The sequence below is a fragment of the Chrysoperla carnea genome, chromosome 1 (genome assembly GCF_905475395.1).
Source record: "Chrysoperla carnea chromosome 1, inChrCarn1.1, whole genome shotgun sequence".
Taxonomy (NCBI): Eukaryota; Metazoa; Arthropoda; class Insecta; order Neuroptera; family Chrysopidae; genus Chrysoperla; species Chrysoperla carnea.
This window is the reverse complement of record NC_058337.1, coordinates 44,043,379-45,196,811: the sequence shown is the minus strand read 5'-3', so window position 1 is coordinate 45,196,811 and position 1,153,433 is coordinate 44,043,379. Positions and strand designations below refer to the sequence as shown.

The 1,153,433-nt window shown below is 28.5% G+C and overlaps 30 protein-coding genes and 2 long non-coding RNA genes across 40 annotated transcripts; 17 read left to right on the top strand and 15 right to left on the bottom strand.

Moving 5' to 3' along the window:
• Positions 1–55,072: 55,072 nt before the first annotated feature.
• On the bottom strand, positions 55,073–61,060 carry LOC123290684 (acyl-CoA desaturase-like). Its single transcript, XM_044870945.1, has 5 exons — positions 60,626–61,060; positions 59,587–59,717; positions 58,936–59,141; positions 57,184–57,369; positions 55,073–55,489 (listed from the first exon to the last, which is right to left on the bottom strand). The coding sequence occupies exons 1-5, from the start codon at positions 60,861–60,863 to the stop codon at positions 55,186–55,188; spliced, it is 1,065 nt and encodes a 354-aa protein (XP_044726880.1). The 5' UTR covers positions 60,864–61,060; the 3' UTR covers positions 55,073–55,185.
• Positions 61,061–65,327: 4,267 nt separating this feature from the next.
• LOC123305202 (acyl-CoA Delta-9 desaturase-like) lies at positions 65,328–71,722 on the bottom strand. Its single transcript, XM_044886851.1, has 5 exons — positions 71,418–71,722; positions 69,321–69,451; positions 69,046–69,251; positions 66,955–67,140; positions 65,328–65,631 (listed from the first exon to the last, which is right to left on the bottom strand). The coding sequence occupies exons 1-5, from the start codon at positions 71,599–71,601 to the stop codon at positions 65,328–65,330; spliced, it is 1,011 nt and encodes a 336-aa protein (XP_044742786.1). The 5' UTR covers positions 71,602–71,722.
• A 69,386-nt stretch (positions 71,723–141,108) lies between these two features.
• On the top strand, positions 141,109–148,595 carry LOC123306115 (double-strand-break repair protein rad21 homolog). Of its 2 annotated transcripts, none has more exons than XM_044888113.1 (8): positions 141,109–141,241; positions 141,479–141,891; positions 141,993–142,318; positions 142,726–142,885; positions 143,080–143,282; positions 145,472–145,878; positions 146,687–147,595; positions 148,470–148,595. In XM_044888113.1, the coding sequence occupies exons 2-8, from the start codon at positions 141,518–141,520 to the stop codon at positions 148,593–148,595; spliced, it is 2,505 nt and encodes an 834-aa protein (XP_044744048.1). In that variant the 5' UTR covers positions 141,109–141,241; positions 141,479–141,517. The 2 variants fall into 2 exon arrangements, with proteins under 2 accessions (XP_044744048.1, XP_044743973.1); XM_044888038.1 differs by having other exon boundaries at positions 141,972–142,318.
• Positions 148,596–155,634: 7,039 nt separating this feature from the next.
• On the top strand, positions 155,635–165,398 carry LOC123290591 (dynamin-like 120 kDa protein, mitochondrial). 2 transcript variants are annotated; one of them, XM_044870837.1, is made up of 17 exons: positions 155,635–155,721; positions 155,807–156,065; positions 157,342–157,477; positions 157,605–157,730; positions 158,718–158,762; positions 158,842–158,922; positions 160,169–160,329; positions 160,601–160,788; positions 160,847–161,087; positions 161,432–161,530; positions 161,591–161,722; positions 161,781–161,926; positions 163,094–163,916; positions 164,083–164,283; positions 164,347–164,440; positions 164,967–165,077; positions 165,142–165,398. In XM_044870837.1, exons 1-17 carry the CDS (start codon positions 155,693–155,695, stop codon positions 165,204–165,206), a joined length of 2,937 nt encoding a protein of 978 aa, XP_044726772.1. In that variant the 5' UTR covers positions 155,635–155,692; the 3' UTR covers positions 165,207–165,398. The 2 variants fall into 2 exon arrangements, with proteins under 2 accessions (XP_044726772.1, XP_044726773.1); XM_044870838.1 differs by lacking the exon at positions 158,718–158,762.
• A 1,782-nt stretch (positions 165,399–167,180) lies between these two features.
• LOC123290592 (zinc finger CCCH domain-containing protein 10-like) lies at positions 167,181–181,567 on the bottom strand. The gene is made up of 9 exons (XM_044870839.1): positions 181,408–181,567; positions 181,165–181,322; positions 170,644–171,071; positions 169,709–169,890; positions 169,423–169,639; positions 169,112–169,175; positions 168,874–169,032; positions 167,927–168,104; positions 167,181–167,864 (listed from the first exon to the last, which is right to left on the bottom strand). The coding sequence occupies exons 3-9, from the start codon at positions 171,012–171,014 to the stop codon at positions 167,470–167,472; spliced, it is 1,566 nt and encodes a 521-aa protein (XP_044726774.1). The 5' UTR covers positions 171,015–171,071; positions 181,165–181,322; positions 181,408–181,567; the 3' UTR covers positions 167,181–167,469.
• LOC123290594 (partner of bursicon) lies at positions 172,933–174,219 on the top strand. Its single transcript, XM_044870842.1, has 3 exons — positions 172,933–173,097; positions 173,171–173,295; positions 174,049–174,219. Exons 1-3 carry the CDS (start codon positions 172,950–172,952, stop codon positions 174,217–174,219), a joined length of 444 nt encoding a protein of 147 aa, XP_044726777.1. The 5' UTR covers positions 172,933–172,949.
• Positions 179,473–182,689, top strand: LOC123290593 (bursicon). The gene is made up of 4 exons (XM_044870841.1): positions 179,473–179,530; positions 179,945–180,159; positions 181,220–181,345; positions 182,543–182,689. Exons 1-4 carry the CDS (start codon positions 179,506–179,508, stop codon positions 182,687–182,689), a joined length of 513 nt encoding a protein of 170 aa, XP_044726776.1. The 5' UTR covers positions 179,473–179,505.
• Positions 182,690–186,781: 4,092 nt separating this feature from the next.
• Positions 186,782–265,904, bottom strand: LOC123290381 (eukaryotic translation initiation factor 4 gamma 1-like). Of its 5 annotated transcripts, XM_044870531.1 has the most exons (24): positions 265,593–265,902; positions 224,025–224,056; positions 220,100–220,183; positions 215,907–216,022; positions 215,372–215,681; positions 213,571–213,765; positions 211,352–211,650; positions 209,395–209,925; positions 207,526–207,802; positions 195,129–195,944; positions 194,516–194,652; positions 194,353–194,454; positions 193,652–193,831; positions 193,441–193,578; positions 193,159–193,377; positions 191,780–192,394; positions 191,427–191,580; positions 190,560–190,637; positions 189,961–190,476; positions 188,683–188,915; positions 188,483–188,617; positions 188,192–188,408; positions 187,479–187,586; positions 186,782–187,058 (listed from the first exon to the last, which is right to left on the bottom strand). In XM_044870531.1, the coding sequence occupies exons 1-24, from the start codon at positions 265,661–265,663 to the stop codon at positions 186,973–186,975; spliced, it is 5,649 nt and encodes a 1,882-aa protein (XP_044726466.1). In that variant the 5' UTR covers positions 265,664–265,902; the 3' UTR covers positions 186,782–186,972. The 5 variants fall into 5 exon arrangements, with proteins under 5 accessions (XP_044726466.1, XP_044726465.1, XP_044726464.1 ...); XM_044870530.1 differs by lacking the exon at positions 224,025–224,056 and having other exon boundaries at positions 189,961–190,471; positions 190,558–190,637; positions 265,540–265,904; XM_044870529.1 differs by lacking the exon at positions 224,025–224,056 and having other exon boundaries at positions 265,540–265,902.
• A 487-nt stretch (positions 265,905–266,391) lies between these two features.
• LOC123305851 (protein LZIC-like) lies at positions 266,392–268,166 on the top strand. Its single transcript, XM_044887686.1, has 4 exons — positions 266,392–266,584; positions 266,652–266,787; positions 266,852–267,007; positions 267,972–268,166. The coding sequence occupies exons 1-4, from the start codon at positions 266,484–266,486 to the stop codon at positions 268,107–268,109; spliced, it is 531 nt and encodes a 176-aa protein (XP_044743621.1). The 5' UTR covers positions 266,392–266,483; the 3' UTR covers positions 268,110–268,166.
• A 2,407-nt stretch (positions 268,167–270,573) lies between these two features.
• LOC123302375 (zinc finger MYND domain-containing protein 11) lies at positions 270,574–284,873 on the bottom strand. The gene is made up of 13 exons (XM_044885291.1): positions 284,698–284,873; positions 278,350–278,557; positions 276,336–276,396; positions 275,913–276,140; positions 275,540–275,603; positions 274,755–274,942; positions 274,111–274,324; positions 273,735–274,048; positions 272,647–272,845; positions 272,431–272,590; positions 272,230–272,371; positions 272,014–272,169; positions 270,574–270,736 (listed from the first exon to the last, which is right to left on the bottom strand). The coding sequence occupies exons 2-13, from the start codon at positions 278,538–278,540 to the stop codon at positions 270,611–270,613; spliced, it is 2,043 nt and encodes a 680-aa protein (XP_044741226.1). The 5' UTR covers positions 278,541–278,557; positions 284,698–284,873; the 3' UTR covers positions 270,574–270,610.
• A 4,483-nt stretch (positions 284,874–289,356) lies between these two features.
• LOC123305602 (probable phosphatase phospho2) lies at positions 289,357–290,425 on the bottom strand. Its single transcript, XM_044887371.1, has 2 exons — positions 290,288–290,425; positions 289,357–290,220 (listed from the first exon to the last, which is right to left on the bottom strand). Exon 2 carries the CDS (start codon positions 290,218–290,220, stop codon positions 289,471–289,473), a length of 750 nt encoding a protein of 249 aa, XP_044743306.1. The 5' UTR covers positions 290,288–290,425; the 3' UTR covers positions 289,357–289,470.
• A 1,310-nt stretch (positions 290,426–291,735) lies between these two features.
• Positions 291,736–294,824, top strand: LOC123305619. Its single transcript, XM_044887388.1, has 4 exons — positions 291,736–291,909; positions 291,977–292,171; positions 292,745–292,960; positions 293,891–294,824. Exons 1-4 carry the CDS (start codon positions 291,807–291,809, stop codon positions 294,022–294,024), a joined length of 648 nt encoding a protein of 215 aa, XP_044743323.1. The 5' UTR covers positions 291,736–291,806; the 3' UTR covers positions 294,025–294,824.
• Positions 294,825–301,241: 6,417 nt separating this feature from the next.
• On the bottom strand, positions 301,242–333,241 carry LOC123290551. The gene is made up of 10 exons (XM_044870771.1): positions 331,342–333,241; positions 310,618–310,703; positions 310,304–310,447; positions 309,179–309,470; positions 307,777–308,001; positions 307,504–307,668; positions 307,279–307,431; positions 306,517–306,669; positions 306,297–306,450; positions 301,242–301,597 (listed from the first exon to the last, which is right to left on the bottom strand). Exons 1-10 carry the CDS (start codon positions 333,235–333,237, stop codon positions 301,305–301,307), a joined length of 3,561 nt encoding a protein of 1,186 aa, XP_044726706.1. The 5' UTR covers positions 333,238–333,241; the 3' UTR covers positions 301,242–301,304.
• A 91,265-nt stretch (positions 333,242–424,506) lies between these two features.
• On the bottom strand, positions 424,507–429,603 carry LOC123290552. Its single transcript, XR_006534882.1, has 3 exons — positions 429,593–429,603; positions 427,844–427,854; positions 424,507–424,737 (listed from the first exon to the last, which is right to left on the bottom strand). It is a non-coding gene; the product is annotated as an uncharacterized LOC123290552 (long non-coding RNA).
• Positions 429,604–467,414: 37,811 nt separating this feature from the next.
• Positions 467,415–469,478, top strand: LOC123302203 (co-chaperone protein daf-41). The gene is made up of 5 exons (XM_044885046.1): positions 467,415–467,560; positions 467,892–467,981; positions 468,052–468,311; positions 469,046–469,108; positions 469,186–469,478. Exons 1-5 carry the CDS (start codon positions 467,544–467,546, stop codon positions 469,269–469,271), a joined length of 516 nt encoding a protein of 171 aa, XP_044740981.1. The 5' UTR covers positions 467,415–467,543; the 3' UTR covers positions 469,272–469,478.
• An 888-nt stretch (positions 469,479–470,366) lies between these two features.
• On the bottom strand, positions 470,367–484,352 carry LOC123298753 (glycine--tRNA ligase). Of its 2 annotated transcripts, XM_044880851.1 has the most exons (25): positions 484,219–484,352; positions 484,068–484,155; positions 483,829–484,011; positions 483,602–483,767; positions 483,383–483,531; positions 483,140–483,324; positions 482,902–483,078; positions 482,660–482,837; positions 482,426–482,598; positions 481,853–481,953; positions 481,604–481,785; positions 481,213–481,520; positions 480,565–481,060; positions 479,772–479,937; positions 479,458–479,702; positions 476,773–476,835; positions 476,365–476,711; positions 475,177–475,342; positions 474,973–475,118; positions 474,598–474,910; positions 474,366–474,530; positions 472,995–473,248; positions 472,642–472,934; positions 472,384–472,568; positions 470,367–470,569 (listed from the first exon to the last, which is right to left on the bottom strand). In XM_044880851.1, the coding sequence occupies exons 1-25, from the start codon at positions 484,239–484,241 to the stop codon at positions 470,465–470,467; spliced, it is 4,857 nt and encodes a 1,618-aa protein (XP_044736786.1). In that variant the 5' UTR covers positions 484,242–484,352; the 3' UTR covers positions 470,367–470,464. The 2 variants fall into 2 exon arrangements, with proteins under 2 accessions (XP_044736786.1, XP_044736795.1); XM_044880860.1 differs by lacking the exons at positions 479,458–479,702; positions 479,772–479,937; positions 480,565–481,060; ... (10 more) ...; positions 484,068–484,155; positions 484,219–484,352 and adding an exon at positions 477,364–477,467 and having other exon boundaries at positions 470,371–470,569; positions 476,773–476,912.
• Positions 484,353–484,583: 231 nt separating this feature from the next.
• Positions 484,584–498,486, top strand: LOC123292550 (tectonin beta-propeller repeat-containing protein). Its single transcript, XM_044873298.1, has 13 exons — positions 484,584–484,921; positions 485,644–485,827; positions 485,889–486,040; positions 487,113–487,205; positions 490,132–490,312; positions 490,753–491,186; positions 491,247–491,758; positions 492,300–493,362; positions 494,171–494,524; positions 494,671–494,973; positions 495,039–495,174; positions 495,232–495,566; positions 496,076–498,486. Exons 1-13 carry the CDS (start codon positions 484,697–484,699, stop codon positions 496,121–496,123), a joined length of 4,020 nt encoding a protein of 1,339 aa, XP_044729233.1. The 5' UTR covers positions 484,584–484,696; the 3' UTR covers positions 496,124–498,486.
• Positions 498,487–503,621: 5,135 nt separating this feature from the next.
• On the bottom strand, positions 503,622–953,557 carry LOC123290617 (protein outspread). Its single transcript, XM_044870872.1, has 15 exons — positions 953,393–953,557; positions 701,246–701,326; positions 552,924–552,989; positions 546,260–546,448; positions 535,642–535,966; positions 522,509–522,883; positions 512,705–512,982; positions 511,568–511,879; positions 508,515–511,039; positions 507,110–508,475; positions 506,587–506,870; positions 506,285–506,437; positions 506,105–506,222; positions 504,165–504,281; positions 503,622–503,761 (listed from the first exon to the last, which is right to left on the bottom strand). The coding sequence occupies exons 1-15, from the start codon at positions 953,531–953,533 to the stop codon at positions 503,756–503,758; spliced, it is 6,336 nt and encodes a 2,111-aa protein (XP_044726807.1). The 5' UTR covers positions 953,534–953,557; the 3' UTR covers positions 503,622–503,755.
• Positions 859,092–860,363, top strand: LOC123290619 (2,3-bisphosphoglycerate-dependent phosphoglycerate mutase-like). Its single transcript, XM_044870873.1, has 2 exons — positions 859,092–859,471; positions 859,826–860,363. Exons 1-2 carry the CDS (start codon positions 859,162–859,164, stop codon positions 860,317–860,319), a joined length of 804 nt encoding a protein of 267 aa, XP_044726808.1. The 5' UTR covers positions 859,092–859,161; the 3' UTR covers positions 860,320–860,363.
• A 10,799-nt stretch (positions 953,558–964,356) lies between the features above and the next one.
• Positions 964,357–968,860, top strand: LOC123305187 (putative uncharacterized protein DDB_G0282133). Its single transcript, XM_044886829.1, has 2 exons — positions 964,357–964,463; positions 965,433–968,860. The coding sequence occupies exons 1-2, from the start codon at positions 964,394–964,396 to the stop codon at positions 968,858–968,860; spliced, it is 3,498 nt and encodes a 1,165-aa protein (XP_044742764.1). The 5' UTR covers positions 964,357–964,393.
• A 3,589-nt stretch (positions 968,861–972,449) lies between these two features.
• Positions 972,450–978,020, top strand: LOC123290537. The gene is made up of 3 exons (XR_006534878.1): positions 972,450–972,510; positions 975,280–975,444; positions 977,924–978,020. It is a non-coding gene; the product is annotated as an uncharacterized LOC123290537 (long non-coding RNA).
• A 1,847-nt stretch (positions 978,021–979,867) lies between these two features.
• LOC123305181 (pro-resilin-like) lies at positions 979,868–983,443 on the bottom strand. Its single transcript, XM_044886820.1, has 3 exons — positions 983,300–983,443; positions 980,482–981,302; positions 979,868–979,882 (listed from the first exon to the last, which is right to left on the bottom strand). Exons 1-3 carry the CDS (start codon positions 983,373–983,375, stop codon positions 979,868–979,870), a joined length of 912 nt encoding a protein of 303 aa, XP_044742755.1. The 5' UTR covers positions 983,376–983,443.
• Positions 983,444–1,012,617: 29,174 nt separating this feature from the next.
• Positions 1,012,618–1,036,700, top strand: LOC123304946 (ATP-binding cassette sub-family C member Sur). The gene is made up of 22 exons (XM_044886505.1): positions 1,012,618–1,012,830; positions 1,015,453–1,015,616; positions 1,017,869–1,018,104; positions 1,024,642–1,024,866; positions 1,025,597–1,025,947; positions 1,026,528–1,026,749; positions 1,027,128–1,027,265; positions 1,027,919–1,028,081; positions 1,028,150–1,028,328; positions 1,028,637–1,028,934; positions 1,029,233–1,029,600; positions 1,029,666–1,029,803; positions 1,029,866–1,030,111; positions 1,030,464–1,031,037; positions 1,031,093–1,031,361; positions 1,032,302–1,032,523; positions 1,032,586–1,032,743; positions 1,033,706–1,033,901; positions 1,034,426–1,034,663; positions 1,034,771–1,035,190; positions 1,036,245–1,036,441; positions 1,036,516–1,036,700. The coding sequence occupies exons 1-22, from the start codon at positions 1,012,628–1,012,630 to the stop codon at positions 1,036,654–1,036,656; spliced, it is 5,346 nt and encodes a 1,781-aa protein (XP_044742440.1). The 5' UTR covers positions 1,012,618–1,012,627; the 3' UTR covers positions 1,036,657–1,036,700.
• Positions 1,036,701–1,038,043: 1,343 nt separating this feature from the next.
• LOC123305060 (cGMP-dependent protein kinase, isozyme 1-like) lies at positions 1,038,044–1,048,254 on the top strand. The gene is made up of 11 exons (XM_044886664.1): positions 1,038,044–1,038,125; positions 1,038,199–1,038,374; positions 1,038,620–1,038,765; positions 1,039,936–1,040,076; positions 1,041,083–1,041,252; positions 1,041,792–1,042,033; positions 1,043,394–1,043,479; positions 1,043,549–1,043,771; positions 1,043,831–1,044,062; positions 1,045,994–1,046,343; positions 1,047,974–1,048,254. Exons 1-11 carry the CDS (start codon positions 1,038,054–1,038,056, stop codon positions 1,048,128–1,048,130), a joined length of 1,995 nt encoding a protein of 664 aa, XP_044742599.1. The 5' UTR covers positions 1,038,044–1,038,053; the 3' UTR covers positions 1,048,131–1,048,254.
• A 6,252-nt stretch (positions 1,048,255–1,054,506) lies between these two features.
• Positions 1,054,507–1,087,017, top strand: LOC123298579 (cGMP-dependent protein kinase, isozyme 1-like). 2 transcript variants are annotated; one of them, XM_044880637.1, is made up of 11 exons: positions 1,054,507–1,054,943; positions 1,077,860–1,077,949; positions 1,079,162–1,079,361; positions 1,080,473–1,080,621; positions 1,080,677–1,080,817; positions 1,080,922–1,081,091; positions 1,081,153–1,081,397; positions 1,082,906–1,082,991; positions 1,084,217–1,084,433; positions 1,085,715–1,086,296; positions 1,086,685–1,087,017. In XM_044880637.1, exons 2-11 carry the CDS (start codon positions 1,077,866–1,077,868, stop codon positions 1,086,851–1,086,853), a joined length of 2,043 nt encoding a protein of 680 aa, XP_044736572.1. In that variant the 5' UTR covers positions 1,054,507–1,054,943; positions 1,077,860–1,077,865; the 3' UTR covers positions 1,086,854–1,087,017. The 2 variants fall into 2 exon arrangements, with proteins under 2 accessions (XP_044736572.1, XP_044736581.1); XM_044880646.1 differs by lacking the exon at positions 1,054,507–1,054,943 and adding an exon at positions 1,075,772–1,075,806.
• Positions 1,087,018–1,089,901: 2,884 nt separating this feature from the next.
• On the top strand, positions 1,089,902–1,093,776 carry LOC123305170 (cGMP-dependent protein kinase, isozyme 1-like). The gene is made up of 10 exons (XM_044886809.1): positions 1,089,902–1,089,955; positions 1,090,028–1,090,134; positions 1,090,207–1,090,352; positions 1,091,082–1,091,219; positions 1,091,536–1,091,705; positions 1,092,355–1,092,611; positions 1,092,852–1,092,952; positions 1,093,016–1,093,232; positions 1,093,588–1,093,723; positions 1,093,768–1,093,776. The coding sequence occupies exons 1-10, from the start codon at positions 1,089,902–1,089,904 to the stop codon at positions 1,093,774–1,093,776; spliced, it is 1,335 nt and encodes a 444-aa protein (XP_044742744.1).
• LOC123306145 (cGMP-dependent protein kinase 1-like) lies at positions 1,093,656–1,096,251 on the top strand. The gene is made up of 2 exons (XM_044888041.1): positions 1,093,656–1,094,163; positions 1,096,045–1,096,251. Exons 1-2 carry the CDS (start codon positions 1,093,790–1,093,792, stop codon positions 1,096,211–1,096,213), a joined length of 543 nt encoding a protein of 180 aa, XP_044743976.1. The 5' UTR covers positions 1,093,656–1,093,789; the 3' UTR covers positions 1,096,214–1,096,251.
• Positions 1,096,252–1,105,235: 8,984 nt separating this feature from the next.
• LOC123299948 (N6-adenosine-methyltransferase subunit METTL3) lies at positions 1,105,236–1,108,952 on the top strand. Its single transcript, XM_044882377.1, has 5 exons — positions 1,105,236–1,105,713; positions 1,105,770–1,106,333; positions 1,107,600–1,107,908; positions 1,108,410–1,108,557; positions 1,108,617–1,108,952. Exons 1-5 carry the CDS (start codon positions 1,105,241–1,105,243, stop codon positions 1,108,911–1,108,913), a joined length of 1,791 nt encoding a protein of 596 aa, XP_044738312.1. The 5' UTR covers positions 1,105,236–1,105,240; the 3' UTR covers positions 1,108,914–1,108,952.
• A 6,938-nt stretch (positions 1,108,953–1,115,890) lies between these two features.
• LOC123305163 (PR domain zinc finger protein 10-like) lies at positions 1,115,891–1,124,070 on the bottom strand. The gene is made up of 12 exons (XM_044886796.1): positions 1,123,948–1,124,070; positions 1,123,529–1,123,717; positions 1,121,713–1,122,595; positions 1,120,374–1,120,541; positions 1,120,147–1,120,314; positions 1,119,957–1,120,087; positions 1,119,614–1,119,769; positions 1,119,179–1,119,378; positions 1,118,854–1,119,118; positions 1,118,518–1,118,745; positions 1,116,664–1,117,644; positions 1,115,891–1,116,481 (listed from the first exon to the last, which is right to left on the bottom strand). Exons 2-12 carry the CDS (start codon positions 1,123,673–1,123,675, stop codon positions 1,116,245–1,116,247), a joined length of 3,564 nt encoding a protein of 1,187 aa, XP_044742731.1. The 5' UTR covers positions 1,123,676–1,123,717; positions 1,123,948–1,124,070; the 3' UTR covers positions 1,115,891–1,116,244.
• A 3,656-nt stretch (positions 1,124,071–1,127,726) lies between these two features.
• LOC123305280 (protein archease-like) lies at positions 1,127,727–1,131,305 on the bottom strand. Its single transcript, XM_044886954.1, has 3 exons — positions 1,131,176–1,131,305; positions 1,131,090–1,131,114; positions 1,127,727–1,128,157 (listed from the first exon to the last, which is right to left on the bottom strand). Exons 1-3 carry the CDS (start codon positions 1,131,231–1,131,233, stop codon positions 1,127,767–1,127,769), a joined length of 474 nt encoding a protein of 157 aa, XP_044742889.1. The 5' UTR covers positions 1,131,234–1,131,305; the 3' UTR covers positions 1,127,727–1,127,766.
• A 190-nt stretch (positions 1,131,306–1,131,495) lies between these two features.
• Positions 1,131,496–1,148,544, bottom strand: LOC123305579 (WW domain-binding protein 4). Its single transcript, XM_044887350.1, has 5 exons — positions 1,148,414–1,148,544; positions 1,132,929–1,133,001; positions 1,132,463–1,132,796; positions 1,132,112–1,132,406; positions 1,131,496–1,131,718 (listed from the first exon to the last, which is right to left on the bottom strand). Coding segments are annotated over exons 1-5 (927 nt in total). The 5' UTR covers positions 1,148,416–1,148,544.
• LOC123305580 (calmodulin-lysine N-methyltransferase) lies at positions 1,145,130–1,147,682 on the bottom strand (the record flags this gene model as incomplete). Its single annotated transcript, XM_044887352.1, has 2 exons — positions 1,145,130–1,145,936; positions 1,147,611–1,147,682. Coding segments are annotated over 2 exons (879 nt in total), but the record flags the coding sequence as incomplete, so codon positions are not given.
• Positions 1,148,545–1,153,433: the final 4,889 nt, after the last annotated feature.

The window sequence follows — 1,153,433 nt, the reverse complement described above, 5'->3', positions numbered from 1 at the left end:
ACCTAAGATATTTTTTGAGCGTTTAAAGGCATGAAAAAATTCTTAAGTAGAATCAATAAAAAAATTGCAAATTTTCACTTACGACCTTTTGGAATTACAGTAACGATATATATATACGAAACCCCGCGAGGAACGAAAAAAGGCGTAAAGAGAATTCATTAAAAGTTAATTTGAAATTTTTACATAGATATATAGATTTCTTGTAATTTTTATTTTGAAACCAAATGTATACTAGTTTCAAAAGTAATCATTTATACAAGTCAAAGTCACTCATGATATTTTAACATGATATTTTTAATAGCTTTTGTTATATGACCACTATACCATATGGCATACGAGGGCAAGACTTTAAACTTCAATGGATTTTACGAATAGAAAGAAACAAAAAAATTACACAGTAGCTGGGAATCAAATCCGTATCTTTTAAATAAAGATTTCTTGTATCATATCTAAAATGACATCGATTTTAGAGTCTCATTAACGGTATAAATTGAGCGGTGGAAAAAAATTCACATCATATCTAAAACTTTACATTCGATTTTTCACCTAAATTTTTTTATACGATTCTGTTCCTATTGATGATATATATGCATGTTGTCAGGTCGGAATATTTTGAAAATTGTTTATTATGCCCCGATTATTTGGCCAACTTAGAACAAAAAAGGTCTCATGTAAATTTTCTCTTAAACTAGTTGTTTCTGAAATATATATGTATTATTCAAAGTTCAAAAAAGGCATGGCCAAAAATTTTAATGTTGTCAAAGTTCTTAAATATTTTTCAAACATCCCTTAGAAAAATTCCATAGCGTTTTGGCTATTATTTTATTGTAAGCCCTTCCTATGAGTTTCATTTAGCAATTCTCCCTGCCACTCTCGCAAAGTATGTTGGTTACTAATGCGCTGATTCCTAATGGATTAAATACATATTAGTCATAAAATATATAAAACCAAAAAAATTAAGTATCGTGTAATAATAATATAGGTTTAAGTTGATGGAGTTCAATTTTTTTGCGTTTTTTTCAAACATATTTTAGCCATCTAATCAATCAATTTTTCCATTCAAATATGATTAATGAATAAATTTAACGCAATAGTAATCGGTACAACAACCAAATTAATATTTGATTAAGTGTATTTCAAGTCAAAACAAAAACTCAACAAGTGTCGATTGGGGATCAAGGCGATTCTGAAGTCCGCGAAGTCAAAAAAGAGGCATAGCGAAGATCATTTAAATAAGACCAAATAAGTTATGACGTATTATTATCTTGGACTACTGTAGAACTACTCACTTTTTTTAATCAAGAAATTCTCAAAATTAATTAGAAATTCAAGACCTATCGTTTTGAGATAAAAAAAATCTATCTCGTTCAGACAAATCAAAAAACACCAAAACACTTTTTGCACTAAAATTCCATACTCTACCTACCCTTTTTCTGATATTAATCAACTTTGGAACAACCTGTATGTCGATAAAGTAGCGAACAAAGAAATTTCGCGAAAAGAAATTATTAAATTAATTATAACGATTTCGTGTCCTTATAATTACTTCTTACAATATTTGTGTTTTCATTTCTCAACTTTGTAAAGTTAATAAAACACATGGACAAAAATCAGTTGCGTAGCTAGTAGCTCTGAGAAACCCCATAGATTTTTACTCGGAAGCCCATAGTGCTGGGAGAGTTCAGCGCTTTAGTTGTTAAAAAATTGAAAAATTAAAACAAAGGCCGACGTAGAACAAATTATGTACTAAAATACCTTTAATTTATTTAATTTTTCATTTAACTTAATTAAAATCTCGAGACCTCCCTTTTGATGGGTGTGGGGGGGTCCATACCATTGCTACCACAGATATGGCGGTTTCGACGCCCCCAGACAATAATTTAAGTTTAAATATATTAGTTTAGATATTTTAACTCTAACGCAAACGAAACTACCATTTTTATATTAAATGATAATGTGTTAACAAAAAATAATTATTATTTGTGTGATTATATAATCAGTCAATTAATACTAGGTAATCATTTAATTAACTTGAGCTGAAATGAAATGAGTCACATAATTGAAAAATAAAAATAAATTAAATGAAAATAACCTACAGTTCACATGTACTAGTACTGGATGGATAACTACACTTTATATTAGTGTGAATGATCAATATTATTTTTATCAGCATCATGTACATACATTGTACAGTGCACACACAATGCTATAATAATGCTATGTTGGTAAAGTTCCGTTCATCTCACATTCAGGCAGTGTGTTTGTGATGATCTAATTTCACCCTACAAATCATCACATTCATCACATCACTGTAAAATATATTAAGCTGTTCACCATGAACTTGCTGCATGAAATGAAAATATAAATACAGTGTGTATTGTATCTCATTAGATACAATAGATAGACATTTTATATTTTTATATTTTTAATTCTAATCGAATTCAGGAAAAAATTTTGACACGCCTTCAAAATGTACAATTTTATACAGCACACAATGAACATATAGTCTAAGAGCTAATGAACTACACACCAACTCATTTCTCACAAAGCTAGAAAATTTTTAAATGTTTTATTATCGGTCAATTAAGAAAGTATCGTTCTGGCAGGCATCTCGCGGTTGCGTTATCATCCCAAATTGAAAATTGAAAAAAAAAAAATATTTTACGGCCTCCCACAAGGTGACAATTTTCAGGGAATATTCTCTCACTAGTTTAAAAAGTATATAATACTGTACAAACCACCACAGTGGCGGATCCACCCATATGGGCATGATGGCCATGCCCTTTACCTTAATAGAATTAATAGAATTACCGGCGGTAATGATAGTGAATCAACTAACATAAATGAATACCGACTCTGGATGGGCGAATGAAAAACAGAATCTGAAAATAATTCCGCCATACCAGAGTCGGCAGCTCATCTCATTGACGAATGCGACCAAGATTTGTAGCGTAACTGTTCCGGTCAGCGTATCTACCGCAGAGATATTGTTTTCCACACTTCACGGGGTAAAATCTTGGTTGCGTGCCTCAATGCGACAGGAAGATTATTCGGGCTTGCTTTCCTAATATCTGCAAATCGAAGATATTATCAACGTTTTCGCGAAAAAAAAAGGTTATTTAAGTACAGAACCTAAATAAAATTATTTAATGTAAAATGTATACTGGTATTTAATTTAATTTGAAGTTGTAAAAATTTTATCAAAATTGGTTCAGTAGCTTAGATTCTAAATGTGACACTGTGATGTGTAAACAAACGCACATTTGCTTTTGTAAGCGAACAAACTAACATTTTACGGTTTATTAATTTACAAATACACTGTACAAAATCTTGGTCTTTTGTAGGAATGCATTATATCGATAGTGTCTTCCAGGCCATTATATAATAGTCATGACGATGGATGAGAGGACGAGCAAAACAGACTTATATGCGGGCTGCAATGTGAGAAACAGAGGAATGAGGATACTCTACAAGAGAAATTTATTATTCCCAAAAAACAATTAGTTAGAGGTGCCCATTTTAAGATTTTTGGGGTGGAATATATTTCTCTATTAATGTAAAAAAATCTTCTACGGGAAGAAATTGATGTGGGTTAGTTTGTTTGGCATCGTGTTCGTTTTATATAATTAAAAACGCTGTAATGTCGTACTATAGAATGTATACCATGGTTTGTTTTAATAATGTATCCTACTTCTAGCCTACCCAGCTGTATGTAACTCCTTAATTTCGACCTAATGTATACTCAATGTCACAAAAAATGCTCGTTTTAAAACATTCTAAGTGTTACTATTATAACATAACATATGATGCGTACGCTTAGAATGGTTTTAACTGTGGCACTTTTTCTGACAGTGAGTGTAGGTGCTCGACTCGAAACCCATTCATTTAATGTTTATTGACATTCACCTGATTTGTTTACGTTGGTTGTGTGATATTTGGCATGTAGTCGAGCCTTTATAAAGGAAGAATTTAAATTTTTTTTTTAAATTAACGTAAGTAAAGAATGAGTGAGAAAATCTAAAGTCTGGAATGAAAGCTGGTCAGTAATTTAATTTTAGATTTTATGCAAAAAAGCAAGATTTAGGCACTTTACTCGAAGTACTCTTGTTATTAACAAAATGAAGGTTATAGATAAAGAGTTTTTTTTTTGAGATTTTGATTTTGGATATTCAATTTCAAACTGATCGAAAATATCAAATCAATGTATTAATTAATAAATAAATGATTCCTAGGTAGTCTTAGTCACTTTTTAAAGTACTCTTGTTATTAACAAAATGAAGATTATAGATATAGATATAGATATGACCTTCGGAAAAATCTGACCTTCAAAGAAAGTCAAAGAATATTTAAAACAAATAATTTTAGTAGAAGTAAAATAATCCATCTAAAATAAGGAAATTAAAATGAGAAAAATTTCATTTTCATAAGTCTTGTAGTTCGAAGGTCTTGAAGTTTTGATGTATATGATTGATAAACTGTTACATTTTGACTTAAATTACAATCAATTATTAAAATTACATCATTTTTGGTACTTATAATTCTTAAAAATTTTCATACATTGGATAAATAAAAATACGCCGTGATATATGCATGCATTATTATTCTTTTAAAGATATGATTAATAAAGCACTTATTAAAAAAAAATTAAAAACTTATCTAATAATTAAATTTTTAGTGTATTAAATTATCAAATAAAATAATTATATTGTTTATATCATTTAATTTTGTATAATGAGCGCTAGTAAGTGTGCAGATGTACCTAATGTTTATAGTTTTGTGAATTTTTTTTGTAATTTTAGGTAAATATAATAGTTTATAATAAATAATAAATAACAGTGTTATTTTCTTAGTAAAATTTTTGTGAAAAATGAGATTCAATATTTCCTAGCAATCTATTAATTGGTACGATAAAATTGATATTTAAAACATATATGTGAAATAAAAAAAGTTATAATTCACTTGATTAGTTTACGAATAATAAACTAACCCATAAAACCAAGTTTTTATTATACTCCCATTATTTCTTTAAATTTTTTTTAACGAATTTTTTTATTGTTGTTACTAGTCTGTCTGAAAAGTTTCAGTTCGATTGAATCACGGGATAAGCTTTCAAAATCGATCCAAAGTTTTCTCGGCAGACAAACAAACACGCAAACAATACGAGTTAAAAGAAAGGGAGTTCAGAAAAACCAAAATCACTTACAGATCATTACGTTACTTATCAATATCAATATTATTAAAATTAGGCAGTCTTGGTTATTCTAGAAAAGTTTTTTCGACACAAAGCACAAACATTAATTAATTTTTATTTATCAGCGATACAAAGATCCAAATTTCGTTTCCGTTTTAAACTGATTCGGTATCATATCGATAGATTGCATCGCAACACAGTGATGTAAGTATTTAGAACTACACAAATTAGACATAATTATCATAGCGGGACCATTTTAGTACCTAAGTAATTGAAAACTATAGTAAGAATGCGTTTTTAATGCTAGCACTCGATTAGCACTGTCAAGTTTAGACCTTCTCTAATCGCAGGACATGAAATGCACTTCTTTCATGTTGCAGCCGACTATTGTCTATTAAAATTTATCATTCATAAATATTAGAAAGACCTAAAGACTCTTGTACAGTTTTTTTAGCTGGCATTAACATTATCCAATATTTAATCTGAAAAATGTTTCCAACATTTTTTTTAATTATTAGACATATCGTACTTTAAAATTTGAAGAGGCTTTGGTTGAAAAATTTTCCATTGTTTTTTTGCACGGTTTTTATTTCCATACTTACGCTCATGCTAGAATTACTACTTATTTTCTTCGTCCCTGAATGTCTGTATTTCATAACTTATTATAATTATTAGTTTGATATAAACAAAAAATAATTAAATATTATTTTAACGGGAAAATATGTAAAATAAATGTCATTAATTTATTAAATATTTACAATGTAATTTATATTCTTAGAAATATATAATTTAATAAAAAATTTTTTAATTAATTATTTAAAAAAGAGTGTAATTTTCCTACAAGTATATAGTGCCAATTCTATGTATAATATATAGCACAAAATCGTTGATAACGTTGTACTTGCATTATTGGATAATCACTTTTCACTACATGTTATGTCAGGGACAACCACTTTAGTATGTACGTAATAAACATTTATTTGGCGGGATGATATTCATAATATTAACTGCACAGTCTGTTCGCACAAAACTCAGCTTTGATATATGCTGAACGAAGTGGGATATTGCTTGAATTGATAAATTTTGGGAAACAAACCAGTACCAAACAAATTAAAAAAATATAAAACTTAAGGCCGAAAATTTTTAATCTTGAAATAAATAAATTATTTGCGACCCTAAAATTTTTATTATAATTTTAATGAAATGCATCGTTTCCCAGATAAAGCGACGACAATCGTTTTTAAAGAATGAAGTATTAACAGAGTGAGAACCAGTGACTGCCAGACATACGTTAAAGTATAAAAGCTGAAAATTCTTTTTTGTGTATTCTCACTGGTGTATAAGAACAATATTTGGGGGTTACAAACCTTGACTAACGGTGCCTTCGATAGGTATCAGGTAATCAAGGGGCGTAGTACCTGAGCTCTTACGTTTCTCTCACGATAAATTATACAAGCTGAAATTTACACAGAGTGTTCAAATGACCATTCTAAGTCAATATTGAAAAAGGCCAGACCGATCCGAAGGGTCTAACACTCCCCCAGACGCAGTAGAAGGTCAAATGCACTGAGAGAGCATTGCTTAGGTACATGAATGCATTAAATTTTATAATTAATGAAAATTAGGTGTGAATATTACTTAAAAATTATCATACAATAATTTTTAAATAACCAGACATATTCGAAGGGTTGAACACCTCCTTAGACTGAATAAAGGCTAGCTAGAACTATACATGAGAGAACATCAGAAAACTGTTAAGTGAATTTGATGCGAACAAAATTATTTATTCAGTACATAGAAATTAAATTTATTTCACTGCAATTTTACTTCTAAAATTTTTTTTCGAAACACTACCTTCAACTTAAAATAATATATTAAAATATTATAGTCATATTTCGTTGAATATTATTAAATTATTCTAAATTTTTTTAGTTATGTCATGATTATTGAATAATACATATCTATTTATGTACATTTTATATTATTTTAAAACTACTAATAAATTCAAAAATACTGATAAATATTTTTTTCCATTTATTCATTTACATAAGTAACGACCTATCGATGCATTCGACTTTATACCACTAATTAATATTAACCTTAATTTAATTAATTTACTTATTTTAATAAATAAACAATCTAAATTTAATTTCTATGTACGAAATAAATAATTTAGTTCGCATCAAATTCACTTGACAGTTTTCTGATGCTCTCTCATCTATAGTTCTAGCTAGCTTTTATTCAGTCGAAGGGGGTGTTCAACCCTTCGAATATGTCTGGTTATTTAAAAATTATTGTATGATGATTTTTTAAGTAATATTCACACATAATTTTTACTAATTATAAAATTTAAACTGCACGAATACTCTCTTAAATGCATTAATGAACCTGAGCAATGCTCTTTCAGTGCATTTGACCTTCTACTGCGTCTGGGGGGAGTGTTAGACCCTTCGGATAGGTCTGACCTTTTCAATATTGACTTAGAATGGTGATTTGAACACTCTAAGTAAATTTCAGCTTTTATAATTTAACGCCAGAGAGCTCAGGTACTGCGCCCCTAGATTATCTGATGCCTACCGAAGGTACCGTTAGTCAAGGTTTGTAATTCCTAAACATTGTTCCGTACACCAATGAGAATATGCAAAAACAAATTTCAGCTTTTATACTTTAACGTATGTCTGGCAGGCACTGACTCTTAGTCTGTAAACAGCAAGCCCCTGCCTAAAAAACTTACTGCACAAGTGATATTTTATGTATTATATCCCATTAAGTAACTTTTAACATAAGAAAATTCTCGGTATAGCGGGACATTCTCTTTCACGGCGTCCGTAAAATTTTCGATTGTGCCTCAAATTTCAAATTGATGGATATCTTTTTTTTGTTAATCAACAGGTTATCATCGAATAATTAACGGAACAATAATAGACGACATTCACTAAAACGGGATAATCACGAAGTTTTTCAAACACGGTTACTTAAGTTAAGTGCTCATACCAATAAACAAAATTTCACTTAAGTCATAGCTCGGTAATACTTTATTTGTGATACATCTGTAGTGTCGCCCAAGGGGTTCACGTGGACAATTGTAGTGACCGGATTCACCCAGGTTTTTAATTATTTTTGCTTCCCAATTTAGAGGATGGAACTTCCAATGCCTACGAAAAATTATTCGAAAATTTCCTGAAAATATAGATAATTTGATTTTTTTCATAACAAAAAATTTAATGCTTTCGCTTTTTTAAAGCAAAATATTGTAAAATTTTTCTAAAATCTTTAGTTATTGCAGAAAAAATTAGCATATTTTGAAAATTTTCGATTATGTTTTGTATTTCAGATGCTTATTTAGTCGGTGGCTACTGGACATTTTTAAACTTGAGTAGGCTTAAATATGTACATTTCCTGCGTTTTTCATCTCTCTATATTTCCTCGAGAAGTACTGTAATTTGCAAACATAAGATTTGTATCGAACGTTAACAGGCAGGCCGATATTATAGTGAGTTAATAAAACACTCGTAACTTGTCAAATAAAAAGTTTTCAGCTATATATCTATTTTTCTATTTACGTACCTACTTGGGGGTAAAGTGATATGGAAAAATCTTTACTGAAAATTTATTGATAGAAGTTGAGCAACAAGGTGCAATAGGGTCAAGGCACATAAATTAAAATAATTTAATTAAAAAATAAATAAACAAACGTGCAAAAAACGTGCCAAAGGTTATCATCAAAAGCCAATTCAGTAAAATCGAATTTTCAAATATGATTAAATTGTAGTTAAAAAAAACCAATAAATAAATAAATCAATACCACGTGTAACTTGACATTGAGATTTTATTGAACGTATTTGACTTTGGTACTTATTAGAGGCCACATTGTACGTGTGTAAAATAGAGATTGCTGATTTAAATTAATGTCTATTCTATAAAATTTTCTAAATAGCGGTTAATTTATCATTCATTTATAACGGACCTTTTATTTATCCTTAATTCAACTTTGAAAAACAAACTAGCAAATTAAAAAAAAAAAGTGAAAATGACTGAACCAATTGTGTGCGTGCCCTGTATGTTGGAATGAGTGCTGGCACTACTTTTAATAAATTAGAAAAGTTGAAAAAACCAACAAATTTTGTTTAATATTTTTTTAAAACTTTTTTTTTTTTCGTTTTTTTCAAATTTTTTTTTATTACTTTTGCTATTTGAAGCTACCTAGAAATATCTCTGTCTATTAGAGTTTTGGAGAAAATAGGCACCAAAGTTTTGCCCTAATTTGCTCCTTTAAGGGACAAGAATGATGAATAAAAGTCTTTTTTTATGAGTAGCATTTTTTTATATTTAATACCTATGTTGCTCATTTACGAACTAAACCTTATTTTTACGTCCTTTGTACGCTATAAAAATTTTAGCTTGATATCTCTTTTCATTTTTGAGTTATCCATTATGAAATGGACTAATTAGTTGATTCTGTAAACACCTACACAAAAATTTTTGTTCGAATCATCAATATTTCTAAGCGTTACAAACTTGACTAGCGTCAGAGATGGTTAGAGATATCGAAAAAAATTATTATAGTTAGAGAGATGTACATATGATTTACTGATGGTCATGGTAACCGTCTGCTGAGCCTTAAATATGATAGTAGGTAATGTTCCAAGTCGCCCTGTAAGGTTCCTCGAATTTCTATGTGTCATATTCCCCCCAGGGAATAGTTCGTGTTTTTCAAAGGGCTGCCAAAAAAAATCCCTGACCACTTGCTTCTCTGCCAGACATATTTTCTTGATCCTTTTGACATCCTCAACACAACCAAACAAGTTTTACACAGTTTCCAGAACCATCACTTCAAATTTTTTTACCGCGTAACGACATTTTCGGTTTTTTTGGCATAATTCGGGAATGGAACGACTGTTGAGCTCAAACTTTGCAGGATGACTGTTCAGAATCACATCTAATGAATTATCAAATAAGCAGACAGTTTCCAGAACCATCACGTAGTGACAGTTTTTCAAATCTCCCCTTGGAGGGGGGGGAATATGACACATAGAAACTCGAGGAACCTTACAGGGCGACTTGGAACATTATCTACTATCATATTTACTTTTTCTTATAATTTTTTCGATATATCTAACCATCTCTGACGCTAGGCAAAATACTAATAATCGGCCCTATTTGTCAATTTGTAGTAGGCTGAGTTTTAAGTTTAGATTTCAATTAAGTATCTTAAAACATGTGGCCCATCATTCTGTATGATTGTGCAAATTTGCATATCGCTATTCCTATAAATAACAAAAATATGAGGGTGTCTTCATCATAAATGCGACACATTGTAATAAAAATGCGAATAAAAATGCGATTTTGTCGTTTTTTTGGTTTTGATATTTTTTTTATACAATATCGCTAGATAATTAAATTAAGAATCAAAATCATTTCGAATTTTCAAAAATAAATTTAGAAAATGAATTTGAAGTTGATAGATCATGCGACCTATCCCAATATCATTTGATGTGTATTTATTTTCAAACATACACTTATATTTAATTAAACAAACGTGACATCACAATTTATGATGTAATAATTTCCGTTCATATTTGGCTTAGTTCAATCGTATAAATGCAATACGAGGATCAGCACCAAGGCAAGTTTAGACTTGTGGTTGAAATTATTTCTATCTTATTTTCAACTTTGATGATGAATTTTGTTATAACTTCATGAATGTAGACGAAAAATAAGAATACAATTTTTTGATATCTACCTTGGTTTTCGAAATATCGAAAGCTAAATAATTAAACACAATTTTAAATTTTCGATAATTTGAAAATTACTCCAGATATCGAAAAATTTTATTCTTAGGTACTTTTCGTCTTATATTTCCAAGTTATAACATAATTCACCATCAAAATAGAAATTATATATATTTTTAAATTTTTGTCCCCACTACAGTTCTTATACATTCATAATTAGTCGGGCACATTTTTTTTTTTTTTCAATAATTTACTAAGATTGTAAAATTTAAATATTTTTTTTTAAATTCCACCGACTAGTTTTGGAGAAATCTATGAAAAGATATCATCCGCATCAACCGTTTTCCCATAAGACCAATGTTAAATATGCCTACTTTTGAAGTCATTTATTTATGTAAATAATCGGGCATCCTCCCCTAAAATTTTCAGAATTGATTTAGACTTATTTTAACTTCATATAAAAAAATCAAGCCTTTTATCTAAAATTGCCTTGGCGCTTGTAGATCCTTAAAGTTTATCTTTCAAAAATAATATGCTATTCCTCTAATAAATTAAAATGAAAGATTAATATAACAACATCTGAATTTTTTATTTGTTTCAGAAAATATTGTTCAAAAATTTACGTTCATATTTGAAGGATATAAAGCTAGAAACGCATTTAAGAGAGTTAGAAATTATAATATAATACCAAAAAACGAATGCAGGATGTAATGGGATTACTTGAATAAATATGGTAATAAAAAGTATCAATAATTACAAAAAAAATATTTGTTTAAATAGGATTTTTAAAGCTTTAATTAAAAGTAATAGAGCAAAAGCCATAAAATTAATATTTGTCGAGCAAAGTGTAAGCAAGTCAAAACAACCTTTTAAGAGGTGGGTGTCCATAACTGTCTCAGCCGTTCTTAATTTTTAGAATTTTTGATTAATATTTAGAAAATTGAAATTTTGATAATCTAAATTGTAGAAAATAAATTCTATCGTAATTTCAATCTAAAATATATTTTTTTTTTTAATATCTAAAAACTTACTAAACAAACACGTTTAAATTTTAGATCTGGAAAAAGTTTTAATGAAGAAATACGTAATTTGCTTTGGATTTTTGTGATAATAATAATTTTTTGAAATGAGATAATCTTATTTTAATACTACAGACAGCGAAAAAATAATACATCATGCAGAAAATATTTACATATTTTTAACCAAAAGCAATCAATTTCCACAGATAACAATCAAAAGCATCAAAGCACTCAGAGGTAATAATTACATAATAACATATCAAATTAATAGTAATTTATATTTTGCAGTATAATCATGATTTGTTTTTTTAGTGAAAAAGAAATTTATAAACCGGTTATGTTTATTAAATATATAATTTTTGAATTATTAAAACGGAATAACTGTAAGCCAATTAAATAATTTTTATTACTGATTTACTTTTCAAACTTTATTAGAATTATATAATTAAAACCAATTTGAAAAAACTAATTTCGATATAATATTTATATTAAAACTTTACCAGCCTCTTTATATGTTCACAAATATTATTCAAAAATATTTGTTTTTTATAATTATCGAATTATTTATTTTTTATAGTTTACTATAGCTTATAAAATTCAATTAATCATATTTAAAGCGAATTAAATGGGAATATGGGAAAATGTCAATTTTTTAATTTATTAAATACATGTTTAAAAGCAAAAGCCCATAACAAAAAGAAAATAATAAAGTGAAAATGACTGCAAAACATGTAAAAAACATGTTACGCGCGTCTGACTAGTAAAAATTTGTTAATTGTTATCGTTTTTTAAATTTTGAATCAAGCTAAAAAAAAGTTGATTTTTATTTTCAAAACATCTACTTGAAATTTACACAATTTGCAGTAAATAATAAACTATTTTTGAAAAAATTTGTCTGCCGTACAATTTTATTAATTAATTTCTGACAGACCTTTAGTTATAAACAATTTTTATTACGAAAATGCACTTCATAACACCTCCTTTAATTTAAAAAAAATAAAGTTTAAGATATCTTCTATCTGTTGTAAACTTGTCTGGTTGACAATTTTTGTTATTAAATTTGTCAGACTTAATTTGGAATGTGCAGAAAATGAAGCTTAAAAAATGAGGTCTGTCACAGTAAAAAAAATTTTTTCGTTGATATAACAATTGTTATGCATAAAATAGAACTTTCGTTTAGAAAAAAATTACGGTGGTGTTTTGGCATGTGCGTTCTATGAAAAAAAGAAGCTTTTACAAGAGGGTGATGTCCAAACACTTGGATATGACCTCCCTGGACATGAGAAGGTTTGAACTCTATTTTATGTAAAAAATAAAATATTCTAGTTGTTGAGAATACTGGCACCTCTCAGCTGATTATTCTATAGATTCATTTCGATGAAACTGGAGCACAAGAACATAGGCAAACTCTATAGACCGGGCTTAACATGAACTATGTTCTGTTGCTACACAGACGTACTCACAAATAAAACATATACATATACATCTACATTACACAGCATGCACATGTATGTATGTGTACCAACTGATATTAGTCCGATAGAATGTTCTATAACGTTCTAGAGAGAAAATAGGGATGTATTTAAGGGAGGTATAGTAGACTTTCCCATCTTATTTTTTTATTCTACGTTGCTGGAGAAAACAATTCACATGTACCTACTACATATTATTTCTAAATAGAAATTACTGAGATGTCAGTAAACTTGAAAAGGCGAAATATACATGCTTGAAGCATGTATCAAATGCAACGTTAGATTAAGCCTTGGTGGAACCTGTGGCTCCACAAGGGCAGAAAAACAGAAAAAAAAAATTTTATTTTAAGTAATATGCTTTAGAAAACGGTCTGCATATTTCCCATGAAAATGACTTATTCGGGTATAAAGTAGTATTAGGAAATGTCAAGTATTTAAGTGTTCAGCACACGTTATTTGTTAAATATAAGACCCAAGAACACAAGGACCTTAAAAATATTGGAAATTTATTTCAACGGATATTGGGTGAACGTCCATATATGTTGTTAGGTTAAATTTTCAGGGGTAAAGTTCTTGGAAGAGTAAGGTACCGTATCGAGTAACTAGTTTCGCTATTCTACGTAATTTGGGTTTGCAATGTTTAATAGTTATTTACGATACTAGTGGAGTAACAGCATTATTAACGTACGGCTGGGAAATTTGAACAAGGAGTGCGTAGCAAGAGTTGGACAATCGCAGAAATACGTTAATGCGTTGTCACATGTGTATCGTACAAATATTTTATCTACGCCTCTAAAATATGAAAATAAACGATAATTATTATTTAAAATTTGTCATGGCTTATTGAGAAAAATAGAAAATTAAAAAAATTACTATAGAACTTATTAGTTTATTAGTTTATATTTTGACAGTAATTTGGAATATGATAATAAATTCATTACGATACAAGTGCGGTATGAATTTATTATCACCCTAGTGCGGTAATGAACTACTTTTCCACGCATACTGGGTGAGAAAAGTACTTCTTCGATAAAAGAATATATATTATCGGTATTGGGCAAGACATTAATAATTTCAAGTAATTAATATGGCAGTCATAAGTAGGCTTTTTTAACAAAATAATAAACTGCAGTATATATGGAAAGACTAGACCGCTGAGCAGGCTATTTTTTATAAAACAGTTCATGCATACATTTTAACAATATTGTTGCAAATTACTATTTTTTCGCAATATACATCCTAGTTGAAGTCTGTTAACGTAGTTCTATTTAAAGCCACCGATTATTGTGTCACGACAAAATGATTTTGCCAATGATATAGTACTACACTATAAGTGTGTAAAAAAATGATAATCTAAAGAAAACCGGTCAATTACGTATTGAATTCACGTTGGGAGGGAGGCACTCTCAGTAAGTGTGAATGAAAATTTTCGTACTAGAAAATGTAACTTCTTATACGAATGTATTAATAACATTTTTGGATTTTTCGCTTGGTTTCATGTCCTCTAAAAGTGAGGTCATACATTCTGTATTTTTTTTAAGTCTTTGAATCCAATAGTTTCGGTAATAAATAATAACTCTTTCATTTGATATGTCACATAATTACACAATATATCCTTTTTAAAAAATACTACCAAAATTAGTTTTTAACTTAGAATTCGAGTTTTGCTTAGGTTTTTCTGACTATACATTTAAAAAAATTGACATGATATATTTGGGGAAAGTATTTTGTTTAATTTTCCCGCAAACCCTACGAAACAAACTCCAAAAATCAGATCCTGCTTTAGAACGCCATATATCCGCGATTGAGTCACCTAAACAAGTATCAAAAATTCAACTCTCAAGGTCAAGTAGAAAATAGGCTATGACAGACGGGCTGAGGCAGCAACTTTTATTTAGAGCTTTTTTTTAAATAAATATATTGTTTCTAATTGATCAATGTCTGGAAATTGAGTAATATTAAAACAGTAAATATAATAATTTGTAATAATTTCTTATCGAAAATATATAAACGCAAATGATATCTACTTCCTTTGTTTATTTACATTGATTGCATTGCATGAGTACTTATATAGACAGTGAGTAAATATTTAAAAAAGTAGGTATACATATATGAAAGCATCCCTATATATTATAAATGTGAAAGTAAGGATGTTTGTATGTTTGTTTATTTGTTACGCTTTCACGCAAAAACTAGCGAATGGTTTTTAATGAAACTGTAGTAAAATTAGTAACGAAACATCAGAATAACACATGAGCTATAAATTAAAAAAATATAGAATATAGATACTAAAAAAAAATTTTTTTTATAAATTTAATCTGATATTTACTATTTTAAATTTTTACAGAAATCTTTAATTTATGAATTAATGAATTATGACTACTTTACAATTCAAAAAAAAAAAAAAATGTGCATATCTTTTAGCTGCGTAAAACAATCAAGTGTTATGGAACGTTGATAAGTGAGATCAAAAGAGGTTTTTACTTTTAAGACAATGACAATTTTTTGTTTTGTTTAAAAATTTGTTTTAATGCATGAGATTCCAAAAAACGAAAAAAAACTTCTAGAAAAACCAGGAAGCATTGGCCGCTATTTGATGTTATATTACATGAATCTTTTTGTTTTTTAAACTTATTTATAAAAAGAAATAATACAAGCAGTGATATTCAACACTGTCTATATAAGGTAAATATTTCAACAATTAACTCAGCCAATTGTTTATTTCAGTTGTTTTATTATCAATTATTATATATCGATTGTTAAGAATACTTCGTTTGAAGATATTTTTCATTTGGTTTGTTTTGTGGGATATATTTTCAATGAGATATTTTTCGGGTGACCAAAATTTATTAACAGATAATAAAACTGAGTTTTATTAATAGAAAAAGACTTTTTAGGATTTTGGCCAGGGATTAATGGGACATAATTTCTATTACTATCTAAGTCTGTATTTAGTGAAAATTTTCGGAAGAAAATTTCAGCATGAGACGAATCAGATTTAACTGAATTTTGTTAAGAAGCATAGACATGCGCAAAATCTTTTGTATATAGATGTGTGTGCATGACATTTGGAAAAATAAAGCAATGCGATGCCTAAAATATTTTTATGTTTTATAACTTGAAAATTGGTAGATAGTACATGAACAGAATTTTTTCCAACGCACGTGATTGAATTGTGATGATTTTGGTTGATTTATTTAAAATTCCTTAATAAATCAATGTTATATAAATAAACGACTGACACCTTTAGCAGACTGTAAAATTTATGTAAATTTGATTCAAACTAGAATTTCGTATTTATTTGTCTAAAAATTAACTGAATTCAATAAGTTTACTTATTTACATACCCAAAAAACCAATTATGGAAATAATTTTTAAGATGAGTGTTGTTTCAAATGACTTACCTAGAAAAAATAAAAATAACATTAAAGAACAGAAGTTAAAAAATTCGATTAAATAACACTTATTTGTAAAATCTACCATTCGAGAAATTCAGAGGAGTAATTGAAGAAATGCTGAATCAATAAATTTTCGTCGGGTAATTATGTATGATTCTTAAGATAGTTTCAAATAACATTTTTAATCAATTAGGTGTGCGGTTAGCATAAAATGACTGTTTATACTAATCCCAAATATCCACCATCATCCAGCCATCAGCACTCGCAAGGTTTGTCAATTTATTTTTGAAACTGTATAAAGCAAATACGCTCACTCAATACGCATTTAGTTTATAAAAATATATTTACAATTTAAAGTGGTCAGTAATGCATAAAACATATTTATATCCACAGAGGGATTTATACTTAAAAAATTATAATACTTAGCCTAAAAACATCACTAGGTACAGCACAAAAGGTAAATATTTTATATAGGTCAAGTTCGAGGATGATTTACCGCACGATATACAGATCATATATCACAAACCAACCCTTTCTAAATAATGTTTCAACCTTGAAACATATGTGCTTGAAACATATACGTTATTAACCATATTTATATTTTTATACTCATATTTACCTTGAAATGTTTCCTGTAAAATAAGTTTTATTTCTTTACGGTAAGTACATGCCTACAGATCAAATGATGTCAAAAAAGTTGACAACATTATAGGGTAGATATTTTTTACTCCTATATACAGACTAAAAGTAGTAAACAAGTATACAATCTAAATTTGGTTCAAATATTTTTTTTCCGTAACTTTATTGGCTGGACATTTTAGTAATTAATATCTTTTTAATTACTTAAAATTAATTAATAAAAATAAAAATTCAGAGTGAGAAATTCAAATTTTCAAAAACGGAAATTCAAATTTTAAAACGCACATGACGTCGTAGAATGTCTCTTGTCAGACTTGTTGCATACTGTATGGTATTAGTTACTTATATTTTGTATGGGATTACCATGGATATATACTACAATTACTACATACGTAGGTATTACAATTGTAGTAAAGAGTGCATTGATTTATCACCAACTGACAGGTCACATATTAATACGATATCAACAGAGAGCGCCAAAAGGACTGCGTTTAAACATCTCAAAATTATTCTATATTTTAAAAAATTGTTTACACTAAATTACAGCATTTTTAAACAGTATTTATATTTTTTACTACGTTGTAACGGTATAAACAATGAATTAAACTTTAAATAAGTACGCCTCACACAGTTTTATTTCTTGGGCCTCGAGCAATAAAAAAAGGTCGAGAAACTAGAAATCCGACATTCAACTGTGTCAATTGTTGTTGTACATTCCTCACTTAACGTGTTGTTTATTCAACCCGCTATAGTCAACGATGCAAGTCGCGTCGTGATCAGTCGAGTACTCAGAAACCTGGTAAGAATTCTACTTGAAAAATAAATAAATCATGTGGGTAATTTTAGTGTTTTATAAGTTCAGATAGTCTATTATAGTCATTAGTGTCTCATTAAATAATTACTAATGATCTTGTATTAATATTAAAGCAGTTAATTAGTAATGTGTTAATTTGTCCTAATAATTATAACATTATAAAATATTTTTACAAGTAATTTCTAAAAAATACATTAAAAGTGACGATGTTGCCGGTGCTGGTAATAACATTTTTATTCAGATTTTGTCGGTGTTCATTATTACGAAATAAAAAACAATGAAATCATTGATAAGATATATTTCACGTTTGAAAGTAATCCTTGACGAAAATTTTTAGTATTCACCTTCAATGAAATTCATTTAGTAATAAGGGGTGCGTTATAATGTTACACTGCTGTAGTGTTAAACTACAAATTTTGTAGAACTATAACACCCTGTTCAAAGAAATACTCCGTAAATACTTTTATGTCAATTTTTATAGCTATACTGGTACCTTATTTGGTAGAGTTATATCTTTTATATTTAATTTAATTTATAATTTTTATAAATCATTTAAAATTCCCACATTAGAGTTTATTGTGTAATTAGTATTATCTTAAAATATATTAAAGTAAATAATGCTACCCAGTACCTCGGTAACATATTCTTTTCCATTTACTAAATTGCAATACATTTATTCTTAAATTTTGTTATGTGTGATTTTGGTAAAATTCTTGAAAAATAATCAATAATTATTTAATTCTAGCTACGCAATTTCTAGAATAAAAATATCATAATATTTGAAGATATTCAATTGTCTTTGAAAAAGCATTTCGAGTCTTTCAAGATTATTTAATATTAATTTTATTCCATTATGTAATGAGTACCTTTGGAAAATACTTGCATTTCTAGTTAAACGATGGATTTTGCACTTAAGTGTTGACCAGTGCTTATTTCATTAATTGATATGCCATTAACTAACTAATTATAAGTTTGTACTTAAATACGATTTAATTTTGACCTTTGAGAAAGAGGATTGTAATCGAATTTAATTTTATAATATAAAAATATACAATACAGTCAAACCTGGGTAAGTGAGAACTGGATAAGTGAGAAAACTCTATAAGTGATAGTAATAGCCAGGACCCGTCATTTTAAGCTCCCAAAACCTCTATTAGCGAGAAACTGAAACCTCTGTAAGAGAGAGTCGTTTTTCCCTCATGGACCTCCGTAAGTGAGACCGTTACTTATCTATACCTTTATAAGCGAGAGTCGAGCTTTATTTATTTATATTATTTAGGAGGAACTGTAGCTACAATTTACTACATTCGTACTTGCTATGACTTGTTATTGCTGCGTACCTTTATAAGAGAGAAACGCTACCCATGTACCTGCATTAGCGAGAAACTCGGGTTAGTGAGAAACCTCTATAAGCGAGATTGCGAGGTATAAAAATTTATTTGTATCTTCTATGGGAAAACCAAATATTTACAATGTCAACATCGTATCGTTAAATTTATAAATAAAACATGTTAATTTTATAAATAAAACTTTAACTAGATGAGGAGAATTTTAAAGGTAAACTATGTAACTATCGATGAAAGTTAAAATTAATAGTTAAAGCTATATTTATAATAAAACTAGCTGACCCGGTGAATTTTGTTTCACCTATAATTTATTTGATTATAACTCATGATAAGCGATTATTAATATTCATTAAGTTGCTCCTTCCAATTCATTAATACCTATACTATACTTGGCTCTGCTTAACTCCCCTGATAAAACAAAAATGATACTTCCATCTCTTAATACAGAGAGCGGACGTTAAGTTTTCGATTTTTCAGCAGCTCTTTTGAGTTTTTCAAATATTTTCTTTCACACATATACCCTGTCCTGACAATTATAAATACGATAGAAAGAGAATAAGCCAAAACTTTTCAAATCAATGAAAAACGAGATACGAGCCTTGATAATTGAAAACTGTCTAACAATAAAGTTTTTAAACAAAGTATTTTAATATGATTAGCAGATTCAGTTAGATAACTTTTATTCTACAAACCTTGAATATTGTAAAATGTATGTTAGTAATAAATATAGTAAATGATAGTGATCGAAAGTTGGAGGTCGAATTGAATAATTATTCAAATTATTAATCATAGAATACCTTTAACGAATTGTGAAGGTATCTTAAGGTTTGCAGGTGACTGTAGACTATTTCTCCATCACTAAGATAAAAGCAAATGTTTGACTCTAATTCGATAGAATTCAAAAAAATTTTCTTTTGTACACAACACTTGTGAGTAGTAGATCTCCGTCACCAAGGTCATAGTACCCACTCGTCTTATTCAGATGCTTCTTATTAAAATTTTTTTTTTGAATTGGGATTTTTGCCTTTTTATGTTTTTGAACAAATAAAATAATTATTCAAATGAATGGAAAGAATCAACACTTCCAAAAAGCACTTCATTGTCATTACCTCAATTCTAAAACAAATTTGTAGCCCTTGAACCCAATTTAGTGAGATGTGGAAGTCTTAAAAAACGTGATATTTCCATATAAAAAGGGGAGGGAATTGGTAAGTTGAGACCCCCCAAAAAGCATTACATTGACTCAATCTCATCTACATACAGATTATAAACTTTGGAAGCGCTTCAATGCTTTAATAAAATCAATTCGCTTATAATAAACAACCCTACATACCGAATTTTAGCAGATAAGAACTATTTTAGTCCAATAAAATAAACTTTTAAAATACCATTCAAACTGGATGCAATTTTGAATATAAGTACCTTTTGACATAAAGAAATATACATAGTTAAAAAATATTGAATTCTATTAAGGGGGTAGAAAAAAATTAAAAACTACTCCCAAAATCACTTTTTTGAAAATATCTAGAAAACATACGAAGATATGGAAAAGTTTTAAATAAAAAATGTAGAAATCAAAATTTTCAATTAAACCATTTCTGATCATTTTTGACGTATTTGCAATAGAAACCGAGATATTTACAATAAAAGAGAATACTCCCCCTTGCGAGTACAGCGATTAATAATTAAAAAAAAATTATTTCTTTGAGATGACTTGCTACATTTCATAGATATAATTAAAATAAATTAAAAAAATTACATTTTTTGATTTTTTATTAATTTTTTCATATTTGCGTCTGAGCTATAAATTAGATTTGTTTATTGCAAATATCTCGATTTCTATTGCAAATACGTCCAAAGTGATCAGAAATGAGGCAAAAAAAAATTTTGATATATAAAATATTTTCAAAAAAAGGCATTTGGGGATAGTTTTTAACCTTTTTCTAGCTCCCGTTTATAGAATTCAATATTTTTAAAGTATGTATACTTCAAATTTATATCAAAATAAACTTGTATTCAAAAATGCAGGCTTCCAGTTTGCATGGTAGTTTAAAAGTTCATTTTATTGGACTATCATAACGCACGCCTCCCTCCTCGGTGTTGGCCCTCGATATATTACACAAGTCTATACTTTTGGGAAAAATATGGCTCAAAATTATTACAAATGCGTCAAAAAAATGCTTTAAATATGATTCAAGTTTTAAAAGCATTGACGAGTGTTGAACAATAAGTTTATGGCATAGATAAAAAAGTTATTGTGTTTTCTAACCATGTCATAAAAAAAAGTCAAACTCTGCACATAATGGTTGTAATTATTTTTAGCAATTCAATTATGTAAAAATTAATTTTTGTTTGTGATAAGTGAAAGGAAACCGTCCAAAATAAAAGTATTAAGAAGAAATTAAATATAATATCTCTAATACTTTCACCATCAAATGATTTGTGATTAACCGTTGAAAAAAAAATTCAGTAGAGGCCCCCATCTTAATTTTAAGATCAATTTACAGTAATTTTTTGTGATTAATAGTTGTATTTTATTAACAAAATTTAAAAATACTGATAATGAGATAAATATTTATTTGCCAAAAAAATATAAACAACTTTCACATAGATGAATTATTTTTGCAATTTTAAGATGAATAAAAATAATTTTAAAATCAATTGAATACCGCGATTTGTTTTAAAACTCATTCATTTTTTTTAAAGTAAAATACAACAAAAAAAAATTATTAATTTTTTAATTTAATTCTCTTCTATCAAGAAGGTTGCTAATTTCGTTTTATTTTCTGAAGGTACTAGAAGTGGCCTTGAGATACATAATGAACCATCAAAGATGCATTCAATGGAATTTAATAGACTGTCTAGTATATTTTGACTTTGCTGACGCTTAACAATAAATACCAATAAGAACAAAGATAAGATTGGGAGTAACAATACAAACGATGCGACGTTTGTCTTAGAAGAGAATATGCTCGGAAGGAGAGAATAAGCTAAGAAGAGAATAAGATGGAAGCTATAATAAGCAGAATATTGCTATTGCTTTTGTACTGATGATGGAATTTTGGAAAAATTTCTTCAAATTTCCATCGATCCTACTTAATAGATGTAAAAAATGACCATTTTATATATATTATATATATATATTTGAAAGGTCAAGTTCGTTAATGAGAATAACAAGGGGTGGGGGGATGAGCAAAGTACAAAATTTTGAATTTTTTCAAAATCATATTTTTGTATTTTTTTTATCAGTTTTAAGTACTCTTGCGATTTTTTTCTAGGCCCTTAGTTTTCGAAATAAAAATTCTTGAAAAATTAAAAATGCAGATTTGTTATTTTTCAATCTCTGAGGGAATTCACTTAGCTAACGCAGCTTCTGCGCTACGAATTTTTTTTTAAATTATATAATATTTGATATTTTTGTTTTACTTAATTAACTAGTTAAATAAAATAGTACTTAATAGTACAAAATAAAAACAAAATTTAATTTTCTAAAATTTACTAAGAAAAATATCTGTATTACCTTTATTCATAACCATCATCAACTTAACGCCTACTTAACAATAAAATAAAAATTATATAAAATTATAATTATGATCGACGTATTATTTTAATTCCCGTAACAATTGCTGAAACTACATATAATGTCGTAATACTAGCAGCGGTTGCCCAAATTATACCAACATCCATGGGAGATGTTCGAATATAAATTCGTGCTAATACAAACATAATATTAAGAACCATAATTATTAAAATTTAATTTTAAAACTTAATTTTAAGTTTGGCACTGAAATAAATTCAAACAAAACCGTAATTGAGTTTGACACAAAAATATGACTAACAATCGCAAATTATTTTTAAATCTCGTTTAAAAAGTCAACACACAATTATTGTAAATTAACAATTCACAATTAAATTTGTTAAAACGTATTATTCACTGTTTTATATTAACAAGAACTTTTAAAAAAAATTAGTTCAAACTGATGGTAAAATTGTATTTCTCAATATTTAAATTTTTATATTCCGTTTTGTTTATAAACAATTGTATTATTGTTTACAAATTTTAATTTATTTAATATTTTGAAATTTTAGTTAAACAATTTTTATTATTTTTTTCGCTGAATTTTTTTTAATAAACAAATGGAAATATTTCCTCTTATTGGCTGTGGGGTATATACTGTCACAATTTAAAAATGGAATATTTATTTACTAACAAAAGTAAATATTAAAATTAAACAAAACAAAAATAATTAAGTATTATTTTATAAATTTAAATAATTCTATGCTTCCTTCATATCAGTGGCTTTTAAACAATCTAAGTTTATTGACTTGAACTCCCCGCGGAAACTTAAATCTGAATTATAGCTCGGGCGCTCGACAAGTCTCGTCTGTGAAGTGTCTAACAAAACGCCTTGGGTGACTGAACTGGATGTGATTAAATCATATGCAGTATAAACTAGGCTTTATATATTTCACGACTTTATATTGTACAGGGTTTTAAAATTGATTGTACCAAAAATTATTTATACTTACTATTTTAAATTTTCTTTATTCACAAATAACCTCGAAACCGATCAGTTGAATCACGGCATAAAGTGTAGGACGGCAACCCTGTGCGCCAATTTACCCAAACTTAAATTGCAAGTTTAACTAGTCCAGAATCACTGATTAATACAAGTCAATGAACAGTTACGAAAGAATGAATATATAAATAATAGTTTTTATTATTTACTAAGACTGAAATATACATATTTTATTTTGATTATGCTTTATTAGTTTTATATCAGTCCCTTAAAGTTAGCAACACAAAACATTCATCTTTTTTGAATGGTCAATGGATGAGTCATTGAATTAAGAGCATCCAAAAATTTTTGAACAACCTATATTTTGTTAGTAGCCGAATTGATAACTTTGTTTGAAATGTTATAAGAAAAATAATTCAAGGGCGTAAACCTAGATTACGTTTTTTTGAGAGAGGGTAACAAAAATTCAGGTTTTTACATTTTTCGGCAGATGTTTTTTTTTGCTGCTTTAATATTGTAATTCTATTATATTTTTACTTCCCTGTCCAAAGTAAAAGGAAGTAAATTGTAGCAAAAAGAAAAAAAAAATTCGGAGTTGAGTTTTCAATGGACATTTTATTTTGAGCATCTCTGTATTCATTTTTACGAGTTTCGTTTACCTTGTTTTCCATCTCCTCGGTTTGCACCTCATTATATACGTAGCGTTATTGCAAACTAACGGTATTCAGATTTCATTAGAAATATACTTTTTTGCTGATTATATCCATTTTAACCAGTTTATAAACGGGAAGTTCTCAAATATAAAATTACATTTTTTTTAAAATCTATAGAAGAATATGTGGCGTTGTGGATTATTATCTTTCATTTCGTTATCAGAAAATTTGTTCAGGCGTACATCAATTTAACTTGTATAATTCCGTCTTGCTAACTTTACAGACATTAAAACAAAAATTAATTGAGTTCAAAAATAAACATTTGCATTATTTCACTACCGGATTATAGAAGTAATGACTTTAGTCTTTGAATATATTTTAAGACAATGGGTGACTATTTTCAATAATAATTTTCTTATTCAACTATTTTAAAATATCGAAATATATAAATTATTTCATGATATTTTGACCTTTTGTTGGTAATAAAATAATTTTTAAGTTTTTTTGTTACATAAAACCAGCATTGAAAATTCGTGTTTTGATGTCTGTTGAACCAATTGAAACTAGACAATTTCAGACAATTTGGTTCCAACTTCATTCAGCAAGCAGAATCCGTACGTTTTCTTTGTGAGGGCAAGTTTCTGCCCGCTGAATGCAGTTACAATCAAGTAGTATGAAATTTCATAGTTTCAGTTTACTAAACAGGTATTGAAACTCAAACTTTCAGTACAGGTACGGGATGAGGCACCTTTTCATGCTTTGGCACACAATATACAGTGACGGAAGGCACAACAATGCATCGGAAAAATCTGGTTAAATATTTATTTAGAAAATAATACATCGAGAAACAAAACTTCCTGACAATGAAATTCACAGTCAATTCGATAAGACACCAGATGCTACAGATTAAAGAGAGTTTACGCGAAGCTCAATTTTCCCATGAGATTGCGTCTGTGGGCTTATGAGGTTTTGCAAAACCATTACTAGACTATTGTACTGGATTAAAACTAAACCGAGTACAATGTAGTATTAAGAACAAGAAGGACGAGCTTATGAAAAACGAGAAATAGTAATCTAGCGTTATTTGAGGCGCGGTGAATACGCATATTCGCTTTTATATGCGATTATTTTAAAAAGGAGGAATAAACCCATTTAGTTTACTTGATTAATGAAAACTAAACTAAAATTGCTCTCTATTGAAAATGACGTAAGTATTTTTTTTACATTTGTAAACGTTCCATTTGTCACGAATACATTTAAGCGGAAAAAATCAATATGTCTAAGAAAGCATATATCTAAAACCGTACATTATTACACGCTATTTAAGGTAGTCTAGTGGAGTTTAATCAGCGATTAAATAAAACTAATTATATTACAAATAAATATTTCTAAAATTATGTTTCCTTAAAAAACTAAACTCTCAACAAGAATTCATCGATATATGACGAAAAATGATATACTATAACTAAATAAAAAATATTCAGGTAAATCTCTATCTCTATTTATTATAAATACGAAAGTAAGCATGTTTGTTTGTTACGCTTTCACGCTAAAACTAGCGAATGGTTTTTAATGAAACTGTACAGCAATATATATAGTTGATATATCAGAATAACAAATGAGATATAATTTATAAAAAAAAAAAAAAAAAAAAAAAACAAAAAAAATTAATTTTAATTTGACATTACCATAAATTACAGATTTCTGTTAAAATAGGCAATATAAAATATTTCACGGCCATCTATTCTGATATACTCAATGAATAATTACGACTATTATACATTTAAAAAAATAGAAAACTCTCTCCTGAAAAATATTAATTGCGGGGTATTGTTAAATTTGCGACGATTTTGAGTTTTTAAATCATAATTATTTAAAATTTAACTTTTAGGACAATTAAAAGTCGTCAATTAAAAGCATTGATCATTAAAAAATCTATTAAGTATCATTCAACCCGTAAATGACTTAGTGTGACCGGACTACCTTAATTGATATATATGTATTCGTATTGTTTACATTACAAAATTAATGCGTCAAATTTGATAGGACAACACGGGTGGTCTTACTAATTGATTTTATCACGTCACTGTTTCAAAATAACCTTGTTTAACATGATTGAGCGATATCATAAACATGTTATTCAAATCTCAAAGTCAATGTTAGGAAGTGGTAGAGTCGTTATCACTACTTGTTGAGGAAGGAGCGCAATAGGTTTCCCAATCTCCTCGACATTATTATAGCAACAAAAATAATGAAAAAATTATTTCATTTTTTGTCGAATTCAGCGTTTGTAGAAGTAGGTATATACTAGTGTGATACCTACCCGCTTCGCTGGGTTTAAAGTAAAGTTTGAGACCACTGTGTTATAGCCAACTCTCTTGCTCTCACTTATCCCCTTTCTATAACACAGGTAATATATATGTACGGTTTTCTATTTTTTTTAAATGTAAAATATCATAATTCATTGAGTATATCAAAAAAGATGGCCATGATATGTTTGATATTGACTATTTTTACAGAAATCTGTAATTTATGGTAAGTAATGTTAAATTAAATTAAATTTTTAATTAAATTTTTTTTTAAAATATATCTTTATAAATTATAGCTCATGTATTATTCTGACATATAAGCTACATTATTGTTAAGTTTTACTCAAATCTATTCATTAGTTTTTGCGTGAAAGCGTAACAAACAAACAAACAAACATCCTTACTTTCACCTTTATAATATATAGGGAAGGGATACTAGTGATGTGACGAATATTCCTATACATTCGCATTGGCAAAGAATGATACGAATGCAAATAAAATAATATATGGATATGTACCTAATAAAAAAATTAACAAAATTTTTATACTTTTTTATTTACTTATCTTTGGATAAAAAAATGATATGTAAATAATTGAAATATTAACAAAATCACAAATTAAAAAAATAAAATTTAGACCCGGTAAAATCCGTCATTGAGCATGACTAATTTTCGCATGTAAAATTTTAGCAGAATCCCATTTAAAAATTCTCCTAAACGTAAAAGTGTATGTTGCCGGTGAATAACCCGATATTGGACAATTCTATTATGGAAGACTCTATCTGCCGATTTTAATAAGAACCTTTTTATAGGTCACTTTATAGACGTAGAATGTTATACAGATAAACGGCTTTGCGATAATTATGATTGTTAATTATATGCTATTTATAGTGATTATATACCATTAAATAATTTAGGTTGTCTATATTTGGATATACCTATTAGTTTTGTTTTGAAACCCGATTTTTTTTTTTTTTTTGAAAATCAAATAAACATGCCTTTAAATAGGCATGCCTTTAAATGTAATTCAATGAATAATATTTTACATTAATTCCCTAGAGCATAACAACAAATAAAAAGAAATGGAAGCCGAAGGGAAATTTGAATGGCTAAGCTGGGAATTTCGGCAACAATATCCAGAATGAAAGTCTGTTATTATGCCTAGATAAGTATATTTATATTATACAAAATTAACTTATAAGTTATTACGAAAAACACTAAGAACAAAAAAAACACTAAATGAAAAACACACTAAGTTAATAAACGATAAACACGCAAGTTTATACGAAAAAAGTACTAATTACTACCCATCCTAATTTATACGAAAAATTCTATAATCGTTCTACAATCTTTTTATTCAATGAAAATGATCAGCTGGGTGATCTAATAAAAAGTTCCATTTTCTTACTACGGCGGCGCTGTGATCTTAAAAATATACTCGAGGCGATATTGTTTAACGAGTTTTTTTCAAACTTGATCAACGGAATCCTGACTAAAATTTTCTATGCGAAAATTATTCATGCTCAATAACGAATTTTACCGTGTCTTATAAAATTAATAATGTCCTTCCTTCCTTCCTTAGATAATAAAAACATTTTTTACCATAGTTAAAGCTGATTGTTCGACAAATGCAATTGAGTATTGTCATAATTTTGCAATTCATTAAATAGTTAAATTGCTTTTTTCGTCTTTGTCGCAAATGCTGTTTTAAACATATTTAACAAGCGTCATATTTCTCCAAAAATTTAAGATAATAATTTGTTTCAAAATTTAAAAGAAAAGTTCATTACCCATGACAGAATGTAATGAGATAAAATTTGCTAAAAATCACTAACAGTATTCTACTTTGAATCAAAAATAAGAAAATTTGTTAAATTATAATTTAAGGAAAAACCTTTTTGTTCTAAATACATATATTAATATAATAAATAAGCTTAAAGATTATATTACTTTTAAATAAATGTATGCGGAACTATAACCTCCACAATATTATTTGCATGACTAAAAATAAACAAAAATTAAGGGGAGAATTTTTATAAGATTAAAACATACGTAATTTCTAAACAATAAAATGTCTGTACTAAATTCATATATTATTTTTAACGCGAACTCAAAACAATTCTACCTTGGGAGTAAAGAAATATAAAGCACTTATAATAATTCCTAACTAATAAATGTATGTCCTAAATTCATATTTAAATACTAACACAAAAAAGTATTTCAAAATAAACCTACCTTTAGGTATAAGTTCAAAAAAAAATTTATTACACTTAACAAATTTATATGTATTTTGTAAAAAAAAAAAATGTGAAAATCGAGTATTTATATATTGAATGAAAAATAGCTTCTGTTAAACAAAAAAACTATTAAATAATATCTATAATATTATTTTAATATAAAATTTAAATACAGGGCTTTCAAAAAGTGTGGGAACAGTTAAAGTACGTAAGAAAAACATTTTATTTTGAAAAACAAAAAACACGTGTCCAATTTTTTTTTTTTTTTTTTAATTGAAATACGTTGGATTTTTCACATTTTCTCCTGGGCTAGGACAGGGATGCACTTATTTTAAATAGAAACTCTTATTAGAAGCACTCATTTTAAATATTTTCGAATCGCGTTGTTAACGATATAAACGCAAGGAATCTTTAATATTTGAAAAAATTACTCATGAGTCATGAAAAATAGTGAGGTATTAGTTCGGTTAATCGAGATAATCATGCAAATGCTAATTTGAAACATTTTTTTCTTTTATTTGTGTTAGAACGGGAAAAGTTTTTTTCATAATATTTGAACAAATTACACATTAGTGAAAAATAGTTCAGTACCAGTCAAGTTCACCGGCTTCAATTCATTATACCATTGTTCAAATTTCTACAACTGCATGTCTGTCTCTCTTTAAGATATCGACTTGGATATCTAAAATGGAAAACACGATATTTACAGATGAATTTTTCTCAAGTGTGCAGAAAAAATGTTTTCGATTAAAGCTTTATCGAATGTAAAAATAGCCTGATTTGGTCATGGAGGATATGAATCAGTAATCATATGTCTCGGGTTCTTTTAATATACAATTTTTAAACCATATCGTTAGCCATTTATATTATATGAAGTAAGAAGAGTTCTTATGTATAAAAGAAAGTGGGATTCTATATGTATATACATGAGCATAGCCGGTCAGACTCATTACTTGCAGTTTTACACATACAATACCAATCACACAAAGTAACACATAACCATAAGACACAGTCAACATTCCCTCTTTGTTTTATACATAAAAACGTCCATAAAAACTACTCTTAGAAAAAAAATACTTCATATATTTTATATGGCTAAACAGATAGCTTACAATCGGAATAACAAAGTCAACCTCTTCTTCAGTTCCCTCTTAGATGTGAGATTGTCTAAAAACTAAGTTGCCTGCAGGTTATAATTTCAAGTAGATAAAGTGATACTTTCATGATATCATGAATTTTGCGATTACACCGTTATCACAAGCGGATCGAAAAGATGATACAAATCTTCATCTGCATGATAATTTCAAGTTAATGAACTAATGCTTTACAAATAACCTTAATTAATTTTGTTTTTCAAGTTAACTAAATACTTTTCAAGTGAATGAATTAATAAGTTTTTCAATATTTAACACGGATTTTTCGTTTTTCAAACCAAAGAGTTTACCTGGTGTTCTTCGACTTTTCTCATACTTTTTGAAAACCCTGTATATTAAAAATTAAATGAAATTATTTATTCACAGGTATAAAATTTATGCAGTATTTCAATTCAAATGCATCATTTTATTATAATTATCAATAAAATTAAATACATTTACACATTTTATGTTAATGAACGAAAATATTTTTGCAATATACAATATAAGTATAAGTACTTATCATAATTATTACCATTATTAGAAATTCATTACGAATTCTATAAAAGTATTGTATTTTACAATAATAAATAAGTATAATATACATTTTTTTTTAAATAATATTTTTTAATATTATTTATTTTGTTAAAGGTTGGGTTCATAGGTCAAAATAGTCTATTTTTAAACAGCACAAAGTTAAGTCTTCAAGAATCATAAATGTCGATTTTTTGGTATTACAAAATGAGAATTTTGGGCTATACTTAATAATGTCCTTTTAAGGATTACTGGTTTCGAAATTATGGCCAACTATATACATAATTACCTATTCAAATGACACCATAAACTAAAGATATTCTAGATAAATCTGCAAAATACGTTTTTAAAACTCAAGTTAAAGGTTGAGCGATGCTGCCAAACAACAGCACTCATGTTTTTAGTTAAGAGACTAGTGAAGGCTTAACAATTTTTGTTTATAAAAAAATTAAAATATTTTTTATGTAGGTATAGGCAGGTTAATTTTTTTAACCAAATTGCTATAACAACTTTTAAAAAAATATCAAACTATATATACTTGACTCCGGCTGCCAATTTTGTCCCTCCTGTACCTCTTTTATCCTTCTCAGCCCTACTTGCCATCCACTCCTTTCAGCCACCGAATCATTAGCCTTTGGACCACAGAAGATACCAAAGCTCGGTATGTAATGGGCCTTTATCCTAAAACTTTTTTATTGCTTCAAAGGACGTTCGTTATCGAGCCAAAACATTGTGTGAAATCAATTTTTGGATAACATCAATAACTACGAAAATATGAATAATTTAAATGCATAAATAGAAAGGAAAATAATACTTGAATAAGATAGATAAAAAAAAACGACCTTACGGTTTATCATAAATCCATGTAAATGCATCCGACGCTTCAGCGCCGGGTTGCATCTATACTTTGAGTATGTGTTATTTATAAATAAATAAGCGTTTTTGTAAATTTATATTATAATTACCTAATACAAAAGGACCCTTTTCCCACTAAGAAATATTAGGCCACCTAGTGTAATCTATAAAGATTTAAAGAAAGATACAAACTATAATATTGCAAAAATTTTATGATAAAGATCAAAGGAAAACAAATACTTTTAAAATATTATAAATAATATAAAAAAAGATTTGATTTTTAACACGCTTTTATTATTAATTTCTTAGAAGCCTTATTGATAAAATCTTAGAAGTCAATTTCAACTTACTTCTAATTGTATTTATCCTAGTATCCATTACGATAAACGATTTATCTTTATTACTTTATTACTATAATAATACTATCTCTAAATATTAATAGTAATCTTAACAATGAGACAGTGTAGGGACTAGAGTACCCACTCCTCATTCAGAAGATCGTCAGGTCAAAGCCCAACCACGTTATTAAAATTTTATTTTATTCTATCGTTACCCAAAGAGTACTCAATCTTAGCGAGACTAAAAAGTAAGAAAATAAAATATACCTTTAAAAATATACGCTTTATTGCACTTAAAACTGGATAATGATTTTAATTGTAATGTAAAATTCAAAGCGTGAGGTATTCTCTACATTCAATATTTAAATTTTGCTAGTTTGACAAACCCTACCACCTCACGCTTTAAATTTTACATTACAAATCAATTATCCACTTTTTAATGCAATAAAGCGTGTTTTTTTAGTTTTTTAAACTATAATTTATTACTTTAGATTTTAGAAAATCAGCGATATTTCATTTATTTTTAGTGGAGTAATACGAAAACTCCTATAACAAAATATTTAAATTTTTAATTATTTGTATTGAAATTATTGTTAACCTATATTATATGCAAAAGATCATTCACATCCAATGCATACATTAATAATATGTGAAAATTATATTTTAAAAACAAAAAGAAAGAAATAGAAAAATATATACATTGTAATTCAATAATAATTTTTCAGAAGAGAACGGTCCCATTTAATTTCGAAAATTTTAATATGGAATTAATATTAATGTATTATGCAGGACACTTATGTTATGATAGACATTTAAGATATACCTACATTTATGGGTAAACCTGAGCATGTAAACCGAAGCCCTTGCTATCCCACAAACGCTACACTGAAATTTTAATAACCTCCCAGTATTTGGCATTTAATATCGTATTGAAAAACTTTTTAGCGCGAAAATAGAAACTCCGGCAAAATACCACAAATAATGTACACAAAAAAGTAAAAAAATAATTTTGAAATAAATTATATTTCCATCATCAAATTACTAATCACTAAAAATTGATAATTATTCAAAAAATTTAATCAATAAATTTTGGAATCCTTAATCATTTCAGGGGTGGAATTTTGTGTACAAATTTAAATGAAACCATAATCAATTAAGCTATTTACTGCAGTAAACGAGGCTAAACCTCTAAATTCTTTCCTGTAGATACGATTGCCTGAAAATTTGATATTAAGCTTTATTTAACCTCTAGATCAAAAGTTATATGGTACCTATTGGTGCTTTTGCTCAGTGGATGGTTTTGCTTATTGCCATTTTCAACATATATTTTTCTACCCCCTAGAAGAAGGTTATGTTAGGTTATATTGGCTGTCCACGAAGGACACACTTAGGCTATAGAGCCCAAGGTGATACCATATACGTGTTTTACTACCTTTCCGCTGATAATTTCATAATTTCATCATCTCCTCAATTTCAGAGGCTGAGTGCACCTCCTTCATGCAAATACCATGCACTACACCAGTCCATCACAACCATTAATTAAATTAATTTTGTTGCGACGGCTGGCTGGAATCGAACCCGCTACCCTAAGCGTACCGCGGACGGAACTGGTTACGCCTTAACCAACTGAGCTAATAGGGCGACCTAACCTAATCTACCATATAGCTTTTGATCAAGAGGGTGAATAAAGTTTAATTCCAAATTTTCATCAAAATCAGTGCTATAGGTCAAACTTAAAGTTTCGTCTTTTTTTATTCTCGTTTATTGGAGTAATAGCACAACACAAAAAAAATTTAAAAAAAAACGAAGATGACGACGCAAATAGCACGGTTATCACTCCTTTTGGTGACTGAGTTGTTGAACAGATGAATTATTTATCCGCCTCTTGATCGTGGCTCAAGTACTACTGATGGAATAATACTTATATAGAAATACACTACGTATATTCGCAATTAAATTGATTAAATTTAATATATTATACGAGTAGTAATACGAGTCCAATCTTTATATTAATAATAATAAATCCAATTGTTTTTAAAATGCTAGAAACGTGATACTAAAAGAGACTAACCCACGTGAGGAAATTATATGTAAATCAAGGTCATAAATCAGTTATTATTTGTATAAAAATATTGTCAAGTATATACACTAAATAATGTTAATTAATTATATTATTTATAGTATATTTTGATTAAGTGTTTATTTCATGTTATCAATACCTCTGTATATAAAACAGAAAGCGGCTTTATAGAATAAGCTATCATACAGTAAAACTGATACTTCATAAAACTCCAAAAAAATGGATGAAAATAAACAATTGACTGAATTAACTGCTAAAATATCCTGCGTAAACAGTGCTGATTATCAGTTCTTGGAATTTTTTATAAATTAGATTAGTTTATTATAACACAAGTGAAATTTTCAAAATTTAAACAAACCCTGACAATTTTTTCGAGTAAATCCTAATCTCGTACTTGAAACATATCTAAGAACACTCTCAATTAAATTACATTTTCCTTAAAAAAGGAGTTTAAAAGGCTTTTCCAAACTGAGCCGATTTTGAAGATCATCACCAATTTTTTAGTTTTTTCGGGTATGGAATCCTAAACTCGCACTTGAAACATAGCTTAGAACAATCTCTATTAAATTACCTTTCAGGCGAAATAAAAAAAATCAAATTCGGTTCATCCATTTTGACGCTAAAATGCCACAGACAGACAGAACCACACACACACACATAGCGGTCAAACTTAACACCTTTTTTTATAGTTCGGGGGTTAAAAAGCTTATCTTTACTTCCATCTACACAAATTTGAAATGAAATAATAAACAAACAAAAATTGTTTCTCAAAAATTGACTCACTAAACAATGATATTTACGAAAAGAAAATTTCAAACTAAAGTTGTAAATTTTTTCATAAGGAACATTTGACCTTCAAATTGTCGAATTTTTCCGAATAAAAAAAGTTTTAAACTTGCCTAAATCTCATATACGAAATTTGCCCCACATTTTTAATAATTGAGAATAAAAAGATAAAAATTTTGAAAATAACACTACTCTATAAGTAAACAGTGTAAAAAGCAAATGACATGGCTACAGGTGCATCAATGTGTTGAAACCAGAAATAGGTTTTTTTATAGTAAGGTTTTTATTTTCGTGGTAAATATATGCACACTTAACTATTGCCATTTTTTGCCATAACTGCAGTACGTGATGATAAAAGTCATATATGTTCTTTTAAAAAATGTCTAAAAAAAATTGTGATGTCCTTCGAAATCTCTTCGGGATGGAATTTTTTACTCCTTATTTCAAATTTAGGACCCGTAAAAGATATTGATGCACCTACAGCCATGCGTCAGTTGCATTTTTTCACTTTTAATTTGTAGAGTGAGATAATCTAATTGCTGTTACTATATTCTGAATTTTTTTCATAAAGCGTATCTACCCACGAAATTTTTATTTTACTAAGACTTATGATTGGTTGATTATTATGTTAAAATTTATGACACATTTTATGTATTCTACGTGGTTTTTTTTAGTTTAATATTACACAATGATTGCAAATATAAGTAAATGCGTGTTTTATTACCATCTTGGCCTCTTTAAATAAGCCATGACTTTTAGCACCCATACTAAAGACCCTAAGACCGAGAATCAGACGTATTCGAGTAATTTGAATTTTAATGTTCAATGTTTTTGTAGGGTTGATTGTCTCTTGTTTAGCAATGGGGCAAATTGAAATACTGCTGAAACTTCGCAACGACGACAATACATACGATTTTAACGATCGAAAAAGAAAAAATATTTGACAAGCAAGTAAATTTTGATGATTAGTTTTAATTGGCTATTTAATTTTAATACTTACGTTGTTATAATAATAATGCTATTTTTTCAAATCTACATCTTTCTAAAAAAAATTCATTACGAGGTTAGTTGAACAATTACCTACTAGGGTTAGTTGAGCAATTGTTCAAGTTTCCCCAGTAGCTACATTACCTTAGCAACTAGCAACTAATAATTTAAAATTTAAATTACTAGTTGCTATGTACTAAGGTAATGTAGCTACTGCGGCAGGTTGAACAATTGCTCAACTTTAAATTATTTTTTAAATTGTTTTACCATGTTGGGCATTTATTACGCTATTTTACTTTCTACTTAGTAAAATAACTTTAATTTATTAAAAATAGAAATTCCATGCAAAAACACGTTTATTTTATTGACATGACTTCACTTTTTTTATTTCATTTTATATGAGAGAATATAAACGAAAAACAACTAGGAGCTCTAACACTGCCCAACAGATAAAAAATGCTGCATAAGCTCTAATCGAAAAAAGTAAACGCTACAGCCAAAGACTTTGAAGTCCAACGCCTTTAACTGGATATACATGAAAAATTTAAAAACTGAACTTGATACTCCAATGGGCTATACAACACCAAGATAAAAGAAGCCAGAACTGTTTATTTTGTAAATTTTTTGTTGAGAATACACACCTTTTGTATTCAATAAATAATTATTGATTGAAATTTCAAATATAAATGATTATATTTATAATTGCCCTTTTATTTATTTCGTATCTTGCTTAACTTGCCCCATATACCATTTCTCAACTTACTCCAATAGCGAGGTAAGTTGAACAGCTACGACAATCGTCACTTTAATCTAGTTGTCTCCAAAAAGAAGAGATATCGGAATTGGTCTAAATACATTTTTTAAGGGAAAGATTAACTATTTATCGATCTATGCGTCAAATTAATATGATCAGTCGTTTAGAAGCTCAGCAAGCCCCGGCTTATCCTACTCATGAGAAATCTGTTTTGTACCTCCAATATGGTATGAATGTGGTTTCTCATTCACATGGTAGTATAGTGCTTTATTTAGCGATGATCGGTCACCAGTTAAAAACTTCAAAACTTACAAAACAAAAACACATACAATATACCTATAAGGTAATCATCATTCAATTTCATTTAACTTCAGTTAACTTTTGTAAGAATCAATCTTCAATACAATTTTCTTCGTGTTTTGTTTATTTAAAGCCGTATTTGGTATTTGGAAGCATTTAAATCAAGGGATTTTTATGTTCAAAATTGAAGTAAAAGGTTATTTACGTGCAAAAGTACCTTTTATTTGGTAATAATAAAAAAAATTTTTTTTAGTCATATTCGTCTTCAAATCCAATTATTTTATTTTCTTTTTAAATTTTTTTGCTTCTGAGCTACTTTTTTTCTTATCTATGCTTGCTTTTGTTCTTGCTTGTTTCCACGTAAGATGATTTTGGAATGATAAGTTACAAAATTTCACTGGAAAACTGCTTGCTCCTTTTTTTGACTTTTGCCTTAAGCTATCTTAATCTCTACCCTTATTTCAGTTTTAAAAGAAAAGGCGCAAGTTTACGCAATTTTTTTTTTTATAAACATATTAAAGAATACTGAAAGTTTGTCTTGTTCGAAAACATTTTGCCGGGCAAAACCTGACACATAAACAAAAAGTTTGAGTATGAATCACAAATATTAAAGTATATTAATAGAAATATTAACATTAAATACTAAAAAATAAAGCACAAACCTTCGTCTTCAATATAAAAAAAAAAACCTGATTTAATTGCACTATCAAACACAGTAAACGTAAATTGTATGACACGGTAAATCGAGAGCGACGACAATAATAACATGCATCCATAAGAGCAGGTAGATAGCGATTTACAAAACAGGGGGGGGTGAGGTTGAGGTAACTCAAGTAACCTGTTTGTGATGCAGTGGTTATCTAACTACACCAAAAAACAACTTTCAATGGAAAACAAACGAGTGGAATTTTCTGAGTATTGTTCACTGCGTAAAATAACAAATTTTGCAACCGAAAAATCATACGGTTATAATATCTACACTTCAAAAAAGGGAGCTATCTCTTGAGTAAAATTATTTTCATTATTCGGGCGTTATTTCATTGCAGATGATTTCGGGAAGAGCCCAAAAAGACCAAATATTACAGAGAGGTATGCATGCAAATGTCTTTCTTAATGAAAAAAAAAACCGTTGGTATCATTTATGATAAATAAAAACGGTAACGCTTTAGTCACTTAACTTTACTTATATTAAAGATGCTTGACTTTAGCAACAGTGCATTAAAATATCAAAATCATTATAATACGATTAAAAAATTAAAATAAATAAGATTGTTTCTATCTCTGTTTAAATTATTACGTAAAAAGTTTGTATAAAAATATCTGTGTGTATCTGAATTATTTGCTTATTATGCGATGCGATGTATTGAGATACTTGGCAATAATTCAATGTTACATATTTACTTTGAATGTCATGATAAATAAAATTAATTCCTGCTTGTAAGCAGCAGAGTAAAAAAAATTGCGTGTTAACAGAAAAATTTTTGGAATCTGTATCTGCAATTTAATAATCTGATAAAAAGAAATAAAAAATGTACACAAATTAAAGTTATATTGGCTTTGGTATGATCAAATTACATTCCTAATCCAAGAACTCCAAAGTATTGAAAAATTATATGTGGACTAAAAGGTTTAGAAATATTATCACAGAGATCATACTAGTGATCTATTCACATGCGAAATCAATAGGTCGCAAAATATAAGCTATTTTAATCACAATTCTTCGTCCTATTAACTCAGTTGGTTAAGGCGTAACCAATTCCGTCCGCGGTATGCTTAGGGTAGCGGGTTTGTGTTGAGGAAATCGAAATAAAGCCCTTGTGGTTAAATATTTAGAAGTGGTTTATTGTCATAAATGTGATTCTATATATATTAAATAAATGCAGTCAAAGCATTATATAAATAATAATTTGACATACATACTTAGCGCGTGTAAGTTCATTGAATTAAGCAATATTATAATTACATATTTTCAACACCGTCCCTTAATTTAATATTACCGAAAAAACAATGAACTGATAAGCCGAAATAACAAAAATTATATAAATCATAAATTCTACAAAATTATTACAAATATATAATTATGCAGTGTAAAAATAACCAAGACACTGCATTCACAAAAATAAAAATTTGCTTACAATAGTAAAAATATATTAGGTATCATATTTCAAAACAGTATATATCTAATTTATTGAAATAAAACAATCACATTTCTAATTTAAATATTTGTCTGTTTAAATACACTAAAAACTGTGTAAGCAATTTCAGAATTCGATGATTTATCTTTGCTCCTTTTCTTTGCTCTACTAATTAAAACATTTTTATCTTGAGCTTGTCCGTTAGAATTACCAACCATATCAACCCTCGATTTCTGCAGAGGGTTCTGATCACCTTCCTTTTCAAATTTTTGCTTGCGCCTCTCTTTAACCCGTGCTTGAAGTACTATTGGAACTTTCCAAAATTCATTTGTAGTTGGTTTAGGCGTTTCATCGTCTTTAGATGAATCTTCATATTTTTCAACAGGTAATCGTTGATTTATTGGTCTACGAAGTTGTTCAATATTTTTAACTTCGTTTCCTGTTATGCCAGTTTCCTTTACGTTATCATCATAGTAATCCAAACTGCATTGCTCCAAAATTTTCTTCTTGATATGTGTTTTTTCATTCAACATATCCATCGCATTTCTATAATCCACATTATTCCTTTTCCGGAATATTCTTGTTGGATCAATAACTAATTTTGTCATACGATCATATTCATCACTTTCGAATACGTTTCGTTTTGACTTTCCTGTATCTACAGGCATAATTGGTAGACTTTCATCCATGACATTAACTGTATCTTTTAAACTTTCAACTGACTTCCTTTTCATATCAGCTGCTTCACTACAGTTATTTATGTCCCTTGGTTCCACAACAAAAACCATTTGATTTAATTTACGATCCATACTATCCATTAAATCAGATTCCATTGATTTCAAGATTTCCGTACACTTGGTTTCGTTGACCTTTAAAGAATTTCTTGTTTGCTTAGCATAAGCAGAAGTTTTACAATTCTTTAATTTATTGTTGTCATCAGCACATTTTATACTGTTTGTATAATTCCGCGTTCTTTTATTCAAACTCATGTGACCCAGTTTTCTATGTCCATTCACAGTAGTTTCATTTTGTTGACTTCCCTGAGTATCAATCAGCTTTGAAATTATTTGATCGGAAGTCATGTTACTTCCCGATGCCTCGATTCCCATAATGAATGGTTTATATACGTCGCTTAGACCTGCTAATACAATAGCACCAAGCCATTCATCTGTTATGGTGAAACCAATTCCCCTTAACTTGTTCGAGCAACAAATAATTTCATCCACATACGACTGCATATTGTCGGTATCCTCCAATCTGATTGATATCAAGTTTCTGAGCAATCCAATTTTGCGTGATAATCCCTTGTCCTCGTATAACCTTTTTAAGGTACTCCAGATTTCCAATGCTGAGTCGCAAGAATCAATGTGCGCATAAATACATGATTCGACACTCAGCGACAGCAATGCCTTACAGCTCTCCAGTTTTTCCACCTTTGATTCGGTTACTGGATCTGTTATACAACCAGATAAACCTTTGTATGCAATCACATTTTTGATTGCAAAACTCCAAGTGTGATAGTTTTCACACCCCTTTAACTTTTGGACATCGAAATCTTTCGACATTTTCCTTTTAATATTTATTAAAAAATTCCAAAAATAAATTCCAATTCCAGGGAGAGTCCAAAAATTATTTCCAACAAATAATTTAAATACTAAATTATTTTTCCAAAGATTGATTCTTCAAATTATTTTTCCACAAATAATAAAAATAATTTTACCGCAATGAAGAATCCAAATAATTTTTCATAAATTAATTTTCCACAAATTAATTTTAACAGGAACCGAATAATTAATTTTCCAACAATTAATTATATGCAATTACAAAAAAATTTCCACAGGATTCCAATAATTAATCTTCCACAAATTAATTATAAATAAATAATTACCAAAATTATTTCTGCTGGAATCCACTAATTAATTTTCCATAAATTAATACAACCAAATAATTTCCAAAAATTATTTCTGCAGGAATCCACTAATTAATTTTCCATAAATTAATTCAAACAAATAATTACCAAAATTATTTCTGCTAGATTCCAATCAAATTATTTTTCACCAATAATTTTTTCCAATTTGAAAGTTTTATATCATTTCAAGATAGACCTCCAGTTTTAAATTAAACAACACAACAATTAGGCTTCAACTACGCTCTGCTACCATGTTGAGGAAATCGAAATAAAGCCCTTGTGGTTAAATATTTAGAAGTGGTTTATTGTCATAAATGTGATTCTATATATATTAAATAAATGCAGTCAAAGCATTATATAAATAATAATTTGACATACATACTTAGCGCGTGTAAGTTCATTGAATTAAGCAATATTATAATTACATATTTTCAACAGTTTGATTCCCACCGCGGCCGTCACAACAAAATTAATGTAATTAATAGTTGTGATGGGCTGGTGTAGTACATGGTATATGCATGAAGGAGGTGCACTCAGCTTCTGAAATTGAGGAGCTGATAATTGAAATTATTAGCGGAAAGGTGGTAAAATGCATATATGTTATCACAATGGGCTCTATATCCTAAGTGTGTCCTTCTAGGACAGCCAATATAACCTAACCAAACCTAACCTAAGCACAATTCTTATGATGTATGTGTATGTTGAATTAAATGAATTTTCTTCACGTATATCAATCTCTGGCAAAGATTCTGAGGCCTTGAAAGGGTTGACAAAAGATTTAGATTATTTTCTGAATTTTGATCTGTACAACCCATTTTTGTTTGTTTCGCCTGCCCGGTGTATTTTTCCCTATACCTTGTTTTGGGGTTGGGTAAATATACTTCATCCGATTGATCCAAAAGTTCGTTTATGTAAACTAATAGTTTAATAAGTTCCAAGTATAATTATTTCGTAAAATTAATCGTTTTCCAGATATTGCTCTCCCAAAATTTAACAATTCTATTTTTTCTGATTAAGTATAAGCAGTACAAACCTTAAAATTAGTTGACACTACCTACGTAAGCAAAAGGTATTTGGCAAGGTTGTTATACTTTTCGATAAATCAAACTTCGAGTTATGTACTTCTCCAGGCCTAAGCAGGGGTTCCTACTAACACTAAAAGGATTAAATTTAGATATGGATCATTCCCTATGTTTTCCCTATAGATATTTCGTATGACACATAGAATCGTTTTTTGAAACTCGCCCATTTCCTCAGTTTCCTTAAGATTTAGGGTGTTTTGCAACCTCCAAAAAATGGGTGGAAAGAAAATTGTGAAGTGTGCGAAAAACATTCAAAAATCGATTATATGGGTTAAAACATATAGGAAATTTTATCTATTATATCTTGACATAACACTTTCAGATCTCGCAGAACTCAGCTAAGATGTTGAGAAATGCATAGCCCGAAAAGTATAGCAATCTTACAAAATTCGTTTTGTGAACTTTTTCATTTGGTTTAGTAGATGCTTTTTGGGCAGTGTCATCTAATTCGAAAGTTTGAACTGCTTAGAATTAATAAGCACACAACAGTTTTTTTTTTTAAATTTTGGGCGGGGGTATCTTATAAACAGTTCAATTTACGAAATAATCATTCGGGGAATTTTCGATTTAACTAACAAAGATTACATATGCGATAGGATGAAGGATTCGGCGTCTAAAGAAACCATCAAAAATCGATTCCACAGATCAAAAAAACGTAGGAAACGATCTAAATCTCAACCTCTTAATGGGTCTTTTACTAGCGACTGGACTTCAAAGTTATTGTTTGATTTTTTTAACTTTATAAAAAATATAAAAAGTATAGGCAGAATGTATTAAAACAAAATATGTTAGATATTAGTTCTACTTGTTATTATTTCTTTTTTTTTACCACTGCACTGTAATTATTTTGGATGATATAATTTGCTTGTTATCTATTTATTTAATCTGAATTTTAAAAACTAAATTATTACAAACATTATCTAAGCATTTTATATTCAAAATAGTTTTATTTTGATTATAATCATATTTTGCACATCATGTGCAAAATATCCACATGCTGTTTTATGTTTCACATAATTTGATGAAATTTTAAATAAATTTAAATATATTAATTTTATTAGTGTTGTCATTTCCATTATTTGACTGCTAAAATATATCCAATTATCCACCTATGGAAAACATATCCAATATGAAAACTAGTAGACATAGATCGAAGTGATCAATGGGTTGAAATCAACGAAAAAATCTATATAATCGTTTAAAAACACTCTTTTCGTTACACTGAAAAAAAAATTAAAATAATGACAACTTCAGCCGTTTCCTATTGAAATAAATTAAAAATACTTTCAAACAATTACCTAACGGTTGGAACAAGTACAGCTAAATACTTGTATTTACAATAGAATGGGATTGAATTTAAAATATGAATACATTGATACAAAATCACTGAAGTTAAATAATCAAAATCATTACTTCTATGAAAGAGATTGATTTTAGTTTCAAGTCATGCATTTTATTGATAAATGATTGAGGAGATTGAAAATAAAATTGTACTTAGATGGAATATAATCGTGTAGTAAAAGCGAATAGACGAATTAAAAGAACATATCTTTACGTTTGCTTTAAATATAGAATTAGGATAGTACGAAAATATATCTATCATGTCTAGTCTATATGTGATTGAGGCAACTTTATGAAGATTGTTGTTACTAACCTACAGAAAGTTTGAAATAAACTTATTGATCATTTTTATAACATTTATATATTGTGTTATGTATGGAACAAACGATACCGCAGTTGTTTAAGCTATAGATTTAGTACACTAAAATCAATAGTAATCCTTATGTCGCTGTTTCAAATCCGACTTGAAGAAATTTACTTATTTTTTAAATAAATCTATTCCCTCTTCGTGAAGCTGTGCTAATCACATCAGTATTTTCTTATAATATTATTATTATTCAAAACATAATTATTTGAAATTTGTTAGACAGTATATTACTTTCATATACAAACAACATCATCTGTTTGTGTCAACTTCACCACTCAACCCCGTACGGTAGTTGTATCACATTTGTGGTACCATTCGACATATATGATCTCGCGATGAGGTTGAGACAACCTCATATCGGTTTATATTAAGAATTTTTTCCGAGTAGTATTAGGAAATAAACATGTTAATTAATATTTATCAAAACTGTTCTAGTTTATGAAATGTTTTAAGCTATTTTTATAAGCAAACATTGGTTATCGGAAAAAATAAACCCAAAAGAACATCTTATAGAGTCGGAGTATTGTTGTAATTACGAGTTGGTTGGATTGAGTTTATCGACTATAAAGGAGTTGGTTGGGTTCTGTTATAAACTCAAAAATTTTTAGCCTTTGCGTTCAAAAATTGGTCTGCACCATTAATTTTTTTCGGTCTATTTTTTCCGAGTCTACTTTTCTGGTTTATTTATTCCGAACATTATCATAGAACGAATTTCAAAAAGTTTATAATTTTATCAATTTAATGCATATTAATAATAAAATCGCATCATTTTTTCAGTCGAGTTTCAAAAATACGACCACGATTAAAAAAAAAAAAAAATTGTGTAAATAAATTGTTAAATAAACTGTTAAAAAAAATTCCAAATTTGCAGAATATTTTTTATTAAAATAATTTTTTATCTACAAGTTATTTATTTGTCTAATGAGTTGCAAAATAATAGGTGAGTTGCAATTTTTTAAAAGTGTAGAGTGATTTTAATGAGAAAATGTAACAAACTTTCTGCAACCCATTATGGCTAGACATTTACTTTGGTAAAAAAACATTACAGCCTAGAATTTTACTACATATTTTTTTTTTTTTACATGAATGCCTATTCAAGTTTAATACAATATTTTCTTTCCGAAATCCGCTTCAAGAAAAGAGTCTCTTCTTTGCGTCACGCTTCTAAATAAAGCTCCCATGGCCTGTATCGGATTACTCACATAGCAAGAGTAGCACATTCTACAGTCCCCGCGTATAACAGAGCCTTGCAAAGCCCCGCTGCTTGAGCTTATACATTTTTTCATTTTTGTTAGGACCATATCAGTTAAAGGGTCTGTCACGGTAGATTAATGAAACATAGGAAAAAAAACATATTTTTATGAAAGACGGTCATAGCCGACAAAGAGGCAGGCGGTATATTCACGAAGAGAGTATTCCTGCACTACGAAAGAGCCTTTTAATCCTGTATTAGGAATGAGTATGAAAACTGTGGTGACACGATTTGACAGCTAATTCTTAAATATTTAGCTAAAATAAAACGAAAATAAAGAATACAATTTTGAGAATTTCCGCTTCGTTTTCTGTTTATTGAAAGTTTTTTTTATTTTAATACATTTTCCATTAGCAAGATAACATTTTCCATTCCAACACTGGTTTCCTTCGTAACAAATACTATAATTCTTCCTGAATGTTTTTACTAACTAGATTAGAGTTCGAAAAAAAGATAAGAATATATTATAAAGGTGATTTAAAAGATATTTGTCTAAGAGTGGAACTTAATGCTAAAATAAATTTTACGATGTTTTGAAATATTGCATGTTTTTATACTTATAAAATTCAAACAATGGAGCAAGTTTTTTTCCATACCATGCATATATGTAATATGCAAAATATACTAAGTACCAAATTTGTAACGCTTAAAAATATTAATGCTTGGAACAAAATTTTGGTATAGGTGTTTATAAAATCACCTAATTAGTCCATTTCCGGTCGTCCGTTCTGTGAGCATGATAACTCAAAAACGAAAAGAGATATCAAGCTGAAATTTTTACAGCGTACTCAGGACGTAAAAAGTGAGATCGAGTTCGTAAATGAGCAACATAGGCCAATTGGGTACTGGGTCCGCAGGACTACCTTGTAAACCGTTAGAGATAGAACAAAAGTTTAAATGTAAAAAATGTTTCTTATAAAAAATAAATAACTTTTGTTGGAAACATTTCGTAAACATCTCTGTTTACCCGTGAGAGCGTAAATTATGCGCAAATTGTCTAGTATGTATTATATGGTAATATCAGTTATGTAAGTGTGACATGTATAGGTATTATATGTGTAATGTGATAGAGTAATCAACACTGTCTATACATGGTATTTCAACAATTAACTCAGTCAACTGTTTGTTTTCACTTGTTTTTTATTTTTTAAGTTTAAAAAACTCTCCACTTCTTAATCTATGGGTTGGACATGCCTTTAATGGGGTCGAGTTGGCATGGATCTGCGAGTTTTTTGGATTTTTAGTTAACCCTGTGATAGCGTTTACTCACTGATCCACGGGTTATCCACGACGTAAATGGGGTGGAATTAGCACGGGTCTGCAATCCATTAAAATAATTTCCCTTTTTAAATATTTTAAAATTTTGAACTTTTAATACACAAGTATAAATATCCACGTCACTCCGTACGTGGATGTGTCATTTATTTTTTTGATAACTTTTTTACAAAATTTGCATACATTTTTAACAAAATTTCGCATTAATTTTTGCTGATAGAAATAAATTAAAATTATTAAACGTATTGTGTAAGTTGAAATGAATATGTAAGTGAAATACGGAAGTAAATTTAAAATTGACTTGTTACAATAATTTAAATTGAATAAATCAAAGATATAGTATAAAATTTTTTTAGAAAAACATTTTGGCATGCATCAAAACAAAACTAATGAAATAATTTATTTAAATTTGATAATTTTAGGCAAATTGCTTGGTTTAAAAGGCATTATTTCTTTAATAATAATTTGAAATTATCTTTGTCAATGTAATTCGAGTTATTGTGAAGTTTTAACCGTTAATGATTGGTTACTATAGTAATCTTTCAAATTCAACCAAAAAGTGAGATTTCATGTTGTATTTTAGGGTTCAATTATAGAAAAACCAAGCGCAAAATCGAAAATTTTTACGTCTCATTTTTTGAAAAACCCTTTTGTAATGCTCTAAAGCCCCCTCACAAAATTGTGTAAGAAAAATTTTAGATTTCTGTTGAATGTATTATCGATAAGGGTGATGAATCGTATACACGTGGTAATGAATCTGCCTACATTTTATTTTGAATGCATGTTAATCTTTCTTTCCGTATTTTTATCACAAATATCTCAAAATTCATTAATATTTATAAAAAGATTATGAATTATTTCCAAATTAAGATCATTTTAAACTATGAATCATTCTCCCCACTATAATAATCTAAATAAATAATGATGAAATTTATTGTCTATATACAAAACATCAACGTGGTTCAACAAAAATAATAGTATAATACAAAACCGTTACTTCAATTAAAAAATACTGTTAAAATAATTATTTAAGATAATAAAATTTGTAGGTAGTACTTACATTAAAAAAAATTTATAAAAAAATTAATTCACACCACTTGAAAATGTCACAGTTTTTTTTTTTTTTTTTTATTTATCACCAAATGTCAAATGTCCAACCGTCACTATCAAAAACACAATCTCAAAAAGAGATAAAAAACGTTAATATTTTTGGTATAAAAAAAAATCACACTTTGTTGTGATAAATATTTCAATAATAATAAATCCAATGTCAAGTTCTAACCTTTTTTTATTGAATAATAACAACAATGTTTAAACTTAACAATATGATATAAAAATTGTATAGAAGGTCGAATTTAAACAATCGAATAAGAGTTCATATCAATAGTGAGTGCAAAAAAAGTTTAGTGTTTTATCTCGTATTGCCAAATACACTTAATCAAATGGACTTGTAGCAATAAGAAGCGAATTCTCTTATAATAAGATGTATGGAAGGTAGATTGATTCAAATCCACTTATTTTATTCGTCGTGTTAGTTGAAAGTCCATCTAAATGACGTGCTCAAAATTTGATTGTTGTTTAATAATAATTTTTAATATAATATTGTAATACATAATAATATAATGGTACGAGTATAATTCAAACATTTACCTATTGAGTATTTTATGTTGGAAATACAGGGCTGGATTCAAAGGTAACTAACTTTGTTTTTTAACATGTGTTAAAACTGCTTCATTACTTACCGCTGCCTAAGACAGTTGGTAGCGTCATTACCTTTTATATGACGAACATTTACGTTCCCGTGAACCCGTGCTAGTACGCTTGTTAGGTGATCGATTCAGTCCGACAGAAACGTGGTTTAAATATACCGGCTCTCAATAAACATGCTTGCCAAGTTATGCAGAATCCCTGCCAGGATCTACAATCAACAAGGATTTACAATCGATTTGGTGATTTTTCACCAGAAAATTTCCCATATGATATATCAAAGCTTTCACAGCCTTTTTTATGCATTGGCCGTAATCACGGCCCCTTATGGAAGGCTGTTTATTTAAGCCCTGTGCACTACGAATTAATTGCACGGAATACAACGATCGTGAAAAACAAGCATCTAAAAAAAAGTCTCTAACAAAAAGGTAACAGCAGTACTCATAGTGACGAAGAAATAAAAAAAGGAGGCGAATATTTCTGAATAGAAAAATAATAACAATAAGAACTCGATTAAAACCTGTGGATTTAGTTTTAAGAATAAAGGAATCTTCAATAAGAATGTCGCCAAAAGAATTTTTAATACAGTTGCCATTTGCCACAAAAATTTTGACAAATCAGACATCAAAAAAGCTTATTTTGAAAAGGTATATTTTTTTAACCACATCATAAAGGAATTATGGGGTTCTATCTGCTTTTATTACTTTTTTACAGCTTAGAAAACATGATATGAATCAGGGGAAAGATAATTATAAAAGGGTTAACAGATTAACAGTTAGAACAAGTTATACGACTTTAGTCTGATGAACTAATATAAATTGTGGCTTGGCAATATTCGTCTAGAGTCTAGACTGTCTAGAGTATGTAAAGAAAAACTCAAAATATTGTGTGAAGCAAAGGCGGCTTACATTCAAATAATCCGTTTGGTTATGACCATAATATTAACTCTGAGTAGAGAATTCTGAAAAAAAAAATACTTATATCCCGTTCCGTTTTTCAGTTTCCAATAGTCCCTTCAAGTACAGGAAGGTCACCTATTTTCAGAATTACATCATATACTATAAGAAGTCATAATAGTCTTTGTATTTCCAAGTTAACATATCAATTTTGTTAAATTAATCGCATAAACATATACCTATATCATTTACATAATTCTTTAATTTGAAAATTGATACAAAATGATTTGAAACACTACTACAAAAAGTATATTCCAATAAGGCAAAGTTCAAATTTGATAATGATTAAAAGTAATAAATAATTAAATTAACACAACACAAAAAATTCAAGAATAAAAAAAAGTGAGAGTAATTAGAGATAAGCAAATTTTATACAATAAATGTACACGTAATCATTTCATATTGAATACAAGACTCAATACACCACTGTTCCATTAACATCACAAGTTTTTATGAGTCGGCTGTTGTATCACGCGATCCCCACTACATGAACGAATCCGCAACAACGAATGTATTGTCATTTTCATAGTGGCGTGATCTTCCAATTCAATCCCCACCAAATACAAATATATATCAGACCATGTGCACACTGAAAAATGCCGGTATACTACTACGCATACATTCATCAAAAACACACAAAAATATAATAAATACAGTACTTTTTTTGTGTGTTGAAAAATTTTTGTTAAAATTATTTGATTCTAGGTAAAACATGTAATTATTATACAATTTTTTAATTTTATTGGTTTGAACTCGGTTTTTTTTTATGAATTTATACAGATTATGGCATTGATAATGATTTTTATAAAGAAAAATAAATAATTTATTACTAAGCATGTATATAGGTCATGTTTTAAATGGCAGTTAAATGTTTCTTTCAACTGATTATAATTAACGATGCGGAAACTCGTTGAAAAATTAACAGCACTTTTTATACCATGAATAAGAAATATATCAAGGTATACTAAGTTTAGTCAAAAGTTTGTAACGCTTAAAAATATTGATGCTACGAACAAAATTTTGGTACAGGTGTTCATAAAATCACCTAATTAGTCCATTTCCAGTTGTCTGTCTGTCTGTCGTCTGCCCGCCTGTCATCACGATAACTTAAAAACGAAAAAATATATCAAGTTGATATTTATACAGCGTGCTCAGGACGTACAAAGTGAAGTCGAGTTCGTAAATGAACAACATAGGGCAAATGGGTCTTGGGTCCGTAGGACCTATCTCGTACCATTAGAGATAGAATAAAAGTTTAAATGTAAAAAATGTTTTTCATAAAAAAAAAACACAACTTTTGTTTGAAACATTTTTTTGTAAACATCACTGTTTACCCACGAGGGAACAAATAAGATGCAAATTTTATACTATATATTATATGGAAATATCAGTTATGAATGTGTGGCTATCTAAAAGTTTATATCTTTCTTTACTTAGATACATGTCGTCAAAAAACAAACGATTGCGTTATCAACACTGTTTATACATGGTATTTTAATAATTAACTCAGCCAATTGTTTTGTGTTTAATCTCTCTTTTCTACAATTGATTTGTGTATCACAAAAGCTTGAAAACGTGAGATAGCGAGCTAATAATTTTATTGACTGTTCTAGATCCAAAGAGTAATTTTTAAATTGAGAATCAGCCAATCTGGGAAATTGGGTCATGGCTTCATATAACAAAGTAGGATGATAATTTCCGCCAGATTGTAAAGTAACGATTAAAATTGTAAATTTATCTTCCAAAACGGGCATAAAATCACCCTAACCCGTGATAACTCAACCCAGACTAACTTAACATAACGCAATGTGCTCATTTTCGATAACAGGTATAAGGGAACCGTGAGTTCAAGTGGTTTTTGGAAATTACAATCTTACGTTGACATATACTGCCAAAAAATGTATGGCGTTTACTACAATGGTGGTATAGTATAGAGATAGATACTATAGTATCTATTTTTGCATAAGTAATATTCCAGTATTAAATAGATCCACCAGAAGTATTGTGAATATCGCCAATCAGTATGGGCCTGACGCCCATACTGCATTGAATCGTCCGCCATAACTATTGCTAATATTACTAATCCGTCAATGGTTAAATCAGTATGGCGTTCACATCGATATTGACATAGTGATATCTACAAAAAAATTTTTACCGTGTATTACATACGACTGCATTCGTCAGGAAAAAAATCGGAATTTTGAAAGTATATTTTAAAAAGAAAATGAACAAGCGCTTAGCACATGTTAAAAGGATATCATAAAATGGACAATATTATTTGTATGAATTCAATAGTAATTCAATCTCCAATATCAATTCATATAATTATTCTTTATAAGAAACTTTGTAAGCCTTTTATCCCTTGTGTTAAATTAAATAAAAGTAAAAATAATGTACTTTAAAGAGAAATTAATTTTGTTTTCCACACCACATCCCAACCTGTCATTTTACGTCTGTGATTTTCATGTAAAGTTCTGCGTTTCCAAGATGTTAACAATTTATTCTTTAGAAAAACATCAAAAAGGTCATTTTAATAGTTGAAAAACAATGCTACAGAATTAAATTTTCAAAAATTCTAAAATAATCTTTGAACTTTAATCAAAATCCTGGAGAGTAATTACATATTATTACATTCTAAAATGAATTTTTGAATAAATCATGCGGTATGTAATTTGACTTAGTGCCAAGGATGTGGCTTTGGGCGTGTCAACTCTCCAATTGAAAAATAAGTCCGGTTGAAGGCCAAAAGCTAGGTCGAAGTATGAAAGGTTAAGTTTATATTCTTTACAAGTTAGATATCTTATTAAAAATACTTCATGTACCAATGCTAAATACTTCGGTGGTATGAAGAAGTTTTAAGAAATTTTTAGTTATTACTTCTTTAGTTATCAATTTAAAGTGAGCTTGAAATTATGACAAACGCCCTTTTGTAATTAGAGTAATGGAATGCATATTAAATTATTTTCACTTCCATGCTGAGCTTAAGTGGATGAGGTTACCTCACTAACCGTGAGATTTCGTGATCGATTATTGTGTAGTTTTTGGGTAACCAATTATAATAAAAATAATATTTTGCTTGGATGACTTTTAACCTCACGACCTTTCGCATGAGGAGCGGACATCATCGCCACTACACTATTTCACGATTATTAATGGTATTAATATTTTAAGATAATATTAGTAAAGTATTATAAATATTATCCTGGGGATGTTAGGCAGTGTATTAGAATAAAATTATTAAATTATTAATAATCGATCATTGATAAAAGTGCAAATTTTCGAGCCAATAAGACGACTACAATTTGGAAAAAATCACGTTGAAAGAGTCAATTACATTCATACATACATACATTTCAAGCTAATAAAAGTGTGTTAAAATGCTGAGGCTCAACAATATTTTATAATATTCTTTCATACTTTGTGCTTAGTTTTGATGTTAAAAATTATTTCCAGTTCCTATGCTAAAACTATGGTAAAACCCACTTTTCGACAGAATTTAACGAATTTTTCACAGACTAAGAACAGGGCTTACTATTTAATCCCAAGATTTCAGAAATTTTTACCGTTTGGAACACGTGATAATTAATTAATGCCACAGTTCTCTAATTTGACAATTACGCAAAATTAATATCTCAAAAACAAAACGACGTGGTGCTAGAAAACATTCCTTTCCACTATCCTAATTTTTTTTTTCAATTCTGTCGAGAGAATTTCTTTATATTGCAAAAAAAAGCTGGCAAGACAGTCAGTTTTACATTATTTGATCCTTGAAATCGCAAAGCTTGTTACTAATAACCTCTCGATCTAAACGACCAAAACTTCGGGCCATATGCTATTCTGAGACTAAAAAAACTGGCCAAATCTGTTGAAAAGTGCTTTCATGCTGGTATTTCCAGCATGGATTCTCAAATTTTTATTTTTTCAGCTACCTATAAAAATAAATATTCTAAAGAATGTTATATTACATTAGATACATATTGCATAAAAATCTTTATAATTATTTTCTGTGTTTTTAATGAAATAGCTATACATAATTAACCAAATTAATAACACTATTTTTAATACTTAATTAAAATTATTTACATAGAAAATTATTGTAATTGATTGGTAACAAGGAAAAAAAATTGCTTGATTGAGTTTTCATTTTTAATAATTATATCTGAGTACAATAACAATAATTATAATATTTTTAACCACATATGCGGGTAAATATGCAAATTAATAATTATTATTAAATTTATGCAAAATTTCATTTAACCTAATACTATAGTTAAGTTGCTGAGTCATTAAACTTAAGTGGTTTAATAGTTTAAATTAAGTTTTAAATTTTCCAGTTCTTCTATAAGCCAGTTCCAATGCTTTGATCCGTGAGAGTTCGTTTTAGAAACGGTTCGTGGCAAGATCCTGTATTACTTTATTTTTAATGATTTAAAAGTATTTTTAATTATGGCCAATATACCCAAAGCGAAAAATACAAGAAAACCTTAAAATTCATCTACAAGTGCTGGTAGACACCCCCCCTCCCAGAATATTAACAATACGAATCTAAAAATGTTCAAAAACCGACTCATAACCTTTTTAGCACTAATGTGGAGACGTTTCAGAAGAAATGTAATACCTCCAACAACATGAAGAGCTTATTATAGTTTCTGTTAAGAACAAAATAATCAAAGGGGCCTTGATCGAAAAAGGTTGGAGACCGCTGTAAACCAAGTACAAATCTTATTCTAATAGATAACTTCCAATATTTCTTCCCAATTTTGTTTGATAGTTGATTACCGTAAGGAATTTTTTTGAAACTGTACGGCAGTAATCTAATTTATATACTTTCTGCAGCAAGGCAAAATTTAAATAAAAATTAACAGCAAGCCTTGAAACTCTCAATAGTCAAAGAACGTGAAAAGCGCGCAAAGAAGATATGGAGGGGAAAGGTCACAGAAGGTAAATCTGCCGAAGATATTACTTCTTCATTATTTAACTGGAAACATTCATAATGACAGTACATCTAGTAATTATAGACAGACTTTTGATTGAACTACAAACGAGGTGATAATTGTACAGCAATTTTTGCAGTAAATTTTCTTTTTTAAGCAATTTGATCAATTTGAACTCCATCTACGTTCTTATTTAACAACGATAGTTCGAGTCGAAGAACTGCCCCGACCAACGCGATTTTACAGTTCCTAAAAAATAAGGAATTTGAAACAAAATAATTGAAAATTCTTTATTTGATTTTTATTACTGGGGGCGCTAATTTTTAAAACTACCTAAGGGCGCAAAAGTTTTTAATCTGCCTCTATTTTGATGGCACTGATCGCCCAATTTTTGAAACTGTACTTAGAGATTCAAGTAAGTACGTATGAAACAAAATTATCGTAAAATTTGGGTTATAGCTCTAGTACTAAGAGGGTTGCATTCATTACATTACAGAGTCAAATTTTAATGATATGAATTTCAAACTTCATGGCTAAAAGTAATTTGTTTATATTTGCAGCATTTAGTATGCAATTAAATTAATAATAAATAAAACTATTTTACATAAGATATCTGCAACATTTAAGGTCCACCTAAATAAACAATGCATCAGGGAAGGGAATCAAAATATTTTTTCCTCATAGTTTGTATATTTTGTTGTATTGAAAGAAAATAAGCTACAAAAAGTTAAAACTTATAAAAATATTTGAAATTTAAAAACCTTTTTCTTGAACTTATACCGATGGTTTAATAAGGCCTTTTAAATAAAAAATTAAAAATTAGAAAAGAACCTACTAAATAGAAAATTTTTTCTAAATTTAAAAAAAATACTCATACTTTCTTACTATTTTTTTTTAATTTCTATATCTTTATTAATTGTTTAGATAACTAAATATAGTCTCGTGGGTCATACTGTAAGTATATCTTTTTTTAACAGTAACTAAAATAAGTCGCTATCAAATAAACAAAATTTGAAAATAAATATTAAAAAAATTATATGTATCTTCTTCGTTACATTTCAACTAAATAGAATTTTACAAAAAGTTAATTATTTCCTATTAATAAAATTATCCAAAATAATTATATTTGATTTATTCAGTTTTATCTCTCCATTTATCCTCTTCTTCGGCAACTTCAAGCATATAATGGTGTTCTATGTGTGATCCATCACCATATTTTTGTATGGTGTTATTAATAATTTTTTGTGATGCTTTTTTCCGATTTGTGACCCAGCCTAATTTTGAAGCCAAATCAATCCAAAATGTTGTCCAATTATATGGATAAAAACCAAATTCAGCTGCTTTATAATCCCAAGGGAATGTGTGGTGGTAATTATGCCAACCTTCTCCCATATCCAATATTGATACAAACAGGTTCTCCCTTGGATTTATGCGTCTAAACAATAAAGTAATACATATTAGAAGTAAATCGTATTCAAGAAAACTAATTTAAGTTACACTAATGTATACATGAGTAAAATTAAATATTTTTCAAACTATTGGCGTAGTTATGTGGGACAACTAAAGAGTGCCTTTAGTTAAGTTTAATTTAAATATTTTATAAATATTTACGACAGGTAAAAAGTCCTTACGACTGTCAAAGCCCTGATGTTCGAAAACCATAGAGAGGCTTTTCGCAATCAGTAATTGAAAAGCTGAAATTCCGATATTACCAAAAATATGTTCGTCGGTTATTGAAAGTCATAGTTTTAACTGCATATGAACTTAGTAAACCAAATGTTTGAAAATCGATCAAAATATAAAGCCGGTAGGTTCTTTATTTTGCTGCTAATAAGTTGTGTTTACAATATAGAAATTTTAATATTTCGACTTCAGATACTTAAAGCGTAAGTCTATGAGTGACTTTTTGGTGCTGGAGTAGTTTAGGTACTCCTGACTATACTCGATTACGAGATAAAAAAATTTGTTTATTTTATCACGTTTTTATTTTTTTGCATTCATGCATGTCTTTTTGGGCCTCTACCCACATCGTTAGTTTAATTGTATGCATTCGGATGTAGATTAAATAAATAAAGATTAAAAATAATGGTGTGGGTGGCTTTTGTTTTAGATGTGTATGTCTGAGGGATGGAGATTAAACCCTATTAATATTATTAAAAATTAGAAATTAAAATTTGAAGAAAAATACTTTTTAATGGAGAAGTACCACATTTTCAAAACGGATTAAAAAATATTGTAATTATAATGTAAACTATAATGTTAAAAAATGAGATATCGCAATAAGATTGCAAAAAGAGCACTCCTTTAATTTATACTTTTTAGTCTGTTTTGAAATCATGGTATATTAAAAAGTATTTTTTATTTAAATTTTAATAATTTCTTCAAATGGTCCTATTATAGCTCAGCGGGTTCGATTCTCGCCGTCGCAACAAAATTCATATTAATTAATAGTTGTGATGGGCTGGTGTAGTGCATTTTATATGCATGAAGGAGGTGCACTCAGCCTCTGAAATTGAGGAGCTGATAAATGAAATTATCAGCGGAAAGGTGGTTAAACACATATATGGTATCATAATGAGCTCTATAGGCTATAGCCTAAGTGTGTCCTTCGTGGACAGCCAATATAACCTAACCTTACCTAACCTTCAATTGGCCGTTTTTCGCAAGCTTTACCAAAAGCATCTCAACTCGTAAAATTTCGAGAAATTGCTCTAATCTAAGAATCTGGGTACAATATTGTTATTGAATTGTTCGATGCGGTTTTCAATATTATTTAAAAGTAAGTTTCTTCTGATCCATCAATTTTTCTGACACTTTAGGATAATGTACTGAGTAAAGCCACTTTTTATGAGGTTTAGTAGAGTGCCCACTTTGAAGGTATAATTTTATTCACATCATTAAATAAATCAATAACAAAACAAAATCATTTGTCTTGTAATCGCATGCAGTCAGAAGAAATCAATTTAGCACTAAAACATCGGCTAGCTGCTTAGTCTATCAATGCGATAGCTAAATTTAGTAACGTGATAGTAAATTGATGAATAGTATAAGGGCGCTTAACTTTCAAGAATAGATAGGTATTTTCTGAAGAAATATATGCATTTGTAATCAATTGACGTGCATCCTTACCTATCATATGGACGATTTCCCCATATATGTGCAGCACTGTTAACAAGCCAAGCAGCATTTAGTCCGAAAACCATTCGAGCAAAACCTCCAAAAAATATTGCATCATGCCATGTATCATTCCAGACAAATTTGGGAACAATGACTGGTATAATATATGAAAATATGTATCGTAGTAGGGTGAAATGTCTATGAAAAAATAAGATTTGCTTAAAATCAAAATTAGCCTAAGAGGGACATGCAAGTTTTACTTTTGAACAGGTACGCGAGTTTTCTGTTGCGGAAAATAAAGATTTAAGGTTACTCTAACAAATGCCGAAACATTTGTCAGGCGACCGGGGAAACTAGAAAAACAAACATGCAAAAAAATATGTTTTTCAGCGAACAGGTACGTGGCTGATGTTTTTTCAGAATATTAACAGACACGTTAAAAACAGTTTGCCAAAACATCAGCCAGGTATTCCGTGGCCATTAAAGTTTGAGTGGAAAGCCAAACATGTAAAAAAAATGTACAATCATGTTTGGCTCTCCACCCAGACTTACGGTCCCCGGTTACGTGGCTGAAGGTTTGGCATACTGTTTTTAACACCTCCGTTAACATTCTGACAAAACAACAGCAACGTACCTGTTCGTTGCAAAAAAAAAAAATTTATTACATGTTTGGCTCTCCGCTCAAACCTTCGGCCCCGGTTGCCTGGCTGATGTTCCAGCATTTTATAGAGTAACCATAAATCTTTATTTTCCGCAAGAGAAAACTAACGTAGCTGTTCGAGAGTAAAACTTGCATGTCCCTCTTTCTCTATATGTTTTTCTATCTTTATAAAATGAAACACATTTTTGAAACATAGTCAAAAATGTCAAATATATAAATTTTAGAAATTTTTTCTAGCATTGGTACAATATCTTAAAGGAAAAAAGTGTTGCTTCTTTGAAATTTGCCACAGTTGCTCTCAGGAGGCGCCTAACCCCCTTTTTTAGGGGTAAAAAATAAAAAAATCAATTTTTCACAAATTAAAAACAAACTATCAATCAAATAAAAAAAGTTCATGTAAAAGTTCTAGCTTAAGTAACTGTGCAAATTTTTGTTTTTTTTTCGATTTTCTAGCTTCAAAATTGACTGAGATATGTCAATTTTAAAATGGTGCATTTTTTGCTCATTCATTCAAATGAAAAAGGATTTAACTTGTAAATCGTTAGAGATAGAACAGAAGTTTAAGTTTAGAAGTTATTCCTTATAAATGAATAAAAAACTTTTGTCTAAAACATTTTTACGTAAATATCACTGTTTACTCGTGAGCGCGTCTAGAAAATACTTTCGAAAATTTCAAAATTTCAAAAAGTATTTCCAAGAATATTTTTTCGTTTTTTCATTCTTTTTCCGAGAATATTGAGGACAAGACCACTAGTTGAAGGTATCTGCAGATTTTAAACTCTCTATCTTTTATAGCTTTAGAGAAAATGGACACCAAAGTTTTGTCCTGATTAGCGCCCTCACGGGTAAACAGTGATATTTACGAAAAAATGTTTTAAACAAAAGTTGTTTGTTTTTTTATAAGAAACAACTTTTAAACTTTTTTTCTATCCCTAATGGTTTACAAGATGAGTCCTTTTCCATTTTATTAAATGAACAAAAATCCACCCTTTAAAATTGGTATATCTCGGTCAAGTTTGACGCTAGAACTTTGATTTGAACTTTAATTGCTCAAAATATTCGGTTGAATATAATTAAATATACTTGTATGTCGTTACCTTTACCTTTGATGAAATTGAGCCACTGGACATTCCAATACGTCACTCAAATCAACTTCTCGACCTTTTTCAATTACTTCTGGTCGTTTCTTCATCATTAACCAACCACAATGAGCAAAAAAGAATCCACGTGTTGCATCATGTGGATCAGCAGGTGTTTCACTATATTTATGATGTACACGATGATCACGGACCCAATCGTACAAAGTATTCTAAAAACAGTTTTATGTCTGTATTATTAAAAGTTCGTTGTTTTTCTCATTCAAATATCTATTTTCATCAGGCCTTGCGCACGAAATATCAATGGATGAAGGTACAGTTTGATGAAACATTATTTTAGTTTTCATAAATAATAATAGTAATAATAATGGGGTTTAACCTCCATTCTTCAGACATAAAAGTGTATAACAGATGCCATCTCCAAGCCACCCACATCATTATTTTTAATATTTATTTATTTCAACTACAATTAAATTTATGATGTGCGGGATGTTACTTCGTTCTTGTCCAACTGATGACAGTGTGATCAATTTACTTACTCTAACTAGTCACACGGATAAAGGTGATTGCGATTTGCTCACTCGGTCATATAGCCGGTTTTCGTTTTGTTTTAAACATTGCGTATTCTGCTTAAATATAAATATTTTTTAACAATACCTGTCCCGATGCTGCAAAACAGCACATTAAAATATAGCGCCATATCAAATTTGCTTTATATGATCTATGAGTCCAATATCGATGTGCACCACCAGTAACACCAAATCCTCCAAAAAGTCCATAACCAAAAACTTAAAACAATAATTTTTGTTTATTTTCTATTATTTTAATTGTGGGAACGAAATAAAGTTGAACTGGGTAACTGGGTTGAATGTTAAAAATGAGGCGAGAACGAGCTCTGTGCGATTTGGTCTGATATGTACTACATTGATTTCTCACAATTTTATGTCAAGATTGATACGTTAAATTGGGGACCGAATTGATTAAATGGCTAAAGTACCTTCAGGGACGGAAGGTACTTTCTGGCCATACGGAAATTCGGGAGAATATGATAAAATGCATATAAAAATCCATTGTTTCTAAACATAAAAACTCGGGTTTAAGAAATGAACAGTCAAGCACAAGCAATTATAAACGTAATATTCGCCTGATTACAGAAAAGTCACTGTAAAGCTTTTATTTTTAAAGAACTATTCAAAAATACCCCGGACCAAGTGAACAATAATAAAGAATTCAAGAAGAAGATTCATAAATTTAGCAGATGGAAAATTTTATTTCCGTATTCCATTATATGAGATTTCGTTAGATAGGTCTTTAAAAATGCAATAAAAGTTTCTTTTGTATCTGTTCTCATCCAGTATTAAATATAATGTTTCAGTTTATGTTGTTGTGATAGCTGTTCCCGTAATCCATTAAAATCGTGAGATAGATTTATATAATCGAGTATGATATTAAAAAATAATTAAGTACGTGTCAAGCGCTCATAATCACGTGAAAAATTATTCATAGGCAACAAAAAAATTCAGCGCGCTCAAAACAATTTAAGACTATAGGACCTAAGATAGAAAGAAACTCAGCTTATCAGAAGAAAAACAACCAATGAAAGAGTAAAATCTGGGCTTATGCAACCATCGTTAAACATATATTGACAGCCAAGTGTAGATGTTACTCCTCAGAATTAGAAGAATTTTTAACTTACACCAAATAACTGCGCACAAAGTACGCCAATTTAATCCATATGAATATGTTAAAACTCCATAAAGAAATAATATGTGGAATATTGATAACAATGTAATATTATACCATTTTAATTCTGTTTCAAATTCAAACCATAAAAATTTTCCATGTTTATAATTTTTAAGATTCGTCTCATTTTTTACAATACTTTTCGTATTATTTTCGCAAACTCTTTTTTCTACTAACTTTGTTTCAGTCATAACTTTTGTTTTAAAAATAGTTCTCCGATTCGATGTATTTTGAATGAATTCTTCGACCGTTTACTTTCCGAAGTAAATAGTGTATTGCTGGCACCCTTTAATTTATACGGTAATTAACACAGAATTTAGTCAAAATTTATTAATTATTATCCATTTAAAAGCGTCTAAAACCCAATTATCGTAAACTTAGTTTAGAATAATAAAAAACATAGGCGTAGATTAATTATAAATTTGTTTATAAAGACATTGTTTTGCATTACAATTTAATTTTAAAAATAACTTTAAATAAAAACTCGTGTATTTGAAAATTAATGTAATTAATTGTAATTTTACTCGTGTAATGATTATAAAGTTCTTAAAAATGCAAATATCGAAGGTTTTTTGACTTGGCAAAAGTGGATACTCGAGATATAAGTATTATTATCTCTACATATCAATTTAATCATGTGACTCATTTATTCATATAAAAATTCTATTAAAACTTTACAAAAATTTGAAGTAGTTACTCACGTAACATCATTAAACAAATGAGAAAATTTACAGTTTCGCTATGACCGTAAAAAAAAGCTTCAAAATGGACTTTGATAAAAATCATTGGCTTCTAAACTAACAGAATTATAAAGTAAATAAAATTATTTACTTAGAAATTTTAAATGAAATTACAAATACGGGTTTTCGGCTTCTCCTTTAATGTCAATACTTTGCCAGTTCTTCGGAAACCATTTTGTAGAAAATTTCAATATTAATGAATTCTGAGTAGATTTCAGTTACTGGAATGTAAATTTTTGAAGCTAAAAGCTCATAAAAGGTATTCCTTGTATTCGAATGCAAACGTCAACGGTGATATATCAGTTATTTCAACAACATAAGCTTTGCACTTTAGTTTGGGAATAAACTAACTATATAAAAGTAAATTAATCTTAAACAAGAAAATTTTGCGTAGTATCTATATTGTAAATACTTAATATGACCCGATCTTATTCAAAATAAGTGGTCAACCTCGGAATCTAACGCAATAAGCTGAATTTTTGTACAAACCTTTATTTTGATAGTACAAATCTTGTCTCACATGGTCACGCGTGAGCATCCTTAGATATTCAAGGTCAAAGGTAGCGAAAATCAGTTTTTTGTGAATATCTCGTTTCTTTTGCCTTCAAACGTTTTAACATTTACCATAAAATTAGTAGAAGATAAAATTATTCAAATTTATAAATTATACACTATTTATAAGTATAAGGTATTAAATAATTATTAAGTAGTATTTAATGAATAATTAAGGAAAAGAACCGCTTAATTGACTGGGATTCACGATTGACCCTGTCTATTATACGGTTTTTTCACTTAATTATTTAAATATGTAACCTTTTTGAAAAATTAGAGGAAAATGCACTTTTTATCCCTATCACGTGCAATCCAAATTTAAAGTTTGCAAAAATTGTTTGTTTATTACGCTCATTTTTGTAAATCTTATCATGTGGTCATATCAGGGAGTAATAGAGAAAAATAATTAATAGTAGCATTTTGCCATGCTGGTTGTGTCTCTAACGATTGAATAACATCTTGTTCAAAAAAAACATTGCTCAAAATATTTTAAATAGCCCTATGGTATCCAAAAAGTATTAAAAGTAAGTATTATTTATTAATAAAATAACATTATTATTACAACTTACTATGTACTATGTATTTTTGATAGTATTGAGGGTATTATTTATTATAATTCAGGTATTGTTAAAAGGTATTTATTAGAGCTGTACTCGAGCTCCACTGCCGAAGGTCTCAGTCAAGCCAAAAGCCAAGTCAAAGACCGAAGCGAAGAATTAAAAATGTATTTTTTATTAACAAATAGAAACATTTGCATCACTAACTCATGCCTTTTTAATGATATTTGACAACTAAGAAACACATTCCATGAAGTTTTAGCAAAATGCGGGCGGTTTGTTTCATTTTTTTTTTGATTAGCCGATTTTTGCAACATTTTTTACTGTACTATATATTAATATAATTATTTTTATAATAATATAAAAAGCAATAATATAAAAAACAAGTTTAAATATATCACTACTGTTTTTTATTCGTGAACACGAGTATAATTTGATAACAAATTGACAAGAATGATAATGAAGATTTAATCCACCAGATAAAAATGTTATTGTATTAACTAATAATTGGGGTTTGTGAAAATCTGAGATAATAGCTAATAAGTTTGTTTAGATTAAAGTACAAACTCCAAATGTGGTTTAAATTGCGCTTTTTAGAGCTTAAATCCTGTAATGTTTAATTGTATTTAACTCTCTAACTAAGCATCTATGCGCATTTCAACGGATAAAAAATAAAAATTATTTATTGTACGCTAATGATTTCAAGACTGTTGGTATTTATGGTTCTACTAGGAATATCACATAAAATAATCCCAACTAATTATGAACACAAAGGAATTATGTTAGATCATAAAACTAAAATGGTCTTATTAAAGAATTAACTTTGTTGACAAATTAGTGAAGAAATCCTATTTATTATTATTTCAATTATTACTATAAGGTACTCTAGAAGAAAATGCAGTCAAACCTGGGTAAGTGAGAAATGGATAAGTGAGAAAACTCTATAAGTGAGAGTAATAGCCAGGACCCGTCATTTTAAGCTCCCAAAACCTGTATTAGCGAGAAACAGAAACCTCTGTAAGAGAGAGTCGTTTTCCCTCATGGACCTCCGTAAGTGAGACTGCTACTTATCTATATCTCTATAAGCGACACTCAAGCTTTATTTATTAATATTATTTAGGAGGAACTATAGCTACAATTTACTACATACGTACTTGCTGTGGCTTGTTATTGCTGCTTACCTCTATAAGAGAGAAACGCTACCCATTTACCTGCATTATCGAGAAACTCGGGCTTGTGAGAAACCTCTTTAAGCGAAAATGAGATTGTGCTCCCTTGAACTCTCGCTTATCCAGGTTCGACTGTATTTAAATTCACAAATAGCTAGCAAACCCAGAAATATAGAAAAAATTAATTGTTTATAAAATATTGTCATTAAAAATTAATGCTACTACTTTTCAACATTCCGCCGATAAAATTCTATGGACGCTGTACTTTTATATCTGCTTTTTCCACTTTTTAGCCTTTCCATATAAAAAGCGAGTTTCGTCAAGAAAAAAGTGAGGAATTTATACTAAACTGAAAAATATAAAAAATTGGAGATATTGACTTTGGAAACTACTTATGAACTCAAATTGAAAATGAAACTTAAAACAAATGACATCACGCTCGCGACACTTTACACCATAGTGTAAAGTTTCTGCTCCTGTTTAGGCTCCTGTTTAGCTTCTGGTGGCAAAACATATATGGTGAATATAAGTAGTTAGGTCATATACGATTTTATCCGTGCACGCAAAATTGAGCTTAAGTTGTTTTGTTAAGTTTTCAACATGCCACTATGCAGATTGTTCTCATTTATCAATTAGTATAGCAATTACTTAAGTTCTTTTTGAACAAAATCATAACCAAGTTTTTAAGATATGATTTAAAGTGTTTAGCCCGATGATCTTAGTCAAACCTTCATTTTGATAGTACAAATGTCGTGTAAAAAGTAACATATGGTGTACGCGTCCTTAGATATTCAAGGTCAAAGGTCACATGCATAAGTTTTTTGATAATATCTCGTTTCATTTGACTTTAATCGTATTTAGTATAAAAGTTGTAGAGGGTAAAATTAATAATCTAAAAATTTTGTCTGAAACTTTTTTTGTACGTTGAACCGTTTTTGAAATAGAAGGCGTAGAAGATGGCGAACTCAGCTTAACATACTTTAGTACAGGATTAGATAAAGTTAAATAACCGTATAATAGACCGGGTACATCGTGAATTCCACTCTATTATACGGTTTTTTTTAATTAATTACATATTCAATACAAAATCCACTATGTTCTCTATTTCTGCTACCTTTGACCTTGAATTTCAAAGAACACGCACATGTGACCATATCTGACTTTCTAGATAACATTTGTACCATCAAAATAAAGGTTTGTACAAAGATTCAGCTTATTCCATCAGATTCCGAGGTTAAACCCTAAGATGATTAGAGTAGTTTCAGTTTTTAGTCAACTGGTACTCCCATCTAAACAATTCCAATTTTCCTTTATTTTATGGGGTTACGAACATTTTTAAATTTATATTAATGCCCTTGTGTATTTGACTGGATACGGGATACATGGAACAAAGAGGAGTACTCAAGATTTTAGAACTTGAAGATTTATAACATTTTTAATTCGCTGTATTCATACTCGTAATGAAGCCATTTTTATTATTTATTTTACACAAACATAAATATCATTTATAATACAAAAAATAATATAATTGAAATAGAACGAATTCTGTAAATGGTTAAATAATACAATTACGAAAAATAGTTAAAAATATATAAAATAATTAAATTATATAAAATAATTAAAAAAATGGAAAATAACTAATTTTGCTTTTGTTTTCTCCATTTGTCTTCATTTTCAGAAATTTCTTTTTCACCAAAAACGGAATGTGTACCATCACCAGATTTTTCAATAACTTTTTGAATTAATTCCTTGGATGGAGCTTTTAAATCATAAGCCCAACCAATCTTTGCAAATAAATCCAACCAAAATGTAGTGATATTTACACGATAATTACCCAATTCAGCTGCTTTATAATCCCATGGAAATACATGATGATAATTATGCCAACCTTCACCCATTGCAACAAGAGCAACGCTCATATTTTCGACTGGGCCAATACGTCTATAAAAAATATGTAAACGTTAAAATTCAATATTTATGTAACAAAAGTTTATTTATTCTCAATAATCGTATTTTATATTTAATTTTAAATAAAAAGTTGAATTTTTCCATAAAGCAATATTATTTTTATTATTCATGCGGAAAAATTACTTTTGTCCCATATTGGATTAAGAGCCAGGCAAAAAAAATTCGTTGAATTTACTAAAGCTAATAATTTGAGGATTGGTTATAGTAGTTGTGTACACACACATACTGCGGTCAGTCAAGCGAACGCGACGATAGAACAGAGTCAGATATATGCTATTGAAACCGTTAAGTTTTACGTGGTTCTAAAATGAATTTATTAAAGCTGGAAATTGTTATACAGATTGTATAACAGATGGCATATAAATAACATTTATGATTGTCAGTCAGTTAGGTGTTAGAACAGGGCTGGTCAGTCAGCGCTTATTTATGAGCAATAAATACATTATGCTTGTATATTGCATATAAATAACACTTATGACAGTCAATCAGTAAAATGTTAGAACAGGGCTGGTCAGCCAGCCCTCATTTATGAATAATAAGTAAATAAGGTACATTTATGATTTCCGTTGTATTGTTATACAGCTTGTATATTTCTGTATAGCAATTTTCAGCTTTAATAAATTCATTTGAATACCACGGAAATCGTAAATGAATCTTATTTATTTGTTATTCACAAATAAGGGCTGACTGATCAGCCCTGTTCTAACACCTAACTCACTGACAATCATTCAACTGTTATTTATATAAATTATACAATTTGTATACAATTTTCAGCTTCATTAAATGCATTTTAGCACAATTTAAAACTTTCGATAGCATATATCTGATCCGTTTTCTTTCGTTCGCTTGACTGGCTACAGTATGTATGTGTACACAACTACTATAACCAAACCTCGAGTGACCAGCTTTAGTAAATTCAACGAATTTTTTTTGGCCTGGCTCTTCCATTATATGCTATTTTTATGTAATAACAAATAGCAAATTTTCTATTGAGTGCATTAAATTTACATGCGTCCGCAAAGAATGGAATTTATAACTTCTCTCCTAGTCGTTATTATATAAATTTAAGTCGACTTCCTTACTTAAATTGTTTTAAAACATAATTGATTTGCGAAGTAACATTTCAGTAGATTCATGAGACTCAGTTGAAAAATTCATTATATATTTAAAAAATACAAATTTTATCTGTGAATTATTTTTTAAATTTTTATTTTAAAAGGTTAGACTTTCTATACTGCTTTTTTCATAAAACACTATTATCCTTATGGGTGTGAAAATTATAAAAATGATATTTACCTGTCATATGGTTTATTACCCCAAATATGTGCAGCACTGTTAACAAGCCATGTAAAATTTAATGATGATACATAGCGAATAACAGATTGTGAACAAATTGCATAAAACCATGTTTCATTCCAAAAATACATTGGTATTGCACTTGGTATTATGAAGCACATAGTGAATTTGATAAAATAAAAATATCTGAAATATAAACAAATAATTTTTAGCAAATGAACAAAAAGAAAAATTTAAGAAGTTCCAGCAAAAGAGATCTAAGCTCATAGACAAAGAAACGAAGGAATCGGAAGTTCGGAAAAGTTGAGCAGTAAGTCGGAATTGAATGCGATTTTCGGCATTCAATTCGTTAGAGCGTTAGAAAATTTCAGGATATTCGTGTTCAGCGATCCCAAAAAACCACCTAGTAATGAGTTTGGACTGATTATATGACAAATTTCTCGAAAATTTTAGGAAGCGACAGGGATACCGTTGCACCAGGTACCTCTGAGACCAATTCTGTCACGATATTTGTGTTCAGCGACCCCAAAAACTCTCGTGTAACGAGTTTGGACCGATTATATAAGAAATTTCCCAAAAAGCTCCACTAGACAGAAGCGATGACAACAAAATGGTTTGGAAATTTGAGATAACTACAAAGTTTAACGTAATAAGCCAATTCTGTGGCTATAAAAAAAAAAACGCTGAGTGGACACTTTTGTTGTATACTCACTTATATGGAAATAAAAAACCTTTTTAATGGAAATTGGTAGTAGAATTGGCATAAAGTTTTACTATCCTAAGTAGGTCTAAGCAGATCTTAGTAGATAGCTGTCCAATCTGATGAACGGCGGAGAGCGAGACGATTATAGAACGAAAAACTCGAAAAAGGATAAACAGATTAAGCGGTTAGCCAAGCTAGGTATATCACAAACTCTAAATAGCATTTTCAATAGTTGATGTAATTTCAAATTGGAGTATATTTTGGCGACAGTTTCTCAAGTAGAAAATTTTTAGCTTGCGGCCTCAGTTTTAGCATATTGACTTCACAGATTTTCCTCCTTATACAATAAAGCAACGAGAAAATCTCAGTTTCGTTTCAGCATGCCTTTTCCCGATACAGCTTTGGAAGTTTTAGGAGAATAATCCCACGCATGCGATTAAAATAATTATTTAAGAAATATGTACTATTCAGTAAGGTTTATCACAGTCTATTATCATAGAATTCACAGTTAGTATCTTAGCGAATTCCCGAAGGAAATGGAGCTATTGCTTTTGTACTGATGATTTCAAATGTTCATTGATTCTACCTTATAGATGTCAAAAAAGACCATCGTTAAAATTTATATATTTATATATACACATGCATATATAGCAATTTAAGTCCGATTTGAAACAAATTTGGTATCAAGAAGGATTGTGGTATTTGAGGGGTCAAATTTGTTAAAGAAAAAAATCGACCGATACACAATGGGTGCGGGGATGCGCAAAGTACAATATTTTATATTTTTTCAACAACAACAAATATTTTTATTTTTGATCAGTTTTAAGCAAAAAAGTACTCTTGTAATTTGTTCTCCAGACGCTTAGTATCCGAAATAAAAATTTTTGAAAAATTAAAAAAGCAATATTCGATTTTAAGAAATATTTGTTATTTTTTTAATATCTGAGGGAATTCGCTTTACTAACGCAGCTCCTGCGCTGGTTTTTTTGTTGTTGATATTTTGACTCACAGACACGGCACTGATAGTTATAGTACTTTCTTAGGTATTCCATATAAAATAAATAAAAGCTGTTATCTAGTAAAATATAATTATAGAGACGCTAAACTCAAAAGAATTTATGAATATCATAAATCAATTGATCTCAAATAAAATTTTTGAATGATAATTTTGTGTTTTTGTTCAAAGAATGTACATACTTCATTCAGATAGCATAAAAATTTATCTTTATTATCCAAGTTTTGTTAATCATACCTAAAAGAAGCGATTTAACCTTCGTATGCAGACTAATTCTATAGGGTAAAAAACAATAGTTCTTGCATAAGAAATCAATGAAAACATATGTTAGTTTTTGCTCAGATTACAAAAAATATAGATTGAAAAAATTCACCTTTCAAAAAACTGCACAACGGGATCTTCCAAAATATCAGACATATCAATGAGTCTTCCTTTCTGCAATACATCCGGATGTTTTCGCATCATTAACCATCCAACATGTGCAAAAAAGAATCCACGATTTGCATTATGAGGATCGGCATCAGTTTCACTAAACTTATGATGAACGCGATGATCACGTACCCAATCGTATAACCGATTCTGAAAAATAAAATTTTATTTATAATAAAAATAATTTTTTGTTACTTAATAAGTATAATAAAACCGTACCTGGCCTGCCATAGCATAACACAGCATTAATATTATTCTTAAGGGTAGTTTTGCTTTGTACGATCTATGTGACCACAATCGATGAGCTCCAGCTGTTACACCAAATCCAGCTATACCACCAGTAACAACAGCTAAAATTTAGAAAGAAATTTAATATAACATAAGCGTTGTCAAATGCATTAAAAGTCAATTGAAAAATCTAATTCTGTTGATCTGACCAAAACTTCACGAGAACTATCAAATTTGCTTTGTTTACGGGACTTCTTTCATTAGTAAATCTAAATACTGAAAAGGCAGCTGCATTTACCCAACAGGAAATTGTACGCCGTAGAGGGTGCATTCAAGTTAAATTATTTTAAATGGTGATCGTGGGTAGAAATATTATAAGAAAAAAGTCATCGCCGATAACCCGTTCGTTATCTAGACTATTTCAGTAACTAATGAGTAAATTTCTAAAACTATACTGAAACGAACAGTTTGCAAATCAACTCTCACATTATGAAGATTGACTGAGTACAGACAGTCTTATATTTAACGTCTTATGACTATCACAAGACGTAATCGGAAGACGAACGAAAATAAGAAAATCAGGCATTCCCAACTACTGAAATTTGCTTATCTCTGACCACATTTAGTTATGTCTTACGTTTTTTTAAATCTGTGATAATCGTTGCTCTATTTACAACATTCGTTAAAGCCACTTTACTGCATGGAGAGTACCTACTTGTAGATGTTTTCCCTACAATTATTACGAATGAAATTGTTACTAATTTGTAGTACTCAAGAGAAGCGGGTTTATGAAGAACATTAAGCATTTACAAATAATTCAGGGTGCGAATTTGGAAAGTGAAATTTGGGGACACTTAAAGGATTTCCAGGACTGAAAATATTGTTTTTTGAGGACACTATATTAATTAAAAAGAATAATTTAATAAAACGAAAATATATCACTGTATCACTGTAAGAATAATTTACTTTGAATTTAAACGTATAAAGAAAAACATTTGTTGCATTTATTTAGCTCGGCGCATTTTTGACGATATAAAAGACTATTTATAGTTGATTAATTATTAACTTTCAGTAACAGATACATGATCGGATAGAAGGGATTTCTTCTTCCGATACTTTAAAATTCTATTAAATGGAGATAAAAAGATTATAAATCCAACAAAATCGTTTTTAAGTACAAATTTATACATTTTCAAGGATACGAAAAAAATCATTTCCAGATTTTCCAGGACAAACTTAAAAATCAAGGACTTTCCAGGTTTTCAAGAACCGCTACCTAGACACCCAGTAAATAGTGTGTTTTATGTAAAAAAGCTTGCCTTATCTATTCGCGTGGATAATGGCAGTTCGAGAAAGTCTTCATTTTCAAAGAAACACGCACAACTTTATTTTTATTTCAAATTACAGTTGGAAGACTTTAAGTAAAACATATTTAAATTTTACCCAGTTCTTAAAAAATGCTCCCAGAGCAGAGGATTTGATTTAACACGTCATCACTCGCGTCAATCGTTCGGTAATCTTTAGTCGCGTGATGAGAGATTTGCTTGATTATTGGATGATGTTTGGGAGTGAAAATACTACAGCAGAGAAATAATCTAATTAATTAATCACAAGTTTTGGAAATTTACTGAGTACACTACTTTTACTACACTAACGAAAGTATACGGACAGGTCCTAAAATTTCCGAAATTAATAATTTTTTGCTTTACACCTTTGTTCTCGTGGTAAAAAACTGTAGATAGGTCGAAAAATCTGAGAAATTCGAAAATAGATAAAATTATTCGAAGATAGAAAAAGTTTCAACCATATATACCATTTGAAAATAAAAGTTATTTATATTTTAAATCGAGCATGAGTTAAATGCTCATAGCGAGATTGTTGACGAGCTAAATAGTTGTGGTGTCCTGACAAAGGAGAAACAATTGGCATCAGTCCTTCCAGATGAGTGTCGGCTCAACCTAATGCGCCCTTCAACCTAACCAACGACGTTTTAATTTACTCCTACGTACTTAAAATAAGTGAGAGCATTATTTCACATCAATTTTTTTTTTTTTTTTTTTCAAAAAATATTTAATTAATATTTCTTACCCCACAAGACCGTGTACACTGAATTTGGAAAGTTTAACCAATCATAAAGATATAGTGTATACACAGCAAAAAAATGAAATCCAATAATACTGACGATATTTAACCAAATTAATTCAGTTTTAAAATTAAATAATTTTTTAAAATATGATTCATTTTTATTATGAATTTGAGTCTGATGTTCCATTGAAGATGTATTTTTAATTATTGTGTCTTCATTTGCTTTTTGTTCTGGTAATAATGGCGTTTTCTTGTAGTTTATATTATTATTATTGTTATTATTATTTATATTATTGTTATTTGATTCTTGTTCGTTGATTTTATTCTTCTTATAAAAAAGGTTATTTTCATTATTATGAAAAAAACCATTTTCCTTTTGTGTAGGGCTGTTATTTTTATTCAAATCGGTATCGACTATATAATTTACATGTGAACTGCTATAATCCTTTATCGTTGATAAATTCTTTAAATTTAATGACTCAATTTGTAGTTTTTCCGTTGGGGTGGGAGTAGCAAGCAATGTTTTTACTGTAGACATATTTAATCTGAAAAAAGAAAAGAAAACATTTTAGACTCTAATTAAAGACAAATTAAAATATGTATTTAAATTATTCTAAAAGTATATATAAAACTAGAACAAGTAAAAATAAACAATTGGTTGAGTTAATTGCTGAAATTAACGCAAAGATTCATGTAAAATAAAACGGCGAAATTTCCCCCCGAAAATTTTTCTAGGATTTTCCATTTTTTCGAATGTATGCTTTGAACTTTGACAACTTTATGTTATAGGATGGGTATAATATGAAATTGGAATCAATAGACTATTTGAAAAAGTTATCTACAAATTTTGAACTGAATCGTTTATAGTTTTTGAGAAAATGGAGACTTAAGTGTTATTCTAATTTGGATCCCCACAAGAAAACAAAATTTTACTAGCACTTTTTTTTTTTTTGTAAATTTAATTAGCTTTTTTTTTTGTCTATATTGAATAGTATGGACTCAAGACTCTGTGCCCGGGTGCAACGCACCTCTCGCACCATGGGTAAAGAAGATTTTTCCAGCAGCGGATTCACCCATAGGTGCAAGATGGGCATGTCCATCACCTAAATAGACTAATGATTTAATAAAATTTAAAAATAACAATGAATCGTTTCAAAAAGTTAGTCTTTTGTTCCTAATTTTATACTAAAACCCCATCTGATAATTTTTGGGGGGAATCATGTAGATATCAAAAATCGAAAAAAATCATAGCGAAATAGGTAGAAGTTTTCTATACTTTGCTGGGTAAAATCTTGGTTGCGTTCCTCAATAGGACAGAGAAGATTATTCGAGCTAGCTCTCCCAAGCATCTGGATACCGATGACATTATCAACGCTTTTGCGAAAAAAAACTGCACTATTTCGTCGGAGTATCAGCAAGTTCATACTCCGACGAGCAATTTATTTCAATTATATACCTACCTCCCATGAGATTGTTTTTCTAAAATGAAATGTGAAGATGACATGTTGAAGTGAGCCCCTTGAAGTACAATGTTACGTACTTGTAATATTTATCACATATTAATTAATTTAAAAATAGCTTTTCCATTTAATATTTAAATTTTCAAACAAGACATGATTGTGTTGGAAATTATTCTACAAGGCAATATTATTTAGGGGAATGTGTCCTATTAAGATTCCCCTAATAGAAAAAAATGTATTTATAGCCACACTATTCGAGTGTATAATATCGAAATATTTTTGGTTTCTTTATCCAAGTATTGTAATATTGGCATGCCAATTTCTTTTGATTTTTTCAAATTTTTAGAACTATTCAATATTTATCAAAAGGGATCGTTTTACTGACCTTGTAAGATTGGATGGGTAAAATGATTTCATTGCAATTATTACCAAATATTTCACATTAATTGTTATTTTACATTGCATCAACGATTAGTATGAAAAAAAATCCAAAAAATAGGGATCATTTTAACGTATATAAAGGAGATCATTTTACCCGTAACGACATATTTGAATATCGTAATAAAAATTGATCTTAAAATTTATTATACGCCAATCAAAATGTGTTTTAATATTTTTAAAAGTCAACAGAAGTCAAGAGTAAAACAACTAGACGGCGAAAACTAACATAAAAGAGGAAATTTTACGTTGAAATTTGTCGTAGGTACCATAGAACGATCATAAGCAGTTAAATTAATATTTTTGCCACGAAACACAAAATAGTTTAAACATCTCCATCGCCAAGTATTTTTTGAACGATTAATTTGATCACGTGGAAGCCATCTATCGATAAATAAACTGGATGGTTTTAATGGTTCACCTAAAACAACGAGGGATTATTTTATCTTGAGGGATTATTATAGAGCACTTTCCCCTACATCGTAATATTTAAAAAAATGGTTTTTAAAAACATATCATTGTGAATTGTTATTCAAGGTATGAATCATCAGTTGTAAACATTCAAGTTTTTGGAAAATTTCGGAAACTGATATTTTTTTGTAGAAATTTAGGAAAAGGTGTAAAATTAAGCCTGCCGTTATTCCGTAGAATTGTAATTCAAAAAATATCTATGAAACGGAAATTCACTATCAAAAACAAACATCAAAAACATCATCAAAAAAATCACTGATATCCCGAGTGTTGATTTGTATTAGGTATGCTTAGTAAACAATAGAAAACAAATTTATATATCACGTCCCAAAAAAAAAAATAACGGTAATTTTCGTAACGTAAGATTATAATCTTACTTTATTTTGCTTGTCTTGCAGACTGCTGTTTGGAGCCTTCAGAGGGATACTGCCACTACTGACTATAAGAGAAAAGTCCGTCGTTCGAAAAAAAGTTTTTTTTAAAGTAGAATAACAATTTATGTCATTAATTATGCAGGTAATTTTAAGTAAAATCAATAAATGCGTTTCACTATTATACTTGATGTGATAGAACAATTTTATTTCGATATTTCACATAGTTTTAAGGTGGCAAAACATAATTACATACTGTGAACCCAGTGAAATAAAAAAAATTTACTTTGTTGCATAGTGATTTATCGAAGCGAGAAGTAATGTCAATTATTATTTTACAAAATATTTTACATTACAAGGAACAAATTAATTAACTCATAACTTAAAATAAACCTTTATTACAAAAAAACTATCAAAAATTACATTTTTACGGCCATAGTAGGTACGTGTAGAATTTTAATGTAAAGGGCTTTAGAACAATCATAACATTTGGAGTTTGGATTTGATTTGTAATCAGGATTTATTTTTAGTTTTGAATATATTTGCTTTTCGTAAAATATAAATGATGTTACTTTTCTCTTCGATAATTTTCGTTATATAGATAGATATTTTTTCTACCTTTCCACAAAAACAAAAAATGTCTTGTTCTAAAATTTCCAGATAATTTTTTGTTTTTATTAGTGAGTATTTATACTTATTACAACGACACTCGCGCATAATATTCTAATGAAATTACTTAGTTGATGATTATTGATTACCAAGGTTTATTTCCTCTTCTTGTAAGTGGTAAATGGGTTAATAGTAATAACGTATTTTCGTGGTAAGTACATCGTATTTCAACGACATTTAGGTACGAAGTACCTATTTCTGTAAGAGAAAGTGTAAGTGCATTTGCAATATTGTAATAGAATTGTTAATATTTTGTTTTTAATGTAAAAAAGTAAATGTTAATTCTTTCATTCGCAAATTAAAGATATTTGTTTATTTTATACACAATTAATTTTGTTTAATGAAATAACTAATTAGTTACCTCTATGTACTGCAGTGCAATAACTATTAAGAGGTCTTATTTTTGATGGATTAATGATCTAAATGCTTACTTATCGAAATCGAAACAATTATTATTCGTATTTTAACCTAAGACCCTGTGATGGTCGAAATGTATTTTTTGATGATATTAACAATCCGTTCCTGCCAGCATCAGCGATCAAAATGTGCAACCATCCCTTTGAAATGCCAAAACAAAAAAACTCCCAAAATTATATAATTTCTGGCAGGTGGTTTCTTGAGTTTGATAACAGAAAATAAAGGCATCATTGGTTTTCATATCTTAAGTGCGGGCCACATAAAGGAAAAACAAATTTCCCCGATTCTTTTAAAAGATTGATCAATATATAAGTGAGTTTGGTATTAAAAAAATTTGAAGTTTTAATCGTGGAGTTTGTTGAAAACGAATTTTTCATCTACAACGGAAAAGTTTTTATTTCTAACCAAAATAAGTGAGCTATTATTATTGACTCCAACGGAAAAAATGTATCTTAATGGGAAAATGAATGAAAGTCTTCAAGAAAACTTTCAAAACCAGATTCTTGATCATTAAAAAGTAAATCTTTCTTCAGCAATACAAAGTTAATGAGGAGAAATTTGACAGAACCCCTCTATGCAAGTACAACTGACACTTGACCAGTTTTTCTTAAATAAACTATTTATATTGGGAAAGAAACATTTGATAGAACATTTTGAAAATTTTTAGAGTAAAATGAAAAGTTCTGTTCATAAACTAATTCATAAAAAAAAAACTAAAGAAGATTATTTGAAATAGATCATTTTTTTGTAACAAATAATAGTGAGGATAAATAATTTAGACAAATTTAAAAAAATTTTGTTCCTGAATAGGAATATTGACACTAAAACTTTTAAATTCCATTCAATTTAAAACCAAAGCCAAAAATTATTCAACACGCCTATTGTGTTGGAAAGGAGATAGATAAAAATATATCAAATCACATAATACTCACTATATGAAAAAATAATTTTAATTAATGATATTTTTATCACATAAGTATAAAAATTCCGAAATTTAAGTGAAACTTAAGGATGTATGAGCATGACAACAATGTTGGATTTAAAGGCTCAAAATTTGTTTGTAGGTAGTCTTTTACTCAAAGAATATGTGGTTAAAATTTCAGCTTAGGTATCCGTGCAAATTTTTAAGAAAAAAGTCTTTAAAAATCGATATAAAATACATTGGCTCTTATGGAGGAATCTCAAAAAACGACATATTTTGGAAGTTTTTGATAATTTTCATTTGGAATGAATGAAAACAAATTTTAAAAAAACTTTTTAATAGAAAGTAAACATATTAGCAATGAATTAGAAAAGAAAAAAACTAAGTGTCACCGTCCATATAAGGGATGTAAGAGCAGGGTAGATTAAGGGTTGAAATTATTTTTATCTTATTTTCAACTTTGATGATGAATTTTGTTATAACTTCATGAATGTAGACGAAAAATAAGAATACAATTTTTCGATATGTGTCTTGGTTTTCGAAATATCGAAAGCTAAATAATTAAACAAAATTTTCAATTTTCGATATTTTGAAAATTAAGCCAGATATCGAAAAATTTTATTCTTACTTTTCGTCTTATATCGTCAAGTAATAATATAAATTTATCATCAAAATTGAAAATATCTATTTTTAAATTTGTGCCCCCACTACCATGCTCATACATCCTTAAGTCGATAATGATCTACCGACTTTGACTTTTATGTATAGATAATAGCGAAGAGGTACGCAACAGCATATTATATATTATTTATTTTTTAGCTATTTATTTTTTCCACATATCCTGTTGTCAGTAACTTTTTTTTACACATGCGCCCAGCAAAAACACGATAAATGAAACACTTGATATCAACGAATTAAACACTCAAGCCACGATTAAAATTTCTTTATTTTTGAGCAAACCAATTTTATTTATCCTCAAAATTAGAATCCTTAAAAGGAGATAAAAACAATTATTTCTCTTCATTACTCACAGTCTATATTAACAATTATCACTTAAATTGTGATTAAGTTTTTAGTTTCAAAATATCTGGAAAAATACTTAGGTACATAAATTAGTATTTTCGTATAAAGTGAGCTATCGTTTAATTTAACCTTACAGATGTTAATATTTATTAAAAATTATTTTCAAAATCTGTTTTAATCACATTGTAAGTTTTCGCACGTAAATTAATTAGATATTTATTCACATACCGCAGATAACTTTAAGCAGGTAACACTATCGCACCATTAGATCTTTACAATGAATGGTTGGAAATGTTTACCTTAAGTTAATATACGCGATAATTATTGTTATTTGGGGAAGAGATGTAAAAATTATCAAAAGCTATTCAATACATCACATAAGTACATCTATTATGCATCTATATTATTAATTAAGGTATTTATTAAATTTTTTTTTAAATTTTATTTAGAGAATACTAAGGTTTTAAACCTATTTCCGCTAGTATATTTAATATAAATTTATCTTTAGTATCTCTAGTGTCAATGATGAAAAAAACTTATTAATTCAAAAACAAAACACTAAAAACAGTCAGAGCTCGAAAAATTTGAACAATAAGATGGATTAAAATATGGTTTTCTGCATTCGATTCGTTAGAGCGTCAGGAAACTTTGTGATCTAAATTGATTTATAAGATATTAAAAATATGAAAGCATAAATAATATATATTTTATAATTGAATTTTAAATTGACCGTGAATACTAAATTCAAAATTCGGTTAATAGTGATGAAAATGATTCCAAACTTGTTACACGGGGTTTTTTTTGGGCTCCAAGGTACCTGGTGTCCATAGTGAATGATATCCTCGTTGTTCCAGTGAATTAATGTTATTATTTCGTGGCATATATAATAAACAATCATGTAGGTAATAACATAAATTTATGGAGTAAAATTTATTTATGAGTCACGTCACAACTTGTGACGTCATTATATCCGTTGAGGCTTTTGGAATCATGTTATATAATTGTATTTTCTATATTCAGATCACTATCTATCATACAAATATAATTAAACTATATTGTTATGATATACATAAACTACATAATAATATTTTATGTACCTTTTCCCAATTAATTTTGATATATTTATAAAATATATTTCTGAAAATCTATGTTCTAATATATTTTATCATTTCTTCACGAGGAGGTGTTACTAATGCGTAATAATGACGTAACTGATGTTTGAATGTACATTTTCAACAAGTGAAAAAAGCCCCTGACCAATGCAATTTATTCCTTGTAAACCGATTTTTGGAAACTAAGCTATAAAATGTTCTCAAAAAAAACGGTTCGACCGTTTAGGAGCTACGATGCCACTAAAAAACAAACAGACGCACAGATAAACACTTTAAACTTATAACACTCCTTCTTAAATCAATATTTGAGTTGAGTTTGTTCTTTTGAACTATTGTTTTGAATTACCTAATTATTTTACCATTTCACTTTTCGAAATGCATTGAGCCATTCATTTCCATAGTAATTATTTATATATTAAAATTATATGTCATGCCTTTCCAAACTGAATCGATTTTGAAGATTACCGCTAATTTTTTGGTTTTTTCGGTTACAGAAACCTAAGCTCGCACTTGAAACATAGGTAAGAACACTCTCCATTAAATTACCTTCCAAATGAAACCAAAAAAATTAAAATCGGTTTATCACACGGACAGACACACACACAGCGGTCGAACTTATAACACCCCTTTTTTTATTTCGGGGGTTAAAAAAAACAATTTGTAATTGTAAAATAGCATGGAAAATAATTATACTAATTTTTCTTTAATATGTCTTAATAATTTTTATTTTTTAATCTTTCGATAAAAAATAATATTGCAAAACATGCAACTTCTCTATTCAATTTGATAAAATATATTATGGAAGTTGAAAGTTGGAACATACATATAGGTACTATACGTGGGTTTTGTTATTTTCATGGACAACATTTATTATGTTGTGGCTTTGATATTTAATAAAAATGTTCAAAATGTTTTTTTAATTAAATGATCCAAGTGATCTTAATAATATTGTAAAATACCTTACATTTGCCCCGCTCAAAGTCATGTTTTTACGTTAATTTATTCAAAGGCAAAAAAAAAACTTTAAAAAAAAGCAAGGTTTCGGCATCTAATTTAAAACCCTGCTAACGCGCAGTCTCAAAAGTGCTAGGGTTGCGTTAATTAACGCTATGTATACATAAAAAAACGATTTTTGACCAATTTCCTGGAGACTATCAACTTTATGAAAAATAGTTTCAAACGAAAATTTCTTTCCCTAAAAAAAAATGTAGAATCTAAAATTTTTATATCTTCAGCCATTTTTCCGAGAATTGGAAAAAACAACCAAAGATATATATTTATATGCTAAATAACAATATCTTGAAATTAATTGATTTTATTAAAAAAATTTTCAATCGAAAGTTGTTCGAAAATAGTTTTCCTAAAAACAATGTGGAGTGAACAATTTCGATATCTTTAGCTGTTTTCAAAACGATCAATTTCATATATATTTTTCGTTAATTATTCAATCATTAAGAGAAATATATATAAAATTAACTAATTTATAGACGAAGAAAGCAAATAATATAGTAAATTTTTGTTTATTATTATTATAAGTAAATTTACTACTACAGTTCTTTGCGCATTATTTTTTATATGAATTTTCTAATTTGTTTTATTTTTAATAACTTATCTTCAGTTTTAATTTTTCAATTTCATTTTGCACCGTGAACGTTTATTTTATTATGGTATTATTAAATTCTGGCTATACAAGAAAAGTCTATACCTAAAAAAAACTATTATAAACTATAATATTTATAGGATATATTTGAAGTATTAGCTAATAATAGGATTTTATATTTTATAACAATAAAGCAATTTATAAATAAGACCTATTATGAAAATAAAAATAGGTAATTATTGCAAAAAAATAAGACAATAAAAACATAAACATTTAATAATAAATTTTTAATTTTTGTGGTTTTATCAATTCACGTGTTTTAATTCACATGCATATTATTTAACCTGTAGAGCCTAAATTCAAGGATCTTCATAGTTCTGTACATGAAGTAGGACAGGTTGAATCTCTTCATTTTTATGATACTTATAAAAAACTAGTAAATCTTGATTGCTTTGTGTAAGCGAAACTAAAAACACTCCAAAAGAATAAGAAGCTAGTATGCTAGTTCCACACATTTTAAGGTTTGTAACTATTTATAAGATTCTTAGGGTCGTAGTATTTTTCGATTGCGAAAAGTGTGTAATTTTAAAGCATTTATAGTATGTTGCAGATTTAACAAAGGTTTATATTGCAGGTTTAACTTCAAACAAGTTGAAGATGAATCGTAAAAGTTTCTTTTTTCAATTTTAAAGTTTTTACCGTTTAATTATGAATTTTGAATGCTGTACGTAGTACTTTGAGTAATTTAAAGTAATTTTGTCATTATAGCCAAGTTCATAAAAAATTGCTATTTATATACGAGCACTATTTTGTGACAACAGTCATGTTACTATACATAATACTTAGACAAAGTGCATATACACATACTCAATTCACACACACAATTTTTTTCAGTTTTTTGTTATTAGCATTTCTAAATTTTTTTAATGTTTTGCTTGATTTAATATTAACTTTATAGAGAATTACTATAAATAATTTTTAAGATAGGTATAGGTGCAGGAAACTGTGCCTTTTTTTATACTTTGGCCCTGGTCGTTGTATGCTAATTATGTACACTTTAAATATATCGCTGCGCTTAAGAAATGTAACTTTACGGTTAAAGTTTAGGCTGAATTTCTTTTAAATTTTTAGAATAATATGCCTTATTTAGATAATTGATATTAAACATGTAAAATCTTTTAACAAAAAAAAATTCTCAAGATGGATACTGTTGCAGGAAAATGACACAATAAGATTAAACATACTTAACCGTGAATATATATTAAATACAAATATTATAAATTCTTTATACATATTTATATATATATACATACCTAATATTTGTTTTATAATAGATAATATCTTATACAAATACATAAAGTAATATATTTTATATTAAGTAGACATTTCTTAGATAATAATATTCCAGGCTTTCCAAAACTAGAAGTAAATAGTAACTACATAAAACAAATGAGATATGACACCTATAATACAGTTCATTATTCAATACTTGAAATATTTTTAATACGGGATAATCCTGATGTCGAATATTACTCATAAGAATGTAAAACTAGACTTGATACCATGACGAAATTTGAAGGTGAAATTAAAAGTGATTAAAAAAAGGAGATTTTAGCAAAAAAGGAGATTTAAACAAAGTTTTATATATAATCTATATGGCGATACCTACCAATGACGTCACTAGTGGGTATCTTCCTCTTTGTTTAGCTTTTTAAAAACCAAACCCACTTTTCTATTCGTGACGTGAGAATTCTTCATCTAAAGTGATAAAAAAAATTTAATCCGATCCCCTATAAAGATAGTTCAAGTACGATAAATTAAAAGGTAAATTTCTGATTCAAAGGCACTATAATATTCAAAAATAACACTATAAAATCTATAAACCTTTCTGGAAAAATTAACATATCTTCGAAAATCCAACTCGCTTTTTGATCTTGTTTGACTCCCTTTAGTGGTTTAAGCTGGTGATTTATAAGACCGAAGGCTCTTCTTAAACTATGATAAACTATCTCGAACTATAACGCCGAAGTTGCCAAGCGAAGCGGGTTAACTGTTAGTTAACTTAAATATTAGACTCGTTAAAATTAATGAATATTTTCAATGTTTAGGTAAATAATTAAAGACAAGGATCAAGAGACGCAAAAGCTCTTAACCCATTCACATGCTTTCTAAATTTCATCAATCAAGCAGTTTTGCTTTGACAGATAAAACATGCACTTTTCATTTATGGGTAAATATGGATTCTTTTAGGAAGAACATCATACATTAGCAAAGTTTTTGAGCTAAAATTTTCCGGGATTAACATGCTGCACAACGATCGAAATGATAATGACATTGATTTCATGAAACTCAAGTTATAAGTGGATAGACAGACAGGCGTTCTTCTATGTTATAATTTATATAAATATAAAAAATATACATATCGATACGTAATAATATTAAATAATTTATTATTAAATCAATATTTGACAACCAAGTCACTGATAATAATTATTCAAGGACATACGATGCGTTTGTTTATTTATATCATTAAGATGAATATTATTGACTATCGAAGAATTTATTTTTATTATTTTCTAACCAAACAGTAAAAGTGGGTCAAAGAATAAAAATGTTTTATAATATGGAAATAATATAATACTTTGGTAATCTTACAAACAGCTAAAATCACAAAACGCGATGTAAAGCTACTTTTTTAGCATGTAATTTGGACCCCTTAGGAGAGTGTGAAACCACGTTTTGTTGTGCTTGCAAGTTTAAGCTACCTACAAATTTTCATCTTTCTATCTTTTATATTTTCGGAGCCAAAGACAGTTAAATGGATGCCAAAGCTTTGTCCTAATTTTCCCCTGCACGAGAAAACAGTGATGTTTACGAAAAATTTTTTCAAGGCAAAGTTTTTTACTTTGGAATAGGGAACATTTTTTACATTTAAACTTTTGTTCTATCTCTATCGGTTAAACTTAAGCAAAACTCAAAACTTTAGCATTTCTTATAATGGTTTCACACTCCCCTGAGGGGTCCAAATAACATACTAAAAATGTAGCTTTACATCGCGCTTTGCGATTTTAATGTTGGATTTGACTGGCGTAATTGAAAACATTGAAAAAGTTTTAGTAGATAATGCTTTTTAAAGTACAAACTTATTGCACTAAAATTATATATATTATCACACTATTAGGTATATTGCACTAAAAATAGAAAATAATTTTTCCCCTTAATTACATATACACGGTGTCTATATAAACCTTGAGAACCTTCAAGTTTAATGTACAGAAAGATATTAGAAACTATAGAAAAATCATTTTAATTTTAAGTGTAAGATAACTTTTTTACTAAAATGTATAATTAAGTGCCAAAAAAATATTAAAATTAATTAAGTTTTTCATTACTTTCTCCTCTCTTCATTAATCATTTCAGCAAAAATTTTGTATTTAATTATCAAATTTAACATTTGATTACTAATCAACAAATAAAGTTTAAGTTTTGAGATCAAATAAAAAAACTTGTAGTCATACACTAATAATAAAATTATTTTTTATTATTTTAATTATAAGATAGTATGTGCTACCAAAAACCTAATATAAATTCAATTAAATAAAGTTGAATACCTAAAAACTTGTAATCGATTTACGAACAAAAGTTTGATTTAGAAACTGGTTTTGGTTTTTGTCAGTTACCACTTAAGATGATTTTTCATGATACCTATTATAAAATTAAAATTTGTCTGCCGCCTTAAAAAGTGGAGTTTTTTCAATTTCTTTTTAGTATGCCTACACAAACTTTTGACTTTAGCTAGCTCAAAAACCGTTTACTGTAGAATATTGAAATTTTGGATTTAAGATTATTGTAACATTAAGTGATTCTCTTTTTTTAGCAAAACGTCGAAATATAATTGGGGAGGTTTTAAAGAACCAATTTTTTAATAAAATGAAACATTTTTGAAAATTAATTTTATTTTTACTAACTTAGCATCTTATCATTTTGTCTCAGTGTAAGTTGGAGTATAATTTTTATTGTGAATTCACGACAATGGTTTAAAAGATATCGTTTTTAGAGAATTTTAGAAAAAATAATTGCTGGGAGAAAATAAAACCATAATTTTTATTTATTTCATACTATAACAAATAAATTGTTTGTGGACAATTACACTTAATGGCTCAATAATTCATATCAAACTAATAAGGTGTATTTGTACAATTAGCTTTGTCAATTGTTCTATCTCATGCTTCTGTATTATTTGTTGTGACGTCAGTATATCCTTTGAGGCTGCGATCCAAGCGGAATCACGATATTTGTTCGTATCCTCTACATTTAGATCTCCATTTATCGTGCCAAAATACTTAAATTTAACCTTAAAAAAAGGTAGTGCCAAGCAATACAAAATATATATTTTTTCCGAAATTTAATTCTAACATATTTATAAAATATATTATTGAAAATCTGTTCTAATTTATTTTATCATTTCTTGTAACGTAACTAGCGTAAGAATGTTCAATAAAAAATTTTTAATTGTAAAATAACATGGAAAAACAATTGTTATATTAATTTTACTTTAATCTGTTTTAATAATTTTTATTACCTATGCTTTCGTAAAAAATTAAATATCAAAACGTACAAGTTCTCTATTAATAAGATAAAATATTTATGGAAGTTGGAACGATGAGTGTTGTTATTTTCATGGCATCAAGTTAATTTTGATATGCTTTGTATATGTTTAATATTATATTGTAATGGGTTATTCACATTCAATTTTTCAAAATTACAGATATCTGTCTAATATTTTTGTTATTTTAAAATGTTTGTTTGACATTTAAAATTTTAATTTGAAATAAACATTTTTATTATTATTTTATCAAAGATTAATTACTACGTAGACAAGCAAGCAATTCAATAAATTCATTACATCATTCATCATAATTGTTTTTCTTTTTAAAAATATAATATAGAAATAATATTTTGTTGATAAAAATAAAAATTTATTTTGAAGCATACCTACAACTTTTTTTTATTTTATTAATAATTTTTCTTTGACCTAAATATTATATTGTTTTTATAAGGTTGCACACTTCAGTATAGATTTGCAAATTTGTTAATACCAATTACTTTTTCAATTATACTTATTACAATAAAAGTAAAAATTTTATTTATTGCTTTATCATTATGAATATTATTTATACATCTTGTGTGAATGCTGTATCTGATATGGTACAGCTCAAAATAAGTCGCTTTAGCTAAACTGCCTTTAGCATACAGTTGCTTCGTTTGGAAACTAGGCGATCCTAAAGTTAAAATTTTGAAATCGTTTCTCGTAACTTAGCTCCAAACGCGAAATGCTATTTTGCTAAATTTGGGTTTGTTGACATAGCTTTATAGGCCAAAAAGCTCACATAAAATTAAATTTATCACCAATTCATTGGCGTAGATTCCTACGCCCGTACGGGTTGAATGAACATCAGTAGAGATTGAAAATTTTTAATTTAAATGCAGTAAATTGTGTACCACAAAAAAGGTACTCTTCTTATTGATTATAGCCGATAACATTGTGTTTGACATGCCTTCGCAGAAAAGTATCACTTGACCAGAAGGTTTCTAAATCTTTCCGATGACTAGGTAAATATTTATAGCAAATGTTCAAATTGTTGGTCACTGTGGTCTACACATTAGCTGATTTGCTAACCGATGAAATCCAAAATGTTACACTTTGTAGGTACTTAGACACATATTGGTTTCCACTGTCTTCTTACAACTCATTGATTATAGTTGCTCTTCTGCTATAAACATTTTTCTTTACATGTCCCCACAGAAATGCTGCTTGCCGAACAAATTTTCTTGGAAAACTCATAAAACTTGTGGGACTGGTAGATCATGAGTTTTTTGGCACTCATGATCTGTTTCTGTTTGGTATGTAGATAATACACATGTAGCATAAAATATATTATGTAGCAGTTAATAGTTAATCAGTTATTTTAAATCAGAATTAGAAGATCGAAAAGTATCGTTAGTTTTCGAAAAATGCTTTCAACAGTATACATTAGTATAATATAAATATTTATTATCTATGGTATACATACTCAATTTTATTTTTTTTTTAAACTTTGTAATTTAAAGTTTAAAAAAAAACTTATTTCCATTCAGTACTTAAAAATGTTTCGAACAAAAGTTGTTGGCTTTTTTATGAAGAACAACTTTCTAATTTCCTCTATCTTTTACCAGTTAAAAGAGTTATCTTTTCAATGCATCTTTCAAATTGCATTGGTTTTTTTTTCTTAAAATCATTACTTTTTGAGTTTGGCTGCTGTTTCGAAACATTTTTTAGCACCCGGCATGTGCACCAAATAGAATATTGGGCACACCTAAAATACGGAATAACTTTAAATAAATTGAGTCTGATGCGCAAAAAACTTCCCAGTATAATAAAAAGTTATAAAGAGGACTTGTTAACATTTATAAATCATGTTTCGAACATGTTTTGCAGCTTATGCTGGAACGATCATTATTTCCATAGATAAATGATGAGTTTCATCCACTTTTCAGATTCTGTCTATCGAGTTTACGCGATTACGCGTCGAATAAGATTTGTCACGTGTTAATGTCAGAATTTGTTCGCGAGATAGTCGAGGCGATATTATGGCCTTGAAACCGCTGAAATATGAAAAACTGGAGATTTTCAAAATCAGCCCCATTACATTAACTTCTCTAGGAAGCTAAAAAAGTTTCAGAGTTTGATGGAGTACATCAAACTTAAGTTAGCTTATTGCGACAGCAACAGTATAAAATTCATTTTAAAAATAAATATTTCGAAATAATGAATGCATTATTGATGTTTAGTAACATTTATAGGTAGGTAATATTCTTATTTTATTATATATCTTATTTTATGATGAATAAGATGAATTTTTCACAAAATGAGTACCTACTTATTAAAAACAAAAACATAAACAAATAAAATGCAGATTATGTTCATTTTTAAATGCATCCAAATTGATTTTGAAACTTCCTTATTAATTATTTTACCATATATGCTCAAAGTAGGTAAAGTATAGTATGCATGAAGTATACTGATCCATTTTCCAGTTTTAGAGGTACATAATCATAAAATTGAACAAAAAATTTATTTTATAATCTCAAACAACTTTTTTTTAAACGTTTGTTTCATACAATCAATATACACATATATTCGACTGAATTCAATTTTTTTTCTTTCGCATGCATTATGTTGAAGTTTAAGTTTCTTCAGCTGTAGTTCTGATACAATAGTATACATATCAGTTTGAACTGAAGACAAAAATTCCACGCAAATCTTTTTTATCGATGCTACATGCTTAAGAATTCGTCATTATTTCAGAAAGCGTATTAATCAGAATTAAAAAATTATACCTTTGGTTGAGAATATGTTTGTGAAAGTCAAAAGTATAAAATTTCTTAAAAATTTTAAAAATTTAATTTTACAATTTTATTATAATAATTTTTGGAATCTAATCTTTTAATGTAGCCCTGTTCCATATTTAATTATGTGTAGCCCTGTTCCATATGTTATTCTTAGTATAAACTCTTAGTTCCATATTTGATTCTTAGTATAACATTTATGCGATTAGAAAAGTTAGCGACCTGCGAAGAAGCATCTTTTCGGAATATGTGAAATATTAATAAAATTTGGTCTTATGTCACGATTGAGTTCCATTCTTCGTGGTATAAGTAGAAGCCATTTAAATGGGTTTTTCGCAACCAATATTTCCACCCCCAATACAATGGTAGAAAATATTTTACTATCGTTATTCTACCTTTGGATATTAAAAATTAATAAATAGTTTAGATCGACGACATCTGCAAGCAAAGAGCATCGTAAAAAATAATATCTATGCATACATTTATTACTTTGAAGTACATCTTGAACTCAGCAATTCAAATGTAGGTACTGTAAATACATTATACCTACCTATTCATATTCACGTTAATTGTTTTTTAAACAAAATTTGATTATAATATGCATTAGAATTAATTACAAAATAATTGATTATTAATTTTAATTAACAAAATAAATAATTGATAAATTCGAAAATCCGACTACTCTAAATAAAATATGAAATGAAACAAACAATTCCAGTATAGAGTATTTAGATTATATAGAGTAAACCGGCTCAAATCTTCCCAATAATCTGTCGGACTGTTAACGTTGCTATGTAAACTACTAGACTTATTTTATTTTAAATTTGTGTCCTGGCACTAAAAAACCTTATATTTATACTAATATTAAAATTTTTTAAACCAATTTACTACTATTCCTAATTCAATTTAAACATAAGTATAACTTATGGAAATCATAAATGAATCTTATCTAATTATTGTTCATAAATAAGGGCTGACTGACCAGCCCTGTTCTCACGTTTAACTGACTGACTGTCATAACTGTTATCTATATGCAATATACAATCTGTATAACAATTTTCAGCTTTAATAAATTGATTTAAATACCACGAAAATCATAAATGAATCTTATCTTTTTATTGTTCATAAATAAGGGCTGACTGGCCAGCCCCGTTCTAACATCTAGCTGCCTGACAATCATAACTGTTATTTATATGCAATATACAATCTGTATAACAATTTTCAGCAATAGTTAATTTATTTTATTACCACGTAAACCTGCACCGTTTCGATAGCATATATCTGACCCTTGTTATATCGTTGGCTTAACTGCCCGCAGTATGTGTGTGTACACAACTACTATAACCATTCCTCAAATTACCAGCTTTAGTAAATTCAACGAATTTTTTTTGGCCTGACTCTAAATCCATATATTCAATGCTATTTTCATCAATTATCAGATGAGGGAATATATTGCTAATGCCGGATCTTAGCTTACAAATATTATTACTTATTGAAATTATTTATTTATTAATAACATCAGTTTTTTTACATTAAAATGAATTTATTTCAGATAAAAATTGGATCATCAAAAATATTTTTTATTTTGTAAATTTTGTAATACCCATGGTTGGTTTTCTTTTTTTTACCAAGAAAAAATTCATATACATCATTAATATTATTATAAATAATGCTGACACATTTTATTTATGTAAAAATAATTATTTGTTATTGTTTAAATATATATAAACAAACATGCATTATGTTCAATGTAAAATTTGTGTCAAACATTTGCAATCAATTTTTATTAAATTAAATAAATAATAATATAAATAGTACTATATTGAGCTAAATTGTGTATATCAATTAATTTTATACGTTTTAGATTAAATAAATAATAGAAATTAAATTATTTTAGATTACTTTATTCAATGGCGATGAGGACGCTGTGGCGGAAGAAAAACTACATATCCTGTTTCATTTGTTAAGGGTGGATGTCCACAGACACAAAATGACTAAATGTAGGCCCAATTATCCTAAATCGATAATAGCATAGGTAAAAAGAAATCAAAGAAAATAAATAAAAACATCTATATTAATCATAATTTTATTGAACCTTTTGAACAATTTTAACTAGGTAGGTATTTAAGAATCATTTTAGCCTTAACGGTTAAAGAGGGAAACATACACTTTTCAGGCCATGTTGAATGTATTTTATTATGTCTCTTCCCAAAGGTGTAAAACAAAAAATAAAAGGTAAACTTACATTTGAGAAAAGTTGCAAGAGTTGTAAAACTGAATTTTATTTAAAATTCAGCAAAACTTCAAAGAGATCTTCAAAGAAAAATACTAAAAAACTGACTTAACAAATCTCAAAATATAGTCAGATAACCAGGCTATCAATACTGACAACGATCAAATGATCAATGATCCTTTACCAAATGAACTGATAATGCTGGAATCGGGTAAACCTATTGCAGAAGCTACAGGTTCACTAACCTCTTGATCCAATCAGTGCATTAAAGAAAACCAAAAAAGAGATTATCTTGATAGAATGAAAGGTGGGATAACACAATTGCGAAAACTGCAGCATAGTTCAGGGTCTGTGAATTGCAGTATAGTCCAGGCTCTTGATATTAAATAAAAACAATAATTCAACTGCTTAAATACAATTTTGTAAGCGGAACAACCATAGGTGCTCACAGGAAACATAAATGGAAGAATGAAAACTACACCCGCAGAAGTTTAGCGAATCAAGGATAAGAAAACCATTGACCCAGTAAGGTGCCATGTTGACTGCAGCATAGAGAAATAAATGCCTTAGTATAATATAATAGAGTTTTCTAAGCGACAAAAAAGTGGCAGAAATCGAGGTCAAATTAAGCAGGACCTTTACACTAATCTGAAGAGATGAATTGGATAATTTTTTTGAAATATAAGATTGATCAGTCGACTATAAATATATCATGAAAGTTACTCATTTTGTGGACCAAATTCTTAAATCTTATCTGGCCTAAAGTACACTATAACCATTTCTAATCAAAATTTGCTTTAATTAAAATATAAAGTAAGTAATATGTGCATATATATTATCCTAATTTGCGTCCTCACAACAATGTTTACGAAAAAATTTTTCAAACAATAGTTGTTTCTTTTTTTTGTAGGAATTTTTTTTTACATTTAAACTTTTTTTATCTCTAACGGTTTCAAGATGAGTTTTACGGACCTAAGAGCCAATTGCCCTATATTGCTCATTTATGAACTTCAACTCAATTTTTACGTCTTTTGCACGCTATAAAATGCTGTTTGATATCTCTTTTCGTTTTTGAGTTATCGTGATGACGGATGAACGGACAAACAACCGAACAAATGAACTAATTAATAATTTTTATGATCAATATTTCTAAGGTTACAAACTTAGGACTAAAATTATATTATACTTTGATTTATATTATCTTTTATACTAAGCTATAAAACACAGGAAGTTGAAATTTGCAGAAAGCTTCAAGTCTTGTGAAAGATTCTCCAAACTCTTCTAATTTATTAAAAATAATGCAAGCACTGATATCAGCACTTTCTATTTACAGGGTATATCAACAACTAATTCTGCCAATTGTTTGTTTTCACTTGTTTTTTGTTGTTTTTAACATTTGTTTAGTGTTTTCTAAAAAATGTTTATAATGTTAAAGCTTGGAACTATTCTCATAAAGGTAGTGCCGGATTAAGCCCATCGGGGGCCCTAGGCCAATAAAAATTTGGGGCCCCCTTTTTTGAATAATTGTAAAATAATTGTAAAATTAATCGTTATTTGTGTATTCATAGCATTCGTACAGCCTATTCATATCATTCCAAGGTTATAAACGAAATAAAATGAACAAATTTTTCGAAATTTGAAAAAAAAAGTAACTTGAAATTGAAAATTTTTGTTCAAAAATAATCATATCAGATTTTCGTGGGGGCCCCTGCCCGTCGGGGGCCCTAGGCCATGGCCTAGTCCGGCCTAATTGGTAATCCAGCACTGCATAAAGGCCCAGTGTTTTCCAACCAATTCCATATTAAAAACAAAATGAAGCTAGAATTTTTTTCTACCGGAAGGAATAGACAAATTTTTCCTTTCTTTTTAAAATAATTTGATTATACCTACTTATTTACAATCACAAAACTTCTTCTGAAACCAAAGAGTTTTTATCCTTAAATTAAGTTTTCCGGAAATCAAATTTTCTCTTAAATTTTGGCAGATCGTTTTAAGGAAGGAACCAAAGTTATTTTAATTTAACGCAAAGCTTATACAAAATAACATTAAACTGCATAAATGATTTTTATTGAGTACATAAATATTTTCTAATTTAGTATTATTTATCAATCACAGAAAATCACTTAATAGTCCGATAAAATTATATTGATTAATTAAATTTCTTTAAAACATCATTTTTATTTTTAATTAAAAAAACACTGAAAATTCAATTTAAATCATTTACTAGTATTTAAAATATTTATTTAAAATATTTTTGATTTAGAAAAATGTAAAATAAAAAATAATACATACCGTCCGTTTTCCAAAAATTTCACTCTCTATATAATTAATATTTTTCGAAAGAAAACTAAAATAAAAACAAACAAAAAATCTTGATCACTATGAGTAGGTATATTATATTTCACTTTTCATCAACAATTATTTTTGGTACTAATGAAAATATTTATAAAATGACAGTATTATATAGAATAAAATTTATTTTGTTGAACTACTTATATTTGTTTATAAATTTAGATATATTATTTAAAAAAATATTAAAAACTTTTATGTTAATTCAGCTGAAATTATTTTTATATTATTTATATATATATATACCTATATTATACATTTAAGTATAATCACATAAATTATACAATTCTAATCAATCAATTACCTAATAATAGCTAATCAGTTTTTTAACAGTATTTTTAAAACAATATATTTATTGTACCTTTTACAAGCAATTCTTATTACCACTTCTTAACGTGAAGAAATGCGTTTAGATGGGGGTTTCTTTCTTTTAATGGCAAACTTTTTAAGTTTATTTATTTCTTTAACAATAAATTTATTACTTTAGGATTCCGTAGGTGTATACGTTAAACATTTGTTAGTTAGTTTATATAATTTTTAATATTCTTATTAAATTTAGATATATTTATGTATATAAAATAATAAGATTAAAAAGGAGTAGGATAAATTTTTCTAAAAGAGCAAATTTCCAATCTTCTTGAATTAGTATAATATAAAATATTTGAAAGAAATAAAATTTTGTGAATAAATTCTTTAAATTAACGAAACTTTTAGAAAAAACTTAACAACCGACTTTTTTAAAAAAAAAGTGTTAGATACAAACTTATCATAAAATATTACACAAATTTTTGTTTCTCAATTCTTAATACATTATAAGAATAATCAACTATTTCTATCATCTATTGAGCAAAAAAAAAAAAAAATTTAGGAAACTTAAAAAACAAAGAACAAATATGATAAAATCAGGTATATTTAAAATTATCAATATCTTTAAAAAAGTTAACGAGGTGTTTCTTACAAGTTAAAGTAAATGTTTTTAAGAAAAACTATCGATGAAAGTATTGATTCATCCCAAGCAGTAGCGGATTTAAGGAAAAAGTCCCAAAATCTTCCTTGGAGTCCTGAAAATCTATAAATAGAGACGTTATTTTTAAACCTTCGCTACTAAACTTGGAGCCCCCATATTTCGAAAACCCAGTGGAGAACTGCTCCTTTGCCATCCCTTAATCCGCCACTGATGCCAAGCGTCCTGCTAACTCGAACTGTGTGTTTTGGATGAAACGTGCAATTTTTTCAATTCAATGAAAAAGTTTAACTTTGTTTGTCAACATTAATATACAAACAAAAAATATTTAATATCTATAAAAGTCCAAAATTATGTACTAAGTAATAGTTCACAAATAAGTATTTGAATTTTTGGAACTATGTTCGTTATCGCACGATATTTGTTTGTTGTTTGGAAGCTTAACCCAAAAAAATTGCAACAGACATCAAAAACCGACATCTAGGTTACCTAGAAATCTAAAACTTTTTCAATCGATTTAGTCTGCCATGAACTGTTGAACTGTGTCTGTCAATTTATATTTTTTGTCAAAATTTTATGATTAATAATTTTAAAAAATTGAGTTGTGAAAGTTATCAGAAGTTAAAGTAAACAGAGATAATTTAAAGTAAGAAAAATGCAATTTTTATGTTATGTCATAATAAAGATCCTTATCAAACCAAACGTAATGTACTCACATATTGGGTTGACTACTAAGTTTTTTTTAAAACTAATACTACAGTTATTTCATACAGTAAAAACTAAAAGTAGCTTTAAAATTAAATTCTTTAAACAAGTATTTGACTTCTAAAATTAATACCTTATTTTCAGAAAAATATCTTGTAAATAAAAAAAGTAAGCGCTACATTCATAATGTATCAAGGTACGAAAGGAATATAGTTCCTACCGGATGTCCCTCAACACCTCTCTATCTTTTTTTTTTATTAAAACCAAAAATAATTTTTAATTTCACCTGCAAGTAGTGGCAATAAATAAGAATGATACATACATTTAAATATTGTAATTATAGTGTAAATAAAAGGTTGATCGTATAAAGATTGTTTTTTTAATATTAATTAATATTTCTTGCAAGTGAATTAAATATTTAATAATTAATATTATAATTAAACACAATAAGTTAAAAAATATAAAAAAATTATTATTCAAATACATCTATACCCACCGGAAGGGTGAAATTAAAGTATTAGTATCCCTCACATAAGGTTACACAGATGATATGACATTTGAAGAAATAGATAGTTTACAATAGTCCTATTATTTTATAATATTTAAATTATTGACTGTTTATCTATGTATCTACTAATTTTTAACATTACTCAAATTTTTGAAGACATATTAAAAATGCAGTAAAAAATGATAATAAATAATAACTTATAGATACCTATATAAGCACCGATTTAAGCTTTGCTTTGTTTGTCAGAAAGCTGTATATATTTTAACAAAAACAAATACTTTATATTATTGTTTTAATTGTATAGTTTGTATTTGGAATGTTTGTAATTTATGACTTAATGATGAATTAGTGATCATTAACGTACGGAATCCTATTTTTTACATCTCTACTACTATTTATAGAATTTTGTTTTTATTTTCTTGAATAAGATAAATAAATGCATGTATAAATTCCTATTTTATTTTAATTATATGAAAAAATATTAAATTATTACAAAATTTTTGTGTTTTTATAATTTAATATTTTTAAATTATAGGAAATTTTGAAAATTTAGGTTGAAAAATATTTACTTTTGTATATAAATAACAAACAGGCTGATGTTAGCTAATCCCTAGTCATTGTAGAAGGCTAGTTAACATTTTCGAGTGTTTGTTGAAAAAATATTTTAGTGATTTTACTACCCTTATTTTATTTGTTACGTTAAATCGTTGAATATCTCAAAGATTGATTGTATGCGGTCATTGTTTGAATTTCGCCATCACTACCTCGTACGTCAGTTGTCGACATTTCTGATTAACTTCTGTTATTAAATCTTTTAGGCCAGTCGACAAGTTCAAATTGGTGAAACAAAAAAAATAATGATCGTAAAAATACGTGTGATAGCTCGTTGGATTTGAAATGTGCCAAAAGCGTTCTTCAGCACATAAAAAATTGCAAAAAGTATAAACGATCAAAGATGAAAAAAGGTATTTCTTTTTCCGTTAATATTTCATAAAATATTAATATTTAAGAAATTAAAAAAAAAAAGATTCCTAAAGACGAAGTTTAAAAATGTTTTGAACTCTTTTGACGTGATCTTTTTAAGTATTATAAGAAGGGCTCCACGAAGCCAAAAAAATTTACGTCAATTATTTAAACATTTTTTTTAGTTTACAATGAGAACGAAAATTCGAGAAAACTTTGTTAATAAACAATTGTCTGACTTGTTGAAAAATTAATTTTTAACGGTAATAAATTCTTTCAACTGTTTAGAATAAATACACCATAATTTTTTCTAATTTTTAAATTAATATTTAATAGTACCTATTTAGTTTAAACAAGTGGAAACAAATAATTGACAGAGTTAATTGTTGAAATACCATGTATAGACAGTGTAGTTACTCTTTCACATCACACATACATCTATGTCACACATATATAACTGATATTCCCATATAGTACATACTATACAATTTGCGCTCTCACGGGTAACCAGTGATTGTTACGAAAATATGTTTCAAACAAAAGTTGTTTATTATTTTATAAGTTTATGTTTATAGAAACTTTTTTTACATTTAAACTTTTGTTCTATATCTAACAGTTTACAAGATGGGTCCTACGGACCCAAGACCCAATTGACCTATGTTGCTCATTTACGAACTTGAACTCCCTTTTTACGTCCTCAGCACGCTATAAAAATTTCAGCTTGATATCTCTTTTCGTTTTTGAGTAGCCGTGATTACAAGCGGGCAGACAGACGACAAACAGGCAGACAGACAGACAACCGGAAATGGACTAATTAGGTGATTTTATGAACACCTATACCAAAATTTTGTTGGTTGCATCAATATTTTTAAGCGTTACAAACTTGGGACTAAACTTAGTATACCTTGGTATAATTCATATACATGGTATAAAAACTATTTAGTGTGAGATACTCATCTTTTACGATATTACAACAATGTAGGAGTGGGAATTTTTTACTGAGAATTTTACTCCTCTTTAAGAATCGTTTTTTTAAATTTCTTAAATATTAATATTTTATGAAATGTTGGCGAAAAACGAAAGACTTTTGTTTCATCTTTAATTGTTTATAACTTTTGCAATTTTTATGTGCCGAAAAACGCTTCTAGCACATTTTTCTGGACATCATTCCGAATCCAACAAGCCATCACACGTATTTTTACGACCATTATTTCTATATTTCACTAATTTGAACTTGTTGACTAGACTATTTATCGTATGTATAATATAGGTATGTCATTATCACAGATTCTTTGAGTTAATAGTACTTAAACGGCTAACGTTGACACTATAAGAATTATGTAAATAAAATTGACACGTAAATTCATTATTATTATACTTTATAGGTACATACTTTACTATACTATCAAAGAATTAATATTTATTATATATTCATATGTGATGTTAACTCTTATCTATTATGTGCTACTAGACCAGTCATTAAAAAAAAGATCCTGTTACAAATGTTACAAATTTGGAACAGCAATATTTATGTAGGATTCAAGGGGAGAGCTAGAACTTCATTAAACCATAAAAATTGGTCGAATTAGGGGGTCTTCTTCCAAAAATGTATATTTTTCTACATATTTCAAAACTAGGATATATACTTTTAAAAGAAAGAAATGTTAAATCAATTTACTGAAAAAGGGTACTTTTTTTTGCGTATATACAATCGTTTTCGACAAAATCGTGATTAAAGATATTAAATCACACGAGCTTATAAATAATTGATTTGTAAAAAAGTAAGTATACAAACTACGTGAAAAAAATAAAACTATTTTTGAGTGCACATTTCCATTTTTTGTTGTTTTTATATTTTTGAGTGCAGATTACTAAACAAAAAACTTCTTTTTTTTATACTGTTTTTAAACACAACAGACCTTTATTGTAGAAACTTGATTGAAATTTTTTTCTAGTGAATAATGTAGTGTGTTTCGTAATATCATGGATTTGAAATATGTACAAAAATTTGAATTTTTTGGGTGAAACTCCCTTTTTGCGGGGAAATCAACCCCCCAAGTTTGACGAATTTTTATAGTTTTATAAAATTAAATAAACTTACTCTGCCGTAAAATCTTAGGAAAAAAATTCTGGTCCTTTATGAGAGGAATAATGACTGGACAATACGTCTAAGATACTGACTTATTATGTTATATTATTTTTTATAGTTTTCTTTCTATTTAGTTTCTTTGAGAAAACTTAAATTTCGTACCTTCCTCTTTCTTAGCCTTCTATGAAGGCGTCCATAGTAAGCACGATTATCAAAATCAAGGCAGGAGTTTTCAAGAAATATTGTGGAATATCATTTCTTCATATAATCAAAACATTTTATAAGTAAATATGGCTTAGCTTTAAGTTATAGGAATACATATTAGTGTGTTTTAGAGTAAAAGGTAGGCACCTTCAAGTCAAAAGCAGAACTTTTCGATTTACTTCTTATTCAATTCGGTGTACCCCAGGGTTTTATTCAAGGCACAAATATCAGGCTAAATTTTTATGATAGACCAATTCATGAGACAAATACTAAAGCTGCATTGTTGCATATAGTTGAAGATATTGTACAAATTGAAGCAGAAGTGGACCTTAATAATGTAAATATTTTACCCTTTTTTTAATAGCGAACGATTGAATTTAAAATTGTTAAGAAATAAACTTTACTTACTTTTTTTAAAATAAATCGTGGTAAAGAAATATATTTTCAAAACAAGTGAAAACAAACAATTGACTGAGTTAATTGTTGAAATACCATGCATAGACAGTTGCTAATTGCGTTTACATTTTACCCAGAATTGCTTTAATCTAAGATCCCACTTTCCCAAATGAAAGCTTACCCTGATAAAAAATAGAAAGAGTATTAAGTCTGTTTGAGTCTTGAATCACTTTTGTAAGATACTTGAACTATGTGAGGCGTGCCATTGAGTTACACAAGAAAAATTTAATTAAGATAAAAATCAAAGTATCAAAATATTTGGAATAAATAAGAAAGATATCTAGGACATATCGACATAGAAACTGAATTTGAAAGAAAACAAATAAAAAAAAAAGAGTCTAGTAATCAGATTAAAGTAATTATCTTGTAATAAAATTAAAAAAATTGTTTAACTGTTGAAAACAATACGTATTACACCGCCAGTATGCCTCTGCCCCGTACAATAATCATGCACAATGCCAACGGTGGTCGATCGACGTGCTATGAGTGAAAGTAAATAATTTTGTTAAGACCTACTGTGTTGATGCCGGCTCAGCTCGACTCGGCTCCTATTTATAAATTCATGATATTCATAATTACATATTTTGTTTCAAGTATTAAATAATGCCCTTAATTTATTACATGTACTGCAACTCTGCAAGTCATTTTATTTAATATCAAGTATTTTATAACGCAATTTTACTGTAATTACCTGTGAATGACATCGGTAAAGATCGATTTAACACGATCTTAAGAATTCAGTGCAAATTTTAAATAAAAAAATAATAAAAAGTTTAAAGCTTGTTTCTTTCTTGACAATCGAAGATGCAAATAAGGTTTTTTATTTCGCATTTTATACTATTTTACGCATATAGGGACTGATTAATCTAGTTGGGAAAAATGTTCTGGGAACATGAATTCTGGATACACAGGGTACAACATTTTAATATATTATGGCTAAAATAGTTCGTTCAGATTGAAGCTAGTTTTTGGGGTTGCTTTATTAATCAATTTTAATCCTAAAATGTAAGAGATAGCATAACACATTAAATTAGGAAATTGGTTGAAAATATTCTTTCGAAAATTGTAAGATTTCGGAGGAAATACGACGAAATACGAAAAATATGTCATTGTTGCATTGAATCGAAAGAAAAAAAAAACGCAAGATACAGAAAAATGCTTAAGCAAAAGTTGTCCAAATGTTAAAATAATAAAATAATATTTGCAACTAATTTAACAGCACTTAGAATCGATATCCTAAGCCAATATTTATTTTCTAGTGATCAATTAATAAATTATTAATTTATAAAGAAATAAAAAGCACAAATTTTATTACAAATTTTATATTTTCCGGCATTGAAACTTTATGATACCTTCAAATATAATTTATATGAAACAAAATATTGAATCACGAAAACCATTGAATCTTGTTGAGTTGGATAAATGTTGTTTTGGATGACTTATTTACAAGAAACATAAAACAAATACTCACGTGTGCTGTTAAGTCTGTTGTTTGTTTAAATGTTTGTTGATATTATTTATATTCGATGGATATACTTGAAATTTTGGCAGATCGTTGCATTTTTAGCCAAGATTGTCATTTGTAACCCAAAATTCTCACTGTAAAAGAAAATCATTATAAAAGAAATTTGTATCCGTTTCCACACTACCATTGAGGTAGGATACATCAGCGCGTTTTTTTTTACGTGGTATCCCCTATAGGCCTAATCCACGATCCTTTCCTTCTATTTAAGTGCATCCGGTTACATTTAAACAGAAGAAAAAGATAAATAATCATCCAATTTGTCGTGACCGGAACATGACAAATTAAATACATTATCGCAATTCCTAAAAAAAAAAAATTCACAATCCCCAAATACTATCAGCCTAAATTTGACATCACTTAATATAATTACAGGACAGGTATTCCTAAAATATAAGAAAGAGATAAAAAAAAAACATAAATATCCCTGGAAAAAAATTCAATTATTTTAAAAAGAAAAGGAATAAATAAAAATTGCTTAATTTACAGTAACCTTTATGCATAAATATTTCTGAAGGTCCATTTGAACTAACCATATCAACCTAGTTATAAGTAGACTTACCCCAGAATGAAACCAATCCAAAATATCACAGGCTATAACACAGGCGAAAAATCCATGTAATCAAGATCATTTTTTCCGTACATTATCTGTCTAGATATACCAAACTCACTTTAAGTGATGACGGCGCACGTTGCAAGTTCCGTCTCAACGTCATCATGAGTTGATACAATCCCCTATCGAGGCGCTTGGCTTATAGACAGACATAACGAGAAAAAAATTGATTTTTGACTACACAATTTCTCATAGTGTTATAACACATGCAACAAATCGAACGAGTTTTTCCTGAGAAACATCATACTAACCTTAGTTAGTCAACGTCGCTTCTCAGAATTTAGGGCAGACCGAATTTACAAATTTAAAATAATATATTTAAAAAAGAAAATAAAAAAAATTTAAAAAGAAAAATTAGGCAATTTTTCAACCCAGTTATAAGTAGACTTACCCCAGAATGAAACCAACCCAAAATATCACAGGCTATAACACAGGCGAAAAATCCATGTAATCAAGATCATTTTTTCCGTACATTATCTGTCTAGATATACCAAACTCACTTTAAGTGATGACTGCGCACGTTGCAAGTTCCGTCTCAACGTCATCATGAGTTGATACAATCCCCTATCGAGGCGCTTAGCTTCAGACAGACATAACGAGAAAAAATTGATTTTTGACTACACAATTTCTCATAGTGTTATAACACATGCAACAAATCGAACGAGTTTTTCCTGAGAAACATCATACTAACCTCAGTTAGTCAACGTCGCTTCTCAGGATATAGGGCAGACCGATTTTACAAATTTAAATTAATGAACTGATATTTAGAGTAAAATAAATTGAAAAAAACCAAAAATATCTCTGGGCATAAAAGTTAAAAATTGCTTAATTTGCAATAATATTTATGCATAAACAATTAAAGATGGCTCATTTAATCTTAATTTACCTTTATTAACATAAACTTACTTAGAAACAAACCCGAAAATGAAATTTAAGATTTGGAATTCAAATGAAGGGAATAGATAAATGTCAAATAAATAAGCTATTCATAGTGAATAGTAAAACACACACTCAAATTAATTATATTACTAAGAATAAATTATCACATGAGATTTAGAAAATAAAAATAAAAATTTTACTTACCTGGATTTTGAACTCCATACCTGTGTAAGAGGAGTAGGACTCGCTATACTCTCTGCCACACGACTTGATGCTTGTTACAATTTAAACGGCCATAATCGGTGATAAAACTGGACCAACCTAATGAATAAATATATTTTAGTGATAAATAATTAAAATAATTAAAAATAATTTTATTATTAGTGTATGTACAAATATCAGCCAATTGATTCTCTGTAGGTATATGTTCAATTTTTAAATTATCTTTTTTTAATTCTGATCGAATGAAATGGTATTTAATGCCACTATATTTACTTCTTTTACTTTCCCAATTCTTAACTTATTGAATACTTGATTGATTATCCTCAAAAATTACTGGTTTAACGATCATATTAAAACATTCATTTTACAAACCGCAGCTAGCTAATGCAACAATATTCTGTTTTTTAGATTTTCAAAATATATTATTTCCAAATAATTGAAGGGCGTACATGCGTCAACGATAATAGTAGAGAAATAAAAAACAATATGGTAATGCGATAGTTTAAATGATTTTCTATGATTTAAGACAAGAAAAATAACCTGTTATCGAATTATTTTCATTGAATTTTAAGTTTAAAAAATTGATTAAAAGTAAGATTTAACATGGGACTAAATGGAAAATATAAATACGATATTTTTCTAAAATTATATCGATACCAATACTTTTTTTTATTTAAAATTCTTTAAAATTTACATACTGTTTCCCTATGAACGCACGTAGCAAAACAGGTTCACGCATGTACGCGAACTTAAATAACATTTCATTCGATCAGAATTTAAAAAAAAATTGATTATATACCTACAAAAAATGAACTGGCTGATATTTGTACCAAAGGTTTATCAAATCAAAAATTTCACAAATTTGCTAAGTCCATAGGAATCTGTTTTGTTTGAATTGAGCGGAGTGTTGAAATCAATTGAATACAAATTTAGTTTTATTTATTATTTTGATAGAATTTTTTTCGATATTTAGTAACGGAGTTGTTGATTAAAACAATAATATTAAAACATTTCATTAATATTGTTCAAGTGATTGTAGAGTTATTTAGTTATTCATTTAAGGACGTACATTCATGAGACTTGTAAGTAGACAAATAAAAATAATTATGATGAAAAAAAAGTTTAAATGATTTTGAATGATTTAAGAAAGAAAAAATATACAATTATATAAATTAATCGAAACGTCATTAATGTTAAATTTTAAATTCAAAAAGTGACAAAAATTAATCTTTAACATAGGTTTAAATGGAAAATATAAATCGATATTTCTCAAAAATTATATCGATAACTATACTTGAAACTTTTATCAGTTAGTAATTATTAAAAATTTTTATAAAATTTCAAAATTATTTCAAATTTAAATACTGTTTCCATATAAACGCATATAGCAAAACAGGTTGATGAATGAACGTCTTTAAATAAAAATTATAATTATTAATATTAAAACTGTGTGTTTATTAATAAACTCTACATCTAAAATAACACTAACGTCAAAAAATTTTATCGAAACATAGTACATATTCATTTTGTTATATTTATTATAAATAAATTTTGTATAAATGAGATTGAATCTCTTGGGAATAAACGCAAGCTCGAAAAATTTTGAAATCAAATAAAAATACTTGTTGTCAATCACTAATAATAAAACAACTAATCCTAGAATGTGATTTCAATTGGAAAAAATAAACAAATGATTCAAACATAATTTTTTTAAATTAATATTAAAAGTTTTGTGTAAAAAAGTATTTGGACAAAATGTGAAACAAATTAAATATAATATAGAATTTTACAATGTACAAAAAAAGAATTAGAAAAATGTAAATTAAAACAAAAACTTACTCAGAAACAAATTCGAAAATGAAATTTGACGTTTGGAAGTCAAATGAAGGTGAAACACAAAGCACAAATGTAACCAACTAACCACTATGAACGATGAAACACTACTGACCTAATGAATAATTTTGATTGACCACACCCGAAAAAAGCGCGGAAATTTAACACGCATTTAAATTAATGAAATTAATTTGAATAAATCAGAACATGAAATGTAGAGAAAAAATTTAAAATTTTTATTTGCCCGAGCTTTGAACCATAGACCTTCGATCTACGAGTCGCACCCGCTTAACACCGAGCTGCGACACCTCTTATATGATGAAACAATATCAAGAGACATTATCGGTGATATAGCTGTACAAACCTAATGAAAAACTTTGAGTGACTAAAACACCTGTGGGATTGTTACACAAACTTAAATTAATAACGTAGGTGAAAAAAAATTTTTTTACCTTAGTGGGTTTCGAACCCACGATCTTAGTACTACGAGTCGGACTCGCTCACCACTTCGCCATATGACCCGATATATATACATACAATTTAAACAGTCAATATCAGTGAGAAAATTATATTAACCTAATGAATAAATAAATTTAACTTATTCCAAGATAAATGCGTATTCAAAATAATTTAATTGATTTGCAAAAAATCATATTAATAAATTCATTTAAAAAAAAATTAAAGTTTATACTTATCCGAGATTTGAGTGAGAAAACCGAATAAGTATAAACCGAAAACACATGCTTCTAAACCGAAACACATTAAGTCATTCGGATACAGTGTAGTAATAACTATTCATAGACCCTATTTATTAAGAATTTTTGGCTTCTATTATAAAATGTTCTATGACAAATATCAGGTTTTTCCTCGGTTTTTTTACTACATTTATGTTGTAGTTAATCTCTTATACGAAAAGTTTTTTTGTACAGATTTCACATGATTAATGCTTTTTTTTCCACTGTAAATGATAAACATAATGATTATCATTAAAATTTTTCGATATGTGGAGTAATTTTTAAAATATCGAAAATTGAAAATTTTGTTTAATTATTTAGCTTTCGATATTTCGATAACCAAGACAAATAACGAAAAATTTCGTATTTTCATGATCAAAGTTGAAAATAAAGAACAAATAATTTTAACCACGAATCTCAACTTGATATTACTATGGGCCATTTTAGGAACCGGACTCTCTTAGGTCAAGGAAAATCCCAAATCGTTAGAAATATTTTCTAAATCGATATTAATGTATTATTTATGTATTTTTATTTATTCATATTCCAAAGTATTTTTCTTATTTTAAATACACAGTTCGTTAAAAACTTTTCCTTCATTCACTTTTTTTTTCTTGATACAATTAGAAAGAAAACCAATTATTTGTGCACTTCATTAAAAGGGATGACTTTCTCTAGATTACGTACCTACACTAAGATCAAAGTAATCAAAAACAATATAAAAGAAAAAAACTCAATTTTCAATTACTGTTATTAAAATTATTATGATACAAAGAAATATAATCACAGTTTGAATTTGATTTTATAAATTTTATAAATTCTATTTCTAACGGTTTACAAGATGAGTCCTATGGACCTAAGACCCAATTGACCAATGTTAAAATTTTTAAGCGTTACAAACTTGGGACTAAACTTGGTATATTTCATATACATGTTATAAAAGGTTTTTTGTTTTTTACTTGCAACCATTTTACTTGATGTTGATGATTTTATAATAAAAAAAACAAGTGAAAACAAACACTGAGTTAATTATATTAATACATACTATAAAATGTGCACCTAATTAACGCCCTCGTGGGTAAACAGTGATGTTTACAAAAAAATGTTTCAAACAAAAGTTTTTTATTTTTTTATAAGAAACATTTTTTACATTTAAACTTTTGTTCTATCTCTAACGGTTTACAAGATGGGTTCTACGGACCCAAGACCCAATTGACCCATGATGCTCATTTACGAACTTGACCTCACTTTTTACGTCCTGAGTACGCTGTAAAAATTTCAGCTCGATATTTTTTTTCTTTTTTGAGTTATCGTGTCCACAGACGGACGGACGGACGGACAACCGGAAATGGATTAATTAGGTGATTCTATGAACACCTATACCAAAATTTTTTTCCTAGCATCATTATTTTTAAGCGTTACAAACTTGGGACGAAACTTAATATACTATGTATATTTCATATATACATGGTATAAAAATAAATAAAATAATAATAATAATAATAATAATAAAAGGCTTTATTCCAAAAAACTTCCATAATTATTAAATATATAATAAGTATGAGAGCATTTATTCATTTTGCATCTGATACATTTTATTTTTGTCACACAGATCCGTTTAAAGCTTTAATTCTCGCACCTCAATGCCAAGGTTCCAGTTATTTCCCCCTTCCGTCTTTTTATCTCTATAACGTGTACCTGTTGGCTATTAATTTTAATCAATAACTAATTACCTTTGCATCAGATAGAAAAATGGCTATAAAGCTCAAAATTTTGAGGTCTATTAGGATTAACAACCGTGCTCCGTAATGTTGACACACCCTGTATAGTAAATGCACTTAAAATTTTTAAATGGTGCGATTTAAATGGCATAAAAATACATTCTGAATTCTGAATTCGACAATAACAATATTTTTTGTGATTTTGGATATTATGGCGATGTAACAAGACATTGCCGGGATTATATGTCGGGATTAATAAATATTAATAATTAATTAATTACTATTTATTTTATTGTTTCTGTAAATTAAGTAAACTTTTTAAATTTTAATTATTAAAATTTTAATTTCCTGATTTAACTCCCTTCAGATTCATAAATCATCAGTCCCATTCATAAAGGTACTATTTAAATATTGTAATTTAGTCAAAAATTTTTTTACTAAAGGCAAAATATGTTTCTGTAAGTTCACGCAAGAAGTTATTTTAAAAATAATATCAAAAGATTTAACAGCATAAAAAGACATGATCATATACTAAATCAATTTTGTTCTAGACTCCCTGTTATATTAAATGTATTAGACTCTGACAAAAAAGAAGGAGGCGCTCATAAAAATGTAACGCCGGAAATTGATACACGCTGGATAAAGCAATTAAGCATGGATGCCGTAAAAAATAAACCGGATCAAAAGATAAAAATAAAAATACGCCAATGTCGTTTTTATTGCCATAGTCCTTACTTCATTTCATTCTTCGTCCAGTATCACCTACGGCGTTACATTTTTAATGAGGCCAAGAATATTCATAAGGTCGTATCGCATTTCTTCATTCATCGATTAAAGTGTCTCATGAATTTCATTTGAGACATCGCATTTTCTATGCAGTTCTAATGCGTTTTTCTTTATCAAGAGCTTCCTTAGTAAGTTTTGAGGATGGTACGATTTTTCATTGTGGCACAACGTCCTCTAATATACAATATCAAGTATTCGTAGTTAAGCTTTTATACTTTAATAAATATACTGGATATGAAAGTGTGTTCCATCCAACTTTGTACTTACATTTTAGTTGTTAACAAGTGAAAACAAACAATTGACTGAGTTAATTGTTAAAATACACAAACATGTAAGTACATAGAGATAGCCACTCTTATGTAGCCACATATACATACATGTCATACACATATAATTGATATTTCAATATAATACACACTATATAATTGTGCCATCACGAGTAAACAATGATGTTTACGAAAAAATGTTTCAAACAAAAGTTGTTTATTTTTTTAAAAGGAACATTTTTTATATTTAAACTTTTGTTCTATCTCTAATGGTTTACAAGATGGATTCTACGTACAAGACCGAATTGACCTATGTTGCTCATTTACGAACTCGACCTCACTTTTTACGTCCTTAGCATACAATAAAAATTTCAGCATGATATCATTTTTCCTTTTTGAGTACAGGCAGACTACCGAATATGGACTAATAAGGTGATTTTATGAACACCTATACCAAAATTTTTTGCGTAGCATCTACATAGTTTAAAACAAAGCCGCTTCCGTCTGTCTTTAAAACACGGATTTTGATGCGGTTTTTTCTAATAGATAGAGTTATTCAAGAGGATGATTTTTATGTATAATATGTGCATAATATCGTAGATAAGTAAGTTAGTGACGGCATATGAAGTGAAGGTTATAACACAATAATCATTGTATTTAAAATTGAAATTATTTAGTGACGAGGGTAGTTCACAACTAGTAATTTAATAAATACCATAGAGATAATACCATAGATTTATAAAGTCGCCGCCAAACGGGGTGATCGCAGTAGAGAGAGACAGACAAGATAGGCGCGTATAGCTATCTTCGTCTGCCTTATATACGTGCTATAATCACAATAGTATACACAAAACATTTGTTGTCGTCTGCGCACTTGATTGCAGTAGCCATTATTATTGGATACCAGGCAGAGAGAGAAAAACGTCTACAATTTCTGTCTCTTTCTACCTGGTCCAGAATTCACTCATTGCGTTTCCTATGTCTATACACCTCTATGGTATTATCTCTAAGATAAATACTCATAAAGATTTATTAATTGGAAAAATTGTTTTGCTTACAAATGTGCAACTGTTTTTCAAAAATGACAAGTCATATCAAATTTACCGATTTTTCCATACTCTAATTCCGTATGGGATATCTTGCGCTTAGATTTTGCTAAGAAATGAGCTAAGAAATCTCAATGTTTGTTTGTATTTTTTGGGTAAAATGTAACAATTATTTAAATTTTATGAAAAAGTGAAAGTTTAATTATACCCCTTGAAAAATTAATTGTAAATAAAATAAATTAATTGTTTTTAAAATTTTGTATTTTAAATTATAATTGACATTAAAGGTATATTTGGTTAAATGATAATTATTTTAAAATTTTTTTAATAAGACACTTTTTTATGACGTTCTTTATAAAACATTCAGATACTTAAAACATAATAAATTAATTTGGTTATTAGTGAGAGAATTTTATAAAGTTTAGGCATAATGACAAATCACAAATTGCTTGTTGTGAAAATTCATCGTGTAATCCCAGTCAGTAAGACTTCCAAGTAATACGTCCTCGATAATTGCTTCCGAAGCACATAGAATGGCCATACGGTTTTTAGGAAGTCGTTTCGATTTAGGGAAGTAAATTAAGAACAAATTTTCCTGCTAGTACTTTTTTTCAGTTTGTTATTTATTTCTCAATAAATTTCACGGTCACATATATATTTAACTGCAGAAACAGAAACCTGAATATTTCGGAAAACTAATTTTCAGTTTTTTTCACTCCATCGATGACTGATAGTATAATTCAAGAAAAGTTGGGAGGCAGTTACTTTCTCGTAGCACTGTTAACAAATATTAACATTTTTGAACAATTTTTTCACCAAAATTTATACGGTAAGGTATGATCGATACTTCATAATCCGATAGATAAAGACTTAAACTATTGTACAAAAATTATTTTTCTTTGTAATCGAATATTTTTTTATTAACATCGATGACGAAGCAACCCCCTTTTAATTTTTTTTGGTACCAAATAATTATAATATTTGATATCAGATAATAACATAATTTTAGCCAAGTTGAGTATAACTTTAACTCGTTCTTCAAAACTGTGTTTCTTAATAAAAAAAATACAAGCTCGGACAATGCCGGCTATGGTATATTTGGTAATTTCAATAAAGACAAGTAGAAATAGCAAAAATTCTAGGAAAAGTAAGTCTTCAACTTTTAAAATAAACAAGGCCTAAGGGAATGAACTCTGTAGTATAATGTAATATCTGTTAATGGCTCTTAAGTGGTAAGTTCAATTAACAAAGGATAATCAATATGGATGACAATAAGGTATATGTTCAAAACAATAAATGTGCTTCAACTTTTTTTTCAACCGTCTTAAAAAGAAAGCGTATATTTTTCTGTAGTTGAAGGAGACATATAATGTATCGCATGTACAAAAGTCAACGCGCATTCTTATTTTTAATATTTGCAATAACATGTGTGTATCGCAATGATTATGGACTCTTTTATTATGTAATAGAAGTAGATATAACACTTAATAAGAATTTTTTTTTTAATATTTCTCATAAATATTGATTTTAAGCAAATATTTAAAAACAATTTTGTGGGCTAAATTATACATATTGTATGTATATTGTTATATTTTAATATACGTCATAACTCTTATTTCGTACCGATATTTATTTTAAATATTTGCAAAAGAAATTACAATTTCATTTAAATAAAATATCGACAAGTGCTTCATGGGGTTCTGTAGTGCATCAACTAGTAAAAATAAAAATTATAGAAAATTTGGGAATTGTACTTTTATGTTAATAGTACTGGAGACCGTTTCGTAAAAAGAACAAAAGCGGGTAAATATATAAAAATTAAACAGTTTTTTTGGCAATATGCAATTCGATAGTCAATATAACCTATGAGCATGATATTAATATTTTTGTAGCATTAGTACTTTTCAGCATTGTTAGTAGCTTTCCACACCGCCCTCCTCGCTCCAGACAATTCCTCCATTCTCCTAATATAAAACACTCGCAAAGAATAAGTAGATATACCAAATTTTTCAATTTCTCAACTTTGGGTGAGTTCTTACAAAGGGTGAATCAAGGAGATTAATCCTTGAATGAAATCGGATTCAACCTTGAAAACTTCCTGTTCATAAAAGTTGAATGACGCTCACACCACTTTTTTTTAAATTAATAACAGCTTAAGCTCGACACGAAGGCGATTTCCAAGCAACAACGAAAATAGGTAAGTAGTTTAGCCAACAAGTACTTTTTTGTTAAATTTTTTTCAGCAGTCTCGGAAAATTATGAACAAAATATCATTCGATTCTGAAAAGCATGCTTGCAAGTATCTCAAAAAGATAAGATTTAGATTTTAGAAATCTTAAAAAAGATTCAAAAAGAGAAGAATATTTTCTAAAGAAAAATCCCGGAATTGAGTACCAAACAAACAGTTAGTGTATACAATAGGGTATTATCGTTAGTCAAAAATAAATTATGAAATTTGAAAAAAGTTAAAATTTATGTGAAAATATACTTAAATATTCTGATTTCGAATCATAAAAGCACATTTTTCTTTTAAAATATTAGAATTAAAAATCATTATTTTTAAACTGTATATCACGTGACCTTAAACGCGGGCAAGCCCTGCTGTGATGTCATATTGGTATGAACCATAGACCTTCAGTTAGTTCAGTGTAGACAGCTGGGTATAATATATCCATATATAATAAGTATTTTTATTTATTATAATCAGTTGTCTGTGAATATATCTGTCAAACTTATCTGTGTTATTTCGTATAATGATACCGATATTACGTCACCAAGTTGGATGCCCGCGTTTTTGACAGTTTAAAAAAGGTTAAAATTTAATTTAAGTTTTTGGCAAGAAAACGTGTGAATTTTTCCGAAATAAATTTTTGGTGGCTTTTTATAAGCAAAATCAACATTTTGAAGTACTTTTTAAAATATAGTAGAATACCCTATTCATTCACTATACGATGTTATATACACTTTTCTTGTTTGTTTTCGTTGTTTTTTACTGTTTCCGTCGTGTCTGGTTGCAAAGAAAAAGCATTAGGTGCCCATAATTTTAAATACTCATGAAAAACGCATTTTTGCGATTTATTCAATGACATAAATATAAATATTCTATTGTTATTTCACGATTAATTAACATTTAATAAAATGAGCGCTGTTGTATGACATATGTCAATTTTATTATCGTTTATTGTTAATAAATTAATAATGATAAATAATAATTTTTATTTGAATAATTTTTAATGTAATAATATTTCTAATAGTAAATGTAATAATATTCAATAATACCATTATTGATGTTTTATTTCTTAATCGATTGATTTAAATCAATATACAAATATAAATTGATGTAAAAACAATAAACACGACAAATATTTTTTAAAGTTTTTAGGTATTACAAAATACGTTGGGGGTCAAAATGTCATGTTTTATACGTACCTATATTTATTTAGTGTCTTAACGAGATGCCTTTTATTAAGTTACATTTTAGTCATAATTTCTCCGAAAATATAGACTTATACACTGTATCCGAGATAAACGACGTGAGCTGGGGGTGTCTCATAATGACTGCTAAAATACAATTTAAATTTTTTTGGATATTTCTGATAATTGTTGTATATATCAAAAATTATATATACAGCAGAAATATATAGAGTCCGTCAAACCGCCTGTACCACGGCCTAAACCGGTTTAAAAATAATTTCTTGACAAACCGAACTCACAACATAGATAATTTCGCGTGTTCAATCGATTACACACAAAAACCGTTCTGCTCCTATCGGCTCCTATTTTAAAGAAAAAATCACTTGCCCAAAAATGCGATTTTCAACTTTCATCACATAAAATACTTCTAAAAAGCAAGTATTTTTTGATATTATGACATTTTCGGATTTTTAAGACGAATACATGCTTGTTTCCTAGTTGAAGTCAAACAATAATACAGATGTTAATCATAAATTTAATTGTTTATTTGATAAAAATTGCATAGGAAATTTAAACTTTAAATAAAATTATCCCATGTATATATAATATATATCAAGGTATACCAAGTTTAGTCCTAAGTTTGTAACACTTAAAAATATTGATGTTACGAACAAAATTTTGGTATAGGTGTTCAGAAAATCACCTAATTACTGTGAAATCACCTAATCACCTAGTGACTGCCTTTCCGTCTGTCTGTCAACACAATAACTGAAAAACGGAAAAAGATATCAAATTTTTATAGTGTGCTTAGGACGTAAAAAGTGAAGTCGAGTTCGTAAATGTGCAACATAGGTCAGTTTGGTCTTCGATCCGTAGGACAAATCACGTATACCGTTAGAGATAGAACAAAGGTTTAAATATAAAATATGTTCCTTATAAAAAAATAAACAACTTTTGTTTGAAATATTTTTTCGTAAACATCATTGTTTACCCGCGAGGGCGCAAATTAAGCGCAAATTTTTAGTATGTATTATATGGAAATATCTAGCTATCTAAGAGTGAATATTTTTCTTTACTAACGTGACGTAAAAGACAAACGATTGCGTCATCAACACTGCCTATACATGGTATTTCAACAATTAACTCACTCAATTATTTGTTTTTATGTTAAGTATAGAAATTTAAATGTAATATGTACCAATTAGGATACTAATCAAACTAAATCTTTTATCTATGCTACTAATGTATACGTTTTCAATTAGTGTATTGGTACGATTTAGGAAACTTGGTTCAATTTAGTAAATATTTCATGTTTTCAAAAACATGAAAATAAAAACATTAGATAAGGGGGGAATATGGCTTTAGTGATGGAGTTCAGCCCTTCATAATAATTTTTTTTTGTAAAATAGGTATCTAATATTTATTTTATATATTTACAAAAAAAAAATTGCATAATAATTTACAATCATCAATTATAAGTAATGTATACAATATGTCTATTACAAAAGTCTTTTTAATTAAAAGACAACCTTTTAGTTTGAACAAGCTGATAGGAAAAATAAATTTTTTCCTGAGTCTCCTATCTACTAAAAATGTATAAGTCGAGCCATTTATTGATTATGGTATGTAATTCACCCAATTTAAAGTATTCTAACTACAGTATACGAAAGATCTGTGAAAAAAGAAAAAGAAGGGGATGATCAGTGAATTGGATATATCGTTTTATATTTGTTGTAGTTAATTTCGTCCTTTTACGTATCACCCGAAGTTTCTACAAAATGAGTCAGGAAGAAAATTTATTTTCTACTTTTTAGTTTATTCTAATTTTTGAATTGTCTTAAAAAGTACTTAACCTTCATATGGTTGTCCACTATCTTCTTATGATAAATTCGTAATTCATTCGAGAGGCCTTTTTATCTATTCTTTTTAAAGCTAAAAGCATCAATTGATTCTTTGTCTCTATTTATTCGAATAGGCAGACAGTGGAAACCAACGTACGTCATCCATGCTGAGTTAAGAATGGCGTCAATTAAGAATAGGGAAAAAAATAGTTTTTCCTTCGTAATAAACTCGCAGAACCCTTTCACTTGATACTCATATTACAATTTGACTTAATTTGGACCGTAAAGTGTTTAGAGTCAGGCAAACCAACATAGAGGCAGGCAAAGTCCGTTTCAAAATTATATTACTGAAGAAGAATTTTGAAACTGCCACCTTTAAACTGGAGACAGTTGTTTATTAGGCTCCAAAAAGCTCTTTTTGGGGAGTTACAAACTTTTAAAAAAACATTAAATACTTGAAAACTATATCTACATCAGATTAAACAAGTGAAAACAAGCTATTAACTGAGTTGATTTTTGAAATACCATGTATAGACAGTTTTTTCCCGTAATGTCAGTAAAGAGAGATAGCCAGTCATACATACATGACACACACAAACATGACTAATATTCCCATATAATACATACTATACAATATTCGAACCTTTGAGCCCTCGCGGGTAAACACGGGCGACCGACGTTTTCGTTAAAATGTTTCAAACAAAAGTATTTTATTTTTTTATAAGGAACATTTTTTACATTTAAACTTTTGTTCTATCTTTAACGGTTTACAAGATGGGTCCTACAGACCAAAGACCTAATTGACCTATGTTGTTCATTTACTCGACCTCACTTTTTACGTTCTCAGCACGCTATAATATTCAGCTTGATATCTCTTTTCGTTTTTGAGTAATCGTAATGACAGACAGACAGACGACAGACAGACAACCGAAAATGGACTAATTAGGTGATTTTATGAACACCTATACCCAAATTTTTTTTATAGCGTCAACATTTTTAAGCGTTACAAACTTAGGACTAAACTTAGTATACCTTGGTATATTTCATATACATGGTATAAAAATTATATACATATGTGCTAGTCTTTCCGAAATATTAAAGGAAAAACTGCAATTATAAGTTTTATTCTAATATCATTAAAAAAAATACTCATTTAACGATATATTTTCATTTTGTCCTACTTTGATCAGAATTTTCTAAATGCACATAAAGTAATTAACAGTTCTTACGAGTTATAGCGTATATTTTTTTTCGAAGTTCTCTCTTTGTGCACGATTTTCCGTGTGATGAAAAATATCTAATTGTCCATTAACCAATTGGCTAAATTGTATAGAGTAAATTTATGCTCCGTGAGTAGGAGTTTTGGTTTTCAAATTGTTTGTATGCCCAGTATATATTTTACTTAAAAATTACATATACCAAATTCGAAACAATTCAAATTCGGAATAACAGTCTTAAGTACGCTCAACAGAAAATAATAAAATAAAGTACCTGAAAAGTAATTCGGAGAGCGCGTAAAATCTATTATCTTTGCAATGGTTTTGCGTGGATTAAGTGTGAAATAAAATTGAAATAATCAACTCCTTCATGATTAATTAAAAAAATTTATTGCACCACATATGTAAGATGTCATTGAAAATGAAAACGCAAAATTCATTCTTATCCAACAATCTTATCTTGTCTAACAATTATCGATTAGTAAAACCTATAAAACTGCAATCAATCTGTCTCGTGTGCATATATATTTTATGTTTATGTAACATTTGAATACAAAGCAATCAGGTAGGTATTTTTTTATTACTATTTTATTCGACACGTGTGGCTATTGAATTGTAAAAACTAACCAAATAAATTTGACCCTTAGATGTCTGGTCAATAATTTCCATATTAAATTAATAATTGTAAATATTCATTTTGTAGCTGCCTTCGCACATTGCAAGTCGCAAAGCGATTGTATCGAGCTGCATGAGGTGCATTGATTACCTATAGTATGTGTTATAGGTGTGCATGTGGGTATAAGGCGATCGTCTTGCGCCCCCCAAGTAAAGACGGGACTGGTTGAGTAAATTTTTTGATGTTAAGTGTGCATCCATTTAAACGAAATATGTTTGGGCTGATGCCTTGTCTTTGCCACTTGGTACCTCACGTTAAATTATTTAATCCCCTAAAACGAACCGCTTTAGTCAAAAATTGTAATTTAGAACCTCACGCCTGTGTTTAGATTTCTGCTTAATATTATAACCAATGTGGTTTTTATACCATGTATATATGAAATATATCAAGGTATATTAAGTTTAGTCCCAAGTTTGTAACGCTTAAAAATTTTGATGCTACGAATAAAAATTATGTAAAGGCATAGAATCATCTAATTAGTCCGTTTTCGGTTTTCCGTTCGTCTGTCAACACGATAACTCAAGCTGATATTTTTACAGCGCACTCAAGACGTAAAAAGTGAGGTCGAGTTCGTAATGAGCTACATAGGCCAATTGGGTCTTGGGTCTGTAAGACCCATCTAAACCGTTAGAGATAGAACAAAAGTTTAAATGTAAAAAATGTTCCTCATCAAAAAATAAACAACTTTTGTTTGAAACATTTTTTTATAAACATCCCTGTTTTCTCTCGGGGGCACACATTAGATGCAAATTTTATAGTATGTATTAATATGGGATTATAAACACTATCTATACATGGTATTTCAACAATTAACTCAGTCAATTGTTTGTTTGCACTTGTTAATTATATTTTCGATTAAATCCGTCGTTCTTTGAATAACTCCACTTTTGGGTAATTTGGGTGGAATAATTTTTAGGTGTTGAAATAGGAGATTGGTGTTGGTTTATGATTGTTTCAATAAAATCAACCAGTTTCAATTTTATTAGTAAAAACTTGTTCTAGAAATTGTTCAGTGTAGAGTGACTATACATTTACCTAAGCAAGTGTTATTTGTTTAATTTATTTATGATTCGCGTAGGTAATAAAGGTAAATATTATATATTGAAAATTACATCACAAATAATAATTTTTTTATTTTTTATTTTAAACTGATTACAATTTTTCATAAAGTCTGTGTTTATATTTATGTGTGTCATTCACATAAATAGGTGATATGCACTTTCAATTAATCACAATAAATTTTTTACAATCACTCATTTATTGTTTCTACACAATATTTCATATATTATTATTATTCTTCTTTACACGTAAAGTTTTTATTAAATATATTAATGTTTTATTATTATTATATTTAAAATTAATAATATTATTTATGTTATTTTAATTACTTAAGTATACAATCAATTTTTATTGATGCTGTGAAAAATTAATTATGCTATAGCCATACGTACTTGCATATATCATGATGATCTTTTATCCAAAGCGGGTGGATCAATTTATATATTAATTTTATGCCTTGTTTCTGGAGAAATAAGAACGCAACAGTATTTTCAAACAAGGCGTTAGATAGCATCGACAACTAGGTTGATGGGTATAGAGCTCGATGTCATAAAGAAACTGGATTTCTGAACACAATAATAAGTAAAAACAAGTGAAAACAAACAATTGATTGAGTTAATTGTTGAAATACCATGTATAGACAGTGTTGAGGACGCAATCGTTTGTTTTTTGAAGTCACGTAAGTAAAGAAAGATAGCCACTCTTAAATAGGCACTCACATAACTGATCATCCCATATTAATACATACTATAAAATTTGCACCTAATTAGCGCCCTTGTGGGTAAACAGTCATATTTATAAAAAAATGTTTCAAACTAATGTTGTTTATTTTTTATAAGAAACATTTTTTACATTTAAACTTTTGTTATACCTCTAACGGTTTACAAGATGACCTATGTTGCTCATTTACGAACTCGACTTCACTTTTACGTCCTAAGTACGCTATAAAAATTTCAAGTTGATATCTCTTTTCGTTTATGAGCTATCGTATTAACGGACAGAAGGACGGACTGAAAAACATCCGGAAATGGACTAATTAGGTGTATCTATTAAAACCTATACCATAATTTTTTTCGTAGCATCAATAATTTTAAGCGTTGCAAACTGGAGACTAAAGTTAATATACTATGATATATTTCATATACATGGTATAAAGATGCAAAGACACATGAACTGGAAAAGTAAGAATATGTAATAGTAGCGTATCCAAACAGTGCATTTAAAAAGACCAATGATAAACTTATCTCGATGAAGCAAAAGGAAACATAGTAAAAGTGTCAGAATTTTCTCACACCAGCGATTTTGAACCCTAGAATTAATAAAACCAAGATATTCACACACAAACATAAGTACCTATTACTACCAGAATAATCAAGAATCATTTCTGTATTAGCGATCGTCCAAACATGAAAGATTGAAGTGAGGCACTACAAGCACTGCAACAAGGAGGGTTCTGCAGTGTGAAAGTGAAAGCATGTCAAGTTAAAGATCTAGAATAAAGGCTATGGGTTTTGTGAAATTAGAATATCTTAATGAAAGAAAGGTAAGAAACTTGGGTTAAAACGTGACGTTAACTTCAATTACGAAACTAAAGGTATCCCAGTTAAAGAAGTCGTTATAAGACTATGTAAGCATCAAAAATTATAGGAAAATTAATTAGGCGATTTCAACAATTCATGATAGACTATCCATGCTCTCGTTTTCCTTCACAAGTCTCTCATTGCTATGTCTGGCATTAGTTAAAAGTAACGCGATGTTGAGTATGACTTAGTTTCTAAAATAATCGGTTATCGTTACTTTCGTATCGATGCGTTATTCGTTACTTTTGATTACAATCTGGTACGAACATAAAGTATAGCACCGAGTCACAATCCATAGGGTATAATTTCATTCGTATTTTCATAGTACCTTGACTGATAGGCTAGATTGATACTGAGCTCTAATGTGACTGACGAAATCAAATTATTTAAAAATACTTTGGCAATTGATTTAAGTTTAAATTAAATTGATAATAAAAACTTAAATAATGTTTTATTTGTTAATAAACATATTCCGAAAATACCAAACAATAAGCAAATCGAACTTATCAAACTAACAATGGTATCTATAATACGATAAATAACAAAAGTATCGAGTAGCGAAATGAATTAGTGAGTAATATTTCGGTACTTCGAGTCAGGCGATTTACTCGTTAGCTGACATCGGAGTGGCAACAGTTGCAATGACATCTCTCTGTACGTATTGACACCGTGCATGACTTTTATTTCAGGCTTTTTCCATGGTAACGATCCACCACTTTATTAATATAATTGTATGGATGGACATATTATTCTATAGTTTGTATATACGGTTTACATTAAAAATTAAATAATATTTTCTAACAAATTTAAATAAGTAATTATATTAATTTACATTTAAAAAATATTATTTATACAATTCCGTCTCTTATTTTCACAATTTCTAATGCGACAAGTTTAATTAATTGTTATTTTTCAATAATTTTAATTTGACATTTCGTATACGATTTACATGTAAGTGGTGATATTTTAAATAGAACACATGACTTGTAGATATTTTAAGATGAAAGCGCTGTAGTCGATTCAGTTGTCCCCTCCACCATCCATGCTCCCTGTAAATCCACTCCAATTGCTAGTACAATTATCTTCCTGTTTATTACAATCAAAACATATTACTTATACTTTTTCATACTTCATAAGATTTTTACAAGAAATTAACCATTGTCAATAACACAACAATTATGTCTTATACCGTTTGGAAACCATCTCGTTAGGTATTTATAATATATGAAGGAAGAAGAGTTCTTATGGCCGTTCTTAAGTGTAAAATAAAGAGGGAATGTACTATGTGTGATGTACAGTTGCCAAACTATATAAGCCACAATAGCTACTGAACTACACAAAAAATTACAAGAATGTGGAGATAAAGTTCGCCTAGGTGCTTCTCGTTGACTTTAGCTTGGGTACAAAAAATCGCCTTTTTGGCGAAGTCAGGCAAGGCGAGATGAGGAAATGGGAGACCATAAAAATATTACCTCTACATTCTCGTTCATCGGCAGACTTTCTCGTGAATGTGAAAGAGGCATAGAAGAAAGATACATAAACAATTTGTCAGAATAATTTTCATGTAAAATAAAGTAATTTTGTAGGGGTGTTTATATTTCATAATAGTCAGAGTTTCATTAGACACTTCATTAATCATTTTTTTTCTTTCAGATTATGAATATAAAGTATTTACAAAATATTATATTTGAAAATTCATTTTAACTGCTAACAATAAAGTTTATAACAAATGTTAATTAATGATCTATTTTTACTACGGTTACATGTTCGAACACAACGGTCGAACTTATAAAATATTTTTAATTACTTCAACCCTTTCTCTCTCACCAAAATGAGTAAATTCTTAAAGCCGAAAAATAATTATTTTCCCTCGAAATGGTTATAATACAAATCTAAAGTCAGTGAATTTGAAGTTCGAATGTCATCTGCAACAATAAAAATATAGTTGAAATGTCCACAGTTTACATTTACATTTTTTAATGTATTAACTTAAACTTCCGTATTCATTTATGATGTGTTAGAAAAATACCGGAACAGCAAAATAATTTTTGTAATGTCTAGTTAGGTTTCGAAAAATGTATTCAACAGATTACATTATTCCGTCCATTCTTTCATTCTTAATACTTTTATAAATCTACTTGGAAATACAAATACAAATAAAAAAATAAAAATAAAAGAACCAAAAAAAAACAGAAATTTAAATTTCATTCCTGACGAATCTACTAAACCTTCGAATCATATTTCAAACAAAAGTTTTTTTTTTTTTTTGTGAAGTACATTTTTCTTGTTTAAACTTTTCGTTTATTTCCCAAACAAATAAAGGATAGAGCTCACTTTTCAATGATCTTGAAATAAATGATTTAATGATCACCCCTTTCAAAACCCCACATTTCAAAACTTATACAATTATTTCAGGTCTACAACTTTTCTAAGTAACTTTTTCTTCCAGGCCCGTGCGCAAGGGAGAAGTTTTGCAGGTCAAAACTCCTCCCATTGAGAATCTGTCCACATAAAATTTGAACTAACAATAAAGTCCTGTTAAAATGCACCAATTTATGAGACGCATTTCCACTCAGTAATTCTTTGAGTCTAGTTCTTCAAACAGAAAACCTGGATCTGGGCGAGGCTATCGAACTAGCTGATGCTGCGAAACATTATATGATTGAAGAGAAGAGAAAAGGCTGGAGAAGAGTTCAGGAAAATTTCCAAAACCATAAGCAATATCTGCGATGAATACGACATAGAAGTGTGGAAGCCAAGGCTCGTGTTATAACAGACTCAACGCTCGGATATTCACGCTGATTCAGTTGAAGATTATAGATCGAATTTTGAAAAATCGCAATTTTATATCAAATTTAGCTTGTCTCTTTCTCAATAAAATGAAAAATTTTGATGAAAACTCTTGCTCGACTTTTTGAACTAGAATATTCAATTTTGCACGATGGTTTCCGTGGCATCTAGGTCGACGAAGTTCAACTTTGGCGAAAACACATTGCCAGACGGTTTGCCAAAAATTCACTCGAAGCACTTGATGCGAAATAAAGATGCGTTTCCGAATGTTTTTAGCTTTGCGTTCTGGCGGTTTAGTGCTCGCTCGATATACATCGCGGTGTAGAGAATCGATGCACACAGAGTTTTGGAATAGTTTTTTTCAGAACATCGCAGAATTAACTTGTTGAAAAATAGTGACCGAATATCACATTTTGACCTAATTTAATGTTCTCTAACTCGAAAAAAGAATTTCTTGTTTTTATTGACTTTATGACCTAACATGGCGAACAGAAGTTTGAACCCCTTCCCTGGGAAGTCCCTGCGCACGGCCGTGTTTTCTTCTAAAACTATTATTAATCGAATTTGGCTACTATTTCGGAATATTTCTAACACCCAGTATACTGTCAATACATGGAAATCGAAATAAAAAGTTTAAGTCCAATGTCCGAGACTCGATCAATTGTTATATAAAAATGCATTAAATAAATTAATATTTTCTGATTCAACAAATAGGAAAAAATCAAATATTTCCCAAACCTGATTTGTAAATATTTATATTGCAATTATCAATTCAGAAAATTTTTTCACTATACTTTCTAAAATATAACAAAATAGAAGAAAAAAAATAGTCTTTCGCGAATTATAATATTTCTCTTTACGAAAGAGAAAAACCTATATAAGTAATATACCTACTTGTTTTAACAATTGAATTTTAGGAAATTTAAAATATACTGACTTAAAATTATTTAAAAATGAATTATATGTTACCTTCAAAATTTAAATTATTGAATATTAAATTTACAAAATAATTCGATGAAATAATTATCATATTATAATAAATAATATAATTTGTTATAAATTTATTTAATATAATTTAAATATATTATATAAAATAATTTTCTTTAAATTATTTATATATTAAATAAAACTTATATAAATTAACTATAATCATACTTTTATAAAGTTTTTCTTATGAATATTACCTATGAAGTATGATATTTAAATTTTCTAAAGAAAATTTATTAATTTTCACTCTTTTATATTTTTATAAAGTGTTATTATTTATTTGAAAGTTATATTTTGTAATTAGAAGTTTTGAAGGTATTTTTTAGCATTACGTACCAAAATCGATCTTTTTTTCAAAGCTTTTATTTGACTTGCAATGTATGTATGTATGTTACGGTGAATTCTTTGAACTCAATTTTGAAGTAGATATCTTCAACCTATTGAGGTGAAATTTTGCATGCACATTTAGATTGGATGACAATGCATGGTAAGGTTGCGCCGTCCTGATTTTCCCATCGCTTCCACCATATTTTACATAAATATATTTTTTTATTCTTAAAAGTTTTAATAAAAAATACTTTTTAGTTATAAGCTTTTATTGTACTAAAAAGTAGAAAATACTTTTATCTATAAGTCACTCATACCCGACTATTTGTAAAAGCTTGAGGCACTTAATATTAAGGTTGAATCGAAAAGTAATTAGGCATGTGGAGTAGATGAGTAGTTCCGATTCATTTTTGATATTTTAAATTAACCGCCTCAAGCTTTTACAAATAGTCGGATATGAGTGATCTATAGATAAAATTACTTTCTACTTTTAATTACAATAAAGCTTGTCCCTTAAAAAGTATTTTGTTTATAAAAAAAATATAATAGCTAATGTATACCATATGTGATGACTCGATCTACCAGAACAGATTGCTACAATGACGCGGCTCATTAACGAAACACCTTGCAACAATTGTATGCTCCTCAGTGTGCTAAATTTCAGAATACACATAGTCTTCTTAGATTTATTTCGTCTTATTTACAATATCCAAGACTAAGTGTGTAAGCCTTGCATTATCAAAAGAATAAATATGTACGTATAAACGATTGCGTCATCAACACTGTCTTTACCTACATGGTATTTCAATAATTAACTCAGTCAATTGTTTGTTTTCACTTGTTAAGCTTAATTTTACCACATATCTAAAAACTCGCTGATGCAGCTCCCTAGCAGCATCTATGCAGCTCCCTTAAGCAAATTTATTTTAAGCTTATTAAAAAAAGTTCCTACTGAATGATTACCACTTGAAATTTGTTCACACTCAAATAATTTACTTTACATATGATTTAAATTGAAAATAATTTTAGTTTAATATCAAAAGACAGAAGAACGAACGAGACTAACGTTATCACTTTTTAAAAACAGTTCTTAAAAGTATTATTTTAAAGTCCTTGTGTTCTTGTGCTTAGAGAAATTATTTTAAAATGGAATATTGTTTTGCACTCAAAAGTTTTTAAATCTACTTCATATTTGATTGAAAAATAAATTATAAAGATGAAAATATTTGTAATAATTTTCTTAATATTTATCAAAAATAACTTATGTGATGAAATTAAAAATAATTCATGTTTAAATACTCCACCTGATATGAAGTCCTTACAACTATTATTAGATTATGGAAATTCACGTAAACTGTATCAAATTATTGTCTTTACAAATTTTATTCAATCAGGTATACATTTAATTTTAAGTGTTGCTTATACTTAGGCATGAGTCCTAATTTAAACATTTATGGTAAAAACGGGTAATCCCTGTCAAGTGATAATACCGGTCACCGGTCTAACACAAAAATTAAGAGTATTTAGGTATATGTACATGGTATGTAATATGAACTGTGTCCTACGAAGCACAGAGTAGAAACGATCTTTCGTTCATGTTCCGAGCCAGTGCCGGTGAGAAATTTACCATAATTGTTTTGATACCAAATTATTATAATATTTTGATATCCGATAATAGCAATTATTTTTTATTCAGAATTTTAACCTATTTGAATATAATTTATAGCTCTGTAAATATTCTTCGATATTGTGTTCTGTTAGCGAACCAGCTGCATAAGGTTTTTGAGAAAAATTATATTAGTTCAAGCAATGCCGGTCGTGCTGGTGATCGGCATTTGAAGTCGTATCAGTCACGTACATCCATCTGTTAAGTTGAGGATTAAGGCCTCTTTGTTTTAGCAATTATATATTTAAAATTGATTTGGATATAATCAACATAATTACACTAAATCTCGATTACCATTTGTATTTTTTAGATTGTTCACGAAAACCAATTATTGAATTTTTGAAATGTGGTGTTTATACAAATATTTCAGTGTCTGTACAACCATTGGCAGTGGATTTTTCGCATTTAAAAAAAATGTCAACTATAAGACAATATCACCATATTGGCATTTTTGTATATTTAACAGACAATTTTGAAAATACGGTTATTGAATTTGATGAATTTGTGGATAAAGTTAGTAATAATTTAAAATTCATCCTTATATACTAAAAAGAAAAAAGCATGTGTTTTACGATACGCGATGAGCAAAATCGGCCTTAATCTTGAAATTTTTGCATGACCAAGAAAGGAACCATTCCTGTGGTAACAGGTTAGGTTAGGTTAGAGTGGCTGTCCTGTGGTGGGACACATTTAGACGCTTCGATCGACACTTCAACGTGATATCGATTAGGAAACAATTTACTTAACAACTCGACCAAATGTTATGAAATTTCTTTCGAATCATATTGCCGTTAAAAGGCTTTGATCGACATCTCAACGATGTCAATATCATGTTTTGTTCGCGCGATATCAATCAGGAAAGAATTTTTAAAAAAACTCCCGTTTCGAAACGACTCGACCGAATTATGAAATTCCTTTCGGCTTATATTTCTGTTAATACGCTTCGAGCAACATCTCAACGAAGTCGATATGGCGTTATTGCCTTGTCCTAGCCATGGCACGTAATGACATGTTAAAAATTTTCGAAAATCGGACACTATACAATAACTTCCTATAAGAGAGCATTTGAGTTTGATTACAAGGTCGGAGAATTGACTCGTCGAATGCGACCTTCTATCATACTTTCAATATATAGGTCGTTAGCATAATATTAGCGGGACAAACATAATTTTAAGCCATATATCAAAAACAGCTACAATTGCTTACCGTTCACCAATTAATCCAAAACAGTTTCAAATATATACCAGTATTTTTGAATTGTTTTAGGCGATTAATTTAGATTTATTTAATGAATATTATTTATGGATGTTAATAATTGATAAACCACATTTAACAAATATAATTCGTTCACGAATTCAAACAAATAATGCAATTGGTATCAATACAGATTTAATTATTGCATTAAATACAATAAATGAAACAAATAACCTAAATGAAAGTATCACAAATGAATATCCAAATAAATCATCTGAAGACACAAGAACTCGAGAAATATGTAAATATTTAAACAATAACGCTTTAAAACTATTTGGTACAACAATAAACCGGGATAAATACTTTAATGATACAAAAATAACGAGCAATCAAACTAATTTTGATGGTACGAGTGGTACTTTTGCGTCGGGCGCGATTAATCAAACTGTAATATCAAGAAATTTGAATAATACACCAATAAGGCCAGTAAGTGCCGTACTTACTGAATCAATAAATACTCGAGATATTATTCAAGTACCAAATGTTATTTTAACTCAAGATGATATTAAGAGAAAACGTCGTGATGTAAATAATGACGTCGACGATAACAGTGATAATAATATGAACATCACAAATGATAGTGATTATATACAAAATTTTAATGACGATTTTGAATTATTCCAAGTGTATAAATCACGTCGAGATGACAGTGGATCTATGTATATAAATACAATTGGTAAGTATGTGTTTATGGTGGAAAATTTAGATAAAGTGGGCTGCCCTGACCGGTAGATCTTACTTGCTTGAATAACTAAGCCATATAATCCACCAACATAGCATCTCTCTGGTTTTTCAAATGCATTAAATCACTGTCGAATCTGCGAGCTTTAGGAAAATATCTTGAAATTACCAAAACAGACCTTCACCTTTAAAGTCTGGGTGGATAAGTCAATGGACAAGAATGAATGTTGCAAATATTTCTTATAATGCCCTTCCTTCAACGTAACTCATTGTTAAGAACCGGAAAGGTCAATGTCAACTACCGGTCAATGTGAGTTCTGTCATGAGGCTAGTAAAGTGTCCAAGTAAACAAAGAATGTAGAATCGGGTATTAAACTGGAGCTAAATGGGGAAACTCGAGCTAAAAAAACTTAAGTGATGTAGGTACTGTTTTACCATTCGCAAATACACGAGTCGATTCTACAATGATAATTGAGCAAGAGGAAATCAATCAGATATGATAGAAAATGAAAGGCGTTGAAGGTAGAAGGAATATATAAAATGCCTCCCTTCTATTCCTAATAGCCTCTCTTCGACCACTACAAGCGATAAATACAACGAATACAAATCTCAGCAATCAGGTCAATCTTGGCATTCCCAGTTTCTTCACCCGTTCACATTCCATTTTCCATTAGAAGTCCATTTTCTTGTTACATTTTCCATTAGAAGTCCATTGTTTGGACATTCTCATTTTGAGATCCATATCTACAAAGCCATCCCCTGCACTTCCATACCAAAACGCATATGCAAATCAAGGTTTCGTGTATGGCACGAGAGGGGTCGCCCCAACCGCCCCTTTTACCTAAGCTTGTCGTTCTAGTAGCAAGATGTTCCATAATTTACCGAATCAAATAATGGCTACGGCAAGCCCATTTTGATTACTGGGACTTTCCGCAGGGCATCCGACAGGCCAAACTGTGTATAATCACAGCTAAGCCATTCGACTGTGCTCGTCTGAAACTTACTAGAGCACAGTTGAAAAGGGTGGTGGGACTCTAGACAGGACAATGTTGATTAAACTATCACCTTAATAACATGGAGGATCTCTAATGATCCCACTTTTAGAGTCTGTATGGAGGATGACGAAACTTCCATACATGTTATTTGCACCTGCAGAAATCTGCGGGGCGTCAGATTTAGAATGTTCGAATCCGAAACCTTGGATCCATCAATCCTGGGACAGATCCCGACGGAAAAGCTATAGCTTCATCCCATTTTAAAAGACGTCTCGTCTTTGGGTGACAGGTCGTTCTCAAGGAGGGCACAGAGTACTCTTGGTCTAGGTCCTAGGGACTCACTTGCGGTACCCATCTTTTGTTATTATTATTAAGGTTTCATGTATAGAGCTGATACAGGTACAATTTTAGGTACATGGAATATTGAAAATGGAACAATTTCTGTTAAAAAAATTGTAATAAACATTTCAAAACGTTCACGTTTGTTAAATAATACATTTATAATTGGTATAAAAAATGACACCAATCCAAATGAACGTGAAATAACAGACAAATCTGGTTTTCCAATTTATAAAAACGTTGACATGTTATTAGAAATTGCTAAATTTTTTAAATGGGCACTAAACTCAAAGTACATATTTTGTTTAAATTTTTATTTTTTGCAATTAAATATTGAGAAAAAAAAATATATTCATTTTTTAGAGTCGTTATTCATGCATATACAACACTTGGAAATTTAAATGAAGATGGAACATGGACACATTTATTGGGTGGTATCACATCAGGTAAATTAGATTTAGGTGTTGATTATGTCTCAATTTCTCCGAATAAATTGAATAACATGCGATTCACACAGCCTGTTATGGAATCACGGTATGTATTAACATTTTTCGCATTGGCGTTCCTTTTGAATTGACTTCTAATTTTGTTGCACTAAAATTGGTAAACCCTGTAAAAACCAATTCATAAGTTGGAAAATGTTAATTTCCTTTTCATTACCTAATTTGTGGAAAATTCTTTCCCCTTAAATATACTAGGATTAAATATACATAAAAAATAACCACCCTTAGTCGCAGGAATCAATACCTTAGAAAATTTTTAAGCTTCCTCTAACTAAAACAATAATTCATGATCGAAATGAGTCAAAATAGCTCGACAAGTTAGTACGACAAGAGTGAGTGTTATTTATTATAGAATGTCTCTTTCAATTAGATTTCACTTCCTCGCAGGAAACGTTCAGCTATACTAAAAATTAGTTGAGCTAGTATTTCATTAAACTATGTAGCAAGTGATAGAGTAGCGGTGTCACATTTCATTTTCTCACTTCCAACTTTCATAGCATTTTATTTGTGGACATTTTTTTTGTTGAAACTTTTGACGGTTCGACGATAAAACTTGTCAATTTTATTCGAAAGTGCTCTCATATGAAATACGATGTCGTATAAAATTAGTTAGATAAGTGGAAGAGAGAGAACGAACGGTGGAAAAATACATGATTTTAAAAAATTATATCGTTTTTCCCATACCCATTGCAGTTTATTTATCCCGATATAAAGACAAAAGGAAAGGTAAAAAGAATCGTTACATTAAATAGCGATGATTTTGGTACTATGTAAATAAAGTTAAATAAGTAAATAAACTGTGTTTATTTCAGACGAAATTTATATTTTCATCCATTGAATACAAGTGCATTGAGGAATATTTATACAGTACCATTTGAATTGCTATTATTTTTATCTGTATTTGGTATAATGTTTTTAATCGCTTTTGTGATATTTACAATTACCATGTTAATACGCTATGTACGACGTAAATCTGAAATTGATAAAGCAGAAATTATTCGCATGAATTTTATGGATTCATTATTTTCAGCAATTGGTATTATGTTTCTACAAGGTAAACACATTTTGATATACTATTATATAATAATTATTATTACTATTAATATATTTATTCAAAAGTATCCACCCTTAATAACTCTTGACTTGATGTGATTATTGTTTTGTGTGAAAACACGTCGATATAGATATCGAGGGGGAAGTTCAACAATGATACCTAGAGTATTTTAGGTTTCACCCCTTCAACCCTAGCCTCCTCAACTTAGAAATTTCAAATGGCACTCCTACTTTGTTATAACTCATTGGAAATGGCATAAGATTCTAACTATGATAACAAAAATGAAATCATAGGATTGGTTCTTAAAATAGACTGAACAGAAGATGGAAGGTATCCACCCTTAATGACTCTTGGCCTTGATGTGATTATTGTTTTGCGTGAAAACATCGATTTAGATATCGAATATAGAAAAATATATAGATGAACAGTCTTTCCTGATTGAGAGTAGTTCTACTACACAAAAATTATTGATTATTTCTTGCCTATCTTTGAAAATGGCAGCAAAACGCGATACTTATAAAGCATTTCATGTTAAGTAATAAAACCAAGGATTAGCATTTTAAATTTTTGAACTTCTAAAATTTTAGAACAATCAAAATTTAAAAATTAATTAGGATTAGTTTTATTATGAATGAATGGAAATTTTCAGTAAGATATAATTAAATAAGCATTAATTAAATAATGTTTATTATTTATTTAAAAAAAATCAACGATTTAGAAGAGTCATTAAGAAATGAATGTATTCACTTATACATTATCAACTCAAAGATTCATTAGAAAACATGGAAGATGTATACTCTATACAAAATATCGTGTTTACCCTAAAGTAGACTTTGCTCTGTGGCATGTAGATAACAAATTGTTCAGGAAAAAGATATTTTTCTCTAAAAAGTTATTCACGTGCAAATATAGGTCAAGATAGACTTAATGCCCTCTACATTATTGTCTATTGAACCTCAATAGGGAATATTCATGTATTTTTTTTAATTTTTAATTCATTGTTTACACCGTTATAACACAGTAAAAAATATATATACTGTTTAAAAATGTTGTAATTAAATATAAAAAAATATTTAAAACATAGAATAATTTTGAGATGTTTAAACGCAGACCTTTTGGCACTCTCTGTTGATGACGTATTAATATGTGACCTGTCAGTTGGTGGCAGTTCAATGTACTGTTAACTACAGGTGTAATATCCACGTATGTAGTAATTATAGTATATATCCATGGTAATACCATACAAAATATAAGGTATTCCGTTTTAAAAATTTGAATTTCTCTCACTGAATTTGTACTTTCATAAATTAATTTTATGTAATTAAAAAGATATGAATAACTAAAATAATGGTTTAGTTCAAATGTCTAGCCAATAAAGATACGTAAAAAAAATTTTGAACCAAATTTAAATTTCATGAATATTCCCTATTAGTGCAAGCAATTGAATATGAAGATGCTGCAATAGCCGTATTCGTGCGAACCAAAACCAGAAGGAAGAAATTAATATCATAAGTGATATTTAAAAAAAATGTATTTATTATTTATCTTTTAAAATAATTTAACTAGAGCAAAAAGGTGGCTATAACGGACGGAGCCTGAGGCAGCATCGAATCTATATCCGCCACTGAATAAAACTGCTTCACTTCAGTTTCTTATAAGTTATATGACAAGCATATCACGAAGATATGATGTCACGTTAACACGAATGGTACTACGCGGCCAGCGCGCACTAATGAAATATTTATATGAAGTTCATAATAATGAATAATTTTACTAATTTATTTCCAGGCACATCATGGTACCCAAAATCCTATTCAGGAAAAATTGTGTTGATTATAAGCTTGCTTTTCACGTTAATTATATATAATTCCTATGCAGCTTACATAACATCAATTTTATCGATAAATGCCGAAGCAATCCGTAATGTTGAGGATATTTTTACGCATGGCTTCGATATTGGTTTTTTACCTCAAAGTGATGATGAAAATTTTTTGATGGTAAATACATAGGCTTAATTTTTAAGTTCCTGGGACTTTAGTAGGTAGTTGCGTTAAAAAGGCCCATATGTAATTTTTTATTAATCAAAATTGTTTATAGTCTTAAATATAAAGAACTAAAAACAGAATAGCTATTACGTACTTTCCCAAAAATTTAAATTCTAATAACATGTCGAGAATTTTTTTAATTTTATTTTATGTTACTTCCTCTGACGTCCAGAAAAGTAATGCATTTTATTAGCAACTCTGCTTAAACGACGCAGGACCAAGCGTAGAAAAAACTTCTTATTGCATATTTGATCAGAGTAACAACGTTTTAAAAAATAAAGTATAAGTAAATACTTCATCATGTGTAAGTCTTCAACTTTAGTCAATTTTAAAGGTGTCTTTGTTTTTATATAAATTCGATATAATTCATTAATTTTGAATAAAATAATTCAATTATAAAATTTCGCAGCGGTCAAATGATACATTACTCCGGCACATATTTATGAAAGGTTACTTCACCAAGCAGGTTGATAATGCAGTGGATGGTTTATTAAAAGTTTCAAAAGAAAAATTTGCATTATTCATATCAGAACACACAGCACGTCGTGATATACTGAGTGTAATACCCTACGATTATCGTTGTGGCATAAGAGAGTTACCAATCAAACAAACAACTACATCAATTAGTTTTCCAATGCCAATAAATTCACCATATAAAGAGTTAATTAGTATAGCGTAAGTAAAATTATTTTTCTTTGTTTTATTATTTTATGATGTTTGTAATAAAAATATGTGACGTCCATGGTAAAATCAATCACATAATCTACGTGTATTATAAAAAAAATTATTATTGACCGTAAAACTTGAAATTATCTAAATGACCCCATATATTCAGGGATTTTTTACCAGAAACAAGGCATTTAAAGCATTAGCTCTATTAGAATTCTTTATTGGTTGATTTTAAGCCACAGCGAAGCTAGTTGCAGATGCCAAACAGGCGCATTACTATTTATTTAACACGTATCGCAAGAAAGCAGGAAATTTCTGGTCCGGGTTGTTAGGAAGTTTTTTAGATTTAAAAATAAAAAAAATATATATATTTTTATCATATTTTAGTGTAATTCGTATGCGTGAATTTGGAATATTGGATCGAATTCAAGATCGATTACTACCATCAATGCCAATATGCGGAAGTGATATTGTAAACTTCAACAGTGCACAAATTCAAGATGTTTACTCATCATTTGTATTTCTTGGTGTTTGTGTACTAATTAGTATAACAATATTTTTATTTGAATGTTTTTGGTTCCAAAAATCAATGTGTGCACGTCATTGTGCATCATGCATTGCAAATGCTAATAAGTATAAAGGAATGTCAATGAAAACCAAGCAATTTACTGAAAGTTTTCATCCACATAAGGAAAATTTAAACGAAACATTAACTTTTTAATTATTTTATTTATTCTCTATGCAACAACATTCAGGAGGTTGTTTTTAATTAACTAACCAATAATCAAGGGGATGGTAATGGTACACCAAAATTTAAGCTTTCTAATAAAAGCAAAATGTGTTTAGAAATCAGAATAGCACCCCCTCCTTTGAAACTACATGCGTCAGAATACGAATTTTTTTCCCAACTTTTTCTTAATACTTTTTTGTATTGCAGATAGAGCATTTTTGCTCAAGTTTCTCAGAGGTAAAGAGCAAACTGCTAAAACGATGTGAAACCAAAAATTTGATGTTTTTAGCTCTGAAAGGAGCCGCTTGCGGACACACACTCCTCACATCAAAATGATTGTTTTGGCATACCCTACCAGCCCCCCGATTTTGATATATTTATATATTTCTTCAGAAACACCCGCCATATTATATGTTATTGTTAGCACATTACATGTATTATATATATATATATATATATATATATATATATATATATATATATATATATATATATATATATATATTGTTTCTATAGAAACGATGCTCAATTTACCTTATCCATAGCCACCTTAGATGTCAGGCTTAATTTCGTTGTTTTCTAGAAAAGGCCTTTCCACAGCCACCCACGATACCATTCTCGTTACTATTGATAGGAAAAATGTATTTTCTGCATCCCTAATGGGAAAAATATTTGAAGAAAGAATGAGTCTTAAAAACTCTGAAAAAGTCTTAGAAACTCTGAAAAAGTCTTAGGAACTCATCTAAATCTAAACGTTTTTAGATTGTCTAATGCAGACTGAATAAGTCTGGATAGCTCTGAATTAGACAATTCAAAAATGTTGAGAAATTCAGAGTTCCTAAGACTTTTTCAAATCTTTAAGACTTATTAAGACTTATTCTTTCTTCAAATATTTTTTCCATCAGGGATGTTTATCTATTATATTCGCGAATGCAAATTTCAACTTTCGAATGAAGCGCTTTTTATGTATTAACTGAATAAATATAATTCTTCATCATCATCATTAGCACAAAAGAGTCCGTCGTATAAGTCCATTAAAGGCAAACCGTATAAGTTCAAACATAAGCCCAAAGCAAAAGCTTTGTCAAATTTAACTGTGTAAAAACAGTCAAATTTAACTGTGATTATAGTCTAAGATCCGGCATTAGAAAATATTCCCACATCTGTTAATTGACAAAAGTAGCATTGAAGAGGTTTATTACAATATAAGCAATTTAGAAAATTAATCTTTGCCTGGCAAAGATTACGCTCCTAAATTGTTTATATTGTAATAAACCTATTATTATTAATGCTACTTTCGTCAATTAACAAAGGAGGGAATATTTTTCTTAAGCCAGACCTTAAACTATTAAAAATTGATCAAAAAATATGAGTAAGTAGAGGACATATTAGTGAAGTTCGGGCTTATTTTTCAATTTATGATGCCATAAATTTTCTTATTCAAATACCTATAAATAAAAACTATAATTCTTATTATTTGTTTTTTCATTACATATCCATATATTGATAAATGGTAAGTAATCAGGTGGTCTAAAATGGAAAGTACAAGTATTGCCATCTGGTAATCGAAATTGTAACTACTGAATTCGGGGCTTCTCCTGATTATAATTAGTACGAATTATTATCGCCAGTTGGCGATTTGAAACTCGCAGTTATCAATAAGGATATATTTAATTTGTTTTTGGCAAAAACATTCGCATCGTCTCTTGCAAATGCGAATGTTAAAAGATATACGAATTCCTGACAATGATACAATATAAAAGTATACCAAAGAAAGTACTACTCTGAAAAAAAATATAACAAAATCACAAAAGCGGATTAAGTAATTAATCCGTAATTTTTGTTTCTGTGCGTAATAAAAATTGTAATTTCAACTTATTTTGATCATATATTAAACAAATAAAATTATACAAAATTGTTACATATTTATAAAACCATTACATTCGAAACACACTTTTATTTTTGATTCTTCAGGTCTTTCTTCCGATAGTGATTGTATTAATTGACATTTACTCATTACATTTTCGTTTACATTCAAATTTTTACATTCACCAAATAATCCTTCACCTCTAAAAAAAATTTGATGTTCTCATTTTAATATAGTATTTGTACTAAATTTTACTAGATACAGCTCCGTTACCAGACAATGCGACACAAATATTGTCTCTTTTAATTTTCGCGTATTGGGTAATCATGCCCATTCTAATTACAGAATTATTAGATTATTATATCCCTTTTCAACATGCTGTATAAATAAGTTGAACTTGTTGAAGTTCAAAATGTGTATGTGTATTATACAGGGGAGCCTAACGTAATAGTCCTTAAATCGTACAGGGCGATTTTTCATAACTGATGTTTTTACACGAAATCTAACGATTAATTCATAAACTAAATGATAAATAAGTAATGTTTCCTAAATGGTACCAATACAGAGTTATTACAAACGTACGTTTAAATTTCTATGCTATACAATTATGTTTATTTTGAGATTATATTCATTGCTTTGTCAATATTTATCAAACAAACAGTTACATTTATGATTAACTGCGTATTATATATAAACTTTATTTTATTACTAAAAATTAATGACTTGATTAAAAAGAGTGTTCGGATACAGGGCTAACATCTCTATAGTCGTGCGTGATCTATTGGCACCCAGCATGATTTTTATTTCAGGCTGTTTCCATGGTAACAAAAGTACATCATTAATATGATAGGGAATATTCATGTATTTTTTTAATATTTTTAATTCAATGTTAACACCGTTATAACAAAGTAAAAAATATAAATACCGTTAAAAATTGCTGTAATTAAGTGTAAAAAAATATTTAAAATCGTCTCTGTTGATGACGTATTAATATGTGACTTGTCAGTTGGTGACAATTCAATATACTGTTTACTACAGGTGTAATACCCACGTATGTAGTAATTATAGCATATATCCATGGTAATACCATACAAAATATAAGTAGTTAATACCATACAGTATGTCAACAAGTCTGACAAGCCACATACTATGACGTCACGTCTGTTTTAAAATTTGAATTTCCGTTTTAGAAATTTGAATTTCTCTCACTAAATTTGTACTTTTATTAATTAGTATTAAATAATTAAAATGATATTAATTACTTAAATAATGGTTTATTTCAAATGTCCAGCCAATAAATTTAGGGAAAACATTATTTGAACCAAATTTAAATTTCATGAATATTCGCTATTGTATGGTTAGACATACAAGTTTATGGTTAGTATATATATATGGTTTACATTGAAAATATTATTTACTAACAAATTTTATTAATTAGAAATTATTTTAATTTACATTTTAAAAATATCTTTTATACAATTTTGTTTCAAATTTCCAAAATTTCTAATTTAACACAATTTTAAGTTTAATTGTTATTTTTCAATAATGTTAATTTTGACATTTACTATAGCATTTACATGTGAAAAATTGAAAGTTAGTCATATTTTAAATAAAACGCATGATTTAATGCAAATTTTATAACACAACAGTGCTACGATCGATTTAGCTGTCCTCTCCACCAACTATGCTCACTGCCAAGAGTATACGCGAACCTTGGTATAATAACAAACATGTAAATAAACCAAAATTGGTCTATTTCAGCCCCTTTCTTTTTACAAGATAATATCTTGCTAATGAGTATGCTAAAAAGATACTTCCAAAAAACAGTTTTTACCTGCATAAAACATCGGATAATGTTTGCTCGTGAATTATTTTATATTCTAGAAAATGTAATAAAAGTTCCCATTCCCCATATACATTTATGAAATGAGAACACATTTTTCGAAGTCTGAAATCATTTAAATTTTTTAGTTAGTTATGAAAATCATTCGCAAAAATTATTGGAGTGTTATATAATATCATCTTGGGCTCATGGAAATCTAGCAGAAAAACGTATTATTCGAAAAGTTTATAGAAGCCAATCACTTTTTCAGTGGTAGCTACTAAATATAATTACAATTGAAGCTTTGGAATGCTTAATAACAGATTTCAAAATTTGAGAAATGAAAAGACACTCCTCTGGCGTACCTACGTTTTCATAATATTTCAAAATCCGCTTGGACCTACAGTCTTGAAAATTAAATTGGCTCACCGATGTTTGCTTACTTATTAAGTCCCTTATTCAAATATTCAAATCATTACCTCCCAATCCATTGACTATCCATCACAGCACAAATCGGATAGCTAGTGACTCCTGGAGGTAGAAGATGCTGGCCAAGACATCCAACCGTGCTAAAATATGTTGTTTATTAAATAAAATTAACAATGGTTGAATCTCCTAATAGGTACTAATATTTTTAACAAAATCCAATTTTTCATTTATATGATTTATGTTACCCGGTCAATTTTTACTTCAGGAAAGAACGTATCGCACCAAAATGAAGGAAAAACGTACGTGTTTGAGCTTCAATGCATGCTGCGTTTTCTTGCAAGAAAGCATGTAGCGCGTTATCTTACAGTATGGAATCTTACATGCAGCACTGGATTTACCGGTAGCCTGAGCCTAGGCCCATGCCTATATATCGACAGGTTTTAGATACAGCAAAATTTTTGTAAAAAGGACCTGTATTTGAGATAATGGGACGTAGGCAAGAAAAAATGTGGGCAAATTAATAAGCAAAAGCCAGCGCCGTAAATTAAGTACAAAGACTAAAAAACGGAAAACGAACAAAAAAAAAAAAATATTAAAAAAAAAAACAAAACAAAGTTAAGATTTAAGACTATCTGAATTTTAGAAATAGGTAATGATGTAATAACTAATAATAAGTTTTTATTGAAATCCGATTTGGGAAGAGCAAAATTTGAACCCACATTATAGATTTTTATTCAATATATTAATATTTAACAGATCTTAGAGGTGCATACTCATCAAAACCGTGTTTACATAAATTATTCAAAGAATTTTTCACACTTTGTTCTCCATACTCCCATTTTTTTAATTTGGATCTGTTCAAATAAGATCTTCCTGCTTTTTCTTTACATAAGCTTTCTAAAGTAATATTGATCTATTAAAATAAAATATAGCCGTTAGTAAATTTATATAAAAATTCAAGCTAAAATATATCCCACATGGCTTCTGGACCAAGAGCCCTTACCAAAAAAAATAATAAATTTATGCTAATCCGCCGCAAAATATTTTGAAGGCTGCAATCCTTATTAAGATTTATTTATAATTTTTACAAATATATCTGAAAAGAGCTCAGAAGCTGGTTAATCATATAAACTTGTGGAGACATTGACACGAAATTTCCGAGAATGTTTGTTACAGTATGACGACCCTTTAATAGTTCGAAATACATAATTATTAAAAGAAAAATTAAAAAGTAAGAGGAAAATTAAAAAAATATCGCAGGATAATTAAAATAATTTTTGACTAGCGTAATTTTTATTGGTCACAGATTAATTTTTTGTTAACTAATCATTTTCCTTCTTTCCGTTCATGAAAATATCATGCCATACTTTTCTGACGGTTCCAAATAGCCGACAACCACCATACATGTGCCACTTTTCCGGCAGTATGGGGGCTCTTTGTTACCGTTCTTTCTACCTAAATGTCTACACACACTTTGGATAAGAAAAAAGTTAATTTCTTTAAACATTTCCGCCTCTTGGTAATGTCGAAAATTGAGCTACACAATTTTTTTGGCAAAAGGGACTTACTTGCCCTAGGTTAATTTTTGTCACTTATACCGCAAATATTTAAGGGCTCAGGTCAGTATGTATTTAAGAGAAATACTCTCCGAGACTATTTTTATTTTCTGAGAGTTAGATATACTTACAGAATATTAATTCGGGGAGAATATTAATTTTGTGAAATAATGAGCTTAAATGACAATTTATTCAAAATTTCAATACCTGTTCTGTAACGATCCAACATGAAAAACATTTCATACAAATTGATGTATATTGAGAAGATTGGTAAGTTTTTTGCCTATTTTTATACGGGTTATAAATGATAGGATTGGGAATCGAATGAGAAACATCACAATATTTAGGATCACAATGAATGTCTTCTATTAATGGAGTTTTTATTTCTTCTGCTTCCGTTTCAGTATAATTTCTACAGATTGTTTTTTTGGAAATTTCCGATTTAGCGGCAATTACAAAATATGTTAAAATATTTGGAATTTCTAAAGAAAATTGAAAAGAAATGATATAATATATAATAATTACTATAAACATACAGAGTGTTTTCTGCATAATATATAAGTATATTTTATGTTTTTAAAAAAGAATTGTAAAGAAAATATTAAAATATAAAAAGCACAATAAAGACATTTACATAATAATTTTGAAATATGTTGCCGTGGAAATCAGTTAGAATTTTTCAGTTTTATCAAAATAGTCAAGTTGGGCAACAGATGAAGATGTAAAAAAGTTTAGTGTGCAGGCTTTTGGAATTCTCTCCAGGGTCTAAAACTCAACCTCTATCGTCATATAAATTTTTAACTCCAGCGTCTTACCTGCATGATTTATTATATCAACGTTTCTGAAACATAGAGATATCTCATTTATAGTCTATTTTACATTCAAAGGTATAGGAGGTATTTTAAAATAAATTTGGAAAAATATGTTTTAAGATAATAATATGTTTCCCAGACAAAAAAAAATAATAAACTGCATTATTATGTAAATATTATCGAAGTAAATAAATGAGAACTCTAGGATATTACGAAATAAATTTCGATTTTTGCCCTAATTTCCTATATCAAGCGGACTGCACCAAATTAGCAAAGAGTAACATAATAAGAGTAATCACGACTAGCTAATTCTTACTGATGATGACTACTTGGTAGTCGAAATACGTATTTATAAAATACAAAAAACTAATCTAGGAAATTGGGGCAAAAATCGAAATTTATTTCATTATTATGGTTTAACTTATGACCTTAATACCGTAGTATCACATTATGCTTTTCACTAGATTTTGTTTCAGGGACACTGCTGATTCCTAAGAATTGAGCACTTTGAAAGGTAATTACGTCAAGGAAATAATTTTTATTCTAATTTATTTTCCGGATACAACTATAAATAGGTGAAAATGATAGTATGTTATGCAAAAAAATTAGTTTGTAACACAATTTTCATGATATTTTAACTGAGACATCGAAAATTGCTTAGTTTCTAGAACTACCCATTTCCTTTTCAAAATTTTGAATTTTTGAAATCCTTCCAACTTTTGATTTTTTCGAGGATTTAGTGAAAAATGGACTCAGTCATTATAGGCCATTATTTTGAGAGCCTAGGGGCTTTGGAGGCAGGCTGTCTACGTAAAATTATTTAATTTTTAAATCAGTTTATGCAATACATATTACATCCATACAATATGTGTTGCATACAACGGAAGAGCGATTATGTCTTTTACATATAATTTTATAAATTCAGTAATAAATACTTATAGCAGTAACTAATAAATGTCTGCTAAATGTATTATAATAGATCTTTCGAAATCTTTTTTCTACCTAAAGTAAAGATCTTTCTTGCCTAAATCTGTTTTTTAAACCATTAGAGCTGAGCGGAAAAATTAACTATACAAAATTTTAATTTGTAAAACAAACATTGTTTGTTTGATACATTTTTTGGTAATATTTTTAGTATTTCATAGTTTTTAGTCGAAAATTTAAAGTTTGGTTTTCTCGTTTTTTAACATCATGAACCAAAAAATAGGGTTAAGTATGTATAGATACTATCAAAAGACGAATCAATTGAGCTATATTTTACAACATTCTAAGCACCGTTTTGAGAAAACTTAAATAAACATTTTCGGTCAAAGGGGGCACTAAAACAAACCTCATGTAGTCTATCTCACTCGGAAACCAGAATTCACAGTGCAATGTTATCTATCGAGTATATTATGCACAGAGCCCGAGCCAGAGGGCGAGCCGGGCTCAATATTGTGGGGTGGCAAATCCTTAAAATATAATTTATAGTAATCTCGATAATTGGGACTCAATAAGCCCAGGGCTACTCTGAAAACTAGAAAACACTAAAAAAACATAATTGGAATCTATGTATTTGTGCGAATTGTATACAGGATATCTTTTTTATGTTGGCATACGCTTGAAACTCGAAAAATAAGTTTTATCAATAAAAAAGCTTAAATTAGAAAGTGTTGGGCGTGTTGGCGTACATCTTACGCAGACATTTAACGTGACCTAGCTTTTCAAGCTCACTGTTCTCGATAACTGGTAATCGATAGATGAACATTTTAAATTAGAAAGTTGTTATAGATTAAAAAAGTAACATTTTTTCCCACAAGTCGGATAGTTTAGGCAAAAACGGACTGAAAATTTTTACCCAAAATTGTTATATCGTATAATTGTTTCTTCGAAATCTAGTCAATCTTCAGAAAAAAAATTTGCAATTAATCCAATAAGTGTTTCGTTTTCCTATAAAGACCGTTTTAGTTAAATTAAATGAACAATCGCACAAAAATCTATTCGGTTTACAAAAAAATGTTTCAAACAAAAGCTGTTTACGTATTTATAAAGAACAACTTTCTAATTTAACACGTTGGGTTTAGCGGGCAGGCTGGCTGAGCCTAGTAGAGGTATTCATGAATTGGAGTTACGTTTCCACAGGACAATAATCTATCGGGTCCGCTAGTAAACATATAAATAAATAACATTTTCGTTCAATGAAACTATTTTTCGTTTTAAATTATCTAACATCGCTATTTATGTAATAAATTGATCAACATCGTCATTTATGTAATAATAAACTTTCAAATTATTATACATCATAAATATTATATCTATATCAACATCAAAACTCAACAATTAATTTCTTTGCATAAAAAAAATATCGGTTGGATACGTTAATAGCTCCGTTTTCTGTAATATTGTCCCATTTTTGAACACAAGGGCCAAAACTTCAAAACCCAGCCAACTCCTCCATTGACGACAAATTCAACCCGACCAACTCGTAAATACAACAATACAGAGTTATCAAAAATTAATGAAATAAAGATGTGTTTGGGATTAAAATTTCCGGATCTATTATTTTCGGGTCTATTTTTCAGTCGCTTTTTCTCCCGGGTCTATTTTTTCGGGGACTATTTTTTCCGATTACCAAAATAAATACATCCTCAAAACTGATATCAGATTTTCAGATCTTTTTCATAGTGTGTATTTCTTTTTTAGTATAATTAAGCAATTTAGCAAAATTTCATCATTTTCAGTACCATTCAAGTTTCTGAAGACCTAGTTTTTCTTCGGAAACCCTCTTCCTTCCTCTTAGTTGGTCCCCTTGATTGAGGGGGTCATTATCGAGTCACTTGAGACCCCAAAAGAGCCAACTGACAGTCGAGAGTGTCGAAAATGGTCCGCCGAGTTCGAAAAATTGAATTTAACATCTTTCTATTATAAACAAACAAACATATCCGTAGTATTATTCTATGCAACATATCAATGTTTAATTAATTTGACTGAATTAATAAAAAAAAGAATCATTTTTCGCCATTTCCATTAATTCACAGTTATTAAAAAGGTGTCATCTATTACAATTTTATAATACTACTAATAGTACTTATTTTATTACACTGAATAAATAAATAAATAAATGTACACAAAAGAAAGTTCGTATTCTATTTTTCCGATTCACGGCTTTATTAATAATACTGCTATCTATAATTGACAATTTTAAACTCTTTGAAATTTAAAAAAATTCAATTTCAATTTTATTTTGTATTTAATTTTAAAAAAAATTCTGGAATGAAAAAATGCCATCAATAACATTATAATTAAAAGATTTTAATTTGAAATTAATTCCTCGTGATTGTACACTATGCATAACCAAAATTCAACAAAATGAAAACAATTAAGTACGCCATTTTAGATAAACCGCCAAACGAAGCCATCTGACACGACGCCATTATCCTACATTGGATGTCGTGTTTACAAGCGAAAGAGTTATCGTGTTGGTGATGGAAAGTTCTGTTATTATTTTGTATAAAATATTAATAATCAGTGATATAATAACTTAGAATTTTGCATTATTTTATTTAAAAGGTATTTATAATAAATATTTTAATTATTATATAAGCAACAAGTAATTTTTTTAATATAAGCTTGTTGTTACTAGTAAATAGGCGCCAATGTCATTAAAAATATTAATTGAAACTTTTAATAAGATGTCTTAATTTTACAATGTATATTGTATTTTATAATCAAATGTATCGATTTGCCTTTAATCGTTAGTTAAAATATATAAATGTGGATTAATATTTTGCAAAAAAATTTTTTTAGGTCAATATATCGGAGAGATAACCAAACTTAATACACAAAATGTTTTATGCACATTTTGTGCTAGCTAAAAAGGGGCCGTTAGCCAGAATATGGCTTGCGGCCCATTGGGATAAGAAGCTAACAAAAGCTCATGTATTTGAAACAAATATTGAAACATCCGTTGATGGTATATTACAACCCAAAGTCAAAATGGCTTTACGGACATCTGGCCATTTGTTGTTGGGGGTTGTTCGAATATATTCACGTAAAGCCAAATATTTATTGGCTGATTGTAATGAAGCTTTTGTAAAAATTAAAATGGCATTTCGACCGGGTATGGTTGATTTACCTGAAGAAAATCGTGAAGCTGCTGTAAATGCTATTACATTACCTGAAGTGTTCCATGATTTCGATACTGGGATGCCAGATTTGAAGTAAGTATTTAAAAATTGACAAATATTTTTTACGTAGTTTGGTGACTTTATGTTCCTAAGCTGTAAAAATAATATGAAAGTTCATTCTCGTTTAATTTTAGTGATGTCGATATTGAGGCCCAATTTAGCTTGAATCAATCTCGAGCTGAAGAAATTACAATGCGTGAAGATTATGGTAACATAGAATTAGTAAATCCAGATGATGGTTTCGGTGATATGGGTTTTGATGCAGAATCACCAGATTTAATGCGACAAGCTGTTGGCTTAGAACCTTCAATGGAAGAAGGTATACTTTTTACAGATGGTCCCGGTGTATTAGAACCAGAAAAAGATAAGGAACCGATTCCTTCCACATCAGCAGCCCTGGCGGAACCTACGCCAATGGAAATTGAAGAACCTATACGAGAATTGGGCCCAGATATAATATGTAAGATTTGTTCTTTCTCAAAATGTTTTAGTAGATTAAGATCTATTTATTTCAGGTGTAAGTTTAAAAAAATTTTATGCTAATTGTACTATGAAATACAGGGTGTAAAGCGAACTGGAAATCTTTGTAAACTGGAATATTGTAGAAAATTCTGAGAAATTCTGAGGAAGTCGAAATCTTATTTTATATGCATTACCAATTTGAACCGAAAAATTTTAATTCTAGAGAAAATTTCGTTTTATTATCTTCCGCAAATTTTAATCTTCGCATCTAAGAGAGCATTCTTTTTTTGAAACAAATTTAGGATTTTTATTTGTTTTATTTGGTTTTTTTCCGTATATCAACTTATTTCTAAATTCATTTAAAATTGTAGCTGTTAATTATAATTTTTTTAAAATTACTTGTAGCCGGTGGGCTTTTTGAAGGAGGTCTTTTTGATGATACACCTATGGCAGAAATAAGACCACCTGAAGTGAGCGCTATTGAAGCGACGCCGACAGCTGAAGCTCCCGATAGTGATGATGATATGGATAGATTTGGAGGACCACCTTCTGTTGGCGGAGCTAGGTATTTAAACAAAAATAAAATTATTATTAATACCTTTAAAATTTCTCATTTTTAGCTAAAATCCAAATAGAATCCTGAAACCTTCTTCATGTTACTTATTTCCTTCTTTAAAAAAATCCTTCCTAAATATAGTAAGTTGAATTCGATGATTATTTCAATTTTCCTATTTAATAATCTAGCTATTTAATTTTTAGTACGGATGAATCAAGGCCAGCATCTGCAGTTCCACCAGCACCTGTTGTTGAAGCTATACCTACGGCTCCACCAGTGGAAGAACCGGTACCAGAAGCCCCGATTGAAGAACCCCAAAGTGTAGCACCTCTCGAACAAACAACTTTATTACAAAATGAAGATGAAAGTTTCGCTCTACCGCCAGTTGATGCTTCCGCATTAAGAGGTATTTATCATGATTATATTTGAAGAGACTAGAAGAAAATTTGAAAAATTGTATATTATAACCCTAGATCAGAAAATTGAATTTCCTGGTGTGTGTGTGTGTGTGTGTGCTAAAGGTGGCTTTATATAACACACGTCAGGGCATCCAACATTCTGGTCGTGGGCTGCATAAAATTTTTCTGTATACCCTAGCCGAAATTAAAGTCAAACAATCGTTTAAATAACGATTGAAAGTTTGTATACAAATTATTTTAAACCCCATACAAGTTATTTTAAAAACAAGTGAAAACAAACAATTGACTGAGTTAATTGTTGAAATACCATGTATAGTCAGTGTTAATTTCTTTATCACATTACACATACAAACATGTGACACATACATAACTGTTAATCAAGTATAGTACATATTATAAAATTTTCACCTAATTGGCGCCCTCACGGGTAAACAGTGATGTTTACGAAAAAATGTTTCAAACAAAAGTTGTTTAATTTTTGATAAGGAACATTTTTTACATTTAAACTTTTGTTCTATCTCTAACGGTTTACAAGATGGGTCCTACGGACCCAAGACCCAATTGACCTATGATGCTCATTTACGAACTTGACCTCACTTTTTACGTCCTTAGTACGCTGTAAAAATTTCAGCTCGATATCTTTTTTCGTTTTTGAGCTATCGTGTCCACAGGCGGACGGACAACCGGAAATGGACTAATTAGGTCATTTTATGAACACTATGACAAAATTTTTTTCCTAGCATCATTATTTTTAAGCGTTACAAACTTGGGACTAAACTTAATATACTATAATTGATTGTAGAGAGCTTTACTTTGTGGAACTCCATAATAGGTTTTGAAGAAATAACTTCCAAATTTTCTTTGCTTAGTCCACTGTTTTATTTATAAATTAATAATTTAAATTATTATTACAGACATGTTTCGTCTAAACTTAGACATTTTCAATGTGAAGTATAATTTAATGTTGATCGCTTTTTATACAGCAATTTTGAAAATGTCTAAGTTTAGACGAAACATGTCTGTAATAATAATTTAAATTATTAATTTATAAATAAAACAGTGGACTAAGCAAAGAAAATTTGGAAGTTATTTCTTCAAAACCTTAATATACTATGTACATTTCATATATTATACATGGTATAACAAATAAAGTATCACATTTTCTGTAATAATAATGTTACTATGGATTATAAAATTATAATTAAAAACTATTCAAGTTCGAGCTTGCGATATTTTGGGACTACCTTCTTTAAATGGCGATATGTAAGTGATCTAATGATGTATAAAACTGTAGAACTGTTTACAGAAGAGATTTAATGTAGTTTACATATAATAAGATAATTTGTTTACTATTTAAAACTATTTTCATTAAAAAAAAAAATTGAATGTCATTTTATTTTAAAAGAAAACATAAATTCTACTTTTTTATATGCTAAAGTAAACAAAGAGTACGAATTTATTATTATTATTTAAAATTAAAACTAAAAATTTTTTTTTACATAAAAATTTTATTTTGAAATATTAAAACCTCGAGTAAGTAGGAAAGGGAGAGAATGCTAAATTCTCTTATCAATTTAGTCGACATTTATTATTATATCTTAATTCACACAAAAATTTAAGGTAAAATTTAATGTTGAAAAATTGTGTAAAATGTAAAGTAGCTATTAAATAATACGTTAATTGGTCAAAAATACAATTACAGTTTCTCATTATTTCCAATATTAGCGACGGTTTTTATCTATAAATAATTTTGTGAAGTTAGGCAGGCATAGTTCAGGTCAACAGAGAGGCGCTATAAAGGGTAGCCCCAACATACCACAAGTGAGAATTTTAATTTTTTTTTTAAATCGATTTTTAATTTTATAAGTGCTTTGCTACAAATATAACAATCCATAAAAGTCGTTCTTTCTGAAGACAAATGCGGCCAGAAAGTACATAATTTCGCCTAGGGGATACAGCAAAATTATATTTAAAATTAAATTGATTGGGATTTTAGGATGTGTCAACAGTATTATATACTGTGGTTTATATTTGCGTATAAAATAGCGTTCAGAATGAACAGAATGATAGCACTAGTTTAAAATTGAAAAAATGTACTACCATGATTTTCCTTGACTCTTCATTTATCTTATAATTTTAATATTTGATTTTATAATGTTTTATCCTTTTTTTATAGGATTTGCAAAAGCCAAACGTAAAAGAAAATTAATTGTCGATGAAGTGAAAAACATATCTGGTGAAGAAATGAAAAATCAATTATCAGACACAAGTGATATTGTGACAACATTAGATTTAGCACCGCCCACAAGGCGACTGATGCATTGGAAAGAAACTGGAGGCGTTGAAAAATTATTCGCATTACCAGCAAGATCAATTCCAGCTCGTTTATTATTCAAAAATTATCAGCGTCATTTAACATCACGCGCATTCGGTACCGAAGATTTTACAATGCTTGGTGATGCTGAAATTCTTAATATCGAACAACAACGTGAAGCTGCTGAAGATCAATCGTTGGATACGACTGGAATTCCACGAAGGCTTACAAGAAAACGAAAATATCCAGCAGCTGAACCTGAGCAAATGGTAAGTCTAGATAAATCATTCTAAATAATTATTTAGGTAAAACGATTGGATATATTAGATAAAAGGACCACTTTTTTATACTCAAACTTTCTTGTACTTATTAGAGTTTAATGTAAGTGACGGATTCATGGTAGTTGTCTGATGTCGAATTTGCCATATTATACATAAAAATGTAAAACCAAACTTGAAATCATGACAAAATTTGAAAGTGAAATTAAAATTGATTAAAAAACGAAGAAGATAAAAGCATTCAAAAATGGTTGCCATCTCCTTTTAGCAAAACAAAATTTTATATGTATCTCTAAGATGATCGGACAATGACGTCACTAACCCATATCTTACTCTTTGTTTAATTAGGAATTTTAAAAGTTCTTATTTTGCGTACATCTAAAGATTTTCAAAAACCAACTGCAAAAAAGATCATTTAATATTTGTTTCTGTTGGAAATTTTATCGTTGTATATCCCAAATAAGATAGCTTCTCGATGTTTATTTAAGCGACTTCCTTAATATATAGACACACGTCCTACCGTGCACTAACCCAGCCCATCACACCTAATTATTAAATTATGCTGTGATGGCATGAATCGAACTCGCTACTACCCTAGGCATATTAGAAACGGAATTGGTTATGCTTTAACCAAAAACTAGGGCTGGATGTGCAGAAAACGCCTTAAATTTTTTTTGCAATATTAGTGATCATTATGTGCATATAACATCCACGCATACATTCAAAATATAAAAATACAAGTTATTGGAAAAAATTTCATTAGTCTATTCATTTTATTTACATTATTTCGTTTTTTAAGGCTCCACCCACACCAGCGCCAGCTCCAGAGCAAGAAATGTCAATACCACAAATTGTTCAACCTGAAGATTCTTTGGCAGCAATGATGCCACAAACGCCTATGCGACCAGAAACACCATTAATGCCTCCCACACCCTTATTACCACCTCCTTCACCCGCAATGCCTCCTACACCTCAAATGTCCCACATAAATGAAATGCCTCCTACACCTGGAATGCCACCCACACCTGGAATGCCACCTACTCCTGGAATGCCAGAAACACCTGGAATACCAGAAACACCTGGAATGCCAGCTACACCTGGTATGCCAGCAACACCTGGAATGCCTCCTACACCTTTAATGCCATCAACTCCATTTATGCCTGATACTCCAATGTCAGAATTATTACAACCTAACACACCTGCTATGATGAATCAACAACCACTATCCCCAGTTGCAATGCCTCCTCCACCCACTCCAATGTCGGTACCACTTCAAACGCCTATGGAAGTAGAAATGCCACAATTAGAAGCAGAACAAGTCAGTTCGATATTGGAAGAAGGAGGGCATATTGAAACATCACAAATGGTTCCAACACCCCAACAACCTGAAATATCTTTAGAACAACAACAAATGCCACCTCCACCATTGCCAGATATGGCAAATATGGGCTATGAAGAACACTTACCGCAACCCACTGGTGAAACGTCGGAACGAGTTAGTTCACCCCAATGGCATGGTGATTATGAGTATCCTCAATCAGAAGAACCATTTGAAGAACAACAAGTGGATGAAACTGTTGAACAATTTGAAGAGAGAGTATTAAATAAGAGAGCAGCACAATTGTTCTCCACAGTTAAACAAAAATTACTACGAAGTGATAGATTATATTTTATGGAGATGGTTCAAAGAAACAACAATCGAAAACAGGTATTTAATATTTATTATACAGTGTTTGGTTTTTTAAATATCACTTTTGAAATTTGAATGAGTTGAGCCAGGGTGCTGATCGGCTTTGAAAAACTTGGTATCTAAAATGTCAGTGTTTTGAATTTCAAGAAATTTCAAAAGTATTAACCTGGATAGTCCTGGCCTCTTCCAAATATCAGAAGTCTTGATAATAGAATCTCTGAGATCGAATTATAAAGATGTAATTCGTTATCGATGTGTCGGACTTGAATCAACAATTTGACATTTTATTCCAATATATTCAACATTATCAACGATGACGTATCGTACTGTTGGTCGATATAATGCAAAAGGGACCGTAATGAGAAATTATTAAATACTTTAATAAATTTAAGTGCCAGAGCTATTTTAGGTGGATAGTTCATGATTTTCGCGTACAACTCATTTCATCGACTTTTGTTCGAAACGTAGGACGCTAAAGTTCTCTACGAATTAGGCTAAAGCTTATGTAAAACAATTTATCCCTTTCCGTGTTTCTCACATAAAAACGATGAAAATTAGTTTATTCCGATGAAAATAAAATATATATTTTTCTAAAGTCGAACAATTCGTACCAATCCTGAGTTATGTGATTACTAACGTTTTTCTACTTTTTCCCGATAAATATTTTTAACCTAAACATTAACCTTCCTAAGGTGCTTTAGCGTTTTGCCTTGCTAACTAAGGGGAAGAGCTAAACGTAAGGCTTCGAGATTTATCTATATTTATAAATATAAATATATGTTGTTATTGTTAATATTTATTACAATACAAAGCCTTTGTACCCTTCACGCGAAACACTAAATCGACTCCAACTTTTACCGGTTTTTTAATCACAATTTTCATTTATTTTTAGGCTGCACAAAAATTCTACAGTCTATTGGTATTAAAAAAATTCCAAGTGCTAGAATTACAACAAGAACAACCCTACGGAGATATATTGGTGACTAAAGGAAATAAATTTGAAAATCCAATATTATAAAAATAAAAACAATTATTTAAAAGAATAATATAACTTTTAACACAAAATACAAAACCATTTATTAAATTAGTATAATGTCATTAATTAAAAATTTAAATAAAAAATATATATTTAAACTAAAAAAAAACTATTAAATGGAAAACTTTAAAAACGAGTGCTTCTTCTTTGAAACAAATGTTATTAATTACGATGGGAGTGAACAAAAAGATGTGTGAGCGAGCGATTGAATATTTTATTAGGTAATTCTTTACACCAATTTATCAAATTAATTATGATTATATTAGGTATGTGAATGGATGTTTTGATACAAAATATTTAAAGAAAACAAATTTAAATAAATAAAAGTAGAATTTATTATAATAGTTAATAAATTCATCAAAACGGATAATAAAAAAATATATATACTACGTACTTAAATTTTAATAATTATTACATTGACAACAAAATTCAAAATTATGTATCATCATCGTCACCCTTTTATTCAATACAAAGTGAATTTATTTCATTGAATAGCATTTTATTAGTCATTATGTTCTGTACCCGTATATCTCAAGTAGGCGCAAATTTTAATATTGACTCTGAGTACAAGTTAGATTGGTAAAGATATTAATAGAGAATCAGATTATTGTTGTGACAAAAGTTGTAGTCCATGAAAATCTTTTTAATTTTTATTTAAAATTCCTTATTAAATTTCCTCTTACCTGTTTACTTCTAATTTTAAACTTTTTGAATAATCAAAACTTAACAAAAAGATTTTAAAAAGTCGTTGGGAAAAATCAATCAAACCGCGTATGGGCTTATGTATAGGTGAATCCTTGTGGCTTAAATCAATCTGTAAAATTTCAAAAGAAATTTAAACAAGAATTGTCTTGATCACAAGGGTTCATGCTATGTGCATGGCATTGTTTCGCAGCGCTTTGATTATATAAATTTTATTTGGTGTACACGATATATCAATCTATTTTAAATTTTTTATTCAATGATTTATTTTAAAAATATGTTGAGCTAACTTTGATTTGTACAATCTTAGCTGCCAGAATTAAGATTTTAATGATACAAATGTTATTCTTAAAATAAAAGCATTTTGTGTGCAATCTATAAAAAATAATTAACAAAAAACCTAATATTGAATTAATTATGAGATAATTAAGAAAAGAGTGTAACTAAACAAAAATGACAATAGATTATTAAATGCATAAATAAAAATACGTTCAAATATTTATTAAATATATTGTACAGATTAATTTTTTATATATTAATATATTTATTTCAATATTGGGTTAAAAACTAATACATAATCAAAATTTATATTTAATTTTTTTCAATTAAATAATATAAAAACACTTTTTCTACACGTATAATAATCTAGTATATAGCCGTTTCCCACTTGAACTCGGAAGAAACGTATTCTATTAAACAAAGATTCTTTCATGCTGTTCTATACACATTTTTGATTGACGGAAATTTTATAATTTTTTTCTCTTAAATATTCATTGGTGGGGGAAAAATGTACATAGAAAAGCGGGTTTCCAGATAAGAATGATTAAATTTACAATTGAATTTCAAGCACGGCGATTATATACTTTATTCTATCGATTTGAAATTTGGATATGTTATAGGTATTTATATTCTCACTGCCCTGGGTACTTTTATTTTTCGAAAATCCGGTTAATATATCCAATTTTCGTTATTCACATCCAGCTATAGTGGAATAAGAAAAAGGTCCTGGGTGTGAGCAATGAAAATTGGGAAAATTAACATAATTTTCGAAAAATAAAAGTACCTAGGGCAGGTAGAATATAAATACCTATAACATATCGATAGAGTAAAGGATATAATTACAGTGCTTGAAATTCAATTGTAAGTTTAACCATTATTATCTGGAAAACCGCTTTTCATAATAAATTTGTTTTCCACCGATGAATTTTTAAATTTTAAAGTTTCATGATAATTGATTGAAATTTTTTATCTAAAATCAAAAATAAGAATCGAGGTTCACAACATAATGTTTTAAAATACATTCAAATCCTATACAAACAAACTGCAAGCTGTAACTTGAGGGAAAAATTAAAATATAACTTATCAAAATAATACAAAAATTTATATGAAAATTGGTTGTAAAACGTCTTGTTTTCTAGATATAGCCAAAAATATACGAAATACCAGGTATTGAAAAAGAAAGATAAAAAAAATTATTCGAAAAAACCAAATTTCACAAACAAAACACTACCAAATACTTTTCCACTTAAATCATTTTCAAGTTTTGATCATTACTATTAATCCCTTAGAGGTCTAAAACAAATTTAATCACGATATTTTTTTTTCGATACTATATTCCAAGGGCTATATCTCGGAAGTAAAATATTTTCAAACTCGTATTCGTATAAATTATTTTGATGAGTTATATTGCTTGGAGGCATATTTATGTAAAAAGAAATTTGGTGAAAAATGACAATTTTGTGTTTATCTCCAAAAATTGTCGTGATTTTGTGACGCAGTTGCAAGTCTTAGTGCAAAACAGAAGATAAAACAACATTATCTGTGACCGGTATTTAAATCCCAAAGCAGCCATTTTGAATGGTTTTCACCGCACGTTTTTCCGACTGTTACTTGTGGATTTATAGAATAATAGAATTAGATTGCGATTAGTATAATATCGAATTTTCCACGACTTCTTGAAAATGGTAATCTAATTTGGAACAAAGTAAAGTTGATACGCTTTTTAAATCAAATTGGCATAAGGTTGCGAAAAACAGTTTTTCTTCTTGTTGAACCTCGACTTAATTCAATTAGACCTTTTTCACGGTCTAACTTTTTAAATAATAAATAAACTGTTCTTCGCAATTTTTTTGGAATGGTGTCTGTAAAGCCTACTAAATATTCATTGTCCGAAACTTAGTCACCTTTTTTCAGGCATCGCAAATTACACTTCGGTATTTTTTCTGTTTAGTTTGCAGATTGTTGCAAGAACAAAACCTAATTCTCTTAATCTATTGACTTGTTATTTTAAAGTTCAAACTAGAGGTATATTATACGATTAGAAGATTATAAACAATACGTGTGATACATTCAAAAGAATAGGATTCATTATAATTAATTTTTGACCAAAGAGGTGTTGAACTAAAGTAACCTTTAAAAAAAATACAAATGAAAATATTAATTATTTACTAAGAGTATCAATTAAATTTAATGTGAATCCAGACGCCATCAGAGCTTCTGTAGACACTGAAATTTTTACTTGACATATAAGTCTTGTACCATGTTTTCTAATCTTTAGAATCGATTTTTTATTATTTCAGTTTCACCCGGTTAGGTTTGTTTACCTTCGCCACTTTTTTATGGGTTTCAAAAACATCCTTCGTCTGGTTGATTCAAAAATTTGGACACGCAGTCTCTGTTACTAATATCAAAAGTTCCCAGAAGGATTTTTCTGAATTGAGTCGTTTTCGGAATGTCCTAACCCAAATTTATAAAAAAGAAATTATTAGCTTGTAAATTCTAAGCAATACAAACTAGAATTAGATGAAAATTTTCAGACAGTTTTTACCTAACAAAATGAAAAAAGTCATTTTTGATTTTGTTAGGGAAATGCTACTTAGGCATTTTCATGTAGTTTTAAAATTTGTACTGCTTTAAAATAATAAGCAAAAAATCGTTTTTATTAATTTCGAAAATTTTATAAATTTTTCTGGAAACTTTTGTCTTTACTAACAGACGTTATGTATACCGATTTTTTTATCAAAAAGACTAAGGGTGTTTTTGAAACACTTAATAAAGAGGTAGTGGTATATTGACCGAGCGGATGAAGCTGGAATCAAAAAAATCTATTATAGGGATAATTAACACAGTAAATTATTTATACCTCGAATAACTTTTCAGTGTCCATAGAACACTTGCAAGCGACTGCACTGTTGTATGTTTATTAAATTTAATTCATACTTTAATTATTTGCTATTTAATAATTTTTAATTATTGATTATACTATTTTTTAGTTATTAATTGTTTTTTCTTGATAAATAATATAGTTTTGATAAATTATGAAAAATTTTTCATTATAAAAAAAAAAGTTTCATATTTATATAATGACTTAAAATGAGGATGTGATATTTTCTAACATCACCTCACAATGGATATTTTTCTTAAACAGTGTTTCTAAATCGCCTTCAATCAGCATGTTATGCACAATTTTATTCAGTCTTATCAGTTTTGTATTATAAATTTTTGTTTGGATGTTTTAAAAGTCTTCGAAATGTTTTCAATTATATGCACGTTACGAGCTGATATTATCACAATGTGAATAGAGAGTACAAAATATAAATATTTTGTGGAAATCACGATGCACTCTCAGAAGCAAAAAAAACTAAACCAATTGAAAATAAGTATAAAGTACGCTTCTGTTCGAAAATAATTAGCCAAGAAGTTCAAAGTAAAATCTTATAATACTTCGTTGATATGAACAAAAATTAAACGTTAAATTATTTCAGAAATATTTTAATTTGAAAAATATCTAAGTCTGCTAATATAGAACATTGAATATATAACGGAATCATTGCAGCGGAGCAAAAGCTTTTGTATATCGCCATAATATTTCTCGCATAAACTGCTTATTTTAATAATTTTAATTTACAAAATTAAGTAAAAGTTATATTTATTTATGTACTAGCATATATTTGTACAACTCAAAGGAGAAAAATAGAAAATATTTGAAAATGTATTTTAATCATTCGAATTTTTTGTCCAATTTGAATACTCTTTTAATTGAGATACTATCTTCTAATTATATGAAAATCAGAATTTCTTTTTAAAAAAATTTATACTAATTTATTGTAATCCTTTGTTCTAGTCAATTTGTATGTGGAACGTCGAAATTATTTCAAATTTTTCTCATTTTTCTATAATATTGATTTAAAGATTAGATTGAATACAATTTTTAATTTACAAATGTATGCTACAAATGAATATAAACTTCGAATATTTACAAACAAATAATTTGCACGATTTTGTTTTCTTTAAATTATATTTTAAATACATTTCCGAGTCTGTTTAGAAACACTTGTTAAAAAAAGTTGTTTAGTCAAAAGATAAAAAATCTTAAAAAAATGTTTTATTTACATTTTCATCGAATTTCGTTCTTTTGGTATTTACATATTAATTTTTTAAAAACAGTACATTATTTAGCATAATTTTTTTTTTGTAATTTATACATTTTTATTTAAAAAAAATTCTAATCAATTAATTTTTTTTTTGTGGTTCCTCACACCACTAACCTCTTTGTATTTTACAAACAAAAAAATTATTTAATTTAATATACATTTAATAAATTTCAGACATCTTGTTATATTTCATAGCGTTTATTGTAAAACAATTATTATGTTAAAAAAAATATTGTACATTGCTTTTTGAAATGTGTGGACAACAATGTGTTATACAAATTTTGTTGATTATCGATCATTTCTAAAAACAATATAAAAATTATTTTAATGTAAAATATTTCAATAAAAAATAAAGTATTGATTGAATTTTTTTTTAATTGATATATTAGCTCAAAATAGTATGACTTATAGGTCCTTTATGCCCTTCTTCAATGCAATATGTCTTCTGGAAGATGTCTTCCAATAACAGGTTCTATTATAAGCAAATGAAATTATAGGATTCTATCAAAACCAGAAGGTAACGTAGAAATATATTCGATGGTCTGCCAGAATTCTCTCAATACGAATGTATCCATACTTGTCCTACGTGTAAAATTAACGGAGATCTCCAGATTGTATTACCTTTGACCAAGGAAAATTGAATGACCAGGATTTGGAGATACATAATAATTATATCTAAAGTCTGAACTTGTATATTTTCGGGAAATATTATCAAAATAAGGTGGTGGCAATCATTTATTCAATATTACAACATTATAGTCACTAAATGACTAAATAGGATCCCCGAGCATGCGCCCCAGGAATGCAGTTCAATAGGGCTTTTCATTTTAAAATCACGATTCACATTTGTTTCGTACTAAATGATTTATAACCAATGTGATAAAATGAATAACAAATATCTTCTATCTTAGTCCTACTTATTGCTATCAGTACGAAAAAATAAACTCTGCACTTGCGCTTATGAAATGGCCTATCGCAGTGTAAAAAATTATATTTCTTAGATGAATCTCCTTGTTTGAGATCTATTAAAAACCAATGTAGAAAACAAGATTTAAAATATATAATTTTTATACCATGCATAAATGTAATGTGCAAGGTATACTAAGTTTAGTCCCAAGTTTGTAACGCTTAGAAATATTGATGCTACGAACAAAATTTTGGTATAGGTGTTCATAGATTCATCTAATTAGACCATTTCCGGTTGTCTGTCCGTCTGTCTGTCTGTCTGCCCGTCTGTCTGCCAACACGATAACTCAAAAACGAAAAGAAATCAAGATGAAATTTTTATAGCGTACTCAGGACGTAAAAAGTGAGGTCGAGTTCGTAAATGAGCAATATAGGTCAATTGGGTCTTGGGTTCGTAGGACCCATTTTGTAAACCGTTAGAGATAGAAGAAAAGTTTAAATGTAAAAAATATTCCTTATAAAAAAATAACCAACTTTTGTTTGAAATTTTTTTCGTAAACATGATTGTTTACCCGTGAGGGCGTAAATTGTACCCTATGTATTATATATCAATATCAGAGTAATCAACACTGTTTATGCATGGTATTTCAACAATTAACTCAGTCAATTGTTTGCTTTCACTTGTCTGAGCTAATTTTTTCATTATTGATTGATCTAGCAAATCAAACAAAATAAGTTTTCAGAATTTCATATGTAAATTGCAATTAATTTATTAGGAATAAGGGCCTTGCATATTATAATAATAAACTTTCAATCGCGAGAAAAAAAAATTTAATGACAAAATCATAGAAAAATTAGAAAAGAAATAGAAATATTTTTGTTGAATGATTCGTATGAATAGTTCATTATTCTCTCACTTTACGGCGCTATTATATATGTTAACAATACTTCAATAAAAATAATTTTGACATTTTTTTAATGAAATTATTCTAAAAATGAATTTATTATAAATTTAATAATTAAATCATATAAACAAGAATGGCACATATACTCAGTGGAAGATTCGGGTAGGTACCTCACTTTTATCAATTTTTATAATAACCTATAATATTATGCCGACTTTATAACGAATACATTTCTATAATTTTTCAGACATTCTTTCAGTACATATTCAAAAAAACCATTGAAATATGGAACTGCGGTTGCACTCAAGTTTAACTATAGAACAATTTCTAGTCTATGGCTAGGTCGTTCTTTGGAACGATCGCGTATTTTATTAGTTCGTAATCAAGTTATAGTTTCATCACCTAGAGGATATGTTATGTTTGTAGGAAGAATACTTCGTGGTGCTTTAAAACTTCGATATTTATTACTAGGGGGGGCTGTTGGCGGAGGAGTTACACTTCAGAAGGTAATTTTTTAATTTGGAGTAACCTAGAATTTAAATGTGTGACATGACAGGTATATGATATTCCTTTACAATCTTTTGTCTAGAGTTTTTCAGATTAAGTTATTTGGGTCGCAAAGTAAAATTAGCATTTTCCGAGACATTAAAGTGCAATCATAAAAATTTGGTAATTTTTCATCTTTGGACCTTGTTTGAATGGAACGCTTTATATTTTAATTTTTTTGTCAGTCAAAGTTTTACTACTTAACTTAATTTTCTTGAAAATTAAGATAGTTATCGAAAAACTTGAATCCTCACTTTTCATCGAATTCTAACAGAACTAATTTACCGCCTAATTAACCAGAATCGCCCATAAATTTCTTTTCACAATTTTTGTCATGAATTTTTCATTTGATGCTGATTATGTAATGCTGAATCTCTCATTAAATTGTGGAGCAAAATATCAGATATATGGCCACATTATAGCCCGCCAATTTCGCTAATGAGACATCGAAACTCATGCATTACACCTGAACAATTCTTAGGGATGTAGACAAAAAAATCATAATGGGTCAAACAACAACGATGTAGCATTACTATATGAATCTCTTAACCGTTATTTCATAAAATTGTGGTTTCCATTGACCAACGAAATCGTGTTGTTTGACAATGCCATTCTTGCCTTTGAGGTTTTCAAGTTTTGTCATATGAGTGATAGCGTGGCTTATTGAAACATATAGTTAGAAAGATGCACATATGATTTACTGTTGGTCATGGTAACCGTCTGCTGAGCCTTAAATATGTTCCAAGTCGCCCTGTACGGTTCTTCGAATTTCGATGTGTCATATTCCCCCTTTGAAAATTCACTAAAATATATGATCTAAGTATTCCCCCCCCCAGGGAATAATCCAGTTTTTCAAAGTACTGCCAAAAAAATCTCTGACGACTTGCTTTTCTGCCAGACATATTTTCCTGATAATTTGGAAATCCCCAACACAACCAAACAAGTTTTACCCAATTTCCAGAACCATCACTTCAAATTTTTTACCGCGTAACGACATTTTCGGTTTTTTTGGCATAATTCGGGAATGGAACGACTTGTTGAGCTCAAACTTTGCAGGATGACTATTCAGAATCACATCTAATGAATTATCAAACAAGCAGACAGTTTCTGGGGGGAGAATATGACACATAGAAATTCGAGGAACCTTTCAGGGCGACTTGGAACATTACCTACTATCATATTTAAGGCTCAGCAAAGGCATAAAAAATATTGTATTGAACTATTTACAAATTGTAGAAATATGAAGAGTGGAAAGATGGTTTGCCAGATTTTTCATGGTTGGACGAAGTTATACCTGATACTGAAAGTTTTCAGACTTGGCGAACAAATTTAATTAATTTAAAGCAGAATGTAACTGACAATGTTGAAATAGGTAAATTATAAAATCGTAAATGTAATTTTTATTACATATTCAAATAATTTAAGTAAGCTATAAATACATCTTTAATAATTTAGCTTTGCAATTGCTTCGTTATATGCTAATAATTACAAAAATTTAGATCCTAGATTAAAAGCTCTCACAGAGGCGAAATACAAACAATTCAAAAATTGGTTTGATCAACGGTTAGATAATGCAATTGCAGCAGCTGAAGATCCAAACAATCAACTGCCAGAAGCTGCCAATAGTAAGTATTAATATTTTTAATTGCTTTTATGCGCTTTTTAGCTTATATTATTTCCGCCCGTTTATAAAAAAGATGAATTTCATTAGAGAGAAAATGGCTTATACTTCCGTTCATCTGAAACCCTAATTTTTATGAGATAGATTTATGCTTTAAGGTTTTTGCCTGTATTATCTCCCTCAAAAATTGTATTATTAAAATATTATCGAGAAAAATTTAAATTACTAAGCTTTTCCTACAAGGTACCAATATTTTTTCCAAAAAATTCAATTTTTTATAATATAAAAGAATACCTGTATCCTATGGATAGGATTTATAAGCTGTTATTTTAATTTTATAGCACCAAAGAATTAGATTTCTTAACTGTTTAAATTCTGATTTAAAGTCACAATAGGAAGAATTCACAAAAAACAATAAAAATCTACAAATTTCAATCTGAATAAAAAGTTACGAAGTAATTAATTTCTGTTGACATAACAGAATGTTAAAAAAGGGTAAATGGGGCATCTGTGTTTACTCGATATTTTCACAATCTGCAGAAAATTCTATATTCAAATCGAAATATCTGGAAACGTTTTGATATTTGAAAATTCTGTACGCAAATATCAGAATCATTCAAACAACAATATATTAAAATTCCAGCCAATTTGATTTTTAATCACTTTCTCATATACAATGTCCGAGGTCTTTTGGAATTTAGGTAAATTTTTTCATTTTATTCGTTTACTCGTTTAAGAGAAACATTTGATTATCTGAACAGTTAAGAAATCTAAAATATTGGTTGTCAAACATTAAAGTTCAATTACTTTTACTAATTTTGAAGCACTAGCAAATTAATTTAAAAAATTTAAGTAAATTTTTAAAAATAATATGAGATTATAACTTTTTTTAATTTACTTACTCAAATTGGCTTGAGTACAATCTTTTTGACATAGGGGAAAAAAAATTAAGTAAAGAAAATTTCAATAACATCAATTTCTTTTTGTTCAGGTATATTCGAGAATGTTTCGGCTTTGTTAAATAGACTGTACTCAGGTAATTAACTTAGGAATAATTTGCTACATTTTATTGTACTCTTGGATATAACATTTTAAAAATACCTTATCATATACAGAAACTCAACAAGAACTATCGAAAAATGTGGTTGTGCACACTCGACCAGCTGCCAAGGAGGATGAGAATAATAATCGTCGAGGTAAGATAATAATAATTAATTTTTCTTTAGATAATAGTAATTAATTTTTCTTTCTTTCTCTTTAAAAACAATTTTCTTAATCTGTGTTCGCTAGATATGTAAATGTTAGTCAGTATAATACATTATATATATATATTATAATACTTTATATATTAGTATAGTATACATTCTGTGTATATGTAATATATGAAGGATAGTTTAAATTTAGTTTAAACCTTAGAATACCTAGAAATATTAATGGTAGAAACAAAATTTTTATATAGGTGTTCATGAAATCACTTAATTAAATATTCCATTTCTGACGGGGAACACGATATTTCAAAACGAGCGAGCTAAGATTCTCTAAACCTTAACAGTGTATTAAATACCTAAAACCTGACTATAAATTTGTGAATAAACAAAATCGGACAATTACTTATGTTTCTAAGACCTGGCAGATCAAAATTCCGCATGCATACGGCACCCCATATACTACTGTGCCCAAAAAATAAGGTGAATTTGTATTTATTTTGAAAATTCTTTATTTATTCTTCCAAATCAATTTCATCCCCTTCAAAATAATCCCCTCCCGATGCAATGCACTTATGCCAAAGGATTTTCTAATCTTCGAAACACTGGTTGTAGTCTCTTTTCGGGATTGCCTTCAGTTCCGTTTTTGTTGCGGCTTAAATCTCCTCTATCGTATCAAAACGGTGTCCCCGGAGCGGTCTTTTGAGCTTGTTGAATACGGAACGATATGGGTTGAGTTTTTGACGAAATGATCACGAATTATGAGTGCAGTATAGGATGGTGCATTATCGTGGTGTAAAAACGATGAATTGTCTTTCCACAATTCCGGCCTTTTTAGGCGGATAGCGTTACGCAAATGACGCATAACGTTCAAATAATATTCCTTGTTGACTTTTTGGCCGGGCGGAAGGAATTCATAATGCACAATAAACACGCGCAGTTTAAATTCAAACGTCACCTTATTTTTTGGACACTTTTTTATATCCACTCTTGTTCTATAGTTTGTTCAATTTCAGCTCAATGTGGGAGGGGAGGCTGGTCGCGGAATATTATAGCGACATTGGATTAGACCCCGATTTTTAGAGTAATTTAAATGCCAACAAATGTTTAAAATTGATAAAAAGATAGAGGACGATTTTACAACATTATTTCTAACATCGAATAAAAAAATTTTAAACATTATTTAATGATTTTTAAAATGTTTAGTATTCAATATTTGCATTTTTTTTATTTACAGAAACTAATCAACAAAGAATAGAAAGATTGCAAGATGAAATTATCCAAATACAAATCAAATATCAAAAAGAATTAGAAAAATTAGAACGGGATAATAAAGAATTGCGTAAACAAAATTTACTTATGAAAGGTGGTCGGAAACAACCTTTAAAAAAAATAAAGGTATACCAATTTTGAATGTTTGTCTCACTTAATTTGATATTTTGAAAGCAAAAACCTTACAGCCAAAACATGAAAATACTACTATGGCTTGAGTAGGACATACATAAGCTTCATTCAATTTTATTTTTGAGAAGATTTTGACAAGATCAATTTGGATTGGCTTTTTAAAATAAGAATTTTATATGACTAATTCATTTTGACTTGTTTAAATACAAAAAGAAATTAACTTTATTCTTGAAATCTTTTTTAATTTGTTTATTTAAATTTTCAGAAATCCTTAATTGATATGTATTCAGAAGTACTAGATGAACTTGCGGAATACGATCATGGATATAGTACAGCTGATCACCTACCTCGTGTGGTTGTTGTCGGCGATCAGAGTGCAGGTAAAACATCCGTTCTCGAAATGATTGCACAAGCTCGCATTTTCCCCAGAGGTGGGGGCGAAATGATGACCAGGTAAAAAATATTTAAAAAATAATAACTTTACATAAGTAAATGTAATATTTATATTTAGAGCTCCTGTTAAAGTAACACTCTCAGAAGGACCATATCACGTGGCACAATTTCGTGATTCGACTAGAGAATTTGATTTGAGTAAAGAATCGGAGTTAGCTGAATTACGTCGTGAAGTTGAAGTAAGAATGCGAAATTCAGTTCGTGGTGGAAAAACCGTTTCAAATGAAGTAATTTCAATGACTGTAAAAGGACCAGGTTTACAACGTATGGTTCTTGTTGATTTGCCTGGAATAATTTCTGTAAGTTTCAATATCAATTATCTATACATATAAGGTATTTGGTGGAGAAGCTTGTTGTCAAATTGCGTATTTATGAGAACACACTGTATAAAATACGAGACTCTAAGCACGTTTTATTCTTTCAATTTTGAGATCAACTCCTCTGTCGCCTTTTGAAATTGGCAATTTAAAATTGAAAGCCTTCTAGTAACTAGTAAAAAATTTGGTGTTTTTATTCAGTGTGTTCAGACTTTTATTGTATGGTGTCAAACTAATTTTTAAGACCTGGTGAAAATTTAAGATTTAATTCTTTGACTCACGTATTGAAAAAATTATTTATATATTTTTTAAATAACATATTTTAGACTGTAACTGTGGATATGGCAACTGACACACGAGAAAGCATCAAACAAATGACCCAAGCGTATATGAACAATCCAAATGCTATCATTCTTTGTATCCAGGTAAAACTTGATTATAGCTTTTGTAAATACACTTAAAATAATTAATAAACTATATTTTAGGATGGAGCAGTTGATGCTGAACGAAGTAATGTTACAGATCTAGTGTCACAATGCGATCCATCTGGCAAAAGAACCATTTTTGTTTTGACCAAAGTTGATTTAGCTGAAGAAAATTTAACAGATCCTAATAGGGTAATAATAGCTAATTTTTTTCATTTTCATTACAGTACTCATTAATTTTGTTTTTTAGATTCGGAAAATTTTGTCCGGAAAATTGTTTCCTATGAAAGCGTTAGGATACTTTGCTGTGGTTACAGGTCGTGGTAAAAAGGATGATACAATTCAAACAATTAAAGATTACGAGGAACAATTTTTCCGAAAATCTAAATTATTTAAGTAAGTTGTAAAAATACATACTTCCTATACCATCCAAATCCTGATCCTTTCAATTCCCTTTTTAGAGATTTACATAATAATTCTTGCCTGGAACACGTTTCCTATGGTTTTTGGGGAGATAATAATCAGTAAGTTTTTTGTTTATTTCAAAAAATATAAAAATTTTAAAAGTTTATTTTCAAAAATTAATATAAATTGAGAATCAGGTATTGTCAAATTGACAGTAAATCACTCTGTCGCTGACTTCAAATATTTGATGCCAGCGTCAATTACTGTCATATCTTAGTTTGGCATATCTTGATTCTCATTATTTGCACTTCGCGTAATGTTAAATTGAGACATAATCTGAGTGTTAATGAAAATGCTCTTCAAAAATTATAGACATAACTTGTAGAGAGACGGTTAATAGAGTGCCAGTTTGCTTACCGAGCCAACTTTTCAGTTGATGCTACACTTCATCGAAAAGTAGAGTCGATAGAGGGGGCTCTCATAAAAGACAATGCAGCGGAATCGTTGGTACGAGAAGGGTCATTTCAAACGCCCTTTTCGCCTAAGACTGTCATTCATAGCAAGATATTCCCCAATTTACCGAATCAAGGAGTGGTTACGACAAGTCCATCTTGATTCCTGGAACTTTGCGCAAGCTATGCGACAGGCCAAGCGGTGCAAAACCACTGCTAGATTGTTCGATTCTGCTTGGATGAAATTCACGAGAACACAGGTGAGGACGGCGTTGGGACTCTTGACAAGCCACTGTTGATTGAACTATCACCTTCATAACTTGGGAATCCCCGATGTTCTCACTAATAGGGCATGTATGGAGGATGATGCACCCTCTATAAACCTGCCGAAACCTTGAATCCATCAATACTGGGAGCAATCCCGATAGAGAAGCTGTGGACGTTATGTGCGGTGTCTGGCCTCGACAGAATCATATACCTTCAACTGCTTAAAATAGCATCTCTTACTTGGCGACGCCTTGCCTTTGAGTTACAGGCTGTTCTCAAGGAGGATTCTCTTTTGTATTATTATTAATATTGAGGCTTTAAGAGTACGAAATCGTCGCTTGAATATCAGATAAAATGTTCATATTTGGACATCTGTCAACAGATTGAAAATTTTCGTTTGAAAAACTTAACAAACCTTAATTTTAATATATTTTTTAAGGGATGGTCTTGTAACATCAGCTCAAGTGACCACACGAAATTTAAGTTTAGCTGTATCTGAATGCTTTTGGAAAATGGTACGTGAAACTGTTGAACAACAAGCAGATGCATTTAAAGCAACACGTTTTAATTTAGAAACAGAATGGAAAAATAATTTCCCACGGCTAAGAGAATTAGATCGTGATGAATTATTTGAACGAGCACGTGGTGAAATTTTAGATGAAATTGTCAATTTATCACAAGTATCTCCAAAACAATGGGAGGAATTACTGTTAGATAAAATATGGGAGAAAGTTTCAATGCATGTGTTTGAAAATATTTATTTACCAGCTGCACAAACTGGAAATTCGGGAACATTTAATACAACCGTTGATATAAAATTACGGCAATGGGCTGAACAAGCGTTACCAGCAAAATCTGTTGAAGCTGGATGGGAAGCTTTACAACATGAGTTCCAAGCATTTATGCAACGTGCTAAACAATCAGCTGACCACGATGATATATTTGACAATTTAAAAGAGGCGGTTGTTGATGAAGCTATTCGACGTCATACTTGGGAAGATAAAGCATCAGAAATGTTACGTGTCATTCAATTAAATACACTAGAAGATCGTAGTGTTAATGATAAACGTGACTGGGATATGGCTGTGAAATTTTTAGAAAGTTCTGTTAAAGACAAACTGCAGCAAACAGAACAAACACTATTAGAAATGTTAGGTCCAAGTGCTACAGCTCGATGGTTGCATTGGCAATATCAAACTAGGGATCAAATCAAGCGAAATGCTGTTAAAGCTGAACTAGATAAAATTTTATATAGTGATTATGTAAGTAAAGATAGTTTTACATTCTATTAATTTACCCATTATCCTAAATAAATTTTGTATTTAAAATGTAATGTAGATAATTAGATATCATTTAGGAGTCATTATTCTCTAAAGAGATTTGTTCCTTCTTGCCAATTTACTGATAATACATTTTTTGTTGTTACAGAAACATCCTCCGACATTAAGTTATGATGAATTAACCACAGTTCGAAAAAATTTACAACGATCTAATGTCGATATTGATGCTGAATATATTCGAGATACTTGGCATCCAATTTACCGACGCCATTTCCTTCAACAAGCTTTAACACGAGCTTACGATTGTCGAAAAGGATATTATATGTATCATCAAGGGGTTGATAATGAAGTATGTTACATATAAATTAATTATTTATGTATAAATTTTAATAAATATTATTTTAAATTGTAGGTTGACTGTTGTGATGTTGTTTTATTCTGGCGGATACAACAAATGTTAAAAGTGACCGCAAATGCTTTAAGGCAACAAATTATGAATCGAGAAGGTATGTTTAAGTCATAACTATGTTTATTTATTATCGTCATTTTAAAAATGTGGGTTGATGAACTCGTATAGAAAAAAATTAACTGAATACAATTTTGGTCTAACTAAATATTAGGAATTGCGATGAACTCGCATGAAGTACCTCTCAAACTTTGCTATATACTTCAGAACGCAACATATCACATTGTGGGAACTGGTATAGTCTCGTTCTGATGAATTTGAAAATGTTAATAAATACACCTAAAATAAAAGCAAAAATTAAAATAGAAACTTAATTAGATAAACCGTCAAAACCGAAGCAGAATTAAACGCAAAACCTCTTCTATGCCTTCATTCACGAAGCTTTAACCCTTTTTTGTATTGACGCAGAGAGACAAAGGTTGATATACATGAAATGTTTTGTTGTAATACAACTTACACGTATTACAACAAAGTTCGTCTTTCATTTGTCAGAGACTCATTCTCATTAAATGATATTTTTTATGTAAGCCGATAAAAATGTTTTATTATATTTTGTAAACTTTCAGCAAGGAGATTGGACAAAGAAATAAAAGAAGTTCTAGAAGATTACAGCCAAGATAATGATAAAAAAATAAAATTATTAACTGGTCGGCGTGTTATTTTAGCTGAAGAATTAAGTAAGTGTTTTTAAAATATCTAATAAAAATTTTCAAAATTAACCCACTATACTTTTGTTTGCAGAACGTGTGAGGCAAATACAAGAAAAGTTAGAAGAATTTATTCAAGCACTTAATAAAGAAAAGTAAACATAAGTTCATTTCATTCATTTTCATCAATTAAACAATTTTTGTTGAACACAAAGCTAATTTGTACACAATAGTTCATGAAATTCAACCGAAAACGAAAATAATAACGTTTAAAAATAATTTATTTATTTAATGATTGTTACACTCTACGTACGACGCAAATTGTTGTGTTATTAAAAATTGTATCTTTACGTTTATTTATTTTTGTGTAAAATTAGCTCTATTTTTATTGTAATATTATTTACTTGTAGGAAAAATTGTACATAATAAACCATGAAATAAAAGTTGTTAAGCGCTTTTTAAGTTTATTTATTCAACAAGGTAGCTTTTCCAGTTTGTGGTAAAGAGAGATGGGTAATTAATTAGTTTCAAACAAAAGTTGTTTCTTTTTTTATAAGGAACATTTTTTACATTTAAACTTTTGTTCTATCTCTAACGGTTTACAAGACCCAATTGATCTATGTTGCTCATTTACAAACTCGACCTCACTTTTTACGCCCTGAGCACGCTATAAAAATTGCTTGATATCTTTTTTCATTTTTGAGTTATCGTTTACACAGACGGACAGACAGACCACCGGAAATGGACTGATTAGGTGATTTTGTGAACACCTATACCAAAATTCTGTTTGTTGCATCAATATTTTCAAGCGTTACAAACTTGGAACTAAACTTAGTATACCTTGATATATATTACATATATACATGGTATAAAAATTGGAGTAATTTTTTCCTTTTTCAAGATGTATTATTATCGTATTAGTAAGATATTTATAGAGCCGTAGCTTATAAGTAGTTCTATTATAGAGTTATAACCATTGTTTCCAATTTTTCGTACAATGATAAGACATAGCTTGTAAGTATTTCGTACATAGCTTGTAAGAAGGATAATTAGGATTATCTTTTGTAAATGTTATAAATCACATTAAAAAAACCTTTCTACTATCATACCCTTCTACAAAAACTATCATACCCTTTTTCACCACCTTAGAAGTTAAATTTCCAAAAATCCGTTCTTATAAAGCGTATGTAAGTCCAAACTCAATCGGGTGTTTAGTTTAAGAGATCCCGTGATGAATCGATCAATTGTATTTCGCTGGTATATATTTAGATAAGTAATTATGTTAATTATTATTTTAAAAATATTTATGCAATTTCATCTCTTATTTTCAAAATTTCTAATTCAACAATTTTAATTAATTAATTTTTATTTTTCAATAATTTTAATTTCACATTTACTATCCATTTACTACGCACAGAGTAAATAAAATGAGTGTTCCTCATATTGAATTAAACAAAAGGCAATTGTAATCATAAGCAATCTACCATCTGCTTTATAGTCTGCAATGAATAGTTGGTAGTATATAAATATTATCGAAGATAATAAATGAGAACTCTAGGATACGTCAGTCTGCAAGTGCAATCCGCCATCAAATTAGCAAAGAGTAACATTCATAATAAGAGTAATCACCACTAGCTAATTCTTACTAATGATGACTACATGGTAGTCGAAATACGTATTTATAAAAGACAAAAAACTGATCTAGGAAATTGGGGCAAAAAACGAAATTTAGTAGGTAGTATGTTTTATAGGCTGTGGGCAAAAATTTTTTTAGCTTGAAATAAATTGTGAACAACAGACTGTTATGTTCATTTATTTATGAAATAAAGTCGACAGCAATGATTTTTTATATGGATAAGAAAATATGTAATACAAATTTTAACGTACCTCTGTGTCATGAAAAACGCACGGATTTACATAGAGTATATATGTAAACCCGTGCTTTTTTTTTAACACAGAGATAATATATCTACAATTAAAAAAAAAGAAGATTTATTCTAATTTTTTACAATTTTAAATAAATAAATAAGCATATAACTACTATAATAAAATTATCCTTACTTTAAATCGTCCAAAATATTATGTAACAAAATATACATATGAATATAATAATTAATATTATTCAAAATCACGTCATTTTTCAGATTATGTAACCGATTGTTTATCTCACTTTATTTAACATGTCTTTAATATTAAACTTTCGCCAAAATAATGTTGAAATGATATGCTTGCGCTTGAGGCAATTCTGTAAGAATAAATGCGCAGGCGTAAGCATGTCACTTCGGGCCTGAAAAATTGTATACACAAAAGATCGCAGCTCAAGACTAGGGCATTATAAATTGTTTGGTATAAGTCTTTTGTAAACCATAATAAGTAAGTTTTTTTTATTTTTCCTGCTAATATAAATCACTAATCACATTAATTAATGTGGTAAAGCATTTTGAAGTACACTTTGAGTCATTATCGGATATGAAACCATTGGTTGCGTTGCATTTGACATTGCAATCGCTTGTGATGTATTTATTGCAGCATTCATTTGATTACTGTTTGTCAATGCCATTTGTTGCGATGTTGCTAAATTTTGTTGAGCCGCAATTAACTGTGGCGTGCTAGCTGCTAATGCCAACTGCTGAGCTTGTGATGTTAATTGTGTATTGTTCGCTGCTAAGGCCAATTGTTGAGCTTGCGAAGTTAATTGCTGACTTGTAATTGGTTGATTTTGTTGGGCTGCTGCTAAATTGTTTGCTAAATTCTGTTGAGCTATTGCCAACTGCGCTTGTGAACTATTTGCTAATGTAATTTGAGATGTTGGATTTGCTGAAAATATTCGACTTTCTTTAATTATTCTGATCTATAAACGTGTTACTTTGTTATAATACCTAATAATTGCTGACTTTGAGCAATAATTTGTTGGGCAGCTGGCTGAGCAATGCTTACAGCTGGTACAGCTTGTACTGGTGCCATTGAAACTCCAGCAATTGAAACTGGACTCCCTGCTGTCACAGTTGCTATCGATACAGGTACTGTAGCAACGCTTGCCGTAACAGTTCTTATTACCTGAATATAAAAAAATATAAAAGAATAATAAATAACAATAAAAACAATTATGAAATCTTCCAAGGGCGTGGTTTCAACTAGTAGCGGTAACGATCCATTTTAAGTCATTAATTATATTCTTGTTTTTTTTTTTTATGATAAAGTAAGAAAAACAAACGTCTGAAGTAGGAAGTTACAGGAACTTCTGAAGTTACATTCGCATTTGTTATAAACAAATGCGAATGTAACTTCAAAACTCACCAGGTAAATTCATTTTATACACTAGTTTTTATAATTTTTTCGAATACCTACCCCAGAAGTTTGTTTTTCTTATTTTATCACAAAAAAACAATAATATAATAAATAACTTAAAATGACTCGTTACCGCCACTAGCTGAAACCAAGCCCTTGGAAGATTTCATAATGGTACAATATAATTGGTCTCATCTGTCGGCTCATGGTTTGTAAATGAGTATTCTTATCTTGTATTCATTTTAACGAAGTATAAGCATCGATTCTCCTATTTTCACAACTCATCACAAAAATCTCAATATCTAGTGTAAATATTGAGATTGTATTCAATCTACTACCATGATTTTATATTTAAGTAAAATACACGGTGGAGCATTTTAATCTATTATGGCTAATATCTAGTTTTATAATTAACCAATCAACACAAATTATAAAGTTTGATGGGGGACATCATGTTCTGACATCAGATTGGACCTAATTCTCCAGGCCGTTGTACAGTGGTTAAGTGGAAAGTTTTTAATACTTTACAAATACTTACTTGTTGCGGAGGTTGAGTAGGTGTATTATTAGTAGTATTTGTTATCGTTACAGCTGGTACTGTGACTGATGTAACATTTGCTTGATTTCGCTTATTAGATACCCGAAATTGGGCATTTTGATCAAGTAAAAATTCGTTTGTTGCAGTTAAATCAGAAACCTATATAAAATAGATACAATATTTATACAAATTGAATGTATTCTGCGATTAATTTAGTATTTTGAAAGCAATAACTTACCTGCTTTTTCAAATCAGCGATTTGTTTATGTAAAATAACATTTTCTTCTTCTAATAAAATAATTCTATTAAATAAAAAATTATTATATTAGTGATAGTATATTCAATAATATTTTACTATGAAACGGAAGCAGTGGCTACTTAAAGTCTCGTAACTCGTTTAAAGGGAAAAATAATTTAAAGTTATTGCATGTAGTGGTGGATTTGGAGTTTTAGAATTAAATCTAACTTGAATATCAAACTTGATTTGTCTTATCGTGTTTATTTGATTATTATTGGCTCGATCACTGGGTAAATATCAAATAAATTTACCTTGCATCTTTGCTTATATTTGAATCAGGATTTTGTGTAGCATTAAAATAATTTTTTAAATGTAATGATCTGCTATCTAAATCAGAATCAGGAATACGAAAACCGTTTGCATCTAAAAATTCAATATTATTTGGAACTAAAATTCTCCTCTTTGGTTCTGGTGGTCCATATTCATCAAAGCTATTGTAAGTATTTTCACTACCATTTCGACGAACTCCTGCGAATATTGTAATTTCAAATAATATAAGGATTGCGTAAAAATTTTATTTTTATCTTTGATACTTACCACCATTTCGGAAATAATTTATTTGTGGCGATTGTTCATTTGTATTTCTTAGAAAATATTGATCAAAATTATTATTTTTATTTGGATATCTATTAAAATCTGAATTTGTTTTAATCAGTCTACGAATTTCAGCTTCATACTGTGCTTGTGTTAAATGACGAAATTTACATGCATTTTGTCGCCTGAAAAAATCAAAATTAAATAATGATTCATCACTCTACCCTTTAAGAATAACTCAAAACGTCTATATTACTCTCCATATGGGATGATCTTAATATATTAAAAAAAAAGTATGAAAATCGAATTATTTTCAAAATTTTCCTTCTTAAAGCTGAACTTAATAAAATGTTTCCATTATTTGATTAACATAAAAAATAGATGACATTTTCACTTTTTGCGTCTACTTTGTTTAAAAAAATAATTATATTGTAATACTTTCTGTATCAGCAAAGAATGGCGCTGACGTTTGCTCTAAAGTAGACGCGGTAATCAGATTCTTACGTCATCTTGTTATCGTGAAATATCATCGCCATTTTTATACCAAGTATAAGAAAATTTTTTTTCTTTTTAATTTAGAGAAGATGATATTATTTTGAAAGACACCTTTGGACAATTAAGTTAATAAGTTGACGTCTTCGATTGGTATCCAAGGGGTTCAACGGAGTGAACAAGAATGAGAAAAAGATGAAGCCTGTAGCTTCAGAGAAAGATGATATTGTATTGGCTCTAAAATCTTGAGCAGCTATTACAGCCAAAAATTACATTCTACAACAAAAACGTAGTAGAATGAAAAAGCATCTTAAACCAAGTCAGAGTTAATCTAGAACGGCGTTGTTATTGTTCATTAATTAAATAATACAATTTTTTGTATTTAAATATATCATATCGAGATAAAACATTAATCACAATTATAATTTGCGGAATGACGAACTTACCTACATTCTCCATTATTTAAGTAATTTTTACAAACAGGTAAAGATGAACCAATTGAAATTTGTTGTTTTCTCACAGCATCCAGCTGTAAATGAGGTGGTAATTCACCAGTCTTTTTATATTGCTCTTCTTCCGCAACAGAACAATGTATAAATTTACATGTTGGACGTGGGCATGAATTATTTTGAAAATCATGACAAAATACTAATGTGGGGGTTGATGTTGAATCAGAAGATTTTTCATGTTTGAATTTACAACGAACTCGATCACAAAACCCTCGTTGAAAATCACGACAGATTCCCGTTTCACGTGTATCCCCTTCGAGTGGTATAGTAGATGTTGATTTTGAATCGGAATCTGAACTTTCTGACATCTTTTTATTGCTTTTTTTTTATTTCAATTAATATTTATATACTTCTTCATAATAATACTGAAACAAAATGAAAGAAAATTTAAGGATTTCGTAGGTCTGAGGCTCGGAGCGATAAATATTCAGATCATGGAAAGATATTAGAAAAATGGGCCCACTATTGGCATCGAAACGCGAGTCGAACTGAAATTTTTAACCAGAAAAACCTTATAAAAACAACATTCTACAGCTTCGCGCCGACGTACAAGGAGCTCATTGGGAAACAATTTTTCAAACTATACCACGTCCTATTTTGGAGGTTGCTTATTTATTAAAAAAGAAAACAAGTGAAAACAAACAATTAACTGCCAGTGTTGATTACGCAATCGTTTGTATTTTTACGTCATGTAAGTAAAGAAAGAAAGCCACTCTTACACGCAAAGTATTAAGAGTATCTTTCTTCTCACTTCCTCAAAGGGTATAGTAAATATATGCTATAACAAACAAACAGATACATAATAAATGTAACGTATAAATTTAAGTTAAAGTAAAGTTGTTTATTTTTTTATAAGTAATATTGCTTGCATTTAAATTTTTGTTCTGCCTCTAACGATTTACAAGATGGTTTCTACGAACCTAAGACCCAATTGACCAATTCTGCTCATTTACGAACTTGACCTCACTTTTCCTAAGCACGCTATAAAAATTTCAGTTTGATTTCAGTTCTTTTCGTTTTTTAATTATCGTGATCGCAGATGGACAGACGGACAACCGGAAATGGACTTTTTAGGTGATTTTATAAACACCTACATCAAAATTTTGTTCGTAGCATAAATATTTTTAAGCAATACAAACTTGGGACTAAACTTAGTATACCTTGATGTATTTCATATATACATGGTAGGTATAACTAGTCAAAATTATTAACGTACCTAATCTCCAATAATACAGCGGATAATTTGTGTTTTACAAATTGCTAATGAAAGTAAAAAGCTTATTTATTTAGGTAGATCACAGGCACCATATTTTATAAACTTATTCCAATTCGGATTAATATTTCAATAATAAACAAAAAATGGCAAAGTTAATACTTTAACGCGTTAGATCTGCTACTAAAGGATCATCGATGTATTGTCTTTTTATCCAAGATATTTTTTTCACGTAGTCACTTTGCTCTAGTGAAAGACTTGCAGAGAATCCATTTTATCTTAAAAGTATGTCTTACGAGTGGTTTTATGAAGTGCTTAGAAGGGTCGAATAATATTACGCCAAGGTCGACAAAAAAGTAAGTTACGATTCGTTGTTTTTCTACGAATTTGCTTACGTGTTTTACGTAAGAAAAAAAAAAACTGTGTGGAATTGCGATATCGAAAATGCATGAACGGTCGCTTAGAACAACAATCAAGTTTGGTTCAGCCTGACATTTTTTATTAACGAAAATACTAATTTTGAATCAATTAACTCTATAACAAAGATTTCTTAGAAGAAAATGCAGCCTTTAAAGGAAAGCGCTGATAAAAAGTCTTTCGAAGATTGACAAAAAAGGAGGCATGTTATATTTTCTTATTTTTAATGAATAATTATATAAGAAAATTTGATGATTATTATCCGTTCAATTTAAAGAGATTTTTATTCAAAAATTCACACAATAATATATAAAATGATATCAAGATAAAAATAACATTTATAACATAAACATACTGAATCTCAAAATATAACGAAATAAGGAAATCGACGTCCCTAAAATATAAATCATGTATAAACAATGGGTGGTCTTTGTAACACATTTCCTAATAGCCACCACTACCAACAATAACCCTAACATAGAGCAATAGAACCAATAAGTCAAGTTTGTATGCTAAAATTTGTAACCTCAAGATACTGAACTTTTATATAAAAGGGTAAACATTATAAACATCTCGACTTAATTTGATATCAGGCGAGCTTGCAGCAACAGTTATGATAATGTTTAATCGATATGAAGTTTCAAGGAAAATGTTTTTTACATTATTTTCCTTTCTTTTGTTAATAATTGTTGCAAGCTCAGAAGAGAAAGTTGGCGAGGCACATTGTGAAACATTAGCATCTGAGATACACATAGTAAAGGGTAATTGCTATTTAATAACAATTTATGTGTTCGAAAATTTATGAAATTATTTTATTTTTTATTGCTTTTTTAGAAGAGTATGATGAACTTGGTAGACTTCAACGAACTTGTAATGGTGAAATTGCAGTTAATAAATGTGAAGGCATGTGTAATAGTCAAGTACAACCGTCTGTAATTACACCTACAGGATTTTTAAAAGTAATTGATTTGTATTTAATTTTCTGAATCGGTATAAACAGCTTTCCAATAACTACATATTGAAAAATAATGTTTTTTTAAGCACTGCCGTTATTATTTTGCTTGTCAAAAATCGTGGTTACCCAATACGACCTTAAAACGCTGTTGAAATAGGTGAAGACCGACTATTTTCTCCGAAGATTTCTTTTGATCAAAAAAATGGTAAAACTGATATCATAATAGATCTAGTTATATCTTTGAAGATGTTCACTTTTTCGTCTGTGTAGATCAGTGCATATCTACTTACATCACAATTGATGTATCTTGCGGTCAATAAAAATGCGACACTTATATACATCAGATGTATTTGGGGGCTCTAAGCATCTTAACAAATGTGTATTTTTCAATCATCAAGCATATAATGTATCAGAAGGCACTTCCTTCTGATCCTTCCTTATGTATCAGAAGGCACTTCCTTCTGATCCTTCCTTATGTATCAGAAGGAAGTGCCGCATTTTTTTGTCCACAAGTATAAAGTCGTTCACCTGTGTATGTCAACGGTTATGTGTGTACCTATCCTAGTATTGTGTTTGATGGTATTAGTCATACAAGAGTTAGCAGTAAAAAAACTTGGTTGTATGCAGTTTAATTATAAAGCTATGTATAGACGTATAGCATGGGTAATAAGCCAATAATTTTTGACTGCAATGCTGTGGAGGGACTACCTTAACATACATTTTTTTTAATAAATTAAAATAATTTTAATGATTTTAGGAATGCTATTGCTGTCGAGAAAGTTTTCTGCGAGAGCGTGTTATAACATTGACTCATTGTTATGATCCAGATGGAATGAGATTAACTGCCGACGAAAATCATAGCATGGACATTAAATTAAGAGAACCTGCCGAATGTAAATGTTTCAAATGTGGCGATTTTAGTCGATAATTATCTGTTTGTTATTGAAATTTTCTATTTTATGTATTAAAAAAACAACAAAATAAAGATATTAAATATTTACTGAGATTACCATATTTTTGCAAACGATTATTTTTTAAATTCCTGTTTATCCTAAACTTGTAGCGTTATTTTTAAATATTTTTTTTTTAATTAGAATGGGTTTAACATTAAATTTTCGATAGAAAGCAATTTAATAGAAATCTGAGGTGCTGTCATTTGCTCATGAAATAACAAATGTTCATTCATAACAAATTATTCGCTTTGAATACCCATTATATGAGTTTTGTTTCAAAATATATGCTATCTTTTGAAAATAAACGCTAATTAATTATCGAAAAATATATACTTGAGTTGTTTTATCAAGGCCAACTTTTTAAAATTTCAAGTGTGTTTTCGAGCCTAATAGTACAATTTGATTTATTCAAATTTATATTTTTGCCAAATGTAAGTTATTTTAAATCAGAATTAAAAGATCGAACTACTTAAATAAAACTGTGTGCTTTAAAAATGTACTTTGTTTTTTTAAATGTTGGCCTCGATAAAACAACTCAAGTTTAGGTATATTTTTCCGTTATACGATATACTATAACTATATATGTTTATAAACTTTCTACAAATCTATCCAGCGGTCTTTTTAAATGATTGTTTATTTATACATTACTTCCACAAACGAACATGTTTTCGTTTAAAAGTTTAGGCTTTCTAGAAAATGGAAATAATGAAAGTATTGAAAAAATTGAACATATGCACGAACGAATTATAAGTACGCCCTCATACAAAATTATTATTTGTAGAAATCCTTGTTTAGATGGAACAAAGGACACCCATTTCTACAAATACGTCTTCGTAAACCATAGGCTCTCAAACTTTTCCGTCTTCCGCCCACTTCGAAAATCAATTATTTTTCAGCGTCTATATATAATTTTTACCCGATGTTTTATGTTTTAAGGTGTGCAATTATAAATTAGTTTTATCGCCCTCCTGTAGGCTTCTAGCGCTTACAAGGAGACGATATCACCCACTTTGAGAAACTGTCTTAAACAATAATTTAGGCAAAAAAGCCACAAAAACTAATCTTTGGCGATAACTTTGGTGAAAAACCTAAAGAGTAAAGACAAAAACGATAACTTTAACTGTTAAAATAGGCCAGTATTGAGTTGAATGTTTAATAACTCAAACCTCCAGTTTTAGTACCCTTATTTGGTATTAAAAATTGTACCATCTTATAAAGGACTTATACAGGGTGCTCAAAAATGGTGAATAGGAAATAGATTTTTAAGACGGCACGTTTTTTGGCGTTTTTCTGACACACCGTTAAAGAGTTAGGGCTTCGTTAATTATCGTTATTAATTTTAAGAGTTAAGTAAATATTTAACTTAAAATAAGCGAAAATAGGCCTTGATAGTAATAGGTTGGCTGATAAGTCCCCGGTCTGACACATAGATGGCGTCGCTAGTATTAAATGCATATTATTTTTATATAGTACCAACCTTCAAATGATTCGTGTCAAAATTTGACGTCTGTAAGTCAATTAGTTTGTGAGATAGAGCGTCTTTTGTGAAGCAACTTTTGTTATTGTGAAAAAAAATGGAAAAAAAGGAATTTCGTGTTTTGATAAAATACTGTTTTCTGAAGGGAAAAAATACAGTGGAAGCAAAAACTTGGCTTGATAATGAGTTTCCGGACTCTGTATTTTTTCCCTTCAGAAAACAGTATTTTATCAAAACACGAAATTCCATTTTTTCCATTTTTTTCACAATAACAAAAGTTGCTTCACAAAAGACGCTCTATCTCACAAACTAATTGACTTACAGACGTCAAATTTTGACACGAATCATTTGAAGGTTGGTACTATATAAAAATAATATGCATTTAATACTAGCGACGCCATCTATGTGTCAGACCGGGGACTTATCAGCCAACCTGTTAAATAGTATGTCCTGCAACTTTGCTTATTATAAAAATTTCGATTTTCATGATATTTGCCGAAAAACTCTTAAAATTAATAACGACAATTAAAGTCGTAAATCGTTAACGGTGATTCAGATTGTAAAAAACCATAGAAATTTTTCGTAATAGAATTCCAGCCTCTATTCGTCCTGTTTTTATTATTCACTATTTTTAAGCATCTTGTATACTTATGAAGTATATATATACAGGGGTGCTTTTTTAAGTTGACATATTTGAAACCCGAAAAATAAACTTTATCGATAAAAATGCTTCAGGCAAAAAATGTTGATCTAGGTTCTCAATGAAAAGCTCAGTCTACTGCATAACTGGTAACAGATAGATTAACACTTTAAATTAGAAAGTTGTTATTGATTAAAAAAGAAATATTTTTTGTTCGAAACATTTTTCCTCCAACTGTACAGTTTAGGAAAAAATGGACTGAAAAGTTTCCCTTAAAAAATGTTTTTGTGTGTGTCTACTGCGGAATCTAGGCACTCTTCAAAAAAAATTTTCCAATAAAAATGATTTGTGTTTCTATAAAGGCCATTTTTGTTCAAATTGAATGAAACAACGCGCAAAAAGCTATTATAATATAAAGCTTCTTATAGGGTATTTTTGCTATCAACTGCTGTCTAAACTATCACTTAAGACTACAGAGTTTTTTTTATGCATTAAATTACAGGAGTTATTTTTTTATTTAAATAGGTTCAGTATCACGTATTGAATGTAAATGCACAAAATCCTTACAAAAATAGGCGGGGGAAGTGGTAATTATTTTTTGTAGATAAAAACTAGAAAGTACAAGTTTCCAAACAAGCTGTTGCGATTCAAAATTCGATTATTTTTCGCAGAGATACAGCTGTTTGAAATTATGGTAAAATTTTGTGTTAAAAAAATCTTTGGTAGCACATCGGCGAGTTTAAATAACAATTTTTAAAATCAAATTAACAATTTACTCTAAACTTTTTAAATTTCACACACCTTAAATGTAATCGCCTTATGCCCAGGCTTCTCGAGCTTAAGCCTAATCCCGCCTCTATATAAGAAGATGGTGTTTTTTACTAGTTTTTATGGTATTCGTTTTAGCTTACGTTATTCATAAGCACTCATAAGAACGGTTTGGGAGCACTCTCAATGTCAAAATAAATGATAAGTGCGATTTATGAGCACGTATAAAACGTGTGTGCATTCAAAACGATAAAACTTACATTAAAAACATATAGGCGAACTATAAAATCCGTTGAAAGCTTAACATTTTTTCAGGTGAAAAATAAGCACCATATTACTAACGTATAAAGGTGTAAGGATACAAATGTATCTTCACACATTTGCAATGAAGCATATTGAAGTTTCGCAAAAGAATGATATAGTTCATTAGTTTAGATGCATCAAAGCCATACAGAAATTCGACAAATACTTTAACACAATTTTACAAATTCTATTTATTCATTATATGAAATAACAAGATACGATCGTTGACATAATGATTTTTCTGGTAAATAAATTATTTATTAATGATAAAAGCTTGTTCAATAAGGTTAACATAATTCGTATTTATAAGTATCAAGTGTGATTTGCACAACAGGAAGTCTTTTAAATAAATCAACCTCTTTTTCCTAAATATGAAAATATTTATTCTTTACTATAGTTCATGTTATAAAACAAAGCTGAAATGTATTCAATGTTTAAAGATTCTTGACCCCCAAACCGGTGATACAAAGCTTTTTTGGCAACCCGGAAATCTCGGTTTTTAAAGATGAATTAAGTATTTGTAGAAGAACATATTATAAATTGACCAATTTGAACATTTTCAATTTTTGTCAAGAAATTTTGTTTTTTTTTTCCGTTAAACATCAATTTTGACATATTAACTATAAATTTTTTCAGCAATAAGACGGGCCGGGATGCCGTTTTTTGCATTTTATTCGTGAGGGCATCTACAAGCTTTGTGATGAGAGAGAAATGAAAAACTGAATCTGCACATAAAAAAAGTGCATTTTAGAAGTGCATCTCAAATACAATTTGCAAAAAATTTGCAACTCGCTAAATATCGATGGATATGATTCTAACTTTACCATAACGAAAATGGCCCCCTAGATACCTAGTGCCCATGGCGGACAGTATGGACTTCGTTTATTGAAATTTCACGATAATATGTGACATACTTTGGCAGAACTTTCACTGGGGTGTTTTCAAGGCCTCTAAACACGAAAATCACTACGAAAATGTCCCCCGAGGTACCCGAAGTTGGCTGGGTTTAAAATTAAAGATCGCCGCGTTATAACTTCCACCTCCCTTGCTCTCACTTATCCCCCTTTCATAACACTCGAATAAGGGATAAGGGATAAGGAAATGTAAAAATAGTCATAATGCATTGAGTATATCAGAAAACCCTGATTGAACAGACGAGAATAATTTGAAATATCGTTCAACCCTTTTACAGAAATCATTAATTTATGCTTTACAATGATGTTCATAAATTTGCGCAGTGAAATGTCAAAAAAATTTATTTTAATTTTTTTATATTTTTATAAATTATAGCTCATGTGTTGTTCTGATGTATGAGCTATATTATTGTAAAGTTTCATTAACATCCATTGAACTCATGGTGAACTCAAGGGGATGAATCAACGTGAATCAATTTAAATAATGCTGCAAAATCTTACTTTAAATTCCTTTAATATCTTTAACTCGGTGAAATGACATGATATCTCTTTATTGCAAAGAGTTGTATTTTTTATACGAATTTGATATCATGATAGATCGATCAATAACTTCACCGAAAAATAAAAAAACCGAAAAAAATCAATTAAGAGGAAAATCAAAAAATTTGAACGGGAATAATTTGCTCAATTTTCAATTTAATTTAAAGTATTTGACATTTGTTGTAAATTTCCCAATACATGTTTTCACCCAAAACTGTGATTTTTTATTTGATTCTTAAAATCCACCATTCGCTCCGAAAAATTAGGATTTCAGGATTGCAAAAATCTGCCGTACTAAGGGTGAATTTTTTAAGAAACAAAAAAATCAATCAGCTTTGGGCACGTTATTGGGGAAACTGGGCCGTAACATATGTTTTACAATATCGTCTTTATTGGATTAAAAGATCGGAAAAAACTAAAAAAAATTGTGATTTCTGAATCTTTAATTTTATTGTATGTTAAGGCATTATCGAATTATGTGAAATCGTCTATAATATATTGATGTGTTCTATACATTTGTTTGATACTACTAACATCATAAGTCAGTTTGGTATATAAATAAAAATTTTTAATAAAATAACAAACATTTGTTTGAAAACCTAGTACCGATTCAATCATAATGTGCGTTTTCAGTTATGAACAAGGTGATTTTTATGAATAATATATTTTTAAATAAATTCAGTTAACAATCATTGAACGTAAAGTGGGGTAAAGCCAGCAAATATTTGCTGTCTAAAAAATTATCAACAAATGTTTGGTCGGGTTGTTCGGTTTTTTACATATGTAGAATTTTTATTATATGTCAGGCATCGAACAACCCGACCAAGCATGTGACATTTTTTAATGTGTGTTGCACAATTTTCCCTGGGCGATAAAATTTGATGAACTCTTATAGAACCCGACAACATTATAGTAAATAATCAAATTTTTAATAAAAAATTTATGTTTTTGTCGTCGAATTCTATAAAATTTCATTTCCAAATTTTGTAGCCTATGAAATTGTAACTCTCCCTCTTGCAAAGGACTTTACTATTAATTATACTTTTTGTAATTTGTAGATTTCAAAACAAAATTAACATTAACTGTATTAGTACTAATATCTGGTATGTGTTTAATGCCACAAAGTAAAAGTCTAGTTAAAGAAGTATCATCGCATACAGTAACAGACGAATGTCAATTAACGCCAGTGATACATGTTTTACAATACCCTGGGTGTGTTCCAAAGCCGATACCAAGTTTTGCATGCATTGGTCGTTGCGCATCATATCTACAGGTAATTAAACACTTATATCTTGGATAATAAATTCAATTAGTACAGTTCCTTAGCCAAAATAACAAGAATTGTCATTATTTTGGGAGAAAACGTGAAACTTAGTAAGTATGTACATACGAATACGTAAACTTAAATCTTAGATCGTTAAACCTTTTTTTCAATGTTTGTTACCAACCTTAATCGTTTCGCTTTTTTTTAATGAGTGTAATGATAATTAAAGAGAACTAAGGAAAATACACTCGCAACAGGAGTCAAAACATGACCTCTGGAATTCATGCCAAACGCCTTAGACAGTTAGGTTAGGCAATACGCGGTCTAGGCACAGAGTGTAATTTTTTCAATTAATCGAATTTTTATTTTTGTTTATTAGTTAACATTAACTTATTTAATATTTTTGTTTGTTTACTAGACTATTGTATATAAATGCAGAAAATTCAAAAATTAAGACAAAGAAAAATACCGGGGAAAAATATCGGGATTAATTCCGAAAAATATAAATGAAATATGCTCAAGCTCAATATTTTATACTCAGAAAATTTTTTAATCGCGAAATTTTAATTAGACACTAGTTATCTGTTTATAAGCAATCCTAAAAAATTAAATCTATATAGATTAAACCTAGGTATTGCAATGCGTAAGTTTGATGTTTTATTCTAGAATTGCCAAATTTTTGCTTAGGCTAGGCCCTGTATTAAATAGTTTAACAATCATTATAGATTTAAATGAAGGAATAAGTGAATATGAATGACGTAAAATTTTATATTATTAGAATCTTTAAAATATAATTTTAGTAAGCCTAAATTTTAATTCTTGTTAAATTTCTGTAACATACAAATTAATAATTATTTTTACCTAATTATTCCAATTTAATCTAATCCTCAATGTAGCAGTTTTTTTAATTATTTATTTTTAACAATTGAAATAAACCAATCATTTCAACATTTTTAAATCTTAATTTTAATGATTTATAGTTAATCATACTTAGGCTATTGATTAGATATTTACCTTTTTTAATATTAAAACACATTTTCGTTTATTTTGATATAAATATTTTTAACAGGTATCGGGTAGCAAAATATGGCAAATGGAAAGATCCTGCATGTGTTGTCAAGAATCTGGTGAACGAGAAGCTTCTGTCTCATTATTTTGTCCAAAAGCAAAACCTGGTGAACGTAAATTTCGTAAAGTAAGATGTTTTTAAAATTCATAACATTACAATAATTTTACTGTTTTTTAATTGAAACTTACTAATCAAAATTATTGAACAGGTATTACTAATATTCCAAAATCACTTTTTTAAACTTATTATTTGTTTTATAATAAAACACAATTTGAGAAATTTTTAAAAATAAATTTCAACTGTCGACATGCATTTTATACACGACATTTTGATTAATTTTCTTGAAGTTTTTTCACGGCACAACATATGCTACATTAATAGAGAAATTTAAATTTTTTTGGTTGGTAATTAATTCTTATAATGTTCAATTTAAAAATAAATTGCGGTAAAAAGTTCACAAATTATTAATTGTTTAATTTTTGGATTATATGCGTGATAAGAGTATATGAACATAACATTTTATAATTTTGGTCTGTACGTAACATACAACTGTGTACACATACAACACTCAGGTAGTTTTTAGTTGTATACAAACTTCCATTATAGTTATTTTTGTCACAACCACAATACTCGAATATAGTTGTTTCTGTTCAACAATAAAATACGATTTAATTTTGCATTATTATATCTCAAAAATGAGACAGTCAATAATTTTCGTTTTTATTTTTTTTACTCAGAATATAGTTTTATAGTTTTTTTTCTAGCATAAAAGAAATTATTAAAAACACAACCTTTCCAATGTTCACCGTGTTAAAGATCTAAACTTTTAATTTTTTTTCGAGTTAGAAAGGCCGACTTCAATTTTTGATGGTAATTTAGAATTTTCTGATACTACGCCCATAGCGAGACAACTACGTCATTAACCCAGGCTCATATTTATTATCGACACGTTTACAGTCTTTCTCTGAAGTGTAACGATCATACCTTCAAGAGTTATTTTATTTATTATTTGTGTTTGTTTACTATTAAACTTATAAAAATATTCATACTCATTCAAACAATAAAATTTATCATCACACCTACCTGTAAATTATCTCACACATAATGATGAATTGACTTCTCATTCGAGCGTTAGACGATAAGTGACGAGGACATGAGAGGACCAGAAAGAACTGAATAAACAACATAATAATGGATAAATCCATGAGGTAATCCGAGATTTCATATAGTTCTTTAAAAATTCTAGACTCTCTATTCGCCTCGTCGCTGTAGTGTGAATTTAGATTTAGATCTTGAAAGCTTAATATCTAATAATTTTTATAGGTATCAACAAAAGCGCCACTAGAATGTATGTGCAGACCTTGCACCGGCGTTGAAGAAAGTACAATAATACCACAAGAAATAGCTGGATACGCAGACGAAGGACCACTTTCAAATCATTTTAGAAAAACGATATCTGATGATAAATAATTATTGAATATTATTATGTCATTGTATTAATTTTTTCATTTTAATTAAAATTGTTAAAAAAATACTAGAGGGGGTTATATTTTCAACAAATAAATAACTATTCATTTTAAATAAAGATATTTTCTTAAATTTTTACCTGAAAATTTAATCAAACAAATAAAATACTTATTTTTAAAGAAAATTAATATTTAAGAAAAAATAACATAAGACCGTGGTTAACAATTCTCTGCGCTTTTTTAAAATAAACGCATCTCTGTAAATTCAGCATCAGATAATTATGTATTTATGAAAACGTAGATTACCAGAGTCCGCTTTAAAAAAACGCAAAGAATTCAGTATCCGAAAAAATTTTACTCAATATTTTACCTTTACATGGAGTTTGTTTATTAATATTATCAAGATATGAGACGACATCGATTGAGTTTTTTATTTTAAAGATACCATAACAGTAAGATATCAATCATATTTATTGTATTCCAAAATAGAATCATCAATTTACATCATAGATATATCCAGGGTTCGAGGATATATATCAATGGATATATATCATGATATATATTCGATATATATCCGATATATATCACGTGAATTTTTATGATATATATCAATACAAAAATGATTTTAAAAAATTTAATATTATTTAGTAATTTTTGGCGTTTGTTACCGTATTTCTACCCAAATTATGATGGCATTGGAGTAGAGTTAAAACCTACTAATACTAAGCTCAAATCGTGTCGTGTCAGAAAAAGTTCGTTACTAAAGAGTAAGTTTAAGTAAGATTCAGAATCGGAAGATGATCTAGCTTTATCTTCCTTGCAGTCAAACCGAGCCCAATTATGAAACAACCTTTTTTTTTTGATAATTAACAGTTTATTACGAATGACTGATTTGATAATTAAAAGACTGATTATACTCTAGACTCTAGAGTTATTATTTGTAATGTTTATTGTTTTGTTGCCTAAGTGTAGCTATGACCATTGACTGATAAGAATTTATAAAATTGATTTTTGTTTTAGCGTTGATTTTTATTTATAAAAATTTTATTATTTTTAATTGATTTTGCCTGATCTAGAAGAATATTTTATGTTTTGGTTTCATTTGTCTGATTTGAAGTGCCTAAGTAAATAAAACCTTTAAAACATTTTAGTTTTTTTTAAATATCAAACTTTTGATATATATCGGATATATATCAAAAATATCCGATATTTTGATATTTATAATAAATATCGGATATTTTCGAACCCTGGATATATCACAAATGGATAGAGGGTATTGAAATTGATCTAAATTTGAGTGAGATATATACTAGCGCTACCAAACGAGTGGCTAGAACTATAAAACATAAAGCACATGGCATGCGTCGAATGGTTTTATTTAGTTCACAGTGGGTGCTTTGTTATCTATCAACTTGATCGTGTTGTATATGGGTACAGAGGAATAAATGTAAATTGAAGATTTCATATCGTGATCTCAGCAAACAATATCTATTTAAGAACAAATGCCAATATAAATTGATAACGTCATAACGTGGCTATAATTCGTGATGCTAGGCATAAACTAACTCAAGTTTTATGTTCAAATTATAAGGAAATTTGATAAAATATATTGCTTATCTTTCAAATCGTTTAATAATTTAACTGATCAAGTTGCGTGTTTGCTTTCTGTAGATTTATCATCTTGTTAATTATTGTTTTGCTACAAATAAATGTTTGACAATTTTAAGAATTAAAAATCTAAATTTTACCCTTTTATCTCTCGCATTTCAAATCATATCAGAATAAAATTGGATATTCAAATTACTATATATATTTAACGCAAATTATCAGACCAGTAAAAACACAGTATGCAAAAGAAGGGGAATGAATATAATTTTCCGGTTGATATTGCTAAAATGGAAGAATATATCATAGAAATTGTAAGATTGCAGAAAATAAATTGTAATGTAATTTATGATCTGGTCCGCATTTTTCTGTAATGATATCCCTCCTCGTCCCTCCAACGCAAACAGAAATATTTAAGATTTAAACTGTTATCTACTTACGATGTCAAATACGTAATTTTAAAATGATATACTTTCTTCTTTATTTCACATACAGCTTCTGCGTGTTGAATACTTCGTTCCATCAATTAAATAAACACTGCAAATAAATTTTGTTGAAAGGTATATAAAATAAAACAAACCAAAAAACAATATTCGGCATGAAGTTCTGTTTATTGCATGCTCTTATGTATATTTCTGAATAAACCAACCTTTATTATAATTAAATTAATTCATCCAGTGGAGAAAAGTATTCCCTGTCCTAGCATATGTTTTGTTTTTAAATAAAGATTTTTCCATTTTTTTTTTATACAAGAAAATTACACTGAAGCATGTGGGTGTGGTTGTTCCATTTTTTTGTGTTATTTGTCTTGAGTTCAAGACGCACATACTTGTCGTGTATTACAATAAATTTACTCAAAAATTCTTTTTAAAGAAAAAATAAAATATACAGCCTTCAAGATAATAAGTGAGGTAAATATTCCAAAATCATCTTGAGAGTTACATACAATTTATCATATATAACAACTTATCGATTTTTAATCGAATTTCTCACTCATTTCCAGAAAAAAATTATTATTTTTTAAATTATATGCACAATCAGTCAGAAAAATATTGTATATGGTATTAATTAATTTTTTTTCAAGATTATTTTTATTTATTTTTTATTTTTTTGTATTTTTAATTAGGATTTTGCAAGAATTTTAATAAGAAGATATACAACATTCTTTATACAGTGTTTTTTTTTTTTTTTTTTTTTTTTTGTATACAAGCTTTTCTTTTTTTTTCTGACTAGTATAGTTGTTCAGAGCAGTTATTTTTACTTGTCCCAAAAGTATTATTACAATATATATTACACAATTAATAATAAAAAAAAAAGTGGGTATGAGGAACTCAATAACTGAACATTTCATGTCTCAGATGAATTGATGTTATCCTGGAATAACTGCCCTCTACAACCATGCAATGTGGTATATATTTTCTTATTTATACAGAACATATTTTTAATAATAAATCTAAACTATAATTTAAATGAAAATAATATATTAATAAAAATCTGCGAGGCCCGCAGTGTAATAACCAATAATTTTATTTAAATTATATAACAAGTTTATTTTTATAATTGATTGTATTTTTACGACCATCTTTTAGTTACGTGTGAATACGCGGTAGTTTATTTCTTTTATTTTTATTAGTTTTAGCCATTTGACTCCCTTTTTTAAGTAAAAATAATCTCCATTTGTTTAAACCACGTCAAAATGTTTCAAAACACAAGTTTTAGTAATTTTCTCGTTAAGTCCGTTTTCAGTTTCAATAAGGAAACCATTTTTTTTTTTTTAATTTAAGCACTTTGTCACTTTTATTTAACTAAGGGAAATAATATTAACTACATAGCCAGTTGATATTTTTGTATTGTCTCATAAGTCAAATATATGGTTACTTAACTTTCGACTATGTAGGAAATATATAATAGCGGGATAATATGAATTATTCACGGAGGAGGCAATTTTATTAACAAGGTTATAATATACTTTCAGTCTCTGTTATAATTAATTGGAGAGAAGGGCAGCAGCAGCACACTTTCACAATATTTTTAAAAATTTTTTAATTCATTCACTTTTTGTATAGTTATTTTTTTTTGTCGTCAATTATTTTTATTACATTTTGGCCGCCATTTTGTTATTTTTAAATTAACATATAAATTCATTTTTTGTAAATATATTCATATATATATATAATATATAACATTACTTTTTTAAATATAAACAATTTAATGGTATAAATTTTTAACTAATATCCCAGCTTCGTATTTCAAAACACTCATTCAAATATTTTAATACATGTACAACTGTGACAACTTATCCACCACGCGTAAAGACACTCATTTTCATCAAGTATTAATTGTTTTTTTCCATATTTCTCAACAACAAATAACGCATTTTTTTTATTTTCACAATTTGTTATAGTCTTTTTCTTGAATTATTTTTTAAATTATATATATATTTATATATATTTTAAATTAATATTATTTTAATAAAATTTTTTGTAGTCTTAGTTTTATTTTTTTGTTGAGTACACAAAAAAAATAGAATAATAATATAATTATTTAGATGAAATGAATCAACGCGGAGACAATTTTATAATCGCGTGAATTATTATTAATATTATTTACAATTTTTTTTATCTAGACACGCACTAAAGGGCGTTGCTCTGATGTTGAATGTTGATCTAATTGCCCCTGTAGTCACTCTTCAACTTCACTAGTAGATGAATCATCTTCTGCTTCGCGAACTGATGTAAAGAAACTTGTTAATGTTTTTAATGCAACACCTATAAAAAATAAAAATTGTAAATTAGAAAAATTAACCCATATATACTCATATTCGAATAAAAATTCAATTAATAAGGTAGATCGAATTCATAGACTGGTTACAATTGATGATGAATGAATAGATGACTCAGATTCGCACTTTCAGAAATTATTATTTTTATGTTTTTCCTCCTGGCATATCTAGAGTATCAATTCTTTGGTATATTCATATTTTATACGCCACTCACTATTCACAATATAAAATATTGTTTTACTCAGTGCCTAAGTTTATCGGCCAAGAACAAAAATATTTTCGTTCATTAATAAAATATTATTTTGATATAAAAATTAAAAAAGAACTTTTGAAAAAAATTACATTTAAATTGTATAAAATAACATAAGTTACATTTGAAATATATAAAATTATTGTTAAATTTTACCTTTTCCTTCCTGTTCCGCTGGATCCGTACATTTTTCCCACTGTAAGAAACTTTCATTCGATAATACAGCACTATCCCATAAGTTATTACAAATTGCAAGTAATACTCCTGTAAAATAAAATTGATATTTATTAATATTATATAATTTCGAGAATAATTTAATTTTTTGATAAATTATATTTGTCAGGTTTGGTGAAGTTAACATCAAATTAACTCAGTCCACTACTTTCATATTTATTAAATCATCATTTAAATAGCAAGTAAAATTATACATAATCCAAGTATAGAGCCTACAATTTTTAATGAATATACGATCCCTCTCTTGATTTTGAATAGAACCTCAATTTTTAGACCAGCAGCTTTAAGTAAATAGCAACATTTGGTGTGATGAAATAATAGATCACTTCACAGTATGATGTATTGGAAGTTGTATTATATTTTTTACGTTTTATCAAAAGTACCCAAATTTACTAATTTGAAAAACAATTCTTTTCGTAAATGGGCAACTTTATTTAGACAAAAAGTTAAATTTTTTCTGTAAATGGAGTTTTCGGATCGCGTCAAATCGAGATTTCTACTTTCAAAGCGACAAAATGAATATTTTTTACTTTTAATTCTAGGTACTATTTTATTTTGTTTAATTTACATATTTGTTCTTGTAATGTATAAATATAAAAATTTGTTATTGTTGAAAAGACTTTTATATTACATACCTGGTGGGTGCTCTAATTTATTAATGTATGCTTTTAGGGCGTGTAAACATTGCATTTCACGATCGGCTTTATTATCGACATATCGTTGCAATAAAAAGAAATGCTTCTTTAATACGTCTTCATTCAGTTTCATTTTTTGAATTGAATGTTCACACACAGCCGTCATTAAAGCTCGAATAAATTCCTTTTCTGTAGCCTTTTCTTTGCCCACATTAGCCTAGAAAAAAATTATACATGTTTAAAAAACATCTCCGCATGAAAGAAACTGTTGATATATGAAATAAAACATACCGTAACCCACTCAGTAATGTGGTTAAATGTTACATCTTTCTCAAAGAATTCTAATAATTTAGCACGAATTTCGTCAAAAGAGAGCGAAATAGAATTTTCTGGTATACTTGCACTACCACTTAAATATTCTAATTTCTGAAATAAAAATAAAAAAATTAATATTTTGTATATATTATGAGCCATAATTTTTAGGTACTTACATTATCTTTGATAAAACTGCTCACTTTATGATTAGGAACGAAATCACTAAATTGAAGCCCAGAATCCAACCATAACTTTCGTGGAAAACTGGGTCCTTTATCTTTACTTAACGAATTACATAAATGTACTAATAATTTACCAGGATAATCTTCTTGTTGTATAAAACCAGCACAAGAGAACGCAACTTCTCGTAAAACTTTTAATGATAAAACACCCTCCGCCAGCAGAGGTACTGTAAAAAATTATTATTATTTTTTTTATTTTGTTTAATTATAGATTTTAAAGATTGCAATTTTTGTTAAAAATATTTGTCAGGTTGGTGAAGTTAACATCAAAATTAACTCAGTCCACTACTTTCATTTTTTTAAAATCATCATTTAAATATCCCTCGGAAATTTTTAATGAAGTGGTTCTCTTTCCCCTTAACTAATTAGATTATGTTTATAATTTATGCAGCGTTTGAAACGATAAGTACAGTTTTGTTAAAATCATCTTTCTAATTGAGCAACAGAGCACACAGGCAAAAAGTTTAGTGACCAATTACTTAAATAGTTGTGCCCTCCGATTTTAGATTAGTCACATTTTCCAAGAAAAATTTAAAAAACAAATCGGATAATCAAGTAAAATGAGATATGCTTACTTACAGGCGAAATCAGTGATAAAGCCTGAGTATAAGAGCAGTTATATACTCAAAATATCTGGGCAATATGAAATGTCAATTTATACGAATATATCACACAAGCGTATCGACATATCATTGAATAAAACTAAAAAAACCAATATCATTGAAAAAATAAACTAAACCAATAGTAGTTTTAAGCAAAGGGTGTCAGAGACCTAAGTTAGCGATCCTGTAACTGATGGGTTCTAAGATATAATAGTGTGAAATAAAGTTGTTAAGCCTACATTGATAAGCAAGAAATAGGGAATGCTTTAAATTAAAGAACTAGAAAACAAGCTGATGGGTGTGCAAAAAGATTATGGGGAAAATGGTTTATTCCCTTAATTAAATTCTGAAGTGCTATAAAATGTGAATGTGGAAATAATTTTTTCCCAAAAAAAGATAAAGTTTTCTCGAATACGTACGAAGCCCTTACATTAAAATCTAAGGATTCAAAAACTTGCGTTGCTATGAAAACGAATAAGCCATAATAACTCAAAGTATATTTTTTTGGATGGTAAGAATAATAATAAAAACCCCATTGTTATTGTAGAAGTTAAGAAATACAATTATTTTACACGTTGAACATAAAATTTATAAAAATTAGATTACTAACCAACTAATTCTGATAAATAATCCCAAATTTTTGGTAGATCTATAATTAAATCTTCAACTACTTCTAATAAACTTTGTAAACCAGTACACACAGCCTTTTGAGTAATTAATCCACGTTGACACAATACTGCTACTAAGTTGCCAGTATTTTTCCGTGCAGTTGAAGATTTTTCAATAGAATATAAATAACTACAACCAACAAATTTTCCAGCGAGCGCATCTGTTCCAAATAATGTTTTAATTTCAGCCTCACATACATCTGATACACTTAAGTCATTCCAATAATCATTAACAATTGTTTGTGTGTGTTGTTCTATTTCGTCTTCCGTAAGTTCTTTAACTGGCGGAGTTTGTGGTTGCTGTTGTTGCGTTGGTGTTTGTTGTAAATGGCTTGATAATTGTTGTGCAACAAATTGAGGTTGCACCACTGAACTAGTTGGCAATGAAGTTGGTTGCTGTCTAGCTTGTGATCCATCACGTGATCTTGCTTGACTACCACTACGAGACCCACGGCCATCTGAAACAATTTTAATGCCAATCAACATAAATACCTCTTAAAATAAGAACATTTGAAATATATGGTTTAAAATAATTTCTTACCATCATATGATTTATAATTACTTCTCTCCATACTTGGACCTTTCGAACTATATGGATCTTTACTACCATTCCGTGAGCCTAAAAAATAATATAGATCAATCAAACTAATAGAGTTGACAAAATAAACGACCCTATATCATACTGAGCAAAAGAAAAACATTAAAAAGGAAAGTTATACTAAGTGATCTTAGAAAAATTTAAGTACTATTTTTTATCATGTTTATTTTCGAACTGAAATTTTTCAATTCAATTTAAATATAAAAAACATGTATTGTTATCACATCAAGGAAACTGCAAAATACATTTGATAATATTTTGCAGGGCAAAAGGTGATCAGTTTTTTTCGAGAGTGGATAGGTTTTAGTGAAAATAAAATACACTAAAATCTTTATTATTCTCGAATATTAAAAAATTTATACAAAAATGTATATTGTATATAGTTGAAAATTATTTAAGAAAAATATGAAAATATTTCTATGTTTTAACAGGAACAAGGGTATCGTTCTAGATACAAGTCCTTTTCTAAACAAACAAATGATTCAGATCTAAGGCAGATAATACGACGAAATGTTGTATTTACTTTTAGTCAATATAGTTGAAGCTACTAAAATGTAGTATTTACCAAATAATAAAAGAAAAAAAGAGAGCAGTCTTTAAGGCTAAATAATTATTACCCTCACAGATCTAACCGTTTACAATTTTAAAAATCAACGCAATTTATGCAGCCATTACAACCCGAAATTAATGAAATCACTCATAATAAAAAAACTTGTTTAATCCTATAAATTATGCGAACTCTTGGCAAGTTCACTGATCAGGGTAATGTCAAATGAAAAAATTGGGCTTGATTTGTAGAAATAAACTTACCTCCTTGAGGTTGTCGAATTCTTTCAGCATCTATATGTTCTAAAGGTGAATACATATTGGTAATTGTTGTTGGTGGATTTACGTTGGCAGTACTTCCTTTACTCCATTTGGCATACCCAGAACGGGATCCTAATGTTTCAGCATCTATTGTTATCTATTGAAAAAAAAAACTTCATAAGATACGGAAAACTGATAGATATTACTTCAAAAAAATTAATTTAATTTTTTTTCAGTCAAGATTCTATCATCAAAACTTATTTCAGTCCACTACTTTCATTTTTTAAATATATTCATCATTTTCAATAATAATAATTTTGCGATGTTTTTATGATGATGACATTACAAATACTTACAGGCTTAGTACTTTTTAATTTAGAAGATTCAACAGAGAATGTTTGACGACTTCTCGATTGAGCTGTTGACCATCCATCTTCACCAACATTATTACGGCCACCACGTTTTCTATCACTACCTTGTTGAGCACTAGAACCACGATCATCTTTACGTGGCGTATTTAGTGGAGCTGAATTTAAAATTTGTATATTTAAATGTTCACTTTCAGCTTCTTTTTGAATTTCATCAATTGTGGTAGGTTTTAAGTCTTGACGACGTGGTATCCATTTATTATTTCTTAATTCAATAACATCTTGTAACATAAAACGTACACGACTACTAATTTTACCATGTTTTCTATCAACAATCTCTTGCATTGTTTGGAAAAAACTTTCTAATGACATTTTCTTCTCAATTTCCAAATCTTTACCAACAGTTATTAATAATTTACACAAACACTCTAAGTTTTCTTCTTCGATACCATTTAACAAATTTTTCAAACACTTCATCATTATACTTGCGGTTAACATTTGTTGTTTAAATAATTCACCAATAAATCGAACATTACCAACAGATTTTAATCGTACCCTTCTATCGTCTTCTTCTAATTGTAATTGTAATTCTTTTTTCTTTTCCTATTAAAAATTATATTATTTTATTTTCAATATGATTTGTTTTAATAAATTTTACACCTGCTACGATCAAAAAATTTGATTACTGTATATTCTCGACAAATCTAAATTACTAGAACACAAATCTAAATTATTTTGTATCTCATATAGCTGTGAATATACAAAGTATATGACATTTGTGTATAAATCTCTAATTGTCAACGTTATTTTTTAAACCGCTATACAAAGCCATCGCTCTCTTAGAAAATCATAGCTTGAACTCTACTATAGAATAACTTTATGTGCGTTCTACTGACTGCCACAGACAGGAATATTTTAATACTTTCTGTATGGTTTCTAATAAACCATCGAAGTTTAAACTAGCTATCGAGGTTACAACATTATCACAGGGCAATGCAAGTGAGTTTCAATCAATTGCTCGAAAATTGAGAAAATGTAAAAAAACTTAAATTAGATGATAATATCAATTTATATAAAAATATTGTAATCACACCAAGGAAACTGCAAAATATATTTAATAGTATTTGGCAGGGCAAAAGGTGATTAGTTGATTTTCGAGAAGTTTTTCCTTAGTGAATATTAAATATCACACTTAGGTATTATAGTTCTCGAATTTAGATAATTATTAATATTAAAGCTATCTATAAAAATGTTTCGATTCTACAGTACTATTTTTAAGAGGAATCAAAAATTTAAAGAACTTCAGATCAAATTTTCCAACGTGTTTGCAACTCGTTATTAAATGATAAATGATAATATTAGCTTACAGGATCAGTTTCATCTTCAATTTCTTTAACTTTCAACTTTCGTGCTTTTTCGTCAACATAGGTTTTTTCGAACTCCATTTGACATCTAGTAATTAATAATTTTCTAAAATTAACAAATCCAGGATCGTTTGAATTTTTACGTTCCGCTGGTACTTGCATTAATGCTAATTCGCGACACATTAACGCATAAGCTACTGAATAATTTGGTTCGTCAATGGCCTAATATGAAAGAAACAAAAAAATTAGTAAAGAAAATTTTTTCAAATTTATAGATAATATTACCTTTTCGAAAACTAGATCTATGACTCCCTGTAATCGTTCACAATTATCTATATTTAATTGTCTTACTTGATTAACGAGTGTATCGAATTTTTGTGGTGTTAATTTGTTTAAAACACCTCGTACTTTCTTGTATAACTCCTACAAATGCAAAGTTTTATTTAGAATACAACATTTGTAAAGCGTGAACAAAATTTTTTAATTTTTTACTTACTGCAGTCTTGGCATCTTCTTCATTTTGGGCTGAGCCCTTAACCAGTCTTGCAGGTTTCCACGCATTCTCAGTCTCATTTAATTTAACATCTTCTTTTAAGGATAGTGATACGTGTATCACGTTTGGTTTTCCCCCAGTTTTACTAGCTTTACCTTGTTGACTATTTCGTTTAGGTAAAGGCTACAAAAAATTACATAGTTACTTTTTTATTTAGAAAAATACGGTAATTGTTTAGCGATTTTGCTAAAAAGGGCCTAAAAATTTTGGAAAGTAAATAATTAAGTGCATCAATATGCACTTTTTAAAAAAAAGTGTCCAAATTTCATCGTAGTTTTGCATTCTTTTACTCCAAAATTTTTTATTTAATTAAATTTAAACAAACATATTTATTGTAATCACATCAAGGAAACTGCAAAATACATTTAATAATATTGTGCAGGGCAAAAGGTGGTTAGTTGATTTTCGAGAAGTTTTTCCTTAGTGGATATTAAATATCACACTTAGGTATTATAGTTCTCGAATTTAAATAATTATTAATATTAAAGCTATCTATAAAAATGTTTCGGTTTTAGGATACTATTTTTAAGAGAAATGAAAAATTTTAAAAACTTCAAATCAAATTTTTTAACGTGTATTTGTTTTTATGAATGATTTTAGGCCATTCTTTGCAAAACTGATCAATAATAATTTAAACAACTTACTCCACGTTGAGATTGTGTTTTAGCATAAGGAGGCAACAAAACATCATGACGATTCATACTTGAGTATCTATTGCTGCTATTATGATCAGGCAATCGATTGTGCTGTAAATAAATAATATAATTTTAAATCATCATTCATTGTTAAGAAAAAAAATTGAATTACCTTGGGGTGGTTTATTAAAGATTCTAAATCACGAGGTAGATCAGGTTTTCTGATGCTTTTTGGATCGTTTTGAAGAGCAACTAAAAATTCACGTAAATATTTTTTTTTACCACTTGTATTCCATGGAGCCCATTGTTCTGAAAGTGGATAATTTTGAAAAATAGAAGTAGAGCCCTTTTATTAAATATGTTTAAAATTAATAGTTAAAAGTTTATTATCAGCAACGAGGAATTCCAGCTTTTATTTCATTCATCGAATGAATCAGAATTGCTTTTATCATCATAATAAGTTGAAAAAAAAACTTACATAAATTGTAAGAATTATTTTTTTGTAAAAAATATAAAAATTATGAATATACTTTTTTTCTTTTTGTAAAAGTTATTTAAACTTGATGAAATACAAAATTATTTTAAATCGAAATTTACTTTTGAACATGAATTAAAACGAAATTTTTTTAAAACTTTTTTTCTACACTTTTTATCACATTTTTATTTATTTGTAAATATGTCAATATTTTTTTTAATATAAGCCAACTATTAAATAGATAGTTTTGAGTGTTACTATAGAAATTCGAATTCTAATTTTATTCGAATTTTTCGATAATCAAACTTACCTTCAGTGTAGGGTAAAGTTAACGACGTAGGTGCTGATGTTTTGTTAACATCAATCACTGACGAACTATTGTTATTTGTATTTAAATAATTATTAACAGCAGGTACAATTGACGATTTAGCATTTGCTTCATTTTTAGCTTGCACTAATTTTTCGGTTTCTGATAAATTTAAATTTTTGTTATCCGATTCGTTTTCTTTATTTGTTGTAATTGATTTGGTTGGTATTTGTTTTTCTACATCTCGAACTATACTACAAACATCGACTTTAGGCTTCGGTAACATTTTTACTTCAGATGTTTTACTAATATTGCTACTACTTATATCATTATTTGAATTATTTATTCCTAAATTTTGTTGTTGAGCTGCCTTATTACTGTCAATGATCACAGATGAGGGTATTGTTGATTCAGTGACAGGTGTTGATGGCGGTGTAACTATGTTAGTTGACTGTGTCGTCGTTTCATTAGTTTCATTATTCGGTGTTGGATTCTCATTTGTATTAAATGCATCCATATCAGTCCCTTCTTTATCGGCACCTTTACGATTCAATTCACGCATTTTATTTGTTTTATTCGTTGGCTTTGGTGGTTGACTAACTGGAATTGGAAGAGGAACTGTGGATGCGGGAGGTGTTGTATTTGGGAGTGACTGTACTGGTTGGGTTGTCGGTAATTGTGTTGGTTGTGGCACTTGGGATTGTTGTTGTTTTTGAAGTGCTGGAGCTGAAGATGTTGTGCTTGGGGGTACTGATGGTTGCTTTGTGGTATCCTTATTGTTAATTGACTTCTTAGAGTCAGTGTTTGCTTTATTTTTTCCTGTAAATAAAAAATTTATTGTATTAATAATAGTGAACAAATCAAGTAAATCGAATTACACTGACAGAGAAAATTTATATACAGCAGTGCAAATTTTTAACATTTTTAATAACCGAATTGAGATCCAGATTCAGAATATCTATCACGTCAAATTTTCAAAAGATTTTATAATAAAAAAGTGGAAAATTCGTTTTTTCGTTATAATCTCAAAACTACAACATTAGTTAAATTTTTTTTTTTTTTTTTTGCAAAGCGCTTTACAGAAATAAACATTTTCTCTTTTGGATTTTTCGAAAAACAATATGATTTCAAAAATTTAAGATTTCCAAAACTAACGTTACAGAGTTGTAGAATATTTATTTCGTTAATTCTACTTCGGATTCGAAAAATCTTAAGTAAGATTCGGATTCATCACGTTACGACCTTCTAAAAACTATATTATAATCATTTTTATGTAATAAAATTTTGTTGAGCAAAGTTATTATTAAAAGAACATGAGTGCATTTTTTTCGTAATTTTTCATCACATTCATAATTTCATATTTTTTGTCAGATTAAGTTTCAAACTGTAGCTCAATTTTGGGATACCATGTGCTATTTTTTGTCATTCATTTGTGCTTTTCACGTTTAACAAACACGCTATATTAGAGTTGAAAGACCATTAAAATTGTAATTATTTCAATAACTTTAGTATGAAAACCGTGCAACAACAAAAAATATTAAATAATAATTAATAAAATTATCTTTTTTTTAATTAATGATCTTTATTCCACATTGAAAATCCTGGATATATCACCTTTCTAAAAATAACATACTTAACGATTTAAAAATTTATTTTCTACAGAAAAGCCTTTTCTGCATTCAAATAACGATTAGAAACAGAAAAATGAATTTGATCCCGTTTCAGTGATAAACGACTCAATTAATTTGGTTATATTTTGATTTAAATGTTTCAACAGATAAGATGAAAAAATTGATAATTATTTTAAAGAAAACAATGGAAAATTAATTTAATGAATCAATGACTCAGAATGAATAAATTTTATTATTTGTAACGCAATTCTAGATGTTTAAAAATACTGCGAAATTTTTTTTTTGTATAAAATGCATTGCATGTTTGAATATATGAAAAATTATAAATGTATGTATATAGCGTTATACACACAACTAAAAGCCGGTGTAAATTCGATGAATAACGCCGATGTATTTTTAGCAGACATAATTCGGCTCCTACATCGTTACTAAATTAAGTTCTAACTTATGTGTCAGATTTTATATATTTCATTAAAACAGCATTCACACATATTCATATTTACTATCTCTTTTTATTATTATTTATTCATACTTTCAAATTAAATTTTTATATAATTTAAAAGTCCCTGACCTTATGTAAAAAAAAAAAAATTGAAATATATAAAATCTATGAACTGATTTAAACCGTGAAAACATGCTTCTCAAATATATTAGAATTTCTTTCGTTATGTATTATATTAAGTAAAAAATGAAAATGAAATGGACGTAAAATATGATATTCATATTGAAACGAGACATATTCAAATTGTAGTTGTGTTGGATTTCGAAATAGATGTCTAGACAAAAGCAATTGGTTTTAGATTTTTTCTAACTTTTTGAATAAGTAAAAAAAAGGCCACATAACATGGTAAAATAAGGCTTTTAAAATTGACATATCTCATTTAATCTGTTGATTCTTTAATATTTATCTTTTCAAAAATGTTGTAACTTATATGTAAATGCACTACAACAAGAAATCGTTTTAATGTTAAAATGGCAGATGCTTCACAAAATGGCGGCAAGTTTTTTTTATATCCCCAAGATTCTTTTTATAAAATATCATTTTATCAAAATAAAATAACATGAGTAAAAAATCAAAGAGTTTTCGAATAGAATACGATAAACTATGTGGTGTATTTTTAAGCTTCGCTAGACGTAGACTCTCGAGGAGAATAAAAATTAATTCATCGTTCCATCGGTATTTTCACAAGATCATTACAAGCCTACTAACACAAGCCTGGAAAAATCAATCGCCTCTTCGTTATATGGTATTTGCTAGGAACAGTCTTTTAACAAATTATATTAAATTTTGCCAAAATTGAATGTTTTGGACAGTTCTCATTTTTAGAAAAACCGAAAAATGATTTTTAACTATTATTATTAATTACAAAACGAAGTGACATTAATTTTAATATAATAATGTTTCGACTATTCAAGATTATAGTCGAATTATTCAATTGTTTTCATTTCAAAATTAAATTTTCTTTTGAAAGAAAGAATATAAGACAGTCCCCCCCTCTCCCCCAAATGTGAATCAAAATAAAAATGATCACGGTTCAATTCATAATTGAACATTGATCAAATAAAGTTATAATTATGTCAACAATAAATATACATGATGACGTCAATATAAAATCAAACTGACACGATTAATTTAATAAAAATTTACAAGAAAATTACCTCTTTAAAAAATGAGAAAATCACTAAGACGAAAGCTGTGTGGGCGGGCGAGGAATGATTTCTATGTAGCCATGATTTCATTTATAATGGGTTTTTTATGGTTGTGGAAGAGGGGGTTAGGTTTATTTTAGTAATAAGAACGGAAAGGAACAAAACAACAACTTTTGCTTGGTCAAAATAGTTTTCAACGGGAAATTTTGCATATTACTTATAAGCTCACATTTTAAAAGAATTATTTATTTGTAATAGTCTAAGATCCCAATTAGGATCGACCTTCACCCATCTGTTTACCGAATGAAAGTTATTTTTTATGAAATATAAAATGTTAACAAATATCCCTGCTATGGGTTGCCTAAAAAAATGTGGTCAAGACTACTTTTAGTGAAAATATCAAGAGTAAAATTTTTTGAAATTTTTCAGACTTGCATATCTAACGAATATTGATCTACTCGAAAGTAAAAGCCATAAAGAATATGCAGCAGCTCTGCTGTCTGCCTCTTTTCGTTCACTATTTTCGCATTTATACAAGTTGTGAATAGTAATTACGTTCATCTGTTAATTCATTGCCTCACATATATAAATAAAGATAATTTTATTGCAAATACGGTGCTATATGATTGTCCACAAAATATCAGTCAAAAAATAAAATTTACAAGCTTTCCAAGTTTTGATATTTTTATTGAAAGTTGTCTGGACCATATTTTTTAGGGCAACCCACAACAGGGATATTTGTAAATATTTTACATTTCATAAAAAATAACTTTCATTCGGTAAACAGATGGGTGAAGGTCGACCTTAATTCGGATCTTGTACTATAATGGCTTTTCTTTTTACCGAAATTCTAGTTCTAATGAACGTAATATATAAAAATTATCCAAAATAATATTTCCAAAAAATAAATAAAAAAGTATTAAGTAAGATGTTATAAAATATAAAAAAAAAAATTTTTTTTTTAATTTATTGCACAGCTGATTTTGTTTGATAATTAAAATTTTAAAATAAATTAGAAGTATAAAAAGAAAAAAATTTATATCCACGTGTCTAGACCAATCAATTGCTTTGTGCCAATCAAATATGCTTGAATGTAGATCATGTATATGGGTGGGTCGATTTATTTAAATTTTAAATATTTTGCAATACTTTTTATATTCAAATAATATTATTATAATTTTTTTAAGTCGACTTTATGCAGGCGATTGTCTTTCAAAAACCAAATTATAGGAAAAATACTTTTAGAATAACAATAATAAGTCAAGAGCAGATTATACATGTAAAATTAATATTCCAGTTTAAAAAAATATTATTAGGAATGTATTCATAATAAGATTTAAGGAAAATAAATAGGCCTTATATTTTTATTTATATTTATTTTTACAAAATCTTGCTATTTAAAATAAATGGCTCAATAATTAGTAGAAAATAAGCAATTGATCCAAGTTTTCTAATTTGAACTTATATCTTTTATTATCTGTGTGTATTTATAAGCCTTTTTCCCGAAAAATTATAAATATACATGTGGTGGAAAATAGACGTTAGTTTGAATTTTTCGGATTCTGTATTTTATAAAAATTCAATTTTCAAAATTGTTTAATAAAATATAATTAAGTATTAAAAACGTGAAATTTCATTTTAAAATCAATGGACTAGCGCGTTCGAATAAATAAACAAAAACCATCAAAAATTATCATAGTGCCACATGGGTTCTTTACCTTTTAAGGCTTAAAATTTAGTTTTACTTCAATGACGTCAGGTTGGAATAATACTATTATATATTAAATATAATTATCGCTTTAACTCCTTGCTTAAATTTGACCGTTCATTTTGCGCCATTTTTATAAGATTTTGCTTTACTTGATTCTACCTAAATGAACCAAGATCTTAAATTTTTTTTACATCCTCAAATTAATCTCTCCGATAATTAAAACTAAACTTTTTATGTTTTGAATATATAACTACCACACCCAATCTCACACTAAATTTTTACATTGAACAGATGAAATTGTTATTAAATTGTATTACAGGTGAGACCATGCATACACCGAAATTATCCATTTTGGTCAAATATTTTCAACTTGTTTCTGTTACTCAGGTCATTTAAGGTATATTGTTTATGTCTATATTTGGGATAAATAACTATTTGGCTACTATTTTGCAATTTTGCTCTACATATTACATCTTTTCTTTAAGTTTAATAACTTATACATCTATATTAACAAAATGAGTGCCTGTATGTGATTGCAAAGTAATTTCTATTTCAAAAGCTCAATATGGATATGTAATTATATTAATTACTTAAAATGAATAGTTTCTATAGTGCTTATTTTGGTCGGGTTAGTCAAATTTCAACGAAGCTTTTTGAAAAAAAATTTATATTTTCCTTTTAAATAAAATAAGTATTTTCCAAAACTTACATTTTGAAAGAATTGTATTCGTTCTGAAGTGTTATCATGTGTAGGAAACTGCAAAACACATTGGTGAGCATTTTGCAGGGCAAATGATGATCTTTAATTTTCGAGAAATTTTTTTCAAATAAATATGAAAAAATTTACTGAAGTTTTAACATTTCTCGGTCATAAAAATCACACGAGCAATACATTACATGACTTGTAAGATATTAATATTTTATGGTCAGATAAATTATGGATGAAAATCGTCATCAATTCTCTATCGCAAATAAACATCTTGGTAACATATAATAAAAAAAATTTTTTTTTGACATATCAATATGTTTGAGTTATGATAAGATAAAAAAAAATTTTTTTATCCCAATTCGATAATTAACTTTATATTAATATACTAAGATATTACCATCTGTTATAAAGTTTAAAATTTTTCTGTCTAAGTCGTTTATCAATAAGTTTTCTGAATATTATTGTAAAAATATTTTAATTAACCGCATAGAATTTTTGCCAAGTATAACTTTTTTGGAATTAACATTTCATGGACATACTAAGATTACGTAACACGTTGCTAAGAACATTTTTGATTGGAAAAAAATGTCTAGTAATGTTAGTGTTGAAATGTCAATTACTTTAAATTAACTTTATACATTAAATCAAAATTCAAGCATATTGATTTGACTAAATATTATATACATATAATAATAATTCAATTGGGAACAAGTGAGGTCATTCTACAGCATATAAAGTAGAAATGCAACTTTCTAAAGCAGACCACAAAATGAATTATTAATTATTATATAATATGACTCATATAATTAAAAACATATGATTTCATTAAATACATTTTTTAAACATATTCATGAATTAATTTACAAAAATTACCCCGCATTATTGCCCATTGAAACCGTGTTCCTCTCTTCACTCTTTCAATTCCTTAAATCTATTAATAGCAATATGATCTGGGACTTGAAAAAATTTACATACATATAATTTCGAAAAAACGCAACACTAATATCACTCCTTCTGATGAAAAATGTTTATTTGATTAAACTATTTTAAAAATTCACTAAAATTATGTTCAAAATGCCTTATTTTAAGGCACGTATGGTCACAAGGTCATTTATGTACAATTTATATAAAACACATTAAAATAAATAAACATAAATTAAATGAAAATATAAAAGTAATTTAGTTAGTCAAATTTTTATAAAAAAATTTTTGTTTAAAAAAAAGGTCTTTAAAATTATTTTAGAAATAAACGTGAAAAATTCTTTAAGTAAGTGCCACCCATGTGGCCACCACACAGACTGAGCATGGGCAGCAGACATGTTACCAATTACTCGGAAATATTCGAATAAATTTCGTTTTTAACCGGTGTATGACTACTTAAGTCAAAATTTATTTTAAAACGTCAAAATTATATTTTAAAGTTATAAATAGAATTTTTGTTTTATAATATATAAATAGTACTTACGTTTTTTATTAACCATTTTGACAATTAAAACTAGCTAAAATTACTATTAAAACAATAAATAAGAAACGTTTTAGGACAACATTACAAAATACTAAGAATGGTATATTTTTACACTTAACCTCATTTTAAGATTATTAACTGCACCGCGTGCACGAACTAAAATCAGACCGGAACTTGACTAGTGAATTTCATATTTGTTACTAGATTCATGTTTGTAACAAACATTTAAAAATAAAAAGTTACCAAATACTCCATATCAAGTGTATTGAAAAATATGTTTTCCCCTATTTCAAGATACTATTTTGAAATTTAATACATTTGCTTATTACTTTTATTTCTGTATGTTACAATATAAATATACACATTTAAATTGCAAGATTTAATATAATTTATTCGAATTTTCGTCTGATTATTATCTTGAAATTTGTATCCATGGAGAATGGAATTATTTCTTATTAACCTTGAAATAAATTTAAGCCGGATACATGACAAAGTAAACACTTCTGAAAATGTCATGAAATTGCCACAAAAAAATAATTGCAAAGGTTGCCATCTTAACATTCTTAACGGTGTTTCAATACCTAATTTGTATTTGACAAAAGTGTTTATCGTATTCAGTAGAATTATTTTACCCTTATTGTACCAAACATATGTCTTCAAAAATATTTTTTTTTTCTAATATACCTCATCCTTGTAATTTAGTTTTCTTCTTTTATTTAACTGTTTTCAAAATAAAATTTAACTAACTAATAAGATTAACCTAATGTCATTTATTCCCTTCAAATTAATTTAGGTTTCGATTTTAAAAATTATTTTTGGAAAATACAATTTTATTTCGAAAATTCATATAAATGGAATTTTTTTTAATACAAATTCTGAAATCATTTTTCTCTAGTATGCTTTTGAAGAAATTGTTCAGAAAAAATTTAATCTAGGTATTAAATTAAGTAAGCTGAAAAATATTTGACAGAAATCGTTCAACGTTAATTTTATTCAGTTATTTTGAAATAAAATTTCAGATACCTGTCGGTTTTTCAAAACAATTGGCATGTTTTAATTAAGTGAGAGTTAATATAAAAGGCTAAACACGTGGTAAATTTGTCTAATGAGAAACTAAATTAAAATGATAGAATTTGATTTAATAATTATTTTCGGCTATAAAATAGACAAAAATTACCTTTTACTTGAAGGATTGAAACACAATATTTTCGATTATAATTTAGAAAAAGAATAATTAAATAGTATATTACGATCCTAGACGCTTCGATCTTAATATTAAAAACGGCAGATTATCCAATAATCTGACCGTGGGCTGTATATTATATTTTTTTACCCCCCTAGCCCCAAGAATGATCTTCTTGGCCGCATTTAGCTCCGGGAAGACGATTTGTGTTTTGCAAAAGTTGCTCTTTCAAAAAAAAATTAAAGCGGTCGGAACGACCGTGCTTTCGGCTAGGGGATATCAAGGAAAAATTTTTTTTTTTAAATCTTAATTAGAATTCAACTCTTTTTCTTTTTTTCTTTTTAATTGTAATTGATGTATTCGACAACAGATTGTTATCAACATGTTTCGGCCATAAAAAATTTGGTAATTAAAATTTACTAATATTTGAGAAAAATTATGAATAAAATCTTCCAGTTTCTTTTTCTATTCGAAATATACTCTTTCATCAATTTAAATAGAACAATTAAAAAAAACCATTCAACAACTATAATTTTTTACTGTTTTAGACTCAATAATTGAGTCACGCCGCAGAAATTTTCAAGAAAGTTGGACATTGAATTAGATTAGTGTTTTTAATCTGGAGAATATCTAAAAACTAATAAATTTTCTGAGTTAAAAATTCAAAAAATTAATTACTAAAAGAAAAATAAAAACAGCTTACAAAATATTAATTTTTAATTGTTTTATAGCCCAAAATAAGCTGTAAATACGGAATTTTGACGAAATTTAACTACGGAGTGTCATCATCCTCATATCATGCTATGTTATTTAGTGTATTTTTAATTAATTAATTACTCTCTTAATTGATCGATAAGATACCCAAATTTTTTTTTAATTTAATAATATGTATCGTTTACTACAACATACTAAAAATTTGGATCATTTTCTACTAATTTATTTTTTTCTATTACTGGTGAGGGATCCTCCTTAAGTAATTGATAAAAAATCCATTTAATAATTTTTATGAAAAACGAATTTTTTTCCCTCAAACTATATACACACAAATTACAAGTTTGAAACTTATCCAAGTGCAGGGTTGTTCAGTACGATGTTATCACTTATATTTATTTGAGTATGTCTATTTAACATTTATATATTTTGAAATGTTCTGATATTTTAAAAACCATATACAAAAATAATTTAAATAATAGCTGAATTTTTAAAAACTTTAAAATGGGAACATTTTTAATGACTAAATAAATAAATCCGATTTTCATTTAAAATTGGTTGAGAATATATTAGTTATGCCTTCAATATTTTGTTTGATTTGCATAACTTTTTCTTACGATTAATTTTTTTTTCTGTTTGTGATTATATTGGTTTTTGAAATTATTTAAGAATAATTAATTATTTTATTTTATAAATGAAAACCGTTTAAGAATGTATGAGCATGACAACAATGTTTGATTTTAATGCTCAAAAAGAAAGAATTAAAACAAATAAAAAATTTTTTTTATTCAAAGTAAACATATTAGCAATGTCATTGGCTTTGGAAATATCGAAAGATGAATAAATAATTAAACTAAAATTTCAATTTTCGATATTTTGAAAATTACGCCAGATATGGAAATAAATTTTTTTTATTTTTAGTCTTATATCGTCAAGTTATAATATAATTCACATCAAAATTTAAAAAATATATTTTTTAAATTTTTTCCCCCACTACCGTGCTTATAAATCCTTATTTTATAATAAAATTGATAATAAAAGAAAAGATTTTAACCCGTTCTCCAAGTAATACTTTAATCATAATAAATAATGATCCAGTACGATCAGTCATAGCAATATTGGAATCATTTGTAATTTTTCAAAATTTAAATAAGAAATTATTTTTCAATTTGTAATTACAAAAAAAATGCAAGCATTAAATTTAATTTTTTAGTTGATAGCTTTAGCTTGTGGAATACCATATTAAAGTAAAAGTGAGAATACTAATTTTGTATTTATTTTGCAAAGTTCACATTTAATTTTATTCTAAGGGGATTGAAAATGTTTAAAATTTGAATAGTGCTTAAATATTATATTCTATAAAGCCGCATTTTCCCAAAAATACAAAACTTACCTTTGTTTAAAATATATATAATATATATATATATATATATAACTATTATTTATGAAATAGACATTTATGTGGAGACACATTTCTGCGAAATTGATGTACGACTGTTAAAATATGGAGAAGTTATAAGGTTTTAAAATTGTGAATGGCAGTGTGTCAATAATCTCTCCAGGAAAGACCGCATTAAAAAAGGGGCCACAAAAATTGTCGAGCTTGGTGGAGACCATCTAACGATTTTCTTTAATTTGACCTCGAACCTGATCTTTGAGGTCATTTTTGTAATTTGACTTAAATGTAAAATTTTCAAAAACAAATGTTCTTATATAAAAAATTCAACTTGCCCTTGAAACAACCTTAAAAAGTGAAGTTCAAGGTCAAATCAAAGGTTAAATTTATTCAAGCTCGCCAACATTTGTTTTATACCATATGTGTAAATATAATAATTATATTTAATTTCGGACTTAATTATTAAGTCCAAATCGTAAGTAATCGTACACTATTGCGAGAGGTATCGGATAAGTCTTTTTAATCCTTGTGTTGCCACCAAAAAAAAACTCACAGCATCTGCGACCCGGGTACTCCGGCTACGAAAATTCATAGTAAAAGTCCGTTGTAATTAAAAATATGCATTAGATCAATATTTAATTATTCAAATTCTAGGAAGGATTGTTATATGAATATAACAATTTAGTTATGAAGAGTGACCTTCGAAATTCTAAAGAACACTTTTGAAACATGTAGACACAAACAAGATTATATATTTGGAGCAGTAAAACCGTATATCTCAGTACGATATACAATGGTACTACGATCTATGACGCATCTCTCCAGAAACCAGAACTGATTTGGTTTTACAACAAAACCAAAGCTGGCGTTGATACTATGGATCAAATGTGCATGAGATATTTCAGCCAGCGAAGAACGTGCAGATGGCCACTAGCTTCATTTTACAATATTTTGGATATCGTCAGTGCGTATGTCATTTACTATCATAATAATGATATGCTTACACAAGCTTTTTAATGCCAGCAAGTAATGCGAAATCATGCAACCAAATACGCAATCGAAAGTTATTAGCCGGTAGTAAAAGTGAAGACGCTAGTGGTAGAAAAGTTATTGTTGGATCATACTACATTTGGAAGAAAGACTAGCCAGTCTTGCGTTGACTGTAATAAGCTCGTTTGTGATCATGATACAGCAAAAATTGTCATTTATTTCTTATATATCTATGTAAAATATATATAATTTTTCATACAGTATTTGTATATCTTACTGTGCAAAAAACCAAAAATCCATGATTTTTGTCCAAAATTCCATGAGTACCCAAGGTGGCAACACGAGGGTTAAAATAAATGTAGTTCTATCAAACCAAAGTGGCACTGAGCAAGAATGAGTGTAGATATGAGTCCACATACATATATATCTCTTTCGCAATGCCACTTTGTTTTGATAGAAGTCTATCGTGATCCCTCCCTGTCCTCAATAGTTTGAGAGATATCTCAACTTAGAGAAATACCCAATGTCATAAAAACAAGGGATTTATAGCATGCAAAATATTCACCTGAAGATTGAAGACAGATGTCATTAGAGATATTTTGTTTCATTTTAAAGGTCTGTGGGACGACCACGACATCTAACACAAAAGGGTGCACAGAAAAAAAAATTATCTCTTATTTCTATGAATAAGAAGCTGCCCCTTAATTTTTGTCACAATTCAAAAACAATCATATAGTACATTATTGCAAAAACGTTATTATTTACGACTCTATTCAATTTGTCTGCCCTGGAAGATACTGAATCTTGATCTCCAGGTTAATCTATTCTCAAATTTTCAAAAATTTATGAATGAAGCCTAATTTAAATTTAGTTTAATTAATTTAATTGTTAAAACTAATTTTTATTAAATAAGTTTTAAAAATAGAACGAAAAATAAATTAAATGTAAACATACCTTGTAAATTATCGCCATGTGGAATTGTAATCGTACTATTTTGTATTTGAGTTTTGGTATCGATAAATTTCGTATCTACTTGACCTGGTTTTACTTTTGAGGGCTGCTGCTGTTGTTGTTGTTTACCTTTAGACGTTAAAGTAGTGTCTGAATGGTGCATGGAAATATCTTTAACCACAGTAGAACTATCTTTTTGATGAATGGAATGCTGTGATTGTGGTGGAATATGAATATGTTGTTCCTTTGGCATATTTCCTTCTCGTGGAGAAGACGCTACCTAATAAACAAACAAATGTATTTTAATTGACATGACAAACAAATAATATATTATTTAAAAGGAACAACCAAATAAAAATGTATAATTTAGTAATTTAGGGTCCTTTAAATAGTACGATTATTTTATATCTATGTTTATTGAAGCTTTACTGGTACCGAACATACAATTAGTTTTTGGAAAAAATGAAAGAAGGTATAAAAAAAAATTTTTTTCAGAATTATTTTTACGAGATTAAAACATAAATTGGGTCATTAACTGACCTTGATATGTTAATACAAAGATAAAAAAAGGCTATGAGAAAAGTAGGTGATGATACAAGGCAATTTAAAAATACTGCTGTTTTTACCTTTAATTTCAATAATTCGAAAAATAAGAAACCAGACGGCTTATATCTAAACGATAAATTATATTTATACTTCTAACTCTACAGCGAAGCATAGAATTTCTTAGGCTAATCCTCCAAAAGATAACTACCTGTATCATTTTGAAATTTTTTGTTTCCAATTTGAAATTATTAATTACTAATTCCGGTGTAAAACAGCTACACGACTATATTATACTTAATCATCTATTAAGAAATGCTAATCAAAAAGAAAAAATTATTGCGCACTGTTCGGATAGAGAGAGACCCATGGTATCTGGTAATTTAAGTTTAAAATATAAAAATCTGAGATTATATCTCTATTTTCCGAGCGACTTAAATGACTATTATATTACATTTGTAATTTTACTGTGTGTACATCATTTTTAATTTCCTGTATTTCATTTCTTTGCTCTACTCTTCAGAGGAAATTACCACTTAAATTCGTTTTTCGACTACCAGTCTCTTTTATATCACACTCTCTTAGTTAGATCAGCAACTACTAACAGAAATTTTTTGTTGTTCGAATCGTGGATGCTCTTCAGATCTCAACAATTGAATTGTCCGACATGCGAATAGGACCATGTATCTCTGAATCACAAAAAAGACACGGATTTGCATATATATTCCATTTAAATCCGTGCCACAAAGTATATGTTGTGTACGCCAAAAATAATTACATTGTACAAACTACAAAAACATTAATACATGTGTGTCCACGGGAATAAATCGATTCTTTAATATTTTTTTGTTTTTGTAATTTTAAGGATAAATTTAAACCACAAGGTGTCATCCTTAGAATAAGAGGAAGTTATTTATCTAAATCTATGTGTGTGGAGGAAAAAAATTCAATATTTTGAAAAATATTTAAGGGTTTCATATTTAATAATTAATTCTCTGATAATATATGATCTATAAAGGCACTTTAACTATTATAATTTTAGGATGCTTGCACAAGTTTGCAAAAATATTACTTCTATGTACTTCACACATAGTACAAGCAAGCTTGACAAGTAACAGTTTTTGCTGCAGTGATGGATGATAATAACGCAATTGCTATGGCTGTGAAGACTACTGAAGTGCTTATGTTTGTGCATGCATCATGCCACTAGTGCAACGAGATGTTTGCAAAAAATGCATGAACATGAGTGCTCGGCTTAATTATTTTAGGAAGCTGTCAAGGCGCGAATATTGCTCAATTTTATCGGTAATACACATAACGAATACAAACCTGTTGTATAACATGATGTTGTTGCTCATGCGTTTGTTGTTGTTGATGTTGTGGTATAATATGATGTTGTTTTGTGTCAATAATATGTGGTTGTGACATTGTTATAGGTATTGTATTTGATGGTATCATATCATGATGCAATGACTGTGGTTGTTGCTGTTGCTGCTGCTGGTGTTGATGCTGTTCACCTGAATCTCTGTTCAATAATGGTAGGGATTGTACTAAAGTCGGCTCACGTTGTTGTTGCTGGTGTTGGTGTTGTGGTGGTATTTGTTGTTGTTGCTGTTGCTGCTGATGTTGTAAAATAACATTCGATGATGATGATGTTGTTAATGGTGTTTCAATAATAACATTCCTTTGTGCTGCTGTTTCACGTGCTTTTCTACTTTTTGCTGGACTTTCACGTTCTTTTAATGGTTTATTATGTACAATTACTTCGGGCCCTTCTTTAGCTGATACTACTGGTGGTTCTCTAGGTGCCACTACTACTGGCTTACTTGATTCTACAGGTATAAATTCTTTTGTGCCAGCCTGTAATATATTAAACAAAATTAGTAAATCTTAATTATAAAAATGTAAACTATTGGTGCAATAGAAGATTTATTTTCTTTGAGACACTTGGCACAAAATTTCAAGTAATATATTTCAATGAACAAGTCAAATTACGTAATTATTGAAAGAAATCATGGTAACAGCGCTAGTAATTGGGCCGTAATCACAGGATGGCTTTTGACAGGTCATTTGCTATAGGCTAATTTTCAATTTTGACATCATGCATGAGTAGGCTTTTTCAATAGTAACGATATATTTCTAATATTATTATAATTGTATTCTAGAGTTTGTATATACGGTTTACATTGAAAATTTAATAATATTTTCAAACAAATTTAAATAAGTAATTAAATTAATTTACATTTAAATATTATAATTTATGCAATTTCGACTATTTTATTTTCACTATTTCTTACGCAACAAGCTTAATTAATTGTTATTTTTCGATAATTTTAATTTGACATATATGCCATTTACATGTAAGTAGTCATACTCTCCACCTACTATGCTAACCAAAAAATCATCATGATGCACTTTTACATTGGGTGATTTTAATAGAAAATATAGAATGATATAATACAGCCTACACGTTTCTCTGCCTGCAATACTCAAAATTGAGTTTCAATGTTGTCGTAGGTGTTTCATAACGCTGGAGGCTAAGAAATAGCTCATACTTTATAAAAGAAAACAAAAACTCTTGTTCAAACAATTTTTCCGAAAATTTAATATATTTGGAAAATAATTTTCGAACATATGTTATTTGTCACTTTATAAAGAAAGTGTTATAATAAGAATTTGTCTCATTTCTTACCACGGAAAACTCATCTAAGTATATGAGCTTTTTTAGCTCCCTGCGTTATGCTCTGATACCCATAATATGTCGCATTCCGCATTAGAAAATATCTCTATTTTGAGTATGCATTAAGCAAACTTTGTATTCTGCCATATCATGTTTTCCGTTAAAATCATCTAATCTATTTAGGCATGCCGAAAAATTATGGCTGAATGATTTTCATGAATTAATGTCTGTTCGAAAGTAAGTTATAAAATAAAACATTAGCTTATTACAAATAAAATGACGCCTGTAACAAGTTCTTTTAATCGTCCTGCCATTACGCCTCGACAACCAGTGCTGTGATTATTTACTTTTCAATCATGTAATTCGATCAAATAAGGGTTGCTCTACTTGTAACAAATAATTTGAAATTTGATGCTCAGTATCTGACAGTCTATTATAAGATTCATGACTTTTTTAAATAATATTAACGGTTACTGTTTGGTGTAATGATCAAGTGGTAATTATGATCCTAGTGGTATGATAGAGCAATCATGGGTGGGATAAATATTTTCAAACAAATTTCTCATAAAAATTATAAAATTCAAAAATTTTGTAATTAATACTTACTTGTAATTTACTTTCTGATGGTGGAATCATTTCAATTTTTTTGCCTAATTTTGTGTTTACTGGTCCATCGATTGACGTTAATTCTTCTGTATGACCAGCGAAACCTTCTGTAGGTAGTATATCTCCACGATACCTTTGATCCGCATCCGTATTGCAATCATCTAATATTCGTTGGTTTTTTAAAACTTCTGGTGGAACTTCAGCATGCGAATCAGGTTGTGGTGTTTGTCGTGCACTTGACTGACCGGATTCAATAGGTTGTGAATCATCGTTGAATATTTCTTTTAACTTATCTTTACCTAAATAGAAAAAATCAATTTAAATCTAAAGACTCCTTTTATTTTTGCAAATGTTATTTAAAATTTTTAATTAACAGATAATGTGACTTTAACACAGAAATTTTATGTTAAAAGACATTCATGAGTATATAAAGTATTAACAACATTAATTAGGTATCTTATTTAACTAGAACTGAAAATTTTTAGGAGCCTTTTAACTGTCTTTGGGTTGTATGTTAAAATTTTAAGATCATTTTACGTTCCCCGTGAGTTTACGTGATCACTAGTTAACCTAAGATGCTTTTTGGGCATACGAAGAAGAAAAAAACCTGAAATAAAGCCATTAAATCAATTGTCGGCTGTATCTCGCTCCACTTAACTCTCAAGCGGTGCAACTTAGTACACGTGTTCACCATACCTTGATCATCGATTTAAGAAATGTTGCCACCGGCTCATTTCACAATCGTTTCTTGAAATCAATGTTTGAGATACTCACTCGATGACCTTCCTACTTGATTTCAGAAACGCTCCAAACTTGAAGTAATTGAGCTACGAAATTGACTAACGAAGCAGCAGCGCTGCCTCCCAAAGCAGGGGCAGAATATCCAAAATCTTACCAAAATTTAATCGTCTTTTTATAGCCCTCTCATGTACTACTTTCTTAATAATTTTTTCTTGTATTAATGACTGCCTAAATAACAATGGTGTTGGTAAATTTTCAAGATGCCATAAAAATAAATTTATCAGGACATTTAAGATTGTAATTTTAAAATATTGTCTTTAATTGTATCTTCGAAACTTTGAAATTTTAATTCGAAAATTCGGATCAAACATTTTTTTAAATAATTATTTTCTGTTTTCTGTCTAACTTTTTTTTCTATTTTAAAGTGACAAGATGTCATTTTCATTTGAAGAAATAAAGCTTTGATGTCTGTCCTAAACTTTATGAATTAATGCAGTACTTTATTTTATTGTTTTTTTTTTAGGACTGCCGAAAATAATTTTCTTTTTGTTTTAATATATGTATTTTTTATTTTTTTTTTGCATTGTAAATTAAATGTACCATTGTTAATGGCTGTATAGCAGTAGCTAAAGCCAGTTTTAAATAAAAAAAAAAAAAAAAAAAAAAGCTTTGATGTTTTACTGTTTGAAATACAAGTATTGTGTACAACCTTTTTATTTGTTACGAACGAAACGAAAATCACAGAGAAAAAACTTAAGTTTTAATACACCATTAATACAAGATAAAGTTATGGAGAAAATATTACATGACACGATGATAAAAAGGCGTAAAATTTTGGTTAATTTTGGGTTTTCTATCCTTACTTAGGCAGACAACCCACAGTAATGTACCGTCGCACGTTTTAAGTATCTCTGTGTCACAAAAAACGTACATTATAGTGTATATACTTTATGTAAAGCCACTTTTTGAAGTTAGAGCGTTTCACTGTAGAACGAGATACGACTTTATTAACGCCTTCATATGTAGATCAAAACTGAACTACATATAATTACATTTTAAAATTGATTTACGTGTACTCACTAATTTCAAAACACACAGGCGCAAGAGGTGGAAACACTTCTTAAATCGAAGGTCTAGTGAACCACGTGTACCAAGTTGCATCGGTTGATTCCCAAAATGCAATCTTAATTGCACCTTAACATATCACCATGACGATATATACGATAATTAATTTTCGTACAACTTTGCTTATTATAAAAATTTCAATTTTCCTAATATTAATCAAGCAATTCTCAAAATTAAAAATCCTTCAAGTCTTATATCATACATTAGATCGAAAAATTTCTAACGAGTTTTATTTATTATGATTTGAATTTTTTCTCCAGAGATGCGGCTTAAATTATTATATATCCTAAATAATTATACATAAATTTGGTTTGAAAGTTTGTCTATATTTTTAGTTTTATTGAGATTTTTACCTGTAATTGGATCTATAATAGCTATTGCATGTTCTCTTCTTTTTGGGACTTTGGGCTGTTGTGTTTGCATTTGGTGTGCTTGATTCATAGGTATTGCTGCAACAGATGGTTGATTTGGTCCTTGCGGACCTGTCGGCGCCGGTCCTTGTGGTCCACGTATAATGTTTATAGGTGGCCCATTAGGCCCATAATAATCTACAAAACAAATATTTAAGAATAAGTACATGTTTATCTTTAAAACATTATTTATCATTAGAGTAGAAAGTCGTTAGTAGTATAGATTGGCCTTAGATAACCGATATAAATAGCGAAATGGACAACGACGCGCTCTCCAAACATCGATAAATTTTTTTTTTTTTTACTCTATGGGATGTGAAAATAAAAAAAGGGTTTACTAAAAAAGTCTGGAGAATGCGTTGTATTCTATTTCGCTATTTATATCGAGTAACTACAGTCAATGGAATAATTTAGACATAATATCAGAGTCTGATTACAAGATGGGAAGCTGTGATTGGTGACATGTTTAGTCAATAATATATTTGAAAGACTGAGAAGCACAATTTAAATTTTATCTTTCTTTATATTTTGAAATGTCCTATTTAGTATTTTGACTAAAAATGTCCAAGTGTCCAGACTCTGTCTGTAATGTAATCATATTAATAACATTGCACAATCAACACAATTTGCACAATATTTTATAAAATTAAAATGATTGAGTTTAATTTTCGAGAAGTTTATCTTCAATAGTAATTAATATAACTATTGAAGTTTGATATTTCTCGAATATTTAAATTCCAAATATGTATTGTTTTCAACATCTTTTAGATCTCGTACCAGAGCAACATGGCGGTTACAGTCTTAATATTATTGTACACATCGTTTTCTCGTAGCTACGGGAAACAAGTTGGCGGTCGCGTAATCGACGGTGATCAATTTCCTGAGACAGAGCCACCAAGATTTCGCGATCACCTTTCTTTCTACTAAGTATTATCAAAGATAATAAATGAAACTCTAGGATAATAATTTAGAGGTGTAAAGACAAAGGAAATGCAATAAGTGAATTCTTGATCGCAGAGAAAGAGACAGAACTAGGCGTTTATACGTTAATATGTTTCTGCTATTATGCCATTATAATTATAGCACGTATAAGAGAGACGAAGACAGCTATATGCGCTTATCTGATCTGGTCTGGATCAATCGTTTGGGCGGCGACTTTGCGGCTCCTCTGTGTTATTATCTCTATGGTCTGCATACTGATGTTTTGGTGAGTGTACAATTTATATTGTCTAAAAAATCCTCGGGTTTTCATTTACATTATCTATGATAATACATGTAGTTGAAAGAAGGCTAAATTACAAAATCAGTCTTTTATAACACATTGTAGATCGCACGAAATTTTAGTTGGCTACGCTTAATCCAATTGAGATCGACCGTGCTCTCCATGGCCGATCTCAAGTTGCTAAGTTGTTGGCCATCACAACTTAGCAACTAGTAACATGTTAGTTACATAATTCATAATGATGGTGACTATATGGTAGTTGAAATACGTATTTACATAATACAAAAATTGATAATACAAAAATTGATCTAGGAAAATGGGGTAAAAATCAAAATTAATTTCATTCTACTTTTTAAATAATATTTTGTATAACAACTGTGAAAGAGTTAGTTTTGTGAAGATATTTTACTCAAGTGTTTACGAGATGTTCTAAAACGTGACCAGTTTACGAACTTTTAATATAAATGCGTGTAGCTAATTTCCGATAAAAGTTTGTAGTGAAGAATACACAAATATACTTACATTGCTGTGTAGCTTGTTGATTTGAGCCAAAACCGAATATTGGCTGTGAAGGTATTGTCGGATAAGGTAATGGAAAAAAGTTTTGGGATGTACGTGGTTGATATGTTGCATGAAACTGTGAATTTTGAATACCAATGCCTGGAACTGTTGGTGGAGGAATTTGTTGAGTATACACAACTGGCACATGTGGTTGGAAGATATGAGAAGGTTGTTGTCTGTGATGAGTCGAAGATCTTGTCGGAGCGGGCATTGTTGGTGGTCTATAATACGCTGATTGATTACTTCGTACACTTGTTGTTCCTTGTAAATACTGTAAAATTAAACCAAATTTAAAATATGGTATAGAAAAACACATCAAGATGTATCTAAATTGAAAGAGCAGAAATTCGTGCTTGAATCGGGCGATATTCATACAGTGGTTTATCTTATAAGTGGCCAAAATTTTGAATATCAGTGTAAAGATTAAGTCGAAAGAAAAATTGACAAAAAACTTGGCTTATTATTAGAATAATGCGAACTTATATAAATAACTTACCATAGGTGAAATGCCTTGTGGAGTTTGCATTTGAGACACTTTCATTGCATCAGTCTGGGGTGGTGTAGAAGCTTGATTCGGAGGCCCCGTTGGAGGCATAGCACCTCTCATGGATACTGTAAAAAAATTAAATTAATTATTATTTAAATTTATTGTCTTTTATTGTTGACTAATATTGTTTCAAAACAATTTCAATCTTTATTTTTTTGTCATTTGTTCAATGAACTTGATATTACCTACACAAATTTAAAATATGTGGGATTTGTATGGTGCATATTAACAATACTTAGAAAAGTGACGAGACAAGATTTGTAAAATTTTCTTTTAAGCAAGAGGATGGATATTATTGCAAGCAAATAAAAAATTATTCCTATATAATCGTTATAATTATAAATGCAATTACTAGACAAGGCGCTGGGTGTGGATTTGAGTATGCAAAAATCGTAAATTTAAAGTAAATCATCCAAATATAAGAAAATTCATGTGCCAGATTAATTATTGGTTTATTTAGAATAGTATTAATATCTTTCGTCGATCGAGAAATACTAATAATATAAAATAATTTTCGAAATTAATTATTATAATTATAACTTAATTTATTTTTCTTGAAATTTTACATTTGCCATAGACACTAATTTATCATCTTCATTTCATTCCAAGTTGATTATACCATGTATATATGAAATATACATAGTATATTAAGTTTCGTCCCAAGTTTGTAACGCTTAAAAATATTGATGCTACGAAAAAAATTTTGGTATAGGTGTTCATAGAATCACCTAATTAGTCCATTTCCGGTTGTCTGTCCGTCTGCCTGTCAACACGATAACTCAAAAACGAAATGAGATATCAAGCTGAAATTTTTATAGCGGACTCAGAACGTAAAAAGCTAGGTCGAGTTCGTAAATGAGCAATACAGGTCAATTGGGTCTTTGGTCCGTAGGATCCATTTTGTAAACCGTTTGAGATAGAACAAAAATTTTAATGTAAAAAATGTTCTTCATGAAAAAATAAACAACTTTTGTCTGAAACATTTTTTTGTAAACATCACTGTTTACCCACGAGTGCGCTAGTTAGGTACAAATTTTATAGTATGTATTAATATGAGAAAATCAGTTATGTGTGTGTGGCCATTTAAAAGTGGATATCTTTTTTTATTTACGTGACGTCAAAAAACAAATGACTACGTCTATACACTGTCTATACATGGTATTTCAACAATTAACTCAGTCAATTGTTTGTTTTCACTTGTTTTACTTAGAATTAGCCAGTAAATCGTTTTCTAAACTTTTGGTACTTCTGGCAATGCTTCCAAGAGTTAATTTTAAGACGGTTTAGTTTCGGATATTTCTTTCTATATTATTAAAATAATTTCCAAACTTTTTTTAAATTAGTAGAATGATAATTGGCACTAATTAAAACTGATATTGCTAAAAAGGCTTATGTAAAAAAATATTTTAAAATCAGCAATTTTTTCAGGCATGTGCACCAGTAAACGCAACCGCTCTCAAGTGCCATTGCTTTACTCTTACCTAATTTCAACAAGAAAATAAATATCAACAATGCGGCCAGATTTATGTCGATTGAAAGATATATGTTGTTCCGCTACCTAAAAAGTGATGGGCATGTCTCAAATTTACCCAGCGCCTGTACTAGAACTATATTATTTCAACATACCGATTTTAACGATTATTTTTGTGTATAAGTTAAAGTAGTAAATCCATAAAAATTAGATGCCCACAACACTTTATTTTAATGCTATATATTTTATACGATTTTAAATGCTATTGTCGCTATTTACAAACTAAATAATTTCAAAAATTATTTACAAAAGATAAAGTTTCTACATGAGAATTAATTCCTATAAATAAATAACACACGAGATGTAACTTTACATATAGAAGTCAATGGCCAAGTTCATTTTAACTGACAAAAGTTCATAATCGCGTACTTCTTCAATGAAGCATTTTTGAGAAATTTTTACCTGTCTATTAATATAGAAAAGTTTAAATTAGAAAGTTATTCTTTTTAAATAACAAACAATTTTTGCCGAAACATTTATTCGTAACTCTAATAAATTTGATGGAAAGCAAATGTAAAAATCTATTTAAACTTGTTTTTGTATTCGACTTCTACGAAATCTAGGTGTCGTTCGAAAATAATTTTTAGCAAAGGTTAGTTTTGAACTTTCAAATTTAATTTTTTCCTCTATCTCGTATCAGTTACGAACAGGAGTTGACTTTTCGGTTAGTTTTGTTATTATTATCAGGAGCTATTTTAATTCATAAAAAAATCTAAAATTTTCAAGCAAAATGATTAGCTCATAGTTTATGGGTTTTGTAAAGACTGATAGCGAGTAGAGACGAATTTTCAGCTGAAAAACTTGAGATATTTGTGATTTACAATTAGTTTCCTATAGTTCTTTTTACATTCCAAATATTGATTTTCAAGAATATTTATTTCAAAAAATTTATAAGTAATTTCGTAGTGTTCAGATTGAAAAATTCTCAGTCAGTAGTGTGTTCGTGATGAAATTTCTTTTCGATTTAGAGCTGTCCAGTTCCTTCAGACCTGAATCGTTCTTTTAACCCTATCTTTAGGCATTGGTAACTTTTGTATTTGTAAATAGAAAATATTTGAAATTTTGAGGTTTACCACTTATTAAAAAGACCTTCCAACATGCGCAAGGACTTTGGTGTACTATTGAAAATGACGTCACAAAATAATAATTAGTTAAAAAATTAATTAATTTGTCTAAAGATAGACCTAAAATTCAAACGACATTTTGTAATGAATAGATACATAGAACTTAAATAATATACGAAAATTATTTAACTTAAAATGGTTTACTTTTGGATCGTAGTCTTTTGATCAGGATGAGACCCTATTTCCATAAGATTAATGCGGACTTTATCATGCCGTATATGATTGTATTTGATTTTTTTAATATTTTATTTTATTATCAGTTTATTTTTCCTTTTTATTTATCGAATAGGCTTAACATCAGTTATTTAATTAAATATTTGCTTATGTTCACTTTTTTTGTTTTTATTTACGAGTATGATGTTAAAATTTTAACGGTGATATTGCATAATATGTTTTGATTCATAATATAAATGTAATATAAAATATTTCACATGTTAGAAAATTTAATTCGATAGTTTAAATATGCCGTTATCATGCTCATTTGAAAACGCAACACTTTCGAAAAAAGTAGAAAGAAAAGTTTGATAGACTCGCCAAAAGGAACTCATCCACTCACGAAGTTTCAAGCATTTATTAATCATGTAACAAAGCACCGTTTCTGTCCTACCGTCTAAACTTTTTCTTAATATTTCTGAGCGTAGAAATTGTGGGGAAAATCCTGCAAAATGTTTAAGCAAATCTTGCTTAAGTTGCAGGGAGTGATGCGGATTTAATTTTAACCTTACTTATAAAAAAAGTTTTTCAATAAGATTAGGCGTTAGAACTTTGAAAATGCACAGGGGCTATGTTGAAGAAATTACAATTGTCAAATTTGTTTTAATTGTGTTTTATTATTTAGTTCCTTGTCTCACTAATTATAACCCAAATATAAACTTTATACAGTGGAACTTGGATAAATGGGACCTGGATAAGTGAGAAATCTCCATAACTGGAACTCATGCTGAGATACCAACACTTTGGCACTGAATTACCTCTGTTAGTGGGACGAAGCAAACCTCTATATTTGAGAATCGTTCTTTCGATTTTATCGTCATAGTTACCTCTATAACTGAGATAGTGATTGAATTTTATATGCATTAACCTCTGTAACTGAGAATACATCGTTTTGTTTGTTTTCTAACTTATTCTTATTCTACCCGGAAATCTGTACTTAACTTATTACGGAAGTTTTGATTTTGCTTTACTATCATGCCGATGTTTATTTAAAAAATGCCAAAACGAAGGCTCAAATCGTTATCAGTACGTGAAAAACTGAAGTTAATATCCGTTTATGAAAGTGGGAAGACACGTGATGAAGTCTGATTTTAAATACACACATAAGGGAGTATGTGTGTATTTATCCTAGTATGTATGCTCTGTGTCACAAAAAATGCACGGATTACATACAGTACTATATGGTATTTAATTGGGAAATTCGCTAAGTCTTACGCTAGTCCTGTTTTGCACCAAACAAATACAAAATTTTGTTCATATCAACTTTTACGTACTCTGTTGTTGCTGTTGTTGTGGGAGGCCTGATTGCTGCACGAAGTTCGCCGGTGAAGTTGAAACGTGGAAGCTTCCATCCGCTCCTGAAATGAAAAATAACTAGTGTTATTAATTACGAAGGAAAAAAAAACAAAATATTAAGCGTACATAAAATAATTCAATAATAAAACCTCATTAATTCCAGAATTGAATCTACAAGTTAAGCAACCTCAACCAAAAAATTATATGAAATTTACATAAAAGTGCTAAGTTATGTAACATAATCAATAGTCACACATTCTTTGGAAATAAAATACCAACAAAAATGGTTAAACACATTCAAAAATGATTAAATTAGGAGGAAAAAATTTCTATGCAATCAAAACCTTTCGTAACAATTTTGGTTTGTATTAAAGGGATATATTTGGGAGAGTTTTATACCATTACCACAAACTACTTATAGTATCGAAATGATTTAAAAAAAATTATTTTTAATAATTCAATGATGATTTTAAACAATCTTAACAAGTTAACCCTCGAACTAAAATAAAAGGGGTTAATAAGTTTGACCGCTATGTGTATGTGTCTGTTTGTCTATCTGTGGCATCGTAGCGCCTAAACGGATGAACCGATTTTGATTTTTTTGGTTTTATTTGACATGTAATTTAATGGAGAGTGTTCTTAGATATGTTTCAAATGCGAGTTAAGGGTTCCGTACCCGAAAAATTTGTCTGGGACAAATATACGGGGACGGGTAATATGACCAGAGAAAGTTATGAAATCCTTACTATTATAAATGCAAAATACTGTTTGCCATCTCTCGAACAATATATGCAATCTATACATTCATGCAATGCCTGCCAGTATTGAGCTTCCTATCTTAAAATCGAAATTCGCATAGTACCACCTATCGAGCTGTTTTCGAGGCTTTGTTGAATTTCTTTATAATAGTGCTTATTTTAAATAGCTTTTATTAATAGCAAAATAAGCAGATAGTTTGATTGAATATCTTGAAAAACTTATTTATTTACTATTTTGGGTAAATTGTGAATATATGAGGATCCATTTTAAATTTAAAAATTGACACCTTATTACTTACCGATGTCATCTGATGCTTCTATATTCTTTTAAATTATTTACATATTTGGTAAATTTATCTTTCATTTTTAGTAAAGACGTAGCAAGTATTTATTTACATTAGCATTTAAGAAATATTTGATATATAGCCATATTTATGTATACATCAAAGTAGGGACAAATACACGACCTCAGATATTCACATCATGTTCCAGAACGTAGGTGGCACATTTGCATAGATAGCACTTTGTCCCTAATCCACCGAATTATTTTGCGCTATTTGTAAATTTAATTTCTAGTTTCTTAGGATAGTGATAGCGTTATGTAGCGGTCTAAAATTACAGTCACGGCTTTGAATATAAAAGTAAATAATTCTATTCAGCATATGTCGAGTAAGTAGATGGATATTAAGAAACCATAGTAATTTAGAACAATACTGTTAAAATTATGACTAAACCAGTTGCCGTTTACAAAACATTCTGTAATGATCTAGTTATTTCAAAGACCACCGCATTTAAAGCTTAATCTTCTTATGCCAATCATCTTATGTCATCAGTGAAATTTCCAATATAAACTGTGAGCTAATGTCAGAAAAAAAGAATTTTTTACAGTCTGTCATTGATAGGGGACATATTTACAGCCACAAGCAACAGAAAAATATACAAAATAGCATCCATAGCGCATTAATGCATAATTAAAAATTATCATTTGTTTGTAAAACAAAGATAACAACATTTGACAGTCTGCCGTTCATTTGAATAAAAGGCAAGACTATTCAATACCTTAAAAATTTATTGGCAGACGGTTTTCTCGTGTACCTACAAATTTTAACATAATATATTTTCTACTAAATAATATTGTTATATTAAAATAAAGTTTGTACACGAAAAAATCGCCTGCCAATAAATTATTATTGTATTAAACAGTCTTGTCTTTTATTCAAATAAATGGCAGACTGTTATTTTCTTTGTTTTACAAACACATATCAATGTTTAACTATGCATTAATGCGTTATGCGTTATTTTATACATTTTTCAATTGGTTGTGGCTGTATATATGTCTCCTATCATTAGCAGACTGTAAAAAATTGATTATTTTTTTGTTACTGGCTGACAGTCTAATAGTCAAATGAGATAGATATCTATATTTGCGACAACATATAGCAAACACATTTGTTTGTAACTTATGTAGCTATGAAAGTGCCTTTTTATAGATCGGTATTAGGCTCGAAAATTGAATTGAGATTCCTGGAGGATCCTGACGCCACTCAAATAATTTGTTGGGATTGTTTAAAACATATTTCTAGACAACTCCGAAATTTTGATTCACGGATGCTTTGAAAAAATAAACCTAATTAACTATTTATATTCTAGGCAGAGGCAGATTTTTAAGAAAAAGTATATCAGAATCTCGGTCTTTTTTAATAATTCCTTTCAAATTTAAGGTGAAAGCGTCTAACCAATACACTATTTCAGTTTTATATTGAAATAAATGTTGATCAGGATTAAGAAAACTTTTGAAAATCGTTATATTTTGATACATGAATCAGAATTATCGGAGTATCATAAAGTAGAATTATGGAGTGCGTCACATTAAGATATGGTGGGTTTTTTAAACTTTCCTTAGTACCTCCACAAAATATTAACCCTAAATATATGGGAACGCGCGTAGGGCAGACGATCAGATTAATAAAAACGAAATTACGATAGGAGAATTAACCCGAGCGCACCAGATTAAGATATGGTGGATTAATTACATGCTAAAAAATGTACATTTCAATAATCTGCAAAAATTTTGAACGCGCTCGAGTTACTACGGGGTAACGCAACTTTGCAAGCTCCCATTTCTTTGCGTTTCGCTTAAATCATTTGATTATTGAAATGTACATTTTTTAGCATGTAATTAAACCTACCATATTTTAATCTGACGCGCTCAAGTTTTTACAATTCTGCTCGTCTGGCCTACGCGCGTCCCCCACCATATTAAAGGCTAACATTTGGTGGAGGTACTAAGGAAGGTCCAAATTTCCTCTTGTTCTCCCCTACTTTAAAAAAAAGAATCATAACAAAAAGATTCCTGTTGATTAAGTGGCGTCAAGAAAATAATCCTGTTAAAGACGAGTGACGATGGCAAACATAATCTAAAAAAAGCACCTGTACTGATAATGCATGGATAAGTAAGTATCAAATTAACAAAAAGTTGAATATTAGTAAAACGTTCAATATTATCCATATGAATACTGTATTAGATAATATTTTTAAAAAATCATTAAATAAGTGAAATTTTTATATCCATTTTAAGATAAACAGAATGGTATTTCAAAAACGATAAGATTTATTTATTAATAAATCATTCACTTCACAAATGCGACAATATGTATGATATTTTATTTAAATAAAACAATGTCTTTAAAACGATATTATAATTGGAAATTTTCAAAAATGAATACTTTTCAAGGCAACATTATTATTTAAATCTTAATTATTATCATCAAGAAATTGTTTCAAAATTGATTCAGTTGGTAAAAACATTGACGTATACCTTTTTTTTTTAAGTTGAAACCTTGAAAATAATAAACACCTTGAACGTTTTAAGAAAAATATTTTCAGCTCAAATACAGATTACAATTAAAAACCGCACACCAATTAATTCAACTGGAGACAAAAGTCAAGCACGTTATTTCGTTAATTTTATAACAAACATCACAAACATATTGTTAATAAAAAATTGTTGCGATTATTACAACATATACAAAAATTCCCATATCACACATGAATTTTTTTTTATTTTGAAAGTTAAGCAATATTTACACATTAGCTAGACAAAATTTTGCGTGTTTTTTTTTTTTTTTCATAAAAAAATACTTACTATTTTGTGGAGTTGGTGAACGTTGAATAAAACTTTAAACGGCTTAAGTTAAGGGTTTATACATTGTGTAATTATGATTTTTATTATAGAAATTATATAAATGTTAATATAAATATGATTATAAAATGAAAAGTGAACAGTTATTACACGTGGCAACACCTACTACTACAATGCGATTTAGGTGGCCACCACTGTCGGAGAATGGTGACGACAGACTGAAGTTAGTATTGTATTGTGTTTGTGTGTTCTATACTGTATTTATTACTAAGTGTCTATTGGGTAGTGGTTTTTAGTATTATTAGTCCTATTGAAAGTATATATAAAATGCAATCACATATTTTAATATTATTTATTTTATTGTCAAGTTCTAATCATTTTAAAAAATGTTTTAAAAGCGTCAGCGGTTTTCAAAATTTTTATATTTATTTGAGTGACAAAATAGTTTGCTTTTTTAAATACACTCAATATAAAAAAAAGATCAGTTGAATCAATGCTAATTTTTTGTATTGTTGCCATTGTTGTTGGGGTTATTAAGTAAAGTTGGGACACTTTTACAAATAAATAAAAATATATAATGCTATTAGTATTAAGTTTAAGTAATTTTAATATTTCTGTGTTTGGTGATTAGAAAATAAAAAATAAGTGAAAATTAATTGCAAAGGCAAAACAACCATGTATCGTAAATCACAGTAACACCCAGAAAGTATGAATTTATTAAGAAATTTTATTAAATTTTTCTCGACTAATATTAGGAAAATTAAAAAAGAAAACGCAGAGTTTTATTAAATAAATATTACTATAATTTATTATGGGAAGTATTTAAAGTATAAAGTTTAATATTTATTTTTCGAGTGAATTTTTATAAATTGTTCGAAAAATTCAAATTTTTTATTGTGAAACTTTGAACGTATTGAAATTAAACTTTGCGACAAAATGATCTGATGATAAATTATAATTCACTTCAATTCCTACAACTTTGCTTACTGCTTTACTGATTAAAGTCGATAATTTTTTGAAATTAAAAACGATAATTAACAGAGCCGTAATCGTTAATAGTGGGTGCTTGTATGTAGATTAGATTGAAAATGGCAAAGGAATTAGTATACAAATTTCGTAAGGAATTTATAGTTTTAAAGTAAAATTTCGATTTTTGCCCCAATTTTCCAGATCAATATTTATATTATATAAATACGTATTTGGACTAACATGTAGTCATAATCAGTATGAATTAGCTAATCGCGATTACTCTTATTGTATGTTACTCGTTGCTAATTTGGTGACGGACTGAGAAATTAGCAATGAGTAACATACACAATAAGAGTAATTATAATTAGTTAATTCATACTGATGATGACTAGTTGGTAGTCGAAATACGTATTTATATAATGCAAAAACTGATCTACGAAATTGGGGCAAAAATCGAAATTTATTTCGAAGTATCCTAGAGATTTCATTTATTATCTTTGATAATATTTATAGTTTTAGAGTGGTGTGGTGATTTAGAGAGAACATCCTGTATATTCTACAACGTGAGTCAAACAAACCAGGAGTGGATGATATACAGGAAAAACTCGTTTGTTCTTATGTGATTGGCATTTGTTTTAAAGGTATAGCAATGTATGTAGTCCAAAATAATTCTACGTCATATTTGTTTGTCTTTGTCTCTTGCCACGTTCCTCGTTTCTCATATTATAAAATAAATATAAACCCTATATTGCAACAATATATGAGATAAGAAACCTGGGAACAGATAAGGACAAACATATATGATGACGTAGAACCATTTTGGCAAGCAAATCAGTGAAGAGGCCTATTAAACAGTAGCAAATAATACAAAGATTGTTGTGTTATAACCTTAACTTCATATGCCGCCACTTATTCTCCTTTTGCTCACAATTTCGACCATTTTATTATTTTGGTGCGAAACCTTAATTTCTTTGAAAACTAATGAAACTTCTTTGTACGTGAAATAATTTCTTTGAAAACTAATGAAACTTCTTTGTACGTGAAATAATTTTTAAAATCGGTCAAGTACCTAGTACCTACACCTATATCTTGAAGGCTGTGGCCCAGTTCATATAGTCTGTTGCTTTTACCTTTCTAAATGAACACCTATTTTGCGTTATTGCATTAATTTCAGTTTCACATTTTGTAATGACTGCATAATTTTCTGTATTATTTCTATATTTTTTATTTTCTTTTTTTACTTTTCAAAAATTTTCATTCCCTATTTCCCTTTAGAGTAAATTTTCCTCTTTACGGTAAAATTTTCATAAACTATGAATTTATTTATATCTAATCAAAACTCTAAAAAATAAGTTTCAAGTTTCTAGCTTTAAAAATGTTGTTATTTCCATATAAACTTGCATTTTGTATTTCAATCCCTTACATCCTTTTTTCGCATTAAGAAGCTTATGTCCTTTCTCAGGTTCTAAACTATCTCTTTATCAAATTTCATTTAAATCGGTTCAGTAGTTTAGTCTGTGGTAACACACAAACAGACAGAGTTATTTTCGCATTTATAATATCATTAAGAATAGTAAAGGTTGAATACAGCTTAGATTTACACGAAGTACTAATAAACCTGATAACTTAAGCACTGTGTTTATTACTAATTGACAGGTTTTATATCACCTGTCAAACAAGTAACAATATTGCAATTAATATTCTACAGCTTCGTAAATTACGACTGCTTGATTAACATATGAATTCAGCTTAGATTTGTTTCAAGTTGGTGTTAGTACCTACTTATTTTTTTGAAGCTATCTTAAATTTTAAATGATTTAATATTGGATACAAGAGAATAAAAATGTTTTCATGACACCATATTGTATTTAATCCAAGAATTTAAATAACTGTAAGAACTTTAGAACGAAATTAATAAACATGCTCACATTCGATGACATTCAAGTGAATTGAAATTTTCACTATCACTTTCATAAAAAATATGTGTGTAATTTGAACACCTTGTGGCAATGTAACTGTTATATAACGGGTTTTTAAAATGGTAATTTATATTAAAAATGTGAATAGTGTTTCATGACAACATACGGCTGTTCCTCTTACAATTTCAAATCTGTCAACACTTTTTTGTGTCAAAAAGAACCAAACAAGTAAAATATAATAGTTTTTTATCCACCAAAATTAACTGAAGGTACAGATGCTAGCAAAAAATATTTTTAACAAGATGCAACTTATACCAGAGATTAATTTATTAATTTAATTTTTTTTTTTAAATTTTTATTCTTTTAATCGTTAACTTTTTTTTTTCGAAAAAATTTTTTCCTAAAATTGATTGGTTATGTGTTTAGCGAAACACATGAAAATAAGTCAAAATTTGCTGTCATCTTTGAAGCAAACTTAATATTAACAAGTGAAAACAAACAATTGAGTTAATTGTTTAAATACCATGTATAGACAGTGTTGATTACGCAACCGTTTGTTTTTTTAAGTCATGTAAATAAAGAAAGATAGCCACTCTAATACACTTACAAAAACAAAACCATACATAATATATGTAGCGTATAAATTTAAAATAAACAAGTACCTGGTATATATACTATATAATGTTTCTAACCAAATTGCGCACTCATGGATAAACAGTGATGTTTACGAAAAAATGTTTAAAACAAAAATTGTTTATTTTTTATAAGGAACATTTTTTACTTTAAACTTTTGTTCTATTTCTTTAACGGTTAACAAGATTAAATTGACCTATGTTGCTCATTTTCGAACTCAACCTCACTTTTTACGTCCTAAAAACTTATCGTGTTGACAGGCGGACAGAAAACTGTAAATGGACTAATTGGGTGATTTTATGAACACCTATACCAAAATTTTGTTCGTACCAACAATATTTTTAAGCGTTACAAACTTAGTATACTTTGATTGTTTCATATATACATGGTATAAAAATTACGTTTAATTACGTACAAATTACGTTAATTTTATTTTGTGTCATAAACTTAATTGTGTGTCTCTTAATCCAAGCTCGCATTGCTGAAAGAGCATGCTTCTTCTATCTATCTCAGTTTCTCTAATAGTAATGAGATAGGTAGAAAAAAAATGTTCTCTCTCTGTCTTACTCGTAATTTAGGTTGTCACTGTCTTACTCGTAATTAAGTTAAGAGTCCGAGGGACTTCTGCAAGTCACGTTTGCCCACGCCTGTCCTAATGCCACGTGAAGTGAATCAATGAAAATACATTTAATAACTTTCATATTTGGAATTTCCAAAGTTTTATCTTTTTCTCTGTCAATGCGGATTTACACTACAACATATTGTCAGCCAGCTATAATACTGATTATAAAATAACCTGTTCTATAGATACATGATTTTGTGTTCATCGACTGTTAAGTAAATTTAAGGTAAGTAAGATACGAAAAAGTAGTTTCAGTAGGTCGAGCAGCAACTTTTTTCCCAGTACCTAATATTGTTACGACGAACTTCTAAAAATAAATACATAGTTAGACTAAGAAATTGTTAAAAAAGTTTTTTTGGACATGTAGGAAAAACATTTTAGGATCTATTATTACCCTATTTTTGTGTCTTTCAGTGTATATATGATGCCATTTTTTTAATTTACATTCTATTAATTGCAATTTAAAATTTTAATTATTGAAACTGTATGACTTGATGACAAAAAGTATCTCATTTACATAGAATGAATTTCAAAGAACAGAGTAATAGCATCATTCTTTTCTGATCGCTTTGTATTTCTGAATTAGTTCGTTTTATAATTTTATTAAATTAGATAAGATATATAAACATCATAAATCACGTTTATTTCAACTTCAAATATATAATCGATAAGATATTATTTGGAACAAATTGCAACGAAATTTTAAAATATAATATATATTATCTACGTATATATTAAATTTTCACTTTCTTAGACTTGATGAATCGAAAATCATATTATCATAATTTATCCAAGACCAATTTCAAAAAGATGTTTATTGGCACTTCTAAATTCTCTTAAAAACGTTACAATCAATATTAAAAAAATTATTTAAAATATCAATGTTAAATTGGGACACAAAGACTTATTGTATTAAGAAGCGTAATTGCAAGATGTTTCAGTTATTCACGAAAATCATCATGAGATTTCGATAATTTCATACCGATGTTAGGTAAAGGCTTTGTGGCGGTATAGAAGCTATTTAGTACTATTGAAAAGTATCATATGTTGATTTTCGTGCGATATCTGATCGTTGGTTAATAATAGCCAATTATTAGTTAAATATTTGCGTTATTTAATAAAAAAATACCGATTAAGGCAAAATGTATTAATTAATTTCAATAATAATCAAACTAAATAATGAAATCCTTATAGAGTCCAATTTCGTTTTAAAATTTTTTTCAAAAAGGAAATGGTGTATAAGAGTTTAATGAAATTTATTGAATAAAATTAAAAGCTAAATTTTATTGCCTAAATACAACAAATTTCAAATTAAAGTTTCAATATTTTCATAGAAATAATTAAGCTGATTTAATAAAAAACTTATGCAGCTAAGTTAGTGTGCTTAAATATTCCAAATTTAATTTGTAACTTGTTTTTCAAAAAAATTTGAAAAAAAAAAAGATTGGTTAAAATAAATCAAATCAATAAAGGATAAAAAAAATTAAAAAACAATGAAAATATGGGAGTGCTAAGTTCACGCAGATAAAAAGATATAGTTCTAATTACAAAAAACACTGTCTAATTTACACTCTTATCGGTTAATGAATTCTATATTTTAAGTTCATAAAAATTATAATTAAAAAAAAATATATTTTACTATATTTATATGGACAAGCTTAAAAAAATAATAAAAATAAGAATTTATTGGGGTCGTGATTGTCTACCATTTCACTTATTAGCTCAGAAGTCATTGGCGCATTATTATACGAAAAAGTACATTTAGAAAATTGAACGACTACGACTTGGGAGTTGTTATACCATGCATATATGTAATATGCTAGGTATACTAAATTTAGACCCAAGTTTGTAGCACTTAAAAATATTGATGCTACGCACTCAGGACGTAAAAAGTGAGGTCGAGTTCGTAAATGAGCAACATAGGTCAATTGGATTTTGGGTCCGAGGATCCACCTTGTAAACCGTTAGAGATAGAACAAAAGTTTAAATGTAAAAAATATTCCTTAAAAAGAAAATAATCAACTTTTGTTTGAAACATTTTTTCGTAAACATCACTGTTAACTCGTAAGGGTGCAAATTAGGCATAAATTGTTTAGTATGTATTATATGGGAATATCAGTTATGTATGTGTGACATGTATGTATGTGTAATGTAGTAGAGTAATCAACACTGTCTATGCATGGTATTTCAACAATTAACTGAGTCAATTGTTTGTTCTCACTTGTTTTTAAATAGCTATGTTTAAAGTGATTAATTTTTCAACAATCAAAGGCGTCTGTCGTTGTCAAAATTATTTTCTTCTATTGTATAAATAATTAAAAACTTTTCCGATAAAGAAATTGCGTTTTGAACTATCAAGTAATACTTTTTATAGAATTCAAAAGCAGTTATATAAAAATTTAATTGATTTTTAACGGAATACCTTGCCAATACCTACTTGACTATGCAAACAATTTTTGCTCGAACCATTTTAAAAATTATTTTAATATTATTAATGTTATACTATTAACTATAACTACAAACTTTATGGTTTTTATTTATTTTTGATACTAAAATAATGTTCAAAGATTACATCAGAATGAATTTTGAATACATTTATTTACTTTCAGTTGTGAAGTAAAAGGTTTTTTTCTATGTTTTTTTGATAACAGACATAATATTCACAGACAGAAGCTATCCTTTTCTATTTACACTTGTTGACAACACTAAGTCAGTTTAAACCAAAGAGGTTTTAAACATAGAGAACGCCAGATCCCAAAAGAGAAGAACGCTAGTGAGTTCTCCCGTGTCCTTGACTAAATCTACATATCGTTGACTACATTGTTTACATTATTACAAATCGCTATGCATCACATGATTATGACAAGAACACAGGGGAATTCACTGACAGTAGCCTCTCTCACTTCGCATATCACATCCACTTACAGGCGTGCAGACCCGCCCCTGGCGTTCTCTACCTGTATTATCTCTATGGTTTATGACCAAGTTCCTAAAAATGTATGATAATTCCTAGTTTTCTAGTATAAAGATGATAAAATGTATATAGGTATTGATTTAAGTAAAAATTAAAAACTATATTGGTAAGCTAAGTAAAAAATCAAACTCAAACCTCGAATAGAATGAATATATTTCAATTGTATGATTAGAAAGAAAATTTTTGAATATTTACTGCCTGTCCGATTATCATGACATGAACTGCAATTAACATAGTTAACGAATAGATAGAAACAAGATTTGTCAAAATTAGTTTATAAATCTCAAAGTTGCCCAAAACGGGCCGTTTTCCTACATTCAAAGTTGATTTATCTAAAACTCAATATATATAATCTTTTTCTATTACTAATTAGTAAAAAAATTTAGAAAATTGTATTTAAAAAAGATTTATGTGTACTAACCATTGTAAAACGCAAACAAAACCATTAGATTCCAAAAAAATTGAAAAAAAAGTTTTTATTCTTAAGAGTTTAATTTTTATAGATTTAACACATAAAACACACAAAAAAAACTGAAACAAATATTTTGTTCATAACATTTATGTTTTTGAATTATGTAATAATTTGATTTTATTTTGTACAAAATCGTACAACAGTCAAAACACCTTGGTTCAATTGTACGTAAAAACATTTTTTTGGCTGCATTCAGACGAAGTGATAAATCAATAAATAGATCATGATTTTCTATTAAACGATGCATAGTGGAGTATTTATATCAATTTCCGGACAAAAGTCAGAAAATTCAACTTTTTATTGTTTTGCATTGAAAGTTTTTTTTGACGTAGTTAGAAAATTAATCCATTACAAACAGGCCACTTGAGTTATCTTAACCTCGCCCCTCTCCACCTGTTTTGTAAGCTGCAATCTACCTACTCTTACGGATGTATGTTGTTATTGTTGTTGATCTTTATTGATTTACCGTGTCATTCAATTTACGTTTACTATGTTTGTTAGTGCAATTAAGTAAGAATTTATTTTATATCGAAGACGTAGGTTTGTGCTTTATTTTTTAGTATTTAATGTTTCTATTAATATAATTAAAAGTTTTTGATTCTATTTGCTGTTTAAAGGGGTAGCTTTTTTACAATAAAATTTATCAAAAAAATTTTGCACGAACTTTCGCTTTTTCTTTTAAGAATAAGATAAGGATAGAAATTAAGACAGCTTAAGTCAAAAGTCAAAAAAAGGAGCAAGCAGTTTTCCCGTGAAAATTTGTAACTTATAATTCCAAAATCACCTTTAGTGGAAACAAAAGCAAGTATAGATAAGAAAAAAAGTGGCTCAGAAGCAAAAAAAAAAATTTTTTTCAATTGAAGAAAAAGAAATTAATTAGGTATGAAGACGAATATGATGAAGACGATTATAATTAAAAATTTTTTTTTTATTATTGGCAAATAAAAGATACTTTTGCATCTAAATAGTCTTTTGAATCAATTTTGAGCATGAAAATCCCTTCATTATATTTTGTCCGGAAATTTAGTATAAATACTCCATTGTGCGATGTAAACGAATCAGAGAACATAAGTTCATATCTCGGACGTCATTTAACCGATTTTGTTAATTTGTAATTCACCCATGTTGGTTGCATTCAGATGATTACATTAATTGATATTTGAGACCACGCATCCATTTTATTTTCACTTCCCAATATATTTTAGTATATACAGAGTTTTTACACTATTATCAAGGTTTAAAATGAAGGCTTTCCCATAAAACACAACTAGGAACATTACATTATTGTGACGATGTAATTCATTCATGCACAAACATTTATTTTAAAATGACTTTTTATTGAAGAATAAAACATGCTGTTTGTTGCAAGGTCGTTATCTAATAAAAATTCACACGCAATGATTGTTGTGTTTTTTTGCTGGTGTGTCCGGTCATCAAATCTATTGTGTTTATCGAGCACATATGAAAATTTTCATTCATATCAAAATATAATGCTGCAGATGTAAAAAAAAACATCAAATACATCCTGTGTTATGATCATATTTATAACTTTTTAAAAAACATTTCAATTCTTTTCTCTTGTGATTTTAATTTTTTTAAAGCCCGTTAGTCTTAGGACTTTCGTATAGGTGATTTTCTTGAGAACTGCATGGAGTTCCTCTTCTCAGGGTCCAATCTAGCTACTAAGCCGCTCCGGGTAAAAATGATATTTGCTGCCCTTTACACTCACATCATATACAGGGTGTTTTTAAAATGACATATGCTTGTCTCAAAAGTCACATATGGTCACGCATCCGCGTCCTTAGATATTCAAGATCAAAGGTCTCGAAAATCAGTTTTTTTTTAATATCTCGCCTTCAATGTCGTTATCATTTATTATAAAAGTTGTATAAGATAAAATTTTCTACAAATTTTGTCTGAAACTTTTTTTGTATGTTGAACCATTTTTGAAATAGAGGGCGTAGGTAGATGTTGCGCATAGCTTAACGTACTTCAGTGCTGGGTCAATATTTATAAATATAATCTATTAAATAATTATTTAAGTAGATTTAACGAATAATTATGGAAAAAAACCGCATAATAGACTGGGATTCACTATTGACCCTGTCTATTATACGGTTTTTTCACTTAGTTATCGATTAAATACTACTTCAACAATTATTGCATACCATATATTTATAAATATTGATCCTGCACTAAGGCACGTGTAGCTCAGCGCTCCATCTTCTGCGCCCTCTATTTCAAAAACGGTCCAACGTATAAAAAAAGCTTCCAAACATTGTCTCAGTGATTTAATCAATAATTAAGTGAGAAAATCGTACAATAGACAGGGTCAATCGTGAATCCCAGTCTATTTTGGGTTTTTTTTTCCTTTATTATTCGTTAAATATTCGTATCTGAAAGGTTTTTTTATACGTTTCACCGTTTTTTAAATAGAGGGCGCAGAAGGATGGAGCGCTCAGCTATACGTACTTAAGTAGTGCAGGCCGCAGGGTCAATATATATAAATAAATGGTATGCAATAATTGTTAGGTAGTATTTAATCGATAATTAAGTAACTACGGGAGCGAAATTCCACACGAGTCGAGCTAGTTTTTTCTTATTTCAAATAATAAATTGACTGTTCAATGAAATTTTAAAAGATATAAGCTAATTTTTTTATAAATTTGGATAATAATTTTGTGTTTTATAACCTAAGAAAATACTTGATTTAACTGAAAATGAATACAAATCGATTTGAGCAAATGAACTAATTAAATATCAGACATGTTTTTATAATGAAAATTATAACGATATAATATTGTAACGTCATTACATAGCGGTGATTATAGCATGAAATAAATGCAACTATTTTCAAAATGCTTATCATACAATAATCGGTTGTTGGTTATTAAGAACAACGAAGACAGACAGACGTACGTATAAATATATAAGAATAGTGCTATAACTGTTTACATTCCAATTTTATAATTACTTCATTAAAAATTAACAAATTTAATTAATAATACTACATTTTAATTCAACAATTTGTAACGTAACCAAATCGCTGAAACAGGTTGAATTTTCATACAGTTTCAAATAAAATTGCGTTTAACTGACCCCATTTCAATTTAACAATATGGATGTTTAAATACTTCGCTAAATAATTCAAAAGAAAAATTTCAAGATCCCGTCTTCTATAAAAAATTGTCATGTTCTTTTTGTTGATGTCAATATTTGCAATATGCACCATCGATTATTAGGGCAAAACTCTTAATTAACTCCCAATGAGCGGCGACAGACAACACTTCCTATAATTTGTACTCTAGGTTCGACTGAATGAACATCAAGCTATCTCGTGGTTTGCAAGGTTGTTCTAGAAATCAACATGCGTCTCCTTTGACTATAAATCTGTCGGACTCCGGTATTCTTGATAGTAGGAAGGATGGGTAATCATTCACCACTAATAAATATATAATAAACTTACATCATTAATAGTTTTAATAGATAATTAAAATTGTATTGTTCAATGCAAAGTAATATTGGATTGTGTTCCATTCATCTTAAAAATACACATAGCTTTACTTTCCTTTTTTATTAAATTAAAATGCAAGGTTGTTTAAATTAAGTAAAACCCTGTTGAGAACAGAATACGACCTCCATATACACAGATACAATCTATATTTGGACGCTGCCGCAACAGTTACGTATCAATCAAAAATTAATTGTTGGTTGAAATGTTATTGCTTATCAGCGTCAATTTAGAGGTTTTGTGGTTGTTAAACTGTAATTTCCCATAAAAGTATTAATTTGAATTCTGATTTTGTGTAATTTAAATATAAAAAATAATTTAATTTTTTGTTTTTCAAGGGTGTACGATCGGCGTTAAAGTAATATCAGATACAAAAAATGAATTCCCGTTCGAGTCATATTTCTTGAAAATTATAGATTTCCCAGGTCTATAGTTACATTAAATTTATTTAGAAACAAAATGGCTTACTATTAAAATGGAAAACTGACTTTTAAATATTATTATTAAAAATTTAAATTTTTATTATCAAATAAATTGTTATTATTAAAACTTTAAATTTTTGAAGGAAAAAGATTGAAATTAATATGTAGTTACAGGATCAGTCAATAATCGCTTATTGTACCAAAGTTATTTCTGTCATATTCAATCCTATATGTGTTAGTACCTGAACAATCGCTTTGCTCGGTATTTTTTGAATTAAAAAGACACAAATTTTATCATTAATATAAGAACCGCTTAAAATATCTCCATATAAATACCAATGTTCCGACTATTATACATTTAAAAAATAAAAAACCATACATATATTTTACCTGTTTCAAACAATCCTTACAATTATTTCGAGTGTTATAGAAAGGGTATAAGCAAGAGCAATCTTTACTTTTAAACCCAGCGAAGCGGGTGGGTATCACTTTAGTATTTATCATAATTTGTATAAACAAATGGGGTTGTTCTCTTTCTATCATGAGAATTTTCAATTTCTGCCAAATCAGATGTCATTTTTATATGGGGAACAAAACTTTGTAGTTTTTTGCTAGGTCAAAAAATTGTACAGATCCTTTTCATTTACAGCTTTTGTTGTATGCAATGTTTTTCTAGAATCATTATTTTCTGAGTTTGGATATTGCACCGGAACATTTTTAGCACCTTACATAAAGTATGTTATTTATCCTGCCTTTGGAGGGATGATGATCTTTTGAGTATATAAAAGAGATATATTTATGCTCTTTCCTTAACGAGTACAGGGGTTTCTTTACAACAACAACAAAAAAAAACCGAATTGAAATTACCAGGAACTCTTTTTCATTTATGGAGGCTTTTTTACAAAAAAATTGTCTGAAAACTTTGCTACTCTAGCTGTATGTGTGTGTATTAGTCACAGAGACAAATAATGTGATGAATTTGTATTTTAAAATGATATAAATATTATTTTATTAAGTACATATATGAAACTTATATGTATTTTACCCTGAAACGATCGACCGATTGTCCCGACCCCTGATATAGATTTTCCTTTTAAATTAATTTAATGAATTTTATTCTATAATAAAAATGTAAATTGGAAAATTAGAAAATTTGAGTTCAGTCCAAAGAAAAACTAACCAAGAAAAATTAAAAATAGTTTTTTCTTTAAAAAAAAAAAAATATATAATATATATAGATACACAATTAACACACGAAAATTTTGCTTATTCATTGTCAAAACGTATAATTAAATGCTATTTTTAGATAAATATTATTAGTTTATAGAAATTAATGTCACTGTATTATTATAGCACTTAAATTTATTTTCTAAATAATTTTTAGTACAAATAATTGAAAAAATTGATTTGATCCTTTATCTTTTTTATCTTGCAGAATTGATCTTTTATCTTAAGCCTTTATTGAGCGGAAGTATTTTTTTAAACCTCGGATAAAAGCAAGTTAATGTCAATAGATGTTTAGTACAGACGTGTAAATTTGTGTATTATTATGAATAAGAAATTTTATATCAGCATCAATTTTGTTTAAACAAAATATCTTGAGCTGGTATTGTACGGTTTAGTTTTACAAACACATTACTTACCATAGTAGGGGTCTCTTCCAAGAAAGATTGCTGAATTTCGTCTTTTTTAGAATAAACTTTAGACATTGACTTACAATTTTAATGAAATATCTTAATATATTCAAAATATTTATTATAAAATAACAGTTATTATTAAAATATTTTGTAGTACACTTCCGTGTTCATATTAAGTACTGGCTAGTGACTGGCTACTCTATTCGATAGTAAAGTGAGATGTAGATGTTTCTATCTAAACAAGATTATTATATCAACTATGTTATTATTAATACTTATAAACAATTAATGTTTTAAATTTAATTAATATTAATTATAATGATTTTTAAACTTCCATTATTTAAAAATAGGGTTTAAGTAATTTATTTCTTTATAAAGCAGTCTTGTCCAAAAAATCGGTCGGAACTCAATTTATATCAATACAAAAACTGAAAGGGCTTGTAGATGCGTATATAGTACAAGCAAAGGAGCTTAAAATTATTAAAAGAAAATAATCCACCACCCGGTTTTTCAACGGGATAATTAGTAGAAAAATAGTACTTTTCAAGAAAATATAGCTTGAGAAAAAGGTGTGAAAAACCGAAAAACATTTTGATAAAAAACAAAAAATTGAGGGTTGTCGAGCTAAAAAAACGAAAAAACATTTTTTTCAAGAGTATCTGGGAAGTCTCGTATGAATACAACTGCAGACATATGATTTTTAATTAGTTCATCTGTGTTCATCTAGCATGTCTTCAATTATTAGAATAGCAATTATGTGTTGAGTGAGGTATCGGGGGATTACTTCAAAAATTTTTAATTAATATAGCATTCAACTACTTTACTCGACAATATTTTTTCTTAATTGGTTAAATTTAATAGTGCACATAGCTCCTAAAATTTTGGATTTAAGACAAAATTATATAAGGCACTATCGTCTTAAAATTGTCCAAAAAATATGCTTTTAAGCTATGTTCATCAAGACACGGGACATCCTGTATGAAAATTCAACTTTCAAATCGTTATATTTCGAGTTAGACGTGAGAAAATGTCGGATTGGATTATGTATTTTAATGTACGTTAATTTTTTAGAAAATACTAATCTAAAAAGGAATTAACTACATTCTCGTGACTTTAATTCCTAATTGACTTCGACTAATTTGACTACTGTAAAATATGCAAAAATCGAAACAAAATTTTTAATTAATTTCTTCTTATTTACCGATTAAACCACAAAAAACAAGAGCAAGTAAAATCATAAAAATCAATATTTAGAAATCGAGCGAAAAATCAAAATAAAAACAAGTGAAATCAAGAATTGACTGAGTTAATTGTTGAAATACCATGTATAGACAGTGTTGACTCTATCACATTACACAAATACCTATACATGTCACACGTACATAACTGATAATCCTCTTATTAATACATACATAAAAATTGCATCTAATGTGTGCCCTCGAGAGTAAACAGTGATGTTTACAAAAAATTTTCAAACATAAGTTCCATCTAACGGTTTACAAGATGGGTCCCCTACGGATGCAAGACCCAATACTAATGTTGACCTATGTTGGCTCATTTACGAACTCGATTTCACTTCTTACGTCCTGATTTATCGTGTTCACAGACGGGCGGACAACCGAAAATGGGCTAATTAGAAAATTCTATGAACACCTATACCAAAATTTTGTTCGTAGCATCAGTATTTTTAAGCGTTACAAACTTGGGGCTAAACTTACTATACTATGCATATTTCATATATACACATAACGAGTAAAGATCCAATACCCAAAAACACGATTATTTGACCATTTAACGTATAATTTTTGTATGTCAACTCCTAGATGTTTATTTTGTAGCACACTGATGGTAGTATTGTAAGTTTCAAATACAAATTTGTTAAAATATTTTTTAATCATAAACGCATAAAACATGCGTGTGAGTGAGTACATCTGTTTAAGTTAATTGACTGAGGTCATGTGTAACAAATCATATTCGTATTTTAATGTCCAACTTTATGAATATACATAAATTTGCTGTAAGATTTTAATTTCAAAAATAAATTCGTACCAATACAGGTTAAACACCTCCAGCATTGCAATATCTTCAGTGAAATTCAAATTTGTAAGAGAATTTTTTTAACCTCTTCACTCCAGGTGTTTAGTTATTTTAGATGTATTCATCATTCTAAAAATGTAATTGTTAAAAAAAAGTGAAGTTTTTTCACCGGGATTATTTTTATTTAGACGTAAAAAATTGCTTATGCAAAGTCCATTGCTAAATCACGTACGCTTAAACAACTATTCTAGGTCACATGACTCGAAAATAGGTTTGCAATTAACTTTTCATAGATCATTTTTTGCATCCGAATAAAGGCAATCCTTGAGAACAAATTTCGCTTAGATTTTTAAGCAGAAAAACCTTAATTTTCTGGGATATATAATGGCTCCGGAGATGGAAAAGTAGGTTGGTTTGATGAAATTTTACAAACCTTTTTTGGTCAGTCGTGTAAAAAATATATTTATAACACTGTCTGCAGTTAAGAGGATCTCCACTTTAACAAGCCGTAACTCATAAGACTTTTATGGCTCAAATCAATAACTTTCTGATTTTATTTAGATTCAGTAAATGATAAATGATAATTAATCTCAGTTTCCTAAGCATTTTGATGTGCTAATGTAGAAATGAATCCAATTAATTATTATATTAAGAAGCCATTTGCCGTCGAGTACTTCTAGTCATGCATTTAATATTAGCAAATTGCTATCTTTTTTGAATTAAAACATCAACATTTTAGGACGTCAATAATCTCTAACATGCCGTTAGGATTGTTTTTGTGAAGAATAAGAAAAATGGTTTTTCAGAGATGAGACCTATCTAGATTAACTCCACAAATCTTCCACTACCTTACTTAAAATTTCCAAAAATATAATAGGATCTACTCAGAAAAGAACTTCATCAAAAAATATTAAATTAATTCACAAATAACAGCATTGACGACTCAAAAATTTTTTTCGATTTTCGAGCTGAAATTTACCAATTTCTCTCAGAAAGTTAAAAACTGTGGCCAATTAACCCTGAATAAATATACATATGATTGATTTCACTAGTTACCACGTGGTGGATAAAATTGCAAAGATGCATAAAACAGACAATAGAAACAAAGGACACGACTTGACGTCACATATTATATCCATTATTTATCCAGTAGAAAACTATTTATATCTTACATAACACCTTACAATATCCTATTGTTAGCCAATAATTGTTAATGAGTAATAATTCAATTCGTTTATGTTTTTAAACGATATGATTTATAAGTTTTTAGTTATGCTTTGATTTAGAAGCGTATCTCTCATCTAAAGTCTATACAAATAAATGCATGTTAAAACAATACGAAGGTAAGTGTATATAATAGGTACAAACGAAGGTTTATTATTTTTGTCTAATATGTATAATTTATATTTAATATTTAATGATTGTAAGTAACCTTGATTGAAAGTGTAAAATTCATTTAAAACTTGAATTCACAAGGTACATCATTAACGTAAGACATGATTTAAAAGAAAAATTTTTAAAGTTTGGAGAATAAAAAAAATTAAATAATATTTACAAATTTTTTTTAAATAACTGACAAATCCGGCATTTTCCTTGTAGCTATCCCCAAATTAAACCTTTTTTCTTGAAACATAGCTAAGAACACTATTAAATTATCAAAATCAAAATTAGTTCATCCGTTTAGGAGCTACGATGCCACAAACAAACATAGCGGCCAATCAAACAACCCCTCTCAAAACCAGCCCTTCCCGGGCAAAAATAAGCTAAAAAGTAAAAAACAAATTTTAATAGTTAATATACAAAGCTAAAGGTCAAACATTTTATCACTAAACAGATAAGTAAATAAAATCGCCATTGTAGTCGGGAGCCCGATCTGTGGAACACAGGTTAATAAAATTAGTTTTTTATTTTTTTATTTGTTTTTTGGCAGGGCAATCGTCTTTAACTTTTTAATTACTTGTAAGTTTTATATTAAAATTATTATATGGTTACAAATAGATATGTATAAAACGTTGTCTATCTTTTCAGTTTAATTCACATTTGAAAATGATCCCACATTGAATTATTCCGACAAAATTTCATGTAATAAACAGGTCCTGAGTGCGCTGTAAACATTTCAGCTTGATATCTTTTTTCGTTTTTGAGTTATAGTGTTCACGGACGGACAACCGAAAATGGACTAATAAGATGATTCTATGAACAACTATACCAAAATTTTGTTCGGTGCATCAATATTTTTAAGCGTTACAAACTTGGGACTAAACTTAATATACCATGTATACTTCATATATACATGGTATACAAATTCGACCATAAGTAGTATACAAATTTCTAACCTCAAAGGAAGTAGGTACACATTATCAAACTGTACGCGTTTTACTGATTCTTATTGAAAATTTTTTGTTATTAGATGACGGGATGCTCTTGGGAGATTTTTTTTACAACCGCATGAAGTGGCTTGGGTGTGAAAGATGCAATTTGGCATTTAATTTTCACACTCAACCATGACAACTTTAAATTCTAGTAATACAATTAACAAAGAACACCTAGTTACAGGCGTACCGACATGGAAATTTTTTTATTTTTGTTGTTTAATACGAACTTTCTTGTCTGATTTTATAATGAAATTAGAAAATAAGAAAAAAATATTGATTATTTAACAATTTAACGATAAAAATATAACCAATGCAACAAATACCACTTAACAAGAGTATAATAAGAGAAATACTTATTTGCTATCTGTGTAAACTGTAAAGCATATAAAATATATGACCTTCACTTTATATTCAGATAAAATACCAGTTAGCCATCGATACTGTTTAATTTTTTTAGAAATATTTCCTCCGAAAATATAGACTAATGCACTGTATCATACTTCAATGGGGAGGGGTGTAGTATAAATTTCGCAGTTGTACAGCCCTTCCACATTCAGCCATAGGTTATGAAAGTTGAGTTATTACCAAGGAAGTGCCTTTTAGGGGTGTCAATTTTACACCCTATTCTCTTTTTTTTATGTCAAAATATCATAAATTTCGCAATTTTTTAGGCCTTAAGTTAAGTAGGTATACTCAATTTCAAAAAAAATGCTCGGTTTAAGACATTCTATGTGTTACTATTATAGCATAACATATGATGAGTACGCTTTGAATGTTTTAACTGTGGCCTTTTTTTTGACAGTGAGATACCTTTAGGGGAGGCGTGTCAACTCTCCAGCATCTTTTTATATGGAACTATCATGTTTTTTCGCAGTTTATAAGAATTTGCGTACCTCGACAGCTTTTCCAAATTGAGCTGAGCGTTCAAAACCATGAAAAGACAAAAATCTTATATCAATAAAAAGCATCTTAAAATAAGAAACATCTAATAAGGGGGCAATATGACCTTAGTAACGGATCTCTGCTACTCACAAATTTTTTTTATTATTAATAGTTTGTTTGATTACTTACTTGGTGACAAAATTTTAAGAAAATGTTGCTACTAGTATTATCAAATACAGAACTAAATAATTTTTCCCAGATTCGTTACAGTTTAATTAAATGAGTTTTTGAAACGAAGTAATAAAATATTATTAAAAAAACATTTTAAATTAAAATATTAAAAGCAATTTAAGTGTATATAGTGAATTTCGTTTTCATAAATATATCATTTCCGTTTCGAAATACATGAAAACATTTACATCAAAAACAGCACGGATTCGTATTTTGAATTCCTATGCATTATTTACCCGTCATCATACTGGTGATGTTGGCTAGTAAGGTTTTGAAACGCAGAGTTATGACTCTAGGAATATTCGCCTAGGAAGAAAAATTACGAACTTGAAAATATTTCACATACTGGAGTGAATGCTTCTCACAGTTTTAGATTTTTAAAAATTAAATAATATTCTTTCAATGATTCCTCCCACACACCAGCTTTAAAAGCTTTATGTCTGCGGGGACTGTATAAACACCACAGTGGTTCAAGTTGCAGCCAAAGGACTTTAGAAAATGATTAAAATAATGATAATTTCTCACTAAACTTATACCAAATGTAAAATTGAAATTTTGATACACAGTATGACTTATGGCGATAAATTACGAAAACCAGCGGTGGAAATTTGGGTATTACCATAACCACGTTTCGAAAAATCTCTTGCGCCCCAAATGAAGAACATCTACTTAATGTTGTTTTTTCAATGAAGTCAGTGGCGTAAGAGATTTTTTCGAAACTGGATTATGGAAAACCGATATCTTCACCGCTGGCTTTCGTAATTAATGACCATAGCTTTAAGCCATGATACAGAATACTTAATTCATACTGTGTGCCTAATTTTCAATTTTTTAAACAGCCGTTTAAGCAATATTCACAAAAAGTTAATTACTTAAAATTCCAATAATTTATCTAGAAAAAAAGCTTTCTCGGCAACAAATATATTGAGAAATTGTCTCTATTTTAACGATATCTATTATTTGCTGAAGTCCTGCTGTTATAAACTTGAGTTCCATTTGTTTTGTTTAAACTTGAGTTCCATCGAATATTACGGTTTTAACCACGGTTTGAAATGTCGGAATTGAAGCCATATGAACCAAACACAAACTTCCGTCATTTTCATTAAAAAATACAAATAATTTTGTAAAATCCGAAATGTACGCTTTCGATTGTATTAACGCTTAATTTTTTATTCTAATTTCGCTCGAAAAGTGCATACTTCAGACGAACATAAAAACATAATTGAATTTTTAAATGAATATCTTATTGTAAAGCTAGTTCACGAATTAGAAATTCAAAATAATTCGACATATATAATATGCTTGTAGTCGTACAATACACTACGCAGCAGGAATTCACCTCATCGATTGACCTATATACGTTGTTTTCACAATTACGTCACAGTTAGAACGTATCTTCTATGTATATACGTATATATTATGACGTATATTATTATTTATACAAACCGGCGTCATTATCATCAAGTTAGATAGATACGTCCATAGAAAATCTATAAACCAGAATTCTGATTTGACAATTTTTTTTTAATAGTTACGAGCAGAATTCCCTGCCAACTTTTTACCTGATTGGATAATAGACTATAAAAACTATATATAAAATGAATATATATATGTATGTGACGTCATTGATTTTATTTAAGACATAGAAACATTTATACCCCGCCTATATACTACAGTTTGGTACGGGATTTCCGCTATTCACTAGTTTAAACGGCGTATATATTTGAATCGATATGATAAGTTGCATAATATGTGGAACTAGGTTACTGTACACTTGTATCTGTGTGTGTGCGAGTGTGTCGTTATATGCATACACAGACGTTTGAATCCAGACGGGGAGTAATAGTAATATGGTTACCCTTCGTTTTTATGACATGTTTGAAACATTTCGTGACAAACCAATTTTATTTAGAGAATATATATACCTATCTAATAAAATTTATAACGAAAAATTTTTTAATCAAGAAAAATGGGTTTATTACTTCAATTTGATGTTCTAGTAATTTATTGGTAGCATCTACGTTTCTAATCTATTATATTATGGAGCCTTACGTATGTATCACTCCGGAAGTTGATAATCACTAGACTACAGTAGACCTAGAATATATTAATTTGAGGTCCACGGGACAATTTTGGATTTCTTTGGTGAAAGCTTGTCAGATTTTTGTTATCTACATTTTTATGGTGCAAATTTGGGTTTTTAGTTTAAATCTGGCAAAATATTCGTATGAAATTATTACCCACTAGAGTCAAAATTTGATTTGAAAACATAAAAATTATTTCATTCTCGAAATTTTGATTACAGCTTTTATTTAAAATGCAGTTTAAGAATCCGATGAGTTCCTAAAGGTTTAGGAGGTGGAAATAGGTTCGGGTGAATTCAAAGGTCTGTCGAAAACTTATCCTCTTCGAAAACTAAGTGACTGGTATTGATTTATATGTTATTTTTAATGATCGATTGAAGTCGAAATACTGAAACACTAAAATCAACCCTTCGTGAGATAAACCTTGACATAGAAGAAGCAAATGAGAAAATAAGAATTTAAAGTAAATCTTATTTTCCTGGTTAATTTTAAAAAATTTTCTTCAAGTAGAAAAACAAAATTATCCACAAAACCTTATAGTTATCATTTATTCTAAAATTCATTCTCAATCATTCTCAATAAAAATCAACAAAACAAATTTTGAAAATGTGCCTTAGGTTAGGTTAGGTTATATAGGCAGTCTATGACGACACACTTAGGCTATAGAGCCCATTGAGATACCACATATGTGTTTTACCATCTTATCCGCTGATAATTTCATTGTAGAGTTCTTCAAATTATTTTTAATTTTTGTTGCGGGAATCGAATTTGCTACCCTAAGCATACCGCGAACGGAATTGGTAACGCTTTAACCAACTGAGCTACTAGGGTCGAAATATGTCTTACTCATTTTAATTTTGACGAAGCTGGCGAATAAATCTGTAAATAGTGGCCACATGCAGATATAAAATATGTCTTATAAAAAATCTTATAATAAGAAATGTCTTAAAATGTTATCAGTTTTAATTCAACGAGTAACTTACATAATTGATAATAGTAATTACGATTACCTAATTCATACTGATGATGACTACATGGTAGTACAAATACGTATTTACATAATACAAAAATTGATCTAGGAAATTAAAGAAAAAATAATCGAAATTTCATCTGAAAAATTCTATATTTATCTTTGATAATACTTAAGAAGTATCAGTTTTAGTCAACTGGTAGATTTAACTCATTCAAAACTTTCCAACTTTGGTGGCGAATATTTTTTTTTAACTGACGGATAAAAAAAATTTGAATTTAGCCATTCTCAAAGATATGGTTGTTCTCAACATTTATTATAAATATATTATTTCATTCTGTAAAAAGTGGATTTACATTTTAGCTTAAATTCGAAATTTCTTCTAATAGGTAATATACGTGGCTTTGAATCGGAAACTCGACTCATTTCTCAATATCGGTCTTGTTTCAATCAAGGGAAAATAATTAAAGCCTTGAGTAGGCAGCAAAATAAGTTTGTGTATTTTCTTGACAAGAAATTATGTAGGTTTATGTTACAACGAAATCGAAGAATATTTAGATAAAAAACTAATTTACTCTTGATTTTTTAACGAGTTTAATTTTTAATAAAATAATTAATAGAAACGTTCTAACCAAGTACAAGAATTCGAAGTACTTGTATATTAATAATGTAGCAAAATCACAAAAAAAATAAATGTATTTTACCGATTAAACGATTATTTTGTAAATAGTATTAAAAATATTGTCAATTTATGATTAACTAAAGTGTTGTCAATAGAAATAAATTATGAAGCCCCACAACTGATGTTTAACCTCAAACAAAATATGAAAATAGGCCATCAACTGATGTGATTGAAGGAAAACGATCTCAATAATAATAAAAATGTAATAATTAATAAAATAAAATAAATAAAAATGTAATCGGAAAATGATCTTATTTGATTTGATATAACTAGGCCAGTGTTTGAAATCAGATTTGAAGGTTACTATTCCAAGGTGAAATAACTATTAAATAACGGTGTGCATTTTTTTTACTCTAATGTTATTTTCATATGAACACAAAATGGATGATATGTGTATTATTTTATTCTGTATAAAATTTTACAAATCAATTGTTCATTTCAAATAGATTGAATACATACAAGAAATTATTATACCTTGCGTACACGTGTATAATGTATATGAGGATATATTAAAATAGTCTTTGTAAACTGAATGTTAGAAATAAGAGGATGGTAGAAACAAAATTATGGTACTATTGTGAAATCTTGTAAGGTAGAATGTCCGAAAAACCACTTTTTTACAGAATGAAATAAAATTTTGAGTAATGTTAGGAATTAACCGTCTCCTTGAGAATTGTTTTTATTTAATTGTTACTGTAATTTGTTGGTAGTATATTACATATTTAGTTTTAACTTTGTAAAAAATGTTTGTAATGCGTTATATGAATAATTTTAGCTACTAACGATGGTTACGTTGCAATCGAAATCGATATTTAACGAAATGTAAATCTGTTGTATGTTTATACCATGTATATATGAAATATACATAATATATTTAGTCCAAGTTTGTAACACTTGAAAATATTGTACTACGAACAAAATTTTGGTATAGGTGTTCATAGAAATATTAGTCCATTTTTGGTTGTCTGTCCGTCTGTCTGTCAACATGATAACTGAAAAACGAAAAGAGATAACAAGATGAAATTTTTATATCGTACTCAGGACGTAAAAAGTGAGGTCGAGTTCGTAAATGAGCAATATAGGTCAACGATTAGAGATAGAACAAAAGTTTAAATGTAAAAAAATGTTCCTTATAAAAAAATAAACAACTTTTGTTTAAAACATTTTTTTGTAAACTCAATGTTTACCCACGAGGGCGCTAATTAGGTGCAAATTTCAAAGTATGTATTAATATGAGAAAATCAGATATGTGTGTGTGGCCATTTAAAAGTGGATGTTTTTTTATTTACGTGACGTCAAAAAACCAATGACTACGTCATCAACACTGTCTATACATGGTATTTCAACAATTAACTCAGTCCATTGTTTGTTTTCACTTGTTTAATTATATTTTTTAAATTAAATTTCTTAATATACAATTTTATTTCCAGTATCGTGGTATTTATTTCAATAACTACAATAGTAACTGCATTGCTCTTCTCGATTCTTTTCTTCCTCCGCTTGATCTCTCAAAGAAACCATCGCTCTCATAACTAGCTTATTATTTGTATGATTTTCTTAACAAAAATAAGAAAATCTTTTTATTATCATTGACATCTTTTGGATTTCGCTTATTTTAATAGCAAGAATCAATAATTTTGCATAATTTTATCTTAATCGCCCCGCACGGGTCCTCAAAAACATATTCAGTCTCGGAAATAATTTTACAAAAAATTACAAAATGGTCCATTTTGTACCAGTGATGAATACTTTCTATTTCACATCTAAGTAGGTATTGACATTCCGGAAAGACAAAGATCAGTAGATGATGATTGTGTCGATTGCGCATATATAGGTTGGAATGGGCTCTCACAGACAAACAAATATTTTTATTTTTATTTTTAGAAATATAGTTAATTTTATAAACATAAATTATGGTCTTTGCGTGAAAATAAATCACACTAAACGATTCAAGAAATAACAACATTTACTTGGTCTGTTAGAGAAGTTTTTTATAAAGTAAATGAAATGACTAAAAGAATTGAATATTCGAAAATGGTTAAAACAAAATGAATTTTTAATTGATTGGGTCGAAATTTTGGACAAAAATTTTGTTTGAATGTAAAAAAAAAAAAATTTATTATTTTGTCATGAAGAAGAGACTGTGATGGTTTCGAACCAATTGTAGCAAATAATTTTTATTAAGGAATTTTTTTTATTTTGCATACTGAATTTAAATCCAACAAGTGTAACCCCTTCTTCTTCAAACAAACATAAGTACATCAGCACTCTACAGTGTAAACTTCTATGTAAATCCAACATTCATTCTCCGTTAAGAGTATGACATTAACATGAACTTGAAACTAAAATTTAAAAAAATAAAATTTCCAAACATTATTAAAAGTAGCAACACAATCAAAATTGTGGAAACTGTTTTGTATTTATTTATAAAATATTTCCTTTTATAATATGAAACACATCCTGTTAATGACAATATTTGTGTATATGTGTTCGGATGTAATTAGACACTCGACAATTTGTAAATCGATCATTCGCTCAATAAAGTTACTATTATTTTTATTCACCGGAAGAGCAGAAATGTTAACACTTGTTCCATAAATTTTAATAAAACTCGAAATTAAGATGCCCCAGAAATAGTTCTCATTATTTATGGCAGCTTAATTTTCAGCTTTTAAAATAACCTTTCTGGAGTTTTCCAAACATTAAACTATTAATAGCTCAAAAACGGTGAACTTTAAGAAAAAATCACAAGGAGCCTTTTTGACGTAAAATTCAGGTAGCTTTGTTATTTGACTGTCTCTGTGGAGGGGGAGGAATATACAAAAATTAATCCATTAAGGTATTTAGCAACATACGGGGTATTTATCTATAAGCTTTTCTGAACAAGAATCAATTGACAAAATGCAGTCCTCAATTTTTGCACACTAACTCTAGCGCCTGCTCTAAGAATAATTAAAAAATTCACTGACCAAATAATTTCACTCAAATTTCGTTGCAAGAAAGTGAAACGAAAATTTTATAAAATAACGGACATGGAAAATCATAATACTAATTCGAATAGAAAAAAAATGATAAAAAATTCTTTTAGAACTCTGTTACGAAAATAATAAAATTCCCTGACTTTTTTCTTTCTTTCACGGAATTCCCTTACTTTTGCAGTAGATTTAGAATTTCCTCTCATTTCCAAGTTTTACAGATTTTCCAATAATGTGGCTACCAATGTCAATGTCTAAAATTAGAACAAACAAGTGACTGAGATAATTGTTGAAATACCATGTATAGACAGTGTTAATGCTGCAGTCGTTTGTTTTTTGACGTCACGTAAGTAAAGAGGGATATTCACTCGTTGATAGCCACACACTCATAACTGATATTCCCATATAACACATGCTATAAATTTTGCACCTAATCTGCACCCTGGTGGGTAAGCAAACAGTGATGTTTGCAAAAACATGTTTCAAACAAAAGTTGTTTATTTTTTTATCCGGAATATTTTTTACATTTAAACTTTGTAAACGGTTTACAATATGCGAAGACCCAATTGACCTGTGTTGCTCATTTACGAACTCGACCTCACTTTTTACGTCCTCAGCACGCTATACAAATTTCAGCTTGATATCTCTTTTCTTTTTTGAGTTATCGTGCTTACGGACTTACAACCGGAAATAGACTAATTAGGTGATTTTATAAATACCTATACCAAAATTTTGTTTGTAGCATCAAAATTTTTAAGCATTACAAACTTAGGACTAAACTTAATATACTATGATATATTATTTCATATATACATGGTATACAAATATTGAGATTTTATATAGTTTGCTTTGTATTCCAATTTAAAAATGTATATCTTTTATTCGATCATCCTTGATGTATAGCAATAAGTTCGAAATCTTTAGCAAGGAAGTTCAAGTCACAAGTTACACTAAAAATTTGGCTATAATTTTCGAAAAATTATTGGACATAACATAACATTTTCATGTAAAATAAAATTTCTATTTCAATTTAGTAAAATTGAATAGACTGCATAAATAACAGTGAATGGAGTGACACATAATAAATATGCATATGGATGTGTATTGTGTAGTGTATACAATCTGTTATAAATACTCATAGTACAGGAGCTCGCAACGTCGGAAAAACAAGAATTTCAAGTCAGATGCTTGTCTTGCTCTTTCAGTTAGAGCCTGGACCATCTGGCTGGCGGTAGCGATTGCGTTTAGTAGTGCGCATCCTATATATCTATACAGGTAATAATCCTAAATTTTAAAAGTATTTTAGTATGTCTGTAATTTTAATATTATGTTATTTGAGAATACAAAAACCTAAAATTAATTTGCCAGACGTTAATTCAGTTGTTAAACCTTGAATAAAAAAGAAAAAGTTATGAAAAGTATTGCAGTATGTTAGTAATGACATTAGTATTATATATGTCTTATGTTATGGTCATTTCTTTAAGTATTAGATAGCCGCGGTTGTTAAGTCACAAGAAGTTTTATTATTTTAGTGACTACTTAGTTCGAATACAGCAGCAGTCACAAATTTTTTTTTAAATGTATTATCATATGTAGCTCTATTTGGATTTTTTTTTCTATTTCATTTTTGTAATGTTGAACGTTTCATATTTTGTTTTTTGATAAATCTGTATTGTTTACATATAAAATGCTTTGTCCTGAATGACTGACTGACGGATCATTGCAGACTAAACCGCTGATCGTAGAGACCTGAAACTTGGAGAGTGTGTTCTTTGTATGACGTAGGCATCTGATAAGAAATGATCTTCCAAAATTCAACCCCTAAGGGAGTGAAAGAGGGGTGTGAATTTTGTATATGGAAAACCCATGTTAATAATTTTATAGACAAATAAAATTTGTAACTGCTGCTGGATTCAAACTAAGTTATCACTAAAATAATTAAACTTTTTGTGACTTAACAACCGCGGCTATCTAATAATGATCATAACATAACACATATATAATACTAATGTCGTTACTTACATACTGCAATACTTTTCATACCTTTTTTGTTTTTATTCAAGGATTAACAACTGAATTAACGTCTGGCAAATTAATTTTAGGTTTTTGTATACTTAAATAACATAATATTAAAACTACAAACATACTAAAATACTTTTAAAATTTAGGATTATTATCTGTGCAGGTAGCATGCGCACTACTAACGCAACCGCTACCGCCAGTCAGAATGTCCAGGTTCTAACTGAAAGAGCAAGAAGAACGACATAACATAAAATCAGCTGACCTGAAATTCTCTGTCGAAAACGTTGCTAGCTCTTATACTATTAATACTCACATAACACTTACAACAATATGTTATGTACTGACTGTTTAGTACAGTGAGTTTGTATAGAACAGCTATAGAGTAGTAATAGAATCGGATATAAAATGTAGCACACAAATAATAAAACTATTTAATTCTTGTATTATTAATTCGTGTGTATTAAAATATGAGAAAAGGAAATGATTAATTTATGATGTTATTTGTAAATATGTGCGACTCTGACTGTGAGCTATAATACCATTTCATTCATCATTACATACATGATACACGTACCTAACTACCTACGTAAGTACGTATGTGTCTGTTAAGTGTTCGTCTAGACTCAAATTTTTATGATCAACTGGGTATATTAAATAAGGGTATTTAGGGATTTTTATTCAGTCCTTTGTAAAGGACAACAAAGAAAATATTGATCACTAATAAAAAATTTTGTACTTTTTGAATGTTAATAAACGATGTTAACAAAGCGACGATTTATCTGACATTGTATTTAAGATATCGAGATGCCGTTTTTTTTTTTATACTATGTATATGAAATATACCAAGGTATGCTATGTTTAGTCCCAAGTTTGTAACGATTAAAAATATTGATGCTATGAACAAAATTTTGTTTTTGTAATAATAGTTATAAGAATTTTTTAACGAAGTGAACGGATCTCAGTTCAGAAAAAGAGAAAAAGATCAAAATGTGTCCATTTGAAAGACTTTACAAGTAGTGCCATCGTAGCCCTTCACATTTATAAATTTTTGTAGCTCCCACTAAAACTATTTTTGATACAAAATCTGATCAAAGGAAAGGGAAGAATTATTAAAATATCATAATGACTTCATAAATGATTTAATACGAGGTATCCAAACTTAAATTTTAAACTTATATCGATGTGTTTTGACAGCTAATAAAGTGTACTCTATATTGATTGGATTTTAGCTCAATTTGAAAACAAATTTTTACTGTTTGAAATCAACTACTGTATCGTTATCAGTAGAGAATCTTTCATAAAAGGCGTTTGAAATTGTACATTGAGATTACATATAAGCAATTAAAAATAAAAGGTTCTACAAAAACGTGGAAAAAATTTTGGTTAGAATGAAATTTGAAACACGGTCATCAAAAAGGCTTTATAATTTTCTAGATAATGTGTAATAAGAGAATGTTATAACATCCAACATAATTTATTTAACGAATATAATAATAAAAATAATTTTATTGATTCTAGATTTGAAATTATTTATTATTAAAATGATAAACAAAATTTATTACGAAATAACGTGAAAGCAGCATATATACAAAATATTTGCCAATATCACATTTTATTGCAAATAATTATTGTACACTATCAAACAAAATTTAAGTATCTATTTCTTTTTAATATTGCATGAACCTACTTTTTTAATGGTTCTTTGTACGCGTTTGATTTTTTATCGATTCACTTCTTGTTAACACAATTTCAATGTTAATACTAAAAAGGTTATATTACTAGAATTTTAGGCGATTCTGGTTGGGGTACGACCTATTACTTTTACTATAATTATAATACATTATCTTGTATAAAATATATATTAATTAACGGAGGGTAAATCGACATAAGAATATCAGTAAGGACATCTTTGAAAAAATTTTATTTCATTGATTTCTAGCTTGCCATAGCGAAACCACATACGAAATATCAGACTGATACACTTATAAAAGTAGCGAATTAACTGTGGACTAAATCGTTAAATATGCTGGATAAATATACTATTAAAAATATTAATTGATTATACTTCATTAATATTATAATTGGCATAATATTATATTGCTAATATCTTATATTTCACAGATAGTTTAATTCAAAATTTTGTCGTAATGTGTATCGGCTCTTTATGGTCGATTAAAATATTTTTAAATGCCGTAGATCATTAATATGTTATAATATTTAATTTTTAACCTCCATATACACACCTCCACAACATATTTATTAAAGAGATATTCGCTTATTATTGATTTAATTCTCGTCGTTGATATTTGAATATTCTTGGATACTACATGAGTATAACTTCCTTGTAAAAAAGAACCATTTAATTATAAATATCTCATATATTGACCTTGGAGAAAATGATAAAAAAACTTAATATACACAAATTAATATGCACTAAAAAGTAAAAAAATAACTATAAAATATAATGTAGTTACAATTACTGTTATTTTTGGAGTCGGTGTCAGCCAAGGAAACAACTGTGACATAACAGTTTGCTACATTAACTTGGCTGACACCGACTCCAAAAATAACATTATTGTAACATTATATTTAATCGTTATTTTTTTACTTTTAATTGCATATCAATTTGTTTTGGAATAGTTTTCTTGTAAGAAGTCGGTTTTTTATACCATGTATATATGTAATATGCAAGGTATACTAAGTTTAGTCCCAAGTTTGTAACGCTTAAAAATATTGAAGCTACCAACAAAATTTTGGTATACTTTAAAAAAAACAGACTCAAACTCTTTCTTTTATATATAGGAGTCATCTTTTTCAACATGATTCCTATGGGTCTTTTCATCCGAAAAGTTTTAGCATAGACTATATAGTCCAGTCCCGGGATTTCTAATAACAAAAAGGAGGGAGTGTAAAAAAATAGAAGTTGCACCAGTGCCAATCCACAAAACATTCTACAGCTAATGAGGTAACGAGCAGTGTGACAACAAACATAGCGTTTATAAAGGAATCTGAATAGAATCGTAGCTCAACAATGCGTACTGATAAAAGAGCCAAAAACCATAGCGGGGAAAACAAAAAGAATTGCGACATCTGCAATGTATTTTGAGACTCAAGACCATACTGTCGAATTTAACTAATTTACTAATGTAAGTGGCACCAAAGTTTCTATACCATACAGTATAGTAAATAACGTCATAGTTATGAACTTACGGCAATATTATATCGAGTATTATCATCTACTTTTTTAGTAAATGTCTCTATAGTCCATGCATTTTTTACAGTATAGGAGGGGTAAGTGTTTGAACACTACAAAATACAATCTGTCAGATTTTAATCGTTAGAATCAATTCAACCGTATCAATAAAAAAGAAACAATAATAAAAATTCATCCTAAGAAAGTCCGGTATAATATTTTTTGGTTGAACTTTAATTTAGTAGTAATATAAATGAAAGTATCATAACCCAAACAACAATTATACAGATTATCAGAAAAATTTGAAAGTAACCATGCATAAAATAAATTCTTCAGTAATAAGCAGCAACAACTTGATTCTTTTTTTTTTTTCATTTAATATTATTACTTTAGAGTAAATTTAATAAATTTCTGAATTTTATGCAGAAAAAAAAACTGGTTTGTTGCAGCGCGATAAACACATTATTGTGATGCAGAATCTAGGGTATAGACAACATATTTATACAAATATTATTAATGTTAAATAATTAACGGTAATGAATGTACAGTGTGTGTGTTGGATATACGGGTACTCTAGGAAAATAAAACAAATAGTACTGTAAATATGGAGAGATTATCATGGTAGATGTCTGCAAAACACTTCACATCTCCCTCTTTTATAATTAAATAAATGGTCACCATCTTGAACTTTAGGACCTTCAATTACCTTCATGAATTGTGATTTTACCATAAAAAACGGTTAAGACTAAAATTATTAAGAACAATATTTTTCATTATATTTGTTTGAAATTTCTTGCAATATTTAGAACTAGCTGACATTGCCGAACAGTTAATGAATGTTGTGTTCGCTGGGAACGTTCAGCTTAAAAACAAAGGCTACCGCACTATATCTTTCATTTCCGTGTCCTCATTATTCTCCCCTTTAGCTCAAAATTTTAGGAATTTTAATTTTTTGGAATGAACACTCATTTTTAAGAAAATAAAATATAGCCCATGTTATTTGCTGACAATGTAGCATTCTATAAGAGACAGTTTTTTAAATCGGTTAAGTAGTGAATTCAAAAATGGTGAATTTTTATACATAACTCCTTCCCCCGATTTTTTAATAGTTATTATGCTACTCGGGGCGGTGTCGAATCCAAAAAATCAGAGATAATTTAAATCGGTACATCCTTTCTTAATTTTTTTTTTTTTTGGTTTAACTAATCCGATATTGTTTATATATTAACAGGATATAGTTGATTACTTATTGAAAAATAATTTTTTGATTTTACGACAAAAAATTTATTTAAAACTCGTATATGTGCCTGATTGGTTATTTTAAGCCTAAAAACATTATGGAAACTTTTAATTGAAAAAAAAAATTCAAACAAATTTTGTTAGAAATATTGTCCTGAACACTTTTTGTCAGAATCGTTCTTCATGTAATACCAAATTTTATTAGATTCAATCCTGGAACTAAAGACGCTGGCCAAACCTTTTAAAATTCTATGAATGGAAAATAATCGATGAGTTTTGGAGCATAAAAACTTTGATAAATTTAATAAAGGGTTTAAAAATTTAAATATAGCGCCCCTACGTGTTTGTTTATTTCCAAGAATTCATTTCACTACATATTATAAAACAAAGTCGCTTTTTCTGTCCCTATGTCTCTATGTACGCTTAAATCTTTGAAACTACGCAACGGATTTTGATGCGGTTTTTTTAATAGATAGAGTGATTCAAGAGGAAGGTTTTTATGTATAATACATCCATATTATAGTAGAATAAGGGGATGAAATAGGGGATGAAAGGGATATGCTTAAAAAACTAAAAAAGTTGTGCATCGATTAAGCTCAAATATTGACACGATATACAACAAGCTTCAAAGATTTATTGTTTTTATCTACTTTTAACCTTCGGAGGGTAGAAAGGTGTAGCGAGAAAGTGGGAAGGAATTATCGAATATTTACAAATATACCTAAGTGGGGTATCAAATAAAAGAGCATGACGTGTACATTACAAAACTGTTATCCCACGCAAGGAAATGTGGAGGGAGGGGTGCAAGTGGGGATGTTGCCCAACAAAGCGGGTAGTTCACAGCTAGTTTGTTTATAAATTGATAAAAGTGGGAATATTCTTATCTCTCAAAAAACCCATAAAATTCACATGGGTTTTTCCTCTTTGAAAAAACAAGTAATTGATTCACTATTAATTTCGACCTTCTTTCCAACAAGTGCTCATTAAAAAAAAATACAGCATACCTAAAATCATTATTTGAATAATTTTAAACATATGTGCCAAACTACGCAAGCTAAATAAGCACGCTTTATATGTTTTAGGCAGCAAGTAAAGCCGGAAGTACCTTATAATAACATTTTACGTTAAATAGTTTGTACATCCTACGTGCAGCTCAAAATATCGCATACTAATCATATCTACAAAGGAAATAAATATTTTTTACAAGACAAATTCAAATATTCAATATACTAAAATAAGATATTAATTAAAAGGCGTTAACACTCGTTGAAGAAGCAAACGTTACATATCTCAGGATAATAATTACGTTTAGCTTATTCATACTGCATGATGGCGACTATTAGAGTTGTGTCGACTATGACTTTGACCGACTAGCCGACTAAACGATTAGTCGGTTGTAAAGAGGCAGACTGCCGACTAATAGACCCAGTCAATTAGGGTTTCGGGGATATTCGGCAATTACCGTTGCATTGTTTCTTGATTTTTCAGCAATTTAAATTTAATCAGGTCAAAATGAAAGTCTCATATGTGGATTTTTTGCCCAATTGGACAATAATTTCAGTTAAAGGTCAAGTGCAAGCAGTGCCAAATGATATACATTTTATTGAAAAATACATACAATAAGAAGTCGGATAATCGCCGATCTGTGCCAATAGTCGCCGAATGCGAAAGTGGTCGGATAATCTGGATATCGGAACTAGTCGGAACATCACTAGTGACTACCTATGACTACTAGACTCATCTTAATTACTTACTCAATCTTGGAAGCAAAATGTATATTAAAAAAATTAAAATTTATTATTTTCATTAATATTTATATTTAAATACAAAATGGTAATGTTTTTGTCATATAAAGGCGAGTTCCGCGAATTGATGAAAAGAGAATAAATTTGGCTGCTAATTTCTGTTCGCTTTTTTTTTATATCATTCAGCTCAGTATTTGATTCACGAAGCGGGGGGAACATATTCGAGTAAGTTCTTCTGCATGGGTGAGACATTTTACGTGGACCTTGAATAAAATTTCATAAAAAAACATTGCTAAGATATCCACGGAACATCTCAATTTATTGCCTGATAATTTCACGATAAATCATAACCATATACAATTTAAATTTAAAAAATCAACTTTGGGTCCTACAGGCCCAATATGTTGCTCATTTACGAACTCGACCTCACTTTTTACGACCTGAACACGCTGTAAAAATTTTAACTTGATATCTTTTTTTTTTTTAAGTTATCGTGACGACAGATAGGCAGACAACCGGAAATAGACTAATTAGATGAACATCTATACCAAAATTTTGTTCCTAGCATCAATATTTTTAAGCGTTACAAATTTGGAACTAAACTTAGCACACCTTGATATATTTCATATACATGGTATAATAAATACAAAATTTTTCAACAGACACTCGTCAAATTTGCATTAACGAGTGTAGTCACGTTCAGTTTAAGATACCAGGCAACATCGAACATTCAACAAAATCATATTCTTGATTTCCATGATTCTTTGAACAATGGACACTAACTGAAATGATTTAAATAAAATCAACACGGATTTTATTTTGTTTTTATAACAATTAAAGTTTATTTATTATACAATAAAATTTTTTATGAATGTAGTACTTTCACAAACTTAATTAGTTAATTACTTGTTCCTAATTAAATTAATCGAATGATTATCATTTGATCAGTACATTCAACAGTCAAATTCTTATCAGTAAGATTTAGTACCAAATTTTAAATTGCATACACACCGAAAAACATTGGAAAAGGTGTCACAAAATTCTATATATATATATATTCTCATACAGAGGAAAAAATTATCTGATTAATTTTGATAGCATCGTAATTATGGCAGAAAGTAAAATTATTCTAAACACCTTAATTGTTTTTGTTAATGAAAAAAGCATTCAATATGTTTATTAAAAAATAAACAATTTAGGAATATAATCTATCAGGATATCCCTGCCGCTATTAATATTTATTAACAAGTGAAAACAAACAATTGACTGAGTTAATTGTTGAAATACTTTGTATAAAAAGTGTTGTATCTCAGTGCTAGCATTATTTTTGTTTAAATATATTACAATAATTAAAAAAACCAACACAATTACAGGCGTTTCGACTGATACTTATTTGGTTTTCGAAAAGTTCGAAAGTATTCTCTAAAAATTTTTTTGTTTTTCGACAATTTGCGCCATCACGGGTAAGCAGTGATGTTTTAAACAAAAAAAATGTTTTAAACAAAAGTTTAACGGGCCCAAGACCCAATTGATCTATATTGCTCATTAACGAACTTAACTTCCTTTTTATACCATGTATATGAAATATACCAAGGTATACTAAGTTTAGTCCCAAGTTTGTAACGCTTAAAAATATTGATGCTATGGATAAAATTTTGGTATAAGTGTTCATAAAATCACCTAATTAGTCCATTTCCGGTTGTCTGTCTGTCGTTTGTCCGTCTGTCATCACGATAAATCAAAAACGAAAAAAGATATCAATTTGAAATTTTTACAGCGAACTCAGGACGTAAAAAGTGAGGTCGAGTTCGTAAATGAGCAACATAGGTCAATTGGGATAGATACGTCAATTCGTAAGAGATAGAACAAAAGTTTAAATGTAAAAAATGTTTCTTATAAAAAAAATAAACAACTTTTGTTTGAAACAGTTTTTTGTTAAGATCCGTGAGAGCGCAAATTGTATAGTATGTGTTTAATGGGTATATCAGTTATATGTGTGTGACATGAATGATTGTATGTATATGTAATGTAATAGAGTAATCAACACTGCCTATACATGGTATTTCAACAATTAACTCAGTCAATTGTTTCTTTTCACTTGTTTTTGTCCTGATATCTCTTCGTTTTTGAATGATCGTATCTACAGACAGACAGACAAGCGGGCAATTTTATTTGGGCAAAAATTATTTTAATTGAGGGGACATAACTATGAGTTTAGCTATTTTATGAACATTCTCTACCTTAAATTTAATTAAAAACCATTCAATTTAAATCTTTAACTGATACACACTAAAAGTATAATACTCCTGAAAGTTTATATTATAAAGCATCGTCGAGAGGATAACGTCTCGCCTATGCCACAAACAAAGTGAATGTTCTACATACAACGTACGCATTGATTAGTTCACACGTGCTATTATTAAAACAAAAATAATATAATATACTAAATATGGAATAAACCACGTGCCATAAACATGTATCTCAATAACACGTCGTGTCGCGTCGCCTCGACGCGGCCGTCCACTATTTAAAATTAACAGACTGTGATGATATTGAAGACGACCACAATAAAATATCTTTACGTTGTTGTCGAGAACATTAAACTTTATAAATCATAAAAAATTTGAAATGTCATATATCACTGAAAGAAAGTCGGTGTACTTTTCAATTTCCTTAGTATAATTTGCATGATGAATTCTGTTAAGACCTCGAGAGAACATATAAAATTTTTTTTTAATAATACATGAATTTGAACTTCTGTAAGACACTTAAATTAAAGCAAGCTTCATACAAGAACGATTCAAACCAAGGTAAATACATAATGCTAAAAATTTTCTTACATAAAAAAAATTATAAAATATTCACACCTAACTTCCTAATATACATTTTCAGATTTAAATATCTCGGAAAACAAATTACTCGATCATCTTAGTCAAAAATGGAATCAACCTCGGAATTTTAAGGAATAATCTGAATATTTGTACAAACCTTTATTTTGATAGTACAAACACTGCCTTTAAAATCACATAAGGACAAGTGTCACTGTGTCAGCGCCCTTAGATTTTCAAGGTCAATGATCACAAAAATCAGTTTTGAGAATATTTCCTTTTCTTTGCCTTCAATTGTATTTAAATTTGTAGAGGATAAAATTATCTACAAACCTATTTTTATTCGCTGAGTCGTTTTTGAAATACAGGGCGCAGAGGATGGAGTGCGCTCAGCTATACGTACACTCACTGTCAGAAAAAGTGCCACAGTTAAAACATTCTAAGCGGTACGCATCATATGTTATGTTATAATAGTAACACTTAGAATGTTTTAAAACGAGCATTTTTTGTGACATTGAGTATACCTTAGTGAATCGTGAATCCCATTTTATTATACGGTATATTTACTTAATTACTCATTAAATACTAACTAAAATTATTATTTAATTTCTTTTTTATAAATATTGACTCTGGGCTGAGGTACATGTAGCTGAACGCTCCCCATATTCTGCACCCTCTATTTCAAAATAGATTCAGCGTATAAAAAGGGTTCAGGCGAAATTTCTAGAGAATTTTATCCTTTACAACTTTGGGTAACTTTTCAGAAATTCAGAATGGTTATCTGAACATTTAACACAAAATTTCGAGATTATTTTCACATTTCAGTTGATTCGTTTTAAAAATAGACCAGAACAAGTATAACTGAAATTTATCGCCTTGACTTTAATAATCAGTTCAGGTAAAATAACTATACCAAAAGTAAATCTAGATTGGTCAATTTCCTACGTACATATGGGCGCTTTGAAAAGGATTCGCTATGAATCGCTTTGCACTTCTTGATAGCAAGAATCAAAGAAAATTTGTAGCGATTTGAAAATAGCCGTCATCTTTGGCAAATGTTTTAGATTAATATACTTACATGATGTTATAACTGGAATTAAGGTCTAAATTCTAAATCTCCCAAGGTAAAATTACAGTGAGTAAATTTTATGACTCGTATTTCATTTTTGGTTCGAATAGGCAGCACCACGATGCATTTTTGTTTTAATCACGTGAGTTTTGAGAAAAAATGAAGATAATTTTTATTATATTTATTAATTTTGTGAGACTCTTTGAAACATACTAATTGTAATTTAAAAAGGGTCTATTATAAATCAAAACGTAAGTAGTGGTTCACTTCAATATTGTATAAACAAAATGGCATTATCTAAAAATTTCTAACTTAAATAAAACATATGACATCATAATTTCATATGAATATCGATATTATTTATTACAATTGAAATCTAAATTGATTAATAAACAAAGATTAAAGAAATTGAGGATGATTCATTTGTAAAATATGGGTATAACAAAACGAATGTGTCTATCCAATCAATGAACGATATTATTACGTCTCAAGTTTTGAGCTTTGTGATATTCAATATGTTTCTCTTTGTGACTACGATCCAGACAACTTATAGTTGCATCAAACATTTTAAATCAACAAACACACTAAATCAATCACGTGAGATAAAAATTCATCTTTTTGTTGATTTTAAATATCAAGATATTATTAATCCATATTTGAGATATTTAACAGCCAAGTTTAACTTGATCAAAAATTGATAACGTTTGTCTAGCTAAACAGACGGGTACGACTTAACTTACATTCAATATTGAAATAATTATTTAAAAAATTAAAACTTAGAGAAAGTTACCCAAACGTGCAAAATTAATAAGACATGAAGCAAAAACTTAACAATAGAAAATTGAAAAAAAATAATATGGAATATAACTTACGATTTTGTAAAATCATTCCATAAGGTGGACCTGTGATACAAAGACCTTCTTGTTTGACAGGCCCGTTTGATACAAAGCGTGAAACCATGATGTTAAATTTTTTTAATTTTTTTTTTTTTTTTAAATTCAACAAAAAAAGATATTTAAATTTTTTATAAATTTAAACAAATTTTAAAATTTTTGGGGTTACATTAATTTTTAAAAATTAAAAAATAAAATTTAATTTATAAAAAATATTTTTGCTGTTTGAGATGCAATACACTGATTGCATATTTTCGTTTCCCGAAAATTAATGTCAATCCCATCCCCAAACATGTTGAATGGTATCGAAAATTTCGACAAAAAACTACTTTATATTTGAAATTATAAAGGAAAAAAATTGTTCACAGATAAATTATATCTCAGAAATATTACAAATGTCAGTACACTTCCGAACAAAATAAACAAATTCAAATATTGATTACTAATGACATTATTGAAAAAATTTTAACGTCAAAATTTTTTTTACATTGTTTTAATTTCAACGTGTCGACTTTTTATGAACCTCAAATAGGAAAATCGATAAGGGCGTTTTACAAATCACAGACGACAAAATTAATCACTTCTATTTCATATAAACACAGATACAACACTAATTTTTTTTTTATTACTTGAATTACAAAAAATAATGAAAATGTGTTTTATTTAATTGTCTTATAAAATAAAAATTAATTAATATTTTAAAAAAATATTAAATATAATGACATGTAGCGAAAAATTTGCTGGCGACAACGCCATTGTATCGACTGAAACAATTAGTTCACCGGTTTGCCACACTCATACATAAATAACACATGCGCATATTACACACCAATCAAATGTGCTAAATCTTTCGTATTATGATCTCATAACACACATACGTTCTTCAAGATTACTTTCTGATGCTTCGTTATCAATTTACCAGTGTTGCCACTTCCTAATCTTTAATTTTATTATTAATTTTTAAAGCTAAAACGATTTATGATATATCCTATTATCAAATCCAATTTAAAAATTTTGAACTTTATAATAATTTTAAATTAAACAAGTTATAATTTAAATGTCTGTCATGCAAAATCTGCTTAATCTAGAAGATTTTCCCATAATCCGCGGACTTATCATTAGTTGACGACAACAATTGCAAAGTTGTGAGCCTGTCTTAAAATTGGGACATCAAAATCCTAAATATCTCTATTATATCCTATATTAAATTGAAGATAATTTTTCTAATACAAAAAGAAAAGGATAAAAAAAATCACAAATTGTTTTTTTTTTTTCTTCGTCTATTTCTTTTCTCTTCTCGGTGTTACTCGCCGGCTAATTCGGACACCACAGAAGATCAGGCGGCAATTTAAGACCTTATATGTACACACAATTTTTCACAATAAATGTCTATCAAAAAAGAGTTGTTGTTGGAGAGTATTGTACTATTTGATAGTATTTTCAAATATTTTATTGCATTTCCGGTTTAATCGGATCTCTGAGCACAATGGTGTTTTTTAAATTCCAGCTTATACAATTGGTCAAAATTTCGCCTCAGTACAATTTTGAATCATTTTGGATATCCTTTTAAAACTTTTTCTTTTGCAATAAATAAATTTTATCTTAAGAAAAAAAAACGATATGAAAGAATTTCGAAAAAATTAAATTTTATTCAATAATCTTATTCTTTGAGGCAACATTTTGCAAGATATCATCTCTCGAACATTTCATTGTGGGATGTACACTCACTGTCAGAAAAAGTGCCACAGTTAAAACCATTCTAAGCGTACGCATCATATGTTATGTTATAATAGTAACACTTAGAATGTTTTAAAACGAGCATTTTTTGTGACATTGAGTATACAATAAAAGTTTGTTATATACAACACTTGTATACAAATGGACACGTACTCCAGTTCTTGAACTCCGTTTTAAAATTACTAAAAAAGGCAAAAGTACTGAAAGAATCTCTCTTGTAATAAATTGAAATATGTACCTTAAAAACAAATGACAATCGAGTAACAATATGGGCTTTTTAATGTTATATTCGTGGTTATAATTAAGTCCAGTAGTAGAATTCACTGATCAGGTAACGAAAAAGTTCGGTATTGTTTTGGTAAAAGCTTGATTTAAACGTTGATGTTTATTATAATTGATTTTATAACGACAACGTAAAGGATATGTAATGGAGTGATTACATATATATCATGTATACAAGAAAATTCACTGATAATCTCGCTAAGTGAAATTTTTTCAACCTTTATCAGCCATTTGGGGAACGACATTAATAAAATAATTTGAACGGGATTTAAACCGTAAAATATTTACAATATTACAGAAGATCTTTGATATTTACTATTCTAAGTTATTTATTTATTAGGAGTATTTTATGTACAAATTGTATTTGTCGATAGCCTAAATTCAATCAAAAATAAATTTTTCCAGATTAATGGCACTTTAAATAGTTATCTAATAACTGAGAATATACTTTATTAATCGAAAATTAAATATGATAAGCAAACAATGAATCATGTGTACAATATTGTAATACAAATAGGGGATTTTTTGCCATTTAAAATATTTTAATGGCAACACTGTTGTACTACTCATCGAATACAAATACAACCTCTCATACAATACTTAAACAGTGCTGTCATATATCACTATCCTTTTTATAATACATCTGTTTCTTTTTTTAATTCATTATGAGAAATACCAAATTTACCGGATTTTATGAAAATTATCCGATTATATTTATTTTAAACATTGAAATTTATAATATGGGAAAAAAAGAAATTATAATTTCCCATTTTTATTAATGTGAAATTATTGTATAATTTTTTTTTTCATTCGAATTATAAATTGAAAGTTAAAGGACATGCGTAGTATTACATGAGATTTCTAATTTTTAAAATAAATACATCTTACATAATAGAAAATTGTATTTGATATGAAATATTTTCATTTTGATGCATAGATTAGTTTAATGGTATAATACAATTAAACTAATTAAAATAGATAAACAGTTATGGGTACATAGAAATACAACCTGTTAGACTATGTATGACCCAAATACATGAACTTGCAAGGACACTTGCCCATATATAGAAATTATAAATAAAATATTAAATCATTGAATTAAGAACAAATCTTACCCATTTTAAAAGGTTTGTTAGTATTTGAATTGTGAAATGTTTGATAAGGATACGGTGGTTGTTGTGGATAGCAGCGGGATTGCTGCGGCGGCGCCGAAGGCACTTGTTTTTGGTTGTTACTCATGTCCGGGACCGGCCCTAGGGCGACACACCGTGGGCTTACCGTGCCAGCCACCGTCCTAGCTCCTCAACAATCCGCATATGTCAATTCTGAATGATTTCCGTATCACATGCGTGTATATATCATCAATTTACTGGCGTCCACGTCCCAAACAATTTCAAACTGTTCATCACACTTAATTACTTTTATAAAAGTTGATACAAAATATAAATCCAAAAACAAAAAAAGATGATTGCGATACTTGTATAGAAATATAAATAAATAAATAATTAATCCACGAGAAATAAATATTGATACTAAGTTTTGAAATTCAGTACAAATCAAAGGTTAAGAAACTGTTCCATCCAAAATGGCGGAGTATTAACCCAAAAACATGTTTTTAAACCCCCATATAAACAACCCACCCACACAAATAGCACACACGGCACTTCACTCAAAATTTGTTGATGTTTATTATTAATTTTTCAAAAGTTAATATAATCACTTTTTTTAAAAAGAAAAAAAGGTCTAGCACAATAAAAATGACACGCGGCTCTCACGTTGCAATTTTAGCGCTAACTATATGGAAAAGTTATAACTATTTAACTATAATACCCGTTTCGAGCATTTTTAGTACCAATCAATTGAGAGAATTATAAAATAATTGTCACTATCTTTTTTTATTACACAGTGTAATAGATAACAAAATGAAATAGAAATACATCGTATGTCGTACTTTTAAAACATTTTGTCATGTCAAAATCATTTGTGAATTCATTTTCATAACCTTATATTTGTTATAAGTAAATTTAAACAATTTTGTATAAATACTTTTCTTGCAAGAATGACATCCTCTGGTAAATTAGAAACTGAAAAATTAAAAGAAAATTTAGAAAACCAATTAGATCGACTTGTTCAACAATTAAATGATCTTGAAAGCTGCAAGTAATGAACTTCATTAACCATTCAATTAACCATTTCAATTTAAAAAAATTTCTTGTTGTTTTTGTAGAGACGAATTAGATAGCAGTGAATATGAAGAAGTTAAACAATCAACAATTGAACAGCTAAAAGAGTTCCAAGAAAGTTTACCTCGAATAGCTAAAGGTGATGTATCTTTAGTAAGTAGTGTTGCGGCGATACAAATGGTAAGTTGTGTAAACCTGATAAAACACGTTACAAAAATATAATTATATAATGTAATATAAACAGGCCACTCAAGCTGCTATTTCGAAAGCTTTTAAAACACCGGAAGTATTAAAATTGTTTGGTAAACGTGAACCACAACAATTACGAGAACGATTGTCGACAATTGATGAAAATATAAAATTGAATAAAACAACAAAAGAATTTACAATAAATGAAAAGGTATGTAAACATCGTGTTACGAAAATATATAATACAATTAAATGCTAGGAAAATAAAGAATGAAAAATACAATTTTCAATTTTTCGCTTAGTTTGAAAGTGAAAATTTTGTAGTTGTGAATACATTTTATTTGTAAAAATTTTCTCACGCTTTTGTTCAGTTTCCAATTATAGCCATTCAATCTTCCAATTTTCTACATTTATAATTTTTTCCTGTCACATCTTGAAATCAATCTTTCACATTATATCAATGATAGGAAATGTATATACAGGCACAAGAAAAATGTATAAAGGAACATGCATAACGCAATAACGCATACTTAAAAATTAACATTTGTTTGTAGAACAAAGAGAACAATTTTACAGTCTGCTTTTAATTTGAATAAAAGTCAATACTATTCAATACACTAAAAATTTATTGGCAGACGGTTTTCTCGTGTTAAAACTTAAACATAAGTATTTTTTTTTACTATTATTTTTATGATAAAATTTGTACACGAGAAAACCGCCAAATAAATTTTCAGTCTTGCCTTTTATTCAAATAAATGGCAGACTGTAAAAGTTGTTCTCTTTGTTTTGCAAACAAATGTTTAACTATGCATTAATGCGTCGTCTTTTATTTTAGACATTTTTTTGTTGCTTGTGGCTGTATTTCTGCAGATTGTAAAAAATTGATTGATAAGTGAAAAAAGGTGATAAATAAAGGATAAAAATAATGATAGTAGCGAACGGTTGATATATCAAATAGTTCACAATTTTTGTTTAAATTGAGATGGTTTCTTCCTTCAGGATTCCCTTGGATTTTTGCTTCTAGATTCTTGATTTGGTCCTATAATTAATTTTTACCTTATCTTTTCTTTACCAAACTTCTAGAGGCTCCCTTGAAGTTACTCCCGTGTTTATGCTCAATTTAATTTAATTTCAAATATTTTTGAAAACTTTTGAATTTAGTCTCTGGTTTTTAGATACAAATATTAAACACTCTACGACAAATGGGTGAAAAATTATCACCAGCAGAATTAAAATTATTAGAAGAATATTCTACAGCTCTGGAATACGGTAAAAATTTAGAATTTGAACAATTACCAGACGATAATCAATAAAAAAGTACAAAAAGTGTAATAAGACTAATTCGCCATAAGTTTTTTTAATAATAAATTAAGAAAAATGTTTTTATTGAGTACAATTTTTTGTTATAATTTTTATTTTGAAATAAAATTTTTTTAATTATTATGAGTTTGCTAACATTCATTTATCATTTTGTTATGATCATTTGTCTCGGATTATGGAAACTAAAATATCTAGATTCTAGACCATTCAAATTTTATACAGCTTAGCACAGGATATAATTTTAATCTCGTCAGCTAAATTTGGGGAAATGATACAAATAAAAGTTGGCTAACTTAGAGCCAAGCATCTTACAAACGCTTCGAACTTGTCTTTAAATTTCACGATCATTTAAAATTCAACTTATATTCGTAAATGATAAGAAATATAGGAAATGTTTAAATTAGAAAGTTATTATTTAATAATAAACATTTGTTCGAAACATTTTTCGAATTCGGCCAAAATATCTCTAAAATAATATTTTGAGTAAAAGTTAATACTTTTACTAAAATTTTGAAAAAAAAAAAACTGCCTAAACGCTTTGATACTGCAAAACCAGGCTAATATAAGAAACTGAAATAAATTTTTGGATAAAAAAAGATTTTTGATAATGATCTCATGTGTATATTTTGATAACAAAATAATAATAAAATTACAGATGTTAATTATTTTCACCAGACATAACAGTGATTTCAATACGAATTTATCGTTGGTTCGTCAATTTTCTACTAAAATTATATTTTATAACATTCATTAATTACATTGAACAACAAAAATTAGACGAGAAACCTGAGTTTAATTTTCAGAGGATTTTCACGTACTGAATCCAAATATCGGTTCAGAATTGCTTTACCAAATTATGTTTTCGAAAAATTCAACCCTAAATAGGGAATAGTAGTTCGTATATTTAATAGAAAAAGAAATACATTCTCAGGCGACTTTGGAATTTGCCAAGGCCAGCAACCATAATAGTCCAGGAATGTATTTTTCCTACGAAATGTACACGTTATTTTTTCTGAAATTGTTAATAATTACGACTTTCAAGTTGCGTTTTGACGCCAGAAAATATGTATAGTGATTTAAATGGTTACCGACAATGAAACAAATAACTACATGGGAATAGTTGTACGATACAATTTATAATTTATAGAAAACCTGATGTAATAGTAGAGCAATTTTGAGATTGGATTCGGATTTAGCACGTCAAAAACCCTTTAAAAAGTTTCTTGACCAAAAACAAAACAAATTTTAAATTTCAATATTATTATTAAAATTGAACGAAATTAATTCGATAACAGTACATTTGTTCTTTCTTAAATCATTTAAATTTTTATATCTCTTCCGGTAATATTAGGAGGGTCAGGTCGAAGGAGTTATTGTTTGGGAAATATTTTATTCGTTTCATTCGTTACAAAAATCATTTTCAACAATGTAAATTCCAAAAAACAATAAAATAGCGGTTTTTCGGCATAATGGTTTGTGTTTTAATCTTATCAAATTATAAAAAAATAATGCAAGCACAGTTCAAAAATGATAGAAGTTGATAAAATTAATAAAATTTAATTCTGCATTGACACCAAGTAGGAGCCCCACCTATTAAATATGTGTGCAATATTTTGCGCAGGTATCCAGGTATAAGTACCAAAAGGTTTCTTACATAATTATATAGCGTTTGTTTCGATATTTAAAATAAAAAAAACCGTCCTCTAAAGTTTTAAATTTTTATATAAACCTCCCTATCATTGTCCATTGATAGGGAGAAATTATTTTAAATCTGAAGAATTAAGAAAAATTAATCAACATATTAAATTTGGTTGCCATTTGATGTATTGTATCAACCATATAACCTCTGTCTGTTTCCATAACATATTAGGCCGAAAACATTTGAGTTCATAAGAGCAGTAAGTAGAAAGGCAATAAATATTAGTCAATGAAGGCTGAACAGCTGCCAAACTACTTTTAATATGAATGGGTAATGAAAACTTCCTTTCTGTTTACTGCTTTTTGATCGTTATATGATTTCCACCATAGTCGCAACATTTGCCGATTTCTAACTTCTTTTTTATAAAAATAATCTTTAATGATTCTCAAATTTTTAAACATATTCTTACATAAACTATCCATCTTCAAATTTTATTTATTTGTAAATAATAAAAATAGGTATCTAATTTTATACATTTTTAGTGGAATTAATATGAATATTTGCATTTTAAGTAATCCAGTCGATTTATTCAATATGGTATGACTAGACGAAGCAAACCACTTTTCCAAAAACAAAAATAATTTTTACATCATATTGGAATAGTAATTTTTGGTCACATTTTTTAACTCTTACAAAATTGATATGATAACATTTAATAATATAAAATAGGAAAAGTTTCAAGAGACTAATATTTAAATGATATTTATGTTTTTAATACAGTATGTATTTAATTAATATAAAAATAATGAATGAGAAATCCGTTTATCATACATTTTATTTTTGGTGATACTTCTTTTATGGTCGTTTACGTCTACAGTTTCGTTTATGTTCAGTATGCCAATGCATTTGTTGACATTCTGTTGAACAATATGATGTATTCCAACAACAATGATAAATCGCTTCTTGTTCGCAATTATAACACTGAAAAATCAATAAATTATTACAAACTGCTTGTTGAGTATTTTACAATTTATTTAGTATAAAGATCATATTTGTAAATTACGCAAAAATTGTGCCAGGTTAGGATAAAATTACGAGCTAAACAATCTTTCGCCAGACTCCAATTAATTATTGAAACCAGTATAAAAACAAAAGTTTATATGGATTTTGTCCTTTAAACGAAAAGTGTTTTTTATAAACACTTGAGGTGTACTGAGTTTCAAAAAAATTATGTAAAAGATCTAACATGTCACGTTTCCAAAATATTTTTTACTTTTGATTTACAAACTAAAGCCTACAAAAATATTAAAAATGAATTGCCTTAGCTTTTTCTTGTATTTATTTGTGTCTGTGTCCTTTAAAATAGACCAGCAATAACATGGAAGTAATAACATGGAATCGCAATGTGGCTATTAAAACAGGTGATCGTTATAGAGTGACCTAAAAAAAAGTGCGCGTATAGCTGCCTTCTTATATTACCTTTATGAAATATACAGACATGCACGTGTTTATTCAATAATTCAAAATATTAATATAGCGCTTTGTCAGGCTGAGAGACAAACAGAGAAGACGGTCTCTTTTTTAACGGTCAATAATTCATATATTGCGTTTCCTATGCTTTTAAGTCTCTATGTTATATATAATCTCTTTGAGTAACAATCACCTAACAGGGAATGGCCCCAGTATCCTTCACAAAGGTATGAAAAAATGGAGCATATAAATGCTTAAAAGCTATGCTATGCTTTTAAAGATTAGCAAAAGTGATTATCTAAACCCTTAATAGAGTTTAAAAACAAATAGTTATTTAACTAAAGTTTGAAAATAAAATGTGATGATAGCTTGATGCTTTGACGTATTAAAAATGAAACTATATGTTTGTATTTATAATAAAAATAACCAAATGAAACGATATGAAATATTAACTGGGAGGACATTACCTTTATTCTTTTTTTCTTTATCCCTAAAAACTTATTGGATATCTTGAACGCTGTTCAAAATATTGTAACAATAATAATTGGAAGACAAAAGAAATTCTTAAAATGATTGGATATTGCTATTTGAAAGATGGAATAAGTCCCAAAGCCATCATTAGCCGATTTGTAGTTAAGTGTAAAGTAAATCATAGTTTATATTGCAAGTCTAGCGCCCTGACGTTACAATAGCGGAATGCAACATACTACAGCGTTCACTACCGTATCTTTATATACATGGATATACTAATTGTTTAACAAATCTAAGAAAATATTGTGTAAACTTACCCATTGTTTTTTTTTAATATTAGAAATAACTGCTGCTTGTGATGCAACAATACTACGAATTTTTTCTGTAAATCGATCAACCTGTTCTTGGACTGTATCACAAGCTAGCTGTATAATTTTTTGTCTATCTTCACAAGCTTCTAGTTGACTTCTTAGCTAAAATAATTTTGAGTTAGTCAAATTAAAAATATTTTTAAATATAAAATCATAACATACTTTTTCAGCTGCCTCAATATTTTTATTATCAGAAAGTCTTGGTGGATTATCTGGAGATGACCCATTACCGTCACTTAATGGATCTAACTTATTATTTATTTGACAACGAATATCTTGCGTAGAACTTATAAGATCATCTTGGCTAAAATGCAAAAAAATTATCTCGTATATCATAAAAAACGTAATACAACAAATTCCTACCTTTGAATAGTTTCATCATCTTCAGCATCTGAAATAACAATTGAATTACTTGTTCCATCTGTCTTTTGTAATGAGGTCCTTGATCGTAATTCTCGAGCAGGAGTGTTGTCTATAGACGTAGTTGGTGAAGATGTTGATTTTCGTTTTTTGCTAACGCTTTCTGAATAAAAAGTTTTTGTAATTTACAATAGTTTAAAATAAATTTAAGAAACTAACCATTACTGTTTGAAGATCGTTTACTTGTAATAGTAGATGCTTTTGAAGGTGCTTCAATTGAATTTCTTACACTTTTACTTTTTTCACCCTTAGGTGACTTTAACGAAAAATATTTTGACATTTCAAAAGGTTTTTTTAGCCATTCTTGATGTAATTGAAGTTCTTCATAAGCTTTATTAAACGCAGGAGATCTTTTAATCTAAAAGCACGAGCAAGAGTTAATTGTTGAAATACCATGTATACACAGTGTTGATTACGCAGTCGTTTGATCGTTTATTTTTTTTACGGCATGAATAGTAAAAAAAGATAGCCAGGCTTAGTTAGCCACGCATACATTCATGTCACACACATATTCCTATATAATACGTACTATATAATTTGCGCCGTCACGGATAAATAGTGATGTATATGAAAAAATGCTTCAAACTTTTTTTACATTTAACCTGTTGTTCTATCTCTAACATTACAAGGTGGGCCTTGACCAAGACCTGATTGACCTATGTTGTTCATTTACGAACTCGATCTCACTTTTACATTCGAAGCACGCTATAAAAATTCAGCTGAATACCTCTTTTAATTTTTGAGTTATCGTGATGACAGACGGACAACCAGAAATGGACTAATTAGGTGATTTTATGAACACCTATACCAAAATTATGTTCGTAGCATCAATATTTTTAAGCGTTACAAACTTGGGACTAAACTTAATATAGTATTTTTCATATATACGTGGTATAATTATAATGTAGTTTCTAAAATAGTATAGTAAGATTTTTTCGATGAGATATGAATATATACTCACTGTCAGAAAAAATGCCACAGTTAAAACATTCTAAGCGTACTCATCATATGTTATGTTATAACAGTAACACTTAGAATGTTTTAAAACGAGCATTTTTTCTGACATTGAGTATACATGAGCATGAGCTTAGCTAATCCATTACGAAAGTTTAATTTGAATAAAAATCGACAATAATTGTCTTATTGGATTGAAGTAATTTCTCAGAGAAAAAATTTTTAATAGGTGATAAATTGGGTATGTTATTGAGGTCAATCTTAGTCTATGTATCTTAAGAAATAATAATTACCTTTAAGTTCATCAATGGTACATTTATTGGTTTAACGTAATTTTGATCTATCACAGCCCTTAAATATTTAGCTCCAAAAAATCGCACATCATATTGACGTTCTTTTCGTTTAATTACTTTTGCTGGCCAATAACTGAAACCTTTTTGTTTTGCCCATACTAGTTCATGTGGTGGTTTGCACGGTATACAAAACCATCGACGATTTTTCTTTTCATTACTATTATGGTAGCAATCAACGCACTGACGAATTTCATCAATATCATGGCAAGCATCCATTAACATATAATCAACAGCTTGAACTTCTGTTGAATGTCCTGTTATTATAAAAATGTGTAGTCAATTTTATATGAAATGAAAAATCTCTCTAAGTGCTTACTTCCATGGTAAACAGCAACATTATGTTTAATAGATAAAATATCAGCATGAATTTCATTTAATTTTTTATAACTTTTTGTGCGAGCTTTTAGTTCCATCGCATGCATATCAATTGTTTTGTGTAATAAATAGCGTCCTTTCCATTCTGCATCACTTTGGACAACCCAAGGTTCAAGTTCTTGTGTACCAATACTCTCTGTTAATTTAGCTGGTAGCTAGAATATTACTTTAAAATCAATAACTTTTTATCGATAGGATAAACTATTTGAATAATATAGTTATGTTTGTTAGAAAAATAAAATTTTTTGCTGAATTAAAGCCACAAATTTTGCAAAGGTCTTCATTTGAAATAACTTCTAAAATTATAAACCTGATATGTATTTTTAATAAAGCCTTTATAAAAAAATAAAAATGTAAATGTATAAGAAAGGACTCAACGGTTTTCATATTTGAATTGAAATTTAAAAATTGGACGTTTTATTGCAACGATTGATTCTTTTTTAGATAGGAACACTCTCTCAATAATATCGCACACGGCGTGGCTATATCGTCGATCATCGCGAAAATCATGCATCATCTGACCGCTTCATATGATTGTCACATTATATATGTCATAAGCAATTACAATTAATTTATATCATTTACCCATGATTTTATTCTTGAGAAGATAAATCCCGTTAAATAATTTAATTCTTCTGGATCTATTTCAAAATCATCTGTATTTATTAATTTACAAATTGAACATATTTTTTCTTCTTTATTTTGTAAGTTTGTATCTATGTCACCATTTGATTCGCCTCCATTAATTTTTAAATTTGGTATACTAGTTGATTCTGGAAAATTTAAATTTATGGAAGATATAAAATAGAATTGATCATAGAGATAATACTATAGAGCTTAAAAGTCGCCACCAAACGGTGTAATCGCAGTAAAGAGAGACAGATTAGATAGGCGTGTGTAGCTGCCTTCGTCTCTCTTATACGTGCTACAATCATAATAGTATATACAAAACATGTGTTGTCTTCTGCTTGATTGTAGTTGCAATTATTATTGGCTACAAGACAAAGGGAGAAGAACACAAGAATTAACCATAGACATATAAGAATAGACCACGCTAGTAACGGACGATCGTATAAGTGGGATTCCAGACTCGGTAAAAAGAGAACGATGCTCTGACGTAAGTTTTGCCTCCTTTTTTGGGCGTGACTTATTGGCACACTTGTCCAAAACTGTTAATGCGCAAACGCAATTAAAAAGAAACAAAACGTACGTCAGAGCATCGTTCTCTTTTTATCGAGTCTGGACAGATCACGCCCACTTCTTCAGTCTTTTTTTCTATGTCTATGGAATTAACTTATTGCGTTTCCTATATCTCTGCAGCTCGATGGTATTGTCTCTATTGAATTTATAGATATTAAGAATATATTTACCTATAGTTTGTTGAGAAATCGAGTCTTGACTTTGATCAGCCAGTGGATCCAATTCTTTTACAGACTAAAATAAATTAAATGATTCGACTAAAAATATTGTAATACAAGTTTTGTACAATTAGACTTTATGGATTATGTTATTCTCTTTAATTGTCACATCTACTGAAAATGTGTTAATATTATATATAAAATATTTATCATATTTTTTGAGACACTCATTTTGTAACTGGTTAGTTTATTATTTATAAGTAAATTGAAAAAACATGACTCTTATTTCATATAGTTAACCTATTTAAGTGGAAGATTTCTAATGATAATTAAATATAATAACTTAATCCATTAACAGTCCGATGTAAACATTTATGAAATTTACTTGACTATTATCCAATTTTGAACTGGAATTAGAATAATTTAAATCTGGTATTTCGAGAGATTTTCGTGATTGGCTTGTTCTCGATTTGTTTAATGTGGTTTCAGTCTTTTTATCACTTGATCTAGTTTTACAATCTAAATGAAACACTCGGTGACAAGTTTCACACATTTCTACATCTCCTGGCCAGTGGCATTCAATACAGTACCAATCATGTGTATCCTCTGAGTCCTATTTGGAAGATAAGTATTACCATTAATTTCAATTCCAAGTTTATATGTATTAGTAGAGTCCGTTCAAACTGAGATCGACAAAAGAGAGACCCGATCAAAAAAGAGTGTAGATACATATAAAAAGAGTGTATGTGTATAGCTTGTCTAATTTCAGTTTGAACGGACTCTAATAGTGTAATACTCCAAAACTTACTTTAACATCTGACGGGAGTGGTAGTACGTAGCTTTGTGGTCCAAGCCCTTTCGGAGCTGGTCTAAATTAATAAAAATAAATTAACATACAGTAATATAAACATTATTTAAGTTAGTGATCTTATATGGAGTAAATTAAGTAACTGTTGTTTAACGTTATCTCTAAAATTAACTTTGTTATCTAATAACATTCTAGGCTAATATTTGTGAGAATATAATATGGGAAAACTATTGCAAAAATCTACTGTCTCGATGAAATCGCGGGCTAGCTCCTTTTTTTATTGGAAACTAAAGAAATATGGAAGGTTTAATAAACAAATCGAAAAAACATTTTTTCATGGAAGGAATTTTAATAATAAGATTCAAAGGTATGGTAAATCATCGTTGCCTCAAACTAAGATTTTTAAAGGTCAATCAGTCACAATATTTGAGATCATGATGTATGCCTAGATACTGTACATGCAGAATAATCAGGCAACCAGAAACCTGGTAGTAGAAGAGCAAATATAACAATTTGGACTACGGCTACAATCGCCGTAAGCATTACGAAATTAAAGTCTAAGGATACTACAATCATTTTAAAAATATTTATAGAAATACTAAGAGCTTATGACATTGTTCCTCACAATTTTGTAAGTTAATAGACAGTTCGCAGAAAGCATATCCACGACACCTTTCTTGTACAGAAACTTTTGCCGAATTGCTTGCCCAATATCTTTTAGTGGACACTATATTCCAAAAGAGTCAATATAAAGAGAGCCTAATCAAAGAAAAGAGATCTTTCTTGATATTAATGGGGGTTTCAATAATACAATTGTTGAAGAAATACGCATTGCATTTATCAATTTGTCAGGAAAAACCCATGATTGATCGAACTCAACCTAGGTTTGTTTTGATAGAGGGTTCGAACAATTATTTATCCACTACATACTACGGTGAACAGCTTAATTTCAATGAATTAGGGATATTTGCTCAAAGCTGATGATTACTATTGCTTGTCAAAAGCACAGACAAGAATTTATATTTACGGTGTGATACTCTGGAATCTTTACAATAAACTCACTGTCAAAACTGAAAAAACCCGAGAAGAAATGTCATATGTTGGTATCTTACAATTCGATAGAAAACTCAACTAGCATCGTCACTTGGGCCGAACACAATAAACCGAGATAAATATAGTATTTTGGTTAAGAAGAATAATATTCTGTCTTGAGGACCCTAGTTATACATGATTTACATGATTTTCTCAGTTCAAACAATTATCGGAAAAAAACAACTTTATTAGGTACCCTAATATGACTTCATTTGATAAACTCAACTTGTACCAATTCGATTCAAAAATTTAGTGAAACAAGGAAAGAGTTGGAATTAATTGAAACAGAATGATTGGCAAGCAATATAAGTAAAAATGTCAATAATAAAATTTTGGAAACATGGAATTCATTACTACAAATTTTTTTGACAGATGATTCCAGTTCAGCAGGCATTCTGTTAAAAGTAACATCTTACAGGCCTAATATAAGTTAATTGTTAATTGTACTTTAATATTATTTTCTCAATAATCACTAAATCAAAATTATTTGCCAAGTCTATGGCCTCATTAAACATTTCTTTATACTCCAATCATCTTAGAATTTCACCTCGAAAATCAATCTAACGAAATAAGCTCAATTTTTGTACAAACCTCTATTTTGATAGTACAAATGTTGTCTCAAAAGTCACATATGGTCAGCGTGCGCGCCCTTAGATATTCAAGGTCAAATGTCAAATAAATTTAAATTTATTATAAAAATTGTAGACGGTTTGTACAAAAATTCAGCTTATTCCGTTAGATTCCGAGATTGACCACTTATTTTGACTAAGATGATCGGATTATTAGAAAAAATGACACGTTGATGCACAAAAGTTCGGCCCTCCTGTTATAGAATTTACAAAGCTGAAAGTATTAGAGAATAAACTATAAATTAATAGCAAAGTACAATTTAAAAAATAAATATGTACTAAGGTAAACCTACACTATAACGCCTTCATCAATACAATCTGTGATATATTGCTCAGCTTGAGTCGTAGTTAATTCAGGCCGCTCTTTTTGTAACAACTTCAATAATCTTGTAACATTAGCAAGTTTTCGTTGATGAGTAATTTGACGAATTCCATCCCAAATTGTATGTGCGATGTAGGGTAATACTTTACGTCGAACAACCATCTTAATTTTATTAGTTCCTAAACAAAACAAAATACCAAATTCAATAAGTCATTTTTGGATTTGATGACATATGACATTCTATTATTTTAAAGATCATAGAAATTGGGTATTTTATGTTCAGTTTTTTTTTTTTTTTACATTAATAAATAAAGACAATATCCGCAGAAAACTGCATTATAAATACATTTTGCTTTACCACTCCATAAAATGACCACATGCTGACAATTCAGTAACATATAGGCAACACAATTATAAATAGAATCGTTTTTAGACCTTTACAACCCGGCGAACCATTAACAAGAGAAGCCCTAGTTAATATAGATACAATATTAGTAAAATTAAATTTACGAAAATAAAATTTACTGCCATTATTTACTATCTGATAACTTTTCCTTTAAGCCTGGAATTAGAGACAATTTAATGTTCTTAATCCAAAATTTAGATTTTTTCAAAAAAATTCGAATGATCTATTTTAGAACAGTGATAAATTTTTTTTAAACTTTAATTCTTTTCTACAGGAAGGACCTGGGGTGAATGGCAACCGCCCTCAATTTAACATCAGGCTTCCTAAAATCACAGAGGTAATTAAAGTTAATAGCGGATTGTAGCGGATTTGGTTTATGAGTGTACTTTAGTTTTAAATATATTGTAACGAGCCTGGTGTCGTACACGATAGTGATGGTCTTTTCTAGAAAACAATGGAATTAAGTCTGGCATTTAAGGTAACTGTGTATAAGAAAAGTTGAACGTGGTTTCTACGGAAACGACATATATTAAAAAATGTAATTATGAGTGATCAGTGGAAATAACGAGGCAGTCAATAAGAAAAGTTCATTGTGAGCAGTTCGGTGTGAAGAGTTGTTGAATTAGGAAAATCAAGATTGTAAATTGATTTTGTGGAAGAATTAAATTCTGGAGAAAGAGCGCTCACTCTTAATATTAGTTTTTTTTTTACAATATCGTCTATGGTTTCCAATGGAAGCTGAGGGCCTTTATTATCTACGGGGCCCTCCGCCACAGCCCACAAAGCCCTTAAGTAGATTCGCCGTAGTAGCTTCGTGAGATTTTCGTTATTACCAACTTGCTACTTTAGGATATATTTCAGTAGTTGAATTTAGCCCGTAAAGGTAAATTTTAGAAAACTACAATTATGAACTTTTCATAAATATATTTATTTTTAGAAATTAATAATATTATACTTTTCATTTTTAGTTTTTTAATTTTTTCTGAATTTAGATTACCCTAGAACAAAACAATTGGAGGACGAATTTCCGAGCTTGAAATAACTGGGGGATGAATTTCCGAAAACGAAATGATCGAAATGAAATTTACAAGAATGAATCGACATGGAATCCTCTGAAATATTACTAGTCGCACACGACTTTAGTCGATATTTCAGAAATAATTCGTCCAAGAGTCCCAATTTTGTATTTTTTGTTCAAAATTCTGTTTGGAAGCAGAAAGTACAACATTTATGCTTTGGTACCAAAGCATAAACGTGGGATTTTTGGCCTTCCAACAGAAGCAGCAAGTACGTACTTTCGGCCGAAAATAAAGAAAAATAGTATACATCACACGGGCAGAAAGTTTGATCATATCGCGCAGTGCAGGAATTTCAAACTTTCTGCCCTTGCAGTGTAATATACTTTTTAATATCATAAAGGAAGATAATTTGTATAAACTACTTATCAGTGGCAATAATATTAAAGAAATCCCGACACAAAATTTCTCAATAAATAATACTCTTTACTATATTGTATAAACAACTTCTACAGGTCTGATCGATGGGTCTGATGGGATCCTATAGGAGGAAGCGATTTTAAGATTATTTAATCAAGACTCTTTCAAGAAAACTTATCTTTTTTTTTTATAGATTAGATTAGATTATGTTTAAGGAATCGGTACGTTAAGTGCAGACTTTCCACTCCTGAGGAACCTGATGTGAATAGCCCCCATTGTGCTACTCTAATTTCCACGTATCCCATAAACTTTGTAAAGTTAATTATATTTTTGCTACTTCTTCTATATCTCTCAGAAAACTGTACCCCATTATGTTGTAGCGTTTGCTAAGCCAAAGTCAGTCATAGGAAAAAAATTAGGAGCTAATAAAAAAAAGTCAACAAAATCACACTTTAATGAATACTGATTTTCTAATACAAACCTTTTGTTCTATTTTACACTCCTCAAAAATAAAAACGCGACAATTTTTTTTTTAATAAAAGTACATACACCATATTTACAGGCATATGTAACTATTATCCTTGGTCATTTTGGATTTTATCAAAGCTCATTTTAAGGGCAAAGAAGCATGGGCGTTGCCAAGAGTTGGCAGCTAGGGGCAGCTGCTCTCCTAGAGATTCACAAAAATGGTTCAAACTTGCTATAAAAAGTAAAATTCTACTGAATTCAACATTTCTGTTATCGGATGAGTTTATTATGAAATTAGAATCAATCTTTTATAGGTTTTATGAAAAAAAGATCTAAATTTGGGCGATAATTTTATGAATATCTATATCAAAATTATGTTTGTAGCATCAATATTTCTAAGCGTTACAAACTTGGAATTAAACTTATACTCTGATATATTTCATATATAAGGATAAAAAAAATAAAATTATTTTTAACAAGTTTTTAGGAAAAGGGCGCCCATACGATGAAAGGGGAAAAAAGTAATAGTAGAAAAAGAAATTTTTAGTTAAGGGCCCCCACACGAAAACGCAAAAAAAAGTCCACGATAAAAAAAAAAAGTCTCACCACTATAAAAACGGATTCCAGTGTCTGCGACCCCGCAAAATTTAACTCTAGATCCACGTCTGTTTTCAGGTAAATTAATGGTAAAATAGGTCTAATTTTAAAATATATAAATTTTCGCGTTTTATCTCCTATATTTTTATTTGAATGTACCTACAATTTATACTTTTCCCATTCTCCATAAAGCAACTTACCCCTTATTTGCCATCGATTTTCGACGGCCTTGCAAAAAATGAACTTGAAGATATTTAGAACTTGGATCGCTACTCCAATTTATTTTATGACTGTTGTTATAGCAATAGGAAATTCAAGACCATTATTTTGTAAAAGGAAGAAAATTCAATGTTTGTTCTGATGCATGGTACGTGCCACGCCTTTTTTATATCTGTCTATCTTCGCCACTGACAAGAAACAACCTAAAGGAGTCTTTTCCTTTTGATAGCGAACTCTATAAATCGAGGTGAATTATTTTAGATCTCGAAGAGTCAAACCCTAAAGCCTATTCTTCAATTGGTCAGATGAAACTTGTCAAATGTCAGACGGATGAACAATATAAGTCTTATTTATTTGACGATCAATACAACAAAAGTTAAGAAGTTTTGTATTTCTCCTTGAAATTCCAAATGCCAAGGTGCCATTGTGTATTGAACTCCTGATAGAATCCTGATGTAGCTTATTTTAAATAGATCAGTATCACGGACTGAATTGCACAAAATCCTTACAAAAAAAGACGGCGGAAGTGTCTATGAATTTTAGATAAAACCGTTTTGGTCTGTATCTCCGTAAACAATCACTTACGTAATATTGAACCCATTTAAATAAAAAACAAGTGAAAACAAAAAATTGACTATTGAGTTAATTGTTGAAATACCATGTATCGACTGTGTAGATTACACTGTCATACTACACATACATACATGTCACACATACATAACTGATATTACCATATGATGTACAATCTGCGCCTAATTTGCGCGCTCGCGGGTAAACAGTGATGTTTACGAAAAAATGTTTCAAACAAAAGTTGTTTATTTTTTTATATGGAACATTTTTTAAATTTAAACTTTTGTTCTATCTCTAACGGCTTACAAGATGGGCCTAAGAACCCATAGGTCAAGAAGCAATTGACCTATGTTGCTTATTTACAAACTTGACCTCACTTTTTACGTCCTGAGTACGCTGTAAAAATTTCATCTTGATATCTTTTTTCGTTTTTGAGTTATCGTGTTGGCAGACAGACGGACAGACAACCGAAAATGGACTAATTAGGTGATTTTATAAACACCTATACCAAAATTTTGTTCATAGCAGTAATATTTTTAAGCGTTACAAACTTGGGACCAAACTTAGTATACCTTGCATATTACATATATACATGGTATAATAATGGTAACATCAATGCTATTTTCCATTTGCACCTCCATATTACAAATCACATTTAACTGTTAATTTTTGTGGACGAAGCCATTTAACCAAAAATGCGCTTCATCGATTTTTTCATGTAATAATGGATCTACTTGAACACAAAAATTCCCGCTTTCTACAGAGATTTGTTATTTCGGTTTTGAGCCCCGAAGATCAAACCATTAGTTAGGGTTAAGTTAGGTTAGGTTATATTGGCTGTCTATGAGGGACACACTTAGGCCATAGGCCATTGTGATACCATTATGTGTTTTACCACTTTCCCGTCAATAATTTAATTTATCAGCTCCTCAATTATTTTCAGAGGCTGAGCACACCTCCTTCATGCATATATCATGCACTAAACCAGCTCATTACAATCGCACTCGCGACCCTAGGCATACCGTGCGTTAGTAACGCTGTAACCAATTGAGCCACTTATGTAAGTGATTAATAAAAATGTTAATACTGGTTAAAATTTCAATATTTTTACACAAAAAAAATTCGCTAAATTAAGTACATAAGAACACTGCATAAACAAGTAGCTTAACTATCCGTAAAATAAAGGTTCTAATTAGTATAATTTTGTTGCAGATGTTAGGGTAGACTATTTTTTTAATTAAATTTATTGTATCGTAGATAAACTTGCATTGAGTTGGATTTTAATTAATACCCCTATAGTTTATTATCAATTATTATAACGGTTCCATATTATGTATTTTATGCAAATGCTGCATTTCTTATTTTAAAAATTATTATTGTTTCAAGTTAAACAGTTGAAGAATGATGTACGAACTATACATAGCCATTGGCATTCTTTTAATAATATGTGGACTTATATCAACATTTTACATAATATTCATTTTATTTAAGACATCCAATTCAGAATTGAATTATAATTTCTCAGAAATATTTGGTGTAATTGTAATTGGATTATTCTACATATATTGTGGCTTAAACAAAAGTGAGATACTTGATTCAAATTTACCGGTAGATTTAAAGCCAAACATAACAAAACCAATTCAGTTTGCAAATAATACCGCAGATATATCCGAAAATGAAGATTTACAAGAGATTCGAATGTTCATAAATAATTTACTAGTAAATGATACTAATAAAAGTGTGAAATTAGGAAAAACAGTGAAATTTAACTCGTACGATTTATCAGTAAATCTAGAATACTCAACTAAACAATGTGATTTTCATCAATTTTGGATGGAATATGCAACCTTTATAAGTTCATTTATTCATACATTTACTGTGCTTTGCACACAAATAATATATCATCTCAAATCCAAGAAAAAAGGATCATCTAATACTGAAGAACATTTCTCCGTGAAATTATGGTGGAAAATTTTTTTAACTTTTTGTCAATGGCTCATTCCAATACTGTGGATATCAATTTTATACATGTGTAACATTCCACAAGGATCACATTCAAATACAATACTCGAATCACATGATATACCCATAAATAATTCAAATTTTTCAAACAAAATCGATCAGACTATTACAACGATATACAAAATTATCCAAGGAAGTCAAAATACTTCAAACGAAATATCTACTTTCAACATTACGGACTTTATAAATAACCGAATTTATGGATCACGGAATTTAAAAGAATGTTTCGATTCAAGAAATATGAAACTGTACATGTTTGGCATGTTAATCTTTGGTTATTTTCTACCAATATTAGGTTCATCAATAGGCTATTTGAATTTGAAAAATAAACAACGAAGTTTAAAATCATCTTTAATTTCTGCACCAATATTTTGGTCTCCAGCGTTTTTCGATATGTGTTTTCATACTATGATGGGGGAGAATAAAAAATCTACAGTTTCAAATTTCCTACGAATTTTTGCAAATTTGTATTATATAATTCGTACACGATACTTATTAAAGGATTTTAATTATAATTATAAGTCAAATATGCAAATTCAACCTTTGAGTACTTAAAATAATTAATTAAAAATTTTATAATGATTTGGTTTTTTGATTTTACCTTTTAATCCAATCCGCCAGTAAAGTATCAGCACATTTGATCAATACCTTGATCTGTTACAAATTGGAATTCACATTTGATAAAATCAAAATAAATTTTGCAATTTTGGTTATATTAAAAAATGTCAATAGTAAGTAATTAAGGCCTTATACAGAAATGTCATTTTATTCAGGGGCCATTTTACACAAATGTAAAATTGCAGTGTAGGGACATTTGCAAATTATAAAATGTGAACACCATGATTAGCAATAATGAAAATTCAAAAATAAGTTTTTACACATTAAATTATTCACTAATAAAAGTTTATGATTATTAATTTGAACTGTTTATAATATATTGACTGTTTTCTTAAATTCATTTGATATAAGAGTTTGGCGGGAAAATGTATGCGATCACGAATATAGTTAGATACAAAAGTTTCGTCCATGCCTTTTTTAATTTGATGTATTTTATTTTTGATGATTTTGATTAGACAAGAAGAGAATAAAAGTTGATTCACATTCTGTAGCTATTATGCCATAGACCTTTTGATTTCAATTACGATTCATGATTGTTTTGGACAGACAGTAAAGTTGGACAAAGATATAATATATTTGTTATTCATTTTATTACATTAGTTTTTTAACATACTGTACGAAACAAAAGGTAATCACTTCAAGAAAATGAAGAGGTCTATGAGATGGCGTAACGTCAAATTTTGGTAGATACACTTCTCACCATTCATCATGATAAAACTCTTTATATCATCATCATATCTGGATGACCGAGCTTTGCTCGGTATTCTTAAAAAGACACAAATTTTATCACTAATAGAAGACCGTTTTAAATGTCTCCACAAAAATACCAATTTGAATGTATTTCATTAACTACGATATACACCAATAGATGTCAGGAAGAGTTATAATTTGCATTGTATTTCATTAACTACGATATACACCAATAGATGTCAGGAAGAGTTATAATTTGCATTGTATTTCATTAACTACGATATACACCAAAAGATGTCAGGAAGAGTCATATTTTGCGATGTATGTTTCAGTTTTTCACGAAAAAACGAATAAAACGACGTTTTTATACCATGTATATATGAAATATACATAGTATTATAAGTTTAGTCCCAAGTTTGTAACGCCTAAAAATATTGATGCTACAAAAAAAAAATTGGTATAGGTGTTCATAAAATCACCTAATTAATCCATTTCCTGTTGTCCGTCCGTCCGTCCGTCTGTGGTCACGATTACTCAAAAACGAAAAGAGATATCAAGCTGAATTTTTACAGCGTGCTTAGGACGTAAAAAGTGAGGTCAAGTTCGTAAATGAGCAACATGGGTCAATTGGGTCATGGGTCCGTAGTACCCATCTTGTAAACCGTTAGAGATAGAATAAAAGTTTAAATGTAAAAAATGTTCCTTACAAAAAAATAAACAACTCTTGTTTGAAACATTTTTTTGTAAACATCACTGTTTACCCACGAGGGCGTTAATTAGGTACAAATTTTATAGTATGTATTAATATAGGAATATCAAAATGAATATCTTTTGTTATTTACATGACGTCAAAAAAAACAAACGATTGCGCATCAACACTTGCGCATTATATGAGAATATCAGTTAAATATGTCAGATATGTATGTATGTGAAATGTGACAGAGTTATCAACACTGCCTATACATGGTATTTCAACAATTAACTCAGTCAATTGTTTGTTTTCACTTGTTTTAAAATGAAACCTGTTAGATCGACTTATCGCCCCAAAAAACCCCTACATACTCATTTTCATGAAAATCGTTGGAGCCATTTCCAAGATCGTAAATATATATATACAAGAATTGCTCGTTTAAATATATAAGATAAAACTCTTTATAACCTTCATGATAAAACGTAACATTTGTATTTGGGTAAGAATTAAATAAAGTCTTATTATTTTGTTACGTTTGATAATGAAAGAGTTATGTTTGGTATAATGGAAGGGCGTTTAATTAAATATCTTAGCTAAATAAATGCTTATTTTTATCTACATGGTGTTTAAAGCAGAGAATATGGGAATGGTTTAATATTACATTTCGAAACGTAACATTTTTCTCTTAAATATTAAATAGCAGTATTGTCACTTTTCTGGGGCGTCAATGCCTGGAAAGACTACATTCTTAAGCAAAAGGATGTTTCACACGGTAAGAATTTCTCATATGAGATTCTTTTAAGAAAATCTGATACAACGCGCATACCATCAGAATTTCTGATGGTGTGCTTTTTGTATAAAGCTTACTCCGCAATTTCGTGAATTAGCGTGAAGTCGGGTGAGGCAGAGTGTGGATGTGACACTTGAGGTGTCTCACTTGTCCTCGTTTTTTCCCACTTCACTAAAAATACAGTTTTTTGCACTCAAGTCACACAGGCGAGCTGCATCTCCATATTCTCGTGATTACTTGTGTAGTTCGGTACCTATTGTGTCTTATATAGAGCATTTGTATACCATGCATATATGATATATACATAGTATATTAAGTTTAGTCCCAAGTTTGTAACGCTTAAAAATAATGATGCTACGAAAAAAATTTTGTCATACGTGAATTAGTCCATTTCCGGTTGTCCGTCCGTCCGTCCGTCCGTCTGTGGACACGATAACTCAAAAACGAAAAAAGATATCGAGCTGAAATTTTTACAGCGTACTCAGGACGTAAAAAGTGAGGTCAAGTTCGTAAATGAGCATCATAGGTCAATTGGGTCTTGGGTCCGTTGAACCCATCTTATAAACCGTTAGAGATAGAACAAAAGTTTAAATGTAAAAAATGTTCCTTATCAAAAATTAAACAACTTTTGTTTGAAACATTTTTTCGTAAACATCACTGTTTACCCGTGAGGGCGCCAATTAGGCGGAAATTTTATAATATGTGTAAAAACTATACACTAAATGTCGGTCGGTAATGCAGAAACCTATAAAGTCATTTACATATGTACTATACTTGATTATCAGTTATGTATGTGTCACATGTTTGTATGTGTAATGTGATAAAGAAATCAACACTGACTATGCATGGTATTTCAACAATTAACTCAGTCAATTGTTTGTTTTCACTTGTTATTTAAAAGTTTTTGTTATTGATAATGGTAGAGAGCTACATGCAGTTCAATGTATACAAAGAAAAACAATGGCCGCATGACAGGTGAATAGTTCTACACTTTCCACTAGTTGGCGCCACTTGGCTTCAGGCACATAGCGCATAGGATGCTTCTGTATACTATGTTTCCATTCGGTGCAAACATATGAAGATTAATAGGTGATGTATAAAATGGATGGCCCTAAATTGCATCTTTCACCCTGTCTTTTAAAACTAACCGTTAAACAAACAATTTTTTTTTATTATTGAAAAATAATTATTCATTTTAAACTACTTCTTTTTAATGAACATGCAATAAAAGAAAGTACACTTCTTCGATTATTTTACACGGATAAGAGTATATGTATCAAATAATCAGTTTTCAATTAAAAAAAAATGTAATAAGAAGTACGCCTGATAACATTTTTAGAATAGATGTCCATAAACTGCACTTCTTCACCTGTTTTATGAAATGTCAAAACAATAAATATACCTTTTTTTGTAATATACTTTTATCATATTATTATTGTTGTTTCATTTCAAATCCATTCATTAGTTTTTGCGTGAAAGCATAACAACCACACAAACAAACATCCTTACTTCATATTTATAATTTATACAGGGATAATCTCTTAGAATTTGAGAAAATTAATGTACCCTGGAAAATAAGAACCGGGAAAAAACAGTTAGCTTGTCAGTTGCCTGTCAGGAATAAATTTTCGAACTCTACATTTTTAAAATTTTTAAAATCGGTAACGTAGTTAACTCAAAAATGTCGATTTCAGTATTTAATTGATTTTAACTTTTGATACGGAACCTTAATTTTTTTGAAAATAAAATATAGCCCATTTTACTTGCTGATAATGTAGCATTATATAGGTGAAAGAATTTTTAAAATCGGTTAAGAAATGAACTCAAAAATGACGGTTTTTATATATTTTCATACAAACTTTCATCCCCTATTTCACCCTTTTAGGGGATGAATTTCGAAAAATCCTTTTTTATGTGACATTTACAGTATAAAATCAATAACTTCTCGAAATTTCAAACATCTATCATTAGCGATTTAGGCTGGGAGTCGATATATCAGTCACGACATTGGCTATTCCCCCTCCAGATTATTTCCCCCATCTGAAATGTTTCTGATTTTAAATAATATACAAAAAAAATCGTTCTGAAAAAAAAATCATCAAAATCGGAGCTGTTCCTGAGGACTTCCAAGTAAAAACACTCATTGACTCCACTAATTTAAAAAATGTTACCACTTATGTTTTGGCAAGGTTGGTCATCTTAAATCTATTTATGTTGGGTCTCTCTATAGGTATTTAGTAAAAAATCGTATAGTCGCTATTCTGGCAACTAACCGATTAGAAATTATACCGTCTGGAAAAGTTATTTATTCATCATAATTGTTATATAAATATCGATTTAACTGAGGATTACAATAGTTACTTTGTCTAAATACGAAAAATTGCATTTGATATTGTAATTCTAATAAAACAAATATTTTCCATCAAAATTTGGAAAAAATTCAAATTCCTATAAAAACAAATAGACCCGGTTAATTTTAGGATTTATTGTCAAATATTTAATAATACAAAATTTTAATCTCAATGACAAGTATAAAAATGAGGTAGAAAATAAAAAAATAATTAACTGTTACATAAATAGTGATTTTATTTCACTTTTGCACTGATAAACTTCAACAAGTCATGTCCATCATGCCATATAAATATTTCCGATCGAATATGATTCTCTAAAACATTCTTGGGAGGTTGTTTTAAAATACATTTTTGCAACATATCTAAACACTTATAACCAAAGCGTACACATCCTATATCATTCGTTGATAACTGTGATATTGGACAGAAATCATTTGAGCCATCACCAAAGTAATATATTGCACTGTAATTAACATTATTCTGCTTTTGTGATTGTAGAAATTCATCTAATATACGATATTTACACATATTATACGGACTTAATTTACAATCAGTTTGTTCATGATATGGTTGAATTTGTAACTGTTGGTCAACAAATTGTGCAGGATTTGAGAATACTTGTAAAATGTAATCCTTTAAACCTACACTACTTAGCCATTTATCAATGAATAGTGTATTAGAGTCACTAATTATAATTATATCAAAATTAAGTTCGTCTTTTAATTTTTTTATCAATGTTTTCATACCCGATACGGGTTGAATTTTAATAATTTCATTTGTAATATCTAAGTCACTGACATTTCTTTGGTATAATTTATTGAAAATATCTTGCATATAATATGTCCAGCATTTAAAATCTGTACAGGAATATTTTACTACTTCGGATGCGGGTAATAATCCACGGATTACAGTATCTGTATTATCATCAACAATTGTATAATCAAAATCAAATGCGGCCAAACGTTTTGGAAGTGAAGTAAACATCTGTGTAGATAAAACCGTTATTATTAATACATCATTCAATTTATTGTCTTAATTGTACTTCTTCTACCTTGTGAATTTTATGGTTTCTTTAATTTCTATTAAGAAATTTTTCAAATTAGTCGGTATATCAAATCATATTTACATATTTAAATACTAATAAATGTTTTTGTAGAGATTTATATTTAAGCATTTTCTGTTTTTCAAGTCAAATATATCAAATATGTCAGAATTAGCTTCACAGACTTCTAAATATAGACTAGTAAATAAAAATGCAAAAAATTATCGGGATTAGGGTGTGTATACATCATCAAAAAAATTGTCCAAACTAAACACTCGATTTTGACAAATAGATACTTGGATAAAATCCATAGGTTAAGCGGTTTTTTTTATACCATGTATATATGAAATATATTATCATCATATTTCATTTGTTCATAAAATCCATTTCCGGTTGTCCTTTCTTCTGTCCATCTGTAAACACGATAATTCACTAATGAAAATACTTTTTAAGCTGAAATTTTTAAAGCGTGCTCTTATAAATAAATAAAAAAATTTTGGCTTAAAATATTTTTTCGTAAACATCACTGTTTACCGGCAAGGGCGCAATTTAGATAATATATAGTAGCATATAATATGTTTACTTAGGAGGTGAGAAGAATTTACTCTTTTTACTTTGTGTGGAAGAGTGGCGGCCTTTCTTTAATTACATAACGTAAAAATCAAACGATTGCCTAATCAACATTGACTATACATGCCATTTCAACAATTAACTCAGTCAATTGTTTGTTTTCACTTGTTTTTTTAATAAATCAGACAGACATAGATTCGAACTTTAATTATAATATTTGAAACAGAATGGAAAAATATACCCCTTTGAATTTAGGCTCCGTGGTATATAACTAAATTAGGGAATCAAAAAAGCTATACGAAACTTTATTCTTCATTAAATCATAACAAAATTTGAAAATGAAATTAAAACTGACTAAAAAACAAAGAAGTTATAAGCAATCAAAGATTGCATTCAATCGTTGCTCATTTCCTTTTAGCAAAACAAAGTTTTATACGTAATCTCTTTGTTTAATAAGGAATTTTAAACGTTCATATCTTGCATACTAGTAAAGATTTTTAAAAACCAACTTCACTCACTTTTCTATTCGTGAAGTGAGTATTCTTCATCTAAAGTGATAAAAAAAATTTAGTTCCGATCCCCTATTTTGTGCAGTTAAAGATTATCGAAAAAATTTAAGTAAACAATAATTAAAAGAATAGGAGTGAAAACAAAATTTAAAAAAAATTAAATTATGTCGACAGGTTTATGTAAATCGGAAGTTGTTGGACTCTCGTATATTTCAAAGGTACTTACTTGTATTTACTTACAAGTTACAATGTATATATCAGTCTGTATGTCATAAGTTTGTGGTTTGTGAACAATTTCAAACTGTTTACTTTTTGTGAACGCACCCATCATCATGTTTGAATCGTAACGACAGTTTTTGTTTTTGAATCTTTGTTTACTATTATTTTTAATGTAATGAATAAAATTAGTTTAAACTTCAATTTAGTTTAGTTGGATTTGTTTTTTAATTATGATAGATCTTGATTTACCGTCTTTTCTAAAAGAACCACGCCAAGAAATTGTATACCAGAAGCAAAATGAAATACAAATGCCTGAAGAAGATGAAGCTAAACGTATTTTAATATATTTTAAGTTCTGATTTATTTATGATAAACTAATAAAAGTTTCGTGTTCGTATAGATAATGTAAAGGAGATACAAAACATCAAATTGAAACTAAATAACTTTAACAAAGTTTTTGACGAAAAAGTTGCCGAAGATCGTTTGAAAAAGATAAGTCGATTAAAAGATAATATTGACAATTATCGTTCACGAATTGATAAAATTGAAACGTATTTGAATAAGTTAAATTCCAAAATCGAACCTTTAGAATTAGGTAAGTAAAATTTTTGTTTACATTAGTTTTATTATAGCAATTAAGTTTTTTTTGGGTACCATATATATTATAATATCTACTCAATATTAATTATATTAAATTTCAAAAATTTATTTGGAGAAAATAAGAGTTTCATATTTATGGAGATGTTTATGTTCAATTAAAAAATGTATGCAAATATTAAACTTCCTCTGACTATGTTCTTGGAGGTTTTCTGTATTTTTCACATAATGCTCTCCAGAATTATACTGGCATAGTTTCTATCGCTCAAATCGAGCATCTTTGTCTACTCACATTAGATAGCTAGGTTGCAACAAAAATAATGTAAATTGGAATCGAAAAGTTTCTACCTTCATTGTCTCTCACAAAGCCAGTTGACTCTCACTGCCATTTAAGGAGTGTTGGTAGTGTTCTGAAAAAAATTAAATAATTTTTATATCCCTTATTATTTTATTTTTTCAAAATTAATGAAATTCTGTTGATAATTATTTAATTAAAAATTATGTACTTATCATAAAAGTGGTAACATCTTATTGAATAATCATGTATAATTTAATATATTTATAATTATAGAAGTGGAAAAACTCAAAGAAATTCGACTGAATAAATCTGAAGAAGAGAAATATTTACTACATAGGTATAAAACCGCACTAGATATCCACTTGGCAGTTGTACCACAATCCGATGATAAATATATGGTACACGTTTCATATTTTACCACAGTTCGATTGGATAATCCAAAATATTTTATTAAATTATTGTACAATACAAATTTCAAATGTTGGACATGTAAGTTTTGTAAAAGTTTTTTTTGTTTTATATATTTCACTTATAAAGATAATGGGTGATCGAAATTTCAGATTCCGAGTTTTTGTTCTATATATAAAACGTAACATTAAGGGTTGTTTTGGGATTTTTTGAGAATTGATCTAAAAGTGGAACTAAAATAGGATCGCCATTTCTGCTCTTACTTTTATATAAATGAAAGTTGGGTTTGTTCGACCATTTAAAATTCGAGAACAAAAAAAAGCCTACCCCGCCTAAGGGTGTGTGACCCTTTTATATGTATGTTATTTAATATATAAAAGAAAGTCGGTTTTGTTCGACCATTTATAACTCGAGAACGGATCGACCAATTTTAATTCTTTGATTTTTTGTATTTGTCTCCGTCCCGAATAGCAGAATAACTATTAAAAACAGCATACGAACTCAGCCAGTTCCAAGAAGTAGGTCTAATAGTCCAATTAACTTAGTTAGGTTGAGTTAACACGGTTTGGAAAAGCTAAAATTGGATCATCCATTAGAGTAAGCATTTCTATACGAGATTTGTTCAGCTAGCTTGATATTGAATTTTAGATGTATGGTGTAATTTTTCGTTATTATAATCACTATTCCTAATATAGCGAAATTTACTGTGCATAAATAGTAACTTTCTAATGATTTTGATAATTTTTGTTCTGAATCCATCTTTAGCTTCAATTTTAGATAATTTGGGAAAGTATAATTACTGAATTTAAAAATCGAATAGGATAAAATAGCACCCTAAATCTCCAAAATTTAATTTAAAGTTCTATACAGATTAAAAAAATTCCAAAATTACTAGAATTTTGTTTTGGATAGAAAATTTCAATATCTATGGAAGAGTGAATATTCAAAAATTGATAGTCTTATAATTAACTGAACAAAATGAGTACTAATGATTTAACTTATAAATTTCAGTAATTGAAATGCAACCACAGCCTAAAAATTTTAATGAAATAGTTCAAAACTTAATGATAGTTCAAGATATTCAAGGTTTTTTTGAAGCAGCAAGAAGGATATTCTTAAAATATAAAAATAACTGTAATGATTAGTAGTGATGCGACGTCTCATCATCATTAATAATTAGTAATTGTAATGTTAAAATATAAAATTGTAAATTAAAATAAAAATTCCGTCAAAAAACCTGTTATGGCTATAGTTTCAGGAACTTTACTTTTACACTCACTTTAGTTAGCGTTCTTCTGGTTTTTTACGTTATCATCTAGTTATGCGGGAGGGGGAGGGGTAAGATTAATAACTATATGCTACAAGATATCTCCTCCATTTTAAACACAACTATTTTAAATTATTTTTGACTATTTTAATTATTATTTTTTATCCTATTGCCTATCCATCCATGGTTAGTAAATTATTCATATTTTTACCAATGTAAATAAATAGCGTTTACTTACTTTGAAGTTAAGGGGACGTTCTCACTTGGAATTGCGAAATAATACACTTTTTAAATATGAATAAAAAAGCTGTTATATTTTGGATTTAGTCCTTTTAGATGTTCATACCTTAAAGTTTATAAAAACAATTTTGTTTGGCACTTTTAGTCTATTTTAACCACTGCAGAGAGGGTCTTCTAAAAAATGCATTTGAGCTAGTGCGACATTTTGCTGGCCTCTTCCTCAAAACCTAATAAACCTTTAAATATTTTTTTAAATTATTCTTATGGTCTTTATACGCGTTACCATTATTACCATTTATTGAGTGAATTTACCTCTGTACAAAAAAGGAAAGGTAGTTTTTTAAAAATCGATTACTTAAGAGCATTTTTATGTTAAAATTTTGTTTTTTGAAAATTCTTAATGTGAAATTTTCCTTAAAGTATATTTCGAACTTTAGTCTCGGCATCTGTGAGTGATTTAAAAAAGTTTTCTGAAATCATAGTCGCTAAGATGGTAAAAAGAATTGTTTATATATGGATAGAACATTTATATGAATGTGTGGGTAAAAATAAATATGTATGAAATATGTATGTGTGTAAATACATTTTTGAGTGTTTTTATTTAATATGTTTAATTTTCAACAAAATTCCCAAACGCGATAATATTTTCTAAGATAAAAAAATTCTTAAATTCTTGTTTACAAGTTAGTTTTTTGAAAAATTCGCATACTTTTTTCTGTATGCAAAACAGTTTTGACTATTGGTAACAAGGACACAACTTTAATTTCCAGAGTTATTTTCAAGAAATCCAAACGTGAGAAAATTTTATCCCCTGTATGTATGTTATATATATCAAGGTATACTAAGTTTAGATGCAAGTTTGTAACACAAAAATATTGATGCTACGAATATAATATAGGTGTTCATAAAACAACCTAATTAGCCCATTTTCGGTTGTCCGCCTGTCTGTCCGTGAACACGCTAACTCAAAAACGAAATGAGATATCAAGCAGAAACTTTATAGCGTGCTCAGGACGTAAAAAGTGAGGCTAAGTTCGTAAATGAACAAAATCGATCAATTGGGTCTTGGGTCCGCGGAATCCATCTTGTAAACCGTTAGAAATAGAAACCGTAAAAAAATTTTTTCGTAAACGTCACTGTTTATCCATGAGGGGGCGAATTTGGACAAAACTTTGGTGTCCAGTTTCTCCAAAACAATAAAAGATAGAGAGTTGAAAATTTGCATGTAGCTTCAAAACTAGAGGTCTTGTGAAACATTCTTGAAAATCGAAAAAATTCTCTTTCTCGAAAAATTTCGAAAAACAAATAAATAGCGACCGAAAAGCCGCCATAATTGTGTTGGTTTCTAACTCTTCTAATTTATAAAAAAATAATGCAAGCACTGACATTCAACATTTTCTATACAGGATATTTCAACTATTAAATCAGTCAATTGTTTGTTTTCACTTGTTTTTCTGTGAGATGTTGGCTTTATAGGACTTTTCATTTTAAAATCACGCTTTTGCTTCGTACTAAATGATCTATAACCAATGTGATAAAATGAATAAATAAATATCTTCTACTCTTAGTCCTACTTATTGCTGTCAGTACGAAAAAATAAACGCTGCAATTGCGCTTATGATATGATCAAAAGGCCTATTAAACAAAAATATATAATTCTTTAAAGTATGCTGAAAAACTGATACAATGTATTTCTAATGCAGTATACCTTATGCAAAAAGTTTGAATATTTTTAATGTTTTTACACATACGACACCATTCCGGATCAACCTACAACCTCTTGAATTATCAGAACATTTTTTTTTTGTCAATATAATGGAAAGATCTTATTATATCTCTTAAGTTTTATAACCAAACTGTTTTTATTTGTTATATTTTCACAATAATTTGAAAGTTTCATAAAGTTTTAAAAAACTTTTCGAAAGAGAAACGAAAACGCCCGAGCAATAAATTTTCGTAACACATCGTGTGACGTTATTTAAATTATGGGTTGTATACAGAACATAGCAGAAGTTTTTAAAAAAGTTAAGGTTTAAGATTTATTTTAAAAGGTTTGTGCATTCGAAAAATTAACTAACCGTTTAATTATTCAAAAGATGGACCTACAGTAAAAAAGTGAGCTTTCTACCAGAAACATTTTGATTGTGAATACAAAACTATTACAGTTTTTTAATTTTATTGCAATGTATTATCTATCGTGAATAATACCGAAATGAGAATTGATGATAAAATAAAATTTATAAAGTAACAGTTCGCCTGTGCCTAGGAGAACATCAATTAACATGAATTAACATCCATGTTAAAGTTTATATTTTCATAATCTTTTGTATTCATTTACCATGTCACGAACATATCATACTGTACCCAAAAACGTTTCTAATCTGTGAATTTTTTTTTTATATTTCAATAATTTTGATTAACAACTTATATTTAAGTATGTAAAAGCTTTTAAAAAATGTTTCTTGCCGAAGTGCATTACGATAAAGAATTGAAACAAAATACAAAAATTGATTATTATTTGTTGTTCAACAACCTAATTGTTGTGTACAATTATTATTCCTTATCTTCACATCATGAAAATTTTGTTAAAACGCACTTCTACCAATTGTGGAGACGAGAGTTTATAAGCGTATAAGGAAGTTATGTGAAGCCTACACATCAGATTGGTTTAAAATGACATAATTCTATATTTGATATGAGACATTTGTTATTGTATTTTTATTTCTCGAAATGATTACATAAATCTTACAAATAATTTCAAGGATCTCACCTTTGCTGAGATTAATTTTCTTGAAAAATAATAAATTTTTTACACTTTTTAATGGTTATTTAAATGCGAAAATAATTAGAAATATTGAAAACAAAAATATCTCATTTTGTTTTTAGAAAATATACATTATACATATATTTTTAAAATATAAAAAATAATTTTTGGTTGGCCTTTATAATATATACATTTCATATATACTAAAAAGACTAAAAACAAACTACAATATTCTTATATCATGCTAATGTCACAAAGTTTAAAAATCTAAGCTAATAATGTATCCGTATAAGAATCATTTACTTTAAACATGTACTGGATAAAAACGGTGTAAATATGGTGTGACTATCATGGTGGAGCCCAGCGTAAAAAGCGTTATTTTTTATTCAGATAATATGCTATTTTTTATTGAGAGACAAATATGCATCACTGTGTGTGCAGTAAAAACTTTATTTAAAAGAATCTCCACTCCGCCTTTGCAACTTCTTATCCAAGTTTTGGGAATAACTTTGTAATAATGTAATAATGCAATTTTTTTATTTCAGTTCGGATCATTACCACAAATTGCATGCGTAAATCAAGGATCAAATTAAAAAACGTGTATATTGCTTATTTTTGAATTTTGATTCTTGATTTGTCACAAATCGGGAAAAACATTTCGTATAAAATATTGAATTTAGCAGTTGCTGTCAAGAAATTCAAAGTTTTCACCGATTGTATCTCACCCCCTGGAGTTATGGTAAAAATTAATGACATAAAGTTTTTTCAGTATGTAATTGAGATCTATCTGTACGATATACAGAGTGAGTCAGAAATAATGTTAGTTTAGCTTATACATTTCAATTTATAGCAAATGAAAATCGGATTAAAACATTTGTGGTTCTGATAATGTTAAGGCTTCAATTTCATCTAAATTTTCGAGCTTATATCATTAATGTGTTACAAAATGCGAAATACCAAAGTAACAAACAAATGAAAATTGGATAGGATCTTATTAATTCTTTTATGAGTACATTTCATTTATCTTCAATTTATTTACCGGATAAAATTATCATTGTTTTTAAGCAGGAGGATATAATCTTACTAAACATACCCTAATATCCATGGGTAGTAATTACATACTAGCAATGTAAAAAATGTTTTTATACTTCTATCAGTTATACTTTCTCGAAGCATTGATTGATATATGTTTTAAATTAGTCATTGATATAAAATAAATTCAACATCACTGATCTGTGATAGTTTTTTTTATTAAGAAACGATAATCACAAAACGCGTGTGGGCATTTTTACGAAATGTTTTAACTATTACATTAACTAAAATTCTAAATTTAAGGAATAAATTTATCTTTTACCGTTTCTATTCTATAATAAATTTTTTTACTCATGAAAGATTCATAAAGATTCTTTAATAATCTAAAAGATTTAACTACTAATAAGAATCAGATATTTTGTTTACAAATTAATTTGCAGGTGTCTGAAAAAATAGATGATTCAATAAAACAATGACGATTATTTTGATAAACTTTGTGACGCTACTAGGTAGGTATTAAATAATCTTTAACAATTTACAAATTTATGATTATATACACAATTTATATAAAGACATTAATTTATTTATTCAGTCAATATAATCTGCTTTAATTAAACAGATACGTTAATATATAAAAATAGATTAATTTACGTATAAGTATATCGTAACCATATTTAATTTCTATATCGCATTATAGGCCGGCTGTACATATTATAATATAATTTATCTATGCAGATAATCTGACTTTTAAATGATTACTATTAAATAAAGCCAACTTTTACTAAATCAATCCAATGGATCGAATTGGACCTGGCTATCGATTTTTCGGTAGCTTAGATTAAAATGTAATTTCAATCAAATGTGGTTACGACTTATACTTCTTAACACGGAGAAATGGATGTTGGATTTACATATTAAAAAGCTTTACGTCTTATGCAGCGGGCAGATACGAAGGCGAATATCGAACAACGAAAATAGATAAGTACCAAAGAGGTGCATATACAATGTCAAAGCGAATACAATTCATTTAATATAGTCCAATGAGGATTTAAATTACCATCAAAACGGAAGCCTGCATTTTTAAATATAAGTTCGTTTTGACATAAATTTATAGTATTCATAGTTAAAAAATATTGAATTCTATTTAGGGAATAGAAAAACATTAAAAACTACCCCTAAAATAACTTTTTTGAAAATATCTCGAAAACATACGAAGATATGGGAAAAAGTTTTAAATAAAAAATTAAGATATCAAAATTTTTGGTAAAATCATTTCTAATCAATTTTGACGTATTTGCAATAGAAACCGACATATTTACAATAAAAAAATGTAATTTATAGCTCAGATACATAAAATATGAAAAAATTTACCCCAGGAAAATCGGAAAAATTACGTTTTTCAGTTATATACATGCTAGGAAGAAGGGATTTTCACTAGTCAGCTGAGCTATAAATTAGATTTGTTTATTGCAAATATCTCTATTTCTATTGCAAAGACGTCAAAAGTGATTAGAAATGATTTTATATTAAATATTGATATCTATTTTTTTTTGTTGAAACTTTTTTCCACATCTTCGTATGTTCTCAAGATATTTTCAAAGAAGAGATTTTGGGGATAGTTTTTAATGTTTTTCTTCCCCCTAAATAGATTTCAATATTTTTTAACTATCTAATGGACTTGTATACCCATTTGATACTTGTCTATTTTTGTTGGTGTTTGATGTCCGCCTTCGTGCCTAGCCGCAGTATTATTCAATATTACACTAAAAGCTAGTTACAGCAAATTAATAAATTAATTTTTATGGAGCGATTTTATTTTGAAATTAGTCCACATTCCCCTAGTTCCCTTTATATATACATATGTTTGATTGGTATGTATTCTCATTTCAAGGTTTGTTAGATTCAAGCTACCGTAGTTCAATATTTTTTGAAATAAACTAAACAAACCGAAGATATCCTAATATTTGCCTAAGCAGGATGCTACTTCTGAAAATTGAAAAATTTGAGCGATATATGTAAACCAGATTTGTAATAAATTGTATACAATAAATATTAAATACCGTTGTACATTTTTGATTCGTGGAATCGGCGTTTGTAAAACTGGACATCATTTTTGAAAAATTAAATCCACGATTTTAAACATTTCGATTTTATTATATTTACTCAAAATTAGAATATTACAGATAAATTTATTGTCTGTTAGCTTGTTACAGTCACTTCATCATACCCCTATATATCCTTCAATTAATCTCATATGTATTTTTCTTCCAAATTTTGTTTTTTTAAAGCGAGAGCTCTTTTATGAGTCCTTGGGAATTTTATTTTACCCTTTAATTAATCTTATACAAATTGGATACTAAATTATAAGAGAATGAAAAACATATTTGAATTTTATTGAAATTGGTAAAAACTTGCTTTATTTATGCTGATTGCTGCTGATTATTTTTAAAACGGGTATTTAAGAAAACCGACTTTTTATACATGTACATACTTAAATGTTTAAATGATATTTTCTCAAAATCATATTTTCAAACAATATGAAATATCGATTCATTTTTAGTTTTGAGTTAAAAAACCTAGGAGCATATTCTTAAAAAAACACAATTTTTTTAAACTACTTCTAGCCGTTATTTTGATTTTGCAACAATTTTGAAGGAATTAACAACAATTTTCTTATTTTTGACACTTACGATCTGGTGGTACAGACTTTGAAAGCAATGTTTTTAACATGAAAAAATTTTGTATGGAAATTACGTTTTTTATGGATAGCTAGATGAGCATACAACCTGAAATTAAATACTTACCATTATTTTTATAAATACGCAACAACGAAAATTAATATTTTTGTTTATTGATTTATGTTCTCAAATATTATAATTTAGTATCCGTTTGAAATTAAACAGTTCGAAAATAAAGTCGAAAAATATTACATTTATTACGTATAATAAACAATATAAAAATGATTACACATTATTTTAAACAAATTGATAAATTTTTATATTTCAAACGTAACATTGAAATAACGTTAGTGTAAGATTAACAAAAATTAAACGAAATAAATACTTCAAAGAAAAACAAAAATATATATTAATAATAATATATTGATTTCATCAAGTCAATTGTCACGTTGCCTCAATTTGTTCAACATATGTAGCGGGAAATATACCGACAGCGCCGGCACATTCACCTAACCACCATCCATCTGGCTGTTGACGATATACAGATAAAATATCACCTGGATACAACGATAATTCATCAGATAATCGTGCAGTGTACGCGTATAATGCTCGACAGTGACATATTGGTGTTGCCGATTGACTATTATCGTCATCATCTGTGGGACTTGCTTCGCGAATTTCTTCAATTGTTATACCATCTTGTTTTGTACTTTCACTACTTTGTGAAGAGAATTCATCTAAAATAAAACAACAATAATGTTTAGCAAAATTGAAAAAAAAATTTAATCAACTTAAATATGGAGCTTAATACTGTTGAAATAAGTAACAAAATATAATACATGTGATGCCATCTATTATTACTTATTGGTTCTATTATCAATAGTATGGTAATACATATGACGTAATTTTGTAAGATAGAATGTTCTTATATAAAAATGTATGTACCAACAGAATAAAATATAGTTCGTTACAAAACATAGTTGTGTTCACTTCTAAGAGGTTATGGGCCTCACGTGTTCAAGTACTGCGTTATATAAAAAGTAATCCACATGTTCATAATTAAAAGAAATCTTAAAATATTTCATACATCTTCCAGTAAAATATTTTTAAATAGTGTTAATTCATTTTAAATTTTCTAAATAAATCCATTTGTGTTAAAATTTTGGCTAAAATTTTGTTGGAAAATTTCAAAGTGAAAACATGTCGGGAAACGTGATAACAAGTATTACGAAACTCAAAGGAAGAGAAAATTATGAAGAATGGGCGTTTGCAGTTGAAAACTTTCTCGTTCTAGAAGGCATGGAAAAATGTTTGAGACAAAATGATGAGGCAACCGATGCCAAAGCACGTGCAAAAATTATTCTTACAATAGAACCAGGTTTATACGTGCATATTAAAAATGAAACAACGGCATCAGGACTATGGGCGAAGCTACGAAAAATGTTTGATGATAACGGTTTTACTAGAAGAATTGGATTATTGCGAAATCTGATTTCAATACGACGTGAAAATTGCGTGTCCATGGCACAATATGTGACCGCAATAGTGGAAACAAGCCAGCGATTGAATAATACTGGTTTCACAATAAATGAAGAGTGGGTTGGGTCGCTACTTTTAGCAGGATTACCCGAGAAATTCTCACCGATGATCATGGCCATTGAACATTCCGGTATAGATATAACGGCTGATTCAATCAAGTCGAAGCTTATAGATATGGATGATTCAAATGAAATCAACAGCGGAAGTACCCAGAGCGCATTTGCTGGTAAAAAATGGCAGCCCAAGAAATATGAAGGAAACCGAATGAATAGAAATGCAAACATAGCTAACGTCAGTACGCCAGAAACGTCAAAATCAAACATTAAATGCTATAGATGTAAAAAGGAAGGGCATTACAAAAATCAGTGTAAATTTACAGAAAAGAAAAATCAATCAAATGCATTTAGCGCTATTTTTCTAAGCAGTAAATTTAAAACTACAGATTGGTACATTGATTCAGGCGCCAGCATGCATATGACAGCAAGAAAACAATGGCTTAAAAATGTGTCAAATCAGCCACTTGTTGACGAGATTGTCATTGCTGACAAATCAATGATTTCTGTGAATTGTTGTGGTGATACACAAATAACAACAATAGTTAACAACACAGAATATGATATACCTGTCACAGAAGTGTTATACGTGCCAAACCTTGCTACAAACTTACTTTCAGTGAGTCAACTTATTAAGAAGAGAAATAAGGTAATTTTTAATGACAATCGTTGCCTGATTTATAACCAAAGAAACGAACTGATCGCAACAGCAGACTGTATGGATGGTGTTTACAAGTTAAATGTAAAACAAGTAGACTGTTTGTTTACACCAGTATCCGGACGTATATGGCATCGTAGATTTGCGCATTTAAATAGCACCGATCTTGAAAAAATGAGAGATGGTGCAGTAACAGGAATGTCATATACAGATAAATCCCAAGTAAACAAAACAAACTGTGTAGTATGTTGCGAAGGAAAACAATCAAGATTACCATTTACACATATTGGTAACAGAAGTGAAGAGTTTCTTCAGACTGTACATGCAGATATTTGTGGTCCCATGGAAACTGAATCAATTGGAAAATCTAAATATTTTCTATTGTTTGTGGACGATAAAAGCAAAATGATCTTTGTTTATTTTTTAAAAACAAAAGATGAAGTACTAAATAATTTTAAAGCATTTAAAAATATGGCAGAGAATCAAACAGGTAAAAAAATAAAAATTTTTAGGACTGATAATGGGTCGGAATTTTGCAATAAGCAATTTGACAATTTTTTAAAAGAAGCAGGAATATTGCACCAAAAGACAAACCCATATACTCCTGAACAAAATGGAATGAGTGAACGGCTAAATCGTACAATCGTAGAAAAGGCCAAATGTCTATTGTTCGATGCATGTTTAACCAAACGTTTTTGGGCAGAGGCAGTGAATACTGCAGTGTATTTAAGAAACAGGTCAATAGCATCAGGTCTAGGCAATAGAACACCATTTGAAGTGTGGACAGGAAATAAGCCAGATGTTAGTCATTTACGCATATTCGGCAGTAAAATAATGGTCCACATACCGAAAGAGAAGAGACTTAAGTGGGATAAAAAAGCAACCCAATGTATCTTAGTCGGCTATTCAGATAATGTAAAAGGCTATAGAGTATACAATCCCAACAATAACTCTATAACAACTAGTAGAGATATCGTCGTGATTGAGGAGGGGAATGGTTCTACAGCTACAGAAATGCCTATAAACATAACCGAATCTCAGCAAGATTTTGTTATGAAAACAGAAATATCAGAAGCAGTGGGAAACCACGATGATGCATCAAAGGTGGAGGTAAAACCAGAATCTCAATCTTCTACTACAGTTACAGAGCAGCAAGAGCAACAGAATCTTCCAGAACAGCATGAGCAGCAAGTGAATCTTCCAGTACAACAAGAGCAACAAGTGAATCTTCCTATAGTGTCTAGAGTACGCCGTGTGCATAAAAAACCGAAACGATACTGTTTTACTAGTGCAAGTAGTGAAATTGAATGTGGTGATATAACTCTTGAAGATGCTATAAATGGACCAGAAAGTGCTCAGTGGATACAGGCTATGAACGATGAATTAAATTCATTTGAAGAAAATGAAGCCTGGGAAGTTGTGGACTCACCAGTGAATAATACAGTTGTGCCATGCAAATGGGTGTTCAAACGCAAGATAGATAGTGATAATAATATAACACATCGTGCGAGGTTAGTTGCAAAAGGCTTTCTTCAAAAGCCAGGTATTGACTTTGATGAAACTTTTTCACCTGTGTTAAGACATTCATCATTAAGATTATTTTTTAGCTTTGGCGGCTCAGATGAATCTTGATGTAACTCATCTAGACGTGAAGACTGCTTTCTTAAATGGCTTTTTAAAAGAAACAGTTTATATGAAAATGCCAATAGGTTTTGAATGTAATGATAATAATAAAGTACTTAAATTAAAAAGGGCCATCTATGGTTTAAAGCAATCTTCAAGAGCCTGGTACCAAAGAGTAGATAGTTTTTTAGAATCAGTAGGTTTTAAAAGGTCTCAAGTTGAACCATGTTTATATATTAAAATAAATAATTCAATTAAAATATTTATTGCTCTATATGTTGACGATTTCTTAATTTTCTCAAATAATGTATCAGAAACTGACAAAATTAAGAAAGATTTGTCGTCTATATTTAAAATAAAAGATTTAGGTAGTGTTAAACAATGTTTAGGCATGAGAATTCATGTAGATAAAGAAAATGGTAGTGTAACTTTGGATCAAGAACAATATATTGAAAAATTGTCACAAAAATTCAATATTCAGAATTGTAAAGTTACACATACACCTATTGAAGCTAAGTTGAATTTAAATAAAAGTGAACACTGTAACACTCAATTACCTTATCAACAGTTGATTGGTTGTTTGATGTATTTGGCAGTACTTACCAGGCCAGATATAGTTTTTGCGGTTAATTATTTAAGTCAATTTAACAATTGTTACAGTAATGAACATTGGGCTTATGCTAAAAGAATTTTAAAATATTTAAATTCAACTAAAAGTTTCTGCCTCAGATATACTGCTAATGGTAATTCTAAAATACAAGCCTATGTTGATGCCGATTGGGCTAGCAATGTATTAGATAGACGTTCATATACAGGTTTTTTCTTTACCTTATGTGGAGGAGCTGTATCATGGGAAACTAGGAAGCAGGTTACTGTCGCTTTATCAAGCACAGAGGCAGAATACATGAGTATAGCTGATAGTTGTAAAGAGGCCATATATTTAAGAAATTTACAATATGAAATAACTAAAGAATATTATGTAATAACTATTTTTAATGATAATCAGTCAGCACAGAAATTGGCAAATAATAGCTGTTTACATAAAAGATCAAAACACATTGATATTCGTTTTCATTTTTTTAGACAACATATAAATAATAATATTATTCGTTTGGAATATTTGCCAACGTCAGAAATGCCAGCTGATTTATTTACAAAAGGATTAAGTGCAGTCAAGCACTATAAATTTATTGAAATGTTAGGTTTAAGTAAATAGAACCAAAAAGTCAATGCAAAGTTTTTGCAGATAATTAATAATAGTTTTATTTTGTTAAGTGGGAATGTTGAAATAAGTAACAAAATATAATACATGTGATGCCATCTATTATTACTTATTGGTTCTATTATCAATAGTATGGTAATACATATGACGTAATTTTGTAAGATAGAATGTTCTTATATAAAAATGTATGTACCAACAGAATAAAATATAGTTCGTTACAAAACATAGTTGTGTTCACTTCTAAGAAATACTCATACTGTTTTATTGGACTCCGAGATTCCGGGATATACGGGATTTATATAAAAAACTGTTTCCTTACATCACAAAATAAGTTTACTTACCAAAATCAGAATCTGGTTGATTAGAATTGCCATCGCCCATTCCACGATCAATCCAATCAGATACATCTGTATTTTCTGATGGCTCGCTACATGGAAGTATTGTCTGTGTTCCGCCTAATGCTTTCATTGCTTCTTCGCGCAACCAAGGTGGAACCTGAAATTCGAGTGTGTATTAGTCACATTTTTTTTAAATTCTATAAATTATTGAATCTTAACGCACCTTAAGTACACTCTGTTGTAGCCCTGATTTATCTCTGGTAATTGTAATATGTGCAGCTAGTGGATGAGTAATTCGTTGTCGATTATCAATTTCAGCTAAAGCATTTTGGACTTTATAACGTGCCCCTTCTAAGTATGTCAGCATGGAGCGAATCTGAAATATTAAAACAACAGTAAATAAAATTGTCATTATAGTTCAAGAGCAGGGAATGCTCGTGTGATGGTTTTTACAGGCCTGGTCGATTCGATATTAAATGAGTAGTTATCACAAAACTAGATGAACAATAATGCAAGTCGGTAAATAAAAAAAGCACAAAAGTCTGAATTGAGATGGGTTAAGCAAAAGAGTACTGATGCAAAATATAGCCAGATCGATACTCAGCACTAGTAAATTTTTGGAAATTTAATTCTTAAAGTGACGAAAAAGAGGACGGAAGTTTGTACGAAAATTCGTCATTTTTAATCCACTAGTTAACCGATTTTAAAAATTATTTCACGTGTAGATTGCTCCATTATCAGAAAGTAACATGGGCTCTATTATATTTTCAAAAAAAGTGGAAATAAGTGAGAGCAAGGGAAGTGTATGCTATAACGCGATAGTCTTTATTTTAAAGATGATATTGCCCCTTGATGCGGGTGGATAACTGCTAGTTTTTAATAAATGAGAAATATTTTTTATAATGTGCACATGGACTTGTTATATGTTCTACCTGTGGCACTACCTCTATTATACACGCAACGAATTATCAGTAAAACTACTTACATGATACATTTTCTCGCTAACATTTTGTTGTGAATCATCTGTTCCAAAATTTGGAGTCTGTTTAATAGCTCTAGACAAATTTTCTAATCCTTGTTTTGATTTTCGTTCTCTTTCTAAATCTTGTCGAATCAATTGTAAAAGTTTTATCAGTGCCTGAAATATAATAAAAATAAATAATATTTTATACATCGAGGTGAAACTTATTAATTATATGATGTTAAGTACCTGTTTTCGACGTTCTCTGTTCATTGCTAGTGTAATATGTTCACAATAAAAATCTGGGAGTAATTGTTCAGCAATGTGTTGGGATGAATTTCGTAAACTTGTAAATGTATGAATGTCTTTACCAGGATCGCATTGTATGATTGGTGCTTTTAAACTTTCTGTACTCTGAAATAAAATGAGATAATATAAAAATTAAGAATCGCAGTTTGGTTTGTATTTAATTTAAAAAGATTATAACTGCCGCCAAAAAATGCAAACATTAATCATACTTACTTCCAAGATTCGTGGTTCCATTTCATTGCATAAGTGTAAATATGAGCTTAAATATGATTTTAAATTTTTCAAACGTTCTTCTTCAAGCGCTTGGAAAGTACCTGATCCACGCAAAACAGCCGATTCCCATTCTAATCGTGCTCTTTCAGCACGCACACATAACGTGTAATATTCAATATCAGACTTTTTAACAGCATCTTCAGCTTTTCTTTTCTTTATTTCCAGCTAAAGATTAATGAGAAAAACATTACAATTTAGAAATATGTGTTTTTTAAATATTGAAATTCCACAATACAGTAATATAGAGAATTCAGGAGAAAAGTCTTTGGGAGTTTTTTCATACGATATAATCGAAGCAGATTGCTATCAGATTTACTCTGAGAACGCTACTTTAATTACAGCCGATATATTCAACTGTATGGAATTATTTGTAGATAAATTTATTAAAGAATTGCAATACTGGATATGAAGAAAAAAATTACACAGCAGCTAGGATTTGAACCTCGAAACTCTCGTTTTCGTGGCGAGTACTTTAACAACTAAACCATGGCCATAATACTATGGTTTACGTTTAATTGATTACCTTTTCGAACTAAGTAATGCATTCATAGGTGCACTGACAGGGGGGCATGTCAGAGCAACTGCCTCCTCTGGACCTGCATTTACCAATGTTTTTGGTTACATATTTTTATTACGAAACGAATAAAATTTTTACACTTGTTTCAAATTTTTGTGTACTTTATATAAGTCAAAGTCCCTCATGCATGATACTTTTAATAGCTTTTGTTATCTCAACACGTTACACCAACTAAGCATATGAGGGGAGACTGTACACTTCAATGGTTTAAAGCACATTACGTATTTTCATTGAAACAAATAGACAACAACGAAAAACTGACACAGAAGCCGGGACTCAAACCTGAGTCCTCAAGATAATTTGGTTGGTTAAGTACATATTTGTACCAAAGAGTTTATAGACATAGAGAACGCGAGGGATCTGCTAGCCTGTAAGTGGATGCGATATGATGAACGAGAGAGAAGACTGCCAGTGAGTTCCCCTATGTTCTTGTCATAATCGTATGAGAGATTTTGTGTCTACTATTATTTTTATATTATTTTTTGTATGTAATGGACAAGGACACAGGGGAACTCACTGGCAATTTTCTCTTTCTCTTCGCATATCGCAAGTTTTGGGCCCTGGCGTTCTCTATGTAAATAAACTCTTCGATTTATACCAAAATACTGTTGAATTTATGAAAATTTATTGCTGCTCTAGGCAAGAAATTTCTGTTTTGCCTCACCCCTTGTGCTCAAACTTGAGTATGCCAATGTAAATATTAATAATTTTGACTTTTACAATCACTATATTAACTGAATGCAAACATTATGGGAATTTACTTACTTTAGCCGTTTCTTTATCGGATGTGGCTTTATGTCCATGAAGATGTGAAAGATGAATAAGACTACTACTACGCGATAATCTTACATCCAACAAAGCATCTTGTAATTTTTCATTATCACGGGCAGATGCATGTGATTGTTTTTTACTTTTGGCTTCAGCTGTTCGCCAATCAGCTAAACTTCTTGCTGATTTATCCACTTGACATTCAGTATTTTTACGTGTTTTGTGTTGTGATTCTGTTAAATGTCGTAATGGTTTGACAACTTCTTCACATAATAAAGATGAAAATTGCCTATAAAAAAAACGTAAAACATTTTACTTATAAATGGGGTTAATATAATAAGTATTGAAAAGAGTTTGGTATGGGTGTTCATAGAATCATCTAATTAGTCCATTTTCGGTTGTCCGCCCGTCCGTTTGTCCGTCTGTGAACACGATAACTCAAAAACGAAAAAAAGATATAAAGCTGAATTTTTACAGCGTACTCAAGACGTTAAAAGTAAGGTCGAGTTCGTAAATGACCAACATAGGTCAATTGGGTCTTGTAAACCATTAGAGATAGAACAAAAGTTCAAATGTAAAAAATGTTCCTTATCAAAAAATAAACTACTTTTGATTGAAACATTTTTTTGTAAACATCACTGTTTACTCACCAGGGCACACATTAGTTGCAAATTTTATAGTATGTATTAGTAAGGGATTGTCATTTATGTATGTGTGACATGTATATGTAAATGTGTAATGTGATAGAGTAATCAACACTGTCTATACATGCTATTTCAACAATTAACTCAGTCAATTGTTTGTTTTCAATTGTTTCAATAAAATTTATCAAATTCAAAGCTTTTTGTTTATGTAATCCTTTTTGTCCGGTAAAATTTTCTGTAACAGGGCAAAGTTTAAGTATTAAATAATAAGTTTATGAAAAAAATTTGCAATAAAAATTAAAATAAGTAAAATAGAAAATTTTTACTATTATAGTTACGTTGAAGAACACGTTGGTTCAGAGTATCTAATTAAAGTGAAAAATCTTACTAAAGTGGAAAATTACACAAGCTACTTTCATTAATACTTTGGGCAAGAAGAAATTTTGTTATGAATAATACAAACTTAAAATAAACATACCGATGAACCTCAGCTCGAGTTTCCATATCAATAGCAACAGCTTTCCAGGCATCATTAATACTTCCAATATTTTCTCTGCACGCTCGACTTAATTTATTACTTAACTTTGACAAACTTTTCGCATATTGTAATTCAGCATCAGATCTAAGCAAATTCATTTAATTAGAGAATAATTAAAAAAAATTCAAATTCGTCCCAATGTCATAATCAGTATTTATTAGCTAATCGTAAATACTCTCCTGGCATTGATGCGAATTTGAAATTTTATTTTTAATATCTTCGATAAAATTGAATAATAAAAAAGAAGTATTTACCGTTCTTGTAAAATTGTTGATAATTCTTTACAAAAATCTCCACCTTGTTTGATATATCGTCGTAAATCATCAAATCCATTTTGACCCTGAAACAATGATAAAACAAAATTATAATTAATGTTCGTTGGTCATATGCATGAGCCGCACTGAACAGTCCGACAAAAAATCAGAGGCTTAAGAAATTTGAATTTTAAATTTTATAGTCCACTATCCACTACAAAAAAAAAAAATTGGGATTGTAAGAAAAAAACATGCCACTAAAAAAAATTGGTATTTTGAGGCTTCACCGTCTCTTCATAAATTCTTTGATAAATTTAGTAGCAAAATATTAATTTTAAGAATAGGGTGATAGTTTAAAAAGATAGTGAAAAAATTTTTTTAGTGTGGTTCGTGCATATTATGTTATAATGGACATTTGAGATTTAAAAAAGAAACAAAAAGTCACAAATAATTAAAAAATTAATGACAATGCAAGTTAATATAAAAATTACATGAAAACAACGATTTTAATATTTTTGTTTATAAAATGTTTGGCTGCTTTCACTTCCAGTATTTTCTAATTTTCTAACAATTCTTTATATTTAACAATTCTTTATTGTTTTGGTTGTTTTTGATTATAAAATTAGTTGTTGGTCATCAATTTGTATAAAAATTTGATACGAATGATTTTTATTTATTTTTAATTCGATTAGTTCCAATATAAATTAGAGTTGATTTGAAAAAGTAATTATTATGAGAGCCATATAAAAAAAATCGATAATGGAGTCAATGAAGAAGGTACTGGTGTTGCTTTTAATTTGCAAAACCCCGGGAAAAACTGGATTAAATATCGGGATATTTCCAGTGTTATCTTTTAATCAAAAAAATGGTAAAACTGAAATCAAAATATACCTAGTATATCTATCTATACCCAAAGAGCATAGGATAGAGGAGAAGCAGCCCATATGAGCTAATGTAAAATCGTAGTATACGAGTTTCAGCGCCTCTACCGAGTCAGGCTTTCAAACTTAATAGTTAATAGTCACCCCCGCAAAGTAGTTAAACTTAATAGCCATACCCGCAAAGGCCTACAAACTTAATAGTTGATCGCCTCAGACTCCAGATGTCACTTATAATTATACTTCTGCTTAAGATAATATATAAGAAGGTATTCCAATCCTGCAATGCATGATGGGAAATGTGTCAAGCCAGACACACTAGCCGGGTTATAAAGTCGTTTCATGCTAACTCCTCAAATAATAAAATTTATTTTTTAATAATAATTCAGCGTCAGAAAAAATTATTTTTACCCTTCCATAACAATAATAAATTTTATTATTTGAGGAGTTAGCATGAAACGACTTTATAACCCGGCTAGTGTGTCTGACACACTCGTGGTGGCGCGACCGCTTGACACATTTCCCATCATGCATTGCAGGATTGGAATACCTTCTTATATATTATCTTACTTCTGCTTCTTGTCTATCCTATAGTCTTTGTCTATACCTATATCTTATAAAATATATAAAATATACCTATATCTTAGTAGATGTACACTTGTTTATCTGTGTAGATCTACTTACATTACAATTGATGTAAAACAGTAGTTCATTTGTGTACATCAGAGTACATCAATGTACATAAGCTTATATCAGTGTTGGTCTAACGTACATGACATTTATGTACTCTGATGTACACAGATTAACAATTGTACATCAATTATGCTGTAAGTAGATTTACACAGACGAAGTATGCATTTAATAAGATATAACTAGATCTATTATGATCTCAGTTTTACCATTTTTTGATCAAAAGAAATCATCCGAGATATTATGATATATAATCCAGTTTTACCAGGGATGCACAGAAAACCCTATTTTTCAAGTGTCACTATATAAATCACTTTTGTATGTTTGATTCATTTTCTAAGATTTTCAATTGCTCAAGATTTTATTGAAGATTTGCCTACACGGGTTTATATGTTTTAAAGTCTAAATACAAATAATTTTTATATATGCTTTCTTTTACCATGAATCTATAGAAAAATAGGTAGAAGTATATTATGCATTTTTTGATTAATGAACTAGAAAAAATTTGGTGCATTGCAGGCAGGCGTCAATGTCAATTTAACGTAGTTCCAGCATGGTATTTGCAGTTTCTATGTTAAAGCAATGGTACAATTTTTTTTTCGACAGAATTTAACGAAAAATTAAATTTAAGAATTTAATAATGCTTACTATTAATTCCCAAAGTTTCAGAAATTTTGACCGTTTAAAATGGGAAATAATTATGCCAACGTCCCAATTTCGATCAATTTACGTCAAAATTAATATCTCGAAAGTGAAAATTAATTTCTAAATTTTTTTTTTAGAATTGTATTGTATAAACATTTTTTTCTACTTTTTCTTCAATATATAATAATATCATAAAAAATAGTTGGAGAGACCGGACATTTTACATGCTTTAAATGGGACATGACCCTCAAAATCGCGAACTTTGTCTTTAAATATCTCGCGATCTAAACGGTCAAAAATTATGAAATTTTAGGAATTCATAAATAAAGCTATTATAAACCCGAGAAAAAAAATTCGGCCAAATCTGTCGAAAAGTGATTTCATGCTGGTACTACCTTAAAAAAAATTTGTGCAAGTACAAAGCACTTTATTAACCAAGAAAAGTGTATAAATTATATTTTAAACTTGGCAAGCTTATCAGGATGTATAGTTTAAGCGCTTCAATTTTGGACTTGCTATAATTTTTGATACAATGTACCTACATTTTTGCAATTGTTCCCAAATAATTTAATTTTTTAGCTTTAATACTTTTTAGTAACAACTAAATTAATTAGAATAATTAACCGAATTATTTAGACATTTGAAATAAAAATTATAAAGAAATTACATGAGTTATAAATTAATATTAAAACAATGTAAGCAACCATAACCATGGTTCGATTAAACATAGGTATATAATTATTCTTTACATAAGAATCAATTTATATAAAAAATATAATAATATTATTATTTGCTTTATGTAAAAAGAAAAACATTATTATAATGAATTGCGTTAAATGAAAAATTATGCAATGGATGTTAATGACAGGCAATAGTTTGGATTGTCACGGAATATTTTCATACTATATTATAAGTATTGTTGATTTTTGATATCTATCGTCAACCTTGAATGTTCGAATACAATATGCGAGTACTATAGGTAGTATTTAATTTATAGGTAATATTAGTAACATACTTTTATCTCTACATATATATAATATAAAAGTAAAGTTTTTCATCTAAATCCCAAAAAAATTATATTCTAAATCAAAATTTTAAAAATTTTTTGAAGATATGATTTGTTGAATCTGTTTGTGCTGTTTTTCTCAGAGTCCGCGAAATTTTCCTTATTACTTTATCAAATTCCATTATTTTACCCTCATTTTGAACCTAATCGTGCTCGCTAATGACGAAAACTAGACCAACGGTCTAAAAATGTACCCCACCGATTTGGTTATTAAGATATAATTTTGTTCAGTATGATTGTAATTTGTATATCATATCTGTAATAAAATTGCCTATACACAATAAATAGAAATTAACAAACACTGTAGTACTTTAAGCTTTCAGTATCTTAATTATGTATATATTTTTTCTTCGTAAATATTTTCATTAAAACTTCATGATTTATGCTAATAAGAAAGTTAAAATTCTAATTATTTTAAATTTTATTAGTGACTTTTAAATTCTTATTAATTGTACTCAAAAATTGCGTTTTAGTACATTTTTATATCTTTAAAATGTTTTGAAGTTACTATCTTATCCTATCTTTTGTGTCCTGTAATACCTATTAATTTCTAAAATAAACTATTTTTAAATCGAAAGTGACGGTAGTGTTACTCACGTTTTGTTCTGTTAATTTTGCATAGGGGAAGATATCCGAAGTTTAAAAACACTCTCGAACGCGACTTCCTTTTGCATGTAGTGTCAGTCACATAAGTAATTTGTTAAATAAATAAATCATATATCATAAAGTTTTACGAGTACATTTTTTACTGCAGATGGATAAATGTATAATGGATAGAGTTCAGTTTATAATCATGATTCCTTTCGTGAATATTAATCATTTTTCGATTAATATTAGTAAAAGTGAATTATTACTATGCTAATCATAGTTGTAAAATTAATATTTACTATAATTTATTATTTTTTTTAAGATTTCTTACAAATCAATTTTTACATACTACATGACGATTTCTGTTTGTCAAAAAATATAATAATTTTGACCACTTTGACCTTACAATCTTTTGTAGGCTTAACTCTAAAATTGTTTGTGATAAAATATTTCATTATAAAATAATAATATTTAGAAAGCAAATCAATCCAAAATTTGCGGATATCTAATCAACAACTGTTTTTGAACTCACAGTTAGAATCGAAATTTTTGACCGCTTAGAATTAATCATAAATGGTCGAAGAACCTATAATAACTCTTCCCATGGAATCTTGAGAAATTTTTTATAATGTCGTGATATCAGAATTATAATTTTAATTTTAAATAATGAAAATAATATTAAAATAAAATGATAATTACTTATACATGGAAATTAAATTAAATTTCTTCGATATAAGATTCACCTTTCAGCAAACCGTGCTGGATATGGCGTTTTCAGGTGTAGACCAATAACTTTTTGATTTAATAATGAATAAATAAACTTTGTTTATGATAAATACTTCCATTTTACTTAAAGAAGCTACGAAAAATAGTATACACACGACGGGAGCAAGTAAAGAATGTCTCAGATCTCATACTCATTGTTGCCCGAGGCGAAACAGTTTTTCTGCTCGATGGAAGCGGAAAGCCGCAACTTCCTCGAGTAGAAAAATAGTATACATAGCAGGGGCAAGTAAAAAATGTCTCGGATCTCATATTTGTCACCCTCGACTTCGCCTCGGGCGACAATGAACATGAGATTTGAAACATTTTTTACTTTTATTCCCTGGATGTGTAATATACTATTATAAATGTCATTATAAAACTATATACTTACTTAGATATTTTAAAACCCAGGTAAATATGTTTGTAACGTATGTGAGTTTTATTGGAGGCGTTTCCATGGTAACGATACACTACTTTAATTATAGAATTGTATGGATGCATATATAATTGTATGGATTGCATTTATGATTTACATTGAAAATTTAATATTATTGTCTTACAAATTTAAATAAATAATTATGATAATTTAGATTTGAAAAATAATATTTGTGCAATTTGATTTCTTATTTTCACAATTTTTAATGCATTAAGTTTAATTAATTAGTATTTTTCAATAATTTTAATTTGACATTTTCTATAACATTAACATTTAAAGAATTGCAAATTAGTCATAACAGCCTCCTTTAACGCCAAAATTTTTCAATGGAAGCGCTGGCATAGATTTTATGACTACGCACACAACGAATAGTAAAATATTTTATTTCTTTTTTTCGAAATGAAAACAATAAACTTACTATCATACCTATAAAAAGTGTTATATCCGAATAAATAATATTTTTTTAAAATAAATTTATTAAAAAAAAAAAGAAAATTTAATTGAATAATATGTTTTAATAATAGGACTTGAAAGGTCTGGTTTAATGTTAAGTCAAAGGTTAAAGTGTAAACGATTGACCGTAATTAATGTATACGCACACGGAGATATATTGTGTTTGTTTGAAATATTTTCAAAAATATATTTGAATGATTCATTGCATTGAATATTTTTAATTAACAATTCAAGTAAATGCAATAAATTTTAAATTTCTTTAACTATTCTTTATATTAGGATTTCGCAATTATAAAAACCAATATTTTGGAAGCAGTCGGTAAAAACAATGAGTGCCACATTTTTTTGCATCAAAGAATGTATTATGTATGTACTAACTGTAAACCACTCGCTTCAATTATCAGTGTTTCTCTATTAGTATTATACATCAAAATCTTCCTCTTCAAAACCGCATCAAAATCAGTTGCGTAGTTTTAAAGATCTAAGCATAGATAGGGACATAATAACAGACAGCGGGAAGCGACTTTGTTTTATACTATGGATTGATTTACAAGTTGTTACCTTCGTTTTACTTAATCCTTTTGGGCTTAAGTACGATCATTTTAAAGATAGTGAATTAGAACATGCTGGCTAATATCATTTTTACTGGAAGTGACTTCGAAGCAAACGAAATGTCTAGTTTAATAGAAAAATGAAAAATAAGTGCCGATCTTACAATGAAAAGATTTATTTATCAAAAATTTTATAAACATTATTCAGATGAAGCTTTATATCCTCACTTCAATTTGTAGAGGTGTTTGTAACGAAAATCGTGTTGCTACAGTCGTGCTTTTATTTATTTTGATTTCAGGGATATCTGTTTCCAGAGCAACAGATAATAGTTTATCCAACGTTCTTTGAAAAGCTATTGAAAGTCTACGAGACGGCCCTTAAAAATAACAAGATTCAAAAAAATGACATTGAAAGCTTTTTTTCGTAGGATGTCAATAGGTTCTTTTAAAATTTCAATCGCCAATAAGTCGGAAAGTATTGAATTTTCGAAATATGCTCCAATGACAATTTTTGTTTAGAATTTATCCCTCTATCGATTCCCGTTGACATTTTCAATATACATTTTCCACTCCCTGGGTAATGCGTACCATGGAACTGTATTAACTTTGTTTCTTTTGCTATTTTCTACTTACTGTGCAAATTTCAGGTCAATCGGATCGGGATGTTATAATTGGTAGAAAAAGTCTTTCCTTCATTCGCTGTACTATCAATCTAAAAGTAGTGTTATTTTGTTGTCTTGACCATAAAACCGGACTCAACTTTCTGGCTAAAGGCAGTCTTTATTTTTAAAATTTTAAGGCGAAGCAGGCCGGTAACTGCTATAAATAATTATTCTAAAGGAATTCTCGATTTGTAGACAAATTTTAATATAAGAATTGACGAAAGTTTAAATATATGAATTAGGTATGAAATTTATGAAATGAGAAAAGAATTTGATGCAAAAAGACATTTGATGTAAGAAATATTTTTATATAAACATATATTTTTTTTTAATCAAACAAGATTCTGATAATATAGACATATAAGCTTCCCTTAAATGGTAATTAATTTTAGAAATTAAGTGTGTAAGTATTTTAATTGTAATTATGCATTTTTATAAAATAAATAAAAATAAAAAATAATATATTAATAAAGGTATAGAAAACTTAAACTAGATAAAATGATCGCCTCACTTTCCCAATAACCTATTCAATTGATTATATAGATTACTTACTTCCAAATCAAGGCATTTGTTTAGACCTACATAGTAAATCCTACTATAATCAATCCTAAATTGAAATTGATTGACTGCATTGTTTTAGAGAAATCAATTATGAAATACCCGATGTAAGTGCTATCGGATTTAAAAATTATGTACAGAAACTATTTGAGATAAATCAACCAAAGAATTTTTTCGCAAACTAATTAATTCAACTCAAATTGATTAGAAAAATTAGAATTTTGCTAAATTTAAAATTTTCATTCTTTAATATTATTCAGTCTTGATAATCCCCAATTCTAAAACCATACCTACAGAAAGATTTGCTACAATAATATATGGCTAAATTCACGAAGACTTTCGCCAATAGTTGTACAAAATATATATTAAAATTACAATTTTACAAAATTCAAATATTTTTTAGAATAATTAGTTATTCGTTTAAAGAATTATTCACAATATTTTAAGGTCATAATTCATGAGTAGGTTTGAAAGTTAATACTCTAAAATTATTTGTTGTATAGGTATAGGCCTACATACCATCTTTGAAACAAAAATCGGTATAATGCGTGTAAAATTAAAATATTATTATGTACAGCGAAAATTAATGACTAAATTGATAAATATTTATAAGATTATTTTACAAATCTAAATGATAATAAAAATATGAAAAATTTTGTAATATGCAAGTAATTAATTATATTATTTATAAACACAAAAGTAGTAAGAAAAGTATTACATAAGTACATTAGTATTTAACTCTTATATAATACAGAATTATAACACGTGCGAGTATGTTATCCTGTATTGCGGCTCTAATTCAATATCCAGTTTTCCGGCAAACAGATACTCTATTAGAGGTATACATTATTTTAATTACTTTTGTAAATGTTTTTTTTTTTTTTGTTTTTTTTTTTTTTAATACAATGTAATATATGAAATGTATCAGAATATGTTTAGTTAAAAGTTTGTAACACTTAGAAATATTGATGCTTCACACGTAAACGGGCAACATACCTAAGCTAATGGAGTCATGGGTCAGGAAGTTAATATACCTACAACTTCTGTTTGAAACTTTTTTTCGTAAACATTAGAATTTTTCCTTAAGGACGCAGATTATGAAATTATATACAAGGTAGAGAAGAGAGTTGGAAAATTTTCAAGCTTTAAATAATGAGTTGATTTTAATTCCATAGGCACTAAATCTATCGGAAAATATTCAGAGAGTTAAAAGGGTAAATTTTTAGGAAAAAACTTTTTCTAAGAAATACTAAATATACTAAATTTTGAATCTACATAAATGTTTTTGTTTTTTAAACTTATCAAATTTATAAAAATAATGCAAGCACTGACATTGTTTTGTTTAATTTTTTGAAATGTATTACAGGGTTTAAGATCGAGTAATATCCAAGTAAATTTTAAAATATTCCTTGAATTTCTACATAAAAATTTCCATTCAATTCAGTGTCCAAAAAATATCGTTTCGCTTCTCTTCAAGTCAGCAACTTATGGCATCATTGATAAAAACACCTATTTATCAATGAACTTGTTGAGCGAGCAGCTTTATTCTTTTTAATCCCCCGACCCACTAAAAATTGCGTTTTATCCAGTGCCGAGAAAAATTTTTATATTTTTTATTCAATTCAATTCTTGACAACAACAAAAATATGCTTCTCCGCCAACTTATGCTTGTCTGCGCAATTTAAAATTTTCCGGGCTCCATAAACGAGAACTCCTCTCAATATGTTTACTTTTTGGTCTAAGCATAATTAATCTACACAACTCTTTATGATTAATACTATATTTAGTCTTAAATATAAATAAATATCCTTATTACATTACGAAAACAGTAGGTTGAAACATTATGAGACGACAAAATTATTTAAAGAAAAAAAGAAAATATAAACGGAATTGAACAATACCAATGTACAGTGGGTGCAATATATTACATATTGCAAGTAGAGACGATGTCAGGAAAGCTACCACGAAAAAATTGGAAATAAATGCCAATGCTACCATTAATGAAATCATCTTTAGAAAGAAAATATGTAACAATTTTATTTTATAAATGGATACAAAAATTGAGTTTATATTATTTTACCGATGGAAAATTATTTTTTTCATCCCAAAAATGAAAAATTTAGTGATATCTTTTAGTTTTCCGAAGACAACATTATTTTTTTTTTTAAATCGAATGGATTCGACAGAAATTGAAAGATAAGAAAATGTTATTTAGATTCTAACTGTATGTTAAACTTTTGCTAACTTTCTGGATATAAAAAACACATGACAGTACATTGACTTAGTTACATGTGTGTATTATGATCTTTCTTAAAGACATTAAATTAATTAATAACAAACTGATGAATAACACTTGTCCATTACAGGATTATGTATTGTTTTGTGATATGTGATTATAATACATTATGTATTAAATAATACAGAGTAGTCTTGATAATCTGAACCGATACAAAATCAAATAAGCGCAGTTTAATTACTGATTTTTATTAGGTATTTCGACACACTTTCATAAAAACTAAAGAACTATAGATATGCTATTTTAAAGACATAAAAATCACGTTTTCTTACGATCATTTTTAAATCGTTAATATGCATTCTAATTAATGTTCTTTATAAGCGGGTAAATTTTTTAATACCCTTTACCGTGTTAAATTTTTAGATTTGAACTGCTAAAGTTTGCGTTTTTAACATATAAATCTTATATTGAAGTGTTTTTAAAGGTATGCTTTATTATGTAACAAGGCTAATTTTCTGAAGATTAATTTGAAAAACTAATATTTATTAGTTAAAAGCATGTCAAATATTTTCTTATAAAGAAAATTATAACAAGCGGCACTTGTTTTTCCATAAAATATATTAAAAGTGTTGAAACGAATGGCAGTTATTTCTTTTATAAGTGACTTTCTCTAAATCTTTAAGAATCAATATTTCAAAAATTATGGTGTATATCGAAAAATTCTGATCTTAATTTTCTGTTTAAGTTTTAACAGAATTCATCCTCAAAATTTGAAACGTAAGTCTCAACTATTTTCATACACCCATTTTTTTGGGTACGTCCTTAAACAACAAAATAAATATCTTCTTTTTAGTAATCTTCACTTCGTTTGTTCGTTTTCTAGACATACAATTTCATTATATTCGATCGGCTCATTAAAGAGATCGATTTGACATATTAGATTGTTGATTAAAAAATAATCATTAATTTTATCTCAATACACACACTTTGTAAAATAAAAAGGTGCAAGTAAGTCGCCGTGTTATTCTGATTCAAGATGGACGTAAAATATAATCGAAAATAAACTTCCTCTAGTGTGAGAATAACTTTATGATAACTTGACTTATTCTTTATGATAAATTGACTATATGATAAAAAAAGAGCAAATAAAGAATTGAATTAAATGAATTACTTCTAACAATCGTAAATATATAGTCGCAGGAGAACACTTTTTAATTTCCATTTATCCCGAATTGTCCATTTTTTGCCAAAAAAATGTTTGTACAGTAACTCAATTCCGACACAATTTAATACACTTCAACCTTAAAAGTTCAAAATGAAAAAAATTATTTTGGAATTATATAATAAGTTTTGTTTTAGAAAATTCGTTAAAATTTGATAAAGTTTTTGTGGTTGATAATAATATTTCATATTGACATGAAATACTGAATATGCTGAACATAATGTTAGAATTGAATAACAATATTAAACAAAAATTGTTATGTATATAAAAATAAATAAATTAAATCAAGATTCATAAATTTGGTATTATTATTTAAATTATTAACATTGAATATTAATTAAATAAATTATTTAATTATGTATAAGTATTTTGTCTACATAACTTGATTTAGTAAGGATTCTTATAAGGAACGAAAACAGGCTTTATTTAAATACCGTCAAACACTGGACAGTGGATACATTCTAGTTCATATTGTCACAACAGCAACGTATCACTTGGGTCAATAGGGACTTGTTCAATACACCCTATTAAATTTTTTTTCGGTTTTTTACAGCTTTGTTTAACGAGAACAAATTCTTTTTAGAAATACGTAAAAAATTAATAAATTTAAAGTAAAAAAGAAATCGGAATTTATTTGACATAAATCAAATAATATAAATCACCATATAATATAATCTCTTTTACTTAATAAAACTACTTTAAAAATCTTTTCCTACTCTAATATATTTCTACTTTTAATTATTCGTATTCTCTACTAAATAATTCTATTCAAGAAAAAAAAAAAAAACTACTAATCTACTCCAAAATAATGATCTTAAACTTAAAGATTTTTACTTTTAAATAAGTTTACTCTTGTTAAATCTATTCTACAAAATTTAAATCTTTTGAGCAAAAATTTTAACGGTTAACATAAAATAATGGAAAACAATGGCTGTGTCAGGCCAGAATTTGCTAGAACCTTCGAGTTTTTTTGTGACATTCAAACATATATATTCATGAAAACAAAAATGATGAACAATTGAAATTGACAAGATGCCCCGGAATTCCATAGTCACCCGGAATGTATTGCTTTTTCTAATAAATTCACAAACTACTATTCTGGAAAATTGTTAATCTTTGTATATACAAGTGAAATATACAAAATTTAAAAAAACCCCTGACAAATGCGATTTATTGCTTGTAAACCGATTTTTGGAAACTTTGCCATAAAATTTTCTCAATTGAGTCGGGGCTTCGACCGATTAAGAGCTACGATGCCACTGAGAAACACACAGACGCACAGATAAATACTTTAAACTTATAACACTCCTTCTTAAATCAATATCAAAATGATGGTCAAGGACATCAGATGAAAAGGATACTCAGAGAGCTATCATTTTTTTGGAACAAATTTTGGAAATATTTTAATTGAAATTGAAATATTTGAGTTGACTTTCTTCTTTTGAATTATTGTTTTAAATTACCTAATTATTTGGCCATTTGACTTTTCGAAATGAATTGAACCAGGTTTATTTGACCATTCATTTCCATAATAATTATTTATATGTCATGCCTTTTCCAAACTGAATCTATTTTGAAGATCATCGCCAATTTTTCAGTTTTTTCGGGTACGAAAACCTAAGCTCGCAACTTGAAACATAGCTAAGAAAATTCTCCGTTTAATTTCCTTTGAAATAAATGAAACCAAAAAAATTAAAATCGGTTCATCCGTTCCGGCGTTACGATGCCAAGGACAGACAAACACACATAGCGGTCAAACTTATAACACCCCTTTTTTTGGTTCGGGGGTTAAAAAGTATAAATATTTAGTAGTATAAAGAGACTATTTTAGAGTAGAAATATGTTAAAGTAGATTTTTTTCTAAGCAGAACTATTTAGTAGTGTATTTTATTTAAAGTGTAATTTTTAAAAGTATTAAAAAAAGTGGAGTAGAAAAATAAAAAGTTTATATAATTCTTTTTATGCCTTAAAAACATGACACGTTTCTTTATTGGTGACCGGTGTACCACAAGGGTCAACACTTGGTCAATACACCATATGAAAAATTTTAATTTTTCGTAACTTTTACATTTTTGTGTAAAAAAAGAAATTCTTCTTAGAAACAAATAAATAATAAATTTAATGAAAAAAAAAAAAAAACGAAATTTAAAAAACATAACACGTTTCTTGATTGATCTTACCACAAAACAATTCATTTAATAATATAATAATTATACAAAATTATAATGTATAGGTATACACATAAATTATAAAATAATATAAATTCTCAGATCATAATTAATCAATAAATATTTAATATGTAAATTGATTTCTTATGCTATTCATTAAGATTGTTACTTTGTATAGGTAGATAGGTACACTTATTCTATGTCTGTTAATAAATTAAGTGAATGGGTTTCTATTTATTAAAAATGGATTTTATTAAGTTTTATTTGATAATTTAATAATTTCTAATTAATTTCACTTTTATTTTCTTGTTATGGATAAAACATAATAATTATATATTTTATACAACAATATAATTTTTATATCGGCACTTGTTACAATAGCTTTCCCATTATTAAAAAATATTTACAAAAAAAAAAATACTTGATTAATTATCATTTAATTTTTTTCTTTATTTAATATGTGACCCTCATCAAGGAGAAAGGAACCTGATTTTCCACTTTTCTCAAATTTGTTTGTAATTTATATAAAATTACAGAAAGAAATTAAATAATTAAGTTGATTGTTTAATTACAGTGTATATAATAGGTTGAATTTTTTTCAGTGCGCGGATTGTTAATTTTATTTATACACCTATTAGTGTATTTCAGTATTAAGTTCTTTGTAATCCTTCAAGAAAATCCTTTTGCAAGAAAATAATCGATTAAAAGTAAAATCGATTTCTCCCAATTTTTGAGTTTGGGAAATCGATGTTTTTTTTTAGCCGATATATAATTAAACATAGTTTAACTAACAATTCTTAAGAGAACAAAGGGTTTTATTATTTTGATTAAAGCCAAAACAGATTTTTTTTTAAAATAATACAAAAACAAAAATCGATTAAAAATGCAATTAATTACAAGCAATTTTTATTTCGATGTTAATCGATTGTCAATTAATAAGTTTTATTATTGAAAAAGAAAATTCAATTGAAAATTGTTGAATTTTAACATGATTTACCGTACAGTTATTATATTCTGTATATATTATCTAATACTAGCGACCCGCCCCGGCTTTGCACGGGTGCAATGCTGATACTAAATACACTACAGAAAAACTGTGAACGTTGTATATAAAAAAATAGCGGCACGCTCTGGCTTCGCACGGGTATAAAATATAAAGCCTATGTGATTAAAATCGATCCAGTAGTTTTGATTTGCCCGCACGCGTTAAATTTGGAGTAAAACAATCCCCCTTTCCCTATACCATGAAGATTTCCTGCTATCTTTGGAATATCTAAATTCATACACTACATTTTTACTTATTTACTTTTTACATTTTTAACTATTAACCTCAAAAATAGCAGTACTTCTCCACTATTTAATGGATGTTATTATACATATAAACCTTCCTCTTGAATCACTCTATCTATTTAAAAAAACCGCATCAAAATCCGTTACGTAGTTTCAAAGATTTAAGCATACAAAGGGACATAGGGACATAGGGACATAGGGACAGAGAAAGCGACTTTGTTTTATACTATGTAGTGATATATCAAGGTAAATTAAATTTAGTCCTCTCAAAATATTGATGCTACGAACAAAATGTGTTCATAAAATTATCTATAGAGTACATTTCCGGTTGTCCGTCTGTACATCTGTAAACACAATAATTCAAACCCGTAAAGAGATATCAAGTTGAAAATTATAGAGCGTGCTGAGGACGTAAAAAGTGAGGTCAAATTCGTAAATGAGCAACATAGATCAATCAGGTCTTTGGTCCGTGGACCCATCTTGAAAACCGTTAGGGATAGAACAAAAGTTATATCTTTACTTTTTAGTGCATATTAATTTGTTTTGGAAAAGTTTTTCTTTTGAAGTCGTTTTTCCTTTTGTTAAAATTTTTTTTTTTGATTCTAAATTTAAAATAATTTCCAAGGTACCTAATCATGATAACGTCAAAAAATTGTATAAAATCATGGTATTTATTTTGTTATATTTATTATAAACAAATTTTGTATAAATTTAAAATATAATCTCTTGAGAATGAACGCAAGTTCGAAATTTTTTTAGATAGAATAAAATAACTTGTAGTAATACACTAATAATAAAATTATTTTTTATTATTTTAATTATTTATTTTAATATAGTATGTACTACCAAAAACCTAATATAAATTCAATTAAAAAAAATTCAATACTATAGCACAATCAGTGTTCCGTAATGTAAGTTATGCTCCTAAGGCACTTAATGATTAAATATTATTTGAATACTTTTTTATGTTTCGAGAGCGCAATTTTTTTATATGCAAACTTGAAGTATCATCTGTTATGATTAACAACTTATAATGTTTAAAGGTAAACAGTCCATTACATACATTTAATGATAATAAAAAAAGATGTTATAAGTTTGCTTTGCATAAAATGAATAATTTGAATACTCGTAGATATAGCACAATAATTATATTTATTATAATCTATACATTTGATAATTCAATTAACACAAACCTATGATAATTAAATAATGTTATAAACTAATAAAGTATGTGATTAAATAATTTATATCAAGTATAAATATAGTAAGGTATTAGAGCAAATCAATTAACTGAATATAAACAAATTTAACATATTATTGTGATAAATTTATTTATATAAATTATATATTATTTTATTTATCATTTATTTATATTATTATTAATTATTATTTATTTATTAAATTGGTTTTGTAATATTATTACATCCTTTGATTGTTTTCGATAACTGAAGTTACAAAGTGCTTACTAAATTTTAGTTAAACTACACTTTAGTTTGAAAATTAACATTTAGACCCGACTGATTGGTCTGGCTTTTTGATTTCTTAATTCATTAAATGTCTAGCTTAAGGATATAAACATTTCAAAATGCCTCAAGAAAATTTGATTAATAAAGAAATTTCCCTTAAAAAAATTTAAAGACTAGTAGGATGACCCTTTAGCCAGATTTCCGGACCTTTTTAAGGGATCCTTCAAGAACAATTAAAAAATTTGCTGTAGTGCCACAAGAATATACTCCAAATTATTCACCAGCTTTCAGACTCTTTTGTAACCAAAACTATCGATTCAAGAATATTTATGCAAAAATTCTGTATGTTACAGTCAAAACTTTTAACCAGTCAAAAGTACTTTCAACTGACAAAATTAGTCAGAAGTACTTTTGACCATAGGCTTTCGACTGAAAAAAACAGTCAAAAGTATTATTGCCCAATGAAGTTGGTCAAAAGTAGTTTTGACTATCTGATATTTGTTTACTTTTACTTCAATTATTTTAACTTCAATTAAAGTTAATAATCATTTAAAAAAACTATAACTTAATTGTCTTTTTTTGTTATTTTACTGTCAATTTTTTAAGTACTTGTTACTTTTTTTGTACCAGGAATTAATCCGTGAATGAACGCAATCACAGGGTTAACAAAAAAGTAAAAAAAATCCGTAGTAACTAGACCCCATTAAAGGTATAGCCATACCCGTGAATCAGTGAATGAACACAATCACAGGGTTAACCAAAAAATCAAAAAATCCGCAGACTCGTGCTGACTACACCCCATTATAGGCATGGTCAGTCCAAGGATCAGCGAGTGAACGCAATCACAGGGTTACCGCAAGGGCCAAAAAAATCGATAGACCCGTGCTAGTTCGACCCCATTTAAGGCATGACAAACCCGAGGAATAGTGAGAAAATGCATTCGCAAGGTGAACGTGAGTTATTTTTGTATCGATTTTCAACCGGAGTTGTTTTGCCATCGGGTTGTTTTCGTGCCGAGTTGTTTTTATCGGAGTTGTAATGATCGAGTTGTTTTGAGCATTGTTCTTAAATACCGAGTTATTCATGACGGTTCCCCTAGTCAAATTTACTATTAACCAATTAATTTACAGTCAAAAACACTATTAACCAATGATTTTCAGACAAAACTACTATTCGTTGTGTGCGTAGTCATGGTAGGGACAATAAAATCGATGCCAGCGCTTCCAGTGAAAAATTTTGGCGTTAAAGGGGGCTGTTATTACTAATTTGTAGTTCTTTATATGTTAATGTTATAGAAATGTCAAATTAAAATTATTGTAAAACACGAATTAATTAAACTTAATGCATTAAAAATTGTGAAAATAAGAAATCAAATTATATATGCATCCATACAATTCTATAAAGTAGTGAATCGTTACCATGGAAACGAAACTCACGCACGGAGCGAATAGACCAACCTGTGCAAAACTTTGTGGTTGTAAATATTTCTTGTTATCTTAAAAATGTTTAATTAAAAAAAAATTTTTTTTAGTAATCGTGTTGGGTTAAAATGTAAATTCAACATGTGGATCAATATGCTCATTATTGAGAAAATAGAAAATTATTATTTATTTCATTCAATGTATTTTCTACAAATTTCACCATATATTTCGGCCTAAGAATTAGCGCACAAGTTTTTAAAAGATTCCAACTGACAAATTCCTATGTTAATATTACACTTAATATTACAAATATTTTTATAGAATGCAAATAATAATATATAATGGTATGTTTGGGTATAAACAATACCTACCTATATAAATTTTTCACAAAAATTTTTTTATTATCAAAATGAAACAATACCTACCTACATATTTATATGAGTAAGTAGTAAATATCGCATGCTATGGTGGAAACTATGTCAGAAAATTGTATATAACATATACCTAATACGAACATTTACGTATCTTAATTTTTTTAATTTTACATTAGGATTCTGTACCAAAAAACGTACCAACAATATGGGTTCCTGCTTAACTATAATAAAAATTTTTTTTCGTGACATTCTGTTTGAAAAAAGAGTAGAGTCAACGGAATTTTTGCTTTTAATGCAAAATTAATTGCCTGTAATTATTTTTCATTCGACTTCTGTTGAAATTAGATAAAATATTTCCGAGAAAAGTTATTTTTTATTATAAATATCAACTTTGTAAATTAAAGTTGTTTTTTAACCCCCGAACTAAAAAAGGGGTGTTATAAGTTTGATCGCTATGTGTGTGTGCCTGTGTGTTTGTCTGTCTGTGGCATTGTAGCACCTAAACGGGTGTAATTTAACGGAGAATGTTCTTAACTATGTTTCAAGTGCGAGCTTAGAGTTCCGTACTCGAAAAAACTAAAAAATTGGCGATGATCTTCAAAATCGATTCCGGTTGGAAAAGGCATGACGTATAATTTTACCATAAAAATAACTACTATGGAAATGAATGGTCAAATAAACCTGGCTCAATTCATTTTGAAAAGTGAAATGGTAAATTAATTAGGTAATTCAAACAATAATTCAAAAGAACAAACTCAACTCAAATATTTCAATTTCAATTAAAATATTTCCAAAAATTTGTCCCAAAAAATGATAACTCTCTAAATATCCCTTTCATCTCATCTGATGTCCTTGACCATCACTTTGACATTGATTTAAGAAGGAGTGTTATAAGTTTAAAATGTTTATCTGTGCGTCTGTGTGTTTCGCAGTGTCATCGTAGCCCCTAAACGGTCGAATCGACTTGAATGAGAACATTTTATAGCTAAGTTTTCAAAAATCGATTTACAAGGAATAAATCGCATTTGTCGGGGGTTTTTTAAATTTTGTAAATTTCACTTGTTACCATTTTAGCGTATTTGGGGAAAACACTAACATTTTAGACTGTATAAAACAGTGATATTGAGTCTAGAATAGAAAATGTCCTTCTCTTTTGTCAAAACACTGTTTCCTGGTGAATCTATTTTATTTTCTAAATTATCTAATTTAAGATGTTCTTAAATTTGTTAAAAAGCTTTAGCATATATCAAATTAAAAGAAAGCACTATATCCTACAGAGCATATATTTTGTTCAAGTAAGAACTAACAATCTATTCAGAAACATTAAAAAATAATTGAAAATACTTAATCTATGATTGTTTTTATAAAATTTATCTTTTGATGCGATAATAATAGTTTATTGTTTTCCATTCCATTATTTTTTGTCTAGTTTTTTAAAATACATATCTATAAGAAAATAATTACACCGTCAGTGACATAGAATGAAAATTGCATATAAAAAAATTAACAATTCAAAAATAAAACTTTAAATCATTTGTCACGTTTCTGTTTATTTCAGTGATATATTAGGTACATCTTGTTATACATTTTTCACATATCTTTTGTTTAAATACCGACTCCATTCAATAAAAGTAAAGTAATATCGCTAGACTTACGCTAGCCTGATTTACGCGATTTCTAAATCTTTCTGTTTTACACACTTACATACAATGGTGTATAGAACAACATATACCTCGGCATACGCGAATTCGACTTACGCGTTTATAACTCGGTCCAACTTTTCGCGTTAATTCGAGGTATTACTGTAACCCAAAAAATTTAGAATGAATGTGGAGTAAATTATACAAGATAATTTTTTAACGTGATTTTATTTCAGTCGTAAGCAAATATATGAATGGATTAACAAGAGATTCAGATCATTTTGACCTATAGAGTCATTAAACATAGGAAATAAACTAAAACTCTTGTTAATATCTTCATGTTTTGCTAGCGACTGGAGAACTAGAATTGAACAGAATGTGGAACTCTAAAAAAGCCAAATGTTGAATAAATGTGGCCCTATTCATTTTTTTTTTGAGTATTTGCGGTATTAAAGCAATAAACATGAGTTTTACATCTGAGGTACGAACCGATAATAAATTATTTAATTACGCAAGAACAATACGGTTTAACAACGCACATCAAATTAAAGAGGAAATAGGGTTTTCTAAAGAGTATAACAGTTTGTACAAAAATATTTCGAGGCTTAGATTATATTGGATTAGCTCTTCAAATGCACTTTAAAATGAGCTCCGAGGCTCTTTAAAGTGGGCCCCGGTATAAAACAAAACGACTAAGGATAACAAAGTTACAAACCTGCAAATCTTGTGTAATTTTAACGAAGAAAAAAGTGTGGCGTTTTCTTTTTTGCGAAATGTATTTACTTTTTCTACACATATATTATTTTGAAATGTATTAATTCTAGGAAATAACGCCTTCCTTGCACTTGAAGATTCGTGTTCCATTGTGCTATCCTAATATTTGATAGGCAGAGAAATATTGCAGTCAGGGCCGAAAATAGAGCTAAAAGGCTCCGAGGCAAAAACAAATTTGTGGAAATGCAAAGTAAAAATAACAATGCTAAAATTATTATTTAAAAAAAAGTTTATATTCTTAATAAAGGTACCTGGTTAAGGAGGTTGCTAAAACTGTTCTCGACGAGAATACAGTTCACAATCGAGGTAATCTTCATGTTACAAAATTTTTATTTAACAAATTTTACTTGTATTCTTATATGGATAACAACTTACTTATATGCTTAGATTTAGATACATATTTGACGAATATTAATTGAAATGAAATTTGAAGTAATTTATATAGCAAACGCCAGGGGATTTAAATTTAAATTTAATCTACAGTATTAACAACAAATAATTTTGTGCGCTAAAATAAATTTTTTTTGGAAAAGCCTCTGCCAGTGGGCTCAGGGCACTGCTCCGGTTGCCCAATTGTAATTTCGGCCCAGATCGCAATTTATTAATATTCCTTTTTACTTTTCACTCCAGTGAACTTCTCTAGAAAATTCAAACGAAGAAATAGTTGGACAATTTTCTACATCACTGCGCTTGTATGCGCTAGACTAAGTAAATAACTACAGTAGTAAATAATATTAAATTTTAGTAATTACAACTCACATTATTGATCATGCTTGTTTAATTAATCTCGAAAACGGAAAAACCCATTCAGTTATACAAATAAAAATGATACAAATATTACCTCTGTAAGATATTTACTACGTCGAAATGCTGATTTAAGCGTACTAAAATCTTTATTCTCATTATCTGATAAACTAACTGAATCTTTTTTCAAAGTAATTATAAACCTTGAATCGCCAAAATTAGAATGTGGACCTGGAAAAATAGATTCACTCACCGTTGAATTTGAATCAAACGTATTCTCACTGAAATGTAAGCGTTCACTACAATCACTTTCCAATTTACTACCCGTTTCACTATCGCCCCCACAATCTGAATTTGATTTTTTATTAGCCAAACGTTTTTTATCAAATAATTTACCATTAATTTTAGATAAATTTGTTAACTTCTTTTTAGTTTTTTTATACATTTTATCAACTGATTTCGCAGCTTTTGGATACTCATCAATTAAACTTGTTGCTGTATCACTTTGAGCGCCCACACGTTGCGCAGCCGCTTGATTTGTTATAATATTATTTAAACGAGTGCGAAAATTAGTCCACGTGTGTTCGGCTCGATTACGTAAAAATGTACGTTTCACTAACATTTTATTATTTGGTAATTTTTCTCGTGTTGTACAATATTCTAGCTCATCTGTGGATTTTGATATTGGATTAATGTTATCCAATTGTTGCTGTTCAATGATTATTGGTGACGTAATAAAGTTATTATCATTGGCATGATTGGCTTGTAGATTACCTAATGAAATTGATTGTCGTTTCGTTGATTTTTTATTGACTTGCGCATAGATATCTTGAGATCGTAAGATTTTTGGTGAGGATGATTCAGTCATTGAATTATTTCCTTTATTTAATACTTTTGTAAAATCGATTAAACTTTTGGTTAAATATTTTCGTGATGTTTTATTAACATTATCATTTCGCAATAAAATAATATTATCATGACTTTTTGATTTACTTATTTGGAAATTTAAAATCGGTTTATCATCCGCTTTTTTTGGTGAATCTACGACAATAACATCTTCGTATCCCGATGTAGCAGCCTCCTTAAACATTTTATCAATAATTATTTCTGCATTACTTTGTTCAATTTTCGGAGGAGGTGTTGTTAAAATAATTCGAATTTCTGATTTACACTTTTTTTCTTCAATTGGTTTTACATTTAATACTTCATAATTATTTTCATCTGTGTTTAGTTTTTTATCTTCCAAGAATGAAAATGTAATGCGTGGAATATCGTATTCACTGGGTATTGTTGAAGTTGTTTTAAATGCTTTCTTTGGTGTTAATTTTGGTGGGATTTCATCTGTGGAATTATTTCGCTTACTTGAGTAGCCTTCAAAAAAATTTTCTGAATAATGTTCTCCAAAACTTTCTGCATCTATATCTTTCAATTTGATATCACGTTCTAAACTTGATCGTTCCGATGATGAAATTTCTGTGTCACATTCGAAATATTTTTCGGTTGTCGTATCCGAATCTAAATTCGTTTCACATTCAGATAATTTACGTTCTGAGATAATAAACGTTGTTTTACGTTTTAATTTTTCTAACTCCTCAGACATATCAACAATATTTTGATATGGTTGATCATCTGAATGAGTTAATGATGTATCTGGTATACGATAAATATTATCCGAAGTATCTGATAGATTATCTTCGGGTATTTTTTCATTTGTTATGGTTGATTCACCATCGGGGACGGTACGAAAAGCAAGTCCTTCAATTTGTCCATCATTTTTGGATGATAAATCATTTTGTAAATTTAATACACCATGTTGATGACTTTCGGTTGAAGAATCGTCTTCGTTATTATCGTCCGAGGATGTAGAAGATGTTGTTGATGATGCGTCGTCATCTTCAGTTTTATCGTTTGTATTGTTTCGTTTAAATATTGCATTCGATACACTCATACGCCAATTTTGTGGATTGGCAAATTTTGTATAAAATTTTTTCATTTTAATAATTTTAATTTATTTTTTTAAGTAAGTTTAATTTACATGATGTATTTCACTTGAAAAAGAAAAAAAAACAAATTTAATTTATTTAATTTGCTGCGTGTTAACAAGATTTTTTACAAATCATTTATTGCATTATCAAAAAAATTAAAAAAAAAAACGTGATTCTTTTTTATTTCTTTTATGTGAGTATGTGTGTATTTACAGTTTGGAATAATTAATCAAAAAAATGTTTATCATCGTTTGCTGAGATTACTAAATTAGAAAAAAAATTATTTAAACCATGAAAAAGATGAGTTGCGAATTAATGAAGTCATATTGACTGACGTAATTCGTTCAAACAAATTTAACTTAATATCATTTGACGAATTTTGATGGGAATTTTGGGGTGAATTGGGAGGAAGATTTTCAGGTATAGAACTTGAAAACCTTATTTTGGCGTATTTTTCCTAAAATTACTCTCTCCTCTAGTTTTCTTCCCATTCGAAGAATATTTTTTTTTTCCTTTACAAATATTCTTGATTCAAGAAAAAATTTCTAAGAAATCCTTTTTGTCTGTACCTTATGCATATCGCAAAACACCCCAAACACTCCAAGGACAAAAATTCTAGAGACAGGCTTATTGCAGCCACTGATTGATTTGAAACATTCCGGAGTAGATTTTTATCAGGGTCACTTGCAACGAACCCGTTGCTTCTTCGTCCCACTTATATAACTACCGGCCAGCTTGACTGTGTTATTGAGTGCCAACTTTTGTAAAGAGATAAAGCTATATTTAGGTTGATAATTTTGAACTTTATAGATAGTGAATTCAAAATCGCAAAAAAATAGACCAATATTTAGATTGTTTTGTTAATTTGATAAACTAATATCATTTATTTTATTTAAAGAAACGTGAACTATTTTACAGTTTAACATTATTATTTTTATTGTGTATCACAACATCAAGGTGAAAGACCTTAAAAGATATGGTATTGCCAAGAGCAAGGTTTTTGAAATATATTGATCAGATTTTTTAGATTTTTATTTATTTTTTTTATCAATGCATTTAAAATTGAAAGTGTAATAAGTAATTAAGTGTATTTTTGTAGATACTAGGGTCAGTGTATATTTATACATCCTATTTTATCCAAGGCAGAAATTTGACAACTGATAAGTGTCAAATCTTGCGTCTAAAACCTCCACGAGACTTGGAACTTATTTCTACACATGATAGAAGGTGGCAGTTTTTTCTAAACGACGAAAATTCGGAGTTGAATTCGGAATTGAATGACAAGTTCCTCACTATCGTTACATTTACTAAACTCAAAGATCTGATTGCATTTTTCGAAACGCCATTCTAAGAACTGTCTTCGATTGAACATACTTCGGACTTTCGGATATTTCGGACTGTGCCAAAGCATGATAGACATTCTGTTAGCGAAAGAGTATTTAATAGAAATTGTTAAAAAATTAAATGAATAGAATCTCTTTGTCAGCTTAATTTTTTTTTTTTGCGTAATGTTCGGTAGAATTTAAATTATTTTTGACATAATTCTTAATATTCGTTAATCTGAAAAATTTTTCAATAAAAGGTTTTATTTATAATTTGCAATCAATAATTTTTATTTTTAAAATATCAAAATGAATTTATATCAAAGTGAATTTATGATGACAAATTTATGATGGTATTCAAAACTAATTAAATAAAATTAAGTGTCATATTATGTACAAATCTGGTAAACAATTTGACTATTTATTTCACGGAAATTTACTACTTATATGGAATATACCTAATATGATTTTATTTTACTATTCATTTATTTATTTTAAATTGTACATAAATTGTTTTATTTACATTACAATATAATAAAATAATTTATGTTATGCACTTAAAATTTTATATTGTTTTTCAGTTAATTGATCTAATTTTTAGGGTTCGGTCATCAAAGATGAAGAAAGGAACTATTAAAGGATCTCTCTTGTGTCTGTCTGTTTGGTCAGTTTTCACCGACAGCCTATTTTCACCGAATTCCTTGATAAAAATAGTTTAAATTTGATACTTAAACATAGTGGACCACTTTAATCTATTATGGTTAATAGCTCAGAGTTAAAAGTTGTAGAGTTTGATGGAAGACACCTTCTGACTTTAGGTTGGATTTAGGTCTTCGGGTTGCTCTAATAGTCAATGCATATCTTAAAAGGCGAGAGATAGAATAACACTTTAAATTAGAAAGTTGATCCTCGTAAAAGACACATTTTTTATTCAAAACATTTTTTCGAAAATCGTTAGTTTTCGGAGGAAATACGAATTAAAAATATGTCATTATTGCATTTAATCGAAAGAAAACATGCTAGCTACAGAAAAATGCTTTACCCAAAAATTGTCAAGGGCAATAGAGAACATTTCCCTGCGTCCATAAATTTGACCTTCAATTATTGATGAGCGTATTTTCTTTCGATTTAATGCAATAATGCCATATTTTTGTCGCATTTCCTCCGAAAGCTAACGTTTTTCGAAAACATGTTTTAAATAAAAAATGTTTATTTTTTTATGATTAACTTTCTAATTTAAACTGGTATTCTATCTCTTGCCTTTAAGGATCTATATTGAATATTAAAGAAATCCGGAGAACTAGGTCTAATCTGATGTCGGAACATGATATCCCCCTTCGAATTCTGCAACTTTTGTTAAAGTTATTTATTTTTAATTGGTTAATTACTAAAGGAGCTATTACCCATAATAAATTAGAATTTGGTGAATCAATCACAGACGTATAGTATAAACAATTGAGTTCTGATTTTGGGGTTTAGTTTCGGTGAAAGGTTAGAAAATAAAAATAAAACTTTTCCCAAGTTTATCACATGATAAATTAAATGGCTCGTTTTTAGGAAATCGTATATGTATAAGTTTTATAATTTTCCAAAGTGTATAAGCTTGGAAAATTTTGAAAAAAATATACGAAAATTGACTATTTTCTTCCCTTATTTCGGAAATTGAACCTTAAATTTTGAAAAGGATTTAGAAAATTCCTCAAAGTTTACAGGACAGCCGGAAACAGTCCTTGGGGGATCGATTATAACGGTGAGTTACACTTTTTCAAAATGTATCATGTGACATATTAAATGAAAGAGTTCTTAATGAAGAGTGCAAATATAATTTTAAAATGAATAGTTTGGAAAATTTCAAAGAAAATTGATGAATCGGTATCCCAATATTCCAAATTGATAGTCTATATTATTATTTTGGTTTATAGCTTTTTACAATATTATGATTGAACAATAAAATCGTTATTAAAAATTATACTAAAGTTTTTGATGTAAAACAGTTTGTTCTCGTACTTTTTATTACAAATTGTCCCCAGTTGTTTAAGTATCACTGCACTAAATTAAATATAATGTATTTTATTGTTGTTGTTTGACGTCATTTCTATGTTTATTTTAAGACAAATATTTAATGTTTTTAGTTTATTTTTCTTAAATCATTTGGAAAATCGAAAATAATATGTATTACGATTACGATTCAGGGTCTATTATTTTTGTTTATCCATAAAAAAAACACGTGAAATAGGTATATCTATCATTAACTCTATTAATCTTATTTTCTATACACTTGTAATTTAAATTAAATGGGCTTTTAGAAAGCGTGTTACCAAAAACATCCCGTTTAGAAATCTACAGACTTACGTCCCAAGGTGTGTCGGTTTTATTTCCTCGGTTTTATTAAACTTTAAAGCTGCTAAAGGTTTAAGGTTAACTATTATTGTATACTTTTAAGTTTATACAGTGTGTTGCATTTAAAATGAAGACACCCTCACACTTTCGTCATTTAGAGGAATATCGATTTGAAAATTTGCACAGTCATACAGAGGGATGGGTCACATTCTTTAAGATATTTAACCGAAACTTGAACCTTAAACTCAGCCTACTACAAATCGACAAATTCTTAAATTTTAGAATGATTTTTTATGCCCATAAAACCGATTTTCATAAAAAAATTCGCATTTATAACTTTTTCATTATTTTGGACTCACTCAAAATTATTACGTTTATTGAAATATTTGAATACATAACACTATTAAATTATCAATTTGTCCAGTTTTTACATTCCATAGTTACAAAATTAAAAAATAAACGTGTAATAATTTTGAGTACAGACCGGAATAATGAAAAATTAAAAATGCTAATTTTGCCAAGAAAGTCGGCGAATGGGCATAAAAAAGTATTCTAAGCAACTTTTTTTTATAATTTTTTTTCGATATCTCTAACCATCTCTGGCGCTAGGCAAAATTTTAAGAATTGGCTTTATTTGTCAACTTGTAGGAGGCTCAGGTTTAAGGTTCAGGTTTCTGTTAACTATCTTAAAAAATGTAATCCACCCCACTATATTACTGTGCAAATTTTAACTATGGATAAACATTTTTGGTGGTTTCCAATTCATCCACTCGGTTTTACTTCTTTAAATTATTTCTACCATGACTGTTAATCTTGTCAGGGACTATGCTTTTTTTAGTTTTGGCTGGCATAGGTATTTTTTGATTGATTATTGTTTCCGATGCAATCTGACCTTGCCCTCTTCAAAACATATCACAAAAAGTCATAGCTTTATGAAAATTTTCGCCTAACTTAAAATATAATCGTTTTATCGGAAACAATATTTTTTTTACCGGAAACAATAAAATTTTGAAATATAGCCCTATCGACATGGTTTTCTTGCAAACCTGTTGACTGGATTAAAAATGCATTTATCCAACTTTATCTCACAGAACGGGGTGTGAAAAATGCAAGTTTTCATTGCTAAACCCGAGGTCTCGTTAGATAGGGCTGTAAAATTACTATAACTTTTGAGATACATTTTCATTTATGAAAAATGAATTTTTAGCTCAGTCGCCAGTTTTTATTAATCAAAATTTCTTTTAATGAAAGCCTGAAAATTTGACATTATTTAGATATATTCGGGTAGATTTTTTTATCTTCTAGATCTCTAGACTTGATTGATTAACTGAGAATACACACATACAAACAAGAATAAAAGATAAATAAAAATCAATCACATGATAATTATTTAATTCACCCACACAATTAAAAAAAATACAAAAATCGCGTAACAATGAAAATTAAAAACGTCCTTGATTCGAACTACTATATAATATATAAAAATAAATTTTCACACTTCGCTCCCAGACATTACATGCACACACACACACACATGCGAATCTATAAAGTTGCGAAAGATGTATGCATGTGTGTGGTAATTTATATGTGAAAATAAAAAGAAAATTATTTTTCACATGACACTCACTTTTAAAAATTTACACCAAAAACACTAACAATTAAAAAAAACACTTTTAAAATTTATTATTAAGTCAGTTTAATGCAACTTAAGCATTTATGATTTATTATTTTTATTTACACATCATGTAGCAGCGGTTTAAATGTTTTTAGATGGATAAGGATAGACTTTTAAATTAAAAGTTCGACGCCGCTATAATAATGTGTATGTATTATAATAAACTCGCGCGTCGTCGTGGTGGTACTACACTAAATAGATAGACTTGGTACTTATTTCATACACCACTACGTACTATTCTCTCTCTAATCAACATCATCTGTTTCTCTATGTGTGTATGTTGATGTTGTAAATAAACTTGTCGTCGATGCGATTGTATACGACGGTGATCAACAATCAACTGTATACACTTTTAAAACTGTAAAACGCAACAAGACAACATCTTCATGACTTCATGTGAAATGCAGGAGATCATACGAATTTGTTAAATGTTGTGGTATGGTCTTTTAAAGATGAATGCGAAGAATAGATGTTTTAGAAAGGGTGTCACCTCTTCTTTCAAAATATACCAAAGTCAAATCAATCAAATTTTCATTGTGTTTTAAGCGAATTTACGAGAAAATAGTCCGGAAAAATTAGTCCCAAAAAAAATGTCCCATTTCTGAACGCAAGAGCGAAAAACTTCAGAACCCAACCAACTCATCTATAGTCGACAAACTCAACCCAACTCACTCGTAATTACAACAATACTCTGGGTCTATAAAATTTTCGGTCTATTTTTTAGGTTTATTTTTTCCGGGTCTATTTTTTGACGCTCGAAAAAACTATTGTACATTTTTCAACATTCGTTTTAGCAATACTTTGTGTTAAATAGGGCACTCCTTACGAACGTCAATTTCAACGCACGACAATGCTCCATGTAGAACTATGTCATCTGTCTAACAAAAGCCTGTACAAAATGTCTATTTAATTTGCAGGGGTGTTATCTAAGGCCTTAAAACTTTTTGCTTAAAAAGAAGAGCTTAAAGTACCTAAATTTTTTTTTCTACAATTATTATATTTTTATTTTAAATTAATTGTCTTAATAATAATCCAAAAAATTGTTTTTTTTAACTAGATAGATTAAAAATTAAGCTAGATAGATTAAAGATTATTCTCTCCTTGATTTAACATTGAGAATTATACAGTCATTAATTAAGGAAGTGCACCACCAAGCTTATGTAAAATAATTTTTCCAAGTTTAAGTTTTGGAACTTAGTATACATATAAATGAATATATTATTAATGAATTCTCAAAATTTAAAAATGATCTACCGTCTTGTTTCTCTAATGACAAGAGTTTCTCAACAGTTTTAAAAATGACGAATTTTTAAATTTGTATACTAGTTCTTAATCTTAACAAGCTTTCGTTGGCATTTTTGAAACTGAATTTCTGAGAAAGTAGACGGTGGATTATTTTGAGAAATTTTGAGAATACTTTAATAATACATTCAGAAAATTATCAAAGAAACGATACCCTACTTTATTAATAGGATTGTATGGATGGACATATAAGTCTATAGATTGTATGTTCGGTTTATATTGAAAATTTAATACTATTTTCTAACAAATTTTAAATAAGTAATAATGCTATTTTATTATTAAAAATTATTATTTATGGAATTTCTAATGCAACAAGCTTAATTAATTGTTATTTTCAACAATTTTAATTTGAAACTTACTATACCATTTACATGTAAACAATTGAAAAGCACTGGAAACGCTGGCTTCGATCTGTTTATTTCAACCATGACTATTCATAGAGTCAACATGCATACTATAAGTTTCAAAACGTAAACTTTACATAACATTCGCTCAAACTTTATTAAAAACTTATTTATTTATTACTAGAGTGATAACCGCCCGCTTCACTGAACTTAAAAGTAAAAACCACCGCTTAATAGGCTCCACCTCTCTTGATCTCACTTATCCTCCTTCCATAACACTCGCAGGGATTGTTTGGCACAGCTAAAATATATGCACAGTATATCAGAAAAGTATGTCAGAACAGGTGGCCATGAATTGTTTGACATTTACTATTTCAAAGTTTTACAATTACTTTATGGTTCAAAATGATGATCATAGATGGAGCAAGAAAAAGTCAGATTGAATTTAGTTTTTTTAATTAAAAAAAAAAATATATATATCTTTAAAAATTATAGCTTATGTGTTATTCTGATTTATGAACTATATTGTTGTACAGTTTCATTCAAATCCGTTCATTCAAACAAACAAACATCCTGACTTTCACATTTAAAATATATAGGGATATGATAAAAAAGAAGACAAAAATAAATTAAAATTTTAGAAATTTGGGGATGTATATTTAATCTGTCCTGGATCTTTATTCCTATGCTTTTATACTATCCATTAGTATCATTAATATATTTAGTTCATTTTGGATATGAGCTACAACATTGGGACGTGTCATAAGCGACAAATTAAAAATTTTAATTATTTTGTTATAGCTAACTTTCTCATAGTTTGTAGTAATTTCAATTTCTTTATAGGTTATAAAATGCGTGACCACCGGTACGATAAAATATCAAATTAAATATTATAATGAAAGATAAATAGATTTTGATTATCTTTGAATGATAGTAATATGCTGGTATATGCTGTTGCACTGGCTTCTTGCTTTGAATTGTTGTTATTACCATAAGCATATGGTTTTGTATTGAATTCCCACTATCCAATCCTCTATATTTGATTAAAATCTAAACAAAATTTTCGTGGCTCTTTAAAACTGAAATGAATGATTTTAAATGAATTTTTTCCTCAAATGAATATTTCTAGATTATTTCGAGATATCTTTAACAAAATCCTCTCTGTTTCTAAATAACCGCAAAGCAGTTCATAAATATTCTCTCGAACTAATTATTGTTTCTGAACACACTGTAGATTTATCAAAGATCTTTTCATATCTTATTTCGAAGATTAATTTTATCCTGTTTTCTGTACAAATATACGGGATTTATAAAAAATGTCATCACTTTTAAAAAATTTTTATCCAATGCCAAGTCTTGCTGAAGGTCTTTTATGTGGTCATCGGAACAGAACTATTTAGAAAAAGAAAATATTTTAAAAACAGGATGTAAGGAACAAAGTTCAGAAGCAAAAAAATTGTTATTATTAATTTTACGATAAAAAGTCATTTTTTACCTTTTACCAAAAAATCTCAGAACGATTGGGGAAAAGAGCTATCCATCTATTAAAAACTAAATTATAGGCTGGTATCTCAAAAAATTCTATAAAAATAATTTTAATAACATTTGTACCAGACCCAAGATTTTAGCTGTAAAACCTTTTTAATAAACGTCTAATACTTCTGTATATACAGTGCAGCGTATAAAAACTACTTGTCATATTTGATTTATATAACAATATCCTGTACGTAAGAAATTTACAATTTGATTGGTTGAATGAATTCAAATTCAAAGGTTGTTGGTAAATATTTATTTTTATTTATAATTAGATATTTATAATTATTGTTAACTTTTGATTGTTATTTAATACACCTTATCATATGCAATTATTTATATAAGTTTTATATTATAAATATTAATATACATAATATAATATCAAATATAGTTGGGTAAAGTGTTATACCTAAGAGACAATGTACCTTAGATCATACCTCAGTTTTTTGAATGGGAATGATCAAAAATATCTTATCTATCGGAGAGCAATTATATAAAGATAGACTAAATTTATTTACCAGAGGGTGAGCAAACAAGATAATGGCAGGTCAATAATGAGATTTGCTTTGATTTTCAAGTAAGTGAGTAATATAAAATTTTTTACTACAAAAATAAGAAATTTTACTTTTATTGTTTATTTATCAATTATTTATAATTTGACTAATAACTCGAGAGGAGACCCATATTTTTGGGTCGTAAGGTTCGAATTTTATGGCACTTTGGAAAAATTTTAGGACTTGTTTCACCAAAAAGCCCAGAAATGACTAAAATATTGCTGTTATCAAAGAAGGTCCAGCACCCACAAGTTGGCGTTATCGCCCAGAAAGACTGATTTAAAAAAGGCTTTATTAAATATAATTTGTGATTCAAGGTACAACAGTTTCCCATATAATATGTGTACGTATAACTAACTATAACATTTTATGATATGCGAATATGTATAATGATATTATATTAAATTTAAAAAAATTGTTGGCTAATTTAGATTAGAATTAATTGTATTAAAGAATAATAAATAAGTTTTTGTATAGTGCTTATATCGTTAACAAGGCGCCATAATTGTATACTTTAAAAATTGCAAGGTTTATAATTCAAGGTTTTATTATTTATAAAGCGTTATCACTTGATGTTTGCTCATTCGGCACTAAAGTAGTGCTTTGTATGTAGTTCTTGATCACCCATAAATAGCATACAAATATTTGTCCTGTAATCACGGGAGCATGCAGCTTTTCAGCTACGGGCGAAGCGCGAAGGAGACGCAAATCATAAATGGCTGTATGGAAGAACGCTAAGATGCTCTTTGCGCTTTCGCTAGCTTGGAATTATATTACTACAACAGAAACCTTACTTGTTCGCCTCTTTTCTTAACTTTTTATACCATGCATATATGAAATATACATAGTATATTAAGTTTAGTCCCAAGTTTGTAACGCTTAAAAATAATGATGCTAGGAAAAAAATTTTGTCATAGCTGTTCATAAAAACACCTAATTAGTCCATTTCCGGTTGTCCGTCCGTCCGGCCGTCCGGCCGTCCGTCCGTCCGTCCGTCCGTCCGTCTGTGGTCACGATAACTCAAAAACGAAAAAAGATATCGAGCTGAAATTTTTACAGCTTACTCAGGACGTAAAAAGTGAGGCTAAGTTCGTAAATGAGCATCATAGGTCAATTGGGTCTTGGGTCCGTAGGACCCATTTTGTAAACCGTTAGAGATAGAACAAAAGTTTAAATGTAAAAAATGTTCCTTATAAAAAAATAAAAAACTTTTGTTTGAAACATTTTTTTGTAAACATCACTGTTTACCCACGAGGGCGATAATTAGGTGCAAATTTTATAGTATTTGTATGTTGTATGTGTGTTTGTTTAAAAGTGAATATCTTTTGTTATTTACGTGACGTCAAAAAAACAAATGAGTGCGCAATGTATGACACTGTCTATACATTTTATACATACTGTCTATACATGTGTTATGTGATAAAGAAATCAACACTGACTATGCATGGTATTTCAACAATAAACTCAGTCAATTGTTTGTTTTCACTTGTTTCTTATTAGATTCCGTAATTACTTAAACTTGCGAATAATAACAAAGATCAGCTTTTAAACGTTACATAATACAGTATGTATCATGTTAAGACATGCTTTGACTAATTATATTGTTTAATTTTAAGAATTTCTCGAATTTTATCTACATACATTTTGAAATAAATCGATCAATATTGTATTTTAAGTTATTAATTTAAATTTTCTCTTGCCGTTTTAATTTTCCAGTGATTATTCGTAAAGATACATCCTATATATCGCCATTTTGAGGTATTAATAAGTTATAGTTACCGCTGGTATTAAAAATAGACATGGAGTGAAAACTAGTTTACCCAATTAAGTTTCCAATTTTTCTTACCTGGAACAAAAAAAAGAGATAATTATAATTTATTGTAAAATCGAATTAGTTTATTTTTTTATTATATGCATATAGCATATTGGCAGGGAGCATTGTATGTGGAAAGGACAGTTAAATCGATCGCATGATTTATAAAATAAAATTTGTAATAAATCATGCGTTTTATTTAACACATGTGTTCGGAAACACTTTTCTTCGGAGCTATAGGCGTTAGAACTGTTAATGAAAACTTTTGTACTAGAAAAATTAGAATAATTTGGACTAGAAGAATTCCATCATCTATTCTATGAGGAGCTGATAGTGATGTAAACTTTTTTTTTTTAAATACAAAGTAAAACAAAAGTAACCTTCCTATTAAATGATTGTCTGTCAAGTAACGTATATAATTGTTATACAATAAGCTTCACAAAATTCCAACGTAAATCGAGAGTTAAAACTGTCTTATAATGAAACCCACAAGAGGCTCTGGTTTTTATTGTCTTTAACGTTAGAGACAATTTGTTTCCATTTGACTTCCTCTTTTTTGAACGATGACAACATCCGTCATTTCGGTATTAGTACATTCATCTTCTCACTTTTTGAAAACAAGGTTAAATTTTGGTGACATATAGAGTTTGATGCGTAAAATCTAATAGCAAAAAATTACATCTCTAACGTAAGCCTAACATACCTAAAATTTAGGGTCATTTTTATCCCGAAAACATATAATTAATACTAATAATAATGGGGTTCCAACCTCCGTTTCTCAGACCACGTTTATAACAGAGGCCCCCACATCATTATTATTTATCTTTATTTATTTGTTAAACTACAATCGAATATACAATTAATTTTATGACGTAGGTGGAGGCGGATAGTTATGTTACCCATTTGATTTTGTATAAAAAAATTCCTGTTGAAAATTTGCGAATTTTTCACAGCACGGGAGGAAAACACGATCAAAGACATTCATATATTTTTGTATGTTTAAGACAAAGAAAACAAACTCGCACGAGAATGAAATATAAACTAAATTTAAGAAAAAAAGCATGGCTTTCTTATGAATATAAATTATTACAAAGTTTTTGATGTCTTGCTATAAAAACGATGTCCTGCTAATTTAAAATATTATTAAATTTGACTATTAACACTCTAAACTTTGTTGCAATGAAAAGCTTGAATGCAAAAAATTTTTATTAAATTTTCACAATTTTTTATTATTAGAATTGAATTTGTGATTCACAAACTCAATTCACAAATAATAACAGTTTTAAAAATGAAGGAACTACTTTTGAGACACCTTGTAGATAAAATATTATTCGTAGTAAAAGTGTTTTATTTTTATTTATTTTTTAAAAAATAAGTAAAACAGAACATTCAGTGGGTCAGTTCTAAAATTAAACTGATGTAGAGATGTTATATAAATACATTGCCGTAAAGTACGTATGTATGTATATACGTATGTATCTCTTTAAAACAATAAAAATACCACATTTTTAAGTAATCTATAAAATTTTAATAATCTTAATATAATTATTATTATTAGTATTACTTTTGGTAACTATCCACTGAAAAATGGGAAGAAAATTTTAAATAATGTGCACTCATACCGAAAATATTTTTATAGCTAGAAAGTTTTATGAGACTTTGATTTATGTTTTTTAAAACCATATGTTTTTCATAGTTATGACATGTTACGTATTATGTCTACACAAAATACCATTACCCCTCCTGACCAAAATACTGACTAAAATTTAGATCGAATAAGAAGAAATATTTGAAAAACGCGTTTTCCAAACTAATCATTTGTTGTAAAAAAATGACAGTAAGATATCGTATTTATACAGGTGCGGATTAAGATATTTTGCGCTCGTAATCAATTTCAAAAATTAGCGCTACCGTAATAAAAATCTATCAATAAGGACCTTTTGTTAGGTTTTTAGTTTCATGTTCTTCATTTCTTAGAATCTGTAAAGTCGCGTTGGTTGTTTGAGATAGTTCTCCGACTCGAGCTATTGTTTTGATAAATAAGAACGTAAATGGATACGTTCATTAAAAAATCACTTTTCTAAATTTGCTCTATTTTGAACTTCTCCAGTATTCAAATTGATCAAATTGCTTAAAAACGAAAATTTCCTGTACAATTCTCGCCTCTTTTGAAGTTCAACCACAAGGCTGTCTACAATTACTAGAAAAGTAATGCAATCTCTCTCTCAGAGATTGCATTTTTCTAAAAATCGAGTATTGCTTTTCTAATTTTTCAAGAACTTTTATTTCAAAAACTAACCGTCTAGATAAAAAAACACAAGAGTACTTTTTTGCTTAAAATTAATAAAAAAATACAAAAATTTTTAATTTTGAAAAAATTCGTCGCGTTAATTTGCGTTTGATAGTTGAGCTATAATACAAGTTTGATATACAAGGTGTCCTGAAATTTGAATACCCTTTTTCGAGAGGTGATTCGGAATTGTTCATGCGAATGCGACCCACATCAGCAATTTCCCAGGTAATAAATATTAATTGGAATTTTTATTTAATAACAAAGGTTAGAGGCTAAACACGTGCTTTCAATACAAGATATTCTGGAAGCAATACCTAGCATTTTTTTTTTTAAATTATACAAATTCATTAAATCAATTATCGTTAATATTTCTGTAAACATTAGTTTAACAGAAAAGAAATCACGAGATATATCACGAGATTTTATTTCTTATATGAAATTGCTCGTTTCTTAATATTAACAGAAAAAGTTTTATTTCATTCATATTTTTCTTCTCCTTCCAACGATTTAATTTGTCTACGCTTCTTTGCAGACTTTTAAGAACATTTTAATGTTATTTCGTAACGATTGCCGCAAATACGGGATCCCTATCACCTTTCACTCACGGGAAATTGTCAACGAAAAAATATGCTCGAATACAAAAAAGTTTCGGTTTTAAACCCTTCCACCCTTTATAGTTTTAAAGAGAACCTATGGAAACTAAATTATGGAATTTGGGGTCCAGTAGCTTTGCGTTTTTGATTTCTTGTGTGTGCACAGATGATTAAAAACTCTGTGTACGAAGCTTAAAAACTAAAATGTTTTTTTTTGTGGGAGTGGAAAATCAATCATCCATTTAAAACCATAACTAAAATATAAAATGCAATTATGTACTATGTACTATATGTATACAATAAAAATTAGAATAGCAAAAATAATATTATCAGAAAGTATTTTTCACAGTGTTTAAGGAGATATGCAAGGATTGAATAATACTAGTGATTTCAATAAAACTTTATAAATACGGTTTTTGTTTAATAAAGTTTCCAAAAGTCACAACAAATTCCTAGGTCATCAGCCTTCTTATTATTATTTTATCGTTCAAGGTTGGCTGAAAAAATGGCTGAATCATATAGATTATTCTTTTCAATTGAATATTTCTATGTCAAAAATCTAGAGAGTGTGATAAAAAACTATCTAAAAAATTTAGAAAAACTTGTAGTTTATAATAATATCATAAAAATATAAGGTTGTCGATGATATAAAAACAAAAAATATTTAATTTAATTATGAGCTCATCGAATATCCATCATTTGATGAACAGAGACGACTATAGTTAGAGTATTGATGATTGAAGAGCGATATCTATATTATCAAATTTATAAGCATCACTTGCATGCACACAATATATATTATACATTTTTGTAGTTGCGTGGCATTGTAAAGCTAAAAATAACTCATTACTTGACTACAAAAATTGTATTTCACTCTGTATAAAAAAATGGGTTTACGAGCATTCTAATTTAAGTATTATAAGTAATCAAGCAGAAATTTTAGTATTTAATACAAAAAAATTTTAACAAAAAGAAAAGCGACTTCAAAAACAAGGTAACAACTCTGACAGAACAATTTGCTACATTAGCTTGGCTGACACCGACTCCAAAAATAACAATAATTTTAACTACATTATATTATCGTTATTTTTTTACTTTTAAGTGCATATTTATTTATTTTGGAAAAGTTTTTTTTTTTGAAGTCGGTTTTCATTTTGTTAAAAGTTTTTTTTTTATTTTGTGATTTTTAGTGAATCTGAAGTACACTAATTAATTTGCCACTAAAAAAAGAATCATCGAAATCGGTTGGCTTGATATTGAGTAATTCGTCCTCTTGTCGTGCATACTAGCTGCAAATTTAAGACTTTTATGGTTTTCTCATGGATGCCGTTGTCAGAACTGCACCAAAATGAAATGGGACCACACGGGGCTTTTACACAGATAAAGAATCATCAAAATCGGTTCACCCAGTCAAAAGTTCTGAGGTAACACACATAAAAAAAAATACAGTTGAATTGATAACCAAAAAAATCCATTATCGTTTAACATTTTACTCTCTAATTTACCTACCTTTTCCATCTCTCTAAAATTCTTTTTTCCCCAATCGAATTCATAAAATTTACGAAAAACTATTTTGTGGAGCAAAAGTTATTAATTATGTATGCATGTGGGTGTGGTTCATCTGGAATACCCCCAAATCAATGTTACGCAAAAGTGAAAAGGTAAATTATCAAAATTTAAATTCATAAATGCAACAACAAAAAATTATTCAAATTCGTTTCGTATAACTACATTCCAAGATTGGACATTTTTAAATCCTGATCGGTTACCTCATGCATATAAAATTTTATTCATTTATACAGTTTTAATAAATACAGTGTATTTTGTAAACCTTTAAGGACTGAGACAACGTGCTGGAAAAGGTGTACTGTTTATACTTTGAGAGTGTACCGTAAGTATGTGTTTCTAAAATTTTATGAATTTACCTTCTACTTAAGTGCAGGTAGTATAATCAATTGACTTCTTACAATTTTCAAAATGTTAAGTTTGTATGAAAATAAAATCATGACAAATGAAATATGAAAATATATAATTTAAAAGTAAAAATCGTGTGAAGTTATATATTATAATCTTTAAACACCTAATAAATAATACATACCCAGTGTTCAATAATAAGCGAAGTTCATAAATATTTCAAGAAGGGATTTTAATAAGTTGATCATTGCTTAATTTTACAAAATAATGAATTTCATTGTTCCAAGTAATACTATATATTGTAAGAAATAAAGCATTTAACCAAGAAATAGTTTGCCTGAGTGTACTGCAGAAAGTCATATACATGCGAATTTGTGCTTTTTCGATTTATCTCCAAAGGGTCAGATAGAAGTAACCTACTTTTTTTTTCTTCAAACGCTTATGCATCGAAAATGGTGAAATAAGGTAAAAAATATCAAGAGTCTAAAAAAATTGTTCAAAATAATAGGTCATATATTTTTCACACCAAATTTTTGTCCAGAACCACAAAATAATTTTTATTTTCGTCAATACTGAATTTTCTACAAAAATGTGTACTTTATTTTTTTAACGCTTATATATTGAAAACACGATTTTCACCCGCTTCAAAACTTCGGATTATATTGAAATTTCGCATACTTTCGCATAACTTTATTAAAATAGTCCGATTATCCTGATCAGGATCTTCAGGATTAACGATTAACAAAAAATCATTGATGGTGGAAGCGCAGATAACATTTTATAATATTAATAAATAATATACATATATTAAAAAATTAAAAAATTAAAAAACTTACGTTTCTAGCTAAAGTACAATGATAACAGGAAAGATTTAAGGATGGTGTAACGTTTGTGCGACCATTAGAGAGCTTATTTGGTTTCTCAATTGTTACTAATTTTATTTCCTCCTCTCTCCCCTCCCCTTCTATCTTAAAAAGGGCCACTCTGTCATAAATATGTCCTATGAGAGAAAAAGCTCCACATCGTACTTATTTAGGAGCTTATTTACCGTGTGGCAGAAAGTTAGAGTTCATGGATTTGTTGACTTGCCATATCCTAAACTAACATAACATATTGGCATTTTATGATATTTTACTATTTTTTAGAGTAGGTAATTGACTCGCTCGACTTCAGCTTCGAAGCAGAAGTACATGCGTTTGTTACATAAGGTTTTGTTGTGAAATGAAATACGCAAACAATAATGTTGTATAAATTGTTTGATCGTGTATAAGCATAAGTGTGCGTCAAATAAAATTCGAGGATTATTGAAGAAAGTGACGCCTTGTAGTCCTCCCCGTAGCCTACACGTAGGGTCTATAAGAGTATTTATACCAATACAAATTCGATTAATGCAAGGGCATACAATTTTAAATTGGATCATGCGATATAGATCGATCATTTGAAGTGTTTTAGAATGTTTGAATTTACTTAAATACAAGCTATTAACTTAACAGTAGTTACATTGTATCGCCTTATTGTAAGATCTTTTAAGCGTTTGAGTTTGACATTTAACTTTTTCACCTTTATAAATAACAATAAAAATAATTTAAATTAATAGTTTTAACAGCAAACAGCCCGCATTAGAAGCTAGTGGAACTGATAATATGATTGATGAAGTAACATAACTGCAATAATATTATATGATCTTAATGGGCGTTGTACAGTTAATTGCAGACATAGTTATAAGAAAAACAAGATTTATAAAGAAACTAACTGTGCCCCAGGACTTTACTATGTGAACATCATAACTTTTATTTTCGTTGTTCACTTGTCATGACATAATGTTAAAATTAATATTATTATCTTAATTAACACTATTTTAAGTTTTTAACCTCACAGTTAGGGTTAATTAATATTATACTAATTAGTTTAAGAAGAAAAGTAGATATTTGATTTACATATTTTTAAATTTGTATTTTTTTTATATTTTTATTTATTTATTTATTTTTTTTATTTATTTTTTTTTCATGTATATAAGAAATATACATGGTATATTAAGTTCGCCCAAGTTTGTAACGCTTAAAAATATTGATTCTATGCACAAAATTTTGGTTTAGATGTTCATAAAATCACCTAATAAGTCCATTTTCGGTTGTCCGTCTGTGAACACGATAAATCAAAAACGAAAAAATATATCAAGCTTAAATTTTTACAGCGTACTCAGGACGTAAAAGTGAGGTCGAGTTCGTAAATGAGCTACATATGTCAAACCGTTAGAGATAGAACAAAAGTTTAAATGTAAAAAATGTTTATATCAATCTAATAAACAACTTTTGTTTGAAACATTTTTTAGTAAATGTCACTGTTTATCCGTGAGGGCGCAAATTTGGCGTAAATTGTATAGCATTATATGGGAATATCAGTTATGTATGTGTGACATGTATATCAGTTATGTGTAATGTGATAGAGTAATCAACACTATCTATGCATGATATTTCTACAATTAACTCAGTCAATTGTTTGTTTTCACTTGTTTTAATCTTATTTTTAGTGTACTATGTAATAGTGATGCAACGAATATTCGTATTTCGTATATATGTTAATAATTTTATCTACAAGAGCTCACGCATCAATAAATATTTGTAACAAAATTTCGGATTTACATATTTTTAAAGGAAAACAGTATTAAGAGTTCAAATAAACATGTGTAAAAATAATTGATTAGCTAGATACAGAAGATTAGAGATTTATTTTTAAGTGAGATCTTAATCAAGTTGTCAGGGTTTAAAAATCTTTAAAAGAGTAATTCAATTTTATTTAATTATTACTGGTTTGGCCAATGATTAAAAATATTTCAGTTACAAATAAACGCTGCACTGGTTGAGTAAGTTGTTAGTTTTACCAGTTGTAAGTGATTACTCTGAGTGTTCAATATTTTAGGGAGACACCATAAATTTTTTTAACTTTACGTCTTTTAAAAAAGAAACAAACATGCTTCTTAAATTATGTGAAATAAGAAAATGGTGCAGATCTTTGAAGATACGGTAAAAAGATTTGTTTCTGACCGCAGAAGCCTCAACAACTATCAAAAATCAGTCTGATGCTGCACTAAGGGCCAAAAGGGCACGAATTCATCGGCTACTTTGAACAAGTACTTTGAATATGGTATTAATAAAATGTTAAATAACTCTTTTACTCCAATATCTAATAAATTATTTTCAGAAATATGTTTTTTGCTTATTTTGAGCTAGGAGAACACACCCCAAAATTAGTGCCGTGCCATCGCTGGACGAAAATCGGTCTTGATCTTTACGTTTACTTGGAGTGTAGAAAAACGATGAGACTATAATGAGAACCGTTTTCTTTATTTCCATTTCCATTCATCATTATGAGACGTGAAAATGAATTTCATCAATATCTTTATGAAATTGTAATACATTTTATTCAATAAAAATTAAAATTCTAACTACTGAAGTATTGAAGTTTCTGCTGCAATTGACGAAGTTTTGGATATTTTTACAGGTCTCATGTACTCTATTGCTTGTTAGATTGGATAACAGAAAACCGTTGTCAATTTGTCATCTAATTTCAATTCTCAGCAAGAAGAGCGGTTGTGGTTTCCGTTTAATTCATAATTATTATATTAATTTTGATATACTTCAAAGGTCACTTTTAAAGACACGTCATTTACAATGTACGTAAAAAAATTATCTGAAATACGTTTGGGAATATACATACGTAATATTGAGAAAATCACTAATAACGTCAAGCAGTCAATATATGGTTAATTCTTAAAAAGCAAAAGTCTATGGAATGACTAGCCACTAGACTATTAAAAGAGTGGGCTATTTGTATTAGACAGTTCGTTCAAATATTTGAACAGTATTGTTGTAACTTACTATGGTTTCTTAATATAAATCTATTAACTTAACGCTTGCTGAAACCCAATTTGAGCCTGTTATCGTACTTGTATGTTAAGATACCAGTTGTCTCATGGAAATATGATTTTCCCTGTAGTAAAGTAAAGAATATTAATGTTAAAGATAGTCACAAAGGTATAAAAACTGAGCTCGGGAGCGAGTATCGAAATAAAGTGAACAAACGAGTTTTATTAAAAAACTATCTTCTATGGTGATCAAAAAAACTAAATTTTCAAAATGTTTTTAAAGAGGATATAAAAGTAGCCGAAATTATTGAAAATTATTGTAACTGAAATCATATTTTGGACTAGCGTCAACTCTCGTGACTCAGCTGGCTAAAGCGTAACCAATTTCATACGCTGTATGCCCGAAAAAGTCGGTTTGATCCCCGCCATCACAACATAATATTTATTTAATATGGTTGAGATGAACTGCAGTACTCAACCTCTCAAAATAATTGAGGAGCTGAAAGTTATCAGCAGAAAAGTGGTATCACAATCCATGGCCTTAGTATACCTCTTGTAGACAACCAAAGTAACCTAGCCTAACCTTTTAACCTTGGACTAACGCCCGTTGCATAAAAAGTTTGAATAAAATGCTGTGTGAAAATTTAAACTGTTAATAAAAAGTTTTAATGGTTATAATTTGATTGAACGAAATCCAAATAAATTGGGCAAATAGATTACTCAATCCTACTACTGATTTGAAGGTTCAGCCCAATCTATCAGGCCAGCCTGAACGATATATTCTTCAGCGCCTTTATTTCTTATTCTTAACAAAAAGTTCTTGCTTTCGCCACGTCGGCAACATTGGTATTTTCAGTAGATATACAATTTTATAAATCCATCAGCATCACTCTCTTCTGAGTCTTCTTATTTTCGAAATTTCAGGCAATCGCCAAGATTCGGCCACCTACCTTCTACAATTAGCACTATATGATTTAATGTAAGCTATAACTTTTAAAACCAGCATAACAAATTAGAAACTTAAAAAACAAATAGGTAAATTATATATTAGTTAAATTATTACTAAATCTGTAATGTTAATTATACAGGACAATTTTAAAAAAAGTTTCCATCTAAATTTTCCAAAAACTAATTGGAATATAAAAAACGGTAAAATTCGGGTCTCGGGTCTCGGGAGAATAAAAAAATGTGTCTATTGTTATTTTCTGAGATTTTTTGAAATGAAACCACCTTTTTTTGTAACAATACAAACACTGATCCTCAAAAAAATCATTGGTTAAGAATCCTCAATTTGTTGGTTAAGAATTTTCTGGTGGAAATTTTGAGCTGAAAATATTTGGAAACAAGTATCTTAAATTGAGGTCTATGAAAAAATAATTAAATAAATTTTCCTAGGCACATTTTTTTTATTCCCTACGGAAATAAGAAGACCTGTATTTTACTATTCTTTTATATTTCAATCTACATTTTTAAAAATTAGCTGGAAACTTTAAAAAATTAACCCTGTGCGCATACTGCAAATGACTACACAGATCGTAATATGAAAATGCTACTGAATATCATCAACTGCTTACTGACCCAATTGCATAACTATAATATTATTAATATTTTAATATTTTGTAATAATATTTTATTTAAATAAATTTAAATTTATGGATACATTTGATTCGCATGATCGACATATTTAAATTTAGGGATTTTATTAGGATATTTTATATTCTATTGTCCAATAAACTAGTTTCCGGGATAATTAAATATATTATATGTAGATTTAAAAAAGTGAAAACAAACAATTGACTGAGTTAATTGTTGAAATACCATGCATAGTCAGTGTTGATTTCTTTATCACATTACACATACAAACATGTGACACATACATAACTAACTGTTAATCAAGTATAGTACATATTATAAAATTTCCGCCTAATTGGCGCCCTCACGGGTAAACAGTGATATTTACGAAAATATGTTTCAAACAAAAGTTGTTTAATTTTTGATAAGGAACATTTTTTACGATTAACTTTTGTTCTATCTCTAACGGTTTACAAGATGGGTCCTACGGACCCAAGACCCAATTGACCTATGATGCTCATTTTCGAACTTGACCTCACTTTTTACGTCCTGAGTACGCTATAAAAATTTCAGCTCGATATCTTTTTTCGTTTTTGAGTTATCGTGTCCACAGACGGACGGACGGACGGACAACCGGAAGTGGACTAATTAGGTGATTTTATGAACACCTATGACAAATTTTTTTTCCTAGCATCATTATTTTTAAGCGTTACAAACTTGGGACTAAACTTAATATACTATGTATATTTCATATATGCATGGTATAAAAATTCCTATATAATTAATATTTAAATAAAATTTTATAATAGGAAATTGGAAATGTATGCTTGAAAAATATTTGATTTATTTCTGATATTGATGGGCTGAAAATTATTACCGATAATTAAAAGATGAAAATAACAAAAATAGGTCGCATATCAACGAATCATGGCAACATCTGTAGTAGGTTTACATTAAAATATTAAATATTAAGGATGTACGAGCATCAGAGTGATTGTGGCTAAAAGGTTTGATTTTTTTTTGTATGAAGTTGGGTGTCCATAAATTACGTGAGGTGTTTTTTTAAATTTTCTGTCCCTCCCTCTCCCCTTGGTGAGATGTCGTGAGGTTTTAGTCAACCCCCTCCCCCGTCCCCCAATCTCACGTGAGATTTTTCAGAATGTGGGTTTATTACGTAAACGCGTTAGATTGTTTATTGTAAAAAGAAAAAACAATTTGGTTTGTGCTTTTATTTACGACTAGTTAAGACTATCAATCAATATTGCTGAGAGTTATAAATGTAATAAAAAGTTAAGAATAGAATACTTAAATTATGTCAACTGTGATTAAAAAAAAGAATTACTCTAATTCAGTCCATGGAGAATTATGCGCGGTCTCAAGAGAGACTATTGGAACCAACATGTCCATATGATTTTCAGTAAAATCATCCGCTCCTTCAACTTCGTTCTGATTTAGCCACTCCAAGCCGTTGACGCTTGCGCACAGTAACTCATTAGCTCGTCTTGTGACAATCCGTGATGGTCGCATTTTGCGGAGCATACGTGCTTGTTTAGCTGGTGCAATGTGGGCGGCTCGCCTGTGCTCTGCAGCTCTTGTGACGAACGAATTAGTGAATAATCGTAATCATATTACGTTAACGCTTAAGATTAAATTTTAAACATGTACATACAATTTGGATTAAATTCAACAAAATAGTATAATATTTTTTTGTTTCAATCAGAAAAAAAAATTGCGTGATATTTGTCGAGACCCCCCCTCTCCCCAACGTGAGATTAGATGATATTTGACTCGACCCCCTCCCCCCCTTAATCATCTCACGTAATTTATGGACGCCCCCTAAGTGGAAATCAATTCTGAAAATTTTAGAGTTGTCCAATTATTTAAAAAAATAAATGACTTCAAAAGTAAGCATATTACTGTCTTAAGGGAAAACGGTAGTTGGATGAGATGTTTTCATAGATTTCCCCCAAAACTAGTCAGGGGAAACTAAAAAAAAAAACTATTTCAATTAAAATTAAAGGCTTAATCAACTATTGAAAACAAAATAAACCCGTTGTGTCCTACTAATTAAGGTGTATGAGCACGGTAGTTGGGACACAAATTAAAATATATATATATTTTCAATTTTGATGGTGAATTATGTTTTGGATTGACAAAATAAAACGATAAGTAATCATAAAATATTTCGATATCTGGAGTATTTTTTTAAATATCGAAAATTGAAAATTTTGTTTAACTATCTAGTTTTGGATATTTCTAAAACCAAGGCAGATATCGAAAAATTTTATTCTTATTTTTGGTCTACATTCATGAAGTTATCACAAAATTCATTATCAGAGTTGAAAATAAGATACAAATAATTTCAACCGCAAGTCTTAGCTGACCTTAGCGCTCGCTCGTACTACCTTAAGTAAGGAATTTACAAATTCCAACTCAGATTCCAGCTCAAACAAATCTGAGTTGATCACACATATTGTGATTTTTACGCATACTTCATAACAGACAAATCTAGCTGATGATACTAATAAATACATATACCCTACAGGCCTACACTATATAAATTATATTGCATTGATATAAGAATATTAAATCGAAAATACTTCCAGCCTGATAAATCTTGATGCAAAATTTGTATGTAAGCACATACCACAGATCTGTTTAAAATAATATGGTGCCTTATTTCTACTTTGTGGGGAGTTCGAGGTAGCCACTAAAAAATTGTTTAGTGTTGTCTGTTTAGAAAAAAATATTATTTTATGAGAAATCTAGAAGAAGTACGATTTTCTTGTTGTTTCGATACATCCTCCATATACGGAGAGTTCCAGTAACTATAACAAAATTATCTTCTATAACCCCCTCTTCCCCGTCGAATCTATAATCCCTGTCGAAATACATGTGTTACAAAACGATACGAAAAGGGCTATTACATTGTGATAGTAGTTTCTGTTCAATTGAAAATGCTATAGAGATAAATAAAGATACAAAGAAATTTCATTGGTAATAGTTACTGGTCCACCCGGTATAATATAAAATTAGAAAATATATTTATTTTTAAACTTTGAAATTTGACCCCTTAAGCAGTACTTAAAAATTACGTAAAACAATGGAAACATAGCCAATGAAGTTATTGAAATAATTTCTTTGCTATGTTTCCATTAAATCAAACCTAAAATCCAATTTAAGACTCTCAGATGTTAGGTATCCATCAAATTTGATTACCTAAACCTGTTTAGATATCCATTAAATCTGTTGTTCGAATTGTGATAAAGTGTATCTTTAACAGACGAAACGATAGATGTCGATACCGGAAAAAGAATATACAAGCGAAGTCAAAATTCGATTTGTAAAATTAGTTTAATGTGTTTATAAACAATCGTTTAGGTGCTTATAACAGGGCCAATCAAACTCTCAAATGGGATGAAGGTCCAACACCTGACTCGGAATCGATAAAATTAACTTTTAAAAATGAAGCTACTAACAATTCTCGGCATTTATAGCGAATTGGACACACCCATTTCACAGGGGATATAAAATTTTACACCTATAAGTTACTATTGATAATGGAGTTTTTCAATCTTTTTTTCATTTATTGTGAGATATTCCAAAAATTTGATGGTCATGAAAATTGATTTGTTAATTTTGATTGTTTATTCTTATATATAGATAATGAATTTTTTTTTTGGAAAATTCACATTTGACAGTGCTAAATTATCAAATAGACAGTGAAATGTATACCGCCTAAACGGATAAATATAATTATCATTTCTTAATTTTTTACTCAAATAATTAATGTAAATAGGACAAGCCTATAAATATAATGCTTATTTAAAAGAAGATTCATTCATATTTATAAAAATATTAAGTAAAGTAATTGTATAAATGAATTACAACCTTTGAATTATGTTAAATACGACCAACGCGACCCATTATTATTTTAACGATAAAAAGAAGTGAGGAGTAATTATGAAAAAATATACTTTAAATAAATTAAGAAAATTAATTGTAAAAGTAGGTATTCATTGAATTTTTATACCATGTATATATGAAATATATCATAGTATAGTAAGTTAAGTCCCAAGTTTGTAACGCTTAAAAATATTGATGCTACGAGCAAAATTTTTCGTCTGTCTGTCAACACGATAACTCTAAAACGAAAAATGATATCAAGCTGAAATTTTATAGCGTGCTTAGGACATAAAAAGTGAGGTCGAGTTCGTAAATGAACATCAAAGGTCAATTGAGTCTTGGGTTCGTAGGACCCATCTTGTAAACCGTTAGAGATAGAACAAAAGTTTAAATGTAAGAAATGTTATATAAAAATAAACAACTTTTGTTTGAAACATTTTTTTGTAAACATAACTGTTTACCCACGAGTTTGCAAATTAAATAGAATGCAAATTTCATAGAATGTATTATATGGGAATATCAGTTACATGTTTGTGGCTATCTAAGAGTGGATATTTTTCTTTACTTACGAGTCGTCAAAAAACAATCGATAGCGTAATCAACACTGTCGATACATGGTATTTCAACAATTAACTCAGTGAATTGTTTTCACTTGTTTATAGGGGAGAGTGGCCTATTGCTGGACTCATAGAAATCGTGTATCTACAAAATTTTTTGTTTAAATTGAGATAAATTTTATCTCGGACAGACATAACGACGAATGAGTGATGCCAAGAATCATCGAATCGTAAAATCATGCATTGTGGACCATGTTTTAAGTACGAAACACAAAATTCTACCTGCAAAGTTAATTAAATCTGATAGATTTAACAATATTTTAGATGCTTACGATTAAAGTATTTTAATCCACAAGGCGGGCAATAAGACTCTCAACGGGATAAAGGTCCTACCCCTGACTCTGAATTGATAAAATGGACATCTGTAAAAGTAAAGCCATAAAACAATTCATGTCAGTTATAGCGAACTTAGATACACCCATTTCACAATCGATACCAAATTTTAATCCAACTCGTAGATATAAATTACGGTCGATAAAGGAATTTTTCAAACCCACTAAATAATTTGTTGCGAACTATTACAAAAAGTTTGGTGATCTGGAAAAATTTATTTTTTCGATTAAGTGATAATTTTTGTATTTTTGTAAGTGTTACTGTAATTGCTGGTAATGTTTTACATATTTTATGTTTGTTTAAAAACTCCCACGCGCTTGCTCTTTTGTATTCTCGCGCCTGTAGGCACGTGTCTACTTTGCCTTATTGATAATCCATCTCTGATAGTAGTACTTGGTAAATCAATCAATTTATTCGAGCATGATATATTAAAATCTATTAATATGTTGACAAAATTCTTTACTAAATTTTTTTTTATAAGAATATTAATTTGCATCACTCAATTAAATAAATATTTATAAAACTGAACAATAGGTATAGACACCATCTAATTGTTATCATAGACAACAACCAATATTTACCTACATGAAGTTAGGTATTGTAAATTAATGATACAAATAAAAATTTAAGTGACAAATTAAACTTCCATACTAAGTATGAATAAAATACTTATTTGTATAAATAATTAGCATTGTTTGCTCCTCAATGTCAAAGCCAATGATAGATAACACTAACTCCATATTATTAAAATATTAAAATGTACTCTTTAAAAAAACAAGTGACGTCTCTACTACATTCATTTGTTATTCATATGTGTTATGCATATAATTATTATATTGTGAATGAAAACAAATGATTGCTATTGTTAATTACCAACTTTTACTTTTTATTCATAGATGTCAGTCAAAGGCTTGTGTGTAATGCGGAGTTTTTTCTTGCATTTAAATGAGAAAATTTTCATAATTTTTGTGCAAACAGTAGAGGGAGCTTATAGTTCAAGCCATTTTTCTTATAAAGAGTATAATAATAGAGTCACAGAAGCGTCATTTTCTGTAAGGATCCGAGTAATACTGGATATGAGGAACGAAATATATTGGCTCATTCTTATATCAGCGGCCCTCAAGAACCTAAAAACCCAAGTTGTCAGGTTGAAAATTGCAGTTTCCCACTGTTCTTCTGACTTCTGAAGATTAGTCCGTAGTCTTTGTATAGGAAAATTGAGCCTTTTTCAAGATGTAAAATTTATTCCTTTGCATCCTGTGTTTTTGGTATATTCAACTAGTGAAATAAAAGTTAAATCTCCAATTAAAACCAAAAATGTGGGTGTTAAATATATTGGTATTGCCGATTTAGTGTCCGCCGATGTACCTCATTAATTATGGCTTCTGTAATCTGAAAGCCTTATACATCCGACCAAAGTTTCGGTGTTTGAATTATTCAGTACTGCGGTATATCAAAATGTAGGTATTAGAAAAATACATCATTGTTGGAAAATACATTCACTGATCAATGTATGAAGCCAAAGGTTTTTCTATAATGATCACTGTATGGAAAAATAGAATTTACATCAGTAAAAAATTTATTTTGCGTTTTGCAATTGAAACCTTGAACTTTCTACTGCAGTTTTATTTTATTTTATTCTTTTTTTTTTTTACTATAAAATAATTTATTTTTCAATGTCAAATGATGTGTATTCGTAAATTAATTGTATGTTTAAAAAAAATAAACTAGTTTAATCGTAATAGAGGAATCATTTTAGATGAAAAAAGTACAAAATAAAGAATTTTTATGTAGGCTTAACCTATCGGGCCAGTTTTTTTTAAAAAAAATGTTTAGGAAGGTCCATATAAAATCTACATCTAACTTCTTGCCGCTAGAAAAGTTGGCCATTGCTATGGACCAAATAAGCCGCATTTTTATAATTCATTTTTGAGGTGATTTTTGAAAATTTTTAAACGTTGAAAATATGCAACAAAATGGGCCAGAAACGTACACTTGAAGGTTTTCGGGATCGCTGCTCACTATTCCGAAGTCAGAATTTCGATATACTGCCCCTCTCTTGGCGTAATTCACCCCGCTGACTCAATACAGAATTATTCTGTTAATATTCAACAAAATAGACCAAAAAAGTATTCTAGGGGGTTTTTGTGGTTGCTGATCACGATTTTGAATCTAGAATGTGGAAATTTCGGAATAGTGATCAGAGACCCCGAAAATCCCCGAGTATGCGTTTGTGATCTATATTTTCAAGGTTTTAAAATTTACAAAATCACCTCATAAATGGATTCTAATGGCTGGCCTATTCGGCCTATAGTAAAAATCAAAACTTTCTAGCAGCAAAAAGTTAGATGTAGATTTTGATAAATGGACCTTCCTGATCATTTATAAAAAAAACTGGCTCGATAGGTTGAGGTGCAAAAAAATGAAATGCTAAAATGACACGACTATAACGTACGTATATGGTAAAAGTTTTAAATATAAAAATATATATTACAATTTCTCATGGTAACCTTGCAAAGAATGGTTAAAACAACGCCTTTATTTGGCAAGCTACTTACACTGAGATGACACCCATACCATCGACAGTTCATTTTTCTTTAAGAAAATAGAGATAACGCATATATGAAATGTCGAATGTCCCCATATTCGACTTAAATTTAATTTAAATTCAATATCAGTCTGAACCTCTTAGTAGTATTCTTGGTATAATATTTCAATCGACAAAATGGGAGAAAGTAATTAAAAATATATCTTTGCATGAAAAAAGCAAACTCAAAAATCTTGGATAGGTATGCTAAGATTCTGTAAAAGAATGTTTGCCTGATGTATGTTATTGATACAATTTTATCGCTTTAATTTTGACGGGAAACCTGTATAATACCGTCGTCCGTCTGCATAAAAGAATGGTTAAAATAATGTTAATTACCCTAACAAATTTAAATTAGTGACTGTCTGGACAATTTTTTCTCAAATTTAGATAAAAAAAGTATTTTTAGACAATGATATCAGAATAGGTCATAAAAATATACATTTTAATAGTTTTAATACAAAAAATATAAATAAATAAAACAACCATACATTTAATTGAATTTTAAAATACAAAATTTTTGTTAAGCAATATTTTTTTTTGTATGCTAGCAAGTCAGTGAAATCTGGATTTTTTTTTACATTTACATTTTCTTAAAGAAATTCTTGCTTTCTTATTATTATTAATAAACTCCTTCGACGGGATCTCTTCCAGGATTGATGGATCCAAGATTTCGGACCCAAACATTCTAAGTGTGATGCCCTGCATATTTCTGCAGGTGCAAATAACATGTATGGAGGTCTCGCTACCCTCCATACAAGCTCTAGAAGTGGAATTATTAAAGATCCCAATGTATGAAGGTGATAGTTTACTCAACAGTGTCCTGTCAAGAGTAAACTTATTGTAATAAGTTTACACTATATCCTTATACCAATAATGCGTTCACGAAAGGTTTTCTCTTAAATTGTACCAGGATTAGAAGAGAAATTGATTTTCTCAAATAGGTAGATACTTAAAAAATGTTTTGAGATTTTACCTAGCTATTTTTTCTACGATCCGTCTTAGAAACAAATATGTTTCTCTCCCCAATCTTGTCATCTGTACAATTCCGAAATTTTTCTTTTAAATATCCTTAAAAATAAATAGATCGAAATGCATAGACCTAATACTTGCAGATGCCACCGTGAGTTTTCTTTTCTTTTTTTTATTGAATCTCTTCCGGAAAACGCCAGATGTAAAATCATTCTTTCTGATTTACACTTTATACAAAGTTTGTAGTATAAAATTCTTCTTCGAAATCATTGTTTAGTGTCAAAGCTTAAAAACTTTTCTACACATTACCATTTACTATACAAGCACATAAATTTATGTAATTATATTACGATGTTTTATACAAAATGCATAATATTGAATATTATTAAAAAAGTGCAGTAGAATGCCTTGAGAAATATTAATTTTATGATTGTATATAAAATATAAAGTAGTATAAATCTTAAAAAGAGGTTTCAATTACGAAATAACAATGTATAGCCGATTCATATTACAAAATTTTTTAATATCCTGCCTTTGCCACACATTAGAATGAATTAAAAACACATCAGAATTATATTTCAATGCACTCTTAATAATTTGATACATAGTTCGTTTCATATACGATAGAATGAACCAAGAAAGTACGTCAATTTTTATCTACAATCTACATCAAAGACAAACAAAATATGCTCGATTTAAAATTTCTTCTTAACAATGTTGTTGTCAAATACAGGAAAACACAAAAAAAAAATTGTTTCTGAATTTAATTGTATTTCATAATATATAGATAGGATTGTGAATGCTTTTTTGTAACGTTTTGGATATCGTGGAGACCACTCTGTAACATTTATGCTTCATTACTACTGTGATGGATTCTTCCAGACAAGCTGCACCCACAGCTGCAGTGTAATTAGTATATAATACATGACCTAGAATATATCCCAGTGATCTAAAGAGAAAATGTAGTCGTAGTAACTATGAAATGTTTCTGGTTTTATTTTGTGCAGCAAACCATTTATGTGAGACTAATAACGAACAACATGTTTGATATCAAACTTATTAATTTTATTGCAATTTTGTATTCTTTGTCATCGATAAACCAAAATAGCGATCAAATTAAAAACAAACCGCTATTTTTCGAGGTAAACGAACAAATTCCTACTAACTATTGTCATGAATGGCGTTTAGATAATAATCCCGTCATATTTTTGGCCTGAATATACTTTTTTAAAGAAGAGTAGACGGAAGAAATCAGAAATTGCTAATTATGGTTATACATATTTTAAATAAATCCAATTTATGAGTAATAAATAATAATAACTGGAAACAAGTTCTACTTTAATTTGTAATAAATATATTATTTATGTACCTATTTATATAAATTAAACCACAAATACGATTTTGTTTCAATGTAATTCTTCAAAAAAAAAAAACATTAATATTAGCTATTAATTTTTTTATCCAGTTTTTTTCTTCATTATTACCTATTAAAGAACAGTTTTTGAAGTTAAATATTTTTAGGTAATAAGATTTCTTTTCTGTTACTTCTTATTACATATTTCACAAAAATATTTTAGGTAATTAAATTTTTAATTAATTTGAATTTTTAATGCACGATGAACTAACTTCCTTCTTAATAACGTATTTAATATTTAATATTGATTTAAAAAAATTGTTTTTGTGAGTGTACCTAAAAACTCGTACGACCTCTATAAATGCGTTCCCAATAAAATTTCGAAACTGTGAAATTCTATTAGTATAATATTATAACACAATATAACACTTACTTGCAGATTTTAATTTTAGGACAAATTGTTAATAGCCTTTTGGTGTTTCTTACAAACACACTTAGGATCATGCCGAGACTAAAAAAATATCGATTTTGTCGCTTGATTTCTGTCCATGACTCTATTGAAGCGATGCAACTAATTATTTTGGTACTTATTAAGAAAAATACGGTACTCCAGACACTAGTCATTGAATAGCAAAATCAAAAAGATTTTCATATCTTTAGATTATCTAGAGTATTTAGGACTCAGTAAAACCTACACGGTAGGAAATTTTTTGCTGGTATCGCTATATAAGTATATGTGCGTGAACGCAATACTGTATTACTGTAAGTGGCGCAAAGGTTTTTATACCATACAGTATTGTAAATAACGCCATAGTTATCGATCTTACGACAATATTATACAGAGTATTATCAGATACTTTTTGAGTATCTGTCTCTATACTCAATGTCTCCGGCATTGTAATAAACGCCATGCATTTCTAATCGTGTACCATTAAGTTCCATCAAAAATCGAATCAGAAATGTTAATTTTTGTTGTCATTTTCTATATTTCTTTAGACATTCTTTAAGGTTCATTAGAGCTAATAACCAGAAGAAAATTTGCTAATCGATACATCAAAACTTTGTTACTCAATCTCAAAATAAACCAAAAAACTAAGAATCAAACTCATTTGACTTAAGAATATTTTTCAAGATATATTCATCATCGTTTCGAAATACAATCTTTTCGTTTAAGATTATAGGCGATATCTTAAAATGTATCGTGGTAATCACTTAATGAACCTGATTTTGTACTTTTTGGGAAATTTTATCAAATTCCATAACACAATTTTTTTTTGTGGATTTTCTCGAATTTTCGAAGGATGACTTAACCTTTTTTAACCCCAAAAATACAAAAATATGATCCCTTTGATTGAGTAGTGAGGCATGGTCTAAAATCGTATATGAATGGCGAAATGGCGATCTTCCGAAGCAATTTCAGGAGGCAGGGCGGACGTTATTCCGGAATAACCGCAAAAAATAAACCATATTTACCTGTTTCCTTCAGATAAATAAAAAAATGCAGTCTCAAGGATCCTAGTTAAAAAATCATGGCATCGAACAAAAAAACTATAAAATTTCAGAGTATGAACAAATATTCAAAAAATTCTCTCTACAAAAATTTGTTTATTTCCTCGTGGTAAATAAACGTTTCCAAGTCAGTAACAAATTTTCAGAAGTTCTTCTATACACCTCGTCTCTGTTATATTACATATGAAAGTAAAATATATATTTATAATAATTTCTTCAAAACCGTAATTTAAAAACAAAAAGTATTAATTTAGCACTTGAAAACAATAAAATAAACTAATTTATGTGAGTTAATTTAATGGCTATTAAAATTTAATATAAAATTATTGATATCTATCGGTTTTTATTGAATCTTAATCGTCTAATACAAAATTCTCATAAATTCTTTACTAATAAATTTTATAAATGCATTTATAATAATTTGCAGACAATATTTCATGTTACGTAATGTTTTGATATGAAATTAAAATAAAACACACATAAATGCAAATTTGTATATGTATATGGAAATTTTAATTTCTTTCGGTTACATACAGCTTAATCTTAACTAATATTATGAAGCTTTGGTTGAACGCGTAAATCTCAGGAACTACTGGTTCGAATTAAAAAATGCTTTTAGTTTTAGATAGTCCATTTGTGGATGAAGGCTATAGGTTACACAGGGTAATATATAATTGACTGCAGAACTTTCACTTCCTGAACAAGCTGAGAAAAAAAAGTTGAAAATGTTCTTTACCTAATTTGGATCTGAGGGCTTATTGCTACTGAATGGATTTTAATGAAACTTTACAATAACTTATAGTAGTTACCCGCCTACGTCGCTGGATGATTTCAATTATGCTTCAAAAATAATTTGGTTTCATAATAAAAAGTAACATATATTTCGAGTGTTATGCATTGAGGTATAAGTGAGATCGTCCAACGAAGCGGAAGGGTTACTGCTAGTAGCTAAATAAGAATGCCAAATTTTATGAGAAACTTATCTGATTTTTGACGCCTTTATTTTTTACAAGCTTTTATTTAGTTTTTAATGCATACTTTCCGGTTTCCGATTAAGGCGATATTTTGCATGCATATGCAAATCGGATGACAATGCATTTTTATTGTTAGTATGTCCTGATTTTCCCGTAGCTTCCACCATATTTGATTTACATTATTTTTTAGTTTTAATTAAAAAATTTAAACAAAAATACTCATTGGAGACAATTTATTGTACTAAAAAGTAGAAAATAATTTTTTTACAGATCAATCATAAGTTACTAATAGCTTGAGGCGCTTCGAGTCATCCTTGGTATTTTAAATTGCGCGCATCCAGCTTTTACAAATAGAAATGCATGAGTGCTTTTACAAATAGTAATGTATAATGTAGGTATGCATTTTTTAGTAAATTAAAAGCTTGTCACGAAAAAGTATTTTTGATTAAAACTTTTTTTTCATTCACACCACAACATAAAACTGCAATTTTTTATTGTTATTTTACCTATTTATTTAACCACCAATATGAGAAAACCACCCGGTTCGCAATAGGCTAGTCTCTCCTGCATAAGTTTCTCTAGTTCTGACTGTGTAATTAATTTTAAAAAGTAAAAATATAAAGTTAAAATTATTGAAAACAAAATTTAACACCACAATAAGACCTTGAGTATTTTGTACACTTGGTTCAATGAGTTTATTTGGTTCAATGCACAAAAATTATATTTATGATTGATTAATTTACAGTTTTCTTCAATATTTTGATAATATTTTATCGAAAGTAACAATTTATTACACGCATAGTTTGATTCAAATTTTTCGAAAGTTCAATAATACAGTTTTTCAATTTTTTTTTTTATAAGAAACTTTAATTTGAGGAATAATTCTTAAAGTTACAGATACAAATTAAAGAAGCTATATCTCGTTATATGGTACATCGGATCTAAAAACACCCCATACAGGTACACATAGGAATTTTATTGTTAAATAAATTCAAAAGTCTCTATATCCATAAGAAAACAAATCAATCGGCCAATGTAATTCGGACCTATGTTAAGACAAAATTTTTTGAAAATTCATTGTATTTTTTAAAACAACATAAATCTTTTCAAAACTATAACTTTGATTAATATTTCACTCCAATTAAACATTGAATGCTACATTAAATCAGGTATTTTTTGATATGTTGTTGTAATGTACATAGGTTATTAGTGCAGGCGCTGGAAGTATGAGTTTGCAAAATCCTAGCACCGTATTTTGTCAATTAATTCTTGATCACAAAAGATTATGTTGCGCATTTTGCCAGAATCCCTATTAGTCCAACTTTTGTATACCACCCCCCTCACAAATGTCAATTTTTTGAACATATTAAAGATACCCTAGATTCTTTGGGTCATTTAGCCTCAAAAAGACCTTTTATAATTTTTTTCATAAAGTTCACCGTTTTGGAGAAGATTAATGTATTAAGGTTAAGCTTATCAAAATCCTAAAATAATCTTTGAACATCCTTTAATAAAGATTTGAAGAGTAATTATTACAAATTACTTCATTCTATTCATTAATAAAAAAAATTGGCATTTCACTGTTTGTGTGAAGTGGGGGGGGGGTGGCGCCAAGTATACAAAAATTGGACAAATAGTTTATGAAAAGATCGAGAATATTAATCTATAAGCTTTTCTGAACAATAATATATTGACAAAATTCGGCGTTCACATTTACAAACTCAAATACTTCCAGCGTCTGCACTAAATGTTAAATTCAACTTTTCAACTACCGTAGACGACCGAGGCATTCTCAAAATTATAACAAAATTAAAAATTTTGATTTGTTCAGTTTTTGTAGATTTAAATCAGGAAGGGCTGGTTTTGTTATAAAAGATAGTGACATTTATTTTTATTTCAGACCTGTGTCTGGTTAATCCCTGTTTTAGGTCTGGACTGCAATCATCCATGGTAAGATTTTATGGATTATTAAATCAAATATAAATACAATTATTGAGCTTATGGGAAGGGAAATGAATAATATGACAAGTGATTATTATATGTTATGACATTTGAAACTATTTTTGTTAACAAAACATCAGAAATACGTACGTCATCATATAAAATAAAATCCTGGAAATGTATAAACTACATTTTTATTAATTACATCCAGGATGTAAACAAAATACAAATAAATATTTTAATTGTACAAAATAAAGATGTGTGTTTTACAGATGTCTTTTGAATCAAAAGTGGTAATGTATTGTATTGACAAAAAAACATTTAATTTTTTAAAGGTCATGAAACTTTAAATTAAATAAATAATGCAAACTAATTATTGCAACTGGTTTGTTTTATATATCTTAAAATTTTTTTTTTTTATATTTTAGCTTTTATTCCCATTTTTACAAAAACATGATAGAAGAGAAGCTGTTACAATTGAGTCAGTAAAAAAGTAGAGTTTTTAATTGCCGCCTTACCGCCTTCCAAAATTTCGGCTATTGTCTTTAAGCAAGCATGTACTTAGTATTTGAAAATTCAAAATTTCTATACGATGCAAATTAGTTGTTTTCGTTAATTCAAGTACGTTTCAGAACACGTAGATTCCAAATAATTTACTAAGAAATATTTTTAAAAAAAAGTTAATTATAGTTGAAAAACCTAAACCTGATGATTTTCGAAATTCGTACCTATTAAAACATATAAATTCAAAAAAACCTAAACAGACTTTAACTAGCCTAAAACCTCTGAAAAAAATTATTCAATAAAAAGGAAAGATAAATAAAAAATTCTATTTCTAAGGAAAAAACGGCGTGTTTTTAAACTCGAATAAAAATTTTGTGGAATCATTTGTAGAGTGTTTTTTATTTTGGATAAATTTATTGCAATCAATGTGCTTTATGGTGGGATATTTTGTTGCTTCAAGGCATTCGTTTATAAACGTGGTATTGAATTACATTTTAGTCTTAACTTAATATGATACTCTAATCAATATTAAATATAAACAATTTGCTTACTTTATAATTGGAAAAGGAAGTCAAATAAATTTCAACATCCTTACAAATTAACATATTTTAAAATTTAAATAGAACATGTCTGCCTCCTCAAATGTAAAGGGTTAGGCATTTAGGTAGTGGCTTTTTTATTTTCTCGCTGCTGCGTGAGCTGAAATTTCGGCGTTGACCATAAGGAGAAGAAATATGCGAAAATTCGTTTTAAAATTTTCAGATCCTGAAGCTTGCTTGATCATTTGCCATTATTTTTTGCGTGCCTCACGGTTACTTACATTTACATTGGCAGAAGCATTTAAAACGCAGAAAAATGGCAATATTTCAGTTCAAAATGAGGTTCTTAATTTAAGCCTTATACCACTTAACGCTTTTAAGACAAAAACAAAAAATGGATGCATTGGACATATCTCTTCTGAAGTTATAACAAAATTATTTTTATAGTAAAAGTAGCATTCACAAATGTTCGAAATCTTACTCAATCTTACTTTTAATAAAAATACTTTTAATTTTCTAAATATTTCGTTTGTTTCTCTGTTCATTTTGTATAGGAATCTATACAAAATTCCGATCCCTTTTAAAGAGATCGAAAACGTAGGCTGAATGGAAATTTTATTACAAAATCAAATTCAAATTTTTAATCGTTCTCCACTTTTTTATTTAAAAAAAATTGACATTTTTTGAATTATTCATAGAACGTCAATGATTCAATTCTACATATACAATTTCTGGTTTTATATATTTCAAAGATATTTACAAAATTTTTCTTAAATAGTTTTTATGAAACACGAAATTTAGAGGTCGAAATATTTTTTATTAGATTCTACTACTACTAATCAAGCATTGCATAACTTTCCATTTGTATTTTTGAAAGATATTTAATAAAATTGCTGTTTAGAATGATTATTGTATACTAGTACGTAGGAATACAACGGTTTCCCGTTTTGCGAGAAAGAAGTTAAATGTAAAAAAAATTTATTTTACATTTATTATAAAAAATGATTTTCATTTGCGATGGGTGAGTCGAAATCTCGTATTATATAGCTATGTATGAATTCACAATAGACAACATTATTGACATCAAATTGAGTAAACTCGCTGAGGTGCGGTCATAACGTAAAGTTGAATCGTAACTGCTCAGATAAATATACTTATTGCCCTATAAAATATCATTCTTTAATTTTATAGGTACATCAATTCAATTAAATTTCAAGTTTAATCGTTATAGGTATCTACTTGTATGTTAATGGTAGGTACCTGTAATATAAAATGTAAAGTAGAGGCCCCCCTCGAAATAATTACTTAATAAACAATTTTTAATTTAGAATATTTCACAACCAATTTTTTAATTAGCATGGTACAAATTTGTAGGTAGCTAATCAAATTACACTTTGAAGGTTACAAAATACTATTATAAATGAATTGTGAAAAGTCCCCATCAATCCCCCGTGTGCAAAAAATTTTATTGAGAGGGGAAGTTTGCAAAAATAGGTTTTTCGCGTTTCTCAGCAAAATGTTGAGTTTAACAGCAAAAATAGTTCAGACAAAAATTATAGATAATCCGATTTTCTACCAATCTTGTATTTAGCCCATATGAAATTCTTATGCATATGCATTAACAATTGGACTATAGGATTAAATATTTTTTATACAGGATTGTTCAATAAGAAGGTTATCTTTTAATTGGGAGACATTTTGTCAAGAAAGATGTTACCATTAAAATTGGAGAACCACATTACCCGAAAAGATATTACTACTTAAACGGACGAGACGGGTATTTTACTGGCAGGCGGTAAGTCTAATTACTATGGAACAAATAACAACCAATTCTTCAGTTCCAAATTTAAATTCAATCGTCTGAATTTACTATTCATGGCTTGTGTAATTTAAAAATTTTTATATTTACAGTGTACGTTCTTCATTTTTAATGATTTATCTATAATATTTTAGATCAAAAACGATCAAAGCAAATTGGAAAATCGCAATCGATTTTTACAATCATTACATAAAAAAAACAAATTATATACGATGTTGTTGATTAAATCGTATTATTTTATTCTGTATGTGACGAACAAACAGACAGACGACTATTTTGCCTAGAATGGAAACTGGATACAAGTCGTTGTCATATAACCCAACTAGTTAGCTTACCTAGAATACAATATCTTTGTGAAGTTAGCCCCTTTCCGCCTTAGACTATTTTGTTGCTTACATTTTAATTTTTACACATTATTTCAAAGAATTAGGGACATTTTGAAAAAGGTAGTTCGAATTCCATGACTACGAGTTTAGCAGTTCCAACATTATTCAACAATGGAGTTACTTTCGGAAGTGAAAAATAAATTATGAAATTTGATAAAAATTAAAATTTATCTAGATATATGCTTAAATATTATGATTTTGAGTCATAAAAGCACATTATTGTTTTATTGTATTAAAATTAAAAGTAATTTTTAATCTTCACATGACCTAAAACACGAGCCTCCATGATGTCACATCATATAAGCAAAAATAATATACATTAATTACTAATTTGTTGATTGCTTTCATAGTAATTGTAGGTTATGTTCCCATCAAGTTTATTTATACATTTATCACTGTTGTTTTTACCAATATTATGTCACCAAAATGGCTGACAGCGTTTTTGCGAGAGTAAAAAAAGTTTAAAATTTAATTTTAATTTAAGGCAAGAAAACGTGTTTATTTTGCATAAATATACTTTTTTATGGCTTTTTATTAGGAAAATCAACTTATTGAAGTACTTTTTTAAACACAGTAGAATAGCCTACTCGCATAAAAAATCGAATTATAGTTTAAAAAGCTAAAATTTTTTTTGGGATTAATGCATTTAAAACTGCAAAATGTTTAGCTCTGATTTCCATTATTATTTGCCAGCTCTTTCACTACATATATTTTTCCCAACACCTCTCCAACTGCAGTCGAACAGATAATAAATCGTAAACACTTAATGAAGCTAAATTTTTATAATGATTCCTAATGTCCATTTTTTAAGATTGATAAAGACAAGTTTGGTTATATAAAGAAAAATTTAACCGTGATTCGAGTCTAGAATTTATGGAAATCGAGTTATTCGAACTTTTTTTAAAGAAATGCTTGGTAGCATAATGCGCAGAAACAAAAAGGAAGATGGTTACCAGTTTAAGGAGAACTTATCTTTATCAATCCTTCAAATGCAGACAAAAACAATCACAGACATTTCGCTTCATTATTGACTCATGGTCAATTGCCATGGATAGATATTAGGAAATAGATGGATATGCGGCAATAGATTTACTCTTGTAATCTAATTATCCCAAAGACACTGTTATTTTATTTAAGATTTAAGACTGATTGCCGTCATTAGTGATTTTCCCAATGATTTATAGAAGTGAGTGAAAATGAATTTTAAGATTTGTTTACAAAATTAGCAATTGAAGATAATGAAAATAGTTGTTATATACGAGAGCTAAGTTCGTAGAATTACACCTAGCTTATTGTTTACAATAGCTAAACAACTTTGGTAAGACTTAAGAGTTAGAGTAACAAACATATCAAAGAAGAATAATCACATTATTAAGCAAATCAAAACAGCAACAAAAACAATCATCAGACAACAAGTTTTATCTATTTACAACTATTTATTCACATTTCTATTGTAGCTGTTGATATAGTCAGTCAGAAAAATGTTAGAAACTTTATAGTTCAGACTAGGACCATACGAGCGTCGATTTCAACGCAGTTTTTTTTTCTAAAACGCGCTAAATCCGCGTGACAAGCTGTATTTAATATAATATATTGATAAAACGTGTGCTCGACGCATCTAGTAACACAAACTTTAATATTTTGTGTGTATTAGAAAAGGGTGAATGACTTAACAACTAGTGGTACTTACACGTAGCATTTAGAAATAGATCGGTGTCATAGAAAGAAATTTACGTTGTTAAGCGGCCCTCCATAATTAGTAAAAAGTAAACAATCCTGAATAAATCTTAAAGAAAAGGGCTTCCGGTTAAATCGGACAAATGTTAGCATGTTGAAAAAAGTGGCCATTAGTTCAATGTTTTCAAATGATCATTTTATGCAAATTTGAGGTCATATGTTCTGATCTCAGTATTTTCTAGACTCGAGTATTTTCACAGATTAATTTCTACACACGAAGGTTAAAAAAAACTACTATTTTTACGTTAAAGAAATTTATTATCCGACTTACAATTCCCATACAAAAGATCGAATTTAGGAATTCAGCATCACATTTCGTATTCGCGAATCGCTTGAATTTGATTATTTAATTGTTGAAATTTTTATATTCTAGATTTTTACAGCCTTGCTTGGGACGTCCTTGGAAGATGCATAAAGCCGATGGCAAAAATATTTAGTATAATAATTTGATTGATTTTTGATATGTTTTATCTCTGCAAATCCTTCAAAAATTGTATATTTTATCGTTTCGGTATGTACAGCTTTCATTCGGTTTTAAGAAATGTCTTTATTTTGAGATACTTGGTTTAAATAGAACACATCCAGGTACAATTCTTTGTAATATTCATAATATCAAACAACTTCCTAAAAATGGAATTGATGAATATGTTTAAATGTTCATTGACATATGATTATTTGAAATATATAGTTTTGCCCTGAATCCATTTTTCAGTACCACTAGTATGTGTATATAGGTTGGTTCAAAAAGATAACACTTATATGGTAGTATTTAATTCTTTAATTTTCTATCGTTGCTGACTAAATTTAGCCACCTGACTGAATTTTGAAGAGAGAAAGAAGGTACCAGCTTGAATGAAAGTACTGGGTGCATCTATAGGTATTAAGTTCCTTTGATGTTATTTTCTTATGTTATCATCTCTCTCCAATTTAAGTGGTAACACCTTTTCGAACAACCTGTACATAATTATATTCGTAAATCGAATTATAACATTTTATCGAATTTAAGAAACATTTACTTCAATTGAATTGAATCTTAACTAAAATATAAATGCAGACATTAGAAAATTTTTCATTTGTCACTTTGTGGTTCTATGACTAAATACCTACTGCGACAAAATTATCGGTCCTAAAATCCAAATGTTAATTTTTCTTGGGGAAATTTTACATTCTTCTATTACTTGTCTAATGGTTATCGACTTCCTCTGAAGTTTTTGTTAAATAATAGATGGTCGTGGTTGGAAAATACTTGGCAGTCCGATGCGACCGCAATTTTTAAAAAGTGGACGCTCTTTTTGTAAATTAAGTTTAATCATTCATTAAAAACCTTTTTTTTTTACAGTAAAGGTACACAAAAACTCAATTCCCAGAAGAGGCGATCAAAAATAGAGCGAAGTATTGGGTAACCACAAAAATAACTCAATGTTATATAATTCGAAAATTTTAACGGTGTAGACGCAATATGCATTTCAGTTTTTTATTTGATTATCCTACCTAATTAATAAAGTGATAGAAAAGAGAAAGTGTTATATGTAGGAACAAAATATACTGTGAAAAATTTATTAATGAAAATGTTTTTTTACCAAAAATAAAAACGACGAAAAAAGCACACAAAAGTAAAAAATTATTTTAAAGTAGATACCGACTCCAATAAATAATTTCCTTGTGAGCAATTATGCTTAGAATTTGACTACAATGAATCGATTTTCGGTTAAGAATATTGATTGGAGTTGATACTAAAAATTATTTTTAACTTTTATGGGCGTTTTTCATAGGTTTTATTATTGGGAAATAATATTTAGTTTGTATTTTTAGTGAGTTTAAGTTTACCTTCGTACGTAATAAATAAAGTTAGTTTACACGTATGAGTTCATATCTTAAAAATTATTGAACTGATTTTGATGAAACAATTATAGGAACACTTGGAGAGTATACCCTTTCAAACAAAAAATCGGTTTACCGGTTTTATATGAATCAGCTCACAGATAAAAATTCAGCGGGTGAACAATTAGTCATTACTTATTTTTCAAAATACCACTCTGTAAACAGTTTTTCGTGATCATACATTAAAATTAGTCATTACTTATTTTTCAAAATACCACTCTGTAAAAAGTTTTTCGTGATCATACATTAAAATTAAAATAAATCAATGTGAAATTCAATTTTTTATTATTTGATTATCCTCTTTAATTAGTGAAGTGATTGGCGGAAGTAGTAAGTATATGGGAACAATCTCTACTATGCGGAAAATTTATTAATTAAAATAAGATTGAGCAATTAATTTAAAAATAATTGTAATTGCGTGAATATTTTTGATAAAATATATCATAGGCTATGATAAAGTTATGTATGAAATAAAAGCAAGTGATGTTCAATCGTATTTTTATAGTTTATAGACAACTTTCATTGTACGTTTGTATATCAATTGCAGCTATGATATTGTAAATCTTGATAGTAAATGTTTATTGTTCATAAAACTATACAAACCTGAAATATTTGAAGAAAAAAAATATTTTAAAATGTTATATTTTCTTTTAAGAAGTTTTTATTTAATTTAAATCAATTCCATAGTAAATATGAATCCAACTTCGTATTAAATATACCTACCATCTTATTTAACATAATTTCAGGTTTATATTTTACTTCCATAACTCCACGTATGAGTCTGTTAAAAAATTTAAGCCTGAACTTTTATGTGTTTTATATAACAGAGTGTCCCAGAGTTAACGGACGCCTTTGTTTTGTCCTCTTCTATTTTTTATCCGATTCAGATACATCCGCCCCAACATATTTGCACACGTATGCATACGTACACGCCAGCTAGCGTAATGTTGAAGCTATCGCGATTTCTCCTCTCCTCCACTGTTTCTATAGGGCATTTTTGATTGACTATCTATTTTAATATATTGCTAATTATCCGCGGTGTATCAGTTCAAAAAATGGAAGAGGATGTCTCAGATATGTATTTCTACTTGCAACAAGGGCGCCCGTTACCTGGGCACCCTATATAACAGTATGTACTAATTAAATTGTTTTGTAAATGAAGTACGGAACTGTAAAGCCATTTATAATTATAGATAAGAACTATCATTGTGAATTTAATAATACAAGCCTATATATGATTACAAAAACTAGCATTATAAATTTTATAATACAATCCATTGCCCTCTATGATCATCGACAAATAATATTTTTGCAATGCCATCTATTATTATAAACTAAAAATTACTCATATATTTTAATATTTCAATTATTAATTTCTAATTTTTCTAATTTGTTGTTATAGCGAAAAATAAAGCTCTTTGACAGTCAGACAGGCAGCGGAGTCTTAGTAATAGAGCTCCGGTGGCTATCTCTCGGGTATGGAACCCTAAAAATAGCGGGAAGTTGCTATAAAGGAAATGGTATCGGCTTTGTTTTCGTGTCTCGTTCATGTTAAAACAATATTGTCGACATAAAGATACTTGGAAAAAAATGACAGGAAGTTACAATTGTGGAAAGAATTGATCATTTGAATGTAATTATAAAAAAAATGACTTTTCAATCATTTCGATAGTTGCTTATTGGCATTATTTGTACGTATTGTGTCGACAATAGCTTTCGTTTAATCAATATTGTGATCAGAAAAATTATCGAAACAAGAAAATCGAATAACTCGTTTTCCATAAATGCGACATTTGCGACAATAAAGGTTAAAACCTCAACTTTTCTGTATCAATACTCAACGATCTTTGTATGCAGGATAATCAAATTGAAACTTTGAGTCGATGTCTCAAGAATAAAGTACAATTTAAATTATGAACAATTTTTATAAAGTATGGAAGTTAAATGTTAAATTGCCACCAGAATATTTTTCCTTTTATTTTCTTAATAATTGTTGACTAATTATTAAGAGTAGGTACTTTTTACGCTTATTATTTATATTATTTTCCATTAATTAATAACTTTTATTTAATTACTGCTTTTAGCCTTGAATTCCAATTATATTGTTCCAGTTTTTTTAGCTTCATTGTTATTGCTATTGCTATTGTAATTGCATACTATTGTTAATATAATAATTAGTCTATTTAACGCACTGCTCTGATGCTTCTACATCTGATGAGGCCACTATTTGTATGAATCACACAAGGTATTAGATCATAGAATAGAGGCATAATGTCTGCATTAACGTCTACAGTCATTATATCATAAACATTACAAAAGTAAAAAATAAAATTTTTGCATACTCTATATGTACCTATGTAAATACCTAAAATTATCCCATGGAAAAACTAAAAACAAGCATAAAATATTATAGAGAAAGGAGTATTCATGATTCTTTACGACAGGTCACGAATGAAATGCATGGCTGTAGTCGAAGACCTCCTTCGTTTTACTTCGTGAATTTTTTACTTTGACTACAATTACTTGTAATCACCTTGAATATCTCGATAGCTAAGAGGGTTGAAAAAAGTATAATAAAAACTTGTACAATCAAATGCGTGCGAAAAGAATTTAAAAAGTAAAGCGGTATATATTTCTAGCGGTTTTTCGATTTTATTAGATTTTTCTTGCCAGTCAAGACGTCTTATCGGATGCATATTTCTTTATCCCTGGAAAAAGATTTCGAATTTGAGATTTCTTTGAAAAGGGGTGAGTACTGGTGGTTGTGTTTAACTTTACTTTTGATAAGTAGATACTACTATTTTTATCATAATAATTAATAATTATATTCAACAAATTTTTTTATCAAAGATCACTTTTTTTTTATTCTTTTTAATTTACAAGAAACAATTCAATGATCATCAAAACATCGTAAAAACTTCCTGATTTGAGCTTATTACGAAGATTTTCTAATTTATAATCTTGATTCCCACAACAAAAAATCAATCCCTTTCTTAAATAGAATATCTGCAATAGGAAATTTAATAATCAAAACAATACATTTTATTAAAAACCATTCGGAACTATTTAGATTGTAAAATGACTTCCTATTGTTAATATAAGTTATAAGTATAATGTAAATACTTTCTCACGTTTTTAAATTTAAAACGATTAAATTTAAACTATATTTGCCTCACATTTTATAAAATAAGAATATGCATCAGCCGCAATGAAAACTTCTTATTACGATTTGCATTTGACTGAACTCACACTCAAGATAAATTAGAACAGATGTTAAGCATTATACTGGGAATGCTTCAGAACCTCCTTGGTCATATTATATCTTCCGTTTTTATGATTACTTATGATATTTTTCGAAAATTTTTATGATATCTCCCGAAAATATGGATTGAACCTTTTTTCCAATATTATCATTTCGTATTATGTACCTACAATAATCAATCGACTAGTTAGATTAAATTTGTTATTAGATTAGAAAGAATGTTTTAAACAAAAATTGTTAATTTTTCTATAAGGAATAATTTTTATACAATTTATATGAAATATGCATAGTATATTAAGTTTAGTCCCAAGTTTGTAACGTTTAAAAATATTGATGCTACGAAAAAAATTTTGGTTTAGGTGTTCATAGAATCACCTAATTAGTTCATTTCCGTATGTCTGTCTGTCTGTCTGTCTGTCTGTCTGTCGTCTGTCGTCTGTCCGTCTGTCATCACGATTACTCAAAAATGAAAAGAGATATCAATCTGAAATTTTTATAGTGTGCTTAAGACGTAAAAAGTGAGGTCGAGTTCGTAAATGAGCAACATAGGTCAATTGAGTCTTGGGTCCGTAGGACCCATCTCATAAACCATTAGAGATAGAACAAAAATTTAAATGTAAAAAATGTTCCTTATAAAAAAATAAACAACTATTGTTTAAAACATTTTCTTGTAAACATCACTGTTTACCCACGAGGGCGCTAATTAGATGCAAATTTTGTAGTATGTATTAATATGGGAATATCAGTTATGTGTATGTGGCTAAATAAGAGTGTGGAAATCTTTCTTTATTTACGTGACGCCAAAAAACAAACGATTGTGTCATCAAAACTGTCTTTACATGGTATTTCAACAATTAACTCAGTCAATTGTTTGTTTTCACTTGTTATATTTAAACTTTTGTTCCATCTCCAACGGTTTACAAGATGGTTCATTTTTCATTTGATTGAATGAGCAATAAAATTTCATTTTAAAATTGGCATATCTCGGTCAATTTTGAAGGTAGAAGGGGCAAAAAAAAATGTGCACAATTAAGTCAGCTAGAACTTTTATTTGATGCCTATTTTTTTTTATATTTTGAATAAAATTGGTTAAAACTCCCAACTACCTCCTAAAAAGAGGGTTAAGCATCCCCCTGCATGGCCGATTTTTGGGTAACGAGTAATTGTGAAAAGTTTCAAAGATGCAACAATTTTTTCCATTTACATATTTAGTTTCATTGTACTATGTATATTTTTATGATTTGTTTAGTGCGGTTGATGCACAGGACTTATAATGAAATAATAGATTGAAAACGATTTAATTATAAATGTATATGGTGTTTATTTATCTTACCAACATTGAAGAGAGAATACAAACAAAAATTATGAAATGAAAAACAGATTAAACCAAGTTTTCAGTTTTCCTTACCTGAAAAAAAAAAAAGTAAAATTAATATAGGTATTGAATTTGTAAAACAACATTTTTTGATTATATAAAAGTAGTTTAATTTAATTACTTAACGCGTAGCTAAATATTAAAATATTTAGATACACGAAAATCTCATTTTTCCCAAAAAAGTTGAAATATAAATCTATTTTTATTAGTACACTTAATAAGATGGAAAATGTGGAAAAGTGGTGGAACAGCTCCGAATTCAAAAATTATTGTTCGTACAAGTTCCTTAGACCTTCGAAAAATAAGAGGTAGTTTTTCCACCTCAAAGTACTTCAAATAGTGATATAAAAATTTAAAAAAGTCTAAATTTCATCCCGAAAATGGTCACTCGAGGAATTTTATTATCAGATATGTTTTTACAGTGGATTTATTTTACACAGACTCTTTTAGAGAGATTCCTGATTCCTGAGGAAAATTTTTCAAAAAATCTGTACGTATTTTTATAATATAAAACATTGGCGCTTCAGTTTTCTTGAGGGTTGTATTCCCAAACACTATGTATATTTTTATATATAAACAAAACACTTAATTTATTTTTTCACGAATAAATGAATGATTGGTTGAATGAGATAATAATCATAATAGAAAATTGTATTTAAAATAAAAAAGAAAATTTTTTGTTAATAAAATAATTATTTCGTGTTCATATTGAATCACGTAATATTTGAATGGAAATCAAATTGTTATTTAAATTAATATGTAAATAATTTATTAATTAATATATCAATTATATGTATTGATAAAGATTAATGCTTTCACTTCGGTAAACGTTACCTACATTGATTTAATATTTAATTACCCAGTTTGTTTTTATTTGAGAACAAGATAAACATAACGTTGTACTATTTCGCACCTTTGTTAAAATGCTCTATTTATTTGTGTAATAATATGTTTATCAATTTTAACTTATAGAAATAAAAAAAATAATAAACTTTAATAAATATAATCTCCAAGGCTCCGTAGATTCAATATTCGAAGACAAACACAAATTATTTTTTTATCGACGTTTTTAAAAAATCATATTACAAAATTTAATAACAACGTAAAATTGGTAGGGCAGTGAAAAGCGGCGTATGTTCGATATATGGTAGGTAGATCGATTATAAGATTGACTGAAAAGCTACCCTCATTTTATGTGGGGAGCTTTTCAGTCATTCATTTTAAAAATGTGGTACCTGTATAAAAAAAGTATTTGTCATTTAATTAACTGTGTGTATCTCTGTGTAAAAAAAAACTCACGAATTTGCCTACGTAAATAAATGCGTTTTTTGTGACACAGAAGTATGTACAATAAAATATGGTGAAAGCGATGGGCAGGAAAAAATCAATTTTTTGTAAATTATTTTTCTATGAACTTTTTACAACTTTTACAGCGGGTATAAAAGGATAGTGTCATCTAATGCATAGGTGGGCACTGGTTACTCAATTTACTCAGTAAGCACTGCAGGTAGTTTTCGTATCCTCCAATGTTGTGAGGTAAGACTCACTCAGTGTAAATACAGAGTATCTTACCAATTATTTTTTTAAATAAATTTAATTTTTTGTTTTTTTTCTGCTTAACTACTCGATCATTACGCAGTAGTACAACTTTAATTCTTTTTATAAACTGAAAAGCAATGGTCTTTTCCATTATTAAAATCACTTTAAAAAAATTACCTTTTACTTTTTCAATTCAAAGTAACCCTCGAAGAAATTCAGAGATGAATTAATAACCAAACAAAATTATCCCCAAAAACAATATCCCCACTCCCAAACTTTATCATTACCATGTGTGCAGTAAATTAAAATTCCTTAAGCCTTTTAACAACAGTAAACTATTTTCTGTTTAGCTTATTTAGATTCTAAACAGGTAGACACTCCGTATTTAAACTATTTTGAACACTTCAGAATTTAACTTTCTTGTTAAAAGCCATAAAGACTAAACCAAAGTTTCCCTCGTAAGAAATAGGCATGAACGCAGGCTTTAATGATTACATTATTTAGATACACGAAGAAAAACATATCAACGAAAATGATTTTTTCAACTACTATAATAAAGATGGAAGCATTGGGAAGCAGAAAAAGCTAAGCATATACTATGAAGCAAATTATACTTTATAAAGTTCTAAGTTTTTCGAAAAATTAATATCTATAGAATATTTTATGTTTGGTTTAAATTTGGATGTTTTCAAACAAACAATACCTACCCTAACAATTATGACATAGTAGGTAATAAGAGTTGATATTTAATTATGAAATACTTATTTTTTATTATGAACATGATTAAAAACTATAAATTTAATATTTAATTTATTAATATATTATGTGACTTACGTAAATAAAACAAGGTTATTATTTGTAACATTTTACTTAATATAATTATTATTAATAAATATAATTTAATTCTTTTTTATACTGCTACAATTTTATTTTGATTATACGAGAAAGTATACGGGACGATGTAGTACCTAGATTCAAAATTTACATTTATATGCTTATTATAAGCCAATGCATTAAAATATCACAATGCAAATGGTACAAGTTTATAGCACTATTATTTCTCAAAACTAAGTTGTTTTTGAGAATTTAATAATATCTATATATGGTACAATACCATATGTACCATGGCTGACACCATAATGTATCTAGTATCACCCAATCGATTGTACCCGAAAACGCTCTATTCACCATGTAATCAAAAAAGTTCACTCCAGCGAAAATATTCATAAAATGTATGTCATTAAAACATTAAAAACCCTACACGTTTCTCTGGCAGCCATCGACTACTCTGAGCGTCCAGCAATAACTCCAGATGGTATTGTAAATGACTCGGAGTGATTTAGACTTCTTTTGACCTTTTATACTTCTTTGCCTGTACTTGCAAAGCCATAAAAAACAAGATAACATTTGTATAAAATAAAAAAATTCAAATATTTAGTGCAAAGATAACTTTGCGTAATTGAAACTTCAATTGAAACTGCTCCTCAAAATTAAAAGATGTGTTTAAAACTGAAAAATGGCATAAAAATTTACTCACGAATCACACACCGATCATTTACTTTGCGTATAATTTATAAAACAATATGAAATTTTCAAATCATAAATAGACAATCGAAAGAATCAAAATACAATCAATCTTCAACCGACCTACATCGTCATAAAATATCCCAATTTTAATTTTGTCCAGTAAATGGCAATATCTATCGAGAAACTATACAAAAGATTCAAGATACAAGATATATGACTTTAGGTACTACAACTTACCTATAATATATCTGAATATACTTATTAATACTAATTAATACAAATTTTACCTTTATGATAAATCTGCTACCTAAGTATATCAACCAGTGCAATGCTGTAATATTTATTTCCGTTTTATAAGTTTTAATTTTATAGGTAAACCTTTTTTATGCCAGTACGTCAGTACACAGTGATTGATATATGTATAAAGCTAAAGTACATTTTTATACCATGTATATATGAAATATACATAGTATATTAAGTTTCGTCCCAAGTTTGTAACGCTTAAAAATATTGATGCTACGAAAAAAATTTTGGTATAGGTGTTCATAGAATCACGTAATTAATCCATTTCCGGCTGTCCGTCCGTCCGTCCGTCTGTGGACACGATAACTCAAAAACGAAAAAAAATATCGAGCTGAAATTTTTACAGCGTACTCAGGACGTCAAGTTCGTAAATGAGCATCATAGGTCAATTGGGTCTTGGGTCCGTAGGACCAATCTTGTAAACCGTTAGAGATAGAACAAAAGTTTAAATGTAAAAAATGTTCCTTATAAAAAAATAAAAAACTTTTGTTTGAAACATTTTTTTGTAAACATCACTGTTTACCCACGAGGGCGTTAATTAGGTGCAAATTTTATAGTTTGTATTAATATAGGAATATCAGCTGTGTGTGTGTCTATTTAAAAGTGAATATCTTTTGTTATTTATATGACGTCAAAAAAATAAACGATTGCGCATCAACACTGTCTATATATATACAGTATATATATAGACAGTGTTGTACACATACATGATATTTCAACAATTAACTCAGTCAATTGTTTGTTTTCACTTGTTTGAACTAATTTGCAACAAGTCAAATAATTGTGAAAACGTAGTCTAAAAACACTGAGCAAAGTCGTTATTAAGAGAGCTGCGCTTTTAGGCCTTAATTATTGCATACTTTAAAAAGAAGATTGATACCTTCAACACTATCGGACCATTATCTGCCGCTCAATATGATGAATTGTCCGAAATCAAACATTTTGTGACGAAGTGCTTTGTTGAGTATAAGACAAAGGTCGACGATGACAGCGAGTCGATTATTATTAATAAGGTATGAATTAGAAAGGTAAATTTTTAATTCAATTTTAAATTGATTGGGCAATTAAAAATTTGCCGGACCCAGAACTAAAGAAGCGCAGCTCTGTCAACAACGCCTTGTCTAAGTAGATTGTCTATGTACTACCCATACACAAACTTGTGGCAAATAAGTCCAAAAATGTACTGTAACATTATACTCAATATAAGAAATATTTATAAAAGTCTAGTAAATATAGAAAATTAGGTACTTGATTGAGAAGGACTTGATTTAAACTATTATATGAGTTGGTAACGTTTTATTTCCCAATTCTCAAAGTGAACATGAAACTTTCATGAACTAACAAGTGAAATTTACAAAATTTTAAAAATACCCGACAATTTTTTTGGCTACGGAATCCTAATCTTGCACTTGATATATATATAAGAACACTCTCCATTAAAATACCTTTTCCTTTAAAGCATTTTGAAGATCGTCGCTAATTTTTTAGTATTTTTGGGTACGGAGCCATAAACTCGCAATTGAAATATAGCTAAGAACACTCTCCGCTAAATTACCTTTGAAACGAAATCAAAAAAATTAAATTTACAAAACCTTTTTTTTTAGTTTGGGGGCTAAAAATATAAAGCATTTACAATTTAAACGATTAAGGAGCTTTAGCATTAACTCTTAGTTACTTTTTTCGATGAAATAAAGAGTTGGAATGTTTATATGATGATCTTATATACAATACTAGCGACCCGCCCCCGCTTCGCACGGGTGCAATGCTGATACTAAATACACTACAGAAAAACTGTGAACGTTGTATATAAAAACATAGCGGCCCGCTCTGGCTTCGCACGGCTATAAAATATATAGCCTATGTGATTAAAATCGATCCAGTAGTTTTGATTTATTCATTACTGCCCGTGGCCCGCACGCGTTAAATTTGGAGTAAAACAATCCCCCTTTCCCTATACCATGAAGATTTCCTGCTATCTTTGGAATATCTAAATTCATACACTACATTTTTACTTATTTACTTTTTACATTTTTAACTATTAACCTCAAAAATAGCAGTACTTCTCCACTATTTAATGGATGTTATTATACATATAAACCTTCCTCTTGAATCACTCTATCTATTAAAAAAAAACCGCATCAAAATCCGTTACGTAGTTTCAAAGATTTAAGCATACAAAGGGACATAGGGACAGAGAAAGCGGCTTTGTTTTATACTATGTAGTGATTATAAGAGATAAAATAATATAAATATGAAGGAAGGCTTGAAAAACTATGTTGATTGTATAGCCTTTTAAATAATTTGACTTTGAGACATTGACATTTCAAGTCATTTCTTATTTCTTATTGATAACATCATTCATGGAAATCGATATGTTATACTTTTTCGACGCTTTCAAATAACCTCATAGACTTAATTTTAAATTTCACAAAGAATAGTTTTCAAAAGTTGAATTTTTTGAAATAGTTTTTGATACAATAATTATCATATCCTGTAGCTAAACTCTTTTCTTGGATTCTTTAGGATTTTGAATCACGTCGATGATAAGTTAAAGCGAAGGTTATTCAGATTATGAAGGTTGTAGTACACTATTTCACAAAATATTGCTAAATTAAAATATTGTATACAACTTCTTAATTAATGGAAATAAGTAAATCACAGTGTATAATCAATCATTTTAGTTATTTGTATGCAAAATTACAATTTTTTTGTTTATAATAATAATACCTAAATAATTATCTAATTAAATTTGGTTTACAAATTAAAATAATTAAAGAAAAAATTCATACTCAAAGCAGTACAATAATTACACAAATGTTACATAAAAAAAATGTAATAAATTTGTTGCCATTTAAAATTTTAGGTTTTAACAAATTGATAGAGAGGTTAATATCGGCCATGTCTATGTTACGTTTTTATACAGTTGCACGCAATAAAAATTTTATGGATGGATATTAATTATAATAAACAAATAGCTGAAGAAAAAAATCCTTAATTAGCTTTGGTTGTAAATTTATCTCAATAAAGCGCCACCTCACAAAATAGGTAAAATTTTTAGGTTTCTTTATTTATAAGTACAAGTACAAGTTCTCTAATCCGGCACTTCAATACGTCCATTAATTCGTCACCCAGCGACAATCGAATTTTATTTTTAAAAAATTACCAAAAAAGATTATTTTTATGATATTTATTATGAATTTTTCTATGCAATACAGTAACCCGAATATTCCAATCCCACACTCTACGACACCCTCTGATTTTTCATAGTGTCAAATTAGTGAGCCTGTATTGTAATATCTTACAACTAGCAGATACCCGCCCGCTTTGCTGGACAATTTTTCCTTTAAAAACAAAGACTATCACGTTATAGCCCTCACTTATCCTCAGTATTGTTCACAATTTTATGGATTTAAATTTTTTGGTGGGGAAATTTTTTGAAAATGAAGTTTTGCCCATGATACTCGCTGACATTGTAACTTTCTATAGGTTCAATCATTAAATTATTCAACCTGATTTTTATACTTTTTAGATCAAAATTACCCCATCCACCAAATTTCATAGCATATTATAGGGGAAATAATTTTTAATATCGGTTAAGTAGTTAATTTAAAATGACGAATTTTCATACAAACTATCATCCCATTCGCCACTAAAATTACAGAGTTTCATATAAACTTTCATCCCCAATTTGACCCACTCAAAGAATGAATTTTTGTGAAAAAAAGTAAAATAAACTTTTGTCCCAAACCATGAGCTCATTTATCACGTTTTACATTTCTAACTTCAAAAATGGCATAGTTTCATATAAACTTTCACCTTATATAGATCGCCATTATACAGTCTTCTCTCTCCTCTCTGAATTAAAAACTGGATTGATTGATTTTCCTTTTTTGATTAGTGTGTATTCATTTTTATGAACAAAAATTGGATACCAATTTCAATACTTAAAATATGAATAGGAACATGGTGTTCATGAGAGGAAAGGATAAATTTAAGAGATGTTTTCTCTATCAGTAGTTCTGTATTGAATATTCTTTCTAAGATATTTGATTTTGTTACAAAAGAAATCTATTATACTATTTTTTCTTAAAAAATGATTATATTTACTTACTGGGTTATTAATTAAGTAGGGTTTGTGAGAATTTTTTTCCAATATTAAATTGAAATTATTTATAAAATATATTTGCTAATTAAAAATTTCTAAATATTTCGAAATTCTACACAAAAGTTCATTTCCATAATAATATTGATTATATTTTTTAATATATAAATTTTTTTTTTAGAGTGAAGGTGATATATTTGGTACTTCTGGCCGTAGCTTTGTTGTCCATAGAACGAATATGAAAATTAAAATTATATCTTGATAAGAAATCAATATTAAAAATAGGAATTATGTAAGTTATCCATAGGTCAGGTAAAACAGAAATTTTGGTCTAGAAGAAGGCAAATCAGGAATTTCTCTTAAAAGTTCCTGTCTAGATTTTTAATAATAAAAAATTAGGGATTATATAATGCTTCCGTTGATAGCTATCTATGCATATTGAATCTATGCATATCATATGATTTTTTTTATTTTGTATCGAAACTCAAGGTAAAAACTTCTATAAGTAATATTGTTAATTAAATGTTTATTATTACTATGATTGCCTAAAGAGTTTATAAATAAAATATTTTGTTTAATAAATAAATTGAAAGTTGTTTGATTAAAAATTTATCCATCAGATGAGATAATTGGACAGATGATACACACTAAATCAATTTTTAAAATTTTTATTTCATGACTATCACGATTCATGAGTATGAAAGTTATATGAAACAAATTAAAAACTAAAAGCAAAATTAATTTTAATTATTTAGAGAATTGTGGGAGTTTTAAAATAATTTGGATGTCTACAGTCCTTGTGTTTCTAGGTAGTATCTATAAGTAGTGGCAGATATCAAGATACCATAGTTGATACCTAATGGTAAATGCAACGTAAAGGACTTCGTAACAAAAATTTATATTGAAATCTTCATTTTTGACATTCCAACGCCCATAACTCAAAAAAGAATGCATTTGGATCGTCGTGCACATTGAGCCTTTTATCAAGATCCTAAGATCTACAAAATGTCGCATTGTAAGAAAATTTTACCGAGATCCGATTCCCATAAAATTGAAACGGAGTTCTCAATAGATTGAACGGGTGAATTTGAAAAAGGAAAAACGATTTTTCGTAAAAATACAGTTTCAAATTTTTATAAAAAAATTCATTATATTCACTTTAAATTTTCAGGTACTGTTTTTTTTGAGTCGGTTTAGGTATCTAAACGTCTCAAAATTATCTAGAATTAATTCGGATAATCTGTCTGAGAAAACTCAAAATATTAGCCCATTGCTTCCACCATTTTAAACAAAGATTTTCTCATCTCACCTCCACCCACAGAAACAAACTTTTTTATTATGAATGAGATACCAAGGACTATCGCCGTATTCTAATACCGTGAGCCTGTGGACACTTTTGAAGAAAATTCAGCGCGTACGTAGGCTTAAATTATTGATTTAAATGGAATCAAAATTCACATTTTGGTTTTTTACTTAAAGTCCGTAATATTTTAAAGTAATACCCCCACTTGAGTTCCTAATTATCGAATTTACCTTAATAAGGTAAATTAAAAAAAATTATAATACACCTTGGATTCATATCTAATCTTTTTAGTATTATATTTGCAGGTGTTTTAAAATCAATAGGTATTGGATATTATTTAAAATCTACGCATTAATTTATTATAGGTATATCTATTTAAAGATTATAATAATTAATAACAAAATCAAAAAGCGCATCAAAGTAAACAAAACAATACATGCATACCTTCAATAAAATTCGTGATAAATATTATTTTAATTAAAAAATATCGCTTCATATAATCTAAAGGTTTTTAAATCTTAATGTAGGCGTTGTTTATAGCATATATGTTTGCATAAATAATATATATGACGACTGGATTTAAATGAAATTATCATAAAATAACATTCAGATATTTAACGAATGCTTTTAACTTAGCTTTAGAACTTAAATTTGAACTACATGAAGCTTTAAAACGAATCGTAATATATCGCTTATAAGTTTTAGCATTGAATTACATGTGATATGAAACGCATAACCCCAACTTTTAAGTTAAACGCATAATCCCACATTTACTTCTATTTTTTGCAAATGAGAATATAAAAACTACTCAATTAATTTAATTGAAATCAGTACATAAAACATCATTTAATCCGGTCTCTAACTGCAATGTAAAATTTGTATACAAGTTTGTATTGTAAAAAATTGTAAGATCGGAAAGTCGCAATTTCACATACAAGTATTAGACTACTCATAAATTGAAGTGAAACTTCTATGCTTCTTTTTACCTTCATTTTGGACCGTTGTTAAAGGAAAGTTTTGTAATAAAGAGGACTGCTAAGTTTGGTAATAAAGAGAGGACATTTTAATCATAGCTCGAGTGACGTATCAATGCTCGAGTGTCGATGAAATCCACTTTTTCGTTGTTCGATCATCAGAAAGTGATTGACGAAAAAATACGTAAAAAACGGAAAAAAGTGTGCAAGTAGGAATAGCGTTTAAAAAAAGGAACTCTCGCGATCACGTGTGGTACACTCGCACAAATCCTGGAGGAACATAAAACTGATTGACTGGAGCTGTTGCAGAATTTTAAACAGCAGTACATGAGGAGTTCAGCATTCTTGATCATAACTTCCTAATTTGTGATCATTTAAAGTAGTAGGAATTAAGTTGCCATAGTTCCAAATAATAATGACGCTATTACGCGAGATCAATGATCAAACCAATGACCAATGATTTTTAGGATACAGGTGCTTTTGGATTTTGCTGTGTAATTTGAACATTCATAGCATATGAAATTGAGGCCAGGATGAAGGAATATAAAATTGAGACCTTGAGATTGATACTCCGAACTGCATTTGAGGTGAATGATACTCCGAAGTATTTTTTCCTTTGTGAGTGAAAATGAAATATGGAGAATAGCTTGAAATGAAGAAATAAGAAATATGTATGAGGAATCAGGTTGGGCCATGTTGAACGGTTGTCTTCAGAAAAATATCCTCGTAGACTTCTGTATGGAGAGCCTGGCTCGAGACTATTAAGCTGTGGAGAGGAATCTTTTAAGACTTGGATATCGTCGATGGAGTTTCAAGTAAAGGTGAATGAAAATTTATTGTCGGAACCATCCTGACACCTCTAAGACCTTAGCGCTGGATAAATTAAATGGAAATATTAAAATTTCAACGAGCTACCTGTCTTCTATCCTATAGTGTAATACTCAGTAATGAATAATGATGCAGGTGAGAACAATAGCCGCAACGGAAGATATTATTATTTTATTATTAACTGCTGAATGTAAATATTTTATCATAAATTATCATCATGTATTTTTAGTTTGTGCAATACAAAAAAATGAATAGAAAATTTGAGCAATTGTAGGTCGGGCTTCATACAATATTTCGGTTATGATTTATGTATAAAATATTGTTCATATTCATTTAGTTAAAATATGATAATTAATTAAAGTTAATTTTAAAAAACGTTTTTCATCACTTTTCTGCTCCAATGTTTTTATACAATTTTTAAATATTTTTCATAATTTTTTTTTATAGTTGCTGATCATCACTGATACGATAAGGATTGTGGTAAAGGCGAATTTTGAAAAGGGTGTTAAAAAAGGTAAAAAAAGGCCGTTGTTGAGTCTGATGGAAATAGACCATAGTAATATATTTCATGAAAATTTCAAACTTTTTTTTTTTTTTAATTCTTTCACGGGAATCAAAATTTATAAATATTAAAAATATTATATTAAAATAGGCGGTACACGTCATTATATAATGAATATAATTTAATAGCACAAGAGCCAACCGTAAATTTAGGTGAGTATAACTAATAACCCGGCCGTAAATACGAGAAAAATTGTTGAATTGTGGTCAAAAGAGAATTTTTTGATTATACGCGATCCGGAATTGTCTATATGCGTACTGGATAGAATTTTTATTGTACTTGAAAGATTTACTAACTTGCCTTGTCGAAAAAAAAACGCAGCCTCTTAAACCCTTTGATAATAACGATTTTTACTGTATGACATCAATGGATTCTTTGATTTTTCGTCTATCGCTTACATATATTTTCAAAAGGGTTGGTTATATTCATCTAAATTTACGGTCGGCTCTCAATCTATAATGGTATAAGAGCCATTACTTTAAAAATGTATAATAACCAAGAAACATGAATTTTGTATATTTAAATTATAAATGTCGTCAGTTCCGCTCTATCTGTTTGTAAACAATAAATTATTATCGGTGTATAGCTGTAGATATTGTTTGGAACTACTTTAAAATTCATTATAGTTAAATACAATACATCAAATCAACTAATGAGGCTAGCATGTATCTGCAGCTCATAAGTAATGAAAACTGTATTTGGCGAGAAGTGTCTTTAAACGACAAGTGGCTTCCTACATAATTTTATTTAATTCCAAAGTTTGTACAGCTTACAATTAGCAATCAAAAAATCTCGATAACCACTCATTTTTAACGAAAACCCTTTTGAAAATGTTTACCTTACAATACTTCACCAAAAATTTCGACGAAAATTTTCCGCTTTTAATGCTGCATTATATTGTTTAGTTTTCAGATGAAATATCTCGAAAACGACGTAATCACGTAATAATCTGTTTATAAAGTATCAAATTCAGTAAGAGAGATTCTGTGAACATCATTCTTTAAAGGTTGATAAAAAGGAACATGTTTTTGCGCTTCCTGAAAAAATTTGATATCAAATGAATCACATTTTCAACGTTGAAACATTAAAGTATAAATAGATATTTAAAACATACATTTTGCTAATAGTTTTCAGTATTCATGAGCAAATATGTACTACACTAAATAGACAACAACAGAAAAATGTTATTTTTTTAAATATCAATACGTATAGTTCAAAGAAAACGGTTGAAAGCACTGTATTTTAAATTACCGAGAAAGTAAATAAAAATTTAACCAGCATTTTCGTACAGAATACCATGAGCACTTTCACAAGAGCTCAAATTGAGCCTTAAGTGTATGCTTCTTACTGAATCTCGAAGGTATTTCTTGTTTCATGTTTGTGCATATTCTACTGAACTATTTTATGTAACGTTACATTCCTGGCTTCAATGCTTTGGGAATGTGACTACTGATTTTTATTTTTATTTTTTGAAATAATTGCTTGTAAAATAAGTAACTGATTTCTGTTTGAGTTTCGAGTATCGCACAAAAACTATAGGGTACCTGTTTTTCTTTCTCACTCGTTTTTCTCGCTTTCGGTACTATTAGTTTAGCGTATTTAACACCCAGATTGAATTAGAGTACACTTCGTCGAATTTGTCGACGGCAGAAAAGAGTTTATATTAATGAGATTGTAATTATTATACTAAATTGGAAGTATTAGAAATACGTTGATGGAACAAAACAAAGACGATTTCTTAACGAAACATAGTGGGCATTTGTAGATTGTAATTTACGAAAAAATAAAAATAATAACCATTGCGGTAAAGTTTTACTCCTCGATTTGGATTATCAGAGCCGCCAATGGATTTAAGCGGACATTAATTTAACATAAAAGAAAAATTACAATAAACCAGTGAAGTTAAAATGAACAATATCAAAAGATTAACAATAATAATATATAATCTTATTAAATGTCCAATGAACAATACACGACGCCCGATATCCAATACCTAGAAGGCTTAAATTGTATAAATATTAAATATAGCTTTTCATAGTTTTGACTGGTTTTATAAAACCGTAAACAAGTAAATAATAGTATCCTAATATTATAGATTGAGGAAAGAAGAATGGTATGCGAAGCTATTTGGCACCATATCAGTATAGAGACGAAAAGAAATAATAAAATTTTTAAATTTTAAGACATTTCGCTTAGTATTTGAGCTATCCACACTTGGTAATGAATTGCCTTTGAAATATGAGGCACTGTTTTCAAACAAATGACTAAGTCCATTTCGACTCATTGAACAATAACAAAAAAAAAACTTATATTCCACGTTTTAAAGGCTGGAATGAGAGCTAGAGTCTTTCCAATTTGTTTTCATTTTTGATACTATAACATTCATTTTCACTAAAAACTGTAAATGTATGAAGTTACAAAGAAAAACTAGTTTAAAATGAATAAAATATTTCCTAACGCAAATATATGTTTTAGGTTTAGTTTACGTTTTCATTAGGAAAAGTAAAGTACAACGTTAACAGACTGGGAGATAGTGGTAGAATTTACACGACGACTTTATCGTTTATGCCTTAGAATTATTGGCGTAACTTGGGGAACCAATTTGCCTAAAATTTTATTTCTAATTATTTTTCAAAATATGGAAATCTAAATTATTTTGTCGGTGGTACATCTTGTATTAATCGAGTTTTAGAATACATTCAGGAAGCGAAAACTGATGAGCACAAGGCCCAATAAAAGTGACCAAAGAATTGAAATGATGCAAAACTATTTTCATTTGTATTTAAAATTGGTTTCTTGTAGGCGAAATCTGTCATAATCTCCCAGCCTATAAATTTTCAACGAGTTTTTTTTTTTCCGTACAATAATAAATAAGTACGAACTATGGCATTTTGTTGTATTTATTTATGTAAAAGTACAATGCATTATTGTTACTCAAATAAATATAATATATCCATCTATCAACACAAAAACGGAAACGTCGACCTGAATATTGTTATATAGCAAAAAAAAATTTATAAATATATTTTATTTAAAAGTTATTATGACTGTCATTTGTTAGTGACAATCAAAATCATTTGTTGTTATTTATTGTTTATTTTATAGACAGAATGCAGTTATAATAGCCATTACTTTATAATTACTTAATATCTAAAAATACAAAAATAAGTTGAACTCAAGTTTTTATCGGAAATTAATTTTAGTACTTTGAAATTCACAAATTCAATATTTAATTTCATAAAAATTTGAGATAACCCTCCTAAAAATAAACATTTAGAATCGAAAGAAAGAATTGGTGTTTCATATCAATGCTTTTGTGTTTATTTTTCATCGCCATATATAGACAATTCTCCTTATTCAAAAGAAGATTTTGTTAAAGTATAAACCCTTCAGGACCCACAATAATAGTATATTATATATTTAGGGAGCAAAAGTAAAGTCTCAGATCTCATGTCCATTTGCCGAGGGTGATAAACATGAGATCTGAGACATTCTTTATTTGTTCCCGTGGTGTGTATATTATTTTTCCAACTTCCCAACTTCGTTTTACACAGTAGAAAAAAAGTTGACACTTTCAGCACGGAGATAAAAAAAATTTATTAGTTGAGTTTCATTTTACTCGAAATACGTTTGTATATAAACTTCACTAAACCATAAATATCCATGCATTTTGTTAAAATATATCCCCTTCAGGACCCGCAATACAGATATTTAATTAAATTCAATATTATTAATTAGCTAGACCGATTTCGATTGCTTTGGCTGAAGGGGGCATATTTTAACAAAATTTATAATACAGCCCACAGAAATGCTCATATCTAAATTTGAATAATAAAAATAATCTCGAGATGCACCTTTCATCCCACACGTTATTACTACTTCCTTCCTTATGACACTGGTATGGGGTGGCCCCTAGTGAAAGCGAATACAAAAGTTTTTCTACTTTTCGTAATAATTTCTATAATTAGCTAAATAAGCCTCTGTTAGTTTAAATTAATTATAGGAAATAGTGTAGTACTTGAGATCAAAATTTACATTTATGTGTTTTTGAAGTCGCTTTGTAAAAATAGAATAATGGAAATGAGCCCGCTTAACACTATTATTCCTACACTATGTATTTTTTAAGAATATAAATTTTAACAACTATCGATAAAAGCCATATTTAATTTATTTAAGATCCATGGTACAATTCATAATGTACGATGGATCACACCCGAATAAAATTCATGTCGACAATTCATTCTAGAGAAAAACATTTTGATGAACAATGTTAAGTAGGGTATCATTGAATAACTAGCACGTTTTGTCTCTAGAGCGAGCGACACAAAGGACCAAATACACAAACATGAAACTGAAAGTCGTCGAACTTTGTTAAGCGGGGTATCTTTGAATAAGTATTTGAAAATCCTAAAAAGTATAAAACAAAAAAATTAATTTAAAAAAACCCGACTACGGTAAATAAAGACTGAAAAGAAAAAATTAAGTCAGTAGTTTACATAGCGATTTAACAGCCAGGGTCCATTAAAATCTACCCGGCCTGACACTATGAAAACTACTGAACACTTTTGTCTTTCAGTCTTTATTTAACCCAGACGCGTTTTTTGACTTTTTTGATTAATTTTTTTTTTAACATCGGGGGTCATACAACACTGAATTATAAATAATTAATCTTCTTAATATTAATTTACAGATAGGTGTAAATATTACACACACATAAGTTTTAAGTTCAGCTGTCGTATTATATCGTTTATTCGCAAACGTGGAAATAAAGGCCACTTACATACTATCAGAAATATCGTTATAATGACGTCAAGCAGTCAATATGGCCTTCATGAGCATATTTAAGTCGTTAAAAACAGCAGTGGTCTATTAATCCCGTAGGAATCGGCGCACGACTACAAACCACTAATCCACCGCAATTATTTATTCAATTTTACTCTTCAAATTGTCCTACTAGTTATAAATGCATTTTGCCAGGCCGTTAAACAGATCGAACAATTTTTAAACAATTTTCTTTAATAAAATTTCGAAGTTAAGAGATGTTTGATAGTTTATAATCACATTGAAACAGTATTGTTGTAAGTTACTATGATTCCAATAACTAATTCTTTTATTAAACACCTGCTGAAATCTAGTTTAAGCCTGTTATCGTAGTTCTATTTGAAGGTATTGGTTGTCGCATGACAAAATGATTTCCCCAGTATATAGACAGACATAGATATTTATGATAGGCAGAAAACTTACAGGTGTAATATATGTCTGTGTTCAATGGCAATAGAAAACTTTCATTCATTGAATCAAAATTTATTAAAATTAGAAAAAATTCCATAAAAACATTGTTTTTCACATAAGTAATAATATATTCATCGCATAAAAGTAGCTAATTAGTACTTATATTGCAAATTAAAATCATACAGGTATGTTTCATTAATCAGTTGTAAATATGTAATGCTAACATAAATATATAGCAAATTACTTATGTATAATTTTTTATTTTAGAAAACGTGAAAAAAATATGAAATTATTTAACGTAAAATCGTGTGATCAATTAATAAATTATAAATGATTCGATTCTTCTCTTTCACATGTTTTTTAAATTGAAAATTACTCTTACCTTTAACCAAAAAAAGATATATGTAAATGATTTGTTTGTAAAGAGTAGGTTGAACCATTTGTGGATAAGAAGCACACACACATCGCGAATCACTTGTTACTATTAGACCTTGAAGTTCTTATTTTAAATAATTATTGTTTTTATTAGTATTCCTTACCTTACAACATAAATAATTTACAATAAGTCAATTTTAGCAGGTGCTTGACTCTAAGAAAGTAAAGCCTAAAATTGTTATAAGCAATTTCTAGAAGTAGAAAAGTTCAATTTTTTGGATAAGAGAATTTTTTTGACTTAATTTGGTTATTTTTTGAAAAAAGGATAACGTGTCATTTTTTTAACGAAATTCGACTTGCCATGGTGAGCAAACTGGCAGAATTCATCACGTAACGATGTGATATATGCGTTGTGTGTGTGTGTGTGTCGTATCCATGACAACCAATGTTCACCTACTTTATATTATTTTTATTTATTATAGTACACGAATTTTGCCATTTTTTTACTATTTACATCCAAAACTAGTTATGAGACTGTGAATATGTATGAATAACTAGTTTTGGATGTAAAAATAACAAAATTCGTGTACTATAATTCGTATATTATGTGCTCAAATTCATATGTATTTTGTTAGATGTCAAAAGAACATCAATTTGTAATTTCTTAACAAATTATTATAACTAATAAGTTTATAAATTTATTTAGCTAAGAAATTATTTGTTTAATACAGATTTACAGAAGTAAGTTAATAAAATTGTATAAGTATTTATTGAACGTTTACATTTGTTTTTGTACTGGTTTTATAAGAAACTTCGAAACGGGAGTCCCACGACCGGAATCTTTCTTTGTATAATTGACCATTTTAAGAATGTCTGAATTTTATTTTTATCTGTTTTTGCCATCATTATCATGCGAAATGTTTTTCTTAGTCCTCCGCGGGACAAAACACTTTTTGCTAAATGATCAATACATATACTTGAAACTTCATGAGTGGCTTCCTTTTGGCGAGTCTACCATACTTTCTCTAAGACTTTTTTTCGAAAGTGCTGCTTTTCCAAATGAGCATGATATCGTCCTATTTAAACGCAATAGGAAATTTTTCGAATATTGTGATATTCGAATTGATAAAATTAATATGATTGCTTAAATACGATGTTATTGTGTTCAATTGAAAACGCAGCACTTTCGAAAAAAGTCGTAAAGAAAAAGGTTGATAGACTCGCCAAAAGGAAGCCACTTACGAAGTTTCAAGTTTGTATTTAATCATTTAACAACGGTTAATATATGGCATGTATGGATGGCAACAGTAAGAATAAAAACTTCAGAAAACAAAGAAGTGACTTACAAGCGAAAATATTTGTGAAGGCTTTAGGATCTTGATTGCCAATTACATTACGAGCTATTATAAATTTTTGCAAAACAGAACCATTCTCAGAGACTTGAAACTAACTTCCACTTAATCGAATTTATTCATATGCTAATAAAAAAAGTTGTGTTCTGAAAATAATATATAATTAAATTGTAATAAGTATATATAAATCTATAAACTAATTGTAACTAGTAATTAATTAATAATAGCACTCACTTATTGCGTACACGTATAAGTGGCTGTTTCCGAAATTGGTTTGAATGGAATATTTTAAATGAATAAAATTTAATTTTTCATTGTGGGACGATGGACCACAACCTAATATTATCAATGGGCATGAATAAAAATTCAATTTTTAATTAATTTTTTGGACCAAGCCATATTTATTTACAAGATTTTATAATGGTGGGAGTGCGGATAATTACATAAAATATATCCCCATTTTTCTAATAATTGATACGAAAATGTGTATTGGGCTTTAAAACTTGATCTGTTGATTTCAAAGCTTTAACCCTGGCATTGAAATCTTTTGATTTGCGCAGTTTTTTAATAAGAATTTTTCATTATCATTGTCATTTTATTAAAAGAAAATGTATACAAAAAAATGATTGAAAGTATAAAATACATAAAAACAGGTATAGGTATACCTATTTGTTAAATTTAACTTAAGGCAATATAAATTTTACCTGACAGATGTTTTAAAATAAATAATTAATTATTATTAAACTAAAAACAATAAAATAATAAAACCTTGAAATCAATTATTGCAGTTGTCTTAAAATAATATTTTTAAATATTTTAATTTAAATTAAATAATAATTTTTTTATAATCTTTAATTTATAATTTTATTAAGAACATTTTTATTACTCTTATTAAATTAATTTGTTTACATTTATAACAAAAAAAATATTATGATTAATTTTATCATTATAAAATACCATATATAATATAATAATTCACTTTATTTGCCAAAAAAAGATGTTTAACTTTCCCTTTCATTTTTTGATGATAAAATCTGTTCAGTTTTTAATTTAAGGTTGTTGTCTTGCTATGGGCATATCGACAGAAAATTCGAAATTTGTGTATACTTATTAGGAATATAATAACACATTAATCAAAAAAATTTGAAGTCGATTGACCGTCTCTAACTCTAGTTAAATACAATTAAAGTTCGGATAATTAACATGGAGAGCATAGGAAAGGTTGCGTTTTGTTGTGTTTTTAACAAGTTTTTTAATTATAGAAAAAAGACTAGATTTAAGATATTTTCAAAAAACTAACTGAACATTCATGAATTTGTGCATGTGAGTTTAAAAAAAAAAAATAAAACTATTGACCGCTTCATTCTTGAGAAATAATTACTTAAAGTTTTGTTGACAGAAACAATTATATTTAGAGTATAAGTCGTGTAACAGAGATGTCTATTATATACAGAATAGATGTTTATTATCATGCTATTATCATACAGAATACGTGATAAATGGAGAGTTGAGTTAAAAGCATGTTAAAATTAATACTTATTTGAGTGTGCTAAGCATATCTATACGTACATCCCACTGCTGTATGATGTAGTACACTATTTTTACAATATTGTACAAAAACAACCACCTTAAAATAAATATTTTAGTTTAAAGACAAATGAAAATAAACAATTTACTGAGTTAATTGTTGGAATAATGGAATGTGTAGATAATGTTGAATATCATCATTGCTTGCATTATTTTCAACAAATTAAAGAAGTTTAAAAAACCAACACAATTATATGGTTTAAGAAACTTTTCGAAAGTATTTTCTAGAGTTTTTTTCGTTTTCGAGAAAGTTTTACAAGATCACTAGTTGAAGCTACCTGCAAATTTTCAACAACCGATTTCTTATATTTCTTAAGAAAATTGACATCAAATGTTTTATGCTCTAAATTTTTCACTCAAGGGAAAACAAAACTTATTTAATTTTTTTTGCATTTAAACTTTTATTCTATCTCTAACGATTTACAAGATGGTTCTTACGGACCCACGATATAATTGACAGATGTTTCTCATTTATGAACTGAAACTCATTTTTTTCGTAATCACGGGCGGACAGACGGACGGATAAATGTAAAAGGATTACTTAATATGGATTAATTAATATCTAAATTTGTTTTAGACTGGACACCGTGCTTCTAAAAATATAGAATCACATCCTCTATGTTTTCGCAAATATTACCACTATTTCTATGGTAGACTTTGTAATTTGCAACCTATAAATTATATTTTGATTTTTGACTAATAATAGTACTGAATAGGTTCTTTGCTTTAAGCTCATTGTGGTGGTATTTGTCGATATTGTTCAGTGCAGTAGATTAGTAATAGCAATTTTATTTATTTTATTAATTGTATTTCATTTTTATGCCAATTATCCTTAAAACCTTGAAATTCATAATTATATGTACCTAGGTCATATTATTAGTAAAATAAAACTGAACTTTTGTGTTATGACGAAGGCTTTTCCCTATCGTCAAATCTATATTCTATTAATATTTTTATAGATAGACAAAGTTGCTACTAAAAGCTATAATATATTCTATAAGAATAATTTGACATATTTTAATAATGGATTCGTATGTTTAACTTGTTCTTAGACATTTAAATACCCTGGTATAGTATTTAAATACCGCAAAAGCAATGCTTTAAGACAGTAAACGATTTTTTTTATTATGAAACATTTTTTAATTTAATTGACTGTTTATAAACAAAATAATTTAATTTTTTTTTATATGATAAGTTCAAAATTCTATGATAATTATATTTTAATACCACTTTTTTTTGTTTACTTAAAAAAATAAAATAAAATAAAAAATTTAAATTAAAAAAATATTATATTATTTGAAAGTCATCACACAAACGCAGAGACTAACTACACAGAGTAGACAATTAATGGATATGTCATTAGAAAATAACATTTTTACTAATTACATATCTCTTGTTAAATAGAAAAATGTTATATTTTTTTTAACTTAAATGAAAGTTTTTTTTTTATAATTCTTTATTATTGTGTTGTTTGCGCATTTAAAAATATATTTACTATTCAAAAATGTTAGAAAGAATTTAAAATTAGCACGAACATTTTAATTTTTTTCAAATAGCCATCAAGCTATTAGTAATTTTCTTCACTCTAGAAATGTAATTTAGCTGTAAGATAGCTTATTTTAAATAAATTATAGGGTACCATGACTATAAAATTGTTATGTACACATAATATATAATTTTAAATTTAACAAGATTCATCTCATGTAAAATGTAATAAAATTTGCAAACATTGCTTTACACGGTGGTCAGTGAAACAATTCACATCTATAAGAACCTCGTGTATGACGTCGCGTCGTTTTTATCAGATTATTATCGGGTAAACATGAGATCAAACATCGTACCTCAATAACAAAGTACACATGTAAGTAATTGAAATATTAATTATTAACTCAAGTTAAACTTGCATAGTATTTCGATCCGCAAAAGAACTTAATTTTTAAAACAATCACATCTATTATTGCGAAATTGATTCAAAGCAGGCTTACAACTAAATTTTTGGAATCTTTGCCCACCAAAAGATGACTGACTTACCGAAACTTCTCTAAAAGGAATTAGACTTTCGGAAATTTCGTTGCGATTGATTATATCTGAGTACTGCAACGCTGACTCTGAATTTTGAATAGAAATTTTATTTTACGTAAACTTAATCAAACTGTGAGAAATACCAACAATATTGTTTCTAGCCACCGCCATTTTCATAAATCTATACAGTGTATAAATTGCAGCACCAGGTGGCAGAAAATGGAACTAAATTTAAACGACTAGGCAAGTAAATAAACGTTATACATCCAAGTCATTTGCCTAGCTGTTTGATTGAATGACTGAATATCGTTCAGGTCGCTAGTTCATCGGCGCCGTTTAGTAAAAAGGCTAGGATGTTAGTTGAACGACTAATTAAGCTAGTTAGCTTCGACATATACATTCCAAAAATGAAATTAAAAAATCCATTTTCTTTTGTAATTTCTAACAGCGTATAGCTCCTTAATCGGCTTATTTTGTGCTGAATTTTGTCTTGTAGATACATTTTATTATGAACGAACGAACGAATTAATGCCAATATATTCATGGCTTGGCTAATGACTTTTAATGTATCTTCTTACAATAAACACTGCCATCAGTAAAAGTCTACTTTATTTGTACAAACAAATTGTATCCACGGCACGTTATCCAAGTGCCGTATGTATGGTTTAATAATATAATAATAACACTGATCAGCGCAAATTTGTCCAAGAACGTCGCGTTTTCGAGAAATTCACCCCTTAATGTGGGAAAAACTTGGTTTTCAACTAAATTCGAAGTAATGTTTCACCGGTGAATAATTTTATCTTATAAAAGAATTTACACTATCAGAAAATACCATCTATTCTTCTTCAAAAGCGATTTTGAATTTATCCAAATTTTTTTCCAGGAAATGTAATAAATAGGTAATATTTAAGTAGAATTAATTAAATATACCTAAATGTTGATATTAGTTAGTATTAATGCAATATATAGTTTAACTACAATAAAAATTATATGATTTCTCGAAGAGCAAAAAGGATATCGTAAGGATTCAAAAAGTATTTTAAAGGAAGAGGGGAGAAAAAGAGAGGCTTCCAATTTCTATATGAGAAAATAATTACATAGTGGTTTTACGGAATGTCGAATATAATCCGAAAACGTATTTTTCCCTTGTTGAGGTATAAATATTTCGAAAACTTTATGTATTAGAGAAATTCTGAATGCGATTTCGAAAAAATTATAAAAAATGTTCTGTCACATCAAAGTGACAAAAAAAAATCAAATTTTGCTGACCAGTAAAATTGAAAAAAATACGAAATCAATTTAAACAAATACAAAAATAAAAAATTACCTTTTGAGAACTTTTTCGATTTGCTGATGTTCTTTTATTATTATTACGTGGTACACACATCGACATAAGCCCAACGGTCGTATGTGCATGGTGTTGTTGTTGATGATGTGTTTCATTGTATAATTTCATTGTTCTTCTTGTATATAGTAAACAATTTATTATTTCTTAAAAAGCACAATTGATAATTTAATTTAATTTATTTGTTTATAAATTTTGTTAAATTCAAATTATTTTTTTTTGTATAAAACAAACAAAAATATTAAGAAAAAAAAAAGTAATGAATATTATTTGTGAATTATTAAGCAATTTTTTTGGTAAAATTATTTCAGTTGTTTAAAGATGTGTGATTACATAATTCGTTTAATCTGTGTGGCATCAAATTCCAAGTATTTAACATATAAATAATATATTTTTGTATTTTCGATTGTGTAAAATTAAAATAAGCGTATAAATATTCTTAATTTGTACAATTGTTTTGATGTTTCTGACAATTTTGAATTTTACAACTTTATTAAGAACGTAATTTATTATATAGATATATTATTGTAAATTTTGTAATTGAGTATATTTAAATGTTAATATTTTTATGCAATTATTATCAAAATAAATAATTGATATCTTTAATTCTCTTTGTCGTGACAGATATATAAAATCCATAATACAGTTCACTCTTATTTTTATTGTATGTAATAGCTGCATCATACAAAATTTCTGCCCTACTAGCTACTGTTTCAATTTTTCAATTGATATTTTCCCATTTTGTCGCCCTATTAGCTCATTTGGTTAAGGTGTAACCAATTCCGTCCGCGGTATGCTTAGGGTAGCGGGTTCGATTCCTACCGTCGCTACAAAATTAATTTAATTAATAGTTGTGATGGGCTTGTGTAGTGCATGATATATGCATGAAGGTGGTCACTCAGCCTCTTAAATTGAAGAACATGGTAAATTAAATTATCAGCGGACAGGTGGTAAAACACATATATGGTGGGCTCTATAACCCAAGTGTGTCCTTCGTGGACAGCCAACATAACCTAACCTCATCTATCCCATTTTGACGGTCTTATTTGATGAATATTCAAATTCTATATTCTAATAAAGTTGTGATCATGAGCATCCCAGCTTTTGTCATAAGGAAGAGCAAAACAGGATTTTTTTTCTAGAGTAGGGACAAATCAGTAATTTTTGTTCTCAAACTTTTATAAATTCAAAAGTAAATTAGCATAAACTCATATTTAACCAATTATATCAATGGTAAATCGGGGTCCAAAGGAAAGCAGCTAATCTGACCTGGCTATAATAGTTCTAAAAAGTTCTAGAAAGAAAGAAAGTTATTCGACGTAATACATATCTTGCGATAATATACATTTTTCCATAGGGGTTCATATTCTCCCAATCCCCTCTAATTTGTTTAGAGCGAGATCGTAATTAACCTGATTGTTTAAAATTGGAAATTTTATTATGTGTTGTTTCCCTGACTGACCAGTTCTGTTCTAACACCTAACTGACTGACAATCATAACTGTTATGTACATGGAATATATAATCTGTATAACAATTTTCAGCTTTTGTAAATTCATTTTAGTACCACGTAAAACTTAACCTTTTCGATAGCATATATCTGACTCCTGTTCTATCGTTCGCATGACTGATCGCAGTATGTTTGTGTACAACACTACTATAACCAAACCTTAGTAAATTCAACGAATTTTTTTTGGCCTGGCTCTTCCATTATACAGTGTAACCTACGGGAAAGGAATTCGCACGAGTCGAGCTAGTACATATAATAATATATAACTGATATAATTAATTAGTTAATAATTAATTGATAAATAATAATTGTTAAAAATTATATAATTTACTTATGAACAAAATATGATTCCAAATAAGAGAAAATATTTGAAATGAGTACACGTATCTACTTACATCGAATAACAATAGTTAATAATCAGATTAAATTTCTATAACTAATAATAATAAGTACGAACTATTATTTATATTTTTTTTTATGTAAAAGGAAACTTGTTACAATTAATAATAGTTATTTTTTCCAGTTTTCTAATATTATACAATTGTCAATCAACAAATCAATCAAATTGTAGGTTCTGATATTTTTATATGTATACAAATGCTATTGACCTTTATGAGAATATTCGTATTGTTTCTGACTGATCTTTTTGATAAATAAATTTTTATAGGCAATTGAATAATCGGTATTTAATTAATTATAGTAATTAATTAATCTTTGAATCGAAAAATTTTAATTGGATATATATTACATCATTGGATTCTTTTAAAAATCGACAGTCTATGAGTTTACTTCTTTTGGAAAGTTTTTGTGAAAAAATCATTGCTTTAAAATTTAATTTTGAATGTTTGTCTTTTTCAAAATGTCAACAAATCAGTTTTAATAAATATGGTGGAAGCGCAAAGAAACATATAACATAATTCATATACAGTTATGGAAAAAAGTTCGGCAACACTCAAATTACTTTCAATCGACTCAAGACAAAGGGCTGAAACTTATCTGAATTCAAAATTCTCAGAAAAGGCCGGAAAGGGGAAGCAAAATACGGTTTTTTTTAAATGTAACGAGGGAGTGATTGTTAATTTGAAACGATTTTTTAAGACAAATATCTTCTAACCAACTTCTGTTTGTGAGTGACATAAATTATATGCAAGTTCTTCGTGTCTTTATTCAATTTTTATTATTGTGTATACACAACACACAAACGTTTCACACTACTTGTACAAATTACATGCATATTTTTATTACGAAACTATATTGTTACATTTATTCCAAATTTTTGTATACTTCATATAAGTCAAAGTCCCCCATACGTGATGCTTTTAATAGCTTTTTCTACCTCAACACATTATACCACTTAACATAACATATGAGGGTGATACTGTAATTACATTTGGAAGATTTTAATTTGAACATAAAAGAAAAATATCGAAAGAAAAAAAAATCTGCACGGGAGCCGGGGCTCGAACCCGGACTTATATAAAATACATAAAAATAAGAAATAAATGTAAAAATTTAGTTTCATAATAAATAATGTTAATCGACAATTGCAATAAAATAAGTCATTAGTTGGCGTGAATTATTATACCTTGATGTCTCCACTTGAAATTTTGTATATACTCATGTGTCTTATGCAAGATAAATCCTGGATAATATGGCTACATTTATTTTAGAAGAAGAATTAGGATTCTGCACCAAAAAATTAAAACCATGAAATGAAGGAGAAGTGAAGGCTATAATGCGGTAGACTTTGTTTTTGAAGTTAATATTACCCAGCGAAGTAGGTGAGTAACTGTGAATAGTTTTTGGACATTAAATACAAAGTTTCAGAACTATACCTGAAAGTGCAGTTCCCAAAAGCGAACCGACCGCACGCTTATAATTATTGAGTAAGGCTCACATTACAGTATTTCCAAGTGATGTAGGTCTTACATGTAGGTCATTATTCATTTAAATTTTAATGCATAGGTATATTTATCTTAGTCTTGAATTATTTTCTTTGAATTATTATGAAGACATTAAACTTTTTTTTTTTGTATTTTACTTAACTTTCTTAAATATTACTTGATGGTTGTTACTTAATCAAATATAATCAGTTAAATAAATGTACATCATCATTTTAAACTAAAAGGTAGGTAATATGAGTTGTCTTGTCATTGTTTTATAAATAATAATATAAACAAATTTAATAACTCAATTTGTCATCTTTACATGAAATTTATGAATTATTAAATTTAAGAAATGTTTTCCAAATTTATATTTAATGAAGGTTAGGTAAGTTTTTCATTATGAGTTGTTTGATCATGAGAAAGGTAAGTTTTTCATTATGATTTGTCTGATCATAAAGAAGACGATGGGTAAAGTTGAATATAGAAAATCCGCGAACTGCTTTTTTCCATGTCAGTCACTTAGAAGAAGATCAGTTTAACCTAATCACATTTTTACACAATTGAGTTGTTCTCAAGATACTGTACTCCGAAATTAAAAAAATTGAAATTTTACTTTTATTCAAAAATAATTTAACTTATTATTATTAGTTTTATAGGTATAAAGCCAGCGTACATTTTTTTAATTATTTATTCTAATAATAAGATATTTGGTGTGTCGAACAAGAACGGGCTTGCCATTTTTCAGAATATCAGACAAAATATTTTGGATCTGTTATTCGATATTTTTCATCATAAATTTTAAGTACATGATGCTACAAAAATGTACCACACTTAAAAGTGCGCTCTTTTTAATAGCTTCTTTGCTGAGTGTTGTTTGTTGATATGCCTAAGCATTACGTCCTCAAAAATTTTAAAACTTGTTGGTAATAATTACGGAAAATTTACGAAAGCTTCATAATTATTTAGGTGATTTTTTTCTAAATTTCCAGCTTATTGTTGGAAAACGGATTGGAATATTACAAAAACGGTAAAACAAGACCCTTCTTATTTTCCAGGGGAATGAAAATATGTATCTAGTTTTACTTTCCAGGTCAAACGATGGTAAACTTTGATTTTTTTAATGGAACTATTTTTTTTTTATATTATATGTTTATATTTATTATTAGAGAAACTGATTCTTTGCCTAAAAAAATCAACTTATACTTGAAAAATTTTATTCGTAGATCTTAATTTTCACACATTTCCATTCCCCCAAAATTAAGAAAGTCTACATTTTATCGTTTTTTTTTACTGCAATTCGAAATGAAAAAATTAGCTGGAAACTCTTTTAAAAAATATCCTGTAGATATATTCAAAACACACTTATTTGTAAAATCATATTTCCAAAGTTTTATAATTAAAATTTGCTCTATAAATTATGTCACACACATCTTTCAAACTGAATAAATTCACCAAGACTAATTTTACCAAAAACTATTATAAAATAATAAACCCACAAAGGCCACAAAATTTAAAACACAACAATTAAAAAATATGAATCAAAACTAAATCAAAAAAATGATGTTATATTCTGATTACAACACTTTCAAAACGGTCAATTAAACAACTTGAACTGTTAACAAATCATTAACTAATAGTAACTTAACTACACGCTACAAAGTTATCATTTAATTTAATGTAATTTCTATTTATTAATGAAGTACTTTTTTTAAGTATAGTTTTTAACCTGTTTGTTATAAATTTTATCGATGAACTAAGACTATGTATTAAGTAGGTACATTTAGTAGCACTTCAATTATAATTATTGTTTTCTAAAAGTTGTTTTTATTATTATTATTAATAATATTATGTGAAAGAAAATATAAACGGTTTGTATTCATTTCTATAAAATATACGTTGTTATTATTATTTAATACAATGTATTTAAAAAGTATCTTTTCACGTATTTTATGAGATATTCTATAATAATACCTTCGTTAGTTAAAATATATAAATGTACAATAAAAAACAATTTTTGAATTTTTCGTAAAAATTATTTATTTGCGATAATAGGGTATTTTCATGGGCATCATGTTTAACTTCCAGTTTCATATTTGTAAAAAATGATAAATAGAAGTTATGGTAATCGAGCTAGGAGAGAAAAATTTCAACTTCTCCAGAATTTCGAGGTTTAACGCTTCGAAGTTTAATCCTTCAGAACTCTTTTCAGCATTTCTTGAAGTTAAAGAGTGAAGATTTGCAGTGTTTTTTAAATGCATTGTATTTATAAAGTATTATAGTTATAGTAACGTATATATTCTTTATAGAGAGTGGGATGATAATTATTGTGTTATCTATAAATGGTAACCTGTCACCACCATTTTATTATAATAAACATTATGTATTATTTTATAAACATAATAATCATAATATTCGATTGTAAACATATTTTAATTATTAATATTATCACTGCATTTATAAAAGACCATAAATCATTCGATATTATGGCCTATAGTTTATAAACTGATTGCATAATTAATAATTCTTAGCAGTAGCGACTTAAAATTACCTTTAAAGTAACAGCAATAATACCTTCTTGGCTCGATAAACTAGGAGACTGAGAATTTCGTTCAAAATACCTTTAAAAAATTTCGATGTATAAACATAAAAACTAAAACAAAATTAAAAAATGTTTACGTTTTATATTTTATTTCGTCCGGAAAAATTAAGTTTTGTCTGTACTCCAGTTCATGGCGACGGAAGAGAAAACTTAAAAATTTAGAATTTTTGTTTTTTTTAATTAATTATAGTATAGGTTAGATTAGATTATATTGGCTGTCCACGAAGGATACACTTAGGCTATAGAGCCCATTGCGATACCATATATATGTTTTACCACCTTTCCGCTGATAATGTCATCTATCAGCTCCCCAATTTCAAAGGCTGAGTGCACCTCCTTCATGCATATATCATGCACTACACCAGCCCATCACAGCTATTAATTAAAATAATTTTGTTGCGACGGCGAGAATCGAACCCGCTAACATAAGTATTCCGCGGACGGAATTGGTTACGCCTTAACCAACTGAGCTAATAGGGCGACAATTATAGTATAAATAACTAAAGAAATTGAATTAATTAACGTTTTTTCGATTGAAAAAACTTTTAGTTTCCTAGGTTACGGTGTTATATCTGTAGCTATATTCATAGCATGTTGATGACACGAAACTAATATTTTATCCTGCCAGATATTATTTATTATACATATTCCAAAATTGAATGTGGATACGGTTACCGCTACGTACAAAGAAAAAATGAAGAGGTTCACAGTTAGATGTTACAAAAATTCTAAATGAAAAATTTCAAAATTTTATCGCATTGGTTTAAGAATATTCTGATTTTTTCTGAATTAGTTACGTGCGCCTTATGGATACTATATATTGGTATTTTCAATGAAAATTCATTAACGGATTTCATTTTATACAAGGAAGTTAAAGTATTTAATACACTCAGAGAGGCACTAAAAATTTAGTTAAAAGCATTGTGGATATTGTTGACTAGTTATTTAATTAAAATGAAAAGAAATCGACAACTGTTGATATAAAAAACTAAATATTTACTTTTCAAAATTAAAATCAACAATTAATTTAAACAATAATAATAATAAAATAGTTAAATGATTTTAAATTAATTTTGTTCATTTATAGTCAAGAGCTAATATTTTAAATTTCTAATCAATTAAATTAACATTTAATCAACTAAAAAATATTAACTAGTCTTGGTGTGTTGGGTATTACTGCTAAAAGTAAGATTAAGACTTTCTTATCAATTATTGAAATCATCATAAAATTTAAGTATTAAATTTAGTTAATAGTATTAACTAAGCAATTGTTTGGAAGTTATTACGCCATAATTCTTTTTATCATATCATATTCCTATTTATCAAGAAAAGATGAACAGGCTCCTATACCTGAGGCGCGAGATACAGATAATTTTTCTAGGCGGTGTGTAATCAAGATTGTTTAATAGCTAGAGTCGTCGGCTCCTCTGCAGTTTACTATCTAACTACACAAATAAATGGTTTTCTTGGCCAACGATTATAGAATAGCCAAAATTTTTCTGGATCCAAGAAAAATAATTCTTGCATTAAGAAATCGAAACCAGGAAACTCCTTATAAATACTGTATTTAACCATTTGTAAAATCAAAGAAATATCAAAATTTGAGTTCGTCTCTACCTAGTACCTACCAAATCCCCTTTTCTGTAATCTAATTTAATTGAAAATCTAATTATACCCAAGGTCTCAAAGAAAATTCAACCCCACCCTACAGTAAAATTTCAAATTAACCATAAGCTGGCAGACAAACATCAGAAGATTTTTTTGGGACGAATACAATTTATCTTTCTATCAAAAAGCTAATAAAATAAAAGTTGAACAATTATACGATTTTTGACCGGATAATAAATGTATTCAAGAAATTTGCCCAAGGTGTTTTTGTTCACCGGTGTTTGAATAACGTTTGTGACATCGCATCGATTTGCGGTATTCTCCGAAAAAATTAATTACAGAATCAATAATTAATTATAAAACAATAGAGAATTCAATTTCTTAAAAAATTGGGTAATTCAGGGAATAGTAAAATAAATTTGATATGTATTTTTTTTCAAAAATGTTATTGAAATTACAACAATTTTATTAATGAATAGAAAAAAACGCATAGACAGGAAATGTTCGTCATTTCCTACAGGCATCATATCAGCATATTGTACAGTATTTTTATATTATTTTTTTATTATTTACAGTAGGTTTCACTTATTAAGTCCCATTTTTGTAAGATATTTGTAGTTAGGAAGTTATTCATACGACGAATCACGAAGTATTATATAAATTTTATTTACAGGAAACTAGAAATATCAAAACAAGTTTAGTAAGCGTTTTCCGTGAATGATTGACAGTGAATGTCGTTTAATAGAGATTTGATGTGTATAATATTCTTCTGTTTTTAATAATTACACTTCCCAAATTCAAAATATCCGCTATGGAATATAATTGTCATGAGAAAAGACATTATGCTGGCTATGCAAAATTTTGGCAGTGATCCTACTTGCCAAATTTCTCTCTCTTTAGTAATCAACATTCCTGGTTTAACAAAAAGCGATCTATCACACTTATCCAATCAATGACAAAAAGAAAATACGATTGGCCGCGTTCTACTTGAGTGAGATCTTAGTTTTTACCCCGACTATATGTATATATGTTTATCTATTCGGACCTAGTTTCTAAACTACTGATGATAATTTGACAAATGAGGTATCGTTAGAAGCGTCTTGATTGCCCACTGGCCAAAGGCTATGTGGTGTCGAATTAAATTGAATATGGCGCTCAGTAGATGAAATTAGTCAGTTATGAACGAAAAACAAATTTCGATTTAATTATAGCGTGTTTGGTATCAAATTAAAGGGTGTGATTACCTTTTCATAAAAATATAAATATTGTTATACTTTATCACGAAATTATAACCGCAAAATAGTTTAAAATGTATGTATTTTCGTCTGTTCCCGCCTAGCTTCAAAACTACTTATCATAAGGTTATAGGTTATGTTCTGTCACAATAAATTGAATACGGCATCCTCTACAGGACATCAAGCTATGATAGCACTCTTCAAATATATATATGTTGTTATAATTTCTCACGAAATTATCATCCCAAAATGGTTTAAATAAAATAAAGTTCGAAAACTAAAACCCCGACAATTACAAAATAGCGCATTTAAAAGTTTGAAAACAAGAAAATATTTTCATCTGAAATTGTTATGATAAGTAAAATCGTCATTACAGTCGGGGGACCTCTAAGATTAAACAGTTTTCCACAGAATTGAAAAGACGCCGACTGTAATGACGATTTTATTTATCATAACAATTTTACAATTTCAGATGAAAATATTTTCTTGTTTTCATACTTTTAAAAGCGTGATTTTGTAATTTTCGGGGTTTTAGTTTTTGAACTTTATTTTATTATTATTAGTCTAGTGGCTCTGTTGACATGTCATACATTTTCTAACTTACTGACTGAATTTTTCCATCATTTAGATACTTGGTCAATGTAATTATAATTGGCAAGATTCAATCATTATGATATACAATACTAAAATATGAAGATGATGTTGAAAAAAAAGCCTAGATTCCTACTTCTTCTTATAAAAAAACACATCAAACATACATATTATTATAAAGGAAATACTACTTTTTATAATTTTTTATTTCTAACTATTCAATTGTTTTAAAACAAAACACAACCAAGATGATAATATTCCTACATAATACATTCGTTTCATTTGTTTTAAATTATATTTTTTCTAAATTCATTAAGTACCTAACTTGGAAACCATAAAATTGCGCGAATTTTAAATAATTTATATTTTGAGATTTAAAAATCATTTACTCAAAATTGCATCCTTCTACTGTGTTTAACTTCTATGCCCCTTTGCAAAAATTTGGAATAGAACCCTTTAATCCCTTCTTTTTTCATGTATTGAGGATTTTAATCTCAGGGTACGTAGATTTTAAAAATAAAAATTAATTCTTTAAGCCACTCGCAAAAAAATTTTTCTAGAACATTTTATCGAACTATAAGATATAGAAAGTTAAAATTGATACGTAGTTTCGAGTTGTTAGCCTACAGTGCATTAAGAAGGTTACAAGGGTTGCATTGGATTTCTAAAAAAAACATAAACCCTATTTTAACATCCTTAATATTTTCAGATCGATTTGATATGGCAGATTAGGAACAATAAACCAACTTACATACTAAAGATCTACCTTTTATAGTTTTGGAAAAATCCTTTGGAAACCACAGGACATTCAATTGCGTAATTTCTTTTTCAGAAATTAAAAAAGATAAAATGTTGTCAATAGGAATCGAGATGTTAGTGCCTTATTTTATACCAGCCCCATCTAATAATATTAAAGGGGTAATTTTTCCGACTTTTTCTACGATACTATACAAAACAGCAAGTTGAAAATTTGTAAATAGCATCAAAAGGAAGGTCTATAGATTCAATTTTCGTAACAACACCATCTGATAACATTAATAGGTTATTTTCCAAATAGGTTTCTAAATTTTTTTTTTTCAAAACTATAAAAATATAAGGTAAAAAATTTGTAGGCATCATTAAATAGTAAGGTTATTGATTTTAAATTCATACAAAACCCATCTCAAAGTAAAACGGGGGTGAAAAGAAGGATGGATGCAAATTTTCTTGATATAGAAACTTTATGTCTTAAACCTCTTTTTAGAGCACAAAGGTTCAAAAATGAAATTCCGCTTTGAAAAAGATACAAATTAGGGATAGATGCAAAGAAAATTATATTAATGTTCAGTCGAGCGGTCTAACTCGTTTGTCTTTGACCGTTTGGCTACTGACTAGGAGGTTGCTGGTTCGAATCCAGGCAGCGGCAGTGTGAACAAATTGTAATTAATGGGGGGGCGGCAGAATTGATCACATTATATCGTCGCTTGGATAAGAACGAAGTAACCGATTACACCCACATCATCAAATTTATAAACGGATGTAGTTAAATAAATAAAGATTAACAAATAATGATGTGGGTGACCCCTATTATAGGCATATGTCAGAGAAAGGTTAAACCCCATTATTATTATTATTATTATTATATTAATTCAGGTTCCTTAATTGATTTTTTTATTAATTTGAAATTATTTTGCTTCTGCTTAGTTTCATTTATTTGATTTTCAAGCTAATATAATAATTTTTTTTAAAAGTGAATATTTTGACATCTTACGAAAGGAATTTTGAATTTGCGTTGCCGAACATCTTACGAAAGGAATTTTGAATTGTTATAAATGAAAAACTAAAAAATCGTTTTATTTTTCGCAAATTAAAAAAAAAAAAACAAAAGGTTCTCTGAGCAATTTATAACAAAAAGTATTCGTGAGATTTTTTAGCTCATACAATCTAGTCGTAAATTAACACAAGTTTTTGTTTGTTTCTTTTTATATGATTCTCGCTAATACTTAATTTTATGTCCTTAAAAATTCGTGCAATTTACTCGCAACTAGTAAATCAATTCTTATTACCTACATCTATTTTTATTTTAATCACTTGTGTTAAAATGTTACATAAAATATTTGTTTTAAAAAATTTATTAAATTCATCTATAAAAATTATTACAAAATAATTTTTCAATAAGACACAAAACATACATGTTAGTTTTTAAAAAGGTAAGTATTTTAATTAATGATGCGATTTTATTGATCAGATGTGAAAAATATTATCTTTACTTTTGTATTTTGTACAAATTATTGTGTAATTTATCGTGAAAAATGTTCGCATATCTGTACAAAAAAAGTAGGTTGATAATGATCAAATACAGGGTGACGCAATAATAACCACCTTATACAATGATGTATTCATTTATTTATGTTAAAATGTTGTCTGTACGTTCGTGAAACTAATTTAAATGCTGCAATTTTAGCCCCTAGATACGTAATAACTTAAATGCAACAATTTTTTCATCCGAAAAATTTTCGAAATTACAACTTTATGGGTCTTTTAATGAATTATTTAGTCATTTGTGTATGTGTGTGGACGGGTTACTTATTGTATCGAAAGGAAAATCTTAATCATTCAAAAAATTACTACTTTTCTTTCAAATATGGTTGGAAAATTCGTAAAGTGGTCCGTTACCTTAATTTGTTTATATAAATACCAAATCTAGTTACTCACTCGCAGATCTCTATTTCTACAGAATGCCAATATTTAGGGAACTGCAGAAAATCAAAATTTCTATAATGGTCAATAAAAAAGAGTGTTTGTGAAATCAATTTACAAAAGGGTGACCTCTTCGTATCTTCGAAATGCTAATACGTAGAAAACTGAAATTTAAAGTTCCTAAAGTCAAAGACCGAAGCCATGAGTCAAGTCCTGCCTCGCTCTATTGTCGAAGTCAAGAAACTCTAACTCTACAAGAGATCAGAGGAGAGGAGTCATGTTAACATATTACATCAATGTTAAGTCTGCTTTGAAGAATCAAGTGGGAAAGGACAAGGAAATTTAAAGGAAATTGTCCAGCGAGAAATTGGTTAATCTATTACACGTTCTCATAAGACGATATTCGATAGATAAAAATTACAGAGGTGTCGAAGATTAGAATATTCAAGAGAAAAATAATCCGATTTTATGGACACATCAATAATGGCGGCATTTTGAAACCATAGAAAGCGAAATTTGAAACATTTGGATGTTTACATGGAGACAATCGATAATATGCCAATTTACAGGTCTTTGTAAAGAATTTTTCTAGCTATTATATAAGATGCTAAACTCTCAATTGAAGAGCACCTGAAGAAGAAATAAAAATTTAAGGAAAAATGTATCGGAAGAATTTGTAAATAAATCGAACTATTTTGTGATGAAAATTATCTAATCAACATTCATTCATAATCATAACACCTATAATAGTACCTAGATAATTTATTATCCAAACAATCTAGTTTGCTGAGGGTCAAACTAACTAAAAACCACTAACTACAAAACATTATTATAACATAAATTACGTGCAAGAATTTCAAAACTGATACCAATTATTTATAACAAAATACAGTTTGAAATACATCAAGTATTTTGGGTTGGACTTTTGTTTTATTTACGATTGACAGTAAATAACATAATAATTTGTAATTTATACATTGGTAATATATTAAAATTATAATATTATTAGAGATCGGATTCAAATGTAAGTTAGTAATTGAAATGTTGTGAAATTTACAATATTTTAAAAAAAAACCTTGAAATTTTTCGAATACGGAACCCTAAACTCGCACTTGAAACGTATCTAAGAACACTCTCAATTAAATTACCTTTCAAACAAAACAAAAGGAATATAAATCGGTTCATCCGTTTAGGTACTACGATGCCATAGACAGACACACAATGCGTTCAAATTTATAACCCTCATTTTTGGTTCGGTGGTTAAAAATATTTTACAGGAAAACTTTAACGAAAACCTTAACTGTATAAATTCCCACATTAAAAGGAAAATATTCTTGAAAAGAAAATGATACGAGATCAGACTAGTTTGACTCGCACTTGTCCAGTTTTTCGAAGCTTTTATTTAGTTTCCCCTATATCCCAGTGACTGTAACCAAATCTTGGAAGTTAAAATTAACCCATTTACCGATTTCCAATTGAGCTGAAATTTTGCATTCATATGTAAATTGTGTGTATTTTTGTGGTAAGCATGGCCTGATTTTCATACCGCATCCACGATATTTGATATACATAAGTTTTTTAGTTTTAAATTATAAACCAGTTTTTCTTATACTAAAAGTAGAAAATAATTTTTCCTATGAATCATTCGTACAAGACTATTTGTAAAATTTGGAGGTGCTTAATTAAAAACATCAAGGAGGATTTGGAGCGCCTGAAGCTTTTACAAATAATCATATATGAGTGACTCATAGAATAAATTATTTTCTACTTTTAAGTACAATAAAAGCTTGCCCCTTAAAGTATTTTTGATTTAAAAATTTTTTTTATCCTATGTTTATATTCAAGAGATATGATAGAATCGATTGTGATATTGCAATTAAAGGTAAATAAATCCGACGTCTACCTATTCCAATAAATGTGATAACATCAAAGAAGCTTATTACATAAAAGCAATACAGTTATTGTTATTATTTTTGAATTGATACCACACAAACGTTTTATTTATAAATAAATATTAATAAATAATTAATTTTGTGGTATAGTTCAATACTTTTTGAGAATAGTGATTCACCTCCTATACCAAGAGCCAGACGTGCCATATTTTCATCGTGTGCTGAACTTGAATTTTTTTATAAGGAGTTTCAGAATTGCATCACACTATTTTAGGCACGTGCGCAAAATAAACAAAAAAATAAACTTTACCGTGATAATGGGCTTAAAGTATTAATTAACCATTATAAAATTCAGCCTAACAGTTGCTACAGCGTCGAAGATCAGATATCTAAGGTCTTTGCTACTTATATCTTATGGATACTAATGAATAATAATATTAGCTAGGAACTAATGAAAGGTAGGTACTAAACGTTTGTTTTTACATAATATGAGATACAAAGTATTATTTGAAAGCATTGCCAAAATTTCCCATTAGCAATGAACTATACTACTACACAGAACCCACGATTTTCTTGGCTCAATAATTTTAAAAAGAAAACAAAAATTTTCTTGAGATAAGACATAAATGTTTTAAGCCAAAAAATTTTTCTTGCCACACGAAAATTTCGTTTCGTTCCAAGAATATTTTGTTCTTTCTTTGCGATTCTTGATTTAAAAAAACTTATGTTCTGTGTGGTATAGCCCACAGTACATGCTATATCTTTTTTAGAAGTTTATAAGAGCTGAAACTGCGTATTTGGTTTCGTTATGACAAGGTAGACACGTCTCTTATTTCTGGATGTTTGCAAGGAAAAATTTGGAAAATTTAACATTTTTTTCACGGGACCCCAAAATTTTTTATTTGAATACCCAGTTCAAAAATAATTTTGTACGAAAATTTACAAAACAGGATTCAAGAAAGCAGTTCCTGGCAGAAGGTTTGCATTTTCGAAACTAAAAACCTCTAATTTAGAGGCGGATTAAAATTGTTTTCTACTTAAGTGTACTACGCCCTAAGCGTTTCTTAGTTTCTACGACACGCATTTTGGCTTTTTTTTAAAGATTTTCAGAAGGACATTAAAATAAATATTTTTTTTAAATTAAAGAGTAAATTCTCTAAAAAAATTTTAATAAATTATTATATATCCGTAGAAATTAAAATCTACCAAAAGAAAACAGTACATTACTTTTGTGTATATAAAGAAATAATAATGGTTCGTTAATCACGCTCCAAGCACCGCTAACAAATGATTATTATTATATTTGCATATGAAATTACTGACTGTAATGGCTAAGTAAATTTTATGTGTAAGTGTATATGATAAAATTAAATACCTATATACTAAAAATAAATAACGGTTCCGCTACATGTTTTAATACATACATGATACAATATGATGATTTACTTACTTAGCGGTTCCTTCCTTATAACTTTTTATCAATATCTTTACGTGCTTTAATTTACCATTGTCTGTTATGATTAGATTCATTTAAGTAATAAAATAAAGTTTGAAAACTAAAACCCCGACAATTACCGAATCGCGCTCTTAAAAGTATGAAAACAAGAAAATATTTTCATCTAAAATTGTTTTGATAAGTAAAATCGTCATTACAATCGGGCGACCGTCCTTGGAAAACTGTTCATAAAAATTTCAGATGAAAATATTTTCATGTTTTCATACTTTTAAGAGCCCGATTCTGTAATTTTCGGGGTTTTAGTTTCCGAACTTTATTTTATTTAAACCATTTTGGGATGATAATTTCGCGAGAAAGTACAACATATATATATTTGAAGAATGCTATCATATGATAGCATTCTTAGCTTATTTCAAAGCTATATAGCTTTGTCCTCTAGAGCGCGGCGTATTCAATTTAATGTGATGCTACATAGCCTATAACTACCGGACGATCAAGACGCTTTTAACGAGACCTCGTTTGTCAAATTATAATAAGTAGTTTAGAAGCTAGGAGGGAACAGATGAACATACATACATACCGGTCAAATACGTAATCCTCGCCATAGTATAGTCGGGGTAAATAGACTACGAACTGACATAAGAGAAAAGAGTTTATTTACTAAAGAACGAAATCTTCAGGATAAATTGCCTTACTCAAATCTGAACTAATCGCAAGGTGTCCTCATTTCCTGGTGCTCATTACATAGAGATTAATGAATGCAAATTTTTTATTTCTATTGGTAGAAGATATAAGCTTGAATTTTTACTATTATTAGATGTTTTAGTCTGCTGAGGTTAACCATCAAGTTAAAATTAAATAGGCAATTTAAATTATTACTAGATCAATAGCGCAATTCAAAGATGCTTCCCTGCCGATTAATCGCAAAAATCTGAGTGCAGCCCTATGTTTGGAAAGTATTTGATATTTTTTTAAAAGGCTAGCCGTGGAAAGTGTTTAAAACCTGGTTAAATATAAACACAAAATGTCAAAACTTGTTAGGTTGTTAATTTTTTAATCTTTATTTAGGCAGAATAACAATGCTAATCGATATGATTAGAAACTTGTCAATGCGGTCGATTATAATGTTCATGTACTTAAAAAATATCTTACAAAGGAAAAAATACAACAACTTCAAAAAATGATAAAAATTTAGAATGCATTGGTTCCACTAAAACATCAAAATCTTACAAATAAATTTAAAAGCTATGCAGGTATTAAAAAGAAAACAAAATCGAATGAGTTACATAAGTATTCATAAATGCAAAATTTTAATGATTTAGCTAAACCTTTTTTTTCGTCTGGGAGCAATTTACTAAAATCCACCAACCCATAGGTACTAATTACTAGAAATGATATATTTGGAATTTGAGGACCATAAAACTTAAAAATCCGTTCGAACTTCATTATCGAATAACCAGCTGGAAAACATTATTTTTTTATTACTGCGTATATGTAGCTGAAATATATTTTAACTCAGATTTTTGCATGCAACTAATAAAATAGGTATATCATGCATATATTATAACAGTTATATTTTTCTTTTAAAGTACGTACTAGTAATGATTTGTTGACTCATATAGTAATTAAAAAAATATTTTTACAAGTAAATGATTTTAACATTACATGCAGTGTATTTTTTTATTTATTTTATGTTACCTGTAACAGAGACATTTAACACATATTGTCACGTAGTTGTGAAATATCTATTGATAATGATACAAATATTTAGGTTATACGTTATATAATGTTATAACGACGAGTATCATTGTCTTTAATTAATTTTCCATTAAAAAATTCGCAAATATGATAAGAAATAATTTTGATACCTAACCTTTTTTACTAGCATAAAGGATCTTATTATACTTTATTGAAACCTATTAACTTCCTTGGAAGTTTTTCAGGATTACAGCTTACGTAAAATTTATGCCGAGAGTTTAATAATTTTGAATTTTATACATTTTCGCAACCTTATGACAAAAAAAAGTTTGAGATAAAATAGGAAAAGTTTTGTGTTTTCACAAACAAAATTATGACTTATTTTGTAAAATGTATTTTATTTATAAATTTATATACATTTTAAGGGAAGTGAAACACTAGACAAAATGGGTTTAAATACTCGAAATTAAGATTTCTCTATAGTAAAAATTTTACAAATTCATCGCAAAAGCTTAATATTATAATAGTCAATCTAAAAAAGAGTAGAAAAAGGGACTATGAATATTTTTTTTTAACACAAAGTGTTCTTAAAAATCTTTACTTTTCGAGAAAGAAATATTATCACATACAAATTTTTAATAAGACCACAGGCTGGTCAAAAATTATTAAAGAGAATTAACGAAAATTATTAAAGAGGGAATGTACCATGATTATCATGTAAATGCCATGATTAAACATTTTAGAAAAATTTCAAAAACAAAATAAACACTATATGGTTCAAAATTTAAAATAAATTATTAACAAAAATTGTTTAAATAATTTTAATCGTCTACATACCCCTTCCATAACCACCTGTATTTCATAATATTTTCTTAAAATACTTAAATAATTAAGAATTTCGCTTACCTAGAAAAAATAAAACATAAGATTAATTAAAAACAAGTAAAAACAAACAATTGACTGAGTTAATTGTTGAAATACCATTTATAGACTGCATTGATTACACTGTCACATTACACATACATATATATCACACATACATAACTGATATTCCATATACTGATAATACATACTATACAATTTTTACATTTAAGTTAAGTTGTTTATTGTTTTTTAAGGAACATTTTTTACATTTAAACTTTTGTTCTATCTCTAACGGTTTAAAATATGGGTCTTACAGACCCAAGACCCAATTGACCTATATTGCTCATTTACGAACTGAGAACGCTATAATTTCAACTTGATATCTCTTTTCGTGTTTGAGTTATCGTGATGACAGACGGGCAGACAGACAGACAGGCGGACTACCGGAAATGGACTAATAAGATGATTTTATGAACACCTATACCAAAATTTTGTTCATAGCATCAATATTTTTAAGCGTTACAAACTTGGGACTAAACTTAGTATACCTTGATATATTTCATATACATGGTATAATTACAGTAAAAACGAAAATGATGAAATTAATTTTATAAAATATTTTAATTACTTAATTTCATTACGTTTTTTTATTTTATTGTATTTTCAAAAAACCTACTGATGAGTTTCTCGAAAATGCGACTTTATACACACAGAGGAAAAGAGAAATCAAGGAAAAACCTTTTTTTGTTTCAAATGACGTTATTTAACTGAAATATCGAAGAAAAACAAGTTTGTGTGAAATAATATCTTTAAGAGGAAGGAAATCAAATTTAAGCAACCCAGAGCAGCACTGATTCTGAATACATCCCTGTTCGTAAATGATTTATGCGAAAACTCTCTTAAACTATAGTACACTACTTAGCCAGTTTTAAAAAAATCTTTATTATATGATAAAAATTTTACGTGGGTTATTAAAAACAAAACTTAACAAGTGAAAACAAACAATTGACTGAGTTAATTGTTGAAATACCATGTATAGACATTGTTGATGCGCAATCGTTTGTTTTTTTGACGTCATGTAAATAACAAAAGATATTCACTTTTAAATAGACACACACGCAACTGATATTCCTATATACAATACATGCTATAAAATTTGCACCTAATTAAGGCCCTCGTGGGTAAACAGTGATGTTTACAAAAAAATGTTTCAAACAAAAGTTTTTTTATTTTTTTATAAGGAACATTTTTTACATTTAACCTTTTGTTCTATCTCTAACGGTTTACAAGATGGGTCCTACGGACCCAAGACCCAATTGACCTATGATGCTCATTTACGAACTTGACCTCACTTTTTACGTCCTGAGTACGCTGTAAAAATTTCAGCTCGATATATTTTTTCGTTTTTGAGTTATCGTGTCCACAGACGGACGGACAACCGGAAATGGACTAATTAGGTGATTTTATGAACACCTATGACAAAATTTTTTTCCTAGCATCATTATTTTTAAGCGTTACAAACTTGAGACTAAACTTAATATACTATGTATATTTCATATATACATGGTATAAAAATAGCTGAATAAAATAAATGATAATTGAGGTCTTTTTCTCATTACATAAGTAAATGTGTGTAATAATAGTTGATCTATTATGTAAAAATAATTTTTATAGATTATTTCAAACATACTCGTACCGTATGCGTATGTGTTGTGTGTAGGCGCATTTGATAACTTGTTCTTGTATTTCCTATATATTATCCATTTATAGCGATGAAGATAAGTCATTCAAAAAAATTATTTTAATTCATATATACTGTCGATTTCACTCTAATAATATAAGTGTGACTTACTTATATTTAAAATTTATATGAATAAATATATATAATTTAGTAAAAGGTGTTATAAATTTTAATAGACATATTTAATATCTTTATAAATATACAATCTTGCAAAATTATTACAAATAAATAAATTAGGTATACTAATAAAATTACGTCTTAAAAAAGTTTTTTCGATAAATTTGCTGAAACATATATATTAATGAATGAAAGCCAGATATATAACTTTCTAAAAACGTATTACTAAGCAGTTTTTGTCACTCCGGGATATACTCAAGTGTTTATTTTTGAATATTATCACCCCTTTCGAGAAATATTGAACAATTTTAAATATATTTGTACAGGTGTCATTCACTGCAAAATAAATATAACCCGGTCAATTTAAACAAAAAATGAGAGTGAAGTTACGTAAAGTCCCAACAAGCTGAATTTTTGTGAAGTTGTTCAAAACATAATTATAAACAATGTCTGGAAGTTCCCCATCATTCCCCTGTAAGGAAAAAATTTAATTCAAGGTCAAAGGTCAAAAAAATGAGTTTTTCGCGATTTTCAGCAAAACGGTACGTTTTATCATAAAAGTACCTCAGACAAAAATTGTAGATTATAAAATTATCTATAAAAAATGTATCAATACTTTTTTTCTTACGAGCCACCGTTTCTGAGATATAACGATTCTAAAAGTTATAAAAGTTGTTATCGTCATAATATGCATGAGTACGCCACGTTTATACATCTAGAGTTGTAAAATTTTATATAATATATATATATATATATATATATATATATATATATATATATATATATATATATATATATATATATATACTGTCGTATTTGATGGCTATGATGATTGCAAGAGAAATATCAAAGCTGTAGAACAACGTCGTCGAACTTTAGCAACATCTTCATCTTCTGACATTTTATTTGATGAACTTATGACAGTCCCAACCAGTCAACAGAAATTTCTTACTAATACCCACAACAAGTCTCGGTTCATTTCAATGTTGAAAGAAAAGTTTACGGCTGAAAATATATTGGTAAAACAAGCTAATAATGATGCTGATGTATTGATTATTGAAACAGCAATAGAGCAATTCAATTTGACAAATACAACTATTGTTGTTAGTGAAGATGTTGACTTACTTGTATTACTCACTGCTCGAACGCAAACTGAAAAAACTATTTCTTTCTTAAAACCAGGAAAAGCTCAGCATCAATCAGATATATATTCATCAAAAAGTTTATTTACTTTTGTAAAGTGTAAAGATCATGTACTATTTTTACACGCAAAAACTGGCTGTGATACGACATCTGCATTTTACAGGAGGGGTAAAACTGCAGTTTTCAAAATGTTTGAAAAACAAGACTTAATTCAATGTGCTGAAGTTTTTAAAAAAAGTGATTCAACTCAACAAGAAGTTATTACCAACGGCATTCGCTTTCTTCTTTCTATGTACGGAGCTCCTAAAAAAACTACCTGTTTAGATAAACATCGATATGCATGTTTCGTTAAAAATACTAAAAATAAAAAACAAGTTCAAATAGCTTGTCTTCCTCCAACCTCAGTTGCTGCTCACCAACATCTTCTTCGAGTATATTACCAAGTTCAAGTGTGGCTTGGTTATCAGCTAGACCCTACAGACTGGGGTTGGAAGTTGGTCAACAATATATTAGAGCCAGTTCAAACTTTAATTCCACCTGCGCCGGAAAAACTGCTGAACACTATTTTTTGCAACTGCAAAAAGGGATGCAGTGCTAAATGTGGTTGCAAAAAAGTCGGACTGTCTTGTTCTTTGGCGTGCACAAATTGTCAAGGCCGGTCGTGCTCTAATATTGAATCACAAACAATGGAGGATTCGTTTGACTCCAACGAAGTATCATGCGATACATCGCTATTGACGCAATTTACTTGCATCCAAAATGAAGAATCAAGAAGCAGGAGAAGAAGAACAAGAAGAAGATCAAGAAGAAGAACAAGAATTTGAAACTTACGAATAAGACGAATAAACTTCAACACTTTTTTTTCATTTACATCGCTTTTATCTTTCCCAATCTTTGAAAATTTCCGTTATTTTGCAATAGTTTTACATTAAACAGGATCACAACTGACCCGTGGAGTAGGCCTACTGGGGAAACCACGTTAACAAAAACGCGCTAAGTACACTACCTCATAGGTGGCGTGGAAACGTGTGCATATTATGACGATAACAACTTTTACAACTTTTAGAATCGTTATATCTCAGAAACGGTGGCTCGTAAGAAAAAAAGTATTGATACATTTTTTATAGATAATTTTGTGATCTACAATTTTTGTCTGAGGTACTTTTATGATAAAACGTACCGTTTTGCTGAAAATCTCGAAAAACTCATTTTTTTGACCTTTGACCTTGAATTAAATTTTTTCCTTACAGGGGAATGATGGGGAACTTCTAGACATTGTTTGTAATTATGTTTTGAACAACTTCACAGAAATTCAGCTTGTTGGGACTTTATGTAACTTCGAATGTTTAAATTGACCGGGTTAATAAATGAATTTAGATTTAAAATGGGGGGGGGGGGGGTGTACAAATCTAAAAAATATTGCTTGTCAAAATTACAGTATGTTCACATAAAGCAACCAACGCTATTTCGATGTTATGCACGTTTTGAATAGTTTGGCTATAATATAAATATTTCCTAAAAGGGATCAATTGCCACCAATCTCCCCTAACTTAAATTCTGTGTAAAATTTGTGCTCTAATTTAAGGCCTTAATATAAAAAATTTTACTCACCAGGAATGACTCACCAAGAATTATGTTGAAAAAGATGCTCCTATATGTAAAAGTAAGTTTAAGCACCATGAAGTGAGTTTTGTGTGGTATAGGTGGGTACAGGTGAGAATATGAATGTGAATCTTAGTATCTCACCCCTTTACCAGTAAATATATGTGCAGCGTTACTGAGTACTAACTCTGCCTAAGTAATCGAAGCGAATTACATAAATACCGTACAGAACTAGTATCCACCAACGCCGTACTTATTTGCCGATGAAGGGCTGAGACATTCATATTTTCGCCTGTAATCACTTGTACCGTGCAAAAACTGGCGCCATGGTGCTTAGACTAACTTTTACATATAGGAGCATGATTTGTGATACGTATTACTCCCAAGTTCTCATTCCCTAACTTTAAGTTAAATTTAAAAAAAAAAAAAAAAAAACAAACAAACAAACAAAAAGTTGTTTTAAAACAACTCTTACTACAGGAAAATGCACCACTGTTTTCCCTCAAAATCGAAAAACTCGAAATACATAAATCGGCGACTATCTTTCTATATCTTTTTTTTTTGTAAAAATTGCAAAGAACAAAAGAATTTGCAAAAACGAAAAAAAAAATGCTATAAAAAGATTCTAGGCGATATAAATGTACAGAAAAAGTGCTCGATTTTTCAGGAAAATGGCGACAAGGAAAGTTTTAGAGGGTGATGCAATCTCTCAGAAGATGTGTTATGGCCACGACCTTGATCAGCATACGATTTTCCATAATGATGTATATTTTGGCATTACGTTTTTTTTTTTTCCAAATTTATGGTTGTACTGTTTTGGTCTAAAAAATAGACGTGAAAAAACATCCTTTATCATGACAAATAAAACTCTAATACTTTTAAAAATTTAGAACGGATGCTGTAAATATATTTATAAATAATGCATTTTCAATTTATAAAGAAATTATTGAAGTTAAATATTTGTTAATAAATTTCAATATCGACCTTATTTGACCTAACTTAAAATTATTGTTTCATTATTTGTATTTTAACAAAAATATTTAGATTATCTTAGCATGATTTCCACCCACAAATTGGAAACAATTGAATTATTATTCTTAACAATAGAATCAAAACGGATATTGTTTTAAGTAAAAATGAACTTAATAATATGGTTGCCAAAAATATAAAATATTTATTAAGGTTATGAAGAAGATGATATATACAGTTATTTATTGTCGAATAAGGTCGTATGTAAATAATGTACATTTTTAATACCATAAAATTAAATAGGCAAGTAACGATAATTAAAAATAAGATAATGGTCTAACTTGTAGCATCGTAGATATGTTCTAAAAGAAATTTTGTTGTATATAACAAAGGACAACAATAATTAAAAACAGTAACGAATGTAAATTTTATAGATCGTAAACTATTGACAAATTTGGGTGACTTGTTTTTTCGCTTCTACCTTGGAGGGGGCTAATATTTATTTCGATATTGCCTGGCAGTAATTGCAAAATTAACATTTGAGGCAGTTTTAAACAATTTTTCTATTTTATTTAAAAAAAATAATAATTAACTAAACGTAATTTTAAACAACACCCTCAATTGTTAGCAGCGGTTCAACAATTTTCAAAAACAAACTAATATAGATCCGTTTCTGTTATTGATACAAATTCGAAAAAAATATCATAAAAAGTACTACCATTTCATACTATTATTATAAACCCTCACGCCCGCCGTTTCGGAGAAAAAAATTGTCAATTTCAACACTTCAATTGCTTATAGCTATAGAACGAATAACATACAGGGTCGAGTCTTGGCTCAAAATACGTACTTGAGAATTGTCTGCAACTTTCCCATTAAATGTTAACAGCGAAAATAGTTTTCCCAAAAAACCGCCTTTTTCAAAAAACCCGCCAAAGAAGATCGTTTTTTGGCAAATTTTTGTGCAACTTTTTTGGATTTTTGTTTTTAATAGTTTTAATAACATTTCAAACCCATCTCCCATGGTCACGAAGTGTGTACCTCAAAAATTTTTGCCTCCAAATTGAGGGACTGAAATATAACTTGAGTAAACGATTATATAGATACAATTAGAGAATAGATTTAAACGGGATTAATCATAATCTACTCGAAAACTTGTACTTCGACTATAACTTGAGTAAGCAAAATTTTGTACTTCTCACATTTATAGCCAGTAGACAATCACAACTAGTGCATTTTTAATTTAAAAAAGTCATCATTTTTTTATCGGCTTACAGAATTTTAATTGATTATGTTCTAGTCAGTTGATCTGAAATTAGGGGCGTAGCTACCGCTGTATTAGCCGTTTCAATGATAGGGGGTCCCCGGGCTACAGAAGTCCCCGGGCTAATTTTGCGCAATGTATATTTGACTATAAAAACTCACAACAGCATCTTATTGCATTCCTATCTTATAATAATTGGTTAGAAAGATATACCATCGAAACTTATTGCAAAGTGAAATCAATAGTAAAATTACATTCTGGAGAGATGTCTTGCATCGTATAATTATGATCCATCCTACTATCTAATTATGATCTTATCCTATTTCAAAAAAAACTTCTTTCAAAACCGCAGGGGGTCCCAACCTTCATTTGGTCTCCCAAATAATTTTGATACAGAGCCCCTCTAAGGCGAGCTGTGCCAATGCATGAAATTAAAGACATTAAGGAGGTATGTTTATATATAGATTTTCTATCTGAATTTTATAGTCACCCATGTAATATATATTGAAACAATTCGGGTTTTTACATCAACATTTATAAAATAAATAAAAAACTGATATTGATCTTTAGATCTTTACTTGTTTCACACACATAAACTTAACTGAAAAATAAAATAAATATTATGATTGAATAAAGTATATTTCACATAAGATGAATCCTTATCAAAAAATTACCTGCATAGAAGTTATTAATATCAGAAAGAATCATCTTTTTTCAATTTAAATTGTACCATGACCTTCTAAGTGTCTAATTGCCAAGCCAAATTAATCACCGTGAATCTTGATCTTGATAATTTTACTTTCTTTTTAAATCTTTTTGTATTTTGCCCATTTTTAAATTTTTCTGAGGAGAAAAGGCCCTACTATTTCTCAGAGAACCCCCTTACACGAGCGTTAGCCGTGGCAGTAGCTCTTATCGTTGAATGGATTTTTAAAAAAGTAATAAAAAGTTTCAAATAACTTGTCACCTCAGCTTAATATTTCACGAAATGTAAGCTCTCAAAATATTTAACTAATCGAAAGCCCCGTTCCACCCCTAAATAACGTATACGGCAAGAAATTCATGGCGTTTGCTGATGGTATATGGTATAGAGACAGATACATGGGCCTGACGCCCATACTGCATTGTCTCGTCCACCATAACTATTACTAATGTTACTATTCTCTCGATACTGACCTATGATATCCACAAAAAATTTCTTACAATCATATCACGTTGAAAATAATTTTCGTTGAGTGTTTATCGAGTACAAATATCGAAAAATTCTTCAGATTTTCCAAATCACATAGCTTAAAAGTTACAGGGTTGGATACATTTGTTGTCCTTCAAGTAGCTTATACCTCGCGCAATATTTACGTAACGCAAATATGTTACTGGGCATTTTTTATTTATCGTTCAAAGATATATCCAACTATAACCTACGAGAAATGCTATGCTTAAAGGAATTGGCAACCAAAATCCTTAGCTTATAATCCATCTTCCTCCTCTAACTAACGTATTTTCAAACTTCTGTATCACATGATTTAAAGGAGGTGGAACGCACAATTTTTTCGTTTTTGAGAGATTTGTATCTGGCGCTATGTTTACTTGATAAAAGTTATTCGAAAGTTGTTATTCTTCTCTAAAGGAGCAATCACAACAACTAACAAGGCTTTTAAGATTTCTAAAATTTGATTTTTGTCACATAGGCGGACATGGCAAAATTATAAGGGTTTCTTTTTTCATATTTCATCTTTGATGACGAAAAGATGTGTTTTTCTTACTTCGATGATTCTTTTAGACGAATGAGGCAAAAACTAGGGGTATCGATAAGGCCTCATTTCCGCTCCAGAATAACGAAAAAAAAAAGTCATAAGATTTTATGTTTTCTTTATATATTCTGAAACGAGACTGTGTTGCTTATGAAAGAATATTTTTTTAGAAAAAATAAAGTACAATTACTTATAGAACAATGTATTACAAAATTTCATTGCTTCCATCCTGCGCTCTATAGAAAATGAAATGTGGCTGAAAATTTAACATTTTGAGCAAAAATTACAGTTGAGCTAAAATTTGATGCCCTACAAGTAATATTAATTATAGTTATAATTTTTTTTCTAAAACTATATTCTTTTATTTGGTACACAGTCTTTTTTCAGAATATATAAAGAAAACATCAAATCGTATGACTTTCTTTTCGTCATTATTGGGCGGACATGAGGCCTTAACGACACGTCATTCCTTTCAGATGAATTATTTTTCTTACGCGTTTGCTACTAAAAGAAGATGTCCAATTGATTTGAAATATTCAATAAAATGTACCTGTTTTGTATGTAAACAAATAAAACGTATTTTGATTTCATATTACAAAAATAAAAAATAAAAAATAAAATAAATGATATAGTTACATTCATTAATGTCGTGGTAAGTTAACCTTGCCTCTAGTCATTCTAAAATAAACACAAACAGGTATAATATTCATTCACAGTATCACAGTCTAACTAACTACTTAGTATATAAAAATTATATTCAAATATAATAAAATCAAATCATATTTCTGAATATTGACTGTTTTAAATTTATTAATTATATCTTAATTAAATCGTTTGTATTGATTGAGTTTTTTTTTGTAAAAGTAATTATCAATGATTATTAAAAAGTTTTATAATTTAATTTTTGTTCAGGAAAGAAAAAAAAATTTAACGGAAGTAAATTTATATATATAAAAAATTAATGATTTTATTTCTAGTAGCTGCTAGTTACAGCGTAAATAAATACTTTACATGGTTAGAACTTCTTAATTATAGCCATTGGATTATTTCTTTTTTACCTCTATGTATAAGTATACTCAATTGCAGAATCTAAAGTTATCTGTTCGATAGCGAAAAAAAGCGTCTATCAAAAATTGACAGTGTTTAAAATGAAACTTAGTAGGCAATTTAATATTTAAGTGGCACAATTTTCGAAAAACAATAGAAATAATTATTTTGGAATAACAAAACAAAGATTTACGATTCGAGATAATATGTTTATTTCACAATAATTTTCAGATTCGCGCACCGTGCATGAGTTTCATTTCAGGAGTTTCCATGGCAATGACAAATAACTTTATAGACCTTTTCGTTGATTTGCTTTTGTTTCGGACAGTTGCAAAAAAAGAATCATTTTGTAAATGCCCTATTAATATAAATTTATGGATGGACATATAAGTCTATGGATTGAATCTATGATTTACATTTAAAATTTAATATTATTTTCTAACAAATTTAAGAATTCAATACTTTTTATTTGGCATTTACTATAACAATTATATGTAAATAATTGAAAAATAGTCATATTTTAAATCAAACGTGTGACTTATTGCAAATTTTATATGAGAGCAGTGTTGCGATAGATTCAATTCCACCTATTTTGCACACAATTAATCATCTATATTTGAATTCAAATCGCAAAAATATCTCAAAATTTTTAACTCAAAGAACTATAGGTATGATAAATTGTAATAAAATCGAAATATCTTCTTAAAAATTAGTAAAAGCTCGCGATGGATCATTGAAGTCATTATACAAAATTTCCAAAATGTTTTTAAAAGTAAATTTTTCACAGATCCAGTGACGTAATTTGCTTTTCCTAACGTTAATTCAAAAAATACTTCCCGAAGTCCCAAAATTCGTTTTTTAATGGCTATGAAATGAAATTAAAATGAAATTTTAATACATCATCGCAATAATTGAATTCGCTGTTTTTTTTTAGACGACCGGTCATATTATTTTTCGCAATTTTACGAAAAAATTAATTTAGTCTTTTTAATATGTATTCTATTTTTTTTAAAGTACAGTTAATCTTCGGATATAATATAAAAAATATTTATCATTTTATCTATTTATATGGTACGCAAATTTTTTTGTAATAAATTTATCGCAAATGCAGGGTTGTAGCTACTGCCGCATCAGTGGATGCAATGATACGACACCTTATAGCTTGTATAGGGTAAGATAAATTGATAGTTTCGATTAAAAAATATTTATAAATACATTTTCTAGACTTCTCAAATAATATATATAAACTCTACGTCTTTTATCTGCGCCGTTGAGATAAGAAGTACTTATCTCACTCATTTTGCGTGGATGAATAGTTTCATGACCGCATCACCACACACATTTTCAATCAATCAAATTAGCCAGGTTATTGTCAAAATCAAAGCTAATAACATTAAGTTATTATAGAAACTTTTTTAATATTTTAGCTTTCTCAATAGCTCATGAAAAAATTTAAATTATAATCACTGTTTCTTTTTAATTTTTGAAGGCGTAGGATAAAGTTTTGTAAGATATAAGTACATGTGATATCGCATTATTAACGTACTTCTGCAATTTCCCAAATTGTGCTATGCACTCGTTGTGCAAATTTCGCATAGGTTAATAATGCCTTTATGTCACTTGTATCATAAATGACTATTTTATCATTACGATTACAATTGAAATAACTTTTTTTAAATTACAATTGATTTGAAATTATTTTAGAACCCAGAGACAAGAATGATCTTAATAGAAAAGTCAAATTTTTGAGATTAATATATCTCGGAGCAATAACCTGTGTTAACTATCAAAAACTTTTGCTTTTGCTTTTAATCACGAATTTCTGTATATAATAAGGAATGGGGCGCCCAAAATTGTGTAATACAGTACTCCCTAAGAGCAACTAACTACGCCACTGCGTAGATGTCATTTAAATAATGGGCGTATAAAATTATTGTCATACAATTACAAACATAGTAACGCTGTATCAGTATATTTAAGTCAATTTAATAATTTTAATGAGAAATAACTGTTTGGTTTCAGTTTTTGTGAAACTGTAAATACCTTTTTGTTTACTTCTATTCAATTTTAAATAAATGGATATCAAATTATTTAAATTAATTTTACTAAAGAAATTCTTATAATTTATGTTGTTTAATTTTTTACGGAACATTTTTTCATGTGTGTTTTTAAACGAAACAAGACTTTTACTAAGCTTTAGCAAGAAATTATTGATGGTAATTTTATTCTAAATAAGTAGCAGTATCCAAAGTAATCTTCTAATTCTAAACGTGACGAAAAGAAGAGAGAATTGATTTGTTCCGGAAAAAAATATAAATATATTCTAATTTTTCTCTAATTTAAAATAGAGAATAATTTTTCTCATTCCTTATAAACAGCTGTTAAAGATTTTAGAAAATAGAAAGATATTTGAAACACTCTAAACTCTAAACACTCTTAGGCCAAATCTAAAATTTTATATTAATAATCGTCCAATCATCTTAGGGTTTCACCTCGAAATTCAACGGATTAAATTTTGTCTGAAACCTTTCTTAAACGTTGTGTTGAACCGTTTTTTAAATAGAGGGCGCCGAAGATGGAGCATTCAGCTATACGTACCTTAGTTCAAGGTCAATATTTATAAACATAAGAAATTAAATAATAATTTATGTTGTATTTAATGGATTATTTAGCAAAAAGCCGTATAATAGACTAGGTTAAACGTGAATTCTAATCTATTATGCGGCTTTTACTAATTATTTATTAAATACTCCTTAAATAATTACTTAAGAGTAGAGAAAATTTTATCCTAAATGTAAATACAATTGAAGGCAAAGAAAAGTAGATATTGTCAAAAAACTGATTTTTGCGACCTTTGACCTTGAATACCTAAAGACATGCACAAGTTATCACAGGCGACTTTTGAGACAACGTTTGTACTATCAAACTAAAGGTTTGTATAAATAATCAGCTTATTCCGTTAGATTCCGAGGTTGACCCCTTTTCTTGACTAAGATGATCGGGTTAAAAGGATATGATAGAAAAAAGAGAAATGATATTCATAAAAGTTTGAAAATGAGTCTTGTAAACCATATCAAATTGAAAGAGCTCTATGTTTTCGGTCTCGTCAAATCTAAAATACAATTATTAGTAAAACATTATACGGTATCTAAATAGCCTTAAGTATAGAATCGTGTATAGATACGAAATATTTATAAAATGAACTTTTTTTAAATATTTAAAAGGACGGCCTATTTAAAAACATTCACTGAAATAAAATATTTCATGAAGTAACAACTAACTATATAGAAATAGTTTTAAAACAAATGGTCAATCAATTTTATTATATTTATACGTAGGATACGTATTCAGTGTTTATAACAATAAATATTGAATTGATAGTTAATAAACATTGTAAAGTTAGCACTTTACAGTCTTTCAAATTTATTATGAAAACTTCTGTCAATTTCGACAAGTAAACATTATTAATTAAAGAGAATTGAAAAAATACACTCGAACCATGAACTCGAACACCATCATATTAAAATCGTCAATTATAATCGAGAGACCATGATAATAGTAAACAAAACAAATAATAAAAATTATTATTCGTTTAATTATATCCTGAATATATTAAATATATCAAAGTATATTAAATTTAATCCCTTTGTAACGCTTTGAAGTATTAATGCCATATAAAATCAACTAATTAGCCAATTTATATCTGCTCGTCTATCCGTAAAAACGATAACGAAAATACGATAAAAACAAAAAAGTGTTTCCATTTTCTCTAAAGCAATGAAAGATAAGAGGTTGAAAATTATACCATATTCAAAAAATATTAAAAATGAATTGCTTCAGAAAGGTTAGGAAAAATAAAACATAAATGCAATGCTATTATCTAAAGCCTTTCTATTATCTAAAGCCTTGACAAAGTTTAAAAATAAATATTTATATAACTTGATTCTTTGACTTGAAAAAAGAAAGAAACATATATTTGTTTCTTTTTTATTAAGTCAAAGAAATACTTAATAAAATTAGTTATTAACACTTAATAAAACGATATGAAAATCACTGGAAGGACATGACTTTTATTTCATTTTTTAAACTAGTGCTACACATTGACCAGAAAAAATTGATCGATTTGGGTGCTATATTACATCCATTCCTCCTTCTGCCTCGGAAGGGGCCAACAATTATTTCAGTGTTGACTATGAATAGAAATAACATATCCAAAATTCTAATTTCGTTTTTCATTTACTTAATCTTTTTGAAGGTCATTCTTAAATCCTTTCAATAATTTTATGGCCCTCCCAGTATCCCCTTTAATGCTTTCGAATAAGAAGTAAACTACCTTATGTCTTTTTGCAATTTTCAATCATTAAGTCGAGCGTTTTCCTTTGTTAAGTAATAATAATAATGGGGGTTTAACCTCCGTTTTTGTGACGCATGCCTAATCACAGAGGCCACCCACATCATTTTTTGTTAATCTTTATTTATTCCATTACAAACATATTTACAATTACATTTTTGATGTGGGTGGATTCGGTTACTTCGTTCTTATCCAAGCGTGCACTCCCATTAATTATAAATTGTTCACACTGCCGCTGCCTGGATTCGAACCCGCAACCTAAGTCTAAATAGTCAAGCGTTCTAAAACTAGCGCCTTAGACCGCTCGGCCATTTAGGCCCTTTGTTAAGTTCTACCGTAGAACTCATTCAGTAAATATGGCATCGACCAAATCGTTTAAAAAAATAAACAAATAATTTTTCAGCCGATTAGCGACGCAGAAATCTCTTTTGAGCTATTTTTCGACAGAAGTGAGAAAAGGGGTCATTCTGGCATGAAATATTTTTCTTTTATACAATTTAACATATTTAGAAACCCACAATATTTTTTAAACGATAGATGAAAGCAAAAATTAATTATTTTATCAACTATCTTAAAAGTTATCTATTGAATGATTTTTTTTAGCTTAGTTTTCAAGTTACATATAGAGTGTGTTAGCTTTATAGGAGAAATAATCTATAATCTTTTAAAAAATAAATATATTATGTTCAACTTTCTCTTTGACCGGACGATAGGTAATAAAACTAACGTATATACCAAAGTATACAAGCTAACGCATACCACTATACATAATACATATTATAAAGGTACTTAATATAATCAAATCAGTAGTGGTATGGTAATGTATTTCTGACCAGCTATATTTCAATTGTTAATGATTTTAAGTTTCTGATAAAGTAAATAATATATGGTTAATTATAAAATAAGATAGTTTTTATTTTCAATTGTTTTCATCAATGAAACATAAATATTTTGCCCGCTCGTCTCACCGATCGGATTACACGATAATACTTAAATTAATACAAGTATTTATTGTAAACCAAATTATAGTTTTATACATGACACAAGCAAGAAAACGAATTAATTAAAACATGATTATAAAAAACGTCAAAGCACCAGAACTTAAATATTTGGACAATTTTGAAACAAAATTTTTTTTTTTGTAGAAAGGTAGCTTTGGCTTTAACTTTTTCTTTTCTTTCTCTCTTTGCAAAAACAAAAATATTTTGTTCAAAAACTATCCAGATAATTTTTGTTTTTAAAGAGTATTGAGTCAGTACCTAATTATATTGGTCAAATAGTACATAAAAAGTGCTACCTTTTAAAAGTAATTTAAAAGTGCTACCTTTTCATACTATTATCGTCCAAGCCCCTCCGTTCGCGTTTCCGAGAAAAAAATTTGTCAATTTCAAAACTTCAATTACTTATAACTAGAGAACGGATAAAGATACAGGGTCGTGCCTTGGCTCAAATAAGTCTTTTAATTAAACTAATACAAATAAAAAGAAGGGGAATCTCCTTATGTCAAGGTATACTTATAAATCAAGGTATACTGATTTTAGCCCCAAGTTTCTGGTATTTTGGTATAGGTGTTCATAAAATCAACTAATTTTATCCATTTCCGGTTGCTTGTCCGTTTGTTCGTGATTGACTTACTTACTTAATTCCTTTAATTCCTAGGGGGGCACAGGGTCGCAACAAAGGATCTCCAGCGAATACGATTGCTGGTCAGACTTTTGACTTCACTCTAGATTCTTCCCGGTTTTCTCCTGCCTTGTGGATTCCAATTGAGTGCTTAATTCTTTGAGCTGCATCTTCATCGGATCCCCCTTGTTTGTTAGCGATTCTGCCTAAGTATTGAAACTGGTCTACTTGTTCAATTTCTTCATTGTTTAGCGTTATACTTGATGTTTGTCGTGAATTTTTTATTCGTGATTACAATAACTCTGTTCGTGATTACGATGGCTCAAAAACGAAAAGAGATATCAAACAAGAAATTTTTATCCATACTAAATCTTTTTATTATCTGAGTCACGATGAATCAGTTTTTCTTAGAAATACGCTAAGAGAAACAAACAAACAAATTAGTTTTGAATCACCAATCACACACACCATACTGTTTCACTTATTATTTGAATTCACTTCTATGTAGATGAATGAATACATGAGATGAATAATAGATACTTTCTTCTTTATTATTCTAAAAAGTATTTTAATTATTATTCTAAAAGCCAATATAAATTAAGTTAAATTAGGTTATGTTTAATTACTCTCAACGTTATTATATTAAATGTATTATATGTGATAATTGTTTGTTAATGTATTTTCAAGAGATAAATGATTATTTTATTCGAATTAGTTTTTATTTTTATTTTTATAAATAATAATAAAAACTGTTTTGAATAGACAGACATGTATTTTAATTTTAGTATTTTTTTAGTTTATTTACGAAAAATTAAAAAACAATATCTACCTAATTGTGTCAACTATTTACAAAATTAATTTTTTTTAACAGTTGAAATTTTCAATGAAAAATGTGTAAATATATTACTTAACAATATTGACGATTTTAAAAATAGGATACTAAATCTATAGCTAAACAATTTGTTTCTTTAGCAGTTTGTTTGTTTATTTTTTGTCCTTTTTGCATTTCAAAACGGATCAACCCATATAGGAAATAAAAATCGAGCAAATATTGGTTCGAAAAACCGAGCCAAGTCTGGTTGGAGATTGTTAACCATTGCTTGGAAAGCGAGAGTGGTAAAATTTTGTATAAAGATCTAATGATAACATCGTTGCAACATTGAGTGTCAGATCTTAGACCAAGACTATGGGTTCACGTAAAAAAATAATATTGCGTTTATTATGGTTTCTTTTTACCTAGCGTGTAAATTAGTTACTACTACTATGCTGGAGTTTGTAGTAAGTCAAGCGTCTTTGTTAACACGGCCATCCTCTCTCTATTAAGTAAATATAAAAGAAATTTAACAAAATAAAACTTGATTCATTAGCCTTGTCCAAGGAATGGGCGAGAACCGTTATATCAAGGATTGACAAACCAATGTTGATCTAGCCTTAGGAAAGGTCTTGATTTATTAGCCTTATCCAAAAGTACTCTAAGTACACTAAGGTTTCTTTTTATACCCTGTTCATATGTAATATATATATCAAAGTATACTAATTTTAGCCTCAAGTTTGTAACGCTTAGAAACATTGATGATACGAACAAAATTTTGATATAGGTGTCCATAAAATCAACTAATTAGTCCATTTTCGGTTGCCAGTCCGTCTGTCCGATAACTCAAAAACGAAAAGAGATATCAAACTGAAATTTTTATAGCGTGCTCAGGACGTAAATAGTGGGTTTGAGCAACATAGATCACTTAGTTAGGTCTTGGATTCGTAGAACCCATCTTATAAACCGTTAGATATAGAACAAATAATAAAATGTAATTTAATAGAACGATAGTGAAAACTTTTGTTTTAAACATTTTTTCGTAAACATCACTGTTTACCCGTGAAGGTTTAAATTAAGAAAAAACTTCGGAGACCATTTTCTCCAAAACTATAAAAGATAATTTGTTTAATAAATTTTCAGAAGCTGTAACTAGTGGTATTGTGAAAGATTGTCAAAAAAAAAATCTAGAAAAAAACATTCGAAAATTTAGAAAATCAAATTCAAATAAAAAGCGGCTGAAAGACCGCCATAATTTCGTTGGTTTTTTAAACTTTCTAATTTATTAAAAATAATGCAAGCACTAACTTTTAACACTTTCTATACAGGGTATTTCAATAATTAACTCAGTCAATTGTTTGTTTTCACTTGTTATTTTACAGTTTACACTTCTTAACAATTACACGATTATATACAACCTAGTACAAGTGGTCGAATATAATTAATAAAGGGGACCGATTTCGGTGAAAATTTTAGAATGTGGAACTTTCTTGCACTATTTACATCCAAATAGGAATTTCTATATTTTAGAGAGAACCTTTTCACATATGTGCAGTCTTTATTTCAATTGCATGCATATTCTGATATGCATGACTGAAGGTATGTATACATTTGCAGTTCATCTGATAGAAGCTTTTATATCTTACTAACAAATGAACTTAAATAGCTTCAATATTTGTAACATTTATAATCCGTACGGCAATTGAATGAAAAATGACTTCCTATTTTTTATTACAAAATAGTTATGTGGTTCATATAAAACAGATAAGACAATTTAATGAAGCGTGTTTAGATAAAATAAGATATAATTTAAAACGACAATTTTTAATTTAAATAATATAATTTTTTTTATATTTAATTGTTGCTTACTTAACTATTAATAAAAAAATAAATATGCAAATTATATTACACATAAAACGTTTATAAAGGTTGTTTTACATTACACAGTTTCAACTTTTATAGAAATGTTTTCAAGAATCTATTCAGTTGTATAATCTATTCAGCTGAAAAATTAGATATGGTTACTGCACACGACCACATGGGCTCTCAACCATTTGAAAACACACAACAAAGATAATATGGAGCTTTTGGGGGCAAACCACCGATGAGATAAGTTTGCAACAATTTTCAAAGTAATGGCGAACCTAGATAGATAGAAAAGATCAGGATTGCTAACACATCAGAAGGATTTGGTCGTTAAAAATAACTTTGAAAAAGGAGTTAACTTTTAATAAAAGGCTAATTGAGAAACACTTGAGTGAAAGGACATTGAGATATTAATAATCACGATTGCATGATACCAAATAATGTATATAACGCAGGAGAAAGAGTGACTTAGAACTTCTTGTCTTTATCGTCGCATTTAATTATCTAATAATCTCACTTTCTTTGATTATTATTACTATAAATATTTTTTTATTTTTTCAACTAATTCTTGTTCAGAAAAGCTTATAGATTAATATTCCGGATGTTGCCTAAAACCTTATTTTTCCAGGTTTTGTTTATAACCCTCCTCCCCGTAAACAGATGCAATCAAATGTCATTTTAGGAACCAAGTAAAGAAACCCTAGATGTTTTGCGCCATTTCACATAAAAAAGATTCCTTCTGATATTGCAAAGCTCATCGTTTTTGAGAAGTAAAAAGGTTAATCTTTGAAAAAACTCTAAAAAGGCCATTTCTAAAGCTGAAAACGAGGTTTAAAATTACATTTTTGAGCTAATCAAAATTCTAAAATAATCTTTGAATATCCTTCAATAAAGTTCTGCAGAAAAGAGTTAGTAAAAATAACAAAGTCTGTTTTTTGACCGTAGTTATACCATGTATATATGAAATATACATAGTATATTAAGTTCAGTCCCAAGTTTGTAACGCTTAAAAATATTGATGCTACGTAAAAAATTTTGTTATAGGTATTCATAGAATCACCTAATTAGTCCATTTCCGGTTGTCTGTCTGTCTGTCTTTCGGCTGTCCGTCTGTCATCACGATTACCCAAAAACGAAAAGAGATATCAAGCTGAAATTTTAATAGCTAGCTGAGGACGTAAAAAGTGAGGTCAATTGGGTCTTGGGTCCGTACTACCCTTTATGTAAACCGTTAGAGATAGTTTAAATGTAGAACAAAAGTTTATATATAAAAAATGTTTCTTATAAAAAAATAAACAACTTTTGTTTGAAACATTTTTTCGTAAACATCACTATTTACCCGTGAGAGCGCAAATTATGCGCAAATTCTATAGTATGTATGTTATGACTATATCAGTTATATATGTGTGACAAGTATGTATGTGTAAAATGACAGAATAATCAACACTGTCTATACATGGTATTTCAACAGTTAACTCAGTCAATTGTTTGTTTTCACTTGTTTTCAATTTATATCAACTTTTCCAAGTAAATATTTTGAGAGAGTGTAAAATGACGGTACTTTACTCCTTAGCAAAATTTATATTTGCGACATGTGTTAAAAAAAAATATTATTTTACTGCAAAGAAGTAAAATTCAAAACATTTATTTTCCCTGATTCTAAACAAGAAACTCTGTAGTGTAAAGCCATCGTAGTGTTCAACAACAACAACAACGTGAAGATTGTATACTACCAGCTATAGCTATCTATAATTATATTTGAAAAGTGAAAAGTAATTAAATTTAATATGTGTATTATATAATTGTGTTTTGTTATGTATACAAAAAGAAATAAACCACTATAAATATTATAAGATGAAATGAAAACCAAGCCCATAATATCACCTCAAGCAATCAACTTTTAAAACTCTTTTATAATTTTAAAAAGATACGATGCAATGCATTTTGGTCTGTCATAAATTACTTTATTCAAACACTACATTATAATCATCTTTTGAAACGAGTGCCGTCATTTAACAACATCACTTAAGGCAAAAATTTCCACACTGCCCTTTTAGAGATTAAATAAATTTAATGATTATCTTTTTTGTTAGCTTAATGGGTGGCGGCGGCAATTGAAGCACGTTTTATCCGTCACAAAGTATCAATAAAAAAAAGTACATCCGTTATTAATCTATAAAGTTAATCAATCTACAAAAATATCGTTTGCTGACACAGCTAAATGATGGATGCTGTGTGATCAATTAACATGCGAAATTTATTTTTAGGGTTATTTGAACTTGACAAAACTGATACCATTAACTCATATTTATTTCAAATTATTTTCACTACATATCACCTTCGCAGGGCACAAGAGCTTTAAAATCATTGAACTGACTGATAGCATCATTTTTTGAACTAGACAGATAATGCATTCGAACATTATGCGATTGTCATTATTTTTTAATCAAAATTACCTTAAAAAATAATTTTCATTAACATTGAAAATAAAAATTGTTTCAGTTTTTAAACATTTGTTCTCCTTATTTTGTTGAAAATTTAAAGTTGGCAACAGTGACAACATTTGGTTAAACAATGAACGACGTTTACAACCCGAAAATATTAAGTGAAATCTGACTCGAAATTCTTGATTAAAATTTTACAGCACATAAATTTCCTAATAACAAATATGGTAGGTAACTGTTATCAAATATCATTAAATGTTTAAACATTCTTTTAATAAGTAACATAAGACGAACACAGATTGATTGAACGCTTTGGCTAGTCTTAATATTGAGATTGAAATCTCAAGCGAACAAATTTTAGACATCAAAGCAGCATTGCCCAGAAGACTGGATACCATTTTATAAACATAGTTCATGCATTTTTGAATGTCTTTGATGATTTGTTGAAAGTTAGTACAGCATTGAATATCATCTACAAATAAGCATTATATAAAAAAATTCATAGCGCAGGAGCTCCGTGGATAATACAGCTTACGTGTCTATTTTTTTATCATTACGCAGTGATCCACGCAGCGAAGTCGCGAATATCAGCCAATATGAATTACACATCTAATTGATACTTTCCGTATGAAAAACATTACCTATTATTATCATTCCCCTTTTAGCTACTTTTGATTTGGTAATATTTAATAATAATATTAAATATTAAAATATATTACATATGTAGCACAAATGTTGAATATATAAGAATAAAGAATACTAAATCTAAATAAAATCAAATAAGATAAAAAACAAAGCTATAAAGTGGCCAATAATATTGCATAACAAATACAAAGTCGCCAATCATCGAAAAATTCCCGTACATTGGCCGATCATTGGTTGATCGATGATCGGCCGATCACAGGCTTTTTCAACGGGATCATATCTGGTGGATCATTGGCTATCCATCAGTATTTAGATTGGCGTACAAGCGTTCATTGATTGATGATTAGCGTACAATTACGGCCGTTCATTGGCCAATAAATGTTATTCAATTAACGGTCGTTAATTGTCATGGGCCCATGGACCCAAGATACCAACCAAGCATTGGCCTAAAATGTCAATCAAACTAACGCCTAGGATACCAGCCAAGCATGGTCCTAGAATACCAGCCAAGCATTCGCCTTGTAAATACCAACCAAGCATGGGCCTAGAATGATAGCCAAGCATCGGCCTAGAAAACACAAGCCAAGTATTGTCCAAGTATGGTCAGTAGAATACCATCAAACATCGTCCGAGGATGCCAGCCAAGCATCGGCCTAAAAACTTGGAGTCAATCCAAACGCCTTGTGGTCAATCATTCACCGAAAATTCTATTGAGAATTTTCGTAATTTATTTAAGCTTTAAATCACGAAGAGTTCTTAGCGCGTACTATCATATTTCCTGTTTTTCTAAACAGGAGTTTTGGCAATATTTAAAAAATATAATTTGTCTTCAAAAATTTAAACAGTCTGTGACTAGAAAACGATGCTTTCTCGGCAATAAGTCCATTGAGAAGTTGTCATTATTTAAACTTTATCTATCATCTGATGAAGTCCTGCGGTTATAACTTGGCCCACCGTATGTATATGTACACTTATGCTTAGACATTTCGCATCAATCGCTTTCCGAATTAATCAAGATAAATATTTTGCTTACAACATATCCTGGTTTCCGTACAAAGATGAAGAATTAAGGAAATGAATTAACATTTCTTGCTATTTAGATATTTACTTTTTTAATTTCTTAAAGTTTGATCAAATAAAATTTTCAAAATCATTTTACTGTTTACAAATGTTTAGCCCATAGGCCATTACACTGCATAAACCATCATATAAGATTTCACTGTAAAAAGCAATATATTTTAATCAAATAATCATACAAATCGTGTTACAAACAGTTAAGTACACACTGCAGAAGAGTAAAAAAATTATAACTTTTTTTTTGTAGTAATATATAATTATCATCAATATACGGTAGTGTTCTACTAAATACTGTTTTTAATTTTTCATACCTAACATACATACAACGTATCAAACAAACATACAAATTGAAAACATGAATTAGTTATGGTTTGAAAATTTAATAAATAAATAAATAAGTACCATTCTCTTCTCATGGTATATTATCTGCATGTAATGTTGGATTCGAAATTAATGGAATCGTGTGTATAGTTGAGTACATTGCATTCTCATACAAAAGCAAAAATTCACTTAAAAATTTTCTCCAGGCAGGAGCTACTAATTTTCTTAGACGAAGCAAAAACAGCAACAACATTAATTATTATTACATTAGAACGTTCACGTAAGATTGTAAATCAATTTTCGAACTTAACATTAATTATCAAATGCATTCCCAAAAATCTGGAAAACAGTGACAACACTGCTTCAGTGTAACTCCTGAAATGTAAAGATGTTTTTCTGACTTATCCGAATGTAATAGTTTTCGAGCAATTCGTGATTGAATTACGTGACTGAATGTCTAATTTTACTAAAATTATTTTATAAAAATAATAATAATCCTTATTTTTTATGAAAAATAATTTTGTGTTTTGCTATGTATACGCAACAGTTAAAACAATCTAAGCGTACTCTTCATATGTTATGTTATAATAGTAACACTTAGAATGTTTTAATTCGAGCCAAAATATTCATATATGTGTTTATATAGAGACTCAGTCGATCCCTATCCATTTCGTCGTTATAACCGGTTTATTTATACCGGTTATAAAGACCAAACATTCGACATTGGACGAACACCAAACAACTGCTTATCATAGCTTGTCAAATTTGCAATGTAGAATAGGAATAAAATATGTTCGTTATCCTGGAGAATGGAATAAAATATGTTCGCTAAAGTTACCCATAGAGATAATATCATAGAGCTGTATAGACATGAGTAACGCAATAAGTCAATTCTTAACCGCAGTGAGAGAGAGTAAAAAGAGACAGAAATTTAAGGCGTATAAGGGAGACGAAGACAACTGTATACGCCTACTTTATCTGTCTCTCTACAACTATACGCGTCTACTTTATCTGTCTCTCTCTACTGTGATAAACCGTTTGGCAGTGACTTTGTAACTCTATGGTATATATAAAAAGTTATCAGAGTAATGCTAGTATATTCAGCGAATGTTTGATTCAGTTTTATTGACGAATTTTCGTTGTTCTCAAAACTACTTTACGTATCTCAAAGTATTCGTCACCAAGAAATTGTCCGTGCATTCCGTCGAATGTTCGTATACGTTCGTACGACACGCAAATACAGTGATCACTCAAAATTTAAGTTTTTGTCGTGATCTGCAACTGGTTTATTATTTATGAATGAGTCAAAAACAACAGTTATAGTTAAATTAAGTTTATATAATTTGCATATATTATTATAATATTATGAATATGAATACTGGGTTATATATATATAATGCAATATTGTATTATTTATTAGCAATTATTTTTTAATACCTTTTAACAAGTGAACGACATTGCCAAGGGGCATTTAATATTAACAACATTACATACATACAATAATATTTGTAAGTAATGTGGATTATTTAAATTAATTCATTTACAAATTAACACAATTAATATAAATTTATTACTAAAATTATAAAAAAAATTCAATGCTAGTCAATGCTACTACATAGCCTCTATAGACACAGAGTATATATGGAACATAGTCCCGGAAATTTTCTCTTTTGTAGCTACAAGTGTCAAAACTTTACGCACAGTTTTGGATTTGTTCCAAATTCTTTGACGTTTCGATATTGTTATGTAAAGTTTTGCTCTATCTCTAAAGGTTCACATTATACACTGTAGCTACAGTTTAACTGACTAGATCAAAGGATACATTCACAAGCTATCTTTATTAAGCAAAAAATAAACATAAACGTACGTCCCATATAAAATCTTCCAATGATAACGATGGAATCGAGGCTGAGCAAGCATTTTTTACCAAGCCTTGGTTTGCTAGCTTTAACTCGAGCCTTGATCAGCAAGGCTTATAAATCGAGACTTGATATGCCAAGACGATTTGTCTAGACCTGATCTACGTCTAAAAAAAGTTTATAACATGTACGTTTAACATCAGCTATAATATTTAACGTACTTCAAAAGCTCAAGAGTATTTATAAATAGACTAAAACGGTTTACAAACTGTATAAGATTGATTAAAATTTAAAATAACAAAAATGTTTCTCATGACAATATCGACAAATGAGTTTGGTACAAATCCGGAACGTGATTGTTTCAGACACCTTGTAGCTACAAAAGGAATCATTTCTAGACAAAAACGCTTTTTTCAGCATTTCCAACGTGAGTGTTTGTTCACATACGATACCCATAGATATAAAGACTAAAAGCTTATGTCTAGATCATCTACTTTTTGTGTGTCTGTTTAACATATGATCAAGCTTCTTCACCCTCGATGTGGATTTATATATAAAATAAATACATCATCTGAAAAGTTTGGTGTCTACGTTGTCGACTCTGCTGTTTTTTCCCGTATTTCTTGTAGCAAAAATATTAGAGATCAATAAAGGACGCATTACAGCAGGTAGGTTCTTTTAATTTTTCAGTTTATATGCATATACCTTTTAAATGTACCAACAAAATTATTTCAGCTTATTTTTGTAGCAATTGAACTTTGGTATTTATAAAAATATAATTTCTATAATTTATACAATAATTTTTATTTATGGTCTTATTAGATTATAATAAAAGTATTGATTATGGATTTGAATTATTATAAATTGTTTATACTTAACACATTTTTAGAATGAAAGTTAATAAACATTTAGTAACTAATATATATAATTTATAATTTCTATATAATTTTACTTATTTCATATTACAATTTGTTTATAAATATAAGTATTATGCATTTTGTTTATTATATTGGATTTATTATATTGGATTAATAATATTTCCCACGAAAAATCAAGTCAATAAATAAATGAAATCATCGTATTAGTAATTATTAATAATCCATTATCCCCTGCTTAGTGCTCACATACATATCACTAAAAAAAAGTTCACCTTCGAAAAAATAATAAAAACAACAAATTACCACTATAATAAACAGATTGACAAAGCGATAAATACACTTTTATAAGAAGTATTCGATCGATTTGTCTGAATTCTTTTATTTAAATAAATTATATTTTATATTATAATAAATTAATATTTCAGCACAAATATAGGTCTCGTTGGAACAAGAACAGAAGTAGCACTGAAAGTCGTAATTTTAACTTCATAGTATAAAAAAATCCTCATGTATAACAAAATACAGGCAATTTTATTACATAAATGACAGAAAGTTTGTATTCCATTCATTATATTTTGAAAATTTAAGATATTTTTAAATAAGGAAATATTCACTTTTGTATGAAGCCATTTCTTGCACTTATTTTTGTTTTGTACAAAGCTAATACTCATTCAACACAAATCACAAATTATTTTTGTTTTCAATTAATTAATAAACAGGTTGTAATTGTAGTCAGTAGTAGTCTAAAATCTGAAACAGCAGAAAATTTTCTAAGATAGTAATCTCACACATGTTAAAATGTATTTAAATAAAATAAATAATTAAAAAAATCAAAAACCCGACTGCGTTAAATCAAATCTGAAAGAAACAAGTCCAATTGTTTACATAACGGCTTTAACAGTCGGGATCCATTATTCGAACTTTTGGAGTGGGACTGTGAAAGTCGCTCTGTAAACTTCTGGTGTTGTTTCTTTCTTTTCAAATTTTATTTCACGCATCATATGATTATGACATATGACTATGATAAGGACACGGGGGAACTCACTGGCAGTATCCTCTCTCATTCATCATATCGCATTCACTTACAGGCTAGCAGATCCTTCGCGTTCTCTATGTATATAAACTCTTTGATCGTGTCTTTTGGAAGATACGAGTTGATAAAGAAATTTACAAACAAATATACATGCATAACTACATAAAAGATACGCACGCGAAAAACATAACCACTCCTAAACATTTGGGTAAAAGTCATGGAAATTTTTTAAATAGCTCGAATATTTTTGATATCTTTTTTACAAACTTTGTTTAGCAACTATTTTAGCAGCAATTGATCAAAAATCTTTTAATTATTACTTTCACGGCTTAATGAGTTCCAAGTGAATAGGTACCATGTTTCTTATTTCAAAATATCAATCATGAAACATAGTTGAAAGACGAATAAAAATGATGTTTGAAATCTCCTTGTGTCTTACCCTTTCTTCTGGATTGGGAAACTTTTAGCCTGTTTATCTCTTATCTACTCAACACAATTATCTCTTGCTGGCCTAATATTTCGGTCTAGATCAGGCATGGGCAAACGTGGTTTAGAGAAGTCCCTCGGGCTTCTAACTTAACATACGAGTAAGACAGTGACAACCTAACCAGTGACAGCTTTAAATACGAGTAAGGCTGAGTGACAACATTTTTTTTTCAACCTATCTTATTACTATTAGAGAAATTGAGATAGGTAGAAGAGTCGTATACCAGTCTCGCTTCCTACTCTATGAGCAATGTGGACTTGGATAAAGAAACGCACAATAAAGTTTATAACATATAATAAAGTTATAACAATGGTGATTCGGCTTAAAATAACTCGCCCATGCCTGGTCTAGATTACTCCATTATTAGGCATAGCAAAATACCTTATTTTCTTGTAGAATATCGTGTAAACTATAATTAATTTGAATCCTCCACATTACAAAAATTTAAGAATAATAAATACTAAATAGCATTTTGATGGCACGAACATCCTTTTGATATTTAACTTTTGAAATCACCAAAAAAAAAATTAAATTTGATTCAAATTTACCTTGACATTTCCTATTTAAGAAAACTAAACATGAATCAAACAAAAAAATTGTTAAAAAAGAATTTGTTAAAAGTTCCCACAAATGTGTACATTTGATCATTTATTTGCTGTAATTTAACTAGTAACAGTAAACAATTTAGTTCTACGCGTAGCAAACAAACAATGTTCATTAAGATAATTATTTAAGAAAAAAAAAACTAATTATTAATCATGTTCTACTTAAAAATTTAATAACAATTTTCGTTCATTGTATAACTGAGAGTTGCGTCCAAATATAATAGATATTTGTTATTTATTTCTAACAAAGAAATTAAAATATAGAATGGCGATAAACTCCCGGACTTAATATTCGCAACCAATATAGACGTAGGAAATACAGGGTGGTCCATTTTAATTCACTAGCTCGTTTAGTTAACATAACAAAAACAGAAGTAGCAGAGTTTGATGGGGGACATCATGTTCTGCCTATCAGATTGGACCTAGTTCTCAGGTTTGCTTTAACAGTCAATTTACTCCTCATTAAAAAACTAACACTTCTTATTAAAATATTTTTTCGAATTGAATCGATTTGAAACTTATCGAACTATGCTCATGATAATGTTCATATGCAGTCACTTCACAATAAAAACAAGTTTGCTAAGCCCGAATATCTCGCTCACAACAAATATCAATTACATGATTGTATTGTAGCTTGACAGTCTTTGAATCGAGTTAAAGTATTTCTCGTTTTGGTCACTTCTTAGTTGACATAATTATTTTATAATTTTAATTATTATATCTTAATATGATTTTTTGGATTCTAATTAAGCAGAAAATGTAGAAGAGTTTACATCAAGCAATTGTAAAAATTGAACACAGCTGTAAAAATTTTATTACTATTTGAATTTATATTAGGTTTTTGGTAGTACATACTATATTATAATAAATAATTAAAATAATAAAAAATAATTTTATTATTAGTAATGACTACATTATACTTATTGACTTGATGATGACTTATTTATAATGACTACAAGTTTTTTTTATTTGATCTTAAAATTTTTCGAACTTGCGTTCATTCTCAAGAGATTCAATCTAATTTATACAAAATTTGTTTATAATAAATATAACAAAATGAATGATTTTATTACTTTTTGTGGACGAAACTTACAAACTCCGCAAAATTATATTAATATCTAACTGTTGTTACTACTTCAGTACAAAAATAAAAATATATTTATTTGGATAATTTGAAGGTCGTTAAGGTTAAGTAATTCTTATAATAAATAATGACAATTCTATTTTAGAAAATCGATATTATTTTTATATTAAATGAAAGTGCGAACCGGTTTTAATGAATTAAATTAAACAAGTTGTCCAATTAGAAGTGTCGTTTTATATCTATTGAATTATATTACGTTTAATTTATTTTTAATTACTTACATTAGTTAGTTTTATTAGCTCATTTATGATTTGATTAAACTCAATTGGTGATAGTTATTTTGACTAAATGGGTGTTAGATATTAAGGATGTTCCAGCATGGTATTTGCAGTTTCTATGTTAAAGCAATGGTACAATTTTTTTTTCGACAGAATTTAACGAAAAATTAAATTTAAGAATTTAATAATGCTTACTATTAATTCCCAAAGTTTCAGAAATTTTGACCGTTTAAAATGGGAAATAATTATGCCAACGTCCCAATTTCGATCAATTTACGTCAAAATTAATATCTCGAAAGTGAAAATTAATTTCTAAATTTTTTTTTTAGAATTGTATTGTATAAACATTTTTTTCTACTTTTTCTTCAATATATAATAATATCATAAAAAATAGTTGGAGAGACCGGACATTTTACATGCTTTAAATGGGACATGACCCTCAAAATCGCGAACTTTGTCTTTAAATATCTCGCGATCTAAACGGTCAAAAATTATGAAATTTTAGGAATTCATAAATAAAGCTATTACAAACCCGAGAAAAAAAATTCGGCCAAATCTGTCGAAAAGTGATTTCATGCTGGTACTACCTTAAGATCATTAGATCATTGTACCAATGTGATATAGAAAATTGTCGACAAAGTAGGGGAAGATGAAACAAGCGTAAGTTTTGTATCTTAGCCCAAAACAATCTCAAGTCGAATTACACTTAATTATTAAGATAACAAGGTTATATAATTCTGTGGGACAAATATTACGGTTGTTCCAATGTGCCCCACTTTTCCATGTTTATACGTTTTTCGTAAGGAAACGGTTCTCAATATTGAAAATTAAATATAAACTACAATCTTCTTTGCAAACATTATCAATTTGAGAATATTAAATTTTGAATAACTAGTGAAAATGAAAAGATATTCAAAAATAATATTTTCTTTTAAACTCAACATTAAGTTTTAACGCGATCACAATATTCCCATAAGTTTATTAAAGGGAATAAAATTATCTCTTACATTTTTTCTGTAGTCCCGAGCTACTGGGAAATATTCATTATTAATTAACGCATTTCAAAAGGCACTAATTTGTAACAACTTTTTCTGCTGTCTGTAATTCCCGTTGTATGTCTGTATAAAATATTGCAAGTTAAACTTGACTCACTTTCCGAGCTGAAATTTTGCAAATATATGTAAATTTGATGGTAATACATTTTTATGGTAAGCATGATCTCATTTTCCCATCGCTTCCACTATATTTGATATATATATATATATATATATATATATATATATATATATATATATATGATACGTTTTTTAGTTTTAAATTAAGAATTTAAATAAATAATACTTTTTAAAAGCTTGATTGTACCGTTACCTCGGAAGCGACATGCATACCACGTGACATACATACCACGTTAAAAACACCGGTTCACAACCAGCAATCTGCATGAAAGAAAAATAAGTTAGGATGAAAGCCTTTTAAGGCTAATAACCTATAATAGTAAATAAAAGTTTTGTAATATATGTTATGTATGTAATGTATTGTATTTTTAAATGTTGATTAATAAACTGTTTTTGAATTTGAATTTGGTTCACAACCGATCACTGAAGTAAAGCGACATTGGGCGACATTAAGCTTGCCAATTATAAAAGTGTACGAGACTTTTCAAAGAAATAGTAACACAATAGTGTTTACATATTTTATTAGATTTTTATTATTACCTATTAATGTAAATTGCAATTATAAAAGTAAATTAAACCTTTTAGCACAATTTTCTAATATAATTAATAATAAAATACAATTATAAAATTTAATTAATGTATGAGAGAATCAGGTAATTTTTATCTATTTATTGTACGGTTTATTATAACAATATACGAATATTTTTAAAGTACAATATTCAAATGAAAAGAAGCCCTTTAATTATTAAAACTGTTTTTAATAATAATCATGACTATTTAACCGACTTCAAACAAAAAAGGAGGAGGTTATCAATTCGACTGTATTTTTTTTTTTTTAATGTTTGTTACCTCAGAACTTCCGACTGGGTGAACCGATTTTGATAATTCTTTATCGATTTGAAAGCTAGTGCTTTCCGTGTGGTCCCATTTCATTTTGGCCGAGTTCTGATAACGGTATCCATGAGAATATCATAAAAGTCTTAAATTTGCATTAAGCATGCACGATAAGAGGACGAATAACTCTATATCACGCCAACCGATTTCGATGATTCTTTTTTAGTGATAAATTAGTTAGTGCACTTCGGTGTCAGACAAGCTAATGTAGCAAACTGTTCTGTCAGAGTTGTTTCCTTGGCTGACACCGACTCCAAAAATAACAATAATTTTAACTACATTATATTATCGTTATTTTTTTACTTTTTAGTGCATTTTAATTTGTTTTGGAAAAGTTTTTCTTTTGAAGTCAGTTTTCTTTTTGTTAAAAGTTTTTTTTATTAATAATAGTCACTTCAGAACAAAAGCAGAACACCATCTCTACACATCTCTGCAATTCTTAGGTAGCTATTTGTTACCAACTAAGAGCAAATTTTTTTTGTATTTTATTTATTGAAAATAAGTAAATAAACGGTATAAAAATGATTTTAACGTTTAAAATTGATAAGTTATCCTCTCATGGCCACTCTCTCAAATTTGTTTTGGGGAAACAAAATATATTTTGTACACAATTTTTTCATTGCAATTTTTTTATATGAACATTTTTTATATTAATTTAATTATCATGCAATTTCTGGAACTTTGGATTGAAATGTCTAATTTTAAATAAAATTTGTGATATTTTGTGAAAATAAAATTATAAATAACTGTAACCCTAAAAATAATTACAAAAATCGAATGTAGGTACTTATGATGTCATATGATTGCAGGATCCCGCTTTAAACATGCTCCTGAACGTAAAAGTGTAGGTTGCCGGTGGGTAGCCCGATAGGATACTGTATAAACTCTTTTTTTTTTAAACAAATAGGTAAGTAATATTGACCGAATCGCTTCGGAAAAAATGATGGAAATCAATATTAATACTTATTTATTTAAAAAAATTAGTTTATACTATATCCTAAGCTACCCACCAACAACCTGCACTTTTACGTTCAGGAGCATGTTTTAAACGGGATTTAACCAAAAAACTCAATTTTACTACTAAATACGTAGATAAATTATACTTAAGAAAGTTTCAATCAAAACGATGCGCTTTGATGTTTTAAATCACAATAATCATATTTGCAACACAATGAAATTCTGATTAACCTAGTTTATAATGGTTATTTTATTTATTAAAAAATGCAGGAATAATTTAAATAGATGTTAAAAATTTGCATGACTTATTTTGTAATCATGCATTTTTGTATTGTTTGGACATTCCAACCTTGATATTGCATACTCCATTATCTACATTCTTCCCAAAAATAATTCAAGAACATGTAGAATAATAAATTTAGGTAATAAATATTCACACTAAATAAAAATTTATTTCTATTTTATTTTTATTTATTTATTTCGTTGAATAGTTCATTGTCATGGGTGGTTTACTAATTTACTCGCATATCAACGAACTCTCTATAAATATAGGATGTCCCAATAAGAGTGTATGTGTAAGATTTTGAGTTTAATTAATAAAACATAGTTTTCTTAATGCTAGATGTATGCTGAATATACAGATTCCTGCAAACAATACGTGCGTTGACAGGAGTTCAATGGGCCTTAAAATGTTATAAAACTCTGGTCTTTTTGGTTTCTTAATCAATAAATGTGGTTTGCACAAAAATGATAAAGCTGATGAGTCTAAAAACATAAAACAACAACTAAAAAAATAAAAACCCATAACTCAAACCCCAATTACCTACAAATTTATCATCTATGATTCTCACATTAAACGCACCAAAGAACAATTCAAGTGTTATTTTATAGTAATCACGAAAAACCTCAGGTACTGGAACAAGCCTAGAATCTCAACATTGGAAATAGCTCGACAAAAAATATAAATAGGTTGCTAACCTAATCGAGAAGAAAGTATACTTCACGTTTAACACATCGTACAAATTTCAAAAAAATAAGTTTATGTATTTTGTTATTATGAATTTTTGTAAAAATTTAATATGCTTTAAATTTGGCAGCTCACCCTGTAAAATTTATAATTCTTGTCTATTTATGATTTTTATTAAATGTGAATCTCTATTATTGTGAACATGTGACGTGAGATTTGAATAGGATGGCTGTTTGGAAAGTGAATTGAATTATTTTATATTTTGTTATAATTATTTATTTATGGTTCAATGCATGTTTATATTAATGTTACGCTTATAGACGGCCTTTGTTTGATTGTTATGAATGCAGGTGATATACATCTATCTACACCTGACAATACCTACTATCAAAATTGTTTTATGCAGATATTCAACCCACAAGCACACAAGCAGGCATTCAAAATAAATTAGATATATAATACCAAGTAAAGTAATTAATTATAAATTGATGGATAAGACACATATAATTCACATGAAGTGTTAAACTGGCAAAATTATCACTTGCGACGTTTCGGTGGTTTTAACTTACTCAGGCTATATAGGAACAATTCATAAATAATTATAGAAACAAATAATTCTGCAAGTTAATTTTATATGGACCATGATTTCGTTTCAAATAGGGTAAATTTATGCTACCCTATCCCAATTTGAGGACAACATTAATCGGGAATAATGATTATTTATCATAAAATTTAAAAACTTACTCAAAGCAAACGTTATATTAGGATTCTAAAAAAAAAATTTTGGTCGGCATAATTTGGAAAAGAATATGATAAAGACGGAAGTAAAGGTTTAGTGTGTCCTTAATACAAGTGATTGATAACCTTGCGCATTTTGGACATTTTTGTCAACAGGCGGAAAGTTTTAAAAAAAACAAGTTTTATCTTCTTATTCATACTTTATTCAGATATCTAGTTTGAATAAGCATATCCTTTTTAGATACCAAATGGCAAAATATGTGCTTCGGCATAATTTAGTTGGGATTAATTTTGTATTTGTACTTATTTTCCTAATATTGTTTTTATTTTATTAGTTTTAATTTTGTTAATATTGTATTAAAAATATTTGTGTAATATTATGTAAGCTTTGTAAAATATTTTTGATCTTCTGTAATTATTATTGACTTTGTACTTAATTTATTAACCGAATATTTGATTTTACCTGAATTCAACAAAATTTTTATTATACCTCGTTTTAAATTGTAATTTTCTTAGTTTATAATATTGCCATAAAAAGAGGTTGGATTTCGTAAAATATCGACACAATCAATATTTAAAAATTTTTTTAAGGAAGCGCATTGACAAAACTGCGATTATTTGGGAAGTATATAAAAATAATTTCAACGCAATACTTAAAATCAATATACTGCCAATGAGCAGGTATATTAATTAATATAAAATGTAAAATGATGCCTACAGTCTGTTATTAAGTAAATGACATTAACGCATAAATACATAATTCCTAATCGAAAGTGAATATTTTTTAAAAAGTACCTAATAACGTGGTTTACAAGTCAATTACAAGATTTTTGAAAATTACTATAATACCTATCTAGTGAAAGTGTTGAACATTTTTTTACAATATTTTATAGTAAGTATATTTTAATATTCAACATAGATTTAATAAATACTTTGTTTTCGAATATTTTTTACAAATAACATATTGAATATTTTTAAATGATATTAGTTTCCAAATGAAAACATTTCTTTTTTTTGTTTAAAGTGACAGTCAGTTAATATATTTGCATTTTGATGACTATATAGTCATCTCTTTTTAATAAACTTGTTTAACATTTTGATTACCTAGTTTATGCAAGTTAAATACATAATTAATGATGATTATAAAAAAAAAAATTTTCCTTAACTGCATGGAAAATATCTGTTATGTGAAAGCGAGGTGAGTTATGGTTTGTTTGAAATGTTTTTTATGGGATAAATATGAGTGGAGAAGTTAGTAAGTAAATAAACAAATTAATATTTTCAATTTTTATTAGGTCTATAATAGGGTTTATTAATGATGATGGAAATAATGAGTTGAAAGTTTAAAAATTTAAATAATAATATTAATGAGGCTTTTTCCGGAAGAATGCTTTATCGACTTTCATACATAGTTGAGGCACAATCAGTCTTAGTTAAAGGGTGTACTTCAATTACGGTAAGAGGTAATTCGTAATTTTTCATAAAGTATACCGTATAGCGTTTCTACAAAAATTATGTGCTGTAGATGCCACATCTTCATTATTATAAAACCATGCTCAACAGTGAAAACGGATTATTTTTTCATGTAGCCTCTATTTAGAAAAAACCCTAAACTGTCATCTGTGACGATATCTTTGCTTTTCATTATTACCCATAAAAATATAAAACTAGACTTAATTCAATAACAAAATTTGAAAGTGAAATTAAAATTAAAATTGATAAAAAAACGAAAACGCTATAAGCATTCAAAGATTGTTGTCCCATCTCCTTTTAGCAAAAAGTTTTATATGTAATCTCTATGGTGATACCGGTCAATGACATCACATAGACTTATATCTCGCTCTTGGTTATAAGCATTCAAACATTGTTTCCCATCTCCTTTTAAAAGATTTATATGTAATCTCTATGATGATACCGGTCAATGACACCACTAAACTCAATCATCCTCCTTAATCAGAAATTTTAAACTCATATTTTGCGTACTTCTAAAGATTATCAAAAACCGATTTCGCCTTTCTGCCCATCCAGTGAGAATTTTTCACCTGAAGTGATAAAAAACATTAAACATGCCTCCTTTACCTCGACTTTTTTCAATCAAGTTTGTCAATTCCAATACTCAATTAATAATTGCATCTTCAAAACTTACAATTAATTTCAATAACGTTAATAAAAATCGTGCTGGTTGAGATAAGATGATTTTACAATTAGTTTTCATATTTATTGTTATATAATTATATAACAATTTAATTAATCAATTGAAAATCGTATTTATTTATTTTTAAAAAGACAATAGATTATTGAAAGTTGTAATTAGCAACTAGCTTTGTATGTATAATTTCATTGTTCAATCATCATTAAAATAATCATAAAAATCATAATAATAATTGAATTTTATACTTTGCAGATGACAAGTAAAAAGGTTGTCTTAGGTTACTTACACTTTTTCTTTTTTACGTCTATATACGTACGTGTAAAGGTAATCTTTTCCATCCGATAATTCGATGATGAGTTTCCACCTTAAGATTGCCTGATTCCAAAGGTGTGTATGTCAGCGGTAATTAAATCACTCCCAAACCAAAAGAGAGCACAAATGACATTAAAGTTGCAAACAGTCGATTATTTGATTAGAAATTTAATTTTGGTTGCAAATTGGTGATAAAATACTAGTTTAAAACCTCAATCTCGAATTATTTATATCCATGTATATTGACTGTTAAAGGATAAGAAATTCAACAATTTAAATTTACAAAATTTTAAAAACCCCCGACAATTTTTTTCGTATACGGAACCCCAAACTCGTCCTTGAAACACATCTAAGAATACTCTCCATTTAATTACCTTTTACCTTAAAGCCTTTTCCAAACTCAGCCGATTTTGAAGATCATCGCAATTTTTTTTAGTTTTCTCGGTAACGTAAATTTCGGTAACTCGCACTTGAACCATAGCTAAGAACACTCTACATTAAATTACCTTTCAAACGAAACAAAAAAAATCAAAATCGGTTCATCCGTTTAGGCAATACAATGCCACAGACAGACAAACGGGGAGACACACACACACACATAGCGGTCAAAATTATAACACCCATTTATTTATTCATATATAGAGGTTGTGTGGCGTTCACACTAGTTTGTTTAACTATTCATAGTAAATTGTGCGTGTATCAAGTATATAATATATAATAGTTATGATTTCCGGTAAGGATAGAAATACTCGCTAAAATTTCCCTTTTTATTATCTCTATAAACTGACTGAAAGGTAAAATTATCACATCCTTATTAAAAAATTAAAAATTTTCAGAAAAATTCAATTGCTGTTAATAATTTCCATTATCGATTTTCTATCACTTCCGCATAAAATAATCAAAAATTATGCCATTTATATTATCGAAAATTAATGCCTTTTATTAAAAACTGCTGTACCTATTGTCAAAAACTATCCATTTAGTTCTTTTTTAACACCTGAACCAAAAAAGAGGGTGTTATAAGTTTGACCGCTATGTGTGTATGCCTGCCTGCCTGCCTGTGGCATCGTAGCGCCTAAACAAATGAACTGATTTTAATTTTTTTGTTTCGTTTGAAAAGTAATCTAATCTAGAATATTTTCTAATGCCAGCCTTAAAGCTTATCCAAAGCATTAAGAACTGATGTATAAAACTATGAGATAATTAATTGCAATTCAAAAAGACATTTTTAACACAAAAATTATTCACCATTTAATTTCCAGGATCATTTTTAATGGAGGGGAGATATGTGTATTATTCATCCAAGTATATATGTGTATTCATTCCTAGTATATGTGTGTGACAGTATGTATGGAGGAACAGTGACAGTAACAATTTAGTTTATATATAACATTAGTTATAAAGATATAGGTAATAAGTCAATATAATTTAAGAGTGGACCGCTGGGATAGAACTACCTTAAATGTTATGAGGAAAAATTTACTATGTACAGTTCTCTTACTTTTGTAATTGAAAATATCCAATTAGAAGCTATCGACAATTACATTTTCAAATCAAGGTTGTTTTGACTTTTTACTAAATTACTATTAAAAACATAATTGTTATTTTCAAACAATTCAATTTTTTTGAATTTCCAGATACAAATCTAATATTACGTGACTTTGTCCGTACAGAGCCAAGTCACGAATATAAGCCATGAGTAATCTAATTAATCGATTAAAAGTTATCGATATTTATACTTTCAAAGTAAAGTTTTTTGAATTTTGATTTTTTACCGACTATAATAAATATTTGTATTAAAACAAAATTTCTCGTAAAAACTCATTTGGTTTCTTTTGAATTTACAAATATAAACAAAAGATTACGTGACTTTGAAGAATAGAAACTTAAAAAAACCATTAACTTGATTTCCGTCAACATGTCTTTAATAAATCTTTTTGTTGTTATACGCGTCATAATGGTGTATTGCACTATCACAAGCGTCTGAGGTCTGACCTTTAGCGCAGCAAATCAACTTTCAACAAAAATACAAAAGACATTTTTCATATTGTCTTGAGGGGTTCTTTATTAAAATCTTACATAATAAAACTTGATAATGCCCGCTATTTTTTAAGCGAAAATCAAATCCTTAGGTTTATTGAGCAGAAGTTATTTTTAATTTTTTGGGTTACATTATAAATATAACTCAAAGCTCCTAGAACACGATTTATCGTCTTTCGAGATCTCATGTTTTGATCTGAGGTCATATTGTGATAAAATAATAGCTTAAAATAATCATTGAAATGTGTGTAGGGAAATAACTGGAGAAACCATTTTCAATTGTAAAATTACATGAAAAATTTTTATTTTTCTTAGTAATTAAAAAAAATTTTTTTATTTTTCTTAGTAAACTTTCGAAAAAAAAAATAAAAAACATGCAACTTCTCTATTATACCATAAACTCCCACTCCTTTGCATTCTTCTGCTATGGAGCAATTTTGTAGGAACCTTTGTCAACTGTTTTTTCTTGCACCTAGTTAGTTTGAAAATCCGAATTCAAAATATTTTTACGTTTCATGGTCAAGTCAATGTACTAACACCAGATTTGAATGGCCAAGTCCGTATGTACCCACTTGTGTATGTGTGTTCGGGGACATTTTTGTCACTCCCGATTTTCGTGAATGAAATTAGGCCATAGCCTAATCTCGAATTTGCACCAACCGTTGCGTATAACATCCTTTATAACCAATGTTTCCAGAAATATTAACAATAATTGATTTTATGAATTTGTATGACATTTAAAAAAAAATTTTCTGAAAAGCCGGGTTTTGATTTCAGTACCTCTTGTAGAAAGAGGCAGGATTTATCACCAAGGTATAGATCTAGGTGTACAATAATAAGAAGTACAATAATTAATATTGAAGTGTTTTAGGCAGTTATAGAAAATTTTTTTCATCATATGGGAAGTTGCACATGTGGACCATAAGGGTCGCCCATAAACAGCTTGTTTTTAAAATGTCACTAAAATTCGAAAATCTCTTTATTTGCAAAATAAAGTTTTCTTGACCTTCATCCCCACCCTCTTAATCTCCTAAATATTGCCAGGAATCTTAAGAATATATTACTATATACTAAAACCTGTCTATGACCAAATTTTCAGGGGAATAATAATTTTAGCGAGGTTATAATGTTAATTTATATAGATCGGACGGGTTTAACTTTCACTTCACTCCCGGGCAAAGAGAAAATGCCACCCCATCATCGAAACTTTACGTAAATGAATAAAATTTCGGTATATAATTTTTAAATAAATAAAATAACTCCGAGAGCCATTGTACTCACTGGTTTTAGGAATAGGAACAGATTCGAGGATTTAGGAGGAGGAATTGGCCGAGGAAGATTTTAGGATTAGGAATCGACTGTTAGACGGTATGAAGTCCGCCGGGTCAGCTAGTAATATTATAGATTATATTTATAATGAAAACATTTACTACATTGATTGAAGATGATTCAATTGAAGTCATATAATTATTTATAGTTTTATTTTCAAATCACTGAATTTATTATGTTATGGTTGATAATTTTCTTTAAATGTTCAGAAAGCATAACTAGTTCAAAAATTATTATTTGGACATTTAATATGTAATATTATCTAAAGAATATGGCCCAGCTAATTATAGGTACATTTTACAAAAAAAAAATATTGTATGTATTATTGGAATAACCACTTGGATTTAAGGTAGAATGTCCGTAAACCTACCGTAGTAGAATGTCCGTAATGTAATAATATTTAGACAGTTGTGAAAAATAATCGTCCTCTTGAGAACTGTTAAATACAAAATTTTTGTCTGCCTGGTTAAAGAGATATTCGCTATCAAAGTTGAAACTTTTTGCATTGGTTAAATGTTCCAGTTTGCTAAAAGTGACACATTTTACATCATAACTTTCTACAGATTTTTATCAACAAATGAAATTTATGAAATTTAAAAAACACCCGACAAAGTTTTCAAGTACGGAACCTTAAACTCGCACTTAAAGCATTTTTATTAAAATACCGTTTTCCTTAAAGCCTTATCCAAACTTAACCAGTTTTGAAGATCATCGCCCTTATTTAGTTTTTTGAGCTACGGAACCCTAAACAAGCACTTGAAACATAGCTAAGAACACTCTCCATTAAATAACCTTTAAAACGAAAAAAACTACGATGTCGTAGACAGGCAAGCAGACACACATAGAGGTCAAACTTATAACACCCGTTTTTTTTCAGTTCGAGTGTTAAAAACAACTGATTAATACATTAAGTTTTGATTAATTTTGTGTATCCAAGAAAACGGTTTTTTCCCGTTTTATTGAATAGATAAACAAAAAAACAACTAATAAGTATGCAGTTGTGTGTGTGTTTTTAATATATGTATATATGATATATTTCGTCTAAGTATTACGTACAGTAACATGACTGCTGTCATAAAATAAGAAAGTAGCAAACAGTATATGTATAACATCGCAAATTGAATACAATCCTTTCATTATTATATGCGATGATTTACAAACATTTGGTACCCATTTTCGTAGTTGTTTAATGTTCGCCTTCGTATCTGGCCGCGTAAAAATTGACACTGTTTTATTCAAAACATAGTTAAAAGATAATATTCAGACAAGTCAGATCTCAAGAATGCCGCAGATTTGGTACTAATATCAAAAAATATGAGACTAAAAACTAGATCATACAAGAATGTATATTCGCAAGATTTTATCTTACTATTTGTATAAGTAATTTGACGGATAACAAGGTCCACCCTTTTTAAAATTCGAACTACAAAGAGTTGCAGTCGCAATTGATGACATACTGTTTTAATTAAAATGTCGTTAAAAGATATATTTGGTCAGACCTCAGGAATTACACGCAGGATAATCCAAGAATTCAATCATTGTCCCATTCAATGGGATAGATGACTGATATTGAATTTGCCACATTATCCATAAATATGTAAAAGTAGACTTGACACCCTAACAAATTTTGAAAGTTAAATTAAAATTGATTAAAAAACCAAAAAGTTATATAAGCATTCAAAGATTGTTGCCCGTCTCTTTCTTGCAAAATAGAGTTTTGTATGTAATGTCTATGGCGATATCGTTCAATGACGTCACTAGTCTAAACATCTAAAGATTTTCAAAAGCAAACTTCATGTTTCCGTGTACTTTGGGTAAGTTAATTTTAGTGTATTTTGTAATATGAAGTTTCATAGAACAATGCCAGAGTTTAAGTAATCATATCAATTAATACGGCACTGTTTTTTCTGTGTTGTCAATTGAAACAAACATCCAAACCGTCACATTTTAATTATAAAAACCGTTTAAATTGACGGTTAGCTTAAAATAATAGTAATATATGATTAAAAATTTCCTAGTGATAAAAAAACACAGTCAACAATTCAGTTAATTGAATATAATTTATTTGCTAGGACACCATGAGAGTACACATACATAAAATTCATTAAATAAACTTCATGGAAATAGATTAGCATGCAATATTTTCTCGTATACAATTAGCATATTTTCACCTCTATACAGGATGGTCCAAGTTATATATAACAGAGGACTTCATCAAATGGTAGATAATGTTAAAAAAATGACAATTTCAAAATACATTTATAGCTAGGAAAGCATCCTTTTATAAATACAAGTAATTGAAAGAAAAGAAAAAGGATGTGAATTCTTCCTGTTTAGAAAAATTGATTTGACAGTATGAGCTAAAGATCATTCATGATTTAAAATTTATGTGTAAATTTTTCGAAACTAACGGTAAGAGATATATATGAGTCACTCCATTTCGGAAAAAAAACTCTTGCGTCACTGATTTTATTGCAAATACAATAACGTTATGCAAAACCCCATGCTTGGGGCAACGTATTCCAAATTTTTATTTTTATTTAGGACAATGCGCCATTCGTGAGACATTGTAGATATATCGTTATTTTATTTGAAATAAAATCAGTGGTGCTAGAGATTTTTTTTCGCATTGGTACATCCATTAGCTAGTGTGAGCCTAAGTGTGTCCTTCATGGACAGCCAATATAACCTAGCCTAACCTAACCTAACCTACACCCATATCTCTGGTTTTTATATTTATCACCATACGTCTTAAATTATAAATGATCCTCATGCTATCAAACTTCCAATTTCTCTAAACAGGAGTTTTGGTAATATTCACAAAAATATACTTTTCCTTACAAAATTTAAATACCCTGTATATAGAAAAAGACGTTTAACGTTATCTACCATTTGATGAACTCTTACTGTTATAACTTAGGCCACCTGTATAATTCCCAAGTAAAAAAGTGAAAATTTCAGTTTTATATCGCTTTCAAGATTAGAGTTAACGTAAAATATCTAAAAGTTTCTCTATCATACAAGGTTCCAAAGTTTTGCTGATTATTTTCTTTAACCCGTCAGCACTCTCGTCAACCGTTCGGTAATCTTAGGTCCCATGATGAGAGATTTTCGCGCATGCGTTTTTCACATGCGTCAAATATTTATTATGCATTTATTAAGCTTATTATTAAAATTAATTAATAATTATTGATTTTTCACAATTATTATCGCTAAAATTATTACACAATTAAATATTGTGACATATATTTTTACCAAATAAATTTCAACGATTTACACCGTATAGAGCCAAATATCCATAGACGACGATAAGTACACGAACAAGCCTTAAAATTTACGAAGGTAATGTTATTTTGCTTACATATTTAGTCTGGTGATGAGAGAAATTCTCGCAATAGTAATAGTCGCGATAGTTTCAAAAAATCTAAAAAATTCATAATTTAGAAATAGATTAAATTATACGAAGATAGAAAAATATTCAACGACATATACCTGGCCTTTGAAAAATAAAAGTTATTTATGTTTTTAATCAAGCATGAGCAAAATACTCATAAGGGGTGTGCTAGTGAGTTAAAATAGACACAGATAAAAACTGTGCTGTTTCATAAGATTAACAATTATAGTTGATTGATTCAATAGTTAGAAATATAAATAAAGGAAATATAAAATATTTTTAATATTAATTCATATTTTTCACTTGAATGAATATGTTTTTGTAATATTTGACGAAATTCTAAATTCCATATACAATTAATATCCAATTAAAAATTTTCTAAAAATTCTTTACATCAATTGCTTTTATTTATAACTGCATTTTTCATTCATACGCATCAATATATTTATTTATTTCTAATAACACGATATTCATTATTCGCACCGTGCGTGAGTTTTGTTGGAGGCGTTTCTATGGTAACGATACACTACTTTAATTATAGAATTGTATGGATGCATATATAATTGTATGGATTACATTTATGACTTATATTGAAAATTTAATATTATTGTCTCACTAATTTAATTAAATAATAATGATAAAATTTTTCACTGGAAGCGCTGGCATCGATTTTATTGTCCCTTCCATGACTACGCACACAACGAATAAGTAGCTACGCATTGATCTATAAGTACTTTACATTTACTAATCGATACTATCGGATTAGGGTAAGTAAAAAAACATCAATACCGAATCCAATTTTTTTCGGATAAATTTGAATGTTTTTCAATTAAAATAAGAACTTAAGTTTATTATACTGTAACCTTTTTTCTCGTAGGTTCAATTCAATAAACATGACTGGGAAAACTTTGATATATTTTACTGTACATTATTTCACAAAATCAATCATATTGATTAATCGAATATATCCACTGTTAATATATTTTTAACAGATCAACTCTCCGCACTGCACTGTTCGTATCTACTGTCCATACTCAGGTCGCAATCGCAAGCTCAACTGCCCATAGTAAACTAAACCGACTTGCTATTTTCATAGTACACCCATAATTTATTAAACTTTATATACCCTATATATGGAAATGTATCAGAGTAAAAAATAATCAGAATTATGTTCGAAAAAATTTATCGAAACACATTTGTTGAGTGCAAAACAAAACTAACAATTATTGATTAAAAATTATAGGCAATATTACTTACATAAATGATATAACTTTTCAGTAGAAACTCATAATATTTAAAATACTGACAAAAATGTTTTATTGATTTTTTTTTCGCATAATATTTAATTAAAATTAAATATATAAACATTGGAAAAATTATTACAAAACTTAACAAACCACTATAATAATTAATAATTAATCATTTTAGGATACAATTTGAATTTAGGAACATTAAAATTTGTCTATCTACGTCTTGTAATAATTGTTTGTAAAAGTTTGCGAAACCGTTGAAAACTGTTTGAAGGTATCTCAACAATTGATACAAGTGGCGCCAGAACCAGAATCCCAACCCATTTTATTAGAATAAATACCGGTTTAATATATTTTTACTAAATTAAACTGTATACTCCAATAATAGAAACATTCCTGTAGTTTGTTTATATGATTTTATAAACTATATTTTTGATGACACATCCTGTATAGAATATTTTTCAGCTTGATACGTTATCCAAGGCGACATTTAACACCATAAAGATCAATTTTAAAAAATTATTTGTTCTAGGTATATTAATTTCGTAAAGGTGTCAATTCGCAGTTTTGATACACCAAATTTCATTCTAATAAAGGCTTTATGGGACTTAAATTAAACAATACTTTTTTACAAAACAAAAACCAAACAAGGCTAATCATAATGTATTGTTATGATAACATAAAATTAAACTAATTAATCTTATAAAAACAAAAACCTCATAATTCAAAATTCATCTCTATTCATTTGTGTACCAAAAAAAAAAATTATTTACTTTTCATTCTCTTACAAAGTAGCCCAAACATGTTATTAAATAAGAAATAATATTCATATATTCATAATACATGCTTATATTGGTTATTGCAAAAAGTAGTCCAACGAGAGATCATCATTCAAAAAATTTAAACGCAATCCAAACCGGACTACACAGATATTTATTACTCAAAAAAACATATATTACTAACTTACCCAAGAATTATCTTTAAACACAGACATGATTTTAAACTGATATTCACTCATTTTTTTCTTTTTCAAACACAAAAGCACATCTTTAAAGTAAACTAAAAATTAAAAGCACACGCAAACTAACACAAACTTCATAAAACACAACAATGCAAAATTTCAAATCTCATTTGTAAGAAAAGTTTACAAAATTGTTAGTAACTTTTACAATTCCTCCGTATGATAAAATTTGTTTTAAAACTTCAACAAATGATGGTTTTTTTACGTCAAAAATGTATTTTAAATAAACAATATCCAAAGACATACAAATTTCAACTAATCACAAAATTAAATATATTCATATCCAACACCTTCCCATACACACCTGATGATCTAGTTACTCTTCAGTTTAATTGGACACAGATCTTCCACGTGACTAAATGATTAATTCTTATTGGATATTTATTTTTGTACAGAAATTTAAATATAATTTCAAATGTTTTGTAAATAATAATTTATCATACACATATTTTGCTCAAATTATTGATAAAATCTACAATTTTATTACGTTTTAGATTAATAGAATCGTTATTTTATAGAGATATTCAATTATTTTATATTTGATATGCACGTGTTTATACACGCTATATTCATATTGAAAAAGTTAAAGGTAGGGGCCAATTAATTATATAATAAATAGCGGGAAGTATGATTTTTTTTTTTAATTTTATTTTACAATATTATCTAATTAAGATTTTGAAAAACTTATATTATATTTATATGAATCTTATGATTGTTAAAGTTTATTTTGAAGAATTAACTTTATTTAATTCATACAAAATATGAAAAATATCTATTTGGGGAAAAAAATTTTCATATTTTAACTTAATTAGACCGTTTTTATAACGAAATATTTTTTATTATCAAGTTTAATTTATTTAAATTTTAATTCGTGTATCATGACTAGCAAATTTTTATTTACAGCTAGTATTCTTTTATTTATAAACAGTCTGAAATTGTGTCAAAAATTTGAATCTTAATATTTAATTGAGCATTTTTTGAAATATACGTTTTTAAAAAGTATTTATTTCAAATAATTCTTGAATTACACAAAAAATTTACATAGGGGATAATTTTAAACACTATTTGAAAAAAATTATTTCCTGAATATAGAAAAAAATAAAAACCACAGAAATCCTACTCGCATTTCGCATCTATATTCATTACATTTATTCCGGTTTTGTTCTCACAAATTGCAGAGAAGTCACAAATAGTTACTAAGAATGAGTTCTACACAGACGTAAGTAAATGGTTTTTGATAAATTAAGTTTGATATATATTTTAATTGATTCATTATTTTTTGAAATTTATAATTTTATCATTCATTTCATATGTATTTGATATTATATTTCATAAATTAAATTCTCATGCGGTGTACAGCCATCTTGAAAAAACATGGCTTTATTGATTTATTCTAGAGTTTTCTATTTACAAATATTTATATATTTATTTCAATTTGTACAGCAATTTTTTGATTTATACAAAATTTTGTATCATTCAATGAATTTCATAGTATGAACTTGATAGATTTTGTAATATTTGCCTAACATAACCTGTATTTCAATTTTCAGACCTCTACCGCCATCGGTAATGTGGGCACAGCGGACAGGAGTAGTTTTGGTAACAATAAATTTAGAAGATTGTAAAGAACCAGATGTCAAGTAATTATTATTGAATCCACTTTATGTAATAGATGACTTTAATTTAATGTGGCCCGATATTACTTTTTAGATTTGAAAAAGATTCGTTATATTTCAAAGGAGTTGGTGGCGTAGAACAAAAATTGTATGAAGTTAAAATTCCATTATATAAAGAAATTGATCCTGAAAAAAGTAAAAGTTTTAATAGAGGCCGTTGTATTGAAGTAATTCTTGCAAAAGCCAAAACTGATGAACCTTACTGGCCGTCATTGACAGCAGGTGGCAAAAAACATCATTGGTTAAAATGTGACTTTAACAAATGGCAAGACGAAGATGAAAGTGGCGATGAATGTAAGTAGTTTATTCTAATTCAGAACACGTTGAACAAAATGTTTTGTTTTTAAATTAAAATTGAAACGCAAGGGCCAAAAAATCCGTATACCTCTGCTAACTCGGACCCATGAAAGGCCTGAACAACTTCGGATGACAAAAAAAACAACGGATATTTCCACGCGAGAAAAAATTCTCAATCCGTGACTAACTGTCAATAGATACTTCGATTGAAGTATTATAAAGTTTTGCCTTCGATTATATTCTCCCATACATCGTTAGAATGACTTACAACAAAATTAAAGAACAAACTTCAAAAATATCTTTTATTAGGGACTTACAATTTCTAAATACCTTAAATTTTCACTAAAATATTTTTCCTTTCATCAGTACATTTGTTTTTATCTAATTCGAGTTTCAAATCGGACTATAAGCTTTTTGAGATGTAATAGTATACTGGTATAGTATATAGGTGTAAGCTTTAGTTTTCGAGGTATTTTATATTAAAAAGAGGAAAAATTCCGTTTTATCGCTATATTTAGAATTATGTTATCGTTAGATAATTTTTTTCACTACGTAGTTCCCAAATATATTTTGTTTTCTGCAGCATAAAAAATAGAAAAATATTAAATTGAGCTTTGTTAGAAATCTCTATTAGCATGAAAACTAAATGAGCTATAGTGAAAATAAAATTTATTCCAGTCTTCAATATTAGATTAATTTTTCTAACTCTATTTGTGACGCTTCTTTTACAGCCGGTTTAGGTGGAGGTGGCGATTTGGAAGAAATGATGAGGCAAATGGGTGGCCTAGGAGGAGGTTATAAGATTTTTTATATTATGTTTGATATATTTTAGGCAACGATTTGATATTTAATACATATTTTCTTTCTCTAGGGCCTGCAGGTGGTAAACCAAACTTCGATGACTTAGATGTAAATGAAGAAGATTCTGACGATGAAGATTTACCCGACTTAGAGTAGTAGACTTAATCAAGATTCAAATATTATTTCACATCATTCTAATTATGGCTCATTAATTTTTTTATTACATAAAAAAAATAAAAACCAAATTTTACATAATGTTAAGCTAGTTTTTTTAAAAAAAATGGATCAACGTGAGGCTTTTCAACACACATCGACGATAATTAATATTATTCAGTCATTTGAGCAGTTCACACTTTATTTAAAACATTATTTAAAAAGCAAATCTCAATAATTAAGAAAATTCATGAAAAAATTATTGCGTTTTTCATATTTTTCTTCACTTTGTGTATATTTTGTGTTAATTTCAAGCAATATACAAACATTTTCTTTAAAAAATAGCCTTTTTTACTAATATTAACAATTTGTTATTCTATGTACTGTAAATTGGTATAAAAAAAAAATTGTTACACACTGAACAATAGAGAAACAAAGTTTTACCTTTGCACTTTGATACCTTTTTATAGATGAAATGACCTCCAAGTTAATAAAAATAACCATTTAACTATCCAAATTATTTAGCAGAAGTTAATTTGAATTATCGGAGGAAAAATAAATAATCATACTAATAAATTAAGCAAGATTAAAGTATTTAAAATAATTGGCGATTTGTATGTATTGGATTAAATTTCTTTGTTTAGTTGGATAATTTCTTAATTTTTGTATATACTTCAAGATTGATAGAAGCTACGTGAAAATATAATGTTATCATCAGAAAACAGGGTGTAGTGAGAAAGATATGAATGAAAATGCAACAAATTGACAATATTTTATACGTAGTGTGCACTGAACAATTGCCAAAAAATTGTCGATATATAAATTAAATGTTTTGTATTTTAATGTTTGTTGTAAACCTCGTTAGTTTGTGTAAAGCCAGATCCAAAAATAAAATATTTGTATTTGCAATTATTATTATGTAAATATCGTAGCCAAAAAAAAAATTATGAAAGATTGAGAACGCAATTTACAATGCAAAAATCTCAAATTTACCGGAAAAAATGCATATTAGAAATGTTATTATTAATAATCCAAAAAAATACCTGTACACCACAATAAAAAAAATTACAAACTTTTTCATTTTACAAATAAGTGTTTTTATTTCATAAAAATTGATCATAAATAAAAAATGCATCTTTAAAAGCAAGTGAAGTTTTGAAATAGCCAAAAAATTAACTTAATAAGTGAAGTTAGTATTATTTATTTTCTTGTTGTTCGAATTTTGGATATTTTTCTACAACGCTACTCCAGGTTAATTTTTCTGAAATTAAATCGCGGACACAACTTCCAACTTCTTTTATCTGAAACAAAAAATAATTTTGTTGAAACTTTTTTGTACCCTGTATAATTATATGAAATATATATCAAGGTATAGGTACTAATTTAGTCCCCAATTTATATCCCCTGGAAATATTGATGAAACGAAAAAAATTTGGGTATAGGTCTTCATAATCACCTATAATTGGTTCATTCACATTTGCCTGCCTGTCCGTCAATGAGATAATTCAAAAACACAAAAAGATATCGAGCCGAAATTTTATAGCGAGGTCCGAGCGTAAAAGTGAGTTTGAGCTCGTAAATGAGCAACCTAAGTCAATAGTTTACCTTTAGAGATAAAGCAAAAGTTAAAAATGTAAAAATATTACTTTTGAAAAAATAAACAACTTAGGAAATTTTTTTCGTAAACATCATGGTTTACCTGTGATGGCACAAATTAGGACAAAACATTGGTATCCATTTTCTCAAAAATTATACTAGATAGTAAGTTGAAAATTTGCAGGTAGCTTCAACTAGTGGTATTGTGAAATGTTCACGAAAAATGAAAAAAAGTTCTAGAAATTATTTTCGGAAATTTTCATAATTGTGTTGATTTTTTAAACTCTTATAAGTAACATATTAAAAATAATGCAAGCACCGACATTCAACACTTTCTATACAGTTTATTTCAACAATTAACTCAGTCAATTGTTTGTTTTCACTTATTTAATTAGGTATTTCTTTTTAGTGAACAATTAATAATAGATTTCTTTAGACATGATCAATAATAAAAACCCATCTATTCATGTTTCCCACGAACAAATCAGTAAATGTTTGAGGGGCCACCAACAGTAAACAAATACAAACCCGGATAATATTCAAGTTTCGTTGTGAATTATTATAAGATAAGTAAGTAATTAAATTTTATTGAGAAAACTGGTTACTTTATTCTCAGTGATCACGTAAATTTATTGTCCGTAACTCCTTGGCTATGAGTTTTTGGATAAAAGGGCTTTCAACTTAGTAATAGTTTGCGTATTTATACGTCGGTACCCTGTGTATATTTGCTATTTTGTCCGATGTGAAATGAGCTTCCATATCGTTGACGTTGATCTTATTTCACAGATGTTCAAGAAATGAATCCAAGTGGGGGAAAGTCATTTACGCCTAAGAGTGGTTCAGCATCCTGCTGAATTTTTGTATAGATATGAAAATATTACTTGTAAGATAATTTCAAAACTTTCTAATTTCTTGCAGTATTGTACGAATATAATAACTATTCGTGATTCCAAAATACTAGTTAATTTTTTATCAACGATTCGCGATTCCAGATTTCTACAGATTTAAATATGAAACGGTGAGGATGGTATAATTTGTACTAGCTGACTTATGAACTAAAATTTTGAATGATATGATGTAAAATAGATTATATATTATATGGTTTTTTTTTTATACCATGGAGATAAATATTCGCCATTAAGTAGCAGTCTATGTTTAACAAAAAGTCTGTAGTATAATAGTATTAGTCAACATACTAAATTGTTGTATTAGCAAACAAAGCTATCGGCTAGAAAATCTAGTTCCGATAATAAAAAATAAAGAAATTTCGAATAATAAATAATAAGGACATAGGTATAAATCAAAAATATGAAGCTCATACCTAACGCAACGAAAATTCTCATTATTAATGTAATTGATCTTTCGCTAAAGATTGTTCGAATGAGCCAAGTTCCATTATAAAAGTAAACCTTCATTTATAATTTTAAGGCACATGAGTAAATATCTCCAATTTTCAATTCAATGTAAAGAATAAAAAAACTAAGAAAAGTGAAAAACATAGAAATTCTATTATATTTACCGGTATTCGAACTTGTTGCATGGAATCTCTTTCACGCAATGTCACAGTGTCCGTTCCAATGGTATCAAAATCAATTGTTACTGCATATGGTATAGCAATTTCATCAGTACGTGCATATCTTCGACCAATAGAACCACTACTATCGTCTACCTTATATGACATTCCAACATTTGTTAATTCATTTGCTGTTAAAAAAAAAAGTTCAGAATATTTTTTAATTTTTGTTAACTAGTAAAATATTACTTGTTAAATACTTACAAACAACTTTTACAAAGCTTTCGAATTCCGGATTTCCAGACAATGGTAAGACACAACATTTTAAAGGTGCTACAACCGCAGGTATAGATAAATAAGTTCTCTGTTCGTCACCTTCTCGCATTTTGAAGTTATGTTCGAACACAGCATACATAATGCGGCCAATTCCAAAAGAAGGTTCAATAACACTTGGTATAATTTCTTCTACGTGAACAGTTTTTTCGTAACTTTTGATAGAAGGAACATGATTTCTTTTTAATTTATATTCGTCGTTTCCAACTTTGAGAGTATATTCACTAAAAATAAAAACATGTTATTTTGAGCCTGAATAGATTTTTTTGCATGTAGTTACTAACCCATTTGAATTTAATTCTTTATCAAGGTCTTCTAATTGATTTTTATCCAATGATACTAAAGTTTCTGTAATCACTTTAGCTTTTTGTTTAAATTCCGAACCGAGAGTACGTTTATCAATAACAGGTTCCACAAATTTTACGACTTTTGGTTCTGGTAATTTCTTTTCAGCGACTAATCTGACTCCGGTAGCTTTTGTATGTTGCGATAAGTCATATGCTGATCGATCTGCACATCCTACACATTCAAGCCAACCCTACAACGGAAAATATGAATTGCATATACATATCATTTTATTGTTAATAAAATGGGGAAAGTCTTTCTAAACGCAATTTGTTCACAATTAAATCATTTCAGGATACTTTTTTTCTGTAATCTTTTTAAATTTTAAATCAAATTTACGCAGATTTAGAATGCAATGAAAGTTTTAGGAAGCCTAACAAGGTACGACTTTCTCAAGGAAGATTGCTTCCGATGTAAAAAAAAAAGTTTCTAAAATATCAAATAAAATTTAAAAAATTGTAAAAATTATGAAATTTTTGGTAACAAATATAGGGATAACAAGTGAAACCAAACAATTGACTGAGTTAATTGTTAAAATACCATGTATAAACATTGTAGACGCAATCGTTTGTTTTTTTACGGTCATGTAAGTAAAGAAAGATATCCACTCTTAGATAGCCACACACATCTAACTGATATTCTCATATAATACTAAAAAATTTGCACCTAATTTGCGCCCTCGCGGGTAAACAGTGATGTTTACGAAAAAATGTTTCAAACAAAAGTTGTTTATTTTTAATACTAAAAAATTTGCACCTAATTTGTGCCCTCGCGGGTAAACAGTGATGTTTACGAAAAAAATGTTTCAAACAAAAGTTGTTTATTTTTTTATAAGGAATATTTTTTTATATTTAAGCTTTTGTTCTGTCTCTAATGGTTTAAAAGATTGGACCCAAGAGCCAATGGGCCTATGTTGCTCATTTACGAACGAACACAATCTTACTTTTTACGTCCTAAGCAGGCTATAAAAGTTTCAACTTCATATCTCTTTTCGTTTTTGCGTTATCGTGTTGACAGAAACCGAAAACGGACTAATTACGTGATTTTATGAACACCAAAATTTTGTTGGTACCATCAATACTTTCAAGCGTTACAAACTCGCCACTAAACTTAATATACCTTGATATATTTCAAATACATGGTATAAAAATAAGAATGTGCAAGTAATCAGTCATTAATTCCGTCGGGCTTTGATTCTCTACGGCCCTGATTAAGACAACGTTTTATTTTAGAATGCAATAGCATCTTTTTAGATTTTTTTTAAATTTGTGTTAAACTGCTTGTTGAAAGTTAAACTTATATTTTCTTACATAGCTGGTAAGACATTCTGCATCCCAACAATCACAAGCATAATGTGCCATTTCATTATTCATATGCTGTCTGAATCGAAGTTTAGTAGGATGTACACCAATTTTCAATAAAAATGTATAAATACGACCCATGAAATATCCAAGAGTTTCGTTTGCAATTAAACCCTGTAAAATAATAAATTTTGGAATTAACAGCAAATCTTTTAATGAAAAATAAATTTTAAATACTCACTTCTTTAACAGCATCTCCTATAGTTCTTTTTTCTGCACTTTTTCCATCCATTTGATTGCAAGCTGAGTATAAAGTAACTTCTGTATCACGAACACTATCGAACTTTCCATGATTTTTATCAATTGGATCACAAAAATGTTCTATTTCAGCCATTGTGAATTCTCGTACACGAATTAATCCTGATCTAGGGGAAATTTCATTACGGAATGCATTACCAATTTGAGCGGCTGCAAACGGTAATCTTCCTTGATTAAATTCTAGTAGTCGTTTAAAATTTACGAATATTCCTTGAGCTGTTTCTGGTCTCAAAAATCTGTCGCACAAAGTAAAAAGAATGAGTTAATGTATGATTTAAAAATTAAATTTTTAATTTACCCTCGAATTAAACCACTTGGTCCGATTTGAGTTTCAAACATTAAATTAAACTCAAGCGGTTCGGTAAGATCGTTTCCAGTGAGAGGGCTTTTCATATTGTATTTTTTCATAATGGCTGCCATTTCATCTTTATTCATTCCATCTAACTATACGAAAAAATAATTGTGAATTGAAATTTGTAGAATATAAATTAAAAATTTTTACCTTGATAACAATGTCTTTACATTCAGCTTTAACGTCATCAGTAGCTTTCTTATCAGCTGATAATTTTTCTAAATGCGCTTTTATTAAGTGATCTACACGAAAACATTCGCCAGTTTTTACATCTTTTGACATTAGATCAGCAAATCGATCAACATGCCCTGAAGCCCTGAAACAAATATATAATTACTTATTAATTATTGTTGTTGTTTACTTATAATTATGCATACGATATTTACATCATGGTCTATTCGATTATTTTTGATGTAATATGCTACATACAGGCGTAAATTAAATATTGACAAATATCTTGTCTAGTAATCTTTTTCAATTCTCTTTAATTAAGATTACTAGACAAGATATTTGTCAATATTTAGTTTACGCCTGTATGTAGCATATTACTTCAAAAATAATCGAATAGACCATGATGTAAAAATCGTATGCATAATTATAAGTAAACAACAACAATAAGTAATAATAATAAATAAGTGGATCAATTAAAAAATTTATTGAGTTGAAAAAATTGCATTCGTGTCTAGAACTCGAATAGCCTAATTGGTAGGGCGCTTGACATGAATCCAAGAAGTCCAGGTTCGAGTCCTGGTTCGAGTGAATTTTTTTCTCTTTAATTATAATTACTTAAATTTTAGTACTGAGTTGCTGAAAAAGAGGCACTAACTAACGATGTGACATACATATTGTTGGACCTACTACTTCAAATAAGAATAATCCGAAATCCGATAGTTTGTAGCCAAATTAATTTCAGCTTTGAATGTTTTTCGGATAGAAAATTTGGCCTGATTACCAATTTGTCAATTTACCTTAAATTTGTATAAAATTTTCGATCATATAGTAAGGGTACAAGTCTTACATCCCTCTAGATTAATATTTTTCGTCATTTCTTGTAGCAAACGTGAGTGAATGTTTTCGGATCAGGTTAAAATTGTTGTCCCAACAGTATTTTTAATCAACTATTTATTTTCGAGCTAGATATCGGCAAAATACAAATTCAATGTTTTTATATTTTGTATTTAGATTCTTATTCATATAATTATCTTTATGTGACAAGGATTTTTGTACAGAATCGTCCGTTCAGTGTGTCTTCAGATTGTGTAAGTTGGATCGAATTGATCTGGATTTAAGAATTTTCTATCTAAAAAAGTACTCATCAATACAGATCTATAATCTTACTTTAAAACAGGTTCCGGTGTCAAAATTGAACAATCAACTTCAAGCATTTGTTCTTCTAAAACAAAAAATTTACGCCAAGCATCGAGCATATTTGATTTGAACGAACAACCCATTGGTCCAAAATCAAACTGGCCAGTGATTCCACCGTATATAGCAAAACTTTGATCATAAAAAAATCGTCTTTTTAATAAATCTTCCATTTTCGCACGATCGAAAGTTGCCGAATCTGGTACCAGACTCAATTCTTTATCTTCTAAGATTTTTTTCCGTGCTTTTAATTCAGCTACAGCTTTTTTAACATTTAATTCAGGAGCTCCTTGAGCTTTTAATTCTCTTACTAAGTCACCCTAAAAACATACTTTATGCTTTATTGTTTTATTTTTATATGTTAAAAATTATTTCACTTACCTGTTCTTTTACGCTAGCTCTTAGCGGAGCTAAAATTTCTTCGATTTTTGGATCTGCCATTGTGTCCAACGAAAAATGTAATTTAACTTTACGATTTAATTTTTTTGAACCCCACTCAACTTTTGTGTTAAAATAAGCAACTGGAAATTTTAGACTTGAATTTGTACTTAAGTGATTTTTATTTAATAATTGTATGCCTAATTTGAAACAATATGCTAAGGAGTTGAACGTTCTCATTAATCTACTGTACTTTCTTCATAAAAATTATTTAAACGGTTGCCACGAAGAAGAGAATGGATAGGAAGATGATGCAAATATGTGAGGTTATTGTGAATTAATTATTACACACGAATTGAAGTTTTTATAACCTATTTTAATCAATTTTCATCACGAATTCATGATTCTATGCCGGTATATACCTACATAAGGCATGTACATATATTTCCATTATTAGATATATGAGGAAAACAAATGGGTTTTTATTAATTACTGACGTTAATTTTTAAATTGTTTTGATTTGATTAACTTCGTATCATTAAAGTGTTCCTTAGTATATCGATATTGTAAATAAAAAATAAATTTCTCTTTTACCAAATCAAACCAGATTCTCAATCAGAAAAACAAAATAAAGTCGTATAATTCCAGTCCAATATAAAATTAATCAATTCTATCAATTGATACTAGTCATTACGGCTGATCTGGGATTTAGGTATACTCTTGTATTACAAAAGCAACGACAAGCATCTTGTAGAGTTGTAGGTAATATTGGCAAAGAGTCTTCAGTCCAATAGTGCCATTGATTGTTAACCTTTCAATATTAGTTTAGGCAAGATGTAGAACGTTTACTTATTACTGTTAACAAGAAAAAAATGTACAAATGAAATCTATGAAATTTAAAAACACCGTGACAAATAGGTTTTTTTCCTTGTAGCTCTATTCAAACTGAACCGATTTTCTCGAAACAAAACAAAAAATCAAAATCGGTTCATCCGTTTAGGAGCAACGATGTCAAAGCCAGACTGACATACACACACAAACATAGCGGTCAAACTTATAACACCTCCGTTTTTGCGTCGGGAGTTACTTACCGAGTAAACTGTTCCACTATCCTATATATACTGAGTTGAGTATAACTATCTTTGAAATATTTACAATTAAGACTGTTAAACTATAGAAGATACATAGACACCCAAGTCTGTGATCATACAGAAAATGTCACTATACATATTTTTGCTTGTATTATTTGTTGTGTATGGTAGAAGCTTTTCGCAACAGGTGAATGTTGCTCGAAATTTAAAAATCGTTAATATGATCTCTTTTCTGTTGAAAACCTTCTAATAATTTTTGTTTAAAGAACCAACTTATGAAGTACTTGAGTGAATTTATTTTGAAATGAAATCGCATTTTGTTATATTAGATTACTTTTAAATTTGCATATTTTTATACCATGTATATATGAAATATACATAGTATATTAAGTTTAGTCCCAAGTTTGTAACGCTTCAAAATATTCATGCTACGAAAAAAATTTTGGTATAGGTGTTCATAAAATCACCAAATTAGTCCATTTCCGGTTGTCTGTCCGTCTGTCTGTCAACATGATAACTCAAAAACAAAAATAGGTATCAAGCTGAAATTTTTATAGCGTACTTAGGACGTAAAAAGTGAGGTTGAGTTCGTAAATGAGCAATATAGGTCAATTGGGTCTTGGGTCCGCAGGACCCACCTTGTAAACCGTTAGAGATAGAACAAAAGTTTAAGTGTAATAAATGTTCCTCATTAAAAAATTAACAACTTTTGTTTGAAACATTTTTTTGTAAACATCACTGTTTATCCACGAGAGCGCTAATTAGGTGCAAATTTTATAGTATGTATTAATATAGGAATATCAGTTATGTATGTGGCTATTTAAAAGTGGATATCTTTTATTATTTACGTGATGTCGAAAAACAAATGCTTGCGCCATCAACACTGTCTATACATGGTATTTCAACAATTAACTCAGTCAATTGTTTGTTTTCACTTGTTTGTTTGAAAAAAAGCAGTATCAATTCAATATAAAGAACTGTCTCCCTTTCCACCCTTTAAACAGATAATCTAAAAGTAAGAGTGATGATAGCATTCAGTCGGGCGGATTTGATGAAATTATAAAGGTTCCATTTATGCAATTGGGTTACGGCCATACATATTCAGCATTAATAAAGAAACACTAGTTTAAGACATTTGCATTTTTCTTTATTAATGGCATACGATGAATTTAACCACAAAAGTTTGATAATTATAATTTTCTAAAACATATCCTCCTTCAAGTTTTCAACATTATCAATGATGAGGTCACTATACTGGACAGTATATACTGTCATTGATAAAACAACGCAAGCTAAATACAACTTAATTTCATAAAGCCATTTAAAAATATGAAAATGAATGGAAATTCTTAAAAACAATTTATTTATCAAAATAAACATTAAAATAGAAAATTTATAACAATGTACAAAATATATAAATTTATTAATGGTTAATTTTCAATTTTGTTGTAATAGCTTTTAATATTTCATTATCTTCTTTATCACTTCTTTGCTTTAAATATTCTAAAGCTCGTGTCTAAAATTATATAAAATGAAGATTAGCTGCAAATAATTTGAAAAAGTACTAAAAAATTACCATGTATTTTACATCAAACTGCTTATGTTTTTGAGCTAATTGCCATAAATTAAACGCAAGAGTCGCCAATCGCTTATTATTTAAATCTGCTCGTAACATAATCCGTACACTTAACTCTACGGCGAGATTTGATTGAATTCTATATTCATTTTGTTCACCTAAATATTTTAAATGAGCCAGCAAATCTTCAACAATTAAGGTTGCTATTTTATTCAATTCCTCGATAAATTTTGGATCAGAACCATAAAGTGAGTCATTTGAGTCAACTATAAAATATTAAATGTTTTGAAAATTTATAATATCGGATAATGCAATTATATTTAAAATTTACGTACTTTTATCAATGTGATATGGATATGTTTCCTTTGAAGCCACAGCAATTAAGTCTAGGACATTTAAAAAAACGTATGCTCTGGATGAATTATTTGGTCCCCATGCATAATTCTGAAGAATTCCTAATAAACTTCGTAGTAAATATAATGTACTTTGTTCAGGGCTATCCTAAAAACCAAAAACCAAATTCGTTTATGAAGCTACATTAAATCGTGTTATAATCATGATCAATCATAGACACTACATCAATTATGCGTGAGTGCTTGAGTGTGTATTTCATTTTAAATATCTCAGATTATCAGGAGACATTTGAAAATTATAAACTTCACTCTCAAATGTAACTTTTGATAACACTGATCCACCCACTTACTATCCTAATAATCCCGACTAGTTATTAAAATTATTATTCTGAATTCCTCTCTTACTTATGTATACTTTATAATTTTAAATAGGCGTAGTTCGTAAATATTATTTTATGCATTCTTGCTAATTTTGTAGATTAAAGGCTTAGTTCCGTTGTCGCGTCAAGCAACGACAAGAGTTAAAAGTGTTAATCAAACGAAACTATATTTGCTTATGGCCGTGTATTTGCTGTTATCATCGACAGTGTCTGATGTCTTGACGCGTCAATAAAGCTTAACCCTAAGTGTTATAAAATTTAAAATTCGTTTTATGTTTGAAAATAACACTGTATATCGAAATAGCAGGCTCAAAATTTGAAATTGGCAACACTAATCGTGATGAAGTTGGCTTAATACAAAATTGTTTAAAATCACAGTATTAGGAAAAACTTACAGGTACCACTAAAAGTGTAGAGAGGAAATTTCGTAAATAGCTAATTAGATATTGATCAGTACTGCACTGTTTTCCATCAACTTCTAGTGTGCGTGGTATATCCGCAATCAGTGATAACACAGCTTTAAAGCATGCATCTGCTTGCCCTAAACATTGATTAAATAATGCAACTTGTCCTGATAATAAATACAATTCCATTCTTGTAAACGCTGATATTATTGATGGTATAGTTATGTAACAATATGCAGCGCATGCTCGTACAAAAGCTGCTGTTTTCCGTGTATGATTCCCTTTTACAACAAGTCGAGTATCAACTGATAGACGATTCACACATTGCACAAGTTGCGCTAACACTGGATCTAAATTTGTAAAGGCAGCACGCGCTTCAACGTAAAAATTTAATTGTTGTTCAAAATCACGTCCATAATTGACACGTTTTACAAAATTCGTTAAAAGATTTCCAATTTGACGACGCTCATCATCAACAGTTAATGCACTAAAAATTGTTTAAGAAATTAAGAGACATTCTGCGATACTATATTCTATTTTAGTAGCTGTTTTAACAACTGTCACTTAAAACAGTTGCAATTTAAAAACAGAAATTTATTTAGGGATATTGAGGATTTCGAAATTTAAATAATTACTTACTTTACAGAATCGTGTAATATACGGCAAACAAACATTAACGCATTAATAACTATTGGGTCGCTAACAGTTAAATTTTGATTTGAAAATGCTGTAATCACAATTCGGCATGCATCTACTCGAACATTTTCTTTTTGGAATAAATCTAAGAGTGGTAAAAAATTATTCATCATCAGCAACGATTCAAAATCTTGCGTATGATTTACAACTTTTTCTAATATTAATTGTAATTGTGGATAGAAATTTTCATAGGCGCGATTTGGCGTCATATTTTTGATGATATCTCCTAAAAATGTATTCACTTCACGACTCTGAAATAAAGAAGTTGAAGCCAACAGATAATGATAATGAAACTAAAAATGATTACTAAAAAGAATAATTGCAATTAACTCACTGAGAAATTCACCACTGCATACTGAACCCACACTTCAGCGCAATGAATATAATGATTAGGATTTGATAAATTTGAGACTTTGTTCCAGACATTATTTAACACAGGTCTACGAAATTCTTGAGGTGGTGGGTTTAAGGCTAGACAGAGACCTAATGTTCTAAATAAAACGTAAGATGGAAAACCTAAAAAATATTTATGGATTGTTAGTTTTTATTAGCTTACTCTTTTATACAATTTTTAAAAACTTACTTTCATTGTTACATTTAGTTATCATTTCTACAAATTGTGGTGCTCTATCTGCTATCAGGTTTGGTTTAAAGGATGCCATAATGGTGTTTAATAATAATCCGCTGAAATTCAAAACGAAAATAAAATTTAAAATTGTTAAAGATTGGGAAAACAGTAACGTATGTTTCGGGCTTAAGGAGTTGTATAAGTTCTGATCTTGAAGATTACTTTAACTTTCAAGGTCACTCTAACTCTTAAGTGGTTAGAGAAAAAGGAAAATTTTACTTATTCTTCACAAGTTTTTAAAATAAAATTCTCATAATAGAAAGAGATAGAGGAAATTTTTGTACCATGTATATTTGAAATATATCAAGGTATAGTTAAGTCCCAAGTTTGTAAAGCTTAAAAATATTGATGCTACGAACAAAATTTTGGTATAGGTGTTCATAAAATCGCCTAATTAGTCCATTTCCGGTCGCCTGTCTGTCTGTCTGTCGTCTGTACGTCGGTCATCACGATAACTCAAAAACGATAAAAGAACTCAAGTTGAAATTTTTACAGAGTGCTCAGTATACTTTTTATAGTATACTTTACCTGTTGTTCAATTTCTGGCATTGTTCTAGCAGTTGATCCAATAATGGAGGAGCCTGTGAAGTTGCAGATGCAGCTTGTAATATCCAGTCTAAAGCTGGCGGGTATAATGAAAAATATGCACTTATTTCCATTTTTTGCCTTTGACATTCGGTACGAACTGCATTTGATAGAACCTTGGATGAAGTTTATAAATTAATATTTAAAATTTTTAGTGTAAAGTTAAACAATTATTACTTGATTGTATGATGCTAGGAAATCTCTGAAATTTTCAGAGAGATATCGACGATCTGTATTTGGTGTTGAGACTAGCATCCCTACTCGACAAAGATAACATCTAGCATATATTGCAACAATTGGATGTCCTATACCACGAATCATATGAGTTAGACGCATTAGTGCGTCCGAAAATTCACTGCAAAAAAAAAAAAATTCAATGAATGAAGAAATGGTTCATTCTTATGTTAAAAAATTTTTACCTGGATGTAAGGAAGCTGTATGACTTAAGAATGGCCATTTCAATATAGAGTCTTGGAACCAGTTCTCGAATCGACGCAATTTTATAAAACCAATTACGACAAGTTTCTTTGGCTGGTTCTAAAACCATATCAGGAGTAAAATTTTCAGGCAAATGTTTCGCAACTTTATTTCCAGGTCTGTTTGAGAAAATATTTTTAATAAAATGTTCAAAAATAAATTGTTTTGAGTAGATCTTACAAATGATATTCAGCCTTTACTCTCAATCTTTCATAGACTAGTTTTCCAAAAATATCTAAAATATCAGTAATGAGTACAAATTTACTGGGATAAAACGACATTACTGATGTATCAGCTAATAATTTTGCACATTGTATTGCAATTTTTAAGGCTCGAACTTTTTGGTCACCTTTCCAAGCTGATACCTAAATTAAAAGATTAATATTTAGTTTAAGTGCTATTAATAATACAAACAATTTTTACCAATTCAGTATTCAATTGTTCGATTCGAACTGTATATTCTTGTTGTGATAAATCACCTTCATGTCGTACGGAGCCTTCTTCGAATTCATCTAATTGTTCTAATCGTGTTTTTACTTTGTCGACAGTTGAACTTTGAGCTTTAACTACAACTAAAATGATAATATTATGAAAAATTTAACTTATTATCGATTTTTTGTCCTCCGTTTTGCTTCAAATTACCCTTTTCTCCACCGGAAAGAAAACTCGTGACAATTGATAATTTTTCAGATGTGGTATATTTAGCTAAAATTGCGGCACGTCTGTTACACCACGGTTCGATACTATCCTCAGGATATGCTTCTTTGCTTTTCTTGCGAACTCTAACATCATCCTCATCTTGCCATTTCTATATAAAAACAAATGCAAATCCGAATTAAGAGTGTACAGAACACAGTTATTAATTTTACCATTTCTTCAACCATTTCTGAAAGTGGGTCTTGAGCAGCTCGAGCAAATTGATGTAAAGGATCTTCTCCATTGAATCCAGATGATAAAGGATCTAAACTAGGAGTGCGAATTGGCGTAGAGGATTCAGTACTAGCCGACGTACTATCTCCATATCCTCGACGGGTTATACGACTTTCCGTTACCTAAAAATCATATGTATATAAATAAAAGAATTTTACGTATTTTATGCCTATATTACCAAAGTAACGTTCGGTCTCAGAGGATGATCGCAAACCAAGACTCGATTTAAATTCTTCGGAACTTGTAATATTTTTCGGTTGAATGACCTATTAAAGATTAAAATTAAAATGTATTTAAGAAAATAGGAAAAAATAATTGAAAATACATACCATTCTAAATTATCTGTAGACATTTTAAAACATAAAAAATTAATGAAAACTTTTTATCGAGTATTTTTCAACTTGAGCTAAAACTGTTTTAGGAACCATTTAAATGCGGCAGCCTTTAAATGCTAATGTCAGACTGACAGTTAAGTTGTCAAAATGAAAGTGGAATTTTGTGATCATTTAATATTTTTTACTTAATTTTATAATTTAAAAAATTGTAAAAATAAAAAAATAAAAATGAATGAGTTCAAAGAAAATTGAGTTTTAGATATAGTTATTCAAATGTACAAGATTTAACATCTTAAGTGTTTCATCAATATTCTCTTATCATGCGAATATTAAATATGATTCACTTTTCTCATAATAAAATTAGAATAGTTCTAAGTGTATTCAAGATAATAGCTTCTTTTAATTAATTATAATATCAATAAATTGTATAAAATTGTAACACATAATAATAGTTTATTTTAATTGGGTTAAAATGCCTGCTTCATTACTTTTTGGACTTAACAGTGAAGGCCGAGTACATTCTTTATCCACGTTAGGCTCAGCATGGCGAGAAATGCAATATGTTGGTTTAGATTTCAAACGAGTATCAGCCGTTTCACATTTTTTATGGGCGGTAGGAGGAGACCGTCAAGTTTATGTTCATGTTCATTCATTAGATGTACCCATACGTGTGAAGGAGGAAGCTTATGAAAATGAGGTATATTCAAATATGATTTTTATTAAAATCCTATTTTATTGTCACTTGACCGCACATGATCGCACGAACACATTACCTTTTACTAGTCTTATTATAGACTATAACCGATATCCAGTTCGAAAAAAGGTCATTAACTATGAATCATGTGCCATCATCTCTTAAACAACAATTCTAGACTATTCCAATAATCTTAGACTTATTTCGCTAAATAAACGATTAGAACTTTTCTTTTTGAGTCAAAATTTAATCTATAATTATACCATTTATATCAATCATCCAAGTTGGTCTTTTTCTAGCCTATACTTTTTTATTCCCGCTTCATTGGTAAATTTTATATAAATTCAAAAAATCGTAAAGCGAAATCCGTTCCGTCTTATTTATAATTCTTTAGCTTATGTCAATTCGTTAGAATCAACGAAGTTGTGATATGATACCAATCAACGACCAATCGCAAGATATAATTTTATTCCGATCTGATCAGTGATACTCCCGTTGAAATTATCTCATGAAGGTAATTTGTGCAGGAACTAATATAATATAATCCAATTGTATTTCTAAAACCTTCCTCTGAAAAAGAAGAAGAAATGATGTTGGTGTGTATTCCTAGAAGTAATTGGAAAATTTCAAATAATTAGGGAATTTTGAAAGATGTTATTGAATAAATGGCTCGGTTACATTGATATAAGATTTATTTTCATTAACGAAAAAATGTTTTAATTTAGCGGTGGTTACCTCTAGAAGGCTTCAGTTCACGTTTATTCCCTACTGATCGATATCATTTTTCATCGGCCGATGGTACAGTTGATCGATCTATTGATAAAATTCGTGTACCATCAATGGCTTGGCAGTGGGAATCTGATTGGCACTTGGATACAAATTTAAATGGCCAACCTTTAGATCATGATGGTAATATTCGATACATTTTGTTTTAAAATTTTTATATTTATATGAATATATTGTGGTTTAGGTTGGACCTATGCTGTAGATTTTCCAGCTCAATATCACGCTAAAAAACAATGGAAAAGTTGTGTACGGCGTAGGAAATGGGTGCGATATCGGCGTTATAGTGCTATGAATTCATGGTGTGCTGTTGCTCCTTTACACAAAGATCCTACTCAGGTAAATTCAAATTGATATGTAAGCATGTATGCCAAATTTAAAGCCACATTGGATGTATACCTCCTTTAAATCGAATAGCTTTTACAAAAGTCCTATTTGATTGATATAGTCTTTTTTGTAAATATTTTTCAAAAATCCATTAATGGCAAAAGCTCTAATTCTAATTTTTTATTACACACACACTTGTTTTTATTACTAACTAGATAGTTAGAATACGTGTAAGTCGTCCGTTAAAATTGTGAATATAACAAATACTTGAATTTAATTTATTATGAAATATTTATTAAAAATTCTTTACACGTATACTTATGCACTGAAACAAATCAATTCAAATTCGGGATCCTACAAAACTTTTAAAAGGCATTATCTTAATTCATAGTGAATTGTTCATGACATATATTTTATTAATTTTAAATTTTCAATAAAATATATTTTATTAATTTAAAAAATTTAAACGATGGTTGTAAAATCATTAATAATATATTTTTTATGTTGCTGCCTTAATAATGAATCGTGGTAATTATTAGATGCTAAAATCAGTGAGGCCAGGCTCAATTGATTTGTTAGCAACCTACCATAAGAAAAACCCGTGATCGATTCTCGGCGCGAATAAAAAAAATTTTATCAATTAATAATTAATAAAATTAAATTTTGTTTATTCTTTTTACTATTACAATAATGAATTGGATTAATTATTAGATGGTAACATAAGTAAATGCGCTTGCCTAAGTTGGTTTCGTATTGGAAAGTAACGTGAAAAACCCGCGTTCGATTCTCGATATGTAATTAGTTTATAAAAAAAAAGTTGCAGAATCAGTCAGCCAGTTAGTGATTTGTTTAAATACTTATAAGTGTAATTAATGTTAGACGAACATAAAAAATGATTGACGATGAATTTAACGAGTGGTGATGCATGTCGATTGTTACGAAGAACTTTGTCGCCTGGAGTTGACTTAAGGGCTCGTATAATCATAGCCTAATATCACTTCGATGTATAAATTTTGCCTTTCTCATTCGAACACAGAAAGTTATGTGTGCATAATGCCAAATTTAAGAATATCATTTTTATTAGGAACCTTTTATTGACGTTTCAATTGGTGGGAATTATTTACCAGGAGCACAACCAGGAATTTTACTTGTTTGGGCTGTAACTGCACATGGTCGAGTAAGTACAAATATGTTATTTATTTTCACCTTAAGGAGGTCCTTCGACTGGTCAAAATTAGTAGATAAACAACTAAATTTTTTATTTATTAATGTTGAAAGAATTTTAAAATAATATTTAAACAAAAAATAACAGTATCTTAGATTCAATTTTTGATAAAAATTATTGATTTAAAAAAAATTGACCTAACAAGCAACAATATGATAACTCATAAAAATTACATTTTGGTAACATAAAAAAATTATAGAAATCAGTACACAATACAAAAAAAATTATTATAAACCGGCTGAAACAGCTTCATTTTGACATGTCTTACATCTTTTTCCTCTATGCAAAATTTTGTAAATGCGACGTTTTCAAGTTTTCAGGTACCAAATCTGTCGATTTGATGATGTATTGAAAATTTATGATCAAGCATTTATTTCACGGTTTAATGAAAATTAATTAAATCCAATGATCGAAAAATATATGTCTCACAAAATTAACTTTTCCATCGCTGATCCCCCCTCCCCCAATGTAAATATGTTCTATTCACGAGTATATAAACTGGTGTTAACACCAATATGTATTTTGCACAATTTTAGTTGTTTACCATTATAACAAAATGCTCAGATTGGTCTGCAAATATCATTTTTTTGTCCTCCATTCAAAAGTTGTTGATTTCATGAGCACTTCTGGTTATTCTACGGTAACCAACAAGTTATTATTTTTTTAATTTCTTATAAAAGGAAGCCAAGAAGATTAGAAAAAAAGGAGAGTTAGCTTTGGATCTCGGGCAATACATTCGATGGGCTCATATATATCCGGCACTTGTAGAATCGCTTATCTGAATTTGGCAACGCTGAGTGTATCTCACGGCAATGAGTATTGGTTCTGCGCAATTCTTCATATATACAATGATGATTATACGCTTTGGTCGTGAGATACAATCAGCACCGCCAAATTCAGATATGTTATGGACCTACTCAAAAGCCAGAGTTAACTATCCGTCTTTTCTAATTTTCTTGAATGAAGCGTAGATCACAATTAAACATCTTTCTTACTAAAATATCAGCGCCATATCTAAGAGAAAATTAAAAAAACATATTTTGGAAAGAGTCCGTTCAGATAAATTTACACAACGTCTGCAATGCTAATATAAAAACTATTTATTTATATTTATCTTCGATAGATATTAATTGACATGATAATCCACTCATCTTAGTCAAAAAAGGGGCAACATCGGAATCTTACGGAATAAGCCGAATATTTGTACAAGCTAGCTCATTTTCTTTGTATTTACACTTATTATAAAAGTTGTAAAAGATAAAATTCTTTACAAGATTTGTCTGAATTTTTTTTTTTTATACTTTGAGCCGTTTTTGAAATAGAGCAGAAGAACGAAACGATATTTAGGGAGTGTGAAAGATAGTAGATACTTGTGTGAAAGATAGGGTATCCTACGAGCATGACTTGATTGCTGCTAAAGCAAAATACCACTCCGTTTATTCAGCAATTTTTTAAAGCCAACACCATCTGCAATAAGAAAGGTTAACCAAACCGAAAACTTCACACAAGCAATGAAATAAATTTATAAGTATATTGAAGAGCATGAAGTATAATAGACTGAGATTCACGATTGATCTTGCACTAATGTACGCATAACTGTGCGCTGCATTTTCTGCGTACTCTATTTTAAAGACGGTTCTACGTATAAAAAAAGGTTGCAGGCAAAATTTGTTGAGAATTTTATCCACTACAGCTTTTATATTAAATGTAAATACGATTGAAGGCAAAGAAAACGAGATATTCTCAACAAACTGATTTTTGCGATCTTTGACCTTGGATGGCTAAGGACGCTGATGCGTGACCATATATGACTTTTGAGACAACATTTGTACTATCAAAATAAAGTTTTTTACAAATATCCAGCTTATTCCGAAGTGAAACCCTAAAATGATTGGACTATGATACATGTAAGTCCAAAGTCCACAACTTGAAAAATTGGCGCATGATATTTGTAAGACAGACTGAGCATTTGGTTATTTGAGTAAATAACTAACAATTGTGCAAAATACAAATTGTTTGTAATAACAGTTCATATATTCGTAAATTGAAGATATTTCGGTTGGGAAACTCACTTGGAATCAACCGCTTATCAACTCAGCGGTTTGTCGATCATTGGATTTAATCAATACTTCATCAATTCTACATGTTTTCATAGAGGAAAAACATGTAGGGCACGTCAAATAGAGCCGGTTGGTAATAATTGTTTTTAATTATGTATTGTGGTCGGATAGAGGGAATATTCAACCAACATTCCCAGTTTCGGAGAACTTATTATTAAATTATCAGGCCAATTTGAAAAATAACTATTATTAAAAAATTTCTAAAAATATTATTTCTTTATCAGATTTGCAATTCGTTATTTTATACATTTCTTGTATAAATTTTGTAGGACTAATGAAGAAATAATAAATTTTGAAACGATTTTCTTAATAATATATGAATCGATAATTACTTGTTCTGATTGGCCTGATAATTAAATATTATATAAAATTATGGTATTGATTCAAGAGAATAATCCAGAAAACATATTTATAAAAATACTCTATCGATTGTTTTTTTATGAGTAAAATATGAAAATAAAGCTATAAAATCAAAATGGCAATTGATTCTAGGCAAATACATAAATATTTCTCTTTTAAAATATAATTTTAATTGATAACATAAATGAATTATTATTTTTTTACTACTTTTACGTAAAAAGTGCCCAATTTACTTTCGGCCAGCAGTAGGATATCCTTAAATGACAATTCTTGTCATTTAGGATGTGTTTTTGATTTTTGATTGTAATATGCTTCAGGTAGAAGATGATTACAAGGTGCGTTTTTTTTAATTTGCAAGATATTTGTTTTAAACTCAGTACTTCCTTAATTATTTTAAGGTCATGTTTCGAACTGGTGTTAGTACAACTTCACCAGAAGGCTTACGATGGACAAATATTGCAACACCTCCAGGATGTGAAGTGAATCAAATAAGTGTTGGACCGACTGGCTTAGTGTGGGCAGTATTATGGAATGGAAGGGCTTTAGTTCGTTCTGGAGTTACTAGAGATAATCCTTCCGGTAAATTGTACATTAAAATTGTTGATAAAATTAAACTTACATTCACCCAGCATGAATTTTTAAGTATTTTTCAAGTTTTGAACACATTTAATCATTTTCGATATGAGAGCCAGAATGTAGTACTTATGAGAAACCCAAATGATTTAATATTGATTTTTTAAAATAATGAGTGTATTTACTTAAGTATTTAATTTTTTGCTGTGGAAATATTTTTATTGTGGAAACTTAATGAAGCTTAAAAAATTATAATGATGTCTTTTGATATAATAAAACTTACTTTCCAAAAAGCTTCATTTAAAATTGATTTCTTGAAAAATTAATCATCGATAAAAATCAAAAATATAAATAATATAAGATAAAAGAGCATCCAAGCAAAAGAGCAACAGTTTGAGCAATTATTGTAAATATATACTGTTTTAATATATTTTTTCAATTCACAGGAGAGTCTTGGATAGAAGTTCGCCCACCTGGCGATGGTTTAAAGTTATCGCAAATATCAGTGGGATATAATGCAATTTGGGGTGTAACTACTGATAATCATGTATGGTTTAGAAAAGGAGTGAGTGGAGATACAGCAGGAATTAGTGAAGATGCCGCTATTGGTTCTGGATGGGTGCAAATGGTTGGAAACATGGCAGCTGTATCAGTAGCTCCGAATGATCAAGTATGGGGAATTGGAAGTGAAGATCGGTGTCTATATTTTCGTGGAGGAGTAAGTTCTTCGGAATTAACTGGAAAAACTTGGAGACAAGTTCAAGCACCAATGCAACTAAGTCGAGCAAGCAGTACAGCTAGTTTAGGGCTTACTGGTCCAAATGCAAAATTCCATCACTCTTTACGATCTGAAAAGAAACACCGTTCGTGGAGTTCTTTGGTAAGTTTTATATTAACATAATTTTGATTATTATATTTATAATTCATAATGGTTTGGAAGAATCGACCACAAAGCACATACACCGAGCCATCAAGTCTACCTACGGAGTGGGAAGAAACTTCACGATCTGCTCCAACACCAACATCCCTTCGATTAAAACAAGATGGTAATAACACGGGACAATCTCCAGGACCTGAAAGCTTTTCTGAAGGATCGGAAAATGAAATACCTCCTCCTAGTCATTCTGAGTCGCCTTCAACAGGATCTAGTCAGGGTGATAAAAATCAAGCAACACCGGATCAAAAAGGAGAACCATTTATTGTATCTGGAAAACATTTTGAGCAACCAATTAAAAGTTCAAAAGCTTGGAGTCCCGTTCGGAGTGTCGGTTCGGTGGTTGGTACAGAAGCAAATCCAGAGTCAGATGTATGGGATTCGGGAAATTCACGAGATTCGGGAGTTTTTCAAGAGGAAGATGAATCTTTGGCATTTTATTGGACGGAATGTGACGCAATGTGGACCTGGGTTGCTGCTGGTGCATGTACTGTGGATCCGCAAACACTCCCTAATTGGTAAAGATTAATTATGTTATGTTAGGTTTAAGAGTTTTATGTTATCTCTTAAACGAATCCTTTTGATTTCGATACCTGTTGCCCATTTTGCTACTTTAATCTTTGCAAACTTTTTTTCAAAGATCATTATTTGTAATAATTTTTAAAAAAATTTCATTCGCGAACTTCTATTTTTAGATGTCACTCTTACCGAATTCGGAGTTACTTTCGATTACTGTAGTCATTGTCATGCACACAAGACTTTCCCTAATTCAAGTAACATATTCTCCTTCTTCATTTATCTCGGACAGTAGTATCCAGACTATGAAAAATATGCGACTCCTTCATAATTTAAAAAAATCTAGATAATTAGTCTTTTAGGTTTTATTTAACGCACTGATCGGGAATGGAAATAAAGAGTCCTTTGCTTCTGTGCCTATTTGCTTACTTTTTGATTTTGTGACTACATTTGCGTAAATGTTTCAACTCACATTAGTGTATTAGGCTTCATATTACTGTATAAATCTTTTCTATAAAATTTATTCACGAATACTATTTTTAGGTTTGTGGATGTACCATCGTTACCACAAACTGAATTAAATGAACCATGGCGGATGAAATTATTAGATGAACTACGAAATCGTCTTCCCGAGAGTGGCTTGGAATTATCAAAATACCAAGCTGCAATTGATATGTCATCATGGGTTAAGCGAGGTGAAGCTCGTTGTTTACCTCGTAGTCATTCTTCCCATGGATTGTATGAAGAATGTATTATTGAATTAGAATGGGTTAGCAGTTCAACTGGTACTATGCATTCTGGAACTCTAACAGTATTAAATCCTGATGGTGCAACAACGAAAGTGCAATTTAGTTTATCCGAAATTACCTGCGTGTTATGTTGTAGTGAACCAGGAAATCCACGTTTAGCAATATTTACACCTAATTTACCCTATGGTAACTATCCTTTACGTTTACAATTTGGATCGGATACTGAACTTGAAGATTGGTTAGCAAATTTAACATCAGTGTGCTGTCAAATGAATGAAGTTCATGGCACACCTAGTGATGAATCAATATGGATAACAACAGCTCTCGGAGATGTATTTGTATTTGATCCAGCACTATTGAAAATTAACCAAAGAAATAACGACCATTATATGACTGAGCTAGATGTTTCAACAGTCACTGATCCGTATAAGGCAATTTTACAAAATGGTTTCGGTCCTGGTAGTGTTTTAACAATAACCGGATGTATTGACGATAATGCTGATCGAATAAGTTTTAATTTAGAATGTCATCCGTTATTAAAAATCCGCCATAAAGCCGAATCTGAAGTACGTGATGTACCATTTCATTTTAATCCAAGATTTGATTCAAACTGTATTGTACGAAATACCATGAGAGATGGAAAATGGGACGATAATGAGATGAGAGACGGTGACATGGTGTTACAACCTGGGCTAGAGTTTATGATGAAAATTATTTGTGAAGAGAGCGGATATCGAGTTTTTGTTCATGGCAAAGAATATTGTTCTTACAGCCATCGTTTACCACCTGAAAGCATATATCAGTTAGTCATTTTAGGAAAATTGAAATTATTCAAAGTTATTTATCGTTCATCACAGGTAATTTTACTGCTCTGTCAAAAAAGTACCGGAAATTATGTAGTAAAATATACAATTATCGTTTAATCATTCATTTGGTCTCTTTCAAAGTAGGCGTATTTCCAGTTTTAAGGCGCTTTCTTAAATGTATATTCTACAGTGGATAAATTTTTGTTTTCAAGGAATTTTGTTTGACAGGCTTTGCTTCGGGGACAAAAAGTAGTCAAACAGAACCAAATCTGCTGAATATGTTGATTAATCGACGGTTTTTGCCGCGTGTATTATCTTATACTCGGTCAAAAATTGCTGATTTATGCAAAGATACATTATTGTCATACAAAATACACGAATTGCGAATTGTTTTACATAAACACTGAGATGTGATCCTTTAAGCAGCTGTTGCTGTGAACAAAATGGTTCAGATCGCCTTAATTATATAAGGTAATCAAGGTCAAATCCAGGGGTGTAGCTATCGCCGTATCAGCCGTATCAATGATTTGGGGCCCCCGGGCTAATTTTACACAATGTATATTTGATCATGAAAACTCACAGCAGCATATTAATGCATCCCTATCTTATAATAATCGATGGTAAGGAAATACCAGCGATACTTATTGCAAAGCCCAAAGATTCATTTGGCCCCACAACTAATTTTGATACAGGACTCTATCAAGGCGAGCTACGCCAGTGAATCATATCACCAGACTATGGAAAAAAATGAATCAACGCGTGTTTTTCAAACTACTTATAATTCCCGGCATTTTTTTGACAAAATATTGAATATTCTTGTTTAAAAACCGTTAATTTTCTAAGTGATAAAATTTTCTAGGTGATAGTAGCGCCACGAGATATGTTTTGGAGGCAAATGGGAGGACATTTAAGACATGTGGAAACGTCATCAACTGGCGGTGTAGTTTGGGGTATTGGATTCGATAATACTGCCTGGGTATATACTGGAGGGTGGGGTGGTTCATTTTTAAAAGGTTTAGAAACGAGTAGTTCAGGAATAAATCAAATGTCAGATACACAAAATTATTATGTTTACGAAAATCAAAGATGGAATCCAGTCACAGGGTATACATCAACAGGTTTACCCACCGATCGTCATATGTGGAGTGATGTTACTGGTAAACATAAACGCACAAGAGATCATGCTAAATTATTATCGATGCATTGGCAATGGGTAAACAATAGGCTCCTCTCATAGTTTAAGAGTTGGTACTTGGTTGGTGTAAAATCTTGCTGTAATGTTATTACTCAGCCGGCTACTGGCTCTTAGACTATTATTTTATGATAGTTTGGGCTTAAGGTTAATATTCTCTTTTATAGATATCTGATTGGCTTGTCGATTTTCACACTCCTGGAGGTGTGGATCGTGATGGATGGCAATACGCTGTTGATTTTCCATCTAAATATCATGCTAAAAAATCGTTCACAGATATGGTTAGAAGACGTCGTTGGTTTCGGCGAGCTAAACTAAATACATCAGGACCTTGGCATGAAGTTGGAAATTCAAAAATTGTAGATATTAGTTTACAGCATAAAGAAAATAGTGATGAAATTAATGTTTGGGCAATTGCAACAAATGGAGATGTTTTATTTAGGAGAGGAGTAACGAAAAATAGTCCTTCAGTGCGTAACAAAATTGCTTCTTAATTAGAAAATTTATTAATGAACATTTTTTTTTTTTTATTTAGGGTACATTTTGGGATCATGTAGCATGTGACCAACCATTATGTAGTATTAGCGCTGGTCCGCAAAATCAAGTCTGGGCTGTAGGGCGTAATGGTTCTGCTTATTGGCGATTGGGTATTCGCTCTGATAAACCGGAAGGTAAATAAAAATATTTGCTTTAAGTTTCGAATATTTGTTATTGAAAATATAATTTAGGTGAAGTGTGGAATAATGTGGAACCACCAGCTGGAGCACAATTAAAACAAGTTTCTGTTGGTCACAACACTGTGTGGGGCTTAGATACAACAGGTCGTCTATCAATTAGACGAGAAATAACTCCAATGTTTCCAGAAGGTACATATTGGCAAAGTTTACCAAATATTCCATTAGAGCAAAACAATGGTAGCGATTCTCCAACGGGCTTTCGTCAAATTTCTATTGGAAAATCATCAGACCAAGTTTGGGCAATTACTAACAACGGTTTACTTTGTAAACGTTGCGGTATTTCATCAGAGAATCCAGCTGGTAATGGATGGATTTATGGTATTAATGTAAGTATTTTATTAAAGCTATTAAACATTTCATCAGTCAAAATTTGTAATTCCAATTAATTTTAATAATTTTTGAAATTTAAAATTTTAAAATTATTTTTCACACTCATAAAAATTTCTAAAGTAGTATACTCCAGATAACCGTCGATAGTAGCCATAATCATACCACTTAACTTTAAAGAGGGTACATCTATCTGATTTACTTTAAAAAAAATTTTTTTACAAATTATATAATTTTGACTTCCGAAATAATTTATTTATTTTATATTTTTATTGTCTGGTCAGAAAGAGATAGATAATGCAGGGCCGAGCAATGAATTTATTTGTTTTATATTTTTATTGTGTGGTCAGAAAATAAAAAAGCCGCTGCTTTTTTAGACCGCGCGATTTTGGTTGAATACGGACACGGTAATATAGACTTAAAAAATAAAATTTTGTGATCATACTCATATAAAATAGAAAAAAAAGTACAAAATTGATTATATTGAATTACCTTTTTTATATTTTAGGGAACTTGGAATCATGTTTCAATAAAAAGCTGGGATGGCTGTAATTAGTTTTCATGTATTTGTCAATAAAAATATAAGCATCATATTTTCGCTACGAATATTAAAATTGTATTATACTGGGTATGATGGAGAACAAGTAATTGTCGCAACCTATATTTTATGGTGATGAAATTTAGAAAAATGTTAGTAAATTATTAGTTTCACAAAAATTATATTCTGCATCATACCCGCAATTAGGAAAAAAAAATTATTTAAAAACATATTTAATCTCGTATAAAGATCATTCAAATGTAACACACATGAATTACAAATAGGGAAGGTGACTAAAAAAAGTAGACTTTTTTTATCTAAAATAGAAAATTTAGAATGTAATGTAAATTTAGAAAAGTAAAAGAAAATTTTGAATTTAACTGTGCTAAAATTTTGCAGTTCGCTTTTAAAGTTTAAAAGTAAACTAATTGAGCGTAATTGATGAAAGTGTGATTGAAGATATTTCACATCATCTCTCAGTAGTATAAATGCAGTTACATAATAGTGCAAGAAGAATGGAAGATGTTAGATGACGTCATGTATAGTCAGTCATATGGTATGAACACAATGATTTGGCGCGATAATTTTGTGTTTTAATTTCACTAATTTATGTCTCGGCCAATTTTGAAGTAATAATTTTCGGACAAAAAATACGTACTAAATAATCCATTTTCTTTGGAATAAAAGTAGTACTAAAAAGTCTCCTTCCCTATTGTATTTAATAAGTCCAATGCACTCAGATTTTATTAAGGATATATGGGCATGGCGATCAAACCACTGCCAAAATTTTAGTACCTTGTGACATTAAAAAAAAAAAAAATGATTTTACATAAAACACACTGATATTTATGTGTTTTGATATAAATGTGTTCAGAAAATGACCCAAAAATTCCCTGTTTTATTTATTGTACGAATGATAACGAAAAAAAATCATAATTTTTTTTCTTTCTTCCACCATAATTCACGGTTTTCTCATGAGTCTTGACCATGTTCATAAACCCTTAATATAACGATTAAACTTAAATGGAAGAATAAAAATTAACATAGTAATTTTCTTATTTTTTGTTTGAAAGTATAATTTAATCGTTTTCAAAAATCCAAATAAATAAGTATCTACTAAGTATTTTATTATTAATACGTTTTCAATAAACCGAATGTTTCAAATAGATGAATTTTTTTTGAGATTATATGATAAAGCAACTTAAAAGCGTGTCTGTTCCGATCTAACGTGATATTATTAATTTTTCTTACAATATAGAGCTATCAAAAATGTTACGCATAAAATTGTAGCAAAAATATCCCAAAAATTTTCAAAAGCATTTGAATAGCTTCATCGTCTGTGAATAAATGTATACATATGGAGACCGCAGTATAAGCAGACTGGCTACATCAGAATATTACACAAATCGTAGAAGATGTATACGTATTCTTACATTAGAGTAGGTAAATCACACATAAACCTATGCAGACGGGATTGTATAGGCATAAACATCGAATCTCTATAAATAAAAAAAGCAACTACTGCAAGATATAAAAATAGGGACATTTAAAAAGGGATTTAATTTCATAAGCTACTAAGCAACAGAAGTAGAAGGCAAAGTAGAATTATCTTTAAGGATTAGATATGAGATAGACAATAGACCACAGACCTCCGAGTAAACTGGTAACCCATAGTGGACCAAACACTTAAACCCATCGTAACCGATAATTACAACATTAAAAGGACAATAAAATTACGATAAATATTTGTACAAATTTTTTATGCAAAAGATGCTTAACATTTTTAATGGACTTATAGATATATACGGATGCAAAATTAGAACTATATATATACTTAATTTTTATTAGTTTTTCTATTCATGCGACATAATAATCAGGCTGAAGTATATCGAACAGTGTTGCCAGAAAAATTTCTAAAAAAAAACGCCAATGAATGTGGTTTATGTAGCCCAAAAATAGCCAATTTCAGAAGAAACATTTTAGTATAGTCATCTGGTAGTTTTACCTGGAAATTTTTTCGGGGAGTTTTGAAAACGGGTGATTTTATAGATTTTGAGGTGCTCTTTTCGAATTTCCACTTTGCTACCTTGTATCTTTGCCACTCACGCCACTATATTGAAAAAATGACGTCTACAAGCAGTTTTTTGACAATATCCCCTTTTCGAGGAAAATATATACGTACAAAATTAAACCTCAGAACAATTTATGTCTTTACAATTTTTTTTCATACAATCAATAGTTTCGGCGTACGAGCGCCGCAAAGTGATTAGATTAAGCGAAAGATTATATATTTCGATTCGAGTTAATTATCTGAAAAATTGGACGTTTTTTGGAAAAAGTATATCATACACTTTTAAAAATAGTATAAAAACCCTTGAAAATGAAAAAAGTTTCAAGTCATTTGCACGAAAATTAACGGAGTTATAATGAAAAGATGTTTTCTTTACCATTTTTTTAATTTTTTATTCAACACAAAAACTGAAAAAACACATGAACTCAAATTAATGCTTGCTGCATTGCAATTTACTATAATTAAGTACTGACAACATGCTCAAAAAGTTTTAACAGATTCGTTAAAAAGTTTTAACAAATGCAAAAAAAAAAATTTAGAAAAAAACGAAAAAATTGTCTTAATAGTTTAATAACTCGAAAAATAATAAAGTTACAAAAAAAGTTTAGAAGGAAAAAATTTAAATCTTTTTCCGCAGAATATTTTACCTCCCTAACCTTTTTTTGTAACTATTATTTTTCGAGTTATTTAACGATAAAAAAATTTTTTGTTTGTTTGTTTTTTTTTTTGGAAAAATTTTTTTGCTTTAAATTCTAATATTTCAAAAAATATATATCCGAAACTGCTAGAACTTTTTGAGCATGTTGTCAGTATCTTAATAAAGTAAATTTAAGTTCCTCTGGTAAAAAAAAATTCTTGTGCTGAATAAATCATTAAAAAAATGATTCGAGAAACTTTCTTTTCTTTACAACTCCGTCAATTTTCGTGCTTTGAATTCTACACGCCAAAGAATTCGAGGAGTCGTTGAAACTAACTGTAAGCTATTAGTAGTATATTAGGATCTTTTCAACCTAGGCGAAGACAACTTGCTGAATATTTTTCTGGCAACCCTATTCAAAATTGAGGTTTTTATTTTAAATAGGAGATCTTCATGACGAAGATGTGCCTCTTCGGTTCATTATGACCTGTGCCTATGTTTATCATGTATAACTTTACATAGAAATTTAATAAAAATAATTTTGAAATTAATAATTTTAAAAATAATATTTGTAGTTTTTGTTAAAATATTAAGTATTGAATGCAACGTTAGGGACATCAACATGATTCTTCTATGTCTCTTGACAAAGTTTATCGTTCATGGTAGGAACGTCAGATTTTAATTACAGAACGTTATATTGTTAGGGCCTAACAATATACTTGACGTCAAAATGTCAAATAAAATGATATTTTTTTACTTCCTTTCAAAGGAAATATATTAGTGTCTAGGCTTGTAGCTTTCTTATAAAAACAATAAATTTCTTAACTAAGTCGAACTATGTACGATTATTAGATATGTGTGTTGCATTTTTTGAAAAAATTTCATATATTATTTGTTCAAGAAAACAATGTACGATTAAAAACTATTTATAATCAATTATTTTCACTTTTGATAAAAATGAAAACTAATTCAAATTAATTATGAATATATTTTTTATTTGCTGTGATTTTAATTTAATTATAGATATATGATGTTTTAAAAAGTATATTTAGTATTATTTTTATTTATATGTCTTTTAAATAAATGTGTGATACATTCAATATTTTAACAATCAATTTTTACCTCAATCTTTATATCTTACGTTTTTCATACACTTTGTTGTAGTTTGTTCCATAAATTAAAAAGGTAGGTTGTTTATTCCTTTTTATACCATATGTATATGAAATATACATAGTATATTAAGTTTAGTCCAAAGTTTGTAACGCTTAAAAATAATGATGCTAGGAAAAAAAATTTTGTCATAGGTGTTCATAAAATCACCTAATTAGTCCATTTCCGGTTGTCCGTCCGTCCGTCTGTGGACACGATAACTCAAAAACGAAAAAAGATATCGAGCTGAAACAGCGTACTCAGGACGTAAAAAGTGAGGTCAAGTTCGTAAATGTGCATCATAGGTCTTGGGTCCGTAGGACCCATCTTGTAAACCGTTAGAGATAGAACAAAAGTTTAAATGTTCCTTATCAAAAATTAAACAACTTTTGTTTGAAACATTTTTTCGTAAACATTACTGTTTACCCGTGAGGGCGCCAATTAGGCGGAAATTTTATAATATGTACTATACTTGATTATCAGTTATGTATGTGTCACATGTTTGTATGTGTAATGTGATAAAGAAATCAACACTGCTGTATCAACAGTCAATTGTTTGTTTTCACTTGTTAAGATATCGGTTATTGCAGGAACAAAACAAAATGGCGATTATTACCCCCGGGCCCATTTTACACTATATTAGAAAACACTTCTTAGTTAATACTAAAAGAGTGCTGTTTTTTTAACTAGAAGATGGAAACGTGGATGCAGTATAGTAATTTTATTAAAATATGTGATTTTTTTTTACTTTTTTGAGAATATTTTAAGTTTTTGAGAAAAATGATAATTGAGTCGTGAACAATATAAAATAAGAGAAAGTGAAGGTTTATCGCGGAAGTGTTTTTCATATTTTCAATTATTACTGAAATTATTAAAAATCCAAAAAAAGTTTTAACTTTTTTTGTAAATGATATCATTATTAAGGTAGTATTTATTGGATTTATTTCAAAGATGATTTATAAATAAAAATATATCCTTTATAAATTACAGGTATTTTGTTGTATGACGGCCTTTGTTTTATTTGTTTAATTTTTCCAATTTTCTGATTTTATAGGAATATATTCGATAACTTATTTTAATTGCCGATTATTTTACAATTAAGTCGTCAAACTGTGGCGATATTATTGTAAAAAAAGGCCTCCAAATCTAGATATGGAGCCTCGCCAGAAGAAATTACGTCACTGTGACTTATATTATTTTCATACATTCATGGGCAAAAATTTCACGCAATCTTTTGCAAACATATTGTGGCAATTAAATTGTTGAAATTTATAAAATTAGTTCATTTTATGAAAATCAAACAATTTGGGTAATAACATATGTGTTCAATTTTATTGTACAAATAAGTTTAACAAACTGGAAGAACGCTTAGGGACCGTTTTTATCTATTGCCCGTACCGTAATCGATTTTCCGGGATACTCTGTATAGAATACTCAAATAAAATACAATTTTTAATTTATAAATTAAAACATAATCTTTAATTACACAACATTCCTTATAAACAATTCAAGAAAAAATTTGACAAATATAATAACATAATAATAATTAATAGTATGGAACACATTATAATTCATTTATACAAATCAATAATAAGATTAATTAATAATTTCTACCTAGAAGAGACAAAAAAAATTAAACAAGTTAGTATTCACAAAACAAATAAGTAATATAATTAATATAATATTTAAAAATTAATGTGTCTTAATTACAAAAAAATTTCTTTTAACAAATCTAGAAAAAAATTCCTAATGAATTTCAAATGTAAAACATTTTTGTGTTTTAACTGTATACCGTGCATCCCATACTTGATAATGACAAAAAATTATTACATAAAATAAAAATAAAACTATATTTTTAAAAAAAATTACACAGGTGCAAATAACTGTACACAACAGAGTGGGGAGGAGTGGATATGTAAGTGACTGATATGCATATATATATAATACTCCTGTATGGCTAACGTTCCATTTGAGCCCGCAAGAAGAACAGTCAATAGGTAGCTTTTACCTAACAAGCGCATGAAATAAAAAGAAATGTATATATATAGATACACTTTTATATGAATGAGTTGGTATAAGAGAGAGAAACGATTGTCTGCACCATTCTACACAGTTCGAAATTCGTCGGGCCTGACTTTCGTTTAGCCATATAGGAGTATTACATAAATGCTGATATGAAATATATTTAAATATCATTGATAATATATTTTATAAATAATTATTATATATTTGGATAAATTTTTGTTTTGAAAAATATTTAAATGGCTAATCAAAAATAAAATTTTTTTTTATTATTTCATATATTAAAATAACTCGCTTATTTCCAAAGACGGTCTTTTATTACAAATTTATATTGTATGTAATATGAATACATACATCATAATACTAGCATCCCCTGCAACGAAAAAAAAAAACGAATAGAAGTTTTTAGGCTGGTTTGTAAACAAATTTTGGCAAATATTCTATCGATAATATCTCAAGTTTTATATGGAATGTCCTGGAACAATCGCATTCGGAGAGTGTAGTGATAAAATTCTAAGAAGAAAGTTTCTTTGCAGTTTTCGGATGACGATTACCATTAACGAGATATAGTTTCTTTAATTCTTGTTTTTATTTTAAAAAATTTCTCGATGAATGTTAAATAATTTAAAATTTTTATAATAATCAAAAATTATGTTTACATTTGTATGCATGAGATGTTTGCGATTTTAAATGACTTTAATTGTCTATTGCCATTTTTTTTAAATATTGTTAACAAAATTATAGATTATTTGATTTGTTTGAATTGCGATTTGTTCCGGCTAAATATTCTTCGCATGTACGATATTGGTATAGTACAGTAGTATAGCGTTGATAGTTTTTTTTTCACAGGGAATGCTTTTTATAATAAAATTTTTTCCAATTGGAATTGTAGTTATTTTATTATTGAATTAAAAAAAAATGAAAAAATAAATAAAAAATAGAAAAAAAAAACTGTTTTCTAAATCTATGGATCGAAAACGTAATCATTTGTTTTCACAATATATTTAATAAAAATGTAATGACTAACTGAAGAGACTTGAAGACTGCGTTTATTACAGAAAATCATTAAGTATTTCATTGTGTTCGAAAATGATTTCGTTTACAATCGGTAAAACATTTATCTAAATCTATTTACTGTATAACTGAGCATTATATGGTTTTCATTCATAAGATTAAAATAACTAGAAGAAACTGCACCTCCGTCACAAAACTACTAACTGTATTTTGAAGAAAAAAAAATCTTATTGAGATGCAAACTTCACAATATATATTTATATATGTTAATATTAATTATGCTAATTGGTAAAAAAAGACTAGTTTATGTATTTGATTTGTAATATTAAAAAAGGTCTTTTTATTGATTAATTATTTGAGACAATTTTATACCATTTATTTAATTAATGGTCTCAAAGAAGTATCCGTAAAAGAAATTTTTGAAAGTTTTAAATTACTCATCTAAAACATAACTTAAACTGTTTCTAAATTAATTAAAGCATTATTCCACGTATAAATTTTTGTAAATGTATAAAAACGACTTCTAAATTTAAATTTTTTGGTGGGTACAAATTCAACACTTGTTCTAAACCGACAGAGTAGCTAGGCTAGCTGCATGCTGCATTCAAAAAATCTTCACTTATTTTGAAAGCTGTATTTTGTTAATGAAGCTCAAACCGCTTTTTTCTCTCTGCTACCATCCCTGCGAGGGGACAGGGCGAGATAGGTTGGCGGCATGTTGTTACAATCGGACAACTTTTCTTCGTAGGAGACCGAATCAGTTCTGAAAAAGTAAAATAAAAAATTTTTAACTCATAATAGTTTACAATAATCCAAACGAAAAATAATTTTCTTTTACATTACTCGAACACATCCATTTTAGATATAATGAAAAAGTTTTGGGTGGGTATACATCGCAAGTTTTTGTGATTCTTATGGTGTTAATCCAAGTGTCAATTTAAAAAACATGTTTCATTTAATATCTTAGAAGAAATTGGATATCTACCAAAAACCAAACGAACGACTCTTTACCCGTCCTTCTGGATCTTGCCATGAAGATTATTATTTTTCGAGATACTTTTCAAATTGGTGACTGAAGTAGATCCCCCAAGTGGAGCGAAAATTTGGACAGAGATCTTTTACACTATAAATGAATCTATCATCTATTGTGAAATGTTTAGGTTTACCTGCAATGGAGAGAGCTGGTGGTTCCGCGAGGAGCGTGTTGCGACAGGGGCTGCCACGCTGTTCTTGCAAGCCACAGCCCCTTCCAGTGGTCGAGACGTTCTTGACATATGTGACACCTGTTTTAAAATAATTATTATAAAATTAAAAATATATTCTTAATTTTAAGGAGTATTAAAATAAAAGAAAATTTATTAAGCATATTTGTTATAATTAATTGGCATTTAAAAAAGCCTTAAATATAAATATATTTTTAGTTTGAATATGGATAGGGAGTTATTTAATTACATATGAAAATATTTTTTCTAAAAAGCTGTATTACTTGCAATGGAAACTATTGGCGTTATAAATTTTATTCTACACAATATTATTAATTTTAATTATTTAAAATTTAATACAATCTTTTGAATATTTTTGTATTTAAAATATTTACAAATTGCCTTTGATTATTTTAATTATTAAAAACATACTTAAATATAAACCAAAAGCAAATCAAATTGATATTCTACGAGGAATTTAAAGATTTTGAAAATAATAGAATATTATCAAGCTAAATTTTTCCCGTTTCAATAAAATCACTATAGGTACTGGATATCTTCGCTATCACTCGAACACCCCTTCTAAAATTCAAAATATTTTGTTTAATGCGAAACCTGACATCTCTTTAGTAAATCGGCCATGCTGAATCGATTAGTCATGTTTTAAGTATCCAATGCCGACTCCATTTGGCATAGTCGATACTACTAATAGAAGTTTTAAAGTTTCACACTCAATGGTGTATTTTGGATTTTAGAGGAAGTTGCTTAGTGTTTTGAGATCCGTTCATTAATCAGTTATGAAGACGAGTCTTAATAAACCATGTCCGATCAGAACCGAAATAAATAACCTTTAATAATTCAAATATTCAAGTTTGGATAAAAACGCCATCAGTCGTTTTATAACATCCAATGAAAGTAGAGTTAATATTAAAAGATTGCATTGAAATAGTTTGCTGATTAATGTAAGAAAGTTTACCTGTCCCTGGCGAAATAGATTTCCAAGGGATGCGTGGTCCACCCCTCGCGTTGGCGCTATCTGCCTGTGCGTTCACCGCCACCCCTACAGTGACGTCACTTCGCTGTGATTAACAATGAGACGTCACACAAGATGTGAAATGAAATTAGTGCGAAATGTGTAACGAGAGTATTTTTGTTTTTGTTTTATAAAAAAGATATAATAAAATTTTTGCAATTATTAAATTAAAGTTAATGTGTTTTAATTAAAAATGAAATAATACAAGAAAATATGAAGAAAATTTGAATTTTGTTATATTTGTTACGTGGCCACACAAGATCAGATGTAAAATTAGGAAAATATTTATATAAAAAGAGCAAATGGAAACTTTGCCTTTATTATTCTAAATAATAGTATAAAAAACAAAGCATAAGAAAGCAATAGAGCGTATACAAGTTTATAAAATTTGCTCTTTATTAATTAATATCAATCCTTTGACATTCGAATTTATAAAACTGTATTTCTTAGATTATATTATTTCTTTGCAGAAGAAAATTAAATAAAAAGATTTATTGAAAAAATCAGCTCAATATTGTTATAGTTAAAGTGATTGAGTGTGATATTGAAGTCCATAGTAGGGTACATCTCAGCCGTGGTCTAGATCGTAAAGATGTTAGATGTGATACCCGGATTCGATTCCCGATGGCTATCTGTTTGATCTGATAAATATTTAATAATTGTTTGATCTGATTACTATCCGTTTATAATTTCGAAATGAAAGGATTAATATTATTAAATAATGTCTACTATTTTATAAAATTCATCCCAGGCATAATTTATATTTATAATATACATGCATATAATTAAATTTAGAGAGAACCATTATATTATATTTACAATATTTAGAAAAACCATAAATAAAAATGCTTAACTAATTAAAAAAACTTACAATGCTGGTTTTTTGTGGTTGTTGCCGATTGACATCAGAACGTTCACGATTTCGTAACAATGAATTGGTATCTAATTCTGCTACCTCAGACATTAAGTGGGCACGTAATTGTTTATTTCTAAAAAGAAAGAAAAAATGGTATATTTTGTTATTTCACAGATATAATTTATTTATATTTACCTTGAATCAAGTTGCATGATATGCTGTTGAGCTTGAGCTAATTGTGATGTAACGCGTGCTAACTCTTCTTCAAGTGCAGCTGATTCTACACACTTCACTGAATATTTTTCAGAAAGTGATAGAATTTCTTGTTTAATTTCCTCCATTTCCTCTCTAAAGTAACAAAAAATATTATTAGATATGAAATAAATTTAATTAGACCAATTATGGTGTTTACTAATTAATAAGTCTCCTCACTCCCTCTCTATTTAGTAAAAAATTGAATGAAAACATAATATCATAAAAATCTTATCAATACTTACTCATTTTCTTTATGAAATGCGGAACCAAAATCATGGCCAGATGGATTTGCTTGCATTTTTTTCACAAATTCTGATTTGAATTTTGCAACTTCACGTTGTACTTCTGCCTCATGTGCTTTACGCATTGCATCTAATGCTGCTAATGTTGCTTGGGTTTCTTCAGCTAATGCTGATTCTTTTTCTAATCTTAATTGTTCGCGTTCTCTACGATGTTTATCTTCTAATTCAGAAATTACACGACGATGCGAATTTTCCATTGCTACAAGCCCCTTTTCGCATAAAGCCTGTAAATAATTTTAAAATTATATATTTAATAATCTAATAACTAACTAAATATTAAATTATAAAATATTTCTTTGTCAGAAAGTACCTATAAAGTTTAGTCGCTTTCGAAGATTGTGAAAAATGTGTGTAATGTCAAAGAGTACCTACATTGAAGGCAACAAAATAAATACTGATAATTGTGCGTTTTATTTCGGTACTTTTTTGACAGTGCATTAAAACATTATAAATTAAAACTTACTCGTAATTGTTCAATTTCTGCTTGATATCGTTGTCGAATATTTTCCTCGCCTTGCAGACCACGATCAAAACCCGCTGTTGATAATGTTTTGTTATATGCAGCACGTAAACTTTCCACTTGTTGTGAATATTCTGAATCTAATGTACCCAATCGTCGTTCTAACTTACGCGCGCGTTCTCTTAATTGTGCTTGTGATGCTCTTTCATTCTCTAACGCACCACGTAACTCAACTAAACTCTCTTCTTGATGTCGCTGCAGCGTACGAATTTTTTCCTCATGTTCCGAACTTAAACGATGCACAGTATTTTGTAAATCTTCACATTTTTGACATTGTTGTTGTTGTAAAAACCGTGCTGTTAAATCAACCAACCGGTGTTGTAAATTTGAACATTTTTCACATACACCAGCCCAATCATTAATTTCATTATTTTCGTCCTTACTTTTGGATGATTTTTCGTTAATATTATTTTCTAATTTAATAATTTCCTTTTCAATTAAATCTAAATTTTCAATAACATCATGTATATAAATTCTTTCCTTTGGTGATAAACGTCCAATATCTTTGGAATCCAAAATTGTATTACATTCCCTGGAATAATGTTGAAACAAGAATTGAAATTCAGCATCCAAAACTGTATTTGATTTTAAATGTAAATCATTATCGCTTAATTTAGAAATATAATTTTCATCATCCATTAAACTCTCAATAACGTTATCCGTTTGACTGGTTGCTGATTTTATTAAATCTGGTTTATAATCTTTACTCAATACTGATATACGTGCATCAACTAACGCTTTATGTGCCGTAATATCAGCAAATTCCGCTAACAGCTTACGTGATTCATGCATTGTACGCTCTTGTTCAACATGATGTCGCCATAATTGTTGTCCATTATTTTGTCGTTTCAATTTCAATAAACATTGATCATATAATTTTGTTAATTCTTTAATATTTTCGTCCATTTCATTACGTAAACGATTTTCAACTTCTTGTATCCATAATTCTAAATTAGCACGTTCCGATGCATAAAAACTAAAGAAAATATTATTCTCATATTGTGTAGTATTTTCATACATTTGTGCACAACGCATCATAACATGTGATATTTCTGATTGTATTAATTCATTATTAACTGTTTCTTGTGCTAATTGCCATGCTTCTCGAATTCTACGTTCGTCAAATGCATTATTATTGTCACGTGATGGAGGTGTATTAATATTATTTTCAGCTACATAACTTAACGTTTCTGCAGCTAATGCATTTGCTAATTGTTCCATTTTTGTATTACGATATTTACTTAATGATACATTAATTTCATCTCGTTTACTTATTAAAAATTCTAACATTTTATCAGTAACATCACTACTCGTACTCGAAGAGACTGGCGTTGATGATGTTGAAGACGTTTGTTGAATTTGTTGTTGAGCTGATATTATATGACCAGATTTTAATAATTTACTTGCTAATACTTTTGTTAAATAATCTAATGATATCTTACTACTATATGCACGTTTTAAACATTTACCATTTATTTTACGTTTTAAATTTGCTATTAAATGACTAGTTTCTAATAATTCTGTTTTCATTAAACGACTACATAACGTTTTATTTTCATTATTATTATTATTGTTATTATTTGTATTATTTACACATAGCGCATCATGAATTCGTTCAATTATAACTGATTCATAAGCTAATTTTTCAGCTAATAATTGTAAATTCATTTTATCAGTAAATTGTTCATTACGTCGTAATTCCATTCGACGTAGCGCAATATCTGATAATTTAGTACGTAATGCCGTTTCTAAGGATTTAACAACATTACGAACGGAATCACTAATGTTATTAATTTCCGTTGTAGACATGCCACAGGATATTGACAGCGATGACGATGGTGAATTATCATTGATTAACGTACTGTTTTCTTTCAATAATTGTCCTAATTCTGTTAGGCATTTTTCAATCGAACGATAACTGTCAGTACTACGCCGATCTATCGATGACATCGGAGACGAAGACCGCTTACTTTTCGATGACGACTTTAATAATGATACTTGGCATAAACACTCATTTACTTTTTCGCGTGCTGATGTGACTACACTTTCCAAAGATTGTAATCGATCGTTATTATGCGAAGGTGATACAGGTAGTTCATTATCAGAAACACTAATTGATTCCGTTGATGTTGCCACAGTTGGAACCGTGTTATCATCTACAATATTTGTGACTTTTGTTTCTAATGAACTTAATCGTATTAATACTTTCATTGGTTCCGAGCTAGTTGCACTATCTAAAGATTTTCGACGCAGTCGAGCTTGCATACGCCGTAATTTACGTTCTTCTGTCGGTGATTGACGATCAACACTACCCTCTCGCTTTGAAGATGATCGTTTATTTGTAGACAACGCACGTGTATGTGGTTTGAGTAATTTACCCGATTCCAATGCATTAATTTTTGTTTCTAATTCAGTTAATTTCTCTTCAACTTCTTTACCAATTGCAAATGATTCACGACCTTTTAATGATAACGATCGACGTTTTTCACGTGAATCTTGTAATTTTTGTTTTAAACTTCGTACTTGTTTATCGGATGCTGTTAATTTTACTGTTAAATCTTGTATCCGTTCTGCCATTAAACCTAATTGTGCACGATCGTTTTCTTCTTGTAATTTCATATCTTGTTTTAATTTAATATTCGTCAATTCTAATTCATCGTATAATATATATGATTCACGTAATTCACGTTTCATTGCACGTATCTCTTGAATGGCTTTTTCAAATCTGCTTCGCATATCTTCGTATTCTTCAATAATACGATCTTTATCAAATTTTTGTAAATTTAAATCTAAATCAATGCTTGTTAAATCACTTAGTGAATCCATACTTCGTCCTTTATCGCGTGATGACCGTAAGTTTGTGTTACGTGATTCTAATTCACGAATTCTTTTATACAATGAATCATTTTCGTCAATACCACGCGTTAATCGATCGCTTAACTTATTTAATTCAATTTGCAGTTGTTCAATTGTTTGGCGTCCAGCATTTACTTCAGCGCTTAATAACTCACATCTTTCAGCGGCATCACGTAATAGAAACTCATTATCAGCAATCTTTTTCTCCCATAAATCTTTATCTTGACCATACATTTGTTTCAACATTTCCATATCTTCAGCTCGTCCAGTTAATTGTTTTTCAGTATTTTCTAAAGTTGATAACAATTCTTCCATGCGTTTTTCACGTAAAACTGCCTCTTGTTTAATTTTTCGAAGTCGGCATACTTCATTTTCTGTATTGTTAATTTCATCTAAAGCACTACTTAACTTTGACTTTAATTCTTCAATTTCGACAGCTTGTTGTTGAACCTTATTAATTAAATTATTTTCATTGGTATCAATATTTGAACTTTCTAAACGATCACGTAATTCACGTACTTCAGTTTCCAACATTTCAACTAGTGTTTGATCACCTTCAGCTGGATCTTCACCACAGCAAGGTAACATTAAATCATCTGTACGTACTGAATCAATTGTCGATCGTCTTGAAGACGGCGGTGATGATCTTGATCGTTTACATATTCTCGAACCTGAACTGGATCGAGAGCGTGCACGTTCTTTTACTCGTGATATTGGTGTTCGGTTTAATGGCGGTGAAGGAGGTAATGGTTCACACCATTCACCACTTTCACGACGACCTCCACCTTCAGAAGCAGTGCGATACTCTTCGTCCGATGAAAATAATATTGAACGTGGTGTCATTGGAGTTGCTGGTATTATTGGTTCTTTTTCAATTGCTTGCGTTGGTGATAAATCCGATGAATTATCTGAACTGGTTGTTACTGGTATACCTGCAGCACGCCGTAATACCGCTATCCAATTATTACGAATGCCTGATGTTACTGCTGATAGAAGAATTCGACTTTCATCCCACAGCTAAAATTAGTAAAATATCAAATTTTTATATAATTTTTTTATATGCTTCTTTGATAATAAAAGAACGTTCTATTAAAAAAAAATAGTTGACTCGTGCGCAATTTCGCAGTGTGGTATACGTGGCTAAAAACAGGCTAGAGAAATAAGAAGTGATACAAAATATTAACAGTAATTTACTTTCTTTTTATTGAGTATATAGGCAATTTTATTACAGGTATGATATACAAATTACAACTGAACAAAATTATATCTTAATAACCAAATCGGTGCGGTGCATTTTTAGATGGGTCTAGTTTTCGTCGCAAGCCAGCACGATAAGCTTTAAAATCAGGGATATATCATAGAATTTGATAAAGGAATAAGGAAAATCTGGGGGACCCACAGAAAAACAGCCTAGAGAAATAATATATAAGAAAAATTAAAAAAACTAGTTTATTTGAGATTCGGCGGAGAATATGATAGGCTTCAATAATATATTATTACTTTCTGTAATAGGGCGACTTTTGGTAAATAAATAAAATAGCTTACCGTTAATTGAAATCCAAAATTTCTCGCAACAGATAATTCTACAATACTGGTAACACCATTTAAATCTATAACACCATCCATAATCCCCCGATCTTCAGCATGTGGATCACGATAGTATGTCAATGCAGCTCCTTTTAATACAAACCAATGCCTATTCCATTGTTGATCATGACCCTGTTTACTTAGCCATCCCTTTTTCATATGTAACAAATCTTCGGCTGGGAGATCTACACGTAATTCTGTGTTTGGAGAATATCGATGATGTGACGTTAAATCAACAAAACCACCATAGACATCGGAATCATTACGGTACTAAAATTTAAAACATGATAATATCACTTATCTATTTTTGGTTTTCGAAAATGGATGTAATTTTGCCAACTGAGTGGTTTTACCACTAAAACTGGTGTTTTTACTTTTCCTTACTAAAAAAAATTTTTAGTGGGCAAGTAATTTAATATTTAATATTATTATTGCTAATTATTGAAAGTTTTGTAATAAAAATCGAAAATTATTCTGGTAACACTACTGCCTAGTGGTTTTCCACTGCATGTTTAGTGAGTGGGCTTGGGAATTGAAAGTTTGCAACACTGGATGGATGATACTAATGCATTGCAAACAACTAACCGAGCTCAAATTGTAACAGACGATATTATTTAACTGTTTTGGTTATCAATTATTTTTTTTTTAATATTTCGAATTTATTATAAGGCGTTTCGCCGCAGATAACTGCGGCATCATCAAATTATTTAAAATTTGTTAATACTTTTGAAATCTTTTTTGTGAATATTTTTATCCGTTTATTACATTTCTTTTGCGTGTAATGAGCAATGTTGAATGATTTTACTTGTTTTGGAAATTTGAATTCAAATAACAATTGCACCATGGAAGTAGGTGAACCGTAATGAATCATTTCTAAAAATCAGCCATTTAATTTTATTCAATTTTTTATCAATTGTAGCATTATTTTTTGAAAATTTTGCTCCATTTTCTAATTTTCTCATGGATTTCGGATATTTTTATAATATTATACAGTGATTTAGGGTAATATTATAGGGTAATTTTAAAATACAACTATTTTAAAATTGCTTCTGATGCAGTTCGTGCAGATTAAGATTTATTTTTTTCTATACTTACCAATTTATCGGTAACTGAATCAACAACATCGGTAGAATGTTGAGAATCTTCTCCTGAAAATGATTTACATTTTATATCACGTTCGGCGTGGATGACATCGCCATCTCTTGTAGGCCTTTGTGCTGAATTTGTTGAGCCATTTGGTGGTACAGGGGATGGTGTTGGACGTCGCACTCTTGGGCGAGTTAATATAGCAGCAATATCTTTTAATTTTTCATCACGTTTTGTCTGTTGTTCATATTCGTCGAGTAGTATGCGATGTGATAGATCATCTTTTTCTGTAACAATAAAATTTTTATTATAAAAAAATTTTAATCGACATGTTCATCTGAGCTTTCAACGCCCAAAAACTAATGAAGATATCGAAATACGGATTTTTTATATTTGTTAACATTATTTATTTATGTGACCATTTTAAGTTGTATGAAACGACAACATTATTTTTATTAAAATTATTATTAAAGAATGAAGCGTTTGAAGGCTTTTTTAACAAAAACAACGCAGATAATCCATATAAATTTAGTAACATTATACCTAAAATGTTTTTAATAAAGAAATAGACTTAGTTTGAACTACATTAGTTTTTGAATTTCTTAATTTTATAGAATTTCTTTATAACAAACAGGTGGTATTCTTACAACCATGTAATACAAAATTGATAAAGCAGAAAACTGCATGTTTATAATTTTAGTTTACGTTTAAGATGGACTGTTCTTTCTGAACTTCTAGCAGACACATAAAGGTTTTTAAAATCATTAAAATGTTAATTTTATTTAAAAATGAACAAGTAACTTTGAATATATTTTAAAGTTTATGTTTTCAATAGCAATAAACTTAATATGTATTCAACGCAATAATTTTTTATATTAATTTATTTAATAAACTAAAAGTGTTTAATGTTCGTTAATGAAGATTTTCTTTTTTTTTCTTGTTTTTTAATTTATTGCATCAATAAAATTTTTAACAAGAAAAATAACTACAAATATAAATACATGTTTTTAATATGATCGATTTATTAATTAAATATACAACTTGCGCATAATAAAATTTATAAAATAATAACCTGATAAACTGTAAGTAATAAGAAATAGACGATATTTATCTAATTAGTAATGTATTAAAAAATTAACGTGGTCTATTTATTCATTTTTTTTGTATTAATTTATGTATTTATATCCAATAATAATAATTTTATTATTCAAGAATATAAATTGATAATTGGATATTTTTAAAAGTTTTTATTACAATGTTTGACATGTTTTAATATGATTAAACATATTAAATGTAGTTTAAGAAAGGAAGTGCGAAATAGAATGCTAATCCTTTGATTATAATTCAATCTCTCCATTCCACACTGATCATTAAAAAGTGAACTCTTGGTCGTAACTAATAACATGTACATGAAAATTTTAGAAAAATGATCATCATAAACATCTTTTAGAAAAATTTCGCCGAGAACCAAATAGAATCAACCGAAATTGAATTCGAAGTTCTATAAATCTATTGGTTAAAAGAAATATCGGTAATATCGAATAATACTCTGCTCTTTCATTTTCTTAGTTCTTGTGTTTCACTATTTTCGTATAGCATTCCAACATCTTGGGAAGACATGTATTTGTTGTAATTCATGTTGTTTCTTTATAATTTTGATTTAAAATGCGTAAAATCAGGCCTGAATTTACATATTGGGCTACATGGGCTATGGCTTTAGGTGGAGAATTGATCGAAAAATGTCAAATTATTTTTGCGTACATGTGAATTTGATCTTAGATATGGCGAAAAATGTTGAAAAATTTTATACTTTTGAATTGTTCAAACATATTCTCAACCAAATGTATAATTTTTAAATCCTGGTTCATACGCTTTCTGAAATAATTCGAATTCTTAAGCATATAGCATCGATAAGACGAATTCTTAAGCATATAGCATCGATAAGACGAATTCTTAAGTATATAGCATCGATAAGATGAATTCTGAAGCATATATATAGCATCGACAAAAAAAGATTTGCTTACAGGGGCGTAGGAGCCGTATGGGCAGGGTGGGCAGCTGCCCACCCAGGAATTTCCCTGGGTGGGCCATGTCCCTTCGTTGAAGAGATTAAAAATTTTATTGCTCAATTAAAATTTCGTGTAGGATAATTTTAAGGGCAAAACAATAGTTTTTCACTAACAATTGACCTTTCTGCTCACCCAGCAAAAAAAAAAATTTCGAACCTGCCCACCCAGCAAAAATTTCGTTCCTACGCCCCTGTTTGCTTAGAATTTTTCTCTTCAGTTAAAATTGTACATGTATTTTATTGTATCAGCATTTAAAACGTTATTTAGCATCCTTTCGGCATTTTTTTAGCATCCTTTTTATTTAGCACAAGGTGGGATTTACACAAAACGCTACCCTTGGACAATGCGCATAATGGCATAAAATGCTACAAATTTTATGCCATGAAAGGATGCTAAATAACGTTTTAAATGCCACAATATACGCAAACAGGAGGAAAGAAGATCACGGCCAAGATGAATGAATAGAGTTTTGAATGGTTTAAGAATGGAGTGGCAAGACAGAGAAATGTTGTAAGTGTTGTTTTCTCGAAATTTTGTACAGTGAATGGATCCGATTTGCTGAGAAGGCCAAATTTACCCTCGGCTTTTACAATTAGTTTGCTTAATGTTTTGATGTTAAAGTGTACACTAAAAAATACCTAATTGTAATCTTGATATCAACGAGCAACGATAGCTTGTTCAACCCTATGTTAACTATTCATAATAATTATGTGGAAACCAACACCATGTGAATAAAGATAATGATATCAGAAAGTAGGTGTTAACTACATCACATTACTTATTTAAATAATGGTATTCGAAAATACGTCGGTTAATTCTCTTTTAACAAAATATTCACATAATAATCATACCTCTAAATAGTAATAACAAGTTGTTATTTGTGGTTTTGATATATTATTATAATTGTATTTGTTGTTTTTGTATTTTGTATTTGTAATTTATTTATTTTATTTACAAATACAACAAATTCTTTCTGATACTTTTCTTTATAGATATTACAAGAAAGTTTAATCATGTAGAAAGTAAGTAATATTTTTTTTATAAATAATATTTATTATAAAGACAATTTGCTTAAAAATCCTTTTAATATACAAATATTTTCTTGAAAGTAGAAACAACTGTTCGCGGATTGTGGAAACAATCTTATGTTTTACTTCAGATGCATTTAGACCTCAATGTGAAGAAGGTAGCTCTTATTGAAGTATACAAGGTGTTCCATATAAGTACACACAAAAGAACCAGACTAATTCCACATCAAATTTCCATTCAAAAAATACTTTGCATGTTTTTGGATTCGATGTACCAATCACGAGATAAGCTTTCGTTAATTATTTTTTGCTATTTTGAGATTTTCTTGATTAATATTAGTAAACTTAAAATTTTTATTTTAACACAGTTTATGTTCTAAGCATTTTTCTCTAACTTAAATATTTACGGACATATTTACGTTTAAAGACAAAATTATGAAAACAATGAACATAAGCATATCCGGTAATATTAAATTAGTGAAATGTTTCGGGGATGAAGTGTTCCAAATTTTATTTTCTACAACTTTGTTTATTATAAAAATTTCAATTTGACTAATATAAATTGAGAAGTTCTTAAAATTACAAACGATAATTAACGAATAGTACAGTTAAAGATGTTACAAATAAAGGAAAATGAAAGAAACCGCTCGCATTTTGCTAAAAGCTCATGGAATGTGTTTCTTAGGTGCCAAATATCAATAGTAAGGCATGAGTTAGTGGCGCAAATCAATGGAACGGTTAATGTTAAAGTTGACTTCCAAATTAATAAATAGGCAACTTGAATGACGTATACGTTATACCTGTATAATAGTTCTTGATTATTTGACAAACTCTTAACATTTACGTCATACAAGTTGCCTAATTACTAATTATTTAAGTGAACTTTAATATTAATGGTTTCATTGAATTAAAAATTTATTTTTTATAAATAAATTGAAACATTTTCGCCATTAACTCATGCATTAATAATGATATTTGGTACCTAAGAAACACATTCCATTAGTTTTTAACAAAATGCGAGCGGTTTTTTTCATTTTCCTTTATTAGCTGATTTTTGTAACATCTTTTACTGTAATAAAAGCCATATGTCGTCGATGAAATATCCAAAAGCCACATGAAAATGGTGATTAATTATCGGTAGGGGCACTTCGTAACCATTGACTTTATGGGCTGTGAAATTATGACAGATTTTATTCGAAAATTTTCTCACTTATGCTTTCAATATTTAGGAACTAGTATTATTGGCGATAACTGCCGCATGATCTTCGTATCGAAAATTTCGTTGTAAAATTTACACTAAAATATGGAAATCTTAACGGTTTAATAGGTCATGTTTCATGTATTTATTGGTTGCTAGAATATACACTTGGAGCAGAAACCATGAGCACACACCTGTGAGTGAACAAAGGGTTGAAATAATGTAAAACTTTTTCCATCCTTCCAACTATTTGTTCACTTATAGGTCTTACATCCATTGATTTTCGTTGCTTGTATTCTAAAAGTCAATTAATTGATATTATGGTGACGTAGTGACTTCTAAAATTTCGCGCCAATAATGTTAGTTTATTTATATCTCCTAATACGGATATACTAATGGTAACCTACAACTAAATCTTTTATCTATGTGGTAACCATTAATATTTCACCTTATAATTATTAAACTTATTTGTCACGTTCGCATCTTCTGAGATTTCGATCTATTACGAACTATAAGTGCTTGACAAAATGCAGTCCATAAGGTAATTTAAGGTGTTATCAATCTTTGGTAGAAGTTATTGGTTTATAGGTACAGAAAAAGCTCAAATTAAGTATTTGATGCATAAAAAAGTCTTAACATTTTATAGCATATCGAATGCAAATAGATACTGATAATTGTTCTCGTTGTGGAAGATGCAAGGCGACGCGACGAGACGATTCTTTTTAAATATGATAATAAACTTTCTAACAAGGTGTAATAACCAGCATTTTAATGCTAAAAATATAATGTGGTTATACCAAAGTAAGTATTTATAATATTTAAAGAATATGTATACAGTTTGTCTCATAAGTCCTTAGCCGCTCTTCAGTCAGAAATATCTTATAGGGTAAGTTAGATATAGATAAATATTTCAAATGAAAGTTTTTGACCCGAAGCTCAAACTCAAATTTAAGCACTTTATGAGATGAATTCTTTGAACTCAACAACTTTTTTTAAAATCATTTTACTCGGTTTATTTTATTTTACAAAATAGCAAAGGACTCGAAAGTACATGGAGCCAGATTGATGTGTAATAGCAAGAGAAGTGTAAGGGTGTGGGGGAAGGTAGGCAGGAGGGACATAGGACACACAAAATATACAAGTGTCAAAAAAAATTTTGTTATTAACGATATCATACTAAATAAATTGCTGAGAAATATTTTTGATATCCTTACATGTATGACGGAGGCGATGGTAACAATTATTTTTTATAATAGAAGCGTTGGTAACTTATTTTTAATTTGTTGCCTATCCTTTTTTTCTCGAGGGCAAATACAACCTATAGACACATATACAACCTGGAAACATATACTGAACGTGTTTTTCTCTAGTTAAATAATCTAAAATTAGTAAGAAATGAAATTTTAGATCTTGTTTTGTAAATAGTACCGGAGTTATGGTAAAAGAAATTTTAATAAGTTGTACCCGGTGGAATTTTAACACACTGCATGCGGTATATGCAACTCATTTAACACACTTTGAAAGGCAGGACGATCTACGAACAGTTCTTTAGCTGATACCTATTTCCCGGCACAGAATGGTAGAATAAAATTGGTTATACAGGGTGGGTCATTTTAATCTATAGTGGCTAATAGCTCATTTTGCAGTTAACCAATCAAAAAATAACTTAAATAAAAGTAGCAGAATATTTTTAGGGGACATCATGTTCTGGTAGCAGATTGGACCTAGTTCTTCGGGTTTCTTTAATAGCCAATTTAGCTGCTAAACGGTAAGAAATAGGATGACGCAGCTTCGGAAAAAGAAATTTTGATGAGTGTTTTCCAGCTTGCTTTATACATATATACACTACAGTATATGCTGTCTACAACTCATTCCACCCCAAAGTTGGTGCTGGAAAACACTAAACAAAATTTCTCTTACCGCAGCTTCGGCACTAAAACTATAATGCTAATAAATATATAGTGGTCGGTACTTCTTCTCTTTATAAATGGCTTAGTAACAATTATTTTCATGAGTAGCGTGCGCAATCGTCGTAATAGCATAGAACAGGAAGATTGGATTGTTATTATTATAAAATTTATGCTATTTTAGCTACGAATAACATTATTCTGTTTGTTGTTTTGTATATGTATAAGGTTTGTTCAAAAAGTTTATTTTAAAAAGATAAGTATTATACGTGGAGCATAGATGCAGTTCAGGCAGTCTTGCAGAGCGTTTCATTTTTTTCTATACACAGTTGGAAAATATATAAATAACTTTTGTCTCGTTAATAGAACAAAAACAATCATTACTATTTAGAAAAGAAATATTTTACTATTACAAAAAGTTTACATTTAAATACAATGTGGCTCAACAAAATGGGAACACGAACTCATTTTAAATCTATTTTATTTAAAATCAAGTTTTTCTTAAAAAAAAGTAATTATACTAATATGAACAAGTTTTGGATTTTAACACATCAAGAGTATTTGAAAAAAAATATTTTTCTTATTTACCGTAAAATTCTACATTTTTTGGAGATAGAACTTTTTGAGCTAGGTGTAAAATTTGTCGCCACGTTGGTCACTTTTGTATATTTATAAAACGTAAAGTGAAGTGAACACTTATGATGCTTGAATATTCGAGCCATTACTTCTTGAAATATTTTGAGCAGTTTGGAAAAATTAAAGAGGTTTGATGTTGGCACAAGCGTAGGTAGCGGCGCGGAAAGCACGGGCAGAGGTTGTCAAATAACTAAACGTGTCGAACTACTGAATAACTGAAAACTGAGGCTCTACACAATCTTTAATGTTCATATATTATTTCTATTATGAGGTATTTTTTTATTTGTATTTTTTTTGCTCCCTTAATACTTCATCAATTTTATTGAATGTGGTGTCATATTCAAGATAATTTGCACCATCTAAGTCGAAAATTATTGTTTTCGAAAAATTTTTTATAAACTTTATTTTTTCTTGCTATTTTTAACATATATTTGTGTAAACAAATTGACTATATTTTTAAACTTTTTGGGTGTCAAAAATTGTCCATATATACAAAATTTTTCTCGGAGTGAAGGCATGTGCCTACTTGGGGGTCAAATGGATGTATACTTTTTATAGCTTATTTTTGTGGCTATGGGTGTGAAATTTTTGCACTGGGCATCTAGTATTGCAATATTTGTCAAAAGTCGGAAAAAATAAAAACCCTGGTTATTAAATATGGTAAATAATGAATTTTAATCTGCAAATATTTTTTAGTTCGATCTGTTTTATTTTGCTATTCATTTCAATATACTGTTAAAATTTTAGCATGCTCTGTAACAAATTTAGTTTTTTTAATTTTACAGTATTATTATTAATTATGTGTGGGAAGTATTTCATACATAGAAACACGATATGATTGCGATTCAAAAAACTTGAGACACTTGTTTCAAATCTTTTGATCAAAAATATTTCTGTTACACGTGTACAAGTGCAACATTAGAAAAGGTTCATGGCAAAAATGTTAATTTACTTTTAAGTAATTTTTATTTTTATATGTGCATTTGCAGACGCGTTGCAGTTATTGTTTGTAATCGTAGAAGACTTGCACTTATTGACAGCAACTTACGATCTAAAATATTGAGTGAATTGTAAAAGTATAGATAGTAGATTTTTGTTCCAACTCTGTATGGTAAGTATAATAATACATGCTATAGTTATTCTTTTACAGAGTCATTTGTGTAAAATCGTAAATTTTATTTTCTGTTTTAAAATAAACATTCATAAAATGGTTTTCTTTTGTATTTGCGTTTTACCATGCACTTCGATTTTATTTTTTATTTGTTATATATTTATTTTATTATGCATGTACTATAAAAATGTTTGCAATATATTTAAAGATCTTACACTAAAAATATATTTTGTATGTAGGGGAGAGAAGCGTATTGCGTACCGGTGCTTAAATCGTACTTGGCGGTTTTCTCATAATTGGTATTTTTCATGCGAAATTCGACGATAAATGGGTAATATACAGCGTGTCTACTTAAGTTGGCTACATATAGAAAACTTTTTTATTATAAGGTTTACGAAAAAAAAGTTATTCTTTATAAAAATCTTTGCTTTGTAAAATATTAACATTCAGCTATTTACTTTTTACATTGAATGTACAGGGTATCTACAAAAATTCGAACGGAATGTTAATGGCCGTTTGAAATGTAAAAAATTTAGGACAGATAATAAGGGAAACGATTCTAAAAACCGTTCCCGAGATATGTAGCAGGGCATTTAAAGAATTTTGTAAATAACAATCACCATGTATAACGCGAAGGTGGATACGTTGAGGCAAAAATAAACTGGAGACATGGATGGTTTACATTTCTAAACGACCATTAATATTCGAACTTTTTCAATTTGTATCGACCTATCGAGCTTTTTCAATTTGTAGTATCCTGTACACTTGATTTCAAAAGTGAATAATAGTTGAATATTAATATTTTCAAAAAAAAGAGATTTTTATGAAAAAAACTTTTTTTTATAAACCTTATAATAAAAAAGTTTTCCATATGTAGCCAACTTAAGTAGCACCCTGTATAAGCAAAAAGTTGCAGTTTTATATAGCGATAAATGTGAAAAACAAAACTCAGCTAGTTTGTTAGAAAAAATCAGCTAGATGGTGAATTTACGGGAAAAACATAGTCAAAACCTATAAAAAATTAGTTCATGAAATTATATGATTTCGACATTTTTTCATGATTTCGTTGTATGATTTCATCCTCTACAACGTATCCAAAGTCCCAGACAAATGACTCTCTTCGCTTGCGTTTAATTTTGATTTCCATCGAACTATAACAGCATCTAGAAAGCACATTTTAATACCGCTCGTGTGATTATGTGCTTTTATTAATGCATAATGAAATTTGATTCATATTAATGTGTTTGTATTATTATTAAGCCTCGGGATATCTTCGATTGGTTTGTATCACGTACGCCAGGAAATTCAAGTTTCGGGTCTAGGGTCGCAATATACTATGAAAAGTGCCTCTTTTGGGCATTCCTTTCATTATAAAGAAGGTAAAGTAATAATAAATTGCATTTATCCTCATCAGAGATTAACTACAACTTAGAGTTTCCTTGTTTTATGGGAAGAAGTATTTATTTCAACCCAAGCTTTTCGAGTAGGAAAGTAATTGACACATAATTTCCGGTACAGCGTATGGCCGAACTCTGGCATTGGTAAACCGAATCGATTTTCAAGATTGTTCTGTTAGTCTGTACAGGTTTCAATAAATATAGATATTAATTCATACGCACGTTTCGGTAGCTCTGTACAAGTTTACCAGAAAATGAGGGGGGACTTAAGAACAATATTTTTCTGAACACTCTGTAAGAAATGTTAGTCAATTGTTATTCATTCTCCATAACCACCCAAAATATAAATACAAATATTTGTATACATTCGAAAATGTGTATGGCATAATATTTTTTGTAAAATTTTCCGAAAGTTAATAAAAATAAAAATAATAATGCAAAAAAAAAAATAAATAAAAAATACATACGCGGTGGATCTGGTATAATTTTTCTCCAATTTGTTGTATAATTATCCACATTTATTTGACTATTTGACGATTGATTATTGGTTCGTGATGATAATTTTGGTGAAGATGTTGTAGTGTTTGTATTGTTTTCAGAGTTTTGAACCATTGATAAAGTATTATTATTGTTATTATTATTAAATGATGATGGTGGTGTTATGGGTGTAATTTGATGGTGATGTGATGTTGGTGTTGTAGCATCAGTTGTAGTCATATTATTACGACCAGAAGAAGCAAGTCGTTGTTGGGTATTACGTTGACGACATCGTGCCTTCTCCGCAGTGTTTATTTTATCACGTGTTGGTGGTGAAGCGGATGATGGAGGTTGGTCTTTATAAACTATAAAAAAATGTAAACAAAAAATGCAAAAAACAAAAACAAAAAACAAAAAATTAAAAGAAAATTGGGTGCGTGGTAAAAAAAGTTATGCATGGGTGTTAGAAGCTATACTTCTTTGTATGTTAGATTAGGTTAAAGTTCTGCTAACAATGCACCGTAAAAAAAATACAATTTGTAGGAAACTTCTTCACATGGTAGGTTAGGTTAGGTCAGAGTGGCTGTCCTGGGGTGGGACACACTTAAACCATAGGGTCCGTTGTGATACCATAAAAGGGGTGGCCCATCCCCGGCCACTACTCCATGAACCATTTGGAGCTGTTTAAGAACAGCAGGAGAGCTTTTACGTCGACGGACTTTAGGTCGGAAAGGTCGTCAAAGAGAGGCTGGCTCAAGTAAGTCTATCTCTTCATGGCAAAAGCTATGCAGTGACAGAGAAGATGAGACAGATTGTCTCCTCCTCCTCACCACTGTGACAGCTCTTGCAGTAGTCGTGATACACTGTCAGGCCCAGGCGTTCTTAAAATGGTAACAAGAAGAAAAGTTTTTGGTAGTAAAATACTTATTTTTTAATTGAAGTATTTAGATTGTTGACTCGAGAAATATTTACTTGCTATAAGATTTTCAAAAACCAAGTAAACGTCTTTATTTCAATCCAGTATTTTTTTTACTGCATGCATTGAAATGAGCTCATGGCAACATGTTGCGGGTTCCAATGTAGGTTATATAATTTGAGAAGGGAACACAAATTTGAAAATGCATGCGCTATCTCTCTTAAACTCTACGCCGCGCTATAAACATACGTATATTCACTAAGTGTATGTCTGTTTAGTGATTGATCGTGTCTGGCTAACCTCTATTCAGCGCAACTTAGCAAATTTACGATAGGTCAGAGCTAGTCGAGAGTGCTCAGTAAACAAACTGAACGCTCGTATCGACAAAAAGCAGCCAATAACTCCCGTCAATCGTAAAAATTCACTCTTATTATTTATTCATACCTCGTCAAAAAAGTATAGCTTCAAAAAGAATTTTAAAAAATACAAAAGATAAAAATACTAAAGCTAAACCTCCCCCTAAACGCCCGAAAAAGAGTAACACGGTTTGATTGATATTAGTCGGGAAGAGAAGGGGAGATATGTTTGTTAGCATTACCTAACATTTGTGCGGTCGTTAAGGAACTTAGTTGATAAGGATTATAATCTTTTTTCAATTTTTACTCATTTTATTACATGAATTTATGGATTTTTTTACGTGCCATATCCTAGAATTTATGAGCGCTCATACTTGATGATGAATTTGACAATATTACTGGATCGTGACTATTCATTTTTAAGTTCAGCCTGTTAAATTATTTTTTATACTGTGCAATAATTTTATATAAAGAAAATTGAAAAATAATTGAAAAAAATAGGTTAAATAAAAAATTAACGCATGCTCAATAACTATATTAATCAAAGTATATAGGCTAAGCCACATACGGTTTGTAGGCTAATTAAATCGCGGAAAGCTGATTTTAATCTCCTCAAAAATTTTTTTAAAGTTTGTAACAATTTTCTATTTGTGCTATACGAAAAAGGTTAAAAAAAGTAATTTTAATTTTTTTTCCAGTTTGTGATTTGTTCCTTTCCTTCCAAACGGTTTAAAAAAACTGGTGCAAAGAACTCTCTTTAAAATCATTTCCAGCTTTCCCCGATTTAATTAGCCTACAGTCCTTTTATTGATTCTTGTTTACACGGTTAGTAATATTATTAAAATATTTTTTATTTTTAATAATATTTTTATTTTATATAATTGCTAAATTGATATGGTCGGAGGATTACGTACAATATTCTTGATAAGAGTTTTAAAAATTTTAATTTTTTTTCTTAATATTTTAATTTCGATAAAAAAATTAATATAAGTCATTATTTTCAGTTAGAACCAAGAACTGAAAAATTATTTTAGTTAATCTTAGCAGTAACATTCCACATAAAAAAACAAAAAAGTTAAAAAATTTAGCATTCATTATTAATTTATATTAAATTTGAAGCAAAGAACTTGACTATCGTAAATTAGCTTCTGTTAATTAAAAAATAAAAAATAAAATCCGATGATAAATTATAAAAGATATTTTCTCAAGATATATCTTCGTTATTTATTTTAGTTATTTCTTAATTTTGTTAATATTATGATGATATTAATTTCAAATTCAATTATTTTATCCATAAAATCTTCGTACATAATAATATTATGTACAATATAATGAGAAGTTAGAAAATTGATTGTTTCAAAAAAAAATTATATTTTATTTACTTCCGTTATTATGTAACGTCATAAGGCTTATGAAATTATAAAAAAAAAATAATAAAGGGTTTCTCACGTAAAATGGTAGAACTTTAAACTTTTAAACAATTTGTGTATGAGATTATTATAAAATATTTTATTTGTTTTGTTAATTTGTGTGGTATTATGATACCAATTAAATATAACATGTAGCTTCGCAGGGACGAAGTAATCGAAAATATATACTTTTTCGATTACTCCATTAGATATAGATTCATTTCGATATCATTGATGCGGGTTATATTTGGTTGGTTTCATATATCACCCAAATTGTCATAAAACTCAAATAAATTTTATGATATTTCATAGACAAGTTCTTAAATTCAATATTAAATTCTTAGAAACATTTAGCGTTACATTTTTGGTAAATTTTAAGCCCCGTATCCTAATGTAGCCCCTCTATTTTTTGCGATCTTCACATTTTTGAAAAAAAATTTGTTCCTGTAATATCTATTGGAGTTTTAGCTTCGAAACCTAATCATTCTATATCAAAGCGATTTAGTTACAAACCGTAAATCAACCTCTTTTCGACGTTTATTTCAATTGCATCGATGATTTATAGGCTAAATTTTTGAATACAAAATAAAAGATAATCATGTAAATGATTTAGAAAGATTAGGATTCGAGGCTTCAATTGGCACACAAAATTTTAATCGCCCCATTAAAAATTTTTTTTTACAATTTTTTTGCATTACAGAAAAAAAATTTATTTAAAAAAACATGAATTATAAAAAAATAATGGATGTTACGTGATGTATTAAAATAGCGCATAGAAGTAGATAGGTAATTTAAAATTTATATGATTAAAACTTCTGTTTTCTGGTATTTGAAAAATTATAATATAAAAACGTCTGTGAAGTTATTTCCTCATTTAGGAAGGATTCGAAAATTGAAAGTTGTGAACGATTCTCATATCATTCATCAACTTATTCGTTTTGGTATTTACTTCAGGGTAATCGAAAGTATTCGGCACAAAGTAAGAAAGTGCAACAAAACCTCCTGAACTGCGAGCGCAAGGTAGCAGATTTTTAATTAACTTTTCATGAGCACTGATGAATAGATATCTAAATAAGTATTGTAGGTTTAGGACCAGTATAAATTTTGGAAAGTAAAATAATAAGCATTTAGTAAAATCATAATATGCATATAAGCATAGTGTATAAATTTTTTGCATACGAAATCATTATCATATCAAAAATCGAAAATTCATATTTTCAAACTCTGTTCTCAAAATATAAACCTTCTAATTTTTTTGGAAAATTTTGAAAATAGTAGAAAATCATCTCAAATGTGAAGTTACACAACTTTTGATTTCGAGGCTTAGTCTTCTGCTTTCAAATAGGAAAATCGATTTAGGATTGAATATTCGATTGTCGGTTCTAATAACAATCTCTAAAAATTCTTTAGAAACATAAGTTAACATTTGTAAAAATATTGTGACTAATTTGCGTCACTTATTAAGGACGCGTTACTCCACAGAAGTCATATAAAATCGTAAAACGTTAATTTATACATCCTAACATAATGAAAGTAAAAGTAACATAAGTATTTTTATTTATTTATCAATATATTGTATAAAAGTCAGTCCCTTCTTGTGTCGATCGATAGTCGCAACGACCTTGTTCTCATCATGTGGTGCTGAAGATGATCACGATGATGATGGAATCTCTTTACTTCTTTAATAATATCACCAATCACTGTGTATCTCTGTATACTTTGTATGAACTTTATAATATCTTATTAGAAGAGTACATAGGTATAGGCACAGTCGTCGGGAAAAATTTCGTATTATATATTTTTTCTCCGTATTCTCATGTCCCTGAATAAGGATCAACTTCATTCTTATATGTTAATACTATAATGGGTAATATTAATAAAAAAAGTCCAAAAACTAAAACCTTGACGTCTACCAAAAAATTGTTATGATTGATTTCAGTCAAAACACCTCTACGATTAAAAATTTTTCACACAACGCCCCTCCACCTAACAGTAATGACAATTTTACTTAATATAACAATTTCAGATGAAAATATTTTTTTGTTTCATACTTTTTAGAGCGTGATTTCGGCGGGGTTTTAGTTTTTGAACGATTTTTTTTTAATAATTATTTTGGGGTTTAAATTGCTGTTTAATTTTTACATATTTTCTACAAGGTACTTTGATTTACATAGAGCCTTATAATTACAAATAATATAATACTGTATGTAAATCAAAGTGCCATGTAGAAAACATGTATAAATTAAACCAAAGATATTATAATAGTAAATTAAACAATATTTTATTTCTAATTTATTTACTGTCATAGTAAATTATATACATATTTTCAACGATTTATAATCCTCGCCGTCGTCGGGATAAAAAAAAAATAGCGTCTTTTAAAAATTAAAAGTAAACACTTAGAATGAAATAATCTATATTCTTCAGGATTTTAGTAAAGTCTAGGTTAGGTTAGGTTATTAAATTTTGATTTTTTCCTCAATTTCCTAGATCAGTTTTGTATTAGATAAAATACTTATTTCGACCACCATGCAGTCATCATCAGTATGGATTAGCTAATCATAATTACTCTCATAAATAACGGTTGTGCAGATCGACATCAAATTAGTAACGAGCTACATACACTGTGAAAGTAATGATAATTACCTAATTCATACTGATGATGACTACCTGGTAGTCGAAATACATACGTATTTATATAATACAAAAATTGTCTAGGAAATTGAGGAAAAAAGCGAAAAATAATTATATTGTTTTTGATTTTTGAAAATGGTCTTTGAAAATTGTTAAGAATCCATTTTGGCATCAAACGAACCAAAAAACCTAATTTAACTTTCTTTACTTGGTACAAAGAATAACATTTCAGTTGTCAAAAAAAAAAAATTCATTAAACAAAAATTGGATCAGATTTTCGCCTAACAAACTCTAGATATCTTTTTAACAAAAAAATCAGATCTGTAATTTTTTCCCGACGGATGCGCCTGTTTATGCTCCTCTAATACTAATATGTATGAACTTAAAATATTACGTATAGGTAATGTACTGAATATCATACTATGAACGTACCTATAGTCGATTGTCCGTAATATGTTATATTTGAGATGGCATTAAAAGATGGACAGTTATATTTATTTTTTATTCATCTCATCACTTTCACTCTTGTTTAAATATTATAAACAAATATTTATTCATACATCATACAGGTTGTTTGTTTCAATCAAATAAATATGTATTTATTATGTAATCATTTTTAATTTATTATTTTATTTATTTCATTGAGATGCGTGTCAAGATATAAGGGAGTGTTTTTGTATAGGGCTTTGAATTGAACACCTTTTTGCTTTTCTATTTTCTTTGATGCAGAAAAGACGACTTATTTCTATTGGGAAATTGAGAAAAAGCATACGCAAGTTGGAATGTTTCACTAAATAAGTACTGCTGAGGTTCAAATATTGCATTTTTTATTGATCATACACTAATTTTACTCACTATAGAAATTATTTATTTAAAAAAAATATATATATATATATACTACAATAGTATTGGCAAAGCTTCCGTTCAATAATCCATTTCCGATAAAAACTCGAAAAATAAATTTTACTGACAAAAAATGGTCTATATTTCGATTAAAGTTTTTCTGGGGATACAGGTTTTTTTTTTATGTTTTTTGATCGGTAGAATCAAAAGACATAGAAAAGTAACGACTTATACCTCGAAGATAGGATTTAGCCAAGATATTTTTTTTGACTAGAAGAATATTTACAAAAATACCTATACCACGAAGAAAGGCTTTACCCAAGATTTTTTTTGACTATAGTAGTATATTTTCAAAAATAATTAAAAATAACGTTAGAACGTATTGTTTCTAATTTTGCTACTTGGCCAAATTTTTGTCAGTCATCAATCACTTAAAGCTGACCAAAACCCCATGTGCTTCTAGTAAAATCATTTAGTGTACAAAAATCAAAGCGAGCGACATAATTTTTCCTAGAGATATTTCTATTAATCTCTATTAATAGTGGAATAAATTTTACTTCAAAGAAGAATGTGTATTTTCGTATTTATATCTGTTCTTAGTCCAAAACGCTAATGCAGCTTTTGAGCGATATTAATAATATTTAATAGAATTATGTTTTTTTAAATTTTTAGTTATCAAATAATGTTCTTCCAATAAACTTTTGAGATTGTTCAGAGATTTTTATAAATATTCGCGACTTCAAGATACCACAGATAGCACTGTAATAGGGGTTGAAGAGGGCATAAACATCTATGTCCATGGTATAAATACACAAAAAGTTATAAAATATATAATCTACTAGCTTGATACCCGCTTCACTGGGCATAAAAGTGAAAACCACCGCTTTATAGCCTTCACCCTCTCTTGATATGCACGGTTTTCAATTTTGTTAAATGTTAAATAGTCATAATTCATTGAGTATATCAAAAAAGTTGGCCATGATTTGTTTGACATTTTTTACAATTTTAAATTTTTATAGAATTCTTTAATTTATAGTTCAAAATGATGATCATAGATCTGTTGCATCTATAATCATCATTTTGAACCTTAAATTAAACATTTCTGTAAAAATTTAAAAAATGGTAAATGTCAAAATAAATTTAATATTTTTATTTTTTTTAAATATATTTTCATAAATTATAGTTCTGTGTTATTCTGATAAATCTATATTGCTGTACAGTTTCATTAAAAACCATTTGCTAGTTTTAACGTGAAATCGTAACAAACAAACAAACATGCTTACTTTCACATTTATAATATATAGGGATAATCTATTTTGTGTCATTCATAACTCCAGTTCTTAGAAGAAACTACTTTTTTATCATTTAAGCTAATATTTTCACAGCCTCCTTAATCACTATTAAATTGCTTTTTATGGTGTCCTGGAGTCCCGAATATTTTTGGGATATTTTTCTCTAGGCCAGAGACCAAATGCTAGAATTTACCAAAAAGGCTCTGCTACTGCCTTGATGATTCTCTCCTTAATTATATAACATTCAAAATTCGTACAATATGAGTTACAGTCATAAAACACAAACTTGTAAATAAATAAAAAAATTGTAAACGCACATTTAAAAAAAAATGTTCTCACAAAATTCACGGTCAACAAAAATATTTTGAAATTAAAAAATATATAGGTATATCTAATAAAATAGTCAGTCATGATAAAAAATATATATGAATATATATTAAACTGTCAATAATTAATTATATATAACAAAAAAAAATCAAATGTATAGTGATTGAGTTTATAATTATTTTGAATAATTCTTTTGGGCTCTTGTTTAAAATTTGAAGAGAACATACATTAAAGATTATAATAATAGAACATCATATGTGATGCAATAAAAAAAAACACATCATAGAATCTTTAATTGTTGTGTGTTTGATGTTCTGTGCGTGCACGAATTTTTTATTAATAATAAATAAACGCATTAATTCAAAGATATAGACATACAAAATGTTTTAGGTCACAAAAATGTTATGTAAACTACCGCGTTTATCCAAACACTGTAAGTGGCTACATATGGAAAACTTGTTTATTATAAGGTTTATGAAAAAAAGTTATTCTTTACAAAAATCTCTGCTTTCGAAAATATGAACATTCAGTTATTCACTCTTGGTATCGAATGAGACTGACTGACTGAAAGTGAGACTGACTTTCCAGAAATATTTATTCATCTCGTGAAAAGCTTTTTTCGAATAAAATTTCTATGATTTAAGGAAATTGATTGCTACATATATCGTTTTTTCTAAATCTATCTATTAAAATTTATACAATCAAATTGATAAATCTATTTATTGTCTTAAATTAATTAAATTTAAATTCGGTCGGTCCACCTTATAATGGACAATCAAGACTGGATTTATTTTTACCATTACTATAAGTATTAATGGATAAAACCTGTAACTTTCGAGAATATGGTGATGATACCATGTATCATCACCACACGAACTTTGTAACCGACTTCAAACAAAAAAGGAGGAGGTTATGAATTCAAATGCATTTTTTTTTATGTTTGCAACCTCAGAACTTTCAACTGGGTGAACCGATTTTGATTATTCTTTATCTATTTGAAATCTTGTGCCTCCCGTGTGGTCCCATTTCATTTAGGTCCAGTTCTGACAACCATGAGAAAACCATAAGTCTTAAATTTGCATTAAGTATGCACGGCAAAAGGACGAATAACTCAATATCACGCCAACCGATTTCGATTATTCTTTTTTTAGTGACAAATTAGTTAATGTACTTCACATTCACTAAAAATCACAAAATAAAAAAACTTAACGAAAAGTAAACCGAAAAGAAAAACTTTTCCAAAACAAATTAATATGCACTAAAAAGTGAAAAAATAACGATAATATACTGTAGTTAAAATTATTGTTATTTTTGGAGTAAGTGTCAGCCAAGCTAATGTAGCAAACTGTTCTGTCAAAGTAGTTTCTTTGGCTGACACCGACTTCAAAAAACTTATGGAAAAGTTTTTCTTTTGAAGTCGGTTTTCTTTTGTTAAAAGTTTTTTTTTTAAGTATTATAATAGAATAGTTCATGAAGATAATTTCCAACCATTACATAATACAAATTATTGAATCCTTGAAATGTTACAATATTGGGAATTTCATTAAATAAATTTTAACATCCTGTTTGTGAGAAAACCATTTTAATTCGGTTGAATAGTTTCAGAAACTCTTGAACATTATATTAAAAAAATTTGCTCATGAGTTTTTTTACTGAAAAACATAGATAATGTTAACATTTTTTACTACTCAACAATATTTCATATTTTACATTTGTTACATATCTATGTATAAATACATACACGACATACAAGCAAAATTGTTCATGTTATTTAGATATTCATTCGAAGAATTTCATTCAAAAAAAATTAAATATTGAATATATGTTGTAATAGCCGAATATTTATAAATTTGTTTCTTTTTATCCGATTTGTTGTTAAAAATGAGTTTTTTTTTTTTTTTTTTTTTTTTTTTAAATATCTAATAATAATTAAAAAAAACTAAATATTTACTATATTTATGTGTGTGTAATGTTTATGTAAAGTCATCATTTTTAAATTATTTAATTTTTGAATATTTGTTGCGTAATTTATTTTTGGAATTTTTTTTCAACTCAATTTTTTAATTATATTGTTTAAATTAATTTATTTTTTGGTATTAATTAAAATTTAATAATTTTATTTTTTATTTTTACCTATTAAGTAAAAATATTAAATTAAATCTATTAATTTATTATGAGAATCCTAAAATTGAGAAAAACCTCGAAACAATAGTAATAAAAGTATATTGTGTAACAAAATGAAACGCTATTACTAATTGTTTATTGAGCACGGCAAGATATTAGTGAAGAAATAGTATATTACACATCTAGGGACAAAAAAAAAAAGAATGTCTCAAATCTCATGTTCATTGTCACCCGATGGATGCAGAAAACGGCAACTTCGTTCTGCACGTAGGTGAGAAAAATGTTTTTTTTTTTTTTATAAACATTAAATATACTCGATAAAATATGTTCAAATTTGTGAAGGTCGCGTGTTCAGATCACGTCGGGGTCACCTATTATATAGCAGGCTTAACAGGTAATCGAATTTGTGGAATAAAAAATTGAACTGTCTATGCTGATAATTATTCGAATTTTTAGTGTTTAGTTTTTTTTTTTACTACATACAAATATAATATAATTCACAACACTTCTATTTTAATGTTATTCTGATAGATGAGTTCTTCATTTCACTCGTTCTGTAGTTAACTTGAAGAGTCTGTATTTTAATCTCTCCTATTGTAATCTCTGCTAACGGTATCGCACACTGCTGTTTATATAGTTACAATCCATTGTTATCGTATCGTCTAGCGAATTCTAGAATTGTCACGTACCATACAGTCTAGTAAATTTTAGAACTGTCACGTATGTTCTATTGCATTTATTTTACTATAAAACGATATTGTTTGTTTCTTTTTAGAACAGTCTAGAGTACATTTGTTTTTAATATAGTACTGTATGTGTGTGTTAATTGTTAACACCACAGGGTCAAAAATCAGAGTAAATGTTCTTTGGTGGGAAAAAAATTTATAAAGAAAAGTGGTTTTAAAGTTAAGAATGGTTAAAGTTACAATTGAATTTCAAGCACTGGGCACTTTTAAAAGTTCATTTCCTTCAATAAAATTGAATAATTGATTTTTTTTCGCGCATCCCTTTATGTTTATTATCTCTTACCTTTATCAAGCGAATATTTTGATACATATATTACAATAATTTTTATCGTTGTGCGTGTGGGATATCTTGCAAGAGAAGGGTTTCTCGACTCAATACAATGCTAGACAAAACAAATTCTTCACGCACACCAAAAGCTGAATCAAAATATGCAAGAACTATTGACAGTGCATACCTTTATCTATACCTAATTAGCATAAATTATCGTTGGGATAATGCGGTAATACATTGGCAACATTTTTGCATTAAAGTATTCTTCCGAAAAAACTTCATCGTTAAAATAAAAAAATTTGCTAAGTTAATTACGCTAATTAAATGAAACATTAATCAAGGTGAATTTGGGGAATTGGATTTTCTAGTTGAAAAAAATTAATTGTTAATTTTATCGAAGAAGCTATTGTGACCATTGAAAAAATAAACTGATTTTTATTGTTTGTTTACAGATTCTAGAGAAATAGAAAAAAAAAAACAAAAGCAAAAAGTTGTACAACATGATAAGTCGTCTATCTGCTGAACCAATACGCATGCGTTATATATTACAAATAAACAGGTAAAACATGTGTTTGTATGTAATGTAATTCTGTAGCATATATTTATAATATCAGGTATTATGCAATAATTTTAACCGCTTCGCTTGTTACTTATAGTTTGTTGTATGTTTGTTGACTTACCTTGTCTTGTTTGATGGTTACTGCACATAATATTATGTAGAAATTTTAATAATAATAATAATAATAATAATAATTTTACGTGCATTCCGATTTTTTTTCTTCAATTTAATATGAAGGAAGTTTCAAAATCATTTATTAAATGGTTCTTTGTTTTAAATATTTGAGAAAAAATTAATTATAAATATTAATTTAAATAAAAATATTAATGATTTTAATTCATTTTTTTGGGTGCAGTTTAGAAATTATTTTTATCTTGACAAGTTGCGGCATAGAGAGCCAGACTTACTACGAATCAGTACATACTGATTCGACAACCTATACGATTTGGGTTTTCAATAAAGCGATTATTCTATGGAAGTGAAGGATTTAGCGTATTATTATAGTTTTGGATATTTTGTGAAATAATTCAAAGTAACATATATCTTTAAAAAAAAACTCTGAAATTATTCAATATCCAAATTAAACTTTAGCTTGAGCCTTGATTTTATTTAAAAGATGAAAGTTCTTACTCCTTTCGATGAGTAATTTTGCAAAATATCGAGAGTGCTGAGAAGATGTAATTTAGAAATACAAAGCCTCCTAATGAGGCAGGCACAGTCAAATAAATATGAATATCAGGACTTAAGTGGGCTACGGAATATTTTGCCTATCGACAATGCTATTCACAATATAAAAGTTCACTAGTCACATAAATGGACAGTTCAAATTTGTGATAAATTGATGAGATTTGTGCAAATATACAAGATGGACGCACTTATGCCAAGATTGACGTGAAAAGGCAACAATTATCCATCAAATCAAAGTTTTTATAAAACGGTAATCGGAAAAAATAGGCCCGGAAAAAAATAGATCGAAAAAATAGACCGAAAATTAGACTCGGAGTATTGTTGTTATTGCGAGTTGGTTGGGTTGAATTTGTCGATTATAGAGGAGTTGGTTGGGTTCTGAAGTTTTTTCCTCTTGCGTTCAAGGTTAGGTTAGGTTATATTGGCTGTCCACGAAGGACACACTTAGGCTAGCTACTCAATTTCAGAGGCTGAGTGCACCTCCTTCATGCATATACCATTCACTACACCAGCACAACACAAATTTTAATTAAATTAATTTTGTTGCGACGGCGGGAATCGAACCCGCTACCCTTTGCATACTGCGGACAGAATTGAACTAACCAACTGAATTAATTTGCGTTCAAAAATGAGACAATATTACAGATATGTACGGTCTCTTTTTTCTGTATTTATTTTTTTCCGGTCTATTTTGTCCTAATTGAGAGATTACTTGTAAAAAAATCTTTCAAAATTTGATAATTTTAACACTTTTTGAAGCTAAATTTTTGCTGTTTACCAAGATAAATTGTAGTTAATTAAAAAAGATTTGATGCCTAAACTTAACGCCAAGTTTTAATCTAAGCAATCTTTTTAAGAAAATTAAAGGTTATTCTAAATTTAAGTTTGAATACTTGTATTCACTATTAAATTACAGTTTATTAAGCGATAGAAGAAGTTAATAATATCAAAATATTTACCTGTTCGAGTTTCTATTAAAGTTGGTGACGAAGTTAAGACATCTTTTGTAGGGGGTTGTGATGATAAATTTTGTGAATCACTATCACGTGTTGGTATTGTGTCCTGTTGATTTGTTGTATTATTTGGATTATTATTCCAATTTGTTGTGCCATTATTGTTGTTACTTCCACAATTAGGTCCAGGTGCTGTGGATGATTCTGTATGACAACTATTATAACGAGGTCGTATTGGATTTGGTGTACCACTACGTATTGTAGCTGTAGGACCTTGTAAAATTGTCGTTGATTGACCGCCAGGAAACGTTGCATTTCGTTTATGTCGCCCCTGAAACAATAAAAATAAATATTATACTTGACTTAAATTTTACAGATTCTTAACTAATACTATAAATATGGAAGTAACTCTGCCTGTCTGTTTATATGACTGTTACCGGTATAGAAATAAAGAGCATAGGCTATTTTTTGTCGAGAAAAAAAAACTTGAAAGGAGTTAAATAGGGGATGAAAGTTTTTATAGGTCACACATTAATTGACATTTTGTTTAGTTTCGTTTAGTATTCATAGATGTCTCTGCGTGTATAGTATTCGCATAGATGTTGTTATACGTGTAAACTTTTTCTATTTAAGTCAAAGAAGGGCTTTTCTATTGAAGGCTCATTAATAAGGCTCAAAATAAATTAACTGTAAAAATATGCATACCTAACAAAAGTACCTACATAATTTCATATTTGTCGCTATTAACAGAAATCGTTTTTATAGAAACTAATTTCACTAAAAAAAAAACCATTTTTCTTTGTTAATTTATCGCATAAACTTAAATTAAAAAATAAATAAATATAAACGATTTGTAACCGAAAATCTTGTATTTGCAGAGAATTACAAAATCTTTTGAAAATGAATACTTTTTTTGGTTCATCTGATGAATGCAAGTGTCTTGATCTAAAAAGTCAATTTGAAAAATTCCGCGATTCTAATACAAAATCATTGTTGAAGAGATATTTGATCCCTGACTTATATGATACATTAAAATCAAGAGGTACTCCAACTTTCGGTGCTAATATCAAAGATATTATTCAATCAGGTAATTATTACTATGAAATAATTTTATCACACTCAAAATAAAATATAGCAAAAAACTTAAATCCGGTTAAGCAAATATGGCATAAGGTGGAATCAAGATTCTAATTCTATTAGAAATATCTTGGATTAAAAGTGGTTGTAGTCAAAATCTTGATTTTATTAGAAAGATCTTGGATTAAAAGTGGCTGTAATTGGTAACTTCCATTTCAGTCCAAATATAAATTAGCAATTTTTCATTAGCTGATTTTCGTTAAATTCCGAAAAGAGCAGTCTCTAACGTAAAATTGTAGGTTTTTTGTTTTTAAAAAGGATTTTTAGGACCCGTACTATAATTTGCCATGCACTGTGAGAGTATGGTTTCTGAAAATTGTATTCTTATTTATTAGTCTATCTGTGATAGTTGGGTTTTATTTATTCAAAATAAATATTTTGGAAACTGTATAACGTTTCTCGTCAATTTTTTAATCCCATAATTTAAACGGCCGTCATTTTAATGGTTTTTAAAAAGACAGTAAAATAATTGGAATCGGTTGTAAGCCCGTTTGATTTGATGCTAAACTCGATACATTTATATTAGAAATTTGAGTTTTGAAAATTAAACCCCTAACAATATAGTTGAATGAGCTATTAAAAATTTGAATTAAAGTTGCTGGCCAGGGGATAAAACTTAAAAATGTTTCAGGCCTGGAGAATTTAGATTCACAGATTGGAGTATATGCACCAGACGCAGAATCGTATTGCACATTTGAAGAATTATTTGATCCAATTATTGAAGTATGGCATAATCATAAATTAGCAAAAGGTCATCCAAAAACTGATTTTGGTTCACCAGAACAACTCAAACAATTTACTAATTTAGATCCAATGGGTTTATATGTAAAGAAAATTATCCTTAGTTGTCCGAGAAATTTAGTAAATTATCCATTTACACCATTATTATCATATAAAATGTTCCTTGAAATAGAAGAGAAAATTAAGAAAATAGTCAAATCTATCGAGAATCACGAACTTTCTGGAAGTTATTTTTCCTATCGAGCATTAAGTAAGGAAATGGAACAGTATTTAATGCAAAAAAGTTATTTCTTTCAAGATACTAATAAATATTTACGATCAGCAAAGGCATATCAATGTTGGCCCATAGGTTTGCATTTGTCTTACTTATTTAATTATTTTAAATATTTTATTTTCGCAAAACGGAGGCAGCAAGCTTATAATTTTTTGACGTTATAAGTCTTTTAAAGTGTAGTAAAAGTTTGAAGTTGATACGTACATTTTGATTTTCTTTGATAACCCTTAAAAATGTGTAAAACCTGTATTGTGATGCACCTCTTAATTTAACAAAATTTTGTTGATTTTTTTATAGTATGCTCACCAAAAAATTATTTATATAGCAGTATTCTTGATGGTAAAAAAGCTATGAAGAATTATATGTGAATATTTGTTTATACAACCCGGGAAAAACTGGATTATATATCAAAATATTTCCAATGATTTCTTTTGATCCAATAAATGGTAAAACTGAGATCATAACAAATCTAATTACTTATATCTTAGTAGATGTACACTTGTTTATCTGTGTAGATCTACTTCCATCAAAACTGATGTACAGTAGTTCATCTGTGTACATGAGAGTACATCAACGTGTATATCCATACATCAGTGTTGATTTACATTTATATCAACAGATGAAATATAGTAAACAACACTGATGTACGCTTATGTACGTTGATGAAGTATAGTAGATCTGTTGATATAAATGTAGACCAGCAATGATGTACGCTTATATATATTGATGTACTCTGATGTACACAGATGAACTACTGTACATCAATTGTGATGTAAATAGATCTACACAGAAGAACAAGTGTACATCTAGTAAGATATAACTAGATCTATTATGATCTCAGTTTGATCACTTTTTTGAACAAAAGAAATCATCGGAGATTTCTTGATATAATCCAGTTTTCCCGGAAATACAATTTTAAGAAAAGTTAAATGAATGAATTTGCGAAACATTGCGTGTATAAATAAGGTGAATTTCGATTGGAATAGATTGTGATATTAGATGGTATATAAATCTGTTTATGCAAGAAATTCCGGACTGAAGATAAATGCCCTAAAACCAAAGAGATGTGCTTTGGGAGTAACAGAACGATGCGATGTCTGCCTTAGATCAACTAATAGAACGGGTTGAATTCTTCGTAGCTTTTTTCTTCATCAAGGTGCTGTAGAAAATTGCAATAGTTATGGCCAGAAATTGAAGATATAGTAATATTTTTGTAGGCCGTGGTGTATTCATTAATAATATTCATGATTTTATGATATGGGTTAATGAAGAAGATCATTTACGATTCATATCAATGGATAATAATGGTCATATTGGATGCATATATCGGCGCCTTATAACTGGCATTCAAGAACTCGAAGAAGAACTTGAATATCAACGTAACGATAAAATTGGTTATGTAACGTTATGTCCATCAAATTTGGGTACTGGTTTAACTGCATCTATATATATCAAGCTTCCTAATTTATCAAAGAACTTAGAAAAGTTAGAGTGTATTCTTAAAAATTATAATTTACGAGTAAGTTTAACCAAATCACATTTTGTTCATCTTAAAATTTCAGACATTTAGCAATTTTTCAAAATCGAGAAAAGTGGTTTTTCACATCTTATTTGCAAAGCCCTTAATTGAATGCGCATTAATTCTAAATTTGAATAAATTTTTCTGAAAAAATAAAAACAAATCTAGAAATTTCAAGGGAATCTGTTGTATATTATATTTATCAGATTATCTCATATAAATGTGATAGGCAGGCAAAATAAAAATAAAATTTGGATAAAAATTGGACCCTCGGCTATTTTGCTTGTTTAATCGAATGAAATGAATAAAATGGTGTTAAAATTAATTCGATATAGGTAAATTTGACTCCATTATTTTATGTTTTTATATCTATACCACAAATAAGTTATATATGTATTATTTGATTGCCGATTTATGATCAGTTTCTTCACAAGCACTTGTTATTTTATAAAATAGTTTGTCTGCGTGACTACATAAACATACAAATTTAACAAATATAATCAATATTAAATGATACAATTTTTTTTGCAAGATATAGAACCGATTTCAAAAACATGCTCAAACAAGTAAAAAATAATTTAAAAGTATACAAATATATATAAGTCAACGCCAATGAATCGATTGTTAGTCAAGGATATAGTTAGCGACGACTTCAAGGCGTAATTGTTCACAAGAAAATTATTGCTTGAAGCCGGAATTTTAAAATTATTTTTTGCCATTTTCGTACATTTTCTTGGGAGTTGGATCTATTTTTTGCACAAAAAAAAAATTATTTTGTACTTTTCGGTGAATTTAGGTTTAGGTCTAAAGTCGAATATAGAACCTCCTCCCTTTTGAAGTCGTTTAAAAATAGAAACGATTTAAACTAACATCCAAATGTTTTATACATCAATTCTAAGAAAATTTGAACCAAGACACAGAAAAAAAAATCTAAAATCTATTTCGCGAACTTTTACAAAACCCTTTAAAAAACACGATTCCTGTATGCTATACCATAAGAACCGTGCATTTATCTGAGATGAAATTACCCAGATTAAGTCATTTTCTGAACTGTAAACTACCACTACCTGTTCAAAAAATCATATCGATCCTTCGCTAAATAAAAAATTAAAACAAATCTATCCCACGGGAACCATTCATTTTACCGAGATAAAAAGTAGCCGATGTGCTATTCCAGACTATAATCTATCTCCGTGCCCAATATCATCAAAATCCGTTATGTAGTTTTTCGGTGAAAGAGTAACAAACATCCATCCATCCATATATCAGATTTGTGCTGTAGATATGAATAATTCCATTCAGTTTAAGAATATCAGTCATTAGCATTAATTGGAGCAACCATTCTTAAAATTTTTGTTAGTTTATTTCGGAATTTTTAGGAACTTCATAATGTAAGTAGAATAAATTAAGCATACTTTTTTTAAAATATTTTATAGATTGGAGCAAAAACTAGTGGATTGGCAAAATTTTGTGATAAAGATATTGTACTTATATCAAATAAAAAGAAGGTGGGAATCACTGAATTTGAAATAATGAGCTCATTCCAAAAAGGAATCTTAGAGGTAATGACTGAGGAAGTAGAACAACTATAACTATTCGGCTTCCGGAATTTTTGGTTATAAAAATATTATGACATACATGTTTTTACAAAAACAGCTAAGCATAATTTGTTTTTCAATTGTAATGTTTAACGTTTAGGTAATTAAATTATATATTTTTTTATATGTCAAGACAATTCCAAGTTTTTCTGGAGTTCAGTTCAATTCTCCTGCCGATTATTAAAATTTTACCCAACTTTTTGGCTTTCAGTTATTTCTATTGTATATATATTATGGTTAACTTGTTTTTGGAAAAACAGCTAAGCATGAAAACTGGCTTTAATTAATTGTATTATTTTAATAATTTATATAAAGTTTTTTTATATTTGCTGTTTTATTTCCAAGATGTCCTGGTGTTTGTATATTCCCTTCAACACTTCTGGAATTAAAATTGCAACCTTGTTTTTTTAGATCCTAAAGCTTGGTTTGACCGAAGTCACCAAATATTTTTTAGTTTAGTTTTTAACCATTAAATGAGTTATTAAAAAAACTGAAAATAATTCAAAAAAAAAAAAAAAAAAAAATTAGTCCAACTAGTGCGAAAAGAGAGGTTTTTCAGAAAAGAACTGCACATATGCTCTGTCACAAAAAACGCACATTATAGTATATAAACTCTATGTAAAGCTTTGGATTTTTTTTTGACACAGAGATACATTATTTCTGCACGAATTTCCAATGCGAAAAATAACTGATTATGCTTATGCACAAAAATTAATTGCGTGCTCATTAAGTAATTATCTTTTTGTCGTTACACAAAACAAAGGAGGTACAATGACAAATTTTGTTCGTGGCTACTAGCCCCTTGTCATATAGGTAAGTGACAATATTTAGTACTTTTCATTGTTTATTATTTCCCAACTTTTTGTTAAAAAATGATGAATTAGAAAATTTCTTTACGTTCTCGAGTTATCTGTTGACTGGGATAAACCCTCTACATCAGAAGTGGCGAACTTTTCTGCATCAACGTGTCTTCTTTTAAAGAAATATTTAATGAGACCATAGACGTGCCGTCAAATAATTTCACTTCCAGATTATTGGAAAAATATTTTTTTTTTTCAAATTAATTTCTAACTTAGCAAGTGAATTTTTAAGAGTCGTATAAATATCTGTGCCCTCAGTACTAATTATTTCTTAATGGCGTCTCATACGAAATATCGAGCAAAAACAGATAAACGTGCAGATTTAATCAGTGCTTTACATGATTAAAAATGATATTTTCAAAAATATATCCTCTAACTAAAATTATTTTGTAAAAGTCTGTACATAGAGGTAAAAAAACTTATTAAGGAAGTTATTTTGGTAATTTTAGTTACTTATTAATTTTCATTTGTTTTTCTCGAATTATAAAACACAAAGAAAGACAACCAGACGACATATAAATGTTATAAATTACTTGGTGGTATTAGAACATTTATTTTTGTTTGGGATTCCCACATGAAGTTTGTGTGTGCGGAGTGCAACCAACTATCATTAACAACACAAATAATATTAATGCACTTGGCATTAAAAAGTGTGCAAAATGTTTCAGCGTCTATTTGACACAACATGAAAGAAATATATTGGATACGTGCAGATTTGGATTAAGGAAATTGGCAATATTATTGATTTATTTTCTTCTTTATTTCAAGAGTAAATAAAAAGCAATTGTTATCTTCTCCAAAACAGTCCCTTGATTGTAAACGTTTTCTTCTAAAATTAATCGTTTCAGGCAGTAACATAGTGGCAGATTTGGGTGTCGCATTTTGTAGCTTTTGTTTCGGGAGAGGTTGGCAAATTATTTCGCTGTACTAGAATGAGAAAAAGTTTTCGAGTCCCCTATATGAGTTATTAATTTCTTTTTTGAAAATAAGGCCCTTTTTGCCACTTTCAACAACTCTATGGCCTATCTTTCCGAATTCTAAATTATAAAGGATGATCTAATTACAGATTCCTATGTTTGAAACTCTGTAAACTAGAATGCCGTGACACTTTCGCTTGTTTCAAACGTCAAACTAACGCTCAATACTTAAATTTTTAACAAGTTTTACAGGAATAATAATTCTGTAAGAAGTATGTATAGACTTTTACGGGAAGGTTGAGACTTTCGATCGTCCTAGTGAGCGAACAAATCACACCATTTTGCAAAAGTTCCAGGAAACTGTAAGCATTAGAGAGAGGGTAAGGCGTGTGTATAATCGTAGCGTGCATTCAGCTAAGAATACGCTATTGAATTTCTTTTTGTGAGTATTTCTTAAGAGTTGCGTCTATATCAACAAACATGCAATATTCGAGTACCTTAAAGCTAATAAACTGCTGCAGAAGGTCCAAAAGTGGTTATTTGGCTGACATGATTTGTCATATTGATTTATGTATACTTAATATTTGGATCACCCTTTATAAGCATAGTAGGCACTTAAACATGGCAATTATTCTTTTTCGAAAATGGCAAGCAAGTATAGTTATCGTTTAGAAACTTCGGGAAATTTTTTATTTATTCAAAACTGATACATTTTTCAGTTCTTTTCGAGATAGACGGGAAAAAATGGAAGCACTTCAGCCCCTAACAAGACCCAAAGAAAAATTAATTCGAATCTTTTGAAAAAGCTACTAAAAATTTTTCTGAATTTTGTTCTAAATTTTTTAAATCACAGACTTATACTATTTTCAAAGATGATTTTTTTTTGTATTGACTGTTCTACAAAAAATGCTTAGAGTTTTTTCATTTTTTATCGAGTTTTCCTTTGAACTCAGTTATTTTAAAATACATATTCTAAATTAAAAATTTGTTTTTTTCCAAAAATATTTCTATAAAATATAAATGTGGACCTGATTTTATACACAAGCAACAGACTTGGCAATGTTTCAATAATTAAAATTGTGCATTTGCCAATACACATAATAACAATCAAAGACAGTTTTTGAGACCACGTGAATAAAATTGAGAAAAGTATTAAATGCTTTGTTGTTCAATTGTTTTGTACACACGTACGTACAATCACATATTTTACAAGCTAAAAAAATGCTTTAACGACTTGAATTTATTGACCTTCTGGCATGTTCCTCATCATAAGCTACTAAAAATTTTTCTGAATTTTGTTCTAAATTTTTTAAATCACAGACTTGTACTATTTTGAAAGATGAATTTTTTTTGTATTGACTGTTCTACAAAAAATGCTAAGAGTTTTTCATTTTTTATCGAGTTTTCTTTTGAACTCAGTTACATTTAGTTATTGTTCTTTATGTAATTGAACAATTTAAGGTACTATAAATATTATTTTATAAATTTAGTTAAAAATGGTATTTATAATTCACTTGAAAATACAAATAATTTAATTTACTTTTATGTGTTTCAAGTTGAGAAAAAATAATTTGAAAAAATTGATGGGTTTTGCTTCATATTTTATGTCATAAAAATATACTTAATTTGCCATCGACGAACTGGACTCAGAGCCAGCGACTGCCAGACCTACGTTAAAGTATAAAAGATGAAATTTTTTTTGCCTATTCTAACTAGTGTAGGAAACAATCTTTGGGGTTTACAAACCTTGACTAACGGTGCCTTCGGTAGGTATCAGGTAATCAGGGGCGCAATATCCGAGCTCTCTCACGTTTAAGTATACAAGCTGAAATTTACAGTGTTCAAATGACCACTTTAAGTCAATATTGAAAAAGACAGACCAATCCGAAGGGTCTAACACTCCCCCAGACGCGGAATAAGGCCAATGCACAAAATACACAATCTACATTTTCTTCCATGATTATGAACTTATTTATTTCACTGCAAGTTATTTTATTATTTAAATATGTTCAGTATCACGTACTGAATGTAAATGCACAAAATCCTTACAAAAATAGGCGGGGGAAGTGCCTCCATTTTAAGGAAAACCGTTTTAGGCTATATCTCCACAATCGTGCGCTTTAGACCAAAAATGGGAATATCTTTTATTGTAGATAATTAAATTACCTACCTTTTTTGTAAACTAATTTTTTTTGTATCACTAACCGTTTATGACTTATAAAACTATGACGATTTGCTTGTTTAAACAAGAAAATGATAATAACTTAATTTTTAAATCTACAAATTTCCTAAAACATTTACTTTAATCATTTGTTTTTAAATTAATATTTATGAAGTTATAAGGTGTTTAATGTTGCAACCACCGGGTGAAAGATTCATAAAAAAGAAGTTTACATAGTGTAATGATAAAAATTCAATAAACATATGGAAAATGTTAACGTTGGTGACATAATTAGCAATAAATAGTTTGCCTTTTTTTGCAAAAGCAGCGATCAACCCTTGAAAGATAAAAATATATATATATATATATGTGACTAAAAAGATAGGAAATTTAATTATCTAAAAAAAAAACGGTTTTTTACCAAATTTGTAAGGATTTTGAGTATTTACATTCAATACGTTATAATAAATTTGTTTTTGGAAAAAAATAGCTCCTGGAAATTAGTGCAAGAAATAATTCTCAATTATATTTAGCTGCAATGCAACATTAAACGCTTTATAATTACATAAATATTAATTTTAGAAAAAAATGATTAAGGCAAATGTTTTAGGAAATTTGTAGATTTAAAAGTTAAGTTAATATCATTTTCTTGTTTAAACTAACATTAGAAGACATATCGGTCAAATAGTCAAAAAGTAAATCGTCATAGTTGTATAAGTCATAAACGGTTAGTGATACAAAAAAAAATTAGTTTATAAAAAAGGTAGGTAATTTAATTATCTACAATAAAAGTTATTGCCATTTTTGGCCTAAAGCGCACGATTGTGAAGATATTCCCTAAAACGGTTTTCCTTAAAATGGAGGCACTTCCCCCGCCTATTTTTGTAAAGATTTTGTGCATTTACATTCAGTACGTGATACTGAACATATTTAAATAATAAAATAACTCTTGCAGTGAAATAAGTTCATAATACTGCGCCCCCGATTACCTGAAACCTACCGAAAGCACCGTTAGTCAAGATTTATAACCCCCAAAGATTGTTCTCTACACTAGTTAGAATACGCAAAAAAAAAATTCAGCTTTTATACTTTAACGTAGGTCTGGCAGGCGCTGGCTCTTACTCTAAACTGTTTATTATATTATTTTATTAGTCTATGAATATGTCGTGTCTTAATACATTGTATATGAAAGTAGATCAAACTGTAATAGAATTAAAGAAAACGTATTAAAAATGCAGAGAGAAAATTCTTCGATTTTGTAGGAAACTATTTTTTAATCTTTTAAGATAGATTGTAAATTTTATATAACATTAGAATTACACCACTCATTCATTAAGAAAATTAATTTAAGAAACAGAGGGGGATAGTTAAAAAACAAACAAAAAACACTAGGTTGGAAAAAATGAAGAAAACAAACCTTAGATCTGGTAAAAACAGTTAATACGTCAGTCCACCATCGAGCTTCCTCCCGACATGAAGCTTTTACAAAATGTACTCGATCTGGTGCAGTTATTGCCAAACTATACGTGTGACCGGTTACATCTTCAGCGCTTGTTACTTCCAGTACTTGATTCATATCAATAACAGCTTGTGGTACCGTATCCGGCTGAAAAAAAAGAGATAAAAGTAATGATAAAAAAAAAATAAAAAAAAGTAGTTTAGTATTGAAAAATTGTTCTTGCTTTACAAAAGTAGTTTATTATAGCAAAAAGGAAATTATTTTAGTGGTAAAATTATTGGAGAATTCTGGGACGATATAAGGAACCGATGGTTTGTAACATTCGGAACCTATCGAATTTCAATCTTTTATAGTTTGGGAAAAAAGACCTAGACTGGAGGCTTTAAGATATGAACTTCCCCCGGAATAATATTGGATTGATTTTGGAAATTTGGAGGTTCAAGAATCAATTGCTTTCTACATTTATCTTGAGACTTCAGACTAACTTCATACTGTCAATGTTATTGAAGCAATATTATTAATTCAATAAATTTTAGAGTTGAATTTACCTAACTAAAATCAATAAGATTAATCATTTAAAATTCTGATTTTTCTAATTTGAACAGAGACAGAATATCATCATAGAAAAAAGCGGGGTACTGGCTAACAATATTGTCACCCAATGAATTTGATCCGTCAATATATTGACGGATCGTATTTTATTGAATTTATTCAATAAAAATAATTAATTGTTTTAAATTTTCATCTTAGTTTCGTCATTCATATTGTTTTCATCAATTTTATTGTTTCAATATACTCTCAGTCGTTCGCTATGTTGAGCAATATCGATATTGGCTCAGTTATATTGAGCGTATGAATCGCGCCTAAAATTGCCTATATGAATCTAGAAATAAAAATATAATAAAAAATTTTTTGCACATAAAATAGTCGATTGAATTATGATAAATATTATTATCAAACAACCGAGTCAAAGCCGTAGATATTTTTATTTCCAATAAAAATTAGAAACTAATAAATTTCAACGTCATTCGATATGGATTCGAGTAATTATTAAGACACTAGCTTGATACTCGTCCACTTCGCTGGGATTAAAAGTAAAGATCACTGCGTTATAACCTCCACCTTTCTTGCTCTTATTTATCCCCTATCCATTACACTCAAAATAGGGGTAGGAGTTGCTTTATACAGGTAAAATATATGTAATTTATATAGTCTTAATTCTTTGAGTATATCAGAAAAGGTAGCCACGAATTGTATCTAGAAATAAATTCTATGAAGTGTATTACAGAAATTTTTAATTAATGGTTCAAAATAATGCTCAAAGATGGTGTAGTAAGATGTCATAGACTACATCATAAAGCTTGACTACATTTAATTTTTAATTTTTTTTTTTTTTTAAATACATCTTTATAATTTATTCATTCAAATTCATTCATTGGTTTTTGCGTGAAAGAGTGACAAACAAACAAGCCAACATCCTTACTTAGACGTTTATATTTATATAGGGATTTGGAAATTATAAAAAAGTTTAGATATCATTATTTTTATCTGGTAAAATTTTTGATGTTTCTTAAAGTTTGAATATTTTATGAATAGTTGCTTGAAATTAATTCATTTCATGTATTTGCTAAATGTGTGAAACACAAATATATCCAATAATAAGTGCTAACTGATGTTTGTGCTATGCAAAAGAGAACAAATCATTTGCACTTGGATGAGCTACTATAGTCGCTCTGTGGTTAACAATAAACCACAACCGATTCCTGCATACACTATGTCTACGGATTGAGTTTACCATAGAAAAATTTTTTAATTTTATTTAACGAAGAAAAGTTCCGTATAAATATAAAATAAGATTGAAATTAAAAAAAATTATTTACATGTATGAAAATGCTTTGTAATTGAAGAAAAAATTTCATTAGGGTAAGTTAATAATCAAACTTATAGTCAAAATACGAAAAAAATATTGCCTGGTATTTGACTTGGTAGTAGCCTAAGAGTCGGTATTGGTCAGGGATGGCGAACCAATGGCAGAGTAATAATAAGTAAAAGACAATTTTTGAGTAGAAGGGTGCACAAAAAAGGGCGTCAAGTTGATTTATGAAAAAAAAAAAACGGGCACGTCTATAGCCTACTAAACATTTTTTATAAGAACACAAAGGTTCGCCACCTAATGGTGTGGGCAACTTTCACGCATCTGGGATCAGACGAGACTTGCGAAATCTTATTGATTAATAAATACGAATATGACAGCTTTTCTATCGAAGTGTTGTCGAACTATTATGATGTACATTCCCGCGCTTTTTTTTTCTGTACAGATTTACGAAAAATACCCTCTTATTATTACTATATGTATACAATTACCGGATACAACAAAAAAAAAGTTAATTTTGATGACCGGTTTATTTATATTTATTTTGAATAAATTATGAATGTTTTTAATAAATGTACGTTACTTTTATATTGTCATATGAATCATATTTTTATATGGCTTCAGTTATTTGCAGAAATTGATAGGTTTCATTGTATTATTAATAAACACATTGATATCATCGATAATATCAAATTACATACCTGTGTAAGTGTTGATTTGATAGTCGTCAATATACGAATATATTTTATAGGGTGTAACTCTGTTTGTTTATTTTTGACTAAATAAAAATATTCACAGTATAACCAAAGTATACAGAATACCTAAGTATACCACTACAAACTACGTGGTTTAAACATTGTTGTCCTCTGACAAATTACAAAGTAGGTACTATCTTAAGCTAGTGCACAGGGCGGCAAAATTCGGAGGGTGAGAAAAATTTTTCTCCGCGTTATCGAAAATGCTATGAAAAGTGGAATTGTATGGGAAACATCTTATAAGAGGTTAAGTGTGTTCCAAAAGTTTCTACAAGATTTTGGCCGATTGCTCAAAGTCTTATCAAAATTGGTTGATTCGTTTGAAATATCACTGTCGAAAAATGAACGAAATTCACTTTACTGTCTATTGAAACTTCTGCATACAAACGAGCTTTACACCGAGTGTCCGGACGTGGAAATAGCATATTGAATATTTATCACATTAGATGTAACAAACTGTAGCGAAGAACTTTCGTTTTTATGTTTAAAAATAGTTTAAAATTACAGTCAAACCTGGGTGAGAGCTGGATAAGTGAGAAAAATCTATTAGTGAGAGTAATAGCCAAGACCCGTAATTTTAAGCTCCCAAATCTCTATTAGCGGGAAACAGAAACCTCTGTAAGAGAGAGTCATTTTTCCTCATGGACCTCCGTAAGTGAGACTGCTACTTATCTATACCTCTATAAGCGTCAGTCGATCTTTATTTATTTATATTATTTAGGAGGAATATTTACTACATTCGTACTTGCTGTGACTTGTTATTGCTGCGTACCTCTATAAGAGAGAAACGCTACCCATGTATCTGCATTAGCGAGAAACTCGGGTTAGTGAGAAACCCGACTCTAGCTTATCCAGGTTTAACTGTATTTAAGTTTAACAATATTTGAAAATAGACTAAATAGCTTAACTATTATGAAAATTATATTGCAATTATAATCCTTGGAACAGAAAATTTTTGTAATTGGCCTATTTAAAATATTTCTGCTATGAATGAGTCCTTTTAGTTATTAAAAAATTTTATATAGAAATTTTATTCATTTTATGTAAAATTTCGGTAATGAACAAGAGTATTTTTAATTATTCCAAATAAAACTATTACCATCACTTTTTTAACACCCTATATCAGAAGTGTATGAAACAAGCAAAATGATACAATAAAAATATATTGATCGTATCATATCAATATGGTTATTCATCAAGAAATATATGGTGCAGCACGTGATTCATGAATTTAATATTCTTTGCAATAATTTTATACAGGTGATCTTTGAAAAACGTGTATAACTTTAATAAAGTGTCCCATTCCTTTAATTAGCAAGAAAAAAAAAACAGAGGATAAGTAAAATAGATTATTCAATTTAAATTATTTTTGGATTTTATAAAGTAAAAACATCAGTTATGTATTATTGATAGTGCATTTTCCAAAGATCCAAATAATAAGATATATTTTCCTATAAAACAAAATTATACCAAGGGAAATGCGTTGTCCGGTAAAACTTGTTAAAAGTGGTCGTTTTTATTTTTCTTATATACCTACCATTTTTATCAAATATATCAACGAAACAGGATATGCAAGTGGGGTCGGAAATAAAAGAGCGTGACGTATACATTAAAAAACTGCAAGGTACATTAAAATGAGAAGTTAGTTCAGCCGTTTAAAAGTTTTTTAAACTCTTATACAGTTGGGGCTTTTGTGCAAAAATCAGGGTTAGACACCAAAATAATAAAATCGACGCAACTGTGAACAAAAGGAGGATAACTGACGGCATACGAGTTGCCCATCAAAGCGGGTTGTTCACAGCTAGTTTTTCAATAAATATCTAAGTTTTACTCTGGATTTTGTTTTGGTTAATGACAATAACTGTATAATATTAATCATTGGCAAATCGTTTTCTCACATTGCCCCATTACAAAATGGTCAGAACACTCCCATTATTACAAATTTGTAATACAAGATTAATTAAAGAAAAAAAATACATAAAAAATTACACTTTAGTTTGTTTTTTTTTTTTTAACATAATCTAATTTAAAAGAATATCTATTTACATGTTGATAAAATAATTAATTGCATTCAATCAATTATATAATCTAAATAAATAATGATAATAGAGTCATGAAATTAGAACATATTTATTTCATTCATTTTAAAATTTTAATGTAAAAATCACGAATAATAATTAGCAAGTCATTCACCTTACTCAAGAGGTAAGTACTAAGTATATACCTAGTTATAGTTAGTTACTAGTATGTTACATATTGGAAGTGACATCTGTACTGATTCTAATCTTATTAAAACAACTTATTAAATCAAGCACGCAGTACCATCAACTTACAGTACTTGCTAATCAATGTGTAAATGTCTATTTTAACACATATAGTGAAGTTCGCTTACAATGACATCTTGATAATAGTTTGGTTTTAATTTACTTATTGGATGAAGAAATATAATATAGAGGTATTGGATTATGTCAAATGGGAAAAAAATAAAAAACAAGGGAATTTTGCCTTACTTATAGACAAAATTTTCTCATTTTGTTGGCTTTTCCATTTCTTCCTATTCCAGCTTCGTTAGTAGACGGTTTCAAAAAATAATTTCTAATTGTATAAAATACTGTTAAACAGCCTGATTTCTATATTTTAAGTTTCTTTTTCATATTACCGTAGCTATATTCGTTATAAAGTAATATAAACTAAGTAACTTAGTTTATCCACAATATAAATGAGAAAGTAAGGATGTTTGTTTGTTTGTTTATTTGTAACGCTTTCACGCAAAAACAAATGAATGGATTTGAATGAAACTTAACTTAACTTAACACATGAGCTATAATTTATAAAGATATATTTAAAAAAATCTGACATTTTACTGCTTCATCTGTGATCATCATTTTGAACCATAAATTAAAGATTCCTATAAAAATTTAAAATAGTAAATGTAAAACAATTCATGGCCATCTTTTCTGATATACTCAATGTATTATCACTATTTTACACTTAAAAAAATTGAAAACTGTGTATATATTTTAGCTGTGTAAAACAATCCCTTCGAGTGTTATGGAAGGGTAACATCAAGATAGGTGGAGGCTTAGATGGAGGCTACAAAGCGGTAGTTTTTTACTTTTAAGTCCAGTGAAGCGGGCGAATATCAGCTAGTAATTATATAAACTAAGTTTATTTAAGTTTTTTAAAATATAATAATCCGTAAGGTGAAAGAGCTCAAAACAAGAAAAAGTTGTTACTTCAAAGCAATTTTTAAAATTCATTTGAACTTATGGACTAAGAGACGGTATAAGGACGTTCTTCACCCATCTGATAACCAGATGAGACATATTTTTTATGAAATATTATTATAAATCCTACTATCATAGTTTTTCTATCGAAAAGAGTTCATGGCTATTTTTAATTAAACTAATTTTAATCAATTTTTGCCATGAAAGGTTTTTTATATTTAAGCCGCATGGTCCATTATTTTCGTAATTTAATTATGTTTCGTCTAATATCATACAATCATATACATATATTGACTTATGTTAACCAATCGAAATTGGTATCCGAAGAAACAAAATTTAATTAGGAAAATAATGGTATAGGCTTGCCTGCAAAATACTCCTCATGAAAAAAGTGGATTAAAATTTTATAAAAAATATGTCTCATCTGGTTATCAGATGGGTGAAGTTCGACCTTATACCGTCTCCTGTACTATTAGAAAAAATCGTACACAATAAATAATAATTTTTCTATTTTATAAATGCCTATATTATTTTTGTATTTATTTTTCCCATTTTTTTACAGTTTGTATCTTCGAAAATAAAGCCTTGGTGGATGTTAGCAAACGTAGTAACATGCTTGAATTTTTTCCACATTCTAAGGCTACATATGAAAAAAATTATTATCTTTTTCCAAGATTCGTGAACATTTTAGCTCTTTTTCTAATTTTGTTTTTCTATTCCAGTTAGAGTTTTGCACTAAATTTCGTACACTTTGTCTAAATACTTACATGTTCGTCAACAGAATAATTTAGTTCGCCGTCATCGTAAAGCACAAACCATCGACGTTGCCATCTCTGTAAACAAAAGAAAACAAGAAATTATGAATAAATAAAAATTAAATACCAATGAGTAAATATAAAGTTTATCTAATTGCTTTTAACTAAATTAAATATTCGTAAAGCTAACAATCTACTGTGTTTTAAAAATTGGTTTATTTACGTCATCAAATTTAGTAACTGTATCAGAAAAATTACATTGAATTTTTAAGATATGAAGAAAGAGAGTTTAAAATAAAGATAAAATTCGAAGACTTAACGAACTTAAGCAAACGGACATTTTTGCTGGGTATAATGAGGCTGGATATGATTTACTTATTCACAGGCACAGTGGTTTGCCAACTATAAATTAAAATTTAAACAATTTTAAATGTAAATTACTTTTATAAAGTCAGTAATTTTTCAAATTAAAAAATTTAATATGATTAATTGTAAAATATTAGAATGTTAAAAATAATAATAAAATAATGGTAGGTATACAATTCTTGAAGTTCATAATATTTGTTCTTGTAAAACGAAATTACACCCAAAGGGGAATTTTTGTTTAACGAACACGCAAAAAAAGTTTTTTTTTATAATCGTCTTTTTTTACAAACAGGTATACAGGTAGGCCTATCAAAAAATAAATTTAAAGGTAAATTGCATTTACAAAAACCATCAGTTAGTTCAGTGTAGACAGCTGGGTATAATATATCCATAGATAATAAGTATTTATATTTTTTATAATCAGATGTCTATGAATATATCTGTCAAACTTTTTTGTGTTATTTCGTATAATGATACCGATATAACGTCACCAAATTGGATGCCCGCGTTTTCGACAGTTTAAAAAAGGTTTAATGTTTAAGTTTTTGGCAAGAAAGCGTGTGTATTTTTCCGAAATAAATTTTGGTGGCTTTTTATTAGCAAAATCAACATTTTGAAGTACTTTTTTAAATATAGTAGAATACCCTATTATAGAAAACAGTCCTACAAACCATTTTTATAAAGAATTGCTTTATTAAAATGCTAATTTTTATAACACATCGTAGCTTTTTTGTTATGTAAAAGTTTTCAATAGAGTAAAGTAGTTTTAAACTCATGAATTTGGTGGACCATCCTGTTAAGTGAACCATACATAATACGCTTATTATATACGATAAAAGAATCAAAATAATGTTTGTACAGTCGAAAAGAAACATGATAATATATTTTTGAAAAAAATAATTCAATTATAACACCTACGCTAAAACTTACAACAAAGATTACATAAAACTTTTGGCCAATCATATTTCTCAATTTATACTAAGCAATGTTATTACAGTCAGGTCGTGGTATAATTCGTCATTGACTTTTCTGAGGCACAAAAATTGTCAAACCAAATTTTTTTTACATTTTTACAATTGTTTTTTAAATTAAATGTTAAAATCCGTATCTCCCCATTCATTTATTTGACCACAAAAATCCTTTCAATATTATAAATGTCATAGTTTGTATGTCTGTTTGGATTCTTTTTTCTAATCACGCAAAAAGTATTGAATCGACTTTAATGAAATTTAATTTTATGAATGGCTTGTCAGAATTCCAATGTGGTATTATTTTATCTCGCTGGCGATCTCGGTGGTGATATAATGATAAAATGCGAGTTCCGAGATTGAAGAGCGAAGTCAGGCAGGAGGCTAGCTTTTTATGTAAGGACTGAAGTAAAGATGTGGTTTAATGGGCAGGTTAAGCGTGGGCAAGTAATTAAATGATAGCATGTGGTGGATTTGTTTTCAAGGTTAGCATGACGCGATAGCCTTTTTATTTCGAACTAAATAGTACAAAGTAAATATAGTCTTAAAGTCTTTGAAGAAAAACAATCGGTCTATATTCACTTCAGGATTTAGTTAAAAGAAGTTCAAAAGAATTATAATTATTTTTAAAAAAAATTGCTTTTTTTGGTCTACGCAGTATTTAATCAATACTAAACTTTAAAAACAAAATTACTGAACTTGAACACAAAATTTCTTCTATTATATGATACCCTCCCTTACTCCTCGTCACGATGAGTCGTGTTTTGTGCAACTCCCTGCAAATACAACGTTACAGTGACTAGCCGACCTCCTATGAATAATAAAAAAATTGCCAAAAACGAACAAATATGATGATATTGGCAACGAATTGCACACGTCACGTTTCCTTGAAGCATCCTTCCGTTGTATTGTGACGTGTTTTATGAAAAGTCCTGAGATATGTATTGAGTATCTATTAAAGTATCTAAAAAAAACTAAATAGGTACTACTGTATTGTAGATAAGATAGATGGTCCAGTCAAAAATTATTTGTTTATAAAGAGGGTTCTACTGTAGAAGTATTATGTGTATTGTGTATGGATACAAAAAGAATAATTTTTGAATAGTTTGAAACACGCCTACAATTTTATCAATTTTTATAATTTATTGAACATTTAAAATATATGTAATATGAAACATTTTATACAATATATCGTCGTTGTATGTTATAAATTATAAATTTATTAATATTTTATATTATATACGTACTGGTATTAGAGCTGGCAACGAAAAAAAAATTGATTTAAGGTATTTCTAGCATGGTATTTGCAGTTAAATCTGCTAAAGCTATGGTAAAAGTCTTTTCGATAGGATTTAAGGAGAAATTAAATTTAAGAACTTACTATGGCTTATTATTAAATCGCAAAGTTTCAGATATTTTAACCGTTTGAAACATGAGATAATTTTGCCTTTGTTCCTAATTTTGATCAATTTACGTCAAAATTAATACCTTGAAAAAGAAAGTTAATATCTAAAATTTTTTTTAAATTTTATTTTAAAAACATTATTTTCAACTCTCCTACTTTTTTTATCGTAAAATTTATAGATTATCGTAAAAAATAATTGAGAAGGCAGTGAGTTTTACATGCTTTGAATAGGAAAAACGCGAAATTTGCAGTTTATTATCTTGCGACCTAAACAATCAAAAATTCTGCAACTTCGGGATCCCACATCTAACAATATTTTGAGTCTTTGAAAATTCATGCTGGAAATACCTTAAGACGATTGGGTTTTGGATATATATTTTCTTTTTGAAATTAGTTAAGGAACGATAAAGTACGTCTTGCACCTAGGAGCGGTTTTGTTTACTGTGTTAATTGGTGAGCATTCCTGATAAAAGCTGCGTAAATTGCTGATTTTAAAATCATTTTAGGGCAATTTAAAAAAAAGATTATTAATGTCCTTTTTTTAATAAAAACAATAATTGCCAGACAATTTTGCCGTTGTTAACACCGCGACAGATATTAGTCATAAATTTCAAAAAAAAATTCTTCTTATCATTTTGGTGGGTTTGTAATTTTAATACGACTTAGTTTTTAATTAAATAATGTAATTTAATTCGCAAGACAGAAATCTTGGCTTCACTAACGCGCCTTTTGCGTTAGTAAACGCTACCACTTCTCGTTGCAAGACGTACTTCACCTGTAACTAAGTTCAATAAGTAAAGAAAAATCCAAAATCCAGCCGTCTTAAAATGAAACTCTCAAAAACTTTGCCAGTTCTTGTGCCATACGTAGCTAGTCCATAGTATACGTTCTTGTGTGTATTTTATTTAAGATAGTATTTTTAATGTGTGTTTTAACTTTTTAACTGGCTAGTTGAGTTTCCTCATGTGTATTCATTATTATTAAATGACCAACAAATTAATATTAAAATTATATTTGAATTACTAATGATGGTTTTTGTACCTATGTTTTTTTCTTCTTCATAAAATTGTAAAAATTAATTTATAAATAAAATAACATGGAAAAATATGTATTTACTAATTTATCTCACATTACATTATGTGTTTATAATATTAATAAATGTACGATTGGACAAGATTTTATCTAAAGAGTAATTGCTGTGGTCACAAGTAAACTAAATCGTTCACTTCTAATAGTATTCTAGCAATAAATAACTTGTTAGCAGTCAGCAAAACAATTTATTTTCGGGAAATAGTTTTTATTAAATGTAAAATTAATTTTAGAAAATATTCGGATATATTTGATTCGGAACTATTGAACCGCATAAAATTCTAGAAAGTAATTATACGATTTTTCCATATTCGCTTCACTATTTTTGAATAAATTCTAACGGTTTTGTTTTAAAAGCGATACTTTAAATTGGAATTGAACCTATAAAAATAATATCAATCAGAATGAAGTTGGGTTCATTCCAAAGCTAATTTTTTCTTTTTGTGCTTAGATATTAGTTTGATCTCAAGGGTATCATAGGCTCCAATGAAGTGTTATCAGGAAATCTGACACATTCGTTCGCTTAGTCGAGCATTTAGGGGCGTATGTCGGCCATATCATGCCAAATGTTGGACTAAAATTAGTCTTATGCAAGTGGTTTATCGGTGAGATGTAGCAACTTTACATAGTCCCACAATTCAGTTCCACATAGTCCCAAAAATTGAACGTTCAATTTGTTAATTTATCACATTTTTGAAGCGTTAGTTTTTCGTAGGCCTTTTTACGACGAAATAAGAAAACATATTGACTCTTACTAGAAACATTGTGTGCCAGGTGTGTTTTCGAATCATGCACACTTTTAAAGTCATAATTTAACATATAAATGACCTTCCAATGAATTTAATATCGTAGCGATTGATATCATGTTAATGTGTTTAATTTCAATAGTTTATTCTCTTTAATTTAAACACCCGATGAAATGATCTGATAAATAACTGGTGGAAGCGCAATTAAATTATGTATCATATCAAATTTTACAACATAATATGCATTTAGTGGCGCTTCCGCCATAATTAAATTTGCTCATAGGAGGAAGAAAAGTCTTCAGAAGATTTTGATTCGATGTGCCACTAATGAGATATTACTTTATAGATTTTAGTTAAGTATAAGGTATCTTCGCCTAAGATGATAAAACTGTAACTTTATATCAAAGGTAGAAATTCGCCATCTTTGTGCAGTGGTTGATAGTTTGTCAACCACGTTGCAAATTATCTACGATTTATAGCTTCACATGCACAAACTTTTTAGTGCTACTTAGAAAAACATACAGTTTTCGTGTCTTTTTTTAAAATAAAAAGTTACTTAGGTTCAAAGGCATTCTTAACAAGTGAAATTTACGAAATTTAAAAAACCCCTCACAAATTTGCGGTTACGGAACCCTAAACTCGCACTTGAGACATATATATATATAAGAACATTCTCCATTAAAATCTGTTTCTTTAAAGGATTTTGAAAATTATCGCCTTTTTTAATTTTTATTCGGGAACAGAATCTACTTGTTCTCTCCGTTAAATTACCTTTCAAACGAAACAAAAAAAACAAATAAAATCGGTTCATCCGTTTAGGCGCTACGATGCCACAGACAGACACACATATCGGTCAAACTGATAACACCCCTTTTTTTAGTTAAAAAGGCATGTGTTGTTTTGTATCCAATGTTGGTTTTCATGAACAGGTAGTAGTTAAGGTTGCTGGTAAACGTTCCTATAAAGGTCCATCACATGGGTTTCCAAGATGGCCTTTTGTTTTTTTTTTTGCTCAGCGTGAAGATTTTTTATGGTTAGCATCCAATTAAGAGCTTACTAGGATTTCGTTGTCTCACAGATTTTTTCTATGCTCCTTAAAAGCCCCACCGAAATTGTAAAGAAAATTTTTTTGGTTAATTTGCAAAGTTGTTCTTGTTTTGAAAAAAAAAGATATTAATTGTTTTTATTTTGCTTCTTGGGAGATTAAGTTTTGCTAAGCCTAAGATAGAGACAGCTCTCCGTACAATAAATTATGACAAAAAAAAACTATTTTAACAAACTTAGGATTAACTATAAAGCTCATGTTCTAGGTTAAGGTTTACGTAAAATACATGTTTTTTGTATTGATGGTATTTATAATTTACTTGATTAATATCAGGCTATGATAAGTACTTATGTTCCTAAGAAACATGAGAGGTTTTATTTTTAAAAGAAGTTTATTTTAATCCGTTGATTTCCATGTTGACTTTATTTACAAATAAATGAGAAATATTGTGATAAAGTTTGTTTTCATAAATTGTCTGTAATTTTTAAGTTATTTAACTATTATATAGTACTAATAAATAAATAAATTTTAGTATTAATAGCTAATCTGACGTAACATCTTGTTGTGCACCTCACTTTGTACCTACCGATATCGAAAATCTCGATATTTCCCATATATCAAAAAGTGCGACACACACGAGTTAAACACTTTCAACATCTCAAGATCATTTTGTTAGTTTAAATATATTTTTTCTAATATTTTTATTGCTCTTGAAACATTGAAATTCGAAGGATTGAAATGTAAGAATAACTTTCAAGTAAAAATTGATTGCTATCAGGGAGGGCTTAATACGATCAACTTTTCTACTGTATCTATACTCGAATGAGACCGCAGGTAAGAGCTAACATAAACTTATTATGCTAATTAAAAATGATGACAATGTCATGGGTTCATGAGTTATTCTTCTAAAATATCTTAAGGCTATATATATTTTACTTATAATATATGTTTCATATTTATGGCTGAAGATGGTAAATAAATATATACTTGACCAATGGTTGTTAGTAGGTCTTCTTTTTTATCGTCTTAATATATTCACGACAACCAGCATAAAGAGTCTACAATGTATATAACCTGTATTGATGATAAACATGAATATTTTTAAATGTTATTTATCTGAGTGGCCCACTTTAAAAAAATATACTTATAATATGCTGTAATTTTGCAATCATTTAACATGAAAATTTTATTATAATTAATTAAATAAATATAATTTTATTATAGAAGAAACTTAAAAGTATTTTCTTGGCATTGAAATTAATAAAACAGTCCCGAATATCGTGACAAATTCATACACAGTAAAAAAAAAATAGCAAGAAAATATGTTTTTAACAAATTGTAGCTATTTTTTGGGTCAAGAAAATATTTACTTCCAATAATTTAATTTTTAAGTAACCAAATACTTATTTTCTTGAATTAAATATTGCGATTGTTGACTCAAGAAATATTTACTTCATATAAGAACTTCAACAGTCAAGTAAACGCGTTTACTCAATTTCAATCCAGTAATTTTTTTTATTGTGAAATCAGAAAAATTAACGAAAATAAATATATATTTTTTGCTTACTAATAGTCTAAGAGGTGAGCGACAAAAAATTGCAAGCATTTATAAAGGCTGATTTTGTAATATTTACGTTATATGTAGGGAGTAGTGAAATGCCTGCTGTCAGTCGGTCGGTTTCTGTACCGTTTGGCGAGAGGGCGGCTTTAAAGTTGCAAGAAACGTGCCAGAATTTTCTAAAATCGAAAAGTTTGTATATTGGTGCAGAATATTTTTATAAACGTAAAAAAACGTAAACGCCGTGCAGTCGTGCAGTCCACCACCAAATTAGCAAAGAGTAACATTCATAATAAGAGTAATCTAATTCTTACTGATGATGACTACTTGGTAGTCGAAATACGTATTTATAAAATACAAAAAACTAATCTAGGAAATTGGGGCAAAAATTGAAATTTATTTCAAAATATCCTAGATTTCTAATTTATTATCTTCAATAATAATTATAATAACATCAAGATTTAAATTTTATCTAGACATATCAAGCGCAGGTCACTGGTTAATTTAGTATCATCATTATACTCTAACTACATTCGATAAGTAATTTTAAAAGTTAATATTTAATCTATTCATGAATTTATCGAAATTGTATCGACTTTTTGAAGAAATTAACAAAATTTTAATGCAAAAACTTTGGTTTTAGAAAATTGTTATTTTGGCCTACATTTTATCAGAAACTTTTATTATTCTTGAACCCACTTGATTCGTGCCAAAAACCAAACTCATCTTATAATATCAATAAAAAAATTTCCCAAGTGTGTTTTTCAATTATCAATTAAATCAATTTCATGAATGAATTGGAAATTACGTCACGAAATAGATATTAGAAATTTGTTAGCAGTATTGTCTTGCAAATAACAAATTTAAAATTTAATTTATGCGTCTGAGAAAGTCAAGTAAAACGTTATATAAATAATAATTACTTTAATTTCAGAAATTGATTACGCGAACTGAAACTGTCCTTTGACAATATAAAAAACAATATTGCTTTAAGCAAAAAAGTAGGTATCGGTTCCTACTCATGTAACCAATGAAATAACAGTTATTAGCCGTTACTACATGTCATTTATTTTTTTAACAACCAATTTTCGACAAATTAATTAATGATCATATTATGTAAATTATCTTAAAATATTTTTATGAGCATCAGTTAGTACTACTTAGGTACTTTTCCTAGAGCTGACCGTAATAAACTCTCCTTGATAACACTAACATCAATATATTTTATTAAAATCCATGGCTTAAAGTGCTCTTTAAAAAGCACAAAGAAAATATATATCTAATATATTTAAACTTAAAAATAAATTTTAAAACATCTAATTTGCATGTGACTTTATGTAACTTTTTTACATTTATGCTACACATTTAAAGTTTAATTTTTGTTTTAAAGTGTGAAATAGACATTTTTCTGTTAAAAAGACCTATGCTGTTATTTTTAACGTGGCCATCAGAAACCTGGAGATTTTTTCTGATTTCGTCTAGAAAGCTCTTGAAAGCTATAAGGTTTAGATAGAGTATTGCTAAAATTCAAGAATATTGAACACAACTCTCCCAAAAAGATTAGTTTGAATTATTTGATTTTGTGAACTTTTTAACCGAAATTAGGAAGTTTTATTTATCATTTGTCTAAGTCAAAAATTTCCAGTGTAAGGCTGCGGGCAATTTAGATAATAAATAGTATAAATCTGATTATTAATATTATTTTGATTTGTTGAATATATGCCGAAGCAGGTGGTTTATTAAATTATCTATTTATAATCAATATTTATGTAATTTTTTATATTTTAAAAACATAACTAACCGGTTCAATTTATGTTAAATAATAATTATATGATTATTATGTAGTTAGTATATATTTGTTGACATAATTATTTAAAGATATGCACTTAGCATTTTAAAATTTTTTAAAATTTTCAATACAATTTAAAATCTAAAAATTATAATAAACCTTAATATAAGTCTATGAATGTAATAGGGTAAAAATTAAAATTAACAAAAGTTTGCAAAATCAAAATTTATTTAATTTTCTAACACTTTCAGTAGATCTTGACAACATTGTCAAGTTAAATAAAGGCTTGTAAAAAGCGAGATTATTGAGTAAAACTATTGTATGAAAATCAACTCTTGTGAAGCCGTCAAAGTCAATAGAGTAATATACTCTACTCGATAATTTTATTGTAAGCACATTCTAGGAAATATTTCTAGGAAGTATTTTTTACGAAAAATAATAAAAAGCTTTTGTTTAGCCTAACAAAATTATATTGTGATTATATTATTTAAAGATCAGATTTTAACTTCAAAAAAATAACTTTTGGAGGAAATATTTATTTAAAAGTATGGTGCACTTAATTTTAGGGTTACATTTGTGTAACTTAAAAAAAAAATTATATTTCCTTGTTATCAAAACAAAATCGCGTTTGCATAAACGCGGGTTGAAGCAAATGTGTTTATTTGGTTGTTGATGTTCTTATAACAAGTAAATATTTCTTGAGACAACGATCTCAATACTTAATTTAAGAAGTTTTGTCTGCTTGAATCAAGAAAATATAAATTTACTACCATATTAAGAACACACTTTCTTGCAACTGGTACTTTTATTTTAAATTCGTGGATAAGATTTGTTTTTTGAACAATAGACTGTGAAAAATTCGAATTATTGATATAACCTTAAACTTACAAAATTAAAAATCAAAATTGTACAATAATAATACATTCTTTTCTTATGTAATACAATTACGATAACTTGATTACACATATTATGACAAAAAAAAAGTTAAAATATCTGCTATAGGTATCTATACAAAAACTAAATTTAAAAAAATATAATTACGTGTTATTTGAAATGTTAAGACTTTATTTTATATATGAAAAGATATAAAAACAATTGCGGTATTTTAATAAAGACAAATAATAATAATAATTTTTATTAATTATTAATTTTAAGTTATATGTTTATTTCCTTAAAGGCATAACTGATATACATACTTACTTTTTTATACTATTTTAATACACCTAATATTATTTTATGTTTCTACAATGATATTGAAAAATGTATGTGTTATATAATATGATATTATAATATAGATTCACTATAAATAACACAGCCGTTGAAAAATCATACACTTTTATCTGATTGAATATTTATTTTCAAATTAATGGAAACGACAATCACAGCATTGAGTATATTAATTTGTCATTTAATCCGGGAGTACTCAATGCTTACACCATTTACTTTCAAATATATTAAAAATCAACAACATTGTCAACTTAAATACAAACTTGTAAAAAGCCAGATTATTGGGTAAAACTATTGTATGAAAATCTTAACAAACTCTAAGTCAGAAAATTCATTTTTCCGAAAGTTCGGCGTATTTTTGAACTTTATACCTAATCTTCGGTGTAAATATCATTATGATCTCCAATCATTTTTATTAATGGTTGAAACTTCAAAGATACAGGTAAGATAACTTCGCAGTAAAATTATTTTGTTTTTGTTTTTTAAATTCTAAATATCAGTTATATGTCAGTTATTCTAATTTATATAACATACAAATTTTTTAATATCACTGTACATATTGAATAAGTCATTTGAAAATTTTTCTTTTGGTGATGTAGATTATGTCGAAATAATGTTGTTTTTTTACCTCTAAAGTATCAATTATAAAATTTAATTTTTTACGTTTTTTTGTTTATTAAATTTTTTTGTAATTTACCCAAAATTTAATTATGTGCAACATTCTTATTAAAATTATTACTTAATCCAATTGTGGCAACATTTGTAACCAAAATTATTACAGTCATTCGTGCCTCTGTCTGTTTTTAAATATTTGTTTTATTTAAGTAATTATCATAAACTTCAATTTCTTATTTCATTTAAATATTTATGATATTCTGCAACGAAAATTGGTGTTTGGCAATTAAATATCGGAATAACCACCGGACATGCGATTTAAGACAAAAGTTAATAACAATTAAGTTCAGTCAATTTGAAAAATACACAAGGTATAAAACAATTTCCAGAATGGTTAACACCGAATTTCTTTTATAACGAAGAACATAGCATTATTCAATATTTGCATCATTAATATTGAAAAGAGGAAGGCATACTAAACGGGATAGACTTACAATACTAAAGAAAATATCCATACTAATATTATAAATGCGAAAGTAACTCTGACTGCCTGTCTGTCTGTCTGTCTGTTACTCTTTCACGCCTAAACGGCTGAACGGATTTTGATGAAATTTGGTATGGTGATAGATGATAACCTAGAAATGGTCATAGGCTATAAATAATCACGCCATCGTTCTTAGGGGGTAGGCAGTAGGCAGATAACTAAATTGAGTTAGTGATTTTTAGTCGTTTTTGTTGGGACTTTTGCTCTTTCACGTCTAAACGGCTGAACAGATTTTGAAGAAATTTAGTAAGGTAGATGGTTACCTAAAAACGGATATAAGATCAAAATGATCACGTCATCGTACTTAGGGGGTAGGAAGTAGGCAGAAAACTGAATTGAGTTAGTGATTTTTTTATGGTTTTTGCTGGGAGTTTTGCTCTATCATGCCTAAACGGCTGAACGGATTTTGATGAAATTTAGTTAGGTGATAGATAGTAACCTAGAAAAGGATATGGAATATGGGGGGAGGGGTGAAAGTGGGAATGTTGCCCAGCAAAGCGGGTAGTTCACAGCTAGTTTCATATAAACCTTTGATCAAAGACTTTTCATTCTCGCGAAATTTAGTTCAATTTTTGTTATCATAGATCTTGATAATAAAATTTTTACATTAGATTTTTTTTCTCATTTCAAGAAAGGAAATCTCTTTTTGTTAAAAGCTTTGACCATTTCTTTCTCTAACTTTTGAAATGTTAAAAATAAATTTTGTTATGAAATATTATACCTTGTTTATAAAGGAGCTTGTTAAACTGTTAATAATTGGTCTAATTGTTTATTTAGTGCATAAAATTTTGAAATTACATTTTAATGATGTAAATTAATTTCGGGCGGTCAGTTATTGTATTATATAATAAGCATAGTTACTTAAAACTAAATTATAAATTATGCCACTTTGATTTAAATTGTTAATTAAATTTACCACGAAGTATAGATTTTTTGGTGATAAGATACATTTGCTTTTGGTGATAGTTAAGTTAAACTTTGATATTAGTATTAAATATTGTAATATAACGTGTTGAAATAAAAATTTATGGTTGCGAAGGAAAGGTGTTGAAAGAGAGTTAAAATTCTAACCATGTTTTAAAAGTAAAAATAAAGATAATCAGAAATATAAAACATAATTAACATTTCTTGATTTATTAAAAAATTTACCGTCCGTCAATCTACCTGTCAAAAAACTTTGTCGTTTGTCCTTTAAATAGATATCGAAAATGAAAATTTTTATTATAGTACTAGTATTACAGCACTAATACTATAGAGTATTTAAATAATAAATTATGTTAGTTGTTATTTTAACTTATTTTAAATTGATTCTAACCTTTTTCTAAAATCTTTATTGAAAAGATGTTATAACAAATATATGATGTAATTAGAACATTTAACTTCAAATCTATGTCAAATGCATTTATTTATATTTTCTTATTAATTTTATAATGAACTGTGTGAAAAAATTTAATTATATGTATGTAATAGGAACAAACATACACACACATACATATCACATATACACTGTGCCACAAAAGTTGCGGTACGCTTTTTTTGTAATTCGAATAATTACAGCAGAAACGGATTGCAAAATTTGACCCTGTAAAGTAACAGAATAACGCGACATTATTTTTGACCCTTCGTTCTCTTTTGGGAAAGGTGATTTGGGGAAAACCTAAAAAAGTCTAAAAATATCTTGATTGTACATTTTCAATACAAACATAGATATTTTCACGTTCAAATATAAGACCATAAAAAAAAGAAACAAGATGTTTTCTTTAAAAAAAAGTTTACAAATAACGTTGAATGTCAACGTTAATATGAAAATTAAGGTCAAAATTAGATTCCACGTTGAAAATTTGCTAAGAACGTCCTTTCTTTTTGTTTTTTTTTTCTTTTCATCTCGATAGGTTTCATCCATTTTTTATTAACGATTATTATTTCGCGCCAAAAGTCCGCCATTTTATATTTTTATTTCAAACACCTATCTAAAGATACTTGGATTTTTAAGGCGAATATAATAATACCTTAACTGTACAACTCCATCGAGCCGTTGGGAAGATACAAGGTAATAAAAAAATTTACAAACAAATATGACAGTCGGATAAAAAAGGCTGCTTTAAAAAGTTCTTGGGTCGCCTCATTATTTTTGTAACACCCGATATAAACACACACAACAGAACCTTATATACAGGCAGCCAGACATTCTATTATAATAAATATACTTGTTAAATATAATTAATAAATGAATTGGCTATTCAATACAGCTTTATTATAAAAAAAAAATGGTTGTAATAAAAAATTTATAACGGAAATGCAATATGTTACAATTATTACAAAAAATTCAACAAACAATCAGAATCAGAGTAAACTAGAATGTCTGAAAAATAATAATTGTCTCCCATAATGAATAATTAATATCCTAAAAATACCTTTATAACATTCACTTCAATATCTATTTCCATAAAGATACATTTCTTCAAGGTATACTACTTCTTTTGCGATTTATTTTTTTTTACAAATAACGAAAAATTTAAGTTTTTTTATGTCAGTAATGATAAAAATCATTCCATTATTAATGTACATGCTAATTCATTTACATAGTAGGTACGGAGAGTTTGACAAATTACTGAGTACTTTACACATTTAATGTACGAAATAAATTCTGCATCAAATTTTTGGACTTGCAATTTTGATGATGGACATCAGTATTAGTGAAATGAAAAGTTTACTCTGAGAGTAAATTTCACAATTTTTCGGACGTGCAGAGTATGATATGCAAAAGAATCACAGAAATTGTTAGAAGAATAAAGTATTCTATGGAAAATTAGTTATTCCTGACTGAAAATGTAAATTTTTCTTAAAATATAGCGTATAGCTTTGACTGAATAATTTTGTAACCTCATGCGTTACTAAAATTGTCATAAGCAAAAAAAAAGTTTGCAAAAAAAATAGATTCGAGAAACCAAATACACGACTTTAGCTAAAGCACAAAACTTTTTTAATTAAAAAAGTCAGTGTCTATGAATCACAAACATGAACTCTTTTTCATATTTTGTTTAAAAATTAGTTTCCAAACATGTAAATTTAAAAATACATTCGTGAAACTATCGAAATTTTTTCTAAATAGAAATCGATTGTTTTTAAAAAAGGAAAATTTTTGTATTTTTGAATCTAGCCGCCATTAAATTCGAATTATATTCATAAAATATTTAGAGGCAACTATATTTTATTGTTTCAGGAAAAACATGGAAATTTTGTTTTCTCATTAAGTGTTTCGGAGGGAATTTGATCTCATTAGTATAAAATTAAATAGCGCAGGAGATTCAGTATATCAAATTGTTGCCGTTACGATCAGACAATATTCAAGAGAATAACAGGGTTAGGAGTATTTTTTAATTTAGGATATTTCCAGAATAAATGCATTTGTCGCCAGATTTGGCCTATTTTTTCACAGACTCAGAGACTTTGAGATACCGAAGTAATCGAATTTTTTGTCGTTTAGATCGAGAGAAAATAAGCTGAAAAGATCGCGATTTCCTCATTAAAATCATGTGAAATTCACTGTCCTTCCAGCTATTTTTAACGATATTAAAAAATTCTCTCGACAGAATGGAAAAAAAAGTAGGAGTATTAAAGGGAATGTTTTTAGAATAAAAATAAAGATTAGATTTAATTTTCGTTTTCGAGATTTTGACGTAAATTGGTCAAAATTGGAAACGTAGGCATAATTATCTTGTGTTTTAAAAGGTCAAAATTTCTGAAATTTTGGGAATTAATAAATAGTAAGCCCTGTTAAGTTCTCAAATTTAATTTCTCGTTAAATTCTGTTGGAAAAAAATTTTACTATAGCTTTAGCATAGGAACTGCAAATACCATGCTGGAAATACGATGAAATACCCATTTAGCCTAATAAAATACATTACAACATATATTTGGAATTATTTCAATTTTGGAGATTTACTTCTCCCCTTTGATTGGGGTTATGAGATCGAATCTTTGATGCAAAGCAACAGAAAGTAAGATATTTATGGTATGGGTAGATATTTATGGTATTAAAATCAACATGCAGATTTTTCCTGTTCATTTCCCGGACCAATGAATTAAGTATAAAAATTTGAAATATAAAGATTTGTTCATTTATATAAATAAAAATTAATGGACCAAAAGAAGAAATAGTGTATTATTATGTAAGCGGACCACCCCATTTCACTAACATCATTTTTCTGTATGCAATGTGTTTAAATGCAATACATACGGAACCTTGATTGTATAGTATACTTGATATGGTTGATTAATTTCTAATTTTGATAAACATTATTGATATATGTTTGTGTTATTAATTATCATGTTTTTTCTAGCCATAAGTAGGTACCTCTAACCTACCTATAATAATACCATGTACACATTTCTTATCACAAAATGAAAACACGTGTATTTTTGTTTAATTACAATTATAATTACTTACTATTTTATGTTATTTATATACGTGTTTAGAATATTTATGAAAACACAACTATCAAAATTTATATGGTTTGATTCGTACGAGCGGTTATTTTAAATAGTATCTTTTATTATCATATACTACTTTACCCAAATTCATTACATAAAAATATTATACATAATATTATTTTTATAATAATTTTTTTTTAATAATTAAAATTTATAGTAATCAGTTAAGCATAAAGTTTGAGATAATTTCAAGTTGCTATAATAATCAGTTGCTATAAATTGAATCGTTCATGGATTTTTATGGTTTTATATAGATTTTTATTGCAGTGGTGGAAAATGATACAAAATTTATTTTATTTCAAATAATTTTTACAGAAATCTCAATAAAAATTTTTTAGTACCAAAGTAACAAACGTGTAGTTACAGGTAATAAGTCATTAGTTTTAATCATAAAATTGAACGTTTTCACCTTAAAATGATGAAATACCTATGATCTTTGCACAAAACCACCCTCACCATCTAAGGCAATGGTGAGGATGGTTCCTCGGCAATGCAATTCTCTCCGAAATGCGGAAACCAGACAGCACCGTCTTCGTAAATTAACTTGGGATCCTTCCCATTTTCTGAGGTCCTTCTCATAAAAATTTGTCTTTCTTCCTTATTTATTCTTTTAGCCTTCCTTAATCAACTTGCGTACAAATTTACTCGTACAAATTTGCCTTTTTCTATTTTGACCTTTTCCGACGAGGCCCTTGCCGATTTGGGCCTAATAGACACTTGTCTAATTTGCTTAATTCGAGGACGCTAAATTTAAGTTTGATTTTATCTTTTCTAGTTATTAATCCCAAATGAGGATAAAATATATTACAAAATTTACTCCTTAATATCGTAGGCCTTGTTATCTTAACTCTATTGTTATATACTTAAAAAGAATTTTAAAATTTATTCCTTGTATCTATAGAAAATTAGATCAATTTTATTTTACAGACTTTGCTTAGTCAGTAACTGCAATTCATTTATACTCTAATAAATGACCGTTTGGCGTTTAACATTTTTCTCAGTCTGTCTTCTGTTACAGAGGTGTCCGAAGCAAAAATTCACCTATTTCATAGAAAGACTTATCTTACTGCCATGTACAAATTGATACAAATAAAATTTTCATGGTTGCTTGGACATAAGCGTGCTAAATTGCAGTGTATATAATAAAATTTCACTGAAGCGAGATTTAATGGAGACTTGTTTGAATAGATGTGGATAAAGCTTCACTGAGCAGGGGGTAGCGTTGCAATTGGTTGAGTGTAAATAAATGCTAATGTTTGTCAGTTATGAATCAGAGTGAGGTTAATTGGGCCTGAAAACTTAGATCGAATTCGATGCTGGTATAAGATGTATGTGCCTTTGAAACTGACATTTTTTGTTTGATGAATATATATCAACTAAAAAAGACATTCTGTAAACTGTCATAAAAGTCCAAAAATCAATGTTGCTATATATTATTATATAATATATTTATGATTAAAATAACAATGGCAAACAATTACATCAGTTTCAAGATCAAGGCAGAAAGCCATCTAAAAAACATCTTTCAATAAAGTGAAAAAATGTCCCAATTCAAAAAGATATCAATGACTAGATATGTATAGTAACCAATAGGTATATATAGGCATTAAACGGTATTATAAACGGTAAGTTGATTAAAAAAACCAGAAGAAATTCAATATTAAATACATAAGTACCTTCCATTTAAAATTGACATAAGTAAGTTACTGAGTAACATAAAATTTGCAAATCAAATATTACTTATACATACAATATTATTGTATTCCTTTAACATTTCCGTTCCGTTTTTTATCACAATCAATAAATATATGTATGTGATTGATTATATAAGTGTGGGTTAAAAAAGGAACGAGCATTGAATAACATAGTGTGCAAGTGTATGTGTTGCAGTTCTTCACCTGTTCACCTAATGCCGATGGCTAAATTGTTATAAAGTGCATTGATTGGGTATTGTGTAGTATATGTACATAGCGATCATCCATTGCAGTTATATCATACAGGATCCTCGTATAACCTCGTCTTCTACCTTTATATTTATCGTGCCCTATGTTTGATGTCATTTTGTTAGGGTTCCTTAGATAAAAAATCAGCAAGCGTAAATATCAAACCGGAAATGGTATTGTTTTCCAAAATTTTTATTTGGGTTGATTCTTGGCTAATCTATGAAAATTTCAGGAACGATTTTAAGATTATCAGGTATTTTGTGGATAGGGAGGCATTATGATTTGACAAATATTTAAAATTTACATTGAAGCAAAAGTAGGTTATCTAAATTTTACAACCACTCTAAAATGTCTACTGACTCTAATGATATCAGATCAAAATTTGGTAAAGACCTTTTTCGTTTGTCTTTTTGAGCTTAATCTTGAAGTTGACTTTTTCAGGGTTAATTAAAGAGCAACCTGTATACTTAGATATATATGTACAGAAATCACTCCGAAACATGGCCAAAATAAATTCAGATTTATTATTTATTGATAATTGGAACTATGTTCCTAATCGTTGTGATTTGTCTGTTTGCTGAGAGGCTAGATGATTAAAAAATGTCTATTTTCATAGCTTGATAAACGAAAACTTGAAAAAAATTATTAAATACAATTTTATTACCATTCCTTCATTGTGCTTGTTACTCCCAAGATACCTCTCGTTCTTTTAAAAAAAATATTTTCGGTCAATGAAAATACATTAATTTCCAATTCTCGGTGTAAGAAGGTTTGTTGGTTTACGTTCGAGCGTTTAAAATTTTACATTTGTTCCGTGTAAACTCATACTTTCTGTTACATCAAAAACGCATCACTTAAAACATTTTACTTCGACTTTCACTTCGTAATATACCTAAATTCTTCCCCAAAGAGTGCAAAAATATTATGTTATTATATGTCACAGATTTGCAATGGACAAATTTTGTTCCATATGAAAGGAAAACAGACATATGGAAAACGCCATGTCTCACAGTTATTCCATCTCAACAGATTATGATAGTTTTTATATCAGAGAAAAAATTCAATTATTGCCGTTAAATGATGCGTAATAGTTTTGATCGAAATTGGTCGAGTTTCGTAAAGGTTTTTAAATCAAAATTAGGAAATACGATTTGAAAATTATTAGGAAAAACAAAAGAAAAAGATGAAAGATTTAACTGACCATAAATAATTGTATGTACTTATATAAACCGTTTAATGATGTTTTAAGAAGCTTGAAAGTAAAAAAAAAAAAGTATTTAAAAATTGCAATCAAACAGTAATAGATTCTCCAAAACTTTATGATTTAGAACGGTCGCTATAAGAATTGATCCCTTGTTTCAGCTCTCTACTAATATTGCTCTAAAGTATTTTATCTCAAGACTACAGAATCTTTATCGTGCATGTATTCCAACTTCATTATTTATCTTATACCTGTTAATATTACACCAAAGTACTATTAATGTCACACTTTGTGCATGAAGTTAAGTACTTGTGTATTATTTACTTCCTCATTTACTGTGGTGAATGTTTACTAAATTTACGTTCATATTAAAACATTTTTATATTCGTATTTACTTAATATTTTTGCATTTTACATATGTAAGTTTGAACAATTTTTTTAAAAATACGACTTTAACAGTCTCACAACTCCTATATGTACAAGTGTGACAGATTCAAGTGTGACAGAGGAGACACGAACGGAATTATCACCTCGCTCCTAAACAATCAAACAGAATTACAAACGGAGAAGAAGAGCCACGAAAACTTTGAAAATATGTAAAGCATAACGATTCAAAACGAAAATGAAGTTTTTAATGTCAAAAGGCTTGAAAAATTGTACAAAACTCATTTTTAACCTTTTTGGCAATAGGGAATATTTGTGAAATTTGTTTTCCGTTTAATATAAGCTCATTTTTGTAACAAACAGCAGAAAAAAAGTTATTTTTCGAATAACTATAAGAACAAGATAAAAGCCATCAAAGATTTGTTTGTATCTCTTTCTAGCAAAACAGAATTTAACATGAAGTTTTAATAACAAACATAGTATATGCCGTCAAATACTATGTCCGATCTCTCTGTCTAATATCTATCTAATTGGTAGTTTAAGATGCTTAATCATCTGTATTTCCTTGCCGAGTTTCATTTTAATTTCACGTTTTGTTATCAACGGTATTTTCATATTTTGTTAAAAAATTCGGAAAAAAAAATTCATGAATATTCTCTCTTGAAAATTTACTGACATGTTTTATTGACGTCTTGCATTTATTATTTTCCTAGCTGTCTTCTTTGTACCAAAAAGATTAGTTATTTCTGGTGCTAGACACTCTAAAGCCGTATAGTAGTCAGTACACTGAAGTAATACAACATTTACTTAAGTAATTGTGTTATTTCAATAATAATAATAATAACATGCTAAAATCATTTATTATTCTTCTACATTCGATACGAGTGTTTGGAAAATACATTAACGTCTTGTAATATGTGAAGAACCTACTTTTAACAAAAACAAAAATCTTAATAGGTATACATTGTGCTATTAGAGATCTTGCTGGGGTTATTCAACCTCACAACTTCCAGATAAATCTGCTTCTGTTTACATTTCTAGCGCATCTTACTGAGATTTAAGAAGCAATTTTTTGATAAAAAAGTAGAAAACTAGATAGAAGGGATTTTCTATGTCTTGAATATTCACAAAAACGTTTCTCAGAACATTACTTTTTCAGATGAACTTTTTTCCAAAATTTCAACAGTAAAAGTTTATTTCTGATGCACGGCGGAAAAGCTACAAAACTAATCTGAATGTTCATCATAATCAAGGTTGTAAGATTTCGTTCGTAAAATCCTTGGATTTGAACTTAACCTTGACCATGAATGTCCACGAAGGAAAAACGACTCATTGAAAACAAAGTTTTTAGAGGGTTGAAATAACGGAACCTGACACCTATCACCTAGGTTTGAATAGACCCAAATATAACATATTCTATGCAACAAGCATGTTCCTTCATATACAGTTGATACTAGTGACAAGTGACAAGAATACCTTTTGCACCATTTTTAATATTATCTAATTAATAAATAACCTGCCATGCCGTAATAATAGAACTTAATAACAAATTCACTGGACATTTTTAAATAAACAAGTGGAAACAAACAATTAACTGAGTTAACTGTTGAAATATCATGTAGACAGTGTTGGTGACGCAATCGTTTTTTTTTTTACGTCACGTATAAAAGAAAGATATCCAGTCTACGATAGCCACACACACAAAACTTATATCCCCATATAATACATACTATAGCAACTAACTTGCACCCTCGCACCTCGGGCAATCGAAAATGGATTAATTAGGCGATTATATGAACACCTGTATCAAAAATTTGTACGCAGCATCAATATTTTTAAGCTTTACAAACTTGGGACTAAACTAAGTATAATTTGATATATTTCATATATATATTATTTACATGGTATAAAAATAAAAATTTTACGTAGCCTAGAATCACAATTTATTGAATGAGAGACCAATACAGATTTTTATATTTGAATATTTTATATTATAATTTTAAGCAATAAAATGTTTTTCAACAATATGTTTATCATATTATTAAATAATTATCTGAGCGAACAGGTAGGTACGCTACAGGTACCTAAGTATTGATTTTATAACGTACAATGATCACGATTTATTTAAAATGATTGAATACTATTCACTTTAATAGATGAGTACATATTTTATTTATTTTAATTTTTTTTTAACAATAAATACATATGAATTAGATTAAACTTAGTTTTTCCTTTAAATTAAGATTAGGTTACACAGTTGAAGGACTCTGTTCTTGTTTATAAATCAAGAGCCAGCCTGGATTGATATAAATTTTTATATTTTATTTCCTAAGCTATGAATTTGTCTTTAAAGCTGCTTTTACGATTCTTGAGAATTTTTAGTCAAATTGTCAGTCTATTGCTTGGTCCATAATGATAATATAACTGTTTAGTACAATAAACACCATAGTAGACCACGGAATAATATTATCCACATAAAATCCTGGACATTTAGCTATAGTTCTTCAAAAAAAAAAAAAATTTTAAAGCTCGTATACACACAAAGAAAATGAAATGGCCACTTACACCTTCAAAATCATAGACGGCAATATTATAGGTTTAATCAATACATAAACCCATCAAAATGAGTCGCCGTCAAAAAAGTTTTTTGTCTAAAACGACCGAAGTGTATTTTTTGATAACGAAAAAAAGAAAATTTTTTTTTATTTTGTGATTTTTTTTCGTTTTGGAGAAGTAGTATTTTTTTAAAAAGGGAAAAAAAATTCCATTACGATATTCAATAATTGAATTTTTTGATATGTTCGGTTTTGAATTTGTTTAATTTCGTTTTAATCAAGTAATACATATTTTCAGGGAAATTAACACTGTGTCTAAGCAAATTCTATTCCCAAAACATGACTAAGTTCAATTCTGAATTCCTTGAATTTCGCTGTCATCAAGTGATACATATTTTCAGAAAAATTAACACTGGTTTTAAGCATATTCCATTGCTTAAAATTTTAAGCACATCTAATATACTTATACCAATCTACGACATAATATACAAAAATTTTGAAGTCGTTTATAGTTTGTGTATGTTTAATATTATGGTTCATTGATTACTTAATTTATTTATAAGTTCAATACTCACAAATATGAAATCATGAATTGATGGTAGAAGCTATACAAAATGGATAGATACTTTTATATAAATAAAAAGTGAATTTAAATACAATTTTATGACGTGGGTGATATTGACCTACAAGTATATGCAGTCAACTGTAACAAAAATCAACATAATAATGGTATACAATTCTTTTATAACGGACACTTTATTCGAATAGTCATTTTTGTTTTTTAACTATTTCATTCTCTTACAGTATAAAAATTCTCAGACGTAAATCACACTTAAAAGTTTTTCGATATATTTAAAAAAAAAAAAAACCTTTTTTAACCCTTAATTGTGGAAATGCAGCTATATTACGATTTGAACCTGTTACATTCAGAAAGACAACAGTTATTGAATTTTATATCAATAGTATGACCTCATTGAGACATCTTTGAATTTTTGGAAAAATTGTATTCTTTTTTATTACCTAATAATCTGCATATATCGCTCGAAGACTAATTATTATCAATGAAATAGCCAACTTACATTTTCATGGGAAATGTTTCGATTATATTTAATCAAGAATCAAAGAAGTAGATGAAGTTCAGTTATGATTAATGGTTTCCAGTTTTCATTCATTGTTACTAGAAAAATGTTAAAGGAACTGTTTAATTACAACGCGTGGCAATATTGAGTTTCCTTTAATATCTTTTTATCATCATCATCGTTCGTTGAATGTAATTGTCATATCTTGCTAGGAATCCGATTAAATTTTAATTTTTAATATTTTTCAATTTTCTGTTCTATACAGAAAACGCATGGAGAGTAAATTTTGCAAGTCATATTGTTATTATTATCAAAATATCTAATGTATTGCATTTACACATAGCTCGTTTTCAGTTGAGAAATCTACTAGCCATGACCTCAGTTCTGGTCTGCATCCAATGTATACACAATAATACATTCTGACGCTTTTGCGATCTCTGAATTCTAAGAACGATTAACCATAATTTCCTGCACGAGATAAAAAATTTACATTTAAATTATTTCATTAAAATTTCTTAGTGTTTAATAAAACATAATTTTTAGAATGTCAACGTAGTTTGCCAAGTTCAAAATGTTACTGTACATAATATTCAGATGAAATACATATATACTCAATGCACGACGTATACACACAACCGTATTTTTATCCGTTGAGTGCTTAGTCATTGTAGAGACAATCAAATCGACGCCAGCGCTATAATTTTTTATAATTTGGTAAGTCTGATAATTATCCACTGGTAAGTCTGGCCAATTGATAATTTTGGTCTAAAAGGCGGCTGTTATGACTAATTTTCAATTTTTTACATGTAAATTGTATAGCAAATGTCAAATTAAAATTATTGAAAAATAATCAATTAAACTTAAATGTAAATTAAATTAACTTAATTACTTATTTAAATTTGATAAAAAAAATAAAATTTTCAAAGTAAACCATATATGAAAAAGGAAGGAACCATATTCAAACCATATGTCCATCCATACGATTATATACATGAAATGTTGTATCGTTACTATGGAAAACGTAGCAAGAAAACTAATAGGGGTATTCATTTACAAAATGATTCTTTTTTGTTTCGGACTGTTTTCAATCAAGTAAAGACATATCTTATATCTTCTATCCTTGTCAAAATGCGCTGCCTGAAAAAGATAAAACATACTTAACTTTCTTAGATTGAATAGTTTTTTGACAACTGTCCGAAACAAAAGCAAATCGATGAAAAGGTCTATATACGAATATTGGTGTTTTTTTTATTTATCTTTTCAATGAATTGATTAAAAAATTATTTTTATTTCTAAAATTCTTTGTTTTATTAAATATTAGTTTTTTATATGATTATTAAAAGGTTTTTTTTTCATGATTTACACGAAACTACGTATTTTGTTATACTTTTTCAGACCTGTTGCATGTTAATTGTGAGCACTTGTGATATAATATCTCTCTGTTCAATCGATTGATTATTTTTTTTAAAAACTAAATACATCTAAGATTAATAATATAGGATTTTAGTTTCATCAAATTCTTAAGATAAGTGGGTTTACGGCCAAATTACCTTAACACAATTAATTAATGAACAAGTACTTATTAACTAAAATGAAACCAACTATTAAAATTTTACTGTGTATTTTTATTTTACATTGTATCATAAATTTGCGGATAATTTCCGATTTAGTTCACCAGAATTATAATAAAAGTATTAATAAAACTGTCACCAATATTTTAAATAGGATGCTAATTATATGAATTTAAATAAAAATAAAATAAAAATGATTGTTTGTCATAAAAAATAATTTTATTAACATAAATTATGTGGTTTATGAGACTGGAAAATAGTTTTTTGAAAGCGATACGGTTTTAAAAAGAAATCAAAATTTAATATTATAAAATGTCATCACAATTACTTTAAAAACTAAATGCAAGGAAAAAAATTTTGTCATAGGTGTTCATAAAATCACCTAATTAATCCACTTCCGGTTGTCCGTCCGTCCGTCTGTCTGTGGACACGATAACTCAAAAACGAAAAAAGATATCGAGCTGAAATTTTTACAGCGTACTCAGGACGTAAAAAGTGAGGTCAAGTTCGTAAATGAGCATCATAGGTCAATTGCGTCTTGGGTCCGTAGGACCCATCTTGTAAACCGTTAGAGATAGAACAAAAGTTTAAACGTAAAAAATGTTCCTTACTAAAAATTAAACAACTTTTGTTTGAAACATTTTTTCGTAAACATCACTGTTTACCCGTGAGGGCGTCAATTAGGCGGAAATTTTATAATATGTACTATACTTGATTATCAGTTATGTATGTGTCACATGTTTCTATGTGTAATGTGATAAAGAAATCAACACTGACTATGTATGGAATTTCAACAATTAACTCAGTCAATTGTTTGTTTTCACTTGTTAAAATTAAATTTAAGAAACTTAAAAATCAACACTCAATATGTAACTAATTTTCAATTGATATCTTGAAAAAAAAATTCAAAAACATTTATTGGAGTGTTTATTAGATTATATAATTTTTGGTATAACTAAAGTTCATAGTTTGTTATATGCATATATATTTATACATTTTTTTGAAAAAGATGTACAAAAAAATTTTAATATTTAATCACTGGTTGTTTTGCTAAATAATTGTTCCAAATACTGATTTCAAAAATAGATTTGGGCTGGATTTGTAGTAGATATTATTCTACAAGATACATTTTTAAAAAAGAGTCCGCTATATCGTACTTCCATTTACATCGTACTTAACAATTTCCAAATTTTCCACTAAATAACCTATTTTTCTATACCAATATCACTAGAGAATATTCAAGATAGCTTAAACCACGATACCTTGAAGTACTCAAAATTACCAGTATTGAAAAAATATAAACTATTTTGTGTAAAATTTAAAAGTGCTTTTTATTATTTAAATGGCGTTACGATAAAGCCAACTCTTCCCTATATTAGAAAAGGAAAATTTAATCTTTAGTATCAGTAAAAACAACTTTAATAAATTTATATACAGTTAATATGTCTTTAAAGGTTAAAATACCAATCAGTGAAAGAACTAATATTCATTATTTTAATCATCCTATTAATATTAAAAATGCAAATCTTTAAACTTATTCTGGGTGCAGTAGTAATTGCAATCAGTAGCGTACGTTGATAGAGGAAATTAACGTATCTTAGGAATTTAAGAAAGGTGAGAATTTTAGTTTACTGGGATAAATCTAATTTTTTTATGAGGTTGCAGTCTGTCGATTATACATAAAACATTTAATTCAATTTATTCATATTTCAATAAAGTACTCTAAGAAAGTATTTTATAAATTTTTGGTGGAATTGGCCTTTTTTATTTTTAGACACTATAAAAACTATAAAATGAAATCAAAATTAAAGCTCAGAGTTCATTATTATCAGAGAAGGTTTATTACAATATGAGAAAATAGTTCATTATCAAAAAAGAAATTCAACTATCAGATATATAATTACAGTCAATAAGTGAATAAGACCTGGATAAGCGAGAAATTTCTATAAGTGACAGTTATTGCCAGATACCGTCATTTAAATTCTCTAAATTGTAAGAGAGAGTCCTTTTTTCCCTCTTTTCCCTCTCGGACCTCTATAACTGAGACTGTTACTTTGCCTGTACTTCTATTTCTTATGACTCATTTCTTTGTCTTTGTCTAAAACCATCTATTGAAAGTGAGAAAAATCCCTCCTATATCTGACGGGAGAAATAAGCGAAAAACTTAATTTAGAAATGTCTTTAAGCCAAAAAATGGATTGTGGTTCCATTCGTTTGTCCAGGTTAGCATTTAGTTGGTAAAATAATATTGACATATTATTATTCTCCCGTCAAGCAGAAAATTTATCTACGCCACAGCTTATAATACAATTTATAATTAATCCATAATTATTAAATATCAGTAAATATATAATATATTATTATAAAAAAAGAAAAAAAATATTAAAAAAAACAACAAAAACTAGTTTTTTTAAAGATTAATCAATTATATATTAAATTATTGTTATAAGAAAAAATTTAATCTAAGGTGCGCCAATTTTTTAATGATTGGTCAAAAATCACATCAATATCTATATAAAAATTTAGATCAATCGCAATAACATATTATTGTCTTGAGCATCACATATTCCACAATAAGCTCAAGACTCACAAAGAATTAAAGAAAAAAATAAAAGATACACCTCAAATGAAAATGATAGTTTGATTGACATTTTAATAAGATAATTTACAATATAAAATACATATTTCGTGAATTGGCTGTAAAAACCACTCTATTTTAGGTAGTTTACCCTATTTTTAAACCCCGAACTAAAAAAAAGGGATGTTATAAGTTTGACCTCTATGTGTGTGTGTTTGTCTGTCTGTGGCATCGTAGCGCCAAAAACGGATGAACCGATTTTAATTTTTTTTGATTTCATTTGAAAGGTAATTTAACGGAGTGTGTTCTTAGCTATGTTTCAAGTGCGAGCTTAAGGTTATATACCTGAAAAACTAAAAAATTGGCGATGATTTTTAAAATCAATTCAGTTTGGAAAAGGCATGATATATAATTTTAACATATAAATAATTACTATGGAAATGAATGGTCAAATAAACCTGGCTCATTTCATTTCGAAAAGTGAAATAGTAAAATAATTAGGTAATTCAAAACAATAATTCAAAAGAACAAAGTCAGCACAAATATTTCAATTTTAATTAAAATATTTCCAAAAATTGGTCCCATTAAATGAGCTCTCCTTGATCCTTTTCATCTCACCTGATGTCCTGGATCATCACTGTGATTTTGATTTAAGAAGGAGTGTTATAAGTTGAAAGTGTTTATATGTGCGTCTATGTGTTTTTAGTGGCATCGTAGCCCCTAAGCGGTCGAACCGACTTGATTGATAACTTTTTATAGCTAAGTTTCCAAAAATCAGTTTACAAGAATAAATCGCATTTGTCGGGGGTTTTTGAAATTTTGTAAATTTCACTTGTAGGGAGTTTACTCTGAAAATTATGTTATTTTATAAAATCACCACATAAAATCAATATATAATTAAAAATTAATTGAAGATTTGTGAATTCAATAAAAATTATAAATACGAGTACGTTCTTTTATAACCAAATTCAAAAGTAATAAAAATACAAAAATGATTTAACCTTAACATTTCATAAAATAATTTTAAGTTTACGACAAGTGGAATAAAAAAACATAGTCATATTGTTGTATATATACATATTATACTGATATTATATACATGATTACTATCTTTTTGTGTAATTTATATAATCGTGTATTTATAGTGTGTACCCAATCAAAATTTTATTCGTGTTGCGATTTATTTTGATTTTATGCACAAAAAGTATCATATGCTATGTCTATTATACTTTTAAAAAACAATACTGTTTTGTAGATAGTTTATGAATCTATATGAATATAGTCACTAAAGCGGTTAAGAATTGTTATCTTCAGCGGTTAACATAGATATACAAACAAAGTTGAACCGGATTGAAAAGCATTCCATAATTCCAAACCAAAATTATTTAAATATATATTATATTGGTCTAAGATTCTTATTAGGGTCTTCCTTCATCCATCTGCTTACCGTATGATAGTTATTTTTTTATGAAATATAAAATGTTGACAAATATCCCAGCAATGTATTTGTGTTGTTATAAATACACTGAGGTTAAACGTCCCTACTTATGGAGTGACTTTAATGCAATTGTGGCTGATTGTCTTGCACCACCCGTCTTTAAGCCCCAAGACAGTGATATTTTAGTTTCTTAATATTTCGACTATCATTCAAAGAATCTATTTCAGATTTTGCTACTTAAATTTTCTTGTCTTAGCATCATAGGCAATACAAATTATTGATAAATAGGTAAGATATCAAAAAGATATTTTAAGTTGAACACATTGTAACAAAATAAAGTTTTATTATTATAATTCCCCAATAATAAATTGTAATCTATCAATGACGTCTTGTGAGGTGCATAAACATTTGTCACAACAACAGCAGCCACCAGTGCAGCCACCACAACAACAAATGACCTACATAAGAACACATCTTTTTTTGCACATGTACGAATAAAACGAACGTACTTACTCTCACACTTACACCGCAAGAAGTATAAATCACTGGTGTGACTGTGTGAGTGGTGTTTTTATTATATTATACCGTTGCAATTGAAATGGTGTGGTAGTTGGGTACAAATATTGTGACAACCAAATTGACACTTTATTATAAAAACCGCTCACTGATTTACTTTTTGTATACGTCATAGTATCAACCAACCATAAACAAAAATCTACTATTTATTGTAATTATTTTACAATGTAAATCCTTCGAATGAGATAACAAAATTTTAATATTTTCTTTTAATAAAACGTACAGGTTTAAAAAAATTCAAATCATTCAAAAAAAAAAAAACACTTTTGATCTAGGTCCAAATTTTGATTTGGATTAAAAATTTTATATGTAAAATTTTGTTCTTTACATAGAGATTCCAAAAAATCCTTTTGTCCTAATTTGGTTAAAAAAAAGTGATGTTTGTAAAAAAATGTTTCAGACAAAAGTCGTTTATTTTTTTATAAGGAACATTTTGTTCCATCTCTAATGGTCTATAAGATGGGTCCCAAGTACCCAAGAGTCAATTGACCTATGTTGCTCATTTACAAAATAAACACTACTTTTTAAGTACTGAGTGGGCTATAAAAATTTCAGCTCGATATCGTTTTTCAGTTTTGACAATCAGACAGACATACAGGCAGATAATAGATATACAGACAATATTTTTAAGCGCTATAAATTTGGGACTAAACTTAGTATATCTTGATATACATATATATACAGAGTATATATAAAAAGGTTTTGAGAAGATAAAGAGAAAGAAAATCCACATTCAGCAAAATAAATATTGTTCTAATAGGTCAAAAATTTCAAATATTTTGCTAATAAACGAATCTATCATATTAATTGTCGAATTCTACTTTGATCAGGATTTAATCGACTGAGCTGTACAGCCTAACTCCACCTACGGCACACGCTTCCACAATATAAAATGAATTTTTGGTAATTGAGTTAATTATCGCCTCTTATCCAAAGACAAAAGTGGCGTCCTAATAGGGATGATAACTACATATTTGTTTCACTTCAGATGAAAATAATTAAGATGAAGAATCGCTTCACTTGCGGAAGAAGCTTCTGAGTTTTTTAATCAATCTCAATTGATGTGTAATGTACCAAACCAATTTATTTGTAAAGAAGAGAATGCAGTATTTTTCTGATTTCAGGATATGGTCTGTATCTAAAAAGGTTCCTAGTTCGGTCCTGACTCTGATCGATTAAGTTTTGTGTCAGAAAATGCAATAAATTTTCAAAAATGCATTCTTTAATGTATGGTAAACATAGATCGGAAATTAATTAATGCCTTGTCATTTCCGTTGTCTTGTTTTGATTTGTTTTAACTAACCCTAGACCATCGTCTTTAAAAAATCCTTCAATCTTACATCTGTTAATGTTTATTTATTTATCTGACACTAATTCAACTCATAATAAAGTTTTTAATTACACGATTTAACAGTTTTATATGACAAATAACCTTCAAAATATTATAATAATTTTAGTATGCAATTGTTAATATTTATGGACGGAAATTCTAAATTCAGCAGCAACTGTTAAATGCTTACGACATATTGAATTAATTAGTGTCATTTTTTGTGTATGCATATGATAAATGATGTCAATTTAAAACGACCTTGAAGAAATGTAAAATGCTGTGACAAAAGACAAAATCTTAAAAAACAAGAATGAAATATTTAAAAATATTACTTTTCTTGTTTAGAGAATTACTTAATTAGTATATTTGCTCTGTTAGATATTCGATAAAACTTCTGACTCTGAGAAGCAGAAGCCATTGCAATACTATTTAAATAGCTCATAAGATTTTATCCTCAATTTTTCGCTTTTTTTGTTCCCGAAGGAGGGGGAAGTTTGGTTGAAATGTAAGCACTGTTTAATAAAATAAAATTGAGGCTCTTAATATTTTTTGGCAAATTGCAGACCTTATGCGAGTATTTTTTGTGGACCTCGCGGTTTCGATATGTAATAAGTTTTAAAATTCACGCAAATTTGACACGCTTGTGCTACTTGAAACCTTTAAAGTTACGGTTTTCTAGTGGTAGGTTCTTTGAAAAAATTCGTTCAATAAACATGGCAAATGTGAACGGACAAAAAATTCTCTATAATTTGTAGGTCATGCGTGAGCCTTTCAAATTTCCCCTTAGTCAAAACTGATATACTTTGCAGCCTCTTCCAAGGCAGATTCTGCAAAATGAAAATCAAACCAGCCATTATTTCCAATCTCATCATCCTGTTACGGCATATTCTCGAAGTTGAAACGTATGTAAAGATAAACTTAACCAGTAATAATAAAAGTCAAACTTGTTGATAATGTTATGGTACGAAGTAATAATTGCGCGAGCTCGGTTTTTTATTGATCGAAGTTTTCATTAATATCAAATAAAAATTTGCTTTTCATTAAATATCAAATAAACCAAACTAAAATGTTAATTACAATTAAAACAATTATTTGTTCAATACAGACTATTAACATTAATTTTAATTGAAATGCCATAATCAAGTGTTACTTAATTATTTAAGTACTTAAGTAATACGTACATAAGTAAATGATCTCATTGTTATTCAAAATCGATATTCTATCTATATTATAATAAATGATTGTTAAAGTATACATTTATTATTAAATTCATTAGATAAATATTATAATATTTTGAAATAATAAAAATATGTTTGTTTTAAATTTAAATCAAACATCGATTGCCGCAGGAAAGCAAATTGCCGAAGGAAATGGAGCTATTGCTTTTGTACTGGTGATTCATCGATCCCACCTAGTAGATGTCAAAATTGACCATCGTTAAAATTTATATATATACATATTTATGTATGTATATACATATATACGTTTATGTGTCTGTAAAATCTCTAGCGGTCGCAATTTAAAATTATTTGAAAGGTCAAGTTCGTTAATGAGAAAATCGACAGATAAAAAAGGGGTAGGGGTTGTTTACCCATGTGACTTTTTCTCAAGACGCTTAACTTTAAAAAGAAAAATTCTTGAAAACTAAAAATGCAATAATATTCGATTTTAAGAACTAATAATTTTTTACAATGATAACAAATAAAAGTACTCCAATTACATAGCCCATTCATACAAGTATTTGTAGGCATTTGAAAATTTTTATAATTGTATAAAAGGTATATCTTGTATAAAGGTAAAAAATAATTTTCCGAAAATTTTAAATTTTCATTACCACCAAATTGCTTTATAGCTAAAAAGGCCAAATCAACATCCGCGCTAACAAATCCTGACATTTTTTTTTAGTTTTTTATTGAAAATATAAGTTTGAGAATAAGATATTACTTCTTTACAACGAATATATTACTACTGACATGAATATATTACTACTGTATGCTCGTTACAATTCTTATATGGATTGTAATAAAGAAACATTACAAAATTAAAAATTTGTAATTTTTTTAAATAAAAATGAAAAGCAACATAATTGAGGCGCTTGGGAATATCATAGAAGAATGAAAGTATCATAGAGTAGATATATGCTTGCGCAAGAACATACCCTTTTAATTTTCGTTACCGTGCTTCTGAGTATAACTTAAACAATTGTTTGAGAGTAGATATATAAATACTTGCAGATAAAAGGATTAACTAATAACTTTATTCAAATAATTATAAATTAAATCTATTATATTAGAAAACATAAATTACATGGAAAAATATTAATGATTTGTATAGAAGTGTTTAAAAAATTATGACATCATTGTTCATCATTCGCTTACTTATATATGGTTTTAGTTTCATTGCAGCATTATAATATATTTGAGTACAATTCAAAGCAATAAAATTGCATGCAAATATATCTAACAGCTGCAGATTATATTACTAACAAGTGAAAACAAACAATTGATTGAGCTAATTGTTGAAATACCATGTATAGACAGTGTTGATTACTCTGTCACATTACACATTACATTTCCATATCGTACATACTATACAATTTGCGCTCTCACGGGTAAACAGTGACGTTTACGAAAAAATGTTTGATACAAAAGTTTTTTATTTTTTTATAAGAAATATTTTTTACTTTTAAACTTTTGTTCTATCTCTAACGGTTTACAAAATAGGTTCTACGGACCCAAGACTCAATTGATCTATGTTGCTCATTTACGAACTTGACCTCAGTTTTTAAGCAAGCTTTAAAATTTTCACATTTTATAAACACCTATACCAAAATTTTGTTCATAGTATCAATATTTTTAAGCGTTATAGACTTGGGACTAAACTTAGTATACCTTGATATATTTCATATACATGGTATAAAAATGTATTTAAAAAAAAATCTAATAGAAGATACTTTTTAAAGGGTCAGCTGTACTAAAAAGTAAAAAATAATTGTTTCCATGAGCCATTCATATATGATCATTAGCAAAAGTTTGAGGTGCTACGAATCATCGTTGATCAATAGTACGATGTGTGTATGATGATCGACTCATTGAAAACAATATTTTCTACTTTTCAGTTCAGTAAAAGCTTCCCCCTTAAAAAGTATTTTTTATATAAAACTTAAAAAAAGACTATGCATCTAAAAACATCTTTTTCTGTTGAAATTTAGAGAAGAAATGACATTTTTGTGAGTATTGCCACAACGGCTGTCTCGAAAAATTAAAATATTTGCACAGTATGAACTAAGGATTGTTCTTGATTTAAAGCTATGGTTATAAATTATAAAACCATACATTACATCATAGGGTTATGGTGCGCCCAAGTATCTACCTTTGGTTTTCAAAATTTATCACCATACAGATAACCATGAAGAATCCTTAGTTAATACTGAGTGTGAAAATTTCAGTTTTTCTAAGCTTCCCATTTGGTAATACTCACAAAAATGTGATTATTTTCCGAAAATTGAACACCCTGTAAATGAAATGGAAGGCTTACCCGGTTATATCCTGGTTGTCTACCTTTTATTTACTGAAGTCCTGCTGCATAATTTGGATCATACTTTATTTACTACCATTTTGGCATTAGTTTGAATCGTTTTTTTGTTGTTTTCCTGTACCTACATATTTTATTATTATAATAAATAATACATCACTCCATTACTGAAGTAATTATGATTACATAAAATTTATTATATTCATGAAACAAATCATTCACGATTATTTTACATTACTACATGACTACAGATATTTTGAATTATTTTTACATACTTGTCGCAATCGTGTACTTGCGTGAATAAACGTATTTAAAAAAAAAAATATTGGGGTCGTGGGACCCCCGTTAAGAACGAAGTTCTTCATAAAACTATACAGAAAAAAACGTTAAATAAATTATGCATATGTATCCATAACTAGTTTTGGATATAAATAGTACAAAAAAGCAAAATTCGTGTACTCAAGAAATAAAAATAAATCAAAGTAGGATAGATAATATATCGCGATTGTTATGAATATGATACACACACACACACAAAACATAACTCATTTTGTTACGCGACGGTTTTTGCCAGTTTGCCCAACATGTTAAGCCGTGTTAAGGAACTTCGTTCCAATAAATTTGATTTTTATTAAATGTTAATTTAAGTTATAGTACCCGTTATTGCCAAGCTAATAAAAATATTCTCTTATATATTTAGAACGTACAATATCTGTCACATCAAACGTGTTAATAATACTTACACATTGTATGTAATACAAATTATACATACGCAGAGGCAAGAACCATTTTTTTTTGTACCCAAAAGTTTCACATAAATTAAGGTATTATGAAGTAGTTTTTGAACAAAATTTGTAAATAATTCTTTAAGATATGATTTAAACTGAGTCAGTTTTGGGATTGATCCTACTACTTTAATCTTATTTCTAAATATTTATAATATGCGTTACAAACTTGAGACCAAACTCTCTTAAATGTACAGGGTGCTTTTTTAAGTTAACATAAATTCGAAAATTAATTTTTATCGCTAAAAATGTTTCAAGCGAAAAATGTTGAGTGTATAGACGTACATTTTATGCAGGCATTATACTTGATTATTTAATAATTTAATACATTGCAAATGTAAATTATTTTCATCGAATCAAACTCGTAATACTATTAATGTAATTCAAATAATGTATTAATTTTATTATATTCAAGGATTTAAATTAAAAATATTATAAAAATATTATTTACTATTAAAATTGATTATTTGTATTTTAATAATAATAATAAAAAAAAAAAAGAATTTCCAACGGAAAACATTGAAGGCCAAAATATTTATATTTGTTGCGTTCGACCGAAACAAAACAATATTGTAGAATAATTATTATTTTTAATTTACAAGCATTATTAATATTTTTTTAATTTTTTTAAAATTGCAATGATTATATTATGAAAACAATAGGTGCTTAAATTACTTGAATTTTATGATGCCACCGCTACAATAAGGAAAATTTAATAAAATACAAGTGAAAATAACAATAGAGTTAATTGTTTAAATTTTTTGTATAGACAGTGATACATTTTATTTTTCTGTATTGATAGTGATAATATTTTGCTTTGAATCTCCATGCTTTGAAACTAGTTTTTTCTAAAACAAGTGAAAACAAACAATTTACTAATTGTTGAAATATCCTGTATAGAATGTGTTGAATATCAGTGCTTGCATTATTTTTTTTAATCATCAAAATTATGGCAACCTTTCGGCCGCCATTTAATTGGTTTTCGAAAATTTTCTAGAATTTTTTTTCGTTTTTCGGGAATACTTCACAAGATTACCTGTAAATTTTCAACTCTAAATCCTTTATAGTTTTGGACACATTGTCTTAATTGCGCACTCAAGGATAAATAGTGACGTTTACAAAAAAAGTTTCAAACAAAAGTTGTTTATTTCTTTCTAAGGAATATTTAAACTTTTGTTCTATCACTAATGGTAAGACCCAATTGACCTATATTGCTCATTTACGAACCTTAGCCTTAGGCAGAACTTAGCCTCATTTTTTACGTCCTGAGCACGCTGTAAAAATTTCTAGTTGTTATCACTTTTCGTTTTTGAGTTATCGTGTGTCCAGACGGACAGACGGACAAACAGACAGACAACCACAAATGGACTCTTTAGGTGATTTTATGAACTCCAATACCAAAATTTTGTTGATAGCATCTCTCATGTACTAAATCTCTACTGCAGTAAAGGCACGTAGTGAATATTAAAAGTGAAGTCTAGTGTGAAATTTGCTTATTTAATACAATAAACGTTCTTAAACTATAAAGAAGTAATTATTTTAGTGTAATAAAATTACATGTGTAAACATTTTTGAAAATATTTTGTTAAAAAATTTCACCTACAAGTTTAATATTACATCCAAGAAATTGATGATAGAAGGTGAAGGCCCTTTTATAATTTCCGGCAGATTATTTTATCACAAATTAAAAAAATTAATGCAAATAATAGTAATGCAATTGAAAATCAAATATTTTATTTAAAACGCAAAGAAATAAATCATTGTTTTTGGCATATAAAACATTTTATTGTTTACTAGGAGGACATACTCTATTGCAAACAAATAAGCAAGTTAACATTTATTTTGTTGAGAATTGAGGCTGAGAAATGTAAGCTTTTTTTTATTTATTTTACAATTTATGATATAAAAATAAACATTGCGGTTCGAAGAAAAATGAACAGTAATTTAAGTGGTATTTAAGTGGAGCATTGAAGTTTTCTTAAGGGATTGGAGAATTATTCAATATTTCATGTTAATGGTATAGTATCGTTACCTCCTTAAGATCAAAATTTAAAATTGGCTACGCCATGAAAACATTTCATGATCAACAACTAGATTTGAAGTGCAACAAGGGCAAATAAACACGTTTTCAAATTTAAATTATAGTGAACGCAGGGTACTTTAAGTTTGTTAATTTTGATAAAAAATGCAAATTTCTCATCAACGGCTCCTCTCAGTTATTGTTATATAAATCTGAATTTAGGTTTATGTGATCCTTCTAGTTATGAACATTAAGATCGTTGCCGTTCTTGACGTACCAATGCGGATGTGCCTCATATATTTTTTGAGCAATATCTATCAGAGGTTCTTAAAAATCTTCAGTTTAACCAAATTTAAAGTTAATTTATAATCTTACCCCACATTGAAAAATGATGTTATAAAAGCAAAATTTTACCTGTAACAGAAAAATGAATAATATTAATTTAATGATTAAGATATTTATTAATAATATTTATAAAAATATAAATATAAATTTAATAATATAAATTTTTTTACAGTTACGATTTTATCGGTCTGCCCTGCTTATGAATGAATTTTATGATAGGTTTAAGGGTTGAAAGTGGGTAGAGAGTTTAAGGTAAGTGCACAGACAACTTAAAAAGATGCCTTTGGGCAACAAACATATTTTTTTAAAATTATTAAATGCATGTTAGACGACGTCAAAATGTCGGTAGAAAATCAAATGAAACGGTGCAGAAATTATCACCGAAACGGCAAGACCTAGACAAAAAATGAAAGATGCGTTTGGAATATAACATAATTCTCTCGTAGAATTGACCTGAATCACGGCTACGAAAACAAGAAAAAGAATTAGTCAATTTTTAACCCCCGAACCAAAAAAGAGGTGTTAAAAGATTGGCTGTTATGTGTGAATGCGTGTCTGTCTGTCTACCTGTTTGTATGTGGCATCGTAGCGCCTAAATGGATGACCCTTTTTTGTTTCCTTTGAAAGGTAATTGAATAAAGAGTGTTCTTAATTATGTTTCAAGTTTACAGCGAGTTTACAGTTCCGTACCCGGAACAACTAAAAAATGGGCCCTGGTCCTCAAAATCGGTTCAGTTTGGAGAAGGCTCTAAGGAAAAAGGTGATTTAATGGAGAGTGTTCTTAGATATGTTACAAATGCGAGTTTAGGGTTCCGCATCCGAAAAATTTGTCGGGGGTTTTTTAAATCTTGTAATTTTTGGGGCTTAGTTTGTCTGGCATAACGCTAATTAAAATAAATGAGAATGTTTCTTTAAAAGTTTTTCCCAGATAGTGCTTTATAAATAATAACATTCATGACCAGACCATATGGAACATTTTAATGGTATACTTAGTGTATACCAGAAATGAATGTATTATATATATTATACCTTATTCATTGAATTTTTTTTTAATGCCGACATTACATTACTGATAAATTATTATTGTTCAATAATAAAAGGTATAAATTTATTATAATATTGTCAATTGGAAAAAAGAAGATACATAAAATAAAATGGTGTTTGGGTACTTTGCTTGGTGCTTAGTTTCATGTTGTTCCATACCATTAGCTTACATTGGAAGGAAAAGTAGAAGTGTTTATAGTATTATATTTATATATTATTTATTTATAGTAATAACAATACTTATTCACAGAACGATACAGAATGATCATTTTAATAGTTTATAAAAGAGACGTTGGTTAATTTTACAAAATATGATTTGGCGATGATAAAATGCTAAAAGCCGTTTAATATTTACTTTAATGCTAATGCAATCTTGAAAATTATCGGACCAATATAGGGCTTTTGGTCGTAGCTACTATTAAAGCACTATGCGTTGACATTTTTCTTCAATACTATATTCACTGCCCCGACTTAAAACCATGTAAGAAGATGTTCTTGATCTCTCGTTGATAATACAGAGTTTGTTAGTACACGAAACATAAAAAAAAATCACCCCTTTTAAAAGAATTCAGTTATTTATGATGTTTCTAATATCTATATCTCTGAGAAAAAATTGTCTTATCGGAATAATCTAAAACTTTGTTTGTAGTTTTTAGTTTTGGAATACGAAGGCGAAAATTTTTTACCATTTTCTACCGATTTGTAACGTAAGTAACAAAGAGTTTCCAATGATTTGTAATTTTCAAAGAATTTTGAATGCATACACGAAGTGCAAAAATGATTCAGCAAGAAATTACTTATGAATTTGAACCTTTATGCATTTCTCTATAGAATTTATTTTTACGCATTCTCGTAAAAACTTTTTTTATAATTTTTAAGATTTTCCACTAAATAATCTATTTCTTATTAGAATATGGCGAACTCTTCGATATTTATATTCTATAAATCAAACAAAAAGTCATGCTTTCTTCTAAAAGGAGTATTTGCGGTTAGATGGGTGGTGAAAATCTTCTTAAGACGCTTGTATCCTCTTGAGGTCCCGAAATTTTTAAAAACTAACTCATTGGAGAAACGAAGTCGGGATGAAAATGAATGAATATAACAGAATATTCTAGAAAGTTTGACTTATTTAGAGAATTTTACCTAAAATGAAACAGAATAAAACTTGAAATTCCAAAGTAAATATTCGAACAAAAAATTGCAGTCATTATGAATATTAAAAACACGAATGGATATTCTAGGAATTTTAGAATTTTCTGAATAGTTCTTTAATTTTCTATAACGGATAAAAGGAAAGGAGATGGTTCAATGTGAATATTTAACCCGAGCAACACAACGACGAGGATTACAGCTAGTATAATATACAATTTTGAGTCTTTATACTCAAATTTAATAGATTTAGATCAGTAAATCACATTCTTAGTGTGCTCATCACGTGTATTACGGTTAATTACACTTGCTGCAAAGTTTTGCTTTTATGCATATGAAAGTCTGAACGGGTTTAAATTAAATTCAATTAACCAAATTTTAATGAAACTTTTGTTAAGATAAATACTCATTGCCACACCTCCTATAAATCACACACAGATTATTGGAAACCAAGAAAACAGGAATGATATCGAACCTCTTCATTTCATATAATTTTGAAAGGATTTGTTGACATCATGCTTTATGTTTATAATAAAATTTCCTTAAGAAACGACCTGTATAACATATATTCACATATATTCGATGAACTATTTACCATTTACATATACAGTAAAATATCAATAAAGTTAAAAACCAAGCGAAATGTTAAATAAGTTGTGTTATCGAGTTTTTAACTTACTAAGGGTTTTAGTTAAGCCGTTTGTGATTCATAGTTTTACTTAGTGAGTTTTATTTATGTTCTTTGCTTATTGATTATAAATATCTATGATTATTAACATATATCATAGATACATCTATGATTGTATTATTATTATTTATTTTTAAAAAATAAGCTTTAATTATGAATAAAAATATAGATGCTTTAAGTTATCTAGGTCGCCGGTCGTCAAACCATTACTTGAAGTTACTGAGGGCCAATACCGAAATTATTCAAAATTAATTTGTTATTGAGTTCTTTTATTAAGAGGTTTTAGGCTCTGAGGGGAGGCAAACAAAAACATTTAATAATTTACAGAGGTTTTTACGTTATCGAGATTTCACTGTGCTTGGTTGCACTTGTATAGAGTTCTATCATACAACATACATTGCACTGCAGTCCATTTCCTACTATCGAGTCGCGAGAGAAGCTTCTTGATGCTTTCTGTAGAGTAATTCTAACAACATTGGAAATAAGAAATTCTATCTATTATGTATATTTGTAATTCAGTATCGTATGTGTTATTATTGTAAGGAAATTGTAATGATTGAAACAAGTGAATTTGTTTATAAATGTGTATTACAGTGGCGGTTTATTCAAAAGTCAACAAATACTTGACCATATGTTCCAATTGTTATTTAAGAAGCACTTCTGTTTTCATTTTAAAACTTGAGGTTTATTTGCATCTGTACTTCAATTTCCTCTTTTAAATGTAGCAGTTATACATCAGAGTGATAATCTTTAAATTATTAATAGAAAAAAAAAAAATTCTGAAAACCTAGCCACTTAAAATTAATTTCACATCAATTTTAAAGACTATATTTGATGGAATTTAATTTCTTTATGCATTATATTTGAATCTCATTCAAAATGATTTTAAAGCTTAAAAAGAAGAACAAAATTCCTAAATCCTTTTTTCCCCAGAAAATGGGCTTGATTAGAGTGTCCCGAAGACGTGGTGTTCGAAGACCCTTCAAGGTTTAAAATCCTAGTAATTGAATGATCTCAAAGCCGTTTTAGCCCATAGAGCTAATACCATAAAGCTGTATAGACATAGGAAACGTCATAGGTAAATTCTTGACCGCCGCGCAGTGAGATAGAAGGAAACAGTGATTTTAGGTGTAGAAGAGAGACGAAGACAGCTAAACGCACCTAATTTATCTGCCCTTAACTGTTTCTTTACAACATTACGCGCCTACTTCACCTGTCTTCTAGTGATCTTTATCTGGTGACTTCGAAGCTCTATGGTATTATCTTTATATTTTAGTCACATATTTAATTCGCCGGGTAAGTTAGTTCTATCAACTACAATTAATTCGTTCAGGCAAGTCACCTGTCGATTATATATATTCGGACATTTTAATTCAACGATGATTGTTATATTTCAGACTTTAGCTTGGAACATGTATGAAGAAAATTTTCACTATCGCACGAGTCTATTCTTGGATTCGACATTTTAAAGTAATCAGATTCAAAATTTCATCGCCTAGATTATTAAATATTACAATTTTCAATATTAAAAACTTCCAATGCATTCTGTAATTGTAACACAAAAGTTACCAACAGGCTCCAATTAATTATTTAAAGTAATGCTTGTACGATAGTACATAAAGTATTGTACACCTTTTAAGGTTTATCGAAAACATAATTTGTTGAATATAAAAATAAAACAATTGACAAAATAGTAAAATTTATAACAATAGAGTATAAAAAATTGTATAGATAGGAAACGACACACTGTATTAGGAAGAAGATGGCATACATACAATTGAAATAGTATAATTTGTGATAAAGAATTCGATTAATTATTTATAATAAAATAAAATAATAAAAAAGGAATTAAACCGCCTTTGTGTAAAGTTTTATAAACAATAAAATAAATAAATATATTATTATATTATTGTTCCAAAGATAAAAAAAAGAATCTTATTATATGTGTTCGTTAAAAGTCTTCTATTCAATTCAATTCAATTCAAATGAATTAATAATGAATTATGTTTATTTTATTTCCGAATTCCAAAAATGTCTTTATAGAAATTCAGAAGCATATTACATTGATCGGCACACCTGTATAGTGAACCAAGTAGAAATATGAAAATCGTTTTACGAAATCAGTATTAAATAAATCAGAAAGGTTCAGTATTTAATAATACAGTAATTTTACAGTATTAAATAATCAGATAGGTTTATTTTTTAGAATTGGGACACAGTCATTTCATTAGTGGTCTCATTTGAAATTCAAATTTGTTCACATAAATGTTATAGTTTATGCTAGTTGGCAAGTTGTTTACAATTTTCTAATTTGAGCCTTAATCCAAATATTTTTTCATGAACCCACAGTCTATACCGTATGACCAGTTTTTAAAGCTCCAACCCTCTTTTTATGGTTTGGGTCTTGGGTCCGTAGGAACCATCTTGTAAACCGTTAGAGATAGAACAAAAGTTTAAATGTAAAAAATGTTCCTTAACAAAAAATAAACAACTTTGGTTTGAAACATTTTTTCGTAAACTTCACTGTTTACCCGTGAGCGCAAATTAGGCGTAAATTGTATAGTATGTATTATATGGGAATATCAGCTACATTAGTTATGTATGTGTGACATGTATGTGTGTGTAATGTGATATATTTCAACAATTAACTCAGTTAATTGTTTGTTTTCACTTGTTTCTACTAAAAGGTTGCGTCGTGATTCCAATTGGAAAGTAAATTTTTTTTAGTTGTGTCCAATATTTCGTAGAGAATAAAAATAAATTAAAAATCAAAAGCCAAAAAAAATTATTCTTAAGATTTTTATGTGAAAAAAAAAAATTTAAGTAGCCAATTCTATAATTGCTTTACACATTAAGACGGTAGTTATATTTAAATTTTATTACAATGATATCATTACAAAAGATTTTGTAAATGCTATAGGTCAGTGATGGACTTTTATACAACATTAAATTGGGTCAACAATCCCACATTTAGCATTAGACATTTTATATTAACAGGATGGTCAAAATATAAACATACAAAAATTTGAAAAATTAAATTAAATCTAATCTTATGTTTAGCGAAATTAGCACTCTTCAAAAATATATATATATATTGTTATACTTAATTACGAAATTATAACCCCAAAATAGTTTAAAATGTATGTATTTTCATCGATGTCCTCCTAGCTTCAAACTACTAATCATAATTGTACAAATAAGGTATCGTTAGAAGCGTTTTGATCGCCCGGTGGTTATAGGTTATGTAGCGTCACATTAAATTGAATACGGCGCTCTCTAGAGGCCATAAAGCTATGATAGCACTTTTCATATATATATATATATATTGTTATACTTTCTTACGAAACTATAACCCAAAAACGATTTAAATAAAATAAAGTTCGAAAACTCAAACCCCGACAATTACAGAATCGCGCTCTTAAAAGTAGGAAACAAGAAAATATTTTCATCTGAAATTGTTATGATTAGTTAAATCGTCATGACAGTCGGGGGGCGTCTAAGACCCTAAGTTTTCCATAGGACCGAAAAGAGGTCCCCCGGCTGTAATGACTATTTTACTTATCATAATAATTTCAAATGGAAATTGTTTCTTGTTTTCATACTTTTAAGAACGCGATTCTGTAATTATCGCGATTTTAGTTTTCGAACTTTATTTTAGTTAGATTTAAACACAAGCCATTTAATGGGTCATATGGACAGCGATTGAAGTATCTGTGAAAACCTCCCAACCAAAACTTTTAGGACATACTATATTATATTAGTAAAAACACATCTATAAATAGATTGTATTGTTCTATTAATATTATGATTATTATTATGTTGTGTGTTTATTCAGTGACTAATCATTAAATTTTTGTTCTCATTTAATGGATCCATCAATTTAAAATATAATTGATTAATATTTTGTTTGAGAACAGAGTCAGAGATGACGATGATCAATGATTAAAAATAGATTTAAAATAAATTTTTTTAATGTTGTATCGTAAATATCTATTATGTAAAATGTAAAATGTGTAAGTAGAAAGCCCTTGAAATATGCTTTATATTGTTAAAGTAATTATTTATTTAGGGAGAGTGTGGCTAGTTAGTTGTAAGATTTAAAAAAAGTAATGTAATTCCGCACCTGTTCACTTTTTATGGATTAATAAAGCTTCTGTTGATAGATTAACTATTTCGGTATTGTACGGATAAGGAAAAAACGAGATTGGCAATGAAGACTCCACTAGTTGTAACTGTAAAACATATAGTCAATTTTTCGTATAGTGTGGTAAATTGTAACATGCTATAATTTACCCCACTTCAAGGTATCAAGTTTAAAATTGTTTATAACTTGATAGCCTCAAAGAATTATTATTTACAAAATAATTTATTGTAAACAATAAAAAATTTGTTAACAGAAATATAATTCATTCACAACCTTTTGCAATATGTAACAATTTACTCCCAGATATTGTTATAATATGCCCCCAATCATTGTCTTAATTTATCAAAAAATTCATAGAAATATGTCTTCAAGCCTAAAAACTTTTTATGGAGACATTTTAGAACTTTGTGCAAAAGTAAATGTTTGGTATTTTGCATTACCTAACCAAAATGATGCTTGTGTTCATCTTACCCAGTTATTAACCCTCGAACTAAAAAAAAGGGGTGTTATAAGTTTGGTCGCCATGTTTGTTTGTCTGTGTGTTTGTATGTCTGTGGCATCGTAGCGCCTAAACGGATCAACTGATTTTAATTTTTTTTGGTTACATTTGAAAGGTAATTAAATGAAGAGTGTTCTTAGCTATGTTTCAAGTGGGAGATTAGGGTTACACACCCGAAAAAAATAAAAAATTTGCGATGATCTTCAAAATCAATTCAGTTTGGAAAAGGCATGACATATAATTTTAACATGTAAATAATTACCATGGAAATGAATGGTCAAATAAACTTGGCTCTATTTATTTCGAAAGTTGAAATGGTTTAAGTAATTCAAAACAATAATTCAAAAGAATAAAGTCAATTCAAATATTTCAATTAAAATGTTTTCAAAAATTTGTCCCAAAAGATGACAGCTAAGTATCTTTTTCATCTCATCTGATGTCCTTGACCATCACTTTGGTTTGATATTGATTTAAGAAGGAGTGTTATAAGTTTGTAGTGTTTATATATGTGTTTCTCAGTGGCATCGTAACCCCTAAACGGTCGAACCGACTTCATTGAGAATATTTTATAGCTTAGTTTACAAAAATTGGTTTACAAGAATTAAATCGCATTTATCGGGAGTTTTTTAAATTTTGTAAATTTCACTTGTTAAATTGTTCTGCGAAAATTTTATTGTGATATAGTGATAGATTAAAAAAGAATAATGGATTAAAAAAGAATAATGGATTAAAGCATTGAATTTACCGCTGAAAATTAGGTGTTACAACTGACTCCTGTTAAGCCCCACTCTCCCTACTTTCATTAAAATTAATTTTTCCATCGATGTAATTTAGTACCTACATTTAATGCTTGTATGTTTCTATCCTAGAAAACAAGTTATTATCGCGGATTAGCTATTGATAAGAAATAAAATAGCTAAACTTTTATTTTTAATATATTGCCGTTTAGAAAATAAAATCTATAATTATTTTTAAAATAAATCAAATTTAAACATGCGTTCTTTTAAATAATATAAATGGTAAATTAAATTAATTAACAAAAATTAACCTTTTATATTAAATAAAATTACATCATAGGTTAAAGTTTAATGTAAATTTATTAAAATAATTTGTTCGTTCGTAACTTTGAAAATTATTCATATACATATTATTATTATTCATTCATATGCACGAACAAGTCATATACAATAAATATGAACTGAACATATACCTAACATAAATTAATGTGCATATATAAATATTAGAATAACCAGCCCATTTTAAAGATGCATTTGTTAATCATAATTAAATTAATATGTAAACAAGAAATATGAACAACAAATAGTGCTAATTGTTTAAATATTTTGTTTATACTGAGTAAAGTTCAAAGCCAAACCAAAAATAAAAATACATGAATTTCTTTGTTTGAAAGCAAAATAGTCCACATGGATATGAGCCTTAGATCATATAATAATAGATAAGCTCAACCTATATATATTTTGGCTTCACAGAGTAGATTAACAAAGACAAAAATACAATATTCAAACAGCTGACAGAGAAACACAATACGAAAGCATGATATTCAATGCGCATAATCGTATTGACGGAAGTCAGCTGCTTCAGTAGTTACTGTTTGTATAATTTAATTCTGTATAGAAGTTCTAAAAAATGGTTGGTAGTTGTTTTATTTGCAAGCAATTTTTGTATCACAGGTTAATAATGTTTAATTATTAAATAATATTTATTAACTGGCAACTATTATGTTGTAAATACGTGCCAGGGTATTATGTTGTATATTAAGATATGCGCATTAATAACCATGCTTTCGCATTTATTATCCTTGTCAATCTACTTTGAGACGTGGTTCTCACTCTGTTGCCGATTCCAGTAGTGTATTTTCAAAGGTATGAACATGTTATAAAGAAAAGTTTTTTGTTCTTCACCAAATTATTAAACATTTTTACACATTTTTTATTGCAGATATATAAGAGTTTATAAAGTGGCGGCATTAGGGCAATACAGAGAACAGAATACGCTCCAATAAGTAAAGTTTGTAATTAATTACAGTTTAAAAAAACTTTAAATACGCTTTCTTGCACCAAAAAGTGTATAATAATTTTAATTGTATTTGTATAGTAAAAATTATTCAATTTTTAGTGCAATAAAGCGAATTTTTTTAAATATAATTTTTCTTCTAATTTTTTAGTCTTTCTAAAATAAAGATTTTTAAATAAAATAAAATTCAAGCAACGTGGAAGGGTTTTGACCTGACACTCTGATGGGTTTAGATACTGCCCAGGGTCAAGTTATTAAATTATTGTTTTGTTATCAACCTTGAGACCTTTGCAAATTTTCAAGTTAATCATACATAAATAAATATTTTATGTATGAGTGGGTTCCATCTTACAGAGAAATTTTTTGCCACCATTGAGATTAACACATAATTTCCTACGATGTATGTTTTTCCCAAGGTGGTAATTTATGCAAGAGAAAATAAATTTATTTATTACACTTTATTTATAAAATTATAAATGTTTTTAGAAGTTCGATATACTCTTACAATTAGATACAAGATGTCAGAAAAATAAACTCTTTTAGCTTAGCCGCTGGGTCAGGGTATATGAAAAAAATTTTCTTATGATCTCCGCTCGAAAAGTTTAATACATTAATTCGATTAAAAAACAACTTTAAAGCATTCTAACATCAAATCAATTTGGCGTAAAGTAGATAAAAGTTAAATTACTGCTGTACCTCGTAATTTGGAATAAATAAATATTAAAATCCATTGAGCATTGAAACAAAGTGAATGTAAAATAAAACAATTTTGTATTTCTAATTTGTATTTGATGAAATATAGTGTATCGTATCAATTTTAAGTATGTTTTAAAAAATCTTTTCCGTCCTCTGTACTTCGTTCGACCAGGGCTTTCTGAACAATGGTCAGATCTAAAACAGTTAACGCCTGCTTATGAATTTTCGAGCAGAGTAGATAATGAATGTAGAACTAAATATGATATTTTCATATCTAACAAAGTTCTCGAAATATCGAAGGCTCAAAATTAAAATCTACGTTGAAGATATATAACGGTTACAATTTTTTGATGATGTAAGTATTATATTAAAAGTCGAATAACTTATATTAAATAGAAATTACAAGAAAAGTAGAGGCCTTCCAAGTAAAAACCATATATCAAAATATGATCATGCTTGGGCATAGTTATCGGCCATTCTTGGCCTGTTCCAAGCTCTTGTTTTTATTGGAATGTTGAAATAATGGATTTTTTTAAGTTTGAATAAAAATTAAATGTACACCATAATTACTCAATTTTGAAAATAAAAAAAGAATATTTTACAGACCTGGGTATGGCGGCTAGGATTATTGTTGAATTACAAGATTATAAAGAGAAAATTATAAAGAGAAAACCTAAAATTTAGTAGATTGGATTATGGGAAAAGAGTTAAAAAACGATCCATAGTTTTTTTCGGTAGATACTACGAGTTAGAAGAAAGGGAGTAAAAATAATTGGTCGTTTTAAGGGAAAGAGTAGCATGTTACTTTTCACGTTAAGACAGATCTTTGCATCATTTTTAACTCCCAAACTAAAAAAAGGGGTGTTAACTAAAAAAAGGGGGTTTGACCGCTATGTCTGTTGGTGTGTCTGTTTGCCTGTGGCATCGTAGCGCTTAAACGGATGAACCGATTTTGATTTTTTTTGTTTCGTTTGAAAGTTAATAGAATAGAGAGTGTTCTTAACTATGTTTCAAGTTCTAGTTTAGGGTTCCGTACTCTAAATCTTTTTCGGTTTTTTTTTTTTTAAATTTTGCAAATTTCACTTGTACTATAAGATACTGACTGATAGCTACAGTAAAATACATGTTTCAGAATTTAAAATAAATATTGAACAAAGTACTAATGGAAATATGCAGTAATTCGTATTAATTCTATACAAAATAATTTCGTTTTTCTACACGTGACAATGTCATTTCGTGAATGTGTATAAGGGATATGCCAAAAGAACTTCTTTACAAGTTGTATATTATTTTTAACAGGTTTTAGCTAATGTAATAATACATTTTATAATATTATTTTTACACATATTGGAAATATAAATTTATTATTGAAGGATTGGTGTTTTCAAAAAATGTATATAATACATATTATTAAGTGTATATAGGTACTTATGAATTTTTTTCTGTATGTCAAGGATTAATTGTTCAGAAACATATATTATGAATACAAATATAGGTATATAAAATGCCATATATCATATGTTCTTGTTGATGATATTGCAAAATATCCGTGATCATTTTATATTCTACAATGAAATTAAAACGATAATAGTTATTGTTTTATGTAGATACTAGCTCGACCCGTGGGGAATTCCGCTTCCGTAGTTACCTTAGCCCGTGGCTATCCTGTGTCCGTGGTTAAAAACAACAAACAACAAATTGCGTAGAAAAGTGGTGAAAAAAATCAAAAGTTTTAAAATAAATATTAGGAGAAAATGTAGAAAATGTATTAATAATAGTAATGATGTCTAGAGTATTGGGAAAGCAACCGTAAAAACTAACATGTTTGCCTAATTAAACTTTATTATTTAAATTTATTTTTTATTTGAATTTATGATATTTTTTCGTACAAACTATTTCTCAGCGTGTTTTTTCTTTCCTAAGCGGTACATTTTTAGACCGTGAGTATATTTTTCGTTAAACCTTAACAAAATAATCTTGAAAATGAGGGGTGAATCATGGAATTTGATAAAGGAATATGGAATATAAGGGTAGGACAGAAAAAAACTTGCTAGAGTTATAATATATAAGATATTATTTTTTACAATTTTGGAATATATCACAAACAGTTTGTTACTTTTAAATGTATACTATTTTGGTGCATCTGAACGATTTTAATTATGCGTATACTTTTGAAGTCTAATAAAAGCTGGCTTGAGACATCAATTGCCAGTATAAGAATTGATAACTTTGAGTAGCTATGTTTGAAATATATCCATCGGCAGATTCATCTGCCCATCTGAATATGAATAATAAGATTGAAAAGAGAATGGAAAGTCAGTATTTACTATACATTAATTGATGAAAATATTCAAAAAATCCTTTGAGTAAATTAACTGAAAATTAAATGTAACAAACATACTATTTCTTTAAAAGTGAGTACGTTGAGTTCTAATAAGATATTTCCAGCGTGAAAGCACTTGTCAGTAGATTTGGCTTATTTTATAATAATGCTAGCAGTGAAATCCCGAAGTGGCATATTAATTTGACGTAAATTTTCAACATTGAGACCTTTGGCGTTAAATATCCCGTGTTTTAAGTGGTCAAAATTTCTGAAACTTTGAGTAAGCCCTATTCTTAGCCTGTGAACAAAAATTAGTTAAATTCTGACGAAAGGTAGGTTTTATCATAGTTTTAGCATACATAACTACAAATACCATGGTCGAAATACCTTAAGTACCTACTATATTTCAATTGATGGGGGATAACATAACATTAAGCTAAGCAATGTTTGTACGTTACTAAATTATCATCCGTTAAATTCACAAGCATTTTCTCGATCATAAGTTTCACATTCTTTTACAGCTAAAAAAATATGCTATATAATTTTGTTTTTAATTTAAACTTACTTAACAAAACACAAAATTTTCAACAACAAAAATTAATTATGAACTGAAAGCTTTGCTTTTTTTATATTCTCTAGACAAGTTTATGAGTATATAAACCAGTATGAAGAATTTCTTCAAAATAAAAAAACAAAGAGTTTTTGACAAATTCGAAATTCAAATTCTTTGAGAAAAATCTTACCCTATATTGTTATGCATCATATGAAATAACTTTAAAATGATAGAACTTTTAGCTCTCTAGCTCAATTAGGAGAGACGCAGTCGAAACATTTAGCTTTTGAGTACCAACGTTTTTACACGATTTTCGAACATTTTACATAGCTGTAATCTAAACTGTCGGAGAGACTTTATATCAGCTTTACTCAATTTTCTGAAATGATTAGGAATAATTTTGTATTGATTTGAAGATGAATTGATCCAATAGATAAAGAACATCACTGTAAGTTAAATTATTATTTTTCGAAATAAAAGAAAATTATTAAAATAGGCTTAAATTTTAGTTTGAAGAAATCACAACTATTATTGATATGAGTCGAGACTTTCAGTAAGAGTCACGACTCATTTTGCGATCTAAATACCGGTCTATTATAACATTTATGTCAAGCATACGTTCAGAAACTTATAAACTGAGCAAATACACATAAAAATCACACTTCATCTCATAATAATGCAATAATAATATAACACAATATTCAATAAATACTAAAACATAAAAAATAAAATATTGAAATAATTAATATCAGTAATGTATCTTATTCTATGAATGCATGTGTAGGTATTAGGTATTAGATATTATGTAAAATGTGAAGAGATCAAAGGTTCAAGGCTGGGCTTGGCATAATTCATATTTTTTTCTACTTACTTCATGTACTGTACATACACAATATATCTTAATAATAATTAGTATTTATTGTTATAACAATACATACTTTCATAATATCAATTTTTTTTCGTCAACCAATATTATTGGTAAATATGTTATTTCTAATACCACCTAGAAATCGCGATATAAAAATGAAATCATTTACACTTTCAAAAAAAAAAAGAAAAGATAGTGATGTAATAAAATAGCTATATTAAATTTAAATTGAATTATTTTCAAAAATTGTTCAATTATTTGATTTTTTTACTAAGACTATACTAGGTCAGGTATTCTTTCATGTTCGGCAATTGCGTAAATTTTGTTGGTACAATTCCGATTTTGAATAAATTATTAAAGAACACAAAATTAAAAAAAGTTATTGGCTTTGAATCCATGATGAAGTTTAAATTTTTTAGTAAATATCAGTAAAGTCTTGCAACAGGTTTTCAAATTTAATCTTAATTTAAAATAAAAAGTCTATTATTGTAAAACCCATTTTCCCGTCCACATAATAATTCGGAAACGTGAATGTAACTTAACTATTAAATTTTTTTAAAACAGGGAGTTTATGTTTAAACATTAATTTTATACGACGTCAAAGCCACTTTTCGTAACCGGTAATATCTTTGATTGGTTGCACCAAGGTATTTTTTACATTTATTTGCAAAAGTTAATTTAAAAAAGAATTGATAATAAATATTGGTTTTGGAAAAATAAAATTTGAGTAGAAATGATTGATATAATTTGGCTTAATATAATCAAAGAGGTCTCTTGTCTTTTTTTCAAGTTTACCGTTTTCGAGTTGCACTGTAGAGTAAACGGCAAAATGATCTCTTTCAAAACATCTAATGTAAACAAATGCAATTTTTTGATCCCTTGCAAGCTTTTTACTCACTCAATAACAATTTTGTTTTATTTCAGTAGTTTACATGGTTTTTATATGTAAACTTCTGTAATTAATAATCGTATATTTCAAAACATTGGAGAACCAAATGAACGGAATACTTTGTCTCCGGATCAAGATCACTGGAATCAAACGACGCTACAACTCTCACAAAGCATATGAGGCACTCACTGTTCATCTTGGTTCACAACAGGAAATTCAAAATAATTAACATATGCACTTTTTAACGAGTCTACAATGGGTCTTCCCTTTTTTTTTGAAAATAAAAACTGTCTACAAACGTAGCAACAACAATCAGAATTTGGTTTACTCTCGACTTAATTTAATTTGAAACAATATATTTGTTGTCGCCAGATTAGCTCAGTTGGTCAAGGCGTAACCAATTCCGTCCGCGGTAACCTTAGGGTAGCGGGTTCAATTCCCGCCGACCCAAAAAAAAAAATTAATTTAATTATAGTTGTGATGTGCTGGTGTAGTGCATGATATATGCATGAAGGAGGTGCACTCAGCCCCTGAAATTGAGGAGCTGATAAATGAAATTATCAACGGAAAGGTGGTAACACATATATGGTATCACAATGGGCTCTATAGCCTAAGTGTGTCGTTCGTGGACAGCCTATATAACCTAACCTAACCTAAGCTAAGATCTGTACTTGAAAACTGAAAACAAAAGGTATCAAATGAAACCTATTTATAAATATTTTTGGGTATATTTAAAATAAATAGATGAAATCTAAAAATTAAAATGCTAAAATCGTCATATCTGAAGGTTTTGGGATGGAAATAAGCGGAAGTAGATACTGGGATGGTAGCAAATATAGGTAGGATACGATGAAGGTGAAAGAAAAGACAATAATTGTCATTAAAATTGTAGTAGTACCTAATAATAAAAATTAATTTTTGTTACAATTATAATAAGTCATGTTCCCTCTAATCGTGTTAGAAATCATAATAAATGATTAATTACTAATCATAAATTTTGAACAATAAACAATAATTATGATTTATGATATCAATTTTAAAAATCCATTTGAATATCAAAGTGTTTACCATAATCGTTATAAAATCAAAATAATATTTACATTTATTGTGTTATAGTGTTTTTTAAATAAATTGAACACAATATTCAGGAGGAACAATTTTTTCCGGTTACGGAACCCTAAACTCGTATTTGAAACATACCTTAGAACAGTCTCCATTAAATTAATTTTTCCTTAAAGCCTTTTCCAAACTGAGTCAATTTTAAAGATTATCGCCAATTTTTTAATGTTTTCGGGTACGGAACCCTAATCTTGCACTTGAACATAGCTAAGAACACTCTCCATTTTCAAACGAAACAAAAAAAAATCAAAATCGGTTCGTCCATTTAGGCGCTACGATGCCGCAGACAGACAGACAGACACACCTTTTTGACACCCTTTTTTGTTTAGTTTGGGGGTGAAAAAATGTTAATCGAGTATACACATTGCATTGTGTTTACAATAAGGTATTGTAGATTAATATCTCGATTAAGTGGTCGATGCTTTTCTCGTAGATTTTTAGTCCTACACGGTAAGAAATATGAAGCGTTTACTAAAATGCTGGTATGGTATATGGACGGAAAGTAGTATGGACCGGACGCCCACATTGCATTGACTCGTCCGCCATAACTATTGCTTACTTTACTATTCCCTTAATGGTCAAATTAATACGGCGTTCACATTGATACTGATACAGTGATATCCACAAAAAATTCCTTACCGTGTACTTAAGTTAGATGGAATTGCGTCTCGAAATTAAACTGTAAAATAATTTAAAACTAAATAAAAAGGTACAACGAAATCAATTGTAATAATAACCTTCATAGGCATCCAATAAGTATTCAAAGAAAGTTTTCAAGCAAATCTATAAAAACAAAAAAATTGCTCTTCTTGTAATAAATTTCCGTTTTATTAATGGAAGGACGATGGATGTAGCTATCCTACAACCAGAATAAAATACGATTTTCACACAAAAAATTCATGACTCACACTACACGAAAAAGACAATAATAATATTTAAACAAGGACATGACGGTGCTTAGAATAAAATAAGTAAGGAAGGTTACCTTATCTTTTAAATTATATTTTGACATTGGAATTTGTCTCAGTTACAAGACATATTTTTATACCCCCTCTCTTCATCTCCAAACCCAACTAACTAAGCCAGTTGTGACTTTGTGGTGAACAATATATATAGTCCAAACTCCCCTAGCAGTAACAATTATAAAACACCTACATATGAAAAAATGAAAAGCGATACTACCAAAAATTATGTAATATGCATTCAATACTAAATTATTAACATGCTCGATAATTATATCAATATTCGAAAATTTTTTTGTTTCCGAACTTTTTCGGAGTAATTTTGACTCAGCCTAGTCAAATCCTGGAACAATTTCTTCAATCGATATCTTTTTTTTTAAATTTTTTACTAAATGTCAAAATCAATCAAATTTTGGTGTTTAGAGAAAAAGTCATCCAAAAAGCATATAAATCCAGTTTATTTGACGATTGTAGGTGAGGATCCTTTGAAGTATTTCGAAATGAAAGCTTTTCGTACGGGATTGAAGGCGGTATTTTTAAAGCTACTCACCCAGTTAAACAATTTTTGTGGTTTTTGGGCATTACTTCAAATAAGAAGTTTCATCAAATTACGAGACAAAAGATTATGAAAAATCATTGATTTTTTCAAAAGAAAATAGGATTATGAAAATTCAGGAAAACTTTTTTGCCTCGTATTCGGTTTAAAAACATTTTTTAGGGTAGATTAGGAACTAAAACAAATTCAGTAAGCTACAAAAAAGTGTTATTAATGAATAACCAAAAAAAAAAAAAAAAAAATTATGACTTTTTATACTAAATTTTTTGAATCCCCACTTGTATGATAAAACATTTTCATCTTTAAAATTTTAGATGTTTCATGGCGTATTTATTTCTGCAATGAGAGCTTGGACTATATATAATATTTGAAACTACTAAAAAAAGATTAACTAAAAATTTATTATTATAATGCTTAAGTTATTTTTATGTGTCCATTTTTCAACAGAATTTCTTTTTTTTTTATTGATCTGCATTCAAAGGATTGTTATTATAATATTTAACTATTTAGCGTGGGTCCGTCCATTTAACAATTAATTTTATAAAAAAAAAAAAAAAAAAATAAATAAATAAATAAAACAACTTGTGAGATTTTTATAAACAATTTGATATGGTTTCTTTAGGTATACAAATTTAACCAATTCTTATCCTACGTAAAGTTTAGTTTTAGAGGATTAACTTAATTAATATTCTAAACGTCTTTAAAGTAAAATTGATAATCTGCCGACAATTATATCAATGAGCTGAGTTAGTTGACACTTTTTATATTAAATAGGGGGATCGAATTTGTCTACAAATCTCCATTTGTAAGGATGTTTTAAAAATTAAAAACGATCTTTTGACTAGCGTTTTGTATAACTATGTTTTAACAGCAAAATATTCCGCGAAATAATGAAAAAAAATCAAATAGGTACTTATAATGATTATTACCATAAAATTGTTTCTGAAAATTTAATATGTTTGTACAAAAATGTAGCCTTAAGAAAAAATAAAATTAATTAAAGAGAATTGAAAAAATACACTCGAACCCGGACTTCTTGGATTCATGTCAAGCGCCCTACCGATTCCTGGTTCGAGTGTATTTTTTCAATTCTCTTTAATGAAGATTGCTAGACAAGATATTTGTCAATATTTAGTTTAGGCTGTATGTATCCTATTAAAAATCATCAATTATAATCGAGAGACCATGAAGTAAATAAATATCGTATACATGATTTAAAGTAAACAAAAGCAAAAAGTAATAAAATTACAAAATACGCATTCAATCGTTTCAAAATATATAGATCTCAAAATTAAATTTTATATAAAGGAATTTTTTTCTCAAGTAAAAAGTGTTTGGAATTTTATTAGGGAAACTCAAAAAGTTTTCCTCGACTTTCATGTCCTTTTATCTAACAGATTTTTTTATGTCCAAATTAAGAAATTAAAAAGACGAATGAACTGCGTTGGAAAAAATGTTCGTGGTACAATTTTTAAGAAATTTTGAAAGTTCGAAAACTTTGCAGGCAATAAATATTTGAATCGAACATAAAACCTCATTCTGACAACACTTAAGTTTAATATCTCTTTTAAAATATTTTTATAGTATTTGAGGTATATACACCTTCTGAATAAAAGTAAGAAACTTTCACCGAGAGAAATTATTTTTCCAAAATTTAATGATTGTTGATTTATACATGTATACATGGTATAATAAAAGTAATGTAACATATTTAAAAAGTATTAAAACTATTGTGAAGGACGGTTGCTCTTTGGGTAAAGCATATTTATCGAAAAAGGCTTATTGTTCCTTTTTCAAAAAAAAAATCTGTGAATTAAAAATTGTAATTTTAGTATTATCAAGGAGAGTTAACTAGTTTTTCAGTCGGTTCTTAGGTTACCAACAAGATTAAATACATTAAATAATCTATCCTGAATCTCAATTAAGTTGTGTTTGTAACTTTATACAAGTTATTTGAATTAGTGTCGCATTTTTCGCAGATTTGAATTTGTATGCCGAAGATACACAAGTTCTATAAATTATACGTTGAATTTTAACTTTTATTTTGAAAATTATTCCTATCATAATCATTTTATAGATTAATTCAAATAAAATAGCCCAATGCAAAGAAAATATTAATAAATTCCGAGAAAATAGTGAAATGAAAGACCAATTTTTAATTACCGAAAATATAAAATGATATTTAAAAAAAATCGTGGTTGACATTTTTCAGATTTTAAATTGACACAATAGGACTCAATTTAATTTGATACATTAAGTTGTTTCTTTGATTCAATTTTTAAAAAGAATCATTCTTATTGAAAGATCTTATACATCTAATATTTATTTATCTATTAATTAATAAACAGTGTTGATGGAATGCTAATGACCCTAACTGTTAAAAATAAAAAATTAAAACTACATATTACCTATAATGATTCAGTTTAGAATGTTATGTTATAACTTGATGATGGTACCTCTACATCCATTATATTACCTATTAAATTTATATTTAGTATTATTATTATTTTGATAGCTTGTAATATCCATACATACATATTTAAATAAACTTATACCCATATACAGATCATTTCAAAATAATTGAAAGTAGAATTGCCTCAAAGTTTATATGAAATATTTATTTTTATTGTTATATATTGGTATTTTTAGGTATTTCGTAATAGCTATTGAAAAATATTGGGAAAATTGTATATTTTTTTTTAGGTTTCTTGGACTTGCCATCGGTTTTGCTACTCATTTATGTTTTAAAAAATATACGTGATTTGTTAACATCCTGATATATTATAAATGTGAAATTTTGTGAGGATGAATGAATGTATCAAACTAACTAAGACTGCTAGCCCAAAGGTTTATATTTTAAACATACAGGACATGTCACATTTGAGAGTTACAATAATTTGGCAATTTTCTGAACGGAAGTTTCTGAACTATTTTCTTAAAATCCCGATTATATACTGGCTATATTTGCCTCTATACATAAATTAACGGGTTGTTTAAATCATTCTAACCAATCCGAACCAATTGCTTTCCATATATATTTTATATGTTTCCCTATAAATGTGTGTTTCTTTGTTTGTTTGTTACGCTTTCACGCAAAAACTAGTGAATGGACTTTGATGAAACCTTACAACAATAAGCTCATAAACCAGAATAACACATGAGCGATAATTTATTAAGATATATTTTTTTTTTAATATTTAAGAAAATTAAAAATCTAACATTTTACTGCTCCACCTATGATCATTAGTTTGAACCATAAATTAAAGATTTCTGTAAAAATTTAAAATAGTAAATGTCAAACAATGCATGGCAATCTTTTCTGATATACTTAATTCTCATGTTTTCCGATATAGACAATGAATTATGACTATTTTACACTTTAAAAAGAATTGAATACTTATATTTTAGCTGTGTAAAACAATCCCTTCGAGTGTTATGGAAGGAGGATAAGTGAGATCAAGAGAGGTGGAGGCTATAAAGCAGTGGTATTTACTTTTAAGCCCAGTGAAGCGGGCGGTTTAATAAAAAAAACTTATTTATAAAAAAAATGGAATATTAAGATAAATATATGCATAAAAGATATATAGTACTCATTAAGACTGTAACACCTTGTTATGGTTGATTTATGCAAGCACGATTTAAATGCAAAGAAATTATTATTTCCATCTTTAATATTTTATAAATTCACTTTACACTGATAGATACGCACAATATAATAGATAACCTGCTTTTATATATATTTTTATATGCCAAACAAAAAATCTATTCGAACTTTGCACGATTTTTTATAAAATTAGTAAATTAAAGAACAAGTGAAAACTCGTTAGTTTCCTAATTGTTATTTTAATTTATTTTATTCCAAAATTCACAAAAACTAGAAACTACAAGAAAAATTACGCTACTTCCTTTTGATTTTATTTGATACTTTTAATTTGATTTTTCATGTAATTTGTAAATCAAGTTCCCAAAACTCATTCAAATCCATTTTTCAGAACTGATTCAAATTAAATTATTCGTACTAATGCTGGATTAAAACCTAAATAAAATACAGTACAGGATGAGTCAGAGAAGTTTATTTTAAAAACGCTGTAAATCAAAAATTCTTTAACTTAACTTGTTAATTTTTTTTTTGTCATCTTAAAAAACATTAATAACTGTTAGAAGTGTTAAGAAAATTATGCAAATTGAATTTTTAGTTAAATTGTTAATTGCATTTTTTACAAAATACAATTAATAAAGTTATAAAATATATACGACTAGTAATAAGCGACCATTACTTGCGTGATTACTTGGAAGTTTAACTGAGAAGAGAAGTATCATAAGTGGCTGAAACTATATCAGGATAACCGACTATCAACATTTGAAGCAAAGATCATTGGTGGTTGAAATTCTGCGGATGTAATAAATAATTTGGTCCTCTAGAATAATGAGTACACTTGAATGGCCGTATAAAATTTATGATTAACTAACAATTCAATTTAGGTAAATATTGCTTCATGAATTTTTAGATGATAACCTATAATTTAGAAAACTTGATGGGTTTTTGTTTTATATCGTTTTTAAAATTGCACACTTGAACACCCCATAAACCGTAATCAACTATAAAACTAATAAGTGAAACAAACAATTCACTGAGCTAATTGTTGAAATACCATGTATAGAAAATGTTGATTACTCTGTCACATTACAAATACATACATTCATGTCAAATATATATAAATGATATGTTCATATAATACATACTATACGATTTGCGAATAATTTACGCTCTCACGGGTAAACAGTGATGTTTACGAAAAACTGTTTCAAACAAAAGTTGTTTATTTTTTTATAAGGAAAATTTTTTACATTTAAAACTTTTGTTGTATCTCTAATGGTTTACAAGATGGGTCTTACGGACTCAAGACCCAATTTCAGCTTGATATCTCTTTTCGTTTTTGACTTATCGTGATGACAGACGTACAGACGAGAGACAGACAGACAACCGGAAATGGACTAATTAGGTGATTTTATGAACACATATACCAAAATTTTGTTCATAGCATCAATATTTTTAAGCGTTACAAACTTGGGACTAAACTTAGTATACATTGTATATTTCATAAACATGGTATAATAATTTAAATAACTTTAGTATGCATGCTTCATTAAGCAAATATGAAGTAATTCACATATTAAAAAATCTAATAAATATATTAATATTAAATTATAATATTGAAAACAGTAGCCACAAACAAAAAAAATCTAACTATATTTCATAATTTACATCCTACAACAAGAAATATTTTCATTACTAAATTAAGACATTTTATTTCACCTGTTTTAATCAAATATGAGTTTTAATCAAATATGTAATCAATTACATTTAAAAAAAAACACACCATTGTTTAACTAATCATTTTGTTTTTTTTTTGTTAATAAATAATAATATTATAGTAATATTACTGCATTAGCAGCGATTAATACTAAATCCATTACAAAATAAAATTTAATCCAATACAAAATGAAATTAAAATTTTTTTTTTTTAATAATGGGTAATTATTCGATATTTAACTCGATTGCCAGTTTCCTGATATTTATTTTGATAGCCAACTCATAAATAATATCCACGCTAGGAAAATACATAGAAATTATTTTATTTCTCGAAATACATTATGGACCACGCTACTTATGGTTTGTAAGCCAATTAAATTGTAGAAAGGTGGAAATGGTTTTAACCTCTTCATCTACATATGAAAAGTTTTTTTTCAAATTCTTCGCTTGTATTATACGAGGAGTGTCCAAAAAACTCATTAAAAAAAAAACAAAAACGTTTTTTCTCACATATTAATATAAATGTAATTATGGCAAAAAATCTAGGTATTTATGCCGTTTTTATGCCAAAATCTGTTTATCTGACATCAGATTCGTAATTAGCGAAAAAAATTCCTTCTAAAGAACATTTTGGGCGATAAATATTTTGATTTTCATTTTTGTGACAAATGTTGAGGAATTTCGGGTAAAAAATGGCGCAATTTTTGGAAAACGTGACAGAATTCGAGTAATCTGACATCGGATTCGTATTCAGCGGCCAAAACAAACTACTAGATGACAATTTCAAAAAATTTGGAATACATAGGCTTATCGCTGGGCCTTTATAAAAAATATCATTAAAATTGATGCTGTTTCCCTACTTTTCCACTTTCAACACTATGGGTACTAATTGCTGTCGAAAAAGAGAAGTTGAACTAGAATCTGTTATATGATATACATATGGTATAAAAATTACAATATCAAAACACTATTTTTTCAAACAATTTTTTAAAATAAATATGACATAGAACAAACAATAATTAATCACAATAACATAAACATTTTAATTTATTTGAAATTATGATTAATTATATCTTTGTCCAATACCACATTGCACCACCGCTACCGCTGTACCTATATTTAAAATGTCTAATATATAGTTTTTTTTTCATGTTCATTTATTATAAATAAAAATGCAGCATTGTTTTGTTGTAATAATAAATTGATCTAAATAAGTACCATGTTATGCAAATATTTATGTAATTAATTATTTATAAGGAAACACTAACTATAAATTAATGTTAAATTGATATTTTATTTAAAAAATATCATAATATTTATGTTTATTAATACGTAAATGGATAAAATTAGATATATACAGGACGATCGCCTGCAGGATCATATATTCCTCTCAATAGTGATCAATTATTCACTATTCCTGTGGATTCACTTCAAGACTGGGAATTACATATTTTACATATTTTACACATTTTTTATTGAAGTGAAACTTTTTATGGGACACTAGCGTTTTGTCATGAGAGTTAACTCGTAGAGCTAACAAGCTAACAAGCTAACAAACTGTTAAACTCCTTGTCTCTTTCTTATTACCATTTACTCCAGCAGAGTGAGAGAGGCCGTGGGACTTGATAACTGTACATATACCATTTATTTATTAAACAAGGATAGTTCAAACCTACTTACATTTAAATCTTTTATTAAACAAGGATAGTTCAAACCTACTTACATTTAAATCTTATATGTCGATCTTTATTTATTAAATGTTATAAGCCAATTACATTTAAATCTTATATGTCGATCTTGATTTATTAAATGTTATAAGCCAATTATTTCTATTTTGCCAAATAAAAATGACAGTGCAGATAAAGATATTTGAATCTGTGATTCATTAACATAAGTCATATTAATTACTTATATAGTTCTTTTCTTAATGTAGAATGTTTATGTATATGTAATATATATATATATATATATGTATATGTCTATTAAATTATTTCATATTAAAAATTTTTTAATATTGTTTTTATTCTCAGTTATTGTCAATGAAGATACAAAAAATGTATGCGTCAGTCCAAAACTAACAGCGTCAAAAGTGAAACTTTTTATGTAATTCAAAAACTGTCAATGAGTGTACAAAAAAATGCATTGCAGCAAAGAAAAATTGACTGGAAATTATAATAAAAATGATTTATAATAAAAATCAAGAAAAATCTACAGACTATCCCGAATTAATTACTACGGAAGTTTCACTTGTACGTATATGTATATAGTTTTATGTATATGTAAATAATAGTACGTACGAGTGAAACTTCCGTAGTAATTAATTCGGGATAGTCTGTAGATTTTTCTTGATTTTTATTATAAATCATTTTTATTATAATTTCCAGTCAATTTTTCTTTGCTGCAATGTATTTTTTTTGTACACTCATTGACAGTTTTTGAATTACATAAAAAGTTTCACTTTTGACGCTGTTAGTTTTGGACTGACGCATACATTTTTTTTCTTAGTGATAGTATAAATATGATATATTTCTCTTTAATGATAGTACTTAATAGTAAAAGTGGGTTTTCACCTCTTACTTACTGTAAAATAAATTTTTATTCGCATATACCTAGAGTTTGATGAGTGGAATTTAATGTATATCTCTAACATGTTTTCCATCGAGAAAAAATTTGACAACAAACATCTCTAATAAATGTGATAAAGTTTTTTTTTTTTTTTCACAGTGATCGAGAAAAATACAAACAAAAACATTGTATTTTACTCATCGAAATCGGTTGGCGTGATATTGAGTTATTCGCCCTCTTGTCATGCATGCAAATTTAAGACTTTTATGATTTTCTCATGGATACTGTTGTCAGAACAGAACCAAAATGAAATGAGACCACACGGGAAGCACTAGTTTCCAAATATATAATCAGAATCATCAAAATCGGTTCACTCAGTCAAAAGTTCTGAGGTAACAAACATAAAAAAATACGGTCGAATCGAGAACCTCTTCCTTTTTTGTTAGAGGTCGGTTAAAAATATTGTGTGGTCATTGTTTACAAAAAGGCTCATATCTTGAAAACGACAAATTGCATGGGAATGAAATATAAACCAAATTTAAGAAAAAATATTATCTTTTAACGAGTATTAGTTCAAAGTGTTTGACTTTCTCGTACAGAAAATTTTACTTTTTGTTACTGAATTATACATGTCATGAATAATTTAAAACTCGATTAATAATATTAAAACTTTGATTTGTCTAAAGAAAAAGGTTTTTACTGTTGAAGACCAATAATATTTTAAAAGCTGTAGACTTATTTTTAAAAAAAATAACATGAACTGCGAATATAGACGAATATCGGGAGCCAGCAAACGCTCCTTGAGATACAAAGTGCGACGAATGAAACACAAGTTTAAAGCCAATGACAGTAATGTGCCGATAATTTATTTCTTCCAAATCTCACATTTGACGGAAATGGTATGGTGTACAATACACGGCGTGTAAACGAACACTTCCTCAACTGTCTTTTATAAGGAAAAATTCTTCATATTTCCATATTTTCTAGATTTTTTACTAATTTTCCACCTGTCAAATTCTAAAATCTTAATTTAATGTAATCTAAGTTGCCTCATAAATTAAAAAATCATTTCCATAAAATTTTTGCTATCTAATTTATACATATAACATTGAACATATCAATATAATAAATATAATTTATCGAATAATAATCAATATAATTAATAACTAATTATTTTTTATTTGATAAATTATTAATTAATTCATATAGGTACATGATATATTTATATTATTATAAATGCATCATAATATAATTAAATGTAAAAATAAAAAATAATAATAATTTGATAACTTTATAAAATGAAACAACTATAAGAAATTTAAATAACCACTCTATAAATGTTGTATTTTGTATTTATATTAAACAATAACACGAAAAAGTATTAATTAAAATAAAAAATACGTTTAATTTTATTATCATTATAATTTAGATCAAATGACATTTGAAGGTTATGTTCAGTTTTGTAAAGTGCAATTTCAATTTCAACCTAATACTAATATAAACAGGATGTCCCCCAATAAGTAATTATTATAAATATGTTTTAATTAACTCGAAAAGTTTTCTACCTATCTTTTTGCCTTCTGGGTATGATTCCTTATAAATTTATTTGAAAATTCTGGTTTTGAAATGACAACACAATATTATTTATCGAATAATAATTAGTATAAAAACAAGCGAAAACAAACAATTGACTGAGTTAATTGTTAAAATACCATGTATAGACAGCGTTGATTACTCTGTCACATTACACATACACACATGTCACACACATTTAACTGATATATCTATATAATACATACTATACAATTTGTGCTCTCATGGGTAAACAGTGATGTTTACGAAAAAATGCCTCAAACACAAGTTGTTTATTTTTTTTTTAAGGAACATTTTTTACATTCAAACTTTTGTTCTATCTCTAACGATTTACAAGATGGGTCCTACAGATCCAAGACCCAATCGACCTATGTTGCTCATTGACGAACTCGACCTCACTTTTTACGTCCTCAGCACGCTATAAAAATTTCAGCTTGATATCGTTTTTATCTTTTCGTTTATGAGTTATCGTGATGACAGACGGACAGACGACAGAAAGACAACAGACAGACAAGCAGACAGACAACCGAAAATGAACTAATTCGGTGATTTTATGACACCTATATCAAAATTTTGTTCATAGCATCAATATTTTAAAGCTTTACAAACTTGGGACTAAACTTAGTATAACTTGGTATATTTCATATGTTGGTATAATAATTATTGTTAATATTATTCTGATAGGAAGATAACTGAATAAAATATGAAAATTTTTCTTAGGTTAAATATATTTAAGATACTACGATTTTGTCATTTGCAAAGATGTTTGTCACACAATAATTGCAACATCGATAACAACGTATATATAAAATTTTTCATAGAAAAAGAAAAACGCTTTTAAACTATACGCTTTACGTATACGTATATAAAGCTGTACGCATTAAAGCTATACATACAAACGTACTATTAGTATAACTTCGGTTCCGTGATTCAGTTCGGTTACGCAATAGATGGAATGCTTATGAGTAATGCCAAAGAATTACGTAATTTTTGCAGTTTCAAAAATTTATTTGAACTTGTAACTATATAGACTTTTTGCCAAATTCTATAACCTTAATTTAATATAACATAAATTTACATTAAATTGCCCCATAAATTCATTTCTATAAAATATTTTTCTTTGTTGAATGCAAAAAAGTGCAACTATACGCTTAGAGACAAAACCATTTCAAGAAAAAAGTATATTTTCCGATGATTGATTGTTTCCACCCTAAAATGTATGTGGCAAATTTTTAAAGAAATGTTAAACTTAAATCAAACCGTAGGATACCCTGTTTCTGTGTAAATAGTATTCAAATTTATACTAAAATTAAAACATATTTACTGTAATTATGGAAATAAGGCAATCAAATCGAATTTTTACAGAGTGAATTAGAATTATACTAATTACTGTCAAGGTGCATTTTTTATAAAAATATTCATGTAATAATTCATAGATAATGGTTTTATTATGTTCAGGAATTATATGTTTAAATGAATTTTAATGAAATCAGTTTTAATGAAATCAAAAATATTTGAAGGTAAAACTATTTTGACGAATAAATAAGTGGTTTGGGGATAAAGTTGACAAAACTTTGTTTGATTCACGCGAAGGTATAATATTTCAGGTAAAATGATTTGGAAAAATCTTCTCGCGCTAAAATATTTTCGCATAAACTATTTTTGTGAGTGTATGTGTTCGTGTGTTTATTGGTCCCACTTAGATTTTTTTTACAATTGGTCTTTATTTGATAATAAAGCACAAAAGTTGTAAGGACATGCAAAAATTAAACGAAAATTTCGTAATTTAATTCTCTTAAAGCTCTCCTTAACCATTAAAGCCACCATCTTCTATATACTATAATCGTGAAGGTTGTGAGCATGATTGTAAAAACTGCTGAATGAATTTTAATGAAACTTTACAATAATATAGGTAATGCATCAGAATAGCACACAGGCTAAAATTTATAAGGGTAAAAGTAAGCATAATAAGCAGAATAATTTGGCTTCATAATAAAAAGTAACATATTTTTCGATTATTATGGAAAGGGGAGGAAGACAAGGTAGATCCAGCTAAGCAGGAGGGTAAGTTCTACTTACGTCATAAAATTTTTCACAAACATCTTGAAGTGCTGACGTACATTCACTTTTAATTATGAATAGGAGAAAATACACTCGATATCTAAGGCTACGGTAGATTTATGCAATTCATTTTAACATGGACAGAAATTGACCCTTACCCCAAGAAGTTCCTAAAAATTCAATTTTTGGCAGAGGAACAAAAAGTTATACGCAAACTTTTATCAAATAAGATAACAACCGCTTAGATTTCGATAGTTGACACATCATAGTCATACATAAATTCATCGTGTCCAATCAGAGGAAATATTTACTGCATTTAGTAATTTAGTAGAAACCATTTTACAAAGAAAACATTGAAATAATTAATTTTGTTGAAATTTTGAAGTCGACTGTATTTATATGTGTAAGTTATAAGAGACTATCATTAAATACTTGATAGTTAAATACCTATGATGTATTTAAAATTATATTATTTATTGCCAAGGTTACACATTTCAATCAGTTAAATACATACGAAAAAAATATAATTATTCACATATATATTATTTTCTAAATACAGGTTGATTCATCCATTGATGGATTCCAAAAAAATTCAAGCTGTTCATGTGAGTGCGACCATTATGGTCCACACCATTAACTTTCCGGATGACGAAAAAAAATTTTATAACTGCCTAAGATATATTGTTTTTCTACAAAAATGTTTAGTCTAGAGGTTAAATACTCGCTCTCTATGCAAGAGGTAATTTGGATTATTGGACCGATTATACAATAACTTTCGTATACTGGGAAGTTAACAAGTTCTCAATATATTATCGCATCGGTCCAATGTCGAAATTTCAACTTTACTATTACTTGATTTTATTTATGTCATTTTTGAACGACATAACGTCTTGTTAGTTTTTATGGATTAAAGACGAAAAAACCTTAAGAAGAACCAATTAAAAAAACATAAATTTTCACACCTTTTTAAATTGCAGTGACGATTGCTATTTTGCACGTTCTAGTAACTTAATTTATTATATATTTTAATTTCAAATCTAACGTTTATGTTAAAAAAGTGCAAATAAAAAAACTTCCCTAAATGGCCGAGCGGTCTAAGGCGTTTGCCTTTGACTGTTTGTCCATTTAGACTTAGGTTGCGGATTTGAGTCCAGGCAGCGGCAGTGTGAACAATTTATAATTAATTGGAGTGCAGAATTGATCACATTTTCGTCGCTTGGATAAGAACGAAGTAACCGACTCCACCCACATCAAAATGTAATTGTAAATATGTTTGTAATTAAATAAATAAAGATTAACAAATAATGATGTGAGTGGCCTCTGTTATAGGCGTATATGTCAGAGAAACGGAGGTTAAACCTCATTATTTTTATTATTATGTTAAAAAAGTGCCAAATTAAAAACTTCCCGCATTTATTACATAATATACCAATTGGGCAATTGACCTGGTATAATAAGATCCTTGACTCAGCTCTTACTTTTACAACATTGATTTGTTCCTACTTAAAAGATTCGAGGATACGAAGAAGCATAATCAGCTTATTTTTGTGCTATAAATTTCTTTCATTACATTTTTAATCGATTAGAGAAAAAGGCATCTTAATACGGATTATTTACGATGGATATCCATGGATACGGATACGGCATTTGATTACACTCATGAATAGACAGAGACACTCTGTATGGGATAAGTAAAATCATGCAACATTAATTTTTAATAAATTAAAATAAACCTACATAATTATAATTGTTGAAATAAATTTTATTTTAAAACATGTGATTTTTTTTATTTAAATCTACAATACACTATAATTTTCAAACGTTCAAGCACGAAACATTCATAATTATGTCACGTGCATATTATTCAATCTTAGCTGAAGCATCCTCAGATGTGAATTTCTAGAAAATTTTGTATGTATACATTTGTCAATTCACGCTGGCCATATTCCATAATCAATTTTGTTCATTCGAATTTCGGTGGGATAAAATTTTGATTACAAAGATTAAAATTGTTTACAAAAAGTGAAAACGTTTCTGAGAGTTTATTTTAAGTCGGATGAATTTCGAATATTTCTTTCCTTATTGAACTGTCAGGTGCCAAACGCACTACATCCCAACTTAATTTCAATAAGAAAAGAAATATTCAAATCCAGCCGTCTATAAATCAACATTCATTCAGTGAGTTCATCAAATCATTTTTCATGAAGCTCTTATTAACCCCTCGAACTAAAAAGAGGGGTTTTATAAATTTGATTGCTATTTGTCTGCGTCTGTCTGTCTGTGGCATCGTAAACGGATGAACTGATCTTAATTTTTGTTTGTTTGTTCGAAAAGTAATTTAATGGACAGTGCTCTTAGAAATGTTTCAAGTGTGAGTTAAAGTTTCTAATCCGAAACAACTTAAAACGATGATTTTTAAAATCAGTTCAGTTTGGATAGAGCTACAAGAAAAAAAAAGCGTTAATCGGTTATTTTAATTTTGTAAGTTTCATTTATACCAATAATATTGCTGAAAACGCTTTTGTAAATGTAAAAATACTTAAGCATAAATTAGCTACGTAGACAAAACTTCTAGTTATGGACATAATGAAATCGAAAGCTTCAAATATAAAACTAACGTTTCTATTTGAAATATTCGTCTATGGAAATTAAAAGTTATTAAGAAAAAAACTGGTCTTAAGTTCGAAAGTTATTCTAATGGTAAAAATGTTGGTAGTCAAACATGTTCATTTTCAAAGATTCGGCCTAAGACAATTATTTGTTCAGTAGGTCAGCAGAGCCGTAAATATAATTTGCAATTAAGAAAAATTCATTTATTCGAAACATGAATAATTAGTTATCATGCAAAGTCCAAAATCTAAACTATTAACTAAGAGAAAGTATAGAAACGCAGGAACTTATTTCGATGGTAAATGTACTCAGAAAGAAGAGAAAAATAGCCTGCTTCTATAGAAAATAGGAAGTTCCAAGCGCATGGACTATGATAACAACCAATCAAATATAATATTCAAAATAGAGAAGTTATTTTATGTGAGAAATTTCTGATATTAAAACAAATTTTAAAATATGAAGAGCATAATATATAAGTCAATTACAAAACAATATGTCGCGATTTACGATTAATTCAAAGATAATTGTAAAATATTATACAAACGAAATTGAGATTTTTTTTATTTGAAAAATATTTAAATTCAGTTTTTCTTTATCAAGAAACATGAATCTTTTTTAAACAGAAAAAATTAAAATTAAATTTGCATAAAATATTCGTGAAGAAAAGCATAATAAAAATTTGCAAAGTATTTCAATAATAGTTTCGCAGAAATATCAAGTTAAAATATAAATTATATTTAATACTATTTTTATGAAAATTAACAATAAAACAAGTGAAAACAAACAATTGACTCAGTTAATTGTTGAAATACAATGTATAGAAAGCGTTGATTACTCAATCACATTACACATATACCTATACATGTCACACATACATAACTGATAATCCCATATAATACATACTATAAAATTTGCATCTAACGTGTGCCCTCGTGAGTAGGTAAACAGTGATGTTTACAATAAAATATTTCAAACAAAAGTTGTTTATTTTTTGATAAGGAACATTTTTTACATTTAAACTTTTGTTCTATCGCTAACGGTTTACAAGATGCGTTCTACGGACCCAAGACCCAATTGACCTATGTTGCTCATTTACGAACTCGATCTCACTTTTTACATCCTGAGTGCGTGAAAATTTCAGCTTGATATCTTTTTTCGTTTTTGAGTTATCGTGTTCACAGACGGATGGGCGGACGGGCAGACAACCGAAAATGGAGTAATTAGATGATTCTATGAACACCTATAACAAAATTTTTTTGTACCATCAATATTTTTAAGCGTTACAAACTTGGGACTAAGCTTAATATATACTATGTATATTTCACATATAAATGGTATAAAAAAATATCTTAACTATGAATATTAAACTGACGAACTAACTTTTAGACAATTCGATACTTGTAAATGCTAATAATACCGCGTGGTTTTGTTAAACTTTATATATTCTGAGAATCGAATATACCGTCTAAGACATGTTACTTTAGGTACAATTATTTGAGGTAAGGTATTTGAAGCACCAAGAAAATTTATGAAAAAGTTCGATATGCAAAGACCAATCAGCCAAGCAGGTATTCGAATTTCTATTTACACATTACTAAAGACGCGCTAGCCACATTTCCACAATGATTACTCAATTTAAAAACTGTCTTACTAAAAGCTTTTATTACAAGTAATTTTAAAACATTTTAGAATTATTGGGTTTTTCAGCTAGGAGATTTTCTATTTAGCGGTTAATATTATATTATTAATATAAAAGCGAATTAATATTCGTGCATTTTTATAATTTTTTATAAGAAGTACACAATGCGGATAATTGTGATTCGAGACACAAACGATATTTTTTTAACAGGAAGAACATATAAAAAGAATTTAATTTAACAATAAAATCAGATCTTTGATCAAATAAGTTTGACAAAAATTAAACTTTCTTGATTGACAAAATCTTAAAAAATACTAAATTGATAAACTAATTTGGTGATTGACTGATAATATTGGTTCCTATTTTTCTCATTATGGAGCAGACATCTTAATCCCAATATTATCATCTAAAATCCAATAAGCATTGAACATTTAGTAATGTTTTTCATTCAAAACTATAAAAGCGCATTATATCAACTGTTTAAATAATTTTAAATTCTTTTGGATAAAAGTATCGAATTTTTCTGGAATTTAATCATAAAATATAGTTTTTGAATTCCAAATATTATCAAAAATTAATAAAATGAGTATAAAGACATTTTTAATGAGTAATAAACAAAAATTTTTCAGAATTTAGAGCAAGGCTATTAAAATAATTTTTAATATAAATAATAATTATAAATATTATAATGACAATAATTTTTATTTGAATAATCAATCAATATATTAATATATCAATAAATTTATGTATAATATATTAATATCAATGGTATCTATATCATTATATTCTATTGAGCAAATTAATTAATTTTAAACATTTTTTATTTAAAATAATTTATTTTCAATTAATTTATTAAATATGATATTTTTGTTTTTATACTATGGCATAAGTCAATAGTCTGCCTTTTTTAAATGGTTCTTATTTTAATGTCTGCTGTGTTACTCAAATTACTACCGCATTTTTATTAACTAACTTTCTTGGCTGTCTGTTTGTTCAGTTCAAAATTTGTATTTGAAAATAAAGGTGTTTTTCGATGAGATAGAAGTTAGAAATCGTAAGGAACGTGTATATCGGATAATAATACAATAATATATGTCACACTTATAAGAAGGGAAAAAAAATTTAAGTAAAGTTTTATTTTTAAACACGTTTTTAAAAAAAAAGTAAAAAGTGAAGACAATATTTGTAATATAAACTGGAAAAGAACTTGACATCTATTAGATAGACTGATTACAAGACTAAAAGAGAAGTCCGAGTTCTTTAACATTAAATTTTACAGTAAATTTTATTTTAAGGATTTGAACTCGCAACATATGGATTACTAATGATTTTAGTGCCCTAAGTCTACTGCTTAATCAACTGCGCTACCGATGCTTGTTATATACATAAAAAATATATGCTATGTATTATAAAATGATCAATAAGTTTATTTCAAACTTTCTGTAAGTTAGTAATAACAATCTTCATGTAGTTGACACAATCCCATATGGACTAGACATGATAGACATGTGTTCATAATAACCAAATCCTCTATTTAAAGCAAACTTATACAAAAAGTTTCCATACTTTGATGCCGAATGTCTTCTTTAAATAACGGGAAAAAAAATTTGAATTTGACGATTCTCAAGGGTACGATTATTCTTAACATTTTCTCAAAATTTTATTTCATTATATAAAACATTCTACCTTAAGAGTTATCAGGAAAGTTTTACAATCAATCAGCTCTTCCACTTAATTTTTTTTTATAGTAAATCTGCAAATTAATTTTTTTTTAAGTTTTCTCATTATATAAGCATTTGTGTCATTATATAGGAAGAGACCATACGCTTTTTTTGAAACAAGGAAAAATATTTGCAGTTAAAATGTTCTTAAATAAGAGATGATAAGATACAAATACATATTGCATATTTTCTACCATAATACTTTATAATAATGGTTTGTGTACTAATTATAGTAAAAAATTTATATTATGATTACGTTGAAAAAGAAGTAAACAACATGTAGTAGCCATTATATACCAATCCCAGTAAGAGGAGCTATATGACCATTTTATGTGTATTATTCACTCCTTTGGACCATTTTATAGCTTAAGACGGTTCTTTACACATTTTTCAATGGTGTGAAATCATTATTTGATTAGCGTGAAACTTTTTAATTTTATTAAGGCTAAAGTAACATTTGAATTACAAGCACTGTTATTATGCCCTTTACTCTATCGATTTGAAATTTGGATATGTTATAGATACTCATATTCTACCTGCCCTGGTTATTTTTCATTGTTCACCTCCAGGTATAGTGGAACACGAAAAAGTACCGTAAGTATGAATAATGAAATATGTGAAAATAAACAGTATTTTCGAAAAATAAAACCAGGGCAGGTAAAATATGCGTACCTATAACATATCCAAATTTCAAATCGATAGAGTAAAGGGTATTATTGCAGTGCTTGAAATTCAATTGTAACATTAAGCATTCACATCTGGAAAAACCATTTTTCTTTATAAATATTTTTTTACATCAATGAATATTTAAGAGGAGTCTTAAAAAAATTATAAGGTTTCACGCCAATCAAATAATGATTTCACTCTATTGAAAAATGTGTATAGAATCGTCTTAAGCCGCTTGGTGGATTTCCCAAATGCAATCGAAGACATTTTTATCGATGCGAATACAAGTATGGCTACTTGGAAAAATTAATTTTTGATTGGCATTGACATCAGTACGTATTTTATCCTTTTTATCGCCAATTTAATTGATAGTGTTTATTTAACCCGTTTGTCATACAATATACAGTGTGTCGCATTTAAGATGAAGACACCATCATATTTTCGATATTCGATTTGTAGGAACATCGATTTGAATTTTTGCACAGTCAAACAGAATGATGGTTCACACTTTTTAAGATAAATAACCGACATCAGATTTGTAAACTCAGCCTACTACAAATTGACAAATTGGGCCAATTCTTAATATTTTGTCTAGCGTCGGAGATGGTTAGATATATTGAAAAAAAAACTGTTTGAAAAAGTTGCTTAGAATATTTTTTTATACCCATATACCGATTATCATGGTAAAATTATCTTTATTAATTTTTAAACTTTACTCAAATTTAGTATACAAGTTTATTGGAATATTTGAATACAAAATATTAAATTACCAATTTGTCCAGTTTTAACATACCGGAAATGGTTGGATTACTTGTTCACTTCTGATAAAGCTGTGGATATAACTTTTAAATAAGAAGCATGAGAATTGTGCCCCAATGATCTCCCCTTGAATGAGCGGATGATCTAGTACGTAGAATTAGGATTTTAAAATGTTCAAATTATATGAAATAAACAATATTTGGAAGCCGTACTGTATTTGTAAAATTTTTACACTCATAAATTCTTTTGTACTTTTCAAACCACATTCATACATACATTTTTATTATTCTTTCTTCATGATAAATTCACTTTTTGTTTTAATTTTTTTTTTTAAATATATTTTTTATATTCAAATACTTAACGTTCCAAACATGTTCTGGTAGAAGGAGAGAGGCGTTGCTTTTAAACATACTTATATAGGTAATGGAAAATAACAAATCATAAAATGCTACTTAAAAATTTACATTAATAATTAGCACATTTATTACAATTACAAATAAATAATTAAAAATGCGATAATAGCAATTAATAGTCTAGTTACATGATTTATGATTTTTGTTTACGTATTTCTATTATATTTATTATTTATTAGTTTCTAGCGATTGATGAAGTACACTAGTTAGTCTAGTTAACATCTACGAACTTTTTTGTATATTCTCCGAAAATTACGAAATAGGTGTCATTCGATTCGTAATTTTATGTAGAAAGTTTACTGAAAAAAATGAAATGGCGCTAAAAAAAATTGCAAAAGTTATAAACAATTAAGTGAAAAATAAAATAGGGGGTTCAGTTTTTTTTGAATAACTCAAAAAATATTGAAAATTTTCGAAATCTGAAAAAAGATCCAAAAAGATGAAGAAATTTCCTAAAATAAAGTTTCTACTGCCGAAATTGTATCTCTAATATTTATAATTTTTACAGAGCCTTGAAAATAGCGCAAAATATGGCAAGTTTGGCTCTCGCGCGCGTTCTGTCTTTGAGACCTACTACCAAAAAAAATCATTTAAACATATAAAATATGAATATTAATAAATAAAAAAATTAATGTAGTTTTGAGATACATGAATAAACAATAATTCGTAGGATTTTTGTCATTTTTGTTTTTCAATAAAAAAACCAAATAAACAAAGATTTTTTTTGTTTTTCGGTTTGTAAAATATTGATTCAGCTCTTTTTTTTGAAATGCGGGCTGTTTTGGGGGGGGGGTCATGACCCATTTGACCTCCCCCCGTTAGATCCGCGCCTGCTGCAAGCAGTGGCAGTTTACTATTTTATCATATATACTTATAAGAATACTTAACAATTCTTAGTTTAAATTAAGCTACCTGAAACTACTTAAATTATGATATATATATATTTCAAATCAAAACAGATTGAAATATAAATAATAATTAATATAACAGGTACCATTTTAATTATAGTATGTAGGAATAAATAGGAATATGTAATACTTACTAAATACCATTCAATTAATTGACTATGTACACTGTTACTGTTGTACTATGGTACATAAATATTGGCTTGTAAATTATTATTGATCGGAACTCACCTGTAACATAAAAAGAAATAAAAATTATTAATTATTATAATTAATAGAACAACTAACGAACTATAAATAAAATATTTTATAATTTATATGAAATGTCATTATGGTTTTATAACAAAAATATATAAAGAAAGTGAAATGTTTTTAATAATAATAAACAAACTAGTTGTTATTCTTAAGATTATTATTTACTACTGAAGAGCCCTCCTCTTCGTAATTACGACAAATAATGTATTTAAAATAATAAATTTCCATTCACAGTGTCCATAAAACCAAATTCATTATATAATAATTCATTAATTATTATATTGAAACAGAACTGTTTAGCTTAGAAGTTTAATACGCGCTTTCGATTCAAGAATCAAGGATACCGATTCCCGGTACCGGAACCATTATGTATGAGGTTGCTCATAAATTTTATTGCTGAAATATGGAGAAGAAATAACAACGACTAATTGATGTCTTTAAATCTACTTTTTGAGGGGAAATTGGCCGTTTGTGTAACCAAAGTAATATATACGAGATGGTAACCATGGATCTCATTGATCTTGCATACGTTCAGTGAGAAATAAGAAGCACCAGCCCGTTAAAGCTTCTATGCGATCAATCTATTTTAAAAACTAATTCATGAAATCAACTATCGGAAATATTTTTGTAAATATTAGTTTTACAGAAAAAAATGATCAGAAGATCAGATATTTTTAAAGTGATTATCTACAACTTTACTAATTATTAAAATTTCCAGTTCCTTTATATAAACAAAAAAATTTTAAGTTTAATTTTTCTTCACCACAATCCTTCTACGGGTCGCTTTTGACAGACTTTTCAGCACTGCTTTTACGCAACGATTGACCCTAGTCCATGATCTCTATTACCTTTCATTAACGAAAAATCGTAAACTTAAAAACGTCCCCGAATGCACATACACACATTTGCACACAAGACGGCATTCATGGCGTTAATACATTGTCCTGACTATGAAACGTAAAGATATGCTGAAAATTTGTCAATTGGATTTTCGGACCGATTACAAAAAATTCCTCTATACTGGGTTAATGATTCTGATTGTTACCTAATTATTTAGATAGCTCCTCGTTCCAATTATCGCTTGGAATTGAAACATGCAAATGTTTACAGCTTTGACAATCTTCGAAAATAGCCAGGATCTACGAAAATATTGTAGCTATTTTGTAGCTACACTAGTTTGTACGTCAAAAGAATTCTGGTTATTTTTGTTTTAATCACACAAATTGTGTGAATGAGCATTACTGCTCAAGGTGGGGCAGGCTCCCGCACAACATATCATTGTCTTTTTTAGTGTGTTACTTTTCTGTATTTTCGTTTAAGAATATTCCCAATGGTTTCAAGATATTCTCCTAGCAAAAGAAAAATGAGAGGTATAAGTTATTATTTAAAGGGTAAATGATTTTAATTTTCAAAACTTGAAGGCTTTATTCATTTTTTTAAAGGAATAATTAAGAAAATATTGAAATAATGCAACCTGGTTTCTCATTCAGTTAAACATATCTTCGTTTGAAAACTTGGTTTTTACTTAAATAGTATTGACTTTTCTGTTTTTGAGTAAAAAGCAAATTTATTAAAAAGAATAAGATTAGAAAATATGATTGATTTAGATTTTATAATGATTCCTTGTTAGCTATTCCTTAAACGGCTAAATCTTTGACGCCCTTCATTGTTGGTATAACGTATTAATTGGGATAATCTTATATTTCGATTTTTTAATTCTTTTTATTTTCGCGGCTTTTTTTTTGTTTTTATAATAATTTTTTCTTCTTTAGTTACAAGTTTTAACTTTTTGGGCTTTTTACTTGTTTTTGCCAATAAATAAATACCAAAATAAAAATAAATAAATCCATTTTGATTCGATCATTAGTTGTCAATATTTAATTTAAAGTTTCGCCCCCTTACACGAAGTATAGTCTTTATATAAAAATAATTTTTTATATTAATTATAACTTTTCTCTTCGACAAAAAAAAATAAAAAAGTACTTTTATAAATAAAATTAAATTCCTGATTCACAAGAAATAATTATAATATTAATAACAGCCTGTGAAAATATAAATAATTACATAGATTGCAATTAATAATTAGAAATAGGTACAGCTACAGGTACACAACAGGTATAAGGTACTGAAAGATATTATTTATCACTAGCATTAAATCTTTTAACAAATTGTTAAAAATGATTTTATTAACATATAATTTACAGTGATTCGAATCGTTAATTACAAAACTATTTAAAGGATATTGTTGCAAATTATAACTTTGAAATAAAAATAAAAAAACCAAACGGACGCGATGTAATCGAATACAAACAATATGTTTTGTTGTCATAAAAAGTAAATATTTAAATAAATAAAAAAGAAATGCAAAATATCGCCAGGCTAAAGTGGGAAAACAGAGCTAAGCAGACCATTTTTACTCTCTGCTATTTCTAATGTTTAGAAATTTAGTTCCAGCGGCCATTCAAGTTTATAATGTCATCAAGATGAATTCATTTAGAACTTACAAATGCGATTAAGAAGTTTTTAAAAATTAAGAAAATATGATCGAAGAAGCGGCAACTCGAAATAATCGTCAAATTGGGATATATATTCAATTTTTCTTTAGTTAAAAAAATGCCAACGGCACCTCTATGCATACACATCTTTAAATTTAAATAAAATATATAAGAAAGAATTGAGCTCGCGTGATGAGGTTCGGTACAAATAAAATTTATGATATTTGAACGTTAAAACTACAATTTTGAAGCTAATCTTAAAATATATCTAGTAAACAAGTAGGAGGGTAGATGATTTTCAAAGCATGTCAAAGGGAAGAGGAGTTACGGGAGGGGAGGGAAATTTTGACGTTATATGTGCAGGAAGGTTTCATATTTCTGACACGGAAATTATTTGATCGTTCCAACAAGCTTAAATCAACGGATAACCGAATTTTTTCTAATATGAAGATTCTAATAACTGAATAATCAATAGTTGGGTAGGTTAGGTTAGGTTAGGTTAGGTTAGGTTAAGTTATATTGGCTGTCCACGAAGAACATACTTAGGCTAAAGAGCCCATTGTGATACCATATATGTGTTCTCACACATCCGCTGATAATTTCATTTATCAGCTCCTCAATTTCAGAGGCTGAGTTCACCTCCTTCATGCATATACCATGCAATACACCAGTCCATCAGAACTATTAATTAAATTAATTTTTTTGCGACGGTGAGAAATCGAACCCGCTACCCTAAGCATACCGCGGGCGGAATTGGTTACGCCTCAACCAACTGAGCTAATAGGGCAACAATACAAATAGAAAAATCACAAATTTGAATATAGCCGGTTGTCCGTTGCTTGAATCAAAAAATTAAAATCAAAATTCATTTGCAAACTCATTTTATGAAAATATATTATATACATTTTTGAGGAATTTCATAAAAGTACCATTTTTTTGTTATGGCGTGGCGGTGTGGAACCCTAAAAATTATTATCTAAAATATGTGCGGTAACATAGAGCAACACTATATGTATACTAGTCTTATGTAGTTACAGTAATACAGCTTAAATGATAGTCATTATTTTTAGTTTCAAATGATGTACGATAATGAGAAGAAATATTTGCTCGTTTATCAATGATTATCATTAGTAATTTAATGTATTTATTTTATTCGATTAATCGATTTGTACAAAATTAACATCAACTAGCTGCTAGGTTATACTATCTCTTTATACAGAAAACAACTTCTGCAAATGTTTCTGTAGAAGTCTCCTTATATTCTATACAAATATCGATGATATTAATAAATATTTTATCGTGTGCAGTGTGCACCTAATGTGAAATTATTCATATTATAAGAAGAAAAAATGTTGATTTAAAGAAAAATTATTGCTTTAACAAGGACAGATTTTTATACCCGGATTTTATTTAATTTAATTATTACACGTGAAACATATTAAATAATTTACGTACTTACCAACATACAAAACAAATCAAGCAAAAAAGCTTTTTAAAGCTCAATTAGCAACAGTTGAAAGAAATGAAAATTAAAAAAAAAAACCAAACCATTAACGAATTATTTTTATCACTATTGAAATTTCTTCGAATCATCCGCAATCCTTATTCATTAGGTCCATTCGCCAATCAAGTAAAAAAAGGAAGGTATGTGCGTTTTTTAAGGTCCATTTTTTGAAAAACTAGATTTTCTTGATAAAATAGTTTGTTTTTCTAAAAGGCACACTAAAAGTTTGTGCAAATGAATCAAGAAAGATAACTTTGACGTAGAATAATTTTTGTTCAATAAAAGATTCACATTCAAAACAATTTTATAAACATTGTATCGAACGAAGTATAAGTCCCTCTCAATGCACATTTGGTCACATTTTTATTGACCCTCTAGCCCTGTCATGTCAATCCCAATAATTTAACAATTTAATAAAAATTTTTTTTTTTTTTTTTGGGATTCAAACTAACAAATTTTGGAGATAAATTCTTGAAAAAAAGAATTAACTAATTTCTGTAAACAAGTACGTACCTATAATTTATATTTAAACAAAAAACATTTACTGGCTACCATGTTAAGAACATATTTTCTAGAACTAAGAACATATTATTTGTAACTAAAGCATTTTTTACAGTGTATTTATTTGATTTTATTACTATTTTTATATCGTGTATATATGAAATATATCATAGTATACTAAGTTTAAACCCAAGTTTATAAATATTGATTCTACGAACAAAATTTATATATATATAAGTATAACCACATAATCAGTTCATTTTCGTTTGTCTGTCTGTCCGTCTGCCAGTCGAAACGATAACTCAAAAACGAAAAGAGATACCAAGCTTTTATAGCGTGCTTAGGACGTAAAAAGTGAGGTCGAGTTTGTAAATGAGAAACTTGAGACTTGTAAACCGTTAGAGATTAAAAAATGTTCCTTATGAAAAAATAAATACTAATTAGTACTAACTAGTTAAGAGATTGAAAAAATGTTCCTTATGAAAAAATAAACTATTTTTGTTTGAAACATTTTTTCGTAAACATCGGTGTTTACCCGCGCGGGCGAAAATAAAGTGAACAATTTATAGTATGTATTATATAGGAATATCAGTTATCTGTGTGAAAGAGAAGATGTTTTTCTTTATTTTCTTGACGCCAAAAAACAAATGATTGCGTTATCACACTGTCTATACATGGTATTTTAACAATGAACTCAGTCAATTGTTATTTTCACTTGTTTATCTAATAATTAATCTATTTAAAAAAAAATTGCATTAATTATTTCACTAATAAAAAATCAATTGTCTATTAGAAAGAAAGACAAATAAACGGCAAAGTTATATTTATTATATGATTTGATGAAATTCATGTCATTCTATTTTATTATTTATTTAATTTAATCTGTAAAAGGAAGTTATTTAATTTCTATTTCTTTCTTTTTTACAAATACAATAACTTACTTTTAGTTTTATATTTAGCGTAATTTATATAAAGTCAATTGTGTGATTATTATATTATTTATTTTATTATTATTGCTAGTACTCAAGTGTGGTAAATTTGATTATAGAGTTACTAGGTTTTAGTATAATGGCAGTCATTCAAAATAAAAATAAAATAATTAGTCTATTTCATAAAAAATAAAAAATATTTTATTTAACTACTATTGTACTTATTATTGTATGTTTTATTTTAATGATTGTATTGTTGACTATTTTCAAATTTAATTATTTTTATTAAATAATTGTAATGTAGATGATGGAATAATTGATGAAACAAATAGTAATTTTGACTTTTATGGATGTGATACATAAACAAATGAATAAGTAGGTATAAGAGATAGCCGTTTATTTGACTATCCATCCCGTTTCCCACAAAGCTAGAAATTTTTGTAATTACAGTAAAACCTCGATAATTTCCATGCGCCCACTTTGTTTGAATGTATGTGCATCTATGATTCATTGTTATGATTCTAAAATGGAATTTACAAAATTTAAAAAACCGACGAAATTTAGCGCGTACGGAGTCCCAGCCTCGCACTCGAAACGTATCTAAGAAATTAAATTACCTTTTTCCTTAGACTTCTCTGAGCTGAACGGATTTTGAAGATAATCGCCTATTTTTCAGTTTTTTGCACTTGAGGTATAGCTAAGAACGCTCTCCATTAAATTATCTTTCAAACGACAAACATCAAGATCAGTTAAACCGTTTAGGCACTACGATGCCACAGACAGACAGACACACACACGCATAGTGGTTAAACTTATAACACCTCGTTTTTGGCTTGGGGTTATAAAACACAATAGCATCACAATCCCACTTAAATACACAAATACGAATTTTATTTATTCATACAATCCAAGTAATCGAAAAAAATCCAGTTATCTGAACACCGCTGGTTTTTATTGAGTCCCGATTATCAAGACTGTACTGTAATGTTTTATTATCGGTCAATTAATCAATCTGGCACCATCAATACCATCATCCCTAAAATTTTTGAAAATCTTAATTTTTTGTTTAAAACCCTCTAACACCGGTATTGATTACAATTTTAACATGTTTTGCTTTACAGATGTTTAAGCGTAAAAACAATTTCAACCCATTTTGATGGTTGCAAGTATGTATGTACGCAGAAGGTTGAAATTTTGATGGAATATTCAATTAATTATTTTAAAGTTATTTATTTACGGTCAGCTTATTCTGGTAGTTGCAAGTGTCTTTTTTTACATTAATCATTTAAAATTAAAATATATAAAAGCTTTGCTACAGCAGATAAAAATTTTTTTTTTTACATTTTTCAAAAATTTAATGGATGCCAGCTTGAACCGCGAGCTGTCTGCCACAACGGTACTTGGTTGACTGATAATAAAACATTAGTTACAAAATTTCTGGCTTTGTGGGAAACGGATTAGTTAGATGGATCACTTTAGCTTTGTTACTAGATATTTTTAGTAAAATTTGAAAATAATATATTTGTCAATTTGAAAAACAAGAAAAGGGAGGTGCATTTGGTCATTTGACATATACCATGAATATACCTTGCATAAATAATTATTTATTTATTACTTTTTAGTACACATATAAGTTTTGAACCATAAATTATTTCATACTATAGTAAAAATAATTGAAAACAAAAATGAAAATTAAAAATCTAACAACTGATTGATACGTGCCATATTAACTACACAACATTGGTAAAAAAACATTAATGAATTCCAAATGAAAAATAAAAAATAAAAAATCTAGAACACTTTTATTTTATTGAATAAATAAATAATTTTTTTTATATCGTTATTTTAGAAGGTAAATAAAAATAATTGAAACAAATCAAAAATAATTATTCGACCTGAATATTATATGCATAAAACTATTTATTGCTATAAAAAATAATAGGATAAAGTGTTGTACCTTGGTGATGAGTCATTAAAAAAAGTAGTGTTGGGGCTGCTATTTACTGGACGCTCAGAGAAGAGGATGACGCTATTCGTTGTGTGCGTAGTCATGGTTGGGACAATAAAATCGATGCCAGCGCTTCCAGTGAAAATTTTGACGATAAAGGAGGCTGTTGTGACTAATTTGCAATTCTTTACATGTTAATGTTATCGAAAATGTCAAATTAAAATTATTGAAAAACACTTATTAATTAAACTTAATGCATTAAAAATTGTGAAAATAAGAAATCAAATTGAATATTTTTAATACACATATTATTTTTCAAATGTAAATTATCATAATTATTTATTTAAATTTGTGAGAAAATAATATTAAATTTTCAATGTAAGTCATAAATGCAATCCATACAATTATATATGCATCCATACAATTCTTTAACTAAAGTAGTGTATCGTTACCATGGAACTGCTTCCAATAAAACTCACACACGGTGCGAATAAGAGAAACTTCTATTTCGAAACTCCTACAAAGCTATTCGTGGAGTAAACTGTAGAATAAAATCTCTCAGATACAATTGTTGATATTGGTTCAAGGTATGATTCATAATATAATACGGTCTTGTATTATGAATCACATAATAATATAATATATAAATACAGCTTTTAACGGTTGCTGTTATATTTAAGCTCTCAAAAATTCTAGTGTCGGAATAATGCCTATTAGAACACAATAATGACACCAAGCAGTCAATATAGCAATCAAAAACAGGCTTAAATCTTTAACAAGAGAAATTTACAAAATTAAAAAAAATCCCGATAAAAATTTTGGGTACGGATCCCTAAACTCGCAGTTTCAAATAGCTAAGAACACTTTCCATTAAATTACTTTTCAAACAAAACCAAAAAAATCAAAATCGGTTCATCCGTTTAGGCGCTACGATGCCACAGACAGACAGACACACGTATATAGCAGTCAAACGTATAGCACCCCTATGGAATGAATAATTCTTTCGAGGAGTGAAATATTTGAATATAGCTGTTGTAAATTACTTTGGTTTTATTAAAATGAGTTTAAAATCATTATTAAAATCATTGTCAAGGACAGATTATTTCATTTGTTTTATTAAAAAAAAGCTTTACAAAACAAGTAAATGTAAATTTTGATTGAAGGCACAACACTCTCCCAAACTATATAAAAACTCATTAATAATGTATAAGATTGTTTAGATTTTTAAATAACTAATAAAATATTTATCAATGTTGTTTTGAGAAACTGTCACGATTTTAAACGTTTTATAATATAATATCGAAACCATATGGTCATGTAATAATAATATATGTGTAGAAATTATGAATTTGATATCTTTTGATCAATCTATTCAAATGATATATAACATCAATGAAATTCTTCACATGTGCGTGAAATCATTTTAAGCATGTATAAGACCCAGATTCATACAGAAGCACATGCCATTATTATTAAATATTATCATTACTTGATACTCATACTTCATTTACATTTCAGAGTTAGGTATATTACGATTCCAGATGGCATGGACATAAATAAATATGCACACGCCACATTCGATTGTATTAAATTAATTTTGTTTAAAATTCTTTGAGAAATCATCTACGTCATTAACAAATGAAATTTACTAAATCTGTCAAATTATCATAATTTATTTATATAAAATCATCGAGAGATTGCAGCAAATCTTTAAAAAACAAAAAATGTAAGAAAATGTTTGCAATACGAGAATTATTACATATTTTGAGGTCTACTAAAAAGCAGTTAAGCTTCCTTGGCCCGCTAAACTTTTCCTTTTTTCTTCACCTTATAGAATTAAGGAAGAAAAATTACTTAATGACGTTAAACAGCTAATATGGCAGTGTCAAACAGGCTTAAATTTTAAAAGAAAAGCATTTTAATATATGAAACATTTTTTTATTTTATATTTGTGCAGAATTCGTTGGGTATTCGAAAAAAATTTCGAGCAAAAGTTGTAGATAATTATTTGTAAACCGAGAACTGCATCATTATCAATTATCTAGCAAATGGTAAAAAAATGGTATTGATTCTAGGAATGTTTTGAATTTGCCTTTTGTTTTCAATGGCTCAAAGCAACCTTTGTTTTTATCTATTTAACAAAAATCTTGGAAAAATATGAAGAATCCTGAAATTTCTCATAAAAATTTAAGTATTACCTAATTGTATTCGTAATACAAGATTCGTTTCCTAAGATTCGGCTTAAAAAGATAATTTATCTATAACAAGTGAAAACAAACAATTGACTGAGTTAATTGTTGAAATACCATGTATAGACAGTGATGATGACGCAATCGTTTGTTTTTTGACGTCACGTAAATAAAAAAAGATATCCACTTTTAAATAGCCACACACACATAACTGATATTCCCATCTTAATACATACTATAAAATTTGCACATAATTAGCGCCCTCGTGGGTAAACAGTGATGCTTACAAAAAAATGTTTTAAACAAAAGTTGTTTATTTTTTTTATAAGGAACATTTTTTACAATTAAACTTTTGTTCTAACTCTAAAAATTTCATCTTGATATCTCTTTTCCTTTTTGAGTTATCGTGTTGACAGACAGACGGGCAGACGGACAGACAACCGGAAATAGACTAATTAGGTGATTCTTTGAACACCTATACCAAAATTTTTTTCGTAGCATCAATATTTTTAAGCGTTACAAATTTGGGACTAAACTTAATATACTATGTATATTTCGTATATACATGGTATAATAAACTTAGTATACTAGTATACTATGTATATTTCAAATATACATGGTATAAAAATATTAGACCTAGGGATCTAGGATCTGGGACCAATGGCTTGTGTCAAAGGCTCAAACCTGAAAAACGCATTCTTAGCTTTTCTAAGCACTTAAACAAGTACCAAAATTTAACTTCTAAAAGTACGTAAAGCCACAAGCTCTTGCTCTGGGTGCCAACGACACCTTTGTTACTTGTAAAAAATCGAATTTATAATAATCAAAGTTGTATAATAATGCTAGATATTATTAAAATTTTGTTTATATAATTTAAGCTCCTATTTCCAATAATATTTAATTAAACATCTCGTTTTAATTAAAAATTTTGTAATAAAGTATACTTTTTTGTTTATATTTTTCTTTTTTGAAAGAATAAAGTTTAAATAATATTATGGTAGTAATTAAAAATTTGTTACGAAATTCGGTCATTTATTGTCCTTATAAACAAAACATGTATAATATGTAATATATACCTGTAGATATGTATGTATGAATGTATTATTCAAATTATTAATTAAAATGTGATTAAAATTACGTCATATCGGATTTTATTTATTGTTATTATTACAGTCAGAACATTTTTGTGTTTCACACCATTCAAAAACCTGTTAAATTATTGTCATCAAATTATATGCATACTGATAGAAAAGATTTATTTATGACTTATTTATGATACAAATAAAGTTGATATATGTATGTTATAGTTATGAAATTTTGTATTGATTTCTATAATATTTACAAATTAAATTAATTGCATATATGACTTTAATTTTAAAATTGTATTGTGCTTAACTATTTATTAGTAAGTTTCCAAATAGTATTACCATGTTGTTTTAATTAATTGAAAAATATGCGATATGTATATAATTTTGCGTTGGTCGTTATAGCCGATATATCGACATATAATTCCAGTGAATATTTGTCGCCATAGCCGTGTATTCATATATACGTTTATATAGAGATTCAGTCCGAACCTTTCAATTTTGTTGTTATAACGAAATTTGACTCTATGTTGGAAGCGTTGTAAAACTAAAATGCATTTTTCAGTCTCCTTTGCTATTGATACCTATATATGAAATATATCAGAGCATATTAAGTTTGGTCTCAAGTTTGTAACGCTTAGAAATAATGATTAGTTCAGCTCATCACGCTAACTTAAAACAAAGACATCGATCTATCTGAAATACTTACGAAAACGAGCAATATAGTTCAAGTGCATCCAACCGATCAATAAAGATCAATCTTTTAAATTATGACAAAAATTTAAATATAAGTAATGATCTTGATATAAGAAACTTCTTTTTTGACCATGATGTTAACACAGTATAAAAAAAAAAAAAAAAAAAAAAAAAAAAAAAAAAAAACTTCTTTTTGAAACATTTTTTCGTAAACAGCTTTGTTTTTCTGAGCGGATCCAAATTAGTGTAAAACTAAAGCTTCCATTTTCACAAAAATTATAATTGATAAAGAGTTGAAAATTTGTAGATAGCTTCAAATAGTGAGTATATTAGTTCTAATTTAATACTAAACCCTAACCTTAAACTTATCTTATATATAAAATTAACATATAGAGTATTTTCTATATAGAGTATATTCTATATAGAGTATTTCAACATTTAACTTAGTTAATTTTTTATTTTCACTTCTTAACTTAATAAAAATTTGAATAAAAAATGATTTTCAAAACACAAATTTATATTGAAGAAAAAATGTCATAATATTCATTATCATACAATTTTCATATATCCTGTGTCATATCTCATGTGTCATCATTTTCAGCTTTGAAGTTCATTGGAAAGTTCCTTCATTTTCAAATTCAGTGGAGAAGACAAATTGGCAGATGAAACAAGTACCTATGTTGACTGAGGCAGATAGGGTGGTGTTATGGGAAGTAAACAGATGTATGAAACAAAGTTTTCATTAATCAAAATAATCAAAGAGTAAAATTGTCAAGACATGTACAAGAGCCAATTTTAAAATAAGACATGTTTCGTACAAAACTTCTTTCGTTTAATTAATATTTCGAATATGTTTAACTCAAGAGGCGGCTTTATTGTTATTTCAAATTCATGCAACCAATGTACGATAATATATCTTATAATTTTATTTAATTAATAATTATGTAATATAATAATTTAGATACAACAATAAAAACAAAATTCTCTCATTAAAATAAAGTGCCATTAGACGTTTTCGATTTATCATCATATCTATATCAAGTAAATTATAAAAAAAAAAAGAACTTAAGTAGTTGCATAAATTGTTATTTATTTCCTAAATAATGATCAACATAATAATAATTACACCCACTATTTGTCAATAAAAAATATAACAATTATATTATTTAGTCTTATAATTAAAAAATATATATAGATGTATATAAGGTTTGATTTCCTTTTCATAAAAATGAGGCAGCGTTTCTTTGTTGTACATTAGTGTTCTACTGGGGAGTACAACACCAGTCGTCATCTATGGTGCATTATGGTTTTTTACTATGGATCAAATTAATAAAATCAAAATAACAGTTTCATCAATAACTATTTAATATTTAAATTCTCAAATAATTTACAAGGTATCTTGAGACAGAGCTGTAATAAAGAGAGTATAGAGCATAATCAGTTGTACAACACGGACTAACGAATTCTTTTAAAATACAACCTTTGCACATTACTAAGCGAGGGAGATAAGCCGTATAATTTTTGTTCGAAACATTTTTACGAATAAAGAATTCATTCAGCAGAAATCAGAAACAAAATTTGACATTTTTTTAGGTTTTGTTTTTGTAAAAGTTTACCTTAAATGACCTTACAAAAGACCCTTAATACAAAAAAGCTAATGCCATAAGTTACTTCTTCAGTAATAATATAAAGAATTTTGCTTTACATTTCTGTCAAATGTATTTTTCGAAAAAATGTTTTAAATCAAAATTTTAGGGCTTTTTACTATGACTCATTTGTCCAAGTGAACCTCAAAGGGCTGAACAACAGTTTTTAATGCTCTACAATTTTTTTTGAAGCTTTTTTTTTCAAGTCACAGTTCTATCCCAAATTAAATGAGACCCTACAAATAGTGTGTAAGAATAACGATGACATATGAAGATAAGAAATTATTCCCCTTGTTAAATTATTAACCCTTTGAAAAAACGACTTTAAAAAATATATAAATGTAAAATGTGATCCATCATTACAGGACAATTCATATAAAATTAAATATTGAGTTTAATTGATAGAATGTTTTTGAAAATAATGAAAATATCAAACAGTATTTTATGTTTTAGGATATTTACAAGAAAAGTTGCTTTAAGTCATTGTTTTTGGTCAGATGGTGTCACAGTACTTGATCGGTGATGAAATTCTTATTTTGTCGAAATCACCGACCATTTATTTGTCAATTATGTAAATGGTAATAAGTATGTTTCCATTTGTATTAGTTGATCACTTTAAAAAAGGTATAGAATGCGAATAAAAACAAAACTATAACAAAATATAGAAAAGTGAAGAAAAAATAATTGGATTTGAAAACGTCCTTGTACTGAATGTTATTTTACTAATTAAACGACTTATTGAAACTAATTACATTTAATTTTTATATTACAAAAGTGTCCGCGCTAACTTAATAAATAATTTGCACAAATTAAAATACCAATAAAATAAAAAAAAATAATTATTAAAATATGGCGGTTATTTGTTTTGTTGTGAATACACTTGTCGTACGTTCAAGTAAGAAAAGTAAGTGACCTGCTTTGTAGGACACTTTCACTCTTGTGATGGATGAAGTTGTTATGTATATGTATGTACGTACTATTGGTATGTTCTTTTAACTGTGTGGTATATTTCGTATATAACAAACAGCAACAACAGGTGAATTAGCTATATAAGAATAATCATAATATATACAGATAGTATATTCAAACATGGACAATTTTTTTAACTACAGAGAATTGAAAAAAAGAATGCTAGGAATCTATATACTAGGAATCGAGTTCGGATCTATTGGCTTCATGCCAAGCGTCTTACCTGTAGTACACAAACAAAAATTGAAAGTTTAAACAATTTGTTGTCAAATATATCCTAATTCAGAAAGAAAAAGAAGTTTAGAACTATGTGTATTATTTGACATTCAGTCAATTCAGAAGAGTAGGAAGTTTGAGAAGTTGCTGTTAAAGTAGTGACTAATAGCTTTGTCATTTGCAAAAATTAGCATAGCCGAAGATTTCTCCTCTAAGGGTACGGACAATTATAAATATTGATTAATATTTATTGAGTGACGATCCACGAATAAGAAAACCTTGACGATAAAAGTGAAACATTTTGTTCGAACCTTGAAATAACGAGATATTCGTTGTTAGACAACTTAAAAATGCAATTATAAAGGTGTCAGTTAACGGAAACCCCCGCCCCCCGTGTGTCTGGCAAACAGTATTATCATTATTAAAGTTAAATTTGAAAAAATCTACAAACAAATTGTGCAAAATTCTAAAATAGTTTTCTCATATAGACAAAAATTCAAAAATTGAAGCGTAGGAAAATATGTTTCAAACATATTTTTATACCATGCATATATGAAATATACATAGTATATTAAGTTTAGTCCCAAGTTTGTAACGCTTAAAAATAATGATGCTAGGAAAAAAATTTTGTCATAGGTGTTCATAAAATCACCTAATTAGTCCATTTCCGGTTGTCCGTCCGTCCGTCCGTCCGTCCGGCCGTCCGTCCGTCCTTCCGTCCGGCCGTCCGTCTGTGGTCACGATAACTCAAAAACGAAAAAAGATATCGAGCTGAAATTTTTACAGCGTACTCAGGACGTAAAAAGTGGGGTCAAGTTCGTAAATGAGCATTATAGGTCAATTCGGTCTTGGGTCCGTAGGACCCATCTTGTAAACCGTTAGAGATAGATCAAAAGTTTAAATGTAAAAAATGTTCCTTATAAAAAAATAAAAAACTTTTGTTTGAAACATTTTTTTGTAAACATCACTGTTTACCCACGAGAGCGTTAATTAGGTGCAAATTTTATAATATGTATTAATATAGGAATTGTGTGTTGCCTATTTAAAAGTGAATATCTTTTGTTATTTACGTGACGTCAAAAAACAAACAATTGCGCATCAACACTGTCTATATATTTTTGTATGTGTTATGTGATAAAGAAATCAACACTGACTATGCATGGTATTTCAACAATTAACTCAGTCAATTGTTTCTTTTCACTTGTTTTCAAATAAAATGGCGAAACTTTGGTATGAAACATTTTTATTCTACTTTTACCACTTATAAGAAAAATTCTTGCCACAAAAATGAATTAGCCTGTATAATTAAAAAGTATTGGAAAAATAAAAGTGAAACACTCTGTCTAAGAGTTTTTTAAGTAGGCTCAGTGATGTTCAGAACGGATAGGGATTATTATTCAACTTGACATATTCAACAATCTGCTGTGGTTTTGAAAAGAGTACTTTTTATAATATTAAAAGATTTACTGTAAAAGTTTGACAATGGACTTTGAAAAATGGCACATATGGATTCTTTTAAATGGTTTCTTTCAAATTTGGGCCTAAAATATATATTATCCCTATATATATTATTATATGTTTGTTACGCTTTTACGCAAAAACTAATAAATGGATTTGAATGAAACTTAACAATAATATAGCTCATACATCAGAACAACACACGAGCTATAAATTATAAAGATATATTTAAAAAAATTAAATTTAGTTTCTGACATTTAACTATGCCATCTTTGAGCATTATTTGGAATCATTATTTAAAGATTTCTGTATTTCAATTCATGGAACTTATTTCCAGATATAATTAATGGCCACCTTTGCTGATATACTCTGGCGGGTATCAAGCAAGTATACCTATATATCTTTGTGATAGAAAGAAATAAAAATCTCCAAAATTATTCTTTTTTTGTTCTTTGTAACAAAAGGGGGGGGAAGGGTTTATTCGAAAATATATTCGAAATAACACACCTACTCTAAGAAGTTTGGATGCTAGAGAATTCATTACCATTAAAATTTAAATTTTTTAGCATTAGTTTTTATCTTATATTATCTATTTTTATCTAATATTAAACAAGTTAATATAATTAATAATAGAGGGAGCGCAAATAAATGAGAAGAAAACAAACAGTGCAATTAAGTATGATGCATCGGTTCCGTAAGTATAAATTGTAATGAATGGTGACGGAATAAATGCCCAATTTCAATCTACTGTGTCATGATTAATTATTACTTAAAATGAACACTAAAAAGTAAAATTTCAAGTAGAGGAAACAATAAAGAAAATTATTCGTGCAGATAGAAATGTAGAAAAGTGTCTTTTAAAATCGCACCGGTTAAAGATTATGCATTGTTAAATCTTACAATCTTCTTCAGTCAAGAAAAAAAGAAAGTAAAGAAAATTAAGTATATTTGGAATACACCTGATTAAAGTTCAATAGAGTCAAAATGAGCTATAAGAAATGATCCTGTATCTTCGATCAACGGTTGTATTGTAAGATAATAGCATGAAGATATGACTTGAAAAGACAGTTGGCTTGATTACCAAGGTAGACTCTCCGGGCTACGAAAGTCTAAGAATGCCTTTGTTATAATATTCATCTTGTACCAGATTGTTGTATTTCTACAATTTAAAAAAAATAAATGCGTGGTGGTTTGTCTTTTTAATGTCATGATACAAAAAAGTGTAGGTAAAATTGACGACAATAATCTGTCCGTGTGGTTATTTTTTTTTTAGTAGTTTAATCAATTTTGTAAATGGATTTTTAAATTTTATAATGCATTATGCCGCTTATTACATTTATATAATACCAAAATAAAATTATACATTGTAATTATCATTCGGCCACCCAGATTGTTATGTAATTCATATAATATACGCACTACAATCCATTGTGGGGGAAACTTCGTTTGAATTCAATCGCTACCAAATTTATTTAATTTTAATTTATATACTTCATCTGACAAATTTTATTTTTTGTAATTAACTTTACACTTACTATGATTACTCAACAAGATTTTTCTTGTAAGATTCGAATGACTAAAGTTTGGACGTTAAAACCGGTGTAAAATGAAATATTTCATTCGAAATCAAAATTATTATGATATAATAGAAAAATATAAATCAGTCAGAATTTCAAATCAAACAAAAAAACATTTTTATCTAATATAGAAGTTTCGGATTTGAGGTACTGATTCATTTTAAAATAATATGACTTAATCACTGTTTTTGTTCACACTAAATTGTGTATTTATTAGAGAAACATGTTTTTATTGACATTTTAAACAAATGAGGATTAATTACGAAAACAAACTTCATAGTAATTATTTTGCTAAAAATTAATACTTAGTAAGTAATACGTTTAACAAAAAAAAAAAAAAAAACATACATTAAAAATAATTATCACATTTAGGTACAAAAGTAAAAAAAAATATGTTTTTTGTTAATGTGCCTCCAAACATTTAAATTAAAAAAAAAAAAACAATTTTAAGGTAGTATACTCGTGGTAATCCATAAAAATATTTCTTATAATTTGTCATGTATCTGATATTTTGAAAAATAACATCCCGTTGAAAACAATCATCAATCCGTTAAAATAATATCTAAATCAATTGGCAGTACAGAGTCGGTGTGGTACTAAGTTTGTGTGAGTGCGACCATTTTAGTCCACACGTCCTAACTTCCCAGAGGGGGGAAAAACATTAAAAAAAGTCTTGTTAGCCTTCATAGATTATTCTTCGAACATGTACTGCAGCTTATGCTGGAATGATCAATATCTTCATAGATAAATGATGGATTTTATCCACTTTTCAGATTCTGTTTATTCAGTTTTTTCCAGTTTTTTATTACCAATAAAAAACGACTCAACTAATTCTTCTGAAAACTCTTTCAGTTCTTAAATACGCGATTACGCGTCGAATAAGCCCACGTGTTAATGTCATAACTGGTTCGCGATATAATCGAGGCGAAAGAATTCGAACGAACACACGCGCCTACGTTCACACATCCACACACAGACAATCACATTGAAAAGGTTTAATTCAGATATTGCGGCCTTGAAATCGCGGAAATATGTAAAACTACTAGATTTTCAAAATCGGCCCCATTACATTAACTCTTATGGGAAGTTTATAAATCAAGGCTGATTATTTAATTGTTATTAACAGATTGTGTATCGACTTCGATTAAACTATAGTTTTTTCTTGATACTCCTTTGGCACATAATACGAAAAATTCATAGTTCATTGAATATCCATAATCGATTGCTTTCGATTAAAAAAATATCTTCACTCAATATAAATTTATGAGTCTTCTTTTTAAATCAGAAACAAAAATTCGTAATTTAAAAATTTCATCCTTCAATTCACTCGTTTTATGTTAAATAAAGATGAAACTTAAGGTGATCGTCGTATTTCAACGTTAGTGAATTCCTAAACATAAAGGTTTAGGGCTACGAGTAAGCCACCTTAAATTTCTCTTAAAATAATAATAAAAAAATGTACATCTTTTTATTTTCTCACTAATTACACATTGTTAATAAAAATTAAAAGTTAATATTATTTTTATAGAGGCGTGTATTTTAAATACCTCTATAAATACCAAAAATAAATACATTTTATTTAAGATAATACCATATTGATAAAATGATTTTTACATATTTTATATCTAACTTCCATAATATGAATTTTTTATCTATATATGGGTGATTCCATATATGACACTACACAATCAAAAACTAGCGAATGGTTTTTAATGAAACTGTACAGCAATATAGCTCATACATCAGAATAACACATGAGCTCTAATTTATAAAGATATATATGTATTAAAAAAAAAAAAAAATTAAAAAAATTAAATTTAATCTGACATTTACTATTTAAAATTTTTACAGAAATCTGTAATTTATGGTTCAAAATGATGATCACAGATGGAGCAAAATGATCATCATTTTGAACCAAAAATTAAAGATTTCTGTAAAAATTTAAAACAATAAATGTCACATTCATGGCCACCTTTTCTGATATACTTAATGAATTATAACTATTTTACAATTAAAAAATTTAAAACTGTGTTTATCTTTTAGCTCCGTAAAACAATCCCTTCAAGTGTTATAGAAGGGGGATAAGTGAAATGAAGAGAGGTGGAGGCTATAAAGCGGTGGTTTTTAATTTTAAGCCCAGTGTATCGGGCGGGTATCAAGCTGGTTCACTCATAAAACTTTATGAAACAAAAGAAAGTATCATTCGGGAGTGTTTTTAAACTTCGAATATCTTTCTCTATGCAGGATTTATGATTTTAAATTGTATCTGGAGCCAAATTACATAAAACAAATTATTGGAAAATGGTAAACTTAGGAAAAAATATTATAAGTAAAAAAAGGTGTAAAGAATTTTACATGGAGAGACTGTGCTTATAAAAATTACGATTTTACTAATATTATTCCAGAAGTTGTCAAAAAAGTATTAAGATTACTTTATATTCCTACTTCGTATTTTATGATATTTTGTAAATGACTTATTAATTTTGAATGCTACTAAGATTTTGAGATCGTAACTACTGAAGTAAGATTGATGTATTGTTGTTCCATCATATTATGTCTAAAATAGAAAGTATTGTAATAATTTAAGATGTAAGTACATTTAATAATTTGACGCGTTGCTAATAACTGAATAGTATTTTTTTGCGCGTACATTTTACTTATGATGATGTTTTTTGATTATTATCAGCTTGAGAAAAAAATAACTTATTGGATAAAAGGTAATAAATGTTATTTTGTGGCGAAAGTCAATTAATATTTGATGTTTCAATTCCTTAACAATATTAATTTTTATTTTTTCTTGTTTTTATAGTTTTTCACACAATTCAATAAATTTTAAGTAAAAAAAATATTTCGGTTGTATCTTAGATTAGAGTTTTTATTACATCACTATTAAAAGAAATATGTTGTATTGAAATTAGAAGGTGTAAACGATGTGTTATTGAATTTTGACCTAATTATTTCAATGTGTATGTAAACGATAATTGTGTAACAAATTTGATTTCTACATCTTTGAATTGTCTATACGAAAAGTACTGAGTAAAATTATATTGTCCTCTGAAAGTTAAAACGTACAGATGTCAGATAACATCAAAACTATTGTGAGTCCACAGAAAGATTTTATTTTTAAACAAAGTAGTACGAAACAGACGTATCACACTGTACTCAGGATAGGCTTACATTTGTGGCTAAACTTGCCAAATCAGCTTTGGATGTAAAATATGGCAAAAGTGGAGACGTACTTTCAACTTTGACTTTGTTTCATTGAACATGATTCATTTATAAAACATCTAAATTAAATTATAATTATTATTACTTAACCCCCGAACTAAAAAAAAGGGGTGTTATAAGTTTGACCGCTATGTGTGTGTGTCTGTGTGTTTGCCTGTCTGTGGCATTGTAGCGTCTAAACTCTAAACGGATGAACTGATTTTAATTTTTTTGGTTTTATTTGAAAGATAATTTAACGGAGAGTGTTCTTTGCTATGTTTCAAGTGCGAGCTTAGAGATCCGTACTCAAAAAACTAAAACATTGTCGATGGTCTTCAAAATCAGACGTGTCGATGGTCTTGATTCAGTTTGGAAGAGGCATGACGTATAAAACCTGGCTCCATTCATTTTGAAAAGTGAAATGGTAAAATAATTAGGTAATTCAGAACAATAATTCAATCGAACAAACTTTACTCAAATATTTCAATTTCAATTGAAATATTTCCAAAAATTTGTCCCAAAAAAGGATAGCTCTCTAAGTATCCTTTTCATCCCATCTGATGTCTTTGACCACCACTTTGATATTGATTAAAGAAGGAGTGTTATAAGTTTAAAGTGTTTATCTGTGCGTTTTTGTGTTTCTCAGTGGCATCGTAGCCACTAAACGGTCGAACCGACTTGATTGAGAACATTTTATAGCTAAGTCTCCAAAAATCGGTTTACATAGAATAAATCACATTTGTCGGGAGTTTTTTAAATTTTATTTGTGTATAATTCCCGTTTATATTTGGAAGTATTATTTCTGTTTTTTTTCAGACGTTTTAGGATTTTAGCAGTTGATCTTTGATTACGATTGGAAACTGTGCAATCAGGGTGGACACTCCTAAAATCTAAGCCATAAAATACGCTTTGAAAAAAAATTAATGAAATTCGCATTGACAATAAACAAAACGTTAAAGTGAATATATTTATCGAACATCAAAGGTCATAGTCGTGTGTAAATTATTTAGTAGAAAACAGTTCTCGTTGATACATTGAATCAATTAATTATGAGGATTCACACTCACCACAAAATAATAATCTAAGGAAAGTTTCACCTTCGACTTAAAAGTGAATAAAATTCTTTTTATTAATTTATTTTAATACATGTATTGAATGTTTGATGTATTTGGTCTTGTAACAACATTGTGATTGCGTTTCTTTTAAGCGACTTTGCTTTGTTTACAAATATTACATAACTAATGCTTATTGCTTGTACTCCAAGATTTGAGGTAAATTCTCAAAAGTATATTCTTGGTTATCATTATCCGTTTTTAGGCCTTCATCATCATATGTGAGACCAAGTTGTGTTGAAACAATTTTGAGATCAGAGTTAGATTCATCCTACGCAAATCCTGTCCTCCGAAAAGTAGATTTATATCCTGTTACAAAATTTATGTCGGCTAGAATAATCTTGATTTTCACTGGATACATGACACTGGCTGTTAAGAATACAGAATAACTTATATAATAGGTTGGCTGATAAGTCCCCGGTCTGACACATAAATGGCGTCGCTAGTATTAAATGCATATTATTTTTATATAGTACCAACCTTCAAATGATTCGTGTCAAAATTTGACGTCTGTAAGTCAATTAGTTTGTGAGATAGAGCGTCTTTTGTGAAGCAACTTTTGTTATTGTGAAAAAAATGGAAAAAAAGGAATTTCGTGTTTTGATAAAATACTGTTTTCTGAAGGGAAAAAATACAGTGGAAGCAAAAACTTGGCTTGATAATGAGTTTCCGGACTCTGTATTTTTTCCCTTCAGAAAACAGTATTTTATCAAAACACGAAATTCCATTTTTTCCATTTTTTTCACAATAACAAAAGTTGCTTCACAAAAGACGCTCTATCTCACAAACTAATTGACTTACAGACGTCAAATTTTGACACGAATCATTTGAAGGTTGGTACTATATAAAAATAATATGCATTTAATACTAGCGACGCCATTTATGTGTCAGACCGGGGACTTATCAGCCAACCTGTTATCATATTAAAAAGGAAAAATGAAACAACTTGTCTAACAGCTGCACTAGGGGGATACTTTTAAGAAAAATGTCATGCAATTGCAATACAACTGCAACACATGTTTGCAAATTGATGAAACTCTTTTGTGACTTTTGGACTTCCTTGTATGCACTCTGACTTAGCATCCAAGTGGCCTTAGTTTTATTAAGGTGTAGTAGATAAGATAAATTATATATTTTCAGCTCCATTACATGAGACCTGCACTAATAAAATGATAAATGCAATAGATCATCCAATATTAGTTAGTTTGAAGAGAGAGTAGCACATTGTTATTGAACGGCCTTTGATCCTGAATTTTGATTTAATTTGTTACAGTCATTTTATAGAGGCACATTTTCCAGTTAATAGAAAAATAAAATATGTGTATTCAATAGCAGCGTGTTCTTTAGAATTCATTCTATTCTTCTTACGCTTCTGTGTATTTTATTGTTGTGAAAGTACCATTTTATAAAGTAATTACAGACTTCTAATCTTTTAGAACTTAATAATATTACAACTAAACTTTATTACGTGTTTAATTTTAAAATTTTGATCGATCGAGTATGAAAACTACCAGTGCCTTACGGATTCCATATAAATGATTTTATTCAACAAGTGTAAAGATTTTCAACTTCATAATCTTATATCACAAAGTACTTCACTATTCTTAATCATTAATTTACAGGCCGATCGCACCCAATGATCGGAGGTAGTGTAGATGTCTAAAATAGAGAAGTATATCTCAATTTTAACAAATTTTCTATGAAAAGGCTGATATTAGATAATTAAAGGCTTATATCAGATAATTAAATTTTTCGATGTACCAAAAATACATCGAATCGATTGTAGGGACCAAAAAAAAGATTCCTATAATAAAATATTTACATTTAAAAGTACAATTATATTCGCTTAAAAAAATTGTGGCATTAAAACACTTCAGAATCGTGCGCCATGATACATGATGTCATCTGTTATGACAATTCGTAGTATACCAAAGAGCATATACAACTAGAGTTCGCCAGGGCCCAAAACTTGTGATATGGTGAATGAGAGAGAAGACTGCCAGTGAGTTTCTCTGCGTCCTTGTCTAATCTAAATGACAATGGTTACATATTATTTACATTATTGATATGAAGTACCTAAATATTTACAAAACGATTTATGGAATATTATTTAATACATTAAAAGTTATTTAAAAAGTAGAAACGTCAAAGGAAACTTTATTTACATTACAAACACAATATAAACAACACAATATTATTTAAATTTAAGTGCACTTTGATCTACCAATATTTCTAAAAAAAAACAAATTATGTACTTAGTATATTGTGTGCTTAGTCTGCGGTCATATTTTGGAGAATATGCCATTCTGCACTTTTCCATTTTTCAGAAAAAATAATACAAAATTGTACATAACGCCTTTGTACAAAACAAATATAATATCACCCACAAAATCTCTATGCATCATATGATTATGACATATGACTATGACAGGGACACAGGGGAACTCACTGTCTTCTCTCTCATTCATCATATCGCATCTACTTACATGCTAGCTTACAGTTCTCTATGTATATAAACTCTTTGGATTCAAAAAAAATAAAAGGTAAGATGTTTATATTACCTTGCAAAAATTTGAACTTCAACATAAAATTTTTAATTAAATGAACGATTAAAAAACGGTTGAGATACCTTAGATGACATTTTTGGAACTTTTAAAACAAAAAAAAAGGGAAAAAATTTTTTTAGAGGTGTCTATTCCGATTTATTTTGTAACAATCAATTAAGATGGATTAAAGTGCTCGGTCGATTAAAGAGATTGAAATGCAAATAAATACGGAATCCTAAGAAGTTGTCTATTCTAATAGAAATGTTATGTAGATTTATGTAACTAAATAAGAAACACATAACGATGCGCCTAATATGCACAAAGAAGTGAAGTTAGATACACATATAAAGCATGTACATATTTAAATGTAAAAACATTATTTTAATACGTTAATTAAATTATTTATGTTTATAATAAATATAATAATATTGGTAAGTAATGAATATTATTTATATTTAATTAGTAAATAACACATAATTATAAATTGTATATTATGCATAGGGTACGGAATTATAATTTATGTTTAACTATTTATTATAATTATTATCTTTATTATTTAGATTAAAGGATTGATCAAATTGTCTTTCCATATACATATTTGAAAGTATCTATTCTACTCAATTCAAACGTATTGAATTTCCATAACATTTAAGTTGGTTATTAAGTAATTCTAAGTTTGTGAAAACAACGCTGATCAAGATGCGTTAGTAATGAAAAAATTTCTGCATCGATTCAGTTCAAATTTTTACACGATATACAACCCGCTTAGATGATGGTTTTTATCTATTTTTACACTCGGCGCAAGTGGGTTATAGAGAGTGGAGTGGGGATGAACAATCAATTATTATCAAATATACCCAAGTAAGTTGTCGAATAAAAGAGCATGACGTGTACATTACCTACATAACTATAACCCCCGACGCAAGGGTATATTGGAGTGGAATGGAAGTGGGGATGAACAATCTGAACTCTTTTATCGGGAGGTTGTCAAATTTTATAAAATTTACAAGCTATTAAACTTATCATCTATGTTCATGTAATCATAATGTGCCACAGCGAAGCGTAACACTCCTCTACAATTATAATATGGTAACAATATGGTAACACTCCTCTACAATTTGGTATTTGGCAACAAATATTTTCATTTTTAATAAATACCTATTTGGTCCCACTATTTATATTGACATTTTTTATGCTTGTTATCTGCAAATTCTGAGCCCACTTTAGTTTTTGTTGAAGAAATTGGAGCTTTTGGCGACAACTTGTAAATATGTGGTTGAGAGCTTTATGTTTATTTTTAGATGAAAGGTTTGGTGCTCTTGAATAATTTTCACCCATTTGAGTTATATTATTAGAATTTTGATTTTCTAAGATATCATGAAAATTCTAAATATTTCTGACTTGGAATAAGAAAACTTAAATGGTAATTTGTAGTAAAATAATATTTTTTTTCCTACTAACCTTCTTATAAAAAGGCTCACTTTCTATTTTATATTCTTTTGTAGTGCTTTCCATCAAAAGATCACTCCGTGATAGCTCAGCCAGTGTTGCTCAAATATTTAAAATTCAGTTCACAAACTGTGAGTTTTAAATCAAGTCTACATTTTGGAAATGAAACAAGTCACTAATACTAATCATTTAATATTTTATAATAATAATTTAATCGAATAGTATTCATTTAATAGTGGATTTCTGCAAAATAACATTCTAATTTCTATTTCTTCAGTCAAATATGAGCCCTAATTAACTAAAAGAATCATTAATATTCGCAATTTGAAAAATTCAATTTTAAAGTTGAAATTGATTTATTTCTGAAGTTTGTTTCGTTAGTAACCAGCGGCTACTTTAACTCTACCTTCTACGGAATCAAAAATACAGAGCGAAGATAATTCTACTGTAACACATATCGTCAACAATATCGAAATTGTATTTATTTATCGATAATAATAAATGAAATATATATTAATATAATATCTTGTTTTCTAAGATACCTACTAAGACTAAAAAATCGAGACCAGCAGAGCTCCATCACTGCAGTAATATTTCTCACTCATTCAATATTTGTTATTGTTGTTTCTATTGACATACAAAAGGAAGGGCTGCAAAGTTGGTACTCCCAAAAGGCACATCCTTGACATTAACCCTACCTACATACAGATTTTCTCCGAGTTGTTGAATTTAGGCCATGTTTTGATAACATCTGCCTTATACATAACTCTACATAACGAATTTAAGCACATTTGAACAAAAGATGGCCGTTGGAGAAGCTGCATTGTTGAAAATTATATACAGGGGATCTAAAACTCTGTTTTAACTTGAAATAAGTTTAATCGACGAAAATGCTTCAAAATAAAAAAGTTAACTGGCACATCTATAAATATATAGGAGACTTTCTATAGATATAGTCACTCATCACGATATCTCTGGAACTATAAGACCTAGAGACTTGAAATTTGGCAGGAATATTCCTTTTGCCAAGTAGAGGTCAGCTAAGAACGGATTTTACGAAATTCCACCCACAAGGGGGGTTGCGGAGGTGTTCATGAATAAAAAATTCATATTTTTCAATTATGGGTTTTAATAGTTCAAAACTTGGTCAGAATGTTTTAAATTACATTTAGAAATTTTTTTAACCTTCGGAGGGTAGAAAGGTGTAGCGAGAAAGTGGGAAGGAAATATCGAATATTTACAAATATACCTAAGTGGGGTATCAAATAAAAGAGCATGACGTGTACATTACAAAACTGTTATCCAACGCAAGGAAATGTGGAGGGAGGGGTGCAAGTGGGGATGTTGCCCAGCAAAGCGGGTAGTTCCCAGCTAGTATCTTATACGGGTATTAAATCCAATCTTAGTTTTCTGGTTCAATTCAAACCTTCCTCTTATTCATAACTGGTAAGTATTAGTCCAAAATTAGAAAGTTGTTTTTTATAAAAACGCAAATATTTTTTTGTCTTTGAAACACCCCTACCCGTTCCCAGTGATCTTCAATTCAGTGTATCAGTTTATATTTTCGGGGAAATATGACTAAAAACGATATTATTGAGAAGTATCTTTACGTATGTAAGTATGTATGTATGTAGGTATGTACATTGTGTATGGTTCATTAATCATTACTATGATAGTTAGTTGTTTGTTATATTATACATTGGTGGCATATTCTTTGTGGTCGCAAAGGATCATCACCAGAGGCACCTCGACAAGAATAAGGTGGAGTCCAATAATTGCTGTTTTGTTATATTGAATGCATTACTAGTCCACTGCCCTTGGTCTTATATCAAACAATTAACTGCATGCATACATTGTTGGACCTTGTACAATATACAGAAAATATAACTTTTGTTTTATTTTTACGCAAAAGTTTATAAAGGATGTTTTATTGAAGCTCGAAATAAGCTTTTTGTATTCTTTACAACGTTCGAATGGCATGTTAATAAAAAAATATTCTAAATTCATTGAATTTAGTGACCAAATTTCCGGAGAAGGAAATAACGAAACTTTTATAATTCCCCCAAGCCCGTATTTATTGCAAGTCATGTAACTTTGACATTTGTTGTTCAATTTTCAAGAAAGGGATTTCGTTGGATTGCTATTAATTTTTTTCTTTCAGAGAAGAATAAGTTTCAAATTACTTTTCTGCTCAAATAAACATAGCGCCAGATACACAGCTCCAAAAGATGCAAAAATTGTATAAAAGATGCAAATATCTTACACTCAATTAGATAAATATTTTCACGCACTTTTGTCCATTTTTTTTAAAATTTGTTGATGAGATATTGGTAAAAATGAATTATAGAATTAAAGATAGTAGTTTTTTCATTTTCTAACATTTCAAGCGGTATAAAATAGAAAAAATATCTGCATCGAATTAAATTGAAACATCCTATATTATTGTAGTTGAATAACAATCTTGACTGACTTATTCATCGAATGGTAGTATAACGTCCGTCGTAATACATTTATATTGAATTTTTTACAGACTAGAATGAAGAGAAACAGGACAAACACACACACACAAATAATATAGGTTTCTTTTTATTTTATTTTACATCATATCCATAATTAAATAATTTTTCATAATCTAATAAAATAAAAAAATATTAAATAATATAATGAGATTAGCACATGCAATGGTGTGATTTCTTTAGCAGACGTTTATTTCAGACATACTAAATTTCAGGTGCAAATAATCATCTGCGATTATTCAAATAAATTGTTGCCTACTTTTGTTTTGTTATTTTTTATTTGAATGCAAAATTGGTACTGGGTGTAAAAAGACAGGAATATGTTATGTATAAAAAAAATTTTACAAACAAAATTATATTTTTGTAGGTTGCAGTTATAAAACTACCGAGATTTGGGTATTATTTACTGAAGTTTTTACTTTTTAGTGAGATTATGAAGATAACATTTCTTGCATAAAGCCACTTATCTCGTATTATACCACTCAACAGAGCTTATAGTAAGTATGCCATAAATGCAGAAGTTCCTGTACTAGAATTCGCATTTGAATAACATACATTTCAGTTGTAAGGCATCAGATGATCTTTACAATAAATTTATGTGAAAGATATAAAGAAGTTCAACTAACTTAAATTGTAATCCTTAGCAAAGAAAGACCTATAAATATTAAGTATAAAAGAAAATAGGGACCCGCTTCTGTCTGTCTGTTTATCAACTAACTCCTAAACCATGCAATGAATTTTTAGACGGATTTTACCATCAAAACCGAAACCGAAGGTAAGCTAAGTGCATATTTGAAGGTGCCTACTTTGGGATTCGAAAATTTAGCACCAGTCATCTATGCAACTGGGTATCAGTTAAAAATAAAGATTTATACATTATGACTCTATGAGAAAGAAGCAGGTTCCATTAAAAAATAGCTCGAATAGTTTCAACGAATGATTCAAATAAAAGCAAACGATTTTTTGCCATGCCGTGCCGCCTTTAGTGATATTTAGACCATAAAACTCCGTGAACTAATCATTTTTGTAAGGTCTAAAAGTAATTACACTTATACATTCAGCCTAATCAGATTATAGTAACATTAATTTCCTTTCTATTAACCTTTTTAACGATTATGATATTCGAATAGTTTTGATACGTTGATAAAAAAAACATCCCCAGACTTGAAATAAATTATCCCCTTTAAGCCAAATAAACCGCCTTTTACTTTTAAAATATTACATAAAAATTACATAATTGAGTTCTGACATCTTAAAAGCATTTTTTGTTTTTAATTACTCATGATGGACCCTTTTCAAATAGTTAATATTAATACTATTCTTTAATTTTATACAAATCGATTTCGACATTTTTTCTGTTTAATTATTAACATCAAAATGTGTTACATAATTCATTCAAGCATAAATCATCTAATACATACACTATAAAAATGTTTATATATATTAATATTTAAAAAAAAAAAAAACTATTTTATGTGGATTTGACCATGAATGAACGATCGACTTTAGGGGTTTTTTAATAATAAGGCGCCCGACAGATGTTTCACAAGTTATCGCTATCATTTGTTTTGAAGATAGGTAGAGAAAAATAAACGATTTAATAAATTATTGACTGGCTATTTTCAGCGAGAATTTCGTCAGTGATTAACTCAGATTAAGTGGTAGAGATTACCGTTTTTTCATACAGTTTGACATAAGGATATGAGACGATCGGCAAACGAATTGGTTGAATCTATTTTGGTTTTAAAGTCCACGAATAAATCGAAGAAATGACATGTTATTGGACAACGAAAGAAGGAAAATTAAAGTGAAGCTGATGGGTATAAAAAATATTCTAAGCAACTTTTTCGAATAGTTTTTCGATATCTTTCACCATGTCTGACGCTAGGTAAAATATAAATAATCGGCCTTATTTTTCAATTTATAGTAGGCTAAGTTTAAAATTCCGATTTCGGTTAAGTTCCTTTCATAAAAAATGTGACCCATCACTCCGTAAAACTATGAAAAATTTCAAATCAATATTCCTATAAATAACGAAAAGATGAGAGTGTCTTCATCTTAAATGTGACACACTATATATGACAAAAATCTTTAAATCTTAATGGAAAAAATGATATTTGTATGGAAACATTAAGGATTTAATTCACATTATGTATGTCAAAAATCAGCTTTCAAGATTTTTCGAGCAATTCCAATAGATTACAGTCTTATAACGGCTCAAGAATCTTTATCACAAAAGCCGATGGCAAAATGAAGGGCAGATTCGTAAACTTATGTCACGCAGTTTCATGTAGATACGAATAAAATATTAAATAACAAACTTGAATTCTCTACATAAAAACAATAAATAAAGTATTTTATGTAACTTTTAGTTTCGTATCATACCGATTACTTTACAAGTGCTTCACTTGATTTACTAAAAAAAAAGTAAAATTAAACACGAAAAAAATATTAAAAAGCACTTATAAATACATTTTTATTGTTTTGTTAAAATAATTTTAAAATTTTGATTTTATTTATTTGATTTATGACTTCATGTTATTGTTTCAAATTAAATAAAACTAATGATTATTTAATACTTTCTTTTCATTGGTTTTATATAAATAATTGAAATGAATGAAATCTTTCATTGTTTTATGTAACACAAAGTGGTGCAAAAGAAATGAACCCATAGATGTTTTCATACATTTATCTATTTTTACTTCCTTGTACGAAGTAAATTTTATTTAGGAATAGTAAAAATGAATTTTTACTATTCCTGAATAAATTTCCAATAAATTAAATTTATTTAAATACTGCCTGTAAAATTCAGTACGATTTCATCCTCCATCACTTCCACTATTATTATCTTATATTGATTTCTCTAGTTTCACGGCGAATTTTATTACTAAATCGGATGATTTTAACAGGAAAAAATGGAGAGACAGAATACATTTGATGTGGGTGGATTCGGTTACTTCGTTCTTATCCAAGCGACGACAATGTGATCAATTCTGCATCCCCATTAATTATAATTGTTCACACTGCCGCTGTCTGGACTCGAATCCGCAACCTCCTTAGACTAATGCCTTAGACCTCTCGACCACTGAGCCGGTTAAGTGACAGAATACTGTCTTCCCCTTTGAATAGTTAAAATAGAGTTAGTTCCTAATATGGAATGGAAAAGTTTATGCAGTCGAAAGCAAATAACTATTGTTAGAGAAACAGTTCAAAATTGATTGTTTTTTTTTTAAAGGATAGTAGTAATGTTCTAATAGAAATTATTCTATATCACTTGTATCAGAAAAAGCTCATCTACGAACATGAGCTGTTTTCTATTCTTCTGGGTTGTAATAAATTTAAATTTCGCATTTCGTATTATCTATTTTTATTTAAATTATTCATAAGGACGAACTGTATTCTTCCATTCGTTCATTTTCTGTAAAAATTACTAGTTTTGTGGCCATTTTATCAACAATTATTGGCAGAGAGAATGGCAGTTCCATATATAAACGAGATACCAAATTTGAACATAAATAATAATTAATATAACTTACCAATTAAAAAAATAGATGATAAAGAGTGGGTAATTCTTCTTACCTGTAAATTAAAAAAGAATACAAATTAATTTAAAAAATAATAAATTATAATGATATGATAAGAATCAATAATAATAAAATAATATTAAAAAGAAAATGAAAGTCTTTAAAAAATCACTTTTTGTTAGGTAAGGAATATAAAATATACGATTAAGAACAAACAAATCTTTTCAATACTAATGATAAATTATAAGTACAATTCACAGTTATGTTACATTCCGTTTATGTTTACATATAAAGCCAGCGAACAGACAATGTTCTTATAGGTACCTATCCCAATAGTACGAAGCAAAAGCTGTTGAGAAAGTAGAGACAAATGCGCAGTTAGCTTAAAATTGATGAACATATGTATAGGTTTCTAAGACTTTTTCAAAGCAATGTCTCAGTCAAAAGTTGATTTTGCGACGGGTAGATTTTGGATATTATTTTCTTATAGAAATTGAGTGCAGGTGATGTATGTCTGGTATCAGAGAGTAGTTACGGTAACTGCGTTATAATAGTGTGCACTCCTGCGAAAATTTCTGCTTTTATAACCATTTTAAAAAAAGTTAAATTATAATTGTCAGACGGTTTTGCAGTTTCAACACCGCGCTAGATGTTATTATATAATAATTTAAAAAAAAAAAACCTTTTCAAATTTTAGTAAGGCAAAATTGGAAAATGTTTAGTTTTTGAATTTGCCAGGCAAATATTCGATTGCTTTAATCATTAGCATCCCGCGTTAATTAATACATTCGCTCTCAGATTCAAGACGTACTTAATTTTTATCTAAGTTCAATAAGAAAGAAATATACGGCATTAATGTGTCTTAAAATGAACCCTCGAAAACGTTGCGGCTCTTATACCAAAGTGATATCCATTTATCTTTACCTTGAGAATAGCAATCTTTGAGGTATCGAACAACGAACTATTACAATATAAATTTCGAGAGATTTTTATGAAATTTCGATTAATTTTGTATATAAGACGAGAAGTTATATACAAGTGGAATATTTTGTTTCAAGTTAGAAATCTTGAACATATTAGTGCGTACTATTTTATATAATTATAAATACCCCCTATATAGTAAAAATATATTGTCATTTTTCATACAATGATTTATTAATAAATATAATGAGTAATTAAATCAAGATCATCTTATCATAGACTGCTGTTTTTATAGGGTGTCTCCTTCTTTCTTCATTATTAAATACTTTATCATTAAGTTACTAAAGAAAACTAATATGGAATCTGGATGGTATCAATAATATTTTAATTTCACCCAAAGCCTTAATCAATTTTTGTCCATGATATATCATTATTAAAAATTAAATTACTATAATTGAAATTATTCTTCAATTAGGTTTACAGTAAAAAACATTTGTAAAGCTACACAACGTACAATTACAATATTTTCATGGTATATAAAATGAAATTTTGGTGATTTTAAAATTCAAAACTTTATTCTTACAAAATTTATGTTAAAAGTTTTAGTAAAAACACAAAGCAAGATTTTCTAGTTTTACAAAATGGTTATACAGTTTCAACACTTTATTATGGAAATATCATATTTTTCTTGAACAATGTTGTTATTGATTACTTATCAAAGTTATAAATCTTAAGAGATGGATGATACCCTGTATTATATTATTATAACATTTACTATATCTGTATCACTTTAAAATAATATGCTATGTTTTTCCTGTGTGCGCGCCCCACTGGAAAGCGGCTATAACTATCAAGATGCAAATTTTTATATTTTCTTTGTATTAATTCAATAATATTTTAACCTTGATTTTATTAGCAAAGGACCACGGGAAGATGCTGTTCAATTATTGTTATGATGCCCGCTTTGCTTAGTTGAATTAATTTTAATTCATTATTATTAATTACGGTTATATTTTTAAAATTGGATGTGAATTATTCATAATATCTATCAACATAAGCGAGATACAAAAGCAAGAAATTTCTAAGGAATAAAGAAGGATTTGTCAGAAAAATGGGTAAAAAGAGGGGTTAAGAGATGAAGAACACTCTGCAATGTGTATAGAATCAGAGGATCGAGAGCAGAGGGCCAAATTTGTTCGATGTATGATACGATGGCAGCCACATGCCATTTTCAATCATCCAGCGAAGCGAACGCGGGCAACAGCTAGTTAAATAAACAATTGTATAGGTAATATAAATATGATTACATGGGCATAACAATTTTTTGATTAATGATACACTATTTTGAAAGGTATACAAAAAAATAAAATAATCATTAATGAAATAATACCATAATTGGGTGGTATATTTATTTATATTTTTTTGTTATTATTATTTATATTTTAAATATTTTATTATATTATTATTATTTTATATAAATTTTAATTAATAATATTACCTACTTGTGTGCATTCAGAATAATAGGCATATAGGTATCAATGATATTTATTATAAAAGGTAATTAACTCAGCAAGATTTGGTGGTCTTCTTAATAGTACCAGAAAAACCGCTTGTTTAAAGTGACACGATTATTGTTACTACAAACTTACGGTTTTAAGCTCTATCTAAACATAAAAATTTTTTCCAATTTTTTCATGTAGTCTTTTGAATTTGAAAGTGTGTTTTATATAAAACTTCCCCAAAACTCAAAATTTAAAATTTGAGCCCAAAATGTAATTGTTTTACTAGATTTTGGCGTTCTATTTCTATCAAACATATTCACATTTCTAAAACAATTCGCAGTGCAGGAGCTGCGGTAGCTAAGCGAATTCCGCCCGAGATTGAAAAAATGACACATTTTTCTTATAATCGAATATTGCATTTTTTATTTTTCAATAATTTATATATATATAAATTTTAACGATGGTTATTTTTGACATCTATTCCTACTATCATTTCTCGTGTTTTATTGCGATTGAAATCAATACGGGATGGATTATTTAAGTACACAGGAACTAAACTAATTTATAACAATTTTTCAATTTTATTATAATCGTTTTTTGACTTTTATTATATCAATAAATAACGATTATGGTAAAGTCGAGTCTAGCACCGAAGATTTCTTAACCGAAAATTATATAAAAATACTAAATCGAATACGCATCTGGTTTGAAAATCTGAATTGGTATAATTCAATTGAAATTCTCAATGGACTTTTAATCACATATTCCGATCAAAATAAATTAATATATTTCGTAACATATTTGTACTAACCACAAAACATAAACAATGTTACAACAAACATTTTATAAAAAAAAAAAAAAAAAACTAGCTAATGGCAAAAGAACAAGATCATAGAATGTATCTCGTAACGATCTTTAATACACACAGAACAATAACAACACAAGTTCTTTTATATTATTTAAATTAACTTGTCAAGCTTATGGATAAATAAATACACACCACACCACACACTAAATACAAATGAAAAAAAACTTGGGAGCAGCAGAGCAGAGATCCATCACTAAACCCATATTACCCCCTCAATAAATGATTCTTATTGTTAGATACTTTGCAGACTACAAATCCATAAATAAACTTTTTCGGTTTAAATGATCCTCCAGTAATCATGTTGAAAAAGATGCTCCTATATGTAGAAGTAAGTTTAAACACTTGATGTGTCACCTCTGTATCAGCAAATATGTAAGGCGTTACAGTCTATTATATCAAAATAAAAATAGTGGAAAAACTTTTCAGTTTTCAGTGAATGTTTTTCCTGAAGAAATACCGACATAAAGAAAGGTAAAAGAGGGCTGGAAAGTTTACTCCCCCAAAATCATAGCCTTGACACCAATTCAGCTTACATACCAACTTACGCTCTAGGAAAATAAGATTTTGGGGAATAAAAAAGATGGATAGGGGGCTCGGAAATTGATACTCCTAAAAGACACATCCTTTCCAAACATAACAATTTCCACCCTCTAGTTCAGTTTAGAGAAGCAATACAGATGTGCAGAGACATAAAAATATCGAAAAAACCGATTTTTCCCTAGAAATTTTTTAAACGTGCCAGCAGTTAGGGCCCTTTTCAATAACATCAATCCGCCTTATACATCATTTGCATCGAATTTCACGCAGTAGCAGAGCTTCAACCAATGGGTGATAACGTGAAGATAATGATAATTCTCAAAACCTTTACAGCTGGGAAAAGTCTTCTTTTGATACAAGGTGTTTTGGCTGTTTAAAATAATTGTAAATTTGGCAAACATGGTAATCTATAGATCCTGCATGATTCAAAGCATATGGCCATAAATAACGAAAATCAACGGTGTAGATAAGTGTTCCATAATCCAGTTTCGAAAAAATTTCTCACATCTTTCTCTTTGACTTATTGACTGTGACTTGCAAATACAAGAAAAATCTCTGACTTCTTTTGTAAATACGAAAACGATAAGTATTCTTCCATTTCCAATCAGTCAGTAAAAGTAAAACTTCTTTGGTTGTGTTGAGGATGTCAAAAGGATCGGGAAAATATGTCTGGCAGAAAAACAAGTGGTCTGGGATTTTTTTGGCGGCTCTTTGAAAAACAAACGAATTATTCCCTGGGGGGGGGGATATGACACATAGAAATTTGAGGAACTTTACAGGGCGACTTGGAACATTACCTAATATCATATTTAAGGCTCAGCAGACGGTTACCATGACCATCAGTATATCATATGTACATCTATATAACTATAAGTGTGTTGAGAAATAGTCATTATTTTAACGTTATCTGCCTTTTTTCTGAAGTTATGTTGCCCTACAGTCCATAAGTTTATATTTTTTGGGGAAAATGTAACAAATCATAATAATAATAACAATAAAATTGACATTGGTTTATTGTTATCATATCTTGTTAGTACAGAAAGTTCAAGGTAGTTTGTAAACAAAGGGTCAAACTAGAACAAATATCAAGACAGATTCTTCGTACATATAACAGAGAGTAATTGTTGTGTGCTTGGGTTAAATTATGATACCAATTTATAGCCCGCCAAAGTCGTTAACACTTTCTACAAACCACAATACTCGAATAAATCTATGGATTGATTTGTTTGTTTTGATATTATCTAGTTGCAAAATTACGACAAACTTTAAAATGATCCCTTTTGAATGATATGACTCCTTGAAAATAATTCAGGAAAGCTGATTGATATTCAAGAATACAGAAGATATTTTATTATTTTCTAAAATAGCCCAAAATATTTTAAAGCCTCAGAAATACTTAGTGTGGTGCTGAAACAAAAGATTAATTTATCAATTAGGCAATCACTTAACCTAACTGCCTAACTTACAGAGAATATTTTTAATTAAGATCCATTCTGAAGACTTAAAGTTAAATATGATTCTATGATAGAATTCTGGGCTTTATATTTTACAACCTTCATAAATAACATTATTTTCTTTTTGGCATCCATGATAACATTGATCAATTAAGATAACCCATAGCTCGAAAATGGCTCGTAGGATAAATCTGGGCTTATTGAAACTTTCATTAAGAACGACTGTAACAGCAACAAATCTGTCGAAATGGATGTCTATATTGGTTAAAAATAATTTTTATATTTGACAAATAGGAGCTAAGCCAAATAATTTACTGAAAAATGCCTTATATCTTCTTGAATAAAATATTTAAATGTAGCAACGGAAAAGACTTCAAAATAGTACATTGTAATAGTAAATTTATTCCAAAGCAAATCAATCAATCAGTTTCATAACAAAGAATGAAAAATACCTTATTCATTATGCATGTTATGTCCACTTGTGATCTGAACTTTAATATGAACACACCAAAAACCACACGACAGACCCTCTGCTGTCATTTGTGTTTAACAAATTTAAATTTATTTTTATTTACATTTTTTTATATCCATGTTGAGCGTAGATGTATTATTTATATGCTTTTAATGTAAGTCCGATGTGCGATGTGTTTGTATATACCCAAAACAGTTTGATTAATAAAAATTAACTCCACAAAAACAGACAATTGTTAAAATTCATATAATTTTCATGAAATACTACTCTAGAAATTTTAATTTTTGTATATATCCCGAAAGAAATCTTGAATTAAATTATCAAGTAGTATTTAAGTAAATTGTCGAGACTCATTTTATATTTGTTATAATGTTTATATCTTCATTATTTTAGAATTCTTATTGCGGACGTAAATAAAAAGTGAATGTCTCATATGTTTTGCGAAAGCTATTAGAATCGTTTTATTTCAGTAGTCGTCAGTAAATAATGTATATCTTCCATTTATTTCCAAAGTTATTTCTAAAACAAGACGTGATAAATTTTTTTTCTGGATAACTCTTGCCTATTTAAACAATAATTAATAATTTTCAGCTCAGGTATAAATACCATGTAAACTAAAAATTTCAATATGCTTCTATTCAGATTGTTTCCGCATTGATACAAACATAACTTGACAAAATCAGTTCAGGATTGTGATTTGTAGAGCGTAATTACATAGGCAAGCGACAATAGTTGATAATAGAGAAACACTCATGTGTTGAGGTGTACGAAAAACGCAATTGTAGAACATTTTGTGAAGAATAATATGCATTAATTGATTTTTGTCTATAATACAAAATTTTTATACGAAAATTTCTTTAGAAAAGCTTTTAAAAGCAATGCAAACAATGTTTATTTGTTTTTTAAAAATCATAAAAGTATCATGGATTTTTTCTACGGGTATTTGTATCATAAAAATGATAATGATCATTTTTTTATCTATTGTTTAATAAAACAGTAACAATAATAATCGACGTATAAAATTCTTTTTCAATTCGGATTTTATCAATGAAACTTGATATTTTTTTTATTGGAACAAATTTTTTTTAGTATTTTACATCTATATATAAACTGTATGAAATCTATAATACAGATAGTTTGCTGTCGAAAATTACTGCGAAGTTTCTGTCGAGTTTTTAGATTTTTAGGTTTTTTATGTTTGTTGAAAAAATACTTCAATTAAAGTTGGCAATCTTCAATTTTGGGAAACATATTTTTTGTAAAATTACAAATAAATGTCTTTACATGTTCTTAACAGTAAATAGGCCTAATGTTGAGAATATAAAAAAACAGACGAATATCCTCGACTTTGTTCACAAACTCTTGCTCGTTTGATACAATTCTGTAAGACGCTGTGCCAATTTCGTCAATGGCTAAGTGAGTTTAGCTAAAATCTTGAAGCGTTACATTGCAGGCATCTAGGATAAATTTAAGAACTCAGAGGAATAAACAAAACCCTTCAGGAAAATTCCGACTTGAGTCCAAAACGTAAATTCGTAAAATCAATTTTGACACCATTTAATTTAATGTATAAATTTTCAAACCAAATACGACTTGGTTTGACTCTTTTTTTATAAAATTGTTCCCACCGCTTCCACCAACTTTTTAACGTAATTTAAAATATTATATAGGTATCTGCATAGATGTTTTGTGATCATTTCACACCAGATTTTTATCGTTTTATATAATTTTTTATTTTATTTTTTTGGAAATTTTTATTTTGTTTTATTATCATAAAATTGAATATTGTCATCAAATTAATGGGGCGTTAAGTGTAATGTAAAGTGTGACGAAATAACTATACAGATAAAGTAGAGGCCCGTTCCAAATATAGGTCGTTATGACTGATTATATTAATACGAATCATAAATGACTGATGATTTTATTTTTTACTAAAACGATTTATTATAACAAATACATTTTTTTTTATATTGTTGGCGAAACCACTTACGAAAGTTAAATCTTTTTAACGAAATTATTCCTTAATTCCTTTGCCAATTCAGCAAATAATGTTAAAGGATATACATTAAACATATTTACAGTACTTCTCCGATCGACAAAGAACTTTTTAACTGCTTCTCATAGATTTTTCTCTATTGAAACTGGATTACTTCTTAAAACACTTCTATAACGTTCAGTTTCCTTGCAAACAAACAATTTGAGTAATCCAGGGGGATAATAGTAGGAATGTTGACTTTTCTATTTTTGGTATTTTTTCCTATTTTTGAATTCAGAATTCAAATAAACATATAATTTATCAAAAATAACCATATTTTCATTTTATTTATGTCAGATTTTTACAATATATGATTCAATGACCAAATTTTCTCCTTTGCACACTCGAAAAAACATATTTCGATTTTTGTAGTCTTTAGGTCAATCTCAAATTTCTTGCTAATAATTATCAGAAATTCGTAATGAAATTTCGTGGGAAATTCTAATATGAAATGTATAAGTAATACATTTTACATTGGTACAATTTGAATTTTTGACGTCTGAAAAATGTTGATTGTCTGGCACTAGGTGTACATTTTAAGGTAATATTATTTAAAAAAAAAAAAATTCTAAAGGAAATGAAGAAATACTAATATAAGAAATAAATATGGGCAAAGTTAATATCCAAAGAAAGCTCTAAGAAATACTAACGTAACCACGTAAATAAAAATATCAAATATATCGTCGATAATCTAACAAATCAAAGAGAAAACGATCGTAAAAATATTATTAAAAGGGAGATATTGTGTGCATATCATTTTGTTTTAGTTTCTTTGCACAGATTTACTAAAAGGTACATATCTATAGGGGCTTTTGTTATGCATATAGTAAAAATTCTTTGTTTCATATTCCAAAAACAACATCATTGCAACCTGCTGCAGTTCAATAACCAAAAAAAAAAAAAGAAAAAAAAGAATATTACAAAATGCATGTATGATTGATTTATTAGGAGTAGATGTTTAATTAAACCGAAACATATGTTGAACTGAGAAATTGAATAATTGAATTTCATCTTTTTATACCCAAATAAATCATTTTCACCTACAGCCAACCAACTTTTAACTATGATTTTTTTTTTTTTTTTTTTTTTTTTTTTAAACCTTAAAGGAATAAGTATTTTCACTGAACAACATTTTTGATTGCACCAAGACCTAAACCAAAACTAATTTGACTGTTTAGCATACTGGAGAGTTGTACTTTTATCATGCACATGTGCAAATCTTATACATATGCAAGACCAAACAAGACTTACAAGACTAAGACCAATGCGTAAGATAAAGATGCTAAACCCATTACACTAAATTCGTTTAACAACGATAGTCAGTCAAGTACAGTCTAGGTTTTGGTTTTGTTCTCGCTCACCGCTTGACAAAAAGCAGGTCAGGTTTGATTATAGCATAGCCACTAAATAGGATACAAAAGATGTGGCACACTTATTTGTTAGATTATAGTGTCCGTTGTGATATCGGAAAGAATGTTGATTCATTACTAATCGCTACTGTATGAGCTATTTAGAGTTGCAGCCGCAGTGTTTTGAAATCAGCAAAATTCAAATTGAAAAAATCAGCAAAGATCACGTGATTTAAATGAGTCAGTGTATATATATAGCCAGTCATATCAAGATCAACGGCAGATGAAAAAAAAATTAACCCAGTCTTCATTTGATATCAGCAGTTATCTTTACCTAATATATCTAAAACTCATATAAAGAATTATATATGCTAGAGTTTCATATATTGCCAAACCCAAAAAGATGATAATGGATCGGTGTTTTTTTTTTTGACTATACAAAACAAAACAAAAAAATGTTTATTCATATCATTCATGAATACAACAACAACAACATACAAACAAACAACATATTATCAACAGACAATTTGGAAATAATAACATGAAAAAATGAATAACAACAAGACGAATCAACAAACTAAAAATATGTAAATTTAAAAAATGTAAAAAAAATATCACTAAGTTGTTTTTTGTACGCAAGGGGTATTGTTGTTTTTAGTGTTTATAATTTTTTTTACTCGTATTTCACAGAGCAAGTAAGGTATATTTATATTCCGAAAAAAACCGAAACTATTGTTTATATTTTAAAAATTTTCAAAACACTCAAGTAGTTAGGCGCTACGTCTTCGTTGGCTGGTTAGTTCGGATATATTTTATGTTCCTTCTGTCAATTAAATCAATGATAATTTTGTTCTATTTATGTTTCAGCAAAACTATTAAGAGTAAACGAAAATCATTCCTATTTATATAAGTAGACTAACTTTAATAGAAGTTTTTTGCGACACTCTTACTCAAACATCAATTATCCAAATACCTACCTACTCAGTGAGTGATGAATGAAATTTGGCAAGCTTAATCTTAACATAAAAACGCTCGGATTAACTCAAAATTTTTGAATCATTACTAAGTAGCAAGATCTTACATTTCTGTACCTTGTTAAAGAAAAAACTAAACTTGGAAGCATGAAATTGAAAATAGTCAGAAATAAAAAATCAACTCAGATGAGAAATCAATAATTATTTTTTCTAGTTGTTGCTTTTCTTTTTTTTTTTTCTTTGCAGAGGATTAAAAAATAATAATTAAGTTTTTTGCCAAGTAGGTAGCTACTGTTCTGTAGAACTGGTAGGAACTTTTTAAAATAAAAATTTATTATATGTATTTGCATTTTGATAGGTACTTATTTATCTAATCCCTATCACAATTTTGTAATTACTATTTTTGAATAGAATTATTCTTAAATCGATTACCAAGATATAAAATCTTCCATTAAATATTTTTTAGCTTACATTTAATTCATCATGTATAAACATTTACGAAATTCCTTGTGAAAGATAAAAAAAGATGAATTTTTTTCGCCACAATATCTATTAAACGTAGCCAAAATATTTAAAAATCTTGTTCTTCATCTGACTTTTCCCAAAAAGAAGTTTTTTGCAATCAAGTCTTAAAAAAAAATTAAGATAGCGATATTGGTTTTAATTTTTATCATTTAAATCCTTGAAATGATTGTAATCAGTGATTTTATCTCTTGTACATTTAGTAACTGTGCAATTCACGGGAATTTTTTGTTGTTTATTTTGTTATTTAAATTCGTGGCTTTTTTTTTCTTTTGAATTTTGTGCACCTGTGTCTTTTAACATACAGACGATTGAATGACCCCTGCAGCAAATAGATGGCATTTGAAGATAGTTTTGAACCTCTATACATTAATATGCAGTGTATATAATAATGATGGTGGTCTGTTAAATGCCAAAACAATGTTTCCAATTTTCCTTTTTGAATCCCCTTATACAAGCCTCAAAAATATCAATTTTGGTTGTTTCGTTGAAAACATGGAAGTGCAAGTATTTCAGTGCATATATTTCAAAAATGCTAATGAAAAATTTCAAAGATGCTAATTTTTAATAAATATACTAAAACTTGAAGAATACATGTTTGGTTGAATTTTCTGATAAAATTTTCACTTTCTTAAGATATATAAGTAAACAAGTGAAAAGAAACAATTGACTGAGTTAATTGTTGAAATACTATGCATAGTCAGTGTTGATTTCTTTATCACATAACACATACAAAAATGTACAGTGTTGATGCGCAATCGTTTGTTTTTTTGACGTCACGTAAATAACTGATATTCCTATATTAATACATACTATAAAATTTGCGCCTAATTAACGTCCTCGTGGGTAAACAGTGATGTTTACAAAAAAATGTTTCAAACAAAAGTTTTTTATTTTTTTATAAGGAACATTTTTTACATTTAAACTTTTGTTCTATCTCTAACGGTTTACAAGATGGGTCCTACGGACCCAAGTCCCAATTGACCTATGATGCTCATTTACGAACTTGACCTCACTTTTTACGTCCTGAGTACGCTGTTTCAGCTCGATATCTTTTTTCGTTTTTGATTTATCGTGTCCACAGACGGACAACCGGAAATGGACTAATTAGGTGATTTTATGAACAGCTATGACAAAATTTTTTTCCTAGCATCATTATTTTTAAGCGTTACAAACTTGGGACTAAACTTAATATACTATGTATATTTCATATATGCATGGTATAAAAATAGGAGACAATATTTCATGGAAAGATCAGGCATTCCACCTTCAACATTTTCTAGGGCTATTGGATAAATTACGTAACGGTATTAGAGCGGGGAGAAGTAAGACCATTGACGATCTACATGGCGATAGAAGAAGATCAAGACACTTAGTATATGATCTCAGTGCTCGTCCAATTTGTGAGAAAATTGAAATATTTACTTGGAATTCTGATATCATTTATTTGTGACTGCGAATAGTTACTTATAGTATTGGAAAGAGAGTCAATATGAATGTAAGTAGCGAAAGGGAGGATAAAATAATTCCATATACAGAGGTTGTGTGGCAACTTCAGCCTTGCTTGATTTGTATTTATGCCAATATTTTGTTTCGAATTGTAATGATATTGTAATTTGAAAATAATTAAATAGAATATTTTTTTTTCCAAATAAAAATCTTAGTCTTTTGCCAGAAAAAAAGAAATCTTTGATTTTTGTCAAAAAAGAATATTGGGCCACCCAGATTGTTTTCATAGCCTTTCTAAAGATATATTTTATAAAAATGCAGAGTTATGTGATATTGGTTACTTTTCGGAACTTTTGTTTTTACAATTAAAAGTTTAATGGTATTGAAATTTGTAAGCGTTTGAATTTTATCGAAATTTGACATACAATATTTAATAGCAGTCGTTTTCATTTTAGTAAAAAAGCCCCTAGGTTCTAGTTAGAACTTTGGACTAGAATCCTGAAATACGGGTACATACCTAAAAGCATTTAAATAACGTCAATTGTATAGAGTACAATTATTTTTTTGAAAAAATGAGAATTCCTCCAATTTTTCATTTTTAAACATGTTTTAATAATTTGTCATCGAAAGTGGAAGATTTAAATTGTTCAATGTTTTTCCGAAAATATTCACCGTTGTTTGTATGATGAATTTTTTAGGTCAAAAAGAAAAGAGTTTGACAGAAATCCCGGAATAAAATAAAAATTTTAGAATTGGGTTTTATATATATGCTTTATTTTGAAGAAATTGATTGAGTTAAACAATTATAATTTCAGAAAAATGAAATCTAAATAGTACGATAACTAATGGTGGAAGAGCCGTATAATTTTGACACGTTTTCTTTCTTTAAAAGTTTACTAAATCAAAAATTATAAATGAATGTCTATGAGAGTCATCATCTAAGTGTCAGTCTTGGAACTTTTCGCATTACCTGTTATTACTGCAACAATTATGCAATTATCATAAAAATGTGAATAATTTATGAAAGTTCATCAATTATTCACCACAACGACCTTATGGACTTAAATTATCATAGATAGATTCATGTAAAAAAATTAAAAGATTATTTCTGTTGATAAACTTTCCTGGGAACCATGATAAAAATAATCATTAAATAGATCTTTACAGTTCTATTTTTTTAAAACAAGTAAACCAAACCATGCAGAAGAGAAGCAATCATGTTGATAATTCTTTGAGTGTGAGTTAAACTAATTATTTATCAGTTGTATATTTGCGTGCAACATATTCATTCTCTCAATCGTTATTCACTACTTTATTAACTTCCTGATAAGAAGTTGCTGTTTTCATCTCGAAAAACAAAATTGATAAATCTCAAGTTTTTGCTTGCCCACAATGTGAAAATAGTATTGAAAAAGTTGTATAATGTGTTTGTGTGTGTAATTTTTGTGGCGCCATTACCTCATAATAAAATATTGGAATAAACAAAAATGAATAAACAAAACTAATTTTTCCCAAAAATAATGAATAACTTCAAAAAATATGAAAATATAACTAAGTATTCAATGTATTGGAAAATCATGGAAATACCCAATTCATTTATAAAATTGATTACACTATCCACAATTTTGAATTTGTCGTTAAACCTGAAGTATGTACTAGCATGTTCGAGGAGATAATTTTTGACACGCTTACGAGCAATACATAATATAGGAACAATTTTTATCGGTTATGCTGATATAAAAATGAACTGATACAGAAGTTCAATTTATAAAAATATTTATCAGGTAGTTACTGGTCCGATCCTTGAGAGCCTTAGCCACACTTGTTTTGCATCGTAACTTCTTCTTAGATAGATAATATTATTATAAGTTTTATGTAATTACAAACATATCCACAGTGTGTTCTGTTTTAAAAAGACAAGAAGGAAACAGCCACAAACAAACAAGTCGTTTGGCATTTAAATATTACAACAACAACAACAAGAACATAACAACAAACACCGCCTCTGCAAGTGTGTAGCCTTCTGTTCTGTAGCTGTAGCTCTATGCAGTATGTAGCTAAACTAACATTATAAGCTAACTTTGTGTGATAGTTTTAATATTATATTATAATACTACAGTAGTTAGTACTAGTATGCTAGTTAGTATTCACCTACAACTACTAACAGCTAACTATCAACTACTTTACTTTAGCTGTACATATTGATAGTTTATTGGTTAGCTAAAAATTTAATTCACTATTACATATTATTAGCTCTGTTTTAACTTTTGAACCCTACCATTGTATATAAACCTTGTACACTGCTACTACAATGCTGGTTCAGTATATAGACGGACACATTAGGTATCTATGTTAGCATAAGTAATATTATAGTTTTCAATAGGGCTATCCACCAGAAGTATTGAAGGTATCGCCACCCAGTATTGAACAGACACCCAAAGTTACTATACCCTCAATAAAGCACTCAGTATGGTGTTCACACCGATATAGTATGACGTTCACATCGGACACTGACATAATCATATCCACAAAAAAAATTTTACCGTGTATATGATCATATCAAACAAACAATACAATAGCTTATCGTATTAAAACCTAGTCGATGTTTAGCTAGTCTAAGTAAGGTTAGAGTGGTTATCTCAGGGTGGGATACACTTAGGCACTACTCCATCAATCATTTGAAGCTGTTTAAGAATAGCACAAGTGCTTTGGCTTCGACGGATTTTAGGTCGGAGAGGTCATCAAAGATAGGCTGGCTCAAGTAAGTCCATCTCCTCATGGTGAGAGCCGAACGGTGACGAAGATGAGACATTGTCCTCTCCTCCTCTACCTGTGACAGCTCCTGAAATAGTCGCGATACACTGTCAGCCCCAGATGTTCAACATGCCAGCCGCCCAGCCTGTGTCCTGTAATACATAGCTAATAGGGGTCCTTGGAAGCGATATAAGATCTTTGGAGCACCTACGATTGTACTCCGACCATATCTGTCTTATAGTATCACAAGTAGATATTCTCATTAAAGAGCAGCTTGCAGATGTTTAGCTAAGGTCGAAAAAAATCTGAAATGTTTGTAAATATTTGCTACTCACTACTAGTACATTTATTTTCCCCACTAGCGAAATTCGCCTCCACTCCCCCCTCGGTGTTTTTTTATATAGTTTTCATTTGTTCGAAATCATGAAAAAACCTAAATTCTATTTCAATAACATAATAATAAGATCTAATTCATCTAATGAGACAGATTTCAGTTATGGTGCCCTTCTGCTAATGGTTTTTTTTTTCGGGCATTTGGTATAACAATTTTAATTTTGTCAAAAAGTACAAAATTTAGAAAATTTCCAAAATTCAATAACCAATCAAAATCGATGCCTGGATTTTAAAAACGCACTAGCGTATTATATTGTTGGGCCCAAATAGGTGTAGGTATATCCAGCACTTACAAATGAGAAGACAAACCTGCATTAATGTAATATTCTAAATTCTTCAACTCTTTTTCAAAGTTTAAAAAATTTTACCGCTGACTGTTAGGTAGGTAAATTATTAAAAAGATAAAACAATTCTAAAATACTGAAATAGGATGTATGTTACATCTAGTAGTAAACAACCGATATCCTATAAATACGAACACCGCATATCATAAAATATATCTTCAAGCAAAGAAAGTTTTATTCTATTTCGAATAAAAAAATCGGAAGAAAATAAAAATCATTTTTTCTAGGTCCACGATTACATTTATACTATTTATGTCATCTTTCTTGTTATAATATTTCTAAGTATCACATTCATTTCTTTTTGAAATTTAAACATTTTAATATAAAGTTTTTCTCAATAGTGTTATCCAAGCAAGGGTTCATCCAACTAAAATCATTGATGGATCAGTATAATTTTTACTCTTACGACAAACTCAGTTTTAATAAAAAGTAAGTTTTTTTATTAAGCATAATCCATGGTTTACGTAGTCGAAATTTGCCGCTATATCAAGAGATAGTCGAACCAACATTTATGGTCAACGTTGAATATTTTATCTTCGGTTATATTTTTAAAATGTAACAGAACAATATTTATTCTCAAATTCATGGCAAAACGTCCAATCAAGGTTTAATCCTCAACGGTTTTGTATTTTATTCATAATTAAATCATTGAAGTAGATTATTGAGAGTTATCAGAATTGATTTCTACGTTTATTACTACATCTGTGATTTATCTTAATTCTAATTAATCTTATCATGTAATTTGTATTTGGATAGCGAAATTTATTAATTAAAATTTACATTAATGAAATCTTCCAACCTTTATTACTGTAAATGAGAGTTTTGAGAAATGAAAGAAAAAAACATTTCTTTATTGTTATAAAGGAATTGAATTTTGAAATGAATTACAGACATAAAAGAAAAAAATGAGAAAAACAACAACAAATATCACAAATACAACAAACAAATACAGAAAACAAGTAAATCTATTTTGTAAATGAATCAACTTCCTGGAATTTTACCACGAACTTATTCTAAATGCACTCACGAATATTTATACTATAAAGTAATATAATATAGTATTTTTAAAACGTGTTATAATGTTAGAAATAAATTTTGTAAAATTTTTTGATTCGGCAAAAATTTATTGAGATTTTTTTATTTCAACCCGCTATCACTCGCGTTAAGGGCATTTTCTAGCCCTCGATTTAAAACATAAATAACTTTTATTTATTAAATGGTATGTATATGTGATTTCTAATGGTATTTTTCTATCTTCATATAATTTTATCCATTCTCGAATTATTAATTTTTCAGATTTTTACAAGCTACTAGATCATTTCTGTACGCAACGCCGTACATCTTCTTCAACATGCTTCCTGGCGGGTCTTTTCACCCGAAGAATTTAAGCATGTGTTTGTAATCTATACAGTTGAACAAATTTTGAAAAGTCCTTCAGAAATTATGCCAATGTACTTTCGCTAGTTGAATATAGGTCGTACTCAGTAAATTAAAGAACTTGTGAGAGAAATATGGTGAAATTAGTTAAAATGAATTTAATCATTTAGATTATTTTACTGCTATAATAATTTCACTATTAAAGCTCATAAAATAATCACGTATACTTCACGTAAATTCACTAAATTTATATAAAATTATGTAGAGGTTATGATTTACAAAGATAAGGACTATTTGACGCATATGCAGAACGCGTGAGCAAATCTCTCATCACGCGACTAAAGATTACCGAACGGTTGACAGGTAAAGATCTATACCACTGTTTATAAAAAATTGAGCTTTACATGAAGCCTGGATTTGTTTAACGCCCGAGGGAAAAATTACCAAATAAACATAGAATAGAATAGAATAGAATAGAATAGAATAGAATATATGTAAAAACTTGAGGCGTTCACGTACGCATAGTTGAAGATAAATAATGAGAAAAAATATTTGGTTTTTACATTTTAGATCGGGTTTGTTTGCTGTTTTTACTTTTTTCAATTCAAACTTTAAAAAAATGTTTGCAAAACAATATATTGTGGAAGCAATTGGAACAAAGAGTCCGATAAGTTTTATGGTTCATCATATTTAAATTATATCGTTCGTATTAACATTGTCATCGGATTTACACATGCCTTCAGATTTGTAGACTCAAATGCATGGTTTATGTAGCCAACAAAAAGACAAACGAATGAATAATTATAAAGCATTTTTTTCACCTAAATTTTTAATGATATCGAATCCCCTTAATCAACTTAACAAAGTATAATGCACAAGATACATGTAATGTACGTTAATAATATATTTATTATAATATTATAATTGTCATACTCGTTAACAAAATTCACACGAATCCTAATTACACACACGGAATGACGGAACGTACACAAATTATTCACACACATACGATTTTATTTTTTTTCTTTGTAATTAGAATAGAAGAAATATCCGAAAAGATATATTGTAATCTCATATTATTTTAAATGAATATACAGACAGTCAATTAACAGTCATGATCGTTTTAACGTATGGAAGAACTTAAAGGAGAATTTTTGGAAGAGAAAATGCATCATCTTCTTTCGAGAGTATGAATGAATAACACGCGGTAACTTTGTTTTTCCGATGTACTTGTCCAATCTTAAAAAACGTATATAATAGTTAATTAAATTATTATTTTTTTATTATTGCATTAATCAGTAAATTTCCAATATTTAGACAAATTTTAAAAAATCCAAAATATATACTGTTTTTATTCAAACATTTTAAATTCGCCACAATTTTAGTTTAAAAGAGATAAACATTACCTCTTCATATATTAGTATAGACGTTTTTTGTGCAATTTAAAAATATTATAATAAATATACAGATAAAACATTGTAGGATATTTTGCGATTAAGTCAATTGAACTCAACCTTGAACAGAAATTCCGTTAATTGAGTTTTATGCTCACGTTTACCTGAAATCTTGAACATGAATTGAACCTATAGATTTTGTTGTTATAATCATTAAGTACGAGATTCGTAAATAGCTCATAAGTTGACATCTGGTATATAAATTGTCAAGAAAAGTTAGAAGTTAACAATAGAAAAAATGGTGGGATTTTTTTCTGAATAGGTAAACTACTTTTGTTTTCATTCATTAATTTAAGTATTCGTATTAATGGTGCACTTTAGTTGTATGGTAAAGTTTTATTTCTTTTTTTCTTACAGGAAATGTTAATTTATAATGATTATCAGATAATTATTTATAATAATGTGCTATGTGATATTTTTATTTCACTCCGAAATTTTCTTAGAAGTCAATATATTATATAACACAAAATACCATTTAGTACATAATAGCCTTTAAATATGGTTTCCTGGGTTATATAATTAATAATCTAAAATTATTGGATGGTATGATATAATTCATACTGTTTTTGTTTCCTAAAAATCGAAATTCTATGTAGATATAATGTGAACTGATTCTCGACATCTTTATGAATAATCGTGTACTTTATGTGATTGTTTCAGTGATGTATCAGAGAAAAATGTTTGTTTGAAGGTGGAATGTCCGTAAACCTACTATTTTACAGAATGAGATATAATTTTAAGCAGATATTAAGAATAATCGCTTCTTTGTAAATTTCTAAATTCACAATTGTTTGCCCGTCAATTAAAAAAGATATTTGCCATCAAAGTTGGAAGTTTTTGCACGGGTTAAATGTATCAGTTGACTAAAACTGATTCATTTTAAATCGTAACTTGAAAACTCTCCAGATTTTCAGATTTTTTTTTAAAAACTGAATACCTTAATTTAAGACGAATTCTTGAGAATTTTCGTCTGTGTTTTCTTGAATATGCACGAAGAAACGCATTTGGAGAGACGTTTGAGACGTTTGAACAACACCATTAAAAAAATTATTTTACTGCTTCTGTCGTAATTTTTAGTAAACAAAATTAGGCAAAACTAGTAATACTTTTTTAAAAAAAATTCATTATGACAGAATATTGATTGTTTTAAAAAAATTATTATTAATTGACTCTACATGACTTGTCATATCAATGAAAAAAGTCAATAAAGTAATTAATATCTAAAAAAAACATAACAAAATGGGAAATATAAAAAAAAAACTCTAGAGAAGCAGAGCTCCATCGTTAAAAGATTATTTTTATGGAAATGGGATTCTTCATTTCCAGTTTTTGAAAACCCAAAAGACTGGTAAGGGGTCCTGGAAAATTGACACCTCTAAAAAGCACATCCTCCACATTAATCCAACCGGCATACTGATTCTCAACTCCCTAGCTCAATTTGAGGAGGTTGAACTGAAGTTTAAATCTATAAAAGCAACAAAAAAGGCTATTGTCCCATGGAAGCCTGTCCAAATTACTGAAATCAGTCCCTCTGTCTCTTTTATAATATAACATCACTCCGCTTAGTAAACCACCCTTCATGCTGACTGCAGCCCATTTGAACTAGCTGGGGATGCCCAAAAAATTCGAAAAAAATGTTTTTATATAATATCAAACATTTCCAAAAATACCATAATTGTATTCTGGGGGTCATGAAACGGTTTTATAGCACACCTTAATTATAATACGCGTATCGTACTAAGAAACTAATTATTAATTATTAAATATTACAATTATTAATGTAACAAAATTTAACGACTTATAAAGTATAACAATTCATAAATGCTTATCAGGTACCTAACATCTAATAGCCCAGGAGCTGTCGATCTAAAAAGTTCCCTCATACCGTGCATATATTTTTTTTAAAGAAAATAGATAGTTTAAAACTATGGGAATTCGAAACGGTTGGTTTGCGTGGTTTTGCAAAGCCGAAAAAATGTTTAAAAAAAGTAGTTATTAAAAAAATCGATAAATGTTTGTCTCTCATGTTGTGAAATGGTTTGCCTAAAGTATATTCTACAGAAAATTTCATTATCTTTCAGAAAAAATTTACGCAAACCAATTTTTTTAGCCGGGAGAGTCAGGCAAGCCTTTAAAGTGTGTGGTGAGGGAGGAAATTTCTCCCTCATTACGTAACATGATTTTTTTATTTTTATTTTGTTCCTTGCAGTGTCTACTTTAAGATTATCTTGGTTTGCGGGCTCAGAAACGGCCGGAAATGTCCAGCAAACCAGCTTAAAGTTCATCTACTCTGAACTCATTTTCAATAAATATAATAGATAAACACATACAAACTTGTATAGACAATAAACACATTCAAACATGTATAGACACTTGTGGTATTTTTTCTATCCTCTGCATTTATAAACTGACATTATTTTTATTAAATTATTAAATCCATCCAAAATAAAAATTTCCTATTATTCCTTTAATTATATTTACCCTTTCATTATTTCAAATCGTAAAAACAACAAGACGTCATATCCTATATGAAGTTCGTACTAAAGTATATCAAAAGAAAATATAGAAAAGTAATTTTATAAAATAAAAGTATTTAATAGAAAATAAAAAATAAAAATCACCATAAAACAATAGTAATTTTACAACAAAACATTTTTCTAGTTTATATTTATTGAAAATGAGTTCAGAGTAGATGAACTTTAAGCTGGTTTGCTGGACATTTCCGGCCGTTTCTGAGCCCGCAAACCAAGATAATCTTAAAGTAGACACTGCAAGGAACAAAATAAAAATAAAAAAAATCATGTTACGTAATGAGGGAGAAATTTCCTCCCTCACCACACACTTTAAAGGCTTGCCTGACTCTCCCGGCTAAAAAAATTGGTTTGCGTAAATTTTTTCTGAAAGATAATGAAATTTTCTGTAGAATATACTTTAGGCAAACCATTTCACAACATGAGAGACAAACATTTATCGATTTTTTTAATAACTACTTTTTTTAAACATTTTTTCGGCTTTGCAAAACCACGCAAACCTACCGTTTCGAATTCCTATAGTTTTAAACTATCTATTTTCTTTAAAAAAAATATATGCACGTATGAGGGAACTTTTTAGATCGACAGCTCCTGGGCTATAAATTTCATGGTAAAACAACCAAATCTATAATTTAAAACGGCATGTAAATATACCAAAATAATTTCTATCATTCATGGTGTCCTTAAAATCTTTGTATCCTAAGAAATTTTTATTTGTATAATGTCTGAGAGATAATTTACAAAAACACATGTAAATAATAATTGATAAATAATTATAAACACTGTTTCCTCTTTGATCATTGTTTTTTTAATTTTGATTGAAATCAAAGGTTTCTCGTTTAATTCATTCATTTCTTAGAATTAATTAAAGTGGTAATTAGTGTCATGGAAAATCAATTTGATTTATTTTCAAGTGTGTAGTTAACTTAGTTAGCTTTGGGAAATGAATTATTTTGTTATTGTCTTTACATTTATTAAGACATTTTTTCTATGAAGACATTTTGTTGAATGATTTAAAACTTTTGCAAAATAATTTTCTAAAAATATAACATCTGTATTTGCATTAAAGCATACAGAGTTTGGCATTCATGAAATAATACAATATAAAAAGTTTATATATAAAAATTAAACAAAAGTTAAAATAAAATAGAGCAAATTAGTACACTAAATTTGCGATTCTTCTGGAGCAAGAGTTGAATTTTAGCTTTTTAATTTTAGCGCTCCACATATAAAATAATAAATTTAGTTAATTTAATTTTAATTAAGATCGTTTAACAGAATAATCAGTAATTTCATGGTTATTAAAGTATTTTTACACAAAAGTTTGTCGGTAGGGCTCTTGGATCGAGCATTTGAAGATGAGAAATTCCAATTTTTCTAGTTAACTTCCAAGAGGATATAATGGGGCTGATTTTGAAAATCTCCAGTTTTACATATTTCTGCGGTTTCAAGGCCTTAATATCCGAATCAAACCTTTTCAATGTGATCCTGTGTGTATGTGTGTACGTATGTGCGTATGTTCGTTCGAATTCTTTCGCCTCGGTTATCTCGCGAACCAGTTATGACCTTAACACGTGACTGGACTTATTCGACGCGTAATCGCATATTTAAGAACTAAAAGAGTTTCAGCAGAATTAGTTGAGCCGTCTTTTAATGGTAATAAAAAAAAGCAATATGAAGTCGCACTCACACGACTTCAGTACCACACCGACTATGTACTGCTGTACTAAATCGGTACATTCATTTAAGAGCTACGATGCCACAGACTGATACGCAGATGGGGTAAACATATACATTTATAATCGTGGGTTTAAAAAGTACAACTTACAAGAAAATAAGACGTAACATGTAAATATTTCCTTAGATCAAGAAAATTCTGAAGCAGTCAATTTTTTATTCTCACGACATTTTTAACAAGTATTGAGATTTTTAATTCAAGAAATATTTCTTTGTTATAAGAAGAATAGAACTTTATTTACTGTGTTTAAAGTATATAATAGAAATTAATTTGATGCAAATTTTTGAGTTTACAAATTTTAAAAATAATTCAAAATCAATACCCATTGTTTTCGGAACATTAAAAATTTTGATTTTTTATTTTTAACTCTAAAGGAGCCCTACACTAAAAGCAAAAATGATTAAACTATTTTTCCTTTATTTTTTGGTTCGCAATTCAAAATGTAATTTTAAACATATATGCAGAATGCGCAATGCAGTAAAAACAGAAAATAAGTGAATTCAAAAATATTTCTTTTCACAATCGAAAGAAAAACAAAACACCTTGAAATGTCTCTTGAATAATTACCAATCAAAATATACCCTTCAGTGTAAAGTTAATAACTATAATTAAATATGACTTAAGCAAATATTTTTGTACTGTGTAAAAGAAATCAAAGCATATAAAAAACCTTTTGCTGAGTGTGAACAAATATAATCACTTCTGATGCAAAAATTACCTTTGAAAAACGATGAAATATTTATTGCTGTTAACTAAGCCATCAAACCTAAAGCAAGATTACCAATAGTATTTTTGGATACCCACTTCATTGTTTGTACATTTCTAAATAAGTTAATCTTGCTTTGTACTAAATGGAATAAAATATGTAAGAGTTTATTGTTTTGAATATTTCAAATTTTAATCGATAGAGTAATAGGTATAATCGCAGTGCTTGCAATTATAATTCTTATCTAGAAACCGATTTTTTCCACCATATTTAAGATGTTTAATATTTTCCAATGCATATTTAAGATGTTTTTTAAAAAATTATAAAGTTTCACGCACATCAAGGAATGTTCAAAATTTGTGCAAAACAACCTTAATAGTCATAACAAATTATGGAACTAATTATGATTATCTTACTGAAATCTTGAAATACAGTAATGCAGAAATAACAAATAATACTGTAATATTAAAAAAATTTCAGCGACAAAAACAGGGAATAGTAATTCAGCTGGTACTACCTTAAGCGAAGTTTTTTAAAACCAGAACTTCAAAGCATTTCTTGTTGACGATTGTACCTAATGTATAACCATTTTTAATTGTAATATTTCAGACCTATTGCAATGTTTGGTTTGAGCAGTAAACCCAACAATACAAACTAGATCGACTGAACAATACAAATTAGTACGGAATTTCGCAGAGCGTTATCCGTGGCCAAAAACATGCTAGAAAAATAATATATATGTGATAAATATCAACAATAATTTACTTCCTTTTCATTTATAGGCAATTTTATTACGGATATAGATTAGACGGTACATTTTTAGATCGTGAGTCTAATATTCGTCATTAGTCAGCACGATAAGCTTTAAATTGGGGGTATATCATGGAATTGATAAAGGAATAAAAAAGATCTTATGATGGGATAGAAAACAGGCTAGAAAAAATAATATATACGAAATATTTATTCTTATTATTGATGATAATGAAAATCAATAACCGGATTGCCGTTACAAACTTGGGACTAAACTTAGTATACCTTGGTATATTTCATATACATGGTATAAAAATATTACTGTACTTCGAACAAGGGTGAGAATATCTCCCGATTTTATTATTTCCTGAGGTGATGAGCCTACTTTGAATGTAAAAAATTTGATCTCCCACTCTATGCTTCTACGGACCACTAAGGATAAAACTAAAACAATTTTAGCTTAAAACATTTTAATATAACCAGAAGAGTAAGAAATACCAAATGATATTTTGTTTTGCATTGTTTGTTAAATCATAAGATAGGTAATATTTATTCCTTGATGATACTTTTTTATATTTAGTGTAAAAGTTGACTACTATCGCACACATAAGAACATAATATTAACATCCGCGCCCTCTGGCACATGTGTATAGACACATATAAGATAATCCGTGCCGTCCGTCCGTCTGTCGCTCAACTAATCACTACATATCGGAACAAATAATAATGTTTACAGTACATACAGTAAGTAAATTCATCTAATTTTATTCATAAGAATTGTAGACTATAGCCTGGAATACTGAAAATGTGCGTGGCCATAATCTCGAAAAATTATATTGTTAATTATGCATGCGATCAAAGGGTTGAAATGATAGAAAATTTTTTAAATGTCTTCATTCGGCCACTGGCAGGTTTATGCTGTTTGGATGTCGTTTAATACTTGAACCAGAGTCGGTAAATTTTGGACAACCGTATTTTAGTGTAAAATTAGAAAATGATTTTCGAATTAATATTTATTAAATAATCGAAACTTCAAATATAATACATTAAATAATTACCCAAACAAAATAAACCACGTGTACACACTAACTCACTACGACTTCAGACAGAAAACATAACTGCAACAACCTTATATCTCATGATTATTGTGCAAGAAAATTGTGTCATTAGTTTAAATACGTGGTAAAAATTGCACTTTGGGGAGTTTTTTTATCAAAATTTAAAATAAATCAAATTTTATATGAAGATCCTCATTTCTAAAAAAATTTAGATTTAAATTCTATGTCTTGATTAGTTTTCTTGGAGGGTGATAAATATAACAAAAAAGGTGAATCGAAGAAGCCGAAAAAAATTAGATGAAACCCCATTTTCGATAGGATCTAAAACATTTTATAGGTTGTTAACATTCCTAAAGAAGTACTTACTATGTGAAACTTGAATGATCCAGGACTTTTCAAGTAATGACATCCAAGACCAAAATAAGACTAATTTGACTGCCTTTATCTTACACACTTAGGCTTTAACTTTGTTCTTTGTTTTACACATTGGTCTTGGTCTTTTTATAATTAACTGCTTCTGCCTAGCATATTTGGTGTTGTACTTTGATCTTGCTCAACACTTATGCAAGACCAAACAAGACTTGTAAGATCAAGATCAATGACTAAGACAAAGGTGCTAAGCCCATTATATTAAGTTCGTTTAACAAAGACAAACAAAGACATTCAAATGCAGTTTTGGTTTTGGTCTTGATCTCGCTCAGAACTTTTATTTTCGCAATGTGATAGCTCTGCCCGCTAATCCAAGCCAATCAAGAACTATACACGATTTTTTTTTTTTAGAAATAGGGGATCCTTAAACGTAAAGATTTATTGAAAAACATTGTCTATATTGCTACATATAAAAGCAGATTAAACTAGTGAAAAAAAAACAATTGACTGACTTAATTGTTAAAATACCATGTTGAAAGTGTTGATTACTCTGTAACATACATTAAACATACATACATGTCACACATATACAACTGATATTCTTATATAATACATACTATACGATTTGCGCTATCACGGGTAAACAGTGATGTTTATGAAAAAATGTTTAAAAACAAAAGTTGTTTATTTTTTTATAAGGAAGGTTTTTTGTTTTATCTCTAACGATTTACAAAATGGGTTCCAAAACCTAATTGATGTTGCTCATTTACGAACTCGGCCTCACTTTTTACGTCCTAAGCACGCTATAAAAATTTGAGCTTGATATCTTTTTCGTTTTTGAGTAATCGTGATGACAGACGGACAGACGACAGACAGACAACCAGAAATGGACTAATTAGGTGATTTTATGACCATCTTTACCAAAATTTTGTTCATAGCTTCAATATTTTTAAGCGTTACTAACTTAGGACTAAACTTAGAATACCTTGGTATATTTCATATACATGGTACAAAAACCGTCATTCACGAAAAATAACATAATTGTTTATTTGATGAATTTACCTTCGACCACATGCAGAAAAAAGTTAGAAATAAAAAAAAAAAACAAACCTCTCATCATTTTGTTGTTGTGTAATCAAGCCTTCTACTGTTGATCTTCTCTGAATGATTGCAGCCAATGATACAATAATTTAAAATTAATTTTTTTTATTTTATTAAGTTTCTGATATAATCATTAGTTTTAGCATACATAAGTAGTATGCATTAACTTTAACTTAACTTCTTTAATTCAACCTTGTTAATAACTGATAAATTTCAGGGGAGTGTATAGGCTATTTAATTTCATACATAAAGAAAAATTAAATTCATTCAGCCTAAAAACTTTAGGCTGGGGTAACATATGTGGGTTTTTTTAATGCGTTGTGTTAATACCTGTTCACACGACTGTTATTGAAACAAATATAATCTTAGAAAATTGTAAAATTTGGTTAAATTCTAAAAATGCTGGTAAAAATTTCAAGTATCGTTATCGATTTTTGAGAAATATTCTTTATTAAATCAATCAAAATCATTTGAACTTTTCATTTTATTTTTTAAGTCTCTATTTCCTTAAGTCTCCCGAATCTGTTTTCTAATTAAAAAAAATTGCAGAAATGCTCTATTAGTATACTAGCGTCGTACCCTTCATTGGGCTTAAAAGTAAAAACTACCGCTTAATAGCCTCCACCTCACTTGATCTCACTTATCTTCCTTCCATGACACTCATAGGAATTGTTTTATACAGCTTAAATATACGTACAGTATATCAGAAAAGTATATCAGATAAGATGGCCATGAATTGTTTTACATTTATTATTTTAAATTTTTACAGAAATTTTTAATTTATGGTTCAGTGATGATCGAAGATGGAGCAGTAAAATGTCAGAATTAATTTAATTTTTTTTTTTAAATATTTCTTTATAAATTATAGCTCATATATTATTCTGATCGTGATTGAAAAAAGTTTTAGTTTCCTAGGGGTTACAGTGTTATATCTGTAACTATATTCATAGCATGTTGATTATGAGAAACCATAATATGTTACCCTACCAAATATTACTTATATTACATATATTATTATACATATATTATACATCGTCTATCGAGCCTATAGAAGTTTTCACTTCAATGTGTCGGACTTAAGATTAGTGTATTTTCTCTAAATAAGATCCATGATTATTCTGAACAAGATGATCATTATAAACCTACTCTTACAAAATGATTGTTTTTTTTTAAACAAACGACAATTACATTATTGATAATCATTGAATTCTTATTTACAAACCACCAAAAGAAAAAAAAAAAGATGCCAACACAATAGAGTACAGTGGGCGTTAAATTAGTATATGTATAACTAAGGCAACCTACAACAATAAACATTGACAAGTACAAAATATGGAAATCAATTCATTGTTATCATAATTTTTATTATTACGACGTGGATGAACAAGAGGTTTTTTAAATATAAAAAATCACTTTGAATTGGGAAAAAAAGAACTTCACTGTTATTATTATGATTTAAAAACAATACACCATTAGATTAGAATTAAATTTATGTAAATAATACACAACAAATATATACAGAAGAGATAATGTTATGATTTGATGACAACAGATATGTTGAGTAGTGTTGCCTTGAAAAGCATTGATTCAAGAATTGAATTAAACATCCATTTTCATGATATTAGATTTCTAAAAATTTCCTAAAGTTTCTTACAAACATTGTCCCTGCTAAAATAAAATAATATTTGGAAACAATTGTCTCCTTAATTATCATTCTTAAATCAATCGTTGTTGGGATATAAAAGACTTTTATTCAATTCGACCAAAATTACCATAATTAAGTGTTTTTTCACTATTCTGTATATTACTTTGTTTTAGTGTAAAACTCACTGTCCAATTCGGTAGAGGTTTAGAAAAATCAACATTGAATTTCTCAACATGTCTCAAACAAGTCAGTCTTTTAAATATGATGAGAGTATGCAAGTGACCTGACTTTATAAATGGTTCAATTGACTCGTTGATTTCCATCCATGCATAAGGCAGCATAGTGCAACACACGGTGTGAGTGTCTTGACAAATCTTAAAAGACAAAGAGTCAATAAATGTCAGAATAATTTATCGAATGTCAAAATATTTTTTCAATTTTTTGGCTTTATCTCCCAACCAGCAAACAAATCAGAACGATAACGTGCGATAAGGAACATAGTTCCAAAATCACTTCCAAGAATGAATTAATTAGTCGCCCAATTAGCTCAGTCGGTTAAGCCGTAACCAATTCCGCGGTGTGCTTAGGGTAGCGGGTTCAATTCCCGCCGTCGCAACAAAATTAATTTAATTAATAGTTGTGATGGATGGCCTGGTGTAGTGCATGGTATATGCATGAAGGAGGTGTACTCATCCTCTGAAATTGAGGAGCTGATAAATGAAATCAGCAGAAAGGTGGTAAAACACATATATGATATCACAATGGGCTCTATAGCCTAAGTGTGTCCTTCGTGGACAGCCAATACAACCTAACCTAACCTAACCATGAATTTATTAATCGGAATTATGTTTATACAAGGAAATCATTTTTATTATTTCGGGGTATTAGGATTTATGAAATCAAATTCAATGCAATGAATCATAAAATTTCCGAATCATATTAATTCAAGTCAACACTAAAATGTTTTAGTATTAAAAAAGAATTTAAATTGTACCACATAAAATATAATTTATACAATTAAAATAAAAAAAATCTTTATGTTATTATATTTTAGTATTGGTATTATATGATGACAATAAAATACAAGCAACCCTATTGAATTGTATGAATTACAATAAGACTATAAATAATAATTTTTTGACACAATTATAATAATGATCGTTATTTATCTTATTAATAATGGAAAAAAATGTATGTATATGCATGTGTGGAAGGCTTTCTCTAATTATTATGTCTATTGTGAATACCTACTTTTGATTTGTGTATTATCCCATAAAAAACTATGTCCTACAGAACAAACGCACGTGTGATACACTAACGATGTATGAGCATGGCAACAATGTTTGATTTAAAGGCTCATAAATTTTGTACAGATAGACTTTTCCTCAAAGAATATGTGGTTTCTTTGTGCTTTCAAAATTTCAGCATAGCTACCCATGGAAATTTTTAATCGTTGAAAATCGATATAAACATTAGCTCTTATAGAGGCTTGATAATTTTCACTTGGAATGAATGAAAAACTTTTTAATAGAAAGTAAACATATACGCAATGGCATAGAAAAAAACCAAGTGTGTCCACCCATATAAGGGATGTAAGAGCAGAGTTGCTTTAGAGTTGAAATTATTTTTATCTTATTTTCAACTTTGATGATGAATTTTGTTATAACTGCATCAATGTAGACGAAAAATTGCCGCACGTTCTGCGCATGCATCAAATATTTTATATAGAAAATAAATATACTTTTTTATAGATTATGTATTATTATGACATAAATAAATTAAAAAAAGACGAACCTACATCAACGTTATCGACATTTATGAAACTTATTATTAAAATTAATTAATAAATATTATCACAAATATTATCACTAAAATTAAAAAAAAAAAAAGATAATTCGTTATTTTTACATATTATTTCTTTGTCATCCATAATCGATTATATTTAATCAATTTTCAGAATTTTATTAACTAATTTTCCGAAAGTTAGTTTTAAATCATAAACAGTTCAATAAGATAAAAAATAATATTTAAAACAATAATTCATTGTGCTTGTGTCGATCGTATAAACATAATAAATATAGTTCTTTCACTTATACCTATATATTCTACTAAATATGTTCCTCTATTGTTTTTCTTTGTCAAAAAGATTGTAGGGAATTTACATCGTAATTTTACAACACTAAAAAATAATTTATAAAATCGGAAAACGTTCTCAATATTGCCAAATATACCTTTATATTAAATGGTATATGAGTTAAATACTGTTTCATTTCTGTTCGTAAAAAACCAGTGGATCATGGAGTTGAAATTTGTAATATTGCAATTTCTTTGTAATAATGTAGTGATAATATTAATGTTATCACAATATCGAGTCATTCGTATCGTTATAATGAACATAATATCAAACTATAATATTCTATTATGTAAGTTGTCCTAAATTATATATATATTTTTACATTTTGGCCTTAAAATATTCATTTCCGACATTTCAATGGTAGCATTCTTTTGGATAATGAGTCTCTGCCTCTTTCCTCTTTACGTGGTAACATCTTATTGAACAACCTTACATTACTAAGCGATTGTCGTTACAAAATAAGTCGAAGTTAATTAGCAGGAAAATGTAAACTACCAATAAAAGCATTTTAAGAGCTTTTTAACTAAAAGAAATATTGAATGAAAAGAGTCTACACTTTTGTTGTTGTTTAACAGTTAACATAAGCAAATAAGCCAAAACTTTGCTGGTATTTTTGAAAACAGTATATAAATAGTGTCTTTTCAATATATTACAGATAATTTCCAATAAATACTTCGTTGTTTAATATCGATGAAATCACCTATCTAGCTGGCTAGAGCTGGCTTTAGCTGAAAGGAATTTATTCTCATAGTACTAATGATAGCGCATATGTGTGCGTGATTAGGCGTGGTCATGGTTTACACAATCGTCATAGTACAATATAAATTCAAGGTATATATATTCACAAGTTCAACACCTTTTCTTGGTGGTCTTGGTGGTTTTTATTTTCTAATATTTATTCCATTGATCTTATAGCACGCCACCGCATCGCATTCAAGTGGTAGTTATCTTAAATAGGCAATCAAATTTATTGTAAGTACTACTATTATTTAAAAGTATGTTGTTCTTTTTATTGTAGAAATTCATCAATTAATATGGAAAATTACATTGATTAATTAATATAGAGAAACAATTCACTTTTAAGATCGCCTCGGCCTCCACTTTTTAAGATAAACGGAAAATTTTTTCCTTCACTTCCCACCCTCGATGTAAAGTGCTGGGGTTTAATTTTTTTGAGCTACATTTTCAAAAAGTTATAAGTGTAATATACACTTTTGATTTAGCTGATACGGTCAAGATCGGATCATTTCTCCCTGAGACTCAGATATCTAAAATTACGACAATTTTTGTAATAATTTAGTGTGACTAAATTTTCTTCAAAAGAATTTATATGGTTTGAAGCAAACTTTTTAAATAAAATTTTTGGCAATAACTTTTCTTAAGCTTGATATAAAAGAGCATTTTAGCATTATTCCAATAATTTAAAATTCTTAAATGTAAACAATTTAAGTACATTTACTGCAGGATATTTAAGCAGTTAACTTCTTCGCACTAAAATGGGCATAAGTAGTTTTAAATGCTTAAAGAGCAAGTCTAGTTTTTCAACTATGCTTATAACAAATTTCTATTCTACTTTTAGCAGAGAAATTTAATTTTTCTGAACATTGAACATTCAAATTGTATTAGTAAATTGAAACTTTGAGCTAATGCAATTTAGTTTTGGAAAAACAAATTTTTGCTAACGCTTTTAGTCGTATAATAGCAAGTCATTTCAACAAGGCGATTGTAAAAGACTTGTACATCTTTTTTATACGCAATTATAAAGATATTTTTTAATAACCATATAAAAGTTAGGTGTTCGTTTTTCAATAGCAATTTCCATTTTTTTTTGAATTTTTTTTTTAAATAACAAAATATTTATAACGGTTTGGATACTGCACTTATCGACATCTGTGTCTATATATATAATTTATAAATCGATAACGGGAAGGTATTCGATTTTAATTTTTACGTGCAAATGATTAAAATTGTATGATAATACATGCATGCATAGGTAAATATAATTATATACAATATTATAAATATAAGTTACATTTTGGCGTAATTATGACTCATTTAACATTCTCATTACTTCTTCTACCCAATCATTCTTTTTGTTTATAATTATTACTTATATACATTTAAATATTCACAATTTTTTTTATTTTTCGAAAAATATCTGAATATTTCATGGGCTACCCAAATGAGTTTCGAATCCTAGTCTACCATAACCGTATGCTATCTTATAACAGAGACTTGTAAGCCAAGAGCACAACTATATCAATACGAAAACATTTACATCAATTGACTTGCGCAAACTAAATTTCGGTCAGGTCGGAGTACACGGTAAGAAATGTTTGATGTTTATTACAATGCTGGTATAGTATAGAGACAGATACTATAATATCTATGTTAGCATAAGTAATATTACAGAATTGAATAGGGCTCTCCACCAGAATTATTGTGATATCACCAACCAGTATGAGCTTGACGTCCATACTGTATTGACTCGTCTGCTATAACTATTGCTAATGTTACTATTCCTAAATGTTCAAATCATTATGGCGTTCACACCGAACTTACATAGTGATATTCACAAAGAATTTCTTACCGTGTATGTGCATGAGCGTTTAAACGAGAATACTTCAAGTTTCCCAATTCAGTGGTCTAGAAATTGACCACATATGTAACGACACTATTTGTGCATTTTTCTGTAGGTGAAACCGATTTATTGATTGGGATGTTGTTGCTTTAAAACACCAAGATTCTCTTTATAAAAAAAAAATGTATCCCTGAACAAATGATGTAAATAATGATAATTTTGAAGTCATTAAAAATGTCGCTTTTAAATCATGTAGTAACAGTTGTTTTTTCTCAATAATAATAATAATTTTTTTTTTTTTTTTTTGTATAAAAAATTATTATTATTAACAATTGTTGCGTGTGGATAATACTTCTGATAATAATTATGTGTCCTTCTTAACAATAATTTTTTTAAAATTATTATTTTGGGTTCGTCAAATTTATGTTGAGGATAATAAGAGTACATGGAATTTCTTGTAATGTTTCTTGTAAAACACATCACTCACTTTGATTTAAAAACATTCTTGTATATTTGTTATTAAAAAATTGTTCTTTGTGTAAAGAGCCTGTTTGGATTGTGTAATTTTAAAGCTTCAGTTACATGAGCGTTAAATTTAACACACGTTTTCAAAGTGTGTTATAGTATCATTTACACGTACACTCAATGTCACAAAAAATGCTCGTTTTAAAACATTCTAAGGTTTACTATTATAACATAACATATGATGAGTACGCTTAGAATGTTTTAACTGTGGCACTTTTTTTGACAGTGAGTATACGTCAATTTTATCGAACGCTACAACTGTATTAAATATTTAATATTCAACAATGTACGTTCTACACACGAAAAATGCATGTTTTAATCGACGCTGGTCTGACAAAAGCCGACGTTCACCTGAAAGAGTTTCTTTTATTATTCAAAACTCATGATGTAAGTAATTTTTTATTTGTCAACTCGTTCAAACGCATTTTTGAGTCCTTCGTTTTGATACAAGTAAATAAACGTGACAGTTTTGCTTCCTAAAGCTAATAATCAAAATTTTATGTTTTTTCATTGAAAAAAAGTTGAATTGAGTTTATTAGAAGTTAAAGATAATAGAGAATTTAAAATACCTAGGTACAAGGAAATTTTATATTATATCATAATAAATATCCTGATCAAACCCAATGTAGGTACGCAGTACGCACATATTTGGTTGACTACTAAATGAGAAGTATGTCTTTTTTAAACTAATAATAAAATTAATTGATACAGTAAAAAGTAAAAGTAGCTGAAATTAAATTTTTGAAGAATAAAACAAGTATTTGATTTCTAAAATTAATACCTTAAATTTTCAGAAAAATATCTTGTAAATAAAAAAGTAAGTGCTACATTTATAATGTAGGAAGATACGATAAGAACAAAGTTCCTACCGAGAGCTCACGAAACTTCTCGTTCTTTTTTATCTGTTACGGTGAACAAGCTACATTGAATACAGACAAAGTTTATAGGAAATATACTTATTTAAAATTGCAAAGAAACAAAAAATTGACACAACATGCAAAAAATATGTTTCTATTTTGACAAATCCTCCACATTGGATTAACCCGCCATAGCAGAGGGGTAGACTTTTCTCTATCTCTTCTTAGGTAAAATTTTCAATAAGGTCAAGATACCACAACTTTACTACAACGCGATAAATTTCCAGTAGGTTTCCAATTCAAGGTATGAATTATTAACGAAGGAAGGCTTTGTTGATTTTGAAGATTTCAATTTTAAAATTTCTGAAATTTATTTTCTCTAATAGTAGTTGATTTTCACTGATTATTAAATCGTTTTTCTAAAATGCAAAATTTGAATGTGGTTCGAAATATTTCTGACTGTGTTAAAGCAAAAATAATAGAACAAAGCAGGGGGAAATACTTCATACGCCTCATAAAATCTAATCAGTTTAAAATATCCATCGAAGCTGATGACCATCTTATTTGAATATAATTACGAAATATTTTTTAGGCTACAAGTTTTAATAAATAATAGAGTATATTGTTCAACCCTGCCCTTGTCCTGTTCAACACTTAGATATAATAACACTAATAGTAAAGTCATGATATTGATAGAGGATAAAATTACGATGTGAATTATCAAACCGCTAATAAAAGAAAACACACCTCATATCTAACATAATATGTAATACATGCATACCCATAGGTAGGTATTCTAACTTTATATTCATATATGTAACTTAAAGTACCTACATATGGATTATGATAAAGTACTTACACATTTAAGTATAGTGTACTTTAAGACAGTTCATAATTTAAATTTTGAATTTATTCTCTATAATAATACAAAATGATTCAAAAACAAATCATTTTACACTGTTCAAGTGATATATTACACAGGTATGCATGGGAAAAATTGACTGAAATTGAATAATGATTTTTTATAGATTTTGAGATGCTGATTAACGGAAAAATAATGGAAAATTTCACGCCATTTCACGAGCATTTTGTGTAGTACACTGAGCATACAACTATTGTAGCATACAACTCGGTAAAAAACTTTAAATGAACTTTGAAGAAAAGAAAGCATAGGTTTCTTTCAAAAAAGTTGTTTCAAATTTTCTGGGCAGTAAGAAAAGTTCAGACTTCGTTCAATTAGTGGAAAACATTTTAGATAATTTCAGGAAATTGAGATGCAACATGAGCTTAAAAATCCATTTCTTAAAATCTCACCTGGACTTCTTTCTAAAAAAACTCGGGGATTTTAATAAAGAATACGGAGAGAGATTTCATCAAGATATAAAGGCTATGGAGAAACATTATCAAGGAAGATTGCAGAGGGACACTGAGAAGACCGAACACAAGCGAAAAAGGTAATACGAGGAATTATAAGAGTTTATCTTGTGAGTCAGTTTAGTGCTAAATGTCATAAAAATTTAATGTGTAAGTGAGTTTTGTATCTATTTTTTTAATTTTAATAAAACATCGTTTTGAAGCAAAAAGCATGGTTTTTTTATATCTCATACATCTGCAAAACTTGACGTGATAAAAAAAACCAATAGCATATTCAAATTCAGCGCCCCAAAATTACCTAATGTAGTTACTTTTCAAACAAACAATATTCAATAAGGTCAATTTTGCATACCTGCGTGTTCTTAGGCCGTGTAACACCTGAATGATTTCAAATGAAAAAAAACAGGCATTGGCATATGTTGTAGATCAGAACAGAACCATACTTTTTCATGTGATTTTTAATCCTTCAAGTAGTACTGCGAATATCTACCCCCCTCAAAGTTGTAGGTTAATATGCATGGACTAAACGAGCTGTCAAAAACCTAAGACCAGTGTCTTTTTGTAGATTAACCCAGAACCACACTTTTTCACAAATTCCTAATCCTCCTAATGTTACTGGAAGTCTCTTGACAATAAATATTTTGTACGACAAAAATGCTGCACCGATGAGCTTGTATACCCACCTCGAACATGCCGTACTTTAGTATTTTTGTTTTTGAATTGTTTTTGAATACGTACATGGTTCACTTTTGTTGAATTGTTTAATAATTATTAATATTATCAAATGGTCATAGTGCCCGACAAATTCCCTGCTGTGTTTTTTTAAAACTTGTGGAAGAAAGTTTGGTAGACTCGTCCAAGGAAGCCACTCACAAAGTTTCAACTGTTCATAATTAAAAAAAAAAAATGTGGTGTTCCATGGTCTATTGTATAAAATTTTCCATTTTTGAGTTGCAGTTTTTTTTGAACACTCGGTAAAGATAATTTTAAAATAGAAGGTACTATTATACAAATTTATAAACGACGGTAATGCACTCTTTTACACAAAACTTACTGAGAACAAGTTAACTTGATACAAACTTACATGTGTTTTCATAACATGTATATTATTAATATCCGTAGCCTTTTTATTGCATGCACATTATAATATATGCAGATAATTCTTATGTTCTAACAAAATAGTCAACCCAGTAGGCAACTTGAGGTTCTAAATAACGTCGTTTAGATTATAGTTATTACTGAAACTATCCCTGTTTCATGTTTTTCACATCTGAAGTTATTATTAAGACATCATTGATACAAGGTTCAAGTAACCATTGTAAGAAGAAAAGTACACAAAAAAATTTTTTGAGTTTAGGTATATTCTATGATTGATAATCAAAACTAAATGCGTGAACGAAGACCTTTAACGTTAAACATGAGAGGGCAATAAAAAAAAAGTTTTTTATGTTTAAAGTTAATCCAAAGATATTTCAAAAATACTAGACAGCTTTAAGAATTAAAACTATAATAATTCTTCGAAAATTATTACTTTGGATGAACGTACACATATAATACATGTTCTAGTATACACACTTTTTATTGAGCAATTTTTTAAATATCTGAAAATATATTTTATAAAAAATATTTTAGCTAAATTTAAGTACTGTAACTATCACTCGACTATTACTCGACGGCACGAGAATATTTACAAAATCATATTTGTTTGCTCAATTAATCAACTTAAAGACCTGCTTGATTGTTTTTTGCCTTGTAGGCCAAGAATTTACTAGGGCTAGGATTCTATTTCCAGGTAAATAATTTCAACTTGTTATATCCTACGTACATGTAATATATCAAGGGTATATTAGATTTAGTTCAAAATTGTACCGAAATACTGAGTGTAGTTAAATTCTGATCTACAACACTTAAAACAAAATTAATTAGTACAAGTACCTTCATTAATCCATTTCTATACTACAAACCTGTCCGGCCATCCAGCTTGGGGGTTACTTTGGGGGTTTTTGGGGTCGCAAAATACGAATATCACGTCAGAATTGAACTTCGAGGTACCTGTGGTGCCCATATATTCAGAGTTTTCGGGAAATTCGTTATATAATCGGTCCAAACTCGTTAATCGAGGGTTGTTTGGGGTCGCTGAACACAAATTGTATATTTTAATTTTACATAAATCAATTGAAGTCACAAAATTTCTTGAAGCTCTAACGATTCAAATGCCGAAAATCCCATTCAAATCCGACTTACTGTTCAAATTTTTCGAACTTTATTGCTTCGTTTCTTCGACTATATACATTTGCTGGGTATATAATGACACGCGAATAAAACCGTCCATTAAAAAAATTTTCTACCTACGCGCAGTCTATACTATACCTATATTATGTTTTGAGTGAAATTCTTAATTTTACTGTATATTTTAAGACTGAATTCCATTCTTTAAAAATAGTCAAATATAATAAAAACGTATTAAAAATGTCTAGATTAGTTTTAATGATCCAGCACCCTTTCTTAAAAAATAAAATATAAATAAATGTAATAAGCTTATTTATTTGATATAACATCTTCTTAACCTTTTCTATCTTTTTTTTTAATACACGTTTATAATGTAAGGGTCTTCGCATCAACACAAACTATTCCATGTTGTGGTATTTAAAATACACAGAAGAGGATGGATGGAATTTTTTGAGTAGTACAATAATAATCATAACACAAAAAATAACTATGAAATTAGTTTCATAATGAACATAGATATAAATAGTTTTGAAAAAATTATTTTAATGATTTAAAAAAAATACAAAACAAAACACTTATCTAGCCACGTATACTATTATTCTGTCTAGCTTCGTTTTATCAATTAAAATGTATGAAATTCCATAATGAAGAATGTTTTTTGGATGAGTACATATTCCTTTATATTATAGGCAATGGAAGTTAAAACTCTTGATATAAGAAACTAAGGCCTGCTGGTTTGAAGTAGTAGTAATAATATTCTCGATTCAGGTACATAAAGCTACCTTTGAACGAAAGTTGAGGTAGGCGGAGCGAGAAGAGCTTTGAAATTATGACAGAACTTCTTCTTATTCTTGTCTTCAGGAGGCATTAGATGTAAGAGTATACACCAAAACCCTCTTCCACAGTAAATAACATAAGCACTTTCCTCAAGATCATGGAGGTCCGATGCTTTTAGAAGACGACGAGTCTTACAGTCTTACCCTCGAAATAACTTGGTCAAAAACTACTATCAAAGAAAATTAATCAAAAATTTAGGTAGGTATAGTTAAGTCTCTATCAATTACTTAAAAATGATATTGTTTGGTTGTATATAATATAATTCATTGTTATGATTCTAAAAAACAACACAACAACACGTGTTTAATGCTGTGTGTCCAGTCTTAATTAAATACATACATTCGAATGCTTTATTTATAATGAATTTTTCCATACAATCTTAGCAATCGGAACAAATCCAGTAATCGGAACACCCCTATTTTTTTTTATAGAGCCTCAATTATCGTGACTATAATGTATTTGAAAGCCTAGTTGAGATTACTTACACGACTTTGGTAGTGGTTTTATAGTAATGACCTTGTATTATACGAAATGACATAGCTAAACCTCGTTTTACAATACAATTTCTAGTCTGCCCCAACCTCTAAATAGCTGGGAGGACAGTGAGTTTTATGTGCTTTGACCTTACGAATCGCGACATTTGCAGCTGACTATTTCGCGATCTAAACGACCAAAAATCCTGCAAAGTTCGGGATTCCACAGCTAACATTATTCTGAGTTATTGATAAAAAAAAATAGGCAAAATCTGTCGACAATGGCCTTTATGCATTAAATATCTTTATCCTAATTATTCTCCAAAAAGATATGTTACTCGTTTCTAATTTAAAAAGACGAAGATGAAATTGTCAACAAATTTGTAAAAGTGTACTATTTATCTTAGTAGAATAACTACAATTAATTAATTTGTGCTGAAGATGACTATATTGAAGCGAAATTTGTACTTATAATACAAAATTGGCTTTTTCTGATATTATAGTCAGTAAAAATAGATGTTCGTATGGTCGTTTAATTCGCTTATTTATTATTTTAAAAAATCTTCAGCAATTTTTGGATAATGTACTCACAGAAAAAAAAAAAACAAGTTATGATTTTACTTACGTAAGATGAGTGTTTAAATAATTTGTTTTCTTGTAGGTAGTTAAAAGGTATGTTTATTTCAGAGACTAGCTGTGTGAGATCAGATTTATATTTCTGTCAAATTCCAAAAGATTATGTAAGGGTGTCTTATATACCCTACCTATAACATATGGTTGATCGTTAAATACCAAACCATTAGAAAAAAAATCTTTAAAAAAACATTAAAAACTTCAAAATTTTAAAATGATTTTTACATTCATTAGTTCCAAATTTATGTGTCCCAGCAAATCGTAATATTCGAATCGTATATTTACCAGACTTTTATTATATTGTCTTAAGATGTTTTGGTCAATTAAAATATAATTTTATATATTTGTACCCTCATTTTTTGTATTTTCTTCATTATCGACTGTTTTGTCAGCATTGAGGTTTTCTTAGCAAATTAGCTTATGGGTGAGACTCAACCAAGCACATAACAGACAATTTGCCTGACAAACTTTTATAATAAAAATGAAGATCAAATATATATATCTCAATGGATAATCTAATATTCGAGTATTGGAAAATTTTATACATAAAATTTTGCAAAGAAATTGAGCTCTGATGTCAAGCTGGCAGGAGAATTTATACGCAAGGGAGCATTGTCCAATGAGCAAGATAGTGCTTTTTCGATATCCCAAATAGTTTGCATTTTATTAAAAAAAACTAGCCACTATATTTTTTGTTGGACAGTTACTCCAAAGTTTTAAGGTTTCACTTCCATCGACAGTTCCCATGAATGACTATAATTTTAACAAATTGACTGAACTTGAACTTAAGCAAAATTTTAAAACTTCTCATATAATTTCATCGTTACTTCAACAACGATTTAACTCATACAATGTTATAAAATAACTTTGAAACTACAACCCCGCCGCACGATTAACAAAGGTCCGAAGGATAAAAGTAGCCCTTAGGCATACTTATATCGTATAAATACTAACTTATATATCATAAATTTTAACCTAGCTTTTCCCTAGCCCATTTAGCATTTTTTTAAATCATTTAACAGACCTAAGGGAGTGATTTTTCATCAATTATTGCTCATACAAATAAAATGTAGACTAAATCAAACAACAAATTTTATTACTTTTCTTGGAATATTTCAAGAAGGTTAGTTTTTTTTTTTTTATTGAAGATTTGAAGAGAAAATATTAATAAAAAATTATTCCCGCTGTTAATTTTTTATAACAAGCTTTCATGGAAAAGAAATAGAAGATTTAAAAATTTTATTTTTTAAAAGCTTAAATTTTATCTTGACAGACGGAATTTTTATTTTAAAGAATGTAAATAATAGATCGGAATCCCCTGAATATAAAAAATAAATTTTTGTTAAATGATATGCCATTGTTTGATTTTATATTTCAAAACAAGTCAAACAATAAAACATATTAACTGCACTATAAAAATATACTCAAATTTGTTATCCTTACATCTCTTGACAAATAAAAAAACATGGGTAGTACATAAAACTGTCAAAAAATGACATTAAACGATTCTCATTTTAGCACTTAGCGGTCGATTAATGTCAGCAAATATGATTGACAGCTGTTTTATGTATTTCTTAACAAAACAGAAGAAGAAGATAATAAAAAACTTACCTTAGTGCGATTCAAAGGATCTGAAAAATCCCAACCAGGTGCCACAAACAGATAACCACACTTAGTTACTTTACGACTGGCCTGCAACAAAATAAAAATATTTTCTATTAATAAGAATGAATAAATTTAATATTAAATTTATTTCCAGAATCTGAGACGCATTCATTTTTTTATTTTCGAAAAACATAATTTTGCTGCCCTTTGTTGGTGGGCTTTTTAAAATATTTAAGAATTTTTTTTTGAGTGAGATAATTATTTAAAGATTAATGTAATTTTAAAATCGAATTTTTATGTTTTTATTTTTTATTATTACAGGTACATTAAAAAAGTTGTATTTTTAGACAAAAAAATTAATATAATTTTGTGTCTACATAATCATTATACCTTTGACAATACTTTAACCATAAAAACTTAAAGCATGGAAATTTTGGTTCCTGTAGAACTAAAATAGGCGCCACTAGTTTCGTAAAAGTATTTAATGTTTATACAATTAAGAAAATCAATTTCCTATGCAGCAATCTGTGGCTTAAAGTTGAACTATAACAATATAGGCTTAAACTAGGGTTCAGCAGGCGTTGAATAAATTGAAAGGTAGTAAGAAACCGTAGTAATTCACAACAATACTATTTAAGAGCCTACATGAACTTTTTAATATAAAATAGCTCAATTTTTTAAAAAGCAGGTCATTCCATAGACTACTGTTTTTATACCATGTATATGAAATATACAAAGGTATATTAAGTTTAGTCCCAAGTTTGTAACGCTTAAAAATTAAATGAGATATCAAGCTGAAATTTTTATGGTATACTTAGGACGTAAAAAGTGAGGTCGAGTTCATAAATGAGCAACATAAGTCAATTAGATCTTGGGTCCGTAGGACCCATCATGTAAACCGTTAGAGATAGAACAAATGTTTAAATGTAAAAATGGTCCTTATAAAAAAATAAACAACTTTTGGTTGAAACAATTTCTTGTAAATATCACTTTTTACCCACGAGGGCGCTAATTAGGTACAAATTTTATAGTATGTATTAATACGGGAATATCAGTTATATGTGTGTGGCTATTTAAGAGTGGATATCTTTCTTTATATACGTGACGTCAAAAAACAAACGATTGCGTCATCAACGCTCTCTATACATGGTATTTCAACAATTAACTCAGTCAATTGTTTGTTTTCACTTGTTTTTCTTTTTATATTTGAGCTTGTTTTTAACTTCCACGATGAGTTCTTTACGTCATTTTTGATTTGATGTTACATGAGGTATATTTAATATTTTTTATATAAATAATAAATAATATTTTACAATTAATTTGTAGTCTATTATTAAAATAAGGTTTGTAAGAATTTTTCCCGGATAGTTCATACTGATTAATAGTAACAGTTAATAGTTAAGGGACTTTTCTACAAGAATAAAGTATATACGCAGAAAAAAAAAGATGTGAAAGTTTATTATTAGAACTTGTATAAAAATAATTCTCACATTGCATTTAATAAAATGTTAATTAAAATTAATAACATCTAATTAATATAAATAATTAATTTTATATACACAAAATACCACTTTTACCGTGGATACTGCGTGTAACAAGAACTCATAGTATGTTCAATTCAATTTTAATAGTTGAAAAGTTTACAATCAGTTCAATAATAGAAAAGAAATTTCTATAGCTTTCGTCTGCCTTTTGTAGGATTTATAAAAGTATATATTTTTTAATAAAGAAAATTAAAGAATGTATAGACAACGTAATGGAAAACCACGTTTTCGACTTTAATGTGTTTTTTTTTTCTTGTCTGTAAATGCGATGCTTATATAAAATAAAATATTGGATTGAAGTAAACACGCTTATTTGGATGATATCAGCAAGTAAAAATTTCTTGAGGTAACAATCTCAATATTTTAGTCAAGAATATAGGTTTTTAAGGTTTGTTAAAAATAGTTATGACATATATATATCATATGTACTTCACCAAATATATTTTAGAGAAAAAAGTATGGGGCACTTTTTTTACATTTGCTTCGTGCAGATTTTGTGACGCATAGTATACAAAAGTGTAGCAAAAAAAGTCCTCGAACTTCATAAAAATATTTTTTAATAAAGCGTATGAATCGATATATTATTTTTACTTAGGTACAGGTGACAACACACATAAAATACCTACTTCCTTTACATAAAATCTACAAAAACAATATGTTATTAGATTTTCTTGTCATGGAACACCCAATTAACCAATTACAAGTGAAAAGAATACACATATAGAGGTATATAAAAGTAAAGAATTAATAATTATTTAAAATTTGTAAAACTTGTATAGAAAATAAAAACCAGTTTTCACAATATTATTTTAAAAATTCGTATGCACATAAATAATTCTATTTTTAAAACGACATGAAAGTATTTTTTTTTATTTTTTATTTTTTTTGCTTTTTTGTTAGCGTTATTTTCAATAATTCTAATATATTATTATTAATTATTTGTTTGAAAACCAATTAATGTTCTAACAACATACTATTTAAAAAAAATTTATCTTTAAGTACAAGGAGGTCCACCAGAAAAACATATTTTTAATGATAACTAAAACGGGTTTATCGAAAAATAAAATATGTATATATTGATATTTTTATTTTGATATTCGCTATCAAGTGGCATTTATAGAGTTCTAATGTCGAATTTACAATAATGATAAAAATGAAGATACGATTTTCATTAATAAAAGAAGCAGTTTGTGCGTTTTTCAATTTTTGAATGTTTAATAAAAGCATTTAAATGTGAAATGTATAAACTAATCTTTGGTAAAATATATTATCCCGATTATAAACCAGATTGGATATCATAAACGCCAGCCTTATAAACAAACTGGACAGTTTATGCAAACTACCCTGGTTGGGTTTAATAATGTGGTAAACTTATGCACTGGATAAAAATTTCATGAGAGAGTAGTGTAGTCTTGACTGCAGAAGACCATAGGAAACTGTGAAATCGAAGTGAAATTCTAAAAATTGAAAATCGTAATCGATCATAATTTAAGAGGATGAAAAGAAGAGAACAAGGTAACTCAAAATTTTCAGTGGTTTTAATACTGTTATTTTGACGTTACACCCTGTATTTTTAAACTAAAAATGGCTATATAGAGACTACACCTTAATTTTTTAGTCTCTATATATTAATATGCAAATTTATTCAAAAAATCATAAATTCGTTTGATATTTAATATTTGTTTACAAAATTTATATAAAATTTTTGTTTGACCACATGGTTTTTTTTTAAATTTAATTAGGAATGGTTTTTGTGAATGTAAATGTTGCTTTTAGGGATCCGTAAATACTGGATCGAACTGATAATAGATGCTTCGCTCCTAAAACATTATTTAACAAATGTCTCTAGAAACGAAGATTTTTTATGTTGAATAAGAGCGCGAATTTTATGCCGATATGCAATAATGTTCATTTTTCCTTATTAAAAATTTTACTAGGAAACACAAATATCTCAATTTTTCAAATGTCTTCACACCTACCACTGAAAAGACGTATTGTTAAATCATAATTTCAAATTATGTAGCAACAAGACATCTTCACATCTAACTAAAATCATGAAATTCACATTCAATGTAGTTCAGATTAAATAGCCAATTGACCATGCATAATGTTTTAGATAAAAGAAATAAGTTGTTATTGCTTCGGAACCATTTACGGAGGAGTCAAAATCACGCTTTCGAAACTTGTTTAAAATGCAGAAAATAATTTTCTTAATATTTGAGAAGTCTAGCGGTATTTCTTTTGGAAGTGAAGTGAGTCTAATTTCTTTTTTATGATCTTTAAGCGCCCTCTCAAGTATTTGTAAATAATGTTTGACCTTGAAACTTTAAACTTTGTGGGCGCTACGATTCTGCTTCCTACTAATTTTAAATCCAAACGTATAGTAAAATCGCTGTTTTTAATCGTTACATGAGAATATATTTTCATTATCATATCGATATCATGTATTCCGAGAAAATTTGAAAGAATTCTATCGCTCTTTTGTTCCTTCTGTTAGTGTATGAATCAGAAAAGGTAGGAGAAAACAGCAATATTTTTTCACCAGTGATAGTAACATTATGAGCATTCTGTAATTCTCAGGAGTAAAACGATTTGATTGATTAAAACTTTGGAGGCTACTTCAAGCACTACTTTTTAATTTTGTTTAAAGTTAATGCACAGGTGTTCCCAAAAATAATTTAAAAATTAAAAAAAAAAAAAAACTATTATTTTGTTTCTTTCGCAAGATGTTACACTTCAGTAATCCATTTCTTCAATTCAGAATTTTCGAAAAAATTATTTATAATCAATATTTTAAAAAAAATTTATTTTGGTTAAGAATTAAAAAATATAATAATTTTTATTACATAAACCACAATTTTTTCTATTTTTAGTCTGTTAGCACTATTATTATTATTATTACACAGGTGATGGATCAATTTTTTAATTTGGTAAAATTACAATTAATTCAAGAAAAAAAAACTGTTATTTTTGCATGAATGGTTTATTCAATAAGACGTTTATAATATTTATAAAAAAAATTATTTAATATACACTTAAGATATGATCGAATATTTATTTTGTGGTTAAATGTGATGTTGTTGTCGAAAATACAGTATTTTTTATAATTTATTCAATATGATGTAACATATTGGTTTGGAGTTTTATGACTCCGGTACTAAAGAAGAAATATAATTGGTCGAAGGTAAATTCACTAAATATGCACTCTATGGTAAAACTCTTCAATTTGAATTTTTTTACAGAGAAGGCCATGCATATATCGTTAAATCATGCATATTACTTTGATAAGTCATTGGTGTATAATGTATATTGATACTCATTTGCAGCTAATAACTCATAAATTCTTTACTGTTTGACACAAATTTTCGGTTTTACTTTTTTTTAAACAGAAAAAAGAAATAAATTATAAAATAAAGATGGCACAAGTGCGAAGTATGTGATGGACTAATGGATGGATTGAGTTTTATTTCATGGAAACTCGATTATAAATTTTCGAAATATATAGAGATAAAAATATGGAAACAGACGATACATTTGGCGTAGGTAAACGTCCAATTCAAGGTTATCATCAGATTTCTCGCTTTGAACCAAACAACTCATTGGTTATTTTTCTCAATTCTCAAAAACCATAAATTCGGAAAGCAGAAATAGTTCTGATATTTTTTAAACATTATAGCCTTCTCTAATATAATTTAAATAAAAAAAAAAAACTTTTAACAAAAAGAAAACCGACTTCAAAAGAAAAACTTTTCCAAAACAAATTAATACGCACAGAAAAGTAAAAAATTACCATAATAAAATGTAGTTAAAATTATTGTTATTTTTGGAGTCGGTATCAGCCAAGGAAACAACTATGACAGAACAGTTTGCTACATTAGCTTGGCCGACACCGACTCCTAAAATAACAATAATTTTAACTACAAATACAATTATTATTACAATTATATTATCGTAATTTTTTTTACTTTTTAGTACATATTAATTTGTAAAAAGATTTTTTTAAATTTGTGATTTTTAGTGAATCTGAAGTACACTAACTAATTTGTCATTGAAAAAAGAATCAGAGAAATTCGTTGGCGTGATATTGAGTTATTTGTCCTCTTGTCGTGCTACAAATTTAAGACGTTTATGGTTTTCTCATTGGTCAGAACTGGATCAAAATGGAATGGGGCCACACGGGAAGCACCTGGTTTCAAATAGATAAAGAATCAAAATCGGTTCACCCAGTCGAAGTTCTGAGGTAACACACATTAAAAAAAATATAGTCGAATTGATAACCTCCTTCTTTTTTGTTTGAAGTCGGTTAAAAATAGTGTTGCTGTACTCCTTAACAATAAATATGTGTATTTAAGCGCCAAGTTTGGGATCCTAAGTAATTTAGAAGCCGGCGTTAATAAAAATCGGACACTTTAAAATTCATAATAGTTCCTACAAAAAATTGAAAACATAGTTTCTGTTAAAAATTTTCGACAAACGTCGAAATAAATACAAAAATCGATAATCAGCTACTTCACTTTTAACATTAACTGTTAACATTAGAACTGTATTTTTGTGCATTAAAAATCTACCTATGCAAAAATGTTAAAATTTCGACATATTTAAATTAGTTACTGACTAAAACTTATTTAGAGTTCAAATAAATAAGCAACTACACTAATTAGTAGACAGTTTGTTAATTATTTTATCATAGATCGATAAATGATTTATCAGATATATTTTCCGTTTACCACAAAACAGTTTTTAATTAAAATTTAGAAATATTATATAATAAATTATATATAATGAATTATATATTCATTTTCATTTTTAAGTGCATTTTGTGAAATATACAGTTTCAAAGATTTTGATATTCTCAACAAGATTTTTTTTAATATAACGAGAGACAAAAAAAAATCGTTGTGTAATATTGATTTTATAAGAATGGCACAATATTTGCAAGTAATTGTTTGAATTTTCGATAGTATCAAATTGTTTTACTTTTCATGTTTCCGAAATTATGAAAAATCGTCATTCATCTGTTTTGCATAACGAAACTGTTTTGTAAAACAACTAATTCCCAATGGAAAAATCTACTAATGGGTTTTTTTCTTCTTTTTTTAGTCTTCGTTAATGCACTTGGTACCCCCTCGTGGTACCCTTCCATAAAAATTTGTCTCACCCACCTTTTTATACAGATAACTTTTATCAGTTAATTTTCCACGCATTCTACCTGAAATGTTCTTGTAGGGTGATCTTCAAGTGGGCTAGTAATGTCCAAACAATTTTCTAGGCGAATTGTTGCTTGTATTATTAAAAGTTATTTGCTTATAAAAAAAATTTTACCGTGTAAAGAAATATACCTACCTGGTACCACCTAAAGGTAATAAATTAAATTAAGTGTGACATTATTTTTTATCTATTTTATTGTTTAAATTAGTAATTACATTTGTGTTGTTTCACTAAATTAAAAGAAAGTATTTACTTATTTAAAGAAAAAAAATTATGTGGAGCATGATTTTCCATTTTTTATCATTTTTTACATTTGTTCTTAAAGAAAAAACTTTTTTTTCTACTTCGTTAATGGAAAAAATTTCTTTTTAACAATTTTAATAACCTGTAAATGCGTAATTAACAACACTTGTGCTAAAGTGTAATTAGTAAAAAGTTATAAAAGTCTTATAATTTTAATGGTTGAATTGCGTCTATCTCTCTGCGGCATCTAAGCTCTTAAACTTTAACTAAAAGATATCTACGCAATTTAGAAAGGTTTTTAATTATGTTAAAAATTTATAACCAATCTTCTGAAGATCACCATGCCTTTTCCTGGTTAGTTGAAGTCTGTAAACCTGATTGCATCGTCGGGTACATTGGAGTGTCATATTCATATGACACTCATATTCAAAAACTCTGAAAAATTAGATCATTTTTCGAGGAAATAAATAATAAAATATCTGTAGTAACGACAATTTTTAATCAATCTATTCTGGCGAAATTCGGTGCCGGTTAGTGAACATTATATGAGAGTGTTAGTCTGATAAAGCGGGGTCATTTATGTATATCTATTTACTGATCTACAACTTAGCTTCGGGCTAAAATGAAACATATAAATACTTCCTTCTACATAATTAAAATACTGAAATACACAGACGTATTGCATTACTGTTTTTTCTCGCGAAAGTAAATTGTATTAAAATCACACGGTAAATATATATTAAATATATATGTATTTTAATAAAATAAGTAATACAAAACTTTGATTAGAATATAACAAAACAGTATAGCAAATCATTTAACTGTAACACCATCAAATTCAATGATTATGATTATTATTTATTGATATTTTATTATGTAATCAAATATAATTGATTAGTGTAAATGATACTTTATTTTGTACACATTTGCTCAATTTATAATATTTTTAAACAAAGTATTACAAAAATTAGTATGCTTCAAAAATATATAAAATTTGTTCCCCAGTTTTTGTAGGGGGTCCGAAAATCCTAATAGAAATTTTCAACATATCTAAACGTTTCATAGTAAAGACGAAAATTTAACTTGAAATTGTTTTGTTAATTTTCAAATTTAGTAAAGTTGAAGAAAGTTAAATAAACAATAGGTTTATTTCCCATTCTTTTGTTTCTTGCAAAACTAAAATTTACATCTGGGAAGTTGATGATTGCATCGGTGCTTGTAATGGTTATGATACAATAGATTGATAGTTTTGCTTCGAAAAGGTAAATTCCATATTCACTTAATAAAAACATTTTGAAGTTAGTGAAAGCTAAATAAAAATTGCAATTTTATTTTTTACTAGCTGTACCCTGCCACGCTTTATGGCATATTATGGTAGCATGGAAATAAATGAGAAATTTAACCTTAAAAAAATATTTAAATTAATAATCAAAGATGTTGCTGCATGGATTTTCAATTCTAACGAGTTGCCATCAAACAACAACCACGGTATGGACCATTATGATCCACGCATTAAACTTCCCAGATGATGAAAATAACTTTCCCTACTGCCAAGATTAACAGTGCCTGTAAAACACTGCATGCAATATTAATGATTGTTTTGGAACAGAGATCTTTAGCTTATAGGTTAAATACTTGATTTCCATGCAAGAGGTACTGACATCAATACCCGGCACTGGGAAAACCTTTTATTAACGTTAGTTTAATTATTATTTTTATCGAAAAAATGATTTAGGGATAAATTATTGTTTTCGCGATTCTCTACAACTAAACTCATTATCAAAATTTCCTGATTCTAAAAATTAACAGAAATATTTCACGTTTAACTTCTCTTGTTCCTGAAAATACCCCATTTTCTACGTGCCACTTTGGCCATTCTTTGCTACATTTCTTGATTTCATTACCCAACGATTGAAGCCAGAAGCTGTTTAAATGTCAAAAGTACCTTAGGCAAGTACCTTGTCGGTGCTTTTCTAACGGCCACACATTGTAGATTTTAATTAATATACTTATAACTAGCTGCACTAACGGCGTGGTATCCTATAAAACAAGCTATCTACAAACAAAATTGCTTCAGGTGATGTATCATCTTCTATGTTTAAAAAGTTCATCGTGCATGCCCCTTTGCAACCTCGCGTTCCTAAGTAAGTGCTTTGGAGATAATTTGATTGGCGCAAATGCCAGATAGCCATTACCTTTCATGGGAAAAATTTTTCCCTGAACACACACGCACACATTTTTTTTAATCTTTAATTAAAAATTTTAAAAAAATAGTTTTTAAGGGACAAGCTTTTATTGTACTAAAAAGTAGAAAATAATCTTTGAGTCACTCATACCCGACTATTTGTAAAAGCGGTTAAACGGTTAAAATCAAGAATGAATCGAAAAATAATTAGGCATATGGAGTAGATGAGGCGTTTCGATTCATTTGATATTTTAAATTGAGCGCCTCAATCTTTTCCAAATAGTCGGGTATGAAAAACTCATAGATATAATTATTTTCTACTTATAAGTACAATAAAAGCCTGTCCCTTTTACAGTATGTTTTATTATTAATTTTTTTTTAAAGTTTTATAACATTCGGTACCAGATACACTGATATGATTTTAAATTCAATATCATGATATAGATAGTACTCACGTATTACGAACTACGTAACTAAATGAGTGAATACCTCTATGAACAATTATAAAATACATTATTCACATTCATTAATATAATACTATATTATACCTTTACCTTTCTTGTATAATTTACACCTTAAACTTCAGTCTTTGTAAATTTACATGATCATAATCTATTTTATAATCAATTGAGATCGGTATCTGTCTTTTATATTATATTTATATAAATATTTTTTGTTATCCATATTAATTTTCACACTGATATTATTTATTAGACATACATAATAACATAATTCTACAAGTCAGTCATTATGATAGTGGTAAAGATTGAACTGCTTTTCTTAAGTTACTTTATAGCTAGCATTGATCAGATTCAAAACTTACACTTACACAGTTCTAAAGTCAGAGTTTCTAAGCGCATTTAATAATTTCCACTTAAGATAGCTGATGGAAAGAAATCTATCGAAAGCAACTCAATGATAGGTACCTTCACAAAATGCACTGACAGTGCTACCATTTTTATATTACAAGCTTTTATTTATGTTACAATGTATGTATGTATGTTTGTCCGGGTGGAATATTGCAACTCAATTTTGAAGCAGTTCCCGTCAACCGATTAAGCTGAAATTTTGAAAGCATGCTTAGTATGGATGGCAATGCATGATAAGATAATGCATGGCGTCCTGATTTTCCCATCGATTTCACTATATTTGATGTCTATATATATATATATATACATATATATAATACTTTTAGTATATATAATATACTTTTTAATGGGCAAGCTTTTATTGCACTAAAAAGTAGAAAATAATTTTTTCTATGACTCACTCATATACGGCTATTTGTAAAACCTTGAGATGCTCAAAATTAAGAATGAATCGAAACATAAATAGTTAAGTGGAGTGGATGAGGCGCTCCGATTCATTTTTGATATTTTCAATTGAGCGCCTCAAGCTTTTACAAATAGTCGTGTATGAGTGACTCATAGAAAAAATTATTTTCTATTTTTTAGTGCAATAAAAGCTTGTGACTTAAAAAATATTCTTTATTATTATATTTAATATCAATATGATATTTAAAGTTGTTTTATATAAAGAAAAATGTTTTATCTGTGTGTCATAACATGAAATGGAAGTCATGCAACAATATTGCATACCCTATTATAAAAAATAAAGTTCCAAAACTAAAGCACCGACTTCTAAACGAATTTGTAGTAGTCGAGGTTTTTGTTTTGGAACTATATTTTATTTACAATATTTTGGAGTTTTCTACATGGTACTTTGATTTATATAGATTCTTACATTATAGTAAATAATTATAAATATAAATATTATATAGAAAACATGTATTAATTAAACAGTATTTTATTAAATTTTTTAAAGCCTATAACCAACAGACGATTGCGATTCTCTCAACGATACTTCATTTAAATTATGATAAGTAATTTCGAAGTTATGAGGGAACAAATGAACATACATGCCCGCATATATAAGTACATACTTACCTGTTCAACACATAACCCTTGCCGTAGTCGGGTTAAAAAAATATAAATTTTCTTCCGTATTCTTTCACTTTATTACATTGGGTCTACAGAAATTATTTCATAGGCCTGGATTTGAATATCGAAAATTTTCACTTAATAACACATTGACTTTTCAGTTAATTTCAAAATAGCTTAATTATTTCAATACTTTCATTACAGAAATTTAAAAAAATATAATAGAGTACAGGTAAAAAAGTGGAGGTTGGCATTAAAGATATTATGTTGACTACAAAACTTAAAATCTAAGCTTAAAATTAATAAATACAATTATTTACTATGGTACGTTAAATTGGTTTATTTTTTCTCAAATTTTAAAAAGTACAATTTATTCCAATTATTTATCTAAAAGACCGATTATGCTATTTTGGACAATTTTACAAAGTATTCCACGTTAAAATGCACAATATATACTTATACCTGTACAAAGTAAGATTTGTACTCGTATATTTATGAATGAATTTGATATTGTAAAAATAATAATAATAATATTAATAATATAAAAATACCAATGCACATGATACCTAACGGGAACTTTTATAAATAATTTTATACTTTCATTCCTTTTTCATATTATTTTATTCTTGATATTATTAATTGCATTATTATTACTTGTTGGGAATATTTCATTTCCGCGAAGGATTTTTAAATCTTTTTTTTTTTTTTTTTTTTTTGTAAACTTTTACTATTTTCAAGTGTTTACAAATTTATCTACAATAACTTCACACATATTTATAGTCAAGTGATTGTAGATGCGACGTCTTCTCTTCACTATCTACTCATGCGACCTCCTGGCTTTGATTGACGATAGCCCTGATAATAATTCGAGTTGATAGGAAAGAGTGATGAAAATATTTTTGGTGGTGAAAGCGATGGAAAGTCATGGAATTTTAAAGTTTGAGTATAAGTTGCTTAGCTTTTGAGTTCTTCCAAACAAAATAATTATCGATGAGTGATTGTGTAGTGAAAATCTCTTAAACACATCGATTTTTTGTGAAAATTCAATTTTTTATATTTTTAACTCTTAATGCAATAATAAGCTTTAAGGAAGGCAAAAGTTGAAAAAATATTTTGATAAATGACTTGCACAGTGTCCTTCAGTGACACTGCAACTCTTTACTTGAAATCCAATTATTGATAGTACCACGTTTATTTATTTAATAGTTTCATCGTACTAATTTTTGGGTAAACGCAATCACATTGTGAGTAACACAAACAATATTGTTGTTTGTTGTTCCCACATTGAAAGTATGCAGACATCAGCGCCAGGTGGCAGAAACTGGAAATAAATGAAAATGATTAGGCTAGGCAAGTAGTTAAACGTTATCGATTCAAGTCATTTGCCTAGCTGTTGGATTGAATAGCTGTATATCCTCCAGGCTGCTAATTAAACGGCTAATTAAACTAGCTGGCTTGACATTGCAGTTGGGAGACCGTTCTGTGTAATACATTTCAATCTAAGAAGTCCTCCAACTGCAAAGACAATTTTATTTACCACTTCAGTCAGCATTTAATCGCTGCGCTCTCTTTTTGTATATACAGATTAACTAATAAAATTTGTTTTATACTATTCAGTTCGTTTTTTGTCAAGGCAGTCGTGTTCTTTGATTTTATTAAATATGTATTTTTAATCCATTCATTTTGGTGACATATCTTAGAACGCTTATTTCTGCAAATAAAAAATCCATCTTTAAAAAAAATTTGCCGGCATATATTTGTCGAAAAATTTATTGCCAGTCTTACTTGGGATGGTATAAGAACTTTAAGGGGATACTTTATACATCCAAATCTATTCAGGCAGTTAGAAGTAATGGTGGCTCAATGAAAGTAACGTACACACATGAACCCTAAACACATTTCAAATTTTTGGTTAGTCGTAGTAACTATTTTTGCATTTATTATTAAATTATTTTTCTGTTAGAATAATCCTAGCAGATACGCGAAAGAGAACGCTTCACTTACAAGATTTATCGTACAGAAATCTAACCCACGCACTAATTTCGAGTTATGGAAGTGTATTTGTCAATGGCAATGTATGCTGATTGTACCATAAACAGATTTTCAATAAATAATGATAGTGCGTGAGCTGATTGCAGCAGCTTTATATTTATTTATCATTTTGACAAGATTTCATCGATAATCATTATTGATAGTAGCTATTCGATGTTTAAAATTGCCCAAAAAACTGAATAGCTTCGAGTCCATTTTTAAAGATGCATTGTGCGATCGAATTCCATTTTGAGATAGACAACAGTCGGCTTGGCTCCAGTATAAGAAGGTAAGCCATAATCGTAAAATAATTTTTTTTAATATTTTATGCCTAATAATAATATTTAAATAACATATTTAACAACGTATTGACAAACTAACAAGGCATACATGACGACTGTGGCTGCATTGACGACCAAATGCAGGGTCGCGTAGTCATTAAATATTCATAAAATATATGGCGTACACGAATATGTTAATATTCGTTGTGTGCGTAGTCATGGTAGGGATAATAAAATCGATGCCAGCGCTTTAAGTGAAAAATTTTGGAGATAAAGTGGGCTGTTATGACTAATTTGCAATTATTTACATGTTAATGATATAGAAACTGTCAAATTAAAATGATTGAAAAACACTAATTAATTAAACTTAATGCATTAAAAATTGTGAAAATAAGAAATCAAATTGTACAAATATTATTTTTCAAATGTTAATTATCGTAATTATTTATTTAAATTTGTGAAACAAGAATATTAAATTTTAAATGTAAGTTTTCAATGCAATCCACACAATTATATATGCATCCATTAATTCTATAATTAAAGTAGTGTATCGTTGTCATGGAAACGAAATTCACGCTCGGAGCGAATAACATAATGGCATGTTGTGGTACTTAAAATAAAACAAGAAACGCAACCAATAATAAAATAACAGTGGAACAGATCAACAACAATAAAATAATCTATAAATCATAATTTAAATTTATTGTTAAATCTATTAAAAATACTTTGACACTTAAATACAAACATAACCTATTATGAATATTATTACTCAATAAAGATTTAAACGGCATAGCACGAGTGCAGTGGTACATAAAAATTATAAGAATTTCTTGATGCAAGAAATATTTTATTGAATGAAGGAATAAAACAAGATAGCGATGTTATTTACCTGACGGGCAAAAAATTTTGAACTTAGCAAATATCAGGGGGGGGGGGTGCAAAACCTTCTTTTCAGTGTAATATCACGATTCTATAGTTGATAGTTTTCGTTGTGTGCGTCGACATGGTAGGGACAATAAAATCGATGCCAGCGCTTCCATTGAAAAATTTTGGCGTTAAAGGAGGCTGTTATGACTAATTTGCAATTCTTCACACGTTAATGTTATAGAAAATGTTAAATTAAAATTATTGAAAAACACTAATTAATTAAACTTAATGCATTAAATATTGTGAAAATAAGAAATCAAATTGGACAAATATTATCTTCCCTTTTTTTTTAAATTTTTAATTAATTACGCACACATGAGCAAAAATATCAGGCAATTTATAAAAATCTGTAAAAATATTGTTTTGAAATATTGAAAATTTGGAAAATTGAAATAAAGTATAGAGAAATTTAATATAGATAAAATTTATTACGCGTTTATAAAATCCCACAGACAACTCTCTGTGTGTGATGCATTTAGAAATAATTTGCTTCGATCTAAAAGTTAACGATAGGCTTAAACTTACAAATGTTTATACATACAACAATAATCAGGTACAAATACAATACACTATTTCCCGGATTATTATAATAATATATGTATGCACCAATCAAAAAATCAAATCAAATAATTCATGTTTATACAAAGGCATTTTTATTAGTTGCAACTTATGGAAATTTAAACATGAAAAATTATAAATAAATGAATAATTTGACTCTCATTTTTATATTTATTATGAAATATGTTCCTAAATTATTAGGTATAACACCGCCGTTTTATTAAAAACAAAGCAAAATATGATTCGTTTGGGCATTTTGTTTAAACCTTTAAAGCTTTTCAACTCTTTCAACTTTCATTTTGTTTTTGAAAGTATATATATAAAGGAAATAGTAATCGGCCCAGTATTAGTTCTAACCTGGCTGGAGATTGTTGAGTATGATACCGAGCTTGGAAATCTAAGTAAGATAAGACTACTCTCGTATCAGTATCGAATGATTTGGTGCATCGTCGTAACGTTGGTTGTCAGATATCGACCAAAGATTGATTTCCGGTCCTCACTCAAGTCTTGTTGCAAGTAAAACAAAATTAATTTCGCGTTTGTAGTGGTATCACAGTTTCCCTTTACCTGCATTATACAAGAGTTTAAACGAACGGAGAATTTTTAAGAGTGTAGATTTGAATGTATAAGTGTACACATGCAAATACACTTGCACTCTTTTTTATTCGGGTTTGCAAAAGGAGGAATTAGAACCAGTGTGTGTTTTGCTGACTAGAACAATCTCTTTACTAGCAAAACTAAATTAAACATTAACATAAATTAACAACAATTTTATTTCATTTGCCTAGGCCAAGGTTTGGTCAAGAGCTGAGATGCCAAGGCTTGACAAACAAATGCTGGTGCAGCATTGACAAACAAATGCTGTTCTAAGCTCGGAAAACCAAGAAATTATTTATTATCCAAGTGTTGGGTCATGATTGGCAGACCAAGGCTTGGTAAGATATATAACGATGGTCCATCCTCGATTCCATCGTCAGTATTGGCAGATTCTAAATGAGTACATAATACCTTAATAAGAACAGCGCCAAAGATGGTTTTATGGTTTTTTAACAGGTAAATAAGAGTCAATACAGTCAATACAGTAACTTATGTTATCAGTTAGTAATCAGCAGACGAAGAATTGTCTGCTGATTATGTTTGACAAAAAATCTGACATTAAATTTGAACACGCTTATGAAAACGTAACCTTAAAAACGTAGCAATGGAAAATGTAACTACACACGAGCTATTAAAAACAAATAAATTTCTGTGCAAACAATTACAATGGCATGTTTTTCTTAAAAATGATAGATGTGTATAAATAAATTAAAGACACTTAAGTTTTTGAAATCAAATAATTTAAAATTTTTTTATTATGATTGTAAATATTTGAATTGCAAACATTTTTAAAAGTAACGAAAAAACACACATTTTTATTTATGGGTGGCTTAGGCATTTTTATACGGAAATAAAAAAATGTTTTAAGTGGTATAGCAAATATTCAGCAAGCAAGTGCCATATTTTAATTCAGGTTTTTTTATTTGTATAATGTAAGTGTTGAACGGTTTTCACAAGTTTTATTTAACTTCAATAAATTTTTTTTTTTATATATCAATAACTTATTTTAAATGTTCGTAAAAAAATAAATCATTTTTAACCGACTGCAAGAAGGGAGATTATTAATGTTTTTTTTTTTTTTTTTTTTTTTCAATCAGTGATATATATTTGCGATCACATTTAAATGATTGATTAATTAGTTAGATTGACTGTAAAACTATGATCAACTTATTTATAGAATAGTGCATGCATTTTGCAAAAGATATATTTGCGCATTATACAATAAGTTTTTCACTTATTGCAAATTAATCCAAGAAAATCAGCCCCTCTTATTAAGACAATAGAGTCTCCTTAGTAATGTATGTACATTTTCAATGGTGTACCGATGCATAACTTAACGATCTGATGAAAAATGCTATTCTTGCTAATATAAGTACTACAAATTCAACGAGGTGCAAGTTATAGTACTGGTTTATTCGTGACATAGTCAAAGCACAAGAACTGTATAATAATGAATTTTAATTTGTAAGATTTATTTAGGTATTTTCAGAATGATATTTACAGTTCCTATGCTAAAGCTATGGTAAAATTTTTATTCGACAGAATTTAACGAGGAATTAAATTTAAGAACTTTATAAGGCTTACTATTAATTATGCCTACGTTTCCAATTTTGACCAATTTACGTCCAAATTAATATCTCAAAAACGAAAATTGATAAAAAATAGCTGGGAGGGCAGTAAGTTTGAAATGCTTCGAATGGGAAAATCACGAACTTTACAGATGATTATCTCTCGGTGTAAACGACTAAAAACTCTGCAACTTCGTGATCTCACAGCTAACATTGCAAAAAAAAAGGACAAATACGTCGCCAAGTTCATAAATGTTGGAAATACCTTAGTTAAAAAAAAAACTTAATAAATTGAATTGCTTTGTAAGTTATTTGCGACAATTATACATCATTGGCGTATTCTTCACTTATTCATTGCTTACCGAGAGCTGAAACGATATCAATTTAAAAGATCGGTTCGGATGAAAAAATCTCTAACGCAAATATTTAAAAAATGTTTACATTCTTAAGCTTTGACTTTTTTTAGATTTTTTGTCTTGCTATCATTACGTTTTTTGCTAGTGTGCTAGCGACTTAGTTAAATAATACTTATTTTAAGTAAAGACATGCAAATAGGTAATCGAACTTATTATCTTTTAAACTTTATCGTATATACTATCAAGTACATTCAAATATTACCTTAATTTTTTCAAGAAACATTATTTATGGTCCCACGTTTTATGGTTAAAATTCAGTTTGTGCTTTATAGATTTGAATTCTAAATATGTTAATACCAATTTGCAAACAAATGTGTAAATCGAGATCAAATCTTTTAAAAGGATACTTTACCTATACTATTACACATTTCTGAATGTTATGACATTTGAACTTCGAGAAAAAAATTAACAACGTTAGGGTTGTATTAATAATCACTTCAATACGATAATGAAATGATTATTAAATTTACTATACTTAAAAACATTAGTTTTCATGTATAAAAAGATTATTCCTCCCGGATCATACTGTATATATAAATGATTGAATACAATTAACATTTTTACACGTATTCAATTTTACAATCAATTGATTTTGACATGATAATATTACTATATAGAAAAAAAAATACAACAACCGTTGTAATTTTTATACAGGATGTTTACTCCGTATACAGATAGTACATTACATTATATATTACTTATATTGTACTTATATAATATACGGAATTATATAGACGGTGCCATAAAGTGGATTACTAAACGGTAAAGAATTAACGAAACATACATATTTTCAAATGCATTTATATAATGTTAATTATAGACCTCAATCTTTAAAGTTTAAATCCTTCTTAGATTAATTAATCACCTACTAATAAATAAAAACTTATTTGGGATTTTAATCTGAAGAAAATAAAGCAAATAAAATTGAATTCAAAAATGGAAACAGAAAATAAATATTCATGCTTCTTCATGATCATATTCTAAAATATACGAAAAGTTACTGGAAATAAGGGACCATTGCAATTAAAGCGGTATTCAACTAAAAATTTTCTCCAACCCTTGAAATTTCGAATAATTATGAAGAAATCGTTTAGAAATAATTAATAGAGAATGTACAAGCATGCCAATGATTCATTGGTTTAAGAAATATACGAAAAAATGTTTGCAAATTATTTCTGTGTATTTTTAAAAGTCATGCTGTATAAATCCAAAATATAATTCAGTAATTCAGTATTTATGATGTATATACAAAAGCATATCAGAGTATTTATAGGATTCCGTTACAAATACGAAATATTCACACATGTTGTTTTACAATTTACGATTTTCATTAAACGTTTAATAATTCCGTTAATTTTGTGCATTCCATTTCATTAAAATATACCTATACAATTTATTTATCATTATTTCGATGCCCCTACAGTTGGTAATGTTTGGGGCCGTGATTTACACACTATACGCATTACATATAAAACTGATAAAAATATACAAAGGTAATAAAGTAAATACTACAGAATTAATATTTTTTAGATGGCTTCTCATATTACACACTTAACCGATATTATTTTTTGTAGCAAAATAGTAGCGTGAATTATATTCATTATTATTTCAGTAAAAGTACAGTTAAAGTTGTTGTTATTTCTTTCATTTTTTATTATTTTTTTTACTTTCTCATATAATTGCTAGAATTTGCACATCTAAGATAAATTTGCAAAAGTCCAATATATATTTTTAAAACAAACTGGGCTATATAACACAGCAAGATGAGGACACCCTCACATTTTCGTCATTTATAGGAATATCGATTTGAAAATTTGAAAACAGTAATACTGGGGGTGGATTACTTCTTTTAAGAAAGGAAACCTGAACCTTAAACTACTACAAACTGACAAATAGGACAAATTCTTAAAATTTAGCTAGCGCCAGAGATGGTTAGAGATATCGAAAAAAATTATTAAAAAAAGTTGCTTAGAATATTTTTTTATGCTCATATATCGATTTTCTACACAAAACTCGAATTTTTCATTATTTCTTAGCACGGCAGAATAGTACATATCTAGTAAAGTTTTAAAAATTAATGGCTATGTGAATTTGATCAATTGCCAAAGATCGTTATGCCCCTTACAAAAAAGCACTAGATAAGCATTTTTGGTACATTCTATATTTATTATTAGTCTACCCAAATGTGTACAGTTACCTAGTAAAGTTTTAAAAATTAATGGCTATGTGAATTTGATCAATTGCCAAAGATCGTTACGCCCCTTACAAAAATGCACTAGATAAGCATTTTTGGTACATTCTATATTTATTATTAGTCTACCCAAATGTGTACAGTTACAACTTCGAAAGTAATATTAATCATGTAAGTAATAAATTTATACGTAATATAATTTTAAGTTCTTTCACATATGGTGACAATTATCCATACAAAGTAGTAGTTTAAGTAAGTGAATCGTAAAATGTTTTATTTCCCTTTTAATGTGTTGAAAAAAAAGTACTCATACATATTGAGAAAAAAAACTCTGTGAGCAACAGAGCTCTATCACTAAAGTCACATTTCCTCTCCTAAATATACATTTCTTAGCAAAAAGATGCTTCTTATTGAAATGAGATTTCCTATTTTATTCTAATTCATCAGGCAATATTAACATTAAAGGTGTAGAAAGAGCATTAAAGAGGTTAAAGAGTTGATACCAAGAACAAATGTGATTTTATGGTATAAAAAGAGGACCGGGGTAAAAGACAAATTTTTAGCATTAACCCATCCTATATATCCATTTTCAACCCTGCGGCTAAATTTGGGGAGGCTCTATTGAAGTTTAAAACCATTAAAAAAACTACAAAAAAAAAAAAAAAAAAAACATAATGTTTCGATATAAAAAAGTGGAAAGGGTGCTGTGAAATTTGCAGGCCCCCCAAACAGGTATACTGTTGAAATTAATCCAACCTTCAAATTGATTTTCAATACCCTAGCTTAATTTGGAGAGGTTGTACTGAAGTAATAACTTGAAGTTTTCTCTATCTTCAACGGTTTTCGAATAATTAACGGTATCTCTTAAAAAATGTTGCATTAAAAGTTCAAATTCTGTATCTCTAACAAACGGTTAGAGAAAAATGTTTCTAAATAAACACCAAAAAGTATTGTTCGAAACGAAAAATTTTTTCGAAAACAAAACAGATTCGGTACAAATCTAAAATAATTCGGTAAGGTTCGATAAATTTTTGGAGGTCGCTTTCGCACATGTTAATTGTACCAAAATGCTTATTTTGGAATACCTTATTAGCCCCTCGAATATTATCATTTGTTCTGATACACTCGGTGTAACGTCACGCATACACAAATAATTTACACAAACATAAAATAAATTTCTCTGAAAAATAGACTCAATATTTTTGTGGAAAGAACATACTTTTAATATACAAAAATTCAGATCAAATATAATTAATTGACATAGCAAAAATTACTTAATTCCCTACTGTGTTTTTTTAATTATGTCTTAAAAAATGTTGCATCCATTTAAAATATTCTATTGCAACGAATTACCGAAATTTAAAAAAAACATGTTTTTAAAAATATAAACTACTAATAAAAAACATAAATAAAAGTACTTTTATTTCACATAAAAATTTCTATTACTTTACCAAAACAGTATTTTATGTATTCAACGAATTTGACTTAAAAACAATTTGAAGGATTGTAAAAAAACATTTATTAAATATTATTTCAGAAACGCTAAGGGCAATCTTAAATCCTCATCCGTTTTGAAAAATGGAATTAATTTTTAACAAACCTTGAATTGAAAAGGTAATTTACTATCAATAAATAAATTGAAACCCGAGAAAATGAGTTCTGAGCAATAAATCTTTGCGAAATAAATGAATATTCATTTATTCTAATACGGCACAGTCGTAATAAAAATAATATATTTATGATTTATAACACAGCAATAACAAAAATGTTACTGTTCGTTGAAACTGATTGCAAGAAATCATAAAATTAGTTTTTTTTTTTTTTCATAAACGTTATTAACTGTATTAGCATAACTTAGTTAAGCACTTTCATAAGACGACAATTTGCAATTTTATTCATATTTTGCGTAAAATTTATGCTTACACAAAACATATAATGTTAGGTATGTTTTAACTAAAGAAAATTTGCATTGTAGAAGGACATACAAAGGGGACATTAGAATAAGGACGTTATTAATTAAATTCATTAAAAATTTAAGGTAGTAAATCTTTCCCACGAAATGTACTACATCTGTACAACTTACGCTAGCACCTTGGTACACAGTAAAATTGCAGTGACCAATGTTTAGATCAATATTCTAGTTCAATAATATATTTTTTAAATTCTGAATTGACTTTATTTTAGATAAACCATTTTGAAGTTGATAAAAACATTTAATATGTAAATACAAAAGATAGAAGTTGCCGAAGATATAAAAAACAATAATAAAAATTAAATGCAAAACTCAACGTTAGAAATCACCTAGAAAAGAAGATAAAACAGTGCCAAGCCACATTATCAATAATAATAATAATATTAAAAAACAGAAATGCTCAAAGTACATTATATATTTTATTATTCAATGTTTACGAGTCAATACTTAAAAATTATATTATATTGTTCAATTATATAATGACACTATCATTAAAATATATAAATATTTGCACTTGCAGAGGTTAAATACGGAATTTATTTTATTATTCTTTATGTTCAAGTATTAATAGAAGAGTTTAATAGTATAAAATACTGAAACTTTTAGAAAAATTAGTAATCCAACAATTTGGAAACAAAAGCAGGGCTATCCGACTAAGTGGTACTCTAATCTAGCGTTTTTAATAAGAGCCCACACATCATTCTCAAACAATATATATTGTTCATATCAACATAAATACTTTTTAGACACTTACATGTTACGGAGCGCATTTTATAAAAAATATTTTATCTCACCTCCGTGCAGAAAGCGAAGGCGATAATATATTATTTAAGGCTGGTTATTTTCTATTTCCAAGAAAATAAAATTATATTGTATTTTAAATTTTATACAAATTTGTCAAACAATTTCAAAAATAAAAATATAACGTTTTGAGCACTCAGAAAAAAAAAAGTTTTTTAAAATTTTGATTCTGTAGTGTTGAAAATATTTTTTGATCAAAAACTTTTGTTTGAATAATCACGACTTCTAGATACCGTAGATAGTAGCAGTGAAATGACGGTTGAAGAGGGTGTCAACATTATCTTAGAACTGAATAAAAAAAAGGGAATTCCTACTGATTGACTTAAAGTTGTGAATGAACATAGATTGTACTATGATTTTTTGTTTGTTTATACCATGGAGATACATGTTTATATCGTCTTCAACCGCTTACAGTGTTATCTATGATATATACATTCGATAGACATTATTTACTTGACCGGGCGTACAAAATTTAGCCATCGTAAATGAGCTGCTTGGGCGACATATTCCAAAACTCCAAAGGAATATTACAAAACAACTATGTGTACCATTTTCAAATACACATATATGAAATATAATAATCTTTTTTTATAGAATAACTATTTATTTGATGTTTTTAAATATGCTAGAAATTTTACAAAAAAACGATTGTATTTTTACTAAAACTTTTTGCGTTACAACTCCAAAACTTTTAGTAATTATCATAGTTTAGTAAATTTTCTTTAAATTAAAAAAAAAATTGTACAAAACAAGGCCGCTATATGTGGTAGAACCCAAACTATTATGTATTGAGTGATAAAAAAAATCTACGGCGAAAAACAGCCTTTTAAATCTGTTGTCAAGACTGTTTTATAATTATTCTTGTCAGGTGGAAGCGCAAGGAAGAAATTCATTTAAAAAAAAAATTAAAAGTATATAGAAAATCACAATTTTCTGGGACTTCCATTTTGCCACCAGAATCCTACTCCGCCTAACAGCGGATAATCTGTAATCAAAAAGCTGATTGATCTTCACACATACCATATACATATAAGGCCAACACAATAACATTCCTCTTTTTAATTCAGGAATAAATGAATATAGATAGCTTACCATGATGATAATTTTCTGTTTTTCTGTTTTTATATTTGTTCTACCTTAAAAATTAGTGTATACGTTGTCTAGAATCCGGTCTTTAATAATAAATTAAAAGAGTATTGTTATAGAAGGGAAAAAAGTTGCTGGAAATTCTATTGATAAAACGAAAACAAGACACAGACCGTATAATTTAAATTTTCTACGAGAAGTAGTCACGAATTGTCAAGTGAATATTGTCATTTTGTATAAATAATATAAATAAAAATTTTTTTTATTCGACTATTTTGTTGTCTCGTGGCATGCATTCATGCCATAATCAATGTTATTGCGTCTGGCTGTTTATACATTGTGCATGTTGTACAGTTACTATGGATACGGCAGGATAATTGTATATCATTGGTAGTGAGATACTATCGACGATTCCAGTCATAACGATTTTCGTATACAGCATGTTTTATGATTTCGAAAAAAGGAATTGAAATATTTCGAATAGTTATTGATCGACGGGTGATTACATTTTATTGCTATAAGCTTGATGGGTGCCTAGCTAACTTCGAAACATTGTAATTAAATCATTTTATCTACTTAAAAATGACAGTATATACTTTGAAGTTCATTCATTATTTGAAATTTAATATTATTATTAATATGTTCATTCATTAATTAATAATTTATAGCTCATGTGTTATTCTGATATGAGCTATATTGTTCTACAGTTTCATTCAAATCCATTCGGTAGTTTTTGCGTAAAAGCGTAACAAAAAATTGATAAGAATGATTTAAACAACCCGTTGAATTTCGTATATAGGCAAGCAAAGCCTCTATGATTTTAAGAAAATAGTTCAGAATTGAAAGAAAAAAGTAGCCGAATTATTGTAACTCTCAAATGTGACATGTCCTGTACGTTAAAATATGTAAAATATGTATAATTAGTTTGATACATTCATTCATCCTCACAAAATTTCACATTTATAATATATCAGGATGTGCAAGTATACAGCCTACATGACGATATCAAAGTAGAAGCGCCGATTGCGGTAAAGATTCTTGAATGTGATTATGAATGATAAAGACAATTCACGTCTTTTACATCGTTTTCTCAGGATTTTATTGAAAACGGTAATATGATGTACTAATTAATGTCCTTTATAAAAAGTAAAATTTTTAATATTCTTTATATATAATTAATTTATGGTACTAAGTTTTTAGATTTCAGCTTAATAAGTTTGAATTTTTAACCTATTATAGTGACGATATTTTAAAATTAGTTTGTGCCATATTGAGAGCCATTTTCCAAATATTGATTTCATAAAGTTTGTAAGGTTCTATATTCCAAAGCCTAAATTTTTAATTTTTTTCATCTAATCGATTTCTTACAAGATTCATTCACTGAATTATGAAAATTATTACATGTACTTTTATTACATGTACCTACATTTTAAGTTAAACAAAATCACACTCTAGACCAACCATTTGGAACATTCATCTTTATTTTGAACCCCATTTACTTTAATGTGTACTCTATTAACTCAAATGTTGATTATAGCGACCAATTCTCATTAGTATGCTATCCAGTATGCATATGAATATACTTCCACTTTAACATAAAATATTAACAAACGACAAATTTTCAATATACAATCTATAAATAAAGTCGGCAGGATAGTGTTGAAATTGAGTGCATTAAAGTAAGTTTATAAAAAAATATAGACATTGGCGAGACGATTCTAATAGAATCACGTGGCTACGTCATTTTCTCATACATTTTATTTATATAAAAATCATTAAAATATATGCAAACAACTGAAGCTTCTGTACTTCTCTGCTTTATATTTATTTACCTTCCACGTGCATACTTGAGAGTTTATTAACCTTTAGTATGAATTTTCTTCTATCTCGTGAAAAGTTAAACATTGAATCGTCAATATGAAAAACTAAGAAGATAAAGTTGAAAAAACCAATAATAATTTCCATCATTATTTGTGATATTCGGTATCACTATAATTGAGAAATAGATAACAATTTTAATATAAAAAGAACGATTTTACAACCCTTTTGAGTTCTAAATTTTCTACCATTTTATCAACTTAATTAGGTTTCCAAGGTAAAAATGTAGAAAAACACAAATTTTAAAAACTCAATTATAAATTTCCAGGGATATCACGGTTAAAAATGCGATTTTCTTCCAAAATTATTTTTAAAAAAAAGCAGAAAAAATCCATTAGTGGAATGCTTCATTTATAGTCTATTACCATAACAGAAGCTAAACACGAAATCAAATTTCGAAAAATAAGCCAAACTTTTAAAAATAGAAATACTTATCTAAAATGGGAAATTGTGATTTTTTAAGCCTCTGAATAAGAAACTATGATTTTCTAATAAGCCATTATACCATATTTCAACATAGTCGACAAGTTTTTTTGGATATTTCAATGAGATTGATACTCTTTAAAATTTGAAATTGAAAATTGAAATTGAAAATGTTTTATTTTTTTGAAGCTGAGACATTAAAGTTATACGTTGTGCACAAAATATCTTGAAAATAGCAAACTGTATTCGATTTTTTCTTCTAAATTTCTGTAATGTAAGGCTTGGATTAATTTGATACGTTGAACGCATTTTGTTAATTCAAATTTTTAAAAGTACCACTCTTATTGAAAGACTCTGCCCAATACTAGAAATATGTATTAATTTTACAAAACATTATGATATATTATCTAATAACCATATCAAGTAATTCCATCGTAACATTTTGCAGAAAAAATTAATCTTTTTAATTGGCGTTAAGTTTTATAGACATATCCAAAAAAAAACAAAGCTATAAACACGCACATAAGGTATTCTTACAATAAACGTTCTATTCTAAATAGCAATATAATGAATAATTAATACGTTTATTATAAATTAATATTTAAAGATAACATAACGCCATAATATTATGTATATGATTACATTGATAGTAAGAAGTGTAATACCTAAAATCAAAGTTTATTTTATGTGTTTGAAAAAAATTAATATCTAATCAGAACCATAAGACTCTCCTAATTTACCTAAGAATCACCCCCACGGATTGTATCCTAAACGCTCTCCTCAACCGGCAATCGTTACGGTTTACGCTAAAGTTTCTCTAACAGGCATCTACTATCCAAAGCGCCCAACAAACGCTTCAACAGGGCTTTTTAATTATTTTTGTTTTTAGTATATTCGAAAACAAAACCATCTTCAAAACCAGTCTTCAGCCTATCTACATTCTGATAAAATACAATTTCAATAGTAAATAGTTTTCCAGTAAATATATATACATGCTGACAAATTCAATGATTCAAGTTACGGTGTACTCAAGGTACAGCATTTTACCCTATACTTATTGTTTTTTAAATACAGTTTTTACACACTACATAACTGTTTTTGTATTAATTATTAATATGACATGAACATAGAACACAAATGAATACCAAAAATTCTAAATATGAAGAACAAACAATTCAATGCAAATATTAAAATATTATTATTATTATGTTAATTAAACCTACTAAACTAATTTATTGTGCATGATTGTGATTCATTATAACTTTATATATATTATACCTACTGAGTATATCAAAAGAAATATTTGATGAAATACCTTGAATAATATATAGAACCTTGAATAATAATATAATATATAGCGTAATAGGGATGATGAATTCTTTATCACTTATCAGTTGGTTTTTGGAATACGAATTTGAGTTAAAATTTGCTACTAAGCATCGTGTTTTCGAGAAATTAGATAATTAATATGGAAAAACCACCTTTTCCTCTAAATTGGAGTAATGTTTCAACGGGGAGTACATTTTGTTACAAAATGTGTTTTTAATTATTGAAATACAAATATCAATTGGTTCCTCGAAGATGAGACAGTGTATCGGAATAATTCAAAAAAGATATTGAAGGAAGGGGAAACGAAGAGAGATTTTCAATTTCTATAAGGGAAAAAATTACAAAGTGATGTTAGAGAAAGAATTTCGAATAAATATATATATATATATATATATTTTTTTTTCTTTTTTTCCCCTTTTTTAGTCAAAAATATTTTCAGAGAAATTCGAATTCCAATTTGAATTAAGCTTCTCAAAATCAATATAATACATATGCTATTTCGCTTCAGAATACGCAAAAAATGAACGATTAAAATTCTCAAGTGACATCACTTCTATGTATCGCCATAGCAACTTTATATAAAACTCAGACAGAAAAGAGTTGGACAATCATATTTGATAGTTTCTAACTATTTCAATTTGTAAATTTGTTTATGGTATCAAATTTATCTTTACAGTTTGATGTTTAATGTGGTAAATTCGGTATCAGACATGTAGGAATCACGCAATTCTTACTTTCTTACTCTTACAATATTAGTGACACTTTTAAAAATTAAATAAAAATACAATATACGTGCAGTAATTTGGGCTTTATTTCGTAGATAAAACATTGAAATTATGTTGTGTAAAATGTTCACTCCCGGTTATTTGGAAACCAGAATTTGAATGTCGAAGTTTTTCGTTAGCATCAATTTTATTACTTGAGATAGAAAAGTGTCTTAAATCTCAATTTCTGTATTCTTTTGATTGATTAGTCTAATTTTTAATTAAATCCACTTCAAAATCAAAACTTATTGAAATCAATACGTTTGGTGGCAACGATGGTAAAGACAGAAAAGCATTTTAAATTGAAAACAGTTTCTTTTTTTGCCAGGCTTTAAAAAAAGTTTCAGAATATCATGTAAAACACCACATTAACGGTATATATCAACATGGAGCACTTTATATTATTTTTGATGACGTTTCAACGTTTTTGAGATACACTGTTCATACGTATAATATATACGTAGGTAATATATGGTATGTCCGGACACCGGATATACTTTATGTGTGTACATATATGATAACAATAATAATTATATTTATATATAATTAATGTTTTATGGTTAATTATAACGGTTCATGTTTATACATTTTAATTTTATTTTTATTGCATGCAGGTATATGAATATTCAATTCAATTGTACACGTATGAATAGACAAAATTTTGTCAATTAACACCCGTTAAAAAATAACAACCTTTTAGAAAATTTGTAAGTGTAAAAAACTAACTAAATATTAATTACAAGAAAAGAATATATAATATTAAATTAGCTACTGGCGATGAATGCTCTATAATCGAAATACTGGTATTTGGCCATATAAATAGCGTATAAAATGGACGCACTTTTTTTAATTATATTTTCCCAAAAGTTATCTATTACACATAGATCAGCGGCCAAAATACATAGTAGTCTAAGAGACGGTATAGGGTCCATCTTCATCCATCTGATAACCAGATGAGACAAATTTTTTTTAGTTCTTTAGTGATTTTTACACACTCTTATGATAGTTTTCTATTGAAAACTATTCAAGGGTTTTCTTAATTAAATTAATTTTAATAAAATTCTTCCCATGAACGCTTTATTTAAGGCAAGCCTATACCCTTATTTTCGTGATTAAATTATCTTTCTTCTGATACCAATTTCGATTGATGAACAGATCGGTGTAGTTACCTATATTGACTTACCATTTAATATGGTATGGACAGATCTACACTGGTATGTTAAGAAATCGAAATTGTTATCAGAAAAAGATGAAATAATTACGAAATTAATGGTATACGCTTGTGTGGAAATAATTGATTTAATTTAATTAAAAATCGGCATGAATACTTATCGATAGAAAAACTATGATAGGAGTGTTTAAAAATCAATAAAATTTCATAAACAAGTGAAATTTACAAAATTAAAAAAAAACCTCCATCAAATTTTCCGAGTACAGAACCCTCGCACTGAAACATATCTACGAACATATCTCTTTATTAAATTACATTTTTCCTTAAAGCTTTTTCTAATCTGAACCAATTTTGAAGATCATCGACAATTTTTAGTTTTCCGGGTACGGAACCCCAAAGAAAACTCTTCATTTTTCTATTAATTAAATTACCTTTCAAACGAAACCAAAAAAATCAAAAACCGTTCATCCGTTTGGGCGTTACGATGCCACATACAGACACACAGACACACACACATAGCGGTAACTTATAACACCCCTTTTATTTTAGTTCTGGGGTTAAAAATATATCCTATTTGGTTTTCATATGGGTGAAGATCGACCTTATACCTTCTCTTGTACTAAAGTTTTTTAAAATCAACATGGTAGTCTATAAATACACCAAATTTGAATCTTATTTTCAAAGTCAATTTCCTTAATCTCAATGTTCCAAAACATCACGAGAAAGATGATCAGATCGAAAAACGCTGAACGCTTTTTCTTCATAAAATTACTGATTTTGGAACGACACTATATAAATAAATATTGATTGAAAACTTCTTGCCTGCCTCATGAAAGTTTGTTGAAAATCACGATAATTATTATCGTTTCGTCTCTCATTGACTTATTCATCACAATCTAGAAATTATTATAAAAGATATTTTTATGAGTTACTACACACCTAACGTTTATTTGTTCACCAAAACAAATAAATAAGTGCATTAAATATATTACTACACTTAAAGAAATGTACATGTTTTTATAAATACAAATATTTAATAAGACTGATGCAATAAACCTGTTAAATAAATATTTACTTGCATTGAACATACATGAACGCGACTTCCTATATTAGAAAATTCAACTTCCGGTCTTTCATGTGTGAATCTAAATGCATCTCACTGTGTTATAGTTTATGGTAATAATAAAAAATGTATTCTATTCTTTAAATGATGTTTCAAATATGATATAAAAACAAGTGAAAACAAACAATTGACTGAGTGAATTATTGAAATACCATGTATAGACAGTGTTGATAACGCAATCGTTTGTAGTTTCTCTTAGATAGCCACACATTCATAACTGATATTTAACTAAAGGTTTACAAGATGGGTCCTACGGACCCATGACCCCATTGACATATGTTGGTCATTTACAAATTCGACCTCACTTTTTATGTCCTAAGCACGCTATAAAAATTTCAGCTTTATATCTTCGTATTTGAGATATCGTGTTGACAGACAGACGGACAGACAACCGAAACTGGCCTAATAAGGTGATTTTATGAACACCTATATCAAAGTTTTGTTGGTAGCATCAATATTTTTAAGCTTTGCAAACTTGGGACTAAACTTAATACACTATGATATATTTTATATATACATGGTAAAAAAATTCAATCCAACCCCAAAAATCGAAAATCAAAACTTAAGCACACTAGCTTTATAGTTAATCAGTACTGAATCTAAATTTAATTCCATTTCACCGGACATTTTAAGAAGGGAACGAAAGGGATGTTAAGCCATACTTAGGCAGCTAATAGGTTGGCTGATAAGTCCCCGGTCTGACACATAGATGGCGTCGCTAGTATTAAATGCATATTATTTTTATATAGTACCAACCTTCAAATGATTCGTGTCAAAATTTGACGTCTGTAAGTCAATTAGTTTGTGAGATAGAGCGTCTTTTGTGAAGCAACTTTTGTTATTGTGAAAAAAATGGAAAAAAAGGAATTTCGTGTTTTGATAAAATACTGTTTTCTGAAGGGAAAAAATACAGTGGAAGCAAAAACTTGGCTTGATAATGAGTTTCCGGACTCTGTATTTTTTCCCTTCAGAAAACAGTATTTTATCAAAACACGAAATTCCATTTTTTCCATTTTTTTCACAATAACAAAAGTTGCTTCACAAAAGACGCTCTATCTCACAAACTAATTGACTTACAGACGTCAAATTTTGACACGAATCATTTGAAGGTTGGTACTATATAAAAATAATATGCATTTAATACTAGCGACGCCATCTATGTGTCAGACCGGGGACTTATCAGCCAACCTGTATGACGAAAAGATACATAGCCATGCTTAACCATGTCACAGAGAACTTACGCCTGTTAATTTTACATTGGTAAATAATCTACAATAAATACATTGATAAATGAATAAAAAATGATGCTAACAACGTTCATTATGAATCTTATAGATAATATTTGATTTCACTTAGTAGTCGCAGAAACGAAATACTAAAAACGGTCAAAGTTTATCATGAAACCCTAACTAGTAGGAGGGTCGCGATGGTGTGCGCGGAAGGATTAGAAGTGAGGCTATCTGGAGCCGCTATCGGTGCAGATCTTGGTGGTGGTAGCAAATACTCTAGTGGCAATCTAGAGGACTGAAGTGGAGAAGGGTTTCAGTCAACAGTTGTTGTACATGAGTCAGTCGATCCTAAGCCTTAGGCGAAAGCTTACGTAACATATTGTGTTTTTTATTAAAAAAAATATTTATTATATATATATATATATAATATATATATATATTATATATATAATAATATATATATATAATATATATAATAATATATATATATATATTATATTTTTATTTATTATTAATTAATAATAAAATAATATTTAATAATAATAATAAATAAATAATATTAATATTATTTACAATATAATAGGCGAAAGGGAAATTGGTTGATTATACCAATACCTGGTAGCGGATTAGATATGCTTTGTTTTGATATATATAAATATATTTAATTATATATTAATATATCTATATAAGTACGGGCCTTTTAAAAAAGTGCGTCAGGGTAACCTAACATGGCTTGGAGACGTTGTCGGAAGATCTAGGAAGAGTTTTCTTTTCTAAGTAATCAGGTACCCTGGAATTCTCTAGCAGAAAGATAAGGTATAGATTACGAAGAGCATCATATTTTTAATGATGTCTAGATTGTTCCCACAAACCTTGAAAATCCAAGTGAGGGCCACGTTATATTTTCGCACCAGTTCGTACCAATATCCGCAGCAGGTCTCCTAGGTTAGAAGCTTCTAGTCGATAGAATAATATAGGCGAGGAGGGTTGTCGGCCAAATAGATCCGTTACTTCGGGATAAGGATTGGCTCTGAGGATCCAAATATATTATAATTATCGAGATATATTATAAAGATTCGTTAGAGCGTCAGAAAATTTTGTGACCTAAATTAATTTATAAGAAATTAAAATACGCAATTTGCATAAATAACATGCATTTAATAATTGCATTTTAAATTAACTGTAAATATACTAAATTCACAATTCGGTTAATAGTGATGAAGCTGGAGTTTTCGGAAAATTCGTTATATAATCGGTCCAAAAACCCCCCATAATATGCAAATTACATATTTTTAATTTCTTACAAATCAGTTTCAATCAAATTGCTCTTGTTTCCAGCTAGACCGTAAAGCTACCTCTAGAACAAATTTAGCTGAAGTAAGTGTACATGTATACTTTTAAACATATCCCAGTCAAATCAACTTTAATATTTTGTTTTGTTATTATATATTACGATTACGATTGCGGTTATGATTTTTATCGATTTTCTATACATCAGAAGAATTATATTGATGGAAAATTTTCCAAATTCGCGACAAAACTTGATATTAACTTTTGCCGAAATATATTCAGCTATAATATCTATAAATAAACAAGCTTAAATAGAAAATTAATAAGTACTTACTCATAAAAAAAGTTAAACAATTACGGTACTTATTGTAATCATGTAAAAACGTTTCTATTTTCATCAATAAGTAAAAAAACCTGTTACATTGTATGAATGATAAAATAAATAATTTACTAACAATATTTAATTACTATTTCTTGTGCCTCTAATTGTTTTACACTTATTTTAGAAGGTGCATTTATTTTATAATCAATAACAAGTTATATTGTTTACCTACAATAATGACATTGATTTTAATTTGCAATACTTAATGCTAACTAATAAAGTAAAATTGCCCAAGGATACACATTAAGTCAAAGACTTAGTATTTTGAATTTTTTACTGATGCACGTGTCACACACACTGTTATTGTCAGAAATAAAATTGATTAGTAATTAATAACTCAAGGTCAAAATTATAGATCTTGAGGTAGATAAAAAATGATGTTATTTGTAGCAGGATTTGATAAAATACAACTTCATGTAACTTCTTATCTTTAGTTTATTTCGTATCTGTGTACAATGAAATGTGAAAGGTTTAATAATGCAAGCATTGAATTTCAAAGTTCATCCTTGCGTAGTAATAAATTGATCTCTGGTAAGAGGTAATACTTCACAAACACAAAAAAACGAGATTTAAGTAATTTTCTCTCAAACATAAAAAAGATGCGTACATAATCGACCAGTTTTACCCGACACCCGATAATACTAGGCAATCGTCTTTTGTACTGTTTTTCAATTTGTCAATAGATTTTTCATACTTACAACTCCGTGTCTTATCACAACTATCCATAGTATACTTTTTTGTTTATTTTTTGTTAAACTAAAACGGTATATTATCGATTGAAATAACCAAACATACGTGTTATTTTTACTTTAAAAAGGTCAATACACTTTTATCTATATGTGTTACTTGTTTCTCTTACCTGTAAATCAATTTTTATTGCATAGATTTAAGACATTTAAATATTCATAATTCATAACAAAAGAAGAAATATACATAATTTTTTATTTATTATGGTTTCCTATTGTTTTTTTATTTCGATAGTTTGTGTTTCACTAATTTTATTTTAATTAGAAATTCAATTTACAATTTTAAAGGATTGAAATTAAGGATAAAGATTTAAAAAATTTTTAAAATGAATTAAATAATTATAAATTTATTTTTGCACCACGCGATTTTCCATATATGATCTTAAGATTTTGCCCTTTTGCAATTCAAAACCTTTCTACCAAGAAGTCTACTAATCGTATTTTTTAACAAATTCTTTTTTGTTGGAGAAACAAAATGACTTTTGTCTGAAAAATTTTTACCAAAATATTCGTCTAGGCTTAAAGGCCAAAAAATTTGCAAATAAATAATGCTATTTCTGCGTCAAAGAATAAGAATAAAAAATGTACGTTTCAGCAGCGTTCTACTTCAGTCTTTCAGAATACTGAAAATTTTTTAAAAGCTAATACCTATCACCAACGAAAAATTTAGAAATCCTTTATCACCTTGACTTTCAACATACATAATAGCAGTATTAACGAAGGATGCGTGAAGTTGAACAGTTTGTTAAAATTTATGTTATTTCGACCCTTGTTATGAGAAAATTTACATTATTTTGACCCTGCAAGCTTTTTACTCACTCAATAACAAATTTTGTTTTATTTCAGTAGTTTACATGGTTATTATATGTAAACTTCTGTAATTAATAATCGTATATTTCAAAATATTGGAGAACCAAATTAACGAAATACTTTGTCTGCGGATCAAGAACACTGGAATTAAACGACGCTACAACTTTCACAAAGCATATGAGGCACTCACTGTTCATCTTGGTTCACAACAGGAAATTCAAAATAATTAACATATGCACTTTTTAACGAGTCCACAAGGGTCTTCCCTTTTTTTTGAAAATAAAAACTGTCTACAAACAATCAGAATTTGGTTTACTCTCGACTTAATTTAATTTGAAACAAGATATTTGTTATCGCCCTATTAGCTCAGTTGGTCAAGGCGTAACCAATTCCGTCCGCGGTATGCTAAGGGTAGCGGGTTCGATTCTCAGCCGCAACAAAATTAATTTAATTAATAGTTGTGATGAGCTGGTGTAGTGCATGATATATGCATGAAGGAAGAGCACTCAGTCTCTGAAATGAGGAGCTGATAAATGAAATTATCAGCGGAAAGGTGGTAAAACAGATATATGGTATAAGATATTTGTTTTTTGAAATGATATTTTATTTTAGTAAATAAACACAGTAGAACACCAGAGTAGAAAAAAACTGACATATTTAGTAGTAAAAAACTGAACACTTTTAAGGTAGATATTAACATAATTATGTACATTTCTTTCGAGATATATAAAAAAGATAGAATTTATAAATTAGTCTTTTATTATTAACTTCTAACCAATCAAAATCCAACAAATTATAAAAAATTAATTACTAAGCTTCTTACACACACTTAAACTTACCAGTACCACACGACCGCTTAATCAATGTAATAAAAATAATTACCACTTTGTAATCAATCAAAATAAGAAAGAAGCCAACACAAATAATTTCGACCAAATTTTGAATGGCAGGTGTAGTTATTTTATTTAAAGAAAGGGTATTGTTACGAAACATTATTATTATTATTATCAAAAACATATACATATAAATGACGTGATTCACTTTATAGTAAGTAAATCGAACCCGGAATTGTGTTTTGATCGTCATCATCATCATATGTCAGAAAAGCATGCAGCAGCAAGACCAAGAGCAGCAGCAGCAGAAGCAACAGCCGCCAACAAGCCAACCATTGGACCAAGACCACTCTCTTTGAAATAATTTACTATCCGGTCAATATAATATATAGTAATGTTATTAATAGAATATAATAACATACTTCTTCTACCTACTCAATGCATATGTACCGTTTATATTTTATTTTTATACAGTATTGGACATTTAAATTCCATTACCATTTTTATAATACCATGTTTATATGAAATATATCATAGTATATTTAGTTTAGTCCCAAGTTATGCTTAAAAATATTGATGCTACGAAAAAAATTTTGGTATAGGTGTTCATAACATTACCTGATTAGTCCATTTCCGGTTGTCTGTTCGTCTGTCCGTCTGTCTGTCCGAACCACGATAACGGGACGTAAAAAGTGAGGTCGAGTTCGTAAATGAGCAACATAGGTGATTTGGGTCTTGGATCCGTAGGACCCATCTTGTAAACCGTTAGAGATAGAACAAATAGTATGTATTATATGGGAATATCAGTTATGAATGTGTGGCTATCAGAGTGGATACCTTTGCTCACTTACATGAAGTCAAAAAAACAAACGATTTCGTCATCAACACTGTCTATACATGGTATTTCAACAATTAACTCAGTCGATTGTTTATTTCCACTTGTTTCTTAATTATTCCAAGACACGTTCAAGAGATTCGAGTACATTTAGATTTAAGGAAAAGTATATTTTCCACAAGCTTAAATTTGTGAATATATGTTGAGCAACATTTAAATAAGTAGATAATCGTATAAAAACGGCAAAAAACTTTTTTCCGACGTTATAATTTTCGGATTGTTCGGCAATGAATAGGACCACCTATTATGTAGAGTATTCGACAAAATCATTTACTATCTTAGCAGAAAATGGTTGAATCTCAACATATATATTCATCAATTTTACGAGGGCAACTAAAAATTTAACTTTGTTTGGTCTCAAATTTCTTTTTTCAATAATCAAGTGATTTTCAATAATCAAGTGTAAAGATCACTTAATTTCTCTCGTTATTACTATGCTTAAATTCATTGACCAATACTGTATAAAATATAATCTCTCGCATTGTATATCATTATTATTAATATTTTACTATAGCAATCAATTTTTATATAAATTTAAAATATATATAAAAAATTTTAAATTATTTATTCCATAATAATTAACTTTACTATACTATATGTAAGTAAAGTAAGTATTAACCGAAGAAGTTACAGTTCATAAATTCTGATAAAAGCATGTATTTTGCCATTATTATTATGATTATTTTTTAAAATAATGATTGATATTTATATTTTAAGTAATAAAATAAAAATTAGAAACAAATATAATTTACTCTTTATCTTTCAATCTCACCATTATTACAAAACAATCTTGGAATTATCGATGAATTAGGTACTTATTGATTGATTATTTCCTTACCTGAAACAAAAAGAAAAAAAAATTAATTAAACTTTAAGTCGTTAATGAGTATTTGGATATATGTATTTCGCAAGTTAGCGAAAACTAATGAAAATTAATTAAAAATATACAGGGTTGTTCAATAAGATGTTAGCACTTATACGATGGTACATAATTTGTAATATTCTATCGTTCAGCCAAGAGAGGATGAAGGTTGCAGCTTTAAAATATGAAGAAGTTTTTTGATAAATATGTATAATTCAAATTATAACAATGCCTATATCTTTGGAAGTTTCATTCCATTCAGACAATAATAAATGAGGCCGTAAAAGCGCGAAGACATACGTCAATAATCGATATACATATGTAAAACAAATATTTCATTTAAAATTTTTCAAATCAAACTTTTAAATTCGGATGTTAATTAAAAATGTGATTAAATTTTATTTGATGTTAAAAATAAATCAAAGTAATCTGGAACATTTTTCAGCAAATTACGAACAAATAAATAATCAAATAAATGATCATAAAAATTTGGATGCGGCAAACAAATAATTTCAAATGCCCATCAGAAATTCAATAAATAAATATTGTATAAAAAATAACATTTGACATATTTGTATTTTCTAATATTATCAAATAATGTTTGCAAAATTATTATTAGTACAAAAATGGGCTCTATAGCCTAAGTGTGTCCTTCGTGGACAGCCAATATAGCCTAACCTAACCTAATAACCTATTATAGTACAAAACATTTGACATTTTCGGTACCGGAATTGACTGCACATATGCTCAATTTCTTAGCAAACTTTCATTAACTTCACTTCTAACTTACAATTAATTTTTTGCTTGTTTAAAATAATCGTATAAATTAAGATCCTATAGAATAATGTAATAATGCCATAATACATGGTATCATAATATAATTCGAAGAAAATAAAACGAATTAGAAATTTGCATGTTAATGGAGGCAATAAAAAGAATTTACTTAGGAAGAAATTTGCATGGTAATGGTACACATCTGGTACCAGGTACCAGGTACTAATCACAATAATATAAAGAATGTTAAACTGTCGTCAAAATTCGATAGAAAATTTTCTGATAATCTAGACAGTTTCCAAACATGTTGATTCCAAAAAAAAAAAATATTTCCTCGAATATCCCTTTTAGAGTTCAAAATTTTTGGCTAATATCAGAAATTTTTTCAGAAATAAAACAAAAAAATCGTTTATTTGCGGAAATGAAATATGAATGTTTTAAACGAATTTTTATAAATAAATTTTTGAATTGAAAGTCAAAATTTGAACTCAAACTAAGTCCTAAAGAAATTGGTGCAAAAAGATAAGGTTTTTTTACAACAATTATAGATTCAATTGCAATGTGTAATTGTTGTTTTAGTAATTATACGGATAAATAAATTTATTTTATAATTACTATTGAATTTTTTTTTTTCATTTCATAGTTATTATTTAAAATTGTTTGCATGGAACTACGTTATTCATTGATAAATCATCAGTTATTAATTGTACAGGAATGCAAAATTTTTAAAATATGTTACATTTATTTATATTTTAAAATTTTATTTGACGTAGTTATGTATAAGTATGCATTTAAAAATTAAATTTTTTTATGACGTATTGTAACGCGCATGATAAAAGGTACACATGGGCTGCATTATATATATGTGGGACAATATCTGGAACAGTGTTTTAAAATAATTTCTATTAAAATGAAAGAAATCGATTAATATTTATAAGATACCTGAACTATTTTTGTTTCATTGCTCTACACTGAACCGACAAAACTTTGGAAATTAAAATAATTATTTATGGCAGCTTGTGAGGATAGTATAGTCATTTGTGATGCTGACCCAAATCTTTATTAAATACTGTAATAATAAAGTTATTACGAATGAAATAATACAGTTATTAATTTGGTTGGGTTCTTTTAAAATAGAAATTGTATTATTCAAATAAAATAATAAAGATTAGAAATAAATATATTATTGATCTATTATTAATGATTTTAAAAAGTTTCGCTTTCTATTCAACTTACCTACAAATGTTTTATTACTACATCTGTTACACACAGTCGAACAAAAAAGTAGCAAACCTATTCTATTCTTCTTTTTCGTATTTTATGTTTTCTATAAGTTTGAATTTTAAGAAAGAAATTATAATTCATGCACACTAATATCGAGAAACCTCGATCGTTTCTATCGTAATTGAGTAATTTCACTTGTTTCGTGAAGTGTAATAAAAGAACATCTCACGGTTTCAGTATTTCATTTAGTCTCACTTAGACCTATATTTTTAATGCAAGCATGTTTCGGTAGCCGGTACCTATTTTCCATACACCTCAGCGCTATTACTACACAGAAAAAATGATTTTACTAGCTAAATATTCGATTTAAATAATCAGGCCAGATTTATGGTTTTAAATGTTATTATAATTATTGCATGTATTAATAATTTTTAAAATCAATGGAATTATCTACACTTTAATTTAGGAACGAACATCCAAATTGGATAAAAATCTATTTTTTCAGATTTGTTTAACTTATCTTTTTACACCGATTATTTAAAATTGTATTTTTATTATGGAAGCGGAGGTTGAATATCTTGTTCTTCGTTGCTCTTCCATTTTTTGTAACTATGTTCTTTATCGCACGTTTCTGATTTGTTTGCAAACTGAGAGGGTATGCCAGAAAAATCGCAAAAATTTTGCGTGTAATAAATATACATTATCTCTATGGTAACAAAATATAGTCAAAAAAACGACACCTATGTATGTAATAATAATTAAAGCGGTACAATTTATTTATTGATTCTGAACATAAATGGCGTTTTACATAAAATTTTGAAAACATGATCATAAAGTTGATTTCTTTATATTTTTATAATAATAATTAATAAAAAAAATATCTATTTTCCTTTCTTTATAAACGGAAACTTGAAAAAAATTATTAAATACAATTTTATTACCATTCCTACATTGTGCTAGTAATTCAATAAAACATAATTTATATCGGAAAGAACATAGTTCCTACCGAGGTTCGAACGGCACCTTTCGTTCTTTTTTTGAGATTTAAAGGGAAAGACTTGACGAACTCCAAACTATAGACAGTTAAAATGTTCATCAAAAATATTTTTAACCATTTCGATTCAATTAGTCTTACCTAAATAAAAAAATCAATTGATATTGATCAGATTATATTTGGAAATCAACGATGCCACAGGCAGATACACAGACAAAAAAACAATTTTCAGATTAATTTTCGAGATTTTAAGAGGTTCAATTTCATCTACAATTGTTCAAAATGATGTGATTTGAAATCCATAATTATTGCAGTTATATTTATAGTAAATGGCACAATTTTCTGTCAATTTACAATATCACCGTTTTACAAGTGAAATTAATAAAATTAAAAAACCCTCGACAAATTTTTCGGCCACGAAACCCTAAACTCTCATTTGAACACATTCAATATATAGAACACTCTCCATTAAATTACCTTTCAAACAAATCCAAAAAAATCAAAATCGGTTCATCCGTTTAAACGCTACACGGCCACAGACTTACGACATAGCGGTCAAACTGAATACTACAATAACACCCCTTTTTTTAGTTCGGGGGTTAAAAATATACTCAAATTAATGTCTAACTGGATATCAGCAAATTTAAGGTTCTAACTTTAACTATTATTTTTTTCTTAAATTTTAATGAATGGAAAAGGATGAAATGACTGAAAAAGCAGATAATCAAATACAATTTTGTTACACATTGTATAAATAATAACAATATCATTGAACAAACGCGTATTCTATTTTAAAAATGGTTAGAATATTAACATTATAGTTTTGGTATCTTTAAAAACACATAGCATAGCATAGCAGACTTATAACAGACATATTTGTCGTAACAAATATAACCGTTTCAACATCTATATTTATTGAGTGAATGAAATTGTTAAAAGATAAACAGTACGTGAATCAGAAACAGAAGAAAGGTCAATATCACATACATACCACACTTTTTTGTTGCAATTCAACTTCCATATATTTAAGGTTATTCTCTTAACGTACGTAATAAAAATTTTTTTGAATCACAATAAAATATATTCATTGACGCAAAACATGAATTTCAATCAACAAATTTAAATATTTAATAGTTGTCCAGACAAATATGATGTGACCTATTGTTGAGAATCGCTAGTTTAACTATTGCGGTCATCATACTGTTATTTCGAATATGGTCATTTTGGAATCTGGATTTAAAAAAAACTTGAATCATGTTCTTTATCGCACGATATTTGTTTGCTGGTTGGGAATTAAAACCAAAAAACTACAACAGCCACCAAAAAACGGCATCTATAGGTTACCTAATTAAACTAAAACTACTCAATCGATTCAGGTTGCCATGAATTTTGAGAAAATGCAACAATTTTTTTATAATTAGTATTTTTTTGTAAAATTTTATGTTTTAACATTTAAAAAAATTGAGTTGTGAAATTTATCATAAGTTCAGGAAAAAGAGATAATTTAAAGTAAGTACAATGAAATTTTTATATTATGTCATAATAAATATCCTAATCAAATCAAACGTAATGTACTCACATATTGGGTTGACAACTAAATCAGAAGAATGTCATTTTTAAACTAATACTACAAGTTTTTCATGCAGAACAAACTAAAAGTAACTATAAAATTAAATTTTTTATAGAATCAAACAAATATTTGACTGCTAAAATTAATAACTTAAATTTTCAGAAGCGCTACATTTATAATGTAGGCTCTCGACCTTTTTTTTAATCTTCGCCACGCGTTTGCTTGCAAAGTTTCAGCTCGATTGAATCACGGGAAAGGATTAAAAATCGATCCAAAGTTTATTCGGTAGGCAAGCAGACACGCAGACCAACGAGTTAAAAGAAAGTGAGTACAAGTAGGAAAGTATCAAATGGGTGTATATAACATTGGATAGATAATTAACGGATTTTATTTACTTTGCGATGTTATTTACTGTTTGGTATTTGCCTATTTTCGATACCCTTTGGTGTTCGCCTTAGTATCTGATTGCAACTATATAATAATTAAATAGTCACCTATATATCAGAGAACACACATATTTACTACTGCACCTCATTTTAGACCAGACTTTTTTAACACGCTTTTATTATCTTGGCTTGTATATAAAAACAAAATTCTGGCTGGCAATTTATGTGCTGTTTTAAAAACTGCTAACACAAAAATACTTTTTTCCCTTTTCCAAGGTAGAAGAAGGTTTTTTGTGGAAATCACTATGTCAGCATCGATTGTGAACGCCATACTGTGTACAGTAATGAGGGAACTGTATTATTAGCAATAGTTATGGTAAACGAGTTAGTATGGGTGTCCGACCCATACTGTTTAGTGATGAACACTTCTGATGGATAGCCTTATTCAATACTGTAATATAAGTTTTGCTAACAAAGGTACTACAGTGTCTATCTCTTTATCATACCAGCATTGTAGTAAACGAAATGCATTTCTTAACGTTAGATAACGTAGTTTCTGGCATTATATTGGCGAAATCATAAAAAGGTATGGAATTTTGAATATTCTCTTCGTAGCTTTTCCACTTTTTTGGAACTTTATTCCATATCGCATTTTTGCGTAACAAATATAATTATATTATCCCTATGGTAACAGAATATAGTGTAACAAAAAAACGACACCTTTTTAATAATAATTAAAGTGGTACAATTAATTAATTCTGAACTTTGATTACAACAGGGAAGTATTTTGTTAACGGGGTTTTTATCAACGTCATTACTTCTAACATGAAAGACTGAAGTGACTATGACAGTCAAAGTTTTCAAAGAATAGTAATTTTAACATGTACGTATAAACAATATATTAATAAAATATGTAGCACAAATTAAAATCATATGTGAAAAGAAAACGTGAGAAAGTAATTTAGTAAGCATATAATTTAATGTATTAATTTGATACTAAATATGAATGAATATAACTTGGTAAAAATGGAAAAATTATTTGAAAAAGAAGAACAAATTTAGAGATATCATTCTGATTTAATATATTGATAACTTTCATTTTTTTTATTAATAAAAATAAATTTATTTGAATAATACCTATCATTGTCCGTTCGTATGTCAGTCTTGACCACTACTATCACACATGTGTGTTTACATTTTTATCACGTTCTATTTTACTGCTAGCGGCTAGAAATCAATGGCTAATTTCATATGTATAATTTTTAATATACAAAAATTCAATTAGTTTTGGTGTTCCTTCAAGGGATTTTTTTCAACTTTTTTTAGTGATTACTATTATTATTATGTTTAAAAATGGCAACACTTTCTTTTATCAGTGAAATTTTCAAAAATGAATTTCAAAATTGATATTGTTTGTTTATTAAGAAAAAATTTGCATGAATTTTTTGAGGTTATTAGATCATCTAATGCAGAATATACCTATGATTTTTGTTTTTATATGTTAGACGAGGTTAGGAATGACTCTGTAAGAGCTGACTCTTCCTAGACAGAGGAAACTCTTACTAAAAACATCAGTAACAGTTGATTGAAAATGTGTGAACACACTTTGGTATAAAAATGATAATCTACATTAGTTTACTTCTTTTTGTTACGTTAAGGAAACACTGACACGATCGTGTGTCTAGTGTGAGTCTCAAGGTTAGAAAATTTGGAGTAGATAAATAACGTGGCCAGAATATTATAAGTTTTTGAGGAAAAATTAGTAGATTTCCCCATGGTTACGTAGATTTATTGATCTACGGGTTGGTCATGTCTTTAATGGGAACAAGTTAGGACGGATCTGCGGGTTTTTTGCCTTTTGGTTAAACTTGTGATGACGTTCATCCACTGATCATCAAAAAATCTGAGAGTTACTCAAAAAACTTAGATAATATTCACGCTAATCATTTACTTCAAATTATGTTAGTGTGAAACTGACGCTAAGCACACGATAGTGCCTGTATTCGCTCCGTGCGTGAGTTTCGTTTCCATGGTAACGATACACTACTTTAATTATAGAATTGTATGGATGCATATATAATTGTATGGATTGCATTTAAGGCTTACATTGAAAATTTAATATTATTGTTTCACAAATTTAAATAAATAATTATGATAATTTACATTTGAAAAATAATATTTGTGCAATTTGATTTCTTATTTTCACAATTTTTAATGCATTAAGTTTAATTAAGTCGTGTTTTACAATAATTTTAATTTGACATTTCTATAACATTAACATGTAAAGAACTGCAAATTAGTAATAACAGCCCCTTTTAACGCCAAAATTTTTCACTGGAAGCGATGGCATCGATTTTATCGTCCCTACCATGACTACGCACACAACGAATAACCTCACTCCTTTCTTTTTACTACACAGTTTTATTTTTATTATTTTTTTTAAAAACCTTTCTGTTAAATATTGCTCTCTTAAAAACCTGAGCTTTAGTCATTTGTTGAGTAAAAATTGAGAAAATTAAATATTAAAGTCTACAACCTAAGTTCTAAATAGTTCAAACATCTTTTTCTTATTTTTAAATTTATTTTATATACAGTTCCACTGCTCCATAAAATGCAATTTAAATAGGATTGTTTTGTATTCAAAAAATAACTTGCATTTACATAAATGAGCGATAAAATTTTCTTATATTTGTTTACAAAGGTAATTACAGGTAAAAAATTAGGTATATTTATATAAATTTAAATTATTATTGGGAGTCATTAATATGCATGGATTGACTGTAATTTACTTGAATAATAATAACGCAAATTGATAAATATATAGGTATACTACATATACACTATACAGATAGGTACAGGGCAGGTTCAACCGGATATCCCGTTTATTAGTTATGAAGAGATGTATAAAAATACAATTAACTACATGCTGCATGTAGCTTCTATACAGAAGCTGAGCATATTTATTTATATCTAAAAATTACATATCATTTAAAAAACTAATAGGTACGATAAAAATGATTCTCAACTAGTTTTTAAAATATTCTGACATCCAGAATAAATATTTCAAACAATTTATTAATAAACAGATTCTCTTTCATTTGAAAGAATCAAGTTGAGAGTATAACAAAATGAAATGATATTATAGTTTTCCGCAGAAATGTGTTGCAGAAAATAAGAAAGGTCGTAAAACGACACAATCTTGTTAATCTAATGCGTAACTATTCGTGTCAGCAGTCATGGTAGGTACAATAAAATCGATGCCAGCGCTTCCAGTGAAAAATTTTGGCGATAAAGGAGGTTGTTATTACTAATTGGTAGTTCTTTACATGTTAAGATTATAGAAAATGTCAAATTAAAATTATTGAAAAACACTAATTAATTAAACTTAATGCATTTAAAATTGCGAAAATAAGAAATCAAATTGTACAAATATTATTTTTCAAATGTAAATTATCATAATTATTTATTTAAATTTGTGAGAGAATAATATCAAATTTTCAATGTAAGTCATAAATGCAACCCATACAATTATATATGCATCCATACAATTCTATAATTAAAATAGTGTATCGTTACCATGGAAACGCCTCCAATAAAACTCACACACAGTGCGAATAGTATAAAAGTTGACGAGAGATTAAATCCCGAAAATATACTATTGAAAATCTTTTACCGAAAGAAATACACTTGATACGTACACTCTCCAAAATTTCTATGGTAATTCCACAAAAAAATTTGACAGCTGTATCGCAGAACAGTCCAGTACTAAGTCGTTGTTTCTGAAATTTCTTCGGGCGGCCATACTGCATTGACTCGTCTGCCATAAGTATTGCTAATGTTTACTATTCCCTCAATACAGTACACAGTATGGCATTCACACCGATACTGATAATGATATTCACAAAAAATTTCTTACCACCAAATAAAAACTTGCTTTGAAATCACTAAAAATTGTATTGTAACCAAATTGTGTTACTTTTTTTCAAATGAGTTTACAAATATTTCTGATAGTGTACAGGTAGACCAAATTAACATAGCATACAGGATTTGATGAAATATTAATCATCCACCCCATTTTATCTTGTCTTTCAAAATAATACATTTTCTTTATATATAAACATTTAAAAATTGAGTTTGTCTGTCTTTTTTTTTTAAATGTTCTACTAAAAAGTATGAAACAAGAAGACTAATTGCTTTTACAGCTATATCTGTCCCGGGTAGAAGTTGATATACACCCTTTACTACACAGTTAAAAATTTAGGCTTAGGCTTGTGAGATCTGGGCTTAGGGCGCGCGGCAACCTGGAAGGGGCAACAAAATTTAAAAGTTATTAATTATGTTTGGAAGAATAATATATTTTTATCGTAATTGAAGTTCGTTTGTTATTGATAAATATAAACTGACAAATTGTTTGAAGATTTTGACTTCCAAAATTTGTATCGAAATTCATAGAGCCTAGGGCGCCATTAATTTCACCCGTGCTGGTACACCACACGATCGTACACGTACTGAATTGATTCTAAACTCTATTCAGGCTCCGTATGTGCAAACGTATTCATTAATATACGTTCTGGTGAGCCAAGATAAGTCATCTATATAAGGGTACGTACACAGACCTACTATAAAGAGAGATATTTCAAAAAGCTTAGTGCTTTACATATCTTAGCGAATATTTATTTCTATGATTGCAAAAGGAAAATATAGCCAGCTAATATGTATATAAAGCTCTTATACATTAATTTCGCTGTAAACATTTCACAAGCCTATAAAATTTAGCATGTGAAATATCAACACATCCGTCTGGTTTTTTGTTACAACTAACGTGTTCTCTCATTATTCGAAATATCATCCCATACAGCATACACAATAGATATAATGTTCATTGATCATAAGATAACCGGAACAGAGTAGTCTATATAGTTTTTTTTTTAAATAACAATAATTATGATAATGGAAGGTTATTACAAAACAACAATTTTTATACATTGTCTGTAATTTTGTCGTTCAATTCATGTTAATCAGTCAAATGGACACACATCACATTACAAATATGTCCATATATACTTATGTTGTACAGGGTGATTTATACTCTAGGAAGATTCTTATCGCAACATCACAACCAGTGGCGAGTTGAACTTTTTGAAATCTCTATGCTGATGATTCCATATTTCTCTACTCACGCGTGTAAGGATACCAATCTAATGATTTCCGAAATATTTTTCAGATTACTAAAACATTCCTTTCGGCACAGTATTAAAAGGAGCCCCTTTAGGATTAAATAAACATAGCCGCTGTTGCTTAGTGCTATACAACAGAAGGTATACCATAAACAGACCGCAAAAATCAAAGATAAAACGCTACAAAATGTTCGACTTTTTAAACAAACAATTTTTCGAAATTCATGACATATTTCCAGCAAGATTGCTTGTACAATTTTTCTACAGCCAATAATTTTTGCGTCTTTTTGACGCGTCATAACGTCGTGCACCCGTCGTAAAAAATTGCATTCTCGTTGTACAGCTGTCATAAAATCTAAAGAGAAGACCTAATAATCCTCAACCATAAATACCTTTAATAGAATCTTCCAATAATAAAATGATTAATAAGAGTAAGAACCAGGAAACATACAAGTTACACGTCCAATTAAGTAATTCGTAGGGGATATCGTTATTCACAGTTATAGCTTTTATTCAAAATATGTTTTACGAAAAAAAGATAGTAAAATATAGGTAGATGCATAAGTATATCACTACCGTGATAATACAACCTTAATTAGTCGGGCACAACGGATTTTAATTGAAAGTTTTTTTTAAATTTTCACCGACTAGTTTTGAAGAAATCTATGAAAACAGATCCATTCATCTACCGTTTTACCATAAAACCAATGTTTATTAAATATGTCTACTTTTGAACTGATTTAATTATTGAAATAATCGAGCAACCACCCCTTTCCTCTTAAAATTTTCAGAGTTGATTTAGACTTACTCCAACTTCATATAAAAAAAAACTCAAGATTTTTATTTATAATTGCCTTGGTGTTCGTACATCCTTAAAATCCCTTATAATATCGATATACGTCTGCTATAGACGTATATCTCTGAAAAATGGAGGTTAAACCCCATTATTTCTTTCTTACGAGGAATTCAATCATCATTACAATCAATCAAAGTGATTTCTGATTGTTTACAGATCTATAGAACCTGGACTTGTTAAAAAGTAATCAGTAACAAAGTTTTTTTGTTTTATAGGCGCAACTAGGACACTGAATTCTATCAATCGCAATGAACAAATTTATCCAAAGATTCGCTCCACAAACTGTATACGTAGCTGTAACTATCATAACTGAAAATAATAAAAATTATTGTTATTAATAAATCACAAATGTATACATGAAAAAAAAATCATATATTGTTTATTGACACAAAATTATTGTTATTGTTATATTGTTGTTAAACAATAGAGAAATATGTCACGGTATATACATTTAATTTTTTTTGTTTAAGTGTATAATAATTAAATTAAGGTTTAGTTCTCCCTAACGTAAATCCGTTAGTAGTAATCATAGTGATTTGTATTATGTCCTACAAATACCTTAGTAATTTTAGGTTTATGAGCTATGAATTATTGCAATGTTGTTTATATCCGGATAAAAATTCATTTTTACTATATACAATAGGTCGATTATTCCACACGAATTCAAAAATTACCATATCCCTCTTTTTTATTCACGTTGATATGTTTAAATAACATAATTTTTTTAATGCAATAGAAAAATTTGAAAAGGTTCAGGACTGATTTATAGACGTCATTGTACGTGTGTTATAGCTGATACGTATTATAATAGTTTGGATGGATGGATGAATGTTTGTTACTCAATCACGCCTGAAAGGCTGAACGGATCTGATGGAAATTTTGCACGGAGATAGATATATAGATTATAGTCTGAAATAGTACATACTACTTTTAATCCAGATTAAATGTATGGTTCTTGTGGGATAGATTTGTTTTAGTTTTTAATAGAGCAAAGGATCGATTTTTGCATAGGTAGTGGTAGTTTAGGGGTCAGAAAATAACAAAGGCTTATGTTTGTCCCCTAAAAATGCACGGTTCCTATGGGATAGCATACTGGAAACGTGTTTTTTAAAGGATTTTGTAAAAGTTTGTGAAATAGATTTTTAGGGCATTTTTCTCAAGAAGGCTTGATTAATTTACGCAGTAGGAGTGGTGTCACGGGTAACACCACTCTCTTTTAATAAGGCGCAGTCTAGTACCTACACAATACTTCAAAATAGATTAAGGCGCAGATAGTGCACAATACTTCCAAAGAAAAGTTTGGTCTTTTATTTTACCAACATTATTCAAATTTAATAGAGAATTTCTGTGAGCTGCGTTTTGCCTTTGGTCGAAATATATCCCCATGAAGATGCATCTTAAACAACAATTTTATTATGGGACCTAAAGTAAATAGATATCGACAAAATATAGAAAATTTTTATTGTCAAAGCTAATTTTTTAGCTAATTGCTTGTTCGCTAAAAGTTTCTCGCATTATCCAAAAAATAAAGAAAAAATTGTATTTTTATGAAAAATTTTTGTCTTAATATTAATTTAAAAAAAAAATTCGAAAATTTAGTATTATAATGACATGTAGAGTTTTATCCTGCACTTTTACAACAAGAAATGGCTTACAGTTTAAATTTCTGAGACTTATTCTCATATTTCTGTATTAGTGTATGAAAAGTCTCCACGGGAAATTTGATCTGATTTAGGAAATTCAGGTAGAAGAAATGCGAGGTTTTTTAGAATTAAGTACCCTGGCGTAAATTTTTTTTATTTTTCACTTTTATGGATAGAATCTTCTTTTAGTTCCAGTGACTCAGGAAAATATAACGATTACACGATATATTAGCTCCAGAGGATGTGTGATATTGCCCATGTTTAAATTTTGACACTCCCACTTCTATAAAAAAAAACCGATTTTTAGACTTTTGAGTCTAAATGGGCCAAAAGCCATTTTCCATATAATTTTGTACGTTGTATGTTTAGTTATATGTTATACAACTATCTCACATAAAAATATATTGAGATTTTTATGAATAAACGGAAAGGTTAAACTGTCTTAGTGTTTAAAGCCATTAATTTTTTTTCGGCATCCACATCAACTGCAAATTTTAAAGCATACCTACTTAATTTCTTTAAGACCTAGCCGCCAATATAATTATTATTCTAATAAATAATATTAATCGCCATAAATTTATCTAGTTTAACTGCGCACTATAAATAAATTAACTATTTATGAATTTAAACTTTTTATAATTAATATTTATCGATGATTTTTATTGAGTATTTTTTCTTCAAATAAATTTCTTTCACTTTAGCAACAAGTTTATAATTGATTTAATGAGATATTATTTTTATTTTTTTCAATTTTAATAAGATGTTTGACTACTGGAAAGTTTTTGATCAATTAATAAATTAATATATTTATTACACTAATGATAATATTATTAAAAATATTATCTAAGCACCACATAACATCCATATACAGTATAAATTGTCTATGAATACGCTGTGAGAATAAGATCAACATATAATTTACAGATATATGATTTCATTCACAGTGGTTAAAAAACACCACCACAAAAGTTTGCACTTTTTTCAGGACATCTTAAACTTTGTGCTTGTTTTAAAGACACAAAAAAGACAGTCGACTCTTGTACGATTTATTTATTTCTGTCAAAAAGCATTGCGTTGGAAGCTTGAATGCTATTGGAATATTTTACTAGATTTGTTTTCTAACCTTAAAATAACACGTTATTTTAATTTAGAATTAATAAATAGCCTCTGAAATTATTTTATGTTTCGTACATAGAGGTAAAATAGAAAACTCAGGTAGAAAAAAACTATTTTTAGTAAAAAGTATCCTACTTATATAATTAATTAAAATAAAATGTCTGCACAATAATTTTTTTAAATAGCTTCAAACAATCAGTTGTACTTAAGTGGATAATTATCAAGTTAATTGAGCGAATATTAAAAACAATTGATTTTAACTCAAATAATAAACTAACTCTAATGGAACAATTAAAAAAAGAATCTTTGAAAAGCGAATACACAACATATGATTAGAAAAATAATAGAAAATTTTCAAGTAACTTAATTGTAAACAATATTATTAAACTTAATTTTACTGGCTAGAAAAATTGAAAAAGACTATTTGATAGAGACCTGCAGGATTTGGAGCGGGCTTTGAAATCGTAAAGTAAGTTTAGTATAAACTAAATAGGAGGAATTATCTTAAACAGTACAATATATCAGCTGGAATCCTTTCAATGCCGGGTTCTTAGTAGAAAATTAGGTTCCAATATTAAAATAATATATAAAAATTTCTTAAAAGTTTTGTTTATTATCAAGTTTTATTAGCGGCGGGCTAGATTGAGAACAAGATTACATTTGATTTCCTTTGTTTAATACATCTAATCTTATGATTTTTGCATCTTTGTCTTTCACTAAGTTTTGAAAATTAAATGTTCAAGAAACAACTGTACAATTATTGCTGTATTTTTTAACTTTTTATTTTTATAACCAAGATAGAAATTTAAAAGAATAATGAGAACCTGGAAAAAATGTGCACAATTCACGTATCCAGATATAGAGCCGTTATCCTCACCATAGTAGGATTTCATGATGATGAAGTCTTTTCATCTAATCACAGATAACGTAATAATAATGACAATTCCTCAATACACTTTTAGTCGACAAAGCGTCCTTTTCTAGGTACAGGAAGTTAAAATTTTAGCAAAAAAGGATATTATTGTTAATATTGGCAGGGCGAGTGCTTAATAAAATTAGAAATTTGGTACGCAAAGTTGTTTGCACACTTATGAGTCTAAGTCTTAAATCATGATACTCTTTCTTCAAAAATTTCAACAGCCTATCTAGAAAAGGGAGGTCTTCCGAGTATAAGTGCATCGGGTTGTCCTTATTTACTTGTCGTTAATAACGATATATACCATTCGATGAAGATCTGCTTTTATAACTTGAGCCACTCTGTATTGTCATTATGGTTTTGACGCCTTCCAAAATCAGTCAAAGTTGTTTGAAGTGCCATCGCATTTTGACGCAACTCAAATATTAGATTAACTTGGCAAGACCGATATCGCAATAATAACCGATACGTATAAGAAATAGTTAACCGATTCCCATTGATCTTAATGATAAAAAAATTACTAAATAGGGTTTAATGTTCTAGGAAATTTTTGTAAAAATTAGTTATGGATAGAAAAGATAAAGAATTAGAGAATGGACTTACTTTACGAAGTAAGAGTGATATATGCAGATTAAGAGAATTTAAACAAATGCATATGATAGATAAATTGAAATGTCATGAAAGGTATTTAGTTTTATAAGAGAATATTTAACTAAATAAAACTAGCTAGCTTACACTATCAGCAAAAGACATACAAGCAAGTGTTTGTACTGTTTTATTTGTAAATATTGTATAAAGATGTGCATTGATGATGTTGCAAGGCATTGGATGTACTTATAAGAAGAAGAAGTGCACGGACGGTCTATGGTGAATGAACTTTCTTGAAAAGAAAGTAAATTGTAAAAAGAGTACTTACCTACCTAAGTAAGTAAATAGTTTTTTAATAAATAAAGAACATAATTGTCTGTGTATAGAATAATTCTAAACATTTTATTATTTCAATATAGTATCAAATAAATAAATATTTTATTGAAAAAAAGTACAGTTTAAGAGTTTAAAAACACGAAATATACGAATTTATTCAATGAGGAATAAAATCATATGTTTTATAATACTGAAAATATTATTATTTTGTACCAACTGCAGCTTTTAATTAATCCACAACAAATGAAACTGTCTATACATGCGGTATTTCAACAATTAATTCAGTCAATTGTATGTTTTCATTTGTTTATATACTAATTTTCAACCCTTTAGCTCAATTCGAAGTAGCTGTACAGATGTTCAAAACAATACAACTGAAATTAACAAAATTTAAAAAACCCCGAAAAATTTTTCGAGTACGGAATCCTAAACTCGCACTGAAACATATAAGAACACTCTCCATGAAATTTCCTTTTTCCTTAAAGCATTTACTTTCCTTCGGGTACGGAATCCTAAACTCGAACTTGAAACAAAGCTAAGAACACTCTTGATTAAATTATCTTTTTTTAAAGGAAACCAAAAAAATTTAAATCTGTTCATCCGTTTAGGCGTGACGATGCCACGGACAGACCGACAGACAGGCAGACACTTATAACACCCGTTTTATTTAGTTCGGGGGCTAAAAATATCAGTCAAATACCTCGATGGAAAAATAACCCACAGAATCTGAAAGAAAATTTAACATTTTTACTAAAAATTCAAAACGGCAATAGTCGTTGAAATAAAACGTCGGATTGGTAGTTATTTCCGTGATTTTACGTGTAAAAATATTTTTGTGAATTCGAAAAACCATAAAATTTGCCAAACATTCACCAAGAATTTTTTGTTTTGATTTGGAATCTTTTAAATTACAATCCAAAAGTCATGAAAGTTAAGTTTTTTTTCAGGAAATATAAAGATAATTACAGATAGTAAAATAAGTTTTATAACTCGAACTTTGTTGATTATTTAATTTATTTGAAATACGCTATATTAGTTAGGAGCTCATATGAAAAGTGCACTGTATTTGAATTTGGGACAATTTTCTCTATTGTCTACATAAGAAAGTATCATAATGAGAAAATTATTGTTTATATAATATTAGATGAAGACATTTAAAAATAACTTTATCTATTTCCAGAAAGCTAATTTAGGTAATGAAATAATAAAGTCATGGTCTGATTAGTTTTAAATTCTGAACTATTATAGTTAACTCAACATGTAAAATAAAATTTAATCAACAAATACACTGTAATAAAAGTACTAGTTTCAAGAAAATATGTTCTTAACACGATAGCAAATAAATATTTTCTCTTCAAGAAAATATTATTAAGTAGTGAAATACTTATTTTTTTGAATTAAGTATTGAGACAATATTCACTTGTTATAAGAATACTAACAGCCAACACTAATTCAGCCATTTACTTCAATCAGTAATTTATTTTTACAGTGTATACATAATTATATTATTGGTTATTTAAAAGACCAAGATAGAACTTTATTATTAATTGATTTATATTTTTAACCCCCGAATTAAAAAATGGGATGTTATAAGTTTGACCGCTTTGAGTGTGTGTCTGTGTGTTTGCCTGTCTGTGGCATCGTAGCGTCTAAACAGATGAATCGATATTAATGTATTTGGTTTCATTTGAAAGGTAATTTAACGAAGAGTGTTGTTAGCTGTGTTTCAAGTACGAGCTTAGAGTTCCGTTCTCGAAAAAACTAAAAAATTGGCGATTATCTTCAAAATAGATTCAGTTAGGAAAAGGCATGACGTATAATTTTAACATATAAATAATTACTATTGAAATGAATGGTCAAATAAACATGGCTCAATTCATTTCGAAAACTGAAATGGTAAAATAATTAGGTAATTCAAAACAATAATTCAAAAAAACAAAGTCAACTTAAATAATTCAATTTCAATAAAAATATTTTCAAAAATTTGTCCCACAAAATGATTTCTCTCTGAGTATCCTTTTCATCTCATCTGATGTCTTTGACCATTACTTTGATATTGATTAAAAAAGGAGTGACATAAGTTTTTATCTGTGAGTCTGTGTGTTTCTTAGTGACATCGTAGCCCTTAAACGGTCGAACCGACTTGATTGAGAACATTTTATAGCTAAGTTTCCAAAAATCGGTTTACAAAAAATAAATCGCGGGTTTTGTAATTTGTCGGGGGTTTTTTAAATTTTGTAAATTATTTCACTTGTGTTGGTTAATTAAAAGCCTAAGATAGAACTTAAATATTAATTGATTTATATTTTGTACAATAATTATAAGACAAAATGGAAACACAAAATTTATCGAAATAAAAAACGAAGCACACATGTTTATTGAATTGATATTCTATTTACGTGTGGTAGTTGGCGCCATTTATAATTTACTATGTAGTTAACAAATATAATTTAACGGACTATGAATGTATTTAGTTAATAATATTCTATGATGAACTCCTCCTTGTTTTTTTTACATGTTCTCTTCTGCCATTAATTAGTTGTTTATTTTGATTTTTTATTTATTATTTATTTTGAAATTATATAATTGGATATCATCGAATGAGTAATAGTCTTTAGGCTAATAGTTTAACATAAAATCTACAAACTCTAGCATCTCATTTTAGAATTGAGAACAATAATATTTTTCCTATGAAAAGTTCAACTCTTTCCGCATAGTTAACTGTGCGACAGGTAGTTAATTGCACAGAATGTATATTAAATTTACTTGTCGAACGCAGAAAGTAATTTGAGTTCAATAAATTTTAGTCCAAACCCTTCTTTTTAGCAAACATTTTCATCTGAGACCTATATCATGGAAGTGCATAAGAAATACCTAGTTCGACATCTTGTCCGCCATATTGGATTTAGAATAAGGTCACTTAGCGAATCATGCATGCATTATAATCTAAACTAAACGTGTAAAATTTTTAGTGTTTGCTTTAAGCTTTACTTGCAAGGCTTGACCCGTTAGTAAGTAAAAAAATATATAAAGTCATCCCAAATTGGAAGAAATAAATCCCTGTATACACAAATTATAATTCCTAACGTTGACAAGAAACCTTTTGTATTTTCGAAAAAACTTAAGGATATGACAAATACAATTTCATCAATGTTAATCTCACGGCTGGATCCGACAACATTACCAAGAGATTTGTTCAATGTAGATATATTTCTGTAGATGTATTTCTTATAACTTGAAATTGAATCGATTTATTAGATGTGAGACCTCAGTCGTTGCATAGGCGAGTTTCAGTGGTTATACAGATATGGAAGTAAGAATAAAAAGTTTGAAGGTAAGCTTCAAAAAGGTGTAAGAGTATAATAAATAATATTTCCACTCCTTTCAAAATTATAACCATATATCTAAGCATATCCATAAGTATATAATAATTATATTTTATATTCAACAATTATAATAACAATACCAATAAAATTATGATTGTAAATACATATAAATAAACGTTATTTTTTTGTAAGAAATCTAACGGTATTGAACAGATGACACATACCTTTATAATGATGCTATTCATATATTCAAAAATTAAAAATTAATTAAACATTCATGATTCCAATTCAAAAAATATATATGTTACTTATAATGCGAAATTTTACGATTATAAGAGGAGGGAAGGGCAAGTTAGAAGGAGCGGATAAGACAAAAATCAAGTAAATGGAAATCAACGAACATGTCATTTCGACTCCTTACTATAACAAAAACATTTCTGCAGTCAAATTGATTGAAAAATGAATTAATATAACTAATCTGTTTTGTCGATATCTACGTCGAGGAATTGATTGTAAGAATTGATATTTATTTTAAGAAAAAAAGATAAGATCACAGGTGAATCGGAAAGTTGGAAATTTGAATTTTCGGGTAAGATGGTATAAGATATTCTGAAAAATATCGAGGCAGCATCCATAAAATACGTGCCCCGAGGCATCAAGAGGGAAAAAGGACTAATTCAAAAGCAACGCTGAGCTACGTGAGGGGAGTTTCAGATTGGTAAAACTAGCGCGTTATAGCCTTCAACTCCCTTGCTATCACTTATCCCCTTTCTATGACACTCGAAATAGGTGTAGGGATTGTTTCACACAGATAAAATATAAATATAGTTTTCAGTTTTTTTTTTTAAATGTAAAATAGTCATAATTCATTGAGTATATCAAACAGATGGCCATGAATTGTATTTTTACCATTTTTACATTTTAACGTTTACCATTTTTACTGTAATCTTTAATATCCCATAGATGGCGCAGTAAAATGTCAGACAGACTTTAATTAAAAAAAATATATATATATCTTTATAAAATATAGCTGATGTGACTCTGATGTATGAGTTATATTATTGTTGAGTTACAATCAAATCCATTCGGGGGTTTATGCGTGAAAGCGTTACAACAAAAAAAGAAACCAACAACCTTACTTTCACATTTATAGGGATAGGGATGAACGCTATATTCCTTCATATTGACTCCATGGGGTGTTACTGTTTTGGGAACCAATATTAATTATTTATAATTACATAATTATATAAATGTTTAAGTTTACTTTTAAGAATAAAATAAAAGATTTATAATATGCTGTTTTTTCTATCTTCAGTAAGTTAAGCCGCCCATCTTGCCCTTCCTTCCCCTGTCATTTATTTATTATTGAAGAATTATAATATCAAGCGGTCAAAATGACAGGCATAAACAGGCTTAGATCTTAAAAAAAACAACAATAATTTATCAAATGACTAGCCTATTAAAAGAATCGGCTATTTTTCGATGGACGACAGTTCGTTTGTATATTTGAACAGTATTTTGCATTTTGCAAATTACTATTCTTTCCTAATATGTTCATTTGTATTATTCAACGCCTGCTGAACCACAGTTTGAATCTGTTATCGTTAGCCAGGTACATAAATTCGACAAATAAAAATGTAATTTTAAAATGATTATTTTTATATACTAGAGCCTAAATGGCCGAGCTTAATTGAGTACTTGGAATTAGGTTGCGGGTTCGAATCCAGGCAGCGGCAGTGTGAACAATTATAATTAATGGAGGTGTAGAATTGACCACACTGTCGTCGCTTGGATAAGATCGAAGTAACCGATTCCACCTACATCATAAATATAATTGTAAAAATTAAAGTAATTTAATAAATAAAGATTAACAAATAATGATGTGGGTTGCCTATGTGATAAGGCGTATGTCAGAAAAACGGAAGTTAAACCCCATTATTATTATTTATATACTAGTCAAGTACATGATTTTCCAAATTTTAGAGTATTGCAATGATGACAGTCCAGAGAATAAAGACGCTGATATGAATTTAATTATGCCAAGGCATAAAACGGTACTTGGTGATTAGCAAAGTTTAACTGTTAAATATGATATTTTTTAATTCTTTTCTAATTCGATCATATGCACTTAGTTGCAGTTACGTTGCAAATTTATTCTCTTAACTTTAAAATAGAACGTATAGGTATTTCATTTGATAATTTGTTTCATTACTTACCTTCCGTAACTAATCTTGTGGAAGAAAGACAGCATTCATAAAATTTATTACGATATTGAAGATAAACAATAATCTTATTATATTAATCAAATGCAAACAAACGAAATTAGATGATGCTTATTGAACTGAAATATTATTAAATCGATTGATTTAGAATATTATTTAATTTTATATACAGAATGTGCGATTTACATCTAGGCATATAAATATTACGAGTACGACAGAATACATACGTTAAACAATGCATCTAAGTGAGAGGTATTATATACATGTGTTGAAGCTTCAATATGCGTTGAGATAGTTGTAAGACGCTTGGAGAGTGGGTGGTTCTTAGTTGAATAGATGAACTACAACAGATAAGCCACGATTCAAGTCACTTCTGCAATTTCATATAGCACCTATAATACCTCTTACTTAGATGCATTGCTTAACGCATTTATTCTGTCATACTCGTGACATTTATATGCCTAGATGTAAATCGAACATTCTGTATATAGACTGTTGGTTACCCGACATGAAATCTCGTTAAATCAAGAGAGAACTAGACCGAGAGAAAAATGACATTTTCCCTGTTACACATTATGCAAGGTAAAAAATATTAGTGTGAAAATGAACGGAAAAAATTAAAAATTCTGGCGTTTATCTTTGCATAAATGAATACTTTGTTTATGTTTCATTGTTTTTTAACTTCATATATTAATAATTTTTCCTATTCTATTCAAGCAATAGCGATATGGTGTGCGTTCAATTCCTCTTTTTCTGTTTAATTTTTGGTTTCTTTTATGTTAATATGGTAATTATTCCTATGCTTACACAGTAATTGTAGTTATTCCTTTGGCAAAGATATAAACACGGGGAAAGTACCATATAATAATTTTTCTTATTTTTTAACTTAATTCTTCCTATATTGATTAAGTAAACAATGGAATTTTTCCAAAGCCAGGGTAACAAGTAAGTTACAAGTACATATATATCGCGATAAATACGAAGCATACCAAATTTCCTACCAGAATTTAAAAATATTATAATTTCGTTATTTATAGACCTTCAGATATTAGCTCCTTCTAATACAAATTAATGCATCATATTAGCAAATTTATCATTTTTCTTAATAAATAGCTCACTCGTAACAGTCAGGGATATATACTGTTTCATTTAGACTTTTTGTGCGGGGTGATAGGGAATGAAATAGAGTCCTTAGTTTTTTTATACCAGCTCATTTCAAATGGACAAACAGAAATCAAGAAAATTTTTTTAAAAGGAACCTGTTATTTTTTTTAGCAAATTGTCATTCTTTGCCGCAAAACAAGCAATATTAGTGAGAAGTGTGTTTTTTCTAAATCTCAATTTTTGGTCCCTGATATTTTTAATTAGAAAGTATTGTATAAAAAGCTAAAAAACCGTAGAATCAGTTATCGAAAATTGAAGTCTAGAAACAAATTTTTAACAAAAGTTTCTTTTTATAGGGCAAAGAATAAGAATCGTATACAAAAAATATGTAGTTTCATTTAAAAAAAAATGCCTGTCTTCAGATCTGTAGAGTACCCAATAAAAACTATTCATCGGAGTATTATAAATAACTAGCTCGACCCGTGAGGAGTTCCGCACTGCGATACTTGAGGCTAAAAACAGGCTAGAGTACTAATGCTGTATTTGTTACACAATGAACAAAATTAATCTTATTTCACTAGCTTGTTTTTCCTAAGCGGTATATTTTTAGACCACGAGTCTATTATTCGTCATATGCCAGCAGAATAAGCTTCATACTTAGAGGTAATTCATGGAATTTATCAAAGGAATAAGAAAGATCTTACTACATGACAAAAACATAGACTAGAGAAATAAATAATAGTACATAAGATTAAACGTAAAATATTATAATTTTTCATTGTTTCTCAACGTCCTCAACTCATCCTGAATAGATTCCACTATGATATTATTGTAAAAAATGTATAATAATTGTCACCCTCTTCCATAAACTTTCCATTATATAATCAAACATAAATGGTACCTACTTATAGAATTAATTTCACAAAGTCTTTTATTTACATGATTAGACGGTTTTAAATCATTATGTATATGAACAAACAAGTATGGTTGTATTACAAAGTATAAAATGAGTATAAATTAAAATTTTATATAATGCATGCGAAGTAAACTTTATACTATATAATTAAAAATAATAAAATAATTAGTTTCCGTATTAATAAAATGTCAAAGCTTTTTGTTTTTGTTTTTGTAACATTTCTTATAAATCATCCTATACTTTTGTTTTGTTATGTTGTAGGTATATCATGTTATGTGCTATTTGTAAGTATTGATTAATCTTTAGAGTAAAGGAAGGTGTAGTACCAAGAATTAAAATATTAATTTATGTATTGTAACTATATGTACTTTATCGCACAATATTTGTTTGCTGGTTGCGAGTTAAAAAAAAAACTGAAACAGACACCAAAGACCGACATTTAGGTTATCTAGGAAACTGCAATCTTTTCAATTGATTCAGGTTGCTATTAATTTCGATAAAATACCAAATTCTTTTTATAACTGTAAATTTGTATTTTTTTTCTAAATTTTATGTTTTATCATAAAAAAAAATTGAGTAGTTACCAGAAGTTAAAGAAAACACAGATTATTTAAAATAAGTACAATGCAATTTTTATGTTATGTCATAATAAATATCCTAATTAAACCAAATGTAATGTACTCACATATTTGGTTGACTACTAAATCAGAAGTATGTCTTTTTTAAACTAACACTACAATTATTTCATACCGTAAAAACTAAAAATAGCTATAAAATTAAATTCTTTTAACACCTAACCAAGTATTTGACTTCTATAATTAATTTCAAAAATTTTCAGAAAAATATCTTGTTGAGGTACTACATCTCACCTTTATAATATTAGTAACTGTATTAATCTGTAATAATAATGATAAGATATAAGGTATATACTTCCTAGTATTATATTTTATCAATCATTATCTTAATTAGTGTTCCATAACATCAATTATAAGATAAAATAATAATTATACATTCAGAGATATAATGTTTATGTTTTTTACTCTAATTTCAATGCTGAAGTAAATACAGAAGAGATGCTATTAAATTGGCACTTTGATAAGTATAATGAAAGAGTTGCTTTCTTTCTCCGATTCAAGGTGTGTTACTACAGTCAAGTATTTACGGATATCTTTTGATTATTTTTTCTACTCATTTGGAACACAAAACAAATGAATTAATATTAAAAAAAGGTACTGGGTAAGGAGAAGGGGGGTAGTTAAATTAGATGTATTTAAGATAAAAATATCTTTAAAATAATCAAAGTATGTACTAACGGTTCACAGTTAAGTATTTAAATTCTCGCTGAAAAATTAAAATGCACTCCTTTATTTTTCGTACAGCCTATATAATTCGAATATCTTGATTGTGCATCTTTCAATATTAAGATTTTTAACCTTATAAGGTATTAACAAAATAATACACATTTCGACTATTTGTAAACGCACATGGTTAAAAATCCAAAATACTCATAAGTGTAGTGGTACCCACTTAAATAAAGCCAGCCAGGTACAGGCACTACTTACTTAATAGAAGGTTTGGTTAAATACAAGAAAAAATGACGTAATATATGTAAGTAGAATCCAATGTTGTAGTTCCTCGTCTTCAAGCATAAATATGTATTATTAATATTAATATAAATATATTATGCTGTTTACATTAAATATTTTGGCTTCTGAAAATGACGAATAATGTAATGGAGAATTTTAATACATAAAGATCTTTAATATGATGTTGATTTCGAAAATAAGTTGACGTCTATCAATACAATTTTGAAAATAAAAGCTCCGAGTTCAAAAATACACTATATGTCTACCAAAAAATGTTCTATCCACAAAACACAATAGGGGATAATCCTGATGTGAATTGGCCATGTTACCCATAAAAATGTTAAACTGGACTTGATACCATGACAAAGTTTGAAAGCGAAATTAAAATTGATTAAAAACGAAGAAGTTAAAAGCAATCAAAGATTGCATTCAAAGGTTGCCCATCGCCTTTCAGCAATCTTGCATTATCACTTCTATTCGTGAAGTGAGAATTTTGGATCTGAAGTGCTAAAAAAAAATTTAGTTCGATCCCCTATTTTGATTGTATGTGGCCAGGATTTGTGAATAAAACAAAACTACAACTTTTTACAAACTTTTTGAAGACGGGCAATATAACGGCCATGATAGTTTCAGTTTTGTTTTTGTTTTTCAGGTTTTAGTGAAGAGCAGTACATTAAATAAAAAAAATTCAGTATAATTCAAAATTTTACCTTAAATATCGATTAGATAGTAAAAGAAATACTTATGTCCTACTATAAAATGTTTGTGTGACTGCATGATTGTTCGAGAATCACACAAGAACTACTGAACCGTTTGAAAAATCACTTGTTTACTTACTACCTTTTATCTTGCTACGATGAATTCAACCGAAGATTTAATGATACAACCATGATTTCTCGAAATGAGGTTTGAGATTATAGGTCGAAGCTAGACCAAAAGCCGCGTTATTATCTAATGGTTGAAACAAGGCGAAGGATACTTTGTAATGGTTTTTTTTTTAAGATTGGTATTTCCCAGCTGCTCCAAGTATCTGCGACAGGCTATGGAATAGGGTCACAAAATATTCATCCAACTATTTGCACTCCAAATATTTGTTCATGGTACAATTCATATACATGCGGGTTTAAAATAATCTTTGAATCATTTTATATTTTAAAACTCAAACTATTTGATGTATACAAGAATATACATTTGATTCGGAGCATTGTTTTGTAAGTATGTGTCTGTGCGTAGTTATTATATAATAACAACAACATAACCCGCCTATTTAATTTGGCTGTCTTTTTGGAATGTGTTCCAGACAAGAAGACTAATAATTTTTCTACATAAAAAAATGCTTACGTCTATACATACCTACGTACCAATCTTATGTGAATAGAATTTTATACAAAAAGGATTGAACTGTTTTTTGGTACAGTTCAAGGTTTTTTAAAACAAAAAATTTATAAAATAATTTCATTCGACTTTGAATAAGAGGAAAAGAATCACGAAAATCAGATTTGGAAAGAAAATGCAGCATGGAAAAAAACGAACTGCCAACCTTCTCCGATTTTGGAGTCGGTTAAAAAGAGCGATAGCTCACATGCCGAAAAGTATTAGGTTCGATTTCCAATACGATATGTATTTAATTCGTACAATGCAAATCACAAGTAATTTAACTTATTTTTTTAGTCCAAAATATGGGTCAGAAGTTCGCTGAAATTTAACACCATCTCGTATCTTTTGAAACGATAATAAAATTCACGATTAATTCAAAAAATAACGATTAAAAATGGTTTATTTGCATACGTAAATTTTATCTTGAGCAGTTTGAAATTTACATGTACATGTTTAAAGAACTAAAGATCATTTGAAAATTAATTAAAAGATATGCTTGCGGAGAAAATTGTTGAAAACCAAATCCATAACCAAGATAAATAATACTTGCTTGAAAAATATTGAATCATTTACATTTAACACTCTTCTTACGCGAGCTGATAAAGTTCCCAGAAATATGTATTAAGCCCGACACCGTCACACATATTGTTCAAATAAAAATGGAGACTTGTAATATAAGTAATTTAAGTTTAAAAATAACATACACATATGAGTTACACAATTTAAATATTATCTTGAGTTTCGTTAATTAAAAGTAATTTATTATTCCCGCCAGACTGTAATAAAAAAAAAAAGAAAAAAAAAACAAATTACCTACACCAAAGTTAAAACTGTTAAAAAAAATTAATATAATTCTATTGGTAAAAATAACAAAAATTGTCTTTTAATTTCATTTTATACAAAAATAGGTAACGATTTTAACAAATAAACAAAGAAAATAAAACCAATTATAATTGTACTTAAAAATGAAACTCGTGAGTAGCAGAGCTCCATCACTTCAGTTATATTTCTTACTCGTTGTTTATATCTCATTATAAAATGCTTCTTATTGAAATCAGGTTTTGATGTTGTCATATTTGGAAAACATAAAATATCTACAGGGTAAGGAGGGCGGAACAATTGACGCCAACCTTAAAGTTTTTTTAAACTGGATTAAATTCAGATTTAATTTTTTAATCCTCTTCCTCCATTTAAAGAAAGTCTTGCGTACCTCAATGCCTTAAAAAATACGAAAAGGATAGGGATAAAAAAGGAGCCACATTATAGAACGTTGAAATCCCAAAAAAGAATAGCCTAGATCTAAACTTAATTATACTATGTATATGTAGTATCAGAAATACTAAGTTTAGTCTCGGGTTTGTAACGCTTAAAAATATTGATGCTACAAACAAAATTTTGATATAGGCGCTCATAGAATCACCTAACAATAATCCATGTTCGATTGTCCGTCTATCCATCTGTCGACACGATAACTCAAAAATGAAAAGAGATATCAAGCTGAATCAAGATCTTGGGTCCGTAGGATTCATCTTGTAAACCGTTAGAGATAGAATTAAAGTTTAAATGTAAAAAAAATGTTCCTTATTAAATAAACTTCTTTTGTTTGAAACATTGCGTAAACATCAATGTTTACCCTTGAGGGCGCAAATTAGCTTAGAAACATTATATACATAGTATGAATACATAGGTACCTATTGTTTATATTTTAAATTTATACCTTAAATATATTATGTATGTGTTTGTGTATCTTTCTTATACTTATATGACGTAAAAAAAAACGAATGCGAAATCAACACTATCTATACATGGTATTTCAACAATTAACTCAGTCAATTGTTTGTTTTCACTTGTTTATATACTAATGTTCAACTCTTTAGCTTGATTCGAAGTAGCTGTACAGATGTTCAAAACAATAAAAATGTCAAAAACTGGTTTTTCCCATGGAAAAACACTTAAAATAGTTGAAATGAAACCCCGTTTTTTTTTACATCGTTCTGCTTAGTCAGGGTGTCATTTAAAATATTTATAACACATCCCAATCCTTCCCCGTTGACCTTTGACAGAGTACGTAGATTTATATTTTCGTGGAAAATATTACTAAAAATATTAGATGACTTGTTTAGGATTTTGAACTTTAAAAACCATCAACACATACCTACATAGGCACACATCATCGCCATCGTCATGAAATCGTAATGCCTTGTGATGATTTGAATCCATCTAAGTTTGTTGATTATAATTATGTATAATATGTTATTAATTTCAGTTTGTGTTTTTTTGTTTTCAAAACTTTTTCGTGCACAAAATTATTGTGATTAATGAAATTTTTTTTATGTACAGAGAGTTTCAGGTAAAGAACGAACTTTTAATTAACATAATTCAAATTTTCCATATAGTGATGAAATATATCTTCAGATGAAAAATGGAATTTAACTCCATATAATATTACTAAATATTACATATATTATAACTCCACACTTCGCTGTGGAACGGACATTATGGTTGCATGGAAATAGATGAGAAGTATCTAGTAAATTTTATGAAATTTGATAAACCCCCGATAAAAGAGTTCACAACTTTTAAACGGCTGAACTTATGTTCATGTTTCTTTTATGTACACATCTTGCCATTATACTTGGTACCAGACATGGGTAAATATGAAAATATTCGATCTTTCAATCATCCTAACTTTAACCCCCCCTCCCTTCCGTAAAACAAAAAAAAAACACAACTTTGTAATAAGTCATTTAGGCAAACATGGATCTGTATTTGTCTATAAAATATTATGTACATTGGTTTTCTATATACAAAATTTGATCCTCACTTCCACCCCCTGGAAAATAAATATAGATAAAAGTCATCCTCAAAGCAGTTTTAAAAAATTGGAGCTCAATCAAATATGACAATTTAAAATTCGGTAATATTCGTTGAAGTTTAAATGTAAGATTGTCTTAAGTTAATTATACCTAAAAACAATAACGTAAACACAATATGCAACATCTTGAAACATGCAGTATAAAATATAAAATAGTAATAAATATCTTTATTGTTTTAAATGTTTGGTTATGATTTTTTATGCTATTATTTCGGGTCGCACATAAAAATCAAGGTCCCTCATGTAGTAAAAACTAATTTATCACTCATTCAATACAAATAAACACCATATTTAGATTGTAGAAGATTTTCTTCAAATTCGCGAAATCTTTCTCAATTATTTTAACATGTTTATCAAGCTAACAGTACACGATTGATGTGGTTTCAATTTTAAATAAAGATTAATCATATTTGCATACAAGTGAAATTTACAAAAGTTAAAAAACCCCCGACAAATTTTTCGGGTATGGAACCCTAAACTCGTACTTGAAACATAGCTAAGAATACTCTTCTTTAAATTACCTTTCAAACAAGACCAAAAAAAATATCGGTTCATCCGTTTAGGCGCTACGATGCCACAGACAGATATACACACAAACACACACGCATAGCGGCCCAACTTATAACACCCCTTTTTGTAGTTCCGGGTTAAAAATAGAATATGATAGCGATTTAGATAAGAACTTTAAATTATCAGAAAAAATGAAAAGAAAAAACTGAAAAGAAAAACTGACTTTAGAAAAATTACTTAAAGTTGAAAAAACAGAATTGTTTGCAAAGCACTATTTTTGATAACAAACCATTGAAGTAATGGTAATACCCATACTTAACAAATAAAATTGGTATACATAATGTCGCCTCAGACTATATTCTATTATATTATTGCTACAATATTTCTTAGAACAACTTTTTTCTAAAGTTTTTATTAAATACATTATCTAATGTACCTAAAATATAATTTTGGATTCGTGACCATTATTTTGTCCATATATAAACAAAAAGTAAGGTTTATAATAATACAAATAAGAATTATATATATTTTTCATCTATTTTAATATAAAAAAATTTAAAAATCATGTTTTGCCCACCGTCTTTTTTAAGTATATGCATAGAATACTTGTGTAGTCTTTAGTAGCCTCTGGTTTTACGAACCGCTATGCTAAATTTTTTTTTTATTATTATGGTATCAAGTTAAGAGTTTTTTTTATAATATGGATTCTATGTATTGAAATACACAAATTAATTTAAAGATATGATGATTTGTTTGTTGTTTTACAATAGTTACTAGACCTTCAAACCAGCTTGAAGTTCCCTCATGATCAATGCTAGAACCTTTAAAATATTAAGCAGACAGTTTTTGGTTATCCGTACAAAAAATATTGCTAAGTGTGTTTTGGAAAAAAAAAAACTTTTGTCTGAAGTGGGGGATAGTAAAAGCATTTAGGTACTTATAAATATCCGGGAGTTCCATTTGCGAACTGCAGGAGAGCAAGTTGCTCCTCAAAGATAATATCTTAAAAAGGGCCTATCTTAGAAGGAGGGAGGAACGTACTTGTGGTACTACAATGGCCTGAGTATAAACGCAGGCGTTCCGAAGACCTTATATCACTTCCAAGGGCCTCTGTTCCCAAAGTTGTTGTGGCTATCAGAGGATACTGGTTGGGCAGCAGGCATGCAGAACGCCTGCGCCTGGCAGTGTATCCCGACTACTGCAAAAGCTGTCACAGTGGTGAGGAGGAGGAGACAATGTCTCATTTTCTCTATCAGTGCCTAGCTCTTGCCATGAGCAGATGGACTTACATGAGCCAGTCTCTCTTTGACGACCTCTCCGTCGACGTCAAAGCTCTTCTGCTGTTCTTAAACAGCTCCAAATGTTTCATGGAGTAGTGGCCGGAGATGGGCCAACCCTTTTTCGGTATCACAACGGACTCTATGGTCTAAGTGTGTCCCACCTCAGGACTGCCACTCTAACCTAACCTAACCTATTTAATTACTAAATATACTGAATATATACCAACTCGGTGGTTTTACCAATAAGCTTGTAGTCTTACTCTTCCTTTGGTAGGCAAAAAATCATGATAATTATTAAAAGTTTTTTATATAAATCGAAAGATATTCTGGCAACACTGATGTGTAGTGGTTTTTTGGTATTTTCTATCGTTTGTTTAGTTTGAGAAAGTTGGCAACACTGAATAATTAGCCTAGACGCACCTTGGATAGAGAGAGCCGCCTCCCTCAAGTGTATGCTTTCTATTAGCTTCCTAATATGAGGCCTTCAATGCTGAAGTACAAAAGTACATTTATATAGGTGTAAGATAAATGCTAAAGCAGAGTGTAGTAGGGTCGCTCATCTTTGGTTATCACAGAAACTTTGTAATAACTCTTCAAATAATTTGCATTTTTTGAAACAGAGGCGCTAATTCTTGAAAACGAATTATAATCGTATTTATAATTAAAACTTCGGAATCAGGCGAGTTAATAAAAATTGTGTGTTAATAATATATTTAAAAAAAATTGTTCTGGAAATAGTTCTTAGCCGAAAGTTATAGGAATTTAGTTTAAAGTTAATTTTAAAAAGAATCGACATATAACTCCCAATAATGGTAGACAAGTGATGCCTTAATCTCAATAGGAGTTCTAAAACCATCTTATCTTATAGATTTGCTAGAGGGATTTGGGCCTACTCTTAGTAACGTCGAAAATATCGACCCTAATAAACAAAAGAGGAACAAATTCCAAAAATGAAAAGATATAGAAAAATACTGGAAAAAGGTTCTTTACTTACAAAGTGCCTAGCTTGCAATTTTTAATCAAAATATGGATTCTATATGAATGAAATATAAAATGAGCTTTAAATAATTGATTTATTCCGAATTCATTTGGATTCTGGAAATATTTGCTTGTTGCATGTTTTAAAAGAACAAGTCTGTAATTCTATATAACTTTAAATTTTACCGTTATCGAAATGAAATGAACACGTTGTCTGATGCGGAGGGCTGGTGGAAACTAACAAACGTGATCTTTCAACGATACTTTACCAATTTCCAACTAATTATATATGTAGATATTCAAGGAGTCAAAAATAAATTGTTTACGAATGGACGGTTGAACAACCTATTAACATTCTTGAACAAATCACATACATTCAGAGTGATACAATATAGTTATTAAGTATCTGTATATTCTGTATTTCTATGGTTAATAAAAAATGAAGAAAAAAAATTATTTATATCAGATAACAAAAATTTTTTGATACATAAATCAAGAGCTTATTTTAAAAATAATCTGAATATGTATATATTCAAATATATAAATTTGTTTACTATTTAATTTATGGATTAAATACTTTTAGCATTTAATTTTTTTTATTCAGAATTTTTCGAATTAAAAAGATACCCCTGCCAAAATAAATCAACACAAGCAATCCTTTTTTGTATGTTTTTGAAATTGATTTAAATGCAACTTCCTTTTTATTTCATTAGGAAATTTAAACCAAAATATTTTTAGTTTTAAATAAAAATAAACATTGACGTATATCGAAAGAAATTTTTATATGTTCCAAATTTAATTTATTATACAAAAAAACTTTTAACAAAAAGAAAACCGACTTCAAAAGAAAAAATTTTCCATAGTAAATTAATATGCACTAAAAAGTAAAAAAATAATGATAATATAATGTGGTTAAAATTATTGTTATTTTTGGAGTCGGTGTCAGCCAAGGAAACAACTCTGACAGAACAGTTTGCAACATTAGCTTGGCTAACACCGACTCCAAAAATAACAATCATTTTAACTACATTATATTATCGTTATTTTTTTACTTTTTTGTGCATACTAATTTGTTTTGGAAAAGTTTTTTTTTGGAAGTCTATTTTCTTTTTGTTAAAAGTTATTTTTTATTTTGTGATTTTTAGTGAATCTGAAGTACACTAACTAATTTTTTCAGTAAAAGACTCATCAAAAGAATCATCGAAATCGGTTGGCGTAATATTGACTTATTTGTCCTCTTGTCGTGCATACTTTATGCAAATATAAGACTTTTTTTTATGGTTTTCTCATGGATGCCGTTGTTAGAACTAGACCAAAATAAAATAAGACCACACGGTAAGCACCAGCTTTCAAATAGATAAAATCATCAAAATCGGTTCACCCAGTCGAATGTTCTGAGGTAACACACATAAAAAAAAACAGTCGAATTGATAACCTCCTCCTTTTTTGTTTGAAGTCGGTTAAAAATACGAAAGTTTATTGATTTTAATGCGAAAGTTATTAATTTATTTTAGTTTTATTCAATTTTATTTTAATTTTGATGTCTTTAATTGATTAGTTTCAATCAATACTAAAGGATATTTTCAATTTATAAGCTTCATTTGATTTTTGCGTCAACTATTTAGATTTTATTTGCACAGTTTAAAACACAAGAAAGAAACTTCAAATAAAAAAATTAAAAATCAACGAAGACATTTTTTGTAACTAATAGTTTTGAATAACGGAGGACAGAAGACTATTCTATAACTATGACTACCTAGTGTTTTTTAAACAAGCACTTTGATGTGAGGAAGATATGTCCAGACTCTAGAAGAGCTATTTGCAGAAAACTTCACGCACATATTTTTTCTAACGACATGACATTTCTAACGACATGACACTCTCAATTAAATTACCTTTTTTCTGAAAACCTTTTCCAAACTAAGCCGATCTTGAAGATCATCGTCAATTTTTGGAATTTTTCAGATACAGACTCCTAAACTCGAACTTGAAACATAGCTAAGAACAATCTCCATGAAACGACCTTTCATAAGAAAGAAACAAAAAAATCAAAAACAAAAAATCGGTTCATCCATTTAGGCTCTACGATTCCACGGATAGACGGACGCACAGACAGCGGTCAAAGTTTTATCACGCTTTTTTTTAGTTCGGGGGTTAAAAATATGATGCCATATGGCTAAGTGAAATAATATTGAAATTACTTGAAACAAATGAATAATGAGTTTGCACCTTTTAAAACTTCATGGTGGTAAGATATAAAAAAGAAATTAATCATTCGACCAACATCCGATTTTTTATTATTAGAAGCAAATCATAAGTTATTCAAAATACCTCGCTGTGAAAATACGAACAATTTCAAACAGATTAGGTAATATAAAATTTTAGATTTAAACAAGGAAATAATATCAACATTGAAAATACAGTAATTGAACAGAGAATAGGTATACCTTAACAATCGATATTAAGGTATACGATATATGTATTAATAAATCTTACGTTAGTTCATAAAGATACCCATAGAAGTAGTTCAGTTTGAAATCTAGACAAGCCTATAATAACTTTAAAAAAATACCTTTAATTAATTTCAACATCGAAACGTATAAACATTAAATTTTTTATAGTTCTTTTTTTTTAGGAAAGATAAATGCATTTAGTTATTTTGTGTTATGCGCATACACGCAAACTAAAGACGTTAACTTCGTGTAAGTTTTATATGGTTTGTATTAGACGAATCAAATATTAAAAGTCAAACTGTTGTATCCGGCATTAGTTTCATTAATGCATTTTATTTTATTTTAAAAAATAGCCCAAAATTGGGTGATTGAATTTCATAGTATCATTACCGATATCTGCATTAATACGTGGGTGTTAAATAACCAACCACCAACAAGTATTCTAAATCTAAATTTTCAAAAAAACAAAAATCCTTTTTTAAAGGTAATAGTCATTACCCACCCGTTTCACTGGATAATTTCCTTTCAGTTTGCTTGGTCTGCTGACTATTAAAGGCAGCCTGACGGCTCAGAATGGTCTCTAAGCAAAATGAAAGCTACTATCATTGACTCCGCTATAAGATCTGTGACCATTGGAAAGAAATAAAATTTCAGTTGAATATCAATTGGCTTTCCGACAAACCATTAGTGATGGACAAAATAAAATAAGTTCTGGTATTGTAGTCTTAGTTCGCGCTAGATTTTTTTCATAAACATATTAAAGAATACTTAAACTTTGCGTTTTAGGAAAAATTTTAGCTGGACAAACAAAAACATGATAAATTTAATGAAAAATATTACCTTTTTTAACAGCAAATATGAATCACAAATATTTAATTATATTAATAGATAACATAAACATAACATAACATAAACATTAAATATTTCGTCTTCAATATAAAGAAAACAGTTCTTACTTAATTGCACTAACAAACACAGTAAACGTAAATTGAATGACACGGCAAATCGAAAGCGACAACAATAATAACATGCATTCGTAAGAGCAGGTGGATTGCACTTTACAAAACAGGTGGTGGGCAAAGTTGTGGTAACTCAAGTGACCTATTTTTGCGATGGAGTGGTTATCTAACTACACAAAAAAACAAGTTTCAATGCAAAACAAAAGTGTTTAGTTTTCTGAAAATTTGTCTGGAAATTTGGTATAAATACTCCATTGTGCGTACCTCAGCTACTGTTTTCACATTTTATCCAGTATTATAGTTCAAATATTCCAATTAAAATATTGAATCATATCGATTGGGCTTTATCAAAACTTATGAACGTTTTTTTTTTTAAACAACAGAGTTAGAGTAGGTAATCTAAATGAAGGTATGTAGGTACATTGTGGTATGTGAAACATTTTACATGTATACTGCATTAGAATTTAAAAATTATATACTGTAGTATAAGTGTAAGCATGGGTATTATGGAATAGAGTTTGCTGTTAGAGAGTAGAAATTACGGTACCCAAAACCTACTCAACTTAATTCATGTGAAGACAATGTAATAAAATATCACATTCGAACAATAATCATTGTAAATATATCAAAATTGTAGATACTGTGTGTGTATATATGGATACATGAGGGTATATTCTACTTCAAAAAAATGAATCCATATCAATCAATGATTTGCCAAAGGTAGCACAGGACTGCCGTAGGTCCTTAAATGAGCTGGCGGAACAAATGAATGTGAACCTGGTATGTCTACTGGGACACAGGGACATTCCAGGAAATTGCGAAGCCGACGAGCTTGCCAGAAATGGCACATGTTGCCGAACCAATGTTTCATTTACGAATTGCAAGTTGCTCCTCAAAGAGGAAATCTTAAAAAGGGCCAATCTTAGATGCAGGGACTGAACGCCTGGGCCTGGCAGTGTATCACGACTACTGCAGGAGCTGTCACAGTGGTGAGGAGGAGGAGATAATGTCTCATCTTTTCTGTCACTGCCTAGCTTTTGTCATGAGGAGATGGACTTACTTGAGCCAGTCTCTCTTTGACGACCTCTCCGACACTCTCTTGCTGTTCTTAAACAGCTCCAAATGGTTCATGGAGTAGTGTCCGGGGATGGACCAACCCTTTTTCGGTATCACAACGGACCCTATGGTCTAAGTATGCCCCACCCCAGGACAGCCACTCTAACCTAACCTAACCTTGATCACCGTCATCACTATAACATAAACATCATTTAATTCTTTCTGGATGTTAGTGATACTGTGGAAATTAAAGGTATATCAGACAATAAATAACTGGCTCTCATGTTTTCAAGGGGAAGGTTCGGGTCATCTGGGTCACATACGCACACATGTATGTTGATATCTGAAAACGAAAAATTTTTTTCCAATTTTCAGTAAAAATACAATAAGAAGTTAATGTAAAACAAGTGAAATTTACAAAATTTAAATAACTCTTAACTATTTTGACGTGTACGGAACTCTAAACTCGCATTTGAAACATATCTAAGAACACTCTCCATTAAATTGCCTTTTTCCAATCCTAAATTCGCACTTGAAACATAACTAGGAATACTCTCCATTAAACTACCTTTTAAACAAAGGAAATACGATAATAATAGATCAAAAGACGTAATATTATATTAAAAAGTTGTAATTATAATAAAACGTTGGAATTGAAGTCTTTAAACCTTGGGGTAATATCACAAAGTTTAACTTTATTTATTATTTTCGGGACTGATTTGTACCTCAATTTGGAAGGTTAGTTGTTGAAAATATTTGCAAATATTTGCAGATGATGCGTATTCAAAAAAAAAAAAAAAAAAACTTGGAAAACAAATTTGGAAATAAACTGACTTGAAAAAGCACATAAGCTACCTTGTCCGAAGGTTGAACCAAGCTGATTACCATACAAAAAATTTCAGAAGAGACGTAAAATTGGAAGCAGTCTTAACCATGTAATAACCATGTAGACTAAAGTTACTGACAGTGTATCACTCCCTGCTAATGGATGATGTACATAAACATAGCAGCAGGATCATTGTTTATGATTATAAACATACATTTACATAGAAAGAGTAGATTTAAGATAGATGTTTGTAAGTCCCATACATTTAAATTTTTATGTATGTGAAACTTTTACAATGCGTTATTATAACAATAAAATAATATGAATAATTTTCTAATATAATAATAATAATAATAATAATTTGATTTGAAATATCAGTCTTGTTAGGTATTTGATTGTTATGTTATATTTATTTGCTTTTGGTACACAAAAATTAAATAGATACCAATTGAACAATAATTGTCTTTCATCACTAAAGTGTATTATGACATATATTACATCGTCTATAAAATTTATTTTGAATGTTTCTGGAATATTTTGTTAAAAAACTCAAGCAATAATGTTACCACTAAAACTAAAAATCGGATTCTTTTTAAGATTGACTATTTTTGAAAATAATATGACACATCATGATATAGGAACGACCAAATTTTCGTCATTTTTACATTATTAAACATTAGAATTGAGCTATATATATATATTTCAATATAAATGAGATTAAAAATTTTTTTTTAGACAATTTTTTAAAGTAATTTTTCATGCCGCTTAAGTATAGACTATAAATATCAAGCAATTTTACCGTTTTAAAATCATTTTAGTGTGGCTGTAATTTTAATACGATTTAATTTGTTAATTAAAGCATGTAGTTTTAGTGTACTTCATCATCCCCATAATCTAAGTTCAATAAGGAAAGAAGTTCAACCACCTTAAACCTCTCGAATATATAACTAAATGTAAATAGTAATATGTAGTAATATCTTGTTTACACCAATGTAAAAGAAATTCTTAAAACAATTAAATTTTTTTAAACAAAAATTTGCTAGTCTTCCATTTGATAATCTACGCTTAGGTATAAACTAAGTATTGGTATACCAGTCTGATTTCCAAAAACAAAAACATATTTTCTTTAACGAATATATTTTTAACCGACTTCAAACCAAAAAGGAGGAGGTTCTCATTTCGACTGTATTTTTTTTTTAAATGTTTGTTACCTCAGAACTTTCAACTGGACCAACCGATTTTGATGATTATTTTTCTATTTGAAAGTTGGTGCTTCCTGCGAGGTCTCATTTCAATTTGGTCTAGTTCTGACAATGGCATCCATGAGAAAACCATACAAGTCCTAAATTTGCATGAATATCACGCCAACCAATTTAAGTAGTCTAATATTTTTTATTTCATTTTACTTAGGAGAACTCACAATATTTTTTAAATTGGTTTTTTTTTTGTTTTTGTTAAAAGTTTTTATTTATGGTTTGATCCCGTCAATCCATTCACAATAGTTTGAATGAACTAAAAAATAATAATTTTTTAAGACTCACGCAATAATTTTTTTACTTTTTAGTGCATATTAACTTGTTTTGGAATAGTTTTCTTTTTTTTGAAGACGGTTTTGTTCTTGTTAAAAGTTTTTTAATAAAAAAGTTATTTTATACGGATTACTCATGTTTATCAAATACATTGCACAGTGAGCAATAACAGAAAAAATTTATTTCAAACTAAATTAACCTCCTGGTGATTTAGTAGATGAAACAATTTTTATGGTAATCTTCATGAATACAGACAGACATTTTAATGCAAAATTCATAATAAATTAAGAGTTAATAAGAATGTTTTTATTGTTGCCTTTATTACCACCGTGCAGTATGAGTATTGCATTTATAAATAAGAGTGAGAAAGAGATGTTAATGAACCCGGAAAATGATGATATTAGCTATTTATATGTATATACGCGCGCACAATGTTAGATATTGAACTATTATATAATCATAAAAATATATTTATGAAAAAAAAAGGTGGCATATTATAAATTTTATAAAACTTATTCGTGTGGTTTGATGTTTTGCCTACAATAATAATGTTGTCATTGCACTCACTGATAGGGTGTCCGTGTAGGCTTACATTATTACATTATAGCACGAGTCTATGCAATATCTTTAGTTTTGTACGATTCCTATAATTTAAGTGATTATACTAAGATTTTAAGTATACCTACACTTTTTGAAATTATTTGCAACAAGTTAAAAATTGGTACATACATATTCCGAAGATAGACTAACAACCAGGAGGTCATTATAAGAGTGAAGCGTTTTGGATACGGAGTCAAACAAATTTTCAAATGTGCCACTAGCCTAAAATTGATGAGTTTTCTTTTTTTACATGTCTCACCAAGAAAAACGAATCTGAAAGTATTTGGGGCTCATCTATCTGGTTTTTTTTTATATTCTATCATAACGCCAAAACAAATTTGAATGTATGAGCTATCGTTAAAATCCTTACATCATCTCGAGCAACACTGACCAAATTAAATATGGCGGCTCCATTTCTAAAATTTTATAAATTTTTTTAAAGAAGGATTTCTTTTTATTCATATGTATTTCATAATAATGGTTTTAACATAAAATTTATAATAAAATTCAAATTAAAAACACAACTATCCAGCCAAAAACTAACTAAAAAGTAAAAAACAAGTTTCATTAGGATATTTATATACCAAGCAAAAGGTCACTCATTTATTCGCTGACTAAACAGGTAAATAAAGTTGTCATGGCGGTAGGAGTATGGTTCTGTGAAAAACTTTTTAAATCTAAGAGGTACTTCGATTGCAATGACATTTTTATTTTTAACTGTTCTGTGAAAATGAGTGACCTTGCATTAATTAATAAAACTTGTTTTTAACTTTTTAGTTGGCTTTATGGCAGAAATACTATGAAAATATTTTGTAACCAAGTTATTTTTGCGTTGGTTTTTTCTATTCATCTTCTCACCAAATTGTTTGAAAATATAAAGCATACATTCGTATATTAGAAGCTAACCATATTTTAAAAAATTTTCGAGCTTCCTTATTTATAGACAAAAATTCGAATCACAGGAGCTGCATTAGCTTAGCAAATTTCCATGTTTAACTTCTTAAATTTCTATTTTGAAAACTAAGCGTAAATTACAAGAGTACTCTTTTGCTTAAAGCTGATTAAAAAATACAACAAAATTTTTCCTTCGAAAAAATATCTCCATTTCTTTCGGAAATTTGCTGAAACGCCTACCTAAGGATTACATCTATACAAACTTTCGACTTGTTGCCATCGATATCCAACCTTTCAAATCTTTCCGACATCCAGAGTTCTCAAAAAATACGGTCATTTTCATTTCCAAGTTTCCCAAAGTGTTTCATTTTGCTTAGGACACAAATAACTAAAAATGAATTGTTTCATTTTGCTTTTAACAAACACTAAAAATACATTTTTAAAGTATCAAAACATGTGTATTAAAAAAACAAAAAACAAAACAAAAACACAACTGTTTTGGAATTATCAATTGATAGCAAAAATTGATTTTTTTTACAAAACAGACATTTCCACAAATGTAAGCTGTTTTTGCAAAGTACAATATGACGCGTATTTTATTTTTGAAATAATAAATATTTTAAGAATCATATTAATGTATGTTTAGATTAAAAACATTATTCTATTCCACACATGTGAATATTATTTATTATGATCAAAAATGAAATCAATCATTTTAAATAAAAATTTAATGGTAATTTATTATTCTTATTATATTTTATTTTGTTCATAAATGGTATTGTACACATTTGATAATATTTATATCTTCAACAATTGGAATGTATAATTTGATTTTATTATTCGAAAGAATACGTAAAAAATTTTAGTAGGGCGTTATTTCATTCCTGAAATAATGCAGGCATAAACATTTTAATTTATAAAAATCACGTGAAGGATGTGTTCTTAGCTCGTAAGATATGACAATAAATTTCATGTAATACTGTTTTAATCTCCCAGCTTAGATTATTTTTCAGCATTAAAAGTGGTACAATTTAATTCAAAAATTTTAAAACTCAAAAATCTAACTAACTAAGCGTGTAGTCGAAAGACTACAGGCTAAATAATATTGGAGTAACTTCTTTCGATACTATATACCGTAGAATCTTAAAGGTTTATTATCAATAGAGGAAGGGCTAAAAAGCCAAATACAAACTAATGAAAAACATCTATAAAAGTTGAGGCTTAATTTTCATACATGAAACAATTCAATAAAAATCAATGACGTTTTTAATTGTAAAATTTCCTTGGTCCAAATACAATAAAATATAAAATAATTCATTTAATATCATTTAATTTAATTAATTTTGAATTAATACCCTTTTTTATGTGGAAATGAAGTTCTAATTATAATGAAATGACATTTTACAACTTTAATTAATGTCAGTGCTGTAAAATATGATCTTGAATTTATGAAAAAAATAATAAAAATTGAAGGTTTTTGTTACATGTGAAATTGTATATCTATTACATATTTACGCATAAAATGTAATAGCCTTTCATATTCGACCCCGTGTGTAGGCAATGACTACGTATTTTATTGAGATTATCTAAGCGCTCGATCAGTAATAAATCCAACTAAGACATATGATCAATTGTATTTCTTGTGAATTACGAGTAACAGCTCTTTGTTCAAAACAATTTCAGAATTAAAAAAGAATGAAAAATGTGTATTTACAGAGTAAATGAGGAGAGCCTCTAGGTAAAATAAGCACTTAAAATTCCCTGGCGAATAGAAAACCCTCTACGAATTTTAACAGGTCGATGAAGCATTAATAAAATAGGCTATTTTTTGCATTGAAAATATTATAAGTAGAACCGTATAAGCTTTTATCTATTATTACCAAATTTTTTCAACTAACTATTTTACTTTGATTATTTTTATGAACTAAAATTCAATTGTGACTGGCTAAATGATCTGACGTCATAACTTTTTCTTATTGAAAGAGTCCAACACGTCTAATTATTGAAAATATTTTTCCGACAAAATGTTTTTTATGTCCGACAAATAAACATAATTTACAACACTTCCTGTTTGATGGAATTTCAAATTTAAATGCGAGGATTATATATTTTTTTATAACAAACATAATATATACTTAGAATAAATACAAAAATTCTTGCCTACACAAGTGACTTATTATTTTGATGTTTTATAAATGGATATTATACTTTAGTATAGAATTATCTTATTATACAAAATAATCTCCCACCAAATAAAACAGTCTATTTAAATGGATCCAATAAGAATATTAGTTCAGCAATAATGACATTGAATATATTAATGTAGCTATTACTTTTAAAAACGCCCCATGGACGTGCTATGCTGAAATATCCGGTATATATAGAGTTTTTCAGCATGGTTAGCCAAAGGCGTTTTTTAAGGAGTCATAATATATTTACATTGGAAAGTGTAAAAAACAAATTTCATGTTTATACAAGCTCCTAATTTTGTTGTCAATAAAATCATTGTATAAATTTACTATTGAAAAAAAAAATGTTTTATTCTCCCTCTAACGTTTTTTTTGCAATACTAAATTAATATAATAGTTTTATTTACAACAAAATAATGACTTGTATAAACATGTTTGTTTTCTACACATTCCAATGTAAATATATTATTAAAATAAAGTTTTATGTTATCTTATGATTCCTCCTTAAAAATAACACCTTAGCCTAGCTATGCTGAAAAACCCTGTATAAATTGACTTTGAATGCGGTATTAACATACCATCTGCATCGTTTAATAAACAGATAAATCGATCGGTCGATTACACCAAAGCACAATAATGGTGTATTTATATTTATTTAATGTTCTTTATACTTACATATTTGTATTGATTCGTGTAAATGTCTATATGAACACATTTACAATTGTAACGGATATTTTAGCCATTTTTTATCAAGTTGTAATAATGTTTGTTGTATATGGATTTCTTACCTGTAACAAAAATAAATATATATTAATACATTATTTGTTTATAATATTATAATGTATAAGTATTATTATTACCATTGATATTATTGATTGCATAACTATTCATAATAAATATTGGAAATACCTTTAGTTATATATATATATTTGTTATGTTATTATATTACATAATTATAATATTTATATAGAGTTTTATCATTCAATATAAACTATCGGATGTTTATTGAACACATAATGCACGTTTACAAGAAGATATGAAATATTTATATAACAAATATTTCCAAATTCTATGATAATAAAATGTACAGAGTAGGCCAAAGAAGTGTAGGATTATGAAAACGCTGTTAAACGAACAGTCTCTATATTATTTTTTACCGCATTAAAAATTACGTAAAAAATATTAATGAAAAGTATATAAATTTTATTTTCAAGTGAATTTTAAATCGTATTTTTAACAAAATTAAGCATTAAAAGTTATTTATAAATTATTTCGGTATAACTAATAACTTGCGACTATGTGAGTTTACCTGATAGAAGAGTATCAGGAGATAGAAATGGTACTAGGATTACAGAATACCAACAATTGAAGCACTGAAAGAACGTAATTGACAACCGGTGGTTATTGACAACCTGCGGAATGTGAATTCGTCTGGAAGAATGTGTACGTACTCTAAATGGTAATTTTTCATTAGAGCTATTTATTGAACTCAATATTTTCATTTAGTTAATTTTCATGAATGTTTTTTTTTAATATCATTTAACAATTTTGGTTGATAAAAACAAAATGTAATTTATAAATTTTTGTATGTACTTTAAGATGGTAAACCATTATTTGGAAGAGAATTTTTGTTTGTTTTTGTTGATGAATTTTTTTTTACAGCGATTTTAAAATCATGCACTTCTCTGCTCCGCTTGGTATACAGAGTATTTACAAGACATTTTATCAAAATATAAATTACTTGCATTACAAAATACAAGCGCATGAATATTTTGAACCATTTGTGAAGTTAATAATTATGATTTTCAATTTTAAAAGAAAAAAAAATGTTATCACTGATTCATTATTATCCAATTCCAATGGCACTTTCACGGGAATGTTCAGTATTTTTTTAGGGGAATATTTTAGAGTCTTTTAACAAATGATTTTTACACTTGCGATTTTGATGGAACTTTTTTAATTCGAAATTTTAATTGGGTTTTTTCATTTGTGAGTTTCTTGGGATTAAACTATTTATAACAGAAACATTTTCAGAACTGGAGAACAGCTAATTAAATACGTTTACCTTTTTGCTAATAAATACGCAAACGAAAGAAAGCATACCAGTAGTATTAAGTAGTTTTTCCAAATTAATCATAAAAAAGTAATTGCTCTAATTTGTATACTAAAATAAAAATTGATTATTTTCAAATACAATAATTGTTAGTTAAAATGGCCATATTGTACCGAAGAAAATTCTCTTTGAAATACTACTCAGTCAATATTAGAAGTACAATAAGTGGTTTGCATGAATAATAAAACCACCAAAGTAAAAAAAAAAGTTCAAAAATGGTCATTGTTTGTATATAATACGAAACCAATTTTTTCTTAAAATTCTCACTTAAGATTGCTAACGCTGAACAGCTTTAGAAAGTTGTTGATCAACAATCGAACAATTACTGAAATTGCTTAATTAAATGCATCTGTATGATACTCTCATGCTCTTATGATTATTTTGAATTTTATTATAATTTAAAAACATAAAATATTTTTTAATATGCATAACGAATTGAAAATTAGATTTACTGATATTGAAATATAAATAACTATACCAATTAAATGAAAGTGAAGTTATCAAAATGAAGGTAAATATCTAAATAATAAATTTATTTATTTTTTTATGATAGTACGAGGGTGCACGGTATGTGGTAAATTCTCAACATTATTCTCAAAAAAAAAACTTTTAAATATATAATAAGTATTTACCATCAGATGTATAGATAAAATAGTATTATTATAAAAATATATGAATTACTCAAAAAAAAAAAAACAAAAAAAACAAAAAACAAAAAAAACAAAATGAAAAACAAAAACAAAAAAACTTAAGATATTTGAATTTAGAGGGAAAGAAGGGATTCTTGATTACAATATTTGCTTTGTTATCTCTTGGAAAAATGGACAAAAGTTTAACCCTATTCTACATTTTTTTATATAGTGACATAACCCTATCGAAGAGTTATAAGCTCTATTTGGTATTTAAGTAGCTTTAATTGTGGAAAACTTTCCACATGTCAAATTCGCTTGAATTTTACATGCGGCCGGCAAGCGATACGCCGACAATAATAATATGAGCTATAACATAATATCCATTATGTTATTTTTTGGATTGGATAGTGCTATATTACTGTATAGACATTTCTAGATATTCACATTTTAAGGTAAAAAAGATTTAGAGGTGTCGTGAGACACTCGGCAGGAACTATATTCCTTTCGTACTTTGGTACATTATAAATATAGCGCTTACTTTTTTTATTTACAAGCTATTTTTCTGAAAATTTCAGGTATTATTTTAGAAGTCAAGTACTTGTTTGACTTTTAGTTTTTACTGTATGTAATAATTGCAGTATTACTTTAAAAAAGACATACTTCTGATTAAGTAGTTAACCCAATATGTGAGTACATTACGTTTGGTTTAATTAGGATATTTATTATGACATAACATAAACACTCCATTGTACTTACATTAAATTATCTCTGTTTTCTTTAACTTCTGATAACTTTCACAACTCAATTTTTTTAAATGATAAAACAAAATTTTGTTTCCTGGGTAGCCTAAATGTCGGTTTTATATGTCTGTTGCAGTTTTTTTTTTTTTTTTTTTGATTTTAACTGCCAATCAGCAAACAAATATCGTACGATAAGGAACATAGTTTCCATAACGTTGAGAACGAAGCTTGAAGGTTTCTATTGAACTAAATGCAAATCAAGAGGGATAGCAGGCTATGGGTCAATAGAAACGTTGGGGAATTTTTCAGCGAAGCGGACCAGCAACGGTTACTTAAATTATAAACTAAAATAAATTGGGTACCTGTTTGTGTATATGCTGATATTTCTACGTATAATAATAGGTTACAATGCTAGGTAAAATAATTATAATGATATTGTGATAACCTTTGTGTAATTAAATTTGAAGTTTGATTCTATAGTTTGGTTAATCGGATTTTTTTTAAATACAGGCAGTTTTCATTCTCAATACTAGTTGCTTAATTACATAGGGTATTCAAAGTTATACACTCCACCCCTTTATTTTATAATTTACCACACATTTTAATAAAAACCCAATAATAGAGGCGAATTACTTTATAAAATTGTGTAAATGGTATCGTTTATTAGTCTTGTTAGATAAACCTCGAAAAATTTCTACTTACGTTCCATGTTTATTCCTTGCTGAATTAATATCTCTCAATGCGCGACGCAAAGTAGTGGTAATGTGTTTATCAGTCTATTTAGAGATCAAACACTTAGGCCGACTTTAATGATTCTAACTTCAATCGATTATCTTAATCTTCCAAGTGGTAAAAGAAATTCAACATGGACCACCAGACGCAATATAGTGAAACAGAAAAAAAAAGTCGGCGAACTATGTTAGGTAGGGTATCAATATGAATATGTATTTAACACACAAATTGATTGACTTAAGAATCATTCAAATCGACCAACGCGTTTCGTCTCTAAGGCGCTTTAAAGGACCAAGCATACGTACATATTTGAAAATTCTAAAACTTATTAAAACACTTTATAAGCATTAATTTCCGTCATAATTACTGTTCTTGGTTGCATTTAATATCCCTTTTTTTCTAATACTAATAATCTAAGGAAAAAAAATACTTAATGCCTAGAAAAGCATATTGAACTAAAATGACAGGTATTAGTCCTCGAAACAGTATCTTGAGAATTGAGATTGCTTTCATAAACATCTTTTAGATGAAATGTACCTACCTCACCAAAATAATTACCCAATGAATTAAAAATTACTTATAACACAAAAATGATAAATTTAAAAAAAAATTACCGAAACTAATTTGAAAAATCATATTTATTGGAAATAAAATTTTAAATTTGTTGTATTTTTGGAATTGATTTATTAATAACACCAACCAACCAAAGTTATATTGATAAAGAAACGTTTTTTATAAACAATAATTATGTAGATATTTGACATAAATAATTTTTTTTACAAAATTAATAAAAAAAAAGAACTTAATTGAGTTATTTGTTTTGATTAAAAAAATGAAATAAATGAAGCCGTAACACACTTAACTTTTAAAATTAAAAAATAAATAAATAAAAATGAAATAATTAGAAATATGTGTTTATTAAAAACAACGGGTAATCAAAATTCATATTTTATTTTTTATTTGTGAAATAATATTAGTAATCTTCTAGATATGGCCCATACTTTCAGTTCTTTACAAGACTTTAGTCTTTAAATATTACTCCGAATTGCCAAATAAAAAAATTTTTTAATCTGTTGACAAAGAAGGGTGATTAAATAGGAGCAAAGTAAACAAAAGAAATAAACAATCATTATCATTAACAGTATAATAAATAAGCTATTTGATATGGCAGATACAGCGGCTAATAAAAACTATCTAACTGCGTCGCCTTTACTTTAGTCTGCACGAAAATTTTTGGTTAGTTTCTGAAAATATTCAGTACGGTTTCAATAAAATTTTACGTTTTAATTTCCAATTCATTTATTTTCAATATTCAATGAATAATTTATCACGTCAATCCCCGCAATTTGAAGATTGTTCAAATTGTTTTAACTTTTGAATGGAAGGTATTTTGGATGAGAACGGTGGTAACAAAGTGATATTCAGGTAAAAAATGAAGTTATTTGCATGTCTATTACACTCAGAAACAGGATCTGTGAAGCTTTGTTGGTAGTGGACTCACTTTTCGCATTATCGATAAGATCTTTGGTTCTTGGTCTCATTTTCAATAGCGATCATGATATCCAAGCTGCTTCCGTGGGTAGATAAAATTTTGTGGAACTTTGGCAAAACGTCAAAGACTTATGTTTAAATCACTGTGACCTATAATATTTTGAACAAAAGTCATTCTTGAAACAACCGAACTTCTTAAAAAAAAATAAAATTATATATACCGATATTATAAGAATAATATCGATAATTCGATATTTTCGATAATTCGAAATCGATAATTTTCAAAATAATCTCGATAATTTTCAAAATATGCTAGATCAGGTTCTAAAACCTTAAAAAATTAAACTTCAAATACGTAAATAAAGTTTAATTTTCCAATACTTTGGTATAAAATGGAATCATTAAAATTTCTCCTATTGCCGATTATGGTCACTGATTTAAAATTGGATGAGAAGGATCAAGGGGTTCATCAACTATAAGTAGTTGATGTAAGTAATATGCAATTGAATCAAATCAATTTTAATTCATTTTTTTAACAATACATACATTGTACATAACATGTCATAATAATAGGATAGAGCAAATAATGAACAGTGAGGTTGGGTAGGCAGCTATGAATTCGTTAGAAAATCACTAATTTCTGTCAAATAAACTTTCTCTAGAAGTCTGTTTAATAGCAAATGCATGTGAAACTTCTAATTTTTTGAGTGTATAACTTTTATGGTGTATACACAGAAACACACAAAAGTACGTGCCAAAAATACGCACTATTAAAGATCAAGCAAACATTGAATTCATGGTCAATTGATTAAAAATGAAACAACTGTATCTAATTCTTATACCACAAAGAAAGTTAACATATTTTAAAAACATGAAATTATTCAATATTTTTGCCGTTATAAACTACAGAAAAAAACTGAAATCCAATAAGCCAAATAAGGAGCACAATACACGTTTAACTTCATAGATTAAAGAGAGATAATAAGATGAAGTACACAGAGAATAATTAGCAAAATATAATTACTTTAAAAAAAAATTTTTAATTAAAAAACTTAAATTTTTTTTATTAATAATTACAATAATGAAAGGAAATTATTTAACATAAAAAGGTAGGTGCAATAATTAGGTTAATATGGCACAAAATTTTGTAACACTTTCCAAAACAAATAATATATTGGAAATAATATTCAAAATATGTAATAGCCATCATGTTTGTTATTAATAATAATTATTCTTATGATGTAATTGAAATTTTTATTAATTTTTTTTATATTTCAATAACGATAAAATTTTCATATTACAAAAAGTTCAATTATAAATATTTTTATTTTTTATTATTACGCACAAATTTGTTTTCTGTAATTGTAATTGTTATCGTTAAAAAGGCACGAAACTACGAAACTTAAACTCTTTTTCACGTTTTTTTCCCTAGAATTTTAAATGTAGAAACACATTCTCAATTAATGTAAGAGAAAATATTCTTCTAAGCACTTAAGTTTTATTGAAAATTGTTCATTTTAAACCGTACTGGAAACTGAAATTAATTAATAATAAATAAATTGTGCTTAAGAACTAAAAAAATTGTTAAAAACAAATGAAAAAATGAAGAATTCTAGCTACCTGAATTCTCCGAATTAACCAAGTTAAATGAAATAAAATTTGCATAAAAGTAATAGGCTTTTGTCCACGAAACATAAATCGGTTGGATAAAAGATTCTAATGATTAATCATGATATGTATATAACAAAACACAAAATAATTATTATTATTTTTAGAAAATAATGTTAGTAAAATTTTGCATCCTGTCACTTGAGAGCAAACAATCAGACGTATTGTAAAAGTATTAAGTCACGTCATTTGAAACGCTATTTAACAACATTACATTTCAGGTTACTTGATCACAACTACTTTACCTTAAATACACAAAAATGTTTGTTGGGTACGTCGCGTCATGATGTCATTCAAGATGCCATGACACTCTAAACTGTTTTCGAAGTAAATTTGAATGGGTTTTTGAAAATGAAAAATATGTATGTAACGTATAAACCAATATTTCAAATTTAGGACAAAATGCTATTGGTATTTTTATTAGAACCTAGTTACAGAGTAATTTCAGCGCGCACCTCGTACGATAAATATCTTAAATTATTATTTAAATTATATAAAATTTCAAAAACCAAAACATTTAAAAAAATCGATAAAATAATAATTAAAATTTTTCTCATTTGAATGTAAATTATTTACTAGTTTCTAACTACAATAACAGTTATTTTTACGTAATTTTGAGTACATGAAATTCCTTTTTATCGATTAGCATCCCTTAGGAAGCTCATTTCAAGATTTTTAAGTAGTATATACGATTGACTCAAGCAAAAATATTTTCTTATGGTTTTAGTTAAAAGGTTGAATTCATTGGATACTATGTTTAAAGTATGAATTATTATGTTATGTTTGAAATATCAAATTTCTCGATCATTCGGCTTTAGCCCACTTAGCGTTCTATAAAAAAATGTTAAAGCTTTATCAAGGAGAGTTTAATACGATGAGCTTATGATTTTGTAATGAAAAATTTTACAATAAAAACAAAATTCAATTAATTTTATAATTTCAATAAAAAAATTGCCATTAACCCTTACATTTTATAGAGTTTGCGACCTTAAAAGTAAATTGCAAAGATGCATTAAAAAATTATTGTTATTTTATATAATTCATAAATTATTATATGTAATATTATATAATTGTTTTCTTTATACATTTTAATTTTTTTTTTCATATTTTAACGGTTAATAATAAAATATTTATTGGTCATTAATTTTAATAGTTTTTCTAAATACAGCATAGAAAGCAGAAACTTTAAAGAAATTTCATGCCACATTTAATATAAAAACTATGAATTTCACTTTTAAGGAAATGCATAAAAATGTTAATTTTTATTCTATTTGGTTATTCGAATATGGAACGCATGTAATTTTGTGTAAGGTCAACAAATATTTTCGTTTTTTCTAGGATGGAATTTCAAATTTTCTTGATACTATAAAAAGATTAACGCGACTGTACTTTTTACGTCCTGATCATGCTATAAATATTTCAGCTTGATATCTTTTTTCGTTTTAAAGTTATCGTGCGTACAAGCGTTTCAAACTTGGAACTAAATTTAATATACCTTGATTTATTTGATATATACATGGTTTAAAAAGGAACATGAAGAGGTGTACGGACTTGAATAAAATTGATAATGAAATATTTAGAAAACATTTAAATCTTATGTGATGTGCCTTTTCAACCAGTCTGATCTTTTGACTTTTACATTCACTTCTTTGAATAATATTTATTTATCAAGTTTGGACTAATGGAGTTTTGTGCAAATTATATTATTATGGTAATTTTCAATATCTGATTTGTAACCAACAAATAGATAATGTACCGTTTTAAATCGTTTGGTAATGGTCTTATTCAAACATATAACGTTTCATTGATGACTAATTATTATAATTATAGAAGTATTAAAAATATAAATTGACATCTTATGTTTAATTGATTTGAAATTAATATAATTTCTTAAATATAAGTGCTCACTCATATATGAGAACATTAACATTTTATTTAAAAACATCTGAGTACCAAGTTTAATATCAAAGTCATTTTTCAATGACCAGCAGTTTTTACAAAAAAAAAGCCCTCTATATTTTGATAATCGTACAGATGATGAAAGTTAAGAATAATTTCGATCAATCAATAGTTTTCTACAATAGGGTAGGTACGAGAAGGAAGAGAAGTATAAAATAAAAATTTTACTAGTACGCAAATTTCTGGGAAATAAGTTTGTCGTCTATTAATTATTTTATCACAATGATGGTGCCAGGAACCAGATTTTATTCAATAAATTTTCTCCTTTATGTATCCGAGTGTTGAAAATCAATAAAATGACGCAAAGAATGGAGAGTGGGGTAAAATGATGCCGGATATGAGACTTAATTCGATGTATTTTCTCCCTTACATGTCTTCGAATGTTAAAAGCCAATAAAAATTCGCAATATTAATATAATTAATATTAATTTTTTAATATATTTTAGTGTTCTCCGAAACCAAAGGGGAGGAATTTATAATCTAATATTTACAAAGCTAATAATTGTATTCTTTTCAATTGTACATAAATTTGCAATTTTATATACATTGAAACGGCTTAAATCGGGTTTCAGCAAGCTGTGAACAAAATCCTGAATTTGTTGCATACTCTTTTAATTATCTACTTATTCCATAAATTACTGCTGGTTAATGGAGCTATTGCACATACATTCATAAAAAAAATTCATTCAATAAAACATTACTTAAACAGAGGATGTGTGAAGGAGTGATCTAAATGCGAAATTACAAGAAAAAAAGCTTTTACACAACAAAATGTTATACATCGTATCAACTTACAATTTCAACACAATATACATAGTGTGGAATGTGGATTTTCCGTTAGCACATGATCCGTTTCGAACAAATTCATGGCGCACGATAGGTTGAGTTCAAAACTTAGTTTACAAAGAAAGGGAGTGTAATAAAATTAGGTTTTAATGAGTTAGTTGTTATAATAATATAAGTACCCAAATACAGTTTTTTTGTAGTAATTTTTTTATATAGGTCAATCCTTCACAGACGAAACACATTCTCTGTTTAAGTAGTATTTTGTTGCATTAATTTTATTTTGATGAATATGTTTTTTGTTAATTTATTAATATAAGAGCAGGTTAATTATCTCGTAAATAAGGCCTCAGATCCAAATTTGAATAGTCCGATTTGAATAAAATTTGATATGAAGAAGGGTTTTGATATTTCAAAGGTCAAGTTCGTTAATGAGAAAAATCAAAAATATGTAATTTCTTCAATATCTGAAGGAATTCGCTTAGCTAACGCAGCTCCTACGTGGCCAATTTTTTTAATTAATTAAGCGTGCTGATTGTCTCAATAAAAAATAGGCTTGGTAAACATATTTTTATCTAGTTTGTACATATAATGTGTATCTAAAAAAAAGGGACAATCGATGTTTGTCCTTGGAACCTGTAGACACGCCTCAATATATACAGCAGAATGCATAGCAATTAATGATGCCGTCGATATTGCAACTAGGAACAAAAACAAAAACTTCCTCATATTTTCGGATTCTCTGAGTGCTCTTCAGTCTCTCCAAAATCCCAATATGTCAATTAAAACAAACTTTTACATCTTAGAAATCAGAAAAAAAGTTTCCGAATTTTATAAAAATAATATTTTTCAGACAAATATTAAATTTGTTTGGATACCATCCCATATTGGCATCGAGGGTAATGAGAGTGCTGATCTCTACGCCAAAAGAGCAACTGAAAATAACCCCGAGGAATATTTACTCCCATTTACCGACATAAAATGTTTTTTAAAAAGTACAATAAAAGCGAGCAATAATAGAAAAATAGAAACAATAGGCGAAGAGAAGGGAAGAAGCTACTTTCAAATATACCATAATCAAAAACCTAAGCCGTGGTTTCACTCCAGTAAATATAAAAGAGAGCAAATTGTGACAATCAATAGATGTCGCGCTGGGCACTATAATCTGAACAGTTCACTTCACAAAGTGAAAATTGTTCAAGACCCACATTGTAACTGTGGGTATCCAGAACAAACTCTTAATCATGTGGTATGGCAATGCCCCTTATTTGAAAACAATAGACGGAAGTTGATCAACTGCTTGACGAAAGATAAGATCTGTCTGCCATTGGACACTAACTCCGTATTCGCTCATCCTAACACCAAAGCAGTCAAACACATATTAAAGTTTCTGGATGATTGTGATCTGAAAATATAGATAAAGCGCACGACACAACATGTCTTGATATTTTTTTTTTGTTTAACGGTTACTTGTACAAATTTGCACATATAATAAAGCTCATTTACCGCTCCTTTTTTTTTGGACAAATTAATTGTAATTTTGTGTTGTAATTTTGTATTGTAATTATGTATTGTATTAATGTATTGTAGCTTAATAATTTACTTGATGTAAGTTGAAAGCTTAATAAAAAAAAAAAAAAAAAAAAACCTGTAGACAGTAGAACTACGGATAGTTAAATATCTAAAATTCATTAATTTTAGAGAATGCATGATAAAAGCAAAATTGGGAGCATAATTTAAGGGCATCAAGGATATTGAATTATATACCAATAAAAGTGACGCAACCTGTATATTAAAAAAAATTCTCTTTAAAAGCCACTTGTGATGTTAAAATTAGCATGTACAAAAAATAATCAAAGCCGTATACATAATTTAATGATTAGTCATTTGATCGATTAACAGTAGATAGATATAATTATTGTGGTATATGGTCAATAATATAAATAATTATTAAGAAGATTATTATTAACTGCTAACCACTGGGCTACTATATTGAACTGTACGCATATATATTTTATTTATTATATTAACTACTGGAATTTATATTTAACATTCATTAGTCAACATAAAACACTTCTTATATTTACATAAAATGTAAATTTGGTTGATGTATAAATTCTTTTTTTAGTCAATCATTCGCGGAATACAAAATGTGGTCTCATGATGTCATACTATATATTCTTTAGAGATGAACTTAATATTATTAGTAAATAATGACAAATGGAATCGATAGAATTTACTTGCTAATAAATTTGTGGGCGTCGAATTTAACAGACCATAAAATATAAGAGAGAATCAATTAAACATTTGTATTTTTCCCCGAAGTCTGTGTAATACGCATTCATTCCACTCTTTATTTAATAATTATGGGCATATACGATTTTTTAAAGCAGAACATTTTTATACCATGTATATATGAAATATACATAGTATATTAAGTTTCGTCCCAAGTTTGTAACGCTTAAAAATATTGATGCCACGAACAAAATTTTGGTATAGGTGTTCATAGAATCACCTAATTAATCCATTTCCGGTTGTCCGTCCGTCCGTCCGTCCGTCCGTCCGTCCGTCCGTCTGTGGACACGATAACTCAAAAACGAAAAAAGATATCGATTTGAAATTTTTACAGCGTACTTAGGACGTAAAAAGTCAGGTCAAGTTCGTAAATGAGCATCATAGGTCAATTGGGTCTTGGGTCCGTAGGACCCATCTTGTAAACCGTTAGAGATAGAACAAAAATTTAAATGTAAAAAATGTTGCTTATAAAAAAATAAAAAACTTTTGTTTGAAACATTTTTTTGTAAACATCACTGTTTACCCACGAGGGCGTTAATTAGGTGCAAATTTTATAGTATGTATTAATATAGGAATATCAAAGTGAATATCTTTTGTTATTTACGTGACGTCAAAAAAAAACAATTTAACCAAGGTTTAAGGCGAAATTAGATTCATTTTCCTATTTTACTATTTATAATTTCAAAAACAACTCTTTGAGTAAATATGGTTTTTTCAGAATCGTAGGAACTGTTTTAACAAACCACATTTTAAGGAAAACGATTAAAAGTTTTTATCTGAGTATATTATTAATATATACTTGATTTCGTTAAAATCGCAACAATTACAACACATCTAAGTCACATAAACACTCATCACATGTAATGATAATCATTTTATTAATCATTTACAGTAGAAAAAAAAATTATTAATCATGTGAAATCTGTAAGAAAACTTTTCATACAAGAGACAGTTTTACAACAACATAAATGTAGTAAAACCGAGGAAAAACCTGATATTTGTAATAGAACATTTTATAATAGAAGCAAAAAATTCTTAATAAATAGGGTCTATGAATAGTTATTACTACACTGTATCCGAATGACTTAATGTGTTTCGGTTTAGAAGGATGTGTTGTCGGTTTATACTTATTCGGTTTTCTCACTCAAATCCCGGATAAGTATAAACTTTAATTTTTTTTAAATGAATTTATTAATATGATTTTTTGCAAATCAATTAAATTATTTTGAATACGCATTTATCTTGGAATAAGTTAAATTTATTTATTCATTAGGTTAATATAATTTTCTCACTGATATTGGCTGTTTAAATTGTATGTATATATATCGGGTCATATGGCGCAGTGGTGAGCGAGTCCGACTCGTAGTACTAAGATCGTGGGTACGAAACCCACTAAGGTAAAAAAATTTTTTTTCACCTACGTTATTAATTTAAGTTTGTGTAACAATCCCACAGGTGTTTTAGTCATTCAAAGTTTTTCATTAGGTTTGTACAGCTTTATCACCGATAATGTCTCTTGATATTGTTTCATCATATAAGAGGTGTCGCAGCTCGGTGTTAAGCGGGTGCGACTCGTAGATCGAAGGTCTATGGTTCAAAGCTCGGGCAAATAAAAATTTTAAATTTTTTCTCTACATTTCATGTTCTGATTTATTCAAATTAATTTCATTAATTTAAATGCGTGTTAAATTTCCGCGCTTTTTTCGGGTGTGGTCAATCAAAATTATTCATTAGGTCAGTAGTGTTTCATCGTTCATAGTGGTTAGTTGGTTACATTTGTGCTTTGTGTTTCACCTTCATTTGACTTCCAAACGTCAAATTTCATTTTCGAATTTGTTTCTGAGTAAGTTTTTGTTTTAATTTACATTTTTCTAATTCTTTTTTTGTACATTGTAAAATTCTATATTATATTTAATTTGTTTCATATTTTGTCTAAATACTTTTTTACACAAAAATTATGTTTGAGTCACTTGTTTATTTTTTCCAATTGAAATCACATTCTAGAATTAGTTGTTTTATTATTAGTGTACGACTACAAGTTTTTTTATTTGATTTCATTATTTTTCGAGCTTACATTTATTCCCAAGAGATTCAATCTAATTTATACAAAATTTATTTATAATAAATATAACAAAATGAATATGTACTATGGTTTCATAAAATTTTTTGACGTTAGTGTTATTTTAGATGTAGAGTTTACTAATAAACACACAGTTTTAATATTAATAATTATAATTTTTATTTAAGAACGTTCATTCATCAACTTAAGAAATAATTTTGAAATTTTTTTTTAAATTTTATTAAAATTTTTAATAATTACTAACTGATAAAAGTTTCAAGTATAGTTATCGATATAATTTTTGAGAAATATCGATTTATATTTTCCATTTAAACCTATGTTAAAAATTAATTTTTGTCACTTTTTGAATTTAAAATTTAACATTAATTACGTTTCGATTAATTTATATAATTGTATATTTTTTCTTTCTTAAATCATTTAAACTTTTTTATCATCATAATTATTTTTATTTGTCTACTTACAAGTCTCATGAATGTACGTCCTTAAATGAATAACTAAATATCTCTACAATCACTTGAACATTCATAATATTAATGAAATGTTTTAATATTATTGTTTTCATCAACAACTCCGTTACTAAATATCGAAAAAAATTCTATCAAAATAATAAATAAAACTAAACTTGTATTCAATTGATTTCAACACTCCGCTCAATTCAAACAAAACAGATTCCTATGGACTTAGCAAATTTGTGAAATTTTTGATTTGATAAACCTTTGGTACAAATATCAGCCAGTTCATTTTTTGTAGGTATATAATCAATTTTTTTTTTAAATTCTGATCGAATGAAATGTTATTTAAGTTCACGTACATGCGTGAACCTGTTTTGCTACGTGCGTTCATAGGGAAACAGTATGTAACTTTTAAAGAATTTTAAATTAATAGAAATTTTTTTGAAATTCTATTAAAAGTTTAAATAATTATTACCTGGTAAAAGCTTGTAAAAAAAAGTATTGGTATCGATATAATTTTAGAAAAATATCGTATTTATATTTTCCATTTAGTCCCATATTAAATCTTACTTTTAGTCAATTTTTTAAACTTAAAATTCAATGAAAATAATTCGATAACAGGTTTTTTTTCTTGTCTTAAATCATAGAAAATCATTTAAACTATCGCATTACCATATTGTTTTTTATTTCTCTACTATTATCGTTGACGCATGTACGCCCTTCAATTATTTGGAAATAATATATTTTGAAAATCTAAAAAACAGAATATTGCTGCATTAGCTAGCTGCGGTTTGTAAAATGAATGTTTTAATATTATCGTTAAACCAGTAATTTTTGAGGATAATCAATCAAGTATTCAATAAGTTAAGAATTGGGAAAGTAAAAGAAGTAAACATATTGGCATTAAATACCATTTCATTCGATCAGAATTAAAAAAAGATAATTTAAAAATTGAACATATACCTACAGAGAATCAATTGGCTGATATTTGTACATACACTAATAATAAAATTATTTTTAATTATTTTAATTATTTATCACTAAAATATATTTATTCATTAGGTTGGTCCAGTTTTACATCAAGTCGTGTGGCAGAGAGTATAGTGAGTCCTACTCCTCTTACACAGGTATGGAGTTCAAAATCCAGGTAAGTAAAATTTTTATTTTCTAAATCTCATGTGATAATTTATTCTTAGTAATATAATTAATTTGAGTGTGTGTTTTACTATTCACTATGAATAGCTTATTTATTTGACATTTATCTATTCCCTTCATTTGAATTCCAAATCTTAAATTTCATTTTTGGGTTTGTTTCTAAGTAAGTTTATGTTAATAAAGGTAAATTAAGATTAAATGAGCCATCTTTAATTGTTTATGCATAAATATTATTGCAAATTAAGCAATTTTTAACTTTTATGCCCAGAGATATTTTTGTTTTTTTTCAATTTATTTTACTCTAAATATCAGTTCATTAATTTAAATTTGTAAAATCGGTCTGCCCTATATCCTGAGAAGCGACGTTGACTAACTAAGGTTAGTATGATGTTTCTCAGGAAAAACTCGTTCGATTTGTTGCATGTGTTATAACACTATGAGAAATTGTGTAGTCAAAAATCAATTTTTTCTCGTTATGTCTGTCTATAAGCCAAGCGCCTCGATAGGGGATTGTATCAACTCATGATGACGTTGAGACGGAACTTGCAACGTGCGCAGTCATCACTTAAAGTGAGTTAGGTATATCTAGACAGATAATGTACGGAAAAAATGATCTTGATTGCATGGATTTTTCGCCTGTGTTATAGCCTGTGATATATTGGATTGGTTTCATTCTGGGGTAAGTCTACTTATAACTGGGTTGAAAAATTGCCTAATTTTTCTTTTTAAATTTTTTTTATTTTCTTTTTTAAATATATTATTTTAAATTTGTAAATTCGGTCTGCCCTAAATTCTGAGAAGCGACGTTGACTAACTAAGGTTAGTATGATGTTTCTCAGGAAAAACTCGTTCGATTTGTTGCATGTGTTATAACACTATGAGAAATTGTGTAGTCAAAAATCAATTTTTTCTCGTTATGTCTGTCTATAAGCCAAGCGCCTCGATAGGGGATTGTATCAACTCATGATGATGTTGAGACGGAACTTGCAACGTGCGCAGTCATCACTTAAAGTGAGTTAGGTATATCTAGACAGATAATGTACGGAAAAAATGATCTTGATTGCATGGATTTTTCGCCTGTGTTATAGCCTGTGATATTTTGGATTGGTTTCATTCTGGGGTAAGTCTACTTATAACTAGGTTGATATGGTTAAGTCAAATGGACCTTCAGAAATATTTATGCATAAAGGTTATTGTAAATTAAGCAATTTTTATTTATTCCTTTTCTTTTTAAAATAATTGAATTTTTTTCCAGAGATATTTATGCTTTTTCATCTCCGACATTGTCATTTGTATAATTCTGTGTTTGTGACTTGTAAAATTCATATCCTATCCTAGAATTATCTTTTTTTATCATATCCTATCCTAGAACTTTCTTTAATTGTTTATGCATAAATATTATTGCAAATTAAGCAATTTTTAACTTTTATGCCCAGAGATATTTTTGTTTTTTTTCAATTTATTTTACTCTAAATATCAGTTCATTAATTTAAATTTGTAAAATCGGTCTGCCCTATATCCTGAGAAGCGACGTTGACTAACTAAGGTTAGTATGATGTTTCTCAGGAAAAACTCGTTCGATTTTTGCATGTGTTATAACACTATGAGAAATTGTGTAGTCAAAAATCAATTTTTTCTCGTTATGTCTGTCTATAAGCCAAGCGCCTCGATAGGGGATTGTATCAACTCATGATGACGTTGAGACGGAACTTGCAACGTGCGCAGTCATCACTTAAAGTGAGTTAGGTATATCTAGACAGATAATGTACGGAAAAAATGATCTTGATTGCATGGATTTTTCGCCTGTGTTATAGCCTGTGATATATTGGATTGGTTTCATTCTGGGGTAAGTCTACTTATAACTGGGTTGAAAAATTGCCTAATTTTTCTTTTTAAATTTTTTTTATTTTCTTTTTTAAATATATTATTTTAAATTTGTAAATTCGGTCTGCCCTAAATTCTGAGAAGCGACGTTGACTAACTAAGGTTAGTATGATGTTTCTCAGGAAAAACTCGTTCGATTTGTTGCATGTGTTATAACACTATGAGAAATTGTGTAGTCAAAAATCAATTTTTTCTCGTTATGTCTGTCTATAAGCCAAGCGCCTCGATAGGGGATTGTATCAACTCATGATGACGTTGAGACGGAACTTGCAACGTGCGCAGTCATCACTTAAAGTGAGTTAGGTATATCTAGACAGATAATGTACGGAAAAAATGATCTTGATTGCATGGATTTTTCGCCTGTGTTATAGCCTGTGATATTTTGGATTGGTTTCATTCTGGGGTAAGTCTACTTATAACTAGGTTGATATGGTTAAGTCAAATGGACCTTCAGAAATATTTATGCATAAAGGTTATTGTAAATTAAGCAATTTTTATTTATTCCTTTTCTTTTTAAAATAATTGAATTTTTTTTCAGGGATATTTATGTTTTTTTTATCTCTTTCTTATATTTTAGGAATACCTGTCCTGTAATTTTTTTTTTTAGGAATTGCGATAATGTTATCCAATTTGTCATGTTCCGGTCACGACAAATTGGATGATTATTTATCTTTTTCTTCTGTTTAAATGTAACCGGATGCACTTAAACAGAAGGAAAAGATCGTGGATTAGGCCTATAGGGGATACCACGTAAAAAAAAACGCGCTGATGTATCCTACCTCAATGGTAGTGTGGAAATGGATACAAAATTTTTTTTAACGATTCTCTTTTACAGAGGAAATTTTGGAATACAAATGACACTCTTGACTAAGAAAATATTACAGAATATTCTGTATTTATTAGAAAAAAATTCATTGAAAATTGAAAAGTACGAAGAAAGCGGAATGTTGTAGAATGTTATGGAAATTTTGAGGAAAATTGATACCTCTGAAAATTTTACTAAATAGGGGATCGGACTAAATTTTTTTTATCATTTCAGATGAAGAATTCTCACTTTACGAATGGACAAGTGAAAATGTTTACTAGTATGCAAAATATGAACGTTATTCTGACGTTATTCAGTTAAATATGTCAGATATGTATGTATGTGAAATGTGACAGAGTTATCAACACTGCCTATACATGGTATTTCAACAATTAACTCAGTTAACTCAGTTTGTTTTCACTTGTTAAAATTGAATATTTCTTGTAACGGATAGAAAAGAATGAACAATAAAATTAATGTGACATATGTAACCTAGCTTATTTAAATACTTAGAAATGAAATAACACATAAAAAATTATCATGTTAAAGAGACTTTCTCATTTAAAAATTGCGAAAAAAATATTAGTTCTTTAGGATGTTATTGTATATGTTTCAATTTTATTTAAAAAAAATGTTATGACAATTTTGAATCATTTTGACAAGTATCAAAAAAGTACATTGGAGCTGATGTGACACTTAGCTGGCCTCCTGTTACAAATTTTTTCAAAATTTAAAATTAAACACGTCTTCCTAAAAATTTCAAAAGCGTTTAAAATATTCCTATATCCATTTCAAAAATAGTTGAAGGTATAAAAAAAATAAAAGTTATTTCCGAACGTACCTAAAACTTCTAGAGAGATTATTAAAGGCAAGCTTTTACTCTCAAATTCGTACTCTTAAAATTCTACACTTAAAAATAACCAACAGTCGGACCTACCAAATTTTGATCGTGCGCTGAACTTCTAAAATTAGTGTATATCGATATGACATATACTTACTCTACACAAATTAACATGCCCCAAAGAGTGCCTTTATCATATATTTTCGTGTTTTTATATATATTATACTTTTTACGACTTCTAAATATCGCTTGTCACATTTATTAATTTAAGCATTAGTTAAGAAATTCAGCTTTAGAAATCCACTAAAATAAATATCTACAGTTATGAATGCCCTAATACACCTACAATAGAACTAACGCGATAAAAATGTACCATTGTCCAAATTATAAAAATGCATTTTAAAAACATACATCAAATCTCTGATAAAATCATCAAACACAACAAATTTGTATTCAAGTTTTGAAAAGTTAAGTGTGCCGTATACCCACATACTATGCGATTCAAAATATCTTTCACGCATAGAAATTCAGATTTCCATTCTAAAAGATTTCACACCGTTGAATCATTTTAACGTAAAAGCCCTTCTTTACTTTAGGATAATCCTAACAAAATCCTCCATCTTAAAAGATCGTAGTTATAAAATTGCACATGAAATTGAAGGAATAGATCTGATTTTTTTTCAAAAAGTCATCGAAAATTTCCTCGTTTAAAGCGGCCGTCGTGGCAAAGCAGCCTTGTAAGACCATACCCTTCCATTTTTCCACATATAATAGGTAGAGTAATATTTTTCAAAAACAAGTGAAAACAAACAATTGACTGAATTTATTGTTGAAATACCATGCATAGACAGTGTTGATGACTCATATCATATTACACACACATACATGCCACACATACACTGATATTCCCATAATTACACACTATACAATTTTCACCTAATTTGCGCCCTCACGGGTAAACTGTGATATTTACGAAAAAATGTTTCAAACAAAAGTTGAGTATTTTTTTATAAGAAATATTTTTTACATTTAAACTTTTGTTCTATCTCTAACGGTTTACAAGATTTACCAAGACCCAATTGACCTATGTTGCTCATTTACGACCTCGACCTTTCTTTTTACGTCCTCAGTACGCTATAAGAATTTCAGCTTGATATCTCTTTTCGTTTTTGAGTAATCGTGATGACAGACGGACATACGACAGACGACAGACAGACAGACAACCGGAAGTGGACTAATTAGGTGATTTTATGAACACCTATTCCAAAATTTTTTGCTTAGCATCAATATTTTTAAGTGTTGCAAACTTGGGACTAAACTTAATATACCTTGCATATTACATATATGCATGGTATATCAAGTAAAAATGAGACTCATCAGATGAAACACTCCATAAAATACACACTCGAAGGAAATCAGATTTTCAATATACTGTATATTTTAAAATTAAATAACAAGTGAAATTCACAATATTTAAAAAACCCCCGACAAATGCGATTTATTCTTTGTAAACCGATTTTTGGAAACTTAACTATAAAATGTTCTCAATCAAGGCGGATCGACAGTTTAGGGGCTACGATGCCACTGAGAAACACACAGACGCACAGATAAACATTTTAGAACTTATAACACTCCTTCTTAACTCATTATCAAAGTGATGGTCAAGGACATCAGATGAGATGAAAAGGATACTTAGAGAGCTATCATTTTTTGGGACAAATTTTTGGAAATATTTTAATTAAAATTGAAATATTTGAGTTGAGTTTGTTCTTTTGAATTATTGTTTTGAATTACCTTACTATTTACCACTTCACTTTTCGAAATGAATTGAGCCAGTTTTATTTGACCATTAATTTCCATAGTAATTATTTATATGTTAAAATTATACGTCATGCCTTTTCCAAACTGAATCGATTTTGAATATCATCGCCAATTTTTTAGTTTTTTCGAAACTGTAAGCTCGCACTTAAAAGCTAAGAACACTCTCTGTTAAATTACCTTTCAAATGAAACCAAAAAAATTAAAATCGGTTCACCCGTTTAGGCGCTACGATGCCACAGACAGACAAACACACAGACACGCATAGCGGTCAAACTTATAACACCCCTTTTTAATTCGGGGTTTAAAAAGGTAATTTGTAAGTGAATATTAAAATTTTATTCTCATTAACGTATTTTTTAAATACGGACCTTTAAAAAATAAATAATAAACCTACATTTGTACCAAGACAGTTTTTTAAACATTGTTAAGACCGCCAAGAAAGTATAAAAATGTTTAAAGGTACCTACATATAAACGTTATTAATATGAAGATGGATTAGAATTCTAAAATTGTTGATCATTGATTATATTGATATTTTAATTGGCTTTATTTGTGTGGAATCTGATTTAAAAAATTAACCTACAATAAACGCTTGACAGAACATTATTAAGCATTTTATTATTGAGGTTAGTTTATATTTAGAATTGAAGTTGTTAATGCATTTTAGTTTATAAAAAAAATAATTTGTCTGTTGATTGATCGATATAACCAAATTAGAATTTAAAAGACTAATTCTTTTTTTTAATAAATTTATTTTGTTTGTAATACAATTCGCACGGTTAGAGGATGGGCGAATAAAAATTTTCAAGTAAAGAGTAAAAGTTTATTTCCTATAGAAGTTGATCCAGAAGCTCTACAGCGTGGCATCATAGTACGGGTTTGTCAAATTTGTTGACATACTGTATGATATTAATTACTTACATTTTATATGGTATTTCATTAAATTATACTTAAGTGTAAATTATACATTGAACTGTCACCAATTGACAGATCACGTACTTATACGTCATCAACAGAGAGCGCCAAAAAACTGTGTTTAAATATCTCAAAATTATAATGTATTTTAAATATTTTTTTACATTTAAATACAGCATTTTTAAACAGTATTTATATTTTTTACTTTGTTATAACGGTGTAAGCAATGAATTGAAAATATAAAAAAAATACATGAATATTCCCTGTTGATGCTTATATTCAAATCATGATTCTTGGCATGAGTGTTTGCCCAGCCGCAGTTGGACTCGTGTATCATCTTTATTTTAGTTTGAAATGTGATTTTTGGTATCCCATGAAATAGTTTGGGGCCGTTTAACGGAGTACATACAGCTATTTTGACTTATTTATCAACCAGTTCAGTCTCATTTATTAACCAACGAAACGAAAAAAGGGTTGTTATAAATTTGAACGCTATGTGTGTCTGTCTGTGGCATCGAAGCGCCTAAACGGATTAATCCATTTGAATTTATTAGTTTTATTTGAAAGACTTTTTAATGGGTAGTGTTCTTAGCCATGTTTTAAGTACGAGTTTAGAGTTCTACACCCGGAACAACTAAAAATATGAGATGATCAAAATCAGTTCAGTTTGGAGAAGGCTTCAAGGAAAAAGGTAATTTACGTACCCTAAAAATTTTTCGGGGGTTTTTTAAATTTTGTGAATTTTAAACTTCACTTATTCCTAAGTGTCTGAACACACAGAAAATATTGACTTTGTTATGTTTACCCAATATACATGCACATGATACATTTCTCTAAAGGACGCAAAAACACCTTCGAACCAAAATCATAAATGTTTTTTATTATGTCTCTTAACTGTATACTTACAATTAAAAGACTATAATTCAATAATTTCGTACTAGGAAGTTAATAATAATATTTATTAAATTTCGCCTAATTTTTATTATAATTATAATTTTTGTTCCAACCTATATACTTCTCTAAATACATAATACTCTACATACCTTAAATTACCAAAAATATAAACAACTAACTAATTATAATTGTCTCATATTTAAATAATATAAAAATATGATACACGACATGCATTTATTTAATGTTTTTAATAAAGGTGTAGCTGTATATAAGACTCATTAAGTGCTCATCGAATCAAAAACCTGATCACGGGAAGTTTTATGGGATTTAATAATCATATTATAGAAAGTACAAAACATAAATATAAATATTTTATTAAATGTATTAAATTATTAATAATTTAATTATGAACACAGAAACTCTCTTTCTGTACTATTTACACACAGTTTCACAAGAAAAGCTATAATTTTCTACCTCATAACGCGCATTCTTTTATTTTTATAAATATCTTCAATTATAATACTTTAAACTAAAATTACTTGTGCAATTATATTTATAAAGTAAAGATATAGTCAAATATTATTATAGAAAATAAAGAAGATAACGAAAACTGTATTATTATACCATGTTTATATGAAATATATCATAGTATATTAAGTTTAGTCCCAAGTTTGTAACGCTTAAAAATATTGATGCTAAGAACAAAATTTTGGTATAGGTGTTTATAAAATCATCAAATTAGTACATTTTCGGTTGTCTGTCCGTCTGCCTGTCAACACCATAACTCAAAAACGAAAACTGATATCAAGCTGAAAATTTTACAGCATGCTTAGGACATAAAAAGTGAGGTCGAGTTAGTAAATAGGCAACATAGTTCAATTGGGTCTTGGGTCCGTAGGACCCATCTTGTAAACCGTTAGAGGTAGAACAAAAATTTAAATGTAAAAAATGTTCCTTATTTACAAATAAACAACTTTCGTTTGAAACATTTTTTCGTAAACATCACTGTTTACCCGTGAGGGCGCAAATTACGCACAAATTTTATAGAATGTATTATATGGGAACAATACAGTACATGGTATTTCAACAATTAACTCTAAAATGAATTGTTTGTTTTCACTTGATTGTAAATCGAAAAAAAAAAACTTAAAAAATGTACTTGATCCTTGATGAAAAGTATAAGAATGAAGAAATGCAGTTTCTCGGTTAGAGACAATATATTTCTATAATCTTTTACTTATTGCCTTAGATTTCAAACGCCAACCCTAGTGAGGCAGCTTCTTAAACCGTGGGTGTAACCACTTCCATATGTTATCTTGAGTTTTCTATTCCCACCAGGACAACAAAAATTAATTTAATTAATAGTTGTTATTGTTTACCGAGTGAGTGTCGTTACTGTCGAATTGTTCATCCTTATAATAAACCCTTACGCAAGTATGGGTTTTGTTATTTTGGATTTATGTTCATTATTATTATAAATTTGAAATAAATATTCATCTTAGAAGTAAAGTTTAAACTTAAATGTCGTTAATATAAACTTGAAAAAAAATTTTACGAAGATCAAAGGTAGTAAAATTTATTTTCTACAACTTTACTTATTATAAGAATTATGATTTGACTAATCGAGATACCCTAAAAGCTACAAACCTGCTTGTCATTTTGTTCGTGATATTGTTTTGTATAGGCACTCATGATGTGCATAATATCAGAAATCGTATCCGAGCCTGAGGTTATCCGCAACAAATAAAATAGCCTTATGCATATCCGTTTTTTTTTCGTGGGATCAGATAGGGATCTTTAGAATGATTTTTTTAAATTTTATAACAAATACAAGAAGTTGAAACCAAATTGAAAATAAATTGGCCATTTTAAATTGTTCGGGTACAATTTTATCTATAAATAAAAATTCTGACGCATCACAGCATGCAAGGCCGTATCCATATTAATATATCCGCGGATGTACATTTTTTGCCCATCCAGCACATTACTGTTAGATTAGGATTAATTGTTAAGTTAGCTAATTTATTGTATACTTTTTTTATACTTTTTCATTCATTGTTGAAATCCATATTCTTTTGAAGTATAATTTTAATGGCAAAATAAAACTTATCACTTGCAACGAGTGTAAAACGAAATTAATATTTTCCAATGGGTTTTAATCTGAACAAAAAAACATGCTTAAATGATAGCCTTGATGTAAATGCTTGATGTAAATTAAAAATTTATCAATCAATACCAATAGGTACGTGATTAATGCATCAAAAATCGTTTTTACTTTAATAAGATTTTTTTCTAGATTATTTGAAAGTCATGTTAAATATAATTGCATTTACTTGCATATAGCATATAATTAGTGAAATGCGCTTAATAACTGGTAAACATTATTTAACGCTTTGGTAAATAGAAAGCAATTGAAACGCATCTAAGCAAGGTTTAAATTAAGTAAATAAATTTGAAACATAGAATATTCATCGATACTTCGAATCCCGGCTTCTATTTAATTTAATTTCTAATTATTTTTATTACATATGAGAACCGTAATACTAGAGTAAGGTTATCATATTATGTTATGGGGTGTAATATGTTAATATAGAAAAAGCTATTAAAAATATCCAGTTTGATGAACTTTGGCATATATAAAGATACAAAAAAATTCATCATAACTATTAACTTTCAAATTTAATACACAATTTCGACGTGAATTTATTGTCACGAAGGTTATAGGAACTCATTTTTCTGATAATTGCATGTTTATCTACAATTATTATTAATGTAAAAATGACCTTGTAAAGTATTGGTCAAGTACATTCGTATTGAACCTGCATATATTTTTAGCTAGCTACTAATAAACTTGAGTTTCCACCTTAACATTAGTTACCATATTAGTCTAAGATGAATTGGCGAACGACTAAATATAAGTATTACATCAAGACCTTTCTTCATTCAGAAGTTTCTGGATTTTTTATACTTTTTGACCAGCAATCAAAAGTCTCACATTTGTTTAGTATCTGTCAGCTCCCGATAAAAAAGGTGAGTGTTAAATTTTGAAGCGCCTGCTTGTTTGTGTTTCTGCCTACGGGATCACAGCATACATACAGATATTCATCAATTTCATATTGGTTTAATCGGGATACTTTCCACCAAAACACCACCACCGAAATAAACCGACATAGAATTATGATATGACAAATTTAGAAAAGTGTTTCTGAAAACGAGTTTATCCACTATTGCTTTATCATCACCATCTTCGGGAAGGTTAGGTTAGGTTAGGTCCATTGTGATACATATGTGTTTTACCACCTTTCCGCTGATAATTTCAATTATCAGCTCCTGAATTTCAGAGGCTGAGTGCACCTCCTTCATGCATATACCATGCATTACACCAGCCCATCACAACTATAAATTAAATTAATTTTGTTATGCATTAACCAACTAAGCTGGGGGAAGGAATGCAATAAATTTTACGTTTTAATATGTTTTTCATGGTAAAGCACACGAAAATTGAAATTTTAATTTAGGCACTTAAATTGTAAGTTACAGGAGAGCATGTACATTAAATTATTAGTTCAATTAGAGAATAATATTGTTTATTTATGCGCCAATTTGTGCTGGGCTATTTGAATCTTACAAGTAACAAATCCATACATTAAGAAGTAATCGTTAGATAGCTACACAACTTATAAAAAACGTATATAGAAGAATATGCCACAATAATCAACTTAATAGAAAAACCGGTGTACTTGATGGCTAATTCTCTTCCGTTCTATCAATAAGAGAACTAACCAATAATCATTATCAAACAATAATACTTAAATAGTAATTTTATTTTATATTTTAGACTATGTGTAATGTCAACTTATTTAATAAAGTGCTGTATATTTGAAATGGTACAGTTAAGCCTATGCAATTGTAGAGGCATGCCAAGACTTGGTATATGCCTTATTTGGTCTTTGGTATGCTTTATTAGCATTTGCCAAGACAATGAAAAGGCCTGGTAATCTAAGGCTTGGTGAACCAATTCTAGCTTAGCCCCATCATCGTCAGTCTTGTCAGATGACTATGATATTTGTTAAGGTGTTTGTTTCCCTACAGTATTGTAAAAAAGTTTTGGTTTTATTGTATAAAAGTCATAGTACATACATATAAACCAAATACATGCTTTCTAGTCAAGTAATATGTTATTTTTAGCTTTACAATGCCACGCAACTACAAAAATATATAATATATTGTGTGCATATTAACTTAATAATCTTGATATCTCTCTTCAATCCTCAATATAACTATGGTCGCCTCTGTTTATGAAATGATGGATCTTAAATTCATAATTAAATTAAAATTTTGTTTTTATATCATCGCCAACCTTTTTCATATTTTTATGGTATTATTATAAACTACAAGATTGTCTAAATATTTTAGATAGTTTTTTACCACACTCTCTAAATTTTTCGATATAGAAATATTCAATTGAAAAGGATAACATATATGATTCATTATTTTTTCAGCTAACTTTGAAAGATAAAGAATAATAAAAAGCCCGATGACCTAGGAATTTTTTGTGATTTTTGAAACTGTGTTAATCAAAAAATGTATTTATAAAGTTTTATTTAAATTCTTAATATTATTCAATCCTTGCATATCTCCTTAAATGGTAAGTTGGGCGGTGTTTACATTGCCTGGCAAAATTCATGGTAAGCTTTTTAAAAAAAGTAGCTTTAGGCAAACCAAATTCTGTATGATTTTATGTGCATTCGTGAGTTCGTTTGTCAAAGTGATTCTATAGATTCAAAAATTCTATAGATCTTATTTGTGTTGGAAAATTCGTAACATGTAAAAACAAAAAATAAACGTAATTTGTTCCAAAAAAAACAACTTCTGGAAATTTTTTAAACCGTGACCAATATAATTAATTATTTTTGAACGAAAATCAATGAATACTAATATAAACTTTATTTTGTTATTTTTTTGGAATATATATTTGATTAAAAATAAATTATAAATTCAAGGTGATATGATTTCTTAGAATTCTGTTTGGATGCAACAAAAAAAGTTACATTATTCACTATCTAGCAACATTCTGTTAAACAAATTCCTCGAAGTTAATATTCATATAGACTACACAAAGATGACGCTATTCATCGAATTGAAAATTACTTTCATTACTTTTATTGTGTTTTCAATGCCAAGCATGTCAAAACATTAAACGAGTACCTATTATTGTTAATTACCAACTCTCCAGTATAGAGGAATTCTTACAATCGACCCGAAAGTCCAAATAGAAAAATTTTCAGTATCACTTTTTACGTTTCATGGTCAAGGCAACGTATAACCACACCAATTTTAAATTGATGTGTGTGTATACGCATGTTTATGTGTGAAAGAAAATAGCGATCACGGATTTGTGCCAATCGTTGCGTAATAACACTAAGAAATGTGCTAAAAATAAAAACACGCATAATTTTGAGAGTTGAAGTGGCTTTAGGAGAAAAATAAACTTGAAATTTTTCTGTAAATATTAAGAAACTGGAAATTTTGATAAAATTGATTAAATTAAACATTAATTTATCCATTTTTCGATAGTAGATTTTAATTTCAAAAATTTTCAATAATTGATTACGAAATATTTTTACCAGTGCCGAGTATTAATCTCAATACCTCTTACATAGAAAGTGCGGTTTTAACCTCTAAGCAACACATCTCTGTTCAAATATAATGTAACGTTTTACACCTCGTAGGTTTGATACAATAACGCATCACAAGCTGAATTCTTTGAAAACTTTGGAATACTTTAATGTTTAATGCAAAGGTACATTAATTATTCCACACAAAATCAATTTCAAATCTAGATTTCCAAATATGTTCACAACTAATATATATAATAACGTCTGTTCACAATGATTGTCCATAGATAACACATTTTCATAAATATCGCTTCGATGGCATACCATGTAGTATTTTTATTATTTGCATAGCTACCTTACATGTAAGGCTTAACTGTATTCGTCTACACCAGACTTGTTAAAATAATAATGAATATGGCAGTATTTTTGGCTCTTAGGCCAAGTTATTTTAATCACCTGGGAAGTTAAATATGAAAACCATAAGGGTCGCACTCACATGAGAAGCTTGTTTTATTTTAAAAAATCAGAGTGGACAATATCGCCCTATTGTGGGCGCTAGAAACAAACATAAAATATCGGGTAAAATTTTACATATAGGGGGCGCTGAAAAATAATTGATTCTCGAAATAATAGAAATAATAGAAGGGCAATAGAATAAATTGAGAACCTCTGGTGTGGTATTTCATATTTTCAATAAGGTTTGTAAATTTTCTGTAAAAAAAATTAATGAAACAAAAAATAATAATTAACTATAATACCTGTCTAAATAATTATAAACTCATTTATTAAGACATGTTTTTAGTTCGAGACTCAAGCTGTTTTAGTGAAAAAAAATATAGAAATTATATATAATTCAGTATTAATCATGTAAACGCGTAGGTTCGTTTCGGTAAATGATGATAAGTCGTCAATATGCAAAAAAATGAAGTCTGCACGGTACAGTTTAATTCAGTACCGTTTGTATTAACTCTAAACTTAATTGAAATAATAAGGTAAGTTAAGTATATTAAAATAATTAAAAGGACTCTTTAATAGTTCGATGACTAAGATGGTCCGATGACCCGATATTGGCATTAAAATTGTTGCATATTTGTACAAAATTATTGATCAAATTATACAACTCGTTGCAACAAATTCTTACATTAAAGCTACATAAAACTTTTCCTACGTTCCTTGAATTAAATGACCAAATGAATAACAAATTCCCCTATGACTAATAAAAATTATATGAAGGTATTGTACCAGCAAAAATTTTTTTGTAATAATATATTAAAAAAAAAAAAACAACAACAATATACGTTTTAATAATTATTTATAAACTAAATTTAATCATTAGTTTATATTCAGCTTGATCAGCATATGAAGTTTTTATTTCATCGTTTTCATAAAATATTATAATCCATTATTATTGCTATACATTAATAATAAATACCATAGTAATCAACACACAACTTTATCCATACTATTTTATACCTATATGACTATACCTACTACTACTAACCTTCAAAATTCAAGGTGAAATTTATTCAATTTGCAAACTATGTAAAAAAATTTATTTAGTATTTGCAGCAAAAATCTTAAAATATTTAATTTTTTAATTTTACAGGATTGCCAGATAGTAATGTTATTAATTTATTATAATTTTTAGTCGAATTTTTTTTAAATCTATTTTTGTAAAAAGTATACAAATTTTCTTCATGAGAAAACTAACCATATATTCGATCGATAAAATTAAAATAGAAACACAATCCATTTCAAGATTGGAATATCCCAAAAATTAGTTTTCTTTCCTTATCGGAATCTGATTTTCAGTATTTTAAACATATATAATATTCGGCAGTCCAATTTAGAATGTCATAAGCTAAACGACACTTGGAATAATTCTGCTCAAGTTTGAATAAATCCATCGTACATTTTTTCATTTACTGGCTGACTCTAATTGAGTACCGCGTCTATATAGTATCTAAGCAGCTGAAATTTTGCACGAACTATTCTCTTATCTTAAGAATAATTATGGATTAACATATATAAGAATATTATGGACACAGAAAAAACAAATTTATTGGCATAAGAAATTTCTTCTTGAACCAACAATATTTTTCTATTTTAATAGAAAAAAAAAGTTCTTTGAGAAATTCAGTAGACGCAAGAAACTTTTTTCTTGTCTGAAGAATATTTTTTCCTTCTTTTCGATGGGCAAAGCCAAATATATTATCTTTCTGCAGAGTTAATAGGATCAGCGAAAATTTTACAATAAAGCCAAACGGTAAAAGTAAACAAAACCATAAATAAATTCATGTAGGTAGCTTTGATAAATTCAAGTTCATGTTTTTACTTTATCTATGACTTTTCGCACAAAAAAATATTTAAAAAAAAAAAAGAAGAAAATAGTTCTTTTCCAAGATAAACAAATTTATGTTTCTAAAAACTATCAATTTTCATAAAACATTGATAAATTCAATGAACATTTTCTTGTGAAATCTTGCTTAACTCATTTAAATGCAAAATGGAAACCCTATTTTTAAGCAAGTCATGTGAATAGTTATTATTATTTACAATAAATGCAGCAATTTCCCATTCCGTTGTTTTATAAAAATTTTTGCTTAGTGATCATTTTTTCATTTTATTTAAGTTTGTAAGATAAATTTTATTTATCTTTTCAATGTATTTATTATCAAGAAAGTTTATATAATTTAGTACACTTTAAGAGGAAGTCTTTATAGTTATAATAATTATCGGCTAAATAATAATTATATACAGAGTGTCCACTTGAAAGTTGTAGAGAAAATGGTAAGCAACAACAAAAAATCTATGTTGTCTTGTGCCAAAGAAACCTCATCAACCTGTAATATTTATTGTATATTGGACGTTAAAAAGAAGTTAAAGCTTTTAAGTTTATTTTTTTTATTTTCGATGGCATATAACAAGTATTAACTTGTTTCAATATTGACAATAACATAATAAGCTTTTTCAACTTTTACGATTTAACGATTTTTAAAAACCCCCCTTGTCACAGATGGTCACATTTTTGAAGCCCCCCCTCCGTCCTTGGAGTGACGTCACATAATTTATATTTGATATAAATTATTAAAATAAAACAGCAGTTAAAATTTTTTATTTATTAATTAAATTCTTAATAGACGCGCATAAAATTATAACATAAAACAGTTGTTTCTTATATTTTTATTTAAGAGAACAATATATTTTGTTAAATTAATTTCCATATTATAATATGAAAATGATTAACCAGTCAGTGCATCTGTTTTTGGTGACATTCTGTATTTCTCACCGTCAATTATATATCCATACTATTTTAGATATGCTATTAACACCAAATTACCTTCACATAAAGTATTTAATTTCAAATATAAATATAATAATAATAATAAATGTAACTAAATACTGTTACAAGTTTAGACTTTAGAATCATAATATTTATTATATATTTATAGAACATGAACAATTATGTTTTTGTTATGTGTTGGGCACTTATTTTTGTATGTTACCTGTGTTTTGTGTTAAATATTCTTATTATGCATCTTTTATTATAATTCATATTATAAATATTATGTTTAACAATAATAAGTGGAAGTACAGGAAAATCAAATTGATGATGCTAGCTATAAAATCATTAATTATATTAATACTGCTTAAATTAATACTATTGATGCTAGAGCCTTAGTGGGTCTTAGGCGATAGACTTTAACCGTTTGTATACTTAGGCTTCGGTTGCGAGTTAGAATCCAGGCAGCGGCAGTGTGAACAATTATATATAATGGAGGCAGTAGAATTGATCACATTGTCGTCGCTTGGATAAGAACGAAGTAACCGATTCCACCCACATCATAAATGTAATTGTATATATGGATGTAGTTAAATAAAGATTAATAAATAATGTTGTGGGTGGCCTCTGTTATAGGCGTCTATATCAGAGAAACGGGGGTTAAACCCCATTATTTATTATTATTAAAACTACTTAGATTGTAAGTACATAATTTCAAAGAAAACTGCGAATTATAATATCAGAAATAATACAATCCCAGCGGGACAACTGATCTAAGTTCCTCCTTTCGTATGAGTATCCTCTTTCGTACCAGTAAGTAAAAATGAACTGTACTGATGAAAATACTGAGCCCTATCACTACCACAAAAGTTCTCTTGGTATCACAACAGTTACGAAAAACATACAATAAGACGTAATACCGTATACATGCTTCCTTAATGTGTTTCATGTAAATATATGTCAACTTAAAATATATCACGCCCTCTTCCTTCAAAAATTTGTGCTAAAATACTAATTTTTCCGCGTGATAGTCTCAAAGACTCACATTTTTTAAAAACGATTTTTTAACAAATATTGTAATGAAAAAATTTAAAATAAATCAAATATTGAAAAGAGTCCCTTGTTTCTAGTCCTGTTGCTCCAGAATGAGAGAGCAATATTTTTCGACTGTGTATGGATTGATAGATTTAACCATATGAGTGATCGTTAGATGCGTCTTAATTGTGGTAGTGATACATGATTTAATATCTACCAGGAATGACCCTAGAGTAAATGTGTTATGTAATTTAAGTGTAAGATTTTAAACCCAATTTTCAAGAAAGAATATGTTAGTTTCAAAAACTCTTATTTATATTATATTATGTATAGTTTGAGAAAAGTTCCAACAAGACAATAAACCAAGTTTTTCCACAAATCACCCCATAGTCAAACGGAATTTTAGAAAAATGAGACACCTCTCAAACCGGTAAAATCTTTTGTTTAAAATGCTAGCTTTTTGGTTATTCAATGCATATTGTATTTTCGATTTCAAAATGCCTTCCTATAAAAAACTAAAAAACAGTGAACTTTCAGAAATTATTTAAAAACGTACATTTAACATAGAACAGGAAATGTTTTTTAAATAACTTTTGGCGCTTGTTATTTAAATACTTTTGGTTTCAAATTAATTTTAGTTTATCATCATATCTTTACAGGAAATATTTGTTCAATAAAAATTTAACATTTTTGGTTAAAATAATCGATTGAAAATTACCGATAAACATGATATGAAACTACATCGAATTATTGTAATAGACGAACGAATACGATAAATACGAACAAACTATATATATTTTGAACAAAAATGATAACAGGTTTTTCTAGTTACGTATAATATCACTAATACCACTAATTTAAATTGAAAACTAATATTTTAAAATATCGATTTTATATTATGCAGGATTTAATAAAGAATATTATTTTACCTAATAGGTGTTACTATGTGTCTTATATACCAGGTGTCCATTTTGAATTGCCAAGTTGAAAATTTCTTCGACGGAATTTCTTCTTAATAGATCAGGATATTTAATATGACATAACATAAAATTTCCTTGTACTTACCGATCCCTATTACATTTGACTTCTGATAACTCACAACTCATTTTTTTGAATGAAAAAACATAAATTTTGGACAAAATCATACAAATTGACAGATGTTTTTGCATATTCTCAAAATTCATGGACAGCTGAATCGATTAAAAAGTTTTAGTATCCTAGTTTACCTTCATGTCGGATTTTGGGGTTCGTTTGTAGTTTGTAGTTTTACGTCCCAACCAGCAAACAAATCATAACGTGCGATAAGAAACATAGTTCCAAAACTTTTACTTGGCACGTTTTTTTTTAACCGTTACGTTAAAGAAATTTTCAGGTGGATTATTTTAACTGGGACACCTGGTATAATGTTAAACATATCAATAGATGCGTGGGTTGATGAGTCTATACGGACGCGACTTTATGTCCGTTAAATAACATAACTTGAAATAAATGAATTTCTATATATGTATGTTATGTTTAAAAATTATAGCACTAGACGTTTAGCTGGAGGTCGGTCGACGCTCGTACATATTATTATCATTAACCAAATGTACCGTTTTGTTAGGCTTTGATCCAAGGAGTTGTCGACATATTGTGAATAGGCTAGTTAAGGTAGTCTATGTACTAATTTCAAAAAAATTACATGGTTTATTGCATTTGTATGTACACTGAAGTTCAAACCTAAGAACATTGTGTCATTTGTATAAATATGATTTATATTAAAGCGACAATTCAACGAAACGTTTTACCTGAATTTTAGACGATTTATAAAAGTAAGTATGAAAATAAAGAATATTGAAGTATAAGTCTTGATTAAAGTGTCTAATATTTATAAATTTTTTTTTCGACTACCTAATAAAAATAGCCATTGAGAAAGTTATTGAAAACTCTAAAACTCTAAAACTTTTGGAACTAAGTTTAACGCGACTTGCCATGGTGAGTAAACTGGAAGAAATCGTCACGTAAGCATGTGAGATATGTTCTGTGTGTGTGTGTGTGTGCCACATCAAAAACAAATTATATGTATAATACAGATTTAGAAAAGTAAGTTAATACAATTTTATTAATATAATAAGTATTAATTTAACGATCACATTGTTTTTGAGCAAGTTTCGTAAGGAATTTCATTCCTAACGGGGATCCCACGACAGCATTTTTTTTTTACAATAGCACTTACTTTTAAATTTTGTCGATAGCTCTTTTATTTATATTTTCAACATGCAACCAGCAACAAGGCAAAATAGTTGAAATAAACTTGAGCCTTCATTAAAACTCCACTTTTCTTTGTCACAAAAGCTTTGTTAATATCCTCCAAAACGCAGATACAACGAATCAAAGAATTTTCGTTTTCAATGTGGTTTCATGGTTATAAAGGATGGTCCAAATTATTACAGCAGTAATGACTGAATACTCTTGTAGCTGGGAAAGCGTACCTTTCTATATATAGTATGTTGAAATTTTAGAATGATATTTAGAACGCCAAATACTTCACGGTGTTTAACACTACCTTTCTCAACACTTTTTGTGTCGACGTATTAATTCAAATAAAACATAAATATGCAGTGCATTGATCAAATGCAATTTTAAGCCAGTGCCAATCACCAAAGGCTATGCGGTCAAGTAGATTATTTCCCAAGAAACCAGAAATTAAAAAATCCTACGAAACGGTGATTTTCACCACTTAAGAATAAGTAAGAAAATGCCAAAACGTTACACTTTTGTGTATCCAATAATATATTAAGATAAAAATAGTGAAGCATAAAAAAACATGAAACTTGTTCAATTAGTTAATATAAAAAGATATTTTGTTTAATTAATTTAAAAATAACTGTACATTGGCTGCTGTGTGAGATAAAAATACAGTCTGAATACGTCGTTTTAATGTTATAGTACCTACTTATTTTGTTTTTTCTTTTGTTTTGTTCTGATAAAGAAATTTGGCGGTACGTGATTGCAATTTAAAAAAAGTCATGACTTTGATTACACAAAAGTTACTGAATTGGATGTTTATGTTTGTTACATTGTCACTTTATCTCATGCTTCTAAAAAAGTACACAAAAACAATTGAAAATAAACAATTGGCTGAGTTAGTTGTTTAAATACCTTGTATAAATAGTGCTAAATATCGGTGCTTGTATATAAACATTTTTGTAGGATAATATCAAAATGCTATAATACTTTACGATTTTTTCGAAAACATTTTTAGGCGGGTTTGGTATGAAATTAGTATCAATCCTACCTTCATATTTTCAAATATCTATCTATCTTTTATAGTTTTGGAGAAAATCTGTCGGAAAACAATGTTACAACTTAGGAAAAAAAAATTTTCTAAAATTGCGATTTATTTTTTCATAATGGAACATACTTTACATTTAAATTTAAACTCTTGTTCTTCCTACCTGTTACAAACTTAAGGCGTAGAGTACTGAAGTTACAGTCCTAGCAAGAGCTTTTGTAAAATCTAACTTTAGAATACATCTAGAAAAATGTTTAATAGAACATGCAAACGAGGCTTTTGAATCTAGCTAGATTAATTCTTATACCTTATGAGACATTACGGCATAATTTACATAACACTCAGATTATAGCACGGTCGAGCTAGTTAGCTGTTGAACCTGATTCCATAAAAAATGAATTTTTCCTTGTTTTGGTCAATATTTAATACCCAAGATTGAAATGATGAAAAGTTTCATCAAAAATATTCAAAATTGCACTTGTCTTGATTTAGCTTATTTCAACTCAAAACAATCTCCGCTTAGGATTCAGTCAATATTGATCCAGTTATTACTTTCTAAAAGGGAAGCTAACAAAAAAGTCGTGGTTTTGAAGTTTTCATTCTCTAATTCCGGATAAGGCTGAAATGGAGATGATACGCTTCGTTTAATTAATATTCTATTTCTTGATTGATGAATTCCAAATAATATATGAATTTATTTATGTTATTTTCAAGATATTCAATGTCTTCAAAAATAATTTCATGACCTAACTTCTTAATCAAAATTGAAAACAGTAACCCCTTAAAAGACTTGGTCAATAAAAATTAAAGATGCTTATATAAATACATACTTGAATTTTTTTCACTGGATAAATTTAAAAAATGATTCTTACCTGAAAAAAGAAAAAATAAAATTAGTACATCAAAACATATTTAAACCAAAACCAATAAATCTATAAAGGTACCCTTAACTAATTTATTTTCAAAAAAATGTTTAGTCGATTGAATTGAACCGTAAACTAATTTTTTTTTAAAGTTAATCAATTGATGACGAGATAAAAATTAATATTTTTTTAAATATTTGTTAGAAAAACTTAATTTTATAAAAGAAAGATTCTCACTCTTTTTAAATCTTTATTGAGATCAAATTCAATGATCGATCCACAATTGATTAGATTTTCTAAAAAGGTTTTTTTTATATATTATTTAAGATATTCAGATGCAATGATTTTAGGGTTCAGTATTTTAAAAAAATAGATAAAATTTCCTACTCCTAAAACAAATGAACCTTTTCTGCGGCTTTAACAGTTTCTAAATGTAAAGTAGGTTTCTACTACTTGGGATTGGGTGTCAACTACTTGGATTGCGTCATCAACACTGTCTATGCATGGTATTTCAACAATTAACTCAGTCAATTTTTTGTTTTGACATGTTTACAATTATTATGAGCCGAATTATATGCTACTTCTAAGAAAACAAATTAATCTTAAATACTATTTTGTAAAAAAAATATTTAATGATGTCATATTTTCTTAAAATCAAATTTTAGAAAATCATGTGAATCATGTCTGGAGATGGCGCCGTATTATATTTGGTTTGAAGATATCGGTTTTACGACATAATGATTATCTCATTGCTAAACTTAAACAGATGTAGTGTTTCATTCAAAATTATTATAAAGTGAAGCATTTTAGCTATTTTTCGAAAATTATATTCGTTTTTTGTTTTTGCTTTTACAAAAGGCTTTTTAAGAATTTTAAAGCAAGTTTTTTCCAAATCCCTGAGTACGAGAGTTAGCAACGTTTTCGTTTCGATAGTTACTTTTAAGAAGGCTGAGAATTTTTCATATTTCTTTATTTATTGATCTTACATAGGGATGAAGTCATTTTAAAAACAATTTTGTCGTGACGTTAGCAGCTCTTACACCATTATCATAAAAAGAATTATTACTTAATAAAACAAAATTTCAGATTTTTGTATAAATCATTGTATAACCTAAAATAGAAGAATTTTTTTTCTTTTCATAATTTTTTATTTAACCACAAATAAGAAGGTTAATAATAAAAACACAAATTATTTTGAAAGTATTATATACAGGTCAATAATTATTAAAAAAAGAATAATAATAATAAATAAAAAGAACTATATATTCTCTGAATGAGGAAATAGTTAGTTAAAAGTATTAAATTTATTAATGAATCAATTTAAATATAATTTCAATAACTTTTTTTTTTATTAATAAGTTTTTAAGAAAAATGTAACACTTCTCATTGAAAACGATAACCTCATTCTTTAGTGTTAAAATTCACTTTAGTGGTATTTAAAATAAATATATGGTAAATAAATCAATATATTTCGCATCATTTGAAAACAATGAGATGATAATGATAATTATTGCAGTCCGAGAATGAAAAGTAAATTTAAGCAACGGTATTTTTCAAACTTCCATTTTTATCTAAAAATGAACGGGCAGCAATTTAACAAACAATTGCATCTCGAGTCTCGACCTTTAATGGATGTTAGCAATTTTCTAATGAATCATATTCAAATTTTAAATGACATGAAAAATATTTTCTTGGGAAGATTTTCTTCTGAACATTAGTTCAAGATAAAAACTACTTTAACAAAGTTATCAACAAAGAAAGTCGGGTTTTTGGGATATCTGTATTTATTGATTTAATGAAATATTCAATTAATGGCTTTAAATTGTGTATTCACCCCGAAAACTAACCGAGCGATAAAAATGATTAGTATAGTCGATTATCGTTAAAACAAAAGTGTTATATGATATATCTATTACAATTTGGTTAAAACTTAGAAATATACAGAATGTTCGATTTACATCTAGGCATATAAATATCATGAGTATGACAGAGTACATGCGTTAAGCAATACAGCGAAGTAAGTGGTATGATAGGTGTTATATGAAATTGCAAAAGTGACTTATATCGTGGCTTATCTTATATAGTTCATCTATTCAACTAAGAAACTCCCACTCTCCAAGCGTCTTACAACTATCTCAACGCATATCGAAGCTTCAACACATGTACATAATACCTCTCACTTAGATTGCATTGCTTAACGCATGCATTCTGTCATACTCGTGATGTTTATATGCCTAGATGTAAATTGAACATTCTTTATATTTCAATTAATTAAATTCCTCGAAATTTTTTTATTCTCTATGAAATATGTGTCATCTTGTTTCTTAGTACCTATACTTGTAATTAAAACGGAAGTGGAAACATACCAAAGTGAAAATAAACGTTTCGTTATAAAATCGTGTATCTAAATGTTTTTTAAATGAATTTGTGAACAGTATAAAATGAGGGCTTAGAATCACGCTTTTTTACGATAATATGACTTTTATCTTAGTATTCTCAATTTTGTTTTTTTTTAACTTACAGAATCACAAATTTGATTAAACACAATTAGCTCATAAGTGAAAACTTTTACTTTTCTAATACTGACTTATAGCTCCATCAGAAAGATTAAATTAAGGATAAATGCAAGGATTGAATTATACTAGGGAATTATTATAATAGGGGAAGAAAACTTTATAAATATATTTTTTGATTAACAAAGTTTTAAAAAAATTCCTAGTTCATCGGGCTTTTTATTATTATTTTATCGTTCGAAGTTGACTGAAAAAAATGATAGAACCTTATAGGTTTTTCAATTAAATATTTCTATATCAAAAAATCTAGAGAGTGTGGTAAAAAACTAGCTAAAATATTTAGACAATCTTGTAGTTTATAATAATACCATAAAAATATATGGTTGTCGATCATATAACAACAAAATTTTAATTTAATTATGAGTTCATGGAAGATCCATCATTGGATGAATAGAGACGACTATAGTTAGAGTATTGATGATTGAAGAGAGATATCTATATTATCAAATTTATAAGCAGCACTTGCACACAATATATTAAATATTTTTATAGTTGTTGTAGTTGCGTGGTATTGTAAAGCCAAAAATAACACATTACTTGACTACAAAGCATGTATTTGGTTTAAAGCATGTATTTGGTTTATATGTATGTACCCTTCATATAAACCAAAACTTTTTTACAATACTGTTGGGATACAAGCACCTTAAATTGATTGACTAAATGATTTGAAAAATAGATAATTTACACGAGCGTAAGCCTTTTATTTACAAGAGTAAAGCTCTTTGATTATACAATAAACAGCGGAATAATAACATCGAATAACTAATAAAAAATATGTTATAAATCTTTGTATTACAATAAATTATTTTTCTTGGAATTATTATCCAATCAATATTTATGTAATAAAAAGTGAATATCAGATATAACATAACATATATAGTAAATAAATAGCCATAAGCGCAATAATATTATTATTATTATAATATGTATTATATTTCAATAAAATAGATGAGCTATGGAATTCGCACTATCACCTTTTTCTTTTGCATTTATTATAACAAGTGATATATTCAATACGTTCTTGATAGGTATCTATTATGTACATAAATATGCATATTTATTGCAAGCGAATTATACGTTAAGACAAAATATTACAAACTGGCAAGAAAATGGGGCGCTATTCTAGTATGAAATTTAAAAGGATTAACTTTTCAAAGTATAAAATAAATATAATACTATTTTGAATTATGCAAAGCAGGATCGTTTTTATTTGCTACTTTTACACGCTCTCGATAACATATTCAAGCTTGAGTTTGTTCTGTTTGAGTTTGATTCGCTAGCAGAGCCTTTTTTAGCACTTATTTTTGAAGTCTCCTTTTTTTATATAAATAGATATTGATACTATATCAGGATAACCGAATGATTTAGCCAGAAGCATCTGTTTGTTTTTCCGAATTCATTCAGGTCTACAGTATCTAGTTTCAGTAATTCTGTTAAAGAAAGGATCAAACATGCTGCACCTTTAACGGAAATTAACTAGGCGGCAAAAATGTGGTAAAACGTAATACATTCTTGAATTAATTTTTTCATTGAGAAAAATCACTTCAAATTTCATAACTGACTTGCTACAGTTACTTGCATATAGGTCGATAGATACATTGTATTAAATACCAAGTGGCCAAGATAAAAGTGAGCCGACTAATACTGTATGTGATAATTGAGTCGAGGGCTCGAGAGGGATCAGATGATGAGAGGCTTAGCGACCATTTCGTGTTGTCTTTCGTGGTGGTTGAGAATAGGGTTCTCCATAATCATATAAACAAAATTGTTTATTTATAAACTTATTTACGATGTAAATCGTTTAAAAATTAAATGTAAGACAAACACAAACAACACAAACAACTTCACAACAAATAAACTGCCAAAAGTTTTCAAAAACATGTTGAAATGTGCTAATTTGTGTATCGAACGAAATTCATGGTGAGCACTTCCAACATCTCCTATGAACTAGGAATGAACAAGCTATGAGAATGATCATAGACTTTTTTTTTGTCACTTATAAATGAAAGAATAATTCATCTAAAGTATATTTAAGTATTTGTTTTTTAAAATTTTTAATTTAATTTTTTTATTAATTATTAATAAAACATAATTATATTTTTTGAATAAATACAACGGTAGTGACGTATTAGTCTCCGTTGAGGCAGTCAGCCAATCGGTTTCTATGAAAATTAGCGTTATAATATAGTGAAAACCAGCTGAGAAACAAACCAATCATCATTAATCATGTTACATTATCATTTCTCCGTGCGATGGCGTTACGAAAGCGAGGTGTTGACGTTTGAATTTATAGTGCAGAAAAACCATTTTCAATTGTTAAATTACATGAAAAATAAATTTTTAAATTTTTCTTAATAATTTTTAGTAATTTTTCGAAAAAATAAAATAAAAAACATGCAATTTCTCTATTCATACAATTCTGTATTTACTACTTTTAAATAAAAGTTATAATCAGGGCTACTTTTATCTTCGTCACTCTGTATTTTTATACTCATATTTATGGTATGGTAAGTGAATGAACGCGTTAAAGATGATGATAATAATGATGTTTTTACGCTTTAAGGTAAGGTACACAAGGTGATCGTCGATCGATTGATCTTTCGAATATTTATTATTAATAGGAAATAATAAAATCACACATATAAATTATAAAACATAACTCATGATTATTATGATATTTAAGATTATAATACTGTGATGTGATGTGAGTAGGGATACTTATTATTTATATTTATATACATTATATGTTAGTTATACCATGCATGTAAACTTTATTATGTTGTAATAAAGCAGTAATGTGATTTTATTGGATTTTATAAAATAATTTGACAAGCATCTGCAAAGAAATTGTGAAATGCAACATTCTCATAACATAATACAGTAGAGGCTCGATATTCGGAAAAGTCCCGTAATAAGAAGAAAATTCCCGTAAATATACCGTATAAATATTTCATATATTTTAATATCCCCAGGTACGTTTTGGTAAGTGTAAGAGACCATGTTATATAGCGTTGGCTACGCTGACTTCAGTCTCAAGTCAGCAGGACCATTGTTTTTCGGAAACGGCTATGGCAAAAAAATCAATTCTTTGGCAAAAAAAATAGCAAATAATTAGCAAAAAATATGCCACAAAGCCTGCTTTGGTAAGTGTAAGAGATCTGGAGGTATATCGTGGCTACGCTGACTTCAGTCTCAAGTCAAGGACCATTGTTTTTAGAAAACGATTATGAAAAAAAAAATAGCAAAAAATTAGCAAAAAAATATAGTATAAGTTTTATTAGAGTCCCTATGACTTGACTACGCTAACCTCAGAGGCACACACATATGTGTATGTATTTACTATTTACGTTCGAACAAACATACCGAAACTAGTCAAAATGAATTCAGAGATGCAAATTTCAATACGAAAAAAAAATGTTTGTAGGAAACTTAACGTTTGTTTTACACTTTGTGATAGAGTGGCTACAATCTTCACAAGGTTTACTTTTAACTGATTTTATATAATATTCTTTTTACATTTAAATATGTTTGTTTATTTACCTATATACTATTTTTAACTTGTTATTTTTAGCACTTAACAATTAACACTCACTTGTAACGATTATATGAATAATATGATAATTAGCATACCTATTTTATTTGTTAAAAAAACATCTCTTTATTTTATATATTTTATGTTATTTATTTTATAGAATATAAATTATTTTTCTGTAAAAGGAAAGTTCAATTATTATTTTTAATTTTATTTTTAGAATTTATTATATACTCTACGGACGAAAAACATTATTGGTAGCCATAAATGGCCATAATATGAATAAAGTTAACAATAAAATGTAAAAATTGTTGAAAATAAAAGCTTTTAGTAATTTTTCTTTATTAAAATAAAGCAGCAGGTTATTTTATAATCAATGTCGATCGATTCTACCTACAATATGAAGAAAATGGCATTTCATAATGAAAATCTAATCAAATTCTAATCTAAACCTAATATGTAAGCGGTTTTTGATATTTAATAGGCTTAAATCGTTAAAAATTGCCAAAATTAAAGCGCACAAAGGGGATTTACAAGCAGAAATAATTTCAGTAATTTCTCGATAAATATAATTATTACTAAAAGTGTATTATTGGTTGGTTACTCGAAATAGTTGTCCACGTAATACTAAAAAGTCAATTGAGAAGTCAACTTTTCTCGTACTATATTTGAGCTCCTTATTTATTTTGAAAACCGAATTCAGTGATGCGGTACATCCGCACATCAACACATCACAACTATTTAATTAAATTAACTAGTGTTCGTCCAATGGTTGAAAATCCACAATCATTCCAAAATTTTTTTATTGACAAAAGCTCGTCAAAAGATACTAACCAAATAAAAAACAAGTAAAATTTACAAAATTTTAAAAACACATAGAAATTTTTTGGGTGCGGAATCTAAGCTCGCACTTGAAACGTATTTAAGAACACTCTCAATTAAATTGCGTTTATCCTTTGAGCTTTCTAAAAACTGAACCGATTTTGAGAGTTATCGCCTATTTTGTTGTTCCGGGTACGGAACCCTAAACTCTCACTTGAAGCATAGCCAAAAACACTCTCCAATAAATTACCTCTCAAACGAAACAAAAAACCAAAATCCGTCCATCTGTTTAGGCGCTACTATGCCACAGACAGACACACAGACAGAGAGACAGACACACATAGCGGTCAAACTTATAACATCCCTTTTTTGGTTCGGGGGTTAAAAAGAAAATCGGTTGACAAGGAAGATAGAAAAAGGTAGATATTGAACTGTTAGGTTTTAGTCCATTGAGCCAATGAAAATATATGTCACACTATTCCAAACGTAAATAATCAAATTTAATACAATTTGCCTCCTGATGCCTTAACTATAATTTACACCTAACATAAGATTTACACCTATTGGAATTATTTTTATCGCGTTAGAAATAATTTGCATTTATATAAAGAAATTTCTATTTTTTACGATAAACTTTAAGCTCTCTATCCCCAAACGTAGCAGTGCTGGTGAGTTCTACGTGAAGAGAGTAAAAAGACAAATACTTTCTGCATCATTGCACGTAACCTAAGTTATTATTTAGGACATTATCTAGCATTTAATAAAATTGAATTTAAAAAATTGAATACGAAATAAGTAAGTATGTTAGCTTTCCCATAATATATTATGTATTATAAAAGAAATATATTTTTTTATCTATCTATTGCATATAATAAAATATTATTATCATCGACAAATATGGAGTGTGCCAATTTCATTGTAAAAGCTAAAATATTTAGTAAAGTAAATAAATATATAAATAAAATACCGCACAACACATGATTTTAAAATGTAGGTGAACAATTGTTTAATAGATTTGACCTTTGATTGCAACAATAATAATAAACTGCACACACATAACAATAGGAGGTGTACAAGGTGTCTCAAAAACGAGCTTCAAATAAAAGTTGAATAAATTTTAAATCGAAATTAAACATATATAAATATATATGAATCGCCACGATATTGGGTTCATTGGAAAGTTAAGGTAGTACCAGCATGAAATCACTTTTCGACAGATTTGGCCGAATTTTTTTTCTCGGGTTTATAATAGCTTTATTTATGAATTCCTAAAATTTCATAATTTTTGACCGTTTAGATCGCGAGATATTTAAAGACAAAGTTCGCGATTTTGAGGTTCATGTCCCATTTAAAGCATGTAAAATGTCCGGTCTCTCCAACTATTTTTTATGATATTATTATATATTGAAGAAAAAGTAGAAAAAAATGTTTATACAATACAATTCTAAAAAAAAAATTTAGAAATTAATTTTCACTTTCGAGATATTAATTTTGACGTAAATTGATCGAAATTGGGACGTTGGCATAATTATTTCCCATTTTAAACGGTCAAAATTTCTGAAACTTTGGGAATTAATAGTAAGCATTATTAAATTCTTAAATTTAATTTTTCGTTAAATTCTGTCGAAAAAAAAATTGTACCATTGCTTTAACATAGAAACTGCAAATACCATGCTGGAACATCGTTAATGTTATGCCATTTGTTTGAAAAATACGACTTTGAACATAAAACTATAGTACTTGGGACGAATGGAGCGTATAGTGCGCATGATAAACACTTTTTTATTTGCTCTCAACTTTTTACTGAAGGATTAACAGGCGCACAATTTTATATAAAATATGTTTGGTCTTAATAGTTGGAATATAGCTTGATACCCACCCGCTTCGCTGGACTTAAAAGTAACGATCACCCCATTATAGTCTCACCTCGCTTGCTTTCGCTTATCTCCCTTCTATAACACTCGAAATAGTGATAGGAATTGTTTTACAGAAATAAAATGTAAAAATACCATTTTTTTAAATGTTATATAGTATTAATTTATTGAGTGTATTAGAACACTGTGGCCATGAGTTGTATCTCGTTCACCATTTTACACAGAAATTTTTAGTTTATGGTTCAAAACGATGCACATATATGGCGTAATGAAATGTCATTGACCAAATTTAATTTTTAAATATAATTTCATTTAAATCCATTCAGTAGTTTTTGTGAAAGCGTAACAAACAAACAACCTTACTTTCACAATTATAATATTATTTTTCGAATTGTTTTTGTTTCAATACATGCTTTTTTCCTTAATCGAAGATAAAATTTAAAAAAAATAAAATAAAATCGGGCCATCACATAGCGGTCATACTTATAACACTTTTTTTTTTTTAGTCCAGGGGCTAAAAAGCAGTCCTTGTCAAACACTGGCCCTTCAACCATCTCAATAAAAAAATCATGGCAACGATCGTTATTTCTTTGGAATTTTTCATGAAATAGGGAATTTCAAATGTTTAAATGTTGCCCACAGTCAAAAGAATGTATTTTTTGTTTTCTTCTTCGTGTTCAATATAAATCTTAATTTCCCAGATAATAATTTTGATTGAATCACTAAAATTTACACTTTTGGTACGCTTTGTAAAATAGCATGAGATAGAATAATAATACATAATGTATGCATCATCTTCATATTTGGAAAGGTTAGAATTATTTATTCATTTTATTTATTCGTCGGTGACATGACATCGCGTTTTCAGTATTATTATTAGATAAAATCATCGTATCTTTATAACCATAGAAAAATGATTATACTTGTATGGACTTTAAGCGAACTATCATTATTATGATGATGAAGTAATTGGTACACACAGTTTTGGTTTTATATATAAATTCAAATGATCAAATTAAATTGTTCCAAAAATAAACAAGGAAGTTAAGATTAAAATAATTTTAGGGAATAGTAAGTACCGTAAATGAAGGAAAAGTAGTGCGATTATGACATTTAAAAAATTACTAAATAATTTAAAATAGATAAACTGAAATATTATCAATTTTTTCAAATTTAGTAATTTAAGTTAATTTAATTCAATAAGATGACTTCTGTCTCGGCGTAAATATTTTTGGGGTTATTCACTATATGACACAACATTGTCAGGAATTTGAGCCTCTTCCTGTCGGATCCACTCATTCAGTGCTCCAATTTGGTTTTGCTAAAGTGCTTTCCCAGCGAAAATACAATGCAGCGTTCTTATCGCTTCATTCTGACTGAATGTACGACAGAAAAATTGTCCCTGATTTCCAATACGATTTACGTGATTAACAGTTAATTGACTTAAAAACACAATTAATTTTCTTCAGCACTAAATTTTCTTAAATGCTTTTTTCTGTTTCAATCTTTTCGCCACAAAGTGGTAGTTTAAATTAAAAAATTACCTCGTTACTTTGATAAACGTGCAGTAAAGAAGTAATGTTTCCCAATTGAAATTTCGATGGTAAGTTTTCTTCGGATCTTTACGTTTTAGAATTTCCGGATCCCAAAAATATCGTTCAACCATTGTTTTGCATAGGTAAAGCGATTTGCATGTCTCAACAAAATGATTTCAAAACAAAAGAACTATAGAGCAAATTTCAATTTTATGTGAATCTGATTTATTTTTAGAGCCTTATGTTTTGATATCCATCAACCCTTAATTTTCCATCAACCCTTGAAAAGATAAAATTTAAATTCGCGAAATGCAGAGGAATTCGAGGAACCCCGAACAAAGTTCTTGCATAGAGAGTGTGTGGCGCTCACATGGTTTTTTCGATTTCAACCAGTCTTGTTTTCTATTAATTATTTCAACCACCATATATGCTTCTTTAAAAGTAGATTTTCGCGACCTGTCCCTATGTATGGTTAGATCAATAAAACTACGCAACGGATTTTCATACGGATTTTTAATAGATAGAGTGACTCAAGAGGAAGCTTTATATCTATAATACATGCACAATATAGTAGAGAAAGACTGATAATTTTAGAGGTTTCTAATGTGATGTCGATAATAAACACATTTTTTACAAGCTTTTATTTAGTTTCATCTGTCCCGTTGTCTGCCTGTAATCAAGTCTTGCAAGGTTACCGATTGAGCTGAAATTTCGCATGCACATTAAGTTTGGATGACAATGCATGGTAATGTTGTGGCGTCCTGATTTTCCCATTGCTTTCACCATATTTGATATAAAAGTAAGTATCAGCAGCATTGCACCCATGCGAAGCCCGAATGGATTGCTAGTTACTAATAAGCGACTAAAATTATTATATCCCCCACCTGTGTATCACATATCACATCTATTCCTAGTACCTCAACAGAACCACAAGAAGATACACACATATTTGTTTTCAACGATGTACAATCATACTAACTTGTTAGTTAAAGTTAACTCCTGGTTAGAAATCAATGTAACGGAGAACAACATAACAAAATATACATATGTAACTAGTAACAAATACTACAAACACATCATCCTTACCTTACCTTGTTGCTCGTTGGTAGGTAAGTTGTGGCTTAAGTTAGTATTATAAAATAAATACTACCAACCAAGTCTTGGTGTCTTGGTGGATTGGATATATAATAGAAAATAATATCTATGTGACTTGTAAAATATACCACAGTTGGTTGTCAAAGGTCATATCGTGAAATCATCTTCATCATAACATATATAATATATTCCTTATTATAATATGTTGTCGCTGTTAAATTAATATTACATATGGACTTGTTATTCATCTGTTTATAAGACAACCATAACGATTTTAATATTATTAAAATTATTATTAATAGTTAAAACAGGTTCATAACGAAAATAAAAATGTCTTCAGTTTTTAATTTAAAATAATTAAATTATGAAATTTATTTTAAGCTATCCTATCTATTTTTATATAGCCTGTATATATAAAATGATTAAGTTCAGTCACTAGTTTATAATGCGTAGAAATATTTATGATACAAAGAAAATTTTGGTGAAAGTGTTCATATATTCACCTAATTAGTCCATTTAGGTTTGTTTACCCGTGAGCACGATAACTGAACGACAACAAAGATATAAAGCTGAAATTTGTACGTTGAAATTCGGCTTTGATTTCTTAAATGAATTGTATAGTTCAATTAAATCATGGGACAGCAGTACCTAGAAAAGACACGATAATTATCTCGTTATAGCGCCAATTACGGGCGCTATTATTTTTATTTCCATTTTCTCCAAAACTTGGTTAAAAGATAAAATTTTCAAGGTAGCTTCAAAAAGTGAGGTTATAAATTTTTATTTCATTCCAAACCTATCGGATAATATAAAAGAGACAAAAAAATCTATTTTTGAGAAAATATTTTTTTTAATCAGAAATTCATTTCAAAGCGTGTAAAAACGAAAAAAAAAATTATATACGAAATATAAAAACGAAAAATTGTTAGGTGATTTGTTCTTCACAAATGTTTTTGATATACAAACTTATTTATTTATAAAAAAAAAGAAAATTAGTGAACGTACACGCGTTCTTCCGCTTTTCGCCATATATCCTCTACTTTCCTTGTCCTCAATTGTTCTTATCCTCAACTGTGGAGAGCACAATTTCATGGGTTATAATTTTTTGGTGCGGCTTCCTAATTTTTGTAGAAAACTGGACGAACTGTAAATCTAAACCATTCTGTAATCAACCTAAACACATACACAAAATTTCCTCAAAATCGGTCCTGCCGTTTAGGAGGAGTCACATACAGACGCACAGTATAATTATATATTTAAAGATATTTTACGATATACGAAATTTAAACCTCTAAATTCTTTCCTGTAACTCCCATTGACTTAAAAATTTGAACACCTCTTATAGGGGGGCAAAATATATATGTTGAAAATCACAAGGGGAATCGATACGAAAATAATAGAGGGGGGAACTATACGCAAAAAAAGTCCTTGAAGAATATTTCGGAAAGTCAATACTTTCTGAGTTATTGGCGGTTGAAATTCGTCACTCGGCACCATATAGCTTTTGATATAGAGGGTGAACAAAATTTTCCAGTTTTTCCATCAGACTTCTATTTTATGTGTCTTTATCAATGCTCCTACCTATAATTAGTATGATTCTTACAAAATTTAAACCGTGCTTAAACTTGAATTACATTTTTGCTGATTTATTTTTTAAATTTAAATTAATAGTACAAAGGTATAATAAATTAGCTTATAAAACTTCTGTTGCTATATTTAGTCCCAGGTTCATTCAAAAATAGCATGACAACAAGAATTAAAAGCTATAAAACTGTACAATTTATTTTGAGAATAGTTTAATGGAATGTAGATAGGCTATCTATATCTAGCACAAATCTTATGCTAAATAAAAATGGTTAAATTAAATTACTGGCCTGTATTATTATCGTTATGTACAAACATATAAATGACAATATTATGGAAACTACTATGCCATAAATTTTTCAATAAATTGTTTGCTGAAATGTTAGATCTAAAGATCTATATCCAAAACTAGATGTAATTATTAGTGACAATTTCACTGCATATATTCAGTTGTGGTATTCAATGTTATTCACATATAAAGAGTATGGCAAGAAAGAAATCTAAGAAGTAAACCGTAACAACATAAATAAAGAATTAAGACAAGCTAAGCTCTAGTAAGCTTAAGTTAGTTAAAGAATGTGTCATATGAACTAAAATAGAAGAATTTGTGTCTTCTATGCACACATTTTTTTTTTTTAGATTTTGATATCTTTATGATTTAAAAATTGTTTTCTTCTGTGCAAATATTTCACACTAGCTAGTTAAATGTATTACGAAATTTTTTTGTCAAGTACCCCACCTGGTGGAGTTGAAATTCAAACGCCTTTATTTCAAATAAACCATTTTTATTTGTTGGAATAATTGAAATTTGCAGTTCAAAAATCAGACTCTGAAGACATTTTACATTTGCTACAAATATTATCGAAGAACTCTAGGATATTTCGAAATAAATTTCGATTTATGCCTCAATTTGCTAGATCAGTTTTTTGTATTTTATAAATACGTATTTCGACTACCAAGTAGTCATCGTCAGTAAGAATTAGCTAATCGTGATTACTCTTATCATGAATGTTACTTTTTGCTAATTTGGTGGCGGACTGCACAATGATACTTTCATGTACCTATAATTCATACTGTTCACAGTATCTGTCAGATTGTAGTCTCAGTGGCGCCAGCCAATCAACTTATATCAGTTGACTAGTGCCTGGCCAATGAGCATGATACTTGTGCGCAAGCCTATTCGAGTATTTTTTGACGTTTAAAATAATAAATTACAAATCAAACTTAAATTAATACTATAAATAAATCATGAAAATAAGTAATCTTTTATTTTTATTAACCATTTTAGAAATTCAATCTCGATTTTGCAATTTTTAATAAATCCGAATGTGGAATATGTCGCTTGTCCAAGTTCATTGTTTCATTACCCAGCTTTTGAATTGCAGATGCCTCCATAAGCGTCTCTTTCGCAAGGATTGGGTACTGATTTTAGGAGTTTTAGGTTTGATTTATCAATTTTGTGGTCGTTTTTGATAACGTGATTCAATATTTTAAATGGCCAATATGTTCTTTAAATTTTGTGATAATTTGTCTTCTACTTTGACCTACATATTCCTTAGAACAATTTTGACATCCAATGCAATATATTCCCGATTGTTGCTCCATGTAGATTTTTTCTTTTGAATTTCCAAGTAATTGTTTTAATTTTACAAAAAGCTAAAGGGATATTTTTTGAAAATTTAAAGTATTAATTTTAGAAGTCAAATACTTGTTTGATTCTTTAAAGAATTTAATTTTATAACTACTTTTAGTTTTTACTTTTTGAATTAATTGTAGTATTAGTTTAAAAAAGACATACTTCTGATTTAGTAGTCAACCCAATATGTATGTATATTTGATTTGATTAGGATATTTATTATGACATAACATAAAGTTTCTTTGTTTTATTATGAGTTATTATTTATTATGAGTAAACAAGTTTTATTGTGAATAAAAATTCGTGCATATTTCCTACTGTCCTAAGTATGTGTATGATTGATTGATTATAAAACATACAATCATTCTCTAACGCACTGTATTTATATAAATAATATAATATATATTATTATTTGATATAGATAATATAAAAGTCGTCACCGGTATATATTTTATTTATACGTGCAAGAATGTGATATGCAACAGGTTCATGACCCAAACATAACTAGAACTTATCTATTTACTCTTTATATTACACACAGCAACCTACGCCCTTCATAAATGTGTAAAATTACATAAATTCTTTTTATATTATTTATATTACAATCTTTATCATTCTTATAAACATATGTTTCCATTTTGTTTGAATTTTTTTCATGTTTTTCTTTTTAACTTTAAAATATAATAAATTTTATTGTTATTACTTTATTGTTAAAATATGGAATAATGATAAGGTTTTGTCTTGTAAACTTTACATTGTTTATATTGTATAAATTGTTTGAATTAATAACCAAAATTTAAACGGTATTAGGGTAAGATGTAGTAAGTAGAGTCATATGTACCTTGAATATTTTGTCGTTCCTTTGAAGATATTGCCCGTTGTTGGACATAATGAATATTGAAATGAAGCTATTTTATGAAAATGCAGGTAGGCTTAAGATTGATTGTCAATGTACTAAACTAAAAATAAAATTTTTGTTCGAAAAAAGTAATAAATTTGATTTCTATTTACAAGCTGACCAATAACTTATGAAAAATCAATCTCTACTGGTAAATAAGTTGTTATACCCCTTTAAATGTTATCCATAATGTTCAGTTTGGAGGACCTAAAGTTTCAAACACGTAAAATTTTGTACCTGGAATAAAAAATACCATGGACACATGCTAATATGGATGCACTTAATATTAAAATTGTTATTTTGTGTTTTATGGATTACCAAGTAAAGATAAATTAAGTAAAAGAAGGAAAAATAAGTCTCATTCACTTCGAATCATTAAAAATACCAGTTAAAACTATTGCTGGAGCCTCAAGTAGTGGATGGCCACATACATTTTATAATAGTATTTCTAATCACATTTTATGATGCTGTTCCTTACCATACAGTGAACTGTAATGATCAAACTGTAATGACAATCGGTGGTGGTGATTATAATTAAAGTTTAGTATGTCCAGTAGTACATATGATGTTGTACCATGGTTCACACATAAGGTACCACGTTTCACATGTTTTTATCGATAGTTGTTTTATAAATACACATTACTTACCTTTGGCAGTAATTTTACTATCAAAAAGGTTTCTTATAGCTTTTGTATATTACTTACCAAATGATCTCTGCTTTCCCCAACGTAACAATTTCGACTAATATGAAGCTATTTATCACATTAAATGCAGGTAATATACTTCAAAAAATCAACGAAGGCTTTGGAGAAGCTATATTGGAATGAATTTTTCGCAATTTCGAATTCTTCATGCTTTGAGGTATTTAATCAACCATAAAAAAATGGTGTGTCTATTCCTAGAACTGTTGGTAAAGTTTAAGTTCTAAAATTTTAGGACAATAGTCTGTAAGAGTCACCGAGAAAATTATGAACTAAAAATTTGGATAATGGGTTTTTTGAATACCGTGAAGCACAATGAGTAACAGACTTCTGATTCAATATAGACTAATCTTAAGAATAATGATGTGAATGACTTCTGTTAGAGACCATAATATCTAAATGTCGAAAGACTAACCTAATTATTGTTATTACCGCCAGTGGAGAAATGGTCACGTTTTGTTTTTACATAATAATGAAGTTATATTCAAGTGACATTATTGACATAAATATTTACAAAACAAATTACAACAGAGTTTTACTTAATAAGTACAATACTCGTGTACTTATTAAGTAAAACTTACTTTACATGAACTAGGTGGGTTTCCAAAACCTTATCAGATAAGGTACATGCATTTTTACAGTTTACTCCATATAATGATACATACTCATTGTCAAAGACATAATTGAAATAGATACTCAAAGCAAATTACATACTCGTGCACACACTAAATTAAAAGTAGGTGTAGCCCATATTCGATATAATACGACAATTGTTTATTTATCAATGGGTATCTACTACAATTGAATGGAATCTTATTGTTGCAGCACAGTTTTTAAAAAAAAATTATATACTTAGTGTACTAAGTAATTCAATAGCTAAACAAAATTAATTTCACGTTTAACTGAATCTTAAGAAATATAAGTTATTATTTATCACCATAAATACAAAAGATGAATTATGTTGTTTTTTTTTTCAAAATATTTTAAATTTTGATGCGCCTACTTATTAATAATGGAAAACAAAACAATAATATCGATACTTGTTTTCATTGAGTGCTAAAAAAATAATTCAATACATGACAAGTGCATATTAAGAAAACATGCATGAAAAGATTTGTAAGCTATTTATGAGCTATAAATTACAAAACGTGACGGAAGGTAGGTACTATTGAAAATAATATTTTGTACAATTGGTAAGAAAAGCTATATTTAGAGCATAATTTCCAAAACTTGCGATATGATGAGGAGAGAGAAGACTGCTAATGAGTCCCCTGCGTCCTTGTCTAATCTACATGTCATTGACTACATATTGTTTACATTATTGGAGAGACACAAAATCTCTATGCATCATATGATTATGACATATGACTATAACAAAGACACAGAAGAATTCACTGGCAGTCTTCTCTCTCATTCGTCATATCGCATCCACTTACAGGCGCTAGCTAGCATATCCTCCGCGTTCTCTATGTATAATATTTTTTGATTTAGAATGATTAAAGAACAAATATCGTCACTGTAATTCCACAACGTAGTATTTCAAAATTGAAATTTTTTATTGGCTTTATTTATGTAAGGTGTTATTCGTTCCTCAAACGCCCATAAATTATTATATTTTATAATAGTCACGAAAACGCACAAGGAACGAAAAAATTTTAATTTTATCTACTTGTGAAAGAACTACAAAATTTCATAGATTCAGCATAAAAAATTGATAATATTTATGTAGTAAAATTGAAACTAATGATGTTGAAGACATCTCCATATTAGATTTATACAGAAAGTGTGAAAAAAAAGAGATTTGGAGGTGGTGCATATTTGTTCTCTACCATTATTTTAACTCAACATTACTTAAAATATTTTTAAGTCAACATTTCATTTTATTTGGCAAATATTATCTACATTTTGTAATGCGTTCACTGTTTAGAATTTTGCTTTTCTAAACGATGCTGTAGTCATATTTTAGTTGTTTTAGCTCATTTTTATGTTTATCGTTATTCTTTGATGTTATGTCGCAACCTAAAGACTTGTGTGATATGTGAAATGTGTTGAAAGATACCTATAAAAGTATAAACATTTTTATTTAATTTGCGGCTGTTACTTTTGTGTTGATTTATTGTTTTTGACTACTTTATGTGTCTAATTTTTTGTTTAATAGTTTGGTATTTTATGAATTGAACACTAAAAATAATGACTGTATTGTTTTTATCAAATTTCAAATCATAAATCAAACGACTAATGTCGATAAAACTTTTGTTACCTTTGTTGTCATTCATTTTTTATACTGGGTGATATTTTAAGCGTTTCCATCATTATATTTTCCACCAAACGGAATGAACAGTCAAAAATCGCAAAATGTTTACATGGTCAACTTTGATTTTTCAAGTGGTACATATATATTTTTTGTAGCAGGCTTTAGTTTATTGCCGCTATTTTTTTTTATTAATCCAGATCTAAATTTTCGACACCTTTTCTGCATATCTTAAACAAGAAGTAAAGCACATAATATGACTTAAATCAATCAGTACTTTATATTTTTATGAATATCGGAAGCGAAAAAGTGCGCTTCAGATACGAATTCTTTTAAATTATTTTAAACACATAGAAATCAATAAGCAAGCAAATACAGCAATAATTTATTCATAAATAATTAAATATAAAAAAAAATTGAGAAATTAAAAAAAGAAATATAACGGTACTTAGTATTTAAAATTTTGTTCCAAAATGTTCATTAAAATACTCAATAAAATATGTACAATTACTATCAAAAAATTTGAAACAAATATATTTGATTATTGACACAATGTCTAAATTATTTTAATAAAATGATTTTTATTCATTGTGTGCATTGTCCAAAAAAAATCACGCACGGTGCGAATAGGAAGTTTTTGTAAAATATATATGAACTTGATAGTCGAATAATGAAAACTTAGACTAATGGTAAATTATATTTAAAAACATAAAGGCCATCTTATAAAGAGCAAGCCACTTTTTCAGCAGATTTTTAGTGTTAAGTAGAGAGTTCTTTCAAGTGTATGTTCCTTAAAGTACTTTTAAGCTCGTATTTTGAATTAATTTTTGGTTAAGTTCGTGATTTAAACAAAATAAAAATTAAGGGTTTTTATTTTTGTTAAATGCTTAAAGATTATAAATACACCGTAAAATAACACGAGCCTGAATATTGTACATATTTAAATTATATTTCATTTGGTTTAAAACAATTTATACCAATGGACTGAACCTATTCCTAGGTTCAAGTGGTAGGTACAGTCATTAGTATACATTCTTAAGTCAAAATATGGATAAATTTATGATCAATTTAGTCTAATATTTAATAACATGTTACATTATTTAGTATTCTCATCACATAAATTTTACTATAATCGATTCACCTTAAATAAGGTAATAAACCAAAATTTATAAATAACACCTTTATTATTATAGGAAAAAAAATACATATTCGAAATGAAATAAAACAAAGTATTAAACTATAATTTGGTTATGATTATATGATTTTGAAATACAACGTGTTCATTCACACGCTAGAGTTAACAGTGTTTTGATCTATGGGTTGTACACTAGTTTATAGTTTACATTTTTTTCTATGCAGAGATAACAGAATCTGCCCAAAAATACAATGATGGATTTTCAAAGAATTTGGAAGGTCTTTTTATATAAAAAATATCATTTTTATATATCGGTCCATATGAATGTATGAATAGATAGGTATCGTCAAAAAGGTCAGAAATGAAAATACATGAATTACACTGACAAAAAATTGTTAATACCAACCGATATGAAGTTGTCTCAACCTCATTGCGAGATCAAATATGGGGAATTGTGAAGTTGACACAAACGCATGAGTTGTTTGTATAAAAATAATATCTTCTTTTGATTGGTTCTACCATTTATAAATATTATAACAAAATAGTGATGAGTTTATCCAACTGCGCTATACTTTCTGTAAGTTAGTAACAACAATCTTCATGTAGTTGGTTCAGTCACATATATCATAACCAAATCCTCTATTTAAAATAAACGAAATCTTTTAATTCATCGATTCGCTATATTTACACGATTATAAATTCCAACTAATTACAATTTTCTTTTCTATTAATAAAATGTACGGCTTTAAACTAAAATCAATCTTTTTCATAGAAGTAATGATTTTGTTTATTTAAATTCAGTGATTTTGTATCAATGAATTCATATTTTAAATTCAATCCCATTCTATTACACATACAAATATTTAGCCGTACTTGTTCCAATCGTTAGGAAATTTGTTTGAAAGTATTTTTAATATGACAAGGCTAATTTCGGAATGAGGTTGTCATTATTTAAATTTTTTTCAGTGTATTTTAATTTCATACAGTAAAGAATAATACAAATTTGTAAAGCGGGCAGAGTCTGCAAATCTCTAGATGTTTTTTTAACTGACTCAAAAATGACACCTAAAACTTAAATGCCTAAGTCCCGAATACTCAATCTTCAACGAAAATAGATTTTAGTAAGTTTTCTAAACTGCCCTGAATATATTTTGGCTTTTTTTTTTATAAATATACAAGGAAGTCATGTGACACAGAACGTTTTTAAAATAGCTCTCTTAATTCATCTTTTAACTCAAAAAAGAACGGATTTTTGGGTATAAATCGAGACAAATGCATTAAGATCGCAGGTGGTACTTTTGAAGTTATTTCGTTTGCACCATTTTGTGTCACAGCCTACTTTTGCGTGGAAAAAAGAATCTTTATTTCGCAACCACTTGACTAGTCATGAGATTTGAAGATTACTTTTAAAATGGAGTATCAAAATAATAAAAGTTTAAATATATACATTATCAAGTTAGCGAACATAGAGTGACGGACAGGCTAAAAAATTTAAATGTACACTTATATAAATACATTTTGACTAAATTATGACCATAAAGCCGTTAGATAATTCAGTTGAATGTATCATTAAAATACTAAAAAAATTTAACTATCGATTGGAATATTTATTTATTGAAAATTAAATTAATGATATGAATTATTGTATTTTTTTTTATAGCATAAATATTAACCGGTCATTTAGATGGTACTTTAAGAATAATATTTCAAAAGAAAAATTCTTCCAGCATAAGTTTATCAACGTTTCTATGTTTTTACTTTAATATAACCAAATCCTAGCAAAAAAAAATAAAAATTTAAAAAAAACCAACAATTTAATCAATTTTCCGTTCATATAAACCCTATCGCTTTACATTTTCGTGCATACCGATTATTGAGAGTGTAATTGGGATCTATGAAGCTTAAATTCAGTTATTTTGACGATTAAATGATCATTTTGAGGAAATAACCAAAATCATTCCAAAATAAAAACTTTTCATAGAGAATTTTAGGCGATAGCTCAAAGACCCAATTGTTAAAAGAGACTTTTGTATATTTTGCTTAAAATTAACTTATACAGGGTGTCTAATGATTCGATGATAATAGTTTAAGAACGTATTCTTTTACAATTAAATTTAACCAATAAAGTAAAAACATTTGAGTTGGGTGCAGTATAGTTTAATGTTTTATTAATTAAAATATTTGTTTTAATAATGTAATTAAAGTTTTGGTTCAAAATGTCGCCTGCTTCATAGCATGTCGCCCTGGTAGCTCAGTTGGTTAAGGCGTAACTAACTCCGTCCGCGGTATGCCCAGGGTAGCGGGTTCCATCGCAACAAAAATTAACGTGATTAATAGTTGTGATGGGCTGGCGTAGTGCATGGTATATGCATGAAGGAGGTGCACTCAGCCTCTGAAATTGAGGAGCTGATAAATGAAATTATCAACGGAAAAGGTGGTAAAACACATGTATGGTATCACAATGTGCTCTATAGCCTAAGTGTGTCCTTCGTAGGCAGCCAATATAATCTAACCTTCATAGCATATTATTGTTGTCTAATATTTGAAGATGCAGCTCTATGAAGAGGATCTAACTCGTCTCCTATTTAACAGTTGTAGTCATAACATTTGAAATATTTGATCCATAAAATTTTATATTGCCCCACGAAGAAATTCTTTTGATCGGCGCTTGTCTAAGCACATTCGAGATATTTAACTGATATAATCAACCCCGTCAACTGGTACATTTTATTATTTATTTTTTTAATTTTACATTTAACAAATATAAAATATTTAAAAATAAAGATGACAAGTATGTTGGTATTAGTTTGTTTACACGTGACGCAGATATTATGTATTTTTTGTGATAAATATTATATTTTGTCTGTGATAATGCAAACCATAATAAATAAAACAGAATATTATAATCTAAAGTATATGTCATCACATATCCAGCATACTTTGGAGTGTTCTGTTACATAAATTGTACGTGTTGTACACTCATGTTCAAAAATCATTCAACATAATGCTCTTTCATTATATTGTGATGATTTTAAATTCCAATCCAAACTTTTCTTTCCTTAAGGATCAAACTTTTAGATTTTAAAAATAGTGTAATGAAAAATTGGCCAGCGGAATCGGAGCCACAAACCAATAGCTTTTTTCGCCAGTTTATGGTCCTATCGTTAGTGATTAGGTCACCGCTGAAAACTTTACTGATTAGAGTGAAGTTTATTCATCTTTTTCCCTACATATTTTTTATTGATATATCAGCCAATTTCTTTCGAGAACTGACTCGATCTCAATCTAAAGATCGATTTAGATTTAAAAATTCGTAGGACATTATAATAAAAATAATAAATATTTCCAACAATTAGCAGCGATTGTACTAAATTTGTATTTGGATTCTAAAAGCTATCTCCACGGTTTTTGCTATCTTTTACACGACTTTTTACAACGACTTGAGCAATTTCTTAGGAAAACTTGACTATATCTAGGTAATTTTTTTTTTAATGAGCAATTTTGTTTTTCTATTTATTCCTGGATTAAAGAATCAGAAAACTCGTTTATTAAAAAAAAATCATTTCTCGATTAAGCATTTGCTTTATGTCTAATTGATTTTATGTTTTCCCTTTTTGCCACTTGATACATCAATTCAAAAGGTTTGTTGACTTTAATGTTCCAAAATTATTCCACAGTGAAATTAACTTTGGTTGTTTTTTTTTTATTAGTAAAATCATATTTCAAAACTTTTAGTAATGATTGTTGTTCAGTCTTAAATATAAAATCAAAGAATCAGTCAAAGCTATATAAACAGATAAAAATTTGTCGCGATAATAAACGTATCATAAAGAAACTTTAATTTTCTGAAGTCTGCAGATTATAAACTGGAGGGCTGGTGTCCCTAGTCGGTTCAATTTTTAATAATACGAGTATCGATTGTACTTATATTTAGTATTTTTGATCTATTGGTAGATACTCCGAGCTTTTTTTACTTCTCTATTTTCAAGTAACATATTACAAATAATATCATATATTATTATAGTTTAAAAAAAAAATGTAAAAACATATAATATAACAACAGTCAACTCTGTCAAACTGATAAAATTGCATAAAATATGATCTGTTATAAGCTGTGCTCTTGATTAACTGAATAATAATTTATCTGTTATAATATTTAAATATTACATTGCATATGCAATTTATACTTTGTTTTGTGTAAATTGTCTTCTAAAGAAAATAAGTCCCAGTTGAAGGTTTACAGTAAAAAAATAGAAATGACATGATATATTAAAGCACAATTTATTCATTATGAATGAATTATAATTAGATGCCGCCCTATTAGCTCAGTTGGTTAAGGCGTAACCAATTCCGTCCGCGGTATGCTTAGGGTAGCGAATTCGATTCCCGCCGTCGCAACAAAATTAATTTAACTAATGGTTGTGATGGGCTGGTGTAGTGCCTGGTATATACATGAAGGAGGTGCACTCAGCCTCTGAAATTGAGGAGCTGATAAATAAAATTATCAGCGGAAAGGTGGTAAAACACATATATGGTATCTCTATGGGCTTTATTGCCTAAAAGTGTCCTTCGTGGACAGCCAATATAACCCAACTCAACCCCATTATAATTAAATCGATTGTAGTGTGAGTGAGTTGATTTTTTTGCTACCGTACTTCTTACCATTCTATTGTATTTTATTTTTTTGTTAAATACCTTCATTTACAAATCAAGATTTGTACCGAAAAGACAAGAAAACGAGTTAATATACAGCCAATAAAAATCATTGCATTCGCATTCTATAATAAATAATTGGACGCAACTTCGATCAAAATAATTAATCTATTATACCATGTATATATGAAATATACATAGTATATTAAGTTTCGTCCCAAGTTTGTAACGCTTAAAAATATTGATGCTACGAACAAAATTTTGGTATAGGTGTTCATAGAATCACCTAATTAATCCATTTCCGGTTGTCCGTCCGTCCGTCCGTCTGTGGACACGATAACTCAAAAACGAAAAAAGATATCAATCTGAAATTTTTACAGCGTACTCAGGACGTAAAAAGTGAGGTCAAGTTCGTAAATGAGCATCATAGGTCAATTGGGTCTTGGGCCCGTAGGACCCATCTTGTAAAACGTTAGAGATAGAACAAAAGTTAAAATGTAAAAAATGTTGCTTATAAAAAAATAAAAACTTTTGTTTGAAACATTTTTTTGTAAACATCACTGTTTACCCACGAGAGCGTTAATTAGGTGCAAATTTTATAGTATGTATTAATATAGGAATATCAAAGTGAATATCTTTTGTTATTTACGTGACGTCAAAAAAACGTCAGATATGTATGTATGTGAAATGTGACAGAGTTATCAACACTGCCTATACATGGTATTTCAACAATTAACTCAGTCAATTGTTTGTTTTCACTTGTTTTAGTTTTAATATTAATCCATTTACGTTTTGATAAATAATACACTTATCAAATTATTAAAATTCTGTGATGTTTCATTAATGATAAAAGACTGTTTGTTACATAAATATATCATAGGAAAAAAATGTATTCAAATACATCATAGGCTAATAAATATTTGATTAAAGATAAGTAAAGTACAGAGTACTAGTTTGTAACTTAAGTATTTAAAAATATGTCTATCTTTACAAGTGGCCATAACATTATATTTTGTTCACACATTTAAATGATGATAAAAATTATGAATATTTAAAGAAGAAATATACTTCATTTATTTTATTGACTTTGAATAAATACTATATTTTATTTACAATTGTAACTAATCAATACAAGTGAAATTTACAAAATTTAAAAAACCTCCGACAAATGCGACTTAATTCTTGTAAACCGATTTTTGGAAATTTAGCTATAAAATGTTTTCAATCAAGCGTTTAGGGGCTACGATGCCACTGAGAAACACACAGATAAACACTTTAAACTTATAACACTCCTTCTTTAATCAATATCAAAGTGATGGTCAAGGACATCAAATGAGATACGACACTTAGAAAGCTGTCATTTTGGGACCAATTTTTGGAAATATTTTAATTAAAATTGAAATATTTGAGTTGACTTTGTTCTTTTAAATTATTGTTTTGAATTACCTAATTATTTTACCATTTCACTTTTCGAAATGAATTGATCCAGGTTTATTTGACCATTAATTTTCATAGTAATATGTAAAAATCATATGTCTGGCCTTTTCCAAACTGAATTTATTTTGAAGATCATCGCAATATTTTTAGTTTTTTAGGGTATATAATCATAAGCTACGAACACTCTCCGTTCAATTACCTTTCAAATGAAACCAAAAAAATTAAAATCGATTCATCCGTTTAATCGCTAGAATGCCACAGACAGACAAACACACAGACACACACACATAGCGGTCAAACTTATAACGCCCCTATTTTTTAGTTCGGGTTTTAAAAAAACTGAGGGCTTTATAAGTTTATTCATACCTTCACAAATTATCATGATTTTTTGAGTGATTGATAATTTTATACTATACCTTCCGTTCTTTTTAAAAAAAAAGTTTTTTATCAAAATCGGAAACAAAAGATTGCAGTCGTTGGACTCCCTTAAGGAAGTTCCTTTACATCCAAAACTAGTTATGCATAGCTATTTTTTATGTAAATGGTATAAAAATGCAAAATTCGTATAATATAATAAATAAAAATAACATAAAGTGAGGTTGCCATGGATATAATACACACACACACACTTACAAATCATATCTCACACTGCTACGTTATGAATTCTGCCAGTTTCGGAACTTCGCACAGTGTTTCGTCTAATGCAAGCTAGCGGGACAAAATTATTTTTTGACTTATTTTTATTGTTTATGTATTTTCTAAGTATATTATGCTATTTTAAGAAAGAAAAAACATAATTTGTACACATTAATGTATGTAGACCGTAGATCGGTATTGATATCACAATTTCGCACGTGTCATTACCATTCCCGGGGTGAAATGTAGGTAAACACGCTGTAATTACCTACATACGTACCTTACTTACTAATTTGGGTAGAATTTATCATTTATACTTCCTTCAGGTAGATTATAACATTAAAAAAAAAAAAAGAAAACATATGAATTGTCAAAAACTATATTTGATTCGGTTTCAATATTTTTTCAAATTTTTATATATTAAATTAACTAAAATATGGTAAAAATAAAATAAATAAGCTAAAGTACTACGAAATTATTTAGAAATATAAAAAAACTTAAAACTATGTAGGTTAGTTGCTAGAAATATAAATCTTAAAACGAGTAACATATACTATATTAAAAAAAATACATAATACTACATTAAAAATAAAAAAAATAAATATTAAAAAAAGTTAATCAAGAAAAAATGTAAAGTTAATAGTCGTCATAAGATTCTTCGTCATTACTATCCCATTCTGTAGAGTCTGACAACAAATAATCCTCCTTATTAATTTCGCGTACTAATGACGTGGATTTTGATGAAATTGAAGGTGGGGCAATTAACGGCAGAGTCTCCGCTGGCAAAGAAGTATAATTCTTCCGTGGTAACTCTCTAAATGCGTTTATTACAGGATCGGAAGTAATCAGAAGCATTCTCAATAGATCTGTATTGGAGGCAACACGTGACCTCTTTCTGGTGTTTTGCTCACTGAATCTACGGCAATCTTTATTTCTTACTTCCTGAGCTTCCTTGGATAGCTGCCCAATTGGAAGAAGACAAGATTAATGACTTCTGTACTGTCTATAAGACTTCGTCTGTAGCGTTGCTGTTCTCGAATCTCTGCTTATATAGAATGTGCCCCGAACTACCATCACAGCCCCATTCACTTATCAAAATGTAGGATGAACGAGGTAGCACACTTCTGATAACTTCCGACTGAGCTGCAACTTAGTTCACTTGCAGATCGAGTTTCCAACAGGTCTACTACTCTTGGTCTCTTTGTTTTCATTGATAAGTCATCAAATGACTTTTTTAGTCGGCCTATATTCTGACCTCCTGAGGTCGTTGCAGATGTTGAAGGGCACGGCTGGTTTACACATACAGTTAATTCCATCCCGCACCCATCCAACCAGTTCTTATGTTCCATTAAAAATATTTACCTATTGCATTTTGATGATGCCCACTTTTCACTAAATTTCGCGGAAAAACTTGAGATTTTCGTCTTGAGTTTTCTTGTAGATTCTTCAGACATTTTATTCAGGCTATGCTTATTACATAAAACATCAAAAATGCGATGAATTCTTTCACTTTTGTCATATTTTAGCCATTCTTCGAAAAAATCCGATTTCGTCATAGTTACGACTCGCTCTGAAAAAAGGACAATATTTTTCCTTGCGGGGGTTTTCGGGCCTTAAAATATATATGAATCTTTTCTTAAATGTTTGAAGTATAATATACAGAAAAATCTAGCTGGATACATGTGGATACAAAAAGTTGCAACCCTTTAATGTTTAAATTTCACAAAAAATATTAAGTATTTCTATGATATTAGTCTAAGCCATGGTACACGAAAAATGTGAGTGATTTAATTATAAAAAAAACATAAAAATAGAGTACATACCTTCAACTAAATGATCCATCACGAAAATCACTTTCCACTATACCACAAATTTTAAGATATGCTATCGAAAGTGTGAAAAAAATTCAACCGATTTGCAAATGCTACACTACCTTTGTTATCACTGTACTTTGAACACAAACACCTACCTGGGTGGGATATTTAGCCCAATGGTATCTTCGAATTTGGTACCTACAAAGGGTTGTTAACATAATGTTCTTATCATTTTTTTGAAATTGCGTTATGACTTTTGTCCCGCTAGCTCCATTTAAACGAAACACTGTGCTTCGTTAAGAATTAAAATTGAAGCGTATTTTTCGAAAAGAAAATAATCAAATGTAGTCGACTCAATACTTTTTCAGTTTTGATCGATTGATTCGTAGCTGCACTAAACAAAACATAATTGATTGACACGTTTTAAGCTACCAATATGAGCTAAAGTGGTTATATTAAATACAAATTGCAATTCAAAAATGCTGCTACCAGCGTTTACTTTAACATGATCTCTGTCTTTTTACATGTTTCTTTTATTATAAATAAAACAGAAACAAAAAATATAGATATGAATTCAAAGTTTCAAGTTTACCTTTTTCGCTGAATCATTTAGCACATTTTATAATATTATTTACATGGTTAAATATTTATGCAAATTTTATACAATTCAAATATTTGTAACGTGGACAGAACTAAAAGCAACATTATTATATTATAGTACAGAAAAAAACTATTTTCTTGCATCCAGAAAATTTTACATTTTTAAACATCAACTTACTTGAGATTTTACTGAAGGAAATATATTTCTTCACGTTCCAAAAAAATATTCGCTTTTAATTCAAACGAAAAAAGGAGCAAGAAAACATATAGGTAGAACTGGTGTATTTCAGCATCAAAAAAGAACACCGAAAGTTCAAAAAAGAACTCGGGTTCTTTTAACCCGGGTTCTTAAAATCCTAAAACTCGGGTTCTTAAAACTTTTATCATTTATTTAACATTTCTCAGAAAAAAATGAGGTTTTGTAAAAATTAATACTAAGTTTCTTGGAACATCACTTTTCTCTTAGCTATCACATTAGAACTGTTAAACGGGCCACAATTTGATCGCACGTTGCAGTTGGAGTACGACTCATCATCATAGAGTTCTAGCAAACGTGCGTTGAATAAAACTAAGTAAAGATCGAAGCTTATAAAATCTCAACCTGGCTCAGCTACGTAAACGTGTTATCTTTAAAAAAATGTGCATAAGGTTATAAGTAAACTTAGAATGCAACACAGAAGTCAACGAATTAAATGGAAAAAAAGAGATATGTCTATATATTTTCAAAATAAATTATTTACTTAAATTTATTTAAAATATAAAATTTAGCGATAAATATTTTTATTTTAATTAACCAACTTTCATATTAAAAAAAAAAAAATTAATTAAATTTCAAAGTACTTAAAACAATTTGTATACATTATGTTGATTAAAATACTTTAAGCACAAGATTATAAAAAAATTAATTTCTAATCAATATTATTATTATATAAAAACTATTTAACGTAAACAATCAATCAAACATTATCAAATAATCCTGAAATCTAATTAAATTGATAATTCTAATTCACAGGATGTTCTTGGCTTTGAAAATAATTTATTTTTATCCTATTTTTATCAGTAAAATTTAAAATGAAAATTATGTTATTTATAAAAAAAAAAATTCGCTATGTATGTATTTCAATCTCCAAAAACTCTTAGTCTGACCAATATGACCAATTTAGAAAAGTTCAAACCTTCGGATAAACTTTTTTAACATACTATTTGATTATTAGAATATTTAAAAGAATTAATGCCAAATAATTTGTATCTAATCTTATGCAATAACATAGATTTACATGTAAAATTAATCGATTGTACTTAAAATAGTTAAAATTAGGCATACCACAGATACCAACTGCTGTGTAAAATAAACAACTTTTTTCGTAAAATGTAGAGGAGATACGGTTAAACGGAGCTGATAATTAAGTCGTTAGAACCAACAAATCTTCACAGTGAAATTTTTCTTTTGGAATATGTTTCAATTGTTAAAATTAAGAAACGAATGTGCAGATAAATTTGCAAATTGAAAGTAACAAGATTCGTCAAAATTGGTCAAGGATCGATACTTAAGTGTGCGTAAATAATACATATCTACACCAATGGAAAATACTTTTGTTTCGAAAAAAATTTCCGACATCATAAAGTTTCCACTTCCCTAAAGATTTGTTTCAAAGATTAAAAGATGATTTAAAAAAAATTAAAAACAGAGTCAAAAAACCAATAATTTACAACTGAACTTATTTATTTTACGTATTTCATAAATTAGGAATACTATCCCATTTTATATTTCGAAATGTACATTTTCTGAATTTCAATTTATATTCGTATAAGAAATTTGATGTAGCCCCATCACATTAGACACCAAATTTTACCAGCTTGACCATATTTCCCTTATTTGTATAGATATCGAAACAAGAAATGATGGTAGTAGTTGTATTGCATTCATTGTCCATAAAGTTTTAAAACACATTAAATATTTGTATATTATAATAAACTTACATCTATCTAATCAACAATTAATTTGAATAAATATATTAAGGAAATAAAAATATTACATCATACTATTATTTTTTTGTTTATGAACAATTCAACATTCATTTGATAATCCTATGATAACTCATTTTAACAACAGGACAAAAATTTGAAGGACTACGCGAACTCAACTATATACAGGGACGGATTCTTAAAATTTCAACTCAAAATACACTGTACAAGAGAATAAGATGATTCTCGATATAGAAACGAATATTCGATATTAGGCAAATATCGAGATTTGTATTCATCGATTCTTTTCTCGATTCAGACATTTTCAAATTAAAATTAAAATGTTGATGCACGTGCCAAAAAAAAAAAAACGCCATTAAGCCCTATGTCTATATATATTAACAACCGAATGTAAATGGCCAAGCATCGATGGTGTAGCCGAAATTAATTTTGACCAGCGTTATTAGAAATAGGTAAATAGGTAAATATATTAGAATAGTCACTTAGGGTAGTTCCTCCGCGACAGTCCAGTCAAAAAGTTTTGGACTAATACTATCATTCAGCGCATTAACTGTGCTATGACTATACCATATATTATTTTCACAAGACTGTAGTTCCTCACTACTAAATCTCCTATACGTATACACACACACACTATGAAATATACCTCTAATATTAGTCTTTATATCCTCTACACAAAAAATCATCGCTAAAACGAGTTATTTATTTAAGTTTTTTATCGAAACTATATGGTAAATAATTTTTATTTTTTTCTTTATATTTTCTAAATATAGTATTCTACATTATATTAGATTTTCATAGAGATGGTGAACGTCATTCATTGATAAATAAATATAAATTTGTCATTTTTATACGCTTCTCCCATGTACACGTACAAATTGCGTCACTTTTAATTGCTTATATCTCATGTATGACATGGTAAATCATCTTCTAATTTTAACAGCATGTGTATTATGAATTAAATATTTTATATTCTAAGTTTTGAGAAATTCTTGAAATATCACTTTCGTGGAGGTACTACCTCAATCACACAATTCTATATATCGAACATTTCTGCTTCACATCTATGCTTAATTGCTCTAATCTAATTAGCCTTAATCTGCGAGAAGTTTGTAAATTTTGTAGCCATATTTTTTTGAAACACCTGGGAATATACTTTGGTTTTTATATTAAAAGATTATTTATTCATAAAAATCCATTATTGTTACATTTATGAAAACAAAAAATTAAACTGAAAATTTAAAAGAGATTGATAAGGTCATACTTTTTACTGCGAAGTAGATACTTGAAAGGGAATATAAAGTAGTATTATCATATCGTAGTTTGGTGTGCTTATAATAATTTCAATAAGCATTTTCCATTGAATTTCAAAAGTTATCTTTCAAAATTTTACAAACATGATGCTTTTCTTCTTGATGATCGTACATTGTTTAAATTAAAAACTAAAAAAATTTTTCAGATTCAACTTACGGTAGTATGAGGAGCTCTAAGGCAAGTTTAGACTTATGGTTGAAATTAGTTGTACCTTATTTCCAACTTTGATGATGAATTTTCTTATTAGTTCATGAATGTAGACGAAATATAAGAATACAATTTTTGGATATCTGCGCCTCGGTGTTGATATCGAAAGCTAAATAATTAAACAAAATTTTAAATTTTCGATATTTTAGAAATTACTCTAGATATCGAAAAATTTTATTCTTACTTTTCGTCTTATATTGTCAAGTTATAGCATAATTCGACATCAAAAATGGAAAGTATTTTTTTTAAATTTGAGTCCCCACTACCGTGCTTATACATTCTTAATTAGTCGGGAACAAAAGGTTTTTTTTCAATAATTTATTAAGATATTAACTTTAATTTAAACAGTTTTTTTTTAAATTCCACCGACTAGCTTTGGAAAAATCTATGAAAACATATAATCACACTACCATTTTCCAATAAGACTCATGTTAAATATGTCTCCTTTTGAAATCATTTATTTATTTAAAAAATCGGGAAAACCCCCCCCTTAAAATTTTCCGAATTAATTTGAATTTAGTCCAACATTATATAAAAATGTTCAAGCATTTTATCCAAAATTGTCATGGCGATCGTACATCCTTAAGTAATTTAATTAATCTTTAAAAGCATTCTTACCGAAAAATGTAACAAAATCAAATGTTTGAATGCTTACCTGAAACAAAATAAATGAAAATTAGTGAAATCGGAAAATATGTTTCTTAGAATAACGAAGCTCATGTTAAATAAAAAAATAATGGAAGTTTTTGGCATCTTGTGTATTTTCAAACGATACACTTTGTACTAAGTTAGTTACCCTGGTCAATGAGAATGAATCATCCAAGTCGTCGGCAGATTTACCAGGTTTGCGGTAAATCTAACGGTTTTTACTAGTTGTAAATTTTTAAAAAGTCCACAATTTTTATAAGCTGTAAAGAATATTAGATTTTGGGCAATTTTTACTAGTTATACGGTCAATTTAAACATACGAAGGTACAAAAATTTGCACCCGGCTGAAATTTGATACGATTGATCAAAACATCATCATAAATTAAATATAAGATGTCTTTATCCGATTCGAGAAATGGGAAATTTACGCGGCGTCAAAGGTCACAAAAACGAAGTTCAGATAATTAAATATAAAAAATGTCTTTGTATTTTTTCTAAGAACCACCGTTTCCGAGGTATATTGATTAAAAAAGTTGGAAGTTTTGTAATCGTCATATTATGATTCTATGGATGGACATATAATTCTATGGCTTGCATTGAAAATTTTATAATATATTCTAACAAATTTAAATCAGTAATTACGTGACATTATACAAAAAAAAAAAAAAAAAAATTTAATACAATTTCGTATGTTAAAGTCAAACCACCTGTATAAACTTAAAAATATTAATATAATTGTTACCCGTCTATGTGAGATTTTATATTTTTATCGAGTCCATGGTTATACTTCTATAACCATAAATTTTAAGTGGCTAAATGATGAGATTTATTTTCGTGTTAAGTTTTAAGTCACACTGGTCATATCAAGAAATAGTCTTTTGCGCACAATTGAGATGATAAAACAGTAACCAAATAACAAGTGAAAACTTAGCCAATCAAAATTTAGTATGCTTAGAGTTGGAATAATAAAGTAATGGGATTTGTGATCATTCTCTATTTTGTTTTGTCAAAATCAACAGTCCAAAATTCTTAAGCTCTATTTTATCATGAACAGCAATATGTAAAATATTTTTCATAACTAATATATACAAAAATTTTAAAAAAAATTCCATAGCTTTCGGATAAAAAAATGGATTATTTATTATTACTACCACCGGAAATAATATCAATAATTTTAAGGTGAATGTCATAATTTGACATATGATTCTTTAATTATTGCTATAGTAACACAAATTAATCTTTCACTTTTAGAAAATTATCAATAATCGATTTAATGAATTTCGCCTTGGCAAATAAACGATATGAACGTATAATCGAATCAGACGCAGTATTAATGCGACGTATAATAACATTTCAAAATGTCAGTTTTATCAATTCGATGTCTTTACAAAAACGAAACATGGACTTAGAATATACATTACGACAACAAACCAATTCTAAATTACAGGATTATCTACGATGGTAGTTTGATAAGAGGTTTCTTCAATTTCTATAACATTCCTAATGAAATAATCTGAAAACATGATTCAGAAAATAGAATTTTATCTCGAAAAAGAAGAATTTTGATAAAGTCCTTTGTCAATTGTCTAATCTGTCGTATTTACATAAAAAATAGAAAAAAGTAGCAATAATTTATTTTTTTTTAAAATACGTTTTCTTATAAGCCTATTTTACTGGATTGTGCCGAAATTTTCTAAATTCAAAAATGGCTCGGAAACTCTGAAAGTTGAAAGATTGGATATAAGATAGTAATAACATTCTACAGCCCCTTCGAGACGTTTTTCAACCTTTTCCAGATTATTTAATCAAAATATTTTGTATCTACATAGTTGAATTTATTGGTAAAATTTTCTGTGCTGTTCTTGAGGAAACAGAACAAAATGAAACATAAAAAATACCCCAATATAAGTCCTAATGCTTTTATGAAAAATTATCTTCCCTTACATAATTTATCATCGTGACTATTTTCCTCGAAAGATTAATAGTTTCCGAACTTTTTTAAATATTAGAACTTTTTTTAGCTTCCAAAATAATCGGAATTCTTGGTCTAAAACTTTTCAGTTGAAGAAAGAGACAACAGTAGTAACAACATCAACAGGTACACGAGGTCATCGAACAAATTATGTATTATTTACACCAGAATTTTCATTTAAAAGAAAATGGAGATTTCTAGAAGAGGGTTACGACGCTGATGATGAGAGTGATTCGATAAATCCAAGAAAACGGATATGTAATACAATTTATGAATAAAAAATATTCGACCAAAAGGAATATTGATGGTAATTAATTGGTTAACATTCATTAAAAAAAATGAAAAGATGCTATTGCTTAGAATATTCCGTTTGGTATGTTTCGAAGCCATGGACTTACACTATTATTTTATTTTACATTTCATTTATATAAACTTACTCGAACAATAAAAGAAACAAAAATATTCAAATTTTATTAATGATTTTTAAAAATCTGTAACTTTGTGAATAATGGTCGATTCGGAATAAAACAAAAATCATTTTTAAATTTTTAGTTTCAAAATGATGCTTTTAAGGCATCACGCTTCGCCAAGTGCATTCTAAGGTCTGATTCAATAGCTTCATTTTCGTAATTTTAATATTCTGTACAACAGTTTAGCTTTGAGATATCTACTATTGAATGAAAAGTCAAACTTCGATATATTGATGATGTCGTATATCGGTAGACAAATCTTTACAAACGGAAGAAAAATTTTCAAGTAAATTTTCACCTTAAACCTTTCAAAATTCCAAAAACTATGAAATTATAAAGGTTCGGTTTTTGCCTTTTGAAACGTAATCATAAGAAGTGGTACAGTACAGGCATTATATTTTGTACGGAACTTCAGAATCAGAATTATCCTTGTAAATATCCTTTAACACGTTAAATAATAAAATTAGTTTGAATTTATTTATGTCTTATTCGCCAATGAACTATTAAAAATAAATAGTATTTAAAGAGAATAATAAAACGAAAGAAAAAAATTTGCTTTGTCAGTTAATCACACAAACTTATTAAAATTGTAAAATAAAATTACGTGGACAGGTTCATTACATACATTCACTCCTTATATAGATAATGGATTTTGTTTTTATTGCTGATGCAGTTATAGAAAAAAGATAGATCATCTTCGATCGATGAATCAAATGATTATATATTATTTATTGTATAGCAATAAACAGTCTATAAATGAATAACAAAAAAGGCAAATAAACAAAAATCGAAAAATGAAACAGCATATATAATAATAATATGAATATTAATACTGGCGTTAATAGCGTCCTAATGGCCAACCAATTTTAACAAAAATAGTGCTATTATAATTTTTTACGTCTTACAATCAATTTAGCGGTATTAAAATCTTTCCCGTGTTGTTGCCAGTTATTATACCAATAAAGACATGAATATTTTGTATAGCAGTTACAAAATATTCATTTTTATACCTTCTTTTTTAACCAACTTCAAACAAAAAAGGAGGAGGTTATCAATTCGACTGTATTTTTTATTGTTTATGTGTGTTACCTCAGAACTTTGGCCTGGGAGATCCGATTTTGGTGATTCTGTTTGAAAGCTGGTGCTTTCCGTGTGATACCATGTCATTTTGGTCCAGTTCTGACAACGGCATCCTTGAGAAAACCATAATAGTTTTAAATTTACATTAAGTATGCACGACAAGAGGGCGAATAACTCAATATCACCCCAACCGATTTCGATGATTTTTTTTTAGTGACAAATTACTTAATGTACTTTGTAAAAAAAACTTTTAACAAAAACAAAACCGACTTCAAAAGAAAAACTTTTCCAAAATAAATTAATATGCACTAAAAAGTAAAAAAATAACGAGAATATAATGTAGTTAAAATTATTGTTATTTTTGAAGTCGGTGTCAGAGAAGCTAATACAGAGTTGTTTCCTTGGCTGACACCGACTTCAAAAATAACAATAATTTTAATTACATTATATTCTCGTAATTTTTTTACTTTATAGTGCATATTAATTTATTTTGGAAAAGTTTTTCTTTTGAAGACGGTTTTCTTTTTGTTAAAATTTTTTTTTTTTTTATTAATTGTTATCTCGAAAACTTTGTGAGTTAGGCGACAAAAATTACAATAATACTTTTTTCTTTAAAATTGGTCAGAAATGTCAGAAATGTTGTAATTTGCAAGAGAATGATTGTTGTATTTCGTGAATTTTTCGTATATAACTACAAAAATGAAATTCAAAGAACTTTCCTCTCAAATATTGTTCAAGAGAAAATCAAAATACATTAAAAAAATTTTTTAGAACGATTCATTAAAATAGCATTGGCTATTGGGAAGCTATTTGCGCCAGTATTATATGTATATGTATGCATTTATAAGAGTTAAGTCATTAGAATTAGAAGCATATAGCCAAACAAACCAATACATGGTTAGTTGGATGACCAATCACACTCACGTCTTTATACCTTGGCCATCAACCTTGCCTATGGCAATAATGATAGCAACTCGATTGAAGAAGAAGTGAAGAGTTTTTAAAACCGTTGTGTATGTGTACCTATGTGGCGCTTCCGTAATCAACCTTGGCCCCTAACAAATTCCTCAACTTGTGTATTTTATGAAGAAGTGTACATAAATTTATTTATAATACACTTTTATATTCCTACAGCGCAATACGTATATTTACAATTATTTTATTTTTGTTAAAAACAATTAATTTAAATTATGGCATACTTCATTTCGAAAATACATTGTATAAAGTTCGATCTAATACTTTTCATAAGGGTAATATATTGTTATAGAGAATGAAACTACAGTAATACGTCTTACACCGTGAGTGCAACCGAGTTGTTCTATACATCGTAGTTTGAGATAATTTGGAGATTATATTTGAGCAAAACATCATGAAAATGTGTTCTGTAACGCGTGAAAATCAATAAACTATACTATACTACTATACGTTTAATATAGACACAGGTCAATGATTTGGTAATCATTTATGGAGTTGATTGGCAGATATGGATATATCTCAATAACCTAGAGTTTCATCAAAAGGTCGTTACTTACCACATTTTTTACTCCATGAGTAATTCCGCGATATTATTTAACATCATTAGACTTTTTCATAACCAATGTCAACCACACACAAAGCAATGGAAATTTTTATGATATATACAAAACTACAATTGTACAGCAAGAGACGTATAAAGAGTATAAGATAGAGGAGTAGGCTTCTATTACCGGCAATGATAAAAAAGAGTGTACGAACCCTAACGCCTCTACTGATTGGGTCCAGTCAGAAACGCCTTCATCATTTTGTTTAACAATATCCTGTAGAGCAGTATTTTCGATCTAAGCACATCCGGATTATAAGTCCAGAACGCTTCCTTCCACTGCTTTGTGTAATAATTTCGTAATAACCGGCTCAGTGGTCGAGCGGTCTAAGGCGTTAGTCTTTGACTGGGAGGTAGCGGGTTCGAGTCCAGGCAGCGGCAGTGTGAACTATTATAATTAATAGCAGCGGTAGAATTGATCACACTGTCGGCGCTTGAATGTAACCGGTTCCACCCACATCATAAAAATGTAATTGTATATATACGGATGTAGTTAAATAAATAAAGATTAACAAATAATGATGTGGGTGGTCTCTGTATAGCCATATGTCAGAGAAACGGAGGTTAAATCCCATTATTATTATTATTTTATCGTAATAACATGTACTGATTATGTTGTAAATACAGTAGTATCAATAGGACCCAAATACCAAATGACATTCTTGCCTGTATACGCGACTTCTCTATCTTTGATCAAAACTTGGTGCCAAACACCAGTTTTATTTGTACAAAGCTATAATCTTAAGAAGAATAGGGTCCGGTATGCTTCTTTCTTACTGAAATGCCTTGATTCAATCTTCGTCATATTTCTTCATTATAGATCTTAATGTCCAAAAATATTAACTTGATAAATTCTCTGTCTAAATTTTCCAAAGAATCGGATAATATTAAATTAAATTTCATTTTTCATAATATTTACCTTAGTTAAATGAAATCAACGTAACTAACAAGTAAGGAAAGTTAAATTCTTTGGAATTCGCTTATATTATTTTTTCATCTAATTAATATGCAAACCAGCAAGCATTTCACTTTTACGTATCACTTGAATAAAATAAATAAAATATCCAGAAATTATTTTTATGTATTAGAAACCGTTAAGTATTTTTTTTTATTATTACAATATACAGCTGTTCGTATACGTATGGGTTTATACATACATACACATACGTGTATATCGGTAGTATTTATAAGTATACAACAACGATTACCACTAAACCACGTACGATAAACTTTATTATTTAATATTGTTGTTTAAAGCAACTTGTTCCCGTTTGGTCGTTTAGTTCTGTTGTAATGTAGAGTGTCTTATAAAGGGTTTCCCATTTAAAATAACAGAACATTAAACTTAAATAAAACAGATTGTGCAAACGATATCACAATTTTTTCTTAAAGAATTATATGGCAATATATGCCGAAAACACATACAAACTTTTCAATTTTTTTGATCAAAATAAGTGTCTAATTTGCGCTATTTTCCGTACACCTCCTACATACTGTGTATTAGGTCATATCGTCGAAAAAGCAAAGAATATAATCAAACGATCATTATTGGAATTAGAGGTTTGATCGAGTTTCCTAAAAAGTAAACACAACGTATTTACGCATAGGTGTCTCTCAAGCTGCGGGTTACATTTTGTTAAAATATCACACAAATTGCAATAAAATAATCTTTGAAACAAAAAAAAAATATATATATAAATAAAAAATTTCATGATATCTCTTGAATTTAAGCTTAAAGTGTTCTATCATATTAAATGAAAAACCCTTTATGTTGAATACTTATTGCTTCCATTCAATCAATAAAGTTACTTAAACTTCTGTATATCAATGTTTACCGAAAACAAAAACGATTTGAGATATAAAGGATACAATACAAGGAAAGAGCCTTTTTCAAATCCAGTTTTTGGAACCAATGAATCATTAAGGATTTGTTAATTTTCGTAATTTTGAGAATTTCTGGACTAAATAAAGTAGTAGTCTTGTTTAGTTAGATTTTGAGACAAATAAATTACTAACAGGCAGCGACTTGGTGGAAATGTTACTTTGGAGTAGTAAGTAGCATAGTAAAAACAATTAAATTCGAGACCCTTGAAAATGGTGAAATGAGGCTTGATTTTAGGGATTGAAAGCATTTAGAAACGGTTAAAATGACCTGTACAGAGTATGAAAAAAACATCAAGAGAGTTTTCGTTAAAAAATGACTCATATTAACAGGAAAATTAGAAAAATCTCAAATAAAAAATATTCGAGGTCGAGTTAGCTTTAAAGATTTATAACGTAGGTGATATAAACTATATGAAATATTGTGAGATATCGTTCCATATTCGAACGATGAACGAAGACAAAGATTAAACGTAGGTTTAATATTATTATCTTTACCATAAAGATATTAGCGTGCATAGCACAAGCTCAATATAACGTGTCATATTACACGTCACCACATACATCTTTATAAAATATACAGACAAATACAGTTAATTAAGGATGTATCAGCACTAGGGCAACAGCAAACAGCGCTGTTTAATAAAGGGAAAATTATTTGGTTTTTCTACTTGAATCGTTTTTAAACAACTTTCCAAAACAAAAGCGAATCGATGAAAAAACTAATTGACCATCCTGTTCGCCATGGGAACTGATTCTAGCGCTGTCTGGTGGTAGAAAATAGAAGCTGTCTATGAAAAGTCAAATTTGAACAGAAATAAGAGTACGAACGTGTCAAAAGTTAAAATTTATTTTTTTTATTTCACTCATTATCAAAATATAAATAAACAATTCAATCATAGCCATGCATAAATTTGACTTGTCATAGACAGCTTCTATTTTCTACCACTAGACAGCGCTAGAATCAGTTCCCATGGCGAGATTGGATTTCTAGTGAGTTACTAGGCAATATTTGTATGTATCACTTTTTTACAGTTATTATATATTTTAGCTTCATTACAGACAAATATATTTAATATTTATGCAAATTATTACCTACATGTGAAAAACTCTAAGGTAGTTTATTAAAAGAAATGGTAGAAGAAGAAGAAGCAACTAAATATCGAGTTTTCTTTGTGCGTACTGGTCAAAGTGATATTTCAAATTCACGCCATTTATCTGGCTGGTGTGATGCCTTTTTATCACAACAAGGCATACAAGAAGCCCATGAAGCAAGTCAAGAACTTATAAACAGTGGTTATAACGTATTTGACGTAGTATTCACATCTACTTTATCGCGTGCTCGAAAATTTGCACAAATTTTACTGAGAGATTTACACTTGGAAAGTATTACAACATATCACTCTTGGCGCTTAAATGAACGTCATCATGGGTGGCTTACAGGTAATATTAACCCAATTGGTAGCAAAATCTGCAGCCAATCAATTTTTTTTGGGTAAAATTTTATAGCTAGTTTATTTTGAACCCGTAAAAATTGAGTTTATACAATCGTTTAAGGTAATGTTGTGCTTAAAAACAGCATGATCTTTAACGTTTGTTGGTTTTAACATCAAAAGAACCGGTTTCTGCAAAAATCCATTTCCCTCACAAAAAAAATTAGCAAAAATAAAATGTTAAATTATTATCCTACTGTTTCTCGTGGAACATTAAATTACGCCCAACTTTGTATAGTATTTCAGTATATGTATGGTCCCGAACTTTTGTTATTAGTTTACATTTAAATGTCTATAATTACAGGATTCAAATCTAAAGACACTGCATGTAAATATGGTGTGGAACAATCTGTACATTGGTATCTATCGAAAGGTCAAATCCCAAAAATTACTAAAAATCATGAATATTATGCAAACATTGCGCAAACATCAAAAGAATACAAAATTCCCGAGCATCGTATACCATTATCTGAAACAATCGAATCATGCGCAAAACGTATACTGCCATATTGGGATTCTTTCATAGGTCCAATGATTCGAGCAAACAAACGGGTATTAATTGTGGTACACGAACATGCATTTCGAGGTTTTGTTAAACTACTTCAAAATATGAATGAGCGAGAAATTAGCCTTATTAGATTACCATCGGCAACAATTCCCATATATTATGATGTGAATGAAGATTTAGTTGCGTTTAATGAAATGACATTCATTTGTAATAATGACAAAAAACAGGCTTGGTTGGCAAGTCGCTGGGAAAATCGATCACGTCATATTGCGGAATTGAATTTAACATAAACGTAAAACCTACTAGATCGATTAGTTGGATTTCATTTTAAACATATATTGTATCAGTTAACTTTAAATAAAATATTACTCAGTAAATTATGTTTTTCTATTATATTTTAATTTAATACAGGCCTGGTTTGGCTGTGATTTTTCATCGAAGTTTCGAATTTTCTTTTCTCAAACAAACAAACAAAAATATTTGTTCAAAACGGTAAAAGTTATGTACCATGTTGAGTAAGATATTTATGAACCTATTTGGGTAAAAGGTCTAGAACGTTATTATGGCTAATAGTTCGTTTTGTAGTTTGTCAATAAAAAAATAACTTCCAACAAAAGTTGCAGAGTTTGATGAGGGACCTCATGTTTTAGCAGCTGATCAGATTGGACCTAGTTCTCCGGGTTGATTAAATAGTCAATTTAGACCCTAAAAGGTAAGAGATAGAATAACACTTGAAAATAGCAAGTTGAAACCAGCTTTCGAAGGAAATAAAAAAGTAATTATTGCTTTTAATCGAAACAAAACATGCTAGCTACAGAATTACGCTTTAGCTAAAGTTGTCAAGGACAATAGAGCACATTCGCCTTTGCCCATGACTTTGATTTATTATTCTAGTTTCAAATTCATTTAAACTTCAGTTTCAAATGACCTTTAAATTATACCAGGGCTTAAAAGTTATTAACACAGACGAATGATCCCTTGCCCTTGATAACTTTTGTCTAAAACCGCCATTTTTGTTACAAATATTGCTGCTTAACAACCTTTGTTGATACAAAACAGGATCACTGACATTGATTGATATGCTAAGTCAATACATTAGAAAAATAAAACGGTTAAAGTGCTTCTTAAAATAGCACAATTGTTAAAATAGGACACAAGTAGGTATCCATCGTTTCGTATGATACCTTTAAAGAAAGATAGCTTAAAATTAAGTGTTCTATGTATTAATTTTAACAATTGGTGAAAAAAATGATGGCTGAAGATGAAGAAACTGACATCAACCATAAAAAACCTAAATACCGTGTTTTCTTCATACGTAATGGCCAAACGGATTTTAGAAGGTTACATTTATTTTCTGGATGGTGTGACACATATTTATCACTGGAAGGAATGCGAGAGGCTCATGAGGCAAGTCAAGAATTCATAAATAGTGGATTCGACACATTTGACGTAGTATTCACATCAAATTTGATTCGAGGACGAAAATTTGGAGAAATTATATTGAAGGATTTAGGATTGAGAGATATTACAACGTATCATTCGTGTCGTTTAAATGAACGCCATCATGGGTGGCTTACAGGTATAACTTGATGAAATTATATATTTTGCTATCAAAAACAGAAAAAACCAAAGGTCCTTATGTTTTCAAACCAGTTCGTTTAAAAAAATATTTATTATATATAAATAAGTGAGAAACTGGATAAGTGAGAAAACTTCATAACTGAAACTTATGTTGAGGTCTCAACACTTTTACACTTAAATACTTCTGTTAGTGGGACGAAGCAAAATTCTATATCTGGGATTCGTTCTTTCGAATTTTATCGTCGTAGTTACCTTTATAACTGAGACAGCGAATGAATTTAATATGCATTAACCTCTGTAAGTGAGAACTGAGATAACATCGTTTTGTTTGTATACTTACTTATTCTTATTCTACCGGCAAATTCCGCACTTAACTAAATTTGAGCCTCAATGACCAACAGTATTAGTTTTGTTTTACGATCTCACGGACGTTTACTTGAAAATTGCCGAAGCAAAGGCTCCAATCGTTATCAAAATTGAAGTAAATATGCGTTTATGAAAGTGGGAAGACACGCGATGAAGGCTGTGTCGAATTTAATGTGCCAAAATCTACTTTTTATAGAATAACTCAGAATAAACATAAAATTCAATCACAATGTTCTCAAAGCCAATGTTCACAAACACAAATTTTGTCTGGGTTTTTTTTGAATTTTATAATTCATAGTGATATGCAGATATCACTAAGTATGTTAATATTTTCGATATTGTTCAAGTCAATTCTATTATGAAACATTATAATTACAGGAACCAGATCAATAGATGTCGCATGTAAATATGGAACACAGCAGTCAGTTCATTGGTATTTATCAAACTCTACAAATTTAAAAATTAAACGAAATCATGAATTCTATGCAAGTATTATACAATCAGCAAAAAAATATCAATGTTATAACGACACTAGTATACCAGAGTCTGAATCAATAGAATCATGTGCGCAACGTATACTACCATATTGGGAAAATTTCATCGGTCCTTTCATTCGACACAATAAACGTGTATTAATAGTGGTGCATGAACATGCATTTCGAGGGTTTGTCAAAATCATTCAGAAAATTGATGAAAAAGATTTAATGCATGTTAAGCTACCATCAGCAACCATTCCTATATATTACGATGTGAACGATGATTTAATTGCACTGGATGATATGACATTCATTTGCTGTAACGAAAAGAAACAAGCCTGGTTAGCAAAACGTTGGCTAAATCGATCACATAATATGGAAGAATTAACAGCAAGTGCCTCCAACAAATCTCGTAATGTATTGTTTTAGCTGTTCAAATTTAATAGAAAATTTTTATAATAAAAAAATGCATAACTTAGTTTTTTTGAAAAAAAAACATAGCTTTGCAACTTTTGTATAAAAATAGAATAATTTTTTTTTAATTTTTCTACGTAGTTTTTTATTAGTTTATGTATACAGAAAATTCCTATTACTTTTAGGCAAAATCGGTAGAAGGAAAGGGTTGTTTACAAAAGATCCAAAATTAAGAACAAATAAACGGTTAGAAACTTTATATAGATAAACCTCATCTTTTCTTCATTTTCTTTTTCCTTTCACATACACTAAGTTGAATTTAATCTAATAAAATAAAGACGAAGATAATTTGCTTTATGTGACAGTTAAAAATTACTATCATGGATACAATAATTAAAACACTTCATTTTACAATCTTTACATTTCAATGGGTATGTTTGTGTATGATAAAGTTGACTGAAGCTCCGATCCAATTTTTTTTGTAGACATAAAGTAATTTTTATGCTGATTTTTATGTAATCGATTAGGCGAAAACCCTGAATTCAATAATTCATGCCCTGCAAAGGTGAGTAGCAAAAATTTTTAGTAGCGCAACTTATTTAACAGCGAGTTAAATATGTGAGAATAAAAATATAAAATTGATATACATTGATATGAGTTGAAACATCGCCTCAAGGAAATTTGTTTGCATATGGAGAATTAAATAAATTCATAGGTACTCACACATGTAATTTCAATCAATCTTCTTTAAATTTGATAGTTTGAAGCAAGTAAATATTATTTAGGACAACAGATTGATCAAAAAAGAATTTCTTTGAAACCACGTGAAATAAAAAACTGCTACTTTTTAATATTCAAAACATTTGATTTATTTCATTTCATATTTAATGGCATTTCGATAAATAATTTTAAAATTTTGTACTTTACTTTGTAAACATAGAGAAAGTTTACATAGCACTCGCATATTAGAGAAAATGTGGGTGAAATGTTGATAGATATATTCAATCACAAAAATCAGTATAAAAGAAATTGAATTAAGATGAAAAATATGTAACAGAACTAATTGTTGAATACTCTGTTAACTCTATTAGCGTTTACCTTTTAAGCCTGAATTTTCATCCTCATAACTCCCAATTAAACTCTAAGGATAACAAACCTCAGACAAAATTTATTAAAAAAAAAAAAAAAAAATTGATACAGAAAACATAATTTACCCTCCATACTCGACCTTCTGATCTGCTTCTAAATTCGTTGTGTGCGTAGTCATGGTAGGGACAATAAAATCGATGCCAGTGCTTTCAGTGAAAAATTTTGGCGATAAAGGAGGCTGTAATGACTAATTTGCAGTTCTATACATGTTAATGTTATAGAAAAAGTAAAATAAAAATTTTTGAAAAACACTAATTAAACTTAATGCATTAAAAATTGTGAAAATAAGAAATCAAATTGCACAAATATTATTTTTCAAATGTAAATTATCATAATTATTTATTTAAATTTGTGAGGCAATAATATTAAATTTTCAATGTAAGTCATAAATGCAATCCATACAATTCTATAATTAGTGTATCGTTACCATGGATTATGTTTTTCACTTTACCACTTTGATTCATCTGCGCCATCACCAACAGGCAACTCCAACTCTTCTGTTACAAATACAACGATAGATTTCTATGTTCACGTATTAATTTTTAGGATTTCATAAGTTAGTTTTGAGAATTTATTCTTGAAAATACCTGACCCAAAACAATCACATTTTTTATTTATAACAATGTTTAAAAAATATTGACAGTCTAAAATTCTTACTATTTGTATTTTTTACAAACGGAATATAAAATGTAGGCCTTCTACAAAAATTATAATAAGGTGTGTCCCTCATATCTCCTGTTGTATATGTTCATCATTATTATAATTTTGATTTGTTTAAAAAATGAATGAAGAAAACTACCAAAATATAATATTTTATTGCACATTATATTCAAATTATAATAAATACCTACAGAATATTACATATGACCTCAAATTTGACCTACACTATATGTTTATTCTGCATGTACCATATGTATTACTAATATTCGCCCTCCTGCTGATTGAATATTTATCGGTAATAAATTATAAATCGATTATATCATTTTAATATAATGTGGCTATTAGTTTAAAAAAAATTTAAACAAGATGTTTTTTATTTATTATATGATTGTTAAACAAAAATAATTAGCACGATATAAAAAGAAGAAGACAGGCGTAAAATTTAAACATTAAACATAAGCGTTATTTTCCAAAGATCAATTATATGTTTAATCTTAGAAATGATGAAAAGGTTTTAAAAAGAGAAGGTAATTTCCATGATTAATTAATTTATGACAAAGTTTTGTTTGGAACTTCAGGAGGCGTTTAATTTAAGATATGTATGGCAATTTCTTTAAATATCTAAGTACCTGTAAATATAAACATGCATCTCAAAACGAAGTCGTTACAAGTGATTTTATAATTATGGTATCAATGAATCCAACCTTTCTGGCTCGTTGGCAGTACAGAGTAACAACCGATACAACCAAAAATTAATTAAATTGATTAAAAATCAATAATAGGCGGAAATTTTTTTCGGGTAATCAAGTAATTTGGAATGCATAGTGTAAAATTTTCCACTAACTAATCTATCACTGAGAATGGGATGCACCCGATACTCTCGGAATCTCTTGTTGATTTTCCTCCTCCGGAGTATGATGAGACCAATAATTTTCCTGGACAATATTTTCATTGTGCGACCGCTTCAACAGTCAGTTACAAACTAGTTCGAGAATAGTCGGCCGGCTGTTGGATAGTCTGCGCCCTGTTCACCAACCAAACTGTTTAGTTGGCTCGGTGTGCGCACTTTCAGCCCAACCCGACTAAACTATTGACCGATAAAAAGTCTGCAGTCTGCGGGGGCCCTAAATGTACAGCCAATAATCCTCCATCTATCCTATAAATATAAGTAGTTTAGCCTTAATCATTAATTGTGTTCTGTTGACCTTCCCACCCTTTTCCTGTTGACCTTCGATACAGTGAATGAGTCTATATTTTCAGGGTAAATATGACTTTAAAGCCTTCAATAAATTTCATATTACAATGTTAAGTTAAAGTGACTTATCACAATGCGATAAATCCAACTGCCAATTTTGAATGTACATATACTTTTTTTTAAATAACACATATTTCATAAATCTGATAAGAAGTTAATAGTTTTAGGATTAACAAAAATGATCGATTAATTTGAATAAGAGTTAAAACTGTTCAAATAGTCTAAAAACCATAAATCATAATATTAATACAAATATATATTTATATGGAAATTATCGATATATTTATATGTATTTGATACAAATAATTGATAAAACGTAACTACGTGGATTTTTTTGAGGGCTTGCATGCAAAAAACAAAGACCATATATTTATGTTTTATTATTTGGCCAGGTTCTAGGACCAGGTTAGAATTTCATAGTCATTTGCATTGCCAGACACTTCTCATATCAAATTAGAAGAATAGGAGAATTGAATAAAAAATGCTGTAGCCTTTATACAGCCTTAGATTTTGCGTAGATGCGTCTTCACTCACCGCTAATTGTCGATATAATAGATCGATCTCACGCTTACCGAATTCATGCACTTATGCACCAACAGATGACAATTGCCAGTATAGTAGATCTCATGCATACATGTGCTTTTCAATTAATGAATCTTTTTACAAACGAAAATATAAACGTATCCACGTCAAAGTGGAAGAATAAGTCAAAGTATCATTTAAAATCATTTTTGACCAGCACTAGTAAAAGCAAGATTCCGTTGCCCGACACTTTAAAACGACGTTTCAGAAGCCTGGCACCAGCTGCTTTGATAAATTTTGAGAAAGATGGTTTTTGCATTATTCATACTATACTCGTCTTATTTTAATAGCTTCCTCAATGAATATTAACCTTGCCAAACAATAAAAAACTGCTTAGGGCCCCTCAAAGACCCCGGCTATAAAAATTTGCGCACAGGAAAAAGTAATGAAGCACAATCTGAATAATAACCTCTCAAACTTTCAGTCGTTTTGAAATGACGACTCTTAAATAATACGCCTGATCCTGGACTTGTATGAAGATGTTTTATAGTTATTTTCATTTAGAGTCATACTTTCCCCGAAAATATAAACTTATGCACTATATCAAAGGTCAAGAATAACACAATTTATGGGATTATGGAGATGTCTGATACGTTTTTTCCCGCCACTAGCGCTTCAAAATCACTTTTTCGACGTTTTTATGACTTTGTACGTAAGTATGCGAGTTAGATTAGAGTCAAAGATGTGACATATTTTAAAATATTAACTTCCCAGGCTCCTTACCCTTTTCTCTGTTTTTAAGACTTTCAACATCTGTAACTCTACTTTGTAATTTTTCTACTTTTATGTTTTCTAAAACTGGAAAACACATAAATCTCATTCAATAAAAAGAATCTTTTAAAAATAAATAACTAGTGAGGGGGAAATGTTACTTTAATGATGGAGCTGTTGACGAGTAACTAAATATACGAGTTTAATTAGCTCGAAACAATTTATTGTTTCTAACTAAAATTAAATTTGTTCATGTTCAAGTTAAAATTTTCGTGCAGAAAGTTTTTTAAGTCAACGCCACTTTTATTTAAATATACACATCTATTTTTATAACCATAAGTTCATAATAGAAAATTTAAAAATATATTCGGAAACTTTTCACATGAATAAATTATTTCTAAGCAACCATGAGCCCCTCTGCTTATAATTGAATTGTGTACGCTTAACGAATTTTTTTAGTAAATATTGTGTAGGTGTCATTAAAAAAAATCATTTATTATAATATTCAATACCTATAATATCTGTGTAGGAAACTTATTGTGTGTATGAACTTCCGGGTTATTAGGGTTTAATATACTATTTAAACATACATTAATCAATAATATATGAGCTTAAAAATATTTTAATACTGAATGTGTAATTATTCATTGGGTAGTATTGTTGTAAACTCAATCCCAAAAATGTGACCTATATATAGAAACGAATACTTTCATATGTATTATTCGTTGCATGCAGACCGAATTTAGGGCAAAACGTGGAAATATTAATAATAAATATATATATTTTAATTTCAAAATTGTGAAAAATTATTATCAAAACGGTGAAAGTTTCGCAGCCACAGTTTGCAATTATGGGTCATCAAAATGCTCCAAATAAAGCTACTATTTTTAGCTAAATTTAACCAAACTTACTCTGTAAATGACGTGAAAGCATAAACACACGTTCGTATTACTCGCTCGAATGAAAATATCGCAACAGTGCGTGCAAATGATGAGGAAACTCCCACCTCATCAACTCGGCATATAACTCAGTAATTTGTTGTTTCCAAAACCACTCTGCATCGAATCTTAACAAATATTTGAAACTCCATGCGTACAAAGTTCAATTGAATCAAGAGCTGAAGCCGAAAGACCATGGGCAACGAAGAACGTTTGTTAATTGGATTTTGGAACAACAAACTAAATGGTGATTTTTCAACGAAAAACATCTTTAGTGATTAGGCGCATTTTCATCTCGATGGCTTCGTTAATCGTCAAAATTGTCGCATTTGGGGTTCCGAAAATTCACGAATGATAGTTGAGAAACAAATGCATTCAAAATCAAGAGTTTGGTTTGTATTTTGGGCCGGGGGCATCATCGGGTCTTTTTTTTTTGAAAATGAGGTTGGCCAAGTATTAACCGTGAAAGATGTTCGTTATCGTGAAATGATTTTGTACCAAAATTACAAAATATAGATCTCATCAGTATGTGGTTTCAACATAATGGTGCAACATGCCGTACAGCCAGTAAGCGACACACTGTATGTATAGATAATATAGATTTTGAAGAAACCTGATATATTATCGGAATTATATAAATTCAATTGAATTTATTGTGCGAGTTTTTTATTAATCTTTATCTGCAATAGTTTAGTAATAGCCTATAAATTAATCATAGACGGGGTCAGTTTACCACAAAAATAAAAAGTCTACTGATGATACAATATGCAATTCCCACCTAAATTTTTCATGTAATTATTATTATTTTTTTGCAAAATTAAATACATTTTATGAGTACGATGATATTTTCCCATCACACCTGTATGAGAGAATACATTCAATAAGTGCACCTATGCGAGATAACCTAACTTATGGTTTACTTTAAGTGCATCATCATCCATATAGTAAGAATATTATTTTTACAAAGCTACATAAATCTTATAATTGTTATAAAACACTTTCATCTTTTCCAACCACAGAATACGTACACACTTAAGCAGTGCAACAAAATAAAAACATTTTTCTCTTCCTGTTAACAACAAACAAACGAACGTATTTATGTTCATACTAGAGTGATACCCACCCGCTTCGCTCGGTTTAAAAGTAAAAATTGATACAGATTGCTCTCGCTTATCTCCTTTCTATAACACTGGAAATAATGGTAAGGATTGTTTTACACAGGTAAAATATATGCATGGTTTTCTATTTTTTTAAATGTATAATGGTCGTAATTATTCATTGAGCATATCAGAGAAGATGGCCGTGAAATATTTTATATTGACTATTTTTACAGAAATCTGTAATTTATGGTAATGTCAAATGACTACTTTTTCAGAAATCTGTAATTTATGGTAATGACTGATTAAATTAATTTTTAAATTTTTTTATTTTTTATTAATATATCATTATAAATTATAGCTCATGTGTTATATTGCTGTACAGTTTCATTAAAAACCATTCGCTAGTTTTAGCGTGAAAGCGTAACAAACAAACAAACATGCTTACTTTCGCATTTATAATATATAGAGAATTTCTTATTCATATATAAACCAAATGGTATAAATTTTTATAATAAATGGCAGTAAATTTGCAACGGCAAGTGTTTTTAATAAAATATACAAACTCATACCAGCATGTATTATTTATGTACCTGTCATAAATAAATCAAGCACAAAATGCATATAAAATCGTGTCATCCTTTTTTTGCATATTATAATGGTTAGTTCACATTTATAATTGATTTTAGTCGATTATCTACACAAAGTGACTGATATTTATTCATTAACAATACGAAATTTATTCAAAATATCAAAAAGGTATTCAAGATTTAGATAGACAAATTAAATCTTAAATACATACCACTTCCTTAAATTATAAAATGCAGATATTGTTAATCAGATATTCGGATTATAATCTATAGTCATTAGGTCGTTATTCAGGTGACCGATTTGGCTGGCAAAGCGAGAGAAGCTGTGTTTATCTATACACTTAACACTTATCCGTTACTAAATATATACTGTGCCCAAAAAATAAACTGACATTGTATTTATTTTGAAAATTCTTTACTTATTCTTCCAAATCAATTTCATCCCCTTCAAAGTAATCCCCTCCCGATGCAATGCACTTATGCCAACGGATTTTCCAATCTTCGAAATACTGGTTGTAGTCACTTTCCGGGATTGCCTTCAGTTTCGTCTACGCTGCGGCTTGAATCTCCTCTATCGTATCAAAACGGTGTCCCCGGAGCGGTCTTTTGAGCTTGCTGAACTGCCAGAAGTCGCACGGCGCCAGATCAGATGAATACGGTGGTTGCGGAACGATATGGGTTGAGTTTTTGACGAAATGATCACGAATTATGATTGCAGTATGGGATGGTGCATTATCGTGGTGTAAAAACCATGAATTGTCTTTCCACAATTCCACAAATGACGCATAACGTTCAAATAATATTCCTGGTTGACTGTTTGGCCGGGCGAAAGGAATTCACAATGCACAACAAACGCGCGCATAAATTCAAATGTCATCTTATTTTTTGGACACAGTATGTATAACTTTGGAAGATTAATTTTTATTTTATACTTTTAGGGAATTTTAATAACAACTATGTTGTGTTTAAAAAAGTTTTTGGAACGAAAGATTTTTTAAACAAAACCGACTGAACCTAGTTCTTCGGGTTTCTTTAATAGCCAATTTTGATCCTAAACGGTAAGAGGTTAAAAAATTTCAATTTTGTTATTTTATTTCTATGGTGTTAAAATATCTATTGATTTAAAACTGCTACTTGATTTTAAATGAAATGATTTCGATGAAGTTACTTGGTCAGACGCTAAAACTTTGGTAAACAAAAACAGCTGTTTTATCGGAGATTATAGTTGATATTGTAATACTTGTTAATTAACTTAGTTATAATACTTGCGTAGACCACCGAATCACTACCGGCATCTAGTCCTAAAAGAAACATGATTTGTGACATTTTTTGTGTATTTTTTGTTGTTGTATTGATTATTTTTGCTTTGTGCAAACCTATTTGAAATAAATACTATCAAAAAATTTGACAAACATTTGGTAAATTCTTTGGAAAGAAAACAAAACAGCATGTGAACTGGTCTTTGTACTTTGAATAAATAAATTTTATTGTTTTATGGAAGTTATTAGTTGATTTAAAAAACGTTACCATTGCATATTAGTATTAAGTATTGAGTACGTATTGTGTATAATTGATAGACGATGATAGTTCGATAGTTTTTTCAACTTGTGGTAAAACCAATTAAAAAAATGCAATAATTTATTATTTTGATGATTGTTTTATTATGCTTTATGTGAAAAGTAAAATAAATTTTATTGTTTTTCTTTGAATATAATAAATATTTATATTATTCAAATTGTAGTCTAAGAGAAATTGTCACATACGTCAATTATAACAATTTGTAATTTTTTTTTTGAAGTGTAATACGCCGATAACTAATCAATTGGAAACATTCAATAAAGCACTTTGAGCAATATCCAAGGACTCAAATTTTATTGGGAATAGAATCTCGCTTAAATATTATGCAAATTGTAATGTTTTTTTAGTTTAGACACCCTGATCAAAAGTTTTAATACGCACGATACACAGGTAATTTTTTATACAGGTATCCAGCAAAATTTTTCAAAAACTGATTGGAAAAAATCAACTTTCGTTAAAAGAAAATTTTTCCAAGACGTCAAAGTGAATAGTACAGAAACAAGTGAAAACAAACAATTGACTGAGTTAATTGTTGAAATAACATGCATAGACAGTGTTGATTTCTCTGTCACATTACACATACATACATGTCACACATATATAACTGATATACCCATATAAAACATACTATACAATTTGCGCATAATTTGCACGCTCACGGGTAAACAGTGATGTTTACGAAAAAATGTTCCGAACAAAAGTTGTTTATTTTTTTATAAGGAACATTTTTTACATTTAAACTTTCGTTCTATCTCTAACGGTTTAAAAGATGGGTCCTACGGACCCAAGATCCAATTGACCTATGTTGCTTATTTACGAACTTGACCTCACTTTTTCCGTCCTCAAAACGCTATAAAAATTTCTAAGAGCCTAAATGGCCGAGCGGTCTAAGGCGCTAGTTTTAGAACGTTGGACTATTTAGACTTAGGTTGCGTTGGTTCGAATCCAGGCAGCGGCAGGAATATGTAAATATTCCTGCCGCTGTATAATAAATATGTTTGAAATGGAATAAATAAAGAATAACAAATAATGATGTGGGTGGCCTCTGTGAGTAGGCATGCGTCAGAAAAACGGAGGTTAAACCCCCAGTATTATTATATTATTATTATTATAAAAATTTCAGCTTGATATCTCTTTTCGTTTTTGAGTAATCGTGATGATAGACGGACAGACAGACAGACAACCGGAAATGGACTAATTATTTTTAAGCGTTATATACTGGAGACCAAACTTAATATACTTTGTGTATTTCATATATACATGGTATACAAATTTCTATGTAAAAAAAATTGCTTGCTGTTCTTTGTGGAAACTTTTTTATCCCAAAACAAACAAAAATGGTCATATTGTGGGAATTTTTATAAAATTACTTTGAAGTCCTTTCAATTATTAAGATTGTGTGCACAAAAGTTTAAATTGAGACTAAATACACCAGTTGTGAGACCAAAAAATAAGAAAGTATAATTTTCCATGAATATTACCACTGCTCCTGGACTATTATATGAAATAAAATAATATTATGATTGTGAACAATTTGCTAATTTTCACATTATTTTGTGATTATTATTTTGTTAAGTAGATGTGAATTATACTTTAGACAGTTATTTTTTTAGCTATTCTTAATGAATATCCTTCTTTAAGTAAACTATTATAGATTTTTAAATTTAGTAAATGTTATCGAACAGTCCATACGTTAATTATAGCTCGTAGATCATTTACGATAATTTATAGAAGTCCATTAACCGACTCAGTAGCTTAGCAAGTAAATTCGTCTTTATATGTTTGGCTACTGATTGGGAGGTTATGGGTTCGAATCCAGGCAACGGTAGGGTGAACAATTTTAATTAGTGGGGCGATAAAATCTTTTGCCATAAAAAACATCATTATTATACACTTCTCCGAATTCATCACATTTTGGCAAATAATTTATTAAATCTCACGAATTAACTAATATTCCTCACTAATGTAACACTCCTAGAATAATTAAATGACTTTTCTTAACCCTTATTTAAATAAAATAGTTGTTCCGAAAATATTGGAATGATAAGGTTTAATTCTTTTTATTTTCTTAGTTTAAAATATACTTTCTAGAAGAGAAACTATAGCTCCATGGCAAGTTCTGGGTAACCACGTATGCCATAATATATTAACTAAACATTTTATTAAAAATAAAAGAATTGATCTTATTTTACCATTTTTAGCAACTTCCAATACGCAAGGCTTATTCAGCAGATACATACCTGAAACAAAACAACAAAAAAAAATTAATTTCATTCAAAATAAGCAAAAACAAATATGGAGTGAACGTCATACTATCCCTTTGTTCGGTCAAAAGAACGCAAGCGGTTAAATTTGATAAATGAAAAAATACTCCAATTTGTATTTTGATTAAGCATCAAATATTTTTTTTCTTGCCTTCCAATTAAATTAAAGGATCCTTAAACAATATATGGTCGTTCTTTTTGAGAAAAATTGAAAAATCTTCTGTTTTAGCTTTAAGGTGCATATGCTTATTTCAATTATTATTTTTTTACAGCTCAAATGGGTTTACCTAACCTAACCTAAGTATAAAACGTTACTTATATATTATACACTTGATACACGAATGTATAACTTACATTTTCTGTCTATGGTTTTCCGTGGACTTCCATTAACGTTAGGCTAATGTTGGATTGGAAAAATTCCTTAAGTCGGCCGTAGGCGTATATATTTATGTGTACGCAAGCAAATCAACTTAAATTAGTAACTATTGAGTGCCATTAAGAAAATAAATCTAGTAAATACGTAATTTTAAATTTATTAAAGTTGAGTCAATTATTCACGCAGGTGTATAAAGTTAAGTATAAAGTAAAGGTGTGTGGTGTTAACAATTAACTCGACAGACACATACAGTACAACTAGGATCTCTAGACAATTCTAAAAAGGAACAAACAATATTGTTTTATAGTAAAATATATGCAATAGAACATACTTGACAGTTCTAGAATTTGCTAGACTGTATGATAACAATTACAAGTAATATATATGCAACAGAACATACGTGACAGTTCTAAAATTTGCTAGACTGTTGATTGTAACTATATAAACAGGGCACAGTATACAATACGGGTGAGTTTACAATACAGAACGAGTGAAGTGAAGAACTCATATATCAGCATAACATTAATATAAAAGTAATGTGAACTCATTATGTTATTGTGTTTGTATGCAGTAAAAACTTAACAATAAAAATTATTTGAGTATAGACAGTTCAATTTTTTATTACACAAATTCGATTACGTTAAGCCCGCTACAGGTGAACATTAGGTATATATTAAATTCGATTCGTAAATAAAAGCTTCGTAAATTTTATGTTATTAAGTCACTACTCATAGATGAATTTCTATAGCACCTATCACAGTGTTAAATTTAGCACGACATTATTTTATAAACAAAACTATACACAATTAAAAAAAAAATCAAAATTATGTCACTACTGTAATAAAAATTAAAAATGACTTTATTAAAAAGCTACTATTTAAATTATATCATAAACAAATAAGTTCTATTGTATTATTGTATTTATTTATATTTATTAATAATATAATAAAGTAAATAAATAAATACAATTTAAAATGGTTATTAAGTTGATTCATGAAATAGAAACTATCACGAATTTAAAAGTTATAATAAAATAATATAATATAATAGTCACAAACATGTAAACATGAAATTAACACCTACAAGGAAAATAACTTCTTACTCTTAGTCTTAAAAAACAATCATAATTTTATTATAACAAAAGATATATATTTTATAATCATAATAATAATAATGGAATATTATATATATTGGGTAAGAGAAATTATCAATTATTAAATTATGATTTTGTAACAAAATTGCATAAATACACTCACCGTCACAAAATTTCGTTCAAATAAAATTATCAAAAAAATTGACGTTATTTCAGAATAACTTGATAGTATAGCTCATTTGAAAATATACACTTAAGGTGGTTGTCTTTGTACAATATTGTAAAAATAGTGTACTACATCATATAGCAGTGGTATGTACGTATAGATATGCTTAGCACACTCAAATAAGTATTAATTTTAACATGCTTTTAACTCGACTGTCCATTTATCACGTATTCTGTATGATAATAGCATGCTAATAAACATCTGTAATTCTGTATATAATAGACATCTCTCTTACACTACTTATACTCTTAATATAGTTGTTTCTGTCAATAAAACTTTTAAAAAACTTTGAGTAATTATATCTCAAGAATGAAGCGGTCAATAAATAGTTTTGGTTTTTTTTTAAACTCACATGCACAAATTCATGAATGTTCAATTAATTTTTTGAAAATATCTTAAATCTAGTTTATTTCTAGAATTAAAAAACTTGTTAAACACACAACAATACGCATCCTTTCCTATGCTCTCAATGTTAATTATCCGAATTTTAATTGTATTAAACTCGAGTTAGAGACGGTACATACACAAATTGAGAATTTTTAGTCGATATGTTCATAACAAAACAACAACCTTAATTCAAAAGCATTCATTTCGCTTTGTCAGTTAATTAATCGCTCAAAAAGGCTGCTATAAAATAAATTTAGCAATCGGCGATCACTTTTGCAGATCATTAAAATAAATGAACAATTGGTCCTATCCTGTCAACCCCCGGCAGTTATCTTGGACTAATGTCACTTTTGAAATAAATTTTCTAAAATTTGAAAGTGCTTTGCATTGTGCTGTATACCGTCTATTTGGACGAAATTCTTTGTCCATGAGTGTATAGAAAAATAAAATATTTCATTTTGTATAGATTTGATACTTTATTTCGATTTATACTTACAACTTACAAGCTTTCACCTTTAAAAATAAAGACAGAGCTAACAAAAGAGTAGCTTTTTCAAGAAATGGTATGCCTTTTTTTCGGCCACACAGTTGGCCACATTCTTAGGATATCTGTATCTACACATCTAAATATCTCTTTTTGTAGTTAACCAATAAAAAATTTCTTTAAAAAAAGTTTCAGAGTTTGATGGAGGCATAATGTTTTGACATCAGATTGGATATAGTTCTTCAGGTTCCTATAATAGCCAATTTCGATCCTAAATGGTAAGAGATAGAATAACACTTGAACTTGACTTTTTGTCTAAAACATTTTTTCGAAAATCGTCAGCTTTCGGAGGAAATTCTACTTGACAATATATCATTATTGCATGTAATCGAAGAAAACACGCTAACTAGAGAAAAATGCTTCAGTCAAAAGTTGACAAGGGCAATAGAAGATAATCGCCATTAATGACATATTTTTAAATCGCATTTTCTCTGAAAGCTAACGTTTTTCGAAAAATATTTTAAACAAAAACTGTTAGTTTTTTATGAGGATCTACTTTCCAATTGAAAGTGTTATTCTATCTCTTACCGTTTAGGATATAAATTGGCTATTAAAAATTCCGAAGAACTAGGTCCAATCTAATACTAGAACATATGATGCCCCCATTAAACTTTTGTTTAAGTTATTTTTTGATTGGTTAACTACAAAATCAGATATTTAGATGTATTGATTAACTTGGCCCACCCAGCATAATTTTGGTATTTATTATATTTAGATTTCATAAGGATACGGTTGTATATTTGAGGTAGGTATTGAGAAAAATTGCATTGTTTTATTTAAATACTATACAATCAATCGTTTTACTAGCCGATTATAGTTATTCTGTCGGCATATATCATGCCGTAAAGTAATTTTAAATTTTTCAGTGTAATTTAAATAACGATGTACATAAGTATAATATTATAAATAAATAAAATAATTATAATTAAACATGTACACTCGAAATCACAATAAGCGACTCCACTTGAAATATATCATGGTAAACAACTCAACAATTAAGATCTTATTTTCTTATATGTCTACTGTTAATTTTAGCACTATTAAACAATCAAAAATATTTGAAACAATATTTTGATTTTCTTGGGAGTGGAGGACTCAAATAATGTGTATTTTGGTTTTAATTTTTAATTTAATTTTTATTTTTTGTTTTAATTTTTTAATTGTTTGGCAAATTAAAATTAAAACAAAAATACACTTTATTTGAATCCTACACTCCCAAAAAAATAAAAAAATTATCAACTTCCAAGGACAGAGACATCGCTTTTCATTTGAAACAATGTTTTTTCGACAAATTGATTTCAGAATTACAGGCACCTTTATGGTGCAACTGCTTATAAGGTTCATGCATCGTCATATACTGAACAGAATAAAAGCATCCAAATGTTAAACGTTAGTTTATCCAAATCGTTTACTTTTATTGAGCAGAAGAGTAAATTATTATATTAACTAAATTACTTATACAGTAAATGTTTAAATCGAATATTTTTCAATTCGATACGGTATTGTCACAGTTAACGAACGCCATGTACTTTGTACAAACAACAGTATAGACCATTATTAAATATTATAACATACCTACATATGTAAATATTTTAATAAAATTAATTTTCTTAGCAGTGCAGTGGTAGGAAAAAAACGATTATTTTATGATCATTTTATGTAAGTACAGATATTCACATTCAGATGAGTTCATATTTGTGATGCCACTATGTAAAGTTAGAATAATAAACAGTTAATAATTATACTTATGCTAGGTCCACACGATACCAACGTCACACAGACTTCTATAGAATTTTGTCTGCTCAAAAATCAGTGCAAACAAAAGTCGGTATGATGGTAAAGTCTGAGTTAAAAAAGTCTGAGCACGAAAATTGGAAGTATTCTAATGATAAGTCTGCCGTACATTTCGTCATCATATTTACATGAACATTTTTACTCAGACTTTCAGTTTGTACAGATATCTGTACAAACAATAGTCTTTACAGATATCTGTACAAACAATAGTCTGTACATATGTATATCTGTACAGACTGAAAGTCTGAGTAAAAATGTTCATGTAAATATGATGACGAAATGTACGGCAGACTTATCACTAGAATACTTCCAATTTTCATGCTCAGACTTCTTAAACTCAGACTTTCTGTACAAATAATAGTCTGTACAGATATCTGTACAAACAATAGTCTGTATCGTTTGGACCCACCATTTTAGTTACTAAGATGTATATTATCGTAAAATTATTAGCATAAGTGCATATTTTTTTACAATTTACAATGACAAAATTGGGTGAAAACAAAGTACAGTGCAACCTCGATATAACGAATCTGAAGGGAACCAGTAAATATTCGTTATATCAAGTAATTCGTTAAACTGAGGTTTGTTATATTGAGGTTAAGTTGGTCTAAAATTCGTTATAAAGAGGAAAAAAGTGTCGGAACCTCTCGCGACATGAATTACATACTATGGAGTATACTAACTGTCATATATTGGTGGGACTTTATACGTTATATAAAGGTTTTGAATTGACGAATTTCGTTATTTAGAGGTATTTAAATTTTTTATGTAGTTGAAAATTCGTTATAAAGAGGCTGTTCGCAAAAAATATTCGTAATGTAGAGGTATATTTTATATTGACTCTTATGGACAATTCAAGGGGATTGCGAAAAATTTGTTAAATCGAGGAATTCGTTATATTGAGGTTCGTTATATTAAGGTTGCACTGTATAACGAAGTTAAAGGGACATGGCACTTATTCTATGGAAACTGGGTCTTGACCCCACTTGCTCATAATTTGTTATTTTGTGAATCTTGGCGTAACAAATAAGCGACAATGCAAACGATTACCCTATTACAGCGTATATAGGGGGTGGCTTTTTTAATTTTACATATGAGTGAAACTCGAGAAAATAAGTTTAATCTAGGAAAATTCTTTAAACGAAAAATGTTTACTTCAAAGGTACACATCTTACACGCGTATTTAATTTAATTGTAAGTTTTCTAGTTCAATTATAACCTCCCTCTAAGTCACAACTAGCAAACATTAGAAGAACACTTTAAATTAGAAAGATGTTCTTTATAAAAACGCAAACCGAATTTAATCGAATATTTTTGTAAACCGAATAGTATAGACAGTAATTGGTAGCAAAAACACCCTATAAGACCCCATAAGAAACTACAAATCATAGCTTTTTGCACGTTTCTTCATTCAATTTGAACAAAAATGATCTTTTTAGAAAAACAAGCCACTTTTATTGGAAAATTTTTATCGAAGAGTATCTAAATTCCATAGAAAAATACTTTTTGGGTAAAACTTTTCAGTACGTTTTGTCTGAAGAATGTTACCTATTTATTGATTACCGGTTATGGAATAGAGTGAGCTTTTCATTGAGTGATCAATTTTAATATCTCCGTAAGATAAGCGCTTATAGACCCAACATTTTTTATTTGAAGCATTTTTATTGATAAAGCTAATTTTTCGAATTTAAAGCACATGTTAACTTAAAAAATAAACACCTGTAGGTATACATAAAAAATCAAATATTTATAAAAATTAAACGATTAAAGCTTTTCATTGCACCTAACATCTTATAACATCGTTTTTGCTAATTTTTTTTTTTTTTTTTTTTGAGTGAGCAAACATACCCTCTAAAGAAAGAAAGTATCTCGTATACACATGAACGTGATATATAAGTCGTTACTTGTTATATAATTTAAGAACGTATTACTTATTGAATATTTATTTACTTTCTGTTGTATAAGTAATAATAATATCAATAATAATAATAATAATAATATTATTATTATTATATTAAAATAATAAAAACAAGAACTCTTTTGTTTGTGTGTAATATTTTATGATTATTATAAATATGATTTAAATTAATACGTGTATATGTAGGTAAAATTACACGCTGATTTTTTAAAAAGTTTTCAGCTGTTTTTCAAAAACGTATTGGATAATTAAGGTGATTGAAAGCCTACAGTATTGTATGAAGGTTTTGGTTTATTGATACGTAGATATAAACCATGCATGCAATACATGCTTTGTAGTCAAGTAATGAGTTATTTTTGGCTTTACAATACCACTCAACTACAAAAATATACAATATATTGTGTGCAAGTGGTGCTTATAAATTTGATAATATAGATATCGATAACAACAAAATTTTGAGTTCATCGAAGATCCATCATTTGATGGATTTGACTAAAAAATTGTCTAAATATTTTAGGTAGTTTTTTTATCACTCTCTCTTTAGATTTTTTGATATATAGAAATATCTAATTGAAAAGGATAACCTATATGATTCATCATTTTTTGAGTCAACTTTGAACGATAAAATAATAATAAAAAGCCTGATGTCCTAGGAATTTTTGTGATTTTTGGAAACTTTGTTAATCAAAAAATGTACTTAAAGTTTTATTGAAATCTCTAGTAATATTCAATTCATGCATATATCCTTAAAAAACACGGGCATATATACATATATAGTTGAGGGAAGGGAGGGGGCGTTTAGGAAAATATGAGTTAAGTTTTATTTTCCGAGGATGGCTTCTGGATCAAGCGATGGTTAACTTTGCTTATTAAAATAAACAATCTATTTTTTGTAGCAAATTATGATTTTTTTGCCTCAAAAGTAGGAACCCTAATTAAGATCTAGAAAAAATTCATACAAATTAGAATTTCTTGACGTAAAAAAAAAAACTCAATATTCCAATGTCTAAAAAAAAAATTAGCTAGTTACTTTTCAAAAATTAACCCTGTAGGTATTCAATGAATTTTAATTATGTTTACTAATTACACCACCTACCTACCTAAATATTTTTATTATTCAAATACCATAAGTAAAGTATCATGTATTGGTATGTATTCATTCATCAACAAATTTATTTGTTTGAAAATGTGCATTATCATAATATACCCTTGAAATATATTATTATTATGTTTTTATTGGAAAATTGATGCCTCTTAAATCATAAGTCATTTATAATTCTATATAAACATGGTCGTATCATTTGGACTTAATAATTAATGTACCGCTGATTTATTTTAAATATTTGTATCATTTTTATATTAATGATGAAAATAATATTTTCAGTTTTTTTTAAATCATGTTCAAGATTTCACAGTACTATTTTGGCAAGTCTCAAAAACGTATAAAAGCCGAGCATTCTTACACTCACCGGTCTACAAATGGCAGCTGGTTCCCTCTATCGTTCGCTAAGTCCGTAAAGAAAAGCGGGCTTACATTTTCCACTTCTATGATTTTTTTAATCACTTTACAATTTCAGATTTAAGATAAATAAATTTTTTCAATTTGTCACATCAACCAATGAATTATAAAACAAACAAGTGAAAACAACTAATGGGCTCAGGAAATTGTGGAAATACTATGTATAGACAATGTTGATTACGCTATCGTTTGTTTTTTTAAAGAAAGATAGCCACTTTTAGATAGCCACATATACATAAATGTCACACACATATAGCTGAGATATTCTCATACAATACATACAATATCATTTGCGCCCTCACGGGTAAACAAACATGTTTACGAAAAAATCTTTCAAACAAAAATTGTTAATTTTTTTATAAGGAACATTTTTTTCCATTTAAACTTTTTTGCTATCTCACGGTTTACAAGATGGGTACTTGACCTATGTTGCTCCTTTACGAATTAGACCTCACTTTTTACGTCCTAAGCACGCTACAAAAATTTCAGCTAGATATAATTTTTCAATTTTGCGTTATCGTGTTATCAGTCACACAGACAGACAACGTTTTCAATAAAAAAAAATTCAAACGGACAACTTTTTCATGGATGGCCTTCATTGATTTGAGATTAGTACTGGGAAAATTAAAATTTGTTTAATTATCACAATTATAGAAAATACATTTTACCGCAATTTTCCGTATGATACTTTTTCGAATTTCTTTTTGAATGGCGGATAGGTAAATATATTAAGCATCTTGAGCCACCAAATGATGGTATGTTAATCTCCATTTTGAGCTCCTCATTATATTATTTGCAACAAAATAGATTTTTACTGAAAATCAACGTCAAAAAGGAAGATTTTTTTATAAGCGCTTTTTATTTTCACCTCTTTTAACACCTAACAAATTTTCTGCCATATTTATTTATGGTTTTTAAACGGTAGACAAAGAATCACCGAGAATCAATGCGACAATCCTTGTTACGGTATTAGTCTTGAATTTTCTTATAATATGAATAACTTATCTTTATGAATCTTTCAAAATATATTTGATTATATACCAGAAACATAAAGGTTAAAAACCAATTCGTATTCACATAATCTGGAAACTCCAATAAGCGCCAATAATATTAAAATTGTGAAAATAAGAAATCAAATTGCACAAATATTATTTTTCAAATGTAAATTATCATAATTATTTATTTAAATTTGTGAGACAATAATATTAAATTTTCAATGTAAGTCTTAAATGCAATCCATACAATTATATATGCATCCATACAATTCTATAATTAAAGTAGTGTATCGTTACCATGGAAATGAAACTCACGCACGGAGCGAATAGGTATTAGAATTTGTTTTATTTCGAAAACTGATTTCATTTTATGCACAAATAAAGAAAAAATTGAAGAAATATCCGTTATTTAATTATAGGATGAAACTTTATATTTGAAAAATTGAGAAATAAACCAAATAGCTTATGCCGTTAGATAAACAATGTCATATATAAGGTCCTGATTATTGCGATGTAATTTGAATAGCAGGCGACTGAAATGATGGTTCGAGTAGTTAAATCGTTCTCTAGTATAAAATACGATCAGAGCAAGACTCTGTATATCATAGTAACGACGATAATTTTGCAGAAAGAAAGAATTAACCCGCATCTGGAAAAAAAGTTGAGCCTAGAATTTTCGTGTATATTCATTGTTCGGCCCTTCTATAATTCCATTATACGAGTGCATTTGGCAACTTTGCACTTGTAAAATATAAAGTAATCAAATAATTAAAAAATACAATATGTTTAACTCAAGATATAGAAAATGTTGTTTTGTATTTTATAGTTTATAGTTGATCGAACTTTTTGTTTATAATAATAACAATAATGGCATCTTATTATTGATATATTTGTCACGAATTTGTAATTTAGATAAATAATTAAAATGAAATTGTTATGACGTGATTTATATAATATAAATAAATGTATGAAAAATATAATTATCTAATATATAATATAATTTAATTTAAATACTTATTATATTTTCATTTATTATGTAAAAAGGTATTATTCTCTTTTACATTCATTCTATACCAATACAATAATAATACATTTATATAAATTTACCATAATGTACTATATTTATATGAAAAGGACTCCAAATAGAAATAAATGGAAAATTATGGACATAATACCTAATCGAGTAGCGAATTAAAAACCAAACTTTCAGATAATTTGTTTAAATATATCAAATTTAATTTAGTCTATTTATGTTTGTGCTTCAATTACGGGGAAGGGGGATGATTCCAACAACTTCAAAGGCCATTTCTACGCTGTTTTTTCAGATATTCAGTGCTGTCATGTCAGTCAAATTATTGTATGATTGAATTAACTAAGAAATAATCAAAAAATTTGGTTTGAATGTAAAAACTTACATTAAAGCCGTTGAAGAAAACTAAAGAGAATTTATTCACCCTTGTAAATTGAAAGTTGTATGTGAGTGTGAAGTATTTAAGTGAGAACAAGAGGTACGTGATTTTGAACTTTTGATTCTCATAAACGAGTTAGAAACATAAATATACGAAGTAAAATTATGCAGGGTGCTTAGGTCCTTTGCATTTTTCGATTTGATGATTAGTAAAATTTTGTTTTTAATAATAAAAGAAGATAACATGTGACATTCTAACCGAACATGTTATATATGTATATAAAGGTACCTACATATATAAATATATAACTGATATTCCCATATAATACATACTATACAATTTGCAATTTGCGCTCTCGCGGGTAAGAGTGATGTTTACGGAAAAATATTTCAAGCAAAAGTTGTTTATTTGTTTATAAGGAGCATTTTTTACATTTAAACTTTTGTTCTATCTCTAACGGTTTACAAGATTGGCCTATGTTGCTCATTTACGAATTTGACCTAACTTTTTACGTCCTGGGCACGCTGGAAAAAATTCAGCTTGATATCTCTTTTCGTTTTTGAGTAATCGTTATGACAAACAGACGACAAACAGACAGACATGCAGACAACTGGAAATGGACTAATTAGGTGATTTTATGAACACCTATACAAAATTTTGTTCAGAGTATCAATATCAAGAGTTACAAACTTGGGACTAAACGTAGTATACCTTGGTATATTTCATATACATGGTATAACACTTTTCATCCTAGAATTCCATCACCTATTTACCGATTTTCTGTCAGTGTGATGACTTTTGGGATACTCTGTACACGTTTATACCTATGGGTAAAGTATAAACAATAATTAAAGTTTAAGGACAATAAAAAGTGACTCCAATATAAATAATTATAATAATATAAACAAATAATAAACAATTATTCTGAATAGTATGAACACCTGTTGTTTTAAATACTCTGTTATAGTTATTAAATGTACATATTTTTGAAAATATTTCCACCCGCAATTTATGTGCTAAAGAAACATGTTGACGACCTGTTGTGCTTTTTATTGCATATTCATATTTTTTTTTTATTTCTACTTTCATCAATATCAATATTATTTCACAGATCATAAAACGTAAAACAATGAATTTCATTTATAAGTAAACTGTTTAATATATTTAAAGTATATAAATCATTTTAATATTTTTATTGATTCGCGTGATTAATTTAAATAACAAGTCAAATAAATATTGATTGGTACAAAAAAGTCGCGAGCAGTAGACCTCCATCACTCTAGTCATATTTCCCACTTTTAATATTTCTTGCTGTATGTTGCATTTTATTGAAATGGAATTTTTGTATCCTCATGTTTTTGAAAACACGGAATAACTGCATGAAAGAGCGGTAATTGAGGCTGCTATGTTAATATACCTCCAAAGGATATTAACACTTACTTAATATATATATACAAACCGATTTCAAACTCTCTAGGCTAAGTAGTAAAAAGATAGTTTTCCTTTGATTATCTTCTCTTAATTACTGATATCAGCCCCACTCCCCTTCCATAACATTAATTCGCCTAGTAAATAGTGCTATACACCGAATTGCAGCTCATTTAAAATACAGGGAATTGCATGGGATGCTCAACAATTGCAGGGAAAAGTACAGGATTATTCAATAAGATTACCGTATAGATGGGAGGCATTTTGTGCAAAAATAAACCGTAAATAATTTGCAACATGACTGATAAACTGTAAACCACTACAAAGAAAGCGGCTCTCTACCTTTGGTATGAATTTGCAGTTTTATCTACGACACTAACCGAACATGTTAGCGCCGAAATTTAAACTTACTTGAACGTTTACAAAAATATCAGATGTTGAAAGTGAGACATTTTAGGAATAGGGCCACGCGGTAACATGTTTTTGAACTTTATACGCTTAAAATGATTTATAAAACATCTCCAACCTTCTCGCTGACCTTCGATATAGTGCATTAGTCTATATTTTTGGGGAAACCGGACTAAAAATATTGAAAAATATAATTAATTTGTGATATGAATTTAGAGCAAGGATTATTATTACTTTTTATAGGTGGTTGGTTGCATTCGATTATGAATATCGGTGACCGTGTCAGTTGAACTTTGACGATAAAAACTAATGAACCACTAGAAAGAAGTAAAGTAACGCCATGGTGGAGTAGAGTATTATTGACGAGTACAGTAACCTTCGGATGAAGTAAATAACATTTCTTTTCCTTCCATAAAATCTGAAATCGTGAAATATCAATATTGCAAAAAACGATCCTGATAAGATCTAGAAAAATCGATTTTATTATTTAGATTATTTTTTGAAAATCTTTTATAATCTTTCTTCTCCTTCTGTCTGTATATATGAAAGAATAACTGACTAACTGACATATCAACACACAGCCGAAGTTCCTGGGCCTAGCCTGGGTCCTAGCCATCAAAATTTGCATATTTTTTTGGAAATTTAACTGCAAAGGTGTTGAAAAAGCGATGACATTTTGTATGAAAATATGACGAAAAATAATAACATAGGGTATTTTCATTTTAGAAAAAGAATTAGCTTTCCGCACCCAAAACTTAATATCTGTGAACGTGGAAATCGATTTTGCGAATTTAGATTTTTAAATAAAAACAGTAGCAATTTATCAGAAAATTAATGAGTTATTAAAATTATTGTTGATTTTTTCAAAGCAGATTAATATGCATTTACGAGTACAATGCAACATAAAAAACGTAAAAAAAATTAATAGCAAAACTATTTGTAGTTTTAGTCATATTCAGCAATTTTTGTATTAAATGAAAACATTGCCTATTTAAAATCTATATTTAAAATGGTGAAGATGTAGTACCTTTTATCGTAATGTATATTGTACGTTTATGTTTTGTAACTCACTTTTTGAACTTTCACAATGGCAATAGTATCTGTTTATAACACTGTTATTTGAAAATTTTAATATTAAACGGCTATAATATCATAATCTATCATGGTTCACACACTGATGTCACTAGTATCACTACCATAAATTGTACATAAAAGAGCTCTTTTCAACATGCAATCTTTAGAGTTCAATCTAAGCAACACCACCATACAGTTATATGTGATTAAGACATGGAAAACCTTACCTTCTCTGGTAGGCGCCTTCTTCTCTGAGTGCCTAGTAACAGCTTCAACTGCTATTTTTGTTGATGCATAGTGAATGAGAATGAGATTTCACTTTTTCCATTTTTACTATGCTAACCTAAACATGATAAACTACAACTACTATTGTAAAATTTGATGCGCATCTATTATCATGTATCCGTGATGTATTATCATGTATCCAGGCTGCTTGATTCGAAGTACACCAATGTGCGTCATTTCAAACCTTAGCCTTCTCAATATTTTATGTTATTAAAAGCGATTTAGGCGGAATTTGATATAGATCACAAAAAACAATGGGCAGCTATTAAATAAATGAATTGTAAAATCAAAATTTTGTACTTTGAAACCATAGATCTCTATACAGAGATCAGTGATTGAACACTGAAAAGGTTATTCCTATTTTATTTATGAAATGTAGAATAATCATTCTCTGCGTTGCTTTCCCTCTAAAAACTAAACTTTATCTTCATAGAATTGTTATTTTATAGGTGTACCTATCGAGAAATACTCCTGGTACTACATCTTACCCTATATTATAAAAATGAAAATTATTTTCGCTTAAAAATTAGTTTTATTACTTTTAATATGCATTTTTATTATGGAAAATTGTAAGCAATTTAATGACTTACTATCACAGGAATTTTTATTAATGCTCTATTCTAATTGGTTGAAAAATAGTAAACCAATGAAAATAATTCATAATTACGCCTCTAGTTGTTCAACAAATTTGAGCAATTTTGTTGTGAAAATTACACGCATTCGCATTCAATGTGATAAAAAGCCCAAATTCACATAATATTCTTAAATTAGTAAAAATAAAATCAAATAAGTTATCTGGAAACTGCATGAAAAGAGATTTATTACTTGTTTGGAGTATGCCAAGCCTAGGTAGTACATTGAACAACTTGTGAAATTATTTTAGAATAAAGTGTGTTAGGTGACATTCTCTAGGAGACAAGAGTCCTCTTAATGATATCCTATTTGTGATTTACCACCTATTTCGTTGTTCATTTTAGCTCCTCATTTCGAGAAGCTACGTATATATGCTTCATTACATGAACTACATCACAACTACTTAAATTATTTGTTATGACAACAGCGGAAATAGAATCCGCTACTCTAGGTATATCGCGTATAGAATTGATTAAACTAATACTTTAACCAACTGAGCAGCCACTAGGGTTGCCATTCAATTGCTTAGTTCCACATAAATCTCTATTACTCGATCATGAGATAATATTTTAATTTTTAATAAATAAAAATCCATAAATATAATAACTTTAACCATAAATATAATTAAAATTTACATATGAGGCGCACCCGTCATAATGTTAATAAGAATATAATAATTAATAAAAATATATTATGATGATTGAAAAACCTACAACTACAGCTCGCATGAAGGAAATGTTATTTGTATTCTTTGTGTCCATGCAGGTACTTTTTATACCATGCATATATATGTAATATGCAAGGTATACTAAATTTAGTCCCAAGTTTGTAAAAGTATTGATGCTAAGCAAAATATTTTGGTATAGTTGTTCATAAAATCACCTAATTAGTCCATTTCCGGTTGTCTGTCTGTCTGTCTGTCGTCTGTCATCACGATTACTCAAAAACGAAAAAAGATATCAAGCTGAAATTTATAGCATGCTTAGGACGTAAAAAGTGAGGTCGAGTTCGTAAATGAGCAACATAGGTCAATTGGGTCTTGGGTCCGTAGGGACCATCTTGTAGACCGTTAGAGATAGAACAAAAGTTAAAATTTAAAAAAATGTTTGAAACACTTTTTCGTAAACATCACTGTTTACCCCTGAGGGCGCAAATTAGGTTTAAATTGTATAGCATGTAATTATGGGAATATCAGTTATGTATGTGTGTGTAATGTGATAGAATCATCAACACTGTCTATGCATGGTATTTCAACAATTAACTCAGTCAATTGTTTGTTTTCACTTGTTTATATTATAAATACAATCTGTATAATACGCCTTAAAGTTTTTTAATGTGTATGTGGGTAGTGTTTGGAGAGTGTTAATGTGTCTTATGTGCGACGGTCATACATATATCATAAACATGTTTTAAAATTATTTTACAGAGAGTCAAACGTTTAGATTTATATTGATTTCGGTGAACGTGAAATACTTCTGTAAACATTAAGAAACTAGAAACTTTGATAAGTACAGGAGAGTAACTTAAACAATAATTTAATCCTTTATCATTCATATCAGATGATCACACGAAAAAATGTACCCGACCACATGAAACCAACCATCGTAAACATACGTTGGAAATTTCGATTTCGATTTTTGGACCGAAGAACTTCATCATACTGGGACATCACAATCTTGATGAGAAAATCTATCTTGTTAAAAAAATCATGTATTTTAATTTAAGTCAAAGGAAACTGACTTAAAATATATTGAAAACAAATGAAAACAAACAATTGATTGACTTAATTGTTGAAATACCATGTATAGACAGTGTTGATTACGTAATATTTTTTTATCGCCATGTACGTAAAGAAAGATAGTCACTCTTAGATAGCCACACATACATACATAATTATCTAATACATACTATATAACATAATTTGTACCTAATTTTCACCCTCACCGCTAAACAGTATTGTTTACGAAAAAATGTTTAAAACAAAAGTTGATTATTTTTTTAATAAGAAACTTTTAAACTTTTTTTATTTACATTTAAAATTTTGTTCTATCTCTAACGCTTAGCAAAATAAAACTCAATTGACCTATGTTCCTATAATGCTCATTACGAACTCGACCTCACTTTTTACGTCCTTAACACGCTCTAAAAATTTTAGATTGATATGTCCTTTCGTTTTTTAGTTATCGTGTCGATAGACAGACGGATAGACAACCGGAAATGGACTATAATTAGGTGATTTTATAAACACCTATACCAAAATTATGTTCGTGGCATCAATTAAACGTTACAAAGGACTAACTTTAGTATATCTTGACAAATTTCATATATACATGATAAAATAAAAGCTTTTCAGATCACAAGTAAATATGAATTTATAAAACAATTGTGAATGATTTCCATAATTTCAATAAAAATCAAGGCGGATGTGGTTTGTAATAATCGTTACAAATACTGCATTAAATTAAAATATGTTGAATTAATCATTAGCAATTATAATTTATTGGAAAATAATAAATATATTTTTCAAAAATATTTTATCTTCCTTTTGAAATTATTGATATTTACATATTTTATGGCACTGTTTATAATAAATTTTAAGTACATAATTACAAATAATAATTTATAGCAATACTTGATTTTTATTGAAAATCATTCATTAATTTTCATATATAGAATATTTAATAAATAGCAATTAAAATTGCGTACGTATAATAATTGGTATTGTTATTGCTAAATGAATTATTTTTAAAAATTTTTTTAACAATTTTCTTTTAATTTCTTTTTATATAGACGACAATTTACGCGTGTATATGCACGTGATTTGTACGATAAAAGGGATACTATATCACTTCTACTGTATCCCTATTAGAATTTTTATACCATGTATATGAAATATACTAAGGTATACTAAGTTTAGTCTCAAGTTTGTAACGCTTAAAAATATTGATGTTATGAATAAAATTTTGGTATAGGTGTTAATAAAATCACATAATTAGTCCATTCCCTGTTGTCTGTCTGTCCGTCGTCTGTCCGTCTGTCATCACTATTACTCAAAAACAAAAAGAGATATCAAGCTGAAATTTTTATAGCGTGCTGAGGACGTAAATTTTTTTCCCGAGTTCGTAATTGAGCAGCATAGGTCAATTGGGTCATCTTGTAAACCGTTAGAGATAGAACAAAAGTTTAAATGTAAAAAATTTTTGAAACATTTTTTCGTAAACATCACTGTTTACCCGTGAGAGCGCATATTATACACAAATTGTAGTATTAAATGGGTATATCAGTTATATGTGTGTGGCATGTATGTATGTGTAATGTGACAGAGTACATTCTGTGTCGCACGCACGCAAAAAACGCACTGATTTTCATAGAGTATAGATGTAAATCCATGCCTTTTTTGACACAGAGATACAAATACAGACATCTGACCGAAACTAGTCAAGGTAATGATTAAAAAATATTTCCGCTGAAATCATCAAATTTTTTAGCGATTACAATGCTTCGTACACGAAAATAAACTCTTGCAAGTTGAATATACAAGTTGGATCATATATTATGACCTATATCTCATTTTGTAGTTAACCAATCAAAAAATAATTTGAACTAAAATTTCAGAATTTTTTGGGGGACAACATCGTGTTCCAACAACAGATTGGACGTAGTTCTTAAGTTATTTTTATAAGGTAACAATTTTAGAAAAAATGTTTTGAATAAAAATGTTAGTTTTTTTTATGACAATCAACATCTAATATGAAGTGTTACTCTATATTTTACCTTTTAGGATCTAAATTAACTCTTAAAGCAACCCGGAGAACTACGCCCAACCTAATGTCAGAACTTGATGTTCTGACATTATAATGATGAATATAAAATATCAAAAATATAGAGATGAGAATTTGTAGTATATAGAGATGAGAATTTGTAGTTTTCTAGAAAATACCTCGAAAATTTTCCAAATTTTCGAAAACTAGTACAAATAGCGGCTGAAAGGCGATGTAAAGCTGCTTTTGTGGTATATTATTTGCTACCTAATAGGTGAAAAATATTTTCACGTATTCGGTATTACGGAGGTAGCAAACTTTTTTGATTGTAACACGTAGATTTACACTATCCTAAGGGATCAAAATAACATACCAAAAAGCAGCTTTAAATCGAGTTTTGCGATTTTAGTTTGTTTTTTTTTGTAAGGTTTTTACTGGCGTACGTACAAAATTGTAATTCACGTAAAAATATATACAAAACCTTTATGCCCGCCATTTCCAAAGTGACAGACAAAATTTGCAAAAAAGTCTTTGGTTTTTGAAATTGTCTCCTTTGAAAAACTAACATGTACATTGTACATGAATATAAAAACAAAAATTCAAAACGAAGAACCTGACCTTATTTTAATAAACTTTAGTATACACTCCCAATACATACAATTGAGCTTATTCAGCAAATACATACCTGAAACAAAACAAAAATCAATAATACAAAAAAATTAAAAATTAGGTATTTACAGAAATCAATTTTATAAGCAATTATTTATACTATTTTTATATATTATGTATTAATAAAAAGTTCATTGTTCTGATTTTTGCTATACATACATATATTATGTGAGTAAACCATAACATAATCTTTACATAAAATTTCTTTTTTAAAGAAATAATTTTATAGTAAACAAATAATAAAACATAATATATTAATCGTAATGTTTTCAAAAGAGAAAACGATCCTAATGGACCCTATAGCCCCAATTTCCCTGACAATAAATATTACCTAATAATAAATATTATTTTTTAACAAAGATGTGCAGAAGAGAAGACTAAACAAGTGCTTTGTTGGCCAAACCTGGAATATTTTGTTAAAAATGAACACAAGGCTTTATTATAACATCAATTAACTGAGACAAATTTTTCATCCGGGGTACCCCACTCCTTCACACATTTAAATGTCAATAAAGCTAGCATCTGGGTTAAAAATGTTGATGAAATAATTTAAATGACATTAAAATGTGCGAAGGGGTGGGGTATCCCGGATGAAAAGATTCTCAGTTTCCTTATCTTATTAGAAAGGCCTGTGTAAATTTTTATCAAAATCCAGTGTTGTAGAGCGGAGTTATAAACAAAAAAATTTTAATACATATATGATACAGATTTCCGGCTGCTAGCTTCAGCTTCAACTTTCTTTAAAAAGTGGACGAACGAACCCACACACATGTGTTCACATAGATGTCAATAAAAAAAATGGTGCTAATAAATTGTCCTGATTGTGGAATGTAAATGTATGTTGAAATTTTCGATTAGAATTTTCAGACCAATTACAAGAACTTATCTGAAGGAAGGAAGTAACAATATATAAAAAGACACGCACCTCAGTGACAAATAGAACAAGCTAACAATAGTCAAAAATAATGATACAAATTATTCTCTAAAAGTTAATGATTTCTGAACAGCAATAGATTGGTATATTACTAAATCATATTTAGAGATAAAATATTTTTGAGTAATGAATAAATAAAGATTACCTGTCTCGTCAATCACATGTATTGTAAATTTATTACATATAAATATGGTTATTGTCCACTGTATAATGTTATCAAATATACTCAATTTATTCGATCATAATTTGTAACTATTCATGAACTTAACAAGTATAGATAGGTACAATAAAGTTAGTTCTATCTATGTAACACAATTCATCATTCTTATTATATTCACTGATAAAAATTTGTAAATTTACAGACTATATGTAAGCAAGTGAAATTTACAAAATTTAATAAATCCCCCACAAATTTTTCGAGTACGAAATCCTAAACTCGCACTTGAAACATATCTCTCATTAAACACTCTCCATTAAATTATCATTTTTCCTTAAAACCTTTTTCAAACAGAGCCTATTTTGAGCCAAGATAATAGCCAATTTTTATTTTTTTCGGTATGGAACCCTAAATTCACACTTGAAAAATATCTAAGAACACTCTACATTAAATTACCTTTCAAACGAAACAAATAAATCAAAATCGCTTCATCCATTTAGGCGCTACGATACCACAGACAGAAACCCCTTATACCACCTCATTTTTTAGTTCGGGGGTTAAAAATATTCCTATATTATTCAGTAATTCATAGAAAAAACACATTACGTGGTATTAAAAAGTTGAAATCCGCATTGTCTTGTTAACAAATAAAAGTAAAATCACGTATCAAGTATCAATCATTCATCGTATTACGAAAATTATTGTAAAATGTTTTGAAATATTATATAATAATAATAACAATAATAATAATGGGGTTTAATCTAAGTTTCTCTAACTTATACGCCTATAACAGAAGCCACCCACATCAATTTTTGTTAATCTTTATTTATTAAACCACATCTATATATACAAAGTCTACGTAGACAAGCGGTTAAAAGCTATCGTTTGAGACCACTTGGCCACTTATGTTCTAATGAAATTTTATATATTCCCAAGTGTAGTGTGAGTTTAAAGGTAGTATAATAAATATGCATATATTTCGATGATCCGAATGTGTATTGAATTATGAAATCATCATTATTTTCGCAGTCGGGTTTTTTATAATTTTTATTATTTACTTTATTTTAGAATTTATAGTGTCCTAGCATAAAATAACCATCTTATTATACCATATTAAAACTTTTAAGCAAATTTATTATTCCTAATTAAATTAAAACATACAACTTATATATATTTTTGAAGTTTCCTTCATTTGGGTACCCTACTCAATAGGTTTTGCTAATATTTTTTTATTAAAATATTACTATTTTGTTCCAAAAATCCGCTATTTTGTTTTTTTCGAACACCTACCTAAGAACACTTGGGTTTTTGAGAAAAATATAATGATATCTTAATTTTTGAAATCCATTGAGCCGTTTGGAAGAAAAGAGCTAATAAAGAAATTTACAAATATACATATATACATACAAAATACCCGCGAAAAACATCAACTGTCATCAAGTCTCTCACTGTCACTCCTTGACAGTGGGTAAAAACAACTACTCTTGCTAGTTAGTATCTTTAATTAATCGCTTGTCTCTCCTCATAATGTCGAGACCACCAAATAGATATGAATGGAACTTTCATTGGAAGGTTCAATACCTTTTTTAAACAAATTTTCTTGTTTACAATTGAAGCTTCAACAGAATTTTTACAAGAAAGTATAAAAACAAAAAACAAGACGAGAAAGTTTATCAAGTATTAAAAATTTACTGGAGAATAATTCACAATGTTTACTGTTGACAATCCATCCATGAAAAAAACTAAACATTCTATTCTTAAGAAGTCAATATAAATATCTGTATATAAAATATTGCTGATCGAATATAATTTATGTAGATGATATAATGTATAAGCGGATCTTATTGTGCAGTTTTGAATTATTGGAAAAATATAATATATCTAAAATATTTCTATAATTTGTCACTTTTTATTATTTTTTATCAGATTTGTTAGCTATACATAATACATATAAAAAAATATATTTATTATATTGTGAGTGACGTTTTGTCAAATATTTATAATGCAGTGAACTATATATAATGCAGAAAAATATGTTTTTCATTTTAAGATGATCGACACCTTCAAGACCTAATTATTTAATTATGCGTAATTTTTAAATTTCTGTTTTTGTTTTTTTAACAATTTTTAGTTAGTTTTGAAAATAATTGTTTTACGAAAGAAAAAAAAACTAGAAAAAATCAACGACAAAATTCGATTTGTATTCAATTCAAGTGTGCTAAGTGAAAATAGTTTTAGTCGTATTTTTGGAATTTGAAGACTTAATTTTAAGTCTGCTTAGGTTTTTACTTTGACATCTAAGTTTCTTCCAAGAGTTCAAAATTATTTTCAAAACTCTATCCAACAACCGGCGAATTTGTTACCATTTAAAAGACACAAACAAATCACTAAAAATGGCATTTATCACAAAAAAATTCATTACAAAAGAAAGATCCGTTAAAATTAAGTATCATTTTTCTAAATCGAAGAAAATCTTATTGATGTGTATTTGAGTGCCTTTACATATATACTTTAGGTAGTTTAATCCTAAATCAGAGGATATCTGGTTGATAAAGTAACCAAAGTAACATTCCGATATGGAAGCTATGAAAATCCAACTGATCTTGCACTAAATCAATGAGAAATTCGAATCACCACGTCTTTACAGGATAAACTATATTAACCATTACAAGTGTAGGATAAAGAGCAGTATCCAAAAAATTTATCTAAGTAGATTTAAATGTATTCCAATACTGTCTTAACATTATACAAACAGGCGTCGATAAAAGTTTCTTCCAAAAAAAAGTATTAGTTGAAAATAAATTAGATGTGTTTCAAAAAAAGTGTTTTACAATTAAAGAACGAGGTTTTAAATTTAACAATACTCAATTTTATCACCATCAAGTGTAAAATAAAAACTAAACAAATAGTAACTTTATAAAGAAATCCTTATTTATAAAAATAAAAAAATTATAATTAATTTATCGTCGATAAAATTTGAAATAAAATTGAAAGAAAGCCTTATGTTAAATTAACATTGTTTTAAATTCAATGAGCACGTTTTTCTTTTCATACAAAATAAAAATTATCACCAATACCATACCGAGATTCAAATCAAAGTCAAGATCAAACTTATTTTTGGTACTAAAATATTATTTATATTTTATCAAAGTAATTATAAATATTTTGGAAACAATAGAGGAGTAAAAATGATTCTTTAGAATTGATTTCAATTAAACAAACAAATTTTACAAAACCACCAACATAACCTCTATGTATAGAAGTTTGTTATTTGCGTTAGCTAAGCGAATTCCTTCAGAGATTGAAAAAATAACACCTTTTTCTTAAAATCGAATATTACATTTTTAATTTTTCAATAATTTGTATTTCGAAAACTAAGCGTCTAGAGAAAAAGTCACAAGAGTACTTTTTTCAAGAGTAATAATACTTGATTGTGAACAAACTTTTTTACACTTGATTGCGATGTTAAATAATTTGAATATAATTTTTGACATATATGTTCATTTGTTTTAAATCTACCTTTGTTTTTTCCCCGTAGATGTCAGGAATAGTTTCAGTCTCCAACATAAAATATTCCCTTAACATAATATTTCAGTTACGAATTTAAAGCTACAAGCAGCATACAACAACTGGATTTCATGTTACGTAGTAAAACTATAAAGTATCATCATCTTTCTCTTCTTAATCGTTGATTGGTTGGACATTGAAGGTGGAGTATTTACATTTTTTATGTCGGATCTCCCTAGTAGTAGACCCCGCGTTAATTACAGACACCGATGACTATATTGAATAGTTGTAATCAAGGATACCAACTTGAACAGCAACAAACTTAACCACAATGAATTATATTATACCAGGAAATATGTTTAAAAAAAAAACTTTAAATTCAAAAATATAATATTTATTTTTTGAGTAAACAAACATTCTAGTAATCACAGGATAGAGAATACCCTATCGGGTGCATCAGCTTTGCTAATTGTATTAAAATATTAATTGAGCAATTTTTATTCATTTATGAAGTAATTAACCTTGAGTTTAATCTGCAAATATAATTTTAATGAAATTAGCAAACTGGACTGACTATTCGAAGGAAAGACATCAGTACCGATATATAGATGTTGTCGAAAAATTTATTTCCTTCAAGGATAAATTTGGAATTGTCCAGAACTTACTGGATGATTTCATTACATTAATAATGGAAGAAAGTGAAATAATTAAATAATTAACGATGATAAAAAAAACTTGAATGTTAGATTTCATAAAAACTATCAAATTCAATTTTTTTAAGTTTTTAGGTAATAAACCGTTTAAGTCACTTTAATTTATTGGTGTTTATTCTTATTTTGTAATTATTTAATATTTGTAAGTAAACATTTTAAATTTATTTTATCCTGTATTAAAATTATTCGCATTGTTACAATTTCTTGGAATCCAGCTGCATTGATTTACTCAAATAATTTATTTTCATAATACTTATCAGTAAATTGCGTTATTATTATTCGCGAATCCAAAATACATAAGTGAACTCTACTAATTTAAATATGAAATGGAGAGGCGGATGTATTAAATAAAAATATAATCTTAGAACATAAAAAATAGCATAAAAGGTGAATTTCTATTAATTGATTTAAGTGCGAATTAGTGGTGAATAGAGATATATGTTTATACCCTCTTCAACCGCCATTTAAGTTCCACTTATAGTTAGGTAAGGTTGTCTTTTTAAACACAGATAATTTATAATCGGACTTAACGCATAGCATACTTTAATTTTTTCTTAGACCTTGACTTTGAAGTTCATGACCCATTTCCCTCAGACCCATTTTCTTTCTTAGTTTGTAGAAACAAACGAATTTAACAAAAATCGTTTTTGTTTAAATTCAAAACGTGAAAGTCAAAAGAAAATTATTTAAATATGTTGAATAGACCTTCAGATATGATTTTGTTATTGAAAAAGTACAATTTACTTTAACGACCTTTACAATAACAATTCAAAACTATTGTGAATTTAGAGACATCTATTTGAAATTCATATCTATTTGAAATCGTTTTTATGCAAAGTTTTAGACGACAATTCAGCATCGTAAAACAATTCGATTCACAAAATTCAAAAAATAAATAAATTAAGAATATATCTAACCAAAATAATTATTTTAATTTTGAAATTTAACTAAAAAGAAAAAAAAAATTATAATAAGTCATCTAAACAGAAATCTAACTTTTCTACTTAGACTTACCTTTCGAAATAGGAACTAATTCTATTTATCAACATAAAATTTTAATAATGAATTCTAGATCGGATTCAGCATTGAATTTCGATGCAACGACAAAAAAAAAAAAATTACGAAGGAGATCTCGGCCTATCTACTCAATTGTCCTGAACTGCCGTAGTGAATTAATTGAATATTTTTACTTAAACTATTGATTTTTTTATTTATAACCTTAATCTATGATAATATTATCTTTAAACAAGTGAAAACAAACAATTGACTGAGTTAATTGTTGAAATACCATGCAGAGTCAGTGTTGATTTCTTTATCCCATAACACATACAAACATGTGACACATACATAACTAATAAAGTATAGTACATATGTAAATGACTTTATAGGTTTCTGCATTACCGACCGACATTTAGTGTATAGTTTGTACACATACTATAAAATTTCCGCCTAATTGGCGCCCTCACGGGTAAGCAGTGATGTTTACGAAAAAATGTTTCAAACAAAAGTTGTTTAATTTTTGATAAGGAACATTTTTTACATTTAAACTTTTGTTCTATCTCTAACGGTTTATAAGATGGGTCCTACGGACCCAAGACCCAATTGACCTATGATGCTCATTTACGAACTTGACCTCACTTTTTACGTCCTGAGTACGCTGTAAAAATTTCAGCTCGATATCTTTTTTCGTTTTTGAGTTATCGTGTCCACAGACGGACGGACGGACGGACGGACAACCGGAAGTGGACTAATTAGGTGATTCTATGAACACCTATGACAAAATTTTTTTCCTAGCATCATTATTTTTAAGCGTTACAAACTTGGGACTAAACTTAATATACTATGTATATTTCATATATGCATGGTATAAAAAGAGGTTTTTTTGCCATGTGCGTTAATTTTTGGAACATAGTTAAACTCATCGAGATGATTTGAGTTTATTTTTGTTTTCTTTATAACTATTCATATATTTAGAATTTATGAATCTTCCAGGCTGGCAGGAAGGCCATTTATTTATATTTACACTGTGTTTTAATATGTGATCTATAATTTACGTAAAATCAACTATATTTGATTTCAGAAATATTTTTTATAATCAAACATTCCACTGATTGATATTGAGTATTTATACAGGGTAGCCAGTTTTTCACTCTTCGTCATTTTCTTTTTCTTAAGGCGCGAAAATTTGAAAAGTATTAAATAAACGTATTTAATCATTTTTAATCTAGTTTAGTTTGATTAAAATATTTTAAATGACGAAAAATTACAAACTATGATATTTTATGTGCCATGTACGAGAAATTTTGAAAAACTATTAGATTAACTTTATTATGAAACTTTTAAATTATCGGGTAACTATAATATTCAATTCAAAATTTTAAAAAAAACGAAATTTTTTTCAGCTGTCAATTGGGCTCAACGATTGTAAAATATTTTGTCCTATATATGGGACAAAAGTTATCATGAGGTTAAAAAATACAGCATCCTACTTTTGATTTTCAAATCCTCTAAACCAGTGTATAAAGAATAGTCGGTAGGAGGTTATAGAAAAAATATTTCATGAGTCGTCAGACCTAAAATTTTGTCAATTGCGTACTAAATCATGAGCACCAGCTAGTGTTTTAACATCATAACAATTCACCGTATTTTAAAAGATAAAATAATACTTAGCCGTAAGGATTACATGTACTATTTCTATGTGATACGACTTGCTTTGTCTGTGTTAAAGTACATGGTACATACAATACGTATGTAAATGTTAAAATGACCACACACGATGTGAAATATTAAATATTAAAATTATTTATCATCATGATATATTAATTTAAAAATTACAAATTATGTTTTTATCGCAAAACGCATAAAATATTTATTCTAAAAATTGTATTTGAATTCAGTAGAATATTCAAAATTGAATATTATTACATTACTAGCCACCAAGCATATTTTCGCTTTCGAGAGGGATAAATGAAACTAAATGATGTAACATGCACAATTTATACAGGGTTTTAGATCAACTGTGACTAAAACAAAGCCCGGCATTTTCGACATTATTATATCATTATAATGTCCAATATAATTTAATAAGCATCTTCATCAAATTAACAATTGCGTTATTTCGCTGCATCGATTAAATCTTAATTTAATTTGTGTTCTGACGATTGTTGCAATAACGACAGATCATCGTCCGATTCCTGGCTGTTATTAATTATTTTATTAAGTAAATATCTATCAACTGACTGTTAGTAGGTGTGCCTAATTTCGAGTAAATGTTAAAAATATTCAACTAACAAAGATATTCGCTATTAAAGTTGGAAATTTTTGCATGAGTTAATTGTACCAATTGACTAAAACTGACTCATTTAAAACCATATCTTAAAAACTTGTTTACAAAATTTGATCAAAAACAGCTTAATAACCATAATTTGTCACGAAATTTGTTTGTACCAAGAAAACGGTTCTCGGTCCTCTCATTATAACGGTAAACAAAATTTATAAAAATGCAACTGTGTGTATAAATTGTGTATGTATACATACGATGTATAAGTACTATGCACAATTACACGGCTGTTGTCTCAAAAAACAGACATTATACGTTAAGTAATAATATGTTTGAATAACCTTTTTGAAATCAATATAATCGAACAAAGCAAAAATCGAACTTACATTTCGAGCAAAGATCCTACGCACGTTTCAAGTAGCTTGATTACCACTTATCGTATCTTAGTTTCATAAGAAAAACTGTTTCATTCTTTTCGGCAATGGTCACACGAATGTTTTAACTATACGTTTCTTACAAATTTTGCATATCAAGCAAACAGCGTACGTTTGATGTAACTTGGTTCCAACGTTCCGCATCCGTGGTTGCACAAGAATGATAAGAAGAACTGTCTCATGCTTTATGACAAATGTCACAAGAACTAAAATTCATATAAACGTATTTTAGAACTAGTTAGTATTATATAGAGTTCTAGGCTACATTTAAACTTAATATTGCCTTCTGTGTGCCATTAGAAAAAATAGTGAGCCATATGTACACTCCTCTGTGTCACAAAAAATGAACGCATTTACATATATACTATATATGTAAATCTGTGAGTTTTTTGTGACACAGAGATACTTTGACGCATCGTTTAATCTTAGCCTTAGCATATATAGGATCAATAAACAAATAAACATTAATATTAAAACTTAAATTAAATTGTTAGTAATTTCAAAAAAATAAATGAAGTCTGGCTTAAAAATAGAATATCATTAATGAATGCCATGAAATGAGTCATCAAATTATTACAAAACAAACAATTATCAACAAAAACATTAAAAGTATCGTCCAGTATAGCGAGGAGTCACTGATTTAAAAAATATTTGTCAATATCAAGGCTAAGATAAGACTAGGCCACTACTATTCATACAGTACTTGGTTCACGATTGTAAACTTTGGTATGTTTCATACGCTTTAGTTTTAGTAGTATAATATTTTATATGCGTAGACAAAAATTATTAAAAATGTTCTTTCTGTATCTACCAAATTTTGCAACTCAGAGTCAGAACTTTAAATGATAATATTTAAATCATGGTGAAAGTAAGACTGGGGACTTTAGGAGCAGCAAGCTATGGAAGAATAATATAAGAATTTAAATCAGTTATTGATTCTATTAGATAGATATTCGATCCTTGTTAATATTAGTGCTCTATGTGATGTAGAAAAGTGCATAATATTTGTTTATATCTCCTCAACAAGTAGAAAAGAGGTGGGAACAATTACAAATGACTGAGTGGATTTTCTTGAAACTTAACCTAGTTTTCAAACAATCAGTTCATCCGTTCAGGAGCTACGATGTCACAGGGAGATACACAAATACGTTAATGATATAGCAAGATCTCTCCTTATTAGTCGGGAGTTGAAAATGAAATATAAAGTTCAAAATAATAAAAACTAACTCATAAAGACCAAGTTTTTATTAAACACCCTTTCTTTGTTTAAATTTTTTTCCATTTCTGTTTTTTCAACTATATTATTGTTGCCACAAATATGCCTGCAAAGTTTCAGCTCGAGTGGATCACGGGAAAAAGGTTAAAAAAGTTTACAAAAAAAACTGACAAAAAGAAAATCGACTACAAAAGAAAAAATTTTCCAAAACAAATTAATATGCACTAATACGTAAAAAAATAACGATTATATAATATAATTAAAATTATTGTTATTTTTGGAGTCGGTGTCAGCCAAGGAAACAACTCTGACAGAACAGTTTGCTACATTAGCTTGGCTCACACCGACTCCAAAGATAACAATAATTTTAGCTACATTATATTATCGTGTTTTTTTTTTTAGTGCACATTAATTTGTTTTGGAAAAGTTTTCCTTTTGAAGTCGGTTTTCTTTTTGTTTTTTCAATATGTAAAACGAATAAAACGTGTAAATGTTTTTTTTTTCGTGATTTTTAGTGAATATGAAGTACACTAGCTAATTTGTCACTAAAAAAAGAATCATCGAAATCCGTTGGCGTGATATTAAGTTACTCGTCCTCTTGTCGTGCATTCTTAATGCAAATTTAAGACTTTTATGGTTTTCTTATGGATGCCGTTGTCAGAATTGGACCAATGGGAGGAAAATCGGTTCATTCAATCAAAAGTTCTGAGTTAACACACATTAAAAAAAAAAAAAAAACAGTCGAATTGATAACCTCCTACTTTTTTATTTGAAGTCGGTTAAAAAGAAAAGGAGTCATCATCGCATGGCCTCCATATTTTGCATCGTTTTAACATGGTGACAGTATCCTTGTCTCAAATCGGTATCTGTTTTAATGGCATATGACGAACTATTACAAAACGATATATATGATGTCTCAGCACGTGCTGATAATTTTTTGTAAAATCATTAATCAATTTTTGTTTTCATTCATACTCATTGTTTAAATATTTACACAATAAGTAAAAAAAAAAATTATTTCATAAATAAATATTATTGAATAATCTGAACATGTTTTTTGCATTAAAAACATATTAATTCTAAAAAACAATTAATGTTTTCTGTTGTTTCTATTAATCGTTCCGTAAAAATATCAATATGTATAAACAAAACTATATTACATAAATATATCGCGATTGAAAAATTGAACAATTAAAAATTTGTTGAAGGTCAAATTTTTCATATAAATGTTATTATAAATAATTGTTTCAAATAAATGATTTATATTATTATTTGACAGTCGTGTTGTTAATATAATTATAATATTGATAATTAATCAATATTTGCGTAAGAAATTTCCGGTTATATCCATAATCAACAGATATATAACCAGAAAAATGAATTGGACAAGTTCGATCATTTTTATTCAGTTAATCAAATTTCCGTTGTTTATAACAATTCATTGCGAATTTTGAAAAGTGAAAATAAACAAATCGTTAAAGGGCGCTGAATATTAATGGATAAAAATGTCCTCTCTCAACATGTTATAATACTTTACGAAAAAAGAAAATCTCAAATCAAAATCAATAAAAACAAATTTTGGAAATTTTCACAAAGCTTCCAAAATAATTTTATCAAAAATTGTAATATATCTTTTAATTGAAATTAATCAATAAAAGCGCTTTTGAAAAAAGAGACTTTGAGGCATTGGGCCTCAAGTAAATAGTGCAATGAATAACAATGACTATCTCACTTATGAAGCTCCTTTTTGATTGGACATATTTAGGAGGCATTTCAAAACAACGATGGGGCTAACTACATTAAAGAACTAAATTCAGACGCCTATAATTGACTGCATATATCATTTTATTACATTTATGAGTCTGTGACAATAATAAACTAAAAATTGGACAGAAAATTTTACAATTTTTGCCAACCTTAAGCTTGTAGTAAAATTCCTAAGAATTAAAGATCTTTTCATTCATCTTTTTTTATCGATTTGTTGAAAAGATAAACAAAACAAACAAAAAATAACTTAAACAAGTGAAAACAAACATTGACTGAGTTAATTGTTTAAATACCATGTAAAGACAGTGTTGATTGCGCAATAGTTTGTATTTTGTTATATAAGTAAAGATACATAGCCAAAAATACATACATACATATGACACACGCTTAGCTGATATTCCCATAATGAATTAAAATGTACAATTTGCGCCTAATTTGCGCTCTCACAGATAAACAGTGATGTTTACGAAAAAATGTTCCGAACGAAAATTTTTTATTTTGTTATAAGGAATATTTTTTACATTTAAACTTTTGTTCTATCTCTAACGGTTTACAAGATAGGTCCTACGGCTCAATTGCCCCATGTTGCTCATTTACGAACTCGACCTCACTTTTTACGTCCTAAGCACGCTATAAAATTTCAGCTTGATATCTCTTTTCGTTTTTGAGTAATCGTAATGACAGACGGACAGACAGACGACAGACAGATAGACAACCGGAAATGGACTAATTAGGTTAAATCTATACCAAAATTTGGTTCATCGTATCAATATTTTTAAGCATTACAAACTTGGGACTTAATATACCTTCGTTATTTCATATACATGGTATACAAATATGTACTTCTGTGTGTAGTGTATGTATTACCTTTACGTCCAACAATGTACAGGGGCGTGACTGTTATGGCAAATTATGCAAGTATCTAAAATTATGTTTTTATGAACTCGACTATAATAGCCAAACCACCTTAATGGAACTTATAGACACTCAATAGTCCTTTCGCGAGATGGGGGGTTTCGTAGCATACAAAACTAGGTCGCTGATTTCGAATATGTGCTTCGATTTTACGTAAAGTGATGCAAACAAAAGTTATTATCAATTTAATTGTTAAAATCGCTACCCTGCGTATGGACTACAAAGAATATCATAATGAATGAGAGATTTAATGTGAAATTGGTCTCTTGGATCGATCATTTAGAAATAAATATTTACTTATATGATAATAAAGCGTATCGGTTAAATTTATTGGTGCATTACTAACTATATAGCAATTATCAATATTTTTATGAGTAGTTGGTTTATACCTATAAATTATTTACTTGTTTTTCAATAAATATTTATTTTTATGTTTATACTTTATACATAATAACTGTAGGCTTGTTATGAAGAGTCTTCTTTCTCTACTTACATTCAAAATTAAATTAATAGTGCAGTAAATATTATATACCTATTAAGTTTTCATATTTGTAACTTTTCTAGTCATTTCAAATTAAATTGTATGATGTATTTAATTAGCTAAAAAATTTTGCGACACTGTGGCAAAAATAATAAATGGCAGTACATAGTTGGTGTGGTACTGAATTCGTGTGAGTGCGACACCTGCAGTCCACTCGACTAACTTCCCAGAGGGGGGAAAAACATTTAAAAAAGGTCTTGTTAGCCTTCATAGATTATTCTTCGAACATGTACTACAGCTTATGCTGGAACGATCATTATCTCTATAGATAAATGATGTGTTTGATCCACTTTTCGGATTCTGTTTATTCAGTTTTTTTATTACCATTAAAAAACGGTTCAACAAATTCTGCTGAAACTCTTTCAGTTCTTAAATACGCGATTACGCGTCGAATAAGCCCAGCCACGTTTTGTCATAAGTGATTCGCAAGATAATCGAGGCGAAAGAATCCGAACGAACATACGCACATACGTACACACACTCTGACATCACATTGAAAAGTTTTGATTCGGATATTTAGGCCTTGAAACCGCGGAAATATGTAAAACTGGAGATTTTCAAAATCGGCCCTATTACATTAACTTCCTCTGGGAAGTTTAAAATTAGTATTGTCAAGAAAGCTTTTTAAGTGACAGATTTTGACAATAGGGTATTATCGTTAGTCAAAAATAAATCATGAAATTTGAAAAAAGTTAAAATTTATGTAAAAATATACTTAAATATTCTGATTTCGAGTCATAAAAGCACTTTTTTCTTTTAAAATATTAAAATTAAAAATCGTAATTTTTTAACTGTATATCACGTGGCCTAAAACGCGGGTAAGCCCTGCTGTGATGTCATAGCGGTATAGCCATAGACCATCAGTTAGTTTAGTGTAGACAGTTGGGTATAATATATACATAGATAAGTATTTATATTTATATTATAATCAGATGTCTATGAATATATCTGTCAAAATTATTTGTGTTATTTCGTATAGTGATACACATATTACGTCATCAAATTGGATGCCCACGTTTTTGACAGTTTAAAAAAGGTTTAAAATTTAATTAAGTTTTTGGCAAGAAAGCGTGTGTATTTTTCCGAAATAAATTTTTGGTGGCTTTTTATTAGCAAAATTTTGAAATACTTTTTCAAAAATAGTGGAATACCCTATTGTGTTAATGTCAGTTGAGAAGACAACTTTGGGTATCTTTTCCCGAGAAAATTCAGCAGTCCTAGAAAAATATTCGAAGGAGGTTTTACACTTTTTTTAAAGTCCTTTTCTATGATATCTGTACTTCGTACGCCAACGTAACCTTGAATTTTACCGGAAAGCCTCATCTAATTAATACAATACAGGATGGTTGAAAAATTGACAGAGATGAAGAGAAGACAAGTATTTAGCACGCTATTAATGAAATTAACAATTAACTTTTGAAAAGTTCAAAATAATGGGTGATATAACAAAGCGTGGAGTGCTCGATATCTATAAGTTAATTGTGAAAATTTATACAGAAGGCCCCCATGATATTTCACATTGAATTTTGTATTAACTTACTTTTTATCCTCATGTTAATAAAGCGTATTCTTTAGTTTTTATTAAAATATTTCAAATTATTTAGAATTCTTGTACAAATATCGAATTTAGAATTCTAATACAAATTCGTATCAAATACTTGTATAGTAAGAAACCGGACTTCGGAACGAAACTTCTCCTTAATAGAACTCGAAATAGATATTGACGTTAAATCTAAATAATAATTATGTAAATCTCAGATTTCAATCTGTATACATGGATAGGTTAGTAAGAGGTATGCTAATTTTATTCACTTATATATTTATTATTATTGGATTTCATATATGAAGTATAATCATATTCCGATTATAATCAATTTTTTTCTAAAAATAATAATAAGAATTAATCATATAATTTACTTTAGTTTCTTTTTAGGTCTTGTAACAGATTTTCTAAAGCGGAACATTTCTAATTTTTATATGTATATGACGAATCTGGTAGCGTAGTTTTTTGTGTTCTAAAAAAAGTCAAAGGAAAGGGGTAGGGATGAGTCATATATTCGTTTTACAAACTCCACATCACCCCTAAATTGAAAGGTTGAAACCTTTCATGTGAATGGAATGTGTGCCAAAAATAGATTCGTGTTAAAATTCAGAAGGATATCAAACTAAAAAATCATTCTTATATATCCAATCAATTAAAAATGGCTTTAATACGTTAAAAAAACATTTCTACGTTTATTGGAAGTCTCTCAAATTAAGACATTGACTAAAAAATGTGTTAGTCAATCCTAGGGAATGAGATCTATAGTTAAGCGAGATAACTCTAGAAGAAAGAGTAATTCATTCGCTATAACCGATGATAAATAACATCTGATATTTATAATTCATTCTTCAATTTTCTGGAATTAATTTTGTTTTTATCTAAAATTGCAATGCTTTAGGGAAGAAACTCCATAAGTGAAAAGAAGATTAAGGTTACTTGAACTTTTTATTATAAGCTCGAATGTACTTTTGAATTTATCTAAATGCAAAATATAAAACCTATAAACGTAGTTACCATAAAAATATTATAATATCAATATTTTTTTCCTATATACGACTATCATATATTGCAATTTATTACATTTTGTAGAGCAGATGTAAACTCCGCCTTAAAAAAATTCAGCGTCACTATTATCAATGAGCTTACTACAATTAGCTCTTGAAAACATTGGTTGAATTTGGAACGAAAATTAAATACTCTCTGACAAAAATAGTAATTAAAAAATTTAAAAATAAACTTTTTTACTCTGTAGTTATAATTGCCATAAAATTCGAAATTAGATGAAACAATACACCACTCGTTATGCATACACATCCAATCCACGTTTCGAACAATTATCAAATTTTAAAAATCTCTGTAAATTTTAAACTTCCAGAAAACAAAGTAATAATATAGGGTTGAAAAAAAAAACACTATTCACAATACTAAATAGGTTGTAGATACAATTAAATAAATAATTAAATTTGTTTATTTCAATTTTCAAGGCGAAAATAATAAATTTCTATTGAGAAATTTTAAAAATGATTATTTTATATTTTAAGTTTTGCATCATTATTAAAACATGTAAGAGATTGGTTTTTTCTTCACGTGATTGAAATGGAAAAAAGAAAATAAATTAACATTTAAACGATAAAAATCATATTGAACAATTTATTGTAGTTTTTTTTAATGATACAATACATTTTTATTTAACGGTGATAAATAATCAAAATAATTAAAAATTTTGAGTTCCAATTGTTTTTTATAATTAGTTTGATAACGTATTTTATTTTCGTATGCAAAATTCGATAAAATATAAGAGTTCAGTTTTCATATTTGATAAACTGTTGTACATTGCACGTGAAAGTAGACACTTCAAAAAACATGATTTAATCGCCACAAAACTATTTAAAAACTTTTTTTGTAGATGTAGTTATTGTTACCCATTAAGATTTTATTTCCTCGAAAAAATGGGAAAATCAGGACGTCACTTACGCATGAATTGTCATCCAAACTAAGTGTGCATTTAAAAATTAGGCTCGGGCGATTGATGATAACTGCTTCAATATTTAGTTGCAAGTTTCTACCCGGACAAACATAATTATATCAAATATGATGGCGGTGATGGGAAAATCAGGACGCCACTTACGCATGCAATGTCATTCAAACTAAGCGTGCATGCAAAATTTCAGCTCAATCGGTTGATGAAAACTGTTTCAAAATTGAGCTGCAAGATTTCATCCGGACAAACATACATGAATACATACGTACTTATGTTATATACATACATTGCAAGTTAAATAAAAGCTTGTAATAACTCATTTAATGTTCAATTACAAGCACATTGTTGGTATTCAAAATTATGAATTGTTTTTTCAGATACTAAAGATTGTCGGTGTGAGATTTCCCTCAATACTGCACACTTTTACTAACATATAAGATAAATAATTATTATTAATTACAGACCTTAAAAAGTATGGATTATCTAGAAATATCATTAAAACAAGTGAAAACAAACAATTGACTGAGTTAATTGTTGAAATACCATGAAAAGATAGAGTTGATAACGCAATCGTTTATTTTTTTCTTCTTATCAGTAAAGAAAGATACATACACACATAACTGATATTCCCATATAATACAAACTGTACAATGTTTCTTAACTTAATATACGCCCTCACAGGTAAACAATATTATTTACGAACAAATATTTCAAACAAAAGTTGTTTATTTTTTTGTAAGGAACATTTTTTACATTTAAACTTTTGTTCTATCTCTAACGGTTTACAAAATGGGTCCTACGCACACCCAATTGACCTGGGTTGCTAATTTACGAACTCGAAATAACTTTTTATGTCCTAAGCACGCTATAAAAATCTTGATATGTCTTTTCGTTTTTAAGTTATCGTGTTGACAGACAACCGGAAATGGACCAATTAGGTGATTTTATGAACATCTATACCAAAATTGTGTTCATAGTATCAATATTTTTAAGCGTTACAAACTTGGGACTAAACTCATTATACCTTGCATATTTCATATACATGGTATACAAATTTATTGTCTGAGTATTAATGTTTACTTGTAGCGATGCCAGTTTTCTTAAACATTTAAAAACGTTAAAGAATAAATTCTTTGGTTGTAATCAAACTAGTTATAAATAAGAAATTTAAATGGTATTTACAAAATATTTAAAATAATTCTACAAAATAATTAATTTTATGTATGTACATATGTGTTTTATTAATTTATTTAAAAGTAATTATTGTTTTATTAATTATTTAAAAGTAATTAAAAATTAAGTGTGAAATAAAGCATTTTATATAAAAACATAAATAAATAATTTAATGTATATGTACCTACTTATAGGTAGGTATATAAAATGCATATAAAGAGTTTTCCATTTAAAATAATAAGTTTAAGTTTTTGAACTTTAAACAAATTAATTATGTATGAGATATCATGAAAATTTTTTTTATTTGAGTATTTTATTGGAACTTCAGTTACATTATTATACCATGTAGGTATATGAAATATACAAAGATATACTAAGTTTAGTCCCAAGTTTGTAACGCTTAAAAATACTGATGAAAAGAACAAAATTTTGGTAAAGATGTTCATAAAATCACCTAATTAATCCATTTCCGGTTGTCTGTCTGTCTGCCTGTCTGTCCATCGCCTGTCGTCTGTCTGTCCGTCTGTCATCACGATTACTCAAATCGAAAATAGACATATAGCTGAAATTCTTATAGCATGCTGAGGACGTAAAAAGTTCGTAAATGAACAACATAGGTCAATTGGGTCTTGGGTCCGTAGGACCCATCTTGTAAGCCGTTAGAGATAGAACAAAAGTTTCAATTATAAAAAATATTCCTTATAAAAAAATAAACAACTTTTGTTTGAAACATTTTTTCGTAAACGTCGTCACTGTTTACCCGTGAGAGCGCAAATTGTATTATATGGGTATTTCAGTTATATGTAAATGTGTGATATATATGTATGCGTTATGTGACAGTGTAATCAAAATAAATTTCGATTTTTGCCCCAATTCCTAGATCAGTTTTTTGTATTTTTAAAATACGTATTTTCGACTACCAAGTAGTCATCATCAGTAAGAATTAGCTAGTGAATGTTACTCTTTGCTAATTTGGTGGCGGACTGCACCGAAATTTATTTCGACATATCCTAGAGTTCTCATTTATTATCTTCGATAATATTTATATTAGTGTAATCAACACTGTCTATACATGGTATTTCAACAATTAACTCAGTCAACTGTTTGTTTTCACTTGTTTTATAGCAATTTGTGAGATTTGAATTAAACTTGTTCAATAAATAATCGAATAACATGAAAACGTTATCGGAACGAGAAGTTTGATTAAGCATTCTTAAAAATAAGCACAAATAATACAATCGATTATATGGAACTGTGCGATCTATACGATCGAAAAATTGAATTATTCCTAAACATGACTCTCAGCGAGGCAAGCTACATTTGACTACTATCGAATATCACATAAATTACCTTAAAAACTCTTTTATAAAACAAACCAAGTGAAAACAAACAAATGAGTTAATTGTTGAACTACCATGTATAGACATTGTTGATTAGGAAATCGTTTGTTTTTTTACGTCATGTAAGTAAAGAAAGATAGCCACTCTTACACACAAATTAATAACAGTATCTTACAGTAAACGTATACTTAATAAAATGCATACATACTTTATAATAATACCTAATTTCCTCTCACGGATATTTACGAAAAAATGTTTCAAAGAAAAGTTCCAATCCAAGATCCAATAGACCTATGTTGCTCATTTACGAACTCAGTCTCACTTTTTACGTCTTCAGCACGCTATAAAAATTTCAGCTTGATATCTCTTTTCGTTTTTGAGTAAGACAGACAACCGGAAATGAACTAATTAGGTGGTTTTATGAACACCTATACCAAAATTATGCTCGTAGCATCAATATTTTAAGGCGTTAAGGCAAACTTGGGACTAAAGACTATATACCTTGATATATTTCATATATACATGGTATACAAATTTCATATTATACGTAATACACAAGTTTTTAAGTTTAAAGTTATATCATTTTAAATAGAAACCCTTTATATTTCGTTTACCAATACTTATATAATTGGTATATAATATATTGAAAATATTTTAAATATTTAAATAAATGTAATTGGAAATGTTTTAAAAAACTAATTGAAACCCGTTGAAGCAAACGTAGGACAGCGCCAACAAATAGTTCCGATTAAAAAGCATATATAAAAAGAAACCATAATTTGAATTGAATTATTATTGTTATATATTTATTTAATTCCATTGTATAATTACTTATTCATCGTGAATCAAAAGAATGGTAATTAGAAGGAACTTCAAACGTAACGTATTGATACAACAACATTAATATTAATACTAGTCGCATAAGCGCAGGTAGGTATTAGATATTTCGTATATAAGTAAGGATGAAATTCCCTCGGAACTGGAAAGTGGTTTCATTTACTACGTTTTCCAGTGCACATTCTCGAAAATAGTTGCGCAAGTTGTAGTTGCTAACACTGCGCCAGACATTTTTATAATTAAACAAGCGAAAACAAACAATTGACTGAGTAAATTGTTGAAATACCATACTATACAATTTCCGCATAGTTTGCGCTCTCACAGGTAAACAGTGATGTTTACAAAAAAATGTTTCAAAAAGTTTTTTTTTTTTTAATAAGGAGCATTACATTTAAACTTTGTTCTATCTCTAACGGTTTACAAGATAGTTCCTACTGGCCCAAGACCCAATTGGCCTATGTTTCTCATTTACGTCCTTAGCATGCTATAAAAATTTCAGCTCGATAACTCTTTTCGTTTTTGAGTAATCGTCATGACAGACGGGCAGACAGACAGACAACCGGAAAAGAACTAATTAAGTGATTTTATGAACACATAGTATCAATATTTCTAAGCGTTACAAACTTGGGACTAAACATAGTATACCTTGGTATATTTCATATACATAAACAGGTATTGAAATCATATAATGTAATTTTAGTATGATTTGTTTATGACTTATAAATAATGTAATTTTAATTTGTAGGTAGAAATTCGGTTGCATTACTACCATCCCTTGTTAAAATTCTCAGCAGCATTAAAATAAAGCGATAAATCCATTTAAAAAAATTTAAATTGAAATTTAACGACAATTTCCAAATATAACTCTAAAATTACTAGATTAATTGCGAAAATTTTTATTTTTCAGGAATTATAAAAATTGCTTATTTACCTGTTATAAAATTTTATTACGGATAATATTTGCGGAATTTATTTACCTTAATAAAGATTTTCGCGATAAAATATGTAAACAAATGTACAAATAGATAAAACCTTATTTACAAAATTTTGTACGTAATTATTTTTAATTAATATTTACCACAGAAAATTAACATATATTTCTTATCGTTATTATGTCATGACCTTCAAACAATTGTTGAAGAGACAATAAATATAACAATAGCTTCATTTAAATTATATATCATCACTCCAGGAGTTGGTGACAGCAGAATGAACAGTACACAGGTGGAATGGCAATGATATTTTATAAAACGATTATTTTAATATCGAAATTCGATGTTCCGATATATCAATATAATATCGAGACGGTGTTGAGCCCTTGAGTTGAACCTCTGGCCACTATGTATGCCTGTAGTTTACCGCGTGCGATTCAAGCAGTGTCTTAAAAAATAATCGCCAAAAACTGCTAAATGATCAGGATTTTCCTGATTTTTGTGTGCCAAATTTCTTTCTTATTCTAGAGAAATTCAAAAATCAATAGAACACTTTTTTAACTACTGCAATAATTTGATTAACCTATATAGGCCCATCTATTTAAGATGGTACAACGGATCGAAAAATTCCATGACTTTCCAACTTTGAATTTTATGCTCTATATTACTGTGTTGTTTGACTCCACGTAGTCTCTATATAAGGTGTCATTATGTGACACCTTATATAGAGACTACACAGCTATCACACATCAAGTGTTCGCTTTTAAAATTTGAAGATGAGATCAAGGTAAATCATAATGTTTCATTTTCTTACGTTTCTTTTTTTTTTAAATCTATTATAAAATCTTCCCATTTAAAACATAAGGTAAGTATATTAATAGTTTTTTTCTAATAAAATAAAAAAATAATAATTAAATTTTTTTTCAATTATCGTAGATATATAAAAACAATATTTCGTGAAGTGGAAACATTTTTATAATATGTATTTCTAATTGACCATAACAATTCCCGAATAGATGAGAACTACTATCAAAAAGGTTTTAAATTTTTTACCTATCTAAAATATATAACAACAGTTTTTTTTTTCTTCTGTTCAATTTCATATAAAGTATAGCATGATTAATATTATATAGGGTGTTCCAGTTAACTTGACCAAGCTGAAACTTGAAGAAAACGAATTTTATAAAATAATCCTAGTATGCTCAATATAACATATCCACCTAAGGGTGCTCAATTTAGCTTAGCTTCAGTGATCGGATTAAAACCGTTGTTTTCAATGTGGTATTCACTTCAAAAATATTTTAATAGATCATTAAAAATCCAAAAAAAAGGAAAAATCCATTTTATTGCTGGAAAGAACCCAAATTGTATTTCATACTTTTTAAATTATTCTGATTTCCATAAAAATTCTCTGTGATATTTCCTAGTAATTAATTATTTTACGGGTTTTCCTTTGCCGGCGATGTGTTTCAAAATTTGGCATACTCATTATTTTACTTTCGAACAATATTCTAATCCTACTTATATATTATAAATGGGAATGTTTGTCTGAGTGTTGACGAACTCTCTTGAAATTTTGTATAGGTGTGTCTTAACGCACATTATTCGGGAATAATAAGGAATAACTTAAGTCACTTTTATTTTAGAAAATTAATTACCAAAGGTTCTGCAACAAAAAATTAAAACCCACCAAAATTACGAATAAAAGGAGGGATAATTTGAGGGCAAGGAAGTGAAGGCTACAGCACAATGGTCTTTGTTTTCAAAATGAAAATTCCTAGCTAAGCAGATGGGTAACTGCTTGCTTAACAATAGAAATTCATAGATATTTTATTTCGAAAAAATAATAAATAATAAATGTTTAAAAAAATGTTAAAACATTTAATAAATGTCTTATCTCCCATGAATACAAGAACGCGTCGAGTTTTAGTATAAAAAAAAAACCAGTTATACAAATTAAATAATTACCTTAAGATTTTTATAATAAAACAGCCCTCTTAATAATAAATAATGAAGAGAGTTCCTATCATTCTGATATATCTCAATACGTATAAAAATTTTGAGTTTTTAACTACCCTCGATTTACTCAGTGCTACATCACAAGTGAATGAAATTTCATGATCTCAAAATCTATCATTACAAAAACAAAATAAAAAACGCAAAATATTGAAGTAAATAATTTTTATAAACAAGTATAAATCAACTACAAAGCAGAAATACTCTCATCGACATCAAAAAAAAGGGAAACGATGCCACAAAAGCTTTTATTTCCATATTACATGATTTTCCGACAGAAAAATTTAATGGCCTTTTCACCAATAATTTTACATAAACAAGTGAAAACAAACAATTGACTGAGTTAATTGTTGAAATACCATGCATAGTCAGTGATTTCTTTATCACATTACACATACAAACATGTGGCACATACATAACTAATAAAGTATAGTACATATGTAAATGACTTTATAGGTTTCTTACTTATTACCGACCGACATGTTTACGAAAAAATGTTTCAAACAAAAGTTGTTTAATTTTTGATAAGGAACATTTTTTACATTTAAGTTTTTGTTCTGTCTCTAACGGTTGATAAGATGGGTCCTACGGACCCAAGACCCAATTGACCTATGATGCTCATTTACGAACTTGACCTCACTTTTTACGTCCTGAGTACGCTGTAAAAATTTCAGCTCGATATCTTTTTTCGTTTTTGAGTTATCGTGTCCACAGACGGACGGACGGACGGACAACCGGAAATGGACTAATTAGGTGATTCTATGAACACCTATGACAAAATTTTTTTCCTAGCATCAATATTTTTAAGCGTTACAAACTTGGGACTAAACTTAATATACTATGTATATTTCACATATGCATGGTATAAAAATTTGTTTCCAGATATGTAGATCCCAAAAATCAAACTACTAAAATATGATGTGCCAACGTTCTATTGTTGCTAGTTTCGAAAAAAATTAAAAGCTTCTAGATAATACCAGACCGGCTCGCTGACTAGCTATAAAACAACAACTGGAAACTATTTACCAATTACCAAACCTTCCATTTCTTATAGTTTCAGAGAAAGCATCTGGAAACTAAATTGATGGCATACGCCAGACCAAATTTAGTTTACTATTTCGAATTCTAAATCGAATGGACAAAGGTGGTGATAAATTGTAGGGCAGATAAACTAGCAAGGTAGATGAGCTAGCAATCATCTGATAAAGATACTGCTTAAGTAAAATTAAATTATCTCGCAAAACACAAGAGCACTATCTACAGAGCCGCGGTAGATAAAGTCCCGTGGTAAATAAAGTTAAAACTACTGATTTATTGTAGCATAGAATATCTTATATATATATATTGGTTTTATAAAGAATAATTAAAGAAAATTGTGCAATCAAGGTTAACCTTCAAAAATGGAAAATATACGACTTTTACCTACTGCAAGGAGTGCCACGAGGAAGACGAAGCAAATGAATACCTGCTTTTCTACTAATCAGCGTTGGAAAATAAACGATCCACCATAATGATCATAATAAAGCGCGAGTTTTCTGAAGGATTTGGAAGAAACAGTTAAACAAAGGTAAAACAGTTTGAGAATGAGAAAGATCAGAAAGCAGATTATATAACTTCTGTTTTAATTACCCACGAGAGAAGGGATTTCACTTAGCGTATTCATCACCTTACCAAGCCTTGGAATTCTAAGTATTTTGAAAATTAAAACTCTAAATTTTGAAGTATAGTTCAAAATTCTTTTTCTTATTCGATTACAATAACTTCGATTCTAACGTAATCTTGTAAAAAATAATAAAAGTTAAAAAGAAGTAGTAATCGTTCGTTCTTACCTATAATAAGTAAGTACTATACAACAGTAAGTATGTAGTACTATCTTGATACCTTTAATACAAGAAATACATACACAGTACGTACACACACAATACAAGAATTCATCTCTTTTTGAAATATTCAAGATATTCAATATAATACCTTTAGCCATTTAGAGGAGTACATACCGACGAATCCGTCGGTAAAAGACTACTACATTTAAAAAAAAATTTATTTCCTTTTTGACGGGTATTAAATATTAATTTTTTGAAGAAAGTATAGCTCTTGAGATTTCTTTTCATTGTTTACCACATATTAACAATTAATTATTTGGAAAACTCCAAAAAGCCGTAATAAAAGCAAAAAAAGCAATGCTAAAAAATTAAATTTTAGCTTATCGCTTTAATAGCTTTTAGATTGTCCCATTCTAAAGGCTTATTTTTAACCCAAAAACTAAAAAAAGGGGTGTTATAAATTTGACCGCTATGTGTGTGTATCTGTCTGCCTGTCTGTGGTATCGTAGCTCTTTTTTAGGTAAAAATATTTCAAAACCTTATGTGTTGGAGAAATACCGAAGCCGAATTCGAATTAAGCACCCAAAATCTATAAGAAATGTTCTGTCGCATGAATGTGACTAAAAAAATCAAATTTTGTCGACCAGAGAATTAAAAATCAAATTTTTAGAGCAAAGAATGCAGTAATTACTATTCTGCATTATTTTTTAACAGAAGTTCATAGATTTAAGTGAAGCTCAATAGTTCAAATTTTGGGATTTTGCTCAAAAATTAAAATTTGTAATATCATGAAAATTGTGAGCTTTACGAAAAAATCGCTAAAAATATATTTGTCACAAAAGGTCCCAATAAACCTAAAATAACTTTATTTGATCCAAAAAATTGATATTTGACAACTGTCAAAAAGAAAATCTATTTTAAAGAAATTTGACTAGATTTTCGCCTGGCGAACTCTTGATACAAATTAAGAGACGTTTTTCGAACGATAATGTGTAAAGAAATCTAATACAAAATTTTTTCCAAAGAGGTGCACTCGTATGTGCTCTACTAATAGCCATACAGATACAACATGGAAGAAAAATATTATTAAGAAGTTCGCAATCAATACACGCATATAAGGTGAAATAATATTATCATACATACAGACATCACATGATAATAAGTACACACATATTTATACATGATGGATCCGAATAATTGATCATCTCTATGTTTTTCAATTTTTTATACAAGAGCCCCGCTTCATTTTAACACGCTTTGATATCCACTCGCTTCGCTGGGATTTAAAGTAAAGACTGGTAAAGACTACGGCGCTATAACTTTCACTCCCCTTGTTCTCACGTATAATCCTTCCATAATTTTCATAATAATATGTACAGTTTTTAATTTTTTTAAATAAAATATTTATAATTCATTGGGTATATCAGAAAACATGACCATGAATTTCTTACATTTTCTATTTTTAAAATTTACAGATTAAAAATTTTCTTTTTTAATATTATCTTTATAAATTGAATATGTAATAAATTTCATTTTGAGATAAGGAGAAAAAATGACTTAGGAAATGAGCAGTCAGACATGAAAATGATCTTATAATGATTCCGTTTTCCTTCGGGTTCACAGATCCTTTAAATGAAGATATTACAATTTTCAAGCACATCCAAACACCACTCTGTATCAATACATAAACATGATAAACAAAGATATGCATATTTATAAAAAATAATGTGAAAATGAGACAAATAATACACATGGTCGCTACTACTATTGCTAACTGCTCAACCTCAGCTCAGCGATCACTGCTGAGCAGAGATGGATGAATTCTTAGTGGTGTAACAGTCTGTCTGCTCTATGATATTAAAACAACAAATAAAAAATAAACCGCTGATCAAGAAGCAGCACCTCCTCACTTCATATGTAATGTCAGTTCTTCCACATTTTATATAGTGTGAGTCATCATCGTCTTCCTATAAAGATTATTACATGTGTGTGCGTGTGTTGTTGGACATCGTGATCTTGTGCCTGTGTTATGTTGTGATGCTGGCTTTGCATCACGTGAACGAACAGAACATATTTCTATGATATGAGTAGAGAACTTTAAACAACAAATTTATTATTTTGTATTTATGCATAATTTAAGTACCTATAGTTTAGTTCACAATTTGTACTTTTTTCAGTAATAGCATGCCGCTTCAATATTACTAAAATGTATTTTTGATGTATTAAACTAAATTAAAAGATGTTACAATCATTATAAAAAGACTAAAATGGCTTTGAGCGGGTCACAGGTGTCGAAACACTTTTAACGTGACCTACAACTGATCAATTCGCAAAAGCGTGTAACGAACTGTTGATTCTTATTTATTTTTTGAGGGTTTTCAAAATCTATTCATGTGCATATGTAAGTCGGGGGGGGGGGGGGACCCCCATTCTAAGAAGGGGTCGGGGGAGGTTCGATAAATCTTACATTTGCTTACGTGGGGTGGGGCGGAGGTGTCAAAATCTTACTTACGTAATTAATTAATGGCCCCCTAGCAAGCAACAAAGTATGATCTCTTGATAAATTTATAAAAATGGATATGTTTTTCTAAAAATGCGAAAAAATGAGCAATAACAAATAAAAATAAAATAATTCTAATCATAGATATACAAAGTGAACGTCATGAAAGTATAAGGTTAAGCCACCATCTTTGACGATGTTTCACATGGCGGATATTGAAGTCCAAAATACTTGCTGAAATTATTTTCCATAAAATGTGTGCGATCGTTATTATATTTGGAGTCATTCAAGTATAAGTACGCAAACTTTCAATGATTTTAGACCCCCTCCCGTGTATAAGCAAAAAAAATAAGGAAATTTTTAATAATAAGAGCTAAAAAGTGTGTCCAAACTTTTTTAAATTTCAAAAAAAATTGTTTTACCCCTGCACAATAAAATAATAAAAATTTTAATTAATATCATTTTTATAATTTTTTTATAATATCCCCTCATCTTTTAAGTCAGCAAAAGTAAGATAAAATTGAACTACCCCCCCCCCCCCAAAAACCTGTTTACAAAAATGATCAAAAATGAATGTGGTTATGAATCATTTCCGTAGATTTTTTTTTTTTTTGATAAAATTAATATTGTTATCTACATAACACATTTCTTCTAAATTGTAATCGACAAAATCGGCGTTTATTTCTCCTTAACTGTGAAATCGAATAATTTTACTCATAGTTTTTGAAAAAAATGAATTTATCATCAAAATGAATCTAGAATTCTTTTTTAGATTTACTTTTTAAGAGCTACCTTAATCGAATTGAAAAATTTCAAATTAATAATAATATTCTAAAATAATTACATTCTAATTTTATTACACAACAATGACTAATATTGCCGAACTGAACATAACCTACACTACCTATTTACTAAAGTCGCACAAAAATATATAAATACACGCATCGAACTTAATGCGAATATAAAATTTTTTTTGTAAATATCACATAATACTAGATGTTATGGTATAATAAAATATACTCCATATCCCTATGGGGATATCACAAACAACAACTTCCAGAATTGGTACATTATAAAACTGACCATTATCCATTATTGGACATTATGTTACAAATCATGTTAGATGAAAAACTTCTACCGTGGTGTGTTGTGAATTATTAAACAGACTTAAGTGATCACAAAACTTTCAGTAATATTCACTTCTGTATCGATTACTTACCTACGAGTTAAACCAACCAACAAGAAATATTTAATTCATTAAATAAAGTATTGTGGCGAATGGTATTTACTAAAAAAAGATGAACTAACTACATTCTGTATAATTTAATTCATCATGTTTTTGTTTAACAAATATACATCAATTAATGTATGTTTTATTTTTAATTAATTAATTTTTTGTTATTAAAAAGAGGTAGTTCAATGTATTTGATATATTTTCATCTTTGTTTTATATGTGACAATAAATACTGTTCCATTATAAGAATGGAAATATTTAGCAAATACCTACAATGGGAATCTTTGTCCCAATGTTGACTAATTAGTGCAGACACTAATGAAGTAAGTGTAATTTAATGCATGTGAATAAATGTTTTTTTTAAACTTCCCAGAGGAAGTTAATGTAAGGGGGCGATTTTGAAAATCTCCAGTTTTACATATTTCTGTGGTTTCAAGGCCGCAATATCCGAATCAAACCTTTTCAATGTGATATTTGTGTGTGTGTGTGTCAATTCTTTTGCCTCGATTATCTTACGAACCAGTTATGACATTAACACGTGACTTATTCGACGCGTAGTCGCGTATTTAACAACTGAAAGAGTTTTCAGCAGAATTAGTTAAGCCGTTTTTTAATGGTAATAAAAAAAAACTGGAAAAAACTGAATAAACAGAATCTGAAAAGTGGTTAAACACATCATTTTTCTATGGAGATAATGATCGTTCCAGCATAAGCTGCAGTACATGTTCGAAGAATAATCTATGAAGGCTAATAATACCCTTTTTTTAATATTTTTCTCCCTCTGTGTAGTTAGTCGTGTGGATTAAAGGGTTCGCACTTACACGACTTCAATACCACACCGACTATGTACTGCCAACTTTCTTTTTTTTTTTATAAGCCGTTCCGTGATGGTAATAGAAAAGGGAGAACGACAGATGATCTTCATCCCCTATGACGAGATTGAAACTAATTATAAATCAAGCATACTTTTAAAATTATTATTAGTTTAATTTTATTAGTAAAATGAACGCATTCTACTAATTTGTCTCCCTCGATCAATATTTTGCCAGGTATAAGCTAAGAATTCAATTTGAAAAATGACATTATGTTAATAACAAACAAATAAAATAAAGTTCGAAAACTGAAACCCCGACAATTACAAAATCGCGCTCTTAAATGTATGAAAACAAGAAAATATTTTCATCCGAAATTGTTATGATAAGTAAAAACGTCATTACAGTCGGGGGACCCCTTTTGGTTATGTGGAAAATTGTTAATCTTAGAGGTCGTGGTTTTAATTTTGCGAACTTTATTTTATTTAAACCATTTAGGGGTTATAGTTCATGAGCAAGTATAACAACATATATAACAGGTTGGCTGATAAGTCCCCGGTCTGACACATAAATGGCGTCGCTAGTATTAAATGCATATTATTTTTATATAGTACCAACCTTCAAATGATTCGTGTCAAAATTTGACGTCTGTAAGTCAATTAGTTTGTGAGATAGAGCGTCTTTTGTGAAGCAACTTTTGTTATTGTGAAAAAAATGGAAAAAATGGAATTTCGTGTTTTGATAAAATACTGTTTTCTGAAGGGAAAAAATACAGAGTCCGGAAACTCATTATCAAGCCAAGTTTTTGCTTCCACTGTATTTTTTCCCTTCAGAAAACAGTATTTTATCAAAACACGAAATTCCATTTTTTCCATTTTTTTCACAATAACAAAAGTTGCTTCACAAAAGACGCTCTATCTCACAAACTAATTGACTTACAGACGTCAAATTTTGACACGAATCATTTGAAGGTCGGTACTATATAAAAATAATATGCATTTAATACTAGCGACGCCATTTATGTGTCAGACCGGGGACTTATCAGCCAACCTATTATATATATATATATATATATATATATATATATATATATATATATATATATATATATATATATATATATATATATATATTTGAAAAGTGCGATCGTAGCTTTATGTGCTCTAGAGAGCGTCGTATTCAATTTAATGTTACGGTACATATCCTATAGCCACCGGGCGATTAAGAATCTTCTAACGATACCTCATTTTTCAAACTATGATAAGTAGTTTAGAAGCTCGGAGGGAACAGACGAAAATACATACATTTTAAACTATTTGGTGGTTATAATTTCGTGATTAAGTATAACAATATATATATTTTTGAAAAGTGAAAATTACGCCCTTAAATTGGATACCATTCACGCTATAATTATATGGAAATTTGTTTTTCGATCATAACTTTATGTCCTCTAGAGGGCGTCATATTCAATTTAATGTGAGCCTAGCTCACATAGCCTATAACCAGCAGGTAATTAATACGCTTCTAACGATACCTCAGTTGTGAAATTATGATAATTAGTTTTGAAGCTAGGTCCGAAGAGATGAACATACATACATATGGGTCAAACACATAACCCTCGCCATTGTATAGTCGGGGTAAAAACTGAACCAGAATTCAATTTGGTAAGTTCAACGTTCCAAACAAACGTATTTACTTCCAAAACAAAGATACCTTTAAATTATAATTAAATACAAAAGCCAGTCCGTCATCATTTTACAGTGTTTAGAAATAGCATCTCTGTCTATTACTTGATTGTTAATATTTTGTTTTTAGATAATATGCTGTATATATCGTCGTATCTTTTATATTTTCTAATACAGGAAAAGGCGCGGCATTTCTAGTATTCAACTGACTTGCACGAATAAAAATGATGATGCTTACCTATACTACAATCCATGAATTGAAAACTGAACCAACTAGTGATCAAGTACACATACTTTATTACAATTACTTTAAAGATTGTTATACCATGTATATATGAAATATACATAGTATATTAAGTTTAGTCCCAAGTTTGTAACGCTTAAAAATAATGATGCTAGGAAAAAAATTTTGTCATAGGTGTTCATAAAATCACCTGATTAGTCCATTTCCGGTTGTCCGTCCGTCTGTGGACACGATAACTCAAAAACGAAAAAAGATATCGAGAATTTTTACAGCGTACTCAGGACGTAAAAAGTGAGGTCAAGTTCGTAAATGAGCATCATAGGTCAATTGGGTCTTGGGTCCGTCGGACCCATCTTGTAAACCGTTAGAGATAGAACAAAAATTTAAAAAATGTAAAAAATGTTCCTTATCAAAAATTAAACAACTTTTGTTTGAAACATTTTTTCGTAAACATCACTGTTTACCCGTGAGGGCGCTAATTAGGCGGAAATTTTATAATATGTACTATACTTGATTATCAGTTATGTATGTGTCACATGTTTGTATGTGTTTTGTGATAAAGAAATCAACACTGACTATACATGGTATTTCAACAATTAACTCAGTCAATTGTTTGTTTTCACTTGTTTTATTAGAAAATAATACTTTAGTACGCAAATTGCACTGGAGTAGGTATTATTATATATTATAAAATTCATTATTACGTCATTAAACAGTGTATTCATATACATATGATTAATTATTATGATATTGAAAATAATAACAATATTTTTTAAAAAAATACAGTGAATCCTCTTTAAATTAGGAATCAATTTTATAATTATGTCCTATAGATCGTTCCATTTTAAACAACACCGACATTTATCTTGCTAAATGTAGATTTTGGAAAAAAAATAAAAACAGATTAAAATTTTTACAGAGATTTTTACTAGAGCTACTAGAGGAAACCAAGGTAAACAAGTGAAATTTACAAAATTTTAAAAATTCCCGTCAAATTTTTCGCGTACGAAACCCTAAACTCGTACTTGAAACATATCTAAGAACACTCTCCATTAAATTTCCTTTTTCCTTAAAGCCTTTTCCAAACAGAACCGATTTTGTAGATCATCGCCAATTTTTTAGTTTTTCTCTGTACGGAATCCTAAATTCACATTTGAAACATAAGAACACTCTTCGTTAAATTACCTTTCAAACAAAACAAAAAAATCAAAATTGATTTATCCGTTTAGACGCTACGATGCCACAGACTAACAGACAGGCACACACATAGCGGTTTACTTATAACATCCCTTTTTTTATAGCTCCGAGATTAAAAAAGTTAACTCTAAAGTTCATTATCATCAGAGTAAGTTAAAAATAAACTCCAGTAAGAGATAAAAAATGTTTTAAATTGAAAAGTAATGCCTTACAAAATAGAACGAAAAAAATCGAAGCAATTTTTTTGAAATGACACTATTTTAAATTTCAAAGTTCCCGCCATAACCTATTCCCTTCTACGAAGGTTCAGTGAACTTGAAAATGCAGTCCAATTTACTGCAAGACTTTTAACAAAGAAAGGAAAAAAATTTCAAGATCTGACCTGACGCACGGTATGTATAGTTCACATCTATTATAAAAAAAACTATTAACGTCCAAATTTCTGTTTTTCCCTCAAAATCTGAGTTTTATATCCGTATTTTCGTTTTCGAAATGTGAGCACATTTGTAAGCGGTAACCGTAAAATTTTAGTTAAATCGTATTGCAACATATCCGAATATGCTGCAATTCCATTTTACTCGATTTTTGCCAAAATACGACACATTTTGTAAAAAATCATTTTTCTAGAGAATTTGACGTTCAATTTTACTTTACTATATTAACCTATTTATATATTTTGGAAGATATTTCGAGATTTTAGGGAATATTTCATTACCACTTACAAATTATCTTGAATTTCTCTATTGTCATGATAACACGGCGAGTCTTATATAGTGTATCTGAGCTTCACATCTTTACGTTCCCATAATTTTAACGATTCTTTACTGTAATTCTAACTTAGAAATATATCTTGTGTAATTTAATATAGTTATATTGTGATTATGTGAAGTACCTACCTATCTATATATTAAATTGAAGCACAGGTGTTCCATTCAATCACTATTCACCACCACATACATAGATACAATTTTAAAATGTGCTAATTTATCCAAAGAAGCAAAAAAAAAATTGTAAATAATAATACTTTTAATAATACAAATAAAATTTATTTATTGATCACCTTGGCTTAGATTGTACATCTGTTCAATATTGCAATTAACATATATGTAGGTACGCTACACATACTTTACAAGATTGACACCGATTTTAGGTCAAATTGTTTGTTCCTCCAGTCAGAGTTAGTTGTTAACGGATTTTGAAAATCCTAATTTTAGATTTTAGTTAGAATCATTTCTTAACATTTTAAAAGATATTCAAATGTGCATTTTTTTAGATCCTAGAATTAAGATCTCAATTTTTAATAATTTAATTATCAAATTTTATTAAGTTTAATTTATAAGTTTACAAAAATTGGGCATATGATCATCGTTTCATATTATCACATTGACAAAAGACCATCAAATAATACAATGTAATCGGCATGTAATATCACACAAAAAATGTTCGTCAGCAAAAAATTGACCTTCAGCGCTATTACAATTCATACATAGCGCATACGAAATAAATAAGAGCTAACATATCAAATGAAAATTTTGTACATAGTCAATTTTCTATAGGTTGTGTTTGTGTACCTACACTGGAAAAAAGTACTAGTTCCAAACACGTTCACTAATTTTTTTTTTTTTGCGTAACCATCGATTGTTAGTGGAATATATACGGTACACCGTATACCCATACCGTATGCCATAGCTGATTCATTTAGTCTATTTCCAGCATTTCTACAGAAAGTATACAGATCCCTCATAATATAAACAGAAATAAAATATTCGGTGTGGAGTTTTCAACGGAAATATCCATTTTGAGCCTTCTTGAATTCATTTCAAGTAATTTTGGAACGAAGTTTGTGCCTACGTATGTATAATTCAAAAATCATATTATAAATATTTTGTAACACTTAGTTTTGCTTAACTCTTTTTGTATTTACATACTTTTATGGAGCCATATTGAATACATTCTGAACTGATTGACTAGTCTATAAGTGCCATATCCTAGAAAACTAGCCCTTAAAAATTTCAGAGCTCTCAAAAAATCAAAAAACTTTGGCTGGCGGCTTTACATAACTTACTCTATACATACATCATACATCGACTGTAAAACTTTAAACGCGTTTTTCTCAAAACTATATTTTTAAGATCGCTGACCAGTATCATTCAAAAACCGTTCGATGGATTTGAATGAAATTATTATATCTTTTTAAAAATATATTAAGCTAGGGCCTGATCGAAGTATTTAGTTTTTCAAAACTTTATTTTATCTAAATAATTTGCTGTTGCGTTTTTCTGAAAACTCAAGAGTAAATTGTCTGAGGCCGCCATTTTGTTAATTTTCAAAAACAAATAAAAAAGAAGCTTGTTTCAGGCACTAACAATAAAAATACAAATTTTTTCCTTGTTGAATAAATTTGGGTGAAGTGTTAAGAAGTTATAGCGTCACCGCAAAGAACTACTTTTGGAACAGGGGTCGATAGAAATAGCGAGCCTTCTTATATAATTAATATTTTCTTTTCAAATTTTGATGAGATGAAGTTGAAACATCACATAATGATGCAGACATTTAAATTTTATAGTCGGCTTTGTCTTTATGATTTTTTTTAAGCAGAGGTATTAAATTTGATCTAAGAGAGACTGTCAATTGATCCTGTACATTTTTATAATAAATGTTAATACGATTGAAGACAAAAAAGAGATATTCACAAAAAATTGATTTTCTTGACCTCTGACTTTGACACGCACGCGTGACCATATGTGACTTTTGAGACAATATTTGTACTATCAAAATGAAGGTTTGTACAAAAATTCAGCTTATTTCGTTAGATTCTGAGGTGAAACTCTAAGATGATTGGATTATTGAGCTGAAATACGATTTAGTTAGTAATCGTGGTAGTTACAATTGAATGTAATATATGTGTAGTATCTTTTCAGAAACTGTTAATTTTGTTCTGTACAATTGACAGATCAATTACTAAATATACATCTAAACATATATATGACAGGTATTCTTATTGAAAAATGATTGACGTAGGTGCGTATTGTATTTAAAAAGAAAAAAATGTATTCTTGAAATTTTTATTCTTTGTACATAAATTTTTTTTTGCACACACAAACACAGTATGAATAGAATTCATTTTTATACCATGTATATATGAAATATACATAGTATTATAAGTTTAGTCCCAAGTTTGTAACGCCTAAAAATATTGATGCTACAAAAAAAAAATTGGTATAGGTGTTCATAAAATCACCTAATTAATCCATTTCCGGTTGTCCGTCCGTCCGTCCGTCCGTCCGGCTGTCCGGCCGTCCGGCCGTCCGTCTGTGGTCACGATTACTCAAAAACGAAAAGAGATATCAAGCTGAAATTTTTACAGCGTGCTTAGGACGTAAAAAGTGAGGTCAAGTTCGTAAATGAGCAACATGGGTCAATTGGGTCATGGGTCCGTAGTACCCATCTTGTAAACCGTTAGAGATAGAATAAAAGTTTAAATGTAAAAAATGTTCCTTACAAAAAAATAAATAACTTTTGTTTGAAACATTTTTTTGTAAACATCACTGTTTACCCACGAGGGCGTTAATTAGGTACAAATTTTATAGTATGTAATTAATATAGGAATACCAAAGTGAATATCTTTTGTTATTTACATGACGTCAAAAAAAAACAAACGACTGCGCATCAACACTTGCGCATTATATGAGAATATCAGTTAAATATGTCAGATATGTATGTATGTGAAATGTGACAGAGTTATCAACACTGCCTATACATGGTATTTCAACAATTAACTCAGTCAATTGTTTGTTTTCACTTGTTTTATTATATGAATAATATATTCGTTACCTTCTGTTATTCAATGCTTCAAAAATATGAAGAATAAACCTGAACTGAATAATATCACCTTGCGTACACTATTTTTCATTCCCATTGTGTTGAAATATATTTTGATTTTTTTCAAAATATTTCATACTTATAATCGAAAATAGGGCAATTGTCTATTGGATGGTTTGTTTGAAAAATGTTCAGAAAGACTATTGTTATAAAAAAAGACTTTCTGTCAGACTTTTTACCCGACTGTCAAGGACTGGCAAACGACTCGATGGATATCGTCAGTTACGGTATCGGTACATTCGTCATAAATACGCAAGTGTCCTTAGATAAGTGTTGGAAAAAAAATTTTTTTTATGCGAAATAGGTTACTAATAGGTAATAGGTTACTAAAAAAAAATTAACCAACATACGAGTAGGGTATCTAAATAAAACAAGTGAAATTTACAAAATTTAAAAAACACCTGAGAAATTTCTGGGGTACGGAACCCTTAGCTGGCACTGAAACGTATCTTAGAACACTTTCCAATAAATAGCCTTTTTCCATAGTCTTCTCCACACTGAGCCGATTTCGAAGATCATCGCCTTTTTAGTATAGAACTCTAAACTCGCACTTGAAACGTAGCTAACACTTCCCATTAAATTACCTTTCAAAAGAAACAAAAAAAATCCATATCAGTTCATGCGTTTAGGCACTACGATGCCACAGACAGACTGAAAATAACTGAAAATAATACAAATAATAAATTCAGCACTTTTAACATTAACTCATTCGATTTGTAATTAAGACTTAAGTAATATGTTTTATTTATTAAACAGATGAAAAAGTAATTTTTGAGTTTGTTCAAATTTTTATTTTTAATGTGGGCTTAATCTATTGGCTTAATGAAAATGTTTTTCAAACAAAAGATGTTTATTTAAAAAAAGTACTTTTTTGTTCACAGTAAAAAATATATGGCGTTTACTACAATACTGGTATGGTAAGTAATATTACATGTAATTACAAGTAATATTACATACTGGTCATGCATAACTATTACTAATGTTACTATTCTCTCAATACAGAACACAGAATGGCGTTCACGCCGATGCCTATAGTGACATATCCACAAAAAATTTCTTTCTTACCGTATACTTTCTACCGTTTTGTTTCAATCTCGGACAAAACACTTTAAGAGAGTAAATTATCACGAAATACCCCTCAAAGAAACATTTAATCCACATTCGCATGCAACACCCAGTATTAATTTATGTAATTAACAACAATTATTTATTGATAAATTTAGTTCAAAGAACTGTTGTGGTATTTAAATACAAAATTGATAAACGTTAATTTTTTTTTTTTTTTGCATTGAGAATCGTGTAACACATAAAATATATTTTTCATACGAAATGATTATTGATAAGGAAATAATTATAATTAAATATAAAAAGACTATAATATGGTATCAAATGAATTGTATTATTTGAGATCCAATAATATTAAACATTGATAAGAATTATTAAATTTAATTAAACGCTTTCAGTTACACATTAATTAATTATGATAAATATTGACAAATATTTAAAAATAATATCGTTATTTATTAAGACCGCAATATTTTAATTAATTAACAATATTATCAATTGTTATTTTTTTTATTCAATACAAATCAATCATACTCAAATTATAAACAAAATTATATTTCAATAGCATGGAGAATTATATCGTATAATTGTAGTTGGGAAGTCGGGGAGGACACACCACGAAGGACACACTTATTGTGATACCATATATGTGTTTTACCACCTTTTTCCGCTGATAATTTCATTTATGAGCTCCTCAATGATTTTTAGAGACTGAGTGCACCTCCTTCATGCATATACCATGTACTACATCAGCCCATCACAACCATTAATTTAATTAATTTTTGTTGCGACGGTGGAAATGGACCCAGCTACCCTAGAGCTGACATTTATGTAGGTAAAAATAAAGAATATTTTTTTCTTGTTCAAAAATTTTCTTGCAGCAAGAAATTTTTGTTGTTGTATTATAACTGCTCCACAGCAATTTTGTGGTTTTTACGAATGAATTAAAGTTCTTAAGTGTAATTATATAGTGTATAAAGACTCGCTTCTTTAGTTTCCCAAATTGATTTTGAGGCAAAGCTTCCCTGGGGATTTTAGAGAAATCTCCGTTTTTCGGATAAAAGTGGAATTTCCATTATGAATTAAAAAATAATATTCGGTGATAATAATCATAAAAAAATTTGTGGCTTTTAAAAGACATACCGAATAATTAGCGGATGATCAAATTTAGTTAACAATTGACCTCTCAATGTCCGCTTGAAATCATATTAAAATGTTGTGAACCATATTGCAATTGAATCAAGCTGATCAAATTACAAAATAGCGTCTTGGTTTACATATTTTTCGGTATAGTTTTAAGACCGTTAAAAAAGCTAGCGTAAGGAATTTTAAAAGTCATACTGGAAATCCTGAAGGTGTTAGATAAAAACAAAATCTTCCATTACAATCTACGACAGAAAATTAATTTATTCTACTCGAAATACATAACTTCTGCACCTTAACTTTATGCATAAATATATGGTACGTAATTCGCCATTGGCTTTTCGTTAAATTTTTCAAGCATTTTGAAAGCTGGTGCTTCGCTTGCGGTCCCATTTTGGTCTAATTCTGACCACAGCATCCATGAGAAAACCATTAAAGTCTTAAATTTGCATTAAGTATGCACGACAAGAGGACGAATAACTCAATCTCACGCCCACCGATTTCGATGATTCTTTTTTTAGTGACAAATTAGTTAGTGTACTTCATATTTACAAAAAATTACAAAATAAAAACAAATTTTTAATAAAAAGACAACCGACTTCATTAAAAAAATTTTTCCAAAACACATTAATATGCACTAAAAAGTAAAAAAATAACGATAATTTAATGTAGTTAAAATTAATGTTATTTTTGGAGTCAGTGTTAGCCAAGCTAATGTAGCAAACTGTTCTGTCAGAGTTGTTTCCTTGGGTGACACCGACTCCAAAAATAACAATAATTTTAACTACATTATATTATCGTTATTTTTTTACTTTTTAGTGCATATTAATTTGTTTTGGTTAAGTTTTTTTAATGAAGTCGGTTTTCTTTTTGTTAAAAGTTTTTTTATTAATATGTAAAACGAATAAAACGTGTAAATGCATTTCTGGATTTATAAAGAAGTCTGCGTGCGTGTACTTTGTTATGACTGAGAACTAACTATACACATAATAATAATACAGATAACTTAAAAAATACTGTTGAATTCCCAAACACATTGTATTCAAAATAAACAAAATAAATTTTCTATCATCTTTTTATTTTATTTTTAAATTGTAGTCATATTATGTATTGTTCTTTTTTTATCAGTAATTCTATCTTATAATTATATTCGTCAATCTCAATACCCCGCGTATTATTCATGTGTTACCTACATCACATGCATAATATGTATTATTCATACAATCTTGTGCTTAAAAACTGAACTACGTAGTGGTAGCAATTACAAGTTCGGAATTCTGTTCAACAACATAATTTTATTGTTTAAAGAAAACACATTTTTTTGTATTTGGTTTATTTTATGAACCAATTTTTAAACGGGTACGGAATCCTTAACTCGCACTTGAAACATTGCTAAGAACACCCTCCATTAAATTACCTTCAAAACAAAACCAAAAAAATCAAAATCGGACAGACAGACGCACATACAAAGCGTTCAAACTTATAACCCCCTTTTTAGTTCGGGGGTTAAAATGATCTGATTTGGCTTCTCAAAAGAATCTGACCTGCCCAAACTTTCATCGTTTATTGAATTTTTGCATTAGTAAATGGTGATAAATCAGTATATACTTACCCTAAAGGAAATTACCGATTGCGAAAAATGGATTTATAAATAACGCTATTTTTTCGTTTGAAGAAGTTCGATCGCTTCAAGACCTTATATCGTATCTCAAAATATCGTTGATCACATTATTCAAAATCACTGTCAGAAAACGAAGTCATGAAATTTTATAAACAATATGATGCTCAAATAATTTTTTTTTTAATCCGATTTTCTTTGAGTAGTTTGAGAACACATTTGCGTTTCAAGACCGCTCTTAAAAATAATGTGACTTATCATATTTTGAAAATTCTTGGTCACCAACAATTTATCTTATATCATTTTATCTTCTAAATATACATACCTGAAAAAAAAAACAAAAGTAAATAATTATTTTATTAAGAAAAATTGAAATAAGAAAAGTCAATGTTTTAATTATAAAAACAAAAATAAATAAAAGATTGTGAAAGACGAATTATGTTCCTAGCTTTCTTCTTATTATTTAAAACATTAAATGATCGTCATACAAAATATTTTTGTCGAATGATTTTATGTACTAGAACATTTTCAATATTTTCAAAACGTTTAGTTATCATTAAAAAAAATTATTGCTGTTGTTTGATAAAGCACATTGATTATACAAGTTTTATACAAAACGATTAGATACCATCCCACTGTTAAAATGTTGCCTTTAAACAAAATAAAGTTTTACCAATTTATTAGATCCCTTAAAATTTAGTAAGTTAGCAGAATTATTTATTAAATTTTCAACTTCGATGGCGAATTTTGTTATAATTCGATGAATTTTGACGAAAAGTAAGAATAAAGTTTAGATATATGCTTAGTTTTTGAAATACCGAAGACGGAATAATTAAATCTATATTCAACTTTCCATATTTCGAAAAATAAGCCAGATATCGAGATTCGTGAAAATCTATTATTTTCGTCTAATTTAATATCATAATTCATTATCGTTATCATTATGACGTGAAAAACTGAGGATCCCAAAATGGCCAATAGCGACTACTATTCCATGTACAAGGTAGATATCAAGTGGAGAAATAAAGTGAGTTAGATAAGGCAGATTTCTACGCATAAGAAAAACTTTAGTAAGTAGTCTGCGCTCAAACTCGGTAGACCACTAACAATTCAACTATATTGGGAAGACTGTCAGCAGGAAATCTACAAGACAATGTCAGTTTATCAAACGACATTTTCAAAAAAGTTTTTTTCCCGTTTTTTTTTTTTTTTTTTTTTGTCTTAAAAGTTAGTTCAAAAAATGTCATCTAAGCTATCGAAACCTTTTTTTAATCGTTTATTGAATTAAAAATTTAATGTTCAAATTTTTGCAAGGTAATATAAACATCTTTTATGAATGGTTTTGAATACATAGAGAACGCGAGAGATCTACTAGCCTGTAAGTGGATGCGATGTGATGAACGAGAGAGAAGGTTGCCAGTGAGTTCCCCTGTGCCCTTGTCATAGTCATATGTTATAATCATATGATGCATAGAGATTTTGTGTCTGCTATTATATTTGTTTTGTACAAAGAGGTTATATACAGTTTTGTATTATTTTTTCTGAAAAATGAAAAAGTGTTTAATATGCAGATTTGCATATTCTCCAATATGTGACTGCAGTTTAGACTAAGTACACAATTAGTTTTTTCTGAAATATTGTAATTGAAATAAATATTGGTAAATGAAAGTGCACTTAAATTTAAATAATAATTAAACTCAATAAAACTTTTAGTTAGTTTGATTAAAAATTATTCTGTTTGATTAATTCATGGCGCACGATTCTGAAGTGTTTTAATGCCACAATTTTTAAGCAAGTATATTTATTGCAAAACACATTTAAATGTTAATATTTTATTATAGGAATCTTTTTTTTGGTCCCTACATTCGATTCGACGTGTTTTTGGTACATCTAAAAATTTGCTGGTGTCTAAAGTGTCTAATGACGATTCAATTTTACTGAGCAGCATCATACTTATCCCGATATAACATTAACATTCATATTCATTTGAACCCAATACAGTCTAAGGTCTGAGCTGTGTGTGAAGTGTGTATGTTTTATTTAAAGAATTATGTTTATTAATGTGTACAATAATTTTTTTTTTTTTTTGTTCTTTAAAAAATAAAATACTTATTGTAAATATTTAAATTCAACATATGTTATTATTTGTGTTTGATTATTGTATTGTTGAAGTAAACATTCAAATATACATAATATTAAAATATATATACAACATTTTAAAACTTTGATTTGTATTAATGCCCCATATAACCTCTATGTTTATACAAACATGAAACATCAATCATAACGCATTCCATAGAACACACGAAATCAACGAAATCAAAATATTTGGAATTGGCAATTAGTATTCCTAAATTTGAATAGAAAATTGTCCATCAGAATTTTTATTGAAATCATGGGACGATAGGATTATTGAACGAAGTTTTTACAACTTTTCTGCATATGCTTACAATAGTATCAAAAAAAGGTAAATTTGTTTGGGGACAATACAGTATTCTCGATATTCGGGACTCAATAAAAACCAATTGGTATATTTGTTCCGATTACTGGGATTGTATGGATTATAATTAAAATAAAATTCATTGAAATGTATGTGTGTATGTGTGAAAAGTGCGAGTGGGCGAAAAGTGTACCGATTATAAGACGTTTAAGATTAACGAGTGTTCCTTTTATCGAAACTCTACTGTACTTCAAAGTGTGAAGCAAATCCAAATCATTTCCGTTATAGTAAAGGTATAAAACTTTTACTAATAAAATGAATCAAGATAATGAAGATTAGTGCACAACCTACGATATCCCTGATGGCTTACATGGATAGATCACAATATTTGGAGTGTTAGAGTTTAATTATCCCTAATCCTTCAAATTTAATACATAAAAACGTATATTTTCTTCCCTACGGTCGAAAAATTTCAACTTTCGTCCCTCTGTGCTAAACGAAATTGCCGCTTTCTACCTCCATCCAGTATAAAATTCGTATAGTTACCACGGGAGCAAGTAAATAATTTCTCAGAACTCTTGTCATCCTCGGCTTCGCCTCCAGTCCCAATGAACATGAGATCTGAGACATTATTTAATTTTCTCCCTAGATGTGTAATATACTATTTAAAAGTATTGTTATTAACTTGGGTGTTTTCCATACCGTTCTACGTAATAAACAACAAAATATAGGATATGTAATTTCTGGTACTTAAAAGCTATTTGTGATTTTAATGTACCACTTCTAAAAAAGATTCACAACAAAATAACTGTCACGGTCATGGTTACTATAGTTATATGATTAAGTCATAAGTTAGAGCGTTAGTAAAGTAAAGGGACTATTTGCTATTCCATCTAAAAGAAAATTCATGGCGTAGGAGCTGTGTTAGCTAAGCGAATTCCCTCAGTGATTGAAAAAATGACACATTTTTCTAAAAATCGAATATTGCTTTTTTTTTTAAGAACTGTTATTTCGAAAATTCAGCGCCTAGAAAAAAAATCATAATAGTACTTTTTTGACATCTATTAGGAAGGATCGATGAAGGATTTTTTTGGGCCTTATTAATATTTCATCCTTAAATGAAATGAGCAGCAAATTGGGAATTACAGGCAAAGAACTGTACAATCAAACTGTGCAAAGCTTTGGTAAAATAATTGCACCCCTAAACATATACTTGGTAAAGTGCCAGCATTTGTTCCTGCCAACTCAATTTCAAGCATATATAATAAGCTTTTTTCAAGTATATATAATAAGCTCTTTTCTATGCGATATTTAATTTTTCAATCAAATTATGTACTTGTTTGTGTTCATGTATCGGTGTGAACGATACAAATAGACCTTTTAGTTAGTACATACACACTAAAAAAAGACGTGAATTTATGTACACAAACATTTATTTAAATTAAATCTTTATAAGTAGTTGTCAAACTGTTAATAAATTTATTATAATTGTTCACATTTTTAAATCAGTTATATTAAACACTAGCTTAATACTTATTCTGCTATTCGGGACACCGGGTCAGCTAGTAATAATTAAAAGTATTTATACAATACTAACGTCACCCAATTGATTTCTTTCCCTGAACCCCTCTACTAACACTTAAACTTTATGGTATGGTATTAATTGACTTTTAATTATTATTACGAATCTTCTGTATGAGAATATTGAACAGTGTTGTTTTTAGACTTTTCAGGCAATTTTTAAAATTTTTCTCATCGAAAAAACCATCCTCGTACTTCAAGGAATATTATAAAAAAGGAATTAGCGAAATCGGTTCAGCTGCTCTCGAGATTTGCGCTTAGCAACACATTAAGCGATTCATTTTTATATCATAGATTATTTTTATGTAGAGAAAATTCTGGGTCTAAACGCTGCTTAATAAGAGATAAAATATAAACCCAGTACTTTAGATCAGCGGTGCGCAAACTACGGGTCGCAATTAATTTCGCGGTAGGATATAATAGTTTGCACACCACTGTTTTAGATTCCATAGAAATCATTCGCTTCTCTCGAATATTTCATTATGGCATTTAATCGAAAGACGATAGCTACAGAAAAATACTAAAGCCAAAAGTTGTTAAGGGAAATAGAGGACATCTGTGTCCATGACTTTGACCGTGAAATTCTAGTTACAAAGTCATTTCACCCTTTTCTTCAAATGTTCTTGAAAATATACCTGGGCTTAAGAGTTATTAACACAGACGAATGATTTTTATTGTTGACTTGATAACTTTTGTCTAAAAATTTTTTCTAAAGCTAGCGTATTTTCTTTCGATTAAATTCAATAATAATGATCTATTTTTTAATCGCATTTCCTTCTTAAGGTAATAATTTTCGAAAAGATGTTTTGAAAAAAAAAATTTAGTTTTTGTACGAGGATCAACATTCTAATTTAAAGTTTTATTCTCTCTCTTACCTTTTAAGATCTAAATTTTTACTATTTAAACAACCCGGAAAACTAGGTCCAATCTGATGTACCCCATCAAACTTTAGAATATTTTTTGATTGTTTAACTACAAAACGAGGTATTAGCCATAAGAGATTAAAATGATCCACCCTGTAAAATTTCAAATACCATACTATAAGTACAAATTACCATTCACAATATTTGTCCTATCAAACATTTTTTTTCGATGCGAAGGACAGGTAGTCAGTCACCTTTTACGCTGGTTACTCTACGAATAATAATCATAATAAAAAGTTGAATACCACTGAAATAATTGTATAATATTTAATTTGATATTCAACTTTTACTTAAATTCAAAACATGTACAATACTCATATTTTTTTCTGAAAATAAAATTCTTCGGGTTGAATCAAAAGTGATTGAATTCACTTACACACACATTTTACTCTGTTCAATTCTAAATAATATCTATATATATATATATATTCAAACTAACAAACAAAATAATAGTATTAAGACTAAAGATTGAATTACATGCCACTTGTTACTCGGTAATAGTAATCCTGTCTTGATTGACCGTAATTAAAGTAATATAATCATACAAGATATATAGCTTTGTATTTAACATTCGTTTGAGTTAAGCCTAGAAAATTTTGAGTAAATGACAGAAGACGATTATTACTTTTTGACAGTTGATCGAACTTTTATTGCTTTTTTCCTGGAAATTTGTGGTATGGTATAATTAGTGCGGTAACCGGATATTGGAGAAAAACTTACATATTTTAAATTAAAAAATACCTTTAGCCTAATAAGTCTCAGTCCTTGAGTCAGCCTTAAATCGACCCTTATTATATATAGATAGAGACAAAAGACAAATGAAATTTAAAAAATTTCAAAACAACCGACAAAATTTTCGGTTACGGAATCCAAAGTCGCATTTAAAACATATCTAAGAACATTCTCCAAAGCCTTCAAACTGAGCCAATTTTGGAAGATCATTGCCAATTTTCAGTTTTTTCGGGTAAGAAAAAACAGGCACCCTAAATTGGCACATATTTACATAGCTAAGAACACTCCATTAAATTACCTTTCAAACAAAACCAAAAAAATCAAAATCGGTTCATCCGTTTAGGCACTACAATGCCACAGACAGACACACACATACATAGCGATCAAACTTATAACACCCCTTTTTTTAGCTCGTGAGTCACAAAATTCTGAAAAATTGGCTTCTTATTATCGAGATTCTACTCAACTGTATGTATTTTACAAGAAAAATCTGTTTTTTTAAGTTAAAAAAATATTTGACATCTAAGAACAAACTTTTTAATTTGAAAGTACATCTTAGGAAAATTATGTGTTCGATACCACTTCATTCAAAAATTTGCCTCCATTATTTAAGGAACGAATCAAATTTGCATGGTGAATTCTGTAAGAATTTGTGAAAATTAGACGAAAACTAAAAGTAAAGTTTTTCGATATATGTATATCATAATTTTTGAAGTATTGATGCCTAATCACACACAAATGCCATTAATTTCATCACTAATGTATTTTATGGAAAAACGAGTACCGCTTGTAATACTTTTCTTTATAAGATAAAATTTGTTATGCTTAATAACTAGTGAATAATAGTTTTCCAAATTAATCTTAAGAAATTTAACCTTGTTACATAATAAAGCATACCTTTAAAAACACTTCAATATACGATTTAAATGTTAAAAACGCAAACTTTAACAGTTCAAATCTATAAATTTAACTCCGTAAGGGGTATTAAAAAATTTATGGGTTTGTAAAGGTCATTAATGAGAATGCATATACATGATTTAAAGACGTGGCGTGATTTTTTGAGAACGTCCTTAAGATGCCAAAAAAGTAATCTAAAAATGTTAAGTTACGGCTTCGTAGACTCCAATTAACAGTAGTGATGAGCAAATGTAAAAACCAGGCCAAAATCTTAACCAAAAAATAACAATATGTTTGCCTGTATTTGTGTTACTAATTAACCTTGGTTAAGATCTCTTGATCTTCGTCACTTCCAAGAGAACGATTGTTTTTATAAACTTTTGAAAACATTGTTGAAGCGTGTATTTTTGAATTTTCAATCTGTACTGCAGAGAAATAAAAGCCGTGTGATTTAGTCTTTAGTTACCGATAGTCTGTCTTTGTTCTTCTCTGTTTCTATTCTATTTAAGTTATACACTGTCTTTCAAAATATGTGATTACCATTAAAAAAAATAAATAAATAAAAATAAAATATGTGATTAAATAGAATCCTAGTACCTAGTCTAGTACCTACTTTATCTACATACATCAAATTTTATTTATACTTAAAATAAGATAAAACCGCAACGATCATATTATTATTAACTTCAAACTAGCTTCAGGCACTTATTGTTGGTTTTTGAACAAGGTAATTAACTCTAATCATACGTTTGTGTGATGATGATTTCATGACCTACGAAATTATCCAACGTAGGACAGTTTTGTGAAGAAAAAACATTAAATTTTTATCTATTTTCAAGATTTAATTTGTTCAAGAAAAAAATAACTTACGGCTAAAATCATTCGGGGAAATATTACCTCAAACTATTCGGACTGTTCAAATAATTCAAAGATCTTCAAATGGTCAGAAACTCAAGAACTCAAATTGATTTATATAATTTAGTGTATGTTTTTTCGCAGCTCTAAATGAGAAATTCTCCTGAAGTAGCTACAATGACAAAAATGAAAAAACAAAAGGTTAAAATGAGTTCAATCACATAATAGACTACTAAAATTCAAACAAAATCACTAATTAAATTATTATTTAATACAAATCTTCAAATTCTATAAAAAAAATTCGACTATTGAATTAACATTTTGTTTATGATATGGAAGACAGAGATGAATTACTCAACTAAAAAAAATACAAATTATATTTGATTTAAAAAATCTCTTAAATGCTAGAAGATGTAACTAACCTAAAACTATACAACCGGAAAAAACATTAAAAAGAAACATTTAACAATAATAAAATTTTCAATGAATTACATACACACACAGTCTCATCGCCATTTTTAATTGTATCTACGTATTTCTATAAAATTCATCAAAAAAACATACACAAAAAATTATTTTTTTTAATGGTCAAGTGTGAACCAAACCAAATTACTTTACGAATTCTTTGTAATGATTTCATTCACAGTTTATAATGTCTCAATTAATTTGAATGGCAAAGTCGCGATATCTCAACACATTTTTGAACAAACCAAGTAATACGATCCTTTCAAACGCATTCAAAAAGATACACTATTATACGCACTATAATTATTGGTTACGACCAATTCATTTTTTCTTGGAAATATTGTTTCAAAGTAATGCTCAATAATTTTTAAGTGACCATTTCGTCATCGATTTTCAAGTCATAGCTATATACTACAACTTCGTCAGCTATGAAGCATCTATTCAGCTTTTGAAGATCAACGAAGAGCTATCGAAAGTGTTCCCAGCAAACTTGTAGAAATTTTTCAAAGAGCAAAATACAACAAGTACTTTGCTCTTATCGACGAAATAAAAGATATTCGGTGAAAAGTCATGATTTATGACCCATGAAGCTCCTTTTTAACCACCGGCGAAAAACAGGAGTGAAATAAGTTAAACGTGTCTACTATCTGTATGTCTATGTATCTGCCTGTGGAGTAGCTCTTAAACAGATGAACCAACTTTTATTTTTTATTTTATTTGAAAGGTAATTTGGTCGAGAGTGTTCTTAGTTATGTTTCAAGGAATTCAGAGAGGGAGAGAATCGTTGGCTTTTAAAATTTTGTAAAATTCACTTGTAATACGGATTATTTCATCCAGTTTAAATAAGTTTTTTAACTTTAATAAGAGAGTAAAAATTGCATAGAATAAGAAATCAGAATTCAAATTGAATACTTTTAGATCATACATATTCTTTAAAATTTTGAAGGCTCAATTAATTATTTAAAATTAAACTTTTGTATTTTACAAAAAAAATTACTGCAGTCATCTACATACATTAAAATGGCACTATTTTGTAGATTGTATTAATGCCTACAATATATTTGTTTGAAAATGTCAGGTATCAGTTAACTAAAACCGACTCAGTTGTGGTGCAAATTAAAGCGTCTTTCAAAACGTTCGGCTAGTGTGAGCAATTATAATCTGAAAATCTGAAAACGGAGGTTAAACCCCATTATTTTTATATAGCTACCTAAAAATACAAAACAGTTTGGAGCATGCAAGGAAAAATACAGTTATTCTGGACGTAATGATTTATCTATGCACATCACTTAATGGCAATTAAAAATATAAAACACACAGTAGATACGGAATCCTTCCAAAAACAAAAAATATTTACTAAAACCTAAAATTGGACACACACATAGACAAAACATTTTTATTTCTCAGCCAGAAGCACCATCATAGTACACAGGCATTTATATTATTCTATTCGTATAAATTTAGTTTTTTTTATCTTCTTTTAAATTCAATTTTTGTATCGGTGACGTCCGGTTTGTTTTGTGTGTGTGTACAATCTTCGCCACCATAATCAATCATATGGCAACACATTACCTCCGTAGACTGTGTACTCTGGTGATGAAGAAGACACATTATTATTGAAAGAGTAATAAAGATATAATAAAGTTCATACTTATGTTGTTTTTTTTTTTTGTTGTTGTTTTTGCTTCTACAACTGTTTCGTTCCAATAAATTTAATTTATCGCTTTCCGTCATTTTTAATTTATTTTATTTGTAAACAAAATAGAATTAAAATTTATTATGCGTTTTTGTTCAACTGTTTGTGACTCTATGATTGAAATTTCATAAAATTCGGAAGCAAAACGATTTGGTATAATACATCAAAAAGCACACCTGCGCCAAACTTTAATCGTGTGCTGGACTTTAATATAAACACATGAAGCAGGCGGTATATATATACGTGCTGCTACACGAGATTACAGATAGCAAAGATGTTTTGTCAAATTACGCTATCTATATCAAATTAAGCTATCTTTATAAGAAGTCCGACTGGAGTAGCTCCTCTTATGAATTTGATTTTCAGAATATTCATGCCACTAAAGTATCACGGGTAATAGGCTTCGTTCTGTCTATTTAAAAGCTAACCTAAATCATTGGTACATGGTAAATAAGCTTTTTTTGATAACCCCCGAACCAAAAAAGAGGTGTTATAAGCTTTACCGCTATATGTGGCTGTCTGTAGCATCGCAGCGCCTAAACGGATGAGTGTTCCGTACTGGAAAAATATTTAGGGGGTTTTTTAAACTTTGTAAATTTCACTTGTGTTACCAAGTATAAGTACGCGAAGTATAAGTGGGAAAAAAAAGTTTCATTCACCTTGCGTCATTAAACCAGTTGAAGTCTTTGCTAGGCACTCAGAATAATGGATACCTTAATAGAAACGTGCAGGGTTTTCAATGTTTATTAAAATGATATTGTTCTCGTGTATTGTTGTCACATTTTTAGCGATTGTTGTTTAATATTTAAATTTTCCAAAAAAATAAAAATCAGGACTACATAAACAGAGACAATTTCTATAAAAAATTGCTTAGGTACTTCACCTTCCCCTACTTTAAAATTGTTTATTTAAGTTTCCTAATTTTTAAATAATATTTGGTTCTGATAGTGAAATCAATTTTACTTAAGGTCAAATTTACGCCTTATAAACACCACTAGGGTACTTACAATAATTCTTCTACAGTGAATGAATGGATTTGATCTCATCATCCAATACCAGTATTCAAGAGGTTAATGAAGCGATTAATTGTAAAAGAGATGTTTGAATATTTGTTTAATGGAGTTTAACCTTCGTTGCTTCTTGTTTAAACTTATCGGAAGTTATTAAAAAAAATATGCTATTAAGATTTTATATTGACTGTGTCTGTTTTACAAGCGATTTTTTTTTGTCGAATTATCATTTGTTAAATGTAAAAAGATTGAAAAGGCATTTGTATATTCCTCGGATAGCAATATTTCTCAGCGGTAAAACAAAAGAGAAATTTCGTTCAAATATATGTGAAATTACTTTCAATATAATAGATAATGATTGGTTGTCACGAAATTAAATTAAAGTGGGTGTTAGGGGCTACATATAACGTTTTTTTCTCCATGAATAAGGATAAATATGGACCGGCGGCTAGCAGTCACATGATTGGTCTAACGCAATGGGTCAAAAACTAAATTATTACTTAATTCGGTGAATCCAAACTTTTGCATTCCATTTCCACCAAAGTTATTAAGTAATCGAAAAAATGTTTTAAACAAGAAGCCATCATAACTTCAAAAGCCCCCTCTCCATAAAAACATTCAAATTTTTGTGATGTGTAAAAGTTGTTTTAATACCTACCCAAAATTTGTGCCAATTCATAATTAAAATTGACATAGGTTCATTCAAAACGATCTCTTGAACTGGGTTTTTATAGCTAAACTTCAACATATCTAATCAGTATATCGGATTTTGAACTTTCTGATACCATAAATTGGTGAATTTTTTGCTATTATTGTGTACGTTTGTGTATTCTGTATACACAAACACGCAAATAGAATAAAGATACCATAGAGTAGGAGTAGAGTAGGAAGTTGGTTAAGTCCTAGACCGGATTATGGGAATACCAGGATTCGAGCCCCAACTTCTGTGTCATTTTTTTCGTTTCTATCTATTTGTTCTTATGAAAATACGTAATAAGCGTTTTCTATTGAAATTTACAGTCTCACTCTCATATGTTAAATGGTAAAATGTGTAAATATAACAAAAGAATAAAAGTATCATATATGAGGGACTTTGACTTACATAAAAAGTAAACAAAAATTTTAAATAAATGTAAAAAGTTAATAGTTAATAAAAAAATATGTAATATTTTTATGAATTATAATAGTACGAAACGTTTATGTATTATGTGTGCACAAACATGCAAATAGAATATCACATAGAGCAGGAGTAACGGAGGAGGTTACGTTCTAGACTATATATTTAGAGTTCCCGGATTCGAATTTGTTTTTTTACAATGTTAAATCTTTAAAAATTATGACTTTCCCATAAGAAGTAATGTTAATTTAAGGTTTAACATATTGAAAAATTTGCTAAGAATAATTTCTCAAAATTTTAAATTAATGATGTTTTTTTCTGTAGCGCCTCAACAACCTTAAGAAAACAATTGATTACAATCTAAACAAGAATTGTGAAAATATGGAGATATTTAAAATTTTAAATGTCCTCATCTGGTTGGTTCCACAACCTGGTTGGTGGTTGGCAAAGTCGAACATATTGACTGTTTGATGTCATTAATGAATTCACCAGTAGTTTTGGATATTTTTCAAGGATATCGTAGATAATTTTCAAAACAAAAAAAGTAAATTAGGAGACAATAAAATTAATATCTCCATTTTGTTTTTAAAATAAACTGACTTGTATGTCTATGAAGTAAAAATTAGCTGTCTGTTGGTGTAAAATTGAAAAGCATATTCAGCAATATAATACTTACAAATGAATTTAATAAATACGGAAATAACTTTGAAAAATTAATAATATTTTTTTACGATTTATGCTAATAATTATAATAAAACAGTTTTAAAACTAACTGTACGATTTCTTTAATGGATAAAATGGATATTCACGTTAACTTTATTAAATATTTAAAAAAATAAAATAAAATTATTGTTAAAAAAGAATTTAAATAGTAGATGCGATGCTATGCGGTCATTAATAAATAAACATACTAAAGGTAATAAAGTGCACTCACTCATTGAATTATGATGCATTTTTTTTAAAAAGAAAATGCATTAGAGCATAGCAGTTATAGGTTTATGTAATATTTTTATCAATAAGTTTAAGAGTTTGTTTGTATATCGTATATTTGTTTGTTAAATAGCCATACTAAATTTTACAATACTACTCGTTCTACGATCATCTCGTTACCCATCAACTTCGCTGGGCATAAGCTTAATGGCTTGTTATAATACGACATATACGAATACAAAACGAAACTTTTATCAAGAGTTATACCCTTAAAACATGTAGTGTCACCTGTGAATTATAAACGAAACTATCATCAAAGTTATGACCAAGTATCCACACTAAATTCCATCCCCTATTTCATTCCCGAGTTTTATTTTCCCGACAAAAAGTAGCCAATACCCTGGCCCTACTCTAAGTTCAAAAACATAAAACACACGACAGACTAAATGGAAATGGTAAAAACATGATATTTAAAAACATGAGTGATATTCAGCAATAATAGATAGTTTATAAAGAGTTTATTTTAAGTTTTGAATAAATTTATGATTTTTTAATGGTTAATATATACAAAAATACTAGCGAACCCGTCAGACATTGTCCTGTGGAAACGCAACTCCGATTCAAAAATATCTATGCTATGCTTAATCTGTCCGTGTCCGTGAAGCTCACCCGCTAGCCAATCCCATCCCGCTAAACCCAATAAATAATAATAAATAATATCTCAATACCATTAAAAATACATAGTACAATGTAAGTTGTAATAACAATAATCGCTCCTACCATTTAATGAAAAAGTTTTTTATTTAAGAACCCTCAAAAACACTTGTAGTGGATCGAATAGTGAATCTAAACCATCATCGGATTCACTTGAACACACACACACTTAGTTTTTCGAAATCGAACAATTCTGTTTAGCTGACTTAATAAAAAATTAATAGTAAGAGAAAATCGTAAGAGATTGTGAATTTGTTTTTAATAATAATATTACTTATTTTAATATTTTATTATTTATTGTTTACGATTTGTTATGGTTCAATTATTTCTAATTATTTAACTCCAAAACATAATTATGAAAATGATTTGCTTTTATAAATTGAAATATAATTAATTTTTTGTTCAATATTCATTGTGAACAAGGTTAGAATTCTAAATTTATCCCCCACAAAAAATATTCAATGTGTGGTGAGTTATTCTGTTAATCTAGTTATTTCTGCTCAACAATAAAATTGTTTAACTTTGCGTCAAAATATCTCAACAATGAAACGGTCAACCTAACCTAACATAACCTAACCCGGAACAAAAACATTAATGATCAGTTAAGTTCGGTTATATTGGATACCACCTTTTCTGCTGATAATTGCATTTATCAGGTCCTCAAATATTTTCAGAGGCTGAGTGCATCTCCATCATGCATATACCATGCACTACACCAGCCCATCACAACTATTAATTAAAATAATTTGTGTTGTGACAGCGGGAATCAGTCTACTAAATGAATCATACTACTATCTTAATGCTGGACTATACTTTTACTGTCTGAAACTTTCAAATAAAACACACGAAAATTTACTGTTTTTAAAAGTTATGTAACTGAAGTATTTATATTTACTATTCACTATCGTAATTTACCAAAGAAAATATTTTATTTAATTTAATAAGAAATATTACAATACTAACTACTATTGTAAAAATTACGATAGTTGGATTGTAAATATCTATCTGACTAATTACAATACTATAATATGAAGCTTCTATGAGCGTATACATATTAAAATGGTTACATCTTTTTAACATTTTTTGTTAATTCATTTATTGATCATGAAGTCATTTATTGATGGTGTATTTCTTTAATTTATAAATAACAATTTTTCTGGAAATGATGTATATTGTTCGATACGACATATCACCTATATATCATTGTTATGACATTAATGAATCAGACATTATGAAATTTATTTTTTTACTGATAAATTCAATTTCTTCCCTTTTTTTATAGGAAGGAAATGTATAATTTTTCACGGCTTTGTGATGAGGGAAACATTCAAATAACCTCAAATTATGAATGGATCTAGCATTGGATATTCATCAGAAACTTGTGATACTAATAAAAAATTTTACATTCCAAAAAATAAATGTAAAAAAATATCAAATAAAGTATGTAAGTTTTACCATTTTACCTCTTATTTTTATTTCAATATTATATTTACGTTTTGGATTTAATTATTTAAAAAAATATTTAAGTTAAGACTAATTCATTTTACGATAGTGTATAGTAATTTTTGTTAGCACTGCTTGAATTATTTGCTTTATAGTATCTGCCTTTTTATTTTTTATAGTAGTATTACTTCAATAATAAAATTTACGATAATTTATCGTAAAAATTATTTTCTAAAAAGTCCAGCGATACAATAATATATAAGAAAAATTACGCTAGTAGTATCGTAAAAATTCCGTGTATGCTTTCCGTGTTAATGATCCGAAATTTAATTAATATTCTCTTGAGTAATCGAATGCAAATTTGTATGGTAATTGATTTATATTATCCTTAATTATGATATAAAAATTTATAATTTTCTAACACTATGCCCACAGCGAGATAACTACCTTAAGTTTAAAAGAAATGTTACGATATAGATAATAATAATAAAATGATAAAAATAATTTCGTTCCATTTATTAAAAATGATAATTAAATATTTCAAAAAATAATATGAAATACAATTTAAAAAAAAAAAAAGAACAAATCAGGTAAATATCTCTTATAATGTATGTAAAAAGTCTGTCCACATTTCTAATTGAATTGTTTTATGTTAATAATTGTACCATTTATGGTATTTAGGTCATTTTATACATTAAATGATTTTACTATAATAATTATTATTATATTTCAAAATATATATATATGGGCAATCAATATATACACATTACACATGCATACATACAGTTGAAACCCGTTGAGATATTAAACATTGTAATCAATCACATACATTGACTTCTCAATTTGTATTTTTCTGTAAAGGCGATAATAGATGTGTTATTTTTTAACTGAAAAAATTTTCAGTATATATCGTGCAAAAGAATATTTCTCTAAAGGCCAAATAAGTGTACCCGAGGCAAAAAAGGCAAAAAGTGTTCTAAAGCCCTTTTTGATAATTTGCGTTAAAACAATGTGAATGAATATACGAAAATCCCTGGATATCATAACAGTCTTAACTCAAAATAGTGAACGGAAGCTAGCAGACAATTCTAGTTTGAGTTAAGGCAAGTTAATAGACTATAAGTTTTTAGGGGACATTTATTTTTTTTTTTTTGCATTCCTATGGTAATAAATTACTGAGTCCAAATGTTAAAATTAAGATAATTTAAATATAAGTTGTAGTGGTTTCATACTCAAAAGTCAGAAAACGATACATTTTGAATTTTATTGAGATTTAACGACAATTTCATCCAAAATTGATATTAAACAAATGAAAGCAAACAATTAACTGAGTAAATTGTTGAAATACCACGTATGGACAGTGTTGATTATGCAATCGTATTTTTTTACGTCATGTTAGTAAAGAAAGATAGTCACTATTAGATAGCCACACATACAAACACATATATATGTGTGACATACACACACAACCGATATTCCCATATAACACAATATATATAATTCACGCCCTCACGAGTAAACAGTGATGTTTACGAAAAAATGTTTCAAACAAAAGTTGTTTATTTTTTATAAGAAACATTTTTTGCGTTTAAAATTTTATTCAATCTCTAACGGTTTACAAGATGGGTCCGATACGGACTCAAGACTCAATTGATCTCACTTTTTACGTCCTAAGCACGCTATAAAAATTTCAGATTAAAAGCTCCTTTCGTTTTTGGGTTATCGTGTTGACGGACAGGCGAGCAGCCGGAAATGGACCAATTGGGCATCAAGTGGACCAATTGGGCACCAATGTAGCATCAATATTTTTTATTTTTGATCGGTAGCATCATTTGTTATGGCACGATTATTTTTCATTTAACTAGTCTTAAACGTTGTTAATTTATATCATTGTGACCGTCATTGATTACATAATATTAAAGGTATTGCGTTGCTGCCGCGTGTCCTACGATACCTCATGTACTTTTTGATTCTTGGGCAGAGAACCTACCAACATACCAGGAAAATTATACGTACATAAATTACATTAATTACTCTTTTTTATACACGTTTGCATGATGAATATAAATATGCATTCTGATGCGTGAATCACATTTATTACACGCATGCGTATTACTAAAATATTAGAAATTATTTCTTTCTCAACATATTTATTAATTTTTTTTTTTAAGTTAATTACTATTTATAAATGAATTTACAATTTAATGTTATAAAATTAATTACTTTTTTTTTATTAAAGAAAGTTTATAATCTCTACAATTTTTTTAAAATATGGAACTGCACATTTCCGCAATTAATTATTGTAAAATTTATATGGCAATGTTTTTAATGAAATGTCTCCAGATTGAAACAAAATTGATACTTCGGTTTTTTGAAAGAAAATATTATTTTTGCTACCTACATTTTTGTAAGCACAGTTCAAGAAACATTGTTTTCGCTATCCGAGTAACTAATGAATACATCATTATCAAAAAATTACGAACATAAGTAGATATTGTTTTAAGAATAGTTTTTATAGAGCACAATTAATTTTTACTAAAATAATTTCTTTGTGAATTTTGTCTTTAATGGCTAGATCAAAAACTTCCTGATTAATGAGATCATTTCCCCGCCAATGTTAATTAAAAAATATTAAAATACAAGGAAAAATAATTTAAGTTTTTATCTATTGCATAGTGAAATTTCGCTCATACTTTACAGTGATTAGATGTAGTGAAAAAAATACTGAAAATTCGTTTTCCGAAATATTCAGGTTTCTGTTTTTGCACTCATGTTTGTTACCTCAGAACTTTTGACTGGGTGAACCGATTTTGATGATTCTTTTTAAGTGACAAATTAGTTAGTGTACTTCAGATTCACTAAAAATCACAAAATAAAAAAAACTTTTAACAAAAGACTTCAAAAGAAAAATTTTTCGAGAACAAATTAATTTGCATTAAAAAGTAAAAAATAACGATAATTTAATATAGTTAAAATTATTGTTATTTTTGGAGTCGGTGTCAGCCAAGCTAATAAGCAAACTGTTCTGTCAGAGTTGTTTCCTTGGCTGACACCGACTCCAAAAATAACAATAATTTTAACTGCATTATATTATCGTTATTTTTTACTTTTTAGTGCATATTAATTTGATCTGGAAAAATTTTTCTTTTGAAGTCGGTTTTCTTTTTGTTAAAAGTTTTTTTTATTAAAAAGTCTAATACATATTTTATTGAATTAAGGAGGTCCATTCGCCACCAATGTTAATTTTTTAAAAAAATACACCGTTGACTACCAAGTTATAACAAAATAAATCATCCAAGTTGAAAATAAGGTACAAATAATTTCAACTGCAAGTATAAACTTGCCCTGGCGCTCGTATTACCTTAAATTTTGATATGAAATTTTAAGAAAGTATTTTTATTTTTTTATTTGATTGTAGTAGTGTACACTACAGTAAGCAGTTAAAAAGACTTAGTTGCATGCAGTATAGTTGTATAGCTATGTATATACGTATAGAATGGGTAATAAGTATACTGGGTTGTAGGGAAGAACTACCTTAAGATACTTGGAAAGTATAAATTGTGCACACACCGAACCACCAGTGTGCAGACTGTCACGTCACCAAATTTACAACGAGTTACATACACTATTAGAGTAGGTAATTACCCTTAGCTAATTCATATTGATATTGGCTACACGATAGTCGAAATACGAATTGATATAATACAAAAATTGATCTAGAAAATTGGGACAAAATCGAAATATCCAAGAATTCTCATTTATTATCTTTGATAATATTTATATTTGTATGGAATTAAGTAACACATTAGCCCTAAAAAATCCATTCATGAGGACAATACATCTTGATAAATTATTTACTATAATTACAAAATTACAAATAATTAAAGAAACAAGCAAAGAGAGAATAAAATACGCAAGTGCAATTTACACTGCATAAGTGCGATTATGACAAAGCTACGTAAATAACAGTAATGGCTTCCAATCGCCTTAGTGAAAATTTTTAAACTATAACAAGCCATAGTTTGAATTAGTTTGTTTATATATAGAACGTAGGTACTTATTTTGATTTGTGTTGGGATCACCACACATACACAACATCCACAAAGGCGTCAAAGGTAAAACCATATCATGTGGTGAATTCGTATTAAGAGCAATTTTTATTACATATACCTATACCTGATGTTACTACATTTTTTGCATAATAACAGAGCAAAAAGGTTACCTGGTTAAAAGAACGCAAGGTGTTTTACTGCAGTTTTAGGTTCAAGATGCCAATTATTTTCTCAGCAGGTTACTAACTTATAAATCATTCATTTTTTATAATGTTTTCTACTGGAGATGTTAGAAAAAAAGGATTTACTATTTATAATGTTTTTTTTTCCCATTCTTTACAGTCCCATAGCCAAAAATAATTATAATCTTGAAAACTTTGATAAAATTAATTCTCTGATCTAGAAAATTTGACTTTATACTTGCCCAAGTACGTGAAATAATATTTCATATGTGCTTAATATACTGAATTCTAATTTCTAAATGTCCGTCTAGATTTTATAGAAAAATTAAAAAAAAAAAATTGAATACTCGGTCGGGTTTTTGACAATATTATATGCTTTACCGCAAAGTAATGTTTTCTTCAAAATGTTTTACGAAAATAGCAAATATTTATCTTTTTTTTTCGATAATTTGAGATCTTTCTAAAAATATTACGTTAAAATTAACATTACTCTCCCAAGAGAAAAAGGTAAAAGTAAAAAGTTTTAAAATGGATTCTTAAGATGACGATTTAAACTTTTTGATGCTGTAAATCGTTTTGTGAACAAGAATTATCTTCTGATGTAGCATTAGATTTAAATTGTGGCGAAAAAAGCTGTTTATCCTATTTTCAAGATCAAATTTTTCGAATAACCTGTTTTAATACACAAATTCTAAAATCAGTTTTAGATTAAGTACGCTAGAAATATTCAGAAAAATATAAGCCAGTATCTGTGACAAATTTTTGGAGAACAGTGTAATTAAAGAAGCTAAAAACGTTTTTAAAAATAATGAAATGCTGCTTTTCTTCTAAAAAGAAATTAATAAATTGAATAGTTTCTAATAAAACTATTTGTTATGAACATGCTAATTTTATTATAGCTAGAATGAAATTTACATTTGACCTGTTAATAAATAATACTTAATTGAATAAATTTTTACTGGTTTCATGACCTTTTATTTAGATAGAGGTCATTTATACATGTATTTTACATTTATAGAAATAAAAAGTGAATTTATTAAAGAATTATTAACATTTGACCTAAAATTTATATTTAACTTTTTTTAGATTTTAAATATTTTTAGTTAAATTTAAATATTTTTGAAATGTTATTAACACTATTTTAAAATTTTATTAATAACAACAAAAAAGCAGTTCAAGAAATTATACAAATTCATTAAACGTATAGACAGACGAAAGCATTAAATAAAAGGGCAGTACTCTTACAAAGATCTTGGTGATCCTACTGTTACTGTAAAAAAATTTTTTTTTTTCTGAAACGATTCATTTAGAGTTCTCTATTCCATGTTCAACTGCTTTTGCCTCCTGCAAAATTCAATTGTCGATTCGAATTCAATTATAGGTAAATTACTAAGACATTCGAATAGTAATAAGAAAACAAGTTCAGATTCTAATTAAGATCTTATTATTTTCCAAAAAAAGAATAAAAATTCATTTATACTTTAGATTTCAGAATTAGTTTAAATTACATTAAAAGTGCATATAGTTTTCATCAAACAACAGAACAAAATATTCCCGCGCATGTGTTTTTTATTCAAAAATCAACAAATACACGTGTTACGGAAATAAATAAACTAGGGAAGTTTATCAAAATAAACAATAAAAAATATAAACATACCCGATTTGATTCTAATGCCTCAGCACTATGTTCCTCCTTCTGCCGGAAACAATTAGTACATTTACTCTTATTAAATATATTTGGTGCAAACTTTCGACAATCCGTAATGCGTAAATTATTCACTGTCGACGACATTTTCATTATAAACAAAAGAAGAAACTAATATACAACTCAAAATTTGATCACTTTAAAAATACCACTCATAATTTATGATTTTGAACTACACACCCAAAAAAAATTTTACACTCTAGTTTTACAAATAAAATACAAAAATTTTTATTTGAAAAATATAACACTGATTAAAAAAACCACTAAAAATCTTTTTATGCTCTCTAGGTGTATCAAAATAAACCTAGGCTGTACACAACATAACATAACATGAGTACAGTTAAAAAAAACAATTGCCCGCTAGCAAAAACAGCCTCTTTTCACTATCAGGTCAAAAATAATTATGGTTACCAGAAAAATTATATACACAACACACTTAAAAATATTTATTTTTTCAAAAACTGAGATTATCCATCTTCATTTAAATTGTTTACAAGATCACATGTGATTTCACTAATTAACTGTCGATTAATTATAAACATTTTGCTTGGAAAAATTAATTTTGCCATTACACATTATTTTCAACTATCACTGAACTTCACACACCAAACAGTTTGAAAAATATCCCACTAAAAACTAAGTGTGTCAAAAAATAGATTTTTGAAGTTTTGATACCCTCCTAAATATAAGAGATTTATTTATGTTTACATCGATTAAAAACGTATGAAACACAAAATACTTTTTTATTACACTACTCTACGGAACACAGTCAGAATCATGACTGATATAAGTTTACATTTTAACAAGTCACATCGTCACCAGTCAGTTCGCCAGCTCCGCTGCTTCAACAAACATAGTGTAAAACGCATGGTACTGTTGCGCATGTACCAAATTGAATTTTAAAAAGAAATCCGTGCTAGAACACAAATACAAATGCTACTAAGCTAGCTATTCAGCTATACCATCATAATACCTATAACAGAAATTTCATTTTATCAGAAAACGGTTAATTAAAATTTTTTGTTCTATTGTTAAAATCAAATGTTATCTTATCATATTACGTACGCATATTTTTTTTGTTACGATTTTTAATTAATTACTTAACGGTCTCTTTTTTATATTTAACTTCATAAAGTAGTTGCTTTTTTATTTCATTCTTCTTCTATGACTTATAAAAACTTTCCAGAGAAAAACTGCAATTTTTTTGGTATATAATAAATTATTTTCTATATCCATAATGTATTTTATACTCACTCGCATCGTTTCTTTAATGTTAAAATTACGCTAAATTTTTGTATTGTTTTAATATTTTTATAGAAAATTTATTAGAACTATTTTTCTTATTGTTAATATATTATATCTTCAAATTTTAAATTGGTTTTCATTTGTTTTTAAGAATTCTTTTGAATTATTTTAAAAATTTTATCATTAGATGTTTTCATTGCCATCTGTCGGTAGTCATTTCACTGCATTGTTATGGTTTAAAACTCAGCTAATAGTTTGATTTATAACTACTAGATACCACAGCTATATTAAAATAAATAATTTAATTACTAATGTAAATGTAATTACTAATTAATATTTGTTTAATTGTAATTTTTTTTTATAATGGCTGTATAGCATATTTGGTAGAAATGGCTATGTAAACTTAATGTTTAAAGGCCAATAAAAATATTCAAATTCAACGTACTTTTGCTCAAAATAATATTGAACATTTGTTTTGGTAATTTGTAAACTTTGAAGAAGCAAAGAAGCTAATGATTAAACAACTATCCAAGGTAGCCTTATTTTAGCTTAAAATTGTCATCTAGTTGCTATTTTTGGTTGATGAATACGAATTTGATAGCAGATTACGCAAATTCTGTCACCAATCATTTTTGACCCGAAATTCCACTCTTACACTGTGATCGATCTTAAGGAGTATTAATGCTCGCTGATTACGAAACATAGGTGTAATCGGACGGCGGATTCGTTGGCTTCCTAAAAAGTGAAATTTCGGGTCAAAAATGGCACGTTTTTTGGAATAAGTGACAGAATTCGAGTAATCTGACATCGGATTTGTATTCAGCGACATTAATTTCTACTAGATAAAAATAATAAGCCAAAAATTTTAAGCCATAGGATCCAAGCTCCCCTCTGGGGTCGTATGCCTTTGTCTCTTTATGACTAGGTTACGTAAGCTGAATGTTCCTTGAGGTCCTATAAACACGATACAAAAAGTTTCATTAAAATCAGAGCTGTTTTCCAACTATACCTATGCATCCCAGCTTATTAATTGCACTAAAAGCCAATATCCTGGCAATTACTAGTCCAATCAATGAATAATTGAATACAAAAAAAAAAAATCTTCGAAAGTCCTCATAGAACAACTATAATTTTGATTATTGTTTTTTTTTTATTATTGAAAATCAGTTTCCTTTCAGAGGAAGAAAATTATTATTTTTATAGTTGAAACAATATAAAGTAGCGGAACAAGTTAAGGTCCCACTAAGTTTCAGTCATAATAATAGGTACTCATAAATACTCATAAACTTAGAAAGGAAACCATGTGTCAAGCCATACATGGTTTAAAAATCAGAAACTACGACCAAACGTTTTGATATGAAAATGTCCTGCTTAAAACAAAATAATTTTAAATATTTTAGCTATTTTTTTAAGTTATTTTACATATATCTACAAATTATAAAACATGCACTCACTTTATTATTCAAAAAAAAAAAAAGCAGTAAAGCTCGATCATCCAGGTACTTTTCTTATAATTTGGGCCATCATAGGAACACGGGTCATCACCAGTTCCACAACCTCATTTCTTTTTTGTCTAGGAATAATTTTTTTTCTACACAACGGACGATTCCAACTATTTGTATTAAAATTTAATTAATTACATAAATATTTATTATAATTATCCCATTAATATAATAATAGGTTAGGTTAGATTATATTTTCTATTCACGAAGGACACACTTAGGCTATAGAGCCCATTGTGACACCATATATGTGTTTTACCACCTTTTCTCTGATAATTTCATTTATCAGCTCCTCAATTTCAGAGAGGCTGAGTGCACCTCCTTTATGCATATACCATGCACTACACCAGCTCATCACAACTATGAATTAAATTAATTTTTGTTGCGACGATGGGAATCGAACCCGCTACTCTTAGCATACTCGGACGGAATTAGTTACGCCTTAACCAACTGAGATAATAGGGCGACTAATATAAAAATATATATAATTTTTTATAAATACTTTCACATAATGAAATATTTAAACTATTTTCTATATATATATATAAAAATGTTATGTTGGTTTGTGTACGCTTCAAAAACTCGAAAAGTACTGCATCGATTCAACTCAAATTTTTACACGATTTTTTACACGACAACTCGGTGCAAGTGGGAGATGGAGGGGGAAGTGGGGATAAACAATCAATTATTTTCAAATATACACAAGTAAGGTATGGAATAAAAGAGAATGACGTATACATTACTCACATAACTATAACCCCCGACGCAAGGGGATATGGGAGTGGAATGGAAGTGGGGATGAACAATCTGAACTCTTTTATCGGAAGATTGTCAAATTTTATAAAATTTACAAGCTGTTAAACTTGTTATCTATTTTCATGCAATCATAATGTGCCACAGCGGAACGTGTAAGGGTACAGCTAGTTATATATAAAATTACAGATAATAAATTAAATATGTTTTATTGATTTTTTGGCGTATACAAAAAAGGAGGCAATTCATCATTATTTTGAGATTCCAAGATTTCGTCTCTTCAAGTAAGTAGTCGGTGATTATTTCAGTCAATTTCAATGCATACAGTCACTACATTTACTGTAGTTTGTATCTCTGGATGCTGGTTTTGAACATCAAAATATTATTTTTAAAGCATTGGTGGATCTTGCATCGTTTTAATTGGATTCAACTAATTTTCTTTTTGCCAACCCTCAGGAGATCTTAATGAATTATGCTTCCATTGTTGAATTTATTAGTAAATTATTTTTATATGTAGTTATGCTGAAACCTGTGTAAGAGGTAACGAGCTGATGGTTTTAAGAAGAAGCGGACCATCCGCTACAACATTCACCAACTCGTTAGGAGAAAACAAAGAATCTGGATGATTATCAATATAATCTATTATTAGTTCAACGGCAAAATTTGTGACGTGGCTTACTCTAACAAACTGTAAAATTTGGCCAACCTAAAAGAATTCTATCTCAAATATTTGAACAATGTACCTGGAGTAGGAGATGTACCTGGAGTAGAATCGAACCATCGACGACAGAATTCGATGTACTTCGTGGACATGGCAAAATAGAGCGAAAAATGTTGCCATTGATATTGTGTTGGGGTGTTACTATACATAAATTACAAGGACCTACTTTAGATCAAGTTTTAGTTGATTTAAGTTTACGTATTTTTGCGAATGGTCAAGCATATGTAGCGTTGAGCCGGATTAGATTCTAGATGAAATAATAATCAGTAGTTTAGATCACCGTAAGCTACTTAATAAACCCAATGATATTAACTCCCTCAATGAAATGGCAACATTTCGAAATTTACCGCCTTATAATCATAACTAAAAAGACTGTGTAAAATAAAAAATTAATTAAAAAAATCAAAAAACCCGACTGAGTAAAAAGTAAACCAAACTTCATAGCGACTTTAACAATCGGGACCCATTAAAGTCTATATTGGCTCAAATCTTCCAAATAATGGGTCTCGACTGTTAAAGTCGCTATGTAAACTGTTGGACTTGTTTTTTTCAGTTCATTTTTGATGAAGTTTGGTTTACTTTTTACTCAGTCGGGTTTTTTGACTTTTTTAATTTAGTTCTTTATTCTTTTGGATAATTTTTAAATATTTTATTATTATAATTTTGAATAATTTTTTAAACTTAAATATTCGAGAAATATTTAAAAATTATCACAAAAAAGTGTACTTTCTCCAAAAGAAAATTAGAAAAAGTGAGCTAAAAACAAAAATATTTGAATTCCATATTAGCTAACAGCTTGAAAAATTTGTTTTATACTCAAGTAAAACATATATTAAAAAAAATCAAAATTGACCAAAGCTTGGATCACTATTCAACGGCCGGAAATGGGTTACCCAGCCTTGGCTCAAGCTAGACCGACTACAGGTTTGGCAAAGGCTAGGTTAGCCAGTCTTGCCTGGATTGTAGTCGCCCGAGGCTGGGTGCTTATTTATGGCAAAAGCATGGGCTTATATAGGGGTGCTGAGGATAGGCTTGTCAGTACTGACCCAGGCATGCTTCTGTTGTTCAACTGTTGGGGTTAAAAGGTTACACTGCTATCACTGCTTATAACACTGCAATAATGATTTCGTACAAGTAAACTAATTACGTTCCAATCAAAAGAGGAATTTTTCACACAGTTCAATAAGTTAGGAATATTAGTTCAATTAGGAGTTTTAATTATTACAATTAATTAGCTATTATAATAATATATTTAAAAAAAATATAACGAAAAACTAATTTTTGTGTATAAGTTGCTTAAATATTGTTTAAACAATATAATGAATTTTTAACCCCCTCGGAGAGATTTTAAATTTTAAATAATGTAAAAAAAAACAAATATTAGAAAAAAAAATCATCAAAATCGGAGCTTTTATCCTGAACTTCCGAGGAAACACATTCATTGATGCTACTATTTTATGTGTTTAATTTTGTTGAAAAAATGCTTTTACATATAATATCATAAATATTCTAATCATACACACTTATTATATTACCTAAAAGTTAAAAGATCGAAATAAAACAAACATTTTATTTTTCAAGCTTGACATGTAACATTTTTCTTTATTAAAGTTGACTTTACAAAGAATGTTACATTAAATTTTCAATCCAATCTAGGTACTAAAAGTGATATCAAAAGTTCAATGACAAAAGTTAAAAGATTTTTTAATAGTAGTGGAACGTTTCCTTTTAGTAAGGCATCTATTATTCCTTGGAGAGATTCACCAAGGCCTTGTAGAAGACCACCAGTACCAAGTCCCTGACCTAGAAAAAAAAAGTAAAATATTAATTAAAGCCTGTATATATGTAATATATATCAAGGGATACTAAGTTTATTTCCAAGTTTGTAACACTTTAAAATATTGATGCTACGAACAAAATTTTGGTATAGGTGTGCATAAAATCAAATAAAGAGTAGTCCAGTTCCGGTTGTCTGTCTGTCTGTCTGTCTGCCTGTCAACACGATAACTCGATAAAACGAAAATAGATATCAAACTGAAATACTTATTAAACTGAATTACTTTGAAAATTGCAAATTGGCGGCCTTTCGCAAACCGTTTAGTTCCACGTAGGACAAAATTCGAATGTGTGGGTTGGTATTGCCCTAGGTCAGTGTTGATTGACTACCTAAGATTGTACCTAAGGATTGAGTACATCCACGCCTACGCAACTTTGTATCTTATTGCCAATAAAGCCCAAAAACTGAACGCTACGTTCATTGCTTACAGCTAAGAGAGGATTTATTTTAATAATAATGATAATATTCTTACCAAACACGCCCATAAAACAGAGGAACAATGTGACAGTTAAAAGCGTTAACGACGTTGAATTCATTTTTGTTTATTGTTGTTTTTTTTTTTGTGTTATCGTATAAACCAGAATAATTGTCAAACTAGGAAGGTGTTACTAAAATAATTAGCTTATATACATTTTATCACTTAAAAATTTTCTGTAATTATTCTAATTATAGCTGTTGAATATTTATGTAAGGACAACCTTTATGCTGTCACATTTTCTTCGGGAAACCACAAAAAATGGAAAACTTTTTTTTCAAAAAGTATGTTAAAAAATTTACCACGCGCGAAAGAACTGCGTAGCCTCAGCGAATTTTATGAAATGAAGATATTTAGTGATATACCTATCTCGTTTTTATTTTGTCAATATTTACCGAGAAATTCAAAAGGATCCTTGATAATCACTACAGAAAATAGATCTCGGCCAGATTTGTTAAAAATTTAATAAAGGATTAGTATTGGATATCCCGTTAGCCTGAGGAGGTGGCTTCAATTGGAAATTGATGTAGTTAACTATTACTCGCTGTTAAACTTTTCTCTATTTTTTCTGCTTATGAATTTTAGGCAGTATATTGTATAGGTGAAGAAAAACGCAGAGAACAAATGGGAATTCAAGATTGTAATGGTGATTTAAACAATTCTAAGACCCAAAGGCCTAAGGCCAAGTTACGTTTTCTTTTAGAAAATTCGTTAAAAATTTTTAATTCACGTTTATCTATATATAATTATTGAAATTTTGTTGATACGTGTATCTGATACGTATTTTTCCTCACTCATTGTTTCACATTCTTTCTTTTTTAGTAGGTAATATAGGTAATTACAGAAATTTTTAAATGAGAAACCGAATTTTAATATTTACCTCGAATGTAAGAGTTTGGATGCCAGAAAAGCACTTCAGACAAAATTTAATTATTTAAAAAAAATTAATTTTGAATATGTTCAAGGTTATTTTAAATGTTTAAAAATTCATCAATGGACGTGATGATTTTGATCTAAGAGCCAGCTCTCTAATACTTTCCGTGTACATAAAATAATATTCTTGCTTGCAATAAATTGGTTTAATGAAATATCATCGTGTGATTCATACGTTAATACCTCCTCTACGTTTTGATCTAAGGGTAAAAGAATTATGCCAATAAGACTCAACCATGCTACTTGCTGGTTCTTAACGCTTTTTTGATTCAAATAAACGGGCTTCAAAATCATCAGACTCTAAAATTATTTAATTTTTGTAGCCCATTTAGGAAAATACCTTATTCACTCTCCCCCACTTCGGACATTACTAATTAAGAGTATCCTTGTAGTGTATGCACTAGCTTTCCTAATCCTGCCCAGGAAATTCGTTTTGAACCCATCTAAGGCTCAACTATCTTTGTCCGATCTGACCCTGATGTGTTATTTTACCCTAGTACGGACCCGATAATTTCCCCGTATAGCATCCCCATGTGGGTAGGCAGCCTTCGTAATTTCTGATACGTAAATCAAAAGTTGTCAAAATTTTTCTTAAAGTTTCCTCAAATTTAAAGAATCGAAGTTTTGCCTAGTAATAGTAAGTGATACAAACATTAAAATGATGAAATATGGAAGGTATCGTCTATATGAGAAAAGAAATAAAAAAAACCAGGATATTTGAATTTTGCCACATTTATTGAATGTTCAACTCTGATATTAACAACACGTTATGAAGGTAAAAATATAACAAGGTAATACCTCTTTTCACCCGGCTGCGAAACGGTTGCGGACACGAGAGCAACCGCACCCATGACTTTTCAAAGTCTTTACATGAATTGCTGTGAAAACATGGGTGCTTTAAACGGTACCCTGTTAAAAGTGTATTCTCCAAGTCATAGACATACATATTTTTGATTATTCTCACGCTATAAATGTACTTATTTTGCAACGGGATCTAAGACTATTCGTTTTTTTTTTATTGTAAAATTTACGTAATTTTAATTACACCAGAAACTTATTTCTTATCAAAAAGAAAAACCTATAAGTATTAATTACTATGTAAGTACCTACGGCACGGGAAGTAAGTGAAATACTTTACTATAATTAAAATTTTAATAAAAATGATCAAACATTTCAACATAAAATTTTTTTTGCGGTTCATTAGTCTTTTAGTTTTACTAAAAAATTTTCTTGTCAAATTTTTTAGGGGAAAAGAGGTTATTAGAGAGGCTATTTGCAAGTGGTATTGACATGGGTAAATCTATATTTTTGTTTGTAAAATTGGTTATTTCTTGAACAGGAGCTCATGTCGTTCTGATGAAATTTTTGGTGTATATCATGAAAAAATTGAGAAAAGTATACAAAAATTGGGTGCACTAAACGATTGGGTGAGTAGAGTATGAGAAATCCACTAAGGTTTTAGGTTCCGTACCCTAAAAAACTGAGAGATGATTTTCAAAAAAAGGTAATTTAATGGAGAATGTTCTTTGATACGTTTCAAGTGCAAGCTTAGAGTTCAGCACCCGAAAAATTTGTCGGGGTTTTTCTAAATTTTGAAATTTTTCTTTAATAGTTTTGATGAGTAGATATATATTCACTAAGACTACGCAATTTCTATGGTGTGAATTTTATTAAGTAATTTTTGTTAGTTTTTGTTATTTTATAACTTTCGAACAAAAACTTGAAGAAGATCGTGTATTTATTGAGCAAAATGGAAAGTTATAAAAACTGTGTAAGACTTAAAATTTTTTGTCGATAAAGTTTAAAAATCTGAATGATCAGAAATTATAAGAAAATGAACCATTACACATTTTTCAATGAAAGGTCTAGAATTAGAATTATTTATAATTTAATAATTTTTTTGCTAGTTTTTAAATTTTATCATTGCCTTATTTGTTTTTGCTAAATTAATAATTATTTTTAGATACACTTTTATGTGTACAAAATAACTGATAAAATTAACGAATTAAAGATGTACGAGCGCTACAGCAATTTTATATAAACGATTGGATTTTTTTAAAATATGAAGTTGGACTAAAGTCTAAATCAATTCAGAAAATTTTAGAAAATTTGATTTTTTGGGGGTGTTGCCCGATTATTTAAATAAATAAATGACTTCAAAATTAGGCATATTTAACATTGTTCTTATGGGAAAACAGTAGATGGATGATATGTTTTCTCCAAAACAAGTCGGTGGAAATTAAAAAAAAACTATTTAAATTGAAGTTAAAACCTTAATGAATTATTTAAACCAAAAAACACTCATTGTGCCCTACTAATTAAGGATGTATGAGCACGGTAGTGGGGGCACAAATTAAAAAAAAAATACATTTTCAATTTTGATGGTGAAGTAATAATAATGTTATATCTTGGCAATATGGGGCACAAAGTATAAAATTTTTCGATATCTGTAGTAATTTTCAAAATATTGAAAATTGCAAATTTTGTTTAATTAATTAATTCTTATTTTTCGTCTACATTCATAAAATTATAACAAAATTCATCATTAAAGTTGAAAATAAGGTTCAAATAATTTCAACCCTAAGTCTTAACTTGCCTTGGCGCGTCTACCTTAAAAGCTATATATTAACTTCTACATTAGAAAAAAAAATAGGTTTATGAACTTACGCATGTTCAAGCTGGGCAAACGCATAGCTAACTAACTATTCCTTGCTTTTGTATGTAAATTGTTGTATCTTATAGGCAACATTAAATACTTTAATGCAATGTATTTTATCCAAGTGCATTCATTATAACTCTGAAAAAATGTGTGAATATAGCATTTATTATTAAAAAACGAAAAAACGAGATAATATCAGGAAATTTTTGAGATATTCTAGAGGTGTTATCTACCTGACTTATAATGTACTTTAAGTAATGCAAGTTATTTGCTAATTATATCAAATAGTTAACATCCTAACTTTGGCACAGTGCATTCTGCATTACGTTTTTATCGATTATGCTAATTCTTAACAGTTTAAATTCCTTTCGAATGTTTCATCCAGACTTAGGTGACAACAGGATTAAAATCTAATTAATCAAACGAGACCGTGATGTAACGGTAGCGCGCCTGACTCCAGATTAGAAGGTTGCGTTCAAATCACGTTGGGGTGAGATAATTTTTTGGGTTTGAATTTCGTTTAAACTGCGTCTTTAAATATTTCGAAGAACATTTCCACTTAAGGTTTCAATACACGTACTTTAGTGATAAGAAATATATGATGACAAAATAATTTTTATTACATTTTTATTTATTAATAAATATTGTTTAATTTGTAGATTTGATTTTTAATGGAACATAAAATAATTTTTTGGATAATTAACTGATGCGGGCGTTTAATTATAAATTACATAAATCAGTGTAAATAGTTACAAAAACTCTTGTCTTCAAAAAAATTAGATTCAGTTGTTCAACGCCAAACCAACTGGCATAATTATTTGTTCCAAAATGTTTTATTTGTATTCGGTTTTTTGTTATTTTTTATTTTTCGGTAGTTGGTTGATAGTTGGTGAATCAGGTTAGATAAAATTATTTTATTTTTATTTATTTTATTTAAGGTCGCTTTTAACGTCTGTTATTAAAAAAATTTGTATAGTTTTTAATATTCAGGAGGCAGTTGAATGAGTACTACCAATTTCAAAATAATGCAATAAAAACCAAAAAATAAATGTAGAATTATTAGATACTGTTGAAGATGACAAAATTCTTTCTTATTCAGATTGTAAACTAACTATATTTGAGTTATTTTACCGAGGCCAACTTTTTGAGCTTGAAAGTGTGTTTCGAGCCTAATAGTCAAATTTAATTGATTAGAATTTATATTTTTTTCTAAATATAAGTTATTTTAAATCAGAATGAAAAGATCGAACCACTGAAATTAAACTGAGTACTCAAAGCAATATTGTAAATTTAGTTTCAAAAAAAGAGCCAAAAACCACCCCAACCGTGGTAACTCGACCCAGACTAACTGAACATAACCCAATGAGTTGATTTTCGTTAATAGTGTTGAGTAATCATTATCTGGAGTGGATTTTGGTAACCAGTTTATAATATTTCGTTGACAGGTTCACATAAATATTTTGGTGAATTTTAAAAATATTCAAGAAATTGGCCAAAATAAGTACGTATTTTTTAAAATAATCAAAATCTCAAGTCGCCTTTTGCCTATGAAAACAAGACTTTTTTCAAGTTTCTCATGCAATGCGAACACTTTAAATTTTGGAAAAGTTGGGTAACCGTTTTCCAGATAATAATAATCTAAATGGTAGCGGACGCCCAATTCTATACTTCCAGAGCAGATATAGAAAAAAATGAATATGTATTATATACAATTAATTATCTTGCTAGCTAGACACCTATTTCAAATACTGTTCCCATCAAAACTTCTAGAAAGAGATTTTCGTAGGTTGTATCTCAAAAATTCAAAAAAATTTCTGTTTTAGGTTTAATAATAAATAATAATTGATTATTTTGATTTTTTTTCTAGGATTGTTTATTACACCAGTTTATGGAGATATTGAAAGTGAAGAAGATAACGTAGAAAAAAATTATCCATTTCAAAAATTTCAAAATCGTGAAGAAAATAGTAACTTCAACAGGAATTATTATCCATTTGAATATCCCCTACTTCAAAATATTGAAGGAAACTATTTAAAGAATTATCCATTCAAGAATTACCAGTCAAAACATTTCAATAAAGCAGGGAATTTTGAAAGAAATCTAGCGCCTAATTTTGAAGTAAAGAATGATTTAATATCAGGCATGTTCATTTCGCCAAATGAACCTGTTTCAGTTGATTTACTTCCATTACCAGAAATCGAATATATTCCAGACAATGAAAATATAATATGTACAAAAAATTCTCATGAGGTAGCGTGCTATGTTATATCTCAAGCTGCGCATGTGACAAAAATTCCAAATTATGAGAACGATTTATGGACACAAATGGTATTGGCTCAATTTTTAAATACTCAGCCGAAATTACATTGCAGTAGTACTCTAATTAACGACAAAAACAATTTAAACACAAAATTATTCAGGGAATCCATTTTAGCAACAGGAAATGTCGCAAACTTTGACCAAACGCTGCCATTTAATAATGGAATCCAACAGATTCCTGGCAAAAACAGCTTCCCCAAGGAAACAAGTTTAGCAACAGGAAAAATTGAAAATTTTGACCAAACACAGCTATTTGATGATAGTGGAATTAAACAAACTTTTGGGGAAACTTTGCCTCTTTTCGAAGAAATAACTTCAACAACAGCGGAGAAAGTCATTACAAATTCTAATAACATGGTGGCATTTAATTGTGGAAGTCCACAGATAACAGACAAAAACGCTTCACCTTTAGAAATATTTCAAAATTTAGTAGCAACAGGAAAACAAAATATAAACTCGCGTGAAAGACAGAAATCTAATTGCAATTCTAAACATATTTCAGAAAATACTGTTTTACCTAAAGAACTGCGTAAAGAATCAATTTCAACCAAAGAAAATACTATTCAGAACTACTCTAATCAACAGATCTTAGGTGCTTTTCCTATTAATACATCGGAAGAAAGTGCTTCAGATACCGAAAAATCCATTTCAAATTTTAGTTTACAAAGAAAGAGCTCAACGATACCCTCTGTTGAATTGATAGAATTAGCCTCTGTAACGGAAGCTAATAACGAAAATATTCTTAGCTCAACGAAAAAATTGGATACGAATTATAAAGACGATAATCAAAGCAAAAATAGAAATCAAGTGTCAGAAAGTGTTGGCGTAGTATCGGCTACCACTGAATCAAATGTCGAAATTGAATACACTACCCAAGTTTCAAATAAATTACCTAAAACTTTGAAAATACCAAAAACGGAAATAGAAAATATCATAAATAATTTGAGTGGCCTTAGAGATATATTACGGGTAGCAGATATGTATGAAACATTTCAAAAAAATGTTGAAAAATTAGGAACATATATGAATCAACAGCGATCAATTAGTTCTAATACGAACTCTAGACCCCATATTAGAACACTTACTTTTGACGCATTGAAATCTATTAAAAATCAAATGGCAGATAGTGATGGCTACTTATCAGTTACAACTGAATCAAATCTAGAAAATGAGGCTGCTACAACTGAAAATGCAAATTCTATAGTACAAAGTTCAAAATCAGAGACACGAAGGAAGTTGAATGGAACAACAGAAGGATATTTGGGCAGTACATCTCCAGATTTAATAGATTTATCAACAACTGAAAATTCACTAAATTTGGGTAAAAATTCCGACAATCAGCGTAGAGCAATGTCACAACGTACGGTAGCAACTGAACCAATATTTTTAGAAACGAATGATAAGGAAGCAACAAATGAAAATATAGACAATCAGAAATTAGTCGGTAAAAGTGACGAAAATGAAAACGAGAACGAAAAATATGTTGAGAATTCTATGTCCGGTGCCAGTAGGCGTTCTATTAGTAGAATTACTAATTCAGTGCAGCTTATTTCAACCAATCCCTGCAAAACAAATAATGACAACTCATTTATTCATTCAAGTGTAATTGTGCAGAGACCTTTAAGTTTTCGGCATACTTCAGAACTAGCGAATACCAAAATTATGGATGGTACTGATTACGCACGCCGCGGATTAAATTTAAATAATTTGGAAAGTACATCTCCAGATACGATAGATTTATCAACAACTGTAAATTCACTTTTAGATCAAAAGTCCGATAACCAGCGCAGAGCAATGCCACAATATTTGGAAACAACTACCTCAATAATAGAGGCGAATAATATTGAAACATTTAGTGAAAATATTGACAGTCAAAAAGTAACTGTAATAAGTGATGAAACTCATAATCTTCACGAAAAAAATGATGCTAATTTTATGCAAGGTGTCAGTAGGCGTTCTTTTAGTAGAAATGCTGATTCAGTACAGCTTGTTTCAACAAATCCTAATATAACAAATAATGACAATTCATTTATTCATTCAAATGTAATTGTGCAGAAACCATTAGATTTTCGACATAGTTCAGAATTAGCGGATTCCAAAATTATCGAGATTACTGATTTCACACGCAACGGCTTAAATTTAAATAATTTGGAATTAACTACAAATAAATTTTCATATCAACAAGATAATTCAAAAATGGAGTACACAACGGAAGGTATAGAAAATAGTGAGGATTTTACTGAAAAAATCGACCTCGATGAACTTAATTGGAAAATTTTAGAAACTTCAACAGAAAAATCTGAAGAGACTCACACTGATGACAGTAAAACATTTTATACAACTGAGCGTTCTGAAGATATCGAGAGAGATTTGGAATTTATTTTACAAAAATCAAAAACTCGTCGATCCAAACAAACCATAAAAATCGAAGCTTTAACAGATCTTGACCAACAAAATAAACCGAACTTAAACGGTTCAGTAGAAAGCGCACAAAATAGAAAAAATTTAGATTCTTTTGAACCGTCTTTGTCTCCAGCTTTGGAGGGTTTGCAAACTACAACTGATGATCCTTCAAAGATAGTTTTGGAACATTATAATAATACAAAATCGGAAAGTGAACTTGAGAATGCACAATTAGTATTAACTGCTGAAAATACAACATCTCTTCAAGAAATGAATCTAAATATGGTCAGGCTAAAATATATGCCATTTCAACCTAAACTAAGTACAATCGAAGAAAAAACAAACATCGCTGATCCTGAAAGTTTGAACCTCGAATCGAACGTTGACGATAAACATTTAGACGCTCATGTAATTTTTACTTTACACAATAATGACTGTAAAAAGAGGACAAATTCATTTGATAAAAATACAAAAGTGAATGGAATTCTTAAAATGTTGGCTTTAAACAAACGAAGTATGTATAAAATTTTAACGGACAACTCAAACAATGTATTATTGATAAATGAAAATTGAATATAATTTTTTTCAAATTGGAATCACGTGTTCTTGTATAGTTTTTTAAAATCCACATTCTTTTGGAAATTTTTCAAAGTGTTCGTGTCATAAATTTTGAAAAAGACAAAAGCAGGTTTAGAAAAATGAATAAAAAACTAAAAGAGACCTCGAATGCTTAAAATAAATAAACTGGCTTCCATAAAATTTTAACCGATTGATAAGTCGAAGTCGAAGAGGAAGTTAGACGAAAAAGATTACAGCCTTCAACATATTATCATAACATGAATGTGTTATTAGTATACACAAAACACCAAATTTTCGTCTAATATCAAGTACCTACCCATATTGATATGAAAACAATATTTTCATGTGACGAAATCCTTATTAGTTTTCGGAGACATACAATATTTATTATGTATATAGTCCAGAATGATAATTCTTGATAACCATATATCTATATTACGGTTGCCATATTTATTTATTTTGATGCTGCATATCCTTTCAGGCCTCTATATCCCATTAGCCGTCCTCACTTGTTCATAAGATATTATTCGCTTTTTGATGCAAGGATTCCATATTTCATTCCCGAAATATTTCATCTTACAGTCACATGTTTCTCCATATGGGCCCTATTATCTTAAAATGTCCAGGTTCTCCAACAATTTAAAGATGGCGCTGTATGGTAATTCATTCAGTCGTTTAGTGATGATAGATAACTCGTCTTGGTAGTCGAGTTAAAAATTGACCATCCTGTACATAATCAACATTTTTCATTAACTTCTACATAGAGGGGAAAGTGGTCTATAATGATCCGTCAGGGTAAAATGATCTCTCGTTATTTTAAGTGAACCATTAAAGCCATCTAGTATATTTATCGATAGCTGGCTTCCGAGTGATCAAATGAATCGTTCAACACAGACTTATGGTGATGTATAGACTCATTTGTGTTTTGCAGCAAAATTATTAATTTTACTGCTTATGATTTATGGTAAGACAAATTTCAGCGCAAATTTTTTTTTTGTGATTGTTTTTGTCGGTTTGTTGTTTTACTCTTGGCTTTTGTTGACTTTTGATAATATTATAACACATTTTGATAGGCCCATAATAAATTTTAAGGTCAGTTTTTAGGACGATATTCAAATATGTCGTTGCGGGTAAACTGATATCCTTTATATACGTTAAAATGATTCCTATTTTGTGTGTAAAAATTATAATAGATAAAATGATCCCCCATCATGTAACGGGTCTTGAATGTGTTGATTTAGATGAATTTACCAGTGATTTTTGTTTTCATACTAATCGTTGATGCAATATGTAATAGAACAGTTCATATTTTATGTGAACTATTTGGTAAAAAATGCAATAGGATCCTTTTACCCATTATTCTCACAAGTCAAAACGATCCCATTTGAAAAATATTGAATAGTTCTAAAAATTTGAACAGATCAAAAGAAATTGACATGCCAATATTGTAACATTTGAATAAAGAATCTAAAAGTATTCCGACGTTGTACATATGTCGAATAGTTTGACTATAAAATACATTTTTACTTAAGAGGATCATTTTATAGGCCACCTTCCCCTACTCTACAATATCAGCTCAAAGCAAACATTATACATAGGTACATATAACTATTACCTATATTAATATAATTTGATGCAATTTTAATAATTGGACATTGATACTCATGCATTTACAGGGTTTTTAAACATTTCTTAAGGTAAGTGTACATTATTATGGGGTGGTACGTTATTGCGACAGTTTTTTATTTTAATCAAAAAATAAGAAACACTAAATAAATTTTTAATTTTACACAATAACACAGAATCCAGAACTGAAATATGAAAAACAAATCGACTTTTGAGCGAACCTAATCAATTAAATACCCGTACGGATCGTAACACTGAGCAACCAGTTAACAGCTGGCTTTATTTCAAATATGTTGTTTGTGCACGTAAGGTTATAGTGAGATTTTTAAGTTTATTACATTTAAATATGGAAAATTTTGATTGGAATGAAAAATAAATTATCGTTCTTACGATTCCCGTAATTATGTTCTTAAATGAGTGATAGTGTACCATATTACGGGAGTCTACCGTAATTAGGGAAATTAAGAAGTAATAATTTTTAACTCTCATTTTAAATTGGAATTAAATAAAGTAAAATTATTTTATACCAATAGAAGCAGTAAATATCATTGTTGTGAGGAAATTACGAGGTATATATATATATTTTTTTAAATTTGTCTAAATAATTCTAAAAAACTTGCTTTTTATGACAAGTATTTAATATGTTTTTAATTCCTGGAATAATGAGCAGAGTTTTTACTTATGTATAGAATAAATAATTTTTACTATTATTAAAAGAACCTTCAAATCTCTTGAAAAAGTCTTGGAAAAAATGTGTCTGCGGTCGCTAATGAACTAGATATTAAAAAGCGACCTTAAATAAAATAAATAAAAAATGGAATGTCTGTGTACAAAGCTTCAAAATTGTACAAAATTCCAAATCAAACACTTTACGATAGAGTGAACAGTTTAATACCCACAGTGTGAAGAATACATTGAATATCAAAAACGTTTGGACAAACTAAAACAGGATAAGCTAGAAAAATCAGAACTAAGGAAAAAAAAGCAGGGAGATAGAAAAAGTAATCAACAAAAAGAAGGAACAAAAGAGAAAGAAAGCAATAAAAAGAAAGGTTTCCAAAAAACTCGGGAAATCAATAGAAGAGTTAAATGAAGAAACAGAAAGAGAGGAGGAAATAGAAATAATTTAAGTAAAAAATCACTAATTTGTGGGGATTTTGTAACTGTCAATTATGAGGGGGAAAAATTTTCTAACTTCTTCTTCAACGGGGTACTAAATTGGCGTTGGCTTGTTGAAGAGAATATTTTGTATTACGATGTTGACGATATTATAAAAAAGATTAATCCTCCAGTTCCAATGACCAATTATTCCGGTTTCAGTCACCAGTGTTTTTTCAATTCCGGATTTTTGACTAAATTATATGAGCTAATAATGTTTAATTTATTTAAAATAATTATTAATACAATGACCTGTGATTTATTATTATTAGTATTCATATGATTAGTAATTTCACATGAAAATACTCGATAAACTTTATTAACATCTAACAAACCAAGTATTTTTAATTTACCTATGTTAACTGTGTATGCCGGAATTTTGTACTTTTATTCTCGGAATTCAAAGGATAGAATTCAAAGTCAAATTTTATCTCGGAATCAGGGACAAAATTTGAACTACAGTTTAATACTACAAAAAGACTAGGCATGAAAAAATGATCAAAACTAATTGTCAATAAATCATTTTATACGACAAACCAATTTTCATAGTGGAAATATTTATATTTATTTCAATAATCAGCTTCAAATATATTATACCTAAACATCCCGTTACATGGTACATTTACCTTAGTTATTTTTTTCAATTGAAATGAGTGTAATTACAAAATAATTTAAAAAATTGACATTTTGAAATTTCTTACAAGTAGATAATAAAGTACCTATTTATGTTAAGTGATATGATATTTTCAGGTTTTTTTTTTTAAATTTTAAATAAAAATTTCTTTATTAGTTGTTAAATATGAGTTTAAAAATCACTTATTTAGTTTTATTAACCATACTATCATTTGTTCTAATAAAAGGTAAATAAATATATTTTAATTTTAATTGAGTATTGATTAGTAAATTAATAATAATATAGTCCGAGAGCTAGTGACAGATATCGGTTTGTAATTTTACTTTGGTTGATAGTATTATACTTTCTATAGGACCTTGTCATAAAACGTCATGAACGTCAGCTGGCTCAGCATCGGTGGGATAGAGAACATCACGATTATCTAAATGCAAACGTTTAAAGTAAAGTGTGTAAATAATATGCGGTTTTCAAAAGTACAATACAATTTTTGTTTGTGGAGCAGTGTTATTTTGGAAGTATTTTACATGTGTGTTTATTTGAAAGTGTAAAAATTCGCTACTCTTACTCCAACACAAAGAAATTTTTTTAAAAAAACATTTTTGAAAAACGCATATGGTTATTCACATTCCAACGAGTATAGCAAAAAAAAAAAGCGCTTGCATTTGATAGCCGTGTTTATTGAGACTTTTGATCAGAACAACAAAATGTACAAAATCTCTCAATAAGAGCAAATTTTACCGAGATCCAATCCTCATAAGATATTAGTGCGAAATCCTTTAAGTGAAATCACTTTCGTTTCATATAGAATACATAAAAATTAATCGCCAACTGGCTATATCGCAGTGGATTATACATCAATGGCTTCCAAAAATAATTTCAATTTATTAATAAATAAATTACATAAATCCGTAACAAAAAGAAATTATTTTTTACAAAAACCGAAATTTTGGTTAAAAATCTATTTTTATATTTAGAATTTAAACTTTTAGTCAACTCTAGTAGCTCAGTTGGCAAAAACCAATTCCGTACGCGGTATGTCTAGAGAAGTGGGTTCGTTAACCGCCGTCACAACAACAAATTAACTTAATTAATGGTTGAGATGGACTGATGTAGTCATGGTATATGCATGAAGTAGGTGTACTCAGTTTCTCAAAATAATTGCGGAGCTAATAGATAAAAGAAATTATGAGCGGAAAAGGAGGTAAAACAGGCCAGCTGCGTAGTTTAAAAATTTAATTTCTGTTTATTTAAAAATATAGGCAATTATATTATTAAGTATTTTAGTAACATTGCCTACACTTTTTGAAAAATGTAAATAATTTTACCACAAATAAGCAGTTAACGTATAATCCACCGCGTATTAGACCCAACTGACGGTTACTTTTATATTCTACATGGCATATTCAAGCAATCGGTATATAAATTGTCAACCGTTGGCAAAGTGGTTTCATTAATATTTTCTTTTTTTTTAATGTAACTGTGAAGATTTAGGAAAAAATAGACCGAAAAAAATTTTTGTAATAATGTCCCATTTTTGAACTAAGAACTTCAGAACCCAAACAATTATTTTATAATCGACAACCTCTCCTTCATCAACTCGTAATTACAACAATACTCCGGGTCTATATTTTTGGTCTATTTTTTCCGGGTCTATTTTTTCCGATTACCAACTGAGAGATTTGATTTTATTTCTCAGCCCAACTATGGTGATGCACCTGAAGTTCATTAGAAGTTCGTTAGTAGTAGAAAACTAGTTCTGGTCACACAATGCAACAATTTGAAGGCTGAGTAAAGTTATTATATGTTTATTCAAAAAAGCACCGTTTCGTTATTTCATAACGACTTTCTTATTCTAAAACTTCTTATTCAATAATTCTTATATATTTACAATTTAAAAGAAAAATGCCATCCCAAGGAAGGTCTAATAAAATTCTAGTGTCTAATAAATAGATAACTTACATTTCAGAAGCACTTAATTTCAAAGTGGAGCCTTAACATAGTTAATGAAGACTGTGAGGTAAATAACAAAGTATTTGATACCTTTAACCATCTAAATTCGAAAATACAGATTTAAAGTTGGTCTTAGGTTTTATAATGATTCCTATAATTTTTTTAAATAGACATACGGAAGCCTGAATTGCTCACTGTAAATTTACGAGAAAGTGGCGCTACACTAGCTTATTTTTTAAATGTGTACTACCCACAAGTATAAAACCAACTTTTAAAAAGTCACTAGTTCACTTTCAACAGGTAAACTTGTGACTTGTGGTATTATGGAAACGAACCCTTTTGAAGATGTCGGTGTTTTGTCATATACCGATTTCTAATTATAAAGCCATAATAAACACTTAATAATAATTTTAAAGGTTAGAAATTAGAAATGTGCAGATGCAAAAGAAAAACATCAACAATTAAAGCATTACATTTTTTTAAATAATATTATCATGTTATTATTAGATCCGGACATATAATTATAAATAATTCCAGACAGTTTCGGTGGTGTCTAATTAAAGGATAGTCATCACCGACTAACATCTTCAAAAAGATTCGTTTCCATAATGCCAGAAGCCACAAGTGCACTTGTTGAAAGTGAATTAGTGACTTTTTAAAAGTTAGTTTCATACTTGTGGGTATTACACATTTAAAAATAACCTAGTGTTGGGCTACTTTCTCATAAATTGACAGTGAGTCATTCAGGATTCCGTATAGACAAGAAAATTTATATTATTTGTTTGTTTATTACAAGTTTTGGTTCCATTTTACATACAATGACAATATATTATGTAGCATTGTCTAGATTCCACAATTATAATTTATCGAAATATGTTTTGCTCAAAACTGTTCTTTTAAAAGCGTTACCATAGGTAGCAGAGCTCTCAGGTGCCAGACGTATTTAATTCCTACCTAATCTCTCGAAAGCGTTGTCAGCTCTCTTATCATTAATTGTCTATCAGTAACAATTAATATAGTTTAATGCATATTATATTTCTTCTAGAAACAAATGGACAAGACGAGGATGAAGGGCCAAAAGATATTACTATATTTGATTTGGTTAATTTCGTTGTAGATACAATAAATTTTGTCCAAAAAATGCGATACGATTTTTGTAAAAAAGCTCAACGTTTACTTCAATTGGTTTACCATGTAAAATGTTAAAAATGTATGTGTAATTAAAATTAAAACATATTATTACTACACAACTTTGTAAATGTGGGGTTTGTTAAACCTTGCAACAAATGAGCTAGTTGAAATATGAAGAAACATTTACATCTTACTATCGTAAGATCCCCAGTGAAAAAAATTTCAATAAAACTACCTCAATGAACCCGTTTTACCCAATAGAATCGATCTAATCTTTATTTAATTAATAGTGGAGAGCCGTAAGATTTATACCTCGTAAATTTGTGCGATCTTGTCCAGGGGGTAGAAGCCACCCCTTCTTGGAGGTGGAACAATTTATGCTGAAAATGACAACGGAAATCGATATAGAAATGAATTCCAAGCAAAAAGTGTCATTAAAACATACATTTCGAAAAGTCAATACTTTCCGAGTTATTGGCGATTGAAATTCGGAGTATTTAACGTCAAACAATTGGAAAATATGACGTTTTTCGAAAAAAGTATTTCATAATCTTTTTAAAGTACTTACTGTAAAAAACCTTGAAAACGGAAAGAGTTTCTAGTCATTTGCATGAAAATTGACGGAGCTTTAATGAAAACAAAGGTTCTCGGACCTTTCTTTTTATGTTTTATTCAGTACAAAAACTAAATAATTAACCACGGGAACTAAACTTAATGTTTGTTCCAATCAACTTTATTTAGGTACTGACAACATGCTCAAAAAGTCTTAGCAGTTTCGGGTGTATTATTTTTGAAATATTGAAATTTAAATGAAAAAAATAAATAGAGTTACTGGAAAAATGTTTTGAGGAGCTTTTCTCAGCAAAATATTTTACCTTCAATTTTAAAAAAAAATTTAAATTGCAATATTTCAAAAAAAATATATCCGAAACTGCTAGAACTTTTTGTATCTAAATAAAATCTATTGAATATCGGCAAGCATTAGTTTTAGATTCCGTGGTAATATTCATAAATTTTTGTACTGAATAAAACATAAAAAGAAAGGTACGAAAAACTTTTTCATTATAATTCCGTCAATTTTCATACAAATGACTTGAAACTTTTTTCATTTTCATCGCTTTTTGCATAGACTTCATCCCTCTATCGATTCCCGTTGTAATTATCGACATTAACTTTTCCACCCCTGACAAGGGGTGGCTCCCACCCCATGTGCATGATTGCACAATTTTTTTTAAAATTTTCTTTAAGTCTGCTTTACAGTCGAGCAGTTTTTATAAAGATTCATTTACTGACCGAGAATTCCGGTAATTTTAAGATATTTATACCTTACGCCTCCCTGTTATAAATAAGTGATTTGAAAAGGGTACATATACCAAAATAAATTGAAACTGAACCGATATATCCATTTTATTTTGGAAAGGTAACTACACCGATTTCTTATAGAAATAAGGTTGGGATGAAGTTCGTTTGGTACCTGAAAGCGGTTGCGTTCACTAGTACGCATTCCCAAAAAAGCTACAAAAATTGTTATTATTAAAATCATTTCCTATTAGCAATATAAATTTAATTTAGCCAGACAATTTTGGCGTTGCTAACACCGCGCCAGGTATTATTCTAACAAAAAAATTTTAGTGTGCTTGCAATTTTAATATTCTTTCGTTTTATAATTATAGGATGCAATTTTAATTCGCCAGGCAGAAATTAGGCTGCTTTACTAGCGCGCATTCAGCGTTATTAAACACAGCAATTTTAATTCTAATTTAATTTTTTTTTCATCGAGACTAAGTGACTTTTATCACTCTGTGTGTCAAAAGTGCGTTAGTTCTTTATATATATTGATGACTGGGGGTATCAGAACTTTTAGTCCGGACAAAAAATGCCAGACGTATTTCATTCTTACCTAAATTTAATAAGAAGAGAAGTGTAAAAAAATCAGCCATCTTAAGTATGTACAAGCGCCAGGACAATTTTAGATAAAAGGATTGATTTTTTTATATATGAAGTTGGACTAAGTCTGAGTCAATTCTGAAAATTTTAGGGGGAAAGGAAAGGGGTTGCCCGATTGTTTAAATATAAATAAGTTACTCCAAAATTAGTCCTATTTAACTTTGGCTTTATGGGAAAACGGTAGATGGATGATATGTTTCCATAGTATAAAAAAAGTATATAAATTATAGTTAAAACCCTAATAAATTGTTAAATAAAAAAAAAATCCCGTTGTGCCATGACTAATTAAGGATGTATGAACACGGTAGTGGGGACACATTATTCGATATCTGGAGTATTTTTCAAAATATCGAAAATTGAATTTTTTTTAAAATTATTTAGCTTTCGAAAACCAAGGCAGATATTTCGAAATTTTATAATTATTTTTAGTCTACATTCATGACGTTATAAAAAATTCATCATCAAAGTGGAAAATAAGATAAAAATAATTTCAACCACATGTTTAAAATTGCCTTGGCGCTCGTACTGCATTAAAATAAACTCTCCAAAAACGTTGCCAGCTCTCGTTTCTTTCAGTAGCAATTAATTGTTTAATATTATATTTTTTCTAGAAACAAATGGGCAGGATGATACGGATCAGGACGATGATGAAGGCCCACACTATATTACTGTATTTGATTTGATTTTTTTTGGAATAAAATTAATAAATACTTTAGAAACAATACGACACGATGTTTGTCAAACTGTTCAATGTGTCCTTCAATTTGTTTATGATGTAAAATGTTAATAATGTATGTGCAATAAAAATTAAAACATATTATTCCATGTTGTATAAATTTTATATCTTTAGTGTAAGTAGGGTGGGGGGTTGGATAGCCCTACGGATAAATGAGCTAATCTTAAAATGTAGAAATTTTATCAGTCTACTATCATAAGGTCAGCATATAATTTCGTTTATAAAACGGTAAATCCAGTGCAAAAAGAATTTGTAAAAATAGAGCCCAATTGAATCGATCTACTTGTTTAAGTGCGTTGAAAAGTGTGCATATTCCAAAGTAAATTGAGCTTGAATTGATGTAGCCATTTTATTTTTAAAATATTACTTTGTCGCATCAATTAATAAATTTCGATTTTAGCCACAATTTCCTAGATCAATTTTTTGTATTATTATACGTATTTCGACTACCAAGTAGTCATCATCAGTATGAATTAGCTAATCGTAATTACTCTTATTGTGTATGTTACTCGTTGCTAATTTGGTGGCCGACTGCACCAAATTAGCATGTTGCATCAATGAATGTTTTCATTCGGAAGTCGTCAATAGCAGCATCAATTTATGATTTTTGTTAAATAATTTTTTTTTATATATTATTTAATATGGACCCAACCTAAGTCACTAATGATAGAAGTTTGAAATCGAGATTATTTTTATTTTATACTATAGGTGTCATTTAAGAATGAATTTTTCGAAATTCATTCCTTACAGGAATGAAATAGGGGTTGAAAGTTTGTATGAAATTATATACAAACCGTCATTTTTGAGTCCACGACTAAACCGATTAAAAAAATCTTTCACCAGAGTGCTACATTATCAGCAAATAACGTGGTTATATTTTATTTACAAAAAATTAGGCCGTACCAATAGTTAAAATCCCTCATATAGCAAACAAAAGGGAAGTTAAATAAAGGTAAGGGAATTGAATGCTACTTCGTGGATAACTTCTAGCTATTTATATTGTTTAAACTATATTTATACTTATGTAAAAAAATCACTTTTTCGTAATTCTTTTCCACAAAAAAATATATTTTAACTTAATAACAATAAAAATGGATTTTAACTTTTGGTGATAATGTAGCATTCTATAGATGAAAGAAATTTTAAAATCGATTAAGTAGTGATCTCAAACATGAGGGTCATATACATAAAAACTTTTATTTATTCTTTTAGTTTACTCGAAAAATGCAATTTTAACCTTTGGAAGCAGTTTCAACAAAAAAAATTGACTGAAAAGTTACGATCAGTTATTCCAAATTTTCTTTATATCAAAAAATACTGTTACTTCGAGATCATACTACTTATATATATAAATTAAGTTAGTAGTTCAAGATCGATAATTTATTTCACGATTCTAAAATGCATCCAGGTGTGATAGTCTAAGAGCTGGGTGGGTTTTTTTTTGAGTACATATTTGGGGCACTTTGAAAATATTAAAGTTGATAACTTGCGAATGTGCCCCAAGAAAATTTTTTGCATAGGAAAAATTGCAAATTAAAATCACCTGCCAGGCTATTTTACTCCCCACCAAATCATGCCAGGCGATGATATTGTGTTTGATTGAATATAAGACTTTAAAATGGTGTAAGTTTCAAAGTGCCTCAAGAACATTTTTTGCATAGGAAAAATTGCAAATTATAAATTTGATAAGTTACTAACGCCCCCCAACTTCCCAGCCAGGTTGTCGATTTCGTCACCATCCACACATGCGCAAGTTATCAACTTTAATAATTTCAATGTACCTCAAATATGTACTCAAAAAAGCCACTCAGCTCTCCAGCTATGAGTCTGATTGCTAATATTGAAGTATTCATTGTTAATGCATGGATTTCAACGAGAAAAGAACTAACTTGTTCGTTGAAACATATTCCAAGGATATGTTATTGAAATAAATACCATGAAACTCGAAATAAAATTGTAAATTAGGAATTTTAAAAAGTATTATTAAAAAACAACAGATATACTTCGCTAAATATGGATATTTCGATTGCAACACAAGCATCTTCAGTAGATAAACTTATTCATATAACACGTTAAAAACCTTTTCAACTCAAAATTACCCAAATTTATACTTATATATTTTTCCAAGGATTAAAATTGCAAATTTCGAGTAAACCATAAAGATAAACGATTCTTGCTAAGAGAACTTTTGTAGTACACAATTTACTTTATCTAAATTTAATACTTTCGATTCTTTACCATCTTGAATTCTTGAGCGAAGATAGATGATATATATGATAAACTTTTAGTGACGTTTTTCAGATTGTTAAGTTTTCTCTTAATAAGGTATACTACGTACATCGTTAAAAATGGGAATGGGTAAAAAAATAAAATAAAAAAACAAAAATTATACTCCATTTTTTATTTTGGTTTTATAAAAATTTTTGTAATAGCTTCTTGAATGTCCTTCATAACTGGTGTAGACTTTTTCATTTCTTTATTCAAAGGAGCTTTTTTTGTTAAGGGTCTGTTCGGTGGTGGATCAGGCAATGATCGTTTATCACGCCCACCGCCCATCATCATCATATTACCTTTTAATCCACTAAACTTAGAAAGTATACCCCCTAAAGCATTCTGCATCATACCACCCATATTCATCATCATATTCTTTTTCATAGCGCCCATATTCATCATCATATTTTGCTTCATTCCACCCATGGCATTCATCATTTGACCTAGTCCTCCTATCTTACTTTGTAATAATCCTTTAATGTCAAAGCCACCCATACCACCCATACCACCTCCACCACCACCACCGCAACCTCCACCACAACCTTTCATCATCATCATACCACCATGACCACCACCTTTCATCATCATTGGCGGCCCATAAGACATCATTGGTGGTCCGTATGAAGACATTGGTGCACCGCAGCCACCACCACCACAGCCCCCTCCACCTGATGGTACACCGTATGATGACATTGGTGCTGGCGGTGGTCCATATGAAGACTTTGGTGCACCACAGCCACCACCACCACAGCCCCCTCCACCTGATGGTACACCGTATGATGACATTGGTGCTGGCGGTGGTCCATATGAAGACATTGGTGCACCACAGCCACCACCACCACAGCCCCCTCCACCTGATGGTGCACCGTATGACGACATTGGTACTGGGGGTGGCCCATATGAAGACATAGGTGCACCGCAGCCACCGCCACAACCACCACCTCCTGATGCAGGTGGACCATACGATGACATTGGAGCTCCAGCTGTAAACAGTTTTTCAACGCTTTTTATTACTTATACTATGGGTTTATACATAAAATTTAAATCAAAATGTTGGCGACATTAATTAACATCTTGTCAACATTTTATTGAGATATAAGAATATCCAGATTTCTTATTGTATCTCTTTTTTTATCCAGAATAAATTCGTGTTTTGCAACTATCAAAGTAAAAAAAAAATCGACATTCGTTCGGTTTTCAATAAAAAGGGCAGGTTAATAAAAGAATAAAGGGCTCCATACATTAGTGATAGTAAACTGAGACTTAAAAATCGGCCAAAAAAATAATCGCGGAAACGAAACAATAAAAACGGCCAAAGTTCGAAAAATTTGAACACTAAGACGGATTTGAATGCGGTTTTCTGCATTCGATTCGTTAGAGCTTCAAGAAACTTTGTAACCTTAATTGATTTAAAATAAATTAAAAATATGCAATTTGCATAAATAATATGCATTTTATAATTACATTTTAAATTGACCGTAAATACTAAATTCATAATTCCGTTAATAGTGATGAAAGTGATTCAAAACTATTCGGATGTTATTGGGATCTCTTGTACCGCGTTTGAATTCGTCTTACTGTTCAAATTTTCTAACTTCAGTGCTTCGTTTCCCGATTAATAGCATAGTGGCTCTGTTGTATACAATATACATGATTATTACGAGTGATTAATCTATTTTTGTTATACTAGAGTCCGGATATATTTAAAACGAAAAAATATAACTGTCTTATTCTACTCGGGGAAAAATTCGACTCATGTTCATTAACGGTCAGAGATAGAGGAAAAGTTTAATTTAGAAAGTTATTTTCTATAATATAATAAATAATTTTTATTCGAAACTGTTTCTCCAAAACCTAATAAATTCACCTAGTCTTCGTTGGGTTTTAGAAAATTTATGTATTTTTCAATTTAGAAAAGGATTCAGTTCGGGAAGGACAAATTACGAGTTTATCGAGTCTCCTATTTTACTACCATTCAAGCCCTTTAAATTAAACACCATGGTGTAAATCAAGGTGATTTTCTTGAATATGATTGCAAATAAACAATTCACCTAAGTCTAAGCAAAACCCCTAGTATTTTTTTTTGCAGGTCGGAGTTTTAATAAAATCTGGTGGAATATAATCCGACAATAAATATTCGACATTAACGGAGGTGTAATTCTTAGGGAATCAAACGAGGCAACTTTGGTCCAAGCTCTTGAAGTTAAAAACAAAAATTGTATATGCAGAATAACGGCTGCAAATATTCATTTTTATATAATTTTGGTGAATAAAAATTGGTTGAGACACACCATCACAAATTTATAGTACCGTTTCGGATTTGGGCACAATCCATTAGGTTTTCAAAATATATTTCGATCAAAAGTTTATTTTCAAAAAAAGATCAACTTTTATTCCAAACACACAAATCCCAAATGTTGCACCGGCTATTGTGTTGGCTGTAGCTACAAAGAGGGCTGTTTTTGAACCCATGTTAATTTTTTGTAGTATTTGGATGTTCAAAAATATCAAATGAACCTAGACTATAATACGGGTCTACAGTCGTCAAAAATCGGACGCATCATTTTGGAATTGTGCCAAATCTGTTGAATTTACAAAAAAATTTTCGAATACAAGTTGTACTTTTATTCGAAAGATTATGAAAATTAAAAAAAAAATATTTAGAATGACTACAACATTTAGAATGACTACAGCTATCACTTTTGTTTGGATTTTTTTTTTAATTAACACATAGTTTTCAACTTCAAGAGGTATGAACCAAAGCTGTCACGTTTAACATTCTAGATTTGAAGACTCGGCCTTATATAACAAATTCTTGGATTTGACTTTTCTCCTGTTTCAATAGCCAAACTAAAAGTTAAATCGTATTTTTGGTATTTAGTTCAAAATTTCTAATATGCGGAGCCATATTGGTATTATTAAAAATTACAGTTTTAAGTCTAATAAAAATTTACAAAAAATTGATAATGAAAATACTTACGCTTTGAGACGACAAATCCAATAACATAAAATACCAAAACTACTACACAATATACTTTTCTTTGATTGACCGGCATATTCAAATTATATTTTTAAAATGTATTTAAATTAATAATAAAAAATTATACTATTGTTGATCATTTGATACAGTGATAACAATTAAAAAGTGTAAATAACTATTAAATTCAAGAATTTATATTTATATACATGAATTTGTTTCTTATATATTAAATTATGAAATTATATTACATCTCCAATTGCATTTAGAGGTATTGTTTAGTAAATTATATTGTCTTGTACTTACAGGCACGTATTTGAATATATTTGTTGTATGACGAAAACAAATTAAATATGAAGACTCACTTACCGATATCTGTGGTACCAAATATTTTTTTTTAAATAAGTATATATTACAAACAATGAGATTCAAATAAACGTTTCCCTAAATCCTACCCAAAGTTTATTTTTAGTACAAAATTTCTTTAGGATTATAATATACGTTTGTATTAAAGATGGCTACTGGAGTAATATTTAAAACAACGTGTAAAAATTACCTTGAATATAAAAAACAAGTACTATATAAATAACCCCTCTAATGAAAACATACATAATTTCGCTTTAAATGTCTGCCAAATGATTTTCGAAAAAAAGTTTTCGAGCAAAAATTGTTGGGATTGTTAAACCCGCAGCTCTTCAAGTTAAACTATGCCTGTAAGTTTTACCATTAATCAGCTAGTTTTGATTTTTAAAATCCGATTCCACCCATATCATCAAATTAATTGTATGTAATATATTCGAATGAAGTTTAAATTGTTAAAGATTCAAAATAATGACGTGGGTGACCTCTGTTGTAGACGTGGTCTGCGAAACGAAAGTTAAACCCCATTATTTTTATATTATATGTATATGTCAGAATTCTCAAAGCCTCTTAAATAGTGTTGGCTATGGGTTACTGAAAGGATTTATAACATCCCCGTCTTTGTTGTCGCATGTGTAACTTTCGACATTGTATATCTATATTTCCCATCATAACTATAACTTTTTGTAAAATTTACGTATAATTTTAATTACAGTAGAAACTTATTTCTTATCAGAAAGAAAACATATAAACTATTTATTGCTATGTACGGTACGGGAAGTAAGTAAAATACTTAATAATAATAATTAAAAAACTTTGATAAAAAAGTTCAAATATTTTCAACATAAAAAATTGTTTTTTGCATTAGTCTTTTAGTTTTATATTTTCACGCAAAAATTTGTAAGGGTTAAGTGGTTAATAGAGACGCTTATCTTTCCACAGGTACATTATAGAAAAAATATGGGAAGCGGCGCAAATCCGAGACCGCTATTACTTTTATATACCTATACAAGAAATTATGAACACAGACATCAATCTAAAAATAGTGTTCATACATTGTTCTGATCATGAAAGATAAAGATATGTTGAACATTTTGTTTTCGAATTGAACTTTTTGACCGACTACAAAATCTTGTCAAAATCTCATCTAAACATTTTGGGTACAAATATCAACATTTTGTTGATTTTGTTATTTTGCCCTTTAACCAAAATGTTCTAATGAATTAAAAAATATAAATGGATTCAATGTACAATCGAAAATTTACTAACAATTTACACATTCCCAAAATGCAGTCTTTTCTTTTCTTTTAACCTTACGTGACTACACTAAATTATTTCCAATTCATATCATAATTTGTAGATTATTATTTTAAAAAAATGGAACATTGAACATTTACCAAAACAAAAAGAAAATTTTGAAATTTCACGGAAGCAATTCATTTACAAAATAATATTACTAGTATGATAGTATGAAAGTGTTTTATAAAATTTATTAATTACTATGTTGACATTGTTACCCAAATTAAAATTAATTACACAAAATAATAATTAAAAGTTGCATTAAAAGTGTTTCTCATAATTTTGTAGGTATAGGTATTCTTTTTGTAAAACTACATTTACAAATAAATTCGATACGGTTCTGTGAATGACACTGCATTTAACGTATAACCTGCAGTGTAAACAAATTTACTTATTAAAAATAATTTTTCTACTCTTTAACTTCATATGGTTGGTAGTTTAATCCTACCATGACCCGATTAGAAGATTTATAATAATTGTTAAATCATAAAATAATTATATATTATTTATTAATTTTAATATTTATAATTAACATTGATTATTTACAAAAATTATTAATTATTAAAATGAATTGTACTGTTTAAATATATCTGTAAATAATAAACATTAAGTATGACATGTAATTGAAATGAAGAAATTATAATAGCCCTTTGATTAGGCGAACAGTTACGGCAGACCTAGCATAACATTATTTCTTTAAAAACTTATTTCTTTAAAAAAAATGGAACTTCCTAGAAAGGTCGCTGATGGGCGTAGTCAGAACAGCGTTAGACACTCAGGATACCTATTTTAGTATTAGTTCATAGGTACTATTCGTTTGCCTAGGACGAAACTTAATTAGATATTATTCCAACTTTTCTTACTTAGAACTTGGTTGTTTTGAATACGCGCATTCATGATGAGTAATAATTCTAAGAATTAGTAGGATACCTATAGCGGAATAACGTCAAAATCACGTCAAAAAAAGACTTGACTGGCCTGATTATTAATTCGCAAAGATATTACTTATTTGAATATGTTTTTATGCGCAAATTAAAATGCTCATATTATTTTTCTGCTCAGACGATTCTTAATTTTTATGGACCCAAAACGTTTAACTTTCTGTTCAGTAGTAACTGTTATGGTAATAATTACTAATATGGTAATCATTTTCATATGAATTAATCATAGTTCCATGCCATCGAATAGAAAATCAGGAAATTGTGGAAATGAAAGATTTTCGAAAATAGGATCTATGAAACATCTTCACTTTGTCAACATTCCGAAATTGAAACTTTTGCAAGTGGACTTGTAAAATTTCACAGCAAGAATAGTAAAAATTGTAGATGATACTCATCTTTTCTTTCACGACATGCGTCCATTGTAACAACTACATTATAAAACAAAATGACCAAATTTAATTGCAAATTACTCTTAAATACTCCATATATTTTGCATAATTCTAAACTTTGACTAAAGTTTTTAACTTTTTTAATGTAAATTACCTGACAAAAAAATTTAAAATTTTTTAAGATAAACATTTTTTTCGAAATTCGAGCAGCAACACAAAAATTGGTATTAATTAGTTTTAAAAAATATCTGTAAAAGTAAGTTAGAACCATTTCGAATTAAAATTGAAGAGCGTAACTTAAAAAATCCGGAACTAATTTTCATAAATTCTTGAGAATCGTTTCGATTTTATTTCACTAAGTAGCACCGACAAAATTTTGAATATTTTGATAAAGATTTCCCATTCAAATTATTTAAAAAAATGTTAGGCTGAGAAAATGACTTCCAATATAGTCAATTTTCAAGTTTAAATAGCTTGTGAAAATAGCAAGCGAAAAAATAGTTTATATTAGACAATTTATTCAAAAAATGTATTAGGATACAATAACAGTATTAATAATAATAGACCTACAAGCTTATATCCTAAAAAAAATTAATGATCACCTGGGTAGAAAAGAGCTTTTAAGGCTTTTTTGTCCACAAAAATATGACAAAACGATCACGAAAGGTTTAATCCTAAAAATTAATCTGCAAACCAAATGGTTTTTTATGAGTTGATAAGGTTATACCGCATACTATAGACAGAATACACTTTCGAAAATGTGGGGCACGGAATTTTATGCGACAAAAAATTGGACGCTAATACTTTTATTTTAATGAAAATATTATTTTCAAATAATTTATGATATTCATACTCCAAATGTGTTGAGCATTTAAGTTTTAATTACTTATATTACTTTCGTTATCTGAAATCAAGATCAGCTTGCTTACGATTTAGCACTTACAGAGTTGATTGAAAACATGACCGCGGTAATTTGAGTGACAATTATCCAAAAATTCTAATTTTTAGATGTTAATTACATATTTTTTAGAAAATTAAACCTTATAGGTGATATAAATGTAGATGACGAAAAGACTAAAGTTAGTTCAGATATTCTAATTTTGAATATTAAAATTTTGTTCTGAATTTTTTTCAAAATTTCGAATTTTCGTTCTAGTCAATTGAATTCTCACAAATTTTTCGGGAAAAAATCGAAAATCTTGCATAAAATTTAAATTTTGTATTTTAGAACTTTAGACGTAGAACTTTTCTCTGTAAATAATAAATTCAGCGAAACAATTTTCCGATAAAATGTAGTAAATTTTATTTCTTACTAATTATTATAAAACTACAGTTTTCTTAATTAAGAAATTCTTAAAATAAAAAACACGATATAATGAAGGCTTAAGCTCTTTAACCATGGATCAGATCGAAAAAAACCAAATTAAAATTTCGTTCACTATCCATCATTTTTATGCTCTTCACTTTTTTTGGCACCCAGTGGCAAATAAAACTACAAAATAAAAAATGAAAAGAAAAGTCCGTTAAAAATAAACATAAATAATTGGAATCTATATCATTGAAAAATTCTGCATGGTGGGGCAAGAAAGTGTGCAATTTTGAAAAACTTGTAAAAAAAAAACTCATCAGTTTTCCTCGATTAATCCATCAGTCTTTAAAAAATAAAAAATTATTTGAGAAAATTGTATAATTTGAATTTTTAAGTAAATTTTAAATTGTAATATTAAGAAAATAAATGGAATTATATTTATAAATAAGTCGTATTTAAAACCAGCGACTTTTTCTTGTGAAACTATCTAAAAAAAATTATCTGAAGAAAGAGAAACTGTACCAGGGTAACCGACCATCAACAGATGAAACATTGAAAGAACAGAACTAGGTATTTCAAAATTTGCGGAATGTGATGTATAACGTGGTCATCTAGAAGAATGTATACGTCTGAAGGAACGTCATTTTCCTGGAGCTATTTACTGAACTCCTTTACATTTTGTTAATTTTCTCGAATGTTTTTGAAAAAAATATAAATTAACAGTTTAAGTTGTTCAAATTACTAAAAATACAATTCACATAATTTTCGTTAATGGTTTTGAATTTTATGTATTTAAAGATACATAAAATTTAATGATTAATGGATTTTTCTTTTACAACTGCAACGTTTTCAAAAACGCACACTCCTCTGCCAATACCCTGTACAATAACAATAAAAACTTGGCATTGACCCAACTAAATATTTATAGTTTGTATTAATTGTATTATTTAATACTTAAATATTATGTTTTCAAACAAATTTTTATAAAAATAAAATGTGTTTAATTTTTACTTTTTGAGTTTTTCCAAAATAGACATCTACAAAAAATGCCATACAATACTGATTTTGTCACAAACTCTCTGCCCAGAAAATTGGATACAAACAAATTTCATATTATGAAGTTTTATTTAAAAAAATGACTTTATATACATGCCTATACTAAGTTATATCGCGAAAAGTAATTCTTTCAGAAGAAAGTATTGATACAAATATTATTTTATAAAATTTATTTTCACTTTTTCCTTTTTTTTTGTCAGTTTCATTTTAAAATCGGCAAAAAAATAAATTTAAAAAATCAAAAAACTCGACTGAGTAAAAAGTAAAACAAACTTCATCAAAAATGAACTGAAAAGAAAAAAACAAGTTCAACAGTTTACATAGCGACTTTAACAGTCGGGACCCATTATTAGGAAGATTTGAGCCGGTATAGACTTTAATGGGTCCCGACTGTTAAAGTCGCTATGTAAACTGTTGGACTTGTTTTTTTCTTCATTTTTTATGAAGTTTGGTTTACTTTTTACTCAGTCGGGTTTTTTATTTTTTTTAAATTTATTTTTTTATTTTACACTTATTAGTTATGATTATAAGGCGGTAAATTTCGCAATCTTGTCATTTCATTGAGGGAGCTAATATCATTGGGTTTATTAAGTAGATTAAGATGATCTTAACTACTGATTATTAGTCCATCTAGATATCTAATCTGGGTCAACGCTACATAGGCTTGACCATTCGCAAAAATACGTGAACTTAAATCAACTAAACCTTGATCTAAAGTAGGTCCTTGTAATTTATGTACAGTAACTCAACACAATATCAATGGCAAAATTTTTCGCTTTATTTGTGGTGGTTCGATTCTACTCCAGGTACATCTCCTACTCCAGGTACATTCTTTAAAAGTTTTGTCATCAAACTCTACATAAACAGCCTAAGGCCGTTTTGGAAGTTTAATTTCTTCAAATCTAAATTAAGGAGTTCCATAGAGTGAAGCTGCCTACAATTAATTATATATATACATATTGGCTTATAAACACATTCCCTGTATTTAGAGTCGGGAAGAGTCTTCCCATTGTTGGGGAGATTTCAGCCGGCCTAGATTTTAATCGATCCTGGGTCACTATCGGGTCTGGTGGTCGCAATATTGAATTTTCATTACTTCCATGTCTTCAATAGCTCTCACAAGGCTGAGACAAATTGATTGAGGTCTGAATCATCAGAATCGGCCCACGCGTTTGGTCTCTAGTGAGCAATATAGAAACTCAAATTTTCACAATATAGCGTCTGGTGGTCGCCACATTTAATTTTCATGACTATTATATCTTCAGTAGCACTCTCAAGGTTAAGACAAATCGATTGACGTCTGAATCATCAAAATCGACAAACGAGTTTGGTCTCTAGTGAGCCATATAGAAACACACATTTTCACAATATGGCGTCTGGTGGTCGCCACATTGAATTGAATTTGCATGACTGCCATATCTTCAGTAACACTCCCAAGGTTAAGAAAAATCGATTGATGTTTGAATCATCAAAATCGGCTCACGCGTTTGATCTCTAGTGAGGCAGATAGGAACACACATATATAGCTGATAAACACATTACCACTCCTTTGCGTTGCTCAGTCGACTCATTTGTAATAACTCTTGTTCTCTGCCGCAGAAATTAACTTTTGTTTTACTCTTTTTTTTCTTCACTTTTTAGAAATTGATTTCAGCACTAGGTATTTTCAGGCTAAATTGTTTACACCAAGAAAATTTTTAACCAGCAAATTCTCAAAAAATATTATTTTTTATAGCTTCTTTCTTTAAATTAAACAAGTAATTTTTTCTCGTAACATATTTTTCTATAGTATATTCAGTTTTTGGCCTTAAAAAACCAAAAATAGAGGACAAATCAAATTTTCAAAAAATAAGTTTCAGAAAAACCAAGAATCTGCTATAAAAATAATATGCAGTTCCATTTAAATCCAAGTTACCCCTGTTCGACCATGAGAACTGCCCTGGATAAAAAAAAGTAAATTTCCCTCAAAAAAAAAAAAAAAAAAATTAATTCGGAAACTTTAAAAAAATTAACCTGTCTATGTTCGTATTTTTGGGGATTTCCCTCGGGATGTAAAGAAAAACTCCCCTTACCTTTGTAATGTCCAAAGCCTCAACTATGGTTTCCTATATAAAATTTGTAACCACAGACATATTTATTTTATATTAAAAATAGAAACTGTAGAGTTTATCAAATTAACAATAAAACTCATATATTCTTATTTATTTTTTAGTTACAATTTTTATATTTTGATATGGAAACATTAAAACTCATTACAGATTGTTAAAATTCATTAAAAAGAAGTCATGGATATGACTCGGCTGTCCAAACCAACAGTCTTATTAAATTTATTTTGATGAAAATAAAATAACACTTTATTTTCATTCTTTTTATTTGATTTGTGTACTTGTAACCTTTGCTATATGTGACATGTTTCGGATTATGAATCCATTTTCAAACTGTGACTGAAACTACAATTTTTATTTCTTGAAATTTAATTCAACAAAAAAGTTGTTATAATATAATTTCAACTACAAAATAAATAAAAATAAATTTTTGTCAGTTTGATCGGTAAGGAGAATTTGTGGAATTTTTTTTCATTTCATGTATTTTTATTAGCTCTAAAATATTCAGTCTTAATCCTTTACTTAACTGATTCGGTATTGATATCCAATTGATCTATAAGTATTAGGTTGCCAAGCTTTATTGGTGGTTTGAATACTACAGTCAAACATTGTCTTTTCAGGATGTTCGACACTTTAGGAGATAGTCCTCCAAAGAAAGTTATACTTTTACAATTTATAAAAACTGTTTTTTGTCTTAGTAAGACTGCCTTTAACACTAAGTTTTGTTTTTGATTTTGGATGATATTATCCAATAAATTTTCTTGGAATATTGTTAGCTCTTATCTTATATTGTTAACTTGAATATCTTCATTTCTTTTTGGAGATTTTGTTCAGCCATTTATAGGCATAATATTTTACTCAAATATAGTCTTATTTCGGGTTATTTTTATATTTAAGAAATTAATTTCATTCTCCATTGTGAAAGCAATCTTTTTGTCAAACAAATTAATAATATCCACAAAACTTCCTATTTATCTACTGTTTCATTGAAGCACATGATAAAATCATCTTCATAGCCTTACTAGAATATGTGTTGCTTCCCTTCGCATATTTCGGCTGACAAGGGGGAATAAACGGTGATCCTATCGCCAGTTTTAAAGTCTGTTTGTAAATTTCATTGTATTTAAAATAATTTGGATTCAAAAGTGCCTGTAGAATATTGACGAGATCTGTGACAATGTTTTCTTCTATTATGTTAATTAATAAGTAATTCTATGATTATTTTCTTCTATGGTTAACAATTTGTACCCATATTATTAATTTTTTCAATTTGGTCTTCTTAAAATATTATAAACATTTTGATTTTATTGATCACGAGAAATTCAACAAAAGTTTAAAAAGATCCGAAAAATTTATATTTTACAACAATAATATTGTAATTTATAAGCCGTTAAATGTTTTAATCGGACTTAAAGGAAAACCTGATGAGACAAGGGATTATTTAATAAAACTTTGTATTTCAATGTTTTCTATGCCTGTACAGAGTGGCAATTGACATAGAAAATTCTGGGATTTTAGAATAAAAATTCTCCTTTTCTCTCAACTCCCTTTTTGATTGATTCAATTCATAAAGATGTCATAAGATATTTGTATTTCCAGTTTCGAGTGTAATACTTTCTTTCAAAAAAATAATTTAAAACAATACAAATTATGATAGCATAGAAAAATCAATTTGTTTATAATGGTGTTGATTTATTCACATCACGGTAAGAAATGCATGTTGTTTACTACAATGCTGATATGGTATAGAGACAGATAGATATAGTATCTATGTTAACATAAGTAATATTACAGTATTGAATAGGACTACCCACTAAAAGTATTGTGAGTATAGAAAACCAGTATGGGTTTGACGCTCACACTGCGTTGACTCGTCTGCCATAACTATAGTCAATGTTACTATTCTCTCAATACCATAGAATATTATACATAGAGAACGCGAGGGATCAGTTAGCCTGTAAGTGGATGCGATATGATGAATGAGAGAGAAGACTGGCAGTGAGTTCCCTGTGTCTTTGTCTAATACATATACTTATACTTACTAATACATATAATAAGTATATATGTCATATGCTTATGACAGGAACACAGGGGAACTCATTGCCAGTCCTCTCTCTCATTCATCATATCGCAAGTTTTGGGCCATGGCGTTCTCTAGTTTAATATTGAATGCTCAATACAGTACCTACACAATATGGCATTCATACCAATACTGACATAGTGATATCCACAAAAAAGTTCTAACGGTGTACTTTTAGAATAAAAGTTTAGTTTATATTTTCATAATTTTGACTATAAAGAAAAGTTTATTCCTTCACCCATTATCTGAAAGTCACACTCCAAAAATAAGTAGAAAAAAATTTCTACCCAAAAGTTGCTCTAGTACGCCAGTATATGCTGGCTACCATGGAACAATTGTATACAATATGTTTAACTAGTATATCGATGAATTCATATCGTGAAGACATTAACAAAGAAACGCAAGCTACCTTATAGAACGATCTATGATCAATATTGGATTTTTTCGATTTTTTGATAATATTATTCGGTTTTTGATCTTTCTGAATGCTCCTAAGGTAAAGAACTGAATGAAAGATTGATGTTAATGTAGTTTTGTACATTTGTTAACACCGTTGGGGACATACTATTTGAGATTATATTGCATCAATTTCTCTGCAATTGTGTTTATTTGGCATTAATTTAACGAGTTTTGCATTTTTATATTTTATATGAAGAAATATCACATTAACTATTTTCTTAATTTAATAGAACATGGTTCTGTTTTTAATGTTCGTATGAAAATTAATCACAAGGTGGTTATACATTTAAAAAAAAAAATTTAATATTATAAAAAGCTTTACAATCTTTTTCCACCCACTCTTTATATTTATAAAAACACTGCATCAACGAAAGCTTTCGTTAGAAAAACATTACATGATCATTATTTGCAACAATGTCGTCATTCAACAATCATGTTTGATTATTGCATATATATAATACTCCTACTACCTGTATCGCACACTTGCAAACACACGTCCTTCGGCGTCAATTGTCGTTACCGATTATTAATTATTTATTTTTGATGTTTTTGATATATCGCGTGTATGTTACAAAATTTGTTTGATTTATAGAGGAATCGAAAAATATAAAAAAAGATGGATTCAATATTAATATATTTTTCCGGTCAATTTAAACATCCGAAGGTACAATAATTCGCACCCGGTTGAAATTTGGTAGAATTAATTAAAACACCATCATTTTAAAAAGTCCTTATCGATCCGAGATGTGGAATAAATTTATGTTATTTATTTACTAGTTATTAAGAATAAAAAAATGTTTTCCTTAGAGTCACCGTTTCTGGGATATAACGATTCAAAAAATTGGAAGAGATGTAATTGTCAAATGATTTTATGGATATAATTCTATGGCTCACCTATATAGGAAATTTAATAATATTTTCTAACAAATTTAAATCAGTAATTATATGAATTTACATATAAAAAATATAATTTCCAAATTTCCTATCTTATTTTCACAATTTATAATGCAACAAGTTTTATTAATTGCTATATTTGAATGATTTTAACTGGGCACTTACAGTACCATTCACATATAAAGAATTGAAAATAAGTCATAACAGCCACCTTTACTGCAAAATTATCCACTGCAAGCGCTGACGTCGATTTGATTGTCCCTACCATGACTAAGCACCTAACAGATATATGTAAGAAAAAATTTGTATGTATGTAAGTTACACTGACCGATAGAAAAATATTTTTACTTGAATTACGGCTTCAGTGATGTACGTGGCGTACTTATACATTATAACGATTGCAACTTATCTCAGAATTTTATGATAAATACTTACCGTTTTGCTGAAAGTCAAGAAAAACCCGTTTTTGTGGCCCTTGATCCAGCATAAATTTCTCGGATCGATGAGGACTTTTTAGATTTCATTAATGATTGTGTTTTGAACAATCTTACCAAATTTCACCAAGGTGCGACTTTTGTACATTTTTTCACTCATTTTTTAAATTTAATTTGACCGGATAATAAGTTGTTTATACGTATGATGCATATGTCCTGATTCTGAAAAAAATTCACGGGTAGATCAGATACATGATTCCTATTGGTATTTCTCTCTGCTTGTTCCTCCAATGAGCCCAAATAGAGCGCTGGCCGTACAGTAGGAGTATTATTTATATGGATTACTGCCTGACAAAATACAAAAACATTTGTTTACAATAGAATAGAGAACTATAGACTATAGACTAGAGAGAATAGAGGATTAATTACATGCTCCCTGTAGTTACGTTAGCTACTTCATAAAAATACACTCAGTGTGTAGGTACTGTGTAGAATAGTTACATAAATATACATAAAAACATGCTGAGATCAGCTATAAAATTAATATCAATTCTAGAAAATTATTGTCGACTACTGTTATCGCAATTTAATTAACATTATTATCATAGAAATAAATTTCTATATTATATAAACCAATAAAGTCAACAAGAAAATGTTTTCAGTACCTTAATGAAAAAAAATATGAGCGTTGATAAACGTATTTTAACATATGAAAACCAACAATTGACTGAATTAATTGTTGAAATACCATGTAGAAACAGTGTTGATTACCAGCCATACATACATCTCACACACACATGACTGATATTCCCATATAATACATACTATACAATATTCGAACCTAATTTGCGTCCTTGTGGGTAAACAGTAATGTTTTCGAAAAAATCTTTCAAACAGAAGTTGTCTATTTTTTTATGAGAAACATTTAATCTTTTCATTTAATCTTTTGGTCTATCTCTAACTGTTTGCAAGATGGGTTTTACAGATCCAATTGACCAATGTTGCTCATTTACGAACACGACCTTTTACAACCTGAGTAAAAATGTAAAAATTTCAACTTGATATCTTTTTTCGGTTTTGAGTTATCGTATGATAGACGGGCAGACAGACGGACAACCGGAAATGGGCTAATGAGGTGATTTTATAAACACCTATACCAATGGTAAAAGTAAAGTCATTATAAAGTATCGTAATACGCACCTCACGCTTTTTTTTTACTATAAAATATTTTTGTTTTAAGCTGATAGAAATTTTTTTCTACTTTTTAATTCAGCATGTTACAAAAGTTACTTTTTTTAGTTTATTTAAACTGTTAACAAATCTGTAACAAAAAATTTACTTTTCCTAGGCTATTTGCTACTTCTATTTTGCCTATATTGAAAATAAATATTAAAATTGAATATAAATATTCCAAATATTATAATAAGTTGGTAACAAAGATCGGAAGTTTCTCATCGACAAATGAATTTTTGGGTTAGATTGTTAACGTTGAATTACTCGTTTTTAATCTTCATCAAAAAGAAATTGAAAAAAACATTCTAATAATTGTAAAGTTGTTTATTCAATATAAAAATTTTATCATAGATATAAGAATACAATTGCAACAAGTGAAAACAAACAATTGACTGAGTTAATTGTTGAAATACCATGTAAAGACAGTGTTGATGAAGCAATCGCTTGTTTTTTGACGTCACGTTAATAAAAAAAGATATCCACTTTTAAATAGCTAAACACACACTGATATTCCCATATTAATGCATACTATAAAATTTGCACCTAATAAGCGCCCTCGTGGGTAAACAGTGATGTTTAAAAAAAATTTTTTTGTGCGAGTTTAGAGTTCGTACTCGGAACAACTAAAAAATAGACGATGATCCTCAAAATCGATTCAGTTTGGAGAAGCGTCTAAGAAAGGTAATTTAATAGAGAGTGTCCTTAGTTACGTTTCAAATGCGAATTTAGGGTTCCGTACCCGAAGTTTCTAGGGGATTTTTTTAATTTTGTAAATTTCACTTGTCTATTTACGAATTATGAATTCTTCAGAATTTTTTTAAGTTCTTCAGAAATTGTCAGAATTTCTCTTATCACGAGAGTAAAGGTAAAAGCAAAAAAATTATTAACTTAGGAAATTTTCGAGCCTGATCGTGTACCTTCGTTAGTTTAATGTAAGTCGTACTCAGTTATTTAAAAAAACTTGTGATTGAAATATGGTGAAATTAGTTAAAATGTATTTAATTATTTAGACTATTTCTCAGCCCAAATATTTTCAATCAATAATCACGTAATTAAATTACTTTTAATCAGCTAGTGCATGAACAAATAAATTTATTTAAAATTATGTAGAGGTTATGTTTTACAATGGCAAATAATAATGAACGTGCAGTGCGTGAGCAAATCTCTCATCGCGCGACCTAGGGTTTCCGAACGGTTGACGCGAGTCCATTCGGGTTAAAACTAATTTTGAAGAAAAAAATTTACGTACTTAATCAGAACAGTATTGGTCTGGTATATGAAGGTCATGTACCTAATGTGTCTTGTTTATGATTTTCTTAGTAATATTGTGCTTGATGCGGCTTCTTAATAATAAACATACATGCTCGCTGAAATCCGCGCATTCTAACACATATAACAACTAAAACACATCACTAAAATATATGTTATTTTTTGTGTTTGTTATACATAATAATATATACTCAATAGTGTAGTGGTTGTGTCGTATTATTATTTATTTTTCATAATTCATTCAGTGTTTTGTAGTTATTTAAATTAATTATATATATATAATATTGTTGTATAAATTAAAATGTGAAATAATAATAATTAACTAATTACGCGAGTTTTATAATTTAAAAGGACTTATAAATAGTTTTATTTTATAAATTGTAAAAAGAAAAATTTATATCATTAATATTTATTATTTATTTTAAGAATAATAAAAATATTAAGTGAGTTTTTTATAATTCTAATAATGTTAACGTGTGATTTTTATGTGTCTATTTTTAAAATTTGAATATTTTAAATTATGTATATTGAAATGAAGATTTTCTCTCTAAAATGATATTATTTATGTTTAGAATAATTTTAATATAATATTATTTCTGGTATGTAGTGAATTAATAATTTTGATTTATATTAATTTTTATACCATATGTATATATGAAATATACATAGTATATTAAGTTTAGTCCCAAGTTTGTTACGCTTAAAAATATTGATGCTACGAAAACAATTTTGGTATAGGTTTTCATAGAATCACCTAACTAGTCCATTTTCACTTGTCTCTCTGTCGTCTGCCCGTCTGTCATCACGATTACTCAAAAACGAAGAGATATATCAAGCTGAAATTTTTATAGCGTGCTGAGGACGTAAATATTGAGATCAAGTTCGTAAAGGAGCAACATAGGTCAGTTGGGTCTTGTAAACCGTTAGAGATAGAACAAAAGTTTAAATGTGAAATTAACTCAGTCAATTGTTTGTTTTCACTTGTTTTAAACCAATTTTACGAAAAATAATTCAATAAATTTTTGTAATATTATTTGGTATATTTTGGTTCTTAAATTTTATTAATAAAATATCTGAATAGGACTCTATTGATTTTTACAATAATCAGTCCAGTAATATATTTCATTTACATTTACGTGTATTTTTGGTGTTGGCGCAGGGAAGTTTTGTGTGTTGGCTTTTTATCCTCCGACCAACAAAGTTTAACGTGTTTGTGTACTGTCTACGATATTCTAGCTCCTAAACGTATGAACCTGAACCAGATCAGATGTTTTCTTAGCTATGTTTCAAGTTCGAACTTAGGCTGTCGTTCCCAATAACAATTATAAGAGGCAATACTCTTCAATTTGATGTGAATATTTTTTTTGAAACATAGCCAAAACACTCTATATCAAATTACCTTTCAAACAAAAAATCAAAATCGGTTCATTTATTTATTCGGTTCATTAGTAGTTTTCGTCTAAATTTGTTATGCCATAATTTATCATCAAAAGTGAAAATATAATTTAAAATAAAATTTTTTACCTGAAATTACTTTAATAATTTTTAATTAGATTAGAATAGAATTAGAAGTTTTTTTCTATGCTCAAATCTCAGTGAAAATTAGCAAAATATCTCGTCTACCAGGCACTTTGCCTTAAGACCAATGTTAAAGACGCCAATCTTTGAAGCCAATAATTTTTTTAAATTACCGGACAGCTCTCCCTTAAAATTTCAGAATTCATTTTACTTATAAATATTAGAAAATATCAAACTGAAAGTATAGCTACTTCTGCTCTTATTTCCTTAATTTAAAAGAAAATTATGATATTTTCTAGTAGCAATTAATTAATTAAATGTATTTATCAGTTTATCTGTTATGTCAAACGATAGGAAATGGCTCGATGTAGAGGTACGGTACATAAATTACTTACTTGTATTTAAAATATAATATTTAAAAGCCCCCTACTGCAGGAAATAATCACTGTGGTATTGTATATAATATATGTTTATTATAAGTATTTATTGTAATTAATTAATATTATATTTATTTATTAACGTATTGTTAATATAACTCTTATTTATTTTTATCTGGTTTAATGACTTATTGTATTTAATACGTTCAATTAAAATACATTTTAATTTATTACAGTTTTATATAGGGTGTTTCAAAATTACACGGCACTATTTTAGGTACATGTTTTCTAGCTCAGAATAAGCAAAAAGTTCATATAAACATATAATAATGATAAAAGTGATTGCCAAATACAAAAATTATTTTTCATGAAAATTTTTATTACTATTGGCAGTTTATTATTTTTTCTAGAAAAAGCGCTACCCAGTGTACTTAAAAATTATTAATTATTTTCAAAATTAATTTCTTTTACATCACCAAACGGAAAAAAATCTATAATTACATTTTTTTTGTACAAGAAAAATTGTTGAGAATTTGATGTTTGAAATTGCATGAATTACCTACCAAGGTGACTTAAAAAAATTTAATGGCAATTATAAAGAAAACTCGAACTCGAAGTACTAATTAGAATTTTAGCTCCTAAAAATTTTTCACAAAATGGATTTCTATTTTTGTTGAGGATTCTAAATAACGAAAATAGATACAGCAGTATAAGTCAAAAGTGTCAATTTAGCTTGGTTTGGCAATGAATATAACTTGCCTAAAGAAGTTCATACAACAATACTGAGTAGCGCTTTTTCTAGAAAAATTAATAAGCAAAATTATTAAACGGAAAAAGAAAAACCGATAGAAACACCGCTTTCAAATAGGAAACCGAAATTAATTTATTCGAAAACTTGAAGAATGTGTGTTTATAAAGATGGAAGGCTAACTTCACACATCTCAGCTATTAAAATTAAATTGTTAAACAAATTGCACACCAGTAAATTGTGTAGTCGTTTTATTACTTTTTGGATGTTTAATATTTTAATAAGATGAAATAGACCACATTTGTGTATCTGATTCATTTGAACATCTGTTAAAATATTTGATTTTCTAATAACAACTAGGAAATTATTTCTATAAAAACACAATTTGAATTATCATTTTCCAAGAAAACTAAATTAAAATAAAAATTTTTATCTGAATTTTATACTAATAAAAAATGAAACACTTATCAAGTTCTTGGAAATTACATGGAAATTACTTTCCGACTGCTAAGAAATATTATTGAAATAGTACCTGCTTGACATAGTTATTTTCCAATCTAAAATACTGATATTATTTGTATGGGTTCAAAATAACATTCACAAAAAGAATGATTTTTGTTGTGGCTCAAACTTTTATATTCACGCAGTGTATGGATTTAATACAGTGCCTAGATTAAAAAGGTTCACTCCGTATAGAACAGATAATCAAAAGCTTGAATTGAAAGATGATACCATATAGCTTGGTTCAATATCTGAAATCGAAGGTTAAATCGAGACTTGATGTTATATCTGGCACGATGTTACCACTAAGAGTTAATTATTAAGACTTGATTTTGACCTACCGAACAGATTTGACCTAATTCCTAACATTTAAAACGTCGATATGATGTTACATCGAGGCTAGGCGTGGGCATTAGCCATAAATATAAATGCTTCAGACTTTTAGTTCACTTTAGTTAATTAAAGAATGCAGATTTTGCCGAAGACGAAAATTAACTTAGCTCATACTGTATTTCGATAACAAAACATTGGACCAGACTCCTTGACATCAACCAGGCATAAAATTCTTTGCCTACCTAGTTTTTATTACCTTTTGAAAATAATGAAAAGTACTTGAAAGATATGATAAACGCGTGGGTGTAGTATTGAATATAAATTAGAAAAAGAAAATTAATTAAATTTTTTTATGAATATACATTACGATGTACTTTAAGATTAAATAAGGTTATATTAGTCTAAATTTTGTATACTCATTTTGTCTGCCAAGTCGATAGAAAATTTTTTTTGGGATATTTTTTAAGTTAACGTTTATATTTTATTACAAACTCAGAGTTATTAGTTTGTGGGCGAATATACATCGAGAACTCGTGTCTTAGGAACTAAATTTTCGTCGCATCAGAAATTTCGACCAAATTTAATTTTTGACAACCGATTCGCACTTTAATTATAGAATTGTATAGATGCATATATAATTGTATGGATTGTATTTATCACTTACATTCAAAATTTAATATTACTGTCACGCAAATTTAAATAAATAATTATGATAATTTACATTTGAAAAATAATATTTGTGCAATTGGATTTCTTATTTTCACAATTTTTAATGCATTAAGTTTAATTAATTAGTGTTTTTCAATAATTTTAATTTGACATTTCTATAACATTAACATGCAAAGAATTGCAAATTAGTCATAACAGCGTCCTTTAATGCCAAAATTTTTCACTGGAAGCGCTAGCATCGATTTTATTGCCCCTACCATGACTACGCACACAACGAATACGGTAACCGAAGAATTGTCCGTAATTATACAAGCAGTGAAGGTGGTAATGCGGAAAACGATAAAGACAAATTCACATTCAACTAAATAATTCAAAATTCTACTAACTAATTCAACTAATAACTGATTTCTATTTATTTGCATTTCAAATTTGCAAATCAGTAGTTTATATTTGATGAATTTCAATATGTCTCATGAATGATGTCATCGTATTGACGTAGTTTACTAAATGTTAAATATTACAAAGAACAGGCATTGTTTAACAATCCGTGAGAGACATATTTATTTAAATACGTAAATAACAAGCATAGGTGACATTAACTAATAGATTATTTTCAAAGAAATGTGATCTGTTTAAAAATATTAATGTTAGAAAGGGCAAGTATTTGTTAGTTTAAAAACGTTTCTTCAAAATAGTAATCATAGCTTATTAACGGAGTACCCAATGGCTTCGGTAATGTTTTTAGGGTTCAGGCAAAAAGTAATGATCTTAGAAAAATTTTAATTGATTTATTTTAATTTTTTTATTTTTTTCATTAAAGCATCTAAAGAAAAACTTCTAATAACTGAAAATAATTAGAAAAAGATTTTCTACATCGAAAAAATCGCATTATCTGTTATTACCATAAATTATTGAATTATTCTAGAATGGGCTAATGAATTGTTGCAGAAGAATTGGGAAATAAACTGAGTGATTTTAAACTAAAATTATGCTGCTAGGTTCCTGATGCTGAAGGAGTAACTGTTCACGTGATCACCTCTATTCGCTGATTATTTCGGAGCAGCCTTTTTTTTTCTGAGTACATCATGCATATAATTTTTGGCAGTTGTTAGGCTTTAACCAACGGAGCTTCAAATGCAAACCTCAAAATAAAAGGAAGTCGTCCAATAAAGCAAGCATGTAACAAGAAGTAATATGTATTTGCTCAAACTTGTGATGAAGCACTCCTCTGCACATACATAATACAATAAAAGAACTGTTTTTATATTTTCAGCATGATATCAAAAAACAATAAATATGTATATACAGTATACACTTAAGGATGTACGAGCACAAGGACAAATTTAGATAAAAGGCTTGATTTTTTAAAATATGAAATTGGCCTAAGTCTAAATCAATTCTGAAAATTTTAGGGGAGGGGGGTTTCTTGATTATTAAAATAAATAACTAACTTCAAAAGTAGGCATATTTAACATAGGTCTAAAGTAGGTATATGGAAAATGTATAGGTGGATAGGTGGATGATATGTTTTCATAGATTTCGCCAAAACAAGTCGGTGGTAATTTAAAAAAACTATTTAAATTAATTACCTATTTTTCGTCTACATTCATCAAGTTATAACAAAATTTCATGATCAAAGTCGAAAATAAAAGGTAGAAATAATTTCAACCACAAGTCTAAACTTGCCTTGGTGCTCGTTCTACCTTTAGTGGTATGCATTCATTCATTCATTCATTCAAGTAAACATGCGGTTGAATTTTATTTAAATTTGTGGTTTTGGTTTCACATTTTAGGTATTTTTTAACCTTTTTTAAAATCATTGTTGAACGCTTTTCTATCGGTCGGTACTTTAAGTAACGATTGCTTCAGGAACAAATCACTGTGTAAAAGCGCTGAATAGTCAATTCAATTGTTTTGTCCTTTTGTCCGTAAATAATGTTTCGGGAATCCCCATGATCAGGTGATTTTATATATTACAATAAATTATCTCCAAATGAAAATTTTGTATACTTTTTGTATCAATTAATCTATTTTTATATAATTTACATTTTTGAATAGGATGAACTCAATTCAATGTCCTATTTTGTTCCTAACAGCGGCACTTCGACTTCAAATCAAAGTCGTAGAAACAATTGAAATTTTAAAAAGAAATTTAGGGCTTTCTTTTATTCACTCTTTTGAAGCAAAATATTTGAAAATTCCTATTTGTCTAGGTTTAGTAACTTAATACATACTACAAGCATTTCGAAAGTAGTACATGCTACGTATGTATATTTCATTATAACACATATACGATACGGTAGCCATAGCGTTTAAAGATAAACTTCTAATAACTGAAAATAACTAGAAACAAGTGAAAACAAACAATTGACTGAGTTAATTGTTGAAATACCATGTATAGACAGTGTTGATAACTCTGTCATATTACACATACATACATGCCACACATATATAACTGATATAGCCATACCATACATACTATAAAATTTGCGCTCGCACGGATAAACAGTGATTTTTACGCAAAAATGTTTCAAAAAAAGTTGTTTATTTTTTTATAAGGAATATTCTTTACATTTAAACTTTTGTTCTATCTCTAACGGTTTACAAGATAAGTTTACAAGAGTAGACACAATTGTCCTATGTTGCTCATTTACGAACTTGACCTCACTTTTTACGTCCTAAGCATACAATAAAAATTTCAGCTTGATATGTATCTCTCTTCGTTTTTGAGTAATCGCGATGACAGACGGACAAACAGACAACAGACAGGTAACCGGAAATGGCCTAATCAGTTGATTTTATGAGCACCTATACCAAAATTTAGTTCATGGTATCAATATTTTTAAGCGTTACAAACTTGGGACTAAACTTAATATACCTTCGTATATTTCATATACATGGTATAAAAATATATTTGTAGAGCGGTTTACCTATAATAAATGAAACCATGAATTTTATAACATTAAAGATATTATATTTTCATATAATTTAAATAGTAATTAACATTTGCTTGATCGTTCCTTGACGTCACAAAGTACAATCAAAAAGCTATAAATGAAAATTCTAAAAATAAATGTTTAATGTAGGTATATATTTGTTTAAGAAATTTTACTTCCATGTACATTATAGGCTACAACGTAATGAGGAATATTTTTTTGGCATCGATAAAGACAAAGTATAGTCAAACAGAGTTGTCTGAAGTTTTTATTCTTGACACTAGTTTTAGTAATCTTTAATCCATATGAGAACGAAAGTTAAAATAATTCTTTGCAGCCAGTGAAAATAGATTTTAAAAATCATCGAGGTAATAAAACTTTTAAAAATTATTTTATGTTTTTGTGGGAGCGCAAGGAAATAATACTTACCCTTCCCAGCGCTTCCACCCTAGTATCAAAGTTCACAACTAGAATTTCCTGTTCAATTATTATACCGCAATCAAGAAACTTCAAATCAGCAGAAGGTTTATTTAGTGCATCAGATAGTTTTATTGATTAAATGATTACCACACACTTGAAATTGCGTATGCGACCAATGTGACTGCTTATGGAGTATGAAAGGTATATTTCTATTCTGTTAAGACGATATGTTCAGAAATCATTTTGCTCGACTTTTACAAAACACTCTTAAAAATGCAATTTTTTGAAAAACTGCTTCATGACCATAATAAAATATTTATATCCTGCATATATGTAGGTATACATCAGGAGTCTATTTTTAAACTGAAGTCTATAACGGTTAGAAAAATTGTCGATAGAAAAAATTTTTTTTTATATTGATGTGAGTAAAATCGTTTAATTATAGCCCACTCATGTCTGTCCGCTTATCTGTCTGTCTAGCTATCCGTCCATGAACATGCTTTCTCAAACACGAAAAAAAGAAGTGTGCTAAATTTTTATAGCACTTGCTAGATGTAAAAATTACTTTGAGTTCGTGATCAGCAAAATCTGTCAAATGGGTAAAAGGACCTTTTGAAAAAAAGCTTGTTTAAAGCATTTTATCATAATCTGTGCACTCTCTACAATTTCAGCTAAAATTAAGCTTCAGTCAATAGTACACATATTGCAAAAAACTTTATTTATTATGGATGTATGGGGTGCAATTTTTTATTAAAATAATTAAAAATAGTTTGATCATTGACACTGTATAATAATTATTTCTAAGTTATCTAGACAATTAATTGAGTTAGTTGTTACTTTATGTTGCTACATAGATTATAGAGGTTTCATGGCGTTAAAACTAAAATTTTCACTAATGTTATTTTAAATATTTGTAATACAACCCATAATATAAGCCTAAATATGTAATATCCGTTGATATTAAAAGATAAGACTCCTGTATAAAAATGTTAACAGTTTACTTGCATGCAAGATTTAAATAAATAAATATAGAAAAAAACAAGTGAAAACAAACAATTGACTGAGTTAATTGTTGAAATATCATTAAAAGACAGTGTTGATTACTCTATCACAATACACATACATACATGTCACATTACACATATATACATGCTATACAATTTACGCCTGATTTGCGCTCTCACGGGAAAACGCTGTAACAATTTCAGCTTGATATCTTTTTTCGCTTTCGAGTTATCGTGTTGGCAGACAAACGGACAGACGGGCAGACAACCGAAAATGGACTAATTAGGTGATTTTATAAACACCTATACCAAAATTTTTTTCATAGCATTAACATTTTTACGCGTTACAAACTTTGGACTAAACTTAGTATACCTTGCATATTACATATATACATGGTACCTATAGCTTTGCTGTAAAGAACAACATTCGTTTTTCATAAAACTTTAACTCTTAGATGAACAAATTGAGGTATTTATCACTAAAAAATTTTGGTTAATTTTCATTCGAAAAGAATTACGTATCTATAAATAAAACCAAAATTATTTGTGTTTTTGAATTCATATTTTAATAAAAGCCTCTTTTCTTAGTTTTTAAAAATTTTTATAAATATATAAATAGGAAAAATTAATGTAATTTTAAGCGCTCTTAAGTTTAAAGCGTACTTTTTATACTTATTTATTTAAAAATTTACGTGGTCCTTAGGTAGTTTAACAACTCTGAGCAACGATTTTATTGAGAGAGCTGTCATTTTTAAGTTATGGGCTCAGCAAATTTAAAATTTCCTCATCAACACAAAATTTATGATTATCTGATTTCTCTCTTATTCTTATCAGAAGATAATGTACGTTTAACTCAAAAGTTTATGCATGCGTAGTTTTAAAGTATTATAATAACATCGATGCAAGGACGTTATTGAGATAGCTGCCATTTTTAAGTTATAGGCTCGGTAAACTTTTAGCTGCCCCAACAAGTTAAAATTGATGATTATCTGATTTCTCTCCAATTTTAATTAAGAAATAATTAAGACTCCAACCTTATCGATTTTTGTCCAATACTAAACAAAGCAGCGGTTCTATGATTCGAGTTTTAAAAATTGTGATTGAAAGATTGGTGAAGTGTTGGAATGAGAAAACAAGAAAACCTAAGAAGGGTAGCTGTCTTAATATGTTATATTTTCTCAGTGTTGTTAGAGTATCTACGAACTACGTTCAACCAAAGTTTCAATTTGTTTCAAATAATTCATAAAAATGTACGCTAGCTTTATCCCTATACAACTAATACACTTCTTCCCATTCCCTCCACCAAATTGTGATCTTAAGTAAATGGTATAGTTATATTTATTATATTCTAATGTGAATCGAGTTGATTACACTACTAGTAAAAGTGTTTGAAAAGGGAGTTTTTAGACTTGTTTATAATTTTAGTGCTTTAGAAGTAAGCTACAACCGAAACTAATACAAGGATTTAAATTTTAATAAAGAATTACTATATCGAGTCTTAGTTTATTATCGGTGTTCTATTTAAGGAACAGTGATGGTATTCTGTTTAAATTTACATGTCTGTAAATATGCATGCTTATCATTAGTGATGGTTTTTAGAATTAAAATGTTTGTTGACCGAGACATACCTCGGAGCTATTCATTTCATATTCTGTATATGTATATTCCTGGATGTTAACGATAAGTAAAAATATCCTTTGAAAAAAATTGTATTTTTCAAAATTAAAATTTAGTGAATTTGTTGATTCCATTCTCTGTTGTAAAATTTGTTCTAGATCAAAATATGGAATTATTTTGTCCATAAGTTATATTTAACAGCTACTTAAACTTCGGATAACTTTTTTATCTCTACATAAGTAAGGTAGAGGTATTATAAAGTCAAAATCTACCAAATATTCGATGGTGATTTTTAATCGGATTTTTACATTTTAAGATTCTTTGATTTCAAAATTATCATTTTTAATGCATGAAGTGATGTGTTTGCGTGTGCGTAGTCCGATTTTTGGAAGCGAAATCACCTAGATCAGGTCTGTTCAAACCGCATTGGCCTACTACTGTTTTAAAAGTAACTAATTTTGCATTAATTGATTTTCGACTTTGAGTAGGTATTAGAGTTATTATGAAGTATAAGTGACAAAAAATTGGACGTCATTGAGCTAGAACATTTAAACTCCACATATGAGCTATCCACAATACATCTACAAAATAACTTTAAGATCCAACTTGAAGTCAACCTGTAATTGTTAAATTTCTCTGAGAATAGCACCAACAATTTTTTGAAGCAACAACTACATTTTAATATACATCATTTCCCCAGTTTCTGAAACAAATTTGTTTTTCAAGCGAAATATATTTTGTTATTATTATTAAACGAATATAGATGTCACGCACACCTTTCTTTTATTTTAAATTTTCCAAGCATACTTTTTTATTTGGAAATCTAAACATAATAATATTATTATTAATCCTCATATTTTCGATATTTTTGAAATCACCTGTAGAAGAAAGTAGATGTGTAACTATTTCCTTCATTTTAAAACAGGAAACTAATTTAAACGCCTGTTATTAATTTATTTCAGATGGATAATTATTGCTTATTTTCTGATGTATACTTACCTAAAAGTGTCTTTTCTAAAAATGATCGTGACTAACTTTTAAACATCGAATGAAAATTTTGTTATTGTTATAATTCTGTATCACAATATTTGAAAAAGCATGATCGTTTATATAAACAAATATAATATGTTCTCCACAGACAAAGTCAGGGATATCAAAATATCTCAAATAAAAATTTGTATCATATTTTCTGCGTTTTCCAGTTTTATATAAAATCGACAAATTTGTTCTACTTAGTTGCTGCCGACATGAAGGATATGCCATTGGGAATTCCTTAAATTTTATTATACCATGTATATGTAGGTATATGAAATATATCAAGGTATACGAAGTTTAGTCCCAAGTTTGTAACGCTGAAAATTATATGAACATAATTTTAGTATAGTTGTTCATAAAATCATCTAAATAATCGATTTCCGGTTGTCCATCCGACAATCCGTCTGTGATCATGGTAACTCAAAAACCAAAAGGAATATAAAGCTGAAATTTTTTTACGTACGCAGTACGTGAATGAAGTTGATCTCGTAAATGAGTAATAAAGTTCAAGGTATTGGATCCGTAGATCCCACCCTTTGAATCGTAAGAGATAGACCAAAATTTTTTCGTAAACATCACAGGCGAAAATTAGGTTTGAATATAATATAGTATGTATACGTGTATTATGCAATATATATATATATATATATATATATATATATATATTTTGTGTGTAATGTACATGCACATGGTATTTCAACAATTAAAATTGCTGATTATACGTAGAAATTATACAATTAGTAAAATAACAATAAAGACAAAAAAAATGGAATGTAGCAATTCTTAAACTAACTGAATGCTTAAAATCAACAAAATAAGAAAACTTTAACTAAAAATAAACAACTTTTCCTCGTTTAAAATAGATTATCGAATTTTTAAAGCATTCAAAATGAACAGGAAGGTGGTTTTTGATTTTCCCAATTGATACTATGTCCTCAATGTTAAGAAGGTCTTTTAATATGCGCACTGAATTTGTGTTCCAAATTTCCATCTTTTCTACAATTACAGATAATACACTGCTCTTGAAAAATCGATGAAATATTTTAAATTTAATTAATAAATTTTTTATTTACACCTACCACTTTGGTCAGCCCTGTCCAGATTTGTGAATTTAAAAAAATTGAAATAACATCAATATGACCTAAATCGATCAATACTGCTCTTACTAATGTAATGATACAAAGTTATTAATTTTCGATCTTTTAGCAGAATAGTACAGGATGAGCATAAATAAAGACGAAATTCAATAAAAAATTTGATGATAATAATTTATCGAGTTTTTACATTTTATCATACTTTCAAAAACTGCTGTTATTTATTTTCAAATGATATAATAATATCACGAGACAAAACAATAAATCTCCAATTTAAAATATGCAAAACTTGATAGGCTCTCTAGGAGTAGTTGGTATATATTAATTCTGATCAATAAAGGATAAATGATATCTATTTTTAACCAACGAAAAACAAGAAGGCTATCAATTCGTTTTTTGGTGTGTTAAGCGATGTCTGCGCTAATTATGAACCGATTTTGGTTATTCTTTTTCTATTAGAACGGGTATGCTTTGGAGGTAATCCGATATAAATTTCAATAACAATGATAGGAGATTAGTAGATTCAAAAATGAGGGGATGTAATTTTTCTTAATTATCAATTTTCAGTGACTTTTGTGTTCCTGTGTGGTACGTTTTGTTTGAGTTTAACGAACAAATTCCAACCTTGAGAGAGATGAATTCGAAAGTTAACGGATTCAATTTTTTTATTAGTTTCAAAATTAGTTTTAATGACTTTTTGAATCAATTCTTAACACAAAATTACTAACCACCTTTTAAAATAACGAATTACTTCTGCTTCTTCTTCAATATGAGTTAGAAAATTAGAACGAATCAAATTATACATAAGATATAAGTTTTACAACAATAACAATTTACATAAAACTGACATTTATATAAATAAACGATCTACTACAGAAGTAATATTTGCTTGAACAAAAAAATAAATATTAATTTCCTAGCATAGTATCGTAGTTGTACTCCAAGGAGGAGGAGGTAGATCAGGATAACCAACCCCTTGGATTTTAATTTACCATTTATTTAGTTGACTAAATTAATTTTGAGACCAAAAGTTTCTGATTTTCCCCCTCTTGGCCAAAAATTCTTGTTTTGCCATTCCTATGTCCAAAAGCTTGGTACACCCATGACTGTATTTGAGTTTGATAAATACAACGTCATTTATTTATTAGATGAACGTACTGCCGAAATTTAACTAAAATTTTGGAATAAAACCTTATTTTTCTGCATGTATAGTTAATTAATAAAAACTTTAATAAAAAAATTTGTAACAAAAACAAAACCTACTTCAAACGAAAAAACTATTCCAAAATAAATAAATATGCACTAAAAGGTAAAAAATTAATGTAGTTACAATTATCGTTATTTTTGGAGTCGGTGTTAGCCAATATAACTGTGACAGAACAGTTTGCTACATCAACTTGGCTAACACCGACTCCAAAAATAACAATAATTGTAACTACATTATTTTTGTACTTTATTGTATAATCGACCACAATTCTTCAAGTATAACTATCATATAAAAATGCATAATAATTATAAAAATAGGTACTTAAATCTTCAAATGAAAGGATTCATTTGATATGCATGGAATTTTTTTATACATGCCATTTTTCCATACATATTAGATGTTTTTGCAATATTCTTAAAAAACTAGAAATGACCAAAATACCCGCCTGCATGAAAATTTTTGAAAACATGGAAATGATACATCCTGGCTATTTATACAGGCCAATCAAATAAAAATCAAATATATATTACTCGCGAATTTACAAATATGTTGTTTTGAAAATAAACTCAAAAAATTCAATTGAAACTTTAAAAATTTTATGTTTATATTATTGTTACTATTAATATTTAAATTTACACATATTAATAAAATCTAAGGGAGAGTTGTCTAGGTCGGACTGCTGTCTAAGTGAACCACCGTAATTTTTTAGTTTTTTGATCACTTATATGTAATATTTAATTTGTTTGTTTTTGTAATTTTTTAAAGATAATAAACTTTTTTGTAATCATAAAAATTTTTAACTAAAAAGTCTTGGTAATACTTACATATACATGCTTTTCAATCCGTGGCACAAAAATTATGGAAAGAGTTTTAAAAAAATGTGTGTCATCCTCGGCTTCGCCTCGGGTGACCATGGGATCTGAGACATTCTTTACTTCTCGTGGTGTGTATACTATTTTTCTCCACGGCGGAGGCGGAAAGCGCCAATTTCGTTTTGCACAGTAGGCAAGAAAGTTAACATTTTCTGCACGGAGGTGAGAAAAAATATTTTGTAATTTTTTGATCAGTTTCAGGCAAAAAATTACTCTTCTATTTCTTTCTCTAGATGTTTAGTTTTCGAAATAAAAATTCTTGAAAAATTAATATTCGATTTTAAGAAAAATGTGTTTTTTTCCATATCTGAGGGAATTCGCTTAGCTGACGCAGTTCCTGCGCTACGAGTTTTCTTAAATTACAAATATAGAAATTAAAGTAAAAGGAGTAATTCCTACTGTGGAGTCTCTCGCTCTTTGGTGTTTAAAATTCATTTCAGAGCTTCATAGATTCTCATTCTAAAACAACATTTCTAGAAAATACTTCAAATTTCTCGAAGACATAAAAATAGGCTTTTCTAATTTATTAAAACTAACCAATTTGTGGTAAGTAGAAAAATATTCCTTTTCTCCAGACATTTGCAGTCAAGGGCTTGGTTTTCCCAAAAACTTTATATAGAAAGTTATGGCATCAAAAGTATGACCGACCTTGACAACATTCCCATACATGTGTTTTATAACATGTAGCAGAATTTTTGAATATGAAAAAGAGTGGGACAAGATCATATTAAATAAATAAACTTATTCATCAATAAATTTAAAAAAGATTTCTCTCTTCCTAAGATCTTACTTAGAATTGCTTATAAAAAAAAAACACACAACATATGAAATATTGATTCACATATTTAAAAATTGGTTTTACCCACTATTTAATCATTCGATCTTAAAATCTCATCTGATTATATTATACATGTGTAGTCCATTTTCATATAAAATGACAAATATTTATTTGCACTTTTCTATTTCCTTTTTTCGTTTTAAATAAAAAAGTGGTGGAAATTGAAAAAAATTTTTAATAATTATAAACAAAAGTTTTTTTTATGAAAATAAATTTTAGTTGTGATTTTGTGTTTAAAGAAACCAGTTCCTTGTAATATTTATTGTTGAATTTAAAAACAAATAAAAAAATTATGTGAAAATTATTTAAAAAAAAAAAAAAAAAAAAAAAAAAAATGCATTTGTGTGTGAATCATCATTTTCATCGAACTAGTAATCTTAGTATATCATCAACAGCTTCAGAGTTCGTGGATTGGTCAAATATCACCTTTGCACATCTTGAATGTTATGTTGATTTGTTTAATGCAACTATTAGCAGTATTTTTGCATACATTATTTTGTTAATATTGATTTATTTACGATGTTCACGTTTACACAGGTAAATATTATTGTTTTTATTATTTATTTATTTTTATTATTAGAGTATAGAGGAAGATGGGGTACTATGTAATCAAAAATATTTTTTAAAACATTTTCAAAAAAAAAAAAAAACAACAACAACAACAAATAAATTATTGAAACACTCGTGTCATACGAAAAAGAAAAAAAATATTTAAAAAAATAATATTTTCTTTATTATCATGGGTAATAATATGCTTCTAAATTTAAGTTTTTGGTATTTTATCGAGATAACATTTTTTTCCCATCATAGTCCATATTTGAACTACAATCAAAATGGGTAAGAATAAAAAGAAAATAACAGCCATAGTAAAATAAGCCATTCAAATAAGCCATTAAAAGAAGCCAATAACCATTAAAAACGGCTCAACTAATTCTGCTGAAAACTCTTTCAGTTCTTAAATATGCAATTACGCGTTGAATAAGCCCAGTCACGTGTTAATGTCATAACTGGTTCGCGAGATGTCATGTCATAACTGGTTCGCGAGAGGCCAAAGAATCCGAACGAACACACGCATATACACACACACACAGACATCTCTTTGAACAGGTTTGATTCGGGTATTGGGGCCTTAAAACCGCGGAAATATGTAAAACTGGAGAAAATCGGCGCCATTACACTAATTTTCCCTGGGAAGTGAAAAAATTATAAAAAACCAACTTTTTTATAATCGAATAGCACTATTTTTAGTAAAATTATTCCTATTTAAATAGTACCTTACAAGATCATGAAAAGAGCCTCTTCGGATCATACGATATATTTTCGGTATTTGCCTCCTTGAGAAAAATATGACCTGTTTCAATTAAAGGCACTTCTAATTCTCTTATGTTCTTTTATCACACTCAAAAAATATACAGAAAAAAGTAAAATATAAACTGAATACATAAGCAAATAAGATAACGTCAGCTTTACCCATTAACCAACGTAAGCAACTAGCCAATCAGAGTCTAATTATCAAAATGTAAGACGTAATGCACATGATTGGTTGAATTTGGTTATGTCATCTTCTTACATCTTACGTTTTTTTTATGAACATTAATATATTTTTCTGTTTATCCGGATTCTACGGCATCTTAACCATTTTCGATTGATGAAAATGACTTATTTATAAAATACAAATATTCACAGCCAGCGAAATGATTTAAAATAACTAAAGAAAGACTTAGTGGAAATTCTTCCAAATTATTTTCATTAATCAATATTTTCACTTGAATAATCAGGGCATCCCACTTCCCCCTACTCCCCCTACTTAAAAAGAATCCACTGCAAATCGCCTTTTCAAACAAGAAATTACAAGCATAAATTAAACATTTAAAAAATTACATAATATCTAATTACAAAACGGAAAAAATTATGTGACGATATTTGGGTTGTATCGAAGTCATTGTCAGCATTAACATTCAGAATAATCAGTTTATTATTCTTATAATCTATAGTCCTTATCTTAATTAATATGACAGTTTGCCAATGCCGTAGCGAGCTTAACTCGAGCCCGGGGCACAATACCTTTTTGGTGACCCCCCCCTCCACCCGAAAATCATATGATATATGTAAAATATACAAATTATTAAATTAATAAAGTAAAATAGTCATAGACTCAAGTTAGGCTTTAAATTTGATACAAAAAATGTAGTGGGGAAAACAAGACTAGATTTTAAAATGTATTTGATCATCTAGAATTAGATCAATAGATACCTATTATTTATCTCTATCCAATTCTCCGAGCATTTTGCGGCGTTCGAGACTTCGCTTTTTCTATTGCCTGTTCACAGAATTTGTCTCCAATTTCGGCTAGTTAAGTCGCCAATGATTCAAGATCATATCTAACATATTATTTAATCAGGCAAATCAAGAAAGGAGGTAATTTAAGTAACCACACAGCGTAGATGCCATAAGAAAGTGCTGATAGACACAGGTCAAATAAACCCTGCCAGTAGAAAAGACGAAATTTTTGTTTCATAACTCATTATAACTTTAACCTAAGTATCTCTGCAAATATATTGAACTTGAGCAAATGGTAAGAGGATAGATTATTGTTTTGATTTTCTAAAACTTTACTTTTTATAAAACTTTCGATATATATTATATTAATCGAAAAAATTCGATAAATAACGGAACCATATTTGAAAAATAAATGAAAACCATAATAAAACTTAAATTAACAACTTTTATTATTACCTTTTTCATCGTCTATCTGTGACATCGTAGCTCCTAAACGAATTAAGATTTTTTTTGTTTTTGTTTGATAAATAATCAAATCTAGGGTGTTCTTAGTTAGTTTCAAGTTCGAATTTAGGGTTCAGTACCCAATAACAACTAGAAAATAATTTTTGATCTTCAAACGGCCGATCAGATTTTCTTGAAACATGCCTAAGAACAGATCTGATTTTGTGTCATCGTAGCTTCTAAACGGATGACCCAATTTTGATTTGTTTGTTGATTTGAAATATAATTTGACCGAGGGTGTTCTCTGTTTCAAGTTCGAGTACAGGGTTTCGTACCTACTCGATAACAATTAGAAAAGAAGTGACTCTTTAAATTTTTTATTAAATATTTTAATTTATTTTACAATTAATGAATTTTTTTTATTATTAATTGCAGTCAATTGTTAAATAATGATTATTTATTTCCAACACATTACCTACGCGGATGTTTTACTTCATTACTGTTTTTGGCACACTTATGTGAATTAGGCGATTCGTTATTATCACACTCAGGTGGTCACGATATTCTGGTTCCATCGTCAGCATTAATTGTATGGTTAGGTACGTATATCAATGAACTAAATAGCGTATATTATATACATATAAGTTATTATTATTATTTAAATATTTATTTGATTGAAGTAATTTTTAATAATTCAAAATAGATGACCTTCATTCATTTGATAAAGTCCAATTTTAATGCTAATTAACTTGTGTACAATATTAAATCATATATACTAATAAAAATTAACTGTGTATCATATCAATTTACATTAAAAAAATCTTTAAATTGCCCGCAAGTATTTCTACAGAATGTATTAAATTAAAAATTATCAGAAATTCAAATTCAACGCATCCCTTAACAATTACATAAAAATTCAGAAATATTTAATTTTGTTCCTAGTTAAATGGACCCCGCAATATAAGATAGGAAAATGACTTTTTGTGAAACTTTTTCTAACCCACCCTAAAATGTTCTTTGGATCATTCTGATCAAAAGCTCTGACAGCAACTAAAATTTTTTACGAGTAATTTTCGAGCTACAGGTGATTAAAGCTACAAATATAATAAACCTAGTATTAGTATTAGATTAAAAAGATGGCTTTCAATAAAACTTTTCAAACCATCCCAAAAATGTGCTTCCGATCGTGCTGATCAATAACTGTCTTGACGGGCGTAAAAGCTACATATATATTATATTTAAAGTACCTACATAACTAGGAAAATGGCTTTCTGTGAAACTTGTAGCTCGAAAACTACTCATTAAAAGTTTTTGTGGCAGTGAGAACTTTTGATTAGAATGATCCAAAGAAAATTTTAGGGTGGGTTAGAAAAAGTTTCACAGAAAGCCATTTTCCTATCTTATTTTGCGACATCCTTTAAAAAAAATACCAATAATTTATTTTTTGAACTATCTCCTCCATCTTTCGGGGTTTTGCCTTCTTAACTCAACACAATCACAAAACAATCGTGGAAAAACATAAAAATTGAAAAATTCGATTTCCGTAATTTCGACACTCTCTACGGCAAAATTTATTAAACAAAAACAAATTTATTCTTTAAACCAGACTAACCTTTATTAATTCTCAAAAAACAGTCAAGAAGAATCATGAAAATTTCGATTCATTTTGAAATCACGGTTTAATAATTTTAGAAGAATGATATAAATATACACAAAGCTGTATATATTCGATAACTGAATTATTTTTACAATATTTAATAAAATTTTTACTTCTGGTATATTTAAACGGAGAATTATTTAGTAAATTAATGTTTTTGAAAGGGGCTTTTGCTTGGTAGTAGTAAAATTTTGTTTTTTTAATTGTTGTTTTTGAATATTCAGCCTAGTTTATGAATTGTTAATCCACATGAATACAGTAGAGTTTCGATAACCGTGACTCAATAAAAACCAGGTGTGGCCCAATTGGCGGAATTATTTGGAAAAATTCATTATAAGAAAAATAAGGCATTGCAGAACAGTGTTGGAATGTAGGTTTTTAAGTGAGACTGTACATGCAGCATTAAACCCACGTGTTATGATGATGCTATTATATTTTTAGAATCATATCAATGTATATAAAAACAAACAATATCATTTTTGGGTGATTAGTATAATAGACGAACCTTTTTCCTTAGAAAAAATTGTTTGCTGGGTCTATCGACTTGCGGTTTTCTGCATTGGCTTCAAATTCAAATTATCCTTAATAAAGTCTATATGGCTTAAAGCGGAACTTTTTAGTTTTAACCCCCGAGCCATTGGAGTGAAGGGGGTTTATATCGTAAAGCAAATCTGATATAGAATAAAATAACTTTTTTTATAAAAGATTTTATAAAAAAGCCGAAAAACCTTTCGGGGGTCTGAAAAACTCTCAAAATGAAAATGACAATTTGACAAAAAAAAATGACAAAATTACAGTGAATTCAGGTCACTGTTTTCGAATTTTCAGTCAAAATGTTTAATTTGTTACTCCCCCTCTTTTAGCTTACATAAGTGGACTCCCGAAATAATAATCACCTTTTTTTTGCAAATTAAGACTTTTAATGACGCATAAGGGGTTTTTGGGGTCGTTGATCTCAAATTTTCTGAAGCCAATGCAAAAACCGCAAGTCTAATAGACCCAACAAACAATTTTTTCAAAGAGATCAAAAAATTCTAGGTTCGTTTATTGTACTAGACTGGTAGAAAGATGCGTCGAAAGTCCGGGCGGGCGTGGCTAAAACTGTTCCGAATACTGAACGTTTTCGATTATCGAGACTCTACTGTATTTTTTAATTGAAGTTCACTGTAATTTTATCATTTATTTAAACTATAGGTGAATTTTTATTGCATAATCGTATTGAGCGTGCAAGACGTCCAAGATATTTAATATTTTCAACAATATTATGGATATTAACACTGATTGGTCGATGTTTACGTTTATACGTTATGGTATCAATGTTACATAACAATGATGATATTTATGAATGTTTACGAGTTTATGTAACAAGTATTACAATGGGAATAATTCTAATATTAATAATTATTAATATACATACAATATATTTTGAGGTAAACTTATAAAGGATGCTTACTATTTATTAAATTATTTCCAAAAAAAGTATGAAGTACTCGGTATAAAAATAGTTTTTAGAAATGTAAATAATATTCATATCAGGTTTAATACCTAAGTCGATTTATGGTAGTACGACCGCCAAGGCAACTTTAGACTTGTGGTTGAAATAATTTCTACTTTATTTTCAACTTTGATGATGAATTTTGTTATAACTTCATGAAGGTAGACGAAAAATAAGAATAAAATTTGTCGATATCTACCTTGGTTTTCGAAATATCGAAAGTTAAATAATTAAACAAAATTTTCAATTTTAATACTTTGAAAATTACTCCAGATATTGAAAAATTTTATTCTTAGTTTTCGTCTTATATTGTCAAGTAATAACATAATTTACCACAAAATTGAAAATATATTATTTTTAAATTTGTATCGACACTAGCGTGCTCATACACCCTTAATTAGTCGGGCACAACGTGGTTTGGTTGCTTTCAATAATTATTAAGATTTTGACTTTAATTTAAATAGTTTTTTTTTTAATTTTCACTGACTAGTTTTGGAAAAATCTATATGAAAACATATCATCCATCTACCGTTTCCCCATAAGACCAATGTTAAAGTTGCCTACTTTTGAAGTTATTTAATTATTTAATTATTCGGACAAGCCACCCCCCCCCCTAAAATTTTGGATTGATGTAGACTTAGTCCAACTTCATATAATAAAAATCAAGCCTTTTATCCCAAATTGCTCTAGCGCTTTTACATACTTAAGGGCATAGAGTATATATTTTTTGTAATTATTTTCAACAAGTCAGAAACTTGTAAATAAGCAGTTTTTAGGTCGTTCAACTATGCGGAAGTACACTATGGAGAGAATTGCACTTTTTAGTAAGGTTTAACAATTTTTTCTCGTTTTACGAATTTAAAGAATATATATATTTTGATATTCTAGTTAGAAAATAATTGAATAAAAATTAATGTAAAATTATTGTCTCTGCAAAACAACGCAACATCCCCGTGACACCGAAATAAATTGAAAATTTTAGGGTATTGATACAACGGATTTCCTGTTTTTAAGATAATAAAAAGTTTTTTTAGATATTCGACAATTATTTTGTTCACTACAAACAAAAATTTGGCTTCCGCACAATATTCATTCGTTTATGTATATAGGTATATAAAAAATTTATCTTCTTTTTTATGGGCCACTTATAATACAAATCTTAAATTTATGTTTGCTTAGTCAAAAAAAAAGGGGTTTTAAGCAAAAAAAGGGTTAAAGTAGAAGTTTGAAGCCAAATGAAATACATAACTTTTTTACCTACGAGAAAATGATTAAAAAATATTTTATAAAAAACGGAACAAATTGAACTTTTAATTTAATTTAATTTACAAAAAATTAATTCTGAAATTATAATAATTTTTTTTAAATATTCAATGTAATTGTAAATTTAATATAAATATGGTGGAGGCGTAGAGCTTAATGAGTTACGTTGATTATACAGAGACTTGCGCTTTTGGATCGCCAGGAAACAATCTATAAAAAAGTTGTCGACATTTATTATTATTATTACATTAATTTACTGCAACACATTCTACCGTAAGTTTTACCTTTTGAATTCATATGATCTCGATATTTTAGCCAGCCCGGTCAGTATTAGTCAACCCGGGTGGAATTCCGCAGTGCAGTACCCGCGACTAAGCAAAGAAGATAAAAAAAGCTAGTGAAGTAAAATAAAAATGATACAAAATATCAACATCCATGTAAATTACATACTGAACAAAATTATATCTTATATGCCAAATCGTCGCGCACCGAATCTATGTACAGTAAATTTTCAGACCGTGAGTATTTTACGTCACTAGCCAGAACGAATGTCTATAAAATGAAGGGTTAGTCATGGAATTTGATAAGGGAATAAGTAAAACCTAGACCGTGGACCCAGAGAAAAACAGATTACAGAAATAATATAGAAGATATTGTGATAATTAGTATCAATTTTTATACACAAATTTGGTCTTATTTATTTGACTTGTGTTATTTTGACCAGGCTAGTAGGTTTGCTCTTGAAATATTTCAAATAATATATTTAATTAATTTGAGTTTGTTTGAATTTTCAAATATTTTGATCAAATTTCATTTCGTTTGGAATTATATATTTCCCAATCCTTTAAAGATTTTTGAGTATTTGAAATTTTTTATTACGTACCCTTTTTTTGAATCCTCCTAAAGTGTAGATATTACATGTGGCCTTATATTTATCTATATTAATATTAGCGGAAACAAATTATGTATGTTAAGAATAACATTAAGAGTATGTTAAGTATAACATTTAGAGAATTTATAGTGATTCTTAAATATTACGATTCTTAATACAGCAGCAACCTTGTTTTAAATAATAATTTCAACATTCATAATACAGGGTTGTTCAATCAGATGTTCCCACGTAGGTAAATGGACGGCATTTTGTCCAAAAAGATGCTATCATTTAAATGGGAGAGACCAAAAAGATTGGATGACATCACTTATGTCTTGGGTAGTACATGTATTTTAAGAACATATTATAATAGTAATATTTTATTATGTATAGGGTGGACTATTTTAATCCATTATGGCTAATAGCTCGTTTTATTGTTAACCAATCAAAAAATAACTTTCCAAAAGTTAAGTTTGATGGGGCATCATGTTCTGACATCAGATTGGACTTAGTTCCTCGGGTTTCTTTATTAATCAATTTAGATCCTAAAAGTTAAGAGATAGAATAACACGTTCAATTAGAAAGTTGAGCCTCATAAAAAAACTAACATTTTTACAGCTACAGAAAAATGGGTTAGCCAAAAGCTCTCAAAGGCATAGAAGACATACGCCTCTGTCCATGACTTTCACCTGAAATACTAGTTTCAAGGTCGTTTGACCTTGATCTTCAAATGTAAATTGGCCTGGATATAAAATAATTAACACAAATGAAGGACCTATATTGTCCTTACTTTCTAAGTCCAAGTCCCGAATACATGATACTTTTAATAGCTTTTGCTATCTAAACACATAATCATTGTCCTTGATAACTTTTGTCTAAAAAATTTTTCTAAAGCTAACCGTATTTTCTTTCGATTAAATGCCAATAATGCCATATTTTTCTGTGAAATGAAGAAGAAATGTGTCTATAGGTATTTTAAATTATATATATATCATGTTCTTTAACTAAACGTCTTTTTGGACAATGTGTCGCTCCCAAGTAAGTGATAACATCTTTTTGGACTAAATGTCACCCATTTACGTGGTAGAATCTTATTGAACAACCCTGTATTAGTGAATGCAATAATTTCAATAAAAATATTAATTACTAATTGTTTATGCATTTATATTTTATTTGATGGTCATTAAATAAATATCATTAAGTTTATAATAATTTATTTTACATGATGTTTACAGGGGCCGATACAAACGTTGTGTTTGTTGTCTTATCTGTAATCGAATTAAAAAAAAAAAAATTAAAATCACAACGAAGGTCGGGGACGGAAGAGCGTTTGTTGAAAATAATATATATTTTTAGAAATAATATGTTGTTTAAAATATATTTATACCCATATCATTTTGAATTGTCAATAATTTTACCGGCTAAATGGTCAGGTGGTTAAAGGCGTCATTATCTTTACCTCTTCAACTACCTAGACAGAGGTTGCCGGTTCGAATCTAGGCAGCGACAGTCTCATCAATTATTTATAAGGGGGCGGTTAATCAACCGACTCCACCCACATCATAAATTTAATCGTGAAAATAGTTGAAATAAATAAAGATTAAAAATAATGATGTGGATGGCCTCTGTTATAGATATAAGTGTAGGCGCTAGTGAGTTTCGTATACATTTACGTAAGTCGTATACATACATTTACGTAAGTCTCACTAAACAAGGAGTGTATTTTGAGGTATTTTTTCATTGGTTATACGATCATAGCTCCTTAACTATTGAAAATTTTGAAACAAATGTGTAGCATTTTATTCCACATAACATTTTTTTTTATTCGCCTTGATACGACCAATAGAACCAGAGATATGGCTAAAACTGTAAACAAAAATGATCGTGCATAAAGTTGGCGCGCAGCGCTTGGTTGAAAAGGTCCGTAGATTGGCCATTAAATAATATTTTTGCACTTTTAAGTAATTATTTTAAAGGTATGAGTCTATATTTTAATGTTATGTGCATAAAAATACGTTTTATCCAACGAGTTTTAGCTAACACGATTGTAAGTATTAATCATTTTTCCGGCCCACTATTAGTTTATAATTCGGAACCAAGCCAACAGCGAAAGAAAACATGAAAATTACGCACATAGTTATATGTGAAAACATGAAAATTTGTTCTAGTTTAAGAATCTTTTTCAAATAGCTATATTAAAACTTGAGTTATTGCAACCGAACGCGAATGTATAAATCAATTCTGATTCAATTAAATTAAACATGGAAAGAGTTTGAACGTTGCATTAACTCAGGTATGTAAAAGCAATGTTAATCGAATCGAATTAAAATGCTGTACGAAGCGCGGCGGGTCAAAAGTGTGTCACTTGCGTAAATTAATTAAAAAAATACAAAAAAACCTACTAGTCAGTCATTCTTATAATTCACAATTGTTAAACTAATTCAATTTAGAAACATTTCAATTCCATCGACTAAATTCTTTGTTGGTGAATCATTTAACAAATTACCATTCAATAAAATTTGACGACGGGTGCGTTGCTTAAATTACTAAAGAGATGTAAATATTAATAAACAAAACATGAAGTGGAAAAACCCCATACTTTTATATTATTTTATTAATGGTTCATGTGTTCATAAATTTTAATTATTCTTTTTACTTAGAAATAATATTTATTTGCTTTATAAATACTTACTTAAATTCAATTCAATTGTACCAAGAAAATTGCACAATAAAAGTAAATACTGATGCGTAATTCGTTCTTATCGAGTTATCGAATTATTATTTACCTGTGGTATGTAAATAACTTAACCCTCAATTTACAAAGTGTATGCTCATAGCAAACATATAAATTTGGATTTATCAACATTCCATATGAAAATTCTTGTTCATTCTGTTAGTAGGGAAGAGTGAGGAATTCCGGTTAACTTAAGAAAAGTTCTTCTTGTGTCTTTTATTGAAATCTTAATCTTCAATGCAATTAAAATTGCAAACAACAAAGGTCTGCAACTAAAACACCGCAAAGGATATTTTTAACTACTTCTTATAGACTTTTACCCACTGTAACAGGATAACAACTTTTTTCATGTCAGGTTTGCTTCCAAAACTTATTTGAAAATTCGACGAGTTTATGGGGATAGTCGGCGGATGCTGATCTAAAGGGATCTTAAGTCTTAGAAATTGTCAATTGATCCCAACCAATTAACAATCAATAATTTGCGTTAATGTATGCAAGAAACAGAAAAGTAAATGGGAAATCGTGTTTAGAGGAGCATCAAGAAGAGGAAGAAAATGTGAAGCTAAAGAGACATAAAAGGTAAATTAACAATTCAGGGGCTACTAGGATCTCTAGTATCATCTAATTCAATTTCAAGGGGTAGTATCATCCCTACTAACACCTTCAATTAATCGAATTTCCGATTTTTTACTTTTGAAAAAATTTTACTTTTTGAAATGGATAATTTCTTTTTGAATTCAGCATCCTTATAAACAAACAGACAATTTACCAAAAATATACCATGCAGGAAAAAACTATTTTTGTAGACCTATAGTAAGTAAATTGAGAGTTAATTTACTTTATATTACTTTAAGAATGATATTATCTTACAATTAATATTCTATTCACATTTTTAGAATTATTATAATGTATAAACCATTTATTATTATCAATGAAAATTGATAAATATTATGAATATTTAATTACAAAGTAATTTATAAATGAAAAGCAAGCAATGTCGATTTTATATATTTGAAACAATTTAATCAAAAAATTTAATGCCTATTTTATACAACGAACAGTTGTATAAATGGGAAGAAAAATGCTATGTTTGTGAAAATTCCCACAAATCCTGGACACCTACTAAGTACATTAAATATGGCACATCTGACGAAAATTACAAACATAAATTTTAATTTTTATTATGGCAAAAGAGCCCATAAAAAAAGTTTTAAAATAGAGGCATTGGGCATTGATATCGGTGGCACTGAGTCCGAAATAAGTAAGCTTGAGACTTACTTAAAAAATAAAAATAAATATTTTTTTGATAATGAAAATTGTAATTTTTAAATGATTTTGATAATGAAATGATCTTAAATGAAAAAAAAAACTCTTATTGAATCAATCTTGTGTCTGTCATACCATCACAGCATGTATTCTCCGAATTTTCTTTAAAAAGAAAGTTTAAATTTGATATGTGTGTATTTTGAAATAGGATAATTTTTATGAGTTTTATTAAAGCTAGAACAAATTTCCAAATATTTAAAAAAACTGAGTGCTTCATATTTTTAATCAATTTTTATTTTGTGAAATTGTTATTCAAAATACACTCAATTGATTTATAGATGTGTACAAAAATTTATTTAATCCATGAACCAATATCACAATACATAAGTTATCAATATTCTTATGCAAATATATTTTCAAAAATAACATTCTGGTGGCTAACACCATTATTATGGGCTGGATATCGTGAACCATTGGAAATAAATGACCTAGGATTATTACCAGATGAGGAAAAAACATCCATACAATTTCATAAATTTTACAACATTTATTTACAAGAAAAGGTAATAATTATTTTATCAATTATGTATAAAACTAATTTGTTTTATTTTAATCTACTTCAAGGATACAGAGTAGTTTTGAAAACGCTGTAAAACAAAAATCTAATTTTTTCCAAATTTTTTATCCTGATAATACATAAATAAATATCTATTCAATTGTATTTTTAAGGAAATTAGGCTAACTAAGTAAGTTTAAAATGCAAGTTGGCATGAATATGATTTTTTTGAGGACACTCCGACAATCATTTTCCATTGGCTCTTATAAAAATCAGGTGGCGCGAAGTTTTTTCTGAGTCAAATACATTAATGATATCCATAATGATTTCCTACATTAATGATATCCATCGTTTTCAAAATCACACACTTCTCTGTCCCACCATTTATTTCAATTATTTTTAAGAGCATAAAAATTTCTAATGGTGGAGGTATCCAGAAAAACTTTAGCTTTTAGATAATTTAAGAGTACCCATTAGTATAATTTATACATGGTCAGTCGAATAAAAGTTATATCGAGGCGCAAAAATGAATGATAAAGAATTTTTACAAACGATATAAATGTAGATTAAAAGGTTTCAAATTTTAAGTAGCTAAAGTTTTTCCAATCCCTCATTTACTGGGTTAAGTGAAGTGTTTCAAAAAATTTCCTCTGCTCTCATGCAAATTTTCTGGGACATCGCCTCTCTTCTATCATATTATTATTATAGTGTATCATATTTTGTCATATTTTTTATAGGAATTAATAAATTTACGGAAACAGTTTACTAAAAAAGTATCATTATGGCGATGCTATATAAAATTTTGCTGGAAAAATTTTTTATTAGGTGGATTATTTAAATTCTTTGGTGATTGTATGACTCTAGTTGGTCCATTGGGTATATCAATTATAATTGTTTATGTATCACAAATTGGCAATAAAAATAATTCTTTAATTCTAAATAAATTTATAACTATTGAGGAGTTCTTTAATAATGGTTACATATTAGGTGTAATTGTATTTATTGCAACAATATTACAAGGAACGTTATCACAAAATTCAACTCACTTAGTCAATGTTGAAGGTATTCATCTAAAAACTGCATTGCAAGTAAGTAGCTTTTTGTTCAAATATATTTTTTGAAATAATTAAACATAAAGATTATCATAGATGTAATACATTTTGTCTATAATGCTTAAGAAATAATAAATACACGCAATTTTTCACTTTTTAGAATTTCAGTTATTGTCTATAATAAAAAAATGTAAAAAGCGCCAAATCGCGAAGCTACAAGTCCAAGGAGTCAACAATTCTAATATCTAATTTTTGACGATCCGTATTTATTTCCAAATGCTTATATCTCGAAAATAGGCCAAAATATAAAATCCAATAATTTTTTGAATGTTAAATAAAGAGAATCTGGTGCGCAGATAAATGAGTAGTTTTGTCACACTTTAGACATGGGAGTAAATCGAAAATGCACGAGTTCATTTCCTGTAGTTCATGGCTACCTAATTTCAATAAGAAAAGGAATATCCAAAATCCAAACGTCTTAAATTCAAGATTTTCGTTACCCTTTCAGCTTTTATATACCAGTATATATTAGCCTGATTTACTTATGCCTATCTCTTAAACTGAATTTAGACTAGAATCTTTGCTTATAATAAATTAATATTAAGACACATTTTAGGGTATGGTTTATAATAAATCATTAAAACTTTGCTCATGGAATATAATTCAAGAAAATAAGGACAATGATGCAAAGTTGAAAGAAAATAGTAAAAGTGGTGCAAACAAAGATAAAGATAAATTAACAGATGTTGGAACAATTACTAATTTATTAGCTGAAGATGCTGCAAACGTTATGCAATTTATAATGTTTGGACATTATACATGGGCAATACCATTAAAGGTTAAAGAGTTAGAGATTATATTCTAGACGCTGAAAAATATTTCATTTGCAAAACAAGAACAATGAAGCTTATCTTAAGAATTTGGGTTTTAATCCGTTTCAATCCCAATTTTGATGGTGACTTGCGTTGTAAAACGCAAATGAAATTAGACGAAAAGTAATAATTATCGAAATATTTTATTATAACTTTTCATCTAACTCCGTCGAGCTTTGAGAACATAGTTTCTTAAAAATACTTCTCAGTTACTACCATATAACCCTGACAACTGTTGAGAAATCTTTAAGAAAATTGCCAAAAAAACTACCTTGTTCCAATTTTGCAATTGAAATGACGCTTGCATATCATCTTTTATATTACAGTTAATATTTTACTTACAGATTGGTGTTCTGATTTATTTACTACATATGAAATTGGGCTACAGTGCTGTAATTGGTGCATTTTTTTGTATTTTGACAATGAGTTTGTTACAATTTTCGATTGGGAAAAAACTTTCCGCAAATTCTAAAAAAATTTCAGTAAGTTATATTAAAATTTTTTCAAGAATCTGACCTAATAGAGCGAGTGTAAAAAAATATCAGTACCCCGAAAGTAAAGGTCTTAGAAAAAAGAAAAAAAAGTGGAAGAGTTCAAAGAATTGTACTGGGCGTTGACTTTCAAATTGACCATAAAGTCGTTTTCCATGTTTATTTTGTACATAATTTCAAACAGAAACACCCATTTTTGACATCTGGCAGGAAATGAGAACATAATTTTATATCAAAACATGTATACATGCCTCGGAGTAAGCTTCAGTCCAAAACGGAAAATATCAGCTCCAAGGTATATTTCAAATAATCGCTTAGTAAATTTCTTTTATTTTTAAGAAATGACCTTGAAATATACTATTAGAATATACTATTGAATTCGATTTTCAAGACTATTATCTTCAATGTTACCCGGGGTTATTATTCGTTTCCATTAGAAATTATCAAGTAAAATACAAAATAACCTTGAATGAAAATCGAAAAGTCAAGTACAAAGCCATACGCTAGTACAACTCTGTGAACCTTTAAAATTTTTTATTTATATTATTTTCAACCCAATATTTTCCGGTATTTTTTTACCCCCTTATATTTTGTAACACAAATAAATATTAGAAAATTTTTAGAAAAAACTTTTTTAAATGTAGGAACAAAGTGATGAACGTATAAACAAAATGAATGAAACACTTCAAGGAATAAAATTAATAAAACTGTTGGCTTGGGAAAAGCTACATGAAAATCGTATACAAACTACAAGAGAAATTGAATTAAAATATTTGAATAACGAATCAATTTACTGGGCACTAATGAGTTTGTATTTCAATTTAATAATTTTTAGAAATTATTTTAGTTGGAATAATGAAATTTTGTATTTTCAGCATTCTTAACTCACTTCTCCAGTATTCTAATAACTCTGGTTACATTTGGTGTATATTACATATTGGAAGATAAATCATTAAGTCCAGAAGATGCGTTTGCAGGCTTGGCACTATTTAATCAATTAACTGTCCCATTGTCTATATTCCCTGTTGCTGTTCCAATTATTATAAAAGGAGTGGTAAGATTTTTAAGCAATATTAAAGAATATATATTATATTACCTACATTTTATCTAACTTCTCGAATAGTCATGAATAATTCCATATATCTCAAAAACTCTTTATTTCAAAATTTTGGCCCGATTGTCACTTTTGAACAATATACCTACAAACATGAAATTACTGAGGGAATTTCTAATATATCACAATGTCACAACTATCTTTGTTAGAGCACCCATACTAGCAAGAATTTGTAATGTAAAGAATTTTCTCGGAGAATTTTTCTGATTTACGCAATTTTTATGAGGAACTTTCTATGCTTTGCACAGGTGAGTACTAGAAGAATTCAAGAGTTTTTATACTTACCAGAAATAAAAAATACTGTTCCAAATAATGGCCATAGTAACGCTGAGTTAAAATCTGAAAATGATTCACCAAAACATACAAAACAAATGGTTTTTGGTTTAAAACATATTGAGGAAGACGAAGAATCGCAAAACGAAAATATTTTTCCGAACCAACAAACGGTGGATAGTGAAAACATTTTAGAAATTACAGACGGAACTTATTCTTGGAATATGAATGACAAAATGACATTCTCAATCCCAAAGCTCACAATTCCAAAAGGTTGGTACAATTTACCCAATTTTAATTAGCTTGCCTGCTGTAATAGTTGTCTAATATGAGAGGGGCTAGATTCATACTCTGACCAAGAATCTAAAGATGATATCCGTTGAGAGGGATTTTAAGAGGATATATAAGAACACCGCTAGCACTCCCTTTCGCAAAACTTACAAGCAGAAAATTTAAAATATTTAAAGTGGTCATGTACAAATCCTATATTGTACCAGGGCTAGTTGCTGTACCTATTAGGTACTACTCCTCAATTTTTTATTTCTAATGTCTATACTACCCTTGTTTTTAGGAAAATTAACAATAATTGTTGGAAGAGTTGGAAGTGGGAAAACATCACTTATATCCGCTATGTTAGGGGAAATGTACAATTTAAGTGGTAAAATTGAATGGTCTAAAAATGTATCTGTTGCATATGTACCACAAAAGCCTTGGCTGATAAATGGTACAGTACGTGAGAATATATTATTTGGTGAACCATTTCGACCACGACGATTTGAACGAATACTATCCGTGTGTGCTTTAAAACAAGATTTAGATTTATTACCTGGTAGAGATTTTACTGAAGTTGGTGAAAAAGGAATTAATTTATCTGGTGGCCAAAAGCAACGAATAAACATTGCAAGAGCATTGTACTCTCAAGCAAATACAATTATTCTTGTAAGTTAAAGATGATTTATTCATGAAAATATATATGCAAATTACAAACTTATTCACTATTTTAGGATGATCCACTGTCAGCTTTGGATTATCAAGTTGGACAAGATGTTTTTGAAAATGGAATACAAAGAATGTTGCTACGCCAAAAGCGAACAGTAATTTTAGCAACACACCGATTACAGCTAGTACCAAACGCACACCGGGTATACTATCTAACTACCTTTTTAAATCAATATTCAAAAATAATTTTAAATCTCTCTTTTAGGTAATTGTAATGGAAAAAGGAAAAATTCGTGAACAAGGTACATTACGTCAATTAGAGGTTCGAGATCCAGATTTAACAAATGAATGGAGTAAAATAATGAATTTAGGAACAAATGAAAATGAATGTAAATCAAAAACAGCTCGTGATCGGTGGAATCTATTTCGTTTGGTATCACGAATTGGAAATCAGTTAAAGCATCGAAATAGTGTACATGGTACTTGGACAACCAGTGAAGAAACACATGTGGTAAAAGTTTTTTATGTGTTTTTTCGTCCGTGTCTCTCACGTGTCTCGCTACCCTTTGATCTTATTAATTCTCTTAAGTTCATTTAAGAAATTTTCCATTTTCGCTTAAAATGTTTAGTAGATGCAAATTAAGTGCGATCCCAAAAAATTTTCGAATTCAAAAGAATCCAAACTTGCCTCATTTGTACGAATATGTTTTGTTGGACACGCGCATTTATTGCATTTGTATTTTTAAATGCAGTTGCGTTTTTATTTTGTTTTTATTAATCTTGATTTTACTCCCCAAGGTCTTTATTCCCAACAATTTCATATAAACAAATGAAAAATAGGTAAACATATTATTGATTTTTAGAGTCCAGCTCCATATCGTCCGTTGCGAAAACGACCCAATTCAATATATGGTTCTCGGCATTTTAATATTGCACATGATTTACCACTACCAACCGATGAATGCGAAGAAGAAATTATCAGTGATGAGCGTTTAACCCGCCGAAGATATAGAACTGCATTTAATAATTTTAATCAATCTAATCAAAATGCAAGAGTATCTGTTGTTTGGGGATCGAATAGTAAACTTCATCGAGCTGCTACAAGAGCAATATCATTACAAACTAATCCTGTGATAAAAGGTCGACCAGCCGTTATTCGACAGTTTTCAACACCTAGTATACATCATGAACCACTTTACTCATCATTGAGTCCACAATTTAAATCAAAACCGGGAGACTTTCAAGTAGGAAAATTTACAAAATTTTCTCGCCATGGATCTGATAAAGCTGTCAATTTAGAAAAAGATGGTGATTTAACAAAGAAGTTAGTAACATCAAATCATAATAATTCAATGCATTATGATGAAAATAAAGTGCCTATCGGTCGTTTACGGAGTTCCGCATCAGTTGGAAGTGAAGATTTTGATGAAAATGAATGTAAGTTTGAAAATAGGCCTATTATTTAAATTGTTCATGAGTATTTATTTTGCAGCAATTATAACTTTGGATGAAAACGGCCAAATTTTAACAAATGGAGAGGAACGTACGTATGGTCGCATACCAAAACGTGTGTTTTGGGCTTATATTAAAGCTGGTGGAATTTGTGCAAGTTTTAGTTATTTAATTTCGGCATTAACATGGCAAATTTCACGTGTATATTTAGATTATTGGTTAAGCAAATGGACTAGTCTAGAAGTTAAATATAATGATACTTATAATAATACTCAAATATATTTAGAAAATACACCATTTTATTCCAAGGTAAAGTTGGTATACATCCAAATAATAGAGGAAGTGAAGCATATTTGGAATATCAGTTTTTTTTTTTTATTAAATAGAAAAGAATAAGGACTAGCCCAATAAAAAATACATACAATTTTTGAAAAATTATTTCGCTTTAATAATACAAAACAATAAAAAAAAATAAGGAACCTTCTCAAAATTACCATCAAACAAAAAATCTCCAAAAGCGTGATTTTACATAGGGTGCAGCTAATTTGGAATATTCCAAATTATATTCGCATTTTTTCTCTGATAATTGCTTGCACTTCTAATTATTAAATTAATATATTCTTGGTATATATGACACTGTTTCTGTTGGTTTTACAAATTCTACGTGTTTTACAAATTAAGTGTTGAAACCATTGCGTAAATAAGTTAGTTTGGATCCATCCCGATGGATGTGCTTTCCCTATAGAACCAACAGGTGCTCCTCTCATATTTTTTGTAATTTGCAGTTGCTCAAGAAATCTCGATAAAAAGACGTGCAACTGAATCAACTGTAATGTTCTGATTTAATATTCCTAGTCCAACTTCTCTGTGATTGTTAATTCCAATGTCGGATTTCTATTAACAGAAATATACACAAAATCAAATTGAAATAATAAACTAATAAGGTCACTTTATAGTTTAAAGAATTGCAATGGAGATTTTGCATATTATAGTATTCTCATCGAAAAATTTTTCAAAGCAGACGTTTTGTTCCCGCCTGGCTCCCGGCAGAAATTACAAGATGGAACTGCGTTTTCAGTACTCATATTGACTTTGTATGTCATGTGACGTTTTGTTTCCGGTACCAAAACACGGATGGCATTTATATTAATTGAGTTAACTCTGAGTATTCCAAATTACCTACAGTATTCAAATTTGCTGCACTTCCTACATATTTTAACGTAATACTTATTTTAATTTTTGGTTTCAGACTGAATATTATTTATTAATTTATGCAATATTATCATTCATATCAGTACTATTATCATTAGCATCGAATGGCTTAGGCCAATGTTGTGGAGCAAAAGCACGAGAATATTTACATGATAAAATGTTAAAAAACTTATTGCGATGTCCTATGTCATTTTTTGAGTCGACACCAACTGGTCGTATAATTAACCGTTTTTCAACAGATATGTCATATATCGATCAGGTAGTTTTTCAACAACAACAAATATTTGTTCAATAATCGATTAATGGTTTTTTTATTTTCAGAAACTTGCAATATCAATTCAACGATTATTACAGTTTTTATTCTTATGCCTCTCAGCAATAGTTGTAAATACAATTGTAACACCATGGTTCTTAATTATTGCCATACCAATTTGTTTAATTTATTATATTGTACAAAAATTCTATCGATGTTCGTCAAGGTAAATAACACGCTCTTATGGATTATTTAATTAGAATCGATCATATTTATAATACTTCTACTTTACGGCCAGCGCTCTATTTGCACCCATTAGTGTTATTTATCTGATCTTGGGATGCGCGGCGCAAGAAGATTTGAAATTTAATTACAGATATCGATTCAACTCTTAACTTGATGTATCCGAGGAAATTCTTATTTTTTGACGTAATAATGTACATTATGCTCCGAGGAGCATAATAGCGGATATTATCAAAAAAGTGAAATTTTTTCATAAAATAAAATGAGTTGAACGCAATTACCAGTTGGTACTTATGCAAAGCAATCTCATTCAACTTGTCGTTGGCGAATTCACAAAAATAGCACTGAAAACCCATCGTTTTTTGCATCCCTATTAATATAAATCAGTAAAATTTGCTATATATCAAAACTACGAAAAGTAAATAATGAATAATAATAAGAAATATTCACAACTTATGACAATTGTCATAAATTGCGCCGAAGGATGCCGGTTGCCAGTTTGCAAGTGAGAAACAGGTTGTCTGATCTCTTCCGATTTCACAGCACCTCTCTCAGTTGGCTACATAAAAAGAGTACTATATATATAGAATTAATAGGCTCACTACTCAAAGCTACCTACAAATTTGGAATCATCTCACTCTTATAGTTTAGTAGCGAATGAATCCTAAAGTTTTTCAATAATTTGCAGCCTCACGAAAAAACAATGATATTGAAAAGTGAGATATTTCAGCTCGTTAACTCTTTTTATTTGATATATATTTGAAACATATATACCAGAATTTATGTACCAACAATGATTACCCTACATGATTTATATGTGGTAATCATATATTCTTGGCGGGCAGTTTCGTCAAAAAATTGATAGTACTTTTTCAAAAATTACTTTTTTATATGAAATACCTACCTGCATCTATATTTATAGTGATTAAGTAAACCTCTTTTCAGAGAACTGCAACGTTTAGACAGCCTAACAAAATCACCGATTTTATCACATTTTTGGGAAACATTAGGTGGATTAACTACTATTCGTGCATTCGGACATCAAAATCGTTTTACATTATCAATGTACCAAAAAATGGATATTAATTCAAATGCATTTTTAATATTAAATACCAGTCGACATTGGTTAGGAATCTCATTGGTAAGTAGAAGATTCCATTCTTTTGGATAACAACTTTTCATTTTTTGAAGCATTCTCAAGGAAGCAAAAGACCCTCCTTGTGAAGCCTTTTCATAAAATTTGTATTCCTCTCCTTTTTCTTTTTAGACTTCGTTACTGAACTTGGGAACCTCGGTGACTTACGAGATCTTTCTACTTGGGGCCCTTATTTTAAGGTCCCAGTGTGTAACTGCTCCTCTGCCACCCCTTAAATCCGCCACTATTCAATGCTAGGTTGAATAAGCTATAGCCTGGAACGGAAAAAAAATTTTCATAACTTTTCACCAAGCTTATTGTTAGTTAACCAAAATTTTTGGACCAATTAACCTCACATCGTTTAAATGATTGAAAAGACGAAATATGATAGTTTTATAAATTTTCTTATAAAAACTAGTAGGTACTATTGGAAAAATATTCACTTTATAAAAACTAGAAACCATTTGTGTTTTTAGAGCGTTGTGTTTTTATGAATTTCAAGTTTATTAATGTTATATAGTATTTTACAGGATTATTTAGGTGGTTTTATTGTATTAACTGCAATTATAACATGCCTGTTGACAGCCCAATATTATCCAAATTATATAAAGCCATCGTTAGTTGGCTTAGCAGTTAATTATACATTGCTGATACCTATTTATTTACATTGGGTAGTCAGATTTTTGACTGACATGGAAATGTACATGTCAGCTGTGGATCGTATTGAAAATTATTCCGGAATTCCAATCGAGAATTATCGCCACGAAGGTAAATAGACCTATGTTTATAGACTTTGGTAATGACTACTTTGCTACACAAGATCTAAATGATTTAAAAAAAAATCTGTATAACATTTTAACATTTTTTTTATTTAGGAGTTCAATTACGCCGAAATTGGCCAGAAAATGGTGATATTGTATTTGAAAATGTCACTCTAAAATATAAGAGTCAAATTGAGCCTGTGATTTGTAACCTTAATTTACGAATACCAGCTGGTCAAAAGATTGGAGTATGTGGTCGTACCGGCAGTGGGAAATCATCATTAATATTATCATTATTTGGAATGGTTGATATATATGATGGTAAAATAAAAATTGATAATGTTGATATTAATTCTATACCATTACAAAAATTACGATCAAAATTATCAATAATACCACAAGAAGTCATTATGTTTGGAGGAACTGTTCGTGATAATTTGGATCCAATGAAATGTTTCACGGATGAACAACTTTGGAGTAGTTTAGAAATGGCACAAATCAAACAAATTGTAATTGATTACTTAGGTGGTTTAGGTGAGCATTAATTTATGTAGTACAGGTGCTCTTGTTTTTATGACGTATTAATGTCTTAATCTTAAAAAGAAAATTGAAAATATACACACGTACCGGGGGCGAACCTGGGTCTCTTGGATTCAAGTTAAAGGCCTTAACCTATTAAACTATCCGTGTTCTAAGCCCAATGGATAATTTTTCTCAACGAATTTTAACAATGTCTGCCAATATTGTGTAACGTTTGTGCGGTCGTTATGGAAGTTATTTACAGCATTTTTTTTTGATTCCATGCACGCTTGATTTCAAATTTCATTTTTCCATAAAAGTATATTTTGTTGTAACAAAAAAATCGCACTTGAATTCATCCTTTTAGGATCCTCTTTTTCCCGGTTTATTTCAACCACACCCCCTCCGAAACCGCGAAAAAGTTTTGTATGCCACTATTTTTCCCAGATTTCTATACCCTTCTCTATTTCGAAAATGGCTGTTCTGCCATATGCATGTTCTGTAAGAGAAAATGCTCCACATCGACTCAGGAGCTTATTTACTACGCGACAGAAAGTTAAGGTTTAAAGTGACTTGACTTTAGCCAAAAATTAAAATTATAATTTTATTTAAAAGAGTGGCACAATTCAAGGTGTCCAAAGTTGCTTCCAAAAAGCGAACTAAACATATTTGATAAAGGGGACTTGCTTACGGGGTTACTAGCCCTTCTTCTATTTTCCTTGAATCATTCAAGTTGCCGAACGCAGGTATTAAATATAAAACGAACGTTTATAAAGTAGTATAGAGGTATCATTATTGGTATTTTAACCTAATATTAGTGATAAGCAAAATTAGTCTCTCTCACTTACAAATTAGTCTCACGACAAGACCAATACCAAGAACAAGCAACAAAGAATCAAGACCAAGACCAAGACGCAACTCTGCAATACCAAGACCTAACTCTCCAAGATCAAGACTTATTTGCGCAAGATCAAGACTCATAGCAAGACTTTTACCAAACTTATTGTTGAAAATATCGTGACTAATATAAAAATTCTGTTTATATGTAGTAATTTTCTATCGTTTTCAGATGGTGAAATTCGTGAGGGCGGTAGTAACTTAAGTTCTGGTCAAAAACAACTCTTATGTTTGGCTCGAGTGATTTTACAGCGATCAGCTATTACAGTAATGGACGAAGCAACAAGTTCTGTAGATTCGATTACAGAACGTGCATTTTTGCAAGCTGCAAAAAATGCTTTTAAAAATTCGACTGTAATTACAATCGCTGTAAGTTACGAATTATTCCTATAATATAATTACAGTTTCTTACTAACAAAATAAATATTTGTTATCTTTTGCAGCATCGATTAGAAATGATTTTGGATTGTGATCGTATAATTGTATTAGAAAATGGTCAAATTATTGAAGATGGTTCCCCAGAGTACCTACAAAATAAACCTGATGGAATATTTTCCAAAATGTTACATTCAAATATTGCTTAAAATAGCAAATCGAAAAAATTTTAATTTTATTTTGTTCAATTTGAATTTTTGACGTATATATAGATAATATTTAATTCATAAGACGAATAAAATTATTATTTTTGATTAAATTTTGATATTAAAACTACAATATTTTAATAAAATATTGGTTTTTTCTTTAATAAAATATTTTTTCACTATTCTGCAGTTATTTATTCAACCAAAAACCCTTACCTATAATAATTGTCACACTTTTTTAAAAATTTTACAAAATTCCATTATCTTTCTACCGGTTGGTTTTAATATTCTGGAAGTTTATTTTTAATATGATGTTAGCTTTTGACGCCTATATTTGCCAAAGTTTAATGTTATGTTAAATTGACATTGTATAATTAGGACTAAAATTTCTTGTTTTCTATCTTGCTTGAATTTCTTCATTTTTGAATAAAGACCAAATACCTACTATCGTCCACTTTTTCCCTCGACTTCTAATTTGTTTCAAGCTAATTTTAACATTACGAAAACATTTTTTCCACCCATAACCCATTCTGAATTTCGGTTCTCAAGATACTAGCTTCACACGGCTCAAATTTAAATAAGAATGAAAACATTTTTCGGATCTATTTGAAGATATAACGTGGTTAGATCATTCGATTTTAAATTTGAGCCGTGTGAAGCTGTTATATCGAGAATCGAAATTCGTAATGGGTTACAGGCGGTGTAATCGGTTTTGTAATGTTTTATTAGCCTGAAAGAAATCGGGTTCATGAATCACAAATTTCAGACTCGACATGCTATTTCAAGTGCTTTTGTTTGCTAAATTTTACAATTTCTATAAAAAGTTAGCAAAATAGTCTCTTTTCATTTGAAGAAAGCATTTGAGTTATGAACTCCTGAATTATTTTAAGGAAGAATAAGTTTATTTATTTTGAATTCGAAATTTTCGATTCATGAATCCGACTTTTTTATCAGAGTCAATAGAGCGACGACGAGTTACACTTTACCGTTAGACTTGGGAAAAAAGTATATGGCAGTAGTTGTAGTCATTAAAGACTAATTTGGTATAAGTGATGCTACCGACTAATGACTGTTCCGAATTATGGCCTTTACCAGATTTTCAAAGCTACAATCTTAAGCGGCATGTTGATAGAAAATTTTTTACTTCGCATCTGCTTAGCGGTATTTTACTCGTGCTTCATACTATTAACTTAATTTAAATTTTGAATTAACAACAAAATATTTATCAAAACAAGAAACTATTGATTACTCTATACTGATAATTACCGAGACATTATTTTAATGTAAATGAGACTTTAGTAAAAAGATAAATTATATCAATTTTATTGATTAGATATTGATATTAGTATATACTTATTAATAATGTCTTAAAAAATATAAATTAGTTATACTTTTAAATAATGGGGTGCAAAAATTCACGTCAGTTAAGTGAAATAAGTAATTTACAAAATGAATCATCAAAGTCAAACAATGTATGTTCTTCTACTTCATTCAATTAAAATTGATTTTATATCAAATAATAAATTTTTATTAATTAAAATTTAGGAAATTTCGGAAAACGAAGCACAAAATGAAAATCATTTTGAGAAAAATAATGGTGTACAATCAAATAATAAACAAATGGGAGTTAGTGATGCGAGATTATTAAGAAAAACAGTTTCATTTATTGACGAAGCCAAGAAAAACGAACCAAAATTGGTTAAAATTAAGAAAGATCCTAAGTATATAAAAATATTTATTAATTATCTATTTTAACTGTCCCAAAAATTGTTCGTTATCTTAACAAAAAACTTATTTAGTCTTCTTGGTATATTTAATTTAACTTGATAATGAGATAAATAAGAGCTGATTACAAAATAGTACTTAATGGGATGGAAAAAATCAAACTTTAAGCTTTATTTCCTAAGAAAAATTTAAAACACATTTTGAAAACAGCTTTTAAAACATCAAATTGTCTTCTTTACAGAACCCGAGAACTCATACGAAATGCATTTTTAAACAATGAATTTCTTAATTATTTAGTAAATGATGAAAGAATGGAGCTAATAATAGACGTAATGTATTCAAAGGAACTCGAAACAAATACTTTTATTATTAAAGAAGGCGATATTGGTAAATATTATTAAAAGATGTCTAACTGATACGTTAGCTTGCAAATGATGCTTCTTGTAAAATACACACGGTAATGTGATTAAAATGTTTAGGCTAAATTAATAATTTTAGTTTATACTGCAGGGGTTGGGCAATTTAATAATTGAATGAAAGCGAATATGTAGCAATTTACAGTTTTACTCCATAATGCTCTAAATCGGATCCTGCATTTTTATTTTTAGATGGTGTATCTAAATTTCCACAAGAGATGATGCACAAAAACAATTCAATTTGCTAATCTTACCTTATTTATTCCAACTTATTTATGAGAATGTAAATTCCTAAAATTATACAGTGTGTCACATTTTGTTATTAATAGAAATATTGATTTGAATATTTACATAGGCACGCAGGGTGATGTGTCACATTTTTTATGATACTTAATCAAAATCTGAACTTTAAACTTAGGAAAATTGACAAATAGGGCCAATTTTTAATATTTCACTAAGCGTTAGAAATATCGAAACAAATTATTTAAAAGAGTTGCTAAGAATTTGATTTTATACAAATAAACCGACTTTGATGACAAAATTCGCATTTTTAATTTATTCATTATTTTGGTAGTACATTGAGTTTAAAATTCCGATTTCGGTTGAGTATCTTAAACAACGTGACCCTCGGTCCTATATAACTCTGCAAGTATTCAAATCCATATTTCTATAAATTATGAAAATACTTGGGTATCTTCTACTTAAATGTGAAACACTGTATATGATGGCTTAAGGGCCTAAATTTATAATTTTACGTGACCATATTCAATCGCGGATCCAGAAAACTTTTTGTAAGGGTAATATGAACTTTTTATGAAGTTTTTTATCAGTCATTTATTCCATTCCTGTGGCCAACTATCTGACTTCTCTGTATGGCTTGGGCCTCTGAGCTCTTAATTCTTAATTATTTACTATCTAGTAAAAAAAGTTTTCATAAATTTTGGAGGAAGAAATTGCCTTGACTTCGTGTTAAGTATTACATTTCTAACATATCCATGACTATTCGAAATGAACACAGACTTAACACCGAGAATAGCATTATTTACGCTAAAAGTATTTGATACATTATTTGCATTTTAACATGTAAATAGCAAGAGCTACATTGAAACGGGAATATTTTACTTCATAAATAAATTTTTAGGTTCTCATTTGTATGTTTGTGCGTATGGTTTACTTGAAGTATTTGATAAAAATAACACAAGCATTAAGAAAATTAATGTTGGTGAAGCATTTGGTGAATTAGCGATATTGTATGAGGAACCTCGTCAAGCATCTGTGAAAGGTTTGTTTAGAACACGAAAATAATGATGATAATAAAATAATTATGGGCACTTACACTGGCCTATTTTAAACACTCCATACTACATATTTGGTCACAAAGTATCTCGGTGTCACAAAAAATGCACGGTTTACATATAGTATTAATCTGATGCATTTTTTGTGACACTGAGTATACCTATATATCACCACAAAATACTGAAGCCTCTTGTGTTCTTAGTAACCAAATAAAATGTTACCCTGTTCATTGATAAAACTCAACAAAACATTACTAATTTTCCCGGTGAAGACTGTTTTTGAGAAATTTTCTCCATCAAGTTAAAGATTGCAATTAAATACAGAAGTTCCAAAATGAAATTAGCCGGGTATGGTCTGTATCCCGACTGATATTAAGATAAACTAGAAACAACTGCCTATCTTTGACTCAGAATGGATTTTTTCTCAGGCTAAGACAAAAACTGTAGGAAAAGAACCAAGAAAAAAGCTACTTTATTGCCTGGTAACATATTTCCCTGTACTCTCCTTTCTGAAAATGTACTTACTCTTCTTTTATTATAAACAACATTTCGCGTACTTCTTTGTTCAAGTTAAGTAAATGTCTTCCAATATCGACTGGCTTCCTCCAATAAAGCTAAATGTGTTTTGATTTTTACGCTTTATAGAGTGGGATGAAAGTGGATAAACATTAACGTATTAATTCCTGTATTTATTTTGGGGTCTATCGTGAAGTTAGTAGAAATAAACGGTCTAGCCTGCACGGCTAAAAACCCAAATACACAATTATTTTTACAATTCCCCATAAGAGTATTGCTTATAATTATTGATTTAAAAGTTTGATCATCATGAAAACTTAAAATGTCATATACAGATAATTTATAAATCCATGAAACCAAAATACATTTCAAATCAACGACTAAAAAAACAGAAAATAGTACTATTTTTAACCGTATATCCACTTATGCACCACTTTGTATAAGGACTGCATATATTCCTATATATATTTTTTACAGTAATAACTCCATCCGTTGTATGGGTATTAGACCGTACAGCTTTTCATGACATAATTAAACAGATTGATATCAAAAAGCATGAAGAAAATATGAAATTCCTACAAGCATGTCTTGTATTCCAACATGTTCCGATGCCAATACTTTCCAAAATAACGGATATAATAATAACGGTAGGTAAATGATGAATTTTACGTACTGACAAAATATAATTTTGAGTATGTACAGTACAGACAAGCGCGGATCTAAAAAGGAGCTATCTAAGCAATTATCCCCTCCCAAAAGTAAGAAAAACAACTATTTTAAGCAATTAGCAAATAACTTGAAGCATCTGTGCATACTAACTATATAAAACAATTGGATATAGTTCAAAGCTAAAACAAAAATCTCAACAAAATTTTCCCAAATGAGTATCCCTTACGAAAATTGAAAATGGTAGGAAAATTTTCTGACCTGCTGCAATTTGTTTTAGAAATTATTGTCCATTTGACGACTGAACATGTATAGTTTCTAAGATGACTTTCATGTTTTTTCAAGTAATGTCCAATATCAGTAGGGCAACCAATCATCAATCTCAAAAGAGCTGAAAATTTAACATGCCCCCATAAAAAATATTTAAAAGAAACTGGTAATATATTATAGTGATATACCCCAAACAAGAAGATGCTTTTTGTGGATGTTCTTATACTATAATTATAATAAATAATTTCAGGAGTTTTTTAAATCTGGTTCAACAATTATTCGACAAGGTGATATAGCAGATAAATTTTATATAATAAAAGCAGGAACTGCATCAGTTACCATGGTCAAGGAGAATGGTGAGGAAGTAGCTATGGGGACTTTAAGTACTGGTGAATATTTTGGTGAAATTGCATTGCAAAAAGAAAATGCAGTTCGAAAAGCTACAATACAAGCTTTAGATTCTGGCGTAGAATGTTTAACTCTGGATGGAAAGTAAATATTTTATTATCCAATCGTTTAGTTTATATTACACTAGATAACATTTAGAGCATATCCTTTCTGCTAGGTTAGTTATATTGGCTGTCCACGAAGGGCACACTTAGACTATAGAGTCCATTGTGATACCATATATGTGTTTTACCATGTTTTCCGTTGAGAATTTCATTCATCACCTCCTCAATTATTTTGAGAGGCTGAGTACACCTCCTCCATACGTATATACCATGCACTTTCCCAACACATTACAACTATTAATTAAATTAATTTTTATCCTCTCTGCTAACACTAAAGTCAATATGAGCGATCATTAAAACATTATCATAAGAAAAACAATTTAGAGACTTTTTACCCACATACATTGATGACTAAATCTCCTATCTTGTAAGCAATCAAATACCTTAATTTATAATTGCTTCAAATGAGCTTTATGTTACTAGAGGTTTTACTTTGGTAGAGTCCAAATATCGAACTTTGATTACAATAAAAATAAGGTGGAAGTTTTAATTAATTCGCCGAAAAACAAGCGAAATTTTGACTATATTACTAAATTATGAACAAAGATGATTTTAAACAAGTCGATTTTACCGAGCTACTAAGATCATCTAGTTTTTTTTGTGTATTAATTTATTATTCAAAGGAACGAGAGAGCTTAATACAAAATTATTTTTGGATGAAGGTCCATAGTTTTGACACTGGTATGGTCTATATCGAAAGATTATTGCAATCTTATATATATTTGGAAAAAAGTTTTTCATCTCATTCGCAATAACACTATATTACACAGCAATTCTCTTTTTGCTTTAATTAATTACTCCCCACAAATTTCTTAATCACTACATATTATAAAACAAAGTCGCTTTTTCTGTCCCTATGTCCCTATGTCCCTTTGTACGCTTAAATCTTTGAAACTATGCAACGGATTTTGATGCGGTTTCTTTTATTAGATAGAGTGATTCAAGAGAAAGGTTTTTATGTATAATACATCCATATTATAGTACAGTAAGGGGTTGAAATAGGGGTTGAAAGGGATATGCTTCAAAAACTAAAAAAGTTGTGCATCGATTAAGCTCAAATATTGACACGATATACAACCAGCTTCAAAGATATATTGTTTTTATCTACTTTTAACCTTCGGAGGGTAGAAAGGTGTAGCGAGAAAGTGGGAAGGAATTATCGAATATTTACAAATATACCTAAGTGGAGTATCAAATAAAAGAGCATGACGTGTACATTACAAAACTGTTATCCCACGCAAGGAAATGTGGAGGGAGGGGTGCAAGTGGGGATGTTATTATAATATATATATATATTCTTTATTTTTTAAATTCTAAACTATTCTTAAAATTTATTCTAGATCATTTCTGAACTATTTGGGAAATTTAGACGGATTTAAAGGTGAAAAATATACCAAAAATTCAACACACATTATAGACAATGCAGGTATAATTTTAAAATTGAAAAGAAAAATGAAAAATTATTAACAATTTTTTTTGTGTAATCTTGTTTTAGAGTACGCGTACATGAAATTAGAAGACTTAGTATTAGTACAACATAAATTACAAAATACTCCAGCGTTCCGAACCGATCTAGTTCAATTTAAAAGTAATATAAAATTAACATTTGCCTTAAAGAAAATACCGAAGAAAATTCTAAAAAATAATCAAACAAATTATCATAGTTTGCTTACTGAACGAGATCTTTTAATGAACTCTGAAAGTATTTTTCTGCGAAAGTAATACATACCAAAACAAATATATGTACCAAATCTAACGTAATCTTTATTTTTTTTAGATTATATCGAACTTTCCAGGATAAAAGATATTTATATATGTTGTTAGAGCCATGCTTAGGTGGTAATTTATGGTTAACTTTACAACGGAAAGGACAATTCAATGAAGATGTAACAAAATTTATGGCCGCGTCTGTAATTCTGGCATTTGAATATTTGCATGATAAGTATTATGTCTATCGTGATTTAAAACCGGAAAATTTAATGATCGATTCAAAAGGATATATTAAATTGGTAAGATGTATTTCGCCTATGATTAAATTTTCATTATTGCAATAAACATTATTTTGCTTAGGCAGCTTGTTTTACATATCTGCGAGTGTCAAAATATTGAAAATGTTCTCAGCTAGTTTATTACAATATAAACAATTTAGGAATGTAATCCCTGCCAGGATAATCCTACTGCTATTAATATTAAAAAATTTATTTATTTATTAATAATCAATTATTTTAAAAATTTGATATTGTGCATATTATTAGAATCACCCTAGATTAGGGTATATAGGTCGTTTTTTTTTTAACTTGGCATATACGTGAATCTCGAAAAATAAGTTTTATCGAGAAAAATGCTTCAAACGAAAAATTTTAGGCACACATCTTATACAAGTATTGAATTCGAACTAAGTTTTCAGGTTCAATTAAAAACTCAATTTGATTCATGATCAAATTTCACTTTAAATTAGATAGTTGTTCTTTAGAAAAATGCAAATATTTTTTCATTGAAATATTTTTTTGTAAACCGAATAGTTTAGACAGTAATTGATAGAAAAATCTTAACTTTTCACGTTTTTTCATCCGATTTTAGCAAAATCGGGTTGAAAGTTGTTCTTTATAAAAACGCAAACATTTTAAGTTCGAAATATTTTTTTTAAACCAAATAGTTTAGACAGTAATTTATAGAAAATTCTTAGCTTTTCTCCGCGTTCTTTTTTCGCGTTTCTCCATCCAATTTCAACAAAAAGTGTCAATTTAGAATAACAAACCACTTTTTTGGAAATTTTTTTTCCGACAACTGCTTAGATTCCGCGGAAACAATTACACAAAATGACAATTTTAATTCGGAATTACAATTTTAGATAAACTTTTCGGTTCATTTTTGCGGACTAACAATAACATCTCTCTATTAGAAAGTATTCATTATAGGTATCTATTACCAGTCATGGAGTAGACTGTGCTTTTTATTGAGCACTGCTATACACTCAACATTTTTTGCTTGATTCATTTCAATCTATAAAACTTATTTTTGGATTTTCAAGTATATGAATTAACTTAAAAACATCCTATATTTTTCTCATGCCGAGTCTAAGACCATGAATATTATATCGATTATTATGAACTATGTGAGGACCACTTTCACCTATAAATTAAATTTATTAAATATTTGCTATTAATTAATGGGAGAAAGTGGTCATCGCATAATAATAGACAATTTGATTTTACACCCACAATATTAAACTGACCAAAACTTACTTTATTAAATTATACAAACTGCGAAACTGTAGTGAAAAATTATGAAATAGAAAGAATAATTTTCCGAATACAGGTATCTATTCAGATTAACGGTATTTAAAATGAGGTATGAATGGTCTTTTATAGATGGAAGTCTTGGAACAATTTCATCTTACTTCATTTTTTCAAACGAAAAGATGCAAGCAAAACCACCCTTTGCGATCTGTAATTTCGTTTATGTATATAATTCTGTTTAAGAAGTTATATGGAAAATTCAAGTTTTGTTTTAAGAAAAGCAGTATTTCGCTATATTTCGCAAATTGAATGTCAAATAAAACAATTAATAGGCATTTAATAAAATACTTAATATTTATACATTTGCAATTCGACAGATTGAAACAGTTTGCTGCCATACTCTTAATGTTTCGAACCAATCTTCAAATATCGCATGTTTAAAATACTTGGCGTGGCTGACATTCTTTTTTATTGCCCAAATGCAAAAATCTATCTAAATTGATTGATTTCCTATTAAAGAAATGATCTCTTATTAATGAAAAAAAAACCATCTCATTACGAATATTTGACACTTTGACAGGTTTGACTATTGGAATAATATACTAAAATTTTTGGCCAATTAATGACTTGATATTTTTCGGTTGATTTTTTATAGACTTTTATCGAAGTGTTATAAATGCAAAAATTGATGACAATTTTAGGTTGATTTTACCTTTGTTAAATGTATACCAGACAACTCAAAAACATGGTCATTTGTTGGAACACCAGAATATTTGACACCAGAAGTATTATTAAATAGAGGGCATAATAATGCGGTGGATATTTGGGCATTAGGTATATTTATTCATGAATTATTGGTTGGATATACACCGTTTCGTGGAAAAGATTCAATGTCAACATACAATAAAATTTTAAAAGGAATTAAATCCGTAATATTCTCAGTTCAAATATCAAATACTGCACAGGACTTAATTACAAAATTATGTCATCCTGTGTCCACTGAACGTCTTGGATGTTCGAGCAATGGTATTGAAGATATAAAATATCATAGGTATGTGTGAGCAATGTATGAAAGTTTATCTTAATGATCTACGAATTTGTCAAACATCTTCCATCCCGTCTAGAAATTTTAAAGTAAGCACTATTGGGGACTCATTCGGTTACCCTTTAGGAACAGCTCCAAGGGATTGTGATGCAAAGCATTGTCCGGCTCTTATTAGAAATCCCACTTGTGCCTTGATGAGAAAATCCCAATTAGGATTCAGCTGAGTTGCCCAATTGGGATTCCAAATGGTAATGTAAGATACGTACTTGGGTAACAATCGAACAATCCCAATCAGGAGCTGACAAGCTAAAAGAAAGAAATTATTTGCATTCACATCCATCTACTTCAATTACTTCTCTGACTATAATTGCTTATTTCCAAGTTGTGATTTCCTATTTAAGTCACGCCCAAATCGGGAAAACTCTTTGTTTCTTAACTTCGCGTTGGAACTTCCTATATGGGTCCCACACAAAACCCAAATGAGAAAAACTGACTAAAATTACTTATTTCCAAATTGAGTTTTCCTATTTAAATCCCACACAAAACCCAATTGGGAAAAAAATGACAATAATTTTCTCATTTTCATGTTGGGATTTCTTATTAAAATCTCACACAAACTCCAAATGGGAAAAAACTGACTATAATAACTTATTTTCACGTTGAGTTTTGCTATCTAGGACCCACACAAAACCCAATTGGAACAAAATAACAAAAATTTCTCATTTTATTATTAGATTTTTCCATTCAGATCGCAAGCAAAACCCAAATGGGAAAAAATAACAATAATTTCTTATTTGCATGTTGGGATTTCCCAATTAGGTCCCACACAAAACTCAAATGGGAAAAACTGAATATAATTCCTTATTTAAACGTTGGGATTTTCTATTTAAGACCAACACAAAATTTATTTGAAAAAATTACAATAATTGCATTGGGAATTCAAATTTAGGACTCACACAAAACCCATTTGGAAAAACTGACTATAAATTATTTTATAATTGCTTTGAATTTTCTGGTTGGGTTCTGATTGGACCCTTATAATGATTTCCTTAGTAGGCATGCCTCATTATCCAATGAGGTCCAGGTGATACCCTGGGTGATTCCCAAGTAATTTCTAGTCGAGATGATTTGCAATACTACAACTTCTAGGACTAAATTTTCTATACCCATTCAGGGTAAGTACGATAAGCCGCTATGTTCGTGTACTCTCATGTTACACAGTTAGAAAGCGGCAAATCAAAGTGTATGATTTTCTGAGGAAGCAAGATATATTCTACGTTTTTTGAAGCATTTAGAAGTGTTTTATCAATCGAAAATATTCTGAAAGAGGATACTGTGAAGCTCACTAAAATATTCTCTAAATGCCAAATAAAATTAAGGGCATCGAAAGTGGGAATTTTCGATATGTTATCCGGGCAGTTGACTTGCAATTTTCTTCAACACTGTTTAAGTCAACACTGTTTATGTGAAATTGGTTACGCTTTAACCAACAAAGTTGGTGTTAATCCTAGGCCCACACAACTTGCTAATATATAAAGTTTTATTACGAACAGAAACTCTTCTTTTGCATAATTTTCCATGCAAAAGGGAATTAGCTATTTATGGCAGGAAAATGTAAGAAAAGCATATGTTTCAGGTGGTTTGATGGGTTTGATTGGGCTGCATTAAAAGAAGGTACACTTCCAGCCCCACTAATAAACGTTACTAAAAATAATCAGGATGTACAATATATGGATATTGTTGATATTTATGAAAATGAAGCGCCAGAAGTTGATTGGAATGTAGAATTTTAAATAATTTATTTCACATAATTTTCAGTACCTTTATAAAAAAAATTTTCTGATGTAGACAGATGTATGACCTGAACTATAATAATTGTAAATTATGAATTTTCAAATAAACTCTTTTTTATTTAAACTTTTTTTGATTTTTTTCAAAATTGATCATAAAAATTTAATATATCATGAATTAAACAAATTATTACTTGTATACTTTATGCCTAATAATTTTTGTCAATTGATTGAGATTTACTTGGCTTATTCTGTAGGAAATGAAGCATTTAACCAGGGAAAAAACTACGCCCAGAAAATGTTTGTCTGAGTGTACACAACAAAATCATATTCATGCGAACTTCTACACTTTCTACGCCGATAAAGTAGGACTAAAGTACCCTACTTCCGGATACCACATTCTTTAACATGTAAAAAAAACTATTCCTGACATTTTTTACCTAACCTCACCGTTTTTGAGATACAAGTATTTTGAAAAAAAAATGTAGATTTTGGTTGAAAACTCGTTATTGTCGAAAATAAAGATTATTGTGAGATTCTGGTCAAAAATTTGATTAGAAAGCCGTATGATATTATATATCTTATATTATTCTAAAAACTTTTTGACTTTTGACATTTTTTACCTGACCTGACCTTCGATATATCAGTATTTTTTTCTAAATCCGATTACAGTGAAATTAAGTCAAAAATGTCAATAGTCAAAAAATGTATCGAATGGGTCAAATATAAAATCATATGGTTTTCAAATCAAATTTTTGACCAGAAGCCCAAAATGATAATTATTTTCGTCAATAACGAATTTTCGGCAAAAACCCATTCTTATTTTTTGTCAAACGCTATACATCGAAAACGGTCAGGTTGTCTCTGATATGTATATCACGTTAAATTTTTTTATAAATAAAATACGATGAACTTGTAAATGTTGATAAAAATAAATAAAAAAGGCTTTTTAAAATACTAGTTTTTAAAAGTATAAAAAGATTTTAATTATCTAAAAGCTAAAACGCATCAACTTTAATATAGGTATAAATATATTTGCAAAAGACTTATTTGCAAACAAATCAAAAATATTTGTGGGCGTAGTCGTCAGACAGTCTAACAACACTGAGCGATATTGAAAGATGACCCTTTTACGTTCTCACAAACTTTTGCAATTAAATAAATAAAAAGTACAGTAGCTTTATACGAGCTTATACTGTGAGCCAGTCGGTCGGTTCATCAGTTAGTTTTATTGAGTCGAAGACGGCTTTTCTTCACTATTATAGTCTACAAGAAAAGGTAAATAATGAACAATGTTAACATTGTTTTATTCATCCAGAAAAGAAAGAATGTATTTATTAGACAACATTTTTTACCTTGGCCTGATTTTGATAGTTTTGGCAATTGTTTTACTAAACTATTTGTTATTATTTTTGATTTATTAAAAAAAACTCCAAATATAGATGTCTTTATTTAATAAAATAATAACTTGTTAATTAATAATATATCTACTAAAATTAAAATTTATACCAATTATTAAATTTTTACTAATTAATTTTATAAAATTAATTAAATATTCTTTAGATAGGCAATCAAATATAGAGCCAGTAGCCTAATCATTGAGAGGCAAAAATAATAAATAATAGTTTAAAAAATTAAAAAACACGCTTTTGAAACTAGCTAAATTAAAAGGTAGAAAATAATTTCTTTAAATTCAAATAATCAATTTAATCGTAAAATAGCGTGGGGTCAATTATTGTAAATATTTTATAGACAAATATTGATTAAAAAAAGTCATTATTAAAATATCTTAAGAAGCACGCCACGCTTTTTTACGATAAAACGATTTTTTGGAATTTATAGAAATTATTTTCTACCTTTTAATCTAGTTACAAAAGTGTGTATTTAAGTTTTTTAACTATTATTTATTTTGTATTTTCTAGCATTTTAAATTATTATTTATTTATCAAAAATTCACTATAAATATGGTGGGAGCGCAATTAAAGGTATACATTTTCAGATAGGGAAATCGTCAATCCTGTAAATCCTGATCAAGATAATCAAATAATATTATTATCTTGATCTGGAGCTTATTATATTATTGTATTGTCGTCAGTCCTTGATAGGTATACCAAATTTCGAGCTAATCCAACGTTTTGAAGGGGATCAAAATCATGTTCAAAGTTTCCGTTACATACTAATATACTAACATACAAACATACTAACATACACACATACTAACATACTATCTTATTTCTCCAAATAGGTACCCAAATAAATGAAATGATCGGTCGAGTTCAAAAGATATGTCACTATACTCTCTAAAAACGAAATATTTGCTAGTGCGTTCACTATTTGTAGTGAGAAATATACAACTATTTCAAATAGTGGTAGTTCACTAGCAAATAGTGAATACTTTCAAACGATTAATAACCTACAGAAATATTTTGTCACAGCTTTCTTTGTAAATAGAGCTAAATTTTCAATACACTATATGGGCTGTTGGAATTTAAAAATTTACAAAATTGATTTGTATAAAATAATAGTATATTACACATCTATAGGGAGCGAAATCTTTGTGCACCTAGGTGATTCACGTAGTAGACCGTTGTTTTTATCCGATTAACCTTTCCACTTGGAGTGGCTTTTATCGTAGATGTCGCCGGATGTCTGCCCCCTGTTTCCTAGATGATGTTCCGGCATTTGTGTGAGTAACCTTGAGTCTGTATTTTTCGGAACAGAAAATTCACGTACCTGTTCGCTAGTAAAACTTTTATGTTTCTCTTGCTCTAAGATATCTACATGCGAAGGTATAACAATTAATATATTTAAATTAACCTATACAACAATTATACAATTATTGATTGTTGCTTGATAAAAGAATAATTAATTAAGTAAGGAAATGCCATATGTTTTTCTATTGAAAATATTTTAGGGCCTAATTAACGTCCATAATTTTGATTTTAGTATTTTTATTCGCCGGTCATGTTTATCTTATAAACTCATTATTATATTCATCAATTTATAATTATTTAAATAAATATTTGTGTTTTATCACATGATGAACAAGTCTGTATTAAAATCACCTGAATTTAAATTAATAATAATAATTCTTTGTTCCATATTTTATTATGAATGATAAGACGCGTTTTTTATACTGATAAGATTAAGAAAATGTATGTGTGTTTACACAATTTAAAACAGGTATAGTACTTAACTGTATGTGTATTTTTTATGTATATAGATTGGGTACAGTAAATACGTACGAATAGAAGTTGGTGTAATTTTATTTATCTTGAGACCCAGTCACACTACACACATTATTTTATATAGACCGGAAAAATTAGGAATTTGTATTAGTTAAATTCTGAAACGAGCTGGATTTTCCAGGTGCTGTGAGGTAAGAGGTCCAGAAAATTATTTTAAAAAAAATTTAGAAAACAACAATTTTGCATTATGAAACTACTTGTTTCAAAATTTTATGAAAATCAATTAATAATTAATAAATAATTTGCTCGGTCTAATATGTGCAGACCATCATACAACACATATCATATATTATTTACTTCAATATATACTACATTTAAAACAAACTAAAATTCGGACCTAAATAATTTGCTTTGATGGAGTGTGTAAGGTTCCAGTGTGAAAATTCTCTACCGAGTAAATATGCGTATTGTATATACTTGTCGCTGTAGAAGCTTAAAGAATATGAAACTGAAATGAAATGTATAATCACTTTTCACAATCCAAATTAACAGAGTCGACGAAATAAAGTAAAATTTATTTATTGTTTGTTACATCTGTACAGTATATATTTATTCATTTTTAACCCCCGACTAAAAGAGGGCTGCTATAAGTTTAACATGTATTCGTATCTGTGTGCCTGTCTGTGACATCGTAGTTCCTAAACGGATAAATCGATTGTGATTTTTTTTGTTTTTTTTGTTTGAAATGTAATTTGATCGAGTGTTTCTATCTATGTTGTAAGTGCAAGTTTAGGATTTTGTATTCGATAACAACTAGAAAAAAGTGGTAATCTTCAAATGGCTGATTAGATTATCTTGAAACATACCTAAGAACATTCTTGAACAAATTACATTTCAAATAAACAATAAATCAAAATCGGTTCATCCTTTTAAGCACTACGATACCATAAACGAATCGATCTGACCTAATTTTACGTCGGAGGTTTCTTTGAATTTTTTATTTAATATTATTTATGTTCAACTCGAATATTATTTTAAATTGTGTTTGAAATTACAAAGTGGCTTAAGTGTAGCCCACATATGCTTAATTATAACGATCTATATTTCTTCACAAGCATTCGGAATGATCTTCTTTTGCTTCTGTTTTCATAGAGGCAAGTCCAATTCATTAATTTTCTTCTTTGCTTTATCTCAATTTTAATCGGTTATATTTATCTGTTACCAGACATTTGATATGCTTCATAAATTCTCATAAGCAACTTGTTACCGGGCGCGTTTTACAGCCAATACAAAATAATCACAACTGAAGACCTTATAAATATTAAAAAATCCAAAATCTTCACCCAAAAAACAAAAACCTGGCTAGAAATTCCTCTACACTAAAATAAGCTAAGTCAAATAAAATCGATACTTCACCCTGGAATACCTTACACCTGATCACTCGAAAGCATGAAATTTTCTCTTATATATCTGAAAATTGTCTCGCCTGGTCACAGGAAATGATCAACAACGTGTAGAAAATATGACAATAACAAACGAATTGGAGATTTCCTACTCTACATAAAGGGCATACTCGGAAATAACGAAGAAAACAACACAGTCTAATCAAAAGACAAGTCGAGAGGTGGGCCTAGTGCGACCATTAGAATTCACACAAATAACTTCCCAGTATAATAACGAAGTCGATACCATTTTTTGTTCGCGCGTCAGCGAACAGGAAAAAAATTACTGCACGTATGTACACACACACACAGACACATACGGGAAGATAAAATACCGGGATGATTAAAAATTAAAAATTTTGAAAAATCACTTTTAGTTCTCTTGTATCAGTTGTGGTCTTGTGGCTATGAAAACAGTCAGTTGTGGCCCAGATAGGATACAACGTAAAAAACGTTTTAAATGAAAATAGTATGAAATGGACGTGAAACTCATCGCGTAGGATATATAGTTTAAATCAACCTAAGTTAATCTTAAAAGTAAATATGGTCTTTGATTAGCAGATGTTTTAAATGGGAAAGTGGTATAAGTGTAGCACCCCTCGATTACGTTAGTAATAAATTTTACAAAATACAAAATACACATCTGTACAGTCTCTCAAAATTAAGCTATAAGGCTGAAAATCGCTTTGTGTGTAGAGTTATTGTCAAGGATGTAGATGGTAGATTTTTTGGAGATGTCAAATTTCCAGCCTTCTCATATCCTTTTTTTGTGTTAATATTTCTACATTACAAAAATTCAATACAAAGCATCAAACAAAAAGAAATATTCAATGAGAGGGAAAAATGACTTTAGTGCTAGAATTCTGCTACTCACAAGTTTTATTACTTTTCGGTTTTATTACTCCTCGGTAATTTTACAAGTTGTTAATTTAACGATATTGCAAGGATACTCAATACAAGGATACTCAACTCCAGGTAACCAAATATCTGCCAAAAAAGCACTAGTGTTTCTTTTGCACCGTGATAGAGATTTAAACACAGGCATAGAGAATAGACTAAGCAATATCCTCAAGAAATTGTCCACTCTTGGGGCCAAATGTCTCTCTCTGTAGCACAGACATAGAGAACGATCAACTGACCGCACATAGATTTATCTCTCTTGTAAATTTCTGCTTTTATTTACTGTACAGTAAGATATAAACGTACAGTCCATTCTCTATGTTTATGGATTTAAATCAATTTAGATTTTAGAAGATTATTGAATCAGATATTAAACTAATTTTATATTTATAAAATACAATATATTTACTTCGGTGTAAAAGGAACACCAACGGCGCATAAATGTCTATCGTTTCGTTGATAATTTTTGTCAATTCTTTCGTTTAAGTTGAATATGCTTCTGTAGTGGCCATGGATATTGCTTTCAAATAACGTATACACAAATTTTTGCCTATATTTCTCGCCCACACTGTATAAAAAAAACAACTAGCTACTGTTTGTTAAAAAAAATGAAAATAAATTTTTTAATAGGTAGACGTATATTCCACCATGAAATCTTTATTATTTATTAAATTGTTTCTCAATGATAAACACATAGTTGGTTACTTATTATAAAATTAAAAATAACAAATAGTCACGATAATAAGTTCAGCACTAAACACGATTATAATATTTTTACCTTTATTAAAAAAATTATATTTTCTTTTTGTACATACATAAATAAATATGATTTATTAAAAAAAAAAATAAAATTAAAAAAAACATTGATCGATCTCTTCTATTATGTGGAGTGTGGATAGCGGTGGGCTGTGAGCACATGATCATAATAAATATATTATTAACATAAAATTTACTAAAACAATTCAGTACAATAATAAAAGGTAAATGAACAAAATAAAAAAAGTGTTTATATTTTTATTGAATAACAATGGTTACAGTGTCGAGTCCAATACATGTAACTTTTAGTAGTGAAGTCGTTATCAAACTAGTTATTTTTCAGTTTCTGTGAATATACAATTTATTTATTTTTTTGTAACAATAAAATAAATAGTGTTTTTTGAAATTATGTTTAATAAATGTGTACTTGAAACTAATTATTTGTGTTAAAGAAAACGTGAATTGTTTCTCTGTATTTTATGGATGAAATAATTACCCATAGTTACTTTTCATTTTAATTATTTTATTTGGTAATTTTTAAATTTTTTTTTTTTTAATTTTATAATTTCAGTAAGTAAACATTTTTATGATTTTTATTGTTTACCTCCCATTCTATGTAGATAGATTATCACGTGAGAGATACGAGAGCAGCGTGATCAATTTTTATACTAAGAAAATATTTACTCATTATCATTTTTATTTTAAATAATTTAGTTACTTGTAAAAAGTTAAAATGACGTGTTCATCTAGAGGTAATGTTTTCCACCGGAAAATTGTATTGAATTTCCAACGCATCTTACATTTTAAGATAAGCATAATATGTTTTAGGTCCAACTAAAAGTGGTTTGATCTGCAAATTGTTTGGGTTTTCTGTATTTTCTCTAAAACGACCTCTTGAATCTATAAAATACAGTTTCTTTTTGTTCACCTTAAAACGTAGATTTAAAAAGAACAGGTTAAACCAAACAATTGACTGAGATAATTGTTGAAATACCATGTATAGACAGTGTTGATTACCCGGTAACATTACACATACATACATGCCACACATATATAACTGATATACCCGTATAATACTACAATTTGCGCTCTCTAGGATAAACTGTGACGTTTAAGAAAAAATGTTTCAAACAAAAGCTGTTTATTTTTTTATATGGAACATTTTTTACACTTAAACTTTTGTTTTATCTCTAACGGTTTACAAGATAGGTCCTACGGACCCAAGACCTAATTGACCTGTTGCTCATTTACGAACTCGACCTCACTGTTTACGTCCTCAGCACGCTATACAAATTTCAGCTTTATATCTTATTTTGTTTTTGAGACAGACGGACAGACAGACGACAGACGACAGACAGACAACCGAAAATGGACTAATTAGGTGATTTTATGAACACCTATACCAAAATTTTGTTCATAGCATCAATATTTTTAAGCGTTACAAACTTGGGACTAAACTTAGTATACCTTGGTATATTTCATATACTGGTATAAAAACCCTGCCGGGCTTTAAAAAGAAGTTAAGTGGGCTTCATCGCGAATTTTTTTTTATACGTAGGTTTGTAAATAAATCAATTTGCGTTTTGATTGTGTTTATCAAAAAATCACGTTGTGATTTACGTGATAATTTAATTGAAAGATTAGCAATTGCTTTATTACTTCTATATTAGGCTTATTACATATTTCATTGTTTTATATAAAATTTTAATTATGTACGTAAATTTTATTTCTAATTAAAATTAGTGCTGTTTTTCGAAACAAAAATCATGATGATAAAATTGATTACAGGGTTGTTCATTAAGATGTTATCATGTAATTAAAAGACACACGTTGTCCTAAAATGTCAGCAATTAAATGAGTGAGACGTGTATTTTAAGAACATAATATAATAGTAATATTTAATTAATAATAAGTTATTTTAAATTATATATTAGTCTTATATTATGATTGTAAAATAAACATCTCGCTCATTTTAGGGGCAAGATTTTTGAAAAAAATGTTTTCCATTTACGGGGTAACATCGTATTGAACAGACCTGTATACGGGGACTAGGAATTTTTAATTTATGCCGCTAACGTAAGTTTTGGGATATAATCTGATATTCTTCTTTTTGTGAAATTTGTGAAATATAATTAATCGCTTTGTTAATTATGATTGAGTTAACCAGCCTCGAACATCGTGACCGCAGCCAATGACCCACTCCACCCACGCCTTACATCGCTTCGGTAATAGACAAACTAATATCGCTGTAATATTACTTTGTAATGTAGCCGTTGGGTGTTTTAAAATAATTAGGTAATTATTTATTTATACAAATAATAAATTATCTATTATATGAAGTCATGTAGCAAAATAACATCTTGAAAAAATTTAGTAATGCTCTGGCAATACGGTTCTGCAGTTTAACAGAAAGAAATACACTTGATACACACTCTGATACTGTATTAATAAGCGTACTTTAATATACATGGTGGATCATTTCATAAAATAACTTAAACAAAAGTTTTAGAGTTTGATAGGTGCAATTCTTCGGGTTGCTTTAATTGCCCATTTAGTTTCTAGAAGGTGTGAAAGAGAATAACACTTTAAATTAGAAACTTGATCCTCTAACATTTTCTATTTAAAACATTATTTTGAAAAATTGTTAGGTTTCGATAAAATATGTAATTATTTAATCGAATGAATACACGCTAACTACAGAAAAATACTTTAGCCAAAAGTTGTCAAGGGCATTAGAGGACATTCGCCTATGTCCATGATTTTAACCTGTAATTCTAGTTTCAAGATCATTTGACTATTTTCGACGATTTTCGAAAAAAATTTTTAGTGTTTAATAAAAAATGTTCGTTTTTTTATGAGGATCCTAATTTAGAGTGTTATTCTATCTTTTATCTTTTAGGATCTAAACTGGCTATTAAAGTAACCCGGAGAACTTGGTCCAATCTGTCAGAGATGTCCCCCATCAAACTCTACAACTTTTGTTTAAGTTATTTTTTGATTGGTTAACTACAAAAAGAGCTATTAGCCATAATGTATTAAAATGTCCACCCTGTATATCAAGTACAGTAGAACCTCGATAACTTAAACCTCGGTAATATAAAAACCTCTGTTACTTCAAAAAATACTATGTTCCCTTCCCATCAGAGCCCAAAACCTCTATAACTTAAAATACGCAACCTCTATAACTTAAATAAATAATCTCTGTATAGGCCCTCAGTAACTACATAGAAACATGTACATACCTCTATATTAACTAGGGTACATAGAAACATGTACATACCTCTATATTAACCTTTACCTAACATAGACCCTTGATAACTTAAAACCTCTATAACTTAAAATATTTTGTGTTTCCCTTGGACTTTAACTTATCGAGGTTCTACTGTAGATCGTTTTAGTCTGTAATAGGAAATATCTTGTAAGCTAGATTCAGAAAAATGTTTAAGTCAAATTTATTTGGCTCTAAGACGGCTCTTAAAGAGACCTTGACCTTGAATTTAAAAGTTGTGCTCATAGCTGATAAGGTATAGAAAGTTGATAGATGACTTTAAATTAGAAATTTGTTCTTTTTGTAAATCGGCTAGATTCGTCAGAAATGTAAATTCAATATTTGAAAATGGTAAGGGGCAGAGATAGAAGAATTTACAAAAGCAGTTATTTATTTAAAAAAATCTAACATATTTCGTCGGAAACATTTTATTGCGTTCAACTATTAATATCTTTAATATTTAACGTTATCAATAAACAATAAACATACGAATCCTAAAGGACACATAAAATATTCGATTGAAATCGGATTTAAAATTATATACCTGCCTTTTAACTGCCATGCAAAGGTGTATTTTATTATATTCGGTAAACCAATTTTAGGATTTTTTTAACGTTCTGTATCCGAAGGGTAACCAACCGAATCTTATTGAATCCTCAAAAATGATTATTGAATCGGTATGACCCTACCTCATTGAATATGATTTAAACATCAAATGGTTTTTAACAAAAACAAATTTAAAAATCCAACTATTTTCTTCCTCTGAAACCCATAAATTCCGATTCAAATAATTAAGAGGTGATATTTTCAGAAGTTACCTACTATAAAAAAATACTTATGCGGCAATTGTATTAATCTTTCGATTTGGGATCATCTAAGCGACTATTCTGAAAAAAATTCCTTAAATTTTCAAAAATATTCAGCAAGAATTATTCTTAAATACTTGACTCCATATCATATTTATCATGACCTTTCGGTATTATTTGAAATTTATACCGACAGTAGAAACGCAAAGCTTTAGGCGTATTTTTTAACTGCGATGCAGCTTTTTTGAGGATTCAATATAGCCATTTTGATGGAAATAAGATATTTTCTCTAAACATTAAGTTTGAAATTCAATAAGATGTTTTTTATCTAAGTGCCGCGATGAGGTACTAAATGTCTGTTATTTTCATCCTCAATAAAAAAACTACATGATTAAAATAAAAATCAATTAATTCCGTGAAAAAATTAAAAAAATTAATTAGGAAGATAGATTAGTTTCATAAAAAGTGAAATTCGTATAATTTGAAGAAAAAGGGCTATTCTCCTTTCGTTCGATCAATCGGTCAAACATAATCCAAATCTTTGTAATTATGTTTCAAAAGATTTCATTAGATATTCCAAATATGCAACAAATAATATTTTCTTTAAATTTATAGCTCTTAAAAAATGTTTTATAGTTCCAACCATGGACGTATCCACCATTTGGTTCAAGGTTGGACTCCCCCTCTCCAAAATGTTATACAGATCGTTCTGATCAATATCTGATTACCAGATACTCGAAAACTACTCGTTAAAAAATTTTTTAGCCGTAAGAGCTTTTGATCAGAGCGATCTGAAAAACATTTTGGGGCTGGTTTGAAAAAACTAGCATCAAAAAACAAATTTAATAAATTCAACAGTACTTAGTTTGGCATAAACGAATACTTAGATAAATAAATCAATAGAAAATTCATATTCAGGGGATCGCTGCTGTGCTAACCTACTCTACTCTCGTTACGTCCATGGTTCCAATTTAATTACCTACCAAAACTAAGAATTTTTTTAAATCGTAAAATAAAACCATGCAATTATCAACAAAATTTATAATACTTACTAAACATATTATATGTATTGATTGATTTTACATTTTAATATTTGTTTAAAAATTGGAAAATTCATATCATAACAAATTTTATCTGTCAAGTATTTTAAAATGTTTTAGCAATTATGTGCTTATTCATGTCGAACTTACTATTAAACTTAAAAATAAAATTTGTCACAGTGTGATTTTCATTTTTGTAATTAATAGGCCGAGGAAGATGTTATGTTATTACTAAAACTTGTATATTATTTAATGGGGTCCGTACACCAAATAAGCCACTGAAAGTGAAGGCATGCATAATAAATATCTTAAAATTAGCCGTACAATCAATTTTATGATTTTAAAATTAACCATTATTTATCTAAATGACTTATTACTACATTTGAAAAATAATATCGGGCAATTTACGGCGGCATTTAGAATCAGTTTTTGTTCACACATATTAATAGAAACTGATGTAATTCCAATTCTCATTCCATGTCAAAATAATAATAAGTAAACAACTGATTTAAAAAAAGGAAACCCTTATGTCTCGAAAGCGGAAAATTATAAACTCGGAAAACACTTATCGACTCTTTTTTAGGGGATGATAACACAGTGTTCTAGTTTTTTACGAGAACAGACTCTTCATGGTCAAAAAAAAGTTAACTTTGTTTTTTTTTTTTTTTTAAATAAAACTACATATTTTTTTTTTTTCCTGTAAAAAACAACTTTTGTTTAGACAATTTTTCGGTAGCTTTTTTTACGCTTTTTCAATCAGTCATAATTTGTTCTCGATGAAAAATAAAAAAATGTAAAAAAAAATTATTATTTTAAGAATCTACTGGTTATAAATTTTCCTGGGCAAAACTTTTGAACCTGAAAATACCTCAAATCTGGTGCCAAAATTCTGGACTAGGAAAAAATTTTTTTGCTTTTTTTTGGCAAAGAACAAGATTAAAGAACAATCTATGAAAAAAATATGTAGTTCCAATTGAAAGAAGAAAGATGATCCCTGATTGACCATGAAGGCGACCTCGTATAAAAAAACTAAGTAGGTACGTACGTCTACTATAATTTCATTCTCTCTAAACATGGATCGATGCTGGGTTTTCATACCGATTGCGAAATATAATGGTGAGTGATGGTTTAAAATCACCGTGTATAATACCCGTATAATAAACAATAAACTATATCAAAATATATGATATTCGAATTAAAATGGACTAATTTCATGAAATACTATTTATTATCTTCTCTGGTTTATAATGATATTCGTGGAAAATATTTTAATAAAATTTTATGCAAATATTTTTTATTAAATTAAATAAAAATTAATTTAATAAAAGTTTTTCATGAGCCAGCTCTGTGTTTTGGTTTCTTTTCAACACCAATTTTTCCCTTATTTGCATCTTTACGGGTAAACAAAAATATTTCAAAAATAGTTGTTTATTTTTTTAGAACGAACATTTTTTACTTTTAAACTTTTGTTCTATCTCTAACGGTTTGCAAGATATTGGGACCCTACTTATCTATGTTGTTAAAAATTTCAGCTTGATATCTCTTTTCGTTTTTTTATTATCGCATCCACGGATAGAGGGACAGCCGGGTGGACTAACGGGAATGGACTAATTACGTAATTTTATACCAATAAAAATTTATATCGTATCATCAACATTTCCAAGCGTTACAAACTTGGGAATAAAATTAGTATACCTTGATAAGAGAAAATTAGCTTGACTTAATCATATTAGCTGATAATAACTCTTGCGTGAGTAGTCAACGTTGTGTTTCTACTGTTTATGGTTACATCCAAGTGTAACTTTAATCTCACAGTTTACTTCTAATGATATACCTATATTAATACAATCTTACAGTGTTTTTACGAATAAAACTACATATTTTTTGGAAAAGATTCCTATGTTTTTTCCGAAAAAAAAACTTTTGTTTAAACAAAATAAAAAATACCAAGGAAGTAAAAATTTAAATTGCATGTATTCAGCTATCCAATGATCTGAAGCACCCACTTATGCAGCGTTGCCAAATGTTTGGAGTCCATTTTAATGCAGTTAAATAAAAAATTTTACGTGGTTTCTTAGAGTAAAAAATATCTTAATAAAATTCATGGTCAATGATATATTTTATAAACTATTTTAAAGCCATAAATAAAAAGTCATTGTTTTAGCTATTTTAAAACTATCTAATCAACCAAAAGTAATATAATTCAAGGTAAAGTGTCAAGATCTTAATTTTCCATAAAACCGTAAAAAATGTTTACATTAAAAAAATTTAATTTACACGTAATGTTAAATAAATCTTCAGCGTAGCATCATAGATAAAGACTTAAACTATTATAAAAAATTAATATTTACTTATAATCTTATATTTTTATTGGATTAACAAACAACATTAATAGCGAAAGTACCTCGTTAAGACAACTCATGCCACCATATCCGTTTATCAATACTTCAACTGTTGATGGTGGACTCAAATACACTTACTAGTCTAAGAGCTGAGTGGCTTTTTTGAGTATATAATTGAGTATATAACTTGCGAATGTGTGGATGGTGAAATCGATAACCTGGCTGAGAGGATGGGGGGCGTTAGTGACCTATGAAATTTTTAATTTAGTTTTAGTTAGTTGACCTATGCAATTTTTCTTACGTAAAAAATGTTCCTGAGACACTTTGAAACCTACACCATTTTAAAGTTTAATATTCAATCATACGAAATATCATCGCCTGGCATGATTTGGTGGGGGAATAAAATAGCCTAGCAGGTGATTTAAATAGTGCAGATGATTTAAATAGTGCATTTAAATCACCTGCCAGGCTGTTTTAGCCCCACCAAATCATGCCAGGCGATGATATTTCGTATGATTGAATATTAGAGTTTAAAATAGTGTAGATTTCAAAGTGCCTCAAGAACATTTTTTGCATAGGAAAAATTGCAAATTAAAATCACCTGCCAGGCTGTTTTTGCCCTCACCAAATCATGCCAGGCGATGATATTTCATATGATTGAATATAAGACTTTGAAATGGTGTAGGTTTCAAAGTGCCTCAATAACATTTTTTGCTAATTAAAAATTGCATAGGTCACTAACGCCCTCCAACCTCCCAGCCAGGTTGTCGATTTCACCATCCACATATTCGCAAGTTATCAACTATAATATTTTCAATGTGCCTCAAATATGTACTCAAAAAAGCCACTCAACTCTCCAGCTATAAAGTTTGAGTGAGTCTCAAACTCCATCATACGCTCAAACTTACAAGAAAAAGTCGCTACTTGTAAACATGGCATGCATATAATATATCAATTACCGCATCTGTTTACTTTAACTTCAAAATATCATTTTTATGTTTATTTTTCATTCAATTTGTTATTATGAACAAGTATTGATTACATTGTAGGTAATAGGTAATACATAATTTATTATTTATATAAAAATTTGAAAGTGAAATTCAATTTATCATTACCTTAAATAGAATCGATTTATGTGATTTTATATTTAATTGTAGTCATTCTTGATCTATTTTCTATTAATTTAATTAATATTGTTTATTGTCCGATTATTTTATACGTTTGATTTAGCTGATGCTTGAGTAGGTAGGTATTCAATCATCGTACGCTAAGGGATGTATATGGAAAAAATTGATCTAACATTCCTAGTGATAAATTATCTCAACAAATATGTTTAATAATTATAAATATGTTTTATAATTATAAGTTTATCGCTTAAACGTTAGCTGTATGAACATTATATAGCCAACCAACCAACAACCTGTAAATACTTTAATAACTTACGAAATACATTTCGCGTGGAAACCAAAAATTAAAAACCAATAGAACAATAGAAAAATGGTGAAAAGGTAATGGAATTCTAAAATGAAAAGTCCTCAGACGTTCAGCGATTTTGATAATAGCTTCAGCGAATAAAATTTTCAAATTTACTCGACAAATATTAGAAAAATCGAAATTTTTGTAACAGGTAAAGTTATAGGATAAAAAGTTTACAGAATTCACTATCAGGTTAAATTAAATATTTACAGAGTTCTACGTTCAAAGTTCTAAAATTTATAAATTGAATTATTTCAAAATATTTTACGAAGAAATAAAATTTCTAGTTTATTCGAAAAGAAATTAAATATTTTCGAAAATAAAATCAAGTTTTAAATTCTTAATGTAATTTTTTCTGTAAATAATAAACTAAGCGAAAAAATTATTGTATAATTTACGGCAGTAAATTTTATTTCTTACAAATTTGCTTATTATAGAAATTTCTTACAATTAAATTCTTAAAATTTATAACAATCCCCAACGATCCCTAACTTTCTGGCGGTACGTCGGATTGAAAAACACCAGAGTATATTCACCATTTTTCAATATTTTTAAGACACCTTGTATATAAAAGTGTAACAAATAAAAGCAAAAACCGAAGACCGAATGCTGTTTTTTTCAATATTGAAGAAAATTACTTCATCAATCTCTTCCATATTTATTTTAAATTTTAATTGTTATTTTTGTTAAAATTATCAATAACATAATAAATTGTAGTAACACTATGTTAAAAAAATTTTGGTTAATTTTTGATCACACTGAAGGTTATGCTTATTTATTAAATAAGAGAACACTCTAAACTTTTGGTTTATTATAATAATTTAAATACACAAAGAATATACATATTATAATTATTATAATTCGCCAGAAAAAAAATTTAATACTTGTTTAAAAATTGGGCTGTTAATTTAGCTTTGTGGAGGTGTGTAGAATGAAAAAATTCGAAGTAACATTTTCAATTGATTTTAACTTGCTGAACCTGACGGTAGAATTGCTCCCTCACATCGTTTTTACAGTTGGGCATCGTTTTTACATTTATTTTTAAGGAACTTTTTATACTTTTAAGACCCAATTGAATGTTGCTTCTTTACGATCTGTAACTCACTTTTTACGTCCTAAACACGCTATACAAAATTCAACTTGATATCTCTTTTCGTTTTTCAATTACCGGACAGAGTATGACAATCGGAAAATACATCAAGAATGTTTTTCGTTTTCGAAAACGAAAATACAGTCTTTTGGGATTTTCTTATTGAATTGGAGGATATATTGAAAAAAGTCCCGTACAAAAGTTTTTCAATTTTTTATTATCTACAACTTTTCTGCTGAACGTTGTTCGCTAAGAGATCATTTTTCGCCCTAAATCGCAAAAAAACGGTTTCTAAAACCAACTCCCATTTCACCATTTACAAGGGTCTCGAATTTAATTATTTTCTTCTATGTTACTTACACTCCAAACTAACATTTTCACCAAGTCACTGCTTCCATTAATTTATAAAATTTTGGACAAAAAAAAAATTCTTATTTGTATTAATAAAATTAATGTATACTTGCAATGTAAAAAATTAGCTCAACACATTATTGATATTAATAAGATAATCCACAGTATGTAAACCTCTTTTTATATTGCGTATATATTAGTAATGTGTTGGATCGGCATAAATATAGGTCCGCGGATTCGGTTACGGATTTCCAGAGGCAAGATCGATGAATATGCATACGGATATAGATCTTTATTTATTGCTGCAAATTTTGTTTGATGCACGCTTAAACTAGGTTAGGCCGAAATAAAATAAAAAATTAAGACATTGTTTCCTAAAGGCTCTAGGGTGACTAGTATGCTGGATGATACGTCCAATACATTTTATAGATTAATATACTCAAAAAATTTAAAAAGGTATAATTAATGTAAATTTTTTAAATCTAGTTTTTAACATTTTCTATTTGGTGTAAAGTAAAAATGCATACAAAAGATGCAAATAAGATCCGCTTAAAAGAAACGTATACGGATCTTTTATCAATAGCGGATATTCGCGGTTCCAGATGTGGATACAGATAGATATTCGGTACATCACTGGTATCTATCACAATATTTGAAATGTATGTTACAAGGGGCGAAGGGTTTATTATGACTTACCTATTACATAAACTAAAAAAAACAATTAATCTTTTTAAATGTTTTCCACTAAATTTAATATTTTAGAGTCATCATAAAGCGACATTTGAAGTTGCTAATCCATGGGTGGTAATCATTGTTAAAGAAAACCTGTATGTACTGTTTACTACTCTATTGCCGACGCGACATTAAGTAAATTAATTACAATATGTTCTAATTAACTAATTATAACCATTTAATTTTTATCAAACTTACATAAAATGCTCATTATTTTTAATTAATGTCATTTTTATTTATAAATAACAATGGGTAATAAATAATATAATATTGCTGTAGCAAAAGTAACAACATTTGCAATTTAAGCTATTCGAAGTTATTTTAATACAATAATAATAATAAGGCCTAAGGGGATAGATATTATTTGATTTCTTTTTTCAGATTAGAGTAACGAAGAAAATAATTGATATAAGTTTTGAGTTCTTTATTGCTTACTTACTATTTAAACTTCTGTTCGATCACGTTCGATCACGATATGTTTGTTTGGAATAATTGTATGGAGATTCTAATAACTACGCCAAAAAAGTTTTTATATTACAAAAAAAGGTTATTAGAATTGTATTTGGTCAAAAGAAACTGACACTTGTAGAAACTGACACTTGTAGAAAAGGTAGGCTACAATTTCGTGAAGAATGAAAATTATTTCAGTACATATAAAGTTAGTACTAATCGTTTTATAAGACAATGGCGTGGTTATGTGTACGCCTGTTGCGGTTATAAATGTTTCAATTTGGGATCTCGAAAGAATTCCATCTGTATAATAAGTTTATGACTTGTAAAACAATTAATTCCATAATGAGGAGGGATGCATCGAGTTTTTTGATAATAATATATAATAATATACACACTAGTGCTAATTAACGATTCGATTCCTAAATATGAAGAAAACTATGGGAAATTATCTTCTATACACAAAAATTCTACACAGAAAATGCATACATAAAACTCTCATCTCAAGTTTTTAATTTAATCAGGCAACCATCTTAATGTTAATAAAAACATGCATTGACCCTACCTACTTACCGCTATTATTATTTTTTGGGTGTTATTACTTTCGAAGATATGAATAATTTTTAGTTTCTCCGGAGCATTAAAGACTCAAAAGACTCAATACATGTAGACATGTAGGAGAGATTCCCGTACGAGCAACAAAAAACTAATGTTTAGAAAAATATCAAGCATTGAATCAGTCTTTGAATCATTTTTTGTTGTCCGTCTTTTGATACTTTGTGTCCGTAATACTAATTTGGTCTGGCTACGGGCCTGGGTGGCGATTTCAAGTAGTGACTTACTTGTTGGATTTTACTTATCAAATACTGTATGTTAACACAGCTGTCAGTTTGTTTGTATTTTTAAGAGATTTGTTAAATAATGTTTTAAAATTAAATGGTCATGGTTACACAATACTCCGCTATTTTTTGACGCCTTCTCAGTAAAATTAGCAGTTTAGCACCCTTTCCCGTTGTGTCCTTATTTTTGTTTGTGTAAAATATTAACTATGTTTGGAGGAGGGCTTGATTTACAGTACACGAACGTAGTGGAGTCTCGGTAATCGTAAAAATCCAGTAATAGGAACAGTTTCCACACGACTCTCTTCTTAGCGCTAAAAAATGATATTGTTTGTTTGTATCTAATTCTAAAAACACAATAAAGCGTGTTTTATGCTTTCGTATTTTACAATGCTTTATTATATTTATAATGAATTTGTCATTACAATCTCACTAATCGGGACAAATCCTGTAATCGAAACACATTTTTATCGAGACCGAATTCTCATTTTTATCGAGACTCTACTCTATATATGTTTTGCTTGGAGGTGAAAAATCGTCTTTATTTAATATTTTATTATTTCTCGTAAAATAAACATAATTCATTGTATTATTATTAATAGCTAATAATTAACATACACATATCGTATGTTCATATTAGACCAACAGCTAGCAGGTAAATAGAGAAGGCGATGAATTTGTTATAGTCGAGAAAAATTTTCAGATTCCAATATTCATATTCCTGTTTAGAAGATTGAATAAGTATCAAGAGTTTTCCATGCAAAATTCTGTTAAATCTTTGAAACAATAAAAAAAAAATTTTGATTTTATTAAAATATAAGTAGTTATCTTTATTTGGGCCACGAAAATAGAAATTTACATTTGAAAGAAAAATATTTAGTCACTTTTGTAAAAAAAACTGATACCCAAGCGGCATTCACTCGGTAAAGTCTTACACTAGTATATACAGTTTGGAGGATGTGTACTCAAATTTACCTAACGTGAATATAAAAAAAACTTTTCGACCTTGAGGAAGTTATCGTCACCCCTACAACAAAAATTTGATGTCTATCGTACCTTGCTTGGCCTTCGGCCAATTTTTATCATTTGAAAGAAATTGATTAATGATCAGTTTATAGGTTTTATAGAAAAGAAGAAGAAAGTTGGCTATACTAGTACAACGGCCAAAGGCAGTTCGCACACTTTTTCCTACATAGCTTTTCTTTAGTATTTTGGTCCGCTGATTCTGATATTTTCAATTAAACTAGCAAAATGAATTAAAATATTGATAAGTATTTCAATTAAAAACCAGACGTTATAGGACAAAAGTTATTGTAAAATAAACTTTAAGGTGGGCAATTTACTCCCGTTATGCCTACTTTTTCTCTCATATGTATTGTGGCTTATAACAAAGGGAAATGTACGTGTTAAATTCAAAATTAATCTTTTCCTATGGTCTAAAAGTCCATGCAGAAATTTTTCGGGTCAAATGACCCACCAGGAATCATGTTGAAAATGATGCTTCTATACATAAAAGTAAGTTTAAGTGCCATGGCGTCAGTTTTGCGCGGTACAGGTGAGTACACATCTCTTGGTATCTCACTTCTGCACCATCAGATATGTATGGAGTTGAGGGATACTAACTCTGTATAAGTATTCGAAGCGAATTACATAAATACATACTGAAATAAATAAGGTAGCTTCTATCGATGAAATGAAAAAAAAATTTTTATATCTCGTCAATTTCCGAAGCCCTACGTGATTTATTTTTGTACGGCATTTATGAAATTAGTTTCGAATACTTATACAGAGATAGTATCCATCAACGCCGTACATATTTGACGGTGCAGGGGTAACATACCAAGGAGTGTGACATTCATATTCTCACCTGTACCCATCTGTATCGCGCAAAACTGACGCCATGGAGATTAAACTTGAAATGAAATAATTAGTAAAAGATAATGCTTAATTAATTTATTGAGTATGGATGGTATTATTTTTTAAAATACTTATTTAAATTTAAACTTATCCAACTTTAAAAAATATATTTGGTTTGAGGGGGGGGGAGGTCATGACCCACATGACTCGCCCCTGTATCCCAGCTTGTTGTAAATATCAGCTATTATCTCTTAGTCTATATTGAATACTTTCAAATATTTTGAAATCTGAAGGACACACGCGACTCCATCGACACCAAATTTATATTAATAGCTGTCGGTCTATATGATATAATATATATATATATATATATATATATATATTATATCTCGTACAAGTATTATGAAATTAAAATTTAAATATTTGATAATATTTTGTAAGAATTTCTTCACATTTGTATACAAGGTGGTTTGTATTATGGATTAAGAGCCAGACCAAAAAAAAATGCTTTAATTTACTAAAACTAAAAATTTGAGGATTGGTTATAGTAGTTGTGTACCCACACACATACTGCGTTCAGTCATGCGAACGATAGAACAGGGGTCAGATATATGCTATCGAAACGGTACATTTTTACGTGGTACTAAAATGAATTTAAAGCTGAAAATTGTTATACAGCTTGTATATTGCATATAGATAACAGTTATGACAGTTAGTCAGTTAAACGTTAGAACAGGGCTGGTCAGTCAGCCATTTTTTGTGAACAATAAATAAATACGATTCGTTTATGATTTCCGTGGTATTTAAATGAATTTATTAAAGCTGAAAATTGTTATACCGTTTCGATAACATATAGTGTGTCCCATGATAGAGGTAAATATACTTGTAAATTTCCTTATTTTGCTTATTCTGAAAAGTATGTAGGTATATTTAAAACTTCTTAATAATGTACAGGGTAGCCAAAAATTTGGAATCACTATTTTTATTTTTGGTAAACTACCCTTCTTTTTTATAAGTTGGCGAAATATTACTAAAAAAATGCATTCGCAATTAACAATTATGACTCTATACAAAATATCAAGAAGATCCGTGTACTCTAATTATAGTATCATTTTTTATTTGAAAAAAAGGTCTAATTATAAAAAAACGTAAGAAAGAAAATAATAATAAATCAATTAACATGTACTATCCGCGAGTGTATTTTTTTGTGGACTAGTTTAGAAAATTAAAAAGAAAATTTATTTTCTCGGATAAACATTCACTAAGAGTGGAATTGTCAAAGTTGGAAAGATCTGCTTGATATTTTGTAGTCACAATTGTTAATTTCGAGTAACTTTTTTTTGTCAACTTTTAAAAACGAAGAATATATTTAGAAGTTTTAAATATTCCTACATACTTTTCATAACAAGCAAAACTTCTTATAAATAATGACTTTTTTTCTTAAAATGCAAAATAAGAAAATTTACAAGTATAGTTACCCTCTATCCGGAGACACACTGTATATCTAAACCCTGTTCTATCGTTCGCTTGACTGACCGCAGTATGTATGTGTACACAACTACTACAACACAACTACTATAACCAATCCTCAAATTATCAGATTTAGTAAATTCAACGAATTTTTTTTGGCCTGGCTCTTACATTATTATAAGTGTTAAAAATTCAGAGATTAATAACTAATAAATGTAGTTATGCAACGAATAGCTCACATGATCTGCCTCGCTTACACACAGATTCTCCGTGTGTTTTGCAAAACGAAACTTCAAAAAAAATAAATCCAGAATGTTTTTTACGTCATACATGACGTAATGCGGCCGCATGCATGACCTCATGCGTTCGTAATTTCAATATAACAACATAGAAAAAACTTTCACTTCAAAAATAAAATCACTTACACTGACGTCTGGATTGATAACACATTCCAAGGCTGTTTTTACCCGACTGATCCGAATGTCAAGGAGTGGTTATTATTTGTTTCGCGCGTATCTTGAGTATGTATGTATATTTGTAAATTTCTTTATTATCTCGTATCTTCCATACGGCTAAATGGAATTCCACATTTAAGGTATCTTTATATTTGTCTCAAAAGCACAAGTGTTCTTAGATTGTTGTTTGAAAAAATTAAATTAAATTTTTTTATTCGATTTTTAATCTTCTTAGTTATTTAAGTTATTAGTTAGTAATCGTCTTATAGTTATTTTAGTTACTTAGTTATTTAATACTTCTTAATTAATTCAGAAGTGTTAAGAATAGTCAAAAATATAAAATCAGTTGGTTTTCTAATCAAATATTTGATCAAAACCACTCGATAATAGTCAAACTTGTTGATAACAAAATTCAAGCCTAAAAAATTTAATTTAAGCTCGAAAACGAAAGGTAGTACGAGCGCCAAGGCAAGTTCAGGTTGTGGTTGAAGGTATCTTATTTTCAACTTTGATTGAATTTTGTTATAACTTCATAAATGCAGACGAAAAATATGAATACAATTTTCCGATATCTGCCTTGGTTTTCCAAAGCTAATTAATCAAACAAAATTTTCAGTTTTCGATATTTTGAAAATTATTCCAGGTATCGAAAAATTTTATTCCTACTTATCGTCTTATATTGTCAAATTATAATATAATTCACAAATATGCCTACTTTTGAAGTCATTTATTTATTTATCCGGCAATCCCCCTAAAATTTTCATTTATTTAGACTCCAAATCAAAAAAATCTAGCTTTTATCCAACATTGCCCTGGCGCTCTAACATCCTTAAAAAATGTACAAAATATAAGATCCAATATTCCAATTGGTTTTGAATCAAATATTTAATCAAAACTACACAATAATCTTTAATTTTTTCGGTGTCAAATTTTCATCAAAATAACGATTTTTTATAATGCTTAATTGTCCGGTCCCTTAAAAATGGGAGGTGTACTTTTCGAGTTCATTTCTCGAGATGTGGTCAGTTTTCAGTTTTAATACCTCGAATATTTGTAAAAATAATTTTAAATTTTGGTTAAATGTTGTAATAAATTTAGAGTTCTTAGGCCAACAATTTTTTTTGGTAAAATTTTGGTAATTACTAACGTTTTACATTGAGCATCTGACATTATTGAGATATACAATTTTTGATCCAGAAAAAAATTAATTTACTTTATTTAAAAATTAATTTTGTTGATAAAAACTAATAAATTATTCAACCAATCAATTTTATATAATTATCCTTGAACTAGAAAAAAATTACACAGTTTATATTATATTTTAAATAGTTTTCACCTATATTGATTTTTACCCAAAAATACACAGAATCAAAATTTTTTGAGGCGGATTTTTTATTGTTTGCAGATAAGTTACTTTTGCTGGAATGATTTAAGAGTAAGGGGTGCCAAAAACACGTTGTAAAAAACTTTTTCAAACAAAACTTACTTTTCTAAAGAAAAAATAAGAATTTATAAAAAAAAAATAGGTTTCTATGAAAAATGGTTTCCGAAAGCTAAATATCTACTATATAGGTATTTATTATTCTCAAAAATGAACTGAAATGTCTTTTCCATTTTTTTATTTCCTATTTGAACTATATTAAGGACACCAGGTACGATCGAGCTATAATTTAGAGCAAAGCTTTATTTACAAAATTATGATGCATTGCCATTCAACTACGAATTAGAATTAGCACATTGAAGTATACACAAAATGTAAGTGTGAAGAATATATATAGTGCTAAATTGTGTTAAATTTTAAATGTTAAATTTTAAATTAAAACTTTTATTAATAAAGACTTGTTTAAAACACAAACTTTTACTTCAATAAAATAATATGTGGAAAATAAAATTTTCTCTGGAGTCTTCGTATATGTCTATATATGAAGTTTCTGAAAGGTCAATTCAACGCTCGACCAGATTTAGCTCAAAAAAGCCTATTTAGTTAAATTTGCCTTACTATCTACTATTTTATTATAAATCGAGATCAACGACTTTAAAAACTCCCTTACATGCCTTAAAAATACTTAAATTTTCAAACAATGGTATTTCTTATTTCGGAAGTCGACTTTTATGGGCTAAAAGAGGGGGGGGGGGCTTTTATGGGCTTTTATGGGCTAAAAAAATAAAACATTTGGACTGAATATTCGAGATCAACCCCAAAAACTCCCTTTTACGTCATTAAAAGTCTTAATTTGCAAAAAAAAAAAAAGTTATTTTTATTTCGTGGGTTTACTTATGTAAGCCAAAAGAAGGGGGAAGCTAACAAAGAATGAATTTGTTCATAAATTCAAGATCAGCTACTTTAAAAACCCCCTTACATTCTTTAACAAGACTTCAGCGGGTCTACTTATGTGGGCTAAAAGAGGATCAAATTTTTTTTCAAATGGGCTGCTATAAAAAGGGAACTATAGTTTACTCTTGGATTATATGTGTATGTGAATTTGTTTAGTTATCATATAATTTCTGTTGAAAATATACTTAACTAAACTAAATATTCAATTATATACTGCTTGGAAGAATTTATAGTGGCTTCGAGTAACATTTTTCGTAAGAATATTACAATTGTTTAAAATGATAATTTTTAGCGGATGTGTAACTACAAAAAAATTACAATTATCTTAAATATTTTAGATAAGACAACAATAAATTGAACATAATGTTATGCATGCTTTTTTAATGTCAGAAAAATTGAAGATTAACAAAGTGCTATTGTTAATTTAATCGGCGTTGTATCAGCTTTAATGAGCATTATATCTGTACATGAACTTCCTATCAAACCAACGTAAACTCCAATTTAAAAATAAACACTTAAAATTCAAATGAAAAATACTTTTAAAAAGTAGTCACTCATACATTACTCTTTGTAAAAACTTAAGATACTCTAATGCAAGATTCCATTAGAACAAACATAGTTACATACTTATGTACATTGCAAGTTAAATAAAAGCTTGAAAAAAAACATCTAACACAGTTAATTGTTAAAATACCCCACATACAGTGCCGACTTAAGGATAGGCGCTAAATTAAGATAGTTGGTACCACTAGTACGCCCAGTTAGTCTCGTTTACATGATAATTAATACATGTTTGTAGTTTTCTATTAATTAAATAAAAATTGTGGTAATTCGAAATAAGTTTTTAATCAGCAATCTCGGAAACAGTTGCAACGATTTTCATGAAAAAAGTATGCAAGCGATTTTTGGTGCGAAAAATCGATCTAGCTATGTTTCATTTTTAGAAAATGTCGTTTTATCCGTGTTTTCAGGAAAAACTAAAACATTAACTGCAAAATATGACTCTCCCTGACATCTATTGCGAAAAAATAAAGTACATTGCCGGGACATTCAAATTGGTATTTGTGTAGAGACATTTTAAATGGTTCTTATATTAGTGATAAAATTTGTGCCTTTTTAACTCAAAAAATACCGAGTAAATAGCTCGTTCATTCAGGTACACTAATATTAAAGTGAGACACCTTTATTATTCCCAAAAAACATTTCACAGAAAGGGTCACATAAAATTTCGGATTATACATTTATCGCGACTAAAACCATTTGAAGCTAAACTTCCGTTTTTGTCTTATAATAAATATGAAATCTTTGTTTGAAATATTTTTTCCCAAACTGAGGCTTCTTACATAAGCAAACCAATAATAAAAATTTATCCATGAGTCACTCATAGACGATTATTAGTAAAAGCTTGAGGCGCCTCGTTTAAAATATCAAGTCTGAATCGGAGCGCCTCTTCCACTCCATATCCCTACTCATTTTTCGATTCATTCTTGATATTGTACGCCTCAAGCTTTTACAAATAGTCGTGTATGAGCGACTCATAGAAAAAATTATTATCTACTTTTTAGTACAATAAAAGCTTTTCCCTTAAATAGTATTTTTTATTAAAATGCTTAATTAATACTAAAAAACATTAATATGTCAAATATGGTGGAAGCGATGGGAAAATCAGGACGATACTTACCACGCATTATCTTGCAAACCAAGCATGCATGCAAAATTTCAGCTCAATCGATTGACGATAAGTGTTACAAAATTGAGATGCAATTTTGAAAAGAGCGGAAAGTTTTAAATAAATCTTAAAAAATCCTAAAATCGATCGAATCAAATTTAGAGCCATAATGTTATGCATCGCAATAATCCTTATAACTTTTGTTCAGATCATTTTCGATTCTTTTTGAAATACTAGGTGGCTTCACGCCTACACTTTCCGATAGCCATGTATATTTATTTAAAAAATGTATAAGACTATTTGAAGCTTTGTAGTATTGTAGAGATCTAAAAATATTCATAAGTTGTAAACTAATATAACTTATCTATCACGAATTTAACAAATAAGACTTGAGTGTATCTTGAACATCCTTGATAAACCATTTATACCATGTACATTAAATATATCAAGGTATATTAAGTTTAGTCCCACGTTTGTAAGGCATGAAAATTGTGGTACAGGTGTTAATAAAATCACCTAATTAGTCCGTTTTCGGTTGTCTATCCGTCTGTCTATCAACAAGATACCTAAAAAACTAAAAGAGATATTAAGTTGAATTTTTTATAGCGTGCTTAGGACGTAAAAAGTAAAGTTGAGTTCGTAAATGAGCAAAATAAGTCAATTGGGTCTTGGGTCCGTAGGACTCATCTTGTAAATCGTTAGAGATAGAACAAAAGTTTAAATGTAAAAAATGTTTCTTATAAAAAAATAAACAACTCTTGTTTGAAACATTTTTTCGTAAACACCACTGTTTACCCGCGAGGGCACAAATTAGGTGCAAATTTTGTAGTATTTATATATGAATACCAGTTACATGTGTGTGGTTATCTAAGAGTGGCTTTCTTTATTTACATGACGGAAAAAAACAAACGATTGGGTCATCAACACTGTCTATACATGATATTTCAACAATTAACTCAGTCAATTGTTTGTTTCACTTTTCACGTTTGTTTCACTCGCACCAGATACAAAAAAACAAACATAATATGATCATTATTTATACGCCCCCTTCTATAAATTCTAATCATATTAAAAAAAAATTTCATTCAATACTATCTGTTTACAACAAAAGTTAAAAACAAAAATATTGTTAAAGAAGTGAAATGTAACAATATAAATATTTATAAAATTTGTAATTGTTCTGATTTAAGAATTTTTCTATTTATATAAATTGGTAAGGAATATTCTGATTTGATAACAACTATACATAAGCTCATTATAAAAACATATATTACCCAATGCGCGGTATTCTTAGGAAACGGGTTCGATTTCCGGCCACAAAAAAATTAATATCAATGTAAATAGTTGTAATGAATGCACTGGTATATTGCATGGTATAAGTATGAAAAATATGCACTCAGCTTCTTAAAATTACGTTCGAATGAGTGCCGACAATCCCGAACGAGTCTAATATTAATTTGATGGGCATGCCCATCATGCCCATATGGGAGGATCCGAAACTGTTTTTAGGATCTCGGGCAACGAATAACTCTTGTCGGATCAAATAATTTTGTTATTATTTTATACAATTGATGTGTATATAAATCTTAGATCATATATTTTATCATATAATGATATAAATTGTTTCTGCAATTTATATACACATCAATTGTAATCACGGGGTAAAATCCTGGTTGCGTGCCTCAATGGAATAATAAAGATTATTCGTGCTGACTTTCCTTACCATTTGGAAATCGATGATATTATCAAACGCTTTCACGAAAAAAAAAACGAAAAAAAAAAAAAAAAACGAAAGCTTGAATTACGAAAAGAACCTAAATAAATTTATTACTGTAAAATGTGTACTGGGGTTTAATTTAATTTGAAGTTGTAAAAATTTCATCAAAATTGGTTCAGTAGTAGTTTGGAATCTAAATGTGACTCTCTGATGTGCAAACAAACACAGATTTACTTTTGTAATTTTTGTGAACCAACAAACTGCAGACCTTCCAAACTACCAAACTACTTTTACAGGTTTATTAATTTACAAACACACTGTATAAAATCTTGTCTGGGCGTCATATATTTTGTAAACATCTCCTTTATACGAATGCACTGTATCGATCATGAGCGAGTTTATACTCCGATTCACATTTGGCCGATTTTTGGGTGCTGTGTCGTGCCCATCACCTTTTTGAGGGATGGACCCGCGCTTGGCTAAAATGGAATACGCCGTTTTGTCGAGAAAATTTTTTATTATTTTACATACACATCAATTACCCATACACATCATCATACACATCGAGAGACAAAACGTTTTTGTCGAAAGACAAAAATAATTTTGTTACTTGAAAATGATTTTTGGATTTGTTTCTTTATTTACCCTCTTATAAAAGTAGAAAAAAAAATGTTTAAGCAAATAAACAGTTCGATTTGTTCAATAGCGCCTGATGTTACACAAATTGACTTGTTTCAAAGAATTTCAATAAATGTACGCTGACATAAAACCCTATTATTTTTAATTTCAATTTTAAAGCAGACGTCGTATTTAAGTTAATTTTATATAACTTCGCACTGTGAAAAATCTATTCAAATACCACTATATTCTGATAAATAAACAATGTAGTAATATAATTCACAATGCCATTCTATTCAAATAACTTTTAAACTTGTCTGAAAGTATACAGATTATAAATGATATTGACATGATGAAGTAGATTGAAAAAGGATTTTTTGTAATTTTTGCCCGAACGAAATGTCAAGCAGCAGAAGAATTTTCCCAAAAAGCATACTCTTAGATAGAACAATTATCATAGCAAAATGAGATTTTCGAAATGGATGCACCATTAGTGTATATGAAAAGTGTAGTCAAAATAAAATAAAAATTAGTTGGCGACGTTTTTAAAACTATAGGTATAGTTAAAAAAAAGTCTAGGAAACAAATCAGTGGGTGATAGCAAAAATCAGGAAAACCTGCTTTGCTTTAGCCCAGTAAAACTTAAGTTAAATACATATTTTTAGTCTTTTTTCATATTACCTGCTGGTTTAAAAACACCAACTCACTTTTTAATTATTTAAATGTTAAATCATTGATATAAGGTTGACAGCGATTCACGCAATCACTACATTTTTCATAAAAATAAAGTGAAGAAGAAGATTTTCCGAATTATCCTGTTAATATTATAATTGATAAACTGTAAGAAATTCCTAAGATGACAATTCCGAACAATTTTCGGTTTTTTCTAATTAAACTATCATGATTTATAAAATTGGTCTCTTCTTTTCAGGCAATAATGAAGTTTTCTTGTCTTCCACGAATAATGGGTTGCAGACAATCATATATATTTCCAAAACCAGAAATTGAGAGGAACTCCATAGTACGTAAACAAATTATGAAATAATATTGTTCAGAATGGGGCATAGTTACCAAGTATTTTTTGATCGTGAAGGAAATCCTTTAGAAATGAGTGGAGAGTGCGATTTTTTGCGATGCTTTCCGTAATTTAAAACATTTATTTTTCAGTAATAATAGTAGAACTGCCACCGCTTTGGACTTTAGAACAGTACGCTAATCGTAATAATCGAGAAAATGAAGAATTGGACTCAGGAATCGACTCCAAACCAGTAGAATTTTATGGGAGCCGGTGAAAAATGTTTGTCAGTGCATACGCCCATATAGTGGGACATAATTACGGGACGATTATAAGCATTTCTTGATTTATGGCATTTTTTACGTAACTTCATCGAAACTACGCCGAAGACTGGTTATTGACGAAAATGAAGATTATATTGTGGTTCCGTTCAAAAATTTAATGTGAAAGCCGTTACATATCGTATTTTAGACAATTCTAAACATTTTTTGATTCTTGACAATTTTCGCCAGACCTCAATGTCTTCAATATATAGGCTTTGAAAAAAATACAGGTTTTTGCTGAAAATTCGTTATTGACTAAAATAAATATTATTTTGTGGTTTTTGTCAAGAATTTGACTTGAAAACAGCATGATATTATATTTTGGGCCATCCTAAATACTTTTTGACTATAAATATTTTTACCTAACCTGACCGCTTTCGATATATAACTCTTTGAGTCGATTCCTAGCCTAGACTGTTTTTCGGCTTTATTTCCTCTAATATTATTTACGTATGATTGATTTGTTCTGAGTGCGAGTCTGGTGAATGCGGTTCAGTATGAATTCCGTCGGAGATCAATCAAAATTAGTATATTTTCGAAACCTTTTCAGGAGTTATAGAGTCAAAGTTTATTAACTCTATGTAAGATTTTATGTCAAGCGAGATTAAGGTCATTTCAATTAGTAATGGATCTCCGGCGAAACACACCCTGCACTGTAATCACCAATTGGCCAGTTTATAAAAACCTTGAATGTGCACTGCTCCGACGTCCACGATAATGACAACTGAAAAAGAAATGTCTTGCGTTAAGGAATGCATAGTAATAACCCCCACACCCGCTCCACCGTTTCTGACTGCTAAGTCAATATAATATCAATTGTTCTTTCCGATAAAAAATACGCCTCACCTTTTATGAGATTATATCAATTTTAAAACAAAAATAAACTTGATTTCAGGTTACCGGACACTTTACACCGAAAATTTCAACAGATAATCCACAAAAGCCTAGCATAGCAAGTAACAAAACTGAAGATCAACGTGTATCCGATGACTCCGATTTACCAAGAGTACGACGGCCAGGTATACCAGGAAATCGAAAATATATAGAAGAAAATGAAGAAAATGTTCGAATTATTAAAATCGATAAAGATTCAAAGTGAGTAGTGGCATAACGATGTTAATTTATGCGGATTACGAGAGTATAAGTATACTTACTCAAAAAGTATTTTCTTTTAAGTCTTTATTATGTTAAAAATGAGAAGCATGAAAGTGATATATGGAGATTCCATATGATCATTTTCTATGGAGATTTCAATAGTACAAAAATCCAAACATGATCATATATCTTGGTGCCCCTTATGAATTTCATGTATCTAATTGAAGATATATCTATCTTAAATGAAAGTGAATTTTGTGATAGAGTTTTCTTTTTTTCCTCTTCAGGTTAAAATTTTTACAAATAAAAATATTTCCTGTTAGACTGATATTTTTGTCATTGAATTGATAATGTCAGTTAGTAGAGCGATGGCTTATTTGATTCTTAATGATGTTTCACACTCACATAGATATTTTCACACTTTCATAGCAACAATTCCAATAGCTATGAGAGAATAAATTTAAATATTCTTAAAGTTTGTAAATCATAAGCTCTACTTAGTTTTATATAAATTTATTTTTTAGCTAATTAAAAAGTTAGCTTTAGCTAGTTTGATTACGTGATTATTGAATGATTTTTGAGAGTGAAAATATTAGAGCAGAAAAATAATCTAAATAATTAATTTACTGAGTACGATTTATATTAAACTGACGAAAGTACACGATCAGTCCCGAAAATTTCCGAAGTGAATACTTTTTGCTTACATCTCTTTACTCTTGTGATGAGAGAAATTCTCACAATTTCTAAAGGACTTGAAAAAATATAGTTATTTGAAAAATTCATAATTTGAAAATAGATAAAATTGTATGAAGATAGAAAAGTTGCAGCCACACGTACCATTTGAAAAATAAAAGTTATTTATGTTTTAAATCGAAAAGCGCTAAATGCTCATAACGTAAGTGCTGACGGGTTAAATGTAATAGTAAAGCTAATAGGCGAATATCATAACGGATCGTACTTTACGATAATTGAATATGGAAACTAGACTATAGAAAATATTTTCAATTGGTTTCTATTTAATTGTGTAAAAAAGATTTTCGAAAGTTCTGAAACATTTCAAATATTATATACCTTTTTAATTAATATACCTGATTAATTTGTTTAATTCTAGATCTGAAGAATTAATTCGGAAAGCGTTTGAAAATAATGACTTTTTAAACCATTTTTGTGGTGATAAAAAACGAATGAAATTAATTGTCGAAGTTATGTATGCAAAAGAAATTGAAGCTGATAGTTTTATTATTAAAGAAGGAGAAACTGGTATGTATTTCGAAAAAAAAATTATGACTACCAAATAATTAGTTGATATTTTTAGGGTCACATTTATTTGTATCCGCATCGGGATCGTTTGAAGTATTAAATAAAGATAATGAAGTTGTTAAGAAATTTGAGGCTGGCGAAGCATTTGGAGAGTTAGCAATTTTATACAGTGCTAAGCGTTTGGCCTCTGTTAAAGGTAAATATCAATATATTTAGTTTAAAAGTCGTAAAAACTTTCGAATATAATTTGTGTTCGTTTGAAATTATTATTATTTATTTGTATACATTTTAATCTTTCAGTTCTAACACCAGCGAAAGTATGGGTATTAGATCGGCTTGTATTTCAAAAAATAATCCACCGTACTGTTGTTGAAGAGCAAGATGCTAATATTAAATTTTTGAAATCATGTCCATTATTTGAAAAATTGCATAAAGCCAATGTAGCCAAAATAGCTGATTTATTAAAACCAGTAAGATTAATCAAAATAATATCGAAAATAACTTAATTGATAATTGATAAATATTTTTTAGGAATTTTTCGAATCCGGTAAAGTAATTGTAAGACAAGGTGACACAGGTGATAAATTTTATATTATTAAGGCTGGTACTGTAAAATTTAGTAAAAAAATTGGTGAGAACGGTTTTGAAGAATCGTTTGGTACAAGAACTAGAGGTGAATATTTTGGAGAATTAGCGTTGCGTAAGGAGGGTGAAGTTCGACAAGCTACTGTTACAGCTTTAGATTCAGGAGTTGAATGTTTAACATTAGATCGAATGTAAGTATAAGTATAACTATAGCTATACACAAATTTTCTTTTTTTGATTTCTTGTAGTTGGGATAGTATACCAAGTCTATCAGAATAAATGGTCAATAATCTTGGGGTGAAAGGATTACATCGAAAGATGAATTTTGGTACGAGAAATATGTGTCCGAAAACCCGTTCATTCGGAGCTATTGGTTTTAGAAACTTTGCATACCGTGTCGAATATCTTCCGAATTCGTTGAATTTTCGAACAACTGTTTCGAATATTAGTTGTTGATATTTTTACAAAAAACATGTTTCTTTAACATATTGTGTGAGATTCAGCAAAACTGTTAAAAAAGTGTTGAAGAAAAAGTAAAACTAGCTCCAAATGGAACAAAGCATTAGAGATAGAGGGAAACTTTAAATAGCCAAAATAGCGAAAAATTATTAAAAACAATTTTTCGAAAACTCAACGGATTCGGCAAAAATTTAACATGTTATGCAAACTTTTAATGCCTGTAGATCTGAAATCTGATGGGGAATATTTGCGTACACATTTTATTTATACCAAAAGGCTTGTTTTTGTGTACCATAATAACTCCTAGGTTATTGACCATTTGATTCTGATACAGTCAGTCAGTATATTTTGGAAAAATATATTATCTTGGAGAAAAATTTGAAAAACTATTTTCGTAGGCAAATTCTCAACGTTAAAATAATTTTTTAATTTTAACAGCTAGATACTAGTCTAGAATTTCTTCCGTGGTTTAAATTTTCCTTCTACACGTGCCAGTATAATATAGCTTTTGTGTACGAAGCCGTTTAATTTCCACATTATGAGAAAATAAATAGTTTCACACAAATAAATAAGAATTTCTTCTTTAAAATTGGATGATTTATTTTGTCAGTCATTTTAGAGTATTGATAAAAGTGAGTTTGGTAACAAAGAAAATTGAGAATTATGGTACGGTTGACGGGTTTGTGAATATCGCAATAGATGTTAAAAGAAAGTCATTAAGAATATAATATGTAAAAAATAGCCAGAAGTTTATAAGTATCGGTTTTACAAGGGGGTGGAAACAAGCTTTTATGCACACCTTTATGCAATTTTTGGAAGAAGAAAAAGGTCAAAAAGCACTATCAACGAAAATTTCAACTTGCATTAACGCGGAACTCGGACTACGCTTAAATCTCAATTTAGTTTATTAACAAATTTACCTTTATCAATCTAAAATGCAAACAAAAAAAATCATAAAAAATTTACTTCATTACGGAGTCACGTTCTAAAAAATATATTTTTTAATTGACTTTATATTAGATTTTTGGTAGTACATACTATATTATAATAAATAATTAAAATAATAAAAAATAATTTTTTATTGCTAGTGTATGACTACAAGTTTTTTTATATTATTTGATCTCAAAATTTTGCGAAATTGCGTTTATTCTCAAGAGATTCAATTTAAATTATACAAAATTTGTTTATAATATATATGTTTATATTGTTTAATTTTTTTCTATATTGTTTAATTTTTTAGAGCATTTACGAAATACTTAGGCAATTTAGACGAATTAAAAAATGATGGGATTTATAATGATCCACCAGTAAAACGTATTACCTCTGGTAAGTTAAAATCAATCTACCCGATATAAATAAATATACAGTGTGCTTACAGTTTTTGGAAACACTAAAAATTTCAGCTGTTTAACGACGTATGAGATGTGGTTTTCGGGTCATGAAAGGGAGTATTGAAATGCATATTAGTACAGGGGTACAAGTACAGGATACAAATTAGCTTTTTTTAAATGGCACTCCTTTTATTTTAAGATTTGGATAGATTATTTATTTTAAAACTTGTTTAGAATAAGAAAATTTTAAAATCTAAATACAGAATTGGCAAGGTAACAGAAAGTTGAAATTTGTGAAAAAGATTATGTGATAAACTGCTCAAAATTTCTGCCTTTGTGTTCCATACATGACTCTAAACATCTCAAAAACTCTTTGGATGTTGCAACTCTTATTCGGAATTCTGACAAATTATTACATGCCATCTGAATTTTGTTATTTAAATCCTGCACCTCCATAAAAAAAAGTCTAATGAGATCAAACCATGTGGTGTAACGGACCACGAAATAAGTCTAATATGACACCAATCCATAACCAGCTTAGCTCCTAGTTTTAATTTCATTCGATTTCGTTTAAACCCTGATCTTACGTAAATTCAAATTTCTACAAATTCTAGTTTTGCCAATTCTATATTTCGATAAAAATTTTCTTATAAAAAATATGTTTTAAAATTAATGATCTTTTCAAATTTTAAACAAAAATAATAGGAGTGTCATATATAAACTTGTATCCCGTACGCGCGTACCGCAAGAGTTACAGACTTGAAATTTTCAGAAAATATGCATTTCGATACTCCCTTTCATGACCCGGAAACCGCATTTTATACGACGTCAAACAGTGGTATTTTTAGTGTTGCCAAAAACTGTAAGCACACTCTATGTATACCAGGTTCCAATTTTAAATAATCTAACCGAAAACTTCTTTAGCGAAGAATTTACTGAAAAAAGGTCCTAAGTAAAAGTTGTTTTATTTAAGTTTGCTATTGTATAAAGAATTACATTCTTATTTAAACTTTTTTACTCTATCTCTTAGCTATGAACTTGATTGTTGATTTGTAAACGACTTTGCATGACAAAGTCAAAAAGAGACACTATGAGATTTTCATCTTCGAACGTTTCCTTGGGCAATTTTTCAAAAAATCTTTGATTAAAAAAAAAATTCAGCTAGAATATTTAAAATAGGACACCTGGTATAATAATATAATTTAAAAAAAATTTTACAGAATTTGCATATGTGGAACTAGAAGATTTAAATGTAATAGGAACATTAGGTGAAGGTGGTTTTGGTCGAGTTGATTTAGTACAATATCGTGATGATACTAATTTGACATTTGCATTGAAAAAATTAAAGAAAATTGAAATGGTCCAACAACAGCAGCAAGAACATGCGTTTAATGAAAAAAATATTATGATTAATTGCAATAGTATATTTATATGCAGGTAAGCCATAGTTTTTTTTTTATAACCAAACGCATTTATTGCTTTTCTTATTTTTGTGACCACTCTTTTATTTTCGTGACAAATGTCTACAAATCAATAATACAAATTGATGTTTTTAATAACCTTTGTTGTACATTTCAATAGAAAAGTCAATTAATGTTTTTTTTTTTGAAAAAAATGGATAGTTACACACATATCGGCTCAAAATCAACCATGGATTTCTAAACATCGGACCTTCCTTAAAAAAGCGTTTTGTGTAATACTTCAGCCCATTTTTAAAATTTTTGATGTTTACTAGTCTCTGTTTTACTAGGACTAGGGAGACCTCAGAGATAGTCGCTTTTGTTTTCTTTGTTAGCGTAATAAAAATACATAAGAAATTATCTCTAAAATATGTTTAATCATTTACTCAATCGCATTTCAGGATCGCTTCTATTAGATTCTGCGTTCCAAAAAAAAAATGCACTGCTTTATCTGAGGCCTTCGTTTTTACAGAAACGCAGCCCTAGCTAAAGTTTTTTAGGAACACAACTCTAGCTTGAAGTACACCAAATGCAGAAAAAATTTTGCGGATACGATAGAATTTGCTCATTTTATAATGCACTTATGTGCTTAGTTTTGAATGATATAATTTCCATGTTTTCTTTTAATTTGCCGAGTATGCCGACTGATCTTCATGGCCCCTTGCCTTGTGAATTTACACATATTACCTACACTAAACTGCCCTGATATTCTTCAGTTTATTTCCTTAATGATGATATTTCAACGCTTAGAAGACTTTTTGAGATTTTCTTATAATCCAATATTTTTGCTGGTCCGAAATTCTGTTGATCCGTTTATGTCAGGTATACAGAAAGTTAATCTTCAATATATCCAAATAATATTTGCATTAATTATTACATCGACTGATTAATAATAATAATAATAATAATAATAATAATGGGGTTTAACCTCCTTTTCTCTGGCATATACGCCTATAACAGAGGCCACCCACATCATTATTTGTTAATCTTTATTTATTTAACTACATCCATATTTACAATTACATTTTTGATGTGGGTGAAGTCGGTTACTTAGTTCTTATCAAACCGACGACATTGTGATCAATTCTACCGCGCCTATTAATTATAATTGTTTTCACTGCCGCTGCTTGGATTCGATCCGCAACCTAAATCAAAGTAGGCAAACGGCCAAAGTCTATCGCCTTAGATCGCTCGACCACTTAGGCTCATCGACTGATTTCATATACTCTTTAATTGAAGAAAAAATTTTATTTTTTAGATTGTACAAGACATATCGTGATGCAAAGTATTTATACTTTTTAATAGAAGCATGTTTGGGTGGTGATGTATGGACAACATTACAAAAGAAACGTGAATTTAATGAAGCAACCGCAAAATTTATGTCCGCATGTGTAATCGAAGCATTTGAATATCTACATAAACGAAATTTTGTTTATCGTGATTTAAAACCAGAGAATTTAATGTTGGATGCAAAAGGATATATTAAAATAGTTGATTTTGGTTTCGCTAAGAAGGTTGCAGATGGTACAAAAACGTGGACATTCGCTGGAACACCAGAATATGTTGCACCTGAAATTATTTTAAATCGCGGTCATAATCGAGCCGTTGATTATTGGGCATTAGGTATTTTAATACATGAATTATTGGTTGGAAAACCACCATTTCGAGGGCGTGATCATATGAGCACGTACAATTTAATCTTAAAAGGTATTGATCGTGTACCATTTTCACCTAGAATACCAAATTCTACTCAACATTTAATTAAAAAATTATGCCGCTTTGTGCCTACTGAACGACTTGGATGCTTTCGAGATGGAATTAAGGACATTAAAAATCATAGGTGAGTATTCCTTGGCTAATCGGTAAACAAAAACAAAATTCACTATATTTATCCCCATCAACTTTGGGAGTAAATCCAAAAATCTACACACTACTTCATAACAGAGCTTTTAGCCAACTCTTTTAAGTTCTATAAACTGATTTCAAGTTCTATAAACTGCCGTATACAGTGTATATAGGTACAGTATAATACCCACCAAATTAGCAACATGGAACATGCACAATAAGAGTAATTACGATTAGCTAATTCATACTGATAACGACTACTTGATAGTCGAAATACGTATTTATATAATACAAAAAATTGATCTTGGAATTTGTGGCAAAAATCGAAATTTATTTAATATAATACCCGTTTAATTAATTTATGAATGTTGGTTTTTTTTCAGATGGTATTTAGGATTTGATTGGGATGCTTTAAAAGCCGGAACTATGCCTGCACCACTAATAAATCCAGTCAGAAATAACCAAGACTTATCAAACTTTGATCGTCAACGTGCCGATGATGATGATCCACCCGAAGAAGAATCTGGATGGGATCGTGACTTTGATAAATGAGATTAACTTTGTTAACATATATTCAGTAATTAATGATATTAATAGTATAAGTAATAAAATAAGTATTTTTCACTCATCATGTGTTGCATATTTAATAATTTTTCTTTTAAATATGTTGTTTTTTATTGTACTTAATTTTCACATCACTTGTTAAGAAATTGTTATAGTTATTATTTATGTTTTCTTTTTCATTATAGATTTAAAATTTATAAATATAACAGAAATCACCAAAATAATTTTTTTTTTTTTTTTTAATATTGAGAAACAAATAAGAGCGGAAAAATCAGAAAAAATGTTCTCATTTCATTTTTGCATATTCACATTTTAAAGATATCCTTTAATGAGAATCAAGAGTTTTCCGGGCGAAAATCTAATCAAAATACAATTTTAAAATTAAGTTTTTTTAAGTCCGAGGTCTCTTACTATCTTTTCGTAACGTTGGTCATTTTCGAGTTATATACTGCTTAATTTTTGAAATAACACTAACCATTTTCAAAAGTTCAAAAACAATATTTTAAGAAATGAAATTTTTGAGTTTATTAGATATTTTTGGATTCAGCGATCCAAAAAATCCCTGAATACAAATTTTCAGCAATTTTTATGTTTTCTAACAGTTGTTTCTTTAAGGTGGAGTTTGGTTCAAATATCATAAGGATCTTTTTTATTAAATTATGAAAACCGCACGTGAGTCAATTTTTCCAGGTAATCGGTAAAATTTAGATTTATTAACTCTAGTCTAACTATATTTTTATCAAATACGTAGAGTTACGGTCAGTTGCATTTAATACAGAAAATGATAAAATTAATCTATACAGTTTCAAGTGTAACAATTTTTTCAAAAGGGAAGATAATTATTTTCAAAGTTTTCAACTTGTAAAGGATGACAAGGTAAGAATTATCTGGTAAAAACCAAGCGGTGTAGGATATCAATACGATTTTTTTTTATTTTAAACATTTTCTCTTTCTAATATACGATCCAATTATATTTATATATATTACAAACACCCTCCAAACACTTAATTTTTGTGGATGTTAACGTGAGAATTGGAGTTAAAAATACATTAATCTTGTTCACATCCAGAAAAATTAATAGTCTGGTATGGTTGGTGTTTTACATGAATATACCTTTCTTAAATAAAAATTCCATGATCCAATATCTAATATTAAAAAGAAATCATATTCAAATTAAAAAAGCTTAGGCCCAATTCGATTACTCTTTATATTGTTTTAGTAAGCTTGTTATACAATAAATTAAGATTCAATTTGAGATGGCTTTATTATATTAATTTCTGTTCTTAAATACAAATGGGTATTTTTATCAAAATGATTTTGCACATAAAATTAAATTTTTAAATTAATAAATAAAAGCGGTCCAATAGTTTTAAAAAACCAGAAATTTTCATGAAATTTTCAATTTAAAATTACATGAAAAATTAAATTAAATTTTTTAAATATTTCTTAATAATTTATATTACAACTTCTAAGTTATAAATGCATTCAGTTTTTGCACCGTGCTTGTTCCATGATGACCTACCTTGAGACGGAGAATTTGCATTAATTTGAATACGTGTGGAAATTAAATTACTTTTTGTTTATCTAATCTACATTATGCGATATCTAGAAAAGTTTTTTTTTCTTTGTTTAACTATCTATTCCTTTATTAAAAAAAGTTTAAAAGATTTATAAAATCATAATTTTTACAGAAGTTTTTACTTTATTTACATAAACAAGCAAGGGCGTCGCCAGCTAGTTAGCCAAGGGGGGAGTTAGATTACTGTACCGCAAACTTACAAAATTCAATCTTTCGATCCTAATATATAAATCAAACAATTCATTACCGGCATTTAGTTAACTTTTCAAGGAAAGGGCGATAACTGCCCTCTCCTTCTATGCCGTAGCCACGTTTGAGCATGTACGGACTATTCCCGTACTAGCAACTTGTTAGCCCGTACGACCCGTCCTTAAAAAAGCTAATAAATAGAAAAAAACAAGAATAAACTCATCTTTTGAATCATTTGTTGTCGTAAATTTATAATCCTGCCCGTCTTTTGTTACTTTGTGCCCGTACTACTATTTAGGTCTGGAACTAAACACTGTACAAAATCTTAGTCAGGACTTCATATATTTTGTAAACATCTCATCAGGACCAAGTTCATACTCCGACTGGAACTTTTGGGTAGTTTTGTAAGCAAGGAAGAATTTAAAACGAGTGGCGCTTTTGGCTCCCATCAACCGAGATTTAAAAAAAATTTTTGCTATTTTAGCTATAGTGTAGAAAAACACAACCGTTACCGTTCAATAAAACTGTCTCAAGTTGAAATTGATGAGGAAATCCGTTATATAAATCGAATAAATATAATTTTTTATTTGTATATGTTATGGTAGATATATTTGAATAATTGTTTATTTTAGTCGTAATTTTTTTAAATATTATTTATTACCTTGGCATAAATGAATAGTTTTAAGATTAATCTTCAAAACGATACACTTTTACAAATGATATTATACGGGAGACCTTAATCAGAGAGATTCTGGACCTGTATAAAAATGATGTTCCAAAAATTCTTTAGATCTAAAAATATCGTTAACAGAGTACTTAAAACCATAAAAAACATTTTAATTCTTTTGACACTTGATAACTCGACAAACCGAAATGAATTTTAGAATCATGGAGTAAGATATATAAAGAATATTAATACAGAAAATAATTTTCAAAATTCCACTAATTTTTAATGGTTTTTATTAAAATTAAATAAATTACATTTAATTACAATTGTTACGACCTTCACGGCCATACTCAGATCATTATTTACAAAATTAATTTTCTTGCAAATTATTTTTTCTAATAATTTAACATGGATTTCTACAAATTATTGCTCGGCGCAGTTAATCTGAAAATACAGAAATTATTTATAATCAATCGAAGCAATCAATTACTATTTTGATGTTTAACTTCTCTCTGTAGTAATTTATTAATTATTATTTATCAATTAATTGATATATTGAATGATAGTGCATAACAAATACCATACTCAAGTATTAACAACAATGACTTCATACAATCCATTAAAAAATTTATTAAAATTATGCCAGCCCGTTAAAGTAAGTAATATATTTATAATTAGTTTTAAAAATGCACAAAAACTCAAAACGCATTCAATCTTTTCAATGTAGAAAACTCGTCCAATGTCAGAAAGGCATGTAGGCACGGCACCTGAAAATGTTATAAATGATGAAAATTTATCGAGTTTACATATTGAGAAAATTGATAAAGACGATAGGTAAGTAGGCTTTTGCTGATTTAATTTAACTAAAAATGCAATAAAAAAAATAATACTATCATTTTAATACAGTTCTATAACTTTAATAAAAGAATCAATATATGGGAATGAATTTTTACGTGTATTATTGGACGAAAAGAGATTGAAGTTGGTAACTGATGCTATGTATCTTCAATCATATGCTGCAAACGCAAACATTTTAACTGAAAATGAACCAGGTAATTAGTCGAATAAAACTCTTGAACAATACAGGATTTGTCAAATAATTCTATTGATTTTTTAGTATACTTATAAAAAATAACCTTATAGACTTTAGGTAGCTATCAGTTTTTTCGTATATCAACTGGTGAAAATTGGTCTGTTATTGAACATTTGTTTACAGTCATTTATAAGTCTCTTTGCTTTTCCATAGCCGCGAAGAAAGAATGATTTTCAATTTAGAACAATTCTTATTGATTATGATTACAAAAATGAAAAATAAAGGCTTCCAAATGGAAAATCAAAGGAAAAATGAAGACTTCCAAATGATCTTGAAATGAAGGCTCAAATAGAGATGGAATCTGTTCAAAATGGTCTACATTTCTAAACGACCACTAACATTCCTATTCAAGTTTTTCAATTTGTGGACAGCCAGTTTATTCGATGTCAAAAGTGAATAACTGAATGTTAATATTTTTGAAAGCAGAGATTTTTATAAAGAATAATTTTTTTCGTAAACCTTATACTAAAAAAGTTTTCCATATGTAGCCAACTTAGGTAGACACCCTGTATAAAATTGGGCTAGTTTAAGCAATACTTAAATTATTTTCGATTTAGATCCGGTTGTTTTTCACCAATGGATCAATAAATCGTACTTGAGATAATAACTATTTCATAAAAATTATAATATTATTGCTCAAAAAAAAAAAATTAATTTCATATTTACATATTTTTATTTTATTGTCCAGGCCATCAATTATTTGTTTCTGAGAGTGGGTATTTTGAAGTACTAAAAGGCGGTTTAACTGTTAAACGATTTAGTAGTAAAGAAGTATTTGGTGAATTGGGAGTCTTGTACAATTGTAAAAGACAGGCAACAGTTCGAGGTAATGTATGGTGACGAATTCAAGCTAAAACATATTACTTCATGATTTCATCTTTTATCAGAATCTATATTTATTGAGAGTATCTAATTAAACAGATTTTAGATTGGCATAGACAAAATAAACGGTAAACTCCAAGTCTTACTATCTGTATAGATAGGTAGTTATACAGTCTTCGTGATTTTGCTTGGATGGAAGCTGAAAAATTAGCTATAATAGACATTGTACTAAATGTATATAAATAGATAGTGTTCCTTGATATTAAAGTGGCGATTTTTTTCTCTAATGAAAAACAATTTAATGAAATATGAATTTTCAGCTACTACACCTGCAGAAGTGTGGGTTTTAGACCGTCAAACATTTCAAAAGATTATGATATACTCTGACTACCAAGAACATGAAGAATATGTTAAGTTTTTATCTACAGTACCTGGATTACAACAACTCAGTTCTGGTGTTTTGTTTAAACTGAGCGAACTTCTTGAAAAAGTAATAAATTAATGTAATAAATTTTATTACAAAGGTCAACTCAAATTGGGATAATTCGAAATAAATTTCTATTTTTGCCCCAATTTCCTAGAGCAATGTACAGTTCGACTCCAAATTAGCAACGTGTAACATACACAATAAGAGTATAATTACGATTAGATAATTCATTTTGATGATGACTACTGAGTAGTCGAAATACATATTTATGTAATATAAAAATTGATCTAGGTAATTGAATGAATGAATCTGAATGCAAAATTGCTTCAGAATGTTAAGATTTCGAGAAAATCACCTTTTATATGGGAAAAACTTGTTATTCCCTAATTTTCGAAGTCATGTTTCACCGGTGAAATATTTTTTCTCACATAAAAATTTATGACTTTAGACAATGTTATTAATTTCCTTCAAAAGCCATTTGGAATTTTTTTTAAATCATTTTCCATGAAATCTCATTACATTGAATTGAAATTACTGAAATGATCAAAACGTTCTCAAATAAAAAAAAGCGAGAAAACTTTCTCTAAAAATTTATAATGAGCCCATAAAAATCCAAGTATGAGTGGAATGGAGAGCCATGGGAGTCTCGCTCTGAACAGGAATTATTCTTGAGCTGGTTCTAATCAAAGTATAAATATTATTAATTTTTTAGGAATTTTTCCCCTCCGGCAACGTGATAATTCGTCAAGGTGACTATGGAGATAAATTTTATATAATTCGAGCTGGTCATGTAACGGTCACAAAACGTTTTCAAAATGAAAATGGTACCAGTGATTTATTTGATGTATCAATGGGTATTTTGAGCGCAGGTTGTTTTTTTGGAGAACTAGCATTAACCAAAGCAGATTGTAGACAAGCAACAGTAATAGCACAAGCTCCAGGAGTTGAATGCCTTACGCTAGAGCGACAGTTAGTAAAACTCGATAATATATTTGATTCATTACCATCTTTTCAATTCACAAACATTGTTATAGAAATTAAGCATGTTCTTTTCGTCACGGTGTTCTGCACTAAATTTAGAAAGAAAAGATGGTGTTATTTAGAAGTACTCTTTATCATGCACACTTGTAGTAAACCATGATAAAGAAGAACATCTGATTATAATTGTTTAATAGCATTTCTGCAAACCATTGATTTTCTGTATTTTAGAGCATTTGAAAAGTATGTTGGCAGTTTAAGTAAACTGGTAAACAAAATGTATGATGTAAAATTAAATGATTTTTCAAAAATTTTGCCCACTATTAAAAAAGGTACGAAATATTTTTGTAAGCATTTTTAATTTAAATTAATTTATCAAAAAAATTTATTTGTAGATTATACAAAACATAGTTTAAAAGATTTGACACCAATAGGAATTTTAGGCGTTGGTGGAATGGCATCCATCCACTTAGTGCAATCAAAAAAAGATCGTACAAAAACGTATGCACTGAAACGTATTAAAAAAAGAAGTGTGGAATTATCCAAAGAAAGAGAGCATATTTTTAATGAGAAGAATGTTTTATTCAGTTGTGATACGAAATTTATTTGCCAGTAAGAAAATGTATTTTATAGAGCATAGTTGTCCATTATTAAATCATAATTAATCAATTAAATTTTTAGGGGCCTTCAAAAGATATTTTAACATTGATCCTTATGGGAAATCACAGATTTTATTTGATATCACAAAACTGGACGTTCAGATTTTCAGTTATCTGAAGGCCGCTAAAAATTTAACTGGTTATAATTATAATATAATAATGGACAACTATGCCAAGTTTCATTAAATTCTGAATGCAAAGTCAATTACCGATAGTACTACCTTAACTGCGGGCTATTATACCAATTGAAAATTTAGAATGTGAATTGAGCAAACACTATAGAGCTAAAATTTGTTCGCTTTTTATAGATTATATGAAACATACAAAGATTCAAAATACCTTTACTTCATACTTGAACCATGTTTGGGTGGTGATATTTGGACATTATTAAACGAAGAAGAATATTTGGATGAAAAATCATCAAAATTTGTTGTTGCATGTGTGGTCGAGGCATTTGACTATTTACATTCACGTGATATTATTTACAGAGATCTTAAACCAGAAAACGTGATGCTTGATTTTAAAGGTTATGCGAAATTAGTGGATTTTGGTAATGCAAAACGTATGATCCAAGACAAAACTTACACTTTTTGCAGCATGGAATATGTAGCGCCTGAAATAGTTTTGGGTCGTGGCCATAATAAATCGCTAGATTATTGGTCACTTGGTGTGTTTATTAGTGAATTATTATTAGGGGATTCAATATTTCGTGGCTCAAATGCTTTAGAAACATATCAAAATGTGCTGGTGGGTGGCGAAAAAATTAAATTACCTTCCAAATTAACAAAAGATTCGCAAAGTATTATACGAAGTTTGTGTAAATTACATCCAGCTAAACGATTAGGCTGCCAACAAGATGGAATTAATGCCATAAAAAATCACAGGTAATAATGATATAACTGCATAACATGTCTGTTTATTTTTACCCGACTGTCAAGGAGTGGCTATCTTTTTCGCGCTTTTGTAAATTTTTTTATTACCTCGTATCTCCTTAACGGATCGTTCGATTTCGGCAATTAAGATACCGTTAATTAAAATAAAATACTATTATCATGCCCTTAAAGATGTACGAGTGCCAGGGCAATTTTGGATAAAAGGCTTGATTTTTTTTTTTAGAGAGGTTGCCCGATTATTTAAATAAATAAATGATTTCAAAAGTAGGCATATTTAACATTAGAGATATTTTCATAGATTTCTACAAAACTAGTCGATGGAAATTAAAAAAAACTTTTTAAATTAAAGGTAAAACCTTAATAAATTATTGAAAGAAAAAAACCGTTGTGCCCGACCAATTAAGGATTTATACCGTGCTCATACAAATATATAGTGCTCATATTATATATACAGAATGTTCGATTTACATCTAGGCATATAAATATCACGAGTATGACAAAGTACATGCGTTAAGCAATGAATCTGAGTAAGAGGTATTATAGGTGTTATGTGGATTTGCAAAAGTGACTTGTATCGTGACTTATCTGTTGTAGTTCATCCATTCAACTATCTCAACGCATATCGAATCTTCAACACTTGTATATAATACCTCTCACTTAGATGTATTGCTTAACGCATGCATTCTGTCATACTCGTGATATTTATATGCCTAGATGTAAATCAAACATTCTGTATAATAGTGGGGATACAAATTGAAAAAATATATACATATATTCAATTTTGATGGTGAATAGACCTTTTTCATGAAAAACAGAAATGCTTTTTAATATTTTTTTATGGTGGTCGAGTAGAGCCTGTAACTCAAAAATTACGCATTATTAACAATAAAAACACTATGAAAAAAATTGTTAAAAAGTCACAATATTTGAAATATTTTAAAACGATTTTTTTTGGCTCCACCGCACACGTGACCTGTGATGTCAATCTGACAAGCAATGACAATAAAACAGTGTCAACAGTCGTATTAATATATCACTATTATCAACTTTAAATGACGTGTTGCATCGTTTGTTTCCGGATCGTTTTCGCCAGTTTGAATTTTAATGATTTTCATTGTTTATTTTCTCGGTCATTTGGCTTCAAAAAAATCGGGGAAAAAAATTAGCCCATTTATCAAGACATTTACTTTCATTTAAAAAAAAGAAAAGAAAATGTGAAAAAGGTCTATTATGATATAACTTGACAATATAAGACAAAAAGAACAAGCACCTATAGTTTTTCGATATCTGGAGTAGTTTTCAAAATTTTGGAAATTGAAAATTTTGTTTAATTAGGTATTTAGCTTCCAATATTTCGAAAACCAAGGTAGATATCGAACATTTTTTTCTTATTTTTCGTCTACAAAAATTATAACAAAATTCAAAATCAAAGTTGGAAATAAAGTACAAATAAATTGAACCACAAGTCTGCCACTCGTACTACCTTAAGACATGATAACAACAAGAATACAAAATACCTATAAAGATATTCAATGTTTGAAAATAAAATATCAATTACCTAACTAATGAAACAACACTAGGACACACTTAGGAGTCCATTGTGATATTGTATATGTGTTTCACCACCTTTTCCGCTGATAATTTCATTTATCAGCTCCTCAATTATTTCCAGAGGCTGAGTGAACCTCCCTCATGCATATACCATGCACCTCATCTGCCCATCAAAACTATTTATTAAATTAATTTTTGCTGTGACGGCGGGAATCGTACCCACTATCCTAGGCATACCACGGACGTAATTGGTTACGCCTTAGCCAACTAGGCTACTAGGGTTGACAAATTTATAATTAATAACTTGTAATTTTATTTCAGATGGTTTAACAATTTCGACTGGGTTTCATTAGAAGACGGGACATTAAAGGCACCTCTTATTCGTCCCATAAATGGACCTACAGATCTTACAAATTTTTATCAGATACAAGATGCAAATATTATAGATGATGCAACAGAGGATTTATCTAATTGGGATATAGATTTTTAATGTACACATTTAATTTTTTTACTTTTCGAACCCTAATATAATACGTTGGTAGAAAAATAAAATTCATTTTTTAGGCCTTGATATGTTTTTATAGTATTTTAAAAAATAAAATAACGTAACGACCAAATTTATTTTAACGTACATTTCCACACAAATTTTAAAAACAAATTAAGAAAACTGAAACAGGAATTGTGCGCAGAACTTAGAGTAAAAAAAGGTAGTAGTATACGACTTATCCTTTTCGTCTTTTGAAAATTAAAAAATGTGATGAGAATCAATTTTTTTAATTATTTTATCTCACTCTTTAGCAATTAATAACAATAATATTTACTTATTTTTTAAATTTTCTGCGTAGAGCTACACAAAATACTTTTGCAGTTCGTAAAATTGTTTAAAGAAAACACAGAAACACTGATATTTATTTTCTGTGAAACTTATTTGTTCTTTTCTTTGTAAAGAATAAAAATAACAATAAACAAAGTAATAAACATTAGCATATTAAAAATAAACATTGCATCTAATAAATTAGATATGAATTAATAATACTGGTCTGTCAATAATTTTTTTATTTTATTGTTAAATTTCTTTCCATTAAAAACATTGATAGCTTGGACTTCTTTATTCGACCCAATTTTACGACAAATTAATTTTTTATTTTTTTAAATGCTTTTAGCATTATTTTTTAGAACTCCAGGCGGATAACATTTTCATATAATATACTTTTGGTAACAGAACGATGCATTTCGCCCTCGAAAACTTTTCCCTTTCAAATTGGAACTGGATATTCCTTCTTAACTATTAAATATGTATAACCAACATATCTCAATTATATTGCCTATATGTCACCAAAGTTTCAGAATCTTCTGTTACTTATTTGAAAAGAACCTCATATTTTGAAAATCTAGCAACGCTTAATCTCATATACACGCTTATTCGCTCCGTGCATGAGTTTTATTTCAGGCAGTTACCACAGGATGTATGTATGGTTTATATTTAAAATTTTATAATACCTATAATCTAACAAATTAGTAATTATATTTATTTACATTTAAAAAATATTATTTCACAATTTCTAGTGCAACAAGCTTGTCATTTTTCAGTTATTTTAATTTGACGTTTACTGTAGACGATTTTCAAGTAAACAATTGAAAATTAGTCATAACAGCATCCTTTTACGCCAAAATTATCCACAGGAAGCACTGGCGTCGATCAGATTCTCCCTACCATGACTACGTTTGGCCAATATATACAATAATGTTGTCAGATTTTTAATATCTTCGCTTCTTTAATATTACTGTAAAGTCATATTTTATAAAAAATATTTATTTCGAACTATAAAGAAAATTAACCAAAATTTATTGTTATAAATTGTTATAATAGAGAACTTGCATGCTATTTTTTTTTTCGAAAATTTACTAAAAATTACTAAGAAACAAAAAAAAAGTGAAAACAAACAATTGACTGAATTAATTGTTGAAATACCATGCATAGTCAGTGTTGATTTCTTTATTACATAATATATACATACATGTGACACATACATAACTGATATTCAAGTATGGTACATACTATAAAATTTTCGCCTAATTGCGCCCTCACTGGTAAACAGTGATGTTTACGAAAAAATGTTTCAAACAAAAGTTGTTTATTTTTTGAATTTTTTACATTTAAACTTTTGTTCTATCTCTAACAATTTACAAGATGGATCCTACGGATCCAAGACCCAATTGACCTATGTTGCTCATTTACGAACTCGACCTCACTTTTTACGTCCTGAGGACGCTGTAAAAATTTCAACTCGATATCTTTTTTCGTTTTTGAGTTATCGTGTCCACAGACGGACGGACAGCCGGAAATGGACTAATTAGGTGATTCTATGAACACCTATAGCAAAATTTTGTACGTGGCATCAATATTTTTAAGCGTTACAAACTTGGGACTAAACTTAGTATACCTTGCATATTACATATATGCATGGTATAAAAATTTTTAATTGTTTTTACAATTGAAAGTGGTTTTTCTAAACTATAAATTCAATCGCCAGTGACGTCAACACATCGTTTTTTGCAACGCCACCGCACGTATAAATGATAAAAATACATGCAAAATGATGATAAATGGTTTGTTTCCAAACTGCTTTCATTATATTTTAATGTACATTTCCACAGAAACAAACTGAAAAATCTAAATTTAACATGATTCCGATTCTTTCACATCCTCAACGGTTGTAAATACGCCACTCTCGGTTTTTTATTAAAAAATATAACTCTATTTTATTAATAATTAATACAAAAATGGAATTATTAATTTTAAAAAAATTATCAAATATACTTTAGATGAATTAGGTATTCTTTCATTTATATATGAATTTGTGGTAAACAAAAATTGATGCAAGTTTTGTTTTCATATAATTAAATAGTATCTTGCTTGAAATTAAAGTTTGATTGAAATTCAGGATAGCTTTTTTCAGTATTATATTCTAATAATCTGTACCTCTGGGCAATTATTAACTTTCCAGCCAACCCAGTAAGAATATCAGCAAACCAAAAACAAACTTATTGTACTAATGTTTAAAATTACAATTGTAAATATTTAAAAAATTATATATTATTCTATTCTAAAATCAATATTAATTTTTTAATGGATTTTAAATTATTCAATTGGGAATTGTTTTGGTTTATATGACTAAATTTTTATACTAAAAATATATATTGTTATAAAAATAATATTACCTATTCAATAAAAATCATTTGAATTTATTACTAAACGAATGAGTATTCCTTAAGTTACACGGATCTAGTGAGGTGATAAAAATATTTTTCTAATCGAAAAAATCGGATATTCGAATTACATTAGGTATAAATTTATTTTTTATTTCAAATGATATGTATGAGTGTCAATAAGCGAGTTTTTTTTGGCCCTGAAACTGATAAAAAAATCAAATTAGTTGCGCGTATGAAATTTGTGTAATTGTTTGTTACGCCGGGGCTCAATCTCAAAGATTTATAATTAAGCATTTTTGGCAAAAATTCCTCTTTTTTAAAGGTTTGGCTTAATTTGTCTATTATATGAACGTAAAGGCACAACACTTTCTATTTAAAAAAATTTATGAAGTAACACAATGACTCAAATTATACATAAAGGATGCAAATTACACATTTTGGGACTTGGGATAAATTTTTTTTTTTTTTTTTTGGGATGTAGATCACGATTTTTTTTGACCTCTTACCAAAATTTTTGGACCGCTTTCACTGTTTTCATAATTTGGACATTTTCAGGTCATATTTGATAGCAGAATTATGTTGTACTTTTTAAATTATTTTGCATGTTTTTTTATTTATAATGGTCGTAATATTTATATATTAAAATGAGAACTTTTAATATATAAATATTAAAAGGTTTCTTTTGGGTCAAATTTACCTCTCTTATTGGCACAACTTTTCTGTTTAATATGAAGTTATGAATCTTAACAAGAGAGTCAAGAGAATCGAGGATATTAAATAAAAATTCTTCAGTGAATTGGCAAATAAATTATATTGAAAAATCTTCCGAATTATTTTCAGAAACCAATATTTTTAGTATAAATGCACTGATCAATAGAAAATAACAGTTTCATAAATATACTTTTCAAAGGAAAATAACAATTACAGTAAAACTGTGTAAATTGGCCCAAAATTTTTTTTTGAAATAAGATACGAATATAGCGGTTAATTCTACCGTTCTCCGTAATCCACTGTGTCGCACCTTCTCCTATTGCAATAAAAAATCCAAGTTTATCTTCTTATCAAACTTCAAACAAGCATATTTCAAAATAGTACAAATCTTTAAGCATTCTAGAAACAATCAACCTTTTTTTTATCTTCCGACCTTTATTAGTACGGGATTTTCTTTAAGTGTTTAGGTATCTATCACAGTTTTGTCACTTATGAACGTGTACAAATAAAAAATTGAGTAAATTTAAAAAGAACAAGTGAAAACAAACAATTGACTGAGTTAATTCTTGAAGTAAAATGTATAGGCAGTGTTCATTACGAAATCGTTTATTTTTTACCCGACTGAGTTTACGTCATATAAGTAAAAAAAGATTACACAAATAAAACACGTGTTTACATACTAACTGTTTCTAACCTAATTTGCACCTTCACGGGGAACAGTAATGTTTACGAACAAATGTTTCAAACACAAGTTGTTTATTTTTTTATAAGAAACATTTATTACATTTAAACTTTTGTTCTATCTCTAACGGTTTACAAGATGGGTCCTACGAACCCAAGACCCAAGACAAAATAGATCTATGTTGCTCATTTACGAACTCGACTCACTTTTCACGTCCTCTTTTTACGTTCGAAACACTCTATAAAAATTTCAGCTCGATATCTATTTTCGTTTTTGAGTTATCGTGTTAACAAACGGACAGACGGACAACCGGAAATGGACTAATTACGTGATTCTATGAACATCTATAACAAAATTTTGTTCGTGGCATCAATATTTTTAAGCGTTGGGACTAAACTTAGTATACCTTGATATATTGCATATATACATGATATAAAAAGTTGAAAGTGGGTAACAAGAAAAACCTTCCGTCTATAATTGCATTTCATCAATATTTACTTCGTATACTATTTAATTATTAATTATTGATTATATTTCTAAGCCTATGTTTGTTTGTTGAATATCAATATCAAATCATCGCGATATGACGTTAAGGATAGAATAAATTTAACATAAGTATATCGATGTCGTCATATCGTGATGGTATCTTAATATTGTTAAGCAAACTCAAGCTAAATTAATGTTTTGTTTTTTTTTTTACAGTATGCAGTTATCTATTTGAATATTTCTTAAAATTTACTACGAATTTTTATTATCAAAGCGAGTGTGAAATTTCAATTTCTGCACTATATTTAATATTTAAAAAAATGAAACTATTAGCTTTATTAATAATATTATTATTATTAATAATTAATGTAAACTGTAATTTAAATGGCACTAATGAAAATATATTAATACAAGAATCAATAAATTTAGTTGAAAATGATGAAACAATGGAGTATTTAAAAACATTATATAAAATATTTTTATATAATACACCAATAAGTATTAATTATCCAACAATAACAATTATCTATGATGTCTATATTAAAGATAATGATAAACTAAACTTTATTATAAGAAAATTAAATAAAAATTTATTATTACCAACAATTATAACAACACAAGATACAATCATAAAACCATATCAAGCTTATAATAAACATGTACGATCTAGTATTTGTATTATTATAATCGAAACATTTAAATCATTGGACAGTTTATTAATATTGAGTACAAATTATTTTTGGAATTCAAATTCATATTTTTATTTTATTATTTTAAATAATAATAAAATTGTTTATAATAATGAATATAAAGATTTAATAAAATTTTTTAATTCATTGTGGTTGAATAGTGTATTAAATTCAATATTAATAATTAATAATTTTAATAATCAAAATTTAAATACAACAATTGTAAATATATTTAATTATAATCCATTTTATAAACAAATCAAACAATTTAATATAACATTAAATTCAAAAATAAAAATTAATTTATTACCACAAATAACTAATTTATTCCCTGATAAATTAATAAATTTAAATCAACATCAATTAATTGGTGGTTTATTTTTATATCCACCATTATTAATTGAATTAAATCATCAATATGGTGGTAAAACAATACATATGTTAAATTTAATATTAACACATTTAAATGCTTGTTTAAAAATTAAATTATTATCAAATGTTACTAATCATACATTATTAATTGATACACTAAATCAACATTTTATTGATTTTAGTTTAAATCAATTTATTATTGAACAACAACAATATAAATTTCATCAATATATTTATCCATATGATCAATTTGAAATATCAATAATTGTACCATCATCAAAATTAATACCATATTCTTTACATTTTTTTAAAATTTTTGATAAATTATTAATAATTGTTTTACTTGCATTGTTTTTAACTTTTACAATAATTATTTATTATTTTAAAAAACAAAATTCAACAACATTAACATTATGTGAATCTTTTATATACATTTATGGTGTATTTTTTACACAAATTAATATTCATAATAATAATTTACATAAAATGATTTATTATAAATATATGATATTTATTTGGGTTATTTTTGCAATGTTTTTATTATTAATATTTAATACTGAATGGATGACACTTTTAGTTGTACCAAAATTTTATAAAGATATTGAAACATTCAGAGAATTATGTAAAACAAAAAATTTTGAATTATATGGACAAAGAATATGGTTAAATATGGCATTAAATAATGTTCATTATAGAAGACATTCTACGTATGCGAAATTAATTGATATGTATACCATAGCAACACATGAAGAGGTTTTAACTTTGTTAACTCAATCAAGAAAAAAAGAGCATATCGGTTTTGCAGTTGAATCGAATATTGGTGAAATTATTGTAAATTTAGATCGAAATCATGATGGCTATCGAAAATTGTTTCGTATTTTAGATGAACCTTTTATTACTGGAATAGGAACATTACCATTTGCTGATAACTCACCATATGTAGAACGGATTAGTCAATATGTTTTGTTATATAAACAATTTGGATTCGGGCAACATTTTGATAATTTGTTTTATATGAAATCTTTACAATATTTACGATTAAATTATACATCTAAAATGTCAACAAGACATAAGCATTATACTTCAAGTGAAGTATTAAAATTGATACATTTACAAGCCTGTTTTTATATTTGGTGTTTCGGAATGATTATAAGTATAATTTTATTTCTAATTGAAGTTATACACACTCACTACCATATTAAATGTTATAAAAGAACACTGTACTAAGTAGCCTTTCGCTTTATTAATTACTAGATTGATACCCGTCCGCTTCACTGGGCTTAAAAATAAAAACCACCGCTTTATAGCCTCCATCCTCTCTTGATATACATAGTTTTCACTTTTGTTAAATGTAAAATAGTCATAATTCATTGATAAAGATTGCTCTCGCTTATCCCCTTTCTATAACACTCGAAATAATGGTAAGGATTGTTTTACACAGGTAAAATATATGTATGGTTTTCTATTTTTTAATGTATAATAGTCTTAATATTTAGTATATCAGAATGACCGTGAAATATTTTATATTGACTATTTTTACAGAAATCTGTAATTTACGGTAATGTCAAATTAAATTTATTTTTTTTAAATATATCTTTATAAATTATATCTCATGTGTTATTCTGTATGAGCTATATTGCTGTACAGTTTCATTAAAAACCATTCGCTAGTTTTAGCGTAAAAGCGTAACAAACAAACATGCTTACTTTCGCATTTATAATATATAGAGATAGAGATAGCTTGACCCATGCGGAATTCTGCTTCCGCGGCTACCGTAACCCATGGCTACCATGTACTTGATACTAAAAAACAACAACAAATTTCCTAGAAAAGTAGTAAAAGTTATTAAATTAATATTAGGAGAACATGTTTTAAAAATAGTTCATCAATAATTCATTTTAAATATTTTTACAGTTGCTGATTCACTTTTTAATGATTTCTTCAGTATTAGGAAAACATCTATAAAAACTGTTACATTCGAATCATATTAGCCTGATATTATTTAACTGATTTAAAATATAGATAGGTATATTTAATTTTTCGTTAAAATTATTGATTATTATTTGTCTATAGCGCGTTTTTTCCTAAGCGGTACAATTTTAGCCCGTGAATATATTTTTCGTCAGAAGTCAACATGATAAGCTTGAAAATAAGGGGTGAATCATGGAATTTGATAAAGAAATAAGGAAGATAAGGAATCGACAGAAAAAAACATGCTGGAGAAATAATATATAAGGATTAATTAAATTAATACTTTAGAATTTGTGAGCGCTTCATTTTAAAGCTAACATTCTCATTCGCAGTCGCGAATATTGGAAATAAACATTCGCATCGCATTCGCGAAAATTCAACATTCGTCCCATCACTAGTATGAACATACATTCAAAATCTAGTTTAAAGTAGTCCGGCTGTTTGAGCAAGTACGGTGAATGTTCTTTTTTGCGTTAAATGATAGTTCAAAGTCACTTGATCACAATAAACACAGTTTTGGGGCCTCTTGCGTAGCAAAATCTTGAATTATTTTATTTTAAAATTGTGATTTTTAACACAGTACCTTATGGAAGAAACCACAAAAATGTTAACTGTACAAAAATCAATCGGTGAATGAGCTTCAAAAAAGTTTAAAGCATTTTATTACATTTACGTCTTACAAATTGCCTAGTTTACGATATTTTTAGAGCATTTTATTGCATTTACGTCATACAAATTGCCTAGTTGATTACACAACAACCGGATTACCTTAAGCAAATATTTTTTTTTGACAAGAGATCAAAACTTGCAAAGTTTCCCCAAAAGAATAATTATGGGAACCAACATTAGGGGCTGAATGATTATTAAATTTCTTACAAATAATATTGTTTATTTTTTGATACCCTTACCGCTTGCCCGGTTTTTTTAAAAATACTTTTTCAAAATTATTTAAAAGGATATTACAGATAATACATTATTTTTACAATATATTTCCTGTAAACTTTAAATTGCATCTGTGGGTACTTTACTACTTGTCCATGTTTACCATGTAATAAATATAATTAATAATTAAACAAAGATATTTAACATAAAATTTTTTTAAATAACTTAAAAATTAATTTAATTTTTGCACATTGATTACAAACATTTCACAGTGTAGATCCTTAATTTTTTTTCGTTTTTGGTCATACTTAAAGACCTACCTTATATTATTTTACATCATGGTATTACTTAACTTTTGAGATCTATTAATAGATTAAGTTTCATAAGTCTATGGTTATTTCAGTTGCATTGATGCGCATTGCAATTTTGCGCAGAATATTTATTTATTAAATCTGAAATTCTGTCAAATTCAATAATATAACCTGCAAATGAATTATTATTTGTATAATGCATGTATAATATAAACGATAATGTTTTTGTTTTTATAAAAAGTAATTTTAAGAAAATAATTATAATGTCTGACGCTTGGGAAGAAATTCAAGCTATAAAAAGCAAACGCAATAGTCTTCGTGAAAGACTTGAAAAACGTAAAAAAGAACGGCAAGATATACTAGGATCATCGATTATTGAGCAACCTGTTATCCCAGCCGTAAAAACTTTAGGGAGCGATTCCGCAAATAATAGTGGCGGTTCAAGTCCAATTACAAAAGTAGTTGATATTGTGCAAACTGAAGACAGTGATAGTGTAAAACCAGACCCAGAAGTTGAAAAAACATTACTGAAAGCTTTATGTGAAGTATCGTTAACATTACCCACTACATCTAGAGAAATTTCAACTTCATTAGGCAAACGTTTGGGTAAATATGTTTCACATCAAGCAATTTGCAATTTATTACAAAAGTTCGCTACACAATTACTCATAAGGTACACACATCCCTACTTGTTTAATTCATAAAATTAAGGTTTGAAATTGTTTTTAGCGTGAAAGAAGGCTGTAAAGATGGTAAAACTCTCATTGAAGTTGTATCCGCTGAGCATTCAAAATTACTGGCAATGGTTAATGATTTATGTGGAGAAGATAACACAAGAGAATTATCTGTCCAACCTGATAATGTCGGTGTAATTGAAAGTATCACAAAAAGAAAAGCAGAGGATTCTGTTGAAAGTGAAACACCGAATAAAGTTGTAAAAGTCGATGAAGAAAAAAAGAAAGACAAAAAAGATCCAAAAGCTGCTGATATTTTATCATTGTTGTCAATGCCTTCGACAAAAGAAAAAGAAAATAAAAAAGTTGGAGAAGAGATACTAGATTTATTAAGTAAACCCACAGCTAAAGAAAAATCATTAGCAGAACGATTTCGTTCACAAGGTGGTGCACAAGTTATGGAGTTTTGTCCGCATGGAACAAAAGCTGAATGTATGCGAACTAGTGGAAAACAAGTTTGCAAAAAACTGCATTTTAAAAAAATTATTCAAAAACATACAGATGAACTTTTAGGAGATTGTTCCTTTTTAAATACATGCTTTCATATGGATACTTGCAAGTACGTCTAAAAGACAAACTTTCTTAAAATCTAGCTTTTAATTTGTGATCATTTGAACAATTTTGATTGTGTACTTTTCTGTAATGTAGTATACTATAGAAGTGTAGTGTACTATTTACAGTTTCATGTGTGTACTAGATATCTGGTATAGTGAGTAAAAGATCTACGTGAAAATTTGATTTTCAAAGTTTTAAGGATGATCAAACATGAGAAAAATATACATGATCCAACATCATAATAAAATTGGAGCCATAATAGTAAACCTAAATCTCCCACCCTAATTAAAGTTAATTTTTGTTATAATAGCACATTAGTTTTATTGATTAGGTACATTTTTAGCTAGGAATATTATAATTGCAAAAAATTTAGGAGTGGGACAATAAATTTCTGATTATTTTAAAAATGGCACTTCTCCAGTTATCCAATTAAAATATTCTTACAATAACATTATCTTTTAATTTAAAAAATGTTGTGGACACTTACGAAATAAATTTATGGCGTAAAAATTTTTTTTCATGCTTTGGCTTAATTTTGATTAAAAATTGGGAGTGCCGGCGAAATAGTTAAAAATTAGTTTTTCTCGAGTGCTAATCTATTCCTTTCAAACTCCGGGGGGAGGGGTGTTGTTTATGTATACGTCAAACAGTAGGTATTAAAAAATCGAATAATAAAGAAATTTTAAAAAACTTTCGGTTGAATCGGAACCATGAGTTTTTTTTACACACATATAATATAGGTAGAGGTTAAATTTTTCTCTTAAAGTAAAAGTAAAAGTAATGCCGATAACAATCATATACATAGAGAATGGTCTGAGCGTTCCGTATCCTGTAAAGTAAATATAGGATTACAAGCAAAAATCGTTCTCTATGTCTATGCTTCAAACATAGGGGAAAGAAGCAGATATGGATCGCACGATCGCTTTCTCTCTTTTTAGATAGTGGTCAATTTCAGGAAGGTATTGCTTAGTCCATTCTCCAACATGATAGCAATAAATTTAATAGCGTACACGTAAAAAATATATTGATAAACAGTGGATGCGCTGGTTACTAAACTGTTATAATAGTACTATAACTAAAACAGCCCTATGCTTCCATATGTTATATTAAACATGGTTACATCCTTCAGCATTCTAATTCTCTGTACACAAATATAATATTGAGATAATACTCAGTTTTGACGTAAAAGACAGGCGAACTGGCTTTGACATTTATCATATTAATATATCATCAGATTAAAATTTAATGTTTTAATATTTAAATATTTTAGATATGTGCATTATGAAGTTGATGGCCAAATACAACCGAAAGAAGTAACATCAAAAAGCGAAAATATTGAAATAAAAACAGTTGGTCGTTTACAAGAAAGTACAATAATGTATCCGCCACAATGGGTACAATGCGATTTAAGATATTTAGATATGAATGCCCTTGGAAAATTTGCTGTTATAATGGCAGATCCACCATGGGATATTCATATGGAATTACCATACGGTACAATGTCCGACGATGAAATGAGACAATTAGGCATTCCACAATTACAAGATGAGGGATTAATATTTTTATGGGTTACCGGAAGGTACAAATTTTAAAATTTGAAATTATCATTAGACTTGTTCAGTACTTCAGTAGATAAAAACGGCATTGATATACGTCAACTTTTAATAAAAAGCGATATTGTAACCTAAAGTAATGCATACACTGAGCCACTTGGCTACGATAGGTTGAAGGGTTCGATGGGCAATACTGACATTTTTTCAGAGACTTGAAGTCCGTTTTGTTGTCCTGTATTAATCTCTCTTAAACTTACGCTTTTTAGCTTTTAGAAATCTCATTATTTTCTCAAACTATATTTCTGCCGTTTTTTCCAGACCATTTGGAAAACAAAATTTTATCCAAAAATTTATTAAAATAGTGTCATTTACAAAAACCATTTTGTATCTTAATAAATGGTTATAATTTATCCAACTATCAAAAGAATCGAATATTACTAGATTTTCCTGGAATTTGGCCTCCCAGTTATTTAACGATCAGTTTGTTTTCGGTCAAAATTTTTGATAACATACTAAATATACTTTAGAGCTATGGAATTGGGCCGAGAATGTTTAAAACTGTGGGGATATGAACGAGTAGATGAAATAATTTGGGTGAAAACAAATCAATTACAACGAATAATTAGAACAGGTCGCACAGGACATTGGTTGAATCACGGCAAAGAGCATTGTTTGGTAAGAATTTATTAAAAATCTTAAAATCGTATTGCTAACATTTTGCGTATTTATTTTAGGTTGGAATGAAGGGTAATCCAAAAAATTTAAATCGTGGTTTAGATTGTGATGTAATTGTGGCTGAAGTGCGAGCCACAAGTCACAAACCGGATGAAATTTATGGAATGATTGAACGATTATCACCGGGAACACGAAAAATTGAATTATTTGGACGACCGCATAATGTACAACCAAATTGGATAACTCTTGGTAATCAAGTTGATGGTATTCGATTAGAGGATCCTGAACTAATTGCATCGTTTCAGAAACGATATCCAGATGGTAATTGTATGGGTCCACCACCAGAGACACAATAATTTTGTAATTATTTATTTTAATAAATTTTATGACATCTATTTGTGTATATTATTCAAAACCATAAACTATGTTTGGTATAGTTTATGGTTTGTGGTACAATGGATACAATTTCGCTAGACCATTCGCCATATGAACATCTCATGAAATCAACCGACCAAGCTTCTGTTGAATTCTTTGTTGAATACATAGGAATGCCAACCGTGATGGGTAGCATGATGGTTTCAATTTAGGAACAGACCTCAACTATACACCAAAGACCAAGAGTTGAATAACTACCCAGCAAAGTATGAGAATATGTTTATATTGAAAGTAATATTCGCACAGTACTCTGCACAATTCCAAGCCTATAAGTTTTATATGACAGACAATAATTCTACTCTGTCCACTCCCTTGTCACCATATTGTCATTATGCCTTAATAATCTTAGAATGATCACTGAGATAGCTTTTTGAAATTTTTGTTTACAACTCAGTATATCCTGGAACTAATAATACGTATAAAAATAGAGTTATACTAAACAATAATTAGAGACTAACCATACATGAGCAGAGTGGCGCAGTGGAAGCGTGCTGGGCCCATAACCCAGAGGTCCGTAGATCGAAACTACGCTCTGCTAATTAAAGTTTTTTTACTTTTATCAAATCTTAGGCAATCTCTAGATTTTAATAGATTGAGCAATACTGACTGGTTGCGGTCTTTAAAAGTATACTATTCAAATAAAATTTAGAACTTACAGATTTTTTAATGAGACTTTTTTTTTTAGTATAAAAAGTTTTATTTTAACTTTCGCATTAAAATCTCAAATATTTTGGTGACGGAATGAGATACTGACCTTCATCTTTTTGAAAACTAAAATTTTTTTTACTGAAATATTTCATCCGAACGATGGATCACAAAGGAGTTTCTGTTTAAAAATTTTGAACCCGAAACACTTTCTCATCAGTTTTGAGTTACAAAAAAAATTAAGAATGTCAAGAATTTCTTCATTCGAAATAGCATCCACAAAAACCATGGTTATGATCAAACATAATTTCGAATTCATATTTCACAAATTCTATTACATTAAAAAAGAAAAAATCAGCATTGTAATCAGCGATAAAATTTTAGGGGCTGATTGCATCCTATTCTCCCACCTTCCCCACAGATGCAAATTTCACTTTCCAATGACCACTTTTTGGCTACTATACCCATACATACTATATAATGTTTACATTTTATTTTCAAAAAATGCAATTTTGGACTAAAAACATTTTGCGTTAAACAAGGTTTTGCTTGGCTAAAAATGAAGAGAGTATTTGGATAGCTAAATTAACATGAGGTGCATAAGTTAGATAAGCTTTTTGAGAACAATTTTTTGTCTAATAATATGCATATGGATAGTATGGTTAGCAAAAAGAATAAAACTAAATAATTTAAATCTATATATTTTCAAGAAAGGAAGATTACAACATTTTATTCCTTCTTCCAAAACAATACACTTGGGTATATAATGGTTACATGGAATTAAACAACACTTTACAAAATAGTTTTTCGAAAAAAACTCAAATACTTTTGGTATGTTCTACAAATGAAATGCCTGCATTTCACAAAAACAAATGAGTCTTTTTTTCAAAATTTTCTGAAACTAGCTACATGTTAATAGATGTTTAGTTATGCAGAATGCGTACTGTTACACAAACAGTGGCTTTCATGTAAACTTATTAGAAACATAATTTTCAAATATATTAAACTGATAATTTAAATTTGATTGATTTTTATCTAATTATTGTTGCACTAAAGCTTTTAAAAATCGAATATTACAACTACTGATAAACATCAGCACAAAATAAATATAAAGAGGTCATTTTAATTAATTAAATCAAATGAATCCTTGAAAATAAACTTTGTATAACGGTCTGATGTGATCTGCATTCATTCTTGGAAGAATCATTATATAAAAAGAAAATATTTCAAAATAATTGAAAATTAGTTAAAAATACCCGAGAATATAAAATGAATTAGTTTAAAATAATTAAAAATTATGTAGTTCAAAATGATCGGGAAAATAAAAATAATTAGTTCTAAATAATCGAAAATAGTTAATATCAACAAAAGTCCAAACAATTAAACGCTACCACTTTCGTTAAAAATAAAAAATATGTTTATTTTTGTAAATCTTAATTATCAAACATCATTGACTATTTTAACAATTCTTTATTAAATCAAATATTTTTTCAAAAAAAGCCACTGTTGTCATTAATTTTTGAACTTTATAATCATTTATCAGTTTTTTACACATTTTCCACGTACATATTAAATATGTTTATATAGAAAAAGACAAGCCTGCAAAATTTTGATAGTGCGATAGACTTCTTGCATTAGTACATACCAATAAAGCAGCCGACGAATATTCACTTTGTGGCTTTGATACTTATGCTATCTTTCATAAAGTCATAATTTAATACTTTCATTAAATTCTTGGGTCTTCAAAGTAGCACTGATCAAATCTAACACACGATGAAAATTTGGAAGGCTTGACCCTTGATATATTATATTAATGATATTGATTTAAATTACCCTAAAAGTTCAATTCATGGAGGGGAATGAATAGGATAAATCAATAAAGAAATTGTTATTTCGCATTCATTCCCATTCATGAATCGGACTTCTTTTACAGGGTTAATTTTAGTCACAAAAAGTAATTTTCATTCTTGTATGATGCAAGAAAAGTATTCCTTAATGTACAAAGATTATTAAAAAATTTTTATATTAAAAAATAAACCCCAGATTGAAATCAAATCATTATCTCAATAATTTTTAAATATTTGATGAATTTTTAAATATAGGATTCTTTTTTATTTGAAGCTGCAAAAAATCGGATATATTGAAAATTTTAAAATGTTTAGTAAAGGAGCAGATGCAATTAGTTTTTTGTATACAGGGAGTGTTTTTGTACCTTGATATTTGCAAAAAATGTATGAAATCTCAATGATTTCGTTTTAAATAAAAAAAACTTCTTCACATTCTAAGAATTTTTTTAAAAAAACAACTGTTCTCGCATAAGAAATCAATGAAAATATCTGTTATTTTTTGCTCAAATCACAAAAATTTGCATAAACAAAAATTTTTTAAGATACCACTTCTTCTTCAAAGTTATCTTCTTCACTATAAAATTCGAATCACCTGGAACCTATCTACCTAAAAATATTCATTTGGAATGTCAAGTTAAAAAAGCAACCTGTATAATTTTTGTGGTAATAATCAAGTAGGCTAGAAAAAGGCGTTAAAATTGATATACTATTTATACTTATTTCTAAGTAGTATAGCTCTATAGACGGAATAAGTGGGTCAATTTACCCAAGTTTAATTTTGTTAAAGTTGAGATTGCGATAAGAGCACGACAAAAAATATCAATTAAGAGTCTCTGAATTAATTTACAATATTAATTCAAAAGAATATTACAGTACTAGGTCATTAATCTCAACTCTTTTTAAACCCCCGACGCAAAAAGAGAAGTTTTATAAGTTTGAACGCTACGTGTTGTGCCTGTGGCAACGTAGCTCTTAAACAGGTGAACCGATTTTTGTTTATTTGAAAGGTAATTTAATGGAGAATGGAGAATTCTTAGCTATGGTTGAAGAAAATCGATTCAATTTAAAGAAAGCTACAAGGAAATAACCGGATTTGTTAGAAGTTTTTTTCCGTAAATTTCGCAAAAAAAAAAAAAACTACAGGGCGTTCGATTGGGCGAATACAAGTATGAAGCTCACCAATTTAACTTGTCCTCAATTGGGCGAAATTTTTGTAGTGATATTTAATAAACCGTAAATCCTGGTACTAACGCATAGGATTCAATGTAAATTTTTATTTCAAAATATGAAGTTATCTATCTTATATTAAAAGAAATAATTCATTTTATGTAGAATCTTTTTAATAGCTAGTAGCACCATTTATTTTAACTATAATGGTTACGATTGTTAGATTAAAAATAAGGTTTACATCTATTTGCCAAATTAATGCTTAACTCGATTTTGCATATACTTTATGGAACAAAGTTTTTAATATATTTAATCATACTAAACTAAACAAAAATAATTACATCTTCTCCATACCCGATGTATGTTCTAAAGTAAATTGTCCAATGACTTGAAGGTATGTATATTTTAAAGCTGCAAACTAGAAATATAAGTTCTACGAATTTATTTACTCCAATTTGAACAATTTTTACTTTTGTCATAAGTAAAATTTATTGAAATAAGATAAAAAGACAACCACACAAAACTTTTACTAAAATATTTGTAAAAAATTTGAATTAATGTAAACATACACATCATCTTTATTTTATTAGCTACTCTAAAACAAATAAAATTTCCTTCGTTCAATTTTAGTATTATTACTTCACAGACTAATTTAAATCGCATCACAACTATTTTTTGCGTATACGACTAATTATTTCAAAAAACGTATTAATTAATTACTAAATAATTTTTTCGACGATTTTACATTATTGCAAACAAAATTTATTAATTCTTATTTAAATTACTTAAATAAATATAATTTTCATATCACATATCATACCTACATTAATTTTAATTCTAATATGCAAGATAAATTCGACATAAAATCTATTCATAAAAACAAACTCTCTGTACATTTCTAAAAAAAATTATGCTGAAACAAACATTGAAAAAATAATAAAATTATTTTTATATTATAAACTGATTTTAAAAAAAAATAATTTAAATGCTAAACAGGCGTTGGTATGTCGTGGCGTTGGTTTATTAGTTTTATTGTGAATTTCCAAATTTTTAAAATAACAACAAATTATTAAAACAAAAAAAAGCTAAAAACAAATAAAATGCAATACAAATTATGATGAGTAGATATTCATAATTATTAGAAAATAAAGAAAAATGTTGAAACGGTAAAAAGCTGAAAATATAAGCTCAATACAATGAAGTTTTCTTGATTTCGAGTTGAGACATAGTAATTAAAAAAGACTACCATAATATTCTTAATAATTTTTAATCATGTGTTAAAAAGTAAAATTACCTACTGGCTTATTGGCTAGGATGAACCCTAACTAGTTAGGATAGTTGCATTGCCATCAAAATACATTTCATTTTTTTTACTATGGATGCTTTTTAATTATAATTTCAATTATTGTGGTATTTTATTTGTTACTCGAATAAAACTATACACAGTCAACATTATCAGAAAAAAATATTTATCTCATAAACGCAAAATTTCATTAATCTTCAAAATCTACGTTGATGTTTTTCACTATTCCTATTTGAGATACAATACCGTGTATTTCTCATTTACAAACTACACAATTAAATTTAACTCATTATTCCAACAAGATACTTGTAGACTAATACAAGTTTTTTCTAACTCAGAACTTTTATTCTATGCTTTGATTTTAAAGACAAAATTTTTTATGAAATTATTGATTTACTTAATCCCGCTTAAATTGACTAAATGCTATACAAATAGTCATTAGGCTAAATCAAAGAAATGAAACTAATTTTCGTTTCGTTTCGTTTACGAAATTACGCTTTATAAGTGTGAACTTGTCTAGTAATACAATGTATCACACTGGGTATACCTAAGATAAATCCTTTTACGATAGTATTTTATTTATAACTCTTATGAAAGAAAGGCATGTCCAAATAACGTAACATTTGTTTTGGGTCCCATAAAATTACATGCCTAAACACGATATAAGCGAAGTAATTATATAAATATTACAATACTATGTAGGTATATCATTACCAAGTTTAAATTTTTAAATAATTTAAAATTTTTAGAACTAGTTTCATTAATATCTATTAAAATTTTAAATAATTTTTTTCACCGAGAATAAAATATTCGGTCTACCGAAATGTTATAAACAAAATGTACTCAAATGAAATAAAACTATCAAGTATTTTGAAACAGATATGTAATCAACTGGTAACATGTACACGATATATTTATATCGTTGGTATTCATATCATTGTTAAACAAACCATGGTAAACTTTTTCAAAATCGCTAAAATGGATGAACGTTGAACATATTTTCAATGCTCATACTACTGTGTAAAATAACAAGTTGAATGTAAACGAATTTTACGACTTTATCACATCTAGATGAAAGTAATTAATATTACCAACATATACCTGTTTAGTATATTAAATATCTTATAAGCTAAACGATTTGCGTATTTTGTAATTATCACACATTGATTGAAAATTAATTAGACGCTGTATTGTATTCAAATTAGTTTTTTAATCTTTATAATTATCACTATTTTGAGTAAAATTTAAAGAAAATTCTCACCAACTTCGACATATTAGCTAAACGTGTTTTTTTAAAGACTAGAAACAGCAGTCAAATTCGATGATAGCAAAAATTTCCCATAAATTTCTAGGAAATATTCAATCCAAATGAATAGCCAAACAAATTTATTACCAAATTTATATAATTAAACCTATTTGTACTTAATAATAAATAATTGTATATTATTATACACGGGGTCACATTTTGGAGATATTATAATCAAGAAATTTATTGTTTGTTTTACTTGGTCATATTGTAAAAACAAAAGGCTGTTGTAAATTTTTACTTAATTTACTTATTTAAATATAATTAGTACCATGAATTTGTTCCATTTATTTTTTAAAAAAAGTTCACGAATGAACCGGTTTACAAGTGTTATATAATAAAGTGGATTCTATTTATCGAAGCACTTTTTCAAAAATGTATATTAAAATAAATATGTGGTTATTTTGTTATTAAAAACAAAAAAACCTCAATTCACGCATGCGTACGTTAATTATTAAATATCATGATTTTATTAAAAAAATAAATACAATTATTTTCTTTTTAATAAAACTCAACTCGGGCAACAATGTGCTATTTTGTTTTAATTATTAGAAGCAATTCAAAACTATTTTAAAGCAAATTTTTTTTTATTATTATACATAATAACAATTCTTTCTTCATTTTGGCATCTACATTTTTTTCTAAATAAATACAATCCTGTTGCTTTTTGGAAGGCTAAAGACAAAGTTACTACTAAAATATTTGAATATCTCGTAGTTAATATTTAAGATGTGTATTCTTTTCGTTTACCAATACCACAAAACTATGCAACTTCAATAAATACTTATTGAAAATTCCCTAAGTCGTTAAATTCCATCTTTAACGACACGTGGCGTTTTATAAACCCTCATCATAATCAATTGAGGTACAGACAACAAATACCATTTGTTTTATTTTGTTTTTCCAAACGGTAAATTATTAAATTGTTACAATGACAATTCACAAAATTTCCATTTTTAAATCAATACCTACATTAAATTTTTGTCAACGTGGTGGAATATATGACGTGAAAGGTGTAGTATCAGACCAACCTCGATTCATAACTGGTGTGGTTGTAGTTAACAAGGCGCGTAGTACAGAATCACCAACAGGAATTACAGAATCTTGATCATTGGATACTGGTACCAAACGATAACATTGACCATTTTGTGAAATACGAAATTCGCCATGAATATTGTTTCCCGCTTCAGTTAACATTTCTCGAGAAAATTGTTCATCAATCTGCAAGAAAATCATAATCATTTTGATTAATATTGGTTCGGAGAGTGGTAATATTTATCAATGTTATTAAAACAAATTCCATATTCGAAAGTTAAAAATATTTCCTTTATGCTTTAAGTAAACCAAAAAAAAAAAGTTGCAAAAAAACTTTAAAAAGTTAATAACAAAATTTTAGTAAATACCTTATCTTTAGAATTCAATAAAATACCCGTTGTATCAAATCCATCAGTATTTAAAAACTCCGAAGGAATATCGTTGGTTGAATTTTTATTTTCTGTTTCTAAATTTTTATTATTTTCATTTTCAATTACATTTATTTTGTCGGAATTCATACTAGTGTTACCAGCAGCAGTTTTTCCAGTAAGTATTGGATCTGGTACATCTTCAGAAGTCGACACTCGTGAATTACCTTTAGACTCATTATTTAATAAATCAGAATGTTTATTTCGTTGATGTTGCAATAATTTAGCTTTACTCGCATATTGTTTGTGACACCATTGACAATTATGTGGATTTGTTGTAACACTACCAACAGTTTGTGAAAAAGTTGGATTCAACATGCCTGAAATATCTGCTGCATCTTTACACCGACTTAAAGGTAATTCCAAACCGGGATGATTTTTTAAAATATGAGCTTTACGCTTCGAACTACTTTTGTAAACTTTCTCACAATATTGACAATAATAATCACGTGTGGTTCTCAATATTGGTAAATTCAATTCGGGGACCGAATCTGGTCGAATATCTGGATGTCGTTTAGCTAAATGATTAACCAACATTCCACGACGTTTGAATCCAACCATACATGTATGACATTTATAAATAAATCGATGATAATCGGTCGGTGAAACTTTCGGCATAAAACGTTTGGATGATGTATGATTTGCTTCGTCTTGTTTATTATCCATTAGGACCATAACTTGTGTATCATTTTTTTCTTTACCCGAATGCATACGTTTTGTGTGCTCTTTAAGTTTGTCTTTTCGTTTAAATTGTTTGCCACATTCAGCACATAAAAATTCTCTGTGGTCTGAATGTTTTAATAAATGCATTCGTAATTTATCGGTAGTTGGAAATAATTTGTTACAGTATAAGCATGCATGTTTACGATCACAATGAAATGCTCTTATGTGTTTACGAATAACACTGTATTCTTTAAATTCCTAAAACAAGCAATATTTCATATAAAAATGAGATAAATATGAAGTAGTCGCTAATTAATACTGGCGCAAGTAATTTTCCAATTACTAAGATTATTTTGAATTTTCTGGGTAGAAGTTCGCATGATTTTCATTTTAATTATTATAAACGAAAAATTCGGAAAATATCTAATAGTGTTTGCATTTTCTGACCAAATTTGACATAGATAAAGACTACAAAAATTTTTACATAAGTCAAGATATACACACTAAGAGTAAATTGCAACACGAAAAATTGGTCTTTGTGAACGTCAGGAAAAAACAAAATTAAGATTACGAATCCGTTTGCATGCCTTTAATGGGATCGAGTAAGCATAGTTCTGAGGGTTTTTTTGAACCTTCACCGTCAAATCAAATAATTTTGTTGCGAATTTATTTGTTAATGCAAAATACACTTTAAGAAAATAGGTAAATGATACATTAATGTATTTTTTGAGCACATTTCTCTAGATTCTATTCTATTTATTCGCAATCTACGTAAAAAGCTATGTAATTTGAACAAACTTCTACTCGAAACTTTTACTTCTTTTGGAACAAACTTCTACTCGAAAAATTAATATTGATATTGAGAAGCAATATGCGCTAGGGTTTAATAATGTGTAACACCCAACCTCGACAACGAAATAAATTATTGCTATTCAAAATGACAGAGTGAAGCTCCACAGCGAATATATAATTATTACATTAAAAACACATGTTCACTGTATGAGAAAGACATACCCTCCGTACGAAAGAGATAAATATTATTATCGTGCAATTTCCTTCACTTCTAGGCAAGCATTTCCATTTAAGATATTACACACCAAAAATACAAGTAAATATTCAACACTTTTTTACCTTTTTACAATGAGGACATGAATAAACACCATTGAGACAATGACTTCGCACATGTTCTTTGTGGCTTAAAACGTGATCAACAACCTCTTTACAAATGGGACATTCAAATGTAATTTTAGAATGTGCTTTAATATGACAAGTTAGCGCAGAATTGTTTAAAAATCGTTTTGTACACATATTGCATTGTAATGGTTTCAGTTTTTGTGGACCATGTACTAGCATATGTCGCTAAAAAATTTTAGTAGTATAAAATTAGATTAACGATATAATTCTTGTTTAAAATATTATTAAAAATTTATTCTACAATAAACAATTTAATTTTAATTAAATACATACTTGGACACGTTCTTTGGAAGCAAACGATTTATAACATATATTACATTTGATTTTCGCTGTACGAACTTGATGATCGTTAACATGGTATGCTAAGTTACTTCTCGATGAAAATATTACATCGCATTCTGGACATATATGTTGTTCATCTGACGATGATGTCACCGATGAATCAACAACACCTTTAGAGGTGTGTATATAACTATGTATTTCTAATAATATTGCAAGTTCAAAAACCTTTTTACAATCCTTGCAGGTGTAGAAAATTCTAAAAGCAATACAGGAATTAAAAATACACATTCATTTGATATTGTAAACATTTACATACTTTTCCTCATTTTCTTTTTCAGATAACGGATCCTTTTCCGTAGAAGATACAATCCCGTTATTATCTGAATCTACGTTTTTAACAGATTTTGATGAATTATCTTGCCATGTCCATGATTTTTCTTTGGAAACTTTTTTCGTGTTTAATTCCAAACGTTTTTTCTTACTACGTTTCATTCTTGATATACGTTTTTCTGCACTCTGCAAGGCCAAACAATAATTAAAAATTTATTCACTGCAAAAAGATCGTAGGTAAAAACACAAAAGACTACGCCGTCTAAATCGCTTTCTTATTATTTAGAAATCCCGTATATTAATCATCTTTTTTTCTTAATGTGAATATAAATTATCCATGTACGGCTAAATGTCTGTGGAGAACGATTTAGATGTCGTCGCGTGTTGTGTCTTCCAACCTTAAACAAGGTTAATTATTTACATTTTCACTTCCATGAACGCTGCTCAAATGTTTATCTAATTCATCAAAAGATACAAACATTGAATCACATTCAAAGCATGGCCAGTCTTCTTCATTAGGCTCATTTGTTAACACGGGTAGGCTTCTTTTTTCCGCATACACAGCACTATAACCAACCTTTAAAAAAAATTATTTAATTTTGAAATCTGAATTCTTTTGGAGATAAATATACACGAAAATTTTTTATTCAGAATCTGTTTTTCAGACTTCTACTAATCAAAAAGTAAAAAAAGGAAGCCTTTAACAGTTCTATTCGACTATAAAGGTCTTTACAATTAACTATAAAACATAATTAAAAAATTACCATTAATTCTTGACGGGGAAGAATATTACAAGTAGAAATATAATATAGAGATGGTCCCATTTGATTTAACACCAAATTTTGCTCCTTAAACTTTTCAGCTTTGCGTACAAAACGCATCCAATTTGACAGATCTATAAATGTACCAAAATAAGTAAAAATTTTCATTAGAAATACAATAAAAATTACACACCTTCATTGCTCGTATCCATTTTATGCATTTCTCCAGATTCATTTTCTAAAATTAATTCAATATTATTGTAGCTCTGCACGTCCGTAGTTGAATATTTAGAAACCACTCCTTCAATTGGGCCGAACTGTGTTCGTTTAGGTATAAATTTACGGCTAAATACTCCAAAAACTAAAATCAATTTTTTTTTTTTAAATACATGAAGTAAAATATTTAATGCTGTTATTTACTTGGTTCGCCTTTTTCATTTGTACCAACTTTATTTATTGATAAATAAACTCCTGGAAGTGTTGCTCGTGCTCTAGAAGGCACCGGTTTATCCGAAATACTTAGCATTCGATGACGATCACACATCAAAATAAGAGAACTTCCCATAATACAATCTTGGCAATCTGTAACTGAAAGTAAAACTCTTAGAGTATAAATTAATAAGTTATTCGATATTCAGCACATACCATAACTAGATATTTAATTTTTTTCGCGATTAAGAATGTTTTAAGGGAAATTTTTAATATTTTTTATTTAAGGATGTTCCCAAAAAAATGAGGATATGAAAATACTTGAGACTTTCAAATTTTGAGGGTGGATTCTGTTAGAAATTGGGAAAATTGGACGAAAATTAAGTGAAATTTTTTTATACCATAATTTTTGAAATATTGATGCCTAAAGAGTTACTTATAAGAGAGTCATTTACAGAAGAAATAATTACTTTCTTAACACAAATGCCATTTATTTCTTCATTTTGTATTTTATGAACAAAGGAGTGCCGCTTGTTATAATTTTCTTTATACCAAAATATTTCTCATGCTTTTAACTAATGCATATTAGTTTTTCAAATTTATCTTAAGCATTGTTACATAATAAAGCATACTTTTAAAAACACTTCAATTATATGTTAAAAACGCAAAGATTAACAGCTCAAATTTATAAATTTAACATGGTAAGAGGTGTTAACAAATTTACTTGTTTATAAAGGGCATTAATGAGAATGCATATCCACGATTTATTAAGATGATCCTAAGAAAACAAACTTTTTTGGGAACATCCTATCCTTTTCTGTAATAATATTGCCTATACTTTTTAATAATTATTTTCTATAGTGTGCATAATGCGTACGCTAGTTGTATTCTGTCCAACGAATGAAATTGAGTAATGTAAATTGCTATGATCCACAATGTGTTACATTTATCTTATATATTTAAACGAGCAATGCTTGTATATATTTATCAGCAATCTAAGAAACGGATCCAACGATTTTCATGAAAATTGATATGTAAGGGGGTTTTTGGTGCGGAAAATCGATCTAGCTAAGTTTCATTTTTAGAAAATTTCGTTTTATCCGTTTTTTAAGGACAAAACTAAAACAACCAGCAAAATACGTCTCTTCCTGGCATCTATTGGTGTTTGAAGTAGTTAACGAAATCAAGTACATTAGCGGGATATTCAAATTGGTATTTGTGTGGTGAAATTTTAAACGGTTCTTTTTATATTAGTGATAAAATTTGTGTCTTTTAAACTCAAAAAGTATCGAGCAAAGCTCGATCATCCAGGTTCTTTTAGTAAACTTACATAAGTCACCATCGTCATCGTCATCGAATTCTTTGCCATCATACTGATGACGTTTTGAACGTCTAACTTGTGTTTCTTCTGCAGCGACTTCTTCATTTTTAACATAATCATTCTCTTCAATTTTTAATTCCATAGGTTGTTCAAAATTCGTTGTTTTTTCTGTGTTTTCATTTGGAACTTCCTCATTATTTTCAATATGTTCCTCCATATACGAATCTTCAATTGCTTTATAATTTTCATCAATAGTTTGAGAAATATTTGTCTCCAAATGATTCAAATCAATGTGTTGAACTACATTATTTAATTCTGAATTTAAATCAGATTTCAAAACTAAAGTACCATTATCCATTAAAACGTGTTCATCTAACGATATTAAATGATTGGAATCTAAAACTAGACCTTCAGATTCTAAAATTCGATCACTGTTATTCGTATCTAAATTATTTAACATAATATCATTTTGTTTTGGTATATTCGTTGTATCTGAATTTAAGGAGTAGGATAAGCCAGCATTTTGATTTGTAATTAATAATTCAACAGAATCACTTTCTTGTTTTAAATCAATACTGTTTTCAATTTGTCGACATAATCTGTTGGTCACAACTTGTCGTAATAAATCCATATTACCATCCACGGAATTTAAAGAAAATCCATTTTGTTGTTCCGAGTTATTTGGTAAAATTACAATTGAATTTTGATTAAAAGTTGTTGAATTATTTAAATGTGATTCGTTGTTTATGAAAGAATATTCATTTTGTGTATTTAATGTTGAATCTAAGGGGTTTAAGTGATCACTTAATTCAGAAAATTCTTGATTTGGTGTAAAGTTTGGAGCCGTATTTATGTTGCTGTAATCAACATGCCCATCATTAACATACTCGACCTGATAAAAGATAGAATTAAAATTTAAAAGTGAATCATAGTTGTAAGAGGTGATTCGGTGTAAGTAATTATTTTTTCGTTTCGTGTGAGTTATAATTCAGTTAGTTTGCAAACAATTTGGAGATTTGAACAAAGGGATATAATTCTTAAGGTATTGATATTTTAATCATATTAAAAATTTTAAAAAATTTTTCTGTCGTAACAAGAAAAGAATCTCATCAATTTGATACTATCTCAAAAAAATCAAAAATATATTTTTTTTAAATTTAAATTTGTTCAGACCTTTTTTTACGAAAATTTAAAAGATGGAAGGTTGCAAATGTTCGAGTTGGTGAATTCTAATTTTACATCAATATGATCCAATATTATTTATTAAAAGAGTTAAAACGAGGGTTAATATTTATTAAGTTCATGGATCCAAATTTATTAATAGTTCAAAATTTCTCTATAAATTCCATAATATCCATAGAACTTCTTGGGAAATAATTCATTCGTTAATAAAAGTCGTATTTGATAGTTTATTATAAAATTCCAAAATGATGTATATCTAACTACCTAGGTGCCCTCCATCAAATTACCAGAGTACCAGTGATTGGAAATTGACTTTCTGGCTTTATGTACAAAAAAAATGGGGTATACTACAACACACCATGGGAAATATTTGGAATTGTAATTAGAGCATCCTTTTTATTACATTATCATTTACAAAAATTGAATTAATCGGAAAATGAGTGTATAGGTATTAACTTTTTAAGTAGTTTTAGTCCGCTTGTATGACCGGATAACTCTAACACAATGTATGATCATTACGAAAGCTCTATCTATTCTTCATATAAAATATACAGTCCAAGGCCAAAAGATTATTTGTTCATAATCTTTCAGAGCACTTTGTGTATTATAAATAAAGTATATTAAATAAATAAAATCTATTTACAGCAATAAACAAAAATTGTGAGTTGTTTGTAGAATCGTGTGCTTCAGCAACATTTGTTCTTAAAGATGGATCCGAGGAAGACCATATTCCTCCAGGATGTATTAGCGGCTTTGTAGCAGTTTCATTTCCCGGACTTCCACTCTCCATTTTGACAATAATTTTACGCCGTAAATCTTATTATTATTCCATCTAAATAAATAAAAAATACTTTCAAAATCAAAACACTGACCAAAGTTTTCAATTTGACAGTTCTATATTTATTTGTCAAACTGTACAATTAATTAAAATGTCAAAAATTCTAGATGTCAGAGAATAAATTTGTTTTAAAACTCAATGTCTTTAATAAAAGTTAATTTTTAATTCATTAATTATTACTTATAAAAATCGTAACAGTGATAAATAACAATATTTCTAAATACCTTCTGTGACGCTATCCGCCATTTAAATTTCACCTGCTGGGCTTTTAATTTTTTCTGATCTATGACGTCATTCGAATTAAAATTACAGAAAACTTATTGCAGTAAATTAATTTTAATTGTTTCTATTCAATGTTTAATTAATAAACGAACAATATTTAATTGTTGAATGGGAATTATCCATAAAACTACTTTATACAAAAATTCAGATGTCAACTGTAATTTCAATATGCGGGAAATTTAAGTTTATAAATTGTTAAGTTTTTTTGTGTACACAGGCTATTTGTGATTAAATGCATTGTAGAATTTAATAGATACGTTTTAATAAATCATATAATTAAAAAAAAAGAAAAACTAAAAGCTGTTAACTCATTTCTTATTTTCGAATACTTCCCTTTTTTATTGATCATGATATTTAGGGTGAAAAATAATTCATTAAAATTCTCCTATTAATCTTAATTGATATTGGCCATAATCGCGATTCACGAGCATATAATAGTAATATAATAGTAATATCTCTCCATGACCGAAGATACTTTTGTATGTTTAATAATAAATGTATTTGTTGCCTTGGAGATATTATATTTATATAGTTAAATATCGTGGCTTCCAATATTAAAATGGAAAACATAAATGAAGAGTTAATAAATTCATTAATTAGGATTGAACCAAAATATAATCTAAGAAAAATATGTAGTCGAAAAATGTTAAATTTGGAATTATTGAAAGATATCCCAAATCCTCAAAATAATTCATATAAAATCTGTAACTTAAAAATGGATGTACAAACTTATCCAAACACGGCTAATAAAATAATTTCAACAGTACAAGATAAAACGCATGTTAAGCCTTTAAATTTTGTTAATAATTTTAATACATGTAACAATAGTTCACAAAAAAATATTATTTATTTACAACAAAGTCGGTTGAAATTATTAAGGAAATGTTTTAATTTATGGAAATTGAAATGCATACATTCACGGAATACAAAAAGTATGAAAAGAATTCAAGAAGTTCATCGTTCAAAAATTGCAAATTTTTTAGAAGTATTACAGAAACGTAAAGAAACAATTGAACAAGAAGAAAAAATTAAACCGAAATTAACACGAAGTGCAAATGTTAGATCTAAAACTTTTAAAGACAGTCGAAAAACATGTTCGGCACCTTCACTCTCAAAGTTAAGTCATTTAGAAAATTTGAATTCTATTCAAAATGATATAAATAAATCACTTAATGAAACCAGAACTGAAATTAAAGCATTAACATTGCCGAAATTAAAATCGTGTTATGTTAAAATTGATCAAAATGACAACAAACCTAAACTATTTACTAAAGTTCCAGAAACCATGCTAAAATCGCAAGAATTAGCAAAACAACGCGCAGAAAAACGCAACATATTAGCAGAGAAAAAACGTTTACTAAACGAAAAAATGCAACGCGCACTCGAAGAAGCTGAGTTAATGAAAAAACGGCTTGAGTTAGAGTACAAAAAAGAACAATTAAAAGAATATAAAGATAAAAAGAGGAAAGAAGAAGAAAAGGCTGCTAGAATATTAAAAGAAAAAATACGATGGATCGAATTATTTAGAAAATCGAAAGATCATTATAATATTAAATTAAAACAAAGTTTCTTCAATAAATTAAAACTCTTGCGTGCTAATTCATTAGCTAAACTACATACGGCTAATGAATTTTACAAAATGAATTTACTACAAAAACACTTCATTCATTGGAAACGAACAATACAGGCTGAAATCAAAGAAATATATTCAAAAGCCATTTTACATCATCGTAGAAAAATATTGTCTGTATATTTTCGAATTTGGATAGAGGTACTGCTTTATTATTCATATGATACTACTAATAAATAATAGAGCTGTAACAAACCGTACATACCGAATACTGAGTAACGGGAACACCATTAAGTACCGAGTACTGAAACGTTACTCACGAATTTATATCGTTACTCAAATTTTTATTTAGAATATGTATACTTTGACTTTACCAAAGAATACAGTTAGGTATTCTGTATTCTTTGACTTTACAGTTGAACTATAACTGACATAAAATCTTTCGAATTGAAGGTACTTTTACAACACTAATAAATAATCATTGGATTTACAAAATAACATTTCATTAAATAGCAAATAATTTAATATTACTACCATGGAGGTTATAAAGAAGGAGAACGATCGCTATAGAAAATATTGTCCCCAAAATATGGACAAAATAAGTGAGGCGCTGGGATCGCTAAGTTGTCTCATTAAAAGCGGACTGTTGTGCGCTAATTTCAAATGATCTATCAACGTTTAATATACGTGTATATAATATCATTCAAAGGAAAAAAAAGCAAATAATGAAATTATTATTATTATTTACTAATGAATAAATTATAAATTATCTATTCTACTTTATAAATTTATCTATACTACTTTATAAATTTGAATGGTACTAACTTCATTTACTTGTACTCATAAAAAGCTAACTTCGCAGATACTACATACCGACGACAGCGCGGCTGGTGGCTGAAAAATGAACTATAAATTATACAAATTTTCAGGGGCAGATGTGTTAATGCTTTAGCGCATAGCGATCGTTCTCTTTCCCTCTAACCTCCATGATTACTACCATAGTTTTTTATGCCGATTTATGCAATGTTAACGATTTTGGCATCATACAAAAAAAAAAAAATAATAATAAAACGGCTAATACCTATGTATTTCCCACTGAAAGTGACTGTGACACATGGATATTGATCATTTTTATTTTTAATAAACCATCACTACAGTTGGAAATACATCAAAAGCAAACACACCCCCGATCTCATCATTCATGAGTTTTTTAGTAATCGCCAGCCAAAATTTAACTGACAAAAATATTGTAGCACTTATGAAGCATATTTTTTTCAAAACCCAATGACATTTCTATAGTACATACAATACACACCATGAAGGTTATAAAGAAGGAGAACGATCGCTATGTACTACAGCATTAGCGCACCTGTCCCTGAAAATTTGTAGAATTTATAGTTCATTTTCAGCCACCAGCCGCGCTGGCGTCGGTAAGTAGTATATTAGCGCACAACAGCCCGCATTTAATGATACAACTTAGCGATCCCAGCGCCTCACTTATTTTTTCAAAATATTGGGGACAATATTTTCTATTGCGATCGTTCTCCTTCTTTATAACCTTCATGATACACACGATACGTTGTAATAAATAATTTTTAGATGTATCGCGAATCAGTGATAAAAAATCAAGTAGCAGACGATTTTTACGAATTCAAATTGATGCCTAGAATATTTGGTACTTGGCATGAATTTACTTGTTTACAGTATATTCATTGGCAAGATTTAAAAGGAACTGCGATAGCACACCATAATTGGTAATAAAAACAGGTATTTTTGTCTATTAAAGGAACATTTTTAAATTGCCTCGTTATTTTTTTAGTAATTTAAAAACAAGATATTTTAAAAATTGGAGAATGTTTATGGAAGTAATAAAGAGCGAAAAGGCAAAAAATAAACGATTACAAAAGTGGATACGACGAGTTCAGGAAATTATACCGAATTTTGAACCTGTAAGAGATTAAGAATTGGTATAATAAAACTTAATTTATATAAAAAAATTATGAAAACACTAAGTTGTTGACTGAAACTATGAAAAGTTGAATAAATAAGGCATTGTGGAATAATGTTTGGCAATTTTTCAAAAAGGACGAACGTAATTCAGGGTTGTTAACACCTTATGAGTTAATAAACATGTCTTAACTTTTTTGTATAATTGTTTTATTTTTGAAAATAAAAAAATAATAAAAAAAACTTAAATATCAATTATAACAAACACTTCAAACTTATTAGTATCAGGTTCATTGACAATTTGCATGGCTGAATAGGTAATAGCTTTCACCTCAGTACCTTGAGGATGTTTACCAAGTTGAAATTCTTCACCAATACAACGACACTTTATTGTAAAATCATCTAAATTAAATACATCAATAATAACTTTTTTACAAATTAAAAATGGTTCAGCGCTAAATAAAAATAATAATTCATCTAGAAAATTGTATAATAAACTTTCTAAATCATGACCAGAAGCCTCAATTTCTTGAATTTGTACCATTTCCACATACGCTAAATCAGTCATGTATCCAAACATGGCCATAGCACATTGTTCGAAAGCTTCTTTTAATGAATCACCCCATGCATGCAATCTGAAAATAATAATATCAATTAATATTAAATTTGCTTACATTTCCCCCTGGGATGTAAACATGTTTTCAAATGTATTAGGCTAACTACAAATAACGGTAGCTTAGGCAGATATTGGTCGCATTTCTTAACCCAGCGGTTTCAGCGTTGATGAGTCAGTCAGCCAGTTTCTTCTTTTATATGCAGGGTGGGTCATTTTAATTTGTGCATTTGAGATAATCAGAGTGCAATTGTGCTAGAGGCGCCATCTATTAAAAAATGACTTCAACAAAGAGTTTGGTGGGGGGACATCATGTTCTGATATCAGATTTGATCTAGTTCTTCGGGTTTCTTTAATAGCCAATTCAGATTCTAAACGGTAAGTGATAGAATAACATTTAAATTAGAAAGTTGGTCGTCATAAAAAACTATCATTTTTCATATAAACCATTTTTTCGAAAATCGTCAGCTTTCGGAGTAAATGCGACTTAAAAATATGTCATTATTGCATTTAATCAAAAAAAAAAAAAAAAAAAAAGAAGCTTGCTAAGTACGGACAAATGCTTTAGCCAAAAGTTGACAAGGGAAATAGAGGACATTTGTTTGTCTTCATGACTTTGACCAACAATTATCAATAAACTTTAAGCGTATTTTCTTTCCATTAAATGCAATAATGATATATTTTTAATTCGCATTTCCTCCGAAAGCTAACGTTTTTCGAAAAAAAATGTGTTGAACAAAAATTGCTAGTTTTTTTATAAGGATCAACTTTCTAATTTAAAGTGTTATTTCATCTCTTACTGTTTATAATCTAAACTAGGTCCAACCTGGTGTCAGAACATGATGTCCCTCATCAACCTACAATTTTTGTTGAGGTCATTTTTTAATAGGTGGTGCCTCTGACGAGATATTAATTAAGATAGCCCACCCTGTGTATAGATATCTTATATATATAGGAGACTTTCTATAGATATAGATAGATAGTCACTCATCACGATATCTCTGAAACTATAAGACCTAGAGAATTGAAATTTGGGAGGAATATTCCTTTTGCCAAGTAGAGGTCAGCTAAGAACGGATTTTACGAAATTCCACCCACAAGGGGGGTTGCGGGGGTGTTCATGAATAAAAAATTCATATTTTTCAATTATGGCTTTTAATAGTTCAAAACTTGGTCAGAATGTTTTAAATTACATTTAGAAATTTTTTTAACCTTCGGAGGGTAGAAAGGTGTAGCGAGAAAGTGGGAAGGAAATATCGAATATTTACAAATATACCTAAGTGGGGTATCAAATAAAAGAGCATGACGTGTACATTACAAAACTGTTATCCAACGCAAGGAAATGTGGAGGGAGGGGTGCAAGTGGGGATGTTGCCCAGCAAAGCGGGCGGGTAACAGCTAGTATAATATAAAATTGTGCACTGCTAATCTTGCTGGACTTTTGTATAATCAATGATATAGTCATAGCAACTACAACCATAATATGAATGTATTTTCATAGAAAAATATAAATGTTTATTTTACATTCGAAAACTATACCGTGAAATCTGTGAGGGAAATATAAACATTTATTTAAGAAAAATGCATCCATCAACTGATCGTGTGCATACAACATCTGAAATTTTTCGAACACATAATTTACCATACCGTTTCGATCATCCAGAATTATTTAAAGCAAGTGGATTAGAGAGAGTGAAAAAATGTCATATGCACTACCATACAACGTCTTTGAATTATGGAAAATATCCTGCAAATGTGAATACTGTACCAGTTTCGTATTACGGATTGAACACACAATTCACACAAAGGCAAATTGTTGGTGGAATGTTCCGAAACTATTCATTAAATACAGCAATTGACCGCTCACCATGTTAAATATATCTACCTGCATTAACTTTTATAGAAACTTTTTAATGTAAATTTGTCATGATTAAAAAAACGATTTTTTTCAAAAAATACTTGTTTATTTTAACTATTGTTAACCTTCGACAAAATCTGCACTGTGGGATTCGCCAAAGTCTGAGAAAACACAACAGAGAATATATCGGACACTATGACCACTTGATAAAATTAATAATTATTTAACTATTGAAAGGCAAAAATATTTAAGTACGACATGTTCGTGGTCGTAGACAAGCTCATCGGTGCAGTATTTTTGTCGCACGAAATATTTTTTTGTTTAACATTAATGTTATCAAGTGGTCATAGTGCCCGACAAATTCCTTGGTGCTTTTTTTCAGTAATACGCAGCGCTTTCGAAAAAAGTCGTAAAGAGAAGTTTGGTATACTCACCAAAAGCAAGCAATTCACGATATTTCAAATATTAATCATTTTAAAAAGTAACATTTCTGTCTCACGATTTATATGTATATCAAAATGAAAGAGAATCCATTTATTAAGAAAGCGTGTTACATTTTTTGTGCGAGCTATTATGGAAAACAACAAACTGTAATGAAAAACATCACATATAATTGAAGATCCAGTGTTTGCAAGCAAATATATTCACATGAGGTGAATTAATTTTAATTTGTTTTTAAACAAAATTCATTTTATGCCAAGTATTGGAAGAATATTATCGATCTATGCATAACTGTAAAATTATTTAAAACAAACTTGACAAATGCAAGATGGATAAAGAAATTGATAAATGTTCTAAATGCGAAATATCTAATTATGGTTTTTGTAAAAGAAAATGGGCAAACTTATACGATTCACAAGAAAAAAATCCATTTTATCAAACAACGGCTAGAGACATAGGAAAGCTACCGAATAAAAATAGTCTTGCGTTATCTTATAAACCAAAAAATCAATTTTTCTCTGGCCAATATGGAAGATTTGAAAACTTTCGTAATTATTCTTTGAATATATAAAAAAAAATATGTAAAGACAAATTTATTTTAAATAAAAATTATGTGGAATTCATAATAGGTACTTGGACTTTTTTTTTTACTTACTGAACGTCCGCAGTGTGATCCAAATCTGAAAATGATTGAAATGTCAAATTTTATATAAAAATTAATAATCTAAAATTTTGACTTACATTCATACTTGACATCAGGAATTTTATAATCTTCTTCGCTTATATTTTCCATATCCATTTTGTTTATTTTATATTTAAAAAATTTTTTACAATCTTAACCTAAAATTCACACATTGTCAGTTTTGATACACAAAAGATTGGTTTGATGATAAAATTGCTGAAGTAGTATTTTCATTATGTGATGAAATTCGATGAGTCAACTAAAGAAAGATTGATTACGAATCTGTTGCAATGTAAAATAAATAAGAGTTTAAATATAAAAAGATTTATTTTATTCAAATTAATTAATTACGAATACAATTTATATTATATTAATTAAATTAATCATCATCTAAACGTTGTCGCATATTACGTTTATTAGTTCCTAAAATTTTTCTTTTCTTGAATAATGTTGATTTTGGATCAAAACTATCGTCATTATCACCTTTATCTAATTTCGAAATTGTCTTCTCTTTAAATTCTCGAGTAACTGGCTCTTTGGTAGCTGCAGGTACATGAATAGCAATGAATTCTTGTTTTGGAAGTTGCAAATCAACTTCTTTCCTGAAAAATAAATAGTTTTATAAATTTTATTTTAATTTTTTTATAAAAAATAATTTTAAGAGCTTCTTTCGAAAATATTTAATATCGGAGCGATTCTGGAGATATCTCGAAAAATGATAGTTTTAGTACATGAGAATTTCTATAAAATAAAGAAGCTAGAATTGAAGACATTTATTTTTTTTCGGATTATTTCTGAATAACTCTAGAAAAAAACGTCGAAGATTAAGTATCGTCCTGAATGACGACATTGACTGAAATTTTATTGGTCTATCCCAAGAAATTAAACAAATGCATGCCCGATTCTAGTTGAAAGCTAAGAATAATTTGTGGCACTTCCTACTACCCTATTACGATTCCTAAAACTCGTCTTACCAAGACAAAAGTTTTGCTTACTCAGTTTTTATTGTCTGCCATTTCCCGTAGGGATCATTTTTTCCTTCTGGTATGATTGGTGCAAAATATGTTGGTTCAGGAGGTTCTTCTTTTGGTCTCAATAATTTCAACCTTTCTCTCTCAGCTGCTGCACGTTGTTCTTCTTGCAATAAACGTTCTTCTTCTAATTTTTGTTTCGCTTCAAGTTTTCTTTGTTTTTCTATCGTTTTTAACTGTTCAAGACCCTCTTTTTCTCTTAGAATAAGTTGTTCCTCCATAGTTATAAAACCATCAGGTGGTTCATCCCATATTGATTCTAAAAATAAAAAAGTTTTAAAAATATCACTAAAATATTTTTAATAGCTTACTTACGATTTGTTTCAGTGTTCCAATAATAAATTTTTCCATCCAAAGTTTTGGTCTCATACCAAGGTGTCCGTTTTTTCGATGAAGAAGCCTCGCTATTATCTGATAATAATAAATTGTGTTTAATCAATGTTTCCTTGATCGTTTTTGCCATTAAATCTGCAGCACTGCTTTCTACATCTTTTTGATAAGCTTCCATTCCAGCTTGTTCCATTTTTGCGATAGCTTCATCTATTTTATCCGCTTTTTTCCTTTCTTGAATACTTTTTTTAGTGATAGTTTTGAGCCTTTTTGCAACATTTTCTTTATGTTTTTTTCCTTTTTCATGAAACTCTATACTCTAGAAAAACAAAATATGATTCAATACTTATTCAAAACAAAAACAAATAGGTTCAGGCTATTTTGGGTGGGTCTTTTTCTGATATAAAAAATGTTGAGAAATAATAGAAAACATACAAACACGCAAGCTTACCGCTTTGTTATCTGATAACCAACATTTACAAAAATCACAGTACTTTCTGTCCTGACTTTTCCAATAATCCGCCCTGAAATTAAAAAAAAATTATCCTTTAATGTTTTCAAAAATATTTCCTTATCAAAATTTCATGGTTACTTATTTGTACAAAAGCTAGAATTCTGGAACAAAATATTAAACTTTATCTTAGGTAGATTTCATATATAAAATGTGTCTCATAGAAGTTACAAAAAACTGAAATTTGTTGCACAAATGTGGTTGAAGCTTTTAGATTTTTGAGGTACCTTTATGACAAAGTTAAAAAAAAATATGAAAATGAACAGACTTTGCTCATACTTTGATTTTCTAATATTTTTGTTCTAAAATTTGATGATCATATATTTCGAAAACAAAGAGTAATCTCAAATTGTCGTTGCTTTAACAATCTTTCGTAGTCTACCTCAAAAATGAGGTGAACTTTTTTTATGTTTATATGAACTTCTTTCTTAGGGCAAAAAATATCACCTTAAATTTTTTTTCAGTATTAATGATACACGCTGTATACTTGAATAATGTTATTGATTCATTCGAAAATTCCTAAACAATTTCATTTCCCAAAATTTTAAAGAAAATGCACTGAGGCGGAAATTTTGGGAGTAATTACTGAGTTTTGAACATCGTTCAATGAATGAGATCAGATATAATTTTTTTGAATAAAATTTTCTTTATATTAAATAAATATTGAGATTTTTGAAAATTCTATTTTCGTCAAGTTAATTCGCTTTTCACAAACAATTAACTTTAACGAAGGATGATACCGTTTTTTGAATTCTTTTAAAACGAAAACTAATCTACCTAATCAGGCATTTAGTTTTATTATTTTTAGAAATGTACTCTTTTAGTCGTGTATTTTTAGGTGACAGAAACTTGAAAATTAAATTTTCAAGTTTCATTTGAATTTCAAAAGAAGTACATTATGTTTAAAGTAGATGTTGCTAGAGATGGTTGTATGATTTTCAGCTGACACTGAGCTTGAAAATGACCGTACAGAGACAAACATGCCACTTGATTTTATTAGCGATTAGAAATTTAAAATAATTTGGATAAATTCCAGGAACGTTCGATAATTTCACAAAATAGCGCTCAGTAAAAATATTGTTGATTAAATAAGTACAAAAATATAAAATCTAAAATTTTTATTTCAAAACCACAACAAATAAAATTTTTAAAGGGTCAATATAACAATATACAATTTTTTAATGAACAATTTGTTATAGAACTTTTTTTAAATATATTTGATATTATAATATTATTTGGTACAAAATTTATAGGATATCCTAAAAAGCGCTTCTGTGACGTTAAGTAATGAAAATAATGATTAACTGCATTTTTTATTAAAATAATTTATTTTAATTCCATTGAAATTCGAAAGCGATTTTTAAGAATCCCACAAAACATTCAAACATCTAATAAAACAACACACTTGAATAAAATAACTTTTGTAAATATAATTTTTTATTTTAAATAACTTCCTTTGTATTTAAATATACAAAAAAATATGTACTTATATCAAAAACTTTGGCACTTGAGTTTTTTTTTAAACGACAATAAATATATACCACAATACAGGAATCATCATTTTTCTTAAAATATTATCATTTGAAACATTAAATTATATATTTTTTAAACATTTTATATTAAAAAAGCATACAAATTAAGAAATATTGGTAAGTAACTATTCGCAACTAAAAGAAAAGCTGTTCTTAATTCTCAAATTCCGAAAAGACAAAAAAACCGTCTGATTCACGAATCGATTCCGCGCCAGTAGTATTTATGTTAATTCTGGTCAAAAATTTGTAAAAAACCGAATATTATATTTTGGACCATTCTCAACACTTTTACCTAGCCTCATCGTTTTCGACACATAAAAGAAGTGCTTAATGAGTTTGAAAAAAACGCAAAGTTTTGCTTCGTACACGACTTTCTCTTTGGAAATTCAACATCACATATAGCGATGATCTGTTTTGCTTTTGAAAAGAAATTGTAAATGGGTGCTAAATTTAAGATAGCGTCGAAGCTAAATTTATTATCTTTTTCTCACTCGTTTACTAGAAATGCGACTGATTTAGACCTTACACATATCTTAAGGCTGGCATTTATTTTAACTTTTAGTTGCGAAAAAATTATTCGAAAAAAAATATTACTCGAACACAAAAACAATTATGAAATACACCACTATCTAATTGGACGGATGAACTAGAAACAAATAAAAAATCACACAAAATATTTTTTTAAATAAGGTTTTTGGTCTTAGAATTCTAGATTAATTGAAAGTGTTTCTTAATTAATTCTCGAATTTAAAATTCTATGAAAACATTATATTATTGTAGTTTAAAAATTTTAAAAATTGTATAAAAAAATTATAATTTCATTTTTTTGTTTGTTAATTTTTGTGAAACATTTTTCAATTACAATTATTTTTATAGTACTTTATAAATTTTATTATTTTTTAAGATAATTTTTTCTAAAATTAATATATACGATTCTAAGAATGTTGTACCATACGATAGGTATATTCTCTTTGTGAAATTGGTATATCCTAGTAAAAACCTGAAATTTGTTTGTTCCGATAACTGTACTAACCCATTAAAAGTTTTGAATGAATTTGAATAGGATAGAAACGGATGAAACTGAATTTCAATAGATTTCCAATTCATGTCAATAGCAAATTATAAGTTTCTTACTAGTAGATGCATGTTTCCACATAACCGTTGATAAGTGTCAATCGAGATACCAATAATGTACAGCAAATATACAGGGTTATTCACGTTATTTGACATGAAAGATTAAGGATAAACTGCTTGATCTTAAGAAAAATTTTGCTTCTGGAATAAATGGAGGGTTATTGGCTGTACATTTTAAAATTAATTTCGTAATATACAAAACAGCCGAAAAACATCTATAGGATATTTTATTTTCAGGTTCTACACTAAAATTGTTACTACATTTTCAGAAAATATAGAATATTTCAAAAATCTTGAAGCAAAGTCAATTAAACCTGAATAAAATTAACTTTTACTTTGGAAAAAAATACAACTTTGATACATTTCGTTTTTCTAAAATTCAAACAGTTTGGCCTTAATATTGTAACGTGAATAATCCTTTGTAGAAAGTCATTTCTATTTTTAAATTGAACGAGTTCTCAAAAAAGGTACCCGTATTATTTATACTTATAAATACTATATAACTGGTATTAGCAAAAACTGCAGTTAGTCCAGTTTAATGCACATGTCACCTGGTATTAACCATAACCATTTACGCTTGCGAAGATCGCATTTAATGTTAATTTAATGTTATCATTTACTCAGGCGTAAGTAAAGAACTTTAAGAATAGGGTACAACATTCTTACGATTGTAGCTTTTACTCAAATATTGTAATTTAAATTTAAGTGTTTTGAAGTATTTTATTACAACTAGAAACATATAAACAGGAAGATTTTTTTAAATAGTTTTTTAAAATTTTAAGAAGACATTGAACACATCACAAATACAATTCCTACCGTTCAACAATTCCTTTACAATTTTATTTGTATTTTTAATAAATTATAATATAAGTTAGAGATTAATGTTAAGACGGTCAATTAACTGTGTCACAATTAGCTTAAATTTAATGTAAAGTGTTGGTGTTTTTGGAAATATTATATTATTATCTTTAAATAAAAAACTTAAATAGTGGATAATTGATCATTTGATTATATTAACAAAGCGGAAAATAAAGTTGGTGGCCGATTAAATTGAAATCTATTTTTTTTTAGTTGTATCAATGATAATTATTGTTCAGAAACTCAAACCAATCACTCCCCAAAATTAAGATAAATTTCAAGTATTTTTAACATTAATTTTGCGTCTTTTTTGGTAAATAAATTTGACACACTTTTATTTATTGTGTTTACAAATTTATGAATTGTAAATAAATATAATATAGATCTCAGTTGGTCTTAACACACTGAATATTTCTTAATCCATTATACCCAGCGGTACTACTAAGTATCGTTTTTTTGAGCTCTTGTAGGAACGCATAAGTTATTGTTTTTTTTTTTTTTTTTTTTTTTTTTTTAAATGAGTTAAAAATACAATTTTCCCAATTTTAAAAGAAAATTTAAAATAGACAGATCGAGTACCTGCAGCAGTTCTAAATTAATACCGTGGTCCATGGGCCTAAAAGTACCGCTGGCACACCACAACTAGCGAAATCAACTGAGATCGCAATGAGGTAAATTATAAAATTAAGTACAAAATCAATCTACTTTACATTACAGCAAAAAGGTTGTAGCGCGAAATTTTATTATTCGAAAATAGCGCAAAAAATTTTTGTTTTGTCGATATGTATTTAATTAATTCGGCTTTGTTAGTAATTTTAATCTTTTGTTTTATTTACGGACAGTCAAAAATCAATATTTTTTATTAATACATCATTAAAATTATTGTAATTAAGATTTAGTTTATAAAAATATTTGTTAAAAATAATGAGTTTTACGCTTTGACTAGAACAACAACTAAAAGTAGAAAAATTATAAATGAAAGAAATAAAGATTTATTTGGAAATGTTTGAAAGGGAATAAAGTAGAATTATTTAAAAATTAAATCTATAAACCTTTTGTCACAGTCGCTTCTATAACATAATACGCTGAAGATTATACAATAGGTTTCCTGTGCCGAGTAGCAAACGAGCATTTTTTTAACTGTTTTCTACTCGTCAGAGGTAACATTTTGTGTTAATTAAAAATAATTATAATAAAATTGAACCGTTCACAGCGAAAACAAAACACGATGAAATTTCGCGATTTTCTCGTGGAATAACCAACGAAATCGTATCCAACTTATGCAATTCGATAGATATATTTTTCTCATTTAACTTTTTGTTTGTTAATTGTTTTGTTTTTTTTCTTATAAATGAAAAAACCGTTTTTTCGATTTTTCAAAATTTTTTATGTTCTGCACAAGTTGAAAAGATGCAAAAAACGTTATTTTTCGTATAATTTTTTCTTCTACTCGACAAAATTTCTCTTTAATGCTTTCGAGCTATACCATTGGATCATTTCTAGGCTCCCTGGACTATACAGTGAAAAAATTATTATCCCTCTTCTCTGATGTCTTATCACTTTCAACGTAAATATTGTAAGCAGCGTAATATGTGAAATAATAAATTTAGCTACTTTTTGTGCAGCAATAAATGAATAATGACAAAATTTAGAGCATTATTTTACATTATAAATTTCAAAAAAGACTTCGTGTTCAGTATTTACTTTTAACTTAATTATTATTTGTGAATTTTTTTTCGTGGAAGAGAAACATATGGGGATGTAAAGCAAAATTATATGTATATTAACGTTATTAGCTTATAATGGAAGGCTTTTTAAAATCTTAGAAAAAAATTTCTATTTCAATCGCCGAACAAATAATGTTTCTATGATCTATGCAACTCTAGAATTTTTTAACAAATTATCAAATCTTTCAAACAAGAAAAATGTTTTTAAATATTTCTAAACTACATAATAGAACAAAAATGGCCATTAAAGTTAATTGATAAATTAAAAAAAACTTAAAAAATAGCTAATTAGCTCAATTCATAGCACTCGAATTAGTAGATAAAATTTCATGAAATTGTCTAAATTATTAATAAAAAAAAAATAAAAAAAATGACAATTTTTTTTCATATTAAAATGAGAGAGTAGATTAATTATGAGTTATGAATACGAAAAATAATATTAAAAAATAAAATGTTCAAATAAATTAAGAATGCTATTTATTTATTACATAGGAAGACGTTCTGAAATATCAAGGTTTTATTTATTATCAAGGTAACGTTCAGAGACAATTTACAAAAATGAGACATAAATAAATGTAGTTAATAAACACATTGTGTATTCGTTATGACGTGCGCACAAAAATAATTTTAATTTGTTTGTAAGTGAGAATGTTAATTTCGATATAAAATCTGTGATGAGAAAATTAGACAATTTAACAAAATTAACTAGCTAAGTCTAGTCTATGCGACGATAGAGATAAAGGGTCCCACACAATTAGATAGGAAAATAAAATGGCTTTTTGTGAAACTCTTTCAAACCGCCCCCAAAATGTTCTTCGGATTGTTCAGATCAAAAAATCTTTGGGATATAAAATTTTTTACGGGTAGCTTTCGATCTACGGGCAATCAAAGCTACACATATATTATAGTAATATTTTCCGACTACGTGTGTGTGTGCGTTTGTGTAACACTATAATTGTTGAACATAGTTATGAATACTTTTTTCACTGACTTCAAACAAAAACGGAGGAGGTTATCAATTCGACTGTATTTTTTTTTTATGTTTGTGTATAGATTTATTATGTTGTATTGTCTTGTTGGTTGGTGTGTTGTACGATGTACGACACGTGTAAGACGGTAGTCATAAACTATAACTGTAATATGTATATATATGTAGCTTTGATTGCCCGTAGGTCGAAAACTATCCGTTAAAAACTTTTGTGGCCGTGAGAGCTTTGGATCAGAGCGATCCAAAGGAAAATTTGGGGGCGGTTTGAAAAATTTACTAGAAAGCCATTTTCCTATCTAACAGGTTGGCTGATAAGTCCCCGGTCTGACACATATATGGCGTCGCTAGTATTAAATGCATATTATTTTTATATAGTACCAACCTTCAAATGATTCGTGTCAAAATTTGACGTCTGTAAGTCAATTAGTTTGTGAGATAGAGCGTCTTTTGTGAAGCAACTTGTGTTATTGTGAAAAAAATGGAAAAAATGGAATTTCGTGTTTTGATAAAATACTGTTTTCTGAAGGGAAAAAATACAGAGTCCGGAAACTCATTATCAAGCCAAGTTTTTGCTTCCACTGTATTTTTTCCCTTCAGAAAACAGTATTTTATCAAAACACGAAATTCCTTTTTTTCCATTTTTTTCACAATAACACAAGTTGCTTCACAAAAGACGCTCTATCTCACAAACTAATTGACTTACAGACGTCAAATTTTGACACGAATCATTTGAAGGTTGGTACTATATAAAAATAATATGCATTTAATACTAGCGACGCCATATATGTGTCAGACCGGGGACTTATCAGCCAACCTATTAATTGTGTGGGTTCTTTTATGCGGCAATTTTACGCAATCGAAAGCTGTATAATAGTTTAAATTATTAAAAATCTCTCTTTCATTCTCGGAGAGAGAATTTCAGTTTTCCGCCGAGAATTTGTGCCACGATGAAAATTCAATTTTTTCAATAAATTTTTTATAAATGCAACTTCTCTAATTCAATAATTGAATAGTTATTATTTCAATAATCTACGTAGTTTTCCTGTAAACAATTTTTTAGATAACTGTCTTTTTAATAAAAATCAGATAACAATATTAACAAAAAAAAAACCGCTAGTATAGTCCACAAAGAATAATAGAAAACAAGCAATAGTTGGAAAGAAGTTAAATTATTTACCTAGAGTAGTGTCCTTTGCTAGAATTTATGGATCTTAATTTAAAAATTAGTTAATTAATAAATATTAAACTGTTAGTAATTATTAATTGTCTTGTAGTTAGTTTTAATCTTAATTATAATAATTATTTGGAAATGGGTATTATTAGAAAGCGCCTATATATTATTTAAAAACAAATTAATCTAAATAGTTTCGTATACGATACTTTATAATCTTTTTTCACAAATAAAAAAAAATAATAAACGCTGCCCATTTTATAAGTATATGTTGCTAAATAACTAAAAATATAACAACACTTTCAAAATTTTTATTTAAAACTAGAAAAACATATTCATAAATGAATCCATTTAATTGTTGGCAGATTTATGAACTGAAGGACTAAAATAGAAAAAGTGTAATTATTCGGCCAATTTTTTTTTTCACAATAGGAACTTTAAATTTTGTTTCTTTTTAAAAATAATATCAAGCGCTCACACAATAAGTACCAGCTATTCAGACTAACTTAACGCTCAAGTGATTTAATCTGAGATACCTGATTTATTTGGGGCCCAATTTAAATTCAACTTTTTAAAAACATATTTTGAGTTATTTTTTTAGTAGTTCTTGGATATGGCTGGTTATTGGATAGGGCATTCTTGAATTAAACAGGGTGTCTCTAGCGAGTTTGAAAATTAAAATTTAAGGTCAATTCAAGGATTTCCAGGACTGAAAATATTGTTGTTTAAGGACACTTTTTTAATTAAAAAGAATAATTTTCTAATTTATTTTAAATTTACACTTATAAAGAAATCCATGTATGTTTACAGAATGCAATATATTTTTAAAAAGAGATTTTTTTCCTTTGCTTCAAAATGCTATTTGATCGGGATTAAAAACCAACCCGTAAAAACCAAGTTTTTGTTATATTCCCTTCCTTTGTTTAAATTTTTTTTAATCAAATTTAATAATTTTTATCGTCGCCACGAGCCTGCCTGCAAAGTTTCAGCTCGATTGGATTACGGGAAAAGGGTTAAAAATCGATCCAAAGTTTTTTTGACAGACATGCAGACACTACGAGTTAAAAGAAGGGGAGTAAAAAAAACAAGAAAAATGCAACCTACTCGTTTTTAAGTACCAAAATACACATTTGCAAGGATGCAAAAAACAAGGCAATTGCAGGTTTTTCAGGGACCGCTAGACACCCCGAATAAATGAGTTACTTTTAAATTATACTAGTGAACGTACAATACAATAGTTTAAATTGTGTTCCATGATTGCACCTAAGTAAAAGTTCATGTTTAAAAGTGTTAAGCGCCCTATCTTTCTTGCAAAAGATGATATCTTTAACAATATTTTGTTTTTAATTTACTTCAAAAGTAAAATAATCTTAAGCCAATCACAAGATTGATTCATATTTCAACCTATACCGTTTCGTTTCTATTCCTTTCACTTGCGTTACGATTAATCCGGTTACTTTTAAGTTGATTTTATTGCAAGATTCGATTAAAAAATCAAAATAATAATTTTTTAATGGTCTAATTTCTATTTAACTCAATTTGTCCGATTCAACCCTTAAAACAATAAACAAAATTAAAACTAACCAGACAAAAGCAGGTACTATTCGCTATGAACATGCCCATAAAATCAGGAATTTTTGTGTAAAATTTTTAAGTTGATTTAATAGTTAGACTACTTCCGTTAATATTTCCAACAGCAAATTCAATTGTTAGCTACATAACTACAGCTTGAAATTTGTTTAGTTTTTAATTTCATTATATGAGTGGTTAAATCGAATAAAGATGAGTTAAGTATGGCTGCGATATAAAATTTCTGCATTTGTATATCTACACAAACATCACCCTTCATTGATCAATATGAATAGCCAATTTTTTGTTTTTAAACCAACAAATATAGTGTCTCAATAAGAATGTAATATTTAATTCAAGAAAAAGCACTATTTATAGAAAATTTATTTGTCCACGAATATGCTGAAAAGCTCTCATTTCAGTGACGAGATTTTCTTGTTAATTTCACTAATGACACATCGAATCTCATTTAATTGAAAAAAAAAAAATTGAAAAAACTCGAACAAACAAAAATATTACTTATTGAAACACTTTTACTTCTTTTGAGTTAGTTAATTTAAGAATTTGTGACCTAATATTGAAAAATATCAGATATGGTGGACTTTTGAAAAACTTTTTTAACAATTCAAAACTTATTAAAGCGTCAAAACTTTATTAATTGATTACTTTTTAACGAGTTGATTGGTATGAATTTTGGATTGATGATTTATTAACATTTATGAAAAATTACACAATAATGTTAAGAAACCATCAATTCAAAATTTATGAGGGATTATTTATCTCTTTCTGACGACTATGTAAAGTTTAAAAGGATAAAATTGAAAAAAAAGTATTATTCAAAAATTGTTTTATTACCACAGTATAAGTTAAAACAATTTTTTCAAATAAAGGCCGCTATTTCCACACGAAAACTAGCTAATTTCCCAATACGTGCGCCAAATTTACTTTGCGTACTAAAATTACCATTGGAACTGGTAAAGAATCATTCAATGGATAACAAGCTATTTGGTATTGCATAGTAAACCGCCAGAAAGAGATCAATAATCCCGCATTTACAAAAAACAATAGTGCGCGAAACTCGTATGGATCGTCTCCATCACTCACTTCTTTCGTGCTACTCAATTCACCTTCGTGTACTCTGGACAATTTCGCACTTTGTTGCTTAATATATTACTCTTATTCTAAATTCAAATTTGCTAATAAGAATATAATATCTTAAAAATCAAATAGCACATAAAAAAAAATATTTTCTAAAAGATATCTCGAATAATATACAAAATACTAATTTGGAGTACTATGATTTTTTGTCTGTTGTTTGAATTAATAATATTTCATTAATCATATTTTTTATTTTTCTCTCTTAGTAAAAATAACTCAATCATCTGTCATAATATGTCATTGTAATAAATTAAGTATTTAGTTACATTATTTGTTTAAAATATAAATCACGGCTTATAATAATTAGTATGTGAGCACCTTTTACATATGATATATTTAAAAAAATATAAAGCATATTTATATTGTTTTGTCTAAGTATAACTACAATATACAATTTAATCTAATAAAGTGTAAATTTATCATTAATATGGTCAATTTGGGATATTATAATAATAATAATAAAATTTTTTTTTGGCACACATTGTAAAGTCTGTTTGTACTATTATATTTGGCAATAAACCAAACTACATTTGGTCCTCTAGAAAAGTAGTAGTGGTAATTATAATATATGTAAAATAGTATAGTAGGTTTTAATAAAGATATGAAAATAAAGTCTTGTTTACATTTTCAGTTCAAATCTTTCTATTTCAATTCGTTTTCAAATAATGTTTTAATCATAATTAAAATAACATTGAAAATATTGTAAAAATATATCAGAAGCCTGAAACACAAAGCTTTGCAAAAATGATTTGGAAATAGGTATAAAGACGTAGCATGAAAACATGATCAAAAATAAAGTGCACATTTAAATAATTTGATTCACTTGGTGGTAATAAAATGAAAATATAATTTAAAAAAAATTAGTATATTTATAAAGGGCAAACTACAAACTAATTTTTAATATTTTGAGCACATTAACAATCGAGAAATGGGCACTCGAGATAGATGTAAATAAAACCGTGAGCCGATATAACGTTTCCCATGTGTTTACATAATTTTTACTAAGCTTTTACAAATTTATCTTGTAATATAACACCTTGTACAGATTATTTCTTATGAAATAAAAAAATTCAAAAATCTATAACAAAAACTACAGCTATAACCAAAGACCTAGAGAATGGACTGAGCAATACCCGCGCAATATTGACCGCTCTGTAGAAAGATACAAAGCGATTGTGCGACCGATACCTGTCTTTTTTCTATAGGTCTGTAGAAATTTTAGAAAGAGACAACTTCTAGCCGCACATTCGCTTTATTCTCTCATAGTTTCTTGCACGTATTTACTATACAGCTGAATACAGAACATTCAGCCCATTCTCTATGTCTTTCATTTGCACTCTATTTTTGTTTTAATTTTCTGTCACCAGGTGCCATAACCAAGTTTCTCAATTCCCAATTGCAAAAATTATGTATTATCACGCAGTAATTATCGTCTTGAATTTAAAAATGGACTTTGCGATGCTAAAAATACTAAATGAACAATATTTTAGTGTTATTGGGGTGTGAAAAAGAAACTAGTAAATTTTAATATTTTTCTGTATAGGACTCTGTTATAGACGTGGTCTGAGAAACGGTGGTTAAACCCCATTATTATTATTATTTTTCTGTATCATTTTCAGCTGGTTAAAGACTGCCTATGAGTTAAAGTAGACGGTATATGCCATATGGTATTATACCAAAAAAGTTTAAGTTGTTCACACATAATTTAGTATCTCAATAATTTTTAAGTGATATTTTAACATTATTATATTCAAGTAATATTGTCTGAAAAAGAGTGATTTAAGATGTGATTTCTATGAAACAAAAACTCTTTCGATCTCTGCGTTGTATAAACAAGAATATGATCCATTAAAGAATTAAATCACAGATGCAAAACAGATTTGACATAAAATTAATATAAATAAATTTTACTATTTACTTGACTTTGTAATAACAAAAAATTTTCTAATGTAAACAAGACTTTTAAATTTATAATAATAAATTCTAATTGATATAATTTGATGATTTTTTGGTCAATTGTAATAAAATTGGATAATGTATATCTTCATTATAATCAGGATTATCCAGCAAGGATACATGTCGATCCCAAACACGTTTATTATAATAATACATTTTTTTCACATAAAAACCTTTGAATTTTGCTTCAATTAAAAACTCTTGTAATGTATTACCTCGATTCGGAGCCATTGCTAATGCAATACCATTATCAGTTAAACGATTCCATATTGTTTCAATTAAATCGATACGATATTCATCGAAGAATAAACAATCGGCACATATAATAATATCATATGGAATAATATCTTTAATATTTTCATTACGATTCCATTTTAATACAGAACATGATATTAAGCAATTATTTTTTGGTATATTATTTTTTATTGATCGATATACATTGTCCACAGCCGTTGCATTTCCATCGGTCAAATGTACACAAACTGAATTCAAATGTGTTGCAATCATTAAGCCAGCTAAACATGACATTCCACCGCCAAGTTCTAGCACTGTACGTCCAGCAAATATATTTGGATTTGATAATGAATAATATGCTAATGTTTCTTCTGATGGCCATATACATATATTACCCGTATTATTGAATCCACTCAATTCGGCGGGTGTAAATGTTCGTTTTGGATGGCATATTAGTACACTATATGCATGATTTTCATCAAAACGTGCTGTATACTCATACCATTCTTCATGAATGGATTTATTTACATCTTGTAATAAGCGATTGCTTTCAATTAAAGTGTAGCTTGAAAATCGACGTAATGATATTTTATCCAAGTGTGTTGTAAGCTGAGTTGGGCTCTGCAGGCAGTAAATTTTTTTCATTATTTTTCATTTTACTAAAACGGTGTTTTGATGTTTTCTAGTTTACATAGAATGTTTGACTTCAAATCAAGTAAAATTTGTGTGAAATCGAAGCCTAGGGACGGTAAATAGAGGAGGTTCCTAGAACATTTCACTAGTTTTGTTAGGAGGAATGGACATGAGTTTCCCTGTAAACTTTAAATATAAACACCGTCTAAAACAAATTTCAATAACTTTTGTTCGGAAGTCAGAGTGCTAAAGCGCATTACAATTAAAACAATTTTTTTTTTCGGTGAATAAAGGTACAAAAACGTAAGTAATATTTCAGATAACTTTCATATATAAAAGTTTTCATTAGTCGACATCCTTTAGATATATCAAGCTTTAGTATATATCTGTACAGTTTACGGGAAAATTTTACGCACAAAAAATTTTACCTCTTTAATCAATAACAATTTTCTAAATTGAAGTGTTCTATTTATTATCAGGTATGGAATAGAGTGAGCTTTTTATTGAGTTTCAAGCATATGTCAAGTTAAAAAAGACACCCTGCATATATCTAAACTGTGCCGATAAGCTCTCATTGACATGCCTCTTAAGACATATCGAAAACAGTGAACGATCCTTCTACGCTATTTGGTGAATATTTGTTGGGCATTTGCAAAATCATGAATGTTCGGCGAGGCCTTTATTAACTGGGCAAAAATATTTTTTTAATTAGAATAAATTTATATGAATTCAAAGTTTTCGTTGTTTAACGCACTATTTTTGCAGAAATTTAATTAATGCAGTGGAATAAACTTTATCATTTGTATCTATATGACTTAGGCGATATTATATATTTATTTTTTTAAATAAGATAATATTTATCAATAATTTTTGTTAGTTTAAAAATCATTTCTCGCGCTGATGGCCATTTTCATCTTCTTACATTCGAGTAAGCTCTTATCAACAGATTTTGGTAACCCACGGTTTTATAGCTATAATATTTTCAGGGAAAATAGTCAACAAGGTTTAAACTCGATGAAAACAGAATTGACAGCTTAAGATTCCACATTAGAGAAGCACAAAAACATTCATTTATATAGCAGCTATCCGCGGATTAGAATATCCGGAACATCACTAGTTCACAAATTAAAATATCGGCGAAATACATGGTCAACCGAATAAGAACATTAGACTGTTCATTTTCAAAATAATTGTTAATTATTTTGATTCATTGTTCCTAATGTATTGATTAGTCAAAAATTCCCTGAGGGATTACACTCACGAATGTAACTTTTGATTGCAAACTAGTTTGAAACTAGTTCCAAAAAAGTTTTTTCCCATTAATTTGCCAATTAAAATTAAATAAACGAAATTTATAATCATAAAAGTACGTCGGGAAAATTATAATCCTACTAGTAAGAATATAAAACAACATGAAGTCACTTTGTGGCTTTGACACCAATATTCAGATTAATCAATAATGTCAAACATTCTATATATTTTTAATAAAGCAGTAAAAAATTGAATAAAAAAGGAATACATGTTTGGAAATTTTTCTAAATCTATTTATTTACATGCAAATTGTTTGTGATATAAATAGTTATCCCATGCTTTAAAGGATAAATTTTAACGAATAAAAGCAAAAAAACAAATTTGAAAACATCCATGCAACACCGATCATACCTGCAGAGCCTTAGCGAGTAGCCCCCAACGTTTTTTAGCAACGGAAACTTTTTCTTTTGAATTAATAGTTGTTTGTATTTTTGTTTCATTTTGTATTAATACAGATTTAGAAAAATTATGACTTAGATAATCATTATTAGGAGCTGACATTCCGTTTTTTATGGATTTAATATTATCATATTGCAAATGAAATTAATTAAAAACAATTTGTAGACAAATGCCTACAACAATAATTTTTTATTCAAATGTTTGTAATTGACGGTTACTATTCAACATATAAGTTGGTTGTAATATAACTTTTTTTAAAGTTCTAAATGAGAATGAGAGATTTTATAAAAAATGAGTGTCTTTTTTATTGTCGCATTATTTATTATCAAAAACAAATGATTTTAAAATTATCTAATTTTGTATTTAGGTTATAAAACTGTACGCGCTTCTTTTATAATTAAATAAAACAGTAAATTATAACAAAAATAACATAATTCTCTCGATATCGTTGTTTCGCTTATAAAAACAGATTCTATTTTGGTATCATCATGCAGCATTTGGCGGCCAACTGAGGCCATAATATTATCTTAATTTATTGGTCTCATGTACGTCATATATCAATAAAGAAAATTTTAACACAGGTCTAGTATTTTATTTTAGGAATAATTTAGTTTTTTTGTATTGAGTGTTACCTGTGAACAGGTGTATTATTAATTAACCTTCAATTGTAACAAAATTAATGAATTTTTATATTGCATACTTCTTTTTTAGAAATAATATTCAATTTAATAAAAAATTATTAATGTTATACTTACATTTTGAATTGATTTAACACTAATTAATTAATAAAACTATTGTATTTTATGTTTCTGACACATCTGTCAATACATGTCACTGGACAATAAATATAAACTTATTTGACAACTGCAGTGATGTATTTTTATACGATCAACGACGTCTGTGTTCAATGTTGGTAAGCTAGGTTTCGTTTGAAGTTCTACATTTATAAAGTTCCAGTACGTTTGCAGAGATGTCTCTACTAATGCGCTAAATTATTTGAATTTGATAACACAAACATTTCTCTTTTACGCTTAATTATGATACGGTTAGTTTGAGAATATTTTGGAAAGTTATTGCTGTTATTTCGTTGAAATAACTCGCCTTTCCAGTTCTCCTTATCCCGATTCTCATCCACAGCAAAATGAAATATGGTTTCGATAAAATACGTCGCGCAAAATTTCGTCTTTTTGAACTCCTCCGCCCATCATCGCCACGTTACATCTTTCTGCAACCCCCTGCAAGTATAACGGCACAATGTCTAGATCCCCCTAAAAAATTTACATTAGTTAATGAACAAGACCAAAGATAAGACCAAAATTAAAGTGAAATTGCTTATACTGTTGCTAAATCCATTTCACATTTCGCCACGCTAAGCAATACGCCCTTTCCCATAAAGCTTGTGTAGCCCACAACAATAAAACTCTTAATTTAAAAAAATTCATGAATTTTTAAATATAGTACATTTTAATTTTTAACCCCTGAACAAAAAAGGGGGTGCTATAAGTTTGACCGCTATGTGTGTATGTCTGCCTATTTGTATGTGGCTAAAGAGATGAATCGATTTTGATTTTTTTTGTTTCGTTTGAAAGGTGGGTGGAGAGTGTTCTCAGCTATATTTCAAGTGCGAGTTTAAGATTTCGTATCCGAGACAAATAAAAAATACGCGATGATCTTCAAAATCGGTTCATTTTGGAGAAGGCTTTAAGGAAAAAAGGTAATTTAATAGAAAGTGTTCATAGGTATGTTAAAAGTGCGAGCTTAGGGTTCTCTACCCGAAAAAAAAATTTTAATTTTGTAAATTTTACTTGTGTAAATAGTTATATTGCTGTACATTTAATACTTACTGAAATATATCTAAAAGACAAGAAAAACGTATCGTTGAAATAGCTCCAGTAGGAAAAAACTCACCTACTGATGAGTAGGGGAGCAGTATCGCCAGAAAAATTTCTTCAAAAAACGCCGATGAATGGGATTCTAATGCAAAAATAGCCAATTCCAGAGGGAATATTTTTTTCTCGTAAGTTCTCTAAGCTGAAATTATAGCCAGAAAATATAATAAACCATATGAAAATGTGATATTTTATTATAAATATTTAATAACAACAACGTGCAAAAATTATAAAATATAATAAAAAGTGTTAATTTTAACCTTTTTTACTGAAAATTGAAAATAGCCCAAATAACTTCTTGCTTGAAAATAGAACCAGCTCAATTGGCGGTAAATAGCTCAATCTGGCTGTAGGAGAGTACATGAGTCCTCTAGACCATAGAGACTTTTCGAAAATTCTACTGCAGTTTTCAATCAAATAATACATACAAATGTTGGATTTTTACTTACTTAAACTTAAAAAATATGGATTGTCCATATGTGATTCCGGTACTAACTGAATCTGATAATTTTCAGGGTTTCATCAACGGATACCTTTTTTATCGAGTGTTGGAGTGTTGGATAAAATGATTTACGTTGGAATAATCATCTATGTCATCAATCAGTCAACATGGCAGACCTAAACAGGTGTACAATTGATATTGGTAAAATATTAAAAAAAAAATTGTATACCTAACACTTCAAAAAGACAATCAATTAGACAATCGAATATCTTCAATTTTATTCTATTGTTGAACTTAATGCATTTAAAAATTAAATAATTAGGCCATTTACGATTTTCTAAAGGGATACCTATACATACTAATTTATCAATGGGATCATATGTTAATGTAGAGACAGGCATTCAAACTACACTCACTTGATAATTTGAATCCTGGAAAAAATTTAGAATGGTATATCTACTCAAAAGAAGTTTTGTCGTTAAACTTGGCTATAATAGATATGGAAAATTTTAGTTAAATAAAATATGTATACCATGAATATGAAATATACCAAGGTATACTAAGTTTAGTCCCAAGTTTGTAACGCTTAAAAATATTGATACTATGAACGAAATTTTGGAATGGGTGTTCATAAAATCACCTAATTAGTCCATTTTCGGTTGTCTGTCTGTCTGCCCGTCTGTCATCACGATTACTAAAAAACGAAAAGAGATATCAAGCTGAAATTTTTATAGCGTGCTGAGGTCAAGTTCGTAAATGAGCAACATAGGTAATTTGGGTCTTGGGTCCGTAGGACCCATCTTGTAAACCGTTAGAGATAAAACAAAAGTTTAAATGTAAAAAATGTTTCTTATCAAAAAATAAATTACTTTTGTTTGAAACATTTCTTCGTAAACATCACTGTTTACCCGTGAGAGCGCAAATTATACGCAAATTGTATAGTATGCATTATATGGGAATATCAGTTATATATGTGTGACATGTATGTATGTGTAATGTGACAGAGTAATCAACACTGTCTATACATCGTATTTCAACAATGAACTCAGTCAATTGTTTGTTTTCACGTGTTTCACTTAAAATTTCAAGGTTTCTCCCAATAATTATCTGGCCAAAGGGTAAGCAGGGGAAGACTTATTTTTACAAAGTTATATACAGAAAAAAAATGTTGGATGCACATTTTTGATATTTGATTCAAAGCCTATATTTATCGTAATATTCTGCTACTCTTCAGGTAATTTTGAGACATCATGTAAATGCATACAATTGGCAAGCCACAGAATTCTATACAACATTAATACCACCCATATCAACAGTACTAGTAACAAAAAAAAAAACATCATTTTATATCAAAAAGATTTTATCATCCGTCCGGTTTTTTTAAAATCAGATCCTATTAAAAAAATCATTGTGCTTTTTTGGTAACAACAATATAGGTTCAAAACATTGTACCTACGTAAATTTGAAAGAATTCCAAAATGAAAAAAAATAGCAATAAGCTAATACGGTTGTTGTTATTGCCATCATCAATATGTTTTAGTATTGTAGTTTTTATTGTTAGCCATTTAATGCTAAAAATGTCTTTTTATTTCTCATTCTCTTTTTCCTAAATAAATTATATCCAGTAGATTTAACAAACTACAGATTTTAGTATTTTTTATTTAAAAAAGAATATATGTGAACTTACTTTTTGGTTTGATCTAATACACAAATTTCTATAGCTAATGTTCATAGGCGGTTGCAAATCGTCTTTTAGTTATAGATATTAATAAAAATAATGAAAGAGAACAATTAAAAAATCCGTCTGTATAAGTACAAGTGCCCACCTTTTTATGAATCTCGTAAAGTAAAACGAGATATACAAATTATTGAAACAAATGGAAGATGTGGACTGGAATACGTGAAAAATAGTGATGAGCAAAATTGGTCTCGGTCTTGTAGTCTTGGTGAAAATTTTTGTAGACCAAGGCCAAGATAGTTATCACTTCGACAAGACCAATACAAAGACGAAGCAACCAAGAATCAAGACCTAGGCCAACACGCAGCTCTGAAAGACCGAGACCATACTCTGCAAGACTTATACCAAAACTTTAACCAAACTTATTGTTTAAAATAATTCTTAATTTCTAAAAAATAGAATAAAATTTTACAATAAAATAAATGTTAATTTTTTTTCTAAGTTTCAAATATTCTAATAAATTTAAAATCTATTTCTAACAATTTCAAATAATTATATTATTATTTTCAATAGTTTTCCTGGATAATTCATTTAAATAAAAACATTTTAAAGTTAAAATAATTTATTGATATGACTGATATCTCATACCGTTTTGTTTTTATTTCAATTAAATAATGTATAGATCTTATCTGATTACACTTTTTTATGTTATTAGCCATATGAATTCAAAACCGAAAATAATTACCTACCTACTCTTTGCTCTTAGATCAGGTTTTGGCAAAATTCATCATGACAAAAATACTATTACAATTACCGATGCTTACACCAACAAATATTATTTCTACAAAAACTGTAAGAAAATTGTTTGAAAACATCAAACGATCTTAATGAAAAACACTAGGGCTTTATTTATAAGTAACGAATCAATTCAACACACACTTTAATCAAATAGCAGTGTCTTAATGTTTTCACAGTTTTGAATCGTAATGATCAATTTAATAATTTGAAAAAACAAGATTTTTATATCATGTATATGAAATATATCAAGGTATACTAAGTTTAGTCCCTAAGTTTGTAACGCTAAAAAATATTGACGCTACGAACAAAATTTTGGTATATTTGTTCATAAAATCACCTAATTAGTCCATTTTCAGTTGTCTGTCCATTTATCCGTCGGTCCGTCAACACGATAGCTCAAAAACGAAAAAAAAAATTAAGCTGAAATTTTTAGAGCGTGCTCAGGACATAAAAAGTGAGGTCAAGTTCGTAAATGAGCAACATAGGTCAAATGGGTCTTTGGTCCGTAGGTCCTATTTTGTAAACCGTTTTGTAAACCGAGATAGAACAAAAGTTATTATATAGTATTATGTGTCCCTATTATATGAGAATATCAGTTAAGTTTGTGTGGTATGTATGTATGTATGTTTGGCTATCTTACTTTTCAAACGATTGTGTAATCAACACTGTCTTTACATGGAATTTCAATAATTAACTCAGTCAATTGTTTGTTCTCACTTATTAATTAATATTTCAGGTACCATAATGTATTTTCTACACACAATGTCATCTATTGAGCGAATTTCGATATTATATCTTGCTTGTGAGATTGCTGTTTCTGATGAATTTAAGAATCTTGTATAAATTATCGATAGAATCAATTAGGATCACTGACCGATTCGAGGGAGGGGGGCGAGTCGGGCAACCGGTGTGGGGGGCAGCAATACTTAAAATATGATATACAGTATAGAAATTTCATTATAATCTAT

Bases quoted from the DNA above. Each gene is read 5' to 3' on its own strand.
- LOC123290684 (XM_044870945.1), bottom strand. From the start codon at position 60,863: ATGACTGAAACAAAGTTAGTAGAAAAAAGAGTTTGCGAAAATAATACG. The intron at 59,718-60,625 runs GTAAGTTAAAAA...TATTGTTTTAAG, and splicing joins TTTGTGCGCAGTTATTTGGT to TTTTTGGTTATGGACTTTTT. The intron at 55,490-57,183 runs GTAAGGATGCAC...TTTATTGTTTAG, and splicing joins GGAAATCGTCCATATGATAG to ACGCATAAATCCAAGGGAGA.
- LOC123305202 (XM_044886851.1), bottom strand. From the start codon at position 71,601: ATGGAACATCAGACTCAAATTCATAATAAAAATGAATCATATTTTAAA. The intron at 69,252-69,320 runs GTACGGTTTTAT...TTTATTTTTCAG, and splicing joins GTTATGCTATGGCAGGCCAG to AATCGGTTATACGATTGGGT. The intron at 65,632-66,954 runs GTAAATATCATT...TATTTTTTATAG, and splicing joins GGTAATAAACCATATGACAG to ACGTATTGGCCCAGTCGAAA.
- LOC123306115 (XM_044888038.1), top strand. From the start codon at position 141,518: ATGTTTTATGCACATTTTGTGCTAGCTAAAAAGGGGCCGTTAGCCAGA. The intron at 145,879-146,686 runs GTAAGTCTAGAT...TCGTTTTTTAAG, and splicing joins CAGCTGAACCTGAGCAAATG to GCTCCACCCACACCAGCGCC. The intron at 147,596-148,469 runs GTATTTAATATT...ATTTATTTTTAG, and splicing joins GAAACAACAATCGAAAACAG to GCTGCACAAAAATTCTACAG.
- LOC123290591 (XM_044870837.1), top strand. From the start codon at position 155,693: ATGGCACATATACTCAGTGGAAGATTCGG. The intron at 164,441-164,966 runs GTATGTTTAAGT...GTAAACTTTCAG, and splicing joins ACAAATTATGAATCGAGAAG to CAAGGAGATTGGACAAAGAA. The intron at 165,078-165,141 runs GTAAGTGTTTTT...TTTTGTTTGCAG, and splicing joins TATTTTAGCTGAAGAATTAA to AACGTGTGAGGCAAATACAA.
- LOC123290592 (XM_044870839.1), bottom strand. From the start codon at position 171,014: ATGTCAGAAAGTTCAGATTCCGATTCAAAATCAACATCTACTATACCA. The intron at 169,891-170,643 runs GTAAGTTCGTCA...TGATTTTTTCAG, and splicing joins TTAAATAATGGAGAATGTAG to GCGACAAAATGCATGTAAAT. The intron at 167,865-167,926 runs GTATTATAACAA...GAATATTTTCAG, and splicing joins TCAAAGTCAGCAATTATTAG to CAAATCCAACATCTCAAATT.
- LOC123290594 (XM_044870842.1), top strand. From the start codon at position 172,950: ATGATAATGTTTAATCGATATGAAGTTTCAAGGAAAATGTTTTTTACA. The intron at 173,098-173,170 runs GTAATTGCTATT...TTGCTTTTTTAG, and splicing joins TGAGATACACATAGTAAAGG to AAGAGTATGATGAACTTGGT. The intron at 173,296-174,048 runs GTAATTGATTTG...TAATGATTTTAG, and splicing joins CACCTACAGGATTTTTAAAA to GAATGCTATTGCTGTCGAGA.
- LOC123290593 (XM_044870841.1), top strand. From the start codon at position 179,506: ATGTGCGTTTTCAGTTATGAACAAG. The intron at 180,160-181,219 runs GTAATTAAACAC...TATTTTTAACAG, and splicing joins GTTGCGCATCATATCTACAG to GTATCGGGTAGCAAAATATG. The intron at 181,346-182,542 runs GTAAGATGTTTT...TAATTTTTATAG, and splicing joins GTGAACGTAAATTTCGTAAA to GTATCAACAAAAGCGCCACT.
- LOC123290381 (XM_044870529.1), bottom strand. From the start codon at position 265,663: ATGAGTAACAACCAAAAACAAGTGCCTTCGGCGCCGCCGCAGCAATCC. The intron at 207,803-209,394 runs GTTTGTATTCGT...TTTGTTTATTAG, and splicing joins AACATCATGTTATACAACAG to GTAGCGTCTTCTCCACGAGA. The intron at 187,059-187,478 runs GTAAAATTTAAC...TATTTTTTATAG, and splicing joins AGCGGAACAGGAAGGAAAAG to GTGTTGCATTAAAAACATTA.
- LOC123305851 (XM_044887686.1), top strand. From the start codon at position 266,484: ATGACATCCTCTGGTAAATTAGAAACTGAAAAATTAAAAGAAAATTTA. The intron at 266,585-266,651 runs GTAATGAACTTC...TTGTTTTTGTAG, and splicing joins AATGATCTTGAAAGCTGCAA to AGACGAATTAGATAGCAGTG. The intron at 267,008-267,971 runs GTATGTAAACAT...TCTGGTTTTTAG, and splicing joins AATTTACAATAAATGAAAAG to ATACAAATATTAAACACTCT.
- LOC123302375 (XM_044885291.1), bottom strand. From the start codon at position 278,540: ATGGTTGTTCGACGTAAAGTATTACCCTACATCGCACATACAATTTGG. The intron at 275,604-275,912 runs GTAAATTTCATA...AATTTATTTTAG, and splicing joins CAAAATTGGATAATAGTCAA to TCTGTAAAAGAATTGGATCC. The intron at 270,737-272,013 runs GTAAGTTTACAC...TTGATTTTTCAG, and splicing joins ATATTAAAAAAAAACAATGG to TGTTATAATTGCGAACAAGA.
- LOC123305602 (XM_044887371.1), bottom strand. From the start codon at position 290,220: ATGTTTACTTCACTTCCAAAACGTTTGGCCGCATTTGATTTTGATTAT.
- LOC123305619 (XM_044887388.1), top strand. From the start codon at position 291,807: ATGATAGATCTTGATTTACCGTCTTTTCTAAAAGAACCACGCCAAGAA. The intron at 291,910-291,976 runs GTATTTTAATAT...GTGTTCGTATAG, and splicing joins TGAAGAAGATGAAGCTAAAC to ATAATGTAAAGGAGATACAA. The intron at 292,961-293,890 runs GTAAGTTTTGTA...TATAAATTTCAG, and splicing joins AAATTTCAAATGTTGGACAT to TAATTGAAATGCAACCACAG.
- LOC123290551 (XM_044870771.1), bottom strand. From the start codon at position 333,237: ATGAAAAAATTTTATACAAAATTTGCCAATCCACAAAATTGGCGTATG. The intron at 309,471-310,303 runs GTATGTTTATTT...TTTTTTTTATAG, and splicing joins ACTCGAGCTGAGGTTCATCG to GCAATTTTCATCTTTATTAT. The intron at 306,670-307,278 runs GTAAGTAGTTTT...TTAATATTTCAG, and splicing joins TTAGCGAGAAAATGTATCAT to ATTCGCTCCATGCTGACATA.
- LOC123302203 (XM_044885046.1), top strand. The intron at 468,312-469,045 runs GTAAGTAGTTTA...CTTCTTTTACAG, and splicing joins AGATGAAAGTGGCGATGAAT to CCGGTTTAGGTGGAGGTGGC. The intron at 469,109-469,185 runs GTTATAAGATTT...TTCTTTCTCTAG, and splicing joins AATGGGTGGCCTAGGAGGAG to GGCCTGCAGGTGGTAAACCA.
- LOC123298753 (XM_044880851.1), bottom strand. From the start codon at position 484,241: ATGTCTACAGATAATTTAGAATG. The intron at 475,343-476,364 runs GTAAGATTATAG...TATTTGTTTCAG, and splicing joins ACACCGGAACCTGTTTTAAA to GGCTTCAGGGCATGTTGATC. The intron at 473,249-474,365 runs GTAAGAAAATAT...TTTCCGTTGTAG, and splicing joins CAGAATGTCTTACCAGCTAT to GGTTGGCTTGAATGTGTAGG.
- LOC123292550 (XM_044873298.1), top strand. From the start codon at position 484,697: ATGCCTGCTTCATTACTTTTTGGACTTAACAGTGAAGGCCGAGTACAT. The intron at 494,525-494,670 runs GTAAACAATAGG...TCTCTTTTATAG, and splicing joins TATCGATGCATTGGCAATGG to ATATCTGATTGGCTTGTCGA. The intron at 495,175-495,231 runs GTAAATAAAAAT...AATATAATTTAG, and splicing joins TCGCTCTGATAAACCGGAAG to GTGAAGTGTGGAATAATGTG.
- LOC123290619 (XM_044870873.1), top strand. From the start codon at position 859,162: ATGGTAGAAGAAGAAGAAGCAACTAAATATCGAGTTTTCTTTGTGCGT. The intron at 859,472-859,825 runs GTAATATTAACC...CTATAATTACAG, and splicing joins TCATCATGGGTGGCTTACAG to GATTCAAATCTAAAGACACT.
- LOC123290617 (XM_044870872.1), bottom strand. From the start codon at position 953,533: ATGAAAATGTCGTCGACAGTGAATAATTTACGCATTACGGATTGTCGA. The intron at 508,476-508,514 runs GTCTTCAACATC...TTCGAGTACGAG, and splicing joins CAACAACAAATTCAACAAAC to TAGTGATGTTACTGATAAAA. The intron at 506,438-506,586 runs GTAAGTATTGAT...TTGTTACTTTAG, and splicing joins GCATTTCATAAAGAAAATGA to AGAGGAAATGGAGGAAATTA.
- LOC123305187 (XM_044886829.1), top strand. From the start codon at position 964,394: ATGTTTTATTTGTATTCGGTTTTTTGTTATTTTTTATTTTTCGGTAGT. The intron at 964,464-965,432 runs GTTAGATAAAAT...TTTTTTTTCTAG, and splicing joins GTTGATAGTTGGTGAATCAG to GATTGTTTATTACACCAGTT.
- LOC123305181 (XM_044886820.1), bottom strand. From the start codon at position 983,375: ATGCCGGTCAATCAAAGAAAAGTATATTGTGTAGTAGTTTTGGTATTT. The intron at 981,303-983,299 runs GTAAGTATTTTC...AACTGTTTACAG, and splicing joins TGGATTTGTCGTCTCAAAGC to CTGGAGCTCCAATGTCATCG.
- LOC123304946 (XM_044886505.1), top strand. From the start codon at position 1,012,628: ATGCATTTGTGTGTGAATCATCATTTTCATCGAACTAGTAATCTTAGT. The intron at 1,015,617-1,017,868 runs GTACGTATATCA...TTTAAACTATAG, and splicing joins AGCATTAATTGTATGGTTAG to GTGAATTTTTATTGCATAAT. The intron at 1,028,082-1,028,149 runs GTTTGTATTTCA...TTGTATTTTCAG, and splicing joins AATTTACTGGGCACTAATGA to CATTCTTAACTCACTTCTCC.
- LOC123305060 (XM_044886664.1), top strand. From the start codon at position 1,038,054: ATGGGGTGCAAAAATTCACGTCAGTTAAGTGAAATAAGTAATTTACAA. The intron at 1,041,253-1,041,791 runs GTAGGTAAATGA...AAATAATTTCAG, and splicing joins TAACGGATATAATAATAACG to GAGTTTTTTAAATCTGGTTC. The intron at 1,046,344-1,047,973 runs GTATGTGTGAGC...CATATGTTTCAG, and splicing joins GAAGATATAAAATATCATAG to GTGGTTTGATGGGTTTGATT.
- LOC123298579 (XM_044880637.1), top strand. From the start codon at position 1,077,866: ATGAAGTTTTCTTGTCTTCCACGAATAATGGGTTGCAGACAATCATAT. The intron at 1,080,818-1,080,921 runs GTAAATATCAAT...TTAATCTTTCAG, and splicing joins GCGTTTGGCCTCTGTTAAAG to TTCTAACACCAGCGAAAGTA. The intron at 1,084,434-1,085,714 runs GTAAGCCATAGT...TTTATTTTTTAG, and splicing joins AATAGTATATTTATATGCAG to ATTGTACAAGACATATCGTG.
- LOC123305170 (XM_044886809.1), top strand. From the start codon at position 1,089,902: ATGACTTCATACAATCCATTAAAAAATTTATTAAAATTATGCCAGCCC. The intron at 1,091,706-1,092,354 runs GTAATAAATTAA...TTAATTTTTTAG, and splicing joins TGAGCGAACTTCTTGAAAAA to GAATTTTTCCCCTCCGGCAA. The intron at 1,092,953-1,093,015 runs GTACGAAATATT...ATTTATTTGTAG, and splicing joins TTTGCCCACTATTAAAAAAG to ATTATACAAAACATAGTTTA.
- LOC123306145 (XM_044888041.1), top strand. From the start codon at position 1,093,790: ATGCTTGATTTTAAAGGTTATGCGAAATTAGTGGATTTTGGTAATGCA. The intron at 1,094,164-1,096,044 runs GTAATAATGATA...ATTTTATTTCAG, and splicing joins AATGCCATAAAAAATCACAG to ATGGTTTAACAATTTCGACT.
- LOC123299948 (XM_044882377.1), top strand. From the start codon at position 1,105,241: ATGTATAATATAAACGATAATGTTTTTGTTTTTATAAAAAGTAATTTT. The intron at 1,106,334-1,107,599 runs GTACGTCTAAAA...TAAATATTTTAG, and splicing joins TTTCATATGGATACTTGCAA to ATATGTGCATTATGAAGTTG. The intron at 1,107,909-1,108,409 runs GTACAAATTTTA...AATATACTTTAG, and splicing joins TTTTTATGGGTTACCGGAAG to AGCTATGGAATTGGGCCGAG.
- LOC123305163 (XM_044886796.1), bottom strand. From the start codon at position 1,123,675: ATGGAGAGTGGAAGTCCGGGAAATGAAACTGCTACAAAGCCGCTAATA. The intron at 1,119,770-1,119,956 runs GTAATTTTTTAA...TTTTTTTTAAAG, and splicing joins TTCCCCGTCAAGAATTAATG to GTTGGTTATAGTGCTGTGTA. The intron at 1,119,119-1,119,178 runs GTATGTAAATGT...TATTGCTTTTAG, and splicing joins GAAAAAGAAAATGAGGAAAA to AATTTTCTACACCTGCAAGG.
- LOC123305280 (XM_044886954.1), bottom strand. From the start codon at position 1,131,233: ATGGATATGGAAAATATAAGCGAAGAAGATTATAAAATTCCTGATGTC. The intron at 1,131,115-1,131,175 runs GTAAGTCAAAAT...AATCATTTTCAG, and splicing joins TCCTGATGTCAAGTATGAAT to ATTTGGATCACACTGCGGAC. The intron at 1,128,158-1,131,089 runs GTAAGTAAAAAA...TATTATTTTCAG, and splicing joins GATCACACTGCGGACGTTCA to ATTGCATGCATGGGGTGATT.
- LOC123305579 (XM_044887350.1), bottom strand. The intron at 1,132,797-1,132,928 runs GTAAGCTTGCGT...TTGTTTTTCTAG, and splicing joins GGTTATCAGATAACAAAGCG to AGTATAGAGTTTCATGAAAA. The intron at 1,131,719-1,132,111 runs GTAAGCAAAACT...TTTATTTTTCAG, and splicing joins TGGCAGACAATAAAAACTGA to GAAAGAAGTTGATTTGCAAC.